The 1,129,953-nt window shown below is 33.8% G+C and overlaps 5 protein-coding genes and 1 long non-coding RNA gene across 14 annotated transcripts; 3 read left to right on the top strand and 3 right to left on the bottom strand.

Moving 5' to 3' along the window:
* The first annotated feature begins 110,712 nt into the window (after window positions 1-110,712).
* LOC146997569 (uncharacterized) lies at window positions 110,713-115,843 on the top strand. Its single transcript, XR_015040492.1, has 5 exons — window positions 110,713-110,844; window positions 110,942-111,011; window positions 112,412-112,489; window positions 112,736-112,801; window positions 115,551-115,843. It is a non-coding gene; the product is annotated as an uncharacterized LOC146997569 (long non-coding RNA).
* Window positions 115,844-258,027: 142,184 nt separating this feature from the next.
* Window positions 258,028-302,835, top strand: RpL14 (ribosomal protein L14). Its single transcript, XM_035365923.2, has 5 exons — window positions 258,028-258,141; window positions 258,702-258,803; window positions 274,546-274,740; window positions 298,652-298,705; window positions 302,675-302,835. Exons 1-5 carry the CDS (start codon window positions 258,139-258,141, stop codon window positions 302,783-302,785), a joined length of 465 nt encoding a protein of 154 aa, XP_035221814.1. The 5' UTR covers window positions 258,028-258,138; the 3' UTR covers window positions 302,786-302,835.
* Window positions 302,836-324,091: 21,256 nt separating this feature from the next.
* On the bottom strand, window positions 324,092-708,546 carry fray (oxidative stress responsive kinase frayed). 4 transcript variants are annotated; one of them, XM_085815068.1, is made up of 18 exons: window positions 708,523-708,546; window positions 497,110-497,171; window positions 348,520-348,740; window positions 347,744-347,856; window positions 344,603-344,711; window positions 343,997-344,138; window positions 343,489-343,544; window positions 342,730-342,941; window positions 340,127-340,260; window positions 339,456-339,504; window positions 338,977-339,042; window positions 334,966-335,076; window positions 333,875-334,072; window positions 333,018-333,067; window positions 329,584-329,636; window positions 327,021-327,089; window positions 324,812-324,873; window positions 324,092-324,727 (listed from the first exon to the last, which is right to left on the bottom strand). In XM_085815068.1, exons 1-18 carry the CDS (start codon window positions 708,529-708,531, stop codon window positions 324,647-324,649), a joined length of 1,797 nt encoding a protein of 598 aa, XP_085671194.1. In that variant the 5' UTR covers window positions 708,532-708,546; the 3' UTR covers window positions 324,092-324,646. The 4 variants fall into 4 exon arrangements, with proteins under 4 accessions (XP_085671194.1, XP_035221816.1, XP_035221819.1 ...); XM_035365925.2 differs by lacking the exon at window positions 708,523-708,546 and adding an exon at window positions 609,116-609,235; XM_035365928.2 differs by lacking the exons at window positions 497,110-497,171; window positions 708,523-708,546 and adding an exon at window positions 405,634-405,792.
* Window positions 477,263-802,882, top strand: LOC118201077 (oxysterol-binding protein-related protein 2-like). The gene is made up of 13 exons (XM_085815069.1): window positions 477,263-477,738; window positions 627,613-627,688; window positions 635,847-635,981; window positions 692,507-692,604; window positions 720,667-720,843; window positions 760,329-760,407; window positions 761,937-762,055; window positions 776,242-776,360; window positions 783,030-783,166; window positions 786,163-786,288; window positions 786,826-786,949; window positions 787,769-787,859; window positions 790,357-802,882. Exons 1-13 carry the CDS (start codon window positions 477,701-477,703, stop codon window positions 790,457-790,459), a joined length of 1,422 nt encoding a protein of 473 aa, XP_085671195.1. The 5' UTR covers window positions 477,263-477,700; the 3' UTR covers window positions 790,460-802,882.
* Window positions 802,883-815,669: 12,787 nt separating this feature from the next.
* LOC118201079 (speckle targeted PIP5K1A-regulated poly(A) polymerase-like) lies at window positions 815,670-868,818 on the bottom strand. 5 transcript variants are annotated; one of them, XM_035373101.2, is made up of 9 exons: window positions 868,565-868,818; window positions 866,023-866,269; window positions 864,600-864,734; window positions 857,224-857,439; window positions 833,653-833,882; window positions 827,079-827,299; window positions 824,052-824,138; window positions 818,464-818,594; window positions 815,670-816,531 (listed from the first exon to the last, which is right to left on the bottom strand). In XM_035373101.2, exons 2-9 carry the CDS (start codon window positions 866,032-866,034, stop codon window positions 815,737-815,739), a joined length of 1,827 nt encoding a protein of 608 aa, XP_035228992.1. In that variant the 5' UTR covers window positions 866,035-866,269; window positions 868,565-868,818; the 3' UTR covers window positions 815,670-815,736. The 5 variants fall into 5 exon arrangements, with proteins under 5 accessions (XP_035228992.1, XP_035228991.1, XP_085671193.1 ...); XM_035373100.2 differs by lacking the exon at window positions 866,023-866,269 and having other exon boundaries at window positions 868,565-868,816; XM_085815067.1 differs by lacking the exons at window positions 824,052-824,138; window positions 866,023-866,269.
* A 48,461-nt stretch (window positions 868,819-917,279) lies between these two features.
* LOC118186025 (uncharacterized) lies at window positions 917,280-1,024,497 on the bottom strand. Of its 2 annotated transcripts, XM_035356003.2 has the most exons (19): window positions 1,024,344-1,024,497; window positions 1,008,600-1,009,116; window positions 998,119-998,397; window positions 997,386-997,513; window positions 975,417-975,689; window positions 974,536-974,630; window positions 966,831-967,230; window positions 954,516-954,731; window positions 954,341-954,375; window positions 953,578-953,689; window positions 951,430-951,810; window positions 944,730-944,819; window positions 941,808-941,990; window positions 941,489-941,581; window positions 937,329-937,409; window positions 933,210-933,296; window positions 932,238-932,300; window positions 928,192-928,242; window positions 917,280-923,114 (listed from the first exon to the last, which is right to left on the bottom strand). In XM_035356003.2, the coding sequence occupies exons 2-19, from the start codon at window positions 1,009,072-1,009,074 to the stop codon at window positions 923,094-923,096; spliced, it is 3,063 nt and encodes a 1,020-aa protein (XP_035211894.2). In that variant the 5' UTR covers window positions 1,009,075-1,009,116; window positions 1,024,344-1,024,497; the 3' UTR covers window positions 917,280-923,093. The 2 variants fall into 2 exon arrangements, with proteins under 2 accessions (XP_035211894.2, XP_035211895.2); XM_035356004.2 differs by lacking the exon at window positions 928,192-928,242.
* Window positions 1,024,498-1,129,953: the final 105,456 nt, after the last annotated feature.

Below are 1,129,953 nucleotides of genomic sequence, written 5' to 3'. Positions count from 1 at the left end.
TTCTTCTATGAGAACATTATCCCGACAGGACCGGAAACCTGTTGGAGAGAAATATCGCCACATGTTGAATAGCTTTGTCATTCCGGCACTTCAGCAAAGACAATGCCTGGGGGAAATCATTTTCGTGCAAGATGGAGCCCCTCCACACGTTGCTGTATGAATGCAACAGATGCTACGACAGAAATTCACAACAGAAAGAGTCATTAGCCGCTACTTTCCAACTGCATGGCCATCTCAGTCGCCTGATCTTACCCCATGCGACTTCTGGCTATGGGGTTACCTTAAGTCCAAGGTCTATCAAGGAGTGGTCCAGGACCTGGCTACGTTGAAGGATAACGTATCACGGACTGTACGGGAGATTCCTGCAGACATGTTACTTTCTGCTGTTGTGCATACTGTGCAGAGAGTGCAATATGTGGTCACGGCAGCCACATTGAACCTCATTTGAATGCAAAATAAAAGGTAATTTCCGTATTGATTTGCATTTGTTAACACTCTATTTTCTATTACATAGCGCCAAATATTCCCCTGCGGTGACTTTTGGAACTATTTTTTTTTCGCAGAATCCTTCGTCCCCCGTCTTGTTTAATCTTCCTACAAAATGTGGCGTCATTCTCGCAAATAGATCGCGCTACAGAACACTGTGAGCACTGTCAGTTTAATTATGGCCACCCGTTATTTAAACAAAATATACTTTTTACTGCATTATTTCAACCAAAAAGGGAAATTTATTTAAGGGAAGCTCATTCATCATGCAAAAACATTTATAGTATTTTACCCCATGAAAATTTACTCTTCAAAATAGAATCATGCAATTAGGATTTTTTAATTATCATTCAAACAAAATTCATAAATAAATTAAATTACACAACGTTTCATATATACAATGATCCTTTTCTGGGATATTCTGACAAAAATTAGTTTTCTGCTTTTGAATAAATAGTTCAATGATCGCTAGAAATTCATCAAATTGATGAGGTGTCATGCGAAAGTAATTAAAAGAAATTTCGTTTCGTTCAAGCGCATTTCTTCAATTAAATTACTTGCATCTCCTTACTGCAGTCATCTCTCACATATTAATATAAACTACTGCATTCTGCTTCTCTTACACAAAGCAAGATGTAAAATAAGTCTTAATGGATCAGAAATTAAATCCATTTTAATTAAAAAATGTAATCGTAAAAAGTCAAAATACCACCCAAAAATTTCATGTTTTTCTCCAAATTTCCGATATGAAGCGCCATCTAGTGCGAGCATATGACAATATAAAGAGCCATCTAGTGCGCGCTGGTGTGAACTGATGAAAGCGTTTTTTTCCGCATTGCCGCTTTTCGCCCCAACGGACCAGTGCAAACGCAGCATTGCTTTGTGTTTTTTCTAGGTTCGTATACTTATTTCAGTTATTAGTTTGATTTTACACGCCAAATTTAAGGATTAATGATCATCTTAAATCTTCAAGTGAGAGAAGCCTACATGGACGCGATTTGTTAACGTTCGGAGACCGGTGTGCTTGTGATTTACAATTTATTCACTGTGTTAATTCTGTATCCGGTTTTCAATTTAATCCTTATTGTGCATTTTCACGCTATATCTAATGTATTAGGACCATTTTTTTTTTTACTGCTGGCACTTAAGCCTAACCAGACGGATTAATGTTTACATTTGAACCAATGAGTGCCTAACTGTAGTAAATCATTTTTCAAATTCCCAACTGTCTTTCCGCCCGCAGAAGAACGGAGCTCGATCCGCCATTGGTGTACCATTTTGGTGCTTTCCTGCTCGTTGGACAGGTAAGATATTTTGAATTGATATGATATTAAATGTAATATATGTTATTGTATATAGTGAATTTTAATTGTAAATATGAAATTTTAGATTTTTAATTAGTATATTGAATTTTTGAGAGTGATCTTGAGCACATTCATATATATATATATATATAAGTAGTAGTTGAGTCGGATTTGGCTATATTCAAAGCAAACCTTATTGATGGCAGTTTATCTTTCCATGCCTGGGGATGATAACCAACAAGTATTGCTAAACGAGGTTTCAGATCTCTTTTCTTTCTTTCAACTGGCTTAGATGTTCCCCAGACGGTATAGTGGTTAAGGGAGACTACTAAGGTACCGAAAGGCTCCGGTTTGAATCCCGGAGAAGACATGGATGTTTGCAAATTTATAGTGTTGGTGCGGCATGGCGGCACTTTAAACATGCGGCAAGCCAAAATTCCTCTCGTGTGGATTGGTGGGAGACCCCCGGATCCCCCCGGGTGGAAAATGGAAATCCAACCTCCTTCAGAGTAGGCTCTGGAAACCATTGTTCCATGTAATATGGACACGACAACAACAACTGACTTAGATTGTGGATGATGGTACAGAAAGTTCAAAAACAAGGACTATGACATTCAAGAAGCAAAGCGCTCTCGCCGGCTTACTGATGTAGATGAGGCCCGCCTGTGAGACCTTGCAGAAAAAGATCAGTATGCAACCACTCGAGAGCTTGCTAAAGTGTTAGACGTTAGTGCCATGTCCATTAGTCGCGCTATGCATCGCATAAACTTGGCGTACAAGTTCAATCGCTGGGTGCCACATGAACTGATTGAAGCAGATAAGGACACATGTGTTCGGGCGTGCACTAATCTGCTTAAATATCAACGCAAGTTTAAAATTATGGACTGGAGCATCACTTGCCACGAAAAGCGGATTTACTTCGACAACACAGGCCAAAAAGTGAGTTGGTTTGAGCATCGCAGATCGAAATTTAACTAACAAAAGGATCAGACTTTGTATCTGGTGGGAGTGCCGTGGTATTATCCGCAAAGAATGTCCGGTAAAAGGTAAAACCCTCGACAATAAGGTGTTCACACTGCTATCAAGGAAAAACGTCGAACTGTGTTCCGACAATGTTCGATCAAGATAATGCAAGATCACATGTGTCTGTGTTCATAGGCTGGACTCAGTGCGGACTCGAATGGGATCTTTTGCCACCCCACCATATAACCCCGACATCGCTCCTTCGGACTTCTAGTTTTTTTTCACACCTGCAGCTACATCTTGCTAGTGCTATTTTCCATTCTGCACAGGACGTCCGAAATGAGGCTGATCTGTTTTTGACCTCGCACCCAACAAGTTTCTGGGCTAAAAGCTTTAAAAAACAAAAACGTTGGGAAAAATCATGGTCTAGGGGGTGATTATTACCCGCACTAAAAGTACTACTTTCATTTTTTTTTCTAACTTTATTAAGAATGTATTTTGGAGGAACACTTTCGTTACAGCCAGATATTTCACTTTTTCACAACAGTGACTTTTATCTCGGTTGGCATTGAGTTTGAATAAAAAAAGACGTTTGAAAACTGAGTCGGAAAGATGTTTATAAAAGGTAGGGGACAACACGATGATATCATCTAAATATGACAGCGCAAACATATTATTCAATCTGGAAAGGAACTTATCCATCAATCTAGAAAAGGTGGCTGGAGCATTTCTCAATTCGAAGGCCATTCGGGTAAATTTATATGTAACCAAAGGGACAAATAAAAGTAGTCTTTTTTTATCTTATTCCACTACTTTAACCTGAAAGTCAATAATTGATATAAAAGATGGAGACTTTGCTTCATTCGATAAATCATCTATGAGTGGAACTGGAACGGTCTGACCATTTAGGTTGCGATAATCTTTGCATAGCCGCATTTTTCCATCGGCTTTGTAAAATCAAACGACAGCAGATGCATAGGGGCTTTCACAATCTTCTGTGATATCTTGTTTTAGAAGATAATCTAATTCTTCTTTCAGCAGTTCTTTCTTACTTGGGCTGAACCTATATGGAGGAATTGAAACATAGCCTGTTTCCTGAGCCTGTGATAATATAATATTAAATGAATGTAATGGCTTCTCCACCTCTTTGAAGACAGTCTGATATTTTTTAAACAAGGCATTACTTTCAAGTTGCTGGGATGTAGTTAACTGTTGTTATTCGTCTTCTCGTAGTTGGCAGTTGTTTACAACAAGTGAGGTTTCTTCCAGTTCTTTGTGTTGATGGGGTTTCACAAAGCTCTATTTTCATCGATGTCAATTACTTATTTTTAGCAAGATTTAAAACAATTTTAGCTTTTTGAAAAAAAAGTCAATTCCTACCAGAGTGTAGTTATTTTTGGCATCAGGCAAAATAAGGAGCGAAGTTTTGAACTGTCTGCCTTCAAGAAGAATACTTCTTTCGGTACGAATTATCTCTTTCTGAGATAGCAAACCATCAGCGAAAGACGCCTGTAGTGTGTCCTTTTCAAATATTGCCCCTTGTTGCTTCAGAATATGATAGTGATTCACTTGCGATTGAGTGACGAGCACCTCGGCGAAGGCAGTACCGAAAGCACTCCAATACTAATTCGGATACAGCAGTTCATGAAAATAAACAGGGTAGGACCTGTACAGTAACAAAATAAAAAAAATCTGAAATTTTCTTGGGGGATACAATATGGATACCAGGACTTGACAAAACCAGTCTTTCCGCACCCAAAGCAAGTTAAAGGAAGTCAGTTTTCCTGACTTTGTTGCTCACTACGATTTAGAAAAGTTTTACTAGTTGTCTCTACATCACTTATTCGATTTGCTGCTGTGGTTTTGGATGGATTAGTAGAAGAATTGTTCCGCCTTACAAGAGGTTGATTTTTGAAGTTCGTATTTTTTATACATATAGCTTCGTAATCATCCAGCTTCTGGAATATCTGTAGCATTGAGGCTATGTAGCCACTGTTCCAGATAATTGCTTAATTCGTAAGCAAGGTTTGTCCTTTGGTTCTCGTAAAATAATTCTTGAAATGTCTATAGGCTGAAGGGGTAGGAGGTGAGTGATGTAATCTATTTCTTTTGCATCAGCCTCCTCACATTGTCTTTCAAAAATTTGCATGTAAGCTGCAATGTCCGAAATTTCTGTAAACTTAGGCATTAGGAGTTGAATATTTGTTGGAGTAGCATTTGAAGCAAAAGCGCCGTAGTTAGGGTTTGAGCAGCAGCTGCCAGATTTAAATTTAAACGTTCGAGCTCTAACAGCTTGTCTTGTTTTTTATCCTTGGCGCTTTTCTAGATCTTTGTTTTCATTTTCTTTTTGTTGTATAGTTTCGATTAGAGTTTCTAGAAGATTCTTGGTAAAAGCTTCATCTCAAGTGCCATATTTGACGATGAATATCTTCACTTGCATAGTGTCGTTTGCTTCTAAACACACTTCTGTAGCTTGAGTTTTTAAATCTTTTTTTCGCGCTTTAGCAACATAAGCCATAATCGTACGAGGGTCAGTGAGGGCGAAAAGATGAAGTTGAATTTGCTATTTGTCTTCTTTCGATTTTATTCACATTAAAATATGTTTACTCTTATTGAAGTCAGATCCAACTATCTAAATAACCAGACATAAATTTTGATTTTATTATGAAGGGGATTCAAAGTGTAAACTCCTCATTTTATTGCAAACCAGGAATATTTTATGGAGCAAAGCTACTAATATACACAGTGTTCTCAAAAGTCCTAACCCGGCCTTTATTTTTGAAACCGTTGATCGGAGATATATACTTCCAGTTACAATAATAATTTGAAGAAATCAGTTTTGTAAAACTTACGAAATCTTACTTCTTACACCGTGTTTCGATCTAATTATATTTAGAAACATTTTCAATTCGTTTTAAAATAATAAAACATAAAAAGGTTGACTCCCGTGCGACAGAAATGGACAGAAGTAATTCATTTTTAAATTTACGTTATTTGACATTTTCAGTTTACATTGAGGGGTCGGTTAATAAATAAATTAGTATAAATCGAGGTTGATTTTTTTTTTTTTTTTTTTTTTTTTTCAATAATATTCTCTTGTGATTGCCTAGCAGAGTAGTTCCCAAATTTTTCCATGACGCCCTAGATTAAGTAAAAGTGTGAATAATAGTAAGTGATAAAAATAAATAAAATTCCTGTAACTTTTTTTTAATAATTTAACATTTTTTTTACTTTATTAAAACTAAATTAATAATTAATGTGATGCATGAGAACTGCACATTTTCTCAAATCTTGGAATTAAACTGAACACGGCCACCCTCATTTCCTTTTCCACACTGATTTGTTCTCTATACCAATTTTTAATTACAGCCACAGCCGAAAACTCAACTTCGCACAAAGACGACGTCGAAAATGGAAATAAAATCTGTCAAGCCTTATCACTTGGAAGGGGATATTAATTTTTTACTGAAATCTAAAATTCTCCAATTCCATGCTACCAAATTCTGCTTTTGTCGCAAGATAACTCAGTAAGATACTTTTATTCCACAGAAAGTAAATTCAGGGAGGGCACTAATGTTAATAATATCTTGAATCCATGCAAACCCATCGAAATTTACATTTTGAAAGTAGTGTTACGAATTTGGTATTTAAAATGCTAATGTTAGTTCAATTATAAATTAAATGGTTTTATTTCTCGCGCAATGCAGCGCGTGACGAATATTAAAAGAAAGCTAAGCCGGAAAATTTAAAATACAAGAGCGCGTACATTAAATAAATAAATATATCTTTTTGATTTCGAGAAAGTACCAGAAAATTCTAGCGCGTGATTTTAAAATCTTATAAAAGGAGGAAAACATCTCAATTCGTAGTACCTTAATTTTTAATTCTTCCCAACGACTTAGGGCATATCTCCAACAGAGACGGTTAAAGTAGCAGAGGCTACTAAATGCCGCCTAACCATTCACTCGATTTCGATTTCGATTTCAATTCGTAGTAGTTGCTTAGTTTGTTGATGTTTAGAAAACTGCTCTTGTTGATTGTAGCGAATTCGCGAATTAGCGTTCTTTAGCTGTTTTGAATTACGTTCTATTGGACATTTTAGTAGTTAAAAGATAACTACTGTGAGATATTGTAATACTGCATGATAATTTGAGAAAATTTAAACATTTTTGTTGTGATAATAATAAATTTTTGTTCATTTTTCATTGGACTTGTGCATTCATTTCATAACGAATCCGTACGCACGCAACAATTTTTGGTGTCAGAAGTGGGATTTGAATGCCAATCACAAGAGCGATGGAAGAGCAGTTAAGACAGTTGATATCAGCCTTTGCTGCATTTAAAGAGGAAATGAAAACGGGCCAGGAAGAAATGCAAGCGGGACAAGAATCCGTTAAGGAAGAGATGAAGGCCGTTCAAGCTGGTCATTTAACTTTTGAAGACGAAATAAAAGCCGTACAGGTAAAGATTGAAGAAAGTCAATACGAAATGAAAAGAGAAATTGCCTGCATAATAGAAACCAAATTCGATGCTATGGAAGGCAGTATAGATGTGGTTGAAAATAAAGTTGGGCAAATTAAAGAAAAAGTTTCTTCCGTAAAAGAAGAAATAGAAGAAAGAGTTTCTTCTGTAAAAGAGCATATAGAAGAGCGAGTTTCTGCCGTCGAGCAACAAATTGAGAAAAGGGTTTCTGCTGCTGTTGCCAAAGAAGTTGACACTTTAAAGAAGAGCATAGCGACAGAAGGAAGCAATCTTACTGATGCCTGCTCGTCCATCTCTGAAGCTATCCACATATGATGGGAAGACATCCTGGCAAGTGTATAAAACACAATTTTCTATCGTTTCGGATGCGAATGGATGGGATTCCCAAACTAAGGCCTGTCATCTCGCCGCTTCTCTGAGAGCAGACGCAGGGATATCCTGCAGACGCTTCCAGAAAGCCAAAGACTTGACTTCGAAGCTTTATCCGGCGCATTGGAGCTGCGCTTTGGCGAGAAATGTTTAAAAGACTACAGCAGGCTTCAATTAACATCCCGTCAACAGAAGCCCACCGAATCACTCCAGGAACTCGCCACAGATGTTGAAAGGCTGTCCCATCTCGCCTTTACGTCCCTGCAGTACTTTATCGATGGCATCCGTGATCCCGAAATACAGAAGGCTCTACGAATGGTGGATGTAAAGGACATAAAAAGCGCTCTGTTGTACTCCATGAAGTTCGAGGCAACCCAGCAAGCAACTAGTAGAGATCGCTACCCAGTTAGAGCTGTGCGAGTCCATGAGCCAGTGGATCAACTCATGGCTCGTTTAGATGATTTAGCCAGACAAGTCGACGCTTTGATACGGAGTAGGAGGGAGAAGAAAGTGGCTCTAAGGTGTTGGAGATGTGGTAGTGAAGGTCACCTAAGACGGAATTGCAGAACACCCCAGGGTACGGAATATAAAGCAGATGATTTTACCAGACAAGTCAGTGGCTTGAGACGGAACAGAAGTGAAAAGAAACCGATCCTAAAGTGCTGGAACTGCGGAGTTGAAGGCCACATACGAAGAAACTGCAGAACACCCCGAGGTACGGAAAATAAGACCATTTCCCAGCAACGACGCAGTAAACAAATTAGTGACCATATCGAGGAACGGAGGTTGCCAGATATTGAAAAACCTTGTTTTAAAGCTCTCGAGATTTCTATAGTGAGTGGCAACAGTAAAGGACTGTCCATCAATGGGCACATCGATGGAGTTCCTTGCAATATGATCATTGACACAGGAGCTAATGTTACCATCATTCGGAGAGATTTATCTGAACAGTTTAAAGATAAATTTAGTTGGACGCCATCCTGTGTTACCCTTCAGACTGCGTCTGGTGACAAGATCGAGATAGCTGGGAAGTTAAACGTGAACATCACGTTTGGAAGTGCCGCCTACCATCACACGGCATATGTGGCGGATATTACAGATCCATGCATACTCGGATTGGACTTTTTAAGGAAATACAATTTTTCCTTAGACTTGAAAAACAACAAACTGCAGTCAACATCCGAGGACACGACTATCCATCGTCAGAAGGGATCCTCACCTGGAAACGCCTACGCCTTGTCTGAAAGACCCAGCTCAGAAAGCTGGCGAAATCATACTAGGGTCGGAGAGAAACACCAGACTACCAACTGTTCTCCATCACAAATGTTCCTCGGTAGTGACCTTCGTCTGCCTTGTGACCGCCTGTTTGACCGACATACGGATGCGCCTTCATCGCCTGAGGAATACATCCAAGATGTCCAGGCCCGTTTTGAAGTGATGCACCGTTCCGTACGAAAGCGAGTCAACCTGGCGACGGAGAAAGTGAAGTCCAGATACAACACGTGAGCTACTAGACATAGATCCAACAAAGAAGACAAGGTGTGGTTGTGGAACCCGATTCAACGAAAAGGACTCAGTTCTAAATTACAGTCACCTTCGGATGGTCCATATCCAGTGCTGAACAGACTGAATGACGTCGTGGTTCGGATCCGTAAGTCTTCGAACTCTAAACCTAAAGTCGTTCATTACGACAGGTTAGCTCATTACTATGGCCATAGTACGTAATGTAAATAATTGTAAATAGTATAAGACCATGGTCCTTTTTGTTTTTAAATGTGTATTTCATTTGATTTGTACTTAGTATTTGATTTGCATTTAGTATTTGATTTGTTTTATTTATTGCATTTATTGTTCATGTTGTTTATTATTGTAATGTAATGCTTATTAATGCAGTTATGCCACAGTTGTAAGTTTAGCTTCCTGTCCAGGGATTGCACTGCCCGGGTCGTGCAGTCCTTGGGAAGGGGGCAGTGTTACGAATTTGGTATTTACAAAGCTAATGTTAGTTCAATTATAAATTAAATGGTTTTATTTCTCGCGCAGTGCAGCGCGTGACGAATATTAAAAGAAAGCTAAGCCGGAAAATTGAAAATACAAGAGCGCGTACATTAAATAAATAAATATCTCTTTTTGATTTCGAGAAAGTACCGGAAAATTCTAGCGCGTGATTTTAAAATCTTATAAAAGGAGGAAAACATCTCAATTCGTAGTAGTTGCTTAGTTTGTTGTTGTTTAGAAAACTGCTCTTGTTGATTGTAGCGAATTCGCGAATTAGCGTTCTTTAGCTGTTTTGAATTACGTTCTATTGGACATTTGAGTAGTTAAAAGATAACTACTGTGAGATATTGTAATACTGCATGATAATTTGAGAAAATTTAAGCATTTTTGTTGTGATAATAATAAATTTTTGTTCATTTTTCATTGGACTTGTGCATTCATTTCATAACGAACCCACGCACGCAACAGTATTTCTCAAACCAGATAATTAGCAGTGATAAGTGCCCTTCGAACATGGCTTTTATATCTTGACAAAGATCGAGTTCATTTGACGTCAAAAATTGCTGCAATTCAAAAATGTCGCATAAATATGTCAATTTTATTAAAATAGCAAAAGTTTCTGCATCTTCGTATTCTTCCTCTTTAAAGAAAATAAAAATTTCTTGCCGCAGTTCAAAGGTACGTGATAAAACATTAATTGGCCGTTGTGTACTACTATTGTACAACAAAGATGAGTGTTCGGGTCCCATATCATCACACAGTTTTTTACAAAACCTTGCTTTCAATGGACAAGATTTTATAACATTTACCACATTCTAACACTGATTCAGTGCAGGATTCAGATGCTTTGACGCAAACGTTTCTCTGTGAATAATGCAATGAGTCCACAGTGCATCTGGTGATTTGCTTGGAGTAAGTGCCTAATATCCTCCATAGCAGCCAGATATGGAGTGAGCTCCATCAGTAGAGACACACTTAGAACAATTCTAATTATTTTCAAATATGAATGCATCAAGAATCTCGAACATGTCGTGAGCCTTCTCTCCTGTTTAAGAGTAACTATAGTGGACTGTAATTTTCTTTATTTACACGAACAATTGGAAATAGAAGAAATGCCGTCCACGTGACGACACAGCATTTTTCGATGCACACATCACTCAAAAGCACTGTAGCAATTTTAAAAAATCTGATGTGTACACCACATGACTTCCTTGTACGGAATATTAAATTATACGCATTTTTTCTCGCATTTCATTTAAACTTATTGGATTGAATTAAATCTACTTCGTCGACAGCGCATAAACCACAATAGAATAAATGCATTCTTTAAAATTCACTCTATTTGTTTATAGCGACACTCTTTGGCGCTAGGTTCACTTAACAGTATTATATTTTGTTCATATTATAACTCAGAAAACATAAAATTTATATCATTTAAAGAATTATCTAATCGTTGCCACATGTTCTATTCAAATACTATAATAAAGCTAGAACGATGTATAAAAGAAATTAAGCAAACAAAACAAAAAAGAAACAGTTTTTCACAGACGATTTATTACTTATCATTCAATTAATTCAGTTCTCACTTCGCGACAATGCAAAAATACATAAAAACTCAAAATATTTGTATTAAAAATTACGAAGTAAATCTTAAACACTTATTTCCTTGAAAAAATTCCATAAAGGATTAAGCATGATTTAATTCGCAATAATAAATGAAGACGTTATCTTTGTTGCTGCGAAGCTACGTTTCTCTAGATTGGCAACAAATCCACTACTTTGCTGTTTCAAATGTAAACAAGCAATGGCCGCCATCAAAAAAATTATTAGGCTTAGAGGCACTTAAACAACTTGTTGATAATTCTAAAAATATTGCATACATGTTTACTAAAGGCATAAAAACCTTAACCGGAAGACAAGAACAACATAATTCAATCATTTTTAAAGCAAAAAATGTACAATTTACAAACATTTAAGAGTGAAGAAACTGACATCACTTAGCCGGGTAGCAGAGTGGATATATATATAAATATATTTATATACGTTTGGTGCGGCCGATTGCAACCAAAATACGAGGTGCACATCTACATGTTATAGCAGTCCTATGTACAAAATTTCAACGTTCTGAGGCTACTCGTTTTTGAGTTATGCGAGATACGTACGTACATACTTTCGTACAAACGCCACGAAAATTTCTCTTCAGAATTCATTTTAAAGCAGTTTTGTAATTTTTTGGAGGAAAAGAGCCTTTTATTCTGTTCTTACGTACAGATATCACGCAAAAACATCGTTAAATTGCATTCGATAGCGGTCAAAATGGATATTTTCGTTGAAATATGCTGCCTGAAACTTTTCGCGATTACAATACTTCCTTTTTACTTCGTGCAAGGAAGTAAAAAGAATAGAACACATTAAATACATACTTGACAGGTTCGTTATCATAGCAACCATAATTGAATCATGAGGCGGTAGCGCCATCTATTGTTGCCAAGACACAATAGAAATTTGTTTCGTAACAAAAAATACTAAACATAACTCCCCGGCCTTGAAACCTTCTAAGGGTTCAAAAAAGACAAATAGTTAAAGCACACATAATAACATTAACAAAAGATTAATTGAAAATAAAGTTCAATGATATGAGAAAAGTCAATAGTTCATAGCTCATATTAGTCATGATAGGGGATAAGACACAATTTAGTAACAGCTCGTTTGAAACCACCAGCGGCTGTATGGACTGTAACCACTCGAAAGTTTTTATACCTGCCTGAATGAATTAAGGCAGTTCTTCCAATTTTCCATTCATTTGGAGGCAGTTGTTCGTTTTTGGTCAGAACTAAGTCACCACATTTAAATTTGGAGACGCACGAAACCACTTAACACGTTGTTGAAGGGTTTTTAAATACTCTGCACACCATCGTTTCCAAAAATGTTGCACAGTCTGTTGAACTAAAGACCAGCGTTCAAGTCTTGAAGATTTCACATCATTCAAGTCAAATTCAGGAATGCAAGCAAAGGGGCTCCAATCAGAAAATGACCTGGAGTCCATGCACTAAAGTCGTGCCGGGTCACTAGACATCGCACATAGAGGACGGGAATTCATACATGCTTCCACTTGTGTAAGCACTGTTAAAAATTCTTGGTAAGTTAGAAGTATGGATCCTAATACTCGCTTAAGAGGAAATTTCATGGACTTCACATTAGATTACCACAAGCCACCGAAGTGAGGAGATGTTGGAGGATTAAATAACCAAGTTATACCTCCTGAGGTAATGTAGTTACATACTTCACCGCTTTTCTCGATGAGAGCTGCATTTTTATTAATCTCCTTCAGTTCCTTACTAGCAACTTTGAAATTAGTTGCACAGTCACTCGAAATTTCAGATGGTTTGCCTCGTCTGGTGATAAATCTTTTTAGAGCTGCTAAAAATGTTGAAGTTGATAGATCACTGACTAACTCCAAGTGTGCAGCTTTTGTTGAGAAACACACAAAAATGGATACGTAACACTTAAAAGTTTTAGCTCTTCTTCCAACTTGGGACTTAATTGTATATGGACCAGCATAATCAACAACGGTGACTGCAAAAGGTCTAGATGGTTGAACTCTGGGCAAGGGTAAATCCCCCATTATCTGGGTCACAGTCTTGCCTCGATTTCTAATACAAGGAATACATCTGTGAATTATCTTTCTCACTACACTTCTCACCGAAAGAATCCAAAACCGCATTCGTAAAGTGCTTATCAATAACTCTTGACTAGAATGTAAATAATTTACATGGTAATGAATTACGATGAGATTAGTGACATGTCCTTCCTTTGGAAGCAAAATAGGATGTTTATTATTTTCAGGAATGTTTGTATTTTTTAAGCGACCACCTACTCGACTTCATCAAGGAAGGGAGTTGATTGTATTACTCGACTGCTCACACTTCGATGTTTTTAAACAAGAGAGCTCTTGAGGAAAATAAGATTCTTGGGCATTTTTTATCTCTGTTTTTGTAGCTAATCTAAGCTTACCGGTGGTCAAAAAAACTCTCAAGCGCTCTTCGGATGAGTTTCGACAGTTGTAAATGAATCTTAGGCATAAAGCAACTGTACAACCTAATTTTGTTCAAGATGAATACCGTTTAAAAATGTCATTTTCCTTTTGTTCACGAGATACTGAAATGCACGTTTTTCTCTCTTCTCTACGAACTTCTTCGTAATCTACATCAGCACAAAGATGTTCGCTGTCAAGACATGTTTCGAAATCTTGTGAATGTAGCCAGTGAACCATCGCTCATAATTCAGAAATTCGGTTGGAAACATTCCTCTTGTACTTGAATCAGCTGGGTTCATCTTTCCAATGATATGGTTCAACCTTACACTAGGAATTGTGTTCTGTGTTTTGGCAACGCGGTTTGCGACAAAGGGAACCCAACGATATGATTCTGAAGAAACCCAGGACAGTACAACAGTTCAATCTGTATTATGTATAGGAAACTCTAAATGTTCTATTATCAGGTTCAATGTTCCGCCTTACTTTCTTTGGGAACATGCACAGACCTGACTCGGAACAGGGTGCTTACTAAAGCTACGTTCAATAACTGTGGGAAGTAGACAAGATACACAGGAAGGGTATACGAAACCCTTTATTTTTCACTCTTTACAATAATTTCCGTACTTCGGAATACAGAGACCAACTACTTGTGGTCTGAACGTAAGAATATAAAAATATAACTAAACTCTAACTTAAATTTGGAATAATCAACAAGGGCCTACGTGTAAGATTGGCCGGATATTAACAGGAAGCCGTATGTAGTACAGAGAACTGTTAACACTACAATACGTTTAAAATTATCACGAGGATTAAACCTCTGGCCTGGAAGGCAAACAGCAACCGAGTAAAACTTCTAAGGCAAGCGGCCTGCTTCGACTAACTCCTTCCTCTCTCTCGCTTGGCAAAAAGCCACAACTTAAGTACTTGGCGTTCGACAGACAAATTTTGCATAAATAAGTTAACGCTTTTATTTCTGGCCGGAAGTAGAAAATAAGAAGTGATAGTAAAGATTTAAAATAAAATAAAGGTTAGTAAAACTTAAGATCCTTACATACTTCCCGCCAGAGTTAATTAGTTTGAAACTGAGGTCTAAAACGACCTTGTTGAAAACTTTTAGCTCTAGAATCTAACGCGAGGCCAATCTTTTACAAACTTTTCTCACTAGAAACTAGAAATTAAAAAAAAAATTGTTTTTTACAATATCAGCTCCATGGACAACCAATTTTTCATCTGTACTGCATCTAAACAGGAGCTTTTAATCAAATCTGGTTCCTTCCAGTGATCTGGAAGGAAAACTAGTTTAATGAAATGTTACACAATGAAATGGCAAGTAACATGAATATTTATCTTTCTCTCAACATTCTTATTTCATTCATGACTTAAATTTTAATTATCTCTCCCCGTGCTCTCTGACATGTGTTGTAAAAGAACACCAAACACGAATTTGTTTATGTATACGTGTTCAACACTGCCTCCTACAATCAAAACACTAACGTGTTAAAATTCAACATGACAAGACCTCGTAACACACACTATCTTCAACTCTAAACCCTGAGGTACTATTCTGAAAGTGGCTAACTCTGAAGTGTAGCGTCAGAGAGCCTAACTACATTCATTCAACCTTTAACACATATTCACCATAATTTGGTCTTTTTACAGTCACACGAATAAAAAAATGTTTTTGGCATTACTTTCACTTTTACCATATCACAGTATTTCTTAACATTTAAAATAACAGTTCACATTGTATATAAGAACATATTAACATGCCGTTAATTTTACGCATTTTAAAACATACATTAGTAGTACATTGTTAACTTCTATTCTTTTCCAAGCAAGTGCCAATTCTTCTACATTGAAATACTACATTTCAAAAAGTCTTTCAGACTAAAACTTCTTTCTTGCCGTAATGTTTTAACTAAAATTTATACAATAACTTTTACAATATTTAAGTATTTACACATTCCTATTATACATCAACTTTAGTTTTACGCGCGAGTAATTGAAAAATATAATAGCAAAATCGGTAACAACTCATTTCTCGCCTTTTTGGCGATAAAGGTAGACCTCACATGACGTAAAACTTTTTGAAATCTGCCACTTGCAGTAAGAATGAAAGATTAACCGAAGTTTGCAAAGTAACATAAAATTTTACTTATCTTTGTGATATTCGGGCAATCTTTTCTGAGCCCAGTCCTGGAAGGTAGCTCAGATTCTGGTTTGATTTATCCTCCTTCTTGTGCGGGCTCGCCCTTCAGTGCCTTCCTCTAGAAGCTTTCTTTTTCCTCCAGTTCGGTCACCCTTGAATACCTTCTTTTTCGCCTCTGCCTGTGGTCTTGGCCGTTTGATGGCAGCTGGTCTTTGCGGAACCGGGACACTTCTTTCGCGTTCCTGCTTGGACCTCGTTGCTGGCCGTTCAAATTTTCCTTGTAACTTTTCCTCCGCCGCTGGTGGCCCTTCCGCAGTTCGGCGACATTTGCTCCGGAGAGTCCTGTCCGATGAGTTGATCTTTCGTTTGGGAGCCGGGTTATAGTTGCCGTTATTTCTCCTGGCCTTCTTTGCATTCGTCGTACTTCTCCCTTCTTCATTCTGGGGGTGTTCGTGAGCTCTCTTTTCTGGACGGTGGAACGGCTTCTTTTTCTTGTTACCTTCAATTTTCCAACGGGGAAACTTTCTTTTCAATTGCTCCTGCCTCCTAATGGCTTGTCCTTGTGCTTGACGTTGTTCCACCTCTGGAGCTTGTGCCTGCGGTGTCTGCCGTGCCGGATCCTGCAAAAGATCTTTGAAAATTTGCATTTTATTACGATCATAGTAGGGTTTTATTTGATCAATGTTTGCGGAGCACTTTTCAACATTTCTGGCTTTTAACAACACTATAGCGTGAGTTATTTTTTCTATGACATATGGTCCTTCAAATCGTGGAAACAATTTGGCAGTTTTATCTTCTGGTGCTGAAGAAAGTGAATGCTTAATTTTTAACACTTCATCCCCTACTTTATAAGTTACTCCCCGTCGTTTCATATCATAATAAAGCTTCTGTTTTCTCTGTGCTACTTCAGTATTCTTTTTTGCTTCTTTAATTAATTTTTCTATATCACCCATTTGAAATTCTGGGGCTCTTTGTTGCACATAAAATAATTTATCTAACGGCGTTATAATCTTTCTGCCTAAAAATAACTCAGCAGGAGTTTTGCCCGTTGTATCATGTTTTGCGGTCCTAAGGGCGAAAGCAAATTCATTGACATAGTTATCCCAGCTTTTATGAAAATTTTTAACATAACTACGGATAATTTTCACTATATTTCTATTGACCCGTTCCGCTATATTTGATTGCGGCCGATACGGGACCATTTTTAAATGACGTATGCCCAGTTTTTGGCACATGTCTTCAAATACATTAGTTACAAATTGAGGACCATTATCCGATATAACTTTTAGGGGCACCCCGTATTTTAAAATATATTTATTTAAAATAGAATCAGTAACTAATTTCGCGGAGGCTCGTTTTAAGGGAACCATTTCGGTCTACTTACTAAAATGATCAACCATAACAAGGAGATAGCGACTTTTATTTAACTGACTTATTGGGAAAGGGCCCAATAAATCGATGCCAATTATTTCATTTGGAAATTCGGATTTAATACTATTTAGAAACCCTGCCGGGCGGAAATTAATATAATTAACTGCTTGACATGTTGGGCAGGACTGGACATACGCCCTTGTTAACTTTTGCAGTTCAGGAAAATAGACTGCTTCGTGTACGCGTTGGATAGTTTTTCGAATACCAGCATGAGAAGCTAAAGGGCAGTCGTGTAACTCCTGCAGGATATTTAATCTAAGACTAGCTGGGATAACAGGTCGAAATTCGTTGTTGGAATTTGTAGTTTTTGATTAAAATAATAGACCATCTATTTGTTCGTAATGGGCCGCCCTATTTCTTATCGCCACAATATCTTGGTGGCTAAAATATTCAGGATCCTTTAAATACTCATAAATGTTTCTAAATTCAGGATCCTTACCCAGTTCGGTTATTACAGTTTCTCGGGAATTTATTGTACATGCTGTGAGCATTGCCACCTTTACAGTATTACCTTCTTCATCTATGTTTATTTTGGATAGGGCATCTGCTACGATATTTTCCTTTCCGGGGGTGTGCTTGATTACCAGACTATACTCTTGTAACTTGAGTGCCCATCTTATTAGCCTTGGGGATAAGTTTTTCCCTGAGTACAATCTAGTTACCGCCGCATGATCAGAATACACTGTTATTGGCGCCCTTCCAAAATAGACTCGGAACTTTTGCACTGCTAACAGAACTGCAAGTGCCTCTCTCTCGTTCGCGGAATAGTTTCTTTGTGTTTGATTTAAAGCTCGGCTAAAAAATGCCACGGGCTGCTGATTTTGTGAAAGTACCGCTCCTACCGCATAATCCGAAGCATCCGCTGAAATTTCTAAATTCTCATCCTTTTCAGGAAATTTCAACACAGGGGCTTGCGTTAATGCTTGCTTTAATTTTTCGAACGCACTATTGGATTCGGCCGTTCACGAGAATCTTGCCTTTTTCCTTTTTAATTTAACAATGGTTCAGCAATAGCTTCAAAATCTTTTATAAAGGACCTATAATATGAACAAAGTCCTAGAAAAGAAGAGAGCTTCTTCGCCATGTTTGGAGTCGGATACTTTTGTACAGCAATTATTTTTGTTTCGTCTGTCTCGATTCCTTTCTGAGATATTTTGTAACCTAAATATTTTAATTCAGGGGCTGCAAATTTGCACTTTTCGACATTAACTTTTAGATCGGCCTCATTTAATAAAGAAAACACCTGTCTTAAATCCTGTACATGTTGGTCCAGATTATCACTAGTAATAATGATATCGTCTATATAGATAAATGTGGACTTTCCAAGAACAGGCCTTAACACAATGTCCATACATCGCTGAAATGTTGCCGGTGCCCCTGAAAGGCCAAACGGCATACGCAGAAATGCATAAGTGCCAGACTTGATTATAAAAGCAGTCTTAGGCACGTCCTCAGGCCTAACCCCTATTTGAAAATAACCAGTCGTTAAGTCTAAAGTCGTCATATATTTGGTCGATGTTATGTTCCTTAGAATTTCTTCAATAATAGGTAACGGATATACCGGATATTTAGTTATCGAATTTAATTTAAGGTAGTCAATCGCGAATCGCCACCTTTTTGGATGTGTCAATGGAAATTCATTATTTTTCTTACATAAAACCACCGGGCTAGCATAACTATTTGAGATGGGCGTTACGATCTTTTTACGTAGCATATCGGTGATATGCCATTCTATAATATTTTCCTTATTCTTATCATACCGGTATGCTTTGTGGCGAACTGGCATTGAATCTCCGGTGTCAATACTATGGTTAATAACCTGAGTAAATCCTGGAATATCACTAAATAACGAAGCAAATTCACTTACCACTTGTCGGATTCTTCGTTGCTCTTCATTAGGCAGGTGGTCAAGGTTTAACATCGGCGGTTCAGCCTTTTCTTCTCGAACTGGTTTCATCGTCAGCTTAAGGGACGATTCATTATAATCCAGCGTTGCTTCTGCCTCTGAAAGAAAATCTATTCCTAAGACAATATGTGCTTGCAGATTCTTTACTATGAAAAACATAACCTTTACTTGTTCGTCCTTGATACGGACGTATAGCGGTAATTTACCTATGCGCTTACATCTTTCTCCTTGCGCAGCTAACACTGTCGTATTATCCGAATTATATATGCGATATTTACGAAAATACTTCCTAAAAAAAATCTTCTGCCACACAGGAACACTGCGCGCCTGTATCCAGGACTGCGGTGGCTGGGATATTATTCACCAACACTTCAATCTTCGGAAGAGTCAAATTTTTCACCATTACTGTATTTAACTTGAAGGAAGAGGGGTTTTCTTGGCCTTCGGATTTCCGCACCCTCCCGTCAGCAGAAATCCGTTTTAGTTTAAATCATTTTTCATTTCCACGCTTTCCTTCTTTTTCCACTGGCCTTGAGACTTTTTTCCTGGATTGCTATTGAATTGTCGACGTTCGTCGGCTGTTTTTGAATGCTCGGGTTTCCTTGCCCACTGATTCGCTTTGCTTCCGTAGCCGTGTGCTTGACTTTGCTGTGGTCTTGGCGCACCAAATTGGTTTCGTTGTTGATATTGGCGTCTTCTTTCAATGTCCGCCGTTCTTCTACTTTCAAACTGGATTGCTAGCTCAAATAACGTTTCCAGTGTAGTCGGATTCCTTAATTCAATAAAGTCTTTCACTTGGGGAAGTAACCTCGGCAAAATCACTTGAATTGTCTAAGGATCCGGACGGTTTACATACAAGAGTTAGAAGACGTGAATTTTTCTTAAAATAAAGCTTGAGAGATTTTCGATTCTTTGCTGATCTATGCTGAAAAGTTCCGTTTCTAATTTCGCACGATCCCTTACGACAGGGAAGGCTTTTACTAGGGCAGTCTTGAAATTTTCGTAAGTATAGGTGGGACTTCCTTCGTGACCCAAGAGACTTCTGCCTATACATTTGAACCAGTTAAGCGCTTGGCCCCTCAAAGCGCTGATAGCTAAGGTAACTTTTTGAAACTCCTGCACGGGGTAGAGCATGAAGTGGTCATCCAATTTTTCCAAAAAACTGGTTACCGGTGAGTTTCCATTAAATGTTGCTTCTGGTTTCATCGAAGCGCGCATGGTCTGGACGATGTAACCAAATCCTTCCAGGGCGGCAGCTGGCATTTCTGGATTCTGAGCCGCTTCTGCAGGCAGCACAGGTTCTTCTTGAAACTTCGCCATGGTTATTCTTCTTCGTTGGGCGCCACTATCAGGTTCAATGTTCCGCCTTACTTTCTTTGGGAACATGCACAGACCTGACTCGGAACAGGGAGCTTACTAAAGCTATGTTCAATAACTGTGGGAAGTAGACAAGATACACAGGAAGGGTATACGAAACCCTTTATTTTCCTCTCTTTACAATGATTTCCGGACTTCGGAATACAGAGACCAACTACTTGTGGTCTGAACGTAAGAATATAAAAATATAACTAAACTCTAACTTAAATTTGGAATAATCAACAAGGGCCTACGTGTAAGATTGGCCACATATTAACAGGAAGCCGTATGTAGTACAGAGAACTGTTAACACTACAATACGTTTAAAATTATCACGAGGATTAAACCTCTGGCCTGGAAGGCAAACAGCAACCGAGTAAAACTTCTAAGGCAAGCGGCCTGCTTCGTCTAACTCCTTCCTCTCTCTCGCTTGGCAAAAAGCCACAACTTAAGTACTTGACGTTCGCCAGACAAATTTTGCATAAATAAGTTAACGCTTTTAATTCTGGCCGGAAGTAGAAAATAAGAAGTGATAGTAAAGATTTAAAATAAAATAAACGTTAGTAAAACTTAAGATCCTTACACTAACACCACTAACAAAATAAGTAAATCCACTAACAAAAACTGCGGCGCATAACTCTAATCGAGGTAGTGACTGCACCTTCAGAGGAGCAACTCTCGTTTTTGATGTTAAGAGCGAGAATTTGATGTACAAATTACCTGATACTGAACGCAAATAAATTGATGTACTGTAACCTTTTTCGGAGGCACCACAAAAAGCACAAATATCAATATAGTTTACGTCAGGAATCAAAACAAATCTCGATACTTTTAATTGTTGAAGAAGATGTAAATCCTTTCGGAAACTCTTCCATTTGTTAGCAGTTTCATTACGAACAGGCTCATCCCACGATAAATGGAGCTTTCACATGTCTTGTATCAATATTTTGACATAAATAATACAAGGAGCAAGCCAAACCAATGGGTCAAATATTTTCGCTAAAGCAGAGAGAATATCTATTTTAGTGTATATTTAAACCTTCCTCCAGAAACAGACACGGTGAAAATTAAAGTAGTCTTCACGGAGGTTCCAGTTAATTCCTAAAACTTTGATTGAGCTATCGTCTTGAATTTCTCAACTCCTTGAGTATAGTATCTAACGTTGACAAGTCATTGGATGATCATTTACGCAGAAGAAATCCTCTACGTTCTAACATTTGCAAGAGTTGATTTACTAGAGTTTTGCACTCTTCAGTATTTTGAACACCTACCAAACATTCATCTAACAAAACATTTTTGAAGTACTACCTTCGCAGCTAAAGGATAGTTATTCTGCTCATCGTAGGCAAGTGGATATAAAGAGCGAGTGGTCGAATACGGAGTGGAGGCAGTGCCACATATTACAGTATTAGGTCAAAATTCTTGAATAGGATGACTTGGATTGTCTCGCCAAAATATCCTTTGAAAGTCTCTATCCTCTTCATTAACTAATAATCTGTATAAACATTTTCATGATATCAGCTGTGACAACTACTGAATCATCTGAATTTTATCAAAACTGGAAACAGTTCTTGTTGTATTCTAGGACCTGTCATCTGTCGTTAAGAGATAGTCCTGATGAAGACTTACTAATAGCATTAAAAACCACCCATAATTTGCTAATAAAGCTAGATTCCTTAATTACTGCATGATGTGGCATATAGTATACTTGACTTGGAGTCTCTGTACTACAAACTGTTTCCATGTGCCAGAGATCCAAGTATTCCTTCATGAACTGTTTATACATCTCGTTTGTATCACGAGATCTTAAGAGATTTCTCTCTAAAGATTTAAATCTTTGTAAAGTGATATCCTTAGAATTACCCAACTTTGAAGGGTAATCTTTAAATGAAAGTTTCACGACATAACGATCTCTTTGATCACAGAAGTGTGTTGCTTTAAAGAATTCTTCACATTCTTGATCTTCACTAGAGGTACGTCTGACTTCAGGAATGGAGTCTAAAGACGAAAATCATTCAACAAATTCGTTTGTATTCAACTGAAGATTATTCACTGTATAAGTGGTAGCTAGATTTAAATCCTCTGTAATAGTATTCCCGGATATGATCCAAGCCAACTGAGAAACAAATTGCAAAGGATAATGATAGTCCTCTCTTTATGATGTCTCCCTTAAGAAAAGTAAAAAATACATTTACACCTAACAAAATATCAATTGGGTTTTCTTTCATAGAACATAGGATCAGCCAAGACTAGATCATCAAAATGATTCCCAATTTTAGAAGGAAGCGACACGTTAGGCACATCTGAAGTAATCTTTGGAATCACAAATGCGTATGTTCGAAATTTAGAGCAATGTGCGGGGTAGAGATCAATTCCACTTCTTCACTTGTTACAGTGTTAAACGAACAAAGACACGACACTTCTCTCTCTCTCTGTTTTTTTTTTTTTTTTTTTTTTTTTTTTGTTAAGTCTACCTAATTTTATTTTTTTGGCATACTCTTCACTTATGAAGCTGGCTTAACTCCCGCAGTTTAATAAAGCCCGGCAAGGGATGGCTTTACCAGTGGAATCACTAACTAATGATAACAGTGCACAGTAAAACACACTTTACCTCACCTTAAGGATAATTAAATTGATGTATACAAGTTGTAGCATTTGTAACGACTTCATTCTTTGGTAAGAACACTTCAGCAGAAGGAGAGAGTGACACTAGTTTTGGGATTTCGATCAAAATAAAGAACAGTATGATGGGGAAACTTACACATTATATATTTATGTAAACTACGACAATTTTTCACTAAATAAGGATGAGAAGATAAACATTTAAAACAAAGTTTATGCTTCTCAACAAATTCGATTCTTTTTTGGACACTTAAGTTTAAAAACCTACCACATTTGTGAAGAGAATGATCTTCCTGGCACAATATGCGACTGTTTTTTTTTTTTTTTTTTTTTTTTTTTTCTCGACTAAGTTACTTTGGAATTAGAAAATTTTCTAAAATCTTTAGATTAATTTCTACTGTTTTGAGGGGTTCTAGCATAGTCTTTTAGAAACTCGAATAAATTATCTAAAGTACCTAATTCATCTTTTCTCTTGAAGTTTTTTTCCCACCAAAATTTTATGTTTTTATTTAATTTCTCAGTTATCAGATAAACAAAAAGAACTTGGGCTAAACCAGTAAGGCCCATATTATACAAGGAATTTGTTTCAAACAACTGTTTCGGACAATTTTTCTGCCTGGTTTACTATTCAAAGAAAGACGCGCGATTTTTTGTCTTCCTTTCGGAAGAAATTGCGAGTTGTTCGTTTTTAACTAATCAGCTATCAGTTTCGAATGCAATTGCTTGTGATGGAGAACCAGTTTTTCATGTGTTAACCCCAAAGCGATCTATGGTGATTGGCTGTGACAAAGCAGAAAAAATTTTCTAAACATTTGTTCTTTCGAAACAAACTGATGTGTGATAACAGCTTAAGAATTCGTTCCAGAAGGTTCTCCATCCGTCTATGGCATACCGCCAATTTGGTCGCCAAATGGGCGATTTTGGCCAAATCTGGCATTCTTGCCTTCTCTTGCCATTTTCTGGCAGCCCTAAAACTGCTTTACGGGGGAAGCTACCTCACCGCGCCTGGACATCTCGTAACAATATTTAGGCATAGTTTGTGTCGTAGAATCCAAATATGGAAAAAATTTGGTATGCCATTTCAGAAAAAGTCCAATTTTGTGTCAAAATATCTATAGTAGAACAATGCTATATATAAATCTAATATGTATCCTAAGTCGAGCTTTTCAAACTTGAAAAACGCAAGTTGAGTTTCGTCAATCGGCTCAGTAGAACGGGAGATATCGAATTGTTCCTCCCCTTTTTTTAGCCCAAAGAGCGTTAGCCTAGAAGGGCTACTAATTTCGTTTTGGCATTTTGCACTGGTTCACTATAAATGTCGGTTCACTTTTCAAATTCTTGCCACCAAATATTAAAGCGTTGTGTTATATTTAAAGAAGTTAAATAATGAAGAAGCTGCATAAATGTATTCATGTTTCTAGCATTGTGATAAAAAAAAAAAATGTTATCTAGAGCCATCAAATTTTAAATAACGTACGTTTAGACCCGAATATGGCCGTCTGGAACCCCGGATTTGAAATTTGAAAATTGTTTTATTATCGATTTCATATTTTGTAGCACTTTAACGAATTTTTGATTAACAAACTCAACGATTTCAAAGCGAGCAACACTGTAACGAAAAAAAATAATAAATAAAGAAATAAATAAATAAATAAAAAATATTTTCGGCGCGCCAGACTGTTTATCAAAAATTCTAAAGTTATTTTAAAATTATTTTGCGATATTGCTGTTGAATTGAATTTTATGGTTTAAGTGCGAAGTGCATGATATTTGATAAATAAAGGTAACACATAAAACGTTTTTTAAAAATGTAAAACCTGAAAGCTTTCAGATTTTAATTTTTATGTATGCAAGGAATTTCGTTTTGGCATTTTGGGTTGAAAACTATAAACGGCGAATCACTTTTCAAATTGTTGCCACCAAATATTATCGCCTTGTGTTATATTTAAAGAAATTAAATAATGAAGAATCTGCATGAATGTATATACGTCTCTCGCACTGTGATAAAACAACGGTACCTAGAGCCATCAAAATTTGAATAACGTAATCTTCCACAGAATATGGGCATGTGGAAGCTCTAATTTGAATTTGAAATTTGATTTGTTATCGATTTCATATTTTGTAACACTTTACCGAATTGTTGAATTTCCAACTTTACCGAACTCTAACATTGCCCCCCCCCGGATACAAGAACCATCAATCAAAGATTACCACAAGCAATGAAACAATGAAACAAGCCGCTGATTCGACAGCCGAAAATATTCATTTAAATAACAATACCAAAGAAACCAAGGGAAAAGAGTTAAATTTCTCTCCCATGATCGACTGGTTGAAAAAAGCCAGATCCCTATCAATATAAAAATACTAAAACGTTCACAGAAAAAACTAAATTAGGCATTTCTGTCATTGAATTAATCACGAAATTTGAAAATGGCCTTTAGTTTTAAGTTCACACCTCTCCAAAGGAAAGTTCAATACATTTTTTTTTCCTTTTATTTATCTATATTTAAGAATTGCGGTGAATACGATACTAGTGGCCAAGTGGTATTGCGCAAGGCCGCTCTCGTGTAGCTAAAGAAAAATTGTATGTTTTAAATTATGTATTTTAAATAATTAAAAAATTTAAGAATTTTGTATAATCCACTTTTCATTTCTCTTTACTAATATTTTTCATTTCATGACAAAGCCCTACAGACTGTGAATTTTTGATAAAGCTAAATAGACTTAACATTCATCATCAACTCATTGTTTTCTCTCCTAATTTTCAAATATTGTTTTATTTAACCAACTTATTTTATTTACAAAGAAATAAAAAAGAAAAAGAAAAATCTGAAACCTTTCAGATTTTACATTGCGCCCAAAATGACTTTGTTAATGTTTTGTGTGTTACCTTTATCAATTAAATATCATGTTCTTCGCCCTTAAACCATAAAATTCAGTTCAACAGCAATACAGCAAAATATTTTTAAAATGACCATATCTTTAGAATTTCCGATAGACAGTCTCGAGCCCTGAATTTAAATTTTTTTTTTTTTTTTTTTTTTTCTTTCTGCACAGTTTTGACATTCCTCGCTTTGAAATCTTTGAGTTTGTTAAACAAACATTCGTTAAAATATTACAAAATATGAAATAAATAATAACACAAATTCCAAATTTGGTCTTCCAGATGCCCATAATCGAGTGGAAACGAACGTTATTGAAAATTTGATGGTTCTAGGTATGTTTGTTTATTACAATGTGGGAAACATATATACATTTATGCAGATTCTTCATTATTTAATTATAATACAGGGCGATAATATTTGGTACAAACAATTTGAAAAATAAACCGACATTTATAGTGAACCAACACAAAATGCCGAAACGAAATTAATAATCCATCTAGGCAAGTTTGCCCCTTGGACTAGCTAGTATTTTCAGAATTCTTCCCATCTCAACAGCTTTCCACTGCCTAGATTCTCACCAGATGGCGCCAGGAGCATTGCGTTTCTAACGCTGACTGTTTCACGACTTTTTTCGCTAGCTTGACAGCTGTTATTTTCTTCTTAACTACCAACGAATCAGATAAACTTCTTCTGGGGTATTTTTTCATATCGGGGATATTACCTGCACATTTGTCTTGCTTGGATTTTTATCTAAGTAGCGCACTACCACTTAATTTTCTATTACGGCCAACGGCCTAGGAGCGTAACGTCAAAACTCTTAGAAGTTGCTGCCTCAGGAACTAGCCAAGTATTTGCGATTTGCGATGTAGTAATGGTACTAGCACTTTTAGGAAGTTTTAAGTATTTTTGTTATATTTTTCTTAATCGAATTTTAATCTTTTAGTATTTAGTTGCTTCAGTTTTCACAATGGATAAATGAAATTATTAAATTATTACGTTCATAGCTACAAAAGTCAACACATTTCTGTAACTCAAAGAAAAGTAGTCAAACTACATGAAGGAAATTTTAGGACTATTAATAACATTCTTAGGAGCGAATTCAAGTGCAACGCTTGTCATACAACGACGAAGATCGTATATTATTCTCGAGTGTCAAGATGTAAAACATCTTCTTACTCGGCTTCTAATAAGCAATCTAGAGAAAAAGAAAGAAGACCAGTTTGGGAGGGGATGAGAAGAGAATCTGTTTCGCGGTAGCGGTGGCGAATGGGGATGTGAGGCATGGACCTTATAAGAAAGGTCTAAGGTCCATGGTGTGAGGTTTGTGACGTTACAAGATGAAGCAGCGGGTGAAACCGCAAATTCAATTAAGCGTGAATGAGTCGATTTTGGTTGTATTTGTTATGTGAGTAGAATGTCACAGGGTAACGATGTTTTTCCCTGGGGTGCGGGAAGTGTCTGAGAGTGCTAATAAGGCTATTACTGTAGGACTGTACTGAGTGAAAGTAGTTGAACGCTAAGCGTTTAATATAGTCTTGTATAGGTTCTAATTGTAGGTGTCTGTGAATGTAAGTGTTTGGAATGTAAATAAGGAGCATCGATTTTATTTTTCTCATAAGATTTTATTTTGTACTACTTGTAATTGTTTAATATTGGTTTTCGGATCGGAGCTGCATAAAGGAGAGCTGGGCGAAGAATGGAGCGAAATACAATTAATTTGTTTGTTGCAGATAAGTTGCTTCTTCTACCAAGAAGAGGTCGCATTGTAGCTGAGGTGATTTAAAATTTTTGTGCTACTGAGCGGAAGTGGGTTCTGAAGGTAATTTTTTGATCAAGGGTGACTCCAAGGTATTTGGTTTTATTAAGCCAATCTATTTCTTCGTCAATTATTTCAGGGGAGGAGTATGTAATAGTTCATGTTTCCCTTACGGAAAATTAACGCCTTCGTTTTATCAGTGTTAATTTTAATCCTCCAAAGGGTGAGGCATTTTTCCAGTTTTATGAGATAGTTTTGGAGTTGGTTTTTTACGGCGATTGCTGTGCAGGCTTTAGTAATTATGGCGGTGTCATTGGCAAAGAGCGCAAGATGAACAGAAGGGTCTTTAGGGATGCCTTGCGTATAAATATTAAAAAGATACTGCGAAAGTGCCGACCCCTGTGGGAGCTTTGATTACTCTGGTGGCTAAGTAAGCAGTTCCAATTTTGATTCTGAATGTTCTGTTGCTGAGAAAAGAAGCAATTAAGCTCATAAAATTATCTGGGAAATTGTGTGTGATTAATTTGTAAATGAGTCTGAGGTGCGATACCCTGTCAAAAGCCTTCGCGATGTCGAGGAATATGGCACCGGTCGGAAGCTTCCATTTGTAGCCTTCAGTGATAATGTTGATAACTCTTAGAAGTTGGTGGCAAGTCCTATGATGATTGCGAAATCCGAATTGTTCTTCTGGGAGAAAATTCCCGGAAGGGTGACTTCTTTGAATGGAGAAAAAGTAGAATTTTCTCTGTGACTTTATAAAGATGGTTCAGTAAACTGAGAGGGCGATAGTTCTGAGGGAAGGTGGGATTTTGTTGCGGTTTAGCAAAAACTATTATTATAAATGGCTTCTACGGGAACGTTTGTCATGATAACTGCTCTTGCATTGCAAAACCGGATTCAAGTACCATGCTTTTTTGGACACGCCTTTTGCAAATACGTCATTACCATAGGACAATTTTGTAGCCACTCCTGACCTGCCGAAATCTCTTAACAGCGACTGTAAACAAGATGGCTGAAGTGATTTTGCTCAGACGTTTAAGAAATAGGTGAAATGCTCATTGAATTCCTTTCCATCTAAGAGACAGACGTAATCATTTTGAAATGTCGGAGCGTGAATTCATCAGTAGATTCAAATTAAATCAGGTCACTGCAATGAATTGAAACCCTTTCTGAAGGCAACCACCAATGGATATTCTGTGCAAATGCAGGTTTGTCTTTACTTCACATTATGAAAACTGGAATACTTCTGGAAATGTTACTGATCCAAAGACTATGCTTAAATGACCTATATGAGAATATTATATATTTTTAGACGTAAACACACAAATTTTAATGTTCCTTGCATCAGAATTCTTTCTTTATATATATATATATTAAGTAACAGAATATATATATATCAAAGGTTGCTTTTTTAGTTTGTTCTCCTTTCTTTAATTATATATATATATATATATAGAGAGAGAGAGAGATTTATATTCTGTAACTATAAGGGAAAAAGCATGCCCCTTTTTCTCAGTTGTTTAAACAGTTCACATGTATAGAATAGTATTTCATCCCGCAAAATATTAGTGAATTTTCTTTTAAAGTATGGTATCTTGCCTGTTCTCACAGTGTGGTTAATGCCGTGGTAATTTTGGATATTTTCTATTGATCTTGTATAATAACTACATATGCCTCATGTTCCTTGACGCGAAATTTTAAGGCTCTCTTAGTTTGGCCAATGTAAATTAAACCACACTGGCAAGGAATACTGTAAATACCCCAGGAATTCATATCTGGAATGGGGTCCTTGAGTATGGAACTCGGAATTTTACTGATGGGAGAATAAACAACCCGAAAGTTAAATTTCTGCAAAATATGTGCAACTTTATAGCTAATTGATGGAAAGAAGGGAATGACAACAGAATTTTTATAATCTCCTAAAACAAGAGTGTGCCTTTTAGTGTGTTGAGATGAGAATATTTTAACTGCTTGATTAATAATGTTGGGTGAAAAGCCCCTGTCAATAGCTATTGCTTTTAAATAATTTAGTTCTTCATCAAGGGCTAGTTTGGAGAAGCAAACTTGAAGAGCACGGAAAACATAGGAATAAAATGAAGCTAACTTTTGTTTAGTCGGATGACATGATTTAAAGTGTGGTGGAAGGCAAACCGATGAAGGTTTAGGGTAAACCGTAGTACTGAAGTTGGATGTGTTACGTGTGACCATAATGTCGAGAAATGGAAGAGAATTGCAAGTCTGAAGTTCAAAAGTGAACTGAATAGCAGAATCAATAGAATTCATTGTTGAAAGAACTTTATTTAAATCATCTTTATTACCTTCAAACAGAGTAAAAGTATCGTCTACGTAGCGGAACCATGCCGGGAAGTTTAAAGTTTCAAACAATTTTGATTCATAATAATGCATGGACCCACCAGCGGCCGAGCGGTAAAGTCGCTGAACACTGGTAGTTCGGTATGAGGTTCGAATCCCGCGAATGGGCTGGCTGCATGGGTGTTTTCGTGGTTTTCCCCATGTGTAACGTGTATACGAGCCAGTTCCCTTAGAACGTCCTCCACGAAGGCATCCCTTCCCTTAGGCAGATAGCCCTAGTGTGCTTTGCCATAATTAAATACACCAACACCAACATAATAATGCATGTAGATATCAGCCAGGATGGGACTAAGGGGGCTTCCCATGGCTAATCCCTCAGTTTGCTCGTAATATTTATTTTGGAAAACAAAATGTGTTTGTTTCAAACAGAGTTGAGTGAGAGAAATTAGCTCATCAATTTCGATGCAAGAGAAATGAAATTCGCGAAGTCTGGTTTCTAGACATCTTAATGCACCCTCCACTGGGACATTGGTGAATAATGATTTTACATCAAAAGAAACCATGAGTAAATTACTAGGAGAAATGTTTTTAACTTTTTTTACAAACTCTATTGAATTTTTTATAGTGTAAATGTTATTGTCTAATACAGTTCAAAATCTAGAAAGTAAATATTTAGCTAATGGATACGAGGCAGTACCTAAATTTGATACAATAGGGCGGAAAGGAATACCACTTTTATGAATTTTGGGAAGAGCATATACGAGTAATCCGGCACAATTCGCAACAGATGGGATAAGTGAATTTTTTAAGTTGCCTGAAATGATTTGCGAAGATTTGATCGCAGTTTTTATTTTTGACAAGTCCGAAGGTGAAGGATCTTTAGGGATCGGATTATATGGTCCTTCGTTTAAGAGTTTAGTGACACCATCGATGTAAGTGTTCCTATCCATGACGACTATCTGGCCACCTTTGTCGGCCTTTGAAATAATAATATCCGGGTTAGAATGCATTTCACGCATTGTAGCTCTTTCTCTCGCAGTTAGATTTGGTTTCAAAGGTTTATTATTGAATTTCACATTATGAGCGATAAGATGCCTAATCATTTCTTTCTGTGAATCTGAAACTTTACTGAACTTGAAAGCTTTTTCGATAGGAGCCAAAATCTTTGGAATCGAGGGTTTACAGGTTTGTGAGAAGTTAAAATTATATTTTATAATTCTCTCTTGTTCTTCTCAAAGACTAACATTAGAAATATTAACTATTGGCTTGATGTTTACAATAGGAAGATTTTTTGAACTACTCGAACTGGAAGATTGTAAAAGAAGTTTTCGAATTTGACTGCAAGGGTGTTTTTATGACGGTTAACTGCATTCTCCGTTTAGAACAAGACTTTTGTTCAAGGGCAGTGAATTTTGGATATGATTTAGCGAGTTCCAGATGAAGCTTATAGAGTTCACGTTCAATTTTGGACAATTGTTGACGTGTATCCCTTATGACGGACCGAAGTAAGGCAAGCTTGCAATTTAATAGAATTCTTGAAACGCGAGTCGAAGGTTTTTGATTAGATTTGATTTGAATAAAATTGGGGATCAATTTTTTACATTTACATTTAAGTAAAAAGTCAAGATGATTCAGGAATTTTTGCCGTTTCAGGCGTAATTTAGTGAAACGATTAACGGATGAAGGCATGATAAACAATACAGAAAATCAAACTAAATTAACTAAACAATAATAAAGCAACACACAAAACAGCATAAAAATCCCTCACTGAAATTAATAGAAAACAAAACGTTTTTAAGCAAAATGCATGAAATCAGACAAGCAAAGCACAATATCCAAATATACAAAATATAAACATAACTTGAAAATTGCAAAAAAGTACTTACCGGAACTCATGCAATCACAAAATGGCGGTTACACCACGTGCAAAAAAGAAAGCAAAAAATAAGCCTGTTTGGAGCTTCTATAATTAAGACACAATAACACGCCGAATAAATACTAATTCAGAAGTCAAACAACAAAAACCAGCGTTATATTTACAAAATTTTCACAGGACTAGTTTCGATGGTTTTACCGAACCACCATCCTCAGCTGCAAAACCGCAAATGAACAAGATAGGAAATAATGATTAGATAAGATAAGAAGTGCCTGGACAAGAATAAGCAAGTGGCGCCATCTGTTGGTAAAACCAGATATGAATTCCTGGGGTATTTATAGTATTCCTTGCCAGTGTGGTTTAATTTACATTGGCCAAACTAAGAGAGCCTTAAAATTTCGCGTCAAGGAACATGAGGCATATGTTAGAAAAAAGAAAACACAGAAGTCGTCTGTTGCTCAACATTGTTGGTCCTAAAACCACACTTTCAATTTTTCTGCTGCCAAAACTATTCAAAAAACACCTTCCATTGGAGAACTGGATTTTCTAGAGGCATTTCACATTCATAAAAATCTTTCTGTTCTAGTTAACGATCCTAATTCCCATCCAAATTTGCCTTCGGCCTTTAAAGAAATTATGTTTTAGTTCTGGTTTCACCAACTGATGGCGCCACTTGCTTATTCTTGTCCAGGCTTTCTTATCTTATCTAATCATTATTTCCTATCTTGTTCATTTGCGGTTTTGCAGCTGAGGATGGTGGTTCGGTAAAACCATCGAAACTAGTCCTGTGAAAATTTTGTAAATATAACGCTGGTTTTTGTTGTTTGACTTCTGAATTAGTATTTATTCGGCGTGTCATTGTGTCTTAATTAAGAAACATGTGCCATGAATAAAGAGTTTCTTTGCTTCCATATAGCTGGCATTACATTTCATTAGAAATGTAACGGCATGTCATACTTCTATAATGAAATGGAGAAAATTGTTCTTTATGTAGCATAGTTTTGTGTTGTTATGAATATGTATTTTCCGAGTTTTATAAAAAATTTAAAATTCTCATTCATTTTCAAAAAGGGACGGTATAGTTTATTTTGTGTTGTTTTTTAGGCTTTGAGTACTCTTCGCTTTTTATCAAGTGGTAGTTTTCAGTATGTACTTGCTGATGTGTTTCATGCCAGAAGTGTCACTGGCTACAATGCGCAGATTTTCTAACCGTGTGCTTTCTGCCCTTATGCAACTAGCACATAAATATATCCAATACCCTCATACTGAAAATCAGCTAGTTGAAATTTACCAAGAATTTTACGAATCTCTGGATTTCTAAACGTTGTAGGTGCAACAGATTGCACACACATTACTATTAACGTACCAGCAGTGTTCGTCTCGTTTGTCTTCGTTAACTGGAAAAATAATTAATGTTCAAATGGTAAGAAATATATGATAATAAGTATAATATTTTAGTCATTTCAAATTACTACCAGAAAAATGTTTTATTATTATTATTCAAATAATAATAATAGAAAGCTGTCTATACTTTACTATAATTATAGTGCAGTATAAGTACTAAATAATACAAAAGCTTTTTGTAGTCACCTATTTACTATAATTACTACAGTTTAATAAAAAAAAAAAAAAGGTAGCTATAATACTATCTTTTTTTTTTTTTTTAACATTCAATTGCATATTTTTAATAATGAAAAAACAGTGGCATATATTTATTAAAAATGGAAAATTAAACTCCTTAAAAAGATTGATTTATCAAAATATCAACTATATTTAATGCTAAAAATCTCTCTGTATTAAATTTTCAGATGAAACTTCCTTTTGACCTAGAATTTGTATGTTTTTCTAGGTGCGTGATGCTGGTCTGAAAGTTCTCGATGTTGTAGCACGATGGCCAGGCAGTACTCATGATGCTTTTATATGGATTTGAATGGACTCAAACAAAAGCTCGATAGTATTGTAAGGATCTTAAGTTTTACTAATGTTTATTTTATTTTAAATCTTTACTATCACTTCTTATTTTCTACTTCCGGCCAGAATTATAAGCGTTAATGTATTTATGCAAAGTTTGTCTGGCAAACGCCAAGTACTTAAGTTGTGGCTTTTTGCCAAGCAAGAGAGAGGAAGGAGTTAGTAGAAGCAGGCCGCTTGCCATTGCAGTTTTACTCGGTTGCTGGTTGCCTTCAAGGCCAGAGGTTTAATCCTCTTGATAATTTTAAACGTATCGTAGTGTTAGCAGTTCTCTGTACTACATACGGCTTTCAGTTAATATACGGCCAATCTTCAAGTAGCCACTTGTTTATTAATCCAAAGTTAGTTTAGTTAGAGTTTACTTAATATTTTCATATTCTTACGTTCAGACCACAAGTGGTTGGTCTCTGTATTCCGAAGTCCGGAAATCATTGTAAAGAGAGGAAAATAAAGGGTTTCGTATACCCTTCCTGTGTATCTTGTCTACTTCCCACATTTATTGAACATAGCTTTAGTAAGCTCCCTGTTCCGAGTAAGGTCATTTAATGTTCCCAAAGTAAGTAAGGAGGAACACTGAACCTGATAGTGGCGCCCGACGAAGAAGAATAACCATGGCCGAGTTTCAAGAAGAACCTGTGCTGCCTGCAGAAGCGGCTCAGAATCCAGAAATGCCAGCTGCCGCCCTGGAAGGATTTGGTTACATCGTCCAGACCATGCGCGCATCGATGAAACCAGAAGCAACATTTAATGCAAACTCACCGGTAACCAGTTTTTTGGAAAAATTGGATGACCACTTCATGCTGTATCCCGTGCATGAGTTCCAGAAAGTCACCTTAGCTACCAGCGCTTTGAGGGGCCAAGCGCTTAATTGGTTTAAATGTATAGGCAGAAGCCTCTTGGGTCAAGCGGGAAGTCCCAACTATACTTACGAAAATTTCAAGACTGCCTTAGTAAAAGGCTTCCCTGTCGTAAGAGATCGTGCAAAATTAGAAACGAAACTTTTCAGCATATATCAGCAACGAATCGAAAATCTTTCCACCTTTATTTTAAGAAAAATTAACGTCTTCAAACTCTTGTATGGAAACCGTCCGGATCCTGAGATAATTCAAGTGATTTTGCCGAGGTTACTTCCCCAAGTACAAGACTTTATTGAATTAAGGAATCCGACTACACTGGAAAAGTTATTTGAGCTAGCAATCCAGTTTGAAAGTAGAAGAACGGCGGACATTGAAAGAAGACGCCAATATCAACAACGAAACCAATTTGATGCGCCAAGATCACAGCAAAGTCAAGCACACGGCTACGGAAGCGAAGCGAATCAGTGGGCAAGGAAACCCGAGCATTCAAAAACAGCCGGCGAACGTCGACAGTTCAATAGCAATCCAGGAAAAAAGTCTCAAGGCCAGTGGAAAAAGAAGGAAAGCATGGAAATGAAAAATGATTTAAACTAAAACGGATTTCTGCTGACGGGAGGGTGCGGAAATCCGAAGGCCAAGAAAACCCCTCTTCCTTCAAGTTAAATACAGTAATGGTGAAAAATTTGACTCTTCCGAAGATTGAAGTATTGGTGAATAATATCCCAGCCACCGCATTCCTGGATACAGGCGCGCAGTGTTCCTGTGTGGCAGAAGATTTTTTTAGGAAGTATTTTCGTAAATACCGCATATATAATTCGGATAATACGACAGTGTTAGCTGCGTAGGGAGAAAGATGCAAGTGCATAGCTAAATTACCGCTATACGTTCGTATCAAGGACGAACAAGTAAAGATTATGTTTCTTATAGTAAAGAATTTGCAAGCACATATCATCTTAGGGATAGATTTTCTTTCAGAGGCAGAAGCAACGCGGGATTTTAACGAAGCGTCCCTTAAGCTGACGATGAAACCAGTTCGAGAAGAAAAAACAGAACCACCAATGTTAAACCTTGACCACCTGCCTAAGGAAGAGCAACAAAAAAAATTCGACAAGTGGTAAGTGAATTTGCTTCGTTATTTAGTGATATTCCAGGATTTACTCAAGTTACTAACCATAGTATCGTCACCGGAGATTCACTGCCAGTTCGCCACAAACCATACCGATATGATAAGAATAAAGAAAAAATTATAGAATGGCACATTAGAGATATGTTACGTAAAACGATCATGACGCCCATCTCAAGTAGTTATGCTAGCCCGGTTGTTTTATGTAAGAAAAACAATGACTATCCAGTAACAAATCCAAAAAGGTGGCGTTTTGCGATTGACTATCGTAAATTAAACTCCATAACTAAATATCCGGTATATCCGTTACCTATTATTGAAGAAATTCTAAGGAACATACATCCACCAAATATATGACGACTTTAGACTTAACGACTGGTTATTTTCAAATAGGGTTTAGACCGGAAGAAGTGCCTAAGACTGCTTTTATATCCAAGTCTGGCACTTATGCATTCCTGCGTATGCCGTTTGGCCTTTCAGGAGCACCGGGAACATTTCAGCGATGTATGGAAATTGTGCTAAGGCCTGTTCTTGGAAAGTCCACATTTATCTATTTAGACGATATCATTATTACTAGTGATAATCTGGATCAACATGTACAGGATTTAAGACAGGTGTTTTCATTATTAAATGAGGCCGGTCTAAGAGTTAATGTCGAAAAGTGCAAATTTGCAGCCCCTGAATTAAAATACTTAGGTTACAAAATATCTCAGAAAGGAATTGAGACAGACGAATCAAAAATAATCGCTGTGCAAAAGTATCCGCCGCCAAATACGGCGAAGAAGCTCTCTTCTTTTCTAGGACTTTGTTCATATCCTTTATAAAGGTCCTTTATAAAAGATTTTGCAGCTATTGCTGAACCATTGTTAAAATTAAAAAGGAAAAAGGCAAGATTCTCGTGGACGGCCGAAGCCAATAGTGCGTTCGAAAATTTAAAGCAAGCATTAACGCAAGCCCCTGTTTTGAAATTTCCTGAAAAGGATGAGAATTTAGAAATTTCAGCGGATGCTTCGGATTATGCGGTAGGAGCGGTACTTTCACAAAATCAGCAGCCCGTGGCAATTTTTAGTCGAACTTTAAATCAAACACAAAGAAATTATTCCGCGACCGAGAGAGAGGCACTTGCAGTTCTGTTAGCAGTGCAAAAGTTCCGAGTCTATTTTGGAAGGGCGCCAATAACAGTGTATTCTGATCATGCGGCGGTAACTAGATTGTACTCAGGGAAAAACTTATCCCCAAGGTTAATAAGATGGGCTTTCAAGCTGCAAGAATATAATCTGGTAATCAAGCACACCCCCGGAAAGGAAAATATCGTAGCAGATGCCCTATCCAGAATAAAAATAGATGAAGATGGTAATACTGTAAAGGTGGCAATGCTCACAGCATGTACAATAAATTCCCGAGAAACTGTAATAACCGAACTGGGTAAGGATCCTGAATTTAGAAACATTTATGAGTATTTAAAGGATCCTGAAAATTTTAGCCACCAAGATATTGTGGTGATAAGAAATAGGGCGGCCCATTACGAACTAATAGATGGTCTATTATTTTATACAAAAACTACAAATTCCAACAACGAATTTCGACCTGTTATCCCAGCTAGTCTTAGATTAAATATCCTGCAGGAGTTACACGACTGCCCTGTAGCTTCTCAAGCTGGTATTCGAAAAACTATCCAACGCGTACGCGAAGCAGTCTATTTTCCTGAACTGCAAAAGTTAACAAGGGCGTATGTCCAGTCCTGCCCAACATGTCAAGCAGTTAATTATATTAATTTCCGCCCGGCCGGGTTTCTAAATAACATTAAATTCGAATTTCCAAATGAAATAATTGGCATCGATTTATTGGGCCCTTTCCCAAAAAGTCAGTTAAATAAAAGTCGCTATCTCCTTGTTATGGTTGAAATAATGTAAAACACTTTTCATAATTAATTAAACAGCGAAGCTTCCCTAAAAAGGAACATTCATATTATTGATTTTTTTCTTTTTTTTCTTTTGTAATTTTTAAGACTGTTTATAGATCAAGAAGATTTTAAGATTATTATTTTAAATTCTCAAAAAAAAAAAAAAAAATCTTTATATTATGTTTTGTAACCTCACGGCTCGACGAGAGCCACCTAGCGACTGCGGGGAAAAACACCGGCCAATAAGGAGTATAGCCATCAGTAGATGTGCTGGAGTCATGAACTAAGCAGGCTGTTTCTCCGAGATTTTCTTTGTAACTGAAATGTGTAATTATAACGCCCTTAATTGTAATGTTTTATCTTAATTGTGTTTTGTTAATTAAAACTATTTAAAAAGGCCAAGTGAGTCTTTTGTTTACGGTAATTTTGGTTACAGTTGGCTTCCTAAAGCGCGGCTCGAATGATTTATCCAGTTGAGAAAAGAACATGTTGAAGACTCCAGGACATCGACTAATATTCTTTTCCAGGTTTTAGGTATAACTTCCACCAGCGAAGTCCTCACCCTTATTTTAGAAATCGAATGAAGTACTGGTTTCATCTTCATCCGAAGGTAACAGAGAAGATGTTTTCACTTAATCAGCAATTAAAACTTGATAATAAGATAATAGATTTTCACTTAATAAACAATATAAAATACTAACTATAACGTCGTTAATAATTTAATAATATGGAATAAAATGCGTCGTTAAAAACGAAACAAAATCATATTTAAAGTATATATAAACTCTAGGTGTATCCTTTCAGATATATTGGACTTTAAGTATTTATATTGTCTTACATTGTTTTAAATAATTTATTTTTATTTGAATTTCCTGTGTTTTAATTCTATTTTCTAACTGAAAATTAATTTTGATTTCACTGGAAGTCAACACAAGTTAAATTTCGTTTCGGTTCTGAACAAAAAGTGTTTAGGTGGCAAAATGTTATTTTTATTCTGATTTATAAATGTTTCCGGTGTGCATCATTCTTTTAGGACTTTATAACTGTATTGCTATCTATAAATGAGTTGCATGTTTTGTTTTATTTTATGAATAACATTAACAGATATTTTTTTTATCCTCTTTGAGAATAGACTTGATTTAAAAGGGAAAACGGTTTTATCTAGTATATTATTTAAACCGTGCCACTAATGTTTGGTGTTTATGCAATAAGAATACTTCTTTTGAATTAATGTTATATTTACCGTTACTCTAAAAAGACATTCTAATACATGGTACATTTTCGAATTGTGAGTTTATAAAATTTTAAATTATTATTTCGTAATATTTGAGAACAACTCTTACATCTAATTGTGTTTTTCAAAGAGAACTATAGTCGAAAACTAATTTCTTAGAGTATTTAGAATTTTGTAGACGTCACAGGCATAACTAATAGAATATTTATCAAAGTTAAATTCGATTTTTGAGATTTTATGTTTACTAAATTTGTGTATTTTATTGTCCATTTGGCTAGTATTCCGATCCTTGTAAAATGTTAGTTTCGTTTTCGAAGTAATCTCAGATGAATAATTCTGTTCGATGTTGTTTTTCAAATATTATGTTATTGTTAGGGGTAATTAAGAAATTCATAAAGTTTTTGAACATCTAATTCTTCTTCAAAAAAATATTGAACTTTTCAACGGACGTTGAAAGTACGATAATAGGGCATTTTTGGAACTAGCTAGGAAAAAGGACCTGCAAGTCTTACCACAGAACTGGGTCTGCCCGTCTCAGATAATTTAAAAGTGATTCAACTCAAAGAGTTAATTACGAACTCGGACAAATATGAAGAGGGATTCGTGAAGAATCTATTGGCCAGCATAACTGATGAAAGAGAAATGGCTGAACAAGCAGCTGAAAATGACAGGTTAGCGTTAGTTGAAAAGGAAAATCTTTTCGTGATGAGCAAGCAGCCGAAAAATGTTTGAGTGAAGAAAAAGCTGCTAAAGATGAACTAATTGAGAAGGAGCGTCTGTTCGAGTTAGAAAAATTAAAACTTCAACTGGAGTTGTAAAAAATTTCTCAAAAGGAAGTGATAGATCAGGGAATAAATCAACTCAAAATTGATATTACAAGAGTTGTCCCTAAGTTTAACCCTAAAGAAGACGAAATTGGATTGTATTTGACAATTTTTGAACGTCAATTGAAACTTTTAAGTGTTCCAGAATCAAAATGTTTTTTTTTTTATCTGATCAGTTCATTGTCAACAGAAACAGCACAACTTACTACTAGAGAAGATGAGAAAGAATCTCAAAATTACCCAAAAATTAAGGAAATGCTTCTTAAGCGATACAGGTTAACTGCTGACCGTTTCAGACAGTTTTTTGCGCAACATAATAAAAACCCAGATATAACTTGGAGAGACTTCTACTTTGAAATAATATCATACTTTGAAGGATGGATAAGAGAACTTAACATTAAAGATTTTGAACAGCTTAAAAACCTAATCATTAGCAATAAAGTTAAGAAGAAAACATCTTCCGATCTGAGAGAACATTTTATGGATAAGTGGGGAAAATGGAACCAACCGTTGGATTAGTAGAGAAGTTGGATGCGTATGAAAATATTCGTCATGGAATTATAGAAAGCTTTATCTAACAAACCAAATTTTAGAAGTGGGTTCCCGATATCAGATAGAAAATCGTAGTCTACTGCGATAGCTAGAGAAGCTAGTCACGAGGAAACAACAGGAAATATAGCTTCCAAGAACACGAACGCTTGCTTCACTAGAGAAAAGTACCATCCGATGTTATGGGTGTGGAATTCCTGGATACGAGGGCTTTTCGAAAAGTAAAGATGATACAATAGCTCGCATTTCTTAAAAAAAAACATTTATTTAGAAAACGTCAGTTAATCTTATTAACTGGATTATTTACTATTTTTCGACATAATCACCCCCCGTTATCCAAACATTTGTTAAATCGGTGCACAAGCTTTTGTATCGCACAGTCACAGAAGGTTGCCGCCTGTTGGAACCCAGCGCGCACACAATTTCCTGTACCCTAACTTGACAGTCACAACTTCATAAAGAGTCGTCATTGACACTTCCGATATGATCTGATGCAATTCTTTCAATTTGAGACGTCTATTCGCACGAATTGCTTCCTCTGTTCTCTGAAGAAGGGTATCAGAGATCACAGATGGCCGACCTGTTCTTTATTCGTCATGAACATCGGTCCTACCTTCAGAGAAATGACGACACCATTTCGTTACATTTTGTTGATTCGTAATGTTCCCATAAGCAGAAACAAGTTCTTTGTGAATATCCGCTGGTCGCTGACCTTTTGCATGAAGAAAACGTATGACGGAGCGCACTTCGCACTCGTACATACAATCTAAATATACTACCTGCTCAAGATCTGAAGGAGAAGCAAAAGCGTCTTTAAATAGTGTCAATTTGTTTACGTTCGAATCACCTACAGCTCCATCCAGTTTAACTGTCCTTAAAATTTGCGGAGTGAAAGCTGCTGTATGTGCTGATACCGGTGCATCACACTCTATTGCTGGAGAAAAGTTGTACCATATGCTGTAAAGAAACAAATTAAGGTTTAAACCCAAACGTATTGCATTTCTTTGACGCTCTCTAATGGAACACGGAGCAACGTAGCTGCCTTGACTACGGTTGTGGATCTTAATGTTGAAGGTAAAGTAGTACCTACAGAATTCATTGTTTTGCCTGAAGCAAAAGGAAATCGAACATTGTTAGGCGCAAACTGTTGTGTAGCAAATTAACGTAATTAATCTAATTTCAGCTATCAAAATTTAATGTATTAATTATTCTATATTTTAAGCTACACACCATGTATTTGTTTAATTAATTATTGGTATTGTTTGATCAATTATTTATCTGAACTTGCACACAAAAATTTAGCTAGCGTCATTTATTCTTGCTCGTATTTGCGATTACTCACCCAATGGATCTTGGTAAATTTTCACGTAATAAACTAGGATTTTCATGACTTAAATTAAGTTAAACCCTTAAAATTTAATATCAATAGATGCAGAAAAATTTGCACTTTAATTTGAGACTACTTTCATAATTCTACCTTCAACAGAATTTAAGTTATAGCCTTTTAACTATCGTAAAACTTGCAAAACCCATTGTTTGGCTTAAGCGGCGGAGGAATTCACTTTTAACGAAAAAATGTGCGTTCTTTTGGACTTGAAACAAGTCTTCTTGAGGGAGCGGGTATGGGCCATATTTTTACAAGTGCAGCTATTTAGGCGTGGCCTTCGTTTGGCGCGTGTTTGGCGAGAATAGAGTTTTGTCTTTAGTTCAACGCTTCCATAAAAGTAGAAAATTTGCATGGCTTAAGGCTGGATTTTTCGGCAACTCGTTTTTTCATCTTTTCGGGCGGGGGTTTAGCCAAGGTGGCTGTCCCGTCATATCTAAAAGGGGTTGTTTTCGCCGGAATTACTTCTTGATTCGCGTCATGGACGCCAACAGTGATGGACGTTCGAGCTCTGAGCTCCACAATGTCAATGTAAATGGAACCTCGAATACGGCGCCGCCAGCAAGCAATCAATCTACAACTACTCCTCCGCCTCTTCAGATCCTGACCGAAATGGACACAACTACCACTACACCTCCTGCTTCTCCTTCTGCACTTGAGCTCTCCAAAAGCGCACTTCAAATTTATTCTCTCAAAAATTGGCATACAGACCTCCCCTTCGATATCCAGAGACTGCAAAGATCGGAAACTCCAAACAAGGAATTGATGCTTAAACAACTTCAGGATGAGGGTGAGAAAGTTTTATTTTCCTTGCACACTCTCTGCACAAAACGTGGCATAAATTTATTTACCCTCCACTGAAGAAGAATTCTTCAAAGAATGCAAACAAATCCTCAAAAACTACTGATTCAGATCCTAAACCTCAAAATTCAGAGCCACCTTCATCCTCAGCCAATCAAAATCCTTCTAAAGATACCCCTAAAATTGAATCTAAAAAACGCACTAGACCTACTGACAATGAAGGATTTGCCATCCCTCCTAAACACCTTATTGCCAAAAAACACTACCCAACCACAACACTAACGAAAATAACAACATAACAATATCTAACTCCTTCACGAACATACAAACTCCTCTGATAATTCAGAAAAGCAGCCGGCTGTCACTCAAACACTTAAAATTCAAGTTCCACCTCCCATATTCATAAAACCGCGTGCTGATTGGTACTTTCTCCTCAATCAGTTACGCAGACACGCACCAACTCTTCTATCCAAACAAGATACTGATTTCCTACGCCTCACAACCACTAACGAAACAGATTATAGAACAGTTGTTAGATTTCTAACAGACAACAACATTGAATTCAAATCACATACACTCAAAGCTGACAGACCACTCAAAGTTGTCATTAGGGGTTTACCCTCCAATACACCTCTCAACGTTGTACAGACTGCGGTGGAAGTGCTTGGCTTCAAAATTCATAAAATATCGCAACTAAAAAGATGGAAGACCAAGATGCCCATGCCTCTTTTTTACTTACAAATTTACAATAGCCTCAAAGCTGAAGAAATCTATTCAATCACCGAACTCCTTGAAACGGAAGTCGCCATGGAGCACTTCAAAGGCCAGAAAGGTCCCTCACAATGCTGGCGTTGTCAGGAATTCTTCCATTCATCCGAGGTTTGCACACTTCCAAGACGATGCGTTAGATGTGCTGGTCCACATCAAGCCAAGGATTGCCCAAAACCGTTCGACGACCCAAATAAGTGTGCAAATTGCTCCGGAAACCACGCAGCAAACTGGCGTTCCTGCCCGAAGTTTCCCGGTTCAAAAAACAGACAACCACCAAATCCAAGTACTAAGCCCAGTCAGACCGTTGACAACACTAACAAATTTAACTTCCAAAGTAACACAACATTTCCAACACTGCCGGCTGCACCCACACCCAGTGCAAATAATATCCGACCTGGAGTTTCTTACTCCGCTGCCCTTACGGGTATGCAACAGGCTGCACCCCAAGTTCTTCCAAATTTTTCGGTCCCACTAAAAGCAAATTCGAATTTAAATTGCACCGAAATCCTTTTGGCTTGTAGGGTTTATATTTATTTTAACTAACATTTATTTTAAGTTTAAACTATCTTTCCTGTCAAGCCTTACTTTCCCCTGGAACTGCCAATGCCAGAGTATGTAAATTTTAGTAGAACGCGCAAAGATTCAAATTATCAGCGGAAGTATTCTGAGTTAAATAGAAAGGAAACGAGTTCGAGATGTGCATTCTTACTTCACGAGCGCGGAGGTAGTTAGTCAGAAATTGAAGAACCCCGCGTTTCGGCCTGTGTGCTTGCCTTGGAGAATTGTTAATCGTTCAACGTGATATTCAAAGTTTGCTGAATTAGCAGCGGTATTGTAAAACGCGTTGAGGTTAGTTACGTTTAGAGAGCCTCATAGTTAGAGTCTTGTTATTATTTCTTTTCAGGTTCTTACATTTATTTTACCGCCGGGTCGGCGTACTTTGTGAGCGTCAAGAGCACGCAATTGTAATTTCTTAAGTTGAATAAAAAGGGACTTAAACCCTTCGCAAGACTCTGTCTAATTTCCAGTTTCAGCAGTCACCACTTTGTTGCGTGCAGGTTGGAGGCGCGCAACTCTACATTGGCGCCCGAACACTTGTCGAACTGAAATGGCCGAAAATCGGATGGAAGCCGCGGGACAACAACAAGAAATGGCAAGCCAATTCTAAGGATTTGGATACCTGGTCCAGACTTTGAGAGCGTCAATCAAGCCAAACGTCAATTTCGACGGAAAAAAATTCGGTGGCGATATTTCTAGAAGGCCTAGAAAATCACTTTCAGCTCTACCCTGTGCCTGAAAGACAAAAAGTTGCCATCGCCACATCTGCACTAAGAGGACAGGCCGCGCTATGGTGGAAGAATATAGGCAAATATTTATTAGGGGAATTTGGAAGCCAGACATATACATTTGAAAATTTCAAAAAATCGTTAGTAAAGGCCTTCCCCATAGTGAAAGATCGAGCAAGGCTAGAAGCCGAAATATATAGTTTCCATCAACGGGATATAGAAGAGTTGACGGACTTTATTCTGCCAAAAATTAAGCTGACGGATATGCTGTATGGGAAGAAACCCGACGCGGAGATTATTGAAATAATCTTACCAAGATTGTTACCTGCTGTTCAAGACTACCTCGAAATTAGAAACCCAAGCACATTGCGGGAGCTCTTCGAATTGGCGGTGAAGTTTCAAATTCGCAGAATAGCGAAAAAAGCTAGAGGGGCATCGTATTCTCAAAGTACCCGAAGGCAATCTTCAAATGAGCAAACCAGAAATGCAAACCGCTCTTATGGGGGAAAGAGCTATCAAGCTAACTCATCGAACCTCAAAGGTCAAGACCCAAAAAGGAAATTCGAAAACAAACATCTGCGTACCCAGAAGGTTGAAGTTGAAAGGAAAGCTTTGAACGAGTAGAGGGGCCTGTGAAAGCGAGGGTCCAGATCCTGAAAGTTTTAAAAAAAACCCTCAAAAAGACATTTAAATACGGTCATCGTAAAAAACTCACATGTACCAATTATACAAGTCCTGGTTGGCGATGTACCCGTAGAAGCCCTCATCGATACAGGAGCAGAAGGTAATTTTATGAGCGAAACATTCTTCAAAAAGAATTTTTATAGGTTACGATTATTAAAAAACAAAAAGATAGAAATTATAGCGGCGCAAAGGAAAACCTGTCACTGCATCGGGAAATTATCATTAAACATACAGGTAAAAGAGGAAAGCCTCAAAGTATTAATTTTTGTAGTGAAGAATCTGCAAAATCCTCTTATTTTAGGTATGGAGTTTTTAAGGGCCGCGAGGGCCAAACTGAATTTTCAAGACAGTTCTGTTGTGCTGGAGATGGACCAGAGGGTGGTGGAACCTGTGGAACAACCGCAAGTTGACCTTAGCCATTTGAATGATCATGAAAGTCAAGCCATCCAGCAAGTGGTGAGTAATTTTTCAAACTTGTTTTCAGAAAAGCCTGGTAGCTGTCAAATAGTTACACATGAGATACAGTTAACTGCCGAAAAACCTTGTAGGACTAAACCGTATCGTTATGATAAACAAGAAGACCTAATCATCGAAGAACATATTCAGGAGATGTTAAAGAATAAAATAATAACGCTCATAAATAGTGAGTACGCGAGTCCAGTCGTACTATGTAGGAAAAAAAACGAGTTTCCTCCTTCGGATAAAAGGGCTTGGAGGTTTGCTATCGATTACAGAAAACTAAATAGTATTACTAAATTCCCAGTTTACCCTTTGCCGGTTATAGAGGAAATTATTAGAAAGATCAAATCTACAAGATACATGACTACTTTGGACTTAACGTCTGGCTACTATCAAATAGGTATGAGACCCGAAGACATACATAAAACCGCGTATATAACAAAATCGGGCACTTATGCATTTTTACGCATGCTCTTTGGGTTGTGTGGGGCCCCATCAATATTCCAGAGAGGTATGGACATTGTTCTAAAGCCTGTCCTAGGAAAATCAACTTTAATCTATCTAGATGATATAATTATAACGAGTAGTACGTTGGAACAACATATTAAAGATCTAGAAATGTTTTTAAATTATTAAAAGAGTCCGGTCTTACAATTAACGCCTCAAAATGCAAGTTCGCAACTAAAGAACTTAAATATCTGGGTTATAAAATTTCGCAAAAGGGTATAGAAACGCAAGATTCAAAAATAAAAGCAATCAAGAATTTCCCACCGCCCAGCATCGCCAAGAAACTTTCTTCTTTCTTTGGGTTATGTTCTTACTATCGGTCATTCATAAAAGATTTCGCTAATATTGTTGAACCACTGTTAGTAATTAAAAGAAAGAAAAGTAAATTTACGTGGACAGCGGAAGCAAATACCGCATTTGAAAGATTAAAAGAAGCGCTCATCAATTTCTTGTTTTGAAATTCCCGGAGGGGGACGAAAACCTGGAAATTGCAGCAGATGCGTCGGATTATGCGGTGAGTGCGGTTCTTATGCAAAATAGCCATCCTCTGGCATTTTTTAGTAAAACGTTGAATCAGACACAAAGGAATTATACAGCTACAGAGAGAGAAATATTAGCCGTATTAATGGCTGTACACAAATTTCGAGTTTATTTCGGAAAAGCGCCAGTAACAGTCTTTTCGGATCATGCGGCTGTTGGTAGACTTTACTCGGGGAAAAACCTAACGCCCAGGTTAATAAGATGGGCTTTAAAACTCCAAGAATATAATCTAATAATAAAATATAAACCGGGTAAGGAAAACAATGTAGCTGACGCACTTTCTCGTATAAAACTGGACGATGAAGGAAATGAACTTAAATGCGCTGTGTTGACTTCAAAAATTTTAGATTATAGAGATACAATTATCACTGAACTGAAAGCTGATCCTGAATTTGGAAATATCTATGCATATTTGAAAGACCCCGAAAGCTATGAGCACACAGATATCGATGCGATAAGAAATAGAGCAGAAAACTATGAAATAATATATAATTTATTATTTTATACGAAAACAACAAACGAAAATCTCGAGTACAAACCAGTCATCCCAGCCTCGCTTCGATTAAGCATTTTGAAGGAATTACACGACGCGAAAACAGCGGGTCATATAGGGGTCAGAAAGACTTTAAAAAGGGTACGCGAGGCGGTATATTTCCCGCAATTATACAAAATAGTAACTGCGTACGTCAGGTCCTGCAATCAATGTCAGTTAATAAATGATATTAATTACAGCCCGGCCGAGTACTTAAATAGCATTCGCGCTACATTTCCGAATGAAATTTTAGGCCTAGATCTTCTTGGTCCCTTCCCCCAGAGCGAGTTAAATAAAAATCGTTTTCTTTTAGTAATTGTAGATCACTTTTCAAAATGGACAGAAATTGTTCCACTTAAACGCGCGTCAGCCAAAACAGTCGCAGATGCGTTCTTACACAGATACATTTTAAAATACGGTGCACCGATAAATGTGATTAGCGATAACGGAAAACAATTCATTAGTCAAATATTTGAAAACATATGCACTGGACTTGGCATACGCCATATCAAAATGGTTCCGTATAGACCACAGGCAAACATAGCAGAAAGAGTGAATAAAAACATTGTAAAAATAATTCGCAGTTACGTTAGCACACATCACAAGCGCTGGGATGGCTACATAAATGAATTAGCTTATGCTTTAAGAACGGCAAACCACGATACTACGGGAAAAACCCCAGCAGAATTATTTTTAGGCAGAAAGTTAATTACGCCTTTAGATAAATTATTCTTTGTGCAACAAACAGAGCAGGAGTTTAAACAGAAAGATGTGCAAAAACTTATTGATCAGGCGCTTAAAAGCTCGGATACGGCAAGAAATAAGCAAAAAATATATTACGATAGAAAACGCCGTGAAGCAGATTTTAAAGTTGGGGATAAAGTATTGAGGCGGAAATTTTCTTTATCAAGTGCCCCAGACAATTTTACTGCAAAGTTAGCTCCAAAATTTGAAGGCCCCTATGTAATTCAGGAAATCAAAGGAGTCGTATTGTACCTTAAGAACGAGAGAGGGGAAATCTGTAAAGCAATTCCCGACCAGCTGAAAAAATACTATAATCAAAATGATTTTGAAATCCTTAAAATTTCTTGCAGGACTCAAGCGTAAAAGAAGTGGAAGGTCAAGAAGTAACGTCACCCGCTCCACCACCCAAGAAGCAGAGAACTGAAGAGAAACCTATCCCTGCTACAACCCAGGCGACGGTACCGAAAAGAAAAAAACGAAAATTTTCAGACTCCAGCATTTAAGAAAAACAAGAATGCAAAGCCACCGCGTAAAGAAACCTTGGTAAAGAGGAAAACACCACCTACAACGTATCGCAGTAGAAATTATACATCAAAGAAAACGCTCCCAGGGCCAGAGAGTCAGGTGCAAACAAGGCCGCTGTTCTGGAAACTAAAAAGACAGCAGGAGGAACGAAAAGACCAGCAACAACAGAAGAAATTCAAGAAGGACTCCAGACCGGAGGACGTCAAGACCAGCCGTCCAAGGGAAAAATGAAAAAGACAGCAACCCGACGATTACTACGCCAAGAGGACAGCATGAAGAGGACGCAAAAGAAAAACTAATGTGGACGACACTCGGAGGGCAGTAAGGAGAATATTAACATCCATGAAACCTCTAACTTGGGACCAATTCTGCCAAAAACGAATGACGGAGTTTCAAGCATCGAAAACTCTAAGAAAAGTTAAAACCTTCTATAAATTTTTTTTCTCTTTTGTTCCGAAATGTTATGCATAAGTACGAAGTTCTATGTTTTGACGAAAGTCAATATGTCTCGGTTGAGACTTAGTTTTGTTTTACTTTATTTAGCTAAGGCAAAAGTATTATTTACTTTAAGTGTAAAAGCTAAAAACAAGCATTTTCTGTTGGTCGAAAGACTAATTCTGTTATGTTAAAGCCAAAATTTGGCCGGAGATAAAAATAACTTCGTATTCTTGTATTAATAAGAATTTTACTTTCAGTGCCGCCAGCTTGGCGAAGAATGAGTAAAGTAAAAATTTATTTTCTCTTATTCATTGTATGGTAAATTGTAAAAATTATATGTATTAAAATTTTGTAAATGTACGTAAATACTTGAATGTTATGTAAAAGTAGAATTTAGTCTAGAAGCATAAAATTTTAGATGCTAAAAGTAAATGCTCAAAAGCAATGAAGTCAAAATTTAAGTATTAAATTGTAGATAAAGTCATGCTTTAGAGCGAAAGCCTGCATGTTTAAAGATGAATGAGGGGGAAGTTAGAATGAATGTGTTTTGTAGGGTTCTCCACCTACATTTGAATTTTTAAGACTATTAAAGTAGCTCATTGAGTTGTAGAATGTCGAGTAAGGTGTGTCTATTTGGTCGTTGAATTCTAACAAATCATGGTGGTTAGGGGAAGTGTTGTAAGACTAAAACACGAATATTCCCGTTTGACACCACACATGGTGGAGAGCCAGGGTAAAGTTAAATTAATGTTTGAATAATTGAATGAATGTGAATAAAGCAGTAACTAAGTAAAATAAATCGTTTAAAAACAAAAATTTATTCAGTGTCAAGAAAGTGTAAATTATAATGTATTTAGAAAGATACTGATACTTATTCCTTCCAGATGCTGGAAGGAAAAGAACAAGATTGATTGCTGAAGTCCAGGAAATGTTGCTGTAAGAAGAGAGATTTATATAAGTATCTACAGAAATTTAGTATACCTTTTGTTACATAAGATTTTTTTTGTGTAAACGAGGCTCTTAGGAGTTAGTTCAGAATTGTAGAAACTTTACAACAGGTCGTTTATAGGACCTGCTTCCAAGTTTTCCAAATTCTGGCAGCGGCAAATGTAGGGTTTATATTTATTTTAACTAACATTTATTTTAAGTTTAAACTATCTTTCCTGTCAAGCCTTACTTTCCCCTGGAGCTGCCAATGCCAAAGTATGTAAATTTTAGTAGAACGCGCAAGGATTCAAATTATCAGCGGAAGTATTCTGAGTTAAATAGAAAGGAAACGAGTTCGAGATGTGCTTTCTTACTTCACGAGCGCGGAGGTAGTTAGTCAGAAATTGAAGAACCCCGCGTTTCGGCCTGTGTGCTTGCCTTGGAGAATTGTTAATCGTTCAACGTGATATTCAAAGTTTGCTGAATTAGCAGCGGTATTGTAAAACGCGGTTAGGTTAGTTACGTTTAGAGAGCCTCGTAGTTAGAGTCTTGTTATTATTTCTTTTCAGTTTCTTATTTTTATTTTACCGCCGGGTCGGCGTAGTTTGTGAGCGTCAAGAGCACGCAATTGTAATTTCTTAAGTTGAATAAAAAGGGACTTAAACCCTTCGCAAGACTCTGTCTAATTTCCAGTTTCAGCAGTCACCACTTTGTTGCGTGCAGGTTGGAGGCGCGCAACTCTACAGGCTATAATCCAAATTTCTAACCAGCCTGGTATTGACCAGAGCAAACTACTTTTGGCATTCAAAAATGCCTTACCACAGCTCAGAGTGGCTCCATCTGGTGCTGATGCTGCATACTACATCTTTGAGAGTTATATAACTCTCCAATTCTCTGATAACCCCAGTCATTAAAATTCAATACTTTGAAAGGGTTGAAAAACCTCAAACTATGCACCTGGAATGCAAATGACATTCTTTCCAAATTCCATGAGTTCAGAGACTATGTAGAAGAGAAGGACTTTGATATTATTTTTGTCCAAGACACCAAACTCCAGCCAGGGAGAGCTCCCAAGCTTGCAAATTACGCATTGTGTAAAAATGACAGACAAGCTTGAGATACTCGTGATGTTTATCATGGTGGCACATGTGTCTATATAAAAAACTCAATACCTCACCGAAGAATTGACACACCGAGTCTGAGCAAACTCGAAGCAACAATTATCGAAATTTTCATTCAAAATTCGCCCTCCCTAGTGATGATCTCTGCCTATCTCCCACCAGATGGAAATTTGCCTGTGGAATATTTTAACAAGCTGCTCAATTTATCAAATAATCGAATCATAGCTGGTGATTTAAATTGTCACCATCAGCATTGGCGTTGTCGCAGATCAAACCCTGCTGGTCGTGGTCACCTAAAATGGGCTCAGTGAGCTCAAATTAAAATTATTGCGCCGGATTTCCCCACTAGATATGGTTCACGGGGTGCCCCTTCATTCATTGATTTGGCACTTTTTCGAAATATCCCTTTTGGATACAAAAAGAGTGTAGAAAATTGTTTATCTTCAGATCACAACCCCGTGATCATTGACCTTAGCTGTACTATCTTTAATCAAAAGTTTCCGGCACTCGTCTCTACAAATTGGGACAATTTTCGTTTTAAACTTAATAATAAACATCTACCCCCCCCTTGAAATTAAATCCAGCCATGATATAGACACGGCAGTTGATCAGTTAACGAACATCTTAACAGATACTTATAAAGAAGTATCAAAACCCACCCTCAGACCCAATTTTCGTAAATTACCTCAAGAGATTAAACTGAAAATTAAAGAAAAGAATTAAGTACGGAGACTTGGCAAAGAAATAGAAATCCTGGATTAAAAATTCAACTCCGTTCTCTCCAAAATGAGATCAAGGCATCATGTGACCAATTCTACAAATCACAATACACAAATTACATTCAGTCCTTAACGACCAATAATAACAGTCTTTGGCGTGCATCTGCCCGCCTACGCAAACACAAATCTCACATTCCGCCCTTAGCAACGGACGCAGTGGTGGCTCACACAGATGCTGAGAAATCCGAACTAATTGCGGATTCTCTTCAAACACAATTTATACCGCATAATGGAGAAATTTTTGCGAACAACGCAAAATCTTTTCCACAAGATGTTGAACACTTCTTATCCTCTCCATTTCTGAGAGACGTACAATACATATCCATGAGCGAGGTAAGTGAATACATTACCAAGCTCAAGCCCAAAAAAGCACCTGGTATGGACCCTATTTCTAATCGTATGATTAAAAATTTTCCCACCAGTTATCTATTTTTCCTAGTAATGCTTATAAATTATATGATACAGCATTGCTATTTTCCTCAAAGCTGGAAACAAGCACTCATTGTGCCTATTCCAAAACCAGTCCAAAGCCTTTCAAATCCTCTAAATTATAGAAATATCAGCCTCCTATCATCGTTATCAAAGATATACGAATTTGTGTTACTTAAACGCCTGAATGATTTTCTCCGAAATCACAACGTTCTAATTGATGAACAATTTGGATTTCGAGTAAAACACTGCACTACGCACCAGCTGCTGAGGACAGTGGAGTTCATTCATTCATGAAGGGTTTCGTAACAAAATGCTTACTGGCGCTTTATTTCTTGACATAGCCAAAGCATTTGATAGGACTTGGCATATAGGAATTATTATCAAGCTCATACGACTTGACATTTCGGCCCATTTAATTCACATAATTAACTCGTACCTGAGTAATAGATCTTTTTCTGTACGAGTTAATTCTTTCATTTCGGCGCCCCGTCCTATACTCAGCGGCGTCCCGCAAGGATCACTTTTGGGCCCAACTTTGTTCAACATATTCATCAATGACATACCAAAATCACCTAGTATCACTCTTGCACTTTATGCAGACGATACGGCCATCCTAGCTCAAAGCAGACACCTTGAAAACTTGGTTCATATCATTCAGAGATATCTCTCAAGCCTTGAGCACTGGCTCATCACTTGGAAAATTAAAATTAATGTTGCAAAATGTGCTGCTATGATCTTCAAACGTAGCCCCCTCCCATACCCTTCCATTAATTTAAAGTTTTTCGACGACTATGTTCCCTGGTCAAATTCTTACAAGTACTTACGAGTTGTACTTGATTCAAAATTACGCTGGCGCCTTCACATTGAAAATACTCTCAATAAAGCAAAAGCTAGAGCCCAACCCTTTATTAGCTCGCAAGAGCCATCTGTCAATTAAAAACAAAATTCTTCTCTATACATCAATTATAAGACCTGTCTTCATGTATGCATGTACAATCTGGGGTAGTGCTGCAAAACCTCATGTGAAGAAACTTCAATCTTTTCAAAGTAAGACCGTACGTATGGCATTTAATACAGCCTGGTACGTCCGTACAGATGTGATTCATTCGGACCTTAACATTAAACCTTTGGATTATCTTATCAAAAAACTTAGTCAAAATTTATTCCTCAAAATTGAACAGATTGATAACTGAGCACTTCAACAGATGCCTGCCTACGACCCTTTCTATTCGCAGCTCACAGAAGAGACCGAGAGCCGTGATTGGAGGCATTTTATTTATATGAAAGCTATGTTGAGCTTTCAACTTAATTCGGCATTTTTAGACCCATGTCTTCTGTTTTTCAGTGATGAACCTCTATTAACGGCCTAAAATTCAATTTTATTAATAACAGTTCAAATACCATCAGAGAACTGACCATTGGCACATGGAACGCCAATGGATTGACATCTAAAATCCACGAAGTTAGTGATTTTGTAGTAGAGCACGATATTGACGTGTTTTTAGTCCAAGAGACTCACCTCACCCCAGGGAATACTCCCAAAATTGGGAATTATGACATTTACTGTACAGACAGGGTGTCACAGGGCAGAAATCCCAGTGGTGGCACTTGTATCTATGTGAAGCGTTCGTTAAAGCATCACATGATACCGTCCCCTGATTTAAATTTTTTGGAAGCGACAATTATCAAAATTTTCCTTCAAAATTCCTCCCCGCTGACAATAGTCTCAGCTCCACAGTCAGCAGCACGTGGAAGGCCAGCTTTTCCTGTCAGTGATTTTGATAAACTTTTGAATGTTTCAAATCACCTAATTATTGCTGGTGATCTAAATTCACGCCATACCGCATGGTTTTGTTCAAATAGGAACAGGTATGGTATTAGTCTAAATTCATGGTGCCAGAGTAACCATGTTCAGATCATAGCTCCTACCCTCCCGACCTTTTACCCTGTAAGAGCGTCCCCTGCAGTTCTTGATCTGGCTGCCTTTTATGATATATTTTTTCGGCATGAAATAAAAGTGATTCAGGAATTGGACTCTGATCACTACCCCGTTTTGATAACCCTCGATATTCAAAATCGATACTCAAAATTAGAGGAGCAAGTCTCAACAAACTGGGACGATTTTAGATTTATTTTGGAAAAAACTTCACTCCCTCCCATCAAAATTTCCAGCAATTCGGACTTTGACAGGCATATTAAAAGTTTGGAGTCTTTACTTAAAGAAGCGAGAGCTGCGGCTTCAAAACCACTTAAACTCCCAGGTGCTAGGCTCCCACCTGAGACTAAATTCAAAATTAAACAGCGGAACTACTTGCGAAGAATTTGGCAAAGGTCACGAGATCCAAACATCCGTGCCCAGTTTCGCAAGATACAGAACGAGATAAGGACCGAAACTCGCTTATTAAAACAAGCGGAGTGGAAAACATACATTGAGTCCCTTACGATTGCAGACAAACCGATTTGGCGCGCAGCCGCCCGATTACGCAAACATAAAACACTCATTCCGCCCCTTCAAAAGGCCGATGGCGCAGAGATGGCCTACACTGACTCAGAAAAGGCTGATGTCATAGCTGACAGCCTTGCAACTCAATTCACACCAAATCACGACTCCTACTGTAACCGCCCGGTTACGCAGGGGCGCATACAAGCACGGGTTAAAGATTTTTTAACACAACCTATCTCTACTGAACTCAGACCAACGGACCCTACTGAAGTTATGGTTTTCATTGATAAATTGAAACCTAACCACCTGGCATAGATTTTATTTCGAATCGCATGATCATAAACTTCCCCCCAATGTTTATCGTCTGAATCACGGTACTTATAAATTTAATGCTGAGGAGAAGCTATTTCCCCGACTGTTGGAAAATTGCAGCAGTCGTCCCCATTCCAAAACCGGGACAAAATTTAAACTTACCCGTCAATTACAGACCTATAAGTCTGTTATCCCCTCTCTCAAATATCTATGAATTTGTCTTACTTAATCGCCTGAATGAATTCTGTCGGGATCAAAATTTATTAATCCCGGAACAATTCGGCTTCCGACCTAAACACTCCACAGTACACCAGTTACTCCGTGTAGTGGAATTCATTCATGAAGGCTTTCGTAAGCGAGAGAAAACTGGCATTGTCTATTTAGACGTTGCCAAAGCCTTTGACAGGACTTGGCATGACGGGATTATTTACAAGTTCATGCGGCTTGGTTTTTCGGCTCATAATCATTAAAATTATTAACTCGTACTTGACCGGACGCAGTTTCCGCGTGCGAGTTAACCACGAATTCTCCTCTCCCCGCCCAATCTATGCTGGCGTAGCTCAAGGTAGCCTCCTTGGACCTTCAATCTTTAACCTTTATGTAAATGATATTCCTAAGGCCCCAAATATCGATCTTGCGTTATACGCAGACGATACAGCCATCATTTCACAACATTCCAACACCCTCCAGGTAATCTCCCAATTGCAGAGTTACCTTTCGACCTTAGAACTCTGGCTCGGTCTGTATGAAATCAAAATTAATGTCGCAAAATGTGCTGCCACTATGTTCATCCGAAGAAATATCCCAAGTTTACCTAATTTAATGCTCTTCGGTGAACCCATTTCCTGGGTCTCTTCTTACAAATATCTAGGTGTTTTACTAGATTCAAAATTAACTTGGCAGCCTCACATTCGCAAAATCATAGCGGGTGCAACAGCTGTCAAAACCGCCCTACGCCCCCTTTTAGCTATTAATAGCGACCTGTCAATGGATAATAAAATCTTGCTCTACAAATCAATGATTAGGCCTGTTCTTACGTATGCGTGTCCCGTCTGGGGCCCATCTGCACTGACTAACAGAAAACGTGTCCAAATTTTTCAATCCAAAATGCTTCGGCAAATTTTAAAAGCTCCGTGGTTTGTACGGAACGAAGAGATTCATAATGACCTCAAAATTATGGCCATTAATCGCTATATACAGCGACTTTCGGAAAAAATTTTCAAAAATATTCAACATGTTGCTAATCCGGTGCTTCATATGCTACCCGTATACGATCCTGCTGTTGCTTCTTCCCGGAAAAGACCCAGAGCGGTTCTTAACCAAGAATATTCAGCTCTCCCATTTAAACGGGCTAGATATGAGCATACTGACAGCCATGTGAATAACTACTCGTTCCTTAACCCCCCTGCCTCTAAAGTTCTTTAATGCACACAGCATTAACTCGAGGAACCCCCCCTTAACGTTTCTTTAATAAGAAACTTCACAGTCAAAAAGGACTGATTTAAAATATTTTCTAACTTTTGATCTGATTTAAAATGAAAAAGATTCTTAAATACTGTATTTTTCTTCCTTTAATAAGGAACTTTACAGGCGTTTAACAACGTCATTTTAGGAAAAGAATATGTATTGTTAAGAAGGAAAGCTTCGCAGCAGGAGGAGTGGCTCCTTCCGAACGAAAAGGGACACAACTGCGCATGCGTTAAATATATGTCGTCAAAAAGCGCCAAAGCTCGAAGCAGATGTCGAAGTTCGAACAGGTTCGACGGTCACGTTTATCGAGTTTAAAGATGTGTGACTCCATTTTTTTTTCCTACATATTGACAGATATAAAATCAGACATCAAACTGCGGTATGGATAATACAAGTTCAACTAGTAAAGCAAAGGAGCACAAAAATTCGAGTTTAAATTATCGCGAAAAGTCAAAGAATGATTCATCTTAACCCGTATTCCTCAATTTCCTGTACACGTGGCGGAGGTGGAAAATCTCGGCCAGGTACATCACAAAGGGGAAAATTCTCGCCAACAGTTTCCGTCGCCAAATCCCTTGGCGAATTGTCCCTCTTCTTTCTAGCGGCGTAGAAGACAAACTGGTTTACATTACGTCTATGGAGCCTTTCCTTCTTTACATAGACTTTCTTTGTTTTAGGCCTTTAAATACCGCATTGAATAGCGGTCAAAAACGAAACTTCTCCCTCCCAGCTGATCACTGGCAGAACTGCTTTTTCGACCTGTAAACAGGTTCGCCCCTCCCTCCCACCCCTGAAGAACGCGCATTGGAAATTCCCCTGCGTATTTTTCACCTCTGAGGTATGCAAAACATGATTATCAAGGTTCAAGGAAACTTCACCTTTTATTTTTCTAGTCAAAATTTTATTATGGCTGCCCCTATCTAAATTATTCTGGCCCTTTTTCGGCGCAAAATTAAGACCTTCTGAGTTTTTTGCCTTTTTTTGACTCAGTGTGAAGGCACTTATTCCAAGTCATTCGGCTCTTCAAAATTTTTACACTACTTGACAATCCCCTCTTTTTGATGATGTAATTTCCTTTGAAGATGTAGAGGTAAAGGCGTAATTGCCTATGAACTCCGTAAATTGCACTTCCTTGATCCTTGAGCCGTGATTGGCCAAGAGTTCGGCATCTACCCGCCATCCAAAAGAGCAAGACCCGCCCTCTCAACATCATATACAGGCCTATCAGTTTGCTTCCAGGCTTTGGAAAGATTTTCGAAAGAGTTATATTTAACAGATTAAAGCCTTATCTGAACGTCCTTCCCCCGGAGCAGTTCGGGTTTCGAAGCAAGTTATCCACCACAAAGCAGTTAGTAAGACTTACAGAGTTTCGCGGAGACGCACTTCATAAGAAACAGAATGTGGCAATCCTCATGCTAGACGTAGCGAAAGCTTTCGACCGCGTCTGGCATGAGGGACTTATCTTCAAATTAATCCATTATAATATATAGAGAGAGCTAATTCAGCTAATTGCGTCTTTCATCCAAGATAGAACTTTTACAGTGGCTATTGGAAAAGATCACTCCAGCGTCAGGCCAATAAAGGCAAGGGTCCCTCAAGGATCCATTTTAGGTCCCATTTTGTATATTTTGTATGTAGCAGATTTTCCTAGGTCGCAGCTTGATAATAATTTCTTCCTGGGATGTTACGCGGAAGATACGGCCTTGGCCGTTAAGTCCGCAAATGCAAATTTTGCTATTCGTAAGCTGCAGAACATCATACCTAGTATTGAGAACTGGTGCGCAAATTGGAGAATATCCATAAACGCCCAAAAATCTAACTTGCTCATAGTGCGACGAAAACACACCACGACGCCTGTGCAGGTGAATATTACATTATTTAATGAAGTTGTCCCAAAAGTTCGAAATGCCACCTATCTTGGTATAGTCTTTAATGAACAGCTTACCTGGAAGGACCACATCACACATGTTCGCAAAAAGGTGTTCCATGTTATTAATAGCTTAAAGCCCCTTCTAGGGAAATTTTCAAGTCTTGACCTAAGAAGAAAGCGTTTAATTTACCTCACTACTATTAGGCCAGTCATCACATATGCATCGCCTGCTTGGTCGACGATACGTAAATATGATATTAAAAGGCTGCAACTAATGCAGAATAGAGTGCTTCGTACTATTACTAACGCGCATATGTATGTCAGTAACTTAACTCTTCACCATGACTTGCGTCTGGATACACTTGAGGAACACATACGCAAACTTAATAGGCACTTTTATGATAAGGCACTTAAGTGTGATCACATGAATATTTTTCTGACTTTCAACTATGTCATATTAATGGAGGATAAAGACCTACGTCCATTCGCGGCCCACGTCTGTAACTCAAACTTCCCCACTTGATAATTTTGTATATATTTGAAAATAGTTTGTTTGTATTATATGACAACATCTCCACCTCTGTCCATAATGCTTAGCTCTCCTGACCGAATGATGCCGGTCCCCCCCTTTGCCACCTCCTATTTACTGTATGTACGTAACGATTGACTTATCGTGATGTCGCCATTGGGGCTAGTTTGATAGAGCCGGATACGCAGTTCACAGGACTGCATTGCCGGCAATAACCTGCCAGTCAGTCAGTCAGTCAGTCTCAACATCATTACCAGCTCCCGCGCCATGAAGGAAGGACGTCTCCTCGCCGAGCTGCCATATAATTGCTTATTCTTCACCATTCATCATCTAGCAAGATCTTCAAGCAAAGTTATCAATCTGTTCGCTTAGAATCACATCTCCCGCAGATTTTAATCTGCCTATGAATATTTTCACCGCGTTCCCATATTTTATTTGCACTACCAACACGCGCCACATGCCAATGAGCCTATTAATCTTAAACTCTTTCCTATCTGCTTTTTGCTGTAGTGTTTTGTATCGTGTATAAAAATTTATAAAAACCAAAAAAGTATAAAATATAAAAATACAAAAAAAATTATAAAAACCTAAAAACTTATAAAAATTAACGATGTTTAAGTTTTAATTTTCTCATTCTATCCCTAATCTTTCTAGAGCCTGTGGCTCCCTCTATTGAACATCAAGTTAATTACGTATGCAAATTTTTCCTATTTCTGCTCACTTTTAATAATTCTGATGTGGAGGTACATGGTTTTGAACCACAGGCACTCCGAAATTTTTAAATCATTGGCATTGGCAATTCCTTCTTCTTGCCCCTCGCACCTTTGTGTGACTTCCACTTTTGGAAGAGCTTTTTTTTTTTTTGCTTGGCGTCTGCTCCCTGAGGCTCACCTAATGATTGTCAAAGTAGCGGATTATCGTGGCCTTCGGCCCGAGAATTTTTTTCTGTTTCTTTTCGCAGATGAAGCCTCATTAGATTAAGAGATTTTTTTAATTGCTTAAACCTTGATACTAGCTTAATTTCCATCCAACTAATTTTCCAATATGTCATCAAAGTACTTCCAAGCATTGGTCTAACCGCCTTCAAGAAAATGGCTAATACAGCGTTCCCAGCGCAACGTGAAGATCCTTATGTAGTGCCATAAATTTCGTGTTCCTCGGAGTTCAAAGAACTTTTCAACTTAAACGTTGCTTCTGGAAGGAACTTTCATCTTAAACGTTGGTTAAGCCTTACTTCAGCTTCGATTTTCTCTAATATATCCTCAAGGATCATCTGAGAGTCACCCTAATGGTTCTACTCAACTGATCTTGCTGTGACTTCTACACTTTTTGAGAGGTGGGCTTCCTCCGGTCACCATCGCCTTCTCGAACTGTTCTCGCCTGCATCCTGATAAATGTTAATGCCGCTTTCCAGAACTGTTCACGCCTGCTTCTCGTTAAATGTTAATGCCTCTTGCTGTTATCCAATTCTTCCGATTAAGTTCCAGCTAAGTAATATGGAGATGAGTTTACTTCGGTCTACAATCTGTTACCAGAACTATTCATCTCGGCATCCTTAGAATTGTTCCTATCGCCAGCTGAAGTCCGGATACTTTTCAGATAAGTTAAGCTTAGTTAATATCCAATATTTAATTCCTGTCTTCATTTAACTGATAAATCCAGCGTTCTTCACTTATGCTGATTAATTATTAATTTAATCTTTCTTATGTTAGTTGAACCTCTGTTTTCTAGCATTTTGGTCACTGTTGGGTTAGGCTGAGTTAAATGTATTTTACTAAGTAATTTGTTGAAAGGATAATAGTTAAGAAAACAATAAAATTCAATAATTAAAGCTGTACAATATAAAGTTAATTACCTTATATCCAATCCGGCTGTGTGCAATTAGTTGTTCCTGTAATTTTCATTAGAATGATTTCTGCTTAAGATAAAAAAAAAAATCTGTGCTCTAATTTATGCCCGGTCATCCTAGCATTATTATGGTAATTGAAAAACGTGCAATAATTAAGTATTGTCATGTAGCCGTTCCTCAATAAACACTAATGTCGGCTAGCTTTAAAAGGATTTATTAACAGAGCACACAGGAACGGTTACAAACAAAAGAAATATACATAAAAATGAAACTTATAACCAAATGGAACATCAAACATTTGAATAACATAACATAGTAAATTATCATCATGGCGGCTGGAGGTCGACTGACGTTTTTTCATATCGCTACGAGATCGCGTTTAAATAAAATAGTAGTTCGGTTACAGTTCATGAGTTCATGGCGTTGAATAAAATAGTTCAATTACACTTAAATAGTTCTGTTACAGTATTTTGTTTTGAAATCTGAAAGTGTTCTTTAATACCAGTGTTAAAAACTAGTGTTTTTAAAAAAAGAAATGGTTGCAACGTTTGTCTAGGAAATTGTTAATTGGTTTTTATAATTTTTTTTCCTCCCCGTGGAGGGTATGTTTCTCTTTTATTTTATTTTAACTGATTATAATAGCCTTATCATGCTAAAAAATATTTGACATATTAAATACAATACTACTTAAAAAAAAGAAATTAAATTCATATGTTTTTATTTTTGAATTTTATCACTTTGATTATTGAGTTTAACTATGCTTTTTATTAAATAAATTACCATTTTTTCTCTGAATTATTTAAGTGCATGTTTTTTTCTCTATGCATTCACCAGTCTACAGATTAGGGGTTAATCCGGTAAATACCAAACACAACGCAATGACTATTTTAAATGTGAGTTATATTTAGGTTAGGAAAATTAAATTTTTGTGTTACCGTGTCATTCTTAAAAATGCACGAAAAAAAACTTTCTCCAATCTGCTGAGATTGTCTTAGATGTCCTCAACGGTACTTGGTATTTCTGTGAAAATCCTCACGTCCAATACCTTTTCTACAAGATGATTTCCAAGGCGGAAAATTCTACCTCCATTTCTGACTCTCAGACAAGGACTGTAGAAATGACCAATTCATTTAAAGTTTTCGAAACATCCTCTTCAGCAAATCTGTCACTTTTGGAGTCATTAGGTTAATTGGAAGCAGAATAGATGAAAAGTGTGCAACCGCCTTCGCCGGGAATCGAACCACGGACCTCTGGAATACCGGCCAAGCGTGCTACCGTTACACCACGAAGGCACGCTAGGGAAGTGGGAGAAATACCTTATATACTCACCTTTTTAAAGGGCGACTAGGGTTTTAGGGGACCTAGTGGCCAAATCCTGGGTGGGGAGAATCATCATCCACAACCCTTTTTAGTACGGGCGCCACTTGTAGAGTCATTTGGCTAATTGGAAGCAGAAAAGATGAAACATATGCAACCGCCTTTGTCGGGAATCGAACCACGGACCTCTGCTATACCGGCCCAGCGTGCTACCGTTACACCACGAAGACACGCTAGGGAAGTGCAAGAAATATCTTATAAATCTTCGAAGCGACGAAATCGAGCATCTAAGTACAGAACAACGTACTCATCTAAGTCTTTTACTGCAAGAATTCAAGAGTTGCTTCGAACCAGAGGAAACTCAACCCCATATAGTGAACATCGTACTAATACTGGAAATAGTCCACCAGTTGCAGAACCTCCTTACAGAATGAATCCTGAAAAAAGAGAATTACTGAAAAAAGAATTAGATTCTCTCCTAGCTGCTGGTATAATCGAAGAATGTGAATCTTCATATGCCAGTCCTGTTATTTTGGTTCCTAAACCGAATGGTACCATAAGACTTTGCGTCGACAATCGCAAACTAAATGCCACTCCTATTGCAGACAAGTACCCTTTACTACGCATGGACGATCTTCTCACAGAAGCAAAGTCAACGGCCTATATGTCAACCATCGATCTTAAATCAGGCTATCATCAGGTCAAAATACATGAAGCTGATCAAGATAAAACAGCTTTCATTTGCCCATTTGGGACATATAAATATTTGCGCATGCCTTTCGGATTACGAAATGCGTCCGCAACTTTTCAACGCCTGATTGACAAATTTTAAGCAGGCCTAAAGGATATGTTTGCTTTGTCTTATTTAGATGATGTAATTATTTTATCAGGGACTTTAGATCAACATGTAAGAGATTTACGAACTGTTTTCGAGAGACTTTCTTTGTTTAAACTCCAGGCTAACAGAGAAAAATGTCATTTTGCATGTGACCGGATTAAATATTTAGATTACTGGATAACCAGGAATGAAATTGAAGTGGACCCTGAAAAAGTATGCTCTATTCAGAGAGTCTCTGTGCCAACTAATGTAAAAGAAGTTCAGTCCTTTCTGCAAACTTGCTCATGATTCAGAAGATATGTTCCAAACTTTGCAACCATTGCACGACCACTTAGTATTCTTACCAAAAAGGGTGTACAATAGTTTTGTGGCACTGAACAGCAAGAAGCTTTTGAAAAATTGAAGAAAAGATTAATAACACCCCCTGTGTTAAAATAACCGCATGGATCGAAGCCGTTTCTTATCCGCACAGATGCTAGCAGTTACGCTCTAGGAGTAGTCCTTCTTCAAGGAGAAGGCCCAGTAGAACCTGTTATTGAGTATGCCAATCATCTGCTCACACCAGCAGAACGAAATTACTCCACTACTGAACGTGAGACACTTGCAGTAGTTTCGGCTCTGGAGATATTTCAAGGTTACGTCGAAAATCAAGAAATAATTATAGCATCTGACCACCAGCCATTAAAATGGCTTATGAGCATTAAGTCAACATCAGGTCGTTTGGCAAGATGGGCTCTTCAGATTCAGTCCTATAATCCAAACATTGAGTATACGCCTAGTAAAGCTAATGTGCTTGCAGGCGTGTTTGTTCGCTTACGCGTCAAACTATTACGCTACCAGCGTATCACGGACTCTAAAGAGACTACTATATTCTAAAGTATTCATTTATTTAATAAAACATCACTCAGGTATATAACACAGAATTAATCTTCAATAAGCCTAACTAACCACAGAAACATATTTTCCTAATTCTATGAATTACTCTTTTACCACTTCCAAGAAACCAAACTAACAACAATTATTAGTGTCCAAAATGTAAAAGTAATAAGTATTGTAAAATTCTAAGTATAAAATTACAGGAAAGTAGATACAAAATACAAACTACATTGTTTTGAATCCAACATCTTCCCACCTTTAGTTGTTGGAAAACAACTTAACCTATTAGAAATATTAAAGAAAACTTAATGGAAAAACATAAAAGAACTGAATTAAAGTCCAAACATTATAAAGTCTATAAGTCTAGTCTTTGGATAGTCCTGACTTGTCATCCACTCCTGGTTTTTATGAAGAATACTTCTGACCAATTTCTGTATTACTGGTGGTGCTTTTGATGGAAGAGGAGGTAAATCACTTTCATCATATGAGTCATTTTTCAAAAAAGAATTTATCGAACGAAAAGGATTGGCTCCTCTATATATTCCATTTGCTAACGTTCCTGGTGTCCATAAATCTGATCTCGAATAATCAATCACTGAGAAAGAACCTGCTTCAGTATTTACAACGTCTGGTATCATTAATGCTATATTTCTCAGAATCATATGAATTGTAAACCAAATAGAGGCCTTCAAGAGAGCATCCAAAGTCAGTTACTGCAAGTCTAGGAAAGGGAGCTCCGTACTGGAAATCTGATAAAGTACTGTCAGTCTTTAAATCTCGATGAGTAATATCATTTTGAAAAAAGTTAGAACTTTCAAAAGCAGAGTAAGCAGTCGCAATGCTCTGTGACCAGAAACATCTATTCTTTTCAAATATTCTTTTACACTGCAATTGTATCTCTTCATAACAAGAAACGGAGTCATATTCCTACCACATCCATCACTCAGAAGACGAATAGGAATAGTTGGGGATAGTTGGTGAAGGCACCAGGAAGTAAAGGTGTTTGATCAGCAAAAGCATAAAACATTTCAACTATATTTGGATGAGGCCACAATTTCTTTTTCTTGATTTTATATTTTGTCAGTTCACCCAAAGAAAACTCGTCAATAATTCGTGAAGAATTTGCATTTAGATAATTAAATCTTTTTATCCAAGCAATCAACCGTATCACTTTGTCATAGCTTGAAAAATAATTATTGTACCAACTTGATCCGTAATGTCTGTATCCATTATTTTTCTTTTCATCAGTTTTGCGGCTACAAGTGTTTGAGTAACTTGGAGAACAGATAGAAGAGTGTCCATCAGATTTTGTTTGTCTCTTTTCCTTAGCTATAGAATGGTCATCAATATTTTGTTCTGTGACAGGCCAGTTAGATAATGATTCTAATAACCAAGTGGGTCCCTCCCACCATTTGCTTGATAACAGCTGTCTAGCGGAACATCCTCGAGAAGGCAAATCAGCTGGATTCTGGATCCCAAGAAGTTGTGAATGCGCATCTGTGACATCATCTGTTATTCCCAATTCAGTCCATTGTTTAAAGAAATCATCATAGGTATCAAATAATTTTTCTGAATTCAGCCTTTTTGTTGAGACTTCAAATCTTCTTATCGCTATATCTTTGCTGGTGAGGAGAGGCAAATGATCACCTTTCCACGGTAAGGTATCTTCGTACCGCATATCATCCTTAATTTTTAGTCTTTCTTGAAAATATTTCTTCATAATAAATTCCTTTTCTTTTCGTGATTTTACTTCCACTGTATCGTATATTTCTAAGCTATCTAAGGAAGAAAGGTCAGGAATATTGGCATCTTAGAACAAACATTGTTACAACCGTCATCGCCGTATCTTCCCTTTCAGCATTCCCTGATGTTTTACCGATCAATGTCAGCCCAGGTAAGTTTCTATGGCTACAATACCACTAGAAAGTACTCTTTTTCTGTCGGTGAAAAGTCAACCAGCCACATCTGCACCAATTAAAAGATCAATAGGCGCTGATGAATCTTCAGTGTCATAAAATGGTATATTCATGGACTGGAGCTCTTTAATCCATGGCCTATTTAAATCGGAAGGTACAGCATCACAAACTGTATCTTGCTTATAAATATAAAAAGTACAAGTAAAACTATCGTCTAAACTCTTTAGCTTAATTTTGTAGACATTATGCACATTTTTAGGAGCTCGTTTTCCTCCAAACAGGGCGTGGCTCAAAATCTGTTGTCTAGAAGGTATCAAGCCTAGAGTAGAAATTAAATCCTTCCTTAAATATGATTTTTGCGATCCTGTGTCATATAAAGCTCGAACACAAAGTATATAATTATTTCCAATTAATTTTACTTTCAGGGTTTGCAAAAGTACTTGTGGTGTATTGCTAACACTAGAAAGATTTGTTGAACTTTCTTCCTTGCTAGTTTCTTTTTCATTGCTGTTTAACATAGGCTTCTTAACATTTGTTTTGTTTTTAAGCACTTCTAAACACACAATTACGCTGTGATTTTTATGGAAAATTGCACATTTAATAGAACTCCTGCATTTGTTTGCACAGTGACCAGCCTTTAAACAGCGAAAGCAGTGCTCTTTATCTTTTAAGAGTTTATGCCTCTCTGAAAATGGCATTTTTGAGCCTTAAAACAATTAAATGAATCATCTTTTCAGCAGCAAAACACGCATTTCTTAACGGGAGAATCAGTACTCAACGAACTTGCTGCCGTAGATGGTCGATCGAGAACAGTTTTAATAGATTTAATCCTCCAGGTCACTTCGTTCTTCAAACCGAAACCAGCCATAGCTAAACTTATGCGTTCAAAAATTTCAAATGCGATTGCAAAAATGCGATTTCAAAAATTTTAATAAACTGTTCAGTCTACATTTTGGGTCTGAACCATGGTCAACATTTGCACTTCTTTGATAGGCTCTTAAAAATCCTCAGGCAAGCAAGATTCAACTAAAGGATAAAGCAATGCAGCACTTTTATCTGTAGTGACGCCAAGGGTTTCCAGAGCCTGAATTTGTTGTTCCAAATTATCGTATAATGCACATAGGTTATTACAAGAATTACTAGAATTTGCATTTCTCAGGACCAATTTCAACAATTCTCTCACATAAACTTCCACTTGCAAGTCATTTCGACCAAAACGAGCCTTCAAACATTCTATGGCCTTGGGATAATTAGCAGATGTAGGGGGAAAACTTTCTATAACCTTCCTTGCACGCGAACCCTCAACAGTCACTTGTAATAAATATTGAAATTTATCACTATCATAAATCGTAGTATCTTTGTCAATTTTTTCAAACTGACTCCAAAAAAATAACCATTCCTTAATTTCACCATCAAATTTTCGTAATTCAAGCTTTGGAAGTTTAAATGTACGTTTACATACATTCTCATTAACAGATTCATTCAAAATAAAATTTGAAGTACTTACATTTTGTAGATTCTGAAGAATATCTTTCACTTTAGTTTCGATTCTAACGGCCTTGTCACGATAATCTTCAATAACATCGAATTCTGCTTCAATTTCATTTCCGGACAGTGTGCTAAGGTAACGTACGTGCGTATCTTCCAAACGTTGAACTTTCGAAACAAAAACATTAAGCTCCGACTGTAATTCAGAAGAATTTATATCACTTTTCTTTAAAATTTCTTCTAAAACATTGAAGGCTTTTGTAAAAGCAGCTCTGTGAATCTTCCTTTCAAGTTTAATAGCTTCTTTAGCTTCCCTTTTTATACTTTAGAATTCCAAACTAACGTCTCTTATGTCCCGCCGAGGGTACCAATAAAATGTTCGCTTACGCGTCAAACTATTATTCTACCAGCGTATCACGGACTCTAAAGAGACTACTATATTCTAAAGAATTCATTTATTTAATAAAACATCACTCAGGTATATATTCAGGTATATAACATACAATTAATCTTCAATAAGCCTAACTAACTACAGAGCATATTTTCCTAATTCTATGAATTGCCCTGCTGCCACTTCCAAGAAACCAAACTAACAACAATTATTAGTGGCCAAAAAGTAAAAGTAATAAGTATTGTAAAATCTCTACATATAATAAAAGAAAGAGTCTGTCTGTGTGTGTGTGTCTTTCGTTTGCTCTGCGCGTAAGCTAATAGACCCACGGCTACGAAATTTGGTACATAGGTGCACCTAGACAAAAGCCAGTGCACCTCGAAGCGATTTTTTCGAAATTCGAATTTTTCTTATTTTATGTTTTGTGACAAAATCGCGTCATTTTGAGACATAATGGACTACAGGAAAGCGAGATTTTACTCTACACACTCCATTTTTACATCGTCATGAAACGTAGGCACTTAGCTATTTTACGAACTTAAATTTCGTGTTTCAATAAATGGATTAAATACGAATTTATTTAACAAAGGAGCTTAACACCTTTTCAACGGGATTTTTTCTAAAAAAGTTTATTTTTAAAAATGTACAGTTTATTTTTCTTTGATTTTTGAACACGTTAAACTTTCATCCTTCCGACTGCTTTTACAAAAAGAATTTTGGAAAAATGATAATATTTTGTATTTTAAAAATATTTTTTAATTGAAGCTTCTGAGTACACTTCTCACATCTCACATCTTTGAAAATGCGATTTTGGCAACAATTTTCCCGTCTTATTGTTGATGAAATCGCATCATTTTGAATAGTTTTATTCTTTTAGAAATATGGGTTTGGCAACAATTTTTCATCATATTTCTTATGTAACTGTTTTTAAGAGATTGGCATATTTCATTGTCATTTATATATATAATACATTTTTATTGATTTTTTTTTTTTTTTTTTTTTTTTTTTTTTTTTTTTTTTGTGTGTGTGTGTGTGTGTGTGTGTTAAAGTTGTTGTGCAGAGTAAAATTCTGCGCGGAATTTTATGTTTTTTGAGTTGCTTTCATGTTATTTTTTGCTTATTTCATTCACTGTTTGTAAGATATTGAAAAATTTTGCATGATTTTTTTTCTTCAACGGAAAGTTGGTTAATTTTTTTTATTAGGATAATTAATATTTGTATTAAGGGATATATAGCTTATTTCATTGTAATTTTTTTCTCTTGAAAATATAAGATAAAATATTATTAATTATACTTTGCTTTTAAGAATTTTTTTTTTCATTCTAATATGTTATTTATTGCTCATTTCACTGTTTTTAAGAAATTAAAAAGTTTTGAGTGATTTTTTTAGGAAACAAAGTTCTTAACCTCCTTTATACCATTTGAGTTCTTGCGATTTTGCAAAGGGAAGTTGGTTAATTTATTTATTAGGCTAATTAATATTTGTATTAAGGGATATTGCTTATTTCATTGTAATTTCGTTATACGTAATAACTGTTTTTTATGAAGTTGTTCTGCAGAGTAAAATTCTATGCAGTTTTTAAATGTAACGTTTGGTGTTCCCTTCAGCCATTTTTCCGGTACATTTAAGCCAGACGAAGGCTGGCAGCGAAGCTGCTAGTTATAAGTATAAAATTAAAGAAAAGTAAATACAAAATACAAACTACATTGTTTTGAAATTCAACAATGTTGTCTATACCCTCGAATGTAAATGAAGATGTCCCTTGTGACTGATTTGCATTATCAGCCGATTTTCGGTAAGAAAGTCCAAAAAATTCGAGAAGAACAGTTGAAGGACGAAGAACTAAAAAAAATAATTCACTGCTTCTAAAGCGCTTCAAAAGATGAAAACTTCGCAAACTGGATTAGCAGAGGTTATCTTATGAATCATAATGTTCTGTATCGTTACTCACCAGAAGTAGAAACAGAGGAAGACCAACTCGTAGTCCCTATCCAGGAAAGAGAAAGAGTGCTACAAGAGCACCATGACTCTCCGATGGCTGGACACTATAGGGCTGAAGGAACTTACAATAAAGTTGCCTCTAGGTACTATTTTACAGGAATGCGCAAATATATCTCTGAATATGTTAAGAATTTTCCGGAAAGTAATCGTTACAAACCGATTAATCAGAAGCCAGCCGGTCTTCTTGGAACTCCAGTTTACGCCCAAAGGTTCGAAACTCTAGCTATTGATTTTTTTGGACCTCTTCCAGAGACCTCATCTGGTAAGAACTGGATTCTTATCGTAGAAGATACCAGTACAAAATGGATAAAACTATTTGCCCTTAAAGAAGAAACAGCTGTCAACTGCGCCAAAACCTTAGTCGAAGAAGTTTTTCTACGATATGGACTTCCATTTAGATTCATAAGTGATAACGGGCCACAATTCATAAGTGCAACAAATTTGCAAGATTCTCGAAATTAAGCAAAACCTTATTCCTGTGTATCATCCTCAAGCAAACGCATTAGAACGTAAGAATAGGAACTTAAAGCCTCGACTTGTCATACTGGTCAGAGATGAACACAATTCCTGAGAAGAAAAACTGCCACTGATATGTTTTTACATGAACACTACCTAGTGTGAAACCACTAATCACACAGCCACTTTCTTGCAGTTTGGCAGAGAATAAGAACAACAGATGATGTTACCCACGACCTAAGAACATTAACTGATAATGATAGCTTCGTGGCTGAGATAACCTCATATCTCAAACGATTTGCCTGTTTAACTGCAGAGATTAAAAACCACGTCGAACAGAAGCAAGAAAAGAAAAAAGTATATTACGATCGTCGACGTCGAAAGGTTTCTTACGAACCCAGGTGATAAAGTATGGGTGATGTTACATTCTATTTGCAGATCACAAAATAGAAAGTGCCAAAAATTCATGCCTAGACGTGAAGGACCTTATTTAGTGATAACCAATCGTTCACCCACTACGTATGATATGATATTGCTGATCCAGATAAGCCAGATGAAGTCCTTGGGACTTATCACAGCTCAGCCTTACGCGCGTATGAACTGCCTGTTTCAGACCAAAGAACCATATTTCTGGCTCTTCGCCGAGACGTCGTACGAGCCAAAGGGGGAATCTGTAACCCAGATTCAACGAGCGCCACTTAGCGGCCGTCGGGAAAAACACCAGCCAATAAGGACTATGGCCGTCAGTCGATGTGCGGGAGTCATAAACTAAGCATGCTGTTCCTCCGAGATGTTGTTCCCCGAGATTTACTTTGTAGCTTAAATGTGTACGTAAAAATAACGCCCTTAATTGTAATGTTTTATCTTAATTGCGTTTTGTTAATTAAAACTATTTAAAAAGGGCCAAGTGAGTCTTTTGTTTATGGTAGTTTGGGTTATAGTTCTTAATAAAAGATATACTTTGTATATGTGGGGTTTTCTTTTAAATCAGAGATAGAGCACGAACGCTACATTTTAAAATGCTTTTATTTAATAATAAGGAATAGGTAAAAAAAATGAAATGTAAGTAAAATTAATGTTGCAGGATTCATGTAATGATGCACAATCACAGACAATATTAGCTCCACGGGCGTTGATAGAATACGTTAGTCCACAGCTATCTTTAAATAGTATGTTCAGCTTGTATTAAGTAACAAAGGCACGAAGAAGACCCAAAATTCCAAAAGAAGACCGTCTGTCTTCTTCAACTCTTGAAGAAAAGCGAGCCGTCTGCTCACATCTCCTACTCCACTCTCGTCCACGTTTGGATGCTATCTGACGCTGTCTGGAATGCTTCGCGCTGAGCTTTGCTGTGATGACGTCATTGCTGGCAATTCGCTAAGTCAGCATTGGTCGTTGATCTCTACATATATAATGCTCTCAATAACTGATGATTTTGATATGAATTAAAAATAATAACTCTTTGTATGAGACATCTCAATTTACATCTGTTATAATTAATTTATGCCATTTTTTTTTTTTTTTTTTTTTTTTTATGGAGGAAAAGAAGAATCCAGAAAACAACTAGATTTTTTGTAATAGATAGAAACTTGTCATTCATGAATGCCATTGTAGATTTCCTCGACACAGGTGTGGAGTTTTATCATAAAATAAGTATAATTTACTCCACAATCTTGATTGAAATATACATGCTTTCAGAGATAATATACAAAGCGTACTGCATAATCAAAGTGAGGAGATTATATACCATGAGATACTGTACATGTTTATTATATACCATGTTTCTGTATGCCTAGCACCTCACCCACAATTTTCTATACGATTCATTAAAGATACTTCTTGAAACATAATTGATTTACAGTTAAACATTAAACATGCCTACTTTTAATTTATACGCAATAATTTGACAAACACTAGTAGAGAAAAAATGAGAGTTCTGAGCCAGGGATCTTAGGGATCTGGAGTTGAGGGAGCTTCTGAGAAGGAAGGCTCAGCCATGGAAGGGAGGCTTATCTGAAAATGGGGACAGGGAGCCTTATCAGGAGGTGGATGGGAGTAGAGTAGTTGCTACGTCACAGAAAAAGGACGTGTGCTTAGATTCTTTTCTTTTTTTAATTTGGTGATTTAGGCATTTAGTATTTATATGATAATTTGTAAACTTGCTTATTTATATTGAGTTCTTAAAAACGTATATCAAGTAGGTGTTTTAAGTGACTGATACAGTTATTATCTTGAAACAGATATTAGCATATAATAAAATGTTTCCTTCACAGTATAACCTCTTCCGAAGATAATTATTTTCTTACTTTTATTTATCCTATGACTGAATATCTGAAAAACTGCTACATGTCATCACAATTTAATAAGAGATTACATTTTACTGATTTATCGGAGGTGATTTCCCTTCTTTAATAAAATTTTAGCCTTTGTGTTTTTTCTTCGTATTCCAACTGTTTTACTACGTAAATGATGATTATCTCCTAGTTACCCTGAACGAGGATTATTTTCGAATTTAATGATTGAGTGATCCTATACACTCAGAATTTTACCTTATTTCTTAAATCTTCTGTTCATAATATCACATATACTTTCCGTAATCTTCATTACATTACTCATTTTTGTTCTTAAATTCATTTTACCTAGAGATTTTTCAGACTTGTTAGGCAATACTTTTGACTTATTCGTTATATTTTATGAGTGTAATTACTAAAACACGCATTTTCGTGTATTATATTATTCAATGTTAGATGTAATTTTTAACTTTTTTCGTTCTTTTCAACGTTAGCATTCTTCAACATATTCTCTATTTTAACTTATTTCAGACATTTTCTAATCATACAGATGACTTGTATTTAATTATAGATGTAACATTTCTAGATTGTTTTGTACATTTTAACCTCCACACTATTTAATATACTCAAATTTTTAACCACTTTATATTTTCACACTATATACATGACTTTTACTTGATTTCTCCCATACATTTTAACCTCCATGATTTCCAATATACTCCTAATTTTAACATATTTCCTGCATTTTCATATCATATACCTGACGTTTATTTAATTTTATGTGTAAATTTTAACTTCTTTTCTATATTTTAACGTGTCTAGTTTCCAACATACTCTGAATTTTAACTAATTTGCTATATTTTTACACTATGTACATGACTTTCATTTAATTTATTGCTACTTTCATATGTTTTAAACTTCGTAATTTCAAATAAACTTTACATTTTAGTTTAATTCCTATATTTTCTGACCATATATATGAATTTTGTTTAATTTTAGATGTAATTTTAAACTTGTTTCGTACATTTTAAACCTTCGTAATTTTTAAAGTACTCTAATTTTGAACTTGCTTATTACATTTTTTCTACCATATACCTGACTTTTTTAATTCTAGATGTAAATTTTAACTCCTTTTCTATTTTTTATCGCTTTTAGTTTTCAACATACTAAGAATTTTAACTAATTTCTTATATTTTCACACGACTTTCCTTTAATTTGTAACGCCTTTCATACGTTTTAACCTTCCTAATTTCAAACAGGCTCCTAATTTTAGCTTAATTCCTCTATTTTCTTACCATGTATATGAGCTTTATTTAATTTTAGATATTATTTTTAACATGTTTCGTACATTTTATACTTTAGTAATTTTTAAAGTACTCTAATTTTGAACTTGTTTATTACATTTTCCTACCATACGCATAAACTTTAGTTAATTTTAGATGTAATTTTCATACTTTTCTGGCAATGGGTTTCTTTCTAGTTTCCAACATACTCTAAATTTTAACTCTGTTTTATAATTTTTGATTGTAATTTCGCTTGTGATTTTACTATTTCAGCTAAATTAACACGCCTAAATTACTTAAAAATTGAGATCGGTTTTAATTAAGCATTTTATTTTACAACCTTTAACTGTTATTCATATCCAATTCGTTGAATAGTCCTTACTTAGTCCACATTTTATAGTACTATTTTAATTTGCCAATTCTACAATATATCATTCTGTAGTACTCTTACCATGACTTATCCTACTACTTTACTTCATTATTAACTTCATTCGCATTTTCAAACTTTAACATTTCCTGCATATTCTAGCATTTCCTTTTAATTCTTAATACCCTTTATATCTGAATATATATTTTTAAGCTCTTCAGTGTCACCAATGTTCAGTTTTGAATTCTGATTCTCATTAAGCTAGTTTGATAGATTCCGAATTTTTAGAATGAAATCATAACTTTCATCCATAATTTTAGACCCATATTCATTCTTTCATGTACTCATACAAAATTCTTTCTTATTATTTTGAACGCTCAGTACCTTTTAATTCAGTAAATTGTACTAAATGAATGCATTCTACATCACTTTAAATGTCTCGACTATGTAAATTTTCACCTTATTACCTTTCCCTACAATAAGTACGGATATTTCTGCCTTCATGAACGGCTTTCGTGTGAAATGGACGAAATTTGACGTTACATGTATAAAAGAAATATTTAAGATAAACATTTCCAGTATTGAATAAGAGATGAATGACCATCGATTTTAACCATTGGTTACAATTTCATCTCTTGAAAGTTTGTTTTATTGATATGCATTTATTTCTAACGCAACGTGTTAATACATTTTTTTTTAACTTAGCCCAGTTCCAACTTAATTCACTAGACAATTTCATATATAGACTATTTTTCCATTTCTTAGACTAAAATGTTCTTTTCGCAAATGTCAGTTTGCATTAATTTATTTACCAATTTATTTTCTTATGAACGAAATCTTTTGAAGTACTTTACACAACAGATATCATTACCAATATACCTATATTTACAGAAGGAACCAAAGAGTAAGAGTTATTTTACCCAAATCTCCACTACAATTTCGAATATTTTAAACTTCTTCATCACAAATACAGAAATTTCTCCGTACAATACTCATCGTAGCAGTTAAATATTCCTTACTAATACACATTTAATAAGGAATAACTCATTTTCAATAAAAAATTACACCCAAATAAGTATTACGTTTTCTTATAATTGTACATATATGTTTGTACATATATGTTGTATGTATATTACAGTAACTTTCTATGCATTTTCGAGAACTGTAATTTGCTAAATATTACCTTTTTTTGAGTGAAAAACTCCAAAGACCATCCAACTCATTCATCTTTTCCTGCAGTATTCCCACAGTACACAATAACTATCTTAGAACTATTTTCTTAATATTAAGAACTAAATATGAAATAAACACTTTTCACTGTAGAATATTTAAGTTTTTACCCAAATAAGGATATAATCTTTACTGAATTTAAGTTATTTTCCCAGAATTCCCAACAAATGTTTAGAAAGTGTGCGATAGAAAGAAACATATTTACCTAAAAATGAGTCTTAATACATTTTTATTGGTTCCAGATTTACTATCAGTGTGGAAAACCTGAAGTTCACTTAACATACCCTCGTCAGTATACACAGAAAAGTCATGAACCTTTCTGTAGTACAATTAGCCCTTTACATACATTTAATACAAAATAATTTTAATTAACTTTCAACTAGGATTTTTAAAAGAAAAGAATATTTATGCGATGCATTATTAAATTACTCCCACGCGTTGTTAAGGAAAATGCAATTAAATATTCACGTACACACTAAGAAAATTCCACTCATTAGGAACAGTAAAACCTTACCAATACTTAAACGAAATGTAAAATCGTGTAATGCTTTAATATAAAACCTGAGTAACAAATCATTTCCTATAAGCAGTACGGTTAAAAAGAATTTTCTTATAACTTATCAACTTTTAAGAAGTAAGAGTAAGGTAATGAACCAACTTTTTAGAAATACTCTTTTATTTTCTAAATCTACCCTTTTGTAGAGACAAGAAAATTCAGTGATACCCCTATTTTATTTTTATGTAGCATGCGCATTTCTCCTAACAGGTGAAAATCCAGATATCTCACTTTTCCAAAGATTTAGCTTTAGACATACTTTCATAGGAAAAGGAAAATAATTTTTCTTAAAAAACACGATATCTTCTACTAAAAGACCTTGAAAAAATCGCGATCACATCTGTATGTAGCACTGAGTGATTTAGTTTCAAACCAAATTTTGATATTGTTTAATCCTGCAAGCAACAATTTTCACCTTCGATTTAAATTTTATACGACTGCAACAGATTTTTCAATGACTTTCATACTCACATTGTGTAAAAAGACTTCTAGTTTTGACTATTTTAATTTATAATATTGAGAAATACACTGATTATTTTCAGAAAACGCCATTTCAGAATCATATTTTACCACTCTGAAACTTTTGAATAACACTTTCCACCATAATGACAACCAGATACTTCATTATCTTTTACAAAAACAGGAAATTTTTTTTCTAATTCCTCTTCTAGAGATACTAATAAATTCTGCTACAGAAAGAAGATTCAATTCCTATTCTAACTCTATACACTATTTGCAAAGAGAAAATACACTCTAGATTGTAGGGTTTATATTTATTTTAACTAACATTTATTTTAAGTTTAAACTATCTTTCCTGTCAAGCCTTACTTTCCCCTGGAACTGCCAATGCCAGAGTATGTAAATTTTAGTAGAACGCGCAAGGATTCAAATTATCAGCGGAAGTATTCTGATTTAAATAGAAAGGAAACGAGTTCGAGGTGTGATATTCTTACTTCACGAGCGCGGAGGTAGTTGGCCAGAAATTGAAGAACCCCGCGTTTCGGCCTGTGTGCTTGCCTGGAAGTAGTGTTAGTCTTTCAAGTGATCTTCAAGTTTGCTGAATTAGCAGCGGTATTGTAAAACGCGGTGAGTTAGTTACTTTTAGAGAGCCTCGTAGTTAGAGTCTTGTCTTTAGTTTCTTTTCAGGTTATTATTTCTATTTGACCGCCGAGTTGGCGCAGTTTGTGAGCGTCAAGAGCACGCACTTGTAATTTATTTCGTTGAATAAAAAGGGACTTAAACCCTTAACAAGACTCTGTCTTTTATCCAGTTTTCACAGTCACCTCTTGGTTGCGTGCAAGTTGGAGGCGCGCAACGCTACATTGGCGCCCGAACACTTATCGAACTAAAATGGCCGAAAATTGGATGGAAACCGCTGGACAACACCAAGAAATGACTAGCCAATCGGAGGGATTTGGATACCTGGTCCAGACGTTGAGAGCGTCAATCAAGCCAAACGTCCATTTCGACGGAAAAAATTCGGTGGCGGTATTTCTAGAAGGTCTAGAAAACCACTTTCAGCTCTACCCTGGTCCTGAAAGACAAAAAGTTGCCATCGCCACATCCGCACTAAGAGGACAGGCCGCGCTATGGTGGAAAATATAGGCAAATTTTTTAGGGGAATTTGGAAGCCAGACATATACATTTGAAAATTTCAAAAAATCTTTAGTAAAGGGCTTCCGCATATTGAAAGATCACGCACGGCTGGAAGCCGAACTATATAGTTTCTATCAACGGGATATAGCAGAATTGACGGACTTTATTCTACGAAAAATTAAGCTGACGGATATGCTGTATGGGAAGAAAACCGATGCGGAGATTATTGAAATAATCTTACCAAGATTGTTACCCGCTGTTCAAGACTACTTTGAAATTAGAAACCCAAGCACATTTCAGGAGCTCTTCGAATTGGCGGTGAAGTTTCAAAATGGCAGAATAGCGGAAAAAACTAGAGGGGCAACGTATTCTCAAAGTACCCGAAGGAAATCTTCAAATGAGGAAACCAGAAATGGAAATCGCTCTTATGGGGAAAAGAGCTATCAAGCTAACTCATCGAAACTCGAAGGTCAAGACCCAAAAAGAAAATTCGAAAGTAAACATCCACGTACCCAGAAGGCACAGATTGAAAGGAAAGCTTTAAACGACTAGAGGGGCTTGTGAAAGGGAGGGTAAAGACCCCGGAAGTTTTAAAAAAACCCTCAAATAGACATTTAAATACGGTCATCGTAAAAAACTCACAGCTACCAATTATACAAGTCCTGGTTGGCGATGTACCAGTAGAAGCCCTCATCGATACAGGAGCTGAAGGAAATTTTATGAGTGAAAATTTCTTCAAAAAGAATTTTTATAGGGTACGATTATTTAAAACCAAAAATACGGAAATTATAGCGGCGCAAGGAAAAACAGGTCACTGCATCGGGAAATTATCATTAAACTTAGAGGTAAAAGAGGAAAGCCTCAAAGTATTAATTTTTGTAGTGAAAAATCTGCAAAATTCTCTTATTTTAGGTATGGAGTTTTTAAGGGCCGCGAGGGCCAAATTAAATTTTAAAGACAGTTCCGTGGTGTTGGAGATGGACCAGAGGGTGGTGGAACCTGTGGAGACACCTGAAGTGGACCTTAGCCACCTAAATGACCATAAAAGGCAAGCAATACAGCAAGTGGTGAGTAATTTTTCTAATTTGTTTTCAGAAAAACCAGGAAATTGTCAAATAGTCTCGCACAAGATTCAATTAAATGCCGAAAAACCTTGTAGGACTAAACCTTATCGGTACCACAAACAAAAAGACGTAATCATCGAAGAACATATTCAGGAGATGTTAAAGAATAAAATAATAACGCCCATAAATAGTGAGTACGCGAGTCCAGTCGTGCTATGTAGGAAAAAGAACGAGTTTCCTCCTTCGGATAAAAGGGCTTGGAGGTTTGCTATCGATTACAGAAAACTAAATAGTATTACGAAATTTCCAATTTACCCTTTGCCGGTTATAGACGAGATCATTAGACAGATCAAATCGACAAGATATATGTCTACTTTGGACTTAACGTCTGGCTACTATCAAATAGCTATGAGACTCGAAGATATACATAAGACCGCGTTTATAACAAAATCGGGCACTTATGCATTTTTACGCATGCCCTTTGGGTTGTGTGGGGCCCCATCAACATTCCAGAGAGCTATGGACATTGTTCTAAAGCCTGTCCTAGGAAAATCAACTTTAATTTATCTAGATGATGTAATTATAACGAGTAGTACGTTGGAACAACACATTAATGATCTAGAACATGTTTTTAAATTATTAAAAGAGGCCGGTCTTACAATTAACGCCTCAAAATGCAAGTTCGCAACTAAAGAACTTAAATATCTCGTTTATAAAATTTCGCAAAAGAGTATAGAAACGCAAGATTCAAAAATAAAAGCTATCAAGAATTTCCCACCGCCCAACACCGCCAGGAAACTTTCTTCTTTCCTTGGGTTATGTTCTTACTATCGATCTTTCATAAAAGATTTCGCTAATATTGTTGAACCACTCTTAGTAATCAAAAGCAAAAAGGGGTAAATTTACGTGGACAGCGGAAGCAAACACAGCATTTGAAAAATTAAAAGAAGCGCTCATTAATGCCTCTGTTTTAAAATTCCCGGAGGGGGACGAAAACCTGGAAATTGAAGCAGATGCGTCAGACTATGCGGTGGGTTCAGTTCTTATGCAAAATAACCATCCTCTGGCATTTTTTAGGAAAACGTTGAATCAGACACAAAGGAATTATACAGCTACAGAAAGAGAAACATTAGCCGTATTAATGTCTGTACACAAATTTCGAGTTTATTTCGGCAAAGCGCCAGTAACAGTCTTTTCGGATCATGCGACTGTTGGTAGACTTTACTCGGGGAAAAACTTAACGCCCAGGTTAATAAGATGGGCTTTAAAACTCCAAGAATATAATATCACAATAAAATATAAACCGGGTAAGGAAAACAATGTAGCTGACGCACTTTCTCGTATAAAACTGGACGATGAAGGAAATGAACTTAAAGGCGCTGTGTTGACTTCAAAAATTTTAGATTCTAGAGATACGATTATTACTGAACTGAAAGCTGATCCTGAATTTGGAAATATCTATGCATATTTTAAAGACCCCGAAAGCTTTGAGCACACAGATATTGATGCGATAAGAAATAGAGCAGAAAACTATGAAATAATAGATAATTTATTATTTTATACGAAAACAACAAACGAAAATCTTGAGTACAAACCAGTCATCCCAGCCTCGCTTCGATTAAGCATTTTGAAGGAATTACACGACGCGAAAACAGCGGTCCATTTAGGGGTCAGAAAGACTTTAAAAAGGGTACGCGAGGCAGTATATTTCCCGCAATTATACAAAATAGTAACGGCGTATGTCAGGTCCTGCAATCAATGTCAGTTAATAAATGATATTAATTACAGCCCGGCCGGGTACTTAAATAGCATTCGCGCTACATTTCCGAATGAAATTTTAGGCATAGATCTGCTTGGTCCCTTCCCCCAGAGCGAGTTAAATAAAAATCGTTTTCTTTTAGTAATAGTAGATCATTTTTCAAAATGGACAGAAATTGTTCCACTTAAACGCGCGTCAGCCAAAACAGTCGCAGATGCATTCTTACACAGATACATTTTAAAATACGGTGCACCGATAAAAGTCATTAGCGATAACGGAAAACAATTCATTAGTCAAATATTTGAAAACATATGCAATGGAATTAAGACACAATAACACGCCGAATAAATACTAATTCAGAAGTCAAACAACAAAAATCAGCGTTATATTTACAAAATTTTCACAGGACTAGTTTCGATGGTTTTACCGAACCACCATCTTCAGCTGCAAAACCGCAAATGAACAAGATAGGAAATAATGATTAGATAAGATAAGAAAGCCTGGCCAAGAATAAGCAAGTGGCGCCGTCTGTTGGTAAAACCAGAACTAAAACATAATTTCTTTAAAGGCCGAAGGCAAATTTGGATTGGAATTAGGATCGTTAACTAGAACAGAAAGATTTTTATGAATGTGAAATGCCTCTATAAAATCCAGTTCTCCAATGGAAGATGTTTTTTGAATAATTTTGGCAGCAGAAAAACTGAAAGTGTGGTTTTCGGACCAACAATGTTGAGCAACAGAAGACTTCTGTGTTTCCTTTTTTCTAACATATGCCTCATGTTCCTTGACGCGAAATTTTAAGGCTCTCTTAGTTTGGCCAATGTAAATTAAACCACACTGGCAAGGAATCCTATAAATACCCCAGGAATTCATATCCGGAATGGGGTCCTTGAGTATGGAACTCGGAATTTTCTTGATGGGAGAATAAACAACCCGAAAGTTAAATTTCTGCAAAATATGTGCAACTTTATAGCTAATTGATGGAAAGAAGGGAATGACAACAGAATTTTTATAATCTCCTAAAACAAGATTGTGCCTTTTAGTGTGTTGAGATGAGAATTTTTTAACTGCTTGATTAATAATGTTGGGTGGAAAGCCCCTGTCAATAGCTATTGCTTTTAAATACTTTAGTTCTTCATCAAGGGCTAGAAACTTGAAGAGCACGGAAAACATAGGAATAAAATGAAGCTAACTTTTGTTTAGTCGGATGACATGATTTAAAGTGTGGTGGAAGGCAAACCGATGAAGGTTTATGGTAAACCGTAGTACTGAAGTTGGATGTGTTACGTGTGACCAGAATGTCGAGAAACGGAAGAGAATTGCAAGTCTCAAGTTCAAAAGTGAACTGAATAGCAGGATCAATAGAATTCATTGTTGAAAGAACTTTATTTAAATCATCTTTATTACCTTCAAATAGAGTAAAAGTATCGTCTACGTAGCGGAACCATGCCGGGAAGTTTAAAGTTTCAAACAATTTTGATTCATAATAATGCATGTAGATATCAGCCAGGATGGGACTGAGGGGGCTTCCCATGGCTAATCCCTCAGTTTGCTTGTAATATTTATTTTGGAAAACAAAATGTGTTTGTTTCAAACAGAGTTGAGTGAGAGAAATTAGCTCATCAATTTCAATGCAAGAGAAATGAAATTCGCGAAGTCTGGTTTCTGGAAGTCTGGTTGTTTGACTTCTGAATTAGTATATGCAATGGACTTGGCATACGCCATATCAAAATGGTTCCGTATAGACCACAGGCAAACATAGCAGAAAGAGTGAATAAAAACATAGTAAAAATAATTCGCAGTTACGTGAGCACACATTACAAGCGCTGGGATGGCTACATAAATGAATTAGCTTATGGTTTAAAAACGGCAAATCACGACACTACGGGAAAAACCCCAGCAGAATTATTTTTAGGCAGAAAGTTATTTACGCCTTTAGATAAATTATTCTTTGTGCAACAAAGAGAGCAGGAGTTTAAACAGAAAGATGTGCAAAAACCTATTGATCAGGCGCTTAAAAGCTCGAATACGGCAAGAAATAGGCAGAAAGTATATTATGATAGAAAACGCCGTGAAGCAGATTTTAAAGTTGGGGATAAAGTACTGAAGCGGAAATTTTCTTTATCAAGTGCCCCAGACAATTTTACGGCAAAGCTAGCTCCAAAATTTGAAGGTCCCTATGTAATTCAGGAAATCAAAGGAGTAGTATTATATCTTAAGAACGAGAGAGGGGAGGTCTGTAAAGCAAGTCCCGACCAGGTGAAAAAATACTATAATCCAAATGATTTTGAAATCCTTAAAAGTTTCTTGCAGGACTCAAGTCTAAACGAAGTAGAAGGTCCAGAAATAACAACAACTATTCCACCACCCAAGAAGCAGAGAACTGAAGAGAGACCTAGCACTTCTACAACCCGGACGTCGGTATCAAAAAGAAAAAATAACTTTCAAACTCCAGCGTTTGAGAAAAACAAGAATACAGATGCACCGCGTAAAGAAATCGTGGTAAAGAGCAAAACACCACCTACAACGGATCGCTGGAGAAATTATACATCAAGGAGAACGCGCACACGGCCACAGAGTCAGGTGCCAGCAAGGCCGCCGTTCCGGAAACTGAAACGGCAACAGGAGCAACAAAAATATCAGGAACAGAAGAAATTAAAGAAGGACTCCAGACCGGAGGACGTCAAGACCAGCCGTCCCAGGGAAAAACGGAAATGCCAACAACCAGATGATTACTCCGCCAAGAGGCCAGCATGTAGAGGACGCAAAAGAAAAACTAATGTGGATGACACTCGGAGGTCAGTAAGGAGAAGATTGACGTCCATGAAACCTCTAACTTGGGACCAATATTGCCAAAAAAGAATGACGGAGTTTCAAGCATCGAAAACTCAAAGATAAGTTAAAACCTTCTATAATTTTTTTTTTCTCTTTTGTTCCGAAATGTTATGTATAAGTACAAAGTTCTATGTTTTGACGAAAGTCAATATGTCTCGGTTGAGACTTAGTTTTGTTTTACTTTATTTAGCTAAGGCAAAAGTATTATTTTCTTTAAGTATAAAAGCTAAGAACAAGCATTTTCTGTTGGTCGAAAGACTAATTCTGTTATGTTAAAGCCAAAATTTGGCCAAAGATAAAAATAACTTCGTATTCTTGTATTAATAAGAATTTTAGTTTCAGTGCCGCCAGCTTGGCGAAGAATGAGTAAAGTAAAAATTTATTTTCTCTTATTCATTGTATGGTAAATTGTAAAAATTATATGTATTAAAATTTTGTAAATGTACGTAAATACTTGAATGTTATGTAAAAGTAGAATTTAGTCTAGAAGCATAAAATTTTAGATGCTAAAAGTAAATGCTCAAAAGCAATGAAATCAAAATTTAAGTATTAAATTGTAGATAAAGTCATGCTTTAGAGCGAAAGCCTGCATGTTTAAAGATGAATGAGGGGGAAGTTAGAATGAATGTGTTTTGTAGGGTTCTCCACCTACACTTGAATTTTTAAGAATGTTAAAGTAGCTCATTGAGTTGTAGAATGTCGAGTAAGGTGTGTCTATTTGGTCGTTGAATTCTAACAAATCATGGTGGTTAGGGGAAGTGTTGTAAGACTAAAACACGAATATTTCCGTTTGACACCACACATGGTGGAGAGCCAGGGTAAAGTTAAATTAATGCTTGAAAAATTGAATGAATGTGAATTAAGCAATAACTAAGGAAAAAGAATCGTTTAAAAACAAAAATTTATTGTGTCAAGAAAGTGTAAATTATAATGTATTTTGAAAGATACTGATACTTATTCCTTCCAGATGCTGGAAGGAAAAGACCAAGATTGATTGATGAAGTCCAGGAAAAGTTGCTGTAAGAAGAGAAAGTTATAAGTATACACAGAATTTTAGTATACAATTTGTTACATAAGATTTTTTTTTTTTTTTTGTGTGTGTGTAAACGAGGTTCTCGACAGTTAGTTCAGAATTATAGAAACTTACAACAGGTCGTTTGTAGGACCTGCTTCCAAGTTTTCCAAATTCTGGCAGCGGCAAATGTAGGGTTTATATTTATTTTAACTATAATTTATTTTAAGTTTAAACTATCTTTCCTGTCAAGCCTTACTTTCCCCTGGAACTGCCAATGCCAGAGTATGTAAATTTTAGTAGAACGCGCAAGGATTCAAATTATCAGCGGAAGTATTCTGATTTAAATAGAAAGGAAACGAGTTCGAGGTGTGATATTCTTACTTCACGAGCGCGGAGGTAGTTGGCCAGAAATTGAAGAACCCCGCGTTTCGGCCTGTGTGCTTGCCTGGAAGTAGTGTTAGTCTTTCAAGTGATCTTCAAGTTTGCTGAATTAGCAGCGGTATTGTAAAACGCGGTGAGTTAGTTACTTTTAGAGAGCCTCGTAGTTAGAGTCTTGTCTTTAGTTTCTTTTCAGGTTATTATTTTTATTTGACCGCCGAGTTGGCGCAGTTTGTGAGCGTCAAGAGCACGCACTTGTAATTTATTACGTTGAATAAAAAGGGACTTAAACCCTTAACAAGACTCTGTCTTTTATCCAGTTTTCACAGTCACCTCTTGGTTGCGTGCAAGTTGGAGGCGCGCAACGCTATAAGATGATAACATAGCATCATATCACCCATACATGTTTAAAAATTTAGAACAATTTCAGTAAGGCAAATTATCTACAGAGTTTTCAAACACGGATATATTTCTGAAAGAAACTACCTAACATACCGACCATTTACTAAACTATATAAATAAAACCAAACAATTAATAAAATATTTGAATTTTCGATCAAGTTTAGTACATCTATACAGTTATTTAATTCACGAAGTACCAAATTTTGAAAATAATAAGAGTAAAAACATCACTATTTTAGAATTTAGGAAGAGATCTTCAATAATAAGAGTGAACATATACCGAACTTCATGCAAGATTTTTATCATTTCATACCAAACATTTCACTATTTCGTAGATTCTAAGAACTGGTAAACAAGCGATTAGGGAAGTGAGGCCTTGTTGAACAAGGATATGTACATATCCTAGTAGTGGTAAGTGTAACAGGCTGTCACTTTCCTAAACACTTGTTTACCGATTTAAGATAATAAAACTACCCATTCTTATTTTAGATGATTCATTTTCATAAGGTTGGATGTATTGGCCATTGTCTTGGAAAACGTAATGCTACATTTCTAAAAACGTGAAATGTGCTTAATATATGAAATATGCATAGAATTATATAAAATGTGATTAATGTTTTAACGGTTTAATGTATTCTTTAATTAGGTCTTTGAATATTGTAGTCTATGTTCTGTATGTAATATAGATTATCCAGCTTTTCTTATAATTTGCACTCTGTAACTGTAGTATTATGTGAAATTTATGGATGCTGAGCTTCGAACATGGAACTTACAATAGTTTTGTGCAGTAAAAAATGGTAAGTAATATGGGTATAAAATGTCAGTAATTCGTTGTAATAGTTTGCGTATGAAAAATATAAACTTCTATTTTCGGAAAAAAATACGAGAAATGTAACAAATCATGTAATAAATCTGGTTGGTCTTCAAGTTCGACAGAAGTGATGTAACTTCGGATATAACTTTACATAAGAAAATCTAAAATTTCCGATGGGAATTCATATTTTGGAAAATAGTTTTCTATTTTTGATACAGTTTTACTGCACTAAGTCTTCTAGCTCTTATGAAATATCATTGTTATTCACAAATTTTCATGAAAGATGAAAAATATTTGAATTTCCTTGAAAGGTTTAGCGTCATTCAGTAAGCACCTGCAATTAAACTCGTATGGCACTCTCTAATTAATGTGAAATGATATATATTCTTTGAAAAAGATTGGGCTATGTTCTTAGAATCTACGAAATAGGGAAATGTTTGGTATGAAATGATAAAAATCTTGCATGAAGTTCGGTATATGTTCACTCTCATTATTGAAGATCTCTTCCTAAATTCTAAAATACTGATGTTTTTACTCTTATTATTTTCAAAATTTTTACTTCATGAATTAAAGAACTGTATAGATGTACTAAACTTGATCGAAAATTCAAATATTTTATTAATTGTTTGGTTTTATTTATATGGTTTAGAAGTAAATGAGCGGTATGTTAGATAGTTTCTTTCAGAAATATATCCGTGTTTGAAAACTCTGTAGATAATTTGCCTTACTGAAATTGTTCTAAATTTTTAAACATATATGGGTGATATGATGCTATGTTATCATCTAGAGTGTATTATCTTTGCAAATAGTGTATAGAGTTAGAATAGGAATTGAATCTTCTTTCTGTAGCAGAATTTATTAGTATCTCTAGAAGAGGAATTAGAAAAAAAATTTCCTGTTTTTGTAAAAAATAATGAAGTATCTGGTTGTCATTATGGTGGAAAGTGTTATTCAAAAGTTTCAGAGTGGTAAAATATGATTCTGAAATGGCGTTTTCTGAAAATAATCAGTGTATTTCTCAATATTATAAATTAAAATAGTCAAAACTAGAAGTCTTTTTACACAATGTGAGTATGAAAGTCATTGAAAAATCTGTTGCAGTCGTATAAAATTTAAATCGAAGGTGAAAATTGTTGCTTGCAGGATTAAACAATATCAAAATTTGGTTTGAAACTAAATCACTCAGTGCTACATACAGATGTGATCGCGATTTTTTCAAGGTCTTTTAGTAGAAGATATCGTGTTTTTTAAGAAAAATTATTTTCCTTTTCCTATGAAAGTATGTCTAAAGCTAAATCTTTGGAAAAGTGAGATATCTGGATTTTCACCTGTTAGGAGAAATGCGCATGCTACATAAAAATAAAATAGGGGTATCACTGAATTTTCTTGTCTCTACAAAAGGGTAGATTTAGAAAATAAAAGAGTATTTCTAAAAAGTTGATTCATTACCTTACTCTTACTTCTTAAAAGTTGATAAGTTATAAGAAAATTCTTTTTAACCGTACTGCTTATAGGAAATGATTTGTTACTCAGGTTTTATATTAAAGCATTACACGATTTTACATTTCGTTTAAGTATTGGTAAGGTTTTACTGTTCCTAATGAGTGGAATTTTCTTAGTGTGTACGTGAATATTTAATTGCATTTTCCTTAACAACGCGTGAGAGTAATTTAATAATGCATCGCATAAATATTCTTTTCTTTTAAAAATCCTAGTTGAAAGTTAATTAAAATTATTTTGTATTAAATGTATGTAAAGGGCTAATTGTACTACAGAAAGGTTCATGACTTTTCTTTGTATACTGACGAGAGTATATAAAGTGAACTTCAGGTTTTCCCCACTGATAGTAAATCTGGAACCAATAAAAATGTATTAAGATTCATTTTTAGGTAAATATATTTCTTTCTATCGCGCACTTTCTAAACATTTGTTGGGAATTCTGGGTAAATAACTTAAATTCAGTAAAGATTATATCCTGATTTGGGTAAAAACTTAAATATTCTACAGTGAAAAGTGTTTATTTCATATTTAGTTCTTAATATTAAGAAAATAGTTCTAAGATAGTTATTGTGTATTGTGGGAATACTGTAGGAAAAGATGAATGAGTTGGATGGTCTTTGGAGTTTTTCACTCAGAAAAAAGGTAATATTTAGCAAATTACAGTTTTCGAAAATGCATAGAAAGTTCCTGTAATGCAAACATATATGTACAATTATAAGAAAACGTAATACTTATTCGGGTGTAATTTTTTTATTGAAAATGAGTTATTCCTTATTAAATGTGTATTAGTAAGGAATATTTAACTGCTATGATGAGTATTGTACGGAGAAATTTCTGTATTTGTGATGAAGAAGTTTAAAATATTCGAAATTGTAGTGGAGATTTGGGTAAAATGTCTCTTACTCTTTGGTTCCTTCTGTAAATATAGGTATATTGGTAATGATATCTGTTGTGTAAAGTACTTCAAAAGATTTCGTTCATAAGAAAATAAATTGGTAAATAAATTAATGCAAACTGACATTTGCGAAAAGAACATTTTAGTCTAAGAAATTGAAAAATAGTCTATATATGAAATTGTCTAGTGAATTAAGTTGGAACTGGGCTAAGTTAAAAAAAATGTACAGTAAGACCCCGCTTAACGCTGTTTCGTTTAGCACTGTTTCGGTTTAGCGCTCTTTTATTTCAACCCGGGGATTCCACGAAATCGCTCGCAGCATACGGGGATTCCCCGAAATATTATGCAGCGGTAGGTTTCAAATACATATCCGAAAGAGTGTACTTGTATTTCTTGTTTGGTGTGGTATTGTACAGACATATTTTGAAGGGGTAAACGTGGAAGATGTCGAAGAAATAATTCAAGAAGCAGCGGCTAGTCTTTCTAATGATGAGCTCAAGGAATTAACTGAACAAGAAGAAAACAAAAATGTTGACAGCAGTGATTCAGAAGAAGAGCAAAAAGAACTTTCGATGGCGTTTGTAAAAAGGAGTTTGTCTACCATAACTGAAATAATGGATCAATTCATTGAAAATGATCCGAATTTTGACAGGAGCTCAAAAGCAAGGCGTAGTGTTAGAGATGCTCTATCCGTTTATGAAGAACCTTTAAGAGAACAACGCAAAAGAAAAAGGCAAACAACATTAGATGCTTTTGTCACAAAAAAGAAGAACACTGAAAACGCGGAAGGCTAACTAAATATGACTGACTGAGAATTTTATTTGTTTTTTTTTAAGAATATTCGTTTTGTTACTTATATTTTGTTTTTATTTTTGCAAGAAATAATAATGTGGTATTAATTTGGGCTTTAAGAAATAAATGTTTGGTTTTATTTTCATTAAAAAAAAACATACTTTTTAAATTTAATACCTAACCAATTTCGTAGCCATCTTCCCCTAACCCCAATATTTACATGTAAAGATAGCCTCGTTTAGCGCTGTTTCGCATTACGCTCTACTTTGATGGAACGTATCCTCCGCGTTAACCGGAGTCTTACTGTATTAACACTTTGCGTTAGAAATAAATGCATATCAATAAAACAAACTTTCAAGAGATGAAATTGTAACCAATGGGTAAAATCGATGGTCATTCATCTCTTATTCAATACTGGAAATGTTTATCTTAGAAATTTCTTTTATACATGTAACGTCAAATTTCGTCCATTTCACATGAAAGCCGTTCATGAAGGCAGAAATATCCGTACTTAGTGTAGGGAAAGGTAATAAGGTGAAAATTTACATAGTCGAGACATTTAAAGTGATGCAGAATGCATTCAATTAGTACAAATTACTGAATTAAAAGGTACTGAGCGTTCAAAATAATCAGAAAGAATTTTTTATGAGTACATGAAAGAATGAATATGGGTCTAAAATTATGGATGAAAGTTAAGATTTCATTCTAAAAATTCGGAATCTATCAAACTAGCTTAATGAGAATCAGAATTCAAAACTGAACATTGGTAACACTGAAGAGCTTAAAAACATATATTCAGATATAAAGGGTATTAAGAATTAAAAGGAAATGCTAGAATATGCAGGAAATGTTAAAGTTTGAAAATGCGAATGAAGTTAATAATGAAGTAAAGTAGTAGGATAAGTCATGGTAAGAGTACTACAGAATGATAAATTGTAGAATTGGCAAATTAAAACAGTACTATAAAATATGGACTAAGTAAGGACTATTCAACGAATTGGATATGAATAACAGTTAAATGATGTAAAATGAAATGCTTAATTGAAATCGATATCTATTTTTAAGAAATTTAAGCGTGTTAATTTAGCTGAATTAGTAAAATCACAAGCGCAATTATAATCAAACAAATAAAACAGAGTTAAAATTTAGAGTATGTTGGAAACTAGAAAGAAATCCAGTGCCAGAAAAGTATGAAAATTACATCTAAAATTAACTAAAGTTTATGCGTATGGTAGGAAAATGTAATAAACAAGTTCAAAATAAGAGTACTTTAAAAATTATGAAGGTATAAAATGTACGAAACATGTTAAAAATAATATCTAAAATTAAATAAAGCTCATATACATGGTAAGAAAATAGAGGAATTAAGCTAAAATTAGGAGCCTGTTTGAAATTAGGAAGGTTAAAACGTATGAAAAACGTTACAAATTAAAGGAAAGTCGTGTGAAAATATAAGAAATTAGTTAAAATTCTTAGTATGTTGAAAACTAAAAGCGATAAAAAAACAGAAAAGGAGTTAAAATTTACATCTAGAATTAAAAAAGTCAGGTATATGGTAGAAAAATGTAATAAGCAAGTTCAAAATTAGAGTACTTTAAAAATTACGAAGGTTTAAAATGTACGAAACAAGTTAAAAATTACACCTAAAATTAAACAAAATTCTTATATATGGTCAGAAAATATAGGAATTAAACTAAAATGTAAAGTATATTTGAAATTACGAAGTTTAAAACATATGAAAGTAGCTATAAATTAAATGAAAGTCATGTACATAGTGTAAAAATATAGCAAATTAGTTAAAATTCAGAGTATGTTGGAAACTAAACACGTTAAAATATAGAAAAGAAACGTTGTGTGAAAATATAGCAATTTAGTTAAAACTCAGAGTATGTTGGAAACTAAAAACGTTAAAAAATAGAAAATAAGTTAAAATTTACTCATAAAATTAAATAAACGTCAGGTATATGATATGAAAATGCAGGAAATATGTTAAAATTAGGAGTATATTGGAAATCACGGAGGTTAAAATGTATGGGAGAAATCAAGTAAAATTCATGTATATAGTGTCAAAATATAAAGTGGTTAAAAATTTGAGTATATTAAATAGTGTGGAGGTTAAAATGTACAAAACAAGCTAGAAATGTTACATCTAAAATTAAATACAAGTCATCTATATGATTAGAAAATGTCTGAAATAAGTTAAAATAGAGAATATGTTGAAGATCGCTAACGTTGAAAAGAACGAAAAAAGTTAAAAATTACATCTAACATTGAATAATATAATACACGAAAATGCGTGTTTTAGTAATTACACTCATAAAATATAACGAATAAGTTAAAAGTATTGCCTAACAAGTCTGAAAAAACTCTGGGTAAAATGAATTTAAGAATAAAAATGAGTAATGTAATGAAGATTACGGAAAGTATATGTGATATTATGAACAGAAGATTTAAGAAATAAGGTAAAATTCTGAGTATATAGGATCACTCAATCATTAAATTCGAAAATAATCCTCGTTCAGGGTAACTAGGAGATAATCATCATATACGTAGTAAAACAGTTGGGATACGAAGAAAAAACACAAAGGCTAAAAATTTATTAAAGAAGGGAAATCACCTCCGATAAATCAGTAAAATGTAATCTCTTATTAAATTGCGATGACATGTAGGGCCCACCAGCGGCCGAGCGGTAAAGTCGCTGAACACTGGTAGTTCGGTCCGAGGTTCGAATCCCGCGAACGGGCTGGCTTCATGGGTGTTTTCGTGGTTTTCCCCATGTGTAACGTGTATACGAGCCAGTTTCCCTTAGAAAGTCCTCCGCGAAGGCATCCCTCCCCTTAGGCAGATAGCCCTAGTGTGCTTTGCCATAATTAAATACACACACGCGATGACATGTAGCAGTTTTGCAGATATTCAGTCATAGGATAAATAAAAGTAAGAAAATAATTATCTTCGGAAGAGGTTATACTGTGAAGGAAACATTTTATTATATGCTAATATCTGTTTCAAGATAATAACTGTATCAGTCACTTAAAACACCTACTTGATATACGTTTTTAAGAACTCAATATAAATAAGCAAGTTTACAAATTATCATATAAATACTAAATGCCTAAATCACCAAATTAAAAAAAGAAAAGAATCTAAGCACACGTCCTTTTTCTGTGACGTAGGAACTACTCTACTCCCATCCACCTCCTGATAAGGCTCCCTGTCCCCATTTTCAGATAAGCCTCCCTTCCACGGCTGAGCCTTCCTTCTCAGAAGCTCCCTCAACTCCAGATCTCTAAGATCCCTGGCTCAGAACTCTCATTACCTCTACTAACACTGATTTCAGGTAAAGAACTACATGTATTATATCAAAGAACGAATGAATAAGTGTACTTTGCCCTTATTTTACAAATACTTAAATACATTTACATTACAAAAAAATGAATTATACATAATGGTAGCAAATTTTTAATAAAAAACAAAACAAGAGTTGAAAACTGTAATACGATTTTTGTCAATATTTTACTTTCTTAAAATTTATATAAATGTATAACAACTTGAAATGCATTTCGTATTTGGTTAGAAAACTTGTGGTATTGTGCTGCACTCTAGGAAAAGGGAAAAAGTATACAATGAACCAATTATAAGAATAAAAGATATTTGCGTATTATTGCAACCACTCTAGTAAAAGTTACCAAATTGTTTAAATGTGTCATTGCCAGCAATGATTATGCATGAAAATTTTTCAGGCAACCATGCTCATGACAATCTTTCATTCAAGCAATGTCATCATTTTCGTATGTGTTCTTTATGTTGTTATTTCATGTTCCAATGGTTTTTAGAAGCATTTTTTTACATTAATTTCAGATTTAAAATACTTCCTGTGGAGCTTACCATCAAAGGAAGAACCTGTGGTTAAAGTTCTTCAGGAATAGAGTATTTTAGCACAGAAATCTCTAATGGAAACAACGATGAGATGGATTTTGTAGATAGACGGTGTGCAATGTCAAGTTTATGTAATTCTCTAATTTTTTTTTAAGCAAAAACAGATTGCTTTGCACAACTAGAGACGAACAGTGCTACAAAATTAGACAAAAAGTTTGTGGAAAATGTTTTATTTTTTAAAGTATCATATAATTTTTATTTAGTAATTAAAATGAATACTTTAAAATTTGTTAAATGTGCTTTCCTTTGATATGTTGATAACGTTTTGCCGATTTAGATAAATATTGATAGTTTGGGTATGTTAAAAGGAAGCCGCAAAAATAAACTACTTGTCCTGATAAGCAATTTTTTTTCTTTTCATTTGTAAAGACCACCAAATTATGCCAAAGTGGTTGTGTTTATACGTAAGTACCGAAAAAATATCGAAGAATGCACAATGAAGGATGGCAACCAGAATGGCAAAAGATTTAATGGTGCAACTCTAATATAGGCCGTAATTTTCACCAAATGTGGCGATATGTGTTCTGCGCTGGTTTTTGGCATGATTGCGTGTTCTATGGCAACCCTGTTAACGTTGAAAAATCTTTCGTTGGAGCTCGTTGATTCGCGTCTGTCTCTGAGAAGATGGGAGGGAAAGATAAAATGGTAGAAGTTGTTGAATTGAAGTTTGGTAAAAGGAAATATCATTGTGGCCATCCTGTTGAGGGGTAGTGGGTATTTGGAGGTGTGGAAAGAGGGTCTGGGAGATTATTTTTAATGGCTGTGCATGATAGAAGTAGGGATTTGTAATTTTTTTTATTTGTGAACCATAGTATGAATTTTCTGGATAGTGTGTCTGGCTGTCATCTAAATACGATAGTGATTACGTAGCGACATGTTAAAGGCGGTATGAAATTGGTATTTCTGCTGTTCGAAAAAGCATTAATACATGGTAAGTGCATTTTATTTTATTCTTGTTCTTATTTTGTAGAATGTTTGTTGTTTTTTTTTTTTTTTTTTTTGAATTGTTTAAAATTTATTTTAGTTTATTTTGTTGTTTAGTGTCTAGACTCTGCAATTCGTAGATGTTTTTTAAAGTTGAAACAGAATGCTGTGCACATGGTATTATTCGAAATTTATTGTTGTTATATTATTTTATTAAAGCGAGGTGTGCGTAGATCGTGGATTCGTTCCTTGCCTAAATTGTGCAGTTCGTAGATGTTTTTTTAAGTTTTAACAGGATGCTGTGTACATGGTATTCTTTGAAATTTATTGTTGTTATGTTAATTTATTAAAGCGAGGTGTGCGTAGTTCGTAGATTCGTTCGTTGCCTACATTGTGCCATTCGTAGATTTTTTTTAAAGTTGAAACATGTCGCTGTGTACATGGATTCTTGTCAAATATTTGTGCTTAGAAACTTTACGTTTTTGCTATCTAAATTTTTTGTTTTTGTTTCGGATTCTTAGCTTAAATCGTGTGTTCAAAACGTAGTTTTTGCATGTGCGAAAACTGTGCTTTTGGAGACATTTTAGGCTTAAAGTTCAAAATATAGACAAAAAATTTACATACTAATATGGCAGCGTGAAGTTTCTCACCAAAAATATTTGGCTACTTGAGGGCGCATATCAGAGTAGTTCCGATTTAATTAATATATGCAATGAAAGAAATCGGTAAACGTATAGTTTAGGGTACCCCTTGGCGATTTTTGGCGGTACATGGATACCGATTTTGTGCAATTCTTTGGCAAGCCAAAATACAAAATAAAATATTTTTGGTGCAAAAATCGCCGCTACACAAAGCTAAAATAACAAGACAAACAATTGCACAATTTAAAGGGTACCTTAAAGTCTACTCTGCGCAAGAAATCTTATAAGATGACTTTCATTATCAATGGAAAAGTTACAGTAAAGAAATTAAGCTTTTGTTCCTGCACTTGCAGCTTTGAATAGCCAAAAAAATTTTTTGAGATTTTATGAAATAAATAGATCTGAACCTAACTGATATGAAATGAGAATAGATCCTAACTTCGCCCACCAGCGGCCGAGCGGTAAAGTCGTTGAACACTGGTAGTTCGGTCCGAGGTTCGAATCCCGCGAACGGGCTGGCTGCATGGGTGTTTTCGTGGTTTTCCCCATGTGTAACGTGTATACGAGCCAATTTCCCTTAGAAAGTCCTCCACGAAAGGCATCCCTCCTCTTAGGCAGATAGCCCTAGTGTGCTTTGCCATAATTAAATACACACACACACACACAGATCCTAACTTCTACTTAAGAAGGAGAAAGTGTACTGTAAATGCGCAATGAGAAGAACACAAAGTGTAATTTATAAAATAACCTTTACTCTGGATGTATATATTACATTAGTATCACTTTAGAATTAACACTTACTACAATACATGGTTTCATATAATTTTTATTTAATTGTATTACACTGAAATACTTTTTATTTCATTTTTATATTTTACCAACCATGGACAATATAAATCTTAAAATTGCTGTTAACTATTTCATCACATAATAATTGTCTATCTAAGAGAAGGAATGGAAGATTATCTAAGGAAAACTTGATATTCATGTTACACATGGGAAAAATAATGAAAACACTCATGAAGCCAGCTTTTTCACATGGATTTAAAGAGAGACTGGGGTAGTGGTATTAAGCAGGCTTATTTGCTGTTTTTTTTTTTTTTTTTTTTTTGGAGACATTTTAGGCTTAAAGTTCAAAATGTAGACAAAAAATTTAGATACTAATATGGCAGCGTGAAGTTTCTCACCAAAAATATTTGGCTACTTGAGGGCGCATATCAGAGTAGCTCCGATTTAATTAATATATGCAATGAAAGAAATCGGTAAACGTATAGTTTAGGGTACCCCTTGGCGATTTTTGGCGGTACATGGATACCGATTTTGTGCAATTCTTTGGCAAGCCAAAATATAAAATAAAATATTTTTGGTGCAAAATCGCCGCTACACAAAGCCAAAATAACAAGACAAACAATTGCACAAACTCGGTATCCATGTACACATCGATTTATTTTCACTTAAAAAAAATCCCCGAATTGCACAAAAATTGCATTGCGCACTCCTTTGACTTTATCCATGTACACGTCTACCTATTTTTACTTAAAAAAATCCCAGAATTTCACAAACTTGCATTGCGCACTGCCTTTACTTTGTCCATGTACACATCGATATATTTTCACTTAAAATGTCAAAGGAGCACCAAATTCTACAATATAGGCAAACAAAAAATACATAATCTAAAAAAAAAAATACATTTTAAAACAAACAATAAAATAACATAAAAAAGGAAAAACATGTTATACATTTAAGCACTACCAAAAGTAAATATTAACTTACCATGATTTTCAAGTTCGCTTCGTACACCCAGAGCCACGTAAAAATCAAAATATCAATCATACTCAAATGACTTTTTTCAAACCAGGTACTCTTTCTGATCGAACGCTTCACATAGTGACCATCCTAACCTTTCTTCCTACAAACCCATTCAAATCCATCTAAACGGTTTTTACGTTCGACTAGATGCATATCCTTCCTGCATACTTATAATGGCCACTAAGTAAACCTTCATTTACACACCAGTCAATTAAAGCTTCTTTCCCCTTTTGCACCAAATCGTACATAAACTTCAAATTAATCTTACTACATTCGGCCATTCTACCGTCTAAAAAATCAAACCAACACACACCACAAAACGCTTACAAAACATCCCATGATTCAAAATTTCCCAGAATCATGCACCCGATTACGTCACAATAAGGTTTCCATAACATTCAACTACACAGGCTACCATAAATGAAACAACAAGTTGGCGATAAATCAAACAACAACTTCGCCATAATACAAGGAGTACCTTAAAGTCTACTCTACGCAAGAAATCTTATAAGATGACTTTCATTATCAATGGAAAAGTTACAATAAAGAAATTAAGCTTTTGTTCCTGCACCTGCAGCTTTGAATAGCCAAAAATTGTTTTTTGAGATTTTATGAAATAAATAGATCTGAACCTAACTGATATGAAATGAGAATAGATCCTAACTTCTACTTAAGAAGCAGAAAGTGTACTGTAAATGCGCAATGAGCAGAACACAAAGTGTAATTTATAAATTAACCTTTACTCTGGATGTATGTATTACATTAGTATCACTTTAGAATTAACACTTACTACAATTCATGGTTTCATATAATTTTTATTTAATTGTATTACACTGAAATACTTTTTATTTCATTTTTATATTTTACCAACCATGGACAATATAAATCTTAAAATTGCTGTTAACTATTTCATCACATAATGATTGTCTATCTAAGAGAAGGAATGGAAGATTATCTAAGGAAAACTTTATATTCATGTTACACATGGGAAAAATAATGAAAACACTCATGAAGCCAGCTTTTTCACATGGATTTAAAGAGAGACTGGGGTAGTGGTATTAAGCAGGCTTATTTGCTGTTTTTTTTTTTTTTTTGGAGACATTTTAGGCTTAAAGTTCAAAATGTAGACAAAAAATTTAGATACTAATATGGCAGCGTGAAGTTTCTCACCAAAAATATTTGGCTACTTGAGGGCGCATATCAGAGTAGCTCCGATTTAATTAATATATGCAATGAAAGAAATCGGTAAACGTATAGTTTAGGGTACCCCTTGGCGATTTTTGGCGGTACATGGATACCGATTTTGTGCAATTCTTTGGCAAGCCAAAATATAAAATAAAATATTTTTGGTGCAAAAATCGCCGCTACACAAAGCCAAAATAACAAGACAAACAATTGCACAAACTCGGTATCCATGTACACATCGATTTATTTTCACTTAAAAAAAATCCCCGAATTGCACAAAAATTGCATTGCGCACTCGTTTGACTTTATCCATGTACACGTCTACCTATTTTTACTTAAAAAAATCCCAGAATTTCACAAACTTACATTGCGCACTGCCTTTACTTTGTCCATGTACACATCGATATATTTTCACTTAAAAAGTCAAAGGAGCACCAAATTCTACAATATACGCAAACAAAAAATACATAATCTAAAAAAAAATACATTTTAAAACAAACAATAAAATAACATAGTAAAGGAAAAACATGTTATACATTTAAGCACTACCAAAAGTAAATATTAACTTACCATGATTTTCAAGTTCGCTTCGTACACCAGAGCCACGTAAAAATCAAAATATCAATCATACTCAAATGACTTTTTTCAAACCAGGTACTCTTTCTGATCGAACGCTTCACATAGTGACCATCCTAACCTTTCTTCCTACAAACCCATTCAAATCCATCTAAACGGTTTTCACGTTCGACTAGATGCATATCCTTCCTGCATACTTATAATGGCCACTAAGTAAACCTTCATTTACACACCAGTCAATTAAAGCTCCTTTGCCCTTTTGCACCAAATCGTACATAAACTTCAAATTAATCTTACTACATTCGGCCATTCTACCGTCTAAAGAATCAAACCAACACACACCACAAAACGCTTACAAAACATCCCATGATTCAAAATTTCCCAGAATCATGCACCCGATTACGTCACAATAAGGTTTCCATAACATTCAACTACACAGGCTACCATAAATGAAACAACAAGTTGGCGATAAATCAAACAACAACTTCGCCATAATACAAGGAGTACCTTAAAGTCTACGCAAGAAATCTTATAAGATGACTTTCATTATCAATGGAAAAGTTACAACAAAGAAATTAAGCTTTTGTTCCTGCACCTGCAGCTTTGAATAGCCAAAAATTGTTTTTTGAGATTTTATGAAATAAATAGATCTGAACCTAACTGATATGAAATGAGAATAGATCCTAACTTCTACTTAAGAAGCAGAAAGTGTACTGTAAATGCGCAATGAGCAGAACACAAAGTGTAATTTATAAATTAACCTTTACTCTGGATGTATGTATTACATTAGTATCACTTTAGAATTAACACTTACTACAATTCATGGTTTCATATAATTTTTATTTAATTGTATTACACTGAAATACTTTTTATTTCATTTTTATATTTTACCAACCATGGACAATATAAATCTTAAAACTGCTGTTAACTATTTCATCACATAATGATTGTCTATCGAAGAGAAGGAATGGAAGATTATCTAAGGAAAACTTGATATTGATGTTACACATGGGAAAAATAATGAAAACACTCATGCAGCCAGCTTTTTCACATGGACTTAAAGAGAGACTGGGGTAGTGGTATTAAGCAGGCTTATCTGCTTGGCCACAGATGGGCTTATTAATTAATATGCAATTCAAGAACTAGTAAATTTTCATATGGTAAATAAGCCTACTGTCATTTAAGTATCATGTATCTGCATTGAGCAAGAAAAGACAACAAAAATTTGAATTTTAAATTAAACTTACCATTAGAAGAATTAAAACTTAATGCTGTAATTTGAAAATGGGAAAAAAATGTTATATTAAAAAAGCAAAGATTTTTCTAAGCTTTTGAGAAAATACAGTTATTAAAATTCTGAAAAGTAAAATATATTTTATACACACCTGTTGCTTCAGATTACTTAGAACTTCAGATTAGTTGGAACTATAGCATAATTTATACTATAGTATATATAATTTATAACTATAGTATAGAATTTTAAAATATAGAATTTTCTATAGGATAAAGTAAGAGTTCTACACATTACGCTACATCTCTGCATCTTTCTTTCGTTTTCAAGACTGGAACAGTTTGTTACAGTCTTAATTTGTTACAGACTGGAACAGTTTGTTACAGTCGTAATAATAGCTTTAGAGAGTGTATCGCCAAAAGGCTAACGCGCATTGATCAGAATCTTTGGCTCTCTAACGAAATCAGTAGAACTTCACAGTTAAATACTTCTTCTCTTCATTTGCATTCAACCGCGATTCTGAAAATACTTCTGGTCGGAAGTTGAAATTAAGGAAAGACAAGAAAGTAACTTTAACTCAAAATTAACTGTTAGATAAATTAAGATAAATCGTACAAGGCAACTATAATATGAAAATTACAAACTTCAAAGCAGTACATAAAACAACTGCGCCAGAAAATAGCATAAACTGGAGAAATAATTCAGGATTAAACAGTGCTGATATTAACAAAAAATGATATGACGTAAACCGCAAAACACTGGGTGATAGGACGTAAACTGCAAGCGACACTGCTGAAAGCTCTAATTCTAAAACATTCAAACACTACAGTACAGAAAATATTTAACCATAAATTCAAAGGAATCATGGGAACCGATGATTTTTGTTTACATTGAAACTTAGTCTCATTGGATAACTGATGATCGGACAAACTGTCCTGGCATAAAAGCAAACTAGCTCCCCATTGCAATTTTGATGTCATCAGTTGCCAGAGCGGTAAAGTGTTTGACTTAAATTCAATTTTACCAGACGATAGCAGGAACGCCTCTTGCCAGCAGAAATTTGCAAACTGCCAGAGCGTTGCACTTAAGTTCGCCTCTGAGGTTGTAAGATTTGTCTCTTTTAATTTAGTGTTAAAGTTGAGGAACCTTAAAAAAAGGTAAGCGAATAATCGCTTTAGTTCAGTAGACAGAGAACAGAATTTGAGAAGGGTTAAATACCCTTTATTATTCCAAATAAAGTTCACAGACGATTCCATAGTGGAGTTTTACAATAAAACCTCCACTCGGGCTTGAACTCAGGAAACTAAGAAATAAAACGTAACTAATCTTAACTAAAAAAATATAGCCGAAGCTATCAACATTCTAACAGAGTTGTCCCCTTAATGCTAACTAAAGGCGAAGCTAAGGGCTTAAAGTACGGCCAAGCGTAATAATAGCTGTAGAGAGAGTATCGCAAAAGGCTAACGCGCATTGATCAGAATCTCTGCTCTCTAACGAAATCAGTAGAACTTCACAGTTAAATACTTCTTCTCCTCATTTGCATTCAACCGCGATTCTGAAAATACTTTCTGGTCGGAAGTTGAAATTAAGGAAAGACAAGAAAGTAACTTTAACTCAAAATTAACTGTTAGATAAATTAAGATAAATCTTACAAGGCAACTATAATATGAAAATTACAAACTTCAAAGCAGTACATAAAACAACTGCGCCAGAAAATAGCATAAACTGGAGAAATAATTCAGGATTAAACAGTGATGATATTAACAAAAAATGATATGACGTGAACCGCAAAACACTGGGTGATAGGACGTAAACTGCAAGCGACACTGCTGAAAGCTCTAATTCTAAAACATTCAAAGCAGGCTACTGAGATAGTCAGCCACCTAATTTGCATCCTGGGGATATCTGCTAAAAAGCGAAGCATAATAAAAAAATAATAATTGGTTACTTACTATTAAATAATTTGTAACCTAAATATGTGAACGTCGAAGCCAGAATTTTGAATTTGTTTTGGTAAAAGTATAGTTTACGGTACCCCTTGGCGAAACTAGGCGATTTTGGGCGGTACATTGATACCGATTTTGTGCAATTCTTCGACTCGTTAGTTTGGCTTGCGAAGCTGAGAATTTTGGCCCAAAAATCGCCGCTACACAAAGCCAAAATAACAAGACAAACAATTGCACAACCCCGGTATCCATGTACACATCGACTTATTTTAACTTAAAAAAAAATCTCCGAATTGCACAAAAATGGAATTGCGCTCTCCTTTGACTTTATCCATGTACACATCGATATATTTTCACTTAAAATGTCAAAGGAGCACCAAATTATACAATATAGGCAAACAAAAAATACATAATCTAAAAAAAATACATTTTAAACAAAACAATAAAATAACATAAAAAAGGAAAAACATGTTATACATTTAAGCACTACCAAAAGTAAATATTAACTTACCATGATTTTCAAGTTCGCTTCGTACACCCAGAGCCACGTAAAAATCAAAATATCAATCATACTCAAATGACTTTTTTCAAACCAGGTACTCTTTCTGATCGAAGGCTTCACATAGTGACCATCTGAACCTTTCTTCTACAAACCCATTCAAATCCATCTAAACGGTTTTTACGTTCGACTAGACGCATATCCTTCCTACATACAAGACATTTATAAGGCTACTAAGTAAACCTTCATTTACACACCAGTCAATTAAAGCTCTTTTCCCCTTTCGCTCCAAATCGTACAGAAACTTCAAATTAACAAATTAATTTTACTACATTCGGCCATTCTACCGTCTAAAGAATCAAACCAACACACACCACAAAAGCGCTTACAAAACATCCCATGATTCAAAATTTCCCAGAATATTGCACCCGATTACGTCACAATAGGGTTTCCCATGGCCGACTCTATCATGGCCTTGAAGCGAAATCAGTTTCGGAAGGTCACGTGATCAAAATAGTCGATCTATTTCTCTCCACTATGATCGCGAAGTTTAACTTGTCAAAAACAGTAGTTTTCTCTTAAAATAAATATAAGTAAAATTAATAAACGTGAGTAGATCGCACGACTTGCATTAAATTTTTCATAGTGTAATATTTTGACAGGTGGTAAAATGCATATCTTCAATAATTTTAAAACAATTATACTTTGTTTATGTAACTAAAAATATCATTGAGAATCACCACATACTAACTTTATTTCTGCAATTTTAATAAAAATGGAATCCATTTATGTAATCTAAATCAAATTTGTTCCCAAAATAATATAAAATCCGCAAAACGGGAAAAATTCAATAGATTTATGGATGTAAATTTTATTTAGATTTTCTTAATACTAAAATAAATATTAAGGGCAGAATATTTTGTAAAAGTCCATGCTGCTACCATCGCATCAGCTATATAAATTTTTAGAAGGCAAATATCCATAGTCATCTCTCATCACTTCATTCACTAAGAAACCACGGAAATGAATTAAAAATTTCTAGAATTTCTAGAATGCTAGAAAATTTGTGTATAAACTTACATGCATGTTATGCTATAAATAAATCTTTCAAGAAAATTTCGAAAAATTAAATGCTACTTACACTCATAAAAAAGGACATCCTTCTATTTGTGCCAGCTCCAATTTCATGCTATATCACTTTTTCCAAACCACCTAAGAGGTAAGTGATTAGGCTCATTTTTTTTTAAGTGGTGCCCCCAAATTACAGGCCTATTCCACTATCAAAAATAGATTCGTAAAATTTGAAGCTGTACCATATACACGCATCCTACACCTTACATAATTTATGCAGAAGCATACATAAAAATAAACAGTTGTGACTTATTAACTGAAATTAATTGGTAAAATTTTTAACTTTTTTATATGAACATTTTATATTAATTTTGTCATTTTTATATTTTGTATAATTATTTAACATGTTTGATGATGAAATTATAATATTGCATGTAAAACAAAGCTTCTTCTCACTTTCTAATAATTATCAGTGATTCATAAAAATGCTTTATACAAATTACTGGTTTTTTAATTTACTTAAATCTCGCGGAATTTTCCTTAACCATTCAGCTTTTTTTTAGGTGATTTAGGTAAAGAGTAAGTAGTGACATTCTCGTTTTTGTCGTAATTGGATTTGCAACTAAATACACTGCAGTGTCGAGGCATTCTGTATTCAAATATGTTATTAGAAAGACGTAATCAAAATAAAGAATTCCTAATGTAGTATACCAAACAAATATTCCAATTAATACTACTCAAAATATTAAAACTAGAGTAAATATATTCCATGCTAAAACGAAACACTTGGATAGGCTTGAAAAGAGCTACAAATTTTCCCAAACAAATCTAAAAATTAAAATGATATAAACCGAAATATAGATAAAACTATTATTTACCGTTGCATAAAGCTTAAGTTATTTAAAATCACTTAGAATAGCAAAATAATCCACTTACATAACACTATTGGCATAATATATATCCAAAAAATTGACGACCACGGATTTGCAATCACATACTACCACAAAAACACATCGACCATCTGAATCACGTGATTTTTGCACTTCAAGGCCATTATAGAGTTGACTGTGAGGGTTTCCTGGATATTTCCGTACTGGACGAACTTTCAAGTGATCACAATCCTGTTAGGATTATTCTGGACCTCAGCAGATATACTACATCAGACACCACGGCCTTTCGTACAGACTGACAGGTCTTTACCAAAGCCCTCTCCAACAGTCAGTACACTTTACCCACGATACACAAGGGGAGTGACATTCATAGTTTGGTCAAGGACCTCACTGAAAGTATATAAAATGCTTATGAGAAAGCACAAGTTGAAGTTAAACCTAGTATGAAACACAAGTCTCAGGAGCTCAGATTATTGATTAAAGAGAGAAATGCTGCAAGACGAGCGTATCAATGTACCAGACAGCGTATTTCCAAACACTACCCCACTTTTCGAATTTTTGACGTCATGGACAAATCTCCTAGTTTCGCCTGGATAGTAATTCTTGAGCATGCGCTGAAGGGCGAGAAGTAACATAAACAGAACTTTGGCTTGCGCTTCTAAACAGTATTAAGTATATTGTCTGAAAGTGTATTCGTTTATGTAATTGCATAATTTTACTGTTTCTGTAATAAGAAAACTTCATTCAGATAAAATTTATTTTAATGCTGAATACTCTAGGTACTATCGTAATCTTCGCATAACCTTTCACATTGGATTTTGCCGTATCATTTTAAAATATATTGTATAATAAAGATTAAATCAAAGCAAATTACTTTGTTAGAGATGTGAATGTTCTAACTGAATTTTCTTTTTATCACTTATTATTTATTTCCTCTTTGGAAACGTATTCATATTTGGCAAATAATTATCTCCGCTGAAAATTTTTTGATCGTTTAAAAACTATATTTGTCAATAATGTTATAAAAACTCACTAATCTAGTGCTTCATGGATCAATATGACAACGAATTCCAAATGTTTTAAAAACCATTCTTTAATCTTTATTTTGTAGTAGATGCAACTAATGTCACGGAGAAAAATTATTTCAATAAAAAAGTTCTCCATGTTAATTCAATAGCAAAATTATTTCTATTTCAGTGAGAAATCCACTTTTAATGCTTAAATAACAGACAAATGTAAGCTAAGCATTTTAGAAGTTTTAAATATAAGCTAAAGGTTTATTGTACAATTTTATGTAAGAAACGTAATAATTTACTTTCATTCCTTTTAAATCGGCATATTAGTTTCCAATCAACTAAAATTTTTGGCAATTTAGAGACTTAACACACAGTATTCCGTCACTTAAAATATCAATTAATTGTTCTTTTTCATTTAGAGATACATTGGAATTGAAAATACCAAAGGCAAAATGGGTGGGTCACAGATCCAACCTAATTCCTTATTTGGAAATTTTTCAAAAACATTTCTGTCAATTTTATCATATGTTGTTTTAAACAAGAAATCTGTATTATTTTCTTTAGTAAATTGTGAAAAAGCAAGTTTCTTTTTTTTTTTTTTTTTTTTTGTTCAATTCTCATTGCCAAAGTATTGGCTTAGTTTTAAAGCTTACATTAATACAAACTGCGACACAGTGTGTCTAGGTAAGATTATTTGTTTCAAAATAATGTCTGTTAATAATTTCAAATATTTTCTCTCCAGTTGCTTTTCCTTCCCAAATATTACAACATAAAAAATATTCTACTGCGTCGTTTTCAAAAACATATCTGACATAAACGATGAAATGAAACATTTTAGTAATGTCGGTAGTTTCATCAAGTTTTATAGTAAAGACTGGATTTTGTATTCTCTAGTGTCTGATATGATAAAAATTTGGTAAGAAACAGTATCTTTTTTTTTTGTGCTATTGTTTTTAAATCGTTACTATATTTTTCTGCGTGCATAAATGATGTCATTTTAATTGCTGAAGGAAGAATGATCGATTCTCCAATTGTATGAGGCTTTAAAGTTTTTGCAATTAAATATGAAACTTTTAAGGATGCCTGTAAATCCTTCTCAGGAACTGTTGTATATTTTTTCAAAAATACATTTTAATTTTTCATGCTCTCAGCTCATTCCTTAAAAAAATTCTTCAGATTTATTTACTTAATCTTTATGTTTAGTTTCTGAGGTACTTTTCAGTTTCACTGGCGCAAATCTCGCCAAGCAGACTTTGTTGACGACATACAGTATACACATACAAAATGTTAACAAACGTTAGTTCTAAGAATTTTTTATTTTGAAGGCACAAATATTTTAATATCTTTTAAAATTTTGTAAAAAGCCAATAAATAAAGATAATAAATTTGTAAAAAGACATTAAGAATTTACTATGTTTTCATGGTTCAACATCCTGATTCGCCGGTTCATATCACATAACACCACGTGATCTCATCTCACGTAAAATACGCTACAAAAATCTAATTCTCTCAGTAATTATCTACATTAATTTCAAGTTAAATCTTTATTTGGAATACAAGTTTAAATGCAAGAAATATTTCAATTCGTACAAATAGCTTACTCAGAAATTATGTAAAACTGCAGTGCTTTACTTCACTACTGCATTCTCATTAGAATTGATGAATTTAACCCTTCATTTTGCCTTCTGGTGAGTGGTGTGATTGCAGTCTTATTGTCTTAATTACCATGAATGGTCTTGGGGCATAAATTTTAATTATCTTGTAAAAATTCTATGTAGTTGTATGCCAGTATTGAAAGAAACAATCTCATAAGAAATGGCTGCGACTTGTTTCGAAAATGAGGCGGAAAACGTTGGCAGTGAAGATATTCCATTTGGCATCAGCAGCACCGTTGTTGGCGACTTTATTGTTTGCGGCGGCAAAATAAAAAAAGTACCGTTTCTAAATGTATTTTTAATTTCGCAGGTTTCATGCTTTCCATTTGCCAAGTTTTCACTGCATTTAACACACAATGGATATTCCTTTTCCATTGATAATGCAACATGTAAAACAGTATAAAATAAACTCTTGATATTTACTCATTTTTTTTTTTTTTTTTTTTTAAATTTTTTTTTAGAAGTAGAAAGAGAGCCAATGGTTACATTTTTGTTTGCATTTTCATTAATAGTTTTTCTCTAAGTTTATTTGATGTTGGTGCATCCATCCCATTTCTCTTACAAGAGATTTTGGGCCATTTAACCATCATGAACAAAATTGCAACGAAAACAAAATTGTTTTTATTATCCTTTGAGACACTACTGAATTTTCCAATGCTTAGGAAATGTTATGTGCTTACTTGACAACAAATTTGATTAGAAATAAGAAACATAGTTTATAAATGATGCGTATTACAATTAGAAATTGCATGCAAGATGCTACTAAGATAGCCGAAAAAACTAAATCTTAGCTGCGCGTATGCAATTGCTTTGAAATTTGATTCGAGTTGTTTGGAAATCATCAAACATAATGCATAAATCAAGTGAAAGCAATAAAATCAGAATTAAAATATGGAAATGTTTAGTTTAAAATTCCTGGAAAATGTTAAAAAACATCCAAAATTCTCTTCAAATTCTGTATATCTTTTATTGTCAAATAAATTTCTTTGAATTTGGTGACCCCCCACAAATTTGTTCATGACTCCCAGGTTAAAATTTTGTAAAAAAAAACAAGTTATCAATTGCATTTTGAAAAAAAAAATTATTTCAGGCTTGTCTTCAACAGAACAGCATACAATAGAGTATTTTCAAATTTACGAGAAAGTACGACTTATGTGAAAATTTATAAACATTGGCTGTCTAATATGAAAAGTGAATTACGGTTTAATATGTTATGTTCATAGCTTGTAAATTTTGATTATCTAACTAAATACAGAATGATCCGTTCTTACAAACTTCTGCTGGAATAACTGCTAGAATATCTATCTCATTTCAGATGAACAGAAAGCAGGTGTTGTATTCTTATTCAACAATTACAATACTCTTGCATAATACTTACAAGGAATAAAATTGGTTATTTAACTAAAGTGCAGTCAATTTTATTTCTTATTTACATGAATGATGTATCACACAATGCTGTGTAGGCTGGTGACCTAGCGATGATGACTCAAAATGCATCTTTGCATTCAGGCATACACTCCTTATAAGAATATAACCATGCACTGGAGTCCTAGCTTCAGCAGGTACATTTTGTTATGCTATTCAATCTCTGTGGGTCTTAAATTCTAAAAACTTTTCACTCCTTAATTCCAAAAATTTTGTTACTTGATATTTCTGTAAATTCCAAAATTTGCACACCTGCCATAACTGCACTGGCTGTGGCCTCAGTTATCCAATGTTCCAACAAAATCAAATATTGTAACGTTATTTTAGACCAGACTTTCTTAAACTGTAGATCGCAACCCCCATCTACAGCAGGGGGTCGCAAAAAAGTTTAGTAGTTTTGGTATTTCTTAAACTTAATATAATAATTTTACAATTACCCAATACTTTTACACAATGTATCTGAAAATAGATAAAGATAAGACAATACAGACAAAGAGAAAAACAAAAATGTTTCAACGCATTCTGTTTATAATATAAATGTTCATTTTACTTGCTTTGCACGTGACGTTGTCATTTCGTCTGTTACTTGATTAAAATTTTCACATTGTTCTATGTCTTAAAATGAGAAATTCAAGATAATGACCTAAAACTGCAATACTATCTTACAATACAAGTGGAAAAATTGACAGTTTCACTCGCGCGTGTCAGATTTTTGCAATGCTTATGGGGTCTCACAAAATTTACATAAATATTTTGGGGTCGTGGAAAAAAATCTATGATAAAAAAGGGTCACGACTGAAAAGAAGGCCTGTTTTAGACCAATCAGTTTCCTGACGACAACCCATTTTTTTGCCTGTTTTGTTTCTCAGCCGAATAATGTTTCTGTGGGAATTTTTCTATATTTTTACCGTTTCAGCTGAATGGAAAAACGCGCTAAAATGTTTCAAATGACTATTAGGGGAAGAGAATCAAATATCCCACATTATTATTATCTCTATTTATCTCCTGTTTTGTTTCTGAGTTATGTTTTTTGATACAATTTTTCCATATTACATATTTCAGATCAACAAAAAATCAACTTTTAAAATATTGAGGAAAAGCATGTACTAAAATGTTTCAAAATGAAAATTTGGGATAAATAAATATATAAATTAGTTTTTTCTAGGAGTGTAGTTCTTATATATAGTACATAAAGAAATTTAGAAACAACTTTTCACAAAGACTAAAAAATTGAAGTTCAAATGATCTTCATAAAATCCTATAAATGTGGAACAAGAATAATTTAAAATGTAAAAATTAACACGTTGACTGCCGCGTGCATTTTACGTGATTTGCGCATGACGCCAACTTGAAATTTTTATTATGCGATATATATTATGTTGAAATATTATCTACAGAACATAATGTTATATAATTGTGCTTCATGCTGGGGGTCACCAGCGACCTCCAAACATCTGTAGACCATTTTTGTGATTTATAATTTAAATTTTTACGATTTATTATTCTTCAAACCATTATAGTAACAATGGTACTATTTAAAAATTTATCAGTATCAATATTTATTTTAATTATGTATTTTACTATTGGTCGCATTGCCAGTGGCACCCACGGCGCATTAGCCAAGTCGAGTGCAGGTCACCGGTGATCCCCACGGCAGTCAACGTGTTAAAATAAACCATCACAAGGAAAACCAAAAAGTAGTATAAAAGAACAAGAAAGGTGAGGAATCCAACCAACTTTAACATAATATCGTCAAGAGGAGGTATGTCGAATTTAATTACATTTCCCCTTCTAAAACAAAATCCTTGCTTTTCTGTATCCAGAATCAGCTGATGAACCATTTCAATATATTTTTTATCTTAATAGTTCACCAAAAAATTCTAGCCCTCCTCAAAGCGAAGGAAAATCATTGAAAATATCTTTCGATTTAAAAATATTTTTCTAGTCTAAAAAGAATCGAAAAAGAAAGAAAGAAAGGAAACATGCCCTTAAAAATGTAGAAAAATTAAAATCCTGCAGTGGAAAATCTTTGAAAGTTCAAAATAATTTTAACACAAAACTTCACTAGAACCTTTTATCAAACAGCAGTAGCAAAGAAAAATGGGAGGGGGGGGAGTAAAATCATTAAAAATATCTTCCAATTTAAAAAGATTTTACTAGTCTAAACAGGATTTTATCAAGTTAATTTGAATTTGAATTTTTATTCTTTCTGAAAAATTGGTTCTAAATTTCTTTCTTTATATATTAACTGATCAATTTTTAGCAGCATAATGCATAAAAATTTTTGGAAGGATTATAAATTTTCCTTTTAAAAAATTATTTGTATATACATAGTCCAAACACGTCTGTATATAGTGGAATACGTTTAACGTGAAAACGCTTAAGGCGAAATATCGGTTAACACGAAATAATGCAACGGTCCCAACAAACTACTATGTATTTTCATGCAATTTGTTTCTCTTAACACTAAACAAAAATTGCTTAACATGAAAAGATATCCTTTCTGGAAATGAACAAAATACAGAAAACACTGGCATCGCTGGCGAGATTTAAGGTGGTCTACTACAGCAGCATTACAATACTAAAAATTTGTTTACACGCAGAATCGCTAATTAAGAAACTATGTTGCGTGAAATTTGGCAGAAATATAAAGCAATAGGTCAATTTTGGAATCAAAATGTTAGAATCAGGTTTGGAATGAAATTTACTTAAATATTATATTTTAAAAAAATTAGTTTGAAATACGTAATTTTAATGTGTAGTTTGGAAAGCCATCAATAGATGGCGCTAGGAGTTACAATTTATCATTGTAATCTTATTTCTGCAAAAATTCACGAAGTAATTGATTTTGATATCAGTTATAAATCATATTTTTTTCTAAATAATATTTAGATTCGTTTCGATATTCCTTTATACACAGTTTTCACTAAACAGTGTCAGCTGTCAGCGGAATGACGTTTACGGCAACCCTATTGCATTGCTATTCCGCACTCAGTTTGTTTACATTTATTTGTACTGTGGTCAGTTAGCAAAAAATATGCGAAAATATCAAGGACGACCGAAAAAACATCCTGGTGTTAATAAAAGATCCAGAATTCAGCGAAAGCGTCAAGCTCAAGAAAAAAATATAAAATTAAATTCCCGAAATGTGGAAGATTCCGAACAAGCGGATGTTTTCGAAAGGTGAGAAATATTTTATTCTTTATATCGACTACCTCGTGCTTATGATTTCGCAGTAAGTTAATTCCGAAGTAAAATATGCGTATTTTTTTTATTGAAGGTCAGAAATTATTGATACAACTGCATCTGTGTCAAAGAAGAATCATTGCCCGGATGATTTTTTTTACAAAGTAAGGTTTTTTTTTTTTTTTTTTTTTTTTTTTTTTTTTGTATGTGTATGTTTGTGTGTGTGTATGAGGGGATGCTAATAATTGTTGAATTCTGTTATAACAATTTATTCCTCCATTCACACTAAATTGTTGGGAAATATTGAAAGGGTAAATTCCAATTCACAAGGAATTGCTGAAATAATTGAATCTTTTCAAAAGTATGAGCATGTTCTTGCGATCTAAATTGAATTCACCATCATTACATTCTATTATTGGAAATTTTATAGTCATATGTTTGCTACGAAATGCTTTGTCAGTTACCTATGGTATATTTTTACAGGTGTATGCACATTTCATTCATGTGCTCGCTGTTCAACTTGCTTTTTTTTATTATGTCATTTACTTGGATGTTAAAACTTTCTTTTACCGTTGGAACATTTTATAATCATTTAGTAAAATTTATATATAAATATATATTATTGCTTGTTTATTTATGGTTCTGTGTATTTGTCATGTATGCATGTTGTGAAGTGTAGTTTTTGAAAAATATGTCACAAATGGTAAATTCCACCAAAAGCTGAATTGAATTGATATTGGGATGCAGGTAATTAGAAAATATCTGCCGTGTATTTTGAGCGTAAACCATACTAGTGCCAAGAATGGAACCAATACGCTCAGGCTTGCTTAGCCTTTTTGCCATTGTCCAAATTGAATTATCTCTAGTAGAAAAGGAGTGAATGCTTTCTCTGTATAACAATAAAATATCTGTCTGATAAAAAATCTACCAATAAGAAACTTTTCATATGTTATGTGACAGACTTTCTGCAAACAGAAGTCCTTAGCTCTGTTCTTGTACATGTTTTTTAATTGTGGTTCAGATGTGTACTTCTCAAAGGAATTCTTCTCATAGGAAGATTGTCTGAACATTTAAAAACTATATTCTGCTTTTAGGGGCCTAATATTTTAGGCCCCTAAAATTAATATTGAAATTTCTAAAATGTTGAAAAATATGTCATCTGGATTCCGTGCAAAAAATATAATCCCTTTTTCATTTCTGCATTTGCAATTCCTGCATTTTCTTTATTCCTACATTTTTTAATTGGAAGGAATTTCATTCGCAGAGCCCTCTAATTTATTCTTACAAATCATGTAGTAATGTACCATTTTAGATAGATATAAATAACACATTTTGTAATTTTTCTAAACTGTGGTTATACAGCATGATATAATAGCTACATAAGGTATGGCGAAACAGTATACAGCAATATCTGTCGCACTGTCTGAGATGGATGGTAGTCATACATAGCTTAATGCTTAAATTTGTTATGTGTTATTTATTTATTCATGTTTTTTTTTTTTTTTTTTTTTTTTTTTTTTTTTTTTTAAATTATGTTATAGCAGTTTATTTCTTTCATTCTTAGGTCTGAAAGTGAAAAATTTGACTTTTCTACGCCAGAAGTTACAGCTAATGTTCCTAAGACAAACCAGGCTTTCTTGAGGTAAGTTGGTTTATTTCAAAAATAGATATTAGCTGTGCATGATATTGAAACTCTTACAGTTACTTAATTATGGTTAACTAATTATGTATTAATTTAGAAGTCAAGCAACCAAAATCAGCGTTATATTTTCAAATAGTGAATATTTCGAAATATGATGCTGATTTTTGTTGCTTGACTTCTAAATTAGTACTTGGTCGGCGTGTTATTGTATCTTAATTAAACTAATTATGGTTCTTTTCTTCTCAGTTCTGATCTGGACATTTCAGTTATTGACTCTGACGTAGAAGGTAGAAATACAAGCTCTCTTTTGGGGTAAATATGTATTTCTCTATGCCAAAATTAAAATGTCATCATTTATGTTTTTCTTTTATGGTGTTACATTATGTTGTTTACATACTGATAGCTATTAAAACTGTTAAATATAATATTGTAGCTATGAAAAAGAGGGGGATGAATTTGATTTGTACCAAATTTGGACGTTTTGCATGAAAGAACTTGAAAATAAAAGATTTTTTTAAAAATATATTCATTGAAATCAGTGAAATTTTCAGACGGGACACTGAAGCAAATGAAAATATTTTGGGGTTCGATTCTTTTGATGGAAGCCTCATCAATAAGCCTGCTATCTTTTTTAAATATTGCTTCTTTTTCATTGTTTTCATGATGTTTTATGTTCCCTTCATGAAAGAGATTTTTAATAATTTAAATTTTGTTAATAAAATATAACAAAATGAAATCTGTGATTATGTGGCTATTATTTTTTCCATATATATTTATTTGAGGAAAGCCAAAAATTTTATTATTTTACAGAATTTTTAAGAAAAATATAAGGATAAAATTTTTTAAATAATTCTGATTACTACCTTTGCTTTCCTCTCATAATGTGCCTCAAGTTAGAGCAATTAGACAACAAATTTAAGTCATGTGATCTTTTTTCCCCCAAGTTTTTTTTTAGGCTTAGGAGTATAAATTGCTTATCCCCACAAGACATTGCATCTTCTTAGTATGCCATCCTAAGGCTCTGTTCAGATGATGGTATAAATGTCATAGATGCATAATCATAAGGCATAAAATGTGGGAGTTCCATTCACACCTGCGAGAGAGGGTCTAAGCCATAGCCAATTAGAGAAGCTAAATTTGTGCATGCATGTATGTGTCTACAGCTTTCTCTCTCAATAAGTTTCATGTATATGCTCTTATTGGCCGACTCTTATATCAAGTCGGCACAAAGTTGAAAACTTCAAGCTTAATGCCCAAACTAGTTTTTGTGACATAGCAAGGTCTGACTACGAAGCGTTGTTAGTTGGGAATTATGACATTTATACAACGGCACAAACGCATATGCGCAGTCGTAAAGGTCTTGAGCGCACGCGTGAACGCCTATGTGCATGCGCAGAAAGATTTTAGCTTTGAGGTCTGGATTATAGATCATTCCGGATTATGGGTGTCCGAATTAACGACTTTTGACTGTATTTATCTTTTATAAGTCTCTTGTTTATTTTTTTGTTTACTGCATTTCTTCTGAATAACAATTGTATATTTGAGTTTTCTGGGTGTGAATAAGTATTTTTGTTTAGCTTTATTGTATCAGTACAAATATTGTATTTTGAAATCTCTGTATTTGCATTTGTAGAATTTTTGTTATAAACTACATATATTTTGTAAATATTGTTTAATAATAAAGAGTTTGGTGAGGTGAATAAACATATGAAGGCAGAATTATTCCAAATTAATCTGGCCAACATTAATTATTGAAAATTCTAACTTGAATTTGCCGTTTAGCCATTTGGCTTCTCAGTGACATCTCTGAAGACCTTTCTTTCCATTTATTGCTGTAAACTGCGCTTGTAGTGAAGTATTGTGGTTTTACTCCTATGTAACATGAATGCCAGCCATTTCTGTGAGGAAGATCTCAAAATCACTACTTCTGTTGAAAGCCTGGAGTATAAAGGGTCTAACTTATTCTTATGTTGTGGTACTATGGTATAAATCAAGTGTGATGTGTATATTAGTTTTCTCTTAGGATATCCTCTGTGAAGATACTGCTTCTGCAAAAAAGGTAATTCTACTAACCTTTTCAATTATCCATCTGCTGTTTCAGATTGAAACCAATTTCCTGCATCTGATTGATGTTTTTTTGATTTATTTCTCATGCAATTCTGATCTGACATCATCTTCTAAATATTAGTAGATATATATCTGCATTAGTGATAATCAGCTGTGAGCACATAGTGCACCATCTGCAACTCATTTGGGTATAAACTATGCTGGTGATTATAATGTCCTTGCTTTTTCCCATATGCCATATGTTGCATGAAATTTTGTTATATGAATCTAGCTTCCCCTGAGGAATTTCTGTGATCTTTCTAGTATGTATGGTCAAGAATTAGGCTTGTGATATACTGTCATGATTTTGCCCACATGTTCCTTGAATATACTACCATTTCCTTAGGAAGACTTCCAAGAAGAATACTGTTGTGGGTTCTAAGCCTAACTATGGTTTGGAACTATGTTTATAATGAATTATTGGGATTCTGCTCATGTAATGTGGATGCAATTCTATTTCCATTTAGAAGATTTTCTGCAAAGGCAATGCTTTAACTGTGAGATAATTCTGTTTTGGAAATAAAACTGATATTTATTTAGATCTGTGGTATTTATAAGGCAGTTTATCAATAGCAGGTAGCATCTTGCCTCTTTGCTTTGATCAGGGCCTATGCAACCAGTGGTAGTCAAAATTTTTAGAATTTAGATAATAGTGCATAGCAAAATTTTAGAATTTAGCAGAGGGCACTGATCAGCAGAATTTAGAGGCAAAAAAATGTTCAGAACTTACGAAGACATCAGCCAGCAGAATTTAGGATATGCAGAGATTGCACTGAGTGGCAATAGTGCCATATGTTACATTTGCTATTTGTGAAACAATTTCAGCTGTTTGAAAATGCATTTTTCTGTTAGAAATTTGTATTTCTTGTAAATTCTTTTTTTTTGGGGGGGGTATGTGATGTACTCTGTTGTCGAGAATATGGTGTTAAAAATATTTTATCACTTTTTTTTTCAGGTGTAAATTTTGTGCATGATTTGGCTTTCATTGAGACGTCTCTGGGTAAGGAGTTACTAAGGAAGAGAAACTTACATGCAGGTTGAAGCATGCAGTGTCAAATGTATAAGGAATATAAAAGATGCTGTATATTAGTATAAGTTTGAATAACCATAATAAAAAAATTTCTTGAAAATTGTGTTTTTTCTGCGAGTTATTAAAATTGGAAATAATTAATTACAATATTTATGAAAATTTTCGAAAATAAAAATACAAGTAGTATTTAAAAAGTACTGCAAAACTCATTTTTAAGTAGAAAAATTATTCTCAGATGAAATCCTTTCGATTATGCAAAGGGACTATTTTGGTATTTGAAAGGTTCATTTGAACTCAACAACTGAAACTAACGTATCCCATGGTTGGTATCAATGAACCCACTACTTTCTAAAAGCATTTCTGTCAATTACTAAGGGCTAATGAACGTGTTGAATTCTCAAGATGAATGTTGCCGAAACAGAAAAAAGTTTACTTCAGAACATTTTGCAGTAGCTCAAACAAAGTCACGGACCTGATCTATACTGTAGTCAGGGAGAAATTATTTCCCTTCCTTTTCTTTCAAAAGCTGAGTTTCCACAACGCACAACGGGAGGCCGTTGCTAAAAGCTGTGGAACCAGTTTTATAGCTATTTTTAGCAACTTGTGAGCTGTTTTTCAGATAACACAGTAAATCTCGGGGAGGGGGGATTTGAAATCATGATCACTGCCGGTACGGCAGAATTGTAAAATTCAGTGAAGCATCAAGCAATAAAATTTTAGAATTTTGGGGGAAGGGCACTTGACAACAGAATTTATTGCATACAAAGTCAGCAAAATGCATAGCGCCGTACCTGATTCATGATACAGCAGTATTCATTACCAATAGCAAACTTGTTTGAGGATAAGTTCGAAAAAATGTTTTCTAGTTGTTACCTAAAATCGGTAAATAATAATCTTTGAAAGATTATTCGATTATATCGCTACTAATATGGAAAAATTTGAATAGCAATCAGAAGCCGTATCTCTATGGTCTTCACGTCACGATTTATTTTTATTTGTTCGAATATAATAGTTAGATCTCTCTTCCTACAAGTATGTATCTTCGTACGTATAAAGTATCAAAAGTAATTAATAAATTTTCTCTAGTTGCCCTGAAAACTACATCTGAATATAAAGATAAGAAAGACATCAGTAAGTTGCTGTTATTTGCTGATCATAATGGTAATCAACCGAACGTGATCACATATACCGTCTTCAAAACTTTGATTTTTATCAAGCTTCATGTAAATACTAGGTTTTTGTTAGTCACGTAACTAGGCATCTTAAATTTAAGATGACAGATGAAATAACACTAGTTCTGAATTAGCTCACTCAGGAAGTAAAATTTTCTCCTTCCCGTCAATATAGCGTATTTATAGCTCCCAATTATGGCGATCACTAACTAAATATGTTATGGATTAGAATCCTATTGCACTCCATAAGTTTTTCTTTATTTGCTTTATGTGCATGCATGCTTGGTTGAGGAAGAAATTAAAAAGCCCCCCCTTTTTTTTTTACTTAGATTATTCGAATGTATACGCCAGACATTTATTTGTTGAGCTGTAATTATAATTTGGAACGTGGTGCTAGAGCCGTTGGAGCCGAACCGAACCGAACGCCAGTTTGTTTAGAATTATAGAGTTTGATTACGCCAAAGCAGGTGAATTTGGAAAACACCAAAATCGGTCATGCATCCAACTCGTTCATCGAGGCTTGAACTCCGGATGAACTACCAGTGTTCGGCAGCTCGCTTGCTAGAATTTAGGGAGGAACTGATTGTTAGAATTGCGTTAGGCTTTTTGAATGTAGCAAAGTCACGAGGGTTACCTTCTTAAGATGGCATAGATAATGTAGTGAGTAGCAAAAATCCCTAATAGTGGCCCTGGTTACTAGTAGGATTGTAAGTATATTGGTAATCATGCAATCTACAGCAAGGAAATTTCGGAGCTTAATTGCAAAGTCAAATGCGACACTCCGATAAACGTCGTACCGATGTAGAGATGGAAAAATTTATTATTTAAAATACTTGTATTTATTAGTAAACATTTTATAAAATTTATTCTTAATTTAGCGTTTAAGAATTCTAAGAGAGTTATCTGAGTATTTTTACTTCCTCTGGTAATCCAATAAAATTGAGTAAATTTATGTTCTGAAATATCTTTGCGTGTTATATACATAGTTTTTTTTTCGTTCAAAGTTAGACAAGTTTACACAAACAATACAGGTCGAAAAGGGAGCTGGTCTGCGCCCGGTGAGCCTGTCGGCAGCGTCGCAAAGCGTAATTTGACTAACGAAAAGATCATGCTTTGGATCTGGTGAGACTGCCATGGTATTATCCATAAAAATGGTTGGTGTTGGTGTATTTAATTATGGCAAAGCACACTAGGGCTATCTGCCTAAGGGGAGGGATGCCTTCGTGGAGGACTTTCTAACGGAAACTGGCTCGTATACACGTTACTCAAGGGGAAAACCACGAAAACGCCCATGCAGCCAGCCCGTTCGCGGGATTCGAACCTCGGACCGAACTACCAGTGTTCAGCGACTTTACCGCTCGGCCGCTGGTGGGCCCCATAAAAATGAATCTCTCCATTAGTCGCACTATGCATCACATAAACGTCAGCTGTGCGCCGCATGAGCTGACTCAAGCAGATAAGGTCAGACGTGTTCGAGCCTGTACTATTCTTTTCGAATATCAACGCAAAATTAAAGTTCTGGACCAGATAGTCACTTGTGTTGAAAAATAAATTTATTTTAACAACATAGGCCAAAAATTTAGTTGATCTGCGCCCGTGAGTCCGTCGGCAGCATCGTAAAGCGTAATTTGACTAACAAAAAGATCATTCTTTTGTATTTGGTGGGATTGCCGTGGTATTAATCACAAATAGTATATGGAAAAAGGTAAAACCCTTGACAGTAAAGGATACAACGAGATGCTAGTGCATGTTGACGCTGCTATCAAGGAAAAGAGTCGAATTGAGTTCCGGCGCAGAAAGGTAACGTTCCATCAAGATAATACCATACGTGTCTGCATTCACCGGCTGGCATTTGTACGGACTCGAAAGGGATCTTTCACCACACCCACTATATAACCCCGACATCGCACGTTCGGACTTCTACCTTTTTTTCACACTTGCAGCTACATCTTGCTGGTCCTATCTTCACTTCTGCACAAGACGTCGAAATGAGGTTGACTTGTGTTTGGACTCGGGCCACCAAGTTTCCGGGCCGAAGGTTTTGAGAAACTACCAAAACATTGGCAGAAAAGCATACATTTTTGGTAGTGATTACTACCCGCACTAAAGGTACTGACTGTTCTTTTTTTTTTTTTTTTTTTTTTTTTTTCTCGTTCAAAGTTAGATAAAACTGAACGTACGTTACACTGAAATTACTTTGTCTAGAAAGTAAGCCGCTTGGATAGAAACAGATGTGGGGTTTCATTTTTAGAAGACATGAGATCACTTTCTGTAAAGTAATGTTATAAAATTTTGAATTTGAAATAATCGTACTTTGTTTTTAGTAGCGCAGAATGATAAAGATTTAATGAGAATATAGCAAAGCATCTTTTTAGAAACGCTGTTATAATTTTGCTATTTTATTTTTTTATGGTAGGTCAAGGAAAAAGGCAGGCTGCTAAATACGGTAACAGCACATTGCTCTGTTTCATATATAGCGAATCCGCTCTGAAATGACGCACGAAGCAGTAAAGTAGCTGAACACCAGTAGCTCGGTCCGACTGGCTGCGCTTTCGTGGTTTTACCCTGTGTAACGTGTATAGGAGACAATTCCCCTTAGAAAGTCTTCCACGAAGGCATCCTTTTCCTTAGGCAGATAGATCGTACCGGTGTTTATGTTATCAACAGTACTGGTTATTTTCAAAAATGATCATCCTAGAAAGGTGATTGCCAAAAAGTATTCACTTCGCTTATTTATACGTTATGCATGAATATACTCTTTTTAGTCAATCTAACATATATAAATTACTAATGCTTAAAACAAATTCAATTTTCAATATTCTGTTTCCTATTTGTTCCTGTTCAATGAAACAAATTCATTCACAGCAAATCCAAATGCGTCGCTACAGGAAGATGATAAACCAGCTCAGTACGTAATTACAGTTGCATCCGGAAAAGAGTACATATACATATAAATATATAATATATACGATATACAATATATATATATACGATATACAATATATATATATAAATATTATCGTTTTTTAGGATGTATCTATAATATGTATCATTTTACTTTAGTAAAATATAATATTCAATTTTGTAATTTAGGAATTTCTTCCCCCTTATCATGTATTATCAGCTTGTACTTTACCCCTTCAATTATCAGCTGTATTTTATAAACCTGAAACATAGAAATGCAATTTGATTTTATGCATTTCAGTATCAAGTGAAATCTTGAAACTGATTGTTCATTATAACACTTTATGTAGTTTTCATTCAAAGCGGATCTCAGATAATGTGCCGTGTACTAGAAAAATTTGATAATGATTTATCCACTTTTGAATTAAAAAAATAATAGTTAGGAGTGTTATACGATTTTATAATACAAGTAAAAAATATATATAAAGCTTTGGAAAGTGCTAACACATATTTATGGAATATTATGGATGGATAAGTAAATGGAATATTATGTGCATGATATATATGTATACACATATCATCAAGTATAAATTCATTTATATATAATTTTTATGTCGCGATGAAATTACCGAAATGCTTAAAAATCTAGTTATTTTTAAAAACTGTTTTCTTCCGCAGAATAACGGCAAATTATGAAACATTACGCAACATTGAAAAGCGTGATGAACAAATTTTGCGACTCCAAGGATGAATGAAAATTATTTTCATTACACACAATTCTCAAAAGTATCAGATTCTTCAGCGCCGAAAGAAATGGAGAAGTAGGATACTGAAACTGAGCTGACACTTAATGAAATGTTTGAAAAAGTTTATTAATGAACTGTCTACTGTACTATCGGAAGAATTCGTTGCAGTAGTTTATGATAATGTGTGTACAGCCTCAATTATGGCAGACAAAGTTATTTTGGAGTTTGTTCAAAGCTAAAAAATTATCATTGATGCAGATTCTGATGACGAAAATAAAGTGAATAATGCAGTTCCTGTTCCCACCTCATCCGAAATGAGGAACATCATAAAAAGTATGGACAGTTATTCAGACGCACATTCCAATGGTGAAATGAATAACAAAATGTTTGACATTGAACAATTTGATGCTAAAAAAGACAATGCAAAGAAAAATATCAGATTATTTTCCAAAAACTCAATAAATGTTTTGTTTTTCAAAAACTTGAAAATTTTGTATTAAATTCCATCAAGTTCTTGTGGATGTTTTAGTTTCATTGGTTTTTATTAAATACATGCATATATACATATCTATGTAAATAAAATGTACTCTAATAAGCTTAATTTTGCTGAATATATGCTTTTTAGTCCAAAGGGGCTTTGTCCCTGAAGGACTATTGTTTCCGTTTTGCGATTTTGCGTCGGACTCATAAACGTCGGTTCACTTTTCAAACTGTTGCCACAAAATGTTAGGATCCTGCATTATATTTGAAGAAATTAAATAATGAAAAATCTGCATAAATGATTGTCTATTTCTCGCATTGTGATAAAACAATGGTACATAGAGCCATCGAATTTTGAATGACGAAATCCTACTGCGAATATGGGCATCTGAAATCCCAAATTTGGAATTTGTTTTATTATAGATTTTTATATTTTGTAAAACTTTAACGAATTTTTGATTTACAAACTCAATGCTTTAAAAGCGAGAAATGGCAACGTTATATAGAAAAAAAATACTTTTATCTCCAGCTCGCGAGACTGTGTATATCGGAAATTCTAAAGATATCCTTAATTTAACATTATTTTGCGATATTGCTCTTGAACTGAATTTTATGGTTTAAGTGCAAAGAACATGATATTTAATAAATGAAGGTAACACTCTGTAGGGTTTATATTTATTTTAACTAACATTTATTTTAAGTTTAAACTATCTTTCCTGTCAAGCCTTACTTTCCCCTGGAACTGCCAATGCCAGAATATGTAAATTTGAGTAGAACGCGCAAGGATTCAAATTATCAGCGGAAGTATTCTGATTTAAATAGAAGGAAACGAGTTCGGTGTGATATTCTTACTGCACGAGCGCGGATGTAGTTAGCGAGAATTGAAGAACCCCGCGTTGCGGCCTATGTGCTTGGCGGGAAGTAGTGGTAATCGTTCCAGTGAGCTTCAAGTCTGCTGAATTAGCAGCGGTATTGTAAAACGCGGTGAGTTAGTTATTTTAGAGAGCCTCGTAGTTAGAATCTTGTCTTTACTTTCTTTTCAGGTTATTATTTTTATTTGACTGCCAAGTTGGCACAGTCTGTGAGCGTCAAGAGCACGCAATTGTAATTTATTACGTTGAATAAAAAGGGACTTAAACCCTTCACAAGGCTCTATCTTTTATACAAGTTTTCACAGTCACCTCTTGGTTGCGTGCAAGTTGGAGGCGCGCAACGTTATATTGGCGCCCGAACAATTATCGAACTGAAATGGCCGAAAACTGGATGGAAGCCGCTGGACAACACCAAGAAATGACAAGTCAGTTAGAAGGATTTGGATACCTGGTCCAGACTTTGAGAGCGTCAATCAAGCCAAACGTCTATTTCGACGGAAAAAATTCGGTGTCGGTATTTCTAGAAGGTCTAGAAAACCACTTTCAGCTCTACCCTGTGCCTGAAAGACAAAAAGTTGCCATCGCCACATCAGCACTAAGAGGACAAGCCGCGCTATGGTGAAAAACATAGGCAAATTTTTACTAGGTGAAATTGGAAGCCCGACGTATACATTTGAAAATTTCAAAAAATCGTTAGTAAAGGCCTTCCCCATAGTGAAAGATCGCGCACGGCTGGAAGCCGAACTATATAGTTTCTACCAACGGGATACAGCAGAATTGACGGCCTTTATTCTACGAAAAATCAAGCTAACGGATATGCTGTATGGAAAGAAACCCGATGCGGAGATTATTGAAATAATATTACCAAGATTGTTACCCGCTGTTCAAGACTACTTTGAAATTAGAAACCCAAGCACATTGCAGGAACTTTTCGAATTGGCGGTGAAGTTTCAAAATCGCAGAATAGCGGAAAAAGCGAGAGGGAAAACATATTCTCAAAGTACCCGAAGGAAATCTTCAAAGGAGGAAACCAGAAATGGAAATCGCTCTTATGGTCAAAAGAACTATCAAGCTAACGCATCGAAACTCGAAGGTCAAGGCCCAAAAAGAAAATTTGAAAATAAACATCCGCGTACCCAGAAGACACAGATTGAAAAGAAAGCTTTAAACGAGTAGAGGGGCCTGTGAAAGGGAGGGTCCAGACCCCAGAAGTTTTAAAAAAACCCTCAAATAGACATTTAAACACGGTCATCTTAAAAAACTCACAGCTACCAATTATACAAGTCCTGGTTGGCGATGTACCAGTAGAAGCCCTCATCGATACAGGAGCAGAAGGAAATTTTATGAGTGAAAATTTCTTCAAAAAGAATTTTTATAGGATACGATTATTTAAAACCAGAAATACGGAAATTATAGCGGCGCAAGGAAAAACATGTCACTGCATCGGGAAATTATCATTAAACTTACAGGTAAAAGAGGAAAATCTCAAAGTATTAATTTTTGTGGTGAAAGACCTGCAACACTCTCTTATTTTAGGTATGGACGTTTTAAGGGCCGCGAGGGCCAAATTAAATTTTCAAGATAGTTCCGTGGTGTGGAGATGGACCAGAAGGTGGTGGAACCTGTGGAGACACCTGAAGTGGACCTTAGCCATCTGAATGACCATGAAAGTAAAGCAATACAGCAAGTGGTGAGTAATTTTTCTCATTTGTTTTCAGAAAAACCAGGAAACTGCCAAATCGTGACTCACAAGATTCAATTAAATGCCGGAAAACCTTGTAGGACTAAACCGTATCGTTATGATAAACAAAAAGACCTAATCATCGAAGAACATATTCAGGAGATGTTAAAGAATAAAATAATAACGCCCATAAACAGTGAGTACGCGAGTCCAGTCGTACTATGTAGGAAAAAGAACGAGTTTCCTCCTTCGGATAAAAGGGCTTGGAGGTTTGCTATTGATTACAGAAAACTAAATAGTATTACCAAATTTCCAGTTTACCCTTTGCCGGTTATAGACGAGATCATTAGACAGATCAAATCGACAAGATATATGTCTACTTTGGACTTAACGTCTGGCTACTATCAAATAGCTATGAGACCCGAAGATATACATAAGACCGCGTTTATAACAAAATCGGGCACTTATGCATTTTTACGCATGCCTTTTGGGTTGTGTGGGGCCCCATCAGCATTCCAGAGAGCTATGGACATTGTTCTAAAGCCTGTCCTAGGAAAATCAACTTTAATTTATCTAGATGATATAATTATAACGAGTAGTACGTTGGAACAACACATTAATGACCTCGAACAAGTTTTTAAATTATTAAAAGAGGCCGGTCTTACAATTAACGCCTCAAAATGCAAGTTCGCAACTAAAGAACTTAAATATCTCGGTTATAAAATTTCGCAAAAGGGTATAGAAACGCAAGATTCAAAAATAAAAGCTATTAAGAATTTCCCACCGCCCAACACCGCCAACAAACTTTCTTCGTTCCTTGGGTTATGTTCTTACTATCGATCTTTCATAAAAGATTTCGCTAATATTGTTGAACCACTCTTAGTAATCAAAAGAAAAAGGGCTAAATTTACGTGGACAGCGGAAGCTAACACAGCTTTTGAAAGATTAAAAGAAGCGCTTATTAATGCCCCTGTTTTAAAATTCCCTGAGGGGGACGAAAACCTGGAAATTGCAGCAGATGCGTCAGACTATGCGGTGGGCGCGGTTCTTATGCAAAATAACCATCCGCTGGCATTTTTTAGTAAAACGTTGAATCAGACTCAAAGGAATTATACAGCTACAGAAAGAGAAACATTAGCCGTATTAATGGCTGTACACAAATTTCGAGTTTATTTCGGCAAATCGCCAGTAACAGTCTTTTCGGATCATGCGGCTGTTGGTAGACTTTACTCGGGGAAAAACCTAACGCCCAGGTTAATAAGATGGGCTTTAAAACTCCAAGAATATAATATCACAATAAAATATAAACCGGGTAAGGAAAACAATGTAGCTGACGCACTTTCTCGTATAAAACTGGACGACGAAGGAAATGAACTTAAATGCGCTGTGTTGACTTCAAAAATTTTAGATTATAGAGATACAATTATCACTGAACTGAAAGCTGATCCTGAATTTGGAAATATCTATGCATATTTTAAAGACCCCGAAAGCTTTGAGCACACAGATATTGATGCGATAAGAAATAGAGCAGAAAACTATGAAATAATAGATAATTTATTATTTTATACGAAAACAACAAACGAAAATCTTGAGTACAAACCAGTCATCCCAGCCTCGCTTCGATTAAGCATTTTGAAGGAATTACACGACGCGAAAACAGCGGTCCATTTAGGGGTCAGAAAGACTTTAAAAAGGGTACGCGAGGCAGTATATTTCCCGCAATTATACAAAATAGTAACGGCGTATGTCAGGTCCTGCAATCAATGTCAGTTAATAAATGATATTAATTACAGCCCGGCCGGGTACTTAAATAGCATTCGCGCTACATTTCCGAATGAAATTTTAGGCATAGATCTGCTTGGTCCCTTCCCCCAGAGCGAGTTAAATAAAAATCGTTTTCTTTTAGTAATAGTAGATCATTTTTCAAAATGGACAGAAATTGTTCCACTTAAACGCGCGTCAGCCAAAACAGTCGCAGATGCATTCTTACACAGATACATTTTAAAATACGGTGCACCGATAAAAGTCATTAGCGATAACGGAAAACAATTCATTAGTCAAATATTTGAAAACATATGCAATGGACTTGGCATACGCCATATCAAAATGGTTCCGTATAGACCACAGGCTAACATAGCAGAAAGAGTTAATAAAAACATTGTAAAAATAATTCGCAGTTACGTTAGCACACATCACAAGCGCTGGGATGGCTAGATAAATGAATTAGCTTATGCTTTAAGAACGGCACATCATGATACTACGGGAAAAACTCCAGCAGAATTATTCTTAGGCCGAATATTAATTACGCCTTTAGATAAATTATTCTTTGTGCCACAAAGAGAGCAGGAGTTTAAACAAAAAGATGTGCAAAAGCTAATTAATCAGGCGCTTAAAACCTCGGATACGGCAAGAAATAGACAGAAAATATATTACGATAGAAAACGCCGTGAAGCAGATTTTAAAGTTGGGCATAAAGTATTGAAGCGGAAATTTTCTTTATCAAGTGCCCCAGACAATTTTATGGCAAAGCTAGCTCCAAAGTTTGAAGGCCCCTATGTAATTCAGGAAATCAAAGGAGTAGTCTTATATCTTAAGAACGAGAGAGGGGAAATCTGTAAAGCAAGTCCCGAACAGGTGAAAAAATACTATAATCCAAATGATTTTGAAATCCTTAAAAGTTTCTTGCAGGACTCGAGTCTAAACGAAATAGAAGGGACAGACACAACAACTATTCCACCACCCAAGAAACAGAGAACTGAAGAGAGACCTAGCACTTCTACAACCCGGACGTCGGTATCAAAAAGAAAAAATAATTTTCAAACTCCAGCGTTTAAGAAAAACAAAAATACAGATGCACCGGGTAAAGAAACCATGGTAAAGAGAAAAACACCACCTACAAAGGATAACAGGAGAAATTACACATCAAGGAGAACGCGCACACGGCCACAGAGTCAGGTGCTAGCAAGGCCGCCGTTCCGGAAACTGAAACGCCAACAGGAGGCACAAAAATACGAGGAACAGGAGAAATTCAAGAAGGACTCCAGACCGGAGGACGTCAAGACCAGCCGTCCCAGGGAGAAACGGAAAGGCCAACAACCAGACGATTACTCCGTCAAGAGGCCAGCATGTAGAGGACGCAAAAGAAAAAGTCAGGTGGACGACACTCGGAGGGCAGTAAAGAGAAGATTAACATCCATGAAACCTCTAACTTGGGACCAATTCTGCCAAAAACGAATGACGGAGTTTCAAGCATCGAAAACTCAAAGATAATTTAAAACCTTCTATAATTTTTTTTTTCTCTTTTGTTCCGAAATGTTATGCATAAGTACGAAGTTCTATGTTTTGACGAAAGTCAATATGTCTCGGTTGAGACTTAGTTTTGTTTTACTTTATTTAGCTAAGGCAAAAGTATTATTTACTTTAAGTGTAAAAGCTAAAAACAAGCATTTTCTGTTGGTCGAAAGACTAATTCTGTTATGTTAAAGCCAAAATTTGGCCGGAGATAAAAATAACTTCGTATTCTTGTATTAATAAGAATTTTACTTTCAGTGCCGCCAGCTTGGCGAAGAATGAGTAAAGTAAAAATTTATTTTCTCTTATTCATTTTATGGTAAATTGTAAAAAGCATATGTATTAAAATTTTGTAAACGTATGTAAATACTTGAATATTATGTAAAAGTAGAATTTAGTCTAGAAGCATAAAATTGTAGATGCTAAAAGTGAATGCTTAAAAGCAATGAAGTCAAAATTTAAGTATTAAACTGTAAAGTCATGCTTTAGAGCGAAAGCCTGCATGTTTAAAGATGAATGAGGGGGAAGTTAGAGTGAATGTGTTTTGTAGGGTTCTCCACCTACATTTGAATTTTTAAGACTATTAAAGTAGCTCATTTAGTTGTAGAATGTCGAGTAAGGTGTGTCTATTTGGTCGTTGAATTCTAACAAATCATGGTGGTTAGGGGAAGTATTGTAAGACTAAAACACGAATATTCCCGTTGGAAACCACATACGGTGGAGAGCGAGGGTAAAGTTAAATTAATGCTTGAAAAATTGAATGAATGTGAAGTAAGCAATAACTAAGAAAAACGAATCTTTAAAAACAAAAATTTATTGTGTCAAGAAAGTGTAAATTATAATGTATGTAGAAAGATACTGATACTTATTCCTTCCAGATGCTGGAAGGAAAGACCAAGATTGATTGATGAAGTCCAGGAAAAGTTGCTGTAAGAAGAGAGAGTTAAAACGAGCAACAGAATACAATTTGTAACATAAGATTTTTTTGTGTAAACGAGGTTCTCGCCAGTTAGTTCAGAATTAGAGAAACTTACAACAGGTCGTTTGTAGGACCTGCTTCCAAGTTTTCCAAATTCTGGCAGCGGCAAATGTAGGGTTTATATTTATTTTAACTAACATTTATTTTAAGTTTAAACTATCTTTCCTGTCAAGCCTTACTTTCCCCTGGAACTGCCAATGCCAGAATAAGTAAATTTGAGTAGAACGCGCAAGGATTCAAATTATCAGCGGAAGTATTCTGATTTAAATAGAAGGAAACGAGTTCGGTGTGATATTCCTTGTACAGTCTTCCTTGTTTATGTCCGTGAGCATGCACTTTCGATTTGGTAGTGCTGGCATGAGGTGTTGCTGTTGATTAAAGAAATTGTTCTTTCTGTCTACGGCGTTGCTTTTCTTGCCATTTTGTGAAGTAAGGGAAAACGACATTGCTCTCACTACTGAAGCTGATCCTGAGTTGCTGTCGTCTCTTCTTGATGTTCACGATAAGTATGTTTTCTGTATTCTTTTCGCCATTAGGTTAAAAGTTAGGATTCATGCATATCATGGACAAGGAGGCGATTGAAAACCGTATCAAATCTGTGTGTGATCACAGAAATCTGGAAGTTACCTGCGATAACTTAGAAAAACTTAAGCAACTTATGCTTTCTGAGTTTCATGCTTATCAAAATTCATTTAATCCAAAAAATGCGACTGAAGTTGACTTAACCCACGTCAATGCTATGGAAAAGGATATACAAATCTTAGAATTATACATTAATGAAATGAAACAAAAAGAAACCCTAAATAATCCAACAGAGGAAACAAATCAATCTGAAATTACTGCTAGTCAAAAATCTAGAATCAAAAAGAAAACCACAATAGATAAAGAAGGATACATAACCCCTAGAAAAACTCATAAAAGAACTCTATCAAATTCCGAAATTGAAGAACCAGCTCAAAAAAATAAATTCGAGGAACTAAACCCTGAAGACAATATGGAAGCAGAGGAAGGTGAATTTATTACACCAAACAAAAAAGCAGGACACATTCCCCCTATAGTCTTAGCAGACTTCACGGGGGATTGGGATAAGATGAAAGAAGATTTTGAAGAGCAATTAAATATAAAAAAATATCGTGGAAACCTAAGGGGAGGTACACTGACCATAAGAGTTTATGACTCAGACCACTACCGCACGGTTACTGAATACCTAACTAAACTACTTATTCCTTTTCATACTTATAAACTCAACAGTGAAAAGCCTATCAAGGCAATAATTAAAAAACTTCCAAAAACAGCTAATATGGAACTAATCAAAGACGAAATTGCCCAAGAAGGTATCCCAATTCAAAAAATTCGACAAGTAATTCACACTATTGAAGGAAAGAAAGTTCATCTTCCTGTTTTTATAGCAGAATGTACTAGAAATAAAGAAGGTAAAAGAATATATGATCTAAAGAAACTCAGAGGTCTGGATGTCTTCATCGAGCCTTTTAAAGCTCGCCCTGGACCCGTGCAGTGCCATAAGTGCCAAAGGTATGGGCACACACGGGACAAATGTCACTATAAACCTCGCTGTTTAAAATGTGCAGAGCCTCATGAAACATTCACTTGTAAACAAACAAAAAATGACAACAAACTCCCTGTCTGTGCCCTCTGTGGGCAAAATCACGTTTCTTCCTTCAAAGGTTGCAGTAAACATCCTTATAATGTTCAGAAGCAAATCGAAGAATCTAAAGCTTTCAAAGAAGAAAAGAAAAAAGAACAATTTAAATTTAACAAAAAGGATTTTCCTTCACTCCCTGAGAACAAACCAAAAAATGCATGGAATACTTCCAAGGAAAATGAAAACACTAGTAAAACAGAAGACACAAACTCAAACCCACTTAGCTTTTTTGACTGGATAAAAATCCAATTCACTCAAGTTAAAGAATTCTTTCAGAAATTTAAAACAGCAAAAAAAAATATTAGACAAACTAGAGGTCGGTATGGCGGCCTTCGAATATTTCTCAAATCTAAACTATGAATTTTAATCAAACTCATAGTCAAATAAATTTTATCTCAGCTACAAATAGCTTCTTAAAGATTTGTTATTATAATGCAAACGGCATCAGATACCAACAAGTGGAAATTTCAAATTTTCTTACTAGACATAACATTGATGTTATGCTAGTAAATGAAACCCATCTCCGCTCTTGCGACAAATTTAAAATACAAGGCTACCGCATATACAGAAAAGACAGAAGACATAATAGAGGGGGAGGAAACGCAATTCTCATTAAAAACCATATCAAAACAGCCAAATATGATTTAAATCCCGCTTGTACTATAGAAAATGCTGCAGTACTTATCTATAGTGGTTTTAGAGAACCTTTCCTTTTTATCTCCGTATACAATCCCCCCTCCAGCACTCTTGATCTCAATAATCTGAAACTACTTACTGAAAATAACTACCCCACCTTAATAGCAGGTGATTTAAATGCTAAACATTCCTCTTGGAACTGTAGAGTCACAAATAGAAATGGAGAAATTTAAGCAACTTCATCCACAATAGTAACATCAATCTCATTGCTCCCAATCACCCAACGCACTATACGCACAACGGACTAGGGGATATTTTAGATATAGTTTTGATGAAAAACCTTCCTAATATTCCTAATCTTGATGTTCTCCCAGAACTTTCGTCTGACCATCTCCCTATAGTCTTCAACTTCTATGGATTTTATCCCCCTCTCCCTAAAGCTCATACAAAAGTTAATTGGTATATGGTTACCGAACAGCTAAATTCTGTTAACAGCAGAGCCACACTTCGTTACGACTGCGATATTGAGCTTGAAATCACCAGATTAAACTCCAAAATTCAAAACGCTATAAATAATGCTACCTATACAGTCAAAAATAAAAATCCCTATGACATCCCAGAAGAAATTAAATCCCTTATACAAGAAAGAAATAGACTTAGAAAAAGATGGCATATTACTCACAATCCTACTGAAAAACGTCATATTAATTATTTAAACAGAAAAATAAAAGAAGACATCGCCACCCATCGATCAAATTCGTGGGATAATTTCCTAGAAAACATGGATCTTTACCCAAACTCTGTTTGGAAAGTAGCTAAATCACTCAGAAATCTTTCACCCAATCAAACTCACCCCCTGTATCACATGGGCAAAATTCACCACTCCGAAGACTCCATAGCTGAAATTCATGCAAAAGAATTAGAAACATTTTTAAACAACATGAAAATAAAAATTCTGATCACGAAAAAGATATTAATTACTCTGTCAATAGCATCCTCAACAGTCCCAGCATTAATTTTTTTATGCCTGCAGCTCCAAACGAAGTTCAGCAAATTATTAAAAAATTAAAGAAGCGCAAAGCTAAAGGATATGACATGATTTCTAATGAAGCGTTGCAAGCTTTACCTAGAAGATGCATAGTCTTAATTACAAATATTTTTAATGCTTGTATTAGACTCAGCTACTTTCCATCGCAGTGGAAACATTCGATCATTGTTACGATCCCGAAACCAGGAAAAGATCCAAAGCTAGCAAATAATTACAGACCCATCAGTCTTCTGCCAGCGCTTGGAAAAGTTTTCGAACGAGTACTTAGTGCTCGGCTCACCAATCATCTAGAACGCCTTAATCTAATAGACAAGCATCAATTTGGATTCCGCAAAGGGCACAATACCACACATCAAATATTAAATTTAGTTGAATTTATTGCCCAAGAATTTACAAAAAAGAACGGAGTAGCGGCATGCTTCCTCGATTTCGAAAAAGCTTTCGATCGAGTGTGGCATGCTGGCTTACTTCATAAGCTATCTAACTTCCTTTTACCAAACAGCTTTATTAAGCTTATGCATTCTTATTTTAAACATCGTACTTTTCAAGTGCGCTGTGGTGAAGCAATCTCTTCAAAAAAAGTGATTTACAGTGGAGTAGCTCAAGGCAGTGTTTTAGGACCGAAGCTTTTTACAATATTCATAAATGATATGCCTCTACCTTTTCATTCTAATATACTCAAATATGCCGACGACACAGTCATCCTCACCAGTTCACGAAGTCCAAATAATGCTTTAGAGAAACTTCAGCTCCAAGTCAACATTATTAACAAATTTTGTCAAGACTGGAAAATCAAACTAAATACTGATAAATGCTGCGTAGTTCTCTTTCGCAGATACAGAAAAAATATCCCAGTGAATATAAATATCCGACTCAATAACCAAGATATTCCTGTTGCCAACTCCTATAAATATTTAGGTGTCTATATTGACAAAACCCTAAATTTCAAAGATCATATTCAATATGTTACAAATAAGGCTAACGCTGCTTTCATTGCTCATTAATTGGAAGAAACTCTAAGTTAAGCCTCCGTACCAAGAAAAATATCTACATCTCACTTATTCGACCAATAATCCTCTATGCAGTTCCAGCCTGGGCTACTGCCCGAAAAATAGACAGACAAAAATTAAATGTACTCCAAAACAAAATCTTACGTAGCATAGTGAACGCACCCTGGTTCGTGCGAAATTCTCAAATTCACAAAGACCTGGATATCAATCCAATTCACGACCAAATCCTAATTTCTGCACACAACTTCTTTGAAGATATGAGAAATTCTCCCTATGAAGCTATTAAATCGCTTACAGACTATGACCCTACTATTGAGAACGTAGTGAAAAGACCTCGAACGATCCACCACAATTCTAAGTGGTGGTAGTGTATATAATGTATTTAAAAAAAAAAATACTATTCCTTTGCAGTTACTATTCAAGAAAGATGAACTTTGCAAAATTAGGACTTTATTTTTCATCGATGAATTCTTCGTTTTACTACTTATTTAAGCAAGATGTTTACTTTTTATTTTTAATATTTCGTATCGTGTGTTTTAAAATCAAAGTTCGTGGTAACACCAAGTGCTTACTCTCACTCATTAGCCCTAGTGAGCTACATGATCTCATTTTCACCTTTTACAGTTTCCTATTCATTTAATGATTATATCGCAAGTTTAGAAGATTTTCAAGTGTTTCAAAAGACATAAGACTCTTAAATTCACAAATAGATGTTGCTTTTACTATGTTCGAACTTTATTTATTGCCAAAAACTACAAAAACTTCATTTTTCGAACTCTGACTCCTCGACCAATCTAAATGCCGGACGCTAATCACGTGCTCCTGCTCTTCTTGACTCACGCAGAAGCTTAGAATTTCATTTCGCTTCTCGCCACCATTTACGTATATAATCACCCATGTTATGCCATGATATGCAACTTAGCGAAACTTATTTTATGAGTTCTCTCATTTATTGATCTCGCCTTCGGGCGCGGTGTATTTTAAATACACCTCTTAAATTTTTAACTTTATGGCCTATGGTAAAATGATAATATACTGGTAAGAGCTCCTAGTAGCTAAAGCCAGCAGTAAAGATATGATCCAAGATCCAAGGTGTGATATTCTTACTGCACGAGCGCGGAGGTAGTTAGCGAGAATTGAAGAACCCCGCGTTGCGGCCTATGTGCTTTGCGGGAAGTAGTGGTAATCGTTCCAGTGAGCTTCAAGTCTGCTGAATTAGCAGCGGTATTGTAAAACGCGGTGAGTTAGTTATTTTAGAGAGCCTCGTAGTTAGAATCTTGTCTTTACTTTCTTTTCAGGTTATTATTTTTATTTGACTGCCAAGTTGGCACAGTCTGTGAGCGTCAAGAGCACGCAATTGTAATTTATTACGTTGAATAAAAAGGGACTTAAACCCTTCACAAGGCTCTATCTTTTATACAAGTTTTCACAGTCACCTCTTGGTTGCGTGCAAGTTGGAGGCGCGCAACGTTATAACTCAAAACGTTAAAAAAACGCCCCTTTGGACGTAATTTAAAATCTGAAACATTTCAGATTTTTTTTTTTTTTTTTTTTCAATATTCTTTATCACGAAAAAATATTTCAGTCCCCTCAGTTTTATGTTAAATGACTTTTCACTGTATATCTGTTGCACATAAATTCCTTTCTTATATAAAATATAAATGTATGCATAGAATAACTAAATAAATTGTAAAGGAAGTTTAATTAGCAACTATGAAATCTTAAAAAAGTACATAGTATGAAATTTATAATGGCAAACATTAAAAATAGATGAAAGTAAATAAAATTTAAATTATAGAATGCACTTTATAAAATTAATAATAAGTGGTTAAAATATATTTTTTAATTACTTCAAACATGGAAGTTATTTGGCAGAGATTGTTGGATATAAAATTACTACTTCAAATTTTCAGATTACTATTATTCATATTTACAGTTTCAACTTGCAGTCTTAATCCACATAACAACCATTGTAAAAATCACCCGTTATCATATTCCAAAGATCAGCAGCATACATTCTTTTCAAAATTGTGCATAATATTAAATATTGGCTTTTGATAATCAAGTTGATACAAATAAGATGAATTGTTTTTATGATTTTTGACTAGTAATTTATTCTTCCATTCACTTATTACAATATTTCATTTTTTATATGCCCGGCTATCCAAAACTTCAAGAGCTTTCCGGATATTTTTTTTTTTGTTGAGTTTTTACTATACATACATTTCAGTATTTACATCGTGACAATTGCACAGACACATACTTGAAGTGAATTTACTTTTACAGCTAAACACAGGAACTGGAAAACAAAAAAAGTACTTATTCGGAGATTGTATTTCTTTTTCGTTCATGAAAATCAAAGTTCATTACACAAACATGCATTCACACTGCACAAGCATGTATGGAAATTCTTAATACATTTAGTAATCCTGATAATTGATTACGCATTTAGTAAATAAATCAGAAAATATTTTAATGTATAACAAATGAATAAAGTAGTTAAGCTTTTATAAAACAGAGCATAATACAACACTTACGAAGATATTTAATGTTATAAAGTTAGGTAATTTAGTAAATTTCAGTTGTTCACCAAAGCAATCAATTATAAAGTTCCTTGTATATCTTTATAAATGAACTTTATTGCTGTTTTAAGCAATTAAACAACTGTTCAAGTTATTTTAAAAATTTTGAAATATATACACTAAAAGAAACAATAAAATGTATTAATCTATTTGTCAACCTTGATTTTGGCACGAAAGTCTGCAGAATGCTTCGTAGTTTTTAAGCACATAGAGGCACTGAAATTCTTTCTTATTCCTTGATCTAAAGTTTTCTGCAATTTTTTTTTTTTATTATTATTGCTGTATTGGCACACATACAATTTTTGTATAGTGGCTTCAGATGTGGATAAGTTTTTCGAACACTTTCGTTTGTTTTACTGGAGGCGCTGAATTTTGCGATGAAATGCAGCACATTTATTGCCGAGTGTCACCTTCCAGATTTTTCATACTGTTAATGTATACATCAGCAGTGAATTATTCTCCTCTTTCCTCAAATATACTACGGCGATAAACAATAACCATTCACTAAAGATTTTGCGTAAATTCCCACTCATAATAATTTAAATTGCGAAAATCTCACAATTAGCACCTAAACACACTATTCAGCAGCACAATTCTTTCAAAAGCGCGCCGTAGTAGTCAAAAGTGGGCTAGGCATCTTGCCAGGTGAAACTAGTCGATATTTCCGTCACGTCAAAAATTCGAAAAGTGGGGTAGGGTTTGGAAATACGCTACCAGACACCGTGATGATAAAAGGAACTTCAATCGCCTGTGCGAAGCGGTCAAGTTTCTTACAAATAAACTCTCACAAGATCACTGGACTAACTACCTCAGATCTCTTTCTGCAGAGGATATCTCCTTGTGGAAAGCAGTGAAGAGGTACAAACAATGCTACAACGCCATTCCGCCCCTTCACGGCCCTCAACGGATACATTACACCGGAACTGAGAAAGCAGAACTTTTAGCTGAGCATCTGGAATCTCAGTTCTGCATTAACAACATTTCAGACTCAGACACTGAACAGCTTATTGCTGACTTCCACTCCAATTTTACAACACAGCCATGCACAGACAACATTATCTCAGCCATGCCATCGGAGGTCTGTCTCTGTATCATGCGAATTGCAAAAAGGAAGAGCCCTGGAGTAGACGGGGTCACAAATGAGATGATCAAGCACTTCCCTGTCAAGATAATACTCTACTTCACCAAGTTAGTAAATATCATACTACGATGGCAATACTTCCCAACCTGTTGGAAAACTGCGAAGATTGTCCCTCTGCTAAAGCCCAACAAGCCTGCGACTGCTCCTGAGAGTTACCGACCAATCAGTTTGCTAAGCTCAACTAGCAAATTCGTGGAAACAGTTATTCTCCATAGACTAAACATCTTCCTGGATGAGCAGAAGATCCTCATACCCTATCAGTTTGGGTTCAGGCGTAAGCACTCGACAACGCATCAACTCTTCAGAGTTGTTGAGTTAATAAGCAGTGGGATGCAACAACATTGTGTCACTGGTGGACTTTTCTTAGATGTCGCCAAGGCCTTCGATAGAGTATGGCTGGATGCCCTCATATACAAATTACACAACCTGGGACTCCCAGGCTACATCACAAACATAATTAAATCCTACCTAACTGGTAGACACTTTGTCGTTCATGTTTCTGGTTCATTATCCACAAACTGGCCTATACGGGCTGGTGTTCCACAGGGATCCCTTCTGGGCCCTACCCTATTCAATATTTACGTGAATGACATCCCCACTACACACAACACAACACTAGCCATGTATGCAGACGACACAGCGATCCTTACGCAAAGTGCATTTGTTAGTTCAGCAATACAACAGCTACAACACCACATCCACTCGCTAGAGACTTGGCTGACCAAATGGAAAGTCAAAGTGAATGTTGACAAGACACATGCCATACTGTTTACTACTAAGAAGAATTTCCCGACTCACCTGCAAATGTATGGTGTGGACATTCCCTGGGTCAAGCAGGTCTCTTATCTTGGGGTGATCCTCAGTAAATCTCTTACATGGAACCCACACGTTACACATATTCTCAGGAAGTTTCGAGCTAGTAAAGCTTCACTCTTCCCCTTAATTGCTCGAAACAGTGTTCTATCTATTGATAATAAGTTGCTCATTTACAAAACCATGTTGCGTCCAATTCTTAGTTATGCATGCCTCGTCTGCGCATACTCGTACAAAAGTTTGAGAAGGCAGTTACAAGCTGCCCAAAACGGGGTATTGCGTATGATATGTACATTCGGAATGTACATTCGGAATAGCCCCCTGGTACATTCGGAATAGCCAAATTCGTAAAGAGTTAAGAATAGAGGATCTTTGTGATTTTTATTGCCGCCTATCTAGGGCATTTTATGATAAACAGGAACTTCTGGACAATCCTGTGGTTGTTAACTATTGTTATGATACTAGGTACCCCAATTTCAGTAAACGCCCAAGGGCGATCCTAAATGTTAGTAGTATGTAATTTTGTATATGTGTTATGTAAATTGTTGCTCAGATTCTTTATTGTATATTCTTTTTTTTTCCTCCTGATTGCATTTTGTTTTTACTAGTGGCACTAAGGCGACGCACTTCGTATTTTGTTTCTCTTGTGTGCACATGTATTCTTCTGTGAAATAGTTGTTAAAAATAGTTAATTATGTATGGATTAGTAATTAGGTACTTAAGGAAAAAAATATGTATTTAACTATTAGCAATTATGTATTTAAACTCTTACTCATTTAATTATTTATCACATTCAGTTATATTTCTCATAATTGGAAACTTTTATCATGTTATTCGATGAGGGGTAGGGCTATGGCGCCCAGGCACCCTGGTGGTTAAGCACCGCAGTTCAATGTATAAGCACCGCAGTTCTTCTACTCCACTGCAGATACCACCAGCCGGGTGTAATCATTAGCAGTAAGATGTCTGTCAAGTTTATTAAAATTTTTCTTTGCGTGAAGCTGGCAAAATTCCACCTTAAAATAATGCTAGTTGTTATAAACGAAGAGTATTGGCTGGGTATATGGGTTTTCTTGTGATCGTGGTTTGTATTTTTGAATCGATGTCATAATGATATGATGACGTTTAATACAACAGTATTAAACATAATCAACAGTTTTGGAGATTAACTTTTTGTTGATTTTGATTCTTAATTCGGTATGTAATGTACAGTCGGTCACAAAAGTATTCGAACACCGGTACCCTATCAGAAAATGACAAAATGGCGTTTTTTTTTTCTCTTTCTCTCTGTGTGTCGTGTTATTCCATCCTAGGTTTTCTTCTCCCCCCCATCTTGGAAAAAACTGGAAAAAATTGGTCACGATCTCTTTTTGAATGGGGAGATGCCATTTTGAGAAAAAGCTGACGACCCTATCTTGGAGAATGAACATGACCGCTCTACACACCCTTTCACTCTCTCTCTCTCTCTCTTTGAATTGGGAAGCCATTTTGGGAAAAAGCAGACGACCCTATCTTGGAGAATGGAAATGAACGCCTCTCCCTCTCTCTTTGAAATGGGAAGCCATTTTGGGACCCTCTATTCTTGGGGAGGGAGAAAAACTGAAGTCTGCATTTCGCTGTCTCTGAATGCGGAAAGCCCTTTTGGGAAAAGCGGACCCTCTTCTTCTGATCTTGGAGAACTGGAAATGAACGCTCTACACGATCTCTCTTTGAATTCAGAAGGTATTTTGGGACCTTCTCATGTTGGAAAACTGAAATGAACGCTCTACACCTTCTCTCTCTCTCTCTCTCTCTTTCTCTGAAATGGGTAGCCATTTGAAAACTCCCTAAACAAAACAGAAATGAACGCTCTACACCATCTCTCTTTGAAAATGGGGGGGTGTCATTTTGAGACCTCCCTCCCCTAAACTTGGAAAAAAAACTGAAATGAACGCTCTACACTTTCTCTCTTTGGACATGGGTAGCCCTTTGGGGACCCTCTCTTCTTGGTAGAAAAAAAAACAGAACTGAAGTGAAGGCTCTACACAATCTCTCTTGGAATGGGATCCACATTTCGGGAAACGTGGATCACCTCATGCTGGAAAACTGAAGTGAACCACCAAGATTGGACTCTATATAATATTTTTTTTTAATTGACATCATGACCCTCCTCCCATTTGTTATTAAAAATTTTTTTTTGTTTTGGTTTTTATCCCATTTCCGATGTGATTTCAGAAATGCAATTCCATAACAGTTCAATTTCATTCGAGGTTAAATGATCTAAACAGTCTTTGACCCACCCATCCGTATGATTATTTTCTTCTCCTTCCTGTTGCACCAAATTTTGTAAGTCCATATAATCATTCCATACGGGAAGGGCTGGATCCTCACAAGGCTGTCTTGAAACACTTGGAGTCTCTTTGGGATGAGTGGAGGGATCTAGGATGTCTGGACCCGGCTGCGATTCTACCTCCATGATTTCTGGACCCGTTGGAACTTGTTTACCCGGCTGAAATTCTACCTCCATGATTTCTGGACCCGTTGGAACTTGTGAACCCGGCTGTGATTCTGCCTCCATGATTTCTGGACCTGTTGGAACTTGTGGACCCGGCTGACATTCTACCTCTACGATGTCGGGACTTTTTGAAGCTTGTGGACCCGTCTGACATTCTACCTCTACGATGTCGGGACAGGTTGGAGAAGAAGAAGAAGAAGAAGAGGATACTGGAAGAGGTTCTGTCTGTGAGGAGTCCGAAAGAGGTTGCCTGTTGGAACAAGTCGGGGAAGAAGAAGAAGAAGAAGAAGAAGAAGCTTCTGGATTCCCAAGCGGATCTTGCACGCCAGGTAGGTTCCGGTAAGTCGACCGTTTTTTAAGAGGTAATTTTTTTTCTTCCTCCTCATCTTCAATTGTGATGACTTCAATTTCATTCCGTTGCCGGGTCGATTTTGTTTCGGGAAATAACGGTTTGGTCCAGCTCCTCTTATCATCTAAGGAAGGGATGGGTAAAGGTGGCGGAGGGTTTTCTTCTTCTTTTTCTTGAAACATCATCGGCAATTGGAAAGAAATCTCCTCTTTCAATTGTTTCCAAAGCGAGTACGAGCACCGATCGACGAGAAAGAGACTCTTCTGGGTTGTGACGATGAGATATTGCGTTTTCGGGGGAACGACATAGTTTTGAAAAGGTCTTAGAATATATTTCATATATTTCATCCTGTCGCTGACTTTAAAACTTCTTTCCTTCAGATTGGGGGACGATGATTCGTAATAGGCGAGAGGAGCGGCTGTGGTCTGAACAATATGAACTTCGTCCTCAGCCGTCGTTCTCACTCCAAACGTAAAATATCGTTTCGTGAGAAAAATATTCTTCCACCGAAAACTCGTGCGCGGATCTGTATATCGCCGGTCTGTTTGAATGGGCCGTCTCAAAGCTCGATCCATCCGATTCCAAGAGAAGGGAGATTCCTCTTTCGTTTGTTGCGATTCGAATAAATTTCTGTATATATTCTGAACGAGTAGGTTGGAGGATTCGACATCTTGGTTGAAAGAAACGATCGCTTGATGAGGTGGTAAATGCGGAATAAATGTCGCACAATGACACGCCAAAAAGTTTCAAGTTGGAGATTTGCTTTAGCGTCTTCAAATCCTCCCCGTTCGAAATCCGTTGAGTTGGAAAAACGTCTAATAGCGACATGGCTCCCAATGGAAAAGAAATGATCTCGCCCAGTACTCTCGTCTTTTTATATATCTATATAGACACACACAGACACACATAGAGGCTCTATGACGTCCGTTTTATTTGTTTTTTTTTGTTTCTCTCTCTCTCTTCTTTCCAAGAAATCTTATCTCCATGACCTCTTTTTCTTTTCTTAAAAAGATGAATGTGTGTGGGAATGAGGAAGTGAAAGTAATAATTTAATAAACAAAAAATTATCCAACCATGACCTTCTTTTTTTTTTCAAAGTCAACCTTTCCAATCCAAGGACGTCCAGAGATAGAGGAAGCAGAGAGAGAGGAGGAGGAGGGAAGGGAAGGTCACACTCTCTTTCTCTCTATAAATAAAAGGGGAGAGCCCCAAAGTCGTATTTTTGTCCAATTGGATCATGAGGAGGCATCCCCAGCTCACTACGTGTATTCCTTTCAAATATAAATATGTTGATCTTTCCTTTTATATCATCCAAGGAGTCGTTTACCTGAAAGCCTCCGATTTTTCAAAATGTGCGGGTTATTATACCGTGGGGAGTTATCAAAAGATGCGGGACGAATTTTTATCCGACGAAAACGTGTTGATGGCTCGTGACATTCCACCTTTGGATGCACAAATTTTGTTAATGAAACGAGCCAAATATTTTTACACGTCCCACTTTCTAACCGTCTCGCAAATGAATAGGATTATGGATCGTCTTGAGAAGACAAAAGGGATTCTCGTTCATTTTAGTGAATGGTTGCACAAATGTTTGCACGAACCTCTCTCGATCGAGAAGACTGGGAAGAATACCTATTATATTCTTCTCGAGGACTCTCCTCCTTCGTCTCATCATAGAGAGGCCACGACTTTTGAAAAAATCCTCGAGCAAGAAAAAATAGAATGGTGGAACAACTACCCCATCCCTCTCCCCGAGCATCAAGAAGAGCCTGTTCAGAAGAAAAAGAAAAAACCTTTCCAAAAGCCTATCCTCATCCTCCTCGATAATGACGGGGATTAGGAGAAGCCTGTTCAGATTCCTCTCAGTTTGTCAAAACCCGTCGAGGATGAAAAACCTCTCCCTTCCTCAAAATCCCTTGAGGAAGAGAGACCCCTCGAGAAGGAGAGATCTCTCCCATGGTCAAACCTCCTCGAAGATGAAAAACCTCTCCCTTTCTCAAAACCCATCGAAGATGAAAAACCTCTCCATTTATCAAGACCCCTCGAAAATGAGGGACCTCTCGATTTGTCAAAACCCCTCGGGGATAAGGGAACCAAAACTTCTCTCTCTTTCAAAGAGGAGGGACCTCTCAATTTGCCAAGACCCCTCAAGAATAAGGGAACCGAAAATCCTCTCCCTTTCTCAAGACTTCTCGAGGAGGAGGAGGAGGAGAGACCGCTTCATGTCTGAAGACAGGACCCCCCTCTATCTCTTGAGGATCCGAGGGAAACGATTCCTATTGAAAAACCATCTATCAACGATCCCCAGAAAAGGTCTTCGGAGGAGATTAGACTTCCATGTAGAAAACGAATCTGCCACAATCATCATCATCATAATAATAATAATAATAATAATATACCCCCTTCTCAACAACAGAATCCTACAACATTTGCAGATAAATGCATTCAAACCAATCCATTTATAGTAACCCTTTTGATTGGAGAACCCGTGCATTAGCCTCGAAAAAAAATGAGATTCTAGACTGTTTCTATGACCAGAATATTAAGCCAATAGATAGGTCTAGCTCAGAATTTTTCTTTTAAAAAAAATAAATAAATAATCCAAAGACTATTCGTAAATATAAATGGTAAAGTTTCGAGTCGGCTGGAAAAAAATTTTCAGAGCTGAGAAAAATTCTCCAACTCAAAAAAAAAAAAAAAACTTTTTGTTAATTTTTATCATGTCTTAGACATGATAAAAATTAACGACCCTCTTCCCTTTTCGTCTGGGAATGTTGTCTCACTCTTTTGAAAAACAAATCGTGATTCATTCATGGAATGATTGCCATTAGAGAAAGGATGAGTCATGATCTAGAAAGGGTGAGACATCCTTCCCAGACAAAAAGGGAGGGTCATTAATTTTTATCATGTCTAAAGACATGATAAAAATTAAACAAAATTTTTTTTTTTTTTCAGCTGTGAGAAATTTTTTTTCTCCCAGCCGATTTGAGACTTTACCATTTTTTTTAAGAATGATTTCTCTCTGATCTATTATTTCAAAATTCCAAGTTTCGCTTCAGAACCATCTATGCTGTTGAAGAAGTAACGTGATATATGTATTTTTTTTAATGAGTTCTGTCAAGATTGAATTGTGCAGGATCGACCTTGCGAATTTCTTCTCTGTGTCTTTAAATAATAATGATACCGAACTGCTTTTTGTAGAGCGCAATGGAAAAAAACCTTTTGTATGGTTAGGACAATTCATGTGTTCGATCCCATTGTATTTGAGAATCTCTTGCGTCGATCACGAAATGTAATAAATGGATCTTTGCAACCATTTCTCTAAAAACCGCCGTTTCATTTCTCCTCGCACCCAAATCATGGAAAAAGGTTCCGTCAACATCGTTAACACCCATGGAAAATAACTGTACGGAATTTCTCCTTCGTACCACGACAAGCCGTGATAATAATCACTTGCCCACACAGCCGTTCGTTTTTCTTTCTCGGTGAGCATTTGCCATGGAAACGGGGGTTTAAAAACAAATACCCCTCGAGAAGTACCGTCCAATGTGACGTAAGCCAATTCTTTCACAATAAAGGCTCCTTGAGAATCGTAGAAACCTTCAAAGTCGAGCACGAGTTCCATGTTTTTTATTTCTTTTTCTTTCCAAGGTGACCTTTATTATTATGATGATGGATGTGTATTGAGATACGCACGATATTATTCAAAAAAACAAATATGTATACGAATGTGACCTTTCCCAGAATTCATACGACCTGCCACGTGCAACCTTCTCTCTCTATATACATAAAAGAGGAGACGGCGAGAGAACGCTATCCATTTTTTCCTTCAGGACACACAGCGAGAGAGAGAGAGAGAGAATTTTGTTTTCTTTTTTTCCTCAATTCAAGAAGATGGACATTTTGAGTACCAAACCTCTCAAAGATTCCTACATTGTTCTGGACATGGAATACTTTCACTGTTATGATCCAAAGACGGGAGATATATGTTTCATCTTGAAAGAACTGGGCTACATCACTTGCGATTTAACCTTATGCGGATCCATGATTTTTCTCCCTCCTGTGCATTACGATGACTTATCGCCCCGCAATCAAGCTGTGGTCAACCAGACTACAAATAATCGACAAGGCCTTCAATGGACCGAGGGTCGTCTTTCCTACCAGCATCTTCCTACAATCCTGAAAATACTGACCGAAAATGTGGAGGTGATCTACGTCAATGGATACGATAAAGCCGAATTTTTCAGCAAGCTCTGCCAGCGATCCGTTTATGAGTTTTACATCCCAGGGAAAACCGAGTGGCGGAACAAGTCGAAATGCACGCGACACCAATATTTCCAAAAGATGATTCATTGTGCCGAGAACAAGGTGAGAAATTTTCGATACCATTTGATGGAGGGTAGTTACGTTTTCCGGAAATTACATTGTTACCCCTCCGAAAGCAAAGCTGTCGAAGACGAAGAGGAGGCGGAAGAATCTCCCCAGGAGAACTCGTGCGACGATGAGGAGGAGGAGGAGGAGGATGAACTTTCTAATAATAATAATAATAATAAATGTCTAAGTTGGGATGCTTTAGAGACCCAACAATATTGGTCTCAACCCTTATCTCACCTAGACCTGAAAGAGGATCCTCAAGTGTACTCTTTGTGGTCCTCTTCTAAAATTTGGTCTTGGAGAGAACCCTTGAATGTTCATGAATGAAATGGTATGTAAATCCCTAGAGAAAAAAAATAGAAAAAAAAAGTTCTTTTTTTTTTTGTAATATGTTGATTTCTTTCCAATCCCATTTCTTTTCCATAACTCCAGCCCAATCGACGAGAAGAAGAAGAATTTTCCAAGTTACACAAGACGAATCTTCCAAGTTACACAAGACATAGAAAGATTTCACAAGGATTTATAAATCACACGCTCCCACATGATATATGTATAGAGAGAAAAACACCCTCTGTTCTCTAGCCAATACGTCAAGACTTCCCTAAACTAAGAGAGACCATGAGTACCGAGGAAACCTTAGCAGAGCAAGTGGAAAGACTTTCAAAGAGATTAGAAGAGTTAAGACGGGATAGATTTACAGTTCCGCCGACTAAAGAGGAAACTATCATCGATTTCAACAAACCGCTGTACTTTCATCCTCTACCCCAAAGAATGAGACGAATGGACTCGCCGTTGAACAGTTCCAATGAGAAACAAAATGTCACTTATTTGAATAGTCAATTTCAACACATGAATATTTCATAAGTATTTTTTTGTTTTTTTTCCCTAAAGCGTAGGGAGATCGGATCAGTAGTTTTTCCCTTTTCATCGTCGAAAAAGATTGGGAGGAAAAATCTTTCTCAGCTCTCTCAGAAAAATTTTTCAGCCTTAAAAAAAAAAAAAAAAAAAAAAAAACTTTTTGTTAATTTTTATCATGTCTTAGACATGATAAAAATTAACTCTACCCCCTTTTTGTCTGGGAATGTTGTCTCACACTTTCTAAAAATAGACCATCACTCCTCGTTTCCTAAAGAATAGAATTCCAAGAATGGGATCTGGTCTATTTTTAGAAACGGTGAGACCCTATTCCCAGACAAAAGGCGGGTAGAGTTAATTTTTTTCATGTCTAAAGTTCAGGGTCCATCCATCTTCTTATGTGAAACGGTGACCCTGACGAGATCGAGATAAACAAGTCCTGTGAGTTGTTTTGTAATCTTGACGCGATCCAAGAAAGACTTTTTATTTATTTTTTTTATTTTTTTTTTATTTTTTTTTTTTTATTTATTTTTTTTTTTGAAATAGGCGGGGGGTGGGGAGAGAAAATGTTCTCACGACCCTCAGATATCTTTTCATAAATATATTTTTTATCAAAGTGTTTCTTTCATTCCGATCCTTTTAAGAGGTTGGAATGACCCTGACATTTAGATGGGGTCGCGATCCCGACAGATGTCGCGCGAGTATAAAAGTGTGTATCCTCCGCGAGATTTCTTCAGAGAACAGAAGAAGACGTGAACTGAGCTGGTAAGTCCCTATGGTCCTATGAATATGGTTTAATCATAACTTCATTTAAAAAGACCTTTGAAACTTTGAAACTTCTTAACCCTTTGAAAAGAAAAATGTCTCTTTCAAGACGACGACTCTAAAACGTTTTATTGTTTTTTTCCCTTTCTAGATCTTCCCTGTTATACATATATACCTTTTCGATTCTTTTTTTTTGCTCCTGTTTGTGGAAGACATCACCGTATTCATCGCCATGGCGTGTTCAGAAAACTTTATCGTGCTCGATCTAGAGGGTTTCCAGTCCTACAACCACAAGAAGGGTGAATTTACCTACGTTTTAAAAGAATTGGGCTATGCGACAAAAGATTTTTTGACCGTGGGATCGTTGACGTTTGCTCCTCCTCACCCCTTCCACCAACTGAATGAAAAAAACCAAATGACGAATGCCTGGCTGACGAGAAACCGGCACGGACTTCGTTGGAACGAGGGTCATATTTCCTACAACCATTTAGGACGCATTCTCCAATCGCTCACTCACAGCTTCTCCACGATTTATGTGGTGGGATGTCAGAAAGCTAAATTCTTTGCTAAAGGCTTGGATTATCAAAAACCCGTGACGGAAATTTATGTGCCAGATGGAATCATTTGGAAGTATCGGGAAAAATGTGCCCGACATCATCAAAGGATGAAATATTTCCATTGTGCCGAAAACAAAGTGCGCAACTATCGATGGCATATTACGGAAGGAGATTTTCATATCAATCACGTCTATCCAGACGGAACGGAGAAAGAGGAGAGGATTCAGGAGGAAGCAGACAATCCTCTGCAAGCTTTTGATAAGGCCTACGATCAGTTAGAGAAGGATCCGTCCCCAAAAGCGTACGATAACCTCATACAGAAATGGGATAATCTGTCCTGTTTCCAAGTGATGGAACATCCGGATGAGCATACGCCTTTAAACTTGATGGGTTCTTCTACTTCTTCTTCTTCTTTGTCGTCAACTTCCTCCAATAACTCGAGGAAGACGGAGGGTTGGGGAGACATACCTGAAAATATTCCCCATTACGATCCAGCAGCCTGTTGGGACGAACCTTCCAAAGAATCTCATGAGACCCTCAAAATATCTTCAGAGGATCCAAAGACAAAATCCACTGAGTGTTGGGACAATGAACGGAGGACTCATGATCCAAAATCCACTAAGACTATGTCCAGTGAGTGTTGGGACAATGAACAGACGACTCATGCTCCAAAATCTATTGAGACTATGTCCACTGAATGTTGGGACAATGAACGGACGACCCATGCTCCAAAATCGACTGAGACTATGTCCACTGAGTGTTGGGACGATGAAACCGAAAAGACGAATGAGAATTGGGATGACCGTTCTCAAAAGTATTTGAATTGATATATACATAAACTCAGGAGAAAAAAAATAAAGAAAAGATTTTTAGAAATAAGTAGGGAAAGGTTCTCCGCTTTCCCTATATTTATGGAAATGGACTGAGAAGAGAGAGAGACGAATCAGGAGACCAAAAAAAATGGGTCTTGGAAGGAATGAGTGCAAATGCATTCGATTCCTTCCGAGACCCATTTTTTTTGGGTCCCTCTCTCATCCAATCTTGGAAAAGAACTTTGTCCTATTTTTCTAGGTCCATTCAAAAAGAAATGAATCTATTCATAAATTTTCTTAAAAGAAAGAAAAAACAAAAAGATCCATTACCTCTTGACGGTCCAAAGTCGAGAATCTTGGAAAAAGTCATCCACTCTCTCCATCCAGTCAAGCTTCTCTGTAGAAAATCTAGTAGGTGCATCTGCATTCTTGAACACCCGGCAGTTATTATTGGACGCGAAACGTCGAATGCTGAAATAGTTAACAGTGATCCCATTCTTAAAGAAACGGGGATGTTTTATTCATCCAGTCGAGTGCGGAAAAATTTCTGAGAGCCGGAGAAAAATTTCTCTGGCTGAAAAAAAAAATAAATAAATAAAATAAAATAAAATACAAGTTTTCCTTTTTTGGAATAGAATTTCCGTCAAGGTAGGCTACTTTTCCTCTTTTTGCATTTTTCATGTCACTTCATTTGTATTGGAATATACTGAAAACGGGTGTTTGAGTCGGTTTTCAGTATATTTCAATACAAATAGAGCTCGATCCAAGAAAGAAATGATGTCTTTTTTTATTTTGTGGACTGCCAATTTGTATTGGAATATACTGAAAACGGGTGTTTGAGTCGGTTTTCAGTATATTTCAATACAAATAGAGCTCGATCCAAGAAAGAAATGATGTCTTTTTTTTATTTTGTGGACTGCCAATTTTGTATTGGAATATACTGAAAACGGTTGTTTGAGTCGGTTTTCAGTATATTTCAATACAAGTGGAGCTCGATCCAAGAAAAGAATGATGTCTTTTTTTTATTTTGTGGACTGCCAATTTTGTATTGGAATATACTGAAAACGGGCGTTCACGTTGGTTTTCAGTATATTCCAATACAAATGGAGCTCGATCCAAGAAAAAAATGATGTCTTTTTTTTTATTTTGTGGACAGCCAATTTTGTATTGGAATATACTGAAAACGGGCGTTCACGTTGGTTTTCAGTATATTCCAATACAAATGGAGCTCCATCCAAGAAAAAAATGATGTCTTTTTTTTATTTTGTGGACAGCCAATTTTGTATTGGAATATACTGGAAACGGGCGTTCACGTTGGTTTTCAGTATATTCCAATACAAATGGAGCTCCATCCAAGAAAAAAATGATGTCTTTTTTTTTATTTTGTGGACAGCCAATTTTGTATTGGAATATACTGAAAACGGGCGTTCACGTTGGTTTTCAGTATATTTCAATACAAATGGAGCTCCATCCAAGAAAATAATGATGTCTTTTTTTTATGTTGTGGACAGCCAATTTTGTACTGGAATATACTGGAAACGGGCGTTCGAGTCGGTTTTCAGTATATTCTAATAAAAATGGAGCTCCATCCAAGAAAAAAATGATGTCTTCTTTTATGTTGTGGACAATCAATTTTGTATTGGAATATACTGAAAACGGGCGTTCGAGTCCTTTTTCCGACTATTTCTATACACATTCCACTATATTAAAATAACGTCATGGTTGAGTCCAAACAGAGTCGTCCTCGGATAGAGTCGTCTCCGAACAAAGTCGTCCCCGGACAATTTTATACCGAATTTGTATAGAAATATACTTAAAATGGGCTTGGAGGGGGGGCGGAGTCCAAACAAAGTCGTCCCCGGACCATCTTGATGACCAGACATATTGCCTTTTCAACAGCCCGTATTATTCTGAACAAAAACGTGGAATACTTTTGTAGAAAAGAGAAGAATTGAAAGTGAAAGTCAAAAAGCAAAATGGGATCGGCTGGGAAAAATTTCTGAGAGCCGAGAAAAAATTCTGAGTCAGAAAAAAAAAGAAAAAATATATAATATATATATTATATAATATATATATTATATAATATATATATTATATAATATATATTATAAATACTTTTTGTTAATTTTTATCATGTCTTCTAGACATGATAAAAATTAACTCATCCCCCTTTTGTCTGGGTATGTTGTCTCACCGTTTCTAAAAATAGACCAGAACCCAGACTTTTCTTGGAATTTAAAAGGATGAGTCATGGTCTATTTTTAGAAAGTGGGAGACAACATTCCCAGACAAAAGGGGGGTGAGTTAATTTTTATCATGTCTAGAAGACATGAGAAAAAGTAACAAATTTTTTTTTTTTTTTTTTTTTTTTTTTTTTTTCCATCTCAGAATTTTTTTCTGAGCTCTGAAAAATTTTTCCTAGCCGATCCCATTTCGTTTTTCGACTTTCACTTTCAACTCTTCACTTTTCCTATCCACTGTCGTTGGAATTCTGTTCACTGGAGGCTATTTCTTTTTTTGCAATCTCCTTTTAGTTTTCTCTGAGATACTTTAGAAATGGCTATACAAATTTCACCATCTATATAGAGATGATGTCCAAATAAAGTCGTCCCCAGACCATCTTGATGACCGAATATGTATAGAAATAGTCTGAAAATGGGCTTGACGGCCGGTTTCTGGACGATTCATCTACAAATTCGGCCGCATCCAGAAAAACCAAAATACATCGTTTCTTTTTAGGTGGACAGGAGATGATAAATTTCTTTTCTCTCTCTCCCAAGATTGGAGGAAGAGTGGCCCAAAAAAATGGGTCTCGGAAGGAATCGAATGCATTTTGAAATGCACTCATTCCTTCCAAGAGCCATTTTTTTGGTCTCCTGATTCAACTCTCCAGTCTATGGAATAGGGAAAGCGGAGAACGTTTCCCCTTCCTTAAGCGACTGGAGACCATATCGCATCATCATCATCACCATCACCATCATCCTCTTTCTGATACTTTTCAACGAAGGCTTGATGTCTCTGGATGATTTTGGGGAGATGATGGATCCCGAATTGAGTGATGAAAAAGAGAGGACTCTTTTTCCTTTCTTGTTCGTCTTGCACAGTCTCTCGGAGGGTGATATACGTTTCCCCGTCCTCCTCAATTTTCGTCAGAGGTCTCATGAATATTTTACACATCCAAGGGAAGAGCGACTTGTTATGCAGGGATTTCGAAGCGACGAAGGCCGCTTCATTCGAAGTGAGGACAATCTGGTTCGGTTGACCCCATTCTTTGGAGTAGTTGTCCAAATCGGCTAGTCGAAGAAAATGGTGTCGATTAGGAAAAAAGACTTGGAGAACACTCGTCGTATGCGAGACGTTCGTAGGCAAGAGAGTCAAGATATCTTTGGCATTCCAGTACAGGAATCCTAGATCCACATACGCGTGCACGTAATAGTCATCGTTATATTCCAGTTTGAGCAGCATGGCTTTTGTATTTTTTTTTCCGTTCTCAAGGCGAAATACTCGTCTGATATGAACAAGAGCTCGCTGGCGATCCGTTTATATAGACTCCTCAGAGAGAGAGGGAGAGGGGAGGAGGAGGAACAAGGTTGATGAATTCTAAAATAAAAAAAAATGATAAAACATGAGTGTTTGTGAAGGTCATAGAGAGATGATTATAGAGTTGTTTTATTTTTTATTTTCTCAAAAGAAAAAACCAAAAGGGTCCCATTCCATACGACATGGCCTTTGAGAAGGTGACGGGGTCATGTGTCTACAAAGTTGATAAACTTTAGAATAAAAAAAAAGCTTTCATCACGTAGCTCTCGAGAAGAAAATGACAGGGGTCTCTAGGAGAAGGTCATAGGTAGTATACAAAGGATAGTTGTTTTTTTTTCTTTCGTTCCTCTCAATCCCATGACCTTTGAAAAGGTGACGGGGTGTCCTTTAGGAAAAAAATAGAAGGTCATAGAGAGAGAGAGATAGACAAAGTTGATTTTTTTTTCTAGAAGTCAACCGTCACGTCGCCCATCACGTGGTCTTCTCGTATATATAGAGAGGCGAGTGGAAGACAGACTCTATTTCCCAGAGAGAGAGACTGCTGTGCGTATCCATATTTCTACTCAAGATGATGATCCGCGTCTTATATAATAAGTTTGTGAGCATTCGCTGTTATGTGGATGACGGAAGATTGTTTTGGAACGCTACGGACATTTTGCCTCTGATTCATACTTCCAGTAAAAGAACCTGGGACATTCTCTCCGTGTTTTTCGACGAACACCACGTCTTCAGGAAAATAAAAGATCTTGAGAGTCTCGGCAGTTCTCAACAGGGATATGTCCTCTCCAGCGAAGAAATGTTACATCTGGCCGAAAATAATCCTAAAAATAATCAGCTTCTGGCCTGGGTGTATAGCATTTTAACTCAGCCGCTGTTTCGAGTTGTACCCAATCAACCCGTTTAGCGACTGCTCTATCCGGGGGAGAAATTTCCCTTCATCACCCTCTTTAATCTGGGAGTGCGCTACATACCGCCTCATCCAGGCATGACGGATTCTTCTACTTACCCTAAACAATATGCCAGCGCTTATTGCCAGACAGACCCCCGTCAAGAAAAGGTCGTCGAGACTCAAACGGATCCTCTGGTGGTGTCTTTAAATGTCACTAAAGTTATCACCTTCTAAAAAAAACAACCACCACCACCCAAAAAAAATTTGCTCCTCCTCCAAATTTTATTTATCTTCTCGAAAGAAAAAAAAAAGAAACTTTTCCATCTAGTCTCTTTCTTTCAATCCCTTTTAAGAGAGAGAGGGAGGAGAAAAGAAAGAGAGTTCTGAGGAGGCAAAAGAAATGGATCTGAAAGGAAACGGGTGCATTGCGAGAAAAAGAGGGTCCTCTTTTCTTTTCTCGAAATGCACCCTTTTCCTTCCAGACCCATTTTTTTTTTTGATCACTTCTTCAAACCAATCTTGGAAAAGCTGGGGATACAATAAATTGTGCGTTAAGTCCATTTCGATCAAGACTGGATTTTTTTTTTGAAAAGAAAACATAATGTTATATATAGATAGCTAAATCTTTATCATGATATTCTTTAAGAATTTCTTAGCCATTTGTCAAAGAAGGGGACTATAATTGAAGAATTTATGAATTTGGGAACATGTCACCCATGACAAATCTAAAATCTTGGAAGTGGATACTGGAAAGCCCCGCTCTGAATATAATTCTGAGTTCTAGCATGGGACATTTTTTAGATCAATAAGCTAAACTATTTTTCTAGTCTCATATTCTCTCGTGACTAGGGTTTCAGATTTGGGTAGAGAGAGACACTGTTCTGAACAGAAACGTGGAATGCTTTTATAGAAAAGTGAAGAATTGAAAGTGAAAATCGAAAAACGAAATGAGATCGGCTAGGAAAAATTTCTCAGAGCTCAGAAAAAATTCTGAGATGTTAAAAAAAAAAAAAAAAAAAAAAAAAACTTTTTGTTAGTTTTTATCATGTCTTCTAGGCATGATAAAAATTAACTCACCCCCCTTTTTTGTCTGGGAATGTTGTCTCCCACTTTCTAAAAATAGACCATGACTCATCCTTTTAAAGAATAGAATCCAAGAAAAGACTGGGTTCTGGTCTATTTTTAGAAACGGTGAGACAACATACCCAGACAAAAGGGGGGTGAGTTAATTTTTAATTAATGTCTAGTTATTTTTAATTAATGTGTTAATGTCTAGAAGACATGATAAAAATTAACAAAAAGTTTTTTTTTTTTTTTTTTTTTTTTTTTTTTTTTTTTACATCTCAGAATTTTTTTCTGAGCTCTGAAATTATTTTGCCAGCCGATCTCATTTCGTTATCATTTTTTTTATTTTAGAATTCATAAACCTTGTTCCTCCTCCTCCCCTCTCCCTCTCTCTCTCTCTCTGAGGAGTCTATATAAACGGATCGCTAGCGAGCTCTTGTTCATATCAGACGAGTATTTCGCCTTGAGAACGGAAAAAAAAATACAAAAGCCATGCTTCTCAAACTGGAATATAACGATGACTATTACCTGCACGCGTATGTGGATCTAGGATTCCTCTACTGGAATGCCAAAGATATCTTGACTCTCTTGCCTACGAACGTCTCGCATACGACGAGTGTTCTCCAAGTCTTTTTTCCTAATCGACACTATTTTCTTCGACTAGGCGATTTGGACAACTACTCCAAAGAATGGGGTCAACCGAACCAGATTGTCCTCACTTCGAATGAAGCGGCCTTCGTCGCTTCGAAATCCCTGCATAACAAGTCGCTCTTCCCTTGGATGTGTAAAATATTCATGAGACCTCTGACGAAAATTGAGGAGGACGGGGAAACGTATATCACCCTCCGAGAGACTGTGCAAGACGAACAAGAAAGGAAAAAGAGTCCTCTCTTTTTCATCACTCAATTCGGGAGCCATCATCTCCGGAAAATCATCCAGAGACATCAAGCCTTCGTTGAAAAGTATCAGAAAGAGGATGATGGTGATGGTGATGATGATGATGCGATATGGTCTCCAGTCGCTTAAGGAAGGGGAAACGTTCTCCGCTTTCCCTATTCCATAGACTGGAGAGTTGAATCAGGAGACCAAAAAAATGGCTCTTGGAAGGAATGAGTGCATTTCAAAATGCATTCGATTCCTTCCGAGACCCATTTTTTTGGGCCACTCTCTCCTCCAATCTTGGGAGAGAGAGAAAAGAAATTTATTATCTCCTGTCCACCCAAAAAGAAACGATGTATTTTTGTTTTTCTGGATGCGGCCGAAATTGTAGATGAATCGTCCAGAAACCGGCCGTCAAGCCCATTTTCAGACTATTTCTATACATATTCGGTCATCAAGATGGTCCGGGGACGACTTTGTTTGGACATCATCTCTATATAGATGGTGAAATTTGTATAGCCATTTCTAAAGAATCTCAGAGAAAACTAAAAGCGAGATTGCAAAAAAAGAAATAGCCTCCAGTGAACACAATTCCAACGACAGTGGATAGGAAAAGTGAAGAGTTGAAAGTGAAAGTCAAAAAACGAAATGGGATCGGCTAGGAAAAATTTTTCAGAGCTCAGAAAAAAATTCTGAGATGTAAAAAAAAAAAAAAAAAAAAAAAAAAAAAAAAAAAAAAAAAACTTTTTGTTACTTTTTATCATGTCTTCTAGACATGATAAAAATTAACTCACCCCCCTTTTGTCTGGGAATGTTGTCTCCCACTTTCTAAAAATAGACCATGACTCATCCTTTTAAATTCCAAGAAAAGACTGGGTTCTGGTCTATTTTTAGAAACGGTGAGACAACATACCCAGACAAAAGGGGGATGAGTTAATTTTTATCATGTCTAGAAGACATGATAAAAATTAACAAAAAGTATTTATAATATATATTATATAATATATATTATATAATATATATATTATATAATATATATATTATATAATATATAATATATATATTATATAATATATATATTATATATTTTTCTTTTTTTTTTCTGACTCAGAATTTTTTCTCGGCTCTCAGAAATTTTTCCCAGCCGATCCCATTTTGCTTTTTGACTTTCACTTTCAATTCTTCTCTTTTCTATAAAAGTATTCCACGTTTTTGTTCAGAATAATACGGGCTGTTTAAAAGGCAATATGTCTGGTCATCAAGATGGTCCGGGGACGACTTTGTTTGGACTCCGCCCCCCTCCAAGCCCATTTTAAGTATATTTCTATACAAATTCGGTATAAAATTGTCCGGGGACGACTTTGTCCGGAGACGACTCTATCCGAGGACGACTGTGTTTGGACTCAACCATGACGTCATTTTAATATAGTGGAATGTGTATAGAAATAGTCGGAAAAAGGACTCGAACACCCGTTTCCAGTATATTCCAATACAAAATTGGCTGTCCACAAAATAAAAAAAAGACATCATTTTTTTCTTGGATGGAGCTCCATTTGTATTGGAATATACTGAAAACCAACGTGAACGCCCGTTTTCAGTATATTCCAATACAAAATTGGCTGTCCACAAAATACAAAAAAAGACATCATTTTTTTTCTTGGATCGAGCTCCATTTGTATTGGTATATACTGAAAACCAACGTGAACGCCCGTTTTCAGTATATTCCAATACAAAATTGGCAGTCCACAAAATAAAAAAAAGACATCATTCTTTTCTTGGATCGAGCTCCACTTGTATTGAAATATACTGAAAACCGACTCAAACAACCGTTTTCAGTATATTCCAATACAAAATTGGCAGTCCACAAAATAAAAAAAAGACATCATTTCTTTCTTGGATCGAGCTCCACTTGTATTGGAGTATACTGAAAACCGACTCAAACACCCGTTTTCAGTATATTCCAATACAAAATTGGCAGTCCACAAAATAAAAAAAAGACATTTTTTTCTTGTATCAAGCTCCATTTGTATTGAAATATACTGAAAACCGACTCAAACACCCGTTTTCAGTATATTCCAATACAAATTGGCAGTCCACAAAATAAAAAAAAAGACATCATTTCTTTCTTGGATCGACCTCTACTTGTATTGAAATATACTGAAAACCGACTCAAACACCCGTTTTCAGTATATTCCAATACAAAATTGGCAGTCCACAAAATAAAAAAAAGACATCATTTCTTTCTTGGATCGAGCTCTAATTGTATTGAAATATACTGAAAACCGACTCAAACACCCGTTTTCAGTATATTCCAATACAAATTGGCAGTCCACAAAATAAAAAGAAAGACATCATTTCTTTCTTGGATCGAGCTCTATTTGTATTGAAATATACTGAAAACCGACTCAAACACCCGTTTTCAGTATATTCCAATACAAATGAAATGACATGAAAAATTCAAAAAGAGGAAAAGTTGCCTACCTTGACGGAAATTCTATTCCAAAAGAGAAAAACTTGTATCCAGGTGGGCCCACAGCACGGCCGGAACTCAAGCGAAACTCGATAGGTTGAAATCGATCCATTAAATAACATTCTTAAGAAACAGTAAAGTTTTATTCACATCGAGTCGGCTGGGAAAAGTTTCTGAAAAATAAATTACCCCCCTTTTTAGTCTGAAAATTTGAAAATTGATGTCTTCAATTTTCGGAAAATTGAAGACATCAATTTTCAGACTAAAAGGGGGGTATTTTTTTTTTTTTTTTTTTCAGCCAGAGGAATTTTTCTCCGGCTCTCAGAAATTTTTCCGCACTCGACTGGATGAATAAAACATCCCCGTTTCTTTAAGAATGGGATCACTGTTAACTATTTCAGCATTCGACGTTTCGCGTCCAATAATAACTGCCGGGTGTTCAAGAATGCAGATGCACCTACTAGATTTTCTACAGAGAAGCTTGACTGGATGGAGAGAGTGGATGACTTTTTCCAAGATTCTCGACTTTGGACCGTCAAGAGGTAATGGATCTTTTTGTTTTTTTCTTTCTTTTAAGAAAATTTATGGATAGATTCATTTCTTTTTGAATGGACCTAGAAAAATAGGACAAAGTTCTTTTCCAAGATTGGATGAGAGAGGGACCCAAAAAAAATGGGTCTCGGAAGGAATCGAATGCATTTGCACTCATTCCTTCCAAGACCCTTTTTTTTTTTTTTGGTGTCCTGATTCGTCTCTCTCTCTTCTCAGTCCATTTCCATAAATATAGGGAAAGCGGAGAACCTTTCCCTACTTATTTCTAAAAATCTTTTCTTTATTTTTTTTCTCCTGAGTTTATGTATATATCAATTCAAATACTTTTGAGAACGGTCATCCCAATTCTCTGTCGTCTTTTCGGTTTCATCGTCCCAACACTCAGTGGACATAGTCTCAGTCGATTTTGGAGCATGGGTCGTCCGTTCATTGTCCCAACATTCAGTGGACATAGTCTCAATAGATTTTGGAGCATGAGTCGTCTGTTCATTGTCCCAACACTCAGTGGACATAGTCTTAGTGGATTTTGGATCATGAGTCGTCCGTTCATTGTCCTAACACTCAGTGGATTTTGTCTTTGGATCCTCTGAAGATATTTTGGGGGTGTCATGAGATTCTTTGGAAGGTTCGTCCCAACAGGCTGCTGGATCGTAATGGGGAATAATTTCAGGTATGTCTCCCCAACCCTCCGTCTTCCTCGAGTTATTGGAGGAAGTTGACGACAAAGAAGAAGAAGAAGTAGAAGAGCCCATCAAGTTTAAAGGCGTATGCTCATCCGGATGATCCATCACTTGGAAACAGGACAGATTATCCCATTTCTGGATGAGGTTATCGTACGCTTTTGGGGACGGATCCTTCTCTAACTGATCGTAGGCCTTATCAAAAGCTTGCAGAATATTGTCTGCTTCCTCCTGAATCCTCTCCTCTTTCTCCGTTCCGTCTGGATAGACGTGATTGATATGAAAATCTCCTTCCGTAATATGCCATCGATAGTTGCGCACTTTGTTTTCGGCACAATGGAAATATTTCATCCTTTGATGATGTCGGGCACATTTTTCCCGATACTTCCAAATGATTCCATCTGGCACATAAATTTCCGTCACGGGTTTTTGATAATCCAAGGCTTTAGCAAAGAATTTAGCTTTCTGACATCCCACCACATAAATCGTGGAGAAGCTGTGAGTGAGCGATTGGAGAATGCGTCCTAAATGGTTGTAGGGAATATGACCCTCGTTCCAACGAAGTCCGTGCGGGTTTCTCGTCAGCCAGGCATTCGTCATTTGGTTTTTTTCATTCAGTTGGTGGAAGGGGTGAGGAGGAGCAAACGTCAACGATCCCACGGTCAAAAAATCTTTTGTCGCATAGCCCAATTCTTTTAAAACGTAGGTAAATTCACCCTTCTTGTGGTTGTAGGACTGGAAACCCTCTAGATCGAGCACGATAAAGTTTTCTGAACACGCCATGGCGATGAATACGCTGATGTCTTCCACAAACAGGAGCAAAAAAAAGAATCGAAAAGGTATATATGTATAACAGGGAAGATCTAGAAAGGGAAAAAAACAATAAAACGTTTTAGAGTCGTCGTCTTGAAAGAGACATTTTTCTTTTCAAAGGGTTAAGAAGTTTCAAAGTTTCAAAGGTCTTTTTAAATGAAGTTATGATTAAACCATATTCATAGGACCAAAGGGACTTACCAGCTCAGTTCACGTCTTCTTCTGTTCTCTGAAGAAATCTCGCGGAGGATACACACTTTTATACTCGCGCGACATCTGTCGGGATCGCGACCCCATCTAAATGTCAGGGTCATTCCAACCTCTTAAAAAGATCGGAATGAAAGAAACACTTTGATAAAAAATATATTTATGAAAAGATATCTGAGGGTCGTGAGAACATTTTCTCTAACCACCCCCCGCCTATTTCAAAAAAAAAATAAAAAAAAAAATAAAAAAAAAATAAATAAAAAGTCTTTCTTGGATCGCGTCAAGATTACAAAACAACTCACAGGACTTGTTTATCTCGATCTCGTCAGGGTCACCGTTTCACATAAGAAGATGGATGGACCCTGAACTTTAGACATGATAAAAATTAACTCTACCCGCCTTTTGTCTGGGAATAGGGTCTCACCGTTTCTAAAAATAGACCAGATCCCATTCTTGGAATTCTATTCTTTAGGAAAGGAAGAGTGATGGTGTATTTTTAGAAAGTGTGAGACAACATTCCCAGACAAAAAGGGGGTAGAGTTAATTTTTATCATGTCTAAGACATGATAAAAATTAACAAAATTTTTTTTTTTTTTTTTTTTTTTTTTTTTTTTTTTTTTTTTTTTTTAAGGCTGAAAAATTTTTCTGAGAGAGCTGAGAAAGATTTTTCCTCCCAATCTTTTTCGACGATGAAAAGGGAAAAACTACTGATCCGATCTCCCTACGCTTTAGGGAAAAAAAACAAAAAAGTACTTATGAAATATTCATGTGTTGAAATTGACTATTCAAATAAGTGACATTTTGTTTCTCATTGGAACTGTTCAACGGCGAGTCCATTCGTCTCATTCTTTGGGGTAGAGGATGAAAGTACAGCGGTTTGTTGAAATCGATGATAGTTTCCTCTTTAGTCGGCGGAACTGTAAATCTATCCCGTCTTAACTCTTCTAATCTCTTTGAAAGTCTTTCCACTTGCTCTGCTAAGGTTTCCTCGGTACTCATGGTCTCTCTTAGTTTAGGGAAGTCTTGACGTATTGGCTAGAGAACAGAGGGTCTTTTTCTCTCTATACATAAATCATGTGGGAGCGTGTGATTTATAAATCCTTGTGAAATCTTTCTACGTCTTGTGTAACTTGGAAGATTCGTCTTGTGTAACTTGGAAAATTCTTCTTCTTCTCGTCGATTGGGCTGGAGTTATGGAAAAGAAATGGGATTGGAAAGAAATCAACATATTACAAAAAAAAGAACTTTTTTTTTCTATTTTTTTTTTCTCTAGGGATTTACATACCATTTCATTCGTGAACATTCAAGGGTTCTCTCCAAGACCAAATTTTAGAAGAGGACCACAAAGAGTACACTTGAGGATCCTCTTTCAGGTCTAGGCGAGATAAGGGTTGAGACCAATATTCTTGGGTCTCTAAAGCATCCCAACTTAGACATTTATTATTATTATTATTATTAGAAAGTTCATCCTCCTCCTCCTCCTATTCATCGTCGCACGAGTTCTCTTGGGGAGATTCTTCCGCCTCCACTTCGTCTTCCACAGCTTTGCTTTCGGAGGGGTAACAATGTAATTTCCGGAAAACGTAACTACCCTCCATCAAATGGTATCGAAAATTTCTCACCTTGTTCTCGGCACAATGAATCATCTTTTGGAAATATTGGTGTCGCGTGCATTTCGACTTGTTCCGCCACTCGGTTTTCCCTGGGATGTAAAACTCATAAACGGATCGCTGGCAGAGCTTGCTGAAAAATTCGGCTTTATCGTATCCATTGACGTAGATCACCTCCACATTTTCGGTCAGTATTTTCAGGATTGTAGGAAGATGCTCGTAGGAAAGACGACCCTCGGTCCATTGAAGGCCGTGTCGATTATTTGTAGTCTGGTTGACCACAGCTTGATTGCGGGGCGATAAGTCATCGTAATGCACAGGAGGGAGAAAAATCATGGATCCGCATAAGGTTAAATCGCAAGTGATGTAGCCCAGTTCTTTCAAGATGAAACATATATCTTCCGTCTTTGGATCATAACAGTGAAAGTATTCCATGTCCAGAACAATGTAGGAATCTTTGGGAGGTTTGGTACTCAAAATGTCCATCTTCTTGAATTGAGGAAAAAAAGAAAACAAAATTCTCTCTCTCTCGCTGTGTGTCCTGAAGGAAAAAATGGATAGCACATCCATCAATACACATCCATCATCATAATAATAAAGGTCACCTTGGAAAGAAAAAGAAATAAAAAACATGGAACTCGTGCTCGACTTTGAAGGTTTCTACGGTTCTCAAGGAGGCTTTATTGTGAAAGAATTGGCTTACGTCACATTGGACGGTACTTCTCGAAGGGTATTTGTATTTAAACCCCCGTTTCCATGGCAAATGCTCACCGAGAAAGAAAAACGAACCGCTGTGTGGGCAAGTGATTATTATCACGGCTTGTCGTGGTACGAAGGAGAAATTCCGTACAGTTATTTTCCATGGGTGTTAACGATGTTGACGGAACCTTTTTCCATGATTTGGGTGCGAGGAGAAATGAAACGGCGGTTTTTAGAGAAATGGTTGCAAAGATCCATTTATTACATTTCGGGATCGACGCAAGAGATTCTCAAATACAATGGGATCGAACACATGAATTGTCCTAACCATACAAAAGGTTTTTTCCATTGCGCTCTACAAAAAGCAGTTCGGTATCATTATTATTTAAAGACACAGAGAAGAAATTCGCAAGGTCGATCCTGCACAATTGAATCTTGACAGAACTCATTAAAAAAATACATATATCACGTTACTTCTTCAACAGCATAGATGGTTCTGAAGCAAAACTTGGAATTTTGAAATAATAGATCAGAGAGAAATCATTCTTAAAAAAAATGGTAAAGTCTCGAATCGGCTGGGAGAAAAAAAATTTCTCAGAGCTGAAAAAAAAAAAAACTTTGGGTTAATTTTTATCATGTCTTTAGACATAATAAAAATTAATGACCCTCCCTTTTTGTCCGGGAAGGATGTCTCACCCTTTCTAAAAATAGATCATGACTCATCCTTTCTCTAATGGCAATCATTCCATGAATGAATCACGATTTGTTTTTCAAACGAGTGAGACAACATTCCCAGACGAAAAGGGAAGAGGGTCGTTAATTTTTATCATGTCTAAGACATGATAAAAATTAACAAAAATTTTTTTTTTTTTTTTTTGAGTTGGAGAATTTTTCTCAGCTCTGAAAATTTTTTTCCAGCCGACTCGAAACTTTACCATTTATATTTACGAATAGTCTTTGGATTATTTATTTATTTTTTTTAAAAGAAAAATTCTGAGCTAGACCTATCTATTGGCTTAACATTCTGGTCATAGAAACAGTCTAGAATCTCATTTTTTTTCGAGGCTAATGCACGGGTTCTCCAATCAAAAGGGTTACTATAAAGGGATTGGTTTGAATGCATTTATCTGCAAATGTTGTAGGATTCTGTTGTTGAGAATGGGGTATATTATTATTATTATTATTATTATTATTATTATTATTATGATGATTGTGGCAGATTCGTTTTCTACATGGAAGTCTAATCTCCTCCGAAGACCTTTTCTGGGGATCGTTGATAGATGGTTTTCCAATAGGAATCGTTTCCCTCGGATCCTCAAGAGATAGAGGGGGGTCCTGTCTTGAGACATGAAGCGGTCTCTCCTCCTCCTCCTCCTCGAGAAGTCTTGAGAAAGGGAGAGGATTTTCGGTTCCCTTATTCTTGAGGGGTCTTGGCAAATTGAGAGGTCCCTCCTCTTCGAAAGAGAGAGAAGTTTTGGTTCCCTTATCCTCGAGGGGTTTTGACAAATCGAGAGGTCCCTCATTTTCGAGGGGTCTTGATAAATGGAGAGGTTTTTCATCTTCGATGGGTCTTGAGAAAGGGAGAGGTTTTTCATCTTCGAGGAGGTTTGACAATGGGAGAGATCTCTCCTTCTCGAGGGGTCTCTCTTCCTCAAGGGGTTTTGAGGAAGGGAGAGGTTTTTCATCCTCGACGGGTTTTGACAAACTGAGAGGAATCTGAACAGGCTTCTCCTCATCCCCATCATTATCGAGGAGGATGAGGATAGGCTTTTGGAAAGGTTTTTTCTTTTTCTTCTGAACAGGCTCCTCTTGATGCTCGGGGAGAGGGATGGGGTAGTTGTTCCACCATTCTATTTTTTCTTGCTCGAGGATTTTTTCAAAAGTCGTGGCCTCTCTATGATGAGACGAAGGAGGAGAGTCCTCGAGAAGAATATAATAGGTATTCTTCCCAGTCTTCTCGATCGAGAGAGGTTCGTGCAAACATTTGTGCAACCATTCACTAAAATGAACGAGAATCCCTTTTGTCTTCTCAAGACGATCCATAATCCTATTCATTTGCGAGACGGTTAGAAAGTGCGACGTGTAAAAATATTTGGCTCGTTTCATTAACAAAATTTGTGCATCCAAGGGTGGAATGTCACGAGCCATCAACACGTTTTCGTCGGATAAAAATTCGTCCCGCATCTTTTGATAACTCCCCACGGTATAATAACCCGCACATTTTGAAAAATCGTAGGCTTTCAGGTAAACGACTCCTTGGATGATATAAAAGGAAAGATCAACATATTTATATTTGAAAGGAATACATGTAGTGAGCTGGGGATGCCTCCTCATGATCCACTTAAACAAAAATACGACTTTGGGGCTCTCCCCTTTTATTTATAGAGAGAAAGAGAGTGTGATCTTCCCTTCCCTCCTCATCCTCTCTCCCTGCTTCCTCTATCTCTGGACGTCCTTGGATTGGAAAGGTTGACTTTGAAAAAAAAAAGAAGGTCATGGTTGGATAATTTTTTGTTTATTAAATTATTACTTTCACTTCCTCATTCCCACACACATTCATCTTTTTAAGAAAAGAAAAAGAGGTCATGGAGATAAGATTTCTTGGAAAGAAGAGAGAGAGAGAAACAAAAAAAAACAAATAAAACGGACGTCATAGAGCCTCTATGTGTGTCTGTGTGTGTCTATATAGATATATAAAAAGACGAGAGTACTGGGCGAGATCATTTCTTTTCCATTGGGAGCCATGTCGCTATTAGACGTTTTTCCAACTCAACGGATTTCGAACGGGGAGGATTTGAAGACGCTAAAGCAAATCTCCAACTTGAAGATTTTTTGGCGTGTCATTGTGCGACATTTATTCCGCATTTACCACCTCATCAAGCGATCGTTTCTTTCAACCAAGATGTCGAATCCTCCAACCTGCTCGTTCAGAATATATACAGAAATTTATTCGAATCGCAACAAACGAAAGAGGAATCTCCCTTCTCTTGGAATCGGATGGATCGAGCTTTGAGACGGCCCATTCAAACAGACCGGCGATATACAGATCCGCGCACGAGTTTTCGGTGGAAGAATATTTTTCTCACGAAACGATATTTTACGTTTGGAGTGAGAACGACGGCTGAGGACGAAGTTCATATTGTTCAGACCACAGCCGCTCCTCTCGCCTATTACGAATCATCGTCCCCCAATCTGAAGGAAAGAAGTTTTAAAGTCAGCGACAGGATGAAATATAAGAAATATATTCTAAGACCTTTTCAAAACTATGTCGTTACCCCGAAAACGCAATATCTCATCGTCACAACCCAGAAGAGTCTCTTTCTCGTCGATCGGTGCTCGTACTCGCTTTGGAAACAATTGAAAGAGGAGATTTCTTTCCAATTGCCGATGATGTTTCAAGAAAAAGAAGAAGAAAACCCTCCGCCACCTTTACCCATCCCTTCCTTAGATGATAAGAGGAGCTGGACCAAACCGTTATTTCCCGAAACAAAATCGACCCGGCAACGGAATGAAATTGAAGTCATCACAATTGAAGATGAGGAGGAAGAAAAAAAATTACCTCTTAAAAAACGGTCGACTTACCGGAACCTACCTGGCGTGCAAGATCCGCTTGGGAATCCAGAAGCTTCTTCTTCTTCTTCTTCTTCTTCTTCCCCGACTTGTTCCAACAGGCAACCTCTTTCGGACTCCTCACAGACAGAACCTCTTCCAGTATCCTCTTCTTCTTCTTCTTCTTCTTCTCCAACCTGTCCCGACATCGTAGAGGTAGAATGTCAGACGGGTCCACAAGCTTCAAAAAGTCCCGACATCGTAGAGGTAGAATGTCAGCCGGGTCCACAAGTTCCAACAGGTCCAGAAATCATGGAGGCAGAATCACAGCCGGGTTCACAAGTTCCAACGGGTCCAGAAATCATGGAGGTAGAATTTCAGCCGGGTAAACAAGTTCCAACGGATCCAGAAATCATGGAGGTAGAATCGCAGCCGGGTCCAGACATCCTAGATCCCTCCACTCATCCCAAAGAGACTCCAAGTGTTTCAAGACAGCCTTGTGAGGATCCAGCCCTTCCCGTATGGAATGATTATATGGACTTACAAAATTTGGTGCAACAGGAAGGAGAAGAAAATAATCATACGGATGGGTGGGTCAAAGACTGTTTAGATCATTTAACCTCGAATGAAATTGAACTGTTATGGAATTGCATTTCTGAAATCACATCGGAAATGGGATAAAAACCAAAACAAAAAAAAATTTTTTTTAATAACAAATGGGAGGAGGGTCATGATGTCAATTAAAAAAAAATATTATATAGAGTCCAATCTTGGTGGTTCACTTCAGTTTTCCAGCATGAGGTGATCCACGTTTGCCGAAATGTGGATCCCATTCCAAGAGAGATTGTGTAGAGCCTTCACTTCAGTTCTGTTTTTTTTCTACCAAGAAGAGAGGGTCCCCAAATGGCTACCCATGTCCAAAGAGAGAAAGTGTAGAGCGTTCATTTCAGTTTTTTTTCCAAGTTTAGGGGAGGGAGGTCTCAAAATGACACCCCCCCATTTTCAAAGAGAGATGGTGTAGAGCGTTCATTTCTGTTTTGTTTAGGGAGTTTTCAAATGGCTACCCATTTCAGAGAAAGAGAGAGAGAGAAGGTGTAGAGCGTTCATTTCAGTTTTCCAACATTAAAAGGTCCCAAAATACCAAAACACAGGGGGAAGATAGATCGCCCAGAACTCGATGCACGTAGGGTCCACATTCACAGACGTGTCGTTCGGCGTCCCATCCTAGTCCGGGCACGTTCCACAAGTCTCGAACGCAGTAATCGACAGAACAGACCCACGGAGATGTTTGAATCATTCGATTACCTCGTCGATCTAAAGAATGGCATTGACATTGGTATCGGAACGATCCATCTTCTAACGTTTCGTAATAATCGGCTACTTCTTGAGCGGGTTGTTGGGTTTGATGATCTATTAAAAGATTGAGAGAAGGATCACGGGCTTCTGGATGTTGACAGGGATGGGTGAAAGAGGAACGAAGAGCACAGAGCCATCCCGAGGCCGAAAAAATAGGAATTTCCGAGGAAGAAAGACAAGCGGTCCGGATTCCTTGGGGAATACAATAAGTACCCGGTTCGAGATGATTCCATGTTTTATCAGAAAGAGTGAGTTTTTCGTAAAACGTGGGATTTGTTTCACAGAGCTGAGAACAATCGCAATGGCTATCGGGACACTGAAAGATTTGGAAAGGGCAATACGTCTCGGTTGATATTTCTGGTAATGCTAATGATGATGAGGGAGGAATAGAAGGCATCCGGAGATTGGGTTTATAAAAAAGATTCAAGAGAGTCACTAGAAATACAATGCATAGAATGATCGCGCTCGGGTGTATCATTTTTCTTTCTTTCCTCCTTTATAAATTAGAACCGGTTCCGATCCCTACGAGTTCTCATTATACTGTGATTCGACACTTTTCCAAGGACAAGTCGCTTCTGCAACTGTTTCCTCAAGACGTTTACGTGTTCGTCGATCAAGGTATTTGTTATTTGTATGAGAAAACCAACGAAGAAAAAACCTATATTTCAGCTATCCGGCTCGATACGCTGAAGCGGCACGATCTTTTACATTATAAATACATGCTAAAATGGCCTCATACGATTGAAATCGTGTCGTATCCGAATCATCTCACCCATCCGATGGATATTTTAAATTACAGAGCTTGAGGTTCGGTTTTGATGAAAGGAGCCGTATTCTTCACGGCAATATCGTTTTTATTCTCCGTAGTATACCAATGAGCATCGACCTCCCAAATATTTTGAATAGCCTTGCGTTGTGTTTCATAGACGGGATCGTCGAGCGATTTGAGAGGTAATAACGCGTTCGGTTGTAACCGTTGTTCGGCATTCAAACCTTGGTGAACGATCCGTTTCAACATAAACGTAAGAAACAAGCGACGTTTTCCAAAGAAGACCAGCGACTCTTCTGTATGGGTATCCATAGCCAGATGAAAAAGTGTGAAATGGCGTCCTTTTTGGGGATCCATCACGTATTGGATGACGATATGATGATACCAATCGCGTTGCCGCATTTGCGAGAGGAAGTGAAGCCGTTGCAATTGACGAAAATAACGTCGGGTTAGACGATACGAATCCATTCTGACTTACTTTTTTATCGCGCCAAGATCTTTCTTTTTTGTTGACAGGATAAACATTCACGATACAGAGCCGGCATTTCATCCAACGCGCGATCTTGTTTTAAAAAATGTCGATAATTCGGTTTGGAACAACACGCTGCTGCGTCCTTTTTCGGAATTTTTTGCTCTTTCCATAATTGGCACATCTCGTTTATGAATAAAGGCTGGATGCTCGCCATACTTTTATTCGTTTTGGGTTTATACTCCTGCTACTTGTATTTCTATAATTTTTCGGTCCCGTCCCCGAAAGTTCCTTCTTCTCCTCCGACGACAACGACGCGTTTCCAATATCAGATCGAGACCTCAAACGACAACGAGGTTTCGTTTCACACCTCCACGGGAAAAACATGGACGTTTCCTCTCCCACCCGAATATTATTTCGCGGAAGGACGGATTTGGAAAAAAGATGAATGTTTTGGACAGCCCGATGATACTCAGCTCCCCGCAACGGGGAAAAACCTCTACCTGTTTTTATTACGATCGCAGAGTTTTGAACCCCGCGAAAATTCCATGATGTATTATTATTATCGATGTCGTCACGGTCGTGTTCTAGACGTGCTCATGTGTCAAGAAGAACATTCTCCTTCTACCTGCATTCCCCTCAATCCCTGCATCGATCAGCATGACGGATCGGTTTTACCCGATCCAACCAATCGACGTTTTTATTACGAATGCCAGAACGAACAACCGATTCGAATCGCCTGTCCGCCCAAGACATTTTTCTACTACGACGCTTGCACTTCGCGAAAACATTTCGTATCTTACTGTGAAGACGGTCAACATTTTCCGATTGACGAGGTGACGTATATCGAGTGTCGTGGCCATCGACCGAAAATGATTCGATGTCCGCCCGGAGAAAAATATTCGACACATTATCGGCGATGCGTGTCTGATCTCTGCGACGGATTTCCGGATAATACGCAACGACCTCTCCCCATCGTCCAAAAAGGATCTTTTCTGTACTCTCCGGGTTACGCGATTTGTGAAAACGGAATGGTTCGCGACACTATATCCTGTCCTCTTTCCTGGGATACATGGATCGGCGATGCCTTATTCCATTTACCGATGGTGTACGACGAAACGTCCCAAACATGCCAACCGCCTCTTTTCTGTGAAAATGTTCAACCGAGCTCAAAAGAAACTGTCGTTCCCGCTCACGAGTATACGAAACATCTCCCGTCCTATCAATTTTCAACATCCTTGGATCGAGCTGTAGCTTACACGTGTGATCCAACCCGAAAACGTACGGTTCTAGAACCAGGCTATCGAGTGTCGGATCAATATACGGTTGAATGGGCTTGTGAGGATAAGTCGTCGTCGTCGAAACTCGCGATAGGTGATACGAGCGATCGATATTTTGATTGCGTTCGGAGGGAAATTCAAACGTGTACTCCTCAAACATTTTTTGACGGAAATGAATGTCGACCGCGCATCCCCGGCGCGTTTCAGTATCGGCATCTCGATGTGTTTAAATTCGATCATTTATCGATCGTTGCGAATTGGATTCGGCCCTGGACGACTCTTGATCATGAACCTCGTGCCTCTTGTGACGAAACCAACGAAGAAGTTTATATTCCCGGCTATAATATTTGTTCTCATCCCGACTGCACGCCGTACCCATTCCTCAAACAGTTGAAAACAGCTATTTATTTACCCACTTCTCCTCACATGTGTCTTTTCGAAAAGGGAAAAATTCGAAAGAAACGCGTTCGACGGCAAGGTTTGAAATTTTGGTCGCAGCGATTCGTGAAACAGGCTTCGACTTATAGTGTTCCCGAAACGTGTCGTGAAGGCCATCGCATACGATCGGGACGATTTATTCCCGATTCCGTATTATACGCCACTTGTAATTGGCGTCAACCTTTTGTCTTTTGTCCTTCTTCCTCCACAGAAGGAATTCGAGCCACTCCGTACGGGTATCACGTATGCGTACCCAAAGAAGAAGCCTATGAAGGGATTTTACCGGCTGGATTAACCCTTCGACTTGAAGTTCAAGAGCTAAGTCGTATTATACCGGAACATGGAGCGCGATATAAAATAGATGGACGAGAAGCTGTTTTTGATGCGACGCAGCATCCCGAAGGTATTCCCCTCCTTACCTCAGTCTATGAAATTTGGACCGAGCGCGACATGAAATTGTTGTTTAGAATTCTCGTCACGCATCCTCGTTCAGCTTACTGGGAAGACCGAAAATTAAAAGCCCTTCCCGATCCTGACATGACGTTGTTGTACACAGGTAAAATGACCGAAAAGCCCGTCACGACCGATGACTATCCGGTCTCGGCCGACTCGTTGATTCAAATGGAATAAAGTAGAAAAAAAATGGATCGTTATTTAGGTCAAGGCATATTGTTTTACTCTACGGTTTATATCAGCATCATCCTAGTCGCAGTCACCCTCTTAACGAACCGGCTCATCTTTTTATTTTTATTAGTCCTCACGTTTGGTCTAGCTGCTTACATGGCTTATTTGACCGTTCATAATTCCGAACATCTCAAAACGACGGGCCAATCGATTGAAGACTGGATTCGAAATATGTATCAAAAGATAACTGGATAATCGGAGGTAACTCATGTAAATATCAAGATCGGTAAAGGAAAAAAAACATGGTTTTGGTTTACACCATAGATGAATTTGGAAAAGAACGATATCCAAAAGATCCTAAAAAACCTAAACAGGAGCTGTATTATTTCGATAATGACAATCGACCTATTTTTGCCAAAGACGAGCATGGAAATGAATATTACGCTGTGGAATATCGGGGTCATGAATATATAGCGCTTCCTCGTCGGTACGCCAAATCCAATTCCGGAGACGAATTTTATCCTAAATTAAACAATGGAGGAGAATACCCGTTAAATTCATTGGATGTAAATGTGAAAACGTATGCTGTCAATGCGAGGGGAGGAGAGATTTATCCTAAATCCAGCATTGGAAAAGAATATTATATACAGGATAGAATTCGGGAAAAGCCAGAGACGAATTACATCCGATATGCACGAGACGAAAATGGAAATGAGTATTACCCGAAAGATCATAAAAACGAGGAATTTCTCTATATCTATCTAAGTTATGCTAAAAAAGCGAATGGTGATGAATTTTATCCGAGAAAGTGGTATTATTGAAAGATCTTCAGGAGAACAGTATCCGCAGCACGGACTCATCTGAAACGAAACTTGGAAAGCTTAAATAGGTAAACGAGAGTCCATTATTAAAAAATGGTATCTTGTCCATCGAGTCGGCTGGGAAAAAATTTCTCACAGCTGAAAAAAAAAAAAAAAAAAAACTTTTTGTTAATTTTTATTATGTCTTATAGACATGATAAAAATTAACTGTCCCCTCTGTTTGTCTGGGAAGGATGTCTCACCCATTCGAAAAACAAACCAGGACTCATTCTTGGAATTCTATTCTTTAGAAAGGAGTAATGGTCTATTTTTAGAAAGTGTGAGACAACATTCCCAGACAAAAGGGGGAGGTAGTTAATTTTTATCATGTCTAAAGACATGATAAAAATTAACAAAAAGGTTTTTTTTTTTTTTTTTTTTTTTTTTTTTTTTGTTAAATCTAGAAATTTTTTTCAGCTCTTACAGTTTTTCCCCAGCCGACTTGATCCACAAAACCAGACATGTCAAAATTGTTTCTGGAAGGGATTCTTGCTTATCTATTTAAACTCCAAGTTTCACTTCAGATCACTCTGTGCTGTGAAAGAAGAAACATCTTGTAATTTGTAAGTACTAACTGATTTTTTAGTTTATTCACTGGTTAGTTACTCTCCCTCCAAGTCATTCGTTTTTTTCCCCTCCAAAAATCTTCAGCTTTCATTTAGAATGACGATAAAAATAAAACACAAATAGGAAAAATATGGTCACGCATAAGTAATGCATGTAGGGTTGAAATAGGAAGATGAATCATGTTAACAAATAAACAATTATCGCGAAATAAATCCAATTTTTCGGGGTTCTTTCGTCTGTTCGTGATTTTTGGAGAAATGACATTCGCGTTTGGGGTCGATCGGTCATGGGTACTTTATGGATAGCATCTAAATATTCTTGCACTTTCTCGGCAAAGAAGAGGTATCGATCGCTCGCATCTTCTTCTAACACGTCCCATAGAAGATCGGGTGTGATTTCTAGAACATGGTCCGTTTCCGATTGATAAAACTGAACGTCTAATCGCCAGTCGATACCGTAAAGAGTTCGAGCGGTCAGCACTTTATTGAAATGAAACGGATCCAATATATCGAGTACGGCGGACAGAATACTTATACCCGTCAGCACATTGGAAGTAATCGAGAATCCTGTCGCGGCGATTCTGGAAAGTGTTGCGAGGGTACTTAATTGGGTCCGAACGACGGCTTGAAGGATGGCCGATTGAATGGGAAGAGACTGCATACTCAATTTGGTTAAGAGTTTAGGCATCCGTTTTTCAAGGATTTTTTGCGCGGCTTCTAATCCGATATCGATCCCTACATCAATCGCCAATTCATGAACCAAGGACCGTTTCACATGTTTCTTGGGCCAGTTTTGTACAAAGTCGGGAAGATGAGGAGGATATGGTGGTAACGTATGATTTTTTTGCAGAGTGGAAATAGATCGATAGATACTGCTTCCCAAGAAAAATTCGCCAATATCTTGCCCCGTCGTCGTCACACAATCAGACCCGTTGAAAACAAGACCGTACGCTTCACAATAAGGCTGGTTGAGTCGTAAATGACCCTCGACGAGATTGAGGCCGGCATGATGACGAGGAAGAGAAGGATGATTTGATTGAAAGAAAACTTGTTCGGGCAAGAGAGCTAATAATTTCTTGGCGAGATTTACGGCTACACATTTTCCATTTCGATATTCCGTGTCCATACTCTGCTGCGTGTTGGAATATAAACGATCGCAGGCGGGTTGGCAAGCTAAACTGAAACCCGTTCCGAGTCGAATCCATCGCGGTTCATCTTCCGGGAAACACGATTCTAAATTTTCTTGGAAAGGGAAGCAGGCAATCATGTCACATCCCGTTTGCGTAAAAACAAATTTTTCGACGACGTGACATTGTTCCGGATCGAGGGTTTTAGGTATGTAGTAATCCCGTTTGGAGTCGGCTTTTCTTATTTGGAAGGTGGTATGTTTAAAAATAAAAGCGTACCGACTTTGAAGAGCTTGTTCGTAAATATAGAGTTGAGTCGCTTCTTGAGCATACCGAATAGCGTGATCGAGATCGTAAGAAGTGACAGTATATTCATTTCTATTTTGAAACGAATCCCATTTCATCTTGGAGGAGGGCTTTGTTCCTATATATTGAAAAAAAGTTCAATGTTGTTGCTTTTTTAACAACAAAAATAAAAGGATTCTTTTTTTTTATATAGTAACAAGTATAAAATGAGATTCAATTCAGTATTTACAGTTGCGTATGGAACATATACAAAAACCAGTTCCAAAAAAAATTTTTTTAATTAAAAAATAAATTGTCTCAACTATAAAATCCTATAAATTTTAGTTTTTACAGTTGCGTATGGAATAGCGATAAAAACCAGTTCTCAAAAATTTTTTTAATGAACTATCTTATCTATAAAATCTTGTCAAAATCAGTTTTTACAGTTGAGGATGGAACCTGATGAAAAAATATTTTGGAAAGGATGCTATTCGAAAAACATTTTATCATGGTTAGTAGTTCTTCTTGTAAAGGACAAAAACAAGTTCATTTCGTCTAATATTTGTGCATCTAAAGTATTTAAATCTATTCCAAAAATATATATATATAGTCTCCCACATACCTTCAATGTATTATTGGACTGTCCACTCTTTATATTCCATTAAAGAGCCATGGAAAAAATGTTCCGAGTCTCTAGGGGTTCATTTTGCCTTGTTCACTACTTGTAGTTTCTACATTTTCGTCTTCACACTCTAGTCTTTCGAAGGAAGCTTCTACAGGATCTTCTCCTCCCCTTTCCGATGGAGGTGGACTCTCGGGAGAAATAGGATCTTCTTCCCCCTTTTCCGATGGAGGTGGACTCTTGGGAGAAGGATAACGAACAGGTTGTAAATCGACAATCGAAGGGTCGAAATAATCACTCGAAGCTAAAGTAGGGTCCGACATATTATTTCTGTTTTTCTTCTTGATTCTAGGATCCTCTCTCACATTCTTTCTCTTTTGAGAATTATTTTCTTGTTGATTCTTTTTCGCCTGGTATTGTTCCAATTCTTTCGTCTTCCAGACTTTAATTTCGTAAAATATATTTGAAAATAGATCCTCTCCAAGATACTTTAAATACAATGCACTCCATTCTCTTACTTCATCAATGGTAGAAGGTGTAGTGTTTATTATTTCTTCTATAGTACGTCGAATCACATCCACGTAGAGAAGAGATTCCGATCGTTTGGAAACTTCGTGATATAAACAACGGACGATTCGAGCATGAACTGCTTTAAAATCTAGAGCTTCTTGTTCGTTTAAAGGTGTTTTTTCATCTCCTCCGTACTGTAGATTAAAAACATACTTTTGCAGATCCTCGCCCAGCAATCCGTCTACGGCAAATAATTTATACACTTCTATCTTAGGTATTTCCTGTCGTTTGAATAAGATGTTGGAAAGTCTTATTAGATCGGTCGATCTAGAATAGTCTTTAGATAAAACTTTCTCGATCATATTCCATTCATCTGGCGTGGAGATGGTTTTATTTTGTACCAACTGCTGTTGCACATCCATCCATAAACGCGAAATGGTATTTAAACAGTATCGATGGACGGGTACAAGAGGTTTCAAATCTTGAATCAAGGTCCACGGAAACATCATCATATTAGCTATTCTTTTTAAAACTCTCAACTGAACGGTGGTTTTAGTCGTAAACAAATTAGATTGATTAAATTCTTCCAGCACGACTTCATCCAACACGTACTTGAGACGATCCTTCAAGGGTAATGTCAAAGGCTCCAGGGTTACAGTGTTTTCCTGATCCATCTTGTCCTCAGTATGAAATGAGAAAATCGTCTCAGCTCCAGCTGTTTATATACTGTGAAACGAAAGGGGGGGAGGTAGAAAGGAGAAGCAAAAGTTTGGGTAGTAAAAAAAAAAAAAAAAAACTTTTTGTTAATTTTTATCATGTCTTTAGACATGATAAAAATTAACTCTATCTTCTTTTTGTCTGGGAATGATGTCTCATCTTTTCGAACATATTTCTAAAAATAAATTTCCAAGAAAGAAATGAGTCATGTTCTATTTTTAGAAACATATCGAGACAACAGATTAACATCATTTGAACAAAAGGGGGGATAGTTAATTTTAATCATGTCTGAAGACATGATTAAAATTAACAAAAAGTTTTTTTTTTTTTTTTTTTTTTTTTTTTTTTTTAATACAGCTTTGGAAATTTTTCCCAGTTGGTTCGATCGATAAAACCAGAAAAAGGATTTCCACTTAACTATTTAAATTACTCGAGTTTTGGTTTCAGATCAGTCTGTGCTTTGGATACCAGCCTCGAAAGAGCTTCAGTTAAAGTCTATTATATACACATTTTGGTAAGTGAACTTTATTATTTTGTTGAATTGCTTGGATATTGTTTCTTTTTCAACTCGTTGTGTTTAAGCTCTTTTCTTTCTCAAAACAATACGAGCTTGTCGTGGCAATCGATCTCGAGCTGTTGGATGCCGTCGTGAGCAATGACTTAATAGATATCGACAAGCTTTATTGGGAATTTTCTTATTTCGTATGTGGGCCCCACCTTCGGTCACAAACGTAATGGAATGGTTACCATATTTATGAAGCAATCGATTAGGACCCACACGAACGGTTCGAGATCCAAGAACGTATCCTCGACGTTTTCTCATAGGTCTTCTACGAATGGGTCTTTGTGTTCCTCTACGATTGATATTGGAAGGAGAAGAAGAAGAAGAAGATGCAGACGATGAAAAGGAAGCCGAACGACTTCTTCTTACAGGACTTCCTCTTCTAGAATGACGTATTTCTAAACTACGACTGCGATTTCTCTGACTTTTTCTTCTTCTTGGACTTGGACTTCTGCTCCTGCTTAGACTTGGACTTCTGCTCCTTCTTGGACTCGGACTGCGTTTTCTTGGACTTCTTCTTGAACTTGGACTCGAACTTCGAGAAGAAGGAGAAACGGACGGTCGAATAATGTAAGGGCTAGTGGTTACATCGGATTTGGCATACGTGTGGAGAGGAAATTGAAGTTCGAAATCGTCGGGAAGGTCGACTTGGTTTTGAATTTGTGAAGGTAGAATATCGTCATAATAAATAACTTCGGGTGTTCCAAGAGGTGGAATTTCCTTCGAAACATCATCCTCGTTAGGATCATTCATTCTGACTTTATTTCAATCGAAACACGGATCCGACGACAGGATCTAAGTTATATCGCATAGAAGCTCGATACGCATCTTGAACCGATGTGCAAAGAATATATTCCAAAGGTCCGAATCGTTTCTTTTCTAAAATAATGGGAAGATCGACCGTCCCTGCTCGATAAAAAGGCGTGAGGGAGAGAATTTCATTCAATTGTAACACGTTCCCGTGCTGGAATTCCCTACAACAGAGATAATCGATCCATTTCTGAACGAGTTTCTTATAAGCACGAGCTTCCGCGGACGTTTTAAAACACAATTGCCAGCCTTCAATGCGATCGATATGATTCAGCATGTAATCAAAAGCTGTCCAAAAATGAAATAACAGTGACGACGTATTCCGGAAGGACGTGAGATCGATTAAAATCCATGACATGTTTTCTAAGGGAGTCGGATCGGGATTCTCGGGACTGATCCATCGATCCAGGGTAGGACTAGGACCGATCGAAAGAGCTTTCTTGGACTCTTTAACTTCGGGTAGATCCGTTTTGTAAAGGAACGTCTGTTCCAAATCCATCAGCTGTTTGGTTTTTTCCATATACCTTTCTAAACTTCCCGGGAAATGAAAATAGGATAAATAGGAACACGTATGGTATCGATCGATAAAAATCATGTGGCTCGTTAAAATGACGAGGTGTTGAGCCGTTTTAATGTCGTGGTGTAAAACGGCATGCGGAAAAGGTTCAATGTAGAATAATAAATCGCACGTGTTCGTGCTCAATTCTTCCGGTTTAATCACACGCACATGAGGGGAAGACGGGTACGTATAAAAGGGACAAATGACAAAAATGGTGAGGTGGGATAAATGTTTGGAAATGTAATCGTTGATCACATAGGGTAATCGACTCAGGTTCCCAAACACAATTGTTTTCTTGTGTTGGAGAAGGTACTGAAACAATTCGTCTAAATGATTCATTCTTTGCTCTTCTTTTTCTTTTTCTGAAATAAATGAAAAAAATATTTAAAAATAAGGAACCATGAATTCAGAAACGATTATGAAACAAACTGTAGCTTGCATTTCTTGGTTTTTGAATGAAACGTTCGGTCCCTCGATTGCCGATCGGTTCAACCAAGAAATTCAATGTTGGCCCGAGACGTGGAACCGGTTACGCGAATGGTTAGTTCATACGCCGATGCAGAATCCCAAAGATTGTATTTTATCGTTTGCTCAAACTCTGCCTCAGTACGAAACGTTCCAGGCCTCTTTAGAAAATTCGCTCGCTATTCACGAAGAATTTTGGAATAAAGTATTTACTAACTTGAGAGTTGCCCAGTCGCTTTTAGGATCCCCATGAATATTTCGAAGCTAGAACCGTTCGGTATCTTTGCTTTAGCGGGCGGATTACTCTATTCCATTTGCGTGTTGATTGTGCATGAGGAAGAAACTCACTTTAAATTTCATTTCACGGTCTTAACGCTCGTCATTTTTCTAGCGCTCATGGCCATCACATCTTTCAAATATTTAAAATACCGTTATCAATGTGAGAGAATGGAAGATATAATGTCCGCTTTGAAAATTCAATAATAATAATAAGAAGAAAAAAGCACTTCCATCATGAATTTTGTCGAACAGTTATACGAAATGACGTTGGATGAAATGGCCACTTATTTAAGTGAGAAAGATCCTATTTTCCGGAAATTGTTCACTGAATATGTGGAGTATGCCAATTTATTACCCGAAGAACAAACTCAAGCCGAAACGCTTTACCGACAATATTTTCCAGAATCGGAGGATACTCTCGACGCGTTTATTGACAATTGGCGACGGTTTAAATTACAGTATCGTTCCGACAATGGTCGACAGGTCGAAGAAGATGTCGAACCGGACGAGGTGGAAGTTCGTTCTCAAAAAGGTGGACCTTGTCCGGGTTTCGTCTTTGATCCGAAGGGGAAACGACTTTACAGTCCGAGAGTCCTGAAACCGTTCAAATCCGATCGCCGGCCAAATGAATTTGATGTGTTCAAGTTTCTCATGGACAAAGAACGCAATCATGAAGTGTATCACCTAAATATTGAACCGAACGCCAATGAGCTGTATTTAGATATGTCTTATGAAGATAGACGCAACATGGACACTCGAGCAGATCAAGCGCTACGGAAAATGGCAAAAATGGTGACCATCTTAAATCAAAATTGCCATTATAAAATATTGGATCTCTATAGCGAAAGACGAATCACATAAACTAAACGCGAAAAGCCAAAGAAACAAAAAATATATTATTAACATACCTGAACAGAAGCTTGTATTCAAGCACAAACTGATTTGAAGTGAAACTGGGATGGTTCAAATAAATAAGTGAAAGTTCATTATTGTAAGAAAATGGTGATGGCTGGGAAAATTTCTGAGAGCTGAGAAAAATATTTTCTAGTAGTGAAAAAAAAAAAAAAAAAAAAAAAAAAAAAAAAAAAAAACTTTTTGTTAATTTTTATCATGTCTTCTAGACATGATAAAAATTAACTCTACCCTCCTTTTCGTTTTGAATGATGTCAACATGTGTCTAAAAATAGATTTCCAAGAAAAGTATGATTCATTCTTAGAGATCTATTTTTAGAAACATGTTGACATCATTCAAAACGAAAAGGAGGGTAGAGTGAATTTTTATCATGTCTAGAAGACATGATAAAAATTAACAAAAAGTTTTTTTTTTTTTTTTTCAGCTCTTGGGATATTTTTCTAGCTGACTCTGATCATTCTTGTTCTTCCTTCTTGAGTGGGCAAGATGTCAATATAAGCAGTTGTTGGTATATTTCTTCTTGGATTTAAGTTACGCCCGTCCATCACCTTGAACGTGTTTATGAATACGAGTGACTCATCGTTATGTATGAAAGTATTTCTCTGAAAGATTTTGGATTCATCTTGGGTAGGTCTTGTCATATTTTTTTAAATTAAATCATTACTTTTTCATAAAAATGCCTCCACCTAGCATCAGAGCTATAATATGTAACATTATATTTCCGTAAAACATCCAGTTGCGTTGATTAAAATGTTCGGCTCCTGTTTTGGGTGTCGCATCACTGTAAATAGCTGTTGCCAGGTAGCCGAAATTGAGTAACGAGACAAATACAATTCCTAATAAGATAATTACCATGATAGCCTTTGTATCCATCGTGATGTATTTTTGAATCTAGTCTTTATTCTCTTTTCGGTTACACGTAAAGTAATAAACCGACCATTAGTATATTGATCACATTGACAACCGTTGGAGCAATGAGCAACATTTTATTGTTGGCCCAGAAATCGCTCGCTGTCGTTCCTTTGGTCGTGACTTTATTCGGATCAGCAGCATCGTAAACGAAAGCCACACTGCCGTAGGAGAGACGATATACGATGAGGGCCATGATGACCAGTGTTGTCACCAGACATATTAAAATGGTTATGGCGAGAGTCGAACGAAGATTAAAACCAAACATTGTTTTATCCACTAATGATTCCTTTATTATGTGATTTCTTGATGGACTTGTCGATACCATTGAAGAAGATTGAAATGTAAAGGGATCGATTGTCCCGAATAATAGACGAGTAAATTTCGGTACATGAAACATTGGAATAGGTAAAGAAGGAAAAAACAGAGTAGATGAAATAATATCATGATGGAAACGATTCTTGATCGTTCATCAGCTTGGATTCCTTATCAGGAAGAATTTCTAAGAAGTCAATTGTTATTAACGTATCCCAAAAATATTAATTTTACAGCTCAACTCTTAGATGCGCATTTACGATATGTAACATGTTTATCCCAATTACCCCTCGGCAGAAAAATTCAACGTGGATTCTTTAAATGAGGTGGATTGGGCTCATTCCGTGATTCTGGTGAATCAAGACAGACAATTATTAATCGCTCCTGAACCGGTTAAACAGCTCGTCAACCTTGATCGGCGTTTACGGTACCATGAAGCGGCCGAAACTATATTCCATGGATTTCATTTCTTTCCTAAACTCTTCTATATATTTCAGTTTCGATGGATCGTGTTTCTGGTGTTGGTTGCGTGGTTTATCGAATGGAGAATAGACATTCAAAAAAAGAAATTCTTTTAAGAATATGGACCCAAATAAGAAAGTTTTTTCCTATGATGGAGTATAAGCTTGGATCCAGTCCACAGCACTGACTGACGATTTAAATAGTTAAGTGAAAGTTTATTCTGGTTAAAAAAGGGTAACTTCTTGTCCACATCGAATTGACTTAAAAAAAAAAAAAAAAAAAAAAAAAAAAAAAAAAAAAAAAAAACTTTTTGTTAATTTTTATCATGTCTTTAGACATGATGAAAATTAACTTTACCACTCCTCACCCCTATTTTGGTTTGAATCAGGTGTTAACATGTTTCTAAAATAAATTTCCAAGAACGATATGACTTATTCTTTTGCTTAGAAATCTAGTTTTAGAAAGTGTGAGACATCATTCACAACAAAAAAGAAAAAGGGGGTAGAGTTAATTTTTATCATGTCTAAAGACATGATAAAAATTAACAAAAAGTTTTTTTTTCTCAAAGTCAGGCGTAGATGCAGTTGCATGATTCGCTGCGATCGCCATTAATATACTTGTCACGTATTTACTGACGGCATACATTTGCTGCGTGAAACGATTATACAAAGGATTGGGGACTTTGAGAGGTTCCTTCTTTGACAATTCGTCTTGAATCAAAAACGAAACGCAATGGAGTTCCGTGGATACGTTCGTATCGTCTGCTTGCAGAGTTTCTTGGAATACGGCAAAAGCCCGATTCAAATCGTGATCGGTGACGAGTTTCGTTAAATATGGAGCGATATATTTATCGTGAATGACTTTTCCGATCACGCCATTCAACATGTCAAAGATGGAATTAAACGCCATCAATTTTTTTAACTGAATTTCCGAATGGACGCATGTTTTAGCGATACTGTACATTTTTAAAAATCCTTCGTAGCCTTCTGGAATTTCGGTCGTTGAATTTAGAACGTGTTTACTCATGGGAAGTTTTTCAATGACTTTCCGTAGATAAGAAACGAGATATTTTTCGCGAGCCGTTTCCAATTCTCGATTCATTTGCTGACCGGGATCCGTGTGTTTATTTTGAAGCTCTAATAATAGAGACACGTCCGACTGTTTAATTCGTTTATGGGTAGGTTCTTCTTCCTCCTTCTCCCCCTCTTCATGGTCCATTTCCTTTTCGGATTCTTCATGAGCGCGTTTCATTTTTATTTTGATTATATGTCTCCCTTTCTTTTATTTTGATTTTCTCTCTCTTTCTCTTTAAAAGAAATGACCTTTTTCCAACGCTTTCGTGGGTTCTCCTTTAATATCGGGAAAGACGGCTGGATCTAACGTCGCCGCATATGTTTCTACATAAGGAGCTCGAGCAAACGTAACGTGCCACATGCCTTCCTCATTCGGTTTCATCTGAATACCGTTCGATCGAAGAAGGTTTGGGAGGGTTTTCAACAGTAAATGGAAAGGATTGAGAACGACATGGCCTTGATAAATTTCGGGAACGCGTCGATCCTCCTCTGAAAAAAGACATACGGGATATCGATACAGGAGCGTGTAGGCGTTCGCGTGTTGACTTAATTTTCCATCCAGTTCTTGCTCGATCAACTGGCAACGTGTGAGCTGGTTTTGTCGAATAATGGTTTCGTAGCACGTTTTAACATGAAAAATAGGATCTTCGTGGCAGTGACGCGTATGCACCGTAAAGGGAAGGTACTTAAAAACATATTGCATGTAGTCAAAAGGCCACGTTTCTTCGATTTGTAGATGGTGTTTCTTGGATTGGACCACGTAATAATTGAAAGGATAGGATAATTGAGTCGGGTCTAAATTTTCAAATTCGATGAACGCGACCGGCGAATAATCAAACATGTAGAAATAGGCAAACAGTTTCACATGATGGATCGGGGAATCGGGTTCGCTTTTAAAATATTCGCGCAAGCATTATAGCCCTTATCGTTATTTTTCAAATAATAGGGATGATCGAGTCGCACCCCGATATTCCCATACCTCGGATCACACACACAACTTCCAAATTCTGCATGATAAAAAGTATGTTTTAAAGGCTGACCTGTAAAAGCATCGAAGGAACAGGGCTGCTGGAAGTAACCGGGTTTTTGGAAAGACGCGAGATACTTTTCGGAAAATACGGTCGGATCCCATACGTTGTTTTTTTCTTCTTCCTTCGAAAACGCTAATCGTTCGTGAGCGGTCATTTCTTCACACCCGAAACCTTGCAAAAGCGGTTTGTATCCAAAATCTCAAACACATTTACCTTCTTTCAAAGGATCTTTGTCTAAACTTTCTAATCGGCCGTGAGGTCCGCAAGCAATGTCTACGTCACAATTCCCCCCGCGTTCTTTTTGCGTGACGAGATGAGGATATTTACAAAAACAGGTCGCGAATTTCAATCCTTTTTGATTCACCAGAACCCACTCTCCCGTAGCTGAAGAACAAGTAGCATGGGGAAGGAGTTTGGGAAGACATTCACCCCGAAAACATATTTGATCGTCGTCACAATCGGTTGCGTGAATGCAAGTCGAATAAAGCGTTGTCCGCTGAGAAGGGTGGTAGGAAATGGATTGCCAAGGATGGGTTGTAGTCGTTTGTGACTCGTTTCGAAACAGGTAGATCATGATCAGGTAAAGATAAAAGACGAGAAGAAATATCCAAAGCGTCATCTTTTTTTCAATAGAGGTTCACAACTTTTATTTTATCGCCTCGATCTTCATGCACCAGACCGGCATTATCTCGTTGAGCCCCTATTTGTTCAAAATATTGCAAAAATTTATATTTGGTTTGTAGATTCTGGATTGATAATAAATACTTTCGAACACTGTAGACCATATCGTTTCGTTGAACCTTCACCATTTTGACAGGGTCGTCCATTATTTTTTAAATTACTTGTTTACGCCAAACATTTGATTCAGTGCATCCTCCGTGGAGGTTCCTGGACCCCCCTTAATAACACTTACTTTCCTAGCGTTTGGATCCTCTATTGGGTCTTTAGGAAGTCCTCTTGTGTCCATCGGTAATTCTTTCTGTTCCGTTTCACCTTTTCCGCGATCGAGGTGGCTATTAACTGAAGGAGGAGAGGTTGATTAAAATTGCGGCAAGGAACGATTTTATTCAAATATTGACTGTACTGAGGATCAATATTATCTTTTCGGTGTATAATGCTGGAAAGCATATGATCGGTAATTACAAAACTGTTACTCAACAGCGATTCCGATAAACCTCGATGAATAAACATATTATGAGGGGTGAGATAGGGAAGTTGATCCATTTCTTTTTGAGCCATCTTGGCAAAAAATCGGTAACGTCGTTTGGATAATAAATGTCGACGATGGATTTTCCATAAATCCATTTCTAAATGCTTTCTTCTTATTTAAAAATGAGTAACGGGTTTGAAGTAATTGGGAATGCCGATAATTTCGGGACACTTCTCTTCCCCTTCTTCCATCTCTTCGACTACAGGGAGGGAAAGAGGAGTTTCGATATCCAGATCGGTCGAGAACAGAACAGATTCTTTAAATAAGATAAATTCGCGAACTAAACCTCCTACCTTGTACGAATTTTCTCCGAAAGTGTACCGGTTAGAAATTTGAAGGTTTAGAATACCTAGAAAAGAAGTCGTCGTACCAAACATATTTTCAATCGAACACTGAAAAGTATTTTTTAAACCCTCTCCATTAAAGATCCGACTCTTTCGTATACACCACATATTTCTATGAATTTGAAATTTATCTTGGGCTCCTTTACAAGCAGAGCAAAATGCGGGATCGCACCGGTCCATGAAAAAACGACAATTCTCCGCAAATTTGTGTTGCGGATTCTCTTTCATGCTTTCGCCAATTTTAGTTAAAGGAGCACACAGTCGAGTCATGAACGAAGTTCCTGTTTTATTGTTCTCCCCCGGTTTCAAATACCAATAACCAGCCACGAGAACATTATAGCAATTTTGTAAACCAATAATGTTTCGGATGTGAACAGTATCTTTTCGAGTTCCTTTGGAAAATTGAACTTTTTGTTGACAATGTGTCTCGTACAGCGGATCATGATTTAAAACATCTTCCCAGTCGGGACATATTAAGTTGAGAGCACCTTGACGTTCTTTTAATTCGTCGATAGCTTTCTCAAGGATGGGAGAAGAAAGAATATTCTTGATAATCAACGAATAATCCATTCTTACTCAATAGATTTCTTCTTTTCGAACAAAGTAGAATGTAGTATCTTGGTTATTAGACTACTGGCCTTAGATGTTACCTCTTCAGCAGCACAAACTGATTTGAAGCAAAAATGGGATGACTTAAATAGATAAGCGAGAATTCATTCTAGAAAGAATTTTGCAATGTCTTGTTTGGTTGATGAAGTCGAGTGGAAAAAAAAAATTTGTGAGAGCTGGAAGAAAAATATCTGGAGAGTAAAAAAAAAAAAAAAAAAAAAAACTTTTTGTTAATTTTTATCATGTCTAAAGACATGATAAAAATTAACACTACCACTCTTTTGTCTCTGAATGATGTCTTACCATTTCTAAAAATAAACTATGACTCATTCTTTTCTTGGAATTTTATTTTTAGAAATGGTGAGTCATGGTGTATTTTAGAAACATGGTGCTGAGACATCATTGAAAACAAAAAAGGGGGTCATTAATTTTTATCATGTCTAGAAGACATGATAAAAATTAACAAAAAGTTTTTTTTTTTTTTTTTTTTTTTTTTTTTTTTTTTTTTTTTCTGACAGATTTTTTCCAGCCAGATTTTCAACCGACCTTTTCCCAATCATCATTTTTTAAAACTGGCTCGCTATTGGTTTGTTTAAAAATGACGTCATTGCTTCAAGAACTATATACACATAACTTTCTCGTACTCACTTCTCTATACGGAATGGGGTTCCCAGCTGACATAGCAAAAACCCTATCTCGCTTCATCTACAACTCTCGTTGATGATCTATACAAAATTGGGTAATTTTTTCCACGACTTTATACAGTTCTTGATCACGGGGATCTATCTGCTTGTACGGCTTCACGTGAATTCTTAAATCATAGCGCTCATCCATATTTTCATTGACGTTATCATCGACCCCAATTAAAAGAATGTCGTAATCGTACAAGACTCTGATATGTTCCGAACATTTTGAAATATTATACTTTCGGCACGACTTTTCACATTGTGTGCGGCCAAATATCCGATACGCATATCGTGCAATATCGTGCAATGAACTGTTGATCACTCGTTCGACATAATCATCCGAACCTTTACTCCACAAAATGATATCGATATTGCAAAGACGTAAAAACTGGATCAGGAAATTGGTTTTGGGTCGAATTTGAAATGTTTCTCCTTCAAAGTATCCAAGCGTCTCATCCATATCTAAGACACAGACCACCACCATCTTTCTTTTTTAAAGAAAGAAGAAGATGAGTCGATCCACCACTCATACTATTATTGAACACGTGAAAGAAATTGTTTATTATGCTCCTTCCAAATGTCCTTGGCATTTTGATTATGCCTGTTTTCTCATTTTAAATAATTTCAATCAAAGACGATTCCACTGCCTGTTTACTTCCCACTCGATGCAGTGGAGATCTTACAGTGCCAGCAGCTCTTGTGACTTGCCCGAACATTTTTTCGATTTGATCCTTCTTCATCGACAATTGAGTTCGGAGTATGTGTTGCCTTTTGCGACGCATTTCCGAGAACGTTCGGGATATACAATAGGTCTCTTTGAAATGAATCCTGGACTTTATAGTGCTCGCATTCTTCAACCGGAATATTTAGCAGAAACGTTTTACACGTTCATTGTTTTCTTGTGTAGTATTTGTTATCGACTCGGAGGAACGGCTCCCGTTTTAAAATTATGTTCTTTTGTGTACACGGACCATCATCCCGTGCTCGTGGATATTGGAGCTCTGAATGTGGAAAAGAGAGAACGCATCGGTCATCGAGAATTTTTAAACGAGAAGAAATGGCATCGGTTCTTGAAACGACGAACGACTCGAGACATTATTCGGTACGTGAAACTCATGCATCCGGATTATTTTAAGAAGAAATGTCGTGGTCAATGCATTCTCTCCGAGAAAGTCGTCTTCAACGATGTAACGCATCAACTGATTTGTAAAAGTCGACAACGCAGTCTGGCCGAGGTTTTAGATACTTTTCAAGAACTCATGCCCCATGAGCCTATTCGTCAACTCATTCGAACGTGGCTTTCTGCGAGATAAACAAGAAGATGGATTATAAACAACTCGTCCTCGATTTATTGAAACAGAAAAAATATCCCATTTTATTGGGTTATGTGGTCATGGATATTTATTACAAAGAGGTTTATAAATCAGACGGGAAAGTAAAACGATTTGACTCCCCATGTTTCGAGTTGAATCAAAGATATTTAGAAGAACCCAATCCATATAAACTGGAATTTATCACTTCGGACGAGAGTAGTAAATTGGTTATTCGACGACAAATCGATCCTAAAGATTTTAATATAAATCAATATCCGGAAAAATGTTTTCGTGTTAAACTGTCCAGTCACCATCTTGCTGAATTTGATATGTTTAAATACAAGATGTTCGAAGAACAAATTTATAATTTCATAATGTATCTGAATAGTAACATTCCTGCCATTCGAGAATTTTTGAACTTAACTCACGACGAAAGTACTCGATATTTACCCCAGTCCATACGACTATGGGTGTATAACTATAAAACGGCCAAGATCACTTATCAAATTATGGATCCCGAATATTTTGGACCTCGTTCATCTCTTTTACTGGAAACACGCATGATTCAAGGTTTATTGTCACCGTGCACTTCTAAATCAGTATTATTGTCCCTTCGAGATGATTATGCTTGGAAGAATCATACCGATAAAGCCATTTTACCGTCTTATGTATATGATTACGATCCTTATAATTTATATTATTCGGATCACTGGAAGGCTCTTGTCCCGCTAGCTTTTAATCCGTTAGAAAATCCCATCATTTGTTAATATTCCAGTTGCAGCACGTACTCATCGTCTTCACTCCCGTCACGAACAAAATTGATGTAACGTTTCGTTTGAGGATCCTTGTAGCGACAGACTTGGCGAATACCCCGACAAATAGATCCCGGCAAATTTAAATCTCGATCCATTCCTCGAGTCGGTTTTAGAATCAGACCCGATTCGTTTGTCTCGAGGGCTTTTATAAACTTTTGATCGTAGCCAACACGAGCTTTGAGTTTAGACTTTCTCTTTCTCCCTCTTTTTTTGGGTAGAGGAGCCAAGTAATGCCGAATGGGTATATCTATACTCGAAGAGCGACTTCGGGATCGATTTCGGACTCTTGTTGGACTTGGAGATCGACTTCGAACTCTTGTTGGACTTTGAGATCGTGTTCGGACTCTCGTTGGACTTCTCGATCGACTTCTCGATCGACTTCTAGAACGTTGACGTTGAGATCGACGCCGCATATTTGGATTTATTTCTACTTTATTACGGTTTAAGAAACGTTTTACATAGTCTTGGACACGAGGTTCTTCACTCATAGCGTCATACCAGTAATTTCCCGGAATGATTATAAATTTATCGTCTCGAAACTTTATAAACTCTTCTGGACTATAGCGGGGAAAAATTTTTTGTAAATGAGACAAGTCGAATAAAACGTGCCCCAACGAACATGTCCCTGTCAATTCAGAACGATGCACGTTTCGATTTAATTTCTCTTCTAACACTTTTTGAACATACTCAATAGGAACTTTGGAAGGATAAGACATTTTTTTTTTTTTGCTTTATATTCCCCAAATGACTTGTCCATAGAAATATAATCGGAAGAAAACTGAATCTCGAACGTGCTGGTGTGTATCATAGTAAGCGTGATCGTATAAATCAAACACATCTAAATGAGCCAAGGCATGTAAAGTAAAAATGAATAATAATTGCCATGTCGTTTTATTACGATAAAATCGAGTTTGATCTACATTGACCTGATTAGCATAATAGGTGTTCATATTGATCGTGCCCCTGTTTTGATCTACTAGCATCTTGTTCGAAGTGGAATAGTTTAAGCAGTAATTGCGATGAATTTTAATAAACTCGAAAAGATTAAAAATAACGTAGACGGGAATTTTTCCTTCCTCGGTTTCGGTTTCATTAATATATAACTGAATAACCTCTTTGGGTCCTCCTGGCTCTTCACAATAATACATGGACATTTCGTAACGGTCCAATCGACGAATTGGATTTTCCAAGATACGATTGAGAATCGAGACCCATCGTTCAAATATGAAATGGAATTTTTTAAAATCGATCGTGGCCCAATCATCCATGATTTTAAAGCATGCCGTACAAGCATCTCGCCAAGTATTAATTTTAGACTGAAGAGCCGTTTGACGACAAGATCGACGTTCTTCGTGTTGATCAACTCGTCTTTCCATATCCTTATCCTTTGTTTTTTGTCAAAAAAAAAAAAAAAAAAAGATGGCTGAAATGTATATATTCTTGATGATGTTTGGTCTCTTTCTATTTTTCTTTCCTACTTCTGTCATAGAATCGGATTCCATCCCCATGAACGAATCTATACCGCTTAAAGATTGTCGACGAGAAAAAGTCTGGTGTGTGGATACATGTGATTTTCTTTGCACAAACGGGGAAGAAATGCAATGTGTTCGAGGACTCTGTATGCCCAAACTGAATCCTTACCCGTGTCAAACTGAAAAAGGGGGTATGATTATTCTTACCGAAAAAAATGGATTCTATCAGTGGTCGTGTTACTGTACGGATCCAGCTTTTTACAATGGACCGGATTGTGGAGAATTGGCGAAAGACGTTTGTCAAAATGGTACATTTATCTATAGGGGGTTCAATCAACATGAATGCATGTGTCAGTTTCCACAAGTAAAGGCTATGATTCAAGGAAAACCTCAGTGTGTGCATAGGAATATAGCTCGGTTTTATCGGGATCCGTAATGAACTGGATCATTAAAAAATGTACGTCTGAAAATCGTACAAACCGTGACTCTATCTTACATTGGGTGCAATTAGAAATTACCCCTCTTTTCGTCTGAAAATGATGTCTCACAATTTCGAAAAATTGAAGACATCAATTTCGGACGAAAAGAGAGAATTTTTTTTTTTTCTACCAATTCAATCGATTTGATCCTTATGGTTTTTTAATTATCCAGACTCTCACTTATCTATTTAAACAATCCGACATTCCCTACAGATCAGTCTGTACTGCTGAAGAGGTAACATCTTTCAACGCAGCTTCTACGTTACGACAAATGCTTCAATAAAGGTAAGAGATTTTTCCTTCTTAATTATTTTTCGTTTTACTAGAAAGAAATGATTATCCTATTTTTTTTGAACCTATCTAAGTGTTTTGAGTTCTACTTCAGATTACGAAGTGCTTTTGAAGATCCAATCTGGTTATCTTTTTCAATCCATAAAAGCAATGATCCCTATATTTTTTGAAAGTTTTTTAAAGAATAGACTCTTATGTTACTGATTCCATCTCCTTTTTAGCTTCTTCTTGTATATATTTACGATAACCTGCAATTTTCATAGAACGTTTAATGATGGTAAAGGAAGGACTAAAGGATCGATTCGGAAAATACTTTTGAAAGAATCGTTTTAATTTTCTTAAGCAACCATCTAATGATCGAGGGAAAAGTGGGCCGGCAATAACCGAAGCCAAAAATTCATACAAAAACCGATTACGTTGATCCCATATATTGGACGATGCCAATTTCTTTTCTGCATAATGTCGTCGAAGATCTGTTTCGTTCAGAAGTTTTAAAATTTCGTTTGCTTTTAAGTCAGTTTCAAGAATGACAAGAATAAATAAAGCCATCTCTTCATATTCATAGCGATCTATAACTATTTTTCTAAGTTTTTTGAGATCATTTAATGTAAGAAGAGGACCTTGACATCTTTTAATATGAATTTGGTTCGAGCTCTCCCTTTTTTCACCGAGCAAACGGTATAAAAACACGATTTTATTTTTTATTTTATTATACGATTTCCTCTTTTCCTCAGTCAGATACTTTTCATATATCTCTAGTGCTCTTTTATAATGATATTTTATACCGTCACCATGTTTTTGATACCAATCATAGAATTCATTAAAATAAAATTCATACTTAGCTCGTGTTCCTTCCGAAATATTCATACGTTTAATAATATTTTGACATTCCTCCATCGACGGACATTGTTTGAATACTGTATTGTCAGGCTTATGTCTATGTTTAGGAAGAGCGTTATCCCAACATTTCCATCGTCTCATTCGTTGGTATTCTTTTTCTTTGAATCGAACGTTTGGATCTTTTCGCCTTTCTCGTTTTCTCCATCGATTTGCTTCTTTTACTCGTTCCAGTGACCAATAATGTTTCAAATATGCTTTTCTTTTTCTTTTCCTTTCAGATAAAATTGTAGGTTCCTCAGTATCCATCTTGACTCCTACCCTTCATTATTAATTATTATCTATTATTTTTCACTTCGTCTTATATTTTTTAATCTAATCCTTTTTTGGTACCTAAAAAGTAAATTGATTAAAAAAATATAAGGATTCCATAAAACTTTTAAATTTTCCTTGACCGTAAAATAACAAAGATCCTAAAATCCTTACCTTTTAAATGTAGTGTGTCCCATAGGACAAACCGGTTTGTCCTATGGGACACACTAGATTTAAAAGGTAAGGATTTTAGGATCTTTGTTATTTTACTAAAAATTTGATAAAAAGGTTTATACTAGAAGGTTTCAAAATTTTATTAATGATATTAAATTATTATTAATGATTTTTTGAATGGGTGCCAGGATCTGACGCTATTGATAAAGAAATAACTTAATCCATAATATATATGTCTGGAAAACAAATACCATGAAGGGGGAACATAGTTTTCCTAATGTTTATCTTGCTGTGTTTTATAAATCATGTAGATGGTCAGACAAATTACTAATGTAATGACAAATAAACAGTAAAGCTGAATAGTATGAATAAAAGGCATAAATGTCTTATAATTAGATTAAAAAACGGATCGGAGAAATGATTCATAACTCATTTTATCTTGTTCATTCCTTTCTCTCTATTTACATACAAGTTCTATCAATATCCTTAATGGATCCAAGATTCTACTTCAACTATAAAATTGACTCATCGTAAGATTTTTTACTTGCAGATACTCAAGGCAGTTTGGTCTGTTTATTAGAATTCCAAATACATTTCCCGCATCTGTTCTAACCAATGGATTCTGGATTTACAACGAGCGGTTTTTATCAGAAGCATAAAAGACTTTCCCATCTATTCTCTAGCCATGGATTTTAGATTTTATTAGACCCCTTAGCGAATGTCAGTTCGGATACTACGCCAACTATAAAATCGGCTCATCGTAAGCTTTTCCACTTGCGGATACTTTCTCAGATGTCTATTTTCTTCTTTTTTTAATCCGACCCTCTCTAAAACAAAGGATAATGAATATTCATAAATACGCTACACTTTACAGCCAATTTCATGGCTTGCATTTAGGAGGATTCAATGTGATTCAAGATACGATTTTTTTTCCCTTAGCCCATATGCGGCTTCAACCTTCTGTGATTCGAAAACTCGCTCATTTCGATAAAGTCGTCCCGAGTCAGAAACCACTCGTTCTCGCCCTAGCCGCCTATTGTAAAATGTCGGACTTGTCGTGTACCGTTTTTCTTCAACGCAATGCATCATGGATCCTTCTTTTAGAAAACGAACGGGTCATTTTCCCCACGATCCCGAATTCATCGGAATCCTCCCACAATCTTTTCAAACTTTTCGCCACACCATTTTTTGTGAAAGATCCTAAAACGATCGAACGGTATTTACAAAATCCCGTGTTCGAAAACGTGTACCGCTCCCAAAATAATCATACAATTCTATATTTAGACGAATGGGATATACCGTATCCAGGAGGACATTACTTTGATGATGATAACGGGCCCAGATTACATTTACCAGAAGATGACGGAGGGAAAAGGTATCGTCTTTGTTTTTTGTCCAACCAGGTCCATCACGAGAATGACCTCGTCCATAATTTCATCAACGAATGGAAAGATCGACCGGACGTTTATTACGATCCTCTGAAAACGCGAACGGCTTTTCCGTCTTCCTTTATTGAATTTTTACCGTCCGTGAATCCTGAGAAACCCATCCCGTTTCCCATTGAGTACAATAAGAGTACGGCGCTCATTCAAAAACAATGGACGTATCAGCACCATCCTCAATATATTGTCCAAGATATTTTGAATACGTACGATCAGAGAAATTCGCTTGAGAAGGTCGGACTCTTGATCGAATACCCGTTTCAAATCGGGTTCGAAAATGCTACTCGATCGAATCCTAACGGGAAATGCATTGGACTCGTCGTCAACGGTTCTGAACCGGAAACGATTTTATATGTTCGATCACCGTATCAGCGGTACATGGAATATCAAGCCATCCCCACGACCGTGCACTGGATTCCTATTCTTTACGAACCAGAAACCACGTATCCACTTCAACCGGTCGTACTCTGTTCGACGATCATCGGGTTTGAATACAAAAAGGCTTTCTTATGTTTAAGTTATGTCATGCTCGAATCTCATCCGAAACAACCTGCTAATAGAAACACAGCGTGTCTGTTCCATCCCGTCACAGATGTGAGCGAATTGACGTTTCTCGAGAGTTACGAATACGATTGTCAGCATGCGCTTCACCGAGTTCGATATGCTTCCATTCCTCATGATTTATGGTGTCTGACCAAAATCGAAGAAGAAAAACCAGTTCCACTTGCTAAACCCTATGCTCATCTACCTTACCTGGTTCAATCATGGCTGGAATTTTATCATCAGAATCGTTCCACGGATCCAGAAATCAGGTACGGCAATCTGAAACTCTTTCAATTGGCTCTAACTTTGGCTCGACATAAAATATGCTTTTCGGCCGAAACGATCGAAACCGAAGAAGAAGAAGGTATCATTGTACCAAGAAATTCATCGTCCCCGATCGTCATTCGCCTAAGTCGGGAAGCTCGAAAACTTCTCGATATTGTCCGGTTAAGAATTGAATTTATGGAACGACCAGTTTCCTCTCCATGTGTTCTGTTGTAAAGAGAAAAAAAAACGAAACAAATATCTGTAGATTGAGAAATGGTGATTCCCTTAGCTCAGCTAGGAACTCAACTCACAAGAAGTGCGAAAGTTATCCACTGATATACACAATTCTTGAAACGATGATGTCATCTTGAAATGTCTTGTGAATCGAGTCGGCTGGAAAAAATTTCTGAGAGCTTAAAAAAAAAAAAAAAAAAAAAAAAAAAAAAAAAAAACCTTTTTGTTAATTTTTATCATGTGTTTAAGACATGATAAAAATTAACTCTCTCTTCTTTTTGGCTGGGAAGGATGTCTCACCGTTTCGAAAAACAAACCGTGACTCATTCTTGCAATGATTGCCATGAGAAAGGATGAGTTATGATTTGTTTTTTTCAAACGGTGAGACATCCTTCCCAGACAAAAAGAAGAGAGAGTTAATTTTTATCATGTCTTAAGAGATGATAAAAATTAACAAAAAGTTTTTTTTTTTTTTTTTTTTTTTTTTTTTTTTTCCATCTATAGAAATTTTTCTTAGCCGACTCGATTGGCAAAACATCTCAAAATTCTTTCTAGAATGGACTCTCGCTTATCTATTTAAACATTTCAAGTTTTACTTCAGATCGCTCAGGAGGGTTGAAGAAGAACCATTTCGTAACTTGGAGATCATATTGTATTCTTTTCCATTTCGGAATTGGTCAAGATTCGATTAGGAGCAGCAATCAAGTAATCATACATCTGATTACATCGTAGCAAATAATCGACCGTGATCCAATTGAGTTGAATATTCACAATCAACACTAAAAAATAGAGTATTTCAACGCGAGTTATTTCGTACGTCATATCTCCCCGTTGAGCGAACTGGTCGGCTATCTGATCTATTTCCGTAATGATAGTAAAAAAGTTCAATGGATCCACGACCAATTCTGTATTCCATTGAATTGTAAATGGAAGTATGAGGTTTTGTTCACTCAAAAAATACAAATAGCCGTATTTCTCTTTTTCTCGAAACAGCGTTTGAATATAGTCTCGCACCGCTTCGCGTACTTCTGGTTAGCGCACCAGTTCGAGCGTGACGAGGCTCGTGAAGGGCGGAAATTTATGAAATTTGATATATTGAGGTACCACGGTATTCAGTCGAGGACGATATTTATGTTGAAGAAGCTGATCAATAGGAGTCTTTAAGGATTGAAGTGTAACGATATCCATCTTTTCTTATACGAATTTCCAAATAATAAGGCCGATGATGACAAGAACGATTCCCAACAAGATTGGTTTTAGGTACGGTATATTACCCAAAACATCTAAAATACCACTCGTGATGGAACCCGTCACGTCTTGACTGAAATGCGTTAAAGCTTCTCCGATCGTGGGTCGACGGCATTTCAATTCTTGCGTCGGTGTACAATCGGGATATTGACAATCACATAATCGACAACACGTATCCTCTTTCTCGTTGTCGTACCCTTCACACGCATTCCAAGGCTGAATAGGAAATCCCGTGCACGATTCGATCCCGTGAACAGGTTCGGGTTGACAACAACTCAATTCTTTAAGTTTACAAACCATGTCCCCTCTGTTGTAGAGAAAACAGCCCGAATTGTCCCGAATGTATTGGTTGACATATTGAGAACCGAGCGCGACGGCCGTCACCCCTCCTGCGGTCAGAAGAGCTTTCTTACTAAACACTTTATCAAAAGCTTTTTGAAGGGGTTTATTCTTCGCGACGACTTTAGCGACCTCCCCTGCTCGTTTGACAGGAATGTCGAATCGTTTAAATTGTTTAGCGACTTTGCCTCCAGACTTGTTAAAAAATCGCATGTCTCTTGACCCTTGCCGGATTTTCAGAAACCAAGACAATGAACGAATCCAATTGTATTTTTAGTAATCGAAAAATTCCTTGTGGGTCGGACAATATTTCGGCGTTTCGGAATATTCTCTGCCTGAACCATCTTCGAAATCCTTATGGATTGCAAATTTATTATCATCGAATGGAATCGGAATCGCATACCAAGGTTGTTGGACCTTTCCTGATTGTGAAGGAAAATTTCTCGTTTCCGAAAAATACTGTCATTTTACCGACGCGCGAGTTCCTGGATAAACATTTCCGACCCGATTTACACGACGTCCAGTTGGACGATCTCACATTTAAACTCAACCCGTGCATCGAGCACTATATCAACCACCTGTATTCTCAAGACCCGACCGACTTGAAACGCAATAACGCCATGGATGTGTTTGATCGGCGTTTCCATTACGAACTGCTACGGAATTTAAGTGTTGACAACACGAACGAAATTGGTTTAGGCGTGAACAATACCACGAAGATGCAAGAAGAAATGATGGTGCATTTCAAGAGCACGCTTCAGCAACGTCTTTGCGGTTTATATCACTATATTAATAATTCAAATGTAGCGACGCTCTTCGACAAGATAAAGGTATGCGACATGGCGAATGGAGGTCTCTTTGTCGACCCTAAAACGGAATTCTCTCCTTTTTACAATTTCCTGCTGGCGCATTGTTTATTCGATTTTCATAAACTACTCAATTTAGACCTCGTTCCCGAAACCGTCATTTCGAATGTCGCGTACAAGAAAGGGGTTGGGTTTTATACGTTAGAAGATATTTGTCACCCTGAACCGATTGTTGTGATGGGAGAAGAAACAGGATCTTCGTATCTCTATCAATCCAAATGCATCACGTATCCCAAAGAAACGGCTTTAAATAAACAATTGACGAGAAAGGATTTGCCCGATAATCTCATTATGAAAAATGCCATGCAGTTTTCTGATACGCGGTTCCTAACTTGCTAAATGCGAAAAGGTTTGGAGAAAAAAATTGATTTGGTTGGGGGTTAAAAAGTCAGTACAGAAAAATTTCTATTATGTAAAAAGGAAAAAAAAAACAAAATGGTAATATACCTTGACACAGAATCTGTTTTCATCATGTAGAAGCTTGTACACAGGCCACAGCATCAAACGATCTGAAATGAAACTCGAATGGCTTAAATAGATAAGTGAGAACACATTCTTGAAAAAAAATGATGGTCTTGTTGATCGAGTCGGCTGGAAAAAATTTTTAAAATCTGAAAAAAAAAAAACTTTTTGTTAATTTTTATCATGTCTTTAGACATGATAAAAATTAACAATCCCCTTCCCTTTTTGTCTGGGAATGTTGTCTCACACTTTCTAAAAATAGACCATAACTCATCCTTTCTAATGGCAATCATTCCAAGAATGAGTCACGGTTTATTTTTCGAAAGAGTGAGACAACATTCCCAGACAAAAAGGGGAGGGTAGTTAATTTTTATCATGTCTAAAGACATGATAAAAATTAACAAAAAGTTTTTTTTTTTTTTAAACTTTTAATCCAGATCATCCAGATCACGACGAGACCTGAGAGCGTACGGTTTATACGCAAATTTACTAAACTTGTTCTTCATAGAACTGGCAGAAACCTCACCTAAATAGACTGGATCCTCATTGCCTTTTACATCCTCAGCCTCCTTCTTAGGCTTCTCTTTCTTGAATGGTTTGCACAGATCTGGATTGATTTTGCTTTTGATGGGAACCTGGTCTGGATCCACCTTTTCAGTTTTGATTTTCTCTTTATCGAAGGTAGTGGAAATGGTTTCGTTAATAATATTTCTCGAAGAAGGTTCTAAAATATTTAACTGAAACACGGGTTTTTCGATCATATTCAGAGCATCTTCTTGAAAGAGAATCATATCTCTACAAATGCCTCCTACTCTACAATACAAAGCGTCCGTTTCGTAAAAGTACCGCGAATTAATTTTAATATTTAAAATACCAATAAACATATCGTTATTCACAAATTCTTGGTCCAGGGTTTCTTGAAACATGTTTAAAAGGGTCGTTCCATCAAACACTTTGGTTTTGCGTAAACACCATTGATTTTGAGACATCTGAGAATTCAGATCATTTCGTTGACTCATTTGCCGACACGCTTTACAGAGAGAAGGTCTACATTTTTCAATGAAGAACCGACATTGTTCTGAAATCAGCATTTGGGAATGATCGGCGGCCACGGCTTTGGTAATGTCCACCAGAGGAGGACAGAGTTTACATATGAAAGAATGGGCATTCAGATTCCTCTTATAATTAGTAGCGCAGAGAACCCAATACCCCGCTACGAGAATATTATAATGATGATTGAAATCTTTAATATTTTCAATCTGAATATAACCTTTTTCTACGGGATGTTGGAACGGGATCTCTTTAGCTTGAAAATCTTGAAACTGAGGATTGTTGGCTAATATATTTTTCCATTCCCGGATCACGAGGTTTAACGTTCTCGGGTTATTTTCAACGATTTCGTCAATCCCCGCTTTTAAAATCGGGTGCGCAAGAATACGATCGATTAACTCTGAATATTCCATAGTTCCCCTTTATTATTATTTTATGGACTTCTAAACATCTCGGTCTGTTTCCTCAATTCTTTCGCGTACCGGTCAATGATTTCAATCGTTTGATTCATGCAATAGGTTAAGAATTCATCTTTAATGTAGGCTGTATGCGACCCCTGCCAATCTAACCCTCCTGTCAGAGTTTGTACGTCCCACTTGATGTATTGCAATAAAACATCGGTCCATTCTTTCACAGTCATATTGGATCGAATGCTTCGATCCACGAAATCCAATTTATTCAGCACGGATCTAATATATTCCTCCGACGAAAAAACGGTTTTTCCGTACACGACATCAAATCGTAATCGAAAATAGGACACGTATAATTGATAAAACAGGTCGCTGAGCATTTTGAAATCGGACGATACGGAGGGAGAAGGGGTTGGTTCGGTTTTAATGTGTTCCAATTCCTTTTGCAAGTGGGCTTTTTCGTCCAGACATCGATCTAAAGCGTGTTTGGCCTCTTGTAAATCCAATGACAGACCTCTTACATAGTCTTCGTCGACCGTCGATACGTGCTTTCGTTTATATTTCGAAGTATCGGACATTTCTACATCCTGCGGAGCTACGAGAGCTTTAGCCAGTTGGTTTTCTAAAGTTTGGTTTCGAGACCGAGACACTTCCAGTTGGTTTTGTAAATCTTTCACTTCCCGCTGTAATTCCTCCACTTGATCCGTAGGATACGTAATGGCCGGTACAGTAGTGGGTTCTTTCACTTCGGTGATGTGAGGACGTTCCTCCAACTGCCGTCGATACAGGTCTCGTTCCTGCTCGAAATATAAAATCACCGAATTCGCCAATTCTTCAATGGGATCCGGTATGTTCGGAAACTGGGCTCGAAGCGTGACAATTTGTTTATAAACGAGATCTTGAAATTGTCGATTCTCGTGAATCACGTTTTGGAGTTGATGGACAACAGCTTGCGGCCAATCTTCTCTTTGATCACTAGGGTCATTCTGAAGAATCGTTTTTAGGAACGTGGTTAATTTCGTTTTGGCGTAGAGAAGGTACTCATTACATTTCGTATAATTACTTTCGACTTGATCGAGTTTCTGTTTCAATTCGAAAAGTTGTTCTTTGGTTTTACGGAGCTCGACTTCACAATCGTTGTGATTCTCGACCTGTCGAGCCCATTCGATCATGCTCGACGCCAAATTATCGAATTGAACGACCGGTATTTCGGGAAAATGACCTTTCAGTTGCGCCAATTGCGTTTCAAGGGTCCTCTCTAGATTTTCTTTGAAATGGAATACTTTTTCGAGTTCCGAGAGAATCTGATCGTAATCCGTGGCCCCAAAATACGCATTCCATTTAGTCCGTATCAGAGTTACCAAATTCGTTTTCAAGACCTCCAGTTTCTTTTCCAAAGCGACGCGTTGCCGTTTTTCATGTTCTAGACTCTGCTGTAATTTTTTATGTTCTTGGCTACGATCCCGATGGAGTTGAGCTTGGATTTGTTGTAGGACCTCCTTCGCTTCGTTCTGGTTCTCAATCGATTGTTGAAGATCGTGGAGTCGTTGCAAGAGGGTCGTGTCTTCCATCATGCTTTTAGAGGAAGAAGGGAGACTGTGAAGAATGGTATGAGCTAAATTGTCGGGCGTTAGCGATTGATTTAAAGCATTCCCGAGAAGTGTTAATTGGTTCAAAAGCTGGGTTTGCCAATTTTGTAAATACTGGATATACGTTTGAATTTGCTGGAAGAAAAACGTTTTCCAATCTTGGTTCGCACCTAAAGGTTTCCAAAATGAGGGGGGAAGGATCGTCTGTAAAAACGTCATAAACTGCGTTTCGTGGAACTCCTTCATTTGTTTAGCCATTTCGTCTCGAAGAATCGTCTCAATATGAGGATTTTTCTTTTGCAGCGTGTCAAGAACGCGTTGAATATCTTCCTGGAAATGTGTTTCGGACTCGATTTTCCATTTTTGCAGGAGGTCGGTTCGTTCTTTCTGACCCTGCTCCAACTGCTTTTCCAACATCCGTTTTTCGTTTTGACAAAGGGTCAATTGTCCTTTCAGTTCCTAGTTCAATTGCTGGACGTGCTGTTTTTGTTCCGATTGATACGATGTTAAAAACTGGTCGAGGGTTTCTTGTAATTGCTCTAATTTAGATCGCGACGACTCGATCATGAGCTGCTGAGAAGGAGGCGATTCGAGCGGTAAAGTTTCAATGACCGTAGTCGTAGAAGAAGGAGGAAGTTTCAGTTGCTCGATCGTTTCTTGTAAAGCCATTTGCAAAGGGCGGATTAAACTTTCCGTTCGTTGCATCCATTCTTCAAGTCCCGTTTCGTAGCGTTGGTGGAGCATTTGCCATTCGTTCATCAAACGGTTTGGAAACTCGATATTATTATTATTATTATTATTATTATTATTATTCAATTGTTGTTGTTGTTGTTGTTCTACTATTTGCCTCTGCCATTGTATTTTTTCAGACTCGTGCGTTCGAATTTGTGTCTGTAAGGTTTCGTGATCTCGTTTCAATTGCTCCCACTGAGTTTGTAAGGTTTCGTGATTCCGTTTCAGCTGCTCCAACTCAGTCTGCAGGGTTTCTTTCTCCCATGTAAGGCGTTCCAATTGTCGTTGCAAATCCACGACTGAATGCTCTTTTCCGAATCGAGCGGTATTCACATATTGTTCTTTTTCCGCTAGAAAATAACGCATTTCGTTCCTGTGCTCTTGTTGGAGCGTCTCGATTTGTTTCTCAAAAGCTTTCCGATCTGCCTCCAATTGAGTTTTCAAAGAAGCGATTTTGTTTTCCAGGTCCTGCGATTCCATCGGAACAATCTCTTCCAAATGCAAGCCCGAAATGCGAAACAAGAAATCGATGATGCTCGAACTCTTTTTATACAGTTGAGGATAGAGATGGAGTAAAGGTCGACTCAGGAGAAAAGCATCGATCACGTCGTCTCGAAGATTTTGTTTGAGACCATCGACAACATTTAAAGATATAAAAGTGGGGTCGGACTGGTATTGAATAAGACATCGAACCAGTTCTCGTAACATTCTTTTCTTTTTGATTTTTTTTAAATCATTAAAAGGTAGGCTACTTTGTTCAAATCGAGCAACATATATTGATATTTTTCTTCGGAGCGGGACGATAACCAAATCATGACTTCTTTCAAGTAGCGACGATTCTTTCTAAAGTGGGAAACGTATATTTTAAATCCTTCTCTGGTCCATAATTCATTATTTCGGTAAAACGGTAGCCAATAATTACATTGTTCACGATTCACGTCGAGGAACGTTTCATGATGGAATGACGCAATCATGGGCGAAACATACATCACTAAAGACATATTCAAAACGACAAACCAAACACCGGTTAATTTCGTGTCGTCAAAAGTAATTTCACAAGTATAAAAGTCCGATGGAATAGAATCCGTATGCAGGTAAGGTGGAAGGGAGCGTTTAAACAATTTATGAAGTTTGGCAGCCAATTGAGCACTCGCAGCTTGTCCCGTTAAATGTATGAAGTGGAGGATGAGCATGGGATGTAAATAGTGATACCAGTTGGACCACGATTCCCAGACGTGCGTATTTCGTTTGAAAAATCGGAGGCGCATGCAATGCTCTAACTGGAAAGGTTCTCTTTTTATGTAGGTCATCGTCAGATCGCTTAAGGCGCGAAAAGCCATATTGCGAGGAAGTACTTTCCAGAACAAGGAAAACGGATTGATGGTCGAACAAACAAATAAAGTATTATTTTCATAGGAGACCTTGATAAAATCTCGAGAGGGAAATAAACTTTGTAAAAACTGATCGGTCGTATCTCTAGAGACGTTAATCCAACGAGGATCCTCTTTTGTTCCATGCACGCAAAAGACTAAAGACCCACGAGGAAACGGATAGTCTTTGTCTAAATTTTCTTCTTGGAAAATGAGTCGATTTTCACTGACCACGAGAATACAAGGTGCTCGAACGAGACCCGGGCTAAAATGTTTCAAAGTATCAACATGGAAGATGGGTAGTTTGAAACGAACAGCTATAAAATAATATTGTCTATAAACATTTCCATACGCTTCCACATAATCCGAAACATTGTACTACTTTTCATTATCCATGACAGAGCTTACTTTATCTCGCCTTCTTCCTCGAAAGGAATAAGTCAACAGAGCCAACTTACACGCTTTATATATACATGAGAGATGACGTCATTCAAGGACATAAACAAGGACGTTTATGTCTAGAAAAGTAAAAGCTGGCTGGGAAAAATTTCCCAGATAATCTGAAATGTATATTAAAAAAAAAAAAAAAAAAAAAAAAAAAAAAAAAAAAAAAAACTTTTTGTTAATTTTTATCATGTCTTTTAGACATGATAAAAATTAACTGTCCCCTCTTTTTGTCAGGGAAGGATGTCTCACTCTCTAAAAAATATACCTTGACCCATTCTTTTATTGGAGTTCTATTTTTAGAAAGGATGAGTCATGTTCTATTTTCCGAAAGTGTGAGACAACATTCCCAGACAAAAGGGGAAGGTAGTTAATTTTTATCATGTCTAAAGACATGATAAAAATTAACAAAAAGTTTTTTTTTTTTTTTTTTTTTTTTTTTTTTTTTTTTTTATATATCTACTTTAGAATTTTTTTCTGAGTTCTGGCTAGAAAGAACTCTGGTTTATCTATTTAAGATGTGCGAAACGAATTTCACTCTAAATCATTCTGTGCCGTGAATTCAACAGTATATAGGAACAGACTTTATGAAGGTATAAGTGCTCAGTTTATTTATTCTTTAGAGGAGCACGTGGAGATTTTATAGGATATTTACTTACAAAGCATTGCTTGCATTTTTTTAAGAAATATTAATCAAGTTAAAGATATATAATCATGTCGCAGAGCCTCCATTATTTAACAAGGATTAATTCGGTTGGAGATGCGCCCAACGATGCTTACATTTTCTACCAGATGTCGGGAGGAATCTTTTACTGTAACCGAAAAGACTACGCACAATTTTCTCGATTTTATACTCGAACGTCTGCCGAAAATCTTTTTTTAACGATGGATCTTTGCTCGACGACCCATCATTCCCTTATCCTAGATATTGATATTAAAACCGAATGCGATGCATCCCTTCATTCATCTATGCTCTACGATTATGTAGATTCTGTTATTCTCTCAACCTTAAAATTTTACTTTTTATCCCTTAAGCATTTTACTTTTATTGTGGCTGTTCGTCCAGGAGGTGGTATTCATGTCCATTTGCCGGAAATCTCGATCGCTCATGATGATTATATTCAATTCTGCAGCCAACTTCAACCCCGGTTCTATCACGAAACATCTGAATTTATTTTCCAGTTGGACGTTTTAGCGAATGCGACGCTTGTGAATTCCTCCAAGCCCTATACGAATAAATACGAACCCATGCTGATTATTTATGTAGACGAACAAACCACCTGGCGTTTAGATTTGACCAATCCCAATGCTTTCAGCATGCGATTGTTAGGCATTCAATCAAAATTTAAACGTCGCAAGGATAATACCAATTCCTTTTTTCGTAAACTGCTCCACCTCCAGCCAATGGATATTCAAAAACAACTTTATGAATATATGATGCCTGTGGTGACACTGTACGATCCTTTGTATCGAGTATCGTATCCCACGCTTATTAGCAAAGATGAGGAAGCTGGACCCGACGATGAAAAAGTGGCTACGTTTGTGTATAAACTAAAAACCCCGATGTATATTTACAAAGGGAAGGATTTTGGAACCGAAGGTCATCATTGGTTAAAAACGTTTTACTTTATCAAGTTTAACGGGTTTGTGATTTCAGACTTTGAATCGAATAACCGGGCTCTAAAACGATGGTACTGGGAAAGTCAAAATTCTATCGTCATCGAAAACGATGTATTCCAGACGGTGAATCAAGCTCTCAAGTTAGACAATCCTAGTTTGCATTCCGATCCCAATCCCCTTCGTACGATTATGCAGTACAATCAAGGTTACTATTTTTTACCTGTCTTTTGTGCCTTGTGTCAACATTTGCGAATGTCCTCCCATACACTCGCATCCCATTTGCGTACGATATTAGAATCTCACGAACTCATAGATTCTGTAGAAAAAATCAACAGTAAAATTATAGATATCATTTCCCAAGATTTTACTCTCGACACGATCCTCTTTTGTGGTTCGAATCTCAATCCTAAAATTTACAAATTTAAAGATAAACTGGAAGCTATTTTCAAAACCATGAAAGGCGTTATTTTATATTCGGTGTCTGGAGATCAGCTCGTGGAACAAATTCATCGAATTCAAGAGCGATATTTTCCGATTCTCGTCATTACCATGCACAATTCCTGCAAGAAACCTCAACGCTATATGTGGAATAATATCCACGAGTACTAGCAAGAAGTGCCCCACCAGATAGAAATTCTAAACCTGATGAATGCCATCTGGTCCTCCATTCAGGCCTATGCTCGGAATCAGTTTGCCGATAAAACTAAAAACATGTGTCCTTTCACAGACATTATGAAACAGGTCAACATTAATTATGTGGTCTCGTCCATTCTGAGTCGAACCAACATTGATCGTAAAATCATTCAAATGGATCGACATAAATGGCATATTCGAACCCACGATGGGGTTCTGAATCTCTTGACGGGTCCTGTAGGAGGAACGGTTCCGGAATTTTACCTATCGGATCGACGTCTGGGCATCAATTTTAGTCGACACGAGTTGATACAATTTCGTCACGATCCGGATTTGATAGCCATCTATCGTTTATTAACCGACCGGAAATTTTTTCTACAATACCTGAAAAGCTGTTTTCTCGACCTCACGGACGATTTACTGGATAGGCTGCGGGAAAAAGTGCGCGAGTTTCATGACAAACTAGAAACCAACCCGCTCATTCAAAGCATGCTTCATTTTTATGTGCACATGTGTAAATATACGTGTTTCGAATACGATCTGTTCATGTACATTTTAGATGTCCTGGCCAGTCTTCTCATTGCGACCAATTACGGTCGCAAATTTTTTATTTTGAAAGGCAACACGCGCAATGGAAAAAGTAAATTCTTTCAAATGATTTCGAAGGTCTTTGGAGGCTATAGTCATGGTATTCGAGCCGTCAATTTACAAACGACGAGTGGTCAAGGACTATCAGCCCAACCCGAACTGGCCTCTTCGTTATTTTGTTGTCGGGTAGTGACTGTTGAAGAAATGTCGGGAAAATTAAACGAAAACCTCGTGAAAGAAATCACGGGTAATTCGACCACCAGTTTTCGGAATTTATACGAGCAAAATGTAGGAGCGATTCCCAGTGCCAAACTCATGGCTTCTACCAATACGTTCCCAGTGTGTACGGCCACAGAGGCGTTTAATGATCGCGTGGTAGCAATTCCTTTTGACGCCGTGTTTACGAAAAATGCTCCATCCCTCACCTCAGAACAAGTGATGCAGGATCAATATTTACTCGAAACCAAAGATTCTATCGTCGAAGATTCCTATGAAGGTTTCTTTTTAATGATTTATCTGCATCTGGTCCACAATATTAACATGGAGGACGGCATGATCCGTTACCGTTCCGAACCTGAAATATTAGTAGAATTCAAAAAAGAATTTTTATCTTCGACCGATATTTTTACACAATTCAAACAGTATGCCGATGTACAAATCATTCCCGGTTCTGTAGCGACCTTTAACGAACTGAAATCGGCCATTCGACAATTTTTGAAAACGATGCGCGACACCTCCATCCACGAAACGGAACTCATTATGCGTTTCAATGATGAATTTGGACATTTGAAACGGACCGAAATGGATTTCAGTTCCTTTTCAGCCGAAAATAATATTTCCTCGTCGTTGGATATAGTAGAACCCCTTCAGTTTGAAAATGCCGAATTGAATTCGTCTCTCAAACGAAAGCATGACGACGAAGAGGGAGAACACTCAACCACGAAACATTTAAAAGTGGACGATGAACCCATTGATCTGCCTCAGCATAAAAGACAAGTTATTTATTACGATAATGTTATCATCAAAAATCTGAAAAAAGACAAGAATTACTAACCTTTTTACATATGCATGAGGTAGGTTCCCAACATTTCATTGTGTAATGACTTGGAAAAAACAAAAGTTGACTGAAGAAAGCCAGATTTCAAGATGTTTCTTCTTCAAAAACACAGAATCATGTGAAGTGAAACTCGCAATGCTGAAATATATAAGTGAGAGTCCATTCTTAAAACATGGTGATGTCCGGTCGATCGAGTCGGGTTGGAAAAATTTCTTAACAGCTGAGAAAAAATTCTAAAGATTTAAAAAAAAAAAAAAAAAAAAAAAAAAAAACTTTTTTTTAATTTTTATCATGTCTTTAGACATGATAAAAATTAACTTTACCACCCCTCACCCCTATTTTGGTTTGAATCAGGTGTCAACATGTTTCTAAAATAAATTTCCAAGAACGATATGACTCATTCTTTTGTTTAGAAATCTAGTTTTAGAAAGGGTGAGACATCATTCACAACAAAAAGAAAAAAGGGGGGTAGAGTTAATTTTTATTATGTCTAAAGACATGATAAAAATTAACAAAAAGTTTTTTTTTTTTTTTTTTTTTTTAATAGAATTTTTTCTCAGCCAGCTTCGAGTCATTCTTTCTCTTCTCACTGACTATATATAAGAACGTTGTTCTTACAGTCCTGATATTGACATTAACGTAGCTGCTAGAATAAAAGCCATTGTAGGTATTTCAGCTAAGCACAAACAGAGGCATGGAAACAATTTTTTAAGAATTTCTTCAACGGGTACCGTGGATTGATAAACGCAGTTTCCTGCAGCATCGCATGTGCGTTTATAATGTTCTGAGAGAAGATACTTGTACTGTTCAAAATAATTCCAGGGAATGAGGACTTTTCCACTACATGTTTTAGCAAAGTAGATTTCACCTTGGGCATCTTTCAGGACGTAAGGTTCTTCATTTTTCACTAAATAATATTCGTTCCCTGGGAAATCCACCGGGTATCGTTCTTTTCCGTCCGCGTATTTGGCCAGAACGAATTCGTTTTGAATTTGAATAACGAGGGATTTTTTACGTTGTAGAGGATATTTTTCATTTCCTTTCCGATCTTTGGCATAATATGGAAGGCCGTCTCGAGTTTTAGCGAAAGGATCACCTTTGTCGGGATAGATTTCCCCCTTTTGGGAGTGAATGGCATACCTTTCATGACCATATTCACTTTTCACAAAGACTGGATCTTTTTTTCGATATTTGTAATATTCGCTACCATATCGATTCGGATAAAATTCCATTATATTGCTTTATCTTTTCAAAAATAAATTTCTCGTCTAATGATTTTATTTTTACTTTTCTTCATGAGCATGTTTAGCTAATAAATATTGATGATATTTATTGCCGTGCATTAAATAATCCATTGTGATCCAAGTATATTTCGGATTCGCGAGTAGTGCGTAAAAATATAAGAGATAGATGCAAGTGACATGGTAATGAGCAGAATCTTTAGGAAAAAACTGACTGGCCATTTTGGGAATAGGGTCTAAGATTTCTTCATTCGATAAAATAAATTCTTCATCATTCCATTCCAGGGCATTAAACAGGGGCTGCTGATCGATTAAAAGATATAGGTGTCCATATTGCGACATATTATCTAACACGTGACGGATATGAGCAACGGCCTGTGATTGAAAATCTCGAACGAGTCGAGGCGTAATCTCAAAAAATAAATTCAGAAACCGGTACGTCGCTTGATAGTTTTCAAGTTGAGGATTTTGCCCAATCACGAATCGGATGAGTCGATCAATCGGTAATTGAATAGTTTTCAAAACAGAAATATCGTAATACTCTGCCATGCTTGTTTAATCCTTCGAACCGAAGAAGAAGAAAAAAAAAATTAAATTAAATTGAAAAAAAAATGAATCATTCAACCTTTCTTCCATGGCGAATCACCGAACGGTTCAATCGACAAATAGGTCCCTCCTTTCGATATATTGTTCTTATTTCCCATACTGCCACGTTTAATTTGGAAAGAGATTTAAAATCGACCTTGGGTCTTCAATCTTGGTCCTTAATACAATTCCTACAAAAGTTTCGTCAACATCGAGTGGGTATAGAATATATAACTCTGTTCACTCGCAAGGATAAGATACGTCTAGGACCTATTGCAGTACAAGTATCAGAGCGGATTTGTTTCCAACAATTAAAGAAAAAATATGGAACTCAATCCATCCACTTAGTTGGAGCCACCTATCTAAAAGGCAAATTGAGAGATTTTCATGTGATAACCGTAGAGGATTTTAGATTCAATGTTCTCTTGAAACAAGATGACCGATAAAAATAAAACATGGAATCCTACATCGTTCTCAATTTCGAAGGTTTCGAATTGAATGGTGATCCTCTCGCCAAAGAACTCAATCTTTCTTATAATGATGACTTTTCCGACTATATTATTAAAGAAGTGGCTTATATCACTCATGATCGTTCCCAAGGCATTATCTACGTGGAACCACCCATACCGTGGTCTGAAGTATCCTATTCCGCCAAACAAAGTGTATCGAGTGTTCATTTACCGTTAGCGGATATAACGCATGGCTTTTCATGGAATGAGGGTCATTTGCCGTACGATCAATTAAAACCGTTTCTCGTAGCTCTAACGGCAGGATATAAAAACATTTACTGCCCTCATTATTGGAAAATTAATGTTTTGTACCAGATACTGGCCCGTCCTATTTATTTCAATTTCGTCTCCAAGAACAAGGAGGCGTTTCATACCGCGCCCATACCAATGAACTATGAATATTCATCGTTTTGTCCGAAACATATAGGTCGGACCAAATATTGTGCTTTCCAAGAAGCTTTGTTTTATTTTCATCGCCTTCAAGAGTACAAGAAAGAAACCTTTCCGTTTGTCATTCATAAATCTTTAGAAAAAAATGAAAAAGAAAGAGACTTACCTCCAACATTATCCAACACGTTATAGAATACTTTTTTTTTCTTCCCCATGAATGAGTCAACTAGGATCTAGGTGGTTTCCTCTTCAACAGCACGTACACATTTGAAGCAAAACTCGAAATGCTTAAATAGATAAGAAAGAGTTCATTCCTAAAAAAATGGTGATGACTTGTGAATCCAGTCGGCTGGAAAAAAATTTCTCAGAGCTAAGAAAAAATTCTGTAATGAAAAAAAAAAAAAAAAAAAAAAAAAAAAAAAAAAACTTTTTGTTAATTTTTATCATGTCTTCTAGACATGATAAAAATTAACTAACCCCTTTTGTTTTCAATGATGTCTCACCATGTTTCTAAAAATACACCATGACTCATTTATTTCTTGGAATTTTATTTTTAGAAAGGGTGAGTCATGGTCTAATTTTCGAAAGGGTGAGACATCATTCCTAGACAAAAAGAGTAGATAGTTAATTTTTATCATGTCTAGAAGACATGATAAAAATCAACAAAAAGGTTTTTTTTTTTTTTTTTTTTTTTTTTTTTTTTTTTTTTTCAGCTCTGAAAATTTTTTTCCAACCGACTGGATTGAAAAGACATCCCAATCTTTTTAAGAATGGATTGTTTCAGATATTTTTCTTTCTCTCACGACTTTAGTTTTTAAACAGTATATTAATGCAGATTAGGAACGCAAGTATGACCAAGATACCTATCATAGAAAGAATGATTTTTGTCCAGTTGGTGGTGGATTGATGATTATTTTCGTCAGACTGTATCGGGTTGGCATATATTTTCTTCTTTCTTTTCTTCTTTTTCTCTTCCTCTTCCACTGGATCTTCCTGTCCTGGAAGACCGCTTTCCACTTTCTCGACCACTTTACCCTCCGAGTTATTATATATAACTTTATAGGGTTGGAACCCGTGTCGAGAAGCGCGTTTAGATCTCAAATTGGTCAAATAATCCATCGGTTTCGAATGCGATCGGTACAAGTAGCCTATCAAATTTTCGGGTTCAATTCTAGGGTCTCGTATAAACGCAGGCGTCCAGGGCTTGTCATTTAAATTGGGAACAATGATGATTTGATCACACGTGATGGGGTATCCACTCGCAAAGATTTGTTCCTCACTCACTTTCTTGAACTGGACAATGTACTCGTTATTGTATTGATCGACCGGGTAGTAATATTCACCCAATTTATTTTGAGCGTACCGGTTTCCTAAAGGTTTTTGGGTAATGCGCTTATCGGCATGAATAATTTCCGGATAGATTTCATTATTGTCTGCATCTTTGGCGTATCGTTTCACGGCCGGATCTTTATCAATTGATCGTACGATCCTTTGTCCGTCACTAAATATCGTTCGTTGCCGTGTTGATCGACCGGGTAAATAATGACCCCGTTCTTATCATGAGCATAAAAGAATTCTTTCAGCCTCGTCATGGCGAATTGACCGCTATCCGGGTAAATTTCGCCTCCATCCGCTTTCCGCGCATACACTTGGTTCTGATCGGTATCTCTTCCAAAGATGACTTGCTGAGTGAAAGGGTGAAGGATTTGATAAAATTCATCTCCTGTAGCATTTTTAGGATAGATGGGTTTACCCTGAGAATTGATAGGATAGAACGGAATACCGTTTTTATCGAGGGCGTAAGACATGTATTCGGGCTTGTGTTCCGTATCGTCGGCGAACAAGGGATATTTTTCATTTCCTGTCTCATCTTTAGCATAATAATACCGCCCGTCGGCATCTCGAGCAATCATGTCGTTCCCAAACAAACCTTTGGGATACATCTCGGCCCCGGAATGCTCTTTGGCATAAATTTCTCGACCCTGGTATTTTAGAAAGACGGGCAAGTTATTGATTTTTCCATTATATTCCTCAAATTTTTTTTCTCCACCCATATACACGGGTTTTTTAGCATAATGGGGAACTTTATATTTGTCTAGGGCATACAGTAGACTGGGATCGTCAGTGGTAATATATGTTTCAAATTCCCTTCGATCCTTTCTATATCGTTGATTTCCAAGATTGTCGACTGCATAATACTCATCTTTTGCCATCGAAGATCCTTTGGTAATCGTTTTGCTTTATTCGTCATTGTCGTTGTGGTAAATTCTCGGATAATATTCGTCCAAGTTTTAATCTTTCGCATAAATGCCTCCTCCTAAAGCATCTAAGGCCGGTTCGTCCCTATTTCCAATTCGAATATACGTTTCGAGACCGTTGAGTTGCTTGGGATAGTATTCGTCCCCACTCGCTCTCTTAGCGTAATAAGGGGTTCCATCGATGTTCCTAGCCGGCATTTCATTGTGCAAACGATCTCGAGCGTAAATTTCATCGTTGAATTCGTTGACGGGATAATATTCGCCTAGCGTATTGTTTCGGAAATACATTTCGTCCTGATCCGAAGAGAGTTCAAACAGCGGTCGTTTTGTGACGAGATTAAACGGGTATTGGAATTTATTGTCCTCTAAGGGAATATAGATCCGTTGACCGTTGGAATCGAGAGGGGCATATTCGATGGGGAATTGATTGACATCGAGTTTTCGAGCATAGTAAGGCTTTTGATGCTCGTCTTTGGCAAAATAGGGTCGATGGTGCTCGTCTAAAGCATAGATTTGTTCTTTGGTCTGAGGATTTTCCGGATACCATTCTTTTTCTCCGTAGAACAGATACACCATTTTTCCGTTTTCCATGGGAAACATGGGTTCCCCATCACTATCAAATCCATACACGGGACGGTTTTGGGCGTCGACGGGTAAAATAGAACGGTTCAGATGATCGACGGCATAGACCGGGGTTATTTTACCGGTGATGGGAGAGATTTGTTTTGCAAACACAATATTTCCATCGGGATCCAGCGTATGAAATTCATCTCCTTGTCGATTCTTAGCATAAATCTCATTTCCGTCAGCCAATTTGACATAGCGCTTATCTGATTTCATTCGATCGGGGTAGTATTCTTCGTAATTGAGGAGATCTCGCCTATGCCGACGAATTATTTCCTCATCCACGTCCATGGGAATATTGCCTACATTATCATTATTAGGAGGATTGTCATGGATTGGAGGAGGATGGTTAGATGGATTGCTTGGAGGGTGATTGTTAAGGGGGTTGTCAACGACTGGGTCTCCTACATGATTAGGAGGAGCTGCTTCCATTCGAAGCAATTTTCGTTCCGCTTTATCAGATTTGGATTTATCCCTTCGAACCATTTTTTTAATTAATATGAGTTACTTTATTATTATCTCTTCTCTTCTGACTCAAAACAAAGAAAACAAAAATATGGTATCGATCCTCTTATGGATTTTATTATTTCTCTTTATCCACCATCCCGTTTATAATGCTTACCAGAATATTACGTATCGGACCCTTTATTACGAGACATTAGGTCAAGAATAGAGAAGAAGAAGAAAACAAAACAAATGGATTCCTTAACATTAGGAACGCTTTTAGTCGCTGGAGCGTATACGTCCTTCGTGATCCTGTTTTGTCTCATTTTAACACAAAGCTAGTTCTTTCTCCTTTTCCTCCTCATCAACGGACTCATTTTTCTCTTTCTGGCTTTTGGATACATTCGCAAGCTGACGATTTTTACAACTTTCGGCGAATTGCTCGGTAGTTTGGTGCAACATAAAGACGTGGGAGATTGGTATTGCCGTTTTCGTCAATGGTGGTTTAAGTAAAGAGAATGGATGCTCAAACCTTTAAACGTTTAAAACGAACTTATTTAGAAGATGAACCGATCGTTTCGAACGAACTCCAAGAAAGCCAGGCTCGTGTTTCACCGTTCGTGGCTCATAAAATTCATGAACTTTTACACTTCAAAACCCCTTCTTCTCCACCTCCTCCTCCGGGTATCGACGTCACCCACTTTACGACCGCTTTCCGAGAAGAAGAGTCCCAACAACGATTAGATGAAGTCGTCGTCACCTATTTATTATTCATGGCCAATTTAATGAACCAAGATAAATGGGGACGGACGTTTCTACGACCTGGAGCTTGGGTAGGCGAATACAGTTGGATTCAACTCTTTAAATTGACTACGTACTGCGTCTTAACGCTCCTGTACCGTATTCGATGGAAGAGCGAATACTTTTTCTTTTTAGACGAAGCGGTGATTGAATTACTCCAGGTAAAAAGTCAGGCGATTCGAGACTTGATGACCCGGATCGGCATTTCCGTATCCCCACAACCTTTTTCAGCCGAAGATTATTTTCATCACATCAATTACCACAACACGTTGGTCTTTGGTCCTTATTACTGGCGGCTTTTACATTGGATGGCCGAAGCGTTTTCAGTTCAGGACGAGCAGGACGAGGATATTCGTCTCGCGAAAACTCTTTGGAGAGACTTTGTGACAGAATCTTTATATCGAACTCTCCGATGCGGGATTTGTGTGTATCATTACTTATCCAAACTCAAAACGTATAAAGAACGGTTTTTAGGCGAACACTTTGCCCACATCTGGTTTCAATTTCATAATGAAGTGAATGCCAGTCATCAAAAGCCACCTTATCCTGAATCGGAATTCCAGAAAGATCAAGAATATATGCGAGCTGCGTTAAAAAAATAAAGAAGCATGGGATCTTTTCTGACTCGTCTCGGGAATCAAGTATGCGGAACAACCAGCATGGGTTCCATTCAAGATCTTTTCAAGAAATGTCAAGACGCACCCGTGACCGTTGTATTAGGTAATTTAGGAAGGCATCCTTCCCTCTTATCCTATCATTTGGAAACCCTTTTTGTTCGACATCATAAAACGGTCCATATTCTTCTCGACGATTCCAACGATTGGTTCGTCAGCGGGTTAGATCCGTCTTATGAATGCGACGGCACGCATTGCGATCTTCTCATCTGGATCGAACCGAATTTTGGAGACTCGGTGGTCAAACCAGCCTATGCCGATCGTCTCATTGTTTTCACGAGCCATCTTCATCTCAATTTATCTAATTGTCAGTTACTGAATTATCATTTAGGCGATCCCTAAGACCTTCCTTCCAGTACCATGAAACCGTGGATCGAAGATGAGGCTGAAATATATCCACACAATGAAGTGCTGTACCCAAGGAAATATCAAACTGGGAGATGGTGGAAGCAAGTCGAGAATGAAATGGATGTTGTCTTTCATTTGAAACTGTGTCGGACAGCTCAAGAATGCTATCTCAGCATGTTAAACGCTCTCGAGATTGTTGGAAAGTATCGTCCCAAAACCTGGCGATTCCTTCTTTCCGAATATATGAAAAAGTCATTGGCTTTAAATCTTCGGATGGGATTAAAGAAATGGGATGAATATCAGTCCCAATCCATTCCATCGGTTCGAGTCCGATCCTTACATCCGTCATCGTCTAATTTACTCAAACCCATCTATGGTCTCGATTCCTTTTTCCAGTCTCAATTAGTTTCCTCACTTTGGTTTTCTTCCTCAGGTTCGATTGATTCTGTTTCCTCCTCCTCTTCCTCATCAGAAGTTTCCCAAGGTCCCAATAATTCATACATGAGTAAATCATCTAAATCAGCCTCATCGTCTGAAAACCTGATGCGGTTTTCATAATCGTAAATTACATCATATAAAAAAGAACGTCGCAAAGGGAGAAATATAGAAGTTAATTTCTGCAGGACATCTTCAAACGGTTCTCGGCAGACAGGACACGTCAATGCTTTTTCTCTCCAAATGTCAATACATTTCGTGTGGAACTGATGTTGACACGTTAAAGTAGAAATGGTTTCTACATCTTCGGCAATGAGTTCGTCTAAGCAAATTGGACAACATTCGGCCATTTTGTTTCTACTGTTTCTTCTTATTATTATAAATGCTTTTTTTGATTCAAAAACCTATTAAAAAAATTATAAATAAGTAAGAGTTCTTCATTATACCAAAAATAAAAGAAGCATCATGTCTCCCTCAAAAACTAGTAAATTAGTCTACTCTATTTATGAAAATCAATATGAAACTTGGTGTTTACAAATGCATAAAGATCTAAATCATACCGAAACACTTCAAGAATATCACCAATATCTTATCGATCAAAAACAACGTTCCGCGAAATATATTTCAAATGCTTTAAATGCTATTCGACGAAAATGGTTCTTACCTTCTGCAGATGAGGTGGTGGTCAAGAAACCTCGTCGTCGAAAACACCAACGTTTTACAGCAGAGCAGATGAATCAAATCCGTAATCACTGTCTCTCCAATTATGAAACAGATGAACTGTCGCTGATAGTCTTATTACTTTTAGAAACGGAATTGAGGATGATTCACATCTTGGGCTATCTAAACGATGATCCAGAGAAACGAAAAGCGTTTGCGTCTAAATCTTTAGAAGTCTATAAGGATCCAAATCAGATAAAGTTATTCCAGTTTCTTTTCAATGCTCCTCCATCCAAACTATTTGGAAAAAATCATTACCAGTATTTATTTAATCTAAAGCGACGATTGAAGAAACAGTATAACATCAAAGGGGCTTCCTTCGAAATGCTGAAGCGGTCTCGATATCTCGTGAAAGCAAAGGCGAAAACGAATGAATCAGAACCCAGTGAGTGAAACTTATATATCGACTTATATATCGTTATCAACATCTCCAAAAAAAAGAAAGTAAAACCGACCGACTGGTGGAAAATATTTCTCAAAAAAATCTAATGTGGTATTAAAAAAAAAAAAAAAAAAAAAAAAAAAAAACTTTTTGTTAATTTTTATCATGTCTTAGACATGATAAAAATTAACTCTACCCTCCTTTTTGTTTGGAATGATGTCAACATATTGTCTAGACATGTTTCTAAATATAAATTTCCAAGAAAAGCATGATTCATTCTTAGAAATCTATTTTTAGAAAAGGTGACATCATTCAAAATAAAAAAGAAGGTACAGTTAATTTTTATCATGTCTAAAAGACATGATAAAAATTAACAAAAAGTTTTTTTTTTTTTTTTTTTTTTTTTTTTTTTTTTTACTATCAAATTTTTTTGAGAAATATTTTTCAACAGTCGGTCGGTTTTACTTTTCCATTTGGAAATAGATCTGTTGATATAACAATGTATAGGAGATGGATCTGTTGATAACAAAATATTATACACCAGTCGTGAGTCTTACTTTTCCGTTTTTGCGTACTGTATTTATTTTTGTTTTAAGAATCATCTAATTCCTTCTACTTCGTCTTTGTCGTCTCATTTATCTCCAAAATGCATTCGGTCGACCAAAATAAGGGTTGACTTCCCGTTCTTCATCATCTGAGGTAGGTGAACTTTGTCTAGGTGTATCCATATAAGCATAATCTCCCACTAAATCTTCTCTTCTCTGTCTTCTGGGTCTCGTCTGACTGGTACTAGGCCCTGAAAAAATGAGACCATGGCCTCCCAGATCGACTAATTCTTCTTCGGGTCTTCGTCTTCGTCGTTGCCTTGGCGGTTCTTCCACCTCTGGTTCTTCCTCCTCTTCCTCTTCATCCGAATCTATTCTTAAATGTTCCATTTGCAATGTTCCGCTGGTAAAATAGAGCATATCATCCTGGCTGATACGAGTCCGACAGGTCGGGCATTTCTTTTTACCATACTCTCGAATCCATTTCTTTATACATTTAATATGAAAGGAATGCTCACAATCGAGATTGTAGACTTTATGGCGTTTCGTTTCTTTGAAAGCCTTCAGGCAAATTCCACAGATTTCTTCCTCTGCGTCTGCCATTTTCCCAATGATTTACTTGATTATGATATATCCATCTCTTCGCCATCTTCGTTTCTTCTTCCTCCTCCTCCTTGACATATTTCTTGACGAGAGGGAACTTGAGATTCCTTCGTCGCTACATTGAGTAACATTCTCAATTCTTTTTCCATATACCCGTCGAAACATAAGAACAGTTTCACCATTTCCATCGTCCAGAAAATTTCTTCGTCGGATTTTTCAAATTCGCGTATTTTCAAGGCCACTTTCTGTACAAGACGGTAAAATTTCTTACCCGTCGCGATCGAATCTTTCACTAATCCTTTACCTTTGAGCTTTGAAATAATAAACCCGGTCCCGAAAAGATATCCGAGGTACTCATCAATTTGGGTGGTTTTTTTCGTCGTCTCTTCGTCTTCTTTCGGAACAAACAGGACGTAGGGGAAATTTTGTTTGAACGCAAACTGCTTTATTCGATCATCCGCTTTTCCTAGGAACACTTTCGCTAAAAAAGTTTCGATTCGACTCATTTTTTCAATAAATTCTAGTGATAAGGCATCGCACGTGCCGCCTTGTTGAATCTCTCGAAGGAGGTAGTAGAATTCTGTATTCCGATGGTACGTAATTTGAGAAGTGACCAGTTTTCGCAATTGCTGGGTCAAGAACGATTCTTTGAAGAAGAAGGGGCGACGACAAATGCGAACTCCAAACTCAAACACGAAATTCGCCACCACGTTGAGTTCGTTCCGGCATAAATTGCAATAAATCATGACGTGCACAAGATCAAATAGGGTCGTGTAAGGAGAATAACGAGCCCGAATTTGATTCGAGGCTTTCATTTCCAAACATAATTGATAAGCGGGATCCTTTTCAACATCCTTGGAAGTAGGAGGTAGAAGGAACGAAGCATCGTCGCCGTCACATATTTTTACGTAGGGAGCTAGGACATTGTGATAATAACTTAAGAAGTTGAAAGGTTGGTCCTCGTCTTGATGGACATTTTCCATGAGCGATTTCATGTTGGTGAAAAGAGCGTGCAGAGCCGCTTTATCGACTTGGGAGTGATTCTCTTCATTGGCGATTTTTTCAACATGCTGGGCGTATTCGTCCATGTATTCGATCATGAACCGTTCGAGCGATTCATACGATTCAAAAGGTTCGGCCTGGGATCGAAAAGGGGCATTCACGCATTGTAATAATCGAATCCCGTTTAATAAAATACGTAACGTGACGGAAACATTACGGATCGGTAAAATACCAGGAATCCCTATGAGAGGAAATGTGCAGGGTACGTTCAAATCTCCCGTCCAATTCGCATATTCTCGAGCTAGACGAGCCGATAAGAACGGATCACTGTCATCAGGAAAGGATGCTTGTAAAATAAAAGCATACGCATCTTGAATTTGATCACATTCCGTGCACTGCAATTGACCATTGACACCTGCTACGATTTTATCGGGACCGTGACACGTTGAAATGAAATCAAGGAACATGGTAACCAAGATCCTACTTGTATTATTCTTATTCTTATCATGCCGTATACACCTATTGAAATAAGACGGGAAATTCGTCGTTCGTATTATGAACGAGGGCAAACGGTTCGTCAAATTGCTCGACACTTGAATGTCGCTCCTTCCACAGTTCAATATTGGATCTCCCGCTCCTCGGAAAATGAGGAGAACTATCAAACCAAACACAAATCCGGCCGACCTCGAGCCACGACCCAAGAAATGGATCAACGTATTTTTGAAATGTCGACGGGTGATCCTTTTTTACCCGCGACGGATATTGGTCGTCGATTACAAGTGCCTTGCACCGCTCAAACGGTTCGTCGACGATTAAAAGAAAAAGGATTAGTGTCGCGCATCCCCGTCCGAAAAGATTATTTGCAGGAGATTCATCGTCAACGACGCTACGACTTTGCTTCTCAGCGTGCGGAATGGACGGTCGATGATTGGTCCCGGATTATATTTTCCGATGAGAAAGTATTCAGTTCGATCGGGTACGGTCCTATTCGCGTATGGCGGCCTCGACAGGTCCTGCGTTATCAAGACGAACGTTATTTTTCTTCTGCGTTAGAAGGCCGTCAACGTTCCGGTCGTTTTAATCTCAGTGTCTGGATGTGCATGAGCGGAAAATTTCGCAACCAAATCCGTCGAATCGGGATCCAGCATTTAAATGCCGACTATTACCTCTCTAATATTTTAGAGCCGGTGCTTCTCGATCATAGTCAACCTCCCGATGTTTCTTTAAACCCTTTGATCACCGAACACCGTCTCTTGTTTATGCACGATCTCTCTCCGATCCATACGAGTTTACGCGTCACACAATGGATTCGAGAACATGAAATTCCTATGGTCGAAGACTGGCCTCCTAAAGGAGCCGATTTGAATCCCGTCGAAAATGTTTGGGCGGAATTAGAACGTCGATTAGCGAATCGGGTAGCTCGAAACCGATTGGAATTATGGGACTTGGTCCGCGATGCTTTTTATAGTTTGGAAGAAACTTATTTTGAAACATTAATCGCGTCCATGCCTCGACGAATTGCATCTGTCATAGAACATAGAGGAGGTTGGACAAAATACTAATCATCATCTATAAAAAAAAAAGACACTTCATTTGGTTCTTCAATGAATATATTTATTGACACCATATTTCACTATTTGTTGCAGGGCAATCATAGCCATAAATCGATGACAATATTTCGTTCCACAATACTCACATTGCTGTGGACGACGAGAAGGTTTATAGCTTACTGTCCATACAGATTCAACACGGAGCAATTGATAAATTTTTTTTCGACAATGTTCATTCGCGACATACAGTCTTTGAATATGAAGTTTTCGCAGATCCTCATTCAATTGCTGAATCCATTTGGTATGCGGTCGATACGTTTTCATGTCTCTAGAGGCAAACCGGACACTGTTTGTCAGAGTGTATCCATCAGACGTGATGGCCAGCACACCTATAACACTCGGATGAATTTCAGTTCGATATTTCTTTTTTTAGTAGAAGAAGTAGAATGAGATGAGGAGGGAAGATCTTCTTCGATTGTAGAAAGCATGTGTGGTGGAGAGGATTGGTCCATTATTTCTGAATAATGAGAGGAAGAAGACGAAATGGGCGATAACGGTGGATTGAAATTCAGAGAAGGAGTATCACGAATTGGATTAGGTTTCTTCTTTTTGATCCTACGGCGGACAGGTGGAGGAGAAGGAGTTGGCGATATATCAGACCACGACGTGATATACTCATTCTCCGAAGAAACACATTCATATAAAGGCGAAGAAGGTTGCAAGTCCAAACAGGGTTCATTATCGTCTTCACACGTCATGATTAAGTCTCCCGTAGCCATCTGTTCTAGACCTATCTGCTCAAGAAAATGAGCCGCGATTCCTTCTGCAATCGTTTATATAGAGAAAGAGTGAGAGGGGGGAATGAAAGTAGGTAAGAGTAAAAAAGATAAGTCGTTGGGAAAAATATTTCTCTCAGAAAAATTTTTAACCTTTAAAAAAAAAAAAAAATTATCATGTCTTAAGACATGATAAAAATTAACCAAAAGTTTTTTTTTTTTTTTTTTTTTTTTTAAGGTTTAGAAATTTTTTTTCTTGGCTTTCAGAAATTTTTCCCAGCCAACTCGATGGACAAAACCATCCAATTTTTTAAGAACGGACTATCGCTCATCTATTTAAGCATTCCGAGTTTCGCTTTAGTTCAATCCGTGTTTCCTTTTAGAATGAGTGTGTGCTCTCCAACATGGTTCTACCCTCTCTTCTCAAGAACCCCGTCCAGTGAAGAATTTAAGGATATCTCCTACCTATCTATCAAAGAAGCTACGCGTAAATTTAATAGAGTTGAATTCAATATGAGTTTTTCTAACATTTTTCATCAATGGATATTCACAAAATTAATAATAAACGCTGAACCACCCGTTTTTTATGAACACAGATTAACGAAAAGAAATGCTTTACATTTCGCTATTTTGTTCTCAATGGATGATATCGTTCGGCAACTGATTCTTCTTGGATGCGACATGAACAAACATGATATTTTTGGTTTTACCCCTTTACACTATGCCTGTCAATTACGATGCAAACTCATCGTGGATATATTGTTGCTTGCTGGTGCAAATTTCCGGTGTTGCGATCCCAAAACCGTTTTAGAACGCTGGCGAAAAAATGGAAAATTGTAAGAAGAAAATATGCGGTTACTCAATTATGCTGTTGAACCACGTATTCTTAGCCTGGAAAATTTATGTTACATAACTATTAGAAAACATATGAGGCATGTCAAAAGGAATGCTCATCATCTCGGATTACCTGACTTAATGGTAAGACGTCTCACCCTCGAAGAATGGTAATAATATTCTTTAAAATAAGATCCCTTAGCCACCCCGCATTTCTCATTTGAAGAATCCATCCTATCTATTCCTTTTTTAAATGTCTAGGGATGTCATCCGACGCATTCTCTCCACCAAAAAAAGAACGAGTTCCTCCCACCTACCCCAAAAAGAAGAAGAAGAAGAAATTTCCCATGAGTCTTTTCGAGAACATTCCTTCTCCTCTCTCTTCCTATATATAAAAGAAGCTGAGAGAAAAGTTGTCTTTTCTTTTTTTTTCCATCTCATCCTCAGGAGAAAGAGAGAGAGAGAAAACCAAATGCCATGGAGTGGTTACGGCGAGAGTCTTTTTCCCTCGCGATTCGTTTCCGTTTCGCCAAGACAATTCCCCTCACGTTTTACTTGGGGTCGGGCACGCTCTATTTTCGAGGATCGGAACTCGTGACTTGCCTTTCCCAGCAAGGGACTTGGATGAGTTCGAAAAGTCAACGGACTATTCAGCAATGGATCTCTCGAGCCCCTTTTCGCCCATACCGATCCTTAACGACGGATCTCTGGATTGATACGTCGGACCGCCCTAGCCGGATTCTCCGCTATACCCCTTTTACCACCTTCGATTCCCTGGAAAGACTCCTCAACGATTTGGGTCCAGACGCTCTCCTCTTTTCGACCTGGCTTCAGAGTGTGATGAGAGAACCTCTTCAAATCCAAGAAGATTCTCAGACCGGTGAAACTTATTTTAGTCCCGTGGAGAACAAGGTGATGGACTTTCAGTTTCAAAATTTATCGGAACTGTTTCAATGTGCTTTATGTTTTTATTCGTCTTAAAGAGGAGTGGGGGGGAAAAGAAAACCTAAAAATTGTAGAATAATCATAAAAAATAATTTTGTTTTTCTTTAAAAAAAATATTGAGATAGTCCAATCTTGTGGAGGAGGTGGAAAATTCAAAACTATTATCTAAAACAGATGTGGCGGTCAGTCCATTTCGATCCACGGAGGAGGATATGTGTGAGATTCTCTGATCCATAGAGAGTTTCAGAAAAAAAAACTGCGAAAGTTTCCCCTCTATCTCCAAAGAATGGGTATCCAGGTTGAATGCAGAGTACAGACTGATGGGAAGCCGAAACTCAAGTTCCTTAAATAGAAAAAAATGAGAGCTCCTTCTAGAAACAATTTTAGATGTCTTGTTTGGATGAGTGAGTCGACTGGGAAAAATTTCTCAGCGCTGTGGAAAAAAATTTTGAGTTAAAAAAAAAAAAAACTTTTGGTTAATTTTTATCATGTTTTATAGACATGATAAAAATTAACTCTCTCTTCTTTTTGTCTGGGAATGATGTCTCACCGTTTCGAAAAATAGAACATATCCCATTCTTGAAATTCTATTATTTTAGAAAGGATGATGAGTGATGATCTATTTTTCGAAACGGTGAGACATCATTCCCAGACAAAAAGAAGAGAGAGTTAATTTTTATCATGTCTATAAGACATGATAAAAATTAACAAAAAGTTTTTTTTTTTTTTTTTTTTTTTTTTTTTTTTTTTTTTTTTTTCAATTCAGGAAATTTTTCTCTGAGCTTTGCCAATTTTTTTTCCCAGCCAGCTCCATCCATAAAACAACACCTCTCAAAATCTTTTCTCACTTATCTATTTAAACCACTCGATTTTTTTTGCTTCCAATGAGTCCACGCATCTTGGCCTTTCTTCCACTCTGCTCTGAGAAAGATAAGGTAGATTGTTTTCGGTGGACCGTCCTGTTGACGCTTCCGATTTATATAGAGAGTTATATATAGATAGGGTCCCTCCTAACTCCCTCTATTATGACTATTAGTCTTTTCTTTTTTTTTTCCAAGAAATATACAAAGAATGATCCACAGTTTTTTTTTCCGTTAATGAAAAACAAATATGCTTCTACCTTCCGACTTCTTTTTTAGTACCTCTTTAGGTGTCTCCTCCTTCTGGATCTTTTCCTTCTTCTCTCTTCCTCGCGAGCAGGGAATTGGAAATGCTGTTCAGGATGCAACGCTCGTAAAGACTCCATTTTCTTCCTGGAGAGGGCGTCTACGGCAAACACCGTCTTGTCATGAAATTGGAGTTGGTAGTAAAGAGGTCCGTGAATAATGTACACGGAGCGAGCTCGCAGTCGATAGGGAATCATACGATACCCGTCGGCTTCTGATTCCATTTCCCATCCATAAAGACGGATAGAAGCTTCTCCGGTTTGAAGAATATGAACCCACTCGGGTGAAACGTAAAACAGTTTTAAAAAAGTTCCAGCATCGACGGCGATCACATTTTCCCATCGCAGATAAGCGTGTAAGCGAAAGGTTCCTGCCTCCATCATCGATTGGAAAGCAAAGTGCTTGAAAACTTCGATGGACGAAAAATAATGCAGGATTTTTCCATCGTAACAGGATAAATAGCACATGGTTTCTTGGACGATTTGTTCCATACGCTCCGGGTCCCGAAACCATTCTTCGAAACGGGAGAGAGGTTCCCATTGATCAGCTACTTCGAGAAGACAGACGGGCGTGATTTCCACCAGGGTAGGTAGAACTGCAACAGCATCGGTCGACATTTTAGTTTTGCTCGGTTGAGAAGGAAGAACGAGAATGAACCCTGTAGGCAGAAAAACTCGGATCTATATAAATACTAGAGGAAAAAAGGCGGGGGGAAGGGAAGTTCTTCCTTCCTCCCAAAGAATAAGAAAAGTGGGTGGAAAGAAAAAAATCATTTCACTCTCAGGAAAAAAAAAAGAATTTTTTTCTTGTCAACATGTTGTCTAGACATGTTTCTAAAAATAGATTTCCAACAAAGGTTCATTCTTTTCTTAGAAATCTATTTTTAGAAAAGAATTGACATATCCTTCAAAACAAATTTCTTTTTTTTTCCCTCCCTCCAGCAGCCAACTGGATGGGCAAGCGTTTCGGGTCAGATCAGTCCGTGCTGACATTATTTTTTTTAAATACAATGGAATTAGTATAGGAATGTACTAGAAACTGACCCAAGGTTGAAAAGAAAATATCAAAATCAATACTCACTTCTTGACGATTTCTTTTTTCCAAAAACCTGTTGAAGAATTCTTGATGGGTTATCCAATCTCTAGACCTGTCTGAAGGGAATTCAATCTAAGGTGAGCGCGCATTTACCTGACGCGAAACTCGGAATATCTGCATAAATAACAAAACGTCCATTCTTAAAAACTCATCGTCTAGTCCATTGAGTTGGTTGGAGGGGGAGAAAAAATTTCTAAGCAATAAAAAAAAACTTTTTGTTAATTTTTATCATGTCTTATAGACATGATAAAAATTAACTGTCCCCTCTTTTTGTCAAAGAAGGATGTCTCACCGTTTCGAAAACGAAACCAAAACTCATCCTTCTCATGGCAATTATTCCAAGAATGAGTCACGGTTTGTTTTTCGAAACGGTGAGACATCCTTCCCAGACAAAAAGAAGAGAGAGTTAATTTTTATCATGTCTAGAAGACATGATAAAAATTAACCAAAAGTTTTTTTATCATGTCTAGAAGACATGATAAAAATTAACCAAAAGTTATTTTTTTTTTTTATCACTCAGAAATTTTTTCCAAAGCTCTGAGAATTTTTTCCCAGCCGACTCGATGATCCAAACAAGACAGATCCAAATTGTTTCTAGAAGGAACTCTCCCTTCTCTATTTAAACCACTCGTGTTTCCAACTTTAGTTCAGTCTGTGCTGTGAATTCGACCTGGATACACACTTCTCCCTCCTGGAAAGAATTTCTGTGAAGGTATGCGAACATTTTTCTCAGCTCTTAGAAAAATTTTACCAGCTGACTTGATCGACGAGAGACATCTCGAACATTCTGTTATCTGCGGAAGTCGTTTCATTTCCGTGCAGTCCATGCTGTGGACTCACCTGAATATCCATTGCTCCCTCCCCCTTCTGGAAAGAGTCGTAGCTTTTTTAGATCCTCGTCGCTCTTTTTACGTTTCGTTGGATATCTAGGACGAACTTTTTTACCTTATTCCTTTCAAACTCTAATATTGAGGTTGGAGAGCCGTCATGGAAAATCAGCCATGATCCTGACGAATCTAAACCGACTCCTTGAAAGCAGAGCTATGTCATGTTTTTTTTTTTTTGATGACAGATTTCCAAGCTCCGAGTGATGAGAAATTTAAAAATTTTGCAGTGTTAACGGAAAGGAGGAGACAGAAACCTGGAGAATGGAAATGAAGCTGAGAAAAAATGCTAAGAGCTCAGGAAAAAAAAGGCTCTTTCCAGGAGGGAGGAGAAGCGCAATTCTAGGTTGAGTGCACAGCACACACGGATCTGAAGTTGGAAACGCGAGGGGTTTAAATAGAGAAGCGAGAGTTTCTTCTAGAAACAATTTTGGATGTCTTGTTGTTTGGATCATCGAGTCGACTGGGAAAAAAAATTCTCAGAGCTCTGGAAAATATTTTTTAAGTGATGAAAAAAAAAAACTTTTGGTTAATTTTTATCATGTCTTCTAGACATGATAAAAATTAACTGTCCCTCCTTTTTGTCTAGGAAGGTTGTCTCACCGTTTCTAAAAATAGATCATGACTCATTCTTGGAATAATTGCCTTGAAAAAGGGTGAGTGATGGTCTATTTTTAGAAAGGGTGAGACATCCTTCCCAGACAAAAAAGAAGAGAGAGTTAATTTTTATCATGTCTGTAAGACATGATAAAAATTAACCAAAAGTTTTTTTTTTTTTTTCAATCTCATCTAGAGAATTTTTTCTAGCCGACTCGATCGACAAGACATGACATGACCAATGTTTCTTTTTTTTTAATAATGGACTTTCACCTATCCCTTTCAACCCTCCGAATTTGGCTTTGGATCCGTGTCCTTGCTTCCACATTCAGAGCTCTTTTCTTCAACATTTCGTTGCAGGGGAAGAATCAATTCTCTCACAACGTTTAGATATTCTTTCAGAATGCTAGAAAACTCATTCAAAGAAGAAGTATCTAAGGGTGGAGTTGCCGGTTGAGGAAAATTCACGAGTCTTGGAATCGGATTGTGCGAATCCGTCTGTATGCCAAACTGTAAAGGTGAACCACCCGCTTTAGGAGAGCATATAATAGTAAGATCCATCTTTTTCCAATTTTTGATTTGAATATACTTGTTTCTTCTTACTCGGAACATTTTCCTTTTTCTTCCTCCTCATCCAGGAACTGAATTCCAGGTGGAACGGAAGCATTTGTAATAAACTGTTGTTTCTTGGTTCCACACGCCTGACATTTTCCCGTGACCATCGGCCGTCGATTTTTCGACATGCGATAGTGGACGTCGACCATATCGGTCTTGGTTCGGCATTTCACACACCAAATGGAATACGAAACAGGTTCCGCGTCAGAATGCTCTATTGCAGTAACACACTCTTTATTATTTTCTTCTCTTTTGAGAGAGAGAGAGAGATCTTAACCAGAAGTGTAGATATAAAATTTAGGATACGTTTCGGATCCGTCCGCTCTTTTCGCATACCCCACTTCTTCACAGAGGTATTCCGTTTGCTGATCCGCTCTTCGAGGATAAAACTCGTTTCCCCAAGCATCGCGAGCATAACGAATTCGATCGCCGGCCGTTAAACAATATTCGACTCCATCCGCCTTTTTAGGATACATTTCATGCCCCGATTCGTCTTTGGCATAAGGGAATAAAACAGACGTATAAAGCGAATACTCGTCCCCATTTTGAAATTTCGGGTAGTATTCTCGTCCAAAAGCCGTTCGGGCATACCGTCGAGGAGCTAAAATGTATTGGTTTCCGTTTAAATCTACCGCGTAATACTCATGACCATTTTCGTCTCGAGCCAAGATAGGATTTCCTTCAGGATCCGTAACGTATAATTCGTAATGAGGATGTTGGGGGTCGGTCGGGTATCGTTCTTTCCCCGATGCGTCTACTCGATAAACAGACATGCTTAGTTCTCGTCGCCTGCTCCTTCCTTCCTTCCACTCGAGACCCGTTGAGATGAGGTTATGAGGTTGATATCTATAAAATGGGTTGACCCTTTCAAACTATTCTATTGTTTAAAGACGGGTGGGTTAGGAAAAAAAATATTAATAAAAGCAAATATCTGAACGGTTTAACACAATGGGTGAATGGAAAAAGGAATAGTTCTCTCTCTCCACTCACAGGAGGGTTTCTTCTTCTTGAACGGCTCACACTCAACTGAAGCGAAACTCGGAACTCGAAATGTTTAAATAGATCATAGAGTCCATTCCAGAAAGAATCCGGAGATGTCTTGTCCAGCCAAGTTGACTGGGAAAAAAATTCTCAGAGCTCTGAAAAAAATTCTCAGAGTTAAAAAAAAAAAAAAAAAAAAAAAAAACTTTTGGTTAATTTTTATCATGTCTTATAGACATGATAAAAATTAACTGTCCCCTCTTTTTGTCTGGGAAGGATGTCTCACCCATTCGAAAAAACAAACCATGACTCATTCTTGGAATTGTTGCTATTAGAAAGGGTGAGTGATGGTCTATTTTTAGAAAGAGTGAGACATCCTTCCCAGACAAAAAGGGGGGTTCATTAATTTTTATCATGTCTAGAAGACATGATAAAAATTAACCAAAAGTTTTTTTTTTTTTTTTTTTTTTTTTTTTTTTTTTTTTTTGAGTAACAGAAATTTTTTCCAGCCGACTCGATCGATAAGACGTCCCCATTTTTTATTTAAGAATGGATTCTTGTTTATTTGTGTAAGCATTCCGAGTTTCGTTTTAGATGAGTCTATGTTGTTGAAGAGGAAACATGGGTACCCTCATTTTTTTTTTCCTATCTGATTTCTAAGATGAATTCAGTGAGTTCACCTTGACCTTTTTAAATTTTGTTTATTTACTTTTAGCCCAGAGGTCGACGGATAAATCATTCTGATTTTTTATACATTTTTTTTTGTGTCCCTCTCTCTCTTTCTAAGAAACCTATCTCGTTCCAAGTCTTCTCGAAGTGCTATTGGTTCGTTTCGAGACGAGGTCATTTCACATCCCCCCTCCTCAAAAAGTATATGTATATAAATTAAAGTAAGTGATTTTCTATACACACACTTCACCTTTTTTGAGTGGTGTCACGATGAGCCTATCCAGTAGAGAACGTCTTAGGGAAAGAATGCGTGAACAGAAACGACGCTGGCGAAGCAATTCAGCTAATCGAGAGCGAGAACGAATACTTCAAAGGGAACGTTATGCTGTTCTTAAAAAAAACTCCCGACCGCGAAAGAAACATCTTCCTCCCAAGCAGTGGGAAAGCTATACGAATTTGCAGTATAAGGATATGTGGTCCGAAGAAGCCTATCAAAAATGTATTCGACAATGTAATAAAGAGCAATACAATTTCCTGATCTACGTTCTCGTCCGTTTGTACACCTATTACGCGTTACCTGAATCGAAACGTCCCCCTCCTCTGGATATTATTGTGCAAGGATCTGCCGGAACGGGTAAATCTTTCCTGATCCAAGCTTTATACCAAACTCTGATTCGAACGCCTCTTTTTAGCGAAGCGTGCTCGGTTCTCAAACTCGCACTTAGTGCTCAAGGAGCGGTTTACATTACGGGAGATACTTTGCATCATGCCCTGCGTCTTCAAATGAACGGGACTTTTGTTCGACCTCTGACCCAAGAGACTTTAGACTATTACAGACCCCTGTATGCTCCTTTACGGATGGTGATTTTGGATGACGTTTCCACGATCGGATCCAATTTATTTTCGCGCCTCGACCAGCAACTTCGACAATTGTGTCATGTGCCGGATAAACCGTTTGGGAATGTGCATATGAATAAATTCGGAGATTTGCAGCAGCTCCAACCGATTCGCGACATTCCCATTTTTTATTCTGAAGGGTGGTGGACGCCTCAATCCACGCTCTACTATGAACTAGTCGAATGTATGCGATTCTCTCTGGATTACGAGGAGAGACTCGATCGTTTAACGAGAAATCACTTTTTAGAACCGGACGATGTGGCATTTTTCCAGTCCCGCGATCGCAGTTTCGACGAAATTCCTCGCGAAGCTATTATTCTCTGTTTTTCGAGCAAGGATGCAGAGAAATATAATATGAAACGTCTCCAATCCCGAGGGACGTACTGTTCGTGTCTGGCTCGAGACGTGATTTATTCCGAGAGCGAAAAATTGCGGAAGAGGATGATGAAACGGAGTCGACATTTACATCGATCTCAGATGGCGAATCTCGAATCCGTCCTCCATTTACAAAGAGGAGCGCGATATCAATTGACTAAAACGCTCGACAGATCCAAAGGATGGATGAATGGAGCGATTGAAACACTACACCAAATAGACCAGGATGAAGACGGAGTTGTGACGCGTGTCTGGCTGCAATTTTCGAATAGTCTAGCTCCTATCGATCGCGTCTCCATTCGTATTGACACCTGTTCGACAAAAACACTCGCATTTTATCGCGAACAGTTTCCTTTGATGTTAGCCGAAGCGATTACGGCTCATAAAGCCCAAGGAGCCACCTTTCCGTCGATCGCAATTTACATGCACGGACCTTTTAATCGATTTCAGCAATATGTCGCTTTTTCTCGAGTGACTCAACCCCAGGGATTGTATATTCTGGACCAGTTTCGTCCCCGCATGAAATTGGCGAGCAAGCAAAAATACGAGGAGGTACTGGAGCGATTGCAAAACATGTCCCGGATTCCGTATGATATATCGGCTCGAGAAGAGAACCAAGATCCGTACGAGTTTCTCATGAACCTTCTTCAATGTGGGAATCGTCTTTCCTTCCATCTTTCCAATAGAAACATCTCCCAAGAAAAAGAAGTCGTCAAACTAGAAGAAAAACCTTCTTTCCATGTAAAACCTGTTATAAAATGTCAATCTTAAATCTTTTTTTAAAAATTCAATAAAAAGAAATATTCTCCATCAAAACCCCTCCATTCTTTCAAAGCTTCACAAAACGCTCAACAATGTCCACACAATGGGAAGAGAAAAATCGATCTCAACGGTCCACACAACATGTTGACTCCTCAAAATATGTCTCTCCCAAGTGACAGGATGCTTCTTCTTCAACGGCTGACACTCATCTAAAGCCAAACTGGGAATGCTTAAATAGATAAGCGAGAGTTTATTCTTCAAAAAAATGGCGCTGTCTTGTCAATGGAGAATCGAGTCGGCTGGGAAAAAATTTTGAGAGCCGGGAAAAAAAAATTCTCTAACTCTAAAAAAAAAAAAAAAAAAAAAAAAAAAAAAAAAAAAAACTTTTGGTTAATTTTTATCATGTCTTATAGACATGATAAAAATTAACTCTACCCTCCTTTTGTCTGGGAATGTTGTCTCTCCGTTTCTAAAAATAGACCAGAACCCATTCTTGGAATTTTATTCTTTTTAGAAAGGATGAGTGATGGTCTATTTTTAGAAACGGTGAGACAACATTCCCAGACAAAAGGGGAAGGTAGTTAATTTTTATCATGTCTAAAGACATGATAAAAATTAACAAAAAGTTTTTTTTTTTTTCTTATCCTGGCTCTCAAAATATTTTCCCAGCCGACTCGATTCTCCATTTGACGACACAGCGTCATTTTTTTAAGAATGGATTCTCGTTTATCTATTTAAGCATTTCGAGTGTCACTTCAGATGAATGTCAGCCGTTGAGGAAGAAAAACACAGATTCCCATTTTCTCATTTCCTTCAGAGAGAGAGAGGCCTAGATTTTCGAGACTCGATGACTTTTCAAGCATTTTTTGTTTAAGCTATTCGACTTCATATTTGTCTGACGTTCAAGAGTATGATCTCTCGTGGATGGATCTCTTCCACCTCATTCTCTTTCCAGTCGATTTAGAAGGGGAAGGGGAGATTTTTTTTTTCCTCATGGAGGATGTCTCCTGAATACCGTTCAAAGAGTCTATGGAGAAATTATATGGTCAGAGTCACGGATTTCCAGGGTAATCTGCTTCTCAGCTAAAAAAAAAGGATCTCTCTTTCCCAGTCTGTCTTCGATTGCCTCGTTAACTGTGAAACCCATCGCTTTTCCGATTTTATGGTTCTCCCAGTATAATCAGACAGTCGGTCACAAAAGTATTCGAACACCGGTACCCTATCAGAAAATGACAAGATGGCGTTTTTTTTCTCTTTCTCTCTGTGTGTCGTGTTATTCCATCCTAGGTTTTCTTCTCCCCCCCCATCTTGGAAAAAACTGGAAAAAATTGGTCACGATCTCTTTTTGAATGGGGAGATGCCATTTTGAGAAAAAGCTGACGACCCTATCTTGGAGAATGAACATGACCGCTCTACACACCCTTTCACTCTCTCTCTCTCTCTCTCTTTGAATTGGGAAGCCATTTTGGGAAAAAGCAGACGACCCTATCTTGGAGAATGGAAATGAACGCCTCTCCCTCTCTCTTTGAAATGGGAAGCCATTTTGGGACCCTCTATTCTTGGGGAGGGAGAAAAACTGAAGTCTGCATTTCGCTGTCTCTGAATGCGGAAAGCCCTTTTGGGAAAAGCGGACCCTCTTCTTCTGATCTTGGAGAACTGGAAATGAACGCTCTACACGATCTCTCTTTGAATTCAGAAGGTATTTTGGGACCTTTTAATGTTGGAAAACTGAAATGAACGCTCTACACCTTCTCTCTCTCTCTCTCTCTCTCTCTCTTTCTCTGAAATGGGTAGCCATTTGAAAACTCCCTAACTTTGGAAAAAAACAGAAATGAACGCTCTACACCATCTCTCTTTGAAAATGGCGGGGGGTGTCATTTTGAGACCTCCCTCCCCTAAACTTGGAAAAAAAACTGAAATGAACGCTCTACACTTTCTCTCTTTGGACATGGGTAGCCCTTTGGGGACCCTCTCCTCTTGGTAGAAAAAAAACAGAACTGAAGTGAAGGCTCTACACAATCTCTCTTGGAATGGGATCCATATTTCGGGAAACGTGGATCACCTCATGCTGGAAAACTGAAGTGAACCACCAAGATTGGACTCTATATAATATTTTTTTTAATTGACATCATGACCCTCCTCCCATTTGTTATTAAAATTTTTTTTTTTGGTTTTTATCCCATTTCCGATGTGATTTCAGAAATGCAATTCCATAACAGTTCAATTTCATTCGAGGTTAAATGATCTAAACAGTCTTTGACCCACCCATCCGTATGATTATTTTCTTCTCCTTCCTGTTGCACCAAATTTTGTAAGTCCATATAATCATTCCATACGGGAAGGGCTGGATCCTCACAAGGCTGTCTTGAAACACTTGGAGTCTCTTTGGGATGAGTGGAGGGATCTAGGATGTCTGGATCCGGCTGCGATTCTACCTGCATGATTTCTGGACCCGTTGGAACTTGTTTACCCGGCTGAAATTCTACCTGCATGATTTCTGGACCCGTTGGAACTTGTGAACCCGGCTGTGATTCTGCCTCCATGATTTCTGGACCTGTTGGAACTTGTGGACCCGGCTGACATTCTACATCTACGATGTCGGGACTTTTTGAAGCTTGTGGACCCGTCTGACATTCTACCTCTACGATGTCGGGACAGGTTGGAGAAGAAGAAGAAGAAGAGGATACTGGAAGAGGTTCTGTCTGTGAGGAGTCCGAAAGAGGTTGCCTGTTGGAACAAGTCGGGGAAGAAGAAGAAGAAGCTTCTGGATTCCCAAGCGGATCTTGCACGCCAGGTAGGTTCCGGTAAGTCGACCGTTTTTTAAGAGGTATTTTTTTTTCTTCCTCCTCATCTTCAATTGTGATGACTTCAATTTCATTCCGTTGCCGGGTCGATTTTGTTTCGGGAAATAACAGTTTGGTCCAGCTCCTCTTATCATCTAAGGAAGGGATGGGTAAAGGTGGCGGAGGGTTTTCTTCTTCTTTTTCTTGAAACATCATCGGCAATTGGAAAGAAATCTCCTCTTTCAATTGTTTCCAAAGCGAGTACGAGCACCGATCGACGAGAAAGAGACTCTTCTGGGTTGTGACGATGAGATATTGCGTTTTCGGGGGAACAACATAGTTTTGAAAAGGTCTTAGAATATATTTCTTATATTTTATCCTGTCGCTGACTTTAAAACTTCTTTCCTTCAGATTGGGGGACGATGATTCGTAATAGGCGAGAGGAGCGGCTGTGGTCTGAACAATATGAACTTCGTCCTCAGCCGTCGTTCTCACTCCAAACGTAAAATATCGTTTCGTGAGAAAAATATTCTTCCACCGAAAACTCGTGCGCGGATCTGTATATCGCCGGTCTGTTTGAATGAGCCGTCTCAAAGCTCGATCCATCCGATTCCAAGAGAAGGGAGATTCCTCTTTCGTTTGTTGCGATTCGAATAAATTTCTGTATATATTCTGAACGAGCAGGTTGGAGGATTCGACATCTTGGTTGAAAGAAGCGATCGCTTGATCAGGTGGTAAATGCGGAATAAATGTCGCACAATGACACGCCAAAAAATCTTCAAGTTGCAGATTTGCTTTAGCGTCTTCAAATCCTCCCCGTTCGAAATCCGTTGAGTTGGAAAAACGTCTAATAGCGACATGGCTCCCAATGGAAAAGAAATGATCTCGCCCAGTACTCTCGTCTTTTTATATATCTATATAGACACACACAGACACACATAGAGGCTCTATGACGTCCGTTTTATTTGTTTTTTTTTGTTTCTCTCTCTCTCTTCTTTCCAAGAAATCTTATCTCCATGACCTCTTTTTCTTTTCTTAAAAAGATGAATGTGTGTGGGAATGAGGAAGTGAAAGTAATAATTTAATAAACAAAAAATTATCCAACCATGACCTTCTTTTTTTTTTTCAAAGTCAACCTTTCCAATCCAAGGACGTCCAGAGATAGAGGAAGCAGGGAGAGAGGAGGAGGAGGGAAGGGAAGGTCACACTCTCTTTCTCTCTATAAATAAAAGGGGAGAGCCCCAAAGTCGTATTTTTGTCCAAGTGGATCATGAGGAGGCATCCCCAGCTCACTACGTGTATTCCTTTCAAATATAAATATGTTGATCTTTCCTTTTATATCATCCAAGGAGTCGTTTACCTGAAAGCCTCCGATTTTTCAAAATGTGCGGGTTATTATACCGTGGGGAGTTATCAAAAGATGCGGGACGCATTTTTATCCGACGAAAACGTGTTGATGGCTCGTGACATTCCACCTTTGGATGCACAAATTTTGTTAATGAAATGAGCCAAATATTTTTACACGTCCCACTTTCTAACCGTCTCGCAAATGAATAGGATTATGGATCGTCTTGAGAAGACAAAAGCTATTCTCGTTCATTTTACTGAATGGTTGCACAAATGTTTGCACGAACCTCTCTCGATCGAGAAGACTGGGAAGAATACCTATTATATTCTTCTCGAGGACTCTCCTCCTTCGTCTCATCATAGAGAGGCCACGACTTTTGAAAAAATCCTCGAGCAAGAAAAAATAGAATGGTGGAACAACTACCCCATCCCTCTCCCCGAGCATCAAGAGGAGCCTGTTCAGAAGAAAAAGAAAAAACCTTTCCAAAAGCCTATTCTCATCCTCCTCGATAATGATGGGGATGAGGAGAAGCCTGTTCAGATTCCTCTCAGTTTGTCAAAACCCGTCGAGGATGAAAAACCTCTCCCTTCCTCAAAACCCCTTGAGGAAGAGAGACCCCTCGAGAAGGAGAGATCTCTCCCATGGTCAAACCTCCTCGAAGATGAAAAACCTCTCCCTTTCTCAAGACCCATCGAAGATGAAAAACCTCTCCATTTATCAAGACCCCTCGAAAATGAGGGACCTCTCGATTTGTCAAAACCCCTCGAGGATAAGGGAACCAAAACTTCTCCCTTTTTCGAAGAGGAAGGACCTCTCAATTTGTCAAGACCCCTCAAGAATAAGGGAACCGAAATTCCTCTCCCTTTCTCAAGACTTCTCGAGGAGGAGGAGGAGGAGAGACCGCTTCATGTCTCAAGACAGGACCCCCCTCTATCTCTTGAGGATCCGAGGGAAACGATTCCTATTGAAAAACCATCTATCGACGATCCCCAGAAAAGGTCTTCGGAGGAGATTAGACTTCCATGTAGAAAACGAATCTGCCACAATCATAATAATAATAATAATAATAATAATAATAATATACCCCCTTCTCAACAACAGAATCCTACAACATTTGCAGATAAATGCATTCAAACCAATCCCTTTATAGTAACCCTTTTGATTGGAGAACCCGTGCATTAGCCTCGAAAAAAAATGAGATTCTAGACTGTTTCTATGACCAGAATGTTAAGCCAATAGATAGGTCTAGCTCAGAATTTTTCTTTTAAAAGAAAATAAATAAATAATCCAAAGACTATTCGTAAATATAAATGGTAAAGTCTCGAGTCGGCTGGAAAAAAATTTTCAGAGCTGAGAAAAATTCTCCAACTCAAAAAAAAAAAAAAAAAAAAAAACTTTTTGTTAATGTTTATCATGTCTTAGACATGATAAAAATTAACGACCCTCTTCCCTTTTCGTCTGGGAATGTTGTCTCACTCTCTTGAAAAACAAATCGTGATTCATTCATGGAATGATTGCCATTAGAGAAAGGATGAGTCATGATCTATTTTTAGAAAGGGTGAGACATCCTTCCCAGACAAAAAGGGAGGGTCATTAATTTTTATCATGTCTAAAGACATGATAAAAATTAAACAAAAGTTTTTTTTTTTTTTTCAGCTCTGAGAAATTTTTTTTCTCCCAGCCGATTCGAGACTTTACCATTTTTTTTAAGAATGATTTCTCTCTGATCTATTATTTCAAAATTCCAAGTTTCGCTTCAGAACCATCTATGCTGTTGAAGAAGTAACGTGATATATGTATTTTTTTTAATGAGTTCTGTCAAGATTGAATTGTGCAGGATCGACCTTGCGAATTTCTTCTCTGTGTCTTTAAATAATAATGATACCGAACTGCTTTTTGTAGAGCGCAATGGAAAAAAACCTTTTGTATGGTTAGGACAATTCATGTGTTCGATCCCATTGTATTTGAGAATCTCTTGCGTCGATCCCGAAATGTAATAAATGGATCTTTGCAACCATTTCTCTAAAAACCGCCGTTTCATTTCTCCTCGCACCCAAATCATGGAAAAAGGTTCCGTCAACATCGTTAACACCCATGGAAAATAACTGTACGGAATTTCTCCTTCGTACCACGACAAGCCGTGATAATAATCACTTGCCCACACAGCGGTTCGTTTTTCTTTCTCGGTGAGCATTTGCCATGGAAACGGGGGTTTAAAAACAAATACCCCTCGAGATGTACCGTCCAATGTGACGTAAGCCAATTCTTTCACAATAAAGGCTCCTTGAGAATCGTAGAAACCTTCAAAGTCGAGCACGAGTTCCATGTTTTTTATTTCTTTTTCTTTCCAAGGTGACCTTTATTATTATGATGATTGATGTGTATTGAGATACGCACGATATTATTCAAAAAACAAATATGTATACGAATGTGACCTTTCCCAGAATTCATACGACCTGCCACGTGCAACCTTCTCTCTATATATACATAAAAGAGGAGACGGCGAGAGAACGCTATCCATTTTTTCCTTCAGGACACACAGCGAGAGAGAGAGAGAGAGAGAGAATTTTGTTTTCTTTTTTTCCTCAATTGAAGAAGATGGACATTTTGAGTACCAAACCTCTCAAAGATTCCTACATTGTTCTGGACATGGAATACTTTCACTGTTATGATCCAAAGACGGGAGATGTATGTTTCATCTTGAAAGAACTGGGCTACATCACTTGCGATTTAACCTTATGCGGATCCATGATTTTTCTCCCTCCTTTCCATTACGATGACGTATCGTCCCGTAATCAAGCTGTGGTCAACCAGACTACAAATAACCGACACGGCCTGCAATGGACCGAGGGTCGTCTTTCCTACGAGCATCTTCCTACAATCCTGAAAATACTGACCGAAAATGTGGAGGTGATCTACGTCAATGGATACGATAAAGCCGAATTTTTCAGCAAGCTCTGCCAGCGATCCGTTTATGAGTTTTACATCCCAGGGAAAACCGAGTGGCGGAACAAGTCGAAATGCACGCGACACCAATATTTCCAAAAGATGATTCATTGTGCCGAGAACAAGGTGAGAAATTTTCGATACCATTTGATGGAGGGTAGTTACGTTTTCCGGAAATTACATTGTTACCCCTCCGAAAGCAAAGCTGTCGAAGACGAAGAGGAGGTGGAAGAATCTCCCCAGGAGAACTCGTGCGACGATGAGGAGGAGGAGGAGGATGATGAACTTTCTAATAATAATAATAATAATAAATGTCTAAGTTGGGATGCTTTAGAGACCCAAGAATATTGGTCTCAACCCTTATCTCGCCTAGACCTGAAAGAGGATCCTCAAGTGTACTCTTTGTGGTCCTCTTCTAAAATTTGGTCTTGGAGAGAACCCTTGAATGTTCATGAATGAAATGGTATGTAAATCCCTAGAGAAAAAAAATAGAAAAAAAAAGTTCTTTTTTTTTGTAATATGTTGATTTCTTTCCAATCCCATTTCTTTTCCATAACTCCAGCCCAATCGACGAGAAGAAGAAGAATTTTCCAAGTTACACAAGACGAATCTTCCAAGTTACACAAGACGTAGAAAGATTTCACAAGGATTTATAAATCACACGCTCCCACATGATATATGTATAGAGAGAAAAAGACCCTCTGTTCTCTAGCCAATACGTCAAGACTTCCCTAAACTAAGAGAGACCATGAGTACCGAGGAAACCTTAGCAGAGCAAGTGGAAAGACTTTCAAAGAGATTAGAAGAGTTAAGACGGGATAGATTTACAGTTCCGCCGACTAAAGAGGAAACTATCATCGATTTCAACAAACCGCTGTACTTTCATCCTCTACCCCAAAGAATGAGACGAATGGACTCGCCGTTGAACAGTTCCAATGAGAAACAAAATGTCACTTATTTGAATAGTCAATTTCAACACATGAATATTTCGTAAGTATTTTTTTCCCTAAAGCGTAGGGAGATCGGATCAGTAGTTTTTCCCTTTTCATCGTCGAAAAAGATTGGGAGGAAAAATCTTTCTCAGCTCTCTCAGAAAAATTTTTCAGCCTTAAAAAAAAAAAAAAAAAAAAAAAAAAAAAAAAAAAAATTTTGTTAATTTTTATCATGTCTTAGACATGATAAAAATTAACTCTACCCCCTTTTTGTCTGGGAATGTTGTCTCACACTTTCTAAAAATAGACCATCACTCCTCCTTTCCTAAAGAATAGAATTCCAAGAATGGGATCTGGTCTATTTTTAGAAACGGTGAGACCCTATTCCCAGACAAAAGGCGGGTAGAGTTAATTTTTATCATGTCTAAAGTTCAGGGTCCATCCATCTTCTTATGTGAAACGGTGACCCTGACGAGATCGAGATAAACAAGTCCTGTGAGTTGTTTTGTAAGCTTGATGCGATCCAAGAAAGACTTTTTATTTTTTTTTATTTTTTTTTTTTTTTTGAAATAGGCGGGGGGTGGGGAGAGATAATGTTCTCACGACCCTCAGATATCTTTTCAAAAATATATTTTTTATCAAAGTGTTTCTTTCATTCCGATCCTTTTAAGAGGTTGGAATGACCCTGACATTTAGATGGGGTCGCGATCCCGACAGATATCGCGCGAGTATAAAAGTGTGTATCCTCCGCGAGATTTCTTCAGAGAACAGAAGAAGACGTGAACTGAGCTGGTAAGTCCCTTTGGTCCTATGAATATGGTTTAATCATAACTTCATTAAAAAAGACCTTTGAAACTTTGAAACTTCTTAACCCTTTGAAAAGAAAAATGTCTCTTTCAAGACGACGACTCTAAAACGTTTTATTGTTTTTTTCCCTTTCTAGATCTTCCCTGTTATACATATATACCTTTTCGATTCTCTTTTTTGCTCCTGTTTGTGGAAGACATCACCGTATTCATCGCCATGGCGTGTTCAGAAAACTTTATCGTGCTCGATCTAGAGGGTTTCCAGTCCTACAACCACAAGAAGGGTGAATTTACCTACGTTTTAAAAGAATTGGGCTATGCGACAAAAGATTTTTTGACCGTGGGATCGTTGACGTTTGCTCCTCCTCACCCCTTCCACCAACTGAATGAAAAAAACCAAAAGACGAATGCCTGGCTGACGAGAAACCGGCACGGACTTCGTTGGAACGAGGGTCATATTCTCTACAACCATTTAGGACGCATTCTCCAATCGCTCACTCACAGCTTCTCCACGATTTATGTGGTGGGATGTCATAAAGCTAAATTCTTTGCTAAAGCCTTGGATTATCAAAAACCCGTGACGGAAATTTATGTGCCAGATGGAATCATTTGGAAGTATCGGGAAAAATGTGCCCGACATCATCAAAGGATGAAATATTTCCATTGTGCCGAAAACAAAGTGCGCAACTATCGATAGCATATTACGGAAGGAGATTTTCATATCAATCACGTCTATCCAGACGGAACGGAGAAAGAGGAGAGGATTCAGGAGGAAGCAGACAATCCTCTGCAAGCTTTTGATAAGGCCTACGATCAGTTAGAGAAGGATCCGTCCCCAAAAGCGTACGATAACCTCATCCAGAAATTGGATAATCTGTCCTGTTTCCAAGTGATGGAACATCCGGATGAGCATACGCCTTTAAACTTGATGGGCTCTTCTACTTCTTCTTCTTCTTTGTCGTCAACTTCCTCCAATAACTCGAGGAAGACGGAGGGTTGGGGAGACATACCTGAAAATATTCCCCATTACGATCCAGCAGCCTGTTGGGACGAACCTTCCAAAGAATCTCATGAGACCCCCAAAATATCTTCAGAGGATCCAAAGACAAAATCCACTGAGTGTTGGGACAATGAACGGACGACTCATGATCCAAAATCCACTAAGACTATGTCCACTGAGTGTTGGGACAATGAACAGACGACTCATGCTCCAAAATCTATTGAGACTATGTCCACTGAATGTTGGGACAATGAACGGACGACCCATGCTCCAAAATCGACTGAGACTATGTCCACTGAGTGTTGGGACGATGAAACCGAAAAGACGACAGAGAATTGGGATGACCGTTCTCAAAAGTATTTGAATTGATATATACATAAACTCAGGAGAAAAAAAATAAAGAAAAGATTTTTAGAAATAAGTAGGGAAAGGTTCTCCGCTTTCCCTATAGTTATGGAAATGGACTGAGGAGAGAGAGAGACGAATCAGGAGACCAAAAAAAATGGGTCTTGGAAGGAATGAGTGCAAATGCATTCGATTACTTCCGAGACCCATTTTTTTTGGGTCCCTCTCTCATCCAATCTTGGAAAAGAACTTTGTCCTATTTTTCTAGGTCCATTCAAAAAGAAATGAATCTATCCATAAATTTTCTTAAAAGAAAGAAAAAAACAAAAAGATCCATTACCTCTTGACGGTCCAAAGTCGAGAATCTTGGAAAAAGTTATCCACTCTCTCCATCCAGTCAAGCTTCTCTGTAGAAAATCTAGTAGGTGCATCTGCATTCTTGAACACCCGGCAGTTATTAAAGAAACGGGGATGTTTTATTTATCCAGTCGAGTGCGGAAAAATTTCTCTGGCTGAAAAAAAAAAAAAAAAAAAAAAAAAAAAAGAACCCTTTTAGTCTGAAAATTGATTTCCAAAAATTGAAGACATCAATTTTCAAATTTTCAGACTAAAAAGGAGGGTAATTTATTTTTCAGAAACTTTTCCCAGCCGACTCGATGTGAATAAAACTTTACTGTTTGTTAAGAATATTTAATGGATCGATTTCAACCTATCGAGTTTCGCTTGAGTTCCGGCCGTGCTGTGGGCCCACCTGGATACAAGTTTTCCTCTTTTGGAATAGAATTTCCGTCAAGGTAGGCTGGCTACTTTTTTTCTTTTTGCATTTTTCATGTCATTTCATTTGTATTGGAATATACTGAAAACGGGTGTTTGAGTCGGTTTTCAGTATATTTCAATACAAATAGAGCTCGATCCAAGAAACAAATGATCTCTTTTTTTTATTTTGTGGACTGCCAATTTGTATTGGAACATACTGAAAACGGGTGTTTGAGTCGGTTTTCAGTATATTTCAATACAAATAGAGCTCGATCCAAGAAAGAAATGATGTCTTTTTTTTATTTTGTGGACTCCCAATTTTGTATTGGAATATACTGAAAACGGGTGTTTGAGTCGGTTTTCAGTATATTTCAATACAAATAGAGCTCGATCCAAGAAAGAAATGATGTCTTTTTTTTTATTTTGTGGACTGCCAATTTGTATTGGAATATACTGAAAACGGGTGTTTAAGTCGGTTTTCAGTATATTTCAATACAAATGGAGCTCGACACAAGAAAAAAATGATGTCTTTTTTTTATTTTGTGGACTGCCAATTTTGTATTGGAATATACTGGAAACGGGCGTTCACGTTGGTTTTCAGTATATTCCAATACAAATGGAGCTCCATCCAATAAAAAATTATGTCTTTTTTTTATTTTGTGGACAGCCAATTTTGTATTGGAATATACTGAAAACGGGCGTTCACGTTGGTTTTCAGTATATTCCAATACAAATGGAGCTCGATCCAAGAAAAAAATGATGTCTTTTTTTTATTTTGTGGACAGCCAATTTTGTATTGGAATATACTGGAAACGGGCGTTCACGTTGGTTTTCAGTATATTCCAATACAAATGGAGCTCCATCCAATAAAAAATTATGTCTTTTTTTTATTTTGTGGACAGCCAATTTTGTATTGGAATATACTGAAAACGGGCGTTCACGTTGGTTTTCAGTATATTCCAATACAAATGGAGCTCCATCCAAGAAAAAAATGATGTCTTTTTTTTATTTTGTGGACAGCCAATTTTGTATTGGAATATACTGAAAACGGGCGTTCACGTTGGTTTTCAGTATATTCCAATACAAATGGAGCTCCATCCAAGAAAAAAATGATGTCTTTTTATGTTGTGGACAGCCAATTTTGTATTGGAATATACTGAAAACGGGCTTTCGAGTCGGTTTTCAGTATATTCTAATACAAATGGAGCTCCATCCAAGAAAAAAATGATGTCTTTTTTTATGTTGTGGACAATCAATTTTGTATTGGAATATACTGAAAACGGGCGTTCGAGTCCTTTTTCCGACTATTTCTATACATATTCCACTATATTAAAATGACGTCATGGTTGAGTCCAAACAGAGTCGTCCTCGGATAGAGTCGTCTCCTGACAAAGTCGTCCCCGGACAATTTTATACCGAATTTGTATAGAAATATACTTAAAATGGGCTTGGAGGGGGGCGGAGTCTAAACAAAGTCGCCCCCGGACCATCTTGATGACCAGACATATTGCCTTTTCAACAGCCCGTATTATTCTGAACAAAAACGTGGAATACTTTTATAGAAAAGAGAAGAATTGAAAGTGAAAGTCAAAAAGCAAAATGGGATCGGCCGGTAAAAAATTTCTGAGAGCCGAGAAAAAATTCTGAGTCAGAAAAAAAAAGAAAAAATATACAATATATATATTATATAATATATATATTATATAATATATATTATATAATATATATATTATATAATATATATTATATAATATATATTATAAATACTTTTTGTTAATTTTTATCATGTCTTCTAGACATGATAAAAATTAACTCATCCCCCTTTTGTCTGGGTATGTTGTCTCACCGTTTCTAAAAATAGACCAAAACCTTTCTTTTTTTGGAATTTAAAAGGATGAGTCATGGTCTATTTTTAGAAAGTGGGAGACAACATTCCCAGACAAAAGGGGGGTGAGTTAATTTTTATCATGTATAGAAGACATGATAAAAAGTAACAAAAAGTTTTTTTTTTTTTTTTTTTTTTTTTTTTTTTTTTTTTTTTTTACATCTCAGAATTTTTTTCTGAGCTCTGAAAGATTTTTCCTAGCCGATCCCATTTCGTTTTTCGACTTTCACTTTCAACTCTTCACTTTTCCTATCCACTGTCGTTGGAATTGTGTTCACTGGAGGCTATTTCTTTTTTTGCAATCTCGCTCTTAGTTTTCTCTGAGATTCTTTAGAAATGGCTATACAAATTTCACCATCTATATAGAGATGATGTCCAAACAAAGTCGTCCCCGGACCATCTTGATGACCGAATATGTATAGAAATAGTCTGAAAATGGGCTTGACGGCCGGTTTCTGGACGATTCATCTACAAATTCGGCCGCATCCAGAAAAACAAAAATACATCGTTTCTTTTTGGGTGGACAGGAGATGATAAATTTCTTTTCTCTCTCTCCTAAGATTGGAGGAGAGAGTGGCCCAAAAAAATGGGTCTCGGAAGGAATCGAATGCATTTTGAAATGCACTCATTCCTTCCAAGACCCATTTTTTTGGTCTCCTGATTCAACTCTCCAGTCTATGGAATAGGGAAAGCGGAGAACGTTTCCCCTTCCTTAAGCGACTGGAGACCATATCGCATCATCATCATCACCATCACCATCATCCTCTTTCTGATACTTTTCAACGAAGGCTTGATGTCTCTGGATGATTTTGGGGAGATGATGGATCCCGAATTGAGTGATGAAAAAGAGAGGACTCATTTTCCTTTCTTGTTCGTCTTGCACAGTCTCTCGGAGGGTGATATACGTTTTCCCGTCCTCCTCAATTTTCGTCAGAGGTCTCATGAATATTTCACACATCCAAGGGAAGAGCGACTTGTTATGCAGGGATTTCGAAGCGACGAAGGCCGCTTCATTCGAAGTGAGGACAATCTGGTTCGGTTGACCCCATTCTTTGGAGTAGTTGTCCAAATCGCCTAGTCGAAGAAAATGGTGTCGATTAGGAAAAAAGACTTGGAGAACACTCGTCGTATGCGAGACGTTCGTAGGCAAGAGAGTCAAGATATCTTTGGCATTCCAGTACAGGAATCCTAGATCCACATACGCGTGCACGTAATAGTCATCGTTATATTCCAGTTTGAGCAGCATGGCTTTTGTATTTTTTTTTCCGTTCTCAAGGCGAAATACTCGTCTGATATGAACAAGAGCTCGCTGGCGATCCGTTTATATAGACTCCTCAGAGAGAGAGAGAGAGAGAGGGAGAGGGGAGGAGGAGGAACAAGGTTTATGAATTCTAAAATAAAAAATGATAACGAAATGAGATCGGCTGGCAAAATATTTTCAGAGCTCAGAAAAAAATTCTGAGATGTAAAAAAAAAAAAAAAAAACTTTTTGTTAATTTTTATCATGTCTTCTAGACATGATAAAAATTAACTCGACCCCCTTTTGTCTGGGTATGTTGTCTCACCGTTTCTAAAAATAGACCAGAACCCAGTCTTTTCTTGGATTCTATTCTTTAAAAGGATGAGTCATGGTCTATTTTTAGAAAGTGGGAGACAACATTCCCAGACAAAAAGGGGGGTGAGTTAATTTTTATCATGTCTAGAAGACATGATAAAAATTAACAAAAAGTTTTTTTTTTTTTTTTTTTTTTTTTTTTTTTTTTTTTTTTTTTACATCTCAGAATTTTTTTCTGAGCTCTGAGAAATTTTTCCTAGCCGATCTCATTTCGTTTTTCGATTTTCACTTTCAACTCTTCACTTTTCTATAAAAGCATTCCACGTTTCTGTTCAGAACAGTGTCTCTCTCTACCCAAATCTGAAACCATAGTCACGAGAGAATATTAGACTAGAAAAATAGTTTAGCTTATTGATCTAAAAAATGTCCCATGCTAGAACTCAGAATTATAATCAGAGCGGGGCTTTCCAGTATCCACTTCCAAGATTTTAGATTTGTCATGGGTGACATGTTCCCAAATTCATAAATTCTTCAATTATAGTCCCCTTCTTTGACAAATGGCTAAGAAATTCTTAAAGAATATCATGATAAAGATTTAGCTATCTATATATAACATTATGTTTTCTTTTCAAAAAAAAATCCTGTCTTGATCGAAATGGACTTTACGCACAATTTATTGTATCCCCACCTTTTCCAAGATTGGTTTGAAGAAGTGATAAAAAAAATGGGTCTGGAAGGAAAAGGGTGCATTTCGAGAAAAGAAAAGAGGACCCTCTTTTTCTCGCAATGCACCCGTTTCCTTCCAGACCCATTTCTTTTGCCTCCTCAGAACTCTCTTTCTTTTCTCCTCCCTCTCTCTCTTAAGAGGGATTGAAAGAAAGAGGCTAGATGGAAAAGTTTCTTTTTTTTTCCTTTCGAGAAGATAAAAAAAAATTTGGAGGAGGAGCAAATTTTTTTTGGGTGGTGGTGGTTGTTTTTTTTAGAAGGTGATAACTTTAGTGACATTTAAAGACACCACCAGAGGATCCGTTTGAGTCTCGACGACCTTTTCTTGACGGGGGTCTGTCTGGCAATAAGCGCTGGCATATTGTTTAGGGTAAGTAGAAGAATCCGTCATGCCTGGATGAGGCGGTATGTAGCGCACTCCCAGATTAAAGAGGGTGATGAAGGGAAATTTCTCCCCCGGATAGAGCAGTCGGTAAACGGGTTGATTGGGTACAACTCGAACCAGCGGCTGAGTTAAAATGCTATACACCCAGGCCAGAAGCTGATTATTTTTAGGATTATTTTCGGCCAGATGTAACATTTCTTCGCTGGAGAGGACATATCCCTGTTGAGAACTGCCGAGACTCTCAAGATCTTTTATTTTCCTGAAGACGTGGTGTTCGTCGAAAAACACGGAGAGAAAGTCCCAGGTTCTTTTACTGGAAGTATGAATCAGAGGCAAAATGTCCGTAGCGTTCCAAAACAATCTTCCGTCATCCACATAACAGCGAATGCTCACAAACTCATTATATAAGACGCGGATCATCATCTTGAGTAGAAATATGGATACGCACAGCAGTCTCTCTCTCTGGGAAATAGAGTCTGTCTTCCACTCGCCTCTCTATATATACGAGAAGACCACGTGATGGGCGACGTGACGGTTGACTTCTAGAAAAAAAAATCAACTTTGTCTATCTCTCTCTCTCTATGACCTTCTATTTTTTTCCTAAAGGACACCCCGTCACCTTTTCAAAGATCATGGGATTGAGAGGAACGAAAGAAAAAAAAACAACCATCCTTTGTATACTACCTATGACCTTCTCCTAGAGACCCCTGTCATTTTCTTCTCGAGAGCTACGTGATGAAAGCTTTTTTTTTATTCTAAAGTTTATCAACTTTGTAGACACATGACCCCGTCACCTTCTCAAAGGCCATGTCGTATGGAATGGGACACTTTTGGTTTTTTCTTTTGAGAAAATAAAAAATAAAACAACTCTATAATCATCTCTCTATGACCTTCACAAACACTCATGTTTTATCATTTTTTTTTATTTTAGAATTCATCAACCTTGTTCCTCCTCCTCCCCTCTCCCTCTCTCTCCCTCTCTGAGGAGTCTATATAAACGGATCTCCAGCGAGCTCTTGTTCATATCAGGCGAGTATTTCGCCTTGAGAACGGAAAAAAAAATACAAAGGCCATGCTGCTCAAACTGGAATATAACGATGACTATTACGTGCACGCGTATGTGGATCTAGGATTCCTGTACTGGAATGCCAAAGATATCTTGACTCTCTTGCCTACGAACGTCTCGCATACGACGAGTGTTCTCCAAGTCTTTTTTCCTAATCGACACCATTTTCTTTGACTAGGCGATTTGGACAACTACTCCAAAGAATGGGGTCAACCGAACCAGATTGTCCTCACTTCGAATGAAGCGGCCTTCGTCGCTTCGAAATCCCTGCATAACAAGTCGCTCTTCCCTTGGATGTGTGAAATATTCATGAGACCTCTGACGAAAATTGAGGAGGACGGGGAAACGTATATCACCCTCCGAGAGACTGTGCAAGACGAACAAGAAAGGAAAAAGAGTCCTCTCTTTTTCATCACTCAATTCGGGATCCATCATCTCCCCAAAATCATCCAGAGACATCAAGCCTTCGTTGAAAAGTATCAGAAAGAGGATGATGGTGATGGTGATGATGATGATGCGATATGGTCTCCAGTCGCTTAAGGAAGGGGAAACGTTCTCCGCTTTCCCTATTCCATAGACTGGAGAGTTGAATCAGGAGACCAAAAAAATGGGTCTTGGAAGGAATGAGTGCATTTCAAAATGCATTCGATTCCTTCCGAGACCCATTTTTTTGGGCCACTCTCTCCTCCAATCTTCGGAGAGAGAGAAAAGAAATTTATCATCTCCTGTCCACCTAAAAATAAACGATGTATTTTTGTTTTTCTGGATGCGGCCGAATTTGTAGATGAATCGTCCAGAAACCGGCCGTCAAGCCCATTTTCAGACTATTTCTATACATATTCGGTCATCAAGATGGTCCGGGGACGACTTTGTTTGGACATCATCTCTATATAGATGGTGAAATTTGTATAGCCATTTCCAAAGAATCTCAGAGAAAACTAAAAGCGAGATTGCAAAAAAAGAAATAGCCTTCAGTGAACACAATTCCAACGACAGTGGATAGGAAAAGTGAAGAGTTGAAAGTGAAAGTCGAAAAACGAAATGGATTCGGCTAGGAAAAATTTTTCAGAGCTCAGAAAAAAATTCTGAGATGTAAAAAAAAAAAAAAAGAAAAAGAAAAAAAAAACACATTTTGTTACTTTTTATCATGTCTTCTAGACATGATAAATCTAGATATGATCATGTCTTCTAGACATGATAAAAATTAACTCACCCCCCTTTTGTCTGGGAATGTTGTCTCCCACTTTCTAAAAATAGACCATGACTCATCCTTTTAAATTCCAAGAAAAGACTGGGTTCTGGTCTATTTTTAGAAACGGTGAGACAACATACCCAGACAAAGGGGGATGAGTTAATTTTTATCATGTCTAGAAGACATGATAAAAATTAACAAAAAGTATTTATAATATATATTATATAATATATATTATATAATATATATATTATATAATATATATATTATATATTTTTTCTTTTTTTTTCTGACTCAGAATTTTTTCTCGGCTCTCAGAAATTTTTCCCAGCCGATTCCATTTTGCTTTTTGACTTTCACTTTCAATTCTTCTCTTTTCTATAAAAGTATTCCACGTTTTTGTTCAGAATAATACGGGCTGTTGAAAAGGCAATATGTCTGGTCATCAAGATGGTCCGGGGACGACTTTGTTTGGACTCCGTCCCCCCCTCCAAGCCCATTTTAAGTATATTTCTATACAAATTCGGTATAAAATTGTCCGGAGACGACTCTATCCGAGGACGACTCTGTTTGGACTCAACCAGGACGTCATTTTAATATAGTGGAATGTGTATAGAAATAGTCGGAAAAAGGACTCGAACGCCCGTTTTCAGTATATTCCAATACAAAACTGATTGTCCACAACATAAAAAAAGACATCATTTTTTTCTTGGATGGAGCTCCATTTGTATTGGAATATACTGAAAACCAACGTGAACGCCCGTTTTCAGTATATTCCAATACAAAATTGTCTGTCCACAAAATAAAAAAAAAGACATCATTTTTTTCTTGGATCGAGCTCCATTTGTATTGGAATGTACTGAAAACCAACGTGAACGCCCGTTTTCAGTATATTCCAATACAAAATTGGCAGTCCACAAAATAAAAAAAAGACATCATTTCTTTCTTGGATCGAGCTCCATTTGTATTGAAATATACTGAAAACCGACTCAAACACCCGTTTTCAGTATATTCCAATACAAAATTGGCAGTCCACAAAATAAAAAAAAGACATCATTTCTTTCTTGGATCGAGCTCCATTTGTATTGAAATATACTGAAAACCGACTCAAACACCCGTTTTCAGTATATTCCAATACAAAATTGGCAGTCCACAAAATAAAAAAAAGACATCATTTGTTTCTTGGATCGAGCTCTATTTGTATTGAAATATACTGAAAACCGACTCAAACACCCGTTTTCAGTATATTCCAATACAAATGAAATGACATGAAAAATGCAAAAAGAGGAAAAGTAGCCTACCTTGACGGAAATTCTATTCCAAAAGAGGAAAACTTGTATCCAGGTGGGCCCACAGCACGGCCGGAACTCAAGCGAAACTCGATAGGTTGAAACCGATCTATTAAATAACATTCTTAAAAAACAGTAAAGTTTTATTCTATTCCAAAAGGGGAAAACTTGTATCCAGGTGGGCCCACAGCACGGCCGGAACTCAAGCGAACTCGATAGGTTGAAATCGATCCATTAAATAACATTCTTAACAAACAGTAAAGTTTTATTCACATCGAGTCGGCTGGGAAAAGTTTCTGAAAAATAAATTACCCCCCTTTTTAGTCTGAAAATTTGAAAATTGATGTCTTCAATTTTTGGAAATCAATTTTCAGACTAAAAGGGTTCTTTTTTTTTTTTTTTTTTTTTTTTTTTTTCAGCCAGAGAAATTTTTCTCCGGCTCTCAGAAATTTTTCCGCACTCGACTGGATGAATAAAACATCCCCGTTTCTTTAAGAATGGGATCACTGTTAACTATTTCAGCATTCGACGTTTCGCGTCCAATAATAACTGCCGGGTGTTCAAGAATGCAGATGCACCTACTAGATTTTCTACAGAGAAGCTTGACTGGATGGAGAGAGTGGATAACTTTTTCCAAGATTCTCGACTTTGGACCGTCAAGAGGTAATGGATCTTTTTGTTTTTTTCTTTCTTTTAAGAAAATTTATGGATAGATTCATTTCTTTTTGAATGGACCTAGAAAAAAAGGACAAAGTTCTTTTCCAAGATTGGATGAGAGAGGGACCCAAAAAAATGGGTCTCGGAAGGAATCGAATGCATTTGCACTCATTCCTTCCAAGACCCATTTTTTTTGGTCTCCTGATTCGTCTCTCTCTCTCCTCAGTCCATTTCCATAAATATAGGGAAAGCGGAGAACCTTTCCCTACTTATTTCTAAAAATCTTTTCTTTATTTTTTTTCTCCTGAGTTTATGTATATATCAATTCATATACTTTTGAGAACGGTCATCCCAATTCTCTGTCGTCTTTTCGGTTTCATCGTCCCAACACTCAGTGGACATAGTCTCAGTCGATTTTGGAGCATGGGTCGTCCGTTCATTGTCCCAACATTCAGTGGACATAGTCTCAATAGATTTTGGAGCATGAGTCGTCTGTTCATTGTCCCAACACTCAGTGGACATAGTCTTAGTGGATTTTGGATCATGAGTCGTCCGTTCATTGTCCCAAGATTTTGTCTTTGGATCCTCTGAAGATATTTTGGGGGTCTCATGAGATTCTTTGGAAGGTTCGTCCCAACAAGCTGCTGGATCGTAATGGGGAATATTTTCAGGTATGTCTCCCCAACCCTCTGTCTTCCTCGAGTTATTGGAGGAAGTTGACGACAAAGAAGAAGAAGAAGTAGAAGAGCCCATCAAGTTTAAAGGCGTATGCTCATCCGGATGTTCCATCACTTGGAAACAGGACAGATTATCCCATTTCTGGATGAGGTTATCGTACGCTTTTGGGGACGGAACCTTCTCTAACTGATCGTAGGCCTTATCAAAAGCTTGCAGAGGATTGTCTGCTTCCTCCTGAATCCTCTCCTCTTTCTCCGTTCCGTCTGGATAGACGTGATTGATATGAAAATCTCCTTCCGTAATATGCCATCGATAGTTGCGCACTTTGTTTTCGGCACAATGGAAATATTTCATCCTTTGATGATGTCGGGCACATTTTTCCCGATACTTCCAAATGATTCCATCTGGCACATAAATTTCCGTCACGGGTTTTTGATAATCCAAGGCTTTAGCAAAGAATTTAGCTTTCTGACATCCCACCACATAAATCGTGGAGAAGCTGTGAGTGAGCGATTGGAGAATGCGTCCTAAATGGTTGTAGGGAATATGACCCTCGTTCCAACGAAGTCCGTGCGGGTTTCTCGTCAGCCAGGCATTCGTCATTTGGTTTTTTTCATTCAGTTGGTGGAAGGGGTGAGGAGGAGCAAACGTCAACGATCCCACGGTCAAAAAATCTTTTGTCGCATAGCCCAATTCTTTTAAAACGTAGGTAAATTCACCCTTCTTGTGGTTGTAGGACTGGAAACCCTCTAGATCGAGCACGATAAAGTTTTCTGAACACGGCATGGCGATGAATACGGTGATGTCTTCCACAAACAGGAGCAAAAAAGAGAATCGAAAAGGTATATATGTATAACAGGGAAGATCTAGAAAGGGAAAAAAAAACAATAAAACGTTTTAGAGTCGTCGTCTTGAAAGAGACATTTTTCTTTTCAAAGGGTTAAGAAGTTTCAAAGGTCTTTTTTAATGAAGTTATGATTAAACCATATTCATAGGACCAAAGGGACTTACCAGCTCAGTTCACGTCTTCTTCTGTTCTCTGAAGAAATCTCGCGGAGGATACACACTTTTATACTCGCGCGATATCTGTCGGGATCGCGACCCCATCTAAATGTCAGGGTCATTCCAACCTCTTAAAAGGATCGGAATGAAAGAAACACTTTGATAAAAAATATATTTATGAAAAGATATCTGAGGGTCGTGAGAACATTTTCTCTCCCCACCCCCTGCCTATTTCAAAAAAAAATTAATAAAAATAAATAAAAAGTCTTTCTTGGATCGCGTCAAGATTACAAAACAACTCACAGGACTTGTTTATCTCGATCTCGTCAGGGTCACCGTTTCACATAAGAAGATGGATGGACCCTGAACTTTAGACATGATAAAAATTAACTCTACCCGCCTTTTGTCTGGGAATAGGGTCTCACCGTTTCTAAAAATAGACCAGATCCCATTCTTGGAATTCTATTCTTTAGGAAAGGAGGAGTGATGGTCTATTTTTAGAAAGTGTGAGACAACATTCCCAGACAAAAATTGGGTAGAGTTAATTTTTATTATGTCTAAGACATGATAAAAATTAACAAAAAGTTTTTTTTTTTTTTTTTTTAAGGCTGAAAAATTTTTCTGAGAGAGCTGAGGAAGATTTTTCCTCCCAATCTTTTTCGACGATGAAAAGGGAAAAACTACTGATCCGATCTCCCTACGCTTTAGGGGAAAAAAATACTTACGAAATATTCATGTGTTGAAATTGACTATTCAAATAAGTGACATTTTGTTTCTCATTGGAACTGTTCAACGGCGAGTCCATTCGTCTCATTCTTTGGGGTAGAGGATGAAAGTACAGCGGTTTGTTGAAATCGATGATAGTTTCCTCTTTAGTCGGCGGAACTGTAAATCTATCCCGTCTTAACTCTTCTAATCTCTTTGAAAGTCTTTCCACTTGCTCTGCTAAGGTTTCCTCGGTACTCATGGTCTCTCTTAGTTTAGGGAAGTCTTGACGTATTGGCTAGAGAACAGAGGGTGTTTTTCTCTCAATACATATATCATGTGGGAGCGTGTGATTTATAAATCCTTGTGAAATCTTTCTATGTCTTGTGTAACTTGGAAGATTCGTCTTGTGTAACTTGGAAAATTCTTCTTCTTCTCGTCGATTGGGCTGGAGTTATGGAAAAGAAATGGGATTGGAAAGAAATCAACATATTACAAAAAAAAAAGAACTTTTTTTTTCTATTTTTTTTTCTCTAGGGATTTACATACCATTTCATTCATGAACATTCAAGGGTTCTCTCCAAGACCAAATTTTAGAAGAGGACCACAAAGAGTACACTTGAGGATCCTCTTTCAGGTCTAGGTGAGATAAGGGTTGAGACCAATATTCTTGGGTCTCTAAAGCATCCCAACTTAGACATTTATTATTATTATTATTATTAGAAAGTTCATCCTCCTCCTCCTCCTCCTCATCGTCGCACGAGTTCTCCTGGGGAGATTCTTCCGCCTCCTCTTCGTCTTCGACAGCTTTGCTTTCGGAGGGGTAACAATGTAATTTCCGGAAAACGTAACTACCCTCCATCAAATGGTATCGAAAATTTCTCACCTTGTTCTCGGCACAATGAATCATCTTTTGGAAATATTGGTGTCGCGTGCATTTCGACTTGTTCCGCCACTCGGTTTTCCCTGGGATGTAAAACTCATAAACGGATCGCTGGCAGAGCTTGCTGAAAAATTCGGCTTTATCGTATCCATTGACGTAGATCACCTCCACATTTTCGGTCAGTATTTTCAGGATTGTAGGAAGATGCTCGTAGGAAAGACGACCCTCGGTCCATTGAAGGCCGTGTCGATTATTTGTAGTCTGGTTGACCACAGCTTGATTGCGGGACGATAAGTCATCGTAATGCACAGGAGGGAGAAAAATCATGGATCCGCATAAGGTTAAATCGCAAGTGATGTAGCCCAGTTCTTTCAAGATGAAACATATATCTCCCGTCTTTGGATCATAACAGTGAAAGTATTCCATGTCCAGAACAATGTAGGAATCTTTGAGAGGTTTGGTACTCAAAATGTCCATCTTCTTCAATTGAGGAAAAAAAGAAAACAAAATTCTCTCTCTCTCTCTCTCGCTGTGTGTCCTGAAGGAAAAAATGGATAGCGTTCTCTCGCCGTCTCCTCTTTTATGTATATAGAGAGAGAAGGTTGCACGTGGCAGGTCGTATGAATTCTGGGAAAGGTCACATTCGTATATATATTTGTTTTTTGAATAATATCGTGCGTATCTCAATACACATCCATCATCATAATAATAAAGGTCACCTTGGAAAGAAAAAGAAATAAAAAACATGGAACTCGTGCTCGACTTTGAAGGTTTCTACGATTCTCAAGGAGCCTTTATTGTGAAAGAATTGGCTTACGTCACATTGGACGGTACTTCTCGAGGGGTATTTGTTTCTAAACCCCCGTTTCCATGGCAAATGCTCACCGAGAAAGAAAAACGAACCGCTGTGTGGGCAAGTGATTATTATCACGGCTTGTCGTGGTACGAAGGAGAAATTCCGTACAGTTATTTTCCATGGGTGTTAACGATGTTGACGGAACCTTTTTCCATGATTTGGGTGCGAGGAGAAATGAAACGGCGGTTTTTAGAGAAATGGTTGCAAAGATCCATTTATTACATTTCGGGATCGACGCAAGAGATTCTCAAATACAATGGGATCGAACACATGAATTGTCCTAACCATACAAAAGGTTTTTTTCCATTGCGCTCTACAAAAAGCAGTTCGGTATCATTATTATTTAAAGACACAGAGAAGAAATTCGCAAGGTCGATCCTGCACAATTCAATCTTGACAGAACTCATTAAAAAAAAATACATATATCACGTTACTTCTTCAACAGCATAGATGGTTCTGAAGCGAAACTTGGAATTTTGAAATAATAGATCAGAGAGAAATCATTTTTAAAAAAAAAATGGTAAAGTCTCGAATCGGCTGGGAGAAAAAAAATTTCTCAGAGCTGAAAAAAAAAAAAAAAAAAAACTTTTGTTTAATTTTTATCATGTCTTTAGACATGATAAAAATTAATGACCCTCCCTTTTTGTCTGGGAAGGATGTCTCACCCTTTCTAAAAATAGATCATGACTCATCCTTTCTCTAATGGCAATCATTCCATGAATGAATCACGATTTGTTTTTCAAAAGAGTGAGACAACATTCCCAGACGAAAAGGGAAGAGGGTCGTTAATTTTTATCATGTCTAAGACATGATAAACATTAACAAAAAGTTTTTTTTTTTTTTTTTTTTTTTTTGAGTTGGAGAATTTTTCTCAGCTCTGAAAATTTTTTTCCAGCCGACTCGAAACTTTCCCATTTATATTTACGAATAGTCTTTGGATTATTGATTTATTTTCTTTTAAAAGAAAAATTCTGAGCTAGACTTATCTATTGGCTTAACATTCTGGTCATAGAAACAGTCTAGAATCTCGTTTTTTTTCGAGGCTAATGCACGGGTTCTCCAATCAAAAGGGTTACTATAAAGGGATTGGTTTGAATGCATTTATCTGCAAATGTTGTAGGATTCTGTTGTTGAGAAGGGGGTATATTATTATTATTATTATTATTATTATTATTATTATTATTATTATTATTATGATGATGATGATTGTGGCAGATTCGTTTTCTACATGGAAGTCTAATCTCCTCCGAAGACCTTTTCTGGGGATCGTTGATAGATGGTTTTTCAATAGGAATCGTTTCCCTCGGATCCTCAAGAGATAGAGGGGGGTCCTGTCTTGAGACATGAAGCGGTCTCTCCTCCTCCTCCTCCTCGAGAAGTCTTGAGAAAGGGAGAGGATTTTCGGTTCCCTTATTCTTGAGGGGGAACCGAAAATCCTCTTTCGAAGAGGAGGGACCTTGGAGGTCCCTCCTCTTCGAAAGAGAGAGAAGTTTTGGTTCCCTTATCCTCGAGGGGTTTTGACAAATCGAGAGGTCCCTCATTTTCGAGGGGTCTTGATAAATGGAGAGGTTTTTCATCTTCGATGGGTCTTGAGAAAGGGAGAGGTTTTTCATCTTCGAGGAGGTTTGACAATGGGAGAGATCTCTCCTTCTCGAGGGGTCTCTCTTCCTCAAAGGGTTTTGAGGAAGGGAGAGGTTTTTCATCCTCGACGGGTTTTGACAAACTGAGAGGAATCTGAACAGGCTTCTCCTCATCCCCATCATTATCGAGGAGGATGAGGATAGGCTTTTGGAAAGGTTTTTTCTTTTTCTTCTGAACAGGCTCCTCTTGATGCTCGGGGAGAGGGATGGGGTAGTTGTTCCACCATTCTATTTTTTCTTGCTCGAGGATTTTTTCAAAAGTCGTGGCCTCTCTATGATGAGACGAAGGAGGAGAGTCCTCGAGAACAATATAATAGGTATTCTTCCCAGTCTTCTCGATCGAGAGAGGTTCGTGCAAACATTTGTGCAACCATTCACTAAAATGAACGAGAATCCCTTTTGTCTTCTCAAGACGATCCATAATCCTATTCATTTGCGATACGGTTAGAAAGTGGGACGTGTAAAATATTTGGCTCGTTTCATTAACAAAATTTGTGCATCCAAAGTGGAATGTCACGAGCCATCAACACGTTTTCGTCGGATAAAAATTCGTCCCGCATCTTTTGATAACTCCCCACGGTATAATAACCAGCACATTTTGAAAAATCGGAGGCTTTCAGGTAAACGACTCCTTGGATGATATAAAAGGAAAGATCAACATATTTATATTTGAAAGGAATACACGTAGTGAGCTGGGGATGCCTCCTCATGATCCACTTGGACAAAAATACGACTTTGGGGCTCTCCCCTTTTATTTATAGAGAGAAAGAGAGTGTGACCTTCCCTTCCCTCCTCCTCCTCTCTCCCTGCTTCCTCTATCTCCGGACGTCCTTGGATTGGAAAGGTTGACTTTGAAAAAAAAAAGAAGGTCATGGTTGGATAATTTTTTGTTTATTAAATTATTACTTTCACTTCCTCATTCCCACACACATTCATCTTTTTAAGAAAAGAAAATGAGGTCATGGAGATAAGATTTCTTGGAAAGAAGAGAGAGAGAGAAACAAAAAAAAAACAAATAAAACGGACGTCTTAGAGCCTCTATGTGTGTCTGTGTGTGTCTATATAGATATATAAAAAGACGAGAGTACTGGGCGAGATCATTTCTTTTCCATTGGGAGCCATGTCGCTATTAGACGTTTTTCCAACTCAACGGATTTCGAACGGGGAAGATTTGAAGACGCTAAAGCAAATCTCCAACTTGAAAATTTTTTGGCGTGTCATTGTGCGACATTTATTCCGCATTTACCACCTCATCAAGCGATCGTTTCTTTCAACCAAGATGTCGAATCCTCCAACCTACTCGTTCAGAATATATACAGAAATTTATTCGAATCGCAACAAACGAAAGAGGAATCTCCCTTCTCTTGGAATCGGATGGATCGAGCTTTGAGACGGCCCATTCAAACAGACCGGCGATATACAGATCCGCGCACGAGTTTTCGGTGGAAGAATATTTTTCTCACGAAACGATATTTTACGTTTGGAGTGAGAACGACGGCTGAGGACGAAGTTCATATTGTTCAGACCACAGCCGCTCCTCTCGCCTATTACGAATCATCGTCCCCCAATCTGAAGGAAAGAAGTTTTAAAGTCAGCGACAGGATGAAATATAAGAAATATATTCTAAGACCTTTTCAAAACTATGTCGTTCCCCCGAAAACGCAATATCTCATCGTCACAACCCAGAAGAGTCTCTTTCTCGTCGATCGGTGCTCGTACTCGCTTTGGAAACAATTGAAAGAGGAGATTTCTTTCCAATTGCCGATGATGTTTCAAGAAAAAGAAGAAGAAAACCCTCCGCCACCTTTACCCATCCCTTCCTTAGATGATAAGAGGAGCTGGACCAAACCGTTATTTCCCGAAACAAAATCGACCCGGCAACGGAATGAAATTGAAGTCATCACAATTGAAGATGAGGAGGAAGAAAAAAAATTACCTCTTAAAAAACGGTCGACTTACCGGAACCTACTTGGCGTGCAAGATCCGCTTCAGAATCCAGAAGCTTCTTCTTCTTCTTCTTCTTCTTCTTCCCCGACTTGTTCCAACAGACAACCTCTTTCGGACTCCTGACAGACAGAACCTCTTCCAGTATCCTCTTCTTCTTCTTCTTCTCCAACCTGTCCCGACATCGTAGAGGTAGAATGTCAGACGGGTCCACAAGCTTCAAAAAGTCCCGACATCGTAGAGGTAGAATGTCAGCCGGGTCCACAAGTTCCAACAGGTCCAGAAATCATGGAGGCAGAATCACAGCCGGGTTCACAAGTTCCAACGGGTCCAGAAATCATGGAGGTAGAATTTCAGCCGGGTAAACAAGTTCCAACGGGTCCAGAAATCATGGAGGTAGAATCGCAGCCGGGTCCAGACATCCTAGATCCCTCCACTCATCCCAAAGAGACTCCAAGTGTTTCAAGACAGCCTTGTGAGGATCCAGCCCTTCCCGTATGGAATGATTATATGGACTTACAAAATTTGGTGCAACAGGAAGGAGAAGAAAATAATCATACGGATGGGTGGGTCAAAGACTGTTTAGATCATTTAACCTCGAATGAAATTGAACTGTTATGGAATTGCATTTCTGAAATCACATCGGAAATGGGATAAAAACCAAAAAAAAATTTTAATAACAAATGGGAGGAGGGTCATGATGTCAATTAAAAAAATATTATATAGAGTCCAATCTTGGTGGTTCACTTCAGTTTTCCAGCATGAGGTGATCCACGTTTCCCGAAATATGGATCCCATTCCAAGAGAGATTGTGTAGAGCCTTCACTTCAGTTCTCCAATTGAACTGTTATGGAATTGCATTTCTGAAATCACATCGGAAATGGGATAAAAACCAAAAAAAAATTTTAATAACAAATGGGAGGAGGGTCATGATGTCAATTAAAAAAATATTATATAGAGTCCAATCTTGGTGGTTCACTTCAGTTTTCCAGCATGAGGTGATCCACGTTTCCCGAAATATGGATCCCATTCCAAGAGAGATTGTGTAGAGCCTTCACTTCAGTTCTGGTTTTTTTTCTACCAAGAGGAGAGGGTCCCCAAAGGGCTACCCATGTCCAAAGAGAGAAAGTGTAGAGCGTTCATTTCAGTTTTTTTTCCAAGTTTAGGGGAGGGAGGTCTCAAAATGACACCCCCCCCCATTTTCAAAGAGAGATGGTGTAGAGCGTTCATTTCTGTTTTTTTCCAAAGTTAGGGAGTGTTCAAATGGCTACCCATTTCAGAGAAAGAGAGAGAGAGAAGGTGTAGAGCGTTCATTTCAGTTTTCCAACATTAGAAGGTCCCAAAATACCTTCTGAATTCAAAGAGAGATCGTGTAGAGCGTTCATTTCCAGTTCTCCAAGATCAGAAGAAGAGGGTCCCCTTTTCCCAAAAGGGCTTTCCGCATTCAGAGACAGCGAAATGCAGACTTCAGTTTTTCTCCCTCCCCAAGAATAGAGGGTCCCAAAATGGCTTCCCATTTCAAAGAGAGAGGGAGAGGCGTTCATTTCCATTCTCCAAGATAGGGTCGTCTGCTTTTTCCCAAAATGGCTTCCCAATTCAAAGAGAGAGAGAGAGAGTGAAAGGGTGTGTAGAGCGGTCATGTTCATTCTCCAAGATAGGGTCGTCAGCTTTTTCTCAAAATGGCATCTCCCCATTCAAAAAGAGATCGTGACCAATTTTTTCCAGTTTTTTCCAAGTTGGGGGGGGGAGAAGAAAACCTAGGATGGAATAACACGACACACAGAGAGAAAGAGAAAAAAAAAACGCCATCTTGTCATTTTCTGATAGGGTACCGGTGTTCGAATAATTTTGTGACCGACTGTACTGTTCCTTATAAATCAATTTATGTAAGAGCTTTCTTTTGTAAAATTTGAATTTTTTCGAGATTTGTTTTTCAAGCGTATCTTCATTTGGGGAGGCTTAAAGTAAGGTTGAACGGATTATTGTTTTATGTAACATCATTTTATTCTGAAGAAAGACTACTATGTTTTCCAAGTAGACATCATAAAAATTATCTATGGAGATATTAAATTTATTTTTGAGTTGGCAAAAGGAAGACTAAAACAAAACCGTACTTTGGGTATAGAAATAGTGAAATCCCATGCGTAGAATGATTTCACCACCTGAATACTAGGGCACGGGGCGCAGTTTCTGCCAAAACTGATTGTAAAGTTCATAAGTATTCATAGCTCCGAGAGATTGAGGTATAAAATGCTAAATTTCAAAATAAGGTCGCTGCTTTGATAGTTTACTAGTGTAGTAAGAGTTCAAAAGTTTGAGAGATGGATGTAGGTTCATTATAAAAATCTCTATATTTTTTGGATCATTTTCGATTTGCTATGATGTATGGTAACTTGGAATTCTGTCTTGAAATAAAAGAGTCATATAAATGAAATTAAGAAGTCACATACTAATGTCTTATTTTCTCTTCAAAGCAGTAAACGATTAACATCGGTTATAAGTTACAAATATTCAATTACGTTAATTTTGAATGACAGAGCGAATTTAGTTCCGGATATGATTTTACTTTATAATACTTAGAAACAAGCAGTTGTTACTTAAATACATCTTTTTTTTCCTGTCAAAAGAATGCGTTCATATTTTTTAGACATAACATTTTGGAAAAGCCATTAGGAAGGTTAGCTAATTTTAATAAATTGGTTCAGGAACTTAGCATCCTTCACACAACTAAACTCAATATTTCTTTTATACAACTAAACTCGAAGCGGTAAGGTGTAGGATCTATTGTACCTGAAACTTGTACTTCGGCAATAATGGTAGGTTAATTGAAATCTTAATGTAAAAGAATTAAAAAAAATTATTGAGCATTAATAGTAGTGTAATTTAAACTGCTGGTGGTTGTTCCTGAATTGCGTGTGATAAAATGATTTGCAGTATTTTTTTGTTCGTATTTATTTATTCAGTTACACGTGGCGATGGCAAGCCTAACAAAATGAGTAGAAATTGTAATTTTGAAAGGGGAGAAAATGGCGTACGGCCATTTTTATTGAAATTAGTGTAGCTTTTATTAAATCGTATAGTTGCGATTCAGCTGTATAATTTTAAAATAGATTAACATTTCCGGAATAATATTCCTTTCGTATTTGGCCTATTGCTGTATGTTGGAAGTTCGTAAGCAGTTAACGAACACTGCGAGAGCGCGCTGCCGTGTACAATATATATAAATTAAACTGATTTTTCTTTTAATTAACTGCTGTGATTAAGTAAATGACATTCTATTTGTTAAAATTTCTGTTGAATTATTCGCCTTTTATTTGTTGTGTATTGCTACCGAAATAAACTTTTTTCTAATAAAAGTCAATTTTTTTTTTACCAGTCGTTTCGTCACTACGTGCAAGTAGGCAGGGTTGCCTACATTTCATTCGGTAAAGATTCAGGAAAATTATGTGCTATTGTAGATGTTGTTGATCAGAATAGGGTAAGTTTTCATTTATCATTTAGACTATATTTTAACGAAAAATGGATGGCAGATTTAATGTTAGATAATACAAAAATTTCCTAGGCGGTGGATTCCTAATTTTTTCCTGTGCAGTGGTTCAGCTGAAAATATCTACTGTTCTAAACAACTATTACCTTATTTTTTATATTTTTGTTCTAAAATTTTGTAATGTCTTATAAACGGGTGTTTAACTTTCTGAAGCCGGCTGGTACAACAGCTGTACCAGGAGAATGACTTTCTCTGATGCCGCCAGCATTGGTACAACTGTCGTACCATCCATGCCCTCCCTATTTTAGAGAATCGCCTGTCTGTAGATCTCTGGGTAATCCATTGTCGCTGCTCAGAGAAGCTGCTGGCTATGCATTATTCCCTCTTCTTATCAGTTTGGCTACATTTTGGCAAAAACCGAGGATTTCGTCTCGTGCCAATATACTTGAAAATCAAATACAGGCCATCTCTCTCTCAATCTGTCTCATAATTTTAATGCTAATTTTTTTAGTCCTGACTTTTGCTATGATTAAAACGTCAGCGATTGTGCACGCTCTTTAAGCTTACCATATTTAATGTTTTTTAATCATAACAAATAAGAATGTATTAATATTTTAGATTTGATGCCCTTCTAGAAAATAGGTAAAACCGCTTTTATCGTTTACTTCCTTTTCATACTTATGAATAATAAGATTTTATTTTGACTTTTTTTTTTTTTTTTTTTTTTTTTTTTTTTTTTTTTTTTTGTGGAGTGCATAAAACCCTTAAGAACTGTTAACTCTTTCAAAGTGCTTCTATTATGTAGGCAATTTTGTCTGATTTATCAGGAGATAAATAAGAGACAATTTTATGCATAATAGTTTTTGTGATTTTCATTCATTCAGTGATTGCTTTCAATGATTTTCATTGATTGTAAATTAAATAAAATCAATTTATCTTTAGACCCTCTTTTAGGATGAGATCTGCCAAAAAGTATTTAAATATCAGTAAAGCTCACGTTACTTCTAAATTGAATCAAAACATCAGTTACATTGTATAAAATTTTGGCCAGTTTTATTTGCTGAAATTCTTATACTCCTCAAGAGATGGGGAATTCAGACAAGTTAATAAAAAAATATCTTTAAAAAAAGGTTATTTTGTCTGTAATAAGGTGTATGTCAACTCACTATTAAATGTATGAAAATTAGGATTGGATTACGGAAAAGCACGCGAACGCTATCTGCTTAAGGGGATGGATGCTTTTGTGTCAACCTTTTTAAGAGAAAATTGCTCGCATTTACGTTCCTTGGTGGAAAACTCCACATGTAATCAATCCGTTCTTCGGGTTTGATTGGATTAATTTTGTTCGCTTACTGAATTACATCAAAGCACACAACAATTACTTGTATGAGGGGAGGTATGCCTTCGTGGAGGACTTTCTAAGCGAAGCTGGCTTGCATTTACGTTACACAAAACCATGAATCCAACTATTTAACCGGGATTCAAACCCAAGCAAGCTACAAGTGTTCAGCCACCTTTACCGCTCTACTGAAGAGCCCGTAAAAATATTGATAAAGGAAAAGTATTGAAATAACCGATTTAATTTACTAACCTATATTTCTCAATCGACACTACATAAATTACGCATATGAGGGAATTATTTGTGAATAAATAAACTGTATTGCACTTTTCTCCATTATTTCATATTACGATGGAATTATTGTATTACTAAGTTATTTCTCATGAATTAATTTTGCCCCATTCATGATTTTTTATAATTTCAAAGAGAAAATTTCACACTTTAAATAAAAAAATACACGAGAAGATACTTTATACAAAATTTGGCGTAAACGATTTTCTTAATTTTGCTCAGAAAATATTCCAGGGTAATCGTTTTCATTACTGGAAGAAATATGAAAAACAGATTTACTACATTGTGTCAACACCCAGTATGTCCTTATTCTTTTGAAAATGTGAAAGATTACTCTTTCTAAAATAAATTAGAAAATCTATTATGTGCAAATAGAATATTCATTGAAAATGAAATAGACTGCAACCTTTGGATATAACGATGGTTTTAAACAAAATTTCTACCTATGAAAAGAAATTGACGTATAATTAATTCTTCATGAACATTTAAAACTGTTCTCAAAATTCTTTTGATGATTGCATGTATAGGTCACAGATTTTTTTTTTCTCTGCTAACATAAACAAAAGCCAATTTTACAAAGAAAAATTCTCGGTAAAGATATACCTCCTTTGCCTGATAGTCGAATGTGATATTTATTAAAGTTAAATGATGAAATGCAACCAAAGTATCTCGGATTTTGATTTTTATATTATAATAACAAAATTATCAAAAAAAGCAGATTTAAATCTGTTATTGTTATGTAAAGCTTTATTATTGCTGTAAGTTCATCTCAAAATCTAATTGTATTGAATCTTATTATAATCATCTAATGGTAATAAATATTATTATTATTATTATTTCATTAAATTAGTCATTACCATTATTTTGTTAATGAAAATATGTTATTAAAAATCACATTCCAGCCTGCAGACTTAAAAAGCTAATTTACTATATTGTTAAATTTTGTTTTCGTTTTCTAATTTCTAATACGAAAATACGCGAATATAAATGTGCGAAACAAAGTTATAAAATTCACAAATTACTGCCGAGATTGCTCAGAAATAGTGAGTGAATTATAAACATTGCATACATTTTGTTCTAAATCATTAGTGCACTATTGATTTTTAGAACTTCATTTAAATGAAAGCAAAATAATCATCGAAAAAATCGCAAATCTAGCAACCACTCTACTATGGGACGTAAGCGTCCGACAAACATGTAAATTTTACTTCATCCACAGAGGGGGACTAACGACTTTTCCCATTAGGAAGATGTCAAAGAGGGGACAAAACTGTCAAAGAGGGCTATACAGTCAAAAGTCTTTAATCCGGACTCGTCGGGACTTCGGCGATTCCGGATTATAGATCATCAGTTTAAATCTGGTAAGATGGTATGCAGAAATTATAAAATTAAAAATATGAAACCGTAATTTATAAAATAATGAGCAATTATGATCTAAAGGGTATCAAAATTTACCAAAAAAGAAGCCTAATATTTATTTGTTTACTTTATTAAACATTTCTTTCAACGCGCGGATGCGTAAAGCATACCTTACGCATAGCCGAAATTAGAAAATTGCAACCAGAAAACTATTTGATTTGTATTCGTGGTATTTATAATGACGAGGAATTTGATTTAAATCATATCAAAGACGAAGTACATCGAAATTAAATACTACATTTAGTAAGGAATTATAAGCCGAATAAAATAAAAACATCTGCTCTGAAGATAACGATAGTGTTGACAAATCAACTTCCAGTTCATTGCGCGCAGCGACGTCTCCTCCCCCCCCCGCGCGCGCAGAGCAGCGTGAAATTGATAAACAGATTTCGGAACGGTTAGATAAACAAGGAATATGCCTTTATCCATTTTTTTTTGTAGCAATTCGTTTTTTGTTTGATGGACATCGAAACATACTTTCGTTTTCTAGATCCTTTGGGAGCTCCAGCATCGGAAATTCTATTTGACATAATCAAAAGTTCAAGCTTACTTTTCTAAAAATTGCTCTTACAGTCTGCAAAAAATAATAAGCCGGATCCAATTCGAAGATTAAGGAACAACGCAATCATCAACATTAACTGAAATAGATAATTAGATAATTTTAGCTTATAGCGTCCGTTATACATTAAACGCGCACGCGAAAACGTATTCTGCACTTGCGCAGTCGTAAATGTCTTGGGCGCACGAGTAAAACGCCTATGCGCATGCGCGGAAAGATTTTAGCTTTGAGGTCCGAATTAACGACTTTTGACTGTGTTATGAGAATTTCGGCCCGGTTTTAGAAGGTTAAATAAATGAAGTTGGTGAAAGAGAGAAAGGAAATATACTATATAGAATAATTACTTTTCAGATATTATTAAACAAAAGTAATTGAAATCGTGTGTTAAGATGCGTCGGGCCAGTGTATTTTTACTTTAAAACAGTCTTTTTTGGTGAATAACAAGATAAGTTTTATTGAGAAAATAATTACAGCATGCTTTACATGTTAAAATTATGATTATAGTTATTATAAAATACGGGGACACCTCTCTGAAACCCTTGTTTTGAAAAGTGACTCTTGTTTATCCGTCGTTTCCAGCGGGTCATAGCTTGCTGAGGCCTGTTTTAGAATATAAGAAAGATTTTTTTAGAAAATATTCACATCTAATATACCTGGAATATTTCAAGAATATTGGAATACGATTACAGCATTCTAGGAATATCCCTTGAAAATCATATCGTATTCCCTGGGAATATGCGTGGAATATTGCAAATCACTTGTGAATATCTCTTGAAGGTTGTGGGATTATATGGAGTGAAAATGGAGTTTCTTTGGGAACTGCTGCGTGAGCAAAATGAAAAAGTTATATAAATGAATTATTTCATTGCTTATTAACAATATTAAATACTGGTATGTTAATGTTGTAATTTTTTTTTATCTTTGGATTATGGTAACTTAGCGATTTTTTTGGCGACCAACTGCTACAGCAACCCTTAATTTTTTTTTCGCCGCCATTTTGTCTTCACGAAGTAAAGACATTTTTCTTTTCTTTTTATTTACTGAACATTTTTTCCAACAATCTACTAGCCGAATTACAATGCTAGAAATTTTATGTAACAAAACTGCTTAATCATGACAAATATTAACTGCAAAATTGGGAAAAAGTGCACAATCGCAAACTCCTTGCGTGTTTTTCAGAATAGCACATACACATAAACCATTTACATGTCGACTTATTTTTACTTAGAAAAACATCCCAGAATTGCACAAAAATGGCATTGCACACACTCTTAACTTTATCCATCTACACTGCTATTTTCTCATAAATTACAAAAATTTGCACGAAAATGCAGGAAAATTTTGTGAATCTTTAAACTCTGTAAAAAGCACATGTATGAAATTACCTGATCGCGAAAAAGTATATACCCTTTCCAAGGATGAACATTTCCACATATAAAATAAATAAAATATCCAAAAACTTACCTCTAAATTATCTATTATATTATAAACGTCACCAACGAAATCGTACCTCAAACATTACAAATGGTTACAAATACTTAGTGTCAAATATTTAAATTATTTCCATACACGTTTACTTCAACTGAAACGTATACCAAATTCCTACAAACATAAAATTCACAAAATAACTATCATTTAATTAAAATATCACTAAACCATGTACACGTCAAATTTAGTTTCTATGTCCCATTTATTTTATATACAAAAATTTGTATATAAATTTGTATATTTGTATTTTTGTGAATATACAAGAATTGTATATTCAAAACTCTGCTTCTTTCATAATGTCTTCAAACTTCTTTCTCATATCTTGCATATTAATAGAAACGCTTTTTGCATGTTGGTGAGCTCCATTCAAGTCGATTGATTTTCAATTGTCGAATCGATTGATTGATTGATAGATCCTGCAGATACAGCGCAGGACGTGTTTAAAAAATTTTGTTTTTATTTTTTGGCATTTTGCCAGAAATGTTTAATAATTTGTAGTTAAGCTCATCGACACAACGTATATTTCAAGATGAGAACTCACACTCTGTCACATGGATTTTAAAAGTAGTACACATAAATACTTGTTTTATACTTTCCTAAACAAGTATAACGTTTAGTTAAAATAAAGTTGTATGAAACAAGTTTTGCGTACTTTGCAGAGAAATGCACAAAACTTCATTTAATGAAAATAGGTTTGTGGTGGATCAAAAAGCAAAAATCAGTTAGGAAATGTGGATGTATTTTAGGAGCATTAATATTTATGATTATTGTTATCTGCTTTATTTGCATCTTGAAAAACTATTAATGTCTCGGAAATTAATGACCTCAGATTTCCAGTTTTTACGCTGCTTATAAATTAAGCAGTATCAATTTTTTTATCTATCTATCATTAATTTATTAAAGATAAAAATATAAAAAAAAATAAATATAATGTATGGGAACATATATTAACGGAAGCTATTTATGTCTTAGAAAAGTTATGCAGCGGTTCTGAAATGAAAGATAGTAATGTACAAAGGGATTATATGAGTGAAAATCGCTTCATTTATTATTAAAACATATTAAATAAATTTTTTAATTTGCAAAAATTATTGAAATATTGTAATAACGGGGGAGAATTCTTTTCTGAAATATTCCATTCGTTTGTGTGGTGAAAATAGCAATGTAATTCGCGTTCTTTCAAATGTTGAAATGCAACTTAAAACTATTAGGTCCAACGCTGCCATTGATATGCTTAATATTTTCAGTAATTAATTTATCGAAATTTACGAAGTAGTATATACTTTTAGTTGTGTGATACCATTTTTATTATCATTATTATATTATTATTGATGGTTTCACGTACTGAATGCTGTAGAAAGTAAATTAAAAGCAAAAGTAAAGTAAATTGTAAAATTTAATTTCAAATAACAATTAGAAAGGCGTTCTTGCCCTCCCGCTTATTAGTGTAAATAACAGAGAAAAAATCTATCTGCCTTTAACTTTGCCATTTGGTAATGTCAATCGTACTTCTAAATCCAAACTTTTTCTGTCCCTAACCATGCCTCTTCGTGCGACTGCACAGGTTGCAAGTACTGTCGTTTATTACATTGTGAGAACTATACATTTAAACCTGCAATTTCTTCCTTATTTAATGATAGTAAGAGATTCAAGATATGAAAAAAATTAAACGCTACGGAATGACTTGCAAAGTTCATTCCAAATTAAGTATCAGAATCCTGCCTAGTTACTTCTCTGATTTATAATTTTCGAGTTGTGATTGCAAAAAGAGGAACATTTCCTTAAAGGGTGGGTCGCCTTTTTATTTGCGTACGCTCCGATCAAGTAGGAGACACCGAATTTACATACATTAATTTATTATTTACATTAATAATTTATCATTTATTTAATTATCCGTTTTAATTCTAAAAATAAAAATGAAAAGCAAAAGGGAATTTAAATTTTTTTTATTGAAACTCCAATTACGAACAATATATGTAAAAAATGAAAAGCAAAAGGGAAAAACATAAAAATAATAATTAATCTTCTTATTATATTTAATTATCCGTATATATGTAAGAAATGAAAAGCAAAAGGGAAAAAAACATATAAAAATAATAATTAATTACATTATTATTTATAATTATCGGTTTTAATTCCCATTTAACATTATTATTTATTTATAATTATCGGTTTTAATTCGCATTTAACATTATTATTTATTTATAATTATCGGTTTTAATTCGCATTTAACATTATTATTTATTTATAATTATCGGTTTTAATTCGCATTTACCATTATTATTTATTTATAATTATCGGTTTTAATTCGCTTTAAAACTTATTATTTATTTATAATTATCGGTTTTGATTCGCATTTAACGCTATTATTTATTTACCTACGCTCCGATCAAGTAGGAGACAAACTTCTCAACTTCTAACCACGCAGCAGAAGCGAAGAAAAATGGTCACGTGACCTTCAATATGAGCACACAGAAGTTTTCCCTAAATCCCTCCCGATACTCCGGATTCTACAGTATCCTAAACGTCAGCAGAAAGTTGTCGGGGTGGGTAGCCAGGTTTGGCGGAAATCGCCACCACCGGCCGCCGTAGCAAGGTCGCCAAGAGCCGGTTATCCAAAAACTGCCAATATCACTAAACCATGTACACGTCGACTTATTTTTACTTAAAAAAACATCCCAGAATTGCACAAAAATAGCATTGCGCACACTCTGCACTATATCCATGTACACTGCTTTTTTCTCATAAATTGGAAAAATTTCACGAAAATGCATGAAAATACTCAATGTATTCTACTCAAACGTATTCCAAAATACTACAAACATATAACTCACAAAATCACAATCATTAAATTAAAAAACACTACTTAAAATATAAATAAGCACATACATTAAATTAATAAAAATTAGATTACAATCCTAATTACTTTAAACTAAATCATTGCTAATAACAATTTTCCAATAATATCATATTAATTTATTTACTCCTTACATTTAGAACAATGCATAAAAATAATACCCTCAAATGATTAGAAATACTAACTTACCTAATCTTCAGAATCTTCATTACGTGGCACGCAAACTTCCACTATTTCACAAAACACACAATGAAGCTTAATACAAAAGGTACAACTCTAATATACGCCTTAATTTCACCAAATGTGGCGAAATGTGTTCTGCGCTGGTTTTTGGCGCGATTGCGTGTTCTATGGCAACAATGTGTATGTTGAAAAATCTTTCGCTGGAGCTCGTTGGTTCGCCTCTGTGTCTGAGAAGATGGGAGGAAAAGATAAAATGGTCGGCAAAAGGAAGTATGATTGTGGCTATCCTGTTGAGGGGTAGTGGGTATTTGGAAGTGTGGAAAGAGGGTCTGGGAGATTATTTTTAATGGCAGTGCATGATAGAAGTAGGGATTTGTGATTTTATTTATTTGTGAAACAGCATAAATTTTCTGGATACTGTGTCTGGCTGTCATGTAAATATGATAGTGATTACGTGGCGGCATGTTAAAGGCAGTATGAAATTTATATTTCTGCTATTCGAAAATGCATTAATTCATGGTAAGTGCATTTTGTTTTATCCTTGTTCTTAATTTGTAGAATGTTATGTTCATTGGTTCTTTAGTATGAATTTCTGTCGTTATTGTTGTTTTTTTAAATTGTTTGAAATTTATTTTAGTTTATTTTGTTGTTTAGTGTCTAGACTGTACAATTCGTAGATGTTTTTTAAAGTTGAAACAGAACGCTGTGTACATGGTATTATTTGAAATTTATTGTTGTTATGTTATTTTATTAAAGCGAGGAGTGCGTAGATTGTAGATTCCTTCCTTGCCTAAATTGTGCAATTCGTAGAATTTTTTTAAAGTTTAAACAGGATGCTGTGTACATGGCATTCTTTGAAATTTATTGTTGTTATGTTAATTTATTAAAGCAAGGTGTGCGTAGATTGTAGATTCGTTCATTGCCTACATTGTGCAATTAATTCGTAGATGTTTTTTTAAGTTAAAACATGTTGCCGTGTACATGGATTCTTGTCAAATATTTTTGGTTAGAAACTTTACGTTTTTGCTATCTAAATTTTTTGTTGGATTTTTAGCTAAATTGTGTGTTCAAAACGTAATTTTTGCATGTGCGAAAACCACGTTTATGGAGACATTTTAAGCTAAAAGTTCAAAATGTAGACAAAAAATTTATATAGTAATATGGCAGCGTGAAGTTTCTCGCCAAAAATATTTGGAGAGAAATTTGGCGACTTGAGGGCGCATATCAGAGTAGTTCCATACAAAATAATATAGTACTAAAGTTTTCCAAATTCCCCCCTTTTCTGATTAAAGAACTGTAATTCATCCATTAATGTCACATGACATATATCATGATCTCTCATTTCCCTAACTCATTTCCCTCACACAAAATAATGCGTAATCGGAACTGAGTGCTTCTCACATTATTACCAAAGTCCTAGGTAGTAAACTTTATCGCCTCCAAAATGTCGCCAAACTACCAGTTACCATATTCCAAAGATCAGCCCAATTTTCTTAAAAAATGTAGTGAATTTTGGGAATAAAGCAGTACCATTATTTCACTAATATATTGCTTTTCCCCCAAAAAAAGAAGACGTATCTGAGTTAAAAAAGTGGCAACACTAAGTTTCAGTGGTATTTCTTTAGAATAGGTAATTTTTCATGTGCATTCACTGGACACCATAATAATAGTATTCCATTGTAAAATTGCCCATGCCTTTAAGTTGAGTGCATTGTGGAAAAATGGAAACTTGTCATTGTCAGTTTCTAACTAATAAAAGTTAATTTTCATAAATTTGGATGCAACTGTATGACAAAGCACTCTTATATAAAATTGATTGTTATGCTGATTACGACTTACAAACAAAAATTGGAATTACAAAAGGCAGTTAAAGTATATTTTACGGTACCTTTTGGTGGTACATGGATACCGAATTTGTGTAATTCTTTGGCTTGCATAATGGTGGTTTTTGCGTCAAAATTCGCCGCTACACAAAACCAAAATAACAAGACAAAGAATAGCACAAACTTGGTATCCATGTACACATCGGCCTATTCTCACTTAAAAAAATCCCTGAATTGCACAGAAATGGCATTGCGCACTCCCTTGACTTTATCCATGTACACGTCAACCTATTTTCATTTAAAAAAATCCAAGAATTGCACAAACTTGCATTGTGCCACTACCTTCACTTTGTCCATGTACACATAGATATATTTTCACTTAAAAAGTCAAAAGAAGCATCCAATTCTACAATACAGACAAACAAAAAGTGCATAATCTCAATAAACTACATCTTAAACCAAACAATAAAATAACATAAAAAAAAGGAAAAACATGTTATACATTTAAGCATTGCAAAAAAGCAAATATCCACTTACCCTATTTAGAAGTTCCTTCGTCTTTAGTTTGTAGCACACAAAATTTCTTAACAGCATCCAAAAACTTCCTGAAATTATCTGAACTCGGATCCGTAGATTGACATTGCCACATCTGAACCTTTCTTCCTACAAACCCGTTCAAATTCATCTAAACGGTTTTTACGTTCGACTACACGCATATCCTTCCTACGCACAGGACAGTTAGAGTTGCCAACTCCTGATTTTCGATCGCTCTCCCACCAACCCGATTTACAATATATTTCTCCTGACTTTTTCTTCTTAAATTTCGCATGATTTTCATGGAACTTGGTTTAATACTTTTATGAACAAAAAAAAAGGGGGGGGATTTTGGACGTCTGAAAGCAAATGAATTTTCTCTAGAATATATCTAAAACAAAATCTTGTGAATCAGATAACTTCTGCTTTGTAAGTGAGAGCATATACGTATGCAGAAACGTTCTCTAGTTCTCCAATAGGCATCGAGCTCCACTGTGTGTCTTCTGGCATATATTAGCCAATGAGGACAAAGCAAGCTGTTATTTCGTTCATTTTGTCCTGAGTTTGGTGAGTACACGTGGCTTCAAGAAATAGTTTTAGAAATTATCATCTTTTGTCATGTCTGCGAGAAAGGTGAAATACTCGTGTACGTTTCAAAAATCGTACACAGTCGACTTTCCTTCCATTATTTCCTCAAGGAAATGTAATAAATTTGCAATGTGCAACGCCTGTCCTTGCTATTTTTTGATTTCGCAGGGTGGAAGGGCAATGTTCTCAAACATGTGCGTACACAAAAACACAAGGACAACATGAGTTGTTTTGGGGGGAAAAAAAACGAAAAATTGAATTTTTATTCGAAAACAAAGGACCAAAAAATTATTAATGCAGAATGTCTGTTCTCAGCCTTTTTACTGGAGCACAACCTGTCACTGAATGCATCGGATCACGCTGCAGCTTTATTTAGAAGAATGTTTACCGTTGGTAAAATCGCTAAGAAATACTCAAGTGCAATTGTTAAAAAAATTGGTTTGAAAAATAAATCTTCAGTTATTGATTGCATTAAAAGAGCTCCGTTCTGCCTCTCTACGGATGGAAGCAATAATACCGATTCAAAACCGTAGCCAATTGTTGTTTCTTTTTTTAATCCAGAGTCTTCAGAAATTGAGTGCAGTTTACTTTCTATTCCCACTTTAGAAGGACATTTGACAGGCTTTAATATAGCACAGCTAATTATTAAAACTTTAAAAGAAAATGAAGTCCCTCAGGATAATTGCTTAGCACTTGGTGCCGATAATGCACCAGCATTGGAAGGCTGGTGTTGCAGGCATCTTAAGAAAAGAAAATTCAGATTTGCAGATTATGAGATGCACCTGTCACCTCTTAAATTTAGCAGCTGAAAAAGGGACAGCTTCTTTACCAATAAATGTGGATGAACACATTGTTGATATTTATTATTATCTTGAAAGGAGTTCTAAAAGAAAGGAAAAATTGAAACAGCTCCAACAGCTGCATAACAGCAGTTTACAATTAGAAAACTTGGATGAAGTTATAAAATCTGCTAGGACTGACACCCAGTGGAGTTTAATTGGAAGACTGAAAGGTGCTGATGGAATTTTAAAATATAGTGAACTGTCTAGAATTATGTTGGCCATGGCCATCTTGACAGTTCCCCATAGTAATGCAGAGTGTGAGAGGATTTTCAGTGTTGTTGCAAAACCGCGGACTAAATTTAGATCTACTATTGGTGATGGCACATAAGAAAAACGTTTATTAGCGAAAGCAGGCCTACGTGGCAATTGCTATGAACAAAATTATGAAGTTTCTTTCTTAACGAAAGCAAAATCTGGCACTTTTCATAACATTTGTACAAAAACTGCTGAAAGTGTGTTTTTTTTTAACGATGCAAGTAATAAAAATGTTCTTTTTGTATATTTTTGTGTTGCTTGCATTTAAGAATTTGTTACTGTTTAAAGTTAATTCATTATTAAAAACTATATTTGGTACTATTCGGTTTCGAGGGCCGTAAAAAATAGCCATACTATAGTTGATGCCAATGCTGCCAAAAATAATTGTGGCAAGAAGGGAAGTATAATAGTAAATAACTATTTAAGATTGATGTTTTAATTTAAATGAAAGGTTAATTTCATATAATACTTTTTTTATTATAATTTATATGAAAAAGGCTAAACATGACTGAATGGAAGCATAAGAGTAAATAACTATTTCAGATCATTATTATATTTTATATAAAAAACAGCTAAACATAACTGAGTGGATTCCTGCATCGCTGTTTTCGCAACAGAGTTATCGCTAAAGCATTATTTAATCTCGTAGGTTGTTCAAACGTAATTTTCTATAATGAATTATGCCTTTTCGTTGAAAATATTCTTGGTAAAGTGCAGAATCGCTCACTTATTTGTTTGCTGCTTTTTGCAAGGGTAAAAATAAAAACATTTTGATTTTTGTGAATTTTCTTTTACTTTTAAGTGAAAATAGGTCGATGTGTACATAAAGACAAGGGTGTGCGCAGTGCCATTTTTGTGAAATTCTAGGATTTTTTTTTAAGTGAAAATAGGTCGAAGTGCACATGGATACCGAGTATGTGCAATTCTTAAAAACGCGTCAAGCAGTTCTGCACTTTACCCAAAATTCTATTGCCGAGTTTTCGTCATGGGCAATTCCTAAATTGTTAAATCCATAGGATATCAAAAAAGGATTTAAAATGAAGAAAGGATTTAAAAATTATAAACAGCTTTAGTGTAGAATTGGGTGCCCCTTCGATAGGCGACATTTAAAAAAAAAATTTTCCTGATGAAACCTCACTTCTGGTTACCATGATAGTTTTAACTTTGTTTTAGCTTCCCGATTTTATTTAAATGAAAATAGATTGATGTGTACATGGACATATTTAAGGCAGTGCACAATGCATAGTTTGTGCAATTCTAGGATGTTTTTTTAAGTAAGAACAGATTGATGTGTACATGGACACAGATCTTATGCAATTCTTCGACTTCTTATTTTGGTTTTGTGTAGCGGCCGTCTTGAAATTGCAACTTCCTGGCGCCTGTCTTGGCGTCAAAAAAGAATCGCCAATAAACAATGGGCACCCAATTGTAAACTTTTACCAATTAAACTAGTATTTCAATGGCGTCTTAAGAATTATAGAACTATATAAACTTACGCAATCTGAAATCAGCGCGTACGCTAGATTTGGCGCACTTTTAAATGGCGGCGTTTGCTAGATTTGGCGCTTTTGCACGTACATTTTCGCTGCAATTTTTTTACGGCCCTCGAAACCGAATAGTACCCTATATTTTTATCATTTAAAAAGTCCTTTTAACATTGTGAAAAATTTCCTGATTTTTGAGTGTCATAGGTTAGCAAGTATGCAGTTATAATGGCTACTAAGTAAACCTTCATTTACTACACCAGTCAATTAACGCTCTTTTCCCCTTCACTCCAAATTGCACAGAAACTTCAAATTAATCTTATCACATTCAGCTATTCTACCATCTAAACAATGAAACCAACACACACCACAAAAGCGCTTACAAAGCATCCCATGATTCAAATTTCCCAGAATCATGCACCCGATTATGTCACAATAGGGTTTCCATAACATATAACTACTCAGGCTACCATAAATGAAACAACAACTTCGCCATAATACAAGGGTACCTTAAAGTCTACTCTAACCCAAAAGGCTATTTTAAAGTTGCTCTTTTACAGTAAGAAATTCATCTTTATTGGTCATGTATGCACAAAAACAAAGGTAATGCTATACCTATGCTTCATAAGATTTCCTTCTGTACCAAGCATTAAATTAGGTAGGTTAGCTTTCCTTTTAATTGGAATTAGCTGCATGCTAGTACAGCAGATATTAACCTGCATTTGTAGTTTTTAAAAATTGGCTCTAAAATGTTCTGTAAAAAGTAGTTCTTTCAGTAAATATGGTGGGTTTTCTTCTGCAAAGGATCCATTGGTGGCAGTGCGTTATTTATTCACCAAGCTCACCAACAGCTAATCAGCAATGACTTTAGCGGTGCATAGTTAAGTTGCAAGATGTTTAGCATATGGAAGTAAAATAAATATGTTAACCATGACATTTTAGGTGTATAGTTAAGTTGCAAGGTATTTAGTATATGAAATCCACGATTTTAGCAGTGTACAGTCCAGTTATAAGATTTAAGGTTAATTGGAGTTAACCGATTGCACCAAATGGGATCAGGTGGAAGAAACTTGGTGAGACAACCTTGGCCTGTAACAGGCTGTGGAGCTTATGAAGAAGCAGAATAGTAAATCTGGCAGAAATCGTGCTTTTGTGCCTCTTGTGTCATTTAATATTATTGTGGCAAAGTTTTTTATTTTGGATAAATACAACTAATTTTTCCATGTTGCACTTTTTATTGTTAAGGTTGCTATGCTGTTGGATTTTATTCCAGCATTTAATATTTGGTATTATATGGTGATTTAAAAGGAGGGAAATATTTTTTGGATAGTTATATAATTTCTTTTTTAATATTTTCAATAAGAAATTGTTGCCAGATTTCCTTTTGAATATCTTCAATATAAAAGAATTGTTGCCATAAATGTGATTTAACTTAAATAATGGTTTATGGTGACTTCACAGTACACTTATAGGATCTTCACTTTGTTTTTACACTCTGATCAGTTTTTTGTGTTACATTCATAATATATATCTGTTAATTATTTAATTAAATAAAAAGGTGTGTTGCTTCACAATTTCTGTCATAATGATTGATGAAAGCTTGAATTCATATTTATTCCATCTCTTGGTCATCTAACTAAAAAAATTGTACTTTTCTCATGTCAGCACTGCCTAAAGATCTAAAGTTCCCCCCTTCCTAAAGATCTAAAGTTTGTATAGATCTTTGCATATTTTCATGCTCAAGAGAAAAATGCAACTTTTTCTGATTATTTGTATAAATTCTCTAGCATTTAAAAAATTTAACAGCTAGTGTACCATCATTAATTTATAGCTGTTGTAGGTATCTCTGACCTTATAGTTGTCAAATTATTAACCGATAATAATTTTAAAATCCTATCAAAATTGAAACAAATTGATTCTGTAAATTAGAATGACATAATTATGTATGTTAGCCTGCTAACCTCGTGAAACTTGGAATTTTGCTTCTTGTCTAAGCATGAAGATATAATTTATACAAGCTATGAGTTTATAGACATACTGAACATCTGCATGTGATCTCTTATGATTTCAGGCTCTGGTTGATGGTCCTGCTACTGGTGTAAAGAGGCAAGCAGTTAAGTTCAAGCGACTTCGTTTAACCAAGTTCAGACTAAAATTTCCTCACAGTACTTCCTCTAGAGTTGTACGAAAAGCATGGGAAGCAGAGAATATTACAGAAAAGTGGAATGAGACATCCACAGCTAAGAAAATGGCTGCTAGACAGTTGGTATGCTTATCTATATTTATTTTTTTGGTGCTTTGAAACTTATATGATTTTTAACAGTTGTTTCCCTGAGAGCAATATAGCTTAGTAATGGTACTTAATATTATTGCTACCACTTTAACACAATTTAGTGAATTTTATGGAAGAAAAGAAAGTTATTGTAAAAATTATGTATTATATATTCTACATTACATAATTATTTATTGCATACATATGTATATTAATTCCAAATGACAATCGGTAAACCTAGTAACAAATGCGCTTTTGTTTTTATAGTAAGAAATTCATAGCGATTGCTTTAAGAGAGAACTTGAAGCAATGTTCCTTTATTTAATTTGTAACAGGCTATTTCTTTTGCATTCCTTCAGGAATTTCACTTTTCTTTCTTCCATTGTAGGAAAATCCTACAACCAGAAATTTTCAAATCAAGCTTAAGACAAAAAATATTTATAATTTTTCTATAAAAGCCATTGGAACTTTTAGAATACAACAAAATGAATGTGCATGAAAATGGCAATGTTGGAAAACTGAATATTTGTCTTGCTCATGGTTGCCTGACTAACTGTAATGCTCATTGTTACCAGAGTTTGGTGCATTCTGAAGCTTTGGTCATTTTTACTAATGTGGTTGCAATAATACATGAGTACCTACTGGAAATTGCGATATTAAATTATGTTTTTGTGTTTTTCCATGTGAAAACTGCTTTTGATAAATGTATAATTTTTAAATTCAAAATTGCTACCTGTGTGATATTTTCATAGTGCCAAATTGAACTTAAAACAAATATGGCTATGCTCTAATTGCCTTCTTCCCATTGTGGTGTGTAAGAAACGTGGCTTAGCCTATATTAAAATCATTATCATAGTACTAGAAATATAATTATAATTTCTAGTTTCCCATCATGGAACAGTTTATAAAGTGCTTTATATTGTGCTAGTAGTTGAACCAGAACTTTGAGTCCCAAGTTTTGCTTGTCTGGTATGATATCAAGAATGATAAACAAAAATAAAATGATAAATAATGTAAAAAAATACTAAGGATAAATTATTTAGTTACTAAGCTAAATAAGAGTCATAAATATTTCATGTGAAAGTTTAGTGTACAAATAAAAACAAGCTTATGTTCTATTATATTATAGGAAAATCCTACAAGCAGAAATTTTAAAATTGAGCTTAAGACAAAAAATATTTATAATTTTTCTCTTAAAGCCATTGGAACTTGGAATACAACAAAATGAATGCACACTAAAATGGCGATGTTGGAAAACTGAATATTTTTCTTGTGCATGGTTGCCTGACTAATTGCAATGCTCATTGTTACCAGAGTTTGGTGCATTCTGAAGCTTTGGTCATTTTTACTAATGTGGTTGCAATAATACATGAGTACCTACTGGAAATTGTGATATTAAATTATGTTTTTGTGTTTTCCCATGTGAAAACTGCTTTTGATAAATGTATAATTTTTAAATTCAAAATTGCTAGCTGTGTGATATTTTCATAGAGTGCCAAATTGAACTTAAAACAAATATGGCTATGCTCTAATTGCCTTCTTCCCATTATGGTGTGTAAGAAACATGGCTTAGCCTATATTAAAATCATTATCATAGTACTAGAAATATAATTATAATTTCTAGTTTCCCATCATGGAACAGTTTATAATGTTGCTAGTAGTTGAACCAGAGCTCAAGTCCTAAGTTTTGCTTGTCTGGTATATCAAGAATGATGAACAAAAATAAAGTGATAAATAATGTGAACAATTATTTAGTTACTAAGCTAAATAAGAATCATAAATATTTCACATGAAAGTTAGGTGAACAGATCAGAACAAGGTTAGACTAACATACAAAGGTTGCTGAGTACAATGCGAGATTGGTGTATGATAGTCAGTTAGCGTGTATTGTGGGAAATAATATTTATAGTTTAATCAGAAGCTGCTTGATAAGTTTGGAATTCCCTTGAAATGTTGTCCCCATGCAGTGTGAAAAAACTGTTTTCATTGGAGTTTTCTCACAAAATTTTCCCAATTTTTAGGTTGGCGGCTGGGCATCGGTGGTTTTAAGATTCAGTGGTGATTCAAGTTTGTCGAAAGTGTGGTGGTTCAGCAAAACATATCATATCTCATATCAATAAATTGAATCAGTAATCACCAATCAATAAAATATAAATTGATTTGATTAAATATAATATCTTAATCTCAGAATCTCGCAACTGCATCGAATCTCAGCACACACTCAATGGTGCTCTCAGCGCCCTCTAGCGTTAAGCGGGTCTTACCAGCGGCTATGGTATGACTGTGTAGCCCAAGCTGTTAGTTAAAGATATTGTATAAGAACTAATATTAATATGATGAACCTATTAAATTCATAGGAAATGTTATTAAATTTCTCAAATTGACACAATTTCTATGTAATTTGAACTATTTGTAATCTATGGGTAAATCTGAAGACTTATCATTGTTGTATAAAATGTAGGTGATACCAATTGATGTATAGAGTATTTGTATATCATATAAATGCCATAGAATTTGTAGATATGTTGCTAACATTTATTTATTTTCCCATTATCACCATTAAATAAAGCAACAATAATTAGCTTTGCCTTTATGAGATGTTCTAAAAATACCTAGTAATATTGTATCATGTACATTTTTAAGAGATGACAAAAAGAAATCATACTTTTTATTGGTTGAGTGCATAAATAATTATACATATCTGAATAGTTTAATCTACTTATATTAGTCATGACTGTGTTAGAAAAACAGTACTAAGCATGTTCAGGCTGCTGTATTTTATGACCTGTTACTGTGAATTATGACAACTGGATTAGTAGTTAAAGTAAGTACTTGGAGAAAATCCTGTTGACCAGAAGAGACAGCACCAAACAAACAAAAAAAAAAAAAGTTCTATTCTTATTTTTCTTTCAAATTTATTACATTATCATTTATTTATATTTAATTTTTCATTAAAAATGAATAATAACTAACACAGACTCTTAGAGTAATAACTAACATGTGTAATCAAGGTTACACCAAACTCAGCATGTTTGAAGACTTCCATTTTTGGCGGAAAATTGTGTAGTATGGTGTCTTATCTTTAATAGGCAAAAATTGTCGATAGGATTTTCTGCAAGTACCTTAAAGTAATACAACAGTATTAATATTTCTGTTCTGAAACTTATACATGCACTTTTTGATTTATTTAAGAAACAGATTGTCATATATTTGCATATTAAAAGTCATTCATAGTGTAGTGTTGTGCCTTTAAAATATTATTCAGCATTTTCTTTAGTGACAAAAAAGGTCTAGGATTTGTGAAAGGTGTGTTTAAAATCTAGCAGTAGTGTGATTAATGCTCAAATTTGATAGGAACTGCCGTGTGAAATTTTTGAAGATACCTGCTTTCTGACTAATTGCTATTATTAAAAATAGATGTTTATGTTCATCCACAATAGCTATTCTGATAGTTCCTTTTAAAATATGAATTTCAGCTGCCATTTCTGTTTGTTATTGATAATTAAAAAGTATAGAACATACAAAATGTGCACAAATCCTAGCAGTAGTATGATGAACCTTAGAATTTGATAGGAAAGGCCGTCTGAATTTTATGAAGACAGCTGCTTTCTGACTAATTGCTAGTATTAGCGCATTTTTTTCTGTGACATTTATACATATTTAAATCCTGTTATTTGATCAAAATCAGCTTGACAAAATTTACTTAATTTATAGATTGTAACTTTTGCTAGCATATATAGTTGTATGTTTGTTATTCCTAAAAGACATTATTTAAAAAATAATTCATGCGATTGAAGGACCTTAATGTGTTATAAATTAAAATTGTGAGAAATCTATTACTGGTTGTATTGCATTTAAGGTGCTGCTTTATAGTCTTCGTATTTGAATCAGACAGTGGATCAGCTCCGTTAGTAGTCCAAAGGCTGTAGTCAACTATTTTAGTTTTGCTGTGCTCTTAATTTATTATATTCAACTATATTACAGTCCTTCATAATGTCGACTAAGAGATTAAGATTGCAGAAAGTCGTTGCATTTAAGGTGCTGCTTTATGGTCTTCACATTTGAATCAGACAGTGGATCAGCTCTGTTAGTAGTCCAAACGCTGTAGTCAACTATTTTAGTTTTGCTGTGCTCTTAATTTATTATACTCAACTATATTACAGTTCTTCATAATGTCGACTAAGAGATTAAGATTGCAGAAAGTCGTCCAAATACTAGTAACTGCAGATATAAATCATAAATGAAGTGAAATGTTTGCAGAAGTATTCTGTGATTGCTGTAGGAATATTAATTCGTGATTTGAAGACATGAAACTAAAACACAGTTTTAAAACTTTCCCCCTCAAAAAAGAAAGCTTGAAAATTTTTAGAATTTGTTTCAGAAATATTGATGAGTGTATCCCTTTCTTTTTAAAACTTTTTGTCTGTATCTAATAACAGAGCAGTACATATGTAGAGGAAGCTAGATATTTTAAGGGTTTGACTTGTTTTCTGCTATTTTCTGTGGTTTGATAGCCGGTGCTCACAAGTAAACTTTCTTCCATTTGATGCCAGTTTTCTGGAAAATCATGTATTTTCTGAAAGCTTATATCACAAGTAGAAAAACTGTGAAGTTTTAGGGGTAGAGAGACAAGCGTTTAGGAACTATAGGACCCATAAAGTATCATTAAAGTGTGTATAGATGGACATATTCCCATAATGATGTCTCTATTTCTTACATGTTCATGCATTTTCTGCTTCTGAAGTACCTGATGAAAGAAATCCTACAAAAAGAACTGGTACCTGAAGGATGTACGGGAAAGATCCAGCTTTTGGGTATTCATTTCTTCAGATACTACAAATCTTTTGTTTGTAACATAATGAGCTCAGTCATTATCAAGACACAGGAGCACATTTGGCATTGCGATAGTTTTCTGGTCCTGCAGACTTTTTACTAATGATGAGCACTGAATTGATATATATTTTTATATATCAATTCAGTGCTCATTATTTCAAAAACTTGATTAAGTGTGCTTTTTATAAGGGTGGATACTTGAACGACAAACCTGGAATGTGGATTGTGCCAATGGATTTCTGCTTCAATTCATTGACAATTGATGAGTGTGCAAAGTGTGAGGCTATTGCTCTTCTAAAATATGCCGAATGTTAACTGTCTTTCTGGCTGTCTCGATGCTTTATTTGATGAATTGCACATTCATTGTCTCTTGTAATAGATTTTGTTTGAAGTCAATAACAAGTCACATTTTCAACATCTCAACGTATATTGTTTCTTTTCAACGAGATGGTTTTTCCTTAATATTGATATCTCTACCTTCTTACCATATTATTAGTTCATATAAATACGTGAAATGAGCATTTTAGCGACGTTTGACGTCGTGTTTCCAACATTTTACTGATACTTTGTAGGTCCCATAGCTCGTAAACGCTTATCCCTTTGCCCCTAACATTTCTTAGTTTTTCTACTTGTGACATAACCTTTCAGAAAATGAACGGGTTTCCGGAAAACAGGTATCAAAGGAGAGAGGCTTTACGTGTCAGGGTTGATAAAAAGATGTACAAGTGACCAACAATTTAATGGGAATTGCTATCTAAAATTTTGCAAACTGTACGATTCCTCATTCATGAAGCTCTTAGCTTTATTTGAATTACCAGCCTGAATATCAGTATTTAGTGTAATTTTTATAGTATTATTTTAAAAAATCGTAGTTTAAAGATTTGGATTTATATTCTTTCAGTGCCCACATGGGAAAAAGCAGCAGTAACATGATGAACCATTCAACTTGATAGGAATTGCCGTCTGAATTTTCTGTAGACGGAATGATTTCTGATTGCTGTTTTTTACTTCCGTATACAAAGTAAAAAGGAAGTATTGTAATCGCGAAAAGTTTTAGGCAGCATATTTTAACAAAAATATCCATTTTGACCGCTTTCGAATGCAATTTAATGATGTTTTTGTGTGATATCTGTACGTAAGGAACACTCTAAGAATAAAACACCCTTTTCCTCCAAAAAAATTTTAAAACTGCTTTAAAATGAATTCTGAAGAGAATTTTTCGCGGCGTCTGTACGAACATATGTACGTACGTATCTCGCATAACTGAAAAACGAGTAGCCTCAGAACGTTGAAATTTGTATATAGGACTGCTATAACATGTAGACATGCACCTCAAATTTTGGTTGCAATTGGCCATGCCAAACGTGTATAAGTATATGATTTATATATATATATATATATATATATATATATATATATTCACTCCATTACCGGCTTAGTGATCTCAGTTTTTTAATTTTTTATGTTTGTAAATTATATATTTTTGGCTTTAAAAATGATTGAATTATGTTCTTATCTTCCGGTAAAGGTTTTTATGCCTTTAGTAAATCTGTATGCAATATTTTTAGAATTATCAACAGTTTTAAAGTTGTTTAAGTGCCACTAAGCCTAATAATTTTTTGATGGCAGCCATTACTTTTTTACATTTGAAACAGCAGAGTAGTGGATTTGTTGCCAATGTAGAGAAACATAGCTTCGCAACAACAAAGATAACGCCTTCATTTATTATTGCAAATTAAATTATGCTTAATCCTTTCTGGAATTTTTTCAAGGAAATAAGTGTTTAAGATTTACTTTTAATTTTGGGTAATTTAATTTTTAATAATTAGTAATTTTTAATACAGATATTTTGAGTTTTTATGTATTTTTGCCTTGTTGCGAAGTGAGAACTCAATTGAATGAGAAATACTCAATCGTCTGTGAAAAACTGTTTCTTTTTTGTTTTATTTGCCTAATTTCTTTTATACATCGTTCTAGCTTTATTATAGTATTTGAATAGAACATGTGGCAATGATTAAATAATTCTTTAAATGATATAAATTTTGTGCATTCTGAGTTATAATATGAACGAAATATTATACTGTTAAGTGAACCTAACGCCACAGTGTCGCTATGGTAAACAGAGTGAATTTTAAAAAATGCATTTATTCTATTGTGGTTTATGTGCTGTCGGCGAAGTAGATTTAATTAGTTAGGGTTATTAAAGTAGATTTAACTGGTTAGGGATTGCCATCTGAAATTTCTATACACAGTATGATTTCTCACTGCTGTTCTTTAATGGCATTAAAAAAATATATGCAGTTCAAAGATTTTAATTTGCACTGATGAAGTTATGTGTGTGTAAAAGAGGAAAAGCCTAGCAGTAACATGATGAACCATTAAACTTGATAGGAATTCCCGTCTGAGATTTCTATAGACAATATAATTTCTGATTGCTGGCTAAAAACATTGTAGGGTCTTGCTATGTTTGTAAGGTTTTTCAGTGTTCTGCAAACCCTCCTAGAGGGAGAAGGGAAATATCACTCTCATCTGAAGCAACTGTATGCAGTGTAATTTTTATAGCATTAAGAGAAAATCATAGGTTGAAGATTTGAATTTAATCTCTTTCAGTGCCTATGTGGTGAAAAAAGAGCAGTAACATGATGAACCATTCAACTTGATAGGAATTGCCGTCTGAATTTTCTGTAGACAGAATGATTTCTGATTGCTGTTTTTTTAAATAACATTTTAAAAATGCTTCCATGGATTTTAATTTGCATTGATAGTTTAGAAGGTGAAAAGCCTATTGGCAACATGAACCATTAAACTTTATAGTAATTGCCATCTGAAATTTCTATACACAGTATGATTTCTCACTGCTGTTCTTTAATGGCATTTAAAAAATATATGCAGTTCAAAGATTTTAATTTGAACTGATGAAGTTATGTTTGTGTGAAAGAGGAAAAGCCTAGCAGTAACATGATGAACCATTAAACTTGATAGGAATTGTCGTCTGAGATTTCTGTAGACAATATAATTTCTGATTGCTGGCTAAAAACATTGTAGGGTTTTGCTATGTTTGTAAGCTTTTTTCAGTCTTCTGCAAACCCTCCTAGAGCGAGAAGGGAAACATCACTTTCGTCTGAAGCAACTGTATGCAGTGTAATTTTTATAGCATTAAGAGAAAATCATAGGTTGAAGATTTGAATTTAATCTCTTTCAGTGCCTATGTGGTGAAAAAACAGCAGTAACATGATGAACCATTCAACTTGATAGGAATTGCCGTCTGAATTTTCTGTAGACAGAATGATTTCTGATTGCTATTTTTTTAATAACATTTTAATAATGCTTGCATGGATTTTAATTTGCATTGATAGTTTAGAAGGGGAAAAGCCTATTGGTAACATGAACCATTAAACTTTATAGTAATTGCCATCTGAAATTTCTGTAGACAATATAATTTTCACTGTTGTTTTTTAATGGCATTTAAAAATGTATGCAATTCAAAGATTTTAATTTGCACTGATGAAATTATGTGTGTGTGTGTGTGTGTAAAAGGGGAAAAGCCTAGCAGTAACATGATGAACCATTAAACATGATAGGAATTGCCGTCTGAGATTTCTGTAGACAATATTATTTCTGATTGCTGGTTAAAAACATTGTAGGGTTCTGTTGTGTTTGTAAGCTTTTCTCAAAAGACCCTACTAGATCGAGAAGTGGGATATCGCTTTGGTCTGAAGCAACTAACCAAGATGTAAAAAGGTTAAAATAAACTTTTAAACTTGCTTGTGTGATAGACAAACCCTCTGCTACTTGTGTCTAATTAACATAAGATGAAATTCAATTATAGGTACTATAGTGTGAAAATGCATACACAACATAGATTACTTAGACTGGTTCAAGATAATTAACGAAATATATTTTAAATGTCAGCTGGATAAGATACTAAAGTTGGAATAACTCTTGCAGGGCGGACGATAGGATGTAACTGCCACAAAATCTGCCAGAAGCTTTTGACACTAAAATTGGAATAACTTTGGCAGAGCTGCTGCTAGCACATAACTGCCACATGAAGCAGCCAGAAGCTCCGACTCTTAATACATCTTCATTCAAATCTGTGTCTTTGTTCTGATTAGTACTGCAGAAAGTTCCTCTTAATTCTAATGAGGACTGCCAGGGTTTATGTGAATAACAAATCGATTATTATTAATTCAAATAGCATTAAGTGTAATCTTTTGTCAATGAATATCGTAATTAAAATCTATTTTTAACATATGGGAAGAAATTTTTGTTAAATTTTTTCTTGCCAACATTTTTTAGTGCATTTAACTTAAATCTAATCATCGCTTAGCGTAATGTCAACATAAAAGGTTACCAAGCAGTTTGTTATTACTAATTATATGTATAAAAATGTTTTTAGGCATCACAGCATGAGATATTACTCAAGTTGTCATTTGTTGAAAAACATGCAGTAATGAAAGCAAAATATAATAAATAATGATTCGCCATGTTGGCGTCTGATATGTAAAATATAAGTAGATGTGACGTGTCTACGTACTACAGTGTTTCGGTTTGAGATGTAAGCCAAGCAGCCAAATTAGTGATCACACAAATTTATGCTAAAACGATTGTTTCTTCTATATAACAAGAAGAAACAGAAAACATAATAACAAGAAAAAAGGTATAACTTCTATAACAAGAAAAATCTGATACCACATGACTTCCTTGTACAAAATATTAAATTATACTCATTTCTTCTTGCATTTTATTTAAACTTATTAGATTGAATTAAACCTACTTCGCCGACAGCGCATAAACCACAATAGAATAAATGCATTCTTTAAAATTCACTTTGTTTACCATAGCGATACTCTGGCGCTAGGTTTACTTAACAGTATAATACAGTCAAAAGTCGTTAATTCGTACACCCATAATCCGGACAAATCTACAAACTTTCTGCGCATGCGTAGCGTTGACACTTGACGCATACGCATAAGACCTTTACGGCTGCAAATATGCGTGTGCGCATGCCCAAAATACGTTCACGCATGCGCGTTTAATGTATAGCGGACAGTAAAAGCTAAGCTAAAATTACCTAATTCAGTTAATGTTGCAGATTGCGTTGTTCCTTAATCTTCGAATTGGATCCGGCTTATTATTTTTTTGCAGACTGTTAGAGCAATTTTATAAAAGTAAACTTGAACTTTCGATTATGTCAAATAGAATTTCCGATATATATTTACTAATATGTAAAGGATCTACAAAGCGAAAGTATGTTTCGAAGTCCATTAAACAAAAAGTGGAATTGCTGCAAACATATCCTTTGTTTATCTAACCATTCCGAAATCTGTTTATCAATTTCACGCTGCTCTGTGGCGAGGGGGAACGTCGCGGCGCACAATGAATTGGAAGTTGATGTGTCAGCACTATCCTTGTCTTCAGGGCAGATTTTTTTATTTTATTTGGCTTATAATTCCTTACTAAATGTAGTATTTCATCTCGATGTACTCCGTCTTTGATATGATTTAAATCAAATTCCTCGTCATTATAACTCGCTTCTGATAGGGAAGAAAGTGACGCAGAGGTTATTGAAAACGAAAAAATTTCGATTGACAAATTAGTCGGTATTCTCGACACAGCAATTATAGGACTTGAACAGCGGAACTTTGTAACTGAACAAGAAATTATGTCTGTTTATAGAATTAAAGAGAAAGTATTATCACATAAAAAACAAAGCAACTTAAACAACTTACATTGAAAGAAATGTTTAATAAAGTAAACAGATATTAAGCTTTTTTTTGTACTCTTTAGATCATAATTGTTCTTTATTTCATAAATTACGGTTTCATATTTTTTATTTTATAATTTCTGCATGCCATCTTACCAGATTTAAACTGATGATCTATGATCCGGAATCGCCGAAGTCCCTACGGGTCCGGATTAACGACTTTTGACTGTATTTCATTCATATTATAACTCAGAATGCACAAAATGTATACCATTAAGAAATTTACGCATTCCTAAACAAACTCCCCCCAAATTTATTGCCCCTCAGCAAGCTTTCGGCATGTGAGTGAGGGGACTTTACTTGAACGTCTCATGTTCTCGTGAATTCGTATTTCTAAGGAAATAGAGTATTGCAAGGTCTGCTTATTGTTAAACTAAAACGTTAGGAATTCTAAATTTTCCCCTTGAAATTGTGGTTAAGTTTTATATTGAGAAGTACCGGAGCTGGGCTCCGGTGAGCTCCGGTGAAATTTAAGCGCTGGTTGTATTCCTATAGCATGATAAGTTAAACCCTCCTCTGAGCTGAATAATAAGAATTTCAACATCCAACACCTTTGACTTTCAAGCCTTTATCACAGTATTAGCAAAATAATGATTTAAAAAATTTGAAGTAACACTGTAGACTTTATACTAATAGGATTTCTTATCAGTATAAACATATGACCCCAACCTAACAGAATCTGCATGTAAGTTAGAATTTTGCCAGTGCTTTTTTGACATGCCAGTTTACGTCTTTGTTGTATATTCTGTGTAAAAGTTATACAGTCAAAAGTCGTTAATCCGGACTCGTCGGGACTTCGGCGATTCCAGATTATAGATCATCAGTTTAAATCTGGTAAGATGGCATGCAGAAATTATAAAATTAAAAATATAAAACCGTAATTTACTTTATTAAACATTTCTTTCAATGTAAAGTTGTTTAAGTTGCTTCGTTTTTTATGTGATAATACATTCTCTTTAATTCTATAAACAGACATAATTTCTTGTTCAGTTACAAAGTTCCGCTGTTCAAGTCCTATAATTGCTGTGTCGAGAATACCGACTAATTTGTCAATCGAAATTTTTTCGTTTTCAATAACCTCTGCGTCACTTTCTTCGCTATCGGAAGCGAGTTATAATGACGAGGAATTTGATTTAAAGAATTATCTAATCGTTGCCACATGTTCTGTTCAAATACTATAATAAAGCTAGAACAATGTTTAAAAGAAATTAAGCAAACAAAACAAAAAGAAACAGTTTTTCACAGACGAGTGAGTATTTCTCATTTAATTAATTCAGTTTTCACTTCGCGAGAAGGCAAAAAATACATAAAAAGTCAAAATATCTATATTAAAAATTACGAAGTAAATCTCAAACACTTATTTCCTTGAAAAAATTCCAGAAATAATTAAGCATGATTTAATTGGATATAATAAATGAATGCATTATCTTTGTTGTTGCGAAGCTAAATTTCTCTAGATTGGCAACAAATCTGCTAGTCTCCTGTTTCAAATGTAAACATCAATGGCCGCCATTAAAAACAGGGTTAGCGGCAATTAAACAACTTTAAAATTGCTGATAATTCTAAAAATATTGCACACAGATTTACTAAAGGCATAAAATCCTTACCTGGAAGATAAAAGCAACATAATTCAATCATTTTTAAAGCAAAAAATTTACAATTTACAAACATGTAAGAGTAAAGAAACTGAGATCACTGAGCTGGGTAATAGAGTGGATATATATATAAATATATTTATATACGTTTGGTGCGGCCGATTGCAACCAAAATACGAGGTGCACATTCTACATGTTATAGCAGTCCTATATACAAAATTTCAATACGTGCACGCGTACGTACATACGTTCGTACAGACGCCACGAAAAATTGTCTTCAGAATTAATTTTAAAGCAGTTTTATTTTTTTGAAGGAAAAGAGTATTTTATTCTGTCCTTACGTACAGATATCACGCACAAACATCGTTAAGTTGCATTCGATTGCGGTCAAAGTGGATATTTTCGTTGAAATATGCTGCCTGAAACTTTTCGCAATTACAATACTTCCTTTTTACTTCGTACAAGGAAGTAAAAAAGGTGTTGGTGCCGAAGAGGAATTAAGAATCTGGACTCTCCACATGGTTATTATGGAGTAGGGAAATTAAATGCACATGCATAAAGCTAGCTGTAAATTCACTTATAGCTGTAAATTCACTTATATCTGGAAATTTTGAATAAAAAAGTCTTAATTTTTGGCAGATATACTTAGAAATACATCTACTTTAAGATGTTAAAAATTTTATAGGTTATAATAAAAAAAAATAATAAATATATTTCAAATTCACAGGGTTGCCACGCTACATGGAAAACCGGGTAAACCAGAAAAAGTCGGGGAATTCGGAAATTGACCAAAAAATTCAGGGAAAAGTCAGGGAATTTAAGTGTTTTAGACAAAATCTGGAAAAGTCGGAATTTCATACTCCGATCCCGCCAAAAAAGGCGAGTTTTGCGCCGACGTCGGAAGAGACCACTTTTTTGGTCAATTGTGTATCCCGTGAGTGTCATTCGGGCAGCTGGCATAGAGCTAATTTTCGCAGCTCCGATTTGATTGTCTTTTAGAAAGGCAAAGCAAGTTCCCCGCAACTTTTGGTTTCCACTGACCTCGAGAATCGCATGTGCAGTGCATGAACTAAAGAAAGTACCTGTTTTCGTATAAAACAAAAATACGGTACCATGAAGGTTAGAATCAAAGAATATGTATTGTAAAGAAGGAAAACCTCTCTGCAACAGACGTGGCTCTATTCCATCATAGAGGGAAACAGCTGTGCATGTGCTATATACCTGTCGCCAAAGCTCGCAACTGGTGTCGAAGTTCGAAGGTCACGTTATCAAGAGTTCATAAAATGAATATCGTTTAAAATTTCTTTAAACTCTAAAGGAAAAGAAAATATTTTTTATCGTAAGTAAATTAATTCATGGATTAGTTATTATGAGAAAAAAAAAAGAAAAAAACTACTAAAATCCGTTTTTAAAATTATTGCGAAAAATTCAAGAAAACTTGGATTTTTCGCAATAATTTAAAAATGGATTTTCGTAGTTTTCTTTTTTGTTAAAGAACGTTTCTTCTTAATACATGTTTCTCAATTTCCTGTACACATTGCGGAGAGGAAAATTCTGGCCGCCAGGTTCCGTCGCCAAATCCCTTATTAAATTTTCCCTCCGTTTTCTAGCGCTGTAATAGCATTTACGTGTATGGAACCTTTTCTTCTTTACATAGACGTTCTTCGGTTAGAATAATTTCCATGTATGGTAAAGCGAGATTTGGCGACATGATGATGAGCAGTAAATTGGTCATTTTGTTCTTGGCGACAATTTTCAAAATCGTGCGAAGGCCGTACCGTATACTAAGATTTTACTGCAAATCTTTTTAAACCTTTTTTTTTAATAAATACATTGTCATTTTGCAGTAAAATAAAAAAAAAATAGTAATCAGTCATCTAAGCTAACCATGTAATATAACTATATTCGCTTTTTTGGCGAATTGTCGTTAAAAATATCGTTGATTATTCTAATTCAATTTTTAAGTAATTATCTTTATTTTTGTTATTCATATCATTTAATGTTGCTTCTTCCCTCTAAATTTATTTATCATTAGTAAATAATATTTCCAAATTTCAGGAAATTTTCTCTGGCATAATCCTGAAACTAATTCTAGCAGTATGATGACATACCATCACGAAATTTAATGCACATATTTTTTCCTTATGTTTGCTGCAAAATAAATCTAAAATACCTCAATTTATTAAAAAAATATCATTAAATAGATTTCTTTCGTTTATCTGCAGAATGTCTGAAAAAAGCCTTGTTTTATTCCAGATTGGGCAAATTCTAATCTCAATCTTCAGTGGAGAAAACAACTATTATAATTATGTTTGTGTTTTCTAGTGTTAAGGTGCTTTTTAAGAAGACGCCTCACACAAATTAAATTTACCTAAAATCTAACCTAACTATTTAGCATTGCATTGTGGTTTATAAGAACCGGATTATCCTCGTGTTGAACTGGTGATGATCATGAGTAATAATTAAATAAAACATACAATTGTTATCCAATATATATATCTTAAATTTTATTAAGTTTCTTAAGTGGAAAAGTAAACAAAATTATCAAACAAAGTGTACCAAGAATAATTAAGAATAAATGTCCTCTGGGATTTAGTGAATAATTAAGTGAATTTGCTACACAATACAAGTAATACCATAAAACTACTCGTGTGATGTTTACAAAACTTGGCAGTTTTGCATAATTTGAGTCGTAGAATCAAAATGTGGAAAAGAAATTGCCATTTAATTTTAAAAAAGTCTGATTTTGTGTCACAATACTTGTATTAGAACAATGCTATATATAAATCTAATACATATCCTAAGTCACGCTTTTTGAGACACTAAAAGCACAGTTTGAATTTTGTCAATCGGACCAGTAGAAGGGGAGATACAGAACTGTCCCACCTTTTTTTGGGGGGGCAGTGTACATTAGTACTTATTGTCATATGTAAATAAATGAAGTTAAAAAATCTTAATGTGCTCAAGCAAAGAACTGTGCAAAATCCGTTTTTAACTTGCTAGGATGATTATCTAAAATCTTTGTGACCAATATTTTTTTTAATGACATTACTTAAGAAAATCCATGCAAAGAGAACAATGGAAAGATCTCGTTGTTTTTCAATAAACAGCACTGGGAAGAAATTAACAGTAATATGATGAATCTTGCCATATGATAGGGATTGTCGACTAAAAATTCTATATACAGTATGATTTCTGACTGCTTGGTTTTAAATAACATATTTTAAGAAATTATCTATTAATGCATTATATTTAAATGGCATTGTTTGAAAAAGTTCAAGTGTGTAACTAAATGATAAAGCGAAAAGAACAGGAATTATGCTCTAAAATTTCTGTACGAGTATGATTTCTGATTTATTTTGGATATTATATAAGCTTCCCCCTCAGTTTAGTCATGCATTAGTGAAGAAATGAATGGGTTAAAAAACCGGCAGTAATATGATGAACCATTCAACTTGATAGGAATTGCCGTCTGAAATTTCTGTAGACAAAATAATTTCTGATTGCTGGTTTTTTCCCCCTCTAGTGTATTTTTGCATTTTGTATTTGCTAAATTTTGTAAAAATAGGAATTAGTGTGAAAATTTCATATGATGAAATTGTTTCAAAATAATTTGTACATAATACCGAAGTTGATTTTTGTTTATGTTAAAGATTTGCAACTGCTATCATTATAAAACTGTTGCAGATGTAAACATACTATGGACATCTAATTCATTTAGGTTAGAATGTAAATGTTGTCACATTTACTGTAGGTATGCTGAGCAGTGCATCAAAAGAAAGATTTCTCAGAACCCTCATTTCCACGAAACCTACATAGCTAGATTACCATTTTTACTTGGAAAACAGATTTGAACGTCAAACATAAATCACCATTACCACCACTACATTTTACAATTATTTTTCAATTTCGAAATAGAAATATTAAAATAAATTGAAAGCATTCAGATATTATATTATGCCCAAAGGGGCTTTTTTTTTTTTTTTTTTTTTTTTTTTTTTTTTTAAATCTTTTGTGTGTTACCTTTATTCATGTTCTTTGCACTTAAACTGTAAAATTCAGTTCAGCAGCAATATCACAAGATATTTAAAAGAGCATATCTTTATCAGGATGTTGGGTTTTAATTTTTAAATTTAATAGTTAAAAATACTTTGCTTCTTTCCATACCACCGGTTGAGAACCCTTGGTCTATAGATTTATTCAAGAACTGTGTAGTCATGTTTATTTTACAAAGTTTAAAATTTTATTTTAACTAATTAAATGTTGTGGAAACAAAATTAGGTAATGTAAAAAGGTTTGGCTATGCCTTATATGCCTTCTTTCCATTGTGGTTTGCAAGGAACATGGCATGGCCTATATTAAATTCATTATTAGTCTAATGAGACATTTACAAAATAGTGAGTAATACCTTGACTTACATATAAGTTCCATATTTTCCTTATATCAGGCTTCCAATTCAGTGGTTTAGATGCTATAAATCAGTAAGGAATCTTGGAATGAAATTCCTTGAATGGGATGTTTGGGAGAACATATGTTCATTCTTTTTCAAAATTGGAACAAAAAAGTGCCTGAAACTGATCAAGTCATTGATATAAAAGTTGTCAATCTTGCAAGGCAGTTAAATTTGCAAGCTGATGATGACATCAACAAGCTGTTGGATTCACATAGAAAAAGCTGACAATTAATTAGCTTAATGTGTGATCATACTGCTACTGATATAGCTGAAAACTTTGTCACAAAATCCACATGAAAAACATGGTGTATCAGGCACAAATTTGACAGGATTTGAGCCCATTTGAGAACTGGTGTTGCATTTTTAAAAACCTTCTTATTAATGAGGTATGCACAAGGCGCAAGGGATTAAAAAATTAGCTAATTATGAAATTATATGCAAAATAGTTGGTGAAATGTCAGATGAGTTTGTCAAATTCTGTAAAGGCATTGGCATGAAAATAAGTGTTTATGTAGCATTTACATTAATATTATTTTGTCTTGATGTGTCTGATATCCCTTTTTTTGGATACACATATGCTTAACTTGGAAAATATTACTGTGTTTAAATTAAGAAATAATAAAAATGCTATGTTTAATTTAACATTTATGAACATTACAGTTAGTTACTAGTTCTTCCTGTTATAACGGAAGATTCTCGTATTTTCATTGCATCTCCCAGTCTCGAGGTAGATCACTGAATCTCCCGATTTTTTACTTTTACCCTTTACTAGGGAAAATGTTTTCAAGCAATAAATGAAATTTTTTGAATAAATGACTTAAACTGTGGAAATTGTGGAAATTCCATTCTGTACCCCTAATAATTTTCAGCGTAATTTTTCTTATTAAATTTTATAAGATCTGAATTGTCTTGTTCTATTGTAAACAGTCGTAGAATTTTTTTTTATAAAATTGTCATACTCCAGCCCACCCCTAGTTATTTCGAGCAATTTTTTTTTTTTTTTTTTTTTTTTTTTAATTTGACCTGAATTGTCTTAATCTGCTGTAGACATTTGGAGGAAATTTTATGAAAATTCACCCAATGTTTAATCAGTTGATTCAAATTTGATTTAGTTTTACATCAGTAAATGTAGTATGTTAATCTATCCAGTAATGCATACAGTAATTATTAATTTTTTTTTTTATGTTTAACATGATAAATAAAAGATTTTTTTACTCTTATTAAGGATATTCTTGATATAAAAATGTAAGGAAATTAGACCAAAGACATAAAATTTAGAATATCTAATTGAATTTTTATCTATTTTACATTGAAGTCATATTATAAATAGTTGAGTAACAATAATTATACATTATAAAATGAATTTGGAGTTCTTTAAAGATGGCATTGGCAGGTCCGTTGGATCTGTTTGCAAAATGCACATAACATTTAATAATCTGAGATGTTTCAAGTCTCTGTCCTTTCATGGCCATCTTAAACTTCAGAAAAAGAAAAAAAATCTGGCAATAAGTCTGAAAACATGGTGGGTAATTTACTCTTGCAGCTGAATGCTTAGAAAGATATTGTATAGAAAAAGCTGTATGGGGCCTAGCATACTTCTAGAAAAGAAATTCTCCAAAATCAGAAAGTTCCTTCCTAACTTGCCATATCCTGTTTCTTAATTGAAAAAGGCCCTTCCTTGTAAAAATACTGATTGATTGATTTTCAGGGATAAATTTGTGGTGAAATTATCCAATAGCTTTTTTTGCTTATCTCAAGCATGTCTGGAAGTTGCTAAATTTATAGGTCTATCTACTTTTACTAAAAAAAGAATTTTCTCCACTCTTTCATCATTTTTTAAAGTTGAAGGGCACGCTATCTTTGCTTTAATGCTTTTGAGCCTACGTGTAAAGTAGTTGTATTTACTAATCATATATTTGTTTTCTTGACAATGATACATCACCATATACTGTCCGAATTGTCTCAGATGCTTCGGTAACAGATTAACAAAATTATAAACAGAACTGTGAAGTAAAGTTGGTAGGGAAAATGACAGATTTTGGCTCCGACTCCTGGAATTTTAAAGACTCTGACTCCCTTATATATATATAAACACATACACATGCATTACAGCTTATTTTTTTTAATATAAAAGAAGTAATAGATGCTACAGGGAAAGAAAATGATGGCATAGCAGATTATTTAATTAGCATGAAATGGAAAAACTGGCATTACTAAGAAACAGTGTAGCTTCGGTAAAGTCTTTAATAGAGGATCACTGATCCGATTTGATAAACTTCAGAGCTGACAATAGTCTTTCCACACTAACTTGAATAGGAGGAAAAGCTGTTGCTGTTAAGGCTACTTTTAACTTTTAAGGATAGATTTGTACAAATTCTAAAAGAGATGTCTTTACAAGAATGATCATATACTTATCTTAAAAAGAAGTAAATAGAATTACTGTAATCTTGATTTTTCTTACTCGATGTATACTTGATGTAATTTCATCAACACATGCTTTTTTTGCTGGTGAGCTGTTTCTTCTTTTTATTAGTATAATTGTTCTGCCATATCTTGTTACAAATGTCGAGTTTATACCGCAATTCTTAAATGAATATGCTTTCACAAATTCTTTTTGAGGAAAATATTTGAATAAAAATTACAGATGATAAATAAAAATGAACAAGTTACAGAGTATCTTAATAAATTATTTCAAGAATTATCAAGCTTATTAGGAGTAATAAACCTTAATTATCAGCCATAATGATGTATTGTTGATAATTTTTACACAAATGAATTTCTTACCTTAGCATGGAGGTAACACAGTACGAAATTCAGACTGCGCTAGAAATTTATAATTGCAGGTTCGTGCCTTCCTTTATGGTGTGAATATGTTACTGTAAAAGACCAAAATTGGAGAATGTCCACTTTCACCGGAGAATGTTAACATTCACCAAATTTGTTGGTGAAAGATCGAATATTGCACTACATTCTTGTATATTCGGACCCTCACCGGTGTATGTCGACAATCACAGATATGCTCTGGTGAAAGTCGAAAAGAGAGGTCATAAAGTGCCATAATAGTTCAAGTTGTTGCAATAAATAAGATTTGAATCGCATAATTTAGTAAGTTTTTTTATTTTCTCATTTAGAACGTACTGTATAATTAAGTAAGTTTTTAACTTCTATTATTTTCCTTTGTCATTTTGAATGTATTTTATGTTTTAGGTTCTCATGTTCTTAAGTTTCAAGTCTCAAATGCGTTTATTCGTGACTGAATTACGGAAAAGAAAATATAATATTGTTATATGTTCAACATTCACCATTAGTACATGGTGAATGTCGACATTGACCACTGTAAGTCAGAAATAAGAGTATTTGGAAAATATTTCGGACATACACCAAGAGATTGTGTGAATGTTGACATTCACCGGTGAAAGTCGACATTCTCCAGATTTCGGTGTTTCACCGTAACAAATACACCAATTTTTTTTTAAGTATTGCAACTTACTTTTTTTTTTCTTGTAAAGGTGTCTTTACAAGAACGATCATACACTTATCTTAAAAAGAAGTAAATAGAATTACTGTAATCTTGATTTTTCTTACTCAATATACACTTGATGTAATTTCATCAACACATGCTTTTCTGCTAGTGAGCTGTTTCTTCTTTTTATTAGTATAATTGTTCTGCCATCAATTGTTTAAAAGCATAAAGGCCAAGATAACAGGAGAGCGTACGAATTGACTCAATTTCAACTTTTGATAGCTTGCTGTGTCAGATTCAGATATCTTGTTACAAATGTCCAGTTTATACCGCAATTCTTAAATGAATATGCTTTCACCAATTCTTTTTGAGGAAAATATTTGAATAAAAATTACAGATGATAATTAAAAATGATTAAGTTACAGAGTATCTTAATAAATTATTTCAAGAATTATCAAGTTTATTATGAGTAATAAACCTTAATTATCAGCCATAATGATGTATTGTTGATAATTTTTACACAATCTGAAACAGTAGATTGTTGCGAGAATGTGAATTTAAGATTGCTCCTGTTGAATAATGGATAAAACTTTGGCATCTGGACTCAGATTGTTGATTTAAGGTGTCACCAGGGCTGGTGTTATAACAGAGTTGGTATTAAAAAAATATTTACAGAAAAATGTATTGTTATTTTCGCACAGGTGCTTATTCAATTTCCTGAAGGTGAAATCTGAAAACCAGTTTTCTACATAAGACACCTTAGCATGAAGGTAACACAGTAGGAAATTCAGACTGTGCTAGAAACTTATAATTGCAGGTTCGTGCCTTCCTTTATGGTGTGAATACACCAATTTTTTTTTAACTATTGCAACTTACTTTTTTTTTCCCTCACAAGACGTTTGCATTTATTGTTATTGACTTTAAATGCAATTTTCGCCTCCCAGGTGGTATTATGTGCATTGTTCTTTTGATAATGGGCCTTTGATACAATTAATGAGTAGATCTGACTATACTGATCTGATTCTGTATCAACTAATGCCAGATTAGCAAAAGTGATATGAATGTTATGTAAAATTGCTCTTTTACCTAATTTAAAAAATTTAGCGAATTCTTAATTTTTAATAACTGGTCACGAGTAAACCATTAGTTTAAAAAAATATTATTATTTATATAGAAAGGAACTTTGTCAGTATGTAGCTGATTTCATGGAATACTTCTAGGAATTTTAATATGTTTGCTGCCGAGTGACATTTTCAAAAACGGTTCCACCACGCCAACAAATTTTAATTAGTTAATTGTAAAATAAAAGTACAAGACATGTATTTATAGGAAAGATTGAATTTTTAATTGCTTTATTGATTATACAAGTTATATCATAGTCGGTTTATGTGATAGAATGTTTTATGACAGCACCAACTATTAGTATACTCGTAATGAGTATATTCGTAGTAGGCGATTGCTTAAAACAAAGATTATTTTTACAATCATTATTATAATAAAGGTTATTTAATTGCTTGATCATATTTACAGTTTGTATGCTATTAGTCCAAAGAGACTTTACCCTTGAGGAACGATTGTTTTCGTTTTGCAATTTTGTCTCGAATCACTCTGAATGTCCATTTCACTTTTCAAACTGTTGCTACCAAATATTATCGCCCTATATTATATTTGGAGAAATTAAATAATGAAGTGTCTGCATAAATGTATATACATTGTGATAAAAACAACGGTACCTTAAGCCATCAAATTTTGAATGACGTAATTTTCCATAGAATATGGGCATGTGGAAGCCCTAATTTGAATTTGTAATCTGTTTTATTATTAATTCAATATTTTGTAAAACTAATGAATTTTTGATTAACAAATTCAAGGATTTCAAAGTGAGCAATGACAACATTGTGCATAATATTTTTATCTCCAGTGCGGTGAGACTGTGTATCGGAAATTATAAAGACATGTTCAATTTAAAATTATTTTGTGATATTGCTCTTGAACTGAATTTTATGGTTTAAGTGTGAAGAACATGATGTTTAATAAATAAAGGTAACACACAAAATGTAAAAAAAAAAAAAAAAAGCCCCCAAAATGTTAAAGGACAAAAGTGTGAAACCTTTCAGATTTTTAAAATTTTATTTTTATCCAATGGCGGACACTTGTTTACTTTATAATTATTTATATTATATTAAATATAATAAATCTGTTGAATTGCACCAAATTGTTGTGCTTTTTCTAATCCCCAAAGCATCCTTTCTATCATATTTTAAAGAACATGAAAATGCTTTGAATTTGGTGGCATAGGTGTAGGTAAAACAAAAACGTTCTACCAATTAGCTCTTAACACAAACTTCCACGTGTGAGATAACTCGTGGTTGGCAGTGAATGTGTTAATGTCTTCATGTATATTTTCTTAAACATGCACAAGCACTTTTGGGGACAAATTTTCTAAGAACTTAGTCAGAGGTTTAATCTTGACGATAATTTTTCATTAATTTAAAGAAGACGCATGAGCATATAATAATTATATAAAATACAGTTATTTCATTTAGACAAAAGTGACTTTTTAAAATAAAATTTTAGACAGTAGCTCTTTGTTAATATCTGAATGACTAATTGAAGCAATTACAGTTACATTTAAGGTAAGAAATATGAGTATATAGCAGAAACTATGTTTTAAAATACTTTTCAAAATTTCTATTCGTTATAAATTTTTTAAATAATTGCTTCCTTTTTTTCAAATGTGATATTTAGTAATCCTATTTACATTTAAATAAAATATAATTTTTTATTACATTAATTAAAGCAATTATATTAAGGGAAGTTTATACATCATGCAAAAAAAATTTTGTTGTTTTTCCCCATGAAAAATTTGTTCTCTAAAATCGAAACATGCAATTACGAATTTATAATTATCATTCAACAAAATTCATAAATAAAGAAAACTATCCTTTTCTGGGATATCATGTTATCTTCTTTTCTGTGGTATTGTGACTAAAATTCTGATTTTTGATAAATAGTTCAAAGATGGCTAGAAATTCACCGAATTGCTAAGGCCACGTAAGTAATTAAAAGAAATTTCAACGTCGTTCAAGTTGTTCAGTTAATTTATTAGCATCTCCTTGCTGCAGTCATTTCTTGCATATTAATATAAACGATTGCTTTCTGCATATCTTACATAAAACAAAACATAAAATACGTTTTCAACTAGCAGAAATTGGAACCATGTTAATTAAAAAGTATAACCATAAACAGCCAAAATACAATATGAAAATTCATGTTGTCCTCCAACTTTCCAATATGCAGATCCCTTTAGTGTGCATTAATGACAATTTTTAAAGTGGAAGTTTCCGCCCTGCTGTGAATTGACATAAATGTAAAGCTTTTTTTTTTCCATTCTTCACTCATTGGACCAGTGTGGATGCAGTTAAAAACGCTTCAGTGGAATTTAGACTGTAAATGTACCATAATTATATTGCTTACTTCTCCAATTCCAAAATCATTCTTAAAAAATTTTTATTTTGAAACACAAGTGTAATATTAATGATATACTGTTACAAATTTATTTTATAAAATGAACTTTTCTGAAAAATTTAATATTCTTTTTTAAAGCAGTTTCTTTTTTGAATGGTTCAAATGTATATCTTTTATGCTTATTTTATTTACTAAATTTTAAGAAGCAGATTATGAGTATCCATGAGAAAATTGTGTTATATTGCAATAATGATAATTAAATTTGTAATGCATTTATTCATTAGATATATTTCTCCTTTTTTTATAATTTTTTTCCCTTCCTCCAGAAAACGAAAATGAATGACTTTGATCGATTTAAAGTGTACAAAGCAAAGCAAGCGGTATGTATTTATTTTTTAGAAATAATTTATTCTTTTCGTATAATTTTGATTGCTAAGTAAGCAGAGACAAAATTACATATTTTACTAGCTTAAACAAAAGGTTTTGATAAATTTAATAGAAATAATAGCAAATGCAATTCTTTCAGAGTTAAAAAATTTTTTTACTTTGCTCACTGCATTGCACAATTTGTATGAACGAAGAATTGGCATGATTATGAGAAGTTAGTTTTTTTCTAATGATTAATGAAATGAATTTTTTTCATTTCATTTATTATAACATTTTTTAAAAAAGAAAATTTTTAATCTCTGTGATCTAATATTAAAAAATCAATATTTTGTTAGTTTTTATCTTTTTGATAATTCTCATTATGAACATATTTTACTTCATGCAAATGGGTAACCTAGAAAGTTCTGAAGTTGAAGCATGCTTTCTTCTAATTATTTTGCTATTACTGATAAGTGACTTTAATCAAAGGGTATGTTTAAATATGGTATTTTCTGTCCACATTTTTTTTTGGGGGGGAGTGCAATGTTAGCTTGTGTTGTGGCATAATTAGAAAAAGTTCTGTTTTGGTGACAAACTTGTTTGATTATGTTTAGGATCATTGTCCTGTTGAAACATGAATGATGTTCCTAAGCCAAGTTTTTGGGGACTGAATTACAAATTATGGTGCAGTATATCAATGCAAGTACATGCTGTCAATAATACCATCAAATGAAGCACATGTTACCAACCTCATTTGGGGGGCTGAGGGCTGCCATACAGCCACAAACTACAATGCTTCCTCCACTATGTTTCACAGTCAGTGTTAAATGTTGTTTTTCCAGTTCGGTGTTTGGCTTTCTCCACACCTATTCTCATGAATCACTAGCATATATGTTAAACTTTGATTCATTGGAGAAAATTACTGTATTCCAAAACTTGTCTGATAAATTAACATAAGATTTTGCAAAATCTAATATCTTTCCTGTTTATTTCAGAAATAAGTTTTCTTTTTTCTAATTGCTCTTCCATAATAACTTCCTTCATGTAAAAAATTTTGTATAGTCTGTACACTAAAAATTTCATGTGAAGCATTAGCAATATCTTTGGCTAACTGGAGTGCACTTATTTTAGGGTTTGTCTTACCCTCTTTGATAATGCAACATTCTTTCCTTGCAGAAAATAATCGATGTTGTCCACTTTTATTCGTAGTTTCCCTTGATCCTGTCGTGTTGAACTTTTTTTCTAACAGTTACTTATGTTCAGTTGTATTCAGGGCTTAATTTCTAAGATTAGAAGTGCCGGAGCCCTATGGAAGACCATCAGCAAATAGAAACAAGAGTAAATAAATAAATAAAATGACTATTTAACTTATTAATAATTTTAAAATTAAGTAGTTAATTATTATCAAATTAATTAATAGCTATGTAATTAATGTTTTATAAATTGTTATTTAATCAATAATTATTATATAATTAATTATAATTTAATTGATAATTATTATTTATTGAAATAATTAAATATTGAAGTAATTAAATAATTAAAATTAAATAAAATGTAAAGAGATAAATTGAAATTTAATAAGCGATTTTTAATAAAATTTTATTGTTTATTTTAAAGATAATCTTATTCAGGGTTCCGATGCATTCCGGCTAGAATTATGATTTATTGCAAAAACTAAGAAGCACTTTAATTTAAACTCTGATCGTAGAGGGGGAGTTCTTTTATCATCACAAAAATTAGTATAGCTGATGAAAATTCCAGGGTGAAACAGAATAAGGTTATGAGTGGGTGGAAACAAAAAACGAGGGGAATCTTGGTGAGAGAGAACGTTCTCTTTGACCTCGGCTCTCTGCTGATATAATTACAGCCATCAGGTAGATGTGTGTCGGGGATGTGAGTCCTGAATCTGACTCCTGGAGGATGAATGTAAAGTTGCTGATTTCGCTTTCCCCCCATTAGTGAATACTGTGGGAAGACGATGTACAGAACGTGCCTGAGCAGATTATCTCAGTATTTCACTTGCTGTCACTTAATGCACATTTAAGAATACAAATTTTTCCTCCTGCGAGGATAACTAACTGTAAGCATCGATAACAATACACTAGATACGATGGCAGTGAGAGAAATTTACGCATTCCTAAACAAACTCCCCCCAAATTTATTGCCCCTCGGCAAGGTTTCGGCATGTGAGTGAGGGGACTTTACTTGAACGTCTCATGTTCTCGTGAATTCGTATTTCTAGGGAAATAGAGTATTGCAAGGTCTGCTTATTGTTAAACTAAAACGTTAGGAATTCTAAATTTTCCCCTTGAAATTGTGGTTAAGTTTTATAAAAAGAAGTACCGGAGCTCATCTCATTTAGGGCTCCGGTGCGCTCCAGCTAAAATTGTAATTTATCTCAAAATTGAGAAGTACCGGAGCTGGGCTCCGGTGAAATTTAAGCGCTGGTTGTATTCCTATAGCATGATAAGTTAAACCCTCTTCTGAGCTGAATAATAAGAATTTCAACATCCAACACCTTTGACTTTCAAGCCTTTATCACAGTATTAGCAAAATAATGATTTAAAAAATTTGAAGTAACACTGTAGACTTTATACTAATAGGATTTCTTATCAGTATAAACATATGACCCCAACCTAACAGAATCTGCATGTAAGTTAGAATTTTGCCAGTGCTTTTTTGACATGCCAGTTTACGTCTTTGTTGTATATTTTGTGTAAAAGTTATACAGTCAAAAGTCGTTAATCCGGACTCGTCGGGACTTCGGCGATTCCAGATTATAGATCATCAGTTTAAATCTGGTAAGATGGCATGCAGAAATTATAAAATTAAAAATATGAAACCGTAATTTACTTTATTAAACATTTCTTTCAATGTAAGTTGTTTAAGTTGCTTCGTTTTTTATGTGATAATACATTCTCTTTAATTCTATAAACAGACATAATTTCTTGTTCAGTTACAAAGTTCAGCTGTTCAAGTCCTATAATTGCTGTGTCGAGAATACCGACTAATTTGTCAATCGAAATTTTTTCGTTTTCAATAACCTCTGTCACTTTCTTCGCTGTCGGAAGCGAATTCTAATGACGAGGAATTTGATTTAAATCATATCAAAGACGAAGTACATCGAGATGAAATACTGCATTTAGTAAGGAATTATAAGCCAATAAAATAAAAACATCTGCCCTGAAGATAAGGATAGTGCTGACAGATCAACGTCCAATTCATTGCGTGCCGCAGCGTTAAAGATAAACAAAGTTTAGATAAACGAAGGATATGCCGTTATCCATTTTTTGCAGCAATTCCACTTTTTGCTTAATGGACTTCGAAACATACTTTCGCTTTGTAGATCCTTTACATATTAGTAAATATATATCAGAAATTCTATTTGACATAATCGAAAGTTCAAGCTCACTTTTATAAAATTGCTCTAACAGTGTGCAAAAAATAATAAGCCAAATCCAGTTCGAAGATTAAGGTACAACGCAATCTGCAACATTAACTGAATTAGATAGTTTTACCTTAGCTTATACCGTCCGCTATACATTAAACGTGCATTCGTAAACGTATTTTGCGCACACGCATATTCGCAGCCGTAAAGGTCTTGTGCGTCAGCGTGACGAATGCGCGGAAAGTTTAACTTTTAGGTCCGGATTATAGATCATTCCGGATTATGGGTGTCCGAATTAACGACTTTTGACTGTATTAAAATTAAAGTTTCATTAGATTTGTGTGTTTATTACCTCGTATATTCCTTATGTCGAGGTAAAATTGTCAAGTATGTCTTTTATTAGCTAATATGATCAATTATAGGCAATTGCCAATATTTTTTTAACCCATTATGTAAAGCAGGACATATTGAGTATTTGAAGTTTTTGAAAAATTATTGTATTATTGATTTAAATTGTACAACTTTAAAATAACATCTAAAGATATTATCTTTCAAAATATATTAAGAGATCAATTTATTGTTTGTTTTGTTACAGGCAAACCGCCTTATTAATGGTGAATACTTCAGATTAAAAAGCAAAGATAGAAAAAATCCACCTAAACCAAGACCAAAAAGATTCAGAGGAAAGCCAGCAAAAAAAGCTTAAATGTAAATGTTCTGATAAGTTACTAAAATAAAACTGTTATTGGTACAGTCTTTTTATGTTTTAAATGTCGTAAGATTTTTCAGAATAAAACAACTAATTCATATAAGTTTCAAGAAATATAGAATTGTATGTTTATTTTATTACAGCAAAATCAGAAGTGTGAATCTATGTATGATTGGAAATTTGTAAGTGTCTAACTTGGAAAGCGGAATCTGTTCTAATTGTAATAAATTTATTTGCCTTCTTATTGCAGATATATCTTGATCTGTAGGTGAAGAAGGAAGAAAGAAAAAAAAAAATTTCGAAATGAAAGAAATCTTTTGTCTTTATACTCTTTCTATCCAGCTGCTGACAAATAGATTTTTTTTTAATGGTAGAATTATCTGTTATATGAGACTGCAGGGCAAAAATGTATTTGCTGTTGACAAAGTATATGTGCAGCTCTATCATAAACACACATTTTTTTTTTTAAATTTCAGACAGCAGTTTTTAGTCATTTGAAAATAACATTAAATAAAAATTGAATGTATGTTGAAAATGATCACTTGTGCATACATTTTAGTTTTATAACGTGTATGGCCAAACTGGCTTTTCATCATAAACTATAATTTTATTTCTGCAAACTATTTAAAGTTCAAATATAAATGATGCTAAGAGAGATGCTTATCTAATAATCTATAGTTTAAAAAAATCATTTTGTGCAGAATTTCTGAAACTTGGCAATTCACTTAGAACACATAAAAAGGATAGCTGGATAGCAGAAAAGGCAGTATTTTTGTAGACTTTTGCAAGAAATTAAAATTAATGTGTTTTAGCCCTTGCCAGGAAACCAGTGGTTATCAATAGCAAGTTCAATATTTACAAAAGCCCTGTTGAGACATTCATCCATTAAAAGAGGAGGCTCCAAAAGAAGTATTAGAAATCTATGAATTCATCTTCATAAAATGGAAGAATAATGCAAGGAGACTATTATTGAAGAAGTGGATATTCATTGGCATCTGCCACAGTGACAAATACTCCTTGGTTCAAGTGCCAAATAAAAACTCAAACCCTTATACAGAACATTCTAGAGTATGTGAAAGAGAGACCAGGCAATTCATGTAGTAGTTTTTGGCTTTTGTAAAATGGAGTCTTCAGAGTTGTAGCAACCATCCTCTTATTTATGATTGTAAATTATGTTGTCATAATGGATAGAATGGAATTGATGGATTTTTAGCGAATTAAAGGAAGTTTTTTCCGCAGGAATAATTGTTAGCATGGTTTGGGGAGGGCAAAATAGCCATGAAGTACCTATTCTTAAGTAGCAAACTATAGCATATATCAATTAACATCTGTTTTGTAGCAAGGTTGAAAATTGTATGTTTCTTGCCAATGCACTAGAACAAAGAGGTACTGGCAAGACAAATACTTCTGCAATGATGATATATTTCAAATCTTATTCAGTAGTATAACATATACATGGGTTGGACAAAAATATGGAAACACCTTTAAAAAAACATGTTTCTTTGCTTAATATGGTGTAGGAAACCCGTTGGCACCCAAAACAGCTTGCAGTCTTCTCGGAATGGATAAATACAGTTCCTGTATGTTTGCCAAGGGAATATTATACCATTCTTCCTGCAAAACGGTGGCAAGTTCAGATAATGATGTTGGCGGTGGATGACGAGAAAGCACTTTCCGTTCCAATGTAGACCACAAAGGTTCGATAATATTCAGGTGTGGTGGCCAGGGGAGATGGGACAACTCATCCTCGTGCTCAGAAAACCAGTCCTGGACAATGTGAGTTGTGTGAACAGGGGCTTTGTCGTCTTGGAAGACACCATCACCATCGGGGAACAAAGTTCGTACCATGGGATGAACTTGATCGGCCAAAATGTTCACATAAGTCTTGGCAGTCATGTGCCCTGACCAGGGAGTTTGTGCTCCTGGGAAACCCCGGAATTCCGGGGATTTTGAGCTTTGATACCCGGAAATTCCGGGGATCGTTGTTCAAAAGGAAGTAGGAATAATAATGAATTATTTATTTTGATCTGGGTAATTTTGTTTGCTTTGAAAGCAGAAAACGCAAGGTCAGTGTGTGTGGTGAAAATTTTTCCTTTCTTTCTCCAAAGGCAGTGATAATGCGTGAAAAGGGGGGAAAAACTTCTGTTTTGTTCTTTCCTTATTGCGAGTTATGACTCATTCCCCCGGTTCTCGGACATTCTCTTCTGGATTCTTTTCAGCAAGTAGGCGCGGCAGGAAAAAAGGGAGAGACTTCTTTCGGCCAGATGTGCGATTACGTGACTCTGGGTTCAAAGGTCTTATCTCTCCTGGCGTGGCGCCAATAAGTAGAGAAGGGGGATTTTTTGCCGTATTAGCTATTTTTCATTGATCCCTTCTCAACTTTTTTTCTCCGCTGTGTAAAATTTTCGTTTCATTTATTGATGCACGTGTAAATTTTTTGTTTCGTTTATTGAAATATTTTTTTATTTATGTACGCAAGAGAATTTCACTATGAAATTTCTCGATATAAATAGTGATATTATACAATTAGAAGAAGGTGTCCAGAATGCATTTAGGTAGAATTGGATTGAACGGAGAGATAATAATGGGGATACCATCGGCACATGGTGCAAGAAAATAAATGTTGCTGGACAAGCATATTGTGTTTTTGTAACTCATTGCTGAAGTATGGTGGGGAAGGATTCAAGGCTTTCACAAATCATTCTAAAACTGTGACGCACATAAAATATTCAAAGTGCATTAGACATTCAATGACTAAGTAATTATGCTAATTCAAAAAATACTGATGACTTACTGGAGACTGAAGCTCGGCCATTGGATATAGTGACAAGAAAAGCACAAGCAAGAGGCATTAATAACTTCGTTTATCGCCGAGAATTCTCTTTCTTTCAATGTAGCTCCCAATTTAATTGAACTCTGCAAACAGTTGAACCGCGATCAGACGGCACTAAACTCGTTGGAAATGTCCAGGACTAGTGCATGTTATAAGATGAAATGTGGGCTCGCAAAAACTATTAAGGAAAGTATCATTAAAACTTTAAAGGAGACTCCATTTTCTCTAAATTTGGATGAAAGTACTAGCAATGCTCAAGAAAGTATACTGGCAATATTGGTGCAGTTTTATGACAACAATCAAAATGAAGTTGTAGTTCATCATTTTGCATCTCTAAAGATGGAATCTTGCAATTCAGAAGCTGTTTTTAAAGCAGTTAATACTATTGAAGATAATAATATTCCATGGGCAAACTTAGTTAGTGTATTAATGGACTCGTGTAACACCATGCGTGGAAAAAAAAAGGGTGTTGAAACCAGACTATGATCAAACAAAGCACCCCACTTATTAGATATTGATGGTGACACATGTCACCATCAATATCTAATAAGTGGGAAAAAATTGCAAAAAAATTTGCTTCATGTTTGCTGTGCAAAAAAATTTGCTTCATGTTTTGATAGATACTTAGAAGATTTGTTTGATGACATGTTGCTGGACAAGCATATTTTGATATGAAAAGCTGCAGTAAAAGAGAAAATTTTTTTCAAAATCTGTGAATCCTTTGCCATTAAAAAACTTAAGCCTTTGAACAGACCGGACCATAGGTGGGTGAACATTTTATGTGTTTTAGAAAGAATCAAAGATCTGTGGGATGCTCTTATTGCATTTTATTTTCACTACTTGGATAAAACTGATAAGGGGGATTGTTTTTCTTATGTTGAAACTGTATACAATAAAAGAAATATTTCTGCAGCTCAGAAAAAAATTGTTGAAGGGGTGTATTCTTGCTTGCATTCCCAACAACTCACAAAGGATGCTTTAGCTCGGAAAAAAAGAATACTAAATGGGTTATTTGTTATGCAAAACAAAACTTTATTGCATATGGCGTTATATTCAGCAGTATTACCAGAGTTCAACACATATATTAAATTATTTGAAACAAAAAAAAACTGCTTCATTTAATACATTCCAGTATTTATAAATTGATGGGCAAAATTTTTCTCTTTTTTTATGAAGCCAGAAAATATAGAGTGCACATCTTATAATGATTTGTTAAAGGTCAATGTCACAAATCCAGAATTCCATCTACCTAGCAAAGTAATATTTACTGGTGCAGAAGCTTCCACTCTCCTGAAGAAATTATCAAAAAATCATCCAATAGCAAAAGAATTCCAAATTTCTCTGATGAAAGCTTATACTAATACAGCACAGCATATGAAACAGAAATTACCCCTTAAAAATTCATATCTGATTAGTTTTACAGCATTAGATCCAGAGCTAAGAGGTAAATCACCAAAGAAATGCTCTACACATCTGATGAAAGTGGAAATCAAGTCAAGTGTACAATTGATAAATATTTGTCTAAAGTTTTTAATTTAAAAGATGATTTCACAAATGATTATTAGTATCCTATATTGGCTAAATTGGTCAAAGCCTGCCTTAGCTGCTTCCATGGCCCATTAGTGGAAAGTGCATTCAACTTAATGGATACACTTGTCACTGACTATAGAACCTCTCTTAAGATTGATTCCCTAGATGCAGTGCAGATTATTAAATATGATTTAATGGCTTTTAAAGAAACCTCATGTGAAAAATATGGCTCAAAAATCCAATGACTGATCCAATTCACAAAGATCTCATACTGAATATGAACAGAAGTTGGAAAACATATCAAGAGGACTTAAAAACATGTATTTCAGATGAGTCACCTATAAAAGTCTCTGAAAAACCTTCTACATTAGCAGAAAAGCAAACTGCTTCTACCTCTGCATGTGCAGTTCTCGAGGAAATTTCTTCAACTGTAAATGAGGAAAATAAAAGTCAACCTTCCTGCAATTATGAAGTTCACCACAAAAAAACAAGCCCACAAACATCAGAAAATAAAAAAAGCAGCAGAAATTAGATAATTTTTTTAAAGAATTAATTCAGGTAATTTAAAATATTTACGTAAAATGTAGTAGTTTATATGTTTGAAAATTTATGGTTATTAATTTTGCAAAAAAAGTAATTCATTGAACTTTTATAATAAGGTCATTCAATACTTCATAATTGTAATTTTTCATTTCTCCCCCTTCTCGAAAATCCAAAATGTCGGTAGTAAGTCTGTAAAAGTTTCAGGGGATTTTTTTGGGGGGTCCCACAAACACCCCTGCCTGACACAGTTATCATGGGGCTATCAGAGAACCACGATATGGCTGCCCAAACCATAACAGAACACCCGCCATGTTTCACTCTTGGCAACAAGCAGTCTGTATTATAGGCTTGAGATGGCATTCTCCAGACGTAAACTCGGCCAGAAGGGGGAAACAATGTGAAAGAAGACTCGTCAGACCATATTACCCACTTCCACTGCTCTGTAGTCCAGGCTTTATGACTTAAACACCACCTTTTCCTGTTATGGGCATTAGCATCCCTGATGAGTGGCTTCTCAATTGCAGCACGGCCAGCAATTCCCTGTTTATGAAGCTCCCTTCTAATTGTTTTGGTACTCGCAGGGTTCGGTAACACAACATTCATTTCAGCAGTAACTTTTGCAGCTGTGGTCTTCTTATTTTTCATCACAATTGCTCTTAATGGTCGTCTGTCACAATCACTCAGGACACACTTTCATCCGCGTTGTGATTTAGCAGATGATGTTTTTCCGCTTTTCAAATATGCGGAATAAATCTTCGATACAGTACCTCTTGAAACACTAAACACCCCGGCTACCTTGCTTACGGAAGCACCTACCATACGTGCTCCAACAATTTGCCCATGTTCGAAGTCTCTGACATAATGCTATAACAACCTCACATAACAGTACTCCGACAACAACTGGACTGTTTAGCATATTTACAAAGTTGTGTGGGTGGCGTCAGTAGTCAAAAACGCCAGCGCCACCTACATATTTCATTAAAATCAATCTTTCTTTTCAAACATGCATTTCACAAGGTGTTTCTATATTTTTGTCCATCTACTGTATATTTAGCTGCAAATTCCATTGGAAAAAACGAAACATCTGATGATCCAGTTTGTATTTAGGGAATTAGATGATTTAAAATTATCGAGTATTGATCTTCATGTTAATTGTGGTAGTAAAATCAATTTTTAACAAAATCTTTGTTTAGTCTAAGTTTAAATAATTTTTGTGCTTCAGTTGTTTTCGAATTGTAAATCGCTAGTTTTCTCGGACAAAGAGCTTTATCGTTAGTATAAACATCGTTATTAGGTCATCTTTCTTTTTGGTTCATTCCTATTAAATTGGAGCGTACGAAAGGGCAAGCTATGATTGTTGCACATTAGAAATTCAGGGTGCTTGGGTTTCTCCATATGTGACGAGAATATAAGCCGCTGTTTCATTAAGAAGTCTTCTAAAACTTTCTTTTCTGTAAGCTGTTATGTACTTTGCCTAAACAAATAATTCAAACAGTTCTATTAAATCATTTGACAATTAGAATCAGGAGTAAAAATCAGAAACCAGTAGAAAATGGGTAGCTTTCGATCTGAAAAAAAGTAAATTGAGTACCTTAGACAAAAAAAAAAAAAGTTTGTGTGCCATTGGAGCTTTCCTGAATATAATTCAAGTGCAACCAAAGTCATTTACATTTATACTAAATAATTGTTCGTTCTAAAATGCAACATCATTGTCATATTAGTTGGAGTAGTTCTTTTATTAAATCTTGTTTTCATCATTTCAAAATGTCTAATTGCAGCTCTACAGTTTGCCTAAATTCTAATTTGCGGCTTTTGACTTGACATTCGGCCTCTTCTGATATATAATAAAGTGTTATTTCATATTGATATCAATTAAACACTACCCCTTGAAGTGTGTTAGTATATTTATGATTAGAGGACCTTTTATCTTGTACACTGATCAGTTATCTTTGGAGGAAACAAATGTAGATGAATTGTATTTGTTGCATCAACAAGCATATATAATCATGTTAATTGCTATGAGAAATTACAAAGTTATAATTTAAATTCAGTTTAATTTGAGAACACTGGTTAAAGTTTCTGGTTAACTCTGGCTACTGCACACTGGAACACTGGTTAATACGTCTGCCTAAGAATATAGTTCCATCATTTTCAGATAATGTTCTGAAAATTGCACAAAAGCTACTGTATGTCAACATTCCTACATTGCAGTAATCTCATTCACACTTTCATTCCTTGAGAAAAACATTTATGTTCACAGACCAGAAGAGTCTGTCAGGAAATTGAAGAGCCATTGATTTGCATCCAGTATGATGTTTAGTTTTAATCTCTATATATAATAGTATTATGCTATTATTATATAATAGTTATAATATAATAGTATTATGCTCTGAGGAGCATTTCATTTACATACACCTACATGTTTTGGGAACATGTAAGCTAACTCTCATTTCGTCTAAAAATATTTAAAAGCAGCCTATCTTTAGAATTGGAGATAAAAATGTTTTATTCCATAGGGTGTTCCTATTGCTGCCTTTGAAATCATCGAGTTTTACAAAATATGAAATAGATAGAAGTATTTTATTGGTATATTCTTAATTTATTTAGTGGAATTCGGGTGGGACTGCTGCCTTTTCAGTGACACAAATTAGTGAATACAGATGTCTAATATGAATAATTATAAAATTTGTCAAATTTTTAGTTTCAATATGTAGATATGGATTTTTTACTGCACAATCTTATTACTGTGGCCCTTGTTATATAAACGATGCCTAGAACTTTGTTTGAATGGACTGTGAGAAAATGGTAACCCTCTCTTGCGAGCTTTTATGATGGGCTGTAACTGTGGTTAGGATTACCAGCTATTTGTATTATTTCATTATTAAAAGGACTTCTATTGTTCAGTGGCCATTGTATGCTGACAGGTTGACCCAGGTTCAGTCACTGGTGACTGACCTGGCTGCATGTTTGGTTGTTTTTTCCCATCAATAAATCTTTCCTTTAAAGTCCTCCATGAAGGCTCCTTTTCCTTAGGCTTTTTAGAATAAACTGATCCAAGCCAAGCTACACTAATCAATTTTCAGTCTTAAGTGGCAGACCACCTGACGACTACTATTAATGAGGAATATAGATGGAGAAGAAATTACTGGATGGCTTTTCTTTTCATTTCAATATCCAGTCTTTTTGGTAGCTTTCTCTGATGGGATTTTTAATGCAATTGCAAAAAAATGGAAAATTGCAAAATCTTGCCATATAAAGCAGGCCATCTTTAGAAACTTCTCTGATGATAAAAATATTCAAAATTGACAATATAAAAGATCTTATGTATCTGAATGTGTATATCATTTCATAAATTTTCTGAAGTTTCTCGTTATTGGAAATGTTAAATGAAGTAAAATTGATAACTTCTTCCATACAATTTCAAATTTATGCTATTTTGTAGAAATTTTTATGAAATCTGAAAAATTTAAGATGAGATAATTTTTATTGAAATGCAGGAAATAAAGTTCATGTGTACGTCATATTTGCAGATTTTGAATATTTTTCTGTATAATTTTCCAATATAATTTATAAGTCTTCAAACTTTTGAATGAGATGCATCAATTTGATAACTGCAAAATATTATGCCTAGTGCTGCCATTTAGGCTCATATCACACGCCATTTCTTTTGGACAGTTTTTCTGCCTGGTTTACTATTAAAAGAAAGACATGCGACTTTTTCCTTCCTTTCCAAAAAAATTGCAGGTTGTTAGTTTTCAACCAATCAGCTTGTTTGTAATGAGGAACCAGTTTTCCCTGTGTTAACCCCAAAGCGATCTATGGTGATTGACTGTTGTGGCAAAGCAGAACAATTGTTCCAAACAGTTGTTCTTCCAAAACAAACCAACGTGTGAAAGCAGCTTTAGAGCCAAAAGAAAACATTAGAAACTCAAGATTACAGCTTTTGGTGTTAAAAATTTGGCATTTTTTGGGTTAAAAAATAATGCAATTGATCAAATTTGCAGATTGAATTGCCAAATGCCAATTATGAGGATGAACAGTTTCTATTAGACCAAGAAGTCTAATTGTCACTATATGAATGTCTATAGAAACAGAAGAAACTAATATTGTAAGCTTTTGGACCTAAACAAGATGGAAAACAGAAATGTCCAGTACCAACGAAATTTTATATATCTACTATAAAATTCTCTCTGTTTGGGAAGTGAAAGAAAAGTCTGCTCAGGTTTGAATCCCAGAAAAGAGCTAGTTGTAACTATCCGTCCCTTCATCGGAAGCAAAAGTGGCCCACATATTGAGTACCTGCATAATAAAAGTGACCACCAGAAGTGGTGGTCTTAGTAGTGGCCAAACCGAAGTCAGCTTTAATAAAAATAACTTCCATATTTACTTATGACCTCTTGCCAGAGTGATGGTAATTTGTGGATGACTTGTCCTTGTCAGCAAAGAATTCAAGTAGTGTAGGTGACATCTGTTTTAAGTTTGGACCCTTAAAAAAGTTTTACAAGGACAGAAATAAGGAATAATTGGAAAGTATGGAAGAGGTAGAATTTCCTTAGCTTAGTTCTGCAATATTTTGATAAACTGCCATAGCAACATGTGGTCTCACATTATATGCTTTCTATTGAACACTGCTGGCCTCTTTTGACTTTGTTTAAATCATCCATTTGCTGACAGCATCTCTCTGAATTGAGCTTCACACTTTCTTTAGGTTGAACACGCGCATGCATATTAAAACTTGAAATAACATTATCGAGCAGAAATCTCTGGTTGATCTTGTATATAAACATATAATAGTTCTCCACTTGACTGTTTCTATATATTTGATTTTTAAAAAAAATTTGTCAATTATAAAATAGTATACATTTTTTTACTAAACCTCCACTCAAATTACTTTGCAGTTGCTCTAAGTTACTGTGAACTTATTTTAATTAATTATTTCAAATTATTCAATTTAAAACGTGAAAAATTATTTAATTTCATTAAACAAAAATAAAGTTTTGGGGTCAGAAAATCCCTTTTAGGCTCCTATTGGTAGAGATTTTGGAGATAATTTATTAAATTATATTTTAACTGTAACTGACTGATATGTCTTCAAATTATTACATTGTCTTGCTGATCATACTGAATTTTCAGTTAGCAACTATAAATCTCCTATAAAATATGAAACATTAATTTTTAAAAATGTTTGTGCATTGTGTCAATAATGTTGAAATGTTGGGTAAATTTTAAGAACTTTTGAAATGGTATTGCAATCACTGCTAGCCTCAGGTTACCCAACTCATTCCAACATTTTTTATTTCTCACAATGTCTTCTGCCAAAAATTTTCTGAAAATAGCTTACATGAAGAATGCTCTATATCAGCGGTGGCCAACTTTTTTGTATATAAGAACTTTTTATCTTAAAAGTGTGTCACGATCGACTTGTCATAGGTGTAGTCTAAGGGGAAGAAGGGTGCAAAATGTTAAGTAGGTAAGCAAAATTAATGTTCAATTTTTTAATTACTTATTAAATTTTCAAGATATAGGCTCATGAAGAAAATTAATTCAATTTTCCTACACTTTTTCAAGATAGATTTTTACTAACTTAAAATGCAATTTAATCTTTTTATCTATTGCCATGTATAAGTTCTTGTTTTATTTGTTCATTAATGTGAAAAAGTTGTTATAAAAATGCACAGTGTGGATGATAATTTGATTTCAATATTTCATTTTCGCATTTTTTGGGGCCAGGAGAATTTATCATGAAAGAATAACATAGCTCACTTTTTGCTAATCTATCAGTAGCTCACTGAATATACTTTGTACTGAAATATATATATGAGGTTTATCTACCTACATAAAAAACAATAATTTTATAAAGATCTCTAAAACTCATGTCAAAGGAAAAAGAAAAGAACATGGATTAACAATATTTATTAAATCAAAGGATAAAGATAGATTTAGAATTTACTTTGTTGCCTTAACATCAATAAGAACACTGAGTTTGCATGTCCCTAACCAAGGAATCATAATTATGTGTAACACAAAGATAATGATAATGAATCAGGATAGAATGTTTAGTCTTAATTAGTTTCATGTATGAAAATGCCGATTCGCATAAGTATGTATTCATTACCTCTTTTGTGTTTAGTCTCTTGCCAGCTAACACTTACTGGTGAATTATGCAGCGATATCTTAAAAAGGTAGAGAATTCATCTTCCTTTTGACATAGGGCTATAAATTCATTTATGCTATCTATCACTGCAGCTGCATCATCTGTTATTGAAGTTAATTAAAAAAGTGGTACTTTCAAATCATTGAGCAAGTTTTTAAATATGTCTGCACCTCTAGTCCTTTCCTTGAAAAAAATCGTACCCAGAACACAGTTGCCAACTCTCCCGATTTTCGACCGCTCTCCTGCCAACCCGATTTACAATATATTTCTCCCGACTTTTTCTTAAAATTTCTCACGATTTTTATGGAACTTGGCTTAACACTTTGTTATATGAAAAAAAAAAAAAAAAGTGATTTCGGACATCTGAAAGCAATTGAATTTTATCTACATTATATCTAAAACAAAACCTTGCGAATCAGATGAGAATTTCTGCTCTGTGAGTGAGAGCATACGTATCCAGAAACGTCGTTCTCCAATGAGCATCGAGCTCCACTGCGTGTCATCTGGCATATATTTCGGGAAATAGTTTTAGAAATTATCATTTTTTGTTATGTCTGCGAGAAAGGTGAAATACTTATGTACATTTAAATAATTGTACACAGTTGACTTTCCTTCCATTATTTCCTCAAGGAAATGTAATAAATTTGCGATGTGTACCATCTGTCATTGCGATTTTTCGATTTCGCATGGTGGAAGGGCCTCAAACATGTCCATACACAAAGAACGTAAGGACAACATGAGTTGTTTTGAAAAAAAAAAAAACGAAAAATTAAATTTTCTTTCAGAAACAATGGAGCGAAAAGTTATTAATGCAGAATGTCTGTTCTGCGTTTTTACTGGAGCACAACCTGCCACTGAAAGCATCGGATCACGCTGCAGTTTTATTTAGAAAAATGTTTCCTGATAGTGAAATCGCTAAGAAACACGAGTGCAAGGATCAAAACAGGTGTAACTGTTAAAGAAATGGGTTTGAAAAATAAATCTTCAGTTATTGATTGCATTAAAACAGCTCCGTTCTGCCTCTCTACAAATGGAAGCAATAATACCGATTCAAAACTGTATCCAATTGTTGTTTCTTTTTTTACTCCAGTCTTCAGAAATTGAGTGCAGTTTACTTTCTGTTGCCACTTTAGAAGGACATGTTTTAATATAGCACAGCTAATTATTAAAACTTTAAAAGAAAATGCAGTCCCTCTGGATAATTGCTTAGCACTTGGTGCCGATAATGCACCAGGCTTGGAAGGCTGGTGTTGCAGGCATCTTAAGAAAGGAAAATTCAGATTTTCAGATTATGAGATGCACCTGTCACCTCTTAAATTTAGCAGCTGAAAAAGGGACAGCTTCTTTACCAATAATTGTGGATGAACACATTGTTGATATTTATTATTATCTTGAAAGGAGTTCTAAAAGGAAGGAAAAATTGTGTTCCAACAGCTGCATAATACTGAAATGAGAAAAATTTTGAAATGTGTGTACACGCTGGCTGTCTTTAAAGAAATGTGTTTATCTAAAATCCTCGATCAAGGAACTTCACTTCTTGCATTTTTTAAAGAAGAAGTAAATGCTTCGAGAGTTAAGATAAAAAGCTCTATTGAAAGTTATAAAATACCTATAGTAAATAAAGATGTAGTTACTACATCTATTGTTAAAAATAGGTTTGAGAAAAATAAAGTAATTTCTGCACCATTCAGCAATTCAACTGGCAGTTCTCAAAATAATACTGCAAAATATAAGCGTAAAGCTGATACAAATTTCTCTCAAAATAAAAAAAAAAAATTGCTCAACACACGAAACATTTTTCCGATTACTAAAAGTTAGATTTGTATATAGTTAACTATTTGAAGACCTAGAAGATTCGTGCATAACAGTAGCAGATTTGTGCTTAGCTAAACTTAGTAATTGATTTTCCGATTACTAAGTTTAGCTAAGCACAAATCTGCCATTGTTATGCACGAACTAGTTAGTTAACTACAGTCAAAAGTCGTTAATCCGGACTCGTCGGGATTTTGGATTATAGATCATCAGTTTAAATCTGGTAAGATGGCATGCAGAAATTATAAAATTAAAAATATGAAACCGTAATTTATGAAATAACAATTATTTACAAAATTTACAAAAAAAAAAAAAAAAAAGCTTAATATTTATTTGTTTACTTTATTAAACATTTCTTTCAATGTAAGTTGTTTAAGTTGCTTAACATAACTGAAAGCATCACGCATCACTGTATTGCTTCTAGAGGCGACCATATTCTCTATTGAAGGTACTTTTCCTATAGCAAACTGACACCTTCGATTTGTTCATTTTTTACATGTGCTAATTTCTTTACTACCATAATTATCTGGTAATTTATTTTTATGTTATTTGATACCTTACTATGTGTTATATATTGTGGGTAAGTTTTATAAAATTCTACATGTAACTTTTTCAGTAATCGTGATTTTTCCTTAATTTATGATAACCAGTGTACAATAAAAATTTAGAAAATGTTCAGAATTTTGACAGAAAAAGTTAAATTATTTAAATATTAATATAATAATATTGTGGAAAAATAAATTGTGTTTTCTTTATTTTGAGCTGAAATTTCATCATTAAATCTGCCCACCAGCGGCCGAGCGGTAAAGTCGCTAAACACTGGTAGTTCGGTCCGAGGTTCAAATCCCGCGAACGGGCTGGTTGCATGAGTGTTTTCATTGTTTTCCCCATGTGTAACGTGTATATAAGCCATTTCCCTTAGAAAGTCCACCACGAAGCCCTCGAGGCTTTGCCATAATTAAATAACCTAACCTAACCCTCATCATGAAATCTTGTTATACAATATAGTTCTGCATAGTGTTTTCCCTCTTATTGTAAACTAGTTCTGTAAATTGAACTGTTATTTAAAATTAAAAAAAAAAAAAAAAGAATGTAATTGTTTTCCATGGTTGAGTAATGCTCATGCTTAATAAATACTGAATTTCTCATATTTTAAATTACAAGTCTAATTTTTCTTTTAAGGTTATGCAGCTGTGTATAATGTAATTAGATTTATTTATTTTCTTAATAATAGATAATGTAATTATCAGAGACATAGATAATGTAATTATTTATTTTCTTAAAAAGTGCTTATTTTTTTTTAACTAAAATGTGGCTACGAACTCTGATATTGTTAATACAAAAGAATAGGAGCTACCGTATGACACTACCAAATATTCAAGCTGACTGACTGTGTTCTTCAATTAGTCAAGCCCTAACAGTTGCGTTCACGTATTGTGTTGATTGTGCTGACCTCAGCAAATTCCCAGAATGCATTAAACTATTGCTAAAAGGTTTTCTCTTCTACAATAGCTTCAAAATTCATTGTATACGGAAGTTCACTCTAGTCATTGCCAGCGATCGATGATCGACCAAAATTAGCCTCGCGATCGACTTGCTGGCGGTGGTCTGCTCTATATTGATGCTCAGAAGTTAAGGAACATATTTTTACTACATATGAAACCTACTCATATGAGCAGTCATCAATTTGTGATTGAAAGATAGAACATTTGACACATTAAAAAATGTAATAATAAAATACAAATAATTTTAAAACAACGCAGTTACAATTTGCCAATTCTTCCCTCTATTATTAGATTTTCATACGTTTACAATGACAAAAAGAAACGGCAAATTCTTTGTAATTATTATATATATATATATATATATATATATATTTCTATATGCAGAATTATAAAGTTACAATCACATTTTTCTATGATTTAAGATATCACATTTTAAAAATTTGTTATTTGAAAATCAATTCATAAATCATCTTAACGTATTCCCTTTTTCTCACTAGCGGTCCGTACAAGTGCTTATAAGTCCTTATATTTGAAAATAAAATATAAAGGCCCTTATAGGTGCTTACTTTTTCTTTAAAGCCCTTATTTTTTAATTTTTAGCGCTTTTTTTTATCCTTTGTTTTTAATGAACGCGCATTTTTTTCCCGTACCAAAAAACACTTTTCTTCCTTATATGCAACGTCAGATGGTGAATCATACTCCCAAAAATTGCTTCCCCCTTCCTCTGCATTAACGTAACCTATGGTGCGCGCGAGAGTACAGACAGGTGCACGTCGTTCTATTGGCCAAAGAATTGCGAAAACGTAGAAAATTCCGGTACATTCGGTATTCTTTTCCTCCCACCTAAATACTACACACGTTTGAATTTCTATCAAGATTTTAATAATTTGCATTCTCGTTCCGCGTGGTCAGTTCATATTCGTGTTTATTATGATCGCTATGCTTATATTATGAGCATATGTATGAATACTTATACAGTAAGACCCCGCTTAACGCTGTTTGTCGGTTTAGCGCTCTTTTATTTCAACCCGGGGATTCCACGAAATCGCTCGCAGCATACGGGGATTCCCCGAAATATTATGCAGCGGTAGGTTTCAATACATATCCGAAAGAGTGTACTTGTATTTCTTGTTTGGTGTGGTATTGTACAGACATATTTTGAAGGGGTAAACGTGGAAGATGTCGAAGAAATAATTCAAGAAGCAGCGGCTAGTCTTTCTAATGATGAGCTCAAGGAATTAACTGAACAAAAATGTTGACAGCAGTGATTCAGAAGAGCAAAAAGAACTTTCGATGGCGTTTGTAAAAAGGAGTTTGTCTACCATAATTGAAATAATGGATCAATTCATTGAAAATGATCCGAATTTTGACAGGAGCTCAAAAGTAAGGCGTGGTGTTAGAGATGCTCTATCCGTTTATGAAGAACTTTTAAGAGAACAACGCAAAAGAAAAAGGCAAACAACATTAGATGCTTTTGTCACAAAAAGGCAGAACACTGAAAACGCGAAGGCTAACTAAATATGACTGACTAAGAAATTTTTTTTTTAAGAATATTCGTTTTGTTACTTATATTTTGTTTTTATTTTTGCAAGAAATAATAATGTGGTATTAATTTGGGCTTTAAGAAATAAATGTTTGGTTTTATTTTTATTAAAAAAACATACTTTTTAAATTTAATACCTAACCAATTTCCTAGCCATCTTCCCCTAACCCCAACATTTACATGTAAAGATAGCCTCGTTTAGCGCTGTTTCGCATTACGCTCTACTTTGATGGAACGTATCCCCCGCGTTAAGCGGGGTCTTACTGTAATAATATAATTGCAGTAACTGCTGAAGTATAGATAAACTTCCAAAAATGGGTGTGTTTTTACACAGATTAGCTTTCTAAGGAATAATATTTGGAATGGCTTAAATAAAAGGAAAGTAATCGAATAGTCAAAAATAATTTCATTTTCTTTGCCAATACGTTATACAGTACGGAGGTTGGGAGTTTCTCCGCAAAATCTCGAATATTGAAGCAGCGGACTTTTTTCTGTCACTGTCCAATCTGGATTGAATAGGACTAGTTTTTGCGGTCTACCCAACCCCAGCGAAGATTGATTTTATTTCGGAAATTTAATACAGTCTGTTGAAAATTAGAATCAGTAACACCCCAGATTAGTAAGTCTCTTTCTTTTCCTTTATTTAGTTCTTTCTCCAGGGTTCGTACACATTTCCTTACATGAAAATTAAGGACTTTTAAGAACCATCAAAGAAAAAATTAAGGACCTATCAGCAAACAAAAAAATGAATAGAATAAAGTAATTATCCGTACCACCGACTTCATGCTTGTAATTTCACTTTAAGAAACTAACAGAAGTGTGTATTATGCACTATTATTAAATTCAATTTAATACTTACCATAAAACAATTTTGAAAATTAAACTAACTCCCTACAAGTTATGAAGTAGATAACATTAAATTAGGAACATAATTTCTTGAAAAACATGTATAAGTGTATTTTACACTAATAACAGTCACTATTTTAGAGATTTACATGATTATTATTTAACTTATTTGATATTTATTTAAACACAGTCAACTACTATTATAATCACAATGTAAGAATATTTTGCAGATTAAAATAACTGATTTGTAAACATACAATTTATTTCCTTGGTTTTTTGAAAGATACTAGAATAATAAACTGTACAATAAAAGATACAAAACATTTGTGCTTTTTTTAAATCTGAAATCTTTTCAGCTATTTTAACATCTAATTTATTTATGTCTATTTCCTTTTCTTTAACTATTCTTCTAAGTTCATTTGCTTTGATAAACAAATCAATGTTCCTGCTGGTCTCAGCTTCATCTGCTTAAGCATCTACTTCTTCATTAATATCTTTAATGTCTCTTCGAAGAAATTTTTTTCTTCTGCTTCATATAATCAATTTCTTCCTCAATAATATTTCTTTTCCTCTTTGAATTTTCAGATTTAGTTAAAGGTTTTTGTTCTTCTAAATAACGAACTCCACTTCTTGCAGAAGTTGCTGCTGATCTCATTTCTTTATTAATTTCGATATTAAGAACACCTCCAGAAAATTTTATGTAATCAAATACTGTGCGTTGAAAAATGTATGATGAATCACTTAAATTTTCAATTTCAATTGCTTTATTTACAGAGCAGTCCCTTTCCACAGAGGCCTGTTCATGTGACAAGATAAGAATACTTGTCACAGTGAATACTTGAATAGTGAAAATATTCATTTTTTACTATATATATATATAATTTATTTCTTAAACAATATTGATTAATTGATTATATTATCTCCTAAGTTTAATTAAAGTAGAATTATTTTAAAAGAGTGAATCCATACTGGTAAGTTATACAGTCCGAAATCCGGACATCCAGTATCTGGAATGATCTAAAATCCGGACCTGAAAGCCACCATGAACCAATTTTTTAGGGCTTTTTTGAAGGGAAGTGGTATGCTTTACGCATGCGCATTAGATTTTTTTCATCATCATAAAAAAACATGCCGGAAATCCCGATTCTTAATCTCAGTTTGGCGCTAAATAAAATATCTCATTATTGAAGAAATAATTATTTTAGCATAAATTTGTGTGATTAGTAACTTGACTCCATAGCTGCGTATCTGCTTGGCATAATCTCAAACCGAAACATTTGTTAATTTTACACCAACTAATATTTTATATCCTTGATACCGAAATCGCGAATCATTATTTATTGTATTTTGCTTTCATCACCGCATGTTTATCAACGGATGACAACTTGAGAGATGAATCATGCGGCGACGCCAAATAACAGAGTATTATCCGATTACAGATTTAAGTTTAATGCGCTAAAATGTTGACAAGGGGAGATTTAGCAGAAATTTCTTTCGTTATGCTAAAAATAGATTTTGTTAATGATACTCACAGGACAAACTATTATATTTAGTGCTATATGAATTAAGAATAACCGATTTGTTATTCACATAAAGCCAGAACCAGCGCCAGAGTTCGCATGGCCGCAGAATTTAGCGAAGTTAAACAGAAGTTTTTCATTGCGATGACAATGCCCAATCATCAATCAATTAACGGAGAGCGAAATCTGTAGTATGGTTCTAAATCCAGAAAATACAGCTACCGATAGTGAAGAAAGTAACAGAGAGGTTACTGAACGAGAAAAAATTTTGATTGACAAGTTATTCGGAATTCTCGACACAGCAATTACAGGACTTGAACTTAATAACTGAACAAGAAATTATATGTCTATAGTATTAGCAGAGAAAACAAATCAAACAACTCACATTGAAAGAAATGTTTAATAAAGTAAACATATAAATATTAAGCTCTTTTTCTTTTGTAAATTTTGATACCATTTAAATCATAAATGCTTCATTATTTCATAAATCACGATTTCATATTTTCAATTTTATAATTTCTACGTGTCATCTGAGTAGATTTAAAATGATCTATTATCCAGAAAAATCTCAAATCTGGGATCGCCGAAGTCCCGACCTCGGACTATGTACTGTATATATATATATATAATACGGAATGTATATTTTCAGTTAAACTTCTACCCAATAACTTTAGTAATTCAGGAAAATTAGTTTCAATTAGTTGTTTTCAGCTTTAAAAATATTAAAAATTTTTTTAGTTATTTTCAACTAATAATTGTATTGCCATTAGCAAAAATTATGCATTACTATCAACAACATAGGTTTAAACCAAATACTTAATTGTCTATTGAAGCTTCAAAACGTATTTCCGAACTTCACTTTTTCTCGGCTAGCGTTACCGAATTTGCCCTTGGCGACCTAAAATCGAAATGGAGCCAACAGATTTCCCGCGAAATCGATAACAGACCCTCTGCAGGAATAAACTCATAATCCCGATATCCCATTCCCATACATATAGTATGTGCAAAAGAGAATAAACTCCGTAGAAGGTGATAAAAAATTATTGATGGCTTAATTGAAACAAACACAGAAATTAAGCTAAGCAAAACCGTGCAAAAACAAATTGAAATAATAAAACGAAACTTAATTTTCATGTGAATTTTCAGCGCTGACTCTCCCATTCTAGAAATTTCAATTTGTTTCAGACAAAGACCACATTTAAGGATTGCCGTCCGTCAATATCCATTCTTTGTAGTCAGCTTGATGAAGCCACAGTTTATTGAAAATGCACTTTCCAGGCATTTGGATCCTATTGGCGTCGGAAGGTTTTCGGCCTTCCAGGTTGAGATTGCTCTAATTTTGGCAAATATTTTCAGAATCCCTCCCCCCTTTTTTTTTCTCGAGCACATTTATCATCACTTTCGCCTCTAAAGAAATTCCGGCTTCACGCTCTCGTCACAATCTGCCTAAATTTATGGATAACACCTGTTTCGAAAGATTGGGTAAATAGCCAATCAGACACCGATACTTTTGTTCGGGTAGCTAATTGTTTTTTTTTTTTTTTTTTTTATCGTTTGCAACGCAAATCCGCCAACAGATTGGTTAAGAGCCGTGTAATTTTAATTCCATATTCATGAGAAATCTTAATTCACACTTAGAATGGCAATCATTAGAAATGATAAGAAATGTCAAATGAGCAAAATTAAAGACCGTTTATTCATTTTGGCCAAAATTAAGGACTTTTAAGGACCAAAAATCCTTTTTGAAAAAATTAAGAACTTTTAAGGACTGTACGAACCCTGTTCTCCGAATACCGGCAGGTGTTGATTCCGATTGCGTAATATCACATATGGAAGAATTACGCCGCACGTATTGCGCAATAACGTTTGCGGTATTTTGCATTGATAATTAATTTTGATGTTCAGTCCGAGATTTGTTTATGAACACTTAAAAGAGTTTTACTATGCTTTCTAAGCAGAATATTTCTCAGTTCCGTTGGGTTTTATATGATGCACATATCGAAATATCAAAAATCATTTATTTAGCCTAAATTTAAATCTAAAGAACGGCTACAATATCCCCCACTCCTCTTTTTCCAGTTACTATCCGGAATATTCGGGAATTTCCGAGTATGCGGGTTAGTTAAGCTTTTACTGTTAAAGGATAATTGAATGAAGCAATTTCCCATCTTCTGATTTCAGAAATGTGCCTCTTTTTTACTTAAATTACTTTGCTTGGGATATATGTTAAGGGAAAACTGTTATGCAATGAAAATTTAGAAAATGTTCAAAATTTTGATTTAAGTTAAATTATTTAAATATTAATATGAGTGGGAAAAATAAATTGTATTTATTATTAGGTGCCAAACGAATACAATTAATATGGCTTATTATTATTTTTCTATATTTTCAACTGAAATATCATCATTAAATTTTGTAATATAGTTTAGTTCTGCATAGTTTTTTTTTCTCTCATTGTAAAATAATTCTGTAAATTGAACTGTCATTTAAAATTTAAAAAAAAAAAAAAAAAGTTAATTGTTTTCCATTGCTGAGGCAATGCTCATTCTCTTAATAAATATTGCATTGCTCATATTTTAAATTACAAGTCTAATTTTTCTTTTAAGGTTATGCAGTTGTGTATAATGTAATTAGACAGGTGCTTATTTTTTCCTTAAAATGTGCTTATTTTTTTTAACTAAAATGTGGCTAAGAACCCTGTATGAAACCTACTCATACACGCAGTCAGCAATTTGTAATTGAAAGATAGAACATTTGACACATTAAAAAATGTAATATAATAAAATACAAATAATTTTAAAACAACGCGGTTACAATTTGCCCATTCTTCCCTCTATTATTAGATTTTCATACGTTTACAATGAAAAAAAGAAATAGCAATTTCTTGCTAATTATTATTTTTTATATATATATTTCTATATGCAGAATTATAAAGTTATCACATTTTTCTATGATTTAAGATATCACATTTTAAAAATTTGTTATTTGAAAATCAATTCATAAATCATCTTAACGTATTCCCTTTTTCTCACTTTATTCACAAACAGTTACGAAAACATAGTACAACAAAAAGTGCATTATAAGAAGTGAGTTTCCATTTTCAAAGAGTTTCAGTAGAAATTGTAAAGGTGGGGAATGCTGCAGTTTGCATCTTTTTTTAACAAAAGAATGAAGGGATTTTTCGTCCAGGATCAGGTTTATGCATCTTCAGAAATTTAAGGCCCCTTAGTGCAGAAGGCCTTCACAGTCCTGGATATTTGTTGCACTTTGTGCAATTGATACAAAACGTTTTTTCAGTCATGTTAAGAAATCACAAAGAATCACAGAAATATAGAACTGATAAGGCTATATATTGCAAAAAGGTACACAGGTCCAAAATATATATTAAATTGGCATTTTATATCATAAATAATGAACTATAATAGCATAATCTTTCACAAAGAAAGTTTCCAGACAGAGGCAAGTGAAGACCACCTGAAGTGGTTGGCAAAGCAAACGTCTGAGCCTGAAGGCTGGACTAGTTCTTTAGGTGATCTTAATGCTGGTAGAATTATATTTGGTCCCATATCGTTTTATTCTGTAGCAATAGATAACTGTGCAAAACCTATTAGAGCTTTTTCATCAGGCACCTCAGAAGGATTAGGACCAGGATTCTGCAACAGAAATTTACAGATCTTTTAATAACTGAGAATTTCATGGGGAGGAGAGAACATATTAAGCATTTTAAAACTACTCACCAAGGCAAAGACTGCAGATTTTAATGACAAATTATCCACAAGTTTCTGAAGATTAGCAGCAACTGTAAAAGGAAGAAAGGACTTCTCAGAGCTAAGGAAATTATAATTGATCATGAGATTTGCATATGTTTTCTAGCATAGGGACTGGCAATTCAGTACCCACCGCTCAAATTTAAAATTTTAGATATTAAATGAATAATTCATATTTTAACAAAAAAAACAATTCAGTGATGTCTAATCTAAACTTAAAACATAACTATACAACAATGAACTATATTCTGTCTCCATTATCTTCATACACTCCACTTAAAATGAAGTACAGTCTTTCTCCATTATCCTCGTATACTTTTGTCCAACAATGACATGGTACATTTTACATCTGTAGCCTCTGTTCATATATAAGCTTTCATTTCATGAATTTGTGTTTCGAGTTGTAAGCAGAAGATGGCATTTCTCTCTTATAAAACTGCAATTTCTAAAATTATGCTCTCCAACTAGAAAAGGTTGTCAATCCTTGTTCTAGAATTTTACATAATGATTTATGGAATTGTTGTTTTTCTGTCTATAAACTAAATGAAAGTTTTACAAGTTTTCTGCAATACATATAAAGCATTTCACACAACTTCATTAATAGCTACTAATCCTCCTATAGTTAGTAAGCTGGCAGGTAGTGCATAATATTAATCTAGTGAATCTTAAGTTTTTATACCTTGAAAATATCAAACATATTCATACTAGGTTAAAAAGTTAAATTTCTCACCCCTCTTAAATTACGGCTCTGTAAGTTTTCAAACATACAGAGCCGTAATTTAAATGAACACTGTAACTAAATGAAAGCTTTACATATCCTATAGTTACAATTTCTGAAATATGCCCTCCTACTAGAAAAGGTTGCCAATCCTCGTTCTAAGATTTTACATAGTGATTTATGGAATCGTCATTTTTCTGTCTATAAACTAAATGAAATCTTTACAAGTTTTCAGCAATATATATAAAGCATTTCACACAACTTCATTACTAGCTGCTAACTCTCCTATAGCTAGTAAGCTGGCAGGTAGTGCATAACACTAATCTAGTGAATCTTAAGTTTTTATACCTTGAAAATATCAAACATATTTATACTAGGTTAAAAGTTAAATTTCTCACCCCTCTTAAATTACATAATTAAATTACGGCACTGTAAGTTTTCAAACATACAGAGCCGTAATTTAAATGTCATCAGCTGTTCCCAAAATTTTCCGAGTTGCTTTTTTTCATGGTGCCCTACCACAAATTGTATGAGATTTTAAAAAAGTCATTATTGAATTATTTAAATTTTTTTAACTTTATTTAAAAAAATTTTAATATTAAATAATTACTGCGATAGATGAGCCTACAAATCATGGCACATTTTCTTAATCGTGGAGATAAACTGGACATGTCCACCTTCATTTCCTCTTCCATGTTAATTTTTGTTCTACTTGCTTATATTTTTTATTACAGCAGCTGCCGAAAACCAAGCTTCACAAAAATACATCAAAAATGGAAATAAAATCAACAGAGCCTATCACTTACAAGGGTATATTAATCTTTTACTGAAATTCAAAATTCTGTGAATTCCGTGCTGTTAAATTTTGCTTTTCAGACTGTTGTCACAAGATATTGGTAAGATTATTTGACAAAATTATCTTCTGTAAAAATTAATTCAGATGGGGAACTAGTGCTAAATGCATGAATCCATGCAAAACCTATCAAAATTTTAATTGAGAAAGATCAAGTTCATTTGATATCAAGATTTGCTGCAATGTTAAAAAATAATCTTTGTCTGCATTTTCATTCAGTTTTGCAAAAATATGCCAATTTTATTAAAACTTCGGCACCAGCAAAATCTTCTGCATCTTTGTATCCTTCCTCTTTAAGTAAAATATTACCACTACCTTTCAGTGGACGTGTTTTTATAAAATTCACCACACTTGGGAACTACTGTTATACGCAATTCAGTATAATTAAACACTGAACTGCCAAATTCAGAGATGTAGCTTTAATTAATGTTATGCTAACGAAGAAGGAAGTAGATCCAAATTTAAACAAAGTATTGCAAGAGACAGTTTCTTAATCTTGTACGAAGAAGAAGTAGATCCAAAGCTAAACAAAGTATGCATCTACATATAAAGATTGCAAGAGACAGTTTCTTAATCTTGTACCTCTTAAATTTTAAATAGCTACTTACCAACTATTATATCTTTGCCATCTACCAAACCAGCACCAACAAGTTCTGCTGCAATACCATCAGCTGTATCTAGAAACATTTCAAAATTCTAAAACAACATGTATTGCATCTATCCATTAAAAAAGTATCTATATACCACATCCATTAAAAAGTTCATTATATATTGCAATCCATTAAAAAAAGTGCTCACTGCATTTTGAATTAAATGTTTTACTTTTTAATACAAATGGAAAAGCTGAAAAAAATATTTATGATGTTTACCTTTTATTAATACATTTTAAAATTAATTATACTCATTTGCATGATTCTGATAGTGCCATTACCATTCATTCAGTAAATACAGTACTTCGGCGATTCCGGATTTGGAATTTTTCTGGATATTAGATCATCACTTTAAATCTAGTAAGGTGGCATATAATAGAAATTATAAAACTAAAAATATGAAATCGTGATTTATGAAATAATGCAGTATTTATGATCTATCAAAATTTACAAAAAAAAAAAAAAAAAAAAAAAAAAAAGCTTAATATTTATTTGTTTACCTTATTAAACATTTCTTTCAATGTTAGTTGTTTAAAGTTGCTTTGTTTTTTTGTGCTAATACTTTCTCTTAAATTCTGTAGACATAATCTCTTGTTCAGTAACACTGTAGAAGTCCTGTAACTGCTGTTTCTGTCACTTTCTTCGCTATTGGTAGCGGTATTTTCTGGATCTAGAACCATACTACAGATTTTGTCATTCATTAATTCATTGACGATATATAAGCACTGGCATCACGATGAAAAACTTCTTTTATATTTTCATTTATTACCACTTCTCCACATTTCTTTACAAAATCCGGTAACTGAAAAATTTCACCTTTGTTTTGCGATATCCGAACACCTTTAAGCGGCTGTCATCATCAAATTTAGCTATCCTTCACTATACATATTTGGCCATGCATCATGAGCTTGGCGACTAACGACAAATTGTTCCGTTAAATTTTATCTTGCTTCTATTGCGCACTGAGACAATTAACCCTGAATTGTATTAGTTTAGTTATTTATTACACTTATGTCTATTTCTTGCATATGCTTATCAGAGTTCTGAATAAATAAATTCCCACATATACTTAAGCTTTGTTGAGGCCTGGCGCTAGATATCTTACCGCCTGATGCCGTCTCTGTGGGTCTTAAATTCTAAGAGGTTTGGCTATATGAGCCCTGGCGCTGGTTCCGGGTTTATGTGAATAAAAAATCAGTCATTCTTAATTCAAATTGCCCTAAATGTAATTTTTGGGTCTATCAGCATAATCAACAAAATATATTTTTAGCATATGAAAAGAAATTTTTGTTAAATTTTTCCCCATCCGTAATCACTGCCAAGCGTAATAATGTCAACATAAAAGGTTACCATAACCTCTTTATTATTCAATTACTAACATTAAAAAAAAAAAAAAAATGTTTAGGCATCGCTACAGTCATCACTCAAGTTGTCATATTTTGATAAACATGTTGTGATGAAAGAAAAGTATAATAAATAATGATTCACCAGGTTGGCGTCAGATCAACGATTCATCTATGTGGAATATTTCGGTTTGAAATGTGTGCCAAGCAAATACGCAGCAATGGAGCCAAATCACTGATCGTACAAATTTATGCTAAAATGATTGCTTCTTCAATAACAAGGTATTTTATTTAGTGTCGAAGTTAAATTAAGAATCTGGACTCTCCAGATGTTTTTTATTATGCGTGGAGAGGTGAATCAAATGAGCATGCGTAAAGCCTACGAGAAAAACAATTTTGGTGGTTTTGAGGACTGGATCATTCAGGATACTGGACTTTGCACTGTATTAATTATTTATAATTTTTCCCCTAACTTCTGTGAAAAAGACAATTTAGCCAATTTTTTATTTACAAAATTCATTCCAAATCTATAATATGCAACTACTATAATAGCTATTTTAAAAACACTGAAAAATTAAAATTTTCCTTCACTCCAGTTCTTTTTAAAGCATGATTAAAAGTAGTTGTCATATTAACCAATTGCACTAAAAAGACGTGCCACGCACGTCGAGATGCTTTTGTCTCAAACCGCGCGCAAAAATGAAAATAAAGTGGTGCAAACGTCGCCTAACAACGAGATTGTTTATTTCTCAAGTTACAGCTCTGGATTGCACATGCAGACGAGGAGCGGTGTAAATGAGACACTTTACCGCTTGTTATATTGTAGCGCACGGCACCGCAACCATAAAGTTTAGTCGTAGCACAAGTGGTTAAAGAAATTAGATAGTGAGCTTCAGTATTTATGGCAGCTCATTGTATTATTTGTTACATCTTAAATTTAGAATTGTTTGACTGAACATTTGATTAAACAAATGTAATAAAGAAAAACAATACTTTTGGTTTACTATTAAAATCACTAAATATTTTCATGAAATTACATTAGGTGAACTCATTAAAATCATTATATATTTCCCTTTTTTATAATAACTATTTCAAGCTGGCCAAATAGGCAGCTTCAGTAAATCAAATCAAAATAATATCAAGCATACACACAACTGTAAATGAAATGTACAATTTACCTCTATCTGGAAGAAATTCGAACCTAATGTCATTTAATTCCTTTTTTTGGTTCCTGCAATTAGAGGGGGAAAAATCAACTTCTGCACATTATTATTAAAAAGAACATGGTAGCATAATTTAAAATAAATGCAGCTTAAAATATATGCTTGTCGGCAATAATTATTGCCTAATACATATTTTATATCGCAAAATTTCAAGATAACATGCTTTCATCTTCATAATTGAGCTTATGAACAGTTTTTAACTATTTGCAGGCTGCAGAGAAATTTATCTTACAATTTTTTTTTTTTTTTTTTTTTTTTTTGTCCCTACTTATTTTAGTGCAGGACAAATGAACCTCTTTTTCAAAATTTGGAAAATACGTATATATATTTATTTAAATTTAATGCAAACAAATAAATGATTAATTATTGTTGCACACTAATCTACAATATCATTTAAATTCTGAGAGCATATGTAAATTAAGTGCAAGTATTAAAATTTAAACCTAAAAAATTTATTTATAAAAATGCATAAGTGAATGATTGCTGAGCAGGCAGGAGACAGACTTATCAAGGGAAAGTTGTCTCCAAATCTAACTCTTCAATCATTCAATTCGTATTTCGTCATCCAGGTAGGCAAGAGTAAAAGTAAAAACCAAAAGTAATTCCAAATGTGGTGAATTACTAAAAAGAAATTTAAGCAAGTGGAATTTTGAGAAATTAGCAATTAAAAGGCCAGAATTAAAATTAAAAAATAATAAATAAGAGTAGAAAACCAAAGTAATTTAGAAACTCTTGCCTACAGAATCTTCCCCCGACACAAATTATGCATATAAATCAAAAAGAAACTAGACATTATCTATAAAAAGTTGAATTGTCTGCATATAGATGAATCAAAATTTGATCTGGAATCAGAAGATCTATCAATAATATGCTATCTCTACTTCTGTTTTTCAACTGTTCTTGAAAAGTTGGATACTGCCTCTTACAGAAATGTCAATTAGTATTCTTTGGTGCATTTGATGATTTAAACTGAAGGTATAGAGCACTGCTGCAGAGTTTGTATGAAGTCATATCCCTTAGAAAAGTATTATTTGTTTCCTATAGATTTAAGGGTGCCCCTTGTATTATCGCAAAGTAGTTTTTCATTTAGGGTAACCTGAGCAGTTGAATGTTATGGAAACCCTATTATGACATAATTGGTTGCGTGACTGCAATGAATTTGAATGATGGGAAAAAATTTGTAAGGGCTTGTGGTTTGTCTTGGTTAGGAAGTTCCTTCCTTGTTTTGCGGTTTAGACGGTAAAATGGCTGAAAAATGTGAGATTAATTTGAAGTTTCTGTACGATTAGGAACAAAAGGGGAAAAGAGCATTAATTGACTGGTGTGTAAATAAAGGTTTACCTGGACACATTATAAGTGTCCTGTTTGTACGAAGGAAATGTGTATGGTCGAACGTCGGAGGATACTGACACTACGGAGGATATTTTTTACTCTTGTCTTTGTGAATTTATATGGCAATGCCAGTATACAGATTCTAGTTCAGATAATTTTAGGAAGTTTTTGGATGCTGTTAAGGAATTTTGACTGAAGACAGGAAAATTTCTAATAAGGTAAGTGGATATTTCCTTTGTGTAGTGCTAGGATGATTTTTTTTTTTTTTTTTTTTTATTTGATTGTTTCATTTAAAATGTAGTTTACTGAGATTACATATTTTTAGCGGCTCCTTTGACTTTTTAAGTGAAAACAGATCGATGTGTACATGGACAAAGCCAAGGGAGTGCGCAATGCCAAGTTTCTGCAATTCTCTGATGTTTTTTAAGTGAAAATAGGTTGCTGTGTATACTGCGGGAAAAAAAAGGGGTGGACAGTTTTATTTCTCCCATTCTACTGGGCCAGTTGACAAAATTCAAATTGCGTTTTTCACGTCTCGAAAGTGCAAATTAAGATATATGTTAGATTTATATATAGCATTGTTCTAACATATAGGTATTTTGACACAAAATAGGACTTTTTCTGAAATAACATACCAATTTTTCCATACTTCAATTTTATGACTCAAATTATTAAATTTTGTACAAAATTTACAGAGAAATTCAATATCTTGTTGCAATTTTTTCAGTTTGTGCCAAGAATAAATCACTTGGCAAACTTCTTAATATATGGCAGCTAATTTTCCTTTCCCTTCCATTATGCCAGAGTGGAAAAAAAAAAAAAAAAAAAAAGACCTTGTTCCTACCTTTTTTACATTGTGCATGAGCGGGAAAAAAAGTCACATCATTCTTACATTCAAATAATTTTAGCAAACTGTCTAAACCACATTTGATATTTTATCACTTTCAACAAATATGCCAAATTTCAAATCGCGCCAATATATAAATTCACATATATCTTCGGAAATTTTGAATAAAAAAACTAACTTTTTGCAGATATGCTTAGAAATATGTCTACTTTAAGATGATGACAAAAATTTTATAGATTATAATTAAAAAGTTTTTGAAAAATTTATAAAAATACAAATTTTAAAAATAAATCATAAAAAAATAGGTGAATTATATTTGGAATGAACTTAAATTCCAAAATGTGAAAGGAAGAATCAAATAAGTTTAATAAAAAAAGAGAGATTAATAAGTATATACCAAACTCAATTAACATTGAGCAGCTAAAATTTTGAGAGGCAATTTTTTTAAAAACTATTTGTGCGATTTTTACGAAACTTGGTAGTTTGGCGTAATTTGAGTCATAGAATCGAAATATGGACAGAAAAAGTCCGATTTTGCATCAAAATACCTATATGAGAACAATGCTATATATAAAAATCTAATACATATCCTAAGTCATGCTTTCGAAAGATGAAAGTTAAATTTCCTCAATCGGTGATTTTTGGTGCAAAAATTACAGCTACACAAAGCCAAAATAAGTCAAAGGAATTGCACAAACTTGGTATCCATGAGCTATTAAAAATCGCCAAGGGGCACCCGTAAATATATTTTTGCCATTTTTTTTTTTATTATTATTTCTCAAAAATGTGATATACATACGATTCCAAATATAAGTATATTGTATTCAACTTTTTTGTTACGAACACAAAATTGAATTTCTTTATATAAAATTGTGAGTCAATTAAAAGTACAACTTTTCCAGTTATTGGTGAATTAGTATTAGGCAATTAACTTTTGAAAACCAGATAAAATTAAGAAATAGTATAATATTTTTCAGTCAATTTTTCAATGCACTGTCTGAATGGTTTTAAAACCTAAAAATTATAAATATTTAAAATCTTTACATATTTTGCGAAGTTTAATTTAAAAAAAAAGTTAACATTATATAAAGTGAAAAACAGATGTGAACAAACTAAAAAAGGTAACATCCAACTTTCGTTAATTTTGGAAAGTTGAAATATTTACAAGAGTACATTACCTACAAACAATTAAAAAGAATGAATTACATACCGTATCCTTAAAACCAGATTAATTAGTTGAGGACTACTAGATTCATTTGTCTAAAATAAATAAATGCATATGAATAATAGAAATTTACTGCATAACAAAACATATGACAAATTTCTAAGATCATGAACTTTCTATAAGCTCCAAAAATAATTCTAATTCAGAATAAAATCACTACCAGGCTATATAAGTTCTCTAATTTCATATTAAATATTATAAAAAATGACAAATCCCTCATTATTTCTTGGTTTTTTGCCAACTTATAAAGAATATCCTGCTAAAATTACCGAAAAACGTTCAGTTGATGAATTGAATTTCAAATTGTCAAAAACATAATTCATAATTTCTTTATTCCTTTTCTAAAACTTTGTTCTATACATGTGTATCACTTGGAGTTTTTTTATATAAATAATGATAATAATAATTAATAATTTTGAATTAAACATAATCAGATTTCGTTCCAAATCTACTGAAGGGGCAGTGTCTTGTGCCTAAAATTTATTCAGATCCTATAGAATTTGCCTGCATAATTTACCATTATAATGACATTTTTGGATTTGTATTATTATTATGTACATTTTATCATCAGAGATTATTATTTATCAGTCTGGTATTTACATGAAAATCAGATGTAAGACAAATGAATTTTATTTTCATATAAAGACATATTCCTTTAAATAATGAAATGCCAAGGGAATTTAAACAGTAACAACAAAACTAACTGAAAAAGCAGAATAAATATTGAAAAATTCTGTAGGATTTAAAAAAAAAAAAATACTGTCATTCCTTTTACAAACAGAATCAGTATCTGCTTTATGTCTATTATAGCAATGTAGTTTCAAATTTGAAAGACAACTTACTAATGTGGCAACATTTTCTTGATAAGCACTTGGTTCAGAACTAACAACTGTATTTTGATCTTTAGGAGGAGTAATTTCATTTGAAACAGGTGTTACATTACATGGAAGACTATCTGACTGCGTACTAGGAGGCTGAGCTTCAATTTTTTGTGACTCGCTCTCTGCTGAAAGCTGTTCAATTTTGTTGCTAGGGGTATCCTAATGAGAAAAGAAAATATATATATTACTTGGCATATGTAAGTTGAAATACGCAGAGAATGCTTCTAAAAATATTCTGCAATTTGCCATTTTGTATGTTGCAAGATTAAGACATGACTTTTTCCCTTTGTAAAAAGTATTATCATATGACTTTAAAATTTTGTATATTCATGGTTCCCTAAAGTCTGAAGAAATGTCATCAGTAATAGCTTCCTTAATCCTATTTATTTATCCTAAAAAGAGGTTTGATACTAATTACTTGGAAAATAAATTATGGTTTTTTTTTTTTTTTTTTTTTTTTTTTTTTTTTAATTATTGACCCCCCATTCAAGTTCTAACATTTCTTTTGCTAATTAAGTTTTATGCATATCAAGCACATGCTACTTAACCTCCAAGAGCAAGCTATAATGAAAACAAACGCTGGACATGTTTTTTATTCCTTTTACATGTTTTTTATTTTTGCTCTCATAACTTTTTCATTCAATTTATAAAATAGCTTTAAATTTTTCAACAAGTAACTTTAAATCTCATAAATAAAGAAATACATTAAAAAAATTTGCAAGAAGAGTACAAAAGTGCCCAATGAACACATAACAACAGTGATTAACATATAACCATTAATATGCTAAAAATTACTTCACTAGTTAAAGCTTTGTTTCAACTAAGAAATTTTAAAATTGCATATTTTAATGTTGTTAGCTACATAAAGAAATATGCTATTGTTGAATCAGATGGCTAAAATTTTGCATGCAAATTTATGAAAATAATTCAATGAATTAGTCAAACCCGAGAAAACATTTGGCTGACATTTAATAGCCATACCTTCTTATGTTTGTTAGATACCAAAATAGGCATCAAACAATGTAATATTTTTATAGAAGTACAACACATACAGAGGTTTCATTTTTCTCTTCACTTTCTTCATCTGATGACCAGACCCAGTCACCGGCTTCTGTTCGATGAAGACGGCCACTAGTACCAGGAACTCTTTTTGTATTTTTCAGCTGAAAAATAATAAAGCCTTATTCTGGTAAATTTAGAGTCGACTACACTAATGACTTATTACAGCACAAATGTTACACAAAACAAGTAGAGGTAGGTATGCTGCATAAAAATGCTAAGTGCAAAGCTCAGTAAGTATTCCATTATTAAAATTGGCCTATACTTAAAAAAAGGGAGGGGGGAAAGAAGGAGAATGGAAGTTGTTAAAGCTTTTCACAATTTTTTTTTTCTTAATCCCAGAGAAAACAACAAAGACAAAATAATAATAATAACTTTAAAAAAAGATATGTGCTTCTTAGAGAGAAGTTAGGTCATCATATTTCATTTTCAAATATGATATTTTCGGTTAAATTTAAAAAACATTTAAATGTTCCAGTAAAAATTTTAACCCTCAGCTATCTGCTGATTTTTGTACCAATACCTATCAGCAACTCTGGCACATTTTTGTAGCACAGTATCTCAGAAGAAGTCTTATTTTGTGTGGAAAGAATTACATGTGCTTGTGAATGTTTTTGATCTTATGTATTTTATAATAATGCATATTCCTCTTGCAAATGAAACAAAAATTTTGTAATTCACCATTATGTTTGAAAACAGCCCGCATGTGCATTCTGGGTTTACTTGGGCAAGTGTCACAGTACTCAGTTTGATGTCTGCCACCCCTTATCTTTCCTTTTTAAACATGCAATGCAGTTTCTCTTTTCTCATTATATGCAGCTTCTCATTGAATATTGTCTTGGAAGTTGATGTAAAAACTCTTGCTGTATCCTGAAGAAAATTTCCTACGAGCTGAGTGACTAACATTTTCCAATATCCTAAACGTCTCAGTGTTTTCTCATTTTTATTCAGCATTAGTTTTAGAGAGAATATATTAATGTTTCTGACCATAAAAAAAAGGTCACAAAATAATTTAACCTCAATAGACATGCTAGAGACTTAGCATGTTTTAACTAACAATTGGCAACACAGACAACATAGCGTAATCAGATAAAAAAACATTCGGAGCCACTGAAATGGCCGCTGTATCCATACCAAAGTACTAAGGGTTAAATTATCTTCCTTGTCAGTAAAACAAACTAACAACTAGTTTGATACCTCCTTATTGTTATAGCCCCCATTTTCTAAATGCCAAATAGGTGCCAGGATTATCACCAAGTTTGTGTTTACTTCTCATATATACTCTGAAGCTACAATGTTCGCACTATTGCTTTTAATATGGCATTCAAAAGCATTGTCTCGTACCAAGGACTTTTTAAATATGAATTATGGAAGAAAAGACTAATGATGATGGCCAATCATGCCCAATTGATTTTTACTCTGTCACTTAGGAACACCATAATCTTTCAACATTTTGTATATGAGCACCCAGTTTTGTTTCATATGCTCATCAATAGTATCAATAAATCAATGATTCTTCTTGAACATAGATGATGATTTTTAGCATTAGTGCGTCTGCCTCTATTTGGAAGATGAGCGAGAAAGAATTCACCAGTTTTTCAACACAACCAGCAAAATATCCAGTAAACCCTGCCAAATTCGTCTATTCCCCATACAAACAGATTTTTCATTTATGTCTAGAGCTTTTTTAAGGCCACCTATTCACTTATTTTGTTGTCGGATTAGATGTAGAGTATACACTTTTCCAATAAAACTCTCCCAGTCAACGCCAAGTTGTTCTTCCACCATCTAAGTGAACCTATTTTTATTCTAATAATTAGAGCCAAAAATTAGAAAAAAAAAATCTTTTTTAATTCAAGAAAAATCAAATTAATAAAAAATGTATATTTTAAACAAAATCAGTGCCTCAGTAATTTATATCCTTTTCGAGAAAAATATGTTCACTCAATACATTTAAGTAACATTTTAAAACAAAATTCAAGGTTTGTTATGACAATCAGAATTTTATAAAAATGTACTTAAATATTAAAAAAAACTCATTTTCAGAAACTTTTAGCAATTCAATAAAACATAACTTCTTTAAAATCTATTACTACATCCCCTCTCTAACTTTCAATAATTTACATTAACAATTTTTTTTTTTTTTTTTTTTTTTTTTTTTTTTTTTTTTTGAAATTTTGGTCTGCCCATGTATATGCTAAAATAAATGCTTCTTCGAACTCCAAATCTGTAAAAAGTATTTTTGTTACTAACAGACATGACGGGACCACAAATGCTCTGTAACGTTTATGTCAGGTGCGTTTGGAGGCCAAGACACTGAAATGTTTCTCGAACCACTCCCTGACGATTCGATCCTTAAGAAATGGTGCATTACCTTGTTGATAAACACCATTCCCTGCCGGAAATACTGTTGTCATGAATGGGTGAACCTGGTCCGCAACGACGTTCACATAGTACACAGACGTCAGGGATTGTTCTATGGGAATTATGGGTCCTAATGTGTTCCATGTAAACATTGCCCACACCATAACAACCCTGTCACTGGCTTGTCTCCATCCCACTGTGCATCCAGGAGCCAGGGTTTCATTTGGAAATCGGCATGTTAGCACACGTGCATTGATGTGGTGGACCAGAAAACATGATTCATGAGACCATGAAACTTTCTTCCATTCTTCTAATGTCCAATTCCAATGTTTCTTCGCTCATTTGAGATGCAGCTGGCGATGATTGACGTTCCCAGTCGCTAAGCCATAACGATTTAGCCTTTATCAAAGCCTGATAAATCAGCTGCTTTTCTTGTTATGTCGCTAATCGTGCTATGTTTGGAAAGACGATGCCTAGCTGCTTTATATACTCCAACATCAGCTGTGCATCCTGGGTGAGACCACTGTTGTAGATGAGGGTGGTCATAATGTAATGGCACTTCGGTGTGTATGTACATACATATTTATTTGTGCATGCAAATACATACACTTCTGAATCCGGTCCTGATAACTTAACTTTCAATAGTTAAGTTATTCAATAGTTAAGTGAATAAATATTACCTGAAAGTTCAGTTACTAATTCTTAAGTGCAAACAGTACAAAAATAATTACACGTAAAAAAATTTTATTACTTGCTTTAAACACAAAATAATAATTATAATAATAATAATTACTTGAAAATTAGTTCTCGTAGAAATGCTATGAACAGTGGTAGATTTTGCTTTCATTAAGAAACTTCATAAGTCTACAGCAATTGACACATAGGCCTGCTTTTAATAATAAGTTTTTCTAATGTGCCATTACTATTTCCTTGTCCTTATTTCTGCAAATCCTCTTGCACTCTGCACTGTTATAGGGAATTGTCAGGATGGCCAACATTCTTCTAAACAGTTTACCATACTTTAAAATTCAATCAACACCTTTTAGTTGTCCAATTTAACTCTATTGGGTGTCAATCCTAGCTAGTTTTATAATTTTATTCAAGTTTTCTTATACTGTAAACTACAAAATTACAGCTTCAATTTATCAGTTGCAACACCAATATCATAATCTTTCATGACTAAATTAAGTAAAACTTGAAATGTATTCAAAAAATATCTTACATAAAAAAATGCATTTGCTAGAGCAGAAACATCTGCAACTTTAGCATACAAAATCACTTCATTGTTGATTGGAAATTCATGTATAGTATCTAATCACATACTTGGTAGAAGATTTTCAAATGTGGAAATAAAACTTAAATTTTGAAATAAACTTAAATTTGCAAATCTGAACTTCCTCCCCCCTTTTTTCAGATGCCTGCAACACCAGTCTTTAACACCATTTTTGCATACTTCATAAATGTTTCCAGACAGAACACTCATGTTTTTTAAATTTCTAATTTTACACGATTCTATGCTTGTAAATTTAAACTTCTGTTAACAGCTGAGAAATATGATAGCATATACAGTTCAAAATATTTTGCACTAAAAAGTAGAGATAGTGAAATTTAGAATTACTATTATTTACGGAATAACATACCTTTTGAGCTCGTATTTCAAGACTAGGTGCACAGGAAACTAACATCTGGATAAGATATTTACGATCCTGAAAATGAGGAAAACAAATAATAATAAAAGAAAAAGCTATAAAACTGTGAAAAATTAAACATCAAAACGCACATAAAAGTCTCATAACACTTACTTAAAATTATATTTATAAAATTTAATTTCAAATTCAAGAGAAAAATCACTTAAAAGCAAACACATACAGTATATTTCAATAACACAATAAATAATTATTCAAAAAATTCCCAGATGGCAATGAAATAAGAACATATGTAAGAAACATTTTTTTAAAACATTAGTCTTATAAAAGCGAATTTACACAAAATTATTATTTGATGTATGAAGTAATTTATGAAAGGGAATGTTTAATGTAGCCCTAAATAATTACAAATTATATACATACCATGAATAGTTAAATTTATGCAATTTTTAATTACAGAACAAATAACTTACCTTGGCTTTTTTGAAAAATGGATGCTTTAGGAGTTCTGATGCAGTAGGCCTAAAATTTAAACAATTAGAATCCTAAAATATTAAATATTACACTCAATGCTTTAATAATCATTACATTTTTATCATTAAAAAATAAATAGCATAAGGTAGCCAAAATGAATGACATTATGAAACACCTCTGAATTTTATTAACATTTAAAAGCTGCAAGTTAGCAATTTTTTTAAAACTAAAATTAAAAGTGGCTTATATAAAACCTTAAGATATACCAATACAAAGAAAAACTACATACAACTTCATTATACCGAGAAGATATTAGTAATAGTTTTGGAAGCTTTCAAGAACACCCGTTCTTTTTATAGATTACACAGTCCACTTCAGAATAATTTTCATCTTGAAAAGAAAAATTAAAAATACCAAAAGAACAACCCTTAGTTAAGAATAAGAATTTCTAGCTACACTGTTCAATTTAAGAAAAAAAGCAAACAAACGATATATTTTAGCATAATAAAATTACGTAAAATTCCTCACGAAGTTGGCAGTTAAATATTTCAAAATTATTATGCAACAAAGATTTTAAACAGGATAAAGAGAAAGACAGAATATGTTTAATCATAAAATAATAATAATAATAATAAAATAAATAAATAAAAATTAAAAAAAAATTGTATACCTTTTTGAAGGATCTTTCTGTAAACAATCTGCAATCATCTTTCGAATCGTTTTTCCATAATTCTTATACTGGTCCTTTTCTTCAGCTACAGTATCAATTGTAGGAGGGTCATTTTGTAAAGTCAGCATTAAAACCTAAAATTTTAAAGGTTATAAACATTATAATACTTTCTGCTAACACAATTTAAACACATTGTAGTTTAACTGGTTTTTTTTTTTTTTTTTTTTTTTTTTTTTTTAAATCTTATTTGGAAATACAGAAATTATTTCTAATATGAACAAGAACATTTATATATTTACAGATAAAATTAAATATTGAATTCAAAATGAAGTAACAGGTCTGATATATAAATGTTAGTAACAGATTTTGGGAAAGAAATATAAATGAAGAGTGAAATTTCAAACATAACATTTTAATATTCTCTTATTTTAGACCAATTTTTACAAGCATAGGTATTACTTACTCATACAATTTTAATATTTATAAAAAAGTCATATTTTCAATATAGAAACAGATAAAAAATGTAAAAAATTAAAAAATAAATAGAATTCATTTACCATATTTATTTACTTATTTCGGTACTTTTCCGTTTCGCCGGCGCAAATCTCGCCAAGCAGACTTTATTGGCAACAACATACAGTATACACATAAAAAATGTTAACAAATGTTAGTTCTAAGAACTTTTTATTTTGAAGGCATAAACATTTTTAAAACGTTTAAAATTTTGTAAAAAGCCAATAAATAAAGACAGTAAATTTGTAAAAAGCTACTAATTTAAGAATTTACTATGTTTTCATTTTTCAACATCCTGAATCGCCAGTTCTTATCACGTGACCCCAAGTGATCTTATCTCACGTAAACTATGCTACAAAAATTGAAGTCTTTCAAGTAATTACCTACATTAATTTCAAGTTAAATCATAATTTCGAATACAAGAATTATTTCAATTCGTACAAATAGCTTACTCGGAAATTATATAAAACTGCAGTGCTTTACTTCGCTAGTGCATTCTCATTAGAATTGATGAATTTAACCCTTAACTTTGCCTTTTCTATATTCTCTCAGTAGAATTGATAAATTTAACCCTTGACTTTACCTTCAGGTCAGCACTGTGATTGCATCCTAATTGACTTAATTACTGCGAATGGCCTTAAAGCATAAAACTGAACTACAGTCAAAAGTCGTTAATCCGGACTAGTCGGGACTTCGGCGATTCCGGATTATCGATTTTTCCGGATTATAGATCATCAGTTTAAATCTCGTAAGATGACATGCAGATATTCTAAAATTAAAAATATGAAACCGTAATTTATGAAATAAAGAACAATTATGATCTAAAGGGTATCAAAATTTACAAAAAAAAGTTAATATTTATTTGTTTACTTTATTACACATTTCTTTCAATGTAAGTTGCTTTGTTTTATGTGATAATACTTTCTCTTTAATTCTATAAACAGACATAATTTCTTGTTCAGTTACAAAGTTCCGCTGTTCAAGTCTCGTTAATTGTTGTGCCGAGAATACCGACTAACTTGTCAATCGAAATTTTTTCGTTTTCACTAACCTCTCTGTCACATTCTTCATGTCTTTATCCATTTTTTGCAGCAATTCCACTTTTTGTTTGATGAACATCGAAACATACTTTCGTTTTGTACGATCCTTTGGGAGCTCCAGAATCGGAAATTCTATTTGACGTAATCGAAAGTTCAAGTTTACTTTTATAGTATTGCTCTTACAGTCTTCAAAAAATAATAAGCTGGATCCAATTCAAAAATTAAGGAACAACGCAATCATCAACATTAACTGAAATCGATAATTTTAGCTTATACCGTCCGTTATACATAAAACGCGCACGTGAAAACGTATTCTTCGCTTGCGCACACTCATATGCGCAGTCGTAAAAGGTCTTACGAGCACGCGTAAACGCCTATGTGCATGTGTCAACGCGGCGCATGAGCAGAAAGTTTTTAGCTTTGAGGTCCGGATTATAGATCGTTCCGAATTATGGGTGTCCGAATTAACGACTTTTGACTGTATCTGGTAAAAATTCTATGTAATCGTTTGCCAGTATTGAAAGAAACAATCAATCTGATAAGAAATGGCTGAGACTCTTTCTGATAATGAGGTGTAAAAGTTACCAGCGAGGATATTCCGTTTGGCATCAGTTGTACCATTATTCGCGACTTTATCGCCTGCGCCGGCAAAACGGAAAAGTACCCTTATTTCAATACAGCAATACCTACACAAAATCTGCATGTAATATTTTTAATTATCAAGCAGATTATAAATAACAGAATAAATATAGTGAAAGGGAGGAGAAAGATAAGAAAGAACTGGGGAAACTTTGTCAAAAAATTTAAACTTATAAAATGTTTATGTGTTTAAATTTATGTGGCATGTTTAAATTTTTGTGCTAAAAAATTATCGTACTGGATAAATAAAAAATATTATTTTTGCCAGTTTCTTATATACCTTAATAGATAGTTCATAATTTTAGAACTGAAACTAGGGATAAAAAAAAATATGTATGTATATAAACTTGGTTACCTACATAGAGAAAAAGTAAAATATAGTTAATAACACAACATAAGAAAAACTGTCACCTTCATAGGAGGATATTTATGATATGGTGCAGTTCCAGTCACTAATTCAATGGCAGTTATGCCAAAACTCCATATATCTGCTTTAAAATCGTATCCAGTTACTTGTTCCATTACTTCAGGAGCCATCCAACAAGGTGTGCCCACAAATGTATGGCGCGACTTCTGACGAGACAAATCACCCCCTGTTGCCAACCACGAACTCACACCAAAATCTATCAAATGAGAGTTTGTCTAACTTGAAGATGCCTTTCAAAAATCACAAAAAAGATCAAGGGCACATAACAATACATACATTATAACAAAATTAAATGAAAAAGTAACACCTACATTATGAGCAGAAAATGACCTAAAAGGTTTGTAAGGCAAATGGATGCATGAAATATTAATGATAGGCTATGTCAATCCTACAGAAATAATTTAAAGATACATTTTCCCTAACTGCTAAAAAAAAGCACAAAGAGAAAATACATATTTATGCATATATATTTCTATAACAGTGAAAGGAGAAGATAAAAAATTGAAGGTTCACAATCCATAATGTTAACTGCAATTTTATTACAAGGTTTCAAAAGCATACACAAAATGGAAAATTATTTGGGGGCCACACGATATTTTTGTACACTAGAAACCAAGAATATGTCAAAGGATGGAGGCTTAGATGACAAGAGTTTTAAGAAGAGGCATAATAGAACATTAATGTGTTTCAAATGTTTTCAGAACTCAAGACTCATATACAGATTTGAGCTGTGAAAATATCACCTGCAATTTGAACAGTTCCATCATCACCAAGCAAAATATTTCCAGCTTTTATATCCCTATGGAAATAAAAAGCTCTTTTAATTTCTAAAACAAGACAATGTGTCAAACGTGACCTTAAAAACTAAAGTAACTGCAAAATTAATCAGAGAAATTGGAAGACCAGAGCCTCAATATATTAAAAAAACTGCCCTCCATAAAATTTATTTTACATTTTATTATAATACATATTAAAAACATACAAAAACCTATAAGATTCGAATATTCATTGAACACCATTATAAGGGCAAGAAAATGCTAAATCCATAGATTATTTCAGACCAATAAAATACCTTCAGAATACTTTAAAAAAATGAATAATTTGTAAATAATATTCATACATAGTAAACTAATTGTAATACATTCATACATAAAAACTTGCATTATGTACAATGCAAAATACAAAATGAAATGCATTAAACATTTTATTCAGCATTTCTACAATTACAAATTAATAGGAAAAGATGTATACCTGTGAATTTGGCCATTGTTATGAAAATATTCTAAACCTTTAAGAACTTCTCTTAGAACTGTAGCAACAGTAGCTTCATCAAAAACACCATGTTTACAGTCTTCCATTTTCATTTTGTGTTTAATAATATCTAGTAATGACCCTAAAACATAGATGCAGATCAAATTACATTCAATTTAGCTTATTTTATCATTGTTCATTGTTATAAAAATATTACTACTTTAGTGTATAATACATGTCACTAATTTATACATGATAATGACATCAAGGTACTTATTTTATGCATTCAGTCTCAGAACAGATTTATAAATACAAACAATCATAAGGCAGTTGAAGCCAGCAACAGCAAGTGCACATACAAATTTCTTTCAATTAAAATTAATCTAATATAATCTATTTTTAAGCCTTAGTACAAAACATATCAGAAAAATAACTTTTAAAAATAATAATACATAGAAAAGTCAATTAATAAATTTCTGAAGGACAAAATGGCACACATTGCAAATCTTGTTTTTTTTATATTTTAATCTCAAACTATTTATTCAAAAGGCTTTCGAAAAATTTAAATGCAAAAGAATTAAAATTGAGCAATTTAAACTATTTTACCTCCAGCTAGAAGTTTGATTACCAGCCATAATTCTTCTTTCACGACAAAGGATGTGAAATAACTAACAACATTTTCATGATTGCAGGCACTCATTGCTTGTATTTCTTTCTGTTAATAGATAAAAATACAATTAAAATAATAATAATTATCCACACACCCATGAAACTGCAAAAACGTTTTGATGAGACAAGGCACGATGTTGCCAAAAAGAATTTATGCATCAATCCAGGTATGTGTGCAGCACATGTGTGTTTGAGTGGATTTGCATTTTAAAAATTCAATGGTCATTTTTCTAATTAATAATTCTTTTCACATTTAGATTTTTTTTTTTTTTTTTTTTTTCTTTTTGGTCTGTCATAAGAAATGGTAATGAAACTGTCGAGTTTGTCCTCTTTTATTTTCATTATGCTGAAGTGCGTGTCGAAGTTTCAACTGTTCTTTATTGATCTTCAGCTGGTTCCCAATGCTGAGGTTGTGCCTGATCCCAAATTTGTGCAATTCTCTGACTTGTCTCTTTTTTAAGCCAAAACAGACTGTTGTGTACAAGGGGAGAAAACCAATGGAAAAAAAAAAATAAATAAAATAAAATAAAATAAATAAATAAATAAATAAATAAGTATTCCTAAAACAAACAAAAAACAAGTGTTTTGCTTTTTTTTTTTTTTTTTTTTTTTTTTTTTTTTTTTTAATAAATATAAACAGACTGCATTGTTGAAATAAACATAAAGCACCCCAAATAAAAGTTTCTCTCCGAAATCGGTAACGAGTTCACAAATTTTCAATAGGGACACAATTCAACAGAAAGCATCAAATTTACTTATCCCGTTTTATTTTATGCAATAATTATGTCCACAAAACTTGTTATCATGAATTTTCTATCATAAGCTATTTGTAGATTTTAAGTATTTAACAAATTTTATACAGGCTTAGTTTGAAATAATGTCTGTGATTAATATGCATTATAATTTGAATTCTGAATAAAATGATATAATAAAACCAAATTGGCCTTTGAAAGTCAAAATGTGAAAACAGCAGTGGCAGTCAACATGTTAAAAAATAATCCAAATCAAAATATATGTATGTAAGATAAAAATGTATGAATCAGAATTATAATATAACTATAAACATTAATTCTTCCTCTCTATTCTAAAATCGTAATAACTTATCTGCATTGCATCATTCAAATGAATCATGCGATCTTACGTAACCGTTAATACCAGATGCCTCTTGACGACCAATCACCGAATTGTAAACCAAAACTTTTCTCTTCACGTGCTTCCATCTTTCATAACTATGTACTTCAGCTTTTGCTCTCTACTTTGCTAAGATGTAATTTCGCTGGCTTGATTTCTATCTCAACAATATCTAAAATGTAAATCTTCTGTGGAAAGGCACGACTAGAGTGCCAAGTGATTGTGGCCACAAATATCAATTGGAAATAAAAATGGAATTAAAACTGCTTCGACTGCCAAGTTCTTTAGATATTACCAAGTTAGCATTACTAGCATACTACACAATCAAATACTTCTTCACTGTGGATCTAAGCAAGCATCGACACTGCTCCGGCTTTTTCTTGTGATTTTATTATTACATGTATATGCATCTTTCGAGTTTAGAAAAGGAAGGGAGGAGCAACGATTTTCTAGCACTGATAAAAGAGGCAAATGGAACAAAAAAGGTTGAGAACCAATGTTTTAGATAGAGATATGAACTCAGCTCATGTGCTTGACTGCTGCTGAAAGAAATCGAAATAAACAGGTTAGAGCTACATCACTTATGATGTGACCGTGATTTAGCATTTCTTGTTCTTAGCTAGCCATTTAAACATCCTCAATAAAGAGCTGCAAGGAAAGAATAAACTTATCACTGTCACTTACCCTTATATTAGAGATTATATTTTTGGCATATTTAAAATCTGCTCTATTATTTCAAATGAAAAATCTCAACTATATGCAAGAAAAACAACATTATATTACTACAAAACTGATAAAAGACTTAGATTTTAATTACTTGAAATCAATTTACATAAAGGTTATTACCATTAAAAATGCTAATAATGCAACAGCAAACCCATGAATGAAGCTAATTAATTCACAGTAGAGATCATATTATTCTAAGTTTTGAGGCTATATATAGATTTGATTAACTTGTATTTGTCAAAAGATAAATATTCTAAATTACAAATATTTCTAATAAGAATAATCACTTCATTTGGGATTTATATGTGAACAGTCCCCTCTGTCCAGTTGAAAATTAAGTGCAAAAAAGAACTTGATTGGTTGATAAGCATCAACAGTTTGTAATGAAGGTAGTTTCCAGTAATGTTTTTCAAAGGCTACGTTAATTTTTTTCAGTATATGCTGAAGAAAAATTCAATGAATGAGAAAGGGAATAGGTTATCACTTATTCTCACGTTTTATTAATTAGTATGTGAAACTTAAAATTTAACTTTCGAACTTTTTAATTTTGTTAAAAATTAATTTCCAGTGTGTAGCCAATTTGAGTCCAAGATAACTAGTGTTAACTACAAACAACAAATTTTACTCCATAAATGCAAATATCTAAATATTAGATTTATTTGAAAAGATAAACAGCTTTGAATATAAGGTTCTCCTTAATTTCCAAGATAAAGTCTAAAATATAAAAATATATAAGTGAATATTTATTTCATCTTACAGTACTTCTAAAAATGATTTTTTTTTTCCTTGCCTCTTTAAAATTTCCTTAAAATAACAGACCATTAGCCATGGACCAATAATATGGTTATTAATACATTATCTATTTGTTTTAAGGCAAGCCAGTGAGCAGTATAGTAGATACAGATCAAAACTGAAATCGCTCAGCCAGACACAGCTTATATAATCAGCAGCAGTTACACAGTGTATGTATATATTAATATTACAGTTGGTTCTAAATTTCTTATCTATATATATATATGGCAATAATCTAGATTGTTAATTACAGGGCAATTATTCTTTAGAATATGATAAACTTCCTCTTATTCTGAATTTTCATGTATCCAAAATCTTGATTTTTAAGATCCCACCAAATTTTAGAGGTCTGTTTTTGACATAAACATGATAAATAAGAAAATAAACAAAGGAATATGCATGATATAATAAAGTATTAAAAACACTTACTAAAAGTTCATCCATATTCGTATTCCATTTTTCCAAGTTGATTCGTTTTATAGCACATTTCTCTTTCCTAGGCTTGCAGAATGCACTATGAACAATTGCAGTGGCACCAACACCTAAAATTCAATTCAAATTGAAAGACTTCAAAAATGGAAGAAAGAAATAAGGCATGCCTTTACAAATATTTCACAGGGTAAAATTTGCTTAACAACAATACATATAATAGTTTTCTGTCACTGGAGTAAAACATTTCCCTTTCCATTTTTATGTGCATCATCAGAATGATATGAATAAAAACTGATACTTTTTATATCCTGCTTTAAATTTAAATCTACAAAATTTTAGCTACGCAGGCTCTTTTCCATTAGCTTTCGGTAAAGATTATCAAAATTTCATATATATTTGATGAACAATAAACTTTAAATAATATCCACCTAAATAACATTTAAAAGAATTTAAAAATGGAAAATCGTACAAGAATTAATGATAGGATAAACATAATTCTTCGGTACTTTAGAAAAAATCATAGAATCTTAAATTAAGCGGTAAACACATTTCTTCGATCTCAAATAATTATATTACTTATTTATAAATTAATCGCATATACATTAAATGCTTTAAATGACATTCCTTGGTTTTGTTTTAATTCTCAAGCATGACATTCGAACACATATGCCGGTAACACACATTAAGCCAAATAAATCATGTATGACCAATAAAATAGCCAACATTTTATCATTTTTATAACAATATACACCGTTACAACTCACTCAACCTACCAATAACTTCGCCAAGTTCGTAGGAATCCTTGTCATTTGGCCAGCTCCCAACACTAGCAACTCCAACCTCTGCCATTTTGTTAGCTAACATGTTGCCAGCCGTGATCCGCCTAGGTTTTGCGTTATTCAGCTGATTGGTGGCGCTGATTTTGCGGTAAGTTCCAGGTGACCCGGGAAAAAGAATACCAGCTTTCTCCGCAGATCGAACTGAATTGTCATTGCTAATTCCAAAGAAAAGGGAGGAAAATACAAACGACATTTAAAATTATTTATAGATATCAAAACATTTTATTTACTCATGAAAACTGACTTTATGAAATAAAGAAAATGGTGAGACTTATTCTACAGTAACCATTTCATCAGAAGAAAAGGTATTTAGTACAGCAGCTAAATAATACTTTCTTCAGCTTAAGAATCTGACACAGAGTGCGGATAAGTATACAAATAAAATCCGAATGAATGCCTTTCGGAGGAAAAAAGCAACATTTGTTTTTAGTTCGTTAGTATGGGTGAGACTGATAGTAGTAGTAGTCGTTTTCAGATGAAAAAAATTAGGTTCAGGAAACATGACAATGAGATACTGAATGAGATTTTTGCAGAACCTGAAAGGTGAAATGTTTTTACAGAATTAAAAAAAATGTAAAACGGTCATTTTATTTCCATTCTACCATTTGAAAGGTGAAATAATTGTACTGCATAAATTTAATGAACTTGTGTTTTGCTTCTTTCAGCCAATTTTATATTCCACCATATAAAGGCCGTAGGAACCATAAAAATGTTCGTAAATATTAGAAGTAACAATGTCTGTTCTTACGCTTTAATCTGAAAAATTTCGTCGATAGTCACACTGCCTATGTAGTGTTTTGGATTGATTCATCACAACAATTAAAGGCATTTGCGCAGAATATATCTGTTATCCAAGTTAAGCTGGAAAGCTAATCTCTTCCGAGTAAATAACAGAGGTTAAGAATTATTGGCAAACAACCTCACAAAGATATCAAAGGTATACTTTTATTCAGGAAAACTGAAACTCCAAATTACCAAAATACCAATGTTTAGTAGCATTGTTAATTGCAGTTACCGATGCTACTAACTGTGTGTAGCATTGGTTAGCCACTGGTAACTGCAGTTTTCCAATGCTCAAATGAGCCCGCGTTCTTGAGTGCTCTACCAACTGAGCAAATCATATACTTAAAATTTAGTACTGGACTTTGTGCTTTAGTCATAAAGCATAATTTTATCACCTTCGCACATAAATAAACAGAAGTATAATAACAATTTAGAATTTTTATTTTTTTGGTCTGAATTTTATAGTAAATAAGTATAGCATCCATTCACATAACTGAAAAATTATAACCTTTATAAACTATTTTTCTTCTCCTTGAGGTTCTGACAACCAGTCTTCCATGAAATATGGACTCGACAACAACAGCAACAACAAACTACATTATATTTTCGTACACATTATATGCATTTCATTTGTGAGCTATTGTACTCTATCTAAAATGGAGCTACAACTAAAAATAATGAACATAAAATAATTTTAGAAAAGGCTCAATTCCGAGTGTAATTTCTCGTGTGCTAGTAACTATAGTTAAAATGCTATAGTTAGTAGCTAGAGTTGAATATTACATTTATTCTGACAATGTAAGGTATATAGTAGTTTGTTTTGCAGTACTTACAATAAACACTCATTCTCTGACAGAGTTTATGCAGAACATGCAGCAGTGAATATTCTACTTCATGTTATTATACAAGATATTATTCTATTTGATGTTCCATTAATAGAAAATACATAAAAGTTTAGCATACCATAGATATTTACCATATATATTTACCATATTTCACCGCGTATTTTCTCTTCTTTTAATTCCTACTATTAGTTCACACTCTTCCTAGATTTTGTTCAAATTTTCAATTATTAAAAAAAATACTTTTTATTCATCCTCTAAAGTTCAAATACAGTTTTTTAAACTTGTAGCGGATGATACATGATGTTAATACAGTTTTTCATGTATTAAAGTCAATTCCTACTTATTTATTCCTGTTTATCGGAAATAAAGATATGCTGCTTTAAATAGATTATAAGACTTACAAATAATGACCGTTTATTAGAAATTCTCACGTGCTGTAAAAATTAATTTTATAACAACTTATAAATAATAGTACATGACTGATTGTAATATTTAACAAAAATGATAAGTGGCAACAGTAAGACAGAGTTGTAAAGACTTTTAAAGTGTATGGAATTAAAGAATTGTAGTTTTATAGAGTTGGGTGAAGCGGATGTAATGTCCCATTATGTAGCGAAACTTCTCCGCATATTTCTATATTAACGTGATAATAATATATGTTTAAAATATAACCCTTTAAAATGTCCCTTGCTTCACAAACGGAGAATGCGAAAGGAAAATACAACCCAACCCAAGCGACGATTAATATTCCATTAATATTATTATACTCTTTGCAACAGGTGAAGCATACAGTGTCTCAAAAAAGTGATGGGACACTTGTGCTTTACAAAAGGAAACTGCAATAAAATAAATTTAAAAAACATGTAAAATTTTTTGTGGATGTGTTTCATACTTAAATTTAGTAACAATTATTACATAACATACATTTTCTCAAAATATTAAAATAATAATTTAATAAAAATACAATTGTTTAGAACGGAACAGAAAACGGCTCACTTAAGTGATGGGACACTACGTACTATGCAACAAAAATCGTCTGAAGTAAGCAATAAAAATATCTTTTGGGGTATTTATTTTTACTCAAAAGCAATTGCCAATAATTTATAAAATCGTCTGCAGTATTTCTCTCCAGTTTGTTTTGGAATTTTTGTGTTTTTTAGCTCTGTGCAGCCATGAATGCTAAACGAAAAGAAACTTTGCCTGGAATTCGAAAATTAGTTATTAATTTGCATATTGAACGTGGAAAATTTATTAGAGAAACTACTGAAACAGTTAACTTCAGTCATTCAACAGTTTTCAATATCATTAAACGATATAAAAAGAATCATATGATTCAGGATAAAAGAAGACCTGGCCGACCATCAAAGCTATCCAATGGAATAAAGCGAATTATCGTTCGAAATATTTAAAAAAAATCCAAGAATGAGTGCTCCTAAAGTTGCTGCTGATTTACAAGCATTATATGGAGTAATTGTTAATTCTGAGACTGTTAGAAGAGTAATTCGATCTTCTGGATATCACGGTAGAGCAGCCAGGAAAAAATTCTTCGTAAGTGAAAAGAATAGAAAACTCAGACTGGCTTTCGCAAAATCCAACATAAATAAGAATTCTGATTACTGGAATGAAGTTATATTTGCTGATGAGAGTAAATTTAATATATTTAGTTCTGACAGTAGAATCTTGCTGTAGAGAAAACCCAGGAAAGAATTTCGCAAACAGAACTTGGTGCCAACAGTAAAACATGGTGGAGGAGGAGTTATGGTATGGGGGTGTATGTCGTCTGCTGGAGTTGGTAATCTTGTTTTTATTGACAGTATAATGGATCAGTACAAGTATATTGACATTTTAAATCAAAATTTGAAATCTTCAGCACGAAAATTGAACCTTCATAACGATTTTAAATTCTACCAGGACAATGACCCCAAGCACAGTGCTTTGAACGTTAGACTCTGGCTGCTGTATAACTGTCCTGAAATAATAAAAACACCCCCACAATTTCCACAATTAAATCCCATAGAGAATAAATATTTGGCAAGAATTCGCAAACACACCATTTCTTCAAAACAACAATTAAAATCGGTGCTTCAAGAAGAATGGGAAAAAATCACTCCAGAAATCACAAAAAAATTAGTCGAATCTATTCCAAGAAGATTAAATCATGTTTTAAAAGTAAAAGGAAATCCAACAAAATATTAAAACCTTTTAAAAAGTAAAATTTTTGGATAAATATTTGATGGAAAAGTAAGTGTCCCATCACTTAAGTGAGCCATTTTCTGCTCCGTTCTAAACAATTGTATTTTTATTAAATTAATATTTTAATATTTTGAGAAAATGTATTTTATGTAATAATTGTTACTAAATTTAAGTATGAAACACACGCACAAAAAATTTTACATGTTTTTTAAATTTATTTTATTGCAGTTTCCTTTTGTAAAGCACAAGTGTCCCATCACTTTTTTGAGACACTGTATGTCGCCTTGAGTCGTGTGAAATCATTAGATGGAATATTAATTGAAGAACTTTTGACTGGTAGAAACTCACTGGAAAGGTACCTTGCAATAATGAAGCATTACAAGAAATGGATAGAATGAGAAGTTATAGACCACCATCAACTTCATAAATAAGAAACGAAAAAATTTTAATAATGTTAATAAAAAGTAACTTAAATAAAATTTTTCTTTGTTGACCAAAGTAGGAACTGACTTCAAAAAAATGTTCTTTATATTACTTGTTTTTAACTACTTTTATCTCCCGAAAACCGAAAATCGAGAGGGGAAAGTTATGCCAATAATTCAATTTCCGAAGGGCGTGGTTCCAGTAAAAACGTAACAAATGAAAACTGTCATGGATAAACTACAGGTAACACTACTAAATTAAAACAGGTAACTAATTACTAATTAATTAATACAAGTAGCAATAATATTACAGGTAATTAATTAATTCTAAATTAATACAGGTTGTTTGACTTGAATTGTTTTGTATTAGAGTGGTATATATTAATGCAGGTAATAGTAAAAGTTTACAATTAAGTGCCCCTTGTTTATTTGGCGATTCTTTTTTGACGCTAAGATCGGCGTCAGGCACGCAACGAAACCAAAATAAGAAGTCAAAGAATTAAACGATCTCGGTGTCCATGTACACATCGATTTATTTTCACTTAAAAAAATCAGACAATTGCACAAACTAGGCATTGCGCACTGCCTTGACTTTGTCCATGAACACATCGATTTATTTTCACTTCAAAAAAAATTCAGGAAGCTGAAATCAAGTTAAAACTATTATGGTAACCAGAAACGGGGTTTCATCGCCAAACTTGAACAAAATTTTTCACCGATGGAAGGGGCACCCAATTCTACACTATAGTCCAGGTAATAATATCATTTCTTCAAATATACACTCCAGTAAGAATATATAGTAATATTAAGACTATAATACTTAACACGATGTCTTAATTTCTACTTCCCTATAACTTGAGCCTCGCCTGCTCGTATTGATGGCTATTAATTAAGATACAATAACATGCCGAACAAATATTAATTTAGAAGTCAAACAACTAAAATCAGCGTTATATTTTCAAATTTTCACAGGACTAGTCTCGATGGTTTTACCGAACCATCATCCTCAGCTGGAAAAGTGCAAATGAACGATAGGATATTCTATCTCGTTCATTTGCGCTTTTGCAGCTGAGGATGATGGTTCGATAAAACCATCGAAACTAGTCCTGTGAAAATTTGAAAATATAACGCCGATTTTTGTTGTTTGACTTCTAAATTAATATTGATGGCTATTCCTTAAGAATAGTAGTAATCATCCATAAATAACTAGGAGACAGGGTAAATGTGCAAACTGGCTCAGCGAAATCATAAGCTGAATATCAGCTGTATTTGCTTCACTGTGATGGGATTTCGTATTAGAGTGGTATAAAGTTCAACAGTTAGAAGAGAAAGGTTCAGCATGACCTTCTCAAGTAGTTTGCAAGGGTTTGTAGTAAGTTAAAAAACAATCATTACATGGATGAATTCATTTTAAAATTTAGGGAAGCTCGTCTCGGTAAGCACTGAGGAATGGGAAATTACGAGAATATTTTTAAAATATTAAGAGCCTGGTTCTAAAGATAAGGAAAGGAGAAATGCGCGAGGTAATACGGTAGTAACGACAACGTACACGGGAACAATCTACACATGTGGGTAATCTATACATTGTGTAATTAGTAATTATAGTTTTAAAACAGAAAGAAATACATTTTTGTGAACATATTTTCAACGTTTTTCTGCAATATTTGAAGAGATTTTCGGAAGTTTTATAACGAAAACATACCGTGTAAAATTTTAAAATAACTGCATAAAATCCCCTTACAGATTTAAATTGCATATTTATGTAAAATGTAAAATATCTTTCAAATAATATATTAATAGAAACTCTTTAATTCTGTTTTCATTCTAAAAATAACAGAACAATAATTTTCCAACTAAATGAAAAAGATCTGTCATTTAATATGTATTGCCCACTTATTGTTGAAGTCTGAACTCCACCACCTGTACATTAAACTGTCATGTGATCTGAAATGGAATTCGTATAAAAGCTTAATTACGTTGCAACTCCCTCTTCTTTTCTGCTGCTTTCCACTGTGTCGCTGGCCACGCAAAGTTTACTTTTCTAAATTCGTCCATTATTTAAAATGTGAACTGTACAAAATTGGGAGGTGCATAGCGAACACATTTTATTTTTGGATAATGTGCATTATCCAAAAATAAAATTATGTGTAGAATTTACCGTTATGTGGGTTCTTCGAGTGTAATCTTGCTAACTACGCAGCAAAGTCTTCAAGTTATGATGCAGTCCTCTCTCCAACGCCAGTCCGTTGCAACTCTCACTAAGTCATCTTATCACAATGGAACAGTGTTATTATATATATATATATATATATATATACCAATCTGGCAAAAACGCAAAGGGAGATAGAGGAGACTGAAACAAGTAGATTTTGTGGCAGATCTGGAATGTATGCATCTATATGGTACGTTGAGGTGGCACAAGGCACTGTTGAGCGATAGATAAAAGCGTTCAGCTGGTGTATTGTCATTCTCAGTACATAGTGATAAATGCAATGTAAATAACTTTAAAATACTTCAGAATAGCTGGTTGCCCTAGGTTTTCAAATTATTTTATAATCAGTAATTTAGTTAATGGATCGCAAATACTACATTTCTGTTTTCTGGAAGTGTTTTTAAATGATTAAGGATGCATTTCTAAAGAATTACCAAAATTTTCTTCAATATTTCCTGTATTGTTATTAATAATATTCCTGTTAGTCAGTATTGTTCAATCAATAATTGTTTTTGAGTTTCAGGTTCTCAGAAATAAAAATAATAATAATGATAAAAAAACTCCTTATGATTTTATCATTCTACTGGATTTCTTCCATAAATGAATATTTTAAAAAATGAAAACAGATATATGAAAAACTGTTACATTAAACTATATTACATTAAAAGATATTTTACGAGTTTCAAAGCTGGTGTTGTGCCATAGTCCATGAATGTTTTATTTGTTTTGCTTATCTTTTATTTTCAAATTTTATTTCAGTAAATTCAGCTCCTTGTTAGACATTCTCAGATTTCTTTCATATACCTTATAAATGAATACAAATGTTCTTCAAATATTAACAAGCCCCATTAAAATCGGCCGACAACTGACGTTTTGACTTGCGAAAAATATTTCATTAAATTTGCAAAAAATATAAAATTTAAAAAAAATTAAATTGAAAATACTTGTCTTTAAAATTAAAAAAAAAAAGCGACGGGTTTTTTTAAAAAACAAAATTTTAAAAATACGGCTCTAGTTGCCGCCACATTTTCACAATGCATACATACATAGCGATTCTTCATTATTTAGTTATAGAGATAAAGACTTCGGCTTAATGCTTCTGGTTTGAGAAAAAGGAATATTAATTAGGACAACAAGTTTTTGGTAAGTTATTTCAGAGTTAAAAACTGAATCTCGCTGATATGAGAAAGAAAGATGAAATTTTTTTATTCCTGGCTACGAAGAGAGTGGGTAAAAAAAACCCCGATTTCCCCCCCCCCCTTTTCTGATAGTCGACAACTTTCATTTACAAGCTGCGTGTTATTTTTTAGAAAGATTAATCTATGTTTGAAAGATCATCTAATCAAGAAAAGGATATTTTGAATAGTAACAGTATATACAATTTTCGAAAGCAAAACAAAACAAAACAAAAAAATATGCGAAAGTTTTTAGAACTAAGAAGTCGCGCTGAATATATTGCTTCTCGGAAATATGCACCAAAATGTTATCAGCAAGAAGCACTTATTATTAACAATTGCTCAATCAGCAGAAATCCAGTAGACTTAATATTTCTATAAGCTTTTAAACCCCATTTTGACTAGGCATTTGAATGATTTGTTTTAGATGATTATTTATCTTCAGCTTTAAAAGTGCACTTAATTTAAGAATGAAATTAAGGAGTAAACTGCGGCATGTACAACATATATACAAAATATTAATATTATTTTGCACACCAAGATATTCTGAGTTTAATTCTAATCGAGTTAAAAAAAATCTTAACTTTCAGCTTTTTTGTAGCGCCCAGGGGTCGTTTTTTTAATTTAACACACACACATACATATTTTGACAGCATATGGAATAACGCCCTTTTGAGCTAAAATATTTAAAAACAGCATATCTTTAGAATTTCGGACAGACAGTCTTGCGGGGCGCTGGCGATAAAAATGTTTTATTCCGTACAATGTTGTCACTGTTCGCTTTGAAATCGCTGAGTTTTTAAATCTAAAAAGTTTTACAAGTTACTAAAAAGTTTAATCTTAAAGTTTTACAAGTAGAAGCGTTGTAGAAGCGTCCAGATGTGTGTCAGCTGAGATTTGCCGTATGAGCCAACCTGCCCTTCTCAATCCGATCACCATGCCCCTTGTAAAAAAATTCTCTGTCTGCTGGAGCTGTCTCCGTTGACAACGGCCTGGGATTCTCTGCTCTTAGAGGCGTCATCTGATACAAGAACAAATTTTCTACGATGATTCCATAGCAGAAATAACGGCACGGAAATTCAACATTCTGCAGGTTCCTTTCCTTATATCTGCTTTAACATGCGCTCATGGAGGTAGGAAGTAAGATGGAGTCGCCCTAAACAAGTTTCTCCGTACCCTGCTCTGAAGCACCGGCGATCCCTACGTGGTGACCAAAACATTGGGTCATTTACCATTGAGTTCTATGGGATTTGACGCGTTCGGGTGTAAATATTTTGTAATTACGTCGCAAATATACATATAAATGTATATATTTTCTTTTTCTACAACACTTTAGAGTCCTAAGTATGTGAAAACAACATATTTTTAAACAACATTTCATTCTGAACGGAATTAAATGCTATACTTTTCACAGGACAGTTTTCTCAGAATGGTTTAATTTGAATGAAATATTTTCACAAGTTTTCGTTAATTGCATTAGAAAAAAAAAATTAAGGCAATTCGATTTTATTCGGTTAAGGTACAAAAATTAAGATCAAAGTTTATTGTATTATTAATATTAAAATTATGCATTATTTCTTTTCTATTTATAGAGCTTCTTCCTAAAATACTTTCTTAAATATGACATGATTTTTTGGCTTCTTTTAAATCGAAAAATGTAAGTCAATTTATAATTAATGCTCTATTCGGTTCATTTTAAATTAGAGAATTATTAGGAATTAGCGAAATACTTTAAATAAGTATTTCGCTAATCCCTAATAATTAAATAGGTATTAAATAGTATTTGACTTTCTCTGAACATTTCTGAAAGGGAATAAAATATTTTTTTTTTTTTTTTTTTTTTTTTAAGTATTATTTAAAACTTGTAACTGAGTTATTATAAAATGTAAAGGGAATAATTCTTTTAATTATACTTATCAGATTTTTTTTTTTTTTACCCTTCATTTCAACAATACATATTCCAAAACTCTTTATTACGTTCTTAAGTGCGCATCTCGTAGCATTTGCTTTACAATACCTTTAAACAGATTGCTTTCCAATGCGAACAATTCTTGCTTAAATAGTTTTATAACGTATTTGTCAACAGGATTTCAATTTATGTTTACAATTCAATATTAAGGTTATTATATATTTAGATAACATTTATAATCATTATAAATTAGATACATTTAATCATTAGATTTCTTCACAGTACTTCCACAGTTGTTTATAAGTGAATAAATTCTTCATTTCAAATACATTTATAAATAATTTAATGAATATTTAAGTATTTTGTCAAAGGCAGATACATGCTTTTTGCAAGCACATGCATAAATACCCATACATATTTCCTATTTATCATTTCCGGCATGTGCAAATCTTTCATTTCTGTGCATTTTTTTCGTGCATTTTTTTAAAAATATTTTTCGTGTAAAGTAATTTACACTAATTTAGCATACACCCGAAAGTTTTACATAAAAAATATATATGAATATAATTTGAATGAAAATTATAAGTATTATTTTTAATACCCACTCAAAGGTCAGTTTTTCTTCAAAATTCCTCCACGATGGCATCTCCCTCTTTAGTCAGATAGCCCTTGCATGCGTTACTCTATTTAATAAAAACTTAATCTGACCTATGTGCCTAATTACAAATATTTTAACATACACAATTTTATACTTACATTTAGCCATCAAGTTTCAAACTTTTCAAATCTTCTAGAAAATAAATTTTGGCAGATCTCTTTTAGCAATTTTCTTAAAATCTATATTTTTGTACTGCAACAGCTTAGAATTTTATAAAACAAATTCATAATCAAAATCGCTGTTGTTAGTTATCGAAAAATAACCAAGATGTGATTTTTGTGTAAATGTCAGTAAACTATACAAATTGCTATTATCCATTACACTATGAATGTTTCTTTCACGCGAGAGTGTCCTTTTTTCGATTTCTATGGAACTATCGTGTGTCGAAATACTATCAGAATCTTGTCAAGCGAGCTTCTGAATGTAAACAAAGAACACCCCGTCTGGTGACCCAAGCTTCAAAGCAGTGCTTCACTTCTAGCGCGGAATGGCCCCTCCTCCCTTTCCTACCTCCATGCATGCGCTGGAGGGCTGCGAATTTCACATCGTTCGCATTACTCGGTGTCGCGCGTCAACCCTGAAATTTGCATAATTTTCGGGTTACTTCTTCTTGGTGTTGCATTTTCAATGTCGGGTAGTGTATATGTATACACCGAACAGCCATTACATTATGACCTATCTCCATCTATAACAATGGGCTCGGCAGGAAGCAATCCACTGCGCGTGCGCTGCTGATGTTGAGTATATAAAGTGGCTATGCATTGTTTTTCGAAATTCGTTCTTACACTTTTTTGTTTCACTACTTAGCGACCGCACTCAAGTATCATGTGACTACTTCATCTCCGCTACTGTGACTTATTCTGCCATTTGCACTGGACTTAGAATATTGAATTCTAATATTAATCAATTAAGACTTAATTTGTACTATATAAAATAACTATTTATGATATTTTTAATCTCTCAAATGTATAAAAATATCATTTACAGCATGAAACTTTGAAATGCTATCCAGCCGATGTGATATCATAGCCATGTCCAAGTGACAAATTTGTCACGCCCTTTCGCCATCTTCTATCCTATCCTCCTGGACTTAATGTTCTACACTCATTCTGCTATTAGCGCCCGCCTATGGAGCACGAAGTTCTGACAGCCGGAACACAGCATGAACTTTTCATGATAATTTCGGCATACAGCGGAAGTTGGAGTTTTTCCAAACACAGCGCCGTGATTAGCGACATAATGGGAAAATAAGCTGATTTATCAGACTTCGATAAAGTTCAAATCATTATGGCTCGGCGACTGGGATCACCAATATCAGAAACGATGCATTTACTGGGCTGTTTGCAGTTGTTGTGAGCACATATCGAAAGTGGTGTATGGATGATGAAGCAACAAGTCGCCGGCCAGCAGTGTGTCCTTGACGGCACAATGTTTCCAGAGGAGAGTGGAGATTGTTACGCCTTGTTCGCCGTGACCGAAGAGCTACAACAGCCTAAATCCTCAGCAGCTACAACAGTGGTGACCCAGTGTTTCTCAACATACTGTGTAGCGTTGCTGCGCATGAGCCTACGCAGTCGGAGGCCGAAACATGTCCCTGCACTGACGGCACATCATCTCCAGCTGCGTCTGCAATGGGCCAAAAAACATCGGGACATTAGAAGAATGGACGCATTAGGACATTAGGACGCATAATCCCCATAGAACAATTCCTGACGTGTGTGCGCTACGTGAACATCGTTGCAGACCAGGTTCACCCATTCATGACAACAGTATTTCCGGCGGGAGATGGTGTTTACCAACAGGATAATGCACCATGTCATAAGGGTTGAACCGTCAGGGAGTGGTTTCGAAGAACATTTCAGTGTCTTGGCCTACAAACGCATCTGACATTAATCCAACAGAGCATTTGTGGTCCCACCTGGAAAACAAAATGCGTGCTGCCACGCTCCCTCGCAATGTGCGGGTATTGCAGGACTAGTTGGCAAGCACTTGGTACCAGATACCTCAGACTACCTATCAGCACCTTGTGGAGCCAATGCCATGCTGGGTTCTGGCAGTTTAGAGGGCTAAAGGTGGTTCTACATGTTATTAACAGGTTGCTCATAATGTAATGGCCCTTCGGTGTATATGATATTTATCTAAGTATTATATTTCTATGCTTATATATATGTAATTATATTTTTAAATCAATTAATTAAATTAAATTTTAATCATATTGCTTAATAATGTGTTGGTGATTCTCTACCTAAATTGCATCCCTGTTCCTAAATTTTTGCGAAATTTCATTATTATAAATTATATTAATATGTTGGTGCCCGCCAAATCGCCAAACTCATAAATCTGTCATATTACATAAAGTCCTTAAGAACACTCGTGATGAGGAGATAGCGTCACCTCGTGATTTCAATTAATATCGCTGATTGTATGAACACCATGACGCACACATATCTATAAATAGAGCTTCTCCTCAAGATACAGGAGGAACGCTTGTGAGACAGATGCTAAAATAAACGTATCACTTTATATTCCAAAATTCATGTTGCCCTGGCTGCACAACACAAATAATATATGAGATTCTACATTTCATATATATATATATATATATATATATATATAAGCATAGAAAGAAAAGGAAGAAAGAAAAAAAAAGAGTTTCACATTTTTTTTAACATCTCAAATTCAAATTCATAAAATTTATTTGTTGGATATCTTAGCTATACTGAGCAAGTAATAGAAGGCAAAAAATTAATGTTTTAACCTTAATTTTAAACACAGTACGTTGTCTCAGTCGATGCACACTTAAGTTGTAACGTTAAATGCAATGCGTTGTCTGTTTTAGCAAAAGTATGATACAAGGATTAATCAGCATGATATTGAGTGTCAAAAATCTGTAATACTAAATTTCAGTTTCAATATACATTGATACAGAGTGAAATTCCAACATCAAGAAGCTATTGAGCTAGATAACGAAGTTTGGCAGCTGTATTTGCCCATCTGAAAGATGACATCTAGTCAAATTTCGCGCTGGAAAAACTTGCAAATCAGGTTAAATACGCGATATAAACCTTGTGTGTGCTTTATCTTCGGGAATAGGCATTGTGAGCGAGAGTAGTGTCAAGAATGATTTTTAAGAAGACGAAATAGATAATATCAGCAACTTGATGAGTTTGAACGAGACTACACAACAGCGCTACAAGAAGGTGGATTTGCCTTTCGCGATATTGCAGGAAGACCTGATAGAGATGAACTTGCTGTACATGCGTGTTGGCAACAGTGGTCACGGCAAAGTGCTGTCTCAAGAAGGCCGGTGTTCGGCCAACACTCAAATGGAAGACCGCCGTATTTGCTACATGTCTGTGGTGCATATCACTGAGTCTGCAGCAGGCATTCGAGCACTAAAGTGATATAGTGAAATATCTGGTGCTATTCCGTTTTGAGAACCGTAAAAAATCGCCTAACTATTGTTGATGTCATTGCTGCCAAAAATAATTGCGGCTACCCTAACGCAAGAAAGGAAGTACAATAGTAAATAACTATTTAAGATTATTGTCTTAATTTAGATGAAAGGTTAAATTTATATAATACTTTTTTATTATTATACTTTATATAAAAATGGATAAACGTAACTGAATGGAAGCATAAGAGTAAATAACTATTTCAGATCATTATTATAATTTATATAAAAAACGGCTAAACATAACTGAGTGGATTCCTGCATCGCTGTTTTCGCTACCGAGTTATCGCTAAAGCATTACTTCATCTCGCTAGTTGTTCAAACATAATTTTCTATTATGAATGATGCCTTTTCTTTGAAAAAAAATCTATTGCAGACTTTTCGTCACTGGGAAATTCCCAAATTGTTAAATCCACAGCGTTATCAAAAATGATTTAAAAATTAAACTAGTATTTCAATGGCGTCTTAAGAAATATAGAACTATCTAAACTTACGCAATTTGAAATCAGCGTGTAGGCTAGATCTGTTAAATGGTCGCGTATGCTAGATTTGGCGCTTTTGCGCATACATTTTCGCTGCAATTTTTTACGGTTCTCGAAGCGAAATAGTACCGAATATCGATTACTTGAGCAACAGCTCCGAGCCAGACACTCTATAGCGGCATACCACTAACTCCAAATCAGTGCCATCTGTGACTTGTGGCGGTTAGAGCTCGTTGGAGTCAAGTTAGCGCTCGTTGGAGAGCGGAATAGGGATATGTTGTGTTCTCAGATAACAGCCTTTTCTGTATTGGCCAGTGATGACCGTATGTTGGTTAGGAGGAGGCCAGGTGAGTGCTTGGAACTAAGTTATTTGCGGAGTAAACGCATTAGACTTAAAACAAGAGTTTTGATCTGGGAAGGAATTTCCTATGACAGCAGGAGCATTCTCCTCGTTATCCCACATTCCATGACAGAAGATTTGTAGCTCAGATTGATGACTGCACCGTTGTGCTACAATTCTTTAGCAATACTGCAGGAGGCATTTTCTAGGAAAACGTTCGACACTATTGTTGCCTTGGCCTGGGAGATCACCCGAGCTTTATCCCACTAAGTACGTATGGGACATGATTGGATGATAAATACAGCTTCATCCACGACTAGCATGGATAGTTGCAGATTTGACTGATCAAGTGCAACAGGCATGGAACTCCATCCCACAAAACGACATACGGCATCTCTACGGCGGAATGCATGCCCGTCGTTTGCGTTCAACATCATGGCGAATACAGTGGTTATTAATCTACCACAATTTCACATTTGAAACTGCTCTTCTCGCACACCTGTGACCTTGAAACATTAATCAAATAAATATGTTACGTACAGAAATGCTTTGCCTACATTCATATAAACTGATTTCTTCTTTAGTGCTGGGATTTCATTCTCTATCAGTGTATAAGTATTTAAATTTAAGGAAGGGAAGAAAGGAAAGAACATTAGATTGCCGTAGGCTCTGAATAAAACTGAGCCGAATTCGAGTGAGTAGGTTTTTCTCTTTCAGGAGTAAAACACAAATGCAGAAGTAAGAGAAGCAACAACCATTTTATACAGAACCCGTCCCCCCCCCATGACAGAAGAAAACGCGTATCCAGAGTTACTTATTTTTAATATTCTTTCTCTTTCTATTAGATGTTATTTTATGAACGAGAATAAATAAAACTGACCAAAAGATTATTTTTCGTTTTGATTTTCTCTATTAAAAATAGTTTCAGCTTTTCTTAATCGGTTGGTTATAAAAATCTAATTTCTCTTTTTTTTTTTTTTTTTTTTTTTTTTAAATATTCATCAGGAAATTATCTATCGCATTATTTAAATTTTCAAATCTATTATTTTACATTAAAATTATATTTTTATAACAAACTAAATAGAATTTTGCAACATTGAAAATATTCATGTATTTGTTACATATTTACAGCGTATCCACACTACACACATAACCCCCCCCCCCCAAAAAAAAATAGAAATTGAGGTGCAAGTATAAAAGTTAATATTTTGAAACTTCAAAGCGAAAGTTTAATTTTAATCCAAACCAGAAACTTTGAACTCCTTAGTACATGTCACGATCATTAACAACCATAAATGTAAGATGATGCGTTGCCATTTGCGGTAAAGGAAGAAAGTATTACTTCCTCTGTCTGATAAATGTCACCCTTTGGCAGGTCTTAAAGATTTGAGATAAGCTTACTAAGGCAAGACGGTTCAAGATGTTTTATCTTGTTCTTTTAAAGATAAGAACAACGTTCAACTTTTTTTTTTCTTTAACGATCATCAAAGGAAACAATGAAGTACCGCAACAGACTTGCAACAAATATTACTTGCCAACCATGTGAGTAAAGGATAAACAGTTGTCAAATAAACAGCTCTCGTAATCTTGAAATATACTACGGGATTCCTACGTCAAAGTGAAATAAATTTCGTACAGTTAAAGCAAAGATTTGAAATAATAATACTGTTAGAATTTTGTCTATATGTAAGCAATTTTAGTGACATTTTATGTGTAAATCGTAGTAACATGAAATGCCTCGAGAATGCGACTCTTCGCCGGAAAAATAAGATTACTGGGGACGGTCCATTTCACATTAAGGTAAATAAATGCCTATTTCGTGAAACTGGCGAAATAGCGCCAGGCTGGCAATCGTTTTGGCGACATTTCGGTCCAATCCTTGTGTAACTGTAATTGTTCTGATTCCTATATGTAAACGTATCCGTCCCTATTGTATATGCAACTACATATGCCTTTCAGTAATTTCGAGAAATCGAAGGTACTGGATATTTCTTGGCGGACAGGTAAAAATTTTATAAGACCGGGAAGAGCATCAGTTCTCAATTTTTAGTTCAGAGTTCGGAGTATTGAGAACCTCCGTGTGAGCTATGCTTCTTAGATGCATTTTGCATTGCGTTGTGTTCAACGTTCTTAGTAGTTTGAAGTGATATTACTGATTGTGCTCTGTCATAAGTACTAAGAAGAGCTGTACATGTACTTTTGTGAAAAGTTACAGAGCTGTAAAGTGTTTCTTTTGAGAAAAATAAATTTTATCAAGCTATCCTCGGTTCTGTATGCGTTCTGTCCAGTATGAACATATACGCACGTAACAATATTAAAAGTGATTCTAAATTAAATGTTACAATTATTCTATAAAAACTAGAGGGAATTAATTGAATGCTTTGCAACTTATCTTTCCCAGAACAACATTTACACTTTTTCAGTTTGTAACACCTGTTGTGGGTTTGAAACAACTTAGCTAAATCAGTAAAATAACAATAAGGTGCTACTTATGTTCTGTGAGGTTAATTATTACCACCAGAATATCCAACCACGAAACAAACAGACACATCATTAAGATACTTAAAAGTTTATTCTTCTAATTAAAATATACAAACGCAAATACACCAGCCAACCTGGCTCAAGCTTCAACACAAGCTGTGTTATCACAATTTCAATCAATTTAACAATTTTAATCTAATCTAGGCACAGACAAGCCAAACTAATCTGCAATAGAGATTCAAATTTACATTTACCAAAGCATGATCTAACTTCAAGCTACCAACATTACCAACAAGATTACTAACATTAGCAAAACGAATAGCCTTTTTCTTCAATCGACAAAGCAGTTGAGATGAACAAAACGGCCCCTCTATGGGATTGGATCAGAACGGTTCGCTTGCTAAGATGAATCTGTTCTTGCTTTTACGACTCACTCACTGCTCACTAAAAATAACCTCCATAAAAAAGATCCGGAAAGACGGGTGGAGGAAAAGCGTTTAGTGATGATGGGGCAGAAGAGAAGAAATAGTCGAACGATTAAAGAGATCGAAGTTAGGAAGGTTGCAGTGAAAAGCGAAAAGAATCGAACGAGGCGTGGGATCGGACGAATTTACTCAATCAAACGCTAACTCTCTGAACTAATTTCTTTCAACTGTAATTTTTGGATTCATTAAAATATGTTTTTCTACATAGAACTAATAATAAAATTATAGGATAACAATTTTTCGAAAAGTTGGGGAATGATAAAAATTTAACTCACTTTTAATATGGAAGGATAATTTTTTTTTTCTCTTTTAAAATGGAAACCGAACTTTTCTGGCACGCATTGAATAAGAACTTCGCTCTTTCCGCCAATCAGGCGTCAGCTCGATCAATAAAGTGATTTAGTTCGAGAAGTAATAGCAGATCTCTCTTCCTGGCACTCTTCCAGTAAGCGCTGTTCGTGAACTGTAAAAGAAGAACAACTCCATTTTCTGGAATCGAAACAAATTCAGTCAGTGACTCTGTTCGTTGACTCAGTTCCAGAGCGGATCGTCCAGCTCTACAAAGCAGCGGACCGCAGACCAAGCTCTCACACTCTTATTGGTATTTCTCTAAACGTTATAGTAAAACTGCCTGCCACTCAAATCTACATAAATTCTGGAATGAGCGAATCTTGTGGAGAAAAGCAGAAGAAAAGAGGCAAATTAAATCTCATTTCATTAGTAAAACTTGAACATAAATGCCACAAACATATTTGAAAAAACTCTAAATTCATGAGATGACAACCACAAAGTCAAGATTTCAGAGTAGATTAAGACCAACCAATCGTTATATTATGTCTGAGCAAATGAAATGGTTAAGCTTCCGCGCATTCGTAACAGTGTGCATTTAGAAGAAATAATCAGTGGCCTCAATAACGATAAAAATATGGCCCAATGATGAAGAAACACTGAAGAGCAAAAACATTTAACACACCAGCCTATTTTGAGGTAAAAAAGCACGCCGAACAACGATTATTGGAAAACTAAGACAACAAAAATCAGCGTAACTTTTCATAAATTTGCAGAAAATAACGAAAGAAGAAATCTTGGCACAAAACAGTGAATACAACACATTGCAGAATGAAGCAGAAAATAAATGGCCTGTTTAAACCTAATTCAAATTTGAGTTAAAGTAGCACGCTGAATGACAGTCACTGGAGAACTAATACTTAACGGAGCCTTCGTGACAGCGCAGAACTGCAGACAAATGGATTCTACTGGAATGTAAGAATATTCGTTACGGATTTGAACCCCATACTCCTGGAAAAGTGGTTTATAATTTTGTTATATTCGGAGGTCTTGATTTATGTGTTTCACAACGAGTTACATGGCATCCTGGATTTGCGCAATAATATTGACACCTGGTGACATTGCGGTGATCTGACGACTAACATTTAGATTTTGTGAGGTAGACAACACAACATTCAAAACTCATATAAATCAAATAGGAAGAGAAAAGAAAAAAAATTTCTTGTAAACGTAATTTGGTGTGTATAGGTAATGTTGCTGCGAATTTGGCACAGTCTCATTCTATACTTGAAGTAGTGTTGCACATGTGTATGTGTAGCTGCGTTATCTGCTGCTAGAAGAAGCCAAACTCATTGTAATGAAAGCAAGATTTGGGTACAGGTCATAAACATTTGGATAATGATGTCAAAATCATAACGTATGATACAAGGATTCCAACAGGAGTCCCTGAATGCTTCCTAAAGAAACCTTAAATCGTTACCGAGCATCCATAACCTATACTTTCTGTTCAGAGTGAGATCTGTGGGTTCATGGGTGTTTTGCTTTCTTTACGCAAATGCTTCTATCTATTCGAGTGATTTGCAAACACAACTAATGAGATAAGATGTTTCTTTTCCTGTCATCAAATACTAAATATCCGAATTTTCGAGCCTCGACGAGCTGTATGATGTATACCATGCATTCATTAGGGGTACTCTGCTTGGCCCTCATGCTGATATTTTTGGGAAACAGCTTTGAAAGTTTGAATTGAATCAGTGTCTTGCTTCTATCATGTGAATGATTTTTGATAAATTGTTGCTGGTCATATTCATTCATGGTCCTTTTATGACCTATTGTTTACTAAGTTATGGCAGAATTCTTGCAGCCATGATACGCTTTTGAAACATCATATATATCTTTAAATTTACTTGTCAAATGTTATGACTCTTTGTCATATTTCGCAGTTACCTTGTAGGGATTTATATTTATTTTAACTAATAATTTAAAGTTTTTTTGAAACTTTCCTATAAGCCTTCATTCCCCTAATTCTCAGTACCAGAATAGTTAAGTTGTAGCCCGCGTGAACGAATGCAAATTTTCTATAGTAAGGAAGTAGTTAAAATCCGAGTTTCGATAAGAGAAGGAAGAGTTAGGCTCTAGCTGCCGTCTCTGCCGTAGGTACGTTTGCTGATTGCTGGTTCAAGTGGCTTAATTGCATTGCTTTGCTGCCACTAGCTTAGAAGGGGGTTGAAGTTCGGGATCTCGCTGAGCCCTGTAGACTAGTTTATTACTTGTTAAACATTTCAACTTTTAATGTCAATTATCTGACTTTCAGTTACCACCCAAGTAGAGGCGAAGTTTGTTAGCGTCGAGTTGACACATTGAAAATTTTAAAGAGTTAATAAAGGGTACGTGAACCCTTCTCCTGTGTAGTTTACTGCTACTCTAGTTATACAGATAGAAGTTAAACCACCTGGACTCTACAACCTAATCAGCTTCCTCCTCATTACCAGTGTAGAGCCAACAGGCAGACAATTAGTTGAAGTTCGGAGCGGTCTGCGATAACTTTTGTAGGATGTTCCCCACCTGAGTTGCATTTGGTTTTCAGTCGGTGTGTCTGACATAATTTCGAAACGTGTTGAGATAATACATGAATTAAAAACGTTTAAATCTATGGTTGTTTCTTTAAACTACTATATGAGATTAATCTTTGTAAATATTTTTGTACATGCAACTTGTATAAGTAAGCAATAAAATGGTTAAACATTATTCTGTCAACCAAGACATCTATGTTCATAAGTTTCATCTGACACAAAGGTTGTCAAACTTCTTAAATTTTGTACCACATAAATAAGAAAAAAATATATGTACCATCGCATACCAATATACTACAATTTTACATTCATTTTGAATATTCGTTTAAAATTTTTGCATTAAAATTGTACCACGAAAAATGACGTAACATGCCATTAGTGCTACATGCCCATTTAAGAAACTCTGAACTACTAAATTGCATCAAAAATTGGTTAAATCTCTCCAAAAGGGAGAAAAAAGAATTTTTGTAATTTCGTTTCATTCTGACAACTCTTTCTTAGTTCGCAAATTTTTATGGCAATAAGTGTATATGGAAATTTTGACCTTTATGCTTGAATTTGATGAAAAGGAGTATAATGAACTAAGAGTACATGTCTCTGTAAGTAAATGCTCAATTATTTGCTAAAATGCATATAATCGACTAAATATATTTAATCACGATCTTTAACGCAAATTTTATTCATTTATTGCCTGTAATTCAATATATCAAAATTTCGTGAATTACATAAAACATATAACAGTAAATATTAATAAAATATTTTAATTAGAAAGAAATGCAAACATTGAATTTTTATGCTAAGAAGAATTAGGAAAAGTACATAAGCTCAATGCAACAAGGAAAACGTCATTTAAAAATACTGATAATAAATATTAATTTCAAATTGTGATACTTAATATTAGCCAGAAGAAAGAAAATTTCGAGAGATAGAAGAAAACAAAAGCAAATGGCTTTTGCACGGTCTTTTTTATAAATTGAACTGTATAGAATCACGAAGGAAGTTCTTAGATATCTATGCTTTCATACATAGATAATAAAATAAGACTAATTAGAAAAATAATAAATTGAAAAGAAACATAGAATAAAAATGAGTTTCGAAAAGCAAAAATGTAACGTAAATTATTTTACATACATAGCTTTGGATAATTTTCAAAATTGTATGCTGCTTTGATATAAACATAAAACAGACGTATAAACAGACAGTATAAAACAGACGCAAGATAATTATTTAATCGGTTTAAGAGATTCGTAGAGAGCAGAATAGTCTGAAAGACATATTGGGCGATGTAAACTAGTGTCTATTTTTGGAAGCCATCATTTATTCTGCAGACGATCTAGCAATTTGTAAAATGATAAATCGTTCATATCTAAAGCATAAATTAATTTTTATTCCGTTGGGTGTTCTTCCTGAAAAATCTACAGTGGCTCACATTTGTGTTCGGTTCAGGCGAAATGCATTCGCTGTTGATGGGCGTCGGCGTGGAGTCGCTAGTCCGATATAACAAAGTAGACGATTTTCTAACGTGGGTAGAGTTTTCGAACAAATAACAGATGGTGAAGTGTGAATATCTAGGATAGGCAATTATAATTCGAACATGTGTTTTTCTGTTCTATTTGCAGATGAATAAAATATTAGGAAAATATAATTAATAAATATTAGGAAATGTAATTAATAAATATTAGTGAAATTTTGTTTTTCTTTCATGTATGCTATTGATAATCTTTTTTAAAACCCGCTTGTTCTCAAAAAAGTTATTTGAAACGTTTTGGTTAAAAACGTATATTAAACATGAGTTCTGAAAATGAACTCATGTAAGAATTCGGAACACTGAACAAGCAGTTCATATTTACTAAAAACATGAAAATAATGGGACATTTAATACTTTTTTGGATATTCTCTTGCTAATATTACACATTTCATACGCTTTGGCATGGATTTAACTAATTTTTTTTTAGTAAGAAAGCTCTACCTCATTCTACTCCTGCGTAAGAATTACTTTTAATTCAGCAGCATGTCATGTTTACTTTTTAAGGTATTTTCTCCCTCCTTTCCGTGTGCCTTCGTGGCGTACCTGGATGGCACTTCCGACTAGCAGTCAGTAGGACCGGTGTTCGAATTCCGAGAAGTGTGTTGCAGATTTATGGTGTTTTCTGACATTGAAAATTTCTAAAAGCCTCTATAAGTGGTGTCCGAATTAAAAGGTGGTGGACGATGGTTCGTGACTACCGGGATTTGACGACAGGTTCCTCTCCTCATCTTTAGTCGCTCTTTAAAACAGAGAATATATAACGTATTTTCTCCCTTCTTTCCGCATGCCATCATGATGTAATTGGATAGCATGTTCGACGAGCACGATAGCACGAAAGGTCCGGAGTTCAGATCCCGGCAATGGCAATGCACATCTTTCCCGTCTCCTACATCGAATCGAACGACTCTACAAGATTATTCTTTTTTCCAACTCACTCCATACATTTTCGATAGGATTTAAGTTAAAATTTTTTCATAAGCAACTGCTCATACTTGTTTTTGTACGCTTGTGTTTTTCAGTTTTATTTCCAAATATAAGTTACTAAATATTAGCGAAATGACTTTAATTTTCTTTCACGGATACTACTGATTCTCTTTTTCAAATTTGCTTGTTTTCGTAAAAGATTATTTGGAATGTTTTTGGCAAAAAGAATAGTCTTTTGGTTACAAAAAGGAACTCGGATAGATATTCGGACACTTTTTTTGAACAGGCAGTTTACATTTAATAAAAATATGAAAATAACGGAACACCCAGTATTTCATTAGATATCTTTTAACTAAAGTTAAATTAACAATTTTCATGCTCTTTGACATGACATGAATTTGATTAATTTTTTCATGTAAGAATGTTCTGTTTTTCCTATTCCTCCTTAAGAATTGCTTTTAATAGAGCTACATAAAAGATACACATTTGAACGCTTTGCATCAAGAACTTTTTGAATATTTTGAATACTTTTACCATTTTTAAAATCGTGAATAGTTAAATTTCGGAAACACTTTCCGTTAAATCAAGTGTTTTGCCATGTTAACTTCAGATATGGAACTGTTAAAGTATTTCGCTAAACAAGTAATGATTTTTCAAAAATGGATGATAATTCTTTTCATGCATTTTATTCACCACAAAAAAATATTACAAGAAGCATTGTCTTCCGAAACATCTGAAGAAAACTTCTGCGTGTCCGAATTGTGAGTCACTGACTAACATTTTTGTAATGAATTATTTCATCGCAAAGAATATTTTGATGATTTTTAATTTGTAACAAGAAAGTTTTAAAAATATAGAGAAAATAATGTATTGTAACCGTTCTTCTATAAACGCAAGATCTGGCTAGCTCTAAAAGTATTTATTAACAAAGCACAGAAACAGTTATAAAGAAGATATGCATCAATACAGAACATACACTAAAACGAAACACCTAACTTTTAGAATTAACATTCGAATCAGGGAGACATAGCATTGGAGAACCTATCTTCATATTCTATTATCTATAAAATTATAAAATACTAACTAAAGAATATTCGAAAAAATTTGAATCTATATTTCAATATTTAATACAAGATCTACTCAAATAAATTAAAAAAATACAACTGTCCGAAAGCAAATGTGAAGATACCAACATTTTAATGCTTAATGTCGAAATATTTTTAAAATACAAATTCACGGATGTCTTGATCAATTAATCGCGCTGATAGATATGGAAAAGCAATTTTGAGCAAAACATATAAGGTAGAATAATATCCCTGTTGTCGACGCAAAGTTCTAACGAAAACTGCAGTTTCATAGCTTTACTAGAAAATTTGGCCAAAAAATTAATAAATAAAATAAAATAATTTGCAATCTTAAAGCTTCAGATCACAATTTAATACTTGAAGAAAGAATCCATTAAAAATAAAAATATTCAAATACATAAAAAATATGAAAAATCATACAAATATTTCTCTTTTGTTTTTAAATACAAAAATATCTACTTTTGCCCATTCATGAAACTAAAATTCAAAAGGTTTTCGTTTTAAAAGCTAAAGCGCTTGTTTTGGAATTTCGTTTTTAATTAAAATGTTATAAACAGAAAAATGACAAAATAGTGAAAAAAATTCATTATTCTTTCAATTAAATTAAAAAAAATAATGCATAAATAGAAACTTGCAATTTACATTTTACTAAAACCTTTCGTCACTAACTTTAGAGTTTATTTTTACAGCAGATGACAGAGGACGCAATTTAAAAATAAAATGTTGTTAAGAGGTCCAGATGAAATGATTTTTGAAACTGATAAATTTACGTTGTATTGAGCAAAGCACTCTTATAATACTACAGATAAAAGAAAGATCTTATCTATCTTCGACTAGCAACAATGTCTATGTCGGAAACGATATTATGGAAACTGAAAACAGTAACATCTTGAAAAGTTTGTATTCTCCTAGGGGACAAAAGAAGTAAACAGCTCTGAAATAAGCAATCATTCTTTTTAGGGTTGCAGTTATTTTTTCATATAAGAGTATACGTAAATATTTCGAAAATGTTTGAAAATTTACTTTACTGATGAAGTATTTCATTTTCCTTAATCTAATTTCTTCATCAGGTACATATTAATAAACAAAATGACAACAAAATTTTTAAAAAATTAAAAACACAAAAAATTAGCTTATGCTTTATTACTATTACATGTTACACCGAAGTAAACTGTATAGTCTAACCGTACCGGGTTCAAATAGTATCTGAACCAAAAAGTAACGAATTTTGATTTGGACAGTGAAATAGAAAAGTATCTAATTTTGATTCGAATAAAATCTCAACACAAGACAACAGATAATTATCTAATTTTGGTTTGAATAGTAAGTTATTCAACAGAAAGGTACTAAATTTTGGTTGGAATAGCGCCTCAAAAGAAAAGTATCGAATTTCGGTTCGAATAATATTGCATCATATCACAACAAAAAATACCTAATATTTTGGTTTGAAGACTACTTCGAGTAAAGACATTGTCTTGTGATATTTTTTAATTTAGTCCTTCCTTCCTTATTTAACGTCTGACCCCCTAAAAAGGGTTCATTTATAAATACTTTCTTAAGCATATTCGAATAGATGAGACAAAGTTATTCATAAGACATTTAAAGCATTTTGAAGAAAAGAAAATATTACTTTTCCCTCTAGTTATGTTGGTAATAGAGTTTCAAATTATTTATTATCACCCCAATAGGGCTTTAGTCTCGAAACGCGATTTTGTGTCGATCACTGTCAGTCTTAAGAATATTCGTTTCTTACTTTTCAATAGGATTGATTTAAATAATAAATTTCTGATGGGGATGCCACATGACTTCCCTGTTCGGCCTATTAAAATATACTCAGTTTTTGTTGCGCTTCATTTAAACATATTTCCTCGAATTTCATGACAGACATATTTCTCATTCAATCAATTCAGTTTTACTTCGCGGCGAGACAAAAACACATAAAAGCTTAAAGCATCTTCATTAAAAACTGTCAAATACAGAAAAAACAAAAACACCAAATATAGTTAAAAAAACAATTGTTGCAATTAAAATTAGAGTTTCTACTTGAAAATAAAAATTAAAATAGCCAGAGAGCGGGAAGAAAATTTCGGTGCGCAAAACTGAAAGTTAACTTTTCATCCCACTGGGCATTAAGACACTGAAACTGGTAAACAAACTGACTCAATTTACTATTCTATTAAGAGTTTCAAATGTTAATAAATGGCGGCTTCGTTTGGCTTAGTACCATGTCAATAGCTTTAAATTGTTGATAATTCTACAACTAACTGCATGCAGATTAACTAAAGGCATAAAAACTTTAACTGGAACATAAGAACAACATAATTCCATCACTTTAAAAACGAAAAATAAAAAGAAGTACAGTTGACCAACATATAAATATAAAAAACTGAGCTCACCGATCGAGTAACAGACTGGGTACATATATACATATAAATTTATCACTTTTGAATTACGAGAGATACATACATACGTACGTACAGACGTCAAGAAAAAAATCTCCTCTGAATCTATTTTAAATCCATATTACAATCCGTTTTGAAAATAAAGAGTGCTTTATTCTGTCCATACGTACAGATATTACGCAAAAACATCCTTCAAATGCATTCGAAAGGTGTCGAAATGTATATTTTCGTTGAAATATGACACCCGTAATTTTTCGCTATTACAATACTTTCTTTACTGCGTACAAGGAAGTAAAAATCCAGTTAATTCAGGATCTAACTAATTAAACATTTTCAATATTTTCATGAAATGACGTTATATATTTTTTACTATTTGTTTCATATTTTGTGATATTGTTTTTGGATTGAATTTTATGTGGTTTAAGGGCGAAGAACATGTTATTTAATAAATAAAGATAACACAAAAAACGTTAAAAACGCCTCTTTGGGCGTAATTTAAATTCTGAAAGATTTTCAGACAATTTTTTTGTTTGTAGACTTTTTTTTTGTTTTGTAGAATTTTTTTTGTTCGTGATTTTGCTGTTGAATTGTACGACGAAAACTAGGCTTAATAATGACGCTAAAAAATGATGTGGACACCACATAACTTCCTTGTAGGGTCTATTAAATTATGCAAATTTTTTGCTGCATTTCATTTAAATTTATTTCAATCAATTTAGTTTTCACTTCGCGGCAAAGAAAAAATGTATAAAAAGTCAAAACATCTTCATTAAAAATTGTAAAATACAGAAAAACCTAAAACACCAAATAGAGTTAAAAACCGTTAAAAAACAATTTTTACAATTAAAATTAGTTTCAATTAATTGAAATTAGGCAGAAAGACAGATTTTTCGGTGCACGCAACATTTGGCCTCACTATGCAAAAAACACTGACGTTGGTGGAGAAACTGACTTCATTCACTAAGCTATTAAGTTTCAAATGTAAACGCATGTGGCGTGTCGTTAGGCTTAGTGTAACTTAAAAAATTTTTAAATGTTGATAATTCTACAACTACTGCATGCAGATTAACTAAAGGCATTCAAGCCTTAACCTTAACATAAAAACAATATAATTCAATCCCTTTTAAAGCAAAAAATGCACAATATACTAATATATAAGGATAAAAATCTTAGCTCACCTAGCCGAGTAACAAAGTAAAAGTATATAAATATATATATACTATATGTATATGTATATTTATATTTATATACTTTTGGTGCGGCCGATTGCAATCATAAAGGGAGGTGCACATCTACATGTTATAGCAGTTTCCATGTACAAAATTTCAACGTTCTGAGGCTACTCTTTTTTGAGATATGCGAGATACATACGTACGTACATACAGACGTCACGAAAAAATTGCTTTTGAATCCATTTTAAATCAATTTTATATAATTCGTTTGGAGAAAAACAGTCCTTTATTCTGTCCTTACGTTGAGATGTCGCGTAAAAACATTGTTAAATTGCCTTCGATAACGGTCAAAATGGGTATTTTCGTTGAAGTATGATACCCGTAAATTTTCGTGATTACAGTAGTTCCTTTACTTCGTACAAAGAGGTTAGCAGGAGTGAGTGCAAGAGTAGATTGGTAGATTGAGAGCTCTGCGAGACCGCTAAAGTACGAAACCTTTCAGATTTTTTCTTTAATATATTTAGCTTAATAAGTTCTTTAACACGTGTTTTATTCATGCAAATATTTTATGTTTATGCATTATGCTTTTGTATATATTATATTACCTTAGTTAGTAATGGTGCACGTCCTATCCACAGAATACACATTTCTGATTCCGAAAAAAGTTTGTGGCATCAACTATCAGAGTGGCAAGAAATACACTGTATGTGTTTAATCTATATTTTATATTCCATTTAGGCATTGCTATTTTGAATCATTAGGCGCGAAACAGTGAAATTTGGTTTTATTAGCAATTTTCCTAAAATCTTGCATTGCTTACAATTATACAGACTGACTCTAAAAAGGAAATGGAATAATTTTTCATACCTAATTACCATGAGCAAGAGTTTCCTTAGTGATATTTTGATAATTGATGAAATTTATTAGTTATCTTTCACATCAATTCCATCGTTCTAAATCTAATATTTGATACCGTAAATATAATGTTGGATGCACTGAAATTTGAAATACATGTGCACATGTAAAAATAGAGAATTGAAATGAATTATCTTAATTGAAATGAATTATCTTAATTTCAACGTTCTGAGGCTACTCTTTTTTTGAGATATGCGAGATACATACGTACGTACATACAGACGTCACGAAAAAATTGCTTTTGAATCCATTTTAAATCAATTTTATATAATTCGTTTGGAGGAAAACAGTCCTTTATTCTGTCCTTACGTTGAGATGTCGCGTAAAAACATTGTTAAATTGCCTTAGATAACGGTCAAAATGGGTATTTTCGTTGAAGTATGATACCCGGAATTTTTCGTGATTACAGTAGTTCCTTTACTTCGTACAAGGAGGTTAGCAGAAGTGAGTGCAAGAGAAGGCAGAATTTCGCCTGAAGTCATTTTATTTCTTAACATATACGCAAATAATATGCAATAAGATTGTGCATATTTTACAGCAGTGGTTCTCAACCTTTTTTTGCTCCATGCACCTCTTTCAACATTGCTAAATGATCATTTTCCCCCTCCCCTCCATTGCCAAACTCGAAAAATGCATATACATTTATTTAAATTTAGATTATTTTAAAATAGATTTTTATAAATTAAAGAAGAAAAAAATATAGAAAATGTTAATAAGTATCAAAAATTAAATAAAATAGTTCTTTATAGTCATAAAATTAAACTACATACCTACCAGGTTAATAAAGGACTGACTGTATTGCTCCCCCGAAACTATGAAATTCTCTCTGATTGAGAGCCCCTGCTTTAGAGACAGTTGACAGTTCAAGTTTTCTTTTTCAATATTTATTTAAATTATTAATTACATATCTTTCTAAGTTTCGGTAATTTTAAAGATGTAACACGCAAGCAAACTTTAAAAAATGAAATATAATAAAAACATCCATAATCTCAGACACAATAACACGTCGAATAAATACTAATTCAGAAACAAAATCAGCAAAAATCAACAGGACTGAAAATTTGACCTGTGAAAATTTTGTAAATATAACGCTGATTTTTGTTCTTTGACTTCTGAATCCATAATCTCATTAATGCCCCAATTCGCAACAATATTGTATATTCTGAATACAAAAATAACAATTACGACAATTTGCCATTGTCCCTCCCTGAAGTACCATTCTCATGGTTACTGGCAATTTTTTTTTTATTGGAATCATGTTTTGCTGCACAATGCGTGATCTTTTGCTATTATTGTATTCATGATAAAATTATAAAAATGTTTTGATTACTCTTAACAAATGATCTAAAATTTTAAATTAGCTCACATTCTTATTAATTTCGGTTGCAGCATGATGATAAGAATTTTATTAACACAGCTCGTGTAGCTAAAAAATCGAATAGAACATTTATAATCCAAACTTGTCACTTTTTTTTTCGCTGCGTGCATTATTGCCACTTTTTGCTTATATAATTAAGAAATAAAAGCCACATGAATCAATCATTTTGAAAATCCATTTTTCAATGTATTTAATAAGATACACACCATAATTGTGAATTTGAAATGTTTATTATTTTTTGTCAAGTTTAAACTTTTCGAGAGAGGTTTTTACATCAGTTCAGTTGCACGACGTGTGAGGACGGCAAGTTAAAAGAACGTCAACAAGGCCATTCTATCCGTCACCATCGAGATAGATATATCGAGATATCTATCTCGATGGTGACGTTCTATCTCTCATTGCGACGTCATCAACAAGACAGGAAGGGAAATAAGGAAGAGCGTTCTGAGTTGCCACGTTTTTAATTCAATAAAGAACATATTATTTATTGGCTTACATTGCACCAGTCGAACAATTAAGGCTAAAAATAGGCTTTTCTGAGTTGATAATTTTAAGTAGCAATATATTGATATATTTTTTAACCCAAAAGGATAGCCCAGAAGGGCTATTAATTTCGTTTTGACATTTTGTGGCGTTTCCCTATTAATGGAGTTTCACTTTTCAAATTGTTGCCACCAAATATTAGAGTCCTACATTATATTTAAAGAAATTAAATAATGAAGAATCTGCGAATGTATGTATGTTTCTCACACTGTGAGAAAACAGCGATACCTAGAGACATCAATTTTTGAATAAAGTAGTCCTTCATTCGAATATGGGCATCTGGAAGCCCAAATTTGGAATTTGTTTTATTATCTATTTCATATTTTGTAATGTGAAATAGATAATAAGACAGATTCTAATTTATTTTTATATTGTTGTTTTATTATCTATTTCATATTTAAAGAATTTTTGATTAACAAACTCAACGCTTTCAAAGTCAGCAATGGCCACACTGTATGGGAAAAAATTATCTTTAGTGTGCAAGACTGTGTATCGGAAATTTTATAGATATGCTCTTTTTAAATTATTTTGTGGTATTGCTGTTGAATCGAATTTTATGATTTAAGTGCGAAGACCATGCTATTTAATAAATAAAGGTAACACACAAAACGTTAAAAAAAGTAATATTAAATCTAAAAGCTTTCAGATTTTTTTTTAAAAAATTCCGTTAAAAGTTTAAATTCTGTTTAAAGCTAGCATGTAAAGATAACACATGATACATAAAAAAAGAGATAACATGTAATAATATTTCAGATAGTATTATTTTTAAAATCATTCACATGTCAAACTTATTGAATTTAACGAACTTTCTTTTTTCCCTGCTATTTTTATTTTTGTAATATGCACATTGATACGAATAGCATTTCAAGACAAAAAAGGAAAAAAAAAAGCGCATCTGATTTTGTTTCGAATACAATAAAAAAAAATTTATTAACTTTCTTGACTAAAAAGTACTCGAAATATTTATCTTGGACTACTACTGAATTCATTTTAGATATAAATTCTGTGAGTACTTTTTTAGTCTGTTCGCCATTTTTAAATTTATGGAATTTAAAACTGATAAAAATTATCTCTCCGGTTTTGCGTCAAATAGTTCTTTAATATTGTGTATGGTCGTTTCAACAGAAATGCTAATCTCATAGAATTTGCTGTTGAAGTGGATACTCTTACGACTCAATCGGGCTCAAATCTGATGAGTAAACTGGCCAATATGCATTCAACTGATACCTCCCATTTTTAAATATTCTGACATCAAACATGCTCGATGCGAATGAGCAATGTCATCCACCAGAAAAATATCTGGGTCAATGTCATCTATTAAAGGTTCCAAGAATACATCCACATATCTATGACCAGTTAAAAAAGACTCCATTAAAGACATGCAGCTTGGTGTGGCCATTTGTGATTCCACTCCATGCGGCATTTTTCATGAATAGGAGAAGACAAGTTACGTGTTTTTCGCTCCGTTCAGATTAAAATACGTCTAAAATTAAAGTTCAGGCTACATCAGAAATTGGCAATTAAACAATACACGGCCCCATTACCCTTGACTCCATTGGATATAACAACGACACCACCTTAAATGGGCCCCTTGGAAGATAAAGTGGCCCTTCGGAAGATAAAGTGAGTGGGATAGAAATCATTATTTTTCTTGCATAAAGTTCAAATTCCCAAAGCCTTTAGGTTTCAGAAGAACAGCAGATTCGAATTTCTGTGGCAAACTGAATGTCTAAAACTAACTCATTGTAGTTGCCTCACACTTAATTTTAGCCGGCAGTGACAGAAAAGAGTCTTCAGGCGCAGATTTAAAATTCTGTCTCACAGAATACAATACCCTCATGTACATGTGTACCAAAAAGAGCGTTATTTTACATTAATTTAAATCCTTCGCGTAAAACTTGTACCATCAAAAATAATGTAATGTACATGTACCATAGTTTTAGTACATGTGCTATAATACATGTACCATAGTTAACTATGATAGATGTTCCATAATTTTAGAAACCCTGTATTGGAACTGTCTGCTTTCTCGGAGGATATTCTAAAGATTTTAAATTATGTCCAAAGGGGCGTTTTTTTAACTTTTCGTGTGTTACCTTTATTAATTAAATATCATGTTCTACGTACTCAAACCCTAAAATTCAGTTCAACAGCAATATCGCAAAATAATTTTACAATGAGCATATCTTTATAATTTAAGATACAGGTCTCGCGCGCTGGAGATAATTTTTTTTTCCATCGTACAGAGTTATAAGGTATTTCTCCCGCCTTCTTAGCATGCCTTCGTGGTGTAGTAGTCAGCATGCTCTCCGCGTATTCGAGGGGTCCGTGCTTCGAGTCCCGGCAACGGCATTGCTCATTTTCATCTCTCCTGCTTCTGAAATAACCCAATGCCTCTACACAATGTTGCCATTGCTCGCTTTGAAATCGTTTATTTTTTAATAAAAAATTTCGTTGAAGTGTTACAAAATATGAAATCGATAATAAAACAAATTTCAAATTCAAATTAGGGCTTCCCCATGCCCATATTCTATGGAAGATTACGTTATTCAAATTTTGATGGCTCTACGAGTATGTACCGTTGTTTTATCACAATGCGAGAAACATACAAACACTCATAAAGATTCTTCGTTAATTAATTTCTTTAAATATAATACAGGGCGATAATATTTGGTGGCAACAATTTGAAAAGTAATTCGCTGTTTATTGTTTTCAACGCAAAATGTCAAGACGAAATCAATAGTCCTTCAGGACAAATTGCCCCTTTGGACTGAAAAAAAAAGTCTATACTAATAGCGATTCGATGTTAAAATCTGGGGGAAAGAATTAATTAACCATGCTCTAAAGAAATTTTATCTGACTGATTATGCGGACAGATGAAAATCCCATGATGGCGCAAATAGGACTCATAAAATTTTGCGAATTTTGCGTTTTAAGGTTAGGCGACGTTTCAACTCAAGTTTGTTTTAATCTTGTTGACAACCTTGAAGACAAGCATTACCGATTTCTCGTGTTATTTGGTATGGCTTATCGTCAGTGATACCATTATCAGAAAATGGACTACACTGGACACTTCAACTACATCTTTTGTTATGTACTTAAGAAACACGGCTCGTTGTGATTATTTGATTCACTAAACAAACAGAGCTCGTTGTGATTGGTGACAGCTTTTAAAGATTAATGAAAGCATTACTATTAGAACTTAAGGAAATGAAATTTATGAGATTTAAAAATTTATAAAACTAACTAGTATATACACTCATAAAAAGTTTTTAATAGTCATATAAATATCAGTTAGGTAGATGAGATAGAAATTATAAAAGTCAAATTAGGCAAAAATAAAAATATTGATATTTCTATAACAAGGTTCTTTAAAACAAAAGTAAATTTTTTAATTCATCGAATCCGCAGGTAAATTACCTTTCGCACACATTTATGTGCAGTTTATTTACATACTATTTCAATATAGGAATTATAAGGCTTTAAAATTTTTAGGTTTAACGCCTTCGCTCTTCTTTTACTACATTCTTCCTAAATTAAAAATACAAATTTAGAATCAAGACAACTGAAGCGCCTTCTAACGGCCAGTAAAATTAATTTATAACAACCACAGAGTGAGAATTAAAATTATGATGTGCACACCACATGACTTCCTTAATTATTAATACCTTACTAAGGCGTATTCACCTACTAAGTCACCTAACCTACTAAGGCGTATTAAATTATACACATTTTCTGTACTTCACTTATATCATTAACTTATATCATTGGATTATTCTAAGCTAAAAATCCGGTCCATCAAGAAAAGTTGAAAATTACATAATTGTAAATTTTGAAGTTAAATATCCCGGCCAATTTTTGTTGTATGGGAATCGAACTTCTTATAATTTTATTTTTTCATAACGAGTATAAAACTTTCCGAAATATAAGTACAGGAACCGCACTAAATGTTAAATTTCGATATTTGTAAAAAATTAATTTTTTTTTCAAAATTTTACATTGTCCGACCATGGATATTTTCTTCATTTAAAATACCTCTGTAAATGGAAGTATATGATTATGACCAATAATTGCGAAAATAAAGGTATATTCACCCCTTACCCTTATATATATATATATATAATTTATTTACTAAATAATATATATATATATATATATAATTTATTTACTAAATAATATATATATATATATAATTTATTTACTAAATAATATTGATTAATTGATTATATTATCTCCTAAGTTTAATTAAAGTAGAATGATCTTAAAAGAGTGAATCCATACTAGTAAGTTATATTTTGAAAGATGTTTTGAAGTAACTTGAAAGTAAAATGTTAATAATGTTTCAACGGGGACTGGAATTAATATATATAGCATAGCCCATTGCAATAAAAAATGGAGGCGCACAATTAAATGTTATAATAGTCCCATATATAAAATTTCAACGTCTTACGGATAATCGTTTTTTGAGTCATGCGAGATATATATGTAGGTACGTATGTACAGACATAAAATCCCTTTTGAATTTACTTTAAAGCCATTTTCGAAAAAAGGGTTCTTTATTCTTTCCATACGTACAGATGTCACTTAAAAAACCTGTCAAAAAAGATATTTCTATTGAAATGTGATACCCAAAATTTTGTCGATTAGACTTCCTTTACTTCGTACATGGAAGTAATAAAATATGACTCACGAGAAATGCAACAATGAAAATTTAAATTCATGAAATCAGGTCATAATAATGCAATACGTAATACAAATTTTTACGGTTTTAGCCTCATTTTGTTTTCATAGTTTGTCATTTTTCTTCAGCCATTTTATTAAAAAAAATCCTGGCCACACACATTTTTTATTGCTTTCGGCTATTTTATAATGACAAGGTTTAAGTACTTCTGAAGCACCTCGGTTTCAATACAATAACTTTTCTGTAGATAAAGGTATTATCTTTTCTATTCCATTAGCATTTGAACAGCGAAAATAGTGGGGTAATCTTTACATTTCGTGATTCCATTACTCTGAACGACTTTATAGAGTAGATAGGGAGACACGCGGTGAAAAAAATCTGATTTTTCAGTGTCAGTAATGTCTTTGAGTTGGTACTACTTATCCATCTCGTTGGATGAATTCTTGAACCAGCCTGCAACAGATTCATCTCAAATGTTTGAATTTTCCATTTATGACATTCCACGGCCCACTTTAACCCTTCTCCTCGTATACCTATTTATAGTTTGCAAATGCTAATGAAAGAAAAAGAATGAATTCGAGAGAAACTATAAGGTCTTTTTTTAATTCCTCCTTACGGCATGCCTTGGTAATATAGTTAGAAATATGTCCGTTTAAGTCCGGAGTTCCAATCTTGGTGTGGATATAGTGTATTTTTCATATTTCCTACTAAAAAATAAATAATAATAATAATAAAGATAGGTTTCAGATTTTTAAGATTGACTAAAAGGGTTTTGTTAAGGTTTTTACGCTCCCTCTGACCTCGCAGTCTACCAGTTTGCAGTCTGACCTTGCACTCACGCCTGCTAACCTACCTTTTTTTCTTTAGTATTTTACCTGTATTATTAAACATCGTTTTCTCCTTACTTCGCCACACTTCAACAACAAAATCACAAAATTTTTAAAACCTACATAGCAGCATATGTTCAGAATTCCAAATGCATTGTTAAATGTTGCCATACATTTTTATATTTTTTCAGTCTTTTTTAAGTGCATCGTGTGAATATCCAGTTTTAGTAAGATGGCTAACAAAAAAGTATTATTATTAAAGAATTATTTTTTATTTCTTTTTATTAGTAACTTTTTATGTGTTAATTTTATTTATTAAATATCACGTTCTTTGCACTTCCATCACATAAATTTGAATTCAATAGAAAAATAACCAAACATTTAAAAACAGCGTATCTTTACAGTTCCCGAAAGGCAGCTTAGCGCGATAGTGATAAAAATGTTTTATTTAGAACAGTTCTGCCACTGCTCGCTTTCAGATCGTGGAGTTTGTTAATGAAAAATTCAGTAAAGTTTTGTAAAATAATAAAAAAATTCCGAATTCCAAATTCGAGCTTTCAGGTGCAATATTCGGGTATGGATACGTTATTCAAACCTGGATGAAACGTCTTTCTTTGAAAATGCGAGGAACATGCGTACATACACGAAGATTCTTCATTATTTAATTTCTTTAAAAACAAAACGGAGCAATAATATTTGGTGGCAACAATTTGAGAAGTGATACGCCGTTTATAGTAAACCGAAGCAAAATGCCCTTTTAGAGACAATAGTCCTTTTTGGGCCTGATAAAAAATTAACGACATATAATGACGCCTGAACTAAAATAACGTGGAGTGTAATTCGTCACCACCAGGATTTGTCAGATTGTCTCAGACTCCCTTTTAAGTGGCGGGATCCGGCTAGCATTGAGGTAAATAAATGACTATCACTTTAAACTGGAGAGATATCTCCAAACTGGCGATGGCTTTGGCGATTTATTTTTTGCGAGAAATCGCCAAAGCTCGTGAAATTTGGCGACCATTTGGCAATATTTTGGTCCAGTCCTTGTATAAATGCAATTCGTACTGTAATTGAATGCTTGTGATAGATCCCTGTATGTAATTGTAACGGTATGAGGCCCTTATACGCAACTTTAACCGTACCTGCCTTCCAATAATTTCGAGAAATGCAAGGTACTAGAGATTTCTAGGAGCCGGGAGGGGGGAACTATATAAGCCCGAAGAGAGCATAAGTTCTCAGTTGCTTATTTCAGCAGTGAGTAAGGAATATTGATATATCTCCAAATGAACTTCTCCTTTAAGATGCGCTTTGCATTGCACTGTGTTTAACATTCTTAGTAGTCTTCAGTGATACTGAGACTGTATCACTGAAGAGTATTTTTGCTGTATGAGCATTTTTGAAAGTTACAGAGCTGTAAAATGAAGTGCTTCGTTTGTCTAAATAAATTTTATCAAGCTTGCAACGGTTCTGTGTTCATATTCAATCCATTACGAGCCCGTACGCACGCCAACAGTGTAAACCAGTGACCTCTTTTGCCTTTCACCAGTGCTAGAAGATCATTTTCGCCCTCATTTCCAACATTCGAAAAATACGTTTATACATTTATTTAACTTATTACTTAACTTAACGGGTCTTTTTAAGGTGTTTTATAAATTAAATAACAAAAAGTAAAGAAAATGTTGGCAAATACCAAAACGTGAATAAAAGTAGTTTTTTATATTCATAAACTAAGCAAGTAAATAATAATCTGATCGCATTCCTCCCTGAAACTATGAATTTCCCTCAAGAAGGAATTTACACCTGGTTCAGAACTCCTGATGTGTATACACGGACGTCACAGCAGTCAGCTTTTCCTTTTAAATATGTTGTTATAAAGTCTTTGTGTTCGTTTTTTTAAAACTTATATTTTATGTAGTTTTTTAGTATTATGTATTACTTTTATTTAAGTGTTAAGCACATTTTATATAATAATTTTATTGCGTATTTTTTGTTTTTATCTTAATTTATGAACATTTGTGTATTTATAAGTGTTTATTTCATGTTTTAGGTGTACGAAAGATTAATTCTGAGTTGATCAAATTTAAATTGTAAGAATAGTTCAGATAGAACTAAGGATATGGCTAGAAGTACTTATACCGAGTTATGGCGATCTTTCGCAATGTTTGGACAACTTGATGGCTTTCTTGAAGGCACGGAAAAGTTCATTTAAAGCCTGAAAGTGCTTTTCGCTAAACTTCCACAAGTGCTTTATCTTCTTTTTGAAGAACTTTACAGGACACTATAAGCGGCTATGAGTTAGATACTAGCTTAGTGAGTTAGGTTAGATCTGCGACTGCTTCCTGTTTAGCGTTTCGCTTTGTGATTACCAATTTAAATTTTATTCTGTGAGTGAATTTAGTAATTTTCAATATTTTTCGGGTGTTAAAAATTTGCTTTATCTCTGTTGCTCTTCTTTGGATACTTATAGCTGTTAATTTTACTGTATGCTATGTTATTTATTTACAAAAGTTTCAGTTTCTTCCTGTTCATCTCACGGCATAGCTACTAATAAGACCTATACGAAACCATAGCATACAAAAACATGTTTTAGCATTTTGTTTTCCGCTATTTTAGGAAAACTTTTATGTTCTTCATTTATCTCATATAATGAATCCCTCCGTGAACTTGTAAAATATTTTCCCCTTTTGTTTCTATTCTCTTAATAATGCATATATAAATTTAACAAATGTACACATGTGCATTTGAAGCACAAACATTTGTTATATATTCTTATTTTTATGCACTTCAGCATTTCCACTGAATATTTTTCTGTCTATTTCATATTATTAGTACCATTAATTTCCGAAGTTGTATTTTCCCTGTCTTTTTTCTGAAACAACAATGCAACGTTTCATTTTTTCTCGGAAGTTTCCGAAAGTCTGAAATGAAATTTTCATGTCTTTTTCAAAACATACAGAAGAAAGCAGTAAGAAGCGGCAAAATAAACTGATTATAGCGTAACCTGAAGGCGAAATGCTTAATAATTAAATTCTAAAAGACTTTTGGAATAAAGCCATCGATTTTCGCGCAAGAATGAAGAGGTAACTTCTAATCTAGGTCGCTACCTGCGAGAGTTATGATTGTGATACCGGAATGTAACGTTCCAATGCTTGTAAAAAATTTATAGACTTAAACACTTACATATTTTAGCCCACTTTAATAAGCCGAAACCAATATTCGGACTACGTGCAACATTTTGATACGATTGAAATCATTTCATTGTCTTAGTATTTGACAAAAATTTTTCGAAAGCAGCTTGCTAACAATCACCACGAGCTATATAATCCTATAGAATGACACTGCAAATTGCCACAATTCACGTAGATTTACTTATATAGATTCTCACCACCAACACATAATTGCTGGAAACTTAGATATCATTTAAGACTCACAAATTAAAAATCTCATGAGCTTTGGTACAAAATACAGACCAGTTATAAGGTATTTCTCCCGCCTTCTTGGCATGCCTTTGTGGTGTGGTGGTCTGCACGCTGGGCGCGTATTTCAGAGGTCCGTGCTTCGATTCCCGGCGAAGGCGTTGCTAATTTTTCAATCTCTCTTGCTTCTAAAAAATTCTAATGTCTCTACACAGTAAGGTGCATTAGCAAATGTTTCTGCTTCAGAAGTTTAGAAAATAACCTCAACGAATTTATTGTTAAGTCTAGCTCTCGGCGTAGTTTAAGTAATACTGCATTTTTGAAGTAAAAAGACGAACTACTACTACAAATAAAAAATAAAATTAATTAAGTAAAATTTTACAACAGTCTAAATTGGTCTCACCTGCTTTCTAGTATTAAAGCTTTAGAACATTAATTTATCATCACTAAAATAGATGAAGTAAATAATAACTTCAGTATTATTTGACAATTTTACTGCAAAAAAATATTAGCATAGAACTGCTAAAAACTATAATTCATCAACTTATTAATGCAACAGAGACTTCATTCATCGAAATTAAAATTTTTCATAGAAAACTCAAATTTACTATGGATCCAAGCTATAACAGATTTGCTAACCTTTATTCTCTTTGTAAGTTCCATGAAACACCACTAAAATTTAGATTCATTGCTAATGACATTCATAATTATAAAAAAAAATGCAGACTACTTTTTTTTTGCATAGCAGCTTAGAAAATGTGTAACTTAATCTTCGCTACAAGTAACACAGAACATAATTATTGCTGAATTACCAATAATAACGAACCTATTATTAAAACAATTCATTCTCTACATTTACAAAATATCAACTGTTATGACTTTGAAAATTTATATACTTCGCTTCTAATAGAAGAAATCTACACTAGCCTTCTTTCTCTACCAGAATGCTTTCTTGTTATGCTCACCTTACTAGACGTTAATAAATGGAAGATCTTCCTTACTTGCTCTATGTTAAATAACTTCATTAAATTTGAAAATCAACTTTTTAAACAAGGCATACCTATGGGAGCATCTACTAGTCTTTGTAATCTCTTTTTATTTATTAAGGAATCTAAATTTCAGAAATCTTTACAACCAGAAAATTTAATTTTCTACACTAATACTTTCAGATACATAGGTGATCTAATTACTTTTAATAATATTAACAAAATAGAAAATTCCCAGATTTATCCAGATAGCCTAATACTTAATAAAACTAATTCCTCGCAAAATGTCGTCGACTATCTAGTTCTTCAAAGAGTAAAATTTTACTCAGATTCAGCGCTTTTACAAAACTCGTAGCTTTGCAAAAGCGCTGAATACTAATAAACTACTAACAAAATAATTAATTGGTATTAAACATTTCCAAAAAAGTTATTAGTAACATAATAATTAGTCAAATACATCGAATTAAGAATATTTATACATATACACTCGATATTCAAAACGAAATTCCACTACTAATTAAAATTCTAACAAATAATCAGGTACCCAATAAATTTATATTATTTTATTAAATATTATTAATTATTTAACAAAATATTTTATTTTATTAAATAATATTATTTTTGTCCTAAAAATATTATTATTAGGACAAAATTAATTTTTGTCCTAAAAAGCAGGCGTTAAATACTCAATCTAATCTTTCTACTGGTAAGGATATGATAATATTACCCTAAACCATTTTGGTGGATAATATTAGAGGACTATTAGTTAAAAGATTTGTATATTTTGCAATTATTTCTTGTAATTATTCTATATGATGTAAAATACTGGTTTCTTCTGGCATTTTGACTTTTATTAGCCAAATGGACCGCTTTCCATTTCCAAGATTTGTTTGTAGCTCGATACAAATTAACAGGCCGCTCAACCGGTATAGTGGTTAGCGTCGCTGACTGCCGTGCCGAAAAGCGCGGGTTCGATTCCCAGAAAAGGCATAGATGTTTGTAAATGTATAGTGTCGGCACGGCATAGCGGCACTCCAAATATGCGGCGAGATGAAAGTCCTCTCGTGTGGTTTGGTGGAAGGGGAGAGGGAAAACTCTGGGCCCCTCCATCAAAATTGGGGCGGAACTGAGCCAAATCGAATTGCCACCTGTTAGGTGCTTAAGGCTATTGCTAACGACAGGCGTTCTAGCACACCTTGCAACGAAGTATTTCGTATTAAGGAAAATTTTTCTCGCCAACACTGATGATAGCACTTGACCCAAACTAATTTTCCCGCCTTCTAAAATAGCACCTTAAATGCTATAAACATATGTCATCAACGCTTATCCAAGACCACCCTCTCTTCTACAAGTTCCAACAACTTCGATATTCCTTTGAAACGAGCATCGAACTGCCTTGCCATTTTGCCGTCCACTGAAATTTAGCAAACATGCAAGTTAAATTTATTTCATTTCTGGCCTTATTTTCATGTATTTTCATGTTCGTTGATTTCAAAGACTCTCACATAATTATTTTTTATTTCCTATTTTTATACCCTTATTATGTTACTTTTATGTTTAGTTAAATTTTGAATTGGTTAACTACGAGAAGCAGCGAATGTATCGGGAAACGGTCTTCTTGTGCAATAATTTTTAAACTTTACTTAAATTTTTACTTTAGATTTATTATTGACTTCAAATATAGATCAATTTTGAACAATTTTTAAATCTTTACATAAATGTTTATTTAAGTTTTGTTCTTGACTTAAGCTATGAATCAATTTTGGCTACCTTTTTAAACTTGATTTTGTTTTTATAACTAGTTCTTGCATGGAAAGACGACGAAACGCATTCGCTACTACTGATTATTGTGAATTAATCGTGATGAGAAATTGATTTGTTCCCCTTGAAAAGTAAATAATTTCCGATTAATAACAATAATTATTTTAATATTTATTATTAACATAAAATGTTTAAATAAACGTTTAATGAATTCTTTACTTTCTATAAACAATTCTTAAAAAATTTTTACTAAACTACTGTTTAATAAAATTTACAGTTCGCTATTTTTATTAATCTTTACCAATTTTTTTCCTACAAGATAATCCAAAAACTGTCGCAACCAGATGGTAAGTCCCATTTACAAAATTTCAACGTTCTATGACTACTCATTTTTAAATTATGCGAAATACATACACACGTACGTACGTACGTATAGACTTCACGAAAAAATCCGAATCCTTTTTAAAATTTGTTTTGGAACAAAGAGTCCTTTATTTTGCCCATACGTACGCATGAGGCGCAAAAAAATAAGTTATATGAATTCGAGAGCGGTCAGAATGGATAATTTCGTTGAAATATGATACCCTAAATTTTTCGCGATAACAATGCTTCCTTTACTTCGTACAAAGAAGTAAAAAGGAATCTTTTATTCTGCAAGCAAATGTAGAAATCACATGAAAAAATCATCCAAATAGATTCGGGAAAGGTCAAAATGGATATATTTCAGTTCAAAATGGATTTCATATTTGCGTTGAAATATGATACACGAAGTGTTTCGCTACTACAATACATCCTTCGTACAAGGAAGCAAAAATTGAAAGAGATCCATATTTTAAGACTCGCCCCAAAAATGGTTTTTTCAAAGTTTAATGTGGTTTATCAGAAGAGATTAATGATAGAATTAGCCTGGTTGGAAAAGCGAAACATTTTATAGAATGTTAGATGATTACGCATTTGGACTAATATGGGAACACAGCGTAGCATCTTCTGTTTTTTTAAAAGTGGAAAAATGGAATTCTGTAAAAATATTTAATGCTTTTAATTACGAATTAAATGCATTTTTATTAAAATCAATCAGATAAATAAAGTAAAAAGTAATATTCTAAAGAACCGCATCTGTTTGGTTTTAACAATATGCATATGGACATTCCATACACGTCTGGTGCTAACAATGAAATAATTAAGAAATCCAATCCTGAACATTCTCCGTGGAGTATTTCCCAAAATGGAAGATTATAATAGAGGATGGAATAGAAATAATTGCAAAAGGCATGTATGTCAAAAAAATATGCAGGAAAACCAATGTAGTTAGTAAGATGAGCAACAATTAGGATAATACAAAAGACAGGGTCAGGAAACTTCAAAAACTGCTACAAAACTACACTTCAAAAACAAAGGGCTAATTTTGAATAAATGGAGATAAAGCTAAATTTAGTGAAGTAGAAAGACTACCTGGATAGCAAGTCTCGGAGGACTATAACGAAGGAAAACGTGAAAAGATAAGAACGGTACACATTTGCAAATGAAATGCTTTTATCTATACAAAGACTGTTTATTGACAACGCAATGTTGTAAAATTTCTACAGATCCGCATTTCTGAGAATGCCCACAATGTAAGACATGCAAAGTTGGAAGCTGAACATTGATTACATCTTTCGGTAAAAATGGTTTGGTACCCTTATTACGTTTGTCCGATTGCATACCAGGCAATCCAGTTATTAATATTGCTATTCACATTATCTGAAAGTCAGAGTTGAAGTTATTGAAAAGGTTGCGATCAAGAACTAATAATGATTATTTGAGGTTGTGAGAAAATTGTACAATTTAAATTGAGAAAATAGTACATAATTCTGTATTCAGTTCCATTGCAGTCCAACCATCGGATAGTGGACGTATACGACGGGCCGGCGACAGTAGAATTGCGATCGGAATTGCAAGAAATGAATAGATTAAAGATAACCGTTCAGCGTCGTTTGGTGTGATTTAGAGATTGAGAGTAGAACTGCAACGAAATTTTCTGAGTAACTTCAGACATATTATGTATGTATAACGATTTCAGTAAACTTGAACACACTTAGATATATTGATGACATTATTTCTTTCAACAATTATAATCTCATCGAAAATAGTAACATCTACCCAAACTCTCTAAAACATAATAAGACCAATAAAAATAAAACAGAAATATTTTATCTTGATCTAAATATTCATAATCTAACAGAAATTAAATTTTTTGATAAAAGAAAAGGTTTAAATTTTTCTACTAATAAACTTATAAATTGGAATTCCAACATATCTAAAAAAGTATTGCAAAGACTATTATAAACAAATTAGGAGAATTAAAAAAGTTTACACTGAAACAGAAACACAAAAAGAAGAAATTTTAATTCTCACCAAAATTTAAAATGAAAATAAAATTTCTTTAAAGTTCATTAATAGTCTTTTAAAATAATCTGGAATAGTCTGCACCCTTTAATACTGTTGAAAAATAGGAATTTTTTATCTGAAAGCTACAAAAGAGAAAGGTGTTTTAAAGGGTTTATAGGACAAATTTATTTATTTATTTTATTTCATTTATTTACTTATTTTTTAACTTTTTCTTTTAATTACTGTTATTAAACAAGGGCCTTCTATATTCAGAGTGGTCATGATAAGCTCCTGACATGAAGACTTTTTACTTTTCTAACAATAATTCCATTACTCCCTGTTTCAAGCCTTTTCTTACGTTTTCTGTAATTTTAAATAACAAAATTAAAAAATCTAAAATTCAACTTTATGGATTTTTCTACTCATATCTACAAAACAATTACTAAAGAATTTTTGAACACCTTGAGTCTACTATTTTTAAAGAATAATTGATTTTTAAAATTTAATTAAAGTTTTACACTGAGTAATGTTCTTTATTCATGTGTTTATTTTAAAAGAGTCAGAATTTACTTAAATTTCATTGTAATTAGTTTAGTATATATCTATTTGTAAAAATTCAAATTTTCCATAGAAGTATTAAAAAGTTTTTCTTTAGATTTCAAAATTCCATCTTTAGTTCCAATTTTTAGCCTTTTGAGCGATTACTTTCTCTCTTAGAGAGAACTCTTGGAGGTATTTTTGTTTCGCCAATGAAGCAAAAATGGTAAACCTATATGTCACTACTGTAACAATATTCATAGTTTCGATTGTGTCTTTGCACTTAAACCATAAAATTCAGTTCAATAGCAACATCGCAAAATAATTAAGAGTTGTGCCAATCATTGTCCCAAGTAAAAATCACCAGCATTTAAAAAACGTAACAGTATCACGTATTTATTAAAAAGCAATAAAAATCCTTGCAATTATTATTACCTCAAAGTCCTATTAATTACAACAATATCCGGTTTGTTTAAATTATCTCAATTATGCTTTAAATATGCTGTCCATAGAAACTTAATTTTGCAGAACACGATTTTGCTTTATGCGCAATGTGTTGATGACGTAACCCGTCGGCATTTGGGTACTGCAGTCAGAGTCATTAACTGTAGTCATTCCGGTTGTGCTGTGTTTAAAAATGTGAAAACATGATATTAACATTGCATTATTTAAAACACTTTTGTAACTGGAAATATATATCTACAGCCAAAGGCTGGGAAAATAAGAGTACTTTTGTAGACACGGTGCATATTATACAGTAAAATCCCACTTAACGCGAGGTTATGTTCCTTCAAAATACAGCGTTACACGAGGTTATATTAAACAAGGTCATATCATCATGCAAATCAAGGTTTTTTAAACTGTGGGTAGCGACTCCCAAGGGGGTTCGCCAAAAATTTTAGCAATGTTGATATTTCTTTAACTTATTATATTAATTTTACAATTACCAAATATTTTTTACACAATCTATCTGAAAATAGATAAAGATAAGACAATACAGACAAATAAAAAAATGAAAACGTTTTGACACATTCTTTTTATAATATAAACGCTCATTTTCCTTGCTTTGCATATGATGCTGTTATTTCGTCTGTTACTTATTTAAAATTTTCATTTTGTTCTATATCTTAAAATTAGAAATTAAAGTTAATGACCTAAAACTGCAATAGTATTTTCAGTACAAGTGAAAAAATTGACAGTTTCACTCACGCTTGTGTCGGATTTGCGCAACACTTATGGGGTCCCACAAAATTTTTCTAAATATTATGGGGTCCTGGGCGTCACCAAAATATCTCAGTGATAAAAAAGGGTCGAGATTGAAAAACCTTTAAGAAACCCTGATGTAAATAATGGGGTTAGGGGAAAACGGTTATAAAATTTTTTTAAAAAATTGTTCTGGATTTTGTTATTTAAATTCATTAAATATGTTTTTTATAACAATAAAAACTTATTTCTTACAAATACTGAAACATATAAAATGAATATATAGAAATAAATAAAATTCCAAGTCTCTATTTATATTTTAGATCACTCAGATTTTTCTGCATTTCCAGTTTTCTGTTCTTTTATCAAGAAGGTAGCTAATGTCATTTTCATTTTTCTTTTGGACTCCGTAAGGAGTCGATAAGGGGACAAGGTATCCATTAACAACCCGTCTTGCCTTTGAACTCCTATCAAAATCTGCGTCTTTTTCAATAAATAAATTCATAATTTTCCGTTATGGAAGCTAAACTGATTTTTAGAAAAGCCGTTGAAAGTTCTTGTTGATTTTCTTCAGAATCACTATTTTTAATATTTTGTGTTCTGACCCGCTAATTCCTTGTGCTCATCATTAGAAAGACTTTCTCCTGTTTTTTGCAAAATTTCTTGGAGATTTTTCACATTTACTACATCTAAACCTGTTTGTTTCGCTAATTCCGCTATTTCATTCATATCAACAACAGAATCTCTAGTGTCATCGTCCTTGTCTAAATCTGGCCAAATGTTTTTCCACACTTCTTTCGAACATTTTTCCGTTACCTCATTCCAAGAAAGATTTATATTTTCTATAGCATCCATGATATCACATTTCCTTCATACATCTCTTATTGATTGTTTATCCTCTCAGTCTGTTTTTAAAACATTTGTTTAAATGTTTGCCGTAATGTAAATAAATTTATACTTAAAATAACCGCAACAAATGTTTGAAATAATAAAAATACTTTGTGTAAGACTACAGAGAAGTAAAGCAGAAAAATTACTTTCTATTTCGGGGAAGCCCAGTGCTCCGCGCAGTTTTCAGGGAATTCCACTATTCCAACAAAACCGAAACAACATAAACCAAAACAGCGTTAAACGGACCAGCATTAAGCGGAGTCTTACTGTACTTCCAAAATTAAAAGAAAAAAATGGAGAGTGTCATCTTTCACGACCGACAGTTCGACGGAACCGTTTTGTGAAAAAAACGCAGACGAAGCCGCCATGACAAAAAAAGATGTGTAAGACGTTAGCAGAAGTTGAAAGGTGTTATAAAGATGAAAGAACTTTTTATTTTTCTTTGATGTGATAAATTTCCTGTAAATATTCATGCTCCTTTTGTCAGTTTTCATAGTGTATAAAAATCGTTGTTAACCTCAATTAAATGTTCAAAAGTCAGTTGGACATATTTACTCCCAGAATTAAGAAAGTTTCAGACATATTATGAAGTGATGACACCAAGGTCAAACGGAATCTACATATTTTGGAGACTCACCTCTGAATGATAAGGAATAAATCACGACAAATGAATGAAAGAGAGGAGAGGATCTGGAATTTCAGAATCCACTCATCCACTCACAGAGAAGTTTGAGCTTGAGATTATTTTAATACGGCTAAGCACATCAGGACTATCTGGTTAAGGAAAAGGATGATTTTGTGGAGGAGGACCTTTCTAAATTCTGATCCACCTAATTAAAAAAAAAAATTAAAAATAGGTTTTCTTTGAGAGGAAAGTCTTAGAAAGTCCACCTCCACAAAGACATGAGGTTACCACAAAGACATTGAGGTTGAGATTATCTCAATATGGCAAAACACATGAGGGCTATCTGCCTAAGGGGAGGGATGTCTTTGTAAAAGAGAACATTCTAAGGGAAAATGGCTCGTATTCATGCTACGCATTGCAGAATCCAACCACGCAGCTAACTCATTCGCCTGGGATCGAACCCAGGTTGTAATGCCGGAATTCAGTGGTCTTAATAACTTAGCTACTGGTGGGGAACGCAGAGAAGGAATTTAGAACTATCGTAGGTTTCAAGAAGTTAAGTAGTGTTAAAATGTTGTCTAGTACCAGTTCTGAATCAATGTTTGTTGTACAGCTGCAATGGTTTTACTGTTGAGATTATATCTTAACTGTAGCGTAACCAGCAAGCAATTGCGATTGTAAATTGATAAGTGTTCAGTTTTACGAATGTTTAGTCTTAAAACTAAATACTTAATTTTAAAAAGTTTTGTGTTAGTTTCAAAATGCAATTTTACTTTGTATTTTAATAGTTAAGCATTAAAACAGATGCAATGACTCGTCAACCATTAGACATAATTTCTTAAGCTCAGTCGTTAGACTTTAGATTAAGAATTTTCCAGTTAGTTTAGCGTCTTAGAAATTATAACGTTTTATCTTTAACATTCTTGATTAAACAATATAAAACTGACTTTATTAGCTAATAAACGTTGGCATTAATTTTACTCTAAGAATAGAACACAGCTTTTTTGCGCTTTTCTTAGTTCGCATTTCTGCAAAGTTGGATTCTCATTCATAAATTTTGGAATCCCTACGAAATTCACATTATCAAAAGGACACATGGCTGAATACTTTTCAAGATAAAAAAATATTAAAGAACACCATACGTTGAAAATTACATCATATCAGTTTTGAACACCTTTTGGCATTTAAACTAGAATATGAAGGACATGATGACTACAGTTTTTTTCGGCCAAAAAATATGTACGAATAACAAAGTAGTAAAATAAACGTAATTCCTTTTTCTTTCCCACCAATAGGTATTTCAGACGAAATTTTGATGGAAGTTAAATGACATATAATGAACATAAGGCGGGGTGAAGACGCCGAATAAAAAAAAAGCGTGGAAATTACAGAGTTATGCTTTCTCTTGTTTCAAAGCGCAAGCTGTCCTTCATCAAAATGACATTAATGTCAATTAGCTATTAGCAATACTATACTCTGCTGTAGGATAAAATTATTATGAATTCCTTGACCTCACTCGAAGTATATTTGCTCCGAATTTCCATGACACGAGTCCAAAAGCATATGTACATAAAAATTTTTCTTCCGTATTTGTATCGAATAGCATCAAAATAAAAGTAGGAATTTCATAAATTCACATATTTCTGAAGTTTTCAAACGTATGTGATTTTTAACTGAAGATAGATAAAATCGATAAAATTGCGGAAACGTAACCTATATTTGGATTATAATTTTTTTTAATAAAAAAGGATTTAGTTGAAAATCTTGGATAAGCTACGCCCATTTTCATTTTATTATTATTATTATTATTATTATTATTATTATTTTAATAAACTTCACAGAAATAAATCTGATGTCGCCAGAACGTGACCTCCCGTCAATTCCACGTTTTACAGCAACGAGCCTATAATGTATTAGTTCCATTTGATCATTTGTAAAGAAAATCTAATTTGTTTTTCCAACAAATAAAAATATCTGCAATGCAATGAAAGTTTAAATTATATTTTGTTAGGTTTAATAGGTTTTTTTAAATTTATAACAACATAGCCTAATTTTTGTCCATTTATTTTGTTGTACATATTACTGTATTTTGTTGCACAGTTGAATAACATATAATATAATTCTTTTTTAATTAAAGAAAATTAAATATTTATGGTATATTTAAAATAAATACTTCGAAATATGATAGCTTAATTTTCTTTTATGTTAGTTCTGTAGTATCGGCAAACGTAAATTGATCTGTAACAGTATCTCCGCCATGTTTGTAATATTTACGACTTCTAAATACCAAAACTGAGATGTTTTTGATTATACCATAATATATTTTTCTACGAAAATCTCTTCAGAGTTCCAAGTAAAGACTACTTCCGGTTTATCAATTTAGACAAAATCGAATATGCTGTTCCCATTGATATAAAAATAAATCTTAAATACTAAAATTGTGAAGCTTTTGAACTATATTTTAAAATAGTTTTTCATTAAACACTGTGATGTGCTTCTCTGGTTGTCCAGTTTTACCCAAAATCTAAACAACTCTTTATATGAAAGCAGAAAGCTTAAAAATTCGGGAAAAAGAAATTTTTGGAAGTGAGATATAAAAATTATCTTTAACGAAAAAATTGTCACACACAAACAGACGTTACTGTAAAAATAATAAAAACTTGTTGTAGGGATCCTAATTCGTGCTTATTCACTGAAAACTCACTATTGAATGTTTGAACCAAAAACATTACTTCCCTTAGCTATGTACATAAGGTTGGCGGCAGATAAAAAAGAAAAGCATTCTATAGTAGATGAAGTTTATTAAAATATTAATGAAAGTATATGTTTATGGACAGAAACTTAAATTTATTTTACTTGCATATCTAAATATGTATGCTTTTTGAGGTTATTTTCAGATGTTTGAAACTATTTGCAAATATCGGTTTAATTTATATCAGCCACTTATTGCAGTTGTAAGTAATTCATTATATAGAAAGTTCTGGGCATAAATAGTATAATTCCACGCTTGGCAATTGGAGTAAATTACACAATATAGAAATTTAATAATAAGATTTACTTCAAAACAATCACTGTAAAACTGACGGGTCATAACTATATAACACTTTTAAAAGGCATTTAACATATAACTGAGCAAACTATTTTCAATGTTCAGAATTAAGCAGATGATTCTAAACGCGCTTTTTTACACATCATTGAGCAGAAAGATATTGCTCCATACGCAATGGCATAATGCGCTTTATGGAAATCAGTTCGTTCTTCCTGATAAATTCTACCTTTTGGCAATATAACAAAAAAAAAAAAAAAAAAAAAGCGCCATTCAGCTAGCACATATTATTACTTGCGGTATTTTCTGTATTATCAAATAACGGGGATCTGCTTGTAGCCTATATCTTAAAACGGCGACTCCTCAGAGCTACCAAAATTGAAACCCACCTAGTCCTCCATTTACACCTCGAAGCCGAAATTTTGAATTTCCAGTTTTGTTTTATTTATTTTGTGCGAATTTTATAAATATCTGATTAAAAAACTCAACAAGTTAAAAGCAACATGCTGCGACTCTACGAAGTGTAAGATATTCACATTTCAAATGTAATCTGAAAATTCAGCCATTTAAACAAAATCTGTTTCTATTCTTCAAAGTATATTTGTCTTCGAATTAAAAAAAAAAATCTAAAAGCTTTCAGATGTTAACGGTCCCCGAGAAGGGTTTGCTAATATTTCTTTTAAGCTGTCGCCAAGTTTGCAGTTTACCAGTCTGCTGCTGCACTCTTTCCTGCTAACCCTTTTTTTAGCTTTATTATTAATAAGCACAGTTTTCTTTGCAATTACGCCATATACAGTTCAACAACAAAATCACAAAAAAATTTAAAAGCAGCATGCATGGTCGCACATGTTTAGAATTTCCACATGCTTAGAATTTGTAATGTAGCGTTCATTTTTGGCATATATTTTGTCTATTTTTTCAGTCTTTTGTCAGTTTATCATATCAATGTTCAGTTTTCTTAGAAAAATGGCTTACAACAAAGTTTTTTCCTTTTAATGTTAACGTTTTGTGCATTAATTTTATTTTTAAATACTACATTCTTTGTACTTAAGCCCCATAAAATTCATTTCAACGGCAAAATTACAAAATATTAAACAACAGCATATCTTTAGAGTTTCTGATAGACAGTCTCGTGTGCTGGAGATAAAAATGTTTTATTTTGTACACAGATGCCACAGCTCGCTTTCAAATCATTGAGTTAAATAAAAAATTTCATTAAAGTTTTCAAATTATGAAATAAATAATACAAAAATATATTATTTATTCCGTGAAAATATTGAATATTTTTATTTGATACAGACAGACCATGAATTAATTGCACTTTTATTATTTAAACCAATCCAGTTCAAAAGTGAGAAAGGAATATTCTTAGGAACTGCATCTATTGCTTTCAGATAGCTTAATTTGTAAATCCACAAAAGACATATTCAGTTTGAAAGATATTTTTTAAATTCTTTTTTGCATTTATTGGATTATTTGAAATTTATTAATTATGAATTTTTAATTTTGGTCTTTGTCAAAAATTAGTTCTAAATTTCTTACTTTATGGCTTTACATATATATATATATATATATATTATATATCCAGCTCCTTACCCAACTTAATGCTTACCCGGCCTTTATTTTTGCAATCATTGGTCGTAGTCATACATTTCCAATTATAAAAGTGTTTTAAAGGGCGAAAATATTCGTGTTTTGGCATTTTCAAATTTTTAAAAAAAATAATTTTTGGACAAATAACGAAACTTTATTGTTAGTTCTATCTTCATGTTCCTATGCTTATGTTTGAGAAAGTTACGTGTTATGAAAAAATTAAAATACAAAAATCTTAACTCCCGTACGACAAAAATTTGCAGGGATACTTATTTTCAAAATCTGCAATTTTTTCATGTCATTTTCAACTTTTCTTGAGAGACCGTGAGAGATCATTTAAATAAGTCAGTATAATTAGAGGAAATAACTTTAAATGGAGTACGGCAAAAAATGTGTATAATTTAATTGGCCGTACAAGCACGTCATGTGGTGTCCACATCTGATTTTTTTCATTTGTGTTCATTATTGGAATTAGTTAGGGCTGTCGATGTAGTGCTTAACGGTGCTGCCAGCCATATCGCTGGATCCGGACTCGACTTCCAAAGAAGGTGTGGATGATTGCTTATGTACAGAGTCTGTGAGGAATGAGGACGCTTAAAATATTGACAAGCCAAGAGTATAGTTTTTCAAAATTTCAAAAGCTTTTCAAAAAGGAAAAAAAAATAAAATAAATAAATAAGTAAATAAATAAATAAATAAATAAATAAATAAAATTCTACATTATTTAAGGTTGAAATTTACCATCAGAGGAATATTCTTTAATGCGAAAAAAGAAAAGTGCAAAAGTATAGTTTGTAAGGTGTATGTTAATTTTATAACAGTCAGTTTTAATTTTTAAACTCTTTCCTTTAATTCTGGTTTCCCACTTACAACTACCGACCAGAATGAGCTTTTATCGCGTTGAATGCAAATGAGTTAGAAGTAGTATTTAAAGGAAATTCAACTTACTTCGAAAGAAAGTGCTTAGGAGTCCTTAGTGGCGTGTGTTTGCTACTCTGTTCTTGAATCTATTATGTTCCCCCGTATAGAATGTGCCTGCTGATAATCGTCGGCTAGTTTAAATTAACGGCCAACTACGTTAGATATTTATGTCTAGCTTCTGCTAAGTTTATTTTAGTTAGTATTAGATTAGTTTCATATTTTCTTATCTTGATTTAAAAGCCTGAGTGGAGGCTTTCCTGTAAGCCCGGGAAGGGACTAATTGTTATTATTTCTTTAAGTGAATAAAAGGATATTTTAACCCTTCTCGAGTTGTAAGTACTTGAACTCAGCGATAAGTCGGTACTTAATTCACTAGGTTCCTCGACATTTTATCATAGACAAAGTAGTGAGGGCCATTATAAATTCATTATTTATGAGTTTTAATAAACCGAAGGCATAAGACATGTAATATGAAACAGGGAAACAGTTCCTTTCAGAAAGTACCTTCATCTTGACAAAAAAATCTGCAAATCTCTTGAAAGTTATGCATATAATGTAATGAAATCAGATCATTTTATTTTACGCCATGCTAATCCTCATATCATTCTAATTACACGTTTTTTGAAGCAAATATTACTGTAATCGCGTAATACGATATTCGATAAAAAGAAAAAGACAGTTAATAATATACAGAGTAACGGTATAACAGTAATATATAGAGAGAGCGAGAAAGAGAGAAAGAAGGGAAAAATCAAGAAAAATTTCAAAATTTCAAATTTCAGTACTCCGCTCTGACGGAAATTCTATTACTACTTCGATGCTGAGCCATAATTTAAAATTAGATTTTCTTTTTGTTTGAATCGATGATAAATAAGTACACGACAAAGTTATCACGTATCTTTATGTATAACTATACCGTTTAAACTGTAATGAAGCATGACTTAGGGAAAACTCTGTTGAGGATGCCACATGACTTCCTTGTACGGCCTATTAAATTATACACATTTTTTGCTGCACTTCATTTAAACTTACTTCCTCGAATTATTCTAATTAACCGATTCCTCAACGTAAGCTAAAAATGGCACTAAAAATTGCAAATTCTGAAATTCAAAATCCAGGTCAATTTTTGTCGTACAGAAACCAAACTTCTTATATTTTTATTTTTTCATAACAGTATTTTTATAATTTATTTAGTATTATAGTATATTTTTATAATTCATAACTTTCCTAAATATAAGTATATCGATCGGAAGACAGCATTAAAAGTTAGATTTCGTTATTTGTCTATTATTATTTAAATTTCACATTGCCAAAACATATTGTTCTCTACATGAATAATATATTTATTTTTGAAATTAACTGTAATTGATTGTCATTGCGTCGGGGAATTCACATTTCTGAGCTCCTTTAAGATTTAAATTGAGATTCTATAAAGCTGAATACAAAATTTAAAATTGAAACGGGGATTTTTGTCCAGAAATGAAGAAACGAGATCTTCGTGAATTTTTGATGGTTGTATGGAGAGGTTCCATTTCTGATAAGGCGGGAATGTGCAATAATTCTCTTGTTTTAATTATTTTGTTTAGCATTTGAATTAACAATTCCAGTTTAATTAAATACAAATTATAATTTTAAATTTCCACAATAGAACAAATTTAACATTCAAATTTCACTTCTCATTTCCTAGGAGATAATATTTCGTATATATATTTGGTACTGCCGATTGCAATAAAAAAGGAAAGTGCACAAGTAGATGCAGTCTTTTTTAGTTCCAGAGTGAACGTTTGTTGCAAAAAATCGTACTCTTAAACTTGCAGTAGATTTAAAGCAGTCTTTAAAATCCGTTGCAAGTTTTACATCACTAATGTTTGTTGCTGTTTGATTTTTCGTAGAATAAATCTCCGATTCCTGAGCGTTAGTTTGGAATGTGGTCGAAACTTCAACGCATTTTCAACACATCCACGCAGTTTCCATTACTTTATAACATAAAAAATAATTTAACATTCTTTATAAAGGAGTTTTGCTTAGTTTTAATACTTTGCCTACTTTTAAAACGATGAATAATGAGATTTCTAACAGAATTTAAGGTTACTTTGTAAAGTCTTGCAAAAGTTCAATTTAGATAAAATTTTTTAATATATTTTGCTAAACTAGTTAAAAATTCCAAATGCAGACGATAATTTTTGTGATGTAATTGCATTTAAAACAAAAAATTATGACAAGAAACATAGTTTGTCAATTCCTCAACACAATATTCGAGTGTCTGAAGTATTATAGAAAGTTACTGAAGAGCACTTTTTGAATAAATATTTTATTACAAGGAATATTTTGATGATATTTATTCTGCAACAAGCAAAGTTTAAAATAGAGAAAAATTAATATATTAAAAATCAGAAGTCCGTATTTAAGGATTTAGTCTAAGATCTATGCAAATAAATTAAAAAAATACAAACAAAACAAGTCCGAAAACAAATAATTACACAGAAGTACGGTAGTTTCAAAGTTTTAAGAACTGAGTTCTAGTTCAATTCCTAGAATTTAAAGGCAAAGCTATGGAAAACAGACAAGTCTTGACATATTTTTGCAACCATCCCGTATAATACTTTTAGCCCATTTCAGGCACATTTTCTGTTTCAGCGATACAGGCTCATTTTTGTTTGACCGATACTCATTTTTGTATCACTGTTTGTGAACCATAGAAGATGAGAAGAGTAATCAGAGAGTTTAACCATAGCCATAAATATGTGGATTGAGGAGACATCGGAAACATTCTTTGAGGACGGCTTAATGAAATTATCTTTTCGTTGGAATAAGGGTGTTATTTAAAATGAGGATTGTGTTGAAAAACTGCATTGTAATATTGATGAAAATTGACGAAATAAAAAAAATTATGCTTAAATTCCTAGATCTTTGGAAACAGTTCTCTTTTATTATTTTATTATTTTCGAACGTCTTAACAGTCTTTGAAATAACACTTTGAAAAGCAAGCAAATTGGTATGGTCTTTTATTAAGAAATTTGATGTGAATACCACATGATTTTCTTGTGCGTCTCTTAAATTAAGCACATTTTTCGCTGCATTTCATTTGAACTTATTTTCTGGGATCCTTATACAACCGATATCTCTCAGCAAGTTGAAAATGACATCAAAAGCGGCAAATGAAATTAAGTATCTCAGTCAATTTTTGTCGCACAGAAGTCAAACTTCTTGTATTTTTATTTTTTCTTCGATTCTAAATTGATACAGATTACAGCCATTGATAAGAATTATTGACCATTTAAATGATCATTGTCTTTTAGGAAAGCATTTTGAGAGAAAAAAATGTTTGGGTAAACTGAGAGAGTATATGGAATTTCATTGCCAAAAAAAAATACATGCTATTATTAGAGCATTTTAAATATCAAGAATTACTACGGATGAAGTAAACATCGTTTAAATAAAAAAATGCAGTACAAAATTGATCAAATCCTAAATTGATACAGACTAAAGCAACTGAGAAGGACTATTGATTTTAGTTAATGAACTTTTTTTATAACGAATTTAAATGATAATTTTTTTAAGGAAGTCATTTGACTGAAAAAGTGTTAGAGTACAAACATGTTCAAGTAAATCGTTAGAGTACAAACATGTTCAAGTAAATCGTTAGAGTACAAACATGTTCAAGTAAATCGTTAGAGTACATGGAATCCTACTGCAAAAAACCATTAATGCCATTTCTAGTTAGAACACTTTAAATACCAAGAATTACTGCGGCTGAAGTAAACGTCGTTTAAATAAAAAAAACTTCAATATTAAATTGGTGCAGACTACGGCAGTTGATAAGTATTATTGATTTAATTTAAAGAACATTCTTTACGAACGATTTCATTGATAATTCTCTTTTAGGGAAGCCAAACGAATGAAAAATATTCCCAAATAAAATTACAGAATTTAAAAAAAGAACTTACTGTCCATGATCGATGAGATGCCCAGAGAAGTGTATTTTCGACATCGTCGAGCAGTGCGCTTGACGAGAGTTATCCAGAAAAGAAAGACAAAATAGATGAGCTAGCGAACTCAACACAGAGAACAAAATGCTACGAAATCAGCGTTCCAAAGTTCACGCACTTTGCGAGATACCTGAATTCTGGTTATGACCGACCGCAATATATTCGCCGTCAATGATTAAAGTTCAGACACACCTGTCGGTAGACGTTCTTTTTTATCCCCCCTTCTCTACTTTTCCCTCCCCCTCCCTGTGTTTAATGAAATCAAGACAGGGTATGATATCTTGAGGCAATGCCATACGTCAGATTAACAAATGTAAATGGATAACCGAAGGATGGTATGCCGTCCACAAAAGAAATATGATCTCGAAGTGAATGGGGGGGGGAACTTACGAAGAGTAATGCAAGAGTAAATGAAGCCGGGGGCGAGGTATGATTGGTAAACGTGAGAGGAATTTGAAGGTTCTCATTTTACTTGGAAACAACATTTATACATATTCTCGGGATTTTTTAAATGTAAATAGAAATTTTTCAACATGTCCAAGCGCAATGACATGTGTATAAATTCCGAATTATGTAAAGGTATTCAGTAAATATGTAAACGAGTATTGTGTTTGCGAAAATATAACCTTAAATTAAAATAATTAAGTTAATGGATTATAATAAATAAATCAAAGATTCAAATGTTGAATTTCTATTTAAATAATATTTTGAGCTATGTTTTAAAACAAACTGATGATGTAAGTTTCCATTTTTCAGATTTTGCTTAAAGAATGATTCACGATATTACGCAATCACTTTTTCATAATTAAATGACTTGCATTATGAAGAAAAAATTAATTTGCTAGTATGCTTTCAAAAATTTGAGTTTTTTAAAAGAATTCAGCGATATGAAAAGTGAATCAATGTCATATAAACGAAAAATTGATTCTATGAGAACGATGCAAAGGCAAAGAGATTATTTAAATTTAACTTTCATTTTTATTTATTTATTCATTTTAAAGAACAATCAACATTCTTTAATTTTTTTTTAATCTGAATCGTAAAGTGTTCTCGAAACTTTCGCATGCTTCATAAATAATAATACTAATAATAAACTTCCCTTAATATTAGAGGTTTTATTATTAAAAATAAAATTAAAACTATGCATTTATTTAGAAACAAATCTAAAACTACGGTTTTGGAAAGTGCATTTTTATTTAATAAGATCATGCAAATGAAATTTAATTAATGAGGCACATAGTTAGAAAGCCTTACACTAGAGGCTTCAGAAAATTTGAAAAAAAGAAATATATATATATTTGCATAAATTTCAAATATTTTACATTTCTTTCCGAAAATTTCTAAATTTAAGTGTACAAAGGAAAGAGCAAAGAGTCATACATTTTAAACCTGAACAAACGTGAAATACGACTCTCCAAAACGAAGGAAAACGAAAAGCTCGTTATTTAAATTTAATAAGTTGGTATAATTAAGAAAATTAAGAAATTAAGATTTTTTTTTTCTTGTGATGGTGTGTGTGTGTGAAAGCTTCTATCGTATGTCAGTACATTTTTCAGTTTAGGAGTGAAAGGATTCCAATGATGAAGAAAGCATGAAGGTTCTAGTATTCAAATCTTTAAATTCATTCATAATTAAAATAATGTGGCGATTTTCAAACTAGATATGGAGAGTTTTCAAAGTAGTATTCGAATCTTTAAATTTTCTTCACAATTAAAAGGATATGGAGATTTAAATGTCCGACTTTCTAATCTTTTATGACTTTAAGAAAGTTTAACAAATTAGTTTAACATTTTAAAAACTGGATGGAAAATTACGGCGGGTTGTATATTTTTGAATGCTTCACGAATTAAGAAAAACTTAAATTATTTTTTTTATTCAACGGAATATGAAGACCCTGTCAAAGAAAACCAAAATTTAATGCCCTGGTAAAGTAAACAAAAAATGACAAAAAGGTGCAAAAATTTGTCCCACATTAAGGAATTTATTTAATAGTGGTATTAAATAGTTATATATATAGTGTTTTTTAAATTCTGTCAATAAAAGGCCTACGAAAACATTTTTGACGTTCGAGAACTCTTTGTGAAGTTTTCAAATAACATTTTGAATTTAATATATTTAACAATATAATAATAATAATTTATTTTTAATAATAATAATTCAAATCTTAATTTTAATTTTTTAATAATATATTTAATTGATATAAATTAAAATACAGTTGATTTATATTACATCTACCTAATTTTTATGAACATTTGTAGCTTTATTATAAGTTCACGTCGTATAGCTTATAGCGAATCTTTCTTTCATCCTTCTTTGTAAGATATTTGATTTGATTTCATGGCCAGCAATAGTTAAATTAATATCTGCTTTCATAAAAGAAAGAACAAAACCTGTCAGTTTTGGGTTTAGAAAAATTGAAAAGGTTCAAAAATAAACTAATAAATGAATAATATTAATTAAATTGCCTCTCTTTTATTTGTATATGTTTTAAAATAACAATAAATGAGAAATCTACATATAAAAATTCCAGACATTTTGTTTTAAGTATGGCCATTTTGTTCATTATAATGAAACAAAATGCTAATTTTGAGAATGAAATAAACCAGTATAAATTTATAGTAACATAAATGAAAGTACCAAAACGTAAAACACGCAGGATCTCGGTTGCTCAGTGATGTAGTTCTCACTCTTAGATTCTGAATTCCCTTTTCGAATTCAAAATGATAAATATATCTAAAATTTTTATTACTTTTCCGTGTTCCAATGATAAAAATTGCAATGATGAACTGATTGCAGCGAAAAATAGATCAAAAGAAGTGTTTAAAAGCCTAACAAGCAGGACTTTACAAAACTAAAAATATCGCATTACTCCTTAAGAAGTGATACTCTTATCAAGGTTCTTCCCTTCGCAGAATTAATTCTTACATCATCAAATGCAATCAAAAGTTCATATTTGCATTCGATAACGTAAGAATCGATAAAAATCGGTTTCCGTAAAATAAAATCAAATGTTTAGGCTTTAGACTGGGCATGAATCGATAGAAACAGTTCAGAACACAAAGATGTGATACATCCATATTGAATGCCTTTGAATAAACGCTTCAGATTTTTCACATTTAAAATCAATATATATTTATTTATACTTCTCATATCCAGGGGAGAACTATAAGAAAGAAAATAGAAAAGGATTCAGATTTTAGCTTCGAGTCAGAGGATGTGCTAAGGTTTTTTAAGGCGCTTTTTATGATGCCTAAAGGTGTAACTTAAGGTGCCGACGCCTTTATAGGGCATAAAGATGTAACTTAAGGTGCCGACGACTTTACGATGCATAAAGGTGTAACGTAAGGTCCCGACACCTTTATGGTGCATAAAAGTGCAACTTAAAATGCTGACATCTTTACGTTGCATAAAGATGTAATGTAAGGAGCCGACACTTTTATGCTGGAGCACTGCAAAAAGAACATAATTTTCGTTTGCTTTGCGAATCAGAGTTGCAAATTTAAACCCTATTTACACTGCGGTGTTCCGAGATAAAGGTACTGATACCTTATGCCAGGATTATAGCCACCTTTATTTATTATTATTTGTCTTTTTGTAAGTTATAAACTGATCTGCATAAGGCTGCGGGAACCTTTATATGTCGAAGCCCCCGTATGAAATTTCTGCCTTTTCGAACAATAACCGATTTTTTTTTTTTTTTTTGGTCGAATTTTGTGTTTTGAGAAATATTTGTTGTAAGCTCATGCGCAAGTGATATCGCAAAAACATCTGCAGCTACGTAACTCTTTGTCCGTTTGAACTGCTCGTTAAAATACATTATTTTATAATTCGTAATTTGAATATCTGCGGATTATTTCCTAAAGTACATCAATAACAGCCTTTCATAAAATCCTTTAAAATGGTGCCTCTGTGTGAAACTGAAATCTCATCTGGAAAATCAAACTGCAGTTTTAACCAGGTTTCGAAGTATTTTGGTTTTTTTTAATTTTTAGCCCAAAAGGGCTATTAACTTCGAAAGATGAATTTGCGTTATTTCACTTTAATGCGTTTCTTCACTTTTCGTTCGAGTCTCTTGCCGTTCGAAAAAATGTAAGCTATAATCCTTTCATATTTAATCTGTCTGTAATTTATTAACAAGTTAAACTATTTAAAAGCAATATGTGGTCTTAAATTCTTAAGAATATTATATTTTGCTTTTTGATACGATTGATTAAATAAAAACGCATTTGGTAATTCATGGCATATCTAATTAAAAACACTAAATATTTTTATAGAATCACATTACATATTTTTTTGGTTTTTAAATATACAGATGATATATGACGTTGCCATGTTAATTTAAATGCATATTGATCCAACATCTATAAAATCAACACATCTGCTGATACATTTACTTCTACACACATGCATATTGATCAACACATCTATAAAATGTTTCGTTATTCCGGCCTATTGACAGTATCTACCGATAAACCATGTTAAACTTTAAAAGAGCCTTTTTAGGAGATCGTTAATATCTGAACCCTTTCAGATTTTTTATCCAGAGGGGCGTAGCCCAGAAGAGCAGTTAGTCTCGAAACGGCATTTTGCATCGTATAACTTAAATGCGATGTGTTACGTTTGAAATTGTCGCCACCAAATATTATCGCCCTGTATTAGATTTAACGAAATTAAATAATTAAGAATCTACATGAATATGGGCATGTTTCTCGCCTTATGCAAAAACAGAGTCATCAAATTCTGAATAACATAGTCCTCCACACAAACATAGGCACCTAGAAGGCCAGATAAAGTAAATAAATTAAAAAAAATCTGAAAGCTTTCAGATTTTATACTACGCCTAAAGGGACCCTTTTTTAACGTTTTGCGTGTGAACTTTATTTATTAAATATCATGTTCTGCTCCCTTAAACCATAAAATTCAATTCAAGAGCAATATCACAAAATAATTTTAAAATGAGCGTATCTTTAGAGTTTCCGAAACATCGTCTCGCGCGCTGGAAATAATTTTTTTTTTTTTTTTTTTTTTTTTTTTTTTTTTCGGTACAGAATTGCCATTGCTCGCTTTGAAATTGTTTGTTAATCAAAAATTCTTTAAAGTGTTACAAAGTATGAAATTGATAATAAAACAAATTCCAAATTAGGGCTTCCAGATACTCATATTCGGTGGAGGATTAAGTTATTCAAAATTTGATGGCTCTAGGTACCGTTGTTTTATCCCAATGCGAGGAACATACCTACATTTAAGCAGAATATTCATTATTTAATTTATTTAAATATAATACCGGGCAATAATATTTTGTGGCAACAATTTGAAAAGTGAAACAACGCTTGTAGTGAGTCGACACAAAATGCCAAAACGAAATTATTTATAGTCTTTCTGGGCAAATTGCCCCTTAAAAAAAACTAAAAAGGAAAGAAAAAAGAAAAAAAAATCTAAAAAGGAAAGAAAAAAAGAACTAAAATGGAAAGAAAAAAACTTTGAAAACTTTGGGACTAAACAGGAAAGAAAAAAAGAACGTGGTTTAGCAGAAGTAAATGTATCAGCAGACTGATGGACTGCGAGCTCAGCAAGAACGGAGAATACCTTAACAAATTCTTTTAGGTGACCATTAAAACCTGAAACCTTTCAGATTTTTTTCTTTCCTTTTTTAAGTTTTTCGTAGAGAGACTGATTTTACTGTAATTGTTTGTATAATAGCAATGTTTTTGCATCGTTCTTCAATAAGTCTCTCTGTGTTTGTTTTTTTAATCAGCCTTCTGTAGTTGACAGTTGACATTATTACTGAAATACTTAAAGTAAAATAAAACTGTAAATTATTAAGAAGTATATTTATTGCTTTTAAATCATTTAGTTTATTGAAGCAATTTAAAATTATAATCTAAAAGAAAAATGTAACATTTTATAAGGTATTTTTTCTCTTTTTTTTTCAGCTTGTGTTAGTGATGTAATTCAATAGCACATCCGGATGGTAATAGGGAGGTCCGATATTCGAATGCCGGAGTGGGCACAGCGTATTTGGAATTTTGGCCGCCACAAAAAATCTAATGACTCAGCAGTTTTATATTTTGACGAATGGTAAAGCCCTACGTGATATAAGATTAAAGTGCTGTAGAATGCTACCATTTCCCACGGTTTGCCTAAATTTACTATATCGAAGACTGCATAGAAGGTACATCAAAAACAAGATTAATTGAAGATTTGTACCTTGTGCAATAAGAACATTTGCCTGGCTGCGTAAAAACGGAAAATGATAATTTGTCTCAATACTAGGTGCATGGAGTTTCACTTGTGTCCAACAGGATTTTATGTATAAGTAAAAATAATAACATCCTTTCGAAGCGTTAAAAAATCTTTAATGCGTAAAAGTTAAATTTTATTTGATCATGGCTGTAGTTTTTCAACAAATAACATACTTTTTTTATCCTTAAGCTTTATGCTGCATATTCAGTACTTCATTTTAAAACCAAGAAGCACAGTTGCTGTTGGCATAAATTGTTTTTCGACGTCAGCTTCTTTTAGAATTTAACAAAACTTCTCATCTTATGGTAGTTAAAGAAAATTATCTTTTGGGATTTAATTACTTGCTGAGAAGCTTACCACTTGATGGAAAAGGGAAGTGGTTCGGAAATAAAAGAGCGATGCTATTTGAAGATCTGAAGAGGAAAGAAAATAATTAACGTTATTTTTCTTTCCAGGAAAATATTATCTTGCGTCACAAGATTAAAAAAAAGGAAACTTAATAATACGTACATGATAAACCAAAGCTGTTTTCATTCTGTTCAAAAGCTTTCTAATCAGCTTATTTAAAAAAGTTTCAAAGAAAAAGGAAACTAATATTGCGATTGGTTTTTCTATCATTTCTCACACCCCTGCTTAATTAAAATTCTTTTGTTAGTATACAGATAGCATAGGAAACTAAATTGTAATGTTTACATTACCAAAATATAATAGTAACTGGATTAAAGTACATTAGATGAGCAGAAATCTACATGATAATAATACTAGTAATAAAGCTTTAAATATAATGCTGTAATTTATGCAAACATTTGTTTTTTGTACACTGAATTTTATGTATTTTAATTTTGTTTTTATGCGTTTATTCATTTTTTGTTATTAACACCCGAAATGCTATCAATTTCGGTCCTCAGATTTTCTTCCTATTTCTTTTGTGTTCGAATCACTTTTCAAATAAAAGGTTGTTGTCATGTATTAAAGAAATAATAAAGCAAATACAAAAAAAAATGTATAGCAACATTTAACATTCTATCAGAAATTCCAAAGTTATGCCATTCTGAAGTTTTTTTTTTTTTTTTTTTTTTTTGTGTGTGTGTGTGGGGGGGGGGGGTGATTTCACGTTTGAATTTTATGTGGCGCAAGCACGAAGAAAGTGATGCTAATAAAGTTAAAAAGACAAACAATTATGGAAGTCACCAAGTCATCTTAATTAGAAAACTGAACATCGATAGGATGAACTGAGAAAAGAGGGAAAAAAATAAACGAATAAAAAGTTTGAAAGGGTTCGTAATTTAACAATCGTCCAAAAGGCTCTTTTAAAGTTTACGTGATTTATCAGTAGAAATTATCAATAGATACGTGTCAGGTGGAATAGCGAAACATTTTAAAAGATATTAGATAATTTTGCATATTTCTTCTGCATACTTAAAAAGTGAAATAAATATGTAATGTGTTTCTATAAAATATTTAATGTTTTTAATTAAATATGCCACGATTTAAATGCATTTTTATTTAAATCACTCGGATTAAAAAGTAAAAAATAAAATTCCTAAGAACTGCATCTATAGCTTTTAAATTGTTCAGTTTGTTAATTAATAAAGACAAATTAAATATGCAAGAAAATGGCAACAGACTTGAATGAAAAGTGAAAAAAAAAAAAAAAAAAAAAAAACGCAATACCATGCTTCGAGACTAATAAGTCTTTTGAGCTAAAAATGTATGTCAATACTTAACACTTTATCGACAATTCATAAATTATGCCCCTTTCGAAAATGTTATGATTTTATTGTTGAATCTTATATGACCTAAGTAGCAAAGGCAAAGAATGTGATGTTTAAGAATAAAGTTAAAAACACATACACACACGCAAAAAAAAAAGTGCACAAAAAACCTTAACAAACCCACTGGTGCAATATTAAAATCTGAATCCTTTCAGATTTTCTTTTGTTTATTTATTTTATTTAGCGTATGTTATTTACAGTACTCTTATGTTTATATGTTTATATTTATCTTATGTTGTAATCTTTGTTGCCACTTATTGTACTTGCACGTATTTAGTTACTTTTTCATTTTTTACAGTTTGTAACGCTGAAGAGATATTGCTGAAATCATGAAATAGCTGAAGGAGAACCAAAAATTGAACTCACGATTTTTACCAACCTCTTCTACATTCAATTCGAAACCGATGTTGCTCTTATCGTATCAGTCTCGTGCATAAAACCGCTGAACATTGGTAGTTCGATCAGAGTTCAAATTCAGTGAACGGGCTGGTTGCATGGACTTTCCGCTTGTGTAATGTGAATATAATGGAGGTTTCCTTAGAAAATCTTCCCCAAAAGTATCCCATTCCTTAGGGAGATAGCTCTAATGTGCTTTGTCATAATCTAATGAATCTCAGTCTGCTTTTACCGGAGAATATCTTTCCAGCTTTGCCAGTAAGGTGGAGAGAAATACATAACTTGCAATACCCGAAAATGTATTTGCTGGAATTTTCTAGTAAACATATTTTGGGGATTCTAAAACCGACTTTTCTAGAGATCCAGTACAAACTATAGTACAAAAAATCTGATGTGTACACCACATGACTTCCTTGTACGGAATATTAAATTATATGCATTTTTTCTTGCATTTCATTTAAACTTATTAGATTGAATTAAACATACTTCGCCGACACCGCATAAACCACAATAGAATAAATGCATTCTTTAAAATTCACTTTGTTTACCATAGCCACACTCTGGCACTAGGTTCACTTAACAGTGTTATATTTCGTTCATATTATAACTCAGAATACACAAAATTTATATCATTTAAAGAATTATCTAATCGTTGCCACATGTTCTATTCAAATACTATAATAAAGCTAGAACGATGTATAACAGAAATTAAGCAAACAAAACAAAAAAGAAACAGTTTTTCACAGACGATTGAGTATTTCTCATTCAATTAATTCAGTTTTCATTCCGCGACAAGGCAAAAATACAGAAAATCTCAAAATATCTGTATTAAAAATTACGAACTAAATCTTAAACGCTTATTTCCTCGAAAAAATTCCAGAAAGGATTTAGCATGATTTAAATAATAAATGAAGGCGTGATCTTTGTTGTTGCGAAGCTAAGTTTCTCTAGATTGGCAACAAATCCGCTATCCTGCTGTTTCAAATGTAAACAAGAGCAATGGCTGCCATCGAAAACATTATTAGGCTTAACGGCACTTAAACAATTTAAAAATTGTTGATAATTCTAAAAATATTGCATACAGATTTACTAAAGGCATAAAAACCTTAACTGGAAGATAAGAACAACATAATTCAACAATTTTTAAAGCAAAAAATGTACAATTTACAAACATATAAGAGTAAAAAAACTGAGATCACTGAGCCGGGTAACAGAGTGGATATATATATATAAATATATTTATATACGTTTGGTGCGACCGATGGCAACCAAAATACGAGGTGCACATTTACATGTTATAGCAGTCCTACATACAAAATTTCAACGTTCTGAGGCTACTCGTTTTTGAGTTATGCGAGATACGTACGTACGCACGCACGTACGTACGTACGTATATACGTTCGTACAGATGCCACGAAAAATTCTCTTCAGAATTAATTTTAAAGCAGTTTTATAATTTTTTTGGAGGAAAAGAGTGTTTTATTCTATCCTTATGTACACATATCACGGAAAAACATCGTTAAATTGCATTTGAAAGAGGTCAAAATGGGATATTTTCGTTGAAATATGCTGCCTGAAACTTTTCGAGATTACAATACTTCCTTCGTACAAGGAAGTAAAAAGAGGCTGAAAGAAGCGGGTATGTAATTGACAGCTGGAATTTAATATGATTTAGACTAAATATTATTGTGTTTACTACTTATTGATTTTCTGCATCATATGATATTTCTACAGGAGTATTGGAAAGGACCTAAATAACTGCGGCGTTCAGCAGTTGTCACAGTAAAACCCTAGTTGACCGGCCTTCCCTGGTCACAATGGAAAGATCTGTGTTTTGCAAAGAATTTTGCACCTTGGATTAAGGAGAATACCAGCAATATCTCTCTAGTCTTTTTGTGCTAGTGTTAGGAGTTTTCCTTTGTCTATAAAAAAATTAACGACCTTAAAAGATTTGAGTTTTCCTCTTTATTTGATCTATTTATTTAAACAGATCTTTCTAAAAACGCAGCAAGTAACAACACGCAAATGACTTGATATAGAAAAGACAACACACATTCTTAATACAGGCATTAAAAATCGAAGCCAGTAGCAGACAGTCGTATACAAATACGTTATGCCCTTCAGTTTGAGACCGTTATATTATGCCTTCAGACACTAGGACTTCTAGGTTTGACCTGAAATATATGACTTAATAAATACCAAGATGATTTTCTACTGGAATCAGCTATGGGAAGGAGTAGCTAACATATTGTACCCGGATTTTCAGTTAAGAAGCTATTCATCGATAAAGAGGCAATGCCATGCTGCTTCATCCTCTTGAAAAGGTATAATGGGAATGTCCGAGTATAAACCAGTATTCAATGTCTTAAAACCATTCAGCTACTGGTGGGGCGATAGTTATTGCCTTGCGGAGTAAAGGCGTTACAGAGGTGCTAAGTTGGGTATATTGATGAATGTATTAACAAATAACGAAACATTCTCAATCATATCTCTGTACGCTGGTTTATTAGCAGAAAAAATTTAAAGCTATTTATTTCATATTTTTTTTATAAAGTAAAGCCAGTGAAACTTAATTTAGCATCCATGCAGAACGGTGTGCCGTTTCACGTGTCTATTCACTGAAACTGTACAGTTGTTTATCACAAAACTGTCCGTCATTTTTTTAACATGTAATAAAATAGATAAGGAACTGGAACACGACACAAAAGTAGCGATGCATAGTATTCCAAGTGCTTACGCAACAAGGTTATAACAAAGAAACTTGTCTAAGGTATAAGGAAAACAATTCTGAGGAAATTTAAATTTCCAAAAATAAACTCCAAATTTTCTGTAGGACCGCAGTCGACTTGGTATCTGGAATTCTTCACACGTTTGAACAAACAATGTGCAGGGCTAAGATTGACATTTCCAAAGTAATCAGTCAGTATTGTGATGGTACGTCATACCTGCTGATAAAAGAATTCTGTACAAATCACACGAAATTAGTGATCTTTGATTTGATAACTGTTTTGTTCATAGATCACGAATCAAGGATCTGTTTTGTGAATTACTTTGTTTTAATTTTAGATAGCAATTTTAATTTCGAAGATACTGAATGCTTCTTCGTCAACCTCAAGTAAAGTGTTTTGAAAAATGAGCCAAAATATTTTAGAAAGAAAATATGCGAGATATGCGTTAAATGTTTTGAAAAAATTTTAAAAATTCAGATTTCAGAGGGTTTGCCATTCTGAGATCGAGAAATCTTAGAATCAGTGTTCCATTTCGAGCCCGAAAGTGGGGATTTTTTTTGTCAAATTTGCTATTCCCACTTTATACAGACTTCGAACAAAAGTGTGAGACCCTCATAGTTGCTCTAACCAGCAAATATAGGTATAAACTTTATTATTGTTCCTATAAGGGTACTGAGCCTTAATAGTCGGACTCAAATTAGAGTCCTGGCAAATAGGTTGGCTCCATTAGCATTTTCAAGGTTTTTCCCATATGTAACATGATTATGAGCCAGTTTTTTATAATATGCCCTACAGGAAGGCGCACCTCACATTAAATAGGAATAGGAATGTATGATCAGAAAACTCTGGTTGTCCATTCTTAGTCTACTAAATGCCAATATTAAATTTCCTGCCTCCATAACATGTATAATGTATTTAGTTATACATTTTCTGATAATTTAGATACGTAATTTATCAATCGATTCTCTTCAACATTTGAGAGTAAGATCTGTTTAAGAACAAAGTGAAGCGATATGATGTGAAGCTCCTTCGTCGATAAGTGTCACAAAATGCAGTGTTCGTCTTTTTTTCCTGTTAGGAAAAAATATTGTTAATAACAGATTACGCCACGATGAAGTGTGACTTCAGCAGAGTCACACGTTTATATTTTCGAGGTGGAATGAAGTAGTGGAATACAGGGTCTCTCTAAATTCAGAATCTTTTCGAAATATGATATAGAATCCAGAAATAAATAAACCAGAAAGCGGTTTGCATGCAAAATCTTAACAAAGGGGTTAATGTTTCATGCAGTAAGCATAATTTTAACTAATATTCAATAATTTTCTAATGTTCGCTCTCATTTTTCAGAGTGGTGGCAACAGTCTCGCACGCTGGAGATAAAAATCTGCTTTATTTCGAGAAGTGTTGCCACTGCTCGCTTTCAAATAGTACAGTTTCTTAATAAAAAAAAATTTCGAAGTTTTACAATGAAATAAACATAGCATTGCCAAACATTAAATAGATTATTCCTGATTTCAAGAATTCGTGGGAAGCCATTTCGACTGTTCCCATCTTCGTACGACTTCGTACCCATCAGCCGAGATATTAATTAAAAACTCTGAAATGACTTCCTTTTCGCACTCTTTTTTCCAAGTGCAACAGTCTCGCGCGTTGGCAATAAAAATGCTTTATATTTCGAAAAGTGCTACTGCTTGCTTTCAAATCGTAGAGTTTGTTAATCAAAAATTTCTGTTTATGTGTTGCTAGTTTGTTCCCGTTATTGATTTCTGATCAATTAAATTAAATGTTTTGACACATTAAATCGACTAAAATTGATCATAGGTAAAATATTAGATGAAACTTGAGCTTTTAAGGATCATTTGATGAGAAAGACGGAAATCTTTAAAAACTGCGTGCCATTGCTGCTGATATAATGAGAGAAAATTAGTTTATTGTTTTTCTATCGAAATTTTTTATGTTGGTTCCATATCGCATCAGACTGAAAAATATATGACTATGAATCGTATTTTTTGCATCGTTATTAGAGAAGGATTACAGCGGTATCTTTTCTCTCTGTTGTTAGATACATTACTCTCAATCTAACTTAACTCGCATCGGGTACTTCCGCTAGTACATAATATTTCTGTTTAGTCATCTTATGATTTAAATGTAATTTTATTTAAATCAATCAGATTAAAAAGGTAGAAAATATTTTTTAAAACTGCATCTACTGCTTTTCAGTCACTTTGCTTCTCAGTAGCAGAGAGATTAAATTTTGAAAGTTAAATACCTTACCTTTCTTGAGTTAACATAGCGCGCCGAATAATGATTATTGGAGTTAAAGCAATAAGAGTAAGTGTAATACATATAAATTTGTAAGCCTAGTTTCGAAATGGGAAATTTAACAGTAAACCTTTGAGTCCTGATATAAACCCGAAAGGAAAAAACCATATTGCTCGAAATTCATTCTAACCCAAATGTAATTGAGTGGTTATAAAAAAACTTCTCCGATACATGAATACCGAGCGGCCAGTCAGATCAACCAATCGAAACGAAATTTCAGATATCGTTATTTGAAGGTATACTATCGAGATTGTGATAATCAAAAACAATTGAGCTCTCACGGTTACGGTTACACTGAAAGCGTTCCGAAATTTTTGAATGGCAACGCCCCCTTTTTTTTCCTGCGAAAGTTGATCAGCGCATTGAAAAACTATAAATGGCATTGGAATGGCACAAGTGCGACTAAAATTGCCTGCATAAAAAATTTGTAAAGAAGAGCATTGTAAAGGACCAATGACAGAACAAAAGGGGAAAGGGAAAGAAACTTTTATTGGAATTGCAAGTTTTCAACATGTACTACATTTCAATATAGAGTCCTTTCCTGTAACTTTGCAGTCTCGTGGCCAATGCCATCTCCCGACCTCGCTTATAATGGATTTCTGATTCTGGGTTTGTCGGAAATCTAATGCGTACACACCAAATTCACAAGATTTGTCAGAACTGAAAGATGCCATAAAACGTGAAGTGATAGATTCCTCCTGCGATGTTATGTTCGTCATTGTTGTCAACAAGCTCCCACACGCAATGCGTGGTTGTCTGCGAAAGAGAACATGCTGAAACCTTCTCTGTATTCACCATTATTTTAACTGCAATAAAAGGTTTTTTTCCTCTCCTGTCTTGCATTATCATTAATCCTGTATATTGCTCTTCTTTGCAAATGTTTTACGCTGGCAATTTTCGACACACGTGTATCTTATCAACGCCATTTATTGTTCTTCAAATCGCTGACGAATTTGCGCAAGAAAAAAGGTGGGTGTAGTCATTCGAAAATTTCGAAATTTTTTCACTGTAACTGTAACCGTGAGAACTCTGTTGTGTTAAATCATCACAATCTCGAGTGCCTACTTTCCGATAAAAACATCTAAAGTTTCATTTTGACTCATTTTAAGAGGATAGGGATTCATATATCCGAGGAAATTTTTATGAACGCCATTTATTATCATTTCAAAGGCCGATAAAGGTGCTCAACTAGTTAACATCGACAAAAAAAAAAAAAAAAAAAAAAAAACGTACGCGATGGTGTCGCAAAACTCTTAAGCGAAGGCCCATTCAATGTGATTCCTAAGTACCCTTTACTTTCAGATGTCTTATAAAAGCTGCGATTAAATCTTTACAAAACCTCCCGATTCACTTTAAAAAAAAAAAAAAAAAAAAAAAAAAAAAAAAAAAAAAACTTATCTCATGTGTTGCGAATTGTGCCAGATTATATGCTCTACCCAAAATTCGTAAAACTGATATTCTTGTCCGCTCTATTGCACAAAATTTAGGCGCTGCCTCAAGCCTGTAAACTAAATATTTAGTTTCTAGACTTTCGGCTTTGTTAGTTAATAACTTTTATATCGTAAAGAACTGAGCAGAGTTTATAAAAAAATCAAAAAGCATTTTTCCTATAAATTTCATCATATTAAGGTGTTCCTTTAATTTGAATAACCAGTTATTTTATGTTTTGAACTTGTACTGTTACTTCTCTCTTTCCGTTTTCCCTCCAGAATGCAAATTAGCTTGCTACCCCGTTACTAGCGTTTTTGCATTAGATAAGAGTTTCTGCCTAAGGCGTTGCATAATTGCCGATAGCTGAACTTCACCATGGTGAAGTTCCGAACCAATTTCACATTAAATCGTTCTGTGTAGTCTTTGATTATTAGTATATTTAAATTTAAGGTTTAATATTTGACTTACTGCTTTTAAATTTCTTGCCATAAATGCCGGTGGAGATGCAAGCACCAGGACTGTTCTCTGTTCATCTTATTTTAGTTTTAAATAAATGGTCTTTTATACCCTTCTCAAATTTCTATGGTTTTTTATACTTAGCAATAAGTCTCTTAACGTCTGTCTAGAGTCTAACACTGAATGATAGCCAAAAAAGTTACACTTTATAAGGTCACTCTTGATGTAAAATCATTATTCATCAATATTCCAATGGTAGATGCCCTTAAATGTCTAGAAACTAGATTTAGAGAATTTAATTTCTCCTGCAACGAAATTGGTGAGTTAATTTCCCTTGATCAACTCTCTGTGAAACAAACACGTTTTGTTTTCCAAAATAAGTGTTACACTAAATTGAGGGATTAGCTATGGGAAGCCTTCTTAGTCCTATCCTTCCTGATATCTATACACATTATTGTGGATTACCCTGTTTGACGGTAATAAAGAAGATTTGTATCAAATTCCCTTCCGTTCCTCGACATCTTGGTCACACGCGAAATACCCAACATCAGTGCAACTATTTATCGTAAACTTCCATCTGTTTGCTTTCCATTACACTTCAGATCACATCCCCTCCATCCCATCATTCGACTAAACAGAAGTTATCATCATTTTATTCTTTCGTTTTCCGTTCACTTCAAGTTTGCTCCTCCAGATCGGTTCTAGACCAACAATATTGACCAAAACATTCTCATCTCAGCGCATCTCTCGTTTGAACAAAAAGCACTTGTTTTACAAGATTAAAAGCATTTTTTTCTACTTTTCTTTTCATCGATTAGCTATAAAATTTCACGAATTTTAGAGAAGTTCAACTTTCTGGTCATTTTCTCTTCTGTCAATAAAATTCGCTGTTCCATACTTAAGGACCCCATTTTGGATATGAATTTTTGGGGTATATACAGAATTCCTTGCCAGTGTGATTTAATTTACATTGCTTCTTAACTGTTTCAGTTTTCTAAGAGGGCCTTAAAATTTCGCGCTAAGGTATGTAGCATATGTTAGGACAAAAAAGAAACCCATAAATCCTCTATTGCCCAAAATTATGGATCACAAAATCATATTTTCCATTTTTCTGCTCCTCAAAGTTATTCAAAAATTATCTACCGTGGGTGAATTAGATTTTCTAGAACTGTTTCACATTCATAAAAATCTTTCAGTTCTAGTTAACGATCCCAGTTCTAAACCGTCTTTGCCCTAATCTTTTAAGGAAATTATTTCATAGCCGTTTTCATTTCACAAAATAGGTGGCACAAGTAGCTTGAATTTCTGTCTTTCTTATCCCCCGAATACTGACTTCTCTTTCGTCATTTGTTCTTCCACAGCTGAATAACAAGATTCTATATTTAAATCTTCGAAACTAGTCCTGCAAATTTATGAATATTACGCTGATTCTTGTAGCTTTAACTGTTTCAGTTAAAGCTAAATTACCTTTTACTAAATGCTAACACATTGGTGCATGTAGATCATAAGTATTCTGTTGGCAACACATTGTTTTCAGAGAGCCAACTTGGGGATTAAAATTGAAATATCTTTCATGTTCCCGAATGGCGATAGTCTGGCGCGCTGGAGATAAAAGTGCTTCCTTTCGAACATTGTTGCCATTTCCCGCTTTCTAATTGCTCATACTGTTAAAAAAAATTGTTCAGCTTATACCAGACATGAAATTATTAAAAAAAATCGGAAGTCAAAATAAGCGCTAGCGGGGCCTATGCTCGGATGGAGGAATACGTGTATTAAAAATTCGGTGGCTGTAGGCCCCGTCGTTTTCCCACAGTGCAAGGAGCATATGTACATACATAAAGAGTCTTCATCCTTTAAATCTTTAATAATATACGGTGACAACATTTAGTGGCAACGATTTGTAAAGTGATTCGAAAGTGGCACGTTAGGAAAGTGGGAGAAACAAAAGTGATTCGGACAAAAAGTGAGTTTCTAGACTTACAGTGGCTTCGGTGTTAATAATTGATCACGTAAGGAAATTTCCCGCTTTCATGCAGTACCATCTACCGAACGTCAGAAAGTTTTGCTCACCGAAGAAGTTTAAGAAGTTTTTATTGCTCGGTAAATATTTGACGTCTAAGCAATATAACACTAAAAGCATTTTCCCACTTCCATAACTATTTTATATGCTTGGGAAGAAAGTTTGGTTTGTTAATGATATTCTGTACCCGGCGAACTTATAAACATCTCCAAGAAAATTTCACACTTGCCCAGATAGATACTTCCGAGTATAAAAGAGGTCTTCTCCTTTTTGAAACTTATGTTCCTGTAGTTTTTTTTTTTTTTTTTTTTTTCCGGGGGGGGGGTTAAACTATAATATTTAGAATGCATTGTATACCACTATTTATGCAAAAATGAGGACTGAAATGGAGGTAAGTTAAGTCTTGTATCCTAAGGTGGATACATGATGCGAAATTTTGTAAAATAGAATAATGCGCTTGCTGATATGAATCAATTTGAACAGTTTGTAGAGACATTAGGATTTTTTTGGAAGCAAGCAAGATGAAAAATTTACAGCCGCCTTCGCCGGGAATCGAACCACGGACGTCTGGAATACCGGCCCAGCGTGCAGGACCACTATACCACGAAAGCACGTTAGGAAAGCGGGAGAAATACCTTATAAGTTTTCTTCTATTTCTAGTTAAAATGTAAGGAGTTTTGCATCCCTTCGTGCATGCTGTTGAGGTGTAACTGGTAAAAGGTCGAACTAGCAACTACAACCGAAAAAAAATTAATTAAAAAAAACAGAAATATGTACAGGTTATAAATAGGCGAGCTACCAGAAATCCACAACTGGTGTTACAGGTGTAGTTCCGTTGCACCAGCTTTTAAGCTCCGCCCTAATTTTTATAGAGAACAAACACCAGGCAGAACTATCCAAGAGTCTCCCAGTCCTCTTCCCCAACTTCGAAACTACTCGAGAGAACTTTCGCGCCTTCAAGCATTCTGAGTGTCCCATGCAAACGAACATCCATACATTCTTCGGGGTTGGAACCTAAGTCCAACGATACAGCAGCCAGGTGCACTAACCACTGTACCGCTAGGAGCAGCTGCTTATAGCTGTGCAACACAATCTGAGAAATTTGCATTTTTTAAAAAGTATTTTGTCATGATGATTTAGCATATGCACAAAAGTTAAGGTTAATTACATAAATAAATAAGTCAAATCTTTTAATTGATACCAGGCATAAAGTTATCAATTAAAACTTGAAAATTTAATAACAAGGCAGATACCGAAATCTATCAAAAAAGGATTACCAAAAAGATTTGATACCATCTTTACCGAAAAGATTTAATATAAGCACAGAATGTTAAGCTGGACTAGCCAGCGTGGTAACACACTACAGTCAGTTCCTATTGCTCAGATTAACTTCATAAAACAGGAGAAATATTTTAAATCTCGCGGACCAGTCTACAGGATTGCTTTAAGAGTCATTCCTCTCCAAATGGCAAAGTAGTTCCAGTGGGAAAGTTCTTTTATAGCCGCACTGTCGATGCACTTCCGAAGCAGTGTTTATAATCTTGCTTTTAGAAAACAGTAACGGTGGAATTTCATGAGAGCTCTGCGACATATGTAAATTGGATTGAAAGTGTTTTTATTTAAAATAGAATATGTGCACCACTAATAGCGGAACAAATGTCACATAGATAATCAGTTTCCGTCCGTACTCTGGTAAGAGCTCCTAATATGACGCTTACAACTGCTAGTGTGATTCTCTGTTTGAAGTAGTCAATGTTACCAATTCTTTCATTGTAAACCTCGTTTTAACAACGCCTCAGAAGTCTAGCAGTGTAAGAAGATCAAGATATCTGGTGGGTCACAGAAGAGATCCATTCCTGCCTATCTCTCTTGCTGAAAATCGACGCTTCAACTCGCTTCGTACATAATCGCAAAGTAGATCGATGGTCAATCCTGTTGAAAGAAGATCTAAAACTCAGCATTTTCCATTTCCGTTTACTCTGTTTGTAGAGTTCTCTTGTACAGTAGCTTAATTTAATGTCCTTCAGATCTACTACACTGAAAAGAGAGTTATTGCTTTAATGTAAAGTAATAAGAAAGTCGCAAGAATGTCAAAGTAACCTTTTATTCAGTTCTTGAAATCAACTGAAGGCACTACCTGTGCAGACGAAACTTATCTATTTGCAGGTATTTAAAAATAACATAATACTGAAATTAAATTCAAATTTAGGTAATGAAATCTGAGATTGCACACAAAATAGTCTACTTAAAGTTGGCTCAAGTAATTAACGGTGCGTATTTAAACATCAGCTAGAGCAATGGCTGAAGCCGGCATACTTTGGCAGAGCTGACGATAACATGCAACTGAAATGCGAGGCTGCCTGAACCTCTAAAACTTTCAAATCCTCTGCTTAAATACTGAATGATTAATTTGCATTCTGGTGAAGACCACGGAAAGAAGAAGTTAAAGTAAAAGTTCAGATTATAATAACTGGGTAATTAGCATAAAATTTGCAGATTTGAGGGGGTAAAATGAACTGTTGCTCTTATACCTAATACGCATTGCAATTTATAATAATTTCATCAAAGAAAAAAGGCCAGAAATCTGATTACTCATTACGTCGCACTAGACACCGACATTAGGAGTATCTAGATTTCATTCAGATGTCACACGATTGTCAAAAATAAACAAATAAATAAATAAAAATTAAAAAAGTGTATAAATTTTTGATTGATTTAATTAAATCAAAATATATTCATTCCATTTCACATAACACTTCTCAAAAGCCGCATGAAATCCCAGCATTCATTCTCAGAACTCTTATAGAAAAGCAACAAAGAAACCTGGACTCCACGGTTTTTGACAACAGTTTTTGTAAGTCATTTATTAATATATAAAATCGAGATTGTGAAACATTTCGTTAGTCAATCGGTATTGCGAAGCTCAGTTCAAGAACTTCAACTTTTGTCCTTCAATCTGTGAAACAGACCATTAACAAAACAATTTAAAAAATGAATAGAAAATTTAAGTTAGGAAAAAAAATTGATATGGAAACGATATCACTTCCTCGTACGTCTATAAAATTCTATGCATTTTTTTATATTTCTTACATTTAAACATATTTCCTCAAATTAGTCTAACTTAATTAACCGATACCTCGAGGCCAGTTGAAAAGGACATTAAAAACTGCAAATTTTGAAATTAAATATCTCGGTTAGCTTTTGTTATAAGGGAATCAAACTTCTTATACTTTTACTTCCTTGTACGAAGTAAAAAGGAAGCATTGTAGTCTCGAAAAGTTTCAGGCAGCATATTTTAACGAAAATATCCATTTTGACCGCTATCGAATGCAATTTAACGATGTTTTTGCGTGACATCTGTCCGTAAGGACAGAATAAAAAGCTCTTTTCCTCCAAAAAAATTATAAAACTGCTTTAAAATGAATTCTGAAAAGAATTTTTGGGGTACCTGTACGTAGGTACGTATGTATCTCGCTTAACTCAAAAACGAGTAGCCTCAGAACGTTGAAATTTTGTATATAGAACTGCTATAACACCTCGTATTTTGGTTGCAATAGGCCGCACCAAACTTATATAAATATATTTATATATATATCCACACTGTTACCCGGTTCAGTGATCTCAGTTTCTTTACTTTTGTATGTTTGTAAATTGTGCATTTTTTGCTTTAAAAATGATTCATTTGTGTTGTTCTTCTCTTCCAGTTAAGGTTTTTATGCCTTTAGGAAATCTGCAAGTGTTTGTAGAATTATCAACAATTTAAAAGCTGTTTAAGTGCGGTTAAACCTTATTTTTAAATAACATGGCGGTCATATTTGTTTACACTTGATACAGCAGAATACAGCAGAATAGTAGATTTTTTGCCAATCTAGAGAGACTAAGCTTCGCAACAACAAAGATAATCAATAAAGCCATCATTTATTATTGCGAATTAAATCATGCTTAATCCTTTCTAGGATTTTTCAAGGAAATAAGTGTTTAAGATTTACTTCAAAATTTTTAATATAGATATTTTGAGTTTTTATGTATTTTTGCCTTGTCGCAAAGTGAGAACTGAATTAATTGAATGAGAAATATTGAATCCTCTGTGAAAAACTGTTTCTTTTTTGTTTTGTTTGCTTAATATCTTTTATACATCGTTCTAGATTTATTATAGTACTTGAATAGAACATGTGGCAACGATTAGATAATTCTTCAAATGATATAAATTTTGTGCATTCTGAGTTATAATATGACTTATTCTACGGACGGCGGGACAGGAGCCTCCGTCGCTAGTAATCCCTGAGTTCTAGCACAGCATGTGTACAAGTACTTCCATATTATTGGATACAACTTACTCGATTCTTGAAGCATTTAAAAGTCAAGTATCATATATTGGTAAAGGCCGTCAATGGTCGATTGCCTCTTACTAAGTGATAAGGCATAGACATAGACATAGTTATAATATGAACAAAATGTAACACTGTTAAGTGAACCTAGAGCCAGAGTGTCGCTATGGTAAACAAATATAGTGAATTTTAAAGAGTGCATTTATTCTGTTGTGGTTTATGCGCTATCGACGAAGTAGATTTAATTCAATCCAATAAGTTTAAATGAAATGCAAGAAAAAATGCGTATAATTTTATATTCCGTATTAGGAAGTCGTGGTGTACACATCAACTTTTTATTTTTTCATAACGAGTATAAAATGTTTTCAAAATATAAATATGGGAACCGGAAGCGCATATTAAAAGTTAGATTTCGTTATTTCTTGGAAATTATTTCTTTTTTAATCCGACATTGTCAAAACAAGAATATTTTCCTCATTTAAAACACTGCTACAACTGGAAGTATACGAGTACTACTGGGAAAACAAAGGCCGGGTAAATACTTTTAAGTCGGGTAAGGCGGTGGGTGCGTATGCATATATACTATATATACGTTTGATACTGTCGATTGCAATAAAAGAGGGAGGTGCATAGCTAGATAATATAGCAGTGTCATATGCAAAATTTCAACGTACTACGACTAATCGTTTTTGAGATATGACGAGTACATACATACACTTACACATATGTACTCAAGTACGTATGTGCATACGTCATGAAAACATCCATTTTCACGCCATTTTAGAATCCGTTTTGAAATAAAAGAGTTCTTTATTCTATCTGTACGTACCGACATCAGCCCCCCCCCCAAAATCCATATGGATTCGAGAACGGTCAAAATGGATACCCCCCGTTGAAATCTGATACTCAAAATTTTTTGCCGTTACAACACTTGCTTTACAATAATTACAATAATAATTGCTTTATATAACATTTTTAACCATGCACACCAGCATTTAGAAATAACGAAAATGTGAATATCAAATAACTTCACCATATCCAAGTTTGGAGAACATTCCACTTTGTTAATCAAATGTCTCCAAATAAATGTGACTTCTTTTATGCAAAATAGCTTACCTGCAATAAAATAAAATATTTATTACGTAATAATTTACGCTTTATAATTGAATAGTTATTTTAAATAATTAAGAATTATTGTACGTAAGAACAGATTTTTATTTCATTTTATGTACTCTAGCTGCTTTTTTTAGTAAGCCACTTTAAGACCGTTGCCACGCAATCGTGGGATGTGCAATGATGTGTCGTCATCATTGCCCAACACTTATTTTTTCCACCTCACTTGGAACTGTAGCTGAGTCTGTACCTCATTTCAGACTGTAGAAAAATGCCATTCCATAACATTTAAGGGCTATGAAAAATAGTTTTGCCGAAAATTGCGGGAGCCGCTGAAGCTCAGAGGAAGCATACACAGCTCAACGCGGTATAACATTGATGTGAATCTGTCAAACAGAAAAAGATGAAACACAGGAAAAAAACAGTTTAATCAGATCCAACAACTGTCGTTAGGAAATTTGAACGATTCTCAAATAGTTCATTTCCATAGGATTGACCGTTGCCAAATCGCTGAAGTATCTTTGCTTAAAATATGAATGCTTATTGACATAAACAACTGATGTTTAATTTGATTTAATAAATTTAATTTATTGCTGGATTCAAAACTCTTAAGTGGTTTAATTTCATGTTGGAGGCCAATAAAGTGTTTTAAATTTGACCTTAAGGTTCCTAGAAATTATCATGTTATATTTCGGAAAGTTTGATGTAAATTTGTGGTTAAGTTAGACTAAATAAGGTTTTGGTTATAATATATTAAGCATTTTAAATATGGTGCTAAATGCAAAACATTTAATTATCATTATAAAATGTTATCAGCCTTTCTGTGAAAGAAGAGGGAAAGACATTCATTAGATATTAAATAATCGTAAATTATCATCTCCCTTTCAGGAATATCTAATTCAGAAATTATAACTTATTATACTAAACTGCATTTGAAAGCCGACTCAATTAATGCTTAAATAATCTTAAAGGCGAAATATATTAGAAAACTAAAATTCAAGGAATTTCGGAAAAATAAAATTAAACATCTTAAAGAATTTTCTTCAAGATTTATTATCTTCAATTTAAAAAATATCATTTCATTTGTTTTCAAGTCAGGTTAGGTTCTTTGGATATGGAAAATTCTCGGAAGCCTTTTGCTTAAGGGGGCTGTATAACTTCGAACACTTTTTTTTTAATTTTTAAGTTTGGACATTTAATTTTGGTTTTAAAATAATTAATGATGAAAAAAATGAAGAAGCTGAATTATTAAATGACTATTAATTTTGTATTTTTGGAGTAAAGTAAGAAAACAAGAAGAAAAAAAAAAAAAAAAAAAAAAGCAATATTTACAATAAATTAGAAACACTGTGATAAAAAAAGGTGTAGTACATTTTCATATTTTGTAAAATGCAAACTTATCATAATGATATTCTTAAGGAGCTAGACTATTATTTTAAAGCTAGGAAGTTATTTAAAATTTTTATAGGCTAGAATGTGTAATACAACAAAAAAACATATTTTCTCATTAAAATTCATGTTTAACATATAATAACTTTATAAAAAATGTATTTATCAATTATTAAATAGTCTGCCTCCTTACATGTAGTGTTTGAAACATGTATACCAAATTTCATAAGATTTCAATCATAATTTTTAAAGATATTGTGTTTCTTGTTAGCATTAACACATGAAAAATGAAAAACGAGATAAACGCATTTAATTCAAACACTGGATTACTTACTTTTAATCAATTTTTAAACTTAAAACTCCCCTGGTTTATAACTTATGCTCTCTTTGTTTTAAAAATTTACATATTTTTGCTTTCTTGCAGCTTTTAAAATTTTTCTCTGCTTTTTAAAGCCAATCAGGAAATGTCGTTTTGCACTGTCAATACGGTTAACATCAAACTTTTCATACTCGTTTGCAGTATAGTACCCAATATCTATACCTAATTTTCTAAAGATATTAAAACAGCCTCTATAGCCATCATTGAATTGTATAACGGCATCATACACTCCAAATTTCATTGTTTCTAAGGTATACAGAAGGGATGCCTTAATGGAGAACTTTCTGAAAGAAGCTGGATTGTATTCCCGTTACACACGGGGAAAACCAATTACACAGCCAGCCCGTTTGCCTGGGTTCAAAGCAAAGCCAGGTCGAAATACCACGGTTCAGAGGTTTTAACCACTCGTCCGCTGGTGGGACCATTTGTTTTCAATACTGCCCTGTTGGGCGGCCAAGTGCGTAAAATAATTATCATAAAAAAGAAAAGGTATATAATTGTTGTTGTGAGTAATCTGGCTTTTCTGATATCAGAGCAAACTCACGAAATTAATCGTGGCAAGAAGGCACGATTGCACCTGTCGTTAGCAACAGCCTTGGGCACCATACGGCTGACAACAAAACTTTGCTCAGTTCCGCCTCCAATTTTGCAGGAGAGACCCCCGGGGGTATAGGTCCGAGGGTCTTTCACCTCCTTCTCGAACTACAAGCCTATGGAGAGGACTTCCGGCAGGCCACATATTTAGAGTGCCCCCATGCCGCACAGATACTACACATTTACAAACATTTATGCCTTCTCCGGGATTTGGACCCATGCCCTTCGGTACGGCACTCTGAGTCACTAACCACTATACCGGTTGGGCGGCAAAAATGTACAGGCTAAGTCAAAATGAATATAGCGGTTACAAACGGCTATTTAATGAATCCAGATAATGTAATTTCATGGATCCTGCTAGTAATTAATTATATTCTAAATCAATCTGCGTTTACTGTTTTTAAATCACTTAGTTTTTTAATTAATAATAGAATTAATTTGAAAGACAAAATAAATATTACCTTACGCTTTGCTGAAGGACAATTCACGGCCACGTATGATAATAGTTTTAATTCGGGCAATGGCAACAAACTTTTTTTTATATATCAGGTTTCTGATTAGATTTAAAACATAAATATCTTACACTTTGCCGACTGGCAACACAAAGCTTTGATATCACTGAGTTTTTAATCAAAACTTCTATAAATTTGCACAGATTATGAAATAAATTATAAAATAAAATAAAAAATTTAAAAAAAACACATTTACAAAATAAAAAAACTGAAAGGTTTCATATTTTAAATCTGAATTTTAAATCTGAATTTAAATATGGTTTCATATTTTAAATTTTTCATATTTCAATCTGAAAGGTTTCATATTTTAAGGTTCCCCCAAAAGAGCTCTTTTAAAGCTTAATATGGTTTATCAGTACAGACTACCGATAGAGATGGCCTAGGTGGAAGAGCGGAACATTTTGTAAGATATTAGATGAATATGCATTTTGATTAACATATACGCAATACATCTTCTGTTTATTTAAAAAGTTAATAAAACAAATTCCAAACTCCAAATTTGGGCTTCCACATGCCAATATTCGCAGTAGGATTACGTCACTCAATATTCGATGACTCTATGTACCGTTGTTTTATCACGGTGCTGGAAACTTACATACATTTAAGCATATTCTTCATTAATTAATTTCTTCAAATATAATACAGGGCGATAATATTTGGTGGCAACAGTTTGGAAAGTGATACAGCTTTTTAAAAATTTCAACGCAAAATGCCAAAACGGGGGGGGGGAAATAGTCCATCAGGGACAAAAGTATGTAATGTAATTCTATTAAAATAGTGTTACGAATTTTGTATTTAGATATCTAAAGTTAGTAGAATTATAATTAAAACTGGCTTATTCTCCCGTGCGCAAGACGAGTTGTAAGAGAAAGCTATGCTGGAAAAGTAGAAATACAGGAGCACCTGCATTTAACATTGAGTATAAGTTTATCTCGGTAATTTATTTTTAATTTGAATAAATGTGATTACTTAAGCAGATTAAAAAGTGATACCACAACATAATGTAATAGCATTACTTTGGAAACCATTCTACCACGGTATAAATTGATTTACAAGTAAATATTAAAGATAAGTTAGAAGAAACGTATGTACTTTTTTCAGTTACTGGCTTTTAACAAACCGTTACTAGAAAAAATGGAAATTTCCCGCTTACAATTTTCTTTAGAAATGTAAAAGACTTGTGCTATAGGAGATTCAAGGCTTTTTATTTTTTCCCTGTACATTTACAGAAGAGACTCGTAAATTTTTGCCTCCAGAATTCCACTTTTTTTTCTTTTTAACGTTTCAGTTTATCCGACAAAGTAGTCTTTTATTCTTGTCTTGCATGAGCAACGAAGAAAGAGAGATTTGTGGAGTTGGTTCAATAATAAATGGATTTCCTTATATTATGTCTTTTTTATGTATGTAGGTCAAAAATAAAATAAAGTAAAAAAATGCTTTTATAAAATAAGCTTTTATTTAAAACTCAATTAATGAACTGAAAGGAGGAAAATTATTTAACATACTATAATTTAATAGGAACAAGAAATTAAGTAATTCTCTTTACAAAATTTATCTACAATTTTATATCGCGAATAATAAAATCATCAAGTGCCCTTGAAATATTTGAGTGAATAAATTTGAAAGTTTTGACAACGTAACAATTTTTCAGCTTTCTTGAGACAGTTATAGTAGGCGCCATTTAATGCGATTACATTTGTCCACTGCTCTTTTGATAACATTAAGCGCTGAGAAAAAATGTTCATTAAAACAGCAATGGAATTTAATTAAATTGATATAAATACAGAAACATATAAATAAATACTTTCACAGAATTGTAATTAGAAAAATGCAAAAATTTGTTTATGAGCTGTTTATAATGTTTTTAACATAACAATTTATTTATGAACAGTTCCTAAAATTTCTGAAAATTATTTGACTGGTACCATACTTTTATTCTTAATATTCGGAGGGCATCTCTCATTCTCTGAAAAAGAATATGCGAATGTGAAATTAAAATTTAGGCAAAAAAGCAACCAAAGTTTGACAGAGATTGTTTAAAATAGTTTCCTTCTTTTTTTCTTTTCAAGGAGTGGGAGAAGTAAATCCTGTAGAATTTTCTTTGCTCCTGAAAAAGAGGAACCTGTGTCTGATCATTCTCAATATCGGCAGATTTATTCAAAATTTAAACCAAACTAAGATTGCTTTCTTGTCTAACTTTTAATGGTTGATTCAAATCGAAAGCTTGCAACATTTTTGTCATTCCTGGCAATTATTGTAATCTACTTTGACCTTATTTAGTACTTTGCTTCAGTTAAAAAAATATTCGATAAGCCTTTGATAATACTAATATTAACGAAATTGTTGATACGGGATGCATTTTCTATGTTTTCGTAGACAGACGGACGGGACTTCGGCAATTTGATAACAATATCCAAATCATAAAATTTATCGCGATCCAATTAAGCGGCGTCTATTTTATTGAAGTAAAGTGCTTTGCAAAGTTTTCTGAAAATGTTTAAAATCGAATATTATGTTGTTTTAAAATTTTGACTAAAAAATCTGCAGTGTGATGAAATAAAAAGACAAAATTATATGGCATTTATGGAAGTCCCTGTCCTTTATATTCTAAAGAGAAAATTTCACATGGGACGAGAATTTACTGAAGATGATTCTTGCCAAAGCTGACCTTCACTGACAGAGATGGACAAAATCGCTCTTTTATGGAATCGGATCTGAACGGTTGGCTTGCTTAAATGAATCGGTTCTTTTTTGTCATTCACCGCTCAAAAAATAACCTTGATGAAAAAGATCAGGAACGGCAGGTGAATCAAGTGTGGTTAGCGAGGATACAGTAAAAAGCTGATAGAATCGAACGAGCAATGAGATCGGAATCAATTAGCAAGATTAGAGCGGAGGGCGAAAAGAATCGGAAGAACTGATTCAATCGAACGCTATACTCCTAAACTGATTTCTTTCAGCATTAATTTTGAGATTCTCTGAAACCTCCTTTCTACACAGAACTAACGGTAAAATTCTACAATAAAAATTTTTCAAAAGTTGAGGAATGCTAAAAATTAAATTATCTTTTAACATCGGACGATAATCATGCTTTTTTTACTCTAATATGGAAATGGATTTTCTCTTGGCACACATCCAACAAGAGCTCCGTTCTTTTTACACAAAACAGTTGTTCGCTTGCTCAGTAAAATGAATCAATTCGAGAAGGAATAGAAGATCTCTATTCCTGTCACGCTTCCAATAAGAGCTCTTTGTGAACTGTAAAATAGGAATTCGTTTTCGGGATTCGGAATAAATTCATTCAGCAAAAAAATTCAGTTCTTTGAATAAGTTTCGGAGCAAATTGTTGTCAGCTAATTGCTGATATCTGAAAACAATGCACCAGAACCCAAAGTCGTCAAGAGATGATACAAAGGCCGCACGTCATTCCTGCAAGGCAGGCTTGTTTATCGAAACGGGATCCACACAATCTCAGTGGAACCTTGAATGCTCAAAAGAACAAATCCTCACTTAGTTCCGGTGGGATAGTTCAAGCGGCAGGTTAGGATTCGGACCTAAAGTCGTTCGGTCCTTATCCAGTTCCGTGGTAACTCGACTCACGGAAAGATCCGTTGGCGGTGGGAAGGAATGGTGTCCAAAACCAAAAATCGTCAACAGACGAGAGAACATCACGCCTGCAAAGCAGATTTTATCGCAACGGTAACCACATAGTTTCAGTGGAACCTTGGTTGCTCAGCAGTGAACAAGCCAGACCTAAAGCCTGGCTAGCTCTACCGGCAGGACCTAGAGCCGTTTCGTTTTCGGGAATCGGAGTAAATTCATTCAGCAAAAACATTCAGTCCTTTGAATCAGTTTAGGAGCAAATCGTTATCAGCTAATTGCTAATATCTATTAAAGGAAGAAATATGGAATGAGAAGAGATTAAAAACCAAGAGCACAGTAACACGATTGGGCCTCTCTAAAACAGTTATTTTGTTCATTCTACATGAGCATCTTCACATGAATAATTCTTTCCATGATAGATGTTCAGACTTCTGTTAGCAATTCAAGCAAAAATGTTTTAGAATTCAGTATTAAAAGCTCATATATATATGTTGATTACAACTTATCCAAATACTACATTGTCTATTTGAATATCATTTAAAATTTACTAAAATTCTGTAACCAAAAATCAACTGCAGAACTTTAAATTAGTTAAAACTACAGATTCTTAATTTTTTTTATGAATTACCCGATTTTTTCTAAAATTAATAAATAATTAGTTACCCAGTTACAGTTTGTTGCACTAACAAAATAGAAGAAATTCAGTATCGTTTGAACTTTTGGATATTCAGCAAAAAGTTTGCTCAGTTTCAACTGTTAACTGTTATGTTAATGTGATGTTAGCGCAAGCGTGTAATGAAACTTTGTGCATAATCTGATGAATTTTACGCAAAATAGCATTTTAAAAAAGAAAGACCGCTTTTGCTTTTTTTCATGTGTTTAAGAATAAAAATATATATCAGAACGTTTTCCGCAGGGCAATTTCAACAGTACATTAAGACATAGAATTATGCAAAGTGAGTTTAAGAAATACGTCTTATTATTTAAAAATTCATTATATAAATAACAACACCAAGAAATCTCCAATACATTTTCTCCCTGCTTTCCGCATGCCTTCGTGGTGTAACTCTAAGCACACTCGACATATATTCGGGATTCGAATCCCTCCAATGACACTGAGGATTTCTTCAGTTTCTGACTTCGAAAAATTCTAAGAGACGCTATTATTATTCTAGCGCTTTAAAAATTATAATATTTCAGCCTTCTGATGTTTCATTACTGTTCTCTTTGACGGACGACGCTACATTAGTTTCCCTTTGCTCCACTCATTGATTGTTGCATTAAATATAGTTACTGCTTCTATTTTTGACAGTTCAGTTAATGGAAAAATTATGTATGTCTGATCACATTTGAATTCGAGAGAGTTTTATACAAAATCTATGCCAGTCTAAGGTAGCTTTTTTGAGTGAATTTAATTTCTGCAATGATATGCTTTTTTTCCAATTAAGCTAAACGCAATACGCAATTTTTCCTATGATGCCCATGGAGGAAAAACAACAAATCGTAAAATTTTCATTATAAAAAAAGTACAGAAAGTTTTTTGTATTTAAACACCTTCAGAAACTGGCTTGGATTCGAAAGGTTGGATTAATGTTTCACCCAGCCAAAACTACCAGGTGAAGTGTGATTTCATCATCCATTGCATATATTCATTATAGCAACCAGTTTTCCTCATTTCGTTAACAGAAACTGGAGACTCAACCATGAACACAGAACACATATTGAACATTTCGAAAAGAGAAAAAGTTTTTAAATTTTCTGTTTCCGACGACGTAAGGAATCTTCTGAAAAAAGTTACGAAGCTTGTTTCAGAAGCATGATGTAGTGACTTTATTGGAATAATCTGCTCTGATACCAATAAACTTCAGTTTAAGACCACAGAAGCAAGGAGAAAGAGCAATCATCCTCTTTCTGAAAGAATAAAACCTGCTAATTACTTCAAAAAGATAATTTAGATAAAAAAAATAGTTCAAAAAGATAAATTAGATAAATAACTAAGGATCCCTATTCGTAAGGCTAGGCAAGGTTATTTGATTATGGCAAAGCTCACGACGGCTACCTGCCTAAGGGTACGGATGCCTTTGTACAGAGCCTACGGGAAATTGGTTCGTATTTATTTTACACATACGGAAAACCAGTCGTGCAGCTAGCAGTTTGCCTGGGTTCGAATCCAAGTTGAATTCGCAGTACTCAGCTATATTTCACCACTCGGCCTCTGGTAGAGCTGTCTGATTATAAGTAAACAGGATAACGATATTGTACAACTACCAACTTACTTCCTAGAAATTACCCGCAAAGATGAAGGAGCAGTATTTAAATTACGATTTTTGTTGTTTTGAGAGTAAAGGTTATACTTTTCACACCAAAGAAGTATTCTATTCAATGCTTCCTATGCGAGCGTTTTGGACACAGACAGCTGTAATGCTTAAACTCACCTCGGTGCCTAAAATGTGGAAAATATTTTCTCTTTTCTACATGTTCCTTTGATAAGAAGGGTAAGTCTACATAAGTGAGATGTTTTGAAGACAACGTGGCCCTGTAGGGTTGGTTCTGAAGACAATATCGTAATCATAACCATTGTTCCCTAAGCCTGGTGAAATTAGGAAGGAAAAGAAGAAAATAGGAAAAGAATGATCTCAGGTCAAAGAGCAAAAGGTCAAACCCACAAGAGATTCTGAAAACAACAAAAAATCTCTATCGGACCTCCTAAAGGTTCTTTTAGATACGGTACAGGACTCATAAGTTATTTACAAGACTTTGTAAAGCTTGTAGAACTGTGCAAATAAATAAGAATCCTATTGTAGAAGTTAAAACACCGCCCCAGAGCCGTCAAATTGATAGAGAATATAAATTGCTACAAAGTAGAAATCTAAGATCTATTCTTTAGAGTTAGATTCACATCCTTTTGTAAAGATATTGCTCTTCCGCCAAGTCCGGACAAATCAGATTTCACTGTGCTACACTGTTCTTCCACTCGAGGACTACTTGCTATTCTCGATCCTTGCTTCTGAAACAACAATTTTCCCCTTTACCCATTTTCAGTTTTCCAGTGGGAATGTTAATATTCAAGCATCACTAATGTTATATGCTCTCATTGGCTTATTTTTTCATTTAGTTTATAACGGCCCTGTAGGGTGCTAAGGAAGCATATCTCATGGCCTATCATTCCATGTTTGCAAAAAGTTTCTGATCGTGAAGAAGAGGCAACTATGTCTGATCGCTTTCAAAACCGATAGAATTTTATTCAAAATCAGCGCCAAACAAAGGTTATCTTTTTTTGGTAATACATGTTTTACATATTAACTTCGGTTAACACATTAGACCCACATTGGAAATTTTATACATTTGATTGGCGAGTCTACATCGATATGTTTTTCTTCATCTCTCGATTGATCTCAAGTGAAATGTAGACTCACTCGTCTTCACTTTTGAATCAAAAGTTAGCAATTAATCTAGGAAAGAACAACGTTTTGAACACCTAGATGCATAAAATATTAGGACTTGGTTTATTACATTATGCAAAAGCACACTGAAGGAGAGTATTTGTCTTGTGGTGTAGTGGCCGAAACCGCTATAAAAATGGCTACATACAATTCTGCAGAGAAAAACCTATCTCTATTAAAAAAAAAATCAAATTCTATATATTTTACCTGCGAGAGCAATTCGTGGCTCTCGAGCTTGTGTTTTTAACATTGCCAACGATTAATTATTTTAATAAAGACTATTTTAATAACTATTGAAAACGTATTTGTAAGTTAAAAAAATAATAATTTTCAGCTTATGTTCACGAGACATCCTTGTCCATATAAATCTTCAGTCTCTTTTTTCTTTTATGTAACCTTATCACAGCTCCTCCCCTCATAAAGAAATTTTTCTTGACTATAGAAGGAAAAATTCTAAATACATTTCACTGCTTTCAAAACACAAGTGGTAACCATTTAAGTGATAATAGAGAAGCCAGTTACATTAACCTTCACTTATTTCTAGATAACATAAATGCAAAAATACAACAAAAAGATTTAAATTTTGAATCTACACAAAGTACCTTTTCAGTTTACAAAATGCTAATACTTAAACATTTGATCCTAACCATTTTGAAAATGAAACACACTATGCAAACAAATTTAAATCTACAAAAATATAATTCCAAAACGCTACAAAAATCATTTTTCAAACCACAGTTCACAGAATAAAAAGGATTGGCTCCTCTATATACTTCATCTGTAGATCTGATCTCGAATAATCAATCACTGAGATAGAACACTCTTCAACATTTACAACTATATTTGGATGAGGTCCCAATTTCTTTTTCCTGACTTTATGATTTGTCAGTTCATCCAAAGAAAACTCGCCAATGGCTGGTAATGTCTCCTTATACATTGCACGCCATATAGCATATGCAGTTGATTCAGCATTATAATTGAACATCATTTTTACAGCAAGGTTATTTGGAAGCAATTTCTCAGAAGAAAACGTCTTGATAGAAGTGGGTTTTTCGAATATCGAATTCTGCAGATCTTGTGTTCCTTCAGGATGCAATATAATAAATTTTGTTTGGTGTTGAACATTATCATGAGTTGCTGTTGCTTGTGCTTCCGAGAATTCTGTTGGCGAAACATCCGCAAGGATAGCCCTTTCCTCTAAACTGATGTCTGGAATTTTAATGTTCTCCTCCGTATTACTGGTTAACTTCCTTTCTTCCGAATGCTCATTTTTGACGACCCTTTCAATTTCTATCTCTTTCTCTTCTCCCGATCTGGAATCTAAGTCTTCTGCAGTCTCTCTCTCTAAACTACTGAGCGCATGCGCCTGACTACGAGTCTCCACAACATTCAAGAGAACGGGTCGTTCCCTAATTTCCTCAATCAACTGTGCAGTTTTATTCCCTAACTAATAGTACTTTTTAACTAAATCTACCGGAGTAACCGCTGCCTTTGTGGTGACCACACCAAAATCACCTTCAATGATGACTTTCGCCAAAGGTAAACATTTACATTCTGTGTCCAAAGGCTGTTTCAACCATACAGTTTCCCCTAATAAGTCATTAGTATTAATCCAAGTACTATTACACAGATCTATACCAGCTCCAGTATCTCTCACATATTCTCTCTCTATCCCATTAATTACTGCTTTCTTGAAATACGGCTCAAAACATTTTTCTAAACTCTCCGTTCCTAGATTATTCACCAGATTAGCCTTATTCTTTTCTAGCGATGGACAGTTAGGTCGGATATGTCCGTACTTTCCACATTGGTAACACCTTATTTTCCGCTGTTTCTCGAAACATGCTTCATTGAAAACTTGCTTTTTTTTAGGAGCCTCCACTTTTCTATGCTCCTCTGATTTAATTCTCTGATGACCACTACTTTTCTGATTATAACTACAGTTAGAATTTATATACCGCTCTCTATCTTTCTCAAATGGTTTCTTTAACCCCGCTCTCTGTTCTAACTTCCTCATATCTCTTCGCAAAGCCTCATACTTGTCGCATTTCTCTGCTAAAATGGAAGCTGTTTTAAATTCTTCCCAATTATCTCTCTCTTATTTCTAGAGGGACTCGCCGCTTAATTTGCTCAGTGAGCATAAGTTCCTTAAGACTTTCAAAATCTTGAACTTCTACTGAATCCAACCAATTCTCTAAATACATTCTCAATTCATACACTAAATCCATCCATAACATTCCGTTTTTTCTAGAATGTTCTTCAAGTTTTGTTTTTAGTACCCAAGAACTAAGCTTGAATCTCTGCATGAGTAATTTCTTAACATGCTGATAATCATCCCCTTTATCCGTTGGGCTACATCGTAAGGTAATAAAGGAATTAATTGCGAGAACCAATCAATCTCATTAACGTTCTCTTTTTGAGCTTGTTTCTCAAATAGCATAAAGAATAATGAAATATCTATATTACTCGGTTCAAAACGCGGTACTAGATCTTTCAAATTAACCTTTTTTTCTCTAGATTGTTCAACTTTCGAAACCGTGGAAGCTAGGCTATTAGTCTGAACCACATTCATCAGTTTTAACCTTTCCAATTCAAAAACTCGCTCAGCCGCCAGTGGGCTCTCACAACAAAGACAAAAAGGCTGCGAAAAATTGAGTGAATTAAATGTGCTTTCAAATTGAAATGATACTAATGATAAGTTGGTTTACAGACTGAAGTATATATAACACATAAAAACTGAAGTATATATAAAGAAGACCGAAGTATATATAAAGAAGACTTTTATGAGTGCTGGAAAATAAAAATATTCATATGACATTTTTTTTTTACTACGATTTGAATTTATTACTATGAAACTATGAAAATTTACTATATTACAATGAAAATAGGAGAGAGATCGATGGTATTATATTGTAATATGACAATATTTTGAAGTATGAGTGCCATTAGCGCGTTTTTTTCTCCACTTTATGGTTTGGTCTTTCTACCGTCATCAATATAATAAAAGTTTCCCCAACTTCTGAAATAGCGTCCTGCAAACTAGGACGTCAGATACCGATTAGTACAACTTCCAGGAAGTGCACTTCGATTTTATTTTCAGCTATTGAAAAACATTATTCTTCTAGGAAGCTGAATTGCATCAGATTAAGAAAGATGTGGTCGCTTATACGGAGATGTTACGCAAGGATTTAGTGCTCCTTGGATGATTACTATAGAAACTGAAGTTTTAAAGTATAAATATTTGCTGCATCTCATTTTAGCATTTTGCGCCTATAACAAAGACATAATCTGAAAACAAAATTAACCTGTAAACTAAATATTTTAAATTAAAATCTGTCAGTTCAAAGATGATTTTATATTAAATTTTTTAAAAAATTAAGAAATTAAAATTTTTTAAATATAAGGTTTAAATAAACATTGCATAAACATTAACTTCAAAATATATATTGTTGCCAGCTCATAAAACTAAATTTTTACTGTTCAGTACCAATGAAAGTCAACTCAAAAAAAGATTTTCAATTTTATAAACTCAGGCGTTTGTTTTTACAGAGGCTGTTCGCGTATTTTTAGGCGATTTTGCTTTGCTATAAAAATGAAATTGAAAATTGCTTGAAATTTTTTTAAATTGCAACTATATTTTAGAAAGTATAAATTACCGTCTGCTACACGACAATTTTGTTTTCATACAAAATGGCGCTTTAAAAAGAAGCAGTGTTTGGAAGGCTATATGTTTGTGTTTTTCCGAAGAAAATTATCCATATCGAGTTATCAAAAATACTGTGAAAGCCATAGGTTTTCGATATCTAAAGCTACGATAGGTATTATTATCAATAAGAAAAAAAAAAAAAAAGGAAAAAACATCAAAGTTTGGCTCCAAGTGGAAAAATTGTTCCAAATACATATCCAAAGAAAGGAAAAACAAAGGAATGTTTCGAATGCTGCAAAAGTAAGATCTTTAATGTTAATAAAAAGCCGGCAATTCACAGGACAGTTTAAAAATAATAAAAACGTTTAGTCAAAATTTTGAATAAACTGATTAATACTGATTTAAATTTGAAAAAGGCGAAAAAGCATAATGTGCACATCTTTCTCCACGGCATAACGCCGAACGCAGAATGCGCTGAAGAATTCTTCATGAGAAACATTTATCTAGGCAAAAATCGAAAAATACTGTCACAATAGATGAATCTTGGGTGTATTTAAACGAATGCAATAAAAGGAGGTCCAATTATTAGCATTAAAATGGAAAAAAAATCTTAAATCATGGTTCAAAGAACCTAAAGAAAGTTTTTCTATTTATGATTCTTGCTGCTTTTTTATATAATGGCAAATTAAAAATAAAGAGAGTGGAGAAAAATGTTAAGATCAACTCCATATAATATCAGGAACATATTTTACACACGGAAATACGTTGTCTGTACTTGCCTCCCCTCTTATGGTCTCCGAGACCAGAAGTGAAGACGAGCGCCCAGTAGCTCGATTGAGCCTTGGGGCGGGGGTTGGGTTAAAGATAGAGTCCTTAAAAATCTGCATTGCGGAAGTAAGTTTCCACAACGTAGCACATGACTTTGCTATATCCCTCTTTTGAGGCTTTTTTGTGAACCAGCCATCCCGTCTAATACTGAGGTTGGTCACAGAGTGTCTGTTACCTTAATTGCGTTTAGCTGCAGGAAAGGTTTCATAAAATTTGATTGCTTGATTACTACCCAAATGAATCTGCTACAATTCTGTCCAAAAAAAAAAAAAAAAAAAAAAAAAATTCAAAAATTTGCCTTCTCCGATGAACCACGTTTTTTGCTTTAGCAGATGGATGGATGTTGGTGCATACGGTGAGAAACATTGAAGAACAAATATCCATCCCTCAACTACCTTGTGGATGAATAAAAACTGAAGAAGGCACATTATCATTCACAGAATGCTTCCAAGGCCTGCTCTGGGTCCAGTCATCATTGTGGATGACACAATAAATCGCATTAATTATGCATCTATCCATGTAGACTACATACATCCATACATGAAAAAGTTTTTCTCTAGGTATGATTGCAACTTACAACACAACAATGCAAAATATGACACAGATAGAAATATAAAGAGTTGCGGAAAATAATCCCCGTTACATGAAACCCTAGTTGCCTATCGGCTCAATAAATGGAAATGAAATTTCAGATATTGTTATTTGAAGTTGTGCGCTCTAGATTGTGATAATTTAAAACAATAGAGCTCTCATGGTTAAGTTTACCCTGAAAAAAATTCCAAAATTTTCGAATGGTAATATCCACATTTTTTCTTGCGCAAATGGACCAGCGCACTGAAAAACAATAAATGGCGTTGGAACGATACACATATTTTAGGGTTTCCCTTAGTTTGCACAAAGTTTGTTATTTTTCCCGAACCTCTCATTTTCCTCTCACATTTCCTCGCCAGGATGCAAATTTAAAGTCATGTAAAGAGAGTATAAAATAGACGAAACTAGTAGTTTATTCAGAACGTGATTTTGCTAGCCAGCACAGGTTACCATTTTGTCCTTGCTGTTGTTACGCTGAGTTATTGATACGCCTTTTTGGCCATTTAAAAGTATATTGCCGGATAAGTTGTTGAGTCAGCCTAGTTAGACTTAAACTGAATTATTAGTCCAGCGCTGCTATTTATCTTTGAATTTATTGTTAAATTATTCTCGAGTTCCACCGCAAGTCGTCGGTGTTACTGTAAGCACGAAATACGTGCATTTATGTTAAAAGTTTGAAGAATAATAAAGGGCTTATTTTACCCTTCTTCTGTGCTGCTATTATTCACAACTGTGTGAGAAGTCGCCAGGTTTCCTAGTAAGATTACTTTAAATTGCGAAGAGAATTACATCTTACAATATGACGGAAATTGCTGGTGTAAAACATTTTCAAAGAACAACATTATAAAGGACTAATGACAGCATAAGAAAGGGGAACAACTTTTTATTGGAATTAAGTTTTCGACATGTACAACGTTTCAAGGTAGTCATTTTCCGTAACTTTTCAGTTTCGGGGACCACCGTGCTCACTCCTAAGGATTTCGCGTTCAGGAGTTACATAAAATCGAATCATATCAAATCTACAAGATTTGTCAGAATTGAAAGATGCCATAAGACGTGAAGTTATACACATTCCTCCTGTAATATTAGTTTGTCACTGCTGTCAACAATCTCCTTCGTATAATACGAAGTTGGGCACGTTGAAAACTTGTAATTATAATAAAATTTCCCTTTCCTCTCTTGTGTTGTTATTTGTCTTTTATAAAGCTCTTATTTGCAAATGTTTTACGCCGGCAATTTTCGTCATTGCTCCAAGGCCATGTATGGTTTTTCACTGCGTTGATCAATTTGCGCAGGAAAAAAGTGGGTGTTGCCATCTGAAAATTTCGAAATACTTTCACTGTAACCGTAACCGTGAGAGCTCTGTTGTTTTAGATTATTTATATCTGTTATTTTTATAGCATGAATAATAAAAGCGTGTGAGTCCAAATAACGAAATCTTTTGATCGAATTCTTAAAATCGAAATTGTTAAAAGTATAAGTAATTATGTTTATATATCTATGAATGGCGCCACAAGCTTATATTGTTCCTGATATAAAAGAGTAAACGAATCTTGTAAAGATAATTAGTAATCTTTAGATAATACGAAACTATGTGATAAATGAATTTCTTTAGTTCATTAATAATTAAAGGAATTTTGTATAAAATCTTGTTTTAAAGAAACATTTTTAAAACCTTACTTTATTAAATTTCATTCTTTATTGAAATTTCAAGCAAATTACGGAAAATAAATATAAATATTGGATTTTTCGAAAGTCCGAAGTTCCTCAACTAAATTTCTAATATTGATTTAAAATTACAAAGAAATTTCAATAAAATAAATACGGAGAAACAATACTGTATTAAAACTAAAAATCGGTGGAAATTCTTTATGTTTGTAAAGCTTCAGGATCATGAAAAGGTAATAAATGTCGGTAAAATACGTTGAGAATATTAGGTACTCTGAATTCTGCATGTTATTTTGACAGCAGTTATTTCTGTGGCATTCAGAAACTGTGCACAGTTTCTGAATGTTCTGCTCCAAACTGGAAAGCAGCCAAAGTCATACATAGGTACACCTTGATAATTCAATAACATATCGCATACGTGTATATATTGATCTTGGCAAAAATATCATCCAAACTTTTGTTATGCACAAAGAGGGAAAAAACTGTTATAAAGCCTCGGCAACATTTCAAGGAAGTAAAAAGGAAGTAAGCAATTGATTCTGCACTTTTTCAAACAATTTTGAGTGTCGCAGAAAATCGATTTCTATTTTCCTTTCTTATCGCAGGAACATGCTTTTATAGCTTGATTTTTATCATTTAAACTGGCTAGGTATATACACTTTTCTGTTCGCCGCATAAGTAAGAAAAAATAAAAGAATACAGGATGTCTCAAAAAAGGTAAGAGATCCTTACGATCTACATACAAAAGGGCACAAACTGCATAAAATTTTTTATACGCTAAGAAAGCCTTCTTTTATGTATTTGTGCATTTATACGTTCATAAAATATTGCTTTGGTCCTCCGTTCTGGTTTTCCTTTAATGAGTTATAACAAATATTTTAAAGTAAGTTTTATTATATTTGAAGCTCCAAAAACGTATAAAAATGCCTGCAAACACTATAAAATTCGTTATTCTTTCATGATAATGAATGAATGAGTACTTTTTATTGGGTAGGGCTAATTTCTCCTTCCGAGAAAGTATTGATAACAAACTTTTATTATTAAGAATCTCCGATTTAGAATACGTAATTTTATCAGTTATAATAGTGATCTAATTTTGTTTACTGTAAATTAAACAGAAAACCAGACATTTTATGGGGATCGGATCAGACTTTATTACATGACTGCGATGTTAGAAAACAGATGTATTCTGTGGTTGCTTGCTTGTGAATGAGCGAGCCGTTAGATGCCATTACGTAATTAAAGCGGCTCTTCATTATAAAATGAGTTTTAAATATCATTTATTTCGGTACTTGCAAAATTGGCGTAAACTTCTCTCTGATGTATAAGGTTTCAGAGACAGAATGGCAGGATTTCAGAATGGCAGGATTTCAATTAAATAAGCATTATGTGAAGTGGACTGAAAGTGCTTCAGTTAATTCAATGTCTCAAAAATATGTAAATGTGCCACTGTTGTGACACATCATCTTCATTACACAAATAGTTCCAGGACACAAGAGATGTGCAATACCGCATTTTATGGGGATCGGATCAGAATAGTTCTCTCACTGAACTGAATCGGTTCTTGTTTCCGACTCGCAGCTCACTAATAGTACCCTTAATGAAAAAGATCGGAAAAAAGAAGTGAATCAAGAGCCGTTAGCAAGAACAAAGGGAAGAGCAGAAAGAATCGAAAAAGCAGTGGCATCAGGTTAGCGAAATAGGAAAGAACATCGAAAAGAATCGATTCGACTGAATCAAACGCTAACTTCATGAGTAGATTTCTTTCAGCTGTAGTTTTGAGATTCCTTAAAAATTTCTTTCTGAATAGAACTAACAATAAAGTTTTAGAAGAAATTTTTTTTCAAAATTTTCGGAAATGCTAAAAATTAAACTCACTTTTAACAAGAGATGATAATTCTTTTCACGTCTAAAAGGGGATTTAAACTTTCCTGGCACTCTTCCAACAAGAGCTCCTGTGAGTGAATTCTAAAAGAGTTCAGCATATTTTTTCACAGATCAGGCGTTCACTCTTTCAGCAAAGTGAATACGTTCATGAACGATTAGCACGTCGCTATTCCTGGCCCACTTCTAACTAGACCTCTCCCAAAACTATAAAAGAGCTGCCACTCCATTTTGGGGAGTCACAGTTCATTCGCTCAGTAAAGTGAAGGAGTTCTTGGGCAAAAGCATCCAGCTGCACAGGAGAAGGTCAGGTGCGAAATGGAAATACAGTTGCACGGTTCAGAATATCAGATAATAATGTTGACAGAGTACCTTAAAAATCTGTTTCCTTTAAGTATTCAACAAGCGTTGTATGACGTCATACGTAAGAGATTGAGATTACATGCGTACAAAATTCAAATATTGGATTAATTTGAAGGACAAGAGAAGGAGCGTATTGTTACTTACATTACCAACATGTTATAGAGCAGAATTGGCCAAAGTGCGGCTCGCGAGCCTGATACGGCTCTCGCAGTCAATTTGTGCGGCTCGTGCATATAAAATATATGTATGAAATATGGTAAATTAAAACTGTTCAGTGTCCAAAAAGAAGTAATTAATTAGTTTAGACTCTTTTTACAAAGTCATCAGGGATTTCTTTCTATTTAAAACCTCCTCCACTACTTCTATAATGATGTAAATATGAACTCTTGGCTTTTAGAAAATGTAGATGTGGCTCTCGAACATTCCTGAATTGAAACGTGCGGCTGTTACTGACATGAAGTTTGGCTAACTGAGATTCTCCGTGGTAGCTTCCGATTTTTAGATATGCTTTGCATTGCGTTGTGTTTAATATTCTTGGTAGTTTGAAGTGTAACTTTTGATTGTACTCTGTGATACTGTGAAGAGCTGTAAAAGCATATTTTGTGGAAAATTCAAGAACTGTGAACTGTTTCTTTGGTAAAATTAATTTTATCTACCTATCATCGGTTCTGTGTGCAGTCAATCTATTACGAACCCGTACTCACGCAAAAAGATTTGTGTACAGAACTTAGTTAAATAATGTATACGGAGTAAAGAAAGGTACAAAAAATTAGATGTCTTAATATTACAAAATTAATATCTTTAAATTTTAAATTCCAAATTTAAAATTATAATTAACTTGAAAATTCCAATGAATATGCATGTCATTTAAAACATTTCTTTAAAATGGAATATATGTCTACGATCAACGTTTCCGAAAATAAAATATAGGTAAAGACTTTTGGGAAACATAATGTATGTTTATAAGACATTTTCGTGCTTATTTTAGGCTACATAATGCACTGCTGGGTTTGGCTACTCTGTTTTGGGGTATCTTCTGCATATAGTTGCTCTTATATTTTGGATGAACCAAATTGTAATTGATGATGTCTCTAAAAGAATTCTTTTTAAGTTTAAATGAAATACTTCCGATCTGAAAAATATCTTTCTTTTTCACTCTTGCCTTTAATACATGTTGGGTTTAGAGAACACATCCATCATGGTGCACAGAAGTGATTTCCAAACTTTTCTCACCGCGGAACAGATTTTAGGTTCTAAAATTTTTGAGGACACTAGAGTAATTTGGGGCTTTTTAGTTACAATAGATGACATCGCAGGTAAACAAAATAAACATTTATTCTAATTTTTATACCATACCTATGAAACAAACCAATTATCAATCAATTTGTAGTTTAAGAAATGACAATGACACATAAAATTAGTTAAATGAAACAAATAATAATAAAAAAAAGAAATCTAAATATTTTTTCAGATTTTATATTACACTTTGGCCCTTTTTTTTAACGTTTTGTGTGTTAACTTTATTTCTTAAATATTATGTTCTTCGCATTTAAACCGTAAAATTAAATTCAACATCAATATTACAAAATAATTTTAAAAGAGTATATCTTTGGTATTTCCGATACACAGTCTCGTGCGCTGGAGATAAACATATTTTTTTTTCCTGTACAGTGTTGCCATTGTTCGCTTTAAAATCGTTTAATTTCTTAATCAAAAACTCATAAATTGTTTACAAAATATGAAATAGATAATAAAACAAATTATAAATTACAGCTTCCATATGCCCATATTCGGGTGGAGGATAAAGTTATTCAAAATTTGACGGCTGTAGGTACTGTTGGGAGAAACAAGCATACATTTACGAAGATTCTTCATTATTTAATTTTTTTTTAAATGTAATACAGAGTGATAGTAGTTGGTGGCAACAATTTGAAAATGAAACGCCGTTTATAGTGAAAAACCACAAAATGCCTAAAGGAAATTAATAGCCTTTCTGGGCTAAAAAATTTAAACATTTTAAATTTTCAGTGACTTGGATGCATCCGAGTCTTCGAATTACATGTTCTTTTAATGTCAAGCACCATATCAAGAACCTGAATTCTTATATTAGAAGCAACATCAAGTCATTTTTTATATTTAAGATATTGTTGCAGCATTATGTGAAAAACCTGCCTCGAACAGATATGTTATAGTAAAAGGAACTGAAAGTATAAGTAACTCGTTTTGATAAGTTCGAATACTCTTTTGAGAAATTTGTTAAAAATGCCCTTATTTCGTTTTTTAAATCTTTTTTTTTTTTTTTTTTTTTTTTTTATGCTGGAATCAATCATCATATCAGTTAATTCGTTTAAAAACAATCTATTCAGTTAGATGTCGTCGTGAAAAGATTTCGAATCCAAGAATTGTATATTTGGTATTATGGGAAATGTTGATCAAGCTTTAATATACTGCAGTTCATGCAAATGCTGTAGTATTTTATTGTAGACTTTACTGTATAAAGTATTTCTTCCACTTTCCTAGCGTGCCTTCGTGGTGTAGTGGTTCTGCACGCTGAGCCAGTATTCCAGAGGTCCGCGGTTCGATTCTCGGCGAAGGCGTTGCTAAGTTTTCATCTTACTTGCTTTAAAAAAAATCCTAATGTCTCTAAACTGGCGCCCGAACTAAAAGGGTGTTGAATGAGGATTCTCCCCACCCAGGATTAGGCTATTGGGTCCCCTAAAAACACCAGTCGCCCTTTAAAAGGGGGAATATATAAGGTATTTCTCCCGCCTTCCTAGCGATGGTGTTCCTAGCGTGCCTTAGTGGTGTAGTGGTTCTGTACGCTAAGCCGGTATTCCATAGGTCCGTGGTTCGATTCCCGGCGAAAGTGATTGCTAAGTTTTCATCTTGCCTGCTTCCAAAAAAATCCTAACGCCTCTACAACTGTTTTCGATACTGTTTCGCAACAACTGCATTTTTAATTTTTCTTCACTTAAAAAGCTATCTCAGATTATAAGGTATTACTTCTCTCCTTGCTGCATGTCTTTGTGATGTAACGATAGCACATTTGCTGTGTATTCAAGATCTCCAGGGTTCGTGTCCTGAGGAAGGCACTGCATATTTTTAAGTCATCTATCTGCTTTCACAAAATCTAATGACTTAACAAGATCAGAAAACAGTCGAATTCCTTCTCTTCAAATATCTATTCCTCCTGTCCGATACTGCTAATAGCAGATACAGTATCCACCTTGCAAAAGAATAGTTCTTTTAATGATAAAACTATTACGCTTATTAGTTAGTAATAATAAAATTTTTATAGTTACTTACGAATTTCAAAAAGAAGATAGAATAAAAGTAATAATATTTCCAAAGAAAATGAACACACTTAATGACACTGAAACATTTTTTAAATTTCTGAGTATATAATACTCAGTAGATTTAATAATACTCAGTAGATAATAATAGGAATGCATCTTGCGTGTATTTCGTTGCCAACATAAGCCAACTGGTATAAAGGTTTTTTTGTTGAATTTTTTTATGCATCGCGATTTAAACTATTTTGCTGTATATTTTCTCTTTAAATTTCTTTTAAAAGTTGTTTCAAATTGTGTTAAATGTATAAAAGCGGACCATGTTTCCTTGTTCTCTGATTTTAGTTTCATAATTACTCGTAGAACACTTAGTGACTGTTTACGGAACACCATTGTTACAGTCTGGGAAACGCTGATGTACAGAATATTTGACATTTTCCGGATTCGATTCGGTTCACAAGATTGTGGAAAAGCACATTAGAACATCTGCCTAAGGGAAAGGGATGCCTTAGTGGTGGACTTTCTAAAAGTTACAAATAGGAAAAGACAATGAAAATATTTATACAGCTATCTTGTTTGTCGGAACTTAAACCGCGATCGAATCATACCGCGGTCTAATGTGTGAGGCCACAAGTGAGCCAGATTTCTTTCTAGAGCCAAACCCTACAGTGTACAGTGTCTTCGAAATACGGATCTTCCAATCGCCGACTGGAGATTCTAACTATTACATTACGAAAAAGCAAACAGGAGAAGGCGATAATTCCTCCCGTTGGAAAAATGAAACGTGATATATTTTTCTGAAAGTTTAGTGACATTTTAAAAAATCAAAGGAGATTAATACTATTGTGATTTCTGCTGTTGGAAAAAGGTACGAATTGTTACTACGCTTGAATACAATCTTGCTAAAACGTTTAGTTTCTTCTTCTATAGTCCTTCTGAGTACTGAAAATAAAACAAAATAACTAAAAGGCACTGGAATTACTGAAGTATTGTGCTGTTAATGCTTGAATTGAGTCTAAAATAAAATACTTTTATTGCGTCATAAAACAGTTTCTTCCTTCCTTTTCTGACAATATAAAAATAAAAATGATCGTAACAAACGTCGAACGTTTGACAGTTTTTCTTGGACCTCGAAAAAATGATAAAAGCATATCTTAACTGACTGCGCAGCAATCATTTATTTTTCTTCTTACTTCCACGGTAAAAAGAAAGTTTATTTATGTTTAGTTTCATTTATCTATTTCTTTAGCAAGTAAAAAAATAAATAAATGAAAATAATTATGACTAAATTTTAGATTAAACCACTATTTTTACTGTGAATTGTTCTCGAATCTTTACACACATATCTTGACTATGCACGTATACATTAACAGCATGTGTTTTTACTTTCGTACAGCAACTTTTGATCAGGAATTATTTTTATTACAAGTGTAGAGGGTTATCTTCTCTGTTATTAAGTAATGAAGGATTTGTATGTATATATATATATATATATGTAAGATAAAATTATATGAATCAGAATTATAACTATAAACATTAATTCTTCCTCTCTATTCTAAAATCGTAATAACTTATCTGCATTGCGTCATTCAAATTAATCATGCGATCTTACGTAACCGTTAATACCAGATGCCTCTTGACGACCAATCACCGAATTGCAAACCAAAACTTTTCTCTTCGCGTGCTTCCATCTTTCATAACTACGCACTTCAGCTTTTGCTCTCTACTTTGTTAAGATGTAATTTCGCTGGCTTGCTTTCTATCTCAGCAATATCAAAAATGTAAATCCTCTGTGGAAAGGCACGACTAGAGTGCCAAGTGATTGTGGCCACAAATATCAATTGGAAATAAAAATGGAATTAAAACTGCCTCGACTGTTGTTGATAAATAAGAAAACTTAAAAAAGAGCAGATTTTTATATTCATAAATTAAGCTGTAAATACTTAACAGCTCAGTAAAAGTTTGACCCTTCTTCTCAACCTAAACTACGAAATTCTTCCACAGGCGAGAATTATCACCTGATTTAGAACCCCTGAACTAAGCGAATTAAATCGTGAGATGTCTAGAGGTATTATATTAAATATTTTCTGAAGCGATTGCAGCTGGACTCGTTAAAACCATTATATATGTTGTAGTGTTCTAGCTAAAATAAAGTTATTTGACTGCTAGAAACCTAGAAGAACTGTGAAGCGAGAAACTGTGAACTTTTGCTGCGTAAGTAACAACTCAGAAGAAGGGTGAAAATATCCTTTTATATTAACTCAACTACATTTCACGGGTGGCCCCCCTACAGGATGCCAGCACTTTGGCTTGAACTGAATAATAGAAAACGCAAAACTAAATGCTATGTAGAATAATTAGCCTAAGGTGCACAGAGTTGTTAGCGCGTAGCTGGCTTTTAGCCAAAATCACCAGCGTAGACTAACAAACACGTACAAACACGGTCGTAAGATGGCAAGCTTTGACTCATAACAAACACGTAGCCGAAAGGCAGAGTACACTTTAACAGAAGTATCTCAGATCTCAGCTTAAATAACAGTTTCTATCTTATTTGCATAAAGCGTAAAACTGAAAACTCATTCTGGTAGATACACGTAGGTAGGAGAATGAGGGAGTAAAGGGAAATTATTTTCGACTAAGAATTAATGGTTAGAAAAATAACGTAAGATTCTACAACGCTTTTCTTTTTTTTTTTTTTTTTAATTATTACTATTTTAAATACTGATCGCGCAAGCGACTAGTAATAAACACACGAGACGTTTCAACTCAAGAAAAGTTTGTTGATTTTGTACATCACACTGTAAGCCACTTGTGTATGTTACCGGCAATGTATGAAACACCGGCATTCTGGGGAATACCTACGCATTTTATAGAATGTCTGGCGTTTCTAGGCAAAGTTTGAAATATGAGAATTATTATACACTTTCCTTAGGCATTAAATATAATACCTAGGCACTTCAGAGAATGCCAGTTGCTATTTAGGCAAAGTATAAAAAAGGTCATGATAAGGCTATTATTTAAAATACATTCATTCATCAAAAATACGAATGCTATTTTGAAAAAATATGATGTGCACAACACATCAGTTCCTTGTACGGCCTATTAAGTTGTACCTATTTCTTGTTGCACTTCATTTAAATTTATTTCCTCGAATTATTCTAAACAACGGATCCCTCAAAGCAAATTCAAAACGACATCAAAAACTGCAAATTTCAAATTAAATTGACCGAGATAAGCCCGAGTCAAACTTCTTGTAGTTTTAGTTTTTCATAAAGAATATGAAACTTTCCCAAATATAAGTTTAGGAAGCGGGAGACCGCATTAAACGTTAGATTTAGTTATTTGCTCAAAATTAATTTTCTTTTCAATTTGAAATCGCCAAAACATAAATATTTTCGTCATTTAAAACACTTCTGTAATTGGAAGTATACGACTAACTGTATTGGATGTACATGACGAACGACTGCGAAGGCCGGATTTAAGCCCGTAAGTGGGGTGGATATATACTCTCTTGTTCGTAAAGAATGATACAAGTTGCACAAAACAAAACTGACGCCTTTCTTATTAAAAAAAACAATGCATGGAAATATATGAAATGTATGGAATTATGGAATGAATGTATTAAATATCAGGATTATGAATGGATATTATTAAATGTTCGGATATTCGAAACGAGTCGGAGATGCACTTCGAACTTTGCTCGTTAATCATTTGGCATTCTATAGAATGCTCGATAATGTGTGAAATGTTAATCGTTTTATACATTACCGGCCAGTTTTCGACATTTAAAAAAATGTTTAGTTATTCTACAGAACGCCTACTTTCATACAAGCCGGCAACATGTATACTATGTACTAGTTAAGTTACTCCATTCACATTTTGATTTCCTACAGTTCGATTTTTAACAGGGACTTTTAAGTTACATTACTCTCATGTAATTGGCCGATGAATAATTTAAGATGCCGTGCTTTTGTGCAATCTGAACTCACTCTTAACTCACGGAATTTGTTGGCGGCTGTCCAGAAAGTTTTTTTTTTTTTTTTTTTTTTTTTGTGTGTGTGTGTGTACACTGCGACGCGGATTAAACGTTTTAGAAGTCGTAGAACTAGGGAAGTTTGCCTAGTTGTAAAATGATCAGACTTTCGAAACCAGTGCGGCGCAAGACTATTTCGGCAATGTTAAAACAATTCTTCTGGAACATTATTTTATTATTCAAACAAGTAACATCCTTTGTTCTGTTTTCATTTGCTCACATTGTCGGGTTTTGTATTCCATGTAATTTTCTCAACTCTACTTAGACTGACAAGAGAACTATTGCTTCGTTTATGAAAATTCGAACAAAGTCCCAAAAATGTTTTAAATAAACTTTTCATTTAAAATTTTCATTTAAATTACACTGTTTGTTTGCACAAATTAACTCAGTGACTTGCTGGTATTAGATACCAGATATTAAGATCAAAGATTAAAGTAATAGGCTAACAAGGTAAAGATCTTATCTGAACGTAAAGAATAATGTAATGTACCATAAGTGATATAAGTATCACAGATTGCGAAACACTTGTAAACATCTAGAAATTTTTTGGAGCACGAACATGAAAAATGAGTTGTGCCGTCATCAGGATTTGAATTCTGAATCTCCCGATTACTAGCCGGATGTTTTTCCAATTACACCACTATATATCATAGCCACGGGCGTATTCTGAATATCCATAAAAGGCGTGCTGCTCACCACCAAATATTTCGAAAGTTATATTAATAAATGAAAATTAGAATTACATTTATTTGAAATTTGAATATAGCATTTGCATATTGATATACTGTGAAACATAATATGAAAAATGGTATGAAAATAATAATATGAAATAATATGAAAAAGGTATGATATTAAACGTATATAATAAAAATTTTAAATTCCTCAAATTTAAGGTCTGAAATAGAAATTTTTCAGGTAACGTTGCTGATAGTTTCAGGTAACGTTGCATACTTTTCAGGTAACGTTGCATCATAACTCAATTTTGCTTCACTTATGCAGATTGAACTATTTCAAAAGGTAATATGCAGATCAATTGCATCAGGTACTGATAAAATTTTATATTAATCATTAACAAAATTGGCACATTTATGCTGATATTAGCAAACTTAGCTTCTCCCAATCTTATAAATTTCACAATCATGTTACGAATACTGTTGGTATTTATACATGGTATAGTTATACAAGTTTATTATTAAGTACAGTATGAGTATGCCTCGTGTTTTGACCTTTATATGCACATTCTCTTTAGGTTTTATCATCTTTAAGTAGTTTTTATTTTTTAGAGAGAGATCAAAATCCAACCACCGGTAGAATTAAGCCTTTTGAAAGGCCGTGTGTTTCATTCTATAGATTGGAAAAAAAAAAAAAAAAAAAAAAAAAGATTTTTCTTAGTAATTCAGGTTTATTGCATTATCACAGTAGCCTCAAACTTAATCTCTCATTTCTGATGCTAAATAAAATCGATGATTCATTGCAAAGCTGTGTATTTAAAGAGATTAATAAAGATTTTATTATTCGAATTGAGTTAAAAAATCACAATTTCTTTTTTTTTTTTGCTATTTCAAATTTATTTTCAAATGTATGCATGCAGCGCATGTCCTAAGACGCCGCCGCTGATCTTAGCCGTCGCTGAGTGTTGTTCACATCACGCGGCAATTCCCGTGACTCACGAATCGATCTATGCCGGAGCAGCGTTAACCAGTCCCATATACAAAATTTTAATGTTCTATGGCTAATCGTTTTGAGTTATGCGAAATATACATATATATAAGTACATACACAAGTATAGACGTCACGAAAAATTCATTTTGAAGCCAATTTGAATCCATTTTACAATCAGTTTTAGAGAAAAGAGTCCTTTATTCCGTCCGTGCGTACAGACATCTCAGGGGAAAAAAAAAGAAACGTCAAAATGAATTCGGGAAGCATATAAGCATTCTGTACCGCGCCAGGCATATAGGGAAAAATCCTTTCTCGTGATTGGATATAGCTTCCGATGACATCATTTCCTCTACGCTTAGGAACGCCTTGACTTTGCTTGGGCTCGAGGGTAGACCTCCATACCGTTTGTTTATACTTTGATAGCAGTACCGAAAAGATTATTAAGTGCGTTGCATTTTTTTTCTTGTGAAACTACACTTCTTACAACACTATAGTGTGGTGAATAAATAAATATAAATAATGTAGTGATTTTTTTTCTCAAGAGAGAAAAAGTATTATTTCTTCATGAACTCCGTAAATGTGTATTAATATTAGGTGCAGAGATTTTTATTAAATGTATTCTTAATTTAAAACCTTTCATATTAAAGGTGTTGTGATTATTAATTAATTATTTCATGTTCATTATATATCCATTCTCTGCTGATTCATTTTGCGAAAGCATGAGACAGCTCAGTTTTCGGAAATAGCGAATACGACGTTGGAAGCTAACATTGCACAAGTACATAATATTTATAATCAGTCTGAAAAAGTAGAATTTATTTTTGAAGTCAGACTAATATATATTTGGAACACAGAAATAGAGATACGTATTTTAAATTGAATAATATTACATAATAATTGTTGCCCATTTTTTAATGTGTAACATTTTTTAATGTGTAACACTTTGCATAAAAATAGTATTTGTCAGATAAGGAAGTTTCTTTTCTTATACACGTGTATTAAATTCAGCGACAGTACTGAATGCACTTTTTTCTTTCATTTAAGGCAATATTAGAATGACACGGACATTAACATGGACATAACATAATATTTATAATGTGAAAGAAACAGAATGCAACAAAATTGCAATCATAATAATACACTTAACTAGCACACAATGCCTTTACAGTTGGATCGAGATCGTCGTGCTTCGGTTTTTGCACTGAGTTCATTCAACTATTTATATGATCTAAGCACTTAAGATTGCTTCTGATATTAACAGCATCTTTGAAAGATTTTATAATTTTATTACTCCATGAAACAGAAAGCCACCTGCAGGACGCTGCAGCTAAACGTTTTCGTTCAAAGAAATCAAACGATAATTTTCAGGCTTCCTTGACATTCATGGCGTTATTCAACGAAAACAAAGCCGTCAGAACTCCGGCTACACGTCATTATGTCGAGAGAACATGATGTCATCTGAAAGTATGTCCAATCAAAAGTACGGAATTTTTCCTATGTGCGTGGCGTGGTACAGAATGCCTAAATGCATCCGGGAACGATCAAAATAGGTATTTCCGTTGAAATCTGAGAACCGAAAGTTTTCGCGATAGCAATAATACTTTTACTTCGTACAAAGAAGTAAAAAATCGAAATCCAAAATCTGGGCTTCGAGGTGGACGGACTATGTGCATTCAAAATTTTGTAGCTGTGCGGGCCATCATTTTTATTTAATGCGGTGAACATACATACAATATATATAGGTTATTCATTATTTCTTAATAAAGATTTCATACATTTCTTTCTAAATAAAGTTATTCCCCGAAAAATTTGATTTCAGATAATTATTTTTCGCCAAAATACTTTCAGAAGTTAAGCATTTTCCTGCAGGTGTTCATATTTTAAAATCCTTTTATAGGCATACTGATGGAAAATTCTTCAGACTGCTTCATTTCACTGTTCATTTTTCAAGTAAGAAACGCAGTTCACACAGAAATCCAGAAATGTTTTTACAAACCCGTCTTTTTGTGGACATGACGAGTTTTCTAAAACGTATTGTTACAAAATATCCAGGCGCGGTGAGATAGGTTCTCCGCAAAGCAGTTTTAGGGTTGCCATAATATGGCAAAAAAGGAAGGCCGGGTTGCCACATTTGGCGAGAAGTCGCCCATTTGGCGACATAATTGGCGATATACCATGGACGGATGGAGAACCTTCTGGAACGAATTCTTACCGGTTTAGCCCACAACGTTCTCGAACACCAGTCAAAAGCTATTTAAACCCTGCTGGTACGCGGAGAGTTAGTTACGAGTTAGTGTCTCATCTAGTGTGTATCGAGAGAGTGTGTGCTCGTCTATCGAGCTGAAATTCAGCCATTGAGCGAGTGTTTCGAAGTCTAGCGCCGAGGTGGTCGTCGAGTGCATCGAAGAGTCTCTTAGTGTATCGCGGTTAGTGCATCGTCGAGAGAGTGTGTTGAGCTCCGGGAACCACTGAAACGAAGAGTCGGGAGCTGTGCTCTGCTCGTCGTCGAGTGCATCGTGAGTTGTAGCGTGGAGAGTCTCGAGAGTACGTGGAGTTCCGAGAACGACCGAGCAGAGTCGGGAGCTGCACTCCCGACTTTGTTCTTGCAGTATTGTTACGAAGTTACTTGCAGTATTGCAAGAGCAGTGCGGTGCTTTGCAGTGAAACACCATACTGCCTTCACACACCGTACGACACAGCCTTCACACTGTCGTGCAATAACGGTGGAGAGAGCTTCTCTGGTGCTTTGCAGTGAAGCTGTCTCCACCGTTATTGCCTGACAGTGTGAAGGCTGTGTCGCTGATTGTTACAGCGTGTTTATAGTAGATCTTCAACGACTGTAAAAGTGTTTTGGAGTTGTCCTGATTAATATTGATAAATAAAGTGTGTTTCGATACTTCATCAAGTGTCGTCGTTATTCACTCCAAATTCACATGAACCTCGTACGAACTTGAAGGAAGATAAAAAACGTAACAACTGGTGTCAGAATGAAAAACGCAACAATATATCTAAACAGCATAAGTATTTGGTCAATGAGTACCGTTTTTCAGATTCTTATAAAGCGTAACATCTTCATAATTATAAGGCTTCACGCTGCTATGAATTTATGTCAACTATGTTTACAATTCGGAAATGTTTACGGAAATGGTCTAAAACGCAAATTATTTGTGGGTCAGATGCACAGTCTGAAAGCAGCTCAGAGGCAGAAATGTTTATGACAAAATAAAATATTTTACTCTAAATTTACAATTTTATTCACTAATTTATCTAAACATACGCAAGCGATAATAATAATAATGAAAAGAAGAATTGAGATTTATATTTATTTTACTGTGTGAAATATAAAGGTTGATATTTGGAAAAAATTTCTGTAGAATTTACGTTGAAGTAACCACTAAATAACTTTCTTAAAATAAACAAATTACGAAAACTTCTCAAGCGAGACAAAAAATGAGAATGAATATCAAATTGTCCTTCTTCTATTTTTTATTTAAATTTTTCTTCGAACCATATAGAAAAAAATACAATACCGTATTTCCTTGGGTATCAACACCCCCTTTTTTTTAAAAAAAAATATCAACTGAAAATCGAGAATTCAAAATTATGCGAATAATTTAATTTCCTAAGAACGCGATTACAGAAAAAATATAACAGATGGAAAGCAGTTATTCTTATATATAACTATTGCAATATCATTTCTTTAAAAGTAACCTATATTCTAGTAACAATACAAATTAATATTGAGATTACAATATCTCAGGAATATTGAGCTAATATCTGAGAGTAATTGAGCCGAACACATCGCACAGGTGTGAATTAGCTTGAAATACCCAGGGAGTATTTCACAATAATGGGTGGTGCTCGCAGTTCTAAAAAGAAAAATCGGAGGAACGAAGGAAAAGGGACAAACGAAAACCTGGATTTCGAAAGATCGAATACATCAGCAGTAGTTAAGGCTGCAATCAGCTGAAACGTATATAACAATAGTAAGGTACAATCGCATGTTGGGAACGTTTCTAAAGTTTGAGAACACCTGACACATCCGAGTAGCATAATCAGAATCTACACAAAATACATTTCAAATAATAAATGTAAGGGAAAATAAAATGGATGAGGTGCTAAGAATAACTAACTATAAATAAATATAAAAATGATCAAGAAAATACAATTTACCAATAAACTAGCCTTCAGAGAGAAACAAACTATGTGCAGTAGAGAAAGGGAAAAATTATGCGAATATTTAAAAAAAATTCAGAACCTGGTGCTAAGAGGCATGGAGGAAAAATACGCTAGGAAATACGGTATTCGTATGTAAATAATTACAAAATTCTTCATTTCTTGCTGCAGCTTGGCATTTGATGCCGTTTCGATTCAGATAAAGTTTGTAGCTTTGGAAAAATGAGTAGAAATTGTCTTCATAACGGATTGTAGATGCTCATCGGTCAGTCTGGATCTTTTCTTAGATTTAATATAACTTTCAAGTTCGAAAGAAAAACTGTTCACGTATAAATGTATTCGCAAACAAAAAATTATTTTTATTGCAGAAATTCGTAATCGAGGGTATTCATCTCCTGAAAAGTACGAATAAAGTTTTATTAAATCTGTGTCTTCAGACCGTTCAATAAGATTTATGTCACAGTCGAAATTAATTAGCTCCATTTGTAGATTCTCTGGGATGTTAGACACATTCCTCTTTTAATGATGATAAAATGTAAATTAAACATTAATCATTAAAATTATCAGTTAATCATTATAATAAATAAATATTAATTAATCAATTAATCATTAAAATCTTAAATGATTTTTTTAAATCCTTATCCTAATAATTAATGTTATAATAATGCTAATTAATTAACGGGAAACGTATTTGTGGGCCATATAAAAGTGCTTCGTATTAAAAGGGCGTATAAAAGTTCACGATGACTAGCTTACAGAATGCACGATATTTTCCGGGACATATTTTGAACAGAAACACTATGTTGAAATACGGGATTACCTAGCATAATCCGGGAACCTAGTCACTTCATCTTGTTGCCACTCGTATACCGATGAATTTTTGAATTTAATAAAAAGGCTGACGATTTGGCCCACCAGCGGCAGAGCGGTAAAGACGCTGAACATTGGTAGTTCGGTCCGAGGTTTGAATCCCGCGAACGGGCTGGCTGCATGGGCGTTTTCGTGGTTTTCCCCATGTGTAACGTGTATACGAGCCAGTTACCCTTAGAAAATCCTCCACGAAGGCATCCCTCCCTTTAGGCAGATAGGCCTCGTGTGCTTTGCCCTAATTAAATAATCCAATCCTGACGATTCAAACAATTTATTAAGTTCTCGCCTAGTCTAGCATTTTATTTTTAATTCTCGCCGACATATTTACGCAGGTAAGAAAGGTAACGTTTTAGATCTAAAAATTCGATACTGCGTCTTCAGTGAATATGTACGAATTAGGGTTCTCAAAACACATTTTTACTATTTTTATAATTATATATCTATCTGCGTTTGTCTGTATATGTGTAACGATTCTTTTAATCCAAGATATCTCTTATATCAAACTTCCAAAAATTTTTTATTTTCCCTATTTAAGCTTTTTCCGTTTATATAAAGAGTTGCTTGGATTTTGTTTAAATCTGGACAATCGAAGTGGTACTTTACAAGAAACCGAAGACAGTTTTTAATGGATAGCCGGAAATGGTACTTCACTTGAAGCACACAGCAGTTTTTAATGAAAATCTATATTAAAAAATATATATATAAATTTCACTATTAAAATTTTAATATGAATGGGAGCAACATATTCGATTGTGGCTAAAAGTGATAGAACAGGAAGTGATGCTTTACTTGAACAGCTTTACGTGAGGGAAAAAATACGGTATAATCCGAAACTTCTCAAATTTGGTATTGAAAACTAGCATATGCATATACGCATCGCATATGCATATATGTTTTTGACTATATACGGTAAACCAGAAGTGGTAATTTACTAGAACTCTTAACATATTTCCGTGAGAAAATATAGAATCACTATAATGAGAGTTAAATTAAAATAATGCGTCACATATTAAGGCCACTTCTATTATATCTAGACATGATATTCATCTATATGAAGCCACAGAAGAAGAAGATTTTCATAACAGCGCTTCATTTTCAGAGTTTCAAAAGTCTTGCAATACAGCCATGCTACCAAAAATTGCAGTGATTACTTATTCTCTTGCACTCTTGATGATGACAAGGCAAAAGAGCAAGTAGCTAATTCGAAAACAGTTAATGAAATGTAATCCAAAACTTCGTATAATAGATCTTCCTATTTATAGGAATAACAAATATTTTATTGGAGATGTTGAGGCAACAAAAATCAGCGTAATATTCATAAATTGTAGGACTAGTTTGGGAGGTTTATGTACAGTATCTTCTTCAGAAGAAATGCAGATAACGAAAGAGATGCTTGTGCACAGGCGATAACACTGGGAGGAAGGAAGTTAAGCTACTGACGTCATCTATCGGTAAAAAATTTTAAAAACTATAAAATAATTGCCTTAACAGTTAAGAGTAAAAATGGATTGGATTGGAATTGGAACTAACTACCGTTAAAAAGTTTTTATGATTGCAAAACGTCTCTACAAAACCTAATTCTTCAACGGAAGAGGTTTTTGAATAATTTTGGTTGAAAAAAAAAAAAAAAAAAAATGTTATTTTTTATGATCAACAGTGCCGGGCAACAGAGGATTTATGTGTTTCGTTTTTTTTGTCCCTTAAAAAGGAATTTTAAGGCTGTCTTATTTTGATCAATGTAAATTAAATCCCACTAGCAATGACTCTTGTATATACCCCAGAAGTTCATATCCGCAATGGAGTCCTTAAATATGGAACTGCGATTTTTATTGACCGAAGAGAAAAACGACCCGAAAGTTGAATTCCTGTAAAATACGTCCAATTTGATAACTAATCGATGTAATGAAAGAAATGACGACAAAATTCTTATTATTTTCTAAGATGACAGAGTGCTTTTTAATGTGTTTAAATGAGAATTTTTTAACCGCTTGATTAATAATGTTAGGTAAAAAGCCTCTGTCACTAGTCCAAAAAAGCTGATGAATATTACGTTGATTCTGTCGCTCTAACGCCTTCAATAATCGTTATTCGGCGGTTTATTTAAATTTAAGTTAGATTTTATTTACCAAAGATCAGCCAGAAGTGATACTTTACTTAATGCTTATAAATATTTAAAGCATGGAAATCGCGACAGGTCATGTACTGGCCACATAAGGTTTTTTTGGCAAAATTATTTGCTGGTAGCGTAAAAAACTTTAAAAATTAAAACATAGTAATACTTCATTGGTATAAAAATGCTGCGAATAAACATTTATTAGAGACTAGAATTTGTCGTTAAAAGGTGTAACAAAATAAAGAGAGGGATTTGATGGTATTCACGTCCTTTTGCATCGCGATGAGAAACAAAGCTCTCAGTTACGAGAAGAAATTCTGAAACTTTGAAGGGAAACGGAAGTCGTAAGAGCAGAGTTGCAGAGTTCCGCGCATAGGAATGACCGGTTTGAAACTGTTATTGATTGATTGATTGTTTCATCAATTACAGCAAAGCAAGGGTAGACTCTTGATCCTAAGAGAAGGAATGCTTCGACGGAAATTTAAAATTGCATGAGTTGGTAATATGTTTCTGGTGATTAAAAGTATTACGTTATGCAATGAAAACGTTTATGTACTAATTAACCTGAAGGATGTTTAACATAATAATAAAATATTTATGCCAAAATGTATAATAATAAAATATTAATGATAAATATATATATAATATAATAATAAAATATATTAATAAATACTATAATAATAAAATAATCAACTTAATATAATAATAAAATATTTTCGGGAACCAAAAAAGATGGATATCTCCGTTGAAATATGATACGTTGCTTCCTTTACTTTCTAGAAGGAAGTAAAAAAGATTTTGTTAAAAAATATGCATATGTATGTAAGAAAATGAAAATAAATTGATACTTGGATTTTAACCCCCCCCCAGACGCACTCAGTTGACAGTTGACAGTTCAGAGCAGAATCTGAACACCCGTGCGGCTTACTAAGCCTATTCGGGTCTAGTTCAGGTTCCGCAACTATCCGGGGCTACACCTCATGGGCCCTATAAGGGCATACATTGATCCTGTATACATGCTGACATAGTTCATAATATATGCTTACATAATTACATAGTTCATGACAGACATAGTTCATAGTACAAGCTTATATACAAGTAGTTCATAATACATAAATCTTTCATAATACGTGCTTACATAGTTCATACAGATACATGCTTACATAGTTCATACAGATACGTGCTTACATAGTTCATAATATATTGAGTCTGTTACATAATACATACACAGTTCATAATAATTTTCATTGGCCATAACACATACATGATTCATAATATATACAATAAAAAAAAAAGAAAGAAAAAAGAGAGAGAGAGACTATTCCACATTGCACAAATCTGTTCCCAATTCCTCCAGTTTCTGCATTATCTTGCATATTTTTCTGCGAAATGTTGGCTGTTTGATCAGATAACGCTTATGAAAAACTGCCTGTTCCAGAAGCTGCACATGCCGATGTGGTTAGAGGGCATTGGGTCAAGTAAGGGTCTGGTTGACCAATGGCTCCACAGACACACCTTTCTGTATTTGCAATTTCTCGCTCATAGTAATAGGATTGGAAAGACCCGTGCCCCATCACAAATCTCGGTATTTGTGGGAATGACTCCAAGACGATCGAGCGAAACTTTATGGTAATATTCATAGGTCTTCCTGCTTTGTTCGGTAGTGTCCCATTCCCATTGCCACTGGTGCTGAGCTGCTGTCCTTGTCACTTTTTTAAGATGTGACCGGGAGTTTGGTAAAACGGCTTTGAGCATCGATATTGTGAGCTGCTTCTTTTTCTAGCCTGTCCGCTTCCTCATTACCATGCGCCTTTATCCAAGATATGAGGGTATTCGTTGCCGACGAACGCTCCTTCAGCATGTCCTGAATCTCCGCTATGATAGGAGAAGGATGTCTGGGATTTCGTAAGGCATACATGACCGAGAGGCTGTCTGTAAGAATATTAATAGTGCATCCTACTGGGGAGCTTGTTAACTAGATAGCTTTGAGAATTGCAATTGCTTCAGCCTGGAAAACTGAATTATTCTGTCCCATATGACCTTTCCATGTTATCAGCGTTTCTATGTTCTTAGTTACTATGAAGCCACAGCCTACTTGTCCGTCAACTTTTGAACCATCCGTGTATACGGTTCATTTTTTTTTCCTTTATGTCAGAGCCATCTCTCCGGGATGTGTGGGCCAAGACTCCTTTACCGTAGTTAGAAGAATGAATGACATTTACTGGCCTTCTTTCTTCATGGGGGCTGTGCTGAGAGGTGGTAAGTGCTATAACCCCTTTTCCGCATGTTAATTAAAACTAAGAAATTAAAATTATAAAGGCGCTCATGGTGAGGTATTTAATACAAATCAGGTATATCATATATGTTTGGGTAATGGTATTAGCTTTTCCTAGCCAAAGACGATCGTCCGCCCAGTTTCTGTTGTCATATAATTATTAATTTAGGAAGAAATTATGCGAAAGCTGGTTAATTCAATTTTCCGGAAGATAATATGGTAAGGGATTAGGAGTTTCAACTGAAGCTCAGGTTTTCATAGTGATCGAAAAATCAGAATTATTAAACACTAAGTAGGCAAAATTAAGATTTGTCTGTCGTAAAAAAACTGATTATCACTGTGTGCAATTGAAATGAATTTGGACAGTGCAGATTCCCGCTTTTTATCTGCTGCTGGTAAAGCTGGACGATCCGCTCTGGAACTGATTCAAAGAATCAATTCACTTTACTAAACGAATTTACTCCTATTTCAGAAAATGGAGTTGTAGCTCTTTTACAGTTTACGGAGGGATATTGTTAGAAGCGTGCTAGAAACAGAGAGATCTGCAATTCGCTCATAAACTGATTCAATTTACTGAGCAAGCAAACGAGTAGCTCTTGTTGGAAGCATGCGAGGAAAGTTCGATTTCCATTTTGGGGGAAAAAGGAATGTTTACCCTCCCATGTTAAAAGTGAATTTAATTTCTATCATTTCCTAACTTTTTGAAAAATTTTTATTCTAGAATTTTATTGTTAGTTCTGTGTAGAGAGAAAGTTTGAGTAATTTCAAACGTACACTTGGAAGACGGTTCAGTTCCGAGAGTTGGAGTTTGATAGAGTCAGTTCTCCCGATCCCACACTTCGTTCGATTCTTTTCGCTTTTCCTTCCAGCCTCGCTTACCGGCCCGATCCTACTGCTTATGCAATTCCTTTCTCTCTTCGCTTTATCTCAGTTAACCCCTATTGATTTAGCCCTCGTTCCAGATCTTTTTCATCAAGTTTATTGTAACCTGAAAGGTGAGTCATATAAAAGAACCGATTCGGTTCAGTGAGCGAACCGTTCTGATTCGATCCCATAAAAGAGCGGTTTTGTTCATCTCTAATTAGCAACAACGATTTTAATTAGAAATGGAACGAATCCTACATTTTTCTCAAATGCAAATTGCAATGCTGCTAACTCATGTATAATTTTTAAAATGATCTATGGACATAGATATTACAATATGCTGGTAATATACTATTTCAAATCTTCCTGAACAGTAGGATGAATAAAATAGATTTTAAATTGTTTTTTGGGGAAAAAAATAAAACTTTGGCTTAAATCTAAGTTTTATCGGTTCTGAAGCCGAATCTAAAACATTTCTCGAACCTTTCGAAACGAAGAATCAACATCTTCAGATAAGAATTTTTTTACTAGCTATTTCAGGCTGTAGACCTTAGCGACCACCGTTCTGGCCATTATTAAGGCCAGAAACGGTGTTATTTTATTATAGAGGCACCTAATAGGCGGCCTATGAAGGGACAGATAATTTACACCCATGTCTCCTCCGGCATTCGAACAGGAGCTCTTTGGGTACGGCAGAACATATGGGAAGAAGAAAAGAAAAAAAATATATACTTATTATTAAAAGTTTAGACTTAAAGCGATGCGGGCATAATGCGATGAAATCTTCACATAACGAGAAACAAATTTAAAATATAATTTTTGAAAATATATCTGCGTCTACTAAAAGGATATAAATGAAAATTAGTAAATAAAACACACAATTAAAATTCTTGAATCTTTAAGTTCATCTTTCCAATATATTTTTACGAAGCTGTTAGGACAAACAGTTCAAACCTTTTAAATGTTTCTAGAATTTTACTGAATCATGGCAAAGGAGGAGATTATTCAAGGGTAAACACAGGTAAACAGCACTAACATAGAGAACGCTTAATTCTTTCCAGAAATTAAGAAAGTGGCACTCAAGCACACATGTCGATGATATTGTTGATCAAAGTTTCCTGAAGTAATGATTGATGATGCAATCTCTTTTTCTAAGAACTTTTCCATTAGACTCTGAAAAAGAAAAACGTTTTTGTAAGGTTTGAGTTAGAATGTTTAAAGAATTGTTAGATTTAGTTTTAAAAACTAGATTGAAGAAAATATTGAAGATTCCAAGAAGAATCAATGGAGGTTGGCCATGCAGGGGACCATCTCACATGAATTTTCTAGGGATATCTAAAAACAAGCTTTAGATCTTTAAGAAATTAAGTTCCTTCATGACTGCTCATAAATCCGCCTCTACTAGGAATCAAGTATATTTTTCAAGATTCATTCGTGAGCCTCGAAGACCTTAGTACTCCACCTTTAATTTAAATGTATAAGCTGACAAAGCAAAACATAAACATATTTAATAGTTACTGCAGAGAAAGGGCTACCAACTTACTTTTTAGAGCTGGGTAAAAGAGGAATCTATGTCTATTCCTAAACATTTTAAATCCCAGTGGCTTCCCTATATCCTGTCGATGCGAAACACATCCCAGTAACATCCCATATTCTGTCGAATACTAAACTTAAAATCAGAATAACATCCGTACATTAGATTCATCCGCACTGTTGTCGAGACTCAGCGAGGATATCCCGAAAATAACGTGCGATGGGAAGTTAAACACATGGGAGGACGTGTTTATAAGGTTAAGATGATATTCCAGGATGTCCTAATGAAGAGCGCTTAAACCAGGAGCAATATCTTCTGGATATCCGGAGAAAAGTTTCGTGTTATGTGGGATCGGATCGGAATTCTACGGTTATTATAAATATTCTGCAGAAGTTCTACGGTTATATAAAGGCTTATATATTCAAAATAACAGAAATTTTTATAAGAAATTAAAAGCCAGCTACTCAAAAATAGCGCCCGATAGAAAAATAGTAATCTCATTTGGAATCTGCGTAAAACACGTCATAAAATTTTGATATTTGAAGGCTCTGTTTTAGAGACATTAGGTTATTTCAAAGCAGGAGAGATGAAAAATGAACAATGCTCTCGCCGGGGCTTAAAACTCGGACGCGCCGAGTGTGCTGACCACTACACCACTAAGGCATCCTAAGAAAGCTGGAGAACTACCTTATACTGTAATAAAAAGTATATTAAATTTTGCTTCAATGGTACTTGCGCCAGGAAATTTTAGAAATATTTTTAACGTTGTACATTAAGGAGGTATTTGGAAATTCTCTTCCGGAGGAATGTTGAAAAATTATCATATCCGAGTATCTAAATCACCACTGCAGCTAAAGAAATTTCTGATTTTTCTTAATAATGCAACTTAGTATCCCACGGAAGATAGGAGCTGTGACTAATACATAAAATAAACTTCGTTACAGCAACGTTTACAGGTGTTCCTGTTATTCTACAGGTGCCAACCATCTGTAAATACATTAATGAAGTAGAGGAGTGTTCACTGCGGTGATTGTCCTACGTACATCGGGAAGAAGAAAGAAATCACTAAAAATTGGCAATTAAAATGAGTTTGCTATTCTCTTATTCATATACGCAATCTAGTATAGACTGTGGGAAAAAATTACAAAAAAAGAGACTGTCCCCTCTAGTGTTATCCAAAAGCAGTTGCCTTCATACTGCATACATTTTCATACTTCATAGACAAGGGGAACTGATAAAACTAGAAAAATAAATGAGAAAAAAAGCATTTAGAATTCAATGATAGCGACCTTCTCTGAAAAGTGATCGATACTTCTAAGCGTGTAAATAAAACACCGATATTAAATATAATCTCTCGAAGACCACTGAAGAAACCTAAATCATCTAGACACATGAATGGTAGTCTTAGAGAAATTCACTGCACGCTGTATACATTTTATGTAGAAATAAGGACAAAGTTATTATTACACTTTAATTTTTCTCATAAAAATATCAACATCGTATTACTGTATGCGTTTTCTAAGAAGGCTACTCATACAAAATGATTTTGGTCTTATGGAAGTGCACGGTTGCCTTACAGATCTAATATTCAAAAGCGATAAAATCTGAAAAATGATAATCTGATTTGTTTTAAACATCCTCAGAAATACTGTGAAAATGGTTGTTTACGATAGGCGGTCACCATAACAGGGTTCTGTGTATTTTACTTAATTATTATAAACTTTTTTTCGAAAAAAAAATCGAAAAGTGATTTTCAAAAACTAAATGTTTAATTCATTTCAATTAATTGTACTCGTTCAGGGAACATCATTAGTCTACAATACATTCGGATTTCCTCATGTCCCTAAGAGGGATCATTAGTGATTATACAGTATGGTTAGTGATTACCCAGTATAAACTAGCTAGCACAACTTTATAGTTTTCTAATGAAAAGGCATAAAAAGTAAAACAAAAATATAGTTTACAAACCGAGATGTATTAAAAAATCTGATGTTGACCCTACACGACTTCCTTGTACGGCCTATTGAATTAAATAAACTTTTTTTTGTTGCAGTGAAACTTATTTCCTGGAATTATTCTAAATTAACTGATCCCTCAAGGCAACTTAAAAATGGCGTAAAAAACTGAAAATTTTGAAATTAAAGGTCCCGATCAGATTTTGTGGTACGGAAGTCAAACTTCTTGTACTTTTACTTTTTCATAACGAGTATAAAACTTCCCAACTATAAGTATAAGAACCAGGAGATCGGAAAAAAGATACATTAAGTTATTCGTCCAAAATTAATTTCTTAAAAAAATTTGACACTGCCAAAGAATTAATTCTCCCTCTCTGTTTTTAAAAATCGTAATAACTTCTCTGGATTGGATCATTTCTAGATCATTCTATGGTCTGCGCAGCTCTGGTGACGTAATAATTGGGAACCAAAACTTTTCTCCTCGCGTGCTTCTATATTGTATAACTACGCACTTCAGCTTCTCTCTATGCTCTGCTTGGATGTGATTTTGCTATGCTGCTTCCTATTGCAGTAATATAAAAAATGTAACATGTTATTGAATAGGCATTGCTGGTGTGCCAAGCGAACGGTGGCCAAAAATGTCAGTTGAAAATAAAAATGTAATTAAAACTGCCTCGACTGCCAAGTTTTTTAGATACTACAAAGTCAACATATTAGCATACTACGCAATCAGAATTCTTTCACTTCCACTTCAATATGGATCTAAGTACGCATCAACAGTGTTCCGGGTTTTCTTTGCTTTTGTTATGTTATATATATAGTATATATATATATTAATCTGACATTGCAAAAACATGAATATTTTGGTCATTTAAAATACTTCTTAAACTGGATGTATACGACTATACGACAAACGATTGCGAAAATAAAGGCGGGGTAAGAGGGTGGGTATACATTTTTACTGCCGATTGAAATAAAAATAGCACGCCTAGATGTTATAAAAGTTCAATATACAGAAGTTAAGTGTTCTACGGTTAATCATTTTTGAGTTATGGGATATATATACATATATGCATAAGTAAGTACGCAGGTAAATCCTACAGGAAAAAAATCCTTTTGAATCGATTTTAAATCCACTTAACAGTCCGTTTTAGAAAAATGAGTCCTTTATTCTCTATCCGTGCGTACAGACATCACGCAAAAATATTGTCCGGATGGATTCGGGAATGGTCAAAATGGATAATTCTGTTGAAATATGATACCCAAATTTATTTTGCGATTATAGGACTTCCTTTACTTCGTACGAGGAAGTAAAAAGTGTTATGTAATTATTATTTTAGAATTTTTTGAAAAGAAATTTTTAGAATTTTTTAGAATATTCAAAAGCTATTTCGAATTTTGATTTGGCGGAACTCCTGAACAGTAAGTTTTTGTGTTACTCCTTTAAGACCAACACAGTGGTCACTGTCCTGAAGATAACACAGTCCACTATTCTGTTGTACTGTGTATTTCGCTAATTATTATCTAGAAATGATTGCTTTAGGTAAAATGTATCGAAAGAGAGGTTAGGTTAGGTTATTTCTATATACGGTAAATCATTCGAGGGCTACCTGCCAAGTAGCAGCCAAAACATTCAAGGGGAAACTAAACTTGGTTCGTATTCGTGTTACATTATGAGAAAATGAAGAAAATGAGCCATGGAGCCAAGCAATTCGTTTTAGTTCGAACCCGAACTGAATTACCAGCATTCAGTTGCTTTAATCTCTCGACCTAGGACGCTGAGACAGAAAGGAAAAACATTTAAATAACTACGTAATTGTAGGAATTCGCATAATAATCAGGCAAAATTTCAATAATACACTTTTTTAAAAGAAAATATTAAAAACATATTCTTGGATACTTCACATTGAAGAATGTTTAAGTTGATTTATAGCATTTAATAACTGTGATACACAGAACAAAAATTCTAATCGAGTTATTAGATTATCAAATGACCCGTATTCCTTAGTTTCTGTCAGCTAAGTATTTAGCTTTCTCAGGCATTGGTTTGTTCATATGTAATGCTTCTATACACATAACTCTCATGAGGTAGCACGAAACTGATGCCCTAAGATGCAGGAATTACTGATACTTGTTTTCGAAGCAAAGTTCTCATACTTTGAGGCATTGTTGTGGAACTGATGATACTGATGACGATTTCAGAACATTGCTGCTTGAGAATAGGTGGAAGCGATATCTTTGAGACACGTCGCAAGGTATGTTATTTAAACAATGCTGTGTATCTTTCTACACTTTCTTCTAAAGTACTTTTTTTTCCTCCACAATTCCTTTAAATTTTCATTGCTATTAAAAAGAGGGTTGTTGGTTATTTCTTCTATTTCAAATGCATCTCGATGCGAATATTATACATGTATGTCATTGGTTTACACGTAAACAACATGTGGTAAACTCTTGAAATTCAGAAATGTAACTGATTTGATACGAAAATTCGCTTAGAGAGTAATGTCTAAGAGAGATGATATCATTTTATTTCGATTAAAATGTTTCCTTAGAAGTAATAAGCTATAGGGAATTTATAATAGCATTGAATATTAATTAGTTGCTCCTATCGCGTTGCTACAAGTTATAACGATACTTTCGAATGCCAGTAATTTTATTTATTAACGACCGATTAAATTTCAAGAAAGAATCACGAAAGTGAATTAAATAAAAGGACTAATGAACTGTTCCTCTTTTCTCAAGTTTTCACCGCTTCTTCAAAGACAGATCTGCATAATGAAAAAACATTAACTGTTTTTTTATGTTTTAGAAAGCCAAAAACACCTTAGCAGAAGGGCATAAGAACTATAAAGACACATTATTCGAAAGCAGAATTTCTGTAGACATAGAAAATGTATGAAAGTACAATTCAAAATTTTAAACTGACAAGATATTGCTTTTATACATTCTATATATTAATGTTAGTAACACTTCAAAATTCACCTATACTGGCAGAATATGCAAAACATCTTGGGGTTCTTAATCTTCTTCTTAATCATCTTGGGGTTCTTAAGAGAGCATAATGCCAAACTTTTATTTGCCTGCTAAGTATTTAGTTTTAGTTTCTGAGTATAAAAAAGTACATTTGTTTAAGTTTTGGCATTTATCAACATTTTCTATACTTTTCTTGTTTAGTTTATAAAACACATTAAAATAATTTAAATTTAAATAACCGTATTCGAGTTTAATTTCGAGTTTTGGAAAGAAAGGGGAGAAGAATGATGATCTAGCAATAGTGAAAGGGGTGTATGGGATAAAAACGTTTCCCATACACCCCTTTCACTATTGCTAGATATAGGCCACTGATATAAATTCTTAAAATATGGAATTATATTACATAATAGGTATATTAATCTACAGATTTCTAAATGGGAATGCTGTTTAAATAGATTAAAACTCATTTATATTACAAAACTTTGTCGATTTTTTAAGATATATGCTTTCCAATGGCTATTTATTTATCAATATTGTTTTTTACTTCTTGAAATATGATTTCTTTTTTATGGTAACTCGTGTTAAATTGTCCTTATTTGCAATACGATAAACTGCTGAAAATAAGCCTTAATACTGAAAATGATCACCTAAGGAAATAAATGAACGTCTATTAAATGCACATTTCTCTTGTAATAACTATGCTATTACAATCTGACAGATATAGAGTTTTGATTTAATATTGCACATATAAGTATTTGTTATTTAAAACATCCTAAAGATCAAATGCTATGCAATCTTGTGAAAGTGATCACAGAAAAGGAAACGATAAATAGCAAGAACATTTTAATTTATATAGCACAGTATCAATAATGTATGAGAAAAAGACTGTTTATAGCATATCTCATTTTTTTTGCTAACAGGCTTTTGTAAACTAGTGCTAAGCCTAAAGAAGAGATTAAAAAGATATAACTAGAGTACAGAAATTCTGTAAGATTAAGATCTGATGAAACTGTTAGCCAGTTTTTACGATTAACCGAAATGAGGTTGAATTCTTTCCTTCAGTGCTGCAACATGTGACAACTAACTATCCTCGCATTATCTTCAATAAAATAATTTGAGGGCCTAAATACGTAAAGCCTAAATATAAGGCATTTCTCCCGCCATCTTGGCATGCCTTCGTGGTGTGGTGGTGTACACGCTGGGCGCGTATTCAAGAGGTCCGCGGTTCGATTCCCGCTGAAGGCGTTGTTAATTTTTCATCTTGCCTGCTTCCAAATAATCTAATGTCTCTACAGTGGCGCCCAAACTAAAAAGGTTGTGTATGACGATTCTCCTCTTCCAGGATTTGGCGATTGGGTTCCCTAAAAACGCCAGTCGCCTTTTAAAAGGGGGAGTATATGAGGTATTTCTCCCGCCTTCTTGGCATGCTTTCGTGGTGTAGTGGTCTGCATATTAGGCGCGCATTCCAGAGGTCAGCGGTTCGATTCCCGGTGAAGGCGTTGCTAAATTTTCATCTTTCCTGCTTCCAAAACGTACCTAATGTCTCTTCAATGTAAAGCTTATGTTCCTTATACTGAATTAATTGCGAATTTCTCATATATTTAATTAAGCATACAGATCAGCTTGCTCATTGGTAAAATAAGCTGTCTTTGAATTTTTACGTTCTTAAATCTTAAAGGAAACCCAGAGATTCTTCATGAAAGGAACGCTAATTCTTTTTCCTCAGTTCTGCAGTATTAAAAAGTGTCTCTAAAAAAATAGGTTGACCTTTCAGATGTTAATGACTGAGTGTATTTAGCTTCGCTGTAAGGTAACTTCAACTCAGGAATTAGTTACAAAAAATTCTGATGGCATCACGGATTGGACTGAATTAGATTATTCGTATTATGGCAAAGCAATAAGGACTATTTACATAAGAGGCGATGCCTTCACCACAGATTTCTGTTTATGAGTGAAGTAATAATAACTGCATAGTGCATTGTGTCCAGAAATTCAGCGAGAACGTGATCTGCACTTTTGAACTTCATGGGTGAAAAATAATACTCCGCCCTTGTTAGTGATTATAACGACTAATGCAAATTTTAATAGGTAAGCCTTGCTAAAAGAGAAGAAGTCTGGAATAATACTTTAAAGCAGAGTAACGTCTATTCAGCGCCTACAAGGTTACTATAATACAAGGTTTGCTCTTCGTGACTATAGATATTTAAGTGTGAGACGTGCCCTGACTCATAGCCAGTTCTAAAACAACTATTCTTTACCAGTTCGTTTCTCCTTCTGTAAGTTAACTGACGTCACTGAAATCGAGCGGTAGGAAGAACATAACCTGGTCTTTGAAGATACTTATTGTGGCCTAATATGAATGCTGGAGGTACACTGAAGAATTTGATGCTCGTTATAAAGAATGAAATCGTTCCTTTATGAATAGGGGATATTGTCTTCTTTTTCTAAGATATTGTAAAGATTTGTTTAGTTTCGCTAACCACTTATTTTAAGTTAAATTGCTTTGCTGTCTTTCTCGCTTCCTATTTTCTTGCCGGAATGTAAATTTTTAGTTCGCGTGTTTTCAAATGAGGTAGAAAGGCGATAATATTTAAAGGAAGGTTTTAGAAAGTAGAATTAGAACGTGTTCCGCCTGCTGAAGGTCACGTATGCTAATTCATTCTCTTGAGGGTGGTATTCTACAGCGTTAAGTTATTCTAGCCATAAAGCTTGTCACGCTGACTTTAGGTCAGAGCCAACTTGAGCGCTTTTCTGTCTGTGTAGTAGCTGGGCTAACTTACATTTACTTAGTCAAGTCAAATTCATTACTTTTGCTTTAAGCCATAAATGCTGGGTGTTTGGTAAATACGAACAGTACCTTCTGTTAAACGTTTATTTGAGTTAAATAAAAGGGGTTTTTACACCCTTTCTCACTCTCTGTGGTACTTTACAAAACCTAGTGATAAGTCAGTTTAGGTCTTAGACGTTTCGTACATTTGATGCTACCAAAGAACTCGAAACTTCATATTATTTAGTTCCGCGTACAATTTGTCGGAAGATTCAACACGTTCTACACATTCTTAATGTCGAATAAGATTGAGATCATATCACTTATTGATGTACTTGACTACTCTACAATGCCTTTAATTTTCCTTCACGACTGGAGATCACTGCTCGGGAACATTCAGCTATTATGTCGCTTGCTGTTGATAAAGTTCAGATTATAACAGTGTCTTTTATTATGTTCAAGGAAATAAATATGACTTTGAAGTATATTTCAGTAAAGCATACTTTTCACAGCTTAACTTAAGGCATTGTTCATGCACGATATAGACATAAACTCTTCATAGAAAGTACTGTACATGTATATTTATATCGCATTCATTCACTAGCTGATTTGCACGTACAGCGAAAATGTATAAATCTTATTTATTTCGCATTAAAAGCATTTACTTAAAAATACGGATTTATCTTTTCCTTCTTCAGAGCAAACAGAAAATAATATTTAAAAACAAATTTTAAACATATTTGATAAATTTTCACATTAGAAAAATTATCACTGTTATTTAAATTAAATATAATTATTTGTTGATGTAAGTTTCAAGATTTTACGGTGATCTTTTCCCGTATTTACACGTATTTTCATACTATGGAAAAGTGTTCAGTTAGGAACTGTGAAACAGAAGCCGAACTCAAGAAAAAATTTCACTTAATTAATATGATTCCAAACAAATCAATAACAACAATATTTACTCTTTATCTACTGTCTCATTAATATCATCCATTAGATCCCGAAAATTTCGACAACTTTTATAACTTTGATCTAACACAGCAAACGCTTTTAACGACTGTCCATACTTTGGGAAAACATATTCGGAACTCATAATCGACAAATCCCAAATGACAACGAAGCAACCATCAATAACAACCGAGGATTAGTTTGCAAATAACCTGAATGAGGATCCAATCAGTTGCCAGCGGCATCCATGCCAACTTAAATATTTGTCATAAAATTTATAGCCACTGTTTTCGATCACATGATCCCACAAGAGGTCACATGATGCAGTGTCTCATGCGCAGGATGTCAAAATGAGAGTCCTCACCTTCCTACAAAGTGCTGAGTTCCAGTATCGATTGCGCCGGCGTGACGTCACCCTTCCTTATTGACCCTTTACAACGCTTGTGCAGAACACACCTAAAACGCGACCACGCGATCTCATTCTGAAGAGGAGTTTTACGGGGAAAACAACACTACAGAACATTTCGCCGCTTTATCGTCTGCGGTATTTCCGCTTAATGAAGAGGTGTGAGACGAAAGGTATTTTGCTTTTACCGGTCCGACATTAAGAAGCTCAAGTTTTGTCTTTGCATGAGTTTTCGCGTAAGTTGTCTTTACTGCTTGGCTTCTTCTAACAGTTCCAAAGTATCACAATGGAAGAGTTCGTGAAGTGAGTTCAGAGAATAGAACTTAGTAGTAATATTTTTTGGGAAACAGAAGCGCCCGTCCCGGAACATTCCATTCTTCTAACTATCGATCGTTAATCGAACTACTGTTGCATCGAATTTACTTTGGGACCACTGTCAAAGAATGGCTGGAGAATTGGATACACAAGCTACCAAGTACAGGTAACTATTATAAACTTTTCCATGCCTCTAAAGAGATCCATTTCGCGCGCTTACACGGCAATAAATAAGACACTTAAAAAATGCTTCCCATTCCAAAACCGCAAAATAGCATTTTGAAACATGCAAATGAGTCTTATAATTTAATGGCTTTCGATGTGATTCTTTTGTTTCTTCTCCCTTTTTTCATTGCACTGAAAAATTTACGAGGAGAAAATAATACTTATGGGTAAAAATTACTTATTTTTGTGGAATACTTTGCGTAAAAGTACTTAGTTTTGTGTTTTTTTTAATAGCAACTGAAAATTTTGAGATCTAAGTTCATTTTATAAATATAAAAAACTGGTATGTTTATACTTAACTATTTTTTCTTTTACTAATACTCCAATTTAAGAACATTTATAAAAATTGTTTAAATTAACTGTTTTTCCCATTTTACGTAATAAATCAGCTATTTCAATCACCATTTGCATGAAAATGATTTCTGAACTAGTTTGTTTCATAGAAAAAATAATATGTTTTTATTATTTGTGGTAAATAGTGGATTTGGGAACTTCTAATTTCTTTCAAATTATTTGATGTCAAAGCCAAAGAGGTTAAAGAAATTAAATTAAAACGTTAAAGTAGTTATTTGGCAACTAATAGCATTCTAAACGTATCATTTTACAGAAGAAATAATTAATATTTAAGTGCGGTTCTGCTAGGTATAAAAGTTCCCGAACAAGTACACCTAAAAAAGCTATAGAATGATTTTACTTGTTATTAATAAATAACGATTAACAATTGATATTAAATAATAGCTGATAATTACTTAGTCTTTGTAAAGCAGCAGCAGAAAGAATTATCAACTGGGGAATTTTGAAATTCATCCATATTTAATTCAAAACCGTGGCTCTGTTGATAATACTTTCTTCGACAAAGAGCAAGGAATCAACAAGTAATATTTATTATTAATCATTGAGTCAGTACATAATATTTAATGATTACTATTTTATTTTAGTATTAATTTACTTTTATTTTTGCTTTTCCTAAGTTTTTTCTTCAGTTGTTTTTAATCTGTGTCTTTCTGCTGGATTGTTTGCTACTACCAGCTGATTACACAATTATAAATTCAATACTTAAATTAATTGCTTATACGTTTTCCCCCCAAATTCATTTTATTCACTTTTCCTGTTGATTTGAAAATTTTAAGAAAGAACATAACATACAGTTTCGGTTTAAAATGTAATGCACATGCAAGAATAACACTTTTGTTAATTATTAGCGTATTCAATTTCTGCATAAAAATATGAATTCTAATTTTTCTTAAGCTGAGATATTGGATTCAAGTAGACAAATTTTTGCCTTATTTATCCAAATCTTATCTTTAGTGTATATTACTTCACAAAATTCGTATTCATTCAAATATTATTTAATGGAAAAAAAGACAAAATTTCCGAATTAGGTACAAATATAAATTTTAAAAAAATTTACTTGAGGAATTTTCAAAAAGAAATTATAAGAAGTGGGCACTTGGATACATATAACACCGTCATATTGTCCGTTCCTGGGCAACCAGATCATGGGTTCGAACGTCTTTTGGTCTCCCAGTCTTTAAAAAGACTTAACAACATTAAACGTTTATTATTAAAACTGTTTAAAAAGGATATGGATTCGTCTTGAGAGAAAGCTCTTGTCTTAAACAAAAGAAGGCGATTGTAAAGAGAACATTAAGTGATATTATAAAAGTAAAGCAAGTAAATATTAACAGATCATGCCATCAAGGTCGCAGTTTCCAATTTTACATTTAAATGAGTAGGTTAGGGCAGCTTGTCCTAAGAATAGGAAATTCGTAAGTTTCAAAGAGATTGACTCTAAGTCATTTAAAGTTTGCTACCTGCTACCAGATGAAACTGCCAAATGTAGTATTTATGACATATGCTTTTACTTTTTAAAATTAGTCAAAATTCAATCCAGTTTGGCAATAGTTTCAAAAAAGGGATTTTATGAATTTTAAAATGTAATTTGTATGATATTTCAGGGTATTGTTTTATTGCAACATAATCTTTAAAGCAACACAGTTCTTAAAATAATTTTCAAGCAGAAGATTTCTGAGTTCTGTATTTTTCAGACTTTATTTTTTGAACTTAATATATGCTTTAGAAGAACGATTACTTTAATCAGAAATTTCAAATATTATTTTTCTTGAATCTTTCTCTCATTTTTTTTTTCTTTTCATTTCTTTTGGTTCTTTTTATTGAATGTTTTGCCACATTTGATATACTGAATGCTAGATTTAAAAAAGGTAACTTTGATGAAGCATTTAAGGAGCTAAATTCATCACAGAATAAAGGTATTAATACTTTTTATTTTATAAGACGCTTACGCGGCCAACGGCCTAAAATAGTTGTTATAAACACGATTATATATATAAAACGATTTTAATGAATCCAGCTAATATCGCAAGTACAGTTATTTATGAATGATAACAGAAATGAACCTGCGTTTATTGTTTTATCGCTTAGTTTGTTAATTCATCACAGAATAAAGCGGACTATAGATGTGTGTAATTTGATAAAAAAATATCGTATTTCTGATTAGATATCTCATTTTAATGCATTTTATTTAACTTAATCATATTCTAAAGTAGAAAATGCATTTTTGCATTCTTAAGAACTGAGTTTACAGTTATTGAATTGCTTAGTACCCTTCCAGATTAAATCTGAAATTTAAATATCTTAGGCTTTATTGAATTTCGTGATGAATGTGTTTTATTTTTAAATCTATCATATACTCTTTATTTAGTAATTAAAATTTATATTTTAAATTGAAGAATGATTTCTTTTCAGATGTTGACGATGTTTTCGCAATTACAATAAATATTGACAGTTTGAAAATACTAAGGGAAAAAAAAGTGAAAATTGCCAACATGAACCCGAAAAGTAATCTTTACTTTTTCATTTGTAAAAATCGCCAGATTGCTCCGAAGTGGTTGCGTAAATATGTAAGTTAAAAAATACAGAAAATAGTCCAATGAATACTGTTTCATCATCCGTGTTTTCAAACAGGGCGAAAAGTCTGTTATATATATAATCTATGAAAATTTCAAAACTTTATATTTGATATACTTTTAAATGTTGAATTTTAGCGTTACATCACGAAGATATGCTGGAAAGAAGGAGAAAATACCTTATGTACTACCCCTTTTAAAGGGACACTAGAGATTATGAGACCCAATCAACAAATCCTGGTGGTCCACCACCTTTTAGTTCGGGCGCCACTGTAGAAGCATTAAGTTATTTTAAAGATAAGACATGAAAAACGCGCAGTGCCCTTGCCGGGACTCGAACATGGACCTTTCGCATACGCGTCGAGTGTGCTAAAACATCGCGAAGGCATGCTGGAAGCAAGGAGAAAATACCTTATACAAGTTTCATTTAAAAGATTTTTTTGCTCTGCATTCGATGGTGCAACAAGTAAAATTATAATATGCTTAGTTAATTCGTTAAACGATGATATGTGTGAAAAATAATTTAAATAAAAATAAGTAAATCTAATTTTTAAAAGATCGCTTCCCCACATTACAATGTCATCGACGAACAGTGTGCGTACAAAATTTGAACTCGATAGCTTATCAGGTAAAAATCGATAGCAAAGTTCCACTCGCAGTGAAACACCATGAGTGAACTAAATAAATACTTCTAAAAAATTATAATGATTTTTAGTGATACTAGCTAGTGTGATTTCTTAAAAATATTTAATATTTTTAATTAGACATCTTAATGATTCAAATGGTTCTTATTTGAGTCAATCAGATTAAAAACTAGAAAACATTTTTTAAAGAACTGAGTTTATTGCTTTTAAATTTCTTGGTTTGTTAATGACTCATAAATACATTGGATTGGATTTGGATTATTTAATTATGGCAAAGCACACGAGGGTTATCTGCCTCATAAATACATTGAATTTAAAGGTTAAATATCTTAACACTCTTCTGAATGGTAACGCTTTGACACGTGGAAGATGAAAATATTATTTTATTCTAGGCATTGGCAGCAAAGTGCTTTTAAATAACCGAGTTTGGTGATCAAACATTAAAACTGATATCTTTACAGTTTGCCTAATGACAAAAGTCTGGCGCCCTTAAGAACAAAATAAATTTGAAAAAAATAAATATTTACACTCTGCGAATGGGAAAGCAATAGGACGTGGAAGAGAAACAATATTTTATTTCGAGACGTAACTACAATTTTATTTTAAATCGCTCAATTTATTGATTAAATTCGAAAGACAAATATATTGCGTTTCGTCGAGTGGCAGCACACTTTTTATATATTGCTGAGCTTTCTGAACAAATGTGATACATAAATATCTTACGCTTTGACGAGTGGCAATACGTTGCTTTTAAATCGCAGAGCTGATTCATTAAAATCGCAAAAAACATGAATTAAATAAATAAAAAATATTCGAAATACGGGCTTAGAGGCGCACACATTTTGATTTGTGTTCAAAATTTGGGGGCTGTAGGTGCTACCGATTTCCCACAATGCCAGAAACTTAGGAATAGGAATTAAATTAACTTAGTAAAATGCATATTAGATATTTTCTAATAAATATCTAATATGCATTCAGCTAATTTAATAAAAAAACATTTTAGTCACTAAATAAGTCATACACAATTATCTGATTTAATTTGATAGAGATGTCGTAATAAAACAATTATATGTCAATGCATATCATTAGGGAAGTATTTAGCTCAAAAATGTCTTGTGTTCTTTACTTATTTTTGAATAATTGCATCTGGGAACAATCCATGTCATTTTCTCTTAACGCTTGCAAATGAATTCTTTTTTAATGCGTTAAGAATTTTTGCCATGGCGATTTACTGGAGTGGCTAATGTAATTGAGCAAAGAACATGCACTGAATTTCGCTTGATTAATGGGATTTCTTCCGCAAAATTGTTTGAAATTTTGCAAATTGTCTTTGAGGTCATCACCTTATCACAAACAAAAGCTTTCGAGTGGTATAAAAAGAAAGGCAAAGAATACATCGAAAATAGACCGCGTTCAAGAGACCATCCAATTCAATTTATGAGCAACACTTCGGTCAAACCAGAGATCTAAATGATCGTGATCAATAGTTAAAGCTATTACTGCTTAAATCCTTTTATCACTGGGATCCTGTCAAGAAATTCTGAAAAATTATTTTTTAGGCTTGTGGCGAACTGTTCTAGAAACTTTGAATATTTTGCAGGTGGTCTAAGAGATACGTTCTGAAGGTGAGCTCTTCTTAAAATGCATTATTACCGGCCACTAAAAATGAATCTACTCCTTTTATAGAGAAAAAAGTTTAACGTTTAACAATCAAACGAATGGCTCTTAAAAGATGAAGAAGGGGCAAAAATACTACGTTAAAAGTCGGTCAAAATTCCTGGAAATGTTAATAGTTCTCTTCGAGTGTTGTTGTATTGCTCATCATGAATTTCTACCCAACGGACCAAATTATTTGATGTGTTGAGGCATTTCATGAAGCAGTTTGTAGAAAACGAGCTGTAATGAGATAACGTATAGATTAGGCTAGAGAGTTATGTTCCTGCTGACAATACTGTTGTTGTTTGTGATTTTTGGCAAATTATTCCAACAATTACGGCTTCTCAAGCTCCGTATTCAACTGATATTTTACTGTGTGAGTTTTCTTAAAAGTACTGCTTCTTGATCAGAGTCTATAGATACCACAGAAGAAAATTTGCGTGCGAACTCTGAAGGAGGTTCATGAAGAAAACTTCAAAATATGTTTTGAGAATTAGGAAAAACGTTCGTGTTCACTTGTACAATAGAAGGCGTCTCATAACTAATTCGCATTTTTTCATTATCCTGCATTGGCAATACTGAATAGCGTCGTCGTCGCTATGGGATTCGGTTGCTAGAACATAGTTGACCAGCTGTTGTTTAAATATTTAAGTCTTATTTATGTTATTTTAATGTTATTATATGCCTTTTACATGGATACATTAACTATTCTATGTTTACGGTTTGTGGTTTGTATAACCTAGAAGTAGTTTTGATTCATTAAAGTTAGTATTTTTAAATAAAAAACTCTAAAGTGTCATTCAGCAACACCTTGGTTATCAGCTACTAAACAGTTCGTATAAGTGTAGTGCAGTTACTTCAAAGGGAATGTGATAAATATTGATGAATAAACTGAATTATTATGGATCCATTTCTTATACTTTTTGATGAGACTTATACATAAGATGCTGCTGTGTGAACTATATATATGTTATAGTTGTTTTTTTTCTATATATCATATTTTAGTCTAAAACTAAATAAATATATTTTCGTTTGATGTAAAAATTGACAGATTAGCGATAAATTATAATATACAACTTGTAGAAACATTAGGAGTTTTTTGGAAGCAGGCAAGATGAAAAATGAGCAATCGCCTTCGCCGGGAATCGAACCAGGGACCTCTGGAATACCGGCCCAGTGTGCAGAACCACTACACCACGAAGGCACGCTAGGAAGGCGGAAGAAATACCTTATAAACTTAAACGATAATCTGGGCATTAAATTATGCATGTTTCTGAGAAGGAAACTGCAATGGAGAAACATCCTTTGTCAACACATTAAATATGAAAAAACTGATATTTTTTTCGGATTTAACCAACAGTATTCCATAAATAATAATATTAATATTGCGAAAAGCAAACTGACTAATATTAAGAGAATTAACCTTTACGCGATATGAAACCGCCAAACAGGAAAATGTTTCGAAAAACTGCCATTGAATATCGAGTCGAACGAACGAAAGATACACGCGACTGAGCATGACACAATAAAAAATTCAAAATCGTCGGCAGATATGAAAATTTTATCAAGTTTTTGCAGAAGGAAAAGTGTTTTGCATATTTATGACTCTTGCGCGTAAAAGAGAAAAAATATTAATCTAACGTTCCAGGATCTATATTTTACGAACAAGATGCAGTTTTTGATAAATATTAAATAATATTTGTCGCTTCAATAATATTTATACAAAATGTCTGAATATGCATCTCGTTTTCTACAATTTGATTTAAAATCATGTCAAGATGTTAAGCAGCATCGATCTAAATTTCAAAAATTTTACCTTCTCTCCATATTTTTCCTTAAGATTTATTTCGCAAATGTTTTCGCTTTTGATGAACACGAATACAAATGTACGCATAATTTTATTTAATATTAATATAACTGAAGGTCCTTAATAAAATAGTTCCGATATTTCAAATACATACCATACATGTACGTTTGTCCGCACTGCTTTTGATAACTGTATTCTTCCAATGCATGCAATAAAACCTTATCATTCAAATAATGCTATTACATTGCTTATAAATAAGAAAGTGAGAAATTAAAAAATTAATTAACCTTTTATTAATATTTTGATGTTTTCAATGCAATTATTAATAGAAGATTTGTTGCTTGAAGCCTGGCTTTGGTGCATTTCAGTTCATTTATAAGGTTAAATCTAATTTATTAGACAAGAAGTAATAAAGGTAACAACTAAATACAGCTAAAATACAATAAATAAAGGTTACAACTAAATACAGCTAAAAATTTAACAAATTCTAGTCACCGGTATTTGGGAGTTTCTGTAACGCAAATATGCAAAAAATACAATGCAAGCTAACTTTCAACGACTATAACTCAGCTGCAGCTAACAGGGGTTTCAAACCTGCGCTATAAAAATACTAAATGAACGTATTTAATACAAAAGTCAACTAGATAGGCGTCTCAGATTGAACAGTTTTACTAGCTGGTTACCACAGCTCTCCTCTAAACTAGAAATTCGTTCTCTTTTAAAACACATTCTAGTGAAAGCTTATGGAAAAAAGAGACGTAATAGAAAAGGTTATATTACGTTAATTGATTAAGATAAAGCTTATTTTCCTAAGGGAAAGAATGCCTTCGTGGAGGACTTTCTAAGAGGAATTGATTATTATTCACCTTACATACGCGGAAAACTACGAAAGCAACACAAGTAGCCAGGGTTTGAACTCTAGTCGTACAATCAATGTTCAGTGGTCTTAACCGCTCGGTTTATGGTGAAAGCGGCATAGAAAAGAATTAGAAAAAAAAAAAAAAAAAAAAAAAAAACGTGTTGGGTAAGACAAATCTTACACAATTACAGTCAAAATGTTAAATTTTAGTGAAGATTAACGAAATATTTACCAAATTGTTATTATTAACAACAGCCATGCATCTAACGTCGCAAAATTATTTGCTTCACCTGTAGAGATATTAGGTTTAATGGAAGCAGAAGAGATGAAAAATGAGCAACCGCCTTCACTGGGAATCAAATTCCGGACCTCTCAATTACGCGCTGAGCGTGCAGACTACTACGCCACGAAGGCTCGCTAAGAAGGCGGGAGAAATATCTTATACACCAACAGACTTTTTCTATAATCCTGCAATGTATTTTATGTTAATTAACTAGCTATTATGATTAGAGTCTTTACTTTAATTTCTTCTTTCCGTATACCTCACCAGAATGCACATTATATTTGTGTTCATTTAAGCTGAGGGTTTTGAATCTTCAGATTAGAGCTTCTGGCAACTGCATCCTGCTAAGTTATTGTTTCCAATTCTGCTTAAAGTTACATCCCGGCTTTAGCGTTTTGGCTAGCCAATGCTTTAAAATACCGCTCCCCCCCCCGATAAAATTCTGAGCGAGTTTAATTTTGTCTATTCCATGTGTAGTGTAAGATTACTCGTCTATATTTGAATTTCATTTTGTTAATTTAAATATCCACCATTTGTGGAAGTTTTGTCTGTAGCGCACAGATTGTTTAACCTGTTCTCTTCAAAACTAAAATAGACTAAACAGAAAGGTTATTTTAACTTTCTTCAGTATTTTGTGAGCTGTTTAAGACGTAGCGATAACTCACCATTAGTCTAGCAGGGTCTGCATGACTCTAGCTTCCAGCTACAACACTACACTGCAGCTTACCTGTACACTACCAGTAAGATATTTTTTTTAACATTTTTTTTATGTCCTCTACATTTAAAAAATCTGATGTGCACGCCATTTGATTTCCTTGTACCACCTATTAAATTTTTGTTGCACTTCATTTAAATTTATTTCCTCGAATATTTCTAACTTTATTTACCGATTCTTCGAGGCAAAGCCGAAAATGACAACAAAGATTGCAAAATTTGAAAATAAATATCCCGGTTAATTTTTGTCGTACGAGAATCAAACTTCTTGTATTTTTCCTTTTCACAATGAGTATAAAATTTTCCCAATGATAAGTATAGGAACCGGCTAACATCATTAAAAGTTAGATTATTTGCACAAAATAATTTTTTTAAATTTGATGTTGCCAAAACATCAATATTTTTTGTTATTTAAAAAACTTTATTAATTGGAAGTATATGACTAAACCAGCAATTACGGAAATAAAGACCGGGTAAAGATTCTTAAGCGGGATAAGAGGGGAAGGGTGTATTTTACACCTTAATGTGTTAATTTAAGCGGACGCGTCGGGAAAATGGAACAGAGAATTGAGACTAAAGTTTTTGACATAGTTTATTTAATTCATTGAAAAATGTGTCGCGTACAGTTTCAATTGTCTGTTTGGGCGAAACGCGTGATGGAGTTAGCTTAGTTCGAAATTCATTAAAAAAATATTTCCCCTGACGTGCCATAATGAACTTCGAATTGGGCCAATCAACCATTTACCGCTTCTTAATTTTATTTTTAACTCGATTATTTAGTTAGTACTTTTACTATGATTTAATATATTTTATTAGTTTAGCATATAGTTTACTATTGTTGTTGATTTTTACTTGTAAATAATCAAATGTTGTATTTTTCTCTTTTAACACAATTCATTGCAACTAAATTTGCTTAAAGTTTTCACGGAACCACAGTATTTTAGCAACTTTTTAGCGTGCGTACTAAAATTTATATTCTAATTTCCTTAATTTTGCAGCACAATGCGCAAAATAATATATATATATATATATATATATATATATATATATATAAGTGTATCGTAATGCCGATTGCAATAAAATAGGGAGGTGCAACACTAGATGTCCCATATACCAAATTTTGAACGTTCTGCGGCTAATCCTTTTTGAGTTATTCGTGATACATATATAACGTACGTACAGACGTCACGAAAAAAATGCCTTTTAAATACATTTTACAATCTATGCTGGAAAAGAATAGTTCTTTATTCTGTTCGTACTTACAGATGTCAAACAAAAGATAGCCGAAATAGATTCGAGAGCGGTTAAAATGGATTTTTGCTTTGTAATCTGACAACCGAAAATTTTCTCGATTACAATACTTTTTTTTTCTTCGTACAAGGAATTAAAAAAGGAATTTTTCAGTTGCCAGAGCGATGGCAAAATGTCATAGAATAAAATGGTGCTGATGGAATTCAATAAATGTTACATATGTTTTTGTACTATTTCGTTTATATTTATCATAAGTGAACTGCAGAACTTTTTGGGATTGCATGATATAAAAACCAAACTCATTTTTCGAATATAAGTTACATACAATGAACGTATTGTGCTGTATAGAGTCTTGTCAGTCTTGCGCTAGTGTAACAGTAGTAGTTAAAGTACCTATTTATTTTTATTTGCAAAATAATAATTTTTGTTTTTTCCCTTACAATCTTGGCATGGAAGATCTTAAGTTCTTACGCAGCCGATTTTTGGGGTTTATCCAAAAGGGATGGACTAGCAAATGATATAACTTGTTTCTAGGATAGCACCATGATTATTATTCATAACTTATCCACTTCAACCAGAATACATCGTTAATGAATTAGATTAAACTGATTATCACATTAGAATTTTAAAATCTTTAAACAAGTCTTCTGCAATTTTTGATTTAAACTTGGTTAAAACGCAAAAAGTTTTCACTCTATTAGGACCAAATTGATGCTGTTGTTTTGTTGTTAGAATATTCTGCTGACGTTTTCAAATAAAGCCTCGTTGAGCATTAAGGTCGTTTAGATTACAGCACTTATAGTCAAGAAAAAAAAATAGAACATATTAAATTTGTGCGTGAATAAATTAAAAAAAATTTCAGGATCTTAAGTTTGCCTATGCACTACTTAAAATTAGCTGCTTACCAGAAAGCACGGAAGATAAATCAGAGATCTTATATTTCGTACACATGCATCGCATATCAAGTCATGTGGGTGATAAATGCTTGGTAACATAACATAAAAATCCAAGAAGTTTGTAAAGATAAGGATATCCCTAACATCAAGAATTTATCTGCGAACTCTTTCGTCGATTTATGGATTATTAGTCACTAGTGCAGAGAAGTGAAATCTTTCAGTGGTAATATGGTTTGCCTAAATGGGCGTAGATGATAAATGCATGGTAGCCTATCGTTACGAAACCGAAACGAACATTTTGGAATATGTCTGCTAGAGGCGTTTCGGATTTTTTCTATTATTGGACGACATGGCACTAAAATTTTTCTAAACATAAGAAAAATAATTTTTAAGTTATTATTTTTATAAGAAAGAATGAAAATAAAATGGCAGATTTAAAAAATATTTTTATTGACAATATTTACTTCGAAAGAAAGAACATTACTATGATAGATGAGAAAACGTATTTTATTAGACTGACAGTGGCTAATAAGCAACGTCAGATAAGTTTTATTCGGAAAGATATTTATCCTTATTCTGTCGTCTCCACATGACCTAGCGTAAATATACTACACAAATAACGTTTAGTACTTTGGAGCATGTTAAAAAAATCTTGTTAAAAATCGTTTTGGTGTATATTATCATGTAATGGAAAAGAACCAACATTTTTAACTTTAGAAGTTCTGCTCAGAAAGTTTTTTAATTGCTAAGAAATAGCATTTTAGATAATTAAAATAATTAATTAAGTGAGAATGGCATCATTAAGCAGAACAAAAAGCGCGAGATTATTTTCAGCAGAATTATGAACTGAAAATGTTTTTAATTGCTGGGAACTAGCATTTTTAGTAATTAAATAGTGAGAGTGACTATACTAAGCGCTAATTCACTTTTAGCAGAATTCTGTTTGGCAGGAATACATTATTTTCGGTTTCAAACACCATGGAAAAAGCTAATTTATTTTAAATTGTATTTAATTTCTCGTGCACTTGAGTAAAATATAAATAAATTACCGTCTGTATTTTGCTTTTATTCTACTTATTTATTCATGTATCTGCTGTTTCTAACACGCCATCCACCACTGAATCTGCGAACTCTAGCACGGGAGTTTTGCCGGATATTCCGGCATTTGTGTCAGGTTCCAAGCATGTTGTTTACATATGGCTGAATACTTGGCTGCCTGCCAGTTGCAGTAGCGACGCTGACTAAGTTCAGCTGGAAACACAACGCCGTCAAATGATTTTTTTAGAGGAAAATTAAAGACGAAAAATGAAATTATGTTGTTTCGTCACGCGCTGAATGTTTGTTTTTCATTTCTGGCCGCATTCCTTTCTTGTAACACGTTTAACGATTGGTTACATGGAGGAATTTCGATGCGTTCTATCACTTCAATCTTCCACATCGTCGCTGGGATAATTAATTAATTTTGCGTAGTGCTTGGAGAACTATCACGTGCGCAATTCTTCTCTGATCGTGATCATACACAGAGCGCTTAGGTGATATCTATCACGCAACGAACAGGAAGTTAGCTTGGTGTCTAATTATGAACTCACACTGAGCAGAAAGTGTAATGTATAAGATTTGAAACAAGAAATAAATATATCTAGAACACATTCTCCCACACTTAAGAGAGTAAATCTGAAGTGAGGAACAAACTTGTTTTCATTTATATAATCACTAAATTGATAATTTTGATAAAAATATGACTAGTTTTCGATTACTGTAGTTCTGATTTAATATTACTGTAGTTTAATCAGTAAGTAAATAAAATAAATTTTTTTGTTATTCTTTTATATATATATTTTTTAAAGGATTCTTGTTAACAAAATGTCGTTGAACTTCACTGCTTGCTTTTCAACAAAATATCTATTTTGACCGCTATCGAATGCAATTTAACGATGTTTTTGCGTGAAAAATGTACGTAAGGACAGAATAAAAGACTCTTTTCCCCCCAAAAAATTACAAAACTGATTTAAAATGAATTCTGAAGAGAATTTTTTGTGGCGTCTGTGCGTAGGTACGTACATATCTCGCACAACTCGAAAACTAGTAGCCTCAGAACGTTGGAATTTTGTACGTAGGACTGCTATAACATGTAGATGTGCACCTCGTATTTTGGTTGCAATCGGCCACCCCAAAAGTATATACCTATTCACTGTGTTACTCGGCTCAGTGAGCTCAGTTTCTTTATTCTTATACGTTTGTAAATTGTGCATTGTTTGCTTTAAAAATGATCGAATTATTTTATTCTTATCTTGCGGTTAAGGTTTTTATGCCTTTGGTAAATCTGAATGTAATATTTATAGAAGTATCAACAATTTAAAAGTTGTTTACGTGCGGCTAAGCCAAAGTATTTTCACCATGGCGGTCATGTTTATTTACATTTGAAACTTAGCAGAATAGTGGATTTATTGTCATCTACAAAAACTAAACTTTCGCAACAACAAAGATAACGCCTTCATTTATTATTGCGAATTAAATCATGCTTAATCCATTCTGGAATTTATTCGAGAAGATAAGTGTTTAAGATTTACTTCGTAGTTTTAAATATAGATATTTTGAACTTTTATGTATTTTTGCCTTGTTGCGAAATGAGAACTGAATTAATTGAATGAGAAATACTGAATCGTTTGTGAAAAACTGTTTCTTTTTTTTTGTTGTTTTGTTTTTGTTTGTTTGTTTAATTACTTTTATTTAATTTGATTAGATAATTATTCAGATGATATAAAGTTTGTGCACCATGAGAGTTATAAAATGAATGAAATGTAACGCTGTTAAGTGAACCTAGTGCATTTATTCTGTTGTGGTTTAGGCGCTATCGACAAAGTAGATTTAATTCAATCTAATAAAGTTTAAATGAAATGCAAGAAAAAATGCGTATAATTTAATATTCCGTACATGGAAGTTATGCAGTGTACACATCAGATTCTTTTCAAATACAATAATTGAACATTGTTAACTGGTAACTAAATTAAGCAGCACAGTATTAACAGTGTAAAACAGTTATACATGTAGCGAAACCTTGCACGGCTACAATATTTCTATGGCAGACACCATATGTCTAAGTACTGATTCTGAGAGCACAAACAAATATCTGAGCTGAACAATACCAATAAGCTTAGTCTCTAAGCGAACCACTTTTACAGATGACTCAAATCGTTTGGAACGTGGAAATTTTGGGACAGTAATTTTTGGTAAATTTGGTAATGTACAATAATTCACTGTACTTTTTGATCTTGTTCTATTTTGTTAGTTTTTGCAATGTCACTAAATTTATTTTATACCAGGCTTCGAAAAAGTCTGCTTATTTTAAAAGAACGCAAATTTAATTTAAATGCTATTGCAAATTAAACAGCAAGAAGAGTACTCCTGTCAATCAGCTGACCCTCAGAGAGTATAGAATGCTGAAAAAATTAACAATGAATCAGTAAAGTGTAGAATTTTATGTAAATTAGCCAACTATTATGCCTTAAAATATTACTTTCCGAAATATTCACCAGTATACAAATTAGTTGTAGTGTATTTAAACCAGAAGTTTGAATCTTTTCGAGTTACATCTTCTAGCAAACTTGGTTGCAGTTTGCGTTCTGTCGGTATATCTGCCGAAGTTTACTCCGGCTTTAGCCATTTTACAAGCCGACACCAAACGCTCGCATTTAGTTACTTGAGCCAGTTTAAGTATATCATTCTGTATAGTTTCTGACTACGTTACTTAAATTTGAATTTCAGTTTATTTTAAATACCTGCAAGAGGTATAGTTTCCTTTTGTAGCACAAGAGGTGCCCTCTGCTAAATTTCAAGAACTACGAAACGGTTATTTTAACCTTCGTAGTAATTTGTCATTATACTTGAGACTAGAGTGGTAACTCATTTTTCAGTTTAGTAGGATCAGAAAAAAATTTATTTAAGCTTCTATACTACTAGAACAGAAAACTACTATCAGAAAAAAAGGGCAATTTTTTATCTCGCTCAGAACATTAAAATGTATTCTAAAATTAATCTAGATTTTTTTTTTCTTTTTTTCTTTTGAAAGGCAGGTGTGCAAGCTACACAGTGTATCTATTATAATGCAAATAAGGGAACTGTATTTCTTCATATGTCCCTTTTCATACCTGATGTCAGTACGCACAGACAGAATAAAGGATTCTTTTTTTATCAAAAAGATTCCAAATTGGATTTAAAATGGATTCATAGAGATTTTTACGGAAAGACTCGCATAACTCAAAAACAATAGCTGTAGAACATTGAAACTTAGCATACTGCATTATATATATATATATATATTTAAACAAATTAAATTTAAATTTTAACAAACACGTATAAAAGTAAAAAAGCAAATTTAAAGCCAAAATAAAATTTAAAAAAAAAAAAAAAAAAAAAAAAAAAAAAAGCAAATTTAAAGCCGAAAAAATTATAAGCCAAAAAAATTTTTTAAAAAATTAAAAAATTGTGTAAACATATAAAAGATTTAATTCTCGAACTAATCTACAATATCATTTAAATTCAGAAGCATAAGCAAATCAAGTGCAAACCCAATCCATGAAAACAAATTCACTAATTTAGCAAATTAAAATTAATCCAAACAATTTTTTTAAAAATGCATAAGTGAATGACTGTTGAGCAGGCAGGAGACAGACGTATCAAGGGGAAGTTGCCTCCAAACCTCACTCTCCAATCCTTGCAGCAATGGCGCAAAGAATTATTTAATTAAATTTGTATTTAAATTTAATTAATTAATTTTAATTTATTTAATTAAATTCAATTTTTTCTTAAAATTTAACGCCATGCCTGCTACAGGTAAACCCAAAAAACAATTTCTATGAAAAACATTTAACTGTATTTACATGATTACATGCGGTACTTGACATATTAAATATATAGGACAGACTAAAAACAATCTTAACTTTCGAATCAATAACCATAGAGCTCAAATAAAAAAATTCAACGCACAAAAAAATAGCATTAAAATAAGTACAACATCACAACTTAATACAGCAGAATTAGAACACTTTAAACACCATGACTTCAACTCTATATATATACATTCTTCGCCCTTAAACCATAAATTTCAGTTCAATAGCAATGACGCAAAATAATTTTAAAATGAGCCTATCTTTAGAATTTCCGATACACAGTTCCGCGCGCTGGAGATAAAAAGTCCCCCCCCCAGTAGATTGTTGCCATTGTTCGCTTTCAAATCGTTGAGTTTGTTACTCAAAAATTCGTTAAAGGTTTACAAAATATGAAATCGATAATAAAACAAATTCCAAATTTCAAATTTGGGCTTCCACATGCTCATATTCGCAATAGGATTACGCCATGCAGAATTCGATGGCTCTATGTACCGTTGTTTTATCACAATGCGAGAAATGCACATACGTTTATGCAGATTTTTCATTATTTAATTTCTTCAAATATAATGCAGGACTGTAACATTTGGTGGCAAAAGTTTGAAAAGTGAAACGGACATTTTTAGTGATTCAACGCAAAATCGCAAAACGAAAACAATAATCCTTCAGGAACAAAGCTTCTTTGGACTAATAAATTGTTTCATAAGAAACTTATAGTAAAGTTAAATAAATAATTAAAGAATTCTCTTGCGCTATTGTTGCAAGGAAGGAAATTTGAATTTAACAAATAGTCTCTATTATATAAAGCTAATTTAAATTTTAAACTATGAAAATTTAATTGTATACAAATAAAAGATTAATTATAGCTGCGAATTAATTCGCAATATCATTTAAATTCAGAAAGCATATCTAAATTAAGTGCAAGTATCTAAAAACATTATAAATATTTTATGGCTGGATATTTAATTTCAAAATTTGCAGTTTTTGATATCATTTTCAACTTGCCTTGAAGTATTAGTTAATTAAATTAGAATAATTCGGAAAAGTAAGTTTAAATGAAGTGCAGCAAAAAATTTGTGTAATTTAATTATCCGTACAAGGATAATATGGTAGTACGAGGATTATATGGAGCTATCATCAGATTTTTTTTATTATTAATGATTCCATCCCGGGTAAAACAAAATTCAGGTTGTAGTTAACTTGATATTTGTTTGTTAGGTGGTTATAGCAAGGCACACAAGGGATATTTGATTACTATATTTTGTTTTAGTGGAGAACATTTTAATGAAAACTGCTTCTTATTCACGCTACACATGAGGAAAATCCTGAAAACGCCCGTGCAAATATATCACTTACCGAGATCCGAAGCTGGACGGAATACCATTATTAAGCCGTCTGATGGACTAGTTAGATCCACGAAATGATTAATTACCATTTCAGAAATCTTCCATCCCAGGCCTAGTACACAGTATCCAAAAATTCTATCGGACCCAACAATGACCGAGCGATAAAATCGCTGAACGCTGCTAGTTTCGTCCTGGGTTCGACTCCAGGCGAACGGGCTGGCTGCATGGGAGTTTTCATAGTTTTCCCCAAGTGTAACGTGTATACCAGCAAGTTTCAGTTTCTATTAGAAAGTCTTCCACGAAGGCTTCCCTCCTCTTAGGTAGATAACCCTAGTGTTATTTACCGTAATAAACTAAACGAAACCAAACAAAATTCTATACCTTACTTTGAGAAACTAATTTATCTTAAACTGAGAAAGTGTGTAACATAGGACATATATCTATGAACGTGAAGCTTAGCACCTTTTCGAACATCCTTCATTTTAAAAGCAAATAATAATATGCAAAAATGTCAATGAATTTTTTGCTGTTAAAGAACGTCTTCCGGAAATTCTAAACATTAAAAAACATACTTCATTTCACAAGAAAAATATTCCGTACTTAGACAAAAAAAAAAAAAAAAAAAAAAAAAGAATCTTGGGTGTTACCTTCTTTTTGTAACAAAATATAAACTCTTGTCGCGAAGAAATTTACAGATGTAGCAATAAAATAAATATTACATTAAATTTTAATTAGAGTTCATAAAGAATGTAGTCGTGGAGGAACATTTGAAATATTTTTTAGCGGTACGAAACTCCTACTCAGAGGTACTGTATCAACAGCTGCCCATAAAGTATCAAATGCAGGTGTATTAATAACAATCGAATAACCGTTAATTATATTGTAAAGATTTCCCCAGTATGATAGTCTGCTTATTTTAGTGAATAAATTTATCTGCTTTCTGGTACATTTCCTCCTTTTCGAGAAAGACCTTCATATCATCCCTTTAGCCTTTTTGAATTAAATGAGTAAGGAATCAGTTTATCAATACATACATTTTTAGAACGAGTTCAATAAATAAATGAAAAAGGCAAATGTTTTGGAGTTAAAATTTCTGGCAAGAGCTTATCATTTAAAATGATAAATATCGTTTGCTACTTTTAAATTTATTCTTCTTTCAAAGTGTCGCATGTTTAGCTGATGATTGAATATGTTTACTTGCGCTTTTAGAAGAAAAATATTCCTATACCATAACCTCAAAAACGTTGCGAAATACATTATATTAAAATTTCTAAATCAAAGGCTAAAACCGTCAATCATTACTTCTACATGGAAAAGAAGTCTTTAAACGAACACCTGGGAAAAAATACATACTGTTTTTCTAAAGTTTAACCATTGGCAGCAAGAGAAAATCTGCCGATGCAAAATCAGTTGCAAAGTAAACCTATAGCAACAATAAATAAAGCAAACGTTTCTGCTCAGAAAGCTAAAAATTATAATGATTGCTCTTCTGATCCTTATTGTTTGTGACCACATTGGTTCTAAACGTTTCATAAAATCTCGGGATTGAAGGAGAATCGCTCTGTTATTGCTGATTTCTGTGATTCTCACATTATATTTATAAAGTCTTTGATAAATAAATAATTTCACATTTTGATTTCACATATGGATTTAAATGGGAAGAATAAATACCGAATTGGTGTTTTATTTACAAAACAGATTTAAGGAGTTTTATCCAAAATAAAATGCTACATTATCCTCTGTAATATTTTGTGAGGTTATAAGAGTCATTTAAAAACATTCGAAACTTAACTATTTTACCCATGAATAAAGCTTTCTAATTAACTCGGGAATTCTATTTTTACTGTTATCTATCATTTAAAATCTACTACTTCGTTTATAGCTCCAGAATTTAAAGAAAGAAAAATTCTTGATATCCATCACTAAAAATAAAACACGTGCAGAAGATACAATTATTTCTTGCTCACTTAATCAATTAAGTTTTCAAAATTATGATATAAAAATCCTTTCATTTTATAAAGCATTAATAACACAAACTCTTACCTGTTATCATTCAGTCTAATCATAGACTTCGACTTGAACATTGGCATGATTCCTTTAGCACTCTGGAATGAAATAACAACATCAGTATTTTAAAATATTACCATAAGATAAACTTTAAAATAATGTCAGTTTGCTTTCTGGGAGGTATAAATGTCGCTTATCAGTCTTAGTACACCATTCTGACGCACATAGCAGATTCCTCTCCAGGACTGAATTCAATTACATACAGCTGTTTAAACACTGGAAATCTCTTGTGAATCGTATCGGCGCGCCACCAATCGTAGTAAGTAAGATTCTTACACGCGCATACGAGTAAAAGCTATAAATATAGTGGTTAAAATATTTCAGACAAATTTTATCAATGGCTTTGCTATCAATCAATTATTAGAACATGTATTTAAGAAAAAACTCGATGTTCCAAAAAGAACTTATAAACTGGTTGAACTGTAACCAAATATTTCTCAAACAAACGACAAAAATCAAACAAAAATAAAATCTTACTGTAATACGTTCTCAAGTAGAGAAGGCTGGTTTTCTTTTACTTCTAGATCAGAGATTTTATTTATGGTAACTTAAGGCTAGAAATTCCTAAGTTTTTTTTTTTTTTTTTCGCCGACCGCTTTTAAAAGAACAGGTTTCACTATCGACTCCCTTACTTTTTTCTGTATGAAAACAAGTATATAATACACATACATTAACATCTGTATAATATACAGCATACAACATAATACACAGCATCCAGTCTAATATATAGTTATATAATGCACAGCATCCAGTCTAATATATAGTTATATAATGCACAGCATACAACATAATCATAATTCATAAATATAGTAATTAAACTAAATATGAATTGAAGGTTTGCAAAATGGTGTTTATTTGATTTATATTTTAGTAGTTTTTGTATTAATAATAATAATTATTATTATCATTTTTGTATTATAATAATAATTTTTATTAATAATATTTAATAATATTTTTATTATTAATAATAATACAAAAAATAATGTATCAAATATAAACAAGCTTTCAGAGAAAAAGTCGCATACTCTAATTGCACAAAAAAATCGATTTTAATCAGTGATGGCTGCGCTTGATATATTTATACAACCTTTTTAGTATTCAGATAAAAGTGCTAAATTAAATCACCTCGTTAAACAACATTCAACCTGTTTCTTCCTTTCCGTTGTGAATTATTGACTTGACTAAAGCTTACTTCTACTAGAGAAAGAAAGGAAAAAATTCATAATTGGTAACAATTTTTATTTGGGGATATTTCTGTCGGATAAGCTTTAAATTCTTATACTTTACATACCCGTGTTTTTGAATAAAAATTGCGCTTGAACATTCAAAAGTGCGCTTAAAATAAAAATTGTGTTTGAACAATTGCTCCTTAGATGCAATCAACTCTTCTTACATAATGATAATTTTGAAATCAGATATATGGCAGTTCATCGGTTTTATAAACTATTCTGGAACATTCAAATCTGCTATATTTTTTAAGCGAAAATTAAAATCTTTTCTTAAATTTTGTAAGTGGCTTGCATTTAACAGTATACCTTGCGAGGAAATACAATTCGTTTCAATGATGGGCAATCATTAGTACCATAATCAGGGAGATCTTGAATATGCCGATTAGTTGCCAGCACATATTTTGCTGTGAACCCTTCCATCGATCTTTTAATCACTATTAAACTTCGTAAAATTTCATCAACCAGTCTAGGAACCTTTGTTCTGGATAGTCTTATGTCTGTTGATGTGGATTACATATAAATATTTTTATATAAAAGCTGAAATAACAAATATTATCAAGTTGAGAAATGTGTACCGTGCTCATCATAGAATCGTTAACATAACTTGTTAACACTTCTGAGCAGTTTAAAATTAGGCAAAAAGGCAGTCTTAAAGCTTGCATATACATATACAGTATCAAACGCGTTTTTGTGCTGGGGATAGGGACAGCATAAAAGTAAGCGCATAAAAACATCCTGAAACTTCATAAGTAGCTATAAAATGCATTGTTTGTGACACATTTAAAAAAAGTTATGTAGTTAAGAAGAACCGCTCAAGAAAGGTCCAAGAACGAAAATAATCAAAATCTCACGATACGATGTAGGCAGAAAATGATTTTGCAAACACGACAAAAGTTAATTTACACAGGGAGTATTTTTAAATGTTTCCTTTTCTTATGCACCAAATATTATATATACGAAAATTCCAAAATGTGCACATAAAAATTATTCTTCGTAGTCAAGAACTCGGATTCTCTTGTAGAGAACAAGTTCAAAATCGCTTTTTTCCGTTGAAGACCGTACTTCTCACTCGTTCAAAGTTAACATTTTTGGTTATACAATGTAATAGATTGACTAAGTGGGTTTTAAGACGACGTCGATTAAGTTTATTGACTCACCAAGCGACGAAGTCGCACTTCCTGGTTCCCGGGTGATCACCCTATCCTGTATGTAACATATCTAGGTTGTACAGAGCATTTGATGAGCATGGCATAAAGTACAGTAAAAAGTTCATGAAGAAGTAGAAGGTAGCAATTTAGGCATAATGAAGTAGCGAACAAAGTTCAGTGATCAGGAGAAGCTCTCACGATGAGATTGAAGATGAGAATTAACTGCAAATAGTTGCTGTGTAATTAAGTTTGTTGATGACGCTTGTCTGTATGTGTGACGCTAACCAGACATACATGATCGAAGCTCATTCTGGAATTGGCATCGACTGTAAGGAAATGGCTTTCCAATTCGCTTCAATGTTGAAGCTCTGCGTCTCTGCATAGATGTTATTTTCAGTCATTAGAATCGAATTTTTCTTGGTCATCCGTAGTATCTGATATGTAATTTATAATGACACTGTCACTTACGCGTTCAGCCTGAATCATTTCGTCAATATCAATTTTACTGAAAGTATTAAAACCTTGACCAACAATGTCAGGTGCCAGTGAATAATATTTCATGATAATATTGAGGTGTTTTCAGTTGCATTCCTATTAATGACACATTCTGGCCAAACTGCTTTCCAACATGATTAAAGTGTGTTGTTTTATTTCAGTAATTGCCGCAGCAGTGTGATTTATGCAAACCAAAATCGAAAACGTTTTCCAAGCTTCAATTAAGGTTATAGCATTGTTTTCGAGTTTTTTTCAAAATTCAGCTTCCTTACAAATCCGTAAAAAATTTGGTGATGAAATGTGGATATATTTTTATGATGCTATGATATAATTACAGGTGAGCCATCTGCTAGTTTTTTTTAAACTGCATATTATGACGTTGTCAATAACCGATGTTTCCTTTTTAAATTACTTTTTATTACTTTTTATTCAGATTACTAGCGGGCAAGCCCGCCAGCTGAGCGGGCTGAAGCCCGCTTTTCATTGTTCAATGTTCATGAGTTCCCATTATAATTTCGCCTGTATTCGAAAGTCGCCGGGATTCGAAAGTTGGACCGAACTACCTGTGTTCAGCGGATTTGCGCGGGCTGCGCCCGCTTTATTCACATATGCATGGAGAAGATACTGCGTACTCGATACACATGCGTAAAATCCAGAAAACACCCATGCAGTCTGCCTATTCGATGGTTTTCGAAATTTGGATCGAACTACCAGTGTTGTGCTCCCGCCTTATTCACGTATGCATCCACAGGATACTTCATAAACGTTGGAAATGCAGAAAATCTCGAAAGCGTGCAGTCAGCCCACTTGCCGGGATTCGAAAGTTTGACCGAACTACCAGTTTTCAGCATTTTGCGCGGACTGCGCCCGCTATATTCACGTATTCATCCAGAAGATACTCCATACAGGATACACTTGCGTAAAATCACGAAAACACCCATTCTGCCAGTCCGTTCGCCGGGATTCGAAAGTTGGTCCGAAGTACCACTGTTCAGTGGTTTTGCGCGGGCTGCGCCCGCTTTGTTAACGTGTGCGTCCCCAATATCCTGCATACACGATACACAAGCGGAAAAGCACGAAAACACCCATGCAGGCAGTCCATGCACCGGGATTCGAAAGTTGGACCGAACTACCAGTGTTCAGCGACTCAGCCGCTAATGGGCCCTTGTACGAAATATAATCACGAATATTTTCGGGTTTAATATTCCAAGAGTAGATTCGTTATGAAAATTCATTTTTTTATACTTCAACTGAATCCGCACAAAATTACAAAAAAAATTGTTTCACAAGAATATAGTTAAATCAAATTTAAATAATTCTCTTGCGCCATTGCTGCAAGGAATGAAATTTGAGTTTAAGATATATTCTCTATTGGTATAAAGCTAATATTCAATTAAATTTTAATTGTAAAAAAATAATTATTATTATTATTGCTGCGAAATAATTTACAATATCATTTAAAATCAAAAAGGCTATGTAAGTTAAGTGGACGCATCTAAAACCATGAAAAAAATATATTATGTGAAAAAAATTAATTTATTATTCAAAACAAAAATAATAACATATTTAAAAAAAACAGCGTTTTCAGGTTTATTTAATTAATATCTCAGCTAATTAAAGTTGTACAACTTCAAGAACGTCATCATTTAAATTTAACGTAATATAACAACTTTTACTCAATAAAAGAATTAACGTGCCAATAACATATCGTTGCAATTATCCTAAACTGAAATTTAAAAAAAATTGCAAAAAGCAGCTGTTTATTAAAAATGCCTACACTAACGAAATATATTCAAAATACAGTGAGGTAACATGCAATCGCGTGCTTGATTCACATCCAGAAGATACTGCACACACGTTACACATGCGGAAAATCACGAAAACACCCACGCAGCCAGCCCGCTCGGCGGAATTCGAAAGTTAGAGCAAGATTATACATTTTGATGGACGTTTTTTATATACCACATAAAAAATATCTGATGCGGACAACAAATGACTGGAAGTCATATAAAATATATCTATTTTTGCTGCATTTCATTTAAACGAATTTTTTCGAATTTTATTAGAGATATGTTCTCAGCCAATTATTCAGTTCTTACTTCGAAGTTCTTACCGATTATTCAGTACTTACTTCTCTGAGTTGGCAAAAATACATAAAAGCTCAAAACATCTTCGCTAAAAATCGTAAAATACGGAAAAAACCTAAAACACCATATACAGTTAAAAAAATTTACAATTAAAATTAGCATTTCTACGCAAAAACAAGCAATTTGGCCAGTGTGAAGGAAGACAGATTTTTCGGTGCGAAAAATTGAAAGTTCACTTTTGATACCAATCTGCAAAAAGACCCTGAAATTGGTGCACAAACTGACTTAATTCACCATTCTACTAAACGTTTCAAATGTAAAACAAATGGCGGGCTCGTTAGGCTTAATGCCACTTACAATTTTAAACTGTTGATAATTCTGCAATTATTGCATTCAGATTAACTAAAGGCATGAAAACCTTATCAGGACATAAGGACAACATAATTCAATCACTTTTAAAGCAAGAAACGCATAATGTACCGACATGCAAGAATAAAAATCTGAGCTCACCGAGCCGGGTAACAGAGTGGTATTTTACAATCGGTTTCGGAAAAACAGAGTGTATTCTGTCCGTATGTACAGGTTCCATGCGAAAACATCGTCTATATGGATTCGAGAACGGTCAAAATGGATATTTTCTTTGAAATATGATACCCGAAATGTTTCGTGATTACAATATTTCCTTAGCGCATAAACGCAAACGTAAATGAAAACAGTAATATTAATAGGGTAATACTTTTTTTTATTTCATTAAATAGTTTTTATGCCCACGGAAAATAAGAATTTCCAAGTGTTAAGGCTTAAGATCTTTAATTTATCTTTATAATGCTATTGTGAAAAAGAAAATTATTTGAACTTGAAAAATGTTTTATTTCATCTCATTAATGTAATAAATAAAATACATAATAGGAGTGTTTCTACCTTTCGGAACTCCCGAATTGCATTATTTCAATAAACCACACCAAGGGTTATACTGTGCAACAAAAATATGACACGACTTACATCTACTACTACTTTAACATCTATTATCGACAGCAAATATATTGTAACAAGGTCTAATGAAATTGGTTTTCTTTTTACGTAGGATTTAGGTAAAAACTATGTTCTTTTTATATTTCAAAACATATTTATTAGGAAATCAGAATACCAAAGATGTCTTTCTTTAGTTTTTGCATACCAAAACCTGCGAAATTCACTTCCAAATTCGCTGGCAAGTTTCATGACAGCTCAGAATGCAGAAACAAATATCATGAACTGCAGTCAGTGTTTTCCGAGATCTTGAAATCTGTGTAAAGACTTATAACAAAATGGTAATTATTGTGCAGTTTTTAATTTAAAGGGGCTTTGTCCGTGAAGGACTATTGTTTTCGTTTTGCGATTTTTCGTTGAATCACTATAAATGTCCGTTTCATTTTTCAAACTGTTGCCACCAAATGTTAGAATCCTGCATTATATTTGAAGAAATTAAATAATGAAAAATCTGCATAAATGTATGTAAATTTCTATCATTGTGATAAAACAACGGGACATGGAGTATACATTTTCCTATTTTTTATCTATTAAAAAAAGTTTTTTTTTAAAAATATTTTAAGCTTTACTTTATCACCCATATTACATAGTGTTTCTGAAATTTTGATAGGAAACTACAAGTGTTTTAACGACTTTTACTAGGTTTCAAATTTCCTTTGTTCTTTATTTTCATTATAAAAAATCAGCGAGCTTTTTTTGACTAGTTTTACCTTTCGATTTTTAAATTCTTTATTACTACTTTTTTACTTACATATACATACTACTTTTTAATCTGATTGATTTAAATAAAAATGCATTTCATTCATGAGGAATCTAATTAAAAAATTAAGTATTTTATTGCATAACTGGATTTATTAAAATCTCTTTGTATATTTTTTCTTTTTTATAGTAATTATTTTAGTCGGCTAGCCGCTCAAGCAGCTAATTTAATAAAAATGTCACTCATCATTATAATTCCCTCACGAAATAACTTAATAATAATCACTTATTCAAATTGCAACTTACTATTTTAATGATTACTTACTAGTTTAAGGAGTTTAATAAGTTAATTATGTTTTATGAATTTAATTACTTAAATGAGCTTTAATGATTTAATTTTTATGGGTAAATTTATCAACTGATTATTTTTTGAAAAATCACTCGTTAAAATAGTAAGTTGTATTTATTTGAAACTAATTATCATTATAAAGCATTTTCGGTTCTGCTTTAGTTTGGAGAACTAAATCACAATATTGTTTCCAGTGCACAGTAATATGCTTCCAGATTGTAGCATTTTAGACTGCAACAATGTATTTCAGTTTTTTATTTATCTCTTCAGCCGTCAAATATATTCAAATATATTCAGATTTTCTCAAGGGCAAAATCGCAAAATGGTGTATTTATGTTACCGATAACTTAAATACAGCCTTAGAAGATGATTACAATCCTTTGAACATCTGCTTCTTACTTCATTGCCAGAGTTATTTCTTATTAAATCATATTTTTGTTAATACCAGTTTTTTAATGTGCAGTATGCAAAGGAGACGGCAGGAAATTTAAATAAACTCACGAACAAACATTAGTTCAGGCCATGGCCGGTCTACACTTGACCTGATAAACAAGAGAAGTTTTACATTTCTTGTTCTCTGCCCCTTGCTGTTTGATTTGCAAAGTTTCCGTTAAAAACTGCCTTGCAGGTAATTGAGAAATCACATTCCCGGCGAAGATTCGATGAGGAAAAGTAGAAAAATAAAATGTGCCGTTACAACTCTGCATATGACTCATAATTCTAGCCACAAATGGTTAAAAAAAAAGATAAAATGAGACCAGATATTTAAACAAAGTTCTGAAAGGTTTCAAATTTTAACGGTCGTCGAAAAGGGTTTGTTAAGATTTTTAAAGGTTTCGCTGATCGCACTTCCAGTCTGCTGTCCACTTCGAAGATTATCTCTTCATGTTTGTTTAACTTAGATACTGATCTAAGTTGCGCAAAAGCGCTTATTTTTCTATTTCTAGCCAAAGGCCTGATAGTGCAGCACCAAATAGAGGTCAAAACTCCCAGCAGTTGACGCCTCAAGAACCCACCAAAGATTTCCGATTCCCAATCTGCTGTTACTCCTGCAACCCATTTTTTAAAAAAAATTATTTAATTTTATTTATTTCTTTTCCAGCTTTATTATTAAGTATCGTTTTCTTCGCACGTGCATCATATACAACTGGACAGCAAAATCACAAAAGTTTTAAAAGCAGCATATGTTTAGAATTCGCGATGCAGTGTGAGCATAATTTTTTATAGGTAAAAATGCTATATTTCGAACAGTTTTGCCACTGATCGTATATAAAATCGCTGAATTTGTTACTAAAAATTTATTAAATTTGTACAAAATATGCAATAACTTAAAGTATAAATTCAAATTTAAATTTGGATTCTAAGTTGCTCATATTTGGGTGAAGGATTAGGTGTATTCAAAATATGGTGGTTGTAAGCGCCGTTGTTTTTCCACAAGGCGAGGAACATACGAGGTATTCTTCATTATTTAATAATGGCAACATTGATAAAGAACGTAGCATTTATACAAAATTGACGCCAACTAATGGAAGACCGTCTGTGGTTATCTCATGATTGGCTAATTAAGTTAGAGATGCTGTGCGCACTTCCAGCGTTTTCAACTAATGATAATGCGTTTATACCTTCAGTGCATTATCATTAGTGAAATCTCCAAATCTAATGCGTTTTTCGATATTAATCATGCAAACCGAAGACGACAATAAGTGCGTCAAGTCTGAAGTTTAGCCTGAGCGATAATTTATTTTCCTTATTTTTCTATTCCATGAGAACCAAAAGCAGTGCATAATATATTTTTAGTACTTCTGATAAATAAATTAGGGATATTTTAAAATTTAAATATGGAGTAGGATTTTACCGAGTTTCGTTGTATGTGTTTACTTAAGCTTCCCATTCACTTCTAAGGTAAACGCTGCAAGACGGCTTTACTTCTGTAATATTTTGTAACATATTTTACAATTTTTGAGGAGCTAATTCAGTAACTTTAAATAACATTTTACGATTTAAAGATTTATGGAAGGCGCATAATATCATTTTTACAACCTTCACACTTGATTTTCAGCTAGGTAATAAAGCCAAAGGTTTCAACATCCGGAAGACAATGTTTTCGACCTCAGGGGTTAATTACAGAAATTTTACTGAAAATTCTCAATTGAAAGCTGATTTTAGCAATTTATGCGGGCATTATTTATGGCGAATATTTAACAAATATAACAATAACGGCAAAATAAGCTAGAGACTTACTTACTCGACAACATACAACAGAGAAGTTTCTAGAATTCTTTTGCATTAAAGCGCTGTATAACGAAACTGAAGCTGTTCCATGAAATTCTAGCCATTTGTATGCAGATTCTTTCTTCGTACGTGAAATAACGTTGTCTAACAACGAGAGAATTCTTTATGTGACGGAAAAATAAAATATGTCCCAAAAGAGTTCCGGTTTACTAGCGGCAAGGAAAAAAGAAAAAGAAAAAAACGTGTATATTTACTCTTTTATGATCTCTGAAAAGGTTTTGCAGCAACACTGAGCTCGAAGCTGAACTGATACTTATAAGCTCTTACATTTTCATGTAGAGAATTCTGTCTGTCCTACCTCTGCACGGAAGCAGTTATATTAATAATAACTTAATAATTTTTTGATTGGCAACAAGAAAAAATTTATTGAGTTCAAGTATTTAAATCTATAACTATTATTTTCTTTTACATATGATAACATTACTAATGCTTTACGCGTCGAGGTATCTGAAATTTCCATCAGATTTAAGCCTTCACGATTGACATCTACGCACCGTAATTCTTCTTTTATTCTAGTTTTCTTCTCGTCTATTTTTATCTCTCTTTTTTTATATTTTCATTCTCCATTTGTGAAGCTTGAATGCGTCTACGGGAGTTACGCCATTTCATTTCCTTTTTGCTTTTCTTTGCTTGTCGTAATGGGTAATGTTTTATGCTTTTTTACGTTTTAGAACGTTCTACTATTGTCACAATCTCTGAATTTGCCACGCATGGAGATATATCCTCAAAAGATAAAAGTCATGTATTGTTTTCTATGTACCTAAATTTCAATAACATGAAATGTAGCATAAGTATATTAAAAGTCCACTTAATTGTAAAAACAATGGACAAAGAGTTTCCATTCGTTATACAGTTTCATCCGACATCCAATTGATGAGACAGTTTATAAATTTTATCTTCCGCATAAAAAGCGCGATAATACTATCTTTATGCCATCGTCTGGCTAGAAAAAGCACCACTCAGGGACATTTTTGCATGACTAAATATAAAAAATTGCACAAACCCACCCGAAAGTAAAAAAACGGCAAAAATAATAGAACAGTAATAATAATGTTAACTTTTCAAATGAGAATTTATGCCATTTTTTATACAATATTATACGTTTATTTTTAATTTCTAGCTATTTATAAACTTCATTCAATAAACATTAATTATATTTAAGTTTAAATGCAATTAATTAATAATTAATATTTATTAATAATATTTCTTTCGAGCTTCATCTATAGGAAACTTCTTTAATAATTTAAAAATGATAATTATAATAAAAAATTATAAAATTTAACAGGTCTGTTTTAAATTTCACAGGAAAACTACATCAGTTATGTGATTTAAGTCAAAATAAAAACATTCTTAACATTCCTTTCATGCGATATGCACGAAAAATTAACATTATTGTCGTAAATGTTCCAGCGATTTTTGTATTTAAAATAAGCCTTACCATACGATGTGCTCTAAAATGGCTCCATCAAATTATCTGGGAAAATGGGTTATGTTATATTTAAAATAATAACTTCAACACGAATATCATCATGCCTACTCGTAGCTTCACGAATAATGTAAGAAGTGTGCGGCAGAATATTGTTTTAAAATCATTTTGTCGCATTTGATGAGCTATTTACATTCTATTTTACTTTCAAATGAATTTTTATGCAATTTTCATTGCTGAAACTGAAAGAAATTTGAGGGAATAAAGAGGCCTTTTACTTGTAACGTCATTTAATTAGTAAGTAACAGCATAGAGCGAAAGCATTGCGAATTTATAATACGTACTTTAATGGCTTTCAGTTAAACTTTGCATAACATAACGTTATTTATATATCACGTTTCTTACGCTTCTAACCAAACATAGCAAATTAGTTTTATATTTATTTCGTGGACGTTTGTACAAAACGGAGATACATTTCAAGGCTCTGCCAATTTGCGAAAGAAATTTCGAGGTCGTTTCTCAAATGAAATATAGCATGCTTGAATACATGAACGTTCTTACGATATCTGTTATGAATTACAGACAATGTTTTGTCCTTATACGATCATAAAACGTAACTGTACAAAACTCATGTTTTGGAATGGATTCGAAAAATCTTTTTGAATTAGGTTTTTTAACCTCTTCTTTGATATTTTCTATAAACTCTAAAACAAATTCCAGGAACGTGTAGTTCTCAAGCAATACTGAAAAATGAGATGACGAATGAAAGACAGGACAACTAATGACTTACCCATCTTATTCCATTAAAAAGATCCATCATGGTTGCGTGAGACTTTGAAACTACGGCTTCGTAAATCGCAATGTTAGCGTTTCCTGAAAACACGTATATTCCCCCGAAAAATATTGATTAATGTTAAGTGGTTTGGTAAGATAAACGTATCAGTACTTATCCATGTTTAATGGTCATATTTACACTCGCTTTGCATTTGTGAACAACAGCCTAATTTCCACAGCTTCATAAACACCTTGCGCAAAATTCTAGAATGCGGGGATAGCAAGACTGCTTTTGGACATAAATTAAATATTCAGCAAATAAGTGTAAACATGGAATGCAGAAAGCACAAATTAAAAATATGAATGGTACGTTGTAAGGTACGTTAATTAAAAAATGGCTTATTAAGCGAGGTAACTTTCAAAAGCAACGCTTCACTTGAGATTTCCTCATTAAATTCATAATTTAATCCAGATTAAAGAAGAAATATCCTATTGACTTACATTTTACATTTAATCTGGATTTAAATGTCTGATTTTATTTGTTAGCCGTTAAAAGAAATTTAAAAGAAATCTCATGGGCCGATGACCTCCCGCCAGTTTCGTGTTTTATATAGAAAGAAGATATAGTAAAGTATCAGCTTCAGTCGATAGTTTGGAAACAAAATATGATTCGTTTTTCCGGTAATGAGAAAGGCTTCGCCGAGTGCAAAAACTGCTCTTTCTAAATTTACACCAAATTAATCAAATGTTTACTCCTTTACTTTTTTTAAATTAAAATTGCGTTTTATTGGGCAGTAAAACAACATATAATTTAACTGGTTTTTAATTAATATATTTAAAATAAATACAGTAAAACCCCGTTTAACGCGGAGAAACCTTTTCCAGCGCTAAACGAAACTGCGTTAAACGAGGTCATCTTACACGTAGATAATGGGGATAAGTGAAAGAACGAGGATAAGAAAGTTTATCAACTTAAAAGAATTTTTTTAAAACATTTATTGCTAAATTCAGTTTTATTGCATTAATTACAGACTTATCAATTGCTAACATCGATTTTATTCATAAAGTATTCATTAAAATCAGAAACATTTCCAGAAAAGAAATTAATTTTGTGATAAAGAAAAAGTTTTTTTTCTTTCGCCAATTAATTGGCGATAAGAATACATCGCCTAAAAACTGAAAAGTTTTGGATTATATTGAAATTTATTTTTTCAATAAAACCTACTTCAAATAAAGTACCGTTTCGTGTTGTACAATTTTACCCCTAATCTATTCAACTCTTTATAAGAATAAAGAAAGTTTAAATACGGAAAATGGAATATTTTGGAGGTTTATACAAAAATTACCGTGGTAAAAGAAAATTCTCATAAACATACACGCAGATAAACAGATAGACATTACTGTAAAACTAATAAAGACGTGCTGTGGGATCCCTAATTCATGCTTATTCATTGAAAATTCTCCATAGAATTTTGGGACCGAAACATTACCTCCCTTACATAGGCATATAGATTGGCGGGAGGTAAAGAAGGTCTCACATTAAAATTGCTAATTTAAACTATCTAGATTCCGTATGCAGAAATTCTAGTTATTTCATATTTTGCTGAATATTTTTTGAGTAAACATGCTTTGGAAACTTAATGATTTTGTCAAGAAGAAAACTGATAGAAGAAACGGTGCAAGCTCAGAATGATACATTAAAAGATGAAATTCCTAAACAGGAAAATGTGATGAAATTTTATGGATAAACAATTGAGGGATTCTAGGAATCTGAACGATGACTTGATATGATAACCGGAATTATGTTTTGTCTAGATCGTAATTCCGGTTACATCCTTATGCTCTTTTCAGTCTCGACCCATTTTTTATCATTGAGCTCTTTTTTCGCGGAATTTTTTTTTTTAAGTAAAGTATTTAATTTTTCTTCTAAATTTAATCTACTTGTTATTGATTAACAGAGATGGGGGCGCGACCCATAGTTTAAGAAACTCTGATCTAGATGATGGTTAAAAACAGATTTAATCTTTTTCAACCTCTAAATCTAAAAATAAAGGATGAACGGCAAAGTCACTAAATACTGGTAAATACAAAAATGCTTGGTTCATTTTCAGAGACACAAGTGAACTTCCTAACAAAATGATTTGTTACAAGAAATGAGAAACGCTATATTGCCATGTCAATAAAATGGAATTTTTTGGCTTTATTGAAGATTCAAAGATAAATCCCGTTAATAAGTTCTGACACATTCAAAAATCTGCTATTTAATTTTCTAACCATTTTATATTGAAAATAAGTATGAATAAAAACAATTTCAAAAAAGAAAAGAAAGAAAATCTAGAAGGACTGAGTTTTCAATGTCGCGCAAGAGGATTTGTTTAAGGTTGTTTTATGATCTTAGCTGAGCATCGCAGGGTACATGATTTTTTTTTTTTTGTCTTTTTAACTTTATTATTAAGCATTGCTTTCTTCGCTTTTACGCCACATAAAATTCAAAATCAAAATTGCAAAATATATAAAAACAGCATATCTTTAGAATTCCCGATAGAGTGTTAGAGGTTGTCATACATACTTTTATATTCGCTGTATTATATATTATTTATATATTACTAGAAAATTATTATTATTGATTTGTTCACATTTCGACAAATAGTAGATTTCCCCACTGGGATGGAATGCGATTCCATTTGGTTCACCTTCGTGGTCAGAAGCCATCTTAGCGGCACTCTCATTTACTCACTCCATCAATATTAGTAAGTGTTTCATTATCTACTGAATTAGTGTTCGATTTGATGCACTAAGTTTTATTAACGGAATCTAACTCATTGAAACAAGTGCCTTTAAAAATTGTTTGGGTCCACTTTATGCACAACAATTTACAATGCTAAAATACTGTTCGGTGTAGGAATAACATCACAAAATTTTCTAGCTTCGTTGACAAAGTAAAGCTTTAATGTTGAAACTCCTTATAAATAACTGCATTCTGATACATGAATGTGTGTAGATTGTCTAATCTTTATGCTGCACCATTTGCAGATTTTTGTAAATTATTCTCTGTAGTTTTAATCTCAAACACGACATGCGTAACTGATCATATGACGCATATGGTCTTACCGACGAAAAGCGTTTTTGCTATTGATAAAATACGGTTAAGATACATGAAGCTCATGCAACCTTTTATAAACGATCGATATTTACAATGTCAAGAACAAATGCGGGTTTAATTGTGACTGATTTTTCGACCGTGATTTTAATCTCCTTTGATCAGTTAGTTCGCTGAATTGTTCTAAAGTTTCCTTTAACAGCTAATTCTTTTCTGATAAATGTGGAGATATAATGCCACTTAATTATTTTTTTAAATCACTCAAATGAATTAAACGGTGATTTTAAAAGAATAAAACAATTTCACTTCAAAGTATTAAAAAGAATTTTTCAAGTTTCCATTCAGAAAAAAATAATCGTTTCCGCTCCAAAACATGCTCATAATTAATTAATCAACGAATGTCGTGAGCTGTAAGATTTTTTACATGCATGAGCACTACTATTTTTGATTAGAGGCGATCTCAAGTAAATCAGTTTCAATTTTTTAAGATTTGGATGAATTAATTTTCATTTAATTATGAACCTGAATAGCTAAGGAAGCATAGGAAACCAAATTCTTATATTTGTTGCAAAAACATTACGGCAAAAAGAATTGTATTAAGGTTTGAACCTCCTTGGTTTTTGAAATTCTTGTCTCCTTTTTAAAACTGGACTTTTCTCATAAATTTAAAAAAAAAAAAAAAAAAAAAAAAAAAAAAAAAAAAAAATAGAAACAATAAAAATAGCAAAATCTTACTATAACTCTGTATTGCTTGAACATAATATTTGTGTATACGTAAATATGAAACATTTATTTGCGACTTCTTTGATTACATCTGCTCCAATTTCTCTTTCGTATAACTGCATTAAACTTCTTTCTATTTAGTGTCAAAAATTCTTTCATATGAGTTTCTTTCTTTCAGTTTTAGACAAGTCCTGTAAACATATTTTCTGAAATGACGATCACTGTTGTCGATAATTTAAGTAAAGTGATGGAATTCAATGTAGTGAATTTAAGAAAATTCTAATCCCCCGAAAGTATAGTAATTACTTAAGTTCACTTTTCTAAATTAAATCCATAAAATACGTGAAAAAAGGGAAGCAAGATGCTGAAGGAATAACGCAAACGATTCCGAAAGATACACGCCGCTTAATGTGATCACGGTTTACCCATGGCTATTTTGATAACATTCACCCAATGATAACGATGATAAAGAATATCCTTCCAAAGAGCAATGTATTGTAACTAATTTAGCATTAATATAACTAGGAAGATATAAATAGACACTTTTACAGCATTTTCATTAGAAAATGCAAAGAGTGTTTATGAACTGTTCATAACGTTTCTGGAAATTATTTAGCCGGTATTGTGCCAATAGTCTTAATACTTGGAGGGCATCATTGGGAGAGAATTTGCCTCTGTAAAATTTAAAATTAGGCAAAAAACGCGATCTTAATATCAGTTTGGCTTTGATGGTTTCAGGGGAAAAAAATAAAATCCAGTTTAAAAAAGAAAAAAAACTTTGAACTTTTTTTGCTCCTGAAGAAGAGGGAACTAAGCGTGATCCCCTCAAAATCAACAGTTATTGAAAATTGACATCAAACTAAGGCTGATTTTTTTCCCTAATAGTAGATGTTTCGCTAAAATCGAAACCAATATGGTTCCACGACATAATCCCTTACTCGGCGACATTTTTCTGCATTCTGACAATTTTAATAATGTATTTTAAACTTATTTGTTGACTTCACTTTATAAGGTACGACTGCTGAGGCACTCCTGTCCACCTGGTCACGATATGACCTTATGATCTCAAAAGAATACCCTATTTGCACCACAAGAGAGGGCAACCAGCGACCCGAACGTTCCCCTCCAAAACGCAAAAACGCCGGTCAGAACAGAAGCAAAGTTGAAGAAAATATACAACTCTTATTAAAAACAATTATAACTAAGCTCCGGGGAAACCAAACCAAGAATCCCGAATAACTAAAAAATTAGTATAACATAAATGAAAGAAATAATAAAAATACGTCCAGCTAGGTTGCCAAAGTCAACACAGTGCAAAACAGCGACTGGAGAGACGACACAAAAAGAAAGAAGAAAACATAAATTAACTAACTAAAGAAAATACAGTTCAAACAGAACTAAAAATAAGGAAATAAACACATAAAGACGCAAACACCCACGAATAAGCACGATCACACAAACACATAACACGGAAATAGTGTAAGGTATTTCTCCCACTTCCCTAGCGTCCTACGTGGTGTAGTGGTTCTGCACACTGAGCTGGTATTTCAGAGGTCCGTGGTTCGATTCCCGGCGAAGACAGTTGCATATTTTTCTTCTTTTCAGCTTCCAATTATCCTAATGACTCTACAAGTGGCGCCCGAACTAAAAAGGGTTGTGGATGATGATTCTCCGCACCCAGGATTTGGCGACTAGGTTCCCTAAAACCCTAGTCGCCCTTAAAAAGGGGAGTATGTAAGGTATTTCTCCCACTTCCCTAGCGTGCCTTCGTGGTGTAACGGTAGCACGCTGGGCCGGTATTCCAGAGATCCGTGGTTCGATTCCCGGCGAAGGCGGTTGCATAATTTTCATCTCTTCGGCTTCCAAAAAATCCTAATGTCTCTACAATACAACCAAAAATATCATAAAATCCATTAAATTAGAATTCCAATCTCCCTTCTATTGCTATTAATAAAACTCATGAGTACCTTAGTGTAAAGTTTAAAAGTCTTAAAATCAATGTTATGAGGATTAAAATGCTGAAAGTATAATTTTTTCATAATAAAATCAGTAAGAGAACAAACCACTACGAAGTGTTCGGCATCACCCGTAACATTACAGTTTAAACACAAATCATTATATTGTAAATTAAATTTTTGTAAATAAAACGGAAATCGTCCGTGACCAGAAAGAAGTTGGTTAAAATCTATATTGTTGAACACATTTATTTTATTTGAAATTGCAATATGTGTTATGAAATCTTTCTTTTATCGGAGCACTACCATAGGTTCTTCCATTTATCAATGAAATGGTCATACGTTCTATCATAGTAGTTGCGATTCGTTTAGAGCCAGATATTTCAGTTGTTGGGAGGCCGTCTTTTATTACTGCTCCTTTGGTCAGAAAGTCGGCCCTCTAAGTTCCAAGAAATTCAACATGAGCTTTGACCCAGTGAAACTTAAATTTATTACATAAAGTTTCAAGAAAAAATTTAATATCAATCATAAAAGAATTTGTATTATCCAGGCAGGAGAGCGACTGGAGTAGCGAAAGACAATCAGTATAGATATTGACAATTGAAGGGTTAAATACATTCATTCATCTTTATCCATTTTAATTCCTGATATACAGCCACACATTCGGCTTGAGAGACTGAATTATAATTATTCAGTTTATATTGTCCATAGTCTGTTTCAACACTATAGTAATATATTACATAGGCTTCCCCAGTGCTACCGCTAATCCTTGAACCATCAGTATTAATATCGTATTCGTAAACTATCGGAATAACTCTATCAGGTAATAAACGAAACTCGCTTAGTCGGATGTAAAAGATGAAAGTTAAAATTTTTCAAAAGCATATTTTATAACAAAATGTGAATCATACTGTCTAAATTCATTTCGACCCGATGTAAGTAAGAATTTGTGAAAAAAGAATTCATAAATGATTAGAGGGGCGGCTATTCGGCCAAAACACAAACAACTTCGTTAGAGACTGTCCTAAAGCAGCGAGTCAGCGCCAGACCCCCAAAGCTCTCTGAATAGAATCTAACTTCATGCGTAATCTTACCAACTCCCCCACTTTGGATCCCCAAGCACCCACTGCGTACATAATGGTGGATAACACAACACTATTGTAGATTTTAAGCAGGGTGAGGGAGTGTTGTAGAGGCATTAGGTAATTTTTGGAAGCATGAGAAAATGAAAAATTAGCAATCACCTCAGCAAACCGGGAATCGAACCACGGACCTCTGAAATACCGGCTCAGTGCGCTGACCACTACACCATGAAGGCACGCTAGGAAGGCGGGAAAAATACCTTATAGTGTAATAACAAATAGTCGGTCCTTTGCTGGACAGCTTTAAAGTGCTCTATAAAATTCATTTTCTGGTCTATAGTGACTCTAAGATATTTCAAATGTTCTGAAAACTTAATCTATTTTCCTTGATATTTCAATTGAGCGGTTCTTGTTATTCGTCCTCCTCTGGGAAAAAAATTGCGTGAGTCTTATTTAGATTGAAGCGTAATTTTTCAGAGACGCGCCAATTATCCAACACTTCGCAAATCGAGTCTTTTCCAGCTTCTCCAAAGAATCATGCTTGAGTAACAGGACGATATCATCGGCGTAGGAAACGAGTTTTACGTTGTTTGTAAATTTCTATTTTAATAACTTATAATAATATTCTAGAACAGGAAAGTGTTGCAGGAGCCTTGAGGGCATCCCCTGCCAATACTAAATCTAGATTCTCCGGCGTCACTAGTCAGTTAAAAAGAATTGTTCTATCTTCTAAAATAATCGACGGTCAAGTAAAATAGATTCCTGGCTATATGTAAGTTTATAAGTCCTGCTAACAGTGAGGACCAATCTACATTATCAAAAGCAGAGCTAATGTCTAGGGAAACGAAAACGTGTTGATTAGCTCTTTGTTCTCTAATGTATGAGATAACACCGAAAAGGGCATCTTCAGTTACCTGGTACAAAGCCATATTGGTGTTCACTGAGAGGCTGGCATTTCAATGTATAGCGTAAGAGCCTATTTGTAGATAAAATTGTCAAGCACCTTGCCTAACTTATGTAAGAGGAGCAATTGGCCGCAATTTCCCGTTTTCCTCGGGTATTAAAATTATCCTTCCAATTTTCCAATTGTTGGGAAAAATAGCATATTTAAGGCATGAATTAAACAAAACTTCAAAGAAAACTGCGTAAAAACTAAACAATTGTTTGATAATAACTGCATGAACTCCATGAGATCCAGCAGCCCGCTGTATTTTTCAATCGATGAACAACACCAGAAATTTCGTAAAGCAAGGATCATCGAGCCCGTGTTCTAGTTCGTGATCTTCCATAGTATCGTAACTATTGTCGAGATCTAAGTAGAAATATTCTTCAGCGTATGCTTGACTAACAGCATCAAAACCCCAATAACACCTTCTTATTTGGCATTCATACTCGGCGAGTTCCTTTTTATATTTTATTTTACGGGCAGTCTTCATTGTTTCATCAAGATTATTAACTTGTGAGCTCTTTTTCGGGGCGCGGACACGTCCTTTGCGTCTTCCGAGGTCGGAGTTCCATCAAGCAGTCTTTTTGTTTGGTTTCCTTTTTTGCTTTTAAACTTGCGTATCAGAAGCGGGCGCAGCCCTTACTTTATATAATATTTTCTCTCTCCTTTCTGCGTGTCTTCGCGGTGTAACGGTAGCACACTTGACGCGTATTCGAGAGGTCCAGGTTCGAGTCCCGGCGAGGACATTGCTCATTTTCATGTCTCCATGCTTCAAAAATAACCTAATGTCTCTACAACTTCAGTCTAAAACATCTATTCTGAAATATTTTGATCATATTAACAGAACTATAAATCACAAAAAGCAATACATTTTCCACATTTGTATACAAAATGGGGAAACTTCGGAAATTCGATGACGATGTTCAACGAATAATAACATTAACCGCGATCACATTAAGCAAACAGACTTCGTTGATCCTTAACCGCAGATGGACTACAATCTGTTTTGATCAACAAAGAGGCTCCTCATAATTTGCATGAATTTTGAATAAGGACCCACTTCATCCATCGTTGCATCGTTTGTCTTCGAATGTTTCTATAGAATTTTCTCCATTATGGTCATATATTTTAAAGCGTATCGAGAAACAGAACCGTCGACGGGCCAAATGAAACTGCAGTCGATAAACTCATTGTGCTTCTTGAGAAATGTAACATATGGTCGTCGTGAGGGTAATCAATCATATATGGATTTCTTGATGAAACGTCCAATGATAGATGTGTCTTGAGGATGAAGGGAATCCCACAACAAATGATTTCACCTCTTACGTATCTGTCTCATTTGGCTTGTGATAATTAATTATCTCGAAAACGTTACGTTAAACATTGCCTAAATGTTGCTTCATATGTGGGATTCTGTTAGGCTAGTTTAATGGTTTGCACAGCAGTCTTGTATTTTTGCATTGGTACTAATGAAGTAGATCATTTTTATTCTTTATATTTGTTTTCCTCTAGTTAGGCATGATACTTGGACATTTATGTTGGCAGCTGAATATTAGCTTTTGGTACAATTTGCCGCATCACGCTGTACTGTAACTTGGATCTGACCTTAAAAACGCTACCCGTCATCAGTATACTACCGAGGCGTTCATCTTAATTCACTGTTTACACGAGGGAACATTAAGGTGATTGTTAATATTAAAGAAGTTACAGTATGAATTTTATGTAATTTAGAGTTTGTAATTTTTTTAAAAAATGATTCTTTAAATTTAAAATGCTCAATATGTATATCTATATCATTAAAAAAAATTCTTTTGAACGGGAAGAGCTATATATCTAAGTTCAACGATCACGAAAATAAAGGCCGAATAAGAACATTTGTGCGCACAGTGTATAATGCATACATACATGCATACATATATACATACAGATTCTTCCTTATTTACTAATAGAGACTGCAAATTTTAAATGGATATATTTTCGTATAAAAACTATATAATTAATATAACAACAACTCTACTTGATATTGAGTTACATGTTAGAATAATATTCGACAAGTTCTTTTAATTCTAGGATTTCCTTTTTTTATTCCCCTAATGTAACGTAAATTACCATATTTACATATTACTTTTCTAACCCATACAGAATAAGACCACAATTTCCAGTTATGCAGATTAATCATTATTAATGTATGGTTTAAGTCATGGCCCACCAGCGGCCGAGCGGTAAAGACGCTGAACACTGGTAGTTCGGTCCGAGGTTCGAATCCCGCGAACGGGCTGGCTGCATGGGCGTTTTCGTGGTTTTCCCCATGTGTAACGTGTATACGAGCCAGTTTCCCTTAGAAAGTCCTCCACGAAAGGCATCCCTCCCCTCAGGCAGATAGCCCTAGCGTGCTTTGCCATATTTAAATACACCATTAAATACGCCGGTTTAAGTCATGTGCTTCAGTAATAATGGTGGTCTACGAGAAAATGTCGTGAATGATGTCAATCATGTCGTAATTGCAAAACTGGTAAATTAATATTCTAGAAGTTCTAATTCCTATGTTAACTATTTCACTTGTTGCATATAAATAGTTATTTGAGCATAAAGACTACCATTGGTTGTTTTGATATATTACAACTGTTTAACTCATGTCTCGAAATTGCGCATATTTGAAAAACATTTACAGTTTCATTTAGTCTGTGGTTAGATTGGCTTTACGCTATTTATGATGGCAGGAAACAATACCATCGAGAAAGCCGTTCTAAGGACTTAAAAGAAATTATCTCTTATTTATGTTAGGCACGTAAAAAATCATAAAATACCCAGTAAACTTGTCAGTTTCACTATTTGATTTGACCCTGAAATATATTATTTAGTTTTCACTGCGCTTCAGAGTACAAAATTTAAAATTTCGGTGAATTAGTTTAGTCAAATATTTTCTTTTTTCATTGTTGCCAAGTTGTATTCAGAAAAGATGAGCACGAAGGGAAAAATGGAACTTCATATAATAGTCTTTTATTCTTGTTACTATAATCAAGAAAGATATTGTTTTGAAACTGTTAAAAGTGGTAAATTTTTAGCAGTCTTTCTTAGACGTTTTATCAGTCTTTCACAAAGAGAACTTTATAATAAATATTTATTTTCCATCACAAAGAAATACTATAGAGCAATTAGAATTTTAACCTGAGAAATATAGAAAGACCAATTGTGCTCTCGCCAGAAATTAAGCCCGACACTTCAATTGTCAACGGCCGACAAGTGGCCGAGCGGTAACGTCGTTGAACACTGGTAGTTGGCTTCGAGGCTCGAATCCCAGCGAACGGGCTGGCTTCATGAGCGTTTTCGTGGTTTTCCGAATGTGTAATGTGTATACGGGCCAGTTTTCCTTTGAAGTCCTCCGCGAAGGCATCCCTCCCCTTGGGCATATAACTCTCAAGAACTTTGCTGTAATTAAATAAACCATCAAACTGCCAACTGGATGGTTTTAAATGTAAAGGCATCACTTTACAATAAAATACGGGAGGGCCTTTAATTTCTTGTTAATATTTAACAGAAAGCAAAATTCTTTGCATTTCCCTCTCCATTTTTTACTTATATCTTCTGTATCATAAAATAATGAAGAATCTGTATGCTATGCATGCATACATGAAGCATATGTACATGTAGAGTGGCTCATATTTAGTTGCGTTTCTGAAATTTATTTCGTAATAAATATTGAAACGGAGATTTCAAATTTCTATTTAATATATCACTTTTCCTCTATTTTAAGTCTTGCTTGTTGTAAAAAATAATTATCATAAAATGTTCCTTGTAACAAATTAATATGTTCTAAAAATGTGAATCAATAACTCGTGTAATAATTCGGATACTCCAAACTTTTGTTGAAATGTTTTGGAAGATATTTTTTCTTCCTAGAAGTTTTTATTTTAAATGAAAATACATAACAAAAATTAATATCTGCATTTGGCAATTTTTACTTGTTTAACAAAATATATTAGCACTTCCATAAATGAAGTGAACATGGTAAGATGATAAAAATCAGCAACCAGTTCTTTTAGAAATTCAATAATTCATCTTTTCAAAGGTGGAAGAGAATTCGAAATATTTAAAACAGTGCTTGATATAAACCATTTAAAATGCTTTTGATGTAATAAAACGTTGCGAATTTCTGTTGAAATTGTTGAAAATGCTTGTTGAAAATGCTGGTTCGGAAGAATGGTTTGCAATAATGTTAACCCTTAGAAAGGTCATTTAGGACATATGGATATAATATGAAATCAACAAGAAAGGAAATTATCCGTCAACAAGGACGAAGAATGCCTGGTGCCCAATAATGGGTTGCTGAGAGATCGGTCCGCCACTCCTCTCCAGCGAATACGGTTGATGAAGTATGGCATAGACTTGAAGCAGCATGGAATGAGTTGCCCATTTCTGTCATTTCAAGCTCAGTTCGACTCCATGCCTAACCGGGTAAGGACCGTTTTAGCTGCCTGGAGTGGCAGCTGTTTCTACTGATTTCGCCCTTACCCTGTAAAATACCAAACTACTTACAAATTTAATCATTTTGTCTTCATGCTATACTCTTTTTACGTACAATAAATATCTTTTTTGCTTTTGGTTTCCTTCATGGTGTTACCATTTTAATGGCCAGCAGTGTAGAAGGTATTTTCTTCCTCCTTTCGGTATGTTTTCGTAGTGTAATTGGAAGCATGCTCAAAAAATGCGTATTTGAAAGACTGAAGGTTCGAGTCCTGGCGAGGGTATTGCACATTTTTCACGTCTCCTGCTTCAAAATAACCTAATGACTCTACAATGGAGTTGTTCTGAAGCTATCAAACTGTATTCATATTCTCCGGCCTCCATGTCATAGTCCCATGGAACGTGAATGGAGTGAATTGGAGGAAAAATATGGAAACATGATATTTCTTCGAAAACTCTACTCTAAGCAGTTCTTACCCAGGAATTTGACATTCTTACACGAAATATTACTTGAGCCTCTGTCAAAGCCAATTTAAGCTTTGACAGAGCTTAAATTGGCTTATTAAGTTAATTTTAGCTAAAGGATATCCAACTAATTATTGAATGTCCCATTATTTTCATGCTTTTATTAAATGTGAACTGTTCTTTCAAGTGTTCCAATAATTATGTCAGTTCATTCTGAGAACGTTTTGAATATTTTTTCTCAAGACAATCGGATTTTAAAATAGATGATCAATAGTTCATGGAAAAAAAAATAAAGTAATTTTGCTAAAATTTAGTGACTCCTATTTGCAAATAAACAGAAAACACCAGTATCGGAAAATAACTGTGATACGCTGTGGGACAACGACGACACTTAGAGCTAACAAATGTTGAATACACAGAGTCCTCCATCCGGAACCTCAAAGACCGAAATTTGAGTTTCGAATTTGCTTTTATTTCTTTCGCAGTTTGCATAAATTTGACGAATTTTTATCAACAAATTCAGTGATTTGAAAGCTAGCAATGACAACACTGTTTGAAATTAAACAGTTTTATCTCTAGCGCACTAGAATGATGCCATTCAGCAAAATGTGATTAATTATCTTTTAATTTTAATCAACTCTCTCGGCTGTTTAAAAGCAATGTACTGCTACTTCCTGAAATATAATACCTTTTTCTTCCATGTGTCAGCGCGTTGCCATTCAATAAAGCATAATTTAACTTTCAGATCTTGCTTCTAAACAGTGTGTCTGTCATTGAGTAACATGCTAAGCAATCTGACTGCTTTAAATAAAAATTAATTTATATCATGAGATGTCTAATTAGAAGTTCTGAATGTATATGAAGTTACGTCATGTGGACTCATTAAAATCATTATTAGCCCAAAGGAGCGTTAGCCCAGGTAGGCTATTAGTCTCGAAACGGTATTTTGCGTCGGCTCACTATAAACGGGTTATCACTTTTTAAATTGTTGCCACCAAATACTATTGCCCTGAATAACATTTAAATAAATTAAATAATGAAGAATTTGCATGCTTTTTTTTTTTTTTTTTTTTTACTTCTCTCTTAGGCTTCGCTCTCGTGCTTCGCTCTTAGGCACTACACAGAAAGGGAGGGATGCGCCGTGGAGGTCTATTTAAGGGAAATGGCTCGCATCCACGTTACACATGGGAAAAACACGAAAGAGCCCATGCAGCCACCCCGTTCGCTGGGTCTCGAACCCCGGACGGAACTACCAGTGTTCAGCGGCTTTTACCACTCGGCCGCTGATGGGTCAATCTCCATGATTATATGCATATTTTTCGCACTGTGAAAAAACGACGGTACCTAAAGCCATAACATTTTGAATAATGTAATCCCCCACCCGAACATGGGCACCTGGGATTGACATTTGTTTTATTGTTTACCTCATATTTGGTAATACTTTAAAGGATTTTTGATTAACAAATTCGACGATTGCAAAGCAGCCAACAATGCCAACACTGTACGGAAAAAAAAACCATTTTTATCTCTAGTGCACGAGACTGTCAGAATTTTTCTATTTTTTTCTTCTTTTTTATGATAAATTTTCATAGAATTTAAAATGTTGCTTAACAAAGATTTATTAAGTAACACTACTATAACAGAAGATGATAACTGAAATCTACACCATATTTTAACAAACTTCTTTTAAATTTAAATTAATACGGAAAAAGAAGTCTCCAGTGCAAATTTCAGACAAAACGAAACTTTACAGAAGTATGATAATGAATCGTTGTTAATAATTTTGTAACACTGGGAAGATAAATACAAGCAAACAACTTTAATATTTTGAGAGCAGACGAATAATCTTCAATTCTAAGCATTCTGTAGTTCTTTATAAGTCCTGAAAGAAGTAATTCAAAAGTCAGGAATTAATATACTTTCTAAGAAAGAATAATCCCATATTATACTTATCTAATTTTCCTGGAATGAAAACGTAGATATGATAAAAACCACCTGATTCTTAAGAAGCCATTAAAGAAGATAGTAAGCTTTCAGCAGACACAGCCTAACAGAGAAAAAAGAAACCTCATAAATGAAATAAAATAATAAGAGCTAAAAAATTACAATTTTCCTTAATAAAACCTCAAGGCACTGAATCATCCTTTCTTTCTTCGCTTTGATAAATTGATACGGAATGGAAACCTTTTAAAAAATTGACATTTTTAGAAAGGAAACTTTTATCGACTATATAAATAGCATGGTTCTAAATCAGTTTTTCTACATAATGTCATTTTTTCAATTCTTTTTTTTTACCTCCTATAGATGAAACACAACTAAATAATGAAGTAAGTAATCTTCTTAAAAACTACTAAGAAATCAACTTTTTTACTTGCCTACAAACAAAAATTCGACTTTTACTTTTTTCTGCATATGAGTATCAAAATTCTAGATTTCACAATCCTAAATGAAAACTTAACAGCTGAGATCTTACATGAGAAATAATCATGTAACATCTCACGTATAAATTTTGACTCAAACTTTGACGCGTTAAAATAAATTATAAATGAAATCATAAATTCTGAGAAAGCATAGCATACAATCAATCTCAAGACTTCGCAATAAATAACGAAATTCTACAATCAATTTTGAATTAAAGAATTTAAGTTTAGCCGCTATTTTTCGCGAGAAGAAGAAAGCTATTTCAGCTTTATTTACATTTATCCTAACCAGGCTCACATTTGTTTATTTATGACATTTATTTGCATAGATCTTGCACTAAATATTGTAAAAAAGACTTCAAATGTTTTTCTAGCGTATTATTTTTTCTCTGTTCTAAACCTTGATTGTTATAAAATAAATACGATCAAAATATTCCTTGTAGTAAAATAATTTGTTCAAAAAGTGCTAAATAGTATTTTGCATAATAATTTGAGCACTCCAAATTGTTGTTGAAATTTGTTTAGTAAAGAGAGTTTCTTGTGGCAATTCCAGATATGGAAAGAGCCACCAAATTTTGAACACACATTGTCCTCTACTCGAACATGTGCACTTCGAAACTTGAATTTGTATTTATTTTGGATTTATTTAATATTTTGTACGAATGTAATGAACTTTTCAATCAAAATTCTGCGATTTCAAATCATTGAGTTGCCAATCTGCAAAGTGTAAGATATATGCATTTCACATTTAATCAGGAAACTTGGAATATGAAAGCCACTGGATGGTTTGACGAGTTTGTTAAACTAAATGATTTAAAAGAAAAGTGTTGCTAAGGCCGCATTAAATATTTTTACCTTCCACGCGGCAGTGTGCTATCGTTCGGCAAAACGTAAGATAATATTTCATTTTTCTTTCAATATTTTTCCTGTGATTAATCAACAAACTAAGCGATCTTAAAGCAATAAACGCAGATTCATTTCAATTATGATTTATTACTAGCTGGAGCCGTGAAATTACACTAGGTAGTTCATGAAAAATCTTTTTATTTAGTTATAACTATCTTAAGTGGCTGTTGGTGAAGGGGGCAGTTACATATTAAAAATAAAATGTGTATTGTAAGTTATACGTCAGGAGTATTTGGGCCATTTCAAAATCTTGGTAATTGGTTCTTCTGAACATTATAACTTGACGGTCGAAAATCGACTTTAGGGTGTGGTTAGTTTTCTTAAGAATAAAGCAAAATAATGTAGAGGATAATATCATGTCATAAGCCACTTGACTCAGCTTATTACTCTTTCAGTAGTATTTATGCCATTAGGTTCACACTTGATGCATTTTGACCTGTGCAGTAGATAAAATAAACCTGCTGGTTCTGCATACCAGCTTACTAACGATAATAGAAACACGAGCAGAATTAATGTTTATTCAAAGTAAGTGAATACTCTATTCCAATTTGAATATTTAAGAACAAATGTATAAAATATGAAAAATCTGACAAAGAAAAACTGGATACGGCCACTGTATATCTTCCTTGTATGGTCTATTAAATTATACACATTTTTTGCTGCACTTCATTTAAACTTTGTTTCTTGGAATTATTCCAACTTTATTATCCGATTCCTCGAGGCAAGTTGATAATGACATCAAATATTGCAAATTTTGAAATTTGTTGGTGGTAGAAGCATATGAAATATGAAATACACACATCTCGATCACTTTTTGTCGTACGGGAGTCAAACTTCTTATATATTTTTTCCTCACGAAAACAAAACTTTCCCATATATACGTATAAGAACCGGGAAACCGCATTAAAATTAGGTTTAGTTATTTATCTAAAATTAATTATTTTTAAATTTCACATTGACGAAACATTAATATTTTCTTCATTTAAAGCACTTCTGTAATTAGAGCTATGCGACTACGACAAACGATTTTGCGAAAATGAAGGTCGGGTAAGGACTTTTAAGCCAGGTATGGTGTGAGTATATTTATACACACACACATATATATATATATCGACACCCTCCTGTTTTAGTGCTGCCAACTGCAAAATAAAAAAGAGAGGTACACAACTAAATGCTGTAGCAGTCCCATATATAAAATTGAAACGTTCTATGGCTAATCGTTCTTGAGTTTGGCGAGATACATACATACGTATATACGTACATAAGTCTGTTGTACGTATGTACGGAAAGCAGTCACTAAAAAAACTCTTTTCGATCTATTTTAAATTTGGTGTAAATCCGTTTTGAAAGCGATACAGTTGCAATTCGTTTTGGGAAAAAAAAAAGAGTCCTTTGTTCTGTCCAAACGTATAGACGCCACACAAAAAACGTAATCCAGATGGATTCGGGTACGATCAAAACGGATATTTTCTTTGAAATATGATATCTGAAATTTTTCGTGATTATAATGCTTCCTTTATTTCGTAGAAGGCAGTAAAAATACTTCAGTTTAAAACTCAGAATTAGGCAAAAAAGCAATCATATTTTGGCGTAGATTGTGGTGTAGATGTGGCGAAACGATTGGTAGGTTGTTGTCTGCTTAATTTTGAGTTTAGATAACTGCTTTATAAAGCATTTTGCCTATAAAGTACACTTGGACCAATTAATATTGTATTGTGCCATTTTTGAAAGTGCACATTTGTAGACATTTGAACTATTCTTGCAAGTCAACTTACTGAACGGTACTTCAGACAAAGCTAATCCTTTCACGTTGACGAGTTACTGTGTTTGTTATTAATAAACTTTCATTCACAGATAAATTAAAATTAAATATTGCTCTATTTATCTATTCTTGTACGGTACTGAAGCTAATATATACGGCCGAAGGATAGGGTAGGCAAGGTTATTTGAATAAAATAAAACTCATGTAAGCTATCTGCCTGAGGCATAACTGAGTAAAACTATCTCGAATTAACCTTACAAATGAGGAAAACCGCGAAGAAATCCAACCATGCAGTTTGCTCATTTATCTAGGATCGAACCTCCAGTATTCATCAGTTTTGTCCACTCGGTCGATTATAAGGCCTATACGATCAAAAATACTTGATTAATTTATCAACGATACATTATTAAAATTGAATCAAAACTGCCTTTAAATATTATAAACAGTTAAAACAAACACCACCTCTGAATGTTTTCTATTAATTAAGCTTTTAGAGCACCAGTTCCCACGGTAAATGGAATATTGCCTTCGAATATACCAACTGGCATTACGGTTTTCTGAGGCAATAACGAGTAGGTGTCTATTCTAATAAACATAAATCGTAGTTAACCTATCTAGTTTTAGAATTCTCTTAATTTACGTAACCTTCTGTTCCAAGCGATTATATATGACAAAAACCAAAGGCAGAACAAAATACTGTTTGACTTATATGATATGTTATTAAAATTTAAATAACTCTCACAGGAAAACAAAACGTTTTACGTAAATGAAGATAGGCTATCAATGAAAGTAACTTTTGCTTAAATTATTGGTACAAATACCAGTGGTTGTCATAGGCATCAATGTAAGCACGTTTGCTAAAATTATTGGCACAAATACCAGCGTTTGTCATATTAGAAGAAAATAAAGGTGATATAATACGCTTTTGAGTTTGATGATTACAAAAGATGTTTGATTTTGATTTTGAGAAAACCATATAAAGCCACTCATAGTTCTACTTTTAAGAAACATCCTTCGTTTTCTAAACTTAATATTCTTCGACAACTCTAAGGAAACTATTGTAAGTAAACATACGATACGGAAAAAATCACGAAATTTAACTTCTAAAAGACGGTCTTCCGGTTCCTATACTGATATTTGGGAAGGTTTTATACTCGTTATGAAAAAAGAAATATACAAGAAGTTTGACTTCCGTACGACAAAAATTGAACGGGATATTTAACTTCAAAATTTGCCACTTTTTATGTCATTTCCAACTTGTCTAAAGTGATCAATTAATTTAGAATAATTGTAGGAAATGCTTTAAATGAAGAGCACCAAAAATGTATGTAATAATAGGCCCTGTACTGAAGTCGTGGTGCCCACATGAGCTTTTTTTATCTCATGGGCCTAAATTTCATATTTCAATTTAGATCTTAAAAAATGCAGTTATTTTGAAACTGCCGGTTAACTAGGTGCCAGTTACAGGAGATTTTACTGCGTACTAATGTCAGTGGATTTCCATTTAATCAGTACTGCTTTGCAATCCAGATTTTGTGATTAAGTGAACTACAGATTTAGTGCAAATTTTTTTCGCTAATTTATAGTCCTGTCTGCCTTAAAAAATTGTCATCGCGCTTTCCAACTCGGATAGATCTAGCTACATGGAATCCTGTTTTCATAAGGTTATTTTTTCATGTATCCAAGATCTGGCAAATCTAATTGTAGCTCAGCAAAAACATTTATTTTTATAACTAGAAAACGAATTTTAAAATTAATTTTCTCTTTCCCGAAATTCGAAGCCATTTTTACGTTGATCAAACAACACGTGATGGATTTGAAAAAAAAAAAAAAAAAAAAAAAAGGAACTAAATTTTTAAAGAGAATTTCGTTACTTTTATTCCATTTTTGACCTCCACATGTGGTCAATAAAACAAGAAGAAACACGACCTCAGTTTTGAAGAGGATGAAATCATGTTATTGCAATTATACAAAAAAAAAAAAAAAAAAAAAAAAATTCCCGAGCCATTCCTGGAAGAAATTGTAGGAAAGCTTAAAAATGAGAAGAGGATTTCAAAACTGCGCAGTGGGGTATCGTGTTTTGTATGTACTTAGTTCAGGGCCATTTCGTGCTTCAGCGGCCGTCTGGATGGCGCTTCGTGGTTTAGAGTATGATGTTATCGAATCCAGGTGTGGAAGACATTCAGTTTGTTAAACCCGAAGTAATGTTAAATAATTTAAAATTTTTAATTCCTGCTGTAGGAAGAGCAAAATTTTCGAGTGAAGTGGTTAATCTCCAGTTCTGCACAATTCTGATAAAATGTTGTTAAACACACTGTGCAAAATTAAGAAAATTTGCAAATTATGGCTATTTTTACTAACGTAATCAGCCAATATACTGATTATGCTGCGGAAAAATTATGAAATTAGAGTCGAATATGTAAACGTAGACGTGCTGAGTGTCTGCGGAGTTGGGAGACTTGAGGGGATATAAGCGCATGAGGGGTTTTCGATGATTTGTCTGCTAGTACTCCTTTATGACATTCGTCATGTTTTTGTTGAGTAAATTTTATGATATATTAAGTAAAATGAGCAACAGCGAGCATATGGATGACAGAAAGAGATGGGGAATTGTCGGCAGATTGGAGGCAGGCCAATCCCAAGCGCAGCTGGCTACATAGCTCAATGTAACGCCTGGTGTTGTCTGCAATTTACGGAAACAGTTCAAGACACCGGATCCATATCGAGAACACCTGAACAAGGTCCATAACTACGAATGAGTATCTTTATTTAGCACTTTTAGCTCTGCCATATAGGACTGCCACAGTTTCACGGTTCTCAGTTAAGCTGTATGCTGCCATTGGAATCCGAATCATCTACAACTGCCCGAAGGCTTCTTGAGATAGGGCTGTATGCCAAAAGATCCGCTGTTTGCGTCCCGCTCAGTGCAGCACACAAGAGAACGCGTCTGGCATGGTACAGACAACATACGCGTTGCAGCAGATTTCAGTGGAGCAAATTAACTTTTTACGAATGAGTCACTCTTCAGCCTGGATACTGATACTCGACGTACCTGAATCTGGAGAGACCCTGGAACTCGATATCAACCCTTCTTCATCAGAGAAAGGATCATGGTAAGATCAGAGCTGAGATCAGAATTTGGGTAGGCACTTTGTTGGACTGCCACACACGCCTGCATGCCTTTGAAAAAGGCTTCCTGACTGCTATGAGATATACAGAGGAGACCTCAGAGCTATATTTTCAGCTTTTCAGAGGCGCAGTTGATCTTCGATTTTTGTTAACAGACGACAACGTTCGTCTACATACAGGGTGTTCCCAGAAACTAATGAGACTGATGACTCATTCCATAAAATTCGTATATTTGAAGATAATTTTACAGGCGTTTAATATTTTTCAAAATAGCCTTCTCTTGCGTTAACACACCGTTGGCAACGACTCTGCCACCCACTGATATCCACCTGGAAGTCTTCAACTGGAATGCTGTTCAGAATGCCAATTATGTTTTTCTGAAAGTTTTCCAGATTGTCAAAATGATGACTTTTAAAGCAGTATTTTAACCAAAGGAATAGAAAGAATTTCGGCGGTTACATATGCCGAAAGGTGAAAGGTTCGGCGGCTGTAAGGTGATTAGGGCGGCACTGCGACGTTGCGTTTTCCAGGAACTGTGTCACTATGAAGGACGTGCGAACCGGTGTATTATCGTGGTGTAGAATCAATTGTTTGTGAGTTACGGGTGGACGCGTGCGATTTAGATTCTCAACGTTTGAAGCACTTCCTTGTAAAATCCTGCATTATCTGTTTGTGCGGGTGGCACGAACTCCTTGTGCACTATTCCCTTGATGTCAAAGAAGGCAATGAGCATGGGCTTCATCTTTGATTTTCTCACTCGAGTCATCCTTTGAGAAGGAGACTGGGGCGTGTACCAGTCTGCACTCTGTCCCTTTGTTTCGAGATCATACTGAAAAAAAAAAACATGTTTCGTGACTGTTAATCCATCGCTTAAAAAACTTAGGATCACTTGTTAGACACTTGAACAATTCACGCAAAATAGACTCGCAGTTTTCTTTCTGTACGTTGGTCAAAATCCTTACAACCAGCTTGGCTCAAATTTTCCACTTTTGAAGTACTTCACTTATAAGGTATTTCTTCCACCTTCTTAGAGTACCTTCGTGGTGTAGAGGTTCTGTACGCTGGGCCGGTATTCCAGAGGTCCGTGGTTCGATTCCCGGCGAAGGCGGTTGGTAAATTTTCATCTCTCCGGCCTACAAAAAAATACCTAATGTCTCTACAGTGGCGCCCGAACTAAAAGGATTGTGGATGATAACTCTCCACACCCAGGATTTGGCGATTGGGTTCCCTAAAAACAACAGTCGCTCTTTAAAAAGGGGGTCTATAAGGTATTTCTCCCACCTTCTTAGCGTGCCTTCGTCGTTAGTGGTTCTGCACGCTGGGCCGGTAATCCAAAGGTCCGTGGTTCGATTCCCGGCGAAGACGGTTGCTAATTTTTCATCTCTCCGGCCTCCAAAAAAATACCTAATGTCTCTACACCCTGACGATCTGCGTCTCTATGTCTCCGCAATCATTCGGACACTCATCTCACAATCACAATCCAAAAGCGCTTTAATTTTAGCCACATTGTCTGAAGTTCGAGAACTTGATGAATGCCCAGAACTTTGCTCATCATAGACCTCTTCTCTTCCGTCTTTGAAAGCTTTGTGCCACCTAAACACTTGAGCCTTGGACAGAGAGAATCCTTCCCACAGGCTTTTTATAACATGGCAAGCGTTTCAGTAGTAGATTTGTTTCGTTTTACACAAAACGTTACGACGTATTGCTGCTCGATAACCTCTGCGTTCTGAAAACCTAACGCCACTTCCAAATGCTTGTCTGCTTCACGAGCGATGCTGGCGCTGTAAAGGTTCAACGCCATTTGACTTACCCCAGACTCTGTAGGTGACAGCCCCCAACCATCCGTACCGCCTGCAAACTCCGCCCCTTTGGCCTTCTGCTTGGAGTGAAAAATTCAGTCTCATTACTTTCTGGACAGACCTTGTGGGACTCAGCTGGTCGAATTTTATCTAGAAAGTGAGGATATTCGCCACCTGAATCGTATCCTCCCTTCCGAGAATGTTCTCAAAGTTGAAAACTACCTTGCTGAAGTTGGATCAAATGCCACAGAGACTCTTCAACTGTCTTCTGTCCAGCATGTCGTCGCCCTGCCCAGCCTGTCTGGCTGTGAAAGGGACCATACTTTTCAGTTCGATATCAGAACGCAGATTTTGGACATCCCTGCACTATGGGCTTTACTGATAATCATGCGTACATAAAATTACTTTCGAACGGTACACCTTTTTCTCTGTTAACCAAATTTCATTAAAATCTCTCAATTAGTTTTTCAGAAATTTGACATAACATACAAATTCTCTTAATTTTGCAGATTCCATGATATCAGATTTCAGATATTCTTAGATAATAGTATTGCTATTATCTAAGAATGTGAGGGAAGAATATACGGAATTATCACATTTCCCCGTGCATGCTGTTATGGTATAGATAGTTGAGTTGTCCAGAAAGCAGAACAGGGTAAAAGAAAGTACACGGGAGAGCAGAACTTCACCAAATGGCCTCACAGATACTCCACTAAGTATACACTTCTGTTCTAGGTTTTATGAAGGATACTCCTGCGAACGGATCCTCCTACTTTTCTTTCCCTACTACCAATCCACCTGAGACAATTTTGAGCTCGCCAATGTGTTTTTAGGTGCCTCTATGCTGCAGAAACAGTATACATTTAGAAATATCCATGTCATCTCCGAGATTCAAACCTGGGGCTACGCTACAACAGCCAGCATCACTAACCTCTGTGCTGATAACGACAAAAGTAAAAATAAAAAATGAAATTGAAAGATCCGTGATTTGAATCCTGCTGAGAGTAAATTTGGTTTTCAAACCTTCTTTCTCTGAAAAGCGTGAAAATCAACTTTCCCTTGGCCCAAATATATCTACAATCTTTTCTCGTTTGCTCGTTTCATCCTTTCCGAACAAACTGAATACGTATTTCAGAGAAGATTTAAACGTCGGACATTTTGAGATATCTTGGAAATTTTGAGAACGGAAGATCATTTTAAAAATTACATTTACATTCACTTGGCATAAATTCAAAGACAGAATGGGTCATGAAGATTTCAATTGGAGATGATATAAAATGGGAGAATTTTAACATTGGTAGGAGATCAGTGTTAAAGATAGCATTCTACTGATAAAGCTGAGAACTGTCAGCCTAGAACTTGACGGAACCAGTTTATAAAGCGGATTCGTGTCGCTAACTGAGGTTAACATACTTAAAACATGAACCCAAATCCTAAATATGACAGTGTTTCACTTTTATCATATTTCTACATAAAAAAAATTTGCGTTCCTAAGTTACATACAAACATGAGAATTATTATCTTGAATCTAAAACTTAATTTTTTTATTCCATTTAGAGCTTCGTTACTTACATCTGCAACTTGATATAATAAGTATCTGTTAGCTGCATCACGTGTAAAAAATAATATCAGAAGATCCTGCTAATTATAGAGCAGCTAATTACAGAGCTGCTAATTATAAATCAATATGGTGGGCTTCTAAATAAAATACTTATTTTGGAATTTAATAAAAAGTGAAAGTAAATATACAAACGCAATGCTGTCGTCGAAAACTAATTAAAAATGAAGAATCTTTGGTGATAGGATACTGATCAGATATTTATGACACATTGCTACATATAAACGACTAATATAAATGAAGATATCAATAGTCGGGGATCTTCTTTCCACTCCCCTTACCACCAGTCTCTAGAGTGAATTTTTGAAATGACGAATTTTATGCGACTTTTCTGCTCGTAGACATGCAATAATATTCCTATAGTGATGCGCTTTAACACAATTAGGAATCAAGACTTGGGTACCTCTTTTATGAGCTGCCATGCCAATCGGCTGACTTCCATTTGCGATCTCTTTTAAAGTTAGAAATTCTATAATTTAGTCTTCTCGCGCTTAATTTTTTTACTACCAAAGCATCTTTTCTCTAGCTTCCTAACAAAGCATCAATTTCAGAAGCATTGTCATTTACTACGGGGAATACCTGAAGTTTACTTCTTTAATTAAAACTGTACATATCTTAACTAACTAAGCAATTTATTAGCAAAATATGCATTTCCTAATAATTCATGTTTTTATTTCATTTTACAATAATATATCTTAACTGATGTCATTTATAATACATCTAGTAAATATATGGTAACAATTTCATCATTATTACAATTTATAAGATGTATTTTGCCATATTTTGCTTATCCCAACTTGCAATCTAAATTTAGGTACGCCGTTTAGTAATAAATTTTTCCGCACATCATTCACTAAATGGTGTCATTTACATAAAAATTATCAATTCTTGTATCTCTGTATTTTCAATGGTCCCCACTTACAACGTCCATGTTGAACCTTTTCTTCTACAGCGGCTGAGTGGTAAAGTCGTCGAACACTTGTAGATTAACCTGGTTTCGATTCTAGGCAAATGGGCTAGCTGCATGGTCGTTTTCATGGCATAAAATTGTGCATATCTAGCAGAATTTTTTGAAAACACAAATTTTTTACCAATGTATAACTAACTAACTAACTAAATAAATAAATAAACGCACAAATTAAACACAATGTAGTCAAACAGCTAATTACAAATGATGGTCAGCATATTATTTTAGATTCCTTAAAAATCGTACTTGAACGCAATGAAAATAAACAGAGGAAAAAAGAACGGAAAAACTCCGTACTATATGATTCATCTTTAATCCACCTCATTTCGCGAATAAATCAGTCCGAACGGCGCTTGCGTATTTGTGCTCATGGTCTCTGCTGTCGCGGTTAAACTATAGATATAAGTTTTCTCCAAGCAGAACACATTTTTATGACTGAGCATAACTTCACAACACATTCTTAAGGAAAAATTGCTCAAACATTTAAAACTATTCTCCCATATATTCATGAAAGTAACAAAACAGTGAGTTTCCGTTCGATAACCTGACTTTGACGAAATGGAAGAATTCACCACCAGAAACGAAGACGCCGTCTGTCTTCTTTGAGTTCTGACAAAGTGACGAAGACAGAATAAAATATTGTCGTCAGCAACAAAGAGTATGTGAAAACTTGCATCATAGTCAATCTGACCGCCAATCAATTATCCCCAACTGCATTTAGCTATTGATTATTATACATTCCGTAGGCACAGATGGAGACTTTAGTGGCATATGGATTATGATATTGCTACGAATTTTGTACATATTGTAAATAATTTTGATGAAATTACAGTTTTTTTCCTCTTGTGTAATGTAACTTCAAAATCTGAAGAAGCGAAGCTTTGCTGGAAAAGTAAGAATACAGGAGGAAGTCTATATAATACTGAGTAAATGGCTATCTCGCTAAATTGGCGAGATATCGCCAAGTTGGTGATGGTTTTGAAGACTAGTTTTTGTCTCCGAATCTGACGAGAATTCGGCTGACTTGCTTGCTATTTGGCGACATTTTGGTCCGGTCCGTGTATAAGTGTAATGGGTATTGCAACTGAATAATTATAATTGATGCTGTATATAGCTTAATCGTATCTGCCCCTCATATGCCTTCTAGTAATTTCGAGAAATGAAAGGTACTAGAAATCTCTGGGTGGCGAGGAAAAAACTATGTAAGATCGGGAAGGTCGTCAGTTCCTCAGCAGTAGTTATTAGTTCAGAGCGACTTCGGTGTATTGAGATATCCGTGAGAGCTTCGCCTTTTAGATACCCTTTGCATTGCTTTGTGTTTAACATTCTTAGTGAAACGTAACTACTTATTGTACTGTGTGATACAGTGAAGAGCTGTATGGTTAATTTTATGGAAATTTCCAGAACCGTGAAATGTTTCTTTTGGTAAAATAATTTTTTTCAAACTATCATCAGTTCTGTGTGTGCATTCAATCTACTAGGAACGCTTACGCACCCAACAGTATATACTCCGTTGAATGCTAAAAGGTTCCTGGCTCCAAATTTGCCTTGCCATTATACAGGGTTTTTCAAAACGATATGCGGTATTTTAAAAGACAGTAATAAATTCATTTATAAACAGAGGTGCACCAGAACGGGTTTGAAAGGAAAGAAAATTCAAATATTTTCTACTCCTCCAGGCCTGTATTGAGTACGGAAGTTGTGGTAGTCCTGCGATTTGCTAGAACGAAAAACGGCGTCTCAGGAAGTGAAGGCATTTTGTGCCTCGTATTTGTAAAAGACAGTCCGACTGAGAAAAGTATTCGAAAGTGGTTTCAGCAGTTTGAAGAAAGAGGCTGTCTTTGTAAAGGCCCAAACACAAGGAGGTCACGCGTTACTAGCGAGAATGGGGAAAAGTTAAGGGCGACGTTTCTACACAGTGATATTTCTTGCCTTCCCCCCTTCAGTTCACCTGATATTATTATCCCATGTGACATTTTCTTGTGGGGCTTTTTGTAAGATAAAGTACATGCGCCATCATTGCCACGCAACTAAAGAGGATCTACAAAGACGCATAGGTAATGCTTTGTACATAGTTACACCAGACATGCTCAAACGGCTGTGGGAAGAAATGGACTATCGTCTGCACTTTGTCCGCACGACTCGAGGAAGTCATATCGAACACTTATGTCATAAAATAAAAGTATTTGTATTCTCCTTTCCTTTAAATTTGTTCTGGCAAGTGTTTGTTCATAATTGACTTTATTTTAGTATGTTAAAATACCGTACATCATTCTGAGTTACCCTACCCATAAGAGAATAAGCAGAATTCCTCATATCTCTGTCATATTAATATAAAATAGATGATGCAAACTGAGGAATATATTATTATTCTTTTTTCCTACCAATAATATCTCATCAGTACTTTAACGACAGGTTTCAAGGTGCCCCCATTCCACAAAGGAGGATTGTGACGGTAATTCGGTTACAACACGGGCTCAACTGTATATGTAATCAACCTTTGCTAACCACAGACAGAATGAAGCGGCTACATGTCTAACCAAAATGCAGGACTGAATTCCCATTTATATGATTTGCGGTTTCCAATGTGGTTGTGGTCCCTAAATCTGCCCACTAAGCGGTATCCCTCCGTGTCAAAATATAATTGAAGCTATTTGCTTAACTAATGACAGATTAAAGAAATAACGAACTCTTATAAAAATAATATTTACTATCAGTGATGGGATTTAAAAACTTTAAAAACTAATTTCCTGAAAAAATAAGCGATAAAATCAATTTTAAGTGATCATAAATTGAATAAATAAATATTAAAATTCAATTTTAATACCACTATAATTGGCCGAGCGGTTAAAAGCTGCTGAATGCTGGTAATTTGTCTCGGATTCGACTCCAAGCGAAGAAGCTTACTGGATAGTCTGTTTTTATGTTTTACCCTATGTGGAAGGCGAAAACGAGCCAGTTTCAACTAGAAAATCTTCCACGAAGACACCCTTCCTATTAGGCAGATAGCCCTTTTAGGTTTTGCCGTATTCAAATAATTTGGCTAATTAGTTTTAAGATTTAGTTCGCTAAACTAAGAATATTTTAGGATAACAAGGTCTGCCGAGCCACATCGTATGAATCCTAACACTACTTACGATGCTCACAATAAATATTACATAGATTTATACTCGTTATATCCCTAACAAAGGCTCATTAACACTCCTAATCATTTTCTTATTTCAGTTTACAAGGGGGGCGGGGAGATATCATTTTTCTAACAAAATGCTAAAAGCAGAGGAAGCAATTTACTGCTTGATTGGTTCCTTTTATTGGAGAGAACAATGCAAAATGCGAAAGCTAAAGTAACTAACCTAACTTTTGATTTTAATTCGTCCCAAAATAAAACTTTCATAGAGTTAACGCTTAGGTCTTATGATAAGCTTGTGAGCGCTTTGGGAAAATCATTCAACTGCTGTTGTACGCAGAAGGCCCCAAAAAGATAAAAATCTCACATTATTTGTAATCACATTACTAAGCTCATTATTTTCCTGGAGAGGGAGTTTCGAATTATCCATTTCCCGAAGCGTCTCTAAATTGAATTGTAAGAGGAAATGTTTTAAGTATACTGAAAGAACTTTCAGCTCATTATCTCAAAATTTTTTTATTCACGTGTGGGTAGAGGCAGCGCTTTTGTTATCGCTATTATTAACAAATTCATAAATTCATGTTTTAGAATAATGTTACGTCCTATTACATATTTTTATGTTCTAGATATAAACAATGAATATTTAGGAGCATTAGTTCATAAATAATTTCCAGTGTGTATGTTTTAGCTTCTCTGAAAATATTCACTTTTTTCCCAAATTACTAAGTAAATAAATTTAAGCCCAAAGGCGAGTTAGCCCAGAGGGGCTATTAGTTTCGAAACGGCATTTTGCGTCGAATTATTGTAAACTGCTATATCACTTTTCAAATTGTTGCCACCAAATATTATCGCCCTGTATTATATATAAAGAAATTAAATAATGAAGAATCTGCATGAATGCTTGTATGTTTCGCACATTCTGAAAAAACAAAGATACCTAGAACCATCAGATTTTGGATAACGTAGTCCTTCACCTGAATATGGACACCTGGAAGCCCGAATCTTGAATTTCGAATTTGTTTTATTATGTATTTCACATTTTTAAACTTTAAAGAATTTTTAATTACAATAATTTCAAAACGATTCTTTAATATCGACGAGTCTTCTTATTAAATTTGACACATAATTAATTACCTTTACGCTCTGCATAGTAGCAACGCAGACCTTTTAAATCGCTCATTTTGCAATCAAACGTTCATTAAACTCTCACATTGTATGAAATGAAACTAAAACAAATTCGATATTCAAAATTAGGGTTTCGAAGTACTCACGTTCGAAGGAGAACCATGTGTATTAAAATTCTGCGGGCTGTAAGTGCAGCCTTGTTTCCACAAAAAGAGGAACATGCATACATATGTACAAATTGTTCATTATCTAATAACAAGTGGCAAATAACTAACTCTTAACTGGCGGTAAAGAGATTTAAGAAAAAAGCAAAATCTGAAAAAGTTCATATTATAAGGGACGCCCAAAAGGGTGTGTTAAGATTTTTTACACTCTCGCTCAGCTTGCAGTCTACCAGCCCGCTGTTGCACTTATTCCTGCTAACCCATTTCTTTTTGCCCTTTTAGCTTTGTTATTTGGAGTCATTTTCTTAACATTTATGCCATATACAATTCAATGAAGTTGCAAAAAATTTAAAAGCAGCATATGTTTAGAATACCCGATGCAGTGTTAAATGTTAGCATAATATTTCATTATATCAATATTGTTATCAATATCAATTTCGCAACAATATTGATATAATAACACTTTATTATATCAATATTGTTGCGAAATGCCGAGTTGCAGTAAGATAAGCTTCCCTGCAAAGGCGATTTTGCAAATCCCACAAAGGCCAAGAAATGGCAGGGAAATGCAGTTACCAGATTTGGAGCAAAATCGCCGGTTTGGTGACAAAATTGGCCTTTCCATAGACGGAGAAGGAACGCTCTAGAGCGAATTCTTACTAGTCTTACCGAGACTGTTTTCGAAGGCAGGTCAAAAGCTAAAAATACCCTGCTTGTACGCGGAGTAGCAGTTTTATCGTGAATAGTATCTTGAGTGTATTGAGTTCAGTAGTGCTTGGAGTTCAGAAATTAGCTTGAGAGCGATCGACCGAGTCGGGAGCTGTACTTTAGTGCTTTGCCGTGAAGCTGTCTTCACCGTTTAGCCTGACAGTCTGAAGGCTGTGTTGGTGATTGTTTTAGCGTTTCATATAGTGTCATAAACATTTCATATTTTGCGAAAAATGAATTTTTAACAAACTCAACGAATTGAAAGCGAGCAGTGACAACACCTTATAGATCGAAATATTATTATCTCCAGCGCGCAAATCGGAAATTCTAAAGTTCTGCAGTTTTTAGTCTTTAAATATTTTGTGATTTTTTTATTTAATCGCATTTTATATGGCGTAAGCGCTGACAGCGTGATATATAATAAGTAAAGTAAACATACAAAACGTTACAAATAAAAGACAAAAAATGTTTTATAAAGCCATCTCAGTAAAAAAACTGAACACTTGGATATGATGAACTGAGAAAAAGACTGGGAAAAAAAAAAAAAAAAAAAAAAAAAAAAGAAAGAAAATGTGTGCTAACACTTAACGCTGCATCGGGAATTCTAAACATATACTGGTATGATGCTTTTAAAATTTTTGAATTTTTGCTGTTGAATTGTATACATGTGAGAAGAAATTGATGCTTAATAATAAAGCTATAAAGACAACAAAAGAATTGGTTAGGAGCAGTGAGTGTAACAGCAGACGAAGACTGAGCTAAACGAATGCGTAAAAAACCTTAACAAACCCTTTTGAGTGACCGCTAAAATTTGAAACTTCCAGATTTATTATTATTGTAACATTTAAAGAGTTCATTATTTGCATTTTTAATCACTAGAGTTCTTCAAATATTGCTTTTGAATAAGATGTTAACAGCTTTTGAGATAATGGTAAAACAAAAACTGCTTCATTTTTCTTCAAACGCTATTTCCTTTCAGCAATACGTGTTTACAGCATTTTGTTTATATTTACACAGCTTATCAGCATTTTAAATTCCATTTGCTAAAAATAGGTAGTAGGTGTTTGTTATACCTTGGCAAAGCTTTGGGAAACATGACATGTTTTGGATGACATGTTCTTTCAAGTGTGTTAAAGGTTGCATTAATAATATTTACTTCATTTTCTTTTTGAAGTCTTTAACGAAAGTTCAGTCTGTTATCAAACTTCCCGGAAATATGTTGAGATTTTTCTCTTTGTACGCATCGCTGAGGTTTTGCCAGACTTTATATTTAAACCTCTCATTACTTCTGATTGAAAATTTGGTAATGAAAATAATCAGTGTTTTCAGTGGCATTTTAAAACGTGCCTTAGAATTCGGTATTATAGCATAATCTCTGCTTTTTACTTTTCGTTACTTAACGAGCTACCGCTCTGTGATAGGTTCTTTGCATTTGATGCAAGATGTAAGATGAAATATGTATGTTTTCCAATTCGAATCTTAAAAGATTCCCGATTGTTTTGAAACCTTCACATGACAATATAAAGAGAGAAGAGGGGTTCACTTAATAGTTTTAACAGAAAGAAATTTCTTTTAAAATTATTAAGTGAAATTTCAAAATTCATATTTAAGTAAAAAATTAAGAATATAATTTTTAAAATACTCCTTAAGAATGCACGAACATTATTTCTATTACTAAATAATGAAGAATCTGTATGTATATATATATCACTGTAGAAAAAGGGTAGCATCTAGGGTCACCAAATTTTTAATATTCGTAGTCTTCCACCCAACATGTGCGCCTCGAAGCACTAATCTTGGCTTTGTTGGATTTCTATCGTATTATATGTGAATTTAACGAACTTTTGATTAAAAACCTAGCAATTTAAAAGTGAACAGTTGCAACACTGTTCAAAATGAGAAGAGTTTAATCTACAGCGCTTTAGACTGTTGCCATTCAACAAAATGTAAAATTTGTTTTTTCACTTCTAATTAGCATACGCGGCGATATAAAAAAGTGTGTGGCTATTCGGCAAAACGTAATATATTGGTATTTTGAAATTAATAATTTCAAATCGAATCAAATGTAAAAAGAAGGAGGCTTACTGCAAGAGTTAATAGAGATGAATTATAGACTGGGATGCCAAAACTTGAACCTCGGTCGAACTATAAGAGTTCACCGATTTTTACTGAGTTCACTGACTCGCTGGCGGGCTATACACTCAGGATCGTTAACACGTGATAATAATGATCCAAGTCCACTGAATTTGTAATAATCATATTTGTTCTCTTTCTTATGAACGCTTCAGCTGGATTTCAAACTATATATTTAATATTTTCAAAGTTTTGAGTTAAAACACTTAACGATATTTGCTTCCTTATGCGAACTAAAAGAATAACGCAGAGTGCAAAGGAATCTTTTTTTTTTCCAAAACGAATTTTAAAATGGATTCATAAGAGATTCTTTTCGTGACGTACGTATATATGTATCTCGCACAACTCAAAAACGATTAGCGTTGAACGTTGAAATTTTGTATACCGCATCTAATTGTGCACCTCACTTTTTTATTGCAATCGGCAGCATGAAAAGTATATATAAAGTGTGTGTGTGTAAGGTAAAAAATATGTAAATTATGAATTATAGATTAAATTAACAATAGCCTCTTAATGCTTAAATTAATTTCTCCTCTTTATTCTAAAAATAGTAATCTCTTTCAGCACTGTCATTTGGAGACTAATCCATGTCATATGACTCTTACATAACACTGATGATGTAAATGGAACTAAAACAGCGAATAATAATTTTACAGCAGTATTAATTATCCAATTAAAATACAGTGAGAGCCAAAACTAATTCAGTCTGAATTAAGATTTCATTCTGAACACAATGCACTTGCTTTCACCCCTTCGGGCTAGGTGGGTTGTTCTCTGGTGCTCTCTTCTTATTGCAAAGCTATCAAAAATGCAAACATTTCAAACAGGCACAAGTAATGTACCAAGTTGTCTGTGGCCGCAAAATGTTTCCTAAAATAAAAATGAAGATTTAATCTGCTTCGGCTGCAAGTTGCCTATTCATTATGTATCAACATACTACGTAATCAAAATTCTTGCTAGTCATTATGGATTTAACATTCTACGTTCTACACCATATATGTGCTACACCATCAGTATTTCTACGTATCTGTGAAATCAATTTTTCTACAACATCATTACTTCTAAATTTGCTTCATCGCAATGACGAAATGCCATATTTCAGCATTCTACGCTATCAGCTTATCGTACAACATTAGAGATAAGATTGCTTTATTACACACACACACATACTCACCTCGATATTCGCCCTTCACCGGCAATCATTGGCCCTGCAGTCATATACATCCGATTATAGAAGTATTTAAAATGACGAAATTATTCATGTTTTAAGGGGACTCAATACCTTTTGAATGATTTTTTTTTATTTAAGCACTTTCATCTACTTTTTATGAATAATATTAAGTGGTTTTATGAGACAAAATGGTTTTAAGCTGAAAAAAAATTTTTTCCTATTAATTTTTGTTTAATTTGAAATTTTTTTAAAAAATTCAACAATTAAAAATTCTTTCTTCTTCCACAATTTTCAATATTTTTGCTTCAAATATTTTTATTGTATTCATAATAGTGTTCTTAATAACTTTACGGATAGATTTTTCAGAATTAGTTTCTGAGAAAAAAATAAAAAGCACATTTTTATATAAAAACTTTAAAAAAATGTGATTTCAGTAACATTTTTACTTCCAATAATTTTTCTTTTAACTATTTTTTAAATCCCATCCTTGATTCTATTTAGTGTATAATTTTAAACAAGCAGTAAAATTATTAAATACTAATTTGGTCCGTATCTGAACAAGTTTTAGGACTTTAAGTAAAAGGATATATTAAAAAATTGCAAACTGAGAAATCGCAGTTTAAAGAATGTAAACTGTCTAGACGGTCATTAAATCATTTCAAATTTCTTAAAAATTTTATTACTGAATTTTTATTACTGAATTTGAATTTCAATACATATATATATATAATAAAACTTAGTACTGCTCAATTGATTAATATGAATATAAATTACAAGCTTTTGTTTAAAACCTTATCTGGCTAGAAATATTGCAAAAATATCATAAAATGCAAGTAGAATTTTTCTTTACCTGTTTTTGTTTTTTAAAACACGCTCAAAACAATTTTAATGCATGAATTAATTATAATATATTTTCTAAAACGCTTATAATCATTATTAATAATATTAATTTGTCGTTTTATTAATTTTTTAAAAAGCAAAATTTGAAATTTTAACGGACATAAAACATTTTTTTAAAACCACTCAGCAGCTTATGTGATTTCTTCTCTTATTTTAGCCATTTGTTCTCGTATATAAATTGTATTTTAAATTAATTTATGTGCATTTTAATTAATTAAAAAGTTTAATGTTTGTTCCAGCTCTATTTCAATAATGCTACGGTCAGAAATTTGGTGTAATGAAACTACCGCTTTCTGTTCGTATTTAATCACAGATAATTTCAATTTTGAATAAGGTAGCATTTTGGTTGACTGATAATACACATAAAATTATTTGCTGAGCTCAGTATAAATATATATACTTGCCAGTTTAAAGGTGAAAAAAATTTTTTTTCCAACTTTAATTTTTGTATTTAAATAAATCAGTATATACACATAAATAGAGTTTTTTGATAGTTGGAGTCATATTTAATTACACTCCTTTTCATTTACACTCATTTTTAGTAAGTTACTGAAAAAATTAAGAAGTAAAAAAAAAAAAAAAAATAAATAAATAAATAAATAGACACTGAGAGGGTGTGGCATTTAAAGGGGTGTCAAAATTTTAAAAACCTTTTTATAGCATTTATTATCGTCAGATCATTTCAAAATTCTTCTTCTGTGTAGTAAGTGTATTAAGGTACTTTCTCAGCAAAAAATTGAAAAATCGGTTATTTCATTGATTTTAGGGTACCTTTAACTGGTAAATTTAAAAAAAAAATGGACAAATAACGAAATCTATCTTTAATGCGGTCTGTCGGTTGGAAAGTTTTATACTCGTCATGAAAAAGTAAAATTGCCCAGAAGGTTGACCTCCTGTACGACAAAAATTGGCTAGGATATTTAATTTCTCACTTTGCAATTTTTGACATCATTTTCAACTTCCCTCGAGGTATTGGTTGTAGTCGGGGAAATAATTTTAAATTAAGTGCATCAGAAAATGTGTATAATTTAACAGAGCATACCAGGTAGTCATGTGGTCTCCATATCAGACTTTTAATTCATTGTCAGCAGCAATTCAGCTACCATTTCTCATATTAACGTTATGTAATTTTAAATATTAAGGGCGGGGGAAAAAGCTAACAGAAATTCGAGAAAAATTTAAAAGCATTGAATACTCAGGGAGAAAAGAACTTCCTGAACCTGAGACCCTGAATTTGTCAACAACCGTCTAGTATTTTATTGATACAATGCTTTTTAGGAAAATATTTTTCATTTATTCCAAGAGAAAAAAAGGCAATTGTTTCATAATACCCTTTCGCATAACAGAATTTATAGCTACCCATGGCGACAACCTTGAAAAGCAACCCCAAAGCTAGTATGTAAATGAAAATAAGAAATGCCTGTAATGGAGTTCAAAGCGATAGTGAAGGCAGGGGCAATCAATGAGAAGCGCAAGTACGAAAAATAAAAAAAAAAAAAAAAAAACAAATCATCTATTTCAGAAATGATTTACGAAGGCACTTTTCTTTTGTGTTTTGTCCTGTAAAGGTACTCTGTCAGACCTTCGTATGTGCTCATTAACGAAGCATGATTGAGAAAACAAAAGTCAGGCGAGTAATTTCTTGATATTTATGGGGAAAAAAGGAAAACTTTATTAGCGTTATGTATGTTTTCATGTCTGACTCACTCGAACAAGGAAATTGCAGCGCCATCTACTGGAAAGAACTTGAATAAGATCAGCAAATTTAAAGTTAATAAATGAACAATTTATTTTACGTTTTTTATACTCTCTCTGTTTTAATAACATATCCATTCACAGTTTTAATTTTATAATGAATCATAAGTACTAATTAGATGATAATTATACTATCTAAAACGTGTGAAGATTGGGTACATAGTAGTCATTTCAGTTTCTAGATTAAATTAGTTTTAAAATAGCACTTTTGACAATTTGTTAATACACAATGGCTCACATTTCTTTTTGGACACTTGTGTTTTTTTAATTTTATTTGCAAATATTAGTTACTGCATATTAGTGAAATGACTTCTTTTTAATCTCACATACATTTTTCTCATCTTTTTTAAAGCTGGTTTGTTTTGAAGGCAGTTATTCAAAAAATTGTTGGTAAAAAAAATACAGAAGGGGTTAACGATTTCGATAAAGAATTTTAGAAAAAAGCTAATGTTTTGAAAGAAACATTTCTGGCAATAATTTACTATTTGAAATGAAAAATATCATCAACTACTTTTATTCTTCTTTCAAATGTCGTATGTAAACAAGCTGTGGATGCTTTGAAATTTCTGAAGAGAAATATTCCTATTCTTATAATTCAAAATCTTTGTGAGTGTATATATAGTATTACAACCTTTTAGTGCAAAACAAGAAATTGTATTAATAGAAAAGAAAAAAAAACAGTCAGTTATTACTTCTACTGGAAAGAAAATTATAAATGTGTACCCGAAAAAGTTGCATGCTGTTTCTAATGTTTCTGAAGTTAAATTATTCCTAACAACAGAAATTCCATCGATGCAGAAATAAATTGCCTAGTCTTTAAAATCTATCTGTAACAGCAATAAATAAAATAATAAACCAAGATGTACAGCTTAAAAAGCTAAAAAACATAATGTACACCCGCTTTTGAGGAGGCATGTGGCTCAAAGCAGAACAATTTGTAGAACCCTGCATGAAAACTATTTATCAGGAAATAAATGGATATACATTGCGACTCTCGATGAAACGTAGATTTACCTAAATGAACGCAACAAAAAAGTTGTATCTGTTACCGAAAACGGAGAGAAAAAAATACATAAACCTGGTTCTGCGCATGAAAAGAAAATTTCAGTGAGGGGATTTTGCCTGTCACGGTGTTCTTTTGCGATGAGATAATAAAAGTCCTTTTAAAATAACAAAAGTGGAAAAAATGTTAAAAAATCGATTCAACATACCATCAAAAGAATATTTTACATCCAATATTTGCAGAAGAAATACCATATCTTTGTTCCAGTGACTTGCAAAGAGTGAAACTTCATCAAGACAAAGCAACAAGTCACACTTCAAAAAGTACAACTGCATTCCTTCAAAAAAATCAAGACTGTTACAGATATTGCATATATACCTTTTCAACGTATTCCCGCAAAGTCCCCTTAAGTTTTGACCCACTATTACTATTACTGTGGCTTTGGTCTACTACGATACCTTTGTATGGACTACTGTGCCTTTGCTCTCTTGGAAAGAACTCTTTCATAGCGCAAACCCACCATGATTGATGGACACTGCAGAAAAATGAAAGAGAAATGGAAATCATTAATCCTAAAATTTTTATAAAAATTTTTCTGTGATGGACGTGCTGTCCAGAAAAGAAAGGCTATCCAGGTCGAAAAATTAATAAAAAATACTCTACATTTTAAATATTGATTAAATTGCACTGAAATTGTTCTAAAATGTGTAACACCCTCTGTAAATTATTTAAAAAATTCCGAAAATAAAATCATATATATATTCGAGCACTTTGAACAGTTTATATTTAATTTAAATATGAAAATAACGGGATATTCAATATTCGTTGGATGTGCTTGAGCTAATATTACACTTTTTATGCTGCTGCTTATAATTCAATTAATGTTTCCTTGTAAGAATATTCCATTTCTCCGTAAGAATTGCTTTTAGTAGAGCTTTCGAAGAAATATCATGCTTCCTTATTCTTTTCTCCATCACACTCCTAAGATATTCAATAGGATTCAAGCTCGCACACTACTGAGGAGTTTTGATGACTCCAGAACAGTTAGCCACAAGCGTTTAGGCATTTAGGGCTATATACTAGAAATCATTATCCCGACTGAACTTGAACGCATTTTGCATTCCAAGTTCTTTTGCAGATGCTTTCAGATTTTCGTTAAAAAATACTTACATATTTATACTGATCCATATCATTTTCTATTAAAACCTAAACTTTCTCGTAACTGGGGAAGCGAAATAAACATACCACGGACAGTAAACCATTATGCCTCTGTCACACGCTTGGCAGTTTTCGGATTCAATTCCTCACTCAATTCGCCCAAATTGTTCATCGAATCCAAATATAGTAAATTTTAATTAGTGTGCGAATAAAACATTGCTCCAATAGGACAAATCTTTGCTTTGGATTGGATTTTACAAATCCCAGGCATATTTTCCTCCCTTTCTTTATTACGAAGAATTTCTTTCTTGATCGCCCATTGTATCCATGTGATCTACTTATTCTTCTAACAGTTTCAGGTCTGACAGTCTTAGTTTTAGGGACTTGTTCAATTTTTCCAAGGGTAAATTTCGCATTTATTATTTGTTAGCTTGGATTGTTGTTTAGATTTCAATGCATTTTCAACAGTTCTAAGCAAATACTATCGTTTTATAATACCAAAGATATATGAACTTTTTACATCACGGATTTTTTATTTCAAACACTTATTCCATCTTTAAAGTGATGAATAATTAAAGTTCTGATTAAAATTTTGTTAATTTGTAGTATCTTGACGCCTACACCTCAGCTAGGGAACTATCAATATAGACTAGAAGAGAAACACGCTAATGTGACAATCAAAATCGTAAAAACAACCTTGTATTTAGCGTAAGTATATTGAAACAATCGATTTCGAGGGCAGCTAAAGGTCCCTCCTCATCAGGAGAAAGAAATACCTAGAAAGAAGAAAAATAAAGGGAAAGGAGTCTCAGAAACAAGTGGTCCTTATCAGCACTGCACGTGGTTATAACCGGATTTTTAATTTGTCCTTTGTGTTACATGTTTGACTCAGTAAAAGTAGGCGGCCAGTGTAACTCTGATTAAAAATCCGGTTATAACCACGTGCAGTGCTGATAAGGACCACGTGTTTCTGAGACTCCTTCCCCTTTATTTTTCTTCTTTCAGGTATTTCTTTCTCCTGATGAAGAGAACCTTTAGCTGCCCTCGAAATCGATTGTTTCAATATACTTACGCTAAATACAAGGTTGTTTTTACGATTTTAACTATCAATATATTTTGTTATACAAGTAATACTATCCAAATGCAGAATTCTGAGAGGAATTATCGTTTTGCCAAAACATTTCAACAAATCTTTCGTGTGTTTGAATAATTATGTGAGTTACTAATTAACACCTTTTAAATAAATTATTTTATTACAAGGAAATTTATGATGATATTTATTTTGCAATATTACCTAATGCTTAATCTGCAGAAGAAATAATATTTAAAAAACTTTTAAATCTATGTTTCAGTTTTTAGTATAAATTATAAATTATATTTAAAATAGTATAATTATATTTTAATTAGGGATTTATTATGATTTGGATCTCTACTTCTTCTTTCCGTGTTCCAGCAGAATGTGAATTAATTTGATTTCTATATTTAAGCTGAGGTTTTTGGATCTTGAGAGAGGGTACTTTTAGCAATACAGAAAAGTTTTAAATAGTATATGTGTAGATTCTGCCAGCTCTACTTAAATGTAATATCCTGGCGAACAAATTGGATTGAAATGAGGGTTTAATAATTTTTTCTGTATCTGCAATATGACTACGAGCCAGTTTCCCCTAGACAGTCCTCCCACAAAGTCCTTAGAAATACCTTCTCTTAGATGCGTAGCCCCAACGTGTTTTACAACAATCCAGATAATATAATACAACCCAATCTAAATATAATTTCTTTCTTCCGGTTTTTATACCAGACTACTATTAAAATACAGGGAAAACATATCGTTATTAGAGATGTTCCTTGTTATTATACCATTCCTGTGTTTCTATCAAGAGGTAATCTCCAAAACATATATCCCGTTACAATCTTCTGCGTGAAATTTGTTTCCAACATCTAAATTTAGGAATAATAGATAACTGTTTACCAGGAACACATAGCTTTTAAAACCAGTAGATTTTGTATACATATCGAGATAGTACAGATTTGATTTCAGACCGAAGCATTTTATGCATATTATACTGCTTGTACTCGTATAAAAATTAAATAATAAATTGATTGCATCAGGCTTTTATAATGAACATTAATTACTTCATGTGATTTAAAACATTAATGGTTATTCTAGAATGTCATTTTGCAAAATATTACGAAGTTAGCCAGTGTAGTTCTAAGAATTTTAAATATAAATGGTTTTTTTTTTGCAGACGATAAAAAAAAAAAAAAAAAAAAAAAAGATAGTGGGTCAAGAATAGAAGAAGAAAAGTTGTTTTTTGCCAGAAAGGTAACATCAGTATGACAGTCGAAAGACTTCGATACAAATGTTTACGATAGTGTAATTTATATTTTTGTGCTTTTAGAATTTTAAATAATATTAATATTGTTCAAATGGAATTATTTTTTTAAGATTCTAGTTCTATTTCAGAAACCGTTATTGACACAAAAATTAATACACTGCGGGAAGGAAGTTTACTTGGCTAAAAGAAACTGTAAACGAAAATTAAAAGCTACAATGAAAGTTGTAGCGAAAACGATATATCTATTGAAAGTCAAAGAGTTCATTATGAACTAGAAAGAGGAACTTAACATATAAATCTGTTATTCAACCAACGAGCGGAAATGTGAGAACAAAGTTTTATTAAAATGACCTCGTCTCTTTAAAGGCCTTGAAATGTTTTTCAAAGCCTTTTATTAACTGCGACTCTCTTTTGCTAAAATAACGATACATCAAATCGTTTAAATTCCCTTTTCTTTCTTAAATCCAAAATACAAAAGAATTGGAAATAATCAGGTTTCAGTTGCGCAGATATTTCTTAATACTGAAATCCAAAGTAACTTTGTAACCTGATATCTTTTTTTATAAAGTTTTCAGCTTCTTGCGAAATCAGATTTTTGGGAGAGATAACGTCGTATTTAGTGTACAGAAAAGTTTTAAATAGTATTAAATTTTAAACAAATGTCGTAGGAAGTTTGTAACTGAATAGTAGAAATGCAATTGAATAGCGTACCGAAGGTTAAAATATTGTTACTCCATACACAATTACACAATTTATTGAATGTAGTTTAATTTTACTGATATTTTAAAACAAATAAGAGCTGAAAATCATTATGCTTTTTTAAAAGGATAAATCATTATTTTGTTTAGTATTAATTAAATAATGCATCACATTTAAATGTTTTTAAGATTTTGCATCATGCCCTGAATATAAGACTATATTTTCTCGCAGTATACCTATTGCGATGCGATGAACAAATCAAAACAAAATCGTTTATAAAAATTAATTGTATCATGTGGATGGTTTAACATCTAACCGATGATTAACGTCTGATACGCATCAAATAAATTATAACACTTCGGAATATGTCTAAAAAACAAAACTATTTAATAACGCAATAATATTTCACCATTTCAGTTCTTTTATGAGAGATTTTTGCAAGTAATCCTAATAATAAAAATTCGAAAAATATGTTCCTGTTGTATTTCTATTTCTAATATTTAAAAAAAAATACTGTTTACTGTTACTTACGCAGAGGTTAGGAATGGACTGAATCCACATTGAACCAATGATAACTTGATAAAAATTATTTTCCCAAAAGAAACACTTTACTATTCTGTAACTCTTCACAAAAGTACTCGAGCAGCTCTCCTCAGTATAGCAGAGTATAATCAGTAGTTACCACTTTAAACTACCAAGAATGATAAACACAAGACAATATAAAAGGAGTAAAACGTGTTAATTCGCACAGTGATCTCTCAACACTCCGAAGTCTACTCTAAACCTAAAAACTGAGATCTGATGCTTTCTTCAGTCTTACGTGTTTCCCCAGTCTACCGAAAAATTCCCAGTACCTTCGATTTCTGGAAATTTCTGGAAGGCATATACAGTTACAGTTACATATAGGGCCGAATATAGTTACATACAGGAATCAGATCAATTACAGTTATATAGGGATCAAACCAAAATGTCGCCAAATGGTCTCCAAGTTTCGCGACTTTTGGTGATTTCTCGCTATGTACTCGTACCTCAATGTTAAATGGACTCCCCTTGTAATCTTATTTCGACGGCAAAGCTTTACTTTCTTGAGACCTTGTGACTAATCTCGCTTGTTTGATATCACAGCAAGCCCACGAAACTCATTGTGGCAAGGAGGCAGGTTTGCGTCTATCGTTGGCAATAGTGCTGTCCACCATACAGGTAACAGTACGCATATTTAGAGCGTCCCCATGCCGCACAGATAATACACGTTTACAAACATCTATGCCCTCCCCAATATTCGAAACCGAGTCCTTCCGTATGCAGTCAGAATCACTAACCACTATCCTGGTATGGCGGCTTTTGAGGCCTTTCATAGTACATTAAACAAAATATACTATTACAAATAATTTAATTAAAATTATTTACATATGTATAAAATTTATAACATTATGAGTTTATAACATATCTATTAACCTTCATGTAAACAGAAGACATATACGTTTGGAATTACTTTATATTGTTTAAATTATTTAATTAATATTCTCACAGAACAGTTTCGTAACATCACGCTCATATAAAGTCTCTTATATCAGGTGATCCTATTTTGTACTCAGGTCTTATTCACTTCCTTGTACTAAGTGAAGTTGAAATCGCGAAACATTTCGGGTATCATTTTTCAATAAAAGTATCCATTGCCACCGCTCTCGAATCCATTTGAACGAGGTTTTTGCATGACACAGCTGCATGTACGGACAGACTAAAGGACTATTTTCGCTAAAACAGATTGTAAAATGGATTCAGAAGAGATTTTTTCCTTGACGTCTGTGCGTACGCAAGAAACTCAAACAACAGTTTTTGATATACATAATTTCGATATACAACCACAGTTTTCGATATACGTAATTGACATTTTAAGCGAACTGAGAGACGTCGCTTACTTAAACAACAACAAACGAGAAAAAGAATGCACTATCGCTATCACTTCGAATGCGCTTCGATCCTATTTATAGATAAAATGTCATGGCATTAATATTGATCAGCGAATGGGTTAAAGATATCGCAGTGCAGAGTAACTGCAGGGTAAAAATGACGTAAGATGCGACAGAGTGGCGCAAACTGGTGCAAAGCGTATCTTTTATGCGGGATGTATTAGATAAAATTTATGAATTTCAAGATCTATTGCCAATTGATTTTAGTTAAGTTTTATAATTTTGTTACAGATTTTATAACTTACATATATATATATATATATATATCGCAGTGGGCTAACCACTGGTTGTCTACCTTATATAGACCTATCGGAACGAATTGAATGTGAATACCAATATACTTTAACCTTCTTTCTTTTCGAAAAATAGGAATAAGAACAATTTAGAATAAAACAGAAGTTTTTCGGCCAAAATAGCGTCCTTTTCTGAATTCCTCCATCTTTTCTGAATTCCACCAATCACTTGGAATTTTAGCTATTAGTCTGACAAATTTTATATTGGTTCTTAACTGCTGTAACCATTCTCAAGGAATCACAAGTTTTTCTCACTCAGTGGCGTTTTTCACGAATAAAATGCAATTCTTTATTTCTGCTACATAGTGAAAGATGCCTTTGGATAAAAAAAAAGGAGTGCTATAAGCGGAAATGAAAATGATGCTATCTAGAAGGTGTATGATAAAGGTACTAATGATGAAATGGAGGATAAGGATATTCATCCTGATTCGTCTGTAGCACAATGAAACTTCAAAAATTGCCAGAAAATACCAAATTGCATATATATATTAAGAGCTTTATTCATGTACATTAGGCTGACACAGAAAAAAATAATATTTTTGAAATTACTTAAATGACAGTACAATTTTTATGACTGAATTATTTGTAAATCACTTGGAAGTTGTATATAACCCAATCCCCAAACTTCAGTCATAAAAACTTTGCTAAAACTTCTGGACTTACACACGGAAATGTATAAAACTCTTTTTCAAAAACAACAATTTAGGTTTGATAGTAAACACTTCTTTCGAAGTAACTTCTTAAACGCGTATCAGATGAAAAAAGTTTGAACCCTTCCTCCTCTCCTACAATTCAAAAAAGACAGAGGTGGAACTGCGAAATATCAAAATTGCCTACTTGCTTATTTTAGTTGATGTTCACTTTTTCTTTTCTGGAATTTGAAGCTGTATCATTATCAACGCTTCGTTGAATTCACTAGCAGTTTTTTTAGCTTCAAGTAAACCATTCCACTGAAGTTTTATTTCACTATATTTTACATCTAATAATAAGTTTTCTAAAACTAATATGTTTACTTGGAATTTACATAGTTCCATTTTTTAGGAAGGAAAATTATTTTTTTCTTTTAAGATTTACTTAAAGGAATGTTCTGTTAAAATAACCGTTCAAAACCGAGGGTTTAAATAACAATAAAACTAGGAAAGGGAAACTATAAAATTACATCGAATAATTTTGTGATGAGAGAAAAATCTTTTAAGGTCTTTGAAGAAGCATGTTATGAATACAGAGCTTTTAAAAAGAAGGGTGCCAGTTGTGCTATTCGAACTGACATTATCAATAAAGAAATTGTATATGGACACCACATGACTTCCTTGTACGGCCTAATAAATTTTACACATCTTTTGCTGTACTTCATTTAAACTTATTTACTTGAAATATTTTGAATTAATTTACTAGTCCCTAAAGGCAAGTTGGAAATGACATAAAAAATTGCAAACTTTGAAAATAAATAACTGAGAGACCGCAATAAATAGTAGATTCCTATTTTCCTCATTTAGCGGAGTAAGGGGGTCAGGTATATATTATATATATATATATACATTTTACTTTTGGCGGGAGATTAAAAACAATCACGTTCCAGTCATGACCGAAAATACTGCTGCGTAGATGATCGGAAATTGCGTCATAGTGGAATGATCCGATGGAATTTTAGAAGCACAGCCAGCTTGATAGTTAAACATCATATATTTTTGGGTGACGAATTTCTTAGCACATATCTTTATAACTGGTAGAAGATTAGGGGTGCTAAACGCGCCCCATAAATTTAGACATGCAATTACATTTTAAATAATGGCGAATAGGTAGCAGAACTGAACGACACGCTGTTAGTAGGCAAGCGAAAGAGAGAGAGGCTACGCAGTTAGCTACTATTTATACTCGATAGGTGCATAAGTATAGCTAATCTGTGATAGGTTAATTTGGGGTTTTAGTTTCATTTTTCGAGCAGCGTTATGTAACATGGAACGATCTCGAATTTAGGAGAGCAGATGAATTTAGGGGGGAGAACATAAAATCTAGAATAGATAATTTTGAGGTCGCCAATCGTTTTTTAAAGCATCCATCGTACTTTGTTATAAAGCTGACTACAGACGATTAAAACCAAGTCAATTTTTAGTCGTGGCCGAGAAAAACCTATGGTATAGATCTGACTGGAGAGATAATCACAACTGGCTTGCTAGTTAAATAATCATTTTTATTTTGAACAGGAAAAATTCTTCATTGATACATTTCTCCTTAAATTGGTCCAACATTGGGGATGCTAAAGACGCCCCACAATTTCTGTCTACGCAAGTTACAGTTTAGGTAATAGAAAAGGAAGCTGAGCGAAGAAAGGTTACTTCTTCAGGCGAAAAGAGATACGCAACTAGAAAAAGCAGGTGAAGGGCGAAAAAGCGATACGTAATAACTGCAGTAGTATTCATAGCTTGGAAGATCTTTGTTTTAATCTTGAGCAGCGATTGGACTAAATATTTTGCAGTGCAGAGAAATTGCAGAGAAAGAGTGACGTTAACGTGCTGCAGAGTGGTGCAAAGCGTATCCTTGGAGCGAGGCTATGTTTATTAAAACTTATGAATTTAAAAATCTGTTGCCAATTAGTTCCAATTAAGTTTAATACTTTTGTTTCATATTTTATATTTTATACACACACACACATATATATATATATATACACAAATATTTTTGGTACTGCCTACTGCAATAAAAACGGTAGGTGTAGACTGGATGCTATAGTAGGATCATATGAAAATTTTCAAAGTTCTACGGCTAATCGCTTTTGAGTTATTTGAAGTCTTAGTATTTGTCTTTTTGAAGTAAAATATTAGGCTGTTGTTACTTCGTAACTAATCAGTAAAATCGTTGTTTACTGAGCGCAGTAGGTCTGAAATTGTGAGGGCAAGGATCATAAACAAAAATGAACGGAATTATAGTTGGAATGAACCTCTTACAATGCTTGTTTGTGATAATATGCTTTTGATGGAGGTATTATAACATTTCTTTGCTCAATAACAGGAATCTTACATAATGATCTTCCAGTTCTTTTACCAGGCATTCCCTTTTCCCTTTCTGTCTATGCTATATTGTAATTTCGCAAACAAATAAATAACTCTGCTAAATTCAAAATGAGTATTTTGATTTTAGGATCGATTTCAGGCACCGTCATTTATAATATTAAGATGACCAGATATTTCCAAAAATTCCTGATAATAGTTAAAATGTAAAATATGAGAAAATAAGCAAAATTTGTCAGATTAGAAGAAAACAGTTTTGTTAAAAAATATGATACACCTTTTTTTTTCCGTGATCATGCAACGAAAATTGCATCACAATCCCAGTTTGCTCTTTTGGTAAGATTTCCATAGATTTTCTTATGCTTATATTTTCTTTTCCGCATGATTTATTTCATCCAACGCTCCTAGATTAGTTAACTGATTAAGGGAAAAAAACGTAACTGCTATCTGCTTAACGGAAGAAAAATCTTCCTAGAAGACATCCTAAAAATAATATCCTAAAAACATTTATTCGAAAAAATTTTTTCTATAGCTCATATTCACGTTACACAGAAGGAGGGCTATGAAATTCCCTTGCAGTAATTTCCTTTAATTTTTGAAAAGTCAGATTCAACCTCTGAGATTGAAAGCAATTCCTCACTTTCCCATAATCTTTCGCAGAGCTTGATGACTTTTTCATAAAACTCAGATGTCGTCTTTCACTGATAAGGATCTTTAGCAGCCCGTTACCGTCATTTCCTATTAAAGCCTGAATATTTCAATAGAATTGAAGTCGCACCTCATTGTATTTGGTCGTCTCATTGTTTTCGTCTAGTTCAAGACGCGTCTCATTGGTAACTTTAAAACAGTTTTCAGCTTTAAGACTGAAACATTTACGTAAGTATGCCACATTTCACGGGATCTGTAACAGATAGCAACTCTACGCGCACTTCTTAAAGCTACTCAAAAGGCTTCTTCGACACGACTTCTTCAACAGTGATGGCCCTTTCTCTGATCTCAGATACAGTCTTTCTCATTGAAATTGTTGTACCTTTTGAAATTGTATTTATTAGTAAATAGATCCGTATTAACATTGCGTTTGAAAACCTGTTACATGATCTTATCAAATACCAGCTTGCAGCAGCTGCATAATTTTAGTGCAAATAAACTCACAGTCCTTTGGCGGCGGGAAGAACGATATAAATTTTGCGATAGCAAAAAGAAATGTTTTCTGAATGTTAAGTATTGGCCGCCATTGTGTTTTTAAGTTTCCATAAGTTTTCGTTTTATAACTACTGTAGAGTCGCACAAACTCGATATAATGTGGACTGAGAGACTGTCGAGTTTCCGAAAAGGCGAGTTTTAGGCAATGAAGGGTGGGATTTTTCGGAACTCTGTATATTTAACTAGAAATTACTCTAGAATTTGTACACGGGAAATTACAGCATACAATTAAATTAATGTTGACATTTTTATGTCAAGTTCTAGCACAATAGGAGTGGTAAATAGAACAAATACGCTAAGATAATTGAGTAAAAAGGTTACATACAAAAATGAAAAAAATTTATTAGTAGTTCTTGGCAGAAAAATATCGTGTGATGGTAGATTGTCTCTCACAATCATTCCGTCTTCGTGCAGGTTCATTCCGTTGGCGACGGAAGAACAAAATACCCATACCAAATGCATCGCGCTCCTCCATGTAACAGAGCATTCCTTCAGCGGCCTTCAGTCCTTCACTATGGGCCATCATTTTAGCTTTTCCGCTGTCTTCAATCTCTTCGTTTTCTGAGTCATCTTCATTTCTATCCATATTGCTTTCTCCAGTGCAACTATTTCTTCATGTCCTAAAATTTCACGATTTTCATCTTGTCCCATTCATTCTTCAACATCGCCATAAGTAGCTTGTTCGCAGCCTGGAATTTTCTTAAATAAGTCAACTGTTTCACAATTTCTGTCTCTTCTCTGCTTTCGAGAAATTTGTTTCCTGCATGGTCCAGCAATTTTCTTCAGGAAGGAACGAGATTTTTTTGCTCGACTTCGCTCCAAGAATGAGCTACCCATCCAACATATCTTATAAGGTATTTCTCTCTCCTTCTGAGCATGCCTTCGTGATGCAGTGATCAGCATGCTCGGCGCGTATTCGAGAGGTCCGTGTTCGAGTCCCGGCGAGGGCATTGCTCATTTTTTATATCTCCTGCTTTCAAAGAATAAGTAATGTCTCTACAGTCTATTTTCTTCAGTTTCTCGATCATATCACACGCTTCCTCCATAGCTAGGACGAGAAGTGAAAGAAGTTTACGTCTGTATATGTTTTCTTCAGGCCTCCAAAACGCCTTGGTCCACCGGCTGACACACTGAAGTTACGTTTAGGAGGGAGAAACATGACTCTTATACCTTCGTCTAGTAAGTGTTCTGCATCGGGGTGAGATGAGGCATTGTCTAGAATGTGAATTGCCTTCCTTGGTAGATTTTTTGATTTTTAAAACTTTTCCACCGATGGAACGAACTGCTAATGAAACCATTCATTAAATATTACTCCATTCATCCGTGCATGTGACTGATTCCGGTACCAAACAGGAAGATCATAGCTGGTTTCGATCCCATTAGTATACATTTTTACGGTTTTAAACGTCCGGAGATTTTTTGATTTGCCTGTAAGAGGTAGTTTGAGCTTATAGCTGCCTGTTGCATTGCCGCATGTCAAGATTGTGACTCTCCCTTTCCTTGTTTCTTTTGTAGCTAGGTGCCTATTTTTTTCCCTGGATGCCACTGTTTTCAAAGGCAGCATTAAAAAATTCAGGCTGGTCTCACCACAGTTATAAATTTGATCTCCAGATATACCCTCCTTTTCAATTATTTTGTGGAAATTATCCTTGAATATTTCAGCACTTTCCAAGTTAGCAGACAGCTTTCCCCCCACAAATGTTTAACCGCCTGATGCCATACCACTTTTTCCATCTGTCGAACCAGCCAGTACTAGCAATAAATTCAGACTGTCCTTGAAATTTATCATAAAATTTTAGGGCTCTCTCTTGTAAAATTGGTCTTGAAATGGGTGTGCCCTATTCCCTCTGCTGCTTGAACTACAAATAAAGCATCTCGCTCATTTTTTCGTATTCACCACCGTTCATACTTTTGCTTTCCTTTCAACTATACATACATGCTCTTTTCGTACACCAAGACTCGATTTCAGACCTTTTCGTTTTCCACCTAATCAAAGTAGTGCGTCCAACACCTAAATTTCCATGGTAATTTTGTTTACATTTTCCTACTTGTCCAGTATCTATAAGGCATCTAGTTTCACTTCCATTGTCACGTTAGTTTGTCTTCTTTTCTTTTCGAACATTTTCACTTTAAAGAATATTAAAAGTTCCCAAAAATATGTTAACACTTATACGCCTGGATGTGGACAAGGAACGATACCTGCAATGAACTGGTGTGAGTTTAATTTGCAATAAGATGCCGTAACAAAACTTCAGACAAGTCTCCTAACGTTTCGCAACAATAGAAAGAAATGTGAACCAGCGGCCATCTACTACCTGACTTTCTTCGTATACTCGAAAGAAGCAAACAACGTTGCCAAGTATGTACAACATACCTTGAAATTTGTTAGACAGTTCCAAGAATTAATGGCACAGTGCGGAAACGGCAGAAATTACAGAAAAGGAATGCTCAAATCTTTGAATAGAACAGGAAAGACATACGCATGGCCTAGATCTATCTAAAAAAAGTTCCTAAGTTGTCGAGTTATACGGAATGTCGAGATACCGGGAGTCGAGTTTGCGGGACTCTTGCTCATAATGGTGTATTTAGTTTCATAAAATTCTGCGCTAACTCTAAAAAAATTGAAGCGCATATCTAAATAAGTATTTAATGTAAAAACGTTTGCAACCACCATATTGGAACACATTTGTGCACATACCTTACGCACGCACACACATGCACATTAAGTAGAAATGAAAAATTATCAAATGAAAAAAAAAAAAAACGAGTGTGAAGAACGTAAACAGCAAAGAAGCCGTAAAAAAAATAAAGAAGAATATAAAGCGTGGAAAACATTAAACAATATAATATAAAAAAAGTCAAATCTGAACTTGTTTCAAGGATATAATCTGATAGCAAGGTAATTTAGGTTGAGATTTAAAATCAGTACCTTTCAAGCATTTTTACAGCCACTGAAATTACACTTTTCAAAACTAATAATGATACTTTACCTTTTCATCAAAATAAAAAACAGTATCCCCTATTTAGATCAAGAAATCTTACTTCTGAAGGTCGGTTTAAATGTCAGACGAAACATTATTTACCGTTCATCGACCGCTGTATTATATAGCTCGGCGCAAAACTTTGTTTTCAAGTTAACCAATTTTTTTATCGGATTTTACAATTGCGTTTGGCTTCTGAGCTAAAATATGGATTCCGAATTCTATATTATGCATTCGAAACTGCCATTCAGCAACCTATGGCATCTTAGAACCAAACAAATGTGGTAAATAAGTAATAATTTTCTATCATATATTATCTGGGAGGGGAAAAATTATTTTGAAATGATAGCATTTATGAGAAGAAATGTGTAATCTGAACCTATTATGCAAGGAAGACCACCGTGATTAAAGAGCAAAAGACTAGACACTTTTTCCATGAATTGTGCTATTAATGATTGAATAGGCTTGCTAGAGGATATTTATTGTTTTCATACCTTTAAAACGAAAACCGTAATGAAATAGCCATAATTTAACTATTTCATTACGGACAAAATATTATACATACTTGTGTAACTCCTGCAAAAGCACTAAAATCAGCGATGCAGCTTAACAAAGTATTTAAGAGTATATGAAGCTAGGAATGCTTTCTTTTATCCATAGTGCACTCTTGCTTGTTGGACATTACTGCAAAACATTTACTGAAGATTTCACAATGCTTTTAGTGTGCTAGGCTTAAAATCAAGCTAACATAGGAACTTGCAGAACTTGAACGCACACTGAACAGGGCGTTAACTGCATGACAAGGAGCTATATTATTCTGCTGATTTATCAGAGATTATTGACATACAACTCATAAGAGTTTAAATCGCAGGAAATTTAGAAGTCTGTACGTTAGCCTCGTTAAGGAAGGCTCTAGTTCGTTTCAAAATACTCTAATAATTCATTAGAGTCACCACAAATCACTATACCTTAATATACTCCGACCGCATCAAACGCAACCTTCACTGGCATTCTGCCAAAACGTGAGGAGGTCACATGAAAATTCGCTCTTCGCTGGAAAGAGGGAATTTACTATATAAGGAAAAACGTTCCCATGTCACGGGGTGATAATGTCGTTAGTTGTCTTTCGAGCTTTCATTTCATATTCGCAGCAATAAACGCGAAGATTCGTATTGATGTGCAGTGCTGCAAACTACAAATATTTAAAGCTCTTTTTCACTGCATATGAATTTTAAGTGAACAGTGCATATTTCATTGCTTACTTTTAAAAATAAGATCCCTAAAATCAATTAAACAAAAAGGTTAACAGGTATCTGCCCATTTGAGCGGTGTCTCTCTTGATCGTAGTTCATTTAACATGACATTTGCCAATATTGTAATCTTTTATAGAAGAATCAATTTCGTTCGTTTTTTCTAAAATAAATTTGGTTTTGTTCCTCTCACTTCAACTATGTATAATAAAAAATTTAATATCATAATTATTTAGTATAATTAATTATATAACTATAATTATCATTTATTATTGTATAATTATTATCACTAATTTTTAAGAAATTTCTTTTTTCAGGATGTATTAATGTATATATATTTTAGTTCAAAGATAGAAATGATGTACCGTAATTATTGATTATGGTATTATTGCAATAATTATTTATTATCATCAAATTGTTAGAATTCACTGAAAAGAGAATTATACCATAAAATATAATACTTAAATAATTATTATAGAATAATAGTTATTTACTACACTTTATCATAAATTAGGTGTGTATAGAAAAATTAAACACTTATATTTTTAACAATATATAAATTCACAAAATAAAACACAATGTAATCAAACATTTAATGACAAATGATGATCATCATATTATATTAGATTACCTAAAAATAATTTTCTGTGTTCCTGTCTTTTTGAAAGCTGTGAAAATAAACAGGGAAAAAATAAGAACGGACAAAATCTCGACTACATGATTCATGTTCCGTCCAATCTGTTTCGTCATTAAAATAGGTCCAAATGGTCCTTGCGTATTTGCGCTCATGATCGCGGCCGGCTTGGTTACACTATAATTCGATCTGGGTTGGAATCTAAGCAAACGGAATGGCTTTTGCATGGGCGAGTTTCGTATTCATGTGTAAAGGTATGACTTTAGCTTTCTTTGAAAACCTAACTTAAACATAACCCTTAAAAATAGCCTTAGGCAGATATCCATGGAGTACTTTGCCGTTATCTAAATAATCTCAGTTTTATTTTCAAGGAACTTTTAATATTACATTATACAAAAAATACTTTATTTAATAAGTAGCTTACCTTTCATTCTAATCAGAATCGAATGCATTCTAATCCGGATCTCATCAAAGATCCACTTAATTTTATTCTTGAGAATTTATTCTAAAATATAAGGATGGTCTTATTTTCGAGAGGTATTAGTTAATTAATGAAAAATAAATAACTTGCGCTTTGGCCAATAATAACACACTGGAGCGTAAATGATAAAAACTATTTTATTTCGAGTAGTGACAGCACATTTTTTTTTAAATCAAGAAGTTTGTTGATTATATCAAAATTACTTAGTCTCTGGCAAGTGCCAACAAATTTAATTTAAATCTTAACGAGTTTTCTGTTTAAATTTGATACACAAATATACAATGGTTTGCTGAGTGGCAGCGCTTTGCTTTTAGCTCACCGAATTTGTTAATCAAAAGGTTTTTAAATGCACATTCAAAATATTGTTTCGGTTTTTGTATTTAATTTGCTATTTTTAGTAGAATTATAATTAAAATTGTTTTATTTCCCCGTGCAATGCAGCGTGTGACGACTTTTAAGAGAAAACTACTCCGAAAAAGTAAAAACACAGGAGCACGCGCATTTAATTTTTAATAAATAGATACCTGGTAATTGTACTCTTTTGCTTTCCAGAAACTTCGAGGAAATACAAGAATGTTCTCGTGCAAGATCAAAAAGCTTATAAAAGCCGGAGTAAAACATCTCAGTTTAGTTGTTTACTAAGTTTTTGTTGTTGATTGTAGCGAATTCACGGTGAGATCGGACGCACGCAACATTTTTTTGGTTTGTCGAGCTGAGGATACGTCAGTATTGAAGCGGATGTTAAAGCTTTCTTCAGGTTCTTAAATTCATCCCCGCATTCTTTTGCCCACAAGAATTTTTGCTTGCTTTCTGTCAGCTTGTAAAAAGGTCTTGCGGTCGAAGAAAGGTGCTTCACGAATCACCTATAGTAGGTGCAAAAGCTTCTCAACTGATGGACATTTCCAGTATTTAACAACTGATACCCTTTCAGGATCCGTGCACACACCTTCAGCACACATGACATATCCGAGGTAAGTCACTTCCTGTCTTAATAATTTGCATTTAGCAGGACTCAACTTTAGATTGGCTTCTTTCAGTTTGGGAAGTAACTTTCTAAGATATTCTAGATGTTCTTCAAAACTCTTCCTGACGATGAGGATGTCATCCAGGTATATTAGACAGGCTTCGTAGAAAGGACCATTCAAAATAGTCTCCATGAGGCGTTCGAATGTTGCCAGCGCATTACAGAGTCCAAACGGTATGACCTTGAACTGGCAAAGTCCTTGTCCAGTAGTAAATGCCGTGTTTTCTCTGTCACCAGGTTGTATCTCTACTTGCCAATATCCACTCTTTAGATCAAACATCGTAAACCACTTGCTTCCTCAAAGAGTGTCCAAAATGTCGTTAATTCTAGGAAGAGGGTAGCTGTAGTTTTTCGTAACCTCGTTCAAATGGCGATAGACAACGCAAAATCTAGTTGAACCGTCTTTCTTTCTGAGAAGGACGATAGGAGATACCCATGGACTTGCTGAAGGCTCGATGACATAGCTTTCTTGCATGTCCTTTAAAGCTGTTTGTACCTCTAGCAATCGGTAGAAGGTCTTGGATTTTGCTTGATTGGTGGATGATCACCTGTAACGATTCTATGTCGCGTCAAACTGGTTCGACCCACGTTAGAAGACTAGCGGGAGAAAACTTCTTGAAGATCTTGAATGCCACATTCGACAGCTTCCTCTTTTAATTGTGTATTCTGCAATAACTCTGATGTCACGTTTTCTGAAGACACGGATTCTAGGAATGTTACTATTTCGTTTAATACTGGTCACTGGAATACATGCTGCAACCACTTCACCTTCCTTAATAAATCTCGCCTTTTCAGTTACGTTGGCAACCCTCACCGGGATAACGGTTCGCTATAGGTCGACGAGTGCTGAGGCTACTAGTACTCCTTTTGGGCTGCTCCAATTCTTCGGATATTCTATGATGCCCTAGCAGAAATTTCTATTTTCAGCTATGGATCCAGCTCAGACTCACTAACAGCATTAAGTAAACAAATAGCACTTTCTTCAATGTGCCCAACTTTTTTTTCAACCACGTCAATCCTGTTTTCCATAGCCTCAAATTTCTATTATGCAGGTATTTCTCTTTTCATTTCTTCTTGACCTGCTTCAATCTTTTCTTGTATAGGTTTCATCTCGTCTTTAAGCGATTCTTGACCAGCTTCCATCTTTTCTTTAGCCTCTTTCATCTTTCCCGCTTTCATCTCTACTTAATGCGCTTTCATCTATTCTTGGCCCGGTTTCATTTCTTTTTGGCCCGCTTTCATTTCTTCTTTAAATGCAGCAAAGGCTGCTATTAGCTGTCTTAACTGCATTCCCATCGCTCTTGTGATTGGCATCCAAATCCCACTTCTGACACCAAGAAGTGTTGCCTGCGCACGGGTTCGTAACAGATTGAATGCACAAATCTGATGAAAAGTTAAATTTATTTTTATCACAAGAAATAAAACAAAATGCTGAAATTTTTCCTCACAGATATTCGTACAATATCACAAAGTAGTTTATATTTTAAACTACTAAAACGTTAAATATAACTCATTCCGAAATGTAGAGAAAGCTAATCCGATCTCACCGTGAATTCGCTTTAATCAACAACAAAAACTTAGTAAACAACTAAACTGAGATGTTTTGCTCCGGCTTTTATGAGCTTTTTAATCATGCACGAGGACATTCTGGTATTTTCTCGATGTTTCGGGGAAGCAAAAGAATACAATTACTAGATATCTATTTATTTAATGTTAAATGCGTGTGCTCCTGTATTTTTACTTTTTCGGCGTAGCTTTCTCTTAAAAGTTGTCACGCGCTGCATTGCATAGGGAAATAAAACATTTTAAATTATAATTCTACTTAAAAATAGAAAATTAAATACAAAAACCATAACAATATGTAATAAATAAATAAACAAACTAGAAATTCAAATTTCAGTCTTTGAGGTACACATGGTCTCGTAGTGGAGTAAGTGAGTTCAAAATGTGGTGGCTCTAGCTCCTTTTCAAGGAACATATTGTGTGACTAACGTCCCTGTCGTTGACAAAAGCCTTGGACACTATGTAAGTGAGAGTACGATTTTGCCCAGTTGCACCCCAATTTGGTAGAACAGCGGGAGGGGAGATCCGAGGGTCTGTCATTCCTCTTTCCCTACCACCAAACCACACGAGAGGACGTTCGCCATATATTTAGAGCAAAGAACGTCTGTGTAAAGAAGAAAAAGTTTCATAGACGTAATGTAAACCATAGCGGTGGGAAAATTCGCAAAGCGATTTGGCGACGGTACCTAACGGCGAGAATTTCCCCTTCCGTGATGTGTACAGGAAATTGAGGAACGCGTGTACAGAAGAAACTTTCTTTGACAAAACGTTTCTTCTTTGACGTTTTGCGATAATTTAAATTCGGATTTTCGTACTTTTTTTGCTCAAAATAACTAATCCATTAATTTACTTTCGCGGAAAAATATTTTCTTGTCCTTTAAAGCTTAAAAGAATTTAAAACAATATTTATTTCATGAACGCTTAATAAACGTGACCTTCAAACTTCGACGCCGGCTTCGAGCTTTGGCGACAGATATTTCGCACATGTTTCCATTTACGTTGGGAAGGAGCCATTCCTGTTGCGGAGAAGTTTTCCTTCTTAACAATACATATTTTTTGTTTAGAGTGCCTCCATGCAGCAAAGATACTATACTTCTACAAACATCCATGCCTTCCCGGGGATTCGAACCCAGGCCCTTCAGTACGGTAGTCAGAGTCACTAACCACTATCCCGTTTGGACGGCTGCAAGGACCATACATACATAATCTTCATTATTGAATATTAGAGATTTAGTGGCTCACATTAGTTTTCGGACACTTTCAACATTATTTTCAAATATCAGTTACTAAATATTAGTAAAATGACTTTTTCACACATACGATTGATTATCTGTTTTAAAACTGCTTATTTTGAAAAAACAATATTCAAAACGTTTCAGGTAAAAAAAAAAAAAAGAATATTCAAGAAGTTCTGAAAATAAATTCACATAAGCATTCGGACACTTCGAGTAAACAGTTCATACCTATTAAACACATGAAAATAACTGGACATACAATATTTGTTTGGATTTCCTTAGCTAAAATTACATTTTCCATGTGATTTCGCATAGATTCAAATAGATTGTTAATCTAAGGATGTTCCATTTGTTCCATTCCTACGAAAAAACGTTTTACCAGAGTTTTCGAAGATAAATCATGCTTCCTTTGTTTTTTTATCCAACTCACTCCATAGATGTTTGATAGGTTTTAAGTCCGGAGGATATGGAGAAATTTTGGTAACCTCTGGACATTTAGTACTGTGTGTTTATCCCAATAGAACTTGGATGTATTTTGCATTCAGTTTCCTTGCAGATGCTTTCAGGTTTTCATTAAGAATATTTTCTTACTTTAGATTCTGCCACATATTAATTCGGCTATCTAACTCAACTATATTTAATTTTAACATTTCTGCAAATAGAGCTTTTCTTAAGATAAAACTTTGCTTACTAGACATTTTGAGAACGCCAGCCGCGTTTTCCTGGTTTCCTTGTTGACGGAGAATTTCCTTCTTGTTGATTGCCTATTGTATTCATATGTTTTAAATGCCTTTTTCTAAAAACTTTTGGGTTAACTGTTATTGCAAACCGTTCTTTCGAATTTGCTGAACGCTTTGCAGTACTAAATTTTTGGGTCACATTTGACTTTTCGCAAAATTAATTTGCGATTCCTTGCTCTTAGCTTGCAAGCTCTTAGCTCTCAGTTCTTAGACCAGTCTTCAAAGTATTTTCAACAGTTCCAGGCAATTTAAATTTTTTTGATTATATAAAAAATAGTTGCGTGGACTATGCCATGAAAAGAATTCAGAGTCACTAAATGAATCGCATTATGATATTGAGCAACACAACATTTGGAGGTACAGCATAATAAGGGTTTTAGTTCAAAAGTATAAAGGGAATGATGATTCAGTACAAATATATTTTGAAATATTTTAATAAAATTTTTAGACGTATAAAATACATTTATAGTAAAAGCATTAAATATTTTATTTACATAGAATTTTAAATCTGATTTTTAGACCAAAATGCTATTAGTCTCGGAAAAAATATTTTGCGTTGTTCTTAACTTTTTTACTTCGAGTCTGTTACCATTCTGCAAAAATGTAAGATAGTTTTCTTTCAAATTTATTGTTCTTATTGATTAGCAAACTAAGCAATACATGCAGTTCTGAAGAATATATTTTTTTAAACTTTTTAATTTGGTTGATTTAACTAAAATGATTTTAATTCATGATATATATAATTAAAAACATTCAGTATTTTTATAGAATTACCTTATATTCTATTCGAACATAAAGAAGCTATAGAACTTCCCGATGTTAGTCTAAATGTATATTGAGCTAGTATCCTACAAAACGTTTCGCTCTTCCACCCGGAAAATCTCTATGGATAACCTCTACTGATAAACCATATTAAAATTTAAAAGAGTTCTTTCGGGTAAACGTTAAAATCTGAACCTTTTCAGATTAAAAAAAAAATTACTTATAAAATTTAAAAGATATTTCTCCCGCCTTCTCAGCATGCCTTCGTGGTGTAGTGGTCAGCACACTCGGCGCGTATTCGAGAGGTCCGTGGTTCAAGTCCCGGGGACGACATTGTTTATTTTTCATCTCTTAGGCTTACAAAAAATACGTAATGTCTCTACAGTGGCGCCCGAATAAAAAAGATGGTGGATGATGATTCTCCACCACCAGAGTTTGGCGATTGTGTCCCCTAATCTCCAGTCGCCCTTTAAAAGAGGGAATATATAAGATATTTCTCTTGCCTTCTTAGCATGCATTTGTTGTGTAGTGGTCAGCACACTCGAGAGATCCGTGGTTCGAGTCCCGACGAGGGCATTGCTCATTTTTCTTCTCTCCTGCTTTCAAAAAATACCTAATATCCCTAAAAATTATTCCCAAATGTATCATTTAATTTTCAAATTATATAAACATTACAATAAAATTAGATGTCATTTTTTCAGAGTTACTGAATATTACGTACTTGTTAATAATTGTTATTTAAGGAACAAATTTTATTTTCAATCTAGAAATTTAACGCAGGAAGAAATTTTTCTTCACTATCATGGAGTTCAATTTTCATTTTTCTTCTGATCAACTCTCTAATGAAGGTTAGTTTATTTTCAGCAAAGGAATATGTATTTTTTCCGTATAAAACAAAATAATTTAATTACTTCAAGATAAGAGTGCTTTTATTCAAGGATCAAAAGCGGAAATAATTTTTTCGTTCTTTTTGTTGCATTTCGTCTTTTATTTATTACGAATGACGTCATGAAATTCATTAAAATTAAATATCCGCTTGCAATGCAGATTTCTGATTTTCGTTTTAGTCTTTCAAGGAGGAGGAAAATACACTGAAGTTAGAGATGAAAACAAGAAATTACTTATTACATAATGAATGCATCTGGTTTACTTCGAGCAAATTTTAGTTTGTTAATTGGTTGTTTTAAAATCGTTGTATTGTAAAATTTCATGCAGTGAATAAAGGTGAAGTACTTTTATAAGTGGAATTTCAAAGTAATATGCATCTCATAGGTGATGTCATTCTTTCGAAAGAGGAGGAAATAATACGAATGCGCTAAATCAAATTTTTAATTTAGTAATATATAAATCAAGCAAAAATAAAATTGAATTTATATTTTAAAGGATATCTGATGATCATTTGGATATATTTTTTTTTATTATTTGAACAACTAAATTTGAAAGGAAAGTAAACTCTATAAGAGAAATCAAATAGTAGCTAGTCATGTAAAATAAAATACAATATCACGCTTGAATTTAGCAGCATTAGATGTCTGATAAAAGAAAGCTTAAATTCGCATTAGATTTTAAATATAACACTATTATTTCGAGATCATTTAGGTATCTCTTATTGTTCTCCCTCTAAAATATATATGTATTTCCAATTTTATAATAAATTTAGATGCTTTTACTTTATTATGCTTCAGTACTGCAGCTGTAGCGCAGAACGGGTTTAAAATTTTTTAAAAATTCTAATTTTTAGCCTATTTTTATATTTCTTTATATATATTTAAAGTTTGAGATTTTGACGATCGCCTAAAAGGGTTTGTTAAAGTTTTTACGCTCTATCTGAGCTTGCAATCTACTAGTCTGCTCTTGCACTCAGTCTTGCTTGCTTTTGTATGTGTGTGTGTGGGGGGGGAAGAGATAATTAAGCATTGTTTTCTCCGCAATTACGCCACGTACGGTTCAACAACAAAATCGCAAAATTGAAACGTTGCATAGCAGCATACGTGCATAATTCCTGACGCAGTGTTAAATGTTGGCATGCATTTTATCTTTTTTCAGTCTTTTGTGAGTTTATGACATCAATATTTAGTTTTCTTAGTGAGACGGCTAACAAAAACATTGCGTTTTTATTATTAGTTTCTTTTGTGTTAGCTTAATGTATTAAGTTCTTCACAATAACGTCACATAAAATTCAATTCTACAGCCACAAAATATTGTTACTAATTTTGTACATAGACACATGATTTTAGTGCAATTATTATATTATTTTTCTGTGTAATGTAACACAAGGAAAATATGAAATAGATAAGCTATGCCGAAAAAGTAAGAATACAGTGGCATGTGCATTTTAACTTTGAGTAAATGGGTATTTCGGTAACTTGAAGAGATATCGCCCAGCTGGCAACGGTTTCGGCGACTTACCTGTCTCTAAATTTGGCGAGAAATTGCCAAAAGTCGCCAAACTTGGCGACATTTTGGTTTGTTACCAGTATTATCCTAATAGATATTGTAACTGAATAAACCCTCATATTGCTTTTCAGTAATTTCGAGAAGCAGAAAGTACTAGAAATATCTCGGTGGCCAGTTGCAAACTATATAAGGCCGGAGAGAGCATCTTCTCTCAGTTGTTGTTGTTGTTGCGAGTTGTTAATTCAGCGTTAACTGAGATATTTCTGGTTAGCTTTCTCTTTAGGTGCGCTTGACATTGCGTTGTGTGTAACGTTCTTTGTAGTTTGAAGTGTAACTACGGATTGTACCGTGTGATACTGTGAACACCTGTACGAGTATTTCTGGGGAATATTCCAGAACGTTGAAGTGTTTTATTTGATAAATATAAATTTTATTAATCTATGATCGGACCTGTGTGCATTCAATAGATTACGAACCCATTCCCATGCAACAATATTTAAAAATAACACATCTTTAGAATTCCAGATAGAGAGTCTCGCGCGCTGGAGGAAAAAATTTCTTACTACGATTTTGCCACTGCTCGCTTTCGAATCGTTGAGTTCGTTAATCTAAAACTCATTAACGTTTTACAAAATATAAAATAAATAATAAAACAAATTCGAAATTCAAAATCCGGGCTTCTATTTGCACATATTCCAGTGGAGGGCTACATTATTCAAAACTGGATGGCTCTAGGTACCGTCGTTTTTTCACAGTGCGAGAAACCTACATACATGCATGCGGATTCTTCATTATTTAATTTCTTAAAAATAATTCAGGGCGATAATATTCGGCGGCAGCAATTCGAAAACTGATAAGCCGTTTATACTGAACGGAGGTAAAATCCTATTTTGAGATTAATAGCCTGTTTTGGGCTAAAAAGCAAAGAAGAAACAATAACAAATAATAATAACGGTACAAACAAAAAATGAACATAAAGCCATCTGTAGAGTAAAATTGTGATAAAACATCAAAAAGCTACGATATTATGCAATAGGAATAACTAGAATGAAAATCATTAACTGAAATAGGTGCGTTTTTGTGAAAACTTGCGAACGTGAAAAGCTTCCAGTTTACGAAATGAAGAAGTCAAAACTGTAGTTAAATGAACAACTATGATTAATTATCGAAGATTTATTTATTTCTACTTTTCGTACATAGGGTTCGTACTTTTCGACAGGAAATTTAAACCCTCTTTTAAGTTGTCTGACATATATCAAACTGTATTGACAAGAATTAAAGACAAATATGTGATCGTTAAGAAACTGATAAACGGATTTTACTGACAGGCGAGAAAATGACCTGAAAATTGTAAAAAAAATTATAACCAATAAAAATATAAAACGGAATGACAGCAGGTTATTGTGGTTATTGAAAATATTACAATGTTTTTTAGAAGTCAAAGAACTTTTAAAGGCTTTATTAATAACGCTGGAAAATACTCTATTATCAACACAACCGTTTCGAAAACCGTGTTTCTGTGCGTATTTTTCCCCTTAGCATTTTAATACCAGGTTCAGAAAATTAAAGAAATACTACATCAATTCTCTCCTTCCTTAATGCGTTGAGAGAACGAGCCCTTCTAAATTGAAAAAAAGGATTCGTCCACGTAGTGATTGTTTTTATCTTACTAATAACCACAGATCTTGGCAAAATACCTGCAAAGGTCACGCCGGACCATTCCGTTCAAAGCATTGAACTTCATGTCAGTCTAACTAAAGAACACGAACTAAACACAACCAAGCCACACCAAAGTATTTCATACCTGTGTATTACAATCTATTCAATTAGATGCTAAGCAAACGATGATTCTGTACTCACAACTCTTAAAATTTAATCGTTAACTTTATATCTGTAGTTGCTGCATTCTTCCATGCACCAGCTTGCAATTAACATTTCAGTTGATAATAGAGTTCTCAGCATCATGCATATCATTGCATGAAAATTAATCTTCCATGTAAAAACTCAGACTCTCTATTTCTAGTCTTGGGCAACCATTAACTCGAGAATAAAACAATCCTTGCAGTATCCCATTTGTGCGAACTATTAACAGTCATAATATACAATTTCAGTTCTTCCCACCGGTAGAAGATTTACCTTGTATCTTTATCCTTGTATCATGATTAGGAATTTGAAGCTTGAAATTTTATTGTAATTAAAAATACCAGCATACCAAACGATAAAATCGGGAGAATGCTTTTAAAGAAATCTTGAGAATTTTCTTAAATATTAAAATACTTCTTAAATATTAAATCTCTACATATAATAAAAGAAAAGGTATGTGTGCCTTTCGTTCGTACTGCGCGTAAGCTAATAGACCCTGGGCTACAAAATTTGGTTATATAGGTGCATCTACACAAGAGCGATGTTTTTCAAAATTCGAATCAGTTTTTTTTACTTTATATTTTCGATTTTATCGCATCATTTTCAATAGTTTCATTCTTATAGAAATGTGGTTTTGGAAACAGTTTTACATTCAGTTGTATACTGGACTGCTGACTGTTGAAAATCAGCACTGTTGCCACTTGGAAAAAGGAGGGCGATAAGTCTGTGCAGTTTTTAAATTTAATGTTTCTTTTGGATGCTAAACGTTTGTCGAGAGAGCGCAAAGAGAATTTGGTTAATTTATTTATTAGGGTAATTAATATTTGTATTAAGGGATATTGCTTATTTCATCGTAATTTTGTTATATGTAATACATTTTTTCTATGAAATTGTTCTGCAGAGGAAAATTCTGCGCAGTTTTTAAATTTAACGTTTGGTATGGCATTTTCCAGTACATTTAAAAGCCAGACGAAGGCTGGCAGCGTAGCTGCTAGTTATAAAATAAATATTCCTGAAAATGTGGGGTCGCGATTCGGCCCGAGCACCTAAAATGTTGTGCTCAAAATTAAGCGAAGCTCTGGAATACTTATATACTCTCCGAGCACCAGCGGGTTGCCATTCAGTAAATTTGTTCTGACTTTCAAATTTAATCCTCGTGTTACGGAGTAGCAAACCAAGTAATTGTAAAGCAATTCAAAAATACTTTTTTCTACTTTTTAATCTTATTGATTTAAATAAAAATGATGATTAAATGATGAACTGTCTAATTAGAAATATTAAAAATTTTTATGAAATAACACAAGCTGGATTCTTAAAAATCGCTATATACATTTTTTATTTTTATGATAACTTTTCTACGCGGCTGGCTGTTAGAGCTGCTGATTTTCAAGGAAATAATATAGGAGACATTAAAAAAATGTACGCAACCCCTAACACGCTATTGTGAATTATAAAGATATGCTGTTTCTAAATATTTTGTGATTTTGACGTTGAATTTTATGGGGCGTAAGTGAGAAGAAAGCGATGGTTAGTAATAAAGCTAAAAATACTCCCCCCCCCAAAAAAATCTGTTAGTAGAAACAGACGCAGTTTTAGAGTGAGTCTTAGAGTAGACTGGTAAGCAGCAGTAATCAGTGACAGCATAAAATATCCTTTAAAAAAAACCTCTGGTTAAAAGTTAAAAATCTGAATCCTTTCAGTATTTTTCTTTTTTAAGAAAAAAATTTGATTAATATTAAGAATATATCATTCTCGAAAATTTCTCTCGTTTAAATTCTCGAAAATTTCTCTTGGTTCTCGAAAATTTAGCTCTCGGCTGCAAACTGAATGATTACCTCTTGACTGTTTCACTCTTATTTATTATCACTTAATCATTAGTTACTAGAAAAGGAAACGAGAACTGGTGTATAAAATTTCATCCGAAGAGATGGGGATATCTAATATTATGCAATTTCCGGAATGCCATTGTATTGCGAATATTTTTTGCACCCGCGTGGGTGGATTGCGATTTCATATTCATGTTAAATGAGGTAAATTTAAAGTGAATATTATATCCCGATGTATTATTTCTGAAGTAAAATACTGTATCAATTTCTTGGATAAAACACTTTTACTTCAGAAACCGCACACTAAATACAATAATGCATTTACGCTAAATACAATAAGGCAAATACAATGTGCAATTTCCGCACACTAAATACATAATGTCATATGTTCCTTAGATAAAGAGTAAAGCAGAATCATGAATCAGTGCTACACTTTTTTTAGAATAATTATGTATATGAATCGCACACGATTTTCTTTTAATACAGTTGCGTTCGTAATGGAATGAATGCATACAGAACCGATACAGAACTTAATACAATTTATTTTAGCAAAAGAAATACTTTACAGTTCTGAAACTTTCCGCAAAAGTGCTCGTACAGCTTTTCTCAGTATGGACAATCAGTAATTAAAACTTTAAACTTCTAAAAATATTAAAGACAACGCAATACAAAGCTCGTGTAAAGAATGAAACTCTCACGGTGATCTGACTCTGAACTAAAAACTGAGAAATGATGCCCTCTCAGGTTTCATATAGTTAACAGCAGGCTGACGAAAATTTTTCAACATCTTCCATTTATCAAAATTACTAGAAAATCTATACGATTAAGAATACATTTGAGGATTGGATACAGCAACAGTAATTTAATTACAGTGTCAATTACACTTATACAGGAACCGGACCGAAATGCTCACCAAATTTAGCCACTTTTGGAGATTTCTTGCCAAATTTGGCAAAAATTAGTCGTTAAAACAATCGCCAGCTTGGCGATATCTCGCCTGTTTAACGAGAAAGCCATTTACCTCAGTAGAATTGCCCGTAATTTTATTTTTCCGGCATTTTGTCTCTTGAGGCATTTCGTGTTACATTATCCAAAGATACTACAATCTGACTTGTAATTTGACTAAAATTACTTATATAAGTAGAAATTTCGTCACATTACATTTTATTTACACCGTTATAACCTGTACCTTTTTTACACGCGTTTGAAATTAAAGTAAAATTTTGAAACCTAAACACTTTTTATTTATAGCGACTTACAGTTACTTCATACATAGCGATAATTCGCTTTACTCTTGTTAGGGTTATTGGACTAAATAAGATTAACAGATCAAGTAAAATTCTAGGCCTTGAACTCGCGCTGGAGAAGGAAACATTACACCGTTCTTTTGTTAGCAGCAAGGAAGTTACTTATTTTGAAAGTACTCCAGAATTTAATCCTTATGAGCGAACTTGGTGCTGGAATAAAACCTTTAGCGGTAAATAAACGCAATCTGGACAGAAACAAACGATTGCAATACACGAAATTTAAGATTTAATTAAAGATTCTGTTCTAGATACAGAAAAGTGTATCTAGAACTTCATTTCTAGATACACTTTTCTGTTATGCTCCGAGTTCTTTGCGATCGTGAAGTTTATGAATAATGCATATCGTCTGTTTGACAGTAATTAAGTGTCTTATTAAAACGTAACAAAGAATGACCGTTAAATGAAAGGTCTTTCTCCGTTTAGAATACTTTCTATAGGATTTTGAAAAGCAGGAAATAAATTGACATCTGAAGCAGAGTGCATCTAAGGAAAAGTTAAAGATGTTATGCCTTTGAGATAATTTAATTTAATATACAGGTATATCCAGACTGTTTTCTTCTTCTTTCCTTAATAGCTTTCTTTAAATAGTACTATTCTCACCTAACATATAATGTTCAGCTAAATACCTACATAATAAAACAAGAAAGGAGAAGAGATTGAATTAAATATAAATCAAACTCCAAGTTTACGAAGGTCACTCTGAAATTTTTGAGATACAACCAAATGTCTCATCAAGTTAAATTGATCAAATCTTAGGAATGTTCAAAGCGCAATATACTCTGGATTATCCAGGCTAATGCCGGAGAAGCAGATCACTCATAATTCAAACTGTCAATTTATATATGTTTGTTTATTTGTATGTGCTTTAGTTCTTAAAACTGCATGTTTTTATTTCTTATGTATGTGTTCTTTCAAGTGTACAACTTCGGATATGAAGTTATGTTTCTTTTGTATCATTTGACGGGTACAGCGATTATTACTGATTATCATTTTTCGTATGACCGACATGTTTTCTGGAACTAAGCTGACAAAGTATTTCCAGTACGTTCTTTATCCAAGAAAGAATTTCTGCCTGTATGAAATTCTGTCAACCATTTAAATATAATGACACGCGATGGAGCTTCATTTGCATGTGCTATTAGACGATAAAGGCATACTTCTTGATTTAAACCCACTTTAAAATCAGAAAATGACGGTGCAATTATACTCTTGCACCAGCTTCATTTTTCTTTCTTTCAAAAGTTATTCTACCATAGATAAATTGCAATTATTATCATAAATTGTTATTTTCGGGCATAAAAGAATTTAAATTTACATATCTAACAAATAATTGTTTTAAGCGCTCATTGTCTCTGTCTCAAAATTTTGAAAGATACATTCGTATTAATATTTTTTGTTTACGATTAAAATTTTCAAATGAGAAAATTAAATTATATTAATTCATGCTTTGCGACTATAAAGCTCAGTATATAACAAATTAAAATGATAAACTGAAAATCTCTAAATATTAAAGCAAAGCTGTTAATAAAAATATAACACTGATAGAATGAAATATATATGTTTAACATTTTAGTGAATTTTTTAAAAATACTTTATGTTTCCAGAAACATTCCATTACTAATTATGATGCACAAAATTCAAAATTCATAATAAATTTTGGGTCTAACGAAACCAAAATTATATGTTTTCTTAAGGATTATGCCGTTTTCAAAAATTCTTTTTTTATTTATGAAGGGTGCTTTATGCTTTTTTCATTTATTCCATAGTCCACCCCTTGGGAAAGTTTCGAGGACAATAACTATAATAAATAGAGCAAAATTTGTTTACCGGTACATAAAGAATCTTTCCAAGTTTGCAACCTCATTCCAAGTTTGAAAAATTCTATCAGTTTCTAGGGTGATCCGACAAACTACTTTTTTGGAAGAGAAAAAAGAGAAAGGGATTTCTACCCCCCACTTCCATTCCAAACGAAAAACCTATATCCGATCACCCTGCAAGTTAGATAGAATTTTATTCAAAATCTACCCCATTCTAAAGTTTTATATATCTATTTCATAAAAATGCTGGAAATAGCCGAACGTGTAAGAAATGTTTCACAATACATAAAATATTCCTGTTAATTTCATACTCTTTTGCGTACTAAAAGTAAAAATGTACAGTGTGTAATTTTAAAAAAAGCTGTAATATCACCAGAACATATGAATAAAAATATCTCAAAATAAGACTGGTTCTTTTAAAACACTGGTGCCCAATGGCAGACCTACGGGAACGTGGTCAATGAGGTCCTCTTTTATGGCCTGGTGAAACGTTAAAAAAGTTATTATTAGTTATTAGTAGTATCAGTATTTATTAGTAATGCTATTATTCATGGGTTTCCTGAAAGTTTCGTTTTCATACTTTTTCTGATATTGTATAATGTGCAATATACAATCCAAGCACAAATTTCTGATCTATTCACTTGGAAATTGGCTTTGATGAATATTTTACTTTGCATGAATATTCAGAATACGAATATCAGTGCTTAATTTTAAACCTTAGATGTTTAAGACAAAAGTATTTTATTGAAACATGCATTCAAATGGTATTTTGAATTCTTTATTAGACTTTGGCTTTATAATAAAACCTTTCAGCGTTAATTATAACTACTCCTTCCCATCTCCTCCCCAAAATGTAACAGAGGTTAGCTGGTATATAAAATGAAGTTTTTGGAGTTTAAGACAGAACGTATGACACACAATAAAGCGAACGCGTAAATTTGTGATAATATTTAGGTTGGTTTATTTGCGTACTGCAAAACACGCTAGGGCTATCAAGACTAGCTCGTACCTACATTACACAAGGAGAAAAACATGAAAACGCCCTTACATCTAGCTCATTCGCCTAGAATCTAATGCAGGTCGAACTACCAGTGTTCAAAACTTTTGTCGTTCGGCCGCTGGTTGGACTTTCTGGTAGCATACGGCTGGAAATCGGCTTTCGGGAACTTTTTACTTCACATGAACATTCAGAATGTTCTTGTGAATCAGGATGGAATTTTAAGCTTTATAACTTTAAGACAGAAATATTTTACTCGAAAAGAGTTCAGAACAGCTTTTTGAATTTCTTCATATATCGGGTCAGTCCATAAGTTCGTGTGCATTAAGAGCATGCGTGGAATTCACTATGACGCATTTACTAAAACAATACAATTTTGAACCTGTTGAAACTTGTCATCGTTTGACTAACATATTATTCAGTTCATCACCAACTTTCGTAAATATCGAAAGCATTTTAGTACCCATAGAAGATGAATATAGATAATCAGTACAAACGTGCTGTGCTATAATTTTTATTTTCTGTGGTGAATCTGCCAGGTTTGCAGCAATAAATATTAATAGTGTACACGGTGAACACACTGTTAGTGTAAGGACTGCCCAAGAAAAGGTTTAAAAAATTTAAAGTTGGAAAAAGTAGCATTGATGATGAATCCCGTTCATGACATTCTGAACTGTTAGAACCAAATCAAACGATTATTTCGGAAGTTTATAGTGAACAGCTTTGCCGTCTAAACTCAGAATTGATCAAAAAACGTCCACGATTGGTGAATATCAAGAAAGTGTTGTTTCATCATGATAACGCTATATCGCTCGAACAACTCTGCAAAAAAATTAGTGAATTTAATTGGGAGCATTTGCTACATCCTGCTTACTCCCCAGTTATTGCCCCAAGTGATTTTCACTTATTTCGTGCCTTACAATTTTTTTTACTGGGAAAAAATTAAATTCTAAACAGGGTGTACACAATGACCTTTCAAGTTTTTTTTTTTTTTTTTTTTTTCATCAAAACCTTAGTCTTTCTACAGAAATGGCATAAAGAAGCTACCTGTAAGATGACGAGACATTGTAGATAATGGAGGAAAATATATAATTGATTAAAATGTTAAATTTTGTTTCTTTATATTATTTAAAAATTTACCAGAAATGCGCATTAATTTATGGACTGACCCAATATATAACCTTGGATTTTATCCTGTTATTTTTCTGTCTGCAAAGCTATACATTTGAAATATACATAACTACTGCCTTGAAATAAACGTTGTGTGCTACTCTACGACAGTATTTTCCAAACTTTGTTAACACAGAATCCATAAAACTGCAAATTTTGTTTTTTGCTAAATCTCTACCATTCTCGGGAAAAAAACATCTAAAAAATCTTCGAAGATGTATCAGAATGGTGCACGATTTAAGTGAAAAATGAAAAGAAAGAAACATTATTCCATTCAAAGTATTCAAAACTTCTGCCCAAGTTACTTCCAGAATTCCTATACTAACCTAACCTGCTATGGAACTCTTCAGGTTCTATGAAATGTAGTTTGAAGACTCATGTTACAAGATGTATTTCTAAACATCAGTTAAACAGATTGTGCGGCGCCGCTTCACAGGCATCTTTTTATTTGCACTCCGTATAGATAGAAGTTGGCCATCACATATCTAATGCAATGGAAATTAAGATACATGGCAGTCCATATGTACACAAGGATGGACGATCATCGTCTCTTTCTAATATTAAGAGACAAGAAGGATTAGAAGGCAAGCCATCTCCATGACAATGCGGGGATTCTAACTAATTTATACGAGTTCTAAGAATTCTCAAAAGAACGAAATTCAGATAAATACGCTACGCTGTAAATATTCCATTCGTCTACATGCTGCTAAGAGAAGGAAACAAAGTATTCAGGGAAAACTTTCTTTACGTCATGTGCCATCTGTAACATTACTTTGCTTATTCTCAGAGTAAAGTCATTTAGAAATACTGCAATACCATTGAAAGAAAACAAAATTTACTAAATGAACAATGAAACTATATATCCGAGGAAGACTAGAGTTGACAGAAAGTTCTGTCTTATCTAATCTTGTTTATCTTTCTGAATTAAGAAAACAATTTAAATTCAAGAGTTATTGCAAATTGTATTTATTCTTATGTATTAAAACTTTTATGTGTCTGTGTTAGATATACATTAATAAACCTTTAATTCGTATCTTTTTCCACTTTACCTATGTATCTCTCTTCTTCATTTCTGTCCGCAGCTTCGTTGATAAAATGCACATCGACAAGTTCTGCTTTCGTGTAGCGTTCATGGCAAATGAGGATTTACTCCAGCAGAACTCTTTACTTACCGCCCAATCTATACCCGGTTGTCTCCCATCTCAAAACGAACTCTAACATATTCGTATATCATACAGATTTCCCGGGTGGTTCCACAATACGAGAAAATACAGGCTGTGCATATGTGCTCAAGAGGCACAACATATATATCAAAACGTGGAAAGGACACCTAGCGTGCGAAAAGAGTATATTTCAAGCAGAGATAACTGCAATACAAATGATGCTAGAATATTCAAGAAAAACCAACATCAATAAATTGTATATCCATTCAAATTGCGCGCTATTAGGAACACACATCGCAGTTGCTAGATACTAAACAGAACTGAACAAGTATCAATAAATAAAATGCAAATAACAGCATTTTCTTATTTTATGGATCCTAGGACACGAAGGAAATGTTGGAAACGGGCAAGCAAATAAACATGTGAAAGAAGCTGGACAAAACACTAAGACATACTATACCATGGCCAAGAAGTCACTTCACTATCAATCTGCAACAGATAGCAATCACAACATGGCACCAGAAATGGGATATCATAAAAAAGGAAGACGATTTTCAAATTGCGATACCAATAGACTCCTCAAATAAGCTGGATTCTGTCAAGCCATGGTCCATTTACTTCAGAAGCTTTCAACAACCTGCCTCTGCGGCGAATTAAGAAACGGTTCGCATTATTTATTGAATTGTCCAATAATAAAATTTCCATATTCCTTATCCACCTCGAATAACCCTAACTCCAAAATATATAGAATTCCCCCAAAAAAAGTCTGAAAGTTTCAGAGTTCAGATTTTAACGGTCTTCCAAAAGGGTTTGTTACAGTTTTTTTTTACGTTCTCCCTGAGCTCACATTTTACTTAGTCTGATGTTGCACTCACTGCTGCTAACCCATTTGTTAAGCCTTTTGAGCTTCATTATTAAGCATCATTTTCTTTACAATTACGCCATATACAATTCAACATCAAAATCACAAATTTTTTATTTACTTTAACAAAATTTAGAATTCCCGATGAAGTGTTAAGAGTTGGAATTCGTTTATATATCTTTTCTTCTCTTTCCTCAGTTGATTATATGAATGTTGATTTTCTTAATACGATGGTCAGAAAAAAGTATTTTTGTCCTTTTATTATTCATGTTCTGTGTGCTAACTTTATTTGTCAAATATCACGATCTTCGCACTTCAGCCACATAATATTCAATTAAACAGTAAAATCAACAGATATCTTTAAAACCAGCATATCTTTAAAATATTTGATACATAGCGCGCTCGAGATAAAAATATTTTATTCGGCAGAGTGTTGCCACTGCTCGCTTTCAAATCTCTGAGTTCGTTGAACAAATTTCGTTAAAGCTTTAGAAAGTATGAAATAGATAATACAATCAATTCGAAATTCAAATTTCGGACCTCCAGATGCACATGTTCAGGTAGAAGGCTACGTTATTCAAAATTTGTTGGCTCTAGGTAACGTCGTTTTTTTGAGATTGCAAAAAACATTCATACATTCGTGCAGATTCTTCATTATTTAATTTATTAAAAAATAATACAAGGCGACAAAGTTTGACGGCAACAATTTGAAAAGTGATACGCCATTTATAGCGATTCAATGCATAATCTCGTTTCGAGACCAATAGCTCATTTGGGCTAAAGAAAAACTGAAAGCTTTCAGGTTTAATAATATGTCCAAAGAGGCCTTTTTTAACATTTTGTGGGTTATCCTTTATTTATTAAATATCATGTGCCTTGCATTTAAACCACATGAAATTCAATTCAACAGCCATGTCACAATATATTTAAAAATAGCATATCTTTAGAATTTCCGATACACAATCTCGCGCGCTGGAGATAGAAGCGTTTTGTGTTGCCATTGCTCGCTCTGAAATCGCTGAGTTTCATAATTAAAAATTCGCTAAAGTTTTACAGAATATAAAATACATGACTAACCAAATTAGAAATTCAAAATTCGGAATCCCAGGTGCCCATGTTTGGGTGAAGGATTATGTAATTCAAAATTTGATGACGCTAGGAAATTGTCGTTTTTTTTTTTTTTTTTTTTTTTTTTTCCCAGTGCGAAAAACGTACATCAATTCAAGCAGATTCTTCATTATTTAATTTCTTTAAATATAATACAGAGCGATAATATTTGGTGGCAACATTTTGAAAAGTGATTCAGACTTTTAGAGTGATTCCACGCAAAATGCCGTTTCGAAAGTAATAGCCTTTCTGGAATAACGCGTCTTTAGGCTTAAGAAAAAAAAAAAAAAAAAAAAACTTCACCAACTTCCCCCTCCCTCCCCAAGAAAAAAGAAAAAGAAAGAAAGGGTACTGAAAAACTATTTCAAAATAATGAATATGCTAGCACAGATTTACATCGTCCCTCGTGAAGAAGTTTTACACCCGAAGGAAAAGGGCATCACGTCAACAGTGTATTTTTCCCTTTTGTCTCAGGTCTTTTTATTTAATCAAAGCAAGAATCGCAAATATTGCATCATCATAAATACAAGAGTTCCACATATACTACGAATTCATTCTCACAAACCTGCTAGTTTCGGTTTTGTTTAGTTGATTATGACAAAGCACACTAGGGCTATTTGCCTAAGAAGAGGGATGCCTTCCTGGAGGACTTCCTAGGAAAAACTGGCTCGCATACACCTTACACATGGAGAAAAACACGAAGACAACCATGCAGCCAGCTGTTCGCCTAGAATCGAACCCATTCCGCTGGTAGTGTTCAGCGATTTTACTGGTCGGCCGCTGGTAGGCCGAAAAAGTACTGTACCATAAAAAAAAATATATATATATATCCTATGTGGACACCACACGATTCCCTTATACGGTCTATTAAATTATAAACATTTTTTGCTGCACGTCATTAAAACTTATTTCTTCGAATTATTCTACGTGAACCGATCCACCGAGGGAAGTTGAAAACAAAAATTTCAAATTCAAATTTTGAAATTAAATATCCCGGTCATCTTTTTTTTTGGGGGGGGGGGTTATACGGGAGGTCAAACTTCTTGTATTTTAATTTTTTCATAAGGAATATAAAACTTTCCAAATCTAATTATAGGAACCGAGAAACCACATTAAAAGTTAGATTTTCTTATTTGTTCACAATAATTTTTTTTTTAATTTAAATTTACTAAAACAAGAATATTTTCGTCATTTGAAACACTCCTTATAACTGGAAATATACGACTACGATAAACGATTGCGAAAAAGAGTCGGATAAGGACTTTTAAGCCGAGTAAGTATAGATAATATAATCAATTCATCAATATCAATAATATATATATATAGTTATAGCAGACCTATGTACAACGTTCTACGGCACATAACGACGACGTCAACATTCTATGGCTAGTCGTTTTTGAGTTATGTGAGATACAGATATACATTCGTACGCGCAGACGTCAGTAAAAAATCCACATTGAATCCATTTTAAATCCAATTTACAAGTTACTTTAGAAAAAGAGTTCGTTAGTCTATTTGTACAGGTGACAGGTGACAGGTGACGGAGGACGGGGACGCCTGGTGTTTAACAGAGGTATCTGCCGGGATTTATTGAGCCTGGTGTTATCTGCCGGGGATTTATTGAGATCTTAAAAGATTTATTACATTGCCATACAGGGGCAGATGAGAGATACATTGGCTATTTATGTTGCATTACAGATTTTAGGTTTGCAAGGTATAAACCTAAAATCTGTAATGCAACATAAATAGCCAATGTATCTCTCATCCGCCCCTGTATGGCAATGTAATAAATCTTTTAAGATCTCAATAAACCCCCGATAGATAGGGGAGAGCGCGGGACATATGCCTGTTTACCTCTGTTAAACACCAGGCGTCCCCGTCCTCCGTCACCTGTCACCTGTACAAATAGACTAACGAACTCTTTTTCTAAAGTAACTTGTAAATTGGATTTAAAATGGATTCAGTGTGGATTTTATACTGACGTCTGCGCTTACGAATGTATATCTGTATCTCACATAACTCAAAAACTATTTGTACACAGAAACGTCAGGCCAACAAAGAAAGAAAAAGTGTAGATGGATTCGAGAACAATCAAAGGGGATATTTTCTTTGAAAATCTGGTAGCGGAAATTTTTCGCGATTATTAATAATTCCCTTACTTCGAGCAAGAAAGTAAAAAATTTCACTCACAGAAAGTAGTCATAATCTTGCAATTAAAAGATCTTTACGCTGGCTGACAATGATTAAATGATAAAATTGTTTGTGCAATGTCAATTAAAAAAAATTAGTTTTGGACAAATAAGGAAATCAAACTTTTAATGCGGTCTCTCGATCCCTTAGTTCTGGAAAGATTTATGCTCGTTATCAAAAAATAAAACTCCAAGAAGTTTGTGCTCTGTACGATCAAAATGAACCGCGATATTTAATTTCAAAATTCGCAGTTTTTGATGTCATTTTCATCTAGCCTCGAGGAATTGGTTAATTAATTCGAGAAAATAAATTTTAATGAAGTGCATCAATAAATGTGTATAATTTAATATGCCGTACAAGAAAGTCATGTGGTAATTTTTTAAAAGCGTGTTGCTCAATGACGAAAATATTTATGTTACAGTAAAATACATAAAAGGTTCTCGAATTAAATTGTGATTTTGTGAAAATATAATGGTGTTGATTGCATTATCAAAATTTTACTGGTCTGTGCATACAAATTTATAATAAAGTATGCACAAAAGTCCTTAAACGGCCTTTATTTTCACAACCGTTTACCGCAGGTTTCATAGACTGCCATCTGCCATAACATTTCCTGTTACAAAGGTTTCAAAGGAAGTAAATATTCATATTTTTGTATGCCTAAATTAAATATTTTTCCCCTTTAAACCTCGCTCACTGATACTCTTTTATAATTGACTACAGTGTCTTTATTTATATTGCTGTTACATTTGATACATACAAATTTATAATAAAGTATGCACAAAAGTCCTTAAACGGCCTTTATTTTCACAACCGTTTACCGCAGGTTTCATAGACTGCCATCTGCCATAACATTTCCTGTTACAAAGGTTTCAAAGGAAGTAAATATTCATATTTTTGTATGCCTAAATTAAATATTTTTCCCCTTTAAACCTCGCTCACTGATACTCTTTTATAATTGACTACAGTGTCTTTATTTATATTGCTGTTACATTTGGTATGCCGAAAAAAATTTCGACACAAGTAATTGATAAGTTTTCAGTATCTAAAAACGCGTTTTTAATATTATCATTACATTTTATTGCATGAGGATCATAATCTAGTAATCGCCATAAATTCATTAAACTACAAATATTTTTCATTTCTAATTAATGCAAATAACTTTACGAGTTGGTTATGCGCTGATACTGAAGCCAGCCAGCGTTTTCTAGAACACGAGTTCTGTAAGATTATTTGAATATGATCTCCATTGTGGGTGAAAAATATGTGGATGACTTTTCATAAGAATATACGAAGAAATACTCGTCACGTAATCTCTTAGCTTCAGAAACGTTTTTCTCAACTGATGTATTATTTTTAGTTACTTACAAATGCAGACAACTCGCTCTTCAAATTTGTGTACGGCTCCTGGATATGATCTCCAAGTTTAATATCAAATAACTAGGCTCACCCTTTTAATCTACGATACAAATGGAACTGACCTGCTGACCAGAAATGTAACTTTCTGTTTTATTTTTTATAATGAAAAAAAATATTGTTATTATTATAACACTTGTTAATACTAAAATGCAAATGCAATGAGTGTTTAGTTTATTTTATGTAATTGTACAAAGTTACTACTATACTTTTATTTCAACCAAGGCCATCTATGTTTAATTTAGCAAAGAAGCTTTTCTGTTAAAGCCTTCACTACTTTTAAGGATTTTATTGTTTGTGGTGTTTAATACGATTATTTTATGTTTGTGAATGTTTTATATAGTGTATTGTTTTATGTCGGTCCAAAACGACTGCAATGCGTTGAAAGTTTTGGTGCGAAAGCAAAGCAAATGATAGCAATTATTGTACGTTATAGGTGAAGTATAATCTAAGTAAAGAAATCTTTTCAGTTGTAGTAGTTTCAGTTTCAGTTGAATGAAGGTTTATTCATATACATGAATTATGTTAACGAATGTATCATAAAAGTTAAATGCTTTCTGATGGTGTGTAGTGTAAATGTTAAGTTAGCAACTGATAATGAATTAATTTACATGATGATTAATTTTTTTGATGAAACTAGCATGGTGTAAATGAGGATGTTTGGCTCTTGAACTGAACACTTTCAAGTTAATTGAAAATTAATCTTAGAATATTAGGCGTATAATTTTGGTATAGCGTTAGGCGTATAATTTTAGTCTCTGAGATATTTTGCGTCTAATGCTCTTCATTAGGTATAAGTTCGGTCAGTAGGAAGTTTCTCAAAAATATCACACATTTCCATACTGGTTCAACCATCGCAAATGCTGGAAAGCTCGGTGAGAGAAAAGGGTTCAGATAAAAATGCGTAAATTATGAATGACTATGCGAAAATGTGGAATACAATCTGCAAAGTTGTAAGTAAATATTTCTATTTTAATCATTTTTTGCTGCACTCGCCCCTTTCAACATTGCTAGATGATCAACCCTCTCCTTTTCCAAACTCGAAATATATATATTTATTCCGATTAAGATTATTTTTACAAATTAAAGAGCGAAAACGTTATAGTGTAGAGTCTTCTTGTTCTTTTCGGGATCATCCAAGGATAGACTCTGAAACTGAGTAGCGGATTCTCGCTAAGATACTGCACCAACTATTCACGTACAAAGCTACTTCAGACACACGGCATAAACTCGGAACTAACTTCCCTACTACTACTACTCACGAGCTCTTAAAACCGCTGCTTAAATACTGCTTCCGAACTCACTTCGAATTTGCATACTACGACATTAAAATTTACATTCTGGCAGAAAACTGAAGTCAGAAGGGAAAGGAAAGTTCTAAAATTAAAAATAATTGGTTAGACTCAAATAAGATCTTTACAATAGAAAATGTTGATAAAACCAAAATTTGAATAAAAGCAGTTTTTTTTGTAAACTAAAACTGTACACTTAAGAGCTAAGTGGAAGTCCGTCAGCATTTTCACCATTCCCCAGTGAAGTCCCAGTGAAGTCCACCAGTATGCAATTCCCTCGGGTGAAGGCATGGAGGTAAGAAAGGAAGGAGTGGTCAAACCGGCATTAGAAGTGAAGCATCGCTCCGAAGCTTCGGCCACCAGATGGGGTGTTTTTTTTACATTCAGAAGCTCGCTTGACAGCACTCTGGTAGTATTTCGACACACGGCAGTTCCATACAAATCGAAAAACGGGACACTTCTGCATAAAAGAAAAATTCCTAGTGTGATGGATTTGTATAGTTTAGTGTCATTTACGCAAAAAATCACATCTTGGTTATTTTTCGATAACTCACAACAGCGATTTTGATTATGAATTTGTTTTATAAAATTCTATGTTGTTGAACTACAAAAATGTAGATTTTAACAAAAATGTTATCCTTAAAGAATGAAAAATACCTCACCGTACCTTTCAAATTGTATACGTCTTTCGATACCCGTGATACAGTATTCGCTACTTTTATTTTATTTTCCAAACGCCAAAATGTTTTAAATAAAATAAATTTTTTTCACATCCACATATTATTGTAACATGTACTTTTTTAAAATTAGTGTAAATTACTTTACTCGAAAAATATAGTGAATGCACAGAAATTAAAGATTTCCACATGCCGGAAATGAAAAATGGTATTTATGCATGTCCTTGCAAAGAACATGTATCTGCATTTAACAAAATACGTAAATATTTATTAAATTATTTATAAATGTATTTGAAATGAAGGATTTATTCAGTCATAAACAACTGTGAAAGTTACTGATAAAAATCTAATTATTAAATGTATCTAAATTTATAATGATTATAAATATTATCTAAATATATAATAATCTTAACACTGAATTGTAAACATAAATTGACATCCTGTTGACAAATACGTTATAAAACTAGTTAAGCAAGAATTGTTCGTACTGGAAAGTAATCTCTTAAAAGGTATTGTAAAGCAATTTCTATGAGATGCGTACTTAAGAAAGTAATAAAGAAGAGTTTTGGAATATGTATTGTTGAAATTAAGGGTAAAAAAATCTGATAAGTACAATTAAAAGAATTATTCCCCTTACATTTTATATTAACTCAGTTACAAGTTTTAAATAATATTTAAAAAATAATCTTTATTTTATTCTCTTTCAGAAATATTCGGAGAAAGTTAAGTACTATTTAAAGTATTTCGCTATTAAAATAAAAGGTACTCTAATTTCAAATGGACCGAATAGAGCATTAATTATAAATTGACTTATATTTTTCGATTTAAAAGATGCCTCAGAAGCTAGAAAATCATGTCATATTTGAGAAAGTATTTTAGGAAGAAGCTCTAGAAAAGAAATAATGCATAATTTTAATATTAATAATACAATAAACTTTGATCTAAATTTTTGTAATCGTTAACCGAATAAAATCAAATTACCTTAAAATTTCTTTCTAATGTAATTAACGAAAACTTGTGAAAATATTTCATTCCAATTAAACCATACTGAGCAAACTGTTCGGTGAAAAGTATAGCATTTAATTCCGTTCAAAATGAAATGTTGTTTAAAAATGTATTCTTCTCATATACTTAGGACTCTGAAGTATTGTAGAAAAAGAAAATATATACATTTATGTGCATATTTACTCCGTAATTACAAAATATTTACATCTGATCGTGTCAAAAACCATTTGAACATAATGGTAAATTACCTAATGTTTTGGTCACCAATCAAGGGATCGAAAGTGCTTCAAAGCAGGGTATGGGGAAACCGGTTTAGGGCCACTCCATCTAACTTCCTACCTTTGAAAACCCCTGGTGTAGGAAACAGATTATTAAATTTACGTGCTTGCATCGTTTGTCCAATGTTGCGAAAGTCATCGAAATCGAAACAAAACGAGAATCAAAGAATGAGGTGCAAGGCATGGAGGGTTTTCATCTTCTTTTAATTAAAACTTCAATAATTATCTATGTATATCTATATATCTAGCTATTTATATATAGTAGGCTAAAAGCCTGAATCGAGTTATAAAGTTTTAAAAGCAGGAACTCAGTACCTGTAACGAATATTTCTAACGTTCAATTGTTCAATTATACTGCAGTTCGAATTCTAAAGAGGACTATATTACTTATAAAATAATTAATATTTCTAATTTGACGTTTCATGATTTAAATACTTTTTATTTAGATCAGTCTGGTTAAAATGTAGAAAAAATATGTGTAAGATCTGCGTTTATTGCTTTCAATCTCTTGCTTTGCTACTTGGTAACAGAAAGATTAAATTTGAAAGTCAAAAATCTTACTCTTTACTTAATAGCATCACGCTGGTGCGTGGAGACCTTAAGTATTCTATTTGAGACACTGGCAACACAATGGTTCAAATAGGTGAATTTGTGGATTAAAATTAAAAGATAAATATCTTACATTTTCCCGAATGGCGTCAGTCTGGCGCGTTGGCGATAAAAATGTTTCGAACAAAGTAGCCACTTCTCACTTTGAAGTCGCTCAGATTGTTGAAAATATATTCGTTCAATTTGTACAAAATATGAAATAATAAAAAGTATCGGAAATCAAAATTCGCGTTCGAGGTTCCCATGTTTGGATGAACAACTATATTAAAATTCGGTACATACATACATACAGATTCTCCATTATTTAAATTTTTTAGTAAAACATCGTGATAACATTTGGTTACATGTGGATTCGGACAAAGCTTCGAGATTTATAGCACCTCTGGTTTCGAGACGCCTAGTGTTTCGAGTCTAGTGCTATAAAATAATGAATATGTTTATATCCGATCCTGCCCCTGTGTTAAAATCCGAGCTTCTTTCAAGTTAAAAGGTTAGGCTAATTTAAGTCAAAATAAGATTAACCTTATAGGTTTTGCTGAAACACTTTTATGAACTGCGTTATTTCCCGTACTGTTTTTTGCTATACATTCAGCAATTTTGAAAATGTATAAAAGCCATTGCACCATTCATGTAGGTTTTTGAAAATATGCCAATCAATAAAACCCACGGGATTTGCAGTGTTTTTCAGTGGTATGAAAAGCAAAATCTTTATATTAATAAGCATTGATTTTCGAACTAATATCCCTCCAGTGCTCCAAATTTTCTCCATTCATGCACCACTGGTTGCACTTTTTTATAATAAACAAACATTGATATACTAAAAGTTGTATAGCCATATTATTAAAAAAAGTGCAAATTCTTTTGAAATTAATATTAAATGTGATATACACAAGAGGTAAACGAATCAGCTATAAGATAGATCAAAAATTTACATATATTTGTTTAGGAATAACTATTATTAAATGGAAAACACATGTTCTTACGTATTACAGTTTAAAGCTTTAAAAAGATTTATTGAAATTATCCAGCTCTGTTAGGAATTCCAGAGCAAAGCATTATTTAAATTAAAATAATTATAGGCGGCACTTTTATATTATTTACAAAAGTATTTTATAGTAGTTGACTGAGGACTTATTTATAGATAAAGCAACATACCGGCTTCTTACGAGTTGAAAATGCAGCGTTGCGTCGTCGTTAGTCTTTGCTCCTGTGTTTGAAATTGAAACGCAACTTACTGTTTAAGACCTCGAGCTCCAGATGTAAAGTTTGACATTAACATCTGTCGCATCTCACTGAGATGATGAGACATTTTAAGGCTGCAAGACGGCATAGATCACTGACAAGGCCATCTGATATTGATGAAGATATTGGGAAATTCGATTCGCTTGTTTACCGGCAAAATATTGAAATGTTTACTAAAGAAAAATTAGGCAGCAAATCAAGACCTCCATAATTCCGATAACCGAGCACATTCGTGACTTTAGGGCACCGGATTATCAGTTATGTTGTGTTATTTGAATATGGCAAATCACGCGAAAGCTATTTTTCTAACGGAAAGGATAACTTCGTGAAAGATTTCTGAGGGAAACTGTTTCGTATTCACATGTCGCATAGTGAAACCTGCGAAAAATAACCATGTAGCCAATCCTTTCACTTAGGCTTGAACGCGGGTTGAACAGTATTCAGCTCTCTTAACCAATCCGTCACTAAAATTGTATAAGTAGTTTTTTTCCTCGTTACTGAACTTATTGAGGATTGGATTGGATTGGATTATTTAATTATGGCAAAGCACACGAGGGCTGTCTGCCTAAAGGGAGGGATGCCTTCGTGGAGGACTTTCTCAGGGAAACTTGCTCGTATACACGTTACACATGGGGAAAACCACGAAAACGCCCATGCAGGCAGCCCGTTCGCGGGATTCGAACCTCCGACGAACTACCAGTGTTCAGCGTCTTTACCGCTCAGGCGCTAGTCGACCGAACTTATTGAGGAATGAAAACAATAATTTCGCAAACATATTCGATCAGGAAATCCTATTCATAATAAACTGATTCATAGTTGAATTATATTCAATCTAAAATTCGACAGAAAAAGAAACCTTGGTAGATTTTGAATAAAACTTCAACTATTTCGAGGACAACCCAGCACAAGATCCTCTTCTTCCGGAACAAAAACATTTTTTCCAAAAAAACAAAATGTCACAAAGGCAAACGATGAGAGTATAAGAAAATTTTCAAAACTGCCCATTGGCAGCATAAAATAAAATTGGGAAAAAATCAAAAGCTTTTTCAGTTATATAAAATTAGAAAGGAAAAGCACATAATACATTTGTTTGTTTATGAAAAATATAGAATTCCATCTCATACTATTATACCGCTTAATTTTAATCCATTTAAATAATTTTGAATTGAACTATGATAATTAAAATGTGTACCAAATATCAAAGCTGAGTTTAAAAAATTTTTTGTTAGAAGATACTTATACTTAGAAAACAATAAAAAAAGAAAGAAAGAAAATATGAGAGATTCACCAGAGGATTTGTTAAATTTTTTTGTGCTCTCGAAGAGCATCGCAGTTACCAATCTGCTCTTGGACTCACTTCTGCTAACACAACTTTTTTGTCGATTTATGTTCATTATTAAAGATCGCTTTCTTCTTTGCACTTACACCATAAAAAGTTCAAGAACAAAATCACAAAATTTAAAAACACAGTCTGTCTTTTTATTTCTTTAAGAACTAACCGCTGCAGCGGTATCCCCCTAAAATTGTTATCATAAAAAATTAAAAGTGTATACTGATTTTAATGATTGCAGCTAGTGTCATTTAATAAAAATATTTAATATTTTTTATTTGATATTTCACTATTTAAGTGCAATTTTATTTAGATCATTATTTTTAAGAACTGCATTTATTGCTTTTCAATTCCATGGTTTGCTACTCAGTGAGAGAAAGATTAAAAGTGAAATAGCTTTATTGCACGGCTACAAGCTGGGGTGTGGATAAAATAAACGTTCTATTAGAGGCAGTGGCAACACATTGCTCTCAAATAGGCGAATTTGTGGATTAAACTTGAAAAATAAACATCCTACATTTGCTGAATAGCGACAGTCTGAGGCACTGGAGCTAGTAATTTTTTTTTTTTTTTTGAACAGTGTCACCTCTTTCAAATCTCTGAGTTTGTTAGAAAAAAGTTAATTAAATTTGCACAAAATATGAAATAAATCAAAAACAAATTCGAAATTCAAAATTCGGTAGCAGGATTCCCACGTTCGGACGGAAGACAATGTGTATGAAAAATTCATTGGTTCGAAATGCTGTCATTTTCCCACAATGCGAGGAACATAGGTACATACACACAGATTCTTCATTACTTAATTTTTCACTTCTTTGTACGAAGTAAAGGAAGTATTGCAATCCTGAAAAATTCCAGGTACCATGTTTGAAAGGAAATATCCCTTTTGACCGCTATCGAATGCAATTTAACGATGTTTTTGAGTGACATCTGTACGTAGGGACAAAATGAAGGACTCTTTTTCCGAAAAACATTATAAAACTGATTTAAAATGGATTCAGAAGAGATTTTTTTGGCGTCTGTACGTACGTGCGTATGTATGTATGTATCTCGTATAACTCAAAAAAGAATAGCCTCAGAACGTTGAAATTTTGTATATAGGACACCTATAGGATGTAGTTGTGAACCTCCCTTTTCGATGGCAATCGGCACACACCAGAAATAAATATATAATATGTTTACATACACCCACTTTGTTACTCTGCTTCGTGAGCTCAGTTTTTTTATTCTTATATGTTGGTAAATTGTGCATTTTTAGCTTTAAAATGATTGAATTATTTTGTTCTTATATTCTGGTTAAGGGTTTTATGACTTTAGTTAACTTGCATGCAATATTTGTAGAATTACCTACAATTTAAAAGTTGTCTAAGTGTGGCTAAGGCTAATTGCTTTACCATAGCACCATATTTGTTTACATATGAAACTTAGCAGAATAGTGGATTTGTTGCCAATCTAAGGAAACTAAGATTTGCATCCACAACTGCTTCTTTTTTATTTGTCTAATTTCTTTTACACATCATTTTAGATTTATTATGTGGCAACGATTAGATAATTTTTCAGATGATATAATTTTTCCGCATTCTGAGTTATACAATGAATGATATATAACGCTGTCAAGTGAACCTAGCGCCAGTGTGTCATTATGGTAAATAAATATATTTAATTTTAAAGAGTGCATTTATTCTGTTGTAATTTATGCGCTATCGACGAAGTAGATTTAATTCAATTCAATAAGTTTAAAGGAAATGCAGGAAAAATGCGTATAATTTAATATTCCGTGCAAGGAAATTATGTAATGTACACATCAAATTTTTTAATAATGCATCGCTATAGCATTTGGTGACAACAATTTGAAATATGCTTCGCACACAAAATTGATTGATACGAACAAAAAGCTGCGTTTCGATACAAATAGCACCTCTAAAAATAGTCAAATGAAACGCACTTTTACTATAGTCTATTAATTTAGGCACTTCAAAGCGATTTCTTCCCAAAATCATGTTTCATAACTATGGTAATGAAAGTCGCGGTAAAATGGTTTGAATCTCCTAATTTACTAAAATCTCTTAATTCTCTCTGTGCGGCAATGACGACACACGTTACTATCGCAAATGAGAGGAGGGGCACTACGGACTTGAAGTTCCTTTGTTGAAGAAAGAGACTATAGCTTGTGCTGCAAAATGGGTTTGGCAAATGTATTAAGCAGAAGCTTTTACGAAAATTTTTCAAATTTTGACAACAGCACTAACGGAAATTTACGAGTTTTAGGGCTTTTACAGTGACGTTTCTTCCATAAATTAAAAACCGCTTAATCACTTGATGAGAAAAGTACGGTTGGGGGAAGTACAAGGGGAATGTACAAGTTAATAAGTGTCCGCCAACAATTAGTATCTACTTAAATAAAATTACACACACACACACACACTCAAAAACAAAAAACAAACAAAAAAAAACTTTAACTTTGTCATCTGAATTAACCAAAAGTGAATTTGTCGGCCCTGTCTAAAAGGGTTAAGTTTATCTATTTCAGACTAATGGGAATTTAACAGCTTCTAAAAATGCAAAAAGGAAAAGAAAAATGTCCGGAAGCATATTTCACAAGTGCACATCAGCGTAGCCACTGAGGAAGAGGTTTGGAAAATGGACCAATGAGCTTCTATTGCTCTTGTGTCGCTAAATTATGTGCATGTGAGCATATGTTGTTTACGTTTTAATTTGTATTTGTTTCGAAGTTATAAATGTATGGATGGCGTAATAGTAGAAAATCTTGTAAGTAAAAGTGCTTTCGTTTTCTGAGTTTAATTAATCGCTGATATTTCACTTTCGTGATTTTTATCACGCATTAATATTTGAACTGATGTTCACAGCATATTATGCGGATTAAGAGAATTCAAGTGTATATTTTTAATTGAGCTGAGAATGACTGAAAGGGTCACAATGAATCTAGTGTCTTCTTATTTCAGTGCTTGCTTTTTTTTATTTTTAAAGCGTAAGATTCAGAATACATATGATCTGATTATATCCATTGCTAACATTAAAATTTATATGTAAATAAATTGAATATATTCGTTGTAAATAAGATAATCTCACTCTGGTTGATGAGTATTTCTTGTGTAGACAGTACATTTAAGAGTGAGCAGTTATTAATTGTGAAATTTAACGCCCTAAATGTATAATACAAATTAGTAAAGTTCACTTTAAATAAAATTCTGCATTGGCTATTATTATAGAACATCTTTTTCATATAGACTACAATAAAAAGTACTGACTTCTATTTACATATATAATTGGTGTAAATATTTTGTCATAGTTTTATGTAAAGATAGCATTTGGGCTCAGATTTTTATCACATATTTCTTTCTTCATCTTATTTACCATTTATTATGTAATATTTCAAATGGATATTTTTGCGGAGTGTCCAACATATGTTTGTATGTATTTCAAATTCTTTCACCCTGGTAGTGAAATCTTCAAAATTGCTTATATTTGATCTAACTTTCGCAATGAAAATTTCCAGAAGAAATCGACGATGCTTTAGTTATTTTCTACAGAAAATTGCGTGGCAAAATATTTTAACCATCTTGCTTAAATCTTAAAGCACGCGAAAGGTCATGTGACATGACAGAAATATTACTGGATGCCCATTGGTCCATCCTAGAAGACACTCCTTGGGTGGCTACACAGATGTGCACTTGTGAAATATGCTGTCCGGAAAAACAACAATCATAGTAGATGATGTAACATTTGGAAGATAGTTACTTTTATCCTCAAACGTTATGTTATTTAATTATACGTCTTCCAGGTGTATAAACACTGAACATCAGAAAACAAACAGTTCCGATATTTTTACGCCAGTATGAACGAGTTGAGATATTTCAATTTCTTTCTTAAACATTGTTCATGAATGGCAGTAGTTTGCTTTTAATAATATTTATTCTTTCATTACTTTCAGTGTTTTCTTTATATATATATACGTTGAATTTACGCAACTAAATAAACATATTTTCCTGATTTAATTGCTTAAAAGTACAGGTAAATTGTTAGCAGTACTTTTCCTGTTAATTATAAGGTAAACGATTTCTCTTTCCTGTTTTTCAACTCCTCTCGGATTAATAAGCATTTTCAGTTAAACATACTTTTCCTTAAAAAGTCCTCCCCGAAGTCATTTCTGCTGTTAGGAATAGAGTCCTTTCTTCTTTATCATTATCCAATGCAGTCCATTGGGTTAACCTTACATGTCATCCCCGGTATTATCTCAGTAAATAGACTGTATTATAATTGTTTCTAATTACTCAATACACTATGTATTGCAATGACCAATGCAGTGGTTTCAAATTGGGGGCCCAGGAACAACTATATGCGGCCCGTGAATAAATTTCAATTATGTATATGCTGCAAATACGGTGCTGCAAAGAATCTCAAGATTTTAGTTTACATTACGATTAAAACTAAAGATGGATAATACACGAGAAATTCTATTAAATGGAGTTAATTAATTTACAGTGTGGCATAAAGATTTGAAAAATTTGATTCAAAGATTTAAAGATACAGATTTCATCAACATTTATTCTGGCTACCCAGACGAGAAAGTAGTTAGTGACTCAGACTGCCAATAAGGAAAAAGTCCGGGGCTCGAATCCCGGAGAAGGTATGGATGCAAATTGTCTGTCCCTTCATAGGAGGTAACGATGGCCGCCTATTAGCTGCCTTCATAATAAAATGACAACCTATTTCGGCCTTAGTAGTGGCGAAAGCCTAAAAATGTCTAGTGCCCCCCCTTAAAAAAAAGAAAAAAAAACTTTTGTTCTTGCTTGGCGAAAAATAAGTGCGCTCAGTTCCGAATTTTTGTACTAAGAATAATCGTTTTGTTTTGGAATACATTTATATGCAAACAGCTTTTTTCTGCAGTTGAAAATTAATAAGAAACGAGCCCAATGAGCATCTTCAATCCGTGATGAAGACAAATTCTAGCAATTTTTTCTCCAAAGCTAAAAACTTCATCAAAATCGAAAGGCCATCATGTGTCAAGCTGTAGTAAAAAAATAAAGATGTTTATCATCATCCTACGTGCAAACACATGTATTTTTATTTTTGCATCGAAGAAAAATATATTTAAACATTTTAAAGTCATTTGAGGGAGGTAAAGCAACAAGAATCAGCGTAATATTCACAAATTTGCAGGACTAATTTCAAAGCTTTAAATATAGAAGATTCTGCTTCGGCTGCAGAAGTGCAAATGACGGAAAAGAAGCCGTCAGGACTCCTTACCAATGTGGTTTAATTTACATTGATCAAACTAAGAGAGCCTTCATCAACAGATGGCACAAGTACCTTAACTTTTTTTCTTTTCACTGTTATCTCCTTACCTTTTTCTATCACTTGCTTCTCTTTCGTCATTTGCACTTTCGCAGTTGAATAAGAACGTTCTATATTTAAACCTTCGAATTTAATTCTGCAAATTTATGAATATTATACTGATTCTTTTTGCTTTAGTTTCTCCAATAATTGCTATTAGGCGTGTTATTTTATCTAACATTTTAAAATTATTCGAAATAAATATCAGTCTAAAAATGTAATATTTAACTGTCAGTATATTTGAATCACAAAATGTAAGGAACGAAGATGTCTTCCACATATTAAACTTTAGGTTTCAGCTAGAAAATAAATATAAATTTGAATTTCCTTTTGAGATAGTTGTATTGTTATTTATGTATGTTTTGATAATTATTTAGTAAGAGAAAACTTAAAATTTATTAAAATTTTTTTTATATATATTTAATAAAAAAATTTCATTTTGTTAAAAAAAATTCTGGCTCATCTCCTGTTTTCAAACCAAGTATTTGACCCATATACAATCTGAATTTACAAAATATATAACAGCCAGATTCAGGAGTATAAATGCAGATATACCATGCTGATATCTAAATCTTTGATACGAATTACATATAATGAGCGAAAGAAAAATATCTGTAAAATTCCATGTTAAAATTGTCCATTAATTCCTATTCTTCCTTCTCCCCCTCCTCTTTTGAGTAGAAGAACAGTATACTTCCGATTAAACCAGCCGAATTAACCAGACCTTGTCTAGAAAAATGTGTTAAATTTGTTTATTCACAAATAATGGAGACATTATTATTACAAATAGGGTTGGACGATACATTCCGAAACTAATTTAAAGAATCGATTCAGTTTACTAAGCGAATTTATTCCGATTCCTGAAAACACAGCTCTAGTTCTTTTACAGCTTCAGGGGCAGCTCTTGTTGGAAGCGTGCCAGAACTTCGATTTGTTTACGAAATGATTAACTTTACTGAGCAAGTCCATTTCGCGAATAAAGGATGGAGCTCTGTTGGGAGCATGTCATGAAAGGTCAATTCTGATTTTAAAGGAGAAAAGAATGTGTATCCTAACACGTTAAAACAGACTTTAATTTTTACCATTTCCCAACATTTTGAAAAATTTTACTGTAGAATCGTATTGTCAGTTCTGCGTAGAAAAGATGTTTTAGGGAATCTTTTTCAAAACTAAAGATGAAAGAAATCAGTTCATGAAATCCTTTTTTTTTTCCATTCCATTTCTCGTTCGACTCTTTTCGCTCTATGTTCCAACCTCGCTAACCGCTCCCGATCCCCCTGCTCGTTCCTTTCTTTTTGTCTTTTTCTCCAGCCTCGCTAACCCCTCTTTATTAATTCCTCGTTCCGATTATTTTCATCAAAGTTATTGTTAGCAAGCGGTGAGTTGTAAAAATGAATCGATTCATTTAAGTGAGCGAACGGTTCTGATCCGATCCAATAAAAGAGCGTTTTGCCCATCTCTAATCACAAACCATTAGAATAAAGCAAAATTCCTATGGGAAATACAAAAAGAAAATAGGTAGGAAACAACGGTGATGTCAAATTATTCAAGAGTTGTTTTTACTATAGTTATCGACTAAGTACGCAGTTTAATTCTACATGAACCAGAAGGTCATTCCCTGAAAATGTGTTCCTAAATCGAAAAAATAAATTACATATCTACAGCCACTGATTCTCTGATCCCCACTGACTTCAATCAAAACACAAGAATACTCTAAAAAAAATAGTGTTCTTTCAGTTTTGAAGTGTCGTCTTTTTCTGAAGGCAAATTTAGTTTGCGTAACCAAATGAACTTATCCTCCAAATGTAACTGCGCAAAATGCAAATAAATCATTAATACAATAAATTTGAAAATAAAATTCAAAATTCATCTTTTCAAAATTTTTATTTTATTGTTAATACAATAGACATCGCTTAATGCAATAATGTCTGTCCACGGCTATTTTAATAATATTAAACGAACAGAAAATTTCTTCTTGAAAAGAGCAATAGAATTTGTTTAATTTAACATAAATATAACCAGAAATACATAGGTACTTTCACAGCATATTAATTAGGAAAAGGAAAAAAAATCTTTTTCGTTATCATAAATTAAGGAAAAATCACAAAAATAGCGATAACTCCCTCAAACAAAAACCAAACCGTGTAAAATTTGAATATGTTGCCAAGTAAGAGTAGAGTAAAACTGCGATATGCAAATTAGTGGCTCTGCTTTCGAAATACGTCATCTGCGAGGAGCATAAAAGTCCATGTTTGAGAGCAAGCCCACATATTTCACTGTGACAGTGACATCAGAAATCTGAGATAGTCAGTTCGTAACAATGACCTCCAGACTTCATTTGCCTGCAGAACTGCGATGGAGAGCCATTGGGTGACTAGAGGCAGGACAAAGTCAAACAGAAGTGGCCACATGGTTAAATGTGAGTCCTTCTGTGGTTCATAGACTTTGGAGGCAATTTCAAACCACAGATTCGGCATCTAGGAGGTTCAGCCAAGGACGGCCAACTGCTACGACGAGCGCCGATGACCGATATTTGACATTATGTGCACGCAGGAATAGAACCGCTACTCCGACTCTTCTTAGATCCTCCCTTGCTGCAGCCACCGGAAGGTTCGTGTCAACGTCAACTGTGCGTAGAAGGCTTCACGAAGGTGGTCTGTATGCGAGGCGACCAGTCATTTGTGTGCTGCTCACGTCACGCCATAGGAGGGACCGTTTTCAGTGGGCACGACAACATGTCCACTGGACGCCTGATCAATTGTGGGCGTTTCTCTTTATGGATGAGTCATGGCCAACTACAGGATCGGCCACGGAAGCTCAGAAGTCATGTGATCTGACGTCACGAACTCCGTCTGAGGAAAGAACGTTTGAGTGTGAGAATGGATGTGTGCCGTTGGAGTAGCGTAAATATTTAGTGTTTCTCGTTAATAACGAATATTTTAAACCGTTTTATTTTATATTATTTATAATGCCAGATCGATGCTGTGTCCCAGGATGCCAGTCAAATTATGACAAAGCTGGAACGTACGTTTCTGTTTTTAAATTTCCAAAAGACGTTGAAAAGAAAAGTATATGGTGCAAGAAGATTCCACGAAGAAACTGGTCGCCATCTGCAAGAAGCGTTGTGTGTGAAAAACATTTTATTCAATCGGATATTATAAGAATTGACGAAATATCAGACAGAGATGGTGCTATCTTAAAAGTGCCAAGAAAATGTCCAAAACTGAAGGAAGGTGCTTATCCCTCTATATTTCCTAATTGCCCAAAATACCTGACGGAAAACAAACCTACTCCAAGAACAAGTAGATCTGAAAAACTTGCAAAATCAGATGAAATTGCATTTCAGCAATTTTTAGATAAAGACCGAATCAAAAGTTTTATTGATTTTTGTGAACAATTGGATCTACGGGTAAATTCGTTCAATTTAATTTCAAAACCAATTGTAATAAAAAACAGTGATCATGTATTTTTAATTAATTTAAATTAAAATTTAAATTGTCAGCACCAAGGGTACTTTCAAGCATAAAAATCAATAATGATATGAGTTTAAATGTTTTTCTTGGTGATATTTCTGTTCCTGTATCTCACTTCAAAATTATTCTAAATAACCCAGATAATCTTTTACAATGGAGTGAACTGGAAAATATTTTAAGTTTCATTAAAAATATGCAGAAAGATGACTTAAATGAAGTGCTTCCTAGTGAAAAAGAAAAGTCTGTGTATCATTGGAAAAAATGCATTTCTCCTGATGAAGATGTGTATGACAATAAAAAATTCATATTAGAGCAAATGAACTTGTGTGATAAATCTAAAATGGCTCGAAGGTACAGCAGTGAACTTTTAATTTTTGCATATTCTTTATACATGAAGTCCTCATCATGTTATTCTTCCTTGTACGACAGCGGTTTATTGTCAATGCCATCAACCGATCATTTAAGTAAAATTACAAGCATTCTGAATCTCGACAATTCGTTACAAAATGAGAATACAAAAAAATACATGAGTGAAAAATTCAACAAATTGAACGATGAAAATAGAATTGTAAATCTACTAATTGATGAAATTTATGTAAAGAAATCAATCGCTTATAAAGGGAAATCAATATCAGGTTTTGCAGAAAATAAATCCGATACTGAAGCTACAACTGTACAAGCTTTCATGATAAGCTCTATTTATTCATCTTATAAAGAAACTGTTGCCTTAGTTACTGTTAATAATATAAATGCAGATTATTTATGCTGCCTGACCCGCAAAGCTCTTCATATTCTGAATGAAGCAGGATTTTCAGTTGTTTCGATGATTTCTGATAACAACAGAATAAACAGGAACATGTTTCAGAAGTTAGGTCATAAACAAATGTCAACTCATGTCTGCAACCCTGCAAATAACGAGAAAAAATTATTCTTACTTTTTGATTCAGTACACCTTTTGAAATCAATAAGAAATAATTGGATTAATCAGTTAGACACCCAAAAAACATTTTGTTGTCCTGATTTTGATGATCCATCAAAATGTATAATTCCTAAATTTTCGCATCTAAGGAATATATATCATAAGGAGAAGACCTCAATTGTGAAAATGGGCCATAAACTTTCATTCAAAAGTTTATATCCTTCAAGTTTAGAAAAACAAAATGTGAAGTTTGCTGTAAATATTTTTCATGAGAGTAATGATGCTGCTCTTCAATTATTGGGAAAGGAACACTGCATTGATAATTGGCAGGATACGGTGAAATTTTTGCAAATTAACAGAAAATGGTGGAACATTATGAATGTGAGGCACCTAAACAAAAGCCTTTATATAAAATGTGAAGACAGCAAAGCATTTACTGCACCTGATGATAAAAGATTTAGGTTTTTGGAAAAATTCTGTTGTTGGCTTGAGCAGTGGAAAAACATGAAGCAACAGTCTCGTTGCGGATGTTTAAGCGAGGAAACTTATTTTGCTCTTTATCAGACAACAAATGCAATCATCGATGTAATTAAAGAGCTTTTAGTAAATAGCTCAAAATTTATTTTAACTTCCAAATTTCAGACTGATAAATTGGAATACAGATTTTCGCAATATCGTCAGATGTCTGGAGGAAGTTACCATGTTTCAGTTCAGCAAATTCTGGAGTCTGAAAGAAAAATTAAATTGAAGTCCATTCTTCATCTTCATTCTAATTCATATGGTAACATCTCTTTAAAACAGTTTGTTACAGAATTTTCAGACATTAAAGAAATGAGTAAAGATGTTGATCTTACACCTTTTAATGAAATTATTTGCAATGGTGTAGAATTGGCTGCAGTTTCGGACACTGATGCAGAAGTTATCACATACATTGCTGGTTACTGCACAAGAAATATTAAAACTAACTGCAGTGCTTGCATAGATTTCTGCGTCTTGGACAAAGAATTATTAATCGAAACTTGTGATGGTACATTAGCGGAAACAAATTATGCATATATTGATATTGTAAATCGAGGAGGTTTAAAATACCCGACAGAAAATATGGTGTTGTTGATATCAACTGCATATTTACTTTTCCAAACTATTATATCTGAAAAATATGAGAAGCATTTTATCCACAACAATGGAAAACAACACCAGCTTCTTACAAAAATAACTGAGGCTCATCTCAAAATGAATGATGTAGTGTGTTTTAGTGAGAGATGCTGTGAATGTCATTTGCCATATGAAATAATAATCATGAGTGTCGTCAAGACTTTTCTTAATATTTGTTTGAACAATTATGTAAAAAACATTTCTTTAAAGTCCCTTGAAAGAAATGGGGAAAGAAAACTGAAAAAGTTCAAGAATCTGTGAAAAGCAATTTTTATTATCATAGCAATTTATAATCAATATTTAAGAATTATTTTACCATCTTGTTATTTGTCTTATAAAATAAAACATCATAATTCAAATAAAAAATCAGGGTATTTAAGGGCATCACAAGGAAAAAGTACTTAATTGCAGATGTTTGCTTAAACCCTTTTCAAATTTATTTATCTAACTTTAAAATAATTGTTATTGCCAACTTAATCATATATATAATTATTATGTAATCCTTATGTTTAAAACACTTTTCACTACTCCAAAGAGTCCTTTTGTTACAACTTTATGGTATTAAAATCTCCCAAAATAGTATATTTGTAGGTTAAAATGTTTATTAATAAGAATTTTATTTATTTGCATAAGAGTGAAGTAAAAAATGATTGCTTACTTATTTATATTCATTAAGATGTTTTTCTAATACAGGTAATAAGAACTTTTGAAGGTTAATAGAATTAACGTAAAAAAATTGTTTTGCGATTCTGGTAAAATTTGGATATTTAAGGCCTTTGTTGTAAAACACTGCTGCAGATATTCTCTTAAATTAATTAGGTTATTTTCATGCTGTGTGTGTTATATTTAAATATATGATTTATGTGAATTCAATCATAAATTTTATGAGTGTTTCATGGTTTTTGCTGTACTGAAGAAAATGCTTTGTAAATTGGTTATTGGAATTAACATTCTTTAAAGTAGTGTGCTTATTGTTAAGATTCTGAAAATAAAAAAGGCTTACTATGCTTCTTATTTATAAACATAATAGTATATTTCTAATGTAGGTAATAATAGAATTATCATAAAAAAGTGTTTTATGATTCTGAAAAAATTGGTATAAAAGGCATTTAAAGACGTTGCTAATGGTTAGTTACTTAAATCAAACAGGTTCTTTTAAAATTGTATTGTGCTATGTTCAAATGGAAGATTTATGTGAATTTAATAATAAATTTGATTCTGATCTGATGAGTGTTTCATGGTTTTTGCTGTATTGAAGAAAATCTTTTGGAAATTTTTTAATGCCATTCATGCTGTTTCAAATAATGTAGTTATTGTTAGAATTTGGTCTATATGAGTCTAATCATAACAATTACAGTTCTGAAAATAAATTCAGAAAACTAATATTCTCCTTATTTATGATCATGATGGTATATTTTTGACATAGGTAATAAGATACTTTGGATGTAAATAGAATTATTATAAAATGTTTTTTTATGATTTTTGTAAAATTTGGATATTTAATCCCTTTATAGCATTTAAAACAATGATGCGGTTATTTGTTTAAATCAACAAAGTTCTTTTCAAATATATTTTACATGTTCAAGTATATGATTTATGTAAATTTTATCACAGTTTCAATCTGATATATTCTGGGAGTTCTGTAGTTTTGTTTTGGATATTCATTAATGGCATTAAGTTTAGTTTATGTGAATCTACCCTTGCATATTGTTTCTGAAAAGGACATCAGAAAAGAAAATACCTACATATTTATAATCTTCTAACCTAGATGCTTGTATGTTACGAATATGTGTATAGGTAATGTAAAAAATGTTTGTGGTAAATGTTGGATGTTTGAAACTTTTGCCTTGAAATTGTTTCAAACCATAAAAATAATGTTGGGGTTTCTGATTTAAATTAGAATATTTTAAAACTCAGTGTTTAATATTAAAATGTTTGGTTTATATGAGTGTTGTCGTATAATTTAATTGTTTTATGCTGTTGGCAGCATTTAAAATATAGTTACATATCAAAGGCATGAGAATATCTTCAGGCAGTGTGTCTAACATTAAGATGTTTGGCTTAAGTTAGTTTATTGGAAAATGAAACTAGGAAATTGATTACTTGCTTATTTTTTATTATGAAGGTAAATTACTTATATAATAATAGCATGCTATAACTAAAACTAAGTAAAAAACATTTTATTATAAAATCAATGTATCTGAAGCTGCAAGATAATTTTTTTTCCCGTTGTGTAATTTATTATACACTTTCCTTTATATCATTCTATTAATTTTTCTTTTTCTGAATTCTTATATTTCCTAATTTTTAAACTCTTCCAATACTATTATGAAATTCTTCTGCAAGATAATTGATCTTTTGATTAAAATAAAAAATTCTCCTTTTTATTTGTGTTTTGTTAATTTGTGAAATTTTCTTGCTCCATGAAAGGATCATTTCTGTGCATGTTATGCAAAGCTCATTTAAGAACATATTATTACAAATAATTTTTTTAATTATTTTTTAATTTTTAATCCTTTGAAAATATAAATTTATAAATGATGAAAGCATACACGAAGGAGTGCGCGATATTTAATTAATCACACTATGTAAGAGAAACTTCTACGAAAGTCGATAAATATGTATTTACACTATTTGGTCAATTATTTTTTGCATTTTAAATTGTAATTTTTTTTAATTTTCTAAATCAGGCATAAATAATATGATCACAAAGGTAAAATAACTGCATATTAGGTATATAAGGCATTTCAAATGTGATATAAGAAAGCATATTTTATTATGTTTTGCGACGATGGAAGTTCGATCATCGGGTTGAAATCGTCGAGTATAGACGGAGGTTGTGACGTCACGCCAGAGCTTCCGTGGCCGTTCCTGTAGTCGGCCATGGATGAGTCCAGGTTTAGTCTAGAAAGCAATAGTAGGCGTTATTTGATATGGAGAGAACCAGAACCCGTTATCATCCGTCAAACATCCGTGAAAGAGATGCATACGGAAGGGTCAGTGTCTGTGTTTGGGGTGGCATCTCTTTGGGTGGACGCACAGACCTCCATGTCTTTCCAAGGAGAATCGTGGATGCTCAGATTTATAGAGATGACATCCTTGATGTTTATGTGCGCCCACGCCGGGGCAATAGGCGATGCTTTCCTGTTACAGGACGACAACGCAAGACCGCACAGCGCTCGCATCGTAGATGATTATCTTCAACAGGAAACAATTATGCGCATGGAGTGGCCAGCTCGATCTCCGGACTTAAATCCTATCGAGCACATTTGGGATGCTTTAGGGAGACGTCTAGCTGCTCTCAATCTGCCCCCTCAGACCCTTGTCGCGCTTGCAACTGCTTTGCAAGAGCAATGGCTCTCGCTTCCTATGGAACTGATAAACCGCATAATTGAAAGTATCACACATCGCTGTATGTGCTGTATTGCTTCTAGAGGCGATCATATTCCATATTGAAGGTACTTTTCCTATAGCAAACTGACACCTTCTATTTGTTCATTGTATACACGTGCTAATTTCTATACTACCATATTTGTCTGGTAATTTCTTTTTATATTATTTGATATCTTACTATGTGTTGTATACTGTGGGTAAGTTTTATTAAATTCTGCATGTAACGTTTCCAGTAATCATGATTTTTGTGATTTTTCCTTAATTTATGGGTTCTTGTTAAGGGAAACTGGCCCGTATCCACGTTACACATGAGGAAAACATCGGAAACACCCAATCAGCCAGCCTGTTCACCTAGACGCGGACTCCGGACAAAGTTACCACTGCTCATAGGAAAAAAAAAAAAAAAAAAAAAAAAAAATGTTTGTTAACTGTTCACGATGTTTTTAATGCGCTAGTTCATTTATGAACTGCTCATATCGTTTCTGGAAATTATTTGACAGATGCTGAATTCCTAACCTTAATAGTCGGAGTGCATCTCCCGTTGAGATGAGAAAGAGAACATGCCAATGTAAAATTAAAAATTAGGCAAAAAAAAAAAAAAAAAAAAAAGCAACTTTAGTAGTTGTTTCCATGTTTTTCCTTGCTAGGGAAAAAGGGATCACCCTCAAAATCTTGGCCAAATTAAAGTTGCTTTTTTTTGTTTGTTTAATTTAAAATAGTTGATTAAAATTAATACCAAGCAATTTGGATACTTAATCCTTTACTTGCCAACATTTTTCTGTCACTTGGCAATTTTTTTAATCGATTTTGACCTTATTTCGCAGCTGTAGTTTCAAAAAAACTTTTTTATAGCATTTTGATCTTGTTATCCGAATGATTGATAACAGTAAGCGAAGAATTTTTCATGTTTTCGTATGGAAACCGGAGGGACTTGGGCATTTCAATGACAATATATGAATGTTAGTACTACCTCAATGACACTAGGCAGCGTCTACTGTAATATTTTTTGGTTAACAATAATATGAATAATTCCTTTTCCTGCATTCTATTTTTAAATTGTCTTCTGATTAACTCTTATTTTGGGTTAACCATAGATGTCGTATCCGACATTACCCCGGTTAACTTAATAGACATGCTTATTTTCTTGGAAAGTGGAATTTTTTATACAAACAAATGAATCATATGAAAATGGCTAAGAGCCTCCAAGAAAGCTAAACTGCGCGAAAATCGAAACGTAGTATTTCATTTACAAATCCACACTTTAGTTTTCCAATTATATTTTTAAATCTAACACTTTTATGTATTATTAATTTAATAATAAGCATTTAATTATCTTCGTGTTTGTAAACCGGTTAAAAAATATAATATTAGCCGCATTATGAGATATTATTATTGTTATACTATTTGTTATACAAGGAGAAAAAACGATCTTGAATACATAAGTTGTACCAGTACATGCCATTGTAGCGTAGCATTTAGCTTATCCAGTTAGCAAACTGTAAGTCTTTGGTTCAATTTCCCTCGACGGTTCAGTTGATTTTTCGTGTTTCTTTCTAGGAAAAGCTTAATAATCTTTACTAGATGACTTCATATGTATGATATTTCAATACATTTTAGATTACTTTAGATATATGACATTTCGATGTTGTACAATTTAAAAGATATAAATTATTTTTAAAATTGTTTTCATGATCGTCAGTAGAAAATTTTCCAGAGGGGTGGGTTCGTAAGTAAAAGTTGGAAGCAATAATTAAGAAAAATACTTTTTATTTAACTAAATGACATTGTCATCATAAGGAAGATAACGTATAATAAGGATTTCAGTGATTCCAGATAGTGTAATTTCATAAAAATATTTAATCTCTAATTAAAAAACTAATTTAAATTCATATTATTTAAATCAATCATATTAAAAAGTAGCGAAAATATTCTTAAAAACTGTGTTTATTGCTTTTCAGTTGCTTGGTTTGTTACTGAATAATAAACAAATTAAATTTAAAAGTTAAATAAACATCTTACGCTTTACTGAATGACAACACGCTGGCACGTGGAAGATAAAAGTATTTTATTTTAGTCAGAGGCAATATTCCGAGTTTCTTGATTAAAATTAAAAGCTGATTTACTTTCATTTTTTCAAATGGCAACAGTCTTTTACGCTGGCGATTAAAATGTTTGATTTGGAGCAGAGGCAACTCCGCTCGCTTTTGAATCGCCAAATCTGTTCAATAAAATTCACACAAAATACGAAATAAATGAAAGAAGAAATTCAAAATTCGGGCTTAGAGGTGCACATATTCTGGTGGAACACTATGTTTGTTTACAAGTTGATGGCTCTAGGTGCTTCCTTTTTTGCAAAAAGCGAGGAATATAAAACAGATTCTCCATTATTTAACAACAAAGAGTGTTTAATTTTTGTCAAATTCACAAGTATATTACATATTACGATATTATATTAATATAAAAATAATATAGTATACATGTAATTATGCACACATGAATATAGAAGTACATTTTTACTCGACTCCAGGAAAGTTCCCCATTTGCCCTGCGCCTATAGATACCCATGATTGTTAAGCTGTGCATAAGATGGGTATCGGTTTCATAAAAGTCAGTTATTTACGAAAGAACATCGCATTATGTTGAAGGCAATACGGTCAATAAGTATTAATATTTCTGGTTTGTCACTGATTGGTCAGGCAATATTTAAACTACACTATATTCAAACTAATACCTAAATGCATGAAAATATTCCTTAAAAGTTTAGCTTGGGTTTATTTTTTAGGATACAGAGAAAATAACAAACAAAAATAAATTAATAAAATAGAGCTAATCGAAAATAAAAAATTACCTACTTTCAAAAATCAAATTCGCTTTCAAACGACGTTAGAAAACGTAGTACGCATCAAGAAAGATCTACAACTCTGTGTAACAGTGGGTACCAATCCAGAAAGAATTCAATCTAGGTAAATTGAAGCAACTAGGCATAATCCTTGTTCCTTTCACTTGAGCTCATTAAATATTTCCCCTCCATCCTTCTCAATGACACTTGCACGTCAGCAGCTACCCCCCCTCGCGGACCGCCCACCCTGCCACTTACTCCCAATCCTTCTGGAAGAGCATCATCAATGGCATGTGTCCTTCGCTTGAAAGTTTCCGAAGAAAACCTATGGAACTGCTCGTCGAAAGCCCAAACCACGTAAGCAGGATTTCCCGATTCTAAGGCCTGGTATTTTTGCTCCACTGGCGTGGAATAAACGGATAAATTTTTTTCCCTTTTTTATTTCCTAGGACAGGACACATTAAGGAACGTGGTTGATAAAAAGAAAAGTTATAGATAGTAGGATGCAATAGTAACTGTAACCGTAGCTCTGAGGAAATCGATTTTGAGCTGGAATTTATATCGAGCTAGGTCTGGAAACAGGAAATGAATCTCCCTCCCGGAAACGGAAATTATATATACAGAATGTGCCTGTCATTGTTCCAATTACAAATATGAAAAGATAAATGTGACGTCAAAATGTTTTTTAAAGCAAAAGATTTAAATCTTTCTTAATTCTTACACGACGCAAGCATAATAAAATACATGCAAAAAATAAAATATTACGTTACAGCAAAGTGCAATGAGATGGAAAAGGAGATAAACATAATCACCTGTTGCCAATTCTTTAAAAGCTAAATTCTAACTGTTCTTTGCGGTGTTAGCCTCTATGATATACAGATTAAATCAATGATTTTCTATCAAACAAATAATTAAATTGCAGTGAATTTGGGTGTTTTTTTAATTGATTTGTTAACCTGGAGCAATGGTCTTCAAACTGAGTTCCGCGGAACCCTGAGGGTCAGATAATTCCTCTACGAGTTCCACAGATCAAAATCAAAATTTGCAAAAACAATTTAACGCCACGATTACTTTAGACGTTTAGTTTTGAACTCCAAAAATAAACATTTTTCTCTTTTACAATGATATCAATTTTATTCCTACTGATGAAGTCAAGTTATTTAAAGTACCATTAAGCAATTATGAGCAAAACTATAATGAAGTAACAGAAACTGAGGTGATGGGTACATTTCATAGAACCTCGATCCTAAAAGTTTCTTAAATCTATTTCATCCTTCACATAAAAATTAGGAGGAGAAAAAAGAAGGCTTAACGTAAAAAAAAAACCTGGCCATAAAAATAAAATTTAAAATCTGTGTTTAATGAAAAATGCATTAAAAACTTAATTTTTAAAAGCACACTAAATTTTATTGAGAACAGTTTAGTAAATTAATTGCATAATGAATTAAAACTCTTGAATCTTGAAGTTGAGTTTCTTAATAAAAATATGAAAAAATATAAATGTTCAACATTTTCACGCTTTCCAAAGTCTTTTTAAATTTAAGAAGTATAGACAGGAAAGGAAAAAATATTCAAATTAATACTCAGAGTAATTCTCAAAATCAAATTAATACTTCAGAAAATAATACGAATGATAGCATAGAAAGAGAAAGAATATTTAACAAATGTCGTATTTATAGTATAAAGTATTTCTCCCGCCTTCTTGGCATGCCTTCGTGGTGTGGTGGTTTGCACGCTGAGCGCGTATCCAGAGGTCCGTGGTTCGATTCCCGTCGAAGGCGTTGCATGTTTTTCATCTTGCCTGCTTCCCCCAAAAAAATACCTAATATCTCTACAATATAACAAACGTTATATTACATTTCAGTCTTCCGATTCGTGTATACGCTCTTTTGAAAACAAATCTGATGTGGGCATCACATGACTTCCTTGTACACCTGTTAAATGATGCACATTTATTCTGCATTTCATTTAAACTTATTTCCTCAAATAAATCTAATTTAATTAGCCAATCCTCAAGGCATATTAAAAAGTAGCATCAAAAATTGCGAATTTGGATATTAAATATCCCAGTCAAATTTTGTCGCGCGGAAGTGAAACTTCTTGTATTTTTATTTTTCCATAACGAGTATAAATCTTTCTCAAATAAGGGACCCGGAATCCTCATTAAAAATTAGATTTCGTTATTTTTCTAAAATTAACTTTTTTTAAAAAAAATTCAGGTTGCCAAAGCATGAGCATTTTCTTCATTTAAAAACACTTCTGTAACTGCAAATATACGTCTACGACCAACGATTGTGAAAATAAAGGCCCGTGTGTGTGTATATATATATACATTTTTGGTTTTGTCGATTGAATGAAAAATAGAGTTGCACTACTAGATGTTAAAGCAGTTCCATATTCAAAATTTGAACGTTCTATGGCTGATTCATTTTGAGTTGGTCAAGATACATACATAGGTGCAGACGTCACGAAAAAATTCATATTGAATTCATTCCATAATTTCTTTTGAAATAAACAGTCCTTTGTTCTACGTACGTACAGACGTCACGCAAACAATAGTCAAAATGGCTATGGAATCTGAAAACTGATATTTTTTTGTGATTATAACACTTTTTTCCTTCGCCCAAGGAAGTGAAAAACATACATTGTTTGTTGCGAATCAAATCCTCAAATGAACACCATTATACGGACTAAAATACTATTCAAATAAATAAGCAAAAATAATACACTGCATACGCTATCAATAGTTCGTCCCAATAAAGTCATATTACGTTGCATATTATTATTAAAATAATTCGTATAAATAATACAGATAATTACTTTTTAATTTCTAATGCTTTTAAAAGCGCATAACCTTACATCGTTTTTTGCAGAACCGTAAATTAGCTGTGTATTGTTTAGAGATGTTTTATTTTTTTCCGTGAAATCAAGCCAAGCTAACTGCCATGAATTAAAGATTTTACAAAAAATAATTCTGCTGCTGTAATGAGAACTGGAAATATAATGTTAGATTTCTGCAGTACATAAATACTTATGTTTAATAGTTAAATGAGACATTTAGCTGGTTGCCGTATTCCATATTTAATTCTCTCTGATGTGACATCACAGAGCGATTATCTTAGAGCACGGTTGCTTAAACACTTTTCAGTCGCGACTCCTTTTTATCATTGAGATTTTTCCTCGAACGCCAGGACCGCATAATATTTAGAAAAATTTTGTGGGACCCCATAAGTATTGCGCAAATCCAACACACGCGTGAGTGAAACTGTCAATTTTTCACTTTTTACTGTAATATACTATTGCAGTTTTAGGTCATTAACTTTAATTTCTAATTTTAAGACATAGAAAAATGTGAAAATTTTAAATAAATAACAGACGAAATGACAGCGTCACGTGCAAAGCAAAGGAAAATGAACGTTTGTATTATAAAAAGAATGCGTCGAAACGTTTCCTTTTTTTCTTTGTCTGTATTGTCTTATCTTTATCTATTTTCAGATACATTGTGTACAAATATTTGGTAATTGTAAAATTATTGTAATAAGTTAAAGAATTATCAAAACTGTTAAAATTTTTGGTGACCCCCTGCTGCAGGTCTCGCGACCCTCTTGGGACTCGCGACCCCACAGTTTAAGAAACCCTATTATAATTATCAGAGCAGTTATTTATTTATGTTTTCAAAAATATTGTTTATTTTGAAAGGTAGTTATCCACGGGAAGAATAGACAAGAGGGGTTTGCTGTACTTTTCAATGAAAAGTAGTGTAATGTATCTTATATTATTTTACGAATTATTACGATTTGAATATCTACTATAACTACTTCTTTCAGTATTTTAGATTAAAGCATGTGGCAACCACGTCTTGCTGTTGGTATTCTCGCCAACTCTGCTTGAATTCTATATTCCTTTAGCATCTCTCTAGACGATGTTTTAAAATCGCGCTAGAACTTAAATATCAAGTAGTGGAAGTTTCACCTGTAGCACAAGCTGCTCTGCAGGACCTTAACTCTAGCTTCCAGTTGCAACAGAAACTCTACAATTTCATAGAATCACTCATTAGATCTCAAATACTATGATTCATTAAATAAAATATTTATCAGCAATGCATTGAAATAATTAGACATATGGACCCAGAAACTATTTCTTTTAGTGAATATAATTAAAAAAAATCCGTATATTAGTTTAATTATCTTCTCTAAAGAACTGAGTGATTTATTTGAAGAACTTCAGTTTGTATGTAAAATTAATAATCTTGAAATAAATTATTAATAAATTAGGTAAAATCAAATGTAAATCTCAAACTATTAGATTCTGTCCTAATTTCAATTTAAACTGAGTCATTATATTAATTATGCAAAATTAAAAATAGAAAGGGGAAATTTAATTAGAAATTCCCTCTTCTTTCCTATTATAAATCTTTAAATGAAAGGAGATAACGAGGATTATTAAAAACGGTGCATTTTAATATTCAGAAACGAGATTTAAGCCCAAGCATGCAAATGAGAATACTTAATACTTTATTAATCTTTAGAAATTAATGAGAACAAAGTCAAATAAATAATGCATATTAATTTTTCCTAAGCTCTTATATTAAAAGAAAATTCTTAACTGTATATTCAAAGAATATTCAAAGAAAATCAAATACTTTTCACAAATGCAGGCAATTTCAGCACTTTTTTTGAAAGAGTAAGGACAGCTTTATTAATAAATTTATGTATAAATAAAATAAGAAACGTTAAATAATAATAAATCAGAAAGCTTACATATTTTATATTACGCGTAAAGGGGGGTTTTTTCCATTTACATACACATACACGTTTCGAAAGCATTTGGGCTAGAAATGTTCCTTTGGGTTAGAAATATTTAAAAACTGCCTATCTTTTGAATTTCCGATAGACAGTCTCGCGTGCTAGAGACAAAAATGCTTTTTCCCGTACAGTGGTGCCATTACTGGCTTTAATTGTTGAGATTGTTAGTCAAAAATTGGTTAACGTTTTACAAAATATGAAAGTAAAAACAAGTTCGAAATTCAAAATTGAGTAGTCCAGGTGCCCATGCTCTGGTGGAGGATTAGACTATTCAAAATTTGATGGCTCTAGGTCCCGTCGATTTTTCACAGTGCAAGAAATATACACATATTCATGCAAATTCTTCATTATTTAATTTCATTACATATAATACAGGGCTATAATATTTGGTGGCAACAATTTTGAAAAGGGATTCGCCCTTTATAGCGAAACTCCGCAAAATGTCGTTTTGAGACTAATAGTCCTTCTGAGCTACCGTCCCTTTGGGCTAATATAAATAATAAAATACAGAATATTGAAACAAAAAATATCTCCCCAAAATTTTGGAACATTACATAATAATCACGTAATCGGACGAATGTTGCCATAAAGTGAGACATAGTATCTTTAATTTATCCTTTGTATGGCTTAACAAACAGCCAATTTCCAAAGTACTGCCATTAGATGGGACGTAAAGTCTTTGTTTTCCAAATAACTTGTTTCTAAAAAAAAAAAAGGTGGTTAAAAGATATAAACTCAGATTTTAATAGTTGAACTAATTATTATTTTGTAATCCCATACCTCTTTGATTTAATTAAAAAGCATTTGATTTAGCACATTATAACTAATAGATAATATTTTTAAGTGCTATAACGCTACAAAATTGTTGATAAGATTTTTTTAATGCTGTACATTATGAATTCGGTACAGAATCATTAGATTTTTCCACAAAACTGAAGTCTAATTTATGGCTGATTTTTACTTAATTTTTTTGTGTCGGTGTACTTTTATGAACTGATATTTCTTTTATAATTTCATAAAATTCATTCTTATATCAATGCGCCAGTAAAGGTTTCTACATTTGTAGAGTGACCTGGCATAGGTTCCTTTTCTTCAAACTGGAGACATTTTTTGAGCCATTTTTCAAAGAGTATATTAATTAGATCGAACTATTTAAATAGTTGAAAATAAAATACAAATTTTCTAGAAATAAAAAGTATCAGTAAAGTCAAAGAAAACTGAATATAAGCAAAAAACTTTGAAACGAATATTCACAAAATATTAGATTCTTGAATTCCTTAATGGATGCATTTATACCTCAGGCAGTTGTTTCAGTTCAGTATTTGGAACATAAATATACAAGGCGATTCTAAAATATCTGGCCAAAAAAATGTAACGGCAGATAGAGAGTGTAATATTCTCACTAGAGTATTTCTTAGTTACTGTAGAAAATGACGAATCTTAAGAACTAGTTAGCGAATAGTCGCTTAAGTTCGTGTGACAAGAAACGACAAGAAGGAAGGGTAACTAACCCTTTATTGTTCCAAAAAGATTTAACAAAACTCCGTCTTGGAGTGTACAATAAAAGCCGACACTTGGGCTTGAACTTAAGAGACTAAGAAATAAACTAAAACTGAGATTAACTAAAGAGATATAGTCGAAGCTATCAAGATTCTAATCTAGTTGGCCCCTTAACTCTATTTGACTACGAAGCTTATCAAGGGCCTGAGTACGGACGAGCTTAATAACAGCTTTGAAAGAGAGAGTAGCCAAAAGGCAGACGCGCGCAAATCAGAAAGTCTTATTTTCTCTAACTCAGCAAGTAGACTTCGCGGTTTAAATACCGCTCCTCTTCATTAAGTATTCAGAGTGATTCCGAAACTAGGTTCTGGCCGGAAGTTGAAGTTAAGAATTTGACAGGAAAGAAGTTTAACTCAAAATTTAACTGTTTATAAAATTAACATAATCCTTACAAGAGTACTAAAATAAAGGACATTTTATGATGGAATGTCAATGTGGAATTTGCCCGTGAAAATACTGACACTTAGGGAAAATATTAACAACAGATAATTAAGAAGAATAAAGTTAAAAGTATTAATATCAACTAAAAATTTTAATAACTCTGCTTTTCATAGTAAGAGATAGAAAGGGAGACTACTAACAATAAAATAAGATTCGCAATGATGACGCATGGATTGGCGAATATTATCAAAGATCTCAGTCATGACATGCACATTTTCAACAGAAACTGACAGTCACCTTCATTGGAACAATGAAACTTTCGTAGGTTATGCTCTTGTTTTGCCCCCAAAGGAAGAAATCTATGCATATCAAATCTGGTGATTCCCAAGGACATGTCCGCTGCATCCGATTCAGTGAGGACCGCAATTAGCATCGAGGTACTAATTCCTGACCTTACTGCTGAAGCGCCAGCTCAATCGTGATGGGACCACATTCGCGTGCAAACGGCTGGTAGAACCATCTAGAAAGAGTTCCATTCAGGTTACATGTAGAAAGATGTCGCGTGCTGCCGCTCTCGTGGCCAAGTAGAATGTACTACTGTGGGGAAAGGCAACGACCACAGTTGATAACACACATTTATTACTATTTACAAATATAGATTACATTAGGATTACAATTAATGAAAATGGTATACGAGCGATCGAGCGACGTCTGCTCCGTTCGCCAGCTAATCCTCGTCTTCTTTCGAAGGCGGGAAACACATGCTGACGCTGTAATGTTGCGCGCTTCCAACCTGCACGCAACAATAGTGGTGACTGCTATGAACTGGAAAGTATACAAAGTCTTGAGAAGGGTTTAAATACCTTTTTATTCAACTTTAGAAATTACAGATGCGTGCTCTTGACGCTCACAAACTACGCCGACCCGGCGGTAAAATAAAAATAAGAAACTAAAAAAAAAAAAAAAAAAAAAAAAGAATAATAACAAGTGACTAACTACGAGGCTCTCTAAACGTAACTAAACTAACCGCGTTCTAAGATACCGCTGACAATTCAGCAAACTTCTGAATATTACGTTGAAAGATTTAACAATCTGCCGAGGCAAGCACACAGGCCGAAACGCGTGGTTCTTCAATTTCTAACTAGCCACCTCCACGCTCGTGAATCAAGAAAAGCACACTTTTGAACTCGTTTCCCTTCTATTTAGCTCAGATTACTTCCGCTGACAATTTGAATTCTTGCGCGTTCTACTAAAATTTACATACTCTGGCATTGGCAATTCCAGGAAAAAGTAAGGCTTGACAGGAAAGATAGTTTAAACTTAAAATAAATGTTAGTTAAAATAAATATAAATCCTACAACACAATGCATATATCACACAGTAGGGGATTAGGGAATATCATGACATAATATTTCCCACATTCGGCCATCATGACCGGACAGGCGACCTCGCCTGAAGCAACATAGTATATCATCATATTAAAAAAAATTATTATAATATAGTAACATAGGTATGAAAAAAATAATTTGTAGATACAAAGCTGAGGATACTTACACAAATGGAACAAAAAAAAAAAAAAAATAGATTAAACACACCACAGCAGTTAACTAAAAATAAAAAGAACATTAGTATGACAAAATTAATTAAAAAGTTGATATGAGGAAAAAAAATTAATCGAAAGTTCTCAGGTGTCATCTGTCCAAACTCAGGAGAACCTATAATGTTGACAGTTGTATAAAAATCAAGTGATACGTTCAATATTGTTTGACCAGGCCTTCATGTACTCAGCACAAGTGGATGTTTTGCATGGTCCGTCGAAAAATGCACACTTTTCCACATCATATGTGTCATTTTGTTTGAGCCTGGTGACTTTATAAGGTCCGAGAAATTTCTGTTTGAGTTTTAGACCAGGGTCAAACTGAGTTCGTTTGATAGCCACGAGGTCATGAAGTTGAAATTTTTGTGCCTGTTTTCGTCGCAAATTATAAGTACGGCGATTTTCGTCTTGCACTTTAGAGATTTGCTGTTTTGCGTCCTTACGGAGATCGTCACGTTGCTGAATGAATGCAGATTTGATCTCCTCGTCGGTTAGAGCAGCGATGTTTATGTCGTTTTGCGATTTCATTTTAGTCCCAAAGAGAAGTTCAAAGGGAGTGGAATTGATGCTACGTTGAAAAGTTGAATTAATAATTTGTTGCACGGCGGGAACATGGCGGTACCATTGCTCAGGGTCGGTTATGGAAAGTTTAGAAAGGACAGCAATAATAATGGAGTTCAAACGCTCAACTTTAACCGTTCGATCGTGGGAGGCCAGCTGTAATAAGAACGTGCTTTATTCTCTGTGTGTCACAATAGTTTGCAAATGCAGTGGATTTGAATGCAGGGCCTCGATCAGAGATAATCCGTGAAGGATTTCCGAAGACTGATCTTTGAGATTCCAGCCTACTGATAACTTCATCTGCGTCTGTAGACTTTGTCGGATAAAGCCACACGAATTTAGTAAACGAGTCTATAACTGCCAAAATATGTTTGTATTTCTTTGATGTGGTGGCAAGGGGACCTAAGTGGTCGATATGGTACGTGTGCAAGGGTGCGTCGTCTTTGTCAATGGGGTGCAGAAGTCCATCTTGTTTGCCACACCTTTCGATTATTGAGGATGCATGGGATGCAGTTATGGATACACCACTCAATTTTTTCTTTCAGATTTGGGATAAAATGTTTGTTGTTTAAAAGTTCTTGAGTGCGGATTACGGCGAAGTGGCCTCGTTCGTGAGCTGTTTTAATGACATTTGCCTGCATATCCTCAGGCACCACAAGTAAGTCAATGCCATTGACGCTTTTGTACAGGAGATTGTTCTTAACGAGAAAGTTATCATACGAAGGCGTTGTTTGAAGGAGTGCTTTAATAGCCGTAATATGCTTGTCGGTTTCTTGTGCTTCGCGAAATTGGAGAAGGACACTGTCTTGGATAGTCATGCAACATGGACTGCGACTGAGGGCATCCACGTGAGCCATCTTTGAGCCGGTACGGTGCTCAATTTCGTAGTCAAAATCTTGGAGATATAAAACCCATCGGGCTATTCTCGAATTGAGTTACTTTTTATTTAAAGTTTGCACAAAAGCGTTGCAGTCAGTGATAATTTTAAAATGTGAACCAAGGACGTAAATACGGAACTTTTTTAAAGCTTCAACAATTGCAAGGACTTCGAGTTCATAACTGGTGTATTTACGCTCGTTGTTCGATGTTTTCTTTGACATGCTGACATGTAGTAGACAGGGTGAAAGCTGTTAGCGTTTATAGATTTTTGTAGTAGGACTGCCCCCAAGCCATCAATGTATGCGTCGGTATGAATTTCGATAGGACTCTTTTGATTAACAATACTTAAAATAAATTAAAAGCAAATATTTTAATCTGTGAAATGCGGCTTTCTGATCAGCATGAAATTGAAAGGGGGTGTCCTTACGAAGGAGATCACTAAGAGGTTTTGCAATGCTAGAATATGAGGGGATGAATTTCCTAAAATATCCCGTGAGACCGAGAAAGCGTTGGACGTCTTTCGTACTCTTAGGTTCGGGGTAGTTAATTACAGATTTTGTTTTCGAAGGGGAAGGAAAAAGTTTACTACCTTCAACGATATGTCCAAGAAATTCGATTTTTTTGTGAAGAAATTGACATTTACGAAAATTAACTTCTAGACCATATTCACTAGCAACTTTGAGTACTTGATTGAGACGATGAATGGCCTCATTTTCATTTTTGGCGGGAATAACTACATCGTCCATGTAGGGCAAAACATAACCTTTGACAATTAAATCACGAAAAACATAATTTATAAAGCGCTGGAATACTGAAGGGCAATTTGAAAGACCAAATGGCATTCGAAGAAACTGGAATTGTCCGTTGTGAGTTACAAAAGCTGTATATGGTTTACTTTCGTCCGCTACTGGCACATGAAAAAAGCCGTTACGTAGGTCAAGAGTACTAAAAATTTGCGCGTCTTGAAGTTTATCCAAAATGTCATCAATAAGAGGAAGAGAAAAGTGATCCTTAATTAAAAGTCGATTAAGTTTCCTATAATCTATGCAAACACGGGGTGTACCATCTTTTTTACGCCCCACGAGAACTTGACTGGCATATGGGGATGAACAAGGTTCAATAATTTTAAGTTTCAACCATTCATTTATTTGTTTGTCAACAATTTCCCGTTCAACAAAAGGAAGGCGTCTAGGAGGGTGAAAAATCGGTTTATCATCGGATAGAGTGATATTAAGTTTAATATCTGTCGTCTTTGTTTTATTTTGGACATAAGAGTTCAGCAAACGTTCTGCCGCAGCACGAGTTTCTTTGGAAACATTTGAACCAATATCAAAAGCTGGAACATCGTCATTTATTGCAAAAATAAAAGATTCAGGAGCAGTTTCAAAGCATTGCTCGGGAAGTTTTGAAAAATATATACCGTCTGGTGTAATAACTAATTTAGCATTTTTAATTACGTCACATCCTACAATAAGAGAAAACTGCATAGAATGATTTGGAACAACTCTAATATTAGCCGGAAAGTCCTGGTTATCAATGTTGATAATGGTTTGAAAACAGCCAATAATAGGAATTTTCGAGAATCCGAAACCAGTTAACACTCCAGAATTATTTGAAAGTGGTGGGGAATCAAGTTGAATCCACGTGTTTTGGTTCAGTAATGTGACCTCACTTCCAGTGTCAATTAATCCAGAAACTGTGCTATTGAGTATAACGACAGTTTTACACATATTACCGTGAGAGGTTTGTAACTGTATTTACTTCGGCAGGTGGAGTGGAAGTCTCATTTGATGTAGTGGGGCGGCAATTCATAGATTTATGTCCAAAACGACCACAAGTTAGACACTTTGGGCCAAGAGAACGATTAGGACAGGACCGTGAGAGGTGTCCGACCTCATCGCAGTTAAAACAAGTTTGTGGTTTAGTTTTAGATGGACCAGTATTATTAAATTTCGTGTCGTGTTGTTGGTCTGAATTTTTTCGTCCAGTACCACGTCTGGGGCCATTATTCGTATTTTTAAAATTTGATGGATGAGAGATATTTGTATGTCTAGTCGTAACTACAGATTCATAAGTGCGTAGCTTTTCCTTGAATTCAGAATATGATTTTGCACCGTAGAGAATAATTTTATCGGATGGGGTACCTAGTATTCTTTGAATGGTATACTGAATGACAGAAGCCTTGTCGATAACACCGTCACCACGATTCGCAATTTCGCGCATTGCGATAAAATATTGCAAAGAGCTTTCATTCGAGCGCATTTTTCTTCTTTCGAGTTGTTTATGAATTTCAATAGACGTAATTTTATCGGAGAACTTATTAAGTAATACTGTTTTAAACATGTCATATGAATTGAGATTCCGTTGTGAAAACAAAAAAGTTTTAACAGTACCCACAACAAGTCGTTTCGCAAAAACTACTTTTTGCTGGTCGGTAAGATTTGGGAATAATTGGAAATTATCCTCTATATCGTTGAAAAAAGCACGGACTGAATAGGAATCATTGCCTGAAAAGTTTTTGCAAGTGTTTAAAAGATCTCTCAAAATAAACCATAAGTCATGACTCATCTCGCGAATCTCGGTGTTCGCTGTCATATAAACACCGGAGCGACTCGAACTCAAATTTATTACTTCCGCGTCATTTACTTTCCTTTCCAAGTGTTAGAAAATCGGACATTGTGCTATTCACGGGGTAACGCACCTGCGTAGGCACCCGAATTGCAAGCCCCAGCCTTGCCTGAACCGAAGAAACAACGCGATTTGAGCTTGGCGCCGTGGAGGGAGGGGAAGGGGGAACAGAAGAACTTAGACCTACATGCGTCGGTCCACTGTCGGTGTTTGAAATTGAGTGATCGTCATCGGATAAAAAACTAACATCTAGGGAATTGTGAAAATCCGTCAGATTAGTGAGCGCATGAAAAATTTTTTCACATAAAACATCTTTATTGTGGAAGCTTCCAAATGTAATAAATTCGCCACTGATATAAAATCTGATAAAGAGAAATCTTTTAATAGAAGTTCTTTACGTTTTGCCAAATCGAAACTGTCCGGGAACACGGCAAAATTTCGCATTCGCTTTCGCGAAGAATGATCAAAATCGGAATATCCGAGCACGGTATTAAATAATTTAATAACCCGTGTTGTGCCATATTTAAGAGAATTCGCTATCAATGGGATATCACCTAATTTTAGGGTCATAGTTCTTTAAACAGTAAAATAGGACAATATGAATATGAAATAGGGTATGTATGAATGAGAATTAAACAGTATAAACACAGCTTAAAATCGTAATACTAATAAATTATGAACGAATCAGGGGAAAAGGGGCCTACCTAACGTCGGGGCAGTCCTTATAATCCAATATATATCTTGGCCAATCCAATGTAATCCAAAATCGAATTTCGATTTAACGTCCAAAATCAGACAAGTAACATGTAACATCATTCACATATGTCGACCAGCTTGAAGAATATTAAATCGTCATAAAGGCACGTCTTCATTCACATACGTCGTCTGGCTTGAAGAAGAATATTAAATCGTCATAAAGGCACGTCTTGCCTTTGTTAGCTTTCTGAACGTCTTTAATGATTGCTGGTGTCTAGGGTTCGATTAACGCATGCACAAAAGGCACGGTCGAGCCCCCAAAATGTGGGGAAAGGCAACGACCATAGTTGATAACACACATTTATTACTATTTACAAATATAGATTACATTAGGATTACAATTAATGAAAATGGTATACGAGCGATCGAGCGACGTCTGCTCCGTTCGCCAGCTAATCCTCGTCTTCTTCCGAAGGCGGGAAACACATGCTGACGCAATGCATACTTCACACAGTAGGGGATTAGGGAATATCATGACATAATATTTCCCACACTACTGTACTAATTATTGGATCATATCATAAATAATGCAGTTTCTTTACACATTCCATCATCCTCTGCAAACGTTTAATAGTACGATGAGAGTTTTTCCCTCCAAATTTTGCAAGAAACTCTCGTCAAGCTTTATAGATATTCCAGAACGAAGCTCGTCTTCTAGGCTGTAGTTTCCGACTCGGAATTTCTAAAACTACGTTCACATTGTGCTTTCTGTCCGATCTCCATATGCTGCATCAATACTTCTGTTAATAATTACTTAACTGAACCCGTGAAGCAAAATATGGAGAATACATTTTGTCCCTTCCAATTAACTTCGAAAAAATAACTTAAATTCGAAATCCTCTCCTCGGAACTTGCACTAAAAATAAGAAAAAGATAAAATTACCACTCCCTCTGTTTTATTATAAGAGTATCAGAAGAAACTAAATATAGAACTCAACATTTAATGAAAAACTGGATTAAATTAAACAATAAATTAAAAATATTACTCCTAATGTTTATTTTGAGTGTTCGGATAGTTATAGTTTCGTTACTGCATTTTAAACTTGTAGGTAGGATTCTTTGGCTGTGAAACTTTGCTTTCCCTATATGAGCGAGCTTAAAATTATTGTAGCCATCGTTCGTCCAGCTTCCAGCGTATTTTGTTGAAGTAACAGAAGCGTATTACCTAGTATTTCGGTAGAAATATTACCAAAGGCTACTATTATTTACTGTTTCTTCTACTAAGAGGAGTATATCTAAGTTTTTCAAGTTTTTCTTTATAACCTTTGCATTTACATCCTCAATTTTTTTTAAAGAATCAACATTAGTACACAATTCACCTTGATAGCTATTTTCAGAAGCACGTTTCCAAACTCTTGATACATCATTCTGTTGCACTTCAATTTCAGGTAACGTAACAATTACTGATAACGTAATTGCACTTTTTTGTTTTCCTTTTGATGTATCAAGAACTGGACAATCACAACTCGAACATTACTCGAAAACTCTCTTTTTTTTTCATCTTACTTTAACGTTGGGTTGAAGTTCAACTTAAATAAAACAATTGATTTCAATCAACGAATAAAATTATAAAATAAGTTATAATTCGTAATAATTAGCTTATCCTAAAAATTGAAAGATGTGTCAAAACAAATGACATCAAACAAATGTAAAACCATCGAAACTAGTCCTGTGAAAATTTGAAAATATAACACTGATTTTTGTTGTTTGACTTCTAAATTAATACTTGTTCGGCGCGTTATTGTATCTTAATTACATGACAGACGTCATAAAGCATTGATTTTGATTGAAATCTTCTCAATTTTGCGCTACAACATAACTTACAGCTGCATTTGCCTAGTTCCCGTTTAAATATTCTCTTGCTGCTGATATTATGGGACAGAACGAGCATCTGCTTTTACAGCAGGTTGATGCAAGAAGTATATTTCTTTCCCCTCCGATCTGTAACTTTAGTTGAAAAAACTGCATTGTTTAAAGAATGTTCCATTAGTTTTGTATCATGGCAGACGCAAACATTAATAGAGTATCTTCCCTAGAATGCATCTGATCTCATGCCATATGGAATAGTATGCTTTCCAAAGGTAAAATCTGTTGATGTGAAAGGAGACTCGAAGAAGCAAATTTGACTTCATCAATGAATAAGAGATACGAAAAAGTCAGGTTTGTTCAAATTGCTGTAGGTGCCAGTGGGTAAAATTAACACACAGAAGTTAAGCATCTGGTTCGCATAATTTTTAAGAGCACATCGGTACCGCAACCGAAGAAGGATCTTTGAATAAAGACCAATGGTCATCTACTGCTCTTGTGAAGTTGAATCTTTTAAAGCTGTTGTTATCATTTCGTATTTCTTTTGCAGTTATGTGCAAGACCCAGGTGGTTATCAAAATAATAGAAGCACCTGTGAATAAAAGTGACATCTAAGTATACGTTTCGTAAGCAATAAAATATAATCCTAGCTATCAGTTTTTTAATATAAGTATATATCATAGTAGAATGTCTAGTGAAGTTGTATACATCTTGGAATTTCGTCAGAAGGTGTAAAATGTCAGATCTGACAGAATGTCAAAAAGGTCGGACTAGCTGGAGCAACTGTGACTGAAACATCCGAGCTATTAGGCGTTTCTAGAGTTATGGTGTCTACAATCATGACAGCGTACACATAGCGCGACAAGAGAAGTTCGGCAAAGCAAAATACTGAACTGAAGGAGAAGTTGAGTGAAAGGGACCGACGGGTACGAAAGTGGATTGTAATGTCTAAAAATGAAACAACTGCAGTCAAAGTTACTACAGAGTTCAATAAGCATGTGGATTCTCCAGTGTCAATAATTACATTTAGGAGGCATCTTCATTTAAGGCAGAGCAGCAACTCCCAAGCCACTTGTCACGCATGTTAATGCCAAACGTCGTTTACAGTGGTGTCCTAATCACGAAAACTGGTCGATTGTTAAATGGAAGACTGTTATATGGTCAGACGCATCATCTTTCTACTTTTCTCTACAAACGAACGGGTGCACGTTTAGAGGACACCTGTAGAAGCGAATGATCGTGATTGTCTCGTTCCAGTTGTCAAGCATGGAGGTGAATCCGTCATGGTATGGGCAGCCGTGTCATGGTTTTCTGCTGGCCCAATCGTAACCCTGCAAAGAAGGATCACTGGGAAGAAGTATAGGGAAATTTGTTTAGCTGATCAGGTCCATTCTATGATGAAAACTTTGTTTCATGCAACAGATGGAAGTTTCCAGGATGATAATGCTCCTATTATGCAACGAGACTTATCATGGTTTGATAAACATGAAGTGAAACATCAACCTCGGCCCGCACAGTCCCCCAACCTGAATATAATGGAACCGTTATGGTATGTTTTATAGAGCGTTCGATGCGTAATCGATATACTCCACCAGCATCTCTCCCGAAACTTTCACAGTATCTCCATGAAGAATGGTACAGTATTCCACTACACACTATTCAGCACTTGTATGATTCGATTTCCATGAGAATCCAAACTGAAATTTACATGACAAAGGCGGTCCTACGCCCTATTAATAAAGAATTCCTTATACATCTCGTGTTTCCATTATTTTGATAACCAGTTGTATATGTATTCCTTTCAGATTCTTTCAGCCAGTTAGTGAAATCTTCACAATTATATATGTTTGATGTAATTTTATGTTGGACATTTTCACAAAAAAATCCTCGAAGTATTAATTATTTTATAAAGGAAATTATGCAGCAAAATAATTTCAATCATCACGTAACACAACAGAAAATATTGCGGCAAGCCCACTAGTGGGTTCTAGAAACTTCTTCCTCGGTTGCGATACTTATGTGCACTTACGAAATAAGCATCCGGTTTCAAAGCCTGCATTCTCTGAAAATGATATGGATTCATTTCTTTCTTCTTTAATATCCTTCCAATAGTTGGCTGCCTGACATCTAACGCACGTCTAACGGATCTCGTGTCAGTTTCAGGATTATCCGCATATATACGTATTATGACGTCTTCTACAGCAGGAGTTTAGCAATATCTTCTGCCAAAATTACGCCTGTAAACACGGAATAATCCACTTTCACACATTTTCTGTTTAATATTATTGAACGTTTGCTGATTCGACAGCAATCTACATACTTGGAAATTGTTCTTTTTACATCATTTGAGCAGCTTCTCCGTTTCCTGCCGCTGTGAAATTCATATTGGCGAGTAAAGACTGCATACAGCTCAAATTTCACACCAAAAATGATGATTTACGCCAACTTCTTGGTTTCAATAACACCCTCTACCATCAACGCGCAATTTCCGCACACACATTGCAATATCTGTTTATTTGGGTTCCTTCTATGCTTTCTAATTCTAATTGGGTTCTTCTAACTGTAACTCTGTAACATGTTATTTTGTATGTCTTGTCGTGCACGTTGATTACATTTCAGGTGGCATTATGTATTTTGAAGCGGTGCTATAGATAATACAAGTAAAGGTACTATAGATAGTACAATAGTACAAGTAATGTAACAGTAGAACATTGATCTGTGATATTTTTATTCGCAATATTTTGAGTTTCTGTAACGTATTATTTCGTGGATTTATTTACCGACTTGTGCAAAATCATTCCCATTTAATCAGTATTAATAATCAGTGTTATATCAATGAATCAGTACTGTAGCAGTATTGATCAGTGTTATATCAGTGTCAGTATTATATCTGCCTTTTAGTTCTGTATCTGTTATATTTGCATCAGTAATGTACCAGTAATATATCTTGAATATTAATCTGTAACATGTTATTTTGTATGTATTGTCGTGCACGTTTAATACTTTTCAGGTGGCATTATGTATTTTGAAGGGGTGCTATAGATAGTGGTGGACGTGGTTCTATACTGATTAACCGTTTGGTAAGGGGATAGTGCCCACGTTCTACGTTCTCTGTCCCTCTAATTACCTTTAAATTTTTGTCAGGTATTTTAAAATTATGTGTATAGTTGTTGAAATGCGTCTTAAGACTGCTGTTTCCGGTTGAAGAATTTTTAGAATAGAAAAAATGTTCGTTTTGCATATACTACATATAAAGGCATACTTGAATTATTTTCTTTCATTTTAGTGTATCATTAATCATTTCGTATTTGCAAGTTCGGAAAATTTTGTCTCTTGAAATTAGTTTGAATCATTTTGAATAGCCATATGGTTTTATAACAAGACAGTAAATTTCATTGCTTAATTAATCTCTATGCAGCCAGATTAAAGAAAATTAGTATCTCAGAGTAATACGTTTTTTAAAAGACACATTTTATTACTCTTAACTGGCGTTAGTAATTTGTTACTTCCTAAAAACCTTTTTATGTCTTCTTTCAGAAACCAACTTCCTGCTCCGACATCATCCAAAAAAGAAGCTAATCTCTTCAGCATTCTCAAAAACAGCATCGGGAAGGTAAGCTTCCTAAAACACATTTTCTTTCTACTGCGTTCAAGATTAATTTCTTTGTATGTTTTCTTTTGAAGCTTTTTCTTTTCTTTCACAATTCCTATCCAATTAGGACAAATAATCTTTCCGACCACTAATAGAGGCTAACAAAAAGATACATTATTTCACAAGGTCTTTTGTTCCAACTCTTTGTGTACTTTATTGAGGCGTTTGACCCAGACGCTTTTCTTCTTTGTTATTCTTCCCTTAAGATTCCTTTCAACAGCCTCACAGCTCATTAAGTGGTACTACGAATTCGATAAGAATTCCTGAAATTTTCCGCATCATTCGGAAATTGTGTATTTTACAGAAATATGCTTATTATTCTTCATTTAAAGCAGTATTAGTCATACATGACATCTGATATTGCATGTCTTTTTTGATAGGTTTTCCCGAGCACCGTTATACAGAACTTAAATGAAATTAAATGTTCCATGCTTAAGATAACTTCGGTTTTCATGGGATTCAAGATTCAGGGGGTAAATTAAACTTAGTAATACACTTTTAGGTATTCTTTGTCTTAAGAATCAAAATATGTTAGTCTGACAATATTTCTACTGATAATGTCAGAGTCTCCGAGAGTAAATAGGGGAATTCCATGAAGACTGTGTGACGTACGTGTTATATGAATTGGATTGTGCTTTTATTTAATTCAAGAGCTCGAAAATAATGAGAACAAAATTAATAAGTTTCAATATGTGTCCCCTTAGTTGCACAACAAACGTAATAGTGATATTGTTTCAGTCAATATTCTGCCAAGAACGTTTGCACTGTTTGCAATTACTTGCGTGATTTTTTCCTTGAAGTGGCCAAGGTTATCTGTGCTTTCACTGTATTCATCATATTTGAAAAATCTTCAAATGAAGAAATATGATGCCGTAGAATGAAGACTTCTTGAACAAAATTAATCAATTTCAGTATGTGCTCCGTTAACTGCAGGCAGATGTCGTAGCGATATTCAGTTTCAGTCCATATACTGGCAAGAGTATACTTTTATACCGTTTGCAACTGCTTGCGATATTCTTTCCTTGAAGTGGCCAAGATTATCAATGTTTTCTCTATAAACATCTTATTTTTACAAATCTGCAAACGAAGAAATCTCATGAAATGAATACTGCTCTAGAGCTGTGGGATTTTGCTGAAAACGATCTGGTATTCGTCCCGCTTTGAAGGAGCAAATAGCTGTCCCAGCAGAAATTCAAGTTGATATTAATATCTAAAAAAAAGAGAGTTTATTTGAATATTTCAAAGCCATGCCGGCTATTTGCCTAAGAGAGAAATGCCTTTCTGCGGAAAGCTGACGCGTATTCGCATTATACTTAGGTAAAATCACGAAAACCAAACATGTAGGAAGCCCGTTCGCCTAGGATCGATCCCAAAGCAGCTGGAACTATCGGTATTTAGCATTCTTTTAATCACTCGGTCATTGGTGGGGCTTAAAAGTAAAACAAAGCAAAATTCATATTATCCATATAAGGTCAGGGAAACGTACAGGGATTTTGAGGCCTTATTATGTAAAAAAAATTTAAACTTATGGAAGTAATTCTTCTGTTAAAATTAAATTAAAGAATGTAAGTTTTACGTCCACTCATTTAATGGCTCTCTGTACGTGTAACCTTAGAAGAATAATTCCAAAACTCGGATTAGACGGGATGGCCTAATCCTGTGGCCTCAACGAAGCCCAGATCTTACACTAATGGACTTCTTCTTTTGAGGAAATATTAAGAACATTCTTACAAAGAAAATATAGCCGATACCAGCCACCTAAAGCATCGAATAATACTACAAATAGAAGCGTAATTCCAGAGACGCTTCCATATCCATAAAGAGATACTCGATATCGTCTTGGTGTCCGTTGAACAACTAATGGTGCATATATCAAAACATACCGCTATGTGTATAAACTTTATGCATTTCTGAATAAAGGGGAAAAAATTTACGAACATATTTATTCATTTATTATTTATTTGCGTAATACTATTTGGCAATCCCGGCATTCTGTTTCGATGAACCTGTATTAGATCGCAACAGATACTAAGCTTGAGAAACAAATTTACACAGGCAACGTGGCCTCATCCACAATGCGACCACGTTCGTATGCATTCGTGGGCTGTAGCGTGCCCTGAGATTTCGTGAAAGAAAACCTGCAACTCAGCTAAAGAGAACGAAAAGATCTGTAGCTACTCCAGTACGCATTGAAACTTATATTAGTATTCTGTTCGTGCGCAAAGATGTCATTCAAAAACATTGTTGAAATGGGTTTGAGAACGGTCAAAATGGATATTTTTTTGGAATATGATACCTGAAATTTTTTGCGATTACAATACTTTCTTTACGTACAAGGACGTGAAAAGCGCTTTCAGTTATTTTATATAATGCATACTTAAGAGTAACAACAACAACAATAACAACAAACAAAAAAAAAAAAAAAAAAAAAAAAAAAAAAAAAAAAAAAAAAAAAACTATTAGTTCTTGGAAATCCCGTTTATAATCAGAATTTTCTTAGTACATATGGATTTTTTGTGACGCGTATGCATACAGCAAATATGCTTTCATATGTGCAGTAAAGAAGGGAATTATCTAGGAAGTAAAAGTAGGCATATTTATCCCCTATTTAGCTTCAGGAACATCTCTATTACGTCCTAGTTGCTTCTGAAAGCTTCTTGAAGCGTCAGCATGCTTCGGGACTCGAATGGTCTTAATAAAATTTTACAGTTTGTTGAAATATTAGACTTTTTTTGAAGCAGGAGACAAGAAAAATGTGCAGTGCTCTCACAGGGATTCGGACACCATACTTGCCGAATGCCAGCCGAACATGCTATCCAGTTATACTGCGAAGTCACTTGGCAAAGTGAGAGAAAATACCTTATAAGTTACGTTATTCGAACATGGCAAAACATCCAAGTATTATATTCCTAAAGGCAGAGACTTCGTGAAAGACATTCTAAGGGAAATTGGCTTATACACAGATTACAAGTGAGGTAAACCACGAAACACAAACATGCAGCCAACTTGTTCGCTTAAGGACCGAACTTAGATCGAACTCCTGGCACCCCCTCTCTTCAACATAAATTTTCGGTATTAGAAATTTCCTAGTGGAAAGGTTTACAACGCTTTACCAAAGTGAAAGTGTACGTGAATATATTGCGTTTATAATTTCGTCTGATTTCAAGTCATCGTCTATTATTTTTGTGTTTTTTATGGATTTTATATATTTATTTCCCATACACGTTCCTAGAAAATTGTTGTAAACATTTTTCTTTTTACTAGAAGCTTCGATTGTTTCGAAGTTTTTGCATGCTGTAGTAACAAATGTCATTTTAAGCAATATTAATTCGTGACCCATTCTTTAATGCAGATAATTTATAAATATATGCACATTTTTTATTTACGAAGAAGCTGAGAAAATCATTTCTATGTCCTTTTAAGCAATAGTAATTGGCAACTCATTTTTCATTGACAACCATATAATTATAGCAAAACAGACTAGGGCTATCTGCCTAAGGAGAAGATAGCCTTTATAGAAGGCTTTCTGAGCAATACCGGTTCATATTCATATTATGCTTGGGAAAATGCATAAAATCTCCTAAGTAGCTGGCCTAAGGTCAGTAGATAAATAAGATTATTAGATATAAATCTATGGGAATTTTTTATCTACAAACAAGCTAAATAAACACTTTCAGTGATTGTATATAATAAATAAATGTTTTCGAAATTTGAAAGAATATTTTTGTAAATATTTGTATTTCGTAGAGTGTATCTTTTTATTCAGATATTTATTTATTTTTATATGGTAATTGTATATTTATTTATTGTGCGTTTGATTTAGCTTTGAAAATGTTTCCACTTTTTGCATTTGTAGGCGTTATTTTCATGCATAATGTTGTAGACCAGGGGTTCTCAACCCGTGGTATGCAGGAGAAAAGTAGGTGATACGCAAAGAAACAAAATATTTTTAGCTATTAAATTCAAAAATTAAAACCCCAACATCCTGACTGAGTTTTTTCTCTAACACTCGTAAATGTGTCAAATCGGAAGCTTTGTTCAAGAGTGGTGGTGGTAGTAGTACTTCGTAGTGGTGGTATTAAAGGTTTTCAGATTTTGTTTAGATGGTACACGTTAGTCAAAAGGTTGAGAACCGCAGTTGTAGACCTTTTAATTATCAGCCAACTGACGTTTAAATTAGTTGGTTAGTTGGTCATTTGAGTATTGCAAAGCATACAAGGGTGTCTGCTTATGGGGAAGGATACCTTCGTGGAAGATTTTCTAAGGAAAACTGGCTCGTATTCATGTTATACACGGAAAAATCTACTTAAACCCATCTGCTGCCTCCCCTTTGACTGGGTCCGAACCCGCGACGAACTACCAGTATTCAGCAGCCTTTAATTGTTTGGTGACTTGCGGGTAAGTTTGAATACAATTCCAACAGCCCCACATGATAGATATTCACATTGAATCGGAAAAGAGATATAGATAAGAGAAATAAACTATCAGCAATAAAAGTAGAAACTCCCTTAAGAGGTTTTATGACATTTGGCGATTTCTCCCCAAATTGGCAACGTTCTAGAAGTTTCAGAAAACTCTTTTCCGAAAGTCCTGACGAACAAAAGAGACCTGTGTCTGATCGCCTTTTTTTTTTTAAATCAATAGAACTTTATTCAGAAATCTACACCAAAATGAGTTTTCCTTTTTGTCTTACTTAAATTTGACACTGACGTGCTTCTCTTCCAGATTTTTATAGCTGTCTATCGTGCTGCAAAAGCTATTATTTACTTGCACAAAGATTGAAATCTTCCTGTTACTTTGGTCCAATTTTTAAATAGATCTGTATGAAGAGTAGCACGTAATAATATTATTTTAGTATAAATAAACAAAAGATGTTCGAAAAATGGGGTTACAGTTTTTCTTAAATAAATATTAATTCGAAGTATGTACTTCCAGTTAAAAAATTTTATCAATGGAATAGAATTTTAAATAGTTTCATACTGTGAGGGAAATGAAAATTCCGTCCATGCAATATCTAAATTATACAGCAAAATTTACTGTCCAAAATGCATCTCATATACTTTAATGAATTATGTATGAAAAGTGCCACACTTACAAAATGCGGTGAGATATATGAGAATGAATTAAGTGACTATGATCATTTTTCAAGAACTAGTTTCCTACAGATTGCTCGTTTAGGCAATTTCAGGATTCCATGATAGCTAAAACAGCTCCTTTCCCTTAACTCATAATCGACTTTGCGAGAATATTTATTTCGCCTATTATGTGAATTTTGATCATAAAAATATCAGAATTTTTTTTTATTAAAGTTTAATGGAGCTTTTCACTAGCTGGAATTTTCGCCTTAATGTATTAAAATTAGTTATTTCCTAAAATTTTTAATTAGATAGATTATATGATTATAACAAAGAAGACTAGGGTTATCTGCCTAAGGAGGAGATAGCCTTTATAGAAGACTTTCTGAGGAATACCCGTTCATATTCATACTATGCATGGGGAAATGCATAAAACCTTCCAAGTAGTTAGCCTAAGGTCAGTAGATAAAAAATCTGACTCTACTTACCTACAGAAGTGGAAGAAGAGAAGCCACAGAAAAGGGTAGGGAAGATGTCGCTTTTGAGCAAACTACCTTATAAGAAATAGACCAACCCTAATGGGTTTTCTCCCTCGTCTGACGTGTTCCCGGCTGTCACCTTCATCACCTCCGGAGGAGTAGGGACGACTTGCAGAAATTAACAGTGGTTGCCTATTGCAGCGTGTATAATTGTCAAGAAAAAACTGCTTGTAGCGCCTCATTTCACAAATTAGAATTTCTACATATTTTTATTTTTGAAACTGAGATTGATTTTTAACAATTTAGCATATTAATCAAGTATAATTAGAGTTCCAAATAATTATAAAGCTATTGCATGCTTTCAAGGCTGAGTATTTGTTTAGCTTTTCCTATGCTGTAAGGAAATTTGTAACTACTTCTTTTAGAAAATAATATTTTAAATCTGAACTAATAGAAAATTTCAAACAAGCAATTTGCTTGCAATTTTTAGGTTTTTTATTGGTGTAAATAAGTAAAAAATACTAAAATATTTAAAAACGAATTTTTGAAAGTTTGGTTTAAAATTCTAAATTGTGCTGCTTTTTAAAAATTATAGATGAGTATTATAGCACAATTTCTATAAAGGAATTTTATTTCAATTATATTTCATAATACATGATAGTGATAAACACTTTTGACATCTTGATTTTGCAATAGCTTTATAATTATTTGGAACTCTAATTATGCTTGATAAATATGCTAAATTGATAAAAATCAATCTCAGTTTCAAAAATAAAAATATGTAGAAATTCTAATTTGTGAAATGAGGCGCTAAAACCAGCTTTTTCTTGACAATTATACACGCTGCAATAGGCAACCACTGTTAATTTCTGCAAGTCGTCCCTACTCCTCCGGAGGTGATCAAGGTGACAGCCGGGAACGCGTCAGACGAGGGAGAAAACCCATTTGGGTTGGTCTATTTCTTATAAGGTCCATGCTCCTAGTTTGCTCAAAAGCGACATCTTCCCTACCCTTTTCTGTGGCTTCTAATATTAAAATTGTATTTAACCATAATAATTAATTTTGCTTGTATTTTATAGTGATTATTTTTTTAATTTATTTCTAGTTCTGCATAAGATTTTTTTATTTACTGTTAATTTAATTTATTAGCTCGAAGCGGCCTTTTGCACTGTTTCACTATAAATGTCCGTGTCTCCTTGCAAATTGTTGTTACTAAATATTATCGCCCTGTATTATATTTAAAGAAATTAAATAATGAAGAATCTGCATGAATACATGTATGTTTCTCGCACTGTGACAAAAACGACGGTATCTAGAGCCATCAAATTTTGAATAACGCAATCCTCCACCCGAGCAAGAGCATCTGGACGGCCGAAGTTTTAGAATTTATTTACATAGAATTTATTTTAATCTATTTCATATTTTGTAAAACTTTAACGAATTTTTGATTAACAAACTCAACGAGTTCAAAGCGAGCACTCGTAACACTACGGAAAGTAACATTTTCATCTCCAGTGTGGAAATTCTGAAGATATGCTGTTTTCAAATGTATGTGGTTTACGGGCGAAGAACGTGATATTTAATAAATACAGATAACACAAAAAAAAAAAAAACATTAAAAAATGTTTCCTTTTGGGAGTAATACAAAATTGGAGTGCTTCTAGATTTTATTTTATCTTTTTTTTTCCTTCATTACACTCAGAAAATTTTATGCTCCGAATTTTATAAATTACTAAAATAAATAATCCACTTTAATGTAAATAATTTAATGATGATGTAATCAAATAAATGATCGTTTTTTAATGTTATTATAGTTTTAAAAATCACTGCCTGAAAATGTTCATTATTATTTTTTTTAAATTATCAGATCTTGTTTAATTTTACCTTATTTATTTCAAAGCATCACGTACTATCAATCTTATTTAATTTTACTTTATTTTTACGCAAAATTAAGTTCATAAAATTTGTGCTTAGAGTCTTTAACGTTTTACCAAAGTAAAGATGTTTGTACAAGAATTACGCGTGAAAAAAATGCGCGAAATGCAGTAAAAATTTCTTTAATGAGATATATTAAATCCCATTTGAAAAAAACTGTGACTTTCCTAATCTCATCACTATACAACGTATCACATTTAATAATCTAAAAGAGTTATGTGATACAAACGCCATAGGTTTCAGTGTTAAAGTAAACCAGATCGTCCCTACTCTTTCTTGTGGTCATGTCGTTGACGCGCGCCCCGCCCACTGGGTTAGTCTATTTCTTGTAAGGTCCATGACTAGGAGTCAGTGACGTCATAGAAAAGCAAGCCTTGTGGTATAGAAATCTTTGAGCTATCTCTTTTATCGCGATTTCAACTGGAACTTGATTTCGTTTTGAGCTACTAACATTTAAGCAGCCTTCGTTCATTGGTGAGACAAGTTTTTGTAAGTGGAAATACCTCAGTAGGATTTATATTTCATGAAAACCAGTCCCCTACATAAACGTGTTATCATCTATTTGTATTTTTCTATTCACATATTGTAAGAAATACCCGGAAGAATTAATTTGAACCTATAATTTTTCAGGAGCTCTCAAGTATCACGATGCCAGTGGAATTCAACGAGCCTCTTAGTTTTTTGCAACGAATCTCCGAATACATGGAATACTCTTATTTACTGAAAAGCGCTAACGAATGTGATGACCCCGTGCAGAGATTACAGGTAGGTTTAAATTCCTTTTTAAACGAGTCATTGATTAACGGATTTATCGTTACGGAAGAGCTATCTCGGTATACAGGAATGTTTGCTAAGCACGAGTGACTATTTGCTCTCTATATTAAGTCTTTTACATTACTGTAGTATATGCTAGTGACTTTTTAAATGAAGTAACCTCATATTCCAGTCCAAATGATGTTGTTTTCACAAAATTCTATAAGAAGGTATATAATAACCTCACCAGCACGACATTGAGAATATTTCGGTCAATGTTCAAGTACTTTTGTTGCGACTTTGCAGCCTTTAGAAAAAATTAGTAACGTTTTTAAACGGAATTATGGCATCTGGTACAATAAACCTTTGCCGAACGCGGATCTGAGGAACTCGACTTCGTTTATACGCTGTATCTTTACTGTTTTCATTCAATTTGTTCAACACTACAATCTAATTCATACACGCTTCAGCGTGCATTCAACGCTAAATGCTTGGTAGCATCAGTTTCGACCAGAGGTTATCCACAATTTTAAAATATTTCCATCAAATGAAAATAAAACCGAAGAAAGCGTACAAACCGCAATAGCAACAGGCAGCAAAGGCTTTTCAGATGTGAAAGAAAGAGGAGTCAAAGAATTAATCGAGAAATTACAAATAAAGAATTGGCTAAGTCCATTACACCAGCCGACAGTGAAAGCTATAAGAAAGCGTACAAAATAGCAACTGGCGGCAAAGGGTTTTCAGATGTGAAAGAATAAGGAATCAAAGAATTAATCTAGAAATGACGAATGAAGAATTGGCTAAGCCCTTCACACCAGCCGACAGTGAAAGCTATAATAATGAAGAAGAGGCTCTTTTGAATAAGTTAAGCTTCTCAAAATGGTACATGAATCTGTCTGATTCTGCAATGGAAATTGAACCAAACTAAGAAAGAAGAGAACACTTTATACAAAACTTTGAAAAACTCTGCATTCTTTACTGCGAAACTTCTTAAAGAGTTGCGTCATTTCTTACCCCAAGCAAAATCATCAGCTATAAAAAGGTATCTCATTAAAGTAGTATTGAAAATCCTTTCAATTAACATTCAACTTACATTTTTGTACTTTTAGTTAAAACAATATTTAGGTTTGTTCAAATTATGCATACTTTGTTAATATTGTTGGCGGCGGCTCATAATGGATTGAATACACACAGAACCGATGATAGCTTGATACATTTTATTTTCACACACAAAACAAAATCCTTACAGTTATAGAACATTTTAATGAACTTAATATTTTCTAGTCCCATCTTCAAGTGTTATGTACCAGTAACCGGTACAAAATGCCAAGCAGATATAAAATGGTGCTCTGTGTATAAGTGAACCGCACATGTACTGTATCTGGTGTTTTAGATTTTTCTGCATTTTACAATTTTTAATAGAGACGTTTTGAGTTTCTATGTATTTTTGGCTCCCCGCGAAGTGAGAACTGAATTGATTGAATAACAAATACATCTATACTGAAATTCCTGGAAATAAATTTAAATGAATTGCATCGAAAAATGTGTATAATTTAATAAGCCGTGAAAGGAACTCATGTGGTGTCCACATCGGCTTTCTTTAAACTGGCTGTTTGCTAGCTGCAAAAGTTGATGGTTTGCTGTAGGATATCCTATAAAATACTGACTGACAGAAATACTACAAAATTTACTAATATATGCAGATTTCTTTAAAGCGTACAAAGACGTTTGTGAGGTAACTTTTATGTTACTTTTTTGTCATTAATTTTCAGAAAAGAAGTTTACTATATTCAAAAAATAATTAATGTAATTTTGCTAAGAGGAATTTATAGATATTATTAAAAAAACTATCATTTTAAAATATAAATTTTTATTAATGAATCTAGCAATATTTCACTGAAAATCGTAAGTGTACGAAGACTTTTGGGAGCCACTATAGCATACAGAAATAGAATTAACTTAGAACTTTGTAAGTAGAATATTTAGTGTACATGCGATGGACGCTTGAAGAAGCAGTCAACATAACGTTGACTTTTGACCAATTTTTTTTGTCTCGCTCCATCTTCCGAGTGCAATGCACATGATTATTGAACTTTTTTTCATTTCACGCGTAAATTCGAATTTCATCAGCGGTAATAATGCGTTTAAGAAATACCTTTTTCGGAACATCTGGAGAAAGTACGTACCATAAGCCCGAATGATGTCTCAGATTTTCTTCAGAAGTTTCATATGATGTAAGGAGGTTTTCGATAATATCTCTAATTGTTAAATTTCAGTCGCTGATCGACGTGTTGTTCATTAATTACACTGTGAATCGTCTGCCAAATATTCATCTTCAGCGCATTCTTTGCCATCTTTATGATAGTCAATAACTCTTGTTTTCGATAACGTGTTCTCTTCAAAGTTTTTTTGTATCATTTTTAACGTTTTTTACACACAAAACATTTTTGCAGCAGCACTGAATACATGACCTTTGTTTAGTTCTGTTCGCCATTTTAAAAAGAGGAAAAGCAGAATTCTTCGTTAATTATAAAAGATACGAATTGTAGTCAGAGATACAAAAAAGGGTAATAACGTTTGAAACATTTTGCAACCGATTTCTTAATCCCGTGCATATTTTTAATAAATCATTCTCGATATTTTTCATCACAATAATGTACATCTGTACATATGTATATTACAGTGATTGAATTAACTTTAGCTTTGTTTACTTGCTTTTATAGATTTATATTTAATATGTATATCATATATTTAATACAATGTATATTATTATTATAGCATTGAGTGAAAAATGAAGTAAGTTAACTCATATATTTCAATATATGCAAAATTTTAAACAAAATTAAAAAAACTTTTTAATTAATGCAAAATTTAAAACCACAATTGCAATTAGCATTACTTACTATTATCAAATAAATCTTAAACGTCTTTACTCTGTAGCGTTGCGCGCCTCCAACTTGCACGCAACCAAGAGGTGACTGTGAAAACTGGATAAAAGACAGAGTCTTGATAAGGGTTTAAGTCCCTTTTTATTCAACGTAATAAATTACAAGTGCGTGCTCTTGACGCTCACAAACTGCGCCAACTCGGCGGTCAAATAAAAATAATAACCTGAAAAGAAACTAAAGACAAGACTCTAACTACGAGGCTCTCTAAAAGTAACTAACTCACCGCGTTTTACAATACCGCTGCTAATTCAGCAAACTTGAAGATCACTTGAACGATTAACACTACTTCCAGGCAAGCACACAGGCCGAAACGCGGGGTTCTTCAATTTCTGGCCAACTACCTCCGCGCTCGTGAAGTAAGAATATCACACCTCGAACTCGTTTCCTTTCTATTTAAATCAGAATACTTCCGCTGATAATTTGAATCCTTGCGCGTTCTACTAAAATTTACATACTCTGGCATTGGCAGTTCCAGGGGAAAGTAAGACTTGACAGGAAAGATAGTTTAAACTTAAAATAAATGTTAGTTAAAATAAATATAAACCCTACATTTGTCGCTGCCAGAATTTGGAAAACTTGGAAGCAGGTCCTACAAACGACCTGTTGTAAGTTTCTCTAATTCTGAACTAACTGTCGAGAACCTCGTTTACACAAAAAAAAAATCTTATGTAACAAATTGTATACTAAAATTCTGTTGATAGTTATAACTCTCTCTTCTTACAGCAACTTTTCCTGGACTTCATCAATCAATCTTGGTTTTTCCTTCCAGCATCTGGAAGGAATAAGTATCAGTATCTTTCTAAATACATTATAATTTACACTTTCTTGACACAATAAATTTTTGTTTTTAAACGATTCGTTTTTCTTAGTTATTGCTTACTTCACATTCATTCAATTTTTCAAGCATTAATTTAACTTTACCCTGGCTCTCCACCATGTGTAGTGTCAAACGGGAATATTCGTGTTTTAGTCTTACAACACTTCCCCTAACCACCATGATTTGTTAGAATTCAACGACCAAATAGACACACCTTACTCGACATTCTACAACTCGATGAGCTACTTTAATATTCTTAAAAATTCAAGTGTAGGTGGAGAACCCTACAAAACACATTCATTCTAACTTCCCCCTCATTCATCTTTAAACCTGCAGGCCTTTCGCTCTAAAGCATGATTTTATCTACAGTTTAATACTTAAATTCGAATTCATTGCTTTTAAGCATTCACTTTTAGCATCTAAAATTTTATGCTTCTAGACTAAATTCTACTTTTACATAACATTCAAGTATTTACGTACATTTACAAAATTTTAATACATATGATTTTTACAATTTACCATAAAATGAATAAGAGAAATAAATTTTTACTTTACTCATTCTTCGCCAAGCTGGCGGCACTGAAACTAAAATTCTTATTAATACAAGAATACGAAGTTATTTTTATCTTCGGCCAAATTTTGGCTTAAACATAACAGAATTAGTCTTTCGACCAACAGAAAATGCTTGTTTTTAGCTTTTATACTTAAAGAAAATAATACTTTTGCCTTAGCTAAATAAAGTAAAACAAAACTAAGTCTCAACCGAGACATATTGACTTTCGTCAAAACATAGAACTTCGTACTTATACATAACATTTCGGAACAAAAGAGAAAAACAAATTATAGAAGGTTTTAACTTATCTTTGAGTTTTCGATGCTTGAAACTCCGTCATTGTTTTTTGGCAATATTGGTCCCAAGTTAGAGGTTTCATGGACGTCAATCTTCTCCTTACTGACCTCCGAGTGTCGTCCACATTAGTTTTTCTTTTGCGTCCTCTACATGCTGCCCTCTTGGCGGAGTAATCGTCTGGTTGTTGGCATTTCCGTTTTTCCCTGGGACGGCTGGTCTTGACGTCCTCCGGTCTGGAGTCCTTCTTGAATTTCTTCTGTTCCTGATATTTTTGTTCCTCCTGTTGCCGTTTCAGTTTCCGGAACGGCGGCCTTGCTGGCACCTGACTCTGTGGCCATGTGCGCGTTCTCCTTGATGTATAATTTCTCCTGCGATCCGTTGTAGGTGGTGTTTTGCTCTTTACCACGGTTTCTTTACGCGGTGCATCTGTATTCTTGTTTTTCTTAAACGCTGGAGTTTGAAAGTTATTTTTTTCGTTTTGATACCGACGTCCGGGTTGTAGAAGGGCTAGGTCTCTCTTCAGTTCTCTGCTTCTTGGGTGGTGGAATAGTTGTTGTTATTTCTGGACCTTCTACTTCGTTTAGACTTGAGTCCTGCAAGAAACTTTTAAGGATTTCAAAATCATTTGGATTATAGTATTTTTTCACCTGGTCGGGACTTGCTTTACAGACCTCCCCTCTCTCGTTCTTAAGATATAATACTACTCCTTTGATTTCCTGAATTACATAGGGACCTTCAAATTTTGGAGCTAGCTTTGCCGTAAAATTGTCTGGGGCACTTGATAAAGAAAATTTCCGCTTCAATACTTTATCCCCAACTTTAAAATCTGCTTCACGGCGTTTTCTATCATAATATACTTTCTGCCTATTTCTTGCCGTATCCGAGCTTTTAAGCGCCTGATCAATCAGCTTTTGCACATCTTTTTGTTTAAACTCCTCTGCTCTCTTTGTTGCACAAAGAATAATTTATCTAAAGGCGTAATTAACTTTCTGCCTAAAAATAATTCTGCTGGGGTTTTTCACGTAGTGTCGATTTGCCGTTCTTAAAGCATAAGCTAATTCATTTATGTAGCCATCCCAGCGCTTGTGATGTGTGCTCACGTAACTGCGAATTATTTTTACTATGTTTTTATTCACTCTTTCTGCTATGTTTGCCTGTGGTCTATACGGAACCATTTTGATATGGCGTATGCCAAGTCCATTGCATATGTTTTCAAATATTTGACTAATGAATTGTTTTTTGTTATCGCTAATGACTTTTATCGGTGCACCGTATTTTAAAATGTATCTGTGTAAGAATGCATCTGCGACTGGTTTGGCTGACGCGCGTTTAAGTGGAACAATTAATGTCCATTTTGAAAAATCATCTACTATTACTAAAAGAAAACGATTTTTATTTAACTCGCTCTGGGGGAAGGGACCAAGAAGATCTATGCCTAAAATTTCATTCGGAAATGTAGTGCGAATGCTATTTAAGTACCCGGCCGGGCTGTAATTAATATCATTTATTAACTGACATTGATTGCAGGACCTGACATACGCCGTTACTATTTTGTATAATTGCGGGAAATATACCGCCTCGCGTACCCTTTTTAAAGTCTTTCTGACCCCTAAATGGCCCGCTGTTTTCGCGTCGTGTAAGTCCTTCAAAATGCTTAATCGAAGCAAGGCTGGGATGACTGATTTGTACTCAAGATTTTCGTTTGTTGTTTTCGTATAAAATAATAAATTATCTATTGTTTCATAGTTTTCTGCTCTATTTCTTATCGCATCGATATCTGTGTGCTCAAAGCTTTCGGGGTCTTTCAAATATGCATAGATATTTCCAAATTCAGGATCAGCTTTCAGTTCAGTAATAATCGTATCTCTAGAATCTAAAATTTTTGAAGTCAACACAGCGCATTTAAGTTCATTTCCTTCATCGTCCAGTTTTATACGAGAAAGTGCGTCAGCTACATTGTTTTCCTTACCCGGTTTATATTTTATTGTGATATTATATTCTTGGAGTTTTATCTTATTAACCTGGGCGTTAGGTTTTTCCCCGAGTAAAGTCTACCAACAGCCGCATGATCCGAAAAGACTGTTACTGGCGCTTTGCCGAAATAAACTCGAAATTTGTGTACAGCCATTAATACGGCTAATGTTTCTCTTTCTGTAGCTGTATAATTCCTTTGTGTCTGATTCAACGTTTTACTAAAAAATGCCAGAGGATGGTTATTTTTCATAAGAACCGCACCCACCGCATAGTCTGACGCATCTGCTGCAATTTCCAGGTTTTCGTCCCCCTCCGGGAATTTTAAAACAGGGGCATTAATGAGCGCTTCTTTTAATCTTTCAAATGCTGTGTTTGCTTCCGCTGTTCACGTAAATTTACCCCTTTTTCTTTTGATTACTAAGAGTGGTTCAACAATATTAGCAAAATCTTTTATGAAAGATCGATAGTAAGAACATAGCCCAAGGAAAGAAGAAAGTTTCTTGGCGGTGTTGGGCGGTGGGAAATTCTTGATAGCTTTTATTTTTGAATCTTGCGTTTCTATACCCTTTTGCGAAATTTTATAACCGAGATATTTAAGTTCTTTAGTTGCGAACTTGCATTTTGAGGCGTTAATTGTAAGACCGGCCTCTTTTAATAATTTAAAAACTTGTTCTAGATCATTAATGTGTTGTTCCAACGTACTACTCGTTATAATTATATCATCTAGATAAATTAAAGTTGATTTTCCTAGGACAGGCTTTAGAACAATGTCCATAGCTCTCTGGAATGTTGATGGGGCCCCACACAACCCAAAGGGCATGCGTAAAAATGCATAAGTGCCCAATTTTGTTATAAACGCGGTTTTATGTATGTCTTCGGGTCTCATAGCTATTTGATAGTAGCCAGACGTTAAGTCCAAAGTAGACATGTATCTTGTCGATTTGATCTGTCTAATGATCTCGTCTATAACCGGCAAAGAGTAAACTGGAAATTTGGTAATACTATTTAGTTTTCTGTAATCAATAGCAAACCTCCAAGCCCTTTTATCCGAAGGAGGAAACTCGTTCTTTTTCCTACATAGTACGACTGGACTCGCGTACTCACTATTTATGGGCGTTATTATTTTATTCTTTAACATCTCCTGAATATGTTCTTCGATGATTACGTCTTTTTGTTTGTCGTACCGATAAGGTTTAGTCCTACAAGGTTTTTCGGCATTTAATTGAATCTTGTGCGTGACTATTTGACAATTTCCTGGTTTTTCTGAAAACAAATTAGAAAAATTACTCACCACTTGCTGTATTGCTTGCCTTTCAGGTCCACTTGCGGTGTCTCCACAGGTTTCACCACCCTCTGGTCCATCTCCAACACCACGGAACTGTCTTGAAAATTTAATTTGGCCCTCGCGGCCCTTAAAAACTCCATACCTAAAATAAGAGGGTTTTGCAGATTTTTCACTACAAAAATTAATACTTTGAGGCTTTCCTCTTTTACCTGTATGTTTAATGATAATTTCCCGATGCAGTGACATGTTCTTCCTTGCGCCGCTATAATTTCCGTATTTTTGGTTTTAAATAATCGTACCCTATAAAAATTCTTTTTGAAGAAATTTTCACTCATAAAATTTCCTTCTGCTCCTGTATCGATGAGGGCTTCTACTGGTACATCGCCAACCAGGACTTGTATAATTGGTAGCTGTGAGTTTTTTACGATGACCGTATTTAAATGTATATCTGAGGGTTTTTTTAAAACTTCCGGGGTCTGGACCCTCCCTTTCACAGGCCCCTCTACTCGTTTAAAGCTTTCCTTTCAATCTGTGCCTTCTGGGTACGCGGATGTTTATTTTCGAATTTTCTTTTTGGGTCTTGACCTTCGAGTTTCGATGAGTTAGCTTGATAGCTCTTTCCCCCATAAGAGCGATTTCCATTTCTGGTTTCCTCATTTGAAGATTTCCTTCGGGTACTTTGAGAATACGTTGCCCCTCTAGTTTTTTCCGCTCTTCTGCGATTTTGAAACTTCACCGCCAATTCGAAGAGCTCCTGCAATGTGCTTGGGTTTCTAATTTCAAAGTAGTCTTGAACAGCGGGTAACAATCTTGGTAAGATTATTTCAATAATCTCCGCATCGGGTTTCTTCCCATACAGCATATCCGTCAGCTTAATTTTTCGTAGAATAAAGTCCGTCAATTCTGCTATATCCCGTTGATAGAAACTATATAGTTCCGCTTCCAGCCGTGCGCGATCTTTCACTATGGGGAAGGCCTTTACTAACGATTTTTTGAAATTTTCAAATGTATATGTCTGGCTTCCAAATTCCCCTAATAAAAAATTTGCCTATATTTTTCCACCATAGCGCGGCCTGTCCTCTTAGGGCGGATGTGGCGATGGCAACTTTTTGTCTTTCAGGAACAGGGTAGAGCTGAAAGTGGTTTTCTAGACCTTCTAGAAATACCGCCACCGAATTTTTTCCGTCGAAATGGACGTTTGGCTTGATTGACGCTCTCAAAGTCTGGACCAGGTATCCAAATCCTTCCAATTGGCTTGTCATTTCTTGGTATTGTCCAGCGGTTTCCATCCAATTTTCGGCCATTTTAGTTCGATAAGTGTTCGGGCGCCAATGTAGCGTTGCGCGCCTCCAACTTGCACGCAACCAAGAGGTGACTGTGAAAACTGGATAAAAGACAGAGTCTTGATAAGGGTTTAAGTCCCTTTTTATTCAACGTAATAAATTACAAGTGCGTGCTCTTGACGCTCACAAACTGCGCCAACTCGGCGGTCAAATAAAAATAATAACCTGAAAAGAAACTAAAGACAAGACTCTAACTACGAGGCTTTCTAAAAGTAACTAACTCACCGCGTTTTACAATACCGCTGCTAATTCAGCAAACTTGAAGATCACTTGAACGATTAACACTACTTCCAGGCAAGCACACAGGCCGAAACGCGGGGTTCTTCAATTTCTGGCCAACTACCTCCGCGCTCGTGAAGTAAGAATATCACACCTCGAACTCGTTTCCTTTCTATTTAAATCAGAATACTTCCGCTGATAATTTGAATCCTTGCGCGTTCTACTAAAATTTACATACTCTGGCATTGGCAGTTCCAGGGGAAAGTAAGGCTTGACAGGAAAGATAGTTTAAACTTAAAATAAATGTTAGTTAAAATAAATATAAACCCTACAACAATTCCAATTCATTATTGAAAAAGCATCGCTCTATACGTGAATAAAAGCATCGGAAAACTCATTCACGAAAACAAATAAATTGTCTGCAGTTAATGAGTTCTTCGGGGAATCTACATACTGAAAATGACAGTAACAAATTACCATCTTTCTTATTTTTGCTTACGTTCCCAAATTTTTAAGCCATTAATTTAGTTCCGCTATGTTTATTTCAGGTAGCTTGTAAGCTAATTTACTACTTTACATGCTTATTAAATCCGAATTCGCTTGAAATGCTGAAATAATAGGACCTTATGAATTTAGTGATGATGAAATACCGCTGTGATAAATTGCACAACATGCATTCTAAATCTGAATTGAAGAATCCTCTTTTTATTTGATTTATTAGGCCTAATTCTTCCACTTTACGTTGAATAGTATGCTGTCACTTTCTGCACAGACTGCTTTCACGGTATATTAATTTTATTAAATTAATGCCTGTAAAGTCAACTTAATTTTATAAAATTAAGTCACGATTTGGCTTTTTAAAGTGAGATTACGATTTTATCTTTCTAATGTATTTTAGATGCTTTAAATTGTATCTTTTTTTACTTCCTTGCACGAAGTAAAAAATAAGTATTGTAATCGGGAAAATTTTTACCCACCCTATTTCAACGAAAATATCCATTTTGACCGCTATTGAATTCAATTTAACGATGTTTCTGCGTGACATCTGCACGTAAGGACAGAATAAAAGCCTCTTTCCACCCAAAAAATTATAAAACTGTTGTACGTACGTACGTATCTCGCATAACTCAAAAACGAGTAGCCTGAGAACGTTGAAATTTTGTACATAGGACTGTTATAACATGTAGATGTGCACCTCGTATTTTGGTTGCAATCGGCCGCACCAAACATATATAAATATATGTATATATATCTGTATATATAATAATTTATTTCCTAAACAGTATTGATTAATTGATTATATTATCTCCTAAGTTTAATTAAAGTAGAATGATTTTAAAAGTGTGCATCCATACTGGTAAGTTATATTATGAAAGATGTTTTGAAGTAATTTGAAAGCAAAATGTTAATAATGTTTTAACGGGGACTGGAGTTAAATCATCACGAAGAATAATATTTCAATTGTAAAAGGAAAAATTAAAACATGTAATCATTGTCATTGATCGGAAATTAGTTGACTTTTCAAGGGGAACAAACCAACTCCCATTCAGTGAACAATAATTGATAGAAATACGTAAATACGAAAGTGTTTCGTCTTTACTCGAGTTATAAGTTAAAGCCAAACCGGCAATTCTAGTCAGGCCAAATATTTCCGCGAATAGTAGGAATTATGAACCAATGCTGATACTCAAAGAACTTATTCTCATGAAGCATTTTAGTCAATTCAATTTGAAGTAAAAATCAATTACTGTAGAGAAATCCCGTAAAACTCGAGTAACCGTCCCCGACACTTTCATTTTTATGCATTTGAGTACTATATTATTTGTAGAAATTAAACATTGGAAATTGTCATTATGAAATCGAATTCAAAGTAAAGTTGAAATAAACATAGAAGATTATAAAAAAGATAAATAATGCAAACTTTGTAAAAACAAATCAAAGAAAATATAAAAATAATATAAAAATAATATAGAAAATAATATAAATAAGATCAGTGAATGTACATGAAGATATAAAGGCCAGAAAGGTATTAAGTAACTTACATTCTTTCTAGTGGGGGAGTTGGCAAAGTGTTCTCTTCGTGTCTGACTCAGAAGTGTAGGGTGTCCGAAAATTCTTAGCGGCAGTAGGGGCTTTGAATAATATCAGTCGGTAAGACTTGGGTGAAGTAATTTATGGTAGTGGGTGGGACTTGGAATTCTTGAGGGATGTATTTTGTGGAGTTCTTATCTGAGAGAGACCGTCTGTTAAGATTTCTTTGAAAATACTAGTGAATGGAAATTAATTAATTTCTGGCTAATTGTCGTGTCGCAATGATTAAGAATTTAAGAAAGGAAAAAGGCATTTTCGCTACAAATACATTCGCTACAATTACGCTATTTACAAGGCATTTTCGCTGTCCAAGAGCTAATAGTCAGTCTGAAGGCAGGAAATAGGCCCATTTTTTTAGTAACAGTATATGTCTGAAGACAATTAGCTTTTTACAATATATACAATTGAGTAATTACACTATATACAAATCTTTCAATTGACAGTCATCCAACTTATACCGCCTTCTCAGGTTTAGGAATAAATTATCATATCCCTATCAGTTAAATGATTTAGAGTGAGTATTTAACGCCTGCTCTTTTAAGGCAATGGTTGATAAATTGAAAGGGAATTAGATTATTTTTGAGAATGTTGATAAGGATCAATATTTCGCGTTGTAAATCTATTGTATCTGTGCATATAGTTTTAATTCGTTGTATTTGATTAATTATAGTATTGTTAATTACTTTTTTGGATATGTTGGAGTTCCAATTTATTAATTTGTTAGTATTGAAATTGAAGTTTCTTGTTTTGTCAAAAAGTAAAATTTTTTTGTAGTTAATGGTTTGAAGATCTAGAAAGTCTATGCTATTTTGTGAATTATTAGTTTTATTAAGTTTAAGACAATTCGGATAAATGTCGGAGTTTTCAATTTTACCAAAATTATTAATTGTAATAAGGTCATCAATATATCTGTAGGTGTGTTTGTAGTAATTTAACTCTTGTGGTTGTAGATATTTTTGGAAGTTAAATTCTTTGACAAATAAAAAGATATTACAGATCGAGGTGCTGGAATGTAAGCCCATTGGCAATCCTCTGACTTGTTTAAAAAGTTGATTTTGAAACTTGATGTAGTTATGAAAAAGTGTGCATTTTAGGTAGGTTTTCCATTTGTCAAGAGTCATGATATTGAGTATATTAGGGAAAAGTTTTGGTAGATCAAGTAGACTGGTATAGATTTCTTCTAGAGGAAGTGAGGTATATAAGTTTTCAAAATCATAGCAGTTAATGTTTTGGATGTTAATGGTATGAATGGTATTAATGACAGGAGTGTTATTATGAATGATCCAGCAATAGTTATGATTAGTGTTACAATCATTGAAAATAAATTTACAGATTTTATTAAGTTGAATTGAAAAATAATAGTCTATATTTTTCTTGTAATTATTAGTTCCATTAGCTATAAATCTAAATTTTAATGGTGTTTTATGGAATTTGGGAATCGCATAAAGATTAGTAAATCTGTTGTAGTTTGCATTGAAAGTAATATTGAGTTTCTTATGAAAAGTTTTAATCCTGTTTATTATAGATGTTTCTGTAAGGTTGGCTAATTGATAAGTAGTTGCGTTGAGAAGTTCTTTATGAATAATCTCAGTGTAGAATTGTTTTCATATAATGCTAAAGTTATTAGTTGCTTTATCTATTTTTGTAATAGTAAAAAGCTGTTTTAATTTATTAATATCTGATGTAAGTTGCGACCAATTCAGTGTACTTTTAAATTTGAGGTGACTGATTTTTGTGGATATGCGTTGAAGAATTTTAGCTTTCCATTTTAAGAAGGTATCTATGGGTAAATTCAGTTGATAGCTTGCTTTAACTATAAATTCGTTGATGTTGTTTTCGAAAGTCTTGTAACAGTAATTTGTAGTCATGTTTCTGACTGGTCTAAATTTTGTACCATAACTCATTAGTGTTTTTAGTTGATGGTTTTGTATGATATTCAGGTTGCCAGTAATTATGTGCTGGTGATGAGAATCTACGTAATTGCTGTAAATTGGTGTCTTACAATGTCATTCTGCAGTTTCATCTATTTCATGGTGGTTAGTAAGCAAGTTGCTTAAGGTCCTTTGATATTTAAATGCAATCATTGGTATTGTGTCAACTGCGGGGAAGTAATCTTTACAATCTCTGATGATTCTTGAGAAATGAATATTGTCAAACTGCGGATGCAGAAAATTGACTTTAAAATAAATTTTGCGTTGAGTGAGACTATTAGATAGTCTGAAAAGACTAAAATCAAGAATCATGTCTTTAATGATTTGTATGTCGTCGTAGCTATCTTGAATGAATTTTTTTAGTTTGATAAGGAATTTATTAATACAGGAGTGTAACCAGTTGAGAAGTTTCTTGGGAAAGCAGTCTGAGTCAAAAAAACATTTCAATTGTTTTTTCAATGCAAGTGTATTCAAAGTGGATAAAAATCTCGCATTATTTTTTATTTTGCTTCCTCTTTTTCCTCTCTGCGTTTTGATGCTATAGAGTTTAAATTGGCTGAAAATAGACTTCTTAGAAGTATCTCTATGACTATGTATATAAGTGTTAAGTCCATATGGATAAAGTGAACGTTGTTTTAGTATATAGAGAGATTCCTGAAAAATTCGTGTTTTGTGATTGGGTATTATATCTAGTATCTGAAGTTGAATAGAGTTGAAGTCATGGTGTTTAAAGTGTTCTAATTCTGCTGTATTAAGTTGTGATGGTGTACTTATTTTAATGCTATTTTTTTGTGCGTTGAATTTTTTGATTTGAGCTCTATGATTATTGATTCGAAAATTAAGATTGTTTTTAGTCTGTCCTATATATTTAATATGTCAAGTACCGCATGTAATCATGTAAATACAGTTAAATGTTTTTCATAGAAATTGTTTTTTAGGTTTACCTGTAGCAGGCATGGCGTTAAATTTTCAAGTTTGTCATCTAGTGGAATGACATTTAGTGATTTCAATATGAGTTAAACTAGCAAGATATAAAAGTAAGGAGGCTGCTAACCTTCAATACAGTAAAGTTTTTGTATAAGAACTTTAAAACTTAAAAAGGATGGAGATAATATATAAAGTAGATACATTAGGTAAGAGATAAATAGCGCTAATAGCTGCTATTTAGCATATCAAATGTTGTATGATCTTAAATCCATTTAGTGCGAATACAAGTTATTATTACTTGCGCAATTGCTGCAAAGTTAGTTAATAATAATTTATTTCCTAAACAGTATTGATTAATTGATTATATTATCTCCTAAGTTTAATTAAAGTAGAATGATTTTAAAAGTGTGCATCCATACTGGTAAGTTATATTATGAAAGATGTTTTGAAGTAATTTGAAAGCAAAATGTTAATAATGTTTTAACGGGGACTGGAGTTAAATCATCACGAAGAATAATATTTCAATTGTAAAAGGAAAAATTAAAACATGTAATCATTGTCATTGATCGGAAATTAGTTGACTTTTCAAGGGGAACAAACCAACTCCCATTCAGTGAACAATAATTGATAAAAATACGTAAATACGAAAGTGTTTCGTCTTTACTCGAGTTATAAGTTAAAGCCAAACCGGCAATTCTAGTCAGGCCAAATATTTCCGCGAATAGTAGGAATTATGAACCAATGCTGATACTCAAAGAACTTATTCTCATGAAGCATTTTAGTCAATTCAATTTGGAGTAAAAATCAATTACTGTAGAGAAATCCCGTAAAACTCGACTAACCGTCCCCAACACTTTCATTTTTATGCATTTGAGTACTATATTATTTGTAGAAATTAAACATTGGAAATTGTCATTATGAAAATAATATAAAAATAATATAGAAAATAATATAAATAAGATCAGTGAATGTACATGAAGATATAAAGGCCAGAAAGGTATTAAGTAACTTACATTCTTTCTAGTGGGGGAGTTGGCAAAGTGTTCTCTTCGTGTCTGACTCAGAAGTGTAGGGTGTCCGAAAATTCTTAGCGGCAGTAGGGGCTTTGAATAATATAAGTCGGTAAGACTTCGCTAAGAATTTTCGGACACCCTACACTTCTGAGTCAGACACGAAGAGAACACTTTGCGAACTCCCCCACTAGAAAGAATGTAAGTTACTTAATACCTTTCTGGCCTTTATATCTTCATGTACATTCACTGATCTTATTTATATTATTTTCTATATTATTTTTATGTTATTTTTATATTTTCTTTGATTTTTTTTTACAAAGTTTGCATTATTTATCTTTTTTATAATCTTCTATGTTTATTTCAACTTTACTTTGAATTCAATTTCATAATGACAATTTCCAATGTTTAATTTCTACAAATAATATAGTACTCAAATGCATAAAAATGAAAGTGTCGGGGACGGTTACTCGAGTTTTACGGGATATTTCTACAGTAATTGATTTTTACTCCAAATTGAATTGACTAAAATGCTTCATGAGAATAAGTTCTTTGAGTATCAGCATTGGTTCATAATTCCTACTATCCGCGGAAATATTTGGCCTGACTAGAATTGTCGGTTTGGCTTTAACTTATAACTCGAGTAAAGACGAAACACTTTCGTATTTACGTATTTTTATCAATTATTGTTCACTGAATGGGAGTTGGTTTGTTCCCCTTGAAAAGTCAACTAATTTCCGATCAATGACAATGATTACATGTTTTAATTTTTCCTTTTACAATTGAAATATTATTCTTCGTGATGATTTAACTCCAGTCCCCGTTAAAACATTATTAACATTTTGCTTTCAAATTACTTCAAAACATCTTTCATAATATAACTTACCAGTATGGATGCACACTTTTAAAATCATTCTACTTTAATTAAACTTAGGAGATAATATAATCAATTAATCAATACTGTTTAGGAAATAAATTATTATTAACTAACTTTGCAGCAATTGCGCAAGTAATAATAACTTGTATTCGCACTAAATGGATTTAAGATCATACAATATCTGTATATATATATATATATATATATATATATATATATTCTGTGTTAACCGGCTCAGATTTGTCAGTTTCTTTGCTTTTACATGTTTATAAGTTGTGCATTTTTTGCTTTAAAAATGATTGAATTATGTTGTTCTTATCTTCCAGTTAAGGTTTTTATGCCTTTAGTAAAGCTGCATGCAATATTTGTGGAGTTATCAACAATATAAAAGTTGTTTGAGTGCATCTAAGCCTTTTGCGTTGGCGGACATATTTGTTTACATTTAAAAATTGGCAAAATAGTGGATTTGTTTTCAATCTAGAGAAACTAAGCTTCGCAACAACAAAGATAACGCCTTCTTTTATTATTACGAATTAAATCATGTTTAATCCGTTCTGGAATTTATTAGAGGAAATAAGTGTTTCAGATTTACTTCGTAATTTTTAATATAAATATTTTGAGTGTTTATGTATTTTTGCCTTACCGGGAAGTGAGAACTGAATTAATTGAATGAGAAATACTGAATCGTCTGGGAAAAACTTTCTTTTTTGTTTTGTTTGCTTAATTTCTTTCATACATCATTTTAGATTTATTATAGTATTTAAATAGAACACGTGGCAACGATTAGATAATTCTTCAAATGATATAAAATTATATGCATTCCGTATTATAATATAAACGAAATATAACACTGTTAAGTGAACCTATCGCCAGAGTGTCGCTATGGTAAACAAATATAGTGAAATTTAAAGAGTGCATTTATTCTATTGTGGTTTATGCGCTATCGACGAAGTAGATTTAATTCAATCCAATAAGTTTAAATGAAATGCAAGAGAAAATGTGTATAATTTAATATTCCGTGGAAGGAAGTCATGTGGTGTACACATCAGATTTACTTTTCAATATTATTTATTAAATTAGTCGCTTGGGTGGCCAGCTGTCATTTCACGGCTCCAGCTATTGTTTAATAATAATTGAAATGAATCTGCGTTTATTGCTTTTATATCACTTAGTTTACTAATTCAGAAGTCAAACAACAAAAATCAGCGTTATACCTACAAAATTTTCACAGGACTAGTTTCGATGGTTTTACCGAACCATCATCTTCAGCTGCAAAACCGCAAATGAACAAGATAGGAAATAATGATTAGATAAGATAAGAAAGCCAGGACAAGAATAAGCAAGTGGCGCCATCTGTTGGCGAAACCAGAACTAAAACATAATTTCTCTAAAAGCCGAAGGCAAATTTGGATTGGAATTAGGATCGTTAACTAGAACAGAAAGATTTTTATGAATGTGAAATGCCTCTAGAAAATCCAGTTCTCCAATGGAAGATGTTTTTTGAATAATTTTGGCAGCAGAAAAATTGAAAGTGTGATTTTCGGACCAACAATATTGAGCAACAGAAGACTTCTTTGTTTCCTTTTTTCTAACATATGCCTCATGTTCTTTGACGCGAAATTTTAAGGCTCTCTTAGTTTGGCCAATGTAAATTAAACCACACTGCCAAGGAATCCTATAAATACCCCAGGAATGCATATCCGGAATGGGGTCCTTGAGTATAGAAGTTGGAATTTTATTGATGGGAGAATAAACAACCCGAAAGTTAAATTTCTGCAAAATATGTGCAACTTTATAGCTAATTGATGGAAAGAAGGGAATGACAACAGAATTTTTATAATCTCCTAAAATAAGAGTGTGGCTTTTAGTGTGTTCAGATGAGAATTTTTTAACTGCTTGATTAATAATGTTGGGTGAAAAGCCCCTGTCAATAGCTATTGCTTTTAAATAATTTAGTTCTTCATCAAGGGCTAGTTTGGAGGAGCAAACTTGAAGAGCACGGAAAACATAGGAGTAAAATGAAGCTAACTTTTGTTTAGTCGGATGACATGATTTAAAGTGTGGTGGAAGGCAAACCGATGAAGGTTTACGGTAAACTGTAGTACTGAAGTTGGATGTGTTACGTGTGACCAGAATGTCGAGAAACGGAAGAGAATTGCAAGTCTCAAGTTCAAAAGTGAACTGAATAGCAGGATCAATAGAATTCATTGTTGAAAGAACTTTATTTAAATCATCTTTATTACCTTCAAACAGGGTTAAAGTATCGTCTACGTAGCGGAACCATGCCGGGAAGTTTAAGGTTTCAAACAATTTTGATTCATAATAATGCATGTAGATATCAGCCAGGATGGGACTGAGGGGGCTTCCCATGGCTAATCCCTCAGTTTGTTTGTAATATTTATTTTGGATTTATAAAATTCATTAGAATTCTATTATTTTATAAAAAATTCAATAGAGTTTGTAAAAAAAGGTTAAAAACATTTCTCCTAGTAATTTACTCATGGTTTCTTTTGATGTAAAATCATTATTCACCAATGTCCCAGTGGAGGGTGCATTAAGATGTCTAGAAACCAGACTTCGCGAATTTCATTTCTCTTGCATCGAAATTGAGGAGCTAATTTCTCTCACTCAACTCTGTTTGAAACAAACACATTTTGTTTTCCAAAATAAATATTACAAACAAACTGAGGGATTAGCCATGGGAAGCCCCCTCAGTCCCATCCTGGCTGATATCTACATGCATTATTATGAATCAAAATTGTTTGAAACCTTAAACTTCCCGGCATGGTTCCGCTACGTAGACGATACTTTTACCCTGTTTGAAGGTAATAAAGATGATTTAAATAAAGTTCTTTCAACAATGAATTCTATTGATCCTGCTATTCAGTTCACTTTTGAACTTAAGACTTGCAATTCTCTTCCGTTTCTCGACATTCTGGTCACACGTAACACATCCAACTTCGGTACTAGAGTTTACCGTAAACCTTCATCGGTTTGCCTTCCACCACACTTTAAATCATGTCATCCGACTAAACAAAAGTTAGCTTCATTTTATTCCTATGTTTTCCGTGCTCTTGAAGTTTGCTCCTCCAAACTAGCCCTTGATGAAGAACTAAATTATTTAAAAGCAATAGCTATTGACAGGGGCTTTTCACCCAACATTATTAATCAAGCAGTTAAGAAATTCTCATCTGAACACACTAAAAGCCACACTCTTATTTTAGGAGATTATAAAAATTCTGTTGTCATTCCCTTCTTTCCATCAATTAGCTATAAAGTTGCACATATTTTGCAGAAATTTAACTTTCGGGTTGTTTATTCTCCCATCAATAAAATTCCAACTTCTATACTCAAGGACCCCATTCCGGATATGAATTCCTGGGGTATTTATAGGATTCCTTGCCAGTGTGGTTTAATTTACATTGGCCAAACTAAGAGAGCCTTAAAATTTCGCGTCAAAGAACATGAGGCATATGTTAGAAAAAAGGAAACACAGAAGTCTTCTGTTGCTCAACATTGTTGGTCCGAAAATCACACTTTCAATTTTTCTGCTGCCAAAATTATTCAAAAAACATCTTCCATTGGAGAACTGGATTTTCTAGAGGCATTTCACATTCATAAAAATCTTTCTGTTCTAGTTAACGATCCTAATTCCAATCCAAATTTGCCTTCGGCTTTTAGAGAAATTATGTTTTAGTTCTGGTTTCGCCAACAGATGGCGCCACTTGCTTATTCTTGTCCTGGCTTTCTTATCTTATCTAATCATTATTTCCTATCTTGTTCATTTGCGGTTTTGCAGCTGAAGATGATGGTTCGGTAAAACCATCGAAACTAGTCCTGTGAAAATTTTGTAGGTATAACGCTGATTTTTGTTGTTTGACTTCTGAATCACTTAGTTTGTTAATTTATAACAGAATGGATTTGAAAGAAAAATTAAATATCTTACGCTTTGCTGAACGACAATTTACTGCTGCATGGAAAATAAAAACATTTTAATTCGAACAGTGGCAACACATTTCTTTTAAATCTATGAGTTTGTTGATAAGTTCGAAAGATAAATAAATATACTACGTTTTGCTCAGAGGTAACACACTTCTTTTATATCACTGAGTTTTCTGATTAAATTTAGTTTTGGGCTTTTTATGTGATTACGGCAAAGCCTTGAGGGCTATCTGCCTAAGGGGAGCTACGCCTTCGTGGAGAACTTTCTAAGGGAAACTAACTGGTATACACACATGGGAAGAACCACGAAAACGCCCATGCGGCTAGCCCGTTCGCGGGATTCGAAACTCGGACCGAAGTCCCAGTGTTCAGTGACTTAGCCGCTCGGCCGCTGGTGGGCCTCTGATTAACTTGGAAGGATAAATATATTTTGCTTTGTCAAGTGGTAGCACAAAATTTTTAAATCCCTAATTTTTTAATCAAAATCTTATTAAATTCGCTTCAAATACGAATCATCTTATCCATCTGGTTACTGGTGGGCGTATTTTGTGGTTTCATACTAGCTCGCTGTTACGGGGAGTCTAGAGGACACTGTCTCCTTTGCGTTATTCTGTATAATTATGCAGAATATTTTTAACTACTGGTATCTAGAATTTTTATAATTCTAGATCTAATCTGCAAAAGCAGATTATATAAAATTAAAAGCAATCTCTATACTGTATTTTATTTTTTCTCTTGGCTTGTCTTTACCATTGAGAAGACTAAATCATACAGATTTATGATGAACAGAACATTTGAACTTTCAGAAAAATACATTTCTTATGTAGTCAAATATTTTACTTAATTAAAATCTTCACAAAAAATTATCTTTCCTATTAATACCAAAATTTTCAAGTAATAAAGTTCTTAAAGATGCAACATATATACGTTTTTGGCTTAGGCACGGTACATGCCTAAGCCAAAAACAGAAACATGGTAGGACATTTTTTTCCTCTCTTCCTAAAGGTAGACGTCAATTTGATTTTAAAATTTTAATTTATTTTTGTATCTAATTTTAATATTTGCATAAAGCGGTAACGAAGTTAACATTAACAGATTCAAAGAATATGTACATTTTTTCATTATTCTACTCATACCAGTAAGCTGTTCTAAGGCAAATGGTTTAATTTACTGAAGTCTGAAATACGTTTTTATATATGGCAAAGTTTCAACAATATCGTGGATACTGGTAGTAGTTGAAAACAATATTGTGCAGTTATTTAAATGTCCCTTTACTATCATCCTTTCTTACTTCCCCTTATTCTAATCCTAAGTACTATTATTTCTTAAGACATAAATTAGTCCTAAGGGGCTCCAAAAACAGCTTCGCCAACTGAAAAGTTTAGGAACCGTTAGACTATGCTATCATTTGAAGAAAATATTAACCCCTTGCTTTACGTTACAATATTGCGCCTTAAAGATTTAACTTTTAATGTGTTAGTCTTTTATGATTCGTGTAGAATGACGTTACTTTACATGCTTCTGTGTACGAATTTGTTAACAAGTATAAAAAAGTAGTTTCTTTCTTCTTCATTTATTCTTACAACTTGTTCACAGTCTTTTATGTACAATATTTGTTTTAATTTTAATTTAAGAAAATGGAAATGTTAATACTATTATACCGCTTATTATATAGTTTCAAACTGAAATACGCCAATGGAAAATTTCAAATTACGTGAAAACAGCAGCCCCATTAGCTTAATCTTTTTCCTGGTTTTAAATATTATACTTTATTTCTCTCTTGTTGATTTCATTACTTTCAAGATACTCTTTTGCTTCAGAAATATGCAATTTAATTATTGACAACAGTGCGAAGAATCACGAAAACATGATTCGGATTCGGAATTAGTTCACTTTCGCTATTGAGATTGATTTAGTTACTCTCAGCCGCTACAGACGAGGCAGTTCATAAATCCGAACGCAAATTATTAATAATCGAATTACTGAGCAGAGGTAAATGGAGTTTTAAGTTTCTCCACGAGTTATATCCAACTTCGTAGGAAGGATTAAACGGTCGATTTTTGAAGGCGATGTTTGGTTACCGAAGGAATTTCTAATAGCTCTCACAAAGACTTTCGTGTGCTAATGAAATGCCAGCTTTCATTTGATACGAAGTAAATAGGAAATAATGGTCATCATTTTGGATAGAAAATTCTCTATGATCTTCTGCAGCTAGCTAGTACACTCTTACGGGGTCTAGCGGTTTTTTTCTTTGTACGAAGTGAATGGAAATACATTTTTCAAAAGCAATTTTCATTTTGGCCATTCCCGAATCCATTCTAAAAATTTTTTTTCGTGGTGTTTGTACTTATGGACAGAATAAATAACTCTTTTTTCTAAAACGGACTGTAAAATGGATTCAAAAAGGATTTTGTTTTTGCGACATCTATATGTACGTATGTACGTATGTAGCTCGCATAACTTAAAAACGATAAGCTGTAGGATGTTGAAATTCTGTGCATGTAAAAAGAAATTTGAACAAATAACGGAATCTAACGTTTAATGCGATCTTTAAATTCCTAGACTTATATTTGCGTACATTTTATACCTGTTATGAGAAAATAAAATTACAAGAAGTTTTAAAATTAACTATGATAGTTAATATCAAAATATGCAGTTTTTTATGTCATTTTCAACTTGCCTTGAGGGAGCGGTTAATTAAGTCGCGGAAATTATTTTAAATCAAGTGCAGCAAAAAATGTGTGTAATTTAGTAGGCCGTACAAAGAAATCATGTGGGATGAACATTATATTTTTCTAATTAACTAACTTTAATTTCATCTTAAAACACTAATCTCTTATCTTTCTCAAATTTTTTATTTGATTTTAGATTTTGAGATCTATCTAGAAAACCCATTTCGTGCAGAAGACAACTGTGCCATGTCATAGGTGCTATAGATACCAAACAGTTCTTCCGCGAACTGTTTTGTTCTGCCGATGGTTTTAGAACATAAAATGAGCTGTTGTTCTTTCGTGTCACGTATACAAAAATCCTCAGCTGCTTAGAATTCAGATAACTTCTGGAGTACAGGAAAGGAATCCTTGGCTCATAGTTAATCCAGAAACGAATCCCAAGTACTGCCATGATATGTTTTGAGCAGCAGAGAACCAGACGTACTGGTTTTCAAAGATAAGAGAAATGTCTGTAAAGCCTTTGATGGCAATGTTGCATTTTTTTCTCACTTGCAATTCAAGATTTTTTTTTTTAATGTACCTTCTTTCTTCTTTTATTGCGAGACTGCAAATAAAGAACTGACGAAGAGTTAAAAAGTGAAAAATTTTAACTCCATATTATATTATTTTATATCTACATCTTCTAACCGCTTTAAAAAAAATCTGGTGTAGACATACGTGATTGTACGCCTAATAAATCACATACAATTCTTGCTGCACTTCATTTAAACTTTTTTTTCGAATTATTCTAACTTAATTAACTGATCCCTCAAGACAATTCGAAAATTAAGTCAAAAATTGCAAATTTTTAAAATTAAATATCACGGTCACCTTTTTGTCGTACCAGAATCAAACTTCCTAACATCGTCTTCAAACATCTTATTTTCTTATAATAAGTATAAAACTTTCCCAAATATAGGTTTGGAAAATGCATTAAAAATTATATTTGTTCACAATTAATTTTTTAAAATTTGAAATTGCCAGAATATGAATATTTTCGTCATTTAAATTTCTTATGTAACTAAAAGTGTATGTCTACGACTAATGCCTGCAAAAATAAAGGACAAGTAATTACTTTTAAGCCGGGTAACTGGTGTGGGTATGTATACATACTTTTGTTGTTGTTGTTGCTTATGCTCACTTGTCTGACATAGTCAGCTCAAGTCAATGAAATTCAAGGAGTGCGGCAAAGAGCGCTAGATTACGCCTGCCGTTGGAAACAGCCTTGAGCACCATTCAGGTGACAGTTAGCTCAGTTCCGTCCAAAACTGTGATGGAAAACACACCGGGGAGGGACAGGTCCGAGGGTCTCCTACCCCTCTAACCTTCCACAAAAGCCACACGAGGGGACTTTCGGCTCACCGGATATTTAGAGTGCCACCATGCCGCGCCGACACTATGCATTTACAAACATCCACGCCTTCTTCGGGATTCGAACCCACGCCCTTTGGCACGGCAGTCAGCGATATATACTTTTGGTACTGACGATTGCAATAAAGAAGGAGAGTGCACAACTAGGTATTATAGCAGCCCCCACATACAAAGTTTCAACGTTCTACGGCTAATCTTTTTTTAGTTATGCGAGATATATACGTAGATGCGTATGTAAAAACGATATGAAAAAATCCATTTTGAATTCATTTTACAACCCTTTTTGGAATAAAAAGTCCTTTATTATGTCAGTATGTACAGAAGTTACGGAAAAAACGATCGAGAACGGTCAAAATTGATATTTCGTTGAAATATGATACCTGAAATTTTTCGCTTTTACTATATTTCCTTTACTTTCTGTAAGAAAGTAAAAATAAAATTTTACTCTACTACTAGTTGACTTTTATAGCTTATATTGAACTATTAATACGGCAAAACAGGGAAAATAAGAACAACATATGACTTTAAATAACAATAGCTATCAAAGATAGACACATATTTAATCCAGAATTTATTATTTAAATTTATCTATACTTTATCAATTTAATAAAATAAGGTTAAAAAGTGTTTTATAAAATAAACTTTCGTTTAAAACTCATAATATATTTAATGAAATAAAGGGAAAATGATTTATCGCATAATTTCATGGGAGCAAGAGTTTAAATAATTCTCTTTGCAAATTCATTTACGATTTTACATCGCAAATAATAAAAGCTTGAGGCGACCTTCATAAATTAATAATGATATATACTTTGGACAATGAAATTCGATAATTCATTTCAATTATTCGGGCGCCCACGCTTTTAGTCGTGGTGCAAAACTGTAGATGAATTCGCAAAGAGAAGTATTTAATATCTTCTCATAAAAATATAAGATAAATTATTTCTCTTTCAGTTCATTAATTATGTTACGTATTTTAAATAAATGTTTAATTTATGAAACCTTTTTATCTTATTGTTTAAATATTCCCCAAAAAATCACAAATAACATTAAAATTTTTATATAAACTTCATTTAAAAGACTTATTTTTCGTTCTGTCCCATTGTGCAAATACTAAACTTCTGAGAGTTTTATTTTGTAAATTAATTGAAGGTACGAGCGGGAAATCGTTTATTAAATATTAAAAAAATCTAAATCGAATTCTTCAAAACATATTGCTCCCGCTGAATTCATAACCCACTTTTTGTCTTTTTAGACTTTTCATTAAGTATAATTTTCTTCTCAATTACGCCACATACAGTTAAGCAACAAAATCACAAAATTTTTAAAAGCAGCATTTATTTAGAATTCCCGATGCATCGTTAAGTGTTGGCATACTTTTTTAGTCTTTTCTGAGTTCATCATATCAATATTCAGGTTTCTTACTAAGATGGCTTTTCAAAACTTATTTGTCTTTTTATTATTAATGTTTTGTGCGTTTACACTATTTATTAAATATCGCATTCTTGGCGCTTACGCCACATAAAATTCAATTCAAAAGCAAAATCACAAAGCATTTAAAAAGCTGATAATTAAAATAGGTTATAACCAAGTTATTTTTTTAATTTTGTGACCTTATTACTATTGACTGTAATGCTTAACATAATTTCTACTTTTGTGGGGAAAGCGATGGAATCTTCTATAAGAAAAGCATAAAATTAAAAAGTACAGAATATGCTAACTCAGAATTGTACTCTAAATTTAAAGTTTGTTTTTATTCAGGAATATAAATTGCTTTCGACACACACTCTCACTTTGTTTCAGTCTAGTTTACTTGGATTTATGTGTAATTTTGAGGAAATGTAATATTTCAAAAAATTTCACGACTAAGTATCGCTTGAATTGTTACTTTCATCTACATTAAACTTCGCATCTGTAAGCCTTTCTTTATTCTACTAAAAATAATTTAGCGGAAAAACAAGAAAGAAGATTAGGATGGAGGATGATCAGATCAATAATCAGTATGATGGTGAGAAAGAGAAGGGGTACAGGTTTGAGGAAGATGAAGAAAATGAGGATGAAGAAAACGAGGCTGAGTACGAGGATGATTAGGAAGGTGAATATGAAGATTACTAGGATGAGAATGAGTTTGAGGAGGATGATAAGAGTAAGGAAGAGGATAATGAAGAGGATGTTTAAGATGATGATGACTGCTAATTGTGAGAAGTTTAAAGATGAGATTGAGAAAGAAGAGAAGGTGGATAATAAGGAGAATGAGGAGGAGGATTAATATGATGAAAAAATGAATGAGAGGGAAGATGAAAACAAGAAAATCAGAATGAGGATTATATGATAAGGATTATAAAGATAAGGAAGCGGAGGATGAAAATAAGATGAAAATGAGGATACGGGTGGTAAGAATAAGGATGATGAAGGTGAGGATGAGGCTGATGTGAAAGAAGAAAAGGCTCAGGATAAACTTGGGATAGAGAAATATGATAAGGAGGAATAAGATGATGAGGATGAAGTTATAAAAATTACGATATAAATGAGGAGAATTAAGAGATTAAATGATGAGAGTAAGAATGAGAAAGTTATGATTATTATGAAGAAGAATGAAGAAGAGAATTAGAAAAAGGAAAATAAGGAAAAGGATGATGACGATGATGCACATTTAAAAGAATTTTTAGCAAAAGTATATAAATTTCTTGATCCACTCACTTTTACTATTAACTTCAAAAGTGGTAAGATCGTTGGCTCAGCAAATGTGTTTTGTTTGCACTCCATTATTTTTCTCTACGCTATCAGCGCAGAAAAATTATTAGAATTATTTTTATAAGTCATATTTTTAAATATGCAAAATGTTTCCAATTTCTGCAACTTAAGTATTTTTCTTAAGCTCGCTATTTATTTACTATAAAGCTTACTGGGCTTAATTAAGTACGTTTTTTGTCGTTTTGGTAGTAAGCCGAAGAGGCTATTGCATGGTTTTGATTCTCAAACTTTACAATAGTTTTTAAGTGAGAATGAGGGTGAAGGTGATGAGGAGAATGAGAATGGGGATTAAGAAGTGGAATAGGACAAAATTATCTAGGGTGATGATGAAGATGACGAGAGATGAGGATGTGCATGAGGAAGATAAGTATGAGGATAATGAAGTTTTGGATGAGGATGACATGTTTGAGAATGATGAAAAGAATAAGTATGATAAAGATGATAAGGATTATGAGTATGTTGATGAAGAGCAGAAGTAAAATGAAAAAGAGAAGCAGGCTGAGATTAAATATGAGGAGTTTAGAAATAGAAGATGATGAGAAAGATGAAGAGAAAGAAGATACTAATGATTAGGAGAAGAAGGAAGAGGATGGGGATCAGGATAAGGAAAATGCGAAAGAGGAAATGGATGAGCATGAGGAAATTTATGAGAGTGGGAAGGATAAGGAGAATAAGAATGAGAATCAGGGAGAAAATCAACAGAATGAGAAAGAGGATGCAGGTGAGGATGATGATGAGAATGCGGAGGACGAGAATTAGAATGGCGAGGGGGAGGATGAGGATACGTTGTGGATGAAAACCTTGACAAACCATCCTCAAATAAAGAATTCTTCAATAGAAGCTGCGAAAATTACTTACTTATTATCTTATTAAGGACCTTAAATTCTTGTGCAAAAACTCAAATCTCCTGGTCCAAAATTTTGAAAGTTTTCTCCAAGCTTTCTTCTTGTCATGCAAATAATCAAAGGCATTATTGCCATTTGAAGTCAGAATGACCTTTTACTACTCTCACATTAACAGATACGAATCAATAGCTTGTAACTAATTGTAATTTCAAGTGTAAGTTTTTGTAGCCTCTTTATCGACCGCACTGCCCCTGCTTTGACTCTATTCGCGCTTTGTCACCACAGCTGAAAAATAAGAATCATTTGTCAGTATCATACGGAGTCGCCCTGTGGGCATGTTGGAAATGGGTTCTAATCTCAAAGAAGGCATGAATGTTTGCATATATATATAGAGATAGATAGATAGATAGATAGATAGATAGATTTATAAGAAAAGGAGAGGTAAAAATTAGCTAGAGCCGTAAAGAACATTTGAACTTCCTAATTCCTGAAATTACATATAAAACAAAGTCAAAACAACAAAATCTAAGTTAAAACAATAAATTGTACGCGAAGAAACCTACTTATACAAAGAAAATTAGAAAACCTATACAACAAAATCAAAATTGGTACACGAAAAAAAACCTTTTCAATTTACAAAATACTGAGAAATTGTACATAAAAACATGGTCAATCTTCTTTGTTCAAGGTTTCAAACAGAACTTATCAGGGGAAAGGTGCTTGAAGCCTTTAACCAAGTTGATGACCCACAAAAACAAACAAGCACGTTTTGTCGTACAAATATTTTGAGACTGGAAACGGCTTTCCTAGTTATTAATTTTTAATCATCTATTACTAACGACGTCTCAATAGATTTCCGACGAAACGTGCCTTTGTCAATAGTTTAGTTAGAGATTTCAGGTACTTTTCCCTTAATAAGCTCTATCTGAAGTCTCGTGCAAAGTGAATTGAGCATTTTTTCAATGTTTTTGTATATTATTTCTTTGTATTTAATACGTTTTGATTTTTTAAGAGTATCAAAATTTAATTTTGTAGAATAGATTTTTTAACAAAATTTAATTAGTATTTTCTAAGTGCTAATTTGGATTTCATTAAGTTTTTCTTAAATTTTGTTGTATTTTACGTAGGTTTTTTTCGCGTAAACTTTTACTGCTTTCAGTTAGTGTAATTGTTTTTACATGGTGTTACTTGAAAACTTTGGAATTAGCTGAATTAAATGAACTTTAAAGCTTTAGCTATATATATATATATATATATATATTAATTGAAAAAGAAATTGTAAAGCTAACTAGTCATTTGACGTAAGACCTATTTGGTCTTAAAACTTTTTTGCGCATAATGCTGCAAAAAGATATGAAATAATAGTAGTAGGTAGAAACATTGCAGAGATCTTGCTAAAAAGTTACCAGGAGCTGTAGCTCCACGAAATATTTCAACGCTGTATTACTAAAATATAAACTAAGAAGAAATTTTTGTCTGGGAAAACTGGAAAAAAATTGTAAACTCCCGAAAAAGACTGCCAAAATTAATGTTGGAAGACATGCTGATGCATGCAAAAAGTTAATCTGACCGTTGTGATATGTGAAAAGTTAACTCACATAAAAAATAGATGGCGGAAAAAAATATATATACATGAAAAGTTAAAACATATTAAAAAATATATATGGACTGAAAAAATGTCAATACATAAAATGCAAAAATTAAAATGAAAACATAGTATGCAACAATACAAAAATACAATAATTACATAGCGGAAAATGGTAAATTAACCCACTCGTACCCCCAATTGGCTTTTCAAGGGAAAAAAACTGAGTGTCGAACTAGGCTAAATACCATTACGCGTTTCGCCGAAACAGACCATTGAAGCTCTTGTTTAACGCGAAAAATTTTTTTATAAAAAACATGAATATTCCCAAATAAATCTTTTTTGGAGCTTCACTGCTCTGTTCCTTTTTCCCGACGCGTCCGCCGAAAAACACATTAGGGTGTTAAAAGTAATTGCAACTCGGAGCAAAGTAAAATTAAAATTAAAATAAAATAAATAGTGGTCTGCTATTAGTCAAAAATTACAACAACGTACGGGCTGGTCCTGTATAACGTACAACGTTATAGTCCTGTATAACGTCCTGTATATGGTCCTGTATAACGTTATAGTCCTGTATAACGGTTGGTCCTGTATACGTATAATTACAACAACGTACGGGCTGGTCCTGTATCTCCTGGTAACTTTTTAGCAAGATCGCTGCAATGTTTCTACCGACTACTATTATATATATATATATCTATATATAGATATATATATAGATATATATATACGTTAACTAGAAATCTTACTATACGTTAACTAGAAATCTTACTATACGTTAACTAGAAATCCAGTAATGTATAAAGTAACTTATGTCCGACGCCCTAGGTAGAGTATTCTTTCAGGAACACCAACACTAACTTTCTTTTTTTTATCTGAGAGAAAAGCACAACCCTGAGACATCTTGGATGCCCTAAAACATATCGATTTGGGCTTAAATTCCATGTTTGAATTGCCTTCGATCTAATGTTAAACAAGCTAAAAACTACTAGCACTTCTTAGGCCATCAGAATTAATAGTAAATAAATACTGTAAGAAACAGGTATGAAACTTTGTACTTTTGCCATAACATTAATGAGACTTTTAGCAAATCGCACTTAATTCTACTAGGATTTTACTGATATGTGAATAATTCATTGAATACATTTATGATGAAAATTATTTCGATATATAAGAATTGCTGAAAAGTGATAGTGATATTGAAACGTGATATAAATGTAAAATCTAATATGTTTACATTACAATATACACTAAAATGGAAGTGACATGACATCATAAAGAATGCACCACGGTAATAGGACTTTTATAAAATGGATATTATGCAGTGAAGAGAGAAGAGATATTTAATTACAAAGCACTTAAACTCGTAAAATCATATCATTTCATTTGCCGTCATATTATGGACAATCTATTACAAATGCTTGGCTTTTGGTACTTCAGTCATTAATTTCCGAACCGAGTTAGTAACTGAATATCATACAACAATTTTGCATAAAATGCTAAATTGATTATTCTGTGAGCTTCCTTTATGTTAATTAACCAGTTGTTTTAACTTTTGGATCTGTATGGTCACTTCTCCCTTTCTGTTTTCCCACTAGAATGCCAATTTAGTTCGCTTGTATTTGAAAAGTTTGCGTATTCTGCCTGACTATATTACGAGATTGTTCTCTGAGATAAAAGTTCTTATCTTCGGCCTTGCATTATAATTGCCAATAATTGAATTCCCCGCTGATTAAGTTTTGAGCCAGCTTCGCGTTAAACTGATTGTATAGCTTTCGGCTACTAGATTATTTGAAGTGAAATTTTACATTTGACTAACATAAGTTATCATGCCACAAATGGTTGGTTGAGTTGTAAGCACTAGTGTATTTTTTCTTCTTATTCGTTTTTAATTAAAGGGTATTTTGCACTCTTCTCAAGTTACAGTTGCTAATTTTGCCTTAGCGATAATTCGCTTAACGTCTACCAACTGTGGGTGTTTGATAAGCACACTAAACTCTACATTCGAAAACTCCGTGGCTCATTCACTATTCCAATAATACGATTCTAGATCACCTCTAGTTCATATTCAGGAGACTAAGACGACCCAAAGATATGTGAATGATGTCCTGCAGCCGGTGACACTCTCCTACTTTCAGGGAGTGTCCAATTCCCTTTATCAGAAGGATAACGCCGGACCACACACTGCTCGCATCAGCTAACATGCTCTGCAAGGGGTACAGATGCTTCCCTGGCCATCATTCTCCCCTGCTCTCTCACTAATCGAACACATTTGGGATATGATTGGATGCCAGTGTTTGACACTGCCATTACCGCATTCAGAAGACGAACTGTGGCAAACGGTTGACAAGGAATGGAAAAAGTTCCTTACAACCAAATGGTCTTACAACCAACTGAACCGACGCTGTTCTCACTCTTTATTATGCATAGCATTTTGAAATAAAAGATCACTTATTGTTCGTAGCTGTCTTTCTGTTTTTGCCGAGTTTCATCACTTTCTGGCGACTTCTTAGTGCTACATTTTCAGTGTTGGGTAGTGTATCTATGCCTATATGTTTGTGAACTTGGACTGTAGAATGTTCCTTATTTTGCATAAATTATTTTAAATTTGGTATCTTTCCTGAACCTTGCATTTCCTTGCCAGAATACTAATTTAAATTTAAGTGAAATGAGTATTTAAACAGATGAATCTTGTAGTTTATTCAGAGCATGATTTCACGCACGTTAATAGTTTGTCCTTGCTGTTACGCGGAGTTTTTGATACGCCTGTTGGCCATTTAATAAGTACATTGCCGGGTAGGTTATTGAGACAGCCTTAAATTTTAGGCAATATTTTATTGATCCTACATTACATTTATTTTATTTTAGAGAGAAAATATATTTTAAGTGTTTCATATTACCTTCCTGAAATTATAATATCATCACTATTTTATATCATGATTTCCCATTTGATGCAATACACGCAATAACTTCCCGGTGTTTGTTTTATGCACGAGGTCATTCAATTTTTTTTTTGTTTGTTTGTTTGTTGTTGATGCTGCAAATGAAAGATTCTTTTTTGCATTTATTAGGCAAATCATATGACCGATTCTAATCTGATATTATGTTGCTGGAAGGTTGTCTGCAAAGCTCAGCCTACAGGTCTTCAACTATTAACTGATTCGTTCAACCATTTTTGGTTTTGACATCTCAAGGATAAAGAAATTTGTTTCCAATTGTTTGACTTTGCTGTTACTTGACCGAGTTTAAATTCTACAAGGACATGGTTATATTAAACTAAGGATAATATCATAAATACTTTCTGACTCATTGTTATATAAAATAAATGCGATTTACTCAAAATCTTATTCAAGCTACTTCATATACTAGCCGCCTAAAATTGTAATTATAAAAAAGAAAATACATATAATGAATTGAATGAGTCCAGACACTGTAGTTTCATAAAAATATTTCATACGTCTAATTAATATTACTAATCTAATAGTTCTAATTAGACATGATCAGATTTAAAAGTACAAAAAATATTTTTAAGCGCTGTTTTTACTGCTTTCAGTCACTTCATTTCTAACTCTGTTAAAGAAAGATTAAATTCGAAAGTTAAATAACTCACCTTTACTGAATGGCAAACGCGCTAGTGTGCGGAGTTAATAAGTATTCTGTCTGAGGCAAGTGGCAACACTCTGCTTCAAATAACCAAATTTGTGGATTAAAATTGAAAGACAAATACCTTACATTTTGCCAAATGGCTAGAGTTTGGCGCGTTAGAGATAAAAATGTTTTATTTCGAACAGTATTGCCACTTCTCGCTTTCAGATCGCTGAAATTCTTAAACAAAAATTCGTTAAATTTGTATAAACTATGAAATAAATCAACAACAAATTTGACGTTCAAAATTCTGGCCTTTGAGGTACACATGTTCGTGTGGAGGACTACGTGTATTAAACGTCGTAGGTGCTGTCGGTTTTTTCACAACTCGAAACGCATTCATACATATAAGATTCTTCATTATGTAATTTTTTTTTAAGTAATACATCGCGATAACATTTGTTTGCAACAAATTTTAAAATGATTCAGACGCAAAAGTGGTACGGACAGAAAGTCAATTTCTATACTTTTAGCACTTCTGGTACTAAAAGTAATTGGCAATACAAATGAAATTAATAGTTGTTTGCTTTTATTCCAGTTCTTACTCTGTGTTTTTAAATATTTTACAAATGCATAATTGTTTCTTTTAACACATATTATTTGAAAATTGAATAATATTTTACTCAGCACATCAACCTATCAATCTTTACTTGTACTTTAACCTTTTCAATTAAGTTAAATGCCGATTTATATATAATTATGTTTTAAATACTGTGTTTAAACTAAATTAAATTTTTACTATTAAAACACCTTTATGGCGAAATTTAAATAACACTGTACAACTTTGGTTACACTCTGTATCTTCAAGAATAACTTAATTTAATTGTGCAGAACAAAACCTTTATCTGCTTTAAGAAAGATATAGCTTGTTATTTTCATTTCTTCCTTCTGATTAAAACACTGGTTGTTATTTATATCACTAAACTAAATTTTAGATGCTTCACCTGTACGCAGATCTTACCTTATGTAATGCAACACACAGAATTCTGTTTTTTCGCTAACCTTTTTCTTACGGGAATTTGATTCAGTACGAATTCAATGTAAATATTTCATTGTCTTTATACGCGTATCATTTTAATTTAACACGAGTGGGCCAATCCAATTTCTAAGAATTTTGTTTGCCTAAATTCTGAGGAAAACAATTTTATTTGTGTCATCAAACTACATGCATTTTTTCTTCTAATTAATGCTACATCTTAATTACAACCGCTAGATCAAAGTATAATTGCCACATTTATAACTAATTAAAACGAACATCCCAACACGTTTTGGATTAACTGAATGATGAAACTATCACAGTCATTGCCACGAGAGAAAATATCTCAGTTATGGATTGTATCAATAAAATTGTATTAGCACGAACTGAACAAATTCTGCCATAAAAAACGTTAAAAATAGTTGTTCGGAAATGTTAAAAATTAAACTTGCTTTTAATATGGGAGGGAAAATATTTATTTCTTCTCGAAATTTATTCTTTTAAATAAAATGTATACACATTACCACTTCACACAATTTTTTTTTAAGTGTTGTTGTGCATACGGGTTTGTAATGGATTGAATATATACAGATAGCTTATGACAGAATACTATCAGTAGTTAACATTTCAAACTAAAAAAAAGGTTAAACACAGAGCAATGCAAAGCGCATCCAAAGAATGAAGCTGTCACGGAGATCTCTCAGTACTCAATGCAACTCAACTCTGAACTAAAATCTGAGAACTGATGCTCCCCCCCCCCAGTCTTATACAGCTTTCCCCTGGCCGCCTAGAAATCTCTAGGACATTCAGTTTCTCGAAATTACTGGAAGGCATATACAGTTAAATATAAGGGCAGGATATGGTTACAGTTATATATGAGGATCTATTTCATTTATTCAATTACACACCAGTTACAGTTATACAGGGACCAGTCCCAAATGTCGCCCCGCATGGCGACTTTTGGTACTTTTCCTTCAAATTTGGCGATAAATTTAGTAGCCAAAACCATTACCAGCTTGCCTATATATCCTCAATTTAGCGAGATGGTCATTTACCTCAATATTAAATAGACTTACTCCTGTAATCTTAATATTTCGGCTGAGCTTCTTCTCTTTGAGGCATTTTATGTTACATTATACAAGAGATAATACGATTTTACATACAGTTTTATCAATATTATTTACCTATATACAACATTCGTAACAGTATTGTTGTATTAAAATAATTTCAACTAAATAATATGCCGAAGTGAAAAAATTTAGTGTATTTAGTGTATAAAAAAATTTAGTGTACATCGGGTATGAATATGCCGAAGTGAAAAATTCAGTTTAATATTTATTTAATTCCTTTTTGTCTTAACTGTACATAGTCCCTATCATTACGTAGTTGCTATTCTATTTCCTCTTCTTGAAAATAGAACAAGTATGTCAAAGGTGATAACATCTAGACGACACGCGGTAATTCTTCAAGGACGATTTTAGATACATTGCAAGTTTAAAGATAATGATTGTTTTTGATATGCTAAACCAGTGTCGTCCATCGTATGTACATGTGCCGAGACAATCTAAGACAAGTTCTGGCTCCTCAGGCTGCTAAATATATGTTATTTAGTTAATCAACTTGCAACGCGATCTGGAATTTTCAGGCAATGCAAATATAAAATGTGATATATGAAAATTAAGTGTATTTAGTGTAAGAATGTCTTTCGATTATATTTATGTGTCAATTCGATTGACACATAAATATAATCGAAGGACTTCCATTATATTTTCTTGTCTCTTTGATTATATTTTTGTGTCAAATTCTTTTCATATTCTTCAGCGAGAACAATGAAGGATAAAATTTTAATGTTTGATAAATTTATGAAACATGTAATGAGATGTACATTAATGAAAATATTGTGAAACACAGAAAAAGGTTATTTTTCAGGAATCATTCACGAAAGTCAATTTTCAGCTACACAGTACCAGAAACTTCTACGCGCATCTGTGTAAGCTCGTTTATCAGAAAATGCAGTGTCCAGCAATTCCCAGAACCCTTGGAACTGAGTCTCACAAAGAAAAATTTCAGCGTAATTTTAGTTCATTTAGTTAGCAAAACTGTACGAAATATGCATACAGTGGAATCTATATGTGTTCCGTTGTGCTATATACATAAATGTGTGCGTCTTTGTGCCCTCCTTAACATATTGTGGAGCGTCTGAGAGATTATCGTTCGAAAAGGCTTTCTCCACACTTTCGTGCGGTTCTTAATCTATCCTATACCGAAAAATTATAGATATGTGACTTGATTATTAGCATTAAATGAATCTGATGCTAAAAGGTTCAGGCTATGTGAGGGGTTATTTCAACGGGGATAGAAATTCTGAAGAACTATGCTCAATCCAAGAACCTGGAAATTTTTATTAAGGAAATCACGCATCTGAAAGGCAAAATGACCTGAACTTCGTCCTACTGTACCCAAAACATAATCCCTTTCACACTTGCAATATGTAAACAAAAATATTCATTCCCATATTCTTAATGAAATGAGTGCTGCCAGTATCATAACACCTAATACCACAAATAACATTACACTGACATTGCTCTTTGAACTTACGGTTACCAACACTTCCTAATCACTCTGTGCAAGAATGTTCCTGCACCAAGAATTTCACGATCAATAATAATAATAAACTAGTGAGCTGCAGTCACAACAAAAATTATAAGTTCTATGTACACCTGAAAAAGAAATGCATGAAAACATTTCAGTATGAATAAAATCACCTCATTCTTCCCAACCAAAAATCAATTCGTAAATAATATTTTGTTGCCAAATCAGGAAGAAGAACCTTTTGACTTTTCAGGTTAATGCTTATGACGTTACGATGTAAATTTAATGTAATATTTTTAATATTAATAAAATAATTAACGAGGCAATAACTTATCGTGTCCATAATCTTAACCTGAAACAAAAATGTTGCCAACAGCAGTTATTTATTTAAAATGCTGATATTAGCGAAACATTTTCGACATAAAATGATGTCATATGCAACGGCGTGCTTTCTTCACCCTCCGAATATTACCTTATATAAAAATTAATTAATGTTTAGAAATTCTATTTCATATTTTGTGAAACTTAATTTTTTTATTAACAAACTCTACGGTTAGAAAGCGAGCAGTGGCAGTTCTTTTCGAAATAAAGCAGACTTTTAACGCGAGACCACTGCTACTCGGAAAATGATTGCGAAATCCAGCGTTTTCAGAATTCCTAATTAATATCTGAGCTCATTAAAGTCGTAGGAAGATGAGAGTGGTCGAAATGGCTTCCCACGAATGTTTGGAATCCGGAATTATCTCTCTCGAAACTCAACTCCCCGTCGTTCCGCAGGAGAAAATGCCATAAACAAACAAATAGACAGACGCGCACAGATTTGAATAGTATAGATGTTGCTAATTTTTTGCCACGAACTTGTAATTAGCCACCACTTTCCACCAGATTTTTCTTTTGGCTCATTTGCATGTAAAGCAAGAAAAGCATGTAGCTCTGTGCAAATAAAAGCAATCCTGGATTCAACTTCAATGATCGCGACTCGTGTTTTCTGACTAATCTAAAGATGATATTCTAAGCATATTCTTTTGAAGAGAACCTGGGCCTAATACGATTCCTCCATTATCGGATAATAGAACCACTATAGCGACGAAAATATCATAGTTCCAATAGCCATCATGTTGAATGGCCGCACACCACTCTGTGTTTGACTGAGTTCGTCGAATGGTCCAAAGCATACAGAGAGCTACGTGTGAGTTTTAGGAACGCAGTTGGCTGTCATTTTCTTTTCTTGGACAGCAATATTCGTTCACACAGAACTCAGCTGGTGGATAAATATCTTCAAAATGAAGACATTCGGTGCCTGGATTGGCCAAGCAGACCTCCAGAGCTGAATCTAATTGAACATATTTAGGACGCACTTGATGGGTAACTTGAATTCGCAAACCATCTCCAAGGATTCTCCGTGAGCTAAAAATTGCTTTAGCACAGAAGTGGGGCCAGCAGTTAAAGATATGAAGTGAGACATTGCCGCAGCAGTGACAACCGCAGCCTGTGGCAGTTGCTCACCCGACAGTAATTAAAGAAAACGCAAATGAATATTAGTTGCGTATCATTAGCAGACTGTTCTAAAACTGCATAGGACTTTCTTAAAATAAATTCTTAATGAATTTCAGTGCGAAAGCAAATGTTTTTGACGATGTTTCGTGGCGAACTAAAACCGGATTATCCGATAACTTCTTAGACAAGGTTTGCGTTTTAGAAATAATATTTGACATACATATAATAGAGAAAAATACTTAAATGTTTCAGTTAACAAATATCTGCTATTACATTTATGTCTAAGATTTCCTGATTTCTACGAATATACCTTCCTGCGAGACAAAATTATAGCGATCAGGGTACTTCAGAAACTGAAATTCATGAAACATTTGGAAGGTATTCCTTTAAATTAATCAGTTATTTTATGTTCGGAATCTATATTGTCACTTGTCGCTTTCCTGCCATATTTTAAATTTTAGCTCACTTATCCCTGAGAAGAATCTTTACAAGACTATTCCTGAGATACTCTAGGAGGAATATTAGAATATTTCAGAAAAAAAATCTATAACATTCTGCATGTATAGTGGAATAGACATGAAATATTCCAACGTCCGTCTATTTTTACAAGCCAGCATCATTCCATTTCCCAAGGAATGTTTTTAAAATATTCTAGGAATGATCTAAAAATTAGACTATGAATATAGCAAATCTGCTGTTATCTTAACGCTATCTAAACAGTTTATTTGGGCTTATATAGGAAACCCCCTTCCGAAATCGCACTTTTTCAAGACTTGGTACGCTTTCTAAGAATATACCAGACTTTTACAATGAATAAGATTATTGCCGTCATACATGCCTGGAACGTGTCAGGCATATTCCTTCGGATATATTAGACAAACAGAAATATGGAATATTCTAGCAATGTTCCATGAAAATTATAAAATATTACTCGGGAATATGTCCGAAATATTTCAAATCGCTTTCGAATAATTCAGGGACGTTGTGGGAATGTTGCAGTTTTCCTTATTCTTTTTTTAAATAATTTCGAAGATAAAGCATAATTTAATTTTTAATTAGTATATTAGCTGATAATAGTAATACAGACGTCCCGATTTGTCAGTCAGATTTAAGACAGGTGATCCGGTTTGTCAGACAGAAAAAGTAGCATCTTAATATCGGCATCAAAAACCATATACATAAATTGATAATTAGGGTGATTCGGTGTATTTTCGGATTTACAATTGATATGATTACCTACAGAACTGTTACGCACATGGTTGTCAGAGTTTGACAATCTGAAAATTTTGAGACTTATATTAAAGTGGTTGCGATAATACATACGTATCTAAACTTGTGGCTATTGTAAACATGGAAAAAAAAATTATTCTGGGATTTTTCTCATCTCATATTTTCTTGTCTGTATGTTTAGAAAACAAAGATCACTGAAATTTACAAGGAATTTCCGTATTAGTTATTTATCGCCAAGTAAAGTTTTGTTTCGAAAGATTGGTAAGGTTTACCACCAAGTGAAAATTAATCAAAATACTTACTAAGATGTAGAATTTTTAGACGTATGAAAATCATTTGGCAACTCTAAACACTAAAATAACAGTATTATTAACTTAACATTCTTAAAAGCCTTCAAAACTAGTCAAAAGGATTACTATTCGACTTCTTTTATTTCTTGAATAATACTACTAATACATTTTAGTTTTATTAATGATAGAACTTAGTAGTTAACCAAGTAGAGGCATAATGGCTCTATTATTAAGCACTTAGTTTACACTTATGGAAAAGAAAAGCCATAACTAAGACCTTATTACAAGTTACTCTAGCTTAATAATTCGACTCCACCTACGACTTAAATACTCTTAATACTTGCATTTGGAATTTGTGACTATGCAATATATGATTACTATACTCTTATTTTCGTCTCAAAAGAGGGCTTTTTCTGGATTTTTCACTTCAAAATAATCAGATAACAACATAAAATAATCGTTCCTAATTCTCAGTGTGTAGTTATAATTTAAAATCCGTGAATACGTTTGTTTAATTCATAGCAAACATATATACATGAATGTATTTATTAATAAGTGATTAAATTTTAGTTACATTTCCTTTTAAGTTAAAAAGGTAATTTTTTTCATAAATAGTTTCAAATTTTAATGTTATGATTACAAAAATGTGCTTAATAGCAACCGAACAAAGATAGAATTTTAAATCCATTTCAATTTATGCCAAAAATTGTCATTATTTTGTGATGAATTTCTGAATTCGAATTACACAAAAGGACTTCTATACCATCGTACTTCTGGGCGTCGGTTTTCTCTAGTGAGATCCCTCACAATTTCAGCGTTATGTATCTCACAGAATCGGAAAAGGTGGATATTATCCAAAGATAAATCAGAGACAAATGTTTTCCAGCAACTTTCGTACTCATCCCAATAGCAAGATGCATTAGTCTTGTAACGTTCCCTGTCCATGGTGTGACCGTCGTACACGATCAATGTATCCTGCAAAACTACTGCGCTTGGTACGAAATAAAAAAAAGGTAAATCAGGAAAGTCCATCCATACGTCTGCAAAAGGGTCATATTGTTCCACGTTTGTCAGAGAGGTACCATCCTCATGGCCTCCTATGAGATAAATATGTCGCTTGTAAGCAACAGCAATGAAGTCACGACGAGATATCCTTGGCGAGGTAACGAATGTCCACCTATCCAAGTGAGGATTATAGGCTTGAGCAACCATAATAATTTCATGACTATTAAAGGTATCACCAAATGCATAGATTTTTCCATCCAGCGAAACAGCATCATACGTGTTCATGAACGACATGCGGCTGACTTCGTCCCAAGTATTCGTATCCAGATTATAGACTTCCACGAAATTCGTTGCTTCATTTACAGAAGGCAAGAAGCCACCCAATATATAGATCGACCCTTCAACTTCGACAACGCAGTATTTAAATCTTGGCATATTATGGGAATCAGGAGTAAACCAGAATTTCTCTGTTATATTGAAAGCAGTGCATTGATTTTCGTAAGTATTGAACATGTAGACATACTGTCGTGCAAGAACCACTAAATTAGAGGTCATGGATGCGGTACATAATTGACGCCACATGTCCAGCTTACTGTCGTAAGTGAGAAAAATTTCTATGTTTTCATTATAATCAGAGGAATAAAAATGCACTATTAAATTCAAGTAATCAGGATATCTAGAGATATTATATACAGGACTCTGAATGCGAGACAAGAAACATTCCAATTTCGAAAAATAAGTTCCAGTGCTCTTAGTAATAGCTTCACAAAATCTATTATTTTGGACAAAAGGATGCAAAATAATATCTTTGGCTAAAGATTCATCCACAGCTTCCAAACTTAAGCAACTGACTAGACTGGGAACATACAACATCCTATCTAGAATATTCTTTTCGATCCACATTACAATAGCCATCCATACGTCTCTTTCCTCAGCCACATTCAAACTTTTGTCTCCTAAAAGTTGGTAAAGAACTTCGAGTGGAACATCGCCAATATCTGTTTTTGGACTGTACAGAATATCATCGAAATGAACCTGAACGAAACGGTAACAGTCACTAAGAATTCCTAATCTCTCGTACTTAAAAGCAATGCTGAGCAATGGTAGAGAACTGGAAATGCTCATAGTACGCAAAGCGAACAATTTACATTCTTCCATTAATTTGTTATCAAGTAAATAATCGGAGGCTACTAGCATATTCAGGATATTCTCAACATCAAATTTGATTCTTCCAGTATAGATGTAAATAAGTATATCATTCAAGGTACGGCCATCGATGCCTTGAATGAGTATTTCCTTTCCCGGGGAAAAGTTTCCACAGAATAGTGCTTGGAAATAGTCGCTGTGACGAGCCAATATGATCTTATGAACTGGAAATACTGAGCCATCGGTTGTTCGAAGTGTAGCGTCTGATAAACTCTGTAATCTAGCAAAAGGACCAGTGGTAACGACATCCATAAAAGACATTTTTGGATATTTTGTTATGCTTTCAAAGATGTTTTTGTTTTTATCTAAGCTGATTTCAAGCATCCAAAATGAAATAATATAAACTTTTTGCATATTTATCTATTAAGTAATTTATTGTTTTAATGTAACAGTTTTTCGTAAGCTGATTGTTGAAAAAAGTAAATCTTTGTTCAAAACGTTTCAACCATATTCCAGTAATTCAACTTAAATGTGTCTGATGCGCAATTTCTTAGCAAAACTATAAAACAAAATATATAGAAAATCAAAAAACAGGGTTGAATATTTCACGATTATTAAACATAAAAACGGAAGTCTTGTTTGTCACTGTCCGTTAAACATTCCGCCATACTTCTTAGATTGCTTTATTCTCTATCCGTCTACTTCATTTGTTAAGCGTCAACAATAAGAAATAAATATTTATTTCGTTAAGCAACAACGCATTTTACGAAGTATTTACTTATATGAGATAAGCAGTATGCAGTAAATTCTGATAATTATTTTCATACATTACAAAATGCTTTACTTCCTCCCTTTATCCATACTTAACACGTTCATTAATGAATTAATTTACATGAACATCTATAAACAATCTTTAGAATGCAGTAAACGGCAATTATTTTAAATTTTGATTTTTTTCTTTTTTTGGTTTTCCTGTAAAGAAATAGTAAAATCTCAGAAATTTAAAACTTTTTTTTAAAATAATAAATAATAACATAGCATTTCGCAGAAAGAAATTACTTAAAAAAACATCTTTTATTCGCAGTAGTTAAATAAGTAATTCTTTGCATAAAATCTAAGTAATAATAATTAATAAGCTGATTAAAAATAATATTTATGGGTTTGGAAATATACTCATTAAAATCATGCCCATATAACATATAAGATTGTTACTAAGGCAGAATTACTGTCTAAGTCCACAAGGCCGCAGATTTTAGAACAGTACCAAATCTCCCTATAATTCTTTCGCATCAATAGAAGCCAAAATGTGCTTTCCGCAATCATCTGAAACGCCCGTGTATACGAATTTCTGATGAAATGGATTTCCTTTCCACCTGCCAAATAGAATGCTACAGCGTTAACAATAACCTCTGTAAGTGAAGTGATAACTTCTGTCTTGGGGATACCCACTGTGTGCAGTTTCCCCTTAGAACAAGATTGCAAAGTGCAAGCACCAACAGCTAAACGTTGACGCTAAACAAAGGAGAGTGAAGTTGCTTCAAAATAGCGATTGGCATGTCATTTAACAATTCCCGAAACCGATGAACCGCACACTAACTTGATGGGGAAAAGTAGCAGGTAGAGAATGGACGCACACATTCGAGCGACTTACTGATATCTGAATACACGGAAGATAGAGCGACTTCGCTGTGAAAGGGTTAAGGATATTGTTCGATGTTATGCAAATTGTATTTCTTTCTTTGTACCGAGGAGCGGGCAGACGCAAATTTGTTAGGTTTTTAAAGCTCGCGTTTAGAGCTTTGAGGTTGCTGTGAATTACTGGAGTTTCAACTAGGCAGAGGTTCTTCTGAGTTTGTGTTGGTAAGCCGCTACTGAGTTCGCAGTTGGCAGTGTGGTCTTCGCCGTTCCTCAACTAACTTACTTTGAAAGTCAATAAAGAAGTTTCGGTCAATGTTATGATTCTGAGGTTTTTTGGGTTCTATACTGAAGTAATATCAAGTCAATTTACAGTCCACTATTTTTAACAACGGAACGTACATGTTTATGGTCCGTTAGCTACGGAGTCGCAGTAAATTTGGTGAGTCAGTGTGTTTTTTTATCTTTCTTATTAGATAATGGAATTTACAACGCTTAAGACTAAAAATCGGGTAGCTAAAGCTAAGTTAAGTAAACTGAAAGAGAAAATTACAGTGACTTACGATTCTGCTGATGTTGATCAGTTAGAACTTTTTAAATCTAGATTAAATGATTTAATGACCGAACTTTCGGATATTTTTAGTAACATATTTGTAGTGTGTGAAGAAAAAGATATTGATGTATTTATAGAAGAACAGCAGGTCATACAAGATACTGTTGATGAGTTAATTTTAATGCTAACCAGAGTTAAGAATGTTAAAGACAGTAGTGTGGAAACTAAATCTTGTGAAATAGCGAGTATACGCTTACCTAAGCTAACTCTTCCTGTATTTAGTGGAAGTACTGAAGAATGGTTATAATTTTTTGATTTATTTAAAACGGCGATAGTGGATAATGACCGTTTATCAGGTGCACAAAAGCTACAATATTTAAAGGGTTCTTTAAAAGGAGATGCTTTGCGGATTGTTCAAGCTTTAACTATTTGTGATAGGAATTTCGAAATAGCGTGGCATTTATTGTGTCAAAGATTTTCACATAAGAGAGAATTACTTTCATCGTTATTAAAGAAAATCTTGTATTTATCAAATTTACAATCTGAAATTCCTAGTCAGATATTAGCGTTAGTAGACACTGTAAGAGAGTGTGTATGTTCGTTTGAAAATCTAGGATTCAAAGTGGAGCAATTCTCAGATACTATTTTAATGTTAATAGTACAGTTTAAATTGGATTCTTCGACGAGAGGATGGTGGGAAAGAACATTAAAGAGTGAGGAAATACCAACACTTAATAATCTGCTAGAGTTCTTGAAATCTCATGCCAGAACCTTGCAAGCAGGTAAAACGCAAGGTGTTAAAAAACAAGTTACAAAAAACAAATTAACTTCATTGGCTTCAGAGATTCGCGCGCAGTGTACGTATTGTAAAGCCGGTCATTCAGTTTTTAAATGTAATAAGTTTTTAAATCTGAATGTTCAGGAACGCGTTAATTTTGTCAAGAGAAATAATGTTTGTTTTAATTGTTTGGTTTCAAATCATAAAGCTTTCGAGTGTAGAAGTACACATAAATGTAAAAAGTGCTTTAAAAATCATCACACACTACTGCATTTCGAAAGAGTTCAAAATGAACCAAAGGCACGTAAAGGAGTTACGAACAGTTCGAATGAATTATCAGTGACAGCTAAGCCATTTTTCCCTGGGCCAGAACCTCGCGCTCAATCGGCTGGGTCAGGGGAGAATATCGCAAGTTCTAGTCCAGTAATTAAATCTTGTGTTTCAGACTTTAATTTTCAGAGTGAAGTTTTATTATGTACGGCTGTTATTAAAGTGTTAGATTCATCGGGTGAATACCAATTGTGTAGAGCCCTCCTTGACCCTGGCAGTCAAGCAAGCCTGATTTCAGAAGATTGTGTACAAAGGCTAGGGTTAGCAAAAAGAAATGCCAAAGTTTTTATTTCATGTTTAGGGTCTTTGGATACGAAAACTAATGGAATTACGGAAATAAACTTCGTTCCGCATTTTCCTGCGAAAGTGTCATTTAAAACACCAGTATTTATCATCAATAGAATTATTGGAACTTTGCCGCATTTTACATTGGATAAGAAGTACGTTGAGGAATATAATGATTTAATGTTAGCAGATCCAACATTTTACAAAAGTGGGCCTGTTGATATACTTTTAGGCGTAGATATTGCCTTACCTCTGTTAAAGGGAGAAATAATTAAATGCGAAGAAGGTAAACCGGTAGCTTCTCTTTCTAAACTAGGATGGATTATTTCAGGTAGTGTGAATAATTCAACAGAAATTAATCCTACTATCTATGTTAATAATATACAAGTGGAAACTGATCAGATGCTGTCTGACTTTTGGAAATTGGATGCTGTACCTACGTGTGACATGCTTACTAAATCGGAGAGAGCATGTGAAGATTACTTCAAATCTACATACACGAGAGAGGAAAGTGGGGTATATACTGTGAAATTACCGTTTCACTCTCCGCCTTCTCAGCTTGGATATTCTAGACAATTAGCTATGCGTAGATTCCAATCTTTAGAAAATTCACTTCTAAAAAGGCCTCAGATATATGAACAGTATAAGGATTTCATGAGGGAATACCTTGAGCTAAGACATATGGAGGGAGTGCCTGAGGGAGAGATTCTTATTGACTCTACGTATTACATGCCTCATCATGCCGTATTAAAGGAATCAAGTACTACGACTAAACTGAGAGTTGTTTTCGATGCTTCAGCTAAAACGACATCGGGTCATTCAATGAATGATATTTTGATGGTTGGGCCAAGAGTTCAGCAAGAGCTGTTTCCAATTCTTCTACGGTTTAGAACTTACAAAATTGCAGTATGTGCCGATGTAGAGAAGATGTTCAGACAAATTCGTGTCCACCCAGAAGATACAAATTGGCAACGAATGCTTTGGAGGGATAGTCCTAGTGAGTGAGCCCTTGAGTACATTTAGATTAGTGACAGTTACATATGGGACTGCCTGTGCGCCATATTTGTCTACTAGAGTAATGAAACAACTTGCATTAGATGAACAAGTGAGATTTCCTTTAGCATCAAAAATTGCCCTTCGTGATTTTTATGTTGATGATTTGCTTTCAGGGGCACAAAGTGAAGAGGAAGCGAATGTTCTAGTTCAGCAGTTGAATGAAATGATGAAAAGGGGTGGATTTCGCTTAAGGAAGTGGATTTCAAACAGTTCAGCTATTTTAAAGAATATTCCCGAGTGCTTACGAGAATCCAGTATTTCTCTTGAAATAAACAGTGACAAGAAATTAAAAGTATTGGGAATTAATTGGAACAACTGTAGTGATACGTTTCATTTTTCGGTATGCATAAGTGATAAAGAGTTTACTAAGAGGACTATTTTATCAGAAGTAGCCAAAATCTTTGATCCAATGGGATGGTTAGCGCCAACAATAATATACGCGAAAATATTATTACAAGAGTTATGGAACTTACAGCTGGGTTGGGATGAACTCGTTGATAAGAGAATAAGTAGAAAATGGAAGCGTTTCTATCTAGAATTACCCTTACTTTCAAGCTTACAATTTCCGAGGTATATCTTGAGTCCGAAGGCAGTAGTTATAGAAATCCATGCTTTCTGCGACGCTTCAGAAAAGGCTTATTGTGCAGTTATCTATCTTCGAACAATCAACCTTGATTCGTCAGTCAAAGTCAGCCTTCTGACATCGAAAACCAGAGTATCGCTAGCGCCCTTAAAAACCCAGTCTCTTCCGAGACTAGAGTTGTGTGCTGCGTTACTTTTAACCAACCTCTTGCATGCAGTATTATTATGCATAGAACTGCCTATTAGCAATATTTACGCATGGACCGACTCGCGGGTTACATTGGCATGGGTTTCGTCCGAACCTCGCCGTTGGCTACCTTTTGTGGCAAATAGAGTTGCAAAAATCCAGGAAGCTGTTCCAGGTATTCAATGGAATTATGTTGCTGGGAAAGGAAATCCTGCAGACTGTGGGACCAGAGGTTTTATTCCATCAGAATTCTTACAATGTGAGTTATGGATGAAGGGACCGCAGTGGTTAAACGAATCCCTAATTCATGTACAGCAAAATTCAAGTGTAGAATTAGAGAGTGAAGTTATGTTGAAAGAATTGAAAAAGAGTGTCAGTTCAAATGTTTCCAAATTTGAAGAGCCTAGTGTGTTTTCAAGATTTTCGTCATGGTTAAAGTTATGTCGAGTGTTAGCGTGGTGTTCAAGATTCAGAAATAATTGTAGTAAGTTACCTACAGAGCGTATAAAGGGTTATTTATCTACTGAAGAATTCTGTGAAGTTACTTCTATGATTGTTAGGATTGTGCAAAGAGCCGAATTTCCAGAAGAATTATTCTGTTTAGAATCTGGTAAACCCTTGTAGACATCAAGTAAATTACTGTCTTTAAGTCCTTTCTTGGATTCCGCGGGAGTAATGCGTGTAGGCGGAAGGCTCAGAAACTCTACAGTTTCAAATAATCAGAAACATCCTATGATTTTACCTAAGAATCACAATATTACGCGTTTAATTATTAAGCATTATCATGACACGTATCTTCACGCAGGTACGCAGCTACTCACTTCTGTCATACGACATAGATTTTGGATTGTGAATGCTAGAGATATTATAAGAAAGTGTATAAACCAATGTGTTATCTGCCGTAGAGTTAGAGCGCAAACTGCAACTCAGCTAATGGCAGATTTACCCGCTTCAAGAGTTACTCAAAGTAGAGCTTTTTCTCGTGTAGGGATTGATTTAGCAGGACCATTTAACGTTAAATATCGTCCTGGTAGAGGAGTCAAAATCTTTAAGTGTTACGTATGTCTATTTATTTGTTTTACTACAAGAGCAATACACTTAGAATTAGTTGGAGATCTTTCAACAAAATCATTCCTCGCGACACTTAATCGGTTTATAGCTCGTAGAGGCAAACCGTGTGAAATTCACAGTGATTGTGCAACGAATTTTATAGGAACTAATAAAGAATTAAGGAAAGCCTTTTCTATTGTTCAACGTGATGAACAGCTATAGGGTTATATTTCTTCAGAAAATATTAAATGGTTGTTTAATCCTCCCTCTGCCGCTCATTTTGGAGGGCTTTGGGAAGCGGGTATCAAGTCTATGAAACATCACTTAAAAAGATGTTTAGGAACACTTATTTTAACTTACGAGGAATTTCTGACATTAATAACCCAAATTGAATCCTGTCTTAATTCTAGGCCTTTGGTACCAGCTACAAGTGATTGTAGCGACTTGGAGGCGACAACACCAGGACACTTTTTAACCGGAGCGGCTTTAAGCGCTATTTCAGAATCTAACCAAATTCAAGAAACCATGAGCTGCAGTGACCGTTGGAGGAACGTGCAAAGGTTATTTCAACATTTCTGGAATCGATGGAGCAGTGAGTATTTATCTAGATTGCAGCAGAGACCCAAGTGGTGCAAGTTACAACAAGATCTGAAGATTGGTGATATGGTTCTTATTAAGAACGAAAATCTACCTCCTCTACGTTGGAAATTAGGTAGAATTATTAAAGTGTATCCTGGTCTGGATGAGAAAGTTCGAGTGGTGAGTTTACGCACGTCTAATGGTGAAATAAAACGACCTATAGCAAAGCTATGCGCTTTGCCATTTAATTCCTGATTTAGAGACTTTAATTTTTATTTTTCAGGTTTATGCAGTTCAACAGTTTAAATTTATTGTTTGAACCCCCTTGGGACTTCAAGGCTGGGGGTATGTTCGATGTTATGCAAATTGTATTTCTTTCTTTGTACCGAGGAGCGGCGCAGACGCAAATTTGTTAGGTTTTTAAAGCTCGCGTTTAGAGCTTTGAGGTTGCCGTGAATTACTGGAGTTTCAACTAGGCAGAGGTTCTTCTGAGTTTGTGTTGGTAAGCAGCTACTGAGTTCGGAGTTGGCAGTGTGGTCTTCGCCGTTCCTCAACTAACTTACTTTGAAAGTCAATAAAGAAGTTAACGGTCAACGTATGATTCTGAGGTTTTTTGGGTTCTATACTGAAGTAATATCAAGTCAATTTACAGTCCACTATTTTTAACAACGGAACGTACAGATATTAATTGGTAACAATAATCAGAGTAACGTGCGTAGATTTGCAGGATTATAATTTCGTAAGTGAAACAGAACTCTCCTCTTCATTTTCTTGTGAAAAACGACGAAGGGAAATTATCCATTAATCTAGCTCATGTTCCGTTAAACTGTAGTGGCCCAGTTAGTGCATGAGAAATAATTATTTTTTATTTCATATATTTGTTCATATATTTAATTATTTTATAAAATTAACTTTAATATTTTGTTAATATTCATATTTATATTTCTTTTATGCTGAATGGCAATAAGTAGTTCATATTTATATTTAAATTTCTCTATGCTGAATGGCAACTAGTTCTAGTTCTGATTCATGATTGCGAGGTTTTGGTTTCAAAACGTTGCTCGTAGCGTCGCATTTCGATAGCTGGAAAATAAAATGCAATAACTTAGCTATTTGTTTATAATTCATGCTGTTACTAGTCATAAATTAATTTTAAACATTAGTAGCCAAGGCTACATCGTGGTGACCCTGATTAATTTTCGAAATGTCAACAAATGACTCTTCTGAAACTGCTATGAAAGATACGATGCAGTCACCGGAGCTTCATAAGGTGAGTGTAAAAATACCTCCTTTTTGGATTGATAAACCGGAAATATGGTTTTTTCAAGTTGAAGCTCAGTTCAAAATTAGTAATATCGTTTCAGAAGAAACGAAATTTAATTATTTAGTTTCACAGCTTGAACCTAAGTTCGTCGAAAATATTTGGGACATTGTAACGAACGATAGTGCCACAAAATATTCGGATGCTAAAATTAGGTTATTACATTTATTCAAAGAAAGTGAAAATGTACGGATTAAACGTTTGATTACTGGTATCGAACTTGGAGACATGAAACCAAGCCAACTTTTGCAGAAGTTGAGATCAGTTGCTACTACAGATGTGTCTGAAAATCTAATCAAAACTTTATGGCTGGAGAAGCTACCTGACTCCATAAAAAATATATTATTAGTCAGTGATGAAGATGTAACCAAGTTAGCGTCTATGGCAGATAAAATTAGTGATATGAATCGGAAACCAGAAGTATTTAGTACTAATGCTCCTTCCGTTCCCGCAAATGATTTGTTGCAAAGAATTACCTTTCTTGAACAAAAAATTGATCAAATAACCATTCGCTCAAGACGCAGGGACTCGGATTTACGTAATTCACGTTCACGATCTCGAAGCCGATCTCGTAAACGATATGACCCTACTGGCAAATTTTGTTTTTATCACTTTCGTTTTGGAGCAAAATGCATTTCAGAGAAATGCAAGCCTCCGTGTGCTTGGGTAAAAAACGATTTCAAAAACCAGGAAAACTCGAATCTGCAGTAGGTTCAGCGGCAAACGCTGCTGCAGAAAATATGAAGGATTGTCGCAAATTTCGTTTATTCGTTCGTGACCGAAGATCAAATTTGCACTTTCTTATTGATAGCGGAGCTGACGTAAGCATAATTCCTGCTACTTCACAGAATAAATGTAAAACTGAATATAAACTGTATGCAGCTAACGGCACACATATTTCCACTTATGGCATAAAAACGCTAACTCTTGATTTGGGATTACGTCGTGATTTTTAGTTTCCATTCATAATTGCTGGTGTCACAAAAGGTATTTTAGGAGCTGACTTTCTTCACAAATATAAATTGCTTATCGATATAAATAAGAAAAAATTAATTGATGGCGTAACACAGCTTTGTGTCCAGTGTGATGTCGCTGCTATTTCCAGTGAGTACTCAGTAACCACATTAAATAAATCCATAAAAATTTTCGATTTACTGTCGAAATATCCCGAAATTTCTAAACCTAACCTTTTTCCTACACAAATTAAACATGGTGTTACACATTTTATTACGACTGATGGTCAACCCGTTTATTCAAAGGCACGACAGTTCGATCCAAAACGCTTAGCTATAGCTAAAGAGGAATTTAAATTTATGCTTGACAATGGAATAATTCGTCCATCAAACTCCCAGTGGTCAAGCCCCTTGCACCTTGTTACGAAAAAGGATGATTCATATCGTCCTTGCGGAGACTACCGACGATTGAATGCTCAGACGATACCTGATCGATACCCAATTCCTCGCATTGAAGATTTTCATCATATTTTAAGAGTTATAAATATTTTTTCTAAAATTGATTTATTCAAAGCTTATTTTCAAATTCCCATTGCAGAAGAAGACAAATGTAAAACGGCTATCATCACTCCTTTCGGTTTATACGAATTTAATGTAATGAGTTTCGGTTTAAAAAATGCTCCTGCAACGTTCCAAAGATTTATTCACGAAGTCTTTAGAGGATTATAATTCGTTTTTCCCTATTTAGACGATATACTCATTGCATCCAGTACCCATGAAGAACATGAAAATCACCTTAAATTAGTTTTCGAAAAATTACATACATTTGGGTTAAGAATTAATGTTTCAAAATCTGTCTTTGCTGTTCCCCAAATCGAGTTTCTAGGCTACCTAATTACACCTAAGGGTTCCCGTCCTTTGCCAGAAAGAGTTCAAGCTATTACTAACTACAAACGACCAGAAACAATTCATGAACTTAGAACCTTTCTTGGAATACTTAATTTTTATCGTCGTTATATAAAGGATGCAGCGAAGAATCAAGCATTGTTACATGCGTATTTCAAGGGAGCTAAAAAGAGGGACAAACGTAAAATCGAATGGACTGAAGAAGCTGAAAAACAGTTTGAAACGTGCAAGAATGACCTGGTGAACACGGCACTATTGTCTTTTCCCAATTCTGAACTACCTCTGGCTTTATTTACAGATGCTTCAGATACTGCGATTGGCTCAGTGTTGCAACAATATGAAAACTCTTCGTGGAAGCCAATAGCATTTTTTTCTAAAAAATTAAGTGATACTCAGCAAAAATATAGCACCTATGATAGAGAACTATTAAGCATATATCTTTCAGTTAGACACTTTAAGCATTATCTAGAAGGAAGTTGGTGTTGGTGTATTTAATTATGGCAAAGCACACGAGGGCTATCTGCCTAAGGGGAGGAATGCCTTTCGTGGAGGACTTTCTAAGGGAAACTGGCTCGTATACACGTTACACATGGGGAAAACCACGAAAACGCCCATGCATCCAGCCCGTTCGCGGGATTCGAACCTCGGACCGAACTACCAGTGTTCAGCGACTTTACCGCTCGGCCGCTGGTGGGCCTAGAAGGAAGAGTATTTACAATTTATACAGATCACAAGCCCTTAATATTCGCCTTTCGTCAAAACCTTGACAAAGCAACACCTAGACAGGCTCGCCAACTTCAATACATCTCCCAGTTTTTGACTGATATCAAATATGTAAAAGGTGAGAATAATATTGTGGCGGATACATTATCTAGAGTTAATGAAATTTCATCGATAGATTATGATAAAATAGCTGATGAACAAACTCAAGATGAAGAACTGAAGAGTTTGCAAACCACTACTTCCTTGAATTTCAAGCAATGTTCTCTACCTTCGGGGAAATATTTGTGGTGTGATACATCAACTAAACATGTTCGGCCGTATATTCCTCAGGCTTTCAGAAAACACGTCTTTCAACGAATTCATGGTTTATCACATCCAGGAATAAAATCGACTATGAAATTAATGACATCAAAATTCATTTGGCCTAACATAAAAAAAGATGTACAGTTGTGGACAAGAACCTGCATTCCTTGCCAAAAAGCTAAAATCAGTCGGCACACCAAAACAAAATTAGGTGAGTTTGAAGTACCACCAGGAAGATTTTCTGTCATCCATATCGATCTCATAGGACCACTTCCACCATCTAAAGGGAATATTTATTGTCTTACTTGCATAGATAGATTTTTGAATTGGATGGAAGCAATTCCTTTAGAAAATATTTCCGCTGAGAACGTCGCAAGAGCCTTTTATAGCAACTGGATTGCGCGTTTCGGAACGCCAAGTAAACTCATTAGTGATCGTGGATCCCAATTTAAAAGTGATACATTACGAGCTTTGTCCAAAATCTGTGGCATCAATTTACAACACACTACTGCCTACCACCCCTCGTGTAATGGCAAAGTTGAGCGCCTTCATCGAACATTAAAAACAGCATTAAAAGCCCACAACAACATATCTTGGACGGACACGTTACCAACAGTACTTTTGGGTTTGCGTACTGCTATTCAAGAAGATACCAATCATTCTATTGCGCAAGTAGTTTATGGCCAGAGTCTCAGACTTCCTGGAGAGTTTTTCAGCGAACCAAGTATCCAGACAGCATCGGAGACTTTTGCTAATAAACTCCAGAAACAGATGGAAGTTGTTGGACCGAGACTAATTCGTAAAAATTCATCTGAACAGATATTTGTCCATAAAGACTTAACAACTTGTTCTTATGTGTTTCAGCGAATAGATCGGGTAAAAAAACCTTTGGAACCTCCTTATGAAGGACCATTTCCTGTTATTGATCGCAAGGACAAATATTTTACTATTATCATAAAAGGAAAACATGTTAATGTATCCCTGGATCGCTTGAAACCAGCATATATTTTAGCTGAGGAAAATTCTCATTTGATACAACCTAACTACACTAATTTGCAGAGACCGGACTCAAATTCGGATGTGAATCAAAAACATTCTCGCACAGGCAGAACTATTCGTTTACCTGTTAGATTCAAGGACTGACTAAATTATTTTGATAGTGGTTAACACTGCCATACTAGTTACTACCTATTTCTCCATCTTCGTAACGTAACTTAGTTACTGGTGGGGGAGTAGTGTAGTGGCCCAGTTAGTGCATGAGAAATAATTATTTTTTATTTCATATATTTGTTCCTATATTTAATTATTTTATAAAATTAACTTTAATATTTTGTTAATATTCATATTTATATTTCTTTTATGCTGAATGGCAATAAGTAGTTCATATTTATATTTAAATTTCTTTATGCTGAATGGCAACTAGTTCTAGTTCTGATTCATGATTGCGAGGTTTTGGTTTCAAAACGTTGCTCGTAGCGTCACATTTCGATAGCTGGAAAATAAAATGCAATAACTTAGCTATTTGTTTATAATTCATGCTGTTACTAGTCATAAATTAATTTTAAACATTAGTAGCCAAGGCTACCAAACCACCGGGAAAAACAGAAGAATTCCCATGCCATGATTCTTTCCGGAGAAAAATGAAAATTCTGATGAAATATTTAGTACTCAAAATTCTAAATTTTGTTCTATCCAAACAACAAAGTAGGCTTATAAGAAAAATCTAAACGAGGAATCGTGCAAAATTATAAGCTTGTGTTTTTCCGAGCAAAGGAATATTAAAAAAGTTCTCATAAACGGTTCTAAAGTTATAAAATTGTTTGAAACATGGGTGTTTAGGAGCAAATTCTAATTTGATCATTATCTTCGCCTTTTCTTTTCCTCATTAAAATTATACAGCTGTACAGTGACAAAATTTATATACAAAACTGTTAAAATTTTGCTTAAATACTTGTGTTTTAAATTGATTCGCGTTCAATCTTCTAGAAAAATAAAAAAATATATAACTTTTAATTCAGTAGTCGCACTTTGCAAAGATAATTGAACTATATAAGACAACTTTTAAGTCGTCGGGTAAATGACAGAAATTAAGCTTCATTTAAATTAACTACTTACAAAATTATTCTAAAATGATATATTTTTATGACCTTACATAATTATTAATTGAAAACATACACAGACTCATTATATCACGAATAATTTCTCGAACATCTATTTGATATAAGACATTTGAAGAATTGAATCACTATGAGAAATGGGCCCAATAATTAATCATTATTTGCTTATCTATTTGCTACATTTTTATTTCATTTTTTTCGTGTTTTACCTTCTGGCAACAAAAGAGCATAGACAGATGAAAAGCAAGTTGCACCTAATAAACAGTTGCCAACCATAAATATAAAATTTAAAAGCCAAAAATCTACTCCCCACACAAATTAAAATCCATTTTACTTTATTATAGACATAGCGTAAATTTTAAATATGTTCAAATTTCTTTACATTTACTAAATGCAACAGGATTACCGTTTAACATTATAACAACACCTCTATGTAATAAAATCATTTTTTAAAGCAAAACTTTCGCCGCAACTACAATAATAATTTCCGGAGAATCCATATCTACTTTTTCTCCTCCTATCATATGATTTCCAGTAAAGCAAAAAAGCACAGAAACGATTCTTACCTCACGCTGAAATAATAACCTTTCTCGCCTCTAATAACCTGTCAACGCGTAGAACATTAAAGGGAACATTTATATTATACAGACAAGAATGACAAGTCTTTGGCAGCCTTCCTGTTTGCCAGCTCAAAGAACGAGTCCTGGGAACAGCTTCAGAAGTGCAAAAAACTTCTGACGACATAAAATATCAAGGCATTCGTGGGCAATAAACTAAAACCACCATTTAAGAAGATGACATTATTACGTAAGAAGATCCGTTCTTTGTTCTTTGTGCTTCAAGGACTGCTGATGCATGATCCGTGGAAGGTTATTGTCACCTTCCAGGGTAATGGGCACAAACTTAATCTTTACATTTTAAGTATACATTAAACGGCTCTGAAATCATTCTAAAAATGTAACCTCTGTTAAAAAAAGGAGCGTTTAGATGGCTCTAACATCATGCTTCGAAGTTGTTTAATGGACATGTTATTAAATTTCACATAACATTTTACTACAATCTGTAAATGTGCCAGTGTTCATTTAAACGTGAATAGTTCTCTTCAGTGTTTTTAGATTCTCAAAATTAAGTATTCTGAAATATAATAGATTATTAACACCTGGAAATGAAATCCAAACATTTTATACCAACTACTTTATGAATCATAATGCTAATAATGATATGAAAAATTAATTTACGGAAATCAGTAATGTTCTCATAGAACACATAGTTATATTTACAAACCATTTAACTGAATGTTCTTTTGTTTCATTTTCAGTATGTTGCAGCATTTGCAGTTTCTGCTTTAGCGTCTAATTGGGAAAGACTCAACAAGCCTTTTAACCCACTTCTCGGCGAAACGTACGAGCTAAGCAGGTAAGTCATTACACTTTTTGACCTCATTTACTCGTAATTATGTTCAAAGTTTGTAATTAAAAGTAAATAAAAGCAAGTTAAGTGTAATTAAAAGAAATCGATATAAGATTATCTGTGATAGATATATAATTTAAATACGTAGGAAAACAAAACTACACCAATAAATAAAACTATGAAAGAATACTAAAATTTGCGTTCAGTTTAAAATAAAATACTTCATGCTACTCTTTTTCACTAAATAACTCTTTCAGACCACCCCTCTCCGTTTTCTCTATAGATAACAAATTGCTCATTTACAAGACCCTTTTGCGTCTCATACTCTCTTACGCCTGCCCTGTTTGGGGATATGCAAGCTTTACAAATGTAAAGAAAATCCAAGTTTTGCAAAATGTAACACTCCGAGAAATGGCGAACTGTCGTTGGTTTATTAGAAACACGGCAGTTCACGGGGAGCTCGAAATTCCTACCATTTACGCCTACTTTGCTCTGCTTGCAGAAAAGTTCTATAACAATATACCTAATGTAAACAATAATACCATCCCAGTGCTAAACTATGATTTTAATGATGTAGCAAATAGCAAACGGCCGCTTGCGGTCCTCAGATACCTTCAATAGTTAATTTACTAAAATTAAATACTCCTGTACACCCTCTTTTACTGATTGTGTTTGTTTTCGGTGTTGTTTTGCTGTAAATATTGTATATATCTTATATATTTCCCACTATGCATTATTTAAATATAATAATATTTAAATAATACATAGTGGGAAATATATAAGATATATACAATATATCGTTATGTAAACTACTATTGGGCACACATGTGAACTCTTAAGCTTCAGTGAGGCTTAGGCATTTATTTTTTCTCTCTACATGCCATTGCTTATCCATGCGCACTACCTTCGTCAGCCTGCACTGCAGGGATACTCTCTGTCGGACTCTCACATCGTACTCCCCCAGCTTATCACTATTCTGAACTTTCCATTTGTTTTCGTATTTCGCAATTCCATAAAATCGAAAGTCGGAAGCATTATGCCGGGATAGCGTCATAACGCGGGGACCCATATTGCGAAAAACTCTTCGAGTTCCTGAGCCGACCACCCCTCAACCAATGGTGAAATTCCAGTATTCCGTCCACTTTTTCCCATTCTATCTTGTTAGATCATCCAGGTCCTGACAAGCACAGCGTACAGCGATGCAGGCTGCCGCATAGTGTGCCTGGATTTCAGTCCCAGTAAAAGTTTTAATATTTTTAAATATATACTATCTATGCAGCATGGAGGCACCTAATTCTATGAATATATTAGAGAGCTGAAAGCTCTCCCGAGAGATTTAGTAACGTCACTCTGCCTTCCTATTCATTCCTTCTGCGAAAATTCAAATAGCTTCAGAATTCAAATAGCTTCAAATTAGAATCAATCAGATATCAGAATCAGGACGATCAGAAAGATATTGTTCATTTTGTCATATTATTGACACAAAAAATATACGTTTTCCTAGACCATCCTCTGTATACGTATTTTTTCTGTATTATTAAATAATAATACATGGATCCATTTATCACTATTTTTAATAGATTAACTATTATTTGATGACAGACGGATGGATCTATCATCAATTATATGATTTCGGATGAATGGATCAATTAATATTTGATAGCGAAAGATGACGGATGGATGGATGGATCCATCACTACTTGAAGATAGATGAACGGATAGATCATCATTATTTGATAACGGATGTATGAACGAATAGATCCATTATTATTTGATAATGGATGGAGCCATAATTACTTGATGATGCATAGATAGATGGATCCATCATTATTTGAAGACGGATGGGTAAATATACCCATCATTATTTGATGACAGAAGTATTAATGGGTGGATCCATTACTGTTTGATAACGGATAGATTAATGGATGGATGGATCCATCACTAGTTAAATAAATCTATTATTATCCTAATGTAATCACTGATGAATAAATCTATTATTATCCTAATGAGGGATGGAGATATCATTACTTGATGAAGAGATGGACCCATCATTACTTAAAGATGGATGGGTAAATATACCCATAATTATTTGATGGCAGAAGGTTTAATGGGTGGATCCATTATTGTTTGATGACGAATGAATGAATGGATAGATGGATCCATCACTAGTTGATGACGGATGAATGAATGGATCTATTAATATCCTAATGAGAGTTGGAGATATTATTACTTGATGAGAGATGGATCCATCATTATTTGATAACTGACGGATGGATGGATAGATTCATCATCAACTGATGACGGACGGATGGGTGGATGGATAGGGAAATGCATTGTGTAAAAACAGCAATGTGGCAAACCTTTCGCTATGTGGAAAAACGGTGGTATCTAAACCAACAAATTTTGAACGCATAAAAGCAACTTGAAAATGTGAATCCCGAAGCTCAAATTTGGAATTTTATATTTTAAATGAATTTTACAGACCCTCTATTAACAAATTATCTAATTATATTCAATATGTTGCCACTCGGCAATGCGTACAGTATTTGTTTCACATTTTATCAACAAACTCAGTGATATGAAAGAAACGTGTCGCCACTGCCTGAAATAAAATGTTTCAATCTGCTACGCTCCAAACTGTTGCCTTTCCGCAAAGTGTAAACTATTATTTTTGCTTTAAAATTTAAATTGCTCTTGTTAATTATTAGCAAATTAGGAAATTTAAGAGAAATAAACGCAATTCATCCCTGCTATTATTAATTACTAGCTGAATCCGTAAAATGGCTCTGAATTCATTCTATACTTTTTGTATTTGTAATTACTCTTTTAGATGACAAAAAAAAAAAAAATATCATTAAAGGTAAGGGAAGTTTGTAGGCAAGTGCAACAGTATGACACCTTGAAGATAATTAACAGTGTAATATGAGAAGTACAGTAGCCACCGCTTATTAAACTCACTAATTATTAAAATCAGCATTTTGTTGCATTTCAACTTCCAGGAACAAAAACGTTGGTCAGGACCGAAACTTTGATCCAAAAATTTTAATAGAAAATTTTCAAAAATTTCAAAATTGCTTAATTACATTAATTTTAGTAGTATTAATTTTAACATTAATTTGTAATTATTAGTTTAGGTATTAATTATTTGTTACTATCTTACTAGATATATTTAAAACTGACGTCAAAATTTGAGTTTCTTAAATCACCTTCTATAAACTCAGCTGCTTAATAAACTCAAATGTGATCGAAACGGAAGATATTTTAATAAGCGGCTGGTACTGTATATGTAAAATGCCCTAAAATCAGTAAACTAAAAATTGATCTAAAAAATGCCATTTTTAAAAAAAATTCTATTCTTACTTGAAATGCTGAGAAATTTAGCTACACTGGCAGTAGAAATGTCAGCGGGATTTTTCTCACTTGTCTAACAGTAACATTAGTTTTAGAACATTAAACCGGAACAATTCCACGAATTTTGTGGCAAAGAGCTCAGGTTTGCATCTGCAGTTGGCATAGGCATTGTATGCTGTAGATAGTGCGACTTCGTCAGCGCCGCAGATGTTTTTCAAGAATTCTCTAGCGGGCGAATCAATAGGTATGCAGCTCTGTTCCCCTGCCATCGAACCATGGATGTAGGAATAGAGGAAGATTCCTTTCTCCTACCAAGGCCGACGCTGTGCTGCCGGGGTTTGGCAACACCTCCTAACAAAAGGAGAGTTAGAAGTCTGCTAGGAGTATGCAGCTAGGAGCATGGAGAGCATCCTTTCTCACCTCCATGGCTAGAAGCATGGAGGTGGCTGGCTAGGAGCATGGAAGTGGCTTTGGTAGCTAAGGGGGATGTGGTACTTTAAATCCAGAACACGTTGCCTTGACAGCGGTTTGGTAGTACTTCTACATACGACAATTCCACTTAAATCGAAAAGCAGGGATACTTCCGCCCAAAAGAAACATACATTGCTGGATAGATAACAGCAATTTGTATAGTTTACTGGCATTTCCGCACAAATTACACCTTGGTTATCTTTGATAACTTGCAACAGCGATTTTGATTATGAATTCGTTTTATAAAATTTTAAGCTGCTGGACTACGAAAATATAGATTTATAACAAAATGTTTATGTTATATGTAAAGATTATATTTAACAAAATATTTATATTCTTTAATGTTAAATACATTAAAGAACCTTTAAAATACCAAAATATCGCAAAAATACAACACACGTTAAAGCTCAATTTTCTTATAACTAACTGGTTGTAAGCATGGAAATTTTTACACGATGTCCTTGGTAATGTATTTGCTACTTTTCTTTTATGTTTGAAATATCAAAATGTTTTAAATAAAATAAATATTTTGTCATACACATAGTATTGTAATTTGCAATTTTTTAAGAATTTAGAGGAGAGGCATATTGCTCATTTTAAACTCACTTAGAGTTTATGTAATTGAAAAATAATCACTTTGGGTTTATATACCTTAACTCAAAAATAAAATTACCTCGAATTTCTGGTTATGGGTTGGTTTATTTGATTACGGCAATGTTATCTGTCTAAGGGTAGGGATGCCTTATTGGGGGCACTTTCTAAGGGAAACTGACTCGTATACGCGCTATACATGGGGAGAACCACAAAAACTTTCATGCAGCCATTCGCTGGAATTCGAGCCCCGGACTGAACTACCAGTTTTCAAGGACTTTACCACTCGGCGGCTGGTGGGTTTCCTCGAAATTCTGTAATCTTTGTTAAAATTAATAAATATATAGATAGATATGCTAATAAGTTAACTTAACCATCATTTGTAACCATACGTTTGTGTAAAATTGTATTCAGTAACATTTGCCAATTCAACGGAAGTACCATGTGCCGTCAAAATGATATGTGAACGTACCACATCATCTTAACAGCTTATTAAGAATTTGAAAAAGTGTGATCCGAGGAGGTGTATGGATCCGAGGAGGTCCTTCCTATATTTCACCGTAAGATGTCCTATCACGAATGGTCCTCTTACTGATTCTAGATTTTTTAAGTTTTTCCCACATAAATCTTTTCCTCTCGGACATTCGAGAGTCATGCAATGTTTGAACATATAAACTTATTTGCGCAAAAATACTGTAAATAATTCAGCATCTCTGCTTCATTTGTATTCAAAACTTATCTTGTTCCATGGTCAGTAATTAACAGAACTGTTAGGGAAAAATTTCAAATTGAATTTTTCTCCCTCCCCCTTTTTTTTTTTCTTAATTTTATCTAACTACATGTTTAATTGATGACTAAATACAATAAAAAATTATGAAAGAAAAATCTTTGATATTCAATACATATACTGTCGAATGAAATGTACCCAAATTCTATATTTTAATGTAATCCCTAATAAAAGCAGGAGAGATTGAATTGTCTTCTGTTAATTTTAAAACAATTTTTTCAAGACTTGAAAAAAGAATCATAAGTCTTATTGATATTTCAATACATTTTGCATATTGTTAATTTTTTGGATTTCCTTGAAAATTATAAATTTCAGATATTTGTGAATTCGGATCAATTACTTGTTTTAACCGTTTCAAAAAAGGAAGCAATGTTGGTATGCAAAGTAAGGCAATCAAGATCGTGATTTGATGACAATGAGGATAATGTTTAAATGGAAAATAAATAGTTGTTATTAATTATATTATCAGAGAACTATTAAACCGGGTAAAATTGCTAAGAAAGGTACTGAATGCTCTGTCAAAATATAATTACTATAAAATTTGAATTTGATGATGAATGTATCCAAAAACATGTTTTAAGTCAAAACGTTTCAGCTTGATGTTTGTAATTCAGCGCATAACTCAGGTTAAGTTTTTTTTTTTTAAAAAAAACAGGGTAAAGCATACAAGGCTATCTGTCTAAGGGCAGAGAATTTTCGACGGAAAACTTACGTTTTGAATAAAAAGTTTACCTATTAAAAGTAATGCATTTAATTTTCATTCAATTTATATTTAGACATATTTCCTATGTAAAAATCCTGATATATCCTAAATTATTTTAAAATGCTTACTCAAAAACATAGTGACATTTCCAAACAATGATCAGGCTTTGTTTTCTTTTATTTAAAATAAAATGCTAAAGAATGATTATTATAGGAGTTACATTATTATTAGAGAAGTTAGAATCAGCGTAATATTGCCCTTTTTGCACTTACATATAAATTTGCAAGTTCTGTACTTCTACAGTTCAAAAAAGAAGTTCTGTATTTAAACCTTTGAATATTACCTTGATTCTTGTGTCTTTAACTCCTTTAATAATGGTCAGAGACGTTACAGCATATTTCTTTTGATCTGGATAGCAGAGAAACATTGAAATACAGTATCGATGTGCACTGCCTCATTTCTGTACAATATATATTACACCCACAGCATTTGTGTTTTAGTAATAACTCCTTGAGTGGCACGGCCGGCTTTATCCGATCAGGAGAATTTTTATCACTTAGTATATATTAGCTTATAATTTTAAATATTTTGCTTCTTTACTTTCTTTAATGATGTAAATATCATCTTAATGAATGGAAGTTTAAGCAAAGAGAGACTAAAATAAGTAATTGAGAAACTTAGTTGATAAGTATGATTTAAATATAAGTCTTCATAGGCAGAACCAAAACGCTGTGCCACTCAGAAACAGTGTTATAATAATAACAATAGTATTTTTTGTAATAACGGATTAATTATTTCCCTTTTATTTCTTATTGGAAAAGTTCTTTTGGTATACGTTCAGAGATCTGGATCGAATTAATGACGTATATACCGAGGTACCATTATACCTGTTTTGTCAGACAAGTGACAGATAACTGCCATATGTAAATTCTAAAACTGTGAATTTCAGCTCTATGAATGATGACTGATGTGCAGTTAATTTCAATTTTATTTTTTGTCTTTTTTTTAATCTAGAAAGAATGCAGAATTTGAGGACTAGATTGAGGAACACTGATCTAAGGGTGTCACAAAAGGTTGCTGCCAAACTTAACAAGCTGGGCTGTCATATCTTGACAAAAAAGATATGCATAGGAACTTGTGTTCGAAAATGCGAACGACGACCGCTAGAGGGCAATGTTCGAAGGTTTATGGGAGAGTGAGGAAGTGTGAGCATTTCAGGCGAAGGTGCTGCAGGAGAAAGAAGAATCGGTTTACTAACTCAGTTCTTTATAGACATTTCGTGGAAAGAGTGTTGTCGCATCTAATAGTTGACGTTCCAGCAGCTACACGCCGAAACATCTGGTTTCAGCGTGATGAAACTCCCACGCATTTAGCGGCATTATCTAGGAATGCCTCCATAGGACATATATTGATCATCACTGGATTGGCAAAGGCGGTCCAGTCGCATGGCCACCGCGATTCCCCGATCTGACACCCCTGGATTTATGCCTGTGGGGATATATGAACTCCATGGTGTACGAGGTGATCGTAAATCTCGTTGCCAGGATCGCGAAAGCGGCAGCACATGTGCGTGACCCATCTGCCCATTTTGAACAGGCCTGTGAATCCCTGCGTCGACGTTATGAAGCATCCACTTTGGCGAGTGGAAGGAATTTTGAACATTTTCTATGATTTAATTATGTTCATTAAAAAGTGTCATATTTATACCTCTTTCGACATCCTTTCTTCCTTCCCCTCTACGCTTGCTAACATTGCCCTCTAGCGGTCCCGTTCGTATTTTCGCACGCAAATTTCTATGCAAATCTTGTTTGTCATGATATGACAGACCAGTAAATTAAGTTTGGCAACGACATTTTGAGACACCTTGTATATCATACAAGTTTTTTTTTTCTTTCTGTTGTAGACCACCTACTTACTAAAACGCTCATCTGCCACAAATACTTTTCATTCAATTGAAATAATTTGGTTATTGAACACATATCGAATATTATGCAACTAAAGCGCTTTAATATTGTCGAATTTTAAAATTTTTATATTATCACGTTATTAGCCATGTTAAGTAATTTCTTGTAGAGAGGAATTTAGTCCAAAAGATATGTATCCTCGATTGTCAAAATTTACGTAGGGAATAATTGTAAACATATATTCAAAGTTCCCTATTAAGTGCCAAATCTGCAGGCTTTTATAAAACAGCTAACTTATTAAACTCATAGTAACTTGTTAAGAGCCCAACACATATTACCAACTAAGAATAATAACATCGAGAAAATGTCGAATAACTCAGAGTTCTCTCCATTTTATTGAAAAGAACCTTTATGGTATATGTCTGGTAACGAACGATTAACAAAATTCTGAAGAATATCTAAACAAGATTTGTTGAGAATCCGGAAACTATGTCCCGTATCGATTTACAACGAAATTTATAATTTTCGTTGACGCTTCGGTATTCCAATAACTCAGGCAAAATTACCTTTTGACTGCTTCAGCCAGCATTATAATTTAAATAATTATTCCGTTTATTTGTAAGCTTCACATTAGCGAAATGTTTATCTCGTAGGTCAGTCAGCATTAAGTCTTAATGTACAAAGACGATATATATAGATTTCACCAGATTTTTACTTCCTTGTAGGAAGTAAAGGAAGTAGTATTGTAATTCCGAAAAAATTTCGAGTGCCAATATTTCAATAGAAATCACCATTTTGACCTTCTCCGAATCCATTTTGACAATTTTTTGCTTGACATCTTTACGTACAGACAGAATAAAGGACTCTATTCTAAAACGAATTCTAAAGTGGATTTTTTCGTGACGTCTGTACGTACGTATATATCCAAGGACCTATTCTGTTAAATTCTTCTTTAAACGTAAATTCTCAGTCAGTTCTCCTAAAATAACCTTTTCAATTAGCCGTTTTGTTAAATTTATCTGTAAACGTGTATTGAAATGGTATAAAGCGCTACTGAGCAGTAGGTAAAAACATTCTGCTGGCATAAATTTCCTTTCCTCATGCAAATTTTGATCAATATGCATGCATCACTACATTAACACGGAGTTAGCCGATGTGCATTTTGTCCTCGTACCTGCCATAAAACGGATCACCTACTCAAAGGAAGTACGCAGGAATCGTCTCGGTACCTCCATTCAGTAGCTTTTCTGTCTTATAGGTAGCCCCATAAATAAAATGCTTATTGAAGAGCTTAAATAACATTCATGTAACGAAGCATACCGCTCGAAATTCGCACGAAAAATGACGATTTACGCTAACACAATGCTACCGCTCAGCAGCGCCATGTGCATTCTCAACGCGCCTTTTATGTGTACATATTCCAATACAAAATCATCTGCCGATTTCGGTCTCCTCGACATCATTATATTTTGTCAGATATATTTTAATCACCTTGTATGCATTTGAAAAAAAAAAAGTTTTTTATTTCCTGTTCTCTTTCCTCCTATCCTTCCTCACAATAACTGATATGTCCTCAGTTAAAGGTACTAACCTCATAAAAATTAGTTTAAAATAAACATAAATTGAAGAAAATAAATATAATGAGTGTCCTAATAATGAAGTCTTTCGCAAAGTTTCATTTCATTAACCAAAAAAAAAAATTGCTTTTAGACTAAAATCATCTTTTCTTCTTTTCAAATGATAACTTTAAAAAACGCATGAGGAGAATTCAGATTTTTTTGCAGGAAAATTCATTTGCAAAAATTAGAATTAAAATTTTTATGTATCTGAAAAGATATCGAAAAGTGAAAACTAACTAAAAAAATTAATTATAGAGAAAGTAATTATATTACCATTAAAAGACTAACATTCAATATAAATCGTATTTTGATATTTAAGTGGGCAGTTTAAAACTAGCAATTTTTCAATTAATTCTTTCGCCACTTTGCTTTTCTTATTTTCTGTCTGTTGGATTTGATTCAAAGAATTTAAAAAAATGTTCAATTTTCTTGTAATGAAGTAATAAAATAAAAAAGTGATTTCTTGCTAAAGCAAGAAGTTGGAAAATTAATTAGTTCTTTCTCAATAATTTAAATTTTTGCTGATAAATGTTTTCCTTTGGGAAAACCACTAATTAATGAATTTTTTACATGTACTTGCTGTATAATGTAGCGCAAGGACTTTGAATATTTGCATTTCTTATACGTCATGCTTGAAGTGATTTGTAATTTCTAACGCATAAATTGATTTAATTATTTTTCAAAAAAATATAAGGACAAAATTTCTTTGCAAATAACAGACGAAGATGGGCTCTAGTGAGAAACATATAATAAGAGCATATGTCCTTGCTTTTTAATGAATGGATTTAAATTATTTTGAAACTTTGTTTGAACAGACTACACGCAATCTGCATTGAAAAGAAAGAATTTTATTATTTCACTTTTAGTCCAAAGACAAGGATTTTGATATGGGACCTTTTGCTAAATCATCTTTAGACAAATACTTTTCCTTTCACCTTTTGTCATTGTAAATCATAAACATGCAGGAAATGAAATATTTCTAATACATAATAACACAGTAAACTGGTGCTAAAATGTTAAGGGTTTACTGAGCCATATTTTATTTTAGAGCTTAAGTCATGTTACTTGGATGTGGAAAAGCTCATGACGGCTATTTTCCTAAGGGATGGCATGCCTTCGTGGAGGACTTTCTAAGAGCACATAATTTATACAGAGTGTGCATACACATTTTTGAATGATTTGGGGGCCCTTAAATTAATGCTTACTGAACTATAAGTCTGTGTCATAATTTTTATGTTAGAAGGGCTTTTCGTAAAAATTTCCAGGACTATTGATTTCCACTGTTCTTCCAATACTTTCCAAAGTCTCTTAAGTGTGATGGGTTTGCACTTAGAAAGAGCTATTTTCAAGCAAGGTTTAATAGTCCTGAAGTGAAACGTCGGGGAAATTTGAGAGAATACGTTGAAAAGGTATATAAACAATAATTGTAACAGTCTTCATATTTTCAAGAAATGTAGTGGTAAATCTTCGAAGTATGATTTGCTGCTCTGTCTGGATGAAGTTTCATTCTTTTGTCATTTTTCATTCGTCAAACCATTACCTTAAAAGTCACTGGAATAAAGAAACGGGATTTCTTCTGTAAATACCGGATTTAAAACTTTCCCCAGATAGTACGTTGATTTTAACATTTTATTTCACTCTCCTTATTTTTAATTTCTCACTGTGCGAGGATCCTGCGATAATCATAAACCCCTAACAGAGACTTTCTTTGCATTGGCGGAAATGCATTTATACATTTTTTTTCTCTTCATTTTCGATAATAAATAGTTTTTTTTTTTTTTTTTTTTTGGTTGCAGTCTTTTAGATAAAACCATGTTTCATCAAGGGTCACAATGTATTTTTATTTGTCTCCTGCTAAATAGTTTTCGTACAAAATTCTTCAAATTGTTCTACATTGAGCCACATGCTTTGCAAAAATCTGGTGAACATTATGTTTCTTACCTTTTGGAGTTGTACATCTTGCTTATTATTTTGTCTGCTACAGATGTGTTTAAAGACTTTGCATTTCTCTTGTTACCAACAATTTAACTTTAGAGACGTTAGAAATAATACATACTTTTAAGGTAATTGTTTGACGTCTTCTTCCCGTTTTGAAGTAATGCCTGAGGTTTTTTTCCCCTTTCCGATTAATATTGTTGCTTATTTTGCCCTTAGAAATTTTAATACCATGCAGTTCACAACGTTTGCGGATAATGTAATTGAAATAATTTTCTTTGGTAAGCGCAGAGACATATCCTTCAAGCGACAACTTGTTTACATGCGACATTTTCAAAGAAGAATAAAAATAGTGAACGATATTTCTCATTTCAACTAATTGTTGCCACAATTTTTTATTTCAAAACATTTACTTTTTTAAAACTATTTATCGAAATTTTTCTAAAAATATGTAAATAACCTCTGTATTTACTGTAAGCATAGATAAAAATCAGGAAAGGCCTGCCGCTTTTTGTGGGTTTGAATCCAGTTCGAATTACCAGTATTAAAAGGTCTGCAAGATTCCCACTACCAACACAGCTTTTGTTTCAAAACAGCGTAATTTCCTTAAATTTAGCCAATTATGTTGAAGGTAGTGCAATTACACCCAACTTTCCTTTTATTTCTCATATTTTACAATTCTGCATAATCTTCAGCAACTTTTTACAAATTTCCTTAAATGTGTTCGATACGTTTGCTATTAACCAGTATCATTTCGGAAATTATTCGGCGGGAAATTTTTCTTTGTTAATTTTTCATTTAAATTTGTTCCTAAAGTGAACCCTACGCACCCCCAGGGGTCCCCGGTACCATTCAGGGGTCTGCGGAAAATTAAAATTGATTTGGGGGGGGTCCCTGAACAACGTCAAAGGGTCCGCGCAAATTTTAATATAAAATAATAACATTATGATCCATTTTTATTATTATAGAAATTTAAATAAATAAAATAGTAGTGATTTTTACGTCCTGTGTAAAATATAAAAATAGGTGGGAGCTTAAAATACAGTATGTTACTTAAGTACTGAGCGTTATGTTAACACCTTACCTTTTGTGAATGAACATTGACAAAACTTATTTCCACTGATTTGTCACTTATAGTAACAGTAGTGTGTATAACTTGTTTTAATGTTATTACTAAAACTTAGTTATTGTTCAGTTTACTTCAATAAATTTAAACTTAATAAAATTAAGTAAATTATTTCATCAGCACGCTAACAACAAAATAATAATAAAATAAGAATTTTAAAAAACTGAGATAATCTCTCAAAAACGAAAATGAAGAAAAATCCACTGGCACATGCCTATTATTTTAATAGTTCTAGATGGCGCCAGCTACTTAAGTTAATAACAAGCATGGCACAGTGCGAGACAGACGGCCGAAGACATGTTTATACAGGAATGGCAATAACGCCGCTACATGCACTAACTTGTCCACAATATCAGACAGACAGAGTGTATGACTCTTTTATAAAATCGTACATCCAATCAACAATGTAGTTCTACGTTATGTTTATAGGGAAGTGTATAAACAAATTTTCCCAGTCTTAGACAAAAAAAAAAAAGTTTTGTTATGTTAGTTACAATTTTTGGCACAGTTGCATTTTTTGTATTGTTATGCAGATAGTGTACTTTTGTTCCGTAATTATATTTAAATAAAATTAATCTCTTTTGAAAAAAATTATATATCACATCTTTCAGTATAGTAATCCCTTAACTTACTATTTTTTAATTAGAAACTTAAATAGAAAACGTAAATTTTTTTAATACACATATTTTTTTGAAGAAGTTAATTATTGGGAATTATATTTTATTCAAAAATTATATGAAATTTTATCCTTACGTCAAATAATTAATTCAAAAGAGCTTTACTGCAGCATTCCATTGCAAAATTTAATAATAATTAATAGTGGTTTGCTGCAAATAAAACATTTGATATTGTTACATTTTTCTTTTCTGATACCAGTTGTTGCATTATTTTCTTCTTTTACGTTCATACGGGGTTTGTGTGGATTTGGAGTGAATAATGACGACAGCACTTGGTGAAGTATCGAAATACACTTTATTTACAAATATTCATCAGGACAGCCTCCAAAACACTTTTACAGTCGTCGGAGATCTACTATAAACACGGTGGCACAATCAGCGACACAGCCTACACACTATCAGGCTATAACGGTCGAGACAGCTTCACTTCACTTCAAGCATCAGAGTACAGCTCCCGGCTCTGCTCGGCCGTTTTCGGAACTGCACGTACTCTCAAGACTCTCCACTCTAAAACTCGCGATGTACTCGACGACACACAGAGCACAGCTCCCGACTCTTCGGTTCACTGGAGCTTCGGCACTCGCTGGCCGGATTAATTCGATCTTCTCCGCACGGACTAACTATATGAGACACACTAACTCGCCCTCTCGACGAGGCACTCACTGACTGCGGACCAGCAGAGTTTATATAGCTTTCGACTTGTGTTCGAGAACATTCTGGGCTAAATCGATAAGAATTCGTTCCAGAAGGTTCTCCATCCGTCCATGGCATATCGCCAATTTTGTCGCCAGATGGGCGATTTCTCGCCAAATTTGGCAACCCTGCCTTCCTTCTACCTATTTTATGGTAACCCTAAAATGGCAAGGGAAGGCAGGGTTGCCACATTTGCTAAAAATACATGCGAATGTATTTTTAGTACACTGTGTCATTCATTGGCATCACTTGGTGGCAAAAAATCTTAGTGAATGTTTACATGGATCACTAGATTATGTCATTAGAGCTGTCAATAAAATCAAAAGGTATGCCTTCAATGAGAGATTTTTTGCTCAACTTTGTTTGGAAAATGACGAAGACTATACTACTGACGAAGACGTTTACTACTTCATAAAGTGTATGCTGGTTATCTAAAAGTGCATGTTTATATCGATTTTATGCGCGCTTTGATTCAGTGTTGGAATTCCTGGAAAGCAAAGAAAATGATTTGCGACACAATTTAATTAACTCAAAAATTGACATAGACTATATGACTGATTTATTTGCCAAATTTAAGGAAACTAATTTTAAACTACAAGGTGACCAATTAAATTTAATCAAAACTAAGAGCGTAATATCCGCATTTGTTGCAAAATTTTTCTGTACAAACAAAACTTGGAAAGAGGAGAATGTTCTCAGTTTCCAAATCTTTCGAAATTGGAAAATAGAGATGAAGATTTACTTGTTTGCTGTCAACACCTAACGGCTCTTCATGCAGACCTGAACCAAAGATCTGAAGACATTCTTCACTTGGATATTTCATACTGGATGTGGACAAACTCAGATCCTAAACGCAGATGAATACGTACTAATACAGGAGCAGCTTTTAGAAATATCCTCAAATAAGGAACTTAAACCAGTGTTTGAACAAGGCTACCACAAATTCTGGGTACAAAAACAGATTCCAATTTTATATCCTGCATTATGGGTTATTGTACAGAAGTTGTTGACTGCTTTCCCGTCTTTCTATTTGGTAGGATGTGGATTCAGTGCCGTTATGAACTTCATCACACACACACACACCAAAAAAAGAGGAAAAAAAAAAAAAAAAAAACGACTAGAAATTAGTGCTCGTGGGGATTTGCGATTGTTACTCACAAATATAGAGCCGCACATAAATATACTCATAACATCTCATCAAATTCAATTAAGTCATTTTATTTTAGACAAAAGTTATAATTTCAATAAATACTTCTTCAACAAAATGCTTTTTTGAATTTGTACTTTTTATAATATGCATTTATGTAGCTTTTTTCACTTAGGGGTCCGTGAGCAAGTTTTGACTATAAAAAGGGGTCCATGGGTCAAAAACGTTTGGGAACCACTGATTTAAATGATCATGAAAAAGCAAGCAAGGAATAATCTGTCTAAAAGAGAAGGGATGCTTTTCAAGATGGCTGAGGCCGGAATAAACTTCGCAAAGGTAACAGTAAATGAGGTTACGTAAATTCTAATTCTGAAACATTCAAACGCTCGGCTTAAATACTAAACGACTAATTTCATTCTGGTGAGGACTACGGGAAGAAGACGTTATAGTAAAGATTAAGATAATAATAACTGGTTAATTAACATACAGTTTTATGTTGATTAACCAGTCTGAATGTTTACCCAGTCTTAGAATTATTTTGATGGGGAAATGAAATTATGTAACGTTTAAAAAGAACTATTTGGCAACATTTCATCTTTATCAACCGAAGTTATTGCCTGATGTAGATCGAACAGTGAAAACTCGTCTGCCTAGAAAATAATACATATAAGAAAACCTCTTGTATGTCACTGTGTTGGATTTACTGCTATTTTGTAAAATCCTCATAATATTTTTACAAGTGAGAATACCAACAATATAAATTTTAAATTCTATAACTAATACAACGTACTTTTAATGAAATGAAGTATATTTATAAATTATGGCATATATAATAAGAAGCATCAAATTCTAAACTACTAACAATATCATTAATCGGATCTATAAGTGCTGCCAATTTACTGATATTAAGTTGTACTTACCACTTCCATTTTTAGCAGACTTTTCTCTGGCAATTCACATTTAATTCTGTTCGAAACTCTCAAAAACGGGCTTCTTTCCATAAAAATTTCGGTATTCCTTCAAGACCTTGCTAAGTTTCAGACACTGTGTGTCGACACATGCGAATTTCTGTACCTGTCATTATTTTAACGTATAATTATGTGCATGAGAAACAATAGTATTAAGAGAAAGCAGAAGAATGGAAATATTTGTTATTATAATACTTTCATTTTCAAGATTTTACCTTTTTTTTTTTTTTTTTTTTTTTTTTTTCGATTTACAATAACGTGCTGAACTTTCATAACTTACTGTGCGGCTGGCCTTTTTTAAAATACTAGCCGCTTAAAATAAGTTTGAAAACAAAGTTTTTTTTAATTTGACGCTTTACTAAACAACATACTGCCACGTAAAAGATAAAAATATTTTATTTCTAGTAGTGGCAACACATTTCTTTCGAATTGCTGCTTGTTGATTGAATTCGAAAGACAAATATATTGCATTTTCCCGCAACTTGTATATTACTCAGTTTTTCCCATCAAATTTTGAAAAATAGATATTTTACTTTTATAAGGTACTTCTCCCGCCTTCTTAGCATGCCTTCATTGTGTAATGGTCAGCACACTCGGCGCGTATTCGATAGGTCCGGGTCCCGATTAGAGCATTGAACATTTTTCATGTGTTCTCCTTGAAAAAAATCCTAATGTCTCTACACGTTTTGCCAAGTGGCAACACAGAGATTTTATATCCCTTAGTTTTTAATCAAAAGTACACTAAATTCATGCAAGACATGAAATTCCTTTAAAAAAGGTCTGTAAGCTCAAAGGGACGTTTTTTAACGTTTTATGTGTTACCTTTATTTATTAAAGATAATGTTCATTTGCACTTAAATCACAAAATTCAATTTAAAAGCAATATCGCTGAATAATTTTAAAATGAGCATCTGTTTAGAATTTCCGGTACACAGTCTCGTGCGCGCTGGAGATAAAAATGTTTGATTTCCGTACAGTGTTGCCATTGTTTGCTTTGAAATCGTTGAGTTTGTTAATCAAAAATTCGTTAAAGTTTTACAAAATATGAAATTGATAATAAAACAAATTCCAAATTAGGGCTTCCAGATGCCAATATTCGGTGAAGGATTACGTTATTCAAAATTTGATGGCTCTAGGTACCGTCGCTTTACCACAATGCGAGGAACATGCATACATTTATGCAGATTCTTCATATTTTTTAAATATAACACAGGGTGATAATATTTGGTGGCAACATTGAAAAGTGAACCAACATTTATAGTGAATCAACGCAAAATGCCAAAACGAAATTAATAGCCCTTGTGGGCTAACGCCCTTTGGGTTAAAAATTCGAAATTCAAGATTTGGACTTCGAGCTGCACATGTTCGGTTGGAGAACTATGTGTGTTTATCATTTGGTGACTTTAGATGCTAACATTTTTCCAGAATGAGAAGAACGTACATACATACATACTCTTTGTTATTTAATAACATATATTAATCGCGGATTATGTTCATTTTATCAAGTTATATATATATTCTCATTTTAACTTCTTATCAGTATATATCGTTTCGATCTCAGCAGACACTTTTTACAACCACTCAGTGGCAACGCAACAAATAGCAAAAGTCCTTTCGATTTAGAAAAACGATAAATTGCCATTGCAGAAAAAGAACATTATTTTGATTGTTAGCGTGAATGTTAGATATTAGATTTTCTAGATAAATTTATTCATGATACCTTACTTTAGAAAAGACAAAGGAAAAGAATCCCTCAGACGTGGACTCAGTCAGCTGGACAATGTTCACGTTTTCAGAATGTTAAATGTTGCTATACATTTTTTACATCCGCTATACTGTTTATATTTGGGATAAAATTGATGAAAAATCCTGATATCTTCACCTGTAAAAGTCGTTACTGCTTGGAGTTGTAAAAAAGGCTCCATAAACACAAAAACACTAACTCAGTATTTGAAATTCTGGAAAATATCAAAGTGTTTAGTTTAATTATTTGTTTGAAACCGTAGATGGCAACGATTTTTAAAGAAATTTGAAATGCAATCCTAAGTTTTGAGATTTATATTTTGGAAAAAAAAAGATTTTTGTATACATTTAAATTTGTAAATTTTAAAATATTCTAAAGTACAGCCTTTATATTATTATTAATTAATTTTATGATTCTGTGAACTGTTTTGATGTGCATAAGTCCTTCACTGGGCTGACAACACCGCATTTTGAAACCTTCGTTTCTCATATTTTATTCAATTGCTTCTCTTCAGTTGAGCTTGATCGTAAGGAACAGGTGCTTGTATGTTGTTAACAGATCATTTTGGTCATTTTCAAAATGGAGGAAAATGAACATTGCCAACACATTTAAATAGCTCTTTCTGATTGCCATCTTTTCCCGTCTTCTTTTGACAACATTCAGAGATAAGAGTTTCATGATGAAGCTTCTCTTTAACAGATTTCATTAACTGGAAACCAAAACATTTCGGCGGGAGAGGCAATGAACTGTTGAAGTTGGTGATAACATTACTGAGCAAATGAAGTTGGTGATAACAGTAATGAGTGCAACAGCAGACTGGTAGATTGCGAGCTCATAGAGAGCGTAAACTACCATAACAGACTCTTGGACAAACCGTTAAGTTTGAAACCTTTAATATACATTTTTAATTTTTATTTATTAGTTTAAAGGGGCTTTGCCCCTGAAGGACTGTTGTTTTCGTTTTTCGATTTTGCTTTGAATCATTATAAATGTCCGTTTCACTTTTCAAACTGTTGCCACCAAATGTTAGAGTTTTTCATTATATTTGAAGAAATTAAATAATGAAGAATCTGCATAAATGTATGTATATTTCTCGCATTGTAATAAAACAACGGTACATCGAGCCATGAATTTTGAATGACGTAATCCTCCTACAAATAGGCTCATGTGGAAGACCAAATTTGAAATCTGGAGTTTGTTTTATTATCAATTTCATATTTTGTAGCACTTTAACGAATTTTTGATTAACAAACTCAAGGACTTCAAAGCGAGCCATGCAACACTCTACGGGAAAAAAAACTTTTTACCTCCAGCGCGCGGAACTGTGTATCGGAATTTCTAAAGACAGGTTCATTTTAAAATTATTTTGCGACATTGTTATTGAACTGAATTTTATGGTTTAAGTGCAAAGACCATGATATTTAATAAATAAATTTAACACATAAAACGTTAAAAAAACGCCCCTTTGAACGTAATTTAAAATCTAAAAACTTTCAGAAAAAAAAAAAAATTTACTTTATTTATTTATTTATTTTTTATTAGCCCAAAGGTGCAGTTTGTCCAGAAGGACTATTAATATCGTTTTAGTATTCACTATGAAGCGAATCACTTTTTAAATTATTTTGCCAACAAATATTAGAGCTCTGTATTATATTTAAAGAAATTAAATAATGAATAATCTGCATAAATGTATGTATATTTCTCGCATTGTTATAAAATAACGGTACCTAGAGCCATTAGATTTTCCATAACGTCTATCTCCACCTGAATATGGGCATCTGGAAGCCTAAATTTGGAATATGGAATTTGTTTTATTTTCTATTTCATATTTTGTAAAGCATTTACGAGTTTCTGATTAAGAATCTTAAAGATTTCAAAACGAGCAATATCAACACTGTATGGAAAAAAACAACATATTTTTATCTCCAGCGCTCAAGACTTTGCATCGGAAATTCTAAATTTTTTTTAATATTTTGTGATATTGCTGTTGAATTGAATTTTATGTTTTAAGTGCAAAGAGCATGATATTTAATAAATAAAGGTAAGACACAAAACATTTTAATATAAAATCTGAAAGCATTCAGATTTTTTTCTATTCTTGTTTTATTTTATTTTTAAACTTCAATGGTAATTTCAAGGTGTTGTGTTGTAATCTGAAGTTTTCAGACTGAAATTTTTTTAAGTGTCAAAAAACTTTTAATGAGACATTATAAAAATGCTTTAGTTTTGCTGGTCATTGAATGCTTAATTTTGGAATGTCCTTACTATATCACTTCTGAAATATTTATACTTTTTCTAATTATTATTATGATTGAAGAAAACAGGGCACCTTTTAAATGTGTTTAGCACAGAGAATGCATATATACAATGTTTCAAAAACGGATTTCTCTAAACTGCTTTTACTATAATTTTCGAGAGATGATGGTTGTGTCCAAATACGTTATTAGCATAATATATGATGACGTAAAAGATGCTTAATAATTAATATTAATTATTCGATAGTTTTATTATATAATTTGTGGGTTGGCAGTTATTTCTCTTTTATAATAGATAGTTGAAGAAATTCAGTGTAAAAATTATTACAAATAAACACAAAATTTATTGCTGATAGTTTCGCTGGAACAATGTCCAACATTATCAAAATATTCTTGTTACTGTTACGTGCGCAGAAGAATTTATTCCTAAGAATTTTGTATAAGGTAACATGAAAAGTCTGTAAAGAATGAAGCTCTTACGGAAAAATAAGTTACGGGGGCAAGTCTATTTAACACTAAGGTAAATGGCTATCTGACTAAATTGGCGAAATATCGCCAAACTGGAGATGGTTTTGCCGACTAAATTTGTCAACATTTTTGTCTGGTTTGTATATAACGGTAATTAGTACTGTAATTGAATAACTGCAATTGATCCCTATATGTAACTATAACCGTATCCGTTCCTTTTATGTAGTAACTTTAACCGTATATGTCTTCCAGTAATTTCGGGAAATGGAAGGTACTAGAGATTTCTTGGCAGTCAGGGGAAGGATATACAAGACGGGAGAGAGCACCAGTTTTCAGTTTTTCAATTTAGAGTATATTTTCGAGTGTTGAGAGATATCCGTGCGAGTTTCGCTTTCTAGATGTACTTTGGATCCCTTTGAGTTCTTAGAATTTTGAAGTAGTATGGTTGATTATGCTCTGTCATATTGAGAAGAGCTGTACTAGTACTTTTGTGGAAAGTTCCAGAATTGTAAAGTGTTTATTTCGGAAAAATAAATTCTATCAAGATTATCAATTCTGTGTACATTCAATACATTACGAACTCATATACACGCAACAATTTTTGGTGTCAGATTGACTGAATGCCGATGACAACAGTGATGGAGTACGAACCGAGACAACTGTTGACGACCTTTGTTGCATTTAAAGAAGAAATTAAAGCGGGCCAATAACCCATTAAAGGAGAGATGAAAGCTGGTCAAAAAGATTGAAGAGGCCATCAACTCCACTAAAGGAGAGATAAAAGCGGGCCAAGAAAAGACTGATGCAGGTCAACAGGAAATGAAAAGAGAAATTTCTGTCATAATCGAAAAGAAATTCGAGGCTATGGAAAGCAGAACATACACGGTTGAAGATGAAGTTGGGGAAATTTAAGAACCAGCTTCGGCTGTCAAACAACAAATCGAATAAAGAGTTTCTACTGGCGAACAACAAACTGACAACAAATTGATGATAAATTCCTGCTGCTGTCGCCAAAGAAGTTGACGACATGAAAAAAAATCCATCGGACAGCTGGACAGAACAATGACGCCTTTAAATTTGTACCTGTGTCTTATCTGCTAGCCCTAAAGCTATCCGTATATGATTGAAAGACATCCTGGCAAATGTGCAAGATGAAATTTTCTATAGTGGCGGACGCAAATGGATGGAATTTCCAGCCTAAAATTTCGCCAACAGATGCCCGCGGAAAGTATCCAAGAGCTCACCACGAAATGTTGAAAGGCTGTCCCATTTCGTTTCTTCCGGTTGCCCATTAGAAACAGAGGAAATCCTGTCTCTGCAGTACTTTATCGATGGCATTCGGGATTGTGAGATACAGAAAGCCCTGCGAATGACGGATATAAAGGATTTAAAAAGCGCTCTAATGTACGCCATGAAATTCGAGGCAACTCCAGCAAGCAACTCGTAGGGACGGCCACCCAGCCAAAGCTGCTCGTGTCCAGAAGCCAATCGATCGACTGCTCTGTAGACGATTTAATCACACAAGGACAGTGCCTTGAAGGGGAATAGGAGTTAACGCAAACCGACCCTAAAATGCTGAAACTGCGATGATGGGGACCAGGTACGAAGGAACTACAGAATACCCCAAGGTACGGGAGCTAATTAGTCGCACGCTAACTCTCCCCTCAAAGAAGACGGAAACTAACTAGTCGCACATTGGAGGTTATATTGAGAAGCATATTTTAAAGCGCCGCAGATTGCACTGAGTGGGGTTAGTAATGGACTCTTCATCATGGGACATACTTGTAGAAGTGGAGTTCCTTGCAATATGACCATCGACACAGATGCCTATGTTACTATCATCCGAAAAGATTTGGCGCAGCAATTGGAAGGTAAACTCATCAGGACGCCACTCTGCGTTACCCTCCAGATTGTGTCCGGTGATAAAATCGACCTCGATTAAAAGTTAAACGTTAAAATCAAGTTTGGATATCCCACCTACCATGACAAGGCATATGTCGCAGATATTACAGATCCTTGCATACTCAGATTATACTGTATAAGGCAGTACAGTATTTCCTTGGACTTAAATAATAATGAACTGCAGTCTACCTCTGAGAACATAACCCTGATCGGAATTAAAGATGAAGGAGTTAAATCCGTCCATCAAATCATAGCTCAAGACGATATCACAGTGCTAGCAAGAATATAATTTTTTGCTCCCTGTATCCATATCTGAAAACAGAAATTTTCGGTACGGCATAATGAAATATCCTATGGACTCTTCATCATGGGACATACTTGTAGAAGTGGAGTTCCTTGCAATATGACCATCGACACAGATGCCTATGTTACTATCATCCGAAAAGATTTGGCGCAGCAATTGGAAGGTAAACTCATCAGGACGCCACTCTGCGTTACCCTCCAGATTGTGTCCGGTGATAAAATCGACCTCGATTAAAAGTTAAACGTTAAAATCAAGTTTGGATATCCCACCTACCATGACAAGGCATATGTAGCAGATATTACAGATCCTTGCATACTCAGATTATACTGTATAAGGCAGTACAGTATTTCCTTGGACTTAAATAATAATGAACTGCAGTCTACCTCTGAGAACATAACCCTGATCGGAATTAAAGATGAAGGAGTTAAATCCGTCCATCAAATCATAGCTCAAGACGATATCACAGTGCTAGCAAGAATATAATTTTTTGCTCCCTGTATCCATATCTGAAAACAGAAATTTTCGGTACGGCATAATGAAATATCCTATGAACAGTATTCAGCTCGAAAGAAGTGTAATATCCTCGGCATTCGCCGACCTATCAAGAACCGATATCCCGAAGTGAGTTGCCAATGTAAGTGATAAGGCGAAGGTCATTAGGAAAGGCAAAGTGATTGCAGCATGTATTGCAGTGACCTGAGTTAAGCGAACCAGTAGTCCTTCAATCTCTATGTCTTCGGAGAACCTAACATCGGTGTTATTAAAGATTGCAAAACTAAGTGATGAATTAATAGAGTACTGTTGAAAGTGTCACTGAAGAAGTTCAAGATGTTCACATCTTCTGATGTCGGTAGAACTAGTTTGACACAGCATAGAATTGATACAGGGTTTTATCCACCAAGATTTCTACCGATTGCTAAACTGGAAGAGGTCAGAAAATTTCCAAAGGACATACAAGAAAGCTACGATATTGAGACTATAGAGACATTAGGTATTTTTGGAAGCAGGCAAGATAAAAAATTAGCAACGCTTTCGCCCGGAATCGAACCGCGGACTTCTCAATACGCGCAGAGTGTGCTGACGACTACACCACGAAGGCTCGCTAAGAAGGCGGGAGAGATACCTTATAAGACTTCAGCGCCTTTCCCATCATCCTGGTCAGAAGAAAGGATGGTTCAATTAGATTTTGCATTGGCTATCGGGGGCTGAACGACATCAGAAATAAAGATAGCTAACATCTTAGAGTTGACGATATTCTGGGCACGCTTTCCGGAAGCAAGTGGTTTTCGATGCTCCGTTTAATGAGTGGATATTGCCAGATAGAGGTGCACATTGTTGACCGAGAAAAGACGGCATGATAGAGGGGTTTAATCGAACCATCCTTAACAACCTCTGCTGATGGTTTTCAGAAGCGAACAGGACTGCGACCAGAAGTTACCTCTGTTCTTACTAGCCTACCGCAGTGCTGTCCACGAGACTCTGACTATTCCCCATCCCAGATGCTCCTCTGCCGGGACCTTCGTCTGCCTTTGTGATCTTCTGTTTGATTGCCCTTCGGATGCGCCTTCATCCATCACCTGAGAGTACGTTCAATATCTCTAGTTACGGTTTGAAGTGATGCATAATTTTGCACGAGAGCGAGTCAGCTTGACGACGGAGAAGATGAAGACACGATACGACATGAGAGTTACTGGACACAGATTGAACGAAGCTGACAAGGTGTGGTATGCAATCTGATTCGAGGGCAAGGATTTCTCTTAAACTATGTCACACTGGGACGGTCCTTACACAACCATAAAAAGCTGAACGACATCGTAGTTCAATTCCGTATGTCATCAAATTCTAAGCATAAAAGCGTTCATTACGACACTCTAACTCCTTACAATGGCAATAGTTCGTAGACCCCTTACTGTATATAATGTAAATAGTATACTAAGACCGTGGTCCTCTTTCTATATAAATTCGTGCATTTATTTATTAATTTAGTGTTTGATTTGTTCTCTGTTATTTATTGAAATTACTGTTTTGGTATTGCATTGATTTTCCTTACTTATAAGAATGCTTCCTCTGCAGGGATTGTACTGCTCGGGATTTGCAGTCTTTGGGAAGGGGGGCAAATGTTACGAATTTTATATAATGTAACATGAAAGGTCTGAAGCGAATGAAGCTCCACCCGAAAACTAAGGTGACAAGGTATATTCAACATTGAGTTACGTGATTATCTCGCTAGATTAGAGAGATATTGCCAAGCTGACGAGGGTTTCAGCGATCAATTTTTATCACCAAATTTGGTGAGAAATAGTTAGAAGAAGCCGAGTAGATTTCTTAGTATTGAGAGACCTCCGTGCGAGTTTCGCGCTTTGTATTGCGTTCTGTTTAACATTCTTAGTAGTTTGAAGTGATATCTTCTGCCATACTGATAAGAGCTGTACGAATACTTTTGTGGAAAGTTCCAGTACTGTTGTAGAGATATTAGGTATTTTTTGGAAGCAGGCAAGATGAAAAATGAGCAATCGCCTTCGCCAGGAATCGAACCACGGACCTCTGGAATACCGGCCTGGCGTGCAGAAGCACTAGACCACGAAGGCACGCTAGGAAAACGGGAAAAATATCTTATACTTTAAAGTGTTTCTTTTGGAAAAATAAATTTTATCGAGCTACCATCGATTCTGTGTGCATTCAATCCATTACGAAGCCTTACGCGGGCAACGCTATAGTATCATGAACGGAAGTAGAAATGGTTGGTTAAAACAATAAAGAATAATTTGGTTTTTCTGTTTTAAAAGGACGAACGTTTATCTGCGTAGTGAAATAATAGCACATCTGCTTCTGAAGCTGAATTTTGAACAATAAGCAGTTTTTGCAAAGGTGGTATAAATTTCGTTTGTTTATATTATTCATTCACGATCAATTATAACTTTTCTAAAAATTCTCTTATTTTTATGTGAAAGTGAATTGCTAAAATTCCAGATAAAAAATAACAATTAACTTCTTTCTAAAACTTAGCATCCTCTGTTAAATTGGTATGCAATTAACTGTCAATATGACTGATAAGTGCTTTTGCGTTTTAAAATAAAATACTAAACGCACAAGGATATTATTTGAAGCCTTCTTTTCTAAGCGATGTTTTTAAACTATGTGCTGCATAACAGTATATAGTTATATACCAGCATATAACCAGAGACTATGAATCACATCTACTTTGTCTGAAAAAAAAAATAAAACCAAACTTAAGAACTGTCCGAATATTAATAATAATTTATGCATGAAAAATAAAACTTTCATATGCCTCACTTTTCTCGAAAATATTTGACGCATCTTTAAATTTAATACCAGTATGACAAATAATGGTGAGCACGGAAGAGAAATGACTCCGGCTTTGTTAATTCGCCACCATTATGATTCAACAGCCTAGATTCATTCATCCTACCAAGGCTCTGAAGACACAGAATAACAGAATATCGTTTGAATCACCTCACTGAGCACTCTCGATCTCACGTTCATGATCGTGATCTCGCGAGATTCAGCTTTTAAACTTTCACATCAGTTCTTTCTCATTCATATTCTTTATTCACAAATTCACAATGCGTGACAGGCTTGTTTATTCCCCCTTCCAAGCCTTGTTATTTACTCCAGACAGAATTTCTTTTATTTCTCTAAGGTTTTCGCAGAAAATAGCATTACTCTTTTTCGCGTCTTCGCATTATTTAATTTTTACTTTCTTATCAAACTAGAAGCTCGGTTTTCGCTTCATTATACATTGTGGTTGTTATGAATATTGTTTTTTGTTTAAGAACTTTTACTGAATTCCTCTGCTCAGGAGTTAAAAATCATTTAATGTTTATAATTTTTCTCTTCGAATAATTCTTTTAAACACATACATATTTAATATTGCACTGGACGTTTAATTGCCATTTCTGAAAATAAAAGAAACGTTATCTTTTTCATGTTTCAAGCAATAAGTTTTTACTTTATTTCGCTATTATTTACAAAATAATTATTAGAATTTATCCTTTATCCTTTAATTTAAACTTAGCTTATAATTTTTAAATTTCATTGAAATTTAATGGAAAAATAACAGCAAAAACATATTTGATAAAAGCATAAATATTTTATCTCAAAAACTCATGCTTTTGCAAAAGTTTAGTTTATAATTATCATTTGAATATAAAACTGCAAATTTTCAGTTAAATCTCTCATTTTCTCCAAGATTCAGTAAGCATTAGTTTCTTTATGATTAAAAATGTATTTAGAGCGGGCAAAATTGAGCAATGTGTGTAGCACAACCAAAAAGGCTTGGTTGGGAATTAAAAAAAATAATAATAACATAAGTTCGTCGAATAAAGCGCTTTTATTTTCAAAACGAATACTTTGAACTATTATTTCACATAATCAGCTAAGACTCTGAAACATGTAAAGCCACGATTAAACTTGGTTGGAACTCTTCTTTATTAGTAACGCTTTTTCTCCCTCTAAAAAAACTCTGTTTAATTTTGTGAGAAGCTGGTAATCTCTGAAGATGAGGTTAGAGATGTACGCCAGATGCTCTCATCTGAAGTTCTGCAGCAGATACTCTTTGGAGGTGCAATTCTCTTTGAGAAGAGCCGTCTTTTTGTGGGAAGTGTCTTCTTGATAGTTTCAGCAGACAATAATTGCATTTTTGAATGAGTTAGCTGCAGAAGGGCACCACGAGAACATAGAAAAAGAAATTTTTCAGTGCAAAAGTACTCTTGCCCGTTTACAAGTGATAACAGCCCAAGGTATGTATTTTTAAAATAAAAGGTAAGTTAAACAAAAGATTTTGTTCAAATTGCTTCTTTTCTATAAATTAGCCAAAATTAACATTTCGTTCTTAAAGAAGGGTTTCTTCTATCAGTGCATAAATGGAATGAAGTTTGCTATTTACTGAATAAGATGAACTAAAACTTCTACCGTCGGAAATGGAGGAAAAACGGGAGATTCAGAGAGGAATTATAATCCTTGAGTCTTACAAGACAAAATAAATGAACGGCAAGAATCGCTATAATGGCAAACTATGGTGAATGTGGCGGCATTTTCATGTAGATCGATTATGAGGTGAGTGTGCCGGCATCCTTAGGATGATGAATTTCTGATTTGCGGGCAGTTTTGTACAGGGTATGCTAGCGCCGTAATTTTACCTTATACTCTGATTAATAGATCCAACTGAAATGAGTAACAACGCTTTGGAACGGTAAGGACCGCTTTATAACAGTATCCTGGGAGGGAATGTGTCGGCATTTTACACAGATGTAAGCTATTATTCATGATAAAAATATATGTCATGTTTAAGTCTCTCTGAGAAATAAGTCAATCACTTCACTTCTTTTAAACTGTAAAAAATATTTGTTACTTATTTACAAATGTTTTATCCTAAAAAAAAATGACGTTTGTATTTCTTGCAGAGAAGATTTAGGATTTCGGTTCATTTGCGAGCAAGTGAGTCATCATCCACCTGTCAGCGCATTCCATGCAGAATCCAACGATTTTCAGTTCTATGGCAATATCCATCCAAGGCTCAAGTTTTGGGGAAAATCGTTAGAAATAAAACCGGAAGGTACACTCACGGTACAACTTCTCAAGTAAGATTCACTAATTTTGTTATTATTAATGTCACTGTATTGTACTTGAAATCATTTCATTACATATAATTTTATTTTAAATTATCTAACTTCTTTAGAAAGCACGACGTTTAATAACTTTTTATTATTGGTCAAAAACAGCATTTACAAAATGCCAAAAACAAATAAAAAAACATCTGCATTTGATGCTGTTACTGACGACATGGCTGTATTTAGGGAAGAGCTGAAGAGGCTGCGCAGACCTCTCAAACTGAAATTTGAGTTTTTAAATAGAATACACAGTTACAAAAATATTGATTTTAATAAAAAGTCACAGGCTCCGAAGTTAAATCCCAGCTACAGTACTGATTGGCGATATTAAGCAGCATAATAATGAACTAAGAAACTGTCTAACATTGATGAAGTGAATATTTAAGACATATTTATTTTAACAGAAAACTCTTTACTTCTATGTTTGTGAGGTTATTTGCTAACACCTCACCATTGAAAATACGAGAAATTTCAAAAAACCTTTTGGTTGCTGCCAAAACCAAATTAATAAATACAGTGTGGCCAATCAGGATTTTCCTTGAGAAACATTACATTAAGAAGTAATTTGTATTTATCCGGTAACTATAAGTACTGTAAGTAACATTTAAATAAGAATAATTATTAAGCAGCAAATATTATAAAATAGACATTTTTTGAATAGTTGAATGTTTCCACCGCTACAATGTTGCGCATCAAGCCATCGTAAATCTGTTCAATATGGTTTTGAATTTTATCATTAAAATCTTTCGTGTGATTGAAATATTGCTCAGGTTTTCAAATGTTTTTATAAAAAATAATTCTCAGTTATTATTAGCCCAAAGGGTCAATTTGCCAAGAAGGGTTATTATCATTTTGGTATTTTGCGTTGATTCATTATAAACAGCAAATCACTTTTTAAATTGTTGCCACCAAATATTAGAGCCCTTATTATATTTAAAGGAATTAAATAATGAAGAATCTGCATAAATGTATGTATGTTTCTCGCACTGTGATAAAACAGCAGTACCTAGAGCCATCAAATTTTGAATAACGTGCATCTCCACGCGAATATGGACATCAGGCTTTTAAATGTACCGGGAAAATGCCTGAAGGTAACACAAAACATTGAATCTTAAAACTGCACAGAATTTTACTCTGCTGAAAAACTTTATAAAAAAATCTGATGTGTACACCACATGACTTCTTTGTACAGAATATTAAATTATACGCATTTTTCTTGCATTTTATTTAAACTTATTAGATTGAATTAAACCTACTTCGCCGACATCGCATAAACCACAATAGAATAAATGCATTCTTTAAAATTCACTTTGTTTACCATAGCGACACTCTGGTGCTAGGTTTACTTAACTGTTCAAAAATTCTCACCAAATTTGTTACCTCAAGAACTATTTATTACTCGAAAATAACTATCTATATCTCTTTAGTTATTTAAGACTCTACAATAATTAAATAGTTCTTTTATTCATACTCTCAAATGATGAAAACAAAAGTTACACTTAACTCTCTAAAAAGAACAACATCATAGTATGTTGCCACTCTCTGAAACATAAACTGTTACAAAACATAGATAATAATAATATGAATAGATAATGAATAAAAAAACCTATACAGTAAAGAAAACGATTACATCTGCTTGAAGCTCGTGCAATATTACTCAGAAGCTGCAGTTACAAAAAAATATTATCGAGTCAAAATATTGTTCATCCTCCCACCTTGCAATATGAAATTCGGGATTGAGTATTGCAAAATAATAAAATTTAAACATTGTTCTCACAAGTCCAATCGATGAGGAACTCTAATTGTCCTTCCTGATTTGGTTATCGTGGGCTATTTTAAATGGGTATGGATTATTCTATTTGTTTCTACTGGTACATCATCAATTGGAATTTGCTCTACCGAAATATTTTCGCATTGTTCACTTCCGCTGATTTCGATGAAGTTCCTCGGCAGTCGATAATTCCAAAGGATAAAGATTTTGTACAGCTCTTATGACTTCTCCATTTTGCACTTTAATTCTGGTTCGTCGACTTTCACCGTCGGTACCTGGAAATAATTGGATGATTTTACTTAGAGGCCAATTTAATCTCCTTTTGTCATCGCTTCCAATTAAGACAATGTCTCCTTCTTTTAATTCACAACTTCTAGCGAATTTTTTGCGTGTTGTTTTCAAAGTTCCCAGATATTGCTGGCGAAATCTTTTCTTGGAAACCTGGTTAACATTTTGGATATAACGCAATCTACGCTTATAAAAGCTAGAATTGAAGTCATATTTCACAATTGGCACTGAATAGTTTTGTATTTCTCGTAAAAAATTTCCAGGTGTTATGGAAGTGAGACTTGAATCAGCCGATACAACTGTTAAAGGTCTATCATTTAGGATAGCTTAACAATTACATTAAACGGTACACATTTCCTCATAACTAAGGCAGGCTCTCCCAAGAACTTTTCTTAATATTCTTTTCATCATTCCTATGAGGCGTTCCCACCAGCCACCCCACTATGGAGCGCCTGGGGGAATGAACTTCCAAATAATACGTTCATTAGCTCCTTTTACTTCAATTTCATTGAAATCGATTGAAGCAAGTGCATTGTATGATGCTCCAACAAAATTTGTTCCATTATCAGTGTAAATTATGGATGGCTTCCCACGTCTAGCAGAAAAACGATGAAACGCTTGTAGAAATGTATGTGTCGTTAAGGATGTAACCAGTTCCAAATGAACACAACGGTACACTGCGCAGGTGAATAGGCAAATCCATGCCTTCTTGTAATCTCTTAGAAATAATCTATGCAAGTTATTTGAAATACTGAGGCAACCTGTACCCGATCTCTAGGAAGTGGTGGCGCTGGTGGGTTAACATTTTTGTTTGAATAACGCTTACAGGTTATACAAGTTTTCAAAACGGATGACACAACTCTTCTTCCAGCTAATATCCAAAATCTTTTTCTTAAGGAATTTAGGACGTGAGAAACTCCAACATGTCCTTTCAACTTATGTTCTTCCATTATTAAACTTTTTATAAGAGGATGATCACTTGGCAAAATAGCAGGAGTTCTGAACTCAGATGTATCTTCTCTTTGAAATATTGCTGTTTTAGTTCTGATGATCCCACAATCAATGAATGGATTAAGACTTAAAATCCGTTTATCTTCTATTCCATTAAAGGACTCATTTTGTATTAAACGAATCAAGATATTCTCTGCTTCATTTAACTCAGATACAGTAAGTTCATCCTTTTTCTTGTTTTGATGTTTACAGTTGTAAACAAAACGACACATCCACGCTACCAGTCTAATTGTCTTACGATAACTTGAGAATCTAGTAGTAACTATTTCACTAGCATTAAGATTTATTAAGGACGAAATAATCCTTTTCTTTTTCTCAAGAGCTATTTCTTCTTCATCAGCTCTAAAATCTTCTTTTGGCCATTTTTCAGGTGATAAATATAGCATTTAGGTCCTTCCCACCATCTGTATTTAATTAAATAAGAAGCAGAGCATCCTCTACTGGGCAAATCAGCAGGATTCAGTGATCCTGGTACGTGTCTTCAGGATTCAATAGAAGTCAGTTGCTTTATTTCCTTGATTCTGTTGTGAACAAATACGTCCCATACTTCATTTCTTTGTATCCAAGCTAGCACAGTAGACGAATCTGTCCAAAAACAAATATCATCAGCTTGAAATTCAGGTATTTTGTTGGATGCTAAACGTGCACATATTGTAGCTCCAAGAAGTTCCAATCGAGCCATTGTTGTCTTTTTCCTTCCGCTGGGTGCAACTATCCCTTTAGCTTGCTCCAAATGAACTTGAACCGAATCTCTTGTTTGTACTCGAACAAAGGCCACAGCTGAATATGCAAGTTTACTCGTATCACTGAAGAAATGAAGTGAGATATTTTCAATCTCACGATCACAGTTTAACCATCTTGGTATTCTCATTCTTTCCAGACACTGCAAATCATTCAACCATTTACAAAATTGTGATTTTGAATTTGAATCAACTTCTTGGTCCCAAGATAACTTAACTTCCCATAGGTGCTGAAGTAAAAGTTTCGGCACAAGAGTTACGGGGCAAGCTATTCCTAAAGGGTCGAATATTTTGTGTGTAGTAGCTAAAATCTCTCTTTTAGACAAAATTTCTGGTAGCCTGTAGGTGATGTTAGTAATATTAAGGCAAAGGTAATCTCCACATCGTTCCCAAATCATTCCTAATACATTAGTGGTACTAGAGGAATTATCTGTCGGATCACTATAATCCCAACCCCGTAATTATAGCTTTCTTGTAGCTAAAGTATCTGAAGCAACTTGTATGAATTGTTGCAATTCTAAATCATTTTTCACACTCGCTAAACAATTATCTACATAAAAGCTCTTCTTCAATTCCTCAATAATATCCACTTTATAATTTGGGTTTCCATTTAGTTGTTTCAAAGTGGATTCTAGAAGGTGAATTACAGAAACTAGCAAGAAAGGGCTGCTTGTAACTCCAAATACTACCCTACAACGCCTGTAATACCTCAGTTTTCCATCAATTCTATACCATAAGAATCTTAGATAGTCTTTATCCTTAGGGTTGAGACTTATTTGTAAGAATGCTTTTCGTATATCTGCAGAAACTCCTATTCTGTTCATTCGGAATCTATGAAGAATTGAAGGAATCAGTTCGATAAGGTTCTGACCTTTTTCTAGACAATCGTTGAGACTAGGGGATCCTTTTTGTTTGGCCGAGGCATCAAACACTGGCCTGATTCGTATAGTACTGTTTTCTTTTACTACGTGTCGATGTGGTAGATAATGGCATGTTACATCAATTTCGCTTTTTGGTACTTCTTCTATGATGCCTTCTTGTTCCCATTCACTAAAAACTTCTCCATAAGCATCATAAAGTTTCTCAGATTTTAGTCGTTTTACTGTAGAACCTAATCTCTTTACAGCTAAGTCACAGTTATCTTTTAACGGTAGATGATCATCAAGCCATGGCAAGCTGACTTGAAAACGACCCTCTTCGTTCACCTTTACAGTGGACAAGAAATGATCTTTTGCTTCTTCTTGAAGTTCCAGTTTACTTTTCTTCTCTGATAGATCTAGAATTCCAAGTGAATCTAGAGACCATAGATCGGATATCAATATTTCCTTATTCAACATGGATGTGACGAGCAGTGCGGAATTGTCCGAGATCTCACGCATACATTTTCCCCGAAAACAGTCCAACCAAGTTTTGTTTCTATAGCAGCAAGGCCTGAAGTAAGCAATTCAAATCCTCTGGTCATCAACTTGCTTGCAATGTCAGCGCCAATAAGTATTTCTATTGGTCTATTACTATCGTCGCATACGGATATATTGTTCTCTTTAAGCTCTTGAATCCTCTCGCCATTAGCAATTGGTGGTATACTTCCACAAATAATATCTTGGCTAAGAGCTTTGAAGTTACAATGCTAAGTTCCATCCGTTTTAGACCAGAACACTGTAAAAACATCGTGGTTTATGACATCAGTACATGACCCGCCAAATAATGAATGGCTCAATCTTTCTTTAGATGTACTCTCAAATTTCATTTCATCTGCAGTGCTTTTTAAACTATAAGATCTCTGTGAAGCTGAATCGATAATAGCACGGGCCTGGCGCTTTCTATCTCGCCCTTTCAATGTAACCGTTAAAGTTTGCAAAAACACATTTGTTGTTCTCGCTAAATTGCCGAGGGTTTCATCTCGTTCAGGTACTGCATCCAAATTTTCCTCCTTATTCATGCTAACAGAAACTGGAGATTTTGATTCAGCTTGGATATTTCTACATAAAAGTATGTGGTGTTTCTTCCCACAAATCACACACGATGTTCGTCTTTTACATTTAGCTATTACATGTTTTCTGTCTAAACATAAAAAGCAACTGCGACTATTTAGAACTGCTTTTTGCCTTTCCTCAGACGTCATCTTTCTTGCTTTAACGCAATCACCAGATGCATGATTTCCAGCACAAAAAATACATCCAGTTGAATTTTGTTCAGATGTTGCTATTAGAGTAGAAGCAGAAGGTTTTTTGGAAAATTCTCCACGGTTTTTGAAACCAAAGTGTTTAGCATTCCCAGGCTTAGGTGTCTGATATTTAGTAAAGCACTGAGTAGCTATAGATACTCTCTCTTCACCTTCAATTTCATCGAGCAAAAATGAAAGCAAACCATCCAAATCCATGCGATGTGTTGACACATTTTTCTCTTTTTGCTCACTACTTTCAGATTCTCTCTGACTGCGATTAATAACTCGGAATCTTTGCCATGCTCTTAATGTATCATCCGGCAATAACGATTCGACTAGAGGATATAACATCGCCGCATATTTATCTCTAGCAACACCCAGAACTTCTAACGCTCTTAGTTTCGATTTTAAGTTATCATAGAGTTTTCGTAATGAAAATTTCTGCTGAGAGTTCTTTAATAATACTAACGAAAGTAGATCTCTAACATAGACTTCTATAAGAAGGTCTTCTTTCCCAAAACGCGATTGTAGTTGTTCTAAAGCTTTACTATAACTTTCGCCAACGGGCGGAAACTCTTCAGCAGATGACCCTTTTCCCATAGACTGCAATAAATATGCAAATTTATCATGATCATCTAAATTGGGATCATTATCGATCTTTTTAAACTGGCCCCAAAATCCTAACCAGCTTTTAATATTCCCATCGAAAATCGGAAGTTTAAGCTTAGGATAATGTATAGTAGCATTTTGAGTTAAGCTTTCATTACAACAGAACGTTTTCCTTTTCAGCTAAAAGCGAAACTAATTTACTTTCTACCATTCTCCACTTATCAATATAGCATTCCGACTCATCAAACTCGTTATTTATCACAGTTTCATCTTTTTCAATTTTAATCAATTCTTCTCTATAAGTCTGTTCTATTTCGATCATAGGTTTTGCTTTGTCCTCAACTAATTTAAGTTTCGAAATTTTTCCGTCTAAAGATAAATCATTTTCATTCTTCTCAAAATCATTTAAAGCTTTTGTAAACAATCTCCTGAATTGAGATCGTTTGCACTTCAAAACATCCATTATAAATAAACGAAAAAATTCTACTTACAGATAACAGTCCAGTCAGCGGACGCCAAATGTTCAAAAATTCTCACCAAATTTGTTATCTCAAGAACTATTTATTACTCGAAAATAATTATCTATATCTCTTTAGTTATTTAAGACTCTACAATAATTATATAGTTCTTTTATTCATACTTTCAAATGATGAAAACAAAAATTACACTTAACTCTCTAAAAAGAACAACATCAAAGTATGTTGCCATTCTCTGAGACATAAACTGTTACAAAACATAGATAATAATAATATGAATAGATAATGAATAAAAAAACCTATACAGTAAAGAAAACGGTTACATCTGCTTGAAGCTTGTGCAATATTACTCAGAAGCTGCAGTTACAAAAAAATATAAACAAAAATATTATAGAGTCAAAATATTGTTCATAACAGTATTATATTTCGTTGATATTATAACTCTGAATGCACAAAATGTATATCATTTAAAGAATTATCTAATCGTTGCCACATGTTCTATTCAAATACTATAATAAAGCTAGAACTATGTATAAAAGAAGTTAAGCAAACAAAACAAAAAAGAAACAGTTTTTCACAGACGATTGAGTATTTCTCATTCAATTAATTCAGTTCTAACTTCGCGACAAGGCAAAAATACATAAAAACTCAAAATATCTGTATTAAAAATTACGAAGTAAATTTTAAACGCTTATTTCCTCGAAAAAATTTAAGAAAAAATTAGGCATGATTTAATTGGCAATAATAAATGAATGCGTTATCTTTGTTGTTGCGAAGCTAAGTTTCTCTAGATTGGTAACAAATCCACTAGTCTCCTGTTTCAAATGTAAACATCAATGGCCGCCATGAAATTAGGCTTAGCAGCACTTAAACAATTTTAAAATTGTTGATAATTCTAAAAATATTGCATACAGATTTACTAAAGGCATAAAACTCTTAACCGGAAGATATAAACAACATAATTCAATCATTTTTAAAGCAAAAAATGTACAATTTACAAACATATAAGAGTAAAGAAACTGAGATTACTGAGCCGGGTAACAGAGTGGATATATTTATAAATATTGTTACGAATTTGGTATTTAAAAAGCTAATATTAGCTCAATTATAAATTAATTGGTTTTATTTCTCGCGCAGTGCAGCGCGTGACGAATATTAAAAGAAAGCTAAGCCGGAAAATTAAAAATACAAGAGCGCGTGCTTTAAATAAATAAATATCTCTTTTTGATTTCGAGAAAGTACTGGAAAATTCTAGCGCGTGATTTTAAAATCTTATAAAAGGAGGAAAACATCTCAGTTTGTAGTAGTTGCTTAGTTTGTTGTTGTTTAGAAAACTGCTCTTGTTGATTGTAGCGAATTCGCGGATTAGCGTTCTTTAGCTGTTTTTAATTGCGTTCTATTGGACATTTGAGTAGTTAAAAGATAACTACTGTGAGATATTGTAATACTGCATGATAATTTGAGAAAATTTAAGCATTTTTGTTGTGATAATAATAAATTTTTTTTTTGTTCATTTTTCATCGGACTTGTGCATTCATTTCATAACGAACCCGTACGCACGCAACAATTTTTGGTGTCAGGAGTGGGGTTTGAATGCCAATAACAAGAGCGATGGAAGAGCAATTAAGGCAGTTAATATCAGCCTTTGCCTCATTTAAAGAAGAAATTAAAGAGGAAATGAAATTGGGCCAGGAATCCGTTAAGGAAGAAATGAAATTGGGCCAGGAATCCGTTAAGGAAGAAATGAAATTGGGCCAGGAATCCGTTAAGGACGAAATGAAAGCCGTTCAAGCTGGTCAAGAAGAAATGAAAAGAGAAATTACTTGCATAATAGAAAATAAATTTGAAGTTATGGAAGGCAGAATTGACGCAGTTGAAAATAAAGTTGGACATATTGAAGAAAAAGTTTCTTCCGTAAAAGATCATATTGAAGAAAGAGTTTCTTCGGTGAAAGAAGAAATAGAAGAAAGAGTTTCTTCTGTAAAAGAACATATAGAAGGGAGAGTTTCTGCTGTGGAGGAACGAATTGAAGGAAGAGTTTGTGCCGTCCAACACCAAATCGAACAACAAATTGATGAGAGAGTTTCTGCAGTTGCCAAAGAAATGGATACTTTAAAGAAATTCGTAACGTCGGCAGGGAGCAGGAGTGATGATTTTAAATTCTTACCAATGCCTGCTCGTCCACCTCTGAAGCTATCCACGTATGTTGGGAAGACCTCCTGGCAGGTGTATAAGACACAATTTTCTATCGTGGCGGATGCGAATGGATGGGATTCCCAAGCTAAGGCCTGTCATCTCGCCGCTTCTCTAAGAGCCGACGCAGCGGATATCCTTCAGACTCTTCCCGAAAACAAAAGGTTAGATTTCGAAGCTCTGTCCGGCGCCTTGGAGTTGCGCTTTGGGGAGAAGTGTTTAAAAGACTACAGCAGGCTCCAATTAAAATCTCGTCAACAGAAGCCTACGGAAACACTTCAGGAGCTCGCCACGGATGTTGAAAGGCTGTCCCACCTCGCCTTTTCGGAGTGCCCGACAGAAACAAGAGAAATCCTGTCGCTGCAATATTTCATCGACGGCATCCGAGATCCTGAAATACAGAAAGCTCTTCGAATGGCAGATGTAAAGGACATGAAAAGCGCTCTGTTGTACGCCATGAAGTTCGAGGCAGCCCAGCAAGCAACTAGTAGAGATCGCTACCCAGTTAGAGCTGTGCGAGTCCATGAGCCAGTGGATCAACTGATGGCTAGTTTAGATGATTTAGCCAGACAAGTCGACGCTTTGATACGGAGTAGGAGGGAGAAGAAAGTGGCTCTAAGGTGTTGGAGATGTGGTAGTGAAGGTCACCTAAGACGGAATTGCAGAGCACCCCAGGGTACGGAATATAAAGCAGATGATTTTACCAGACAAGTCAGTGGCTTGAGACGGAACATATGTGAAAAGAAACTAATTCTAAAATGCTGGAACTGCGGAGTTGAAGGCCACATACGAAGAAATTGCAGAACATCCCGAGGTACGGAAAATAAGACCATTTCCCAGCAACGACGCAGTAAACAAATTAGTGACCATATCGAGGAGCCGAGGTTGTCAGATAATGAAAAACCTTGTTTTAAAGCGCTTAAAATTTATACAGTGAGTGGCAACAGTAACGGAATGTCCATTAATGGGAATATCGGTGGAGTTCCTTGCGATATGATCATTGACACAGGAGCTAATGTTACCATCATTAGGAAAGATTTAGCTGAACAGTTTAAAGATAAACTTATTTGGACGCCATCCTGTGTTACCCTTCAGACTGCGTCTGGTGATAAGATCGACATAACTGGGAAGTTAAACGTAAACATCACGTTTGGAAATGCCGCCTACCATCACACGGCTTATGTGGCGGATATCACAGATCCATGCATACTCGGATTGGACTTTTTAAGGAAATACAATTTTTCCTTAGACTTCAAAAACAACAAACTGCTTTCAGCATCTGAAGACATGACTATCTATCCTAAGAAGGGATCCTCACCTGGAAATGCCGACGCTTTGTCCGAAAGAACCAGCTCGAGAAACAGCCGAAATCATGCTAGGGTCGAAAAGAAACACCAGACTACCAGCTATTCTCCATCTCAGATGCTCTCCGGTCGAGACCTTCGTCTGCCTTGTGACCACGTGTTTGATCGCCATACGGATGCGCCTTCATCGCCTGAGGAACACATCCAAGACGCCCAGGCCCGGTTTGAGGGGATGCACCGTTCTGCACGAAAGCGAGTCAACTTGGCGACGGAGAAAATGAAGACCAGATGCGACACAAGAGCTACTAGACATAGATCCAACAAAGGAGACAAGGTGTGGTTGTGGAACCCGATTCAACGAAAAGGACTGTCACCTAAATTACAGTCATCTTCGGATGGTCCATATACAGTGCTGAACACGAATGACGTCGTGGTTCGGATCCGTGAGTCTTCGAACTCTTACGACAGGTTAGCTCGTTACTATGGCCATAGTACATAATGTAAATAATTGTAAATAGTATAAGACCATGGTCCTTTTTGTTTATAAATGTGTATTTGATTTGATTTGTATTTAGTATTTGATTTGCATTTAGTATTTGATTTGTATTTAGTATTTGATTTGTATTTAGTATTTGTTTTGTATTTAGTATTTGATAGCATTTGATTTGTTTTATTTATTGCATTTATTGTTCATGTTGTTTATTACTGTAATGTAATGCTTATTAATGCATTCATGCCACAGTTGTAAGTTTAGCTTCCTGTCCAGGGATTGTACTGCCCGGGACGTGCAGTCCTTGGGAAGAGGGCAGTGTTACGAATTTGGTATTTAAAAAGCTAATATTAGCTCAATTATAAATTAATTGGTTTTATTTCTCGCGCAGTGCAGCGCGTGACGAATATTAAAAGAAAGCTAAGCCGGAAAATTAAAAATACAAGAGCGCGTGCTTTAAATAAATAAATATCTCTTTTTGATTTCGAGAAAGTACTGGAAAATTCTAGCGCGTGATTTTAAAATCTTATAAAAGGAGGAAAACATCTCAGTTTGTAGTAGTTGCTTAGTTTGTTGTTGTTTAGAAAACTGCTCTTGTTGCTTGTAGCGAATTCGCGGATTAGCGTTCTTTAGCTGTTTTTAATTGCGTTCTATTGGACATTTGAGTAGTTAAAAGATAACTACTGTGAGATATTGTAATACTGCATGATAATTTGAGAAAATTTAAGCATTTTTGTTGTGATAATAATAAATTTTTGTTCATTTTTCATCGGACTTGTGCATTCATTTCATAACGAACCCGTACGCACGCAACAATATATTTATATACGTTTGGCGCGGCCGATTGAAACCAAAATACGAGGTGCACATCTACATGCTATAGTTACTATAGTTAAGGGCGGCAGTCCACTTGAGCAGCGTTCAGTAGTCTTATATACAAAATTTCAACGTTCTGAGGCTACTCGTTTTTGAGTTATACGAGATACGTACGTACGCACGTACGTACGTTCGTTCGTACAAACGCCACGAAAAATTCTCTTCAGAACTCATTTTAAAGCAGTTTTTTAGTTTTTTTTGGAGGAAAAGAGTCTTTTATTCTGTCCTTACGTACAGATATCACGCAAAAACATCGTTAAATTGCATTCGAAAGCGGTCAAAGTGGATATTTTCGTTGAAATATGCTGCCTGAAGCTTTTCGCGATTACATACTTCCTTTTTACTTCGTACAAGGAAGTAAAAAATTGATTATATATAAAAAATTACAATGAAATAAGCAATATCCCTTAATAAAAATATTAATTATCTTAATAAATAATAAATTAGCCAATTTTCCGTTGGCTTCTCTCGACAAACGTCCAGTATCCAAGAGAAACATTAAATTTAAAAACTGCACAGAATTGTCACCCTCATTTTTCCGAGTGGCAACAGTGCTGATATCAGCAACAATGGATGCGTGCCATTGTTGCTGATATAATGAGAGGGAATCACTTCTCGCAGTGTAGATGGCAGCACAATCGATGCAGTTACATAATTTATGGAAAGCTCAAGTATAGTGTACTACACTGTAGCTGTAGTACTTCTAGTACACTGTAGCTCAAGTATTTGGAGGAAAAGAATTCTGAGTAACCACCACCCAAACTTTGCGAAGTAAAGCCTTTTTTCTTTACTTCCTTTTACGAAATAAAGGAAGTATTGTAATCACAAAAAATTCCAGGTATGATATTCCAACGAAAATACCCATTTTGAGCGCTATCGAATGCAATTTAACGATGTTTCTGCGTGACATCAGTTCATAAAAACAGGATAAAAGACTCTTTTTCCCAAAAGGAATTATAAAACTGATTTAAAATGGATTCAGAATGGTGTCCCTACGTATATACGTATGTACGTATGTATGCATGTATGTACCTCCCATAACTCAAAAACGAATAGCTTCAAGAACGTTGAAATATAGGACTGCTATACCATGTAGTTGTGCACCTCCCTTTTTGGTTGCAATCGGAAGCAAAAAAAGTGTATAAATAGGAACAGCTTCAGTATAGCCTACCTTCAAAATGTGGCGAATGTTTTTTGGCGCCAAAGCGTGTCAAATACCGTGTTTTGAAAAATGGTTACCATCAAGATTTCCGACGAAATTGCATGTTTCAAAAATGGTGACCATCTTGTTTTCACCAGAAATCATGGACAACAGAAATAAATTTACGACATTTATACACGATTTTAAAAGAATAAAAAAAAAATGTTAAGGGATGATTAATGAAAATGATAAAGGTTAAAAGGATGTAATTTTCAAAACAATGCCGAAAACCTTTAGATATTTCACTCTTAACAAATAATTAGATAATTAAGAATTAATTAACTGCAAATTAAGCTTACTACAGGCGAACCAATATCTTAGCCTAACTGATTTCTCAGCCCCCACACTTTTTGCATCTCCAAATACTACCATTGGATGACTTTTTATGACTAACGAACCCGCATGGTATCTTACATTTTTCACAACAAACTCTATCCTTCAATAATCCACTATCCATCAAAAATCCTCTAAAAATTTCGTACTCTTTTGTTAATTCATACATAAAATATCTGTTTGGAATACATGGTTTTCCCAAACTTTTATGCTTGTTTGAAATTTCCCACCTTAAATTTTCTGTTAAGATCTCCTGATACTTTATTACATCATCACTAACAGCAGGTTTACAGTAAGCCGTAACTAAATGCAAAAATCTCACCTCCAAAATAACCAAAACTCTTATCTCCAAAACAATATTCTCCACGATGTCTGATCGTTAAATAATCGCAGATAACAGCTTTACGAATTTTGTACTTAAATAGTAAATTTTAGTAGAATTATAATTAAAATTGTTGTACTTCCTCGAGCAATGCAGAGCGAGACAAATTTTAAGAGAAAGCTATGCTAGAAAAGTAAGAATGCAGAGTTATGTGCATTTAAATTTGATTAAATGAATATCTCGGTAATTTGTATTGAAATTGAATAAATGTAATTGACCACTATTAGCTGTAAGCTGTAACCATAATTCCAGAAATTTACGTGTGTTTACATTGCGTTTTCAGAATGGTATGAGTTACCATGTCCTATCATTTATCGCTATGCTTGGCGATTTTTTTTTTCGTGAAAAATCTGGTGGGTTATACTAAAGGAATAGCCTGTAAATATATGGGTGTAAACGGAATGGTATATATGTATATACACCCATTCTGTTACTCGGCTAAAAGAGCTTAATTTTTTATTCTTATATATTGGTAAACTGCGAATTTTTTGCTTTAAAAATGATTGAATTATGTTGTTCTTATCTCCCTGTTAAAATTTTTATGCCTTTAGTTAATCTTCATGTAATAGTTAAAGAATTATCAACAATTCAAAAGTTCTTTAAGTGTGGTTAAGCCTAATTTTTCTCACCATAGTAGTCATTTTGTTTATATTTGAAACTTGTTTACATTTGAGCAGAATAGGGAATTAAGTGTCTCTTCATCTTCAGTGTCTGTTTACCGACTGGGACCAAAAAGAAACCGAAAAATCTGCCTTCTTGCCTGCAGGCCGAATTACTTGTTTTTGCGTAGAAACTGTAATTTTAATCGTAAAAATTGTTTTTTTAATTGTTTTAACTGTATTTTGTGTTTTATGTTTTTCTACATCTTTCAATTTTTATATCAGATTTCAGATTTTATGTATTTTTGCCTTGCCGCGAAATGAGAACTGAATTAATTGAATGAGAAATATATCTCTAGTGAAATTAGAGTAAATAAGTTTAAATGAAATGCAGGAAAAAATGCGTGTAATTTAATATTCCGTACAAGGAAGTCATGTGGTGTACACATCAGATTTTTTTTTTTTTTTTTTTTTTTTTTAGCCTCTCTGGGTTTATTATTTTATTGCTCTCTGTAGAACGCCTGACAACTAAACTAAACACTTCAAGGTGGTGGTAAGGTGATGTCCTTTTAGCCTCATCAGGAACGAAAAATTGACTCGCTCTCATAGATTCATTGCATTTCCTGGAAATAAGCTTTTGGCACACGAGCGAGGACTTTTCTTTAAAGTCTCCAACTTCTGTCCAAGGGAAAGATAGGCCTACATTCAGAAAGTCGAATTGATTTTTAAGGCATATTTATTGGTAAAAATAATATTTTTTGCTGAAAAGGTGGTTAACTTACATAAAAGAAGTGCCGGAGCCCTTTTATTTAGAGCCTCGGCGTAATTTAAGCTTTGGTTAAAATAATCAATTTGTATTCAAGAAATAGAACATAATTTAAGAAAAACTGATTAAGAATGCCGCGAAAATTCTTTGTAAGTATAATCCTAAAGCGGAGGGAAAAAGCATAAGCATAGCGATTTTTCATACCTATTACCAGAGATAAGATAGAACGGATAAATAAATTAAATCTTTATATCTGCTTTTTACACACATTTACATAGCCAGAAGAGTACATAGATTACATAATCAAAGTAGCATAATTAATGGTGATTTGGTGACATTTTTAATCACAAATTGGTTTTTTACTTTCGTTGTTTGATTTAGGCAATTAAATGCAACGGCGTTAAGCAAACGCTCTGTAAAAATAATATCCTTGCTAAGTAGTTGCTCTAGGCTGAAAATGAAATGTTTTTTATGTATATTGCATCACACTGTCATTTTTCTACTATTTATCGTCACAGCACATTTATAAGTCTGTTTAGGTTGTAGTTAAGCCATTTGCATAAGATGCCGTAAAGCGGGTTTGAATAACTCAACCATCTTTTCGCCAGAAGCTAACTCTTAGTCATGGGTCTGTAGGTCATCAGAATATTTTCCGTAATCTCTTGCAAGTGGGGGAGTGAAAAGTTCAATTGTATGCAAAGCATAGAGGCCATGTCATAAATGTTTGTTCATGTAAATCTGTTACAAATTTGTCATCTACTCTTACACCATTTAGGTTTCTTGGACACTCCAGCAGTTATAATGCATTAAAGAGCTTAGAGAGATATTCGTTTTTAATTTCTTCAATAGCATACCATTCATTAATCCTTCTCTGTCATAAAATTATCCCAAGCAATTTTCTAATGTGGCATTTGGCAATAATATACAGATGACCGTCTTATCTCTAGCATTATAAAAGAATTCATTTCTTTTATTTATTTATAGCTAAGAAGTGGAACTTAATGAAGTTTATTTTATTTTCTTATCATCTATTCAATTAACACGTTTACTGCCATATGAATTTGAACCTGCGTCAGGCCAAGCACGCATCTTCAAAACGCAATAATAAATACTACGCAAACATATTGCACAGGGCTATCCAATAAATATGAAATATCACTTTGTATTTGTTGGTTCCTCTGTAAGGTACCTACGCATCATCCCGTCGACCGTGAAAGTTGGCTACCATCGAATGCTTAAAATTGGCTTAGATCTTGTCAGTCGTTGTTGCGGAATTCTGAACGAACTGATTCCTCTCTGTTTAATAAACTATCATATTCGACCGCTTCGTTTTTGAGCTTCGTAAAAAAGATTTCTTCGATTTATATTCCTTTACCGTCGATTATATTATACTGCGGATTATATTTGTCTTTATCCATAATTGTCGCTAAATCATGTTGCTTGGCGACAACTTCACGGTCGACGGGTTAATACGTAAGTACCCTTTGTACAGATGATTTCTTTTGTTTTTACAGTAAAAGTAACTTTTTATAGTACGTACAACAAAATAATCAGAAATATTCATTAATATTAAGAGTCTGTAGCCCAGAACTAAATGGCTACGAAACAACAAAAGATTTTTCAGTTTATTCTATATTTTCTGACAAAAGATCAGCATATGAATTAAGGTATTCAGAATAAGGCGAATAAGGCAGAACGGCAGTGGCGTTGGTCTTGCTCTGGCATCAACCTTATAAGAATGATTATCAATCCAGCGAATGTTATCTAAATACTGTATCGATGGAAAGAATTGCAGCTTTTAGGAGGTGAGTGGTGCGAAAGAGAGAGAGATACTATAAGCAATAAGATATTCTAGTGCAAATCATTCTGAAAATTTAATTCTGGATGCCTGGTATGAGAAATAATCCTGAATGTGATGTGTGTTACGCGTGGCACCATCGAGGTGACAAATGCATATGAATTTAGGAGCTGGTTGTATGCTGGGACAAAGTAGAGTAAGGTAGCTACGAAATTAGCGGTAAAGGTATGTTGGGCTATAAAAATACACAGGGGTAGTAGTACTGTCAGTTTTGGTCTTACAGCTTCTAATGCACAATATCATATACACTAGTGCTTTACTTAATAACTGAGATAGTATTCAATTTTACATATCGTATACAAACTTACTTATTATATTTATATATTTATTGTATACAAAGCAATATTCGACTGCTGAGGAATGTGTGGATTAACCCAGCGGATGTAATCTGGTGATGTACTATATGCATGTGTTATTATGTTATGCAAACAAAAGACGCTATATGTACTGATTAAAGCAAAGAAGAAACGTAATATATATATATATATAGATATATAGATATCCAAATTGCTCTGGCAATCTCGTATGTACATGGAAGGTTTTTAAATTTTACATTTCAAATAATCCTCTATAGCTATTAGTAGTTGTATTTTATAAGAATTTAACAGTCTTATTATCTTTCTAGGTACCCGCTGAGATCTTTCGCTATTAATTTATGTAATTGTGATCTTTATTTGGGTGATGTTCGCTGGATAGAACTTTAGATATGTGAATTTGGGTGTAGTAGTAATCAAACTGTCAAATAATTTGCTGTGCAACAATAATCACATCCAGTCATAGAGCTTGAAGGTTTTTCAACTTTTTGATTCTTAAGAATAACCCATATACGGAGTACTTTCGATTATCCGGTTTGGGGATTCGATGTGCTTATGTGGCGGTGACCACGCACGCATACTTAACATTATGAGCAACAGTGTTAAAAAAATAACATACTCAAATTCATTTTCAACGATGAATTATCTCGCTCTGCATGCGCATAGTCAAAAGCAACGTTCTGTTAATCATAATCTATTAATTACTTATATTTGTGCATATTTTCTCCTTACTATCATTCTTTTAAAAATTCGTTTAAAATTTTAGAGCTAAAAATGAATCAAGAATATATCGCAAGTACTAAGCGTATCAAATGTCACAAAAACAGATGAGGTAGAGAGTGATACTGAAAATACAAGCGAAGAAGATACAATTACATTCGAGAGGCAGCGAATAACTTCTGTTCAAAGTCTACTGGACTTCATAGACTAAAGGGGACTCGAATGCAATGATAAAATAATACTTTTAAATATACGCAGTGAAATTCGGCCAAGGTTTAAACATTCTCACAAACATATGACTGATATTTTAAGAAATAAATACTTACAATATTTACGAAAATTGATAGTTTGGATTATCCATGTTTTTCAGTTATCCGTGACCCGCTTCCTCGTTATTAGCCTGGATAATCTGAAGTACACTGCATATGGAAAGCATATCTTTTCATCTTTCAGTCCAAAATTTTATCTTGAAGATATTGTTGGAGATAGCTATACTGTTTATTTTTAAAATAAAAAAGTAAGAGGCTGAAATTAAAAAATAAAACTGTAACTGATACTTCTTCTTATTATTATTCTAGCAGTTTCAATAATCATCTGCTTTGTAGCTTGAACTCTTATAAAATATCTCTGACGTTTACACCATATGACTTCCTTCTACGGCCTGTTAAATTGTACACATTTGTTCCGCATTTCATTTAAAATTATTTCCACAAATTTCATTAGAGGTACATTTCTCATTCAATCAATTCAGTTCTCATTTTTCAGGAAGTCAAAAATACATAAAAACTCAGAACACATTCATTAAACGCACAAAAAAAAAAAAAACCTAAAGCATCAAATACAGTTAAAAGCAGTTAAAAAACAGTTTTTACCATTAAAATTTTAGAGTTTCTACAATTCGACTAACGGCAGGAAGAAAAATTTTCAATTCGGCTAACGGCAGGAAGAAAAATTTTCGGTGCACAAAACTGAAAGTTAAATTTTGGTCTCACTAGGTTAAAAAAAAAAACACCAAAGTTGGTGCACTGATTTAATTCACTATTCTACTAAGAGCTTCAAATATAAAGAAATGGCGGCCTCGTTAGGCCTAGCGCCACATTGTCGATAATTCTACAACCATTGCATGTAGATTAACTAAGGCATGAAAACCTTAACCGTAACATGTGAACAACATAATTCAGCTAGCAAAAAATACACAATTTACCAACTTTTAAGAATAAAGAAACGCATATATATATATGTTTGGTAATACCGATTGCAACAAAAAAGGGAGATATTATTGAAGTCCCATATGCAAAATTTCAAAGTTCTATGTCTATTCGTTTTTGAGTTATGAGAGATGCATAGATACGTACGTACAGATGTCACGAAAAAAATCTCTCCTGAATAGATTTTAAATCAATTTTAAGATCCGTTTGGAAAAGGAGAGTCATTTATTTTGCCCGTTCGTGCAGATGTCACGTAGAAAAATCATCAAATGGATTCGAGAGTGGTCAAAATGAATATTTTCGTTGAAATATGTTACCCGAAATTTTTCGCGATTACGTACTTCGTATAAAGAAGTAAAAATTAGTTCTTAGTTTTTCCAGCTTCTAGTAGCATTGTGTTCCTCTTAATTTATAGCAGATATACACGTATGTAACAGAATGTGAGTCAATACCGTACGGATATCCGTTCTCGTATGAAAAATGTAACAGAATACAGAAGTTAAAGTAGAGAGCAGATAATTAAGATATAAACCTATACCAGATGATTGCTTGAAATTCAGCGTGGAAATAATTTTCTGAAAGTATCCATACAAACCTTGAAAAAGGCTAGACGCGATATCCAGTTTTTCGCTAATCATGCTCAAATGAGCACTTATTACGAATTTGTTTCCTTCATTAATTTATGACTATTAATTAGCTCTGAAATGTATCTCTTAAAATTGAGTTTTTAGGAAATGAAGTGCTGCAAATAAATATATTGCAATAATATATTTTCAAATAAGTACTGACAAAATTAAAGTAATGCTGTGCTTCTGTGACGAAATTCGGAAAACCAAAGACAACAAATTTTAATACAGTTGATTTTTTTTTTTTTTTTTTACTTTGTGTACAATGAGTATGTCTTGCTATCCGACTGTTATGATTAAAATACCATATGCATTTTCGTTTCTAAAATTAGGGTATAATATATATTCCTTTTTTGCTTTAATGACAATTTTAATTTATAATTGAAAAATATGTAAGAAAAACACTAATCTTTTGTCAGCAAATACATCGAAAAGAAGCTTCGAATGCTTATCAAAAAATAATTTTTTCTAGGTTTATAGCTTACGCAGATTTAGATAGATGTGTGATATTCTAATTTCATTTTATGAATTTCCCTGAACGATGCAATAAAATTTCTTTACAGAATTCTTATTTAAAATATTTATAGCATTCGTAAAGCAAATGAATAATGAGAGCAAAGATACTCGAAAGAAATTCACTTAAAAGAATATTTTAGAAACGTCTGGCAAATTTAGAAGACATAACAAAGTGTTCAGCGCTAATACGATGATTAGCTCTTAAGATTATTTAACTAACTTATAAGGTATTTCTCCCGCTTTCCCAGCGTGCCTTCATGGTGTAGTAATTCTGCACGCTGGCCCGGTATTCCAGAGGTCCGTGGTTCGATTCCCGGCGAAGGCGATTGCTAACTTTTCATCTCTTCTGCTTCCAAAAATATACTTAATGTCTCTACAGTGGCGCCTAAACTGGATGAGGATTTTCCACACCCAAGATTTGGCGACTGGGTCCCCTAAAAACCCCAGTCGCCCTTTAAAAAGGGGAGTATATAAGGTATTTCTCCCGCTTTCTCCGCGTGCCTTCGTGGTGTAGTGGTTCTGCACGCTTGGCCGGTATTCCAGAGGTCCTTGGTTCGATTCTCGGCGAAGGCGATTGCTCATTTTTCCTCTTTTCTGCTTCCAAAAATATACCTAATGTCTCTACAACCTAAACAAATTATAAAATAAAACTAATGGTTTTGAAATTAATTGCACAACTGTTTTGGAGTTTAAGCTGGTGCTCATAACACTAAAAGTATTAATAATTATTTCGTATGAAAATAGAGTCAATTTAAAAATTAGGGGGAACACATTTCTAGACTGGCATACATTTTGAATAAAATTCTGTAGGTTTTAAGGCCGAAGAAACACAAGTTCTTTTTCTAAAGCAAAACCATCCGGCCAATTTAATCGAATAATTTTGTTAAAAATCTTCGCTAATGTAAGGTTGCTTTTTGTTTAACTTTAAATATACGTTAAATTGTTTTTCTTCCATTTAAAGCAGAATTAATTGTTCGAAATTTTAGTGCTTTGGGGTACCAGTTGTGATACTTTAGCCCCTTTAATTATTCTCCCGTAAATTAATAATAAAGCATGAATAAGGATCCAATAAAATGTTATCCAAACAATCCTTTTCTTATGGGAAATGACCGATTTCATTGCTGATTTGTGAATTTTCAAGGATCTTGCATTTTCCAAAAGGCATTTCTTTTCTTTTTCCAAATTCTTTCTATTAGTTTTGATAACGCTTAAGTCATTTATGATGATCGATCGAAATTAATTTTGTTAGCTAGCATCAGCGGTAATTCTTATTGCAGTAGCTTATATTTAAGTCGTTAAGAATAAAACATAAAACTCGTAATTGGAGCTAGTAGGTGGTCCTCCAACCAGCCGCTACTGACTGTTTTAAACAACCACCGGGTTTCCTTTAATGATCTTTCTAGCTGTCTTGTGTAACCGACAAATTTAACTGAAAAAAAAGAAAAAAAAAAAAAAAGTACAGCGCTCAAAGCTAGCGGGAAGCCTAAATGATGGTTATACGGAATGAAAGAAAGGCCTTTCAGTTTCCGGGATATGAAATAATGCCAAGAGGGACAAACGGGGTAACATATGAATTTGTTAGTGCATTAACTAAGGACATGCAAGGCACCGCGGAATATTTTCATTCATTAGACTCCAGCTTTGAAGGTCATGGACTTGAAATGTATCCTGATAGTTAAACAATGAAGGTATAAAACCCAGACCGCGATATTCCATATTTCTTGAAATATCTGTACCTGCTAAATTTTTAACTATAAGGCCCCGTTCAGACGAGGGCGTAAAGGACATAAGTGGTTAAAGCCGAGCTCCGTTGCCAAGGCAACCAGTCACTACTACGTCACAGAATCTGGTTTAGGGCTCGTGGCACAAGGTTCCAAGGTTTCAACTTTACGCCGAGTTTGGGATAAGCGTCGACCAATCAGAGTGAAGCTAAAACGAAGCGGCTTTCTTAAGACGATTTCGCAGTCACATTGAAGGCGACGTTTTTTTTTTAATATGGAACACATCGTATCCGAATGAGTTGTAATCGTATCCGAACAAAATAATGAGTTGTAATCGTATCCGAACAAAATAATGAGTTGTAATCGTATCCGAACAAAATAATGAGTTGTAATGATATCCGAACGAAATAAAGAGTTGATCTCGCAAGAAATCTACGATGATGACATGCATTTTTAATGAGTTTTTAATGCATTTTTAATGAGTTTTTCAATTTATATTGAAAAATATGGATGAAACTCGTAAAGCGAAAGTTAAGCTCAGGATTATGCACGCTGTGTATGATCCTGTAGATGATTGATCCCTTCCAATATTTTTCATTTTATTATGAAAATTCTTTAAAAAAAGCATGCTTGCAAAAATTTTATTTTTTCTGTGTAAATTATTATTATTACTTTCTTTCTGCCTATAATTTTTTTAAAATTATTACTGTAGTTTTTTTCCTGATTAATTATTTTTGTATTTAAGAATAAATTTATTAAAAAAGCTGGAAATATTGTATTGGTATTTGCTTCAAATGCTGATTTTCTTTCCAAACAAACTTCATGAATTAATTTTACTAAAACATCAAATCAATATCAAGAATCTGCTGTTTTTTTAACAGTAAAAATATTACTTAAAAAAATTATTTTCACTTATTTAAGAATAGTCATAATAGTCAATTCAATAGTGTAAGCTTTGTATAAGTAATAAAAGATTAATCTTTTGAGAAAAATGCTCTTATGAATTCCAAGAAAGGAAAGATGTAGTGAAATATCCTTAAAACAGCAGTCAACAGTCTAGACAGTTTTGTCTCCTGTTAAAGTGCAGTTTTGTCTGTTCTGTTTTTTAATTACGTTCTCCATGAAAGGAATTTACTTTTAATGAAACTAAATAGCACACATGATTCATAACAGGGACTATAATTTAATGAATAGTATTTGTTATTATTAACCACTCTTTATTACTATCATTTGAACGGAGTTTTGATCATTAAATTCATGCTATTTCTCTGGTAGAAATTCCTGGATAAGGTATGAATGTTTATAATTTTGATGTATTTGAAGACTTGGGTACCTAAAATTTGTCAATGTGAAATTACTTTTGAGATTTGATCGTAAATAGAAATGATAGCATATGTTGAAATTAAATTCAGGGGTGCGGCCTATACATGCAAATTATTAAATAGGTGGATACAAACAGCTGGCAACACAGTAAAATGTATTTAATGATTAAGCATAAAATACATTGTTGGGTGAACATTTCCTAGTATTGTAGTAGTTGTGGTTTCTGGTTATTGTGATCAGTAGTGGGATACTATTACTAGTGATAATTGATACTGGTAATGCAGCAAACTACTATAGTGATCGACAGGGACAGTGAATAAGGAGTGCTAAGCACACATGTTTCACTGTCACAGAAACATGTTCCTTTTGATTGAAAAATTAAAAAAAAAATAATAATAATGTATGGTAAGTACTGTTTTTAGCTTAACTGCTTTCACACCTGCAAAATGGAAAAATATTATATACAGGCTATCTGTTAGTTATCCTCAAGATTTTTTTTAAATTAGGCATATTTAGAATATCGTATTTCTCCTAAGAGAAATTATATATAAAAATTGAAGAAGGTTTTATGTAGTATATAAGGACATAAGTGGTTATGCATGTGCATGTTTATAGTATACAGAGTACTACAGTACAATGCAGAAATATTCCATACTGCTTTGTACAGAAAGATATGTGCCAAAGTATTGGTCTTTCAAAAAAATATCTCTAGACCATTTTGTTATTTTTCTTTTTTTACCTTCTTCCGTTGCCTCTTGGCTAATGAGAAGGGCAGATAAAAGATCATTCTGTTGAGCCGGTAAAACTTTGTGGCGAGTTGAAAAAGCCATGTCACAACGAAAAAAACAAGCAGAGCGAACGCGGGAAATCAATCGAGCGGGAGAACAGCGCTGTAGACATTCCACGCACGCGCAAATTTAGCTTCTCTCATTGGCTATGGCTTACACCTCGTTTTCGCAGGTGTGAACGGGTCTCCCGTATTTTATGCCCTTATGACTATGCCTCTATGTGCTTTACGCCCACGTCTGAACGCACCTTAAGTCAACAGGGAGGACTCAGATTGCGGGATGTCTAGCGAACTTTGAAAATTATCTTAATTTCATAAATATTCAAAACTGATAAATTCTAGCCAAACGTAGAACATACTGGAAGACTGCTTCTGAAGAAGCACCTAGTCTACTGTAGGTTATCGAGCTATTTTATTTGTGCACATCTGTAAAGAATTAATTGAACAAAACGCTGAGGACACACATTTTAATATTCTGATATATATCAGTGGTCCTATCTTGCAATAGCGATTATCCAGTTTCTTCCTGGCGAAAGAAATAGTAGCAGGGAACCAAAGAATTTCATTTTAAAGAAAATAAGATTCCTCTATGAGCTATCGAGCCGTAACGACGAGCTTGTTCATTTCGAAAGAAAAATCACTTGAATAAAATGCTAAGGAAACATTGTAAGAAATTTTTAGTGGAAATATATTTTAATCGCCAAAGAGGGCGTAAATCTTTCATGATGTTATACTTATTGTTCTTGGATCTGGCACCGCCAGTTGAATGTGTGTTAGACATGAATAAACTTGGGAGTTTAAAAACCTGATTTGTAGTGTTTATGTATCTTGATGTTATGTGTCATTCGAATTAGTGTTTTTTGAACTAAGATATCTTGCAATTCTTGACAGTTAATATAATATTCTATATTTTTGGCGCCCAACAGTTGCGAACGAACAATTTTTTTTATTTAGAATGCGGTGTTTTTCGTGTTACCGAAAAATTATTCCTTTGCACTGAACGTACCAGGATTAACGTTCAGAATACTTTTGAATGTGCTTCACCATTAAAATGAGTTCCTAAATTTGGGTTATACCATTTGAAGCCTGTACCAGGTAAGAGAATAAAATTACTTTTGTTGTTATTATAGCAGATGATATTATTAAATTGAAAGCTACTAGAAAAGTCATGAGACAAGCTATTTCTAAAATAATAAATGTTGTAGAACCTGAAATTAAAAAAGACATTTTGGATAAGAATATGGTAGAAGAAAATGTGTTTTTACTTACTTCTAAACAGTCTGCGTTGAAAGAAATTAATGAAAAAATATTGGATTGTTTTCAAGGGGATGAGTCTGAAATTGGGAAAGAATGTAATACTGTGTTAGAGTATGATGAAAAAATAAGTTTATGTATTTTTAGGGCTAAAAAGAAACTTAATTTAAATTCTCAGATAGTGAGCATTGAAAGTGAATCGCCTTGTAACCATACTGCTGCCGTAAAGGTCGAAAACAAAACTAACATTCGATTACCTAAAATTTCAATTCCTAAATATTATGGTGATCCTAGTTTATTTTTGGAATTTTATAATTCCTTTGAAAATGCTATTGATAATAATAATGAGTTAACAAAGGTCGAGAAGTTTACTTATCTTAAATCCTTACTCGCAGGACCTGCCTTAAGTCCAGTATCCGGTTTTGCACTATCTAATGAAAATTATGACGCTTCTATAAGTTTAATTAAAGAAAGATTTGGACGAACAGATTTGGTAATATCTTCGCATATGAATAAACTCTTGAATCTTGAACCGGTTAGAAGTTCGTCCAATGTGAAAGCACTAAGAACACTATACGATTCCTGTGGAATCAATATAAGAAGCTTAAATTCATTGGGTATTGTGTCGGAAGCTTACGGAACCCTTTTAGGACCTGTTATTTTAAAACTTTGGTTTAATCCTAGTATCCGGTGCACACGGGATTTGGCTACTTTTGGCGACTTTATGATGAGCAGTAAAAACGGGACATGTACGATGAGTAGTAAACGAGTCATTCAAAGAATATATATAGTTATGTATAGTATATATTATGTATATATACACACATAGTATATAGTGTATACTATATAGACGTTCTTTGGATCATTTTTGGTGTTGGCGATAATTTTCAAAATCGCGCCAAAGCTGCACCGTATACTAGGATTTTACCAAAACTTTTACCAGACGTTATGAATCTGGAGTTTAATAGAAAAAGAAACTCTAAACACCAATATAGCCTAACAGAACTTCTCAAATTCATTAGATTGGAAGTTGAGAGTCGGGAAGCTTCTAATTTAATAATAAACTCAAAGAAAAGAGACACAAATTATGGTGTTAAGCAGAATAAAAATAATTACTTAAAAGGGGCAAGTGTTCCTACTGCTTCGGCGTTAGCTACAGTGACTAAGCCGTATTGTTTCTATTGTAATCAAAATACACATGATGTAGGAAAATGTGAGAAAACAAATGAGCAAAAAAGAGCGATATTAAAATACCATGAACGTTGTTACATATGTTTTAAGAGAGGTCATGTAGCTTCCAGATGTAAAATGAAACTTCAACCTTGTGAGTTGTGTAATGGTTTAAATCATAATAAGCTATTTTGTAAAAATATTCTTCCTGAAGTGGAAGCAGTTTCAGATGTTAAACAGAAAGTAGTTACAGTATCAGATTCTAAGCAGAATGTAGTTGCATCCCTGTCGTTTAACTCTGAGACTGTTTCTGAAACTGCTGATAAAGGTGTATATTTACAAACTTGCACTGTTAACACTTCGGATACAGATAATACTAGAAGCCAAATAGTAAAAATCTTAATTGATGGTGGATCACAGAGGTCATTTATTAGATCTGATTTGGCTAAAGAACTAAAATTAAGGACTTTAAGGAAAGAAAGGTTATATATTTATTCATTTGGGTATAGCCAAGGTAGACTAATAGAATATAATGTTGTTCAAATTACCCTGAAAAGTATGTATTTCCCTAATGACTCAATCACTATTGAAGCTCTTGTTACAGATACAATTTCTGAAGCGATCATAAAAATTCCCTCCAAAAACATTTTAGAAATATTAAAATCAGAAAATCTAAAATTAGCCGATAGTGGTGAAGCAGCTGAAATAAAAATATTGTTAGGATCTGATTCATGTTGGGAAGTGCAAACAGGCGAAAAGAAAAGAGTAACTAATAAATTATTTGCGGTGTCTTCTATATTTGGTTGGTCCTTAGTTGGATCTTTAGAAGATGATCAGTCTAGTGCCTGTATTTTTACAACTGGTGCTTCTCATTACTTGAAGGAAGATATTAATTCAGTTAATGACTGTTTGCGAAGGTTTTGGAGTCTAGACCATTTGGATTTAGAGGAGAACGAGAATCCTGACGATAAATCAGTCATTGAGAAATTTGAAAAAGAATTGCATTTTACTAATGATAGATATGTAGCTCGTTTGTTATGAAATCACATCATGCAAACTTGGGTAATAATTTAGAAAATTCCAAGCGACGTCTAGTATCTTCGGTTAATAAACTAAAAAGTGATGAATGGCTTAGGGCGAATTATGATAGCATAATAAACGAACAGTTAAAAAATGAAAATATTGAAGAGTGCAAAATTGAAAGTTGTGATAGTAGTAAAATGTATTACATGCCACACGCTCCAGTTGTAAGAAAAAATGTATCAAAAACTAAAGTCCGTATCGTCTTTGACGCATCTTCGAAGTGTAATGGGGTATCTCTGAACAATTGTTTGATGCCTGGCCCAAATTTGAATCCTTCTGTTTTGGACTTGATATTGCGGTTCAGACAATACAAACATGCGTTCTCAGCAGACATTGAAAAGGCCTTTCTCCAGATTGGAATCTCTGAAATTGATAGAGATGTATTACGATTTTTATACTTTGATAATAATTACAATTTGAAACATTATAGAATGACTCGCGTTCCTTTCGGTGTATCATGTAGCCCTTTCATTCTGGACTGCACTATAAAAAAGCATATAAAGAAAATAGAGTTAGAAAATCCAGACATTTTTGGAGATGTTGAACTGTTCGATCTACGTAGATGATGTTTTCTATGGTGCAGATTCTGTGGAACAGGCTTTTAAGTTAAGTACTGGAGCCTATTGCGTGCTTAAAGATGCCGGAATGAATTTGCGTCAATTTAATACAAATTCTGACAAACTAAAGATACTTTGGGATGATTGTGGAATAATTAAATCAGAAAATGAACTAAATAGTTCTTTAAAAGTATTAGGGCTTAACTGGTGTACGAGTAAAGATGATATTTCCTTGAACACAGACAACTTGTGCGAAACATTAAATAGTTGTAGAAAAAACACAAAAAGAAATATATTAAAGGTGACTGCTACTATTTTCGATCCAGTAGGTTTCTTGGCGCCATTTGTATTACGTGCAAAATTGATAATGCAAAACCTTTGGCAGTTGGGTTTAGAATTTGACGATGAAGTTCCAACTGAATGTAAGCAGTTGTCGTCCGAGTGGAGCGGTGAAATTGAAAAGTTAAAGAAATTTGAAATTTCTCGAGAATATTTCCCCGGCAAATTGAATCAAAATAAGGATATCTAACTTCATTTATTTTGTGATGCATCTATTAAAGCGTATGGATCAGTTGCATATTTTATGTCAGTTGAAGAAGGACAGGTAGCATTCATTATGGCAAAATCTAGAATTGCGCCAATAAAACAAAAACTCACACTTCCAAGGTTAGAGTTGCTAGGAGCATTAACATCAGCAAGACTTGCTAAACATTTAAAAGAGCTGTTTTCAATTCATGAAGAAAATATTTATCTGTGGACTGACAGTATGATAGTGGTTCACTGGATTCATAGTGCTCCTGAACGATGGAAAATGTTTGTAAAAAATCGAGTATCTGAAATACAATCATTAACTTGCCCAAATAACTGGAGACATTGTAATGGGAAGTCCAATCCAGCGGACATTTTATCTCGAGGATGTTCAGCCGAATATGTGTTGTCTTCAAGATTATGGCAGTTTGGACCAGACTGGTTAGTTGAATCAGTGAGTGCTTGGCCTAGTAAATTTATCGTGACAACGGAGTTTTCTGATGCTGAATTAGAGCGCAAAATGTGTATAAATGATACGACAATACTACCGTCTATTGCAGAAAAATCTAATTCTCTCTTGAATCTTGAAAATTATAGTAAATTAATTAGAGCTATTAGAGTAACTGCATGGATATTTAGGTTTATTCACAATCTGAAAAATAAAACTGACAAGAGAACCGGACCCTTGATAGCGGAAGAACTTTTTGCCGCAGAATTATATTTGATAAAAAGTTCAATATGAACATTTTTCTGATGAAATTAATAGTTTAAAGTCGGGACAGTTGATTTCAAAACACTCAAACATTTATGAACTAAATCCTTTTCTAAGTGGGGAAAGAGTTTTGTTAGTAGGAGGAAGACTACAAAAATCAACTTTAAGTTTTAATGAAAAGCATCCTATAATTATTCCTTCAAAAACTCATTTTACAGATATTCTAGTACGTGATGCACATGAACGAGTTCTTCATACAGGTGTAGCTAGTACTCTCATGTTCCTCCGTGAAAAGTACTAGATAATTAGATCCAGACAAAATGTGAAACGTATTATAAGAAACTGTGTACTGTGTCAGCGTTATAACTCCCGACCAATGCGACAAGTCATAGCACCATTACCTCCATCTAGAATAGAAAAAGCAAACCCTTTTGATGTTATCAGGACTAGATTATGCAGGTCCACTTTTCGTGAAAAATGAAGATACGAAGTATTATATCCTATTATTTACCTGCGCAGTAACTAGAGGCATTCATCTTGAACTAACGAAAGATCTCACAACTAAATCTTTCTTACTTGCTTTTCGTCGATTCATATCAAGAAGAGGGTTGTGCTCTCTAATATACTCAGAAAACGCGCGTACATTCAAGGCAGCTGATGCAGAGCTCAAAAAGATGTAGCAGGTATTAAGCCATCCCGATGTAAAGAATTATTATGCAGCAAAGGGCATTCAATGGAGGTATATCATTGAAAGAGGAGCCTGGTGAGGCGGATTTTACGAGAGACTTGTGCGATCCGTCAAAACAATATTAAGAAAAATTCTTGGTAGAACATCACTGCTACCTGAAGAATTGGAAACTGTACTGACTGAAATTGAAGCGGTGATAAATCGTCGACCCTTGACTTACGTCCAAGATAATGAGCCCCAAGTTCTGTCGCCTGCTCATTTTCTGCTAGGGCAAAAACTTGCTAATTTGCCTCCTGTCAAATACACTTATGAAGTGTGCAGTACTAAAGAAATTCTTTTAAAAGCACATCTATATCGTGAAAAATTATTAAATAACTTTTTTAAATCTTTTATCAAGATTATTTGTTGAATCTGAAATCTGCAAATTGTGTGAACAATCACCGTGCAAAACACGACTTAAGTGTGAACGATATCGTGATTTTACAGGATGAACATTTACCACGTAACATGTGGAGATTAGGAAAAGTTCTCAAAATATTTACCGGTAGAGATGGACTAATTCGCAGTTGTGAAATAAAGACTGAAAAAGGCATTATAAAGAGACCTTTACAATTATTAGTTAAGTTAGAATGCTAAGAGTATTAATATTGTATGATAGTATATTTCTTACTGAAAATGTATTCGTAATGCTATTAATGTTGTATCTATTTTATTTTAATTGCTATTTAAAGACTGTATATTTAATATTTAAAGAAATGTGTATATTAGAAAATTTTAAGGTTGTAGAATGTATAAGTGTATTTAAAAATTTTAATTTAATTCTGAAAAAAAAAAGACAGGTTTCTTGTAATAATTCTAGTATTTTAGTTGAATTATGATAATCTTGATTTTGAAATCATTTGTTTAATATTATCTTGAGTTATATAAATTCTTGATTTAAATCCTGATGCTTGAACAGGAATGTTATAACAATTATTCTTGATGAAATTTACTTGAAAATTTACTTGATATTCTTGAAACATATGGTAAGTTTTACATGCTCTTGATATTTATGTGACATTTCTTTATTACAAAACTTGAATTTGTATTGAAATGCATAATGATTCTTGAAAATAATTCTTGAAATGTTCATGTAACACTGATAATCTTGATTGTTCTGAACTACAATTCAGCCGGGCCCGTGTGTAAGAAATTCTACGTGGAAATATATTTTAATCGCCAAAGAGGGCGTAAATCTTTCATGATGTTATACTTATTGTTCTTGGATCTGGCACCGCCAGTTGAATGTGTGTTAGACATGAATAAACTTGGGAGTTTAGAAACCTGATTTGTAGTGTTCATGTATCTTGATGTTATGTGTGATTCGAATTAGTGTTTTTTGAACTAAGATATCTTGCAATTCTTGACAGTTAATATAATATTTTATAAACATAGTGATCAAATATTTAATTTGTTGCTGGTAGAAGGAAATAGCAGCAAGTGAAAAAGATTTCCATTTAAAAAGAATTAAGGTTCCGCTTTTAAAGGAGGACTTTAATTACTTAGATTAGTATCTTCTTCGGTTCTTTAAGAAGTCTTAATAGGATTTTGCCTTTTTACGTGAAAGTAAAAGTATCGTTCGGCATCTCAACGCAGTAGTTGTAGATTATGATTATTTTAATTGTCATACAAAAGCATGCTAATTTAACATAGTTGATGCCACTATCTAATTTTAATATACAGATAGTGCTGAATTTTACGGCTTTTATATAAATGCAGCCAATGTACATGACAAACATCGAACTTTTCTTTGGAGTACGCAGACATAGGATCTGCAGAGCCGAACATTAAGCAATACCTTGAAGAATATAAAATATTAGGGAATATGAATCAATGATTGTCTTACCTATTCTTTATGTTTAGTTCCTAGCATTTCCCACTACCTCATCTTCGATAACTCAGCTTAGTGCATTGTAACCACAAAAACTTCCAGTATTCTTTCTGTCTTCCCAGTTTTAGAATGTGAAATTACATTGTAGGACGTATTTTATTTCTGTTTGTACAAACTAAGTATTTATCATATACCATCTTGCTTTGAGTGCTTGGAATGATCAGGTAGACTTTTTATCAGGTTATACATTATTATATATATTGCCTTATGCTGTTTCGACTTCCGGAATGTTTATTAAGAGCACAATACTTTATTCAGGGGGAGAAAACCTGTTCTTAAGTTAGACAAAACGCAAGAGGGCTATTTGCCCAGTACCTTTACCCAGTTAAGATGAAAAGCATTCTGAAGAATGGAATTTCAAGGTATCACACTCTTCATTCTGTATCACCTACCACTCGAAAAACTTTTGTGTTCAAGAGATTTTAAAGTACCTCCACATCACAAAATTACTTTAATCACAAAGGTCCATGCTTTACCTGAGATTAAAATTAAACTCTACGAGAACCAGTCAGCCTTCACTAGTCATTATATAGCTCTATTTGAAGAGATTCTGAATATTTCGATGTTGGTAAACTACAAAGAGCGTCAATGTGAAATACTATAACAAATGAACCTGGCTGCAAATCGCACATGCCAGGATTTTTAATAAATTTCACAAGTGTTGTTGATGTTACTGTGTATAACATCTTTTTAAACACTAGACCAACGACATCATAAAGCATCCGCCTTCAGTTTATAAAATAATGAAAAGAAACTGAGAAACCTAAAATGCCACTATATAACTTCTATATAGATCTTCAATAGCCATATAAACCTTTATTCCTTAAGATCTGTGGTCTAGATCTTGGAATAGAGATAATTTATACATATCGCTTATGCACAACGTTTCATTAAATCCTTGATTTTGAAGTCTAACCTTAATTTTTATCGTATTACCATTTCTTAAGTTTGTCAGAAAGTGCAAACGTTTCATAAACGGTACGCATTTTGTTTTACGATTTCTGCCCAATAAAAGAGAGTGTTAAGTATCCCGAATGATGTAATACAAAATTATTCAAATGCGTAATAACAACATAAAAATATTCAGTATATATATACACGGTGTGCCATAAATGCAGCATCATAGAAATTAATTGCAAATTATAGAGACTGCAGATTAGTAGAATTTAACATAGAACCTCACCAGCACCAAGGAATCATTTAAAAGCATTTGTTTGTAAGATTAGTTTCAGCGAACGTATTTTTATGTTAATTTATTTCTTACAATTTCTATTTCTCCTGTACACTGGAATGTTTACCAAAATGGGAGTTAAATGGAGTCAATAGATCTTCAAGTCGAGCCATATTCCATTATTGGAGTACCCATTAAGGGAGCCATACTCTATTAATGAAAACATATAATGGATTAATGGAACTCATACTAGGTTTTGGTTTGGCTTGGTTTATTTAATTATGGCAAAGCACACTAGGGTTATCTGCCTAAGGGGAGGGATGCCCTCGTGGAGGACTTTCTAAGGGGAACTGACTCGTACACGTTACACATGGGGAAAACCACGAAAACGCCCATGCAGCAGCCCGTTCGCGGAATTCGAACCTCGGACCGAACTACCAGTGTTCAGCGACTTTACCGCTCGACCGCTGGTGGTCCCCGGAGCCCATACTAGAACGCAAATTAAATAGTCAGGGAATGTGCAATTCAGAGAGAAAACTTTTACAGCGTACCCGAAAAGCAGTTTGTTCTGTGAACCATTCATCTGTTTGAAGATCTGAATTTGTTGCATGATTACGTGTAATTGCTAGTAATTGCTTAGGGCTAGTCGTGGGTACTTAGAGTTGAGCTGACTCTTTTCTTAAAACTAATGGCGGGCCCTCAGCCAACTTCGGCTTGGCCACTTATAAGGCCAGGAGTGATGGTCACTTTATTATGGAGGCATCTAATAGGTGGGCCACCTTTGCGTCCTATGAGGGGACGGACATTTACAACCATGCATTCTCTCCGGAATTTGAACCCGGGCCCTTTGGAATCGCAGTCGGCTTCCCTAACCACTATACCAACTAGGTGGAGCAGTTGAGCTGATTTATACATTGAAACTTTTATTGTGTTAATATATATTATTAATGTTTCCGTAACCATACAAGAAGCAGTGGCTATGTTAAATTTTAGTTATCCTTATAAAGTGTAGTCTTAATAAACTTTTAGTTCAACTTTACATCTTGCATGCATTCTTAGAATTTTAGTCATTTGACATGAAGTTGATGAAATTACAAGTTAAGATTTAAACTTTTACGTTCGCAGCGAGAAGATAATTGATCTGTACCATCTAAGAAAAAGCAATTCTTTTTCATGTCATTAGATTGATTTTACCATCATTAAGCATGTTCTATAGACGTTGCTATATTGGCTAGATATGTACATTTTAATAAATTAATGTCTAAATTCCTTATTATGCAGGGGCCCACCAGCGGCCGAGCGGTAAAGTCGCTGAACACTGGTAGTTCGGTCCGAGGTTTGAATCCCGCGAACGGGCTGGCTGCATAGGCGTTTTCGTGGTTTTCCCCATGTGTAACGTGTATACGAGCCAGTTTCCCTTAGAAAGTCCTCCACGAAGGCATCCTTTCCCTTAGGCAGATAGCCCTCGTGTGCTTTGCCATAATTAAATACACCAACACACCATATTATGCAAGACTTAAAAGGAATTCTGTGTAACAGAATAAGTATTTTAGGCGAAATTTCATTAGAATCGGTTTTCTTTAATTGGTGCCCTCAATTTTCTTTTTTTCATCTTATGCCCGATGCAACTTGTGTCTGCTTTTACCTCTTCTTTAGCTCACCTTCCTGTATCATCACCCGAAAACCAGGACCAGATTCAAACAATTTTAAGCTCTAGGCACAATGCTCTTTCAGGAATTCCTAGTGTCCATTTTCTTTTTTTCATCTTATGCCCGATGCAACTTGTGTCTGCTTTTTCCTCTTCTTTAGCTCACCTTCCTGTATCATCACCCGAAAACCAAGACCATATTCAAACAATTTTAAACTCTAGACACAATGCTCTTTCAGGAATTCCTAGTGCCCATTTTGTTTGTTTTTATGAAGCAAAATTATAAAGAAATTACAAAATGATTTTCAGTTCCTTAAAATTAGTGACTTATTTAAAATGAACAAGAGTATTTGAAATTGCGAATGAATAATTTCAGTTAAAGAAAAAAAGTTTAAAAATTAAATGCATTCTTATTTTTCAAAATGTATATTAGAAACAATATATAAATGTATATTCTAATTGCTTGCATCGTTTAACCATCTTTACTTATTATTATAATATTGTTACGAATTTGGTATTTAAAAAGCTAATGTTAGTTCAATTATAAATTAAATGGTTTTATTTCTCGCGCAGTGCAGCGCGTGACGAATATTAAAAGAAAGCTAAGCCGGAAAAATTAAAAATACAAGAGCGCGTGCGTTAAATAAATAAATATCTCTTTTTGATTTCGAGAAAGTACTGGAAAATTCTAGCGCGTGATTTTAAAAGCTTATAAAAGGAGGAAACCATCTCAGTTTGTAGTTGTTGCTTAGTTTGTTGTTGTTTAGAAAACTGCTGTTGTTGATTATAGCGAATTCGCGGATTAGCGTTCTTTAGCTGTTTTGAATTACGTTCTATTGTACATTTAAGTAGTTAAAAGATAACTACTGTGAGATATTGTGATACTGCATGATAATTTGAGAAAATTTAAGCATTTCTGTTGTGATAATAATAAATTTTTGTTCATTTTTCATCGGACTTGTGCATTCATTTCATAACGAACCCGTACGCACGCAACAATTTTTGGTGTCAGAAGTGGGGTTTGAATGCCAATAACAAGAGGGATGGAAGAACAATTGAGACAGCTCATTACTGCTTTTGCAGCTTTCCAAGAAAAGATGGAAGCTGGCCAAACATCTTTTAAAGAAGAAATTAAAGAGAAAATGGATGCTGGTCAAAGGTCCGTTAAAGAAGAAATGAAATTGGGCCAGGAATCCCTCAAGGAAGAAATGAAAACGGCACAGGAACAAATGAAATTGGGCCAGGAATCCGTTAAGGAAGAGATGAAATCTCTTAAAAATGAGATGAAAGCAGGTCAAGACGAAATGAAAAGAGAAATTACCTGCGTAATAGAAAATAAATTTGAGGCTATGGAAGGCAAAATAGACGCGGTTGAAACTAAAGTTGGACAAATAGAAGAAAGAGTTTCTTCGGTAAAAGAACAAGTAGAAGAAAGAATTTCTTCTGTAAAAGAACATATAGAAGAGAGAGTTTCTGCCGTCGAACAACAAATTGATGATAGGGTTTCTGCTGCCGTCGCCAAAGAAGTTGACAGCCTAAAGAAGTGCATAGCGACGGTAGGAAACAATTCTGAAGGTTTCAAATTTTTATCGATGCCTGCTCGTTCCGTTCTGAAACTATCTACATATGATGGGAAGACCTCCTGGCAGGTGTATAGGACACAATTTTCTATCGTTGCGGATGCGAATGGATGGGATTCCCAAGCTGAGGCCTGTCATCTCGCCGCTTCTCTGAGAGCAGACGCAGCGGATATCCTGCAGACGCTTCCCGAAAATCAAAGGCTAGATTTCGAAGCTCTATCCGGCGCTTTGGAGCTGCGCTTCGGCGAGAAATGTTTAAAAGACTACAGCAGGCTCCAATTAAAATCCCGTCAACAGAAGCCCACCGAATCACTCCAGGAACTCGCCACGGATGTTGAAAGGCTGTCCCATCTCGCCTTTTCGGAATGCCCGACAGAAACAAGGGAAATCCTTTCCTTGCAATACTTTATCGACGGCATCCGAGATACTGAAATACAGAAAGCTCTACGAATGGCGGATGTAAAAGATTTAAAAAGTGCTCTAGAGTACGCCATGAAATTTGAGGCAGCCCAGCAAGCCACTCGTCGAGACCGCTACCCAATCAGAGCTGTGCGAGTCCACGACCCAGGGGACCAATTGATGGCTCGTTTAGATGATTTATCCAGACAAGTCGATGCTTTGATACGGAGTAGCAGTGAGAACAAAGTGGCTGTAAGATGTTGGAGATGTGGTTCTGAAGGTCACCTACGACGGCATTGCAGAACACCCCAGAGCACGGATAATGAAACGGATGAGTTGACAAGACCAGTGAATGCTTTAAGACGGAATAGTGGTGAAACAAAACCGACCCTAAAGTGCTGGAATTGCGGTGTTGAAGGCCACCTACGAAGGAACTGCAGAACTCCCCAGAGCACGGAAAATAAGGCATACGATTTAAACAGACAATTAAATGCCACGGGAAGGAAAAGGACTGACAAGAAACCAAAGTGCTGGAACTGTGGAGCTGAAAGCCACGTACGAAAGAATTGCAGAACACCCCAGGGTACGAAAATTGAGACAATTTCTGAGCAACGACGCAGGAAACAAATTAATGACCATATCAAGGAACGGAGGTTGCCAGATAATGAAAAACCCTGTTTTAAAGCGCTTAAGATCTCTATAGTGAGTGGCAACAATAACGGACTGTCCATCAATGGGAATATCGATGGAGTTCCTTGCAATATGATCATTGACACAGGAGCTAATGTTACCATCATTAGGAAAGATTTAGCTGAACAGTTTAAAGATAAACTTATTTGGACGCCATCCTGTGTTACCCTTCAGACTGCGTCTGGTGAAAAGATCGACATAGCTGGGAAGTTAAACGTGAAAATCACATTTGGAAGTGCCGCCTACCATCACACGGCATATGTGGCGGATATTACAGATCCATGCATACTCGGATTGGACTTTTTAAGGAAATACAATTTTTCCTTAGATTTCAAAAACAATAAGCTGCTTTCAGCATCTGATGGCATGACTATCCATCCTCAAAAGGGATCCTCGCCTGGAAATGTCGACGCCTTGTCCGAAAGATCGAGCTCGGGAAGCTGCCGAAATCATACCAGGGTCGAAAAGAAACTCAAGACTACCAGCTATTCTCCATCCCAGAAGCTCTTCGGTCGAGACCTTCGTCTGCCTTGTGACCGCCTGTTTAGTCGCCCTACGGATGCGCCTTCAACGCCTGAGGAACACATCCAAGATGCCCAGGCCCGGTTCGAGGGGATGCACCGTTCTGCACGAAAGCGAGTCAACTTGGCGACGGAGAAAATGAAGACCAGATGCCACACAAGAGCTACTAGACATAGATCCAACAAAGGAGACAAGGTGTGGTTCTGGAACCCGATTCAACGAAAAGGACTGAGTCCTAAATTACAGTCACCTTCGGATGGTCCATATACAGTGCTGAACACGAATGACGTCGTGGTTCGGATCCGTGAGTCTTCGAACTCTTACGACAGGTTAGCTTATTACTATGGCCATAGTACGTAATGTAAATAATTGTAAATAGTATCAGACCATGGTCCTTTTTGTTTATAAATGTGTATTTAGTATTTGATTTGCATTTAGTATTTGATTTGTATTTAGTATTTGTTTTTTATTTAGTATTTGATAGCATTTGATTTGTTTAAGTTAGTTATTGCATTTACTGTTTATATTGTTTGATATTGTAATGTAATGTTTATGCCTCAGTTGCATTTATGCCACAGTTGTAAGTTTAGCTTCCTGTCCAGGGATTGTACTGCCCGGGACGTGCAGTCCTTGGGAAGGGGGCAGTGTTACGAATTTGGTATTTAAAAAGCTAATGTTAGTTCAATTATAAATTAAATGGTTTTATTTCTCGCGCAGTGCAGCGCGTGACGAATATTAAAAGAAAGCTAAGCCGGAAAAATTAAAAATACAAGAGCGCGTGCGTTAAATAAATAAATATCTCTTTTTGATTTCGAGAAAGTACTGGAAAATTCTAGCGCGTGATTTTAAAAGCTTATAAAAGGAGGAAAACATCTCAGTTTGTAGTTGTTGCTTAGTTTGTTGTTGTTTAGAAAACTGCTGTTGTTGATTATAGCGAATTCGCGGATTAGCGTTCTTTAGCTGTTTTGAATTACGTTCTATTGTACATCTAAGTAGTTAAAAGATAACTACTGTGAGATATTGTGATACTGCATGATAATTTGAGAAAATTTAAGCATTTCTGTTGTGATAATAATAAATTTTTGTTCATTTTTCATCGGACTTGTGCATTCATTTCATAACGAACCCGTATGCACGCAAGAATATCAAATGTAACAGTAAACAAGCGGATTCGTTACTGTTGAAAATCACTTGATAAATGATTGACCTCACGTACATGTTTGGTTTAATATCTAAATGAATTTCAGGCACAAGGAAATTTATACTTGGACGAACGTCCATTGCTGTGTTCATAACATCATCATCGGCAAGCTGTGGTTCGAACAAGTAAGAATATATTTTTGCTTACATTCTGACATGTTCAGTGTTAATATAATCATTAACTTTTCTATATTCTTTCTTTAAATATTAGTCAATACTTCATAAGGTTTTTTTTTTAACGTTCTGTGCTATAAATGTTCTTGAGAGAGATATTCCAGCAGAAATGCAGTTCGTGCAAATCAAATGTGCCATTTTGTTTGTATCCAGACTCGCATTAAACACTCTGAAAAATATTATTAATTGACAGAATTAAAATTTTACGTACGGTGTATTAGTAGTCGGTAAATTGTTTTGTATCTATTTTAGATTTTTTATTAATATTTTTTTTAGTAGCAGATTGAAATAAGCAGATTTTCGGGAACTACAGGCCTTGGCCCATTATAGCTGTTACGCCACTAAATTTAGTTTTGTTTTAGCAGATTGAAATATTTTAAAGTAAGATTTGAAACTCCTAAATTTACGTAAAGTTGCGATATTAAATTCTTTCTTGTTCAGAAGGCAAAATTTATGGAAATAATTATACTGTATTCAGCTTTAAAGTATTTGCAAATAAATTTTTGTTATATGCGTAATAAAATGTATAGGGTTTTCCTTATTTTGCATAACAAATTTATTTTAAGTTTGATACTTTAGCTGAACTTCTCAACTTCCCCTCATATTCTCTCGCCAGAATGTAAATTTAAAGTTAAGTGAAGTGCATATTTAAACGGGTGAATCTCTAAGTTTATTCTGAGCGTGTTTCGGTAGCCAAACTTAAATGGCTTATTGTGCAATAAAAATGCATATCGTAAAAAGAGAAATATTTGGCTGATGCATTAGCTTTTAGTTATAGGAATAAAAAATAAGGTGGAGATAAAATTTTGAAAAAGGCATAATAAATTGTGAAATAAAGTACAGTGTATGAAAACTGGAAAACGATTACGTTTCCTTGTTGGGAATATAAATAAACAGCTATGTATTAAACAAATTTTCTTTATTTTAGCTCTACAAATAGCCTTCTTATACTCGGTACTCTTCTGTTATTGGGACCGGATTCAGAAATGTATGTGTGGATGGATGGATGGCTTGTTCATATGTGCATGTATATATGGATGTGTATGCGTGTGTGTATACACAAACATACGTACGTAAGTATGTGTTATGTTTGTGTATATGGACACATACATGATCACATCCATACATACATACATTCATACATATATACATTTCTGAATACGGTCACCGATAACAGAAGAGGATCGATTTTTTTATATATATTCTTCAATGCAGGTTTTTAATTTCACACCATTTACCAAGTAACACTTGATATATTTTGCTATAAATTACTTCTGAGATTATATTCTATTATCTACTTTTGCTCCGCTTGCTGTATTTTCTAATCTAAAATGCGTATGTAAAAGACATAGAAACAAGCATATAAGGCTTTTGAACAGGAAAAATAATTGGAATAATGAAAATATAGGAAAAACATTTATGTTAAGTTATTTAATATTTCTTATGTATTGAATTATAAATATTATACCTTTCTTTTTCAGTACGGATTAATGGAAATACACTGCCATACGACGAACTTGACTGTCCAATTAAATTTCAAACCAGCTGGCTGGTTCGGTCGTGATTTGCACCGGATTGAAGGATTCATCGTAGATGGACAGTAAGTTGGAATGCTATTTTAAAGTCTTAAAGCGATGATCCTTTTAAACCTTGCTTATTTCTGTTCAAGGCAAATGTAGTTTATTCCAAACTATACTTTGCTATGTGTTTTGAACTACACTATTCAGTATAACCTACACTAAAGGCGATCTTGTACAAACTAAAGCTGATATAAAGATGTATCACTAGGTAGTCTTTAAACAACCAGCTGCATTTTTCTGCCCATTATGCTCATTTGTTCATTTGTTCATATGTAGCCTTGTGAATTGCATCATAGTGGTATTAATTATGAGTACCTGTGGCGTTTAGATCAAGACTAATTATGAATCATTGCACAGCATAGTATTTCTGTCTAACGGTAATGTGCATATATTTTATTCTGCGTATAACTTTGGCCATCTCATTCACTACTCATCACCATGAAATATTTTATAAAAACGTCTACCAGTGACCCGATGAATTAGACGGCTGAATGTTGGTGATTTTGCCCTTCAGTTTAGATCCTGGCGAAGAACTTGCTGCATGTGCTTTTTCTTGGTTTTCCTGTTTCTTGGCTTCTTGGTGACGTGGATGCCAGCTATTTGCCCTTTTAAAACTTCCATAAACACATCTCTTCCTTTAGGCAGATAAAACCCGTGTACTTTGCCATAATCAAATAAAACTAGTACTAAACATACATAAAGGCATAAAGTAACATATGCTGTTAACGTTTTTACATTATTTAAAAGCATATAAATTTTAATACAGCTATTTATTCAAAAAACAGGTGTTCACACTGAGAGGTTTTGAATGCAAACGAATGTAAATTAATTACTTAGATCATAAAAGCCACTGTTATCAATACTCTACCATAGCCTCAGATTGTTGTGTTCGTCTTTAATCTATCCAAGTGCACACGAATACTTACTTTCAGATTTTCTTTGTATACAACTTGTCATGGTAAAGGCTCTCTATCAGACCAGATGCAATAGGTCATTTGATTAAGGCAAAGAATCGAAAGCTGTCTGCCTTAGGTGAACCTCTTGACGAAAATTGCTAGGGATTTCATATTGTACATGGGGAAAACTGAGAAAAACCCTGTGCGGCCACCTCGTCTAGCTGAGTGTAACATGCTAGACATTTCTGGTACTAATGCTTAAAAGATTGTGGTTCTGCGTATTCATAGCTACAGTTTAACCGCGCTGGTCGCGACCATGAGCACCGATTTATTGAGAAAATAGGATGGAACATAAATCATGTAGTAGTGATTTTTTGTCCTTGTTTTTCTTCACTCCGTTCAAAGAACACAGATTTAAGAAGGCTGAAAATTACTTTTAAATAAGATAACATACTGATAATCATTTGTAATTAACTGTTTGATAACATTGTGTTTAGTTTTGTGCAATTATATATTTATTTATATATTGTTAAACATATGAGTGCTTTCAAAGCTTAATTTTGCTATAAATACATAATTTTATGAAAAATTAATTTAACGATAATAAATAATTATTATAATAATACTATAATTAATGATTATGTATATATATATTTTATATCTTTGAATTAAAATATATACACTGAAATATACATTGAAAAATAGAAATTTCTTAATAATTAATTATAATAATTATACGATAATAAAATTATAATTATAGTTATTTAATTATTTATAATAATTAAAATAAATAATTATTATAGTTCTTTTTAGGCTAAAATCTACATGCATCATTATACATAATTGAAGTAGGGGGAAACCAAATTTATTTTATAAAAAAAGAACGAAAATAAATCTTACCTAAAAGGTCGCAATATTGGCAAATGTCTAGTTCAATCATAGATAATCAGGGACCTCTCTCAAATGGGGTAGATAACTATTAAACTTTTTTTAAACTACAGAGAGAATATTTTCGCTAAAAATATAGTTCCATAAATTTTAGATATTTTTTTAATTTAAATTTTAAATTTCCTTATTTTAAAAAATAAGCTATGAAACATGCGAGATTCACTTAACATTCCTATGTTAAGAAATTTCAACATGTTTAGTTTCCAGCGGTGCACATCAATGCGAATTTTCACGTTTATTTCTGCGAATATTAAATAAAGGCGCGACAGGTAACTCACAATAGGATCACCTCATTCACACAAGGAATTTCCCTCTTTTCGAAGAACAGGAAACTCTCGTGTGACCTCCTTACCCTGCGGCACGTAATGAACATCCCTTTTGGATCGGTCGCGGACACTTAGCCGACAACCACTTAGCCGACAGGACACTTAACCGACACCAGTTAGCCGACAAGACATTTAGCCGACAGGGACACTTAGCCGACAAGGACACTTAGCCGACAGGACATTTAGCCGACAGGACTTTTAACCGACACGGACACTTAGCCGACAGGACATTTAGCCGACAGGACTTTTAACCGACACGGACACTTAGCCGACACGGACACTTAGCCGACAGGACATTTAGCCGACACGGACACTTAACCGACAGGTCATTTAGCCGACACGGACAGTTAGCCGACAAGACACTTAGCCGAAAAGGACACTTAGCCGACAGGACATTTAGCCGACTCGGAAAGTTAGCCGACAGGGCATTTTGCTGACACAGAGAATTAGCCGTCAAGACATTTAATTACGGGACACTTAACTATCAACACATTTATTCGGCAGGACACAAAGCCGACAGTAATGTTTAGCTGGCACGTACCCAATAATTGTTCAAACTTACTACCAATTACAAATTTCTCGACTTCTTAGTAAGTTCAATTAAATTAAAGTAAATTAAGTAATTTAAGTTATTTTTAGTTCAATTAAATTAAGTAATTTATTTTTTCACTATCAGAAAAATTCATTTTTCGATTCTTAAAGATCTCATATATACTTTTAATTATTGTGTTAATTTAGCATTGTTTGATATGTATCCATGGACTTTATCAGAAATAGATCAACCCAAATGGGTTTTCTCTCTTGCCTTGGCATATTGCCGGCTATCATCTTGACCACATCCGGAGGAGTAGGGACGACTTGCAGAAACTTAACAATAGTTGGCTATTGCAGCGCGTATAATTTTCAAGAAAAAGCTGGTGATAGCATCTCATTTCAAAACTTAGAGTTTTTAGATATTTTTATTTTTGAAACTGAAATTGATTTTTAAAAATTTAGCATGTTTATCAAGCGTAATTAATGTTCTAAATAATTATAAAGCTGTTACATGCTTTCAGGTCTGGATATTTTTTAGCTTTTCCTATGCTGTAAAGAAATTTGTATCGCCTTCTTTTAAAAAATAATATTTTAAATCTGAACTAATAGAAAAATTCAAGCAAACAATTTTCTCTTAAAATTTTTATGCTTTTTATTGGCGTAAATAAGTAAAAAATATTAAAATTGAAAAAAATGGATTTTTGAAAGTTTTTGCTTAAATTTCTTATTTGTACTGCTTTTTTTTAAAAGTATATCTGAATATTATAGCATAATATTCTGCAAAGAAGTTTTATTTCAATAATATTTCATAATACACCATAATGATTAACACTTTTAACACTTTAATAATTTTTTTGCATTTATTCTAATGTTAAAAATTGTATTTAACTGTAATAATTAATTGTGCTAGTTTTTATAGTGATTTTTTTTTTAAATTTATGTCTAGTTCTGCATAAGTTTTCTTATTTATTGCTAATTTATTTTATTAATCCAAAGGGGCGGCAGCTCAGAAAAGCTATTAGTTTCGAAACGGGATTGTGCTTATTTATTATTAAATTTAAGTTTCACTATAAATGTCCGTTTCACTTTGCAAACTGTTGCCACCAAATATTATCATCCTGTATTAAATTTAAAGAAATTAAATAATGAAGAAACTGCATGAATGCATGTATGTTTCTCATGCACTGTGGATAAAAACAACAGAATTTAGAATCATAAAATTTTGAATAACGTAATCCTCCACCCGAACATGTTTACCTGGACGGCCTAATTTGGAATTTGTTTTAATCCATTTGATATTTTGTAACTTTAACGAAGTTTTGATTAAGAAACTCAACGAGTTCAAAGCAAGCAATGGCAACCCTGTACAGAAAATAACAATCTCCAGCGCGGAAATTCTAAAGATATGTCATTTTCAAATATTTTGTGATATTGTTCATGAATTAAATTTTATCTGGTTTATTTGCGAAGAACATGATGTTTAATAAATAAAGGTAACACGCAAAACGTTACAAAAACACTCCTTTGGGCGTAATATAAAATTATATTGCTGAGTGCTTCCAGAGTTTATCCATTTTTCCCCCTCATTGCACTCAAAAAAGTTTATGCTCCGAATTTTATGAATTACTAAAATAAATAATCATCTTACAATGTTAATAATTAATGATCACATAATCAAATAAATGATAGTCTTGTTATGTTATAATAATTTTAAAAACTACTGCCTGAAAATGCTCATAAAATCAAAGAAAATTATCAGATCTTGTTTAATTTTACCTTATTTGTTTCAAAGCATCATATGCTATCAGTATTCTTTAATTTTACTTTATTTGTACACAAAAGTAAGTTCAGAAGTTTTGCGTTTAGAATTTTTACCGTTTTACTAAAGTAAAGAAATTTATACAAGAATTACGCTTGAAAAAAATGCAGTAAAAAGTACTTTTATGAGACATGTTAAATCTTGTTTGCATAAACTGGGACTTTCATAATCTCATCACTTATACATCATGATGTATAAGATGTATCATGATGTATAAGATGTATACGTATCACATTTAATAATTAAAAACAGTTATGTGATACAAACGCCAGTGGTTTCCGTGTTAAAGTAATCCAGATCGTCCATACTCTTTCTTATGGGCCCACCAGCGGCCGAGCGGTAACGTCGCTGAACACTGGTAGTTCGGTCCGAGGTTCGAATCCCGGGAACGGGCTGGCTGCATGGGCGTTTTCGTGGTTTTCCCCATGTGTAACGTGTATACGAGCCAGTTTCCCTTAGAAAGTCCTCCACGAAGGCATCCCTCCCTTAGGCAGATAGCCCTAGTGTGTTTTTCCATAATTAAATAAACCAAAACCAAACCCTTACAAAATCGTTTGGCTCTTCTCACTAAGGAAATTTCCTTTCCCTGTCATGAGAAATCTGAATAATGCAATAAAAATTATTGTTATTCTTGAATTATACTTTTTATGAAAACATATGGTGGTGAGGGTTAGTTTAGCAAATATATTTTATTTTGTTATTAAAAACAATTAAAAAAAGTGAATTTTTAAGACAAGCAAAGGTATAAATTATTTGTGACCTCTATAATTTGCAGTTCATGCCACCATTCATAAGATAAAAATTCTGTAACATTTTATTGACCACGCCTCTCGCTTAAAATACTTACTTAGGTTAATGTTTATAGCCCTAAACTAGTGCATAATGTTTAATTTAGAAGTAAAATATTCTTTAAGGTTTTGTTTTATTCATTTTCGAGAAATTTCAGCGCTTTTTCAATTTGGCCAATGTACACCAAACAGCACGATACATATCAAACAATGCTAAATTAACACAATAAATTATAATAGCACATATGAGATCTTTCAGAATAGAAAAATGAATTTTACTGATAAGTGAAAAAATGACTTAAATATTGAACTTATGGAGTAGTCGAGAAATTTTGTAATTGATAGTTTAAATAATTTTTGGGTACGTGTCTGTTAAACGTCACTGTCGGCTTAGTAACTCGTTGACTAAGTGTCTTGACAGGTAAGTGTCCCGTAGCTAAATGTCCTGACGGCTAACTTTCTGTGTCGGCCAAATGTCTTGTCGGCTAAATGTCCTGTCGGCTAACTGTCCTTGTCGGCTAAATGTCCTGTCGGCTAAATGTCCGTGTCGGCTAAATGTCCTGTCGGCTAACTGTCCGTGTCGGCTAAATGTCCTCTCGGCTAAGTGTCCTTGTCGGCTAAATGTCCTCTCGGCTAAGTGTCCTTGTCGGCTAAATGTCTTGTCGACTAACTGTCCGTGTCGGCTAAATGACCTGTCGGCTAAGTGCCCTTTTCGGCTAAATGTCTTGTCGGCTAACTGTCCGTGTCGGCTAAATGACCTGTCGGCTAAGTGTCCGTGTCGGCTAAATGTCTTGTCGGCTAACTGTCCGTGTCGGCTAAATGACCTGTCGGCTAAGTGTCCGTGTCGGCTAAATGTCCTGTCGGCTAAGTGTCACGGACCCCTTTTGGATGACCGCTAGTGCTTGGTAGAATGCCTGCACGCGGCCGAACTATAGTTATCATTTTTAAATACCAATTAAACCAGCAAACACTAGTAAAAGAAAAGAAAATTTCATGTTTTTTTCAGTGCTTAAAGACATTCAAACAAAAACATTTATTTGGCATTTGTAGAAAACGCGATAATTACAAAAAATTTATTCTCGGTTAAGATATCCGTATATTATTGAATGATACTACAAGATATTACTTGCTTTATGATGGAGGATATAAGTTTTGTTTAGTATTCCAAATAAATAGTTTCTATTGAAGAGTATTTTTTACATCTCTTCTAATAACTGAATTTTATTTATCTGAATTGCAAGACAAGGATCAGCGTACATTAATTGCGTATAAGCACTCCCACGTTATACCTGTACGTGGTATAGTATAATATTATATATAATTAACCTAATTTTATCGTGTAATTCGGTTAATTGTATAATAAATTCGAACCTCCCTAAGTCTAGGCTTAATTTTATTACATAAGTTACGGAGCTTTATAATACTAGACGCATAAAACACATGCAAAGTCCTCACTGTTGTTTTAACGTGTGGGTGAAGTTTCCATGTTTAGAGAAAAATGATTAAATATGATAAAAAATTCCGAATAAAGTTTCCTTTTCGCTTGTTTTCTAAACCAAACTATTTTTCGTTTGATTTCTAAAATAATATGTATTAGCCCAAAAAGGGGTTATTAGTTTCGAAATGGGATTTTGCGTCGAATCACTCTAAAAGCGTTATTTCACTTTTCATTCGAATCTATTGCCATGCGGTAAAATGTAAGATATTTATCTTTAAAACTGAAGTATGTTGTGAATTAATAAGCTGTTTGAAAGCAAGATACAAAAAAGAACAGTAAAATACGAAATTAAAACTTTATTCTTGCTTCTAATCATGCAATTTTAAAACCTAATATTGAAAAAAATATTTAAAATTAAAAATTAGTGGCTCCACCTCGAAAGTGGATACACATGCATCTTTCGAATTTACCCTTCTGTAAATTAGGTTCTAACCTGAGTTCTGGTTTTGTAAATCGGGCACTGATTATGCATATATTTTGGACAGTGCTTCCTTAAGCTTTGCATTATCAAGTATCTACTACTTTGGATTAAAACTTCTCCTAAATATGCTATTAAGCAATATATTTAAACAAGAAAATTTCACATTTTCAAAGCAACCGCTTAGTCTTTGTTATGATTTTAAGTTGTTTCTACAGTGCTAACACCAAGACAAATAAGCTGAATGGAACATAAAAGCATTTGCGGCAACCTCTTTGTTCTGTTACGAGCAATGAAGGAACTCAGAAAAAGATAAGTGTAAAAAATACTTATCAGCTTTTTTTGTATGTGTGTGTTTAAAAAGTTTCCATTAAACTGAAGTAGACGCCAGTCTGGGCAAAGAATAAGCACGTGTGTTGAAAGGAGATCATAGCTATTACAAGCGAAACCGTTTCGCAAGTGCCTATTTCGCAATTTACGCATGCGGAAAAACGTAAATAAAACTCCGCGCATAAAAACAGAAAAATATATCAGCAAGCTGAGAACATAGTCAAACTGCGAGATGTTGAATTGCAATCAGATTAATATTTATATTTAACCTTTGAAAAAAGAGCATGGTAAAAGTGTCTTGCTTAATCTCTATGATAATTTCTTATGGACCCCTAACATAGATAAAAGTATGCTCTTTTTAAACACATTTAAGTAAATGAGTTATTCATTGATACGATTCATCGCTTTTCTTTTATGGAAATACGTATATGCTCAATATTATTCAAGGTATAGTGAAGTTTATACTTCTCAGGTAAACAATAGAAGCAACTACAACAAGAATTAATGTGAAAGATGCCTATACAGTATCAACTCTAGGGCCCATACCATATCACCTAGCAGCTAAACATACATATACACACCCATGGGAGAACTTTGAATAAAATGTCTGGAGGGCGGAAAGATTAAATAGATTATTTTCGCTTAAATTTTTATTTACCTGGTCGAATATAGTAAAGCGTTCAAGAACTATTTGTCTGCGGATATGATTATGTCAAAGTCCATTAGGGTTATCTCTCTAAGGAAAGGTATGGTTTCACGGGAACTTTTAGGGAACATTGGCTCACGTTATAGATTATAAAAACTTCAAAAACGCCCTTTCCGTCTCCCTTTTCGTATGGATTTGAATCCAGGTCGAAATACTAATGTTAAGCGATCTTATCCACTCTGAAGCTTGTGGACCGTTTATCTAAAAATATAGGATATTTTCATGGATGAATTTCTAAGGTTAATTAGTTCGCTTCCTCATTATGTGTGAGGAAAGGAACAAAACTGCCAAGAGTTTAAAAATAAAGAGGATGCAAAAATAAATTTTATATTTTGTTACCATTATTGCTTGAGACTAAATATACAGGCTTTGCCATAAATATTGGTAGAAACTTTAAGGACAGGCAAGGTACTTCAAAAGGATTAAAACTACATAGCAACCCATGACTGCAAATGTCATGCTGCTAGATTTTGCTGTTCACGAGGGCACTGGCGGGGAAATATCTGATTTTTCGTCATTCGAGCAGTAGTCGCCTAAGAAGAGCACGCAGCGTTGTATGAACAGTTCGCTGGCAGACGTGCATTCAGTGTAATGGATTGGCTGATGGCAATGCAAAAGCAGCTCTGTGACTGTATCGAGAACGGTTCCCTCAGAAAGATGAACTATGGTTTGTTTTTGAATGTGCATCACAATTTATGCGAATATTGGTCTTTAAATCTTTAAGAGATAGTGGGCATAAGGAGGGCAGGCAACAACATAACGTGTTGGATGCACGTGTGGGTTTTGCGCAGTGGTATATCCACCAATATGCCCAAGATGCTCATTTCCCGTGTTATGTTTTTATTAGTAATGAGATGTATCTCCGTCGAGATGGTGTGTTTAACCAACAGGATGTTCATGCGGTCTCGTTCAATGGCGTGCCATTGAACGAGACCGCATGACGCCGAACATCTCATCTCAGTGAATCTTTGGGCTGGTTTGGTCAGCGACTGCTTCGTCATTATTGATGTCATTAGCAAATTATCTCATCTTTTTTAAACAGATTCTTCCAAGCTTACTTCATCCTATTCCACAAAATGTGAGACGTAATATGTGGTTTCAACATGGTGAGGCGCCTTCTCATAACGAAAAATGTTTTCGGAGACATTTTAGTATGCCTTTTAGTCAACAATAGATTGGACGTCGTGAACCAGTTGCTTAGCCTCCACGCTTTCGGGATTTGAGCAGCCTGGATTTCTTCTTAGGCTGTTATCACATATCCATTTATCTCAGATGAATATCTATTCCAGACAATTTTTCTACCTGCTTTACCAATAAAAGAAAGATGCACGACTTTTTCCTTTCCTTCACACAACAACCAATCAGCTATCAAATTTTCCGTCATCAACCAACGTTTGAATTGGAGAACCATTTCCCCATTACATGGTAACCGCAACATGATATGCGGTGATTGGCTGTTCCATATCGTGTGACAAAGAAGCTGCCAGTCAGTAATAATGTTAGTAACGTTATCATTATTCTAAAGAGTTGTTCTTCCGAATGTTTTGAATGTGCAATACGACCTTAAAGGGAGCACTTAAAAACTGATGTATATGAAACACCTGTCGAGTCTAAAATAGATCTGGTAGCAAGAATCATCTGTGCTGCTGTAGATATACAAGCAAATCCAGGTGTTTTTGATCGTGTCTGCCATTCCATGGTTCAGCATTCGTGGCTTGTAAAGGTTGAAACTGAATATTTTTAATGGCTGGAAGCTTTATTTAATAGCCATTAGCCTTGCATCACTACAAGGGCCGGAAGTGGTGGCCATTACATGATGGAAGCGCCTAGTAGGTGGCCACCGTTGCCTCCTATGAAGGGGCGGACAGTTACAACCGTGCCTTCTCCAGAATTCGAACCCAGGCCCATCTTTACGGTCACTAACCACTATACCGGCTGAGCGGTTGGTAACTGAACATCTTTTGTAACATTCTGAAATAGTATTATCTACTACAATAATATGCAATATTTATCAAGAATAAATACTTCTGGAAATCTCTGTCTTGTGTCCCTTCTTTTCTTGTACTTCTGATGTCACTTTTCTATGATATTTTCGTTCATGGGTTGCTGTGCAGTTCTTCGTCCTTTGGTTGTGCCCTGTTGTCTTTCCTTAACGTTTATACCAATATTTAAGGTGTGTCCCGTATTTCAAAGCTGTAAGGGATTTATTTTGAAATAAATATATTCACGCGTTCCTAACTGAATAGTAATTTTTAATAGTAAAGTATGAAATAAAATTCCATGTAAGTTTCAAGTAAATAATTTTAGTACGTAAATAGGTAGAACAATTCTTCGAAGCCAGGCAAACTGACTAGATTGAAGATTTCTGCAATTCATATCATAAGAACTAACAACTCTGCTATTCATTATAAATCATTTATACTATCAAATTCAACAGCATAATTATATACATATCTACTACACAAAATCAAAAAACATAGGTGTCTTTAAAGCAGTTATATGATGTGCTTTCTATCTGGACTGAAATACAACTAAAAATCAGCCACAAGAATAAAAGTTCAAATTCGACTTCCAGTGGTTCGTAAACAGGACCGGATTTACGTATAAGCTTCACAAGCTATAGCTTAAGGCCCCCCACTTTCTTCCCGAAAAAATTAAAATATAGTATAAACAGTATTAAAATATATTATAACAGACTTATAAAGAGCCCCATATCTCAAATAGCTAAGGGTCTAAATCAAGTCTAAATCTGGCTCTGTTCTTAATACTTAGTAACATAGAAATCAACAGCCAAAATATGATCCTTTTCATGTTGGCAAATAAAATAAAATATTTTTACAAAACCTTATATAGGTGGGAATGTTAAGTATCGATTTAAAGCACTATATAGACTTCAATAACCTTCAAGTACATTAATAAATATGCTCTTACCTAGCTGAATTGTCTATCGATTTTCAACTGACAGCAATCGATAAAGAGCTAGTTCCGTACAACAGTAAATGTACGATTCAGTGACAGAAAATTTTTAAGGTAAGAAGTAAATGGAAAAGGGAGCAACAAATATTCAGTAATATTTCAAAAGTTCTTTAAGGTAGAATGAAAAAGTAACTGTACACAAAATGTTAAATTCGTTGTTTAAAAAAAAACGATTAAATAACCATGTTATTTAACATACAGTAAGACCCCGCTTAACGCTGTTTCGTTTAGCACTGTTTCGGTTTAGCGCTCTTTTATTTCAACCCGGGGATTCCACGAAATCGCTCGCAGCATACGGGGATTCCCCGAAATATTATGCAGCGATAGGTTTCAAATACATATCCGAAAGAGTGTACTTGTATTTCTTGTTTGGTGCGGTATTGTACAGACATATTTTGAAGGGGTAAATGTGGAAGATGTCGAAGAAATAATTCAAGAAGCAGCGGCTAGTCTTTCTAATGATGAGCTCAAGGAATTAACTGAACAAGAAGAAAACAAAAATGTTGACAGCAGTGATTCAGAAGAAGAGCAAAAAGAACTTTCGATGGCGTTTGTAAAAAGGAGTTTGTCTACCATAACTGAAATAATGGATCAATTCATTGAAAATGATCCGAATTTTGACAGGAGCTCAAAAGTAAGGCGTGGTGTTAGAGATGCTCTATCCGTTTATGAAGAACTTTTAAGAGAACAACGCAAAAGAAAAAGGCAAACAACATTAGATGCTTTTGTCACAAAAAGGCAGAACACTGAAAACGCGGAAGGCTAACTAAATATGACTGACTTAGAATTTTGTTTTTTTTTAAGAATATTCGTTTTGTTATTTATATTTTGTTTTTATTTTTGCAAGAAATAATAATGTGGTATTAATTTGGGCTTTAAGAAATAAATGTTTGGTTTTATTTTTATTAAAAAAACATACTTTTTAAATTTAACACCTAACCAATTTCCTAGCCATCTTCCCCTAACCCCAATATTTACATGTAAAGATAGCCTCGTTTAGCGCTGTTTCGCATTACGCTCTACTTTGATGGAACGTATCCCCCGCGTTAAGCGGGGTCTTACTGTATTTAACAATTTACTCTAAAGCCATATTAAAGTAACAATTTTAATCTCATCATGAAGCAAATAACTATTATATATGCTACTACTACTAGAACTAGATGCTCATCTCAGAGACAACATGAATAGTTTCAGTTATTCTTGACTATAAGAGTGAAATGGCAGACTAGTTTTTACCGTGGAGGAGAAGGGAAATACACAACACTTAATAAAAAATAGGCTACTTAAATATTATCCCGTTAACCATGAAACTATCAGCAGGCAGCGTGATTTAACGCTAGTTGTGGCGTAACACGTTAGCTAAGGATACACGTGACAACACACTCGTAACATCTCCGCTTTCGTTTGATGTAAACCCCAAGTGATTTTCAATAAGCCACCTTCCGTTTTTATGAACAAGGATGTTGCTGTTATTGCTGTATTTTTCCTTGCATTTTGGAAAAATAATATTAAAGTTTGGGGCCTGCCTTTTACAAAACAGCAAGCAGTGGTTTTTTTTTAAGTTATGGGATTTTACCATCAACGCATATATATGTTAACGAACATGATATAATCAGCTGAATACGGCTGACAAGACAGTAATGAATTTGAACAATTACCTGCGGGAAGTTTGTACTCATAGTTTTTTAAACAGAACTTCCGATGAAATTGGAGGGCATTCCAAAATTGTAGAAATCCGTGACAGAATCATTTATACGAAGCACAAAAATGAAGCGGGTATAACACTAATTGTTTATTAAATAAAGTGGTAAGCATGATCGTTGCAACTTTGGCAGGATCTTCTCCTACCTTTGATGACTACCAACTTTCACGGTTGACAGGATATTACCTAAGTACTAAAAATAGCTTAAGATCGAGCTGAACGAACCATTTTGAGCCTTCAAGACAAAAATTACTGAAGAACACCTTTTCCTCATTTTTGCCTATGCGTCAATATAAAAGAGTTTCTAATAAAACATATGTTTGTAATATGGTATTAAACAGATGAAATAAAATAGACTTTCATTTGTTGCATCATTCTTAAACTTAAATACGGTGTGAGATACATTCGCTAAAACATGCAGAAGCACAGGATTTGAAATACGTAACTTACAGATTAAAAAAATATATAATAAAAATTTTTCCTAATCCCTACACATTCCGGAGTTGCATAAGTAATGTACAATGACTCTGAATATACAATGTTTGAAACAAAATTTCGAAGCAATAAAAAGTCAGGATCATTCATGATACTTTAAATGATCGTAAAATGAATGAATAAGGTTGAAAATTTTTAATTCTCAAGTCTTCGTTGCATTTTTCTAGTTTAAAATATGGCCTAATAATCTGAGAGATAATCTGAGAGAAATCCTAAATAATCTGAGAGAGAAGGAGAATCTACTTTTTAACACTTTCCTTCTGAGAGAGACATTAGGCTATTTCGAGTTCGGAGTGATGAAAAATTAGCAAACGCTATCGAACCACGGACCTCTGGAATAACGGTCCAGCGTGCAGACCACTACACCACGAAGGCACGCTAGAATGGCGGGAGAAGTACCTTATAACACAATAAATATTTTCTTTCAAAATATGAATAGAAAATTATTTTAAAATCATGAAATTTAACGAATCGAAGACATCCAAATTTAAATGCGTATTTTCTTCAGCAAAAATTTTTCTCAAACATGCTTCAGAAGTAAAGCTTTTAAATCATTTTAGAAAAGTTCTTGTTTTGCTAGAACTTGATTAAATTTTCTGCGTATGTAATAATCTCCTTCTGTTACAGTATAATTTAATAAAGGAAAAAGGCCTTTCCCCATTAATTCCATTAAGGAATCGTTAAGTGCTATCCTGCCATATTAATTCGTGCAAATAATTAATGCAGTGCTTTGCCATTTTCAAAACAGACAATTCTTTTGTGCTGTTCAGAAAGAAGAAATTGTGCTTCCTGTATGGGAAATGGACGGATTATTTGAAAATCTCATCAGTAGCGGACTATGAAGAATACATGAAGACAGAATCTGGCAGCAAGCACAAGCATAATTCAGGTGAGATTTTTTTTAAACTAATAATTATACTATAGAAATAAATACTTTTTATCTCACAACTCACAAGAGGTTTTTAATGATTCCAAATGCTTTTAATGAATTTTTAAATATTTCTTTTACACCTGTTGATAAATTGCACTGCTCCATTGCAATAATATATTACAATCATTACTATTCTGGCCTGAATAGAATTTCGTTATCTCTGAATAGCAACATGAAAAGTAGTAGAACGTATTGATTTAGAAAAGAATAAATGACGACGGTGTAAAACAGAACACTCTTTCGATTTGCTTCGATACGGTTTGAATGTTACAGATGGTATTTTAGATTAGATTATTTTGTTTTTGATATTGCAATAAATTCGTATTAAATCTAGGTTATGTAGATTTTTAAAGATAGAATTACACTGAGCCACTACATGTAGAATTTTGCTCTGACGAATCTTAAATAGAGTTATCGTTTCATTGTTGTCCATTGTTTCGCTATTGTTCATCAATTCTTCATTGTTTCGCTATTGTTCAGTTACGAAAATCTAAGCTTTTGCGTTAAACATTTGTGCTTGATTTAGTTTTGCGTTTGGTTCACATTCTATGTTTAACGTAAAACATAATAATTATATGGCACCTATGATTGATCCACGCCATCTTTTGAAAAACATGTCCTCCGTAACATAGATAAAGGCATAATCTTGTGATTTATTAGACAATACGTTTGTATCTTATTCTAAAAAGTATATTTAAAAAACTGACATAGTTTCATTTAATAAGAAAAGTGCAAGCAAGAATTTTAGATTCACAATTAATTAAAACAAAGAGATCACTTTTGAAAAGTGCTGATGATGATATTTTTCTTAATAAAGTGATTCTGTGGGCAAAGAATTTGTTCGAACCTACGATTAGTGCTGATGATGATATTTTACGTCACGATATCTGCATATTATAAAATTCTGTGGGCAAAGAATTTGTTCGAACCTACGATTAGTGCTGATGATGATATTTTACGTCACGATATCTGCATATTATAAAATTCTGTGGGAAAAGAATTTGTTCGAACCTACGATTAGTGCTGATGATGATATTTTACGTCACGATATCTGCATATTATAAAATTCTGTGGGCAAAGAATTTGTTCGAACCTACGATTAGTGCTGATGATGATATTTTACGTCACGATATCTGCATATTATAAAATTCTGTGGGAAAAGAATTTGTTCGAACCTACGATTAGTGCTGATGATGATATTTTACGTCACGATATCTGCATATTATAAAATTCTGTGGGAAAAGAATTTGTTCGAACCTACGATTAGTGCTGATGATGATATTTTACGTCACGATATCTGCATATTATAAAATTCTGTGGGAAAAGAATTTGTTCGAACCTACGATTAGTGCTGATGATGATATTTTACGTCACGATATCTGCATATTATAAAATTCTGTGGGCAAAGAATTTGTTCGAACCTACGATTAGTGCTGATGATGATATTTTACGTCACGATATCTGCATATTATAAAATTCTGTGCGCAAAGAATTTGTTCGAACCTACGATTAGTGCTGATGATGATATTTTACGTCACGATATCTGCATATTATAAAATTCTGTGGGAAAAGAATTTGTTCGAACCTACGATTAGTGCTGATGATGATATTTTACGTCACGATATCTGCATATTATAAAATTCTGTGCGCAAAGAATTTGTTCGAACCTACGATTAAATGTCACTCTAAATTGACATGTGAAACCAGAACCGTTATTGAGAACTGAAAGTTGTTTTTTCCTAGACGTTTAAATTTTATATGAATCTTATTTTGACACATTTTTATGTGGTCATTAAGTGGTGATACCGATTGTTTTGAGGGAGGTTCAATTGCCTTAAGATGTCAATTTCAATCTTCGCTTTTCTGAAATATAAGCCAAAGGGAACCTGCTCTAGTTTTTAAGATAAGACCAGAAAAGAAGTGATTCCTTGAAATTGCACAATATATATAAACCATGAATAAACATGTAGATGATTAATATTTCGAATCTTCTTCAGGTGCGCAAATCAAGCAATACAGAGAGCATTTTCTGCAATTAGTGTATAAGGAGGCTGTAACGCATTGGAAAAAGTAAATCCGAATTTCTTTCTCATAAAAGGATCCATGATACCACACTGAAGAACATGGCAACCATATTATTATCGTTGCTGTTAAAATAACGAAGAATCTGCATATATGTATGTAACTCGCCTAGTGGAAGATCGGCGGTACTTAAAGTTACGAAATTCTGAACACAAGTATTCCTTCCTCGAACATGGGCACCTCGAAGCCAGAATTTCGAATGTTTTAGGCCAAATAGTCTATTGGTCTCGAAACACGATTTTGTATTGTTTCGTTTTGATGCAGTGTTTATTTATTTGTTTATTTCATACTTTGGAAGAATGTAAAGGGTTTTTGATCAACAAACTCAGCGATTTAAAAGCGAACATTGGCAATACTGCTGAAAATAAGGCACTTTTATCTCCAGTGCGTCAGACTGTTGCCAGTTGACAAAATATGAGATAGTTATTCTTTCGATTTTAATCAACATATTCGACGATTTAAAAGCAATATGTTGTCATTGCTTTCGAGAAAATGCTTTTGTCCTTCACGCGTCAACCTGTTACCATTCGACATCTCATTAATTATTTAACAAAGCGTTTAATTATTTAACTTTCAAAATTAGTTTTGTCTGTTATTGATTGACAAACCAAGCTATTTTAAAGCAATAAATGTAGTTATGGTAAAATAACACGTTGAACAAATATTAATTTAGAAGTCAAACAACAAAAATCAGCGTTACATTTGCAAATTTTCACAAAACTAGTTTGGATGGTTTTACCGAACCATCGGTAAAATGGTTGGTTGACCTCTAAAACAATAAATGTAGTTGTTAAAAATGCTTTTTCTACTTTTTAAATCTGATTGATTTAGATAAAAATGCACTTAAATGAGATGTCTCATTAGAAATATTAAATATTTTTTATGAAATCACGCTGGCCGGACACATTAAAAATTATTATACAGGGTGTTTCCAAAGTTCGTTTACAAACTTTACCTTCTGATCTGTCAGACCATGACGAACAAGTTTCGCATAGGAACTTGTGTCTAAAACAGTGACCACCGCCGCTAAAGGCCGATGTTCGTAGGCGTAGACAGCGGGATCATTTCAGGAAGAATGTTGCAGGAGAAGGATGCATGGTTCAGTAAGAACTTTGCAAACTCCAAAAATGAACAATATCCCAGGAATACTCATAAGCTATCGTGTTTCACAAGCCCACTAAAACAAATAACGAGATTGCCGATTCCATATTGACAATAGGAAAATCAAAATAGTCAAATCCCTAAGATACCTGATAATTACAACAGATAATAAACTTAACTTGAGCACTTACAGCAAATTAAGAAGAAAAAAAAAAAAAAAAAAAAAAAAACCTCCAGTGTAGCTAACAACCTGAAAAAAGTGCAGGAAATCGGAAGGGGAATGAACCCCCAGATACAAAACCTGATGTATAACACTGCTATATGAAGAATAGGACTGCATGGTCCAGCGATATGGGCGTCTCCGATGACGGTGAGAAACTCCAATCAATCCAAAGGCCCTTCCTTTTGAATTATTCTTTCGAACTTAAAGAACAACCTGAAATTCTGCATTATATCAGCTTACCAGCAGCATCCCTCTGTTTTTGGTTGTGGAACAGGAATATGAAAAGACGTCAATTCTTCAGTTAAAAAAAAAAAAATATTCCAAAATTAAAAATGAGATAGTAACTGGCACCTACTACACTTCACCGACCCATCCATATGAAAAACATCCAGCTAGCAGAACTAATATAATCACGCTAAGCACAAAGCAGAAGAGATACCAAAACATCTTTCCGAACATTTGCACAGATGGTTCTGGTATAAATAACGGAAAAAGATGCGCCATAGAAATCTATCTTAGTATTCATGACACAAAAGACTTTAAATTTCAGCTCGATACAGAGAATAGCGTATTTCAATGGGAAATGTTCGCTATCCTACAGGCAGTCAAAGAAAGCCTACATCAGCATTTCTTAAGGAAATCTATACCGATTGTCTCTCGACAATACAATCGCAAACCCAGATAATAAATCACCTCTAGCTTAGAAAATTCTCAGCAAGTCCTCTAGTGTTCAAGGCCAACATTTCTTTATAATTTGAATTAAAGCCTTTGTTGACTACAAAGGAAACAAAGAGACTTATTTATTAGCCAAGAAGGCAGCCCAGAGAATAAGTTCCATGAAAATTCCCCGGCCATTGTTACAGCTGAAACTAAAACTGCAAAATACAACCAAAGAATCATGGCAATAATTGTGGGACGCTACCAATATAAGAAGAAGTGTTTACAACCTCTTCCCCAAAGCTAACTCTTCTTCGATTCACGTTTCCAGTCAGATCATGTGGTTTATCACGGAGCACGCCTCCTTTCCTACATACTTCTATGCAAAGAATCTTTTTTTCAAAATATCCCTCTGCTTGTGGAAAAAGGGGTCACCTAGAATATTATCCTTTTCCTACCTGTTAGCAGTGTCACTTCACAAAAGAAGCCAAATTCAGAAGTGGATTTATTCCCATTTCTAAGACATGAAGTCAAAAACAAACACTTAAGGAACAAAATTGCGAAGGTTATTGATTTTCTAGTTGCCAGAAATCAAGAGTTATGCAACTCAAATTAGCCGAGGAAAAAAAAAAAGTGGTTAGTGACTCTTGTACCGAAGGGCCCGGGCTCGAATATCAGAGAAGGCATGGATGTAAATTGCCTGTCTCTTCATAGGCGCCAACGGTGGCCGCCTGTTACGTGCCTCCATAATAAAATGACCACCGCTTCTGGCCTTAGTAGTGGCCAAAGCCTAAATGGCTAGTGCCCACCATAAAATATCGTGCAACTTGACAGGAAAGCAATAAGCACCGTTAACAACATGAAACAGACATACAGCACTCATAAGCAGTGCAAGGGCTTAATAATATCTCTAAGGGATGCCAAGGTGTCAAGAATAGCCTATCATTCCCCACGCAGTTAAGTGCCTGACCAACTCAAGCAGGTAGCATATTACTTCAGCAATAGTGTATTGTATTCCTGTTATGCCATTGCGTGTATACGATGTTTCATATATAATCCAGGCAGGGGTGTAAATGCCCCTCCTGGCTCAAGTCCGAACATAAGACAGGACAACTGATGACACCGCCAGAGGTGCCAGAGTTTGCAATGTCAATTGCACCAAACAACAGTAGCACCACGGTATCAGAACAGCACCGGGGGCCCCAGGAAGGCGATGTTGACCTACTTACTCAGGGTAAATAATAGATGACCCCTGCACTTATACCTAATCTTATGAGGATCTCGCTAATATGCATTATGTATATGAAGCCGTGGAATGGAAACTCACGAGACGTACTCACATGTACTGCCAAGCCATCTATTGTTTGGACAGTTGCACAATAGATTAAGTGAGGATGGAGGTTTCCAAGTAAGGAGCCACATCGATCGGCAATGTACTGTACGCACACCTGCTGTACTAGGGGAAATTCTGAGTCTATCACGATCGCCTTACATTATTCTATTCTTCTTGTGAGGATACATGAAGTACACGAAATGCCCATAAAACATGACATCGACTTAGTCGCCAGGATCGTAGAAGCAGCGGTACGTGTCCGTGACACACCTGGCAGTTTGAATGTCATGAAATTCAGGCGTTGACGTTCTGAAGTATTCGTTATGGTAGATGGAAGGAATTTTGAACATTTTATGAAGTCAAAATTATTTACTGCATTTGTATCGATAAGTTTTATTTCCTTGTACGGAGTAAAGGGAGGGTATTCCAATAGCAAAAAAATTTGAGGAATCGTATTTCAGTGGAAATATCCATTTTGACCACTCTCGAATCCGTTTAGACGTTTTTTCACGTGACATCTGTAAGTACGGACAGAACAAAGAACTTTTTTCCCAAAATGGATTTAAAGTGAATTCAAAAGGGATTTTTTTCGTGACATCTGTACGTACGTATCTCGCATAAATCTGGCCAAATAGCGAAATCCAATTTTAAATGCGCCGCCCACACCGTATAGTGGTTAGGGAAGCCTGTTCCTATACTAAGGGCCCGGCTTCAAATCTTGGAGAAGGCATGGATGTTTGTAAATGTATAGTGTCTCTGCGGCATGGATTACACGGCAAGCTGAAAGTCCTCTCGAGAAGTTAGTGGTAGGGGAAGAGGAGTGGAAGATCCTCGGACCCGTTCCCCCCCCCCAGGGTGCTCTTCATCACAATAGGGCGGAACTAAGCGAAGTCATACTGTCACCTGTATAGTGCTAAAGGCTCTAGCCAACGACAGGCGCAATCTTGATCTCCTTGTCACGAGGAATTTCGTTGGCTTGTTCTGATCTTACTGTAAACGTCACCATAGCAACAACAACATTTTTTTTTAATACGGTCTTCCAGTTCTTATACTTGCTAAAAATTTATACTCGTTATGGTAAAAAAAAAACTACAAGAAGTAATAAAATTAGAAAATTTCAATTATTCTTTTTCTTCTGTAAATAATAACCAAAACTGCGCTAAAATTGTTGCCTAGTACGTCTACCTAGGCCTGTTTCACTTCATTAAGAATCAATTTTTATCTCTTGCAGAAGGCGGTGCCGATGAATCCAATCACGACACGCCCACGAAAAAAATATCTAATAAACTAAACATCTTGACCAGATCCTTCACTGGAGGTGGATCATCAAGAGGTGCAACTTCACCAGAACCACCAGTTTCTCCACACGTAAGATAAACTTCAAGTTACATTTAATAATCGCTTAATATATGTTCTATATTAATGTTTCACACTTTTTATTGCTGTAAAGCACAGAAAACATTAAAACTCACCACTAGTGACTCAAATTAAATAGCTGAGAGAGGTACAGAAGTCAGTTGCAAAATACTGATCCAGTTTCTTTCTCGAACTTAACCCTTTAACGTGTAGAGACAAATCTGTCCCTCAAGTTAAAATGCGCATGTGTACATTGTTTACATGTACACATGTTATAATTGATTAAAGAATACGAATAAATGATATAATCACAAAATAAAAAGAATGCTGAATATATCAATTTAAGGAATGCAACGTTCTACATTTTCTGAATTTTAAAAATTCTAAGCATATTTCGAAATTAGATTCTGAAAGATTAAAAAAATAGAAATACCTGTAAATTTACTTATTTTGAGAAAATTTTAAAAAGTCTAAAAATAAATAAATTCTATTTAACATTTAAATTATTAGATAATATTCCAATAAAATATTTCTGATTAATATAATCCCTTTATTTATATCATAAAATTCTAAACTTTGTTTTGGTTTTTCATAATGAACCTATTAAAAATACGCTTATAACGGATTTTAATGTAAATATCAAAAACAAAAGTGTGATCGCATTTCGAACACATTTCTTTTTCATCAGAAGCATAGGATAAAAATTATGAAAAATATGTTTCATAGTACGTAGCTTTATCTCTCGAAAGGAAGAGAGGAGAAATTATGTAAAAAACGGGGCTTGAAAATATTTTAAATTATAACACAGTTAAATAGTTATCAAATAACGATTATTGTGTATGGGTAGGTAAAAAGAGGAAAAATTTCTTACTCAGTTGAGCAAAAGATGCCGCAATACAAATAGTTTTAAGAAAAGGCAATGAAACGTTGAAAAAGAAATTCCGCACACATAAATGACAAGCGTTTAATTTTTCTGAGAAAGTATTTTTCAATACTTGTCAGTTTTACAGGCAGCCAAGGGCAAAATGTCGCGTGTTTAGGCGCCATAAACCTCCGCCCAAAAAATGCACGTCTAAATAATGTAATTTTGATGTAAATGTTAAATAAAAATCCTTTCTTTATTTCCAAAAATATTAATACCATTATATTTGCAAAATTAATTAATATTTCTATTTAAATAACATTGTACTCAAGACCATTTTTGCAAATTCGGGTAGAGAATAAAATACTTCTTAATAAAAAGAATGAAATAGTCTTATTTTCACTTGATGGTAAATTGAAAAATTGTCATCATTTTGAATCCGTAATGGCTCTTATTACTTGGTTTTGGTTATGAGTTTCGTATTTCGTTTGGCAATAAATGCTGTCAGATTTGGAGAAATCGCTAATTGCTGGTAAAAGCGGTAAGTACCCTATTTTCTAGAATAAACATATGATAAAAGTCTCCGAGAATGTATGTTGGAATTTCATAAAATCTCTCTTATAATAAGCCAAATGGATTGAAATTGCTTTTATTTGACTCTTAAAACTTGAGAGCGGACTCTCGCTAACTAATTGATTTGATGCCGTAATTCGAGAGATGACTCGCGATCACCACTCGGTTTGAAGCGATAATTCGAGCGGTAGCTATGTTTATTTAGGCAGTATCGCTTCATGAGTGTATTTAACAATATATGCGTATGAAGCAACTGCCAGTCTTTAATCAGAAATACGTTTTTAGGTTTATTTTTATATATGCGTCTGCGAAGTTAGTTCGAACTGAACATCCGTGGCAACAGAGATATTACTTTCAAATTTACGGAGCCCAATAGGCATGGAATACGATGGAAAGATTCAGTTCAAGTGAAGATGAGATCAATTTTTCGTTGATGAAGAATGAAATTACTTTAGTGCATAAGACAGACTATTTAACAACAGAAGGAAGGAAAGCTGTGGTGACGTAAGGAGTGTTAGAAGACGAAAAATATGGTTAATAGTTAGCGAATGTGAAAGCGACAGTTATTCCATAGAAAAGGCAGAAAATTCAGAATGGATAACGTGCACAGAATCCTAATATACACCGAAAAGAATACCGTTTGTATTCCCGAAACAGCCGTAGAATCGCAAATATCATCACACATAAAAGAACCGTTAGATTTCTTTAAATTGTGTGTGAGATCATTTTAAGTTAGTTGTAAAAATTTCACAAAATATGAGATTAATAAGGGCATTTTTCTCATAATATTTAATTAAAATCATTATCAGTTCCTCTTAGATAACACATATTTCAAACAAACTGCGTGAAATGTCACAATACGTTCTTGGAGACTTTGTATTTAGTTAACTGAAATTTCTAGTTATATGGAGATTTATAACACATAAGAAACTAAGAATATCAGGTTAAGTTTTAGGGTCTTTTGAATGATCAGTTAAAATTTTTGTATTCCCGTGATTTAATATATATAGCCTCTTGTACAAGTACATATCTGGAAATCACTATCTGAGAACTTTTCGTTTTGAAATTGAAAAATTGTTCTGCTTTTTTTTCAATGATACATCGCTAATAATCTTTAAAGTTTGGTTAAGTTAGATTAATTGATTAAGGCAAAGAAACTGGAGGGCTATATGCTTATGGAAGCGATACATACGTGGAGGACTTTTTAAGGGAAATTGGCTGGTATTCACTTAACACATGGGCAGCACCACGGAAATTTATCATGCAGACAGCCTGTTCGCTGTAATTCGACATCTAGTAGTGTTCAACTACTTTTTGGCCGCTGGTTGGCCGATTACCTTTAAGAAAAGTATTCTTTTTAATTCACCTATATTTTGTATTACTATTTATTTATTTGAGTTTTAAGAAATGTTTTATAAATTGCAAATATTTCCCATTAGAATTATATTACGTTTGAATAAATGCAAGATTATTTCTTTGTCAGTCGCTAAATTGACCTTGTAAAATTTATGCGTATTATGATTCAGTCACGTTATTGAAAACTCCAAATTTTTTTAAGAGATTTCTATTACAGGACCCACCTGAAGCGCTTGATGACAACAATGGAACAATTCCGAAGAGCGACTCTTCGTCGTCTCTGGACATTCCTAATTCTTCAATCTTGTGGCAGGTCCAGCCTCGACCAGAAGGTTCATGCAAAGTAAGAATTATATTCTCAGATACGCTCGTTAAAATATCTAAGGTCGTTATTTCTAAGGTCACAAATATCTGGAGACTTTAATCTTAAATCCACTTATATACTTCTGTACCAGTGAAGTAATTTTCTCACCTTTGGCTTCCTATTAGTTTTTAACAGTTAACTGTGTATCCTAATATTACGATTTTACTAAACATATTTTATTAAACATCCTAATATTACGATTTACTAAAAATGTTTTTGAGTATACAGACCGAATGGTACCTGTTTCTGATAATTGCAGTCTAATATTTGCCTGTTATAATTTGATCTCTTCCTTCTTTATGTCCTCCAAAAATAGTATTTTAAAGTGAAATATCAAGTATTCTTGAAAACGTATCTTCGGAATACGTGAAGTATTCTAGATCTTTCTGTTAAAAAAATAAATTTTTAAATAAATTAGATATGTATTGCATTCTTGAAACTCTAGTGATTAAGTTTTATTTATAATTATTAATTAAATTAGCTGTCTTGTAACTACAAGGTATATTACTTTAATAGTATTATAACTTCACGAGCTTCACTATGGCTCTAAATGAAATCAACAGCGAATTGAAGAAAATTCTGCCAAGGACAGATTGCAGGTTTAGACCAGACATCCGGAAGTTAGAAGAAGGCGATACAGGTATTTTGCTTTTTGTTGCATTTTGTTTCAACTGTTTTGTTACCTCAGTTATTAAATAATGAAGAATCTGTATGTATGCATCTTCGTATTACGGAAAAACGGCTGCAGTTAGAGCCACCAACTTTTAAACTCTCATCGTTCTCTACCCAAACACGTGCACCTCGAAGCTCGAAATTGTTTTTGATTTATTTCATGTTTTGTACGAATTTAAGGAGCTTATCATTAAAAATTCAGCGATTTAAACGCTTTTTGTTACCACTCTTCAGAGTGTAAAATATATAAATTTAATCAGAACTCGGCGATACAAAAGAAACTAAACACAACTAAAACGCCATACAACTAAAACGCATTATACTTTCTTTGGAATTTAATCAGCAAACTCAGCGGTTTGAAAGCAATGTGTTGCCGCTGACTTTGGCCGAATTAATTTTTTTTTTTTTTTACTTCCCACGCTGCATTATTTTGTCGTTCGGCAAAGCGTAAGATAATATTAAATATTTCTTTCAAATTTACTCTGTTATTAATAAATAAACTAGGCGATTTAAAAGCAATAAACGCAGATTCATTTTAATTCTTATAAAATGCTAGCTGGACTCGAGAAATTATTTTAGCTGGAATCATTAAAATCATTATACAGATTTTTCTTTTTATAATTAGTATCTTCTAATTTTTATAAATATACTTTCTTAATGTATTTGTTTATAAATTAAGTTCTTATGAATTAACATATTACCTCACGCGTGTTTATCATATTACAAATCTGTCTAAACTGTAATTAAGAAATCAAATAAGAAAAAGTAATTTCGTTTTACTACGTAGAAGGTGCAGCGGCAGAGAAAACTCGTCTGGAGGAAAAACAGAGAGAAGCACGAAAACAGAGGAAAAAAAGAAAAGAATCGTGGAATACGAGGTAAGAGCTGCTCTTTTATCACTCCAAAATGAATTCCTTATGCAAAGATTTCAAGTTTTAATCGCCACATGTTCTGTAAAACTAGTAATATATTTTGAATCAGCAGAAATTATACTTTCTGATAGGAAGTGGTGAATTCATAAACATATTTGCCATTTCTAATATTTGTATACTTAATTAAGAACTGAAAATTTTATTTTTAAGTTTAGCATACAAACAGTATAAATTTGCTTAATTTAATAGAGTAGTTTAAAAAATAAAACACTTTTCCATGTTGTTGCAACTCGTGTTATATCAAATTTCAAACGCAACTTTCAGAAGTTCACTTTCAGTGATTGATTTAAATATTTTTTTTTTCCTGATTTGTACAGACCTGGGCTTCCCAACGGGTTTGATATTGATCCCTGAAGGTCGATGAAATTTACAAGGGAGAGTATTTTTATAAAAGTATCATTAATAAAATTTATAATTAATTGCTTATTAACATAAAGCTGTAATCATGCAGTAAAGAAGAAATCATATAAAATAATATAAGGGTAAAATACTCAAAAATGATTTAATGCAGTTTAAAAATCAATAATATATTTTTAATATATTATTGATATATATATATATATATATATATTATGCAATAAGTGCATAAAGCATTTGCAGGAAATCCTCATCAAATTTTCTTGACGGTACTCGTCCATTTTCTTCTTTACCACATCCATTTAACTTGAATTCTGTACCAGTTGTTTATTATTCCGATGCTATTCTTGAAAAGTACAAATTAATTTGTTTCACAGACCGAAGTAAGATGAACAGCAAGGTTATTTTTGCGCTTGTTGCTTATGAAGATAAACAAGAAAGAGACTTCAAAGGGTACTAATGATAAATTCTCCGTTTTCAGGCTGGGCTGAGTTGATTATGTTTAAAATTGCTGTCAAATAGACTCAAAATTCTTGTAGTAGTTTGAGACCAATGCGCGTATTAATATGTAATGGTTCCCTTTCTTTGCTACAATTATTATAGAAAATTAGTGTTTCAGAAAACTTTCTACTGAAATTCAGGTTATTATTAAGACGTTCGTGGACACTGGAAATTTTGGAAATGAGAAGGCTGATGCTCTAGTAAAGCTATCGATGAAACTTCACGTTGATTTAAATCTCCGTGTTCATGTTTCTTACTGGAATCACTTTTATAGAAAAGATGCCATCTGTATTTGGAATAGAGAATATCTAGCCTTACCAAAAGAATAATGGACCAAAAGGTTTTTTTCCTACAGTTTTTCACAGAATGAAAGTTTATCCGTTTTCGACGGATTTTAAAGTAACTCAATTTTCGACTGTACTTGGCAGTTTTAAACGCTACTTAAAGCGATCTGGTCTTGCTTCAAGTGCTTTGTGCAGCCGCAGTAGCGGCGATGTAGATGTAAAGCATATTCTTCTTGAATGCATTCATCATGTGCAGCAGAGAAAGTTACTACAGGTAACTAACTAACTATGAAGCTCTTGTCTGTATCTTGGCCACCAATTTTTTTTTTGGACTTATTTGGACTAAAAAGACTATTTCTGTTTTTTTGGAATTTCCTTTTCAAATGTAGACTATTGAGTGCTCTTTATTTTACTACTTTTTATGTTTTCGTTTAGTTATTTTTTTAATTTTTTCCCCATTTGCATGCTATTGTACATTTGTTTATTTTTTAATGCTAACTTACTTGCGTAAGCCTCTTGGTATATTTTGTGTAACACGAGGTGAAATTAGAGTTCATAAAAAATGTATTACTCTGTAGAATTCAGTTTTTATCAGATTGAATATTTCAGGATTGCTGGTTGTGTGTTTGTGATTTAAATTAGTAGTTGCGGTCGTGCGAAGAGAATTTAACAAAAAAATCTATACAACATCAACAAAAATTTCGGGTAAAGTGCAGAATCGCCCACTTATTTGTTTGGAGCTTTTTACAAGAGTAAGAAGAATTGGATTTTTGTCAATTTTCTTTAACTTTTTAAGTTAAAAATCGGTCGATGTGTACATGGATAAAGTCAAGGGAGTGCGCAATGTCATTTTTGTGTTGTGAAATTTTGGGATTTTTTTTAAGTGATAATTGGTCGATGTGTACATGGAAACAGAGTTTGTGCAGTTCTTAAAAACGCGCCAAGCAGTGGACGATTCTGCACTTTCCCCAATATTTTCACTGCTGCATAAAAAGGATTAATGACAGGAATAAAATCAATTTTCTTTCATGACAGATATCCTTATATACACAGAAACAAAAAAGGTATTTCGGGAAAGTTAAATTATTTCAGAAGTTATTGAAATTTAATTATCTGATAAATACAAACTTCTGACAACCTTTTATATTAGTGTGTAAGTGTAATGTAGATATCTAAATTCATAAGGATTGCACGTATTCTAATTGATATTTTTAATATGATTTATATCTGTAAATTTTATTTCAGTTATGAGATGCATACTTGAATAACACCAGATGTTTGAATAATTTGTATTTTTTAAGGTGGTTCTACCAGAGCAAAGTACCCCATATAAAGAGTGAAATCTGGCTTTTCAACAACAAATACTGGTCTCGTGACTATGCCGACTGCCCAGATATATTTTAAAGACGAAGGAAGTGAAATCAAAACTTGGATCGTTAAATAATGCGAAGAAGGAATTTGGTTTCATTTTTACTAGATTAGATCGACTAATACCTTTAGTAATCTATTATCCAAAGAATAGTGTATTAAGAAAGGGAAGAAATGGCGTATGACTTGTTAGAGCAAAAGTATTTATTGTCTTTAGCTCTTCAGCTATTGCTGGATTCTAAACGGTGCTGAAATTGCTAAAACAAAGTCGAGAAAGTCCTAAAGCTCAATTTCGTAGCTGCTATCAGATTCTTAAACAGGGATATAATTAAGTGAACAGCAATTAAACAGTTCATATTTTAAACTTTAAGAAAATTCTTTAACAAGTAATCAAGATATTAAATAGCAAAAATGAATAAATTTTTTTAAATATATCCTACTAATCAAACAAAATATTTTTCCTTTTTCTGTTTTATACATGGACATAATAATTAAAAAAGAAGAAACTGTTAAAAACTCTAATAGCGGCATTAGGAATGCCTTATCGTTGCGCTAAAAAAATCGTATACACAGAAAATTCTATAATAATGCTAACTGTCTCGTGGCGATCACCTTCCGTAGACGATTATCTCTGAAACTAACTAGCATTTCTGAGGCATAGAGCATTAATTTTCTAAAGCAACAACCTCCAAAAAAATTTAAATCATCTAAAACTGTGGGTGGTCATCTTGCAGAAGGTTTATTATATGTCCTTCGGATGTCCCATAAGTCCATCATCATAGAGAATTTTATAGAATGTATTCAAAATGGTCTCCTTTACGTACAAGATTCAGATTCAACAAATTCTGCCATTCCAATAACATGTTCGGCAATGATAAGAAAAATCTGATGATAAACATGACTGTTTCGTTTTCTGAAGGTCAGCAGACAAACAAGGTTAGACTGTTTCCAACGCTCGAGGTCAGTGGCGTCACTTGATGTACAGAAATGGAATAAACGTAGAGAAACACAAAAAGGAGTCGGTAATAGTTGGTTCTGGGCATACTGACAGTACAGTAATCTTGCTTTCTTCTAGATGCTGAAAACTAATAATAATCTCAATTATTATCAACGTAAGTTAAAACATCCAACTGTTCTACTGACAAAGTTGAATCTTGTTAGAAATCAATCAGCATTTTCTCATCATCTTATCCAGAAATTGAAATTTAACTTATGAACGTTCACAAAATTTTTCGTGAGAGTTCAAAGACTGGAGACAAATAAAAATATTTTCTTATTTAATTATTTAAATGAGGGTTCACAAGTAGATTATAGAATATAAAAACACGTATGAACATATATTCGGGACCGGCGCCAGAGCTGGTGCAAACGGTGCAATTGCACAGGGAGGCAGAATTTAGTTACGGCAAAACTGAATCTAGAAATCGCACGGTTTGTACCGAACAGCGAAAAGCCTACAGCTACTCAAACCTAGTACCGGCCCAGTATATACTATCCATTCATCATCGATACAAAAAAAAAAAAAAATACTTTTATCGTATTCTGGGGGAAGTAATTGCCCCTCTGCGGACACCCATATAAGGAATCCATGTATATAAACAATTTCATAACATCTATACCATTCCAGCCAAGCTATTTCTTTAAGTGCAAGTTAAGTTCTTGTGAAAATAACTTAGTTATATTATTAGATGTAAAGCTTATGCAGTGTATTAATTTTAAAGAATGCTCAATAGTAATACTTCATAAAAATGCAATATATAAAAAGCCATTAAGATTGCTATTCAGTATTAGAGTGATATGAGGAATAAAATTCACATTTTTTCGGGACCAAAATCAATTATTCCTTTTTATATGTGAATCTCAAAATCTAATACTGGATGAATCTGTATTGCCATTTCTTTGATGAAACTGTATGTTTCTGAAATTCAGATGCAAAGTTTATAGAATTCAAGTTGCATTAGCGTAACAACTGAAATTTCAAAGTATTTTTAATTTGCATATGTAATATAAATTATGGATAAAAAAAACGCTGAATTTTTCTTTTTTAATATATATTTCAGGTAATTTAACTATGTTGCTTTCAGAATTTGAAAATGAATGCAAGTTTATGTAAATATAGATGAGGGAAATATGTTCTGTTTTTCTAAGAACGTTCTACGTTGCTGTTTTATACCTTTATCAATTTCATTCACCATGAAGGAAAACACATAATCATTACTCTCTAGTTTCAATTTTGAAAGAAAAAATTCTGATAAGAAACATTGTTACAATTTGCAAAAAAACAGACTACTTGTTGTTTGGGAACATATTAAAAATAAATTAAATTCAAAATTTAATAAGGAATGTAACATTTATGAACAACGATGATTAATTCCTTTAATTATTAAAAAAACTTTTAATTTTCTATTATATTATTTCTATTATACTAATATATTTATGCTAAATAAATAATTTTTATGAAGTATATGAAATAAACTTAGGAATTATATTTATTCGAAATTCGAACCAGTATTATATTTATTCGAAAGTACTTTTGCATAATCAGTATGTAATTATGCTTCACTACATTTTTTATCTCCCATTTGGTATACTGTTGATATTTCATCATGAAGAAATCTTTATTTATCTTTCTTTATCCATGCTCTTTGCACCTCTGTGCCCACCAGCGGCCGAGCGGTAAAGTCGCTGAACACTGGTAGTTCGGTCCGAGGTTCGAATCCCGCGAACGGGCTGGCTGCATGGGCGTTTTCGTGGTTTTCCCCATGTGTAACGTGTATACGAGCCAGTTTCCCTTAGAAAGTCCTCCACGAAAGGCATCCCTCCCCTTAGGCAGATAGCCCTCGAGGCTTTGCCATAATCACACATACATACACCATACATACTCTTTGCACCTCTAAAACTTCTTGCAGATATTAAAATCTGAAAATGTAAAGAGCCATGTGTTTTGGAAAGCATTGATGAAAGTAGAAGTACGTTTATTCTGTTGTAGTTGATTAGGCATTAGATTATCTTGAGAATAAAAGTTTAATCTGGTGCATGAAAGCAGAAATGAATAGAAGGGATTAATAAAATACAACCCTCAAAATATAAAAAGTCCTGTTAATCTGGGAATATTAAAGTGTGACTTGAACTAATAAAATTTTAATAGCGCATTTCAATGAAATGTAACATCTCTAATATAAAACTGGCGAAGGAATAAGATCAATCTCTCTTAAACGTATGCTTTGTAATTAAAAGAAAAAATTCAAGCTTATATAATTTAATTTTTCAATGTACTTCCAAAGAATTAAAACAGCTTATTAAATACTTTACAGAAAAGCTGTTGAATAATGATTGTATTTCAACGAAAAGTCAGAACTTATAAATATTGGCATGGAATATTAATCAAAAGTTTAAGTACTGCTTCCATTAAATACATATTGGTTGTATAAGTATGTATAAATGTGACTGCCCTTTTTTGATACATAAAAGACATTTGCGTTTTCAAAATAAGAAAGATATTTATTCAAAGTATTTTCACCAGATGCTACAACATTCACTTATCTGTCAGGAATAAAACGATTCCGTAGGCGAAGAAGTTTGGTTATTTTTGGTTATTTTGAGACAATCTAGTCATCAATCGAATTCTTGAAATCCTTTTAACAATTAAAGCACTCTCCAAAAAGGCCGCTCCGTATAGGTTGAAATAAATGGTGATTTAAAGAACCAATATCTGGTGCATACGACGAATAAGTTATATATCTCAGCGAAGAACTTCTAGAGTTCCTTGACCGGTCTTGCATACAGTGGGCGAATTTTGAAATCGTTATAAGAACTGAAGTGCTCCGAAATTAGGCCGCTCTGCAACAATTGAAACAAATAATGATCTGAACAAGCAATATCTGGAGGATATGGGGGATTGGGCTACACATCTCAAGGAAGTGCTTCTACAGTTCCTTGACTTTGTGGGCAAGCATTGTCATGTTGAAAATTAGCCATAAAAGATATTTTTTGCTTAGTTCAAATTCAATAAACGTTATTTGTAACTTTCTGATTATCTGTTTGTCTGTCTCGATTGGAACAAATGAAATCCTTTTCCTGGTATACCACACTTTTTTTTCATGTGTATCAAAATCTTTATTTTTAAATCTTCGAAACTACTCTGTGCAAGTTGTATTCGATGAAACACGTTTGTTCACCGTAAAATCCCAGCAGCACACGTTATGTATTTCTGCGGCAGTTTTCTTCACAGTAAAACGTCTTGCAAGTGCCATATTTTTTTACATAAAACTGAACAGTTTTAATGAGATAAAAAAAATATTGTTTTACACTTTAAACGAATGTCATATATTGATGAATAAAGGTTGCTGGCAAGTTTATCAAATACAAGTATACCAGATTCAGTTGAATGCAAGTACTATAAACATCATCCTAAGAAAAAGGCGGGATCGTATTTATACACCCAATATTTAAAGAATGAATATGAATTTAAACATATGATAATTGTAATAATCAATGTATGAAAAGAGTGTGATAATCACTTTTGAAGATTTAATGTTCTGGTCTATGGTACGAAATTAAAAACATAGTAGTACCATAATTAACTTTTAAATTATTTCCATAATAATGAATGTAAAAATTATACCTTATTAAAAATATACCTACGAGGTACCCATTTTCTTGGAATGTTAATACTGACCAAAAGAATAATCTCGAAACAGTTCCATATAGTGTAAATTCTTATTCGTTTTCAGTTTTTCAATTTCCAAACGATCAGAAGCTTTGAGAACGATAACGTCTTTCGCATATTTAAACAAACACTTTGTTCTTTTAAAATAAAATTTCATGTTTCAATGACAACACATGCAATTTGTAAGCGACGTAAGTATTAAGATTACTGTAGTTCATTTATGAAAACGAGTTTAACTTAAACGAGTTTAATTCAAATACATGTAAGGGTATTATTACATTCCTTGTCGCATTCATGCTTTACAAATGTTTCCAGTTACATACTGTAAATGCCACATAACTTTAAAACGGGAAAAATAGTTCTCTTCTTTATAAACGAATGCTTTATATAATATTAATCCTTTGATAGAAGATGAGAACTACTTGAAAAGACAAAAAGGAAATAGCAATGGCAGTGAATTTCACCTACCTGTGTCTTCACAACAATTTCCAGCATTTAAAGTCAAACGCCATGCCATTTCTTTCTACTTTTTATTTGGTAAATCTGCTTTTGCTTTTTGTTTTCTCTTTGGAATTTTAATAAAAATAAAATTGAAAATATATATATATATATATATATATATTCTATATGCCAAAATTGTGCAAATGTTATTCAAAGAGAAAAAATATTCTTAAGGTTTTATAAATGATGCTAAAAGAAATTATTTTTTATATGGCTTGTGTACAAACTTACAAACGTCCACTCATTGCTATTCTTAAGGTTATCTTGAACACTTATCTTTCAGAGTATTTAGTTATGTAGCTGGAAAGCAAGCATACAAGGTGTAACTGAATTGTTATAGCAACTAGTGTATGTTAATTGTGTAGTAACCCATCTTCAGGAATGCTTTAGCGCCAGAAGAACAAAGAATATATTAATTTAGAAGGCTGTCAGTACCATACTAAGATATTATGAAGCTTATCAGGCTTAAGGATGAAGGAAACTAATATACACAATATGCTCCAATGGTTCTCCAAGATGTTAGCATTCATATTGTTCGTCCTCAAAATATATTTACTTAAGCATGATTTTTATCGATTGATTGGATCATATAGATTAAAGCAAGGCATGTGAGGGCTACTGGCCTTAGGGAAGGAACGCCTTCGAGAGGAGTTTTTTAAGAATTTGATTTGGTTTGGTTTATTTGATTATGGCAAAGTACTTTTGGCTTATCTGCCTAAGGGAACACATGCCTTTGTGAAGGGCATTCTAGTAGAAACTGCTTTTTATCCACGTTAGGCATGAGGAAAAACACGAAACCACCCTTACATCCACCCCATTTGTAGTAATTTGAACTCGGGTCGAATTACAAGTATTGAGTGGTCTTATACATACCATTCGTATACCAAACTTTTAGGGTAAAATGGCTCATATTCACGTTACACATGGGAAAAACCACGAAAACATTCATGCAGCAAGTTTTTTTACCGGCATTTGAATCGGGGGCTCGAACTACCAGGGTTCAGTGATTTCGGGACCCGTCATAAAAATCTACGCATTGCTCAGTGGTCACATGGATCCAGCACATTAGTGGCTGACTTTAATCATTTGAACTGCATTCCACAAATAATTCAGGATATTTTTAGATTTTTCGATCTGTATATCAATTTAGTATAGTAGGCGCTGCTTAATATGATTACGTTTGTCCATGAATACTTTGATAACATTATGCGATGATGAAAATATGCGTCAGAATATCAATAGAATTGTAATTAGTTTAATACAAATGCAACTAAGGTATCCTTTACCTCAGCATTTGTAGGAAATTCAATAATTTCAACATTTTCTTCTTCAGAAAGTTTATCACATGATATTAGTGAATTAGTTTCCGAAAATGTCTGCAGATATCTTTTTCTGTCGCTGATGCTTCAGCTTGAATTTTTTCAGATATTTTGGTGCGAAAAAGTAAGTTGGCTAAAAATAATTCCACTTTGTTATTCGCTAATTCTGATTAATCCATTCGATCGTCTTAAAACTTAGCGAAGAGGCTTCTCTGTACGTGGTGTAGTCTTAAATCACAACTAAACTGCTTAAAGACTTAATATCTTACTTGGCGACACGTCGCTACCATATTGCAATTTCTATATACTATTTCGACCTTATTTGGTGATTTTTATCTTTAAAGTGGCAATTTTACATCGGTTTAAAAAAAATTGATTCTACAATATTTTGTTAATACTAATCAAATTTTTCCATGTTTTCCTATACAAGTGGGAGGGATTTCGCCAGTTCGATAACATATCCTGAAGATAATATTAACTGCGATCATATTAAGCGGCGTCAACTGTAATATTCATTTGCAATTTTGAAATTTTAGTACACTTTTTATCTGGGAAATTTTCAGTCCAAAAGGGGCTACTAGTCTCGAAAAAGGAATTTGCATCGAATCACTATAAATGAGTTCTTTCATTTTTCATTCGAATCTGTTGCTATTCTGCAGAAGGAAAGATACTAAGTTATTTGAAAGCAACAGACTCATTTCTTAAGAATAGTTGTTGCTTACTTTTGAATCGGGCTGATTTAAATAGTAAAAATGCATTTAATTCGTAATCCATCCAACTAAAAGTATTCAGCATTTTCATAAAATGGCATTATACATTTTTTATTATTTGTTTCATATTTTGTAAACCTTTAATGAATTTTTGATTGACAAACTCATCGATTTGAAAGCAAGTAGTTGCAACACGGCACAGGATAAAACATTATCTCCAGCGCAAGACTGTTTGTAGGAAATTCTTAAAGATGTGCTGTTTTTAAATATTTTGTAAATTTGCTATTGAAATGTATTTTATCTGGCGTAAGTGCGAAGAACGTGATAAATAAAGTTAACACGCAAAACGTAATTATTATAAAGGGGAAAAAGTGTTTTTTAAACCATCTTATTGATAAAGTTGAACATTGATATGATAAACTGAAAAAACACTGGAAAAAAAAATAGAAAAATGTATGCAACACTAATCACTGCATCGGAAATTCTACACATATTTTACTATGCTGTTTTCAAAATTTTTGAGATTTTGCTGTTGAATTTTGTGTATGGCGAACGACGCTTAGTAATAAAGCTACGAAGATTAAAGAAAAGGGGGTTAGCAGGAATGAGTGCAATAGCAGACAAGTGGACTGCGAATTCAACGAGAGCGTAAAAAATCTTAACAAACCCTTTTGGAAGATCGTTAAAATCTGAAACCCTTCAGATTTATTATGACTGTTGTTGCGTTATACGGGTTCGTGGATTTGGAGTGATTGATGGCAACACTTGATGAAAAATCAAAACACAGTTTATTAGCCAGTAGTACTTAGGACAGTTCCAAAAACACATATTAAAGTCGTCGAAAAACTACGGCAAATACGCTGAACAATCAGTAACAAGCCTTCAGGCTATAACGTTAAAGACAACTTCACGGCAAAGCACTAAATACAGCTCCCGACTCGGTCGATTGCTCTCGGAGCTCAACACACTCAAGATACTCTTCACGATACACTACTACTCCATGTACAGGCAGGGTTTATATAGCTTTTTTGACCTGCCTTCGAGCATTCTGAGGTAAACCGGTAAGAATTCCCTCTAGAATGTTCTCGCTCCGTCTATGGCATATCGCCAATTTTGTCGCCAAAGGGGCGATTTCGCGCCACATCTGGCCAGACTGTTTTTATTGCAATTTTCTGGAAACCCTAAACCCGCTTAGCGGTGAAGCTATCTTACCGCGGCTGGGCATAGCGGTGAAGCTATCTTACCACGGCTGGGTATTTCGTAAGATTATTATTATTTTTTTATTTTTTTGTTGTTGTTGTGGGGGGGAGAGGGAATGGCATGGACATCCAATTAAAAATGACTGCTTTTTAACTGAGAATAATCTTCATTTAGAGGTACTGTGGAATTAGAAATTACTGAATGCTCATAAAGAAAAGCAATCAATTAAGAGTATATTACCCTCACGATTAATTATAAAAGTTCAGTAATATATTTAAGACTGCACATCCTTGGCTTAGTTTGATAATGACAGCTTTCTAATTTTAAACATGACTTATTCCTACTCAGTATAGAACGCGTGTAAAAATCAATGCTTTTAAGATATTGATTTTGATTCACAATCGTGTCCGAACATAAAACATATCATTCTATGTCTGTCTGTATAAAAGATCGTATATATTATATCCTAGTAGTTATTACTTTTAATTTATTCACACATCACTCTTTCGAGAAGGAAGTTACATTCCGTAATCAGAAATCTCCAGCCATCTTTAGAAATGTGTTCCAACACAGAGTGGATGTTTGTAAGTTTTAATGGAAATAATGTATTTCAAAAGAAAGAAAGCCGTACGTTGTTTCTCACAAACGAATACTTGTAATTATCTCTTTCATTTTCAATTCGTAAGTGAGCAAATAAGTCGATAGTGAAAGTTTTATGTGTCACAATGTAAGTATTAAATACTGAATTAAATCTTATATGACGTAAATAAGTTACTTTGGTGCTTTGTGCATATTTAGCTTTAAGTCTCTCATGTCCTTGTGTTCGAAAATTCGATGCTTTCTAACGAAAACCTGTTGACAAGTCAGTTCGTTCAAGTGTACTGTATCTAGAATCTTCGTAATTACCTATATATATATAATTGAATTTGCCATTTACATAGGTGATATAATTCACTTTACTTTCAAGCGGAATTTAATAGTTACTATTATTAGTTATTACTATTATTATTATTATTACTATTTAATAGTTACTATATTTTTTAAAAAGAAACCTTTTAATTAATTTACCAATTTTAATTGACTGATATTTTAGTGTTTCTTTAAATAGGCATTTGATAAGATAAATACAGCATATTTTCTTTGTATTGAATAGTGTAATTTTAGGCAATAATAAAAATGTGTTTTAATTTTCCAATTCAAAATACTGTTACACGCAGCTGCTTAGTTAAATTTAATGTCTACCAAATCCTTCTTGCGTATCATATGATTTCGAGACTTAATATCTTATGGAATATCGGAAGTTCAGATATGCTAATTTATCAATTCAGATATATATAATTTTTTTTATTTAAATGCTTGGATCCAACCCGTCTTTTAAATCTAATTATATGAAAACTGGAACTAAATTCTAATGATGATAATTTGCGAGCGAAAGGTTCATAACATTTTTACTCTTACAAATATAATAATGCTTCAGCTTATTAACAGCAGCCGAAAATCTAATAACCAAAAATATTTACCTAATTTACAAGATTGAAAAGAAAGTGCTTCACAGATATCTTTGTGCATGTCAGTTTTACAGACGACGGAAACACCAAGGAAAACAATATCGCCAAGTTTGTGAGCCATAACCTCCCTTACTTCCAAAAAAATCCTTTTAAATAATGGAGGGAGGAAATGATCTTACTTTAACTGGAAGAAATACACCAGTGCAAAATTTAAAACTAAGCAAAACAGCAGCCTCAATTTAACTTAGACTTTGAATTAAACAAAACTAAACAAATTAATAAATAAACAAATTTTAATTTAATAATTTAAAAATTTTGAATAAAATAAATTTGAGTTTTATTAAAATTTTACGGCAGAAATAGGTTGCCAGCCTAACTTTAACCAGAATTTTTTTCAATTTTTCAAGCATACAAATTCTTACTTAAAAAAAAAAAAAAAAAGTTTTCGTTATTTTTATCACTTGGTTTTGATTATGCTTTTCGAATTGTTATATCTTTCGGTGATAAACATCGCTAAAATTGGTTACTAACAGCTATAAGTATTATTATTGTCAGGAAAAATTTATTAAATATTCACTTTATACGTTATTATGGCAAATTTGTTCAAGTGTTTAACAAAATTCCAAGTATTCAGCTTACCAGTTTACTACAAACCTTCAATAGTTCAAACCAGTAATAATGAATAATTTTTTAAACCTTAATAATGAATAATTTCTTAAACACTCAGTTTCTTTAAGCACGCATTTTTTCACCTTGTTCATAGATGTGGCATCCACATCCTATGAACCGGATGAAAACTTAACATACACCGATGTTCCCAACACTATGATAATCTTTAATTTCCACATAAAATGCATTTATACGAAATTGCATTTCTTTATTAATATTTAAACTAAAATTGTACACAAAGAATAAAATATTATATTACATGCTTCAAGAGCTGCAGTTATCTGTTTTTCAAAATCCGCTGGATCAAAACTAGATCAAGATAAACAACCGAAGTAAATCCAAAAGGTACTTACATGGCACTGTAAAATATTCTTTCATGGGTATAGAATAAAACATAATGAAAAAAAACTAAAACTGGAAAGTTAGTTTTTTTAAGGCTGAAGTGTATGCTAATTTATACACTAAAAAGTGAATATAATGATGCTTTCAGCGAAAATTAAATTTAATCATTTTCATTCTCTCCATAAGTGTACTAAATTCTTTTAACTCCTAGCAAAAGTTCTACTGAAATATTTGCCAAATGCTTTGATCTAATTGAAAGGTAAAAGCGTTCGTTAATTGCAGAAATGTCCTCTAGTGACTCGTTCTAACAAGTTTATATATTAAATTGGCACATTTATCCATATTTCAGAACAAAATAAAGAATTCTTTCGCATAAAAGGTAAATATTTTTAGTTCTGCATCTACAGGTATAAACTCAGCATGTCCCGTGAATCATATGTAGGTCCTCGAAAGTCCGAAAAAAAAAAATTCACAAATCTGTTTCCGGGTTTATGTTTGTTGATGTAAATTAAAAGAAGCCAAAGTAGAGAACATCATCACCCAGTTAAATTAGAATTAAAGTTAAATGGCGATATCATCTAATCTCATTAACTTTATTTTTGAAGTTCCCAAACTGTTTTATGTCTGAAATTTTCACATCTATAGCAGTCCTAAATATTCAGTATTCCTCACTTTTTTATGAGTGATACATATTTTAACTTGTCTTATCTAGTTCCTTTGCACTTTTAATTGGCACTGCTCTTTTCCTTTGCGAACAGTCTGCTCCAAACTATTATCTATAAAACGATATATGTGTCAACATTGCTTATTGATCTCCGTTAAATTAAATGCATTTTTCGTACCTCTCATAACAGCATTCTTTTTTCAAAGTAAATATTGTTAATAAAAAATTTTAAAATATGCTGTTCTATTTCGTTCTTTGTTTATTGAAATAATTAATCTAAGAGAATTATTTCGTGTGTCTAGAGAACTTTTGCAGTGATCAAAATGAGCTGATGAAGAAAGTTTTCTGGCTAAAAAGATCTATGTAAAGATTTCGTGCGAGGGCTATCTGACTAAGAGGAGGGATGCCTTTGTGGATACAATCTAAGGAAAATTGGCTCGCATCCACATTACACATGGAGAAGTCAAACTAAGAAGCCAGCCCGTTTGGCTGAGATCGAACGAAATCAGGTCGTACTACCAGTAGTCAGCGGTGTTAACAACTCGGACACTCCTGGGCCTCTGGAAAGATCAAATTGGCATGTATATCTCTTTAAAGTAAACTAAGTTTTTAGTTAACATTCATCACTTCCTTCTGAAATCAGTACCAGAAACTGATTCTTCTTCGATATCTGCATTAAAATCTACATCATATTAACAGTAATTTTCTAACCGCCTTTACCTTTAAAATATCCCAAAATGTATTACACCTAGCCTCACCAACAGCACCACACATTTTATAAATGAATAACACGTGTCTGAATAAACTGTTAATGAGTCCAAAATGCGAGAAAAATTCGGAATTTAAAAAAAAAAAAAAAAAAACTAATGAAATAAAAGCTCGGTTATCAGAAACATTTAATTTTGAAAAATATTTATATAAAAAAACATGTCTTAGAATAAGAAATATTATAATTATATGCTTGACAAACCCTTAATAAATATATATACTTAAAAATATAAAAATTTAACTACCATATAAAACTTCATCTAATTCAAACCTACATACAGTGACTGATACAGCATAGCTTCTTTAAAGTAAAAGGGTAACTTAGTATTTAGCAATCAAGACTTCAAATTATTAGTATCTTCAAGAATACCTTCAAGAACAACACGCAAGGAACCTGTGAGACTTAAAACTATATACTATTCTCACAGCGTATTAAACAGTGAGAGAATAGTTGCTTTGTAACATCTATTACACTAATATATTTGATTCACTTTAATCATAGTATTGTACAGTTTATATTTTTATACTAATGAGTTTCATCCCAAGAGTGTATTTTGCACTTTTTTGTATGGTTTTGTATAATTTATAGCTGCAGAGTTCTCAAACTGGCACCAACTTGTTTAGTCAAGGGCTTCACAATGCTCGGAAATGTAATGTTCTTCCTGCGTTCAGTATGCATATTAAAATTATATGTGTTTAGTGGTACAGTAAGTAATAGATACGTATTTTGTAGAGCAAGGATACATTAAAGAAAGCGTTTTTGCAGGATTCCTCATTTTTTAAGCTTTCAAAGGAAAAGATTTAATTAATTTCGCTATCTCCTTCGATGCGAACATTTTGAGGGTACTGCAGGTCAGCAGGTACTACGCTAGTACTACAAGTACTACGCTAATATTTTTTAAATATTTCCCAACCTACTGAACAATAACAGCGCGGCGTATCTAAGAAGTTGTACAAAACTATTTCAAATAAGCCGCCACTAAATTCTATATAGGGGTTCAATGGAAGTTCTATCATAAAAAAAATATCCAATTTAGTTTTAAATGGAATTTATTAAAAATTTCACAAACAAATTTAATCTATAGAATCTAACAGCAGCATTCAAGCTGCATTAAAGCAACAAATTAAAATGAATATTCTGTTTTACACTGCCAACTATCGTTTTTTGAATTAAAGCGCTTCTACTACTTTTCGTGTTACCATTCAGAGACAGAAAAAAGTTTCGATTCAAACCGGAACACCTACTTTGGAAACATTAGAAAAATATTAGTGTAATGTGTGTGCTATTAAATGTATTAGCATTTTTTCAAATATTTTTAATCGTACTTTGTTCAGATGGAACATAATGTACCATCTAAACTAATGATAATATGTAATGGATGGACTTTGGATTATTCAGTTATGGCAAAGCACACGAGGGCTATCTGCCTAAAGGGAGGGATGCCTTCCGTGGAGGACTTTCTAAGGGAAACTGGCTCGTATACACGTTACACATGGGGAAAACCACGAAAACGCCCATGCAGCCAGCCCGTTCGCGGGATTCGAACCTCAGACCGAACTACCAGTGTTCAGCGTCTTTACCGCTCGGCCGCTGGTGGGCCTTGATAATATGTAATGTAAAATAATAGTTATTGCCCATATATTTATTTTTCGTTTTTATAATAAAAAGAAATTAATTTTTAAATATTTCCTTGATTAAAGATCATAGAATATTATAGAATTTTTAGGCATCCATACAGTTTTAGTATGGTCTTATAATCAGTCAAAATTTTAACAGTCACATTCCAAAAAAATGTGGCGTATTCGAATTTTTGATTCGTTTTGGAGTATTTTATGTATGTGATTTAAAAACAATAAAATTTTTATAAGCAGTAAATACAACTCTGGAGTCCTGCAGAAACGTCATCAGCTTTCTCAATAAAATGTATTTTTTGAAGAGATATAGATGGTCAATGTTTCTAGAAGATAAATTAAGCTCCTGAAATATAAACACAGCTCTAAAAAGATATGTATATTTAAATTAAAAATGATAGACTATATGTATGTATGTATAGAATATAAAGGTAAAAATACAACATTTTTATACCACAACAAGAAGTTATACTAATATATGTTGGTAGATCCTTCCAAAATCCACATAAAATTATTCTTAGCTCAAACTTCCAAAAACACATTGAGTTTAATTTTTGCGAATCATTTTGTTTCTTTAAGATTCTAAATAAATAAATGAATCTTATACTGTATAGTTTAGCTTACAGTTACATGTTACCCACCCCCAAAAAATGTAGATAGTACTTTTTTTTAAATCCACAAAACTTTACACAAGAAATAGCATAAACTTCACAATAAGAGCTTGTAAATCATATTCTCTTTAGTAATCCACAATTTAAAATTTTCTTTTTTCGTCTTTCTTAATAAAAATTTAACTAAAATCGCACACAGATTTAAAAAAAAAAAAAAAAAAAAAAAAAAAAAAAAAAAAAAACTGTATTATATTGCTGGCTTTAAAGCATACAAAGCCTTTACAGTAGAACTGGGAAAATTACAAGTAGGCAGTAAGACTCCCTATTTAATTACTGCAGCTGCAACTCCTCCTTCGTGAATCAACATATTTTATCCTACAGTACGGTGCTAGTTTAGTCATGCTGTGATATGCTTTTGTACAGTAGTGCTTATAGACTTCCCCTAGCTCAAGGGATATGTCAGTTATATTTTAATGTGTAATTGCTTATATTTTAAAAGACAGTTATTTACTATAAAGCAGTTTTTACCAGAAGCATATTAATTATGGCACTTTTTAATAATCAATTTAGATTGTACATAAAACACCTCTTATTTATTTTTTAAAACTAGTTCCATTAAATTTTAAAAGTAGTTAACACAAGTCTTGATGCAAATATTATTTTAATTGACTATTTTGTGATAACGTTTTATTCCCTTCCTTTCTTTTCTAGATATTCATATATTTGTTAAGTTTTATAACACATTTTGTAATTCAAGATATTTATCAAATTTGCATATGAAACTGCACAAAAAAAGGGGGGAGAGATTTTTTTTTCAAAAGTTGAAAATAAAAAAAAAAGTACTACTCTTAAGCAATAACTTTACAGCTTTGGGGATTTTTAAGAATTTGATTATCAGTTATGTCTAAGACTTAGGACTAAGACTAGGGAAAAGAATACTATAAATTTATACTATATCATATTTCTTATTTTAAACTTTAAAATATAAATTAATAGGCATAAAAATACTCTTAAATTATTGTCACAAAAGAACAGGCTGCAAACAAAAGTGCATAACTTTTGAATAAAAAGTGTTATTGGTGTAAAAAGTTTAAAAGTGAAACTTCTTACATTCTATACTCCACATCCAGGAATGATTCATATTCAATTTCTTTCTTGACTTTCTACCGCTATAGATATTTATTTTTTAGGAATAAACTCAAAATAAATATATATTTTAAAAAGCTTTCAAATATATCTCGAAATGCTTTGTTGAAATGCATTTAAGAGTTTACAATAGCCTAATATAGATGAGGCAGATGAATGCCTAAAACAAAAAGTATTTACCATCTCAACACAATTTTTCCATATTCCTTATTACATTTTTCCCCCCTAAATTAAGAATTTTTACATTGTAAGAGCATTCCACTGAAAACATTTATTATTTAAACTACAGTCAAAAGTCGTTAATCCGGACTCGTCGGGACTTCGACAATTCCGGATTATAGATCATCAGTTTAAATCTGGTAAGATGGCATGCAGAAATTATAAAATAAAAAATATAAAACCGTAATTTATGAAATAAAGAACAACTATGATCTAAAGAGTATCAAAATTTACAAAAAAAAAAAGGCTTAATATTTATTTGTTTACTTTATTAAACATTTCTTTCAATGTAAGTTGTTTAAGTTGCTTCGTTTTATGTGATAATACTTTCTCTTTAATTCTGTAAACAGACAAAATTTCTTGTTAAGTTACAAAGTTCCGCTGTTCAAGTCCTATAATTGCTGTGTCGAGAATACCGACTAATTTGTCAATCGAAATTTTTTCGTTTTCAATAACCTCTGTGTCACTTTCTTCACTATCGGAAGCGAATTATAATGACGAGGAATTTGATTTAAATCATATCAAAGACGGAGTACATCGAAATGATATACTACATTTAGTAAGGAATTATAAGCCAAATAAGATAAAAACATCTGCCCTGAATATAAGGATAGTTACATGAATGTTATAAAATATGTTATGGTTATATTATACATACATTATCTCACATAGTTCTTATCATTAATATATATTTTTATACCTAAAAAAATTATCATCATCTAATTATGATGGAAGAGTACCCACATATGAATAATCTGTCCCATTTCATAATTTATTTAAAGTAACAATCTGTCCTCTAATTTTTATACATATTTTCTATTTTCAGCAATAATACATATAGAAATGTATTGCTACACAGCATCTTTTAAGTTTGGGGCACTAAATTTGGTATACATGTTTGTAGAAACACATAACTATTATGGATGTATGTATAAATAATAAAAGTAGTTTTAAAATTTTGTGTCTGATTTTTATTAATATATACATATAAGAAGAGATTAAACTTTTACTCACTTCTAGAAAATAAAGATATGATAGAAAATTTTCCTTAAAAATTGTTTTTTACCAGAAGTGCAAAAAATTAGTTTTTTTTTTTTTTTTAGCAAAAGCATAAGTGTGGTATATCATTGATTAAATACTGTTATATTAATAAAATTATGAATAAATTAAAGATGCAAGGAAAGATAAAGGAACCAAAAAACCAAAACATAGAAAACATTTATCTTCAACTTAACTTTCTGAAATATCACCAGTGAATAATATTGTAAAAATACAGAAAACAGATTCATTTAGATAAAACAAAAAATATTACAAAACTTTGCACAATAAATTTTGTTTGGTAATTTCAAAAATAGTAAAACTTATAAAATAACTCATCCAATGAACTCTGTCTATTTAATTTACTCTTTTGGTTAATTATTTCTTCCTTTTTTAAGCATTTTAATTTCATAAATTAAACAATTTATTATTTCAAAATAATGATCAAATTGTTTTAACTAATTTATGGCTAAAGCAAACAATTAAGTTGTTAAGACATTGTATTCACAGAATTAACATTACTTTTCTTGTTCTTTTACTTTTTATCAAATTAAATTTATCACTACATTCCAATGCATTATCAAGATTTTTAATCTGTACATTTTTTCACTTTGAATTCAGATATATTAAAAATTTTAAATATCTCAGCCATCAAAAACTGATTGTTGATGGTTGTTCTGTTACATCTAAAACACTTGCACAACAGCATCATCATAAAGCCTTTTTTTTTTTTTTTTTTTTAGTTAATAATACTGCTGCATTAATTTCTTCCTTCATGTTCGTACGGGGTTCGTAGATTTCGAGTGAATAACAACAACACTTGATGAAGTATCAAAATGCACTTTATTTAGCAATTATTAATCAGAACAGCTCCAAAGTCACGTTTTACAGTCGTCGAAGATCTATTATACACTCGCTAGAACAATCAGTGACACAGCCGTTAGGTTATCAGGCTATAACAGTGGAGACAGCTTCACCGCGAAGCACCAGAATACAGCTCCCGACTCTGCTTGGTCGTTCTCGGAACTCCACGTACTCTCTAGACTGTCCACGCTACAACTAGTGATGCACTCAACGATACACAAAGCACAGCTCCCAATTCTTTGGTTCAGTCATTCCCAGAGCTCAACACACTCTCTCGACGATGCACTAACTGCAATACACTATGAGACTCTTTCAATGCAATTGACGACCCACTCGGCACTCGCTGCCCGGCTGTCAACTTGATCGACTCTGCACAGAGTAGCTCAAGACACTAACTATCTTGCACTGACTCTCCACATACCAGCAGGATTTATATAATTCTTGGCTTGTGTTTGAAAACATTCCGGGCTAAACCGGTAAGAATTTGTTTCAGAAAATTCTTCATCCATCCATGGCACATCGCTAATTTTGTTACCGAATGTCGTCAAATGTGGCAACACTAAAACCTGCTTTGCGGGGAAACTATCTTACTGCACCTGTACATTTCGTAACACTGCCCCCTCCCAAGGACTGCACGTCCCGGCAGTACAACCTTTGGTCAGAAGCCAAGTTCGTTACAAACAAAAGGCAATAAAACAAACAAAATAACATAACTAAAAAAATAAATATTTACACTATGTATAAGGTATATACACAAATTAAACACATAACAATTTTAAATTATACAAACTAAAGTTCAAAATGAATTTCAGTCTCAGTCTTTTCATTAAGTTATACCCGGGTCAAATAATTTTCCACTGCAGTTCTCAGATGTATGTCTGATATGCATATCACAGTCTGAAGATTCAGTCCTTTCGGACTTTTCATCCACAGAAAGATCTGAAACAATTTGTTCGCATCATGTGTACAGTTCACCTCGGTATTTTCAGCAGCTGATACATGCACATTTTGCTCTGTTTCCTGAGAATCAACTCCAAATTCTGCATCAGAGTCATGAACGGAACCCAATTCTCTTCACAAACATAAGTATCTCGGCTTAAAATCAAGTCCTTGTCTGTAAAACCTGCACTATGAGGCACACACCCAGTTTGTGAAGTGGGTGAATTTTCTTGCAATACTGGAGCACTCTGCATAAGTTGTATATGAGCCTCTTCCATCTCAGCATTACATGAACTTTCAGATGGTTCAAAACTTGCTGACTGCATTTTTATAACTTCACTATCAGTTTCTACGAACTTGACAGTCGCATTTTTGCTTTCTTCTATCTCTACTTTTGGGCACATGAGAATCAAAATCTTCCTTCCTGTCTTTTATTTCTTCATGCTTTCGTTCTTTTTCTTTAATCCCATTAGATGTTTTATCGATCGTTTCTGGTTCTTTTTCAGATACTCCACCCGCTACTTTCTTTACTTCTTCATCCTATGATACTTGTTGAGCTGACTCGAACTTCATAGCGTAGACCAAGCAGATTTTAGGTCTTTCAGATCCGCCAATCTGAGAGCTTTTTGAATTTCCGCATCCTTAACTGCATCGATGAAATGTCAGTCGCCAGTTCTTGAAGGTTTTCCATGATTTTCTGCTGGCAAGTTTTCAACTGCAGACGGTTACAGTCCTTTGCACACTTTTCCACGAATCTCATTTTCAGCGCATTCGAGAGGACGTTGAAGGAAGTATAAAATCTGGTCTTAGAAAGGACCCCTAAGATGTCTACAGCATCACCTTGGAGTGACGCAGTCAACTGCGAAGCCTTCATGTGGGAGTCTCGCTTGTTATTTTCCGCCATGATTGAAAACTGTGTCTTATATACACTCCACGATGACTTTCCATCATATGTGCTTGGTTTGATTACCGTATGAGAAACTTGAATGGAATGGGGGGGGGGAAACTTGAAATCTTCAGCTTTGTTTTTGGGCTAAGTCCGGTTTTCTTTTGAAACATCTACTTCTTTCTGGAATTTTCTCAATTTTTCTTCAAATCGCTCTTCAACGACTGCTATTTTTCGAGACACTCATTCAGTGACTGACTGTTCTAGACTATCAACTTGTCTAGAACTTTCTGGAACGAATTCTTATCGATTTAGCCCAAAATGTTCTCCATCTGTCCTTGGCATATTGCCAATTTTGTCGCCCAAATGGACGATTTCTTACCATATATGGCAACCCTGCCTCCCCTTGCCGTTTTATAGCAACCCTAAACCTGCTTTGCAGGGAAGCTATCTTACCGTGCCTGTACGTTTCGTAACACCTCCCAAAGACTGCACGTCTCAGGTAGTACAACCCTTGGTCAAAAGACAAGTTCAATACAAACAAAACGCAATAAAACAAACAAAATAACATAACTAAAAAAATAAATATTTACACTATGTAAAAGGTATATACACAAATTAAACACATAACAATTTTAAATTATACAAACTAAAGTTCAAAATGAATTTCAGTCTCAATCTTTTTATTAAGTTACTCCCGAGTCAAATACTTTTCCACTGCAGTTGTCAGATGTATGTCCGATATGCATATCAATGTCTGAAGATTCAGTCCTTTCCGACTTTCCATCCACAGAAAGACCTGAAACAGTTTGTTCACCAATCTGAAGTCTATTAGCATCATGTGTACAGTTCACCTCGGTATTTTCAGAAGCTGATACATGCACATTTTCCTCCGTTTCCTGAGAACAAACTCCAAATTCTGCATCAGAATCATGAACGGAACCCGATTCTTCACAAACATAAGTATCTTGGCTTAAAATCAAGTCCCTGACTGCAAAACCTGCACTATGAGGCACACACCCAGTTTGTAAAGTGGGTGAATTTTCTTGCAATACTAAAGCACTCTGCGTATGTTGTATATCAGCCTCTTCCATCTCAGCATCACATGAACTTTCAGATGGTTCAAAACTTGCTGCGTTTTCATAATTTCACTATTAGTTTCTATGAACTTGACAGTCGCATTTTCGCTTTGTTCTATCTCTATTTCGAGCATGTGAGAATCAAAATCTTCCTATCCGTCTTTTATTTCTTCATGTTTTCGCTCTTTTTCTTTAATCCCGTTACGTGTTTTATCGATCGTTTCTGGTTCTTTTTCAGACACTCCACCAGCTACTTTCTTTATTTCTTCATCCTTTGATTCTTTAGATGCCACTTCCATCATCTCTTCTTTTATGGCTCCAGTTTCTCCTGCAAGCTCCACTTTCATCTGTGGGAGTTTTAACTGTACATTAATGAAAAAACAATACATAATGATAGCATTCACTCGCAAATCCCACTTCTGACACCAGTAGTTACGTTTTTTTTGGGGGGGGGATTTCGAGTGAATAACGACGACAGTCGATAAAGTATCAAAACACACTTTATTTAGCCAATATTAATCAGGACATCTCCAAAGTCACGTTTTACAGTTGTCGAAGATCTACTATACACTTGCTGGAACAATCAGCGACGCAGCCTTCAGATTATCAGGCTATAATGGTGGAGACAGCTTCACTGCAAAGCACCAGAGTACAGCTCCCGACTCTTTGGTTCAGTCATTTCCGGAGCTCAACACACTCTCTCGACGATGCACAACCTCGCAATACACTAAGAGACTCTTTCGATGCACTCGACGACTCACTCGGCACTCGCTGCCCGGCTGTCAACTCGATCAACTCTGCACAGACTGACTAACTCGAGACAGTAACTATCTCGCACTGACTCTCCGTGTACTAGCAGGATTTATATAGTTCTTGGCTTGTGTTCGAGAACATTCTGGGCTAAACCGGTAAGAAATCATTCCAAAAAGTTCCATCCGTCCATGGCATATCGCCAATTTTGTCGCCAGATGGGAGATTTCTCACCATATGTAGCAACCCTGCCTTCCCTTGCCATTTTATGGCAATTCTAAACCTGCTTTACGGGGGACCTATCTTACCGCACCTGTACATTTTGTAACAATATGAATTAGAATGGCAACAATTTAGTGCATAATCAATAGCAAAGGCTCATCTCATCAATATTATGAATAACTTGAAATAATATTGTTTTATGAATAACAAAAATTGCAGCAATTGTTCTACAACATTATTCTCACTGGTGGATTCACCTCCTCTAAGTAAGTTTTTTATAACACATTTCTTTTATGATAGTTATTCTAACCAACCCTTGCCTGCACAGAATTTCTCAAACTAAAGTAGTTATACATAACTCTTAGCTTTTTTCAGTCATGGCAATTTGCATTAGTACTTTCAAATCAAATTAAATTAAATACTTATTTCTTTACATGGTTGTAGAGTTTCATTCTTCACAGATTTTTAAAAATTTTTGAACCATTCGTGATTCATTATTTCCTTTTTCTTGACAAATTTTTAGATTTGTGTTTAACTTGTACTTCTATTTTTCTGTCAAGTTCTTTTGTTACAAACCTCAAGTAACATCTTCTGTAACATGTGATAACCTAATAGATTGTGATAACCTTCCAATGTGTTTATTTTTTGTTTTGCAGATAGATGCCTTAAACATAGATTTGAAGTACCGTAATTTCCGGAAGAAACACCGCAGCATTTATGTGTTTAAAACTTTAAATTTTCAGCGGGTGTGGTGTTTGTACCCATGCAGCGTTTGGGTGCACTAAAAATAAAATATTTCCTATGATAGTCATTGTACATTAACTGGTGCTGTTCCCACACAAAAGACCACTCAGTTGCTTTTTGCGAACGTTATTTTGCTTACATTCTTTACCTTGAATGGACCTAAATGCCTTATTCACCCTACACGGGATCTCAGAACAATAATATTCTTACTCCTTTCAAATTAACATTCTCATCAGTCTCTCTCCTCTGCCATTCGATGAATTTTCCAGGACCCATCCTCTCCCCACCCCTGCCTTTTCTGCAATTTTTTTCAAAGGCGGACACGACTCCACCTGCATCGCAGTAACAAACTCTGACATATTTCTCCTTCAGCACGAATTGATTTTTCATGGCATTTTGCCAAATACAGATCTCATCAGTTTGGGTACTTGTTAGATAGTTTTTAAGAAGGGAGCAGAAAATTTTTGAAAATGGCACCTAACCGGCACAAAAGCTATACTGCTGTTTTTAAGCTTAATGTAATTTTACGTGCTGAACAAATTGGAAATAGAGCAGCAGCTACAGAGTTTGAAGTGGACGAGAGATGTATTCGACGTTGGAGAACTGAAAAAGAAGAACTTGAAGATATGCCACAACAGAAACGAGCCAAAAGAAGTGGTACTGTAAGGTGGCCGAATCTAGAGGATGACCTTGAAAACTGGATAAAGGAGCAACAAGGAAAGGGAATGGCAATTTTGACTGTAAAAATTCGCTTACAAGCAAAATTTATAGCAAAACAAATGAACATAAATGATTTAAAAGGAGGGCCTTGCTGGTGTAGCAGATTTATGAAAAGAAAAAATATTTCTGTGCGTACTAGAACAACAGTCGGGTGACAATTACCAATGGAATAGCAGGATAAAAGACATCTTTACTAAAATATGTGACAGATATTATTGACAAAAAAAAAAAACTTCTTTGGTCACGAATAATAAATATGGATAAAACGCCATTAGCTTTCGACTCTCCTGCAAACAGAACTGTTGATGAAACTGGTGCAAAAACTGTATCTGTGCTTACGAGGGGGCATGAAAGAACATCATTTACATGTGTGTTAGCTTGTGCCTCAAATGGTGACAAGCTAAAGCCAATGATAATTTTTAAACGAAAAAGTACTCCGAAGGGAGATTTTCCTAATGACGTAATTATTTGTGCAAACAAGAATGGCTGGATGTGCGAAACAATTGTGTATGAGTGGCTACAAAAAGTTTGGTAGCCTCGTAGGAGATCTTTTTTCCAATCAAAAGGGTTATTGATAATGGATTCCGTGCGTGCTCATTTACTTGAATCAGAGAACACAAGATGTCAAAAACTGTCTACGACTGTAGCAATAATTCCTGGTGGTTTGACAAAAATCTTACAACCATTAGATTTGTCAGGTAATAAATCCTTCAAAGCTGAAGTCCGAAAGCGATGGAAGTATTGGATGAGTGAAGGATTGCATACGTATACCACAAGCGGTAAAATGTGTAGAGCATCTTATGAAGAAGTTGCAAAGTGAGTAGGAAGTGCGTGGAAATCGGTAAAAACATCGTCAATAATAGCAGGGTTCAAAGCTGAAATTATATCCTTAGATAAAGACACTGTAAACCAAGAGGATGAATGTGACGATCTGGAAGACTTGGACTAGATCAGGATTTACTAAATCTTTTTAATTCAGATAGTGAAAAATCAGGTTTTGATGGCTTCATATGATGTATAGTTTGCTGTAATTCCTTTTGCAAGTAAAATTTAAAATTTCCTTTTGTCATCCAAATTTAATATTTCGTTGTAGTAACATATTTTATAATATAGTCTGAGTATTACAAATATGGACTTCTTTAGTGAGTAAATATAAGTATATTCGTGAATGTAAATATAATTTTAACATTTCTTACCTTTAATTTATTTTTGAGTTATGGTTTCATTTCATGCATTTTTCTTAACTGATATGTCATATATCAGGACTTAGGTTGAGATTTTGCATCTATATGGCCCAGGACGATGTCACGCACAATTTAATCTATTGCGGCATTTATGCTGATGCGACGTTTCTGTGTAATTTTAATTTTTTTCCGCCATTTTTCTCAAGTGTGGCGTTTATGCTGATGTGGCCTTTCTTCCGGAAATTACAGTAAGTATATCTCAGATTAATCTTGTTTATTTACAAAAATATGTATTTAAAAATATGTGCATATACATATATGGACTAAAATTGCGAAATTTAAAGTAAGCATGACTGATTATAATAATATTAAAACAGATACAAATTACTAAAGTGCCAAGAGCATTGATTTGTTACATGTTACCAGCTTATATAGGTATGAAAAACATTAATATAAACAATTTAAGAATGTGATGAATTATATAAAGAATGCTATATCATAAACATCAAATCACCAGGCTCAGTAAGGATAAAATGAAACATTTAAAAAATGTTTAACCACACTTTTACATAAAAGTAGTTTTGTTGTCACAGAATAGGAAATGTAATTTTTTGATTTTCTTAATGCATAAAACATTTTGAAAATGAAATTGGACATTTTAGTGGCTGCTTTGATGCATATTAGATGGCCTCAATCAGGTTAGAGACTGTCATTTTAGAGAATATTATAATTATCAACTCTGATGTTTATTTATGTTCCCAGAAATACTGATTGCCTTCAAAGGTAGTAATCTACAAAATAAAATTAATTGACAATGATGCAACATTAGGAGTAAAAAAATTACATACAAACAGGCAAGAAAAACGAGATCAAAATAAATATATTATGAATGCATATTCAATATTCAGCTTTTAAAACAGATATTTACATCAAAGATATCTACACATGTAAGGTATATATTCTTTCAAAAATACTGCTAGTCCTCGTAAAAATTTATCACTGTTTGTTGGCTTTAGTTTTACAAGCAATGAAATGCTAGAGACTTCATGTATACTTGAACATTCACACAAAAAACTGAACTTTTCCTTTTCTTCATCTTTCTTCTGTTGAAGTGAAAAACTGTTCTGTTTCTCCATTTCATTTTCTCTGTATTGAACTATTAATTTCGATATATGACGTTCAGTATCTAATTTATTAAAATTAGTCCCTGTTCTTCGAACATTCCAGCTATTTCTTCCATACCATGCATTAGATGCAATACAAGATGCACAATAAATAAGATGTTCAGAAAAGTGGTATTGTGATGGAATTTTATCTTTACAAGTACTGTTATTGTGTGAGACAAATAATTCTGTTTCATTGGTCATATCTAGAAATTTGCATTGAAATAATAAACAATAATCCAAGATGTGAAAAATATACTTAGCAACATTTTGTATTTCCTTCTCAAAACTTTCCATAGAAGATAAATTGACTGCAGATATAGGCAATGGTAATTGTATTGTAACACAGTCATTGCTAATAAATAAATCGGGATTAAGTTTGCTGTCAAAAATAGATATAAGGCCCCAGTTCTGGGGAGACAAAAATATGTTCTTGGTATGCTGATAAATTTCACAAACAGAAAGAAGGCTTTTTCCAAATTTCTTACAATATTTATATGACACACCTTTTGTCACATTCCAGTGTAGATCAATGGGATCTTGAATGCAAACTGTATTCAACTATTGAAATAAAGGAGGAAAAAAAAAATAATAATTTAAGAAAATGAACAAAGTCAAATACATATGAAAATAACTCTCTTTAATAAATAAAAATATTAGAGATTAAATATATACAATTTATACATCTCGTCATCAGAGTATCATAAAAAAAGATGGCTCAATTATCCTTTTTTTTTTTTTCAAACAAATTTACTTCTAAATATTTTCAATAAACTGATTTGCAACAATATTATCAAAGAAAAAAATCTATTGAAATATACGCATTGCTAAATAATTATTATACATTCCTATTTCTTTGACTAAAAGGATGAAAAAGAACATTTATGAACAGAATGAAAAACAGAACTTTTATTAATGTTCAGATATTCTAAATTTATTGTCTAATTATTTTGCTCAATAAAATGGAAAAGTCTGGTAAACAGCAATGTGTACAATTTTTCGATAACTGTACACATTGCTGTACGTACACATTGTACATGTTATGATAAATGTACACTTTACGTTTAATGCCTATTTCAACTTGGAATTTTTTAAAAAAAGAAAAAAAAAAAAAAGTTTCAAACATTATCAATTAATTTATTTTAGTCACACTCCAAAATTTGATTGAATATCTGCAAAGGGCTATTTACAGGTTCTATGCAATTAAATCTAGATTTAAAGCATGCCTTTAAAAAAAAAAAAAAAGTATAGTATTTTATGCCTTTATTTAAACCTTTCCAGCACGCTACCTTTTAAAGTCGAAGTTTTGATTAAAAAAAAAAAAAAAAAAAGGTAGGCAGTCAGGCCTAGAGGAGTACACAAATAAAATTTTGTGAAGATAGCACTTATCGTTTTAATTCTGTGGGTGTGTCCAAAGTGGCACACTGATTGAATAGAGCTTCGAAAAGAGTGCTGAAACGAGCATTGTTGTCAATGAACTGACCGATGAGAAAAAAAGAATACAGACTCTCAGTTGTCTTAGATAATCGGTGAGCCAGGTCTGGGCACACCTAGGGTTCGCCATTTGATTTTAGGCAAGATTTCAAGGTAAAAATTTTAAACTAATATAGAATAAGGAGATTAGCATACAGCCAAAAAAATAAAATATAAATTTCTTTTCAAACAATTCCTTTTATACCCTAAAACAAAATCTGGAAGATTTCTTTGAAAAACGAGGGTCTTAAAAAACTAAACATGGCTAAAATATATGGACTGGTTTGTACTGAGCTGTCATCTACTATAAATAAAGAAGGTTCAGAGTAACCTATAGTAATCTATAAATTCTTTTTCATTCAATTTTTCTGTGCATACAGAAGGAAATTTTTAGGTATGTCCAGACCGGACACACTGTGCCGCAAAGGGTTAAATTTAAACTCAATCATGTTAACATCGTACTTTTTCCATTTCTTATAATCTTTATAATATATTGCATAACTGAGGCATATATCACCCATGCCACCTGGTATTTATTGCTATTCCATAAACTATAATACCTTTTATTTATCATATGCATGATCTGACAAATTGCCAGTTCTCAGACATCCATTTGATGTGGCATAAAATCTTCATTTCAAGTCAAAATATGTCTAGCTAAATGAGGAATTTAAAAAGCAACAGAAATATTTCTTAAAACTTTATATCTTGATCATACTTTTTAAATAATATCTCCAACTGACGAAATGTATAATAACTATCTTCATAGCTTATTAACCTTTTATAAACATTTGTACCATTTAATGTAGCAAAATATATTTCTAATACCATAATTACATATCTTGGAACAGACTTATCATTTATGCTTCCTAACAATAATTCTTTTTATTATTATATTATATACTTAGTTATAATTTGTTTTAATTTGTTTAGTGTAATCTTTTACATTTAATTTTTAAGGATTTCTTTAAATCTTTCTTTTTATTCAGTGATTATACCTACAGAAATATCTATACTTACTTCAAAACCACTATCTTCTCCATCTTTTGGTTTAAAAAAACATATATTCATTACATCAGAACTTCTAGGGCAAATAACCCATGATAAATCAAAGTTTGAATAAAAGAAGAAAAACTCTCGCAGTAATTCTTCTGAAAGAGACAAGATGATAAAAAATAAGAAAAATGAAAAGCATTTTAATAAAAGTAATAAAATGCTTTAAAAAACATTCTTTGCCATTTTTTTTTATAAATTTGCAAAAGTTATTCAGAAATTTACTTCATTAATGTTGACATTTCTAAAAATTGCAATAAAAAATACTTCTCTTGCAAAACTGCATTCTGTAGGTAAATTATTCAGATTTGGATCACTCTATTACTCTTTATTATTATTATTATTACAAAAGAATCTTCAACTGGCTGAACACTAAAAGAACATCAATTGATAAAATAATTATTTGAAAGTTCGATAAATTAAAATTTTAGTCTCATAATTAACATGTTGACTGCCATGAGAGTCACCGGTGAACGGAATTCGACTTGGCTACAGCACCGGCGACGCGGCCAATAGTAAAATACATAATTAGAGTAAATATCGATAGTGATAAATTTCTAAATAGTACCATTGTTACTATAATGGTTTGAAGAATAATAAATCGTAAAAAATTTAAATTATAAATCCCAATAATGTTCTACAGAGCCTTGGGGGTCACCAGTAACTCCCCCCATGAAAAATGCATTAAGCACGACTATATAACTCACATTATCTTCTGTAGATAATATTTCAACATAATATACATAGCATAATAAAAAAATTTCAAGTTGGCGTCATGGGCAAACCACGTAAAACGTGCATGGCAGCCAACATGTTAATAAAAAAATCTTATGTGTACACCACACGACTTGTACGGAATATTAAATTATACATATTTTTCCTTGCATTTCATTTAAACTTATTGGATTTAATTAAATCTACTTCGCCGACAGCGCATAAACCACAATAGAATAAATGCATTCTTTAAAATTCACTCTATTTGTTTACCATAGTGACACTCTGGCGCTAGGTTCACTTAACAGTATTTTATTTCGTTCATATTATAACTCAGAATGCCCAAAATTTATACTATTTAAAGAAGTATCTAATCGTTGCCACATGTTCTATTCAAATACTACAATAAAGCTAGAACAATGTAAATTGGTGTACTAGGGAAAAAAAATCTTTTTCCCATCATCCCTTGAAATATTACACTAAACTGTATATTCATGATTTAAATTCACTGGGAGCTTAGCTAAGCTATTGTCTACTTTTTGAATGAAATTGTAATTCCACTCGGAGTCTCAGTTAAGATCAGATCTGGCAATTTATTTTATTTTTTAATGATTTATCATTAATATAACTTGATTTATTAAACTTCGTGTATCTCCTTACATTTCATCGAATTTAACTTTTTATTCTTTTAATTTTTACCTACTTATTTGTTATTTATTTGTATTTGTTCATTTTTTCTGAAGACTCTCCATTCTGGTCTAACACTTTTTCTAATTTTAGAAATTAAGCCTTATAAATTAGGCTATGCTTTTCCGGTAACTTTAACGATGCTTCATCACTTTTTTTCTATAGTGGGAAGGGTCTCGAATTCAAATCACTTTTTCTAACTACAAAAGAAAACCTAATGTTTATCCCTCTTTACAAAAACAAAACTGACTTATTGAGGGTTGCATTTACATAAAAGAAAAAATCTGATGTGTGCACCACATGACTTCCTTGTACGGAATATTAAATTATATGCATTTTTCTTGCAATTCGTTTAAAATTATTGGATTGAATTAAACCTACTTTGCCGACAGCGCATAAACCACAATAGAATAAATGCATTCTTTAAAATTCACTCTATTTGTTTACCATAGCAACACTCTGGCACTAGGTTCATTTAACAGTATTATATTTCCAGTATTATATTCATAACCATATTCCAGTATTATATTCATTCATATATTATTCAGTATATTTCATTCATTTTCAGTATTATATTCATATATTTCCTTAACAATATTATATTCATATTATAACTCAGAATGCACAAAATTTATATCATTTAAAGAATTACCTAATCGTTGCCACATGTTCTATTCGAATACTATAATAAAGCTAGAACGATGTATAAAAGAAATTAAGCAAACAAAACAAAAAAGAAACAGTTTTTCACAGACAATTGAGTATTTCTCATTCCATTAATTCAGTTCTCACTTCGCGACAAGGCAAAAATACATAAAAACTCAAAATATCTATATTAAAAATTAAATTACTAATTATTAAAAATTAAGTAAATCTTAAATACTTATTTCCTCGAAAAAATTCCAGAAAGGATTAAGCATGATTTAATTCGCAATAATAAATGAAGGCGTTATCTTTGTTGTTGCGAAGCTACATTTCTCTAGATTGGCAACAAATCCACTACTCTGCTGTTTCAAATGTAAACAAGCAATGGCAGCCTTCAAAAAAATTATTAGGCTTAGCGGCACTTAAACAACTTTAAAATTGTTGATAATTCTAAAAATATTGCATACAGATTTACTAAAGGCATAAAAACCTTAACCAGAAGATAAGAAAAACATAATTCCATCATTTTTAAAGTAAAAAATTTTCAATTTACAAACATATAAGAGTAAAAAGCAACTGAGATCACTGAGCCGGGTAACAGAGTGGATATATATATAATTATATTTATATACGTTTGCTGCAGCTGATTGCAACCAAAACACGAGGTGCACATCTATATGTTATAGCAGTACTACATATAAAATTTCAACGTTCTGAGGCCACTCGTTCTTGAGTTATGTGAGATACGTACATACATACGTTCTTACAGACGTCACGAATTCAGAATTCATTTTAAAGCAGTTTTATAATTTTTTTGGAGGAAAAGTCTTTTATTCTGTCTTTACGTACAGATATCATGCAAAAACATCGTTAAATTGCATTTGATAACGGTCAAAATGGATATTTTTGTTGAAATATGCTGCCTGAAACTTTTCGCGATTACAATACTTCCTTTTTACTTTGTACAAGGAAGTAAAAAGAGTAAATGTCTCTAAATATAACTAAATTTTATAATTTTTAAAAAAAATTATCATTAAAAATTATACACACACGTACCTATATATATGCTCAGCTAAAGCTTAAAGTTGGACACTTTGTGAAATAACTTACCGTTTTTAACATTTGCCAGTTGATATGGTTAAAATCCAAAATATAAAGCAAGTGAAGCCACTTCAATACAGTGTCCCTTCTAAAGAAACTATCAAGCCAACCATTGTTTAAAAAGACAGACACTTTTATGAAGTACTCCAGCATATATTTGCCTGCTTGCTTATGAAAATAGTTTCGAACTTCTAAAAACCAACCTTCATAAAGGTGAGATCATCTTTATACTGGGGTACTGCTACACAAGTAGGATTTAGTTTTCTATTTTGATTAGCAAGGCATAGTGATGTATTGACATAAAACTGCCGGCAACCATAAGCAAGTTGGTATCTTTCTGCATAGTAGCAGATTTTTTATTAAGATGCTGCAATTTTTTATGATGGGGACATTATTATGAAGGCATCCCAAACAATACTACTACAGTCAAAAGTCGTTACTCCGGATTCGTCGGGACTTCGGCGATTCCGGATTATCGATTTTTCCGAATTACAGATCATCAGTTTAAATCTGGTAAGATGACATGCAGAAATTATAAAATTAAAAATATGAAACCGTAATTTATGAAATAAAGAACAATTATGATCTAAAGGGTATCAAAATTTACAAAAAAAAAAAAAAAAAAAAAAAAAAAAGCTTAATATTTATTTGTTTACTTTATTAAACATTTCTTTCAATGTAAGTTGTTTCATTTTTTATGTGATAATACATTCTCTTTAATTCTATAAACAGACATAATTTCTTCTTCAGTTACAAAGTTCCGCTGTTCAAGTCCTATAATTGCTGTGCCGAGAATACTGACTAATTTCTCAATTGAAATTTTTCCGTTTTTAATAACCTCTGTTACTTTCTTCGCTATCGGAAGCGAATTATAATGACAAGGAATTTGATTTAAATCATATCAAAGACGGAGTACATCGAGATGAAATACTACATTTAGTAAGGAATTATAAGCCAAATAAAATAAAAACATCTGCCCTGAAGATAAGTATAGTGCTGACAGATCAACTTCCAATTCATTGTGCGCTGCAGCATTAAAGATACTGCAAAAAATAGATAAAGGCATATCCTTTGTTTAGATAAACAAAGGATATGCCTTTATCTATTTTTTGCAGCAATTCCACTTTTTGTTTAATAGACTTCGAAACATACTTTCGCTTTGTAGATCCTTTACATATTAGTAAATATATATCGGAAATTCTATTTGACATAATCGAAAGTTCAAGCTTACTTTTATAAAACTGCTCTAACAGTCTGCAAAAAATAATAAGCCGAATCCAATTCGAAGATTAAGGAACAACGCAATCTGCAACATTAACTGAATTAGATAATTTTAGCTTAGCTTATACCGTCTGTTATACATTAAATGTGCATTACATATTTTGCGCGCGCGCACATGCATATTCGCAGCCGTAATGATCTTACGAGCAAGCATCAACCCGACGCATGCGCAGAAAGTTTGTAGCTTTGAGGTCCAGATTATGGGTGTCCGAATTAACGACTTTTGACTGTATAATATTCCTTCACATTTTCCTTGGTTAAGTCTAAATTTGTTTAAGATGAACTAGACAAATTAAATATTATCTTTACCTCTCTTTTAATAACTTTTCACAAACTCATATTCTTAGTGGATGAAAGATATGTTTGCTGTTTAATAGTGTAACTGTTAACAGTTACATTTTATCATTGGCATTATCATTAGAGATTTAGGTCACAATAGAGATAACATACATGTTATAAATTCACTCAACATACTGACCAGTTTGCTTTTCCTACTTCAGTATGATAACATGTGTAGTATGAGATTCCTAAAGAAATGTATTACTATTATAATTGGCTCTGAGGTTTATAACTTTTTTTAAAGGAATAAATTACTTTACCAAAGATTGTTACTCTTCACTGAGGAAAAGACATCACCATAAATAGTAAGAAAAATCATCATTTGTCCTGCATTGCAAAAAAAAAAAAAAAAAAAAAAAAAAAAAAAAGAGTAAGTGACTATTCTATATTGAAATAGTTTTTCATGCATTCTACCATCTCATGTTTTGAAAAAAATTCCTTTATTATCTAATGTCTGATGAAAAAAAAAGTTTATATATATATAATGTTTCTATGCTGTTTTAAAAACTCATTAAAATTTATATTTGCTGTAATTCTCAGCAAAATCCATCATGCAATTTTGTTGCTTACTAAGGTTTATTCCAATCTGTCCTAAATTTTTCCTAAATAGTGTGCACAGATAATATCATCCCATTACCAATATTTAGAAAACTTAATAAGCGGGTTTTGGGAAATCATTGTATGTTTTAGAATATGCTTCACATTTTTTAATACAAAGTTACATGTTTAAAAGATCATTCAAAGTTTAATAATGTAAAGCTTCCTCAATTCAATAATGTAAAGCTTACCTGCAGTTTGCATATTTTCAGATGGTGAAAAGCTGTTAACATATTTAGAGATATCATATGACCAATTTCCAAGATGTTTTTGAAAATCTGGAGGGAGGAAAATATTTTGATTGAAAATTCATAGTTAATTATAGTCATAATTATTATTTTAATCAAAGTTATTATTTCAATCAATTTAATTATTTAAATGCCTTAAATTTTAGGCATAACAATAAAATTTTTTAATCCTCAGTGATTAAAACCTTTAATGATTAGTAGTTTTGTCTTGGATTTCATTGAAGTTGATAGGATGAACTGATGTTCTCATGATTTTCCCACTTTTTTAACCTTTACACGAGATTTTTTTTTTTAAATCAGCTGAAATTAAGTCATTACAGATGAACCTATCTCCTATATTTTTGCCAAAACTTTATACCCTTTATTTACCTTAAATATCTTGAGATGCAGGTCTAGCCATTGTTTTTTTTCCCATCCATGATGTGCAGATGGCCCATTTTATCAAATGCAAATCAGGTCCCTTTCATTATGTGAGGTTATCAGATTCGCATAAGCAAGTATTTTGATGAACTGCTGCAATTCAGAAAAATCTCAGTTGGCCAGCACAGCATTAGTACATACATAGCGTATTCAGAAACTAAGTACCGTTTCATTCTAGCGCCGTCGCAGCGCTGTGGTAGGCGTCCCGTGCATGCGCGCTATTCTTTCTTGTTCACTGACTTTCAATTGTCGCCATTTTGGTTGCTCTATGTTGTGTTTTCAGTTTGCTGTCTGTGCACATTCAAAAGGTTTAAGACAATTAGTTCTCCTGCCGACTGTGAGATTCGTGCCGTGATTAAATTTTTGAACGCGAGGAATGTTAAAATGGCCAAAATTTATCGTCAAGTGACAGAAGTTTACGGTGAATACGTGATAAGTGATGGAATGGTGAGAAAGTGGGTAAGAATGTTTAATGCAGGTCGAACAAATGTCCACACCGAGGCTCGGAGTGTTCAGCCTTCTGTTGTCACTGATGATTTGGTAAGGAAAGTTGATGAAGCAATTCATGAGAACAGACGCTTCACAATAACAACTCTTTCAGAGGCATTTCCACAAATTTCACGTACTGTTTTCTTCGATATTGTGTCTGACCGCTTGAATTATCGCAAACTGTGTTCCCGATGGGTTCCAAAAATGCTCACTGATGTTCACAAAACAAAGCAACTTGGTAGTGCCCTGACATTTCTCACACGGTACAGTGATGAGGGAGAAAACTTTTTAAACCAAATTGTGACAGGTGATGAAACTTGGGTGTGTCATTTCACACCAGAATCGAAACAACAATCGATGGAGTGGAGACACACTCATTCTCTGAAAAAACAAAAGTTCAAAGTGACAATGTCATCATAAAAAATCATGTGCATTGTCTTCTGGGATAGGAAAGGCGTTTTGCTTACTGAATTTCTTCCCAGAGGTGAAACCATTAATGCGGCACGACTTTGTGAGACTTTAACAAAACTAAGGCGTGCCATTCAAAACAAACGAAGAGGAATGCTCAGTAAAGGAATTGTGTTGCTCCATGATAATGCTCGGCCCCATACTGCTGGTGTCACTCAATCGTTAATTCAACGGTTTCATTGGAAGCAGTTCGATCACCCACCGTACAGCCTGGACTTGGCGCCGCCTGACTATCACTTGTTCCTGCACATGAAGCACCAGCTTGGTGGCAAGCACTTTGAATCTGACGATGACACAAAAAATGCTGTGGAGTCATGGTTATCGAAACTGGCGGGAAGTTTCTTTGACGATGGTATATAAAAACTGGTCACCCGCTATGACAAGTGTTTGATCATTGGCGGAAACTATGTTGAAAAATAGTTTAAGACATGTATTTTCATGTAAAAATAAAATTGGATTCAAAAAAATTTTTTTACTATTTTTTTTTTTTTTTCAAACAGTACTTAGTTTCCGAATACGCCTCGTAAATTTCTATAAATAACTACCATCTGAATTATTTTGGAAAACACAGAAAATATGACATTTTATGGTATCTATTACGACAACCTTATTTTCAATACACTCATTAATTGAAAATAAACTTTTATTTTTCACCGTAAAAATAAATATATGCCAGAATGCAAAAAATAATACAGTACAAAGTCTTTAATACAGACGTCCATAATCCGGAATGATCTATATTCGGGACCTCAAAGCTACAAATTTTCTGCGCATGCGTATATGCGTTTACACATGCACGTTTAACATATAACGGACGGTATAAACTAGGCTAAAATTATCTAATTATCGATTTCAGTTAATCTTGCAGATTGCATTGTTCCTTAATCTTCTAATTGGATCCGGCTTATTATTTTTTGCAGACTGTTAGACCAATTTTATAAAAAGTAAGCTTGAACTTTCGATTATGTCAAAAAAAGTTTCTGATTCTGGAGCTGCCAAAGGATCTACAAAGCAAAAGCATGTTTCAATGTCCATCAAACAAAAAGTGGAATTGCTGCAAAAAAATGGATAAAGGCATGAAGAAAGTGACAGAGAGGTTAGTGAAAACGAAAAAATTTCGATTGACAAGTTAGTCGGTATTCTCAGCACGGGAATTACAGAACTTGAACAGTGGAACTTTGTAACTGAACAAGAAATTATGTCTGTTTATAGAATTAAAGAGAAAGTGTTAGCACATAAAACGAAGTAACTTAAACAACTTACATTGAAAGAAATGTTTAATAAAGTAAACAAATAAATATTAAGCTTTTTTTTTTGGAAATTTTGATACCCTTTAGATCATAATTACTCTTTATTTCATAAATTATGGTTTCATATTTTTTATTTTATTATTTCTGCATGCCTTCTTACCAGATTTAAATTGATGATCTACAATCTGGAAAAAAACCTAATTCGGAAGCACTGAAATCCTGACGAGTCCGGATTAAAGACTTTGTACTGTAATAATAAATCATTTCAAACTACATCTTATAGTAAAATTTGAGACTGTAAAATCAACTTTTAAAAATTATAATTAGGAATGAAATCATGTACCAGTTTTATCTAATATGATATCCACAGGTGGTAGAACAGGAGGAGTCCGAGTCTGGAGAAAATAAACAAGAAGAAGGAAAAATGCATAAGTTTTGAATTTTAATGGCCCTCCAATCAAGTGTGAACCTTTAGCCCAGTAACTAATTATTTGAAAAAGAGGAGCTACTCGACTATCTAACTTTTCACAGAAGCGCATCAAATTTGTCCCATATAATGCAGACCTAAAAATAGATAAATAAATAAAAGTCAATCAAGAAACAAATATGTTTCAATAAGAAGAAAAACATGACAATATTTGAAATACTTGTTTTTCATTAATAACATGAAACAAGTACTTTAAATAGATAACTGAAACAAAAGAAAATTATTCTCTAATCTTAGGATGAAAATATATAAGCACCAGGCTTATTTATTTACATATTAAGTAAAGTACTGATATATCTGATAGCTTTCAATAATTGTTATTGAAAACCAACAAATATAGACTTATTTTAAAAACATTATCTTTCCAATACTTTGGGGGGTTACTATACCTTGAAAAACGACACAGTAAGATATGTAAAACTCAGAGACAGCCAGATAATATAAGTAAAAGACTATAGAGACTATAGACCTCAAAGAAATGTACGAAATTCTTAAAAATCAAGACTAACTACAAAAATAACAAAGCATTAACATAGATCTTTTCTTAACGATATAGAAATGAATAAAAGTGATTTAAATCTGTTATGCATTAAAGCTAAATTTTAAAATGGGTATTTTTAATCAGTATGTACAATTAATTATATATGTTTTGTTGGAGATCTGGAAATTTCCAGTATGCTGAATAAAATGCACATATAAATCTGTATTATAAGTGGATAAATATGCATTAACGATATAATAAAATAAATATGAAATACAAATATAAAAACTTTATTTATTATTTAATGGAGATAACTGTGATTTTTGTCTGGAAAATAAATAATAGTAATTTAATAAATATTTTAATAAATAAAATTCATTTTCAAGACTGTTTTATAAAGTAACTGTATTCTGCAATTGGTGAAAAAACAAAGCCTTAAACTTTTGTTTCTGTACTTCAGAAATTTAGTAAATATTCTTCAAAAAGTGAAACATAATATTTATAATTTATGGACATTTTAAAATTTTATGTCCAAACTAAGTTTACTAATACTCCAAACTTATTCTACATAAGGGAACTTATCTAGGGATCTTATTGTTCTAGGTCAGGAATTTTAACTTTTTTCAGTCGCGACTCCTTTTTATCACTGAGATTTTTTTGCAACCCAGAATCCCATATTATTTTTAAAAATTTTGTGGGACCCCATAAGTATTGCACAAATCCAACACACACATGAGTGAAACTGTCAACTTTTTCACTTGTTACTGTAACATACTATTGCAGTTCTAATTTTAAGATATAGAACAATGTGAAAATTTTAAATAAGTAACAGACGAAATGACAGCGTCACATGCAAAGCAAGGAAAATGAATGTTTATGTTCTAAAAAGAATGCATCGAAAGTTTTTTTTTCCCCTTTGTCTGTATTGTCTTATTTTTATCTGTTTTCAGATACATTGTACAAAAATATTTGATAATTGTGCAATTATTATAAGTTAAAGAAATATCAAAACTGCTAAAATTTTTGGCGACCTCCTGCTGCAGGTCTTGCGACCCACAGTTTAAGAAACCCTGTTTTAGATAATGTATTTAGCATATTATTTATCAAAAGTAAAAGGTTCATTTTTAATATAAAAAAATTCTTTAAACTAAAAAGAACAAAGAAAATTAAGAGAGATTATTGAGTTCCTTCAGAATTTTTATGTATTACTTTATAATGTACAAGAAATATTTAATTCAAAGACAAAATAAAGCTTTACTTGATGTAAATTTATGTATTATACTTCAGCACACATTACTGATCTTAAATACTTGCTTTCAATAATTTGAACTTATCTAACTTTATACTTTTATAAAAACTGAAAAATGAACCTTGAAACTTTTTACATTTTTACTAAATGGTTACAAAATAATTCTGAAGTTGCAACTTTCTGTATCCAATTATGCAAGTAAAAAAAAAGAACTCCGATAATCTTGCTCCATCCCATTATTTTTTTAATACATTATATAAACATACGAAATACTGCAGCTCAAATTTATCAGATAACCATAAATAATGTTTACCAATAAGTTCATACTACTCAGGGCATTTGCTTCCAATTCGTTTTATATCATAGTAAACAGTCAACAAATAATTCTGGTCAAGTGTACCTAATGTGCAGTATGCCAGCTCATATAACCAGGATAACTGTGGCCAGAGTTATATGCCAAGCAATTAAGTTCTTTTATCTATATATCTTCATACCAGAAAGATACATATTGTCTTTATCAAATAGATGCATTGTAGCACTAAAAGAAGGAAAATGATACCAAGCAAATTACTGTCCAAAATACTTGCACCCTATAGAAAAGTATTCAGGAGGCAACACACTGTGACACAGAGTGTTACCTTATCTTGTGAATACTAGAATATTGTCAACAGGCAAACCATGATGTCACTAACATGGGCAATCATGATGTATACCAGCAAGGTATACACGCAGGTGTAGTAAATGTGTGAGGATTTTCAACTTCAATGCGATGGTAATTAGTATTTGTTGCACTGAATGCATTTTTTTTTCCCTTGTAAAGGTTTAGGTTTATTTAGTTACAGCAAAGCACATAAGGCATATCTACCAAGGGGAAGGCATATTTTTCAAATAGGTTCTATAAATGCTTGGAGATATATGGACAAAATATTGGAACCCCAAGTTAGACTGTTTACAGGTATTGTTGGCTCAGACTTTTTACTAATGGATAACAATGCTTGGCCTCATGTCAGAATACTTGCAAACAGAAGATATCACTCGAATGAATTGGCCACCTTACTCACCTGGACGGTTATTCTACGCTACGAGAGTCGACAGCAAGTTGTGGGCCTCCAGATGTCACTGCTAGTAAAAAACAGGTCTGCCCAACATCCTATATTCTCTGATTACGGAAGTTGTCGAAAGCGCGTGAAAAAGTGTTGCCGCGTCGTCAATCAAGGTTGTCCAGTTGACGTACTAAGTAGACAATGGCTTTGTATGTGTTTTCGCCGCTGATTTTTTTCATATTTAAACGAAGAATACCGTCGTAGATCTCTGAATCGATGGCGAATTTATAGAAAATATGTTGATGCTTTTGCTCTGCCAAAAGATGTTTTCATTGCGTATTTCAGATTGCCAAAATTTATAGTTATTTTAATTTGGGATGAACTGAGAGAGTATTTGGAGCCACATTCAGAAAAAAAGAACGCAATTTCTACTGAAAGAAAGGTTATACTATTCCTGAAATTATAGATATAAATTGTAATTGTACTCTTTAAAAATGTAGAAGATAATAAGTTTATCAAGCACATAAACCTTCTTCATTTAATACAAATATAGACATCCGATAAGCTTCTAATCGATTTATGTACAGCAAGAATTACATTTACTTTAAAATCTAACAGTTGAATACCTTACGAATAATACTGTGAACACAAAAAATGTCGTTCATTATTACGTGAAATTCACACTAAAATAAAAATTTAAAATAATAATAATAATTATAATTATAAAACTATAAAATAGATTTATAATATTTTTTTCAGTAGTTGTACTACTACTAGTGTGATACTTTTAAAAATAAGTTTTAGCCCAGAGGGGCTATTAATTTCGTTTTGCCATTTTGTGGCGTTTCACGATAAATGGCGTTTCACTTTTCAAATCGTTGCCACCAAGTATTCTCGCACTCTATTATATTTAAAGAAATTAAATAATGAGGAATCTGCAGAATGTATGAATGTTTCTCGCACTGTGATAAAACAACGGTACCTAGAGCCATGAAATTCTGAATAACGTAATCCTCCATCCTAATATAGGCATCTGGAGGCCCAAATTTGGAACTGGGAATTTGTATTACTATCCATTTCATATATCATATTTTGTAAAGCATTAATGAGTTTTTGATTAAGAAACCCAACGATTTCAAAGCGAGCAATGGCAAAAATCACTTTCATCTCTAGCGCGCGAGACTATGTATCGGAAATTCTAAAAATATGCTTTTTTAAAATTATATGATATTGCCGTTGAATTGAATTTTATGGTTTAAGTGCGAAAAACATGATATTTAATAAATAAAGGTAACACGCAAAACATTACAAAAATGGCCCTTTGGGAGTAATATAAAATCTGAAAGCTTTCAGTTTTTTTTTTTTTTTTTTTTTTTTTTTTTTTGTGTGTGTGTGTGTGTGTGTGTGTGTGTGGACCAAACTACCTGCGTTCAGCGACTCTACCGCTCGGCGGCTGGTGGGCTTGTTAGCAGAATTATACTGTATTATTATTGTATTATGCTATAAAGTAACAATGCTATAAGATTGAGGGTTTGTTCATGGAATAGTACTTTTGTAACCTATTATAGTATTAAAAAATCATTGTTCCTTTGCAAACTTAAAAAAAAAATAAATAAATAAATAAAAATACTGTTCATAGCATTCTCATTTTTATATTGTAAAAGAGATATTGATTATTATTAGTTTTCTATTTAAAATGTGTCGAAACGCTGGTTTGATAAGGACTTGAACTGCAGGAGACCTACACTGATTATTTTTACTTTAGTACTTCCATTGTGAAAATATTACTATCTTTTAATTATTTTCAAAGAACAAAATCTTTTGAGAAGGAAGAATATTTAAACTGAGCAGTTCTTATATACAAAATTAAAATAACAGCAATGTAATATTGAAAAAAAGGTATTAGTAATTGTGTGACAAAAATTGCAAAACGAATTAATCACACATACAGGATAGATTAGTTTAATTTTGGTTATATATTTTATATTGAAAAAATATTTTCTTTCATGTTAATTATAGAATAAATTATTTAAAATAAAGCATTTTGATGCGTGTGTGATAATTGAATGCAGCAGCAATCGGCCATACTGTAATAGCGAATGAATTTTATTTCTTTTCCTGAAAGAAATAATTTTCATAGAAAAAGAAAATAAAAAAAGGGAAGAAATATTAAGAAAGAAATATTTTCTTTCTAATTTCTTATTTAAAGAAATATTTTTCGAATAGTAACTGTAAAATAAATTGCGGGAAAACAGTTTTAATGTAAACATGGGAAAAAAAAAAAAAAAAACTTAGTTTGCTATTAGATTGTAATGCAAATTAATCATATTATAAATTTAAATAATTAAAATTGTTTATTTCTAAAAGGATTTGAAGTAAGCTTAATTCATTTACTCTTATCTATTTACCATTGCTTTCATGGTATCCTATATCACTCTTTATTTCTTACCTCTAAATTCCTGCGTTAAATTTCCCATTAAAAAACGAGATTTTCTTTCACATAACACAGCAGCATATTCTACTGCGTGTTGGTCATAATACTGTTTTGTGCAATTTTTTTTTCGAACTACAAATGCAGCGTGTGAGTTAGTGAAATAATGGGAGAATATTCTTAGAACTTCAGCCAGCGCGCGCTATAAATTTCGTCACTCGTCTGTACTGCGATTGGTCTAAAGCTCCTTGAAGCCTTGCCCCTTCCAGTAAAGTTAAATGGACCCACCCGCCCTCCAACTGAGGACCACAGAATGGCTTTCTCCGATAAGTTGTGATGGCTGTCCATACCGGTTCTTTTGAGTCAATATTGTTCGCTCAAGTTGTAGACAGATCCAGTGATCATAGAATAGGCGTCCTGACTTGAGCCCAATTGAGTCTTGGGGTGCCGAATTTCAGCATGACAAATTCCTCCCCGGATCCTCCAGGAGCTCAAAAGTGCACATTTAGAAGAGTGGAGTGCAGTTCCACAAGACTTATTCAACACTTTGGTAAAAACTATAAAATCAAGATGTGAGGTATGCATATCTGTCCGAGGTGACCATACACCCTATTAAAGAAAAAAAATTTCCCTAACAGATGACTTAATTTTTCCATCATTTTCCAGTTTCCACAAACTTGGTTTTAATTTCAATATTTTGTGAATAATAAACTGTCAAACATTGTAATTTATATTAACTAATGCTTTTGTACAAACTTATATTAATAATTTTTCATTAAGTATCGGTTACATTTTATTTCTGTCATCAACCTTTACCGTATTTGACGGCATATAAGACGCACTTTTTTTCCTAAATTTGGTCTCAAAAAAGTTACCTACGTCTTGTGAAGGACACAGGTTAACTTTCAATACTGAATGCTACTTTTAGCCCGGATCTAGACACACATACGTTTTTCTACATCTACATGTGTGTGGCCTTCTAAATAAGGGTGCGTAATTCTGATTATCATTCATTTTGATGACCATTGTACATTAACTACAGATAGCAGTGAGAATACATTCATATGTTAATTCAACCTATACTTTTGATTAGCTATCAGTAAAATGAATACCTTCAATAACTTCGACACATTTTTTTTTTTTAAACAGAAACAAGAACTATAATTTATCAACAAAACATTACATATGAGAACTATCCACATAAAATTCTCTGTACTTACACTTACTTGTTATCAAGAGATAAATCACAAGATAACTTTCTGTAAGTAAAATGCAGAATTGGGCAAATCCCAGGGATTACAGAAAATGGTCCTTCAAAATCTGAAGATTCTAAAATTTTACGGATGGCAAACAGCTGTTGTTTTGGAGAAAGAGGTTGAATTTTTGGGGCAGATATTTCATCTAATTCCAGATCTTCAGCGAATACTCCACAATGGGTATCTTCTGCAATTTCATTCTATTAATATTAAAAGACAAAATTTATGAAATCACACTAAATGCAATTTTTATAAATATGGTTAAATGTATATATACTTTATAACATTTTAATGCCATACACAGTTCAAAGTATGAAATCCGGACGTCCATTATCCGGAATGATCTAAAATCCAGACCTCAAAACCACCAACAACATTTTTTCTAGTAGGAATTACGCATGCGCATTTGATTCCCCTCATCCTCGAATAATAAAACATCAGGAGAGTCCCAATTCTTAATGTCACTTTGACACTAAATAAAATACCTTATTATTGAAGAAACAATCATTTTAGCATAAATTTGTATGACCAGTAATTTTGCTTCATTGCTACGTATCTGCTTGGCACTTATCTAAAACCGAAATTTTCCACATAGATAAATCGTTGATCTGACGCCAACCTGGAGAATCATTATTTATTATACTTTCCTTTCATCCCCGTATGTTTATCAAAATATGACAACTTGAGTAATGACTCATGTAGCGATGCCTAAACATTTTTTATATTAGTAATTGAATAATAAAAGAGTATGGTAACCTTTTATGTTGACATTACGCTTGGTGATGACTACAGATTTAAGTTAAATGCACTAAAAACTGTTGACGAGGAAGAATTTACCAAAAATTTCTTTCCATATGCTAAAAATAGATTTTGTTGATGATATTCATAGACCCAAAGATTACATTTAGGGCTATTTGAATTAAGAATAACTGATTTGTTATTCACATAAACCCAGGACCAACACCAGGGCTCGTGTGGTCGCACCGAGTCGCAGAATTTAGGACTCACAGAGACTGCATCAGGCGATAAGATATCTAGCACCAGCCTTCAATAAGGCTTAAGTATATGTGGGAATTTATTTATTCAGAACTCTGATAAGCCTTAAGCATGTGCAAGAAATAGACATTAGTATAATAGTAATTAGTAGCATTAGTATAATAAATAACTAATACAATCCAGGCTTAATTGTCTCAGTGCACAATAGAAGCAAGATAAAATTTAACGGAACAAGTTAGGATAGCTAAATTTGATGATGATAACCGCTAATTTTAAAGGTTTTCGGCTATCGCAAAACAAAGGTAAAATTTTCCAATTAACGGATTTTGTAAAGAAATTTGAAAAAGTGGTAATAAATGAAGATAACATAAAAGAAGTTTTTCATTTTGATGACAATGCTTCTCAATCATCAATCAATTAGCGAATCGGGAAATCTGTAGTATTGTTCTTGATCCAGAAAATATCGCTACCGATAGTGAAGAAAGTGACAGAGAAGTTACTGAAAAACGAGAAAATTTTTATTACAAGTTAGTCAGAATTCTCGAAACAGCAATTACAGGACTTCAACAATGTAACTAAACAAGAGATTATGTCTGTCTACATAACTAAAGAGAAAGTATTAGCATAAAAAACGAAGCAACTTAAACAACTTACATTGAAAGAAATGTTTAATAAGGTAAACAAATAAATATTAAGCTTTTTTTTTTTTTTTTTCTTTTTTTTCTTTTTTTTTTTTGTAAAGTTTGTTAGCCTTTAGATCATAAATACTTCATAATTTCATATTTTTAATTTTATAATTTCTACATGCCATCATACTAGATTTAAACTGATGATCTAATATCCAGAAAAATCCCAAATCCGGACTCGCCGAAGTCCCGACAAGTCTGGATTTCGGACTTTGTACTGTATATGTAACATAATATGCATAACAAAACTACACTTTAGCTTTTAAAACTGTAAAACTGAATTTTTTTTTGAAAATTTGCAAAATAAAACCATGATAATAAGCTAGAAAAGCTTAACTAGACAGTCAAGCTAAAACTAAAGGTGTAATTTAGTAATGTCATATTTCAACTAAAAGTCAATGAACACTGTAAAAGATAAGATTGCATTTATACTTTTCAACAGTGGTATTCCATTCCACATCCTTGTAAATACAAACCAAATGAACATTTCAAATAAAAAATATAGGGAGAATAATTTATTGGATCTTAGGAAAAAATTATTGTTATTATCATAACAATCTTCAATTTTAAAATATAAATGCTTTAGGTCAGGTGTTTCCAAACTTTTTCAGTTGGCAGCAAACTTAGAGGTTTACTATTTTGTCACAGAGCCCTAGTCGTGTTCAACGAAGTGTTGGTTTGCGCTTTACAGCCTGCTTACTACATAGTGTCATAGAAAATCACAAGCACAGAAACGAAAACAACCACAATATGAGGCTCATATAGGTATATATTAAACTGATACACAAGAATATTATATTGTTATTATTAAAGAAAAATAAGAAAAAAATCAATGTAACGACTGAGCTTGCTGATCTCTTTAAAGCGTGGGATAAGATTTGACACTATCACTCTCATTTTTTGTTCCACGCTGATCTTAGAACAATATTTGATCTTTATTACAGCTACAGCTGAAATTCTGGTTTCGCATAAATATGATGCTGCAAAAGGAATGAGAATCCTTAAAGCTTTTGAACTTAGAGTTGGTTATTCATTTTTAATGATTATCCAAAACTCTACCAAATCGGAATAAGCAAATGTGTTTTTAGGCTGTTGTTGCAAGAGAGGTCAGTGACACTCTCTTCTTCTTGTGAAGTGAATTCTGGTGGAGCTTAAGTATGGAAAGGATTTGGGATCCACGAATATTTCTCGATATTTTGTTCCACAAAGTATTTTGCAAACTATTCAGTGAGCTTCAAAAGGTGTTCCATGAAAAGAGACAGCAATTTTTGAAAGCTAGTGATCTCATTAGAGGTCATGTAGTTATGCAATTTGGGGAAACAATCTTGACTGCTATTCTCATTAATTTTTCTTATCCACAACTGCAGTTTTCTTCTAAACTCCACAATCTTCTCCAAACGTTTCAAGATGTCTACATTATTGCCTTATAGAGACAGATTCAAGGCATTCAATTTGTCAAATATATTGCACAAATATGCCACTTTTAGTAAAAAATTTGGTTTAGCAAAGTATTTGGAGTTTGCATGTCTTTCCTCTTGCAAAAAAAGTGTGAATTTCTTGATGTAGCTCGAATGCATAGGATAAAACATTTCCATGTGAAAGCCATAGTGAACTTCAGTCATATAGTAGGGGCTGTGTGTTCAGCTCCCCTGTCCATGCAAAGTTTGACTTTCAGCAGCTTAGTTTGTATGTAGTTTACTATGTCTATGATACGTTCTAAGACCAAATTCAATTCACAGCTCATTTTGATGCAAGTGTTTCCTTATGGATGATGCAATGGGTCCACATAGCATGTGGTGCTTTACTGCGAATAAGAGCTTGCAATCCTCCATACCTGCCAGATATTAATCGAACACCATCAGTACACACACCGATACACTTTTCCCAATCTAAATTATTTTCTGTTATAAACTTGTCAAGGATTTCAAATAAATTTTGAGCCATTGCGCCTTCACTGATGCTTTTATAGAAAAGAAGGTCTTCAACAATAATATTGTCATCTAGAAAACATACGTAACAAATAAGGTATGCATCTATACTATTACTGTCAGTAGCCTCATCAAGTTGTAAACCAAATTCCTTACCTTTCATTTTCTCTATTAATTGGTCATTGAGGTCCTCAGCTATATGACGGATTCTTTGACTATAGTATTGTTAGGTAAAGGTACCTTTGTAATTAGTTATCCTGCTGATTCTCCTACCATAATATTAACTATATTGAGAGCAGCCAGTAAAATAAGTTCTGTGATGGTGTGAGGTTTCTTGCATTTTGCCACCCTGTATGCCACCTTGATTGAAAGATGCTAGCAGTGTGTTGCGCTAGGTACTAAAGCTTGCTAAGTGAATTTTTTTTTTTTTTAATTCTGCAACTTCCTACTAAACTTTTTGCTCGATTTTTCAAACATATTAGGGTGAATGGTCTCCAGATGTCGTTTTAGCTTACTTGGGAGCATACTCTTGATAGAATTTTCAAACACAGCACACATTGTAGTCTTTCTTCATGCAGCCATTATTTACTTTTACTGAAATAAAGCCAAAGTCTAAATAGCTACCATCGTATTTGTGATACTTCTGCCTTTTGCTTCCCAGCTACTTGCCAAGGCTTCTCTTTGATCGACTTGCTTATTTAATAAAAATTTTTCCATTTTGTGACTAACCTTTTATGAAAATGCAAAACAGCACAATTAAAACAAGGCAACCGAACTGCTCACACATATATGTGTAAAAAGATATTATAACATTTATCTATCCTGCGTTTGTAAATCACAACCCTCTGTATCACACACTTTTACTACTTCTTAGCAGTGAAATTTTTACACTTACAATAACCTAACTTGGCAATATGGCTTATATACTACCACAAATGAGTGCTCACAACAGCTCCTGTCAATGTGACGTGACGGTTGAATGCAGGCTTCTGGAAACCTCTGAGTCGGCTAGCAAAGAATTTGGCATGGCAAAAAACCAACCCAAATTCCACATGAGGAAGGAGAGCGCTGTTGTTGGTTTCCTATGCAATGAGCAATTTGTGCAGCGCAACCAATTTGAATTTAGATTTCATAAAAGAGTTAAACAGAATAAATAGCCCCTGTTTACTCTTCACTTCATCCCAAGGCACCATGACACACACTTTGGAAACCCCTGCTTTAGGTGAAATACAAACAATACATGATACTGTAAATGAATGCTTTTCTGCTATCCAGATCAAAATTTTTCACCATATTCTAATGTCTCTTATCATTGTTTGGTAATCTATTCTCCCCCTTCACAGTGTTAGCCGATGTAAATCATAGAGCTATCATTTTCGGCATATAATATGAAACAATTAAATCCTGGATATGCATTCCATCTTCACACATTTCAACAATTTCTTTTTGTAACTTCCATGGTAAATCTAACAATTTTCTTCATTGCTTGAGCAGGGTTCATACACATGTCTGCACGTGAAAATTAAGTACGTTTAAGGACTTTTAAGAATCATTAATGAAAAAAATTAAGGACCTATCAGCAAATGGGAGCTGAATAAATTGAATAAAAGATATTATCTATGGCTGAACTTCACTTTTGGAATACCAATCTAAGAATAAAATAGATCCATAAGTAATGTAAGATCCATTATTATTAAATATAATTATAAAACAAATTTCAGAATAAAATCAACTCTATAAAATTTATCAAGTAGCATTGAATATTTTACTCTTATAATAGTTAGACATATTTGAAAAAAGATAAGTGACATTTTATTTATGTTTTACTAAAAGTTAGCTTTATGTTGATGGTTTTTTTCATGTCTCATTTTGCCCCGTACTTTCTCAGTCTACAGGTTTAGTAAATAGCAAGTAGATTTTGTCAAACGGCATAGGTTAAAATGAAAAGCTAAATCATAATCAGCATCATTCATAAAAGAAGATTTGTTATTGCCAGCACTCCTTCTTGCCAAGAGAGAGAGAGACCTGTTGATCACAGCAAACCTAAAAGCCTGATGTAGGCACCATTAGCAAGTTTTGAAAGTTAGCTGTGCTCTCTCTGACTGATGCAATTAGTGTCATAGTTCATGCAGAGTTCCTGGGATTGTAACCAGTTAATATATTTTAAGGTTTCAATATGCCACTAATGCACCAGATGTGACAAGTTGTTTTGTATTATTTTAAGTCTCACTAGATGCAAAGAATAAGTTTTACATTTTTGTGCTGTGTCTTGTGGTTGTGACCATAGTAAGGATTAATGAAAAGCAATAACTTGCTTTAATATGCAGAGATAACTTTTAAAGGTGAGCAATTAGTTACAAATAATTAAATTAAGTAGTTAGATACCCTTAGTCTGTTTAGATCTACATGGGCCCTATTAATATTTGTTAAAAAAAAAAAAAGAACTATTAAAATCACAATCTAATAACATTTCACAGTTTAAAGTACATGTAATTTATGACATTGATTCTTAAACAATATTACAATAATTACACGTTAAAAGCTACAAAACATTCATGTTTTGTAGTAACAACACACAACAATAAATATTTATGTGTCATTTTAATTTGAAGCCTTCCCAGACATTTTGGCTGGAATTTTCAATCAATTTTCTTCTCTTTAAACATCTCTAACAATTAGAAATTTGTTCAATATGTAAACCAATGTTCCCACCAGTTTATGCATGATTTATCTCCTAACTTGTCAATCTCTTTACAGTGAACCTAATGAGCTTTTACTTTATCTGTTAAAGGTTAAATAGTCCAAAACCCCTGACAGATGTGAAGCAAATTATCACTATGTCTGAGAGTAAATACAAAATCACACAAAGGTTTAAATAAACCTCTTATTTATAAAGAACTTAACATACAAACACGTTCTTATGCTGATAAAATCATCTACAGTTTGGAATTAAACAGGAACGATTAAATTCAAACTAAAAATGTGGACTACATAATTTAATTTTAATCTAAGCTGGCTCAGTAACTCTATTACCATAACAAATTCAAATGTTAGCAGCAGTAATGCAAAGATGGATAATTACAAATTACCAGAGCTGGCAGGAACTAATGCATGTCCATGTGTCCATGTGTGTCCATCCAAACTAATGCGTGTCCATGTGGAGGTCAGAAATACACTCAGTCTTACAACCCAAAAGCCTCAGTTGAAAAACTATATGATTTGCATTATATTTAGAAAATGGAATGGATAAGTCATAGTAAAGGCTAAAATTATAAACAACTGGTTAATTTAAATAATAATAACTGTACATATCTTTGAAGGATAATATTCTTCCTCGTTATGCATTCAATTTCTTTCTTCAAGTCATTTTCTCTTCACTTTAGAATTTGTGTATTTAATTAAATATTTATGTTATTGTAGAAAACTAATTGCATTTAGAATGTAAAGAAAGAGCTCCTTGTTTTATTTCTTTATAATATAAACATTCAGAATAAATATGAAAGGCAGAATATATATAAATAAATAAATAAAATAAATATGAAAGGCATATCAGAATAATAATGAATATATAAAAATAAATATGGTAAAGGCCAGTTACAAAGCAGTTATGGCAGAAATTTTAGAATTTAGTGACACACCAAGCAACAAAATCTAGAAATGGCAAAACTTTTAGAATTTAGGACAGGCACTAGGAGCAGAATTTAGGAAGGCACTAGGGAACAGAATTTAGGATCCACAGAGATTGTATCAGGTGGGAAAATGCCTAATGCCAGTGCATGATGCATTGAAACATACAAGGTGGATCTTTTTTGTCAGTTTTTAATTTCTTTACTCATAGAAAAATTCCTCTTTATAAATGCCTGTCCATGCAAAAAGATTAGCATCGTTTTTGATATTTTCCCTGCTTGTGTCTAGTGAAAAGTTAACAAAATAAAGGGAAGATAAACATGTTAAGAAAAAGATTTCTAGTATCAGAAGTACAATATTTAAACATTATATTTTCATTGCCCTTCCAAATATTCTCCAAAATATAAGAAATTCATCACAAACTTTCTGCAAAATACAGCCATTATGTGTTATACCATGAGGACGTTTTTCATTTTGTCACATTTTCTAGGATCTTCTATAATTGTGAGTCTATAAATCTTGCCTTCAAATCATTCTAAACTTTCCATGTCGCAATGCCTAAAATCCTAAAGAAAAATTAGCCCTATCAATTCCGTAACAGAAAAAAGTCACAACTATTTTGAAAAAAAAAAAAAAAAAAAAAATGAAAGGAAAAAAGTGTAAAATTAATTTTACAGAGAAAACTGATGCACATTCTGAAAATCCTGAGACAATTAAATGGGAAAAATTTTTACCATGAAAATATTAAAAAGAAGACATTTTTGATGAATTGCATAGCTATTTTGCTTTTGCTACGAATTGTTTTGCAAACTGTGGTTTATAGCATTTATTACCTTGTTTATTTCTAAGATTCAAAATACTGTAAGTCGTGAAAATGGAAAGTAAGGTCACGCTATAATATGATAGCGAAAAAAAAGTTTTATTTTAATGCTATTCCTTAAATATAATTTCAATATATTACCATTATTTTAATTAAATTTTTCAGTGTTATAATGTTTTTAAAAAAATTGTCATTCATTGATGAATTTGAAGAACTCTTTGAAATAGAGTGATTTGCATAAATTAGTTTTTGTTAAAAGATCATTGAAAGGTAAAGCAAAACTATTTATTCAGAGTGAACCTAAAGTTAATGACTGGTGTAAGTTAAAAAAGCTTTTGAAATCTGAATTTGGTAAAGCTTTTAACTCAGCTGAACTGCATGAAATGTTATCTAAGCGTAAATTAATGCCTAATGAATCTTTAGATGAGTATTTTTTGAAAATGAAAGAAATGTGTTCGCAAGATAATATTGAAGATGCTTCACTAATTAAATATGTCATAGATGGTATTCTCGATTCGGTGGTGAGGAAAACTGTACTATATGGTTGTGAAACAATAGCTGAATTTAAACAAAGGCTGAAAATTTATGACAGAATGAGATCGAACAACGATAAGTTTAAAAATTTGAAACCGAAATTAGACACCCAAATTAAAGATAGACGTAAGCTTGCATTATCAAACTGAAATCAATCTAATGTAACTAAAGTGAAGTATTTTAATTTCAATGAACTGGGTCATAAATCTTCTGAGTGTAAAAACAAATCGAGTGGGATAAAATATTTTAAATGTAAAAAGTTTGGGCATAAATCGACTGACTGTCAAAACAAGAACCCCGAGAAGCAAGCATCTTTAGTACAGCAAATTTCGAATAATAGTAAAAATATGAAGACTATAGAAATAAATAATCATTTAGTTGATAGTCTAATTGACACTGGTTCGGCTGTTACAATATGCAGTGTAGAGTTACATAAGCAAATTGGTTCTCCAAGTTTAAATTTTAGCAATATCACATTGTTCGGTATCGAGGAAAAGCAAACGTATCCCATTGGCTTTTTTATTGCTGATATTTTAATTGATGGTTTTTTCACTTCATACAAAAATTTATGTTGTCAAGTCATTATGTAACCAAATTGTAATAGGATTAGATGAAATGAGTCAGTTTAACTTTTCCTTTACCAAGAATGGCCTTCAAATAATTTCTCATTGGAATAAAAGTACTTGATAAAAGTAAACTTGATAATTGCTGAGTCAGTTTGTTGCGTTATGGGAAATTTGAATATTGCTGTGTCATTGAAGAATGTTTATGAACTTTTGCAATTGCCTGGCATCCCTGTTAATGTAAACAATAATCCTGAAAGCGGAAGTGACTTGGAATTTAATTACCTTTCACATCTGGTGAATGCTATTTCTGTCAACGAGATTGATTTATTGCATATTTCGAATGTGGAAGATAAAGAAAGACTTTTAGATTAATTCATTCGTACCAGCCTCGAAAAAATAAGAAATCTGACTTCAAGATGCAAATAAATTTATAAGATGAAATCCCTGTCTGTCAAAATAGAAGATACATATCTTCCATGGAACAAAAAAAAATTGTTGACGAGCAAATTAAAGAATGGTTGAATGATGGTATTATAAAGCCTAGAAATGATAATTTTTCGGCGCCTATAGTTTTGTGTAACAAAAGGGATGGTTCCAAAAGATTATGCATAGATTATCAGAAATTAAATAAGATTATTAAAGACAAATTTCCACTGCCTTTAATCCCAGAAATACTTGATCGGTTGGAACAATCAAAGGTCTTCACGACACTAGATTTGTAAAATGGCTTTTTCCATGTAGACATGGTGTCCGGCGATAACATCGCGGACGAAAACGTCGCGGAGAAACAACGCAAGGCGAAAACGTTGTGCTACAAAACATCGTGGGAGAAAACATCGCAGTTCTAAAATATCGTGGTACAAAACATTGTCGTCGAAAATAAAGCGGTTCAAAAACTTCGCAGTTTAAAAACATCGTCGGCGAAAATATCGTGGTAAAAAATAACGTATCTACAAATCATCACATGACAATAACATCGCAAACATGCTTTTTTCAGGCTTTAATAACTGTAAATGGAAATATGGTTCTCATAAGGATTTGTGAGCGCAAGATGTAAAGAAGGATAATTTTTACTTTCACAGTTTTTTATTTACTAATAAATTTTTGCTAAAAAAGTTAAATTATTGCATTAATTAATTAAATGCAACTTATAGATTATACTTTTCATGAAAAATTACCATTAAAAACTTTATAAAAATGATTTATTAATGGCCTTTGTTAGTTAACTATGTCGGTTTAAAATTCTATTGAGTGCTATAAGTTGCATTAATTTTCTATGCTTAAGTTTCCTTCTTATTTTCTCAGCAAAAATTTATTAGTGAATGAAAATTATGAAAGTAAAAATTAACCTTCTTTCCATCTTGCGCTCACAAATCATTATAAGAATATCCATTTACAGTTATTAAAGCCTGAAAAAAGCATGTCTGCGATGTTATCATCATGCGATCATTTGTAGATACTTTATTTTTTACCACGATATTTTCGACGATGTTTTTAAACTGCGAAGTTTTCGAACCGCTTTATTTTCGACGACGATGTTTTGTATCACGATGTTTTAGGACTGCGATGTTTTCTCCCACGATGTTTTGTAGCACGACGTTTTCGCCTTGCGTTGTTTTCTCCGTGATGTTTTCGGCTGTAACCGTAGACATAGATAAAAAATGCACAAAATACACCGTGTTCGCAACACATAATGGTATTTATGAATTTCTTAAAGCTCCTTTTGGTTTATGTATTAGTCCAAATGTTTTTCAAAGGTATATTTAGTCAGTATTTTGTGACTTGCTAAATGAAGGTGTACAGTCAAAAGTCGTTAATTCGGCACCCATAATTCGGAATGATCTATAATCCGGACCTCAAAGCTAAAAACTTTCTGAACATGCTCCGCGTTGACACATGCGTATAGGCGTTTACGCGTGCGCGTAAGACCTCTTACGACTGCGCATTTGCGTGTGCGCAAGCGCAGAATACGTTTTCACGTGTGCGTTTTATGTATAATGGACAGTGTAAGCTAAAATTATATAATTATCTATTTCAGTTAATGTTGCAGATTGCATTATTTTTTAATCTTTGAATTGGATTCGGCTTATTATTTTTTGCAGACTGTAAGAGCAATACTAAAAAAGTAAACTTGAACTTTCGATTATGTCAAATAGAAATTTTGATTCTGGAGCTCCCAAAGGATCGTACAAAATGAAAGTATGTTTCGATGTCCATCAAACAAAAAGTGGAAGTGCTGCAAAAAATGGATAAAGACATGAAGAATGTGACAGAGAGGTTAGTGAAAACGAAAAAATTTCGATTGACAAGTTAGTCGGTATTCTCGGCACAGCATTTAACGGGACTTGAACAGCGGAACTTTGTAAGTGAACAAAAAATTATGTCTGTTTATAGAATTAAAGAGAAAGTATTATCACATAAAACGAAACAACTTACATTGAAAGAAATGTTTAATAAAGTAAACAAATAAATATTAAGCTTTTTTTTGTAAATTTTGATACCCTTTAGATCATAATTGTTCCTTATTTCATAAATTAGGGTTTCATATTTTTAATTTTAGAATTTCTGCATGCCATCCTATGCGATTTAAACTGATGATCTATAATCCGGAATCGTCGAAGTCCCGACGAGTCCGGATTAACGACTTTTGACTGTAGTTTAAATAATAAATGTTTTCAGTGGAATGCTCTTACAATGTAAAAATTCTTAATTTAGGGGGGGAAAATGTAATAAGGAGTCCAGATTAACGACTTTTGTCTGTACTAATTATTTAAATGGATGATATAGCCATACCGGCTAATGATGAAATTGAATGTTTAGAGGAATTAGAAAGAGTATTCAAAACTGCTTCAGAATACGGATTACAAATAAATTTTAAAAAGTGCCAATTCTTAAAGCGAAAAATTGAATTTTAGGGACATGTAATTGGAAACAGAACTATTCGACGATCACTTTCAAAAACTGTTGCTGTTGAAAATTTTCCGCAATCGTATAATTGTAAACAACTACAAAGCGTTTTAGGACTAACAGGATATTTTCGTGAATTCATTCCACATTATGCTAAAATAGCTAAAACTCTTAGTGACTTACTTAGAAAAGGTATTGGTTTGAAGTTCAATTCCGAACAACAAGAAGCTTTTTGTAGATTAAAAGAAATTCTCTCACAAGCCCCTGTTCTACATATATTTAGGCAAGGATATATATTAGAACTTCATACTGATGCTAGTAGTTAAGGCTTTGGTGCTGTACTACTCCAATTATCTGATGTTGGTAGTTATCACCCAATCCAGTATATGAGTAAGAAGACTTCACCGCAGCAAGACAAACTCTGTAGTTAGGAATTAGAAGCCCTTGCAGTTATAGAAGCTCTTAAGAAGTTTAGAAACTATTTGTTAGGGTCTAAATTCAAAATTGTCACTGATTGTAGTGCTTTTCAGAAAACTTTAGATAAGAAAGATTTAACTCCCAAAATGGCAAGATGGGCAATGTTTATTGAAGAATTCGATTAAGAAATTGTACATCATTCAGGAAGTCAAATGAAACATGCTGATACTTTAAGTAGAAATGCTTTAATTTTAACATTATACACATCCGATTTAACTGAGAAGATTCGGTCAGCACAAGAACAGAATGAAGATGAACATGTGAAATTGATCAAGAATTTGGTCGAGAAAGGAAAAGAAAATGGATTCTTCCTGAGAAATAGTATTTTGTATAAACTGGAAAATGGAAAAGATATGCTAGTAGCGCCAGAAACATTACAAAACGAAATCATACAGAAGGTACATAAAAAGGGTCACTTTGCTATAGAGAAAACCGTGAATGCTGTAGAGTAAGAATTCTATATTCCGAAACTGAAATGCAAAGTTGTAAAAGTAATTGCGAACTGCATAGAATGTATACAGTACAACAAGAAGCAAGGAAAAGCAGAAGGATTTCTTCATCCTCTACCGAAAGAAAATGTTCCCTTGAGTACATACCATGTTGACTTTATGAGACCTCTTCCATCGACGAACAAGAGATACCAACACGTTTTAACTGTGGTCGATGCTTTTACAAAATTTACTTGGTTCTATCAAGTGAAATCACCAACTATGCAAGAAGTCATTTCAAAATTGAGGCAACAGCAGACTGTATTTGGGAATCCAGCCTGAATCATTTCTGATTGAGGTAGTGCCTTTACATCGAAAGAATTTTCAGCTTATTGTATGGAAGAAGGCATAAAACATGTTAAAATTACTACCGTATTCCAAGAGATAACGGATATATTGAGTGAATCCATAGAATTTTGATTCCTGTTTGGTCAAAATTATCACATGAGGATTCAACAAAATGGTTTAAATATGTTCCAGATGTTCAGAGAATAATCAACAGTACAACTATGAGAAGTACAAAATATTCACCGTTTGAGCTTCTCATAGGCACGAAAATGAAGAACAAGGAAGATCTGAGAATTAGTGAAATATTAAATGAAGAATATCTAAAGCAGTTGATGCAAGAACGTGATGAAATGAGAGAAGATGCGAAAAACAATATTTTGAAGCTACAAGAAGAGAATCATAAGCAATTTAAAAGACGGAAGAAACCGAGACTGTACAAGATTGGCGACTTGGTAGCCATTCAGCAAACTCAGTATAGGACTGGTTTGAAACTACGACCTAAATTTCATGGACCATATAAAGTCATAGCTGTTAAATCAAATGACAGATATGAAGTTGAAAAAGTAGGATGCTATGAAGGACCGAATTTGACATCTACTGCCGCTGACCATATGAAGCCATGGTCAAATTTATTGATGATTGTATCAGCTCAAATCTAAGGACCTGATACTCTCTTTTTCTGTTTTTTTTTTTTTTTTTGTTTCTTTTATTCTCTTTGCAGGTACCTCATGATGATGGTGATGTCCACTCAAGAGACATCGACGACGATGCCCCGCAAGATGGCCAAATGTGGGAGTAAATTCATCGACTCCGTTTACTTCTACTTCCACTCAGCAAGGCATGATGACTTAGCTCAGCTTGCAAAGTGGCAGACGACCATTGGAAGTGCTGGAGACAACTACAAGACTTGGTGGGAAACAGACGGTTTCCTTGGAAGCTAAAGTTCCTTGTGTTACAAGCGAACGATGCTTGTCTATTGCCTATAGTTAGCTAAATAATAGGGCAGATAGGCTCTTGAATGTATTTATTGAGAACTGTGAGTTAGTCATCGTATAACAATCCTGTAGACTGTGTGGACTGAGTATAATTATTATGACATCACCTGCAATATTAATTTTTACTTACCTTTTTATTACTTTTATTTATTTCTTATTAGGAAAATAAAGCATTTAAAAATGCAACAATCGTGCTCTACCACGTTTTTTGAAAGTAAACCCCACATATATATTTTAATGCATAATTATGAAATGCTTATGTTTCACTTCTTTCTCAGAAACTCAGGTATCCCACTCTTTATAATAGAAATAGGAACAAATTATAATCAATGAGCCAATTAACTCATTCAAAAGATGGCTATATTTTTCAGTGAATTGCCAAAAATATTCTTCGAAAATGCTAATTCAATGCTAATTCAGAGTCAAAATAGCCGTGGTAAAAACAAGACAGAAATTTCAGGTGATTAAAATTAAAGGCCTTCTGCTCATTTTGGGCAAAATTAAGGATTTTTAAGGTCCAAAAACATAAGGACTCTTAAGGACCATATAAACCCTGTTGAGTGTTTTCATTAACTTTTCTAAAACTCACTGTTCATGAATTTACAAAAAAATTCTTCGAAAACACAAAAAAAGGCCTTCTGCTCATTTTGGGCAAAATTAAGGATTTTTAAGGTCCAAAAACATAAGGACTCTTAAGGACCATACAAACCCTGTTGAGTGTTTTCATTAACTTTTCTAAAACTCACTGTTCATGAATTTACAAAAAAATTATTCGAAAACACAAAAATCACTTGAAAATTTAGGCTTATAACACTTAATAGCAGCAATAAAAGTGCTGATACTCATGGGTAATTATAAAATTATCTCAAAAGAGATAAACAAGGATGGTGCGCACATCTAGCCATATTCCAAACAAAGATCATATATCAAACAAACTGCATACTAATAAGGCATATATCAAATACATCAAGTTGAACGTATTCAAAGCAGGAGTATAACGAGGTACCATTATATATGATATTCAAAAATAAAATACCGTTATGTTAGAATTTGGAAGACATATTAATAGTTGAACCAACATAAAAAAATTAACTGTTGTACTTGGAACAGAAGTATGGTCAAAATTCTTAGACTGCTTGTGCAATTAGAAAACATAAAATATTAAGAAGCTACATAGCATTTACAATTAGTTCAAGGGATAGTTTGAAAATTCTAAATTTATATCATGAATAAAATACTAAAGTAAGATAAGAAGCTGCAAATCAGCTGAAAATGCAGCATTGAGTCATACAAAATAATATAATAATAATACAGCATTAATTATAGAATTTCATTAATGTAATAATATTTGGTCTACCGGAAAGTTCTGTCCATTTCTATGACAACAATTTTTTATATGTAAGTGCATGCTTATTTTTCACGTGTTTGGCTCTCTATTTTTATCTCTTTATATATATATACTGACGTAGAAAATTAACTTGAAAAAAAGTTGATTCAAGTTAGTCTTAAGTGTGAAGCGATAGTGTACCCATGGCTACTTGATAAAGTTTATTTATGCCACTGTATTTTATATGAATTCCAACAAGGAAGAAATGCTACAAAAGCAGGTAGAACTTTATTGAAAGTGTTTGGTGAAGGTGCAGTTTCTGATAGGACACGCAGAAGATGGTTCGAAAAATTTTAAAGAGGTAATTTTGACCTTTCTGATCTGATGTTCTGGGCGACCATCTTTGATCGACGATGATGTTGTTGAGACCATATTGGAGCGAGATCCTTTTCTGACAACATCGAAGATGGCAGAAAGGCTTGATTTAGCTCAGCAAACCATTTTCCGCACCAATTCTATCTTCTGAATATGGCCCAATAGCCATATTCAGAAGATAGAATTGGTGCGTAAATATTCAAGCTGGGTGCCACATGAATCAAGTCAGAAGAATTTGGATGATCGAATTGTTAAATGCACATCTCTGCTTGATCGGAACAAAATCAAACCCTTCTTGAACTGGATGGATTGGATTGGATTATTCAATTATGGAAAAGCACACGAGGGCTATTTGCCTAAAGGGAGGAATGCTTTCGTGGAGGACTTTCTAAGGGAAACTGGCTCGTATACATGTTACACATGAGGAAAACGCCCATGCAACCAGCCCGTTCGTGGGATTTGAACCTCGGACCAAACTACCAGTGTTCAGCATCTTTTACCACTCGGCCGCTGGTGGGCCTTTTCTTGAACTGGATGATAACTGGAGATGAAAAGTGGATTACCTATGAAAACATCGTAAGGAAAAAGAGCATATTGTGACCCTGGAAATACTAGCCCTTCCACCCCTAAACCAAATTTGAATAAAAGAATGCTGTGTATATGGTGGGACATTCGAAGATCAATACATTACGAGCTTTTAAAACCAAACAAAAAGCTCATTTCGGAGAAGCATTGTCAACAACTGGATAATTTTAAGACAGCAGTCCAAAAAAAAGAGACCACCAATGTTCAATAGGAAGGATATCATACTGCAACATGATAATGCCAGGATACATGCTGCTTTGGGGACTCGTCAAAAAACTACAGAACTAGGCTGGGAAGTTCTGTCGCATCCACCATATTTCCCGGACTTAGCACTCTCCGACAATCACTTGTTTTTGTTCTTACAAAATTTTTTGAAGGGCAAAACATTCAAAAATGAAGAAGATATAAAAAAAAAGCACTGGTTCACTTTTTCGCATCAAAAGATAAACATTTTTCAAAAATGAGATATACAAATTGCCCTCACGCTGGCAAGAAGTCATTAATAATAATGGCAATTATATTATTTAATAAAGTTTATTGACAGTAAGAAAAATTTGTATTTTGTGTTATTCCAAAAATGTACGAAACTTTCTGGTACACTGAATACTATGAACTGATTAACCAGGAGAGATATTTACCCTATACAATAAAAAGTTAGAAATAATTGAGAACTTGTCTCGGTAAGAGAATGCATTTGGTGTATTTCTGCATTAGTGAGAAGTTAAAGGTTACCAATCTGCCCAAGTGTGAGAAACAAATGATTATCAATATAAATGCTTTTTCTTACTTGCATTATCTCAATACAGCAGTTTTTCATTGTATCAACATTCCATCATTGGAAAGAGATGCTATAGTTGATGTTTGAGGCATTATTAGCAGCAATTACTAAACCAGGGCCACCAGAAAGAGTCGACAAAAAGCAAATTTTTTTATATGTTTATATATGTTTTTCTTAATAAACCACTAGCTAAATGTATTAAATAAAATAACAAATAGAATTTTCCAATATGTTTCTAGTTATTATTTTAAGTTATTATTTTAAATATTAAGTTATTATTTTAAATAAATTGCTTACATAATTGCATTGAATATGATAATTAATATAGGTTTCTTACATATTAATGCAACCAACTTGGTGAAGTTTGGTGATTTTTTACAAATGAAAAGGTAAATGTTACTTGTCAGGTGGAAATTTTGTGACGTTTTTTAAAAAAAAGTTCAAAAACAGTCAATATTTATCATTATTCTGAAAACATAATCATATGATAAGAAATCACACTTCAATTTAAAATACAAGTTTTAATTATTAACTAAGGATTATATGATACAGTAAAAAAATAAAACACATCCTATGTGAAATTTTTCTGCAATTTTTTGCACTATTCTTCTCTTTATGTGCGCAGCCATCTATTTTCGCTTGGAGAAACATCACAGAACTGCATAAACTTAGGCAATGCTACCTATCTATGAATTAAATGTCATCATTGTTCCCTCTAACAATTTTGTGGGCAAAATTCTGCATTCGTGAAGAAAAGTTTACTGCACTTTCTAAAACTGCTGGCAAATTCCCCAAGCACATATTTTAAAATTGAGTTTAAGGCAAAAAATATCACTATTTGTCAATAAAAACCATTAGAATAAGGAATACATGAAGAAAGCATATGAAGAATGATGACGTTGCTTAAGTGAGGAACTGTTATGAGCATGGTTGCCAGAGTTTGGTACATTCTGAAAATTTGGTGACTTGTATTAAGGTGGTCACAATAATACACAAGTACCTTAATAAATATATTAAATAAGTTCTGGTGTTATTTTAAATAAACTGCTGATAAAATTATATTACATACTATAATACAAAAAATGTATATTAAATCATGTCTATATTTGTATACAGTACAAAGTCTTTAATCCGCACTCATCGGGACTTCGGCGATACCAGATTAGGGGTTTTTCCGGATTACAGATCATCAATTTAAATCTGGTAAGATGCAGAAATTATAAAATTAAAAATATGAAACCGTAATTTATGAAATAAAGAGCAATTATGATCTAAAGGGTATCAAAATTTACAACAAAAAAAAAAAAGGCTTAGTACTTATTTGTTTACTTTATTAAACATTTCTTTCAATGTAAGTTGTTTAAGTTGCTTCATTTTATGTGCTAATACTTTCTCTTTAATTCTATAAACAGACATAATTTCTTGTTCAGTTACAAAGTTCCGCTGTTCAAGTTCTGTAATTGCTGTGCTGAGAATACCGACTAATTTGTCAATCAAAATTTTTCCGTTTTCACTAACCTCTCTGTCTTTCTTCGTACCTTTATCCATTTTTTGCAGCAATTCCACTTTTTGCTTGATGGACATTGAAACATGCTTTCGCTTCGTAGATCCTTTGGCAGCTCCAGAATTGGAAACTCTTTTTGACATAATCAAAAGTTCAAGCTTAATTTTTATAGAACTGCTCTAACAGTCTGCAAAAAATAATAAGCCGGATCCAATTAGAAGATTAAGAAACAGCGAAATCTGCAACATTAACTGAAATAGATAATTAGAAATTTTAGCCTAGCTTATACCATCCATTATACATTAAACGAACATGCGTAAATGTATTATGCGCATGCGTAAATGCATATGCACAAGCATAAATGTGTTATGTGCAAGCGTAAACGCATATGCGCATGTGCAGAAAGTTTGTAGCTTTGAGGTCCGGATTATAGATAATTCCGGATTATGGACATCTGGATTAAAGACTTTGTAATGTATTAAATAAAGCACGTTTGATATATTGAATGAATTGGTGATTTATTATTTACGATAGTCAATTTTGTTTTCATGGATGTTTATAACATTTATCAAAAAGTCACACTTTCCCGAGCCCTAACTGCACCAGTGGTGTTTCTTATCACCAAGGCCACTACAGATGACAGTTCACAGCAACTGAACACTGTTAATAAATGTGAATAAAGTAAATTTTAAAAATATATATATAAAATAATAAATAAGTATTAATCACAGCCTACAAAATGGCACAAAAAACAATCAGTGATTTTTATAGCTTATTCTAAGATATGTAAGGCACTTGAATATGACTTCATGACAAAATATCACTTGAATAGTTATAGCTTGTTCTAAGATATGTAAGGCATCTGAATATGACTACATGACAAAATATCACTTAAATAGTTAGTCAGAGATGCATGGTTCCAAAGAGAATCAATTTTAAAAAAAATCAGACTTTAACAATTTTCATCACTCAATACCTAACAAGAGAAACTTAAAATTCTTACATGGGCTCCTCAGGAAAGAAATATCAGTATGTAAAATGTTTTTTTATAGCGAAAGTTATCATATCAAAGAGTGAAAAACAGAAAGAGAAAGAAGAAATGAAATATCCTCATATGATGTAAACCACGTGAGAACTTTTCAATGACTGTATATAAGTACTGCTAAAAAGATTTATCTATAATAAATTTTCAGATGCAAATTTCTAACACATACTTTTAACAACAAACAAACATTAATACATAGGCAAGTACTTAATCATAGAGATGTTAAAATTCAAAACAGCATATATCGTAAAATTTCTCTTTATACAACTCGTAAACCTAAAATTTTCACATCAGAGGAATGTGGTTTAGATCATATAATTTTAACAGCCTTCTCAGACCAGTTGTGCATATGACGGAACTGATATTTTATCTAAAATTTTTAAGCAGATAAATGACTAATTAAATGGAATATCTAAAAACAAAATAAAGAGAACATTTTTCTTAGAAGACCAGTATAAAAATCCTAATTTTTACCAAAAAGTGTTGTGACCAAAACTGCTAGAGTCTAAAAACTTATCTGATTCTTTTATTAACCCGGGAGAAGTCGCGCGAGGCACAGAGTCACCCCCATGCGTCAAAAATCAACAATCCTAACCGGAAATATTTCATTTTAATGAATCATCCTTTTAGTATCCTCGTGTTTGACACTCCCCTTGGAATGTGTATTGTTATTTTTGCTTGTTTTTCTTTTCTGCGAGAGAAGCAATCGTTTCTTGGAATCCATGATGGAATGGGGTGACTGAGTCACCCCGTGCGACCGTTACTGCTTCGAAATCTTTCATTAGTAGAAGTTTAGCTTCGTGCTCTCGAGTGTTGCCGTTGTGGTTTTGTTGGATTATTTGATAGATAATGGTTTACAAACGTAAATTTACTGAACATTAAAAAGAGATGGAACGTTTGAGAACTGTATTAGATGAAGTTGAGTCTTCTGAAGGAGAAATTGATCAAGATAGTACAAATTAATCTGATAAAGAAATATGCAGTTCTCACAACAGCGAAAGAGAATTTGAGCAGAATGATGAAGACGACGGAAATCCTGATTTAATAAAAAGTATTTTTAACAGCAAAAATAAGAGTTTGGCGGAATGGAAAACCAAATCAAAATGTGAAAAAGGTCTTCTCAAATTATAATAACTCATTTAGCAGGATTAAAAGAAACTGCATGCAATATAACGAAGCTTCCAAAAAGTTGAGAATTGTTTTTCAATGCTAAAATGATACAATCCATTGTAGAGTGTACAAATATTTATATTGAAAAAATATTACGACAAATGATGTGGAAATTAGAGCACTTTTTGGGCTTTTACATCTGTATGGCTTGCGTAAATCGTCACATAAAAATACGCATGATTTGTGGGCTACTGAAAATTGAAACAGGCATTGCAATTTTATGGAACACAGTGCCTTATAAAAGATTTAAATTTCTTCTCAGGTGTCTACGGTTAGACAATGTGACCAATCGTGAAGCTCGGAAAAAAATTGGACAAACTGGCGGCTGCGAGAGAATTTTTTACCGATTTCAATGAAAATTGCCAAAAGATATACCTTATTGGTAAATATGTTACTATCAAAGAAAAATTAGAGAAATTTCGAGGGCGGTGTTCCTTTCGTCAATATATACCCAGTAACCCATCAAAGTATGGAATCAAAATATTTGCCTTAGTAGATTCAAGAACTTTCTGCAGCTATAACATGGAGATATACGCAAGACAACAGTCGGAAGGTCCTTTTAAATTTGAAAATTCATTTGAAATTACAAAACACCTGTACACCCCTTTGTTTGGGCAGAAATGTAACAATGGATAATTGGTATACGAGTTATCCTCTAGCAAAAGAACTTTTGTCAAAGAAGTTAACTATTGTAGGAACCCTGAACAGAAACAAGGCTGAAATTCCCACCAAGTTCGTCCAAACAAAAACTAAGAACAGTTATTTATCTATATTTGGGTTCTAAAAGAACGCGACAATAGTATCGTATGTACCTAAAAAATCAAAATGTGTAGTTTTGTTATCTACAATGCATTGCGATGATGCCATTGATAAAAGTGATGATATGAAGAAACCAGAAATAATTTACTTTCATAATGCAACAAAAGGTGGTGTAGATAAAGTTGATGAAATGTTATCGTTATATTCGACATCTCGAAAAACCAACAGATGGCCGATGGTCGTCTTTTACTGTGTTGAACGTCACTGCAATAAATACCCGAGTTGATTTATTCCCGACAAAGACCCCTCCCTTAACAATATGGGAATAGTAGAAAATTCCTAAAAAATTTGGCTATATCTCTTATACAGCACCTTACATAGAGATTACAAAAAATATGTCAATGTTTCCTAAAGTGGTTCATGAAAGCATCGATAATGCGACTTCTAGTGTATCAGAAGAAAGCCCATTAAATGAACCAAAACTCGACAAAGGCCGACGTGCTATGTGTCCAAGATCCAAAGACAATAAAACTACAATTTCTTGCAAAATATGTGATAATTTTTCATGTAAAATTCATTCTTCCTATGTTTGCCAGAAGTGTATGTTAGCTTCTGACTCCTGATAAGGTATATACTTATTTTGAATGGACTTTTTTTCTTAAATATTGAAATAAGTTTTTAAGTAAAGAAGTATAGTTTCTAAATGAAATATTGCAGTTATTGTTTATAATCAAATGATTTCTATAAAATATATAATACATTTTCCTAATGAAACTGATTGGGGTGACACTGTCACCCCACACGATCTCCAACGTCAGTGTTGGGTGCGCACCTTCTGCCGGGTTAACTGCTTCCCTTACACATTTTTTTGGAAAAAAATTGGAAAAAATCATCACTTTTTTTACTTTATTATTAAATACAAGAAAACGAAATAAAACAAAATATGTAGGTTTTAAATTGAATTTTTAATTTTTTACAGGTAAAGCATTTAGTTTTAATATTAGTTTGCTATCCCGAGTTATCTCGGGCAAATAAAAAAATTAAATATTAATCGCTGTATGAGAGTTTGTGAAACAAATGACAACACAAAGTGATACCTGACATTCTATACACTGGTATCTGGTCTCTTTTCTTACTGGCTTACCTCTGGAATCTTTTAAGGAAGCACAGAGAACACTGTCTCATTGGATTTGATTTTTTTTCAGTAGCAGGAATAACATTCTGAAAAATCATCGCTTTTGCTATCTTGCAACATCACCATTATTTTACTTTTTTTCAAGGCATCTATCATTCTTTATACATTACTAATCCACAAGCCGATGTATACTAGAAAATATGGAAAACACATGACCAGTCCTGCCAAAAGAACCATGAAACCAACAATAGTTGGCGAACTACCAATAAAAGATGGATATTTCCTTTCATTTCCTCCAGGCCGAGTAAAAATGTGATAAAACAAATCCTATTGACAAATTCTGCTTTGCCCGAGTTTTCTCGGGATAATAATTAACTGCAATATATACGAACCCTGGATAACTCGGGATAATCAGGCAAGCGTTTAAACTTGGAATATTGGCCTATGACCAGTAGTAAAAGGGACATTTAAACGTATCATCTTTTTTAACATCCTGTAAAACAAATTTTTTTCAAATGACAGATTGGAAAAGGAGAGAGAATAAGACTTACCTCTTCATTCTCTAAATTAGAAAATTGTAATGATAAATCAATATCACACCCTTTTACCCCAAAACCATTTACACTAGATCCAACAAGATGAATAGAACATCTGGGAAAATAAGGTCTGAGAATGTTTTCTAGTTCATGACATACAGAATAACGAAGAGCTTTATCTTCATGATCTAGCTTCACATATGACTGAAAGACTTCAATTTGGTCAGCAACCTAAAAGGTAAATTAAAAACCTACACTGAACATTCAAATATACATGCTAATTATACATACCTGCTAAACATGTATGTGCATACTCATAACAAACTAACGCATGTATGAGTATACACATACTAACAAACTAATGCATGTATGAGTATACACATACAACCGAAAAATGTAGATAATCTGAAAGTGATCTTGTAAAATCAATGCTATGGGTATAATAAAAGGATAAACTAAACAGAGGTTTTAAATGAATAGCATACAATATACTATTTAATACTCGATAAATTTAAGATAATAAAATTCACACAGGCCTTTTAATTTTATTTTGGTAAAAATCTTGTTATTTTCCCAGGTACTTGCGTATTATCCCATCAACCATGAATCATGCCAATTGGCTGGGATTCCTTCAAAGTTGCATGAATAGTTCTTGGAAATTCTGAGCCACACTTCTATCTGAAACTATTACAATAAAATATTCATCAGTCTCTATGCATCCACTAAACAGCCATTGCTGTGTAAGTATTCGACCCGCTTTGTTTTTTGCATTTCGAATAAAGTATTTTATAAACTTTCAGTGTTTTGTTAAATTCTCTAATTTTACCAGATGCTCTGTTTAAAAGTTGAAACTCAGCTACAGGTTTTATCAGCTATTCTTTTAATCATTTAATAGATGTTAAATCTCTCAACTAGCTGTAAATGAAATGAAATATAGTCACAAATGTGATGTGGTTTATCAGAAACCAACTAGGTTGACAAAAAAAACCCACAGATGTTAATGAGTGTGTTATGACATGACACTTAACCATAATTGTTGCTACTTTGAAAAAATTTCACAGTCAGTGGGATAATACATAAATACCATTTTCCATTAAAGCCACACTATTTGTCCCTCTCCCCTTCCTTTTTTTGAAGTTTTTTATTATTTCCTCAATGTTAGGTATCATCAGTTTGGTTTCACTTTCGTTTGGCAATAATTATCAGCATTTTCTGATTATCCACACCCTTTCCCCACCACCATCAAAAAGTCATGAAAATATATTTATGATATCACCAAATTAATTCTATGACAACCCAGGTATACACGCAGTACATGTCTGTTTTAGCCAGCGTGCAATACTGATGTTGCATGATGCCAAGTTTGTGCAGTATTCTGATGTTGAAAAGAGATTGCTGTGCACATTTAGAAAATAACAGTGAAATAAAAAAAAGTTTACTAATAGTGACAGAAGTTAATGTCTATTGAATTTTACAAATCAAAACTTAGTTCAGATAAATCACAACATAATGGTTGACTGGAATAATTACAATAGTATGTGCCAGTTTCTTGTTGTAATGTTAAAAATAATGGATGCTATAAAACTCTGAAAACTGATGAAAGTTTATTCACTAAAAGGAAAAATAACATAAGCCATATTCTTTCCTCAACTATGTATTATTGGAGGATTTTGTCCTGAAATTAGAAGATCGCTACTTATTTCTATTTCCTATCATCCTATTCTATCTAAAATCAAGCGAAGGCATAAGGAAAGAAATAAGCTAAAATGCAGCAATATGGCACTGAAAATATATGGCAAAAAAGTACCAAAATATGCTATATTCTATTGTTTGAATGGTTTATGAGTTGGTTTATTTAATTATGGCAAAGCACACTAGGGCTATCTGCCTAAGGGGAGGGATGCCTTCGTGGAGGACTTTCTAAGGGAAACTGGCTCGTATACACGTTACACATGGGGAAAACGATGAAAACGCCCATGCAGTCAGCCCATTCGCAGGATTCGAACCTCGGACAGAACTACCAGTGTTCAGCGACTTTACCGCTTGGCCGCTGGTGGGCCTTTATTGTTTGAAAGCCATGTTGTTATTATTTTAGAAAATATGATAAATAAGTAAATTTACTTACTAAATAATGTTAACAAATTATCTACAACATTACAGTGCTTTACCATGGTCATCGACTATTCCATCTTTGTTTTTCATATTTACTTTACTTTCTACAAACAGCCGCCCAGCCAGTATGGCAGTTAGCATTGCAGACTGCTGTGTTGAAAGGCCCGGGTTCGAATTTTGGAGAATGCATGGATGTTTGTAATGTATAGTGTCTGTGCAGCAGGGGCACTCTAAATATGCGGCAAGCCGAAAGTCCTCTTGAGAGTTTGGTGGCAGGGTGAGAGGTGAGAAACCTTGGGACTCGTCCCCTTCCCAGGGTGCTGTCCATCAAAACTCGGGGCAGAACTGAGCTAAATCGCACTGTTACCTATAGGGTACTCAAGGCTGTTGCCAACGACAGGCATATCTTGTGCTCCTTGCCACAAGGAATTTTGTGGGCTTGGGTTGACTATATGTCACACAAGTGAGCATTAGCAACAACTTTCCACAAAATGCTCTGGATTTTACCTTAAGAATGACTTGGGCTGATATAGCTTTTATTGTTTTTGACTGTTTGTTTCATTTGATCACACTTGTTTGGAACACGAGAAATAATTTCAGCAATGCCTGGCATTGTTATCTTTTCATCGGCAAAATAAGGATTTACTTAGATTAATACCCTTTAATTTTCAAACTATCCTTCAGGCTTTCATACAGTTGTGATTTTCAAGAACAGCTAAAGCAAACACTTTTTACTGATTAATGAATAAATAAATAAAAACATTTATGTTATTATTACTATAAAGCCTTGAGTTAAATTTAAATAAAAATTTTAAACAAAGTAGCATATTACAAATTAATAGTTGATAAAAAATACACAAAAGAATTTATGTACCCAAAATAAGCATAAAAATAATATTCTGAAAATGAAGCTAAATTTTAAAGCTATATTACATAAAATTCTTACAGGTGCTATTTTCATGTTTGCATACATTTATTGCAATAATTACTGCAGTTATCAATGCAAAATTTTCGAAAAAAATAGGTAAACACTGCACCTAAAAAATAAATAAATAAAAGAGTGAGAGAGTTCTATATTTCCCATTTTACTGAGCTGACTGATGAAATTTAATTTGCATTTTTTATGTCTTAAAAGCATGACTTCAGATGTATAGCAGATTTATATACAATATTGTTCTAATATAGCTACTAAATAAGCAAAAAATGAAAAAGAAAAGAAAAGAAAATCTTAAAATTAGTGAATTTCAAAATTTATTCAGGGCTTCTAAATTTCACTTTGAATGTCCTAGTTCCCTAGGAGATAATTTCCTTTATTTTCTCTATTACTGTATTATTCTACTTAGATATTTTGACACAAAATTTGGTTTTTTCTGAAATGGCATGTCAATTTTTTTCTGTATTCCGATGCTACAACTCAAACATTAAATTCTGTAAAATTTGATGAGAAACATACAGAGAAATTTAAAAATTTATCATGCCACACGTTTTTAGTTTGTGTTTTCAAGAATAATTCACTTGACAAAATTCTTAATTTATGATAGCCTACTTTCCTTATCCTTTTATTGTACAAGTGGGAAAAATGGTGCATTGTTCATTATGTCATATAATTTTCTGTGTATTCTATTTTTTAATCATATTTGTAATTTTTAGATCTGTAAACCACACTTGGCTTTATTAATAAATGTATACTAAATTTTGAGAGCTAACTTTTTAAAACCTACTCATGTAATTTTTTGATAAAATGTGGCACTTTGGCACAGTGGATTAGCGAGCAAAATGGGACAAAATACCTTTTTGGCGCCCCGTGAAAAAAGCACAGTAATATGATGCAAATCTTGTTTGGAGACCATTTGGCACCCCTCTGCGAGCGGCACCCAGAGCATCATACACCCCTTGCCCCCCCCCCTCGCTACGCCACTGCTTTGTCACAGAATCAAAATATGAAAAGAAATCAGTATGTCACTTCAGAAAATTTTGTGCCAAAATACCTGTATTAGAACAATGTTGAATATAAATCTAACATATATCCTAAACTTCATTTTGTCAAACAAAAAATGTTCCAACAGAATGGAAGATATAGAAATGTCTCTTCTTTTCTCGTGTGGAGTGTACAACTATCAAAGTTGCTAGTTTATATGAAAGTAGTGACATTTAACATGCTTTAAAAGTTTATTACTGTTTCTAGAATATTATTATGAAGAAATTTAATTATGGGAATGAAAGACAACTTTGCATGACATTATTTACTTTTTATTACATTATTTTATCTCATGTTGTCTTTATTACCTGCTTTTTAATAAGCATAACTAATGAGCAGGTGATATTTTATAGTTTCAATTTTCAATTAGCTGAATTCAGTCACTCTGATTTTTATAAGATTTTTTAACCAAAATTTCACTGAATTCATTTATTGTTATTTAATTTATCACATTCATTTTGATTCTCTTAATCTTTGACCTTTCAATACATCTCACTGCATTAGGCCCATTAATTTTCCATACTCCAATCTTATTGAAGAGGTAAGACGTAAGAGACATGGGCTGGCTCCTTGCTACTGATTTTCAGATAATACCAGCTAAATTATTCTTATAAGCGATACAAAAATAAAGGTACATTTTGCTTTGAAATTATATGCCAGCTCTTTTTTTTTTTTTTTCCTTTTTAACACTATATATAAGTTGTTTTTATATATATATATATATATAATGAATTAGTAATTATTACACTACATATATGGAGCAGCAATGATCTCACAAACTTATTGCATAAACATATAATATTTTTCAGTAAAATAGGGTATAAAAACTGAAGGATACAAAAATGGGGAAAAGACGATATTAAATATATATTTTTCAGTGTTCTGCTTGACTTTCTAGCTATTCAGTAAAAACATAAGAATAAAATAGTAATTCAGTAAAAACATAAACATTTAAATAGTAAATTTCAGGAAAGCAGAATATTTTTAATTTAAAAAATCCCCCCAGGATGTATATACTAGGAAATTTTCATGCAATGTATTTCCAAAGTTTAGGACAGAATTCAGGAAAATTTGAGGAGTAGTTATGTATTATATCCCATGAACTGTGAAAGTTAACAACCATACAGTAAAACATTCATCATTCTACCTGCACAATCCAACAAATAGCCACTGCTGCAGAAGTATCGGACTGCTTCATTTTTATGTTTTGCAAAAATGCTCTCAATTTCTACTACAGTCAAAAGTCGTTAATTCGGACACCCATAATCCGGACCTCAAAGCTACAAACTTTCTGCGCATGCGTCGGGTTCACGCTCGACGTATGTGCGTAAGACCTTTACGGCTGCAAATATGCATGTGCGCGTGCGCAAAATACGTTTACGAATGCGCGTTTAATGTATAACGGACGGTATAAGCTAAGCTAAAATTATCTAATTCAGTTAATGTTGCAGCATGCGTTGTTCCTTAATCTTCGAATTGGATTTGGCTTATTATTTTTTGCACCCTGTTAGAGCAATTTTATAAAAGTACGCTTGAACTTTCGATTATGTCAAATAGAATTTCTGATATATATTTACTATTATGTAAAGGATCTACAAAGCGAAAGTATGTTTCGAAGTCCATTAAACAAAAAGTGGAATTGCTGCAAAAAATGGATAAAGGCATATCCTTTGTTTATCTAAACTTTAACGTTTGTTTATCTAAACTTTGTTTAGCTTTAACGCCGCAGCGCACAATGAATTGGAAGTTGATCTGTCAGCACTATCCTTATCTTCAGGGCAGATGTTTTTATTTTATTTGGCTTATAATTCCTTACTAAATGTATTATTTCATCTCCATGTACTCCGTCTTTGATATGATTTAAATCAAATTCCTCGTCATTATAATTCGCTTCCGATAGCGAAGAAAGTGACAGTTATTGAAAATGAAAAAATTTCGATTGACAAATTAGTGGGTATTCTCGACACAGCAATTATAGGACTTGAACAGCGAAACTTTGTAACTGAACAAGAAATTATGTCTGTTTATAGAATTAAAGAGAAAGTATTATCACATAAAAAACGAAGCAACTTAAACAACTTACATTGAAAGAAATGTTTAATAAAGTAAACAAATAAATATTAAGCTTTTTTTTTTTTTTTTTTTTTTTTTTTTTTTTTTGTAAATTTTGATACCCTTTAGATCATAATTGTTCTTTATTTCATAAATTACGGTTTCATATTTTTAATTTTATAATTTCTGCATGCCATTTTACCAGATTTAAACTGATGATCTATAATCCGTAAAAATTGATAATCCAGAATCGCCGAAGTCCCGACGAGTCCAGATTAACGACTTTTGACTGTATTTTGCTAAGCTACTTCTGTTTAAAATGGTGTGAGTACAAATTTATTGCAAGTGACTGTTCTATTACTGATTTAATGGGTTATTCGTTTTCTCATTAAACAGACATTAATTCTATCAACCATAAGTAAATGACCCAGAGTGCAGTTACAAAATGTGATTTTACAGCCCTTCTTTCCCACCCTTTCAAAAATGCAAGGGAAAATATAGCAATAATAGTTAATTTATATACTAGTTCATAAAAACCAAAAGTGACTTATTCAGAACCAGTCAGAGTTACACCAAACAAGAGTGCAGGTGTTATTGCTGCACTGTGATGTCATATATATCTATAATTGGAGCAAAAGCATGCTACTTGACAACAGTTTCATGGTCAATGGGATAATATGTAAGCACTGAATTGAGATACAAAAGAAAACAACTTATTAATTGTTTAGCATTCTGCATACATTCTTTCTGATACTATATAGTATCTCTCAGCATGCTTCACACAACTTTTGAATTGTTTTGTTGAAGTCAGTTCTTAGAATTCCCTTTCGTCCCCTTGTTACCTTGTGTATACTTCTGATATGTCCTTCAACTAGTATCCTTTAAGATGAGATATCACTTCAGAAACAGAAATGTGTCCACAAATGCACAGTGACACTTTTAACTATAATAAGCTACTTACCAGCACTTACATTATGCAAAAAAGTTTCCTTGCTTCTCTCTGATAAATACTTAAATCCATAACAGTATATATCAGCTGCATAAAATCAAACACAAAATTACATTAAATTTCTTTCTCTAAATGGAAAAATGTTTTAATGGAAGCAGCTTGAAAAGTATTACTAACCTCTGCCATGAAGCCAAAAATATTTGTTTTGTAGTTTCATTGGGTTTGGTTGAAAGAGTTCAATCTTAAAACTTTGTAGATGCATTAAATATATCAAAGGCTATAAAATGTTATATAACTTACGGACTTGCATTCTTGTAAGAGAGTTTTCAAAACTTCATGAGATATAGGTGATTCACTGCTTTTCGGTTTCCTAACAAACTTGTGAAATTGGCGATTCCTGCCCACACTGTAATGGAAATGGCATGAAACTTTATCCTGAAATTTTAGAAATGAATCAATGAATTTATATCAAAATGCAAATATTATAAAATATAATAAAAATAATAATCCAGGTTTGTGCATGATTTTTATTTTTAAAAAATATTTTTAATATTTAGCAAAGATTCCTAGTTGAACAAGAAGCTGAACTTCTAATTTTATTTTATGATTTCACAAGATTGTTTCATTTGAAACCAAAGAATGTTTTTAAAATCAAGACAGCAACATGAGTTACAATCCTTGCCTTTTATAAATTGAAACTGCCATTTCATTCATGATATAGTTAATGGATCCTGAGTTAACAATAAAGTATTACGTATAATAATTATATGACAATATTTTTGAGAAATTAATGGATACTCTTAAATCTGACCAGGCAGCAAAATCAACAGACAAATCCTGGGCTAACATTCAAACTTGGAAAACGTTTTGTCAAAAACCTTGTAAAGAGGTTGTGGCAAACAGGCCATGATTGCATGGCACAACATCTTAATAAAATTGGCATCTTTCCATCTAGTATATGCCAACTTTGTACTTCAGGCATTATAAATGCAGAGCATCTCCTTAGATATCCAGAACTAGATAGAGTCTCAGAAACGTGGTGAGATAAGCAAACTATACTGGAATGTCAGAACTTCCATGAACTCCTCGTAAAGACTACATCTCTTATGTTCCTTTCCTGGTTTAAATTTTTAACATTTTACTTTTGTTCCCATGTTCATTTGTTATGGTTCTTACTTTAAATGTTTGTTCTTTTTTATTATATAACATTGTTCTTGTGTGATACTTGAGCTGTTTTATATGTCTAGATTGATCTTTCCAAAAAGCCAGATGTAACAACAATTATATGATAAAATCTTTATTTTCAGCCTGACCTTAACAAATTTATATTCAGATGTATTAAATAACACAAAATGAACTCTAATAATAATAGTTATTAAGTACTCAAGTACATATTTAAATCCTTAGCAGTCCAAATGTTAAAAAGGATTCATCAGCAGTAACCATTTTAACATCAACTGTAACTCATACTCCTATAATACAGCCAAACAGTCACCACTGAAAACTTACAGTTTGTTCCTAGTTCGGACAGCAGTGAATGGGCTAAAAGCAGGGAAATGATTCTCCGTATATAATGTGAATATGAGCCAATGTCCCATGTAAATATAAATAGCCATCCTATATATCACCATCATCAATTAATCAACCACCATTAATATTATGTAAAATCATTTCCTGTAAGGATATAACAAAAAAGTTTAATGGAGCAGAAAATTTTTATTACCAGCATGTTCATTTTCCTTTTCTTTCATCAGAATACAAAGAATGCATTAGATTATATTATGGCAAAATACAGTACAGCTCTCTGCACAAAAGGAGGGAGGAAGGCTGCCTTCAGAACTTTCAAAGAGAAACTGCCTAGTATTCGTGTTATTGATAAACATAACCATGAAAACTCAATGTAACCAGCTGTTCAGCAGCCAGAAATAGAACCGTGGACGAAACTGCCACTGTTTCTAAACCTCATCCAACTGCCCATTTGGAAGATATAATATTAATGATGGAAATGTCATAATAATAAATAACTGCACTTAGAAAATATAATGAAAGTTAATTGTCAGATTTATTTCTATTTTAAACTTAATTACTGAAAATGTATTAATTTATGGGAAAATCATAACTAACTAAACTAAAAAAGATAATGAAAGATTCTTGTCAGATTTATATTTTGAATTTATTGTTAAAAATGCATTAGCCTAAGAGTAAACTGTTCCAAAATTTATTATACAGGGAGGAAAACAATGAATCTGAACTGTAAATATTAACTCTAATACTAATTAAGATAAAAAATGAATTTTTATTTTCATAGATGATGGAATTTAAATTAATGTGATTATTTAAAGAATGTGAGATTAATTGAACATTACCAAATTTGAATATTTAGATGAAATTTATGCAAGACAAAAAAATTTCTTCCATAGTTTTGAGTAGCACTGTAATGTACTTAGTCCGATTGTGTTTTTAAGCATACTATAAAGAAAGAGAACAAAAATTATATTAGTTTGTTTTTGATGCAAGTTGTTAATGTATTCATCACTGCGATACTCCTTTCTGGTAAAATACAATAAAAGTTTGACTATTCAGAAAGATAAGGAAGTGCTAAATGCTGGATAAGTGAAATCCTAGATACAAAAAGTGAAACTCGTGGTTGAAAGGCCTAAATGGAAAAAGAAGTTTTTGGTCTAAAATTATAAAATGTCATCTCATTTACTATCAACTTGAACACTTGAACATTTGCTATTAGTGGATATAAGCTATTTTCGCTTAGAAGGTCCTCCACGAAAGCATCCCTTCCATTAGGAAGATATTATGTGCTTTGAAATAACAAAATAAAACAAAAGCAATCAATTTGAATATCAAAAGCATAATCTGAAATGTATAATGTACCAAACATATAACATATCATAAAAGGAAATGCGTGATCTCAAAGCCTGATGTGTAACATTAAAGCATTTCAAATTAATTTTATCCGAGTTTCTTGTAATATTCTCAATTTACTTTGCTTTTATATCCAAAGCATTTCTACTAAGCTGCAATTGTATTGCACTAAAAAAGAGCACTAAATTTTTTTAAACAAACAGATGAGATATTAATAACTAAATACAGTCAAAAATCTTTAATGTGGATGTCAATAATCCGGAATGATGTATAATCAGGACCAAAATCATATACTTAAAAAGTTTCTTATATACTTCATTTCAGTTATTTTCAGATTGTTTTATCTTTTATTTCCTTACAAAAGAAGGGATTAGTTTCAAACAAACCACAATGTAACAAGTAGGAAATATACAGTATGGCCCTAGTAAATGAGATTAAAAACGCTGCAATTATTAAGCATGTCCCATTCCTTATTATGAAATTTAAATTGCGAGTTATGTTTGTAAACGCCACACACTTTATTTCAATTCATTAAATATAATTTGCTCTAGTGTAGAATTGGGTGCCCCTTCGATTGGCGACAATTTTTTTAAATTTTCGCGATGAAACCTTACTTCTGGTTACCACAATAGTTTTAACTTTAATTAAGACACAATAACACGCCGAATAAATACTAATTCAGAAGTCAAACAACTGTGAAAATTTTGTAAATTAACGCTGATTTTTGTTGTTTGACTTCTGAATTAGTTTTAACTTTGTTTTATCATCCCGATTTTATTTAAATGAAAATAGATTGTACATGGACATATTCAAGGCAGTGCGGAATGCCTAGTTTGTGCAATTCCAGTATGTTTTTTTAAGTAAAAACAGATCGATGTGTACATGGACACAGATCTTGTGCAATTCTTTGACTTCTTATTTTGGTTTTGTGTAGCAGTCATCTTTAAATTGTGCCTTCCTGGCGCCGATCTTGGCGTCAAAAAAGAATCGCCAATAAACAAGGGGCACCCAATTGTAAACTTTTAATTGTAAACTTTTTTTAAATTAAATAAATCACCTAGACCTTTATCTTCTAGACTTTTAATCTATATTGTGTACATATACACTTGATGTATATTTTCAGTGATTTTGATGCGTCGAACTGACCAGATATGTTCTCTTAAAAAGCAGCAATTAATGATTTACATTGCTACCGAAAATAAATATTGTGAAACAACTGACAGATATATATAACAGTCACAAAAAATTCAGCATTACTATGGCAACAACATTTTCATGCAAACTCGCATAAATGTATACAAGTAAGAGGCGAAAGATAAGCTCGTATGATGAAAAGAAATCAGAGCATGAATAAATGTATACAGGAAAAATATGTTTAATATCATTACACAGTTAAAATAGCAGGACTGATGCATCATAGCAAAGTAGTTCTTAGCACTAGCAATCCTGCTGAAAAATTTAAATGGTACACGCCTAAAATTAAAGTAATTAAAAATGATTAAACGACTAAGCAGCATTTCTCGGTTCGGAAAACGGTAAACAAACATGGGAGCCGCCATTATTTTAATTCTTTAGTGTTGCCAAACATAAATAAATAAATTTTTAAAGTAACATTTTGCCAAGGAGGTTAGAATAGGAGGAGGGAAGGTTGCGTATTTCCAAACCCTACCCCACTTTTCGAATTTTTGACGTCATGGACAAATCGACTAGTTTCGCCTGGATGGTAATTCTTGAGCATGCGCTGAAGGGCGAGAAGTAACATAAACACAACTTTGGCTTGCACTTGTAAACAGTATTAAATATATTGTCTGAAAGTGTATTCGTTTATGTAATTGCATAATTTTACTGTTTCTGTAAAAAGAAAACTTCATTCAGATTCCGTTTAGTATTATTATTATCTGGTTATAGGATTATACGAAATGCTGAATACTCTAGGTACTATCGTAATCTTCGCATAACCTTTCACATTGGATTTTGCCTTATCATTTTAAAATATATTGTATTATAAAGATTAAATCAAAGCAAATTACTTTGTTAGAGATGTGAATGTTCTAACTGAATTTTCTTTTTATCACTTATTATTTATTTCCTCTTTGAAAACGCATTCATATTTGACAAATAATTATCTCCGCTGAAAATTTTTTGATTGTTTAAAAACTATATTTGTCAATAATGTAATAAAAAACTCACTAATCTCGTGCTTCATAGATCAATATGACAATGAATTCAAAATGTTTTAAAAACAGTTCTTTAATCTTTATTTTGTAGTAGATGCAACTAATGTCACAGAGAAAAAAATATTTCAATAAAAAAGTTCTCCATGTTAATTCAATAGCAAAATTATTTGTATTTCAGTGAGCTATCCACTTTCAATGCTTACATAACAGAAAAATGTAACAAGCATTTTAAAAGTTTTAAATAGAAGCTAAAGGTTTACTGTGCAATTTTATGTAAGAAATGTAATAATTTACTTTCATTCCTTTTAAATCGGCATATTAGTTTCCAATCAACTAAAATTTTTGGCAAGTTAGAGACTTAACACACAGTATTCCGTCACTTAAAATATCAATTAATTGTTCTTTTTCATTTAGAGATACATTGGAATTGAAAATACCAAAGGCAAAATGAGTCACAGATCCAACCTAATTCCTTATTTGGAAATTTTTCAAAAAAATTTCTGTCAATTTTATCATATGTCGTTTTAAACAAGAAATCTGTATTATTTTCTTTAGTAAATTGTGGAAAAGCATGTTTCTTTTTTTTTTCATTCAATTCTCCTTGCCAAAGTATTGGCTTAGTTTTAAAAGCTTACATTAGTACAAACTGTGACACAGTGTGTCTAGGTAAGATTGTTTCAAAATGTCTGATAATAATTTCAAATATTTTCTCTCCAGTTGCTTTCCTTCCCAAATATTACAACATAAAAAATATTCTACTGCGTTGTTTTCAAAAACATATCTCACATAAACAATAAATTGAAACATTTTAGTACTGTCGGTAGTTTCATCAAGTTTTATAGTAAAGACTGGATTTTGTACCCTATAGTGTCTGATATGATAAAAATTTGGTGAGAAACAGTATCTTTTTTAATGCTATTGTTTTTAAATCGTTACTATATTTTTCTACATGCATAAATGATGTCATTTTAATTGCTGAAGGAAGAATGAGCGATTCTCCAATTGTATGAGGTTTTAAATTTTTTGCAATTAAATATGAAACTTTTAAGGATGCCTGTAAATCCTTCTCAGGAACTGTTGTATATTTTTTCAAAAACACATTTTAATTTTAAATGCTCTCAGCTCATTCTTTAAAAAAAATTCTTCAGATTTATTTACTTAATCTTTATGTTTGGTTTCTGAGGTACTTTTCAGTTTCACTGGCGCAAATCTCGCCAAGCAGACTTTGTTGACGACAACATACAATATACAAATAAAAAATGTTAACAGACGTTAGTTTTAAGAATTTTTTATTTTGAAGGCACAAACATTTTAATATCTTTAAAATTTTGTAAAAAGCCAATAAATAGAGATAATAAATTTGTTAAAAGACATTAAGAATTTACTATGTTTTCATGGTTCAACATCCTGATTTGCCGGTTCATATCACGTAACACCACGTGATCTCATCTCACGTAAACTACGCTACAAAAATCTAATTCTCTCAGTAATTATCTACATTAATTTCAAGTTAAATCTTAATTTGAAATACAAGTTTAAATGCAAGAATTATTTCAATTCGTACAAATAGCTTACTCAGAAATTATGTAAAACCGCAGTGCTTTACTTCGCTACTGCATTCTCATTAGAATTGATGAATTTAACCGTTGATTTTGCCTTCGTGTGGGTGGTGTGATTGCAGTTTGTCTTAATTACCATGAATGGTCTTGGGGCATAAATTTTAATTATCTTGTAAAAATTCTATGTAGTTGTATGCCAGTATTGAAAGAAACAATCTGATAAGAAATGGCTGCGACTTGTTTCGAAAAAACAATTACAATACTCTTGTATAATACTTACAAGGAATGAGTTAGGTTATTTAACTAAAGTGCAGTCAATTTTATTTCTTATTTACATGAATGATGTATCACACAATGCTGTGTAGGCTAGTGACCTAGCGATGATGACTCAAAATGCATCTTTGCATTCAGGCATACACTCTTTATAAGAATATAACCATGCACTGGAGTCCTAGCTTCAGCAGGTACATTTTGTTATGCTATGCAATCTCTGTGGGTCCTAAATTCTAAAAACTTTTTCACTCCTAAATTCCAAAAATTTTGCTACTTGATATTTCTGTAAATTCCAAAATTTGCACACCTGCCATAACTGGACTGGCTGTGGCCTCAGTTATCCAATGTTCCAACAAAATCAAATATTGTAATGTTATTTTAGACCAGACTTTCTTAAACTGTAGATCGTAACCCCCATCTACAGCAGAGGGTCGCAAGAAATTTTAGTAGTTTTGGTATTTCTTAAACTTAATATAATAATTTTACAATTACCCAATATTTTTACACAATGTATCTGAAAATAGATAAAGATAAGACAATACAAACAAAGAGAAAAACAAAAATGTTTCAACGCATTCTGTTTATAATATAAATGTTCACTTTACTTGCTTTGCATATGACGGTCTCATTTCGTCTGTTAATTAATTAAAATTTTCACATTGTTCTATGTCTTAAAATGTGAAATTAAAGATATTACCTAAAACTGCAATACTATCTTACAATACAAGTGAAAAATTTGACAGTTTCACTCGCGCGTGTGTCAGATTTTTGCAATGCTTATGGGGTCCCACAAAATTTTCATAAATATTTTGGGGTCGTGAAAAAAATCTATAATAAAAAAGGGTCACAACTGAAAAAAAGTTTAAGAAGCCCTGTTTTAGAACAATCAGTTTCCTGACACCAACCCATTTTGTTGCCTGATTTGTTTCTCAGCCGAATAATGTTTCTGTGGGAATTTTTCTATATTTTTACTGTTTCAGCTGAATGGAAAAACACGCTAAAATGTTTCAAATGACTATTAGGGGAAGAGAATCGAATATCCCACATTATTATTATCTCTATTTATCTCCTGTTTTGATTCTGAGTTATGTTTTTTGATAGAATTTTTCCATATTACATATTTCAGTTCGTCAAAAAATCAACTTTTAAAATATTGAGGAAAAGCATGTACTAAAATTTTTCAAAATGAAAATTTGGGATAAATAAATATATAAATTAGTTTTTTCTAGGAGTGTAGGAGTTCTTATACATAGTATATAAAGAAATTTAGAAACAACTTTTTACAAAGACTAAAAAATTGAAGTTCAAATGATCTTCATAAAATCCTATAAATGTGGAACAAGAATAATTTAAAATGTAGAAATTAACACGTTGACTGCCGCGTGCATTTTACGTGATTTGCGCATGATGCCAACTTGAAATTTTTATTGTGCGATATATATTATGTCAAAATATTATCTACAGAACATAATGTTATATAATCGTGCTTCATGCTAGGGGTCAACAGCGACCTCCAAACATCTGTAGACCATTTTTGTGATTTATAATTTAAATTCTTACGATTTATTCTTCTTTAAACCATTATAGTAACAATGGTACTATTTAAAAATTTATCAGTATCAATACTTATTCTAATTATGTATTTTACTATTGGTCGCATTGCCAGTGGCACCCACGGCGCTGTAGCCAAGTCGAGTGCAGGTCACTGGTGACCCCCACGGCAGTCAACATGTTAAAATAAACCATCACAAGAAAAACCAAAAAAGTAGTATAAAAGAACAAGAAAGGTGAGGAATCCAACCAACTTTAACATAATATCGTCAAGAGGAGGTATGTCGAATTTAATTACATTTCCCCTTCTAAAACAAAATCCTTTCTTCTCTGTATCCAGAATCAGCTGATGAACCATTTCAATATATGTTTTATCTTAATAGTTCACCAAAAAATTCTAGTCCTCCTCAAAGCGAAGGAAAATCATTGAAAATATCTTCCGATTTAAAAATATTTTTCTAATCTATAAAAAAAAAAAAAAAGAAAAGAAAAGAAAAGAAAGAAAGAAAACATGCCCTTAAAAATGTAGAAAAAATTAAAATCCTGCAGTGGAAAATCTTTGAAAGTTCAAAATAATTTTAACACAAAACTTTACTATCAAACAGCAGTAGCAAAGGAAAATGGGGGGGAGGGAAGTAAAATCATTAAAAATATCTTCTAATTTAAAAAGATTTTACTAGTCTAAACAGGATTTTATCAAATTAATTTCAATTTCAATTTTTATTCTTTCTGAAAATTTGGTTCTAAATTTCTTTCTTTATATATTTACTGATCAATTTTTAGCAACGTAATGCACAAAAATTTTTGGAAGGATTATAAATTTTCCTTTTAAAAAATTATTTGTATATACATAGTCCAAACACATCTGTATACAGTGGAATACGTTTAACGTGAAATATCGGTTAACACGAAATAATGCAACGGTCCCGACAAACTACAGTCAAACGTCGTTAATCCGGACTCCTCGGGACTTCGGATTATAGGTCAACAGTTTAAATCTCGTAAGATGGCATGCAGAAATTCTAAAATTAAAAATATGAAACCGTAATTTATGAAATAAAGAACAATTATGATCTAAAGGGTATCAAAATTTACAAAAAAAAAGCTTAATATTTATTTGTTTACTTTATTAAACATTTCTTTCAATGCAAGTTGTTTAAGTTGCTTTGTTTTATGTGATAATACTTTCTCTTTAATTCTATAAACAGACATAATTTCTTGTTCAGTTACAAACTTCCAAGTCCTATAATTGCTGTGCCGAGAATACCGACTAATTTGTCAATCGAAATTTTTTCGTTTTCACTAACCTCTCTGTCACCTTCTTCATGTCTTTATCCATTTTTTGCAGCAATTCCACTTTGTTTGATGGACATCGAAACATACTTTCATTTTGTACGATCCTTTGGGAGCTCCAGAATCGGAAATTCTATTTGACATAATCGAAAGTTCAAGTTTACTTTTATAAAATTGCTCTTACAGTCTTCAAAAAATAATAAGCCGGATCCAATTCGAAGATTAAGGAACAACGCAATCATCACCATTAACTGAAATAGATAATTAGATAGTTTTAGCTTATACCATCCGTTATATGTCAAATGCGCACGCGAAAACGTATTCTGCGCTTGCGCAGTCGTGAAAGGTCTTACGCGCATGAGTAAACGTCTATGCGCATGTGTCAACGTGGCGCATGCGCAGAAAGTTTTTAGCTTTGAGGTTCGGATTATGGGTGTCCGAATTAACGACTTTTGACTGTACTATGTAATTTCATGCATTTTGTTTCTCTTAACACGAAACAAAAATTGCTTAACACGAAAAGATATCTTTTCTGGAAATAAAAAAATACAGAGGTACTTAGGTATTATCGCAACCAGGTTGGCACGATTTGTAAGTTTGAGTAAAAAAGTATGAATAGAAAGAAAATGTACATTTATTAATTGCAGATAATTTTTAATACAGTTTTTTATATTATTTTGTTTTAAAATATAAAATAGCAATTAAACCCTTTCGGTTTTGAATTTGAATAAGTTGCAGAATTATTTTTTCGGCGGAAATCTTTTGGTTATTGCTTTTAGCACTGATTGAAAACCGTCTTCGCCATTAACAGCTTGAGCTTGGCGCCATATAAATTCGATAAGGTATGAGTCAAGATGATGACGGGCTGTTCCTCTCTGTTTTTTGTTGCGCCATTTGGCTGAGTCCCACATGCGCTCTACATGTTGTGTGTGAATGCCCGTGTTGGGATCCACAAAGTTATATTTGTGATTAAAATTTCCATTCAGGAATCCAGCATTTTCGAACTCACTTGTATTGTATCCTTTCCAGCAATCCGAATAAATGATGCTTCCTTCCTAGATATTTTCGCAAATTTTTTCCATGAGGGTAACGGCGCTTCTGTTAGGTACAGTAACCAAAAAAGTCTCTTTCTTTTCTCGGTAAATTCCGCCGAAAACCCATTGCTGTGGTAGTACACGCCCAGTGTTATTTTTTCTTTTTACAAAACTACGTATAACACGTAGGGTTGCCGTAAGTAGGGTCGCAAATTTGGTGATTTATGCGAATTTTGGCCTGGTTGCATTAATACGTAAGTACCAATACAAAAAGCACTGGCATCGCTGGCGAGATTTAAGTGGGGTGTGAAATGAAAGAGAGGTGGTTTCACATGTTTCGTAGAAAAGAGGCTAATTTGACTATTATTGAAATACCCTCGGAATAGCCTGTGACACGAGCCAGTTTTGTTTATCTACGGACTTTCGCCTTCCACGTCTACAAACGCCACACAAACATCTCATCTCTCATCAGTTAGCTTTGGAATTCAGTGATGAGTACATGGCAGTGTGAGTAAAATTTAGTGAGTTTGGCTCATATGTTGCACTGCATAGAATTCAGCGACTCCAAGGTTGAATGAAAATTATTTTCATTACACACGATTCTCAAAAAGTATCAGATTTTTTGGCTCCGAAAGAAATGGAGAAATAGGATATTGAAACTGAGCTGACACTTAATGAAATGTTTGAGAAAGTTTCTGTATTAATGAACTGTCCTACTGTACTATCAGAAGAATTCGTTGCAGTAGTTTATGATAATGCATGTACAGCCCCAATTATGGCAGACAAAGTTATTTTGGAGTTTGTTCAAAGCTAAAAAGATATCATTGATGCAGAGACGAAAATAAAATGAATGCAGTTCCTGTTCCCATGTCATCCGAAATGAGGAATATCATAAAAAGTATGGACAGTTATTTAGACGCACATTCCAATGGTAAAATGAATAACAAAATGTTTGACATTGAACAATTTGATGCTAAAAAAGACAATGCAAAGAAAAATATCAGATTATTTCCCCAAAACTGAATAAATGTTTTGTTTTTCAAAAACTTGAAAATTTTGTATTAAATTCCATGAAGTTCTTGTGGATGTTTTTGTTTCATTGGTTTTTATTAAATACATGCATATATACATATCTATGTAAATAAAATGTACTCTAATAAGCTTAATTTTGTTGAATATAAGCTTTTTTTTTCTTTTCAATATTCTTTAACACGAAAAAATATTTCAGTCCCCTCAGTTTTGTGTTAAATGATTTTCACTGTATATCTGTTGCACATAAATCCCTTTCTTACATAAAATATAAATGTATGTATAGAATAACTAAATAAATTGTAAAAGGAAGTTTAATTAGCAACTATGAAATCTTAAAAAAGTACATAGTATGAAATTTATAATGGCAAACATTAAAAATAGATGAAAGTAAATAAAATTTAAATTATAGAATGTACTTTATAAAATTAATAATAAGTGGTTAAAAATATATTTTTTAATTACTTAAAACATGGAAGTTATTTGGCAGAGATTGTTGGATATAAAATTACTACTTCAAATTTTCAGATTACTATTGTTCATATTTAAGGTCTCAACTTGCAGTCTTAATCCACATAACAACCATTGTAAAAATCACCCATTATCATATTCCAAAGTTCAGCAGCATACATTTTTTTTTCAAAATCGTGCATAATATTAAATATTGGCTTGTTGATAATATTGGCTAAGGCTCCTCTAATATATAGGAGCCTTAATATTGGCTTGTCAAGTTTCATCAAGTTCATTAATACAGAAACTTTCTCAAACATTTCATTAAATATTGGCTTGTCAAGTTGATACAAATAAGATGAACTGTTTTTATGATTTTAGAATAGTAGTTTATTCTTCCATTCACTTATTACAATATTTCATTTTTTATATGCTCGGCTATCCAAAATTTCAAGAGCTTTCCGGATATTTTTTTTTTTTTTTGTTGAGTTTTTACTATACATACATTTCAGCATTTACATCGTCAAAATTGCACAGACACATACTTGAAGTGAATTTACTTTTACAGCTAAACACAGGAACTGGAAAACAAAAAAGTACTTATTCGAAGATTGTATTTCTTTTTCGTTCATGAAAATCAAAGTTCATTACACAAACATGCATTCACACTGCACAAGCATGTATGGAAATTCTTAATACATTTAGTAATCCTGATAATTTATTACGCATTTAGTAAATAAATCAGAAAATATTTTAATGTATAACAAATGAATAGTAAGTAGCTAAGCTTTTAGTCAGTAGTTAGCTTTTAGAAGTAGTTAAGCTTTTATAAAACAGAGCATAATAACACAGTTACAAAGATATTTAATATTATAAAGTTAGGTAATTTAGTAAATTTCAGTTGTTCAACAAAGCAATGAATTATGAAGTTCCTTTATCTTTATAAATGAACTTTATTGCTATTTTAAGCAATTAAACAACTGTTCAAGTTATTTTAATAATTTTGAAATATATACACTAAAAGAAACAATAAAATGTATTAATCTATTTGTTAAACTTGATTTTGGCACGAAAGTCTTCAGAATGCTTCGTAGTTTTTAAGCACATAGAGGCACTGCAATTCTTATTCCTTGATCTGAAGTTTTCTGCAATTTTTTTTTATTAAAATTGCTGTATTGGCACACATACAATTTTTGTATAGTGGATAAGTTCAGATATGGATATACTTCAGATGTGGATAAGTTTTTCGAACACTTTCGTTTATTTTACTGGCGTCGCTGAATTTTGCGACGAAATGCAGCACATTTATTGCCGAGTATCACCTTCCAGACTTTTCATACTGTTAATGTATACATCAGCAGTGAATTATTCTCCTCTTTCCTCAAATACACTACGGCGTTAAACAATAACCATTCACTAAAGATTTTGCGTAAATTCTCACTCATAATAATTTAAATTGCGAAAATCTCACAATTAGCACCTAAACACACTATTCAGCAGCACAATTCTTTCAAAAACGCGCCGTAGTCAAAAGTCAAAAGTGGGGTAGGCATCTTGCCAGGTGAAACTAGTCGATATTTCAAAATCATTGAAATCAATGACGTCATCAAAAAAATTGAAATCAATGACGTCAAAAATTTGAAAAGTGGGGTAGGGTTTGGAAATACGCGGGAAGGTTCAACTCAAACGGTGAAGCTTCGCGGCCATCTTCCTGTTATCACCGTGACTTGTGCAAGGAAGTTTTCATTGCAACATTTTTTTCTTTTCTTTTTGAAGCATGTCAGCTTGTATTGCATATGGAATGCCAAATAGATTCTCGAAAAAAATTCCGGGTATTATTTTTCACACGTAAGTATTAATTTTCTTTTTTTATGTAATATGACAACTATGTCAAAAAATATCACAATGTCATGTAGTTTTCTTTCCAGATGTGAAAAAAGGACTTAAAATAGGTTATTTAATATTACTATAATCAAAATATATTAAATACATTTTAATGTTTCTGTTTATAGCTGGTATCTTCGTTCCTTAAGATACAATGCTATATGGTAGGATTTAAATTGTATAATTTGAACGTTTTAGTTAATTCGTTTTATAACTTTCATGAAAAGTAAGAAATCAATTGTTACTATTTTTATTAATTGTAAAATTGCTTTATATATTAATTATTATTCATTTTTTAAGATAAACTGTTCTGTTGTTAAAAATTTTTTGCATAAACTTACAAATTTCTGGGCAGTATAGTGATAAAATTAAGTAAAATATTTACACAATTGAGCATGTGGAAAGATGTATCCAAAAACTTATATAGGTGTATTTCTGTAATTCAACTTAATTAAAGGCAGTTTCTTTGAGATTAATAAATATGAAATGCGCATAAACTGAAATCAATGAATTCACATAAATCTGTTTTATTTTATTAAGATTTATTTTCTAACCTAAGAAAGTCCGTGAAATATGCAGAAACATCATTTTTTAAAGGCTTTAATGTTATGCGCATGCATTTAGATTTCGAACTATTTCTTAATAATTTGCTGTACATAGTAAATTATGGATATCATCTTTATTACTTTAAAACAAAAATTCAACAATAGCGAGGGATTTCATTATAAATTTAACATATTTTTACTGGAAAATAAATGCACGGAACAGGTTAGAAACACGTACATGTCACTGCCGTAATGCAATGTTTTGAAGTCACAAACATGGACGCCGCTTGTTCGGCGGAGTTTCATTTCCCGATAGTGGAGGAAACCGCGAACCCTCCCTCCTTCTATTCTAACCTCCTTGCATTTTGCTATTCTCATGAAGTTGTCATTCTCTGACATACAGACAGACAAAGTAGACAGATGTCTTGTTTTGCACCCACTAAGTCTTTCTGCACCGATGGGCGAAAAATCAAGCATAGGTGCGAAGGAAAGGTATATAGAAAGGGGGCAATTTCGAGATTTAGAGGATAGTAAAAAGGAACTTCGTATTGTTTTGTACGAGTTCAAAAAGCCCGAAAGAAAAGTTGGGACAAAATAAATTAAAAAATAAATGGCCCATAGCGAAATCGAGAAGAAAGAAATTTATATATATAAATATAAAAAAAAGAAGAGCCAATAGAGGAAAAGGAAGAGAAGAAAAACCTAATTTGCTAATGCGTTCATGAGTATGATGAAGGTGGAACTATGTGATGAGTGTAGATAAAAAAATTAGGTAAATAATATGATTTTAAGATTCTTGTGTCCACAGTCAGTGAATATTAGTATCGAGGAGGCATTAAATATTTAACATATTTAAAAATTTACATGATTTACAGGGAGAGGGAGGGGAAAAAAGTGAAAACATAAGTACATTATGCAGTACTAGAGCATGTCGACTTGTGAAGTTTTTTAAGTAGTTTAATTGGCACATTTTATTCTTTCATATATACTGTACAATAGAATATACGGTAGATTCCATCAGGTTGTACGTAGAGGAAGAAGAACAATTTATAAATAAATAAATATATAGATAAATAAATAAATATTATTTTTTTAAGTATATAAATAAGTAAATACAGCATATAATCATGGTAAGGAGAACTTAACAACATAGAATAGTTATATCTAGTTGCGCATAGAAATTATATTATCATATAACTTCAGTAGGATTGAGGAATTATACCTTTGATAGAAATGCAAAAAAGGGGGGGGGGAATTAATAAAAAGAGAAGAAAAATTTAGACTAATTTTATTCATAAATATAAGATGAAAGGGTAATTATTGAAAAAAAATTGGGGGGGGAGGTAAAAAGGAAAGTTCTTACAGTTTTGCAGGAGTGTCTCAAACCAACTTCCTTGCTTTGGTTCTTCTTGTGTCGCTTGGCGTCCCGATTTCGGTGTCCTGATTGGCTCCCGAGAACTAGACGATGCCGAAGCGCTATGTTTTTCAGTACACTGGAATCTAGATATCAGTCTAGAATGGTTAGTGCATGGATTTTCAGAAATCTTTGGGACAGAGTCGAAATCCAAATGGATAAAAGGAATGAACAGAGGATTTTGTTTAGTAGGGAAAGGGGGAGATAGAGTGGCCCCTTTCGAGTTATTAGAGAGAAGAGAAATACATAAGGTAAATTATTATAATAGGAGGAGAGAGACCGGGAAAGCTTGAAATATCCATAGAGTAAAAGGAAAGCAAAAGGATGGTAAGGTCAGGAAAATTCAGAGAATGTAGCATTAATTCATATATTCATGCATACTTGCGCATGTAAGATGATTGATAAGATTTCTAAGAGTAAGGACATGTATATGGGAAAAAATGCATAGATAAGTGCGTCTTGAGGAGGGATATTTTGAGAGCAGGATTTAGAGATGGAGGTAATATGGAAGTAGAATGAAGGAGCAGAAGAACCGGAGATGAATATGTGCATGACCAATTTCAGAATAGGAAGGTAGAGCAGGTGATGAGCTGGCGTGGTGAAGTGAAGATATAAATTAGAATAGGAAGAGAGACATAAATTTGGATACTTACTTATTTCGGAGGTTTGTCGGTGCTGGTTGTAGGGTGTTGGAGGTGGCTAGGAGAAGAGTTTCTCGGTTGAGGGACGTTTGTCGAATGGTATTTTTGTCTTTTACAGTAGGAAGTGCTTTGGACTCTCGGTCTTGTAGTAATGCAAAGTAGGGAGGGAAGGGGAAGATGAAAGTTGAGTATAGTGGACAGATGTTAATGAAGGAGGAAAGCCAGCAGGCATGTAGAGCTCTAGAAGAGGTTGGTGAAGAAGTAGTCGTTGAGGGAGACAGAGGGCTGGAGGTAGAAGGGACAAAGAGGTGATTTAAAGCATATTTATGAAATTGCAGTCTTTGACGATGTCTCCTAGGAGTTTGAGAATGGTAGAGGAAGTGGAGTAAAGTGCAGCAAGGATAGAGGGGGATTCAGAAAGTGCAAGAAGATGAGTCTGTAGGGAGTTCCTGGGCACGGAGTAGAGAGAGCAATAAAGTAGGAGGTGTTCGAGGGTGTCAGGGACCTTACAGAATAGGCAAAGGGGGAAGTCAATTTTATTAACCCACCGGGCGGCTCGCATTCAAATCTATTTACGTCTCGAAAACTGCAGTAAAAATTTACCATGTTTGCAATTTTTTTTCATTTAGAGTGAACCAAAATTGTCCTGAAAACGGCCTTTGTTAGATTTTCTTCCCCCCTTCTTGTAGGGCGATCAACAAGTCGTTTCACTTAAGTGATGGTTTCCTACTGTCCTTTGATTACCGCCTAGAGGCGATTAAGCAGATGGGCTGCTTTTGCCCTTACGGAGGAAGGAACACGTTTTGTGTCCATGCTTTGGTTAGACGAAAAAAGATATTTTTTCTGGAAATCCAAAACAGAAAAGGAAGTTTTGTATTGCCTTGTTACTAATTTTGTGCATATTTCTAATCTTAATTGCTTATCAGAGCCGTGCCAAGATATTTTTTCACCTGAGGCAGAAAGGTCAATGTGCGTCCATATAAATATAAAAATAGCTACAATTGTATTAAGCAAAAGTAATTGTATTAAATCAAAATGTCATAACTGTTATAGCATAATTATACCATAATTCTTAAAGTATTTTTTAATCGTAGTTTTATAAATTCAGAGAAATAATGTAGCCAATTATTTATAATTTTCAAATGAAAACGTTAAAAAATTCGTTTTTGATAAATAAGAAATAACACTGAAATGCATATTGCATTAATTTCCAGGTTTTCTTGCAATTTTTTTGGTTTGTTTTATTGATTTAAGTTTGACGAAGCCTATTTTCCCTAATAATTAAAGTAATTTTCGAATTCGTATAGCCAATTTGGCGCCTCTTCTAGTGATTCACATGAGCCCGGCTTTGTTGCTTTTTAAGTATAAATGTCATTGATTTTTATTGCATTTCGGTATTTTAATGTACGTTTATAGAATGTTAATTTGTTTTTATATGCATATTTCAGTAATATAATCTTACGACTAGTGAGACAGTGTACTTTAACTAATTTTCTGCTTTTGATTCATGTTATCGAGCTTTAACGCTAAGAAAAAATTTATAAGAGGCTTAAAATACCTAATTCCTATTGAAAGCTACATGTAATTGATAATTAAATCACTATTAAAATAACAAACACATGCTCAGTGTCAGTCATTTTGACATAATGTTTGTAATTCATTTTACCACAAATTTATTTCGTTTATCTTGTTTCATATTTATAAAAGGGTAGTTTACCTTTATCGCATTTATTGGTTGATAGAAGTTATGAAATATTGAATATTTGAAACAAATTTCAGTCATAATAACCTTATTAAAAATTTTCTACATATAGACAAGATGTCACAGATACCTCTCAGTTTCCGAACTAAATTACATGGTACTGAAATTCGGTGCATTTTCATATGATTATTTTTGACAGAAAGAGTTACCTTACGTAAATCACAAAAGAACATTGTTTTAATTCTTAATTAAATATAGCACTTGTATTAAATTGCTAAAATTCATTGTTAGGAAAATCTCGCTCTAAAAAATTAGACACTTTTACCTTTCAAAGTGGAATTTTTGTGTACTTTTCTCTGTGCACTTTTCTCTGTGCATAATGTGGGGCCGAGTAAGTTTTTCTTAGAATGTCCTCCACGGAGGCATTCCTCCCTTTAGGCAGAGAGCTCTCGCGTGCTTTGAAGGAAAAATAAAGCAAACCAAAACAAAAGCTTCAAAATTGGTGTTTAACATTTTTTTGGGTTCAAATACGCAAATTACTTAGAGATCTCAATTCACGTTATCAAATGTTATTATTTAAATAAATAAAAGCAAGCTGAGGATTTCCATTTAAATTGTTTGTTTTAAAATAAAAAATAAGAACAGTAAGTTTTGAATAAATCTTGTCAACATCAAGCAGGGACAGGAACATGCCAATGTAAAATTTAATATTAGGCCCAAAAGAAACGCTTTGACGTAGATTTTGGATAAAACTTAATCAAATTCGCAGGTAGTCAGAGACAGGCCTTTTCTTCAGTAGAGAGAAAAAAATGTTTCTGAAGTATTTGTGTATTTATTACATAAATGTTTTAATGCTTCCATAGCACTGCTAATCGATAAAATTTATTTGATGAAAAGTAGGAAGTTTGCTTTTAAAATTCCGATTTTTCAACCTTTTTCAATGACATATGTGGCATCGAAAAACACGTCTGGCCAGGAGGCAGATTAATGGCTGAAAAATTCTTAGAATTTAAAGAGGCATCGAACAAGAAAATTTAGAGATGGCGAAATTCTAAGAATTTGGCACTTGACAACGGCAAAAGTTTTAGAATGTAGAGAGCTACAGAATTTAGGCAGGGTAAAATATTTTAAATTTATAGAACATCGGTCAGTAGAATTAAGATCCCACAGCGATTACACTGAGAAACAAATCGACCTGCTTCTCGATTATGCGGATGGACGCAGATTAACTTCCGAAAGCTCAGTGAAGCAAGAGCTATACATAATGCAGCTATTTACGATTTCTGCTATAATAAACTGAAATTTAACACTATATATCAGTTTACGAAAACATGATGATACTTTTGAGAAATTTTCTTTAATTTCCCAGTACACTAAAAAAAATGTACAATAGATTATATAATGATATTACTAACAAAATGATTCCGATGACGCATTTAATTTTTATCTTTTTATTAATCTAAATAAATATGTCATTGAAATTTCCATAACTTATAGTTTTGCAAATTAAAAATGTTCAATAATATAATATGTGATTATGGTATTATTGGTATTGTACTATTCAAGGCAAAGCACACGAGGGTTATCTGCCTAAATGGATGAATGCCTTCGTGGAGGACTTTCTAAGGGAAACTGGCTCGTATACACGTTACACATGTGGAAAACCACGAAAACGACCATGCAGCTAGCCGGTTCGCGGGATTCGAACATCGGACCGAACTACCAGTGTTCAGCGTCTTTACCGCTCGGCCGCTGGTGGTTAATATGTGATTATGAAAGCTGTGTAAAAGAAGAAAAATTCTTGCACATTCGTCAGGCAGCATACGATGGTCACCTGCTTGAGGAAAAGGATGCGTTTGTAGATGACTTTTTCAGGGAAACTGGTTTGGTATATTCAACCTAAAATTCACCAAAATACCAAGCAACGAACGCATTCGCCGGAATTCAAACTTAGACAAAACTACCAGTGTTCAGTTGCAAAAGAGAGTTAACAACATAAACAGGCAACATGTCTGAAATTAGTATTTATTGCATCCAACAGTGATATGATTTTCTGATATAATTTAATGGAATATCACTGTAAAAGAATGGGAATCTTTTTTTTTTCCTTTTGTAAGGAGATTTTTTTCCGCTTTGTTTTCAACATTTGGTTGAAATGCAAATTAAATAAATATTTACAAATGCAGAATATTGGATAGTTATTGATGATTTCGAGATTCAGTTTCTGAAATCCATTTCATGTGTCATTTCCTTAAAAAGGTGATACTGAAACCAACTTTCGAGGAGTAAAATGATTACTAGAAAAGAATTTCCGATTTCTTTCATTCTTTTATTCCCATTATAAATTTATCCCGTAGTTCTTAGAACATTCTTCTATCCGTAAGTGATGATTTGCTTTCCGAGAAAATTTTCTGAAATGAATAAATTACTTAGTCTTCAAACCATGGGAAAATCTTGCCATCGCCGGTACTTAATTCCCTTCATTTACTGAGATAACCTGCTTTGTTATAAGTATGGTACTTGTTTTCTGATTTTTACTGAATTTGCATGCTCAAAGCTATCTAAATAAAGAAACGCTATTGTGAATATCAGGGTATGAGTACATATATGAAAGGGTTATATATTTTTCAGAATTCCCCTATGAGCTGTTTATTCTTAGGGCAGGAAGAGGAAAAAGCTTGCATACATCGCCATTCCCGGAAACTAGACAGTACCGAAAACATTACTAGACAGTCCGCTTTACCAAACAATAGAGTTTATCTGATTCCTAGTTGTAAAAGCTGACAGTTATAAATTGTTATGTTCATGGCGACCTTCAGAAGGCATCAAATTACTTCAAAAGTTCCGCTGCTATAAATTTTCAGACTGCAATTTTGTTCCTTTAAATTTTCGAAAATACCTATTTTTTAAGTATTTTTCGGTACTTATATTAATATTGATACAAATAATATAGAAAGCACCAAACGTAGCTATGCTGTATTTCAATTTGTCCTTAGTATTTTCTCACATATAGTATTAACACTTTGTCTACACGTTTCTAATGTTTGACCATAGTAAGCCTTCTCTTTCCGAATGTATTCAGTTCCTTTTCGCTTTCGTTTTCTGCTTCTTCTTTTTTTTTTTTAATTTTATTTATTTATTTATTTAATGTTACCATATCCTGAGTTTTACTCTAGCTATTAGCTAGACTAGCTACTACGTAGCATTCATTATAGTACATTCATTATATTCATATAGGTACTAGCTAGCATTCATTATAGTACAAAAACTAATATAGCTTGTCAATATCAACACATTTTTATCTTCAATAAAATCCACTAATTCGATTGATGCTGTAAAAATTACAATTTAATACTTTAGCCAATTATTCTGATTATAGTGATTTAAATTCGATTTTAGGCAACATATGCATTCTTTCAGAAAACGTGATATATTGAGCACCGCTGTTACAAGTAAATACTATACATTCAACCATTTCATAATATGTAAATGTAGCATAACTTCTTTTCGAGTGCTTGCACTGAGAGTCTCCTTCAAGTAAACTTTAATGGAACTTTATTTCATGAAAATTTAGAAGTATTATAAAAGCCTCAGAATTATTTCCATTGCAAACATTTATGAATTATGCAGAAAAATATATAAGAAAAACATCAATGAGAAACTATTATCGAATATACATTTCATGACAGTAGTAAAACATTTTTTTCAGTACCGACGGTATTAAAAAGCTCAATATTGTGATAAGCTAAATAAAATAAAACGGTATTAAAAGTTTAATATTGTGATAAGTAAAAGTATACTAATCTATAACACTCATTTGATATTTTTGCCATTAGAATTATAATGTAATTCTAACCGTTAAAGTAACATTGTATTTGTATTAACTAGAATTATAATTGTAATTTCAATTAAATTTATCAGTACTCGTTGTTTCCTGCACCTTGAGGGAGACGCATTATTATTTTTTTTTCTATTATATAAGATACTGTCCTCAGAAAAAAATGTCTCTTTACATGATTCTGTCTCCAAAATTAATGGATGAGGTGAACAGAAATAATCTTGGAACAGCCTTTGGGCAAGTGCTGCAAGTATGCGAAATGTAAGACTGTAATTAAACTTCGACCATCCTGGAGACTACACTCTCTTAGAATATTGCCATTCGACAAATTATAAGACCTCCCATTTATCTTTAAAGTTTAAGCTATCTGTTATTGACTGAGAAAAGCTGGTAATTCATTGTAGTTACTCTGTAGTTAAAACTACAACTAATGCAGTTATAATTGTAATTGTGCCGCCCAGATGGTTTAGTGGTTAGGGAAGCTTGACTGCGATACCGAAGAGCCTGGGTTCGAATCCCGGAGAAGGCATGGTTATAACTGTTCGTCCTTTCATAGGAGGCGATAGTGGCCCACATATTAGATGCCTCCATAATAAAGTGACTGCAACTTCTGGCTTTGTATAGACTAATGGACTGTGTTACACTGTAACTGTTCCCAATCTGCCCTTGGGGAAAAAAAAAAAATAATAATAATAATAATAATTGTAATACAATGATTGTTCGAATTACAATATAACTTCAAAAGCAATTAGATTTTTCGCTCAGCAGAGTAATAAGTCGTCTTTTGAATACTACTAGTTCAAATCGGATGCCCATTTTGGCAAACAATCTAAATGTTTAGATAGCTCCGTGGATTTCCTTATGTGTAAGATGAATACAAATCATTTTATTTTAGAAAGTTCTCTATGAGTACATCATTCTTTTTAAACGTTTCATTGCATTCAATTAAATAAAAATCTTTTCCTGCTTTTATTAACGAGTGATGTGAACATGAGCCAGTTTCCCTTAGAAAGTCCTACACTGAAGCATCTTTGCAGTCTTTACCGTAATCCAAATAATATGACAATCACAGGTACATAAGAAAATTGTACTTTTATTTGTTCTTACGTGAAACAATGATGGAAAATAGTTCATGCAAGTGCTTTCACTTGTAACTGAATAATGCATTTTAACTATTTATGGAAAATGTGTGTTATGTTGAATAAAAGACCAATTCGTAATTTTTTTTTTTCTTTCCAATGGCAGGTAGTAGCCGTTTATAGACATTGATCACTACTAAGGCCGGTCATGTTATTAAGGAGGGAACTAATACGTGGGCCACCGTTGCCACCTATGAAGAGGACGAACAAATTACATTCATGCCCTATCCGGGATTCGAACCCAGGCTCTTCGGTACGGCAACCAGAGTCACGAACCGCTTTACTGTCTGGGCGGTAATTCATAATAAATGGATTTAGTAAAATGTCTAATACACACAGCAATTAAGCATACTGATTGCTGATCAGAATCCTTTTTTACCAGATAAAGCAATAGGTTGGATAAAATTATGAGACTTAGTTTAGTTCTTGATGATCTCCTTTCTGAAAAGAAAAGGATAAATGTAATTTTTATGATTTATTTCTTCTGTAATGTAAACAAGACAAGCGTCCCATAACAAATCCTTTGCGAAAACATCCCTTTGCACTGGCATAAACTCTTTGCTTGCTTTCCCTTAATCTTGTAATTTAAGTTCACATGTATATCGAAGATCATAAACATACATATTTGCTTACTAACGTTATGTGCATTTCGGTCTATATAAAATATTTCCTTTAAATAAACTCCTATTTATGCTGGTACCGCAAACTACAATATATGTAAGATGATTCAGAAGACATGACAGAAAATATTAATATTTTTCTTATAGGTGATTATCCCGTTGTATTATTTAAAAAACTCATTATCCAAAATGCAGAAACATTTCGAATATAATATTATTGACTGTAATTTTCAAATATTATCACGATTTCCTTAGCCTATGTCATTGAAATTATAAGGGGCAGTTGTTTTTCTGATTAAATAGTTACAATCATCTGCTGCGCAATTTTAATTAAGAGGTCATTACAATTGCATTGTAATTTTTATTAGATTATATAATTACAGTTATACTGTTTATTCAATTAGATTTCACAATTAAAATGCAATTATAATTAAAATGCATTTGAGTGAATTGTATATGTAATTAAAAATTGTTACATTGTAATTACAAGATAATTGCATAATGTTATTCTATTTACTATATGTTTTCAATTGCATTCTGCAATTACATTTGCAGCTAATTACATTTACAAGCTCATGATTTTCCTGGGCTACGTAACTGCTTTTATCAGAAACGATTGCTATCCTAATTACATTATTATAATTACTTACTGGAGTTACAATGACAGTGTAATTGTAATTAGATTATATGATTGCAGTTGCATTGAATATGAAATTGGATTTCACAAATATAGAGTAGTTGTAATTTAAATGAAATTACGTAAATTGTAATTGTAATTAAAAAACAGCTACTTTTTAACTATAACTACTTAGTAATTGCATAATTTTATTACAATTGCATACTACACTTAGAATTACAATTATGATCATAATTGCACTATGTTAAGTAATTCTAATTATCAGAGACAATTACTTTCCTAATTACGTAGTTATAATTAACTACTGCAATTGCAGTTAAAATTACGTTGTAATTAGCTAATATTACCGTAGTTGTGATCAGATGCAATAAAATTTGTAATTGTAATTAGATTATATAATTATAATGTTTGTGATTATCATTGCATTGTAAGACTTAATAATTAAAATGCAATTACATACATTACTGTTGCATTTAAAAAGTACTTACTTTCTAATTGTAATTGCGAAGCTAATTACAATTGCAATATAATTGAAATCACATATTTCAAAATATTGTTGCAGTTTCTTGCAATTTTAATTTTAATTCCAATTACATTTCGCCAAACTGCATCTAAAATTTGGAGAATAATTAGGCTGGAAAATGAAAATTCTCTTTACGAACATAAACATTTAAGTTTACTATAGCTGGTATAAGCACAGAACAGCTGGAACAGCTGGAAGTTTTGAACGAGCTATTTATTCCGAGCTGTTATTCAAAACCTAACGATAAAACCCATTTGCCCCTAGCGAATAGATAGTTTCCTCTCCTCAATTACCTCCCGCAGAAAAAAATTATCACCTGTCAGTTTACATTATGAGCAGAGAGGGGAGGGCACTCTGAGACAGGGCGCATATATGCTGCTTTGCCGTTTCGTGCCAAAATTTAAGTTTACGTATATATGCTGCCTTGCCGCCATGAGGACCAAAATATTTGGACGCATATATGCTGCCTTGCCGCTATGAGAGCCATTATTTTCGAACGCATATATACGGCCTTGCCGTCTGGAGGGTTAAATTTAAATAGTAATTCGCGGGTGAGGATAGCGCCTGTTCTCATACGGTGCAGGCAAATGTCAACCTTTTTGGGGGGATGAGAAAGTAGCTTATTGGGCAGAGTGATTGAAGAGAGGGGGCGCCAAGGGTTGGCAGAATGATCTTATAGATAGGAGGTGAAGTCAGTATTGAGAGAGAGGATAAGAGATTTTTTTGTTTGGAGGGCGGAAGGTGGAAGAGAAATAGGAGTACCTGTGGGAAGTTTAGCGAGTCGATCCGCCTCTTCATTGCCAGCAAGGCCAATGTGGGAGGGGATCCATTGAAATTTAACTGATTTATTTAGGGAGATGCAAGTCTTATAAAGGGAGTAAATTTCTGATAGAAGCGTATGAAGGGAAGTAGAAGAAGGGAGCTTTTGAAGGGCCAGTAGGCCAGATTTGCTATCAGTGAGAATAAAGCTATGGGGATGATTAGAAGAAGAGAACCAGGAGAGTGCCTCACGTATGGCAAGGAGTTCCAGCTCCATAATGGTACATTTGTCCTGAAGGTTGAAGTTTTGTTGAATGCCCAATTTTGGGATAACATATGCTGCACCATTGTGGGTTGGTGTAAAGGAGCCATCAGTAAAAATGAAATGGAGTTACGAGGAAGATTAGTTAGAGTGTCCAGGCAAAGGGACTGAATAGCTGATGAAGGAAGGGAGGATTTTGAGGGAAGGGAAGGAATATAGCATCGAGTGGGTGCTGGAGAGAAGTCCCAGGCGGCTGGGGAGTTGGTAGGAGAAGCAGGGGGTTGTAAGAAAGGAAAAATTTGGAGTTTTAATTTTGAGGAATTCCATTATATTGCCTGAACGCATAGGTGAAAGTAGCAGAGGAGCTAAGGGATGATTATTTGCTGAGATGCACACTCTGTGAAGAAGATGGAGGAGTTGGTGTTGGGCTTCAAGGAATAGGGGTTTTAGTTGGGATTCGATGTACACCGCAGAGGAGGGGGTAAATCGGAGAAGTCCGAGAGCTCTCTTAATAGCCATTTTGTGGGCAATCTCCAGGGGTTTGAGCTTATTTGTGGATAGATTACATAGCACGGGGAGGCTGTAAATGGAGATAGAGCTGACAGTAGAGTTATAAAGGAGGAGCTGCGAGTGTGGGTTAGGGCCGATAGAAGTGCCAGTGCAGGATTTGAGAATGTTAGAAGTAGACTTTGTTTTTGAGGTTAGTTGTTTGATATGTGGAATAAAGGATATTGAGTTGTCAAGAGTGACTCCCAAGAATTTGTGAGAAGAGGTGAGAAGAATGGAGAGGTCATAGATTAAGAGGGTGGGGGCATGGACGTCGTTTTTTGGAAAAGAATAGATGGCGGCATTTCTCTGGGGCTAGGGAGAAACCCCATTCTGAGCAATAGTCACAGACTTGGTCTATTGCGTATTGTAAGTTAATATTTTTGTCCAAGATGGACCAAATCGCAATATCATCGGCAAAAATGGCGATGCGGATGTTGCTGTTGATGAGGGAGGGGAGGTCATTGAGCATGAGATTGAAGAGAAGGGGAGAGAGTACGCCTCCTTGTGGGGTGCCGTGATCCATGGAGAAAGGGCTGGAAAGATGGGAGCCGAGCTTAATACTGGAATCACGGGGAGAAAGAAAGAATTTGATATATTCGTTAATAATTGTACCAAATCCTAGTTTAAGAAATTTGCAGAGGAGTGCTTTTGGATTAACAGAGTCGAATGCACTTTTGAGGTCGAAGAACACAGCAGAAGTCTCTTTTTGTGATGAAAAGCATCTTGGATGTCGAGGGTAAGTAGTAGAACGATGTCGATAGCAGATCTATTTGATCTGAAGCCATACAGATGAGGATTATAAACATTGAAGTTTTCGAAGGCCCAAGAGAGTCTATTCTTAACAAGTTTTTCAAAGAGTTTTCCGAGACAGGAGCTGAGACAGATGGGACGATTGGAAGATGGGGATGAGAGGTCTTTCCCCGGTTTAGGGATTGGGATGATGAGAGATTGTTTCCAGGAGGAGGGGAATTGCGAGTTAGTCCACATGAAGTTGAAGGTTGAGAGAAGTAGGCTGAGTTTTTTTGTGAGGAAACAGTTTCAGTTTTTTATTGGAAATGCCGTCTGGCCCTTCTGAGGAGTTTGTGCGGAGGGTACGAATTGCGGTACGCAGTTCACAGGGGAGAAAGGGAGAGTCAAGGGCATGATTGGGAGGAGGTTTATGAAAGAAAATATTGGCCTCAATGAGTTGGAAAGGAAAGGATGGGATAGGATTTATAGGGGGGTTAAATTCTGAAGAGAAGAGGGTGCAGACAGAATTTAGGTCTCGGTTATCAAGAGCGAGGATGGTATGCCAAGCAGGATTTGGGATGGGCGAGGAGGAGAGAGATTTAATAATATTCCATATTTTAGATTTTGGGATTTTGGGTTCGAAGGAGACTTGCATGTTCCCATTTTTTTGCGAGATATTTGATTTGTCGGTTGATTTTTGCATTTATCCTAAGATAAGATATAAGATCTTTAGGGTCTTTAGTACTATACGCAATTCTTTTGTAACGAGTTCTGATTGCGCATAGTTTATTAAAAGAAGTAAGGTTCTTCTTCCAAACAGGTACTGTAATTTTATGGAAGCTCTCGTGGGTGACGTTCTGAATGTGAGAGAAAAAGACTCACAGTCAGATAGGGAATAGAAGGAGGTGTGGTGAGATAGTTTAGCAAATTTAGAGACAACCTCAGAGTGGTCAAGAATCTTTCTCTTGACCGTCTGAGGAGGAGAGGAAGAGGGAAAGTGAAGATAGATAGGAACATGGTCGCTGCCGTAGGAGTGGGGGTGTGCATGCCATGCAAGACGGTGTGCGAAGTGTGATGAGATTAAAGAAAGGTCTAGAGTGCTGGTAGTGCCTGAGTGGTGAAAGTAAGTAGGAGCAGGAAGTTCATCAGGGTGAATTGGGACTAGAGAAATTTTTCGAGTGAGGCCCCACTAGCGTTAGGGCTAGAGGAAACCCATAAGGGTGAGTGGGCGTCGAAATCACCTTGAATTATAATGGGGATAGAGGAAAAGGTGCTGAGAGACCAAAGGAAGTTTTCAGAGAGCACATGCTGAGGGGGATTGTAAACTTCAATCAGGAGAAGGTTTTTTTTAAGGTGATTTTAACACCGATCGCTTCCGTGCGGGAGTCATGCAGAAGGTGGTCTAGGAAGACTTCGCATTGAGGGAGATCTCGGTGAACAAGGATGGCGACTCCGCCTGCGCAAGTATCTCTGTCTCTGCGGTAGAAGATGAATTTGTTTAGATTTGGAGATTTTTTCTTTCCCAGTCTTGTTTCGCTAAGAAAAATAGCATGCGCATTTGTGAAAAGGTTACTATTTCGTATGGCAGTAAGGCGACCGTTGAGTCCATTGCAGTTAAAGTGAACGAACATTGTGGCAGGGAAGCTTGCTGGGACAGAGCTTTAAGAGATGCTCATCAGGTATTGTAGAATGGAGGTGGCTTGTTGTAGATTTAGGTTGAGGAGTAATCAAGGATACAATCCGATATCTTCAGTTTTTCATAGATGTACACACTTTATTACGTAGGAAAGGTAATAGTCCATAGGTATTTGCGAGATAAGTGCACTAATTTGCAAAAGAAATGCTAAATGGAAAAATGTTTAATTTTCTTATTCAGGAAGGAATAATCTAGCGAAGAGTAATGATTAGGTATTGGAATTCCTGCATAGACCAACGCCCAGTGACTTCTTGTCATTCTCTAACGGTTACTGGAGCCGTCAAATTTAGCGGTCGTCCGTTAAGAGAAGATCGTTATTTACGCTCCTTGTCGTGAACAGGGCCCATGGATTATCCCTGAAAGAATATTGTATCCATAACGACTGATGGTGCAACGGTTATGGTGTGTGTGTGTGTGTGTGATTATGGCAAAGCCTCGAGGGCTATCTGCCTAAAGGGAGGGATGCCTTTGGTGGAGGACCTTCTAAGGGAAACTGGCTCGTATACAAGTTACACATGGGGAAAACCACGAAAACGCCCATGCAGCCAGCCCGTTCGCGGAATTCGAACCTCGGACAGAACTACCATGTTCAGCAACTTTACCGCTCGGCCGCTGGTAGGCCTCAACGGTTATGGAAAAAGTTGGAAAGTTTGATTGGTGCAAATCAGCAATTGTGTTATGCTCATGGAATTAGAAATAATAGATGTTGTTAAGTAATGTATATCGTAGCGCCCCCACTAATCGCTAGGTGCGCCCTCTAGCGGTGTGGATGTATCAATAGCATCTGTGTATCTGCTCAAGCTCCAGCAACTAGCGGAGTTTTTACTCTTTGTCATATGCAACCTGTGCATCAGAAATAAATTATTATTTTAAATTACAGCCCACTGTTATATAATTCTTATCTAAATCAAACTTCCGTAACATTTGGTACTAGCGACCCGGAGATCTTACCTAAGGTGACCAGATTTTAACATTGGTAAAGCGGGACTCCATTTACCGGGTGGGGATTCTTGATTAAAAATTTGGTCTGTATGGAGCAACACAAATGTCACAGAACGCAAAAATAGTGAGTGAGTGAGTGAGCGCCACCAAGGAAGACCACTGACCTGGCCTTAGCCTCACAGTGTGTTATCTTCCTGGCAGAAACCATCTACTCTCTGCTCCATCCTGCTCCGGGAACGCAGCCGAATAGACGGCTAAGAGCCTCATAAAGTCTACATATAAGCTTGGATGTTGTTGTACGGGGAAAGAGTATCCTGTTAGGAACTACTTAAAATTAAGCAAAGAAGCAATCAAAAGACTGTTAAGAATCGCTGTTAGAATAGACAGAAACTTGTGTTAGATAAAGTAAAGATAGAAGGACTTTGCCTGAAAAATTAACTGCCGTGGATTTTCTGGACTTGCTAAATGTCTATATGCGGGTGCTTATCGTGAAACAACCGTCATATCTTTATGCGGCTTCTGTGAATTCGTTGGTCCTGCATGGAGGAAAGTTGTAACCTATTAAATTATTGCACATAGTATACTTAAAAAAAATAAATAAAAAATAAAAAAATAATAAAGAGAGAGATTAAAAGATGATTAAAAAAATCCTAGCGCCCAAACATAATTTAACGCAGTTTACTTTCCATGTGCCTGACTTTTATGTAAGAACATTTAAAAGATTGTGTACCTGTTATCACTAAGATAACAAATTCCTGCATAATTTAGTTCTTTGCGCATACTTAAACTGTAGTTGTTTTACAAATTGAACCATTCACCTACATTTTCTTTCGTAGTACTTGCAGACAGGATAATACATACATAAGTACAAAACTGAATATTAAAGTGAAAAACTAACATGATACTGAGTACAGAAATACAGAAAGCTGATCCCTAATTCCTGCATACATAACACTTAAAAATGCATACATAATACATGAAAACTAAAAAATAAAACTGATAAGCATAATACATAAAACTGATCATTAAGTACTGCTATGTAGTCTAAATCCTAGCCAAGTGCGAACTGACTTTCATAGTACATGCTGAGAAGGAATAAATACAGACTTGAGTACTTTAAAGTGAACATAAACAGAAAAGTACAGCACCATACTCAGTAAAACTGATATCTGATTCCAAACACTTGAATACATAATGCTGATACATAATTACAAAGAGAAACTTACCTACATTAATTCCATAGTTAGTTTTATCACCTTAGAACATGCACATAATTTATACAAAACATAATTAAGCACGTAATGCTGATCACTAGGGAAGAGATTCAAACATGCAATTGATCACATAAATACAGATATTTCTTCCCTAAAATTTGCATAAAAAGTTGAATATTTATTAAAATTAAGAAGGCAAAAATGCCATACCAATAATAATATCATTCATAAACTTGAGGTGATAACATAAGTTGACCTTGCCCTTCTTGAACCTATTTATCACAAACTTGTAATTTAAATACACGATTAGTAAGTGTAGGAAAAACTCATTGCTGTTGAAGATTTTACTGGCACGATCTGGTCTTGCGAGTCCTAGACCTGTACATTAATTGCAAAAGTAAACATTATAAAGAATATAGGCAGGTTGTTGCCATAGTCCTAATTATCTAAGTTAGTCTTGGGTTGAGAGGTTCGAGGTGTGTGCCCAGATTGATTTAGCGTGATTTATACATTTTATGATTCAGAGCGCTAAGCACTTGATTATTTCTATTTGGGGACACTTATCGTCGTATTAGAGAATACTTTCTCTGACAATGGCTGATTACCGCTTGTAGCTTTTTATTTGCTGTTTTGTTTTTTCTCATATTTGCCGCCCATTGTGGCCAGTAAGCTTGACTTGGCTTTCTTATATGGTACTGTGCCGTGTTTGTGCAGTGGAAGACGTAGTGGTCTGGATCCCCCACCTCTCCACATTGACATCTTTCTGTGTCACTCAGGCTGAATCTATGCAGATAGGTCAGGAATGGGCCATGACCTGTATAAAACTGTGTCTGACTACCACTATTGCAGTTTAACTCTAGCGTTGTTTTTGGGAAGAACATATACGTTCTCCTTCCTGTATCTGCTGTGTCCCATCTGGCTTGCCATCTGTCTATCAGTTGTTTTAGAGTGATCTTTTTGAGATGAGACCTAGGTAATTTATCTGGCAGTTCTGTTCTTGAGACCTCCTTTGCCGCTTCTTTTGCCAGGGTGTGTGCTTCCTCATTGCCTTTAATGCCCACGTGAGCCGGAACCCACGTGAGGCATGGCCTTTCTGATGGTGGAAGACTGAGGAGGATTTTTCTAATTTCTTGGACATACTGGCTTCTACTTTTGTAACCTTTGATTGCGTCAAGGCTAGAGGCAGAATCACTGTAAATAGTAATGTGGAGAAGTCTGTTCCTCTTCACATAACTAATTGCTGCTTTAAGTGCTGCCAGCTCAGCTTGGAATACTGAGTTCCTACTGCCAAGTCTTCTTTTCCATTTATACGCAGCTGTATTACCTTTTAGAACGCAGAAGGCACTGCCAGTACCCGTCTCGGTTTTTGAGCCATCTGTAAATATAGCTGTGTGGTTATCTTTTGGTGTCACATAGTGGCCTAGAATACACTTTTTTAGATGTGTTTCAGCCGGATGTCCTTGAGTCACTGGCTTGTGTTTTTCAAAGTCTTCAGCAAAGTGGTGTTGTTCCCATAGAACTCCATCCTCACCTAGCCTTAACACTCTTGCAATTAACGACTCCCTTTCCGCTTGCAGGTCTAGCGGTGGAATTCCTGCTAGAACCTGCAGAGCTGTCGTTGAAGTAGTTCTGTAGCCCTTGCAGATGAGCAAGAGTTGCAGCCTTTGCATGGACAGAAGTAATCTACGCATGCTTACGTTGAGTGTATTTCCCCAGATCGCTACGCCGTAGAGAACAATTCTTTCTGTTATTGCTTGGTACCACCTCTTAAGCACCCATGGTGGTGCTCCCCACTGCAGTCCTGTTGTGCGTAGCATTGTGTTTGTGAGTGCGATACATCTTTTCCTGAGTTCTTTTAAGTGGGGAATCCAAGAGAGATTATTGTTGAGGATAAATCCTAGGTATTTTATGTTTGAAGAGCATTTTATTGAGCTACCGTTGAGTCTAATGGTAGGATTTCTTTTCATTACTCTTTTACGCCCTATAAATAGCATGGTAGTTTTTTCTGCTGAGATCGTAAGTTTATGTGTTTGTGCCCACTCTAAGAACCTATTTAGTGCATTTTGTGTAATTTTCTCGATATTCTTTCTTCCCGAAGTTACTAGAAGGAAATCATCCGCAAAAGCTTATTTCGCTCTCCATCTCAAAAATTTGGAACGCTGAATTAGCTACTAGGTTCCACAGGGTTGGCCCTAGACAGGAACCCTGTGGACAGCCTTTCTCCAGTTTATGCTGGATTATTCCATCGTTTGTAGTTACTTGAACTTGTCTGTCTTCAAGGTAGCTCCTTATCAACTTTAAGATCTGAATTGGGCAGTTGATTGAATCTAATTCTTTTGTTACATCAGGCCACCAGACATTATCGAAGGCTCCCTTTATGTAAATAGATATTACTATTGAGTGATTGTCTTCCTCTCTGTTCTTTTTCAGCACTTTCAGGAGATCTGCTACTGCCTGTTCCGTAGATATTCCTTCACGGAAGCCATACTGTTTTTTTATTAATTACTGAACTTTTATTCAGGAAATAATTTAGCCTCATTAGAATGATTTTTTCTAGAACTTTGCTAATTGTGGAAAGGAGACTTACCGGGCGGTAGGAGGTCGGATCCAAGGGATCTTTCCCCTTTTTGTGAAACAGAGCGATCTCTGCCAGCTTCATATCTTTCGGAAAGTGTCCTACTTTCCAGCATGCTTTGCAGACTGAGTGGATCAGCTCTGGAAACTCATTATGCAATGCCTTGAGTATTATATTGTCTAGGCCATCCGGCTCCGGTGCCTTTTTCCTTGCCAAACCATTTATGATTAGGTCTACTTCCTCTATTGTTGGTGGGAGATAGTCTCCATTTATGGAAGACCAGAATTTTTCCTGAAATTGCGTCCTTATTAATGTATGCGTTTCTGAGTCATTGGTGGGATCATCTGAAGGAAAAACCGTTTTCAGTATTACCGAAAGAATATTTCTTGTATTTGGTGCGTCAGGGGCCACATTCGCAGTCAATTGAGTCGGTCTAAAGACCTTACCTGCGGCGATTTTTTGTATTTTCCCAAAAATTTCCGGTATTCTACTACAGTGTTCCTGCCAGGAGTCGGATTTGGCCTTTATTATCTGTAGTTTGTATTGCGCAAGTGCCTTCTTGTACGTCTGCAGCATTTTTTGGTCCCTTTGTATGGAATCTGTTTCTGACTGTGCCAGTCTTCTGAGCGCCCGAACTCTGCTTCTGTTTGCCGTTAGTTTGTCATTCCACCAGGAAAGTTCTTTCTTCTGGCTGGGTGTTTTTTTCTTATACGTTTGTTTTGCTGCACTTGTTAGAGTTCCAATTAAATGCCTGTAGGCATCATCCAGTCCGTCTATGGTGTTGCTTGCTTGGAAGTTGAAAATCAATTGACCTACATAAGGACGAAGCAAATTAAGGAACTTCTGATGTCCTCCATAAGCTGTCTTGAACCTCTGTTTCAGAGTGTAAGTTAACTGAGCGCCCATTAGATAGCTGATTATTCTGTGGTCGCTCAGAGAGGGAATGTCCATAACATGCCATTCCGACATTTGATTTGCTAATTGGGAAGATACCATGGTTAAATCCGGCCAACCTTCCGCCCTTATAGTGCGAAAGGTGGGCGGTGAGTCTGACGTGTTTATGATGCTTAATCTGTTTGTCATTGCATATTCTAAAACCATTTTGCCTCTTACGTTTTCCACTCGCGCCCCCCATAAGGGACTTGAAGCATTGAAATCACCTGCTAATAAGATTTGGTTGTTCCCTTTTCTGACGACAGTGCTGATTTCTATTAATAGTGGATCTAATTCCTCACTTGGTGGAAAGTACACATTAGTAATTTGAAGGTGTCCCGTAGTTGTCTCTAGTTTAATGGTAACTGAGTGTTCCGTCTGAGATGTAAGGAGGGGAGATAGCGTACCATTATAAATTATGACAGCCTGTTGAGAGGTTGACTGGAACGTCTTGCTTGTGGGTGGAATTCCTGGCAGATGACTATGTGCTAAGTACGGCTCTTGTATGAGGGCGATATCGGCATTTTCCTTTGTCATAACATCCATGAAGTTAAGTGTTGCAGATCTAGCTCTCTGCAGGTTTGCTTGGAGAAACCTGAGTCCTGTGACTTGTTGGCGGAATTGGTTACTGCCTACATCCGTTGTTGCTGTGTTTTGCTGCCTCGTTGCAGTTCCTGTCGGTACACAGGACATTTTGAAGAACTTGCCGGATGACTTGCGTCAAAGTCTGTGCTATTATGCGTATTGGAGTGAACACAATTCGCACAATTTTCCTCTTCTGCCGTACACTCTTGTGTTAAATGACCTTTTCCGCACTTAGTACAGGCTGGTGGGAATCTGCAGTTTTTACTTAGGTGGCCAAAGGTTTGGCAGTTGTAGCAGCGGGTTATTTTTACGTATTCTCTAAACGGACACGAAGTAAATCCAATATAAACCCGCTTGTGGTCGAGAAGCCTGTCTTTGAAATCTGCTGTCACTTCCAGTATCCAATTACAGGTAGTTTCGTCCCTAGGTCTCGGGCCTTTTGGAAAGATAACTGGCGACCGCGTTTCTGGCAAAAGATCTTCAAATGCTGCTTTTATTTCGTCTGCCGTTATGTCACAGGGTACCCCAAATACTATAAGAGAGCTCCTAAACGGACGGGGAATCCTTAGTTCTAAGTGCTCTGTCAGCACGCTAGACTCTTCAATTACTTTTTTAAGTTTGTGCAGGTGTGTGGCTTCTTTGCACCTAATCAAGAGTTCTTTAGATCTCGTGGCCCTCACTTGCTGTATGTTGATGCCAAGCTTATGAGGTTTGATGTTGTTTAGAACTTGCGCTTTCACACTATCTGGCGTGCGCTCTGAATCTTTCCCCTTGATAAGTAAAATGTGCTCAGAAGGCTTTTGCTTGGGAATGGCTGTTGCTTGTATGGAAGGGGGCTTCTTTTTCTGAATCTTACCGGCCACAGTTGCGTAACTCCGGCGGTCTTGTTGTCCTGTAGGATGGTTTTCCTGTAGCTCCGGGACCTTAAAACTGTGCTGCTCTCTTGCTTGAGAGAAGAGACTGGCATTAAGTTGTCGTTCTAGTTGAAGTATTTGTCCCTCCTGTCGTGCAATTAAGATTTCCTGGTTAGAAGCTATAGTCAGTATTTCTGTGATATAATTGGACACCGCTTCGTGGTCTGCGATTTTTAGTTTAGAACGGCCTCTGTACACTCTGCTAAAAGTGACTTGATGTGCAGAGTCAAAGTGTTAATCCTATCTAATCTGGAAGATGGATGGTCTAATCTCACTGGGCTCACACACCTCGAGCTGGTAGTCCTAATTGATCTAGTTGGGGAGGTTTCTCTTGACCCCATTTAACATGAAAGTAATATTAACTTAAGAATAAAATACTAAGTGAGTCTCTCAACCTGTTAAATTTCTAATCCTAGCACAGAGTGCTCACTCGTTCGATGAAGAGTAATATTAGCTTAAAAATAAAAAACTCAGAGGATCTCTCCACCTGTTAAAGTTCTAATCCTTGCACAGAGTGCTCACTCGTTCGATGAAGAAAGTCGGAGGAACACAAAGCAAATGTAAGAACAGTATATAGCACTGAAGTTACTGTATTTTTTTAGGTGAGAAAACTTCATATGCTTGCAAGAACTAGCGCTAATGGCAGGAAGATGAATACTAATAACGAAGAGGGGAAAAAAACTGTCCGCAGCGCATTATAACATTACAAAATTGGAATAACAAATAGCAACAAACAACAAACAATACATAAAATAAGCAACATACAATAAGCAAATTACTACTACAGGTAAACAATAAAATTGTAGTAAAAAAAAAAAAAAAGATTAAACAAATTAGTAGACAGTTAATCACGATAAATTCAAAACCAATTGATATTATGCATTCATTAATATATAGTATATATTAACAATAATAATAAAAATATTATTAGTTGTTATAATAAGCAAAGTAAAATTATATAAGATAAATTGTTGCACATTAATTAAGAATCATTAAGATAAATTAATGCACTCTTGATAAAACCAATATTAGATTAATAAGTCAGCAGAATTTTAACAGTACCTACTATTACAGAAAGATTTATAACAACGCTGAGGATTAGATAATTGCGTTAGAATGTTGTTTGTTATTAGAGTCTGCATTTAGAATAAAATAATTCACGTTGTGAACTGAACTACTTGAATACTTCAGGGTAATTAAATTCAGAAAAGTCTACCTTTTGCAGTCCTCCCTTGAATGTGTATAATCCAGACAGTACCAATACAAGTTGGGTAGTTATCTCACATCTAGGAAATGCCGTTATCCTTTCCGCTGAAACTTGAATCCTCTCAAGGTCGAGAATATGAGGGGATTTTTAACGATTCTCAACAGACCCCCAACTTCTGCAAGCACAAAAGAGGCGAGGGGTGAAAACGTTCTTTACAGGGGTTGTATACTTTCTGCAGAGACTTGCCTAAGTAAAGTTTAAATTAAAATGAATAATTAAAATCCTGAAAGCCGTACAGGAACAAAACCTTTATCAGCAAGATCTTCGTTGATCACTGCACATTTGAATATGACTTTCATAAAGAATTTCCCTGAAGAAGCACTTGAAATAGATGCAAAAGTGCAGGCATGCTTCCTATAGCTGTCAGTTACTTGTAAGACGTGATAAATTCAATCAATTGTTAATTATTTATAAACGATGTATATTATCGTCTTAAAATTTACACCTCCGTATTCTTGATAAAGTACTGCAACTACTGATACATGATTCGATGTTCAAGTATCGATGTTTCCGCCTTTATTTAGTAGAAACGTGAGAGCTCAAAAAATGTGACGCTCCCGCCTTGAGACTCCCTTGCTTACGCAAAAATAGTATTGTAACGCAAAAATAGTATTGTAATATATATTTTTTAATTTCAGTACAATTTACAAATACGAATACATTAAAAAATTACGTGTAGTATTATTTTATTCTTTGGCCTATTTCTCATTCGAGTGAATTCTTTTAGTAGATGGCTGTCGTTTTTTATTGAATAACTTGTGATGTACAAGATCTGAACGAATGATTGTGATTATTAGCATGAAAAGGCATAAGTCCTTCTTCTGATGCTAATTTCTTTCCTTCGCCTCCATAAATTGTTTTCCGAAAGAATTCCTGCATTTTGGTGGAAGATGCAGTAGTATTTAAATATCTTTTATGTTTCTGTGTTCCCGAGTGCTTTGAAATATCATTCTTCCAGCCGGGCGAAATAGAAAATTCACTATTACATTTCTCACATATTTAACCATGTAATCGCTTTTGGATTTTTAAGAAAAGGAAATTCACTTCTTAGATCATCTTTGAATTTGCATCCTCTGTTCTTACTCATTATGTTAAAAATCTAAAGAAGTAATTTATTATAAATTTATAAATTATATTATAAATTTTTATCTATACATATTGCTTAAAACACAATAAGTAGGTACATAAATACTGAACATATTTTATTGTTAGTTTGAAAATTAAATTTATTTGTTTGTTATAAAGTAACTATATTTTAAACATTATTTTAATTTCTATTTTCTTTTTAATTTCTATATTTCTTTTTAAATAATAACAATACTAACTTGTATTATTTTTCTTCTGAATTTGCCGTAACGTAAGTTGTAAGCGTTACTTTCCAAGGCCGACGCTGGACCTTTTGCCGCCACTATAAAATATAAATAATAAGAGTGCGGTCTGCTAAATTCAAGAAAATTTATGTGTTTATGAAATAAATAAATTACGTATTTAAATTATCTGAATAGCTGATTTGTTGACATCACTTGTATAACTAGCACGTAGTATGAGTATGATGTGTATCGTCTAGCGTTGCCACCTCTTGGCTGTGAAAATCCGGGAGAGGAAAAAAAAAAGTTTCCCGGAGAAGAAAAAAAAAGTTTCTTTTCAGTCGGAACTGAAAAAATCTCTGTCTCTTTAATCTCGTTTAAAAGCATTTTTTGAGCTGCAGGACCAAGCACACTCTCGCAAATACTTGTACATTTTGTTCTAACAAAGAAGAATCTGGAAATAGAGTGCTATAACAATTTGTGCAATCCTGGCTATTAAAAGTGTGATGGTGCTTAATCTTATGATAGACTAAAGTAATTTCAATTGCTAATACATTGTCTTGTTCTTCTGAAGATTTCTTCATGAAAAAGTTCGAAACCGATTGCGAAAAGTCCCTTTTCGATATTAACGACTCGTGTTTCTTGTTTTGAGCTCTGATATCCCTGTACTTAATATTAACCGTTTTCCGTCATACTTTATATTCTCCTTTAAAGTTGCCTCTCCTCATAAGCTAATCAAATTGACAGAGTCGTAGCTAGGGTTTTAAGCGCCCAGGAACAACTGAAGATTTCGCGCCCCCTACTGCTTGCCAAGGATGGAAAACATTTAATTCTAAAATGTCGTAACATCAGTTTGGCGCCCCTTGGATTCTGCGCCCGGGGACAGATGCCCCCCTCTAGCTATTCCCCTGCAAATTGAGTTAACCACTTGTCTTGAAACAACGTCGAATATTTTGTCTTTTTTTTTTTTTTTTTTTTTTCTTTTTTGTGGTACTTATTTACTTGTAGAATCAGAATCGTTTTTTCACTAGACATTATTATGAAAGCATTTAAATAATTTCAAAATACGCACTTGTTTGTAGATAGACTAACTGCAGACTAAATGAAAGAATGGATTGAAAATGAGAGGGTGAGGGGAGATGAGGGCGCATCCCCTCACCCTCTCCGGCCGACATGAAACCACGACTCATCCCGTATGGAACTTAATCTCCGCTTACCGTAGATCACTGCCGCAAAGAATATGTATTGATATAGACTTTCTTTGGCTGCTGTGCGCGGTCGTTTGATATTCGATGCTCTCAACCATTTCGCCCGTGCACAATGTGTCATTATTTTCAAGAAACTTGATATTCCGGGAGAGTAACATTTATTTTTAATTCCTTCCGGGAACAGGGAGATTTTAATTTTCATGACCCAATTTCGGGAGAGGTGGGAACCCTAGTATCGTCTGAAAGACAGTTACAAAACGTTTTCGTCATTGACAATGCCATTAAATCCAAACAATGGTGGTCGAATTCTAACAACTGACCAACAATGCGAACTTTGATAAGCAGTTCTCGATAATCAGCTGTCAACCATAATTTGTTATGATTAAAATTTTACATTATAAAATTAACAAAATTAATATAAGAACTCATATCCTGGCGAAGTAGCCATATATCCGCTGAAAACCGTATTCTCCCGTCGTTCCCTGGCTTGTCCTTCCAAAAAATAGGGACTTTTTTAAAACGCCGCGGGACCCCGGACAAATTGTTAAAACTCGGAACGTCTGGTCACCTTATCTTACCAGTGCATTAAGTCAAACAGTTTCAAAATCGTAAGAACAATGGCGACTGAATCAGCCATTACAAGGCTGAATCGCAAATGTGGTAATATAAAAGGACAGTTAAAGAAGATTACTATATGTGAGGATAATAAAATTATCTCCGACCTACAAGCTCAGTCGGATGTGATTTCGAAACTTCAAGAAAAATTCGATGTTCTAAAGGAAGAATATTACAAAATCGTCAGCGAAAAAGATTTTGAAGAAACTGAACAAACACTGTCGCAGATAGATGAAGACTTGCAAAATTCAGAGGCAAGTCTTAAAAACTTTGATTAATAAGCTTACAATTAGTGAAAAATAATTCTGCTTATCTAAATCAAAACACTGACAGTTCTACTTATTTGAATTCAAACAATAACGATCTGTTAAAGCTAATGTCAATAAAACTTCCAAAAATCTCTCTTCATATTTTATTTTCACTGGAAAATTTGAGGAGTAAAACTTGTTTAAGTCAATTTATTAGTCTAATTGACGAAAATTCAGAGCATTCTGAAAACGAGAAGCTTAATTATCTACGTGGGTCACTAAAAAGAGAAACAAAAATTATAGAAACCTCAGCTGATATTTATAGTTCCTTATTCGAACGAAACGGTACGAAAACAAAAGAATTATTGTTGACAAGGAACTTCGAAACTTGCTAGATACTATTAAAAAAAAAAAAAAAAAAAAAAAAAAGAAAGAAAGAAGAAAGAAAAAGAAAAAATCTTAGATTACTGAAAATTTTAGATTTCGAAAGAGACAAATTTTCTAATGACTTGTTATTAAATGTTGTTCTCGAAAAAAATAGACACAGAAACAAGAAAACTGTTTGAATTCATGTTAAAGGACAATGAAGTCCCAGATTTTAATAACTTTTTACAATTTTTAGAAAGAAGGTGTCAACTTCTAAGTAGTGTAACAATAATATTTCATCTAAGCACATTTACAAACGGTCGAAAACCTTTATCGTCAATTCTAATGATTCATTTAAAATACGTGTAGCTTGGAAAACGCAAACTAATCATCCATTATATCACTGTGATAAGTTTAAAGAAATGAAATTAAAAAATAGATTAGATTTGCTTAAAACTAATAAAGTCTAATTATTGCTTAAGTAAGAGCCATTCTGTTTATGATTGTAAGTCTAAGAAAGTTTGTATTGTTTGCAAAAAATCTAATCACCATTCATTCATAAACATTCCCTCTGGTCAATTAATAAAAATACCTGGATGTATTCAATTCAAGGTTGTGGAAACATTCCTTATTCTGTCGCTATTAAATAACTCAAAGATAGTTCCATATTATAATATTGAGAATCACATATGGTTTCGTCAGTCAATCAAAATAAAAATGTAACACGCCCCTCATTGATCGCGGATGTAGATAAGTGGTGTCTACAGTCAAGTACCGTATTTATGCGAATCTAATGCGCCATCGAATCTAATGCGCATCCCCATTTTAAAACTTTAAATAATAAAAAAATTGTTTGTCGGCGAATGTAATGCGCATCAATGATATAAGGAATTTATTGAATCTTATTTTATACAACAATGGATTTGTATATAAACTATCAATTAATGGTATGATAATTTTATTTAAATTTAGATACCATATTTTATACAACAATGGATTTATACATAAAGTAGCAGAACATAGAATTAACCTATTAGTGGGCCCTTGTCCTGTGAAACAATCATTGTTAATTAGCATTACCGTATATACGGTACCTATCGTAAAATATGAACATGAAATAAATCGTAACATTTCTATCTAGCTAACAGTTTCTACAATCAGTGATTAATAGTAAACGTCTTTATTCACTAATGTTTTCATCACTGGAATCCTCGCAGCTCTTTTCGTCAGAAGCAGATTCATTTCTTCTTTCCTCATCATCGTCATCGTCATCCTCGGCGTTCCAGAGCACGTCATCGTCACTGCCATTCAATGAATTTGAACAGCATTTCTTGAAAGATTTCACAATCATTGGTGCTTCGATGCTTTCCCAGGCAGCAGAAACCCAGTGTGCAACAATGTGCGGTGCAGCACGCTTAATTTTTCCTGTCGGGGTCAATACAAGGTTTGACTCACAAAACCATTTTTCGTACTCCGCCTGAACGTACCCCTTAAATGGTTTATTCATACTAACGTCCAGGGGTTGTAACACAGATGTAATCCCTCTAGGAATGATAACAAGATCACTGCCTAGGCTGTGCATCTTCTTTTTTACGTCGTCGGTGAGATGACATTCGTTTATCCATACATTTCGGAGCCAATCAAGCATTAATGATTCCGTCATCCACCCCTTCTCTTGGTTTAGAATCAGGACATCATCTGGGAACAGCTTTTCATTCTTAGGGGTTTTAGGGCATGTTTTCCGTTTGAAGATTAAGAAAGGGGGAAGTTTGCACCCGTCTGCTGTTATTGCCAGCATCACTGTTACGCGTTGTTTTTCACATCCCGAAGTTTTGATGATAACTTCCTTAGTCCCCTTATCCGTAATGGTGTAGTTACGAGGCATATCAAACCAAATTGCCGTCTCGTCAGCGTTGCCAATTTACCCCATTGAAAAATTCTTTTCCTTCCGAAGTGTGATGACATACCGCTGAAATGTTAGTAGTTTTCCCTCAAAATCTGCAGGAAGCTTTTGGCATATTGTTGTACGGCGTTTTAGAGATAAACACATCCGCTTCATAAACCGATCCACACATCCACGGCTAGCCTTAAACTCTTGTTTCGGTATTCCAAGAACTTCAGCCTCCTCTTTTGCTTTATTTCTTATGGTGTCACTAGTCACAGGTTGTCCATTCTTCCTCCTTTCACGTACAAATTCCAAAACTTTTTCTTCAATTTTAGGGTGTCTTCCTTTGCGAGGGCCAGTGAATTTCTTTCTACTAGCTTTAGTTGCAAACAGTGCCAATTTCTGTTGCCGCCACAAGCGAACATTGCTCTCAGCTACGTTGAACTCTCTCCCTGTCTTTCTATTGCCATTTTTTTTTCAGCATAAAGAATTACTTTACGTTTGAAAGTAGCGTCATATGACATTCTTCTCTGTTTGCTCTCCATTTCGTGACTACGTACTCTGCAGTTTGTATCCTCTATGCAATAATGTATCAACGATAAATGTAACGGTAAACGTAGTCAAGAAATTTGGTTGACGTCATCGGCGAACTTTACACTCGAATCTAATGCGCACCCCAATTTTGAATACTACATTTGGCCAAAAACGATGCGCATTAGATTCGCGTAAATACGGTAGCTTTCTATAGACTGTGACGTTATTTATTGAGAATTCATGGATAAGGTTCGGAGATGGATAAAATGTCGCCCATATCCTTAAAGGAGCCAAGTTGGCGCAACCAAGACTGTTCTCTGAACCTTATCCCCTTAAGGATTTTCTAATACCATTCTAAAAATAAAATAGATCCCTAAGTACTATGCATTATTACCAAACGTAAATTAACACAATTATTAATAAGTTTGAGAATAAAATAAACTTCATACAGTTTATCAAGTAGCATTAAATATTTAACACTTATAACAGGTTGGACATATTTGAAAGAAAATAAGTGACATTTACGTTTTACTAATAGTTAGCTTTATGTTGATTTTTTTATGTCTCATTTTGTCACATACTTGGTCAGTCTAGAGCAGAGGTTCTTAACCGGTGGTACGCAAGAAAAAATAGGTGGTACACAAAAAAAGCAAAGTATTTTTAACTACTTATTTCAACAATTAAAACCCCAACATCCTGATTGAAGTTTTTCTCCAACACTTGTAAATTTATGCGATCTGAGCTTTTTTCAAGAGTGGTGGTGGTAGTACAGTCAAAAGTCGTTAATCCGGACTCGTCGGGAATTCGGCGATTCCGGATTATAGATCATCAGTTTAAATCTGGTAAGATGGCATGCAGAAATTATAAAATTAAAAACATGAAAACGTAATTTATGAAATAAAGAACAATTATGATCTAAAGGGTATCAAAATTTACAAAAAAAAAAAAAAAAAAAAAAAAAAAAAAAAAAAAAAAAAGAGCTTAATATTTATTTGTTTACTTTATTAAACATTTCTTTCAATGTAAGTTGTTTAAGTTGCTTCGTTTTTCATGTGATAATACTTTCTTTTTAATTCTATAAACAGACATAATTTCTTGTTCAGTTACAAAGTTCCGCTGTTCAAGTCCTATAATTGCTGTGTCGAGAATACCGCCTAATTTGTCAATCGAAATTCTTTCGTTTTTCACTTTCTTCGCTATCGAAAGCGAATTATAACGACGAGGAATTTGATTTAAATCATATCAAAGACGGAGTACATGGAGATGAAATACTACATTTAGTAAGGAATTATAAGCCAAATAAAATTAAAAACATCTGCCCTGAAGATAAGGATAGTGCTGAAGTTCATTGCGCGCCGCGACGTTCCCCCCCCCTCCCCACAGACATGCAGAGCAGCGTGAGATTGATAAACAGATTTCGGAATGGTTAGATAAACAAATCCATTATCCTTTATCCATTTTTTGCAGCAATTCCACTTTTTGTTTAATGGACTTCGAAACATACTTTCGCTTTGTAGATCCTTTACATATTAGTAAATATATATCAGAAATTCTATTTGACATAATCGAAAGTTCAAGCTTACTTTTATAAAATTGCTCTAACAGTCTGCAAAAAATAAGCCGGATCCAATTCGAAGATTAAAGAACAATGCAATCTGCAACATTAACTGAATTAAATAATTTTAGCTTAGCTTATACCGTCCGTTATACATATTTTGCACATGCGCACACGCATATTCGCAGCAGTAAAGGTCTTACGCGTATGCGTCAACGCAATGCATGCACAGAAAGTTTGTAGCTTTGAGGCCCGGATTATGGATGTCCGAATTAACGACTTTAGTACTTTGATGGTACTAAAGGTTTTTCAATTTTATTCAGATGGTACACGTTAGTCAAAAGGTTGAGAACCGCTTGTCTAGAGGTTTAGTAAATAGCACGTAGATTTTATGTCAAACGGCATAGGTTAAAATGAGAAGTATCATAATCAGCATCATTCATAACAAAAGACTGAATGTTATCACCACTGCTGCTTGTCTAGAGAGAGACCTGCTGATTAGAAGAAACCTGAAAGGCATGATGTAGGCACGGTTGACAAATGTTGAAAGTTAGTCAGGCTCTGATGCAGTTAGTGTCATAGCTTCATGCAGAGTTCCAGGGGTTGTAACTCAGTTAATATACTTTCAGGTTCCAATAAGCCATTAAAGCACCAAAGGTGATAAGTTGTTTTGTATTAAGTCTTACTAGATGCAAAGAATAAGTTTTACTTGAATTTCTACATTGTGTTTTTATCTTGTGACCACAGTGAGTATTAATGATAGGCAATAACTCGCTTTAATATGTAGAGATAATTTTTAAGGGTAAGCAGTTAGTTATAAATAATTAAGTAAATAGGTAGGTAACCTTAGTCATTATAGATTTACATGGACACTATTAAATTTTATTTTTTAACAATATTTGTTAAAAAAGCCCTATTAAAATCAAAATCTAATAAAATTTCACAGTTGAAAATACATGTTATTTATGACATTCTTAAACGATGTTAGAATAATTACACATTAAAAGCTACAAAACGTTTATGTTTTGTAACAACAACACTCAAGAAAATATTTATCCATCATTTTAATTTGAAGCCTTCCCAAACATTTTGGCTAGTTTATACCAATTTCCTTCTCTTTAAGCTTCTTTTCTAACAATAATTAGATATTTGTCTCAATATGCAAACCAATGCTCTTGTTAGTTTCTGAATGCTTTATCTCTTAATTTGTCAACCTCCCCACAATGTACCTATGAGGGTTTACTTGATCTGGTAAAAGTTAAATAGTCCAAAACCCCCGATAGATGTGAAGCAAATTATCACTATGTTTGAAAGTAACTACAATATCGGACAAAAGTTTAAATATTTATTATTTGAAAAGAACTTAGAACAAACATAAAGGCATGTTCTGATGCTAACAAAGTCAATTATATCTCCTGGTGACGTAATTAAACAAGAACAGTCAAATTCAAACTAAAAAGGTGGACTAGTGGTTTAGTAAAGGCTGACATCATAAACAATTGCGTAATTTACATAATAATAACTCCAAATATCTTTGAAGAATAATTTTCTTTATGTATTCAGTTCTTTCTTCAGCATGTTTCTTTTCATTTTAGAATTTTTGGATTTAATTAAGGATTTCTGTTTTTCTAAAATCACTAAATGCATTTAGAATGTATAGAAAAAGTGAATAATTAAATTTCTTAAGTAATATGGAATTCAGAAGAAATATCAAATATATACAGTCAAAAGTCATTAATTCGGACCTCAAAGCTAAAAACTTTCTGCCCATGCGCCACGTTGACACATGCGCATAGGCGTTTACGCGTGTGCGTAAGACCTTTACGACTGCGCAAGTGCAGAATACGTTTTCGCGTGCGACTTTTATGTATAACGGACGGTATAAGCTAAAATTATCTATTTCAGTTAATGTTGATGATTGCGTTGTTCCTTAATCTTCTAATTAGATCCGGCTTATTATTTTTTGCAGACTGTAAGAGCAATTTTATAAAAATAAACTTGAACTTTCGATTATGTCAAATAGAATTTCTGATGCTGGAGCTCCCAAAGGATCTACAAAACGAAAGTATGTTTCGATTTCCATCAAACAAAAAGTGGAATTTCTGCAAGAAATGGATAAAGACATGAAGAAGGTGACAGAGAGGTTAGTGAAAACGAAAAAATTTCGATTGACAAGTTAGTCGGTATTCTCGGCACAGCAATTACGGGACTTGTAACTGAACAAGAAATTATGTCTGTTTATAGAATTAAAGAGAAAGTATTATCCCATAAAACGAAGCAACTTAAACAACTTACATTAAAAGAAATGTTTAATAAAGTAAACAAATAAATATTAAGCTTTTTTTTTGTAAATTTTGATACCCTTTAGATCATAATTGTTCTTCATTTCATAAATTACGGTTTCATATTTTTAATTTTAGAATTTCTGCATGACATCTTACGAGATTTAAACTGATGATCTGTAATCCGGAATCGCCGAAGTCCCGACGAGTCCGGATTAATGACTTTTGACTGTATATGGTAAAGGCCGGTTACAGAGGCGATGTGGCAGAAATTTTAGAATTTAGTGACACACGAAACAAAATCTAGAAATGGCAAAATTTAGAGATTGCATCAAATGGGAAAATGTGTATGATGCATTAAAACATATTAGATGAATCTTTTAAATTGTAAGTTTTCAATTTCTTTATTAATAAAAAATCCCTTTTTATAATGCCTGCCCAAGTGATACGATTAGCAGCATTTTTGATATTTTCCGTGCTTGTGCCTAGTGAAAAGTAGAGAAAATAAAGGGAAGATAAACATGTTAAGAAAAAGATTTTAGCGTCAGGAGTAAAACACTCAAATATTATGTCTTCATTGTTTTTCCAGACTTTCTCCAAAAAGTAAGAAATTCATGGCAAACATTCTGTAAAATACATCCATTACACGTTGATACCATGGAGACATTTTTCACTTATTTTTAGAATCGTGGGTCTATAAATCTTGACTTCAAATCCTTCTAAATTTTCCAAACTTGAATGTCAAAAATACTAAAGAAAAATTATCTCAACCAGTTCTGAAACAGCCAAAAGCCAGAAATATTTTTGAAAAAAAAAAAAAAAAAAAAAAAAAAAAAAAAAGAGGTAATAAGTGTAAAATTACTTTTATAGATAAAACTGATGCATATTCTGAGAATTTTGATGGGAAAAATGCTTCCTATGAAAAAATTAAAAAGAAGATATTTTTAATTAATTACATAGCTAATTTTGCTTTTGCTAAGAGTTGTTTTGTAAATTGTGCTTTATAGCATTATACCTTGTTTATTTTTCAGGTTCAAAATATTGTATAATAAGTTGCCAAAATGAAACTTTATAATATGACAGCGGAAAATAAAAATGTTTTATTTTAATGTTATTTTTTAAATATAATTCCAATGTATTACCATTATTTTAATAAAATTTATCAAAGTTATGATGTTTAAAAAAAAAAAAAAAAAAAATTCTGATTTTGGAATTAAAATTTTTCTATAGAAATTGGTTTTAAAATCGCCAAAATGTTGACAAGTCACCAAATTTAGAACCGTTTAATAAAAGAATTCACATTCCCAAAAGCGAAAATTGTTTAAGAGCTCTTTATTACAAAAAATGAATTTCGAAATGCTTATGTTTCATTTCTTGCTTAGAAACTCGAGTATCCCGTCATTTATATTAAAAATAGAAACAAATTATAACCCATGAACCCATTCAAAAGATAACCATATACGTCAGTGAATCGCCAAAAATATTCCTCCAAAATGCTATTCACACTCAAAATGGCGCTCATAAAAACAAACAGAAATTTCAGATGATTAAAATGAAGGACCTTCTACTAATTTTGGCCAAAATTATGGACTTCTAAGAACCAAAAATCGATTCCAAAAAATTTAAGGACCTACGAACCCTGCATATGTACACAAGGAGTGGCTCATATTTCGGGGATTAAAAAAAGAAAAATCTAATTCCTCTATTTCAGGAATTAACGGAGGAGAAAATTTTATTAAAATTAAAGTAATACTAAAAATTTCTAAGGATGAAGGTAACTTTTCAAAAACAATCATTTCTTGTGCTACTTAAAGTGACAGAATTAACACCTGTGAGGAAAATCGACATTTCTGATATTTGGATACCTTGCAAATTAAAAATTAGCTGACCCTACATTTTACATTCCAAGTAAAATCAATTTACTTATAGGTTGTGAGGTATTTTTTTAATTACTCAAGGCAGAAAAATTCAAATCACACAATAATAATTTGATGTTCCAGAACAGTGTTTTTGTGTAATTTGTCACGGGAACTGTAAAAAATAAAATTTCTTACAATTTTACTGGTCTAATATTTCTGAAGAGAATTCTTTGAAGTTGAATCCTTTCCAGATGATACAAATGACGATTCTCAAACATTTGAAAGAGCATATTGTGAGCAACATTTTATTGCCACTTACAAGCGCGATGACGCTAGAAGATTTATTGTTAAATTACCCATTAAGGATAGCAAATGTTCTCGTTTAGGAGAATCTAAATCAATGGGTGGAAAGACATCTAAATTTGCTCTGGAACAAATTGGACAAAAATCAAACTATGTTCGTTTTATATACGGCATTCATATATAAATATCTTGCATTAAATCATATGGAAAAGGTTTCTGACTGCGAGAACTGTAGTGAAAATTATTTACATCCCACATCATGCAGTGTTCAGCATTCTACCCCTCTTTGCGTCGTGTTTGATGCATCAGCTAAGTGCGCAAATGGAGCAAGTCTCAAGTCCTTATTACTGAATGGTGGAACTGGACAGCAAGGTCTATTTTCAATAGTAACTCGTTTTCGAACTCATACATATGTATTTAGCACAGATATTACTAAAATGTACAGGCAAATTCTTGTCAAAGAAACTGATAGAGAACATCAGAGAATTTTGTGGAAATCAAGTCCGTGATCATCTGCTTAAATTTACAGAATGAGAACAATTATATATGGTACAACATGTGCCCCATATTTGGCAACTAAAAAAGCTTTAGCTGAGGAGGAGCAGAGGTGTTTTTTATGTGCTTCTACAGTTTTACTGACCGATGTCTACGTGGATGATATTTTATCAAGTTCCGAGAATTTAGAGAACACAATTTCTCTGCAATTTGAATTAATAAATCTATTGAACAAGGGTGGCATGCAAATACATAAATGGACTTCAAACCATCCAGACTTGCTAAACAACAACAAGGCTACTGAATATAACTTTTCTTCAGATTCCCATCTTGTGAAAACTCTCGGCATGCTTTGGGCATGTAATTCCGATAATTTAACCTTTAAGGTTAATACAGAATCAAAAGCAAGTTTGACAAAAAGGGATGTTCTTATCTTCCATAACAAGCCTGTTTAATACTCTTAGACTAATTGGTCCAGTAATTACAAGAACAAAGATATTTCTAGAAAGTCTGTGGAGAAAAAAATTAAAATGGTCTGATCCAATTCCTCCCAATGATATGAAGGAATGGTTACATTTTTTAACTCATCTTCTCGCTTTAAATCAAGTAAAGGTTCCTAGGCATGTGATCATTACAAATCCCATGATTGAATTACATGGATTCAGCGATACGTCAGAACGTGCCTATGGTGTAGCAATCTACATAAGCTCAAAAAATAGCCGAGGAGAGTGGCAAACTACACCGTTATGTTCCGAATCTAGAGTATCTCCGATAAAAACCTTAACAATACCCAAACTGGAATTATATGCGGTGTTGCTACGAGCTCGGCATACTTCAAAGGTCATCTCCATTATTCAAGTTGAGTTTCATCATGTGTACCTGTGGTCGGACTCTATGATAACACTGGCATGGATAAAAACTCCTCTTGAAAGACTTTAACCCTTTGTGTCCAACTGAGTTAAATTAATCAACGAGCTATGTCCTGACTATGGTTGGAGACATGTTTCTTCAGAAAGCAATCGAGTTGACTTCATATCTGGAGGAACCAGTGTGACCAATCTTCTGAAGAACTCTATGTGGTGGACTGGCCCTTCCTTCATTTTTATAGTCGAACATTTTATCATCTATTAACATGACTGATAATGACTATTGTAATGAACTAAAGACTAATTATAACCCTGTTTTAGTTTCTAACACTACTAATAACTTCTTATTAAACTTGTACATGTCTTTAGTTATATTTGCAGATTTATAAATAATATCAAATGTCCTAAAGAATAGACAAGCGGGCAAGTTAATAACAGAAGTAATAAGTGCATTTAATCATTTAGTTAAATTAGGTCAACATGCAACTTTTAGCCATGAAATTAATTGTTTAAAACATAACAAGGACTGGTAGCTGAGTCAGGTAAGAAATTTATATCCTTTTTTAGATCGAAATGAACTTCTTCGAGTTGGAGGTTGATTACAAAATTCTCAACTGAGTAGGGATTCAAAACACCCAAAGCTATAACCAGCTAGCTACAGGTTCACGGAAATCATTATTTCTTATGAAAATTATTATCATTATTTTCATAAGAAAAACTTGCATGTGGGTCCACAATCAATTTTGCATTTTGTCAGATAAGAATTCTGGCCCATTGGAGGCAGAAATCTGGCTAGAACGATTGTAAATGCTTGTGTGATTTGTTTCAAAACCAAACCCATCAATTCAAATCAGTTAATAGGAAATTTACCAATGGAGTGAGTCAATCCAAGCCTAACCTTTTTTAAATGTGGGATTGACTTCTGTGGTCCTTTTCTTATAAGTTATAAAGGTCAACATAAAGGAACCTCTCAAAAGGTATATGTAGAAATATTCATATGTTTTGCCACCAAGGCAATCCATTTAGAGCCTATCACTGATTTAACATCAAAGGCTCTTACAATAACATTAAAACATTTTTTCTCAAGAAGAGGAAAATGTTCATGTATATGCTCTGATAATGCTAAGAATTTCATTGGGGCAAATGCAGAGCTAAAGAGATTGCACAAACTTATGAATAATCAGAGGAAGATTTAGCGAATTATTTAACATCTGAATGTATTAAATGGAAAGTCATCCCTCCCAGATCTCCAAACTTTGGTGGGTTATGAAAATCAGGAGTTAAATCTTTCAAATATCACTTACAAAGAGTAACTGGTTCATCTAAATTAACATTTGAAGAATTATTGACAGTTGTAACACAAATAGAAGGGATCTTAAATAGCCGACCAATCAGTCTAATGTCAGCAGACCCCAGGTCATTTTTTAATTGGTCGTCCATTAAATTTTATTGCAGAACAAACAATAATTGTTAAACCGGACAATTATTTAACAAGGTCGCAAAGAACAACAAAATTTGTTCAATGTATTTGGAAACAATAGTCACTTGATTACCTCAATCATTTAAACTTGCGAAACAAATGGATGTTTCTAAAAAATAATTTTAAACCCAATGGCATGGATATTCTTAAGGATAAAGATTTGCCTCCATACCAAATAAAAACTTGTCCGAATCGAAAAGTTTGTTTAAAGTGCAGACAATGCATATGGTATCCAAAATTAAATTAAACCAGATACACAAATAAATAACAAAGAATTTATAATCCTGTTTATCCATCCCATGTCGTAAATTAAAATGTGAAATGAATGAATCATTCAATAAATGAAACTCCTTAAAAAATGCAAAGTGTATTTGAGTAACAAATTTAATACAATTTAAAACAAAACAGCAAGCAACTAACAAAAATTAAGTATAAGAAATGCATATAGTTTTGGTAAATACACAGAGGACTAAGAACAAAATTAAAAAAAAAAAAAAAAAAAAAAGAAAGTAAGGAAAGTTTTTAGATTATCAAAAACATAAAGCTTCATAAATAAATATCACATAGATCGTACACATTTTAAAATGCAAATGTATATTATCTTTGATCACTGCTGCCCAATAATACAAATTAAAACAATATATATATATATATATATATCACTACATTAAAAAAATTGCAATTACTTTCAAAATTCTTTTCACTTTATAAATAAGGACAGTTTTGTAAACTTTTATGATCTGCTATTCTAATCATTTACTTAAATCAATGCAATGAGTTCTGCCAGAATTGATGGTTCAGGAATGTTACAGCTGAAACTACATTATTCAAACACTGCAACTATAAATAATTATAAATACACTCATCAAAAATCTGGATTTCATTAAAGACTGTAAATATGAATGAAATATTTTTTACCTATACTTCCAAAATATTCATATAGGATGATATATGAGGTATTCATATAAGAAAAAGTTAAATTTAATTTATGTAAATTACATGCTACTATAGAGATACCAATGTTCAATATAATAGCTTACATAAATGCACAGTAAAATAATAAACTGGAAAAAAAATCCACACAATAATTCATTACTGATAAACACAAATAAACTCTGCATACACAGTTTGCATTCAGAAGAATTACAATGTACAAATTAATTTTTCATTAAAATTCTACTGAACGCAAACAAACTAATTCTAACGTAATAAATCCTGTAGTAAAGATTTATTATAGCAGATCAAGAATTTTACCTTTAAATATTAATCACATGTTTAAAAAACAAAATGAAACACAAACAGCAACTTTAAATTTTTGGATAAGAATTTAGCACGCATAAATATTAAAAATAACTTGACTAAACATTTAAACTAGATTGCAAAGAACATTAATAAATAACAAACATTTTGAAAAGTTACATGCACATTATTCATAACAATTTAAACATTTCACACTGAAACAAAAATGAAAGCACTTAAAAAACCTGCATTTGCAGCTGAACATAAAAGCTAAAATATCACTTTAACATAAAACAAACCTCAGACTACATAACTATGCATTTAATTCATAAGATAACTAAATGAGTTTTCTAGAACAGTCATTCAAAATTATATTGAGTAAAATATTTTTATTACTGTATTAAATCAGTAATAATTTGCATTAAAAATTACTTATTTAATCCTTCCCAATTTTCCTACAAAACATTGAATTTTATGACAAAGAAAATAGATCAGAATACATACGAAGTATCTTTCATACAATGAAGAATAAAAATAAAAACAGCCTCTTAGAGTTATTAATAATAATAAAGAAACTCAATGCATTGAGATTTTAATTTTTAAATATCACAAAGACAGAATTAAACTTCTCATTCAAAAATTTTACCATACACAGTTAATCTGAATGCTAAAAAAGACAGCAATTTTAATAAAGATTGTAAAATGGAAATTATGTATTCAAAAGTGAATCTTACAATTAATTAATGAGATTCTGTCAGGTATAAAATACTTTATTTAAAAACTTAAAAAGGACAATACTTTTGACAAATATTTAATTCTAAAGACTCTTTTTAAATGAAATTCATAACTCTTATGATAATAATAATATAAATATATAAATTTAATTCAAAGCTATTTACCAATTTACTACTTGCACTGAAATTACTGAAATAATTTCATACTTAAAAATTCTGCAGTTAAAATAAAATCTAGCAGTGTCTCAGTACAAGTTTCATAATAAATTACATTTATAATTTTATGTTATTGAAAATGACTATCTCAGAAACCTACGAGTTAAAACAGTGGTTCTCAGAGTGTACTCCCAGTGTTGTACCATTAACTCTTAAACTAGCCTGCTTTTATATCTATAACTTCTTTCCCAATGTTATTTCCATTCACATTAGACCTGAGAAAGAGATGCAGGAATTAATTAAATTTGGAAAATTTTCAGAAATATGATTAAAATTTGTCAACTGAAAAAACTTTGTTCAGCTTCCTTTTCTAAATTTTATTTATTTATTTCATTTTGCTTTCAAAGATATTATCCCCCTCCCTCTCAAAAAGCAAACTTTGCAACAAATATTTAACCAAAATAAATAAATAAATAAAAATTATCAGCAGATTACAATTATTTTCATTAAGGGATAATATTGAGAAAATGACAATATGATTATTTAAACAGCTAGCAGGAAATTTACCACAAAACTGCTTTATCAAACAATTAAAACTATCTCAAATTTTTGCTACACAGAGGTTTTTTTTTTTTAAATAATCCCAGAGAAATTTGACTTTGAGGGTATCTCCGGCAAAATAATAAAGAAAAATTTGAGAACCACTGATCTAAAACAAATAATTAAATTTATTAGTAAATTATAATACTTCACAATATTTACAACAAAAAATTATTATGAATAAAGCCACGTACATTTTTTAATAAAATGAACATCTATGTTTGGACATTAAAAGCAAAAATCTTCAAACCTCTTAAAATGCTTAAAAATGAATGCCAATGAACAGTTTTGAAATACATGACCTGTTTTTCATAGAAAGCTTTTCAAAGCAAATACAAAATAATGAAATTAAGGCATATATTTAAAGCTTATCACATATGCCAGATGTTTGAATTTTATTTGATTGAAAATAATATATAAATAATAGCATTACATTTATACATCAGAGAATTTATTATCCCAAAATAAAGGACTTGATTAAATTTTCAAAGTTTCAATATGTGCTAATTTAAAAAAAAGCAAAGTTTATCAAACAATTCAAAGAACTGAAGGAATGTTTATTAAATATTACGGTAATGCAAATGGGGGGGGGACCTCTTAAACGTTACCTTTTATGTTTGGTGTAAAATATACTGCATTCTTTAAGTAAAGAAACATTTCTTATTAATTAAATTTCAAGGGCTACTTTTACATTATGTTTTCTTGCAGAGAAGTTTCAGGAAGAAAATAGAAATGAAGAGGAACAGAAGTTGATATTACTAGATAATTATCGTTTTTAGATATTGTCATCAATGACAAAATATCTTTTGCAGCCTTCAACACTCAAATCTTACCTTCATAACACCCATAATAACAGATTCAATTTTGTAGGAAATTATCTGGAATCAGCAATTCAAATTTATGTGATGACTAGGCACATTATAAGGCTTAATTCTGCATCATCCAACATTTATTTGAATAATAAAATTATCTGACTGCATTGAAATAATTAAATGATATAAAAATAGACATCCAAATCATCTTCACAATCAATCGCAGACAGATACCATACATACATATATCAATAACGCACTATCTGGGGCACTTGAAACAAAAATGCATTCACTTTTGACTACAAGTAATTATTCACAATCCAGATGAATAGTTTCCAATAATGGAAGAATACTTATCTATAAAAGTTTCAATTTCAATGATTATTTTTTAAAAGGAACAAATAAATTTACATATTTTGATGAGTATACATACTATATCTAGGGAAAGGAAAAAGCATGAATGCAGCAAAAAATATAAAATCACTAGCAGCTTTCCTTGTATCAAACCAGTTCACTATTAAACTATTCTGCTTTAATAACAATGTAGGTTAAACTTGTTCGGGGGAAGGAAAGGGAAGGTGTCCCCCTCTTTTCTAAATAAATGCATACCAATGTGACTAGAACATGCAAAACTCTTTGCAGTGACAAATACAATAATTTTTCACACAGCAAAATGTATACAATTTAGCTGTTTCTGTGCTACATATCACAGACGCCTAATAAAACGAGATGAATAACCATCATAAATCTCCATAATAGCTGTATTAAATTTTCACTCTTTAGAAAAGTAGTCATTTGAACAAGAACAATATTCAAACAAAGGCTGACCATATGTAACATTTTAAATGAGGCAGTATCAGTTTTTTCAAGCTATCCTTGTCATTCCTATATTTTGATAATAACAGCTTTGCCCTTTTTCCAATAAAAGCTACACGTTTCTACTAGATCAAGGATTCTCAACCAGAGAAAAATTTCATTCTTTAGGTGGAATTGCAGTCACCCTTTTAATTTAAGCATTTAGTTTTTTTAGTCTGATGAACATAAAAACTGTTTTTATTCACGTTTTGGTATTTATCAACACTTTCTATACTTTTTTTGTTGTTTAATTTACAAAAACACTAAAAAATAATTCCCCCCCTTTTTTTTGAGTTTGGAACACATAGGAATGATCTAATAATATTATATATGATTCTTCTTCTAATAATTAATTGTAAAAGGGGTGCACAGAACAAAAAGGTTTAGAACAACTGTACTAGATGATTATATATTATTTTTAATAATTTGTAACTGTGTATTAACATTATTAACTGTGTCTTAACATTATGATGAAAATAGAGTTGGATTGTTTGATTAATAGTGATATCAGCAGTAGTTAGAGAATTATAAAAATTTTAAGGTAGTGAAATGCCTTGTAAAAACTGAATAAAAATTGTACCTAGCTGAATAAAGGAACTTTCGTGTACCTCACAGACAGATACAGATTTTTTTCTCAAATGAGCTAAAATCATAGTAATTTTCAAGATTTTTTGCAGTGTTATGAAATTTATTCTATAAATCCAGAACATACACAATGTCAGTTGAAAGAAAATTTTCTATTATAAACAGTATGTGGATAAAGAAATCTACGTCAAGCACTGAAACAATGGAACTATGCTAAATTTTGCAGCTACAGAGTATAAGAAAACATAAGTCTACAAAATGCAGCTACAGAGCATGTGAGAGATTTATAAAATGATTCAGAAAGACCAAAATTTCCTCACAGTAATATTCATAACACAACTATGGCTAAAAAAACAGTTTACCTTAGATGTATCTAAATTTTAATATGGATTCTGCTACAAAAAATGACAGGTTCAACATATTTATAGCAGAAAACACTTTATATCACCTTTATTTATTACGACTCAACCTTGTGTGTCCCACTGTCCCCTTTCTGTCTCGCAGATATATGGTCAGCCTAGTTAAATATCTAGACAGAATGCCATAAATTAGAATAAATAGAAGTCAGAAAAAGTTAAACATAATATATAATTTCTTGTATGTTACAAAGCATCTAAAATGTTGCAAGACAGATTTATAACCTATTACTAAAACAATCTTTAATCATTTCAGAGAGGTATTTAGTTGTTTTTAGCATTTTTTTTAGGGTTATTCAAATATATCATTCAACAAAGGCAGTTAAAAAAATAATTACAAAAGTAGGTTTTATGAAAAGGAGAAAAATTTAATTTAAAAAGGTATATTGTATACACAATAAATTCAATTGCAAAAACAAATGAAATAAAACACATCAACTAAGTAGTAAAAAAAAAAAATCTTACTCAACATGCTAAAAAAAAAGAAAATTCCAATTCTCAGAAGCTATACTAAATATAACATTCCCATATTTTACCTCTCTATACACTACATATATTTTTCCACAGACTATAAAAAGTGAGTCAATCAAAATGACAGAAAAAGGCAGATCATAATTACATATTCTTACATAATCGCTGTTTAAATTCTAGAATATATAATTTCTTTTGTAAATGCAGGTTTGTAGGAGCTATGAAACATATAACTGAAGATATCTATACTAAGCACCATCTGAGCTGCAACATAATGCTTTCTTGGAGGGATTAGGTAACTTGAAGCAAAGCTTACTTTCTTCCAGAAGCTCCCTGAAAAAAAAGGACATAAAAAGTGCAGATTATGAAGAAACAATATTCAAGCTTTTTGATTCTACATACCTTTACAAGATATTTTTCTCCTTTATATTCCCCCCCAAAATGTTAATTCTTTCAAATACTTTCTCAAACTAAATTTATATTAATTCTTCATAGCTTAAAGAAGCATTACTGCAAAATAATATAGCCCTTGAATTTGTTAGTTTTAATAAAGATGACTCTTTAGCCATGATAATTAAGAACATCTAAATAATTCCTATTCTTAACTTTCTCAACTGGCATATGATTTATTCATTAAATCCTTGCAAAATAAGATGATTTGATTCAAATAGTTGAATGACAGTAATAGCAAGAACGTATACATTCAAATCAGAAGTAAAGTTTTAGAATTGACTGTGGGAAACTGTACTACAAAATATGCTGTGAAATAATTTGTTATAAAAAATAAATACAAAACCTTACTTTCTGTTGAGTTGAAGTAATTCAGTACTACAAAACGTAAAACAGAATTTTAATCTCAAAAAGAATTCCCCGCCAATTAAACCAAAATCAAATGCCACAATTCCTGACAACAAAGAACTTCAGAATTTAAAAATGAAATCCCATTTCAACTGCATCAAGTTTTTTAACCTGTCCTGTTATGAAAAAAGAAAAATAATAAGATCAAATACTGCTACTTCCAAACTATTACAAAACAAAATTAAATCTCATTATTTCTCTGAGTATTCATTATTCCCAATTTTCTTTAAATATAATTTTTTTAATAACTGAAAAAAAAATGAATGAATGCATATTTTAAATTTATTCATTAATTTATTTTAAGCATGTGCAGTATCTCTAGTTTTATGTTCATATTTTAAGACAAGATTTTTTGCAAAACGTATAATTTAATGTAAAGTTAAAAGGAAAATCATTACATAACAGGAATTTTACTCAAAAGTTTAAAAAGCAGCACTAAAGCACTATGAAAATTCTTATTTTAAAACACAAAATGGTCTCTGAACACTGTATAATTATAGAGTTATGACAATTAGGAAGTATGGATTAGCACAATGATTCATACAACATAGCCAATCCTTTATTAACCTACACTATGAAATAACAAAATTAATTCAACTGTTTTGCAGTCAGAGAATGCAAAATGTTATTTAAACCCCTCCCAGTTTTCTTCGTTAATTTCACAAAGGGTTATGTGCTACTTTTTTTTAGAGGGGGAGGATAGTCATTCTTTTGTGGGGGGGGGAGGGGCATAAATTTACTTAATTTTCAGATTTTGAGATCAATATTACTTTTTAGATGGGTATAGTCTTTCAAGATTATTCTGTTAAGCTCTTAATTCTAATTCCAAGAAGTACTGATTAAAATGTATCTGTGATGATAATACTCAGCTGGGACTGCCAAAAGCTTCGTTATCTGCTAGAGAAATAGATAAAGGGGTAAACAGTCAGCAATGAATGAAGAAGATTACCTAAAAGCAAGCACTGTAAATTTTAGGGACGAGGATCTGGATAGCACAGCAGTAAATGAAAGAAACACTGGAAAACATACTAAACTGGAAAAATACTTCCTTTCCATCCATTAAGTAAACAAAGAAATATAGCAATTTCCTGAAGCTGCAGTTGGAAAATAATTTACGTAGAGTATCAAACAAAGGTGTTACGTAAATTGAAATGGAAGAACGTAGAAATAAAGGAAGAGAAACTATACATAATTAACTATTTCCAACATAACTGCTTCATTATCTACAGCATGCAAAATTTCAACAAAAAGGGGAGATATTAATGAAATTCATTTCCACACTAGAATACTAAGTAGGCAAGCATTATATTTATTTATGTAGTTTCAATTTATTCTTAAGTGAATTAAAATTTTTAGAGTGATGCTTGGCTAAATCAGAAGGTAGAAAATGCAGGCAGATTTCATTATTAACACATTGTAGTCGGGACACGTAAAAACCCATAGAGGGCAGATCACATACTAATAAATTTTTTATGGACTGGTGGTAGAATGCGGATAACGTAGCTAATATGAGTTACTACATGTCTGTATGTTTGTTATGCCGCTTATTTATACATAGTACTATGCAGGTATAAACATTCCCACAATAGATTAGGTATGGGACAGTAAGGTCATAAACAATAGTGATAAATGAGCTCATCACAACACATTATACCTGCAAATTTACGAATTTTGAGTTGTTTTATTTTTAGTGAATTCGGGTAGTTATTGGTGTTTAGACGTCTCCTTAGGAAGAATGGTATTTTCCACATTGCAAATCTATATTATTTTCAAAAATTGCAAGTTTTTTAGTGATATTTTGCATTTTTTATAATTATCTTGAATCAAATTTGTTATCAAACTCTTTCAATAATTGTTTTTCCTGTGAAAGTGGTATAGTTATTTTATACATAAAAATACTCTAAATATTGATAAAATGAGATACAGTGACGACGAAAGCGACCAGGAAATTTGTGCGGACAATTTGTGAGATTATTCGTGTGATAGTGATATCGATAGGCAGAGTGAGAAGGAGTGACGACGAAAACATCATTCCATGACCTTGAAGATTTATCCGTCGAACTATTCCATCTGAGTCTGAATCAAGTTCTGACGAACCTGAAGAAGAATGGTCACTGAGCTTAGAGAAGTTTTTTAGTTGCCCTGGAATAAATGCTGATACTGTTCCTAAACCCATAACCAATGCGTTGAACTTGTTTTTTGGAGATGACATGTTCACATATTTTGTAGAAGAATCGAAGAGGCATTATTACAACAATATAAATAATTTCAAAATACCTAAAAAAAGTGTGAAATGGAAGGATATCATGATACCTGGAAATGAAGAAATTTTTGGGACTAATCATTTTCATAGGGCAAGTTTGAAAAGATAGAAAAGTACTGGACCACAGATACTTGCACAGAAATGCCATTCTTTTCAAAAGCAATGTCTAGAGATAGATTTCGGCAAATATGGAAGGCTTGGCATTACAACAATAATGAGAATATCAATGATTAATCAGACCGATTTACTAAAGTCATGCCCATAATTGATTATTTTCTCCTGAAATTTGTGAACATATACAAACCTAAACAGCAGGTATCCTTGGATAAAGGCATTATACATTGGAGAGGACGGTTATTTTTCAGAGTTTATAATGTGGGAAAACTCATAAAATACCGCATACTAGTGAGAATTCATGCGAGAGTGATACAGGATACATCTGTAATTTTGCAATTTATTCTGGTGAGGGGTCACGGCTGATAGAGACAATACAGACAGTTGCATCTCCATATACAGATCTACATATACCATTAGTCTTCCACCATCTGTATATGGATAATTATTATAATGGTGTTGATGATACTCAAGTCCTTTTGCGAAAACAAAATTGGGGTATGTGGAACCATCAGAAAAAATTGAGGTTTACCGGAGTGTCTAAAAAAGACAAATCTCAGAAATGAGAGTCACAATATTGACAGAACAACAGGCCAAAAAATAACTAAACCAAATGCATTGATTGATTATAACAACTTTATGAAAGGTGTCGACAGTGCAGATCAGTATTTGTCTTAGTATTCAATACTATGGAAGACAACGAAATGGGCAAAACGAGTAACAATGTACATGATAAATTGTGCATTGTTCAATTCCTTTGTTGTCTATAATTCAACAAAAAGCAACAAAGTAAAATATAAGAAATTTTTATATGAAGTAGCTTTGCATTGGTTTACTGATTCGGTACGAGCCGAAGATAACAATCAAGAGCCAGGACCACCCACTTTCAGGAAAAGGGCGCCTAAACAAGATCAACCACGAAGATTGCTTACGGATATGGGGGGAGGGGAAAAAAAACAACCAAATTCTAAAAAAAAAAAAAAAAAAAATTGTTGGAAGCAGAAAGAAAAAAAAATTACGCAAAGACATGTCGAGTGTCTGCATCTCAAAAAGTGCAAAGTGAAACTTGTTTTATGTGTAAATTTTGTGGCGTACCTCTTCGTAGAGGTAAATGTTTTGAGTGCTATCACACTATAAAACATCATTAGTGTTCATTATTTACTTCATTAAGTTATTTGTTTATTGAAAAATTTTGGTAATAAATAATATTGATGAAAATTATAAAATTTTCCTTTTTTGTACTTTTAACTGTAATATTCCATATTCATTTATACAAAAAGTGCCTATTTTTCATAATAACGATGAAGAATACATTCTAAATTGAGACAATAAGTTTCATCAAAAAAATTCAAAGTAGTTTTCAGTTTATAGTGATTTTACAAAACGACAAAATTTGTGAGGATTAAAAAAAAAAAAAAAAAAAAAAAATTGTCCGCTCCCGCCATAACACACCATGTTCCACATATTAGCATACATCCTAATCCAAACAGTATGTGGGAGAAGGCTCAATATTTTGATATGAATTAAATGAAAGAAAACAGCAAATTTTACTATGGTGACATGTATGGTTTTATTTATCACACACAGCATTTAATTTAACAATCAAAAATTGCTTTTAATTCACAGCCTAGGTAAAATCCTTACAATTGTATATATAAAAATGTTCGATTCCTCAAAGGAAAGATAAAAGAAAGGAAGAACTTGTAAAAAAGATTAAAATATCTCAATAAACAGATAATTGCACTTAGATTAATTTTCATTTACAAAGGAAGAAATTGTACATTCAACTTAATGTTATATTAAAAACATAGCATATTAAATAAAGGAGAATTATGAAATCAGGAAAATTATGAATAAATTGCATTACATGCAATAATTTTTTAATAATGCAAGTGTTTTGCTTACAGATAAATTAGCTCATGCATTAAAACCACAATAATAGATGAATGATTGTAAATATTGTTAGTCAGACCCATAGACATCATTACAAATCTAAGCCATATATATCCATTGAATAAATAATGCTCAGTTTTCTCATATTTAGAGTTAGAATTTTAGTCAAGAAAAGTGTAAATCCTATATGGCATGCACAGTTCAAAAATGTGCACAACAAACAAACAAAAAAGGGGGAGGGGAGAGAGAAACATGCTATAAAAGTTTCTTTTATTTGCTTACCCGTTTCCTGGACTTTTTTCTTTTTTCTGATTTATTAGGTAACATATTAGACTGGAAGTGGAAAAATGCCAAAACAAGCAATATAATGTTAAGCAGGTCACTTTAAAAATACAACAAGCTGTTACAGTTATTTAAATTTCATAACGCTTCCTTTCAAATTCAGATTACTTTTAGAAGGAAAACCATGCACCAAAAATTTAGTTTAAAGTACAATTTAATGAAAAATTATACACACTAAAATTATAAATTAACATTTTTGGATCATAGTAATGTGACTAAAATACTTACAAAAACTAGGTATCAGTTAAATAAAACTATATAATCTAAAATTTGAAAACTTCTTATGTAACAAGTTAGCTGCATTAAAAAGAAAACTTTTTATCAATTATGCAGTTTGAATTAAATGTATACAGATTTGCATATAATAAAATCAAAATTAATATTTTAATATTTAACTATATTTCAAAAGAAAATCTTAAAAAGCCCTCCATAATTTCTGTAAACAAAAACAAAGCTTTGATTAAAATAAAAGAGCCCCCTAATTTCATTCTCAGTAAATCTTATGAAAATAAAATTTTTCATTAGTGATACTAATGATTAAAATGGTCTAGTCTTATTAACTGTTAACTTATAATCTCCTCAATAGTCTTGTTAACTTTTTCTGTAGAAAATTATAAAATAATACAATTCACATACTGTCTGTCCCTAATTCATACCAAATTACAGATCTAATTAAGCTTTTCTCTTTTCTGTTAATTACTCATTATATAAACAGAGAAATGAAAAGACATAAAACACTATTAATTCAGTATTTAATTTTAAGAAGTTTAAAATAATATTTATAATGATTATTATGTACTTAATATTTAACAAATTAGATATTACATTTCCAAGAAAATGTAGTTTACAACTCTACACATAATTTTTTTGGAATGGCATTCTATTTCTACCAAATACCCAAAATTTATAAAATAAAGCTAAGCATAGAACCTACACTACTTTAAAAAAATAGTTAAATTTCATTATTCATTTTACACATACAGTAAAGCTCAAATATAAGAAAAGCACAGAAAATGAGAGATATAAAGTTGAGAATATATAAAATGTAGTTTACAGTAGCAAAGCCAAATGAATTGAGGAAGAAATTTCTAGTTTAAAATTATAAAATCTATCACAGGATTTACAGTCAGCTTGAATATTAAAAATCTAAATTTAAAATTAAGTAAGATTTCAGGAGAAAAAATGCATTTCAAACATAAAAGCCAACTTATTTTCAAATGCCTTAAATATACAAAAGTAAAGCCTCTTATTATGAAAACTTATTAAATAAATATAAGAAATTAGCTCTTAAATTCATTTAAAAAAACTCAGAAGTACTTTTACTTTGCATTTTTCTTGATTAATGTTTAATTTGTTGATGTTTAAATCTTTGATGTAGTAACACTGCTTTGATGCAGTTGCCATTTAACTGAATAATTTATGAATATCTAACTATCTCTAAGCCTTCTTTAAAGTAAATCTCTTTCTAATAAAAAGCAGTTATAAAATTTCTTCAATTTATAAAGAGTTTTCTCTAACAGCTGCAAGAGTACACTAAAACAACAACAACCTTCAACATATCACATTTTCCTTCACTGTTTCATCTTCATATTTTGATGGATAAATTTTACCCTTCTTTGGACAATGGATTTCAAATTAAATCATCTTTTGTTAACTTTTCTGTTTAGGGCAAATTTTTGTTACAATCAATTTATGCCTCTGTTTTAGACTAGTTACTAGAAATGGACTAGCATTCATCTTTATTTTTCTTTGTTAAGGTTTATTTATAATATTTTTATCAGATCTTGTTTTTTTACATTAAAATCATCAAAGAATTAACTGAAAATAAAACTTTCTGTCGTCCTTTTTTTAGTGTCTGATTAGAAACAGTTTAAGGTATTTTCTCCCTCCTTTCTGCATGCTTTCATTGTGTAACAGAAGCACACTCGATGCGTATTCGAGAGGTCCAGGTTTGAGTCCTGGCGAGGGCAATGCACATTTTTCTTGTTTCCTGCTTCAAAATACCCTGAAACACACTACAGTGGTACACAAACTAAAAAACGGTGGATGGTGATTCCTTACCACCAGGATTTGGGTTTAACTCTCTGTCACCCTTTAAAAGGAGACATATATAAAGTACTTTCTCCCTCCTTTCTGCATGTTTTCCTGGTGTATTGGTAGAACACTTGGCGTATATTTGAGAGGTTCAGGTTTAAGTCCTGGCAAGAGCATTGTACATTTTTCACGTTTCCCCACTTCAAAATAACCTAATCCAAGCATTTCCAAGCCTGTAAATTAAATCTTTTTGAAAAATGTAGATTGAATTTCTATTTGGGATTTTCCAGAACCCCTTAACTGCCGCGGAAAACGTACAAGATTCATTTCCCAGTGCCACGGTTTTTCACACAGGCGCGCGTAGTTATGTGATGTATAAAGGGGAAAATAAGTGCAAGTTTTACTTTCTAAAAACTGTTTACTTTCACACACACACACGAAAAAAAAAAAAAAAAAAAAAAGAATAAAAGAAAAATTAATGCACAAAATTTAATGTTTTGAGTAAAAGTATAATAAAAAGATGTAAATATAATAAAAATGTTTTTATAATAAAAAAGATCTCTAAAATGGAGTTTCTATCAATTCATTATTAGACCAGTAAAGTGTAATATAAGGTTTTAGTTTCAGTAGCAATATGAAGCACGAGCAGTTCATCAAAAAATAATTCAAAAAGATAAATGGGTTTGAAACATCCATTATATCTTTCTTTACTCCTGGAACCTATTACAAAAAGTAAATGAAAACGGAGGACACAGAATAAATATGTTTTACTCAAACAACAACAGCCAATACCGCGCAGTCATTACTTTCACCACTTTAGACACATCCCTCTCTCCAATTTCTCCCCACACTTCTCTGAAATAGAATCCTCCTTCGCATACTTTTGTCAAGGTCATTGTGGTGTTGCATTCCAAAGCTCTGCAAATAATTTTACGGGTAGCAGCGCAAAGCAAATGATAGTATTTTGGAAGGACATATATATATATATAAATATACACCTGGGACAGTTAACGCATCGGCTGAGCAAGGTGTATATATATACGCCTGCGGCAGTTAAGGGGTTAAAAAGCTTGTAAATAGCTACATCTTTTTTTTAAAATTCTGTATAACTCCTTGATCCAACATATTTAGGGGAAGAAACATACTTCTAATATTCCTGCTCCACAACTGAGCTTTACAAGGATGAATTTGGCAGTTATCAGTCAATAAAATAACTGGCTAGGCTATAACTCCATGTTTTCCTTCAGTTTTAACCAATTTCTAACAAATGGAAATGTTTTTGAATCATAAAAGAAAATATCCATATTCATCTAAGTATTCTTTTGATTTTCATATACCACAGGAAGATGTCTGATAACTGCCAGTGATTGAGGAAATTCAGATTTTTCAATTGCCAATAACTTTAATTTGTGCAATCCAGATGTATTGATATAAATGAGAATGGACACTCTGCCCTTGAATTTCTTTAAACTGTCAACAGATATTTCAAAGATCTGCTAAAGATGAAGTCAAGAGACACACATTTGTTCTGTTCATGTTATAAATAAGTTCCAACTCCTCACATCTTTTGATGAAGTTTTTGTAAAAATTAGCATAATCATCAGCACTTTTTCTATTCGCTGAAACATTTTTATCAGATATATAGATCTTGAAAATTTCATAATGTTTCTTAAGATCAGCATCTGCAATCAACATCTTCTGAAAGAGAGCAATGTAATTGTACCTGCACTTTAGATTTCATAAGTAGAGTCCTATAAGCATATAGTCCTATAAGTGCTTTATTATGACATTATAAAGTCTTTAATTTGCTTAATATTTTGTGTTAAAAATTATAAAATATTTTATTTATTTAAGTTTCCATTCACTTAACCAAATGGTAAATGGCTTTTTTTATGACTAGGTAAGAAGAAAAAATATTTTAATGCTAAAATCTTAAGTGATATTATACTCACTTCAGGAATCTGCATCAGATTATTCTCAGAAACAGATATAGAAGAATTATTTGTCAAGGAATCCTGGGAAAAGGAAAAAAGAGGAAAAATCAAAACCAAATGTATTCTCTACACTAACATCCACATATATAACGGAAGATCAAATTTTATGTGAATTTCCTATAAATCCTTTTTTTATATGCATTTCCAATAAATAATATAAATAAAAATAAGTATTAAGAAATAAAGTAAATGCTATATTAACTAATGTTCACAAACTACTTTTAACATTTTGGAATTTAAAAACACTAAAATTTAATAATTAATAAAACTGATAAACAATCATTTTTTCCTTTCAAATTAATTTTATGGAAATACTCAGCTTGAGATTAAATCTGGGGTGGAACTCAAAAGTTATCACAAATTAGCTCATTCTAAATTAATGGTAGCTCTGCATAATAATTTGAAACTAATAAAACAGGGTAAAATAAAAGTAAGAAGGTACTTTATAGTTTCCTTCTTTATCCTGGTGAGACAGCACAATTTTACTTTGTGCATGTGTGTTTTTCTCCAAGCAGCTTGCGAGACGAAACACATGCAGGTATGAAATACAAATTGTTAAAATTTAATTATCTCTATTTAGATTGGCAAACATACAACGTGAAATCTTTACAAGTAAAAGAAAAATTGCAGAAGCGTAACCAATCAGTTTCCTGTCAAAATAGGACTGCCAACTAAAAATGAAATAATTTCACCAAATGATAATTTCTCAATTAGAAAAAGGAGGACTGAAATGCAGATGTCTGACACTTATCCTTCCTGCACAATGGAACCAACAAAACAGATAAAACTAAACAATTTTAAATAAAATGAAACCTTTATTTTAGAATGAAAATGAAACAAATAAAAATATTATAAATACAAGAAAAATTGAAATTCTACATTAAAAACTTTTTTCATAAAATAATATATTATTAATAAATTTACACTTACTAAAACTCCTAATTTTTCTTGAAGTGATTTCTTTTCCAATTCTTCTTTTTGCAGTCTTTGTCTTAGATCTTCAATTTCACACAAAGCCTGTGTAAGCATTATTGAAAGAGGATATTAAAAGCTATATTATCATATTCATACACTAAAATATAATTAGCCCGAAATAAATTCTTCCTTTTTTTAAAGCAAAGCATATTTCTGTAAAATTTAAAGTAAAATTTTACATTACAAAAACTATAACCAGATCCAACAAATGAATGCGTAAGGCAGGGGATTCCTCTTGCACCTGTATTTCTTTCTTTGGTTTATTAAATAGAAATAATAACAGACTTTTTGAGAATACATGAAACAATGAGTGGAAAATGTTTTAAATTACATTTTGATCTGGATACACTTTTATTTCTTTAATTTTGAAAAAGTTTTCACGTCTTCAACTAAAAAGAGCACATAAGGGGAATGAAATTCACATTAAAACCAAATAAAATATGTAAAACAAATAAAAAATAACAGCTTTAATAAACATTGCGCTAAAAAGAATTCATATACAACTAAACAAAGAGCATAAAATTAAGAATGGCATATAGTACAACAGAGAACATTTTCCCCCTAGAATGCATGCAATGCCATAGGAGTTCAATTAAATAAGATTATAAGTAATAGCAGTGCCTCTTTGGCATTTATTGTGCCATCTCTTCACTATCCCATTAGTGCTCAACAAATTTTGTATGACATGTCCTATCCAGATCAAATATTTCAAATCCTAAATAATGAAATACATCGTAGTAAAAAAAAAAGGAGGCTAAAAAATGTGGTTGCCCAAGCAATTATAAAAACAGTATCTCTAGAAAGAAGACAAACTAAACTGGCAACACCTGGCCCTGGGGAAATATGCTAAAAAAAAAAAAAAAAAAAAAAAAAAAAAAAAAAAAAAAAAAAAAAGGTCACAAAGTGTCTTTAACAGAAAATAACCTACATTTCATTGTATTTTTCTATTATATTTTGTCTTCTCATTAACAAGTAAAATAAATTTCTATAACAGCCTGATGGTAAGTCCTAGCATTTATTGCTGTGAAGTATTAAAAGTGCAAAAAATGTATGTAAGCATTTCCATTTTGGGATTTTATAAAACCATTTTAGTAAATGGCAACATCCTTTATCAGCCGATAAATACTCACCTTGTTTAAGAGTGCTACCAAAGAGCATACTGCCCATTTTGTATACTTACGATGTATCAGATATGGTGGGCACATATTTTTAATTATTACTGTTTTTTTTTACCGCAATTTCCAGAAGAAACGCTGCGGCGTTTACGTGTTTAAAACTTAAATTTCCTGCGGGTGCGGCGTTTAGGTGCACTAAAAATAAAATATTTCCTATGATGGTCATTGTACATAGTTTGGATGGCCTTGTCATTGTGCATAGACTGGTGCTGTTCCCACACAAAAGACCACTCAGTTGCTTTCTGCAAACGTTATTTTATTTACATTCTTTCCCTTGAACGGACCTATATGTCTTATTCACCCTAAATGAGATCTCAGAAAAATAACATTCTTCCCCCTTTCAAATCAACATTCTCATCAGTTCGAATAGTCTCTCTCCTCTGCCATTTGATGAATCTTCCAGGACCCATCCTCTCCCCACCCCTGCCTTTTCTGCAATTTTTTTCAAAGGCGGACACGACTCCACCTGCCTCGCAATAACGAACTCTGACGTATTTCCCTTCAGCATGAATGGATTTTTCTTGGCATTCTGCCAGATACAGATCCCATCAGTTTGGGTACAAGTACTTGTTGAATAGTTTTTAAGTAAGAAGGGAGCATAAAATTTTTGAAAATGTCCCTAAACGGCACAGAAGCTATACTGCTGGTTTTAAGCTTAATGTAATTTCGCGTGCTGAACAAATTGGAAATAGAGCAGCAGCTCGAGAGTTTGAAGTGGACGACAGATGTATTCTACGTTGGAGAACTGAAAAAGAACTTCTTAAAAATATGCCACAACAGAAACGAGCCAAAAGAAGTGGTACTGTAAGGTGGCCAAATCTAGAGGACGACCTTGCAAACTGGATAAAGGAGCAACGAAGAAAGGGAATGGCAATTTCGACTGTAAAAATTCGCTTACAAGCAAAATTTATAGCAAAACGAATGAACATAAATGATTTCAAAGAAGGTGTAGCAGATTTATGAAAAGAAAAAAAATATTTCTGTGCGTACTAGAACAACAGTCGGGCAACAGTTACCAATGGACTGGCAGGATAAAAAGTCATCTTTTCTAAAATATGTGACAGCTATTATTGACAAAAAAAAAAAAAAAAAAAAAAAAAACTTCTTCGGTCGCAGATAATAAATATGGATGAAACGCCGTTAGCTTTCGACTCTCCTGCAAACAGAACTGTTGATGAAACTGGTGCAAAAACTGTATCTGTGCTTACGAGGGGGCATGAAAGAACATCATTTACGTGTGTGTTAGCTTGTGCCTCAAATGGTGACAAGCTAAAGCCGATGATAATTTTTAAACGAAAAAGTATTCCAAAGGGAGATTTTCCTAATGACGTAATTATTTATGCAAACAAGAATGGCTGGATGTGCAAAACAATCGTGTATGAGTGGCTACAAAAAGTTTGGCAGTGTTGTATGGGATCTTTTTTCCAACCAAAGGGGTTATTGATAATGGATTCCATGCATGCTCATTTCTTTGAGTCAGTGAAAACCAGATGTCAAAAATTGTCTACGACCGAAGCAATAATTTCTGGTGGTTTGACAAAAATCTTACAACCGTTAGATTTGTCAGGTAGTAAATCCTTCAAAGCTGAAGTCCGAAAGCGGTGGGAGTGTTGGATGAGTGAAGGATTGCATACGTAAACCAAAAGCGGTAAAATGCATTGAGCATCTTATGAAGAAATTTCAAAGTGGGCAGGAAGTGCGTGGAAATCGGTAGAAACATTGTCAATAATAGCAGGGTTCAAAGAAGCTGAAATTATATCCTTAGATAAAGAGACTGTAAACCAAGAGGATGAATGTGACGATCTGAAAGACTTATATCAGGATTTACTAAATCTTTTTAATTCAGATAGTGAAGAATCAGATTTTGATGGCTTCATATGATGTATAGTTTGCTGTAATTCGTAAGTAATATTTAAAATTTCCTTTTGTCATCCAAATTTAATATTTCGTTGTTGCAACATTTTTTATAATATAGTCTGAGTATTACAAATATGGGTTTCTTTAGTGGGTAAATAAAAGTATATACGTGAAGGTAAATATATTTTCCACATTTCTTACCTTTAATTTATTTTTGAGTTATGGTTTCATTTCATGCATTTTTCTTAACTGGTATGTCATATATCAGGACTTAGGTTGAGTTTTTGCATCTATACGGCCCACGACGATGTCATGCGCAATTTAATCTATTGCGGTGTTTACGCTGATGCGGCGTTTCTGTGTAATTTTAATTTTTTTCCTCGCCATTTTTCTCGAGTGCGGCGTTTACGCTGATGCGGCCTTTCTTCCGGAAATTACGGTAGTTATGCAACAGGAACATGAAATTAAAACATTTTATTACAAGAAAAACTTAAGATGTTTTTATCATTAAACAAATATATTACAACAGTTAGCTTTCAGTTTTTTAAATTTTTAAGTATTGTAAGTAGTTAGTATTGGTAAATGATTAACAGAATGATTGTAGAAGTCCAAAATGGGAGATTTTGCATGCATTTTTTTCACTTTACCATGTTAAATACTAGAATTTACCAGTTTTTATGGAAATTGATGCAGTTATTCATTGTCTGAAATTAATACTGACTGTGGTTAAAATCACCCAATATTTTAATATATGAAATTACTTTATGTATTAAGACAATTTTGAATAATTTTGCTGAAAATTTTACATACAGTTTATCGGGCATACAGTATTTAATACAGAAACTCGTATATTTACGAATAAATTACTCGTATTTTACTTGTATAATTAGCATACAGTATTTAGTATAGAAACTTGTATATTTAACATGACTAGTAAATTAGATCAATCTGCAATAGGCTTTCATAGATAATAATCTAAATGACTTTAGTTACACTTTTCCAAACATATTTTTTCTCATTCTATGGATTTTTTTCATTTTACCTCTTTAAGACCTTGAAGCTGCTCCAAATTTGTCAGCAGAGTTTTATTCTGCAACTTTAGCTTTTCATTTTCACTTAAGACCTGAAAACAAAAAGCAAAATTTTTAAACACAAAACATGATTTCAGTGCAATTTTTAACTAATACATAATGCAAAATAATTGTGAAAAACTTAGAGCTTTCTTATGGAATTTTTTTTGGGCGAATAATCAGAATTTCACACACATACGAAAGAAAAAGGTGTTAAGATCAAAGATGAGACAATTTTTTTATTACCTTAATACAGTCAAAAGTCGTTAATTTGGACACCCATAATCCGGAATGATCTATAATCCGGACCTCAAAGCTATGAACTTTCTGCGCATGTGTCACATTGACGCATGCGCCTAAGACCTTTACGGCTGCGAATATGTGTGTGCGCGTGTGCAAAATAAATTTATGCATGCTCGTTTAATGTATAACGGACAGTATAATCTAAGTTAAAATTATCTAATTCAATTAATGTTGCAGATTGCGCTGTTCCTTAATCTTCGAATTGGATTCGGCTTATTATTTTTTGCAGACTGTTAGAGCAATTTTATAAAAGTAAGCTTGAACTTTCGATTATGTCAAATAGAATTTCCGATATATATTTACTAATATGTAAAGGATCTACAAAGCGAAACTATGTTTCGAAGTCCATTAAACAAAAAGTAGAATTGCTGCAAAAAAATGGATAAATGTATATCCTTTGTTTATCTAAAGTTTAACGTTTGTTTATCTAAGCTTTGTTTATCTTTAATGGCGCAGCGCGCAACGAATTGGAAGTTGATCTGTCAGCACTATCCATATCTTCAGGGCAGATGTTTTTATTTTATTTTGCTTATAATTCCTTACTAAATGTAGTATTTCATCTCGATGTACTCCGTCTTTGATATGATTTAAATCAAATTCCTCGTCATTATAATTCGCTTCCAATAGCGAAGAAAGTAACAGAGGTTATTGAAAACGAAAAAATTTCGATTGACAAATTAGTCGGTATTCTTGACACAGCAAATATAGGACTTGAACAGCGGAACTTTGTAACTGAACAAGAAATTATGTCTGTTTATAGAATTAAAGAGAATGTATTATCGCATAAAAAACGAAACAACTTACATTAAAAGAAATGTTTAATAAAGTAAACAAATAAATATTAAGCTTTTTTTTTTTTTTTTTTTTGCAAATTTTGATTATGATATTAGATCATAATTGTTCTTTATTTCATAAATTACGGTTTCATATTTTTAATTTTATAATTACTGCATGCCATTTTACCAGATTTAAGCTGATGATCTATAATCCGGAATCGCCGAAGTCCCGATGAGTCCGGATTAAAGACTTTTGACTGTACTAATATATCTAACAAAAATTTAAAGCACAACTGCTCTTGAAATCAATATGCAACTTCATTTAAGAAGTGAGAACACAAACAGTTTGATATCAAATATTTTGCCCAAATTTTTAACTCCAGATTTATGGACAATTTTAATGCAATGTATGGATACTTGATTGAAATTCAAGGTTCACATCAATTTTTCAGACTTCTGATTATTTAAGAATATCCGAGTAGCAGAGCATATTTATGATTAACTATATTCTAATGGGCCTGCAGCATATTAGTGGGCAATACAGTGACCTAAATTGATTTCCTAATGTATCTCAGATATGTTTGACTGAATTGAAATCCAGTAAATATATATATAAGCCCTGTCATTCATTTAATTTCTTTAAGGCTATCTCATTTCATTCCTTCAAGGATATCTTGGCACAAGAAAAGCACAGTGGGAATAAAACTTATCATGCATTAGAAAAATCATCTCATAAAAAGTGCTCATTAATTAATTAATGTTCATTAAAAAGGACTTCCATAAGAACTTTATTTTGATTTTTTTTAAAAATGGTAGTTCTACAGATAAATGCAGCCATTCAAAATGGTGCCTGCCCAGACTATAAACTATCACTTGTATCAATACTGCCAGATGATAAAGCATTGCTTCTAGATGCAAGATATATGTTAATAGTGCTGCATTTTGTTATGAATGCTCTACATTTGCTGAATTTAATAATAAAGTGAATAAAATGGTAGAACTACAACTGATTGATTTTGAGAATTCAGGCATGAAGTACAGAACAGTAGTTAGTGTTTAGACATATGTCACTACTTCTTCACTTAAAAAAACTAAACTCAGTGATGTAACAGCCCTAATGGGCCAAGGCCTGCAGTGCCCGAAATCTGCTTTCTAAGTTAGGGAAAAAATGAAAATGCTATATATACATATATATAGTTAGCAATTTCCACAGTCTACCACCAGATGGCATCATGATATTAAAAGATATTCAAAGCATTTGTAACAAAAACAAGAGATAAGGAATGTAACCGCGACGGCAGACGATATTAATTACTCATGCACTTTTTAAAAGAGGAGTAGAATAAAGTATTATAATGATGTTCGTTGTGAATTTCTGTCCTGTTAAATAATAACGCAAAATCAAAAAGATACACACAGTGGATGTAAGAGAAAAATCCTGACACCAACATATATATGTAATAATATATTCAAACTCAGGAATTTAGAAGGCATAGATGTGTTGATCCATAATGACTAGGAAATTGGAGACGAATGCAGATTAAATCTTCAGTTTTATTTTCAGCAACATCTTACGGCTACACATAAGTTGGCACAAAAGGCCAAAAGTGTGCCTGTTCCAAAAGCTTACATTTTTTTATATATTTGTAGCAAAAAAGAAGAAGCAGACAGACAGCAGTGTAGCTAGGCCAAAGCGTTGAAAGCAAGTGCGTAATGTTCAGGATGAAATCTGAAGTCAAACTGAGTTAGTTTTGGTTCTCAAAGCATTTTGATTGAATATTAATATTGCAGTAAAATTATTATTGCCTGCTTGAGTTTTAGTTCAATTTACATCACCAGAATTATGTAAGAGTCATATGACATAGATTTTTCTCGAAATGACACAGTGAAAATAGATGTTGCTATTTTTAGAATAATGCTGCTATATTAATCTTTTATATATTATTTTTCTTACATACATACATACATATGAAAGCTTTCAGATTTCATATTACATTCAAATGGATGGTTTTGTTTTCATTTACAGATATATACACATTTCAAGAGCATTTAGGCTAACGCCACATTGGACTAAAAATATTTAAAAACAGTGTATGTATCTTTACAATTTCCGATAGACAGTCTCACGCGCTGGAGATAAAAATGTTTTATTTCTTACAGATATACTTTCATGTAGATTCTTCACTATTTAGTTTTTTCAAATATAATAAAATTGGATTATATTACATTTGGTGGCAACTATTTGAAAAGTGATTCGAAGCAAAATGCCCTTCTGGGCCAACCATTTAAGCTTAAAAAAAGTATATATTAACGATATTGTAATTGGATCTGTTGTTGTTGTGACTAATCTCATTTGTCTAAAGTCAGAGCAAGCCTACGAAATTCACCATGGTAAGGACTCAAGATTGCGCCTGTCGTTGGTAAGAATCTTGGGCACCTTACAGGCGACAGTATGTTCTGCTCCCAATTTTGAAGGAAAGCACTCCTGGGAGACAGGTCTGAGGTTCTCCCATCCCTCTTCACTCACCACCAACTTCTCGAGGGGAATTGCTGTCAAGAGCTGCAATCAAATATTTACTTTTACATTATACATGATTTATGTGAAACTAATTTATCATCATTTTATTTACAAAATAATTAAAAAATAGACCAGATGGTGAAAAAGAAAATTTTGTCTTAAAAAGTATAACCCAAATCACAGATGAAATGCTAAAATAAAAACGTGTAATATCTCAGGAACAACGAAGAAAATATTTATAAGTTAGTCTTTTAATATTTATCAAAATACAGTTTGTGAACAGAAAATGTAATATGTGTAAGCATGTATGTGTATGTGTTTTATTTCATTCCCTGAGTTATAATTCCAACTATCTTTACAAGGATACACCAGTCACATAAGCATTTGGAGGGATTATACTAACATCTAAACTCTACCTAATGTATAAGATCATTGACATATAGCAGCAAGAGTACACAATTCTTTTACATACAGTATCACAAAATTTTCACATGTTCAATACACACATTTTATAAATATCAATTAAGTAACATACTTCTTTTAAACTTTCATCTTTAGATTGTATTTCTTTTTTCCATTTCTTTTCTTCAGTTTCAATATTATTTTGCAGAGCCTTTAGGATAGATTCCTTTAAGAAATGAAATTTAATATTTTAATGGATTTAATGCACTGATTATTAAAACCATAATTTACGAGCATCTGAGCTAAGGATTTATGTAGAGTAGGTAAATTAATAATCCTGGATAATGTTTAACAATAATTTGTTTATTTTACTTATCACTGTCTTCTAATATTAAAATTTAACCAATAGAATTTTTAAAATACAAGATTTTAAAGAAAAAATTCCTTGTTACCGTTTCAGCTAAAACAGTTTCATATTTTTTTATTTGAGACTGTAAATTCAATTTTTCTTGGGCTGCATTTTCCAACTTTCTAATCACATTTTCTGCATCTTTAGAACCATATCCTTGGTCTTGCCTAATTTTATCAATATAACATTTTGCTTCACTTTCATATTGGCTTAATGCTTTATTATCCTGAAAATAAATCAAAAAGAAATTTTAATTTGTCAACCATAGGCTAAAAATATGAAGATACTTGTTAGTTCGCTAGTCTGTTGCCATACTATCAAAAATACCAACCAAGACTGATTCTTGGGTATGTTTGACAACCCAAGAAGCTGTTCCAAATTCTTTTATAAAGATAAAACTTTCCTTGCATTCTTGTTAATACCCCCTTCAGGAAAAAGGGGATGGTTTTCTTTTTTTGGGAGGGAAAAAGTCCTTAAATTTCAATGTCAAGCCAGCTGTGCTTCCAATTACACCACAAAGAAAAGCAGTAAAACTGGTTTGGCTTATTTAAATATGACAAAGTCACGAGAACTACCTGCCTAGGCAAATAGTAAGGAGAGGAAAACACTTTGAAAACTTTGATGCCAAGATTGTTGCCAACATGCCAACACTGGTCTATGTATGGGGCCAATAAAAATAAGGAATTAGCAAAGGTATTTACCCCACCTTCCTAGTGTGCCTTCGTAGTGTAGCACGCTGGGCCAGTATTCCAGAAGTCCGTGGTTCAATTCCTGGTGAAGGTGTTTGCTAATTTTTCATTTTTCCTGCTTCCAAAAAATACCTAATGTCTCTACAGTGGCACCCGAACTAAAATGGTGTTGGATGAGGATTCTCCACACCCAGGATTTGGCGACTGGGTTCCCTAAAAACCCCAGTCGCCCTTTAAAAGGGGGAGTATATAAGGTATTTCTCCCACTTTCCTAGCATGCCTTCGTGGTTCTGCACGCTGGGCCTCGTTCCAGAGGTCCGTGGTTCAATTCCTGGTGAAGGTGTTTGCTAATTTTTCATTTTTCCTGCTTCCAAAAAATACCTAATGTCTCTACAGTGGCACCCGAACTAAAATGGTGTTGGATGAGGATTCTCCACACCCAGGATTTGGCGACTGGGTTCCCTAAAAACCCCAGTCGCCCTTTAAAAGGGGGAGTATATAAGGTATTTCTCCCACTTTCCTAGCATGCCTTCGTGGTTCTGCACGCTGGGCCTCGTTCCAGAGGTTCGTGGTTCAATTTCTGGCGAAGGTGTTTACTAATTCTTCATCTTGCCTGCTTCCAAAAAATATCTAATGTCTCTACAAACATGTTACACCTTATCGGCACTTGCTTTCTAAAATATCAGAGTTCATATGGATGCAGAAGCAAGCTGAAAAGAATAAAGATTTACTTGATTGATTTATTTGATGCTATTTGGCACGCAACTGCCAAAAAATACATACTGAAAATGGAATGGGTAAAACAAGATTTCATCACCAAAAGGTGCCAACAGACTGTTCACATGTAGATACCAAAGAAAAAACAAGTTACAGTCAAAAGACGTTAATTCGGACACCCATAATCCAGAATGATCTATAATCCGGACCTCAAAGCTACAAACTTTCTGCGCATGCGTCAATTTGATCTTTACAGCTGCCAATTCGCGTGTACGTGTGCGCAAAATACGTTTACGAATGCTCGTTTAATGTATAACGAACGGTATAAGCTAAGCTAAAATTATCTAATTCAGTTAATGTTGCAGATTGCATTATTTTTTAATCTTTGAATTGGATTCGGCTTATTATTTTTTGCAGACTGTTAGAGCAATTTTATAAAAGTAAGCTTGAACTTTCGATTATGTCAAATAGAATTTCTGATATATACTTACTAATATGTAAAGGATCTACAAAGCGAAAGTATGTTTCGAAGTCCATTAAACAAAAAGTGGAATTGCTGCAAAAAATGGATAAAGGCATATCCTTTGTTTATCTAAACTTTAACGTTTGTTTATCTAAACTTTGTTTATCTTTAACTCCGAGGCACGCAATGAATTAGAAGTTGATCTGTCAGCACTATCCTTATCTTCAGGGCAGATGTTTTTATTTTATTTGGCTTATAATTCCTTACTAAATGTATTATTTCATCTCCATGTACTCCGTCTTTGATATGATTTAAATCAAATTCCTCGTCATTATAATTCGCTTCCGATAGCGAAGAAAGTGACAGTTATTGAAAATGAAAAAATTTCGATTGACAAATTAGTGGGTATTCTCGACACAGCAATTATAGGACTTGAACAGCGAAACTTTGTAACTGAACAAGAAATTATGTCTGTTTATAGAATTAAAGAGAAAGTATTATCGCATAAAAAACGAAGCAACTTAAACAACTTACATTGAAAGAAATGTTTAATAAAGTAAACAAATAAATATTAAGCTTTTTTTTTTTTTTTTTTTTTTTTTTTTTTGTAAATTTTGATACCCTTTAGATCATAATTGTTCTTTATTTCATAAATTACGGTTTCATATTTTTAATTTTATAACTTCTGCATGCCATTTTACCAGATTTAAACTGATGATTTGTAATCCAGAAAAATCGATAATCCGGAATCGCCGAAGTCCCGACGAGTACGTATTAACGACTTTTGACTGTATCCGATACCCATCGCACACAATTAGATTCTTTACTAAAAAACACATCTCGCTCAAATATTAAAATATACACAACATAAAACTTTCTTTAAATGCTAAATTCCATAAACAATTTTCCTGATAATTTACAATTTTTAATTTAAAATACATACCAAAATAAAATATGAAAAATAGAACAATCTTAAATTCCATAATCGAAAGTAATTCTAATGAAATAAAATGATGGGTATGATCTATTTCAAATTTAAGGCTATGAAAATCAGAAACATAATAAAAGAAACAAGAACTAATTATTTAAAACTTACTAATCTTTCTACCACTTGAAAATCTGGGAAAACATTATGCAAAAAGGTTTTCAAAGAAAGATGAAAATTCTCCAATTCAGACTTTATTTGCTGCAATAAATTGAAAGAAATATCAGATGAAAAAAGACAAGAACATTAACGAATACTTAAAATACATTAAATATGCATGAAATACAGTGAAAGAAAATTAACAAACTATTGCCAATTATAATACATATATATATATATATAGATATAGATATAGATAGATAGATAGATACAGTACAAAGTCTGTAATTTGGACGTCCATTATCCGGAGTGATCTATAATCCGGACCTCAAAGCCACAAACTTTACGCATGCGCGCATTGAAATAAATGTTTAATAAAGTAAACAAATAAATATTAAGCTTTTTTTTTTTTTTAAATTTTTTACCTTTAGATCATAATTGCTCTTTATTTCATAAATTTTGGTTTCATGTTTTTAATTGTATAATTTCTGCATGCCATCTTACCAGATTTAAATTGATGATCTAAAATCCAGAAAAACCCCTAATCCGGAATCGCCGAAGCCCCGACGAGTCCGGATTACAGACTTTGTACTGTATTACCAATATATATATAAACATATATATATATATATAAACATAAAGCAACAAAAATTAAACTGAAATCAATACAAAACAATTTTTTATTAATATTAATAACTGAAACCATGTAAAAAAAGTCTACACTGCAACTAAAGATAATTAAAAAAAGAGTTCATCAGTAGAATAAACCCGAAAAATAAGAAGCAAATTGGTTATAGAAATAAAAACTACAAACTAATCTCCTTTGCTTGAATTACAGATGGTCCGAATTACAGACTTTGTACTGTATTACCAATATATATATACATAAACATATATATATATATAAACATATATATATATATAAACATATATATATATATAAACATAAAGCAACAAAAATTAAACTGAAATCAATACAAAACAATTCCTTATTAATATTAATAACTGAAACCATGTAAAAAAAGTCTACACTGCAACTAAAGATAATTAACAAAAGAGTTCATCAGTAGAATAAACCCGAAAAATAAGAAGCAAATTGGTTATAGAAATAAAAACTACAAACTAATCTCCTTTGCTTGAATCCCTAATTCAGAACTCATCAGGGGAAAATTACTTTCACAAAAGTTGATTTAGTTTCATTCTTCTGAATCATTTGAGATTAAAAAACCAATAAAAGATTCAATCAAATTAAAAAAAACGAAAGATCGAATCTCAAATGTATTTAAAATTTTCTCTACATGCATTCAAACACTTTGAAAAAAGGGAATGAGTAAAAAATATTACATTATGCAAAACTGACTACTCTAAAAAACAAAATTGCCAAAGATACATTAAAATGGACTTTCAAAAGCAATTATAAATTAATGAGTAAAAGAATAAACTTTTAAATTAAATTATCATTTAAACAATACTCAAAGAATGAGCGGTCCCCGATTATGTGAACCTTAAACTTTTAATACTATGAAAAAATGACAAGCTTCTAAAGAGATTTCCATAAATTTCTAAACCAATAATTTTCTAAATTTTTAAACAACTAAAAAACTGAAAACCTAGTAGGAAACAAAAATATTGAACAGAACATAAACTTACTGAATTTCTTAAAAAGATCAACGTTTTTCAAACTGTGGACTCATGTAAAAGAAAGTAGAATTCAAAGCTACTCTTGGAGATATAGAAATGTTGAACTTCTTGGAAAAAAGTCAGAGATAATGGTCTAATTGTCCAATAGCAGGTAACAGTATTTTTACATGTACAGTACAAAGTCCGAGATTTGGATGTCCAATATCCGGAATGATCTAAAATCTGGACCTCAAAGGCACCAACTTTGAAAAAAAAAAATTTTTTTTTATATGCTTTATGCATGAGCATGTGATCCCCCCCCGATATAATAAAACACGTGGAAAGTCAGATTCTTAATTTCACTTTTGTACTGAATAAAATATCTTGTTATTGAAGAAATAATCATTTTAGCATAAATTTGTATGATCAATAATTTGGCTCCATAGATGCGTATCTGCTTGGCATACATCTCAAACTGAAACATTCTACATAGATACACTAATTTTACACCTACTAATATCACTAATCACTAATTTTACACCTACTAATGTTTTATATCCCCGACATCAACCTGGCGAATCATTATTTATTATATTTTGCTTTAATCACCGCATGTTTATCAACACATGACAACTTGAGTAATGACTCATGTAGCGATGCCTAAACAATTTTTTTTATGTTAGTAATTGAATAATAAAGAATATGGTAACTTTTTATGTTGACATTACGCTTGGCGATGATCAGAATAGCACATGAATCTAAGTTTCTTAGCACATTGAACTTAAATTTAAGTTAAACAAATTTAGACTTAACCAAGGAAAATGTGAAGGAATATTATACAGTCAAAAGTCGTTAATTTGGACACCCCTAATCTGGACCTCAAAGCTACAAACTTTCTGGAGACGCATGCACCGTAAGACATTTACTGCTGCAAATATGTGTGTGCGCGCATGCACATAATACATTTACGCATGCTTGTTTAATGTATAACGTACGGTATAAGCTAAGCTAAAATTATCTAATTCAGTTAATGTTGCATGTGCTGTTCCTTAATCTTCGAATTGGATCCGGCTTATTATTTTTTGCAGACAGTTAGAGCAATTTTATAAAAGTAAGCTTGAACTTTTGATTATGTCAAATAGAATTTCCGATATATATTTACTAATATGTAAAGGATCTACAAAGCGAAAGTATGTTTCAAAGTCCATTAAACGAAAAGTGGAATTGCTGCAAAAAATAGATAAAGGCATATCTTTTGTTTATCTAAACTTTAACGTTTGTTTATCTTTAACGCTGCAGCGCACAATGAATTGGAAGTTGATCTGTCAGCACTATACTTATCTTCAGGGCAATCTTTTGTTTATCTAATAAAGGCATATCTTTTGTTTATCTAAACTTTAACGTTTGTTTATCTTTAACGCTGCAGCGCACAATGAATTGGAAGTTGATCTGTCAGCACTATACTTATCTTCAGGGCAGATGTTTTTATTTTATTTGGCTTATAATTCCTTACTAAATGTAGTATTTCATCTCGATGTACTTTGTCTTTGATATGATTTAAATTCCTCGTCATTATAATTCGTTTCCGATAGTGAAGAAAGTGACACAGAGGTTATTGAAAACGAAAAAATTTCGATTGACAAATTAGTCGGTACTCTCGACACAGCAATCATAGGACTTGAACAGCGGAACTTTGTAACTGAACAAGAAATTATGTCTGTTTATAGAATTAAAGAGAATGTATTATCACATAAAAAATGAAACAACTTACATTGAAAGAAATGTTTAATAAAGTAAACAAATAAATATTAAGCTTTTTTTTTTTTTTTTTGTAAATTTTGATACTCTTTAGATCATAATTGTTCTTTATTTCATAAATTACGTTTTCATGTTTTTAATTTTATAATTTCTGCATGCCATCTTACCAGATTTAAACTGATGATCTATAATCCGGAAAAATCGATAATCCGAAATCGCCGAAGTCCCGACGAGTCCGGATTAACGACTTTTGACTGTATTATATCAATTTCCTTCTTTTTAAAAGCATCTTTTATAACTATAAGAAATTTGTTTCAATATGCTAAAAAAGTATTCTCACTAGTTTCTCATGTTTTATCTCCTAACTTGGCAATCTCTCAATAAAGTACCTGTGAGGTTTTACTTGATCTGGTAAACATTAAATAGTCCCAAACCCCCGATAGACACGAAGCAAATTATTGCTATGTCTAAAGGTAACTACAAAATTAGATAATGGTTTAAAAAAAAGCTACCTCTTTTTTTAAAAAGACCTTAGAACATAAAGGCATGTTCTTATGCTAGCAAAATCAACTGCAGCTTATGGTGATCCAATTAAACAGTAACAGTCAAATTCAAACTAAGAATGTGGACTAACCGTCAAAGACCAGACAATTTAATTTTAATCTAAGCTGGCTCAGTAGTAACATGCCTTAACAAACTCACAACTCGTCGTAATCTAGTCATCACGTAACAAATTCCAAGTATCGTCAGCAATAACGCAAAAACGAATAATTACAAATTATCAGAGCTGGTAGGAATTAATACAGGGTGCAAGCGGAGGCAAGAAACAAATTCTGTCTTACAACTCCAAAACCTTACTTTAAAAATTATAGCAAAGGCTGAAATTATACACAACTGCTTAATTTACATAATAACAACTGTACATATCTTTGAAGAAAAATTTTCTTTCTTTTTGTGTATTCGGTTTCTTTTTTTAATATGTTTCCTCTTCATTTTAGAATTTTGGACTTAATTAAAGATTTCTGTTATTCTAAAAAAGCACATAGATTTTATAGGAAAAGGTGCTAATTTGATTTCTTTAGTAATGTGAGCATTCAGAATAAATATAAAATGATATACGGTGTGGGTCAGTTACAGTACCGATGTAGCAGAATTTTTAGAATTTAGTGATACACTGAGCAATAAAATCAAGAAATGGCAAAATTTTAGAATTTAGGATCCAGAGAGATTGCATCAGGTAGGAAAATGCATAGTGCCAGCCCTGTTTATGATGCACAAAGCTGTAGCTAAGGTTTTCAGCGTCCAGGGACAACTGAAGATTTTGCTTCCCCTCCTGTATGAAAAACATTTCATTCTAAAATTTTGTAACATCAATTTGGCATCCCATGGATGCTGCCCCGGGGACAGGTGTCCCCCCTTGCCTCACCCTAGCTACACCACTGACAATGCATTGAGACATATAAGATTAATCTTTTAAATTGTCAGTTTTCAATTTCTTTATTAATAGAAAAATTCCTTTCTATAAATGCTTGTCCATGCGATAAGATTAGAAGCATATTTGATATTTTCCATAACTGTATCTAGTGAAAAGTTGAGAAAACAATGGAAAGATAAACATATTAAGAAAAAAAATCTAGTATCAGAAATAAAACATTTAAATATTATGTTTTCCTTGTTTTTCAGAAAATTCTCCCAAAAGTAAAATTTTATCACAAACTTCCTGTAAAATACATCCATTACGTGTTAATACCATGAAGACATTTGTCTGGAATCTTCTAGCTTAGTGGGTCCGTAAATCTTGCCTTAAAATCATTCTAAACTTTGCAAATTGCAGAGTCTAAAATCCTGAAGAAAAATTACCCCAACCAATTCTGTAACAGCAAAAAGGCTGAAATATTTTTTTTTTAAAAATCAGAGGGAAAAGTATAAAATTAATTTCATAGAGAAAACTGAGGCATATTGAGACAACTACATGGGAAAAACTCTCACCATGAAAAAATTACAACGAAGGCAGTTTTAATTAATTACATACCTATTTTGCTTTTGCTAAGAATTGTTTCATAAATAGTGCTAACACATTTATTACCTTGTTTATTTTTCAGATTCAAAATATTGTATAATAAGTCACCAAAATCGAAAGTAATGTCACTTTATATGATAGCGAAAAATAAAAATGTTTAATTTTAATGTTATTTCTTGAATAAAATTTCAATGTATTAGCATTATTTTAATGAAATATTTCTCTTTACGGATGAGTTCAGGTTTAGTCTAGAAAGCGATAGTAGGCGTTATTTGATATGGAAAGAACCTGGAACCCATTATCATTCATCAAACATCCATTAAAGAGATGCATACGGAAGAGGCAGCGTCTGTGTTTGGGGTGGCATCTCTTTAGATGGACGCACACACCTCCATGTCTTTCCAACGAAACCGTGAATCCTCTGGTTTATAGAGATGACATCCTTGATGCTTATGTGCGTCCATGTTCCAGGGCAATAGGTGATGCTTTCCTGTTACAGGACGATAACTCAAGACCACACAGGGCTCGCATCATAGATGATTACCTTCAACAGGAAACAATTATGCGCATGGAGTGGCCAGCTGGATCAGCGGACTTGAATCCTATCGAGCACGTTGGGGATGATTTAGAGAGATGTCTAGCTGCTCTCAGTTTGCCCCTCAGACCCTTACCACGCTTGCAACTGTTTTGCAAGAGCAATGGCTCTCGCTTCCTATGGAACTGATAGACCGCATAATTGAAAGCATCACGCATCACTGTATGCGCTGTATTGCTCTAGAGGTGACCATATTCCCTACTGAAGGTACTTTTCTTATAGCAAACTGACACCTTCGATTTGTTCATTTTATACATGTGCTAATTTTTATACAACCATAATTGTCTGGTAATTTATTTTTATGTTATTTAATACCTTACTATGTGTTGTATATTGTGGGTAAGTTTCATAAAATTCTACATGTAACTTTTTCAGCAATTGTGATTTTTCCTTAATTTATGATAACCAGTGTAGATGCCATGCTGTGTAATATTTCCTATTTTTCAAATCAAAGAATTATATTTCACACATGCAAGTCATTATATGTTATATTTATCAATGACTCAGAGAAAATTAATTAGTATAAATAACTCTTATCACAGTTCTCACAAAGTCACAGAATTTTTCACTAACAAATAATTTAGTGGAAAAAATAACAATAATTTCATATAAAATTGTGTAAAATTTATTGAATATATTTTTTTATCACTATACTTTTAAATAATCTAGAAATAAGAATGAATAGGTTATATGAAAGAGAGGTAAACAAGCCTACCTACCTCTTTCTCTTCCAAGGCTTCTTTAATTTTTGCTTCGGATTCCAAATTTAATATATTTAGTCTTTCATACAAACTTTCTTGAAATTCTTCTAGTCTCAGATTAGCTTTTGATTCAGCTATCAATATCCTTTCATCAGATTCTTTTTTAACTTTTTCAGCTTCTTCTCTAACACTCTCCAATTCCTTAGTGTAGCTTTCTCTCAAAGCATGCTCGACTTCCTTTATTCTCTCATTTAAAATATCCTGAATTTCATTTGAACAGTTATCTGCTTTCATCTGAGCTTCTTGAACTTTCCGTTCAGCAGTTTTAATAACATCCTGTAATTTCTTTTCTGTAACATCTAAGGCTTCTACTAATTCACTGTTTTTAGTAATAAGTTCCTAAAACATAAAAATTAAATGAAAATCTTCAATACTTTCATTTTTTTATATTTCAAGTTAGATTAACATGCAAGTTCATTATATGACGGTCTCCCATATGTTTAATAAGAATAAGCAATACTTGAGATAAAGTTTAAAACAAATGCATCAGCAGATAAATTGACCTACCTTAATTTAGTTTCAACAGGTTTCACAGATCTTGAACTATCCAATCTTTATTCATAATATAATAATTACAAATTTTAAGTTCTGACTACTGTATATTTATTCATAATTTAATTAATGTAAGTAAATTACTAAATTGGAGCTAAAATAATATGCAGCGAAACATATATTGAAGGAGTGAATGAGCATAATATTCATAAATTTGCAGGACTAGTTTCAGAGGTTTAACCCGTAACTGGGAAGGTGTGGTCTCAGAGACTCCTACAGGTGTTGTTCCTGTCACCCCTATTCTATATTTAGTCTGATTGAGTGGATTCTCCAGCTAGCTTCTCCTTTTGTGACCTTGATAATTCTCATATATTGGCTCACATTTTTTGCACCTGCTTCATTGTGAAATTCTTCTCCATTGTCTAGTCAGAAGGCACCTCCCTCTCAGTGTTACGATTTCTGTCCCAGGTGGAAACATGGCTCTAAAACTCGGTCCCAGAAATATCATATACCCTTCTAATTCACGTTTTGCAGAAGTGTTGTAAAGAATTCTTGATGAAGTGGAAAGTGAATTTAGCAATGAAGATGAATGCCAAGAAGATTTTGCAACTGAAAGTTCGCATTCCACGACATCAGAATTTTCTGAATCTGACAACGAATGCACTGAACCAGAGACTGAACCCATTTCATCTATAAAATATTATTATGGGAGAAACCACTTCAAGTGGTCATCTATTGAACCTCAAGGAAATGTGAAAATTCCCGCGCATAATATAGTTCATCTTCCAGGATTAAGAGCATATGGAAAATTGGGTGAAACTACGGATCCTAAAAGCGTTTGGGAAATCCTTTTCACAAACGAAATATTAGAGAAAAAGGAAGAACTGAAAACTTTGTATTTATGTGCAAGTTGTAAAATGCCAGTTTGGTAGGTAACAAAAATTATGTCACGAATGTGCACAAGAATATGCTCAGTAAGTTGATATCTTTTGCAAGAACACAATGGTATTACTGATAGTAAGAAACTCATTTTTTTTATGTTTCATACAATATTTGTATTTTTTATTTGAATGTATCAATCACATGTTAAATTAATGGAAAATAATTATTATTCATAAAAATAATTGTTATTCTGGTTTGGTTTGCATAATTTACATTTGCAAGTGGTTTTTCATAAAAAAAGTTCATGTTGCAGAAAAGATATTCCTAGTGTTGATTGATTTCTTTGTAATTTTTTTTTTTTTTTTTTCTGTTCGAAGATAAGTGTTTATAGAATGTATGGGTAAAATAAAATTTTAATATTTTGATTAGAACATTTTATTTAAACCATAATGAGACGCGGTCTCTGTGACCGCACGTCCCCGTTTATGTCCCAATATTTGACCTTCCCTGTTACGGGTTAAATATAGAATCTTCGAAATTAGTTCTGCAGACTTATGAATATTACACTGATTCTGTTGCTTTAACTCCTCCATAATAAATTACTATGTATAAGTTTGAATATTTTTATAAATAGAAAAATGAACTTTTTGTATTAAATTTCAACACATTAACTCATGATAGTTTCTTTTGATTGAATATTTTACTTCAGTAAAGAGAAGAACTTGCACTTACTTCATTTTGTTTCCTTTCTCTTTCAAGATCATTTGACAATGACATAATTTCGCACTTACACTGATCTAATTCTTGAAAAAGGCGATGAAGCATATTTTCTTTTTCTTGAACACTATAAAGTAATTTTAAGGAATTAATAAAATAAAACGGTTGACTGTATTTAAAACAATATTAAAAAATTCGTTAGTTTTACAAAATATGAAATTAATAATAATATAAATTCCAAATTTGGGCTTCCACATGCCCATATTCGCAGTAGGATTACATCATTCAAAATTTGATGGCTCTATGTACCGTTGTTTTATCACAATGCGAGAAATATACATACATTTATGCACATTTTTATTTAATTTCTTCAAATATAATGCAGGACTCTAAAATTTGGTAGCAACAGTTTGAAAAGTGAAACAGACATTTATAGTGATTCAACGCAAAATCACAAAACAAAAACAATAGCCCTTCAGGGACAAAGCCCCTTTGGACTAACAAATTTAAAACATTTTGAACGATACATCGTTATTGAAAGTGATCCCCCAATTTATCTAGTTTACCCTACTTAACTCATTTAAGATTAAATATGTTGTAAAATTGTTGTAAAATATGTAAAATATGAATAACCATACACACCTAAAAATTTAAAATTACGTAAGATTAATGCGATATCTGAGAATATCACTTATTTTTAATTATTTTTTAGCAGAAAACCTTAATTTGAGGTCTATGTTTCAGTTTTATTAAACAATGTCTTAAGAAGAAAACTTACATTGCTTCATGTTCCTCTATTTCTATGTAACTTGACTGAAAAAAAAAAAAAAAGTTTGAAAGGATTTTTTTAAATAAAGAGACACAATAGCTATATTTCTAAATAAATTCAAACTATTAAGAATGAAATTTTATTTTAATTACATAAAAGAAATGAATGAAAATGTAATACATACCTTTTCCAATACCTCGCCATTTTGCTGCTTTTCTTCAGAACCCTCTCCAGCAATTTTTTCCATATTTTTTGTTATCTGTGCAGCTAGAGCTTCATTCTCTTGCTTCAGAGACTGAATAACTTGTAACTGTTCATGCTTGACATTAGATAAATCCATTACCTCATCACGCATTTTCTCCAGACAATTAGTTAAATCTCTCTGCTGTCTGTTTGCTTCCTAGAATAAAAAAATAATTGGAATTGCTTTTATATTACTTATTATAAATAATTATATTTGAAGTAGACGGAAAATACATACAGCCATACAAAAAATTTAATACTAATCGAAAATTCACATTAAAAGAAGAAAAATAGTGCATACTATATATAATTCTGCAAACTTGTATGGCAATACAATTTAAAAATATTGCTGAAGGTCACTAAAGATGCAGAAGCATAGAGTGTAAAATAATTCAGGTCAGAAATGAAGAGGTCTAATCATGTATACTTTAAATTTTAATCATTTTAATGTTCACATTTTAACAGTGAAGAAAAGTTAAGTATGGATTAGATGCAAGAACAAAGATTTGCTGGCTTGAAACATGTTACACAGAAACGTTAATTTATTATGAAAAGCAAGTGAGAAAGTGTTTTTTAAGTGCCTGTTCCCTTATAGTCTTAGTAACTTCAGGTATTAACAAAAATGGCTGGAAATAACACTTAAGAAAGTCTGAAAATCAGAGCAGTAAATTGTAAGTAGCTGATGTGCAATCCCTCTCAACTGAAGAAATGTTTTACTTTTAATCTTTAACAATCACTCATAAAACTATTTTTCAAAACAAGCTAGAAATAAATGAATTTTCTGCTCCCATGTGTCAAAATCATGTCTAACTTCATCCATTTCATCTTAAAATGTACATTAGGAGTGTAGCTCTAGAGAGTTAAAAATTAATGCAAAAATAAAAATTAATTCATCAAATTATTTTAGTGTTACTTTTCTATTACATCCTTATAGTTATAATAGTCTGACTGGAGAAAAGCAAGCCCTTATGATATTTTGATTTTCTACCAATGCAATTTATGATCGAAAATCATTCCTAGAAATTTCACTTCTGAATGAACAGGAATCAATGACCCATGAATATTCAGTTCAGGCTCAGGATGCAAATTTCACTTTCTGCCGAAATATATGCATATGGTCTTCTGGTTTGAAAAGGTGAATCCATGCTAATTCAACCAGCTCATGATTCTGTTAATAGTAATCTGCAATTGTCTCTCTATATACCCCATGTCCTCTCCTTGACAACATATTTATTTAAATTAACATTTTTTATTTGTGCAATGTACCAGAAATAGAAAGATTAAGTTCTTTCAAAACATAATTTATTTTTAAGCTAATCAATGTTACACTTAAAACACTACCTTGAGGCACACACTCTTCCTGATAAAAGACCTAGGATAATACAGAACCAAGTCTCCCTTGGAAAGTCCTAGCTTAAAAAATTATAGATGAAAATTGGCATGTTACCATGCAAGCCACAATCACAGAAACCCTGGAGAATACCATATCTCTAAGGTCTTGTCATATGCCTTCTCCGTATAAAAAAATATTGAAACCAAGTGGTTTCTTTTTACAAAGGCTTGAGGAATAGATGTTTCTAAATGAGGCATATTGCTTTCTGTTGACCTGCCCTTTCGGAAACTAGTCTGATAGGAAGAGATTATACTGTTTTTCTCCAGATAGTAGACAAGGTGGTGATTTACCATTTTCTCAAGTAATTTGCAAATGCAACTTGTAAGTGCGATTGGCCAGTAGTTTGAGGGATTTCTTGGGTTCTTACCTGGCTTAACAATAGATATAATGATAGCTTTCTTCCATGTACTGGGGATGATGTTTTCTTTCCACACTCTATTAAACAGACTAAAAAAGCACATTCAATGAATTATAAGAAAGATGATTTATCATGTCATATGTAATTGCGTCAGGACCTGGACTAGATGTGTCTTCATGAGAGCTCTTCTTAGCTCAAACATGGTAAAATCTACATTATATGATCCAGAGTTGAAGAGTAGAACACAATTCAAAGTTTCTCCATGCGTAGCTTGACAGAAAGAAGGGCTTGTGGATAACTCCTGCTACCAGATACTGCAGCAAAACTTTCACCAACTGCATTTGCATCTTCTGTGTTGCTTGTCACTCTGCCATCCAAAATGGAAACAAGTGGTTACTGTACATTCCAGTTGCTTTCCTTACTCTTTCCCACACTCGATGTAGAGGATGTGATTGTTGACACATAGGATATCCAAGCATTCTTCTGGCTCTGTCTTCTAACTCTTCGTGCATTTGTTTTGGTTCGATTTTTGGAGGGGGGGGCTGTTAGATTTGACAAAGCAGGATACTGGCGAAACTTTCCCCAAGTCTTTCTTAGAGTCTCTTGGCACTGTTGGTTCCATCATGGTTTTGGGTATTTTTGTAATCTCGTTGAGGAGAGAGGAATAGAGCAGCTTGTTGCCTGAATAATGACCTTGGTAACAGATTCCATCGCATTATATAAAGGTACACTGTACAAAAGAAAAAGGGGCGCAGTTCTATATCTCCCGTTCTACTGGGCCGATTGACAAATTCAACTCGCGTTTTTCATGTCTCGAAAGTGCGACTTACAATTTGCATTATATTTATAAACAGCATTGTTCTAATACAGGCATTAGAAGACACAAAATGGGACTTTTCTGAAATGACATGCCAGTTTATTTATTTATTTTTTTTTTCTCTATATTTTTATTCTACGACTCAATTTATGCCAAACTGCCAAGTTTTGTAAAAATCGCTTTAGTAGTTTTTAAGAAATTAGCTCTCAAAATTTTAGCTTCTCCACTTTAATTTGGTATATATTTGTTAATCTCTTTTTTTTTTTTTTTTTTTATTAAACTTATTTGATTCTTCCTTTCACATTTCGAAATTTATGTTCATTCCAAATAAAATTCACCCATTTTTTTACGATTTACTTTTTAAAATTTGTATTTTTAAATAATTTTTATAAATTTTTTGAAAAATACTTTGAATTAAAACCTATAAAATTTTTAACACCATCTTAAAGTAGATGTATTTCTAGGCACACCTGCAAAAAATTAGAGTTTTTTTATTCAAAATTTCCTACAATATACATGTATTTTTTGAAATTTGGCATATTTGTTATAAGCAATAATAATGCCAAATGTGGTTTACACAATTTGTTAAAATTATTTGAAAGTACGAATGATGATTTTTTTCCCGCTCACCTGCAATGAAAAAAGGGAAAGGATAACAAGAAGTTTGGCAAGTGAATTATTTTTAGTACAAACTAAAAAAAAAATATGCAAAGTTAAATTTTTTAATTTCTCCAAAAATTTTGCACCAAATTTTACAAAATTTAGTATTTAAGCATAATTTGAGTTGTAGAATCGAAATATGGAAAAAAAAAAAAAAAAAAAAACTTGCCATGTTAATTCAGAGAAAGTCCGATTTTGTGTCAAAATACCTATATTAGAACCATGCTACAGAACAAAGCCTGTAATCCGGACATCCATTATCCAGAATGATCTATAATCCAAACTCAAGGCCAGAAACTTTTTTTTTTGTATACTTTACGCAGGCGCATGATGCATAAACGTCTATGTTGCGCAGCTACGTTAAATTTCTTGAACAATGGTAAGACTATTCAAGACTTTTTGAAATTTTTTAGGATAAAATCTGCTGCGTGGAGCATCGCAAGATCGTGGCAGGATGTGTCTCCAGATACGTTAAAAAATGTTTGGCATAATTTATAGCTAGCTACCATATTTCATGGTGAGGACAATGAAGATTATAGCCTCGAATTTGAAAGTTTTCGTACATCGCAAACTAAAGGTGAAATTTTCCAGTTATTGGATTTTGTAAAGAAATGCGAAGAAGCAGTAATAAATGAAGATGATACAACAGAAGTTTTTCATTGCGACGACAATGCCCCAATCATCAATCAACTAACGGACGGCGAAATCTGTAGTATGGTTCTAGATCCAGAAAATACCGTTCCCGATAGTGAAGAAAGCGGCAGAAAAGGAAAAAATTTCGATTGACAAGTTAGTCGGTATTTTCAACACAGCAATTACAGGACTTGAACAGTGGAACTTTGTAACTGAACAAGAAATTATGTCTGTTTATAGAATTCAAGAGAAAGTATTAGCACAAAAAACAAAGCAACTTACATTAAAAGAAATGTTTAATAAAGTAACAAATAAATATTAAGCTTTTTTTTTGTAAATTTCGATACCCTTTAGATCATAATTGCTCTTATTTCATAAATTATGGTTTCATATTTTTAATTAATTATAATAATAATATTTCTGCATGCCATCTTACCAGATTTAAATCGATTATCTATAATCCGGAAAAACCCCTAATCTGGAATTGCCGAGTCCGGATTATGGACTTTTGTACTGTATATAGAAATCTAGTATATATCCTAAGTCACGCTTTCAAGACATGAAAGACGCAATTTGAATTTCGTTGTGCCCCCCCCTTTTTTTTTGTGTGTGTGTGTGCAGTGCATGTCGCTCAGCATTTCTTCTGTAAGCTCTGCATAAAAGGAAAAAGGATGCCAATCGGCGTTCTCCAGAATGAAGCATGCAGGTCTAGAAATAGGGATTACCTCTTTATATGCAAAAGTTATAAAAATAGGAAAATGGTCACTGTCATGTAAATCAGTTCCAACATTAAACTTGCAAAATGGATGCAGAGATGATGAACAGATAGTGAGGTCAATGCTGTGAAAGGTCCTCGTAGGCTGGTGGAAGTAAGTGTGCTCTCCATTATCAATCCTGCTGCTCAATGCGTTTGGTGGAAGGCAGGTATATCGAACAAACTGAAATTAATCTCCGTGTACTAACCTGACCAGCTGGAGGAAAGTTGAAAGAGGGAGAGTGCTTGAATGATATTCAAGCGAGGTGAGCAGACCTACACCTCCGCTAACATGTTCATTAACTGGCTGATCTTTTCTGACAAAACAACATCTCCAAAGCTTCAACTTTTGTTCAGTTTTCACTACAGTTTCTTGAGCAGCAAAGCAGATAGAATGACGTGCGCTAATTAGTTCTTTTATATGAACAAGATTTTTGTTTAAACCACGACAGTTCCAAGAGATAATGGTAGCCATCATGACTGCTTATTTGTCAGTGCTGCTTTTTTGTCAGACGTGGGAGATGTCCTGGAATTTCCATTCCGCCCTCTACATTCATCTCAGAATCTATGCCTTCAGAGCTCAGGTTTTCAGTAGAGCTGATGCTCTGGTTTGTTGGTATTTTACTTGGTTTAATTTCCGATTTTTGCACAGTTTTCATATTTATTGTTTCTTTAGTATCTTTTTAATTCTTGGAAATGATCATAATTTTTGATGTCTCTACCAGGGGAGCTTTTCTCTGCATAGTGACATCTGTTTGGGTTGCTATTGATTTAGTGCTTTTAACAGCTTTGGCATATGATATATTTTGTTCTGGCTGAACACTTGACACTATTTTTCTAGCTTCTGGATAATAAATCTTTTGCATTACCTTGATGACTTGATCTTGCTTCTCAGCTTTCTAATATGGGCAGGATCTAGAAAATGCGGTATGGTTTCCCTTGCAGTTTACTCACAGTGGCTCAGCAATGCAGTTTTCACTGTTATGGCTCGCTATAGACCATCGAGCACATGTAGAGCTAGCATGACAGGTACAGGTAAAAGTTTGAGGAGCACCAGAGCTTCATTAAAGACTGTACTGATATAGCACCCAATCACTAACCAAATAGAGCAAGGAAGGAAGGCCAGAAGAAGAATAAAGCTGATGATAATTCTTTAGAGGGAGATTTAGAAGTTTATTATTAAGAGAGGAGGACAGAAAGGAAGAAAGGTTATTAGATGAAAAAGAAAACTAGGAAAAGGGTCATTAGAAGAGTTACTGTGTAGTGGGTTAAACAATTATTAGCCCTCCGGATGAGATCAGATCTCGAAACTTTGTACCGGTGGCAAAGGAGGGAAATCTAATAAAACAAGTTTTAACATTAAGCTAGTATAGAATAAATCATATGACCAATTTAGAATAATTCTTAATGTAAGGGGGGGACAGAAAAAAAGTATATAGAATAATACATCAAGTATAAATACAATAACACATAATGTGCCATTATAAAAAAATTTTGAATTTTCCAAATTTGGAATAAAATGCTAAAACATAGAATATATCATACAGCAAGTATAGAATAACACTTAAAATATAGAAAATAAAATATAGCATAATACATATAGAATAGTACATAATATATCATATAATAAAATTTAGAATTTTGAATAAAGTGCTAAAGTATAGGATAATACATGACGTATCATATAATAAAATTAATAAAATAGAAGTATAAAATGTAGAAGAGAATAATATCATATTTTAGATTTCATGATCACAAATAGTTTCCAGTATTCATTAGGCAGAGTTCATGAGTCATTAAAGTGTTCATGATTTAGAGTTCATAAAAAGTTCGTGGTAAGTTCATATATTTTACGTGACTCATACAATATTCAAAACTCATTTTTATCATGGCACAGCAAATCAATATCATAACTCACCTTTTCAGTTATGGTTAACTGTCATGACTCAGTTTTTATATTTCATTTTGTTTATTATGGATTTTGTAAATCTTTTGTTGTTACGATCAATCGTTAAAATTCTAAAAGGTTGAAAATTAAATGTTTTCTTATATTTCGTTTGTTGTAGATGTGGTTACTCAGCATAGATTTAATCCAACTGTGTTAAGTTTTTGGTGAATTTGTTTTGTATTAGAATGAAGATGTTGCAGTTTGATGATCATTCTTTTGAAGGATATATCAATATTTCTGGGTGTACGAATATGAAAATTTTTCGTGAGAGGACATAGAAAAGATAGTGATCACTGTCTCCTTTCAGGCTGCATATACAAAAGTCAATGTCTGTCAAGTTCCTTTGATGAAAATTAACAGGATATGGCCCATGGCCAGTAATATAACTTATTAAAAAGGATTTTGTACTCTTGTTGGTCAGTATTGCAGTTTCGTTAGAACTGGTATGTATGTCCTCCTGTAGATGCGTTATTCCATTGTTCTTGCCATATTTGAGTAATTTGTTCTTTTATGGAGAGGCAAAGATAAGATTTGGAAAATTTTATATATAGAAAATTGCTTTCTTGATTAAGAGCAGCTTCTTTGGCAAGTTTGTCAACTGTTTCGTTACCAGCATTTCCACTATGGCCTCTTATCCATGATATATGAATTTTTAAATTGTCTGTTATTTTAGAGAGGTTATTAATGTCATAAGCAATAGCATATTGATTTTCTGGGTTAGAAATAGCATAGATGGCAGATTGACTGTCAATATTAATATTTAATTCTATAATATTATTTTCTTTAGCTAATTTGATAGCAATTTTTATCGCAGAAAGTTCAGCTTGATGAACAATGTTTGCATCTCTTAAGAATCCTTTTCATATAATATCTGATTGTAGAAATTTTTGCTTGTGAATAAAGACTGCACAGCCAACTTTATTATTAATTTTTGAGCCGTCTGTAAATACTTCAATTGAATTGGTTTTGGTTTTCAAGTTTATTGCTGTTTTTTTTTTTTTTTTTTTTTTTTTTTTTTTTTTTTTTTTTGTGTGTGTGTGTGTGTGTGATACAGCAGGATGTCTATTGTAAGGAGAAGGGCGCATTTCGTAATCCTCTGTTATGTATGTGCTGTTGTGATAAGTAATATTCTGGCAAAGTTGATATACAGTATAATAAATTGCTTCTTGAATGGATTCGAGATGGAGTGGAATAGTTCCAGCTAAGATGTTAAGAGCAGTACTGGAGGTTGTTAAAAAGCCTCTGGTAATATTAAGTGTAAATTGTCGTTGTATTGAGGTAAGAATTTTTTCTTTTCTTGTGGTCATAGGGAATTTCCAGATGGCAGAGCCGTAGGTAATCACTCTGGTTATTACTGTACGTTATAGTAATTTGGTGATATGGGGATTTAAACCCCAGTTTGTGCCATGCATGCAACGAAGATTTTGACTTATTGAATGTTCTTTGAGATGCTCGATAAAATTTTATTTTTGATCTATTATAATTCCTAGGTATTTGATTGATTTAGTATGCTTGATTTTTTCGCCATTTATTTTAACAGAAAGTTGCTTAGTAAGATTTTGTCCATGACAGGATTTTGAATGGCCAAAATGCACTAACACTGCATTGGGTTCGGAATATAACATCTTAGAGGACACCATAAGTAACCGGCCTTTTATATTCTTTGGCAAATCAGGTGTGCTGAAGGTCAGGATGATCTGCTTTTTATCAATCAGCTGACCTTTTTTATGCATCTTGATTCGCTTAGCAGTACACACATTCTGACACGAGAGTTCAGAGATGAATTCCTCATCCGAGACAGAAAGAAGAAAACTTTGAAACCACTCCTCAGCAATAATTCAGTGTCTTATGTACTCAGCCACAGACTTCTACTCTCCTAAGTTTGGTTGAGCAAAGAGGAGCTGTAGACTGTCTGGAAGAAAAAGTTTCAATTAAAAGGTTTCCAGAATGTAGTTGATTTATGTTTTTTAGTTCTCCTGCACGACAGTCTATGTTTTTGCCCCAAAAATGGTGATATATTTTCAAGCTACCCGGTGGAGTTGTTTATGACTATAAAATGAGGTTGACTATTAGGTAAACTAACACTGGCATTATGCTCAGTTGAAGAGTTTAAATTTGACTGAGCGATGTTTGAAAGAGAAAAGATTCGGGTTCAAGCACTCCATCCACCATGGAGCCCCAACAAGGGAACACAAAATCCCGAGTTATGGCTAACCAGACCTATACACAAACTGAAGCCCTACAGTCAGCTTTCGTGAAAGCAAGTACTCATGACAGCTTCTTCCCAAGCCACTGACAAAAGGACTAGTGACCAGCCAATTAACACCCATAAGGACAACAAGGTGCCTCCCATTTACCTTGGGATTGCCACACCGGCACTCACAAAAGTAAGCCCCTGAAGGGTGACCTTATTCATAAATATAGATAATATTTTCGCAAACCAAAAGTAGGATGATAAAATTATGCAAAGTAATAGCATAGTGATACAATTATGAACAACTGTTTGCATGCATGTCATTCTAAATTAAAATGTAGATAATAAAATTCTCATTTATATAACTTTTCTGAACGGTTTATTGAAAAACATATTGTTTTTTATGGTATTTTCTCTTTTGTTTGCAGAATGCAGTTTTATAGGCATTGCGATGAATACTGGAAGATAAAATACTCTTTCAAAAGAAATGCTACTCAAATAAATAAATTCAAATAAAAAAGTAAAAAAACATTTGTAAGAATAAAAATGTTTAAAGTACACAATACAAATTAATACACAGAAATTTCTGGAGTAATTATTTGAAGAACATAATTCAACCACACAAATCAATTAATTAAAACGAAATTCTAAAAAGAAAACAAAAATAACTGTTATTAAAAAGTATAATATGAAGTAAAAATACGTGCAAGAAAGAAAGCACATTACTTTTTTTGGTTTGCTCAGAATGAAAGGGAAACTGAAATAGGTTGCTGTAAACTGAAAAGTTCGGCAAATTAATTTTCTTCACACAAAGTAAAAAAAGTGCATGAAGGTAAATTTCCATATTACTGCTTAAATTTTACAAAATACGGGAAAAAAGTGCCATTTCAGAAAAATGCCTGACTTTGTGTTAAAATATACATTAGAACAAAATTATATATATAACTTTAATATACATCCTAAATCAAACTTCTGAAAGATGAGAAACGCAAGTTGTATTTTGTCAATCAGCTAGGTAGAATTGGAGATATAAGTTTTTTTTTTTAAATTTTTTTTATTGGGAGTACACATATTATAAGCATACAAGAATCATACGACCAACAGGTTAATTTTGAAAGATGCAGTTTAAAATGACACATATTACTATTTATTTAGTGATGCGTATTACTATTTTTAAAGTAGATAAGAGAAATAACCAAACTGAAAAAGGAGACTAAGAAGCTATTGCAAAGTAAGGTTTAGCATTTTGTCTTGCATACAAACATACATTTTGCCAATATATATATATATATATATATATATATATACTGGCAAAAATTAAAGGAAAAGCTGTAAAAACTCTTGTAACTTGAATGATTTTACAGCTAAAACTATGGAACACATGAAGATCTTTATTTTGCCATGCCTAACATGTCTTTAAATAGCAGAGTTGCCTATTTTTGCAATAAATAAATAAATTTAAGTAAAGATACAGGAAATGCGATATAAAGTGTGGTAGGGAAATGTTTGTGTTACAATTTTTTTCTAACTACACAGAAAAACATTACAGCATATAGTCATCCCTGATTCAAATGCAAGCTTTACAAAAATTTCTCATGCTATGTATTAGATTACTGAGGAGTTTGCTGCAGTAATAAAGTGTATTCAAAATGAATAGAATCTTGAATTTTCTAGAGAATGCTAGGCAAAGGCTGCTGTGATGCAAATTGGCATCCTAATGTATCCCACATGTTCTATTGACTGGATTCCTTTGCGCTCAAATAATCGACCACTAATCATTTAGCAGCGAAATAATTTTGTCCTCTAAATCTTAATAACAACTTTGTCCTGATCATGATGAATGAGCAGGACAAAGTTATTGCTGAATGCAGCATTAAATAATTTGATATAAGAATCAAGAATTTCTTACTTCTGCATATTTTAATATTCATAGTTACACAAGTAAAACTACATAGGTCAGTGCAGCCATTCAAAATAATGCTTATCCATACCATAAATTCCAACACCTTAATTCCAATGCCTCTCCCAAATGTTTCCAGACTTATTGCAAATGGTTTGCTCCCTTCAAATCCAAACACACTTGAAATCACTTTCCAAACAAAAATAATACTCATCAGTAAAGAGAACTTGGCTCTAATTTGTGATACTCTGATCTTGATGATTTCTGCATCATTGCAACTTGGTATATTTTGCAGCCAGACTTAGTGGGATATAAATCATGGGTTTCTTCGCATTGAGCCCTCTCCTATGCAGCCTGTCACCCATGCTACATCTGAATAGTTGAATTCCTGTAGCTGCTACGAACTCACCTGCAATCTGTGTTGATTATTTTTTTTTTCATTTATTTATTTATTTATTTTAGAAATCATAGTCAAACAAAATCCTGTTGTGCTACGAACTCACCTGCAATCTGTGTTGATTATTTTTTTTTTTTTTTTCATTTATTTATTTATTTTAGAAATCATAGTCAAACAAAATCCTGTTGTGACACATTTTTCACCTTGACCTAGTTGTCAGCATGCATCACTTATGTTTTTAAATCATTTCTAGATTTCTGACATGACACTCCTGGGTAACTGAATGCCACTTCTCGCAACTGATCAAATGCTTTCTCTATGACATGTTCCACCTTGTGAAAATTTTATTCAATTACTCATATAATCCTTGAAATATAAACCTGAAGCAATCCCTGCTCTTCCTTTCCACATTCCAAAAGAACAGACACAAAAATTCGCATATTTCTTTGCAGGGAAGGTGAATTTATTGGGTTACATGATAGCAGGACCTTCAGGAACCAAGCACCACATATGCCTTAGACTTCACTAAATAAAATTAACCTAAAAAACTTTTTTCTTTGGAGAATATTTCTTATGAATTTTTTATATTTAATAGAATGATTTTTCCTATTCATAAAAAGAAAAACCAAATTCCTCAAGCAAATTATACTGGTGTTACTCTTAGCTACATCTTAACTCTTTCTAATAAAAAACATTTCTTTTGGCAATAAGAACAGTCGATGGGAAAGTTAACGACAGCTCTATTAAGTTATGAACTTGTAAGCCATATTAAACACAGTATTTAATTTCTATACCCTCAACTAGCAAATATGTCTGCTACTATAAACCATCTTTTACTGGATTTCACTCTCATATAAAGCACCTTTTTATTAGTTGTTACTTTTTTTCTGCCAGAGTATATGAATGCATATGTAATATATATATATATATATATATACACACACGCACACAAAGTTATAGTTTTGTGCTTATATATGTATATATGTGTCATGATTTATGTAAAATGACAGCACATATATACAGAAATCGTCAGAAATTTTGATTTTGGGGAGAAAATATTAATAACAACTATCACTCAGAAAACAACATCAACTGCAATTTTACTCTAGACTAAATATGTTTTCATGATGCATACAATGAAAAATAAAATAAAAACAAAAGAAATTTTAACACTCTGCAGTGATATATGATAGAAAGCTAACCTCTAATCTGCTTTGCAGCTGAATTATATCCTGTTCAGTGCTATTAATTTGATGCTTTGCTTCATCTAAACGCTGTCTCAAAGAAGAATTATCAGCTTCCAAACTGCTACACACTGACTGAGCATTTTGCAGTTCCTGTACTAAAGAAGATCGAGCATTTTCTGTTTGTTGAAGTTTATTGCTCATTTCATTCATCCTCTGTTTATAACTATATTCATCTTCTTGGTGAGAACTCACAAGCTGTTCTATATGTTTCTCCAGCTGCTGAATTTGATGGTGAAGATCCTCTTGATTTTGTTGCATAGCAGCTTGATGAGTTTCAAATTTTTCACGAGATGATCTCAGCTGCTCCACTTCATGCTGAAGACGAGAAATGTCTAGAGTACTGCGCTGTTGTTTTCTAAAAATTGAGCAAGTTTATAATCACAAATGCTATAAAACAAAAGTACACATGAAATAAAACCTCCAAAATTATAAATTTCAGACTACTAAGAATATTTTAATAGAAAATTGATAAGCTTTCAAAAGCTACAGGATGATAAAAATCATTTAAAATGATTTCATCATATTAAACTGCACCTATTTTATTATTCTTGGCCCAGGAAATTTGCTAAATAAGCAAGTTATAAAATGGGGGATTTTACCACCATTTTTAGTTTCTGGAGAATTAATGTTTGTGGATTCAAGCCAGATGCTGAAGGAAAGAGGTAAGTAGCCCTTGAAATTCCATTTATTATTAATTGCTGCATTGAGTGAATTCTTAGTTAAGAAAGTTTTATTTAGAATCAATTGGTATTAGAGACGATCCCAGTTTTTACGATGATAAAGCAGTGGAGATATTCACTAAAACTATCAGATGGCCATTATGTTGTTATGTTGTTAGTTTGCCCTTGAAGAAACATTCAGAAAAGTTAGGGTGTCACAGTAAAAAGAGTAAGGATTCTAGTGAGAAAAATGCAACACGATAATGCATTATACGTAAAATACAAAGAAACCTATTAAATTGGTATACAGATCAAGGGATAATAGAGTGTTTAGATACTATGAAACCAGTAGACAGTTTTTTTACATGCCACATCAGGCAGTGTACAGAAGAAAGCATTACTACTAAAATGCACATTGTATTTAATGAGAGATTACATAAAATAGGTAATTTGTCCCTGAATAATTGCTTGTGGCCCGGTACTAATATGGAAAATAAAAAACATTTCACTCCCTGATATATTTTAGACTTAACAGAGTTGCAATCTTAGGAGATTTTGAAAAGCCATTTTTACAGATCATCCTAGCGGTGAAAGACAGAGATGCAGACGGATTTTTATTTGTTAAGAATACTAGTACACTCACCTTTCACAGAATACTGATAATCAATTAGAAGTTTACAGAATTATGAATGTACTATTTGGTGTCAATTCAAGTCCATTTTTGTAGGCAGTAATTGAAAGCTGTATATCCAAAAATATAGACTTATGTATCCAGAAAATTTTCAAATTCTTGTGTACGTACGGTCTGATGACTTGTTAAAGGAGCAGATGATATATTAGAAGACGTAAAAATTTCAGGTGAAGCAAAAGATATTATGCCTAGAGATGGGAGGAATCTACGCAAATGGGTGAAAAACAATAAGTGTTTAGTTAAGAAATGGGAAGTGCATTTTGACAATTATCCACTAAGCTCAGACAATAAAATACTCAAAGTATTAGGAATTCAGTGGGACATTCACGAATATGCATGTTGAGAGTAGAGACTTCTTAACTGAGTAAAATTCTGAGAAGAAAGAAAAATACCATGCGCATCATTCTTCAAACAGTTAATATAAATAATAATAATAGTTAAGATAAATGATCCACTTGGACTGATCACACCATTCACTGTTAGAGAAAGACTTTTGTTACAAAAGCTATGGTTACATAAACTACTAGGGGGTGCTGAGCTTCCCTCTAACTTGAATGACAAGTCTGAATGGTGCAGGAAGCTTTCACGACTAAGTAACATTAGTGTTATTAGATCTGTTTTGGATTCATGTGATGAAAATGGAGATTTAAATTTTTTTCCGACACAAGCCAAAAATCATACGGTGCAGCCATTTATTTAAGCTGCAAGATTGGGAACAGAAGTCAAAATGGTTCCAAATCATAAAGGTTCCTTTAATTTTTTTTTTTTTTTTTTTTAAGTGATTTTTAAAGTCCCACTGTATTGGATTAACCAATCTATCAGAAGATGGAAATCTGTTCAAAATCCGGTTGATGAGATTCAAAGGTTGACTAATCCAGATTCATGGTTTTATTGATTAACAAAAGACAATTCTGCCGATCTAAGGCGTGAAGTTAGTGCTTTTTCTCTAGTGGACAATTCCAAATGGTAAACTTCTGCAGATTTTTTTTAGAGTGTCACATCTTCCTTACAAGTGCTTATAACCTCTAGTTCCTGAGGTTGAATACCCGACACCGAGTGAAAGGGAACCCTACGTGCACGAAAGCAACAGTTCTCTTAACTTTCTTAAGAGAACTAAACTGATGGATATGAACTATTGAGTATTAGTAATAATTATCATAAAATCATCAATGTTCTTTCTTACATTTTTAGATTTATTTATAACTGCATGAACAGATTTAAGATGGTAGGACCTCTTAAACTAGAAGAGGTGAGAGCAGCTGAAGAAACGCTTTTAAACATGAGCACAGGGCCCTATCATGTAAAAAAAGCATAACAGGTAATTAAAAAAATTTACATCCCTTTGTTGATTGTAATGAAATTATTCATGTTGCTGGCCATCTTGGAAAAGTGTCCTTACCATTTTCTCAGAAATATCCTGCAATCCTGCTAAACATTTTTAAGCTAAGTAAGATTTATTTTTGTAACACACACACACACACAGACAATTGTTTCATGTTGTTCTTTAAGGATTACTAAATGCAGTTCATTTAAAATTTTGGCCATTAAGTGGCAGAGATTTGGCATGAAAAACAGTACACCTTTGTGTTAAAATGTAAACTAATATTATCTTCGCAGAATTATGGGTAATTTACCATATGAGAAAATTAACGGATAACCACATTTAGTGTTTCAGGTTTGGATCTGTGTAGTCCATTTTATGTAGCTTACAAGAATCAGAAAAAAGGCATGCTAAATAAAATTTACATTTGTGTGTGTATATGCTTTGTAAAACAAGCTATCCACCTTAAGCCTTTGTCAAATTTGACTTCTAATGCTTTAATTGCTCATCTTAACCATTTCGCGGCTATACATGTCAAATGTGTGAAAATATTTATAGATAACGCCCTAATTTTGTGGGCGCTAATTCCACATTGAAGAAATTTTAGAGTGCAATTAATTTTTCTGACAAAAATTTCATATTTCTTGTATTTTTATTCAAGTTATTAAATTACAATATTCATTATTGACATATGATATATTAACTAACAGCAAGTGTCATATATGTGCTATGAATCGTCAGCTATCTTTTTGTAGCTAAATTTCTCTACCTTTTTTTCTTTCCAGGTCAGTTTCAATCTTAACAGATTCAGTTAATAATCATAATAGATTCAGTACTACTAGGCATTTATTATGGTGTTAATTAGACTCATAGCATGAATTTTTAAGAGCAGATTAATATAACAAGATATCGACACACTATTATTATCACAGATTTTCAAACTAGGTTTCTAGAAAAAAATTTCCACTTTAAATTTAAAAAAAAAGAAAAAAAACTTATTTAATTTTCACAAAATTTGATATTTTTTGAGGGGGTGATATTATACTCCTCCTGAAAAATTACACGCATTAGATAACTTGTTTGAAAACAGATATACATTAAATGTATAATTCAGAAGCAGATAATAGTCAAATATTGTTAAAAATATGCATCTAACACCTGCTTTTAAATAATTTACAATCTAGGGAAAGTAATTTTGTTTAAAATTTATTCCTTTTCTCAGAATATATTCAGATTTCAGATCTTGCATATCTTGGACTACATAGGTATGTTACTTAAGACAATATCTAAGAAAAAGTATTTCCTGTGGGAATTTTATACTACTAACTCATATTTGCATAACATTTGGAAAAAATCAAGTAACTATAAGGACAGATGACCAAATCAGCTTCTAGGAATCATTCTCAAGGTGAATTATGCAACATTAAACACTTTTTTAAATAACAGAAAAATTTAGATTTTTTGTTTTTTTGTTTCTGACCACTGATTTTTAATTTTTTATAAACAGAAGACAAAATCAATCGGAAAACACTACCATGAACTTCCTAAACATCCTTCACAATGAAACAATATGTAAACTATCAAGATTATTTTCTTATAGCAAAATAATTATTTTAATGCTTTAAATATATACGGAATACATGACACAAGTTAATGACAAACAGCATACTGAGTCACTAAAAAAGATACCAAAATTTTTGTGAAAGAAACACTGCAGTCTCCGCTTGAGAAACTTTCTTTCACTTCAAAGTGAGCACTTTAGCATTAGATTTTTAGAACTGCATTTATTAGCATCCACAGTGGGCAGTTGGTAAGCTATGGTATGTTGCAGTTGGTAAGCTTTCCTACTCACCCCAGAACAGGAAAGCCTTCGTAGAGTACTTTCTATGGGAAACTGGCCCAAATTTATATTACATGCAGAGAAATCTCATGCAATGAATGATTCCACTGAGCTGCTATTCATATGGGATGATTTACTAGTATGAATGGTTTTAGCTATTTGTTCACTGATTGACTACTTTATATTGCAATTTATCAAAACAATTGTACTGCAAAAGGAAGAGGTGGCAATGTTTTCTTTTCAAAGATTGAATTCTAGCAAAATGTGAAATATGCACAAAGAAAATTATTCATTTCCCAAATTATAATATATCAATCAGCATAACAAATAGCTATATAGAAATATACAGTTTTTGGTACTTTCTGATTGTCTGCATCCCCCACTGCCATAAGAGGCAAAGCAGCATGTTGCCAAAACACTTATATGAAAACCCAGCTGCCCAACCGGGATAGTGGTTAGCGATGCTGACTGCCGTACCGAAAAGCCTGGATTTGAATCCCGGAGAAGGCATGGATGTTTGTAAATGTATAGTGTCTGTGCAGGATGAGAGCATTCTAAATATGCTGCAAGATGAAAGTCATCTTGAGAGGTTGGTAGTGGGAGATCCTTGGGTCTGAGGTGTGATCTCTATCAAAATTGGGAGCGGAACAGAGTAAAGTCATACTGTTACCTACATGATGTTCAAAGCTCTTGCCAACAACAGGTGCAATCTTGCTCTCCTGGTTATAATGTATTTCGTAGGCTTGTTCTGATATTACTGTCAGACAAGTGAGATAAGTCACAACACATATGGAAACCCATGATGTTATCAAAAAGTGTGGTGACCCAGGTATGTGCACAGCAGGTATCTATTTTGGTCTGTGCGCAATGCTGAAGTTGTACAGATGCCAAGTTAGTGCAAGTCTCTTATTTTTTTAAGCAAAAACAGACTGCTACCTACATGACAAGAACAACAGTGCTCCCCCCTAAAAAACAGATTTTTCTTAAAAAAAAAAAAAAAAAAAAAAAAAATATCAGTAATTCTTTTTTTTTTTTTTTTTTAAATTTTACTCAATGACTATTCTTGTCTAGAATTCTTAGCATGCCACCATTCTTAAAATGGCTGTTGCCTGTAGAGCATTAGCTAGGTGAAAACTTTGCAAATGTTCTTCAAGTTGACAGTGGGTTAAAGACTTTTCAGTGTGGGGGGGGGTGAATAGTCAGAGAGTACCATAGTTTTTTCTATATTTTAATATATTAAATAGAATAAGATTATAAATAAAATATTTGCTAATCATATGCTACATACTCCTGCAATGAATTCATTAATATGCAAGAAGAATGCTTTTATTTAGCAATTAACAATTAATCGACAAACATTTTTAATTGCATTTAATGCATCTGTTACACAATATATTACACCTGTGTTTTAACATCTCCATCAAAAATAAAACTTGATGAAAACAATGAGATTCTATAGAAATATATAATGAATTTATTTCCTTCACAGTTCAAAGCACTACATTTCTGGATACAGATAGAATTATAAACCATAAAACAGATTCTAAATTTATTATGAAGAAATTGAGGAAAAAGGATATTTCATTATACATATATACCCAACTTTTGAATCATAAAACACATCATAACTTCATTTTTCTAAGCATTTAAGTATTACTTGCTTTTTACATAGTAAAAAAAAACTATAAGAAGCTTTTGACTAAAAAAAAGGCTCATTTTAATACCCGTATAATAAAGTACTAATCTAAATAATTATTATAACTGTTACACATATACCTACTGTTATCATTATTAGACTTAAAAATAATAACACATTTAGAAACAGAATTAATGTATACTATTATTATACTATGTGCTGTTACCAAATACAACTCATTATTTTTTGCTTATATATATATATATACCACATTTACTCAAAAATTAGACTGCTACTTACATTTTAGAATAAAGATATAGGTGAGTATTTGATAAAAACCATAGTTCTGATAAGAATTCATTTATTTTTGATTAGAATGAAATGTAAGCTACTTAATCAAATACAATATTTTATTATTGTATATAAAAAATTAATGATACATTATTACCTATTTATCTTTAGGCATATTAGTACAGTGGATGCAAACCTAAACTATAATTGCTAAACTAGACATGGCTTTCTAAATTAGTGGCAATTATGCAGTTTATATATATCATAATTACCTGTGCAGTTTATTTAGTATTTAAACAGTATAAATATTTTATATTGCATGATAATTAACTTCCTTGCACTCATTTTGCAGTTTCATTTATTAAAATACTCTACTACAGTATGCAATGCATCATTCTCATAAGCAAAATGAGGAAGCTGAAGGTTGCGAATTCAATCCTCACCCAGGGAAATATGATATTTTTCCATTTGTAACTATCTATGTTCATGAAAATATAGCTTGAATTACTCCAGAAACGATATTTTGTTAAAAATTTTAATTTTATTTCAGCAACAGTTTTTTTTTAAAATTGTCTCAACATATTTTTGGTTTTTAATATTTTAAACTTAGAAGACCCAATCAAATTTTTAAATAAAAATATAGCCCCCTCCCCCAAAAAAAGGTTTTTTTTTTTTTTTTTTTTTTTTTTTTTTTCTTCCCTGGAGTAAATTTACCACATAAATAAGCAAACATAACCTATCATTTAAGAAACAACTCACAATGTGTGTGTGGGGAGGGGGAAATCAGATTACAAGAATAAAAATTCTTTCTCCTCTGGCATTCACTGAATAAAATATAATTTTCTCTTACAATTCAAAAAAAAAAAAAAAAAAAAAATTAAAAATTTGCTAATGTAGTAACATTTAAATTATTTTACATTACACTTTTCTTCCTTAACAGGGTAATTTTCTTCTTTTAAGAATCACTATGTATGTTACTTTTAACATTTTATTAACTGAATAAAGTATTTTTCACTTAATTAATCCTGTGACAATTAATAGGAATTAATTCATGTATTTCTCTCAAATCATTTAAAAATACTCAATTTGTAATTATTCATATATTTTTATTAAATTATTTATTTATATTACAAATCCAACTAATAAAATTAGATGTTATGTTATTCAGAAATAATAAATGTTATATATGCAAGATAATTAACAAAAATTCCTTGATATTTACTCAGATTCAAGCCTATTTAGTGATTGCAGCTGATTGTTTTCTTCTTGTAACCTCTGAATAGCTAATGCATGTTCTTCTTTTAGCTTGTTTTTCACCTAGAACATAAAAAAAAAATAATTTTTAATCATAGCAACGTAAAATTGGGTGCAGAACACATTGCTTTTCTAGAAATTGAAACTTAGTGCTAAATTAAAATAAATAAATTTATAAATCAGTCAACTACAGATAAAAATTTTTAAAAAGTATATGAAGCACAATTATTAATAATTTAGAAAATACTTCCTTTACGTGCACAATAAATAAACTGACAGGAAACAAAGATGAAAAAGAAAATAAATTCTTAACTGAAAACTTTGAATATATTCTTCTAAGTGGCTTTGTAAATTTTATATTTCGGACAGCAAATAAGAAATTTGCCATTTGTAAGAAATTTGCCAGTCTAAATACCTATCTGCCAGGAAATTAGAATAAACAGTTTCAACAGAAAAGCCACATGAAAATTAGAATACTTTGCAATCTTGGCTAAATTCCTTTCATAGATTTTCAGGAAATTAAAAGACACAAATCTTAAAACAAAATAGAAAAACATGTAATTTTTTCTGCAAGTTCCAACAGAACATCTGTTATTGATAATACAATGAATTTTTTATAAAAAAAATTAGGTTTTTCTGGCACATATAATAACTTCAGATTTATTAGTGACATGTGTAATTGCTTGAATTCAATAATAAACGTCGTTTTGATAAAAATAACAAAAGGTAATTTTCATTTTTAATATATCTTAATATATTAAAAGTATTTATCCCATAAAAATTAAGAAATGGAGAGTCAAAATTAAATCTAGAAATAATTCTTACAATATCTAAAATATAAACACTAACTTGCTGCATTTTAGATTGAAGGGATGAAATTTCTGATGCATATTGTTCGCGCTTACGTTGCATCATACCATGCAAAGCTTTAATCTCTTGCTGTTCTTGGTTCAAAGCATCTCTCAAGGACTTTTCAGATGCAGATGCTCGAGCTTTTTCTTCACTTAATTCTTGCAGTAGATCACTAATTTTTTCATTTGCAGCTTGACTCAATTTTTGCTCAGCCCTTAATAAATCTTCCTTATCTTGAATTATTTTTTTCAATGCCACAATTTCACTTTTCTAGCAAAGTACAAAGGTAACAGTAAGGAAAATATTCACATAACACAGAAAAACGTATTTGATAAAATATAAATCAACTTTTTCTAGTATTTTAATTAATCATAATATAGTGAAGTTCAGGTTTTAATTTAGTTTATTACATTATACTAGTGGTGCACATCCTCTGACCTGACACAAACCAATTTAGAATTAAAAAAATTTTAGTGACCCACAATTATATATTACCCTTTTCCAATTATTAAATGTACATAAAGCTGACACAATAAAAATGCATGGTATAATACATCAAAGAAAAACCATAATTATGTACTCTTCATACTACTATTTATTAAAAATTCAATAACATGCTAAATACAAGAAAAGCAAATTTTTAACTCTTGAGTGGCATGGCCATGTTTATCTGATCATGAGATTTTTTGTTTGGTTTATATTGGACTATAATTTTTTTTTTTTTTAAATTTTCTTTAATAGTGTAAATATAACCTTAATGAATGACATTTAAGAAAATAGCAACTAAAATAAATAATTATAAAAAAATGAGCTAATAGAAGCTATTTAAATGCTGGCTTTCATGAGAAGATAAAAAAAAAAAAAAAAGTCATGCCACTCAGAAGATTTATGCTAAACCTGATAATTCATGTCTTCCGGGAGTTTACTGTATTCTAATGCAGCGCTTCTTAACTGGTGGTATACAAGAGAAAAATAGGTGGTACACAAAGAAGCAAAGTATTTCAACTCTTAAATTAAAAAATTAAACACCCCAACATCTTGTTTAATTTTTTTTTTTGCTAACACTAAAAAATTTATGCGATCTGAGATTTCTTTGAGATAAATAGCCACTCACAGACTTTAGCAAAACAATCCGCTTTTATTTTCACAAATATTCTCTTAGCCATAGATATAACAAAATTTGTCATAAATGTTTTTTGGAAGTAACAGAAAAGGATGTATTTAATAGGAAATCAAAAAATACTAGTATCTCATTAATTCTTTTATACTTGATCGATTTATTAGCATGTCTACACTTTACATCACGAACATTTCAGAGCTCACATTGTTGTTCTATTTTAAATTAGAATAATTTTTTACGTCAATTTGCTGCTGTCTCTAACAGCAGGTGTTTTGTCTTCTAGTTGCTTTGTATTCCTTACTTTTCTATGCAATTTGAGAATATCATTTCTTTAACTTTGAAGAACTCATATTGTGCATTTAAATATTTGTCAAAAAATAATGAAACAAACCTTCTTCTTCATAAGCTCCACGGCCTGTTACAGGCCAAGGATGTCTCTCCAAGTTTCCTCCACCTGACACTACTCGGTGCAATAGCCTTCCATCAGTTAACTCCAATTAACCTTCAATCTTGCTTGACATCATCTATCCATCTAGTGAGTGGTCTTCCTTTTCGTCTTACTCCCTGAATTCTCAAAAGGTTATCTTTTTGGTTGGAAATCCATCATCATATGTAAACACATGGCCTAACCATCTGATACGAGATGCCTTTACGATTCTCACAATATCATTTTCACCATATTTCCAATATTTTCCACATTGTTCATGGTTATAAGGAATCCTGCAATTGCCATTTTATTGTACCAGTCCAAGATCTTTCGTAGGATTTTTCTTTCAAAAGTTGGAATCAGATCTTTCTCTGTTCTGTTAAGTATCCAACATTCACTTCCGTAAATGGCAACAGACCTTATTAAAGTTTTATATACATTTAATTTAGTTTTTATGCTGATTAGTTCGGATTTAAGCTGTTTTTTAAGGCCATAGTAACATCTACTAGCCATAAATATTCTATTCTTTATTACAATTTTTATATCACTGCAACTTGTGATCAATGTGCCCAGATATTTAAATTGTTTTATGGTTTCAAAGGGGATAGTTTTATTAGATGCAATCATAAATTTTGTTTTGCTTCATTAATGATTAGGCCCATCTTTCTTGTTGCATTTTCAAGCAAAACAGCAGCCTCGACCACAGCTTGTTTTGATCGCCCAATGATATCAATGTCATCGGCAAAAGCCAGGAGTTGAATGGTTCTGTGCAAGATGGTTCCACTTGTGTTTATTCCACTCTTATGACCTTTTCCAAAGCTATATTAAACAGCAGGCAAGATAGTGAATCTCAATGTCTTAATCCTTTCTCAGTATAAAAAGGTTCTGAAAGTTATGCTGAAATTTTTTTTCTACATATTACTTTTTTAAGATTGATCCTTGTGAAGCTAATCAGTTTTTTTTTTTGGATATTAAATTTTAACATCACTTCAAGTAGTTTTTCTCTGTTAATACTACCATAGGCAGCTTTAAAATCAACGAACAGGTGGTAGGTGTCAATGTTATATTTTTTAGTTCTTCCCAAGATTTGTCTAATAAAATGCAACTGATCAGTTGTTTTTCCCTTCTGGAATCCACACTGGTAATTCCCAATGTTCAGTAAGGTAATTCCTCTGTAATTACAATATTCTAGCTTGTCTCCTTTTTCATATAAATAGGACAGATAGATCCCGCTTCCCACTCGGGCTTTTGTTCCTGTGTCCATATACAACAAATTAGATAACGGATTGCTTTATTTAAATTCGTTTCATTGATATTTAAAAGCTCCGCCTTGATGCCATCCAGTCCAGCTGATTTATTATTATTTAACGTTTTAATTGCCAGTTCAACTTCATATAGAGTTGGTGGATTATGCCCCATAACCTCACATTTATAACTCATTGTAGGTAGCATGTTATAAGTAGTTATCTCCTCTATCTCTATCCGAAAGCACATCCTTAAAATACTCATGTCAACAAACCAGAACTTCCTCCATGTCTCTTGGTGATTTCTGCCTTTTTTTCCCTACAAGTTAGTGTTCTGGGATTAAAATCAGCTCTGATATTATTTATCAGCTGATAAAATTTCCTAGCTTCTTTCTGTGTTTTTAGATTTTCAATATCCCTGTAAACTTCATTCAGGTACAATCGTTTTTTCTTTCTATGAATTCTCTTCTCCTCTCTTCTTAATTCCTTGTACCTTTCCTCAGCATTTCTATTGAAATGTCTTTGAATTATTAATCTATATGCTGAAACAAACCTAGATTTTTAAAAACAGAAAAATGGCTAGGATTGACAAGGCAGAAAAGGGATGATTCATAGGTGATAGATTCAGGGCAATCTACTAGCATTAAGAATTTGAAAAGAAAAGAAAAACTGTTTACAGAAAATATAACAAAAATTATTTATAACTTGAGTTACTTGGAATGGATATGAAATGGACCCTCAATCTCAATGTGCTGTTTGTGCTGAACTATTATCCAAGCAAAGTATGAAATCATCATTTCTTAAAAGACATCTTGAATCTAAACATGCCAATATAAGAAAAAATCTGAAGAATATTTTAAGGAGAAATTATCGGAGTTCAAAACTAGTAAACAAGTAATGGAAGGTTTTGTTACTTCAAGTGAAAAATATCTGGAAGCTAGATACCTAGTAGGCCTAAGAACTGCCAAGACTGGGCAGGCTCACACTAATTGAGAAAAACCTTACACTTCCAGCAGTTTTAACATTATTTAACAAAAAAAAAAAAAAAAAAAAAAAAAGCTAATGAACTTAATATCAAATGATTTATTAAGTCGATGAATTCGCGAAACGGCAAATTCCATAAAAGACATACTTACTCAAAAAATTAAAACATTCATACATGCATACATACATACATTTCTGAATCTGGTCCTGATAACAGAACACTACCTATTTCTCAAATAAAGAAAATTGGAGCTAAAAATTAATTTACTCACTGCTCCATTCATCATGATGCTTTAATAGCCAAAAAAATTCCCCAAAACCTGAAAACTGTTTTGAATCAAGCTGTGAAAAGCCAAGCTTTAAATTCACGAATAATTACAATTTCAGTGAACACGAAATGCTTTTGTTATATTCCGAAGTAAGGTGGTTATCCAGAGGCAAAGTTTTAAACCGTCTATTTGAACTTCAATCAGAATTCAAATTTTTCTCTGCGATTTAAAATTTGAATTGAAAAAATGTTTATTTAGTGAATTATGGTTAGTGCATTTAGCTTATTTAGCTGACATTTTTGGAAAGTTAAATGAATTAAATTTAGGATAAGACAAAGTGTTAATTTGTTTACCATTAGATAGAAAATAAATGCAATGATAAAATAACTTAAGCTGATAATAATAATAATAATAATAATAAAAATCGGCTAGTAATATTTTAAGCTTTTTACTACTTTTAGAAAGTTTTCTAACCAATAATAATTTGAAAATAAAAGAAGAATTAGCATACGACATTAAAAATAGTTGTTTTTTATTGACAAATAATTTCAACATGTATTTTTCACAGGATTATGAAAAAGAAAATTGGATTAGAAATTCATTTTGTTTAAATGTAAGTGAAATTTTATCTCATGAAGAAAAAGAACAATAGATAGAAATTTCCTATGATTGAACTCTAGCAGAAGATTTTAAAAAATAACACACTTGTTAACTTCTTGCTGAAACGAAAAACAAATTTAAAGGCATTTCAGATAAAGATATTAAATTTTTACTGCTATTTCGCACAACCTATTTGTGTGAACAAAGATTTCCTTACATGTTATATTTGAAAAATAAATACAGAACAAAATTTTTAAATGTATCTTCATTTAAGGTTAAAACTAAGTGAAATATGACTAGACATAAAGAAACTGATCTCTCTTAAACAGGCCCAAATTTTACACTAAACTTTAGAATTAAAGTATTATAACTTATATTTTGATTTTTAAAATGGTAACCAATTTTAAATCTAATAATGTTATGTGTGCACATTTAATACAAATAGACAAAAGGTTGTGCAAATGGCAATATATATATATTTTTTTAATATTTATGTCGCGAAACTGAAAAAAATCATTGTAAAATGTAGTGGTGGTACTAAAATTTTTGTTTAGATGGTCAGCATTAGTCAAAAGGTTTGCAAATGCTACTCTAATGCATACGAATCAAGCAATCATTTAGATTTAGTTTAAATATCAAGCGGAATAACAATCAGGTTGGACTTTATTTTTGATTAATCAAACAGATGTTCATGTAATTAAGACACAATAACACGCCGAATAAATACTAAATCAGAAGTCAAACAACAAAAATCAGCGTTATATTTACCAAATTTTCACAGGACTAGTTTCGATGGTTTTACCGAACCACCATCTTCAGCTGTAAAACCGCAAATGAACCAGATAGGAAATAATGGTAAGATAAGATAAGAAAGCCTGGACAAGAATAAGCAAGTGGCGCCATCTGTTGGTAAAACCAGAACTAAAACGTAATTTCTTTAAAGGCCGAAGGCAAATTTGGATTGGAATTAGGATCGTTAACTGGAACAGAAAGATTTTTATGAACGTGAAATGCCTCTAGAAAATCCAGTTCTCCAATGGAAGATGTTTTTTGAATAATTTTGGCAGCAGAAAAACTGAAAGTGTGGTCTTCGGACCAACAATGTTGAGCAACAGAAGACTTCTGTGTTTCCTTTTTTCTAACATATGCCTCGTGTTCCTTGACGCGAAATTTTAAGGCTCTCTTAGTTTGGCCAATGTAAATTAAACCACACTGGCAAGGAATCCTATAAATACCCCAGGAATTCATATCCGGAATGGGGTCCTTGAGTATGGAACTCGGAACTTTATTGATGGGAGAATAAACAACCTGAAAGTTAAATTTCTGCAAAATATGTGCAACTTTATAGCTAATTGATGGAAAGAAGGGTATGACAACAGAATTTTTATAATCTCCTAAAACAAGAGTGTGCCTTTTAGTGTGTTGAGATGAGAATTTTTTAACTGCTTGATTAATAATGTTGGGTTGAAAGCCCCTTAATAGCTATTGCTTTTAAATAACTTAGTTCTTCATCAAGGGCTAGTTTGGAGGAGCAAACTTGAAGAGCACGGAAAACATAGGAATAAAATGAAGCTAACTTTTGTTTAGTCGGATGACATGATTTAAAGTGTGGTGGAAGGCAAACCGATGAAGGTTTACGGTAAACCGTAGTACTGAAGTTGGATGTGTTACGTGTGACCAGAATGTCCAGAAACGGAAGAGAATTGCAAGTCTCAAGTTCGAAAGTGAAGTGAATAGCAGGATCAATAGAATTCATTGTTGAAAGAACTTTATTTAAATCATCTTTATTACCTTCAAACAGAGTAAAAGTATCGTCTACGTAGCGGAACCATGCCGGGAAGTTTAAAGTTTCAAACAATTTTGATTCATAATAATGCATGTAGATATCAGCCAGGATGGGACTGAGGGGGCTTCCCATGGCTAATCCCTCAGTTTGCTTGTAATATTTATTTTGGAAAACAAAATGTGTTTGTTTCAAACAGAGTTGAGTGAGAGAAATTAGCTCATCAATTTCGATGCAAGAGAAATGAAATTTGCGAAGTCTGGTTTCTAGACATCTTAATGCACCCTCCACTGGGACATTGGTGAATAATGATTTTACATCAAAAGAAACCATGAGTAAATTACTAGGAGAAATGTTTTTAACTTTTTTTTACAAACTCTATTGAATTTTTTATGGTGTAAATATTATTGTCTAATACAGTTCAAAATCTAGAAACTAAATATTTAGCTAATGGATACGAGGCAGTACCTAAATTTGATACAATAGGGCGAAAAGGAATACCACTTTTATGAATTTTGGGAAGAGCATATAATCTGGCACAATTCGCAACAGATGGGATAAGTGAATGTTTTAAGTTGCCTGAAATGATTTGCGAACATTTGATCGCAGTTTTTATTTTTGACAAGTCCGAAGGTGAAGGATCTTTAGGAATCGGATTATATGGTCCTTCGTTTAAGAGTTTAGTGACACCATCGATGTAAGTGTTCCTATCCATGACGACTATCTGGCCACCTTTGTCGGCCTTTGAAATAACCTAACCCGGATATTATTATTTCAAAGGCCGACAAAGGTGGCCAGATAGTCGTCATGGATAGGAACACTTACATCGATGGTGTCACTAAACTCTTAAACGAAGGACCATATAATCCGATTCCTAAAGATCCTTCACCTTCGGACTTGTCAAAAATAAAAACTGCGATCAAATGTTCGCAAATCATTTCAGGCAACTTAAAACATTCACTTATCTCATCTGTTGCGAATTGTGCCAGATTATATGCTCTTCCCAAAATTCATAAAAGTGGTATTCCTTTTCGCCCTATTGTATCAAATTTAGGTACTGCCTCGTATCCATTAGCTAAATATTTAGTTTCTAGATTTTCAACTCTATTAGACAATAATATTTACACCATAAAAAATTCAATAGAGTTTGTAAAAAAAGTTAAAAACATTTCTCCTAGTAATTTACTCATGGTTTCTTTTGATGTAAAATCATTATTCACCAATGTCCCAGTGGAGGGTGCATTAAGATGTCTAGAAACCAGACTTCGCAAATTTCATTTCTCTTGCATCGAAATTGATGAGCTAATTTCTCTCACTCAACTCTGTTTGAAACGAACACATTTTGTTTTCCAAAATAAATATTACAAGCAAACTGAGGGATTAGCCATGGGAAGCCCCCTCAGTCCCATCCTGGCTGATATCTACATGCATTATTATGAATCAAAATTGTTTGAAACTTTAAACTTCCCGGCATGGTTCCGCTACGTAGACGATACTTTTACTCTGTTTGAAGGTAATAAAGATGATTTAAATAAAGTTCTTTCAACAATGAATTCTATTGATCCTGCTATTCACTTCACTTTTGAACTTGAGACTTGCAATTCTCTTCCGTTTCTCGACATTCTGGTCACACGTAACACATCCAACTTCAGTACTACGGTTTACCGTAAACCTTCATCGGTTTGCCTTCCACCACACTTTAAATCATGTCATCCGACTAAACAAAAGTTAGCTTCATTTTATTCCTATGTTTTCCGTGCTCTTCAAGTTTGCTCCTCCAAACTAGCCCTTGATGAAGAACTAAGTTATTTAAAAGCAATAGCTATTGACAGGGGCTTTCCACCCAACATTATTAATCAAGCAGTTAAAAAATTCTCATCTCAACACACTAAAAGGCACACTCTTGTTTTAGGAGATTATAAAAATTCTGTTGTCATTCCCTTCTTTCCATCAATTAGCTATAAAGTTGCACATATTTTGCAGAAATTTAACTTTCAGGTTGTTTATTCTCCCATCAATAAAATTCCGAGTTCCATACTCAAGGACCCCATTCCGGATATGAATTCCTGGGGTATTTATAGGATTCCTTGCCAGTGTGGTTTAATTTACATTGGCCAAACTAAGAGAGCCTTAAAATTTCGCGTCAAGGAACACGAGGCATATGTTAGAAAAAAGGAAACACAGAAGTCTTCTGTTGCTCAACATTGTTGGTCCGAAGACCACACTTTCAGTTTTTCTGCTGCCAAAATTATTCAAAAAACATCTTCCATTGGAGAACTGGATTTTCTAGAGGCATTTCACATTTATAAAAATCTTTCTGTTCTAGTTAACGATCCTAATTCCAATCCAAATTTGCCTTCGGCCTTTAAAGAAATTACGTTTTAGTTCTGGTTTTACCAACAGATGGCGCCACTTGCTTATTCTTGTCCAGGCTTTCTTATCTTATCTTACCATTATTTCCTATCTGGTTCATTTGCGGTTTTACAGCTGAAGATGGTGGTTCTGTAAAACCATCGAAACTAGTCCTGTGAAAATTTGGTAAATATAACGTTGATTTTTGTTGTTTGACTTCTGATTTAGATGTTCATGTGTTATCCTGGATTTGAACTTTAGATTTAACAAGTTCATTGTTAACACTTTCACAGAGATAAGTTAGTCCAAAGCAGGAGTTTAACCTTTGAAATGTTTCTTTTAAGAGCCGTAATTTTGTCTCATCTACAAGTATCCAAAAATCTGTTTACAATACTTTTGTTTTTTAATTGTAGATCACACAGAAAATCAATTATTTCATTTCTAGATCAGTAGTAAACTTTTTATTTAACACATGTGCAATCTATTACAATACTTCATAAATATTAAGTGTTGGCAAATGGATTTAAAATGAAAGAAGTACTGTGCCAAATTTTACAAAAATTAGAAAAATCCAATTTCATTATTTCGAAACTCAACTAGAGATTTTCAGCTTGTTTAACTGTTTCAATTTTTTTATACTCTTTGATACAGTTCTCCAAGTTTCTAAGGTGGCAAAAGTTACATTCATTTATTTAGGACAACCACAAATTTTATTTAATTTGATACTTCATATTAACATAATGAGCCTTTTATTTGTCCTGAAGTTCAAGATTTATTTACTCGTTTTGATTTTATGACTGTAAGAAAGGCTAAATCAGATAACTAGCTATGATCATTAACCCCTTAACTGCCGCGGGCGTATATATACGCCTTGCTCAGCCGATGCGTTAACTGCCCCAGGCGTATATATACGTCCTTCCAAACTGCTATTATTTGCTTTGCGCTGCTATACCTAAAATTATTCGCAAAGTTAACGCATCGGCTGCGCATCTGGGGGGCAGTTAACGCATCGGCTGAGCAAGGCGTATACGCCCGCGGCAGTTAAGGGGTTAAGTTGTTGGATTCAAATGACACGTAGTTTGTATTTTACACATACTTTCATTTAATTTTATTTACTTAATGTTTTTGGCCAATAATAATTATTGTTGCTTTGTTTCTTAGAAGTAGCAACAGAGCAACTTATAGAATTAGCACGAAATAGGTGCCTGTAGCAGTAAAAAGCTTATTGAAAGAATTTTTTATTATTTACAGGAGTGATGTATTTTTAAGATCCAAACCTATTTTCAACAATAAAAAAATACTTTAGAATATGTTTATGAATCTCTAGAGTGCATGCTACAGTGGTCAAAGTTCTTCACAAGTTTCTCTTCTGGATTCTAAAAATTGTTTTATCTTTGAAAAAAGCTCTAAAAATTGTTGTAGGCTTTTCCCTTACTACGCAATATAATTTGAGGATGTTACATTGAAGTTCCATATTCAACAACAAGTTCACCAATCAGTACTTTGAACAGATATGGCACCAACAGCATTTACAGTTTCTGGAACAACTTTGATCATATGACCATAACATAGAACTTTTTTACATAATGCCTGCTGATATATGTTGCAATGGCAGTCAAAACAGATTGCAAGTCAAAATCATTCTTACATAATGTGATGAAACCAACAGCAGAATACACCATCATAGATGCACTGTCTGTTGTTATACGCCAAGTTTTTGAAAAGGAAGATTAATTTCAGTTACATGATTTTTTAAAGCTTGGTATATGTCCATTCCTCGTGTTCTGCCTTTTAATTGCAAAACTGATAGCATATATTCCTTTACTGAGCAGTTTCTAAAGATAATCTTTACAAAATTAATTACTTAAGCTACACTGCACATAGCTGTTCATTTATCCCACAGTAAATTTAATAAAATGCATTTTTGTAAGTTATCTTTTACTTGCTGACATTTTTATACATAGCTTCTATTCTGCTAGTGATGGAATTTCTGAATAACATTGGTTTCAGTAAAACTGTTTCAGCTAGAAAACCTTCAATGGTAAGAAGTTCGTCTTTCACTTTGTTATGGTATAACAATCCCATTATGTGTGATAGTCACAGAACACCTAAGAGAAATGGCAAAGCCTTATAAAGATATAAAAACAGGAGCAAGCTGAGCACAGAAAAACGGACTTTTTGTTCATCATCGGATGAACAAAAACTGCCCACCATTAAAGCTTAAATCGCCCTCTAGTGGGCGATAAGAGACCAAGTTGACTATCCCTGATTTAGATGGTGGGATGATTTCATGGACAGCTTTCTAAGGAAAATTGGCTTTTACCTATATTATACATGGAGCACAAAAGCACTTTTGTAAACAGCTTGTTCACCTGTATCCGAAGCCGAGTTAAACTAGTAAGATTCAGAGACTCAGCTGCTCGTAAGTCTTTTGCTTTCCTCCAAATTTAGCTGGTAAGAAATGCCGTTAAATAAAAGCCCTATTGAAAAACAGTTTAGTAGTACACTTAAAATTAGGAAGAAAAGCAACCTTAAGTTTGTGTTGATTTTGAATAAAATTTTTCTTATTTAAAATGAACACTACTATAAGCTGTAGGTATGCAATAAATTAAATTTTAATTTACGTGATAAAGAAGACATTTACATTGATAAAAAAACAGCAATATGACTGCTTCATAACTATGAAATAAATGCAGTTGATATATCAAATACTTCTGAATATAAACAAATTCATGAATAAGCTGAAAGGTAAGATTTTCCCATGAAATTCAGACAAAATTAGAAACCTGTGTGTAAGCTGAATTTAAAATAGTTACATAAATCCAGCTATATATTGCAAAAAATCAGTCTAATTAAATCAGATTTACTATATGAAAAATCGCTTCATCTATTTGAAAAACAGACCACAGGTGATAAGTATGATCATTTAAAAAATGTTGCATCAAGTAATGCTTTAGTCAGAACCAATGATAATGGACTGGTAATATTAATGAAACTAGAGGATCATGACATTCATCAGGAGCCGAATGTAATAGAGAAGAAGTTCTGAGAATTGTCGGAAAATTCCAAACTGGATACCAATATTGAGAAATCCATTTAATGTACAATGCGTTTAAATAAAATAAAATTGCCCACCAGTAGATAAGCAATAAAAACAGCTGAACTTTGGTACTTCAGTCCGGAGTTCGAGTCCTAGCAAATAGAACTGCATTGGTGTTTTCATGATTTTGCTCATGTGATCTACGAGGGCCATCCAGGAAGTAGATTAAGTTTCCGTCTGTGTCCGCTAGGGGCGGGGCTAGCGCGGCCATCTTGGGGTCAGAGCGTTGCGCAGCTCAGTCTGCATCTAGCCGTGCTAGTGAGAGGTTCGTGCTGTGCTCCGTTCAGATACTGTGACGGTTTGAAATGTCTGCGTTAATTGAAAATCCCGCGAGCTGCGAGGTGCGCTCAGTAATAAGGTTTCTGACTGCAAAAAACTGTAAACCGATAGAAATCTATCGGCAGCTTCGTGAAGTGTATGGGGACAACATTATCACTGAAGGTGGAGTGCGTCAGTGGGTCATAAGATTTCAAAATGGCCGAACCAATGTTCACGACGAAGATCGAAGTGGGAGAGCCAGCATAGTGACCGCCGAACTTCTCGAAAAAGTCGATGCTAAAGTCCGTGAAAATCGAAATTTCACAATAACGGAACTTTCTTTGAGTTTTCCACAAATTTCGCGAAGTTTGTTGCACGAAATCATCAGCGAAAAGCTTGGTTACCACAAGTTTTGTGCAAGATGGATTGTAAAAATCTTGACAGAGGACCACAAAAATCAGCGAATGGCTGCAGCGTTGAACTTTTTGGACGCTTACCATAAGGATGGTGACTCTTTACTCGATCGCATCGTTACTGGTGACGAAACATGGGTGAAACATGTGAACTGTGAAACAAAATTGCAATCAATGCAGTGGGGGCACACAAGTTCTCCCCAAAAACCCAAGAAATGCATGCAAACAATGTCGGCAAGGAAGATGATGGCGACTGTTTTTTGGGACAGAAAAGGTGTAATTTTGGTGGACTTCCTGGAAAGAGGCACTACAATAAACTCTCAAAGGTATTGCCAAACTCTCCAAAAACTCAGAAGAGCAATTCAAAACAAGCGCAGAGGAATGTTGAGCTCTAAGATCTTGTTGATTCACGACAACGCCCGGCCCCACACGGCAAATGTCACTCGTAAAGTTCTTGAATCTTTTAAGTGGGAGTTGTTTCCTCATCCGCCGTACAGTCCCGACCTGGCACCGAGCGACTTCCACCTATTCCCAGCAATGAAGAAGTGGCTGGCTATGCAGCGTTTTGATGACGACGCACAGCTGCAAGAAGAGGTAACGAAGTGGTTGAAGGCGCAGGCGGCCGAATTTTTCGACGAAGGAATTTCCAAGCTCGTACATCGCTACGATAAATGCCTTAATTTGTATGGTGACTATGTAGAAAAGTAGTATTTGAGTGTGGCTTTCATCTGTATATAATAAAATTTGTTTCCTATACTTTGTTTATTTTTTTATTCCAAAACGTAATCTACTTTCTGGATAGCCCTCGTATAACCTAAAATGATCTATAATCCGGACCTCAAAGCCGCAAACTTTTTTTTCTTGTATGCTTTACGCATGCGTGTTTAGCACAAAAAACGAAGCAATTTAAACAACTTACATTGAAAGAAATGTTTAATAATGTAAACAAATAAATATAAAGCTTTTTTTTTGTAAATTTTGATACCCTTTAGATCATAATTTTTCTTTATTTCATAAATTACGGTTTCATATTTTTAATTGCATAATTTCTGCATGCCATCTTACTAGATTTAAATTGATGATCTATAATCTGGATAAACCCCTAATCTGGAATCACCTGACGAGTCTGGATTACGGACTTTGCACTGTATCACAATCTTCATGCAATTCTCATAGCATACTATCGTAATTTCCAGAGGAAAGGCTGCCTCAGCGTAAAGTCGCAATAGATTAAAGTGCGCGTGACATCTTCACGGCCGTATAGATGCAAAATCTCGACCTATGTCCTGATACAGTCAAAAGTCGTTAATCCGGACTCGTCGGTACTTCAGCAATTACGGATTATCGATTTTTCCGGATTATAGATCATCAGTTTAAATCTGGTAAGATGGCATGCAGAAATTATAAAATTAAAAATATGAAACCGTAATTTTTGAAATAAAGAACAATTATGATCTAAAGGGTATCAAAATTTACAAATAATAAAAGTTTAATATTTATTTGTTTACTTTATTAAACATTTCTTTCAATGCAAGTTGTTTAAGTTGCTTCGTTTTTTACGTGATCATACATTCTCTTTAATTCTATAAACAGACATAATTTCTTGTTCAGTTACAAAGTTCCACTGTTCAAGTCCTATAATTGCTGTGTCCACGGACTAATTTTAATTTATCAATCGACATTTTTTTGTTTTCAATAATTTCTCTTACTTTCTTCGCTATCGGAAGCGAATTATAATGACGAGGAATTTGATTTAAATCATATCAAAGACGGAGTACATCAAGATGAAATACTACATTTAGTAAGGAATTATAAGCCAAATAAAATAACATCTGCCCTGAAGATAAGGATAGTGCTGACAGATCAACTTCCAATTCATCGTGCGCACGCCGCGGCGTTAAAGATAAACAAAGTTTAGATAAACAAATGTTAAAGTATAGATAAACAAAGGATATGCCTTTATCCAATTTTTGCAGCACTTTTTGTTTAATGAACTTCGAAATATACTTTCGCTTTGTAAATCCTTTACATATTAGTAAATATATATCAGAAATTCTATTTGACATAATCGAAAGTTCAAGCTTACTTTTATAAAATTGCTCTAACAGTTTGCAAAAAATAATAAGCCGGATCCAATTCGAAGATTAAGGAACAATGCAATCTGCAACATTAACTGAAATAGATAATTAGATAATTTTAGCTTAGCTTATACCGTCCGTTATAAATTAAACGCGCACAAGCATATTCGCAGCCGTAAAGGTCAACGCGACGCATGCACAGAAAGTTTGTAGCTTTGAGGTCCGGATTATAGATCATTCCGAATTATGGGTGTCCGAATTAACGACTTTTGACTGTATATGACATATCAGTTAAGAAAAATGCAAGAAATGAAACCATAACTCAAAAATAAATTAAAGGTAAGAAATGTTAAAAATATATTTACGTTCACGAATATACTTATATTTACCCACTAAAGAAGTCCATATTTGTAATACTCAGACTATATTATAAAACATGTTGCTACAACAAAATATTAAATTTGGATGACAAAAGGAAATTTTAAATTTTACTTGCAAAAGGAATTACAGCAAACTATACATCATATGAAGCCATCAAAATCTGATTCTTCACTATCTGAATTAAAAAGATTTAGTAAATCCTGATCTAAGTCTTTCAGATCGTCACATTCATCCTCTTGGTTTACAGTCTCTTTATCTAAGGATATAATTTCAGCTTTGAACCCTGTTATTATTGACGATGTTTTTACCGATTTCCACGCACTTCCTACACACTTTGCAACTTCTTCATAAGATGCTCTACACATTTTACCGCTTTTGGTATACGTATGCAATCCTTCACTCATCCAATACTCCCATCGCTTTCGGACTTCAGCTTTGAAGGATTTATTACCTGACAAATCTAATGGTTGTAAGATTTTTGTCAAACCACCAAGAATTATTGCTACAGTCGTAGACAGTTTTTGACATCTTGTGTTCACTGACTCAAGTAAATGAGCACGCATGGAATCCATTATCAATAACCCTTTTGGTTGGAAAAAAGATCTCTTACGAGACTACCAAACTTTTTGTAGCCACTCATACACGATTGTTTCGCACATCCAGCCATTCTTGTTTGCATAAATAATTACGTCATTAGGAAAATCTCCCTTTGGAATACTTTTTCGTTTAAAAATTATCATCGGCTTTAGCTTGTCACCATTTGAGGCACAAGCTAACACACACGTAAATGATGTTCTTTCATGCCCCCTCGTAAGCACAGATACAGATTTTGCACCAGTTTCATCAACAGTTCTGTTTGCAGGACAGTCGAAAGCTAATGGCGTTTTATCCATATTTATTATCCGTGACCAAAGAATTTTTTTTTTTTTTTTGTCAATAATATCTGTCACATATTTTAGAAAAGATGCCTTTTTATCCTGCCAGTCCATTGGTAATTGTTGCCCGACTGTTGTTCTACTACGCACAGAAATATTTTTTCTTTTCATAAATCTGCTACACCTCCTTTGAAATCATTTATGTTCATTCGTTTTGCTATAAATTTTGCTTGTAAGCGAATTTTTACAGTCGAAATTGCCATTACCTTTCTTCGTTGCTCCTTTATCCAGTTTGCAAGGTCGTCCTCCAGATTCGGCCACCTTACAGTACCACTTCTTTTGGTTTGTTTCTGTTGTGGCATATATTTAAATTCTTCTTTTTCAGTTCTCCAACATCGAATACATCTCTCGTCCACTTCAAACTCTGTAGCTGCTGCTCTATTTCCAGTATGTGAAATTACATCAAGCTTAAAACCAGCAGTATAGCTTCTGTGCCGTTTAGGTGGCATTTTCAAAAATTTTCCACTCCCTTCTTACTTAAAAACTATCCAACAAATACCCAAACTGATGAGATCTGTATCTGGCAAAATGCCACGAAAAATCGATTCATGCTGAAGGGAAAATATGTCAGAGTTTGTTATTGCGAGGCAGGTGGAGTCGTGTCCGCCTTTGAAAAAAATTGCAGAAAAGGCAGGGTTGAGGAGAGGATGGCTCCTGGAAGATTCATCGAATGGCAGAGGAGAGAGACTATTTAAAATGATGAGAATGCTGACTTGAAAGGGGGGAAGAATGTTATTGTTCTGAGATCCCGTTTAGGGTGAATAAGGCACGTAAGTCCGTTCAAGGGAAAGAATGTAAACCAAATGAAGTTCACAGAAAGCAAATAAGTGGTCTTTTGTGTGGGAACAGCACCAGTCTATGTACAATGACAAGGCCATCCAAACTATGTACAATGACAATGTTATTCAAACTATGTACAATGACCATCATAGGAAATATTTTATTTTTAGTGAACCTAAACTCTGCATGGGTAGAAACGCCATACCCGCTGAAAATTTAAGTTTTAAACATGTAAACGCCGTGACGTTTCTTCCGGAAATTACAGTAAATTACTTTCAATAGTTTTTTCTCCACTTTGAAACACTGTTGAATTAAAATAAAATCCACAGTACATATCAAGCAAACACTTCAGATTGAGTTTGCAGTATTATATACACTTTTTATGGATATCTACAACATATATGTGGCAGATGTAGATGCATGTAAGAAGATAAATGTTATAATAAAAAGTAATTATTTTTAACAGTTATATTAGCCAAATTCCCCTCCCACCTGCAAAGGTCTAAAAAAACATGGTGCTTATGTATTATCCTGTCAACAGCAAAACTGCTATCAAGCAGTTTCAGCACTAATTATGGATAGCATAATTCAGCACTAATTATGGATAAGTGTAACATCATAACATTTGTGGTTTTATGTAAACCTAACTGATTATCAATAAGATGCTTTCTTTAAATAATTATGAAATAAATGTTATTTCTGTATTTTTTTCTTGCATTTTGGAAAAAATAATTAAAATTTGGGACTTGTCTTATAAAGAACAGCAAGCAGTTATTAATTTCAAAGTTATGGGATCCCACCATAAAAAAGTGTGCATTAATGAACACAATATGGTACTTTTATTTGAAAAGGCATTAACAATGGTAATGCAACATTTGTGCCAGTACTCCAGTTCATTTACAGCTGTTCAAAAGAATTAACTGTTACTAAATGGGAAAAAGAACAACTAGAAAGGGTCAATAGACAGTAAAACAGATTGAAATAATAACAGTACTTATGTATTATCACAGCCACCTTAGTACAAGTCGCTAAATTTTACAGAAGGTGCAAAACTCTAGCAGCCATGTGCATAAAGGGGCTATCATATCTAGCAATATGTGCGGCTAAGTGGGGCATTTCTGAGAGATGAGATTCTAGTAGCAATGGTTTAAGCAGGAGGTTTCCGAGAAACGTTCCATCTAGCTGACGAGGGGATGTTCTGGCTATGAGGAGCATTTTGAAACTTTTCCGAAAATGTTTTGTTCGCAGCCGTGTTTCATGTAGAGACCAACCAGTCAGATGAAAGTTCTGCTTCTGAAGGATCATGAAAGGCTGCAACTGCGAGATCTTGAACAATGGAAAAAGAAGCCGATTTAATTCAAGAAATATGGAAAAAGGCGTATATACATTGCTGTCTAAGTCATTTTTAAAATGTTTATATATTCATTAAATTTATAATCGTGAAAATTTCAGAGTAGACAATATTTTAAGACATGCTTGGTGATGATGTGCTGTTTCTGGTGATTTGTTTACAAATTATTCGTCGCCAAATTTTATGTATTTCATGCTGATCATGCGAAATGAAATGTTATTGTTATATAATAGAATTTTTTATTAAGGTGAATAATTTTTTAAAATCTGTATGTACATGCACGACTTTACTTTTCTGCTAATTACTTTTACTACTTTTAAATTGAAATTACATAATCAGCAACATACTGTAAAAAATTAAGGTGCGTAAAAAAGGAAAATGCAGATTATGTAATAATGAGGATGCACATTACATTTGCATGATATTATCTTCATGTTATTAAAAAAATGCTTTTTAGATTATAAATACATTAAGAAATATATTTTTGTTATAAATACAGTCAAAAGTCGTTAATTCGGACACCCATAATCCGGAACGATCTGTAATTCGGACCTCAAAGCTACAAACTTTCTGCGCATGTGTCGCATTGATAGGCGTATAGGCATAGGCGTTTATGCATGGTGTAAGACCTTTATGGCTGCGCATAATACATTAAACGCATGTGCGTTTAATGTATAACCGACGGTATAAGCTAAAATTATCTAATTATCGATTTCAGTTAATGTTGCAGATTGCGTTGTTCCTTAATCTTCAAATTGGATCCGACTTATTTTTTGCAGACTGTTAGAGCTATTTTATACTCCTTTTATAATTATATACTTTAAGTAAGCTTGAACTTTCGATTATGTCAAATAGAATTTCCGATGCTGGAGCTCCCAAAGGATCTACAAAACAAAAGTATGTTTCGATGTCCTAAAACAAAAAATGGATAAAAGCATATCCTTTGTTTCTCTAACCATTCCGAAACCTGTTTATCAATTTCACGCTGCTCAGCGCACGGGGAAGGGGGGGAACGCCGCTGGGCGCAATGAATTGCAAGTTGATCTGTCAGCACTATCCTTATCTTCAGGACAGATTTTTTTATTTTATTTGGCTTATAATTCCTTACTAAATGTAGTATTTCATCTCGATGTACTCCGCCTTTGATATGATTTAAATCAAATTCCTCGTCATTATAATTCGCTTCCGATAGTGAAGAAAGTGAAACAGAGGTTATTGAAAACGAAAAAATTTTGATTGACAAATTAGTCGGTATTCTCGACACAGCACTTATAGGACTTAAACAGCAGAACTTTGTAATTGAACAAGAAATTATGTCTGTTTATAGAATAAAAGAGAAAGTATTATCACATAAAACAAAGCAACTTAAACAGCTTACATTGAAAAAAATATTTAATAAAGGAAACAAATAAATATTAAGCTTTTTTTGTAAATTTTGATACCATTTAGATCATAATTGTTCTTTATTTCATAAATTACGGTTTCATATTTTTAATTTTATAATTTCTGCATGCCATCTTATGAGATTTAAACTGATGATCTATAATCCGGAATCGCCGAAGTCTTGACGTGTCCGGATTAACGAATTTTGACTGTACTACATAGCGAAACATCGGAAATTTATAGATTTATTATTATGAATGATAAAAACATTTGCATATACATTCATTAACATAAATCTTATTCATTACATTAATACTAATAAACATTACATCAACAACTTCATAACCATTGCATCTCTCTCTCTATGTGTATGTAAATATGTGACTTATTAGATTTGCATGAATATATATATATGTATGAATACAAAAATGAACATTGCCAAAAGTTTTATTAGAAGTTACTTCTAATTCATATAACGATCATGTAATTGGCAGCAACTGTAGTCATCAGTTCTTTGCACATTATCATGGATATGGAATACACAGTTGCAAAATAATTGAAGTGCATTTTGTGCATTAGGCTAGTCATTAAAATTCCCACATTTGAACATAACCTTTGCATTTGTACTTTACTTGGGAATTAAAAAACTGAGCAAGTAGCTTATATGAAATATTTAACGTTTTGGGGCTAAAATAAGCATTTTTCACTCATCATGAAACATATCAGTAAATGATATTATATTGTGTACATAAAAGAGTTATTAAATAAATGTATGGATACAAAAATACTGTTTACAATAATAAAAATCAGAAATAATGAAAAATCACTGAATGTACGATGTAAAAGTATTTACAAAAATATATACAACAGATAATTACAAGAATCGCAGTAAAAAATATACGATTTAAGAGTAACAATTAATGTTATAACACATGTCATTCCGCCAAGGTATTGAGCCAACAGTATTAAAATAATTATAAAATATATTTTGTATATACACGGAATTTGAAAGCAAACGTTTCTTTTGCCAATCTGAGCGATAACTGATTCCTGTTTAGCTTTCAAGTCTGTTTATCAAGTGAAAATGGTAACCCGGTTTCATGAAACGCAGTTCCGAGAAATGTTTCTTTCAACATTGTGTTCCGGCAATGAATAGTATATGTGATAGGAGTTTAACGATTCGTCAAACAATCATGCACATAAAATCCTTCAGTTAAGCAGCCTCATTATTTTCACATGCTTTTAGTTGCATCACCAATTCCTAATCCAGTGGTTTTTTTTTACAGAAAATCACAATATCTTTTGCCTTAAACTCAATTTTAAAATACAAATTTGTGGAATTTGTCAGCAATGGAAGAAACTGTGGTAACATTTCTGAAGAAAAGCAATATTTTTTGCAAAATTAATAAAGAGAATAATGATGAGAAACATTGATGATATTCGCCCATTTACAATATAGTTTGGCAATCTTTTAAAAATAATATATGAAAACTGCCAAATACTTACATCCGATAAGTAACTTTTACATTTTCATCTGTAAAAAATAATCAAGGTGGTTTCATTAATACATAAATATCTAATAACTTGCAAGAAGTCTGCATTCATAGCGAAACAGTACTTCCAGCAGAACTAGAAGTTATTAATCTGGTAAAATAAAAAATTGTAATTTGTATTGTCAAATACATCAAATAAAGAATGCTGTGCAGCAGTTCATTAAATAAAGAGTCATCAGTTCATTCAGAATTTTGCAGGAACGACTGACACAACTTCAATGAGATTTCCAGCAACCTTCATGGTTCGGTGTAGCCAATTTCCTTGGTCAGTCAGGTAATATTTAAGTATTGAAAAAGTAACTGAGAACAACTGGAAAACACAATTTACTGCAATGTTACTTGCTGAACTGACAATTCTTTAAAAATTGTTAATAACCAGTCATATAATTATGAAGTTTACCAATACACTAGCAACAGTAGTTGACTGTAAAATTATCAGTTACACAGTATGTATTACAGTTAATTATAAGCATATGATGATTTAAATTTCCCTGTATTTATATTTTTTTAACATCAACTGTTTTTGAATTTAAATGTTTGGAAAATTTAATTCTCTATATCAGAAGATTTGTAGGAATAAATGATAAAACAAACTAGAATTAGATTTTTTGCATTCATGATAGTTTTCTTGCCTCTGCAAGCTAAGAATGAGGTTTACATGCTAAATTTTTTATCTCTAAAATAAATATTTTACTACATATTTATTTTTCGAAAAAAATGTGCATATAAACTGACCTACAGAATTCAAACCAGACATGCTGAGGATGTCTATTCCTTTCAACTTCATCATTTCAATAAATTGCAAGTAAAACAGCTCTCATATAGAATCATTACATAGAAATCCCCCCCCAAGACACAAAAATTATAATATAAGATCATTTTAAAAACCACTATAAAATAAATAAAACAATATGGAACACACCCTGCCCTCCATTTTAAGAAGAGTATACTATACCTTTTTATCACCTCCTTTTTGTTTTGAATTTAATAAATCATGTATATGCTGAATTTCTTCCTCTGTTAAGGTAATAGATTTTATCACATTTACAATCCGAACTCCATTCCATTCAGAATATTCAGAATCTGTATAATCAGTTAAATAAATCAGAAATTAAAACATGATTTTTTAAATCAATTTCCTCTGGAATTCTTAATTAAAATTGCTAATTATATAATTAAAATTATTACATAATTAATTATATAATAATTGATGATTATATTTGTATTGCTGATTATATTAATTACATAATAATTGCTGATTATTATATAATGAAAATTGCTGATTATATTTATATAAGACAGCTGCATGATTACAAAGTGCAATAAATTATCAAGTTAACAGAATAAAAATTATTGCAAAAATATTCATACATTAAATATTCTCATAATAATCAATATTCATTAATTATGAACAGTTACTTCTAAAAGATATATATCTTTAATGAGAATTAAAATGCAAATTTTCTATACATTTAATTTTAGTTAAATAGTTTAAATTTCTAAGTGAAACGAATCATAACATAATTTAGAACTTAAATAAAACATTCTTAATTTCACTAGAGTTGCTCTTGTATCAACTTTCAATACAACAATTACATTAACTTTATTAACTTTTAATACAACAATTTTTTATTTTAATACTCATTAAAATAAATTACCCAGAACAAAGACAGAAAGTAAAATCTTACTTGATTCAGCATTATCTGATTTGGATTTTTTGTTTTTCTTCTGAGGTGATTTCTTAGTGCATTTCATGGTATCAACCTCTTCAGATTTTTCTCTAAAGTTATCTTGGTGCTCAACAGAAGAATCTGTAGTTAAACTTTTAAAATCCTCTTTTGATGCAGAGCTTTTGTCCACTAATGCCTTTCTTTCTTCTTCTACTGGTACAACATTATCAATGGAACTATTTGGAGATGGTGACTCATCCGTCTCTTCAGATGAGGATAACTGTTGGGAACATTCCTCTGTAAAATTAAATTTTGTTAAAAATATTATTCATAATTTTTTTACTCTACAAATAGTTATTAAGATGTATTTAATGCACAAATATTAAACGTATTTCCATGCAATAGCTTTAAAACAACTGAGAAGTCACTACTTCCTTTATATGATATTCATGTAATTTATTGTTAATATTAGTTAGTACTAGTCAGAATAATTAATATTAATTATGATTTTAAATGGAATTTACAAAATCATTCAGAGCAATAAGAAGATCCATGAGAAATCAACATTTTTTACTTTTACTTAAATTTACCAGTTTTCTGTAATTTCATATATTTGTGTAATCAGCAGACTCTATTGCAGATGAAGATTCAGCATGGCTGATGGTGCAAGAATGTTCTTCCAAATAACATAAAATTTATTAACAGCAAACATAACAAGAATAAAATAATTAAGGATATACAGGATGCTGCAGAAAAAGTTAGACAATGTTTACAAGCAAAATATTTACTGTAAGTCGCCTTTAATGCAGAAACGGTTATATTTCTAGGAAGTACATAAAAAAGAGAAATGTAATGTGGTTATTTCTTGAAAATAATATCACTGAGCTTTCCACTATTGAGTTCCAAACACATCCCTGCCCGAAGCACTCAATCATTATTCACACTACGTCCAGCAAGATTTTTTGGACTGCATGACAAAGTCACTGAGTAGGTTACGTGACATAAACTTTCTGTTTTAAATATCTCCACAAAAAAAAAAAAAAAAAAAAAAAAAATCACAAGTTAATGTAAATATTATAAAATATTTCAAGAAATTTTAATAATTAATAATACTTCAAAGCCATGTGAAAAATCTCAAAGTATAGATGAGCGCAGAGACTGACATTACATAATTTACATTCATAGCCGTGTCCAGTCATTTATCGTACTTCAAGCAAACTACATTTATATCAAGTCATATCATGTTTTCATTGTGAAACTGATATTAGGAAGTCCTTCTATGTTAATACTCCAATGAAATGACAAAACTGCAACAGATACATTAATATTATTCTCTTCTACAGAATTTGAATATTCAGAACTATCTGAAGAACTTTAATTTTTGTCACTATCATTGAAAAAATCCATACATAAATTAAATTTAACAATTTCACAAGTAGAACCTTAAAATTTGAAGCTTCACTGAATTCATTGAGGAAATTCTTGAGGTACTTTTACAGCCATGTCACTTAATGTTTTTTTTTTTTTTTTTTTTTTTTTTTTTTTGTTTTGAAATATTTTTGCACCAGGTATCACGAGTTTAGTTTGGCTTCTCTTCCGGCAATAACTGTCTTGTCATATTTCATATTTTTTCAAGAAAGACAGATGTTATTCAGAAAGAAAGATTATGTTTAAATATAATCACCTCATGAAATGATTCTGATGAAATTAGTGTTGTTCGCAAATTTTAACTGTGCTGATATCATTTAATTAATTGCTATTAAGTTTTTTATTTAATTGAAATTTTTTGTGACTAGTGTAGTGGCTATTTATTTGGAAGTTAAAAGCTTTTGTTGTATTTATTTTCAATGCTTAGACTTGCAGATGCAGATGAAGGGAGTGGTTTCTCGGAACATTTGAACGGAAGCAGGGGTCAAAATACTTGGTCAGTATTACTCAAATAGATCCTCTTGGCAGGTTGTGAATAGCATTTACAATGAGAAAAAGCTGTTAGAGTATCGTTGCTGCTGGAGGCGTTGTTTACTGCGTGGAAAAAGGAAATGACAGGTGTCCAGCAGCGATGATACTTTAACAGCTCCCTCATTATAAATGCTATTATTCACAACCTGCCAAGAGAATCTATTTGGGGAACACTGATCAAGTAATTTGACCCCCTCTTCTGTCCAGATGTTCTCAAAAACCACTCCCTTCTTCTTCATGAGAATAATTTAAGCAAGGAAAATAAATACAATAACAGCTTTTAACTGCCAAATAAATATCCACTATGCTAGTCACAAATCATTTCAATTAAATAAAAACCTTAAGATTAATTAATTAAATTACATTAGCACATTTAAAATTTGCAACACTACAGTGTGCAGCCTTCGCTCATGTCAGAAAGAAAAAGATGTCTGAAAAGAAGTGTGGTTTGTTAAATTGAGCATACTTTTCACTACTGGTGTATGATTTATTTATTAATGGTAAGGAGACAATCTCAAGATTTGAGAAGTGTATGATCTATTTACTAATGGTAAGGAAAAAATCTTTCAAGACTTGAGAAACAAAATTTGTTTTAAATGAATCACAGAGAGGTACAAATTTTCTTTTTATGTGCTACAGTTAAAAATCAATGGATATGACAAAATTGGGGAACTTGATTAAATTTACAAAAAAAAATTTCTTATAGTGAGTTTTGGGAGGATTTTTTCTGAAATTAGAGAACGTTAATTGTTACTTTTCCCAATAATACTGAGCCAAATACACAGGGAAGACATGAGCCAAAATTCCTCAGTACAGATCAAAACTGAATGATGCAGCTTTAATCAAAAAGTACAAGCATAATATTCAAGATAGCATGATGAAAGCAGGCAGTACAAACTTAGAAGGCTCAAACAGTACAAAGTATTTTACTAGTACCTCACAGTAATACACCAACTATAAATATAAAGATTTTAAACATAGTGCAGGAGATTCAAAGTTAGTGTGGACCTAAGTTTGTACTTCCTGTGCCCAAAGTGAAATTATTTACTGACAGTACTATTTTGCTACCAGAATAAGTTTAGCTTTGAAGAGCTGACTGCAGCCAAATATACAACAAAGTTGACTTTATTATATCAAGGACAGTAACACGGGATAAGTTACCATACATTTTTTAACTTAATCCCTCTTCCAAATTTAATTTGAATTGTAAGTAATGTGGTGCAACAACCAGTTTATACTGCTGAATGTCTTTCTTCAGACCTGGGACTGATAGCCCTTCTCAAAGAGTCTTTACATAACTACAATAAAATTAGCGAGCATTAATAAAAACAGACTGAACTTCCCACTTCTTTAATTTTTTAAAGATCTTACATGCACCGAAATTCCAGTTCAACAACCTAGACATGGATTACAGTGTTATAAAATCTTAAAAGAGAATTTAACATCAGAATATTTCTGGTTTAGTCGTCAATTTTCTTGCAAAATAATAAAGGAGGCACACATCTCTTGACAATATCTTGTAAATAAAAGGATATTGAATAAGAGGAAACGTATTAAATGTGAATACATACATTGAAAGAACAGATAAAATACTAGACACAAATTTTTACATATAACAAATATTACAGGCAGCTTTTAAACACTTACATACAGGAAAAAATTTTTGAAATCAGAACAACAACTGTTCTCAATGGATAATTGACTTGGATCAAGAAATGTGGGAAGATAATATAGCCATTAATTTTAAAATTGTTTTGGTACTTCTTTGTTACAGCGGCCCACAACCATATTTGGCGATTTTAGATTTGCACCAAGATCTTAGATATAATTTCACCAAGCTTGTGAAACATGAATATAAAAATAAACGATACAATATATAATAATAACAATAATACTCACATGTTGTTTCCTAAGAATATTTTTAAGAATCATATCCTTATTATTATTATATCACATGTAATTGTTCCAGTCAACTGCAGCATTTTCATACATATTAACCCTTTGCACTCGAGAGATGACTCTCACTCACCATGTGATTTGATGCCGCAACTCGAGAGATGACTCTCGCTCACCACTTGGATTGATGAGGAAACTCGATGCGTGGCAGTAACTGTTTACGTTTAATTTCTTCGAAGGGGTCTCTTACGCTCTTTATAAATAATCTTATGAAGTGTAAAATGATACTCCTTTAAATGGAGATAAGATTTTATCTGAAATCCTATCTTTTCTTATCTTTCACAAAGTCTGTTCTCGGAGAAATGAAACCGGAAAAAGACATCAAACGACATATTATTGTAATACTTGCCCTGACAAGTAAGGCATGCATCTTGGAAATTGTTACATGAAATATCATACACAGACAAATTACAGAGCTTAATATTTAAGAAATTATGTTTATAAAGGTATAAAGATATATTAAATGCTAAAATATAAAAATTTTATACATGTGTGTAATGATTTTAAGTTAATGGTAGGAAATGCGTCAAAAAGGCTGCAAAACACCTCGAGTTGCTGGTGCGCCGCGCAAAAAAGGCCCCGAGTGCAAAGGGTTAAGCTGTTTGTTACACCATTTCATAGATGTCAACTCCTCAGCCCAATAATACATATATCTAAAAGCAGTGACAAATGATATTCGGGAACCACTGAACCAGTTTCCAGCATGGAGGCTCTCTTCTTTTTGCAAATTTTAACACTGCATCTCCAAATGGTTTTGTCATTAATATAATGTTTCATGTTGTGGATATTTTTGCATACTCATTTGTCAGATAAAAGACCTCTTTCTTGAGGGGGAAAAAAAAAAACCAATAAAATTAAAGATTGTTAATATCACATTCACACACACACAAAAAAAGCAATGAATATATTTTTAAATAAACAATGCAAATTTGAAAACCTCGTAAAAATGAATAATATAAGAACACATTCCGGCAGTAAAAATGCAGCATGGTGCTAACATATGATTATGTCACGAGGTATAAGAACATGCAGCAGGCACTAATATATGATCACATGGCAAGGTACAAGAACATACAGCCAAATGTTGGCGAGATATTTCATATGACTAACGATACATTCTCGAGGGCCACTTTAACAAAGAAATACCACTATTTTAGTTTTAAAAGGTGTAACAGATATTTATAATAAGAATTCGACATTTTCCATTGTTTTAGTGTTTATCTCAATTTTCATCAGCTTCAAAATGATAAGAATGTAAAACAAGCTCAGAAAAGAAGGTATATGCATTATACTATTATCAGAAATTGTTCAATTTTAATTATGGCTGTCCAGAAGAAATAAGACTCAAAAAATGGCCAAGGGGATAAGACTGTTGAACACTGGTCTGATTAGTGTACGAATTCTGAGAAACCAGCTAGTTGCATGGGTATTTTCATAATTTTTTTTATGAAGAGATTTTTTTAAAAAAAAAAAAATTCCTTATTTTCAGTGCTTACAACAAAATAAGATGCATTGGCAGATCGTGTTCTTTTAATAAAAAAATATTCATCTAAAAAATAAAGCATAAACGAAAAAATTAAAAATAAACTGAAGTTTTATATTACATGCAATACAAAATACTGACTTACATATAATATAAATTAGTGCAAGTTTTATATTATATGTAATTCAATATTTTACATGGAATTATCGAATTTAAATTTTGCATGGTTCAAGTAACAATTATACTAAACAGCACAGCAGTTAACAGTAGAATTTAGAAGATAAATAAATTCTGAACTCTCCAAGAATGCACCAACTAATAATTTTAACCATTTTAACAGAATTTCATATTAGTTTTATGAATATGTAATATCAGAGGGGGGAATGAATACACAGGTTTACAAAGAAGAAATTTATCACACTAATGGGTGCCAATGTGATAAATTTGTTAAGATTACGATATCGTAAAAATATTTATAAAAGTTATAATTTAAGGGCTCTACTCTTATATGTGCCCTAAGATCACCAAATGTGGCGATGTGTGTTCTGCGCTGGTTTTGGCATGATTGCTGCGTGTTGTATGGCAATCCTTTCGACGTTGAAAATTTTGCTGAAGTGGTTTAATTGCTCGTTGGTTTGTGTTGTAAGTGTTTTGTAATGGCCTATGTTGGAATGAGAGATGTGGTTGCAAGAGGGTCTGGGAGATTATTTTTAGTGGCTGTGCATGATAGAAGTAAGGAAATGCTGATGCAGTGTATTAAAGAGTGGATTGAGCCTTGTACAACTATTTTTTTGGATAACTGAAAAGAAGGTTTTGAACATTTATTTGTGAACCATAGTATGAATTTTATGGATAGTGTGTCTGGCTGTCATATAAATACAATAGTGATTACGTGGTGGTATATTAAAGGCGGTATAAAATTGGTATTTCTGCTGTTCAAAAAAGCATTCATTCATGGTAAGTGCATTTCATTTTATTCTTGTTCTTATTTTGTAGAATGTTATGTTCATTGTTTTTTTAGTATGAATTTCTGTTGTTATTGCTGATTTTTTTGAATAGTTTGAAATTTATTTTAGTTATTTTAATTTATTTTGTTCATTAGTGCATAGCGTCTAGATTGTGCAATTTGTAGATGTTTTTGAAAGTTGAAACAGAACGAATATATATGTATTCTTTGAAATTTATTGTTGTTAATTTATTAAAGTGAGGTGTGTGTAGTACGTAGATTCGTTTGTTGCTTATTTTGTGCAATTCGTAGATTTTTCTAAAGTTTAAACAGGATGCTGTGTACATGGTATTCTTTGAAATTTATTGTTATATTAATTTACTAAACTGACGTGTGCGTAGTTCATAGATTCATTCGTTGCCTAGATTGTGCAATTCGTAGATTTTTTTTTAAGTTTAAACAAAATGCTGTGTACATGGTATTCTTTGTAATTTATAGTTATGTTAATTTATTGAAGCCAGGTGTGCATAGTTCGTAGATTCCTTCGCTGTCTAGAATGTGCAATTCGTAGATGTTTTTTGAAGTTAAAACGTATTGCTGTGCACATGGATTCTTGTCAAATATTTTTGGTTAGAAAATTATGTTTTTGCTATCTAAGTTTTTTTTTTTTTTTTTGTTTTTTGTTTTTGTTTTGGAATTTTAGCTTAAATTGTGTCTTTAAAACGTGGTTTTTGCCTGTGCGAAAACCGCATTTTTGGAGACATTTTAGGCTTAAAATTCGAAATGTAGACTAAAAATTTAGGTAGTAATCTGGCGGCACGGAGTTTCTCACCAAAAATGTTTGGCGAGAAATTTGGCGACTTGAGGGTGCATATAAGAGTAGTTCCAAATTAAGTTTAAAATAACTATTTATTAATCATAAACTAGATTAACTTACAAAAATTTTGTTGAAAGGAAATAATGTCTTTCGGGGAAGAGGAGAAAGATAAAAGTTATATAATCAGACCATTTAAGTGTTATACAGTCAAAAGTCGTTAATCCAGACTCGTCGGGACTTCGGCGATTCCGGATTATAGATCATCAGTTTAAATCTGGCAAGATGGCATGCAGAAATTATAAAACTAAAAATTTACAAAAAAAAAGCTTAATATTTATTTGTTTACTTTATTAAACATTTCTTTCAATGTAAGTTGTTTAAGTTGCTTCGTTTTTTATGTGATAATACTTTCTCTTTAATTCTATAAACAGACATAATTTCTTGTTCAGTTACAAAGTTCCGCTGTTCAAGTCCTATAATTGCTGTGTCGAGAATACCCACTAATTTGTCAATTGAAATTTTTTCATTTTCAATAACCTCTGTCACTTTCTTCGCTATCGGAAGCGAATTATAATGACGAGGAATTTGATTTAAATCATATCAAAGACAGATATGAAATACTACATTTAGTAAGGAATTATATGCCAAATAAAATAAAAACATCTGCCCTGAAGATAAGGATAGTGCTGACAGATCAACTTCCAATTCATTGCACGCCTGCCGCGGCATTGTGCATTGTTATTTTAATTGTAAATTATATTTTATATATCTTTTCTTTGTATTTAAATTGCATTTTTAATTGTTTTGTTTCGATATATTGATAATGCTTTCCTACTTATGATACATATCGATAGTCCGACAATCTACTCAAGAGTAGCAAAACTGTAAATTTTGACCGTACCAGTAACTTATTATTTTAATACGTTGCGTTTGCTATCGTAAATGCACTTGATAATATGTGTGTGTGAAGTATTGCTTAGTATTCCAAATTAGTAATATTTATTTTCTATCATTGTGAGAAATTAGATTTTTTTATTTATTAATGTGTAGAATTCTAGTATGCCCACAGAGAATATGACTACAGAAAAAGCGATATGAAAGCTGTGTATGATGTTTGTATGCAATAAAAATTATTTTTCTTCGTTAATATAAAGTTTAAAATTTTTAGAAAATAATGAAAATTGTCTACTTGTATGTAAGGGATTATATCACTAGGTAGCAATATGATAATTTGTAAAAATGATAAAATTAAAATGTTCCATAACATGAATTTAAATTTAAAAAAATCCTTTTTTTTATTTGTATAAATGCTAAACCTTTGAAAATTTGTATAATGCTAAATCTTTGAAAACACTGAAGCTGTATGAAATACAGGTATTAAGAGACTGCGATATAGTTTACCGTTTTAATAACTGGTAGAATTCACTTACTATATCATGGTAATTTTAAATATAAACAATTTATTATACTCATTTTTAGTAAAGCCTAAACTGTTAGAAATGTAAATTCAAATTAAAGAATTTAATGTTAATTACAATAATAAACAATTCATTACTGTTATTTTCAGCAGAAAATACAGTCAAAAGTTTTTAATCCGGACTCGTCGGGACTTCGGTGATTCCGGATAATAGGTCATCAGTTTAAATCTGGTAAGATGGCATGCAGAAATTATAAAATTAAAAATATGAAACCATAATTTATAAAATAATGAGTAATTATGATCTAAAGGGTATCAAAATTTACAAAAAAAGAAGCTCAATATTTATTTGTTTACTTTACTAAACATTTCTTTTAACCCGCGCATGCATAAAGCATAACTTACGCATAGCCGAAATTAGAAAATTGCAACCAGAAAACTATTTGATTTGTATTCGTGATATTTATAATGACGAGGAATTTGATTTAAATCATATCAAAGACGGAGTACATCGAGATTAAATACTACATTTAGTAAGGAATTATAAGCCGAATAAAATAAAAACATCTGCCCTGAAGATAACGATAGTGCTGGCAGATCAACTTCCAGTTCATTGCGCGCTGCGACGTCCCCCCCCCCACGCAGAGCAGCGTGAAATTGATAAACAGATTTCGGAACGGTTAGATAAACAAAGGATATGTCTTTATCCATTTTTTGTAGCAATTCGTTTTTTGTTTGATGGACATCGAAACATTCTTTCGTTTTCTAGATCCTTTGGGAGCTCCAGCATCGGAAATTCTATTTGACATAATCAAAAGTTCAAGCTTACTTTTATAAAATTGCTCTTACAGTCTGCAAAAAATAATAAGCCGGATCCAATTCGAAGATTAAGGAACAATGCAATCATCAACATTAACTGAAATAGATAATTAGATAATTTTAGCTTATACCGTCCGTTATACATTAAACGCGCACGCGAAAACATATTCTGCGCTTGCGCACATGCATATGTGCAGTAGTAAATGTCTTACGCGCACGCGTAAAACGCCTATGTGCATGCGTCAACGCGCCGCATGCGCAGAAAGATTTTAGCTTTGAGGTCTGGATTATAGATCATTCCGGATTATGGGTGTCCGAATTAACGACTTTTGACTGTAGAAAGTACACGTAGTGTAAATGAGAGAATACATTGTGACGTTACAAGCTTAATCCCACCCATTTATGGACGTCGCAAAGCTCTATCTTCGCAACTTTGTTTATGTAGCGTATTCTGAGCTTTTACCAAATTGAATTTAAAAGAACTGTGCAATTGCCTTAAACATATCAATCTCAATTTAATAAATAAAAAATACTTTCAAAAAACCTTTTTCTTTACAAGTATAATTTTAAATGTTTTATAACAAGGATTCATGTTTTACTTTAAGGCTGCTGGATGGTTATTTAAAATGCTAATTATTTTTAATTTAATAATATAATTTTAAGAACAGTGATGCACTAATAATAATAAAATAATAGATAAGCAAAAAAAAAAAAAAAAAAAAAAAGGCTAAGACAGCCATACATTTTAAACTTGAGGAACAATCGGATCTTTGTTACTAATGTTTTGGTTTTGATAAATTCTGCATTAAGCAATCAAAATAGAAAATTAAAATAGATAACAACATATATATCCTATCTATGTTGCATCTAAAAGTCTCTGGTTCTATTACAAATACTCCTCAACCATTTGAATACGGTTGAGGTTTTATGTACAGATGAAGTTATCTGTACATGAAAATACATATGGTTATGGGAGTTGAATTTGACATTAAAAGCACTGACCATTAGTTCTAATTTCACCTAGGTTTATGAAGAAGCATTTTTTTCCTCAATTTATACAGCTAAATTTTAATTTTTTCTACAAAAAGGAATATGTACTTACCTCCCTTATCAGCCACTATTTGTTTTCGCTGACGAACTTTCCTCTTGGCAGATGATTTCATATCTGAAATTTGATTAGCTGGAGAGCAATTAACTTCAGGATCCATTCCTTTGACTTCATTTTCTTTTGTATTATTTTTACTTTCAACTTCACAATTTGTGTTTCGCTCTTCTTCAGATTTCTCTTTAGTCCGTTTCCCCCACTTTTTAAATTTCTTATCCTTTTTATTTTTATCAGTTTTTGCTTGCTGGATAGCTTCTTGATTTCGTCTCCGTTGTTCTTCAATTGCTTCTTCATATGTTCGTTCTCGCATACCAAAAACTGATATCAAATAAACTACTAAAGCTGAAATAACAAAGACTCCAGCACAAATAACAGCTGTATGGAGGTCCATAGCAGATGCAGAACTTGAGAACCAAGCCATTGTTTTTTGAAGCCAGTCGTGCAGATTTTGAACTGTAGACTCAACACTCATTCTGAACTATATTAAATATAAAAATGTTCTACGGTACGACAACTACAACAAAACAGAAAAGAAAAACAAAATTAAATTTAGAAAACTTGATTATATAAATTTTACATGCATCATTAAAAAATACTCAAAAAAATTTTTAATTGAATTTCAAGATTTGCAACTATTTTGTCACTTAGTTTACTTCTAATACTAAAATAAATCATACACTTTATGGTATGCCCTTTCAATATACAATTATATATTACCTTTATAATAGAAGTTTTGCAGTTGCATTTTAATTTTCAAACAAAATCAATAGCAGCTTCATAAGATGAATAGAATTCTCCACACCTAATATATCTGTTATTAATGTGTATTAGTCTCACTCACATTTAGATGACTAACATTACTATATTGTTACAGATTTTGTATTTAATTTGCTATTTTAAGGGGAATTATAATTAAAATTGCGTTATATCCCCGTACAATGCAGCACGAGACTTATTTGAAGAAAAAGCTACACCATAAAAATTAAATACAGGAGCATGCGCATTTAATAAATATATATCTTGGAATTGTACTCCTTTGCTTTCCAGAATACTCGAGAAATTACGAGACGCTTCTCGTGACACATTAAAAAGCTTATAAAAGCTGGAAGAAAACATCTCAATTCAGTTGTTTAGAAAATTGTTGTTGCTTACTGTAGCGAATTCGTGGCAAGTTCGGATTAGCTTTCTCTGCTTTGAATTGTGTTTTGTAAAACATTTCAGTAGTTTAAAATATAACTCCTGTGAGGTATTGGGATATTCTACTAATATCTCTGAGGAAATTTTAGCATTTTTGTTTTTATTCATTGTGATAAGAATAAATTTTATTCACCTTCATCGGAGTTGTGCATTCAATTTATTATGCACACAACAATGTAATTTAAAAATACTAACATTTCAGGCAAATTTATGTTGCATTTTTTAATCAAAGAGAATTATGCAAAAATATTAGAGAGTTGTCGTGATGCCTCTCCGTACTCCCAAAAGAAGAAACAAAACCACAGAATAAAAATTAAGGAAACCAAACCTGATTTAATTATCAGAAACTAACTGTCCACTGACATATTCTTGTTTTCATGTTAGTCTCAAATATGCTGGCATCAAAAAGTTAAGCACATAATGCAAATTAGCAGTTTTAGAAAGCATAGTTGAATTTGAGTGGCTGAAAATCTCTGTGGATGCAGATGGCTGTATGCAAATATTCTATATTACAACCCATGACATATGAATGTCCAAACACATGTTAATTAGGTAATCACTGAAGATGGCAGCACTCTAATGGATTTGAGGAAGTTCATTCATATGTTGATAAAATATTAACTTTTCTAGAATAATTTTTGATACATTCATGTTTTTATGGCTGCAAGAAGACAAACAGGATATAGCAAGTGCTGACATGTTTCAGACACATTGAAACAGGACAGTCAACCAAAGAGTCCCTGTTCTATTTACCATTGATCATTCTGTAATTTCTCAAACGTGAGAACAATTTCAAACATGTCAAACAGTATTCTAAAGACCTGTGCCCGATCAACTAAAGATTATCACCCTTTCTGAAGATTGGCATATTGCTGCTATAACCGACATGAATCAACAAGCAACCTCTACAACATTTACTTCCATGCTTGTAGTATCCCTTGATAAGACAAAACTTGCAATACTGTATGCTAAACTGACTATACCCCAGTATCAAATGTTTTTGCTCTACTACAGAGGACCAAGATTAAAGTGGTGTCATCAAAGTCTCAGACTGATTCAATACTCTGTTCACAGATGAGTCCAGATTTATCCTGGCATCAGATAATAATGTCTAAGCGTCTGGAGAGAATGATGCACACAGAATCAGGTTCAGAACACCATCCAAAATCCTGCATTCAGAGGTATGGTAGCGCAGAGGTAACAGGTTGGAATTTCAATGGGATATTGTAACTAGCTGCACATCTTTAAAGAGGATTCTGAAGCAGTTGAATAGCATTCTGTACCACACTGAGAGACTATGCTGCAGCAGTTATCCAGATTTCCTACTTATGAATGATGCCATTTCCATCGAGCTAACATGGTTAGTGAATACTTGAAGGTTGAGGGCATTTCTTGCATGGAGTAGCTATCATATTCTCCAGATCTTAATCGAATTAGAAGTATTTAAGATGCCTTCAAGCATGATATCTGCAAATTTACATTGTTCAGCCACTCTCAAATAAATAGTGTGTGTGATTAAAGCAAAGCCTCGAGGGCTATCTCCAGAAGGATAAGGATGCCTTTGTGGAGGACGTTCTAAGGGAAACTGGCTCGTATACACGTTACACATGGGGAAAATCACGAAAACGCCCATGCAGCCAGCCTGTTCGCGGGATTTGAACCTCGTACCGAACCACCAGTGTTCAGCGACTTTTGTTCAGCACTTGGCCGCTGATGGGCCTCAAATAAATGGAAACTGTTCTAATGGAGGAATGGCCACTGCTAACATTTGTGATGGCTGATCATCTCATTGAAAGCATGGGAATTACTGAAAGTTACGTGAAGGTCCAAGGTGGTCACTTATTAAAGTAAATTTTGTTAATTTTTAGGTTTAAACATCAATTTGTTAGACTCAAATGTGACATCATCATACAGTTTACAAAAATTAAATACTCTATTCTTTTATGTATAAGTCACTTTTTTTTTAAACCAAAAAACAAAGGAAAATCAGGGGTGCTGCTTATACATGTACATAATTTGAAACAGGTACATAAAATCACGTAAGAACACAGCAACATGTATTTAAAACTGAGTATAATATCCATTGTTGTAGGTTTACATTACATAGAAGTGTACAAGTTTAGTTTAAATGTAGTTGCAGGTTGTGGGGACATGGTGTGAGATACCAGCACTAGTGATACTGAGATTGCAGGTAACTACTATAGTGTCACCAACAGAGAAAGTAAATATGACATGTGAAACACACAAACATGTTCCTTTTGACAACAGTACAAATTTTGTACCTTTCCCTTACACACCTGCTGAACATTTTGACATGTTTCTGTTTGGTGTTGTATGTGCATACACACACATGCACAACTTTTCTAATATACATACACTTACACCAAAATGTGTGACAGTTGCATAACGAAAAAATCATTCTTATAACGATTTCTCTTCATTTGATTTCCAATGCAATCTTGATATATAGATAAAATTACACCTCACTGTGTAATGATTCAAAGATAAGCATTCTTGATTTTTCTATCGATAAAAGACAAATAAAGTTGAATGCAGATGAATGAAAAAGAGAAACATTTTTAAGAAAGATGCATTGGCAACAGTCAAATTCACCACTGGAAAGATGCAAGTGAATGCCCAAGAAGGATGGAATTCACTCTATGACAGATGTTGCATTTTGTTTCACAAAGAAATAAGAAAATGACATTTTGTTAAAATATTTTTCAAACTAAATATATACGAGACACATCCAGAAAGTAAGTTTCCTGACGTTTTCCCCTTTAAAGTAAATGTAATTAGCCGTGTCAACTGCACATGCGTAACAGATGTATCAATCATACGCCAGCCGGACAGGTCCCGCCTCATGCCAGTAGCGTGGTAGCAGTGGTTCGAAATGGAAGCTCTTATTCCTTCGCCCGCCGCCTGCAAGGTTTGGCTGGTGATAAAGTTCTTGAATGCACAAAGCATTGTGCCAAATGAAATTCATTGTCAGGTCTATGGGCCAAACATTATGAGTAAGCAGATGGTACATCGCTAGCGTAGGCAGTTTTCGGAAGGTCGTCAAACAAATGATGAAGAGTGCAGTGGGCAAATCGTCTCTCATCAATGATGATCTTGTTGAGCTTGTGCAGCAGCGCATGATGAAGAACCGTTGTTTCACGATTACAGAGCTGAGCAGCCATTTTCCGCAGATATCTCAATCCTTGTTGCATGCGATTGTCACTAAGCACCTGCTGTTCAAAAAATTGTGTGCCAAGTAGGTGCCGAAAAACCTGACACCCAAACACAAAACTGAACGCTTACGAGCAGCACTGACATTTCTGCAATGGTATCACGACAGCGACGAGTTCCTTGACAGGGAGTCAGTTGACAGTTGTCCTGAGTCACGGGCAATGAGACTTGGATTTTGCACTTCACCCCAGAAACCAAGCAGCAGTCAATGCATTGGTGGCATAGTGGATCTCCAGTCAGGGCAAAATTCAAACAGATGCTGTTGATATGGAAAGTGATGTGCATGATGTTCTGCTCATTGAGTTCCTTCCACGTGGTGAAACAGTAAATGCTGACTGTTACTGTGAAACAGCGGAAATTGTGACGTGCCATTTAAAACAAGAGGCGTGGAATGCTTACTGCAGGTGTTGTGCTCCTCCATGACAATGCTCATCCAGATACGGTTTGATGCACAGCAGCTGTTTTGATAAAATTTGGCTGGGAGTTGTTTGATCATCAACTCTACAGCCCTGATCTTGCTCAAAGTGAGTTTCACATTTTCTTGCACCTCAAGAAATTCCTGTCCTCCGGTGAGCGTTTTGGCAACGATGAAGAGCTGAAGACATGCTGGTTCCATTTATAGGCGGCAGAGTTCTACGACAGAGGGACACAAAAGTTGATCCCATGATAAGTCTCAATTCTGGTAGTGGCTATGTTGAAAAATAGCTGAAACATTGCTATACTTGTTGCCAATAAATATGTTCCTGAGTTCTTTTTTTTAAATAGGGAAACTTACTTTCTGGATGCCTTATGTATATGTGTATATATACAGTACAAAGTCCGTAATACGGACTCATCGGGACTTCGCCGATTCCGGATTATAGACCATCAATTTAAATCTGGTAAGATGGCATGCAGAAATTATACAATTAAAAATATGAAACCGTAATTTATGAAATAAAGAGCAATTATGATCTAAAGGGTATCAAAATTTACAAAAAAAAAAAGCTTAATATTTATTTGTTTACATTATTAAACATTTCTTTCAATGTACGTTGTTTAAGTTGCTTCATTTTTTGTGCTAAATGTGCATGCGTAAACATTAAACGCGCAAGCGTAAAGCATACAAAAAAAAAGTTCGTGGCTTTGAGGACCGGATTATAGATCATTCCGGATAATGGACGTCTGGATTACAGACTTTGTACTGTGTATATATATATATATATAAATCATTTTTTCTGGCATTTTCTTTATTGCTGTTACTAAAAAAACAGGCCTATTTCAAACCTTTCTAAGCCTGTTCAGCAGCTCTTGAGCAATGAAGATTCCTAGTACTTTTTCACTCTTTCTGCTAAGACAATTAGCCAGAAATTAATTAATTTCTTTTGTTCGGTCAGTTTAAGGTCAAAATTTCAACAGATGCATCTTACACTCAAAAGTTTTCGAAAGTTGCACGACCATTTCTTTCTTGCATTCTAAAAACAGATTCCAACAAGTACCTGCCCTAGCCCTCCATTCTACATCTTGAATTCCAAATGCCATTCTGAGTATAAAGAAAGTAACAAACTTGTATATTATGTAAATTTCCTTTTCATACATTTTTCAGTTTACTTTTTTCTTTTATGTGAATACAATTTTATTCACCTTTTCTTATTTGTTTAATTGTTTTTACAAAAATTGCACCGTGTTCATTATTTTTATGAAGTTTATATTAAGTTAATATGATTAAAGGTGGAAGTATTCAGGGCGCATTTTCTCAAGTAAGAAAATAAAATTTACTCTTACAAAAATATACCACGATTTTAAGATTGATTTTAAAACCTCACGGAACAGCCAATTTCTTACTGAGTTCTAAATAGCACTTTTACTTCACATCATCTCACTTAGTTTAAACTCATCTTATTAAAAACCTTTCTTGTCATAATTTTTTTTACTTGAGAAAAAGGATGAAACATCATTTATTAATTATTTTTAATTGAAGTTAGTTTGTTCCCCCTGAAAAGTCAACTAATTTCCGGACAATGATGATAATTACGTGTTTTCTTGATTACATTTTCAATTTTAATTATAACCTTTTAAAGTTTCCATCTTAAATTTTATTCAAGATTCAGTTTTGATGTTTCCATTTAAAATTTTTCAAGATTCAATTTTTAAATATGCTAATGAGTTACTTCATTTCAATAAAGGAGATAATATACTAAATAATCTGTTAGAAAATAAATTATTATATGTATAAAAGGGCTCTGATTTTAACTGTCTTCTAAAAGGTTTATCAAGGCTTTTCTCTCCCTGAGCTCACAGTCAGCCTACCAGTCTGCTATTGCATTTACTTCTGCCAAGCAATATCATTTTAGCTTTATTATTATTTTCTTTGCAGTTACACCATACATAATTCAACAGCAAAACTATAAAAATTTTAAAAGCAGCATGTGTTTAAAATTCCTAATGAAGTGTTCAGGGTTGGCATACATTTTCTATTTTTTCAGTCTTTACTTAAGCAAAATAAAAAAATATTTAACAAAGGCACATCTTTAGAATTTCCGACATACGTCTCATGCACTGGAGATAACAATGCTTTAATCCATACAATGTTGCCACTATTTGCTTTCAAATAGTTGAGTTTGTTAAAAATTCATTACAGTTTTACAAAATATGAAATCCAAAATTCAGGCTTTTATATACACTTGTTCTGGTCAAGGACTACATTATTCAAAATGTGATGGCCCTAGGTACTGTCATCTTTTCACAGAGCAAGAAGCATGCATACATTCATGTAGATTCTTCATTATTTAAATTTTTTAAAAGTAATACAGGGCAATAATATTTCATGGCAACAATTTGAAAAATGGGTACTATTCAGTTTCGAGGGCCGTAAAAAATCGCCAAACTATTGTTGATGCCAATGCTGCCAAAAATAATTGCAGCAAGAAAAGAAGTTTAATAGTAAATAACTATTTAAGATTGATGTTTTAATTTAGATGAAAGGTTAATTTCATATAATACTTTTTTTATTATTATAATTTATATGAAAAAGGCTAAACATGCTGAATGGAAGCATAAGAGTAAATAACTATTTCAGATATTTATTATAATTTATATAAAAATTGCTAAACATAACTGAATGGATGCCTGCATCGCTATTTCGCTACGACTTACCGCTAAAGCATAATTTCATCTCGTTGGTTGTTCAAACGTAATTTTCTATAATGAGTGATGCCTTTTTTTGATCGGATGTAAATATTTTGTAATTACGTCGTAAATATGCATATAAATGTATATATTTTCTTTTTCTACAATACTTCAGAGTCCTAAGTACAGTCAAAAGTCTTTAATCTGGACTCGTTGGGACTTCGGTGATTTCGGATTATCGATTTTTCCGGATTACAGATCATTAGTTTAAATCTGTTAAGATGGCATGCAGAAATTATAAAATTAAAAATATGAAACCGTAATTTATGAAAAAAGGGCAATTATGATCTAAAGGGTATCAAAATTTCTTTTCTTTGAAAATATTCTCGGTAAAGTGCAGAATCGCTCACTTATTTGTTTGCCGCTTTTGACAAGGGTAAAAACAATTGGATTTTTGTGAATTTTCTTTTACTTTTTAAGTGAAAATAGGTCGATGTGCACATAGATAAAGTCAAGGGTGTGCGCAGTGCTATTTTTGTACAATTCTAGGATTTTTTTTAAAGTGAAAATAGGTCGATGTGCACATGGATACCGAGTATGTGCAATTCTTAAAAACGCTTCAAGCAGTGGGTGATTCTGCACTTTACCCAAAATGCTATTGCCAACTTTTTGTCATGGGCAATTCCCAAATTGTTAAATCCATAGGATATCAAAAAAGGATTTAAAAATTAAACTAATATTTCAATGGTGTCTTAAGAAATATAGAACTATATAAACTTACCATGGAAGTACGAAGTTAGATGGAGTAGCACTAAACCGATTTTCCCATACCCTGCTTTGAAGCACTGGAGATCCCTTCTTTTGTGATCAAAATATTAGATAATTTACCATCGAGTTCAATGGGTTTTGACATGATCGGATGTAAATATTTTGTAATTACGTCGTAAATATGCATATAAATGTATATATTTTCTTTTTCTACAATACTTCAGAGTCCTAAGTACAGTCAAAAGTCTTTAATCTGGACTCGTTGGGACTTCGGCGATTTCGGATTATCGATTTTTCCGAATTATAGATCATTAGTTTAAATCTGTTAAGATGGCATGCAGAAATTATAAAATTAAAAATATGAAACCGTAATTTTGAAATAAAGAGCAATTATGATCTAAAGGGTATCAAAATTTACAAAAAAAAAAAGCTCAATATTTATTTGTTTACATTATTAAACATTTCTCTCAACGCGCGCATGCATAAAGCATACATTACGCATAGTCGAAATTAGAAAATTGCAACCAGAAAACTATTTAATTTGTATTCGTGATATTTATAATGACGAGGAATTTGATTTAAATCATATCAAAGACGGAGTACATCGAGATGAAATACATTTAGTAAGGAATTATAAGCCAAATAAAATAAAAAGATCTGCCCTGAAGATAAGGATAGTGCTGACAAATTAACTTCTAATTCATTGTGCACCGCGGCGTTCCTCCCCTCCCGCCGCAGAGCAGCGTGAAATTGATAAACAGATTTCGGAATGGTTAGATAAACAAAGGATATGCCTTTATCCATTTTTTGCAGTGATTCCACTTTCTGTTTGATGGACATCGAAACATGCTTTCGCTTTGTAGATCCTTTGGCAGCTCCAGAAACGAAAATTCTTTTTGACATAATCGAAAGTTCAAGCTTACTTTTATAAAATTGTTTTAACAGTCTGTAAAAAAGCCGGATCCAATTCGAAGATTAAGGAACGTAATTTGCAACATTAACTGAAATAGATAATTAGATAATATTAGCTTAGCTTATACCGTCCGTTATACATTAAATGTGCATGCGTAAAGGTATTATGCACATGCATAAAGGTATTATGTGCAATGTGTTGATGTATGCGCAGAAAGCTTGTAGTTTTGAGGTCCGGATTATAGATCATTCAGGATCATGAGTGTCCGGATTAACGACTTTTGACTGTATATGAAAAGAATACATTTTTAAACAACATTTCATTCTGAACGGAATTAAATGCTATACTTTTCACAGAACAGTTTCACTTGAAATATTTTCACAAGTTTTCGTTAATTACATTAGAAAAAAATTAAGGTAATTCGATTTGATTCGGTTAAGGATTACAAAAATTAAGATCAAAGTTTATTGTATTATTAAAATTATGCATTATTTCTTTTCTATTTATAGAGCTTCTTCCTAAAATACTTATATATACTCAAATATGACATGATTTTTTAGCTTCCAAGGCATCTTTTAAATCGAAAACTGTAAGTAAGTTTATAATTAATGCTCTATTCGGTCCATTTGAAATTAGAGCACCTTTTAATTTAATAGCGAAATACTTTAAATAGTACTTCACTTTCTCTGAATATTTCTGAAAGGGAATAAAGTAAGGATTATTTTTTTAATATTATTTAAAACTTGTAACTGATTATAAAATGTAAGGGGAATAATTCTTTTAATTATACTTATTAGATTTTTTTACCCTTAATTCCAACAATACATATTCCAAAATTCTTTATTACTTTCTTAAGTAACCATCGCATAGAAATTGCTTTACAATACCTTTTAACAGATTGCTTTCCAGTAAGAACAATTCTTGCTTAAATAGTTTTATAACATATTTGTCAACAGGATGTCAATTTATGTTTACAATTCAATGTTAAGGTTATTATATATTTAGATAATATTTATAATCATTATAAATTTAGATACATTTAATAATTAGATTTCTTCACAGTAATTTATGAATGAATGAATCCTTCATTTCAAATACATTTATAAATAATTTAATAAATAAATATTTACGTATTTTGTTAAAGGCAGATACATGCTTTTTGGAAGCACATGCATAAATACCCACACATATTTCATATTTTTCATTTCTGGCATGTGGAAATCTTTCATTTCTGTGCATTCACTATATTTTTTGAATAAAGTAATTTACACTAATTTTAAAATTACATGTTACAATAATATGTGGATGTGAAAAAAATTTATTTTATTTAAAACATTTTGGCGTCTGGAACATAAAATAAAAGTAGCGAATGTTGTATTAAGGGTATCGAAAAATGTATACATTCTTAAAGCTAACTTTTTAGCTAAAATCTATATTTTTATAGTTCAAAAGTTTAGAATTTTACGAAACAAATTCATAATCAAAATCACTATTGTTAGTAATCGAAAAATAACCAAGATGTGATTTTTGCGTAAATATCTCTAAACTATACAAATTGCTATCATCCATCGCACTAGTAATGTTTCTTTTATGCGGAAGTGTCCCGTTTTTTAATTTGTATGGAACTGTAGTGTGTCGAAATACTATCAGAGCGCTATCAAGCAAGTTTCTGAATGTAAACAAAAAAACACCCTATCGAGTGGCCGAAGCTTCGGAGCAGTGCTTTACTTCTAATGCCGATTTGGCCATTCCTTCCTTTCTTACCTCCATGAAACTTACGCAATCTGAAATCAGCGCATACGCTGGATTTGTCGCACTGTTAAATGGGCACGTTTGCTAGATTTGGCGCTTTTGCGTGTACGTATTCGCTACAATTTTATTACGACCCTCGAAACCAAATAGTACCGAAAAATGATTCAGACCTTTGGGACTAAAAAAAAGCAAAATTTTATCTCACTGTGTGACTTATTAACAAGTGCAGCTTACACTTAATGAGAATATAATATTATTTCACCTTCATACATAATGCTTTTTTTTTTTTTTTTCCTGTGCATAAATACACTTGTTATCTGCATGTGCAATAAGGTATTAATCATAGCTTTACTTTTCCATTTTTGTTGATTTTTCTGTCACATGCTTAATTTTTGAAAGCCAGTGACAGTTCATTCAGGGACAGTTTTCGTATTAACTGCAGTAAAAATCAACGACAATAAATACCACACATTATTTTTAACACAATGTTAAATGTTTCATTAATCCTAAATGGTGCAATTTATTCTTAAAAAAACTACTGATTTTTTAAATACTTCTGTCTACAATTAAATAAAAATACAATATAAAAGTGAAAATAATTTTGATAAATTACACATGCCCGATTAATGTGATAACAACTAATACAATTTAAGTAAATGCAGCTTTACAAATTTAATATCATTATTCTCATTCTTAGAAACAATAAATTTCTTCTCTTTGAAAAGTTCCATTTAAATTGACCAATACAAATTCTTGTTGTGAAATTCAGGAAGAATAGTGACATAAACTGATGATAAACCAGATTTATTCAAAAATAAGATATCCTTTTTTACCCTATACTTTTGTTCTGAAATTTGGTAGGACCAGAATATAAATTGAGTATTCTGATAAATGAAATTGCAGAAAGGAATGAAAAACTAATTATCATACTATTTAGAAGAATTATCCAGTTTAAATACTAAATAAAAAGGCTAATCTTTGGAATATGGTAAAAGGTAGTTTGGCAACATTTTGGTAGGCGATAAAGGTTACTACCTAGGACTTTGGGAATAATGTTAGAAGTACTCAGTTCCGTTTACGCATTATTTTGGGTGAGGGAAATTAGAGATCATGAGATATGTCATGTGACATTAATGGATGAATTACAGTTCTTTAATCGGAAAAGGGGTGGGGAAATCTGGAAAAAATCTGGAAATTTTGTATTTAGCTTCATTATGTGTTGTGTGAAACAGCGTTGGTTAATTTTTGGATGCCATGGCCCTATCTAAAGTGAATTCGAAATGGCTATTTAGTGGGATTGAAAGGGGTAGTAATAAGTTTTTTTAAGGTTGTGCGAGATAGAAGTAAAGATTGCTTATTAAGTTTTATTAAGCAGTATATTCTACCTGGTACAATAATATCTGATTGCTGGAAGTCATATGTCTGTTTGGAGGATGAAGGTTTTCAACATCTTGGTGTGAACCATAAGTATGATTTTAAAGATCCTGAAACAGGTGCACATACGATTGCTTTTTATTTAGCGGAGGAAATAAGAAAAGTTTATCTGCCACGTAATCAAGATTCTGAAGAAGATTAGGTAAGTTAGTATTTTTAATTATTTGAGGATATTATTTTTATGCATTGTTCTAAATGTAAGGAGTAAATAAATTAATATGGTATTATTGGAAAATTGTTATTAGTAATGATTTAGTTTACAGTAATTAGGATTGTAAGCTAATTTTTATTAATTTAATGTATGTGCTTATTTATAATTTAAGTAGTGTTTTTTAATTTAATTATATTTTAATTAAATGATACCAATTTTTACCGGATTTAAAGATTCACAAAATTTTCATGCATTTTCGTGAAATTTTTCTAATTTATGAGAAAAAAGCAGTGTACATGGATATAGTGAAGAGTGTGCGCAATGCCATTTTTGTGCAATTCTGGGATGCTTTTTTAAGTAAAAATAAGTCAACGTGTACATGGTTTAGTTATATTTTAATTAAATGATAGTTATTTTGTGAATGTTATGTTTGTAGCAATTTGGTATATGTTTCAGTTGAAGTAAACGTGCATGGAAATAATTTAAATATTTGACACTAAGTATTTGTAACCATTTTTAATGTTTGCGGTATAAATTCGTTGGTGACGTTTATAATATAATAGATTATTTAGAGGTAAAAGTTTTTGCATATTTTATTTATTTTATACGTGGAAATGTTCATCCTTGGAAAGGGTATATACTTTTTCGCGATCATGTAATTTCATATATGTGCTGTTTACCGAGTTTAAAGATTCACAAAATTTTCCTGCATTTTCGTGCAAATTTTTGTGATTTATGAGAAAATAGCAGTGTAGATGGATAAAGTTAAGAGTGTGTGCAATGCCATTTTTGTGCAATTCTGGAATTTTTTTTAAGTAAAAATAAGTCGACGTGTACATGGTTTATGTGTATGTGCAATTCTGAAAAATGCGGCAAGGAGTTTGCGATTCTGCACTTTTTCCAAATTTTGCAGTTAATATTTGTCATGATTAAGCAGTTTTGTTCCATAAAATTTCTAGCATAAGTGTAATTCGGATAGCAGATTGTTAGAAAAAGTGTTCAGTAAATAAAAAGAAAAGAAACATGTCTTTACTTCGTGAAGACAAAATGGCGGCGAAAAAAAAAAAAAAAATAGAGGGATGCTGTAGCAGAGTTGGTCGCCAAATTTTCGCCAAAAAATCGCCAAGTTACCATAATCCAAAGATTAACCAATAAAAATTAAAATACTTAAATGCTATCTGTATATATATGTATCAAAGATTGAAGTATATATTAATGGTAATAAACTGCCTAATACTTTCACAAAAGCTGCAAAGAAATAAAATAATAATTTATTTACTAATGGATTATTGGGTATATTATCTCCTTTGAGAAAGGTAGTAGACTTTTAGTTGATTGAGTAGTTAAACTAATTTTAGTTGAATTACTTGGTTTGTAGATTACTTTTTCATTTTTTAAAAGTTTCCATTTTGAATTTTTTCATGATTCATATTTGATGTTTCATTTTTAAAAAATTTTCAAGATACATTTTTAAATGCTTATAAGTTACTTCATTCAACTATAATTCTACTACCTTTCTCAAAGGAAATAATATACTCAATAATCCATTATTAAATAAATTATATATATATATATATATATATATATATATATATTGAATTAATGAATTGAAATTCTTTGAAATCAAAATAAATTTCCTAATACTTGCACAATAGCCACAATGTAAGATAATAATTGATTTACTAAAGAAATATTGATTCTATTATCTCCTAATATAAATTTAGTAGACAGCATCTAAATGAAGTAATGCAGAAGTATGAAATTTAATCCTGAAAATATTTTTAAAGAAACTTGAATTTTAAATCACGAAAAATAGAAATTAAAACTTTTAATATGAAAATTAATAAACCAAGTAAAAATCAATATTTCTTTAGATTGGATATGATTGCATAATCCAATATATATATATATATATGGTGCCACAAATTGCATAATTACTGTTAACTATAATAACCACTTTTAATTAAAATACCTAGTTTAATGATTTCAGTTTAAGCCTGTACCAATTATATTGGTTATTGGTAGGACTGAAAAGAAATAAGTAACACTGTGTAACTACTATTTTCTAATTTCTCTTTCAGTACAATAATAATATATTACATTTAATTAAGTAGCTTACATTTCATTCTAATCAGAAACAAATGAATTCTAAATAGAGCTAACCTTTCATCAAATATTTACCTCTTAAATTTTATCCTTAAATGTAAGGAAGTTTTATTTTTGAGGAAACAGTATTTTAACAATGTTGTTTATTTAAAAATGAAATAATATATGTTGTTATAATGTTCTTTATTTAAAAATTAATACAATGCTGTTTATTTAAAAAGTAAATAATTAAGCGAATTTTGCAAAATATATGGAATGCTTTATTTCCATTTTTATCTCTTGTTCTTGCATTTTAAAATTGCCATTACAGGAACTTTAAATTCTTTTTTTTGGGGGGGGGGGGGGGTGAGGGCTATAAAAAAATACTTATTAGTATTTGTGTCATTATTCTTCTGGATCAGTACTATATGAAAATATCACAAAAATAAATAGGTTAAATCTGAATATAAGAGGTTTTTGAGCTTGCAATTTGTAACACTCATATATAAACATACTAAATACATAAAACTCTTGAGAACTGCAATAACTTTTTAATATAAATAGTTTTCAATGTTCGTTCATAAAAAGAATACTGATATTATGAGTCGTACAGTATACTTCCCTTTAAATTAAGGTAATTTAAGAAATGACAAAATTTGAAAATCAGTCAGAAGTTTAGAATTTTATCTTTACTTATTTAATAGCCAGAAACTTCCCAAACCGTTAATTAAAAAAAAAAAAAAAAAAAAAAAACTTTACAGAACGCGATTTATCGTAATTTTTAATTTTAATTGATTATTGAAATGCCACAAAAATTAATTAGGAATTACGTAATTAAATTACATGCTCTGCTTTTCCTGTATTTGCCAATGTTATTATGCTCGAAATTATGCTAATTACCATGTTATTCGTATACCATTCGTTATTCGTATAAGATATTCTTACATTTAATCCACATTAAAAATTAAATGCCTCGTGATTTCTATTATATTCTTCAATTCTAAGCTGCGCAATGAAAATTAGCAGCGAGCACTAGAACAAAAAATATACATATCATTTTAAATTATTAGGTATGATAGTCAACACAACAATAATTACGTACCTTGCAATTCATTATAACAGAATTGCTTGAAAAATTACGCAGCATTCAAACATTCAAGAACTGAGAATTTGTTTTTTACCGGCTGCAATGATGCACAATCTCCCGCGGAGAGGATGCAGTTGTTCTACGTGATTGGTAGTTGGTAGTCATGTGATCAGTCACTAACCATTCAAGAATAATAATAAAAATAATCTCATTTTTCATCTAGATATTTTCGTACAACTTTACTTACACTGTTTTCGTGTGATAAATACTGCTTCAAAATAGCTTAGTTTTTTTTTTTTTTTTTTTTTTTCCAGCTTCTGAATTAGCATATAAAATCGAAATATAAGTGAAATCTGAGTCAGGTAGATGCATCCTGAGCATGAAAAATTTATACATATACATTTTTTAATACAGTGTACTGAGAATTTTAAACAATTAATCACAGAATACATAAACGAATGTGTAAAGGAATTAAATACAGGTACTTATTTCACTATGTGATAATTTTACTTTGATTAGGAATGCGAAAATTAAAAAGTAAATTTAAATTCGCAATGAATTTTTATTTAACAAGAAACGTTTGCTTTATAATGTCAAAAATGCTTGCCTCATCTTTCTATAAATTAGAACTAATATTTGTTACTTTAGACTCCTGAACACAGAATTATAGCACAAGTTTTACACAGATACACACACACAGATCGTATTTTATTCTCGAGTGTCAAGGTGTAGAAACATCTTTTTACTCGACTTCTGATAAAGATCGGGAGGGGGGAGAAAGAGAAGGTTGAAAGGAGTGTGAGAGGCGGATGAAAGAGAGTGAGGTCCGCACTAGCGGTGGCGAAAAAATGGGGGTGTCAAGTTCAGTGTCGTTATAAGATGTAGCCGCGGGTGGTAAAACCGCAGAGTCAGTTTTGCGTGAATGAGTCAATTAAGGTTGTGATTCTTATGTGGAAAGGATGTCACCAGGGTAACGATGTTTTTCTCTGGGACGCGGGGAGTGTCTGAGAGTGCTAATAAGGCTATTACTGTGTTGTACTGAATAAAAGAAGTTGACAGCTAATCGTTTAATATACTCTTGAATAAGTTCGATTCGAAGGTCTCTGTGAATATAGATGTTGGTAATATACCAAGGAGCATTGATAATTTCTCGTAGAATTTTATTTTGTAGAATTTGTAATTGTTTAATATTGGTTTTAGCTGCATGTCCCCAGATCGGTGCTGCATAAAGAAGAGCTGGGCGCAGTATGGAGCGATATAGAATTAATTTGTTTGTAGTAGATAAGTTGCTTTTTCTACCAAGAAGAGGTCGCGTAGTAGCTGTGGTGATTTTAAATTTTTGTACTACGGACCGGAAATGGGTTCTGAAGGTAAGTTTTTGGTCAAGGGTGACTCCAAGGTATTTGGTTTCATTAATCCAGTCTATTTCTTCGTCAAATATTTCAGGGGGTGGAGGATAGTATTTCATGTTTCCTTTACGGAAAATTATTGCCTTAGTTTTATCAGGGTTAATTTTAATCCTCCAAAGGTTAAGCCATTTTTCCAGTTTTATGAGATAGCTTTGGAGTTGGTTTCTTACGGCGATAACTGTGCAGGCTTTAGTAAGAATGGCGGTGTCATCGGCAAAGAGTGCAAGATGAACAGAAGGGTCTTTAGGGATGTCTTGTGTATAAATTTTAAAAAGGTACGGCGAAAGTGCCGACCCCTGTGGGACACTAGCATTGATTACTCTGGTGGTAGAGTAAGCGGTACCGATTTTGATTCTGAATGTTCTGTTGCTGAGAAAAGAGGCTATTAAGCGAATAAAATGATCTAAAAAATTGAGAGTGATTAGTTTGTAAATAAGGCTTCGATGCCATACCCTGTCAAAAGCTTTCGCGATATCGAGAAATATAGCACCGGTCGGAAGCTTGCATTTGTAGCCTTCAGTGATAATGTTGATAACTCCAAGAAGTTGGTGGCAAGTGCTATGATGATTACGAAAACTGAATTGTTCTTCTGGGAGAAAATTCATGGAAGGGTGAATTTTTTGGATGTGGAAAAGTAGGATTTTCTCAGTAACTTTAGACAGGTGGCTAAGTAAACTGATAGGGCGATAGTTCTGTGGGAGAGTTGGATTTTGTTGCGGTTTAGCAAAAACAATTATTATAGCTTGCTTCCATGAGTTAGGAAAATGAGCAAATTTGATAATGTTGTTGATTATCTTAGTTAGGCAGGTAAGAGCGTTGATCGGAAGATGCTTCAGTGCTTTGGTCGAGATGCCATCGTGCCCTGGGTCTTTCTTCGTTTGTAAGGCGCTGCTGGTGTTGGCAACGATTGTTGGGGTAGTCAGGAAAGTGAAGTTGTACGGAGCAGGGGTATTAAGGAAGTTATTGACCACCTGGTTGATCCGTTCAATAGGGTGATTGTCGTACGGAGTGAGATTAAGAGTGAATGTATCTTCCATATAGTCCGCAAAAGATTTAGCTTTATCGTCTTCTGTATATGAAGTTCCACTATGTCCATGGATAGGTGGAATAGGTGTATAAGGTTTCTTGAATTTTCGGGAAATGTCAAATAGGGAACTGTCCTCTATAGCTAGGTTATTTAGGAAATTGATCCATTTTTTGGTTTTTGAAGTTCTTGACTCTTCTGATTTCTTTTTGCATAGAGTTTAGTTTGTGTTTGAGCTGTGGATCCCTGGTGGTTTGCCATCTTTTACGGATCCGGTTTTTCTCTTTAATCCTATTTCCTATATCGGCAGGCAGGGGAAGGAAAGGCTTGTTCACATAAAAAGTTTTAGTGGCTTCCTTTAAAGCAGAATTGATGCTGTTGGTAAACTTTGAGACTTCGTGTTCTAAATCTTCTGTGTTGTTGATGCATGGGTTACCTTGTATGGAATTATTCAGAATTTCAGAGTATTTGATCCAATTTGTAACTCCTATACTTCTGTCAAGTGACGGGAGGTATTTATTATTGGGGTTGTGGTCGGAAGACAGGGCTGAAATTACAGAGATGTTGCATCTGTTAGTAATATTATTTGAGATGAAGAAGTTAATTGTGGTGGCGTTATTGTACCCGTAATGGGTGGGCTCGTCTGGAGCATGAATGTTATAATTGTTTGATTGAATGAGTTTAAATATGTCATTTCCTTTTTTGTTAGCAGCTCCTCGGTTCCAACAGGGCTGTTTGGCGTTGAAGTCTCCTCCGACAATGGTAGAAATATTAGAATTAAGGAGGTGAATCAATTCTTGTGCGCTGGGATTATTATTTCGTGAGATGTACAGTCGGTCACAAAAGTATTCGAACACCGGCACCCATTCAGAAAATTTACTTTTCCGTTGAGAAACAAAATTGTCTCCAGAGTCCATCTTGGTTCGATAGAAAAAAAAACAAAAGGATGGCTCATGTCCAAAATTGGCTAGTTGCATGAAACAAAATACAACATGATCTATCTGGGTGAGATGGGAAACAAAATGGCTGCTCACGTGATCCATTATTGCGCTCAGAGAAAACGCAAAGTGTCGCTGCGGCTCGTCTCGGTTCGCGAAGAGTGAAAACCCAAAACGGTCTGCAGTGTCTATCTTTGTTGGATGAGAAAACAAAAGGATGGCTCATGTCCAATTTATTTAGGTGTGGGAAAAAATATAACGTGACCTATCTGGATGAGATGTCTCCAGCGATCCAGTATAGACTTTTTCCCCATCTGCAATAGGTGACATCTATAAACAATTTCATTGAAATCTCCTCGAAATATAAGAAACAGCTAGCTCGTGAAATTGTAAGGTATTCCCAAAGAATTCCACTTCTTGAAGAAGGAAAAACATCCTAGCTGCAGATGAGGTAGAGAGAGAAAAAGCATGTTGCACCATGGAGAGCCCGCACGGTTCTGAACAGAAAACGTGGAATGCTTTTATAGAAAAGAGTTGAAAGTGAAAGTAAAAGCCAATTAGAAATCTTTCACTTGGTTGCCGACTGGGAAAAAATTTTCAGAGCTCAGAAAAAAATTCTGAGATGTAAAAAAAAAAAAAAAAAAAAAAAAAAAAAAAAAAAACTTTTTGTTAATTTTATCATGTCTTCTAGACATGATAAAAATTAACCCTACCCCCCTTTTGTGTGGCAATATTGTCTCACTGTTTCTAAAAATAGACCATGACTCATTCTAGGAATTATATGTTTTAGAAAGGAGGAGTCATAGTCTTTGGGTTTCTCCATTCCAAAGTAAACAAAGTGAAGACATCAAATTAATAAAAAAAAGGAAGAATTTTTTTTTCAGCTCTGGAAATATTTTTCCCATTCAACAGCCAAGAAATATTTCCAGCCAATACAATTTCATTTTTACTTTCACTTTCAGTTCATTTCTTATATCTATAAAAACATTTCATATTTCTGTTCAGATCAGTGTGGGTTGTTCAAGATGCAGCAAATCTACTCCATCCCACAACCAGGAAAAAAGATGTTCTTTCATGAGGAATTCTTTTGGCTTTCGAAAACAACGATGACATGATGATTGTAATATATTTCTGTTCTCATGTCCCATGCTTGAACTCAGAATTATTTCCAGAGCTCTGAGAATTTTTCCTAGTCCACTCGATGAACCAAATTTCGTATATTTATTTAAGCCACTCGAGTTTCGACTTCCCATCCGTGTGTGCTGTGCATTCATCCTGGACACACATTCCCTGAGCTGTAAGAAAACTTTCCGATCCCACTCAATCGCTGAAATGGATTTAAAATAAATAGTTTCATACATTTTTAAACTCAAGAGTGTTAGGTGTCATGGAAAGAGCCTTGTTTTCCCCTGAGCTCTAAGAAAATGTTTCCCAGCCCCCTCAATCGCTGAAATGGATTAAAAATAAATTCTTTCATACATTTTTAAAGCTCAAGAGTGTTAGGTATCATGGAAAGCGCTTTTTCTTTCCACAGCCCACTCAATCGCTGAAATCGATTAAAAACAAATTCTTTCATACATTTTTAAAGCTCAAGCGTGTTAGCTGTCATGGAAAGGGCCTTTTTTTCCAAGCCCACTCAATCGCTGAAATGGATTAAAAATAAATTCTTTCATACATGTTTAAAGCTCAAGCGTGTTAGCTGTCATGGAAAGAGCCTTTTTTTCCCAGCCCACTCAATCGTTGAAATGGATTAAAACTAAATTCTTTCACACATGTTTAAAGCTCAAGCGTGTTAGCTGTCATGGAAAGAGCCTTTTTTTCCCAGCCCACTCAATCGCTGAAACGGATCAAAAATAAATTCTTTCATACATTTGTTTAAACCTCAAGACTGTTAGCTGTCATGGAAACTGAAATTTATGTCACGGTTTGTGTGTCACACGTCGTCAACGGTATGATTTGAGGTGAAAATTGAAAACCCGGTATGAAAAATCTCTTTAACTTCACTTTAGAAGAAGGTTTGGGATAGAGAGATTTCGTCATGGGAAAATGTCTTTCAATGTCTTTCAATGTCCGTCATGGGAAAATGTCTTTCAATAAAATGTTATCTCCTTTCAAATAGGATTGAAGGATTTTTCTTAAACTATGTTGAAATCTTGATGCATAAAATCCACAGATGGGAAATTCTGATCCATGGATGAATCATCCAATTTCGCTAGACCCTGATAAACGGTTGCTGATGAAATCCAAACGAGGGGCCCTAGCTTTTCAAATGGGAAACATTTTCCCCTAAACGGAGAAATGATTTCTATTCTGTGAGACGTCAAATATTGGAAAAAAGCTTGTGTTCACGGAAGCTCTTTCTAGAAGAGTGGTCCTGGGTAAAGATGAGGTAGAGAGAGAAAAAGCATGCTGCACCTTGGACAGCCCGCGCAGTTCTGAACAGAAAACGTAGAATACTTTTATAGAAAAGTGTTGAATGTGAAAGTAAAAGGCCAATCGTCTTGGATGGAGAATTTTCACTTGGTTGCCGACTGGGAAAAATTTTCAGAGCTCAGAAAAAAATTCTGAGATGTAAGAAAAAAAAAAAAAATTTTATCATGTCTTCTAGACATGATAAAAATTAACAAAAGTTTTTTTATCATGTCTTCTAGACATGATAAAAATTAACCCTACCCCCTTTTGTGTGGGAATGTTGTCTCACTGTTTCTAAAAATAGACCATGACTCATTCTAGGAATTCTATGTTTTAGAAAGGATGAGTCATGGTCTTTGGGTTTCTCCATTCCAAAGTAAACAAAGTGAAGACATCAAATTAATCGAAAAAAATGAAGAGTTTTTTTTTTTTTTTTTTTTTTAAGCTCTGGAAAATTTTTTCCCATTTGACAGCCAAGAAATATTTCCAGCCAATACGATTTCATTTTTACTTTCACTTTGGGTTAATTTCTTTTATCTATAAAAACATTCCACATTTCTGTTCAGATCAGTGTGGGTTGTTGACAATGCAACATCTCTACCTCATCTCAGAACCAGGAAGAAAAGATGTTGTTTCATGAGGAATTGTTTTGTCTTTCGAAAACCACGATGGCGTGATGATTATAATATATTTCTGTTCTAATCCGTGGGGTTTGTGGAAAATACATTCTCGGTACGTAATCCCCCACCCAGGAAGAACAGAAAATGTTTTAAAAGGAATACTTCGGCCTGACGTTTGAAAAAAAAAACAATGATCACAGGGCTGTTGGGATAAGATTGAGAACCCATGATGATGTTGTGCGATGGGACTAATCTTTTTTACTTAAACGGATCTTCTTCTAAACATCCAAGGTATGATTGTTTCCCTAGATCAAAGAAAACAATACCTTTTTTTCTTTTTTACAAGAAAAGTATCCTCAATAATGTTGCTGAAAAGATTAAAGCGATATTTCCTCATGAAACTATTGGACCGCTCGTCTATGGTGTTGTCGGGTGGGATATCGCATTTAATCCCTTTTTGCCGACTCACAAATCACGAAAGGAGTTGCTTTCCAGCATCCAGTGCACCCAGCTTCCCTTACAGAGTTCCGTGAAGGAGGCTCGTGGGTATTGAATTCTATTTCTGTGTGTTGTTTCTCAAAGACCCACAGGATGAAATCCATCTTTCTCCCTCGCGATTGACTAAAAGAATTCCTCTTCTTGAGAAAGAACATCCTAGGTCTAGAGGAGGTAGAGAGAGAGAGAGAAAAAGAGCATGTTGCACCTTGGACAGCCCGCACAGTTCTGAACAGAAAACGTGGAATACTTATATAGAAAAGAGTTGAAAGTGAAAGTAAATCGCGTTGGCTGGAAACATTTCTGTTGGCTGTCGACTGGGAAAAAAATTCTCAGAGCTCAGAAAAAAATTCTGAGATGAAAAAAAAAAATTTTGTTAATTTTTATCATGTCTTCTAGACATGATAAAAATTAACTCTACCCCCTTTTGTCTGGGAATGTTGTCTCACCCTTTCTAAAAATAGACCATGTATACCAATATACTACAAACGGACTTGAACGCCTGTTCTCAGTATGTAGCTATACAAATTTGAAGGTAAAATTAAAAAAAAAAGACATCTTTTTGGGGAAAGGGAGTAAATTTGTATAGGAATATACTACAAACGGAATTTAAGGCCTGTTTTCAGTATATAGCTATACAAATTGGAAGGTAAAAAAAAATAAAAAAAGACATCTTTTTTTTTCTGGGGGGGGAGGCAGTGAATTTGTATAGGAATATGCTACAAACGGACTTTAAAGCCTGTTTTCAGCATATAGCTATACAAATTGGAAGGTAAAAAAATAAAAAAGACATCTTTTTGCTGGGAAATTAAGTGAATTTGTATAGGAATATACTACAAACTGACTTTAATGCCTGTTTTCAGTATATAGCTATACAAATTAGAAGGTAAAAAAATAAAAAAAGATATCTATTTTGGGGAAAAGGAGTGAATTTGTATAGGAATATACTACAAGAACATCAAGAAAAGAACATCATGGGTCCAAGAATTGAAACTGAAAGTCCAAAAACGAAATGTTAACGACTGGGAAGAAAATTTTCAAAGCTGAAAAAAGATTTTGGAAAAAAAAAAAAAAAAACTTCCTTTTTTTTTCTTAATTTGATGTCTTCATTCTTTTGACCTTGTAGAAATTAAAAAAGTGAAGACATCAAAATAAGAGAGAAAAAAGGAAGTTTTTTTTTTTTTTTTTTTTTTTTTTTTTTTTTTTTTTTTTTTTTTAAATGTGTGAAAATTTTTCCAGAGCTCTGAGAATTTTTCCCAGTCGGTTTCTAGAAGCAACTCGTTAATGTATTTAAACCACTCGCGTTTCGGCTTCAGATCAGTCTGTGCTGTGCACTCAACGTGGATACACGCTTCTCACTCTCCTGGGAAGAGCTTCTGTGAAGGTATGTGAACATTTTTTTCTTACTCTTTTGTATTTCATAGAATACAAATATTTATTGAGTCACCCATTTTATAGAAATGTATTCTTATTTCCTTTCAATACTTTGAGGTAGGGTAATATTTTCCCCCCTGTTACTGTTTTTGCTTTTCAAGGCTAGAAATGTTTTACTCAATAGCCGTTTTCATAGAAAACATGCTATTATTTCGTATACTGATATATTTTGTGAAATTTTAACAAATGACTTTCAACAAGGCAAGATCATGTGACCCACAATTGACTCCATCAGTCAGGATCAACGGGTCACGATTGTTCCATCGTGTACTGATATATTTTGTGAAACTTTAACAAATCCTTTTCAACAAGGCAAGATCATGTGATCCACGGCTGGCTAGACCCGTCAGTATAATTGGATCACGATTGTTCCATCATATACTGATATATTTTGTGAAACTTTCACAAATTCCTTTCAAGAAGGCATGATCTTGTGATCCACAGTTGGCTAGACCCGTCAGTATAATCGGATCACGATTGTTCCATCATATACTGATATATTTTGTGAAACATTAAGAAATTCCTTTCAAGAAGCCAAGATCTTGTGATCCACAGCTGACTCCATTAGTCAGGAAAAACGGATCACGATTTTATCAATTGTATACTAATATATTTTGTAAAACTTTCACAAATCCCTTTCAACAGGGCTAGATCTCGTGATCCATAGCTGGCTTAAGCAGTCAGGATCAACGGATCACGATGGTTCCCTCGTATACTGATATATTTTGTGAAATTTTAACAAATGACTTTCAAGAAGGCAAGATCTCGTGATCCACAGCTGACTAGACCCGTCTGAATTAACGGATCACGATAGTTCCATTGTATAATGATATATTTTGTGAAACTTCTTTAACAATGACTTTCAAGAAGGCAAGATCTCGTGATCCACAGCTGACTAGACCCGTCAGAATTAACGGATCACGATAGTTCCATTGTATACTGATATATTTTGTGGAACTTTAACAAATCGTTTTCAACAAGGCAAAAGATCCCATGATCCACAGCTGACTCCATCAGTCAGGATAACGGATCATGATGGTTCCATCGTATACTGATATATATTTTGTGAAACGTTAACAAATGACTTTCAAGAAGGCAAAATCATGTTATTGAATAGAATTGTTCAATCGTATACTGGTATATTCTGATAAAACAATAGAATGATCCAATTTTGAATACAATCCCAATATGTTTTTATAAAATCCATTTCATATTTTGTAAAACGTGAACGAATGACTTTCAAGCTGGCTGCATGGGTGTTTTTTTTCGTGGTTTTCCCCATGTGTAACGTGAATACGAGCCAGTTTCCCTTCCAAAGTCCTCCACGAAGGCATTTCTCAAGACAAATAGTCCTCAAATACTTTGCCGTCATCCGAAACGACTTAACCTTTCTCCAACTTCCACGGTGTCATTTGAAATCCATTCAACCAACCCATCAAGACCAGTATGAAACGAAACACACGCGCACACACACACACACAAAATCTGTGGCCACTTTCCCCAATAACGAAACGTGGGGAGTCCACAGCACAGACTGAACCGAAGTGAAACAAGAAATGCTTCCAAAGATAACCGAAAGTTCAGTCTGAAAAAATAGAAGGGTGTCTCATCGATCGAGTCGGCTATTGGAAAAAAATGTTTGACAGCTGAAAACAGTCTCCACACACCTTCACAAAACCTCTTTCCAGGAGGAAGAAGCGTGTATTCAGCTCCAGTCCACAGCACAGACTGATTTAAAGCTGAAACGCGAGTGGTTTAAATAGATGAGAACCCTCTATGGAAATAATTTGAATATATCTGGTTTTGTGAATCAAGCCGACTGGGAAAAAATTCTCAGAGCTCAGAAAAAAAATTCTGAGTTGTAAAAAAAAAAAAAAAAAAAACTTTTGGTTAATTTTTATCATGTCTTCTAGACATGATAAAAATTAACTCCCTTCTCTTTTTGTCTGGGAATGTTGTCTCACTCTTTCTAAAAATAGATTATGACTCATTCTTGTGGAATTCTGTTGGGCTTTTACTTTCGATTGGGTTTTGACTTTGTTTCAATTCCCCAGTTATCTATAAAAGCATTCCGCGTTTCACTTCAGATCCGTGTGGGCTGTGGAAGAGGCAACACGTCTCTCTCTTTACCCAATCTCATGATATTCTTTAAGAATTTCTTAGCCATTTGTCAAAGAAGGGGACTATAATTGAAGAATTTATGAATTTGGGAACATGTCACCAATGGCAAATCTAAAATCTTGGAAATGGATACTGGAAAGCCCCGCTCTGATTATAATTCTGAGTTCTAGCATGGGACATTTTTTAGATCAATAAGCTAAACTATTTTTCTAGTCTCATATTCTCTCGTGACTAGGGTTCTAGATTTGGGTAGAGAGAGACATGTTGCCTCATCAACAGCCCGCACTGTTCTGAACAGAAACGCGGAATGCTTTTATAGAAAAGTGAAGAGTTGAAAGTGAAAGTCGAAACACGAAATGGGATCGGCTAGGAAAAATTTCTCAGAGCTCAGAAAAAAATTTTGAGATGTAAAAAAAAAAAAAAACCTTTTTGTTAATTTTTATCATGTCTTCTAGACATGATAAAAATCAACTCCCTTCTCTTTTTGTCTGGGAATGTTGTCTCCCACTTTCTAAAAATAGACCATGACTCATCCTTTCTAAAGAATAGAATTCCAAGAAAAGATTGGGTTCTGGTCTATTTTTAGAAACGGTAAGACAACATTCCCAGATAAAAGGGGGGATGAGTTAATTTTTATCATGTCTAGAAGACATGATAAAAATTAACAAAAAGTTTTTCTTTTTTTTTTTTTTTTTTTTTTTTTTACATCTCAGAATTTTTTTCTGAGCTCTGAAAATATTTTCCCAGCCGATCTCATTTCGTTTTTCTACTTTCACTTTCAACTCTTCTCTTTTCTATAAAAGTATTTCGAGTTTCTGTTCAGAACACTGTGGGCTGTTGAAAAGGCAACACGTCTCCCTCTCTACATTAATTGGGAATCCAAGATGTTCTAAAGAAGAATTCTTTGAGAATCTCTTAACCTTTCTGAACTTTAGACGAGCTAGCTGGATATTTCTTCATTTCTTTTTCAAGTATGGGTTCAGAGGATTCTTTTAAATAGTTGCAAGTAAGACGTTGTATCATTTTCTGTTGATCATGAATCTATTAAAAAATTTCAATGCCTAGTTTTAAGGCTACCTATATCCAACATGATTCATATGTTTTACTCTACGTTTTAGATGAGACCCTCTCTTAAAAACATGATTTTCCTATTCAAAGTCGAAATGATTTTCCAAAAGCATGATCCTTTTAAAAAAACATGTGTGTTTGTATAGGTGTGGTGGGACGGTGAGCTTTCTTTCTTACGACATAGTCATCTCTACGAGATGTGTTTTGGATATCTTCTCCAGCCTCTCGTGGTCGCTGAAATCTCGTGATGGCTCAAGTGAAAACGGTTCGTTTATTTTGACTCACAACCACGTTATATTTTTTTGGATATCTCCTCCAACGACTCGTGGAACTCTTTTCCCTGAAATCAGGTATGTTTAGCAAGCCCTCTGAAGTGAAGCTCTGAATATTTTGACAAATCCTGTCGAGTGGATTCTAAAACCATTTTTAAAGGATCTCAGAGAAACACCTATGAAGACAATAGCAACGTGTCGTTTTTTCGGAAAGGATGAAGCAGCCTCATGGTGAGAGATGTTGCTGTAAAATGTTTTTTTTTCTTAGAAATTTGAAAAAAATAGAGAGTAGTAAGACACAGTCTCTTTTTTCGAAACTGAGTAGGAGGGTCATTTTGAGATGAGCTGGAAAATATTTTCTGAGAGATTTGAAAAAAATTTTTAAAAATAAAAAATATATATATTATATAATATATATATTATATAATATATATATTATATAATATATATTATAAATACTTTTTGTTCATTTTTATCATGTCTTCAGGCATGATAAAAATGAACGACATCTCTCTATTTTCTTTGAAACCTCTCTCAACCTATCTCGTCCTTTTTCTCAAGTAACATTCCTTTCCTGAAAAGCTAATTTCTTTAGAAACCTAAGACAACTCCTTTCCTGAAAAGCTAATTTCTTTAGACACATAAGACAACAGGTGGAGACATACTTCGAACCAAAAAGAGAGTAGAGATCCTTTTGAATAATGTCGAATAGACAAAACACGAGTAGCCATTTCCGTTCTGTGCTTTTTCCTAGGGACGATCCACGAAGGGTCCTGTTTTGTTCACGACCCGTGGTTCACCCATGAATTAAACACGTAGGCTCGAAACTTTCTAACATCTCTACCTCCACGGTGGAGTTTGAAAGGAAGGTGACCCACCCATCACCCCAGCTTTGAAATGAAATGTCAAAACAGTGTACACGTCCTAGAATGAGAACCCTTGTAGACATTTGGGGGCTCTACAGCACAGACTCAACAGAAACAAAACGATAAAAACTTTCATAGATCCCAGAGAGTGGATGCTTAAAAATAAGGTGATGTCTGGTCGATCAAATCAGCTGGAAATAAATGTCTAAGTGCTGTGAAGAATGGATGGCCTACCTTCACAAAAGCTCTTTCTAGGAGGGAAAAGTATGTATCCAAGTATGTATCATCGAGTCGAGGGGAAAAATATTTCTATGACGTGTTGCCTTTCCAACAGCCCACACTGTTCTGAACTGAAACGTAGAATGCTTTTATAGATAAGAGAAGAATTGAAAGTGAAAGTTAAAAAACGAAATCGGATCAGCTGGGAAAATTTCTGAGCCGGGAAAAAATTCTGAGATTGAAAAAAAAATAATAATAATAATAATAATAATAATAACCCTTCCTTTTTTCTTTTTTAATTTGATGTCTTCACTTTTTGACTTTCTACAAGGTCAAAAGAGTGAAGACATCAAATTAATAAAGAAAAGGAAGAGTTTTTTTTTTTTTTTTCAATCTCATAATTTTTCCTGAGCTCTGAAAAATTTTTCCCAGCCGATCCCATTTCGTTTTTTGACTTTCACTTTCAACTCTTCTCTTTTCTATAAAAGTATTCCACGTTTTTGTTGAGAACAGTGTGGGCTGTTGAAAAGGTAACATGTCTCCCTCTCTCTCTACCCAAATCTGGAACCCATTATGATCTTAAGAAGAATTCTTTAAGAATCTCTTACGATTTCTGAACTTTAGACAAGTTGGATGTTTCTTTTCGTGTTTCGAAGCTATGGATGGATCAAAGAAGGCGATTCCAATGGAATGACTTGCGAATTTGGAACATGTTACCTGTTGAAAGCATTTGGGGGAAGGGTGGAAGTATATCCCTTGAGGCTATACTAAACATGAATTTTCTGTAGAGAATTGAAATATGTTTCCCAAAAGGCAGGATGATTTTTTTAAAAACAAAAAATGGGAGTGTGTAGATATATGTGTGGGATGGTCAGCTTGCTCTCTTACAAGAGAAACTTCCTCTATTCTTTTTCTCCACGTGATGTTTTGTGGATATCTTCTCCAACATCTCGTCGTTACTGAAATGGGTCTCTAGCGAAAGGGTTTGATTTTGTCTCAAGGGATTTTTGTACTGCTGATCCAGGTGTCCCCCGCTTCACGCTACCCATCTTCACCCATTTCTAAAGAATCTCAGAGAAAACTAAAAGGGAGATCGCAAAAAAGAAATAGCCTCCAGTGAACACAACTCAGTGGATAGCCTTTTGGGGTCCTTCCAGAGATATTACCGGTGACCGATAGGTTGTTCAGGGTCTACAGCACAGACTCAACGGAAACGATAAGGGAAAGACATCCATAGATCACAGAAAGTTCATTCTTAAAAAATACGAAACGGGAAAGACATTCATAGATCACAGAGAGTTCATTCTTAAAAATAGGCTGGTATACAGGTACAATACACAGTACAGAGTGATGTGAAGTCGAAACTCGAGTGGTTTAATACATAAGTATGAATTCCTGCTAGCAACTATTGGGATATATATATCTTGTTTGTATCATCGAGTGGACTGGGAAAAAAATTCTCAGAGCTAGGAGAAAAATTCTGAGCTGAGATATGAAACCCAGAGACGATGACTCATCCTTTGTAAAACATAATTCCAAGAATGAGTCATGGTCTATTTTTAGAAACCGTGAGACAACATTCCCAGACAAAAGGGGGGTAGGTTATTTTTATCATGTCTAGAAGACATGATAAAAATTAACAAAAAGTATTTATAATATATATTATATAATATATATATTATATATTTTTTCTTTTTTTTTTCTCGGCTCTCAGAAATTTTTCCCAGCCGATCCCATTTTGCTTTTTGACTTTCCTTTCAATTCTTCTCTTTTCTATAAAAGTATTCCACGTTTTTGTTCAGAACAGTGTGGGCTGTTGAAAAGGTAACATGTCTCCCTCTCTCGTTACCCAAATCTGGAACCCATGATGATCTTAAGAAGAATTCTTTAAGAATCTCTTACGATTCCTCAACCTTAGACAAGCTGAATGTTTCTTTTTCGTATTTCGAAGCTATTGATGGATCAAAGAAGAAGATTTCAATGGAATGACTTCATCGTTCTAGGATAGAATATTTTTCGAAATCTCTTCCTACTTTCGTCTACACAGAAATGCTTTTCACGAAAGTTAGGTCCTCTTTTACATTTCCTTTTTAAATAGTTGTTCAAAGGGATTTTTTTTCTGCTGATTCAGGTTTCCCGCTTATCACGCTACCCATCCTCACCCATTCCTAAAGGATCTCAAAGAAAATTGAAAGGGAGATCGCGAAAAAGAAATACCCTCCAGTGAACACAGCTCCAACGACAGTGGATATATTTTTTCGGTCCTTCCAGAGATATCCCCGGTGACCGATAGGTTTTTCAGCCACATGGGTGTCACGAAAAGGCACACCATGCCTGTTTCCCTTGCTAAAATGTTTCTTCGGAAAAGGGAAAGTTTTTTATTCCCAACCTTTGGAGATTCCTTTTCCGAATCGATACCCAAACCCATCGGCCAGAAAAATAAATTTTTTTAAGAACTTGCCGTTTCTGAAATATATTACAAACATACGTATTCATTCTAATATTGTTAACAAATTGGATGAACTAGTCTGTAAACTCTAAATTTCTTAAGTGATTCCAAAAACATGAGACTTTAGTGTTATTTCATCAATATTTTAAGTACTATTTGTATCTCGTCAAATCCTTTTTATTTGAGATGGATCATTGCTAAACAAAATGGTTGAAATAGCATGATAAGAAGGAAACGAAATACATGTTAGCAAATATTTACGTGACATAAATATTATCTAATTATTTCCACGGATCCAGCTAACTCAAACTGCCTATATATAAATTGTTTTGGGGAGTTAAATTCATCTTGTCACAGGCTTTAGCTAAATACACAATGTATTAGAAATTCCTTAGAAACTTTAAACAATACAGTTGTAAGAGGTTAGAAGAAAGAAATAATAATACGGTTCTCCCAAGCTACTTTACCTAAGATTCACGAAGCATTGTAAGAAACAATAAATAACCTTGTAAAATACATGTATGCATAATTTATTAAAAATATTAAAATGAATACGTATCTTATATTGGGTTTCAAGAGTAGAAAGGTTCTTAAAAAAATTTATTTTTCTGGCCGATGGGTTTGGGTATCGATTCGGAAAAGGAATCTCCAAAGGTTGGGAATAAAAAACTTTCCCTTTTCCGAAGAAACATTTTAGCAAGGGAAACAGGCATGGTGTGCCTTTTCGTGACACCCATGTGGCTGAAAAACCTATCGGTCACCGGGGATATCTCTGGAAGGACCGAAAAAATATATCCACTGTCGTTGGAGCTGTGTTCACTGGAGGGTATTTCTTTTTCGCGATCTCCCTTTCAATTTTCTTTGAGATCCTTTAGGAATGGGTGAGGATGGGTAGCGTGAAGAGCGGGAAACCTGAATCAGCAGAACGAAAATCCCTTTGAACAACTATTTAAAAAGGAAATGTAAAAGAGGACCTAACTTTCGTGAAAAGCATTTCTGTGTAGACGAAAGTAGGAAGAGATTTCGAAAAATATTATATCCTAGAACGATGAAGTCATTCCATTGAAATCTTCTTCTTTGATCCATCAATAGCTTTCGAAGTACGAAAAAGAAACATTCAGCTTGTCTAAGGTTCAGGAATCGTAAGAGATTCTTAAAGAATTCTTCTTAAGATCATCATGGGTTCCAGATTTGGGTAACGAGAGAGGGAGACATGTTACCTTTTCAACAGCCCACACTGTTCTGAAAAAAACGTGGAATACTTTTATAGAAAAGAGAAGAATTGAAAGGGAAAGTCAAAAAGCAAAATGGGATCGGCTGGGAAAAATTTCTGAGAGCCGAGAAAAAAAAATTTTGAGTCAGAAAAAAAAAGAAAAAATATATAATATATATATTATATAATATATATATTATATAATATATATTATAAATACTTTTTGTTAATTTTTATCATGTCTTCTAGACATGATAAAAATAATCTACCCCCCTTTTGTCTGGGACTGTTGTCTCACGGTTTCTAAAAATAGACCATGACTCATTCTTGGAATTATGTTTTACAAAGGATGAGTCATCGTCTCTGGGTTTCATATCTCAGCTCAGAATTTTTCTCCTAGCTCTGAGAATTTCTTTCCCAGTCCACTCGATGATCCAAACAAGATATATATATCCCAATAGTTGCTAGTAGGAATTCATGCTTATGTATTAAACCACTCGAGTTTCGACTTCACATCACTCTGTACTGTGTATTGTACCTGTATACCAGCCTATTTTTAAGAATGAACTTTCTGTGATCTATGAATGTCTTTCCCGTTTCGTATTTTTTAAGAATGAACTTTCTGTGATCTATGGATGTCTTTCCCTTATCGTTTCCGTTGAGTCTGTGCTGTGGACCCTGAACAACCTATCGGTCACCGGTAATATCTCTGGAAGGACCCCAAAAAGCTATCCACTGAGTTGTGTTCACTGGAGGCTATTTCTTTTTTGCGATCTCCCTTTTAATTTTCTGAGATTCTTTAGAAATGGGTGAAGATGGGTAGCGTGAAGCGGGGGACAGCTGGATCAGCAGTACAAAAATCCCTTGAGACAAAATCAAACCCTTTCGCTAGAGACCCATTTCAGTAACGACGAGATGTTGGAGAAGATATCCATAAAACATCACGTGGAGAAAAAGAATAGAGGAAGTTTCTCTTGTAAGAGAGCAAGCTGACCATCCCACACATATATCTACACACGCCCATTTTTTGTTTTTAAAAAAATCATCCTGCCTTTTGGGAAACATATTTCAATTCTCTACAGAAAATTCATGTTTAGTATAGCCTCAAAGGATATACTTCCACCCTTCCCCCAAATGCTTTCAACAGGTAACATGTTCCAAATTCGCAAGTCATTCCATTGGAATCGCCTTCTTTGATCCATCCATAGCTTCGAAACACGAAAAGAAACATCCAACTTGTCTAAAGTTCAGAAATCGTAAGAGATTCTTAAAGAATTCTTCTTAAGATCATCATGGGTTCCAGATTTGGGTAGAGAGAGAGGGAGACATGTTACCTTTTCAAGAGCCCACACTGTTCTAAACAAAAACGTGGAATACTTTTATAGAAAAGAGAAGAGTTGAAAGTGAAAGTCAAAAAACGAAATGGGATCGGCTGGGAAAAATTTTTCAGAGCTCAGGAAAAATTATGAGATTGAAAAAAAAAAAAACTCTTCCTTTTCTTTATTAATTTGATGTCTTCACTCTTTTGACCTTGTAGAAAGTCAAAAAGTGAAGACATCAAATTAAAAAAGAAAAAAGGAAGGGTTATTATTATTATTATTATTATTATTTTTTTTTTTTTTTCAATCTCAGAATTTTTTCCCGGCTCAGAAATTTTCCCAGCTAATCCGATTTCGTTTTTTTACTTTCACTTTCAATTCTTCTCTTATCTATAAAAGCATTCTACGTTTCAGTTCAGAACAGTATGGGCTGTTGGAAAGGCAACACATCATAGAAATATTTTCCCCCTCGACTCGATGAGTCAAATGAGACCTATCTAAAGGGTTATTAGAACGAATTCATACTTGTGTATTGAAATCACTCGAGTTTCGACTTAACATCAGTCTGTGCTGTGTATTCTGCTTGGATACATACTTTTCCCTCCTAGAAAGAGCTTTTGTGAAGGTAGGCCATCCATTCTTCACAGCTCTTAGACATTTATTTCCAGCTGATTTGATCGACGAGACATCACCTTATTTTTAAGCATCCACTCTCTGGGATCTATGAAAGTTTTTATCGTTTTGTTTCTGTTGAGTCTGTGCTGTAGAGCCCCCAAATGACTACAAGGGTTCTCATTCTAGGACGTGTGCACTGTTTTGACATTTCATTTCATAGCTGGAGTGATGGGTGGGTCACCTTCCTTTCAAACTGCACCGTGGAGTTAGAGATGTTAGAAAGTTTCGAGGCTACGTGTTTAATTCATGGGTGAACCACGGGTCGTGAACAAAACAGGACCCTTCGTGGATCGTCCCTAGGAAAAAGCACAGAACGAAAATGGCTACTCGTGTTTTGTCTATTCGACATTATTCAAAAGGATCTCTACTCTCTTTTTGGTTCGAAGTATGTCTCTACCTGTTGTCTTAGGTGTCTAAAGAAATTAGCTTTTCAGGAAAGGAGTTGTCTTAGGTTTCTAAAGAAATTAGCTTTTCAGGAAAGGAATGTTACTTGAGAAAAAGGACGAGATAGGTTGAGAGAGGTTTCAAAGAAAAAAGAGAGATGTCGTTCATTTTTATCATGTCTGAAGACATGATAAAAATGAACAAAAAGTATTTATAATATATATTATATAATATATTTATTATATAATATATTTATTATATAATATATATATTATATAATATATTTATTATATAATATATATATTATATAATATATATATTTTTTATTTTTAAAAATTTTTTTCAAATCTCTCAGAAAATATTTTCCAGCTCATCTCAAAATGACCCTCCTACTCAGTTTCGAAAAAAGAGACTGTGTCTTACTACTCTCTATTTTTTTCAAATTTCTAAGAAAAAAAAACATTTTACAGCAACATCTGTCACCATGAGGCTGCTTCATCCTTTCCGAAAAAACGACACGTTGCTATTGTCTTCATGGGTGTTTCTCTGAGATCCTTTAAAAATGGTTTCAGAATCCACTCGACAGGATTTGTCAAAATATTCAGAGCTTCACTTCAGAGGGCTTGCTAAACATACCTGATTTCAGGGAAAAGAGTTCCACGAGTCGTTGGAGGAGATATCCAAAAAAATATAACGTGGTTGTGAGTCAAAATAAACGAAACCTTTTCACTTGAGCCATCACGAGATTTCAGCGACCACGAGAGGGTGGAGAAGATATCCAAAACACATCTCGTGGAGATGACTATGTCGTAAGAAAGAAAGCTCTCCGTCCCACCACACCTACACAAACACACATGTTTTTTTAAACGGATCATGCTTTTGGAAAATCATTTCAACTTTGAATAGGAAAATCATGTTTTTAAGAGACGGTCTCATCTAAAACGTAGAGTAAAACATATGAATCATGTTGGATATAGGTAGCCTTAAAACTAGGCATTGAAATTTTTTAATAGATTCATGATCAACAGAAAATGATGCAACGTCTTACTTGCAACTATTTAAAAGAATCCTTTGAACCCATACTTGAAAAAGAAATGAAGAAATATCCAGGTAGCTCGTCTAAAGTTCAGAAAGGTTAAGAGATTCTCAAAGAATTCTTCTTTAGAACATCTTGGATTCCCAATTAATGTAGAGAGGGAGACATGTTGCCTTTTCAACAGCCCACAGTGTTCTGAACAGAAACTCGAAATACTTTTATAGAAAAGAGAAGAGTTGAAAGTGAAAGTCGAAAAACGAAATGAGATCGGCTGGGAAAATATTTTCAGAGCTCAGAAAAAATTCTGAGATGTAAAAAAAAAAAAAAAAAAAAATTAACTCATCCCCCCTTTTATCTGGGAATGTTGTCTTACCGTTTCTAAAAATAGACCAGAACCCAATCTTTTCTTGGAATTCTATTCTTTAGAAAGGATGAGTCATGGTCTATTTTTAGAAACTCGGAGACAACATTCCCAGACAAAAAGAGAAGGGAGTTGATTTTTATCATGTCTAGAAGACATGATAAAAATTAACAAAAAGGTTTTTTTTTTTTTTTTTTTACATCTCAAAATTTTTTTCTGAGCTCTGAGAAATTTTTCTAGCCGATCCCATTTCGCTTTTCGACTTTCACTTTCGACTCTTCACTTTTCTACAAAAGCATTCCGCGTTTCTGTTCAGAACAGTGCGGGCTGTTGATGAGGCAACATGTCTCTCTCTACCCAAATCTAGAACCCTAGTCACGAGAGAATATGAGACTAGAAAAATAGTTTAGCTTATTGATCTAAAAAATGTCCCATGCTGGAACTCAGAATTATAATCAGAGCGGGGCTTTCCAGTATCCAGTTCCAAGATTATAGATTTGCCATGGGTGACATGTTCCCAAATTCATAAATTCTTCAATTATAGTCCCCTTCTTTGACAAATGGCTAAGAAATTCTTAAAGAATATCATGAGATTGGGTAAAGAGAGAGACGTGTTGCCTCTTCCACAGCCCACACGGATCTGAAGTGAAACGCGGAATGCTTTTATAGATAACTGGGGAACTGAAACAAATTCAAAACCCAATCGAAAGTAAAAGCCCAACAGAATTCCACAAGAATGAGTCATAATCTATTTTTAGAAAGAGTGAGACAACATTCCCAGACAAAAAGAGAAGGAAGTTAATTTTTATGATGTCTAGAAGACATGATAAAAATTAACCAAAAGTTTTTTTTTTTTTTTTTTTTTTTACAATTCAGAATTTTTTTCTGAGCTCTAAGAATTTTTTCCCAGTCGGCTTGATTCACAAAACCAGATATATTCAAATCATTTCCATAGAGGGTTCTCATCTATTTAAACCACTCGCGTTTCAGCTTTAAATCAGTCTGTGCTATGCACTGGAGCTGAATACACGCTTCTTCCTCCTGGAAAGAGGTTTGGTGAAGGTGTGTGGAGATTGTTTTCAGCTGTCAAACATTTTTTTCCAATAGCCGACTCGATCGATGAGACACCCTTCTATTTTTTTAGACTGAACTTTCGGTTATCTTTGGAAGCATTTCTTGTTTCACTTCGGTTCAGTCTGTGCTGTGGACTCCCCACGTTTCGTTATTCGGGAAAGTGGCCACAGATTTTGTGTGTGTGTGTGTGTTTCGTTTCATATTGGTCTTGATGGGTTGGTTCAATGGATTTCAAATGACACCGTGGAAGTTGGAGAAAGGTTAAGTCGATTCGGATGACGGCAAAGTATTTGAGGGCTATTTGCCTTGAGAAATGCCTTCGAGGAGGAATTTGGAAGGGAAACTGGCTCGTATTCACGTTACACATGGGGAAAAACCACGAAAAAAAACACCCATGCAGCCAGCTTGACAGTCATTCGTTCACGTTTTACAAAATATGAAATGGATATTATAAAAACATATTGGGATCGTATTCAAAATTGGATCATTCTATTGTTTTATCAGAATATACCAGTATACGATTGAACAATTCTATTCAATAACATGATTTTGCCTTCTTGAAAGTCATTTGTTAACGTTTCACAAAATATATATCAGTATACGATGGAACCATCATGATCCGTTATCCTGACTGATGGAGTCAGCTGTGGATCATGGGATCTTTTGCCTTGTTGAAAACGATTTGTTAAAGTTCCACAAAATATATCAGTATACAATGGAACTATCGTGATCCGTTAATTCTGACGGGTCTAGTCAGCTGTGGATCCCGAGATCTTGCCTTCTTGAAAGTCATTTGTTAAAGAAGTTTCACAAAATATATCAGTATACAATGGAACTATCGTGATCCGTTAATTCTGACGGGTCTAGTCAGCTGTGGATCACGAGATCTTGCCTTCTTGAAAGTCATTTGTTAAAATTTCACAAAATATATCAGTATACGAGGGAACCATCGTGATCCGTTGATCCTGACTGCTTAAGCCAGCTATGGATCACGAGATCTAGCCCTGTTGAAAGGGATTTGTTAAAGTTTTACAAAATATATTAGTATACGATTGATAAAATCGTGATCCGTTTTTCCTGACTAATGGAGTCAGCTGTGGATCACAAGATCTTGGCTTCTTGAAAGGAATTTCTTAATGTTTCACAAAATATATCAGTATATGATGGAACAATCGTGATCCGATTATACTGACGGGTCTAGCCAACTGTGGATCACAAGATCATGCCTTCTTGAAAGGAATTTGTTAAAGTTTCACAAAATATATCAGTATATGATGGAACAATCGTGATCCAATTATACTGACGGGTCTAGCCAGCCGTGGATCACATGATCTTGCCTTGTTGAAAAGGATTTGTTAAAGTTTCACAAAATATATCAGTACACGATGGAACAATCGTGACCCGTTGATCCTGACTGATGGAGTCAATTGTGGGTCACATGATCTTGCCTTGTTGAAAGTCATTTGTTAAAATTTCACAAAATATATCAGTATACGAAATAATAGCATGTTTTCTATGAAAACGGCTATTGAGTAAAACATTTCTAGCCTTGAAAAGCAAAAACAGTAAGAGGGGGAAAAATATTACCCTACCTCAAATTATTGAAAGGAAATAAGAACACATTTCTATAAAATGGGTGACTCAATAAATATTTGTATTCTATGAAATACAAAAGAGTAAGAAAAAAATGTTCACATACCTTCACAGAAGCTCTTCCCAGGAGAGTGAGAAGCGTGTATCCACGTTGAGTGCACAGCACAGACTGATCTGAAGCCGAAACGCGAGTGGTTTAAATACATTAACGAGTTGCTTCTAGAAACCGACTGGGAAAAATTCTCAGAGCTCTGGATAAATTTTCACACATTTAAAAAAAAAAAAAAAAACTTCCTTTTTTCTTTCTTAATTTGATGTCTTCACTTTTTTAATTTCTACAAGGCTAAAAGAATGAAGACATCAAATTAAGAAAAAAAAAGGAAGGATTTTTTTTTTTTTTTCAAAATCATTTTCAGCTTTGAAAATTTTCTTCCCAGTCGTTAACATTTCGTTTTTGGACTTTCCATTTCAATTCTTGGACCCATGATGTTCTTTTCTTGATGTTCTTGTAGTATATTCCTATACAAATTCACTCCTTTTCTCCAAAAAAGATATCTTTTTTTTATTTTTTTTACCTTCCAATTTGTATAGCTATATACTGAAAACAGGCGTTAAAGTCAGTTTGTAGTATATTCCTATACAAATTCACTTAATTTCCCAGCAAAAAGATGTCTTTTTTATTTTTTTACCTTCCAATTTGTATAGCTATATGCTGAAAACAGGCTTTAAAGTCCGTTTGTAGTATATTCCTATACAAATTCACTGCCTCCCCCCCCGAAAAAAAAGATGTCTTTTTTATTTTTTTTTACCTTCAAATTTGTATAGCTACATACTGAGAACAGGCGTTCAAGTCCGTTTGTAGTATATTGGTATACATGGTCTATTTTTAGAAAGGGTGAGACAACATTCCCAGACAAAAGGGGGTAGAGTTAATTTTTATCATGTCTAGAAGACATGATAAAAATTAACAAAAAGTTTTTTTTTTTTCATCTCAGAATTTTTTTCTGAGCTCTGAGAATTCTTTTCCCAGTCGACAGCCAACAGAAATGTTTCCAGCCAACGCGATTTACTTTCACTTTCAACTCTTTTCTATATAAGTATTCCACGTTTTCTGTTCAGAACCGTGCGGGCTGTCCAAGGTGCAACATGCTCTTTTTCTCTCTCTCTCTCTACCTCCTCTAGACCTAGGATGTTCTTTCTCAAGAAGAGGAATTCGTTTAGTCAATCGCGAGGGAGAAAGATGGATTTCATCCTGTGGGTCTTTGAGAAACAACACACAGAAATAGAATTCAATACCCACGAGCCTCCTTCACGGAACTCTGTAAAGGAAGCTGGGTGCATTGGATGCTGGAAAGCCACTCCTTTCGTGATTTGTGAGTCGCTAAAAAGGGATTAAATGCGATATCCCACCCGACAACACCATAGACGAGCGGTCCAATAGTTCCATGAGGAAATATCGCTTTAATCTTTTCAGCAACATTATTGAGGATACTTTTCGTGTAAAAAAGAAAAAAAGGTATTGTTTTCTTTGATCTAGGGAAACAATCATACCTTGGATGTTTAGAAGAAGATCCGTTTAAGTAAAAAAGATTAGTCCCATCGCACAACATCATCATGGGTTCTCAATCTTATCCCAACAGCCCTGTGATCATTGTTTTTTTTCAAACGTCAGGCCGAAGTATTCCTTTTAAAACATTTTCTGTTCTTCCTGGGTGGGGGATTACGTACCGAGAATGTATTTTCCACAAACCCCACGGATTAGAACAGAAATATATTATAATCATCACGCCATCGTGGTTTTTTTCGATTAATTTGATGTCTTCACTTTGTTTACTTTGGAATGGAGAAACCCAAACACCATGACTCATCCTTTCTAAAACATAGAATTCCTAGAATGAGCCATGGTCTATTTTTAGAAACAGTGAGACAACATTCCCACACAAAAGGGGGGTAAGGTTAATTTTTATCATGTCTAGAGAAAAATTAACAAAAGTTTTTTTTTTTTTTTTTTTTTTTTTTTACATCTCAGAATTTTTTTCTGAGCTCTGAAAATTTTTTCCCAGTCGGCAACCAAATGAAAATTCTCCAACCAAGACGATTGGCCTTTTACTTTCACTTTCAACACTTTTCTATAAAAGTATTCTACGTTTTCTGTTCAGAACTGCGCGGGCTGTCCAAGGTGCAGCATGGTTTTTCTCTCTCTACCTCATCTGGACCCAGGACCACTCTTCTAGAAAGAGCTTCTGTGAACACAAGCTTTTTTCCAATATTTGACGTCTCACAGAATAGAAATCATTTCTCCGTTTAGGGGAAAATGTTTCCCATTTGAAAAGCTAGGGCCCCTCGTTTGGATTTCATCAGCAACCGTTTATCAGGGTCTAGCGAAATTGGATGATCCATCCATGGAACAAAATTTCCCATCCGTGGATTTTATGCATCAAGATTTCAACATAGTTTAAGAAAAATCCTTCAATCCTATTTGAAAGGAGATAACATTATATTGAAAGACATTTTCCCATGACGGACATTGAAAGACATTGAAAGATATTTTCCCATGACGAAATCTCTCTATCCCAAACCTTCTTCTAAAGTGAAGTTAAAGAGATTTTTCATACCGGGTTTTCAATTTTCACCTCAAATCATACCGTTGACGACGTGTGACACACAAACCGTGACATAAATTTCAGTTTCCATGACAGCTAACAGTCTTGAGGTTTAAACAAATGTATGAAAGAATTTATTTTTGATCCGTTTCAGCGATTGAGTGGGCTGGGAAAAAAAGGCTCTTTCCATGACAGCTAACACGCTTGAGCTTTAAACATGTATGAAAGAATTTAGTTTTAATCCATTTCAACGATTGAGTGGGCTGGGAAAAAAAGGCTCTTTCCATGACAGCTAACACGCTTGAGCTTTAAACATGTATGAAAGAATTTATTTTTAATCCATTTCAGCGATTGCGTGGGCTGGGAAAAAAAGGCCCTTTCCATGACAGCTAACACGCTTGAGCTTTAAAAATGTATGAAAGAATTTGTTTTTAATCGATTTCAGCGATTGAGTGGGCTGTGGAAAGAAAAAGCTCTTTCCATGATACCTAACACTCTTGAGCTTTAAAAATGTATGAAAGAATTTATTTTTAATCCATTTCAGCGATTGAGGGGGCTAGAAAACATTTTCTTAGAGCTCAGGGAAAAACAAGGCTCTTTCCATGACACCTAACACTCTTGAGCTTTAAAAATGTATGAAACAATTTATTTTAAATCCATTTCAGCGACTGAGTGGGCTCGGAAAGTTTTCTTAGAGCTCAGGGAATGTGTGTCCAGGTTGAATGCACAGCACACACGGATGGGAAGTCGAAACTCGAGTGGCTTAAATAAATATTCGAACTTTGGGTCATCGAGTGGACTAGGAAAAATTCTCAGAGCTCTGGAAGAGTTCAAGCATGGGACATGAGAACAGAAATATATTACAATCATCATGTCATCGTTGTTTTCGAAAGCCAAAAGAATTCCTCATGAAAGAACATCTTTTTTCCTGGTTGTGGGATGGAGTAGAGTTGCTGCATCTTGAACAACCCACACTGATCTGAACAGAAATATGAAATGTTTTTATAGATATAAGAAATGAACTGAAAGTGAAAGTAAAAATGAAATTGTATTGGCTGGAAATATTTCTTGGCTGTTGAATGGGAAAAATATTCCCAAAGCTGAAAAAAAAAAAAAAAAAAAAAAAAAAAAAAAAATCTTCCCTTTTTTTTTATTAATTTCATGGCTTTTACTTTGTTTACTTTGGAATGGAGAAACCCAAAGACTATGACTCCTCCTTTCTAAAACATATAATTCCTAGAATGAGTCATGGTCTATTTTTAGAAACAGTGAGACAACATTCCCACACAAAAGGGGGTAGGGTTAATTTTTATCATGTCTAGAAGACATGATAAAAATTAACAAAAAGTTTTTTTTTTTTTTTTTTTTTTACATCTCAGAATTTTTTTCTGAGCTCTGAAAATTTTTTCCCAGTCGGCAACCAAGTGAAAATTTTCCAGCCAAGACGATTTGGCTTTTACTTTCACTTTCATCGCTTTTCTATAAAAGTATTCCACGTTTTCTATTCAGAACCGTGCGGGCTATCCAAGGGGCAGCATGCTTTTTCTCTTTCTCTATCTCATCTGGACCCAGGAACATTCTTCTAGAATGAGCTTCTGTGAACACAAGTTTCTTTCCACTTTTTAATGTCTCACAGATTAGAAATCATTCTTCTGTTTAGGGCAAAATGTTCCCTTTTGAAAAGCTAGGGCCCCTTCTTTGGATTTCATCAGCAACCGTTTATTAGGTTCTAGCGAAATTGGATGATCCATCCATGAATCAGAATTTCCCATCCGTGGTTTGGATGCAACAAGATTTCAACATAGTTTAAGAAAAATCCTTCAATCCTATTTGAAAGAAGATGTCATGATATTGAAAGACACCTCAAACCATACCGTTGACGACGTGTGAGACACAAACCATGACATAAATTTCAGTTTCTATGACAGCTAACACGCTTGAGCTTTAAAAATGTATGAAAGAAGTTATTTTTAATCCATTTCAGCGATTGAGTGGGCTGGGGAAAAAAAGGCCCTTTCCATGACAGCTAACACGCTTGAGCTTTAAAAATGTATGAAAGAATTTGTTTTTCATCTCTTTCAGCGATTGAGTCTGCTGGGAAACATTTTCTTAGAGCTCAAGGGAAAAAAGGCTCTTTCCATGACAGCTAACACTCTTGAGGTTTAAAAATGTATGAAAGAATTTATTTTTAATCCCTTTCAGCGATTGAGTGGGCTGGGAAACATTTTCTTAGAGCTCAGGGAATGTGTCTCCAGGTTGAATGCACAGCACACACGGATAGGAAGTCGAAACTCGAGTGGCTTAAAAAATAAATATACGAAATTTGGGTCATCGGGCTGACTAGGAAAAATTCTCAGAGTTCTGGAAGAGTTCAAGCATCGGACATGAGAACAGAAATGTATTACAATCATCATGTCATCTTTGTTTTCGAAAGCCAAAAGAATTCCTCATGAAAGAACATCTTTTTTTCCTGGTTGTGGGATGGAGTAGAGTTGCTGCATCTTGAACAACCCACACTGATCTGAACAGAAACATGAAATGTTTTTATAGATATAAGAAATGAACTGAAAGTGAAAGTAAAAATGAAATTGTATTGGCTGGAAATATTTCTTGGCTGTTGAATGGGAAAAATATTTCCAAAGCTGAAAAAAAAAAAAAAAATCTTCCTTTTTTTTTATTAATTTCATGGCTTTTACTTTGTTTACTTTGGAATGGAGAAACCCAAAGACTATGACTCCTCCTTTCTAAAACATATAATTCCTAGAATAAGTCATGGTCTATTTTTAGAAACAGTGAGACAACATTCCCACACAAAAGGAGGGTAGGGTTAATTTTTATCATGTCTAGAAGACATGATAAAAATTAACAAAAGTTTTTTTTTTTTTCATCTCAGAATTTTTTTCTGAGCTCTGAAAATTTTTTCCCAGTCGGCAACCAAGTGAAAGATTTCCAATCGGCTTTTACTTTCACTTTCAACTCTTTTCTATTAAAGTATTCCACGTTTTCTGTTCAGAACCGTGCGGGCTCTCCATGGTGCAACATGCTTTTTCTCTCTCTACCTCATCTGCAGCGAGGATGTTTTTCCTTCTTCAAGAAGTGGAATTCTTTGGGAATACCTTACAATTTCACGAGCTACCTGTTTCTTATATTTCGAGGAGATTTCAATGAAATTGTTTATAGATGTCACCTATTGCAGATGGGGAAAAAGTCGATACTGGATCGCTGGAGACATCTCATCCAGATAGGTCACGTTATATTTTTCCCACACCTAAATAAATTGGACATGAGCCATCCTTTTGTTTTCTCATCCAACAAAGATAGACACTGCAGACCGTTTTGGGTTTTCACTCTTCGCGAACCGAGACGAGCCGCAGCGAGACTTTGCGTTTTCTATGAGCGCAATAATGGATCACGTGAGCAGCCATTTTGTTTCCCATCTCACCCAGATAGGTGATGTTGTATTTTGTTTCATGCAACTAGCCAATTTTGGACATGAGCCATCCTTTTGTTTTTTTTCTATCGAACCAAGATGGACTCTGGAGACAATTTTCGTTCTCAACGGAAAAGTAAATTTTCTGTATGGGTGCCGGTGTTCGAATACTTTTGTGACCGACTGTCTGATTATACTGTTATAACCACGAAATCTCGAAATGTATGGGTTTTACAGTTGAGTACGGTAAGACGCAGGGAGACCTGTCATCCCTAGCTCTTCCTGGGAATTCTGAAGATACTATTACAACCCCAAAATCTCAAAAAATGATAGGATTTACAATTGACATCGAGTCCCGAAACCAATCGAGCTGACCCTAGAGAGATTGGAAAGGAAGATGGATTCGATGGGAGGGAGATTATTCTTCTTTCGGGATGGAAACAATATTCGTACTATTTTTCTTTCAAGAGGGAAAGGGGCATCCAGTCCCACAACCTGTCGAGCGGACCCTAGAGAGGTTGAAAAGGCAGACAGATTCGACTGGGGTCGGTTTCGGGTTAAAAAGAAGAGCCGTTCCGCTTTTCTTCCAACATGGGAAAGGGTATCTAGTCGCACAACCTACAAACGCATCTTCTTTCAAAAAGTTAGAAAGGATTTTAAAATAGGTTGGAAACTATTTTCTTCTTCAAAATTCGGGAAAACAACAACATACGGTTGGGTTCCAAAAAACAGTTAAAGAAGGTTAAATGAACAGCCCGTCTAAAGTGAAATTCCGAAGAGAATAAATGGGTAAGGACTCATCCATCGAGTCGGCTGGGCAATAGTTTTCTTAGAAATTGAAACGGTCCACAAATAAACAACGTGGTAAACAATATCAACAAAATGGTAAAGCAAATCTATTGACCTGGTCTCTCAAATCTCGGTCCGCAAAATATTTTTAAAAGTAAACAAGTCAACAACATAGAAAATACCATCAATAGAATAGATAATAACATCGGCTAGAAGGGGAAAAACCTGTCAGAGAAGCAAAAACACAAAAGAGTGGAAGAAAAAATGTTAACATACCTTCACAGAAGCTTTTTCCAGGAGAGAGAGAAGCGTGTATCCACGTTGAGTGCCCCGCACAGACTGATTGGAAGCTGAAACACGAGTGGTTTAAATAGCTAAGTGAGAGTTCTTTCTAGAAACAATTTGGAAGTCTTATTTTGATCATCGAGTCGACTGGGAAAAAATTCTCAAAGATCAGAAAAAAATTCTGAGTCGTGGAGGAAAAAAAAAGAATTATATAATATATATTATAAATACTTTTTGTTAATTTTTATCATGTCTTCTAGACATGATAAAAATTAATTACCCCCCTTTTGTCTGGGAATGTTGTCTCCCACTTTCTAAAAATAGACCATGACTCATCCTTTCTAAAGAATACAATTCCAAGAAAAGAATGGGTTGGGATCTATTTTTAGAAACGGTGAGACAACATTCCCAGACAAAATGGGGGTAGTTAATTTTTGTCATGTCTAGAAGACATGATAAAAATTAACAAAAAGGTTTTTTTTTTTACATCTCAGAATTTTTTTTCTGAGCTCTGAGAATTTTTTCCCAGTCCACTCGATGATCAAAACAAGACTTCCAAATTGTTTCTAGAAAGAACTCTCACTTAGCTATTTAAACCACTCCAGTTTCAGCTTCAGATCAGTCTGTGCTGGGCAGTTCACCTGGATATAGGCTTTTGGATACAAGAATGGTTTTTTTCAACTCGCAGAAATTTGTTTCCAGCCGACTCGTTTTCACTTTCCCATTCAACTCGTCTCTGATCTATAAAAACATTCCGAGTTTCAGTTCAGTTCGGAACGGGCTGTTGGACACGCAATACAACAAGATGCTTCTCCTCCAGACCTGGAAAATACTTCCCTATTAGGAAGATAAAGATACGTAAAAGAATAAGCTGTTACGTTATTATTGATTCCATCTCCTTTTTAGCTTCTTCTCGTATGTGTTTACGATACTTTGTAACTTTCATAGAATGTTTAATGATGGTATAGGAAGGATTAAAAGATCGATACGGGAAATACTTTCGAAAGAATCGTTTTAACCATCTCGAGCAACTATCTAATCTTCGAGGGAAAAGGGGGCCGGCAATAACCCAAGCAAGAAATTCATACAAAAATCGATTACGTTGATCCCATATATTGGACGAAGCCAATTTCTTTTCTGCATAATGTCGTCGAAGATCTGTTTCGTTCAGAAGTTTTAAAATTTCAGTTGCTTTTAAGTCAGTTTCAAGAATGACAAGAATAAATAAAGCCATCTCTTCATATTCATAGCGATCTATAACTATTTTTCTAAGTTTTTTGAGGTCATCTAATGTAAGCAGAGGACCTTGACATCTTTTAATATTGGTTTGTTTTGGATGTTCCCATTTCTCACTTAACAAGCGATACAAAAACCAGAGTTTATTCTTCACTTGATTGCGCGATTTCTTCTTTACTTCAGTCAGATACTTTTCATATTCCTCTAATGCTCTCTTATAATGATATTTAATGCCATCACCATGTTTTCGATACCAGTCATAGAATTCATTAAAATAAAATTCATAGTTAGTTCTTGTTGCTTCCGAAATATTCATACGTTTAATAATAATTTGACATTCCTCCATTGTCGGACATGGTATGAATACTGTACTGTCATGCTTGTGTCTATGTTTAGGAAGAGAGTTTTCCCAACATTTCCACCGTCTCATTCGTTGGTATTCCCTCTCTTTGAATCGAACATTTGGATCTCTTCTCCTTTCTCGTAATCTCCATCGATTTCCTTCTTTTACTCTTTCCAATGACCAATAATGTTTCATGTAGGCCTTCTTTTTCCTTTTCCTTTCAGATAAAATTGTGGATTCCTCATTATTCATCTTGATTCGAACCCTTCATTATTCATTATTATCTATGTTATTTTTGATTCCGTCTTATATTTTTTTTAATCTAGTCCTTTTTTGGTACCTAAAAATTAAATTATTAAAAAAATATAGGGCTTCTATAAACCTTTTGAATATCCTTTAACCGTAAAATAGAAAAGAGAATAAAAACCTAACCCCTTTCATATTACCCCATTTCTCGCTCAAGGCACCTTGATCAAGTAATGGGATAATGATAGAAGGGTTAGGACTTTAGAATCCTTTTTATTTCACTATAAATTGATAAAAAAGATTTATACTAAAGGATTTCAAAATTTTATTAATGATATTAAATTATTATTAATGATTTTTTGAATGGGTGTCAGGATCTGACGACATTGAAAAAGAAATAACTTTATCAATATTATATATGTTTGAAAAATGAATATCATGAAGGGAGGAAAAAAAACATAATTTTTCCTAATATCTAGCTTGTTGTGTTTGATAAATCATGTAAATGGTCAAACAAATCACTAATGTAATGACAAATAAACAGTAAAGCTGGACAGTATGAATGAAAGACACAAACTTACCCCTTTTCAATTTGAAGATTTGAAAAGGATAGAATATGTTATCTTCTTTAAGTGGAAGAGATTCCAGCTATTATATTTCACCTTGAACTGTAGATTGGAAATCTAAATACTTCTATCGATAACAATGAATCCATTGTTTGTTTTTTGAAAAAAAAACTAGTAGTGACACACGTCGGCTGGAAACATTTAGCCTTCTCCATATAAACTCCTTGCATGTTTAGAAGTGGTTTTTCTTTCTCCCATTTCAATAGCAAAACAAAATTGTTGATGATAACGTTCTCCTTTTTCCAATGACACTTTAAAGAATATCTTTTGAGATCTTTTACGTATCTTTATCTTCCTAATAGGGAAGTATTTTCCAGGTCTGGAGGAGAAGCATCTTGTTGTATTGCGTGTCCAACAGCCCGTTCCGAACTGAACTGAAACTCGGAATGTTTTTATAGATCAGAGACGAGTTGAATGGGAAAGTGAAAACGAGTCGGCTGGAAACAAATTTCTGCGAGTTGAAAAAAACCATTCTTGTATCCAAAAGCCTATATCCAGGTGAACTGCCCAGCACAGACTGATCTGAAGCTGAAACTGGAGTGGTTTAAATAGCTAAGTGAGAGTTCTTTCTAGAAACAATTTGGAAGTCTTGTTTTGATCATCGAGTGGACTGGGAAAAAATTCTCAGAGCTCAGAAAAAAAATTCAGAGATGTTAAAAAAAAAAAAAAACCTTTTTGTTAATTTTTATCATGTCTTCTTGACATGACAAAAATTAACTACCCCCTTTTTGTCTGGGAATGTTATCTCAACGTTTCTAAAAATAGATCCCAACTCATTCTTTTCTTGGAATTGTATTCTTTAGAAAGGATGAGTCATGGTCTATTTTTAGAAAGTGGGAGACAACATTCCCAGACAAAAGGGGGGTAGTTAATTTTTATCATGTCTAGAAGACATGATAAAAATTAACAAAAAGTATTTATAATATATATTATATAATATATATTATATAATATATATATTATATAATATATATATATTATAATATATAATTTTTTTTCTTTTTTTTTCTCCACGACTCAGAATTTTTTCTGATCTCTGAGAATTTTTTCCCAGTCGACTCGATGATCAAAATAAGACTTCCAAATTGTTTCTAGAAAGAACTCACACTTAGCTATTTAAACCACTCGTGCTTCAGCTTCCAATCAGTCTGTGCGGGGCACTCAACGTGGATACACGCTTCTCTCTCTCCTGGAAAAAGCTTCTGTGAAGGTATGTTAACATTTTTTCTTCCACTCTTTTGTGTTTTTGCTTCTCTGACAGGTTTTTCCCCTTCTAGCCGATGTTATTATCTATTCTATTGGTGGTATTTACTATGTTGTTGACTTGTTTACGTTTAAAAATATTTTGCGGGCCGAGATTTGAGAGACCAGGTCAATAGATTTGCTTTACCATTTTGTTGATTTTGTTTACCACGTTGTTTATTTGTGGACCGTTTCAATTTCTAAGAAAACTATTGCCCAGCCGACTCGATGGATGAGTCCTTACCCATTTATTCTTTTCGGAATTTCACTTTAGACGGGCTGTTCATTTAGCCTTCTTTAACTGTTTTTTGGTACCCAACCGTATGTTGTTGTTTTCCCGAATTTTGAAGAAGAAAATAGTTTCCAACCTATTTTAAAATCCTTTCTAACTTTTTGAAAGAAGATGCGTTTGTAGGTTGTGTGACTAGATACCCTTTCCCATGTTGAAAGAAAATCGGAACGGCTCTTCTTTTTAACCCGAAACCGACCCCAGTCGAATCTGTCTGCCTTTTCAACCTCTCTAGGGTCCGCTCGACAGGTTGTGGGATTGGATGCCCCTTTCCCTCTTGAAAGAAAAATAGTACGAATATTGTTTCCATCCCGAAAGAAGAATAATCTCCCTCCCATCGAATCCATCTTCCTTTCCAATCTCTCTAGGGTCAGCTCGATTGGTTTCGGGACTCGATGTCAATTGTAAATCCTATCATTTTTGAGATTTTGGGGTTGTAATAGTATCTTCAGAATTCCTAGGAGGAGCTAGGGATGACAGGTCTCCCTGCGTCTTACCGTAGTCAACTGTAAAACCCATACATTTCGAGATTTCGTGGTTATAACAGTATAATCAGACAGTCGGTCCCAAAAGTATTCGAACACCGGCACCCATACAGAAAATTTACTTTTCCGTTGAGAAAGAAAATTGTCTCCAGAGTCCATCTTGGTTCGATAGAAAAAAAACAAAAGGATGGCTCATGTCCAAAATTGGCTAGTTGCATGAAACAAAATACAACATCACCTATCTGGGTGAGATGGGAAACAAAATGGCTGCTCACGTGATCCATTATTGCGCTCATAGAAAACGCAAAGTCTCGCTGCGGCTCGTCTCGGTTCGCGAAGAGTGAAAACCCAAAACGGACTGCAGTGTCTATCTTTGTTGGATGAGAAAACAAAAGGATGGCTCATGTCCAATTTATTTAGGTGTGGGAAAAATATAACGTGACCTATCTGGATGAGATGTCTCCAGCGATCCAGTATCGACTTTTTCCCCATCTGCAATAGGTGACATCTATAAACAATTTCATTGAAATCTCCTCGAAATATAAGAAACAGGTAGCTCGTGAAATTGTAAGGTATTCCCAAAGAATTCCACTTCTTGAAGAAGGAAAAACATCCTCGCTGCAGATGAGGTAGAGAGAGAAAAAGCATGTTGCACCATGGAGAGCCCGCACGGTTCTGAACAGAAAACGTGGAATACTTTTATAGAAAAGAGTTGAAAGTGAAAGTAAAAGCCGATTGGAAATCTTTCACTTGGTTGCCGACTGGGAAAAAATTTTCAGAGCTCAGAAAAAAATTCTGAGATGAAAAAAAAAAAAAAAACTTTTGTTAATTTTTATCATGTCTTCTAGACATGATAAAAATTAACCCTACCCTCCTTCTGTGTGGGAATGTTGTCTCACTGTTTCTAAAAATAGACCATGACTTATTCTAGGAATTATATGTTTTAGAAAGGAGGAGTCATAGTCTTTGGGTTTCTCCATTCCAAAGTAAACAAAGTAAAAGCCATGAAATTAATAAAAAAAAAAGGGAAGATTTTTTTTTTTTTTTTTTTTTTTTTTTTTTTTTTTTTTTTTTTTCAGCTTTGGGAATATTTTTCCCATTCAACAGCCAAGAAATATTTCCAGCCAATACAATTTCATTTTTACTTTCACTTTCAGTTCATTTCTTATATCTATAAAAACATTTCATATTTCTGTTCAGATCAGTGTGGGTTGTTCAAGATGCAGCAACTCTACTCCATCCCACAACCAGGAAAAAAGATGTTCTTTCATGAGGAATTCTTTTGGCTTTCGAAAACAACGATGACATGATGATTGTAATATATTTCTGTTCTCATGTCCCATGCTTGAACTCTTCCAGAGCTCTGAGAATTTTTCCTAGTCCACTCGATGACCCAAAGTTCGAATATTTATTTAAGCCACTCGAGTTTCGACTTCCCATCCGTGTGTGCTGTGCATTCAACCTGGACACACATTCCCAGAGCTCTAAGAAAACTTTTCGAGCCCACTCAATCGCTGAAATGGATTAAAAATAAATTGTTTCATACATTTTTAAAGCTCAAGAGTGTTAGGTGTCATGGAAAGAGCCTTGTTTTTCCCTGAGCTCTAAGAAAATATTTCCCAGCCCCCTCAATCGCTGAAATGGATTAAAAATAAATTCTTTCATACATTTTTAAAGCTCAAGAGTGTTAAGTATCATGGAAAGAGCTCTTTCTTTCCACAGCCCACTCAATCGCTGAAATCGATTAAAAACAAATTCTTTCATACATTTTTAAAGCTCAAGCGTGTTAGCTGTCATGGAAAGGGCCTTTTTTTCCCAGCCCACGCAATCGCTGAAATGGATTAAAACTAAATTCTTTCATACATGTTTAAAGCTCAAGCGTGTTAGCTGTCATGGAAAGAGCCTTTTTTTCCCAGCCCACTCAATCGCTGAAACGGATCAAAAATAAATTCTTTCATACATTTGTTTAAACCTCAAGACTGTTAGCTGTCATGGAAACTGAAATTTATGTCACGGTTTGTGTGTCACACGTCGTCAACGGTATGATTTGAGGTGAAAATTGAAAACCCGGTATGAAAAATCTCTTTAACTTCACTTTAGAAGAAGGTGTGGGATAGAGAGATTTCGTCATGGGAAAATGTCTTTCAATGTCTTTCAATGTCCGTCATGGGAAAATGTCTTTCAATATAATGTTATCTCCTTTCAAATAGGATTGAAGGATTTTTCTTAAACTATGTTGAAATCTTGATGCATAAAATCCACGGATGGGAAATTCTGATCCATGGATGGATCATCCAATTTCGCTAGACCCTGATAAACGGTTGCTGATGAAATCCAAACGAGGGGCCCTAGCTTTTCAAATGGGAAACATTTTCCCCTAAACGGAGAAATGATTTCTTTTCTGTGAGACGTCAAATATTGGAAAAATGCTTGTGTTCACAGAAGCTCTTTCTAGAAGAGTGGTCCTGGGTCCAGATGAGGTAGAGAGAGAAAAAGCATGCTGCACGTTGGACAGCCCGCGCAGTTCTGAACAGAAAACGTAGAATACTTTTATAGAAAAGTGTTCAAAGTGAAAGTAAAAGGCCAATCGTCTTGGTTGGAGAATTTTCATTTGGTTGCCGACTGGGAAAAAAATTTCAGAGCTCAGAAAAAAAATCTGAGATGTAAAAAAAAAGAACTTTTGTTCTAGACATGATAAAAATTAACCCTACCCCCCTTTTGTGTGGGAATGTTGTCTCACTGTTTCTAAAAATAGACCATGACTCATTCTAGGAATTCTATGCTTTAGAAAGGATGAGTCATGGTCTTTGGGTTTCTCCATTCCAAAGTAAACAAAGTGAAGACATCAAATTAATAGAAAAAAAGGGAAAGTTTTTTTTTTTTTTTTTTTTTTTTTTTTTTTTAAGCTCTGGAAAATTTTTTCCCATTCGACAGCCAAGAAATATTTCCAGCCAATACGATTTCATGTTTACTTTCACTTTGGGTTAATTTCTTATATCTATAAACACATTCCACATTTCTGTTCAGATCAGTGTGGGTTGTTGACAATGCAACATCTCTACATCATCTCACAACCAGGAAGAAAAGATGTTGTTTCATGAGGAATTGTTTTGTCTTTCGAAAACCACGATGGCGTGATGATTATAATATATTTCTGTTCTAATCCGTGGGGTTTGTGGAAAATACATTCTCGGTACGTAATCCCCGACCCAGGAAGAACAGAAAATGTTTTAAAAGGAATACTTCGGCCTGACGTTTAAAAAAAAAACAATGATCACAGGGCTGTTGCGATAAGATTGAGAACCCATGATGATGTTGTGCGATGGGACTAATCTTTTTTACTTAAACGGATCTTCTTCTAAACATCCAAGGTATGATTGTTTCCCTAAATCAAAGAAAACAATACCTTTTTTTCTTTTTTACAAGAAAAGTATCCTCAATAATGTTGCTGAAAAGATTAAAGCGATATTTCCTCATGGAACTATTGGACCGCTCGTCTATGGTGTTGTCGGGTGGGATATCGCATTTAATCCCTTTTTAGCGACTCACAAATCACGAAAGGAGTGGCTTTCCAGCATCCAGTGCACCCAGCTTCCCTTACAGAGTTGCGTGAAGGAGGCTCGTGGGTATTGAATTCTATTTCTGTGTGTTGTTTCTCAAAGACCCACAGGATGAAATCACTCTTTCTCCCTCGCGATTGGCTAAAAGAATTCCTCTTCTTGAGAAAGAACATCCTAGGTCTAGAGGAGGTAGAGAGAGAGAGAGAAAAAGAGCATGTTGCACCTTGGACAGCCCGCACGGTTCTGAACAGAAAACGTGGAATACTTATATAGAAAAGAGTTGAAAGTGAAAGTAAATCGCGTTGGCTGGAAACATTTCTGTTGGCTGTCGACTGGGAAAAAAATTCTCAGAGCTCAGAAAAAAATTCTGAGATGAAAAAAAAATTCTTTTTGTTAATTTTTATCATGTCTTCTAGACATGATAAAAATTAATCTACCCCCTTTTGTCTGGGAATGTTGTCTCACCCTTTCTAAAAATAGACCATGTATACCAATATACTACAAACGGACTTGAACGCCTGTTCTCAGTATGTAGCTATACAAATTTGAAGGTAAAATTTAAAAAAAAAGACATCTTTTTGGGGAAAGGGAGTAAATTTGTATAGGAATATACTACAAACGGAATTTAAGGCCTGTTTTCAGTATATAGCTATACAAATTGGAAGGTAAAAAAAAATAAAAAAAGACATCTTTTTTTTCGGGGGGGGAGGCAGTGAATTTGTATAGGAATATACTACAAACGGACTTTAAAGCCTGTTTTCAGCATATAGCTATACAAATTGGAAAGAAAAAAAAAATAAAAAAAAGATATCTTTTTTGGGGAAAAGGAGTGAATTTGTATAGGAATATACTACAAGAACATCAAGAAAAGAACATCATGGGTCCAAGAATTGAACCTGAAAGTCCAAAAACGAAATGTTAACGACTGGGAAGAAAATTTTCAAAGCTGAAAAAAGATTTTGAAAAAAAAAATCCTTCCTTTTTCTTTCTTAATTTGATGTCTTCATTCTTTTGACCTTGTAGAAATTAAAAAAGTGAAGACATCAAATTAAGAAAGAAAAAAAGAAGGTTTTTTTTTTTTTTTTTTTTTTTTTTTAATGTGTGAAAATTTTTCCAGAGCTCTGAGAATTTTTCCCAGTCGGTTTCTAGAAGCAACTCGTTAATGTATTTAAACCACCCGCGTTTCGGCTTCAGATCAGTCTGTGCTGTGCACTCAACGTGGATACACGTTTCTCACTCTCCTGGGAAGAGCTTCTGTGAAGGTATGTGAAAATTTTTTTCTTACTCTTTTGTATTTCATAGAATACAAATATTTATTGAGTCACCCACTTTATAGAAATGTATTCTTATTTCGTTTCAATACTTTGAGGTAGGGTAATATTTTCCCCCCCGTTACTGTTTTTGCTTTTCAAGGCTAGAAATTTTTACTCAATAGCCGTTTTCATAGAAAACATGCTATTATTTCGTATACTGATATATTTTGTGAAATTTTAACAAATGACTTTCAACAAGGCAAGATCATGTGATCCACGGCTGGCTAGACCCGTCAGTATAATTGGATCACGATTGTTCCATCATATACTGATATATTTTGTGAAACTTTAACAAATTCCTTTCAAGAAGCCAAGATCTTGTGATCCACAGCTGACTCCATTAGTCAGGAAAAACGGATCACGATTTTATCAATCGTATACTAATATATTTTGTAAAACTTTAACAAATCCCTTTCAACAGGGCTAGATCTCGTGATCCATAGCTGGCTTAAGCAGTCAGGATCAACGGATCACGATGGTTCCCTCGTATACTGATATATTTTGTGAAATTTTAACAAATGACTTTCAAGAAGGCAAGATCTCGTGATCCACAGCTGACTAGACCCGTCAGAATTAACGGATCACGATAGTTCCATTGTATACTGATATATTTTGTGAAACTTCTTTAACAAATGACTTTCAAGAAGGCAAGATCTCGGGATCCACAGCTGACTAGACCCGTCAGAATTAACGGATCACGATAGTTCCATTGTATACTGATATATTTTGTGGAACTTTAACAAATCGTTTTCAACAAGGCAAAAGATCCCATGATCCACAGCTGACTCCATCAGTCAGGATAACGGATCATGATGGTTCCATCGTATACTGATATATATTTTGTGAAACGTTAACAAATGACTTTCAAGAAGGCAAAATCATGTTATTGAATAGAATTGTTCAATCGTATACTGGTATATTCTGATAAAACAATAGAATGATCCAATTTTGAATACGATCCCAATATGTTTTTATAATATCCATTTCATATTTTGTAAAACGTGAACGAATGACTGTCAAGCTGGCTGCATGGGTGTTTTTTTTCGTGGTTTTTCCCCATGTGTAACGTGAATACGAGCCAGTTTCCCTTCCAAATTCCTCCTCGAAGGCATTTCTCAAGGCAAATAGCCCTCAAATACTTTGCCGTCATCCGAATCGACTTAACCTTTCTCCAACTTCCACGGTGTCATTTGAAATCCATTGAACCAACCCATCAAGACCAATATGAAACGAAACACACACACACACACAAAATCTGTGGCCACTTTCCCGAATAACGAAACGTGGGGAGTCCACAGCACAGACTGAACCGAAGTGAAACAAGAAATGCTTCCAAAGATAACCGAAAGTTCAGTCTGAAAAAATAGAAGGGTGTCTCATCGATCGATTCGGCTATTGGAAAAAAATGTTTGACAGCTGAAAACAATCTCCACGCAACTTCACAAAACCTCTTTCCAGGAGGAAGAAGCGTGTATTCAGCTCCAGTGCACAGCACAGACTGATTTAAAGCTGAAACGCGAGTGGTTTAAATAGATGAGAAACCTCTATGGAAATAATTTGAATATATCTGGTTTTGTGAATCAAGCCGACTGGGAAAAAATTCTCAGAGCTCAGAAAAAAATTCTGAGTTGTAAAAAAAAAAAAAAAAAAAAAAAAAAAAAAAAAAAAAAAACATTTGGTTAGTTTTTATCATGTCTTCTAGACATCATAAAAATTAACTCCCTTCTCTTTTTGTCTGGGAATGTTGTCTCACTCTTTCTAAAATTAGACTATGACTCATTCTTGTGGAATTCTGTTGGGCTTTTACTTTCGATTGGGTTTTGACTTTGTTTCAATTCCCCAGTTATCTATAAAAGCATTCTGCGTTTCACTTCATATCCGTGTGCGCTGTGGAAGAGGCAACACGTCTCTCTCTTTACCCAATCTCATGATATTCTTTAAGAATTTCTTAGCCATTTGTCAAAGAAGGGGACTATAATTGAAGAATTTATGAATTTGGGAACATGTCACCCATGGCAAATCTAAAATCTTGGAACTGGATACTGGAAAGCCCCGCTCTGATTATAATTCTGAGTTCTAGCATGGGACATTTTTTAAATCAATAAGCTAAACTATTTTTCTAGTCTCATATTCTCTCGTGACTAGGGTTCTAGATTTGGGTAGAGAGAGACATGTTGCCTCATCAACAGCCCGCACTGTTCTGAACAGAAACGCGGAATGCTTTTATAGAAAAGTGAAGAGTTGAAAGTGAATGTCGAAACACGAAATGGGATCGGCTAGGAAAAATTTCTCAGAGCTCAGAAAAAAATTTTGAGATGTAAAAAAAAAAAAAACCTTTTTGTTAATTTTTATCATGTCTTCTAGACATGATCAAAATCAACTCCCTTCTCTTTTTGTCTGGGAATGTTGTCTCCCACTTTCTAAAAATAGACCATGACTCATCCTTTCTAAAGAATAGAATTCCAAGAAAAGATTGGGTTCTGGTCTATTTTTAGAAACGGTAAGACAACATTCCCAGATAAAAGGGGGGATGAGTTAATTTTTTTTTTTTTTTTTTTTACATCTCAGAATTTTTTTCTGAGCTCTGAAAATATTTTCCCAGCCGATCTCATTTCGTTTTTCGACTTTCACTTTCAACTCTTCTCTTTTCTATAAAAGTATTTCGAGTTTCTGTTCAGAACACTGTGGGCTGTTGAAAAGGCAACACGTCTCCCTCTCTACATTAATTGGGAATCCAAGATGTTCTAAAGAAGAATTCTTTGAGAATCTCTTAACCTTTCTGAACTTTAGACGAGCTAGCTGGATATTTCTTCATTTCTTTTTCAAGTATGGGTTCAGAGGATTCTTTTAAATAGTTGGAAGTAAGACGTTGTATCTTTTTCTGTTGATCATGAATCTATTAAAAAATTTCAATGCCTAGTTTTAAGGCTACCTATATCCAACATGATTCATATGTTTTACTCTACGTTTTAGATGAGACCCTCTCTTAAAAACATGATTTTCCTATTCAAAGTCGAAATGATTTTCCAAAAGCATGATCCTTTTAAAAAAAACATGTGTGTTTGTGTAGGTGTGGTGGGACGGTGAGCTTTCTTTCTTACGACATAGTCATCTCCACGAGATGTGTTTTGGATATCTTCTCCAGCCTCTCGTGGTCGCTGAAATCTCGTGATGGCTCAAGTGAAAACGGTTCGTTTATTTTGACTCACAACCACGTTATATTTTTTTGGATATCTCCTCCAACGACTCGTGGAACTCTTTTCCCTGAAATCAGGTATGTTTAGCAAGCCCTCTGAAGTGAAGCTCGGAATACTTTGACAAATCCTGTCGAGTGGATTCTGAAACCATTTTTAAAGGATCTCAGAGAAACACCCATGAAGACAATAGCAACGTGTCGTTTTTTCGGAAAGGATGAAGCAGCCTCATGGTGACAGATGTTGCTGTAAAATGTTTTTTTTTCTTAGAAATTTGAAAAAAATAGAGAGTAGTAAGACACAGTCTCTTTTTTCGAAACTGAATAGGAGGGTCATTTTGAGATGAGCTGGAAAATATTTTCTGAGAGATTTGAAAAAAATTTTTAAAAATAAAAAATATATATATTATATAATATATATATTATATAATATATATTATAAATACTTTTTGTTCATTTTTATCATGTCTTCAGACATGATAAAAATGAACGACATCTCTCTTTTTTCTTTGAAACCTCTCTCAACCTATCTCGTCCTTTTTCTCAAGTAACATTCCTTTCCTGAAAAGCTAATTTCTTTAGAAACCTAAGACAACTCCTTTCCTGAAAAGCTAATTTCTTTAGACACCTAAGACAACAGGTAGAGACATACTTCGAACCAAAAAGAGAGTAGAGATTCTTTTGAATAATGTCGAATAGACAAAACACGAATAGCCATTTCCGTTCTGTGCTTTTTCCTAGGGACGATCCACGAAGGGTCCTGTTTTGTTCACGACCCGTGGTTCACCCATGAATTAAACACGCAGGCTCGAAACTTTCTAACATCTCTACCTCCACGGTGCAGTTTGAAAGGAAGGTGACCCACCCATCACTCCAGCTATGAAATGAAATGTCAAAACAGTGCACACGTCCTAGAATGAGAACCCTTGTAGACATTTGGGGGCTCTACAGCACAGACTCAACAGAAACAAAACGATAAAAACTTTCATAGATCCCAGAGAGTGGATGCTTAAAAATAAGGTGATGTCTCGTCGATCAAATCAGCTGGAAATAAATGTCTAAGAGCTGTGAAGAATGGATGGCCTACCTTCACAAAAGCTCTTTCTAGGAGGGAAAAGTATCCAAGCAGAATACACAGCACAGACTGATGTTAAGTCGAAACTCGAGTGATTTCAATACACAAGTATGAATTCGTTCTAATAACCCTTTAGATAGGTCTCATTTGACTCATCGAGTCGAGAGGAAAAATATTTCTATGATGTGTTGCCTTTCCAACATTCCACACTGTTCTGAACTGAAACGCTGAGCTTTCTTTCTTACGACATAGTCATCTCCACGAGATGTGTTTTGGATATCTTCTCCAGCCTCTCGTGGTCGCTGAAATCTCGTGATGGCTCAAGTGAAAACGGTTCGTTTATTTTGACTCACAACCACGTTATATTTTTTTGGATATCTCCTCCAACGACTCGTGGAACTCTTTTCCCTGAAATCAGGTATGTTTAGCAAGCCCTCTGAAGTGAAGCTCGGAATACTTTGACAAATCCTGTCGAGTGGATTCTGAAACCATTTTTAAAGGATCTCAGAGAAACACCCATGAAGACAATAGCAACGTGTCGTTTTTTCGGAAAGGATGAAGCAGCCTCATGGTGAGAGATGTTGCTGTAAAATGTTTTTTTTTCTTAGAAATTTTAAAAAAATAGAGAGTAGTAAGACACAGTCTCTTTTTTCGAAACTGAGTAGGAGGGTCATTTTGAGATGAGCTGGAAAATATTTTCTGAGAGATTTGAAAAAAATTTTTAAAAATAAAAAATATATATATTATATAATATATATATTATATAATATATATATTATATAATATATATTATAAATACTTTTTGTTCATTTTTATCATGTCTTCAGACATGATAAAAATGAACGACATCTCTCTTTTTTCTTTGAAACCTCTCTCAACCTATCTCGTCCTTTTTCTCAAGTAACATTCCTTTCCTGAAAAGCTAATTTCTTTAGAAACCTAATAATAATAATAATAATAATAATAATAATAATAATCCTTCCTTTTTTCTTTTTTAATCTGATGTCTTCACTTTTTGACTTTCTACAAGGTCAAAAGAGTGAAGACATCAAATTAATAAAGAAAAAGGAAGAGTTTTTTTTTTTTTTCAATATCATAATTTTTCCTGAGCTCTGAAAAATTTTTTCCAGCCGATCCCATTTCGTTTTTTGACTTTCACTTTCAACTCTTCTCTTTTCTATAAAAGTATTCCACGTTTTTGTTCAGAACAGTTTGGGCTGTTGAAAAGGTAACATGTCTCCCTCTCTCTCTACCCAAATCTGGAACCCATGATGATCTTAAGAAGAATTCTTTAAGAATCTCTTACGATTTCTGAACTTTAGACAAGTTGGATGTTTCTTTTCGTGTTTCGAAGCTACGGATGGATCAAAGAAGGCGATTCCAATAGAATGACTTGCGAATTTGGAACATGTTACCTGTTGAAAGCATTTGGGGGAAGGGTGGAAGTATAGCCTTTGAGGCTATACTAAACATGAATTTTCTGTAGAGAATTGAAATATGTTTCCCAAAAGGCAGGATGATTTTTTTAAAAACAAAAAATGGGCGTGTGTAGATATATGTGTGGGATGGTCAGCTTGCTCTCTTACAAGAGAAACTTCCTCTATTCTTTTTCTCCACGTGATGTTTTATGGATATCTTCTTCAACATCTCGTCGTTACAGAAATGGATCTCTAGCGAAAAGGTTTGATTTTGTCTCAAGGGATTTTTGTACTGCTGATCCAGATGTCCCCCGCTTCACGCTACCCATCTTCACCCATTTCTAAAGAATCTCAGAGAAAACTAAAAGGGAGATCTCAAAAAAGAAATAGCCTCCAGTGAACACAACTCAGTGGATAGCTTTTTGGGGTCCTTCCAGAGATATTACCGGTGACCGATAGGTTGTTCAGGGTCTACAGCACAGACTCAACGGAAACGATAAGGGAAAGACATCCATAGATCACAGAAAGTTCATTCTTAAAAAATACGAAACGGGAAAGACATTCATAGATCACAGAGAGTTCATTCTTAAAAATAGGCTGGTATACAGGTACAATACACAGTACAGAGTGATGTGAAGTCGAAATTCGAGTGGTTTAATACATAAGCATGAATTCCTGCTAGCAACTATTGGGATATATATATCTTGTTTGTATCATCGAGTGGACTGGGAAAAAAATTCTCAGAGCTAGGAGAAAAATTCTGAGCTGAGATATGAAACCCAGAGACGATGACTCATCCTTTGTAAAACATAATTCCAAGAATGAGTCATGGTCTATTTTTAGAAACCGTGAGACAACATTCCCAGACAAAAGGGGGGTAGGTTATTTTTATCATGTCTAGAAGACATGATAAAAATTAACAAAAAGTATTTATAATATATATTATATAATATATATATTATATATTTTTTCTTTTTTTTTTCTGACTCAAAATTTTTTTCTCGGCTCGCAGAAATTTTTCCCAGCCGATCCCATTTTGCTTTTTGACTTTCCCTTTCAATTCTTCTCTTTTCTATAAAAGTATTCCACGTTTTTGTTCAGAACAGTGTGGGCTGTTGAAAAGGTAACATGTCTCCCTCTCTCGTTACCCAAATCTGGAACCCATGATGATCTTAAGAAGAATTCTTTAAGAATCTCTTACGATTCCTGAACCTTAGACAAGTTGAAAGTTTCTTTTTCGTACTTCGAAAGCTATTGATGGATCAAAGAAGAAGATTTCAATGGAATGACTTCATCGTTCTAGGATAGAATATTTTTCGAAATCTCTTCCTACTTTCGTCTACACAGAAATGCTTTTCACGAAAGTTAGGTCCTCTTTTACATTTCCTTTTTAAATAGTTGTTCAAAGGGATTTTCGTTCTGCTGATTCAGGTTTCCCGCTCTTCACGCTACCCATCCTCACCCATTCCTAAAGGATCTCAAAGAAAATTGAAAGGGAGATCGCGAAAAAGAAATACCCTCCAGTGAACACAGCTCCAACGACAGTGGATATATTTTTTCGGTCCTTCCAGAGATATCCCCGGTTACCGATAGGTTTTTCAGCCACATGGGTGTCACGAAAAGGCACACCATGCCTGTTTCCCTCCCTAAAATGTTTCTTCTGCTTCATCCTTTCCGAAAGAACGACACGTTGCTATTGTCTTCATGGGTGTTTCTCTGAGATCCTTTAAAAATGGTTTCAGAATCCACTCGACAGGATTTGTCAAAGTATTCCGAGCTTCACTTCAGAGGGCTTGCTAAACATACCTGATTTCAGGGAAAAGAGTTCCACGAGTCGTTGGAGGAGATATCCAAAAAAATATAACGTGGTTGTGAGTCAAAATAAACGAACCGTTTTCACTTGAGCCATCACGAGATTTCAGCGACCACGAGAGGCTGGAGAAGATATCCAAAACACATCTCGTAGAGATGACTATGTCGTAAGAAAGAAAGCTCACCGTCCCACCACACCTATACAAACACACATGTTTTTTTAAAAGGATCATGCTTTTGGAAAATCATTTCGACTTTGAATAGGAAAATCATGTTTTTAAGAGAGGGTCTCATCTAAAACGTAGAGTAAAACATATGAATCATGTTGGATATAGGTAGCCTTAAAACTAGGCATTGAAATTTTTTAATAGATTCATGATCAACAGAAAAAGATACAACGTCTTACTTGCAACTATTTAAAAGAATCCTTTGAACCCATACTTGAAAAAGAAATGAAGAAATATCCAGCTAGCTCGTCTAAAGTTCAGAAAGGTTAAGAGATTCTCAAAGAATTCTTCTTTAGAACATCTTGGATTCCCAATTAATGTAGAGAGGGAGACGTATTGCCTTTTCAACAGCCCACAGTGTTCTGAACAGAAACTCGAAATACTTTTATAGAAAAGAGAAGAGTTGAAAGTGAAAGTCGAAAAACGAAATGAGATCGGCTGGGAAAATATTTTCAGAGCTCAGAAAAAAATTCTGAGATGTAAAAAAAAAAAAAAAACCTTTTTGTTAATTTTTATCATGTCTTCTACACATGATAAAAATTAACTCATCCCCCCTTTTATCTGGAAATGTTGTCTTACCGTTTCTAAAAATAGACCAGAACCCAATCTTTTCTTGGAATTCTATTCTTTAGAAAGGATGAGTCATGGTCTATTTTTAGAAAGTGGGAGACAACATTCCCAGACAAAAAGAGAAGGGAGTTGATTTTTATCATGTCTAGAAGACATGATAAAAATTAACAAAAAGGTTTTTTTTTTTTTTTTTTACATCTCAAAATTTTTTTCTGAGCTCTGAGAAATTTTTCCTAGCCGATCCCATTTCGTGTTTCGACATTCACTTTCAACTCTTCACTTTTCTATAAAAGCATTCCGCGTTTCTGTTCAGAACAGTGCGGGCTGTTGATGAGGCAACATGTCTCTCTCTACCCAAATCTAGAACCCTAGTCACGAGAGAATATGAGACTAGAAAAATAGTTTAGCTTATTGATTTAAAAAATGTCCCATGCTAGAACTCAGAATTATAATCAGAGCGGGGCTTTCCAGTATCCAGTTCCAAGATTTTAGATTTGCCATGGGTGACATGTTCCCAAATTCATAAATTCTTCAATTATAGTCCCCTTCTTTGACAAATGGCTAAGAAATTCTTAAAGAATATCATGAGATTGGGTAAAGAGAGAGACGTGTTGCCTCTTCCACAGCGCACACGGATCTGAAGTGAAACGCGGAATGCTTTTATAGATAACTGGGGAATTGAAACAAAGTCAAAACCCAATCGAAAGTAAAAGCCCAACAGAATTCCACAAGAATGAGTCATAATCTATTTTTAGAAAGAGTGAGACAACATTCCCAGACAAAAAGAGAAGGGAGTTAATTTTTATCATGTCTAGAAGACATGATAAAAATTAACCAAAAGTTTTTTTTTTTTTTTTTTTTTTTTTTTTTTTTACAACTCAGAATTTTTTTCTGAGCTCTGAGAATTTTTTCCCAGTCGGCTTGATTCACAAAACCAGATATATTCAAATTATTTCCATAGAGGGTTCTCATCTATTTAAACCACTCGCGTTTCAGCTTTAAATCAGTCTGTGCTGTGCACTGGAGCTGAATACACGCTTCTTCCTCCTGGAAAGAGGTTTTGTGAAGTTGCGTGGAGATTGTTTTCAGCTGTCAAACATTTTTTTCCAATAGCCGAATCGATCGATGAGACACCCTTCTATTTTTTCAGACTGAACTTTCGGTTATCTTTGGAAGCATTTCTTGTTTCACTTCGGTTCAGTCTGTGCTGTGGACTCCCCACGTTTCGTTATTCGGGAAAGTGGCCACAGATTTTGTGTTTGTGTGCGTGTGTTTCGTTTCATACTGGTCTTGATGGGTTGGTTCAATGGATTTCAAATGACACCGTGGAAGTTGGAGAAAGGTTAAGTCGATTCGGATGACGGCAAAGTATTTGAGGGCTATTTGTCTTGAGAAATGCCTTCGTGGAGGACTTTGGAAGGGAAACTGGCTCGTATTCACGTTACACATGGGGAAAAACCACGAAAAAAAACACCCATGAAGCCAGCTTGAAAGTCATTCCTTCACGTTTTAGAAAATATGAAATGGATTTTATAAAAACATATTGGGATCGTATTCAAAATTGGATCATTCTATTGTTTTATCAGAATATACCAGCATACGATTGAACAATTCTATTCAATAACATGATTTTGCCTTCTTGAAAGTCATTTGTTAACGTTTCACAAAATATATATCAGTATACGATGGAACCATCATGATCCGTTATCCTGACTGATGGAGTCAGCTGTGGATCATGGGATCTTTTGTCTTGTTGAAAACGATTTGTTAAAGTTCCACAAAATATATCAGTATACAATGGAACTATCGTGATCCGTTAATTCTGACGGGTCTAGTCAGCTGTGGATCACGAGATCTTGCCTTCTTGAAAGTCATTTGTTAAAATTTCACAAAATATATCAGTATACGAGGGAACTATCGTGATCCGTTGATCCTGACTGCTTAAGCCAGCTATGGATCACGAGATCTTGCCCTGTTGAAAGGGATTTGTTAAAGTTTTACAAAATATATTAGTATACGATTGATAAAATCGTGATCCGTTTTTCCTGACTAATGGAGTCAGCTGTGGATCACAAGATCTTGGCTTCTTGAAAGGAATTTCTTAATGTTTCACAAAATATATCAGTATATGATGGAACAATCGTGATCCGATTATACTGACGGGTCTAGCCAACTGTGGATCACAAGATCATGCCTTCTTGAAAGGAATTTGTGAAAGTTTCACAAAATATATCAGTATATGATGGAACAATCGTGATCCAATTATACTGACGGGTCTAGCCAGCCGTGGATCACATGATCTTGCCTTGTTGAAAAGGATTTGTTAAAGTTTCACAAAATATATCAGTACACGATGGAACAATCGTGACCCGTTGATCCTGACTGATGGAGTCAATTGTGGGTCATATGATCTTGCCTTGTTGAAAGTCATTTGTTAAAATTTCACAAAATATATCAGTATACGAAATAATAGCATGTTTTCTATGAAAACGGCTATTGAGTAAAACATTTCTAGCCTTGAAAAGCAAAAACAGTAACAGGGGGGAAAATATTACCCTACCTCAAAGTATTGAAAGGAAATAAGAATACATTTCTATAAAATGGGTGACTCAATAAATATTTGTATTCTATGAAATACAAAAGAGTAAGAAAAAAATGTTCACATACCTTCACAGAAGCTCTTCCCAGGAGAGTGAGAAGCGTGTATCCACGTTGAGTGCACAGCACAGACTGATCTGAAGCCGAAACGCGAGTGGTTTAAATACATTAACGAGTTGCTTCTAGAAACCGACTGGGAAAAATTCTCAGAGCTCTGGAAAAATTTTCACACATTTAAAAAAAAAAAAAAAAAAAAAAAAAAAAAAAAAAAAAAAAAAAAAAAAAAACTTCCTTTTTTCTCTCTTATTTTGATGTCTTCACTTTTTTAATTTCTACAAGGTCAAAAGAATGAAGACATCAAATTAAGAAAAAAAAAGGAAGTTTTTTTTTTTTTTTTTTTTTTTTCCAAAATCTTTTTTCAGCTTTGAAAATTTTCTTCCCAGTCGTTAACATTCCGTTTTTGGACTTTCAGTTTCAATTCTTGGACCCATGATGTTCTTTTCTTGATGTTCTTGTAGTATATTCCTATACAAATTTACTCCTTTTCCCCAAAAAAGATATTTTTTTTAATTTTTTTTACCTTCCAATTTGTGTGGCTTTATACTGAAAACAGGCATTAAAGTCAGTTTGTAGTATATTCCTATACAAATTCACTGCCTCCCCCCCCGAAAAAAAAGATGTCTTTTTTTTATTTTTTTTACCTTCCAATTTGTATAGCTATATACTGAAAACAGGCCTTAAATTCCGTTTGTAGTATATTCCTATACAAATTTACTCCCTTTCCCCAAAAAGATGTCTTTTTTTTTTTAATTTTACCTTCAAATTTGTATAGCTACATACTGAGAACAGGCGTTCAAGTCCGTTTGTAGTATATTGGTATACATGGTCTATTTTTAGAAAGGGTGAGACAACATTCCCAGACAAAAGGGGGTAGAGTTAATTTTTATCATGTCTAGAAGACATGATAAAAATTAACAAAAAGATTTTTTTTTTTCATCTCAGAATTTTTTTCTGAGCTCTGAGAATTTTTTTCCCAGTCGACAGCCAACAGAAATGTTTCCAGCCAACGCGATTTACTTTCACTTTCAACTCTTTTCTATATAAGTATTCCACGTTTTCTGTTCAGAACCGTGCGGGCTGTCCAAGGTGCAACATGCTCTTTTTCTCTCTCTCTCTCTACCTCCTCTAGACCTAGGATGTTCTTTCTCAAGAAGAGGAATTCTTTTAGTCAATCGCGAGGGAGAAAGATGGATTTCATCCTGTGGGTCTTTGAGAAACAACACACAGAAATAGAATTCAATACCCACGAGCCTCCTTCACGCAACTCTGTAAGGGAAGCTGGGTGCACTGGATGCTGGAAAGCCACTCCTTTCGTGATTTGTGAGTCGCTAAAAAGGGATTAAATGCGATATCCCACCCGACAACACCATAGACGAGCGGTCCAATAGTTCCATGAGGAAATATCGCTTTAATCTTTTCAGCAACATTATTGAGGATACTTTTCTTGTAAAAAAGAAAAAAAGGTATTGTTTTCTTTGATTTAGGGAAACAATCATACCTTGGATGTTTAGAAGAAGATCCGTTTAAGTAAAAAAGATTAGTCCCATCGCACAACATCATCATCGGTTCTCAATCTTATCCCAACAGCCCTGTGATAATTGTTTTTTTTTCAAACGTCAGGCCGAAGTATTCCTTTTAAAACATTTTCTGTTCTTCCTGGGTGGGGGATTACGTACCGAGAATGTATTTTCCACAAACCCCACGAATTAGAACAGAAATATATTATAATCATCACGCCATCGTGGTTTTCGAAAGACAAAACAATTCCTCATGAAACAACATCTTTTCTTCCTGGTTTTGAGATGATGTAGAGATGTTGCATTGTCAACAATCCACACTGATCTGAACAGAAATGTGGAATGTTTTTATAGATATAAGAAATTAACCCAAAGTGAAAGTAAAAATGAAATCGTATTGGCTGGAAATATTTCTTGGTTGTCGAATGGGAAAAAATTTTCCAGAGCTTAAAAAAAAAAAAAAAAAAAAAATTTACTATTAATTTGATGTCTTCACTTTCTTTACTTTGGAATGGAGAAACCCAAAGACCATGACTCATCCTTTCTAAAACATAGAATTCCTAGAATGAGTCATGGTCTATTTTTAGAAATAGTGAGACAACATTCCCACACAAAAGGGGGGTAGGGTTAATTTTTATCATGTCTAGAACAAAAGTTTTTTTTTTTTTACATCTCAGATTTTTTTTCTGAGCTCTGAAATTTTTTTCCCAGTCGGCAACCAAATGAAAATTCTCCAACCAAGACGATTGGCCTTTTACTTTCACTTTGAACACTTTTCTATAAAAGTATTCTACGTTTTCTGTTCAGAACTACGCGGGCTGTCCAAGGTGCAGCATGCTATTTCTCTCTCTACCTCATCTGGACCCAGGACACATCTTCTAGAAAGAGCTTCTGTGAACACAAGCTTTTTTCCAATATTTGACGTCTCACAGAATACAAATCATTTCTCCGTTTAGGGGAAAATGTTTCCCATTTGAAAAGCTAGGGCCCCTCGTTTGGATTTCATCAGCAACCGTTTATCAGGGTCTAGCGAAATTGGATGATCCATCCATGGATCAGAATTTCCCATCCGTGGATTTTATGCATCAAGATTTCAACATAGTTTAGGAAAATCCTTCAATCCTATTTGAAAGGAGATAACATTATATTGAAAGACATTTTCCCATGACGGACACTGAAAGACATTGAAAGACATTTTCCCATGACGGACATTGAAAGACATTGAAAGACATTTTCCCCTGACGAAATCTCTCTATCCCACACCTTCTTCTAAAGTGAAGTTAAAGAGATTTTTCATACCGGGTTTTCAATTTTCACCTCAAATCATACCGTTGACGACGTGTGACACACAAACCGTGACATAAATTTCAGTTTCCATGACAGCTAACAGTCTTCAGGTTTAAACAAATGTATGAAAGAATTTATTTTTGATCCGTTTCAGCGATTGAGTGGGCTGGGAAAAAAAGGCTCTTTCCATGACAGCTAACACGCTTGAGCTTTAAACATGTATGAAAGAATTTAGTTTTAATCCATTTCAACGATTGAGTGGGCTGGGAAGAAAAAAGGCTCCTTCCATGACAGCTAACACGCTTGAGCTTTAAACATGTATGAAAGAATTTATTTTTAATCGATTTCAGCGATTGAGTGGGCTTGGAAAAAAAGGCCCTTTCCATGACAGCTAACACGCTTGAGCTTTAAAAATGTATGAAAGAATTTGTTTTTAATCGATTTCAGCGATTGAGTGGGCTGTGGAAAGAAAAAGCTCTTACCATGATACCTAACACTCTTGAGCTTTAAAAATGTATGAAAGAATTTATTTTTAATCCATTTCAGCGATTGAGTGGGCTGGGAAACATTTTCTTAGAGCTCAGGGAATGTGTCTCCAGGTTGAATGCACAGCACACACGGATGGGAAGTCGAAACTCGAGTGGCTTAAAAAATAAATATACGAAATTTGGGTCATCGAGCTGACTAGGAAAAATTCTCAGAGTTCTGGAAATAATTCTGAGTTCAAGCATCGGACATGAGAACAGAAATGTATTACAATCATCATGTCATCGTCGTTTTCGAAAGCCAAAAGAATTCCTCATGAAAGAACATCTTTTTTTCCTGGTTGTGGGATGGAGTAGAGTTGCTGCATCTTGAACAACCCACACTGATCTGAACAGAAACATGAAATGTTTTTATAGATATAAGAAATGAACTGAAAGTGAAAGTAAAAATGAAATTGTATTGGCTGGAAATATTTCTTAGCTGTTGAATGGGAAAAATATTTCCAAAGCTGAAAAAAAAAAAAAAAATCTTCAAAAAAATTTTTATCATGTCTAGAAGACATGATAAAAATTAACAAAAGTTTTTTTTTTTTTTTTTTTTTTTTTTTCCATCTCAGAATTTTTTTCTGAGCTCTGAAAATTTTTTCCCAGTCGGCAACCAAGTGAAAGATTTCCAATCGGCTTTTACTTTCACTTTCAACTCTTCTATAAAAGCATTCCACGTTTTCTGCTCAGAACCGTGCGGGCTCTCCATGGTGCAACATGCTTTTTCTCTCTTTACCTCATCTGCAGCTAGGATGTTTTTTCTTCTTCAAGAAGTGGAATTCTTTGGGAATACCTTACAATTTCACGAGCTAGCTGTTTCTTATATTTCGAGGAGATTTCAATGAAATTGTTTATAGATGTCACCTATTGCAGATGGGGAAAAAGTCTATACTGGATCGCTGGAGACATCTCATCCAGATAGGTCACGTTATATTTTTTCCCACACCTAAATAAATTGGACATGAGCCATCCTTTTGTTTTCTCATCCAACAAAGATAGACACTGCAGACCGTTTTGGGTTTTCACTCTTCGCGAACCGAGACGAGGCGCAGCGACACTTTGCGTTTTCTATGAGCGCAATAATGGATCACGAGAGCAGCCATTTTGTTTCCCATCTCACCCAGATAGGTCATGTTGTATTTTGTTTCATGCACCTAGCCAATTTTGGACATGAGCCATCCTTTTGTTTTTTTTTCTATCTAACCAAGATGGACTCTGGAGACAATTTTGTTTCTCAACGGAAAAGTAAATTTTCTGAATGGGTGCCGGTGTTCGAATACTTTTGTGACCGACTGTATATATTCGAAATTTTGAATTTTTTTTGTTCTATTACAATTTCTATTGTGTTACTTTCGAAAGTGGTGCTGGGATTAGGAATTTGAGCGTGTTTTATGCTCCTTTTAACAAATGTGATGATGCCACCGCCTCTTCCTGTGTCACGATCCGTACGGTAGGTGTTATAATTAGCATAAAGTACTTTGAGTGCTGTTTTAAGGTGAGTCTCTTGTATGAGTATTACGTCAGGTTCAATTTCAATAATGAGGTTCTATAAGTCATCTTTTTTATGGTAAAGACCGTTAGCGTTCCAAGAGAGGATTTTTAGTTGCATCTGTTCTTGAATTTATTAGCATTAAAGAAGATTTCCTATTTTTTCAATGATTTCGACTACTGCAATTATTTTATCAAGAGGTGATTTCTTGGTTTTAAAGTTTTTGAGTCCTTGTATCACTATTGTCCAAATTGTTTTTAGCGTAGAGAAGTCAAAGAGGTCTGACAGGGAGGATTCTGCTGTGCTGGTAGTTTCTTCTGTTAGAATTTCGTTTTGAATGGAGGTTTGAGCGATATTTTCGTTACTGTTTGATTTTAGCGGGGAAAAGTCTTGTCTTCTGTTAGTCCAGGGATTGGTTGCTGGTGGAGGACTGGGTTGGAACTGAACTTGTTTGTTTTTTGGTCTGGCCGGGCAATTTGAGAAGTTGGCTGGGTGAGGACCTTTGCAGTGATAACATATGGCTGGCTTGTCGCGACTACGGGTGCATTCTATAGGTTTGTGATTGCCTCCGCAACGGAAGCAAACCCAGTCTCTGGTGCAGAGCAGGGAACTGTGAAAAACTCCCTGGCATCTATAGCATTGTGGAGGGCCAGGTTTATTGGGTAATGATGCTATTGTTACGTTCATATAACCTACGCGTTTGATTTTGAATGCTTCCTTATTTTCTTCTGATTTTGGTATATGTACTAAGAAAAGCGGCATTGGTTTATTTTCTTTTCTGTTTCTTAATAGTGTAATAAAGTTAACCTTAAATCGTTTGTCAAGAAGTTCTTCAGTGATGGTTTGGGGATCTGTGGTGATGAGTAAGCCTCTTAATAATGACTTTTAAAAATTTTATCTTCGGCAATAAGTAGGTGTGGACTTTAAGCTTAGTTTCTTCGACTATTTTGCGAATGAATCGATGTGAGTCAGAGTCTGCAGGCTGTATTTCAAGGCGGCGTCCTTTTAAGGTGCCAGTTATCTCTTTTCCGGTTTGCTTGTTTAAGTTTTTTAAGAATTCATTTGCTTTTGGTACGTCATCTACGACAAAAATTGGCACTTTATCAATTTTGCTTGTTTTGGGGCTGGAGTTTGGTTTTCTATTTGCGGAATGGTGTCACTTTTGTTTGGTTGGTCTTTTGAGGTGGTAGTGAGCTGAGTGGCTGATTCATCTTCGTTGTCCAAATGCATGTCGTCTAATTGGTTCTCTAATTGTTTATATCGATTGCTGGTTTTGAGGGAAGGCTCCTCATCGGAGTCAGAATCCGTTTGTCTACGGCGCAATTTTCTTTTTCTTTGTTCCTTGAAACCACTAGTGGATTGAAGTATGTCGCAGAAGTTTTTAATCTCTTCAAATTTTTTAGCGAGCTTTTCGTTAGAGGTTTGTAATTCGTTTATTTTTGCATTGGCCATCTCGTTTTCCTGCATACGCAGTTGATTAATGGCTTTTACAAGGAGAAAGTTTAGTTCTTTTTTATCACTAGCGGACATAATCATATTTGGGTCGTTACGGATATCTTCCACCAAGGATCTGGTAGTTTCGACGTCATTGGATAAAGTAATTTTGTGAATTAATATTTGGAGAACGTTGGGTTTATCGTTGAGATGTCTCATGTGAGGATTTTCTGAGTTTGGAGGTGAATTTTTCATGTTTAAGTTATTATTAGTTACAGTTATGTTTGTTGTGTCATATTAATTACTCATGTGAGGCAAATAAGTTGAAAAAAGGCCTAACTAGAGGCCGTAGCCGAAGGTACACTTATCAGCACGGTGAATAAAGAAAATCAGAAGAAAGAATAAAATACGACCTGTTTTATCTAGCGAAGGAAGCAGCAGTGGAGTTAAGGAGACGCTTTTGCGAGGCGAAAGCCAAAAAAGAAACAACCCAGAGCCCGTGACGCGAGGACGATGAACTCGGTGCAGTAGCGGGGGTGGTAGCAACGCAAGGAAACGGAGAGCGAAGCGAAAAGACGTCTATCTCAAACGCTGTCCCACCTCGGAATGATTTAGATTTCGAACTATTTCTTAATGATTTTACGGATATCATCTTTATAACTTTAAAACAAAAAGCTAACAATAGCGAAGTATTTCATTATAAATTTAACATATTTTTACTGGAAATAAATGCACGGAACAGCTTAAAAACACGTGCGCTTCAATGCCGTAATGCAATGTTTTGAAGTTACAAACATGAACGCCGCTTGTTCGGTGGATTTTCATTCCCCGATAGCGGAGGGAATTGCGAACCCTCCCTCTTTCTATTCTAACCTCCTTGGGTAATACAGGGACCGGACCAAAAAAGTGGCCAAGTTTGGCGAATTTTGATGATGTCTCGCCAAATTACCGAGATAACCATTTACTACATGTTCATTGGACTTGCCAATGTATTTTTACTTTTCCGGCATAGCTTATACCTCTAGATTTTTTTTTCATGTCACATTACACAGAAAAATACAATTTCATACATAACTGCACTAAAATAATCCATGTACTAAATTTGTAACAATATATAGAATAAATCTAGTTCCTTGCAATATAATTATACCGTTCACAAAACTTGTGTTATTCCGAGGTGGTACAGCGTTCGAGATAGACGTCTTATCGCTTCGCTCTCCGTTTCCTTGCGTTGCTACCACCCCCGCTACTGTACCGAGTTCATCGACCTCGCCTCACGGGCTCTAGGTTGTTTCTTCTTCGGCTTTCGCCTCGCAAAAGCGTCGCCTTTACTCCACTGCTGCACCCTTCGCTGGATAAAACAGGTCGTATTTTATTCTTCCTTCTGATTTTCTTTATTTATCGTGCTGATAAGGGTACCTTCGGGTACGGCCTCTAGTTAGGCCTTTTTCCAACTTATTTACCTCACATGATTAATCAATATTACGCAACAAACATAACTGTAACTAATAATAACATAAACATGGAAAACTCACCTCCAAACTCAGAAAATCCTCACATGAGACATCTCGATGAACCCAACCCTCTCCAAATATTAAGTCACAAAATTACTTTATCCAATGACGTCGAAACTACCAGATACTTGGTGGAAGATATCCAATATATCCGCAACGACCCAAATGTGATTTTGTCCGCTAGTGATCAAAAAGAACTAAACTTTCTCCTTGTTAAAGCCATTAATCAACTGCGTATGCAGGAAAACGAGATGGCCAATGCAAAAATAAACGAATTACAAACCTCTAACGAAAAGCTCGCTAAGCAATTTGAAGAGATTAAAAACTTCTGCGACATACTTCAATCCACTAGTGGTTTCAAAGAACAAAGAAAAAGAAAATTGCGCCATAAACAAACGGATTCTGACTCCGATGAGGAGCCTTCCCTCAAAACCAGCAATCGATATAAACAATTAGAGAACCAAATAGACGACATGCATTTGGACAACGAAGATGAATCAGCCACTCAGCTCACTATCACCCCAAAAGACCAACCAAACAAAAGTGACACCATTCCCGCAATAGAAAACCAAACTCCAGCCCCAAAACAAGCAGAATTGATAAAGTGCCAATTATTGTCGTAGATGACGTACCAAAAGCAGATGAATTCTTAAAAAACTTAAACAAGCAAACCGGAAAAGAGATAACTGGCACCTTAAAAGGACGCCGCCTTGAAATACAGCCTGCAGACTCTGACTCACATCGATTCATTCGCAAAATAGTCGAAGAAACTAAGCTTAAAGCCCACACCTACTTACTGGCCGAAGATAAAGTTTTTAAAAGTCATAATAAGAGGCTAACCATCACTCAAGAACTTCTTGACAAACGATTTAAGGTTAACTTTATTACACTATTAAGAAACAGAAAAGAAAACAAACCAATGCCGCTTTTCTTAGTACATATACCAAAATCAGAAGAAAATAAGGAAGCATTCAAAATCAAACGCATAGGTTATATGAACGTAACAATAGCATCATTACCCAATAAACCTGGCCCTCCACAATGCTATAGATGCCAGGGAGTTTTTCACAGTTCCCTGCTCTGCACCAGAGACTGGGTTTGCTTCCGTTGCGGAGGCAATCACAAACCTATAGAATGCACCCGTAGTCGCGACAAGCCAGCCATATGTTATCACTGCAAAGGTCCTCACCCAGCCAACTTCTCAAATTGCCCGGCCAGACCAAAAAACAAACAAGTTCAGTTCCAAACCAGTGCTCCACCAGCAACCAATCCCTGGACTAACAGAAGACAAGACTTCCCCCGCTAACATCAAACAGTAACGAAAATATCGCTCAAACCTCCATTCAAAACGAAATTCTAACAGAAGAAACTACCAGCACAGCAGAATCCTCCCTGTCAGACCTCTTTGACTTCTCTACGCTAAAAACAATTTGGACAATAGTGATACAAGGACTCAAAAACTTTAAAACCAAGAAATCACCTCTTGATAAAATAATTGCAGTAGTCGAAATCATTGAAAAAATACTAAATCTTCTTTAATGCTAATAAATTCAAGAACAGATGCAACATAAAAATCCTCTCTTGGAACGCTAACGGTCTTTACCATAAAAAAGATGACTTATAGAACCTCATTATTGAAATTGAACCTGACGTAATACTCATACAAGAGACTCACCTTAAAACAGCACTCAAAGGACTTTATGCTAATTATAACACCTACTGTACGGATCGTGACACAGGAAGAGCCGGTAGCACATTTGTTAAAAGGAGCATAAAACACGCTCAAATTCCTAATCCCAGCACCACTTTCGAAAGTAACACAATAGAAATTGTAATAGAACATAAAAATTCAAAATTTCGAATATATACATTCCACCAAATAATAATCCCAGCGCACAAGAATTGATTCACCTCCTTAATTCTAATATTTCTACCATTGTCGGAGGAGATTTCAACGCCAAACAGCCCTGTTGGAACCGAGGATCTGCTATCAAAAAAGGAAATGACATATTTAAACTCATTCAATCAAACAATTATAACATTCATGCTCCAGACGAGCCCACCCATTACGGGTACAATAACGCCACCACAATTAACTTCTTCATCTCAAATAACATTACTAACAGATGCAATATCTCTGTAATTTCAGCCTTGTCTTCCGACCACAACCCCATTGTATTTGAAATCCCCATTAATAAATACCTCCCGTCACCTGACAGAAGTATAGGAGTTACGAATTGGATCAAATACTCTGAAATTCTGAATAATTCCATACAAGGTAACCCATGCATTAACAACACAGAAGATTTAGAACACGAAGTCTCAAAATTTACCAACAGCATCAATTCTGCTTTAAAGGAAGCCACCAAAACTTTTTATGTCAACAAGCCTTTCCTTCCCCTGCCTGCCGATATAGGAAATAGGATTAAAGAGAAAAACCGGATCCGTAAAAGATGGCAAACCAACAGGGATCCACAGCTCAAACACGAACTAAACTCTATGCAAAAAGAAATCAGAAGAATCAAGAACTTCAAAAACCAAAAAATGGAATAATTTCCTAAATAACCTAGCTATAGTGGACAGTTCCCTATTTGACATTTCTCGAAAATTCAAGAAACCTTATACACCTATTCCACCTATCCATGGACCTAGTGGAACTTCATTTACAGAAGACGATAAAGCTAAATCTTTTGCGGACTATATGGAAGATACATTCACTCTTAATCTCACTCCGTACGACAATCACCCTATTGAACGGGTCAACCAGGTGGTCAATAACTTCCTTAATACCCCTGCTCCGTACAACTTCACTTTCCTGACTACCCCAACAATCGTTGCCAACACCATCAGCGCCTTACAAACGGAGAAAGACCCAGGGCACGATGGCATCTCGACCAAAGCACTGAAGCATCTTCCGATCAACGCTCTTACCTGCCTAACTAAGATAATCAACAACATTATCAAATTTGCTCATTTTCCTAACTCATGGAAGCCAGCTATAATAATTGTTTTTGCTAAACCGCAACAAAATCCAACTCTCCCACAGAACTATCGCCCTATCAGTTTACTTAGCCACCTGTCTAGAGTTACTGAGAAAATCCTACTTTTCCACATCCAAAAAATTCACCCTTCCATGAATTTTCTCCCAGAAGAACAATTCAGTTTTCGTAATCATCATAGCACTTGCCACCAACTTCTTGGAGTTATCAACATTATCACTGAAGGCTACAACTGCAAGCTTCCGACCGGTGCTATATTTCTCGATATCGCGAAAGCTTTTGACAGGGTATGGCATCGAAGCCTTATTTACAAACTAATCACTCTCAATTTTTCAGATCATTTTATTCGCTTAATAGCCTCTTTTCTCAGCAACAGAACATTCAGAATCAAAATCGGTACCGCTTACTCTACCACCAGAGTAATCAATGCTGGTGTCCCACAGGGGTCGGCACTTTCGCCGTACCTTTTTAATATTTATACACAAGACATCCCTAAAGACCCTTCTGTTCATCTTGCACTCTTTGCCGATGACACCACCATTCTTACTAAAGCCTGCACAGTTATCGCCGTAAGAAACCAACTCCAAAGCTATCTTATAAAACTGGAAAAATGGCTTACCCTTTGGAGGATTAAAATTAACACTGATAAAACTAAGGCAATAATTTTCCGTAAAGGAAACATGAAATACTATCCTCCACCCCCTGAAATATTTGACGAAGGAATAGATTGGATTAATGAAACCAAATACCTTGGAGTCACCCTTGACCAAAAACTTACCTTCAGAACCCATTTCCGGTCCGTAGTACAAAAATTTAAAATCACCACAGCTACTACGCGACCTCTTCTTGGTAGAAAAAGCAACTTATCTACTACAAACAAATTAATTCTATATCGCTCCATACTGCGCCCAGCTCTTCTTTATGCAGCACCGATCTGGGAACATGCAGCTAAAACTAATATTAAACAATTACAAATTCTACAAAATAAAATTCTACGAGAAATTATCAATGCTCCTTGGTATATTCCCAACATCTATATTCACAGAGACCTTCGAATCGAACTTATTCAAGAGTATATTAAACGATTAGCTGTCAACTTCTTTTATTCAGTACGAACCCACAGTAATAGCCTTATTAGCACTCTCAGACACTCCCCGCGTCCCAGAGAAAAACATCGTTACCCTGGTGACATCCTTTCCACATAAGAATCACAACCTTAATTGACTCATTCACGCAAAACTGACTCTGCGGTTTTACCACCCGCGGCTACATCTTATAACGACACTGAACTTGACACCCCCCTTTTTTCGCCACCGCTAGTGCGGACCTCACTCTCTTTCATCCGCCACCCACACTCCTTTCAGCCTTCTCTTTCTCCCCCACCCGCTCTTTATCAGAAGTCGAGTAAGAAAATGTTTCTACATCTTGACACTCGAGAATAAAATACGATCTCTGTGTATGTATGAGATCTAAATCCATGTGCATAACATTAAAGCCTTTAAAATTGATGTTTCTGCATATTTCGAGAATTTGTTTAGGTTTTATTAACAACCTGTTGGGTGTACTTTCCAATTTTTCCTTTAAGAAGTGATATTTCTGATTTATTCACAATATTATAATTTATTAAAGAAGCATTTAAAATAATTTTAACCTGAGATTAGTAGCAGATAATTATCTAAAAAAATATCACAGGTTCCATTTTTTTAATGAAAGTTTTCAATAGATTCTTTTGACAACCAACAACCTTATAACAACAAGAAACTAACTATTAATAAAATAAAACAGATTTATTTGAATTCAGTGATTTCAATTTATGCGCTTTTCATATTTATCAATCTCAAAGAAATTGCCTTGAGTTAAGCTGAATTACAGAAATATACCTATATAAATTTTTGGATACATATTTCCACATGTTCAGTTGTGTAAATATTTTACTTACTTTTATCGCTATACTGCCCACAAATTTGTAGGTTTATGCAAAAGCATTTTTACAACAGAACAGTTAGTTTATCTTGATCAAATGCACAAATTATATTCCTAACAGCTCAGTAACTTAAAAATGAATAATGATTAATACATAAAGAAAAGCATTACTTTAACACCTTAAGAATTCATAAAAATAGTAAAAATTGATTTCTTACTTTTAATGAAAATTATAAAACGAATTACCTAAAACGTTCAAATTATAGAGTTTAAATCCTAGCATATATCATTGTATGTTAAGAAACGAAGATATCAGCTATAAACAGAAACATTAAAATGTATTTAAGGTATTTTGATTATTATTAAGTACTTTTTTTCACATCTGGAAAGAAAACAACATGACATTGTAATATTTTTTAACATATTTATCAAATTACATCAAAAAGAAAATCAATACTTAAAAAAATTAATACTTTATATTAAAAGTAATCTTAGGAATCTTTTTCGAAAATCGATTTGTGCATACGTATGCAATACAAGCTGACATTCTTCAAAAAGAAAAGATTGCAATTACAGACTTCTTGCACAAGTCACAGCGATAATAGTAACATGGACGACAAGCTTCAGCGTTTGAGTTGAACCTTCCCTCCTTCTGTTCTAACCTCCTTGGGTTCTAACCCTAAAGGGGCTATCAGATCAAGTGACGCGTGCGCCTAGGCGGGACATTTCCGAGAAACGAGATTCTAGTAGCACTGGAATTAGTAGTACTTTCCGAGAAATGTTCCATCTAGCCGAGGAAGGAATGTCCCGGCTATGAGGATCAAGGAAGGGTTCAATTACGAGGCTCATAGGCTTAATGCCTTTATCCCCCCCATCATCAAAGACTGAATAATTATCATCAAAAAGAGGGCTCGGCAAAGAGGTAAAATTTAGTCAAAATAACAAAAGGTAAACTGCCTTCCACAGTGAAAAACAAAAGTAAGAACACTGATGGACTTAATTAATTTAGTAATTTTGAGATCGAATAAAAAGCCACATCATGAATTTTGTAAAGATTCGATATTTCCTTCATCAATGATCTTGTGGTGTTAACAACATGAGAAAGGAAGGACTCGCGAAAGGTCATCCATGTTGCAAGTGATTTGTTTAAAGCAAGGAGGTTAGAATCATGGAGGTAGGAAGTAAGATGGAGTGACCCTAAACAGGTTTCTCCCGTACCCTGCTCTGAAGCACTGGCGATCCCTACGTGATGACCAAAACATTGGGTCATTTACCATTAAGTTCAATGGGTTTTGACGCGATTAGATGTAAATATTTTGTAATTACGTCGTAAATATACATAAAAATGTATATATTTTCTTTTTCTACAGCACTTCAGAGTCCTAAGTATATGAAAACAACATATTTCTAAACAACATTTCATTCTGAATGGAATTAAATGCTATACTTTTCGCAGAACAATTTTCTCATAATGGTTTAATTTGAATGAAATATTTTCACAAGTTTTCGTTAATTACATTAGAAAAAATTAAGGTAATTCGATTTCATTCGGTTAAGGTACAAAAATTAAGATCAAAGTTTATTGTATTATTAATATTAAAATTATGCATTATTTCTTTTCTATTTATAGAGTTTCTTCCTAAAATACTTTCTTAAATATGACATGATTTTTTGGCTTCTGAGGCATCTTTTAAATCGAAAAATATAAGTCAATTTATAATTTATGCTCTATTCGGTTCATTTTAAATTAGAGAATTATTAGAAATTAGCGAAATACTTTAAATAGTACTTAACTTTCTCTGAACATTTCTGAAAGCGAATAAAATAAGGATTTTTTTAAAGTATTATTTAAAACTTGTAACTGAGTTATTATAAAATGTAAGGGGAATAATTCTTTTAATTATACTTATCAGATTTTTTTTACCATTAATTTCAACAATACATATTCCCAAACTCTTTATTACTTTCTTAAGCATTTGCTTTACAATGCCTTTTAACAGATTGCTTTCCAGTACGAACAATTCTTGCTTAAATAGTTTTATAACGTATTTGTCAACAGGATGTCAGTTTATGTTTACAATTCAATGTTAAGGTTATTATATATTTAGATAATATTTATAATCATTATAAATTTAGATACATTTAATAATTAGATTTCTTCACAATAATTTATGAATGAATGAATCCTTCATTTCAAATACATTTATAAATAATTTAATAAATATTTATGTATTTTGTTAAAGGCAGGAACATGCTTTTTGCAATCACATGCATAAATACCCATACATATTTCATATTTTTCATTTCCGCCATGTGCAAATCTTTAATTTCTGTGCATTCACTATATTTAATTTTTAATTAACCCAAATAAGTAAAACGTGTAAGCCCAAAGGGATTATTTTTCAGATATATGAAATTAAAATGACGAGTTTAAAATGAGCAGCAGTAAAGCTTCTCCTCTAAAAAATTTTAAAACATACATGTTACAATAATATATGGACGTGAAAAAAAATTTATTTTATTTAAAACATTTTGACGTTTGGAAGATAAAATAAAAGTAGCGAATACTCTGTCAAGGGTATCGAAAGACGTATACAATTTTAAAGGTACCGTAAGGTATTTTTCATTCCTTAAGCATAACATTTTTGTTAAAATTTGCATTTTTGTAGTTCAACAGCTTAGAATTTTATAAAACAAATTCATAATCAAAATCGCTTTTGTTAGTTATCGAAAAATAACCAAGATGTGATTTTTGCGTAAATGTCACTAAACTATACAAATTTCTATTATCCATCACACTATGAATGTTTCTTTTATGCGAAAGTGTCCCTTTTTCGATTTGTATGGAACTGTCGTGTGTCGAAACGTAGTGGCAAATCGTACCGACGGTGCGAATAGCTAACAGGCTGTTCACACCATCTACATTCGGGCATGCGCACAAGCAACCCAGGTACCAGCATTTTACGCCAATTACCGTAGTGAGAGCGAAGCTTGTTAACCCTAACTCAACAATAGAAAGGGTTGTTAATAGTTCACCAGCAAGAGAGTAATTTGGAAGTAATTATTATCAGTTACAAAGACGAGGTCAATCTATATACTGTCTGTCTATGGTAAGAACAGCTCTCGCCAGTTTGTCTGCAGCTGTCTGTTGCCGTAGAAACGAGCCCTAACCCATTTTTCATAGGGGTGTCTTGAAGACTTACTTCTGAGTTTGCCACCTTGGCGCATTTAAAGATGATTTGGCGATATTCACATTTTGTTTTAGTTTCAAGTAAAATTATCATTGACCCTTTGCGTCGACCCCGACATCCAATTTCCGAAAATGAAAATTCGATGGCGTAGATAAAGCTTTTGCAATCAAGAAACGGTCTTTGATTTTGCCGTGTGAGGTACAAGTCGCTGAATTTGCCATCCCTCTAGATGTACAATGAGTAAAAATAAACTTGTAGGGAAATAAATTTAAAAATCCGTGTTTATTTTTGAAGAAAAATTTTAATTTTGACATTTAAAAAAATCATGCTATTATTTTGCTTCTTTTTTGTTTATTTGTTTGCTTGCAAAATCATAGATGACATCTTAGAAATCTACTTGATTGCACCATTCTCTGTAATATAGTATAGACGCACTTCATAAATATAAAATAAATTTAATTTTTATAGTTCTCCCCTCTAACTGATCTACCGTGAACATTCAAAGCAATTTCTTCTGTCTTTAAATGATGTTCTGCTATGTTTTTATTTCAAAATTTTCTGTTAATTTATTGCTTGTGCTTTAATAATGACTATAAATTTCATCATTAAATGTATATGGAATCATCTTGAAAGTAAAAGCGTTTTTTTACATACCCATGCTCTCAATAAATACTTTTTGCGAACATTTCTTCTTCTCCCATACCTTTAAACTAAACCAAAAGCTGGTTAATTTAATGGCGGAAGGAAGCGAAGGTGAATTAAAATCAAAACTGCTTTTTCCTTAATTACCAGTGGTTTGGGTTGGTTTATACGGAAAGCCCCCAGGGCTAAATGCCTAAGAGGAGGGATGCCTTCATGGAGGGCTTGCTAAGGGAAACTGGCTGTGCGCCCAAAACCGTATCATTGCCAAAACAGCTTAGAATTTTATAAACCGTATCATTGCCCAAAACCGTTGCCAACATTTCTTAAAAACTAAATTGCTGTCAATCCATGTTTCATCGATGTAAACGATGTGGCGTTGACTTGCTCTGAGTTTTCTCATTTCGCGTAAATAATTGTTCCTCCAAAATACAATGTGAGGTCTTTCGATAAGAATTTTTTTTTTTTTTTTTCCTACGCATTCCAACGAAAATTCATTGAACACAAAACTTTGCACAAAGAGTCTTTTTGCCACGGGAAGTCTATTTTTTGCCTCAAGACAGGCAGTAATTTCTGCACAGATGGCACTTTCTTTTCTTTGATGTAAAAGTCTTGTATTGTCTGCCGTAGAACGCATTTGTCAAAATCGTCAATTTCACACTTATGATTAGCAGGGCTTTTACATTTCTTTCCAAGTGTATTCAGAAGTTTATTTTCACCCATTGTTGATACTTTGCTCTTCAAAACTTAAGGAAGAGGAACTACTAAAGAGTTCGCCGAAGCTTCAGAAGCGTAAAATTCTGCGACATTATACACGATTTGACGTGACTGAGACTTTAAAGGTTGACCTTTCTTAAACTGGAAGGGCATTTTAAAAAATTGGCGATTAACAAAGCACTACGAAAATCAAGCTAAATAGAAGCGAATTTGAGCAAATGCTAGCACAAAAGATATAACAATGAGAATAAAAATAGCTAATAGTAATAATATAAGGCTTAAGAAAAGATGCGTGCAGCTGGAATGAAGCCGAGAAGACGAATGATAAACTTCCCTTAAGCCAACAGTCGCCAAAAACAAAATAACAATAAAGCAACCCTTGGTTCGTCCCTATTTGAAATATACTAGCCCTGTTGCTATAGTGACCGCCACTCGCCAGACACCGTGGCGGGAGCTGTTCTTACCGTAGACAGACAGTACATGATAATGTTCAGGAAATGATTAGATAAAATAGGGATTTAATGATGGTTCTAATTGCAAGAGAGGACGAGTAATTAGTTAAAAAATCTTTAGTGTATTGACAAAAACGCTACAGAAATTACCTAAATTCTTTTATTTAACAGAGGAATTTTTATGCAAACTTAAACTTTTATGCAAACAAACTATGACCCTATTCTTATAGCATAGGACTGTCAGAACTTATTATTCAATAAGAAAACGTACCGAAAATGATAATATTCTTATACATTCATAACTTTTTCAGTATCCACACAGGTTTATAGGTTCAAATGCCAAATTTCAAAATCAAAGTTATTTATGAAATAAAACCTTACAAAATCTGATAAATAATTTGTGTGTGCAAATTTTTAAATCAAAATCTCTTACATTAAATTATTTCTGTCTACATCCCATTATTTATTTCAATTTAATTGATTAATGTGTTTGTACTAATATTTCAAAGTTCTTTGAAGCACTTTTTGTGTCCTGAAAATGCCAAGTATTTCCATAAAAAAAAATAAGCAGGCATACAGAATAATTCATTTAATAGTTCATATAATCGCTTTTAACTTATTTCATGTCTAAATTTTCTACACAGAAATCCTCTGTCTAATTTTTAATATGTTTATCGGACGAAATTTTTCAAAGAGGAATGAATTAAAGGCTTGATTGCGCAAAACACATCTTTAAAGCTAAATGTATTCTAAGATGTACAAAAAATGTCAACACGATTTTGCCCCCTCTTCAAATCAGTTATTTAAACTATTCAAACCGATAAACATTGCGAACATAAAAATCTGCCCTTTTCTATATATACTTTAATAAAAGGAAATGTGTTCCTTCTTTTTATAAGAAAAGGAACCCATTTTCCTTTCTAAACTTTTGAAAGTCGCCAACGCTTAAAAAATGATAAACTACGCCAAGGTAGAAACCCGCCCTTTGACATTTCAATGCGCATGCGTCGTTAATGTTGGTGCGAATAGCTTAAGCAGCTAATCACACCGGTGGTGCGAATAGCATCGGCCGTGTCGAAATACTATCAGAACACTGTCAAGCGAGCTTCTGAATGTAAACAAAGAACACCCCATCTGGTGACCGAAGCTTCGAAGCAGTGCTTCATTTCTAGTGCCGGTTGGCCACTCCTTCCTTTCTTACCTCCATGGCTACAACCGTAATTCCACCCTCATGTTTCCTTCCAGGATCAAACAGTTGCCTGAAATTTCGGAATTTGGAGGGACGCTGCGATCACGATGGTTGGAGGCACCATTTCAGCAGAGCTCTGAAATTTTTAAATGTGTCTTGCAGTAAATCCTCACCTCCCTAAATAAGTTTTTTGCGCTTTTCCCCTACAATGTCTCGTTTATGAAACTGATGGTTTGTCTTGTCCATGAAACTGAAGGTTTACCAATACAAAGCCTGACGCGGAACAATCAGATAAGTATCCTTGTTTTCCCAAAACTAAATCAAATCTCTATTACTAAAATGCCTTTAAATTAATTCCATGGGCGTAGCCAGCTCAAATTACGGCAGGGGGGTGGCCGTTATGACTCCTATGTGTATACTGTTCTACCCATTACAGCCTCTTCAAGTATATAGGTAATTATTACGTGACAAATATATTATACTAATGGCAGTTATCTTAATATTATTAATAATTATACTATAAATTGTATTAATAATATAATTGTGTAACATAATTATAGATATATTGCATTTAATTATCGTATTCATAATTATTACCTTACAGACATATTAAATTGCGTAACTCAATATTTTTGTTTTTCACCTTAACCGCTTTAACTTTTGTTAGACCAATTTTTAAAAAGGAAATATAAAAAAGAAAAATAGAATAAGGCTAGTAAAAGTACTTCTAGTATTTTAATTTCATTTCTGATGTACTCACTCACATACAAGCAAAGAATTATTAAAAAAAATTTGAAATTCTTCTTACTGTGGTTTCATAATTTCCGTGGCTGTAAACTGGTAAATATATCAATAAATTTGTCAAATGATATTTTCTTTCGCATAATGAATAATACAACTATAAACATAAATAAATATATAAAATCAATATTTATGTTCTATATAATTATATAATAAATATATTGAATTAAATACATAAAGGATGCATTTTTTATTTTGGACATAAAATTAAATTGCAAATAAAAATAAAAGAAGGCAAACATTTTTCTGGCCTTTTATTTTGGTTCGGCTGTTAAAATATTCCCGAATTCCATTTTCTGTGTCTGTAAACTGGTAAATATATCAATAAATTTGTCAAATGATATTTTCTTTGGTATAATGAATACGCATTGATGCCAAAGAATTTCTGCGCCCTTCCGACATAGTAGCTCTGTAGAGACATTAGGTTTATTTCGGAACCAGGCAAGATGAAAAATGAGCAACCGCCTTCGCCGGGAATCGAACCACGGACCTCTGGATACCGGCCCAGCGTGCAGAACCACTACACCACGAAGGCTCGATAGAAAAGCGGGAGTATATACTCCCCTTTTTAAAGGGAGACTGGGGTTTTTAGGGGACCCAGTAGCCAGGTTATCGAGAAACCTCATCCAACACACTTTTAGTTCGGGCGCCACTGTAGAGACATTAGGAATTTTTGGAAACCAGAGAGATGAAAAATGAGCAATCGCCTTCGCTGGGAATCGAACCATGGACCTCTGAAATACCGGGTCAGTGTGCTGACCACTACACCACGAAGTCACGATAGGAAAGCGGGAGAAATACCTTATAGCTCTATTATAATTTTCTAACGTTTTCAGAGCACTTGTGGAAAGTTCACAGTCGCAAGATGTTATCGGCAGTGTAGCGTCTATGTGCAAAAGCACATCAATATTTGGGGAAAAGATTTTATTCGAAACTTTTCAAGCCAAAACTGGTGTGTCTGGGAGCTGATTATACACATAAGCATCTGATTTGGTTGAACACACAATGGGCGCTAGGGTTTCAATTATATCGAAAAAGCTTTGATAAAAACTTAATTAAAATTATAAAAATTTGGTACGCATTTATGCCGCATGGCCCATCTTGTCCGGCAAAAGTCTAATATTATTTTCGCCGACCTAAATCATATAGAGAAACTCAATCATAGGCTTTAATGTAACCAAAATTGAAAATTTTTTAGCCACCAAAACAATATAAGGAACAAAAAGACTTGTATTTAAACTTAGCATTTAGTAATATTACACAGAAGAGCAAATATATTCATAGCAGCATAAAAAGAATACTGAACACACTGTTTAAAACTTATCGTATAGATAGATTCATTTCATAACTTTTATCTCAATGTAAGTTATAATATTTTAAATTTAAAACAATAATTTGAATTCGAATAAAAATGGATTTGAGGCAATGCTCTATCTGCAAGATAAGAGTAACGACTGCTAAGCTATAGCTTAGCAGTCGTTACTGCGAATGCGATTTTGTGCTTTTTATGTTCTAGTCAGTATTCCGAGAGATTTACAATTTTTCTTTTACCAATCTTCATTTAAGCGATTGATTGGAATTTATTATTTGAATATAAAATTCAATTATTTTATCTGTATTATTTTATCTTTGTGAAATTCAAATCCATTAAATACTGCGAGTCTTTTTTTTTTTTTTAAACGGCAATCTTTTATTGCAGACAATTTTGATCTGCTAAGTAAACAGTCAGCGTTTTCAGAAATACCGATCACTTTTATAGATGGTCCTCTAAGGAAAATGGTCGCCATAAGAGGAATCCATGTATTTAATTTGTTTTTAAAACTGAAAATGGAACATATATTTTTCTCTTGATTAATAGTATTCAAATATGTGGATATATAGCTGGAAATAATAATAATGTTGTTGCGTTTTTCTTTTCTGACACCAGTTGTTACGTTATTTTCTTTCTTCACGTTCGTACGGTGTTTGTGAGGATTTGGAGTGAATAATGACAGTACTACTTGATGAAGTATCGAAACACGTTTTATTGGCCAGTATTGTCAGGACAGCTCCAAAACACGTTTTACAGTCGTTGAACTACTATATAGCTTATTTTATATATTATAGGCTTTTGGATCAGCATCATTGACAGAAACGCAGCAAAGGTATGTACAGATTGAAAAAGAACTCTTAGCAGTTGTATATAGGTTAGAACATTTCAACTACTATACGTACGGAAGACATGTAACAGTGCAGACTAATCACAAACCATTACTAGGCCTTAGTAAGAAACCTTATGATACAATCTCACCTCGTTTTCAGCGCATGCTCCTCAAACTGAACAGGCATGATTTGAAATCGGAATATGTCCCAGGAAAAGAATTGCTAATAGCTGATGCCCTGTCCAGAGCACAGTCAACTGTTGACACCAGTCAAGAACCTACTGTTAATGTAAGTCTATTAACACAAACCTCTCCATCAAAATGGCAGGAAATCGTAAAAATGACAGAAAAAGACCCTGAATTGCAAGATGTGTTATTTCATACCAAAAATGGATGGCCAGAAAGAAGCAAAATAAGGCCAGAAGCACAACCTTACTGGCATTGCAAAGAAGAGCTTTATACAACAAAGGATGGAATAATTTGTCGAGGACAACGACTAGTTGTGCCAGCATCTCTTAGGAAGGAAATTTTGAAAAAACTGCATGTTTCTCACAAAGGTATAGTTTCTAGTAAAGCTAGAGAATATTTTTACTGGACGAATATCAACAAAGATTAGGAAGAATATGTTTCTAAATGTGCGATATGTCAGAAATATCAACAGGCTAATCAGAAAGAAATTCTTTTAGACTGTGATCTACCAGAGAGACCCTGGCAAAAAGTTGCCTGTGATTTCTTTTACCTGAAAGGACAACAATATCTGTTAATGATAGACTACTTTTCAAAATATGTAGAGCTGAAACCACTTAAAAGTATAACTGCTCAAGCTGTAATGACTGTTACGAAGTCCATTTTTGCAACTCATGGAATACCAAAGAAGCTCATTACTGATGGTGGACCACTATACAACTCGGAAGCATTGCGGAAATTTCTTGATGGGGTGTCATGCATAACATCACATCACCACATTTTCTTAGAGCAAATGAGCAAATTGAAAGATCTGTCCAAACTCTCAAGAAGTCTCTGAGCAAAGCTGCGGAAGAAGGAAAAGACTTGTATATTGTTTTGCTAGATTATAGAATTCAACCTGCAAAAGATTTACTATCCCCGGCTGAATTATTAATGGGAAGAAGACTGAGATCTTTTCTGCCATCACATCCTAAAGCACTGCAACCAAAATTTCAAATAAAAGGTGCAAGTAGAGCCTTAAAAAAAAAAAGGCAGCTGGTGCAAAAGAAATATGCCAATAAACACGCAACCCAGCTTCCAAAACTTCATGAAAATGATAAAGTGTGGTTCAAATGGAAAATTAAAGAGCCTTAGAGACAGGGCATGATCATGAAGACAGGTCCTCAACCAAGATTTTATGCCATAAAAGCGAAGGATGGAACTGTGCATAGGAGAAACCGACATCACATTCATAAACACAAGCCTATGTGTAAAATGACAGAGTGGAACAGAACAGCAGAAGATTTGTTTGGACTTGATCAATCAACACTGGATCAACCTGTTCTTGTAGATAATGATAAGCAGGATCTGCCTAAGGAACAGGAAAGTGATTCTACTAAACATTCTCAAATTCCAGGAAATGTGTCAACTGAACCAGTGTTAAGACGATAAAGTAGAAATAGAGCAAAACTTCTTCGATATAGAGACAACTAGAAAGAACTTATTGATGCCAATAAATTATACTTTATTTAATGACTAATTATGGAATTTAATGAACTGTTCAGAACTCTAAAATATCAGTTTAATTAGTAAGTCACAATTTTAAAGATTTAAGTGAGTCATCCAGGTATGTAATTTTGCCGTGTTCTCTAAAGTCAACTTTGAAGTAATAATTTAATGTCAAAATGTTTTCTTAAGTTAACTGCTAAGTAAGTAATGATGTAAAATAATTATTGTACTAAGTTAGTAACATGCACTAGTCTTGTTTTATAAATAAAAAGGGCATGTTAGATATTAATTACTTGCTTGCCGATAGATGGTAGTGCCTCTAACCTGACTAGCTAGGCAAGTGCACGGTATTTGTGCTGCGTCACACTCTCGTCACTTGCCGCCAACTACGTAGCATCAATGTCTCTCTTATGTATAAAGTAATCTAATTTAATCTTATAAATAAACAGCAATTTATCTATGTTTGACGAGTCAACATATGTAACACTACCCTATTAACTCATTTTAAATAACAAGAGCTTAAATTGCTAGATGACTAAGAAAATAAAATGTATTGCATCGAAAACATCGAAGTTGACATGCTCTCTATATTATTTCCGAAATTTTTTTAAATATTTTCTATATTTATTATCTTAAATTAAATTCGAAATAAAAAAACAATCACTCAAAATTATTTTACTATGATTCTGTTTTGTGCAATATTTAGGTAATGGGTAGCAAATCTTAAAATTAAATTTCCCAGCTTAATTTTTTTCTTCTCTTTACTTTCTTCTTCTTTTTTCTAATATTTATTTTCTTTTAACCATTATGCATGTACCGGATATGTACGGAGGGAGATATATATGGAGGATTATTCAAAACTGTAAAAGAAGAAAAGCTTTACGACTCTGTCACATAACCTTCCAAGTACTTTCCAGTCACTTGTTTGTTGTGGAAGGATGACTTTTCTTGATCTCACTTCTAATTGGAAAATCGTAGACTTTCCGTTCATTCTTTGTTAATCACATGAATTTTTTGGGAGGCTGGAAAGCAATATTAAAAAAAAAAACTTAAGTCTTAAATCTTTTGAAAATTATTTAGCACTTTTTTTAAGTATAGGTAGTGGTGAAGCGGGAGGGTGCCCAGGCTCCCCCATGGCTACGCGCCTGATTTATTATTTTCATAAGCTTCTAACGTTCTTTCTCGTAACTTCTCAGTATGGACGCTATCTCCCTTATCAGCTCTCGTCTATCAGCACTTTCCCTTTTGCGCCCCATTTCTTGAGAGGGAAGGGGAAATCTCTGGCAGCGACCTATGTATTAAACTGCGAGATTTGCTTCTTTCATCTCCGACATTTTTTCAGTTCGCAGATGAGAGATTGTAGAGTCATTAGGTTAATTGGAAGCAGAAAAGACGAAAAGTAGGCAACCGCTTTGCCGGGAATCGAACCACGGACCTCTAGAATACCGGCCCAGCGTGCTACCGTTACACCATGAAGTCACGCTAGGGAAGTGGGAGAAATACCTTATATATTCCCCTTCTTAAAGGGCGACTAGAGTTTTTAGGGAACCTAGTTGCCAAATCCTGGTTTCGGAGAATCATCATCCACAACCCTTTTTAGTTCGGGCGCCACTTGTAGAGTCATTAGGTTAATTGGAAGCAGAAAAGATGAAAAATATGCAACCGCCTTCGCCGGGAATCAAACCACGGACCTCTGGAATACCGACCCAGCGTGCTACCGTTACACCACGAAGGCACGCTAGGGAAGTGGGAGAAATACCTTATAAGATATGTATTATTCTATATTTCCTTGAATGTGTGTCTTAGAATTATGAGCTAATATAAATATAGTGTGCATCAATTTACTAGTACAAACACAATAAATTATGATGGTTATAAATACATATTATGTTTAATTAATAAAAAAATTAATTAATATTAAAATTAAAGCAAACTCTGTAATTTATTTATTTATCTATTTTTGCTGATCTGCTCTCGCACTGTATATGGATTTTTGATTTTGTCTGATGCTATTTTCTGAAAAATGCGTGCATATGTTGGAAGCGGTAATAATTAATGTTACTTCAGGTAAAATAGTACATACTTTTTTCTGATGTTATGTATCTTTTTGTTGTTTTGTCTGCAGATGAAGGCAAACATATTACCGTGTTTTCCATGTTAAGACTGGCCTTTTCTTAAAAATTATTAATTATTTTAATTTTTACTTTTCTGTCTTACCTAAAGTTAGCTTCTTAAATTGTTATGTAACCAGACTCTCGCAATCTTTTTTATATTTTCCTCCCATTATCACATACAGTCAGGTTTATCAAACACACTCACTACACACACCTGGGAAACACTGTTTATTGTAAATGAACACAGCCTCCTCCCCTTTTGACTACACTCATGGACAGAATTGTTTTTATTTTAGCAAATTTTCTACTTCTTTTACTTTTCTTTCCACTCTATTACTTTTGGGTCATTTATTTTAATTTTATTTTGTCCCATCTTGTCTTCCTGGCCTTTCAAACTCGTATAAAATATACGAAGTTCGTTTTCTCTCTCCTCTGAAATACGAAATTGCCCCTTTTGTTTTGGAACGGTGTTTGATACACCTGGGTGTTTGGGCTGACGGCTTACCCCAAAATCGAACTTAGTTGAAAGTTTTGGAATAGTTTAGAAACTAACTTATTTGAGATATATTAATTGTTTTTTAATTTAAATTTTGAATAGATTCACGCACAATAAATTCAAGCCTCAAAGCTGTCTGCCTGAGTCTATGCATCAAGGTAATTTTGAATCAACAGTTCTCAAGTGGTGAACAAATATATACAATAAACACAAGATATAAATATAAATATACATAAATAAAAACAAAAGAATACAGAATAACATGACAAAGTAAATATAAAAATCACACTTCCATGATTACACTGAAATTGAGAATGGGCACTAGCCTCTTTTTATTAGTATCGTTCTTATAATCGTAATTGTAAATTCTGAGTTCAGAGTTACTAGTAGGCAGGGCCGGGACGAGGGTTAAGGCAGGTGAGGCATATGCCTTATGTGAACAAATAGAAGGGACGCCAAATTAACTTTTCGATGAAAAATTCAGATTTTAATTTTTTTAAACTTTTAATTTTGAAATACATCAGCGGATATTAAAAGAATTTTGTGTTATAAACAATCCAGCCAAAAAAAGAAAAGAAAAACTAATAGCGTCAATTTATTCTAAAAAAGACATGGGCTTTCACCAGTAGTGTATATAATACTTTCTAACATTAAAATTTATTATTGAAAGTTGCTTTAAGGAACTAATTACACTTTGTGTAAAGAATTGTACAGACTAAACTTTGATAGAAATTATTATACTGCCGCCATAAGTTGTTTTTTGCTATCTTTAATTAGTTTGACTTAAGCTCTTTATTTAGTCATAACAAATATGCCAAAGTCCACTAACTGAACATAGACGGCGACATAATTGCTGAGTTTTGCAATTTCATAAACGCCTTCTGGAATAGCATCCGAAGAATAAACAAGGGTGATTGAAAATGAAATGTACTATATTATTAGTTACTGCACTTACTTTATTTTTTTTGTATAAAATTTTCCAATAAACGAGGAAATCGAAATTTTTGGCTTGTATTCAATGCGCAGGAACTGTATGGATTGTTTAATTTAAAGTTATTTCTGAAGGATTAAACAAATTCATCCATTCTTTGTCAACTGAGATGTAAAGATATAAGATACGATAAATGTTTTTTTAATAATTCTGTTGTTTACATTGAAACAATAAAATAAATTTTTCAGTTTTAGAGAACTATGAAAAGGAGGTTTAAGGAGTACCAGCAACCTCTATACCGACAATGTTAAATTGGCCATTTTCTATGTACCTTTTCTCAAAATCTGCTGTAGATACACGCTTGAAATTTTTTGTGTAATTAAAGTATACCTATTTGATTGTACTGAAATGGGGTTTTGAAATATTTTTAATTTTAGAGTAATTTACAGAATATTCTGTTGAGCAGAGTAAAATTTAGCACTTTTCTCACACAAAAAAATTTTCTTAGTTTATCACAAAAAGTTCATTTCAGTAAATATTAGGAAACCTAATAAATAAGGCATAAAAATTTTAGATACCTGTGAGCAGTAGTTCTTGAGAAAATGTACATCGAGTATAAAAAAATCACTTTCGGAGAAAAGCGCGTTTTCATGTAAAAATCCTCATTGATCAAAGTATTCGATGACAAATTAAAGCTAGATTTTTTACAGATCAAAGAATGGTATTTGTAGAATAAAAGCGTAGAGAATTTGAAAATGCAAAAGTCCGAAATCACAATTTTTTGAAGATTTTTGGGTTCCAACACCCCTTATAATTTTGAGTATTTTGTGGAAGATTTAAGGCAAACTGTTTTGGATAATTCTAATGTAATTAATTGATTTTGACGTAACAAATATCTTTTAAAAATTTAGTTTTGTTCCGTTGACTCTAACGGGATTGATATAAAAATATATTTAAAAGATATGCTTCTTGCTAAAAACACATTTAAGAAATACTCGTTGCTGTGAATAAAAATTAATGATAAATACCTGTCATATTCGCGAAATTTAACACATAGATGTTTCTTAAGTTTAATTGATGAGGCGCAATAAAAGTAAAGATAAAATATGAAGGATCATTAAATCTTGTTAATTTTAAAATTATGTTTTTATTGTCGATATATCATGAGGTTGTTAGAAAAAAAAGTATTTGTCAGCCAAACTATTGGCATATTTAAATTAGATGGCATATAAATTTCTGCTCAAGCTCAAATAAACTTTTCGTCGGAGATGGATAGTTTAATTGATGAAAGATTCTGTGAATATTAAAGACTGATTTCATTGATTAATCTAGTATAATGATTCAGAAGTCAAACAACAAAAAGCAGCGTTATATTTACAAAATTTTCACAGGACTAGTTTCGATGGTTTTACCGAACCACCATCCTCAGCTGCAAAACCGCAAATGAACAAGATAGGAAATAATGACTAGATAAGATAAGAAAGCCTGGACAAGAATAAGCAAGTGGCGCCATCTATTGGTGAAACCAGAACTAAAACATAATTTCTTTAAAGGCCGAAGGCAAATTTGGATTGGAATTAGGATCGTTAACTAGAACAGAAATATTTTTATGAATGTGAAATGCCTCTAGAAAATCCAGTTCTCCAATGGAAGATGTTTTTTGAATAATTTGGACAGCAGAAAAATTGAAAGTGTGATTTTCGGACCAACAATGTTGAGAAACAGAAGACTTCTGTGTTTCCTTTTTTCTAACATATGCCTCATGAATTCTATTGATCCTGCTATTCAGTTCACTTTTGAACTTGAGACTTGCAATTCTCTTCCGTTTCTCGACATTCTGGTCACACGTAACACATCTAACTTCAGTACTACGGTTTACCGTAAACCTTCATCGGTTTGCCTTCCACCACACTTTAAATCACGTCATCCGACTAAACAAAAGTTAGCTTCATTTTATTCCTATGTTTTCCGTGCTCTTCAAGTTTGTTCCTCCAAACCAGCCCTTGATGAAGAACTAAATTATTTAAAAGCACTAGCTATCGACAGGGGCTTTTCACCCAACATTATTAATCAAGCAGTTAAAAAATTCTCATCTCAACACACTAAAAGGCACACTCTTGTTTTAGGAGATTATAAAAATTCTGTTGTCATTCCCTTCTTTCCATCAATTAGCTAAAGAGTTGCACATATTTTGCAGAAATTTAACTTTCGGGTTGTTTATTCTCCCATTAATAAAATTCCGAGTTCCATACTCAAGGACCCTATTCCGGATATGAATTCCTGGGGTATTTATAGGATTCCTTGCCAGTGTGGTTTAATTTACATTGGCCAAACTAAGAGAGCCTTAAAATTTCGCGTCAAGGAACATGAGGCATATGTGAGAGAAAAAGGAAACACAGAAGTCTTCTGTTGCTCAACATTGTTGGTCCGAAAATCACACTTTCAATTTTTCTGCTGCCCAAATTATTCAAAAAAAAAAAATCTTCCATTGGAGAACTGGATTTTCTAGAGGCATTTCACATTCATAAAAATCTTTCTGTTCTAGTTAACGATCCTAATTCCAATCCAAATTTGCCTTCGGCCTTTAAAGAAATTATGTTTTAGTTCTGGTTTCACCAACAGATGGCGCCACTTGCTTATTCTTGTCCAGGCTTTCTTATCTTATCTAATCATTATTTCCTATCTTGTTCATTTGCGGTTTTGCAGCTGAGGATTGTGGTTCGGTAAAACCATCGAAACTAGTCCTGTAAAAATTTTGTAAATATAACTCTGATTTTTGTTGTTTGACTTCTGAATTAGTATTTATTCGGCGTGTTATTGTGTCTTAATTAGTATAATGATGCTTGAGACACTATATGCTTTAGAAGCGGTGCTTTCATGGAGGATGTTCTGATAGAACTGTCTGATATTCAAGGTACAGAAGACTAAATGCAGTCAATCCGGTCACTACAATAAACTGTTTGACCAAGTTGCCTCGGCCACTTCTGAACGCGAACATTAATGGAAAGACCAGAAATGTAGAAATCATTATTTAGTTAAGAAGAATTTCTGTGATCAAAAATATCTCTTTATGTGCTTAAAATGAAAGCAGCAGTTTTACTTAACTTACCGAAGAGGATTATTTGTGGAACTGCGTTAAAGGTAAAAACAAAAAGAAAATGAAATAACTATAAAATTCATTGCACATAAGAGAATTTCATCCAATGGCGGAAACATGTTCGTACAATTTTAGGAAATGCGAAATGGTTTCAGTATAATGATGATACTCTGGTTTCATTAATATTGCAATGCACAGAGGATTAGTAATTTAAATTAAGAATTGCAAGGGATACTGATGTATTAATAACATAACTGTGGTAAAACAACATTGAAAACTTTATATAAAGAAACGTGTTAACTTACTTGATAAATTATGCGAAATTATGTGATATTTTTCGTTTCATAACAACGCGAACTTCACAATTTTCTACAAAGCTAACGTTGTCTAGTAAGCACAGTTAAATTCTTATCTCTTATGACTATATTGTTGCTTTTAAAGTAAGTATTGTGAATATTTTTTTAAAGTATGGCAGTCCGCTGTTCTCCGTTTACTGAGACCATTAACCCTAAAGACAAATTTTACTGCGGTTGAAATGAACTGATTATGAAAGTATGTTTTTCTCACTGAAAATGCCAAGTTGGCAAATATAACTTTCTGAAGAAAATTGTTGGGCGCATCTTCTCCTACAACGGAAGAGATTCAAAATCTTCGAGGAACGAAAATGGAACGCTATAATTAGCTAAATAAAGTGTTTATAAATGCGTTTCAAAAGATAATCTTATTCATAGTCAAACAGAAATATCAAATGCTACGTCGAAAGAAGTTTATGGCGCGATAATATTTTTTAAATATTTTCTTAATACGTTTCGTTTTATATTTTTTCAATTTTAACATTATGTAAATTTCATTCAAAAGTAACTTTTTATTAACTTCCTTATGACAAAAAGTAAAATTCAGATAATTTCTTAATCAAAATCATTCAAAAATCAATGTTTCACAGATGGCATCAAAAAAACCCAGTGGTGCTAAATACAAAAGAAGGAAAAAATTAAGAAATTACGTTCATCTAATCTGCGCTTGACAATTACAAGGCTGGCTGGCGAAATGCGGAAATTCAAATGAAATAAGTGATTCATCAAAAAAAGAATAACGGATAGCTCAGAAGAAAATGTGGTTGAAGCTGGAGAATATAGTAACTTTGATTCAAATAAAGGCAAACAAGTAATTGAAATTTCTGGAAGCGAGGAGGATAAAGTAAGCATTAAACTGATTAACTTCAAAGATCCTCTATCATGGCCAACAATTTCAAACAAAATAATTCTTAATAGAACATGTACCAGATCAAGGACAAGATGCTGATTTCTGAGAATCTACTGCAGAGGATGGTAGATTTTCCAGAGATTGGTTTTTTTAAGAAGTGAGGTAATACATCCCAGCTGGCGTATTTTTTACTCAAAAAGATCTCTGTCCTTATTCTGCTTTCCATGCATTCTTTTTACTAAAAGTAAGATACGAGATTCTCGTAGATTCTACTATTTACAAACCTAAAAAGTTTCAAACATTGGAAAAATTTAAACCGAATTTCCGATCACGAATATTCTATGTTTCATCCTGATGCTTATCTTCAATGGAAATGCTTTGAAAAAAAAAAAAAAAGTTAAAGGGTGTGGTTTCATAGATGATTCTACTGCTTGAATCAGAAAAAGAAAAGTGGTGACATAACTTACGCGTTATATAAGACATCATTTTGTTTTGTGCAAAACACAATTTACCTCTTGGAGGTACGCATGAAATTATTGGCAGTTCAAGTGTAGGTATGTTCTTAAATTTAATTGAACTAATAAATCGTTATGATAGAAATATTGCTTATCATATAGCTAATCACAGAAAGAGATCCGTTTCCTATCTGTCTAATAAAGTACAAGATGAATTTATATTACTAATAATTATCAAGCTACATATTGTTACGAAATTTACAGGCGCGGTGAGATAGCTTTCCCGCAAAGCAAGTTTAGGGTTGCCATAAAATAGAAAGGAGGGCAGGGATGCCACATTTGGCGAGAAATCGCCCATTTGGCGACATGCCATGGACGGATGGAGAACCTTCTGGAACGAATTATTACCGATTTAGCCAAGAACGTTCTCGAACACAAGCCGAATGCTATATAAACCTTGCTGGTCAACAGTCAGTGTGTTTGTCATATTTCAGTGTGTCAACAGTCATATTTCAGCTTTAGAGATGAATATATCATCAGAATTTGAAGAGAAACGAAAACGAAAAGTTAATAAATCAAATTGTGAGGAATAAATTGACATAAATTGTAGTTTTTCAGTAAAATATATTTTTATAGAAATAAAAGAAGTGTTCGACGTTTTAATTTCACAGCTGAAATGGCAATACGAAATGTTAAATGAAATCTCTTCCGATTTTTAGTTTCTAACTGGTAAACAACTAATGTCATTAGATTTAAATAATGTAAAGGCAACAGCTTATAATTTAGCGTTAAAATATCCGAATTATATGAATGCTGAAGACATCCAGTCAGAAATATCTAATTTTAAAAACCAAGCTTATTCAATAATTCCGAATACAAAAGCAGCTACAAGCTTAGAACTTTTAAAAATAATTCACGATTATAATTTCGGTCCTATCCGAATTTTCAAGCAGCGTTAAGAATTTTTTTAACGTTGAGAGTTACTGTAGCTAGTGGGGAAAGAAGCTTTAGCAAACTTTACGCCATAAATTTTAGAGCAGATGTTTTATTTATACTACTTAATATTATTTTCCATTTTCAAAAAGCATATTTTTAATGTTTTCCATTTCAAAATTGTTAATAATTATATATGTTTCACGTTGTGGAATATACAAAGTTATAATTAAATATTACCGTAAGAGTTATTGTATTTTCACTTGAAATAGTTATTTTTAATGAGCATAAAATATATATAAATATAGTTAATTTGTTCTATATGTATATATATGCAATAATGCATATATATACAGTAAGACCCCGCTTAACGCTGTTTCGTTTAGCGCTGTTTCGGTTTAGCGCTCTTTTATTTCAACCCGGGGATTCCACGAAATCGCTTGCAGCATACGGGGATTCCCCGAAATATTATGCAGCGATAGGTTTCAAATACATATCCGAAAGAGTGTACTTGTATTTCTTGTTTGGTGCGGTATTGTACAGACATATTTTGAAGGGGTAAATGTGGAAGATGTCGAAGAAATAATTCAAGAAGCAGCGGCTAGTCTTTCTAATGATGAGCTCAAGGAATTAACTGAACAAGAAGAAAACAAAAATGTTGACAGCAGTGATTCAGAAGAAGAGCAAAAAGAACTTTCGATGGCGTTTGTAAAAAGGAGTTTGTCTACCATAACTGAAATAATGGATCAATTCATTGAAAATGATCCGAATTTTGACAGGAGCTCAAAAGTAAGGCGTGGTGTTAGAGATGCTCTATCCATTTATGAAGAACTTTTAAGAGAACAACGCAAAAGAAAAAGGCAAACAACATTAGATTGCTTTTGTCACAAAAAGGCAGAACACTGAAAACGCGGAAGGCTAACTAAATATGACTGACTTAGAATTTTATTTGTTTTTTTTTAAGAATATTCGTTTTGTTATTTATATTTTGTTTTTATTTTTGCAAGAAATAATAATGTGGTATTAATTTGGGCTTTAAGAAATAAATGTTTGGTTTTATTTTTATTAAAAAAACATACTTTTTAAATTTAATACCTAACCAATTTCCTAGCCATCTTCCCCTAACCCCAATATTTACATGTAAAGATAGCCTCGTTTAGCGCTGTTTCGCATTACGCTCTACTTTGATGGAACGTATCCCCCGCGTTAAGCGGGGTCTTACTGTATATATATATTGCGCGTGTTTGTATAATGTTATGTTTTTAAACATCATTTAATATTATTTATTTATTCTCCCCCCCACACACAAATAGGTAAATAAACAATCTTATACTGTGTATAGGGGCGCACATTTACCGCTTTGCCTCAGGTGAAAAAATTTGTAGGCACGGTTCTGCTAGTACGTAAACCGAATGTGAAACTGTCTGGCCAAGTGATAGTAAAAACTTCTCAGTGGAATTATGCCTAGTTCCGCAAGAATTGCATTCTTTCTTATATAGTACGGTGAGTTTTTTTGTTCGCCGCAGAACAACATTCTGGCCAGTTTGCGGCTTTTTACGTAGAGCTTTATTTGAATACGCTCAGACTGGACAAGCGTAACAGAGCATGGGACGCCGAATGGATTTATAAATGAGTAACTTATTAGCTATAGATAGAACGCTGTTTCGGACAATTAAGCGATTGAGTTTAGATTTACGAACCCGAAACTTCTGAATAATAGAGTGTATAAGTGGGGACCATGTGAGAGAATTTGTGAGGATCACACCAAGATAAGTGACTATGAACATATGAAACTACCCCCTTTCTATATACCTTTACTTCGCAAATAAGCTTGATTTTTCGCCCATTTATGCAGAATGACTTAGCTGGTGCAGAACAAGACATCTGTCTGTCTGTGTAAACAGTATTAGAAACAGTATTCTCTCGTCTAACAGGTCGAGTCGGATATTACCACCACCATAGAGAAGTCCCAGAAGCTAGATTCCGCGCTGTATCCTTATGCAACTAATTAATAAAATGAGATCTCTCAAGAACATCAAATTCTAGGCAAGAGCTGACAATCTTAGATACAGCGAGTCATCTAAGACTGGTAGGGTACGAACTGCGCCAAATTTGATCGAAAATCCCCGTCCCCCTCTTTTTTAATCCACGAACTGCGCGACGTTTCCTGTCCCCCATTTCTTTCCAAAAAGATTGGGTGCTACAAAAAGTCGTTTATCGCCATTAATGGGACATTCTATTGAGACTGCAAGCCTCTATTTTCGTTTATCAATATTGTAAAAATTGTGTATGTAAAACAAATATTAATTTAAAGTCTGGCGTGTGCTAAAAGATAAATTTCTTTTACACTCATTTTAAAGTTTTATGATGCTTAAAGGAATGATGAGCCAGATCTTTTTTATTCTCTGTAAGAATTAAAAACTTTTCAAATTGTAGATTTTAGTCGCTGATATATATATATCAGTTTTGAATAGTAAAAATGATAGATTAATGACATACACAAAACTGATACATAATCAACGTATCAAATGTCGGATTTGTAGCTCACCTTAAATAAGTTTCTTGTCTAGATAAATATTAACAAATCTTCTTAGATAGCAGAATGGTTTTAACTTTCAAATTTACCATTTCAGGTAAACAATTCTAATTTAATTATAAAAATTATCTTTATTAAATCTAAAAATTGGACGGTCTAAATTCACACTAATATTATTGCAATATATTCCCGTATTAAGCTTTCCATTTTTAATCATTGAAGTTATTTTAATGGTTATTTAACTTTGTTACAAATTCCATATTTTAATACTAGAAATGTTTAAATATTTATTCTGTTTTCCACCTGATGTACTTTGGCATACATTTAATTTCTAATACACATTTAATTAATAAATTAATAATTATGAGAGTCAGCAGAATTTTCATAATTAACAAAAAAATTAAAATAATAATAATAAACTTTCTTAAATTCATATCCTGGGATTTTCAGTTCCCTTTTAATCCATTTCCTTTTTCACATATTGTTGCACTGTACTCAAGTTTTCATGTATATAAAATTTATATAATTTGTGTTGTATTTATGCCAATTTATATTTAAATGATGATTTTTACAAATTCTTGCTTCATAACTCTAGTTAATAGAAGATGTTTCTAACACCTTGGCAAAGCTTAATCTTCAGCATGTAGCTTATTTTCTAACCTAGTTTCAGGCTGAATTATTTGTAAAATTAGTTACTTGAAATTATTTGTTAACAAAGATGGTCGCTAAATCACGCTAATAATATTTCTAACTGTTGTAATTTATAATGCAACGAGTTCATACGATTTATAATATAATTCATTTATAATTTTTTCAGCAGTATTGAAATTAATAGCAGATACTGATAATGTTATACATTTAGATTACAATGATTTAGATTGTCATTGTCTTCTTCACTCATGCTTTTATGCTACTTCCTAATATTTCATAATGGCATACAGGTAAGTTTAACTTATTCATTAAACATGTAAATCTCTAATTCAGCCCACTTTTGTTCTTACGTGTGCTGTATCTTCTATTTTCTTTAATATATTGTTCAGCCTAATTTCAAAAGGTCTTATGATCAAGCGGAAAAGTCACTAAACATTGGTAGTTCGACCCGAGTTTTTAGTCCCAGTGATCCCCTAGCTCTTTCTTTTTTTGTACTTATTTACTGTGTAAAAATGTATAGTAAAAATTTCAGTTCATGAAGTAAAAATACTTTTAAAATTTATTCTTTAAAAATATTGCAAAATTTTTCACCTTAGCGTATCTTTTTACAAATCCTTCTGATAAGAAAAAGTAAGGAAAGAAATTAACTTGGTTTCTGTGATTGATACCTCAGTGCAAATTATGTGTAACTTTTTCCAAAAGCATAGAGTTTATATATATATATCAATAAAATGGATTATTTCTCATCTAATTTTCTTAACATTTTTATTCCAGAATTTTCCTTTCCCACTGTAGTGTTTAACTTTATGCATTTTCTATAATAATTTACATTTGTTTATAATTATTATTAATTGTATAAGCTTTGCTGAAAGATAAACGAGAAAACAAAATTCTATCACTTGTGGTCAAGAGAGTGTTTGATGTAATAATTCTTATATATTTTCTTTGATAGTTTTTATTTAATTTCTTTCATTTATGCATTACTACATAGTTCTTTTCAAAAAATATTTTTCTGTGCCGCTATGTCCGTATTTCAGTTTCAAGGAATGCGTGCTCCGTGTAGGGTGTATAATGCTTAATAAACTTATGATATGAAAGAGATCTAAATTCTCTTCACATTTCTACTGTATTTTTTAAATTTCAACCCCTAAGAAATTTACTTTAGAAATCGTTTTCATGATTTAATATTTTATACTTATTTATTTATTTTATTCATACTTTAGCATTTTCTTTAAGTTTATTCTTTATCATGCTAACCTGTTTTTAAATATTTTTCTCAATACTTTTGTAATTTAAAATTATTACATTTATTATGATATTTCACATTAATTTGTTTAAATACAATGGATTGCAATAATTAACTTACAATTTTTGGGTAACATGAAACACGTCTTAGGAATTCTAATCGTGAAATCATTCCATACCTGCGCTTGTTAAGTAAATCCTCGATTCTTTCCTTCCTGTTTGCGTAATTCCTGTTTGTTATTTTTTTATGCTGCTTCACACCATTTATTGCTGCGTATATATCTATCTGAATTTGACGAATTACATCTGTGAAGACAAATATATTAGGATGGGAATGATAAAAATTCGCTCTGAATTTTGAATGAAATGCTTCACATGCATTAGTTGTTCTTTCCGATGAAATATCAGCGCAAGTCCAAAGTATCGAGGGAAATTTTGCATCCTCATCTAGGTAGTTCTCGGTTATGTAATCAGTAAAGCGTGTGATGTTTGCATCCCGTGGTTGCTCTGACATCAGATCTTCAACGAAACTATTCGAAACTTCAGTAGCATCCAAAAAGGGTAATCCAAATACAAGTCGAAGCCATCTGCCAATTTCTGAATTACCATTCTTATATTGTTGCTGCAATCCGCATTGTTGAAATTTTCGCCACCAAGCTTGAGTCAAGTGGAATCTACATCCTGTAATAGAACATTCAGGCCACATTTTTCTCACAGCTTCATGGATTGCATATTCAAAATCGGCCACCACAATTTCTGGCTGAAAATTCAAATGCAAGTTAGAACAGAGTTCTTTCAGTTTTTGAAACATAGTTTCGTATATTGCCGTAGACTTTCCTGGTAGAAAAAATATATATATATATATATATATACAAGTGGGATATAATGTCCATTTTCCACTGTATGAAACGTAAACATCTGAAAGAAAAATTTTGGGCAAAATGTGAAAGTGTCATCAACAAAAAACTTTTTTTTGTCGCATAAGATCCTTAAATTTGAATCTGTTGAAAAACAAACTATATTATTTCTAACGTCATTAATCTGAAGAAGATTTTCATGTCGATAAGATATCACTTGCATTACATTTAATGCTGAATGCACATCAGAAATACATTTTGAAGTGGAGGTAGGACTTTTCTTCTCTGTCGGTGCATATTTCTCCGAATACAGTGAACATCATGGCTGCTAACAATATCTGAATGATGAGCTGCAACACTAGTCAGTTCTTTCCTGATTAATTTCTGTGGTTTTTCAGATGTATCTTCCGCTGCTTTCTGTTTAACACCGTTTGAAACAACTTGCCTGGAAATAGTCTTGCAACGCTCATGATTGTGATACAGATAAGATTTTGATAACACGTTATTTGTCTTATCAAGATAAAGTGTTGCTTTGCATTTTTTACTTGTACAACGCTGTGTTGTATTTTATATGTGTTGGGTACGTGCTCAGTGATGATTACAAGATGTACACAAACATCGTTTATTCTACATTACTCATCTACTATATTATATTAGACAGACAGACAGACAAAGTAGACAGATGTCTTTACAGTTACGATTAAAGATAATAATAGATACAGTTACAGTTACATATATAACATCTCCCTTTTTTATAAAAAATAATAATAGAAGTAAAATTAAACATATTCTTTTAAATAATAAGGTTTCTTAACAGTCCTACCAGATCGAGTGACGTAGTTATGTCCATTTGAAAAATTTGATGATACTATACCTCTTTCACTATTTGGTGACACAACACTTCTGTTAGATTTTGAAGGACTTACAGGCACATCTAAATTTGTAGTGCTCCTACTATTTTCATGTATCTCGGGTTCATCTATAACTTCATTCTCATAGTTGTTTTGTATTGCAAACTCTTCCTGATTAGTTCCTTTAAGAAGGTCTCTTCTGTTCCTTTCTACAATTCTTCCATCTGTTCTTATAATCCTATATGAACGTGGTCTTTCTGCTTCTTCTATAATTTTCCCACTTTCATTTATTTTTTTCCCTTTCTCTTTTTTATGTAAACATGATCTCCTGTTTTCAGTGGTTTTAATGGTCTTGCATTCCTATCATAATAACTTTTTTGTAAGGTTTGTCTCTTCAGTAAATGTTGTTTATTGGTCTTCATATCGTATAGCTTGGACAAAATTCTCTTTTATAGGCATCAATCCATTTACTTTTCTTCCAAACATCAATTCAGAAGGTGACTTAATTTCATCTGAAATAGGAGAGTTACGATATTCCAGTAAAACTAAATATGGATCCTTGTTGTCAACTACAGCTTTTTCTAACATTCGCTTGAGAGTTTGAATATGTCTTTCAACCATTCCATTAGACTGTGGATAATTTGGACTTGAAGTTCTGGTTTCAAAATTCCATCTTCTTGCAAAATCTTTATATTTCCTGCAATTATATTGTGGACCATTATCCGAATATACTATTTTCGGAATACCATGTCTTGCAAAAATTGATTTCAATTGCTTTATCACTGCTACACTTGACAAATCTTCCAAATGTCCAATTTCAATATATTTGCTAAAATAATCTATAACTATTAGATAATCCCTTCCTTGAAAGTAAAAGAGGTCTGTTCCCAATACTTCCCATGGACCATTAGGTATTTCTTTAGATATCATTGGTTCTTTAGTATTAGCTTTTTGTAAACTTAAACATGTTTGACAATTCAGTACCAAATCTTCAATTTCTTTGGACATTCCTGGCCAATACAATATTTCTCTTGCTTTGATCTTGCATTTTACTACTCCTAAATGACCATAATGAATTCTGCTTAACATATCTTTTCGTAAACTTCTTGGTACAACAACACAGGAATTTTTAAATATTAATCAATTTGCTTCTGATAGTTCTTCTATGAAGTTAAAATATGGTTTTGCCAGTTCTAGAACCATACATTTTTCATCTGGCCATCCAGTTTTATTTTATTTTCTTAAAACTTGTAGTTCTTCATCTTTTTCTGTTTCCAGTTGAAAAACTTCCATTTTACCATTAGACATTGGTATACATTCTACAACTAATCCAACATGAGCTTCTATTTCTCCTTCAAAGAAATCAGATCCTTTATCAGTAAATGATCTTGATAATGCATCCGCTATAAAAAGTTCTTTTCCTGGTTTATATTTTATTTCAAACTGATATGGCTGTAATCTTATACGCATTCTTTGTAGTCTTACAGGGCATTTATTTAATGGCTTTTTAAAAATTGATTCCAGTGGTTTATGATCACTTTCCACAGTAATATATTTTCCAAATATATACTGGTGAAATTTCTCACACGCAAATACAATAGCTAAAGTTTCCTTTTCAATTTGAGCATAATTCTTCTGTGTATCTGTTAATGCCTTAGATGCATATGCCACTGGTAAATTATTCTGCAGTAAGACTGCTCCTAGTCCTTCTTGAGATGCATCTATAACTATAACAGATAAAACTACTAGCATGTTTATATCATAATGCTGTAAAACTGGTTTATTTACCAAGACATCTTTTAGTCTTCTAAATGCTTTTTCATGTGTTGCATTCCAGTTCCAGATAACTTGTTTTTTCAACAAATCTCTTAAACATGATGTCAATTCTGATACATTAGGTATAAATCTAGAAATATATGTAATCCTTCCTAGGAAAGTTTCTAATTCTTTCACATTTTTTGGTGGTTTTATATCTAGAATAGCCTTAATTTTGTCTTCATCTGGTTTTAAACCATCTTTAGAAAATATATGTCCCATATATTTCACTTCATTCAGCCCAAATTTACATTTATTTAAATTAAATTTAACATTCTTTTCTCTGGCTCTGTCCAACAACTTCTTTAATTTTGAATCATGTTCTTTTTTATCTTTACCCCAGACTAATAAGTCATCTATATATATTTGAACTCCTTCTAAATCACTAAAAATTTCAGAAAAACTTCTGTGGAAAACTTCTGGTGATGAACTCAGTCCATATGGCAATCTTAAAAAACAATATCTACCAAACGGAGTGTTAAATGTAGTAAATTCACAACTTGAATCTGACAGTTTAATTTGCCAAAATGCTTTGTTTGCATCTAAAATACTAAAGACCTTTGCATTTGTCATTTGAGATGAAATTTCTTCAAAGGTTGGTATGTGATAATGTTCTCTCAGTACATTTTGGTTAAGGTGCTGAGGATCTAAACACACTCTTAAATTTCCATCTTTTTTCCTTACTACCACTAATGAATTCACGAATTCTGTTGGTTGGTTAACTTTCTTTATAATACCATCTTTTTCCATTCTTGCTAATTCCTTTTTTTAATGGATTTAATAAGCTAAGTGGAATTTTCCTACAGGGTTCTATTTTACCAACAGCTCCTGGTTTTAATTTAATATGATATGTATATCCAGTTAAATTCCCAGTTCCTTTAAACAAATCTTGATATCCTTTTAAAAATTCTGGTAACTTTTCACTGGAATCAGGATTTACTGTACAAATCCTTTGAATTAGGTTTAATTTTTGCAATGTAGGTAAACCTAAAATAGCTGGAACAGTTTTATCACATGCTACGACTTGAAATTCTACTTCATCCTTGTCCCCTTTCGATGTTTCACATAATAATTTACATTTTCCAACTACATCAATTGTAGTACCATTGTAATTATTTAAAGTGACTTTTGATTTAGTCAAACATTTCTCTCTTAAATTTAATTGTTTAAATTTAGGCAATGGTAGCACATTACACTGAGCTCCAGTATCCAACTTAACAAATAAATATTTAGATATGCTTACTTTTAGTTTTTCAAACCATTCGGTTTTATTTTTAGAAAATGGATTTATATCTTCTACTGACCCTAAAATATATTCATTACCATTATTATGTAACTCATGCTCTAAATTATTCTGTACAACATTAATATTTTTAAAAGTGCACATTTTAGAAAAGTGATTTTTCTTTTTACAGTACAAGCAAATCTTATTATAAGCAGGACAGTTGTATAACTTATGAAAAGTTTCACATTTTCTACATGGTTTTGGATTATTGTACTTATTTCCTTGATAGTTTGAAGAAGATTTAGTACTTTGTTGCTTTTGTTTTACATGATAGTCTTTCTTACAAGGCTGACTTTTTTCCTCTGAAGGTCGAAATTTATTACGTTTGATAGCTTCTATTTTATTTTCTTCAGTTAAAGTTTTCAGCTGAAGTTCTGCTAATTCAGAAGCTTTACACATTTTAATACATTTCTCCAATGTTAACTGATCTTCCCTTAATAATCTATCTTTGAGATTTTTATTTAGAATTCCACTTACTATTCTATCCCTTATTAAACTATCTTTTAATTCTGCAAATCCACAGTTGCTACTTAATTTCTTTAAATCGGTCAAGAAATCATCAAACGATTCACCTACATGTTATGTTCGACAGAAAAATATATGTCTATCAACACTTTCGTTTGCTTTCGGTATGCAAAAATTTTCGAAAGCTTCAATTACTTTGTCAACATCCTTCTTATCTTCTTCACTTAAATTAAAAGTATTAAAATTTTCAAGTGCTTCTTCACCAATAATATGCAATAAAATAGCTACTTTAATTTCAGGTGATTTAGTAATACCACCAGACGCTAACATATAAATTTGGAATTTTTGTTTCGATTTCTTCCAATTTTCGCTTAAATTTCCTTCGAAACTTAGATTACTTGGTGGCTTTAATCCATCCATATTTAATTTAGGACTTTAAATAGTTTATATATACGTATTTTTAGCCACTTCCAATAAAAATAAACAACTCACTTACCAGCGATATAAGTTTCGATTTCACTGTAAACAACTTCCCATGATGTTTTTGTTTAGAACATCTTTACCGAGGCTGCATGGTTCTTCAAAAAAGATTTTCTTTTTTAATCAACGACGGGCTGCGCCATGTGTTGTATTTTATATGTGTTGGGTACGTGCTCAGTGATGATTACAAGATGTACACAAACATCGTTTATTCTACATTACTCATCTACTATATTATATTAGACAGACAGACAAAGTAGACAGATGTAAATTTACAGTTACGATTAAAGATAATAATAGATACAGTTACAGTTACATATATAACAAACGCCATTTTTGGCACTCTGCTTTTCCACAGTCCTTATAAAATTTATGTCCTGAAAAAAGAACGAGAATTTTTCCTCTCTGACTGCGAATAAACTCCATCATAGGTAAATATGCTTAAATAACGCCAATTTTAATTCAAGGTTGAATTTATAACAGAAGCAAATATATTTTTCACCAAGATAGTCAAAGGAACTGATTCAAAATTTAGCTATTTAAGGAATATACACCGACTTCCGGTTGTAGGGGTGAAAAAGGTCAGAGCCAATAGTTGTGCTTATGAAGAATGCCTTGTAGCCCCACATGTTGTTACAAAGATGAATTTATTGCCTGCAAGAGTATTAAGAAACCTTCTGCAAGTCATATGAAAATTTCTTTTGTGTTACAGAGCAATTAACAAAAGTAAATCTAAAGCGATGTATAAAAGAAATTAAACCAAAAGAAACGATTTTTCACAGACAATTCAGTGTTTCTCGTCAATTAATTCAGTTCTTACTTCACGACAAAACAAAAATACATAAAAACTCAAAATATCTGTATTAAAAATTACGAAGTAAATCGTAAACACTTATTTCGTGGAATAAATTCCAGAAAGGATTAAGCATGACTTAATTCGCAATAATAATAAAAGAAGGCGTTATCTTTGTTGTTGCTGAAGCTTAGTTTCTCTAGATTTGGAACAAATCCACTATTCATTTATAAAAAATATATTTCTTTATTTTTATTTTCCTCTTGGCTACAGTTGGCTTCGAAAAATAAAATTGTAACCCTGTAGGCCACGGGGGAAAGAAATTTTGATCGGCGCAGTTGGACTCTAGCAGGACGAGGGGGGGGGATTTTCATCAGCGCAGTTGGAGTACACCCCTAAGACTTAACGCTTTATTAAGCGTTTAAGTATTTACTTAAACCTCATAAAACTTGAGTCAGGCACAAATTCTTTGCACGTGAAGTTTACAAGCTAAACCGCTATTCCCGCAGAATTTTTTTTGCGTTGTAAAATTTGCTTCTATAGTGACTCATACCCAGTTGGAGACATTAGGTCGTTAACTTTTTATTTTTTCTATTAGCTATTAAAAAGAAGTTTTTTTAGTTTAAAGCAACTGTGCATTATTTTTTAATAAAGCAATTATTTATCAAGTTTATTTTCTTATCAGTACTTAACAGCCTGCACTACAATCACTTTCAGGCTCCACAAATTCTCTTTACAGTGCAACTCAATTTACGCGAAGAAAACCCCCATGCAGTCGGGTAATTCACGGGGATCTGAAGTTTTCCCTTGAATATAATTCTTTTTCTCTTATTTTTATAGATTGTGAGTATTCGGACTTCACCTCGATCAAGTAAGTTTTCTTTATTCTTATCCTTGGAGAGTAATTATAAATTATGAACTTTCCACTTTAAAATAGAATTTTGCGCAAATTAAAATAAACAAGGAGTTCAGAAAATGCCCTGGCCAGCCAGCGGCCGAGCGGTAAAGACGCTGAACACTGGTAGTTCGGTCTGAGGTTCGAATCCCCCGAACGGGCTGGCTGCATGGGCGTTTTCGTGGTTTTCCCCATGTGTAATATATATACGAGCCAGTTTCCCTTAGAAAGTCCTCCACGAAGGCATCCCTTCCTTTAGGCAGATAACCCTCGTGTGCTTTGCCATAATTGAATAATCCAATCCAATCCAGAAAATGCCCTACTAAATGCTGTCCAGTATGGTACTATTCTGTTATCGGTGCCCGATTAAAAATGTATGTATATGCGCACGTGTATAAATATGTATGTGCGTATATATGTGTCTGTATATATAAACACATAATATATGCACATACATACGCACGTACGTACATTTATATACATGCATATCTGAATCCGGCCCCGATAACAGAACAGTACTTCCAGCAGTTCCATCAAATGTTAATCAGTAGAATCATTGCAGTAAATAATTCAGAGAAAACCCAAGTGCAATAAAAATGTGCAGCTGAAGTAGTCTTTAGTATCAAAAGCAGTTAAACAGCACTATTAACTGCAGAATCAATACAATATTTATTGCTTGTTAAACTAAATAAAGCATGTAAGGGTACCTACTTGGAAGGAGGGATTATTTGTGGTTTTCGTTTGGCTTATCTGAACACTGCAAAGCAAAAGAAGGCTGTAAAGCCAAAAAATTTCTTTGGTAAAGCTGCGTTCAGACAGCGATATAAATGCCACAGACGCATAATCACAAGGAATAAAAGGCGAGAATTCTGTTTACACCTGCGACAGGATCAACAATTTTCGTGCATATCGTTGTGACAGGCTGAGTCACAGAGGGGAAGGTGTTGCGGTATACGTTCAAAACTCCCTTCAGTCATGCTTAATCAGCGAGGATAGAAACAGCTCCCATGAGTTAGTTACAGTTTCAGTTTTATTACCCTTTCATTGTACCATCTATTTTAGTGCCTTCTACAATCCTCCTCAAGTGAAATTCAACGAGGATATTCTTAAGAATATTTTTCCTGAACAGAACGAGTTTATCTTAGCAGGCGATTTCAATGCTAAGCACAGAGAATGGGGTTGTCGTTCTACAAATAAAAACGGAACTTTTTGAACAATTACTCAATTACACTAGAAGCGCCTACAGAATTTACATATCGTCCTGATAATCCTCATTAGGCAGATATCTTCGACCTGCTACTTACTAACACCTCAACTCCGATGTTCACTGAAGTTGTACATGAACTGACTTCTGATCATTTACCGGTCCTCGTTACGCTTGGTATGGCCAAAGAAAGAAGCTGCGAGAAAATTAATCTTATTGACTGGAACCTTTTCAAAGACTTGCTGGTGAACCCCCCGAATATTGAAAGTCTAAGAACCAGAAATGATATAGATTCAACCATTGATATTTTGACAGACAGCATAAACATTGCAGTTAATAACGCCTCTTGTCAGGTTAATAAGGAGCAATTTGCCGGTAGGCTGCCGAAAAACATTAGGGATTTTATTAAAGATAGAAACCGAACTAAGGAAAAGATGGAATTTGACTTGGAGTCGTCTGGTTAAGAAAGAGTTAAATCAATTAAACAGGCTCATTAAAAAGAAAATTACTGAGCATAGAAATGAGGTAAAGAAGAAAGGATCCTGAATTTAAACCCATAGGACGGTTCGCTATGGAAGTTTATTAAAAACCTTAAAGGTACTGCTACTTGCAACAGGCCCATTTATACTGACAACAACATTGCCACTACTAACAATGCAAAAGCACATGTATTGGCGGAGTATCTAGAACAGCAGCTTATGCCAAACCGCGTCCCACATAATATGGAGTTTACCTACGAAGTTTGCTATTATTTACGCGACTGGCTAAACGCGCCGACAGTCAGAAATCTCCCAAAATTTGCATCGCCCTCTGAGGTCCAGGATATTATTACGAAATTAAAGAGACGAAAGGCACCTGGCTATGACACGATTAGTAACACGGCTATTAGAAATCTGCCTGTCAATTGCACCACGATGTATACTAGCATCATAAATGCAAGTTTAAATTTAAGTTACTTTCCCGTCAAATGGAAGCATGCGAAGGTCATACTTCTTCCAAAGCCCGGCAAAGATAAAACAAAACCTGATGGATACAGGCTTATCAATTTGCTTTCAGGCTTCGGTAAGATTTACGAAAGAGTTATATTTAACAGATTAAAGCCTTATTTGAACGTCTTTCCTCCGGAGCAATTCGGGTTTCGAAGCAAGTTGTCCACCATAAAGCAGTTAGTAAGGCTTACAGAGTTTTGCGGAGACGCACTTCATAAGAAACAGAATGTGGCCATCCTCATGCTAGACGTGGCGAAAGCTTTCGACCGCGTCTGGAATGAGGGACTTATCTAAAAATTAATCCATTATAATATATAGAGAGAGCTAATTCAGCTCATTGTGTCCTTCATCCAAGATAGAACTTTTACGGTGGCTGTTGGAAAAGATCACTCCAGCGTCAGGCCAATAAATGCAGGGGTCCCTCAGGGATCTATTTTAGGTTCAATTTTGTATCTACTGTTTGTAGCAGATTTTCCTATGTAGCAGGTAGATAACAATTTCTTCCTGGGATGTTACGCGGACGACACGGCCTTGGTCCGCAAATGCAAATTTTGCTATTCGTAAGCTGCAGAACATTGAGCATTGAAAACTGGTGCACAAATTGGAGAATATCCATAAACGCCCAAAAATCTAACTTGCTCATAGTGCGACGAAAACACACCAAGACGCCTATGCAGGAGAATATTACATTATTTAATGAAGTAGTCCCAAAAGTTCGGAAAGCCACCTATCTTGGTATAGTAATTAATGAACAACTTACCTGGAAGGACCACATCACACATGTTCGCAAAAAGGCGTTCCATGTTATTAATAGCTTAAAGCCCCTTCTAGGGAAATTTTCAAGTCTTGACCTAAGAAGAAAGCGTTTAATTTACCTCACCACTATTAGGCCAGTCATCACATATGCATCGCCTGCTTGGTCGACGATACGTAAAAATGATATTAAAAGGATGCAACTAATACAGAATAGAGTGCTTCGTACTATTACTAACGCGCATATGTATGTTAGTAACTTAACTCTTCACCATGACTTGCGGCTGGATACACTTGAGGAGCACATACGCAAGCTTAATAGGCACTTTTATGATAAGGCACTTAAGTGTGATCACATGAATATTTTCCAGACTTTCAACTACGTCATATTAATGGAGGATAAAGACCTACGTCCATTCGCGACCCACCTCTGCAACTCAAACTTCCCCACTTGATAAATTTCGTATATATTTGCAGATAGGAAGTTTGAGTTTGTATTGCATTATATCAGTGCTCCGCAACCTTTTCTCACCTGCGACGCACAAAAAATCTTTCTGGAATTTCGTGGCACACCAAAGAGTTCCGAGTTATTAAGGAAGTGCCGAAAAAATTCAAATGCGGACACACTTACAATCACACACACAACCACACAACAGTGAAATATATAAAAACATTTAAAATAGACATTATTAAGGAAAAAAATTGTCATTGTGTATTAAATACATGATAAAAAATTACAAAATGTCAAATATATGTATTTGATTGCGGCACACCTATATCCTACTCATGGCACACCAGTGTGCCGCGGCACACCGGTTGCGGAGCACTGCATTATATGACAACGTCTCCACCTCTGTCCATGATCCTTGTCTCTCCTGACCGAATGATGCCGGTCCCCTCTTTTTGCCACTTCCTATTTACTGTATTTACGTGACGATTGACTTATCGTGATGTAGCCATTGTGGCTAGTTTGATAGAACCTGATACGCAGTTCACAGGACTGCATTGCCGGCAATAACCTGCCAGTCAGTCAGTCACACCTGCGACACAGTGTATAAGCCGCACCCACTTTGGGAAGCTAGATTTGGGCATGCGTGGATGTGTCTACAGCTTTCCCGCTCTGTTGAACGGTGTAACACCTGGGTACATGGACAACGAGGCTCTACCCCTAATCGAATTACAATAGTCTCCTAATTGATACGTCACATTAACTGGCAATAAAATTATAATAAGTATTTAAGTATAGTGATAATAATTTAAATATTTGAAGCGCTTTTTTTTTTTTTTTTTTTTTTTATAAGTTTACTGTTTATCTGTGTCGTTTGAGCTAGGTGCAAGAGCCTGAAATAAAAGGGGTTAACACATTGGCAAGCACGAAAAATTTTAGTGCTGCTAGTAAAGAATTTAGATGCAATAGGAGCAAGTTGACAAATGGAGAAAATTCACAGTACGACAATAAAATGCAGGAATATACATAAATATACAATAAGCAATAACTATAGATTCAATACAGAAGATCCAATAAAAACCAGAATACATGTTATAAATATTCAGGACGGTCAGAGGTCTGTTTAAATTATATAGATTATTAAAATCATAGTCACAGATTTCGATGGCTGCATTGTGGTTTTTAGCCTGTTTTTCATTAAACTTCTTGGTAAGGTTGAAGTAGTACGTTCTAAGTAATGCGAACTTACAACTTAGCGTTCTTAGCAAGTTCTTCGTGGATGCGGCTATTGCGTAAGTTCCAAGGAGAATTTGTAATTCTGCGCCGTTTGTAATCTTTTTCTATTTGACTTACAGGCATAAGCCCAGACTGAACATGCATAACAAAGTAATGGGCGTAGAAAACGGACTTATAAATGAGTAACTTGCTATTTAAGGATAAAACACTGTTTCGAGCAATTAGGAGGAAAAGTTGAGTTTTGCCCACTCGAAACTTCTGTATAATAAATGTGATGTATGGGGTCTATGTGAGAGTATTATTGAGGATCACCCCAAGAGATTTCCCGCTCTGTTTTCCCATTCAGGTTTTGCGCGTTCGCTCTGATTGGTCGATGCTTATCCCAAATCGGCATAAAGTTTAAAACTTCGAACTTTATGCCAAGAGCCCTAAACCAGAATTTGTGATGTAGTACAGAACTGGTTGCCTGGCAACGAAGCTCGGCGTAAACCACTCATGCCCTTTACCGTCGTCTGAACTCAGCTTAAGGGGACGGATGCCTTTGTGGAGGACTTATCAGGACTACTATTCCTCCTTATCTGCTTGGCGAACATGAAGTGTCCTGAAGAGACAGTGAGTCTGACTACAAACTATGTCTTATGGAGTGTAAAAAAGACGACAAGATGAGAAAGGTTTAATTACACTTTATTCTCCACGATATTACAGGCGCTCCCGCACTTCGGGATACAAAGACCAACTACTTGTGGTCTGAACGTAAAACATATAAGAACTACTAACTAAATTTAAATAAGGGCTAACTTTGAATACTTTATACAGATGACTAACACTAAGGTTGGCCTTTTTGTTTATTACGCATGCAGAACGCAAACTGCGGAAAACTTTTTTAAAAAAAAAAACAGTACTTTTTTAATATCGGGAGGACTAAACCTCTGGCCAGGTGGACAGCAACTGATTGAAAGCTCACGTCGGATATAGTGGCAAGGAGGCTCACTTTCTCTCCATCTAACTCTGCTCTGGTGAAAAGCCACAACTTAGATACTTAAGCGTTAGCAAGTACAAGTTGCATAAACATGTTCACGCGTTTATTCTGGCCGTAAGTGGAAAATAAGAGAGGACAGTAAAGTTTTAAAATAAAATAAACGTTAGTAAAACTTAAGATCCTTCAGACTTTCTAAGGTAACTGGCTCATGACCACAAAAATTCCTGTGTAGCCGGACTTTCGCCTGAGATTAAACCAACATCAACATTACAGTATTCAGCGACTTCACAGCTCGGGTGGATCCTGCACAGAAAACTTTCCAAGGAAAACTGGTTCATAATTTATATTACGCGGGAGAAACCACAAAAGCATCCATGCAACTAGCATATTCACCGAATAGTTAGAATCAAATTATCAGTGTTCAGTAGCATTGACAAGAACAGTCAAATTATTTAATATCTCCATTGCGCATTTCTTACTACTACCTTCATTTTAATCATACTGTAAATTTTAATAATCATGTTGCTGATTTCATTCTTTATTTTTTCAAAAGTTTTACAGAATTTAGTAGAGTGGTAAAAAAACATTAAATCTTAAATTTTGCAGAAAACAAACCACGTTTCATTGGCATTTTTTTTTAAAAAATACAAGTTTTCCTGTCTGTACTCTAGAAATAAAGCCAGTCAATAAGCGTAAAACATAATACGAAGTGCGAAAGAGAGAATCTGTAGAGCCTTAAGTACCGCATAAGAAAACCAACTTGACTAAATATTAAGAAATAAGTGCTAATTTAACAAATTAAAAAATATAGATAAAATATTCACAGTCAAAAAAGTCCCTGACTGGACATATTTCATCATATAAAAGCAAATTTTCCGAGTAAAAAAAAATTGAAAAAATAGTACTTTTTAGTTTTTTTATTTGAAAAAAAAAAAAAAAAACCTTTAAGGAAGCATTCTTTCTTTTAAGAAAACCATCTAATCGCAGATAAGGGCACTGAAAATGTGAGTAAGTCAAAAGTCTTTAATCCGGACTCGTCGGGACTTCGGCGATTCCGGATTATAGATTATCAATTTAAATCTGGTAAGATGGCAGGCATAAATTATAAAATTAAAAATATGAAACCGTAATTTATGAAATAAAGAGCAATTATGATCTAAAGGGTATCAAAATTTACAGAAAAAAAGAGCTTAATATTTATTTGTTTACTTCATTAAACATTTCATTCAACGCGCGCATGCGTAAAGCATACATTTCGCATAGTCGAAATTAGAAAATTGCAACCAAAAATCTATTTGATGTGTATTCGTGATATTTATAATGACGAGGAATATTATTTAAATCATATTAAAGACGGCGCACATCGAGATGAAATACTACATTTAGTAAGGAATTATAAGCCGAATGAAATAAAAACATCTGCCCTGAAGATAAGGATAGTGCTGACAGATCAACTTCCAGTTCATTGCGCGCCGCGACGTTTCCTCCCCCCGCAGAGCAGCGTGGAATTGATAAACAGATTTCGGAATAGTTAGAATAACAAAGGATATGCCTTTATCCATTTTTTGCAGCAATTCCACTTTTTGTTTGACGGACATCGAAACATGCTTTCGCTATGTAGATCCTTTGGCAGCTCCAGAATCGGAAATTCTTTTTGACATAATCGAAAGTTCAAGCTTACTTTTATAAAATTGCTCTAACAGTCTGCAAAAATTAATAAGCCGGATCCAATTAGAAGATTAAGGAACAACGCAATCTGCAACATTAACTGAAATAGATAGATAATTTTAGCTTAGCTTATACCATCCGTTATACATTAAACGCGCATGCGTAGACGCATATGCGCAGAAAGTTTGTAGATTTGAGGTCCGGATTAAAGACTTTTGACTGTATAAACCAATTTCCCAAGAAAATTCACTTCCTTTCAGGCAGAAGATTCTTGCATACTTTGTCTTAATCCATTTACCAATCAAAACTAAATTTTTATATGCTACACAATTTTTATCAGAGTTCTATGCTAAAGTCAAACATGATTTTCTAGGGAAGAAACATACATTTTAATTTCCTTTTGTTTCTTTGGTTAAGGAGATATTATGACCTCTTATGTAACACAAACAACATCAGTCTCTACATTACATTTTTTAAATTTCAACTGTCATTTATTTGCAGCTTTAAAATATTCCTAATACAGGGGTTGGACAAAAATATGGAAACACCTTTAAAAAAACATGTTTCTTTGCTTAATATGGTGTAGGAAACCCGTTGGCATCCAAAACAGCTTGCAGTCTTCTCGGAATAGATAAATACAGTTCCTGTATGTTTGCCAAGGGAATATTATACCATTCTTCCTGCAAAATGGTGGCAAGTTCAGATAACGATGTTGGCGGTGGATAACGAGAACGCACTTTCCGTTCCAATGTAGACCACAACGGTTCGATAATATTCAGGTCTGGTGACTGTGGTGGCCAGGGGAGATGGGACAACTCATCCTCGTGCTCAGAAAACCAGTCCTGGACAATGTGAGCTGTGTGAACAGGGGCTTTGTCGTCTTGGAAGACACCATCACCATCGGGGAACAAAGTTTGTACCATGGGATGAACTTGATCGGCCAAAATGTTCACATAAGTCTTGGCAGTCATGTGTCCTGACACAGTTATCATGGGGCGAGCAGAGAACCACGATATGGCTGCCCAAACCATAACAAAACCCCCGCCATGTTTCACTCTTGGCAACAAGCAGTCTGTATTATAGGCTTGAGATGGCGTTCTCCAGACGAAGAAGATTCGTCAGACCATATTACTCGCTTCCACTGCTCTATAGTCCAGGCTTTATGACCACCTTTTCCTGTTATGGGCATTAGCATCACTGATGAGTGGCTTCTCAATTGTAGCACGGCCAGCAATTCCCTGTTTATGAAGCTCCCTTCTAATTGTTTTGGTACTCACGGGGTTCAGTAACACAACATTCATTTCAGCAGTAACTTTTGCAGCTGTGGTCTTCTTATTTTTCGTCACAATTGCCCTTAATGATCGTCTATCACGATCACTCAGGACACACTTTCGTCCGTGCTGTGATTTAGCAGATGATGTTTTTCCGCTTTTCAAATATGCGGAATAAATCTTCGATACAGTACCTCTTGAAACACTAAACACCTCGGCTACCTTGCTTACGGAAGCACCTACCATACGTGCTACAACAATTTGCCCACGTTCGAAGTCTGTTAACTCTGACATGATGCAATGACAACCTCACATAACAGTACTCCGACAACAACTGAACTGTTTAGCACATTTACGAAGTTGTATAGGTGGCGTCAGTAGTCAAAAATGCCAGCGCCACCTACATATTTCATTAAAATCAATCTTTCTTTTCAAACATGCATTTCACAAGGTGTTTCCATATTTTTGTCTATCCACTGTATATTGCATTACAAAATAATTACTAATATATTTCGACCTTTTATATTGTGTGGTTTAGCAGATAAAATGTCAAAAACTATGAAAAGATTGACAAATATACCAAAACACTTGGTGGCTATGTGTTTAGATTTAATTATTAAATTATGAGAAAGTACACAAAGGCAGAGCCTACCTTAGACAGAAAACTGTCCTCACAAAAGAAATTTCATAACAGAAACTGCGTGGCATAGCTCACATTCTAATGGATAATCTTTTATGTATGTGTATCCTTTGCAATGCAGAAAAAGAGCAGCACCAAAAACCAAAAATTTTGAACACGCAGAAACCTCCAGCAGAAAACGTCCATATTGAAGCTTGAATTTTGAATTTGTTTTTAGTTTATTTTTTGTGCAAATAAAATGAATTCTCGATTAACAAAGTAAGAATGCACTGCCACTTTGCAAAGTGTAAGATATGTTTCAAATGTAATCAAAAGAAATGGGTTGGCACTCGGCAAAGCACATATTTGTCTTTCAAATTTAATGAACAAACTCGGCGATTTTTTAAGGAATACATTGCCAGTGCCCAAAATAAATATTTTCATTTTCTACAAGCCAGTGTGTTGGCATTTGGTAAAGAGCAAGTTATTTTTCTTTCCAATGTAATCCATCTGTTACTGAATAACAAACTAAGCAATTTAAAAAAATAATTGCACTTCTTTATCTGTTATAAATTACTAGCTGCACTCATTAATAATTAATCACTTTTATAACATCTATTACATTTTTAGGTGTATGGTACAAGAGAGAAACAAAGGAAATGTACTTATAATCAACCTCTTCCTTTATCTGATATTGAACCAGTAATGCAACTCAACGTATCTCTGCCAGTTTTATCCTTACACGTAGGTACAGGCGATGGAAAAAGGATGTTTGGGCAAGCACTTAACCCTGAGTATTCAAAATTCTGAAGAAGTTCATATATTAACATCATAGCATTTCATAGTCGAATTAAATTTTGACAAAGTCTAATTCAGTAGCAGGTTGAAATGTAGATGATAAATGCAAAAGCAGTTCATATAATAGAGAGAAAATTTTTTGGAAGCACACTGTTCTTTCTAGCATATTGGTCAGAAGATTATTGGTGCAGCAGAACAGTTACTGCATGGTTAAAAAACCTTTAAATGAGTTATGTCTGGGAAAGAGGCTTAAAAATCATCGAATGAATATTATATTAAACATTATTTCTCAACTTTTTCTATAACAGCAGGCTGAAATGTGCATCACAAATGCAATAGCAATTTATATAACAGTGAGAAAAGTTTTTGGAAGCATGCAATTCTTTCTAGCATATTGGTCAGAAGACTATTGTTGTAGCAGAGCAGCTACTGCAGGGTAAAAAAAAAAAAAAAAACTTTAAATCAATTTTGTCTGGTGAAAAGGCTTAAGAATCACCCCATGAATATTTTATTAAAAGTTATTTCCCAATTATTTCTAGAAAGAAAACAGAACAAAAGAAAACACATGCTTATCAATGAACATTTTATATACATGGATATATAAAAATTTATCTATCAAAGAATTTCTTTGAAACAAATAAATGGTAATTTTCATAATTCCTTTCTTGAGGGGATAATA

The sequence above is a fragment of the Stegodyphus dumicola genome, chromosome 4, assembly GCF_044657685.1.
Source record: "Stegodyphus dumicola isolate Sdum_Otavi_A_Nest chromosome 4, ASM4465768v1".
Lineage (NCBI taxonomy): Eukaryota > Metazoa > Arthropoda > Arachnida > Araneae > Eresidae > Stegodyphus > Stegodyphus dumicola.
Note: the sequence above shows the minus strand (reverse complement) of the source record. Positions and strands in the feature narration are given on the sequence as shown.

Excerpts from the sequence above, each read along its gene's own strand:
- RpL14 (XM_035365923.2), top strand. Across the intron at positions 258,804-274,545 it reads ATGTTGTTGATCAGAATAGG|GCTCTGGTTGATGGTCCTGC; the intron begins GTAAGTTTTCAT and ends TTATGATTTCAG. Across the intron at positions 298,706-302,674 it reads TGTACAAAGCAAAGCAAGCG|GCAAACCGCCTTATTAATGG; the intron begins GTATGTATTTAT and ends GTTTTGTTACAG.
- LOC118201077 (XM_085815069.1), top strand. The coding sequence starts at position 477,701 with ATGGCTGGAGAATTGGATACACAAGCTACCAAGTACAG. Across the intron at positions 627,689-635,846 it reads TCAAAAACAGCATCGGGAAG|GAGCTCTCAAGTATCACGAT; the intron begins GTAAGCTTCCTA and ends ATAATTTTTCAG. Across the intron at positions 762,056-776,241 it reads GGATTCATCGTAGATGGACA|AAAGAAGAAATTGTGCTTCC; the intron begins GTAAGTTGGAAT and ends TGTGCTGTTCAG.
- fray (XM_085815068.1), bottom strand. Across the intron at positions 340,261-342,729 it reads ATAAATATCCTCCTATGAAG|GTTTTAATGCTGACTTTACA; the intron begins GTGACAGTTTTT and ends TTAAAATTTTAG. Across the intron at positions 334,073-334,965 it reads AAGAGAAAAATGAAACCTCT|GATACCCCTAGCAACAAAAT; the intron begins GTATGTGTTGTA and ends TTTTCTCATTAG.
- LOC118201079 (XM_035373100.2), bottom strand. The coding sequence starts at position 868,735 with ATGGCGGCTCCCATGTTTGTTTACCGTTTTCCGAACCGAGAAATGCTG. Across the intron at positions 827,300-833,652 it reads GATTTATCTCTTGATAACAA|GTCTGCATTATATGGGACAA; the intron begins GTAAGTGTAAGT and ends ATCTATTTTTAG. Across the intron at positions 818,595-824,051 it reads TGAAAATATGCAAACTGCAG|AAGAATTACTGCGAGAGTTT; the intron begins GTAAGCTTTACA and ends TGTCTCTTTCAG.
- LOC118186025 (XM_035356003.2), bottom strand. The coding sequence starts at position 1,009,074 with ATGAGTGTTGAGTCTACAGTTCAAAATCTGCACGACTGGCTTCAAAAA. Across the intron at positions 998,398-1,008,599 it reads AATAGTGGCTGATAAGGGAG|AGGAATGTTCCCAACAGTTA; the intron begins GTAAGTACATAT and ends TTAATTTTACAG. Across the intron at positions 932,301-933,209 it reads AAGAAAAATTAGGAGTTTTA|GATTCCTTGACAAATAATTC; the intron begins GTAAGTGTAAAT and ends TCCTTTTCCCAG.